This window comes from Camelus bactrianus, chromosome 12, assembly GCF_048773025.1.
Source record: "Camelus bactrianus isolate YW-2024 breed Bactrian camel chromosome 12, ASM4877302v1, whole genome shotgun sequence".
In the NCBI taxonomy this organism is placed as follows: Eukaryota; Metazoa; Chordata; class Mammalia; order Artiodactyla; family Camelidae; genus Camelus; species Camelus bactrianus.
The window spans coordinates 48,653,193-49,645,770 of record NC_133550.1 but is presented as its reverse complement, the minus strand read 5'-3'; the positions used below and the strand labels follow the sequence as shown (position 1 = coordinate 49,645,770).

General features: G+C 35.2%; 3 protein-coding genes and 2 long non-coding RNA genes across 27 annotated transcripts; 3 read left to right on the top strand and 2 right to left on the bottom strand.

Moving 5' to 3' along the window:
* Nucleotides 1-35,395: 35,395 nt before the first annotated feature.
* LIN7A (lin-7 homolog A, crumbs cell polarity complex component) lies at nt 35,396-243,870 on the bottom strand. Of its 17 annotated transcripts, XM_074375341.1 has the most exons (16): nt 243,733-243,866; nt 234,592-234,706; nt 229,087-229,201; nt 227,495-227,711; nt 227,245-227,395; nt 226,017-226,087; nt 225,201-225,315; nt 214,823-214,925; nt 157,415-157,470; nt 157,002-157,037; nt 152,606-152,696; nt 115,549-115,667; nt 76,419-76,490; nt 73,962-74,171; nt 45,190-45,408; nt 35,396-37,715 (listed from the first exon to the last, which is right to left on the bottom strand). In XM_074375341.1, the coding sequence occupies exons 9-15, from the start codon at nt 157,448-157,450 to the stop codon at nt 45,190-45,192; spliced, it is 783 nt and encodes a 260-aa protein (XP_074231442.1). In that variant the 5' UTR covers nt 157,451-157,470; nt 214,823-214,925; nt 225,201-225,315; nt 226,017-226,087; nt 227,245-227,395; nt 227,495-227,711; nt 229,087-229,201; nt 234,592-234,706; nt 243,733-243,866; the 3' UTR covers nt 35,396-37,715. The 17 variants fall into 17 exon arrangements, with proteins under 17 accessions (XP_074231442.1, XP_074231435.1, XP_074231448.1 ...); XM_074375334.1 differs by adding an exon at nt 173,515-173,614 and having other exon boundaries at nt 225,201-227,395; XM_074375347.1 differs by adding an exon at nt 152,862-153,041 and having other exon boundaries at nt 225,201-227,395.
* Nucleotides 151,580-242,279, top strand: LOC123617997 (uncharacterized). 6 transcript variants are annotated; one of them, XR_012510800.1, is made up of 10 exons: nt 151,584-151,845; nt 217,289-217,447; nt 220,485-220,654; nt 227,272-227,322; nt 227,481-227,523; nt 228,671-228,795; nt 231,091-231,258; nt 232,890-232,946; nt 236,288-236,344; nt 236,786-242,279. It is a non-coding gene; the product is annotated as an uncharacterized LOC123617997 (long non-coding RNA). The 6 variants fall into 6 exon arrangements; XR_012510799.1 differs by having other exon boundaries at nt 151,580-151,845; nt 230,887-231,258; nt 236,288-242,279; XR_012510798.1 differs by having other exon boundaries at nt 236,288-242,279.
* A 101-nt stretch (nt 243,871-243,971) lies between the features above and the next one.
* ACSS3 (acyl-CoA synthetase short chain family member 3) lies at nt 243,972-377,640 on the top strand. The gene is made up of 16 exons (XM_010958811.3): nt 243,972-244,424; nt 275,648-275,792; nt 295,367-295,555; nt 299,194-299,328; nt 303,790-303,930; nt 312,335-312,415; nt 312,500-312,595; nt 328,408-328,559; nt 336,521-336,624; nt 351,574-351,669; nt 354,438-354,501; nt 362,503-362,584; nt 364,219-364,341; nt 375,390-375,489; nt 375,572-375,747; nt 376,599-377,640. Exons 1-16 carry the CDS (start codon nt 244,117-244,119, stop codon nt 376,665-376,667), a joined length of 2,061 nt encoding a protein of 686 aa, XP_010957113.2. The 5' UTR covers nt 243,972-244,116; the 3' UTR covers nt 376,668-377,640.
* A 1,860-nt stretch (nt 377,641-379,500) lies between these two features.
* PPFIA2 (PTPRF interacting protein alpha 2) lies at nt 379,501-768,731 on the bottom strand. Of its 2 annotated transcripts, XM_045519411.2 has the most exons (32): nt 768,495-768,731; nt 764,050-764,300; nt 695,690-695,743; nt 546,932-547,033; nt 533,588-533,752; nt 527,521-527,595; nt 498,126-498,242; nt 480,507-480,728; nt 472,168-472,314; nt 471,024-471,158; nt 465,560-465,643; nt 464,990-465,121; nt 463,352-463,414; nt 459,183-459,274; nt 454,710-454,845; nt 452,736-452,956; nt 448,190-448,427; nt 446,457-446,486; nt 443,104-443,234; nt 440,713-440,867; nt 434,217-434,310; nt 411,039-411,120; nt 407,612-407,812; nt 399,813-399,875; nt 398,539-398,568; nt 396,828-397,003; nt 393,186-393,283; nt 388,471-388,646; nt 387,516-387,584; nt 384,209-384,368; nt 382,922-383,013; nt 379,501-380,904 (listed from the first exon to the last, which is right to left on the bottom strand). In XM_045519411.2, exons 2-31 carry the CDS (start codon nt 764,296-764,298, stop codon nt 382,955-382,957), a joined length of 3,756 nt encoding a protein of 1,251 aa, XP_045375367.2. In that variant the 5' UTR covers nt 764,299-764,300; nt 768,495-768,731; the 3' UTR covers nt 379,501-380,904; nt 382,922-382,954. The 2 variants fall into 2 exon arrangements, with proteins under 2 accessions (XP_045375367.2, XP_010957112.2); XM_010958810.3 differs by lacking the exon at nt 382,922-383,013 and having other exon boundaries at nt 396,828-397,021.
* Nucleotides 717,314-985,520, top strand: LOC123617994 (uncharacterized). The gene is made up of 3 exons (XR_006726321.2): nt 717,314-717,695; nt 977,237-977,308; nt 985,279-985,520. It is a non-coding gene; the product is annotated as an uncharacterized LOC123617994 (long non-coding RNA).
* Nucleotides 985,521-992,578: the final 7,058 nt, after the last annotated feature.

Here is a 992,578-nt window from a genome sequence, read left to right as displayed (position 1 = left end):
CATCTCATCACTATTAATTTAACAAGTCAACATAAGTGCTATGTCAGTACTACTCAAATTGTGCACACCATCAGTGAACACATGCAAAATAAGTGCAAAGGAAGAATTAGCTGTCCTGAGCACTTTTTTCCTAACAGATTAACACTATTTGACTGTTAACAAATATCTTATGAACGCTTCCAGAATGAACAAATTGTGGTACCTATTTTCAAAAGGTTTACAATCACATGTGGAGGAAAGAAACAGACATCTTTTGCTTTTGAGCTTCATCCTGATTCTGACAATGTTCTTCAAGCTCTAATTACTGAGCTCACTGATTAATGTCATTGTAGGAAAGAAGGATCCTTGAAGACTGCCAATATTTAGGCATCAGGGAAAGGAAGAAAAATTGGTGAAGGAGGTTGGGAAAGAGCAGTCTGAGAAATCTGAGAAAATTAGAAAAGTGCTGTATGGAAGCCAAGGGTCCAAATATTATACATGAGGTTGCTGTTACATGTTTGGTTTTGTGGCAAGCAACAGTATCAGTTGATCTTGATTTGATGGTGCAGTAAAGATGGCGTTATTTACTACCAAAGCTTGTGCTCAGTAATGCCTCTAGATAGTTGGTATTCAAGAGGTGATCCTTTATAAAATGGGTGGCGTGGGAGTGAGTGGCACAGGACTCTAAGGAAAGGAGTTGGACTTCTGGTTTCAAAACCTTGGAAGTTATCCACCTGTCCTTTACTTGCACAAATATGATGGCTGTATATAAATCTTAGATGTTATATAAATTATTAGAGCTAGTCAGAGTTCAGGCAGGTGGCTAACTGTAAGATCAATACCTGAAAATTCCTTACTTCTTGGGAGAAAGTTATAAAACTTTATTAAAAGACATTCAGAAATATCTGAATAAAAATAAAGGTATACCATATCCATAAACAGGAGAATGTGATATTTCAATGATGTCAATTTTCATCAAATTTAATCTCTAAATTTAGGACAATGTCATTGGAGAATATGACTCTAGCATTTGTTTTGAATAACTGGGATACAACTGAAGCAGCCAAAGGTGGGGTTACTTGCTCCAGCTGATAAATACTATTTACTATGGAAGTTATGGTAATTAGATAGTTTGATATTGATTCAGGAACCAGTAGAGCAGTGGGGCAGAGGAAGAGGATAAAGAGCCCCCAAATAAACAGACCCACTCATATATGGACGCTTAATGTATTACAGTGATGGTATTCGAAATTCAGCGGTCAAATTATGGCTCTTCAATAAGTTGTTCCTGGACATTTTATTATCCTAAGAAAGAAATAAAGAGAGAGAAGAAGGAAGGTAGTGGGGAGGCAAGGAAGGAAGGGAGGAAGCCTTCTAGGTAGAATGTAAATCGGAAAAGCAAAACTTTTAGAAGAAAATATAGAAGAATATCTTCATGAAGTTCAGGTAGTGATGGATTTCTTACATAAGACACACAGCACAAGGAACAAAAAGAAAAAGTGATAAATTTTTCTACATTACAATTTTAAGAATATTTATCAAAAAACATAATAAAAAGTGAAAATATAAGCCACAAACAGGAAAGTTTTACATCAACCAACAAAGGATTGTATCTAATATATATAATATGTAAGTGTATATACGTATATATATATCCCAAATAAATAATGAAAAAGGCAATCAAAAACTGGGCAAACTATGTAACTCAGAGAATTATTTTAAAAAGGAAATGGGAAACATGAGTGGCCAATAAACACATAGAAAGTTGCTCAACTTAATTTGTAATCAAGGAAATACAAAATGAAACTACAATTGGCTCTCATTTTATGCATACCAGATTGGCAAATGCTGAAAAATCTGACAATTCCAGGTACTGGTAAAGATGTGGACTAAAAGGAGTCTAACACACTACTGGTGGGAGTGTAAATTAAAGAATCATTTCTCCTTAATTAATAATGTTGATTGTGCACATAGCTATGACAAAACAATTTCATTCCTAAATATATAAAACCTAGGGCAGAAGTCTTCAGACCAAGTTACTCATATGTCTCAAAGTATACAAAGACTTTCCAAGATAATTTCAAAGGAACAGATTTTCAGATGCTCACTTCCTATATGCACACTTGCTTAAAACTGTGAATATAAGAACACGTCTCAGCAAGCCTCTTACCATCTACCCCCTCACAATAGTCTTTCTTCTATTTAATGAGTCAAAGATACCCTCTCAACCACCCTGAATCCTACTAGGGTTCACTGATCCCAGGTGTAAAAATCACCAGGGAGCCAAACAATGGAACACATTTAAATATTGGTGTATGTATTAGGAAAGTGAATGACTGTAATAACTGACGAACATAGCTTTATGATGACAGATGGTTTCTAATCGTCTTCTTTCACTTATTCAATGGAAGACCTAATCAAGGTATTTACTAATGGGTCATTAAAAATAATGTTTTATTGTAGGTCACTACATGATTCTGACATGTAACTCAAACAATTCAATGAACTAAATGACATTAGTTAATAGTCATTAGTTATCTTCTTCCATTCATACTTGTGAATATGATTTCTTAGTGCTTATTTGTATGAAAAAATGGATCTGAACCATATTTTACTTTAACCACAACTAATGGTCATTCTTGGATACATGAATTGACAAGGAAGCCTGCCTCCAGAAAAGTATGTATTTGGGGAGAGGATATACCTCAAGCGGTAGAGTGCATGCTTAGCATGCAGGTCCTGGGTTCAATCCCCAGTACCTCCTCTAAAAATAAATAAACCTAATTACTTCCCCCATTCCCACCAAAATAAAAAATAATTAGATAATACAATGACAAAAAAGTATGTATTTCATTAAAGGATATTTCCAATATAATTTTACTTATGTTTAAGAATAATTATCAAAATGTGTAAACATTAGTTATTTTGATCAATTATGCACTACTGATAATTGTAAAATAGTAACTTAATCTGAAAGAAATTTTTAACACTTAAGATTTTATAGTCAAAGGAAGTTTCATTTTTTAAATTTAATTTTATATGTACCTTTGTTGTAGGAAATTATAATAGTGAGATCAATAAAAGACACTGAGTCATAAAAATTATAATGCATTAAGATTACATGAGCAGAATGAATAGAAGACAAGATTGAGGAAAAGGGCTATGTTTTAAAGTTAATGTATTTTAAGTAGAATCAAAATATGAAATGGAATGCAAAACATCAGATCATATTATATGTCGTAAGAGTAAGTATTGTTTCTTAAAAATGTTATTTCAGTTATATATGTGTGTATATACAACTGTGTAGAAATGTGTAGGCATCTATGCATATACCATGATGTAAAAATAATTTTCATGAGAGTAACAGCAAAATCACCCCACCCCAGGTCATTCTGATGCAGCAATCTACATAATCAGAAACAATAACTTAGGAGCAGTGAAGGTAAAAGAGAAAGGGTTTAAGACTTTTTCCTATCAAACAGATATTTTAACATATATGCACTTAAATGTGCATGTATATATAAAAATTATTTAAGGTCTCTAAAATACATAATAGGCAATCAGACCTGAACTCTTGAGAAAGAACTGGTAGCAAAGAATATAGTTTTCAGGAGGATGTAGAATGCTGGCCACATTCACTAGCCAGAAGAACCCTGAATCTTAGAGATGAATTTCAAGAAACAGAAACAAACACACAAATATACCACAGCATGAATTAGGTAGATGGGGAGGAAAAAAACACAACCCTTACAGGCTCACAGATGTGAGTTGGGGCTGAGTTTGGAGAGACTCTTAAGCTATAAAGAAACTGATGAAGATCTATTCCTTCATATCTTAGGTTAGGAAGTTGGCATCCCCAGAAGTAAATCTCAAGATGGGGATTCATGTGCAAGTAGTTTACTAAAGGAGTGTTCCCAGAAAAGTCTGGTATGAGTGGGTAAATCAAAACAGGGAAGGGGAAGAAGCCAAGAAAAGAGGTGATTTCAGACAAAGCTCCAGCATCAGCCAGATTTCAGTGGATTCTATCTCAGAATTTGTCCCTACTGCAGGCACAGGATCTAGGATTTTGTATTTGAGTATCAAGTCAGTCATTCTCTAAGGGCCCTGCTGGGGACCTCCCAGGAACTTCCTGCCGTCTGCACTTGCAGGCAAAGTGGCTCTAGCCAGGGTCAGTACTTTGTGTAAAAACAAGGCACACAGAACGTGCAGGTGGACACACAGACAAGATCAAAGGGATGTGAAGGGACCTGCGCAGAGAGCACCAATGACAGGATCCACTACCCTTTGAAAATGTTTTCTCTCAGTAGGAGACAATGCTATAGAAAGGACCAGTCAGGGTCTATCAGGAGAGTAACATGGATCATAGATAGGAAGGCTTCCAGGGGCTCCTAGGACGTTTAAAAATAAAATCAACCAACTACCCCCCAATCAAATAATTTTTAAAACATGAGAATGGGAACTGGGTTAGAGTATTTAAGGATATATTATTCTCATCTTTTATATTTTCTTTAATAGTGTAGGAATGAAATAATTTGGCATGCCAGTCATAATACATAAGCATGGTTTAACTACAGTGCATTTTATAAGCTTATAAAGGAACTGTTTGGCATTATTCAGAGGTAAAAGGAGGCTACAGGGGAGAATGTATATCCTGAGTCTAGCCTGAGTCCAGCTATGATGAATCTGCCAGTTTGCAACTAAATCTCTAGCTGCTGTATCTCTACCTACAAGAAAACAAGACATCCAGGAAAAGTATGTAAGTGCAAATGTTGATTTTTTCAGGTTTATTGAGGTAAAATTGACAATAAAAATTGTTTATGTTTAAAGTGTACTGCTTGTTATTTTGATGTATGTATACATTGTGAGGTGATCACCACAACAAGCGAATTTAACATACCTGTCAATCCATCACCTCACAGAGTTACCATTTTCTTTTTTCCTGTGGTGAAAATCTACCTCTTAGATTTTAAGTTTACAAACATTTCTTGGCTGCTTTCAGCACCAGGTGAGAGAAATGCAAGTCTGGAATTCATGTCTTCGTAAGGATGCAGATATAAAAGTGAAACACCAATAGGAGTTATAATCCGGTAAAGAGGAAGATGTGAGTAAATAGCAGTTTGATCAAAAGGTTTAAAAACTAATTTTCTTTGGAATAATCAACTATTATTTTAAAGTATCAAAGTTGATCCTTCCAATCATATATCAGCTAGAAATTCTTTGGGCTGAAAGTAACAAAACACTCAACTTACAATGATTAAATAACTATGATAGTATAGAGGTCAAAGAATAGGTTCTGGACATGAATTTTGTAGATTCAACTCCTAAGTAATAAACCCAAGCAAATTATCTAATTTTTCTGTGCTTCAGCATCCTCATCTAAAAATGGGGACAATAATAGTATGTACTTTATATTTAGTTGTGAGAATTAAAGTCAATACATGTAAAGTACCTGAAGTATACATGTACATAAACCTGAAATACAGTGAGTAATACATAAATAACTTAACATTTGTTTTGAGGTTATGTAAGACAATAGAGATGGTTTTCTTGTTATAGTTTTTTTATTAATCCCTAGAGTAAGTTACCAAAGGAGGTAGAGACTGTGTTCCCTCCGCCACCTACAACAACCCAGCCTTTATTTGTAGGAATGGGATAAATCATTCCGTGCCTGTTCGTTTTTTATACAAGTGGAATACCATCTATTTTTTTTTGTCATATACCTTGCTTAAAACAAAAGTCCATATAAGCACATGTAGGTCTCCCTCATGCTCTTAATAATCAGTACAGTATTGCATTAATGATGGTCATATAATACCATCATTTACTTTACACTTTCCATGCTGATGAGCATTTGGGTTGTTTACAAACAACACTGCAATGTATATCCTTGTATACCTGTTTTGGATATTTATATGAATATATTTGGATGGTAAAATTAAGAGATAAAGCATTTGATGTGCCCCTACTCTAAGCAGACTATTATGGTAAGGATTAAGAGGAATTCAGGAAGATGAGAAAAATGATAAAACATGTTAAAACCAGAAATTTAAATACATCTCATATGATTAAGAACACTCTGCAGTTAAATCTAAGTAAATGTGTGCTAAAAACTGAGACTGAACACTTTAAATTCTGACTAATTCTGTAAGAAATCCACTGTCAACCAGTTCTTCTTGTGTACATAGAGCTTCTGATCAGCTTTTCAGAGTCGAGCTTCTAAATATGAGCAGACAACTAAGAATCAGCAGATGTACAATGAAAGAAGCCAAAATAAAAAGAAAGTAAAATTTTGGAGGAAACAGACACTATGCAGAGAGAAGAAAAAAAAAAAAAAACCTTCCTGAAAACCTATAAAAATAGTCCCATGGAGAATCATTAAGCACATATTTAAGGGCCTACTGTGTGCCAGGCACTAGGGATGCAGCAGTAGGTGGAACAGATAAAACACTTAACCTTTTTGATGCTTAGGAATTATGTACATTGAAGTAAGAAAGAATCCTTAAAAAAAAGGAATATTTGGAGAGCAAAACAGAGATCATGGAACTATAAAATATAACAACGAAATAGTCAAGAGAACTGAATAATAAAGTTAAATATATCTCCTAGAAAGTAAACAGAGAGAACAAACAGCAGAAAAATGATGAGACTTTTTATTGGACCAGGCCAAGTGGTTTAACATCCAAATAATAAGAATTCTAAAAGAGGAGCATAAAGAAAGCAGTAGAAAGAAATAATTTTAAAAATTCAAGAAATTCCCCAGAAATAAAGAACAGAATTGTCAGAATGAACATGTCCACTGGGTGCACAATGGGTGAATACTGACCCAAATCAAATAACATCAGTATGCAGTTTCGGAATATCAACGACAAAGAGAAGATTCTAAAACCTTCCGGAGAGAACCAAATTTAGACACAGGATCACCATCCGAAAGGCAATAAACATTCAAGAGCAACTGCAAGATAGAAGAAAGCAGAACAATGCCTTCACAATTCTGTACAAAAATCATTTTTGACCTAGACTTTTTTCAATTAAGTGTGAAGGCAGAAAAAGGACATTTTTAAAAGGTATGCATGGCTTCAAAACAATTTACCTTTTTCAGAAAGTTATTAAAGGATTCATTTCACTAGTAGGAGGGTCTTACAAAGAACAAGTGAGACATACAATCCATGAAACGAGAAAGCAAACACCGGAATGGGTCAATGGGAAATTTCAAGGGGACAAATGTTAGGCCAGTCAGATTGGAGCAAGACAGAATTCACCAGAATAAATCTCTTCAGGAAGAGAAAACTGAAGGATACCTTCTGTTTTTAAATGTATCAAGAGGCAGTAACATGAAAGACAGTAAGGGGATGGACTTAATATAAACATACCAAAAAATGCACACAACAGCGAAGGAAACAAAAATTAATTCTACGGAAAACAAAAAGTTGTATGGGAGTGGGAAGACTAACCCATACAATGCATGGCCACTCTGTGAGTAGCATTTACAGACGCCTAAGACCTAAGACTGGGAGTAATCCGGGGATGGCATCACAGGCTGCTCAGTGGATTTTAATTCAGACACTTGAGGTCAGTTCTCGACTGATTTTCATCACAAAATATCAAAGGTTTATTAATTGGTTAGGTGGACTGAAAACATGGCCACAGTATTTGGCCACATATGAACCGTGGGCTGATCTTGTGGCTTGCTCTGATGAATAAAATGTGGTGTTAGTGATATGGCACAGGTTCTTGAACCTAGAACTCACGAAGCCTTGCAGCTATCACCTTCCCATACTTGGAACTCAGACCCTGTAAAGAAGCTCAACTGAGCCTTCTTGAGGATAAGAGTACAGAGCAAGACCCTGCCGTTCCAGCCGCCCCAGCTGAGCACGCTCCCCAGGCAACAAACCAACTCAACACAGTCCCGTGAGAAAGCTCAAGTGAGACCAGCAAAAGAGCCACCCAACCAGCACAGAGAATCATAAAAGTAGTGAATTTTTGTTGCTTTAAGCTACTAAATTTGGGGGCACACTGCTCTCACACGGCCACACAGCAACAGACAATGGTTATAGTAGATGTAATTAACTTGCCACTTCCAGGGGCACCTCTTCCCTTCCCAGCTCAAGTTTATCAATCTCACCATGAACACTGCGAGCTGCTGCTTTTCCTAAGACACTTCCTAACAACAGAAGTATTTCCACTATTAAAGCTTAAAAAAAAAAAACTTGTTTGCTGTTTGGTTTCATATTGCCTCCTAAAATATACCTAGTACCCACTGTGGATCAGGCTTTTATTTTTTTTTCCCTCTCCCATGAAATCTGGCCTCTGACTTCATTTCTGACCATTACCCCCTTTCCTGGCTTGACCTAGTTGCAATCCTCCAACTGTAACATTTATGTCACACTTCTTAGTCCTGAAGACACCGTTCCCTTTCTCTGGAATAATTTTCCTTTCTAATCAGCCTGACAAATGCTTACCTAGACACAAGGTAATATTGCTATTTCCTTGTAAATTTTACAAACTTGCAATGTGGGATTCCCAGTGACAAGGTCTAATTTGTTTTTGTTCAGAATATTCAAAACATCTTTATTTTCATCTCCCACTAGACTCTGTGCCTCTTGGGCTGTGATTCTGAGCTAATTGACAAAATCTCCAGTTTCTCTTGGGCACAAGCATAGTGGCTGCTCTTACTGCTTTCTCATGGTACTTTTGTGGCTTGTGAAACCAGCAGGGTTGGGAAGGTTTTCAACTGATCACCACAACTGTTCAGGGGCAGAATCACCCTAAGCAGATTCCTGAACTGATGCTGCTGTCGAAACTGTGAAGCTTGTGTCCCAGGGTCCAGTAAAGACCAGTTCCTCTGCCATGTACTCCCCCAAGACATTGTCTTCCTGAAGCTTTTGAAGGTTCCAGATCCTTCTCATGCATATTTTTTACAGAACTGTGATATTTTCTTTATGTCCTGTTAATATTCTCCTACTCTTCTTACAAGAGTCCAGCTCAGCTTTTATGGTCTACCTGATCCTTAAACTGCTCCCTTTTCTAATTTAGTTAGATAGAACTAGCACTGATGGTCAAATCTGAACATCTCGTTCTTTCCCTTCCTTTCTTTGTTCTCTGGCTCAGGCTTTATTTTTCTTACATATTCCTCCAGATTTCTGTCTTATCGGTGTCTGCCAGAGACAGAAATATGAAGTGTGTGGGGCTGCTAAAAGCTTCCACAATTCAAACAAATTATGTCCACCTTCATCTTCCCCAAGCCCGGTAATCTCACCTGGGAGACACCCTTCTATCAGACAAACATTCAGGTCAGGCGTGGACTCCATTCTTGCTCTGCCCAGTTTTGTATAAGTCTCATCTGGCCTGTGCCTTCACTTGGACTCACAATGTCAAAACTTCCTGGACCCTTCACAGTCACCTTGAAAGTTTACCAAGCAAGCCCTGAGTTTCTGCATCAATGTCCCTAGTTCGTCTTTCTTAATAGGTCCAGATTCTCTATATTAAAACTGTATGATACAGGTATTCAAGGGGTTTTCCAAGTGAGCTCACTGTGGCTCTGCAGCTCTACTTGAACTAACTGCGTGGTTCAAGGTTAGTAATTTCCTGAATCCTGTTCTTCGTGCAGCATTTTAACCTGTTCCTTAAGATCTTGCTTCTCTTCCTCTACGAGAAGTTATTGGATCCCAGTTATTCTTTGTGAACAACAGGAATAATTCCTTTATTTTATATGTTTTTTTAAAAGAAATGAGATCTGGAAGCATTTTCTTTTTCTTTTTTAATATCTGTTATACTGTAGCCTTGAGGATCTAATGCTGCTTTTTCTTCATATCTGTCTAGATTAACATCCACAAACTTAAAATTAAGGAATGCTTTCACTTCCTCAAGTTTACTTATTTGCCCTCCTTTATTTTTATTCTTCTCTTGCTCCTTTCTGAGTAGATGGCTAAAACCTTTGTTTCCAAATCATTTTCTAACGTCTTAGGAACTGTGATTCCAAGAAATATGTGGTCCCAGGTACAGGCCTCTTTAATTACTTTCATAACCTTTAGTTTTGCAAAGTTTCTTTGGGTTGTTTTCTGCCTCTAACCAAGAAGGAATATTCTCTTTATGGTAAGGAACTACATAAATTTTTTTTTTCATGATTTCCAAAATTGACCAACCTAATATGAATAAAATTACAGTTTGGGCCCCTGAAATTTAAAACTAAGGTCAGAACTTACGTAGTGAACAAAGCCACAGCCATTCTGAGACCCTGTGGTGATGGCAGTGGAGGGTATACACGCACGAACGTGTGGACAGGAAACAGGAATCAAAGGGGGTAGCTCTTACTTTGCCAAGAATGCAGTTAAAGACAACAAAACGAAAGATGGAATTCCAGGCAGCTGACCTAGCTCTGTCTAGGCCTGGCATTAATAATTCTAAGTCTGAAATTCACGAGTGGAGTCCACTTGGAACTCAACAGCCTCTGCTCTTCAAAGTCCCAATCCGAAAGCTTGGTCAAAAAAAAAAACCAAAAACAAACAAACAAACAAACAAAAAAACAACAAACCAGAGCATAAGCAGCAAATATTTCTCTCCCTATCAATGTGCAAAAAGAATGAACCCACTTTTCTGTCTCCTTTGCAGAGATATGACAGAATACAATTTACAGTCAAGCGACAGCAGCTTGCATTCTGGAGCCCAAGCAGCCAACATCTGCCAAGGCGATCATGGTCCGTTTTTGCTGAGATACAGTCAATTGCCTGAAGATAAAGCCACCCTAAGCTGATGACCTGTCAAGGTCAAAATAATCACGTAGCTTGTAGCTTGCACTCACAAAATCCCACATTCCAGAGCCACCCACCTAAATCATGCCAGTTTCAAGTCTACTACGCAACCTTCATGTAAAGAATGCCCTGTTGTGCAATTCTGACTATCAGCTAGGTTTACAGAAGAAAAATGAACACTTAACTGAGTAAACCACCACTCTAACTTCAAGCCCCAATTGTACTACCAGAAGCCTGAGGGCAGACCATCATATATTCTCTGGGAACAAACAGATTCCAAAGGGAATGTAGAAGGCACAGGCTCTGCGCCTTAGTTCTTTCCCTCAAAGTCTCCAAACAGCAAAGTCACTTTTCCTTCCTAAGAGGCCCGGAATCTTACTCTTTATCAGTCACATTCTACTGCTAGTTCTCAATGGGGACACTTTGGCCCCTGGGGCAGTATCTGGAGAAAGTTTTGGCTGTTAAAATGGAAGGGTGTTACTGGCATCCAGTGGGCAAAGACCAGGGATGCTGCCAACCATCCTACAAAGCACGGGACAGCTCTCCAACAAAAAAAGGCCAGATTCAAAATGTCAGTGGTGCTCAGGCTGAGAAAGACTGCTCCATATAGAAACGTAAAAGTTGGGAAACAATGTTTCTCCCTAATACTAAATTTGCCATCTCACCTACATTATGCACCAGGGAGGTAGACCTGGAACTCCTTAGGGTAGCAGAGTGCTGGTAGGAAGGGGAAAGATACCAGAAGATAAAATGACAAATACCCGTTTCAAAATTATATGCACTTGCTTGAATTTGGAATTGTTAAGAGTAACTGTCTGCATGGCAACAGTTTAGGTGATTTCAATTCTAATGTTTCTCAATTTATAAAAATATAAAATTTTATTTGTATTTAAAATTTCCTCCAATGGTTAATTAATATTTCTGCAATGATACATTTTAAGGAGACAGTCACTTCCTCTACTTGAGACATCCAGTCTGAGGCCAAGACAGGGGAAAGAGAACATACCCTGACATGATTCTGAGCCTCCCAAAGACACCAGGGAGCCTGTATCCCCAGGTGCAAGATTGCAGAAAAGTACAATTCAGATTCTGACAGCCCTGCTGGGAATAAAGAAGAACATATTACAATTATTATTATTTATCTTTCAAGTGGCAACAGAATTCTCTCTGCTCTGCAGAACATAAAGGAACACATGACTCGGCAAATTTTTCATCATGAGTTCTCCCTTTTGTGTGGCATAACTGGGAAGACAGAGTTGCTTGATTCTTACCATATTATTAACTCTAAATCACATCTGAAACAGGAGCCCTGCAAGGAGGATTCAGATAACGGCACATCAAAGAATAAATGCAGTCTAAAAATATTTGGTTCAAAATCTCATTCACAATGTGCCAAGTATTATTTTCCTTGACATGCTCTCTTGCCTGCCTTTGCAAAACTATAATCAGAATAATTTCCCACCCATATTCAGTGGGGAAGTGGGTGGGGATTTCGTGATCTGGCTGGCAAATTTATAGAAATTGAGGAAAGTCCAGCTCAAAGAACTCTAGAATCATAAATTTCTAGAATAAAGAAAGTGATGGTTATCCAAACTAACTTCTCTGTTTTTAAAAACACAGAAACTGAGACCCTCGGATGGCATGTATCTTGCCAAAGATCACACAGCTCATTAACATGAAAGCCAGACATCCTAACTCCGATGGCAGTCCTTTCTCTACTCTGTGGCATTCTCTCATCTACAGCATTATCTTTCCATCAGATATTCACTGAACATCATGATAGGCCCTTTGGAAATCCAAAAATGAAGCAAAGAACTCTTCTAGAGCTAAGAGTTGAGTAAGAGGAAGAACTTGGATTGATAACTACAAGAGGAGACATTCAGTGACATACGCCCTAAAAGATACACAGGCACTCAAAGAGAAACCAGAGAAATGAAACTCAAACTTCTATAGAAACTAGATAGATAATGTAAACATGTGAAAGAGTCTGTGTGTGATTAAAGGGATTAGTGAGGATTGGGGCAAACAGAGAACCCACGGAGCTTACAGTGCCGGCCCTTGCAATTTAATTATCATCAAGAAAGAAGGCAGGCCCAAGTTTTCTTAAGAGAAACTAAGAATCTCAAATTTTGTGTAAAACTGTTATATTTTTAAATGGTGTCAACAAAATAAAATTGTTTTAAAGTTCCTAATTTTGTACGTATTCTGTGGGGAAAGGGAGGAAGGATGAGGAAAAGAGAGAAAAGGGAATGAACTGGAGATGATTAAAGGCCATGGGGTTGAGATGGCCATGATGGTAGGATGCTAAATGTTATGTCAGTTTATAACTGACCTCGTCCCAGCAATTCCTCTCCTTAGGGGCCTGTTCTATTCCATATGATTTTTGTGGTTTTGTCTTAGAGTGAAGGAACTATTGAACTACGTGTTCTGGATGTCTTTTCATGATCTCCATAATAACTGGCACATTTTCTGACTAACAGGCTTCCTATGTTCCCTGGGTACTAGCATTTGCATTTTTCTTACAGATTGAGATGTGAAACATCTCCACAGCTTTTGTGCTACTCCTTTGAACCTTAGGTAGGCAGTGAATCTCTTCTGTGACAAGTTCCTACTGAAACTACAAAACAGATGGGAGTTGGCTAGAAACCATAAAGAACAGAGAGAAGCTAGCCATGAATTATGATAGCCAAGAAATCCTCCAAAGTAATTCTGAATTAACTAGCATGGAATATACTGAAGACCCAGGATACGGAACGAATAATTGAATTTACTGTTTTTGCCGAACAGTGAAAGCTTTTCGATAGGTTTTAAGCACCTGCTTTCCTTCTCCTAAGACAGAGGTGGGTGATGAACTCCCTTGAGACATGGAGGGTCTGGGCTGGGAAACTGACTGGTATTCATGTCCTTCTCATCATCCATAACAGGAGCTGCTGTGCCATCAAAATGTGAAGTGTGATGCAGCAATGGCACCACATATAAGACACAGACTCTGCCCTATAAGATATTTAACATAGAATGTGTGTAGATGAATGCTATTCGGCCATGTGTTGATACAGCAGGAGACAGAAATTATATAGATCTTAAATCAAGGTAAGGAGAGCACAGAATAATTCATTATGGATGATGGATGATTTTTTTAGTTTCCACAATTATTCTGTTTTTCAGTGAAGAAACCATACAACTATTGTGGTAAATATTTACTGAGTACTTACTATGGGCAGTGTATTGTGTCCTTGCTGGGATTTGTCAGATGAACAACATAGCTCTCAACACGTGCCAGGCTCTATTTTAGCTTTGGAGTTGCTGTTTCTTCTTCCTGAAATGCAATCCCCTTCTATTCACTCTTCAGATCTCAGTTTAAAGGATCTCTTCTCTAGGAAGCCTTTTCTGCCCCTGCGAGGCTGGATTAGTAGCTCTTTCCTATGCACTCGCATGAAAGCCTGTGGACATCTCTATTACGGTCCGGCACTTCCTGTCTCCTCTCCAGACTACTGCAAGCAGTTTTCTTCAACCATATAGCCTCGTTGTTTCTCAGAATGTTTAGCATCCCCCACACACTCAGTGAATGATTGTTGCAGGAATAAATAAATGAGTGAACGAAGGAATGAACAAACAAACGAATGACTGGCTGGATGGATGAATGAAATATACTCCAGGATAACTTACAGAGGGAATGACTTAACAGAGAAGATAGAAATATATATTGGGACTTCAAACATGTTTTAATTCCTTTAGTAAAGTTTTCTTGGGGGTCTACTCAGTGCCATATGCTTTTCTAGGTAGTGGGAATACAGTTCAGAAAAAAACTGTCAAGGACAGAGTAGAGCTAAGGAGACTACAGACAATAAACTAACAAGCAAATAAATGATAAGCAATAAAATAATAAGCAGGTAAATAAGAACATTTTAGGTAGTGATAAGTGCTATGATGAAAATTAAACAGCATTACACGAAAAGGCACAAATAAGGGCAAAAATGAGTGCAACTTTTTCAGAGTCTAGCTTAATTAAAGCTTTATAATTTTGCTAACAGAGTCTGCTTGACTGTCAAGCTTGCTGCTTTCTCGCAGTGAGAAAGCTGTCTTCTGGAAGGCACGCTGCCCCAGTGGGGCAAGATCTTCAGTTCTTTGCTGTTCCTAACTCTCCCCACTTCAAACTTTCTGCCCTTTTCTACCCCACACTCGACAAGACCCCTTCCTTTGACTCATTTAAGCCTAAAATCAACTCCAAGTCTCTTAGCCTACAAGTTGTACCCCATTTTGTCTCCCTACCCAAATGATCCAAGGAGAAGGCAAGGAAACAAAGAAAAAAGTGGGTGTTTGGGCTTAGAGTTAAAAAAAAGGGGGGGGGGTTGTGGAGGTGGGCAGTCAGTAGGCACTGAGGCAAAAATGTCTCCTCTCAGACAGGAAGAACAATGCTGTGGTTTTCCACGCAGATATGTAATAAATCTTTGGGCAGCATGATATCAATGGCAATCCAGAATTCTTCTGCAAGCCTATTTAACAATAATCAAGGAATCTGGACGCTGGTCAGCCCAGAATATATATTACAATTTAAAAATATCTAGTGGAAGCATTGAAGTGTCAACAGAGTTGTCAAAATTCTCTCTTTGATTGAATGTGAGCATATTCGATTCAGGCATTTCATGACTCATACCCACAAGCATTGTGGTTATGTTCTATAAAAATCCCAAAATTCATTATAAGAACTATGGATGAGTCAAATTCCACTCACATTTATTTCTTGGTAAGCTGTGCTCTTCCAAAAGTAATGCATAGATTTTAGAACCTAGACTGACAAGAGGTCGTATTTGTTGTCTGAAAGCTCACTGTGCATGAATGACAAGTATCCATTCTCCTAACTTCTGCATCACTAAGGTAAAAAATTCAGTTTTGTGGTAAATGTGAGATGCCTATATTACATGCAGAATTCCTCAATGTAACTTGCTCTTTTCAACTTGGATTTTTTAAGTGAAAAAAATAAACATTGTAAGAAAGCTGTGCTAAGAGATTAGATCTTACAAGTTCTCATCACTAGAAAAAATGTAACTATGTATGTAAATGTAAGTTATAGACTTACTGTGGTGATGATTTTGCAACATATACATATACAAATATTGAATCATTATGCTGTATCCCTGAAATTAATATTATATGTCAATAAACATAAAATAGGAAGAAAAGAAAAAATGAAAAATGAAAAGGAAAAGAAAGCTGTGCTGTTCCACTAAAACCCAATGACAAGTACTTTCTGTTTATTAATTCATTCAACAAATATTAATAAAAACCTACTAGGTAACATGGCATTGTGCTAACTGCTGGAATGCAGTGGAGTGTACTTTCTAATTGGGAAGGTATTAATCAAATAATTATTCAGATAAAAGTTTAATTACAAAGGATACAGTCGTTAGAAAGGAAAAACATATGGTGCTTTAAGAGCAAGAGATACAGTCTGCAGAGTCAGGGAATGCTTCCCTGAGAAAGAAATAAAATGATGGGAGATTTAAGGGAGTTAACTGGGTGAATGGAGGGTAACTGGGCAGTGGGTTTAGGCAAGAGATTTCCAGGCAGAGGGAGCTGCATACAAAGTCCCTGCACTGAACAGGGGTTCAATCAGTGTGGAAGAAAAGGATTATTTTGAGATGAAACTAGAGACATGCTGAGGTCAGACCTTGTAGGATCCCTGAAGCCACTTTAGATATTTCGGTCTTTGTCTTAAGAGTGACAGGAAGCCCTTGAAGAATCTGAAGCAGAAGAGTGATAATAGGGTCGGTCATGGGTCCTGTTTGAAACAATATTTTAAATATGTCAAATATGCTTCATCCTACAGTTTAACAGAATGAATAAAAATCTGTTCTGCTGTGCTTAAAGTGGTAAACAAGCTTACCCACCAAAAGTGGTTTTTTTTTTTTGCTTGGAAACATGTTTCTCTAACTAGTTGTTAAAGTTATAAACATGTTCACTCTATTTCAAATGAGCAAAGAGCACCTTAGTCAAAGGAGATAAACACCTGCTATGCCTCAAGGATGTAAGTACATTTTGAAAAGTAAATAAAGGAAGTTCTGGACTATATTCATAAGGAGTGACACCACTTGCAAAAACTTTCTATAATCAATGATGTAATAATGGCTTATGTAACTTTGGGTCTAACCAATAAAGGAGGCTGATACAACTGCAAAGCAACCAAATGGGAGGCCCTTCCAGAGTGCCCAGATTCCCCAGTTAGCGCCTGGGTCTGCTGGCCAGACGGAGAGGCACTGAGTCCCTGAGAGTGTGCAGAGCTGCCTGCAAACTGCCACGTGCGGACAGACTATCAGGTAAGCCTTGCAAGTGAGACGGAGAGACGCACCTGCTGGTAGTGAGCAATGGCTGAGCCGGAGAGAAAGACTGTCAATCACTGGACATGGACTCGTGCCCTCTACCCCCATCCTATTTTGCTTGCTTGCAGATGTCCCTTAGCTTTTTATGAAATTTTTTTTAAAAAGTGAAAGCTTTTTAAGCTAAGTGATGTTCATGTGCAATTTCTCCTGATCTCGTCAACTCATCCATCGTTGTTTTGACCTGAGGTGTATTTCTGTAAACTGAACAAGGCATGTCTTTAGAAAATCTCTCATAGACTAAATGAAGAATTGCCTCCCTGGACACCCTTAATTTTTTTTTTTTTTTTTGCTGTTTTTTCTTCATCTCCCTAATCTAAAAATGTTAGGATGACTCAGGCATCAGTGTCTTATCTGCTACACTTATTCCCTTAGTGAAATCATTCAGTCTCATGGTTTTACATATTACCACATGGTGAAGACTCCCAAATTTATATCTCTAGTCTAGCTTTTTCCCTCTGAACTATAAAGTCATAAATCCAATTGTCTGATCAACCACTCCACTTAGATGTTTAATAGGCATCTCAAACTGCACGTGGGCAAAACTGAATTTTTTTATCTTCCCTATGCAGTAAATGACAATTTATTATTTCAGTTGCTCAGGCAAAAAAAAAAAAAGAAAAGAAAAAGAAAAAGAAAAAAACCTTTGTGTCATCTTTGACTCTATTTCATGCACTACAATAATTTATCAAAAAATTCTGTTGGCTCCACCTTTGAAATATATCAAAAAACCAAAGAACTTCTTGTCCCCTCCACTGCTACCATGTTGGTTTAAACTACCATTTTCTCACATAAGATTACTGCAAGGCTCACTTACCTAGTCTCTCTGTTCCTGCCTTGCCCTTTTCCATCAATTCTCAGTATCAGGAAGTTCCTGATGGAACATACATCTGATCATGTTATTCCTCTGCTCAAATACTGCAATAATTTCTCATCTAAATTCAGCACAAAAACTAAATTCCTTGAAGTGATCTACAAAGTGCTAGAAGAGCACTCTCCACATTCTCTCCTCTCACCTGCACTGTTCTTTCCCTGGTTCACTCTGCTCCAGCCCATCGCCTCCTTGCTGTTTCTTGCACACATTTGCTCCCTCCTACCTCAGGACTTGAAACTTAGTCCTGTGCCTGGAATGCTCCTCCTTCAAATACCCATGGCTCATACCCTCACTTCCTTCAGGTCTTACATGTCACCTTCTCTGAACACAGAGGTGTTCCTTGACATCCTCAATACCTTGCACACTTCTTACACCTCCTTTCCTGCTTTACTGTAATTATTACCATTCAACATAATCTATATTTTACCTATGCATCTTGTTATTATGTCTCTACCACTAGAATACAAGCTTCTGAGGGCATTTTTGTTATTTTATTTGCTCTTATTATCTCCAATGGTCTAGAAAACTGCCTGATCCTTAGTTGCTGGTCATTAAATGCACACTGAACAAAAGAATTCGGGTTCATGGCATGATGAGTAAAAGTGCAGCGAATGCATTCAATAAAGTGCTAGGCAGCAGGCAGGGGTCCTTAATTAGATGCACAGACAGCATCCTGGATAAATCTTAAAAGCATAGTATTGAATGAAGAAAAAATAAGATACAGAATATAATCTTTGCATAGTAACATTTATAGTTTTAAAACCCATTATGCTGAAATAGTATCATATTTATTAACAAGTATATCTACCTCCATGAATAAGCAGAATGAGAAGAGGAAAAATGGGATGGGAAATACAGGGAAGAAATAATAAACTGTAAAATAAGAGAAGAACACTGCACGGACTGATGATGAAGTGAGCCATGAGCTGAGAAATATGTCACCCGACTCTTAACGCCTGGGACCCCAGAAGAACCACGCAAACAAATAGGAATCACTCTTAAAGCGGAGAACGACTTGTAGGGGGCAAGAGTCAATGTAAAATATCCAGATACGAACCCACTGTGATTTTCCAGGTGAGATGCAGTGGTTGGTAGGTTGGACTAGAACAACAGTGGAGATGGAGAGAAGTAGATGAAATTGAAAGACACTGGAGAGGTAAAAATCTGTAGGATCTGCTGCAGTATTGGCTATTGGATGAGAGGAAAGATAGGGAGATTTCAAAGCTAATTCCTGAGCTTCTAATTCTGATGTTATTATTCTGATATAAAAGAGCAAAAATTAGTGAAGTAAGCAGCATAAAAGATGGAAAGAGAGCACACTGACACACATAGATGTTGTTGGGGGTGATGAGTACTAAGGAACAGGAGACTGAGTAGAATAGGGTAACACGGGCTGGGGATGTGCGGAGTGTGGACAGGCAGGCTGCAATATGAAACAGAGTGGTTAGAGTAGACCACGCTGTGAAGATAAGGCCTGAACACAGCTTTGAAAGACCTGCAGGAATTAGTCAAACAGCAGTCTTGGGGGAGATCATTCTGGGCAGAAAGGCCTGAAGGGAGACATGCCTGGCATTTTCGAGGAACAGCAAGAGGCCAATGTGACTGGAGGGGAGTGAGCCTGTGGTGGGACGTGAGGCAGAGAAGTGAGAGCTGGGTTACAGAAAGCCTTGAGGGACGTTTAAGAACCTTGGCTTCTACTTTAGATGAAGAGTCATGACAGAGTTCTAAGCAGAGGAGTGACACAATCTGAGTTGTATTTCTAAAGTACCTGGCTGCTATGCTGAGAACAGTCTGGGGGTGGGGATGTGGAACCAGGGAGACCGGTTAGTTATCAGAGTAATTCAAGGGAGAGATGGTGGCTGGGACCAAGATGATGGCGATGGGATTAGTGAAAGGTGGTCAGCTCCTGCATATATTTTGAAGGTTTGAGGCAACACAATTATCTAACAAACTAGATGTTGGATGTGAGAGAAATAGTGGAGTTGGGGGTCACTCCAATGTATATGGCTTAAAAAACTGGCAGGTTGAAGCTGCCATAAATTAAGATTAGGGGGCACAGAAAAGGGGGGTGAGGTGGTCAAAAGTTTGACTCTGGATGTACTAGGTTTGAGAGGTCTATTAGTCATCTGAGATCTTACCTTTGAACTTAGTTGAAAAAGAGCTCTGCGACTACAGTAAACACAGTATTTGACTGTCTGGGTTCATTTGTAGAAAGGATCGGATGCCTTGCACAGGGCGACACAGCATGACAACTGTTGCCATGAACAGTTGTTTTTTCAAACTGCAATCTAGGCATTAACTCATACCCACGCTCAGAATCCTCTGGCCTATTTAAGGGAAAACCCGAGAAGGGGCTTATTAAAAAACCTCCCTTGTAATGAAGACATACAACGAACACTCATTAAGAGATTGCATCATGCCAGACTTACTGTCCCATTATCTCACTTAAGGCTCGCAGCAGCCCCGTGAGCTGGTCCTGTACCTCCCTCCCTCTTCTCACATAAAAGGCAAAGAAATCATACAGAGGTTAAGCAATCTGCCAGTAGGCAGCAGAGCTGGAATTTAAACCCAGCATTCTGATTTCCTAGTCTAAAGTTCTCCCTTCAGCTTAAATAGTCAAGCCCTATAAAAATGCAGTCGGTGCTTGGAAGGGTAACTTTGAAAGCAGGTCACCATATCTTTTATAGCAACTGAGGCTGTGACAACAGGTGTGGAGAAGGGGAAGGAGGGCCAGTCATGTGAACACTCAGCACTCAGGGAAGATGGAGAGTTACAGAGAGTGTAAGAGTTAAAGACCTGGGAGAGCGATGGTTAGAAATCCCAGATTTCACAGACAAGTTTTCCAACTTAATTCTTCCTAAGACTAATTATCCTTCAGAGAAGCTTGTTTAAATAAAACCCAGGGGAGGTATTTATAACATTAAGTGATTACAGACATACCTCAGAGATACTGCAGGTTTAGCTCCAGACCACCACAATAAAGCAAATATCTCAATAAAGCGAGCCACAAATTTTTTGTTTTTCCAGTGCCTATAAAAGTTACATTTACACTATACTGTAGTCTACTGAGTATGCAATAGTGCCATGTCTAAAAAAAAAAATGCATATATCTTAATAAAAAAATATTTGATTGCTAAAAAATAGTAACCATAATCTGAGATTTCAGTGAGTCATAATCTTTTTGCAATAGTAACATCAAAGATCACTGATCACAGATCACCATAATAAATATAAATGGAAAAGTTTGAAACTGTGAGAATTACTAAAATGTGACACAGAGACACGAAGTGCAAATACTACTGGAAAAATGGCACCATTAGACTCGTTCGTCTCAGAGTTGCCTCACGTTTTCAATTTGTAAAGGAAGCAGTATCTGCAAAGCACAATAAAGCAAAGAGCACTAAAACGAGGTATGCCTGCACTTTAAATTAAATGAAAAGTGCACATCTTGTTGATCTTGTGTATGAAAGAATAATTTGTTCAAATTTGCCTACAAACAAAAATTTTATACTGCGATTTTTTTGATTTTGTAGTTGATGGACTGGAGTTTAATTTAAAATGTGCCAATGACTAAACTAAACTCTGATAGCACTTACGTACCAGGTTAAATTGAGAACTCACCTTTTTTTTCTTTTTTACAGCTAGCTTTCCTGTGACTAAAGAGAATTTCTAGGGAAGTCTCTGTCAAATAGATTAACTATGGTAACATTTCACAGTGTTCACCTTCTTTAGACAGGTTATCTAGTCAGGTAACTCCAGGAAACAGGTGGTGTACATGCGGACATTTCTCCTCTTCTTACTACTTGCTCACTTTCAGTGAAAGGAGACCCTGCCTCTTCAATCCAAACCCACAAAGTAATTGATAGCTGATAAAAACTTTTAAGTATACTGAGATGGAAAAATGGCTGAGATGTTTTATTTTAGCATATGCCTTCTGACATCTTTTATTTTTAAAAAGAAAGAACCAATGTGCTTATCAATCACTTTCTTTGGCTTAATTTACATTCCTTTTGTTGTAAGTTCATGACATTTTCAGGTTCGAGTGATTGAAGAGCCCTTCTTGCAAGGCATTTGTCTGCTACCTGGTGGTCAGATAGAAAATTGCACTTTCAAGCACGGAAAAATCATAGGTCTATTTCTGAAGCACATTAAAAAATAATAGTAATAGTTCAAATTGGCATTCAGAAGTCCATTGTCTCTCATTTTATCATGAGGTTAAATCATTGTTTTCTTTTCCTAACATTTTGTTTTTTATATTTTATTTATTTATTACTGTATTATTTAATTATTTTGTTTTGGCAGTGGCGGGGGGGGGGGTATTTAGGTTTATTTATTTTTAGAGGAGATACTGGGGATAGAACCCAGGACCTCATGCATGCAAAGCATGCACTCTACCACTTGAGCTATGCCCTCCCTCCAAATCATTGTTTTCTTAATTTCATTGAGGCTTTAAATATTTCTTTTATTATGATAGCCTAATATTTATACAGAAAAATGTTTCTTTGCTTAATTTCTAGTATTCAGAGCTATAATCTGGGACATCAATCATTAGGGAACAAAAAAGGAGAAAAGTAAGATTAAGAGTCACTCTTGGAACTAGGAGGGAGACTGGTGTTTCCCAAGATGCTTCTGAATTGCTGGGATGACAGGTAAGACCAAGGCTCTCCTCTCTTACTCTTTTTCATAACACACACACGCGCGCACGAAGAGGACAGGCTTTTCTTGGCAGTGATTATTCGCTTTTTATAATTTTCCATTTTGGTATCTAGCCCCAAAGCGGTGTGGTAACTGCTCAGTCCAACCCAGAATTCCTGGAAAGACAACTGCTCAGCTTCTCCTCTCTAGGTTTTCTCTCCTGCACGTTAAGTCCCCAAATCCCCTAAGACATATGCACACCCAACAGGAGGTAGGTTTACCCTTCCCATCTGTAAGTAGCTCTGCAAATCCATAAGCAGAAGCAGGATGACTGTGAAACGAATGAGGCTTAAGCTCTGGGTTCCTCACTGGCAGCAGCCAGCCCTGTAAGAGGCCCTAGCAAATGTTTTCACAGCATCATATGTTTCGATATGATTTGTAAAAATAAAGTGTTCTAATGTAATCTGTCAAAACCATTTTTCACTACGACTGGCCTTTCTTTATACTTCCTCTATGGTGGCCTTGGGCATTTTGGGTTTGGGACAAGGGCACGCTGAACAGCAGATACTCCATCTTAATTGTAATTTATAAAGACAGTTTGGAATGTTTCAGTAAAACAAATGAGAAATTATAAGCTCTTGATGTAAAAACATGTGGATATTATTTTGCTATTTCAAAATGTATTTAATAATGAACCAAGAGAACATTCAGATTCATATGAGGGACATATGAAAAGAAAAGATCACAAAAATAAGTGACAAAATTAATACAAATTAATCTGATATTGAGGCATAACTTATAACAACGAAAACAACAAAAATCAGATCATATCCAAAAGAGTAGTCATTAAGAGGAAAAGATAAGCTTGAATCAAAGTAATAAGTAGGCTCCTAGTTTGATAGATTATCCAAAGGGAAGTATTTCCTATGAACAGAGTGGGAAAAGATAAACATTTCTTTCTGATTTGAAAAGAAATACTGACAGAGGAAGAAAATCATAAAAACTGATCATGCATGATCACTACAGTAAGGACATCAGTAACAAACTGTTTAGAGAGTGTTGACCTAAAGTAAATAGACTGCCAGATTATTTCTCCAGCAAGGTTTACTCATATCAGCAGAGAATTGCAATACGGGTTCTGTAACCACAGAGAGCCACGTGCAAGTCTCTGCATAGCAAGGGAAGAACAATTCTATAGAGAGGAAAAGGAAGTTGGGAGGCTGTACCAAACAGAGTCCGTGGCTCTTCACTGGCTGAGTCCTTGCCAGGAAAGAAGAGGAGTCTTTCTTCCTCCTGTTGGGCTCCTTCAGGACATAAGACCTCTCTATTCTGGTCTCTCCACTTTATTTAACTGAGGTTTCTTTTTATTAATTTTTTACAAGTATTGTCGATTCAAACAGAATTAATGTTAAGAGAAATCACTGAGCAAAATCTGCCCTGAGAATTTTTAGCTTATATATGACAGAAGGTTTTCCAAGTCTAACCATGGTCCTAAAAAATTAATTTGATGTCCCAAACATCACGTTATGAAGTTGTAAGAAACTCTTCTAAACCACCAAAAATAAAAAGCAAAGTTTAATCAACCAGTTTAGAGGAGATTGCTGAGTTTTCTATCTATTCTTTCCATGGAAAATGTTATAAAATCAATGTTGTATCAAGAGGCAATTCAAAAGCAAACAGCAAAAAGAAAGAAAAGAACATGAAAGGGAAAGTTAGGGAAAAAAATGGTCACTTCAGGTCATTTATAAATACAATTATATAATATCTGGATTTTGTGGTATTTATCAAGTTGTGAAAATTTAGAATTTCTTATGATTCTAGTCTCACTCTAATTGCTCAGTTTTTCCACCTATTATTTATTTGTGATTTTTCTTAAAATACTTCGTTTTCTATCTCCCCTCAGAACTTCAGGCCCCTCAAAACCAGAATCTACCCCTATATACACCTTCACTGTATCTGTTACCAATTGTGAGTCTCTTCTCAACTCTTATAAAGCAAAGTCTCTCTCTGTCTCTCTCTCTCTTTTTCACATACACAAACACACTCAATTGTGATTCAGTTTCCTCTAAGGATAAAGACCTGGGGGCTTTCTGAAAGTTATCTCATTAACATAACAAAAAGACACCTTTCTTGCTCTCAGCACAGGAAATACCAAGGGCTTTAGGATCTTTGTGCTAGGAAAGGGTTCACAGAACAAATATAGTCTTCCCCAGGTATTCAGGGGGGATTGGTACCCAGACCCCCAGGGATACCAAAACCCAAGGATGCTTAAGTCTCAAATAAAATGGTTTAGTATTTGTATATAACCTATGCATCACATCCTTCTATGTACTTTGTCATCTCTAGATTAATTTTAATACCTATTAAAACATAAATGTTACGTAAATAATTGTTAATAAAATGTAAATGACATGTTTGCATGTGGCAAACTTAAGTTTTGCTTTTTGGAAATTTCTGTAATTTTTTCCCCAATATTTTCTATCTGAGGTTGGTAAAAGACTTGGATGCAGAATAGGAAGATACATACGGCTGACTGTATTTTTGTTACAAATAACAATACCACCCAGGGCTGTATGGCAGGACCCAGCAGTAAAGTAAGGCTAAGTAAGAACCACGAGATTGGAGATACACAAAGTGCAGTGAATATTCAATTGACAAATCACTCAGTTTATGGCACACAATCACACAAGACAGGCTAGTCATGTAAAGAAGAAAGAGAAAAGGAGGTAACGAACCACTCTGCAGAGATCCAGGAAGGAGGTGTCTCAGCAGGAGAGGTGGTCCCCCAGTCCAGCAGCAGGTCTCAGGATCACTGAGAAGTTGCCTCTGCTCTCTCAGAGCAGAGCCTCCGGCGTGGAGACCCGCTCTCAACAGCTTAGAGTCCGGTCAGGTATCTCTTGGTCTCATTTAAAGCAGTCTGCTAGTCGGGTGTAATAATTATGCCCGGTGGGGTCTAGTCTTCATGGGATCTCCTTCTGGTCCAGAGAAGTCGTTCCATTGATATTACCAAACACATTTCTTATCTCAGGTAAGACTTTAACATTCTCACAGTCCTATACCGGATGTTTCAAAACATCTAATATGCAAATTCACATTGGCCACCGCGACTCCATCTTGAAGTACTTAGGTTAAACGCTATGAGTTTCATACACGATGAAGAGAAATAACACAAAAGAAATCGCATCACAGCAGGCTGCTGGTAACCACCGTACCAGCCCTCAACTGACCTTATTCTGTTTGTAACAAGATACTGAGTTGTCTTTCAGCCGCGAAAGAACAAAACCGCCAAGTCATGCAGCCGGAGCATGCGCAAGAGGGAGAAATTCTGACAACACCCGGAACCAAAGTTTCGGAGAACCAACGGACCAGGCCGTGACCGGAACCTGAATGCAGGAACACTTTCAGAAGCTAGGTCTCCGCTGTCCAGGAAGGTGTGGTTCTTTACCGTATCTTACCGTAAAGGGCCGAGTTTCAAAGCCCTCCAAGGAAACCTGCCCTGCCAGTGCTTGCACATACCAAACCTCCTCCCCTAATTCGTAAGAGCTTGACTGCCTCCCAGATGGGGACTGAGATTTGAGCTGCACCTCTCAGCTCCTGCAGGTCGCTGTAGTACATTGGCTTCTCTCAGCTTGGGGCAGCGAGCCCTTTGCTAGGTCACACTGCTACCTGACTGGTCAAATTTTGAAGCAAGTCCTTTGCGGGGGTTGGACTTTATTCACAGGTAAGCACTCACAAAAGGAAACCGTAAGTTTAAAATTAGAATGTAAAAGAATTATGATAGGTTTATGGGTTTATTGAAGAATCTCTAAATTTTGTGGGTTTTGTTTTTTTGTTGTTGTTTTTTGTTTTTTTTGCTTTTTGTTTCTAACCTTTTCCCAGCAATGCTTTGTTGAGTACCCCCCACCCCACCCCCGCAATCATGGCAATACCATGGACAGTTTCCACAATTTTCTGGTAGCTTATTTTATTGAAATTAAATCTGATTCTATTTAAAACTACAATCTTTATGTTTGATACACAGTTCTTCTGCACAGTGTACATAAGCTGTGCTCTTCAAAATGTGGTCGATTAGACTTAATTTGACCCACAAGGTTTGCTACTCAGAGGCAAAATAAGTGAGAATGAGCATTTAGAAGCTTGTACAGTAACTTGACATTGATGTAACATCCAGGCCCCTCCTCTAAGTTCTGTATTCCATCACACGGACACAGTGACACTTCTGAGGCCCTCATCTGTGAAATCTGAGAGCCACAGGGAATTGGAATGAAGTGATTTGTTTCCATCTTCTTCCCATGTACCACATTCTCTTCAAGCCTTGCTGGCACAACCCTGCAGAAGTTCTCCCTATCTTCAATCTCTGTTCATATATATCCCCACACCTTAAGGGATGTATTTCAAAGCTCTCCTAAGAACCATCTCATGGTACTCAGCTACAGAACCAGTGCAACATCAGAGAACAACAGATTTCTACAACTCAGCAATCATTCAGCTGAGGAGTGGGTTTCTAGTGATGCTTTTTTTTCTTAAAGTCATCTTTGCATCTTTATGAGAGATTGTATTAAAGCTACCCTCTCTCACATGGCTTGGCCTAGATGGGAGTGAAAGTGGAGATGGTAAACTCTGTCTCCAAAAACTACATTTTCTCTCTCTGTCTCTCTCTCTCTCTCTCTCTCTCTGCATTTGTAATGGTATGAGAGGTATTGAAGTGAGTTGACAGCCCAAGGCTTTCTTTAGATTATGGGAATAATGGTAAATTCTGATTTCAGCTTCAGACCTTGGCCAGAATTCTGGCCAATAGAAAAATAATACTCTCAGTTTTGTATTATATCTACCTCAGTAGATTGCATTCTGTTTGAGAGGAAAAGATTGAAACCACCTGTGACGCCCAGAAGAGACCTGGTAAAATACTGTTTCTGGGAGGGATTAGTATTTGAATCAGTAGACGGAGTAAAGATCACCCTCACCCCTGCTGGTGGGTAGTCATGCAATCCATTAAGGGCCTGAATAGAAGAAAAAAAAAAAGCAGAGGATGGGTGGATTTACTCATTTTGCTTGGGTTGAGACATCCATCTACTCCTACACTCTGACGTAGATGCTCCTGGTTCTCCAGTTTGCAGAAGGCAGATTATGGGACTTCTAGGCCTCCATAGTCACACAAGCCAATTCCTATAATAAAGCTCCTCTTATCTACTTCTCTCTCTAAAATATATCCTATTGGTTCTGTTTCTCTGGAGAATCCTAATGCATCATCCTATTAGCTGTCACATTCTACACAGGCAGCTGAGACCCCACGCAGCTACTATGCAGGGCAGGGCAGTCTGACTGATGAGGGACAGGAGCCCAGAGTTCAGGAATTCCTGACTTTGGACTCAGCTGTTTCCTTTCCTAATAATAAGCCACATGTAGACTTCCATATGCAGGTAGTCTTTCTCTGTAATGAAAGATGTTGCAGGAATTAAAATGTGTTAATATACGTGAAGCTCTTAGAACAGAGCTTGGCACATGATAGGCACTTAATAAATGTTAACTGTTAACTATTACTTTACCTACCTAGGATGCTTCCCCATTTTATTTCCATAAAAGTACTTATAGAATGTGAAAAATGCATTTTTTTCTTGTCCTCTTTGCAATGAACTTCTCCTTTCAAAAAATAAAAACATTATCCCACCCCCCCACCCCCCCACATTCTTGAATCTCGGCTCGCCTTGTGGCTTGTTTTGGTCAATAGATTGTGGTGGAGGTGACACTGTGTCAGTCTGAGCCTAATTCTCAAAAGGCTTTGTGGACTTTTGCTTTCTCTTGAATCCCTTCCCTTTGCCATGGGAGCAGGCACCAACCAGCCTATTGGAGGAAAGACACCATGTGTAGGATTGCTGAGGCACCTTGGCTGGGAGTCTGCCAACCTAGCAGCTGAGCTGCTGGTGCTGAGCTGTTATGCAACTGATTATGGACACACGGGGAAGCCCAGCCAGCCAAACCCACAAGAGCTGCCTGTCTGAGCCCAGCCTAAATTGGCGAGCTTCAGAATTAAGAACTAAATAAACGAGTCTTGTTTTCAGCCAAGATTTGGGGTAGTACTCCTCCTCCAATCAATGTCTATCTTAACACTCTTCTAGACTCCTTCCATATTTGTCAAATCTCATGCAACGTTTTACCATCTATTTCAACTAGTATCTCTTCTAAGATTTTTCTAATTTCTTTGGGTATCATGTTATCCATCTGTAATTGAACTGCCTTTTTGATATCTGTGTCCAGTTTGTAGTTCTCTTCCTAGCTTGCATTGTAGTAGAACTGTTAGTGTGTGACTCTTCATGGTTTCCCTACAGCTAACAATGATGCTTGGTAGACATGAGGCTGTGATCAAGCCTGGCCACTCATGCCGTTTTTTCCCATAGTGCTTCCCTCAGAAGATAAGCACCAGAGCCAAACAGGGCCATTCAAAGGCTACCTGTACAAAATCGACTCTGAGAAAAAGTCTAATTTTCTTCTTAGATTAAGAGCTATAAGGATATATATCTGGGGCTGCAAGGACTAGGAGAGGAACAGACAAGTGAGAGAAACTGACAAGCAAGGAGATTAAGGACCACAAACCAAAAGAGGAGACAAAGTTGAGCTGACAGAGAGAGGTAAGAAGAGGTGAGAATTCTATCAACATTGAGACCCTGGGTCTGGCCTGATTAAGCAGTAGTGAATTCTCTTTTTTACTCAAGTTCTATTGAGTCTTGTTTTGGTGCCTTGCAGCAATATGGAATCCTTCCAATCATCCTGTGAATTGAAGAAGGTTAATAGAAACCATCATTCTAGAACTTTATCATTTCCAGGTAATGTGTTATCTAAATTGGGTACTTCTGAGAGTTAAAGGGGGTACTGTTTAGTAATTATTCTGAGAAAACAGGTGTTAGATGAGAGTGTCCCTGGGTTTCCTAGAAAAAACAAATGAGCCTGGATCTGCAAAGCTGAGGACCGGAAGCTGGAAAGTTCTGTTATAAAAAATTCAGATACAGACCCTCTGTGGGTCTCCTTCTGCATAAACCAGTCAGGCTTTCACACTTGTAGCCTTTTTAGATACAAAATGCAGTTAATGTACAAAAGCCCACAGGAAGCAAGATTTATTGGGCAGGTAGCAATTAAAGTCTTTGAAATTATGTTGTATTCACATGGGATATTTCTTAAAGTTCTGTTTGTGATCATTCTAACTTACAGAATGAAAAAACAGTACAGGTCTTAGTCTATGTGTGGAGAGTTTCCTTTAGGATATTGTGTTTTTTGCCCTTGGGGCCGGGGGGTGCTAAATTAATATCATGTTGAACATGTTTGTTATATAAATGTCATGCTCAGGTAAAACTTTGTGTTGGCAACACAAAAGAACACAATGTGTGACTAAGGCTTAGTTAAATGTTTTGGCTTCAATTAACTCTTATTTTTCTATATAAGCTAAAGCAGTGGAGACAATAGTAATTAGTTTGCAATCTCCCATTCCTCATGCAGTGGCTTAGCGGGTATTGGGGGAAGACTAATGAAGAGTGGGTAGTTTGTGTTCTGTGGGAGAGCAGCAATAGACAGGACCACCACACAGGACTGTTGTCCAGTTGAAAGTAATATTATGGTGCCCTTCTTGTTTGTCTGACTGCTGGCTTGAAACCCAACTTTACCCTTCATCGTTTTTCCCATGGAATAAGCAACCAAGTATGTGGGGATAAATCAGCAGTGATAAATCAGTCTATGTGTGTAGAGGTGGTGGTGGTGGTGGTGGTGATGGTGGTCTTCTAAAATGTTTACATCAACCTTCACATTCATCCTGAGAATAAAAATCAGATCAGAAAAACCTAGGAAATAAGTGATAAGGATTACCACTTTTATCTTTATGTTCTTTTTTTTTTTTAAATCAAAATACTCAATAATTAAGGCTTTTTTTCTCTTCAAAAGTATCTGGTATTCAGTTCTCATTTCAGATGAACTTCGTGGGTGAGCTACCGAGAACTGAGATAGACCCCAAAATAATCCAGATGCCATTCTGTGAAGTTGACAAGTGAAAGGTAATTCCTTTTATGAAATATTAAGCGCCCACTCCATATGTAAGTACTAACTGCAGGGGAAATTAAAGTGGTAAAGACACAAAAGGGTATATCATAAGACAAGCTAAGAAAAAAGCTAAGAAGGCGAATAAAGATCACAATGGGATTTGATGATGGAGTTGATAACTAACATCAACCTGGAAAAATCAGAAGGAGCTTCTTGGAAGAAAGGACCATCTGAAATGGGCCTAAAAAGTTGAGGATTTTTTTCAGGGGAAGGAAAGAGGCATTTCAGAAATAATCAAAAGCTCAGGGGAAGAAAAGTTTAGGATAGTTTCCAGGACTAGGTAGTGGTCAACTTGGATGACAAGATAGAACAAGTTTAAAAAAGCAGTGCTGTACAGTCACGAAATACACATTTCCAGCCAAACTTGTTCCTAATGTTAGCCTGTTAGTCCACACACTATGTTAGCCCTGCACATTCTCACACACGCACACACCCCATCCCAAACAAATACTTTGGAATTGGTGGGTCATAATCGACACTTTCTTGTATCTTCAACACAAACACTGCTAGTCTTTGTATTCAATTTCATCCTGAAGAAAAACTTGCGATATTTCTCCATGTCATGGAACCCTGTAGCTTCTATTTCACAGTCCACGTACTGGAGTTCAGCATCATCACATTTCATGTTCTACATTTTGCCCTTGTGAATAGGAGGGCACTATAATGTTCTTCTGCAACATCATGTCAGTGTTTTGGTTCAGAGACTCTTGACTAGAAATTTTTTTTTTTTTTGATGGGAGACCCTTTGGAGGATTTTGAGCAAACTCATAGCTTCAGGGGGAGTTATCAAGCATCAATATATAGGAAAAAATATTTATGTGGAGGCATGGTAATTAGGAAAAGTTAAAAGTTCACAAAAGTCCTAGTAAAAATTACTGTGGTTCTTTTCAAAGGTAGCAACAGCAAGAAAAGGTAAGAGAAAATAGTTTCAAGAGACTTTGTCAAAGTAAAATCTAAAGAATCTAAGACCTGATGTGAATGGCAAGTGAGAGAGATGACTACATTTGAATAGAGAATGGTAATACCATCAGTAGAAATAAAGGAGTCAGAGGGAAGCAGAGAAAAGCAAAGTTTGATTTTGGACAAAAGGCATATGAACTTATTCACTGGTGTATTCTGTGTAAAGCTAAGCTTTCCAAAATGTTAATTATTTGAAGGAATTAATTAGTCTGTCGTAGGAAAGAACGATGACGTAATAAAAAGTTTTCTTAAGAAGACTCCTTTCTTCCACCAATATGAACCAGCATTTATGCTGTACCACGTGCTACACTATAGCTGGGAGGGCAGGAGACAAAAAAAATTTTAATAATGAGTATGATTTCTCTTTGTTAGTGAATGAGATGAAAGCCATGAGTTTACTGTTCCCACAGGCGTGGACACTGGTCTACCTGATTGTGGTAATCGTGTGAGACCAATCTCAATTTTTGCCTTTCATATTGTTTGTTTGTTTGTTTTGTTGTTGTTGTTGGGGGGAGGTAATTAGGTTTAGTTATTTATTTTTTAAATGGAGGTACTGGGGATTGAACCCAGGACCTTGTGCATGCTAAGCACACACTCTACCACTGAACTATGCCCTCCACACCCCCAACACCCCCATATTGGTTTTAGAACCTAACCCCCCAATAGCATGTGTGGTCTGGAATGGAGAAACACAAGGAACTTCACATCCAAATATTCAGGTGCCTTCAGCATCTGGAAGTTTCTCTATCTTCATGCTTTAAAAGAACTTAAAGTCATTTGATAATGAAGACAATACTTCCAGTCTGGTATCTGATACTTTTACTTCCCAGCAGCATAATACCACTTTGGTCAGCTTGAACCACTGCACAATTTTGCAGCTCTTTCAGAAAAATAACAAAAACAAGTAGACAAGATCACATGCAATGGTGAGAAAATAGTACTATCGCCCAATCTTTCCCCATAAATGCGAAATACCCTTGATTCATCTCCACACTGTGTATTTATCATAAGCCCTTACAGCAAGGGATTTTGTTTCTTTCCATTTTTTTTTTGTAGCACCAAATAGACACAGTGGCTAACAACAAATAATTCTGAAAAGTCAATGCAATATTTATCACGTCAGAAATTTTCTAGATCTGTACTTTTATCCATGTCCCTGGCCTGAAATAGTCTTCATGAGATTAAGCTGTAATGTAAGATTGAGATCTCACTCTGTTTCTGCCACTGATGTGGATTGTTGATCATAATTTACTAGTATCTTTTTGTATTCTACTTTACAATATCAAAGTACTTTTACATACAGTGACACTTATTTTTCTGACATGTATTTCAATGTAATGGTGTCCACCAAGCCACTGATGATGCTTATACACATGAGCTCTTGTGTTATACTGTGTGGGGTCAAACCCCAGTTCCATGTGCTAACTCTGTGACCTTGGAGAGGTCACATAGCTGTGCTTGTTTTCTTGTCTATAAAACAGGACCTACTGAACAGAGTTGTTGAAGGGATTCAGTGAGATAGTCTACGAATGGACTGAGCACAGTCGAACCTCGTAAGAGCTAAGTGAGTATTAGTTATGGATAAGCTGTCACTGGGGTGTGACTATGGTGTATGGATAAATGGAGCAGCATTCTTGAGTAGGGTATTTAGAAATGCAGCCTCGAGTAGATATGCACAGGGAGTCTTTTACGATTTCCACAGGATCGGGGATTTTATTTCTTCTATCAGCTGTGAAGAAGGACACAATGGACAGTCAACCCCAGTTACCACTAGAGTAAATGTTGAGGAGTTCCTCATGGCAGACTCCCTGGGGGCACCATGTCTGTCTTGTTGGCTATTCTGTTTCCAGAACCTAGCATGTACCAGGTGCACAGTAAGTATCTGTTAGATGAATAAACACATGGAGAAGTCTTAACAGCTTTGTGATTAGGTACATTCTAGGAAGCAAATAAGAAGTGATCTTTTGAAAGCAGGAGAGGATTTAGAGATGGTGTCTCCAATTATGATGAACTTAGAAGTTGCTAATAAACATTGAAGGGGATGTTAGTAATATGCATGATGATGTGAATTTTCTTTTTTTTAAAGATGAAAACATAATAGTTCACAAAATTTATAAATGGAGTTCTGTGTTTGGGTCATCCTTGCATGTAACTCAAGGGGCTTTCATAAATAACTAGAAAGGCTGAGTTTTACTCACTGTAAAAACTCCGAATCCCCAAACATTATTCCTTATCTAACTGTCCTCAAACCCTTGTTAGTAGCCTTTGAAGTAATTGGTTCCAAATTCAAATGTCTAAAAAGTATTTATGAAGAGTCAATTCTAGTTCTAACTATATAACTCAGAAATTATAGTGCCAATCAGTGTAAGTTGCTGAAATTTTTCAGATTATCAGAAGACAAACTTCATTTACTTGTCTATCCACCTATTTAATTGTTCATTCATTCAACAAATATTGAGTGCCTATATTGTGCGGGGCATTATCCCAGATCCAGGGATACAGCAGTCCACAAGGCAGGTTCAGCCCTTTCTCATGGATTTTGACCTAGAGAGGGACGAGATGAATAGGAGTACCCCATGTTTGGGGAGATTTTGCCTTATGTTGGCCTCCCTGAATCTTTAGACCATTGAGTTTTACCTCACATTGTTGTTAAAGCTGGTCTTACTAACAAGCTGTGTCTGTGTGATAAACACAAACTAGCCCAAAGATGAGAAGTTCAGGCATTATCCACACATCCACAAATATCTACGGATGTTAAAAATAATGCAGGTAAAGTATCCCAGTGTCTCAGAGTCCTGCAGGCACAGCCGAGTGAAATGAACTGAGATCAGATCACTTTGATTTTGCCATGGTTGAAAACTGCATTTGTAATTTGGTGTAATCCATCTCTAACCAAGTTCTTCAGAGACAGCCTTGAATTCTTAAAAAGCCCCTGAATGATAGATTTTTGCATTTAGATCTCAGCATTGTCTTAAAAGATAGTGGTAGCTCGCATAACTAGAGAATTTCCTATTGATTACGTGATTGAGGAAGCACAAAATCTGTTATTCTTTCCAAAGTCAATTGTAATTTAAGCTCATTATCTCTCTGTGGATGTTCTACTTCAAATGGCAACAGAATCAAAATGTAAATGCCTCAGTGAAGAGGTTGGGGTATTCTTTTACTGAACTATGCTCTGTATATTTGCCTTCAAAATCAGAGCAGGAGAGCGTTTGGAAAAATCTGGGCACTAACCCGGCCAAGGGAAAGAACTAAAATTTACCAGGGTCACTGATGAATAAATAGTAACGATTTTTCCCCTAGCTTTTAATATCTCATTTGTTTGTAGTATTAAAGATTGAGCTTCATGCAGGAGCAAGCTGATACATCTTTAATGTGATTTTGGACATGTCAGTGGCTCTAATATGATCATTAATAATAAAAAGCATTAACACAAGTTCTGGTAATTTTTTTCTTCTTCCCTCTGGCTTCAGTGAACCTTTAGAGAACCACATGGGTCCTCTCTAAGTCTTAGGAATGGCTACTTTTGATTAAAACTTCAGGAGAAGGCTTACATTTCAATAACTACATTTTACTGAAGAAAACTGGCCATTCAACTGGTCATTTGTATGAAGGGCCAGCGTGACATGTAATCTGTCCTTAGATGCCTTAGGTGTGATGGACTGCCCCTTCACTTGGACAAACAACTGGGCATACATTTATTATCACTTAACATTATGCAGATGAAGCACAAAATACAGACATCTAGAAAACACAAATGTATTGTATCTGCGCATCTGATAGTTGCTTCTTTAAAACCATGACAATATTTATATTGACGTGAAAACATATAATTTAGTATTAAGCAACCACTTAATGGCTAAATGAAAATATACCTTAAGCTTCAAATTTATACAATGTATTGAGATGTGTTGAAAAGACCATTTTCTCATTACAAGGGTGCCATGATTTCCCTTTATGAGAATCTGTAGCATAGCCTGAATAGCTTTAATATTTTTCTGTTACATGATAACTAAAATATATGTTTTATTAAATTTTTCTTATAAAAATGAGAACTACCTCTTAGAAACTGAATAATACTCACATATTGTCCATTCATTCCTTTTAGTCATGCTTATCTCTTTTGTAAACCTATTTTTACATAACATTCAGAGCCCTCTCCCACAAGTTCTCATGAGTAAAAAATGGTATGTATTCAAGGATGGGAATCTGTTACCACAGCAGGACGCTGCTGGGATTGGCGTACCTCCTTGGCTCCTTGCTGTTCGTCCTACGCTGGGTGAGGGGCTATGAAGACTAGGCAGAACTTGGTATTGACAATAATACCACCTGACAGGGCAAAAGGAAATGCGCGGGGTCGCTTATTTTATTCCCAAGAAAACAAGTCCTAAACTGAGCTTCATAAATTGCTAATTTGGGGACCCATCTGAAATGGGAAGTTTATTGTATCTTGGGGAACCAATTTCTGGCTTTGAGAAAAGGGATTGTTCAAATATTTGCCTCAGTTTTAATGATCTATCTAGAATGTTTCAACTGGACATTTATTCTTTTTTTCAGGTACACTTGTGTGGTTAAGGTATTTAAGTGCCCAAATAATTATTACTGCCTGTTAATTCCATAAAGTAAAATCAGATTTATGCTCCTAGATTAGCCATAAGTCAAAAGTTATAAACAGTATCAGCAACTCTAACAGATAATTTTCCAGGAAATGATACTCTTCTGAAAGATGATGTCTCACTGTCTATTTACCTATGTGAAATATATGTAATGAAGTAGGTATAGTTTTACCCTAGAAGCAGCAGCATCTCTTCATTCACAATATTAATATCACTGGTTTCCGTATGCCTAATTTTAAGAGGGATAATATTTTTGATCTTAGATTGCCAAAAATATCCAGTGTATATTTGGGAAAACTGACCTAAACTTTGAATGACATATATTTGTGTGTGTGTGTGTGTGTGTATATATATATATATATATATATATACACACACACACATATATAATTTAGTTTTGTAAAGCCCTCAGCTTTAAAATATCAAAATTTAACTTCTATGACAGCACATCAGTGTAGGTAAAAAGAGTTTAGAATTCTCTAGAGTTTATCAATCAAAAATATAAAACTCAACTAAAAATATCGAGAGCAGGGTTATATATAAATATGAGGATGAATTCATGAAGCTAGGTCCTTTCATTGTATTCCCTTTCCAGATTCCTAACACTTGGTTAAAAAAAAGACCTAAGTTTGTTACCAAACTCTGATAATATACATTTTGTGGAATAAATAAAGATTACATTCTGTTAGAATTAATAAGAATAGATATGAGTAAGACTTAAATAAAAAAAAAAAAAACAGTACCAGAGTTCTCTATTCTTGCTTCTAACCAACTAAAAGTTGAGCTGAAATTGCCCCACTCTGTTCATGCATAATAAAATTCATGGAAACAGAAAATAAAAAACCAACTGCTTCTGGAAACTGAAGCGAGTATAAATATAGTGTAACAACTTGCCGTTTTCAAGAGGGGAACAGAGGTTGAATTTGCAATTAACTCAAATTCTAATTCAGACAACTCAGCAATATGGATGTGGAACAGGTCAGGGTGAGGGGTAGTGTGTAGGTTTCTTTTAAGTGGCGACAATCTTGAACTGATGCAGTTTGAACTATTGCCTAATGAGGGATCCATTAATCTCTGTAAAAGCTATAGACCCAAGATTCACTTAACCCTGGCCCTGGTGATTTATGTGAAAGTCATGGACTTTATTCTTCTTATACTGTTTCAGTCTGCAGACTGGAAAACCTCTCCCTTTACACACTGAGAATTCCCACTGCAGCGAATGGAAGGTCTGTGTGCGTAAAGAGCTGGTGAACGGTGGGGGGTTTAGCCCCAGAGAAAGAAGGTGTCGAGTTGCCTTGGCAAAGATTTTATACACCACATGTTCACAGTTTCTTGACAGGTATAATTATCAGCGTTGTCTTTTCCTTTACTATGTGCTGGGATTCTGAAGCACGGTTTCAAATTTGTGACTATTGGATGTTTGATCAAGTAGCTTTTCTTCAAGGACCTGGAAGGCGGAGAAGAGCGAAGAGAAATCGGTGATTAGTATTCATTTGTCAACTACAATGTGCTAAAAATATCAAAGGAGCATGTGCTATGTGAGAACAGCAAGGTTTATTTTGGTCTTTATCATTCATGCAGTCTTCCACATGTGAAAAAATTGTTCGATATTTGCAAAGGAAGTAATTATCAAATGAGGATGGGAAAGACACAGTTATTCCCTAAAATTAAATAAAAAAACACCAGTTTGGAAACATTTTAAATGTAAGACATTTCTTCCTCCCAATTCCAGATGACTCTGTTTTTCTTCGTGGAGTCAAAGGAGAGAAAACCTTTACAGTATGACTCTTCGGATGACCGGTAGCGCTCTTGTTGAGGTACATGTAAGCAAAGCCTCTCTTTGATAGGCTGGAAGCACCAATATCCCTTCCGTGAAGCAGATGGTAGGCTCATTTCCTCTCCCATGAGGTCAGCCTGACATGGAGCAGAACAGAGTAGGCAGCTGCCCTGTACGGTCAGATTTGGGGGAGCAGTCTCCCCAAACACTCCCCCAGACCTGTCACTCTTCCACCATTATAGAGTCATTTCTTTCAGAAAGAACAGCTTTCGCTCTTTGTTTTTAAAGCTGCAGATGTTTTTATTTCAATGAATGCCGAGCACCATATACAAAAACATTTTATTTAACAAATTGTTCCAGCTGGCATGAAAATGGGGGGAGGGGAATAGGTTTGCAATCTACCACCTCTGCATCCACACTCCCCAGTCACCAAGCCTTCTGAAGATTTGCCTAAAAGCACCTTGGGCCTGCAGAGTGGAGCTGAAAGTCATACATGAAGTCATTGTCCTTCTTCAGGGGTCACCTGACAGGATACTGCATAGAAGTATCATCTGTCGTTACTACTCTACTACGCTGCTGTTACTATTGAGTGTTCACTAATTGCCACATATTTTGTTAAGAGTTTTACATATTTTTTCTTATTGAATCTCCGTAACAGATCATCTGACTGAGTCGTATATTGAATAACTTCCTTCAAGTCCGTTAGCTACCAAGTGATTGAATTTTAATAAATTAATGCACCATATAGTTACATGGGAATGGGACTCAGAGCAGGTGAATTTCAGAAAGAGTCTCAATCTCTTCATCCATCCAGAGGAGGAGTAGGCCTGCGGGATATGCCAGCAGCTGAGAGCACCAGGCATCCAAAGCGTGCGGGATTGAAATACCCGCTGGGAAGAAGCACTGGCTCCAAATGTCCTCATTATTCCCCTCATTCCCATGACTTATAATTCAACAGATTAATAATTTTTTTTTCCACATTAGTTTAAATTTGTTGATCAAATTGCTTTGCTAATTTCTAAATGAGTCATTGTGGTAGACAGAAGTAATGCTCCCCTCCCACAACATGTCCTTCTTCTAATCCCTGGAACCTGTGACTATGTTAGATTCCATGGTAAAGGGAAATTAAGGTTGTAGATGGAATTAAGGTTGCTAAACAGCTGATATGGAGAGGATCCTGGACTGTCCAGGTGGGTCCAATGTAATTAAAAGTGGAAGAATGAGAAAGAAGCAGTCAGGGAAGGAGATGTGATGATGGAAACAGAGATCAGAGCAGTGCACTGCGAGGGCTTGACCACCATTGCTGGTTTTGAGGATGGAGAATGGAACCAGGAGGCAAGGAATGCAGGCGGTCCCTAGAAACAAAAAGGCAAGGAAATGAATCTTTCCTAGAGCCTTCGAAAGCCTAGTGAGACTGTCTTGGACTTCGGTCCTACAATATTACAAGAAAATTAATTTGAATTCTTTTAAGCCGCTACAATTGTAATTTTTTAGAGCAGCAGTGGGAGAGCTGCGATGATGAAATATTCTGAAGCATGGGGTGCTGGGAGGTCCATGGTAAGGGTTAGCACCAACTCTAAGCAGAGACTGAATTCCTGGAAAGCTCATGTGAACGTATCTATGAGGAAGGACGGTTAAGGGGAAGACGCTTTGAAGCCCACACCTCTGGGTTTGTATCATGGCGCTATCACTTGCTAGCTATGAAATGAGTAGACTTTAAAAAAATCCTACATAACTCAGTTTCTTCTTAAAAATGAGATTAAAAACAGTACCTAATACTCATAGGATTATTGTAAAGATTAAGAAATTTAATATATGTGAAGCACTTAGAAGAGTTCCTGGCACATCCTAATTGCTCAATAAATTTTATCCAGTATTATGATTATTATTTCTGGTTCAGTTTTCTGCTTGATACTCTGGAGTTCTTGAATTCAGTTTTATCAGAGTCATCCTTTAGGAGCTCTCAGTAAATGGGCTGGCAGGTTCCCTGGTTCAGGTCATTAGGCCCCTGGTTGTGGCAGTGTTAGTGAAAGGTACAGAACAGTAAGTAATGGACAAAATAAGGGAAATGAGGGCCTGAAGAGGAGAAAAAAGAAAGTCAGTGAGGCTACCGGCAAAGGCCAGCTGCTTCCATAAACCTGCTAAGATCCAGCCTGTATTTGAATGTAAATGAATTCTTCACCCTGGATCCACCAATAGGAGGTCAGAGAAATTAAACAAACTTTAAGTTTCAACTTCTTCAGATTGCTGACATCTCAAAACACATCCCTCTTCCTTCTTACTTTTATTCTTTGGGAATCTGAGTGAAATATGGATTTATATAAAGTCATACTTTAAAAAATGAGATGCTTATAGGGTGGGGGCTTATTTGGGCAAATTAGGTGAAGAGGATTAAGAGGTACAAACTTCCAGTTATAAAATAAATAAGTCAAGGGGATGTAATGTACAGCATAGGGAAGAGAGTCAATAATGCTGTAAGAACTTTGTATAGTGACAGGTGGTAACTAGACTTGTGATAATCAGTTTATAATGTATATAAGTGTCGAATCACTATGTTGTATGCTTGAAACTAATATTCGAAATCAACTACACTTCTTGAAAAAAAAAGAACAGAAAGAAATCCTTAAAGCTGAATAAACATAACACTTTCAAAAAAAGTGGCTATAGCATTAAAAAAAACCTATATTCATATCCTCTGCTTAGGTTTCTGTAATATAATATATAGTGATCATATTTACTACCTTTTAGAAAATGTAATCTATTCTTCATGATTAATAAGCATGGAAGTTAGGGGAAAAGACAACTGAGATTTACTTCAGTAGAGTTTAAAGGAGTAGGCGTAAGGTGCATTGTCCACACGTTACTTGCATTCAACCTATTTTCCATCTGTATGTGCAACTGACCATTGCGCATTACTTCATAACCTCTACCATCTCAGATACAAAATATTATTTCTAATTTAGAGAACAGACATTATATTTCATGTGATAAACAATAAGACAATATCTGACAAGCATTTTTGCTTTACCTGGTCTTTGCTTGACTTGTCAAACTTAAAAAAAAAAGAAATCAGAGATCTGTTTAAAGTAAATAGCTTCAGATTTTTTCCCAGTCAAGATGGCGGAGCGGTAGGACCAAGAGCTCGCCTCTCCTCGCAACTACAACAAAACCACAACTGACTGCTAACAACCACTGGAAAAACAAGACTGGAACCCAGCGAAACATATTTTCTTCAGCTTAGACATGAAGAAGGAACTACAGTGGGACAGTAGGAGGAGCGTGCTCACCATATAATTGGGCCTCATACCGCCCACAAACTGAAGAATTAAGTCGCAGAGGCCCTCCCACAGGAGTGAGAGTTCTGAGCCCCATGGCAGGCTCCCCAGCCGGGGGTTCTGACGTTGGGAGGAGGAGGAAACCCCAGGCCATCTGGTTTTGAAGGCCAGTGGGGCTTAACTCCAGGAGCCCCACGGGACTGGGAGGAAACAAACACTTCACTTTCTTGGGAATCATACGTAGAATCTCGCGTGTACCAGGTCCAAGGGCAGAGGCAGTGTTTGCATAGGAACTTGGGCCAGGCCTGCCTGCTAGTTTTGGGAGGTCTCCTGGGAAGGTAGGGGGCAGCTGCAGCTCACCCAGGGGACATAAAAACTGGTGGCGGACATTCCGGGAGTGTTCATCTACATGAGCTTCCCTGGAGGCTGACATCTTGATTGGATCATTAGCACCCAGACCCAGCCCCACCCAACAGCCTATAGGCTCAAGGCTGGGATGCCTCAGGCCAAACAACGTACTGGGTGGAAACACAGCCCCACCCATCAGCAGACCTCCCAAGCCACAAATGCCTCTAGACATGGCCCTACCCACCAGAGGTCCAGAACGAAGCTTCACCCCGCAGTGGGCAGGCACCAACTCCTCCTGCCAGGAAACCTTCATAAGCCTCTAGCCCAGCCTCATCCACGAGGGGGCAGGTACCAGAAAGAAGAAAACAACAATCCTAAAGCCTATGGAAGGAATCCATAAACACAAGCCAGACTCTACACTGGGACCAGCTGGACCCTGGCCCTTGAGTGACAAGAGGAGTGTACTGCTGGGACGCATAGGACATCTCCCACAGAGGGCCACCTCTCCAAGGTCAAGAAACGTAACTAACCTACCTAAAAATACAAATAGAAAGATAGACAATTTGAGGTGGCAGAGGAATATCTTCCAGGCCAAGGCACAAGATAAAATCCCAGAAGAAGAAATAAGTGATGAGGAGATAGGCAATTTATCCAAGAAAGAGTTTAGAGTAATGATGGCGAAGATGTTCAGAGAACTCAAGAGGAATATAGATGCACAGAGTGAAATTTTTAGCAAAGAGTTGGAAAATATAAAGAATACCCAGAGTTGAAGAATAAAGTAAATAGCTTCAAATCTCCTCTCCAAAGCAACCATAGTATGAGTCAGCAAGTGTAACAAATCCCATTTAATCCTGAAAAATCTAATTAATTAAAAGTTGAACAAGAGCTAATGTAGGTCTCTTTGACTGAATACACCATAAAATCCATGGATGTCATGACTTGGTTGTACTTTGCTTATACTTGAAATGGTCACTACAGTTTCATCTCATGGGGCCATGATCCTGGGTATTGCAAGTGCTCTCTTGGCAGGCATACATATACATTTTGTGTTCACTTAAACAGAGCTTAACTATATCCTGTGTAAGAAAAAAACATGGGGGTTTTAAATGTCTTTTATTTAAAATGTTAGTCTTTGGTAATGAGATAGTAGGAAATTCTCAAGTGATTTAATGAAGACTGATGGAACAGAGAAATGGAGTTGAGCCCAGCAAATTATTTATGACCAAGTTGTATACTTCCAATGATGACTGAATGAGCATAATGTTGGAAGCTTACAGTAAGACCTCAGAAGTCTAAATGGCAGCATATTTCTTTCAGAACACTTTTACAACAATTTTACCATGGGCCAGTGTGGTAAAGCAAATAGGAGAATTGGTTCAAGACTGTGTTATTGAGAATGGATAAAAAAAAATGAGTTAATGAAAAGAGTGTCAATGTCTGACTAAAGAATAGTAGATTGTTATTATTAGAAAAAGACCTTTGAAAGGATTCTGAAAGTACAAATGTAAAGGGCCTTTACATTTGGGATAGATAAGAGAGGAGAAAGACAAGGAAAAAATGACTTGTCCCCATGCATCCAAATCATTCCATCATCCCAGTCCAAGCCACCAAATCTCTTGCCTGGATGACTATATAATAGCCTCCTAATGGGTCTCTTTTCACATTTACCCTCAATAATCTATTCTCCCCACAGCAGCCAGAGTGGTTCTTTTATATAGATAAATCATATCATGCCACCCCTTTGCTTAAAAACCTTCGATGGTTTCCACCGCAATAAAATCTAACTTCCCTCAGTGCTTTAAAAAGCTCTCTGTGCTCTGGCTCCCATCTGTCTCACTGCCCTTCTCACTCTTTATTCCCTAACCACCTCGGCTTTCTATGCCTCAAACATCAAATAGCTCACATCTGCCTTAGAGCTACTCGACTGTCTGTTTCCTCCTCTTCTTATGCTTGTTTCATAGCTTTTCCCTGTCATTCAATCTAGCTTAAATGTCACCTCTTTTGAGAGGTCTCCCCTGATCACCTCATCGAAAGTCATCACCTAGCCAGTCTCTATCAAAGCGCCCTATATTTAAAAAAAAAAAAAGCACCCTATATTAACTCTGCAAAGTATTGATCTCAATAGGATATTCTTATCTACTTGTTAATTAACTATCTCCTCCAACCAGAAGGTAAGCACCATGAGAACAAGGACTTTGCTTGGTTCATGCTGTTTCTACAGACCACTGAACAGTGCCGGGCCCATCACAGTCAGAAATAAATATTTACTGCTGAATAAATGTAGTTTTTAGAATGAAATGTAATTTCATATAAAGACACCAAACTATGCTATATATAATAAAACCAGCAGGTTATAAAAGACAAGTAGATAGTTGAATTCCCAGGCCTCTTGGGGGACAAATCCCAAACTCTTTTACTTCTCCTTTTCATGAGTGCCACAAAAATTTGAAAATCTCTTCTCACAGCCACTGTTTCTGCTTGTGCAAGTAGTAAACTGATACTGAATGAGTTTAAACTACCATCACCCGTTGTTATCTTCCGAAGAGCATCTGAACCTCATTTCAAATACACATTTGCAGACATCATAGTATCTAAGGATATGAACTGTCTCTTCCAAAAAATAGCAAAGAAGATGTAATTTCTGACGTTCTGTTTGGTAGAGTAAGAACGAAAAATAATTCTATGCTACTTGTCAGAGTGGTTTTGGGGGATCCACTGAAGCTATTGCAGTTTCATACCATTCATCTAAAAAGTGGTGTTTTAATGATACTTACTATGAAGGGTTTTTTGAGGGTTAGGGATACCATGTGAGAAGGACCTAGCACATAGCAAGAACTTCAAAGATGGCGATGTTTAATATTTTTCCGAGAATTTTTTTTAATTTTCTTAAAAATATGTAGCAAAACCTGACTTAGCATTCATTGTCACAAAGTGGAATTTAGAAAAAGGTAGGTACATCTTAAGACACATTTTAAGTGAGCACTCAAAGAGAATTTCAAAATCTCTCAGCACATAAACACTGGCAGGTCTCTACTTCATTCTTTTCAATGGAGTGGTTTTCTAGTAAACTCTGTTTCAGTATTCTAAAGGGGATCATTCCAGGATCAGCACTGTATGGTTGCTTAGTCTGTACACTGTGCAAAGGCAACTGGGCAGGAATCCAGCCCGCACCTGTCATGTAGCCACGTGTCTGACAATCTGGGTTCGCATGGATGCTGTATTTTCGTAATTTATATAAAAGCATCGTATAGTCTGTACCTGGCCCTCCCAAAGTATCTTGTTTTCTAAACCATCTTATATTTGAAAGGAATATGGCTGAATGACACATAAAGTAAGCAACTGTCTTGTTTAAATTTTCTGAGGTCATTGTTCTTTTATGTAAAATACCTGATTGATTTTGTTTGGATTATTAAATCTAATGATTATGTTCCAGCTGTCAAAGAAACTATGTTTTAAAAAAAAATCCAAAACAGACTTGCACGTGCAGGGGACTCTCCTTGTAAGAAGGCGGCACTCCTTACCTATGACATGTGGTTTTGCTGTGTCTGTTGCTGCTGCTGCTGTTGCTGCTGCTGGATTAGCAATTGCTGCTGCTGCCGACGCCGGGCTGTCCGTAGCTTTTCAAAGCGAGCCTCCATTTCTTCCAGGACTTTCGGGGTGTACCGGACCACCAGCTTGACGCTGTCCTTAGCAGCCTTGAGTAGTTCCACAGCCTTCTCATGGTGCTCTCCTTCCACACTCTGAAAAGACAGTGGTGTCTCTTAAAGGGAGAGCTTTCTTGTTCTTTTGAGAGTCCAGTGTGACCTTAGGATCACAGTACAATCCCAGTTTGAAATGTCAACAAGATAATGGCAAATGGGATTTACTGCCATTGTTGTTATTATTTGTTACATCTGGAGTTGAACCATAAGCAAGTTAGGCTGCACTAGGGCGGGTACAGGATGGATTGAATGGAGGTTCAAGTTAGGAGGGTGAGAAACAATGAAGACCTAAAAGATAACACTACCACTTAGAAGGAAATGTCCAAATCTCATCTGGCAGAGTGAATGCTTTCGTCAGAAAACTTCAGAAAAAAATTTAAAAAGAGCAATAAAGGGTGACTTTTCCTATCAGATATGAACGTTTATTAAGAATCTACACTGATTAAAGCAGTGTCTTACTGGTGTAGTAAGAGATAGTAGAACAGAACAGAGTCCAGAGGCAGATCCATCATATTTAAAACTTTATTATATGATAAATGTGGAATTTAGACCAAAGGAGAAAAGGATTGTTAAATAATGATGCTGGAACAGATAATTAAATGATACAAAATAATGTGGATCCCAATCTCATAGTCTATGCCAAATATAACACGCTGATTAAAAATTTAAATGTAAAAATAAAACCATGAAACAATTAAAATGAAGTCAATGTTCATCATCTTGTGATGCAAAAACAATTCTTAGAAAAAATGCCAGGAAACCACTCCCCACCCCAGTCAGATTTAAAAATTGTAAGTTTCTGTATCTCACACACCATAAAAAGGTCAAATAACAAACAGAAAAAAGTATTTTAAATATATGACAGTCAATCTGTTAATAGTCTTCGAATGAAGAGCTCTTACAAGTCAATAAAGATTTAAGCAACATGGGCAAGTGAACTCACAGACAAATAATTTTTTTAAAATGGCCAATAAACCTACGAAAATATATCCAAGCTTCCTAGTAATCAGAGACATACAGATGAAAAAAATTTCACTTTTAATTTTAAAATGGTAAAGATGTATTTTTAAATATGGTGTATTGACAAGACTATAGGGAAAAGGGATTCTCATATGCCACTAATAATGTAACAAAAACTGGTACCATTTTTCCGGAGAGCACTATTGTTATGCATTGACTAAATCCTTTATAAACGAAGGCTTCTACTTTTGGAGAAATTTACTAAGGATATAGTTGGATATGCACATATACCTATAAAACAGATATAAGAAAAAGCAAAAAACTAAATTAATTCTTGGTTTCTGAGTTTCAAAATACTTTTTTGAACATCATGGCATAGATAATAGTTGGGGAAACTATGTTTACTACAAGTAAACTCCAAGAGGCTTCTCCAAACCTTCTCAAGTTGGGACTAGGGAGACGCAAAACAGAAGAAACTTGTAATCAGACATTATAGAACCTTGAGAAAAGGAGATAGTCCATCCCTCTCAGCTGATGCACAGGGCGGATGACATAACCCCTGTTTTATAGGATCCAAGTGCAAAGGCCTTTTGACTTGCTTCCTGGGTAAAGCCCAGAGAAGAAAGGTGTATGTGATGTGACAGAGGACTGAGACAGGCTTAAACACAGCCAGAACACGGAGAGTGCCACTAAAGTGGCAGAGAAGGCTGCCTGAAACTGGTTGTGATTACATTTTCACAATCCAAGCAGAAGGGAGACTAAAATGAATATTATATTGAGTTACAAAAAATAATTTGCATTTCAAGCATGCTTAAATTATATCTTGAGATTCATTAGTGACTATTATACAGATTTGGAGACTTAAGAACTGGTGTTACATTCTTTCTATCATTTGCTTCAGCAAGGTGGGTGTGGATTGAGAAGGAAAGAAAAAAAAAACAACTTTGAATTTTGCAATGAGACAGTCATCAGTGGCCTTCAGTCATCTGTCTGAAAACCAGGCAGATACTAGGGGTTTCAGAAATGACTACAGAGAGCCCAAGAGGCAACTTATATAACGACTCGTTTGCCAAGTCTGGGTTAAGTAGAGACCAAGGGGTTATAAATAGCTGATGAGCCGAGTGCATTTTTATCTGTGGCTGAAGCCTAAGAAAATATGCTTATTCATTGATTAACTCATTCCTTTAATTATTTACTCAATCATTGACTTGGTCACTCAACAGATGTTTATTGAGCATTTATTCCACTAGTTACATTCTACTAAGTTGTTCCGAAACATGGAGATGGGAAACTTTGACAACTTCATACCATGTAAACTCTGTTTTCAGTGTCCTGGCAATTTCTTTGTAATTTGCCCCAAGATGAATTGTTAATGTACAGAATTCTCCTTTAATTCTGGGTGATTTGCTCATTCACACCCTTCTCTAATTTCTTTCCTAATATTAAAACTTACACATTTGTATGTTTTAATAACAATGGTTCACCCATTTTCCGGGCCAGATGATTAGTCTCCAGACATCTTTTTGGCTTTTGTTCTATTTGCTTTCATTTATTAGGGTTGGAAATTCTAGGCCAGACCTTTAGAGGCCCATTATCCCAGATTAGGCACTCTGCCTGCAATTTAGAGTTGCCACAGGAGGGCTGTGGTACTAATACCTAGGACCAAGAGGCTCTCACCACAGGGAATGGCTGAGAGAAATATGGCTGGTGGGGCATACTCGGCCCTGCAGGGTTACCTCTCCCATCCCCTCACAGTTAGCAGTTTATAAAAAGCAGACTGCGCAGTCTTTGAATCCAGAATTTCTGCCTCAATGTTCTATCTTTGGTTTAGACCACGACTCAGATTCTTCTGGGCTCAGCAGAGTTAATGGGTCTCCTGGTCTGACTCTACCTGTCACTCTGTCTTGCCCATCAGGGCACAGAACCCACATGGGATCTGGTCATGCTTTCCTCATTTCTACTACTAACAATCCTGTGTTGAAAACAACACAAATTCGATGATTAAGCAGTATAATAGAGACTAAAAGGTAACTCCTAGAGATTTGAAGAAATATAAACATGTTTGTACAATGTATCATTTCAAACACTCAACTTTGATTTTTTAACTATTTTCAGAAAAATACCTTAATTCTCATCTCAAGGATTGTTCTGTGTAGCTCTTCTTTCCACTGGCTTTGCCTACTTTACAAATACTTTTGAGGGCCTATGTTTGTCTTCTTAACCTACAGTTTATCTCTGTAATGCTTTTAGTCCTTCGGTAGGAATTTTTAATAAGAAGAAGGCAGTTTTCTTTCCTTTCTTTCCCTTTTAAGGTAAGAACAAAAGAGCAGAAGACTCTACCATGGAATCCTTGTTCCATGCTTAAACTAAAGCCAAGCTTTCTGCTCAGTTAGGGTATACATTTTCATGTACAAACACTTGCCAGTAGGTATTCCTTTAGCCCTGAAAGTTTATCATTTATTCCTACTTTTAACTTGGTCTGTTTCTCACTCTTAAGGAAAATATGCCTTATATCAAGCTAAATATTTAAAACATGTTTTGAAATGTAATAGTTTTTTGTAAATAGTTCAGCTGTTTCTATCACAGATATATATATATAAATAATATAAAATATAAATAATACAAAATATATATAATATAAATATGTATTTATATTTGAAAAACCCTCCTGATTCAGGAATTGTCCTTGATAACAATGAACTCAGCTGAAGCAGTCGCGGAAACCTGTAGCACCAGCTTTCCACATAGGATGAAAATGTGGCCCTTATGTTATTTGAGGAGACCTAAGAAGACTTCCAATTTTAAAGTGAAATCCCCATCTCCATTAATAAACCTGAAATTCTGTATTTTCTAAAAGAAATTCTATACTTTTAGATTTCATCATCTTGCTTTAAGAGTTCTGTTGTACCTGCTGCAATCTGAGGCAGTCATTAGCATGGGTTAATTTAACAAGGCTTTCCAAGAGACATCTGGTAAAAGCTGGATGTCATTAAGGAGGAGAAGGGTGGTGAAGAAGGCATGGGGGGTATACAGGGCATCCAGGAAATACTTAGAGCAAAGAGAAGTGGTCCTAAAAGACAAAAGCCCCTAAAGAGAAATATTACCCCACAGTTGTGCCTAGTCTGGCCATGAGCCTTCACCAAAATGAATTAAAATGTACAAAGAAGAATGGATATTCCCATCCTGAAAATATTTCTTTCCCCTGCTAAATTTTTTAAAAAATACACGGAGAAATCAATATGAAAACGAGAGTTCAAATGTTCTTATTATCATTTCCAAATGCATAAATACAAACTAAAAAAACACTAAAATGATTTTAAAAAACCATAAGAAATGAATCTTCTATAATGTTAATATATAAGACTATATATTTTCATTCAAGAAGCCAGGAAAAATTAGCTTAGTTAATAACCAGATACATACTTGTTTATTAGTAAATTCATGCAGGAAGTAGTAAGCTCCAGGAAGCTTTAAAGTTAATTTGAATGAAGTTTAGCAAACCAGCAGCTGGTAAATGAACTAACTTTTAAACATGACTGCATTCTGATCTTTCAATCTTTTTTTATTTCTATGTATTGAGTTATCAAAATGGCTGCTGTTTCTTGGTATGCTCAACATCCTGCTTGATTAAAAATCCTCTCTAATAAGAGAGAACTTTGGATTACACTGCATATCTGAATTTGCTCATGATCTGTGCTCTCTCCCCTGCTATTGAGAAACTAGTTGCTAAATTTTGACCTTGGCTAGAACTCAGATGGAAGAAATGCCTGCCCTGAAAAGGAATCTTGTTATCTGTGCACAGTTGCCAAATGGCTGTTGCCTAGGTCTTTACTGTGGCTCCTTCTCTGTGAGGATTACACAGACATAATCCTGACCCAGTTCACTGATAGATAAGTTGCTTAAACACTGTTGGATAACCAAGAGCTGGCTCTACCTCTCAGTTATTATTGTATGAATATCTAGAGCCAGGTTTATGCATAGGCTCCTAAATGACAGCAGTCATTCCTCTGGATTAAGGACCAAATAATGTTATCAGGGAATAAATGATACCAAGGATATTGGGTTATGATAACTTAGTGCAGTTAAGTAGCTCAGAAACTCAGAACATTATACCTGTGAAGGTCCTTAGGGACAACTTTGTTTATCTCCTTGCATCTTTATACACAAGGAAATAAAGACCAAGAGTGGCTGTGATCTGGTCCATTTTATATACTGGTTAATTGCAGGGCTGGATTAGAACTCATTATTATTGATGACTGCTCCTTTAACAGCTTCATTCTGCTTTTCCAGATTAAATAATTCAGACCATGGTGGATCAGTTTTTACATGATGTGAGAGGACAGGAACTAACGACAAGGGTAAGATCTGTTAACTCCCAGCTCTAAAGGGTATGTGTTGGACAGTGAAGCAGCAGCAGGAGGCTACATGCTCACCATTAATGGGTTATTATTCTCAACTTGGAAAAGGCCCAACATAGCCAAATACAGACCTACTCCTTTCCCACAAAGGCAATGGTGACTGAGCATTTTTTTCTTATAATAGTTTTGCTCTTACTCAATTAAGGTGTTTTGATATTATTTTAAGAGTGTGCATGTCTGTACACATGTGTGTGAGTGTGTACTCTTAACATTTGTATGTGTGTATGCTAACATTTATTGAGCACTTATTAAGCACAAGGCAATGCTAGCTGCTTTGTGTACATTATATCTAATCCTCATAACAACTCTATACGGAAGTTAATGGAGAGCTTAAGAAATTTGTCCCAGGTCCCCTAGGTAGTCAGTGGAACAGACAGAATATAACTGAGACCTGTCTGTTTCCAGATATCAGGCTCTTACCTACCAACCCATAGTCTTAAACAAGATAATAAGGAGAAAGTAAATACCATATAAGTGGCTTTCCTATGCATGGGTATTTTTAGACCAGTTGTTTTTAAACATGGATGTACACAGAAATCAACTTAAGCACCTTTAAAATATAGAGACCTAGGCTGAATCCCAGATTTACCATACCAAGACCCACAGCAATATGACCCAGGAACATATGACATTATAAAACTCTGATAAAGCCAGCCAGTCACTGATGTGCAGATTAGTGTTTGGACACAGTGCTCCAGACTGTAACTGCCCCAAATAGTAAATGCCACCTTAAGAGTTTCTCCACTCCTGGAGAGTTACTCCAGGAAAGAGGGCTGGGTAGGTAGGTAAGGGAGGTCTTACTGTTTTGCCTTGGTGTAGTCCTACAGTCAGAATTTGTGGTCATTTAAAGAAAAAAACTATATTGATTAGGTGTTTAATTAAGAATGGAATATCTCTGCACGAGTTACAGGATATATTCAGAAAAAAATCTTTATGACTCTTTGATCCTTTCCTTTTCTCAAACATGTTAATTTTCTGTTCTAAATGTATTCTCTTTTGCCAAAGTAAAGTGGCAAGTATAAAAAGTATTACATTTATCCTTTGGAAAAAATATGCTAATGCTCTCCCATAGTACTTTGTTCCTGCCTAAATGCTAACATCTATTTCAGTGCACTGTAATTTATCAGTTTACAATCATTCTGCTGTCACTAGACTCTCCAAGGGCAGGATGCATCTTGTTTATCTCTGTGCCCAGCATCTATTGTGTGCTCAATAAATACTTAGTCAATGAATAAACCACATGCACACACGCACACGCACACACATATTTTTTTTTTTTCTGTTAGGCTAAGGACCCAGTACTGCTGGGTTTGAATTTGAGCTTCTTCACTTATCAGCTTTGTGAGCTCAGACAAGATGCGTAGCATCTCCGAATCTCAATTTTATCATGTGTAAGAGGGTATCAGAGTAATGATTCTACTGTATAGAATCATTATAGGCATTACATTTAATAAAAACAAAAGCAATTGGAAGAGTGCCTGGCACTTAAAATGGGTCCAACAAATGTCAGCTCTTTGTTGAATTATTTCCTGTGTGAGCTTGCTACTGTAAGGCTTCAGGTGCTTATAGACAAAAACAGCAGCAACAAAATACAATTTACTTTAGGAATAGGTAAAAGTTTCCTTTATATTATCTAGGAAGCAAAAGAAAATGTATTTACTAAGTAAATTAATAGTGTATGGAGTTTGTTGGAAGAAGGTTTAAAACTATTTAGGTAAATCAACTGCTTATAATCACAGTCAAGTAATTTAGAAGAATCATTTCCATACATACAATTGATATGCTAATTACAAAGAATTATTATTTATTCATGAAAAACTGCTCTCTCAGTCCCTCCACAGTGTCACACTTTGTTAAGGAAAGGAGGAATGTGCCGGAGATTCACTTGATAGGAGCATGCATAATGTGAGCAGACTTGAGAGGGAAAATCATCAAATAACCAAACACTACAAGACAGCAAGGAGGAATGGGGAAAAAGAAGTGTATAAAATTACACATATTTTTATCCTGTGAGAGTAGTTACATAAATAAAAGTTTCTGAACTATGAAAGTGGAGAACGCAGAGCACTAGCTGTCGGCCCAGGGGGCAGAAAACTTAAAATGAGCAAAAGCTTTAGAGAAAAAAATCAGTGCTGGAAACTGCAGATCTAACATTTGGTTGATCTGAGCCCACCAATCACATCTGGAGACTAAAACTGGAAATAAACACAGCTACGACATCTCAGTTGTGATGCTTTATAGTAACTCTGCTCAAGCTTTGATGATCTGGCACCAAAAGGAGGGGAAAAAATTCCTGATGGTTGCTAGAATAGATTCACACACACACATATATACCTGTGCATATATACTCATAAGTATACATACACACACACATATACACACGTGCACACACATATACACATATGCGCACACACACGTACACACAGGGTCATCTTCAGGAGTACAAATGTGAACGCTAGAGATCTGAAACCAGAACAGAGCTATGTGGAAAAATATTCCTAGAGAATGAGGTCTTTAAATTGGTTTGTTAACTTTTGAGTGGTAGGTTTCACCTGGTAAACTGATACGACAGGAAGTCTTTCCAGTCATGACACACACTGATTTGTGCTTCTAAAATGCATGCTCGGCCCACCCACACTCTCCCAAGCCATGACATTCCATGACACTAAACCCTCAAGGAGACTCCTTCAAATGTTCAGAAGCAGGAATATCAAAATTGCCAATTCTCAATATTTGCTTCCAGGTCTCGTTTGGCATAAGGGAGGGGCTATGGAGGTGGGGATAACCACCACCCTCCACATACTCACCACTATTCCAGCTCCACTTAAACATACAGATACATCTCAAAATCTAGTGTGATTCCTTAATCAAATCATCAAACCTACCCTTAGCACAGTCAGCATGACAGAGCAGAAAGGCCAGGGACTGGGATGAGGAAGATCTGGGCTGAGTCATAACATATCACCACTAAAGAGTGTGACATTCAGAAGATGACCTCTCCTCTGTGTCTCAGTTCCCAGATGGACACTGTCCTGGTTTGAGCACTGAAAGTCCCAGAAAATGCCTCAGCCCTGGGCAAACCTAGACAGCTGGTCACCGATTAAGACACAGGAAAATGTTGCAAAGACTGAAGAGTGTGTAGTAGTGCCTGGTACATGATATCCCTTCAATACATGTTTGTTTCTGCAGTAGCCCTTGAAGAATTCGAATTTCAGTGAACATGAGGGTGAGCAATCTTATCAAAGAAGGATGGGTCTGTTGAACACCAAAGGGAAGCATGAGGAAGGGGGAGGGAAGGAGAGATCAGAGGTAAGAGAAAGGTTTGGAAGAGTAGGTTCAAGGGCACGTGAGTCATTTTTGCTCACTCTCTAATTCTGCCAACACTCTAAAGACAGACCTAGCTTGATGGAGAATTATCTTCTCCATCCCAAGGATGATGAAACCTGGCTTAAAATGGCAAAGCTAGTTTAGAAGGAGTACCTAGACTCAGGTAAGGCTTTTCAACATTGCGGAACCAGTGCTGCGTACCTGGACACTGGCTGAGATCCCTGAGGACAAGTACCAAAGCCCATTCTTCAAACAGTTCCCACTGATTTTTGTGGCAGGTGGGTTATGACGTGATGGGGACAGGACTAACACTGGAAGGTTCTTTGAAAGATTTTGCAACCTGGAAAAAAGCTTAGCCTCTAGGAAGTTTTTGGGAGATCTTCTTTCACTAAGCAAGGCATACATCACCCTATCTCTGCTTCCTAGATGTCAGCCTGTATTGTGTGCAGTAACATCAGGATTCTCTCAACCAGAATCATTCTTTTAACCCTCAGTCTCTTCCTCTGGTAATCTCACAGAAACCACAGTTTTCTAAGCGGTGCCATACAGACAAGAGTAGGTCCCTACAAGTATTCAACCCAACACTTCAAAGGACACACTTTATTATTTAATCTGTTTTCAAATCCTGGAAGCTCTACCAGTTAATATAAAGCATAAGAGAGAAACATAACAAATCTAGGCAGAAGTTGTCTGGGTCCAGAGCTGTCAAATGTATTTCTTGTGAAGAGTAAAGCAGGAGGGACTGTTATGTTGCTCTTTACCATGAATGATAAACATTAATAACAGCTACAAGGCTTAGTTTAATTACAGAGATTCAACATTACAGATGCCTTCCTTCAGAAGGAGTGAAAATTTAAGGGCTATTTCAGGTTTACTGTCCAATATCTCTCCGGCTCTACAAATACATGTCTTTTCCAATTAAAAGCACACCCATGGAAAATTCCTTGGATTTTTCACTAGTGGCTTACACTAAGATTTTTCAGGTACTTCCACAAAAGAAAATTCTACTTACTTTAAATGCTCTAACTGACTCTAACCTCCAAAGGGTCTTTCCATCCCTCCCCTCTGGTTCCAGCCACCACTAGCCACGTAGCCACCCAAACTAGGCATCCGGGGGGCATGATTAACTCTCCCCTCCACCCATACCCAGTGAACCATGGAGACTGCTTAATAGTCATTCCCCACTTACCATCCCAACTCATCCTCTGCTCCCTCTTATTTCTTATGATTTTAAAATATCCTCTAGCTTCTCTCTTGTCCAAATCCTTCTCCAGATTCTAGCCTGAGTCACTTGGTCTTTCCCCCTTGCTGACAATCTAGTGAAGGGCAGGAAGAACACAGCTCTGGTCGACACTGTCCTTGAAGGCAGGGACTGTGCTCCATTGACTGCTTCTCCCCGGGACCCTGCACAGTGCCCAACACCCATTCAACCAACGTTTACTTAACTGATCTGGGGAGCACTGGCTCTGAGGCTTGGGCCCCAAGATTACTATCTTTATGACTTAGGGCAAGTTCTTTCATTCCCTAAGCCTCAGTCTCAACATGCAAAACAATGTGAGTAACTTTTCCTTTAAAGAGGTCATTTAAGATTTAGTGACCTGCCCCCTCATTCACACCCAGAGTTACACTGGAGTTCTTTTTTGTATTGTACGTGCCTGGTTCATATCTGCCAGGATTTTGTATGACTGGCTCTCTCTCATAAAGTTCTCACATAGAAGATGTTCAACTTCACTATTAGTTAGGGAGATACAGATTCATTCCAGAAAGGAATAAAAATTGTTCACTTATTTTAAATATTGATCATGTATCACCAAGGATTTGGTGAAATTTTTATTTTCATACAATGTGGAAATAGAAATTGGAGGTCGATTTGGCAGAATCTAATAAAGTGTGCCCATATCCTCCTACCCTGGTTTGCCACGTATCGGTATTCACCCTAGAAAAACAGTCATTCATATACATAAAATTTTTTATTGAATCTGTGTTCACATTAACAAAAAGAAAGAAAACAAAACAAAACAAAAAACAATTGGGTATCAAGCTAAATGTCTATCGATAGGGGAATGGTTGAATTAATTATGGTACCCACATACCGTGGGATACTACACAGCAGATTAAAAAACTTATGTGCTGAGAGGACAAGGTATCCAAGACATAGTTCTTAGAAAGCAAGTCATAGAGAAATAAGTATATATGAAAATATTAGTGTATTTAAAAAACTTAAGAACATTCATTGAGTGTTTACTATCAGGCACTGTTCTAAGTGCTTTAAATTGATCAAGATAGCTACTTTAACAACCCAGTGAGGTATGTAATGTTACCATCCTAATCTTATATACGAAGAAACTGAAACACAGGAAGTTTCCACAAGTGCACCACTGATGGATGACAAATCTGGCTCCAAGTCTGGTCTCTTAATCACTGCTCTACATTGTCTCATACATTTTATATCTAAAAATAAACAAACAGTTGAATAAATGTGTGTGTGTGTGTGTGTGTGTGTGTGTGTGTGTTATTGAGGGCAAAGGAAAACATCTGGATAAATACTTGCTATCCATGTTTCCTTATGGAGGCAGAGGAAGAAAGAGGAAAATGATTAAAGGGGCTTTTTAAAAAATCTGAGTTCAGTCTTTCCACATTGAATTCTTTGGAAATTTTATAAGGATGCATTCACATATTTCTTGCATAATTTATTTTAATACAATAGCCCAGAATCATCATGAGGAAAGTGAGAGGGAAAGTCATTCTAGAACAAACTGAAGAAGGTTGGACAAAGGACAATGTTGCTTAAAAAGTGCTTTGAGACACAGCTTTGAAGTAATCTGAGAAAAAAATAAATTATAACTACAAGTGCCTAGGTAATTTAGGTGAAAGGAAGGGCTTTTAGCTACATCACCTCAGAAGTTATGGATGCGGAAGTGTGGTTTGTGGAAGCTTCAAACCCCCAATTACAAGGGATCGGCATGGAGATTCCATTTGAATGACCCTGACTGAATGCTTTTTCTCCTGGTATGGTTAATTTGCTGAAACCTGAGTTTCCCTTTCCTCCATCTCCTCCTGGTTGTTTATTTGTCCGTGCTGGCATTTGAGCTAGACGGCGTGCTAGATCACTCGCGTTTAAGTGGGAATGCTAAAAATCCAGGATGTTTGACTGAGAAATGGTGAGGAAGAATTCTGAAATACTGCACGTTCACATTTTTGTTTTTCGCTAATGGCTCCTGAGATGAAAAACAAAGAAAAACCTGCAGTGATTTTGAGCTTGATAGAGGTGAGATCCCAGAAAGTTACAAATCAGTCGACCTAGAAATTCTTTTGAAAACGAAATGGGTCGGTTTGATATTTCCTCTTTGGTATGATTATTATTGATCCTCTCCTCCCAGTTCCCCAAAGAACAACGTGTTGTAACAAAGAAACACAACTTTCCCTGCATAACAGATTCATAATGAAATCGGTTTCTTCTCTCATTAAACATGAAGTTATAGCTACCCCTGGTTGCCCTGCCTCAAATTCCAGCCCCTTCTGGACCACTCTTTACATTGAAATCATAGTAATCCTTCTAAAATGCAAATTGGATCATGTCACCCTCTTGCTTAAAATCCTTCTGAACCCCCATATTGCTCAGATAGAGCCCTGAGTTTTCCGTCCAGTGTTCCTTATTACCACCCGGCCCCTGCTTATCTTTTCTGCCTCATTTGCCAACTCTTCAGGGTCCACACAGAAGAACTGGCAATTTCCTGCAGTGTCTGGACTCTAGTAAGGTTCCTCTAAGGCGGCTCCTTCATCTTCCTCGCTGCCTCCATTCCCCTACCCAACACCGCCTGACCTATGAGCTTTCTTCACAGAAGGGACCACCTCTGGCCCTCCCATGCCTGGCCTAGATGCCCCGTTTAGCATCTCCCATGGAACCCATGCTTATCCTTATTTACAAAGTAACCTATGTTGCAAAGATAATCATCCTCCCTGCCTATTTCCTCCTCACATCTATAAGCATGAAATCAGCGGTGTTTACTTTTTATTTCACCCGTGACTAAGACAATGCCAGGTCCAGTGATATTTTGTCAAGGGAATGAATGAATAAATATCTCAGTTTTATGGATTGGCTAATATTCACCAACAAATTTGTAACTTAACTATGTTGTCACTTCTCTGAGAAATCATAATGACTTCTTAATTTAAACCAATGGCTGCAGTCATCTCTATTTATGAAAAACGTAACTTGATGCTTCTAGGAGAATTAGATAAAAATAAGTAAGCTCCTTTAGGGTAAGATCTATGATTTGGTTAATGTTCATCAATAAATTTGTAACTTAACTGTGTTGTCACTTCTCTGAGAAAACATAATTATTTCTCATTTAAACCAGTGGCTGCTGCCTTAAAGATGAACTAGTATCAACCAGCACGACTACCTGATGTAGCACCTACTGTGTGTCAGGAACTGTATTATAGTACTTAAGCACCAAAGCAGAGAAACGAGGTGGTCACTGTTGTTATCCTCTCTTAGCAATGAGGAAACTAAGGTTCAGAGAAGTTACCACATTGCTCCTCAGACTCCATAAATTACACTGAATTAGTTTGTGAGAATGAAATGGCCCAGTGCATTTAGAGTGCAAAGGAGATGCCTGTCCTGTAAGCTCTCAAAGGAAGCCTTTTCTGTTACTTCTGTTATCAATTTTGTTACTATACTTGAGGGGGTGCCTGCTTTATTTCTAAACCTATTGTTTGGGGATTTTTAAATTACCATTCCAATGTAGTGGAATCTACATTGAGCAGAAGATAACATTTCTGAAAAGTTGCATTTTTTTTTAAATTAGCAAAAACTTCCAAAAATAAAAAAAAATTTGTGAGCTACCATCACTGGATTCATCTCTAGCATCCTTGTTGCTTCCTCCACATGCCAGTGCTCCTCCATCGTAGGGACTTTGCAGTGACTCTTTTCTCTGCATGAAATGTTCTTCCCTAGACACTCATGTGGCTCATCCCCTCACCTCCGTGACTCTTCTTCTAAATATCACCTTCTCACTGAGGCTACTCCACCCTGCACTGTACCACCCCATTGTACCTGACACTCCCTGTCCTCCTGCCATGGTGTTGATTTCTCTTTTTTTCCTTAGTTCTTGCCACCATCGAACATTATATTTACATATTTATTTATTTTGTTCATTGGTTATCTGCCTTATTAAAATATAAACTTCATAAAGGAAAGACTTTTTCTTTTTTTTTTTCACCAAAGAATCCAGACTGTCCCAAATAATGCCTGGTACACTATGAATGTATAATAAACACAATAAAAATAAAGACTGAATGAATGAATGAATGAATGAATATTAGGACTATGTCCAGGCAACATGGATGGACCTGGAGATCGTCATTCTAAGTGAAGTAAGCCAGAAAGAGAAAGAAAGATACCATACAATATCACTTATACGTGGAATATAAAAAAATGAGACAGATGAACTTATCTACAGAACAGAAGCAGACTCACAGACATAGAGAACAAACTTATGGTTACTGGGGGGTAAAGGGGGTGGGAAGGGATAAATTGGGAATTTGAAAATTTGCACCTCTTGGGGAGTGATGTAAATGTTAGCTATCTTGATTGTGGTGGTTTCATGGGTGTACACATCTATCAAAATTCATCAAATTGTACACCTGAAATATGTGTAGTTTACTGTACAGGAACCATACACAGTAAATGTGCTCAAAAAAAAGACTATGTCCAGGCAACATTATATAACCTTCTTTGGCCACATATATGCTCCAGATACAGGGCATTTACGTACATTTTGTCCGCATATTGCCCTATTTGATATCTCTCAAACTTAGGGTTTGGTGGAATAGCTGAGCAGATAATCATGGTTTGATCTAGGCACGGCAACACAAACAAGAGAGTTAAAGCTGAAAGTTTGACTCAAGTCCCCACATTCCTATAAGTAACTGAAAGTGCATCAGAGAATTTTAATGACTATATTTGACTTGTTTTAGTCACAGAGTAATCAAACATGCGCACTAAAAATTGCACATAATTAAACTCTTGATGACCTTCTTTAAAATTAAATAAATTTATTAGAGGCCAAGCAGGTTAAAGTAATTGGACTTCTTTGTGGAACACTCAATGTGCAAAATTATATTCAATGCAACTAGAGGAAATCGTATTTTTATACCTATAAATGTTGATACCATAAAATGATGTGTGGTCTGATAACTAGCATCAGACAGTTTTGCATTCTCCCTCCTGCCAGTTTCATCCAACAAAATAGGATCCATGTGAAATGGTGCATACAGCAGGTTCCTGTGGTAATTAGCTGCAAGTTGGTACAGCCTGGTCGGCAGTATTTAAAGTGGCTTTTTACATTGTGTTAGAATGAACAGTAACATAATGATGATCATTTAATATAAACTTTTAAAAGTTCAAACAGATCATGGACACAAAAATAAAAGAGAATTTCATGATTAGCAGCTGTCCCCCTGCCAGCCTTGCGGCCAGCCTCACGCCAGACCCACAGTAAAACTCAGGTTCCCTGTAGACCTCACTTTCAGACTTTACTGAGTAGACGAATACATACTGTGCCTTCTAGACTTAGGCTGCAGAGAAAAGTGGCGAAACCTTATGACCTATCGACACAGAATTTCTACAAATCACCCAAAGCTAAAGCTAAGACCTATTATGAGGAATTGCAGTCATCTCTATTTATGAAAAACTTAACCTGCTATTTCTAGGAGAATTAGATTATAAGTAAGCTCCTTTCGGGTATGATCTATGATGTGTTTAAATGGTCTCTTTCCCAGTGCCAAGCACATGGCACATGGTTAATCATTCTTTTTTTGGCCGACTGATTGAAGTCTTTAAAGTGATATTCTTAACATACTGTTTGCCTGTAGAGACAGGATCAATAATGGTGAGCTGTCAATCTCTTTGCCTTTGTTATTTATGGTATTTAGGGTCAACTGCAGGGTTCCTCCTCAAAGGTTCTTGATTCAGAGACAAGCCTTGGATAAAGTCTCTTCAAGAATTGGCCACATCTGTAGAATTCCCTGCATGCTATGATTTGGTAGAAGTCCATTCTACTCGCATACACCATACAGAGTAAAATGTATGCAATTTAGATTTTAATGGTGCAGCTAATACTTGGTTTGTATCAGTCTCCATGAAATTGGACAAGTCTCCAGTTTAAGATAATGGTTCTGAACCAGGCATGATTTCACCCCTTAGAGGACAGCTGGCAACGTCTGGAGACATTTTTAGTGGTTACCACTGGAGTGGGGAGTGTGACTGGCCAGGGATGCCGCTGAACACCCTACAATGAATGGAACAGCCTCTCTAACAAAGAATTATCCAGTTCAAAATATCAACTGTTCTAAGGCTGAAGAACTCTGGTTAAAACATTAATTTACTGAAAAATGTACATGGTAGGATTTTTCTTTTAATAAAGTTTTCTTCTTTAAAGTGCTGTCAATTTGCTACAGCTCAGTAAATTCATTTAAAATTACCCCCTGCCTAAAACCTCTGCCTTTCTCCAAAACCAGATGAACTTGTTCTATTTTGTACACTTTACATGGATAACCCACAGACACCACAATTTGCGGAGTACTGGGCTCCTCACTTTCCTGCCTGAAACATCATCTCTCCTGTATCAACAGGATGCAGGATCTATCCAGAAACTTGAGACGTCCTTGGTAATTCCCTCTCCTCTATCTCTCACATCCAGTCAACCATCAGGTCTTGCTAATAGTAGCACCACCTCTAAAACAGTTTTCAAATCTCTTCCTCTCTCTCCATCCTAATTCTTTTCTCTCAGGTAGAACCTTCATCATCTCTCTCCAAAACTCCTGAAAGTTTCCAAGTTTATCTCCTCACCTCCCGTTTTCTCTCAAGTTTTCCACACACTCCCACTCCGACATGCTAGCAGTTACAAGAACAACTTATATCCAAATGCAAATAAGACCATATTATGTTGGCCATTTCCTACCACCTTCAAATGGTAAGTCCAAGATCCTTTTCATGGCTTATGGGGCACGCTATGACACGGACCCTGACCATCCCTCCAAACCCAATCCCACCAGACTTTGCCTTACTCTAGCTCCACACATCATGCTGTTTCCTATATGTTTGTGCATGTTATCGTTTCTGCCTGGAGTAACCCTCCATCGACCTACTCACTCTGACGTTTTCATAGATAACTACTATTTAACCTTTTAAGATTTTACTTCTATATCATCTCCTCCTCAAAGCCAGAAGGTGCTTTTTGGTTGTTTTTGTTTGTTTGTTTGTTTGTTTTGGTTTTGGTTAAATACTGAACTATCTGCCAATACTGTCAGGATTACCCAATGGTAATAACTGGCTAGAACTGTGATGGGGCACTTCCTCTCTAGATTGGTACTTGGTCATCTCCATTCACTTATATAATCTCTTGGACCCACTGTAGTCAAATTTATCACTCCTACTTCAAGACGAGCCCTTATAAAACCAAATCTACTACAACATTGTGCTCCTTTGGCTTTCTAGAGGTAGAAATTTAGAGACTGTCTAGAATCCTCAAATTTTCCAGTGTCACATTTTACTAGATTTCTGAACATGTACTGACTACTGCATATGTAGTGATGAGTTCAGAATGAACAATTTGAGTTGAGATGCAGGTGCTGGGTGATAAGCTCAGGATGATGCTAGGTCAAATCTTGTACATACCAGCCTTGCACAGATTTAAATTCACGGTCCATCAAAAACATAATTGCAACCTATGTAGACTTTAACTCCAGGATGTAAAGTCTCATGCTTTGCTTCATATTCAAAGTTACATTCCTAAGTTATGCTATATTTGCATAGTCGCTGGTGATAACAGGCACATCTATGAATAGAAACATGACTTCTCCTGAGAAGTGCTTAAGTGACATGGAAGGGCTATAATACAATTTACGTTTCAAAGTAAAATCAGCAGTGATAAAATGACCAACTAATGATTCTGTATCTATGAGAGAAAAGAGAGCAAACCAAGGAGGGAAGGCCTATGGCTCAATATGATACACTTATAACTTCATTAAAACTGGCCAAAGCCAATGGCTAAACTTAGAAGGGTGTGGTTCAGGCACCACAACTGCCAAGACTCTCTCACTGAATTTCCCGTATCTGAGGCTCAGGAATTAACATTTCAGTTAAAGTTTGGGCATCTTACATGAACCTCCCAGTAATCACATGTAGATCATCAAGTGTTATTTGATTCCCATATGAATCAATGTCTTCTTTCTTTAAGTACGTAATCAAGAACAAGACAAACTTATGGTTACCAAAGGGAAAAAGATAGGGGAGGGATAAATTAGGAGTCTGGGATTAACAGATACAAACTACTGTATATACAATAGATAAATAAGAGTTGTATAGCACAGGGAACTGTATTTGATATCTTATAATAATTTGTAATGGAAAAGAATCTAGAAAAGAATATTTATATATGAATCACTTTGCTGTATACCTGAAACTAACAGAACATTGTAAATCAACTATAATTTTAAAAATTTACAAATTTAAAAAAGAACAAGACAACTTCAAAATCCATTATAGGAAACCAATTCTGAGACTTAACTTGGTTTGCATTTCATTAGGTATACCTGTGGAGCTGGGAAATATTAGCAACACTCCAACTGTGCTTAAGGCTGGTACCAGCAGTCTCTAGACCGACATTTAGTAAGTTAGAGGAATGTTCCTTCTCAAGCAAGTTGGGCTTAAATTGAATTATACAGCATAGCTGTTAGGCTTCTCCACTAATGGTTAAAACAATAACTGGTAATTGGGTTTGGTGAGTTCCACAAAGTGTAAATGATGCCAGAATATGACCGAGAACAGAATTTGAAGACAAACACTGTATTCCTTTGAGATGAATCACTTATTCCTCAGCCAACAGAAGAAGGATCCTTACTCTATTTACATTTCCTGCTTTTATAAATGAAGACTTGGTTGTAATAAGAAATTTGAAGACATCCATCTGGGGGTTTAATGAAAAGGCTGTTCAGTAATAAAATACAGCAATAATGCTGTATTTTTGTGAAAAGGTAAAGTCTTACTTTTGCCTCTGCTGTATTTATCAATTCTCTTTTTTACCTTCATTAGGAAAGGTAGATAGAACAGGTGGTGTCACATCAGTTTTGCAGATGTAAGGACACAAAAAAATCCAATGACTTGTGAGTAATCAGCTAGCACATGAGTGAGATCCAGCCACCTCCGGAATTATATTTAATGAGGGACTTTTATTTTCTCTTGAAAATAAATAGAGAGCAGAGGAAACGACTTCATCTGAACTGAAAGCTTAAATCTACATGCAGGCAAAATTGTAAGAAAGGAAGGAGACTGTTAACCTGCCCTAAGGAAAAAAAAATTACATTAATAGTGAATAATTAATAGCTAATAATAATTAGCAGTTATTGGGTTTTCAAAAGAGATCTGTCACCAGTGGCAGATACTTTCACATACTCTTTCTTCAGATCAGCCATGTGAAAAGTGTCATCTCTGTCTTACAGGCGATGAAAGAGTCCCCAGATTGTAAATGATCATATTATGGCTGAACTATCCTTCAACTCCTTAGACGCTCTAAGAACTTGAAACTTAATGACTTATTTGAAATACTGAAAATATCAACTGACAATAATGTATAAGTTTTCTAATTTCCATTAAAAGTAGCAATAAAAAGACAGAAAAAGACTTCTAAAATTGTTATCAGATGCCGGATCTTAGATAAGTGGTTTAAGGGTACAAAAAGAAAACCTCAATATACAAAAAAATAATACTACCACACTAAAACAGAGACAAAGTACAATATACTTCACTTTGTAGTGACTAGTCATAGTAGGTATCGGTAATTCTTAGCATATCACCAGACTTCAGAATTGACGGACATCAAGAATCCTATTGCACGATAAAATAAAATAAAATAAAATAATCTTTTCAGCTGCACCTTTAAGAACCTGCCCCATCTGGCTGCCAACCAGCTCCTCTTGTCCACCTCTCCATGCCCTGGTCCCTCTGCTTTTTTCAGACACTCCTACATGATAGGTCGTGGACTTTCTTGTCTGGATACCTTCACACAGGTTCTTCTGAGGATGACTGACTCTTCCTTGCCCTCAGTCTCTGCTTAAATGTCACCCTTCAGAGAGTCCAACCCTAACTGTTAAAAGTAGCCCCTCTTATTCTTTTACACAGCATCTTGTTTCCATTTCCTTTTTCCCCTTTAACACTTGTCACAGTATTTAATTATGAAGCAGTGTTATATTTTGAAGTATAAATCTGTGGGGTTTTTTTGTATTCCCCCCTGCCCCTACTTCCTTCAGTTTACACCCAGGGAGCAAAAAAAGAATATAGCTCAAAGCCTTTGGCTGTAAGGCAGAAGGAGATGGTTGCATTTTTTCTCCCCATTATTCAAAGACTAGATAAGATTGGGGCCGAGGGAAGGAAGAAAAGGATGAGAAGCTTCACTGACTGTCTAGGCAGAAGTAGAGGAGAAAAGTACCCAAAGTGGGAGGGGAAAAAGGAACTTACATTGTCAGCACCAGCAGTACGGTGGACAATACTCAGTACATGCTGTCCTGAGAGTGGAAAACCATTGTGCTCATGGCCTGTGGGCATCTGATCCCCTTCCATTGCCCTGGAAATTTATGAGCCCTCTGAATTTAGAATGATGGTCCTCAAAGACATCAGGTCTTATTCCCTGGAACCTGTAAATGTTGCCTTATAAAGAAAAAGGACCTTTGCCAACGTCCTTGAGATGAGATAAGGAGATGATCCTGCATCACCTAAATGTCCTAAGTGCAATCAGAAGTGTCCCTGTAAGAGAGAAGCAGAGGGAGATGAGAGATTTGAGGGCACAATCAGGAGTGGCCGACAGACACAGGAAGCTGCAAGAAGCAAGAAGAGGATTCATTCCTAGAGCCTCTGTAGGGAGCACAGCCTTGCTGACACACTGGTTTGGGGTCATCCAAACTAATTTCTGACTTCTGGCCTCTAGCACTGTGAGAGAATAAATTTCTATTGTTTAAGGCATCAAGTAGGCAGGAATTTGTTACAGCAGTCACAAGAAACTAATACACACATGGAGTAAAAATCTCATGACTCTGACCAGCGTGGAACTGAAGTGAATCCCTGAGGGAACTTCCTTCATGCCGGGATAGGTGGTGGCAATGCCAGTTACATGTACATTTATATGTGGACAGGTATACCTCAGAGATACTGAAGGTTTGGTCCCAGACCACCACAATGAAGCAAACATCACAATACAGTGAGTCACACATATTTTTTGGTTTCCTAGTGTATATAAAAGTTATGTCTACACTACACTGTAATCTATTAAGTGTGTAATAGAATTATGTCTAAAAAGCAATGTGTATACCTTAATTAAAAAATACTTTATTGCTAAAAAATGCTAACCATCATCTGATAATGCAGAGGTGCCAAAAACCTTCAATTAAAAAAAAAAACCCTCAATATCTACAAAGCACAATAAAGCAAAACACAATATAATGAGGTATGCCTGTTTATTTATTATCATCCTCATTAATTTCTTACTCTTTACCAGGAAGAAAGTTCCAGGAAGGTTACAACTCCTCTTTTGCTCACCATCTTAGCCTAGCAGCTGTCACATAATAAGTGCTTTATACATAGCTGTTGAATGAATGAAAAACACAGCTAAAATAATAGCACAAAATGAGAAAAACACAAGCAACAAATGGTTAAAATAACCATGAAGAAGACTGCACCAGAAGATAACTGGGTAGTCAAATACCCATTACTAGCAATTACTAGAGATTTAGGTCAGTCTGACCCCATGCGTGGGAACATTTTCCAGCATCTAGGGACTTGTACTTTAACACTTGCTAATGTGAGTGTGTTCTGGCACTGACACATTTTCAGCGGATTTTATCAGTACAGCCTCAGCTCAAGTTGGTGCAGTAACGTCTGAGGGCTAACGTACCGGTGCCCATTACTGTAGACTGAAATCAGAGGGCGGGAATGCAGCAGTTCTAGCCTGTGAGCTATTGTTAACTGTTCAATTGGGACAGCGCAGTATTCCCTTGTTCTGCTTTTTGACTGAGAAGACCTCAGATCATGAGCCGATTCTGAATGAAGAGGTCTAGAACATACCTGTTCGGTGTTGTAAAATACCCTGGATTATGCTGCCTTGTTTGCGCCTTGCCTAAGGTGACTGGGATAAAACAACATAATTGTGCTTCTCTTGGTGCCTCACAATGGTGAGTGGGATGTCACGTGATGTTGTTCAAAGAACAAAAAATTTTCGTCACTTAACTGAAGTTCCAGCTTGCACTCCTATTTAATTATAACCCAAACTGTCTCCCACTCAGCTACCCAGAAAGGTAGAGAATCTGGTAAGGACTCATAGGTGGAGAGAGGATTTGAGAATAGCTTTCCTTGAGGCCTCTCAGCCTAGAAGTTAGTTGACGATGCTCATACAAGGCCTGCGAGGGACCCGCAGGCTGAGGCCCTGCCCTGCCTTCCCCGCCTTTCTGCCTGCACAGCTCCCCTCTGACAGCCGCGTGGACCCCGGGAGAGGCGGTGGCTAAGGGCTGTAACAGGCAGCGCGCACCACGCTCTGGCCCTGTGGTTTCTAGGCCTGACACGAGGTGGAGGGATATGTTAGGCAGGAATGGCACCATCAAACAACACTCACCCCCTCAGTACCCTGAGCCATTTGAATTCAAGTCAATGCCTCTGTTTTCAAAATGTTACTGTCTTTAGGAAAGGTTCTTAACTTTTTAAAGGTCAAAGACCTTTATAAAAAAACTGAAGGAAACAACAGACCCTCTCCCAACCAAAAACGCACTTATGTAAACCCATAAATGCTAAGAAACATCGGTCTTTTCTACACCATATAGGAAAATACTGATATTTTAAGGGCTAAGATACCTGTATACCCTTAAATTAGAATGAGTAAGGCCAGACTGCCCCAGTTAGGCTCTTTCATTCAGTAGCTGTATAACCTTAGGCAAGTTACTCCAACTCTCTCTTCCTCAGTTTCCTCATTTGTGAAATGAGAGTGATCATAAGAGCACCTACTACAAAATATCATTATGATGGTGCCTGGAGTTAAACAAATACATACGAAGCTTTGACTATGTGTAGGGACTGTTCTAAGACTGAAGAGAAGGCCATGATCAAAAATTACTGCTGTCAATGGGGCATGCATTTCAATGTAGAGCTTAAATTTTCATAGACATCTGATAGTGTATTTCATTGTAATTTAAAAAATCTATTTATATTTTCTCTTTGTTCAGGTAACAAATAAGATGTAATACAGATTTCCCATCTGGGATGCTGTAGCTTCACAGAGCTCAAATCCAGAGAGTTCTAATTTTTGTTTCATCCTCATTCCACACCTGACAGCCTCTCTGCATAAATAATTTTGGCTGTGAGTACTCACCCTTAATTTGGCATGGGTATTTATAAAATGGGAAAAAAGCCAGATTCCAGGAAAACAATTTATTCTGTTTCATCCCTAAACTTTTACTCATTCATCTGTTATGCTTAAAAATCAATTAGCACTGTGCATACACTGTATCAACAGCTTTATTCAGGATTACCTACAGAGCTGGGTGAATTTAACCGCAATTTTCCCACCAATGATGCTCTAAAACAATGCTTGGATTTCAGAAGCTAATGAAGGTCTCTTTTCACTGTGACATATTTTTAAAGTTCTTGTGCTTGGATTTTATCTTTCTGCCCTCTGCCTTCCTGTTCCTCTCCTGTCCTCTCTCCCATCAGTACCAGAGAGCATATTTCAGGTGAATTCTTTTGGATTTTCTCCCTTTTATAAAATTATTAGGAAATAATTATTGAGTCACAGGAAGTTGCAGGGAAAGAAATGTACAAGAAGTCCTCTGCACACTTTACCCAGCTTCTCCCAATATTAATATCTTGTAAAACTATTGTATAATATTAAAACCAGGGCACTGACATGGGCACAATCTATGGAGCTTATTTGGATTTCCCTGGGATTGACTTTTTAAAGAACCAATTATTATATTTAGCAAGCACCAGTTAGGATCACAATAAAGGTTGAAATTCAGTTCATGTGTGTGTATTTGGGTGTAGGTCTGTGTGTACATTTGTATTAGAAACATCATAGGTGGACTGCTAACCCTCTTCAGCCTTCTTCAGTAACCACACTTTCCTATCAAAGGTGCGGAAGATCAAATTATCACAGGATAATTCTCAACAGATATTTTGCCTCATTTAAATCTTCATCAGTCTTTTAAATTAGCTACTGCTCCCTATATTCATTTCTCTGTGTGTGTGTGTGTGAGTGTGTGAAAGAGAGAGAGAGAGAAAGAGGAGAGAGAGAACAAACTGTGGCCCTATCCATTTCATGAGACTTTTCTGAGGAACAAATGGGAGAATCTCATGTAAATATTTTTTATAAACTATAAAATAGTAAATAAATAAAAGTATTACGTTGTAGATATCTAATCCTTCTGTTCAAGAAAAAATGTCTCATCAGTAGAGTACAGAGAGTAGGCAGAGCCTACTTTTTTGTATAAGGAGTGTGTGTGTGTGTAGGGGTATTTAAGAGCCTCAGAAAAATCCCATCTGAAAACACAGAGTCACAGAGTTAGAATGGACTGTGGGGCAAATTGGTCTCTGATTAAAACTTCAAGTGATGGGCACATACTGACTTATGATTCAGTCTTTCCCTATGTATTTAAAGGCTCTTTCTTACCATAAACTGTAATCTGCCTCCTCTGTGGCCTTTACCCACTGGTCTTGGTTCTGGCATCTGGTACCTCACAATGGAGGACAACTAAAGGCAGCCATCATTCCCCTGAGTCATTCTCTGTCCTAAACAAGGCAAGTTCTTCTTCCTATACAAGGCTGCTTGTTTCTGGACGAGCTTATTGTTCTTTGCCAGGATGGAGCCAGGATCATATCAGAGTACAGTGGGGTGTGAGCTGAACATCACACTCAAGAGCTGGACCAGTCTCTTCCTCCTTTGGTGTCTGTACACGATATTTGGATATTTGTATTAATGGCTCCTACAACCACATTAACATTTTTTGTGTGTTTTTCTTTCTTTTCCCCAACCTGCTTCATACTCCTCTTGAAATCCTCCAGGTTTTTTCCTTTCAGATTTTGATATTTAGCCATTCCTTCCTGATTTTGCACCTTGGTAGCTACTTTTCTGGGTGAATGAGCAGGACTTCATGTAGATTCTTATTGAATTAGGCTATTGTACCATTCTATGGAGTTTTTTTTTTTTAATATCCAGACTCTCTCATTAAATGTATTTACTATCCCTGCTGGCTCCACATTGGCTGCAACCTTTATAAACAGTGTTTAGTTCTGTCTCAAAATTGCTGATAAAACACTTAAAGATACAGATAAACAGATAAAAGGTGAAAAGGAGATCATTCGAAAGCTATAAATTCTAACTGTTACATTTTGACCTTGTGTTAATGTTAAATTTTAATTGAGCATTCAGCTCTTAAGTTTTTACTGACAGTTGACATTAGAAGTAGCCATGTGCAAAATGCCTCTGCATTTTCTATAAAATTGTATGAGGTGATTCAATGTCTCATTTGTAAAAATCCCACGGGAAATTTCTCCTGGAGCTCAGGGATAGAGAAAAAAACACTCTCCCAATGACAGCTGAGCTGGTATGGGCTTCCTTCTGTTTGGGTTTCTAAGATGCTAATGGAAAAAAAAAAATCACTTGCTCAACTGCTGTATCTCTTCTTGATTTCTAGTTATTGATTTTCTCCCTTTACATCCCACTTTATTGCCTAATATACCATGTTAACAATTCTGTATTACCATATTTTACTTTTTACCAGGCATCATGACATATCCTTCCTAAAAACAGGCAGGGAATAAAAACAAACATATATAATTAAGACATCCTTTCAGGTGACTTTTCAGATGTTTAAAGGTCCATGCAATAATTTTTTTTATTTTTTAAGTAGAAGAGTAAGAAATCTTCCCCAGAGTACTTATACTGAAGTAGTTAAGGTTTGTTTCAGCCCTCCAAATCACTTCCTTCCAAAATGTGCTTTAGAATGGCATGTTCTGAAAATCTTCCATATTAATTTCCCCAAATGTTACTTTATTTTAAAGTGTGAATTTGATCATTTGCTAACATTTTTTTTTCTTTTTGGCCCTTCCATTACAGTGTAATTTTTTTTTTTTTTTCCATTAAGTGCTGTGCCATCTCCCTGGAGTCAGTCATACTGAAAAGAGTCTTGGATTTGGCAGTCAAACCCCAGCATTCTTACCTTGGATTAACTACTTTCTGTGACTACTGGAAACCCACTGGGTCATAAAGTTTCTCATTTACAGAAGGAAAGCTACTTTTGATGAATACTTCATAACTATTAGGCACTGTTAAATGTATATGACTTACTTTTAAATACTTTAAAATAGGTAATTTACAATGGATCGTTTGACTGTACAGGTGTTGATATTTTAAACTTCAGGAGCTTAAACCAGTCTAGGTGGTCCAGCAAAAATTGTATCAGAAAGGCAACACTCTAGAGGTTGGTCATTACAAAAGCATTTGTTATACCCATTTCAATGAACAATGCTTTGTTTACTAGCAACAATATGTCAGAAATGGATTCTCACTGGCAAAATTAGCAAGTCATTAACTAGCATGACAGATGGAACTTAACTGACAAAATTAAAGGTTTTAAATCTTTAGGAAACTAAAGATTTTGGAGACATTCCCCACCTTTGCATGAACAGGTTATAAAAATCTTAAGGAGACCCCATAGCCTGCACGAAAGGATTAGTGGCCTAAGTTTGATCACTAAACCTTATTTCCAACTGTCAGTTTAGTAGAATTTCTGGTTTTCTAATGCTGAATATAAAGATAACAAAGTCCTGGCTCTGGAATGCTGTTTTATCTGCCTCAAGTAAACCTTTTTTTCAAGGTACTGACTGTCAACAGCTGAATGGACAGAGAACCAGGATGTCATCAAACTTCTGAAAGAGGGTTATGAGTCTGTTAATACCTCTATGCTAATAATGTTTGCTAAAATATGCCTATATGTGTAGCAGAATTTGCTTTAAGACTTACTTTTAACATAACTAGCATTAGAAATATCACAGGAGGACTGCTAACCCTCTTCATCCTTCTTCAGTAACCATATTTACCTATCAAAGGTATGTAAGATCAAATTATCACAGGACAATTGTCAACAAATATTTTGCCTCATTTTAATCTTCATCAGAACACTTCAAATTAGCTACTACTCCCTGGACTCAGATTAGGAAATTCAGGTTTAGAGGATATTAAATCCATAATCATAATGATATTTAGGGCCTAATATGTCTGTTCAATACCCTCTGCAGCTTCCCAGGTAAAGTGACATGGTCATTGTAAGGAATGGATGAGTAATTATGAAATGCCAACAGCTATGTTCCTTGCAAATGTTGGGTTGATAAACATAGGCTCTTGAGCCCCCTGACAGATAGCTTAAAGTCAACTACGTATTAAACTGATTTCATACATATTTATCATTGCTTTATATGACAATTACTATTACTATATTTTTAGGTTTTTTTCTCTTTTCATGTTTTAAAATCTATACTCTCATTTGATCTACCCAATATACTCAGAGACACTGTAAATTCATACACTGAGGCACAGGTTACTTTGTGACATAATTGCATGGCCTGCTCCAGAGCCCACTCCTATAAAATCTGACTACAAAATTATCAGTTGAAATATGCTTTGAAAAAGTCATAGTTATCTAAAGCTCATCTCAAAGCATTGTTGCACAGAAAAAAATCGATGAAATGATAGTTTTAGCATGGGAATGCCGAAGGTATATAAAATATTCATGGATTGATGATTTTGATGTACGTCAGAGATCAGCAAAGTTGAATGAATAATTTTGGGTTCTATAAAATCACCAGTCAGGCAAAAGATAAGAAAGAAACAAACAAAATGCAAGATACAAATACAGAAGGATTTACTCCATAGTTACCAACAAAAAATCATATTTCAAATGCATTTATTTTGGCTATTGCCTTCATAGTAGAAATTAATATGGCCACAAAAAGCCCAAATCTAGCTTATTTTTTTAAATCTTAAGCTAAGAAAAAAGATCCTAGATGAAAATTAAAGTAAGCTCAATATGTTCCTATTTATACTTCTGAAATTTATGCTTTTAGATGATTTATTTTTGATGTAAGTAGAAGTTATGGGCAAAACTTATTCATTTCATACGAAGCCATTTCATTAGCAACTCACTGTATGTGGAGGTAATGGCATGCAAAGAATATGAAGTTATGAAGAAATGTATGTTAAAATGTTATTTTAACTTCATGTGAAAACTGAAATATATATGATGAATAGATAATATAACCAAACTTTCTTCTGGAGAGAGGCTAATATATTTTTATTATACTATAGCTCTATATCTGGCTTAAAGAAATATCTGAGCATTAGCCTTTTCCCTGTGTGTTATTATTATAACACATATTAAAATTATCCTTCCTCTCTAATGAAAATAAAAAATATATACAGTGAGGAGTTTTAGTTTTTTTTTAATGTACATATTTGCTTATAGTCAGTTTGAATAAAAGTGACTTAAAATTACATTCTTCTAAACATTAATTCAATTAGAGTATTACATGGGGGAAATTCTACTAGTTGGGATAATATTTTGGGATGATCTTCCCACTAGGTCACACTTATCCCTGAACAGGCCAAGTGAGAGATCAAAAGTATAAGTTACTGCTTTTGTAGGCTTAATATCCATCAACGCTTAGGAAGCCATTTGGACACAAAATTAAGATTTGTTTTAGGATTTCAACACTGACTTTGGTGAGGGCAGCGGGGGAAGATAAAAGAATGTGCTTAGAGAGAAAAACCTCTGGTTATGTTATGAACATACCACTCCGTTCACTGACAGCAGCTGGTCTCCTCTCTTGAGGCCTCCATGTCTTTCAGCCACCCCTCCAGGAATGATGCGAGAGATATAAATGGGGGAATTTTGCTCCTTTCCTCCCATCACGTTAAAACCAAGGCCTTCATCCGTCTTTGGCAGTTCGACTACCCGGGGGTGGGAGTGGCCTTCACTAGCTGCAAAAGCTGCAACTGTGGCCTGAAAGAAAAGATAGTCATTTGGTAATAAAATGAGGGAAACGAAGCTAATCATACGACTTGCAGTGGGAAGATCAGGCCACTCCTCCTATTTTATAGCACTCTCCTGTGAAAGAAAGAACTCGAAAGGGGCGTGGGGGGCCTTTCCTCACTTAGATGTCCTCCATGGTTCCTTTCTTTGGTAAAGCGCAGCCCAACTATTTCTACCTTTCCAGAACTTAGCCATCAGGATAAAAATTTCCCTTCCTCATAAGGATCTTTCCATATACATATATTACATATATTACCTAACATACAGTACAGATGCCATTATCACTGTATATATATATTATAAATGTTGACCAGGAGCACATGAAGTGCTGAGATTGTGGCTCCCACTTCTCTGTATGACACACAGTCTATCCCAATGCCTGCACATTAATGTTCATACCTATTTATGCAATCCACTGAGGAGCACTTCTACGCATACATACTCACGTATACATCTATAATTTTGCTAGTACCAAACCACTGGCTTAGCAAATTTAGTACTTTTTTTTAATGGAAAATGCCTAAAAGAAAAAAGCTAAAATAATGATTCAAACAGATTATAATTATTTCACATCAATATTCCATATTATTATGAGAGGTCCTCTTATCTGTCACAGATTTTTTCTTCTACATTTTTACACTAAGATTTCAATGACTACAGCAATGTAGGCAAAATGAGCAGTCTGTAGTTTTATACCTAGGTGTACAAAATATCATTTAATATGGACACATTACTGTAAAATTGATATCTATTAATATTTTAAAAATAAGTTGAAGGAAACAACTTACCATTAGTGTTCACCCCCTCCCTCCCCACGGAAATAAGAGCATTTAGATAGTTTCTATTAAGAAAAGATTCTCTGCCTGCCCCTTATTTTCCACCTCCAGCAACCTGCCTTCACCACAGCTGATTAGATGCCTACTATAAAGCGATTTACTCAACACTGAAAATATCGATTCCCAACGACTGTACATTCTTTTCCACACACAGCATTATCGCATCAATTTAGCATTATGCTACTGTCTGCATTTAGTGAAAGGTAGTGAATGATATGGAAATAATGGCTTGTCTTTAGCTACATGCATTTGCTCATGCACCTTGTTGTCATGCATAGATTCTAATGGCTGACATGGATGCAATGCAGACAGCCCAGAAACAACCAGAAAATATTGTGCTATTGCAACATTATGCTGCTATCCTGCTGTTCTACATGAATAAGAAATGAGAATGGTAAAACACTACGTAATTCACTTTCCCCTTAATTAAACCATGTAGGGATCATTTTTCGGTGTGTGTTCCACTTCAGTATAAGCAAAGCATGATGTAATGATAATAATACCCTTTTTGGCCTGGGTTAAAAAAAAAAAAAGACAAAAAACCCCCCCAAAACTCACAAATCTAAAATGTTCAGTTACAGAATGAAAACTAAAAAAAATCAGGAGAGAAACCAAACACAAAGGGATGTAACACAAAAGAATTAAATGGAAAATTCTGATTATTTTCACCAGTTTTTATTTCTTATACATCATTAGAAAGAGAAAAGCTTTTAAAAAGCATACATATGTCTATAATAACATTTCTGTATTTGTAAAATAAGATTTGCATCAGTGATTTCAGTTTAATGCAATTATTTCCTAATGGCCTATTTTCCAGATAATTTCATGATCCTATTGCTGTAACAGTTTCATTCGTAGCGTCTCTGCAATCTCTGGATTTGAGTTTTTCAAGAGCAGATGTGGTCACTACCACAACAGGTCACAGGCTTTCCTTTTAGTTAACACCATATTCTTTTAAAAAGGTAACAACAAAAATCCTGCATCAGTGGGTGTCAGCTGAGTTCTCCTCATATCTAATCTTTAGACTTGTGCAAATAAACTTTTCTGCATTGAACAGGGAACAGGGTCTTCTGGATCAGAGGAATGTGTCAGAAAACCAAGAAACATTGCATACAGTGAAGCAGTAGATTTGCTTGTGCCAAATGAACATTTAGTGAGTTTAATGACATCATTCTCCTTTCTTAAGCTACAGAAGCAGCAGACACGTTCAGTTTTCCATTAGGATTTTTACCTGGGAAGTAGTACTGGTTCTAGACTCTGGGCTGCCACTGATGTCTAAATTCTCTTAGTGTACACACGAGAACACCTGAAACACACACGCGCACAGTCAATTACTAGGTCGCTGGGCTTGAGTACATTTTTAAAGTTACTCAAGTCTTACCTTTGCTGTGGCCCTGGCACGGAATTCGGGACAGCCATTAACAGTTATCGTTTCATGCATATATTGATACACCTAAAATGTTCACATAAAAGAAAAGAATGTGTAAGAACATTAAGAATATCGGTTTTTTCATTGCAGAACAGGACAACAAATTTTCACTGCAAGACAGACGTTCCCTATCACAAAGTGAAATAGGTCTCAATTATCCTGATGATTTGGAACAAAAATCCCGCCTAATTTTTTGTGGTGAGGAGAGAAAGGAGGGTGGGACAGAGAAGAGATAGCAATCACTTTTATTACCTATAAAAGTCTCTAATTTGGTTATCTGTTTATCAAGTAGTAAAACTATTTTGCATTTGGTTTTATAAAAACCACTGTTGGTTAAAAAAAATACCATTATTTATAGTTCTCTCTCTTAAATATGAATAAAATGATGTATATAGCTATCTCCTGAATCTAGGTAACACTTTAAAAAGTTTACTAGATTAATACTCCACAAAGCTGGGATAACAATATCTCTTCCTTGCATGTTGGAAAGTATGTGTGTTGGAATGTGGTATTGATACACATTCATGATTAGTATCTATAGAGATGTAGGAGCAAAAAGACAAAGTAAGAGATTCTTAGAATTAGTAACAGAACAACATATCAACTATGGGTTCATGTTAACATTTAGATAAAATAGAAAGAAAAGGGGTAAAATCTGGACCCACAATGATGTTACAGGAAGCACACAGGTTTCGTGGACTAATGGACCTACGTTTGAGCCTTATAATATAATACAGCTGGAAAACTATGAGGTCTCGGTTGAATAACTTCACCACTTTGCTCTTTTTTTTTTCACCCATCTGAAAAATGGGTAAAGAGTATTTATTTACTATGTTTTTTTTTTTAATTTGACTTTCAAAACACATCCCCTAACAGGCACTCCTTAGACAGCAAATATTATTACTAATTATGATTTTAGACACAACTATAGAAATTGTTGAAACATAATAGAAAAACATTTTTCCTCTAAACTACCAGGGACGGAATTACAATCAGTGGTAAAATAATTTTAAATAAACTGAAGTATAGAGAATGACTCTTAAAGGACAGTTTAAAGAAGATATTTTGAAAAAATAACAAGATTAAATACGGTGTATTATACGCTCATTTTTCAAATTTAAATAAACAAGTTGTACACATCTACTGCATAAGGCACAGAGGTAAAAGTCCATTTGGTATTATGCTGGAGTATTTTTCAGGAGTGGCCCACTAGCTATTTCAGTAAAAGATGAAATAGGAAAGTTTCAGTTGAAGATTTTTTTTCCTTTCTATTAAATCTTATTTTACATGCTTAAGTCAAAAGTTATTAAAGTGAATTCAAAATTTTATTAATTCATCCATTCAACAACCATTCACTGAGTGGCTGGGGCTAATTTCACAACATTTTTTAATTGGGTAATTTCTCAAATACATTTGGGTTGAATCTCCACTAATGCTGATCCTTCTTTCCCAGGTGACATATTTAGAAGGGAAGGGACAAAGCGGTCTTGGCTAGAAGGGTAGAAGGACTACTCAGAACCTACGTCCTATCCTTACACCTCCACTAAATAACTGGGGTGTTCAATTTCCATAGGAAATCTGAATAGGGAAGAGAACACGTCTCCAGGAGAGCATTCTGTGGAACTGAGATCTGTTAATACAAATTCTTCAGGTTACCAAAATAACTGCTAAAGATGTTCCCATGTTATTTCCTTGAAAGCACATCACTTTGTTTTGTAGAGATAGCCCTTCCACAAATAAACGCTACTTATTTGCCTTACAGTCCATTTATTTAAGAGAAGGATTTTCTGTAGCCTATTTCTCTTGTTAATAAACTCTCTCAACTCTGACCCCTTTGCTCCATCCTAGCTCACTATCTGTTGCTCGAAGCCCTGCCATTAGTGTCTTAATCGGGTCTCTCCACCACCAAACACTATAGACTTTTGTTATCATTAAGTACCTACCTGACCATGGTGCTACTGTGCTTGTGGCTTTCTGCTCCCCTAACAGTGAAGATTGCAAAGTCAAATACTTAGAAAAGTCAAGCTATTGAAAATAATGGAGAACCCACCCTTCTCTTTAGTCATATTTTCCTACTTCCTTTCCTCCTCCCTGACCATTCCCCAAACATATCACACCCTCTGAGTTGCCCAGGCCTTCACACATGCTTTATGTTCTGTTTGGAATGCCCTATCCCTGGGAAAACTCCTATTTATCCAAATTTAACCCAAACATTAAAGGCTTGATTCAAATATCATTGTCCCCGTTAAAAATTCTCTGCCTATCCCAAGCAGAGTAAATCTCTCCCTCCTCAGTTCCTGGCCAACTAAGTTTGTCTGAGGTGACTGTGGTCATCTTTTCCAGGGGACGTGACATTTTGTTTGCATCCAAGGATGTTTATAAGAAAAATCACTTAGCAAATAATTGGGGGGTTGTCATCAACTGATTAAAACAAAAGCTATTTTTATTAACCAAAGAGGTGAAAGACCTGTACACTGAAAAAATAGTAAGACACTGATGAAAGAAATTGGCGAAGACACAATTAAATGAGAAGATATTCCATGCTCATGGATTGGAGAAATTAATATTGTTAGAATGACCATACCCACCTAGAACAATCTACAGATTCAATGCAATCCTTATCAAAATTCCAATGGCATTTTCACAGAAATAGAACATGATCTTAAAAATTTATATGGAACCACAAAAGACCCTGAATAGACAAAACAAACCTGAAAAAGGAGAACAAAGTTGGAGGCATCACACTCCCTGTTTTCAAAGCTATAGTAATCAAAACCATATGGTACTGGCATAAAAACAGACACATAAGTCAATGGGCCAGAATAGAGAGCCCAAAGTAAATCCATACATACATGATAAATTAATTTATGACAAAGGAGGCAAGAATACACATTGGGGAAAGGAAAATCTCTTCAATATGGTGTTGAGAAAACTGGACAGCCACATGCAAAAGAATAAAACTAAACTATTACTTTAGACCAGGCATAGAAATTAATTCAAAATGGATTAAACACTTGAATGTTTGACCTGAAACCATAAAACTCCTCGAAGAAAACACAGGTGGTAAGTGTCTTGATATCTTATCTTGATATCTAAAAGTAAAGGCAACAAAAAATAAACAAATGGGATGCCATCAAACTAAAAGCTTCTGCACAGCAAAGGAAATCATCAATAATACGAAAATGCAACCTACTGACTGGGAGAAAATATTTGCAAATCACATATCTGATAAAAGGTTAATATCCAAAATATATGAAGAACTCATACAACTCAACAGCAAAACTAAAAACAAAACAATCCAATTAAAAAATTGGCAGAGGATCTGAATAGACATTTTTCCAAAGAAAACATATAGATGGCCAAAAGGCACATGCAAAGATGATCAACATCACTAATCAACAGGGAAATGCAAATCACAATTACAATGACATATCACCTCACACCTGTTAGGGTGGCTATTACCAAAAAGACAATAACAAGTGTTAGAGAGGATGTAGAAAAAAGGTAACCCTCATGCACGGCTGGTGGGACTGTAAATTAGTGCAGTCACTATGGAAAACAATACAAAGTTTCCTCAAAAAATTAAAAATAGAATTACCATATGATGCAGTAATTCCATTTCTGGGTATTTATCCAAAGGAAATGAAAACACTAATTCAAAAAGATACACTCATGCCCATGTTCACTGCAGCATTATATACAATAGTCAAGATATGGAAACAACTTAAGTGGACATCAGTGAATGAATGGATAAAGATGTGGTATATACATACAACGGAATACTAGTCAGCCAAAAAAGACTAAAATATTGCCATGTGCAACAACACAGATGGACCTTGAAGGCATTATGCTCAGTAACATAAGTCAGACAGAAAGATAAATATCACATGATCTCATTTATATGTGAAATCTGAAAAAAAAACAAAACAAACAAAACCAAGTTCATAGATACATAACACAGATTGATGGTTGCCAGAGAGGGGAGTTGGGGGTGGGCAAAAAGGTACAAACCTCAGTTATAAAATAAGTCATATGATATAATGGATGGCATGGTGATGGTAGTGAATAATACTATATTGTATATTTGAAAGTTGCTAAGAAAGTAGATTACAAAAGTCCTCATCATAAAGAAAAAAAAAATTGTAACTGTTCATGGTGATGGATATTAACTGGACTTACTGTGGTGATTATTTCACAATGTATACAAATATTGAATCATTATGTTGTACATCTGAAACTAACATGTCAAATATACTTCAATAAAAAGGAAATATAAAGAGGAAAACTGAAGCACAAAAACAAAACCTAATTCTGCAAGTGCATGAGATAAAGTAAATACAAATTAAGAATAATTATCCTTAATACCACAATTTGAATTGTAAATTTTATAAGCGGGCTATGCAAGAAGTATTACTGTATATAGACAATTGCACAGGCTCTGGAGATGACTTGGAAAGAAATCCTAGGTGACTTATTAATTGTATGATCTTGGTTAGTTACTTCATTTCTCTTGAGCTCAATCTTCACATTTGAAAAATGTGATTAAAGCAGTTATCTCACTTCTAGGTCTTTTATGAAGATTCAATGAGATTAAGAACAGTTTGTAGCATGTACTAAGTGTATAAAAATTACCTCCTCCTCCTACTACTAGTATTATTTACTATTTCCCGAAGTATTTGACCCTGGAATCTTTGGGGAAGACTCTCCCAGGACTAGCAGTCTGTGAACACTTTTAGAAAGAATTGATCAAAGACTGTAGTTCTCAACCAGGGGTGATTTTGTACCCCTGATCCAAGACATTTGGCAATGTCTGGAGACTTTCTGGGTTGTCACAAGTCAGAAGAGGGATGGTGCTACTGGCATGTAGAGGCCTGGGATACTGCTAAACATCCTACAATGCTCAGGGTAGCCCTCCACAATAATGAATTATCTGCCAAACTGTCAGTGCTATTGAGATTGTGGAACCCTGAACTCACAGATCAAGCCAAATGTTCACTTCTCGTGTGTAATAATTAGTGAGCTGTAAAACAACACCTGTATAGAACTGAGTGACAGGTCTTGTAAATGCTCAATGAATAATTTTTGGTGTCAGTTATCATGATTCTGGTGTGTATTTAATGAGGGCTTACTATATAGGCCAAGCGTAATGCTAATAAGCACTTTATATTTATGAGTTCACTCAATTCTCACAACTTTGATTCAGGCATTCTTATACACAAGAAAACAGCCATGGAGATGGTAACATGCTCATAATTGCACAGCTAGTTAGTGGCCAGTTTGGTACAGAGATTCATATCTAATTGCCTCCAAAATCTTTCCTCTTTTAACCGCATCAGGTTTTCTTATATTGAGACAACATCAGATGACGACTATTTTGGCAGGATGTGTTGAAACAGATGTGCCGATGGGCAGATGTCACAAGTATTTATATTTAGAATAAAGGTTTCTGGGTTTTACATGGTGTTTACCATTATACAAGCGGTGGCTACAAATGTACAATTCTGAAACCAACAAATGCGTCGCTCCAAGTGAAAGTAAAATAGCATTTGAATCCTCTTTTATGACTATAACATACTAAGATTAAGTGAAGTAAGACCACTATTATTGCCAGTCTTTTTTCCTATAAAGTCCAATAGATTCTGATTAGTTGGTTTTCAAAAGTGGGCTAAAAAGCTCATGGTCTCGTATAGGGTCAACTCAAAGCTTGGAGATATCGATTCTATTTCCATTAGCTGTGCCATCGTATGAACATTTCTTACCCCTTTATTTCCTAAGGGACAAAACCTACCCCTGCCTATCTAACTTTTCAAGGACAATTGTAAAAGTATAAAATTTTGAAGAAGGTTGTTATGGGAAAGCTGAAGTATTTTACCAGATACTCTAGATACCCTGAGAAATTTCCTAAAGGGAAAAAGAAAATGATTGTACAAGTTTCTGCAAGGGACAATGCCTGGGGTTTATAGTCTTCTGAACCTTTTGGGTCCCCAAATGTCGGGCAAACTTCAGCTACAGCATTTCTAAACACATTCTATTGGGTACAATGGGTTTAATTCCTAGTGAAAGTCAAATAATTTATAAAAATTTTTGTACAGAGTTTTAGCTTACATTTTATCATCAGTAATTTTCTAACCTTGAATAAATCCCACAAACCCAATAGCATTATGAATATTTAGAACTTGAATATTCCAAGCTATGGAAAATTTACAAATATAGATCATTTCAATAAAGGCAATGGAAATGTAGTGAGTTGGCTCAAAAAGACTAGTCACTCATTCATTCAGCTAATATTAATTTTGAAGCTATTTAGTCAGTATGTTAGGCACCTGGGCCAAAATATGGGGGGGAAATGGTTGTTCTAAAACTTTGATTTACATTAATGTTCACTATAGAAAGGCTATTTTAAAATATTTTGAATAAATAATTTAAATTTTACTTTTCTTTATATTAAGAGCAGATAGACTACTTTTTCTGAATGGAAATTTTGTCACTCAGAAAATAACAAGTGCAAAAGTACTAAAAGCTTCTCTTGCTTACAAAGTTTACAACAGATAGAGTTCAGACAAACAGCTAAAATCCTAGGGCAAGAGGATATTTGCCCTGGGCTTTCATTTATCACAGACTATAGATAATATCACAATATAAACTTACCTTGAACCATTCTTCTTGTTCTTGAAAACCATGATTGCTACAGAGAGGCAGGAAAAAGATGACAAATCTGTATCATGAATTTCCTGTCCTTAGTCCCTTTTCTCTGTGACTTTAAAGGACCTACTCTCTATACATTCTATTTCTCAAATATGTAAAACCCTATCTTCAAAAGTCAGCCAAAGAAGATTAAGTATTGGCTTCATGAGCCATAACTCATTATTCTTATACTTTTACTGTAACAGCTGTTATATTTCTATTACTACTACTATATGCATGCTTAAGATTTGGATAGAATGATGCCTTTAGAATTTGGTTGCTTGGCCAGTGGTGTGGAAACAACTGAGTTCAAAGCTAGATTCTGACTGTTCTGTCTTCTGCTTTTGCACATAGTTTTACTTACTTTTGTATTTTGATGTTATTTTTAAACTGCTGTGTTAGGCAGACACTGGGTAGGCTCACCTTAACCAACCCCCATTTTCAGCTCCTTCCTCCCAGCAATGCCTGGCCACCTGACCCAGTTCTGTCCAGTGAGAATTCAACAAGAAGTGGATGAGAGGCTCCTGGGAAAGTGTTGCTGTCTTGCTACAAGTCCTGTCCTTTTCCCTCCTCTATTTCCTGTTCCGAGTGTGGATATTATCAACTGTAGCAGCAACCTTTCACTGCAAGAGAAAGGCCAAGGGAACACATAGACATCAGCTCTGATCACATGGAGCTCCTGAATCCCCGAAAGCAGCTGCCTATCTCTCAACTTACTGTAATGAAGAAAAATAGTCTTATTTGTTTAAGCCACTGAAGTTGGATTTTCTGCTACTTACAGCCAAAATAATACCTCATTGCCATATTATTCAAGCAAATGTTATACAGAAGTATACTATCTCTAGAGTTTGTTTCCTTCTAGCCTCTTCCGATTCCAAAAATTATATTATAATTTGTTCATTAGAAATCAGAGTAAATTTGTTAATATGAAGGTATAGAAACTAAGAGAGGATAGACTAAAGTCGTTATTTGTTTTTTTTTTTTAAAGAGAGATACAGAACCTAACTCTTAGTTAGGGCACTACTAGGAACATGAAAAGACAAGCTGACTGAGAGAAAATGTTTGCAAACCATATAGCTGATAATTGCCCCATATCCATAATATATAAAGTGCCCTCAAAAGTCAATAACAAGATAAATTAATTAAATTCAAATTAAAAATTAAAAATTAGATGAAGTATTTGACCAGGCATATAATCAGGGAAGATATATGGGTAACAAATATGAAAAGATAATCAACATCGTAAGTCACTAAGAAATTCAAATTAAAAACCATAAGAACATGTATACATTTATTAGAATGTCTAGATTTTTTTAACATACTGACAATAGCTAGTATGATCAAGAATGTTGAACAACTAGAACTCATATATATTGCTGGTGGGAATGGAAAATGGCATATCTACTTGAGAAAAAATAATAGTTTTCTACAAATATAAACCTACACTGAGTCACTTATCTATATTTAGCTATGTCTCCAAAATAAATAAAAATGTATATTCATATAAAAAGGGGATGCAAACACACTTTATTCATAATTGCCACAAACTGGAAACAATTCAATAGCCCTCAGCTGTGAATGAATACTCAAATGGAAGCAGATCCAAACCATGGAATACTACTAGGCAATAAAAAGGAACAAACTACTCACACATGCAACAATGTAGACGAACCTGAAATGCATGTTGCTAAGTGAAAAAAAGCCAGACTCTGTGATGATTTCATTTATGTGAAACCCAGGATAAGGCAAAATTATAAGGACATAAAACAGATCAAAGGTTGCCAGAAGCTGGGGGTGGGGATGAATTGACTACCAGGCATAAGAAAATCTGAAGGAGTGTTGGAACTGTTCTATACATCTTTATTATAGTTATGGTTAACATGTTTGTGTGGGATTATTAAAACTCTTAAAACTGTACATTGAGAAGGGAAAATATTGCTCCATAGTAATTACATTTCAATAAACCTGACTTTTAAAACAGCAGAGGGTATTCTGGGTATTTTTTAAGAGATAAAAATATTTGGAAACTAAAACGTGATTTTGGAAACTAAAGACTTTGCAACATAAAGACCTACATATATTTAAGAAAAGTATTTAAAATAATAAAAAGATGACATTAGCCCCCATTCCTCAAAGTTTATATATGTGGAAAGCAAGATATGTATTTTAATGGATGGTAACATCTTTCAAACATAAGATGCTCCAGTTTCTCATTATGGATAGGCTAGCCTCTAAAATGTCAATAGAATTATACTCAGGTTAAATAAACTCCTCTATATCAGTGACTGGAAAAAAGAAATCTTTCAATAACATTGTGAAAAAGAAAACGACTTTAGACCAAGTTACCTCAAGAGGAAAAAAAGTAGAAAGACATATGATCAGAATTATTAGAGCAAATGAATGAGAAACAAAGTCCAAATGGGAAAATTGCACAGTCCAAATCCTACCACATTATAATGTTCTTAAAGCTTGTTAAATGTATGGTTTTCATTAAAAAGCAAGCAAGAATGTCCTTTTTTTCAAAAAGAAAAAAATGTAAATATTAAGATTGATATTTAACTATAGCTACCTATAATTTTTAAATGAATTTATGCATTTTTCAAATTTGGAAACTCAGATAAGAGGTGAATAAAGAAAAGTTATTTGCTGTGGAATCTGACTTTACAATATTTAAATATTTTTATAACATTAAAAGTGACAGTTGAGCCCCTTCATATCCTTTTATAATTATAGGCCACCTGGGAAGCTGGACCACATTCACAATATTAAGCCATAATGTATTTATTGTAATGTAATAAAAACTAGGCAGTTTGTCTGAAACAACATTTCAACCAAGGGAGGTATCTAAAATAAATTTGTGGTTCTAAATTTAGTTGCATTTAGTGGAGTCCATGCGTGCAAAAATCAAGAGCCCTGATGTGAATGTGCATACTGTACTCGATATGACAAGAATAAAACAGAAATAGAGCTTACGTCACCAAATACATGGTCTACTTATTTTAGGAGGGTTTGTAGAAATAATTCCAGAGCAATTGAAAATTGGCTCATCTATTACAGAAGAGATAGTCCCAAAATATCTAATTTTTACCTTGAATTTCTTCTTCCATTTTGGAAAAATGGCACCCATAAATACATTTTATGCATTTAAAGGCATAGCTATCCATGTATCTATATAGTTTCCATATGCTTTTCTAACTGTGGAGACATTTTGTTTAACATTGCAACATTACAATTCCTATTAAAAAACAAAATTTAGGGTATGAAATTTAATGTCTAGAACCAACCATCTTTTGAAAAAAAGAAAAGAAAAGAAAAGAAAATGGCATACACTGGCTACAAGTCATGTCTGCTACAGTAAGATCCTTAAGGGTCAAATCAATCCTGTGAAAATCCAAGAATAAAATGTCTTGAGTAATGTTTTTTTTTTTTTTTTCACATCTCTCTATGGCCATCAGCTTTGATGAAAACATGCCACCCACTGGACAAGAAAAATATTGACAGAGAAAAGACCATCCCTATCAGTTTGAAATGATTTAGAAAGGAGGGTTCAGTCATTAAAGAAGACATTTGATGGTATCACTGATGGAATCAATATGGTGACTGACATTCCTTTCAGAAATGGACCATGGACTTGAACAGGAAGCATTCCTCCATGGTTTCAGTGACAACTGTGACAATATAACTACTGTCTTCAAGAAATAAAATCGGCCTCAACCTCAACTGTCTCCTAACAAGATGCATCTGACAACCAGGCCATCGGTAAGATGACATTACTTAGTCAAAAACAAAAACAAGAAAGCACTGAATTTGAAGATTGAAAACAAATGTGGCATCTTGGGACTAAACACTTCTTGCCCTCCCTTTCTCATGTTAGCCTCTGCACACCTGCTTACGTATGGTCTCAACATCCCCAGGGAAGGAAGCCCCATCTGCTCACGTGATTGGTCAGCACCCAGGAACTATATGGGCCTCAGTTTTACAAGGATTACTAATAGCGTCTCTAAAAGTTTAGTAGCCATGAGACATGTCTTCTTCTCTTTCTGCACCCATGTCAAAAAAACTCAGGCAGGGGCTGCCTGCTTGTAGAAGATGTAGCTGATCCTCTTGTTTTCTCTTCTACCTTTTTAAACCAAACCTGATGTCTCAGATTCAGACTGGAGGAAAATCAGGGTTCACTTAAGACATCTGGCCCAAACTTCACTCTCCAATCCATATTTCACCAGAAGAGCTGTGCTAGAGAGGATTTGGGTGTTTTCTACGCTAATAACAAAGTGACTATTAGTTTCCTATTTGGCTATGAGCCTTTCACCTTGCTTCCTTGGTGGGTAACTCCCTGACAAGAAGGATGGAATGCAAAAGAAGATCTGAGTACTCCAGGACCACTAACTATGATACCACCTTAACAGCACTAAAACCCTAAGTCTACCTCTCACAGCCCATACATGTATTTCCAAGCTCAACTCCGTGACTCACACCTACTGTTGCAATGTGATGCATGCCATTTATGACTTGCTGTAAAGGACATTAAGCAGTTAAAAAAAAAAAAAAGAAGCTGAATTGAAATGGTGAATTTGTGACCTAACTCGTGTCTTAAAGTGAATTTATGAAAATGGTACTACTAGAATGAAAAAAAAAAAAATACAGTCTCCAATTGCAAGTGAACACCAGTGCTTGGATATGAGGAATATTTTGGACAAATTGATACCTTTAAATATCTACTCATCCGTCTAGCCAAGTTACAAAGGAACGGGGACATTTTTTAAAATGTTGTTCCTGAGCTAATGAGAAGGGCACATTAAGAAAGTTCTCCAGAACTACTTCCCAAATGATGTGGGAGGGATGAGAGGCCCCTCAAGGAGAGTATTCTGGGATCACTTGCCAATGAGGATTAAATGCCCCTTCATGCCTGACAATAAAGGGCACAGCCTTTTTTTTTTTTTTTCCAGTTCTGTAGAAACTCAGCAGGGAAGCATCAGGACTATTGATATGTTACATACCACAGTCTTCAAAATCTCCATCAATTATGAAGTTTCCAAACTTCATCATTTGTTATATCACCTGTTTTAAGTGAATTAAAATGAGTCTGCCATATACTTAATTTTCCAAAGGAAAAAGAAAATACTTTGTTCAGTTTTACAGTTTCACCACTAATTATAATTATTCTGTTATATAAAAGCAGAACTATCATTTGTGAAACTATAAAACTGAAGGATGACTATAATTTTTAAAACTGTGCCGTTAACCATTAATTTCTCTTATTTTTATAATTGGCTTATATTTCCTAGTGGGTTCTTAACACATATAGCTTTCATAAGGTAGTACAAATTAAATACTTTGTACAAATTGTTTAATGACTGCAAGGGAAAAGATGAGATCACAAATAAGAGAGCATTTCCACAGGGTCCCCATGGCAGGTGGCCAAGCCACCAGGGAGAAATCTCTTTCCTACGGTTGTCTAAAAAAGAATTCCCTTAAGGCAGCTGTTCCTGTTCTGTCCTTGTTACACAGCCAGAGTCCCCTGTAACAGCAAACGCCTGAGCAGAATTTTGGGAAGATGTCATTTCCAATTAGTATAGCACCATTCAAAAGAGCTGGATTATCTCTATTTGCTTATTTGGGGTAAAATTCAAACAAGGTTTGGGGATCAAAATCTGTCTCTTTTTCTGACTGGATTAAGATAATGTGAAATCTCATGAAGGAACTCAAAATTCCAGGATATTGGCTTATTAGCAGGGTTGAAATTTACCAGTGTACTTAAAAATTTGCAAGCATCGTAAAATCAATTTCTCCTTCTTAAAAAGGTATTTATCAGGAAAATAAACTAACCATTTTGGATCAGTTGGTATATATTGTCAATGTCATATGAATCATATCAGCTAGTTAAATGAACACTAAAGAAAAGATTTAACTCAGTTAATAAGAACAAACCTAATTATCCAGTTGACTGAATTAAAATTATGGCTAATAATAAAGTTGCCAGAAGTGGAAGTAAAAATACAAGAGGCTCCGTTAGATTGGCATCTCAGATAAACACTGAATCAGTTTCTAGTTTAAGTATGTCCCATGCAATATTTGGGACACAATCAATGGGTTATAGTTGAAAAGGAGACTAATAGTAATAAACAATATTGTTCAATATAGTTCAATATTGTTTGGCAGGCAAGAGATGTTGGATATAATTTTGAATGGAATCGTAAATATGATTAAGGAGTAAATGGAACAGAATGTGGTGGTGGTGGCCTCTGAGTGAGAAAAGATGGAAAGAAGGTTAGTCTTGTGGTGTAGGCAGGGATGCAGAATAATGAATTTGACTTTGGACAACGTTTGAGTCACTGTGTGATCTCCAAGAGATGTTCAGTAGATAGCTAGACATGTAGGTCTGAAGATCAGAGAAGAATATAGGTTGTAAGATATGATTTGTGAGTTATCTATTTAGTTGGCAAATGAAGTCATTTGTTTATATGTTACCCTCTGGGAGAAATTTAGAGAGAGAAGATATAAGGATCTTGAGGGGTTCCAACATATATTTATGTAATTTATAGGCTGAGCCTTAGTTTTATATTTAACCTGTAGAGCTAAGGCATCTTTTTTTTTTTAAATTTAAATAACTCGTATGTACTCCTTTTCAAATAAAATATATTCAGGAGAAAGGGAACACAAAGAATTAAATTTTTCAAAAGTGAATTGACAAAAAAAGTAATTGATATACACTATAGAACATTTGTACAATAGAGAACTGTACAAGCAAGAAATTAAAATCATCTGTAATTCCATACCAGGATATGACCACTGTTAACATTTTGGGAGATTTATTTCTAGTCTGTTTTATTTATTGATTTTTAAGAAATAAATATCAATTCAGTCAAAACATACCTTTTATAATCCGAACTTTCACTTAAAATATTGGGACAATTCTCCCCATGTATTAAACACTTTTCTACATTATTTTAAAGGTGCCAGCACATTTAATCTTACAAATGTGCCAAGAGTATTTATGAAAAGATTGAAAAATGAAAGGTGCTCTAAGTATTGATCTTATCACCTGTCCATGTGAAAGACTGTATACATCAGTTACCCTTTTCACTGTCACTTTTATGATTCACACTTGACTATTTTTAACTCTTCTCCCTTATGTTCAGGTAGACTAGTTACTGGTAACTAGAAGTCTGTTAAAAAAAAAATGGAAGAAATGGGATAGGGTTGATATAAAAGAGAAACAGACTACTTATAATTATTTCCTGATCAATTTCAGGATGTTCACTGCCAAATTCCCATTAGACTCATTCTGATTTTCTTTAACTCTTGAGCATTAAAGTATATACCATAAAACTTAACTCAGTATTTTACCAATTAGGTCAGAGCCAGATCATTAAAACACAAAAAGACTGTATATATAAGCATTATCCATCAGAATCCTGGTGGCACAGACATGTTAAAGAGTGGGTCCTGATTTCCTAAGAAAATGTGGTTTAAAAAATCCTATTGGAGATAAACAATGATTTTTTAAACCACAGAATTTCATTCCTAAAGCAAAAAAAAAAAAAAATTGAAATCAGATTGTGCGGACTTATTTTTATATCTACTAATTATTTTGTTTTACTTTGCTTTTTTGCTTTCCATTTTGACTACTTAAAAGTTGACAGTTAAAACTGAGTTAATGACAGTTCAATAAAAAGAGAAGACATTAACAAGTTATAGTTCAAGTAATTCCCTATCTAGTTTTCTACCAATTTATGTGGTGTAGACAAAGTTCTTTTACACTTAACTACAGGAAGCAATTCTTCCTATAAGGTAGATTTTTCTCTAACAATTAAATGTGAAAATTACTAAAAACAGGTATTTCTGAAATTAGAATGACTGTTTACAAAATGAAGCTTCAGAGTGGAATAGGTTTCAGATACATGTTGGGAAATGAGTTAAAAAAAAAACAACCCTGACTTCTGGTCTGGGTTTTAAATACAAAATGACTGCAGTATTACTTAAATTTTTCAAATGTTCCATAGTTCCTCCTACTATTTAGAAAGTGTTTTTAAAACATGTGCTAACTCACCATTTAAAGACTTCTTTAGATAGTGGTTTTGCAGCCTTCAAAGCAGATCTTCAAAATAGAGAAGCAGATTTGGTGCTTTTCCAAAGAAGTTATCAAATGGCAGAAGTTACAACTGTCTCAGCTATGACCAAAACCCTCAGTTTATACTAATCCTATGTGAGGTACATTTTGGTAATCTCTGTGAAACCTATAAAAAATAGTTTCATTGTATTTTACAATGTCTAGGTATCCTGGAAAACTATGAATTATGATCCTTTATATTATTTAACTGCATTCGGAGGCCTGATCGCTCTTCTTGAACTGACTATATTGAAAATGAATACTACTACTGATTCGTGTTTGTTGCACCAGTTATGGCCTATAAAGTTTCTGTAAACATTGAATCAGCAAATATTGAACCACTGCTTCTATGGAAAATTCAGAATTAGGTTCCTGCAAACCTCTGGTTACAACAGTTCCATCAATGGATCAACTTATTAGTTTGTTTTATGTGTGTTTTTGTTTAAAAACACCTTATCCAATACATATTGTTGACCATAAACCCAGGACTCAAGGCCAACATCACTGTAACTCAGGCTTGAACAAAGTTAATCCAGCAAAGCATTCTCTCTGAAAGGTATATCACAGTCTTCTTGCCCTTAGGAACACCAGACAGCACCCACCTATAGGTGCAAAGAAACTTAATCAAGCTGCAACTAATGACAGATTTCACCTGGCCTGAATTATTCAGATTGCTTAGGTCCCTTCCCATTTCATTCTGATGAGTCATTCACTTATATGTCCCAATGACTATCACATCACCCCCAAATAACTAACAACTTCTTTATTCATTCATCTGTTGATGGATGTTTAGGTTGTTTTCATGTCTTGGCTATCGTAAATAGTGCTGCTATGAACATTGGGGTGCATGTATCTTTTCCAATTAGAGTTTTTGTCTTTTCCAGATATATGCTCAGGAGCGGGACTGCTGGATCATGTGGTAACTCTTATTTTTAGTTTTTGATGGAACCCCTCTGGCGGTAAATAAGTCATAAAATGACTTATTTGATGAGGTCCATCTGATGTGGCATTTTGACATAGTCCTCCTAACAAAGACAAATAAATTTAAAACACTACTTTTTATGACTAAGATATGGGCACAGTAGACTTCTCCAGTCCTCATCACATTCTGTACCTCATCTGGTGGTGTGCGTCCAGCTTGTGGTGAGGCTCAGTAATAAGACTGTCATGACTTTCAGGGCATGCATGATGCTTAAGAATAGGGTGAGTGCTAATATCACTTCAAGATCCTAATTTCAATTCTTTTGGATAAATACCCAGAAGCAGGGCTGCTGGATCATATGAGAGTTCTAGTTCTAATTTTTTGAGAAAACTATACTGTTTCCATAGCAGGTGCATCATTTTGCATTCCCACCAGCCCGCCAGCAGTGTGTAAGGGTTCCAGTTTCTCTATATCCTTACCAGCACTTGTCTTTTTTTTCATGCTAAGTGAAATAAGCTAGTCACAGAAGGACGAATACTGCATAATTTCACTTAAACAGGTATTTAAAATAATCAAATTCATAGAATTAATGAGTGGAAAGGTGGTTGCCAAGGATGGGGTAATGGAAAAATGGGGAATAACTAAACAATGGGTATAAAATTTAAATTAAGCAAGATGAATAAATTCTAGAGCTCTGTTGTACAACACTGTGCCTAGTTAAGTGTGTTGCACACCTAAAATTTGTTAAGATGATGTATGTCTTATTATCTTAATACAATACAATAAATTTTTTAAAAAACAGGGTAAGGATATCTCTTGTGCATTGAGCTAGAAGTTCTTTTTTTAAAGCTAACTGATGAAGGGCTTTTTTTTTTTAGAACACATTAAAAATGTTCCTTTGAAGAAAGGGCAGCAGCAAACATTCACGTAAACCCAAAATGTATCTAGAGTTCAGTTTAGAAAAATCTCAGCTGCATTTTTGCAAAATTTCACATTTTTAAATAAAAAGACATTAAACTATATGTCAATTATACCTTACTTTTAAAAAGATTTGTTTAATATTATTTACACAGATCTTTCATTATTTCCTTCTCTGTCAATCTCTAATGACAAAGTTACACTCATAAGTTAAAGAACATAATACTTAGAGCAACTGTATTTCTTTCTTTCTTGAAACCAAATGAGCGTACATAGACATAAGGTTCAAGATGTCATGGCAAATCAGTTTCAAGAGCCAATTCACAAGGCTTAACCTCTGTGCTCTAATTATTACCTTACTGCTCTAAATATCCCAATTCCACTTGGAATCCATATAAAATTTTGTAAAAGTTGCTTCCATATCAAGACCAGAAAGAAAAGTTTAAAAAAATCAATTTATTGCTACAACAGAACACAGCAAAAACAATATGAAGAAAATAATGGACTGTTTACATTTGCCATCTTACAATGAAGGCATTTGAATTATGTTGTTTTGAAAAATGATTTTTTTAATTTGCCAGGAAGTAGGCATGTGTTTTCATTAGGGATAATGTTGGAAGATTCCCATATAGAAAAACATCTGCATCATTATCACTACTGTCAGAAAAATTCTCTGGCATGCAAAGCAGTGACTGTCACTTGTCTCAGGCAGCAGAGATGCTAACTCATTAAAAAGCCCAGACCTGAAAATGAACTAAACTTCATTTAACTTTTGGGGTGATGTGCCAGGTTTAATTATAGAATGTAGAAAGAAAGACACCAAAATGCAACATTTTTACGTGAAAATATTTCATAAGATTTTTTCTCTCAGAAAGAAAAAGTAGGTCAGTTTTATCAATGTGGAAGATGATTTGAATCTGAATGCATTATTAACCTGTCCTTAGGCATGACAAAAATATGCCTTTGTATTTCAGTATCCTTCAAATTAAATTGTATAAAAATCTTAGTTTTGAAAGAGGGGAAAAAAGCTCAGAAAGTTTTAATTAGGTTAAAGTGCTTCCTTACAACGTACCCTCAATCAGGTGAAGCGCCATCAGTTCAGACTGATGCAAAGAATCTCTTTCTCTCAGCCACCGATTATTCCTGTCACACTGCCCATTCATTTTTATCAGAGATAATTGTCAGTATAACCCAGCATTAAAGGAAAACAACCTTCTCATTCCATGCCTGTTTCAAAGTCTACAGTGTCCTCTTTAGTTTCTTACTGCCTATGTAAATGTGTATTTTTAAAAGTCCTTACTTAAAGAATAAGATTGGATAGTTACTCTTCTCATTTGTTAAGCAAATCATAAAATTAAAGAAATTCTACATTGATACAACCAATGAAACGAAAAGTCCATTTATCTGCCAATTTGTCAGGCTTGTCTTTTAAAATGAGTGGCCTATCCTGTCATCTAATGAGACTAGGGATGACTACATACTGTATAATATCTATCCAGTTTTTATTACCCTACTTGAAGACCAAGTAGGAGATGAAAACCCCAGTCCAGTGACTGAGAGATGGAGAAGAGGAATGGAGCAATGATGGCTGTGTGGTATTAAGAACATCGTCGAAGAGGCTGTAAGTTTCCTCCGGCAGCTGTCATATTAGATCATGATGTAGTACAATCACAAGCAGTCAGGATGGAGAGTACCAAAAATATCTATTCTTGCACAGCAAGGTGACACAGAGATTCTCAGCAAGATTCTGAATACACTGCATAGTGTGTTATGAAAGTGTGAGGAGAGAAACAGGTCACTGTCCTCTCTTGGCTCTTAGACACAGAAATGAACTGAAGAGTTACTGCACTGTGATCTCCACCCTGATGAGGAGGATGACAAGAAGCTGCCCTCCTCAAAATAAGAGGAAGGGCAGCCTTCCAGAGAGTGGAAAACGTTTCTTCTGTAAAGTGGTTTGGCCACAGAATTGTTGCCATGTTTCAACGTGAGCTTAGGATTGTTGTCTGTGTCTCTCTCCACGTGGAACATAAGTCACTATGGACCATTTCTTAGATGGTTTCCTAAATGAAATAATATGATAATCATGGACCAGGCAAGTAGGTAAGCTATCAAAACGCCTTAAACTAGTTCAACAGTGGCTAAAAAAAAAGTATGTGTGTGTGGGGGCAAGTTGGGGGTAGGGGGATTTGTAACAGTTGACAAAGATAATAAATCTTCCTTTCTTGAAATTATTTATAATAAAAGCCAATATTTGTTTCTGTTATGTATGCATATTTTTCAAAGACCAAATTTAATGAAGATGAAAGGATTCTTTCACTTTTAATTATTTTACATAAATTAAACTTCAGGTTATTAAATAGATACAAAGCTTTATAAAGGGAAATAATCAGTAAGACTACTTATCAAGAGTAGTAGGTACTTGATTACATTTGAATATAGTTCAATTAGATTGCTAAGTAACTGACTTAGAGTTCCCTTTAAAAACTGTTAAGCATTTTTCTTACTTTATTATACTTTTCTTACTAATATTTCTGTTTTTTTAATCCAGTGTAGTAATTAATACAAATAATGTATTTGGTTTCAATTTTTTTTTTTAATTTAAATTCTGTTGTTTGAGCTAAGGAGCACTCAGATGGTAATAACAAAAGATGTCATTCAAAATGACTCAAACCAGATGGTTCCCAAATGGTGCTACACAATAGAATCACCTGGGGATCCTTAAAATATACTGATGTCTAACTCCTATCCAACATTCTGATCAGACTGCAGGGGAGTGAGAGCTGGGTATTAGGATTTTTAAAAGCTCTCCAGTTAATTCTTATGTGTAGCCATGTTTGGTAACCGTTGGCTCAAAAGGTAAGGCAAATCTAGACAGCTGGTTCAGAGATTTCATTGGGTCATCAAGGACCAGGTTTTCACTCCCCTGGGACGCTCAGAATGTCAGCTTTGTCTTTGAAGGCTTGTTCTCTTCGTAGTCCTTGGATGGCTCTTATAGTTTCAAATATTATATCCAGACAGGACAACATCCAGTAGAAATGGGGGAATTAACTATTTTGATGTCTCTTTTTAATAGCATTGATATCTTTCTCAGAAACTCGTTATTGGACTTCAACCCATGCTGCATTGGCTAGATTAGGGTGACTTCCCCAACCTGCTAACCCAATTACTCACAAGAGGAATGATACATGATACCTGCCTTACATTAAAGCCATCTGATTTACCCTTCTAGCTTAGGCTAGGGTCACCCTTCCCTGAGTCACGATGGGGCAGGCTGAAGAGGAAGGGGGTGTAGCACCTGAATGAAATCGTATTTCTGCTAGTTAGAGAGACGTAAGGGAAGCTGTTTGATAGGAAACCTGGAGTAACTGCTCTATTCCTTTTGTCTATTCTACTCCAGAGACTGCCATCTCCCTGGATAGGTTTTCTCTTATGAAAAACTTCTGTGAATTTTTTTCTTACACTCTTCTCTTTAGATGAACATTGTGCTCCATAAAAATGAGAAATCGTGAAGACGTCAGGGCTAAGAGGAGTTATCAACAACCTGATTCTCAAAGCTTGCTTCCTTGGTGGTAAGGTCTCTCTATAGTAAATTTTAGGTCTTTTTAATTTACACTTTGCTAGTATTTGCCACCCATCCCCTTCACACCTAGAAACGCGTAAAGAAACTTCCATTGCATGTGTTTTATATTGCCAACTTAACATATTAGTTGATTTTAATTTTCATTTGTGTATACTTCAGATTTATAGCCCACAGGAAGAAACTTTTCTTTGAAGTGTTACTACACTGATGGCAGAGCAAAGAGAAAGCTGGAAGCAGCTATTTTAAGCCTCCCATAGTAAAATAATGAATGGTTAACAACTTAACTGCACCTTGGTAGCTTTTCTTCCCTCTGATAATGCTGAAGGTGCCTTCCACTAGAGTGGAATAGTAATCAAGGGGGGCCAGGCACCCAGAAGCAAGGTAATCACTCACAAAGTTCTTCCAACACATCATTGGTTGTCTACTCAAGGATAAAGAGACACTAGCCTGCTGGTAAGAGAGGAAAGAAACTGACAGGAGTGATGTATTTCTTCACAGTTGCATGTTGTCTCTTGGTATCATCTGGGTCAAAGTGCCCAGGAACTAATTAATTCAGAAACCAAGAAGTGGCTAGTATCTCATTTAACTGTACCCTGACAAGACAGACCAGAAATGCTACCTGCTATGCTGCTCAGCAGACTTACTGCTCAGCTTTAATTAACTAAGTGAGAATATACCACCTTTAGGATAAGATCACTGGAGGTCAGGACATGCCTCTGGGCTGGTTTCACAAGGGGCTCCTCCTATCACCCATAATCACTATCAGGTAGCAGGGCAAGCGCACCCCTGAGGAAATCCTAGAGCAGAGACTGCTTTCCAGTGTCAAAAAACCAACCCACTGCATCTCAACTGCTCTGCACCCGACACTTAAGGAAGATGGATAAGGATGTGATACCTAGTCTAAATGATGACACAACTGGCATCAAAGCTGCAAGGTAGAGCATGAGGTGAAGTTAAGGTGGCCTAAGTTTTGGCTTAGGTGGAGACCGGAGACACTGTCATTCAAGTTAAACCAAGGTATTTTAATCTTCATCGAAAAAAAAAAAAAAAAACAGTCCTTTAGTTCATGAGACAAATGAGCAGAAGTCTACAAAGCTCCAGAGAAGATCTCATGGGAACTCACTTCGGTATTTAAGATGCCTATGTTTTCTGGTCACACACAAAGAGAGCATTCAATCCGAAACAGAGGGTTCCTCAGTGGGGGGAGTTCTGTGGACACCTGGACATGTCTGTCCTTTCTACTCAATTCAAACTGCCTGGTTACACTGTTTAGTTGGCTACGTGTGGGGTCCTCTTCAGGCCGAGGGCACTGCACTCCATCAGAGCACAAAGGAGAAGCCTGGTAAAGATTCCCACAAGTTTGGGCTGAAAACCGTGTCTGTTGGCCCCTTCTGATTTTTTAACATCTGCCTCTCAGATGTCATTAGAATAGACACATCCTTAATTTTAAAACTGTTGGGAATCATTTCACTGAAAAACACGTTTTGGAAGATTCTAAGAAGTAGACGGCTATAAAATAGTCTATGTATTGCTAGAAATTTAAATGACTATATAGCCACTAAGAGCTCAACTCAACTGAATTATCCCTTAGGTAACATTTTTTCTTGCAAATTTTCTTCTTTTCCATCTATGAGAAGGTCACACTTGAATACTCTTAAATGTGGCCCATGGAGTACTGAGTATAAGTGGACATGAATTATATAACAGTGTTGCATACAAACCAATCATGCAAAATATAAATTTATAGAGTCAAATATTTCCAGTAAGCATTTCTCATGAACTTTGGAGTTCTTTTGTGGAGAGGAAGGTAACTGGATGACTGAAAGGAAGGGAAATCTTGCTGCACGAGGGAAGTTACAAAGTATGAGGATGTTTAAATCAGGAAGAGGAAACTTGCTGGTGGCAAGGCTCCAAGAACTTCTGGAACTTCTGCTAAATTCTAATAGATTTGGGGATCTTTTAGAATGGCAGGGTACATAGGATCGCCCCTCTGTGATAAATGCACAAAATGACAAAGAATGTTATGAGAAATCTAGTTCTATACTTAGCACAATTGGTGCTTCTATGTTTATTAGAAAAAGCTGGAGCTTCCTCAAGACAGAAACATCTGCCAGGAAATTGTAATAACAAACATTCAAATTCAGAATGACCACAGAAATGAACGGTGTTCCTAAAAGGTTCAGTGCACAGTCTCACTTGGTACCCTTGAGAAGTTCAAAGGAATAACTAGTGTAAATATACTCTCCTTTTTAATAAAAAGAAAGGTGAATCCTGCTAGTCCCCATGATGAGAATGGATGCCATGTACAAAAACTGGGCAAGCCCTAGGCAGAGGGTGGAGGCTAAGCAGCTGCTGTAAAACAAACAGAAGCAGGGAGCACAGCAAGCACAGAGGACTGATGCAACTTTCCAAAGGCGCACCAAACCGTAACTATCCTCACAAACACCTACGAGGTTTGGCACGATCGTCTACAGCTTACTGGGAGGCCACAAAGGAAGACGGTCTCATGTAACTAGGCCTTACGAGCAGGAGGAACCTCTCCAAGTTTCCACTGAACCTAGACTATGGCCAGACCAGGTACAGATGAGTCGCGAACTTCACCAAGTGCTCCTCCAGGTAGTAGCTGCAAATTGAAAATTAGCATTTCTTTGTATCAGGTATAGTATTTTTGTTGTACTATTATAGGCACATCCCGATTCACTAATTTGGGGCCGAATTTACCATTGTACTTGAAACCTGTAAATGTGATATGTTTGTATCATTTTTAGCAGCAAACAAGGATTCTGAAGAATTACTTGTATACCTTAGGAAAGGTCAATGGAAAACTCTGCTATAAATGGGAAAAACATTCACATAGAAATGATCTAAGCCCCGAGGTCATAAAACTAGTAACTGCTACTACTTCTTCTTCTTTTTTTTTTTTTTAAAGAACCAACATCACACACAGAATGAAGGAATCTTAGGCTGAACGTGGGTGGGTGGGGGATGCATCCATCTCATTCAGCTTTTTCCCTCTTCTAGACACAAAAGGGTAAAGGCAATGGGAGGAGAAAAGGTAAAGAGAACATATGGGTGGTTACTTGGTTTTTAGGGGCCAAGGGAAATGAAAGGTGATGGAGAAGAGTGCGAAATAGGAAAAGGCCCTCAGAGTTAGCACAGCATATAATGAATTTATTTCCTAAATAACTTGCTACATTAAAACAAAATTGTATATTTTGAATTGCAGTATCTGAAGTGCTATCTCTAAAAGGTTATTTCTCTATCAGGAAAGTAAGTCAACAAGTCTAATTCCAATGCAACTGCTTCTAAATCCAATTAAATAATTTTATATATTTAAATTAGTCATTGTATTGAGGAAAACTCTCCTTTTACTCTTTTTTCTAGTTGCTAATAGGTACATCAACACCAAATATACTGAAATATAGTTCAATAAGCACATGTTTTTCTAACAGTTGTTAAACATCGCTTTCCTCAAAAGAAATCAATATTTGTAATCATGTGAATATTTGGCATTAAATAAATAAAACAGCCAGATAGATGATAAACTGAAATTTTTGCTTGTAAACTCATGTTTAGTCAAGTATCCACTGTAAAACATCTCTCAAAGTTAAATATAAGTATTTGATGGTCTGGAATCTTATAATAAAAGAACAAATGTAAACCTTTATATCACTGGAAATTCAAAGAGAGGAAAATATCATTTTATCTTCTACAGAATGCAAATATTTTATAAAATATAATCACATCAGTTAATGTTTCTTTTTCTTATGATTAAATCACTATAATTAGCTAACTAAAGATAGAAAAATGTTCTGAGATTTTTTTTAAGCTATAGCCTAACAGTGTCCAATTTTCATTATATATGAATTCAAATTGGGGAAAATTCATACGTGTAATCACATGTTCAAATATGTGGACACTTCAATGTGTCTTTGCATTTGGCAATGCAAATATTTTAAAGTCCTAATTACAACAGTCGATTTAATTTGTTTTTATTTTTATACCATGATGACTAAATCATGTTTTAAATGAATTCCTTATTATCCAAGTTTATCCTTTCTAAGATGAAAATCTGAACATCAACTATGATTCAGTGATTCTGTTACTTTCAGTCCTTAAGTCATGGAGAGCTTAAAAATTTCTCCCTCCCCTAGATGTAATCATGTGGCACAATTAATTAAGGCAAATGAATATTCTAAATGAACTTCTTAAGTATTGTTTAAGTAATTGCCTAAGCTTGACAAGGTATTTTGCATGAAATATCAACAACGGATTTGAATCACACTCGTAATTACAAACTCTTCAACTGTGGTAATTAATAAATTATTGTCCTCTCATGGGACTATCTTCAAACATTTAAAATATTTATTATTGAAAAGTTCTGTTGAACTATTATGGTGCCTTCATAATTTTCTAAGACTTCAATTTTCTTCCAACTGATTATTTGGCCATATTATTTATTGAAATATAAATGACACAAATCTTTGTCACATCTCGAGGAAGGATCTATTTTACAGCTTGTTTAGGAAAGTCTAATTTACTTAGCTAATGTCTAGCAATCCCAGTTCTCCCAAGGTGCATCGGTAGTTGGTTAAGCGCTATTCTGGACACAGAAGTAATTGCTTGCCCATCTGTGAGGAAATTGAATGATTTCAAAGAAATTTTAATAGAATACAGTTACAATTCACTTTATAAAATAATAAGTCAAAAATCTCTCTCAGTTAAGCAGGTGGTCATCGAGTAAATTTAACAGAATATTCTTTCAGTCAGAAACTCCAATGGGTAGTATCCTTTAATTTCTCTACACAGTCAGTAAACATTCCAACGCTGACTCCATATGGGTTTATAGTTCTCAGAATAGTTAGCCTTGAGTTTTCTTTAGAAAGATATGTTTTAGCACGGTCATCCTTGTCTGGCTGCATGCCTATTGATATTTCCAAGTGGGTAGGACCTGAAAATTGTGTAGGAAGGTATGTAAAGAAAATCGTATCAAAGGAATCAGTGAAAGAGAAATAATCTTTCTATTGGGTGTTCCAGAGAGACCAATTTTCCTTTCCTTTCTTGACCTTAGAAAAAGAGAAATATTACTGCATTTAACACTGAAGATACACATCTATCCATTGTCATCAAGGTGATGCTTCTGTGGCCTATCCAGACTTCCATGATTTCCCTGTCACTGGTGTCCTTGGCAACTTGACCCATCTTCCCAGAAGCAAGATGGAGAGGAAGAATATATGTCCCTGCTGGGCCCTAATCCCTCACTCGGTGACTCTAAGGTAAATGGTTTATTATGCTGTTTTTATTGTTGTTTCATTCGTTCTTTGTTTATTTTTTATATTTGCTTATGTATTTGCATAGCACCTGAGAAACTTGGAAAGATGCCTTTAAAAACGACTGCTGTCTCATGCCTATTAACTGGTGGGACTGGATGCTATGACTGCACCTCCAGATGCTAGCAATTGGGGAATAGACAGAAAAGGAATTCTAAAAATTTAGTCAGTAGGACAAGTCTGGGATGCACTACTGCTGACCTATGGGAAACAGCAGCATGGAGACACTGCAGTTCAAAAGTTTCCAAGTATTAGGCTTAATAAGTATTGGGGTCTTTTATTGTATAGCCAACAGGTGGACTTGAGAAGTACAAGGCAGTTTTGGGACACATTTCTTTTCTCTTTGTCTAGGAGAGCAGGCCTTTTCCCTAAAGTTGTGGCTACTGGTTGAAATGGTTTCCTTGGCTCCAGAGCTAACTTACTAAGAAAAGGATGACGGGCACCTTTGAATAGATATTTGCGATAAATCCTGAAACATACTTGCTAAAGCTTGGCCTTAAAAATACTAAATTAAAACAGGAACAGACTCTAAGATCCAGAAAACAAGCTAGCAGTTACCAGAGGGTAGAGGGGTGAGGAGAGGGGCAATCTAGGTGAAGGGGACTAAGAGGTATAAACTACTAGGCATAAAATAAATAGTCACAAGGATGTAATGTACAGCACAGGGAATACAGCCAGTATTTTATAATAATTTTGTATGGTGTATAACATATAGAAATATCAAATTACTATGTTTTGCCTCTGAAACTAATATAATGTTGTAAATCAACTATACTTCTAAAAAAAACCTAAACTTTTCATAAGGGACTAAAATTTTCTGGAAATGTCATATTTGTTTTGGTGATATAATGCCAATTATACAATGCTTAGTAACTAATTGTTTTACATTGCCTTCTGGAAATTCGGATAACAATTATATGATGCAGTATATTACTAAAATGCAACACATTGTCTTGTGTTAAATGAGGCAAAGAAAGAACTCAAAGTAAAAATTTTAAATAATGCTGTTGGTATACTTGGAACACTGATATGAACAGGAATTCTGGAAATGGAATCATGATGCAATTTTCCAATTATTTTAGCTCATTACCTATAAGTAGTGAAACAATGTTTCATTGTTTCCACATTTCAGAATGTTCTATTTTTGCCACTCTCCATAACAAGTGGAACCAGAACTAGACTAGGATTCAGGAGACTTTGATTCTGTACTAATTCAGACACTAACTAGCTTGAAAGACCATGTAAACTTTCCAGAGCTTATTTTCTCATCTATAAAATTAAGAGGTTATGATAAATCAAGATGCTAAATGGATCAGTTTCAGAGGACTTACCAGCCCCTGAGCTAAAAAAAATTTTTTTTGCACATGTATGTATTCTTGGGAAAATGGTGCATAATTTTACCAGATTCATAATCACCAGAATTATAAAGAAATTTATAACTCCCCAAAGGTAAGAACACAGGCCTAGGTGCTTCCCAAGGTTCATCTTACACCCTATATGTACTACTTAATTCATGTCAAACACAATATATATACAGTTACTACATGATAACCCACATGTTACATATTTGTACCTTCCCACCAACATTTGCATATATTTATACAAATACATAAAGAACCCTGAGAATCTGATTCTAATTACAGGTCAGTTTTCAAGATTGGAAACAAGTTTTAAATGTAAATAAAATTTTGGTTCTAATTACGGGTCACCTTTCAAAGCTGAAGGGCATTTTAATGTAAGTAAGATCTTACTCTGAACTAGAGGGGTTATCATGTTCTGTCTGTGTTTGTATGAATTCAGTCCCATTTGAAATTCAAGACTTACGAAAATCAAATATATGTTTGCCTATTAATGAAAATGAGACACCTTAATGAATTGCTTCATGCATCCAACAAATACTTATTAAATGCTCATTATTTGGCAGACACTGTGCTAGGTGCTAATTTTACTCTGATTGAAATGGACGTTCTCTCTTCAGTCCAGTAAGACAGATCACTTTACTTAAAACCTTAATTAACCTTGATGAAAGAAACAGAAAGAGACCCACAAATCATGAATGTGAAACTATTCTCTGTTTAAGAACATTAGGCTATGTTCTTTTCTTTTTTCCCTTCCCTCCTTGGACCTCAGGTGCAAAGAACAGAACTGGAGTTATCATAACCTTTAATTCATGGCACATACCATCACTGTCCACTGATCCATGACTGGCTTGCTCTCATTAATTTACTTCTACACACACAGTAAGCACTCAAGAACCTCCTAATGAAACAAAAGCGAGGATCACAACTAGGTAAAATTAAAACTATGCCTCGCTCCCTCCCTCCCCCAATATTCATTGCCTTGGACTCTCCCAAATGAGATAAGTAGGGAATTAATAAACGGAGAGATAAACTGACCAATTATTCAGAAAACCCAGAAACAGATCCATGTGTATAGTCTTTGGTGTATATTAATGTGACAAATCAAGGAGGAAATTATGGATTACTTAATAAATAGAGCTGGAAATAAATAGGTACCCTTACAGATAATAAACAAAATTGGACTCCCAGCTCACACTATATACAAAAATCAACTCCAGATAAATTAGGGACATATTATAAAAAAAAAATTTTTACTTTTAGTAGAAAATATAAGTGAGTATTTTCTAGACTTTGGGGTAGGGAACTATTTCTGAGGTGAGACACCAAAAAAGCATTGACTATTTTAAAAATGATTACTGTGAATATTTAAAAATTAACAATTGTAAGACATCTTAAAGACAAGTTATAAAATAGAATATATTCACTATATACACAGCCAGTAAAAAAAAATGGTAATAAGAATAGATTAAAAAAATATATATACACACACATATATAAAAGCACAAACTAGTAGGAAAATACATGAACAGATGTTTCACAGAAAAATAAATATTTAGGGCCAAAAATCAAAAGAAAGCATATTCAATAATTTAGTGATCAATTAAATGCAAATAATTACTGCAATAAGATACCATTTAAGTACATTCAATTGTTAAAAGCTTAAATGTCTCATATGTCAAGTGTTGGAGGTAATGTGGGTACACAACTTCCATACTGCTTTTTGGGGTGTAAATTAGATCAGCCAAGTTTAAAAACTGGCGTTATCTCTTAAAGTTGAGTACTTTTAAAACTTATGATACAGAAATTCCACATCTATGTATATATCCAAGAGAAGTCTTAGTTATCTTACTAAAAAGTGCATGTATGTTAGTAGCAGCACCAATGATCACAGTGAAAAGCTGGAAACAACTCAATGCTCACCAATGGGAGAGTGAGTTAATAAACCGCAGTACCCGTTACACAATGGAATATCACACAGCAGTCAAAACAAGTGAAATATAACACAAAAAAAATGTTATCTTAGCAGTATGATATTAAGTGAAAAAGAATATCCCTGAAGATTTTATCAGCATGGTATCTTTTTATAACATTTTAAACACATAAAATTAAGATAAATATGTTTAAGGAATAAACACAAGTACTCATAAGATTACATAAAAGTCAAGGAAATTATTAATACAAGATGTAGTAGTCAGTTTCCAACCCTAAATCTTATATGACAGAAAAAAAGGAAGATAAGAAGAAAGGAAGAAGGGAAAAAAAGGAAGGGAGGGAGGAAGCTGATAATTGCCTTGCATATACTTGAAGTATAAGTGGTACTAATTCTATTTCCTTTTGTATTTGCAAATTACACTCAGGGATAACAACAGGCTGGTTTTAAAAAATGCTGATTTGCAACCTAACATTTATTTTAGATGGCTTGTAAAAATGGACCTGTCTCCTCATATGTTGGCAATACTGAAGCAAGAAAAGGTTAAATGACTTGTTCACGGGGAGAAAAAATGTTGTCATCCATGGTGCCAAAAATAGAAGTTCTGATTTCCAGTCCTATGATCTCAACAGAAGACAGAATGTTCACTTTATCTGACTGATATAAAACACAACTTCTCTGGGGGCTCTATTATTCTGAACTGCTGTGAAAGTACATGTAATTACAAGCTTCTGGAAATATGTACTGTTTATTTTATCATTTGTAGTAGCAAATAGAAAAGCTGGAGCTGAGTATTTATCCAACAGTGATGCTAACAGCTTCCAGAGTCCTTATGGACTACTGGTAAGGGTCTGTTTAGATATCTTTAAGATCAATGACCCAATAGTGCATTTATAATCTAAGATGGTTCTTGCCACAAAGACCCTGTTCTTGCTACCAGAAAGTGACATGTTGATGTTATAAACACTCCTCACATTGTTAAAAATGCACCTTCTCCCTAAAAAAGATGCAGGAATAGAACTGTAACTATAGTTTACAAATTCTGTATCCAGTGAGTGATTCAGTCATTCTGTTTTTGTACATTTATTTTTGTTATTATTGTTATCAGTTTAAAAATCTTCACAGTATCTGCCTTCCCCACCCCCTTCATACAGAGCCTCCTACAGTCACATATTCCTACCATGCATATATGCTGAGCCTTACATAAGTCCATGTAATCTACATGAAGAAAAACGTTAATTACTTGCTACATAACTATAGATTCATAGAATTGGAAAGACCTTATAGTTAGACACCAGCTAGTTATTTCGCACTTCTCAACTGACACCATCATCCTTGATTAGGGATTTTTCTTCATTCTTTGAGGGATGAGGGTGGGAAGAGATATCATGGACCCTTCTGTGAATCTAATGAAGTTATGGTGTTATCCCAAGAAAAATAAACTTGTGTGTAAATGTTCATGCCATTTTTTGCCCTTGACATTGAGTTATTTCATAAATTACAAAGGATTATGTGACTTTTTTTGGTAAAAATTAATGGTTGCTTCCTGGAAATATAATAATCCCAAATTAAACCAATTACATAAAAAAGAAAACTTTGCATCTGCTTAAAATATATTTCAATAAGAAGGGTGTGTTATTTGGTTTGGAAGAAGTTAAACTTTGGAGTGATCTTTTACATGGAAATATTTATATCATTTTTAGTATTCAATCAATTTGAGTCTGTTTTAATAGCAGCAAGTGCTCAAAGGTGCAGCTCATATCACTTTCGACAGCAGTCAACTTCTTTATCAGAGCAGAGTAAAGGTATGTGGACTCCTGAGCTTTCTCTAACACACTTTCAGCTGAATTCAGGTTCTACTCAGATCCTTTGTCCTCAAGTCAAATGAGGTTATTTTTGGAAAGGTTGGTGTCAACAATGCAGCCTCTGTCAGTGAGGAATGACATTTGAATCCTTTTTTTTTTTCATTGAAATCATCTAAGCACAAGTAACCTTTAAGAGTTTTGCTGGCTTTTCAGTTGTTGCAGATCTTCCCCACGGATAAACTGACAAGTCTTTCTCTGTTCAACTCCCTTTCCCTCACAGATTATCTTCCTTTCTACACAGGAAATGTCGCAATTCTGCCTCTAATTTCTCCCTCCAAAATGGCAGTGTTTCCAATAGCAACCATACCAGACCAGCAAATCTGGAATCAAAGGACTAGCCTTCTTCTTAGGGCCTAGCATTCTCTACAAGTCTGTGAATGAACTTCTCTTGTCAAATTTTTCTAAGACACAGCAATCCTTTACTTTAAAAAGGAAACAGAATGAAGTGTCTGACCTAAGTTCAACCAAGCGCATTAACACTTATCCTCTGAAAAGCCAAGAAACTTTGACAATAAAAAACACGTTTTGTTCCATTTTTAAATAAAAACTTGAAAACATGGGTTCCAGGCTATAGCTGTGAAATTACTAGACCACTCTGCACAGAGCAGGCAAGGCATCTTTTAGGATAATTGTCAGAGTGTGTGACACTAATGCACCCTAATGTTGAAAGTAATAAATCTCCATCAAAAGTAGAACGTCTGTCTTCTTCACCAGAGTAATCAAGCTCGATGTTGGACCCAGAAATTCCATATATAATCCACGTGTACACACAGTATTAAGATTTGTCTTCCATTAGAAGTTTTGCTTGACAAAGAAACATTTCACTGGTGGAACAACCTGACCTTTAAAATATCCATGAGGTGTCTCTCTCTCTCTCTCTCTCTCTCTCTCTCTCTCTCTCTATCTCTCTCTCTCTCTCTCTCTCTCTCTCACACACACACACACACACACACACACACACACACACACACACCCATAGGACATCAGAATTCACACGATAAAAATCAGAGCTTGACTGAAACAGCCATGGCTTTCACCCAATTGCATGCCAAGTGGGAAGGGCACAGCTATTATTTTCACCATAACTAGCTTCAAAATATATGCAAAATGCCAAAGTTCAGAAGTAGGTTATATCAAGTGAACAGAGGCACTCTTTTAATTTTGTTGTTGTTCTGAACAACCCACCAGTTCAAACATTTCCTGACTGCACGGTCTGGTCAAGCTTTCTTCAATTACTTATGGTTCTTTTTGCTTGGAAACGTTTCAAGACACATTGGGGGCAAATATGTTGAGCAAATTATCACTTCTTAAAATTGAGCTTTTTCTGCAGAAAATAAAAATTCTGTATTGTGTGAAGTATTTTCAGGATGCTCAGAAATAAGCTTTTCTTGACTTCGTGCTCTTGTTGGCAGGAAACTTACCACCCAAGAAACAGTCTGGCTTTTGTGTCCCAGCACATTTAGCAATGCAAATAAAATCAAAGGAAATCTAAGAGCCACCAAGATTTCTTTTCTTTGTCATCTGCCAACTTAAGCTAAGTTCAATATGAATAGAAAGAGATATGCATAAACATCATGTCAGATACATTTTGTTAATTTTAATGAATATAGCTCTATTCTAGATGCCATTATATAACAAGGATGATAATTTTACACAATGAATCCATGCCACTCCCTCCACGTTCAAAGTAAAACATTAAAAACACATTTTGCCATAAAAGTATTTGCACATAAAAGGAAGGAAACAAAAATTACAAATTATGTATTTGCTCTTACTTCACCTACAACATAAGGCCTATATATGACCTCAAGTTAAGAACTCTTTGTTCTAAAGTGATCTGAAGTATGACCAACTAACCTCTGTTGCTATTAACTTCTTATCATATGACAGACTCCTTACTTATACTGGTTTATCCTAAAACCACCCAATTGTAAACATCATTCTTAAAATGTGGAGCTTCCTATTAAGAAAAAAATTCTACATTTGTTTGGACGTTTATAGCTACAGAACTATTACTCTCCACATTTGTAACTAATATTTCTATTAGAACATATTAAAATTTTTGTGTCATCACTAAACCACTAAATTTTTCAGCAGAATAGGTACCATTTCCCAACTACTTACTCTCTTAGCTAGGGACTATATTAGTTAAGGTTATTTTACACTTTTTATCTCATTTGATCTAATCTTCCCAACAGTCCTGTAGATTTGTTATTTAATGTTAAAAGAAAAAGGATCTACCAAACCAAGATCATAGAGGTTAAGTAACTTTCACAAGAACACTTAAGTGGCCAAGCAAGGATTTGAATCCATTGTCAATGTTCTTTCGCTCTCCATCTACTGTTTTTTCTTTCCATTATAATGCATTATACCATGATTCAGCTTCAACCACCCTTCCTTCTTTTTTTTTCTCTTCCTTTCTTGCGTTTTCTTCCTTCCTTCCCTCTCTCCCTTTCTACCTTCCTTTATTCTCTTTCCCTTCCTCCAATTCTTCTTTCTCCTTCCATGTATCCTTGTTTCATTTCATCTTGTCACTACTGATCCAAGTATATGTTTTCTTAAGGTAATTAGAGATCTATATTCTATCAAACAACCAATCATTAGCTTTTTCATAAAACTAATTACATTTGCCATCTGTGTTTCTGTCCACAAAAGAAATTACGATGTACAGAACAGCATCAAGAACAAGCACTTGTGTCATAATGCTATGACCCATACAATTGTGGAATTAGGGTGCAATAGCTCGATTTATTTTGTTTTAATGAATGATGGCGAGGCAATGAATATGTCTGTTAGTCTTATGGGCTTTCTTACATCTAGTCTATGGAAACTACCATTTCTCTTCCCATCTGTTATCCATTACCTGACTTACCAATACATTATACCTAGTGATAACTGGGACCCTATGCTTTCATAATAATAGCCCTCGATTGTATAATTATTAGCTGCTAGACTCTGTACTAGGTGGCTTTACATATATGATCTCTAACGATCTGAGTCACCTCAAGACTGATGTAGTATTACACCCACTATTAAAAACTGACAAATAAAATTTAAGAGAGGTGAAAAATAAGTAGCTAAGTTGGGATTTGGACACTGGTGCACTTGACTCCAATGCTGATCTAGTGACTTTGCTGCTCCCTCTCAAATGACAGAATGTCTCACAGTGACATTTCCCACATTTTACTGGTGGGAGACATTGTGGTGATAATTCCCAATCTACAGATTCCTCCAGGAAAAAAATCTCATCGGAGACTGAGAGCACTTGAATAGCAGACTGATATATTCCAATTATTTCTTCTATCTTGATTATACCTTTATAAAGAAATGATGTGAGGCTGAGATGGGGTGGGAGGTAGGATTGGAGGGTTAATGACCTCCATCCTCAGAAAGGAAAAAAAAAAAATGAGAGTAGGGGCAAATGGGAGATAATCTAGAAGCAAACAAAATCTATGACCAAAGTGTCTCAAAATTTAAAAATTTATGAACCACCTAATGGGCATTAGAACTTATATCAAAAAACAATTTCACATAGTTTTAAGAAGATATGCCACAGCCTACTGAAAATACAACATTGTTCTTAAAAATTAATTTGGTTTTACAGCAGTAAAAAGCTTGTTACTGCTTTTAACCTTTTTCTAAGGTAAATTTGGCTTGATGACTGTTTTATTATCGGTCAGGACAGCTTAGGTTTTGCTGTGGTATGATAACCCCAACATCTTGGGGGCTTATAGTAACAAAGACTTATTTCTTGCTGAAACTACATGTTTATTAAAAGTTGGCTAAAGCTTATAATTCTCATTTTCGCACTCTGCAATCCAGGCTGATTGATCATTTATCATAGAAGACATCACCAGTCACAAGGCAAAGGAAAGGGAACACAGCAAATAATGCACTGACTCAAAGGCTTCCCCAAGCAAGTGGTACACATCACTTCCACACGCAATTCCTTAACCAAAGCGGTTGTCATAATCACACGTAGCCTTAAGGAGGATGGAGAAATCCAACTGTAACATGTGCTAAGAAGGAAAGGAGAAATGGAAAACTTTTCAACAATCCACCATCACAGAATGATAGTTTCTATGGAGATAATGATAGTGAACAGATGGCTAATTCTATTTTTTATTATTTTAGTTTTAGAAAGAATTTCCTTGTATTCTGGTGCAGAAATTGGATGTCCTCTTAAAATATGACCATTCATATACTATTGACTTCTTTCTCCAAGGCACTGAGAATATAAAGTGTTGGGGAAAAGCCCATCTCTTGGCAATTGAGCAATTTAATTCTCTTAGGAAATTCTCTTATCCAAAAATCAACATTTTATAATCCTTATATTTCAATCTTTATTTTTCCTTATATTTTGATTTGTAAGTTTGGGTCATTCAAGCTAATTCATACAGTGATGAACTAAAACTTGAGGAAGCCACTTAAAATTGCAGAATTGGCTTTTAGCAGAAATATCAGTACCCTAAATGTTTCAATTTTATCTCTCATTCAAAAATTTGTGTGAGCTTTCTTCTATCAGCCAGTGTCTCTCACTTTGGAAAAGCAGTATCATGTCTCTGCCATGCACTCCAAAATTACTTGCACCACATAGGTGCAATTTAATTATTAACCACATTCTTTAAGACCATTGGGCAAAAAAAAACAAAACAAAACCACCACCACTAAAAAAACCACACACAATCAAGATAAGTATTGCCAACTACTATCTGTATTCTGCAGATAAAACTGGGTGTGGATTGTCATTCAAGGGCAACTTGATAACATATCGATGCCTTTCTTAGTGGTATACATAGACGGTCTTGCTTTAGTACTGAACACAAAAATTTTCAGTCTTTATTACAGATTACAGAGAAATAATTAAGTAGAGAAAACACCTAATCTCTTCTAATCTCTCTTCATTAAAAAACAAAGTAAAATTTTACTATTCTCTTCCTATAATTGCTGCACGTATGCCAGGAGGTGATTCAGTGGTTTCATCCAAATGTGAAGCAAAATATGGGTGTGCTCAACACGAAACAGCAACTGCAGTCACTCTTATGTATTGCAAATAATAATAATAATAATTAGCAATAGCTTGGCTTGCACTGCTTTCTTTTTAAGCATAATTTGGCCTTTGTAGTCTTGTTGGCAAGGGTGTGACCTGTACCTGGCTCTTGCTCTGGGGAGTGCAACTAAGAACGACACCTCCGTAGTTCTTGTTCATTTCTCCACCTGTCATGACAACACTGACAACTTTCACACTGGAAAGTATTACCTGGCAAATATTTCTGAAAACCCAAATAACTTAACACCAGAGATTCTGCACGTTATCTGAATAAGAGACAAAAAACTTCAAAGGTTTCAGACCAGCCTAACAATCAGTACCCAAGAGACTAGGAGTGAAATAAAACAATTTTCAGGTATTTATCATCAAACAGCTTCATACTTCTAAGTTGTGTTTTTCTTTACTGGCTTATGGGTTCACCTGTCTGGCCACATGTATTTATCCTTTACATTTTTATTGAAGACCTTTTCACTAGATGGATTCAAAATATTATTCTATGATTCAGATTTGTTGTAGACACACTGGCTTACTTTTATCACTACTTCCCACAGTGTATGTAAAACAACACTGTAAGAATAATAAAAATTCCAAACCTAACAAAAATAAACAACACCATGCAATGGGTATGAAATGTGAGCCAAGATGAAGGGACCAAATCAATTTCTATGTAACATGTATTGCCTTTAAGAACAAAATTATTACTAAGACCATTACTCTGAACATAAAGGTAATCTTATTAATCTTATCTACCTTATAAAATGTAAGGTAGATATGTCATCTTTTCTTTCTCTGAAATTTTTGGATTGCTTATAGTTATAGATTTCCATGGACCGTTAATGACACACATAGTGACAGAGTTTGTAAAATATATTTATAATACCTATATAAGCTCTCCATATTTCTTTGCTTTTTTTTTTTTTTTTTAAAAATTCTCATTCTCTTTTTTCCTTAGCAAACTCTTTAAAGAAAAAGGCTTGTGTGTTTATCTGAGCTGTAAAGTATTTACATCTCCAGCACCAGCTTCTCCTCTGAACTTCAGACTTAAGATGCCTGCTGGACAGCTCTCCTTGGATGTCTGAAAAGCATCATCAGTTTACTACGTCCAGACAGAGGTCTTGGATAGTCTTCTCCAAACTGGTCCATCCGCAAAGATTCCCAAATCATTACATCACCATTCATCTGACTGTTCAAGCCCACACCTAAGAATCAATGGAGACTCCTCTCTCTCACCCATGTATCTGATACATCAACAATTCCTACTGTCTTTATTCTCAAAAACACATATATTGAATCTGACAACTTCCCACTACTCACACCGTTGCCACCTTCATCCGAGCTGCCACCACCTGATCTCTTACTTGGCCAACTCCTTATGTTGTTACTGGTCTCTCCTGCTTCCACTATTGGACAGACACTTGTATTCTCACAGCAGTCAGAGAAACCTTTTTGCAAAGCTAATCAGGGCAGGTGAAAACTTTCCAAGGGCTTCCTATCATGCTTAGGATAGAATCTAATGTTTGCACCACAGCCTGAGAGGCCTTATGTGATCCTCTCTCCCACTGCTTCTAAGCAACCTACCTTCCTTATTTCACTGCAGGTGTAACTGGCTATTGGGTTGTTCCTTCTACGGATTAAGGTCATTCTTGCCTCTGGGTTTTTGCACTTGTGGTTTCCTCTGCCTGGAATACTACACCCTCTTAGTATCTGTGAGACTTATTCCACTACTTCAGTTAGATTATTTTCTGACCACCTTAATTTAAAAGAGCCTTACCCATACTCCCCTAATCCTACTTCATTTCTCTCCGTGGTCTTGTCATTTTCTGATATTTTGCTGTATATTATTTATCATCATTTTTTCACTAGAATGTAAGTTCCATGAAAGGAGAGACTTTGCATTGATTACAAGCCAAATTCCCAGTGAGCTGAGAGATATATTTGATGGTTCCTATTCTTTAGTTCTGTGGAAAGCAGAAAGGTAATAGAGTATCTAAGATGAAAAGCCAGCCACCAAATCTCAGGGGAGGAGCACCCTGTGAAGGAAGAAAAGAGTGTACAGGGGATTTAGCTTTGGTCTACCGAGTGACTACAGGAAGCCCACGGGGTTTCTACACATCGTGTACCTTTCCCGCTGCGCAGCCAATGGCCAAGAATTCATACACTTTGAGAAATTTCCTTTGAGTCTTTAGTCAAACTCAGACGTTAAACCTTAGAGCTAGAATTATGATTATTTCCTTAAGCTATGTTCATTACAAACAAAAATTAAGTAGTGAACTTCACTTGATAAAGACTTAGCACAAGCAGTCTAAGTCAAATCTCAGCAAAATCCAAATATTAACCGCACTGGGTAGGCTCTGGTTTAAATATGCAGTGAGAGAGGTTTTGTATGTCTCTACTGCAGTCACATGAGTCCTTTTCACTTAGTGACAATTCACACTAGAACTGTTGAGGCATAAAATATTCCTTAACCACAAGTAGAGTTTCAAAGAGTAAGGGAGGTTGATACAAGCATCCCTTGAGAGGTGTGTGCCCTCTGCTATAACAAATTCTCTGGCAGTCATTGCTGGGGACTTCTAGAAGGACAATATGCTGGATATATGGACTTTAGGTTGTAATTAATAAATTGTTATTTAGCATCTGATAGGCAGGGCGCGATGGGCTTACTGAATAAAACAATGTATTATGTATATATCTTAAGTGAACTATCTTGTAACCAGTGAAATTCATTAATTGGTCAATTCCACCCAAGGCAACATGAAATTCAAATAGTCATTTTACACACACGTGATTCACCACAGGCTTTTTGAAACCACACAAATGAGGAAAGCATTATAAAGATCTGTTGAAGGTTATATCAACCTGTTCAATTTCCCATTTATTGCACTAAACAGTAATGTCTGGATTACTACACCTTTAGTCACTAGGAAGTTACTGTTTCAGATGTACCCGTGAAAGATTCAGTTGAGTGTTCTTTTAAGAAAAGCTCAGCTCCTATTAATTATGACTATTTCTACCTAAATTTCCAGATGGTTTCACGTGACTACTACATAGTTTCGACATGTCACAGGCATCTGCTGAGGCAGCCACTTCATTGGTACCATAAGATTAACATTTGGTTTTATATATGAATGCATAAATCCTAATGGGTTCTAACTTCAGAATTTAGAAGACTATATTTTATCATCTGTCTAAGCAGTTAAAAACAGAAGGCTAAGATGTAGTTATAATCTTAACTATTTCTACTGTTTGTGTGGAAAAGACATGCTTTCTAGTCATAAGACATATGGCAGAATATTATTATTATTAAAAGTATTATTAAAATCTTAGTGTCATACCTCTCGAATAGCAGTACAAAACTCACTCTGAAGGACTTTTTTGAGAGATTGTAGCTTGTGCACTGGTACTTCTCCAGATTCCTGTAGTTTTTCCAGTAATTCAATTGCTCTGGCAACATCTGAATAAAAATAAAAAAGGAGAGACATGGAGTAAACTGTATTTCATCACCAAAGTACCATCATTCCAACTGAACGGTGACAATGAAAAATAAGTGGTAGTAATTGCAGAAATCAGAATTTACAATTCATAGCTTATTGATCTCATCTTTTGGTAAAAGGTCATTTAAACCTGTTCTGCACAATTTGTCACTTAATACATCTTCTTCTCATATGTTATTTCTGTCACACAAATTAGTTTGAATATTCTTTCAGGAAAGTAGGGCAGGGAACATGTCTTTGGTAGATTCTGAAATCCCAGTAACTAAATGAGTCCTGTCAATTTTACCTCTGAGATTTTTTTTTTTTTCAGTTTGCCTTTTCTCATTCCACATTTGTTACATCTGCATTTTTACACTTATTAGTATGATGATTTGATTAACATGCATCTCCTCTACCTTCTATAAACTCCTTGAGGGTGGGAACTTACTTGGGTTTACTCACCACTGCATCCTCAGAGTCTGGTGTACCACAGTGAATAAATATTTGATAAATGAGTGAATTAATTAATTGGTTCTCTCCATTTCACTCTCATTGTATTATTCTAGACCCTAATCTCCACCTCTCCTCTGTCCAACTGGAATCACTTTTTCTCCTCCAGCCTCTTGATACAGTTCATAAAGTTATCTTCTTAAAATAAAAATATGATCATGTACCCACCTACCAGTTTCTAGGACAGTACCAAAAAGAAAAGAGTTTTCAATAACAACTAACTGAAACACTTCCCTTTCACTTGACAGAATCAAAGGTTAATATATCAAAAAACATAATCTTTTATAGTCATACTTTTCAAATTCCCAGGGTAGTTTTGTATTGCCAAGAAAAAATATAATGAAGGCCATTTAAAAAATACTTACGGTGATCTCTTCTACCTCCGTTACTGTAGTCAATAATTCACTGAAAAGTCACCTAGGCATTTATGTATAGGATAGAGATTTTCAATTCCTAACTGACTAGTTCCAGAAAGTATTCTATATCCCTGCTATCAAGATTATAAATTCATTCATTCATCTATTCATCCACTAACTTCTGTTTCTGTTAGATTTGGCATCAAGCTTAATAAAAAGAATAAAACACATTTCCTTTCTGAACTCACAATCAAATGGCAAAAAAATATAACAGCATAGCTACCTGTAATAAAATTGTTACCACCTCAGAATCTGAGTGGGGTTGGCAGAGGTGTAAGTATCTAGCTAAAGAAAATAACCAAAAAGTGGCTTTAATGGAGACTCTTCCATGAAGTATTGCCAATTTATTGCTGATTGTGGTCCAAAGAAGCACAAATCATGAAATCAATACGACACTGCCAATTTCAAAAGTCTGTCTTTTTTGTATATAAACTAGAAGTCAACATAACCAATTGGACAACACCAGCCACAGTCACAATCAGTAAGATACCGAGCTAATAATTTTATGGATTTCTAGCTGCAGAAAAGACTCTATCTAGATGCCAATGGGTACTTGGAACTCTCAACATGTTTAAAACTGTGCACATTATATTTTTTCCTGAAACTATCTCGTCTAATCCCTATATTCCCTATTTCCATTAATAGCATCTCCACCCATCCTGTCTTTCAAGCTAGACTGTAACATCATCTTTCACATTCACCTCCACATGCAATTAGTCAGCAAGTGCTGTTGATTCTATCTCAAAATGCCTTTTGAATGGAATCCCTTTGCTTCGTTATTTCAGGGAAGCCTTTATTATTTCTCACCTGGGTTACTGGAACATCTCCTAACTGTTCTTTAAATGGCTTTTCTTTTTAAGTCCATCCTCCACGTTGCTCCCAGAGTGATGGATCTCACTGCATAGAACCCTCTCTGGCTTCCTCCTGCCTACAGGGTGAAGTTCAGACCACTTAGGGGTACATACAAGACCCTTAACAACAGACCTCTTCTAACTCATCTCTAGAAACCTTCTCCTGCCCATCCAAAATTTTTGCTACTCTAGGACATGCCACGGGTCCCTATGACTTTGTACATATCATCCCCTGTTCCTGGAATGCAATTTATTCATTCATCCAATAGTGCCAGGCATAGTGCTACACGTGGGAGACACTGTGGTAATGGTGACAGCCTTGAGTTCTTGCTTTCATGACACTTACAGGCCTGAAGGGTCACAGATACCCATTAAGTGGGTGTGAGCTATAAAAGAAGCACAGGCCAGTACACGGATGTCTAACCAAGACTCGTATCATCATCCAGGAGGTCAGGGAGGAACTCTGTGAGAATAACAGCTAGGCAGAGCCCTAAGTAGGAGGTAAGGGTGAGGAAAGGGGGGGGGGGGAGTTCCAGGCAAATGAATGCAGACTGAAGTATTGTGGGGAATTTAAAGAACTGAAAGTTCAATATGGCCGAAGCTGAAACCAGGACAAGAGTAGCAAGAGAGGCAGAAGAGAGAAATCACATCATGGAAGGCATGTTAGGCCATGTAGGGAAGACCTGGCTTAAACAACATCTCCTTAGACATGCCTTCCTTGACTCTCCAAGGCAGATGTAGTTGTTATCACATCTGTGTTTCCACAGTTCTTTGTTCACACATCCACGGTAATAATTACTACTCTGTTATACCTCTTTTTGCATATATGTCTCCTTCCTTCACCCTTGCAAATCTATAAGCTTCTTGAGAGTTCAGGAACAATATCTTATTTGTCACTGTATCCATAGTTCATTGAAGAGTACTTGACAAATATTAGGTGTTTAAATATATATTTATTGAGTGAATAATGAATTAATTAATGAGACTGGCTAGAAAGGCAGGGTTTAGAGGTCTATGTCTAGTTGGACATACAACTTCTCATGAGACCAGACCTCCAGATGACTGCCAACCCTGGTCAAGACTGGCTTGGGTCTGGTGTTGGGGAAGGATACAAGCCTGAACCTATAGGCTAAAGGCTGTTGAGTGACTGACTGTACTGGAAGAAGTACAGAAGAGTTGAAAATGACTATTCAGGAGTTCTTACCCTAGGCTGCACTTTAAAATTATCTGGGGTACATTTAAAAATTATTTATTTATTCCTCCCCCTCCTCATTTTATTGATATATAATTGACATATAACACTGTATTAGTTTAAGTTATATAAAATAATGATTTGAGCATATATATATAGCAAAATGATTACTACAACAAGTTATTAATGTCTGAGACTCACCCCAAATGAACTAAACCAGAATATATAAAACAGTGGTCCTCAACCTTGGCTGCAGACTGGAATTACCTGGGGAGTTTTTAAAACCATGGATGCCTGGTCTCACCCCAGAGATTCCAGTGTGATTGGCAGAGGGTGGGGCCTGAGTTTGGGGCTTTTGAAAGCCCTCCAGGTGATGCTGAAGTATAGCCGTGGTTGAGAATCACTGGTCTAGTTGGCATGGGTATTTTTATAGCCCAATGTGAAATGTGCACGTAGGACTGAGAATCTCTGCTAGAAATTAATGGTTTTAAAACATGAGTGGGCCTAAGAATCACCTGGGGAGATGTATTAAAATGTAGGTTCCTGACCCCCTACCCGCACTTGAGGGACATGGATTCAGGAAGGAAGAGAAAAAGGACCAGGAATTTGCCTTTTAAACAAATGATTCAAGCGATTCTCAAGTTGTTGCTTCACAGACCCCACTTCAAGAGACAGAGAACAAAGTGATAGTTTACGGTTTTTTTCAGCCCCAGTGTTCCAGAAACTCTTGCATGTTCTATGATCCTCTGATACCCTGTGTAACAGGGTACTGAATGGGATTCTTCTGGGAGTCTCAGAATTATTGATAAAAGCCCATGAACGAAAGTAATTAGTGTTAAGTACCAGCCCCATTCCGAAACAGTGCTTCTAGCAAAGGCTGCTTACTAGAAACACCTGTGGAAGTTTTAAAACCAGCCGGCTTCCCCTGACCAATTAAATCAAAATCTCTAAGAGATCCAGTCATCAGCATTTTTGTTTTTGTTTTTAAGCTTCTGATTCCTATGACCATCCAAAGTTGAGAAATAGTGTTCAAAAAAGATCTATCAAGGAAACTAGACCCCCACCCCATTAAGACTTATTAAGCTGCACTAGCCCTATTAGGTTACACTATTGGCCTTTTCCCAGTCCTTATTAAGAGGTAATTGTGAGATGAAAGAAAATTCGTGAAGAATTGTTAAGTCACTAACTTTGGACAGCATACTAAGTCTTTGGCTTCTCTTCCATTAACTAAGCAAGGAGTGTACCAAACAGAACCGACTGGAGCTGTTGGGGGTGCCCGCACAGGGAGACCAGACTCCCTTTCCTGGGTGCACAGGCAGCAGATTTGGTGATCAGCCTGTCCTCTGTGCCTGTCTGTTCAGAGGGAGAGAACTGGAGAGCAGTGCCACTGGAGCTTGAACCATTTTGCTGGCACCCACCCACGGGAATCCAGCCGTGTGAGGTCACAGGGGATACAGCAGTTAGTAAAAGCCAAAAGAAGTCTAAAAACCAAAGGTGGGAGAGATCAGATCCCTTCAACCCAGGCCTAGCTGGTGCTGCAAACAAAGATGGGTTGAGCGATAAGCTGGATGTTAGACTCGAGTTTCAAATGAAATTCTGATTCCCCTTAGCTCTACAAAAATACCAGAAATCTGCAAGGCCAAGATCTAGAAAGAAGCGAAAGAAGCCTGTAAGTAAAACGCTCATTCTTAAAATGACTGCAGTTAAGTATGTGTAGTTTATTTATGAGTCCCCTCAAGGTTCTTATTGAGAATCTCCATATACTTATTTTATGGAAATATTCTACAAAAGTTGGTTACTAGCACAGAAGTCTGGGTTTACTAGGATAGCTAAGATTAGAAGGAGTATTAGATAAGGACTGTGGAGGCTGCTTGACAAACACGATGAAAACAAGAAGACGTCAGAATTTTTTCCTGAGACAGACTCTTGTCTGCCGACTCTCAAGTTCATACCTCTACCATCTATCCCATTATCTAAACAAAATACTTTGGTATTACCTTTGCCCCCTCACTTTCCCTCACACCCTGCTTCCCATTAATCCTCACTTCTAAAAGCGACCGTAACAATAAACTTTTACTTAAGGTTTATGACTTAGGAGTCATTGTATGCTGAGAGCTTTACATATTTTAGCCCCTTTTATCCTTATAACAACTTTATGTGGTAGTCAATATCCACATTTTCCAATGAGAAAATTGAGGCTTATAGAGAGTTTAAGGATCTCATTAACAAATAGGGGATCTGGGTTTGGAGTCTGGATCTAAGTGATTGTAACCCTGTACCTTTTATTTTTATTCCAATAATAGCTTTTCTTTTAGCAGCTTTTCCCTTCAACATTCAGTACTTGTATAACATCCCTGTGCTCTGCAGGATTTCTTGGTCAGAGGCCGAGATCTTAATCATATGTCTCTCAATAAAGATTAACCTCTATTCCATTTACCAGGATATCTCTCTCAGTAATTCTCATTGACCATCAGAATTATCTGGAGAGCTTTTAAATGATAGGGAAGAGTGTTTTTCAGCCTTGGCTATCCACTGGAATCACCTGGGTGAACTGAAAACAAAACAAAACAAAACAAAACAAAACAAAACAAAACAAAACAAAACAAAACACAAGATACCTAGATCCTATCTACATATATTTCTGATTTCACTGTTCTGGGATATGGCCTGGGCATCAGGACCTTCAGAGCTCCCCAGTGATATAATGTGAAACCATGCTAAGAATCAGTGATATGGCTTGTCAAGGTACACCATGGGGATTCTAATAACACTGTTACTTATAATACTAATTGCTGTCACATATAGTGTTTAGTATGGCATGGATTTTCAACATTTTACTTCTCCTAGCACTATGAGGTATCTCCATTTTATAGAAAAGGAAACTGACACCCACAGAGTTAGAAGTATTTCTCCAGGGAAAGAGATAGTAAGTTGTAGAGTTAGGATCTGACTCCTGGCAATATGGCTCTAGAATCTGAACTACATTCGAGACATGACTCAGGAATCCACATTCTTAAAATCATTCCCAGCATTTCTTCTCCAAGGTTGTGAACAGAGATTAAGCTAATCTGATCAACAAATCCTTGCTTGAGAGCTGAAAGCAGTGGTTCTCAAATATTAGTCAGCTAAAAATTTAACCCTGGACCATTAATTAAAAATCGAGATTAAAAAAAGGAGGCTGAGGGTGAAGCCTTGAAATCTGCCCTTTCATTAGTCATCACAGATGGTGCTGATGTAGAAAGTGGTTCACAAATGCACTTTACAGATTACCAATAGTTTAATATGTGATCCAAAACAAAATGAGTTAATGGCCATCATTTATTCAGTGTTTACTTGCCTTACTTAAGTCATCTTATAAAATTCTCACAAATATATAAGGATTACTATTGTTTCCATTGTACAGTTAGAGAAAAATAAAAAACAACTAAACCTCAGAAAAATGAATTTTCTGGCTCAAGGCTATACAACTAGTAAATGGTAGGGCCAGGATTCAAAACCAGATGTGTTTGACTCCAGGGCCCATGCTCTTATTTATTTCTCTATCCTGCTATGGAAAAGGGATTAGAAATAAAACAATAAAGGTATAGGAAGCTTATTTTTTAAATATAGCATCATGGAATGGACCATCGCAAGGTAAGGCAAACAGATACAATACTGCCCAAAGCTGTAGATGGTAACTCTTTGATTATAGTATAATCAGTGTGTTCATATTGATAACATATCTTAATCATCAAAATGATCAGATCATCAATTGCCTGACAGTAAGATAATATATTTTGGACAGACTTCCTTTAAAATACGTTGAACAGTATAACCAAAAACAACAATAAAATACTGGAATTAAAGTGAAATGAGCCTCCAGTGATCAGGAATAGTTCAATTTTCATATATTCTATCCTTAATGATGAAGTTTTATTACCTGAGCTGACATTTAGACTGCCAAGTTTGACCCATGATTCATTTGCATCTGGAACTTGGATGAAGATGGCACTGGGTCATTTAAAGCATACTGCACCCTATTTCCATAAAAATCTATTGAGTGCTATGGAAAACAATGTGAATTACCTACCCCCTAGCCATCTAAAACCCTCATATTCCTTACCTTCTACCACAGAAGCTGGGAAGCAAACATACTTCCTCTTTCCAGACTCTTGTCATTTGGCTAAGTTGCTGTGTTAAGTCTCTGGCTATGGCTTCCAGGAAGGCTCTATGATGGACAAACTGCTGGCATATGCTTCAGTGTTTTGGTCTTTGCATCCTTCCTCCTTCCCCAGTCTCTTGCCAGCTATAATGCTTTAATGTGCCTAGAGATGAATTGGCCATTGTGTGATCATGAATATGACTGTCACACGCTAACAAAGGTGGAGTAGGAAGAAGGAAGGGGTGTAGCCCTTGAGGGCAACACTGCCCTGTGTCCTAGCCTTGAACTCAGCAACCCCATGATCCTTGTCTGTGAGGCAAATATATCCTTTACTATTTGGTTTTCTGTGACTGGCAACCAAATACAAAATAACTGATACAAGAGGACATGACTTTAAAGGCACTATTCTGAGGTTGCAGGGACAAGGCTGATATTCTTGAGAAACTGGAGTCACATATGGTAGTCCTTGTTAAGATAGTCATGGAAAGCCTCTCTGACAAGGTGACTTTAGGACTGAGACTTGAATGTTGAGAAGGAGCCAGCCAGATGAAAACCCAAAGGAGGGGCATCCAGACAAAGAGAACAACAAGGGCCTAAACTGAGCGGACCGAGCCTACATATTAGAACAGAGAAAACCAGTGTCAGTGAAACACAATGAGGAGGGCAGATTAGCAACAGCAAGCACAGTGTGCCAGTAAATGATTAACAACTAGCTCTTCAAAACACAGGGACAAAACAGAAAAGGCCCTGATTTGTAGCATTTGCCGATTCTGTAGTGTAAATATTCCTACCATGGCCAGTTTCAAGCCACCAACGTGGTATCACTGGCTTGCAAAATTCTCAACAATCAGCAATCCCAAGGCAGAAAGTACCATTCCGAGCACACCACTGTACAGGAAACAAAGTCTGAGACGTAAACAGGGGCTAGATTGGGTGCAAAGATTTTGTAAGAAGATTATATGTTAGTGTAATTACTAAAGAAAGCCACTGGAGAGTTTTTGGAAGAAGAATGGTATGATTTGATTCACATTTTATAAGTATCACCAACTATTGTTTGAAATACTAGATACTGTGGATCAAAGGTATGTGCAGGAAGCCAGCTAGGAGGAAGGCTGTTATAGTGGCCTGGGTAAGACATGGCGGAAGCTTAGACTCAGTGGGGGCAGTGGGGACAGCAAGATATGGACAGCACAGGTGGGGAGAAGAATTAGGACCCCAAGGGGGTGCACAGGTCTCAACAGATGTCTCTCCAGCAGAAAAGGACTGACTAGTGAATACAGCCACACGACTTAGCCTGTTTCATCAATATTTGTGGCTGCTGTTTTACTTATTTAAGCAAATGGTGTCAACAAATTTAGTAAGTAACAAGAATAACCATGTAGAAGAAAAGTATCACCACCTCAAAGATAAAAATTATTTTAAAAGAAAATAATAAGAGGGTGACACTTTTCCCTGTTTATTCTTTTCCTGTCTAAATAAGATCCCTCCATGCAGGATTAATTAGGGATTATATAAAGTGATTTACCATTGCACCAAGCAGTTGGAAAATATGGATATAAGCTAAAAGTGAGACCTGGGAATATAAAATTTGGTAATAGTGATTTTATACAGTTATCTTGAGGTATGAATGAGAATATAATCATAATGAGATTTGCATATAGAGTGCCTGGCACATGAGTTGTAGGTGAGATCAATACCTACCATCTTTTCTTATAACCTTTCTTTCTGTGAGTCCTCACTTCCTGTTCTATTAGTGGCAATGTTTGAAAAGGAAATTAAAATTATAGGAATGGAATTATGCTACTCAAATTTCCTTTGATAAGGTGACTAGGTGGTCCTCTTTTTAAAGACATACTCTCATACTTGAATAACTAAGTTTAAGTAGAATGGCTATGAACAACAAAATCTAGCCATAGGTCAGTATTTTATGTACAGTACTGTACAAGTCATTATTAAGACTACATTTTAAATAGTGTACATGAAATATTGACTTATTGCTAGCTTTATGATGTATCTAAAAATTGGACCAAAGAATGCTCAGTTTAAAAATCTAATGCTGCACAACAGAACATGTGTACCAATAAATTAAAATAGCCGATTATTTTTTGCACTTCTATTGCTGTGATAGGAAAGGAAACTGTCAATTTACAAGTTACTGAGACATGACAACCAGTGTGTCCTTCTTATTCAACAGTCATCTCCGTTTTGTTCCAGCCACAACTTGCCACGTTCCTTAAATGCAGACCAACTGAAGAGCGAGGTCAATTTAAATGTGCTCAAATTTAAAACTTCATCTACTATGCTGTTAAAAACAATCCCACTTCATGTGTATTATCAAATGCTGAATGACTTTTCTTCCTGGGATTTGGGATGACACTGCAGTGTATCACAAAAAGTTTGACAATACTAGAATTTTTAAATCATGAATTTATAGAATGAAAAACGCCAGCCCAGACTCTGCTCAAAAAGTGTTTGCCAAAGCTACTGCAACCAGAGCAACACTTTATGCTATAAAGGGAAAAGCTGTAGTTGCTAAGAGTCTCTGAAGTGGTAGGTACCTGTTTCATTTGAAAGTGATTAGGTACCCAATAAACAAATCTTTAGGTATACAAAGCTTAAGATGGCTTTCTTTGTTAAACAATTCCTGTTCCGTGGTTGGAATGAGTAATGTGTTCCCAGTTTTTCTAGGAACTATATTCAGTGTTTTCTTCTTTCTCTTTTCTTCTTTCCTTAAAAAAATGTCATCTAATTTTCCCCAGCAGCTAAAATTAAAGCTTGATTTGCCCACCATTACCTGAGATCTCAGGAAATCAAAAGTTTCACTTTTTTTGTTTGAGCTTTTAACTCTATTACATTTGATGCCTTTCCCTTTCTTCTATATTTTCACCTCACTTTTCTTTTTAATCTTGCATTTATGTCTCTCCATAATGACAGTCAATTATAATTTTATCCCTAAGAACAGTGAAATTTCTTGTTTTCAACCTTCTTGGCATCCATGCAAATGAACACCTGACTTGACTGTGTTTGGGGAATCTATGAGGAATTAGACACGGCCAAAATCTGTTTTTGCACGTCTGGAAGAAGTTGAACAACCTACTGCCCTTTTTAATGCTAAATACTAAAACACTTGTGTCCTGTCAGTTTTTGTATACTCCATTGTATGCAACACAGAATCATGACAATTGGGAGCACTTAAAAATTGTTTGTTGAATAGAAATGCTTGTATGGAATTAAATGTTATTGTTATATTTATATAAGTATTTGTATTCACTAGTTAACAATGGTACTACATCAAGCCCTATTTGACAAGATTTAGATTTCTCACAAAATGTGAATTCTGAGAAATGAAGATTTAAGGGGCTGGACTCCATCTTTTTATAATGATCAAATTTAATCTTCTACAAGTGGGTGAAGTAAGAACCACGGGTATGACTTGGAAAGTGGATCAGAGTTTATTTTAGCACTTGTGAAAATGTTTAGGGAAGGCTTATTTTAAACTTTCTGGGGAGGTATTTTGAAGTACACGGTCCAAACTACACTTTGTAGGCAAAGTGTGAAATTTCTCAGAAAATGAATATAATGAGCACTTCTTCATTAGCCAATGAAGTACCGAGTGTACAGCTGTATGTATACAGCCCTCACGCACAGATGAGCAGCATGACACTTCAACAGTGCATCAGCAGCTACGCAGCTTCTCCATCCACATTCCTCCTTATTTACACTTCACTTATGACCTCAACTGATTTTAGATGCAGTTGGGTGAAAAAACACCTTTCACAGAGCTTTAAATTTAACTTTAAATTGAAGTCTATGCATTTATCTTCCCTTTCATAAACTTCTTACCTGTCTAATGTTTTCTCAATAAAAGTTAAATAATTATTGTCTGGTATCTTATAATACTAGTCTCAAAAAGATAAAGATTCTTGGGCTCCATGCGTTTTAGCATTTCCCCAGGTTAGTACCCAAAAAACAAGCAAGCTTTTATAATGGTAGTAATTCCACCTATGTATATTGTAAAATTGGGATTGTTTTCCTGATTATTATGGGTACATCCCAATTTCCCTTTTCATAGTGCTCAGGAAATGAGAAGGGAAAGATTTTATCAGGAAATTGCTGGAGGGTCTCCCAATCAAGTTGAGTGTTTTCAAAGAGCTCCTTATAAAGAAACCTTGTAAATTTAACTTTTCATGTCCTGGCATATCTCCTGTACTAGAGAATGGATGAATGTTTTTATCTAAACTGACACTTTGATATATTATTCTGCTATCAAGCTACTTAATAATATGTTTCCTCTGTTATCTTATCACTACTATATCATACTGTCATCAGTCTCTTAGATACTTTGAGAATTGTATGCTGAGGTTAGTGCGGTGCTATCTGTCTTTAAAAGTTGATTAGAAGACAAAGTGAAGCTTGGTGTTGGCAGAAATTGCTGTGGTGAATAGTCTATGTATTTTGTTGAGAACATTATTATTATTATCAAGCTGTATAAAAGATGATTTAAAATTCCAAGCAAAAATTATAAAATAATGAGTTTCTCCTCATTATGTTAGACTCCCTGGGGCTGCTTTGTCAGACTTTCTATTGATGTTTCTTTTATAAACCAAATCTTGGGAATAAAGAAGAAGGAAAAATAATTGTTTAGTAACTTACTGCATTTGCAAAGCAAACTAATATTGACTAATGAAGAGTTATTTGGTTGTACAATTACATAATGTATTAAATAAAATTTAAAATTATAAAAAACAAACTTGAATACTTTTTTTCCCTAATTATAAAATAAATTCGTATCTTGGGGAGGTTTATAAGGTAAATGTGAATTCCAGTCCTTTACTTTACTTTTTTTTAGTTTAAAAAAATATGTAAAACTTTTATTTATATTATCAAGACTATTTTCATACATTCTTTCTAAAAATGATTCAAAATAATTTAGCTAAATGAATAGCTTAAGACTGAAGTAACTATTTTACTTAATTTTCTCTAACTCCTCAAGTTCATTATTTTACTAAGAATTTTAATCATAGGTATTAGTTGATTTCATTTCTTTACAATTCAGTTTTCTGATGACTTTTCTTTGTCATCAGATCATTCTTTATATTACAATTAACAGAATTCTATTTAGTATTTTACTTACTGAGTTACCAAATATGTTCCCATTATTTTTAACATAAGCTCTGGAATAGTTAAAATATTTTAGAAGTGCCTGTTATTTGAAGAACAGATCTTTGTACCTTCATCTGGACATGAGGCCTTCATTAAAGATAAGTTTTAGCTTTTTTTTTTTTTCATTTTAATTTCCTCTGTTTTGGGGCTATTATGATTTTCTACCAGTTTGTGGTCAGTTTAGAAAATTTCTATGGTTTTACAATGTACATTTCACCTAATTTTCTTTTTTTTTTGCTCTAAAGTTGTATATATTACTTGATACTTTAAAAATATCTCTTCAATATCTATAGTTATGTTCTAGTTCTCATTTCAAAGTTATTTATTTGTATCACTATTCTTTTCCTTGATCAAACATGAAAATATATTCATTTTACGTCTTTTCAAAGATCTAGCATTTGATTTTATAAAATATATTTTGTTTTATTGCCACTTATATTTAGTAACCTGCTTTTATTCATATTGCTTCCTTCTTTATCATTTGCTTAGATGTGTGTGTGTGTGTTTTAATGACCCTATTTTTTTCTCAGAATCCCACTGTAGCTGTATCTTGCTTCTTTTGATGGATCATTTCTTTGTAGTCCACCATTTAATTTTAATTTGTTAAGGTAAATGTTGTTTAGAGCAAAACAACTTTTTCTAGGGGCATGTTTTTAAGAGGATTATACCTGTATTCTTTACTTTTGATGTCATATATTGATCAGAAAAAATTGCCCTGTGAGTTTTCATTTTGGATTTTAACAATATTTTTGGAATCATACATGATAAATAATCCACAGATGGCTGAAAACAATGGATACTACAGATACAAACATAAATAAAATGTGTGCTCAAGCTTAAGTGATTTATTGAAATTTCAAGTAGTTTTCCTTTTTACTGTCTATTAACTGTCAATCTCTGAGAAAGTTGTGTGAATTGCTGATTTTTTCCACTAACAGTTTTTGCCTCACACACATAATTTCTAAACTGATGGTAGGTACAGAAAGGTTTAGGATCCTAATAGTTTCTTAGTAATGTTTCTCTACTAAATATCACCCTCTGTCACACTTAATTTTGGCTTGAATTCTATTTGAACTGATATTTTAATATTATTCTGCTATATTTTTGTTCTGACTTTTCCCAGGTATTACACCTTCCATCTCTTTTATTTCCAAACTTTCTCTTTGTGATTGTCTCTTTTTCTTATCAGCTTATTATTTTCTTGATTTTCTCTGATACTTTAATTAAAGCATGTATTCTATTTATTCTAGTAATTCTACTTTTTTCTGAGGTACTTTTTTGAGATAGGTGCCTTCATAAAAACAGTTGTTCTCAAAGAATGGGTGTTTTTTTGTTTGTTAGTTTTTATCTATTATTTAACTTCAGGATTTAGATTAAATTATACGCTTCCATAACCAAATAGGTATTCTCATCCAACATTGAATACAGTTTCTGATAATAGAGCCTCGTTTCAGGATTTGGTATGCAGGTGTCTGAGAAATGGCCACTTCAGCAAGGAGGAAAAAAGATGCTTTGTCACTGGATGTGATGGTTCATCATATTTAAGACTTTGTAGTCTGAAATGTCAGTGATGAAGCCAGAACTAGGACTAAGATACTCTGAAACCCAGACCAGACTTTTTTCTACTACACTACTCAATATTTAGTTGAAATTGTTCAGACTTGTTTTTGTCATTGGGTCCTAATTAAAAATAGTTTGCTGTATACACAAATGTGTACCAATCATAAGAATGTTTCCAACATGTTCTAAATCAATATTCACATCTCTACTACATCTTTCATCTTCATATGCTGACTTGCCATCTGTACATCTTCTTTAGTGGAGTGTCTATCCAAATCTTGTGTTTATTTTTTAATTGGGTAATTTATTTTGTTTAATTGTTGAGTTTTAAGAGTTCTTTACATATTCCAGATACAAATCATTTATTAGATATGTTTTGCAAATATTTTCTTCTATTCCTTGGCTTGTCTTTTAATTTTTTAACAATATCTTTTAACTGCAAATTTAACAATACCTTTCTTAACAATACCAACAATGTAAAATTTATTATCATTTTCTATTATGGTTCATGCATTTTCCATTCAGCCTAAGAAATTCTGGATTAGCCCAAGGTCTCAAAGAGTTTCTTCTATACTTTCTTTTAAAAGAATATAGTTTTAGGTCTTATATTTAGATTTAGACCCATTTTGAGTTGATTTTTGAGTATGATGTGAAGGGTTAGGTTCAATTTTCTGTATGTGAGTATTCAATTTTTATAGTACCATTTATTGACAGGACCAGCCTTTCCCCATTGAGCTTCCCCAGCACAACTGTTGAATATCAATATACATTTGCGGGCCTATTTCTGAACTCCATCCGATTTTTGATTGATCTGAATATCAATACTTGCACTAATATCACACTTTCTTGATTTACTATATCTTTATAGTCAGTTATGAAATGAAATAGCAACGTAAACCCTCTAACTCCATTCTTGTTTTTCAATTTTGCTCTTCTGCAACCTCTGCATTTTCAAATAAATCTTACAATTAAGTTGTGAATTGTTATTCTGCCTAAAAAAGACTGCTAACATTTAAACTGGAATTGTATTGCATCTATGTAACAATCTGGGAAAAACTGACATCTTTACAGTGTTGAGTCCTCCAACTCCAAGAACATAGTATACAACACCATTTATTTAAGTTTTCAATTTCTCTCAGCAATGGTTTGTAGTTCTTAGGATCTAATTCTTGCACAAATTTTGTTAAATGTGACTATTTCATGATTCTAATGCTATCATAAATATTACTTTTTAAAATTTTAGTTCCAACTGTTTATTGCTGTTATATAGAAATATGATTGATATTTTCATGTTAACCTTATATCTTGTCTCCTTACTAAAGTCATTTATTTGTTTTAGTAGTCTTTTTGGTAGATTTTGTAGGATTTTCTACATAGACAGTCATTTTGTCTGTGAACAAAGACTAACCACGCCAGCATCTTCTGACACCATGTTCTATTCTGAACTCCTATTACAGAATCACTTTTTCATCTGCCATGGTCTATCTTGCCACAAAGCCTTGTTTTTATTTTTGTTTGAGACCCTCTTTCCTATACTCTTTACCAGCTGAATGCTTATTCATGCTTCAGATCTCAGCTCAAACATAACTTCCTCAGGGAAATGTTCTCTAGGATAATTTTCCATGTTATCCTTTTCATTCAATCATTTTTCATTAATTTGGCCAACAAATTTGTTCCTACTATTAAATTCCTACCATGTGCCACGGTTCTTTCAGAGTACCATCTGTCTTTGTTTCCCAGTACTTACTGTTACTGTAATTTTACATCTATCTCTATGATTATTTGACTATTGTCTCTCTCCCTCTCTCTCCTAGAGACTGTAAGCTTCATGAGAACAAGAACCACGATTGTTTTTGGTTCTCCTTTGATGTCCATGCCTTGCTGAAGGCCTGTAACTTGACAGGTATTCATTAAGTATTGACTGAATTAAACAAATGAGTCAGAAGAAGATATCTGTCCAGAAGATGGAGGAAATATTTTGGAGCAGAGTTGACTTGCTCAATGCTATTCAACACATACTGCTCAAAAGACTGTTCAGAACTGACTCTAAAACTGTAATTCAATCTCTGTACACATAAAAATGTTATCAGAAACATTTTTTAAATGTAATTTTAAGGGAGTTCTAGTAGATGAAGTTTGGAGGCTGGGTTGTAGACTCTAAGCCTGAGGAGTCAATTTTAAAATTCACAACGAAAACCTTCAATTGGGTAAAAACAGATGCTGCAACTTCATATTAGATTAAAAATAACTTAATATAGTCTTGTCAGAGGAAAAAAAATGTAATCCCATAGACCACTAGATGTCCTTAAAATTATACTTGTACCTTTTCTAGTTCATGAGTCATTAGGATCTAATTGACTCAAAACAAACAGGCAAATACAATAAACTTGAAATGATTTGTTCAACAAGCTCTTGCATTTATAGCAAATAACTGGGTTTTTTCCATTTGAGAAAAGATTAAATAAGCTTAGCTTTGTTTCATCTTTTGAATAAGATAATATCCCAACACTTAAATCTGAATATGAACTCACATTTTTAAATGCAAAACAAATTACTCATAAACAAGTTTAATTTGAAAGGCATTATTTTTCAAATGGCATTAACATAAGCCACTCCTGCCATAATTTACTGAGCAGATACTTTATATTATCTTTAATTACACACATGCTGAATACCTTAACTCAGGTGCAAGAACTTCATCACAGTTTAATAATGCTTTAAATCCATTTATTTTTGTTACATTTATCAAGGCTATCTCTGACAGGTAAAGAAAAAGACTAATATGTCTCTCTCAGGGATCCCTTTTCTACATGCATCTCAATATCAACACATTAATGCATATAAACGATGCAAAAGAAAGAGGAAATTATTGTGTTGGTTTGTTAAGCACTGATAGATGTAGCCTTACTATTTTTATCTGACATTTTGATAGTAGAATGCCAGTTCAAATGCCATAGAAGTTCGAAAGCAGTGACCGAGAAAAACCACATTGTTTACTTAAATCATGGTGTATTTTAAAGGCATTATATTCTTTTTATGTATGGGGGTGGATGATGTACTTAACATGTGACTGTCACATTCAAGAAACATTTTAAACTAAATGAGCTATGAAATCAATATGGCTATTTTTATCATGAATCACAGCTCTCCTTTAAAAAATACACCCTATAGAAAACATACATACATTTTTTAATTGAATTAGTTCTTTAAAATTATCAAGCCAGTCTCCTGAGAAGCGCAAAAGAAAATCCTTTATGGGAGTTCAACTACTATCATACCAGGCAATCAACTGTAAAATTCAAATAAGCATTTTAGGAATTTCAAAATATCAATAAATGTTATTTCATCCCCAGAAAAAATCAGAAACATGAGGGTTTTAGGGGTGGAAAAAAATCAGGATTTATTGTTTTTATTTGCAATTAAAATGTCAACTGCAAGAATTCACAGAGCAGGGAGTGAGCTGAAGAAAACACAGGTGCCTAATTCACAAACTACAAAAAAAAAAAAAAAAAGAAAACAGTATAAAACTGACCATCTGGGGAGAGCTGGCTGACTTCATTTTCCTATGAGCTTACCGTCTGCTCCATCTTTTTCTTCCAAACTCTACATTCTGACCTTGAAAATGCATCTACATGTTTGCTACGAGCATTTCCTTCTGCACATAAATGCAGGTAGACTTAATTATGCAAAGGATATTAAACAACAAAGGACATACTGTATTGTATTTTATTTAATCTCAGGTTTCTGATTTTTTTTTAATGGTTCTATTTCTGGTGGTGATGCTTTTTCAGCCTTTCAGCCATCCTATAAATTCCTCCACTTTTCATGATTTACCTGCAAGTGCTTACAAGCACATTTATAAGAAACAAGTGCTTCTTTGAGAGCAATGGAGGCCCCAAAAGTAGACCTCTGAGAAGGTCAGGGAGAGGAACTGTAGGATTGTGGTCCCGATGTGCACACAATGGCTCTTCATGAAGTAATACTCACAGGACGGATGACAAAACTGAACTAGTGAGGAACTCCTGACTTGTCACAAAACACCGACTGCCCTAAAGTATGCTGAGGATGTCAGGATTTCTGAAGGAGGTATCCCACTTTACTGACATGGGGAATTAATATGCTGAGCATAAGAACAGATTTTACATTGGTTTTCTTTTTATAGCTCAGTCTGAATACTGAAAATGATGCTTACTTTCAAGTACTTGTTGCCATATCGTTTCTAAAACTAGTCTTTTGCTCTAGCCTGCATTTTTTTCCGGGGTGGGGGTGGGGGATCTACAGCTACCTTTTCTTCAACATCCCTAACTCATGCTCGAATCATTTCCAGATTATTCTCCTGCACTATATACTATATGGTGTCTGTGCTTCTGAAACTTGTTTCCAGCCTTGAACGCTTCCCAGGTTAAAGCCCTAATTTATACTTGGTTGTCCTCCAGCATCTTAAAGTTCGTTAAGCTAAGCCAAGCTCATCAAGTTTGTGGACCCACGTGCTTCCCCTGTGACTTTCTCCTCTCCCTGTTTTCAGCACCTATTAGTCAATAAGGCATGCTCTTTATTATCTCTTCCTTCCTTTCCATTCCCGTAACTCCTCCTCAAATTCAGGTTAGGTCATCCAGATTACAATGATAATACAGTTCAAAGCTGTCAAACTGTTTCAAAAGAATAGGGTTCCTGAAACAAAGAGTTCCATGATCTGCATATTCCATACAACTTGGAGATTCACAACATATATCACAGGCTAAAGAAACATCTTACAGTTTTTTTCTTAACCTGATGTTTGGGAAACCCAGTATTTCCTAATTCATTTTACCATCGAAACTTTTTCAAGGAGCATCCAATAAAATCTCCCACAGTTATATCTGTAAAACACTCGTCTTCCCCATGCATTCAATCCGGCAGCCAACTTCATATTAGTCAATAAATATACAGTTCAGGTGATTTCACTTCGCTGCTCAAAATATTCACTCTCGATTACCCATCAAAGCTAATCACCTCTGTCTATCTGCAACCTGCATGTTTAATCTTATCTTTTCATGATTTCACTCATCTCTGTAGTTCACCAGATGTCAAGCCTAAGTTCTACGGTACTACAATCACTCATCCTCAAACCAAATAAATGTGTTCCACCACTTAGCAATGAGTCAACCTTTCACACAAAACTCTGGTACTCTGCACATCTTTTTAAATACTTAATCGTTTCCTGATGCTTTCCAAACTTAAAGTCTACTCTGCTAACGAGAAATACATTTACTTTCTTCTCTCCACAATCTGAAAAACTCTGCTGTAGATAATGAAAGCTACCTGCACTGAAGCTTCTTTTTTAGCAAACTGATTTGTCATTATTGCATGGTTTTCTTGAAATAAAGGTGGTATGTGGTGCTCAGCGTAATTGAGCCAGATGGGAAATTGGTGAGTGGATGTGAAATGATCCTATTATCTGTGATCACTTCATTTGTTCTTGTCCAATTAAAACAAAAAGCAACATCTATTGAAATATTTCTAAACATTAAAAAATTATAGGTTATTATTTTAACTCAAATGGTACTTATTGTTCCAGAAATATCTAATGGTGCATCTGCTTTGGGTCAAGCATTGGTACTAGGCAAAAAGCAGTCAACAAGCTGAGCACGTTTGTTATGACACTGTAGTTCTATCATTCTTACAGACACAGGAGTCTCAAGCATGCTGAGTATTACATCTCCCTCCAGCTACTATGCTATTCTGCTCCCTTTGAAAGCAAAGTTCTTCAAAATGCTGTTCATAATGTCCCTAAAATACCTGTTCTCACTCTCTGTTTTTCTTATTTTTTTAATTGAAGTCTAGTCCGTTACAATGTGTCAATTTCTGCTGTACAGTATGTTTCAGTCATACATATACATGCATGTATTTGTTTTCATATTCTTTTTCATTATAGGTTACTACAAGATAGTGAATATAATTTCCTATGCTATACGGAAGAAATTTTGTTTTTTATTTTATACATAGTAGTTAATATTTGAAAATTTCGAACTCCCAGTTTATCATCCTCCCTTGAGACTACACCAATAAAGCTTTTAGCTACTATTATAAAAAACCGTCAGGACCATCAATGACCTTCACACTGCTAATCACAATGGTCAATTTCCAGACAACGTCTTTCCCCACCTGTTACCATTTCACACAGATAATCCTTCCTAGCGTCTTAAAAGATTTCGTTTACTTGGCCTCTGATCACCACTCTCTTGTCTTCCCTCCCTGGCTGGTGCTTCCTCATCTTCTCAACCTTTAAATGTTGGAATTACCCAAAGCTGAGTCATCAAACATCACATCTTTCCATCCTCCAGCTGGGCTTTAAATACCACCTATACGTTAGTAATTCCCATATTTTATCTCAATCCTGGCCTTTCCCTTGAGCTCCAGAATTTTATATACAGCTGCCAACTCAAACTCTTCATTTGAGTGTCTAGTAGATATCTCAACATGTCCAAAATCTATATTCCTCCTGGACACGACCCCTCCCGCCTTCCCTTTTAGAGTCTTTCCCACCTCAGGTGAAACTTCATCTTTCTAGAGTCTCAGGCCAAACACCTGACTCACCAGCGACGGCTTTGTTTCTCCTACACCTTATATTCAGTGTTTCATCCAATCCTGCTGGCTAAGCCTTCCAAACGTGTCCAGAATTTTACCACTTACCACGACCGTTTCTGTTACCAGCCGGATCCCAACCACAGTCATCTCTGACCCAGATTGTTTTAATGACTAATTTCCCTATAGAACATTTACTCCTACCATCAACATAGCAGAGAGAGCCCCTTCCAACGAAAAACCATTCTTCCCGCGGCTTTAGTATCTTAGAGTCAAAGCCAAAGGCCTCAAAATAGCAAGCCTCAGCCTCATCCAGTCCGGGGGCGCAGGGGCCTACCTCGAGTGCTCGGCTGGGCTCCCCGAAACCGTCCACGTCGCTGTCCTCCTGGAGGCGGCAAAGTGGCCCTGGGCAGCCGCTGGCACAGGGCCCGGCGGCGGATTCCTTACAGCTTCGGTGTAGTGACCGGGCTGCTTGGGCCCCCCCCTGCCCCGACCGCCCCAAGGGGCTAGGAAAGGAGCTGGGCGTGGACCTCTGCCCCGGTGGCTGCGATGCACCCAGTCCCCCTGCAACAGATGGGCACCACAAGGAAAGGCCCCGGGCTCCGACCCAAACCCCTCTGCGGCTCGAGGGAAGGGGCTCCTGAGCCCGCCAGCCCTGGGGAGGGCTGGGCCTGGCGTCCCGTGGAAGCGCCTTGACGCCCAACTCCCAACTTCCGGCCCCACACGCTCGGGCGTCCTGTGCAGACTGGCGCCACCTCGCGGCCCCTCCCGGGGATGCACCTGCAGTACCCGGCGTTCCGGGCCGATCCAGCCAGAACCCACAGCCAGTGCCTCCCCGCTCGGTCCTGCCCGTCCCAGTGGGAACTGTAACGCCTAAAGCGAAATCACCTGTCAAAAAAAAAAAAAAAAAAAAGCCTATCTTCGTCTCTTTCTACCCTTTCCCTTGTTCACACGGGGCTCATTGCTGTTTCTACAAGACTTTCAGAACATTACTGCCTCAAGGCGTTTAACCTTGCTGTCCACTCTGGGCTTTTCCCCTATTATCCTCAGAGAAAACTCCTAATTTACTTACATCTAATGCAGGAGGACTTCCCTGGTCCCCTGTATAAGACAGCCCCACCCCCTACTCTGCCTGTCCATCTCTTCCCTCTAACCAGTCTTCATGTTTCTTCTCGTCACTTCTCGTCATAGGAAGTACTAGGTACTTACTTGTGTAGGCTTTGTCTGCCGTCCACCCCTATCCCACAAGAATATACGCTTCACAAGAGTTGAAATTATGTCTATTGTGTTCACTACTGTATCCCCAGGGTCTAGAAGTGCAGTTGGGCATAGTAGGCACTCAGCAAATATTGGTTGAGTGAATAATTGAGTGAATTTACAAAAGGGCATTGTTAAGTGCTATGGAAACATAAAACCAAGGGATCTAAACTAGGCTCAGCGAACAAGAAAAGATTTCTTGAGGAATCTGAAACCTAAATGCTAAGAAGACAAGTAGGAATTTGCCAGGAAAAGGGAGGAAAAAGAAGGGAAGAGCTTTGCCACAAAGAGGACAACACTGCCAAGACCCCAAGTTTATCTGTTCACTCAACAGTTTTTTGAATTAAATACCTGAAGTGTACCAGGCTGTGTTCTAGGGATTTGGGACATAAGCGGGGAAAGGGGAAAGACTATTCAGAAATAATTTTTAGCATATGATCAGTTAATAAAATTAAGAAAATATGGAGATATTTTAAGGAATGTTAGAAAATGAAATCACTGAGGAGTATAATTCAAGGAGTGACATGATCAGATTAATATCGCAGAAAATCGAAACCAAACATAAGCCTCACCCCCAGTTCCTGGCTGTATTAATACTTAAACAACAATAGCTTCCTTTCAGTTTCCACAGTCATCTCTAATAAAAGCCTACAGCATCAGATAACATGAAGATGGTGCTAATTTTTTTCTATATGTCAATACCTAAAAATGGTCTTATAAAGAGAAGTTTTCAAGTTTTCAAAACTTTAACAGAATTTAATGTCATTTGACTTTTAAAAATCTTCTTTTAGCATTTTTTTCATATTTTTCAAAAATCTTTTTCAAATTTACCTATTATTTTTCAGTGTCATGTTCTTTCCTTATGGTTTCTATTTTTAAAGTGCATTTTAAAATCATTATAAATATGCTTATTTTCTCATCTCTTTCTGATTTCTTCTATATCAAGATCTTTTAGTTTTTCTTCTACCGAAACTACCTTCTCTGAATTTCTGTTCCCTCCGCCCGAAACACAGGGCTCACTCACCCACTGGTTTGTTGTCAGCACTGACTCACTTCAACGTTCTCTCTCCTTCTCATTAGTTTCTACCGTTTAATGGTGAGCTCACCTTTGGCAGGGATGATTTGTTCTATAAGAAACCAGTGTAGCTGGATGCTTTCGTTTTAGTTCCTCTAGCCTGTCCCAGGCTAGGACGCATTTTATGCAAGTTTCTTGAAAGTTCCCTGAACCAACTCTGTGGTATATATTCAGACTCTAAGCTAAGTAATGAGGTTTAGAGTATGCATATAGTGAAGATCTAACACGTCACCCCCAGTTCCTGCTTTGCCCACAGCCATAGGGCCTCCTTCTAAGTCTGGGACCACTTGGCATCCCTGTCATCTGCCTCAGTCCACATCTACCAAGATGTCAGCTCACTATCACTGCCATTCCAGCCTCTACTTCCTCTTTCATTCCTGGCACCTGGCAACGTGGATTATGCTATTTCACGTGCAATCTAAGATACAGACAGTTTTTTAATTGTTAGATTTTACCTGGCACATTTTGATGTTTGTAATGGGAGAGGTTCTATGTTAGCTCAGTCTGACAGATTACAGATTCACTCAAATTTAGTCTCTAAATTGGATTTTAATTTGAAGTATGAGCAACAGCATAAAGACAGTCTGCCTAACCAAATAGTTGCTCAGATGTGCAAATAAATGCCAAAAATTAACCAGGCTGCAAAAATGCTTTCAAAGTCTGTCTTCCCAACTGGGAGGACAATTTCTTACTCAATTAGGTTAGTGTGAATTATAGCTCACATAGGATGAGTTAACTTTGCAAAACAGTAATAGTAATGGATAGAGAAACCCATCCAAGCAGAGAAGGGCAGTGAGCCAGGCCCACTTACAGCAAGGGTCCCTTATCTGTGGCCGAGCATGGGCCGAAGAGACACTGGGTACAATACAAGTGGGTTAGGAGAATTCAGCTAAAATGTTTAACTGAAACAGTTGATGTCAATGTTTGATAAAAGTCCAAATGTGAGCTAGCATGAGAATATAAAACCTCTGGGAGTAGCAAAAACTCACAATCTCTTTTTCACAGACATTTACTGGGAGCTCATGAGAAAGAATGGATCAGAGTTCATTGGAGAGTTGAAGACCCACTCAACTGGGAGACGGATAAAAGCAAAAGCCCTGTACCCCAAGGGAGAGGGGCAGGGAGGCAGGAAACAGTCCCAGTTCCAAGATCCTATACCAATACTGTTAGAGGTCTCTTACCACCGGGGGACGGGCAGGGAGCTCTTCCACACAAGACCCTCCAACGACCAAGGCAGAGTTTAGTCTGGTTGACCAAGGAGAGGCCGGATCACTGAGAAAGCTCCCGGCACAGGGTCTTTCCGAGACCTAGGCTGGGCCAGGACAACAGAGAAACTCCTTTGTCCGGTACCCCGGGCAAGTAGGTACCAAGAAACAAGCAACAGTGCTCTACTTCCGGGGGATGGTAAAGAGTAGAGATCAAGAACCATCTACGGCACCAGTGCACAGGGAAGACAGGCTGAGGGCCGAGCGACTCAAATGGTTCCACTGAATGTAAATACGAAAGACGTTTTCTCTTTTCCATTTTTTTTAATGCTCTAAAAGCAGAGGTTGGCAAGCATTTCCTGTAAGGAGTCTGCAAATAAATAGTTTAAGCTTCATAGACCAAATGATCTCTGTTGCAATTACTCAACTCTGCCATTGTAGCCCGAAAATGCAGCCACAGACAATGTTTAAATGGATGAGCATGGCTGTGTTCCAATAAAACTTTACTTTTAAACACGGAAATTTGAATTTAATACAATTTCCATGTGTCACAAAATATTTGATGAGTTTACTGATCATTTAAAATAATGTAAAAAAACATTCTTAGCTTACAGGCCAGATTTGGTTTGGGGGCTTTACCTTGTGAGCCGTGGTTAGAAGCACAATTAGCAGCAGGGATGATGGGTTTATAGCATAGATACAGTAATAGCATGACAAGCAGGAGGAAGCAAGTGTAAATGTATTGTTTGAAGGAAGACTGTGACTAGTTAAAGGTACACACTATCAACCCCAGCCCTCCTCCCCCACTACAAACAATGAAAGAAAGACTTACAGCAAAATAAGCAGAGGCCTACGTCAATACTAGGTCAGGAAAGTATTGTTTGAATAGATGGCAGTTGATTAGTTACAGCTCCTTTACCTTTGGAAAATGTACAATTTACAAATAAAAAATCTCATCTTGAAAAATATCCAGGAGAAACTTCTAAGACAAATATAATTAAATATATTTAAATAATTAAATGCATTTGAAAATAATGGAGCGCAATTCAAGAGAAGCAGTTTTGAAAATGTGTTCATACAGAGATTTTTAAACCCACGGGCAGGGGGTGTGGTTGGGGGAATGAAACTAAGCAGGAAATTGGGGATACCTCAATGTGTATCTGTGTACAACTAATCCTGCCCGTAGCTAATTTGCTCAACTACTCAGGATCACTGAGGCCAAGATCATATGGTGACTGCTATACTGTCTTAGCTCAAACTGCTATAACAGAATGCCCTGGCTTAAAAAACAGATGTTTTTTTCTCACAGTTCTGGAGGCTGGGAAGTTCAAGATCAAGGTGCCAGCAGGCTCAGTTTCTGGTAAGAGTGCCTTCCTGGCTGACAGTCTTCTGCCTTCCGGATGTACATTCACATGGCAGAGAGAGAGAGAGAAAGAGAGAGCGCTGGTCTCTCTTATGAGGATACTAATCCCATCGTGACCCCCACTCTCAATGACATCATCTAAACCCGACTACTTCCCAAAGGCCCCACCTCCAAACACTATCACACTGGGGGCCAGGGCTTCACGGTGTGAATGAGGGAGGGAGAGACACACACATGCAGTTCATAGCATGCAAAGTCTTAATACTTTGCTATTGGAAGTTGTCATTTGAATGCCAAGCTATCAATGCTTGGATAATGTGTGACATCAGAAGAAATGAGTGTCCAACGTGATCCAGAATGCCTTATTCATCCAGAGGTGTGTATCTGCCAACTTTAACTAACTACAACAGATCTGAGAAGCTGGAGCGATGCAGAATTTCCCTCTGAGCCACCCAAATAAATACCGCATCATGCCTTTAGTAACTACCTTACTTATTTTATCTTCCACTATTCACTTACAAAACCCCCATTTTCTACAGAACGTATGCTGGACCAAAGAAGGAAAGGAAATGGATCCTTTATTTTCTGGTTAAAAAATGGTTAAAAATGAATAATTTTGGCCCAAAGCAGTCATTTTCAGTTATCTGTAAGGTTTACTTAGGTGGACCATCTCTCGCACGTTGAAAGCTAGACAAATACGCATTGCTTGGGCTACTGAAACACACACTAAAACCTGAAGGCATTTATTTAATGATCATGGGTAAGCACGGTGTGTTTTGCCCTTCGGGACATATAGAGCCAATCTTGAAGGAGGAAAAGAAATCACAATTTTCTCTTTGTTCCTGAAACTCAGGTTCTGCCATAGGCCAAAATCCCTCTCACTTGTCCCACTTAACGGCAAAGGCTGCAGGGAAAGGGACTTGGGGCACTATTATCACATTCTCAACTCCCTCCTGTGAGCCTGTCAAAATTCCAGGTTTATGAAGAAGTTTTATCTGCATGTGAAGATCACTGAGAGGGATCCGAATGTCACAGTCATTATCTCTTGGTTCACTGGTACAGCATGGGAAGAAGGAACAGAATATTGCTAGTACTTCCTTATAATTCAATATATGTGTATTTTGATCTTTCGTACTAAGAAATAACCGTGATTCATCATAAGCACAACCATTTATTAAACACCTGCTCTTTTCAAATAATTGTGCTAGACTTTTAAAACACATCACTTAAATTAGTCTCTACCAGTATCAGTATACATCCCTTTTATAAGCATTGGATAAAGTTCTTTCTCTTCTTTCCAGGCAACATACTCTCCTAGTGGTGCCTCCTACCTATCTGCCTGTTCTCTGAAGCCTTGGCAAGCACCTCTGTGTCTGCCATCCCTTACAAGTCCAAGTTCCTCAAGGCTCGCTACAGACCCATGCTCTTGCTCTCCGCAGTGCAGCACAGTCATTAAGCTCAAGGCCTCGAATGTCAACCAGCCAGAGCTCCAGTCCCTTTATTTAGCCTCTTTCTGCCTCAATTCCCACATCTTCAAAACACGAATAGCATCTGCCTCAAAGGTCTGCCGTCAGGACTAATTGAAATGAAACATGAAAAGCACAATGCCTGGCACGTAGTAAATGCTTAATACATGTGAGCTGTTGTAATACTCAGACTACGATGTCATAAGTGATCTGCACGCTCCACCCCTAGCCCTCGGCTTGGCACCTGGCACTTGGTGACTCCCATCCACTCTCCCTTGAGTGGCAAAGTGAAGGAGGAGCCAAAGGACTGTATCACCACACAAAGTGGGCATCATTATTCCTATATTAAGAATGAAAGAAATAGACCGTGGAGAGAGTAAACAGCATTCTAAGCTTCCACAGATAGTAAGTGGCAGAATTGCAATTCAGATCCATATCTGTCTAAATCTGAAGCTTGTGCGCTTTTCGTTTATTGCACTGGGGAAAACATGCCCTGGGGAGAAGAGGTGGAGAATATTCAGTACTGAGTACTGCCTGCGGACCTGTTCAGTGTTCATAGGCTTATGTACATTTGCTCAGTTGATTTTTACAGACAACTCAAGAGGTAGATACTATGAATATTTTCAATGTTATAGGTGAAAACCAAAGAACAGAGAGGGGATTATTAAGAGGCCAAGGTTACAGAGCTAAGGAAGAGGCAGGCATAGGTAAGATTTGAACCCAGATTTCTACACCCGGTGCTAACACCCCTGACTGGCAGGTGTATGCCTCTCTGTGCATCATATGATGCTTCACAATTAAACAGCACTAAACAGGAGTCAAAAAGTCACACTCTTGGTTACATTCTCCCCAGGCAACTGTTTGGTACACTTTTGATTAATGCATATAAATAGAATCAAACAAAACCGCTGAAATCTACACAGACTCCAGTCCCTGTCTTTAACAATGACTGAATCTTCAAGTCCATCTGTAACAGCTTTTCCAATTTGTCATTCAAGTTTTGCCCGTACATTTCCAGTACTCGGTAATGGGATGTTCCGGAATTCCCGGAAGGCACCCCTTCTAATTTTGAGCAGAATACATGTAGAGAATTTTTTCTTGAATAAAAAATCTGTCATCTTGTATCCTTTGTGACATACCTAGTTTTGCCCCCGAAGCAGTATTTGAAGAAAAAAACCACTAATATATTCAGCACACATTTGAGCACTTATCTTTCAGACGCTGTGGTAGGCAATGGGTACACAAAGGTCAATATAAATAAAAAGAAAAAAATCTGTATTGTGTTTTAAGCACTCTAGTACAATTATGGGGTGGAGGGGAACGTTATAGAAGCATCAAGAAAGGAGTGACTTGGGAAAAGAGTGAGCTGGCAAATTAGATGTTTATACAGGAAACTTTTTGTTTTGACCTCCAGGCATCTCATCTCCAACTACTTCCTGCTTCTACAGAATACCAAAATAAACACTGGTCGTGACCTCTTAATATAGTTTGAATGCAACAAACATCTCGGGTCCCTGCCCCCTGGCAGGAGGGTCGGGATACAGCTGGCCCTCTGTAGCCATCAATTCCACATCCACAGATTCAGCCAACTGGGGATGGATGGTTGTTGAATCCGAGAATGTGGAACCCAAGGATATTATACAGATGACTGACTGTACTACACCTTTTTCTGTAAGGGACTTGAGCATCCTGGGATTTTGGTATCCGCAAGAGGTCCTGGAACCAATCCCTTGTAGATATCCAAGGGCAACTTCCCTGACTTCCAGGACTGGGGGAAGAAGTAATCATCAATATTGAGTGGTGACTAGGTAGGTGCCAAGCCTGTTCTAAGTACTTCCTACATATTAACTCGTTTAAAGTCAATATGCTATGAGGTCAGTGCTATTTTTATCATTTCCCATTTTACAGACAAGAAAGCTGAGATTCAAAACCATCCTAGTCACACTAGAATTTGCAGAGCTAGTAAGCAGAAAAGCTAGGGTTCAAACCCAGGCGGGCTGGCTCTGGGGTGCACGTTTTAAGTTCCGTGCTAAGTCACCCCTGTCTCAGCCCAGGACTACTAGAAATCCAAGAGTCACATACCTCACAGTTTCCACAAGGCTTCTGTGACAGCTGCAATGGTTTGAGTTCGTAGTAAGGCTATGGCGCATGCCTGAATTCAAGAAGACCTATTCTTAGAGACCCCGTGTAGGCTCTGTGGGATCACTACTTTCTTTTTTAAAACGCCAGTATCACATTCTTCTATGAATATGCCTTAGATTTTTTCCCTCAGGAGGCAATAACAAGTAGATTGGTCTATAGTTTCCCAAAACATCTTTAACACTTTTTTGAAAGGCAAGATATTTGTCCATCACCAATTACGGCTCTTCTACAGTTTTCCTCAAAAATCACTTTCAGTGTTCTCTAAGCCATATTCTCAAATTCATTACCATTAGGTAGACTCAGCTGTGATTTAATGGAGTTCTTTTTCCCCCCTCATCTAACTTGGAGGTTTAAATTTTTTTGCCATTCTGTGATCCCCATTATTCTATTCTTTTTTGGTGAAAGATGATTCTTTGATAGAATAAAAAGATTTTATACTGAAATATCATAGCTATCACCATAGTAGGAAAGTAAACAAAAATAGCAGAACTAGTTGGACTTAGAATAGTTCCTGTGTTTCTCGGGGAAATTATCACTGGTTTAAATTAGAAGCCCTCGTTTTCTGTCCAAGACAGATACTATCTGAGTATAACTTCAATATAAATTTCAATTCAACATAATTTCTTTCAAGTAGTCTTTGGGTATATTGCTTTTATTAGGCGAGTCTTCAAATTCAGCTAGCATGTTACTTAGTAAAACTCAGTCATGGGGAGGAAACAAAACAAAACAAAAAGCTATCACCTAAACCAGAAAGTAAAGCCTTGATGCAATCAACATGACTTTTTAAGGTTGTGTTTACATTGGCCAACACGGAGTGATTTCAAATTAAATCCATATTAACTTGTTAGTCAGGACATAACTCTATCATTCATCCATTTGTGGTTTTTTTAAAAAGTAAGACAACGTAGCTTATTTGTGCACACATGTGTGTGTTAGGCCCTCTTCTTTTTTTTTTTTTTTAAACTTTTCAGTTTTATTCTGGCACTAATTTGCGTGGTTCAATTAAATTAACCAGTTAAAATAGCAGGTGGATGCAGGCAATGGAAGTAGAACTACAAGTATCAACACCAGCACCTCATATCCTTTCTTGGCCCTGGAAAGTATTCCACTTTTAGGTCTGCTACACACACACAAAGCAAACTGAGAAAGTAAGGTAGCCACTGCTTCTACATATAGTGAGTTAGAAGGCTTTTTTTTCTTTGTCTTTTCTTTCTTTCTTTTTTTTTTTTTTTTTTAGCAGTAAGAATAACTCCATGATAGCTAGTTTGGCTAAGTCAGTTTCATTCACTCATTTATTCAATCAATCAATCAATATTGAGTGTGCCAACTATAAGCCAGACAATGTGTTGGGCTCTATGTAAACAAATCCAACATAGTTTCTGACCTGATAAAGACTATATCCTAATAGACAGATGTCAGGACAGAGAAAAGAACTTTCTCCAAGAGGTATTGACTTTGTATCTACAATAGCATCCCTAATACTCAGTACACATATCTTCCCATTTGGTACTACTCTCTAAATGTTCCCTTTTCCCTATTAAATAGCTAAGCCCCCTTTGTAATTCTGAAAAAGCACTCAAAAGTAAAAGAATTAATTTCATTGATGACCAGAGCACAACAAATACATCTCAGAGCTTGGATAGCTGACATATCAAACTAAAAGGTATTCACCAAATTTCTTTTTCTTTTTCTGGATGCTCAATCATTATTTTTTTTTAATTGCAACTTTAAAATTGTGTGTAAAGCTCTCATTAAATAGAAAATACGTTTTTCCTAATCAAGAATACGTATGTATATATGTTTATATGTATATGTAACTGAATCACTTTGCTGTACAACTGAAATTAACACAATATTGTAAGTCAACTATACTTCAATTTTTAAAAATGGACAAAAAAACTCTTCAGAAATTTGGTTCCTTCTCTTTGCAACTTTTCATTCTCAAAGAAAAAGAACAGGTGAATGTGGCATGATTCTGACTCTTGGAAAATATTCTGTAACTATATAGTGCAAAAAGAAACTCAAATATTGATCTGCAAAAGAAAATTCAATAAAAATATATTTTTAAAAATGTTCCGTGAAGCTTACAGAAAACAGGAGAAAGAAAGCAAACACTCAAAGTTTGTAGACTGAAACATCTGGCTGCTGATTTGAAAAGGCTTTAGGACAAGAGTCATAAAATATAGTCAGCCTCTCTCTCCTCCCCACCAGGGCATACAACTTTAAAACAACATAAAGAGTGGCTTAATTTTTACTTTCCTTCATCTTTAATCTCTCCGTATGCCAAATAAATACATAAATTAATAACAAAGAGAGAGAAAGGGAAAGCCTCTTTGGACTATGAACAAAAGCAATTTTCAGGCAAATGCAGATTTTATAAAAACTGGTGAATATAGTTGATAAGAAAAGCTATAGGCTGCCCAAGGCTTGAATTGGGAAGTACATAAAGTAATAAGCTCTGCTTGCCCTGAAAATGGAAAAGAGAGACATTTTTAATGTATCACAAATTCTGTGAAAAGTTTGGCACTCATGGAACATCCATTTGCATTCAACTTTTGCTCTCATTTTTTTTTTTTCATAAGGTTGCTATCCACAAAACTAAAAGCTCTTGGCTTTATATTAGAATTTTTTAAAGGGCGAACATCTTAATGTTTAAAAGGGAAAACACAAGATATTTTTCAATCAATATTTTAGATTATGGCTTCTTTTAGAATCCAAGAAATCAGGATTTCCGTTTACATTTTTGCAACGTATCCAAGTTGAATTTAACTCAGAAAAAAATTAGGTGACTTTGACATCAGCATTCTACTTTATATAGGTGCCTGGATACAGATTAGAAGATACTGATCATGTTATAAGCAAAGTCTCAAGTACTTTAAATTACACGGTTTCAATTACTCTCAGACATTGTCTTAATTATTCATTTTCTCCAAGAATTGATTTTGTAAATCTTCTTTATAAGTCATATAAAGACTTCTTTATAAGTCATGATTATTTAAAAAGCTATTCTGCTTAAAAGCAGGGGGAAAGGTAAGCAGAAGCAAAATTTTGAAGAATTCTGTTTGTATTGTCTATTCTGACCTTGAGATGTTAAATGAAGGAGACTTGGAGCTGCTGGACTTAAGAAAACTGCCTAAATCCACGCCGTCTTTAACATAGTGGAATATTTCAATGTTCTCTGTTATAAGGGTATTAATTATCATGGATTGCAACCTGCTTTGTTCCCTAGATTTTAGCTGAAGGTCATTCCTGGTTTTAGAGATTAAAATTGGGCAAAAGTGTAGGGAAGAATTGCTCTGAACATTTTAAATATTGAGGAGAGAAGATTCCACCCTTAATCTCCTTATTAGCATCTTCTTGCCACAAGGGTAAGTTACCGGTACTACTTTCTATATTATAATCTAATATAAGGTATTAGACTGAAAATGAACATATCCCATATTATGACCACTTGGGTTCAATAATGACATGTAAATTACAACACTCAGTATATCTTTGAAAACCTAATTATAATGTATGGTGTTTTAGTCTAGCAATAAGAAGGAAAAAGCTTGGTCTATAGATTTTCTTCGTATACTTATAACCAAATTTCTACCCCAGATGAACACTTAGCATGTTGTTATTTCTCAGTAATTTTTCTTTTCAGTCATTTGCTTGGTTATGGATGTATTCGTGGGATGGTGGCCAAGTTGTACATGGGGAACCGCTTTTATGTGTATTCTTTCCTCTGTCCAGGCTGCTTTCCCTCAGGATCTTATTAATACATCAGAATTCAGTTTAAATGTTGCTTTTTCAGTGAGCCTTCCTTGACTAATGCCATCTAAATAGATGCTTCCCCATTATTCTCTAGCCTCCTGTCATGTTTATTGTTTTCAGAGCCCTGCATATTTTTAACTAATCTAAAATCGTGATTATAAATTACATCACCTGTCCCCTAGTGACCAATTCACAAACCCCATCTTGCGCCACTCTTCCCCGGGATCACATTTTCACACTGACTTTCTTGATGCTCCCAGGATGCACATGTGAAGGCCCTTCTCCAGAGCACATTCTTCCAGATACCTGCAAAGTTTGCTTCCTCACTTTTGTCAGGTCTCTTCTCCAGTGTCACCAACTCAGAAGAAAGGGCCTTCGTTGACTATCATATTTCAAATAGCAGCCCCTGTTACTCTACTTGATCTAGTCTTAGTTTTTCTCACTAGCACTTATCATTGTAATGGATGTGTTCAGTGTGTGAGTCTCTCATTAGGGTGTAAACACCATTAGATTTTATCTACTTTGTTCATTAGGACTGCCACATTGCTTAAAATGGTGCTTGCCATAAGGCTGGCACTCAATACTTATTAGATGAATGAATGAATGAATTCCTTACTTATTATGTTTCCCCCACTTGACTCTTAAGGACCATAAAAGCAGAAACTTTGTCTCTGGTATTCCTGTAGCATCTTGTATATAGTTGGTGATAAATGAATATTTATTGAATGAATGAATGAATGGTTTGCATGAGTGTGTATCTGTGTGTTTAATCTCCCTCCTGCCCCCTGTAGGCTCTAATTACCATGAAGACTGTGATTATGTCTATTTAACTCACCAGTGTATACCAATCCCACAGTAGGGTCTGACTTGTAGTAGGCACTGAACAAGTAAATGATGAATCCCAAAGATGGGGCCAGAGTGAACAGGAACCTGCTCTCACCATAGCCACCCAGAGGCCTCCACAGGCTTAGTCTGAGGTCTTTATAGCAGACAGAAAAGAGTTTAGGATACACACAGAGAACTGAAAACTTAAAGCCACCCATGTTTGTCCTATCAGAGCCCAGGCTGGTTCCAGCAAAGGCTTGCTTCCCAGACAAGACCTAAGAAGCTAGTGCAGACTTCTGAGTTTCTTACTTTCAGATAGTATCTTTTGAATTCTGAGAGAAGTCCATCTTAATTTCGATCCATAATTTTCATTTGTTTGCTTAAAATCTCTGCCCTGAGGATTCTGGATGAATCAGTTTATAATGCCAAAAGGTATCAAGAAAAATTGATTTTAGCATAAAATTTCCCACTAAGTAGTAGAGTACCCTTGAAAACATCTATCACTGCTTCATTCATGTTTTTCCTTTGAAAGATGAAGACTCTAGAAAAGAACCAGCAGAATACATATGGATTCAGGTTTGCTTGATGAGATGCCCTTGGGAGTCTTTATTCAGCATCTTCTTTCCTTTTTCTCCTTTGCCTACCTGGCCCCACCCACGCTGGTTAATCATCACAGCTTAGTGAGCTATGGTTCCCATGGGAATCCTTCAAGCGCATGGGGGGAATAAAGGTTAAGAACTCCTGGCTTATGTCCTCCCTGCCATTCTCCTCAGGGCCCAAATGATGTGAGTCTATGAGCCGTAACTCGGTTCACTATGAAATCCCCATATTTTAACAGCGCTTAAGTTATTGCAGTCCTTAGTTCACTTACACTCGTTTACATTCACTTTTGATGTTCTACTGTGATCAGGGACTATAGCGGGCACTGAGAATACAAAGAAGAGTTTGGGAATGGCTTCTTCCCTCAAGGAGCTCTGTTCAATAAAGAGATAGCTGGAAGAGAGTTCAAGAAAGGCTTTGATGAGGCATACGCAGTAGGTGACCTCAGAGCACACCTGGAAGAGGTGGGAAAGGAGGTGATCTGGAAAACCTCCCAGTAGGTGACTGGAAACTGAGTCCTAATTTTAATTCATTGATTTATAGACAGTTAAAGCTGCACAGTGGCAGAATTATTTAATCCAAACTCCTTATGTGGCACGCAGGAAAACTGATGCTGGAACGGACTAACCAACTCATCCAGAGTGATCATCAGAATCACATCTAGGAGCCAGGTAAGTACTACTGGGCTCTCTCTTTTAAGAAGTTTTTATTTTTTGTAGGAAATTTTTCATCAGTTTATTTCATCAATTTAATGATGAAATTAATCAATTAATCATATTTTACAAATGTGGAGAGAAAATTGTTTATATGTATTGATTTTATGCACAGTAATGATGCCAATAACCCACAGACTGGGCAGTGAGTTGCTGGTGAATTTATTCCGATACATCCCCAGTCCCACCCAACTTGCCTCTTGAGCTAACTCCATACACCCAATTACAACTGGGAAGGACAGGTACAGTCTGGCTGTGAACAAGAAAAAAACTTTAAGGATAGATCTTAGTCGGATTACATTTCCTATCCACAACTGAGCCAGGCATTTAAGAGCTAAGGCAAGACCCCCAAAGTGAAATATTTTCAGTGCTAGTAGTATCTAAAATTGCTCAGGTATGCAATTTTCTTGGAGTTCGTATTCTCTCCTAATGTAGTCGTTTTACTTGGGATGTTTAAAGACTGGGATTTAGTAATAGGACAATATAAGAGCTCATTACATTAAAACAGAAATACTTGGGAAATCCACAATTTCTAATGGCTTGCCATCTGTTCGGTTCTTAGAAGCAATGGATTTATCCTGCTTAGTGCAGATGATGATATTGGGGTGAAATCGTGGATTATGCAATAGATTTCTGACCTGTTTAACTACTGTTACTAATTTACTAGTTTGCAAACTGTTATTTCCCAACATAAAATCAATTACTTTATTTTATTTTTATTTTTCAACTCACCCCAAATAAGGTTGATATAGGCACCACAGAACATCTGTTCGGCGCCAACAGATTGCGTTAAAGTCACCCACAGTCTCCAAATTAAAAACCTCACTGAGTTTTCCCTGTTTTTTTTTTCCCCACTGTACTCGCAGCAGGATGCTCTTTTGCCTTGCCCCATAGTCCACTTTAATCCGCTAGAAAGAAATTTTTAGAGGCACATCGGACTAAATCATTTTCATCTAAGTACACCATTTCCAAATGGCCGCCCAGGGTCCTAAATCCTGCCGCTGCAGATCAGGACAAGCAGGTGTCCTCCGCTGCAGAGTCGTGGGACTCCAGTGCATCCATAATTGGACGTTGGAAGCCAGAAAGCAAACTCGAACACACAAGGACAGGTATAACCCCCGCACGGGTGCACAGGAGAGGGCCGCGATCATAGGGGAGGATTCCATCCTTCGGCTTGGGGAGGTCCTTGGAAGGAAGCAAACACTGCTTCCCCAGTCAAGTCAGCGAGCAGGACGCCCCGGGTCGCAGGTCAGAAGTTGAATTTCAACCCAGCCTGCGTTGCATCCCAGCGATTTCCGCAGCCCGGGAACCACGGCGCACCGGCTGGGAGAGAACGAGGCTGGCTGGGGCAGGAGAAACTGTGAGTTGCTACTGCCAGAGAGCTGCCGGCGGCGGGGGCAGACGCGACTCCCGCCGCCTTCGGAGCGCAAAGCCGGGTAGAGCGGGCTCCGCGGCCCCGACGCTGCGCCCCTGGCCCGGGCGCGGCTGCCTGCGCTCCGCGTTGCCCTTTCGGCCGAGGGCATCTCCCCGTCACGGCAGCCCAGCCGCCGTGCGCCGGGGCACGGGCCAGCCCCGGGTACGCCTTGCCCGCCCGGGGCGGTTGCCAGGGCATCCGAAGCCGAAACGACCCTCGCCCTTCGGCGCCAGGACAAACTTCCTTCCTCCCGGCCCCCGGGCGCGCTTGCTGGCAGGCAGCTCCGTCTCCAGGCTTCCCCAGTCTGTGGCTGCAGGCGCCCTCGCCCGGCACGGCGAGCTTCCTCCCTGCCCCTCTCCAACCCCCGAGCTCCGGGAGGGCGCCTAGCGGTCCCCGCGCCTCCGCTCCAACAAAGCCGGCGGTCGGGAGGCGATCCTGAGAGGGGCTGGGAGTGGCGGCGGGGGCGCCGGAGCCCGGCGCAGGCACCCCTGGGCCGGGCGAGTACAGCGCGAAGGGGCAGCAGGGACGTGGCGGGCAGAGAAAGGGGAAGAAAGTATCCTGCTCTCGGCGCGAAAGGCTTCTTCGCTCGTCCTCGTTGCCCTGCTCCCCCTGCCCGAGCGCGTACCGCAGCCCTGGTGGGAGTTGGCCGGGGCAGAGGGGGAGGCAGAGGGGACGCAGTGGCCTGGAGGGCGAGACGCTCCCTTACCTCTGTCCAGAGTGAGCGGCTGGACCACTGTCAATGTCGCCATGTCTGCCGTGGGAGCCGAAGTGACGCTCGGCTTCAGCATCAGCAACCGCTTGTAGTGAGAAAAAGAGGAGGAGATTGGGGGCGGGGGTGGAAAGGGAAGACGGAAAGGAGGGGGAGGTGGGGGGAAGGAGGGAAGGTGGTGGTGGTGGAGGAGAAGAAAGCTTGGGTGGGTTGGCAGCCAGATGGAGACGCAACTGTTCCGCGGCGGGCAGACCTTCAGATGCGGCGTGAAGCTGAGCAGGTATCCGAGAGCGAATGCACCGCCGGCTCTGGGAAGGAAGGCTCTGCCCTAGAACTTTGCTATTCCACCCCAAGGAGCGCTGGATGGGTATAGCTGGTGTGTTGCTTTCTTTCAACTTTCCACTCAAATAAAATGGTCAGAGTATACGTATGTCTGGGGGAAGGGAGACAAATAAAAGGGGATACGGGAGCGAGAGATGAAGAGATGATTTTTTTTTCTTTTCAGATAAAGGGTATTGGTCAACCCAGTAATCCCATCCCCTAGAGAGAAAATGCTTCTAGTTCAGAAATGTTGGGATTTAATTGCAGTTGCTGTTAATTTCTGTTAAAGTTTATTTTGGAATGTTGACTTGTAACTGTACACAAGATAACTGACTTAAGGCCAAGGTTCCATCACTAGGTCTCCATTAAGAACTTGGGTATATTGCCTAGAAAATAACTTTCCTTAAAAGCAAACTTCTTAAAAATGGCTTTAAATTAGAAAGAAAGAAAGAAAGAAAGAAAGAAAGAAAGAAAGAAAGAAAGAAAGAAAGAAAGAAAGAAAGAAAGAGAAAGGAAGAAAGAAAGGAAGAAAGGAAGAAAGGAAGGAAGGAAGGAAGAAAGAAAGAAAGAAAGAAAGAAAGAAAGAAAGAAAGAAAGAAAGAAAGAAAGAAAGAAAAAAACATAAAGAGAAGTTTCTATCACTAAGTTTGAAAAACATGTCCCTAGCACTTTTCCAGGTTGATAGATACAGTCAGTGGTTACTCAGAGTTGCCACTTACTGATTAACATATGTGACAGAAATTGAAGGAGGCCACCGCCTGACTTAGGGGATTCAGTACAGTCCCTGCTTTCCAGTAGCCTGAATCTGCTGAGATGATGTTATTAAAAGGGTGACTTCAGAGTCAGTTGATCAAGGTGCAGTTACTAGACTCTTCAGATATTGGCTGAGACCCCTTCACCCCAACAGACTGCTTTCACTATCTTGCCACTGTAGGGACTCTCATTTTTTGATCAGGAAATTAAGAAGCATATAGAAATCTTATATAAGCAGAATGATGATGACTTTGGGTTTGGGACTGGAAGTGACAAAGCTTCCTCCATCCCCTTCCCCTTCCCTATGACAGAGCAGAATTATTTTGGCTAGCAATATACTCTTAAAGACAAACACTGTTTTACAGAAATACATTTGCATATAATCTATGTCATTGTCTTCTGGTTACCATATGGATGCTTTCTGAAGATCTTTTCCATCTCATGGTTTACATTTGAAAAAACAAACAAAGATTTCACCAATGATTTGAGAAAGTCAAAAATGACTGGCGAAACACCCTAACAGACCATAAAGACACCTAAAATAATAATTCAATATTTTCATTTAGTGTTTTAGAAAGAACCCCGATCTTGAAATTCAAGTCTTAGTTATGTGCTCTTCAGAAATCATTCTCTCACCAATTCCCCAATTTCTTCATCTGTCAAACAAGGACATTCATAATCTTCAATCTCATTGAGTGTCTTTAAAATATGAGAACTAATTCTACCCTGCAATCTTACCGAGTTTTGTGAGGGTCTGATGAGATCATGCACATGCATGTGCTTTTATATGAATACAGCTGTATTCATACTACAAACACACATCCCATCCAAAGATAAATGTAGCATGGCCTTTTTTATGGACAGTGCTCAGTACAAGTTGGGAGACAAATAATGAACAGGCCATGAGAATATGAGCAAGGTCTGAGCAAGAATAAGAGCGGTGAGTGCTCTAAGTACTGTAGAAAGAAAGTGCTGTGGGAGAGAGGAAGAAGCCACAATTCTGGTTGATTATAGTTATTCACATCCCCTAAATCAAACAACAGGGAGAAGTTGAATTGTGCACAATAACAGCAGAGTATGTGCCTAGGTTTTGCACAAACTATCAAACTTCATTCAATATTTGAGGATGAAAAGAACATACAAATCCCTTGGCCACTAACGTAGTTCTTAACAACATACTTTGTTATGAATATGTATTGGAGTGATTTGATTCATAAATCTAAAAGCCATGATTTCAACACAAATCCCAGGTAGTGAGGTCCGTGAAGGTAGGGTTTTTGTCTTTTTGTCTCCTGGTGTATCCCCAGCACCAAACATTTAATAGCATGTTTCTGGACTTACGCTTTGAGCTCCCTAATCGAAAATCTACTCAACCATTCTCCCTCTGTGTTGACTCCCTTTGTGTTGTAGGGTTTTTGTAAGGATTGAGAGAGAAAGCACAAATCACTACATATTCATCAGTTATTATTTCTAGTAGTGGCAAGTTCCATGTCTTTAGCTTATGTCTGTACAGGTGTAGAAAATGAGTAATAATACATTACCTGTTCAATTTTTTAAAATGAAGTATGAATAACAAACTACTGTCTCTCCAAATACATTTGTGAATTTCTACTTGAGACATGCAAAAACGTAAGAAAATGTCCTTAATCTCTTCTTTTGCTTTGGTAGATATGACTACCCTTATGTCTCTCGAATAACAGCCCGAACTCCTGTACCAACCACAATGTTTCATCAAGGTCAATATACTTGATCTATTCATATGTGTGTTGCTTTGCTGATCATGTATCAGTCAGAGAATTGTTAAAAACACCTGTTATTATACTTGTAGCTATTTGGTTACACAACCAATGCAATTTTTCATTAAATGATATATAGTAATTTAGTCTTGGTACCTTTGTTTTTAAAAGAATTCATTAATTCAGTAAATACTTACAGAGCAATTTATATGTGCTAGGCTTGGTGCTAGATTGGTTTCTCTTGTTACCCATTTTATAGATAAGTAAACTGAGACTCAAAAAGTTTAAGCAACTTGCTTAAAAATAGTAGCACCTGTATTCAAGAGCCCCTGTGCTTTCACCTAAGAGACATACCTCATTTTGTGTTACTCAAGATTTAGTGATGTCAGGCCTTTTATTTCAGAGTTCCATATATATATCCTTTATCTTTTTTTATGCTTCAGATATACTTGAAGAGAGAAACGCATGGAAGAAACTTAGGTCAAAGGAGAAAAAAAACTATGATACTGGGTCCATTGTATATAAATACAGGTTAATATTAAAATGACTACCTACTTTGAATGTAAAATCTGTTCTTCTTAAAAATTTCATTTGAAATTACGTTAAGGTCTGTTTCACTTAATTGAATCTTTGTGAATTATATGACAAAAATCAAGAGAAGGTTTGCATAAAGCATTAGCGTACCAAGAAAATGTGTTTAGTTAGATTATAAGTGGAGTATATTAAGTACAGTTTCATATGAGGAAAATAGCACCTTCAAACTAGAATTCTTTCAGCCTTGGGTGTTAGAAATTATTTTTGACTGATTCAAGGTATCACGTTATCTTCTTTAATTCTCACAGCTTTGTCAAAATAGCACTAGATTAAAATGAAGTTCCACCCTATACTTTGAAATATAAATGTGGGTTTTCTGAATAATCATAGAGACTCTTACTATGTTAATTTTATTCTTAGATTTTTTTTTAAACCTAGCGACAAACACATCCATGGTAAAATATCTGAGTATCTTAGACTTGTTTTGGTAATTAATTATTTGTCTGTTCATTCAACAAATACTGTGCTTACTGTATCCCAGACGCTGTTCTAGGCACTAGGATATTGCCGTGAACAAGAAAAAGCCCTCTTCTTACTTGGCTTATAGTCTACCCGAGAGAGAAAGACAATAAACAAACTGACAAACAAGAAAGAGATCATTTAGTGACTAAGTGTTGTGCAAAGAATGAATAATTTGAGGACTGAATTGAGTCTAGAATAATGCCAGGATTACAAAAGACAGAGATAAGGGAAAAGGGCATTCTGAGAAGCAGGAGAGCAAAGCCAGGGATGGGAGAGCAGACATGGTGTGTGTTTGGGCAAAATAGGCAGTTCAATTTGGAGCACAAGAAAAACAAGCCTAAAGAGGGCCATTGAGAGTCAGGTTGTGAAAGATAATGTAATTAACAGAAATGTAATGAACCTTTTATGAATTGCTCTGCACACATCACACAATGAAATGGACAAAGACGATCTAGGCTAAGAAAAAAACATTGTGTCGTAGCATCTACGTTCAAAATTACTAACATCAGAATGAAATGAAGACTTACCAATTCAGAGTTGGATGTTAGAAAATTGAAGATGAACTAAAAACATAAAATGTCAATTTTAATTATTTTTTATTACTTTCAAAATAAATTTCTGAAAAATTTGAGAGAAAGAAATCTGAAATCTGAATAATGAATCCTCACTTGAAGGGTCTTATTTGCATTTTTTTTACATTGCCTGTTATCATGCAAACAGTAAGTATAATAATTAACGTTTGCTATAGTTCTGCCATAGGCAATTGCACATATAATAAGTGCAAAGTCTTTCTGGTACTAGAGTGTTTTATTTATGCTGATTTAACTAATAGACTGTAAAATGATGTTTTTGTTTCACTTTGAAATGAACACTTTTCTATTTTCACAGTTGGAAGTTATGATTGATCTTTATATAATGAAATTTTAAATTCAAAGCTTACGATTTTCTTCTTTTTCTTTATGCACTCCAACCTCATATTTACACCATTGGGGAAGCCTGATAAAAACAAGAGAGGCAAGATAAAATGATTTTTAAAAGTGGTACTGGACTCATCTCTTTCTCACATCTACTCAGGAGATATTTCTGAACTTTTAAAACCCACAAACTTTAATGGTTTTTACATTAAATATTTTTATTGCCATTGCATCTTAAAAAGTTTAGTATAATCAATTTTAAGTCTGCAATTATATCTTTTCTAACAAGTATTTATGGTGCACCTGCTGTATGCCAGGCACGGTTCTATGTTCAGTGGTAAACATGGAGGGAGCGCCTTTTCTATAGAGCTTAGTTTTTATGAAGGGAGACAGACAAAACACAAATAATAAATCAGGTAATCTCTTAGGTAGTGGTAAGAACCTCCAACAGTGATATACCAAAGCTGTTCACACTGTTATGTGAGACCCAACTGTGTGCATCTTGCCCCAGTATCAATTTTAGTGACATCACGTTGTTATCTTCAGATTGGCTATGGTGGGAGTATTTACACGATGGGTATTGGCAAATACTACATATGAAAGTTTTATTTTTCCTCTGAAAAGCCAGTTGTTGAACATTTACCAGCATATCACAAAGTCCACAAAGAAAATAAAATAGGAAATTGTGATGAAATATGCAGCAGCGAGCAAGCAACATTAGAATGGTCAGAAAATAAGTCACACTGTATTTGATAGAAACTTTGTTTTTTCAAATAAGAAAACTACACTGTATTTGTTGGAGTACTGACTAGGACGCTGGACCTGGGATGGAATTAGAAGTAGGAAACGGTCATATTATTTTTGAGGAGTTTACAAAACATTTTGGGAAGGAGATAGAAGCATCAATGAAAAGGCATAGAATGAATTACAAAATGATGTATCAACAAGAATGATGCTGTAAATCTGTATGTGTTAAAAGCATACAAAATAAAAGGAAAGTCTAGAGTCTGTGAATGCTTTCTGGAGATAGTTTACATTCACTTTTAGAGGAAACTGGAGAGAGATTTTCTTTTCTGCACGTAGATAACAAAATGTCACACCTCTGAGCAGAAAGCTACTCTTTGCAATTTTGAATCAAAAGATTGCTAGTCAAATGGACCAAGATCTTCTAAGAGATTTCATGAGAAACTAAAGAAAAGGAGGGACATGATTATTATAATTGGGTGCCTATGTTGCTAAGAAATCTTTTCATGGTAAAGTGAGAACTCTGTTACCTTGATCCTTGAGAAGCACACTAATGATGGTCAAGGGTTATTTGTTTTAGACTTTAGCTTCATTTAAAATATGATTTTCTCCTGAAAAGCACCTTCATTCCTGACTTTCATTTTTTCCCCTTAATCCAGGCCAACTTATTTATTTCTCTCAAATTCTGGTATTATGGAATTAATTAAGGATGTTAGGGAGACACAGATGAAAAGGCCTTCAAATTCTTCCCAGATTGTGACACAGTACAGTAATTGAGGCACTAACTGAATTTACTGTAGGTGTGCTGAGGGCCATACAGCCAGTAATTAGCAAGTTTGGGAGCAAAATACATCATTCGCATGGACAGCACATTCAGAAGAGAGTTATAAACTCTTGTTTTTATCCTCTGGTGCTCTAATTTAAAGCAAAAATTACTACTAGCTTAATTGGTTTGCATTTCAATATGATCTTTCTGGGCCCAACCTGAAGCATAAAGTATCTTAAAGCATAAAGTATCTTTTCAATAGGAACAAATTATGCTCTTCTAAACTCAGTGCCTCACTCTCAGCACCTCTGCCTCCCCTGATTTTCTGGTCCTGGATGAACCCCTATCTCCTTGCCAACGTAGGTAGATCTCTCTGATGCTTATAATCGTATTGTGCCATTCCCTGAGTCTGCAGCTGTGCAAGGTAGATCTGCTTCCTGAAATACAGTGTCTCCAAGAAATTTCCTCTTTAAAAGATTTCCTAATTTTAATTCTTGCTTTACTTGCATAATAAACCCAATGATGACTTTATTTTGGCCTCAAAGGTTTAACTAGAATAAATTAAAAAGAAAAAAAAAAACCCAAGACAACACAACATTGTAGATCAACTCTACTTCAATAATAAATAAATGAATAAATAAATAAATAGGGGAGAACCCAAGAAAAATGAAAAAGGTTGTAATTCTAAGTATCTTCAGGTTCCTGTCACCTGGAATTTTGCATTGATCAGCAGTGGCAAAACAAGCCAAATCAAAGCAGTCTCAAATAAATGGAGAAAAGTAAACAAATCTGTGCCATTTTTAATCTGGGACAAGCAAGTCAACTATTCTATTAAATCTTTTCTCTACACATTTTCTTTTTAATGGGGAATCTTGTTTCGAAATTTTAAGTGTAAGACAACGCACAGGGAAAAAGATTCTCAGTGGGTATTACAAAAGCTCACTCACCAGAAGTAACCAATGTTAACCAGGGATTTTTTTTAAACATTTTTTTTTTTTAAAATGAGTTATAGTCAGTTTACCATGTTGTGTCAATTTCCAGTGTTGAGTACAATTTTTCAGTTATACATGAACATACATACATTCATTGTAACATTCTTTTTCGCTGTGAACCAGGGATTTTTTTCATTTGGTGTTGTCTCTCAGAAAGTGTATATATACATATACATGTGTATACACACACATACACACGTGTTCACATATTTTTTTAAAAACTCACATAGCATTATACTATACACCCTGATTATTTTATCTAGTGATACAATCACTTCATATCAATATATTTTATACATAATCCTTTTTCAAAACATTCTGTTGAAATCATCTCTTACAGATGAACTCTCGGTTTGTTTGTTTCTAGGTTTCTGCTGTCTCAAACACTATTAAGAATGAAAATCTTTCTTGTTTATATCATCTTTATGAGCATGAATTCCACTCAGTTATGGCTCTGTGCTGTATAATCCAGTGTTACAGTGGCCATTTGCCATTTTCAATGACATGCTTTCAGATTATAATACCTGTGACCATTTAATTCCTGCTTCATTTATGCATCCTCTCACATGCCAGTTGATACCTCTCATCTATTGAAATGTCATATTTAATTGAATTTCTAAAACCTAAGATGCCAAAATTTTAAAAATTAGTTGCCACAGATTGATGACTATTTTTTTTTCTATTTAACATATGTGATATGATGATGCACTGTCCAGCAATCTGGTAAATCGCTGATGATGACCACAACTTTCAACTAAGAAGCTAACAGTGTATTTGTCTAAAGCAAGTTAAAAGTTAAGAGCCTTAAAAAATCCACTTTCGGATATTTGTTTCATTGAAGATTTTATTTCTACCAAACAAAGAGACAGGAACACAATGAAAACACAAGATGTTTATTTTTCAAAAAAAGTGATGCATCGATTTACTAATTGGAGAGAACTCTAAGTAAAATTTAAAATGAGAAATACTATTCTTTCATTAAGTGTTGTCACTAGTTAGTAGTCAAAAGAGTATTTAAATCTTAGTGCATGTAGCGCTCTCTACTGGTCATATCTTTACTGCAACTACACTCAGTCTCAAATCTGTATTCACATCAAGTCATAAAAATCATCTCTATCCCAAAAGACTACTAGTATTTGTATTTTAATTTCTGCTTGGTTTCTACTTTTAACTGTGTGTGTGCATGCACACAAATGTTCATTTTGGAATTTCTATACTGAAGTCAGTTTTGAACTCTGCAAATGAATTGTTAGCATATATTATAACAATTAAGCGATAAAGAGATCAAAAAGATGGATATAGAGTTTTAATGCAAGGCATAATGTTTCTGTGTACCTTTAATAGGCAGTGGCTACACCCAAGGTGCTTGCTTCCTCTGACCCCTGGAGAAGACAGGTAAAAGCCTCCCAGGGGAATACTGGATGGCTGTGCATATTCAGCAGTTCACAGGAGTCCGTGACCACCATCACGAGCTCCTTTCCTCTCTCTCTCTACGACTTCTTCCTGTAACACTCCTCAAGTATTAAAAAAAAAATCATCTTACTGGTGCTTTTTTTGAAAGCCTAGGAGGAAATTTTATTACTAGTAGTGAGGAAAGCCATTTGCTTCAGAAGTGTGTGTGTGTGTGTGTGTGTGTGTGTGTGTGTGTGAGACAGTGAGAGAGAGAGAGAGAGAGAGAGAGAGAAAGTACATTCATTCATTCATTCTATCGTTTCATTTCAAGTGGCTACTGTGCACCAAGCACTGTGTTAAGCACTGAAGATAAAGCAGTATTCAAGACCACCAGCCCCCTACTGGAACTGCTGGTGTTGGTAGAAATATTTCTCAATTAAAATAATTATAAATGCTGTTAAGGAACATACATGGTACAATGGGCATCTGTAACCTAAACCAGTCTGGGGGATTCAGAAATGACTTCTCAAAAAAGGAACATTTATGATGTGTTTAAGAAGAGACTTGAGCATGTTTAAATACTAGCCGAGATGGAGGGTTGAAGAAACAGGAGAAGCAATGATAGATGGCATATGGTTACCAAAAAAGTGAGAGGGAACGAGAGGCATCCGGGGAAAAGCTGGCGGGATAGGACGTGGTGAGAGGAAGATACTTCCTTCTGTGGAGCCAGAAGATGAGAGCATGGACACCGTTGTAGGTCAGTTTGTAGAATGCAAGAGGAGACTGAGGGAGTTACCACTGGAAGGCTTATTATTTCAGTGATGGAGGCAGCAAGGCTGTCTGCTAAGACTCCGAGTGGGTCTGAGAAGAGCAGAGAGTATTAGCAATAGCTATTTCACAGAGTTGATAAAAGTGGGCCGAGACCCAGGGTTAGTCAGTCCTGGAGGGGTTTTCTACTGAGTTGATTGATTCTGTCTCAGTCACGTAAGTTCTTCTGCTTTCAAGTCCTTTAAGTGTCTAACTGTGGACTCTGTGAATGACTTTGTGAAGTATTCTCTTTAATATTGTTTACAATAAATCATAACACTCTATAGTCTAGCTATTGTTTCTTCTTAAAGCACAGAATTGATTTAGGAAAGTTACCATTTCCATCATAACTGCCTGACTGAGTGAACACAGATGATACACTCATAACTCCTGGAAACTTCCTGGTCAGGATTTTTCAGTATGGTCATCATTTGTCAAAAGCAATACACATTAATCCTGTATTTATTATTGACATTTTTGTAAATAATATTAGGCCTCCTAAAATATTTTTTGAAGCTGATTTCTATTTTTTATGACTATTTGATATCACTCAGTAAAATACCCACACATGCTGTTACTGTATTTGGTTCAAATAGAGAGAAAACAACTTAATTCTAACAAAAAGACAGCACTGATATTGACGTAAGTATTATTGAACACGTTGCACTCACCCAAATGTGTTCCTCCAGAGTAAAAATAAAATATAATGATATTTTTGAGCCATAAAGGATGTTAAAGAACAGCAAATCTAACCAGCAGTAGAAAATGAGATCCAGAGAGATTATATCAACTGCCCAACTTTTCCTAGCTAGTGAGGAATGGGGCTCAGACTCAAACTCAAGTGACAATCAGTTTAGTGCTTTTTATATTACACTATGTTATAACACTAGATTGTTAACTTCATGAGCAGAGAGACAATGTTTGGTTTGCAACTATATACCCTATATCCATTGCTTGGCATAAAACCAATGCTCAATAAACATTAGCGAATGAAAGAATGAGTAAAAGAATCATTTTTTTTCCTACAAGATAAACTTCATTTAAATACATTTTAAAGTGAAAAATTAGTTCAACTATATTTACTGATTGCTTAATTTGGTACAAGATATTTGTTCTACTATGTTCTATGGAGATTTACAATAAAATGTGGCCCTTCCTCTACAGGAACATATAGCAGTCATAATTATCTCCAGAAAAAGGTAGGGCTTGGTAAATGACACAACGTTAAAATATATGAACAAAGGATTACATGGAACATGAAAGGCATTGTGCTAGGCAGAGATGGCTTTTATGCTAGGTCCTTAAAAACATGAGGGTTTTTTTAGATGGAGGTAGAATTGAACAGACATTTCAGCTGAACTGCGGAATGTATGAAGTCAAGAAGCAACGGCATGTTTGTTCTTATTGAAACAGTTCACTTGACTGGAACATGGAAGACATGAAGGAAATAGCAAAATATTAAGATCAGAAAGAAGCTGATAGGGAAGGGGAATGTAAGGGGCTTTGGGAGTTAAAGAATTTATTCAGAAGTTTAAGGAGTTTAGAATTTATTCAGAAGACTATTAAAAGGGTTTAGAATTTACTCAGAAGGCCATTAAAGCTTTCTGAGCAAGAAGGTGAAATGAGGTTCTTCCTGAAACAGTGTATTAAAATTTATTACAGAAAAATGATTACAAGTTCTAAATAGATTTAATAACAGGAAGTCAAAATTATCCCTATCAGCTGATGATGTTCTAGTCACGTGTGAAGAGAATAGATTCACTCTGAGGTCACACTGATAGGTCTTCACACCAAACTATGGCTTGGTTGTTTGGCTGGATAATAGTCAATGCCAATTTCTTCATCATCCATAATGGAAGATATGAAAAAAAATTACTTTTTTGAGGATTTTGATTCTGGCTACAGAAGTATTGCTAGTAGACAAAGGAAATTATGTGGTGGCCTAAGTCTGAAATTCTGAGGACTCAGTTTTCTTAACACCTCACAGCTTTCCTAAAATGTCACTGTGTATATATCCTCAAATAACTCTCTGCTCTTTTGTGAACTCCTACTAACTGCAGTAGCTTATCTTATCTCTAGGTAGTATAAAAAGAACAATGAAATAATGCAGGGGAAAGATGAGAGGTTTTGTTACGGACAGGATGTAACAAAAATACTGCTATTATATCAAGAATAAGGTGTTCATTAGGGGAGGTTTTAAGGAATGAGTGAGGAAACCTCTTCATTCCAAGATAAGTTTTGAAATAATGATAATATGTTCATTTAGTCAAAATGTTTTGAAGAAAATGAACTAGATGAGGACAGAGAGGGGCTACAGAGATTTAAATGGAGGTGCCTACACTGTGTCATTTATGCCAGTTCTAATTACTATTAACACCAGTTTTAAAATTAGAGGCAAAGCCTGGAGAAAAAACTGGAACATGTTACTGAGCCTGTGGAAATTATATTATCAGATGAGAGGAATCTTCTCTACTTACTTCAAGCCTTTTTTTGGACAACTTTCCCGCCCTAAATTTTTAGCGCCATGTAAATCTTAGTCCATAGTGATTGGCATTTTTATTCAGGCTAGTGGTCATGTAAGACAAATTTTCATATGTGTGTAAGACATATTTAAAGCATAGACATGAGATTTTTATCTTTCATTTTCATATGGGATGTATATAAATGTTACAGCTCTTGGCATAAAGTATCTGCATTTGATGTCAGTGGACCTTTCACATCAGGAGAGAAGATAAAATATTTAGGGACTAGAAGAGATGGTAAATGAGCAAGTTAACACTTTTGTGTTATGTGCAGCTCATAATTGTAGCTCTGTGAAGAGCTCCCACTGAGCCAATGGGAGGTGTGGGTGGAGGTTAGAGCCAGGTTAATTGTTGTATTCAGCATCATTCAGGAGAAAAAGTGGAGATAAAATTGCAGCATTTATATTTCTGCCCTTCAATTTTCCTTCATCTCTATACTTGTATTTTCTTTGCTTGTTATTATTTATATCCTACGTCTGAATTTTTTCCTCCCTTGACTCCTTGGGTTATTGAAGAGATACAGTCCATAAAGCTGACTTTTCAGGCATTCTAAAAACAAAGAAAATGCCATTCATCTTTGCATTTTTAATACAGAGTTGGAAATATAGTTCCTTGGAAAATATTGCCAGGTAATCTGATGGAAAAATAGATTTTGTGAGGAAAGAGGTATTTTACTAGATGTCTCCCCGGCATGCTAGGGACTGTGTACACCATCAGTGCTAAGCCTGCAGGTAATTTTAATTATCATCTGACAGGTCGTTTTTCTTTTTTAGTAGTTTTCTAGTCCTTTGGGATCCACCAACTCAATGACTGATTAGTTTCTTCTAGGTCAGGAAAGAACCTCTGACTTCAAATATGCAGCTTCAATAATTTGGCTTTCATATTCTCTGAGTCCTCATCTTCACACTATGATTTAGATCTGGGTTATAGTATAATCACATATCAAGAATACCACTGCCTAACAACCACCAACCCCGGGGAGAAATTCTCCTCAAATTTGAGACTTTAAATTCCTATCCACATTTTTTTCACTACTTCGTTAATTTAAAAGTTAACATTCATGCAAGTTAAAGAATGCCTGTATTTTGCTTCTCATCTTCTTAAGTATCCTTTTATTCATCTTCTTACTCTTCAAATCTTCCACTTCTGTTTGTTTTTATGTTCATCTCTTTTACCAATATTAATACTGCCTTTCCAAATTTTTTGAGACATTCCATTGATAAATTTGGAAGCATTTACACAAATCCTGAGGGAACTGAAGGTAGCAAAAAGACATATAAAACAACTCTTTGTAGACTGTAAGTTGTCAAGCTTATTAAATGCAAAAATCCTTTTTAAAGAGGAAATAAAGAAAACTTACTTTTCTTTTGTGTCTTTGCCTTTCAAAGAGAGCTCTGGAAAACAACTTTCTATCAGGCCACACATATTATTGCATAGTTTAGTGAAACAAACAGTCCAACTAAATTTGCAAGCTTTGGTCATCATTTATATGTATAAAATGATCATTACCTTGCTTACCTCACAATCTAAGTTTTTTTTGACAGAAAAAGACTATTTTGATTTTAAAAATCACTTAAATTATCTTTTATATTTTACAAACCTGAGTGCATTCTATGGTAGAAAGACATCTTTGTTTCAGAGGCTTATTGGTGATTTTTATATTTCTTTTAACTGTATAGAGAAAATGGGTCATATATTCATTTTCCTGGATATACAAAATACAAGTTAATTATAAAATTTAAACAAATATGTTAAGGTGTTTTTCTAACACTTGGCAATACCTCCATCAGGTGAGCTCTTCTCAGATAGGCATTACCTTATTGCATAGAGGGACTATAGCTGTGCTTCTTCCAGAATGTGGTGTAGGTTGAATTAGTTCATCTTATTGGCTTGGAATCTCTGCTTCCCACAGGATTCATTTAATAATATTCTGGATTTAGAAGTTTTCACTTGGATACAATAGCATTTGGGCATCAAATTTGTCTAATTCTATTTGTATCAGTGGAACATTTTGGAAGTTAAAATCCAGGAATTTTTATTAAGAGAACTTTAAATGTAGAAATGTAAAAATAGAATATAGACAACTGTAATTAGTCCCCCAGCTGGATAACAGATGGACATTTTTAGACCTAAACACATTACTTCTATTATCCAGCAGTAAAAGAAAGTATGATGATGATAAACAAATGCATTTACCAAGTTCAAATGAGTCTTATCATCCTTATCTTGTACCAGAATTTTACCTGTTAGAGTTCTAAAATATAAATATGAAGACATAATTCCACAAAATCAAAATTTTTCTATGGTTTCAGGCAAAAGATCGAGTTCCTTTTATTAGCACTGGGCATGCTTCTAAGAGGTAAGCCAATACTGAGAAAAGTGGAACCTCCTTATTCTTTTAAAGGGCAAAAGCTGAACATGGACAAGACCATGTTTTAGTTTCATTTTATTTTGTTTTGTTTTGTTCACACACCTAACACACAGTAGTGAATGAATAATGAATAGATGGAAAGAAAGGCAGGAAAGAGAAAAGGGACCAATGAATGAATGAATGAATGAATGAAGAGTGATTAAAACTTGTCTGAAGAGGTAACACTGCTAATAAAAATACATTTCTATGTATTTATTTTATATCTTGAATGTCATATACTAACTGCAATACAGTAAGCAGACTAGTGTTACCTAAGAACTTCTGAACCCTAATGAATAGATAACTTATCTGTAACTAGCAATCCCAGCACCCTGTTAGGGAGGGCTGGCTTGTACTTGCATTGCATTTGCTTCACAGGCTGCCTGTGATTTTGCAGATTACACTGAGATTGGTTCTTCCCAGGGTTAAGTCCTAAAGTCAGCTAGTAAGGCAACAATCACCCTTGAAAAACCCCTTCTATCATCTTTAAAACTTGGTTTGGGGTCTATACCCTTCTATAGCAATTCTTCAGCACATTAAATTTGAGGAGTACTGTGCCAAACTTGAGACAAAACAAAGTGGAAATCCTCCAGAGTGAGTGACTCAGTGCTTGGTGAGAGAATGGCTTGGAGATCGAGTCCCTGCTGTGAAATCAGCCTGCTGAGTTTGAATCCTAGATCCAACGATTAGAACCTGTGTGACCTTGGCTAAATGGCAATAGCTCTTGCTCTGTTTCCACATCTGTAAAATTGGATTATAATTGTACCTATGGAATAGGTTGTGAAGATTGAATGAGATAATCCGTGTAAGCCGTTTGAAACAGTGCCTGGCATGCACTAAGATTATTTGCTCTACTTCCTGACTTTATGACAATCATAAAATTCCTAATAGAGAACAAATGATGGATGAGAATTATAAAATGTTTCTGTTTGCCAGGAGGATTTACTCTATTCTGTTTTAATAAATCAGCCTCTGTAAACTTAATGAATATAAATAAATTGTTTCCTGGGAGACAGTAACAAGATGAAGTGTCACTGGCACACAGTAGGTAATGCTTACTGGATTTTAATCTAAATCTTGCATGTGAGCAGATGGATATGGCATCCTATTCTTGGAAAAGATACGGAAATGACCTTGACTGCTTACATCTTTCTTTCCAGACTGTCAGTACCTTCTGAGGCCTCACTGAATAGGAATCAGTCTCATGCTTTTGGGCATTAAATGCAAATTAAATGAGGGTTAGGTTCCATCTCCCACTCAAAAGTTGTGTTCCTATAATGTAACTCTACTGTATTAAGACCTACTAGTTCACTCCTGCATAATTTTTTTTTTTTTTTTTGGATTCTTGGCCAAAAAGCCTCCCTTATCATTATACCTGGTCAAGTTTCAATCACATATGTAACCCCAGGTAGAATTCCAAAGAAATGCTTTCTCTAGGTGCTCTGCCTTTAAAGCCTCTGATTCCATTATCTACTCTGCACTTCCCTGCCTAACACACACACACACACACACACACACACACCCCTTCTGTAGTTGCAGTTCCTTAAACTCCTACCCCTTTGTCACCATCACCTCCATTGAGCTTTTGTCTGGTAGAGTCATCACATATGGGGGTGTCCCTGCCTCTCTGTGTATAAGGGCAACTTGTGTCCTTTGCTACTGAAACATGGTGGCAAGTGTGTTCCTTGCATACCATAGTCTGAGTATCTCATTCATTCAACCAGTATTAATTCAGTATTGAAGCATACCAGCTGTTGTATGATGCACTTAAGATACTGGCAGGTGAAGAAGATACACTGATCTTTTGGCACCTCTGAGCTGGGAGGGAAGAATGAAGATTCTATGAATGAAAATTTGCTGTAATATATGCCACCAATGCAAAGCTGAAGCTGACGATCTTTTGTAGGATAGCAAGGTCAGAATCCATCCTACATAAGTATGAATTACCTGTGAGCATTCAGACAGATGCCCTATTTGTATATAAGTGACAAGTATAGTCATTAGAAAAATAATCATTTTTCCCTGCTCTACTTTTCATCTGTGAAGAAGAGAAGGTCCAAAAGAGTTTGACATTTTTCTCATTCTAACAGGTATGATTTCATTTGAGATGAATATTTCTTTCTTATTTTAAATTGGAAAGTGACGAAAACACTGTTTCCTAGACACTGTACTTCATATTTAAGTAGAGATTATTATTTTTCCATCACTTTTCCTCATGCATACTGAAGCCAAGTTCTTGAAATACAAAACTGTTGGCAAAATCTGATGTCAATGATTTATAAACATCTGGAATTTTTATAATGTCACAACAGTGTTGCTTTTTTTTCCAATGCTTTTTATTGCTATGATATAAATTAAGATTCTATAATAGCAGATATAATGATAGTTACAGTGATTGAGGGCCCATTTACATGGCAGGTACACCCAGAGTGCTAACTAACACTTTTTTAAAATTAATTCTTTCCTGAATCTCTAGGAAGAAGATATTATTATTCTTTATTTACAGATAAGAAAATCAATACACAGAGAAATTAAGGAATATATCCACTCTCCCTCATGAACCTAATTTCAAAGCTCATCTTTTTTTCACTCTGCCCTACTCTGACTTCTCAAAAAACTGCATTTAAAGACCCACCATGGACCATATCAGCCTTTCATCCACTGTTCAAAAATGAATTCACCTATCACCATCCCAGTCTGTTTCTTGTTGATAGTTTTTATGCTAGTATTCAAGGCTGGCAATTATTTAAATGCCAGCGGGTTACCTGGCCAAGAGGATTTAAATTCACATGAACACATCTTAAAATAAAACTCTAATGTGGACAAAGCAGATAGAGACACTATAAGTTGTATAAGACAATGAGAATTAATGAGGAGATTGTTTTATTTGATGCTGCAGTATTATTTTGTGTATTCCTTGCAAAAAAAACCCTAAAACACTCAAAATGTAGTTTTCAGCTTTTCTTACAAATGTACATAATTGGTCCTAAGAATTGTCTGGTGGCTTGAATGTACCACATATATAAAGAGAAAGGTTTTTTGTTTTCTTACATTTAGATCTCTTTTCTTTACCCAAATAAACTGTGCCCATCTCTAGATCTCTTGAAAAACCTTCAGGCATTCTCAAAGCACAGAACCAATGCCTTAAAAACTATATGCATTTTGCATTTGGCTATTTCAACTACTGAGAGTAGCTCTGCTTAGTTTTTGCTCTGTCTTTATGCTTTGTTCTGTTACCCCAAAGCCTTTGAAAAGTCTAGAAGTTTGGGAAACAGCAAAGGACCAGATGCTTTAATCTTCTTAGCTGGCTACTTCTATCTTAATAACATTGCTTGCCTCGTTTCAAAGTAACTTTTGACATATTTATGTTCCCTAATATGATAGCTTTAAGCCAGTGTAAAGCAGGGGCATACAGATAATGTCTCCAAGATGTTCTCTGCAACCATTTCCTCATAGAATCCTCGACCCCAGATCTCTCCTACTTTACTTTTTGCATTCTTTTTAAAATTTGTAATCTGTAACTTCAGTATTGATATGAATGCACTGAATGGGTTTTCCCAAAATTCAAATGTTGAAATTCTAAACCCGAGTGTGATGGCTTTTGGATGTGGGACATTTGCGAAGTGATTAGGTCATGAGAATGGAGTCCTCATGAATGAGATCAGTGCCCTTATAAAGGAGATCCTAGATAGCTCCCTTGCCTCTTCCACTTTGTGAGGACACAGGGAGAAGATGGCCATCTGAGAACCAGGAAATGGGCCCTCACCACACACAGAATCTGCCAGCACCTTGATCTTGGATTCCCAGACTCCAAGACTGTGGGAAATATATTTCTGTTTTTATAGGTCACCTACTCTGTGGTATTCTGTGATAGCAGCATTCATGAACTAAGGCAATTATGAAACTTTATCACCATATCAAAAAAAGTTAACAGAAAACCTTCTAACTTGTATCCAAAGTGATTATCTTTCTTCCTATAAACATCAAACATTGAAAATTATCATTTCATCCTTTTTTTTTGGTAAGATTCTTGTTGAGCTACAATTCACATGCCATAAAATTTACCCATTTGACGTATACAATTAAGTATATTCACAAAGCTGTACAGCCATCTCTGCTATGTAATTTTAGAATATTTTCATCACCCTAAAAGGAAACACCATACCTGGTAGCATTCACCCCTCGTTCCCACTTCCCCCAAACCCTAGCAACCACTACTCTTCTACCTTTCTAGATATCCCATTCTGGACATTTAATCTAAATGGAATCATATACTACATGCCTTTTGTGTCTGATTTTGTTCACTTAGCATGATGTCTCATGGTTCATCCATGTTGTAGCATATATCAGTACTTAATTCCTTTTTATTGACAAACACTATTCCCGTGTGTGTGTGTGTGTGTGTGTGTGTGTGTGTGTGTGTGTATGCCTTATTGTTTGTTCATTCCTCACTTAATGGATATTTGGGGTTTCCCCCCACTGTTTTACTATTATAAATAACATTTCTATGAACATTCAGGTATGCATTTTTGTGTGGAAATAGGTTTTCACTTCTCTTGGGCATATACCTGGGAGGAGAATTTCTGGGATCCTATGGTAAATCTATGGTTTACAAGTTTAGGAACTCTCAAACAGTTTTCCAAAGTGGCTGCAACACTTTACAACCCCACCAGCAAAGTTGTATGTTGAGTGACTTTCTTGGACTAATTTAGTCTGTGTTCTTCATTGTGGGCAGCCAATGAATTCTATTCTCAGTTAACTTAGTGATCAGCTAATGATTAGATTTTCTTAACGGCCCTGAACTGGTAAGTCTCCCAGTCTTGCTGAAGGGCTCTGTTTGTATGTTAGGGTATGCACTCAATGCTCCAGCACACAGTTGAAACCCTGCCTTAGTCTTTGCTTCCTACTGAGGCAGAGCATCAACATCAGCTAAAGGTGAGAGATATAAATTTTTGGGTATAAAATATGCACAGCCCTGCATACGAGCATCACCTTCTAGATTTTCAGGAATAACATCCCCCAATGAACATCTCACTCCCCCATTTCTCCTTTTGAGATTTTCAGTCAACTTCTTGTTAGCGACAAGTGGTATCACTGCCTCAGGCAGCTGCAATGTTAAGTAATTACCACTAACTATTTTCTACAATTACCCTGGAGATGAGACTCACACATAGGGAGCTCTGAGTTAGGTCAAAGAACAGCAGGTTCTAAGAATGAAGCTTTACCTAGGAGCTGCTAGCAAAGTCAAATAAAGATATTTCTCTGGAGATGAGACCTTAAGTAACTCCAAAGCCACTCTGTCCCTCCGGTATCTGCTAGGCTGCTGGCTGTTACAACTGTCTAGCTGTGAGCCCATGGGTTTCCAATGATGCTATGGAGGTGGGAAGAGGATGATGGGAATGAGGCAAGTTAAAATGCCACAGTGCTCACTGTTCTTATTGAGATTCAGCCATTTTTACTACATAAAGTCTTCTCTAATTGTTGTAAGCCGTTAATTAATTTCCAGAGTTTTTACAAGTTGATTTTGACAGTTATTGCTAGTGTTCTCATTGTTTTTATGATAGGGGAGCAGATTTTTGGAGATCCTTACTCTGTCGTTCTAAAAGCACTGTTCAGGTCAACCCTCAAGAAAGTGCCTCAGTGGCATCTTAAAGTCAACATCCCAAAATGGACTCATCAATTCCACATCATATTTCCCCACATTTTAATAATCTTCTTTTAAACTCTGTCTTAACGATAGCTCCAATACCCATTAGCCAGAAATCTCTTTAATCTAGAAATCTCTTTTATCTCTCACCCCTGTATTCAACCCATAACCAAGTCCAGTTCATATTATTTCCTAAATGGCTCTCAGACCTATCTACTGTTTGGCATTTCCAAGAAAAACATCATGACTCAGCTTCTCAAAAACTGACTCCTGACTGCTGTAATAACTCTTGGACTAATCTGTCTGCATCCAGGCCAGCCTCATCCTACCATTTATCCACATAATAGATTACATGACATTTTTAAAATGCAAAAATAGTTATGTCACTTTAGGTTAAAACTCTTAAATGCTCTCCTACTCTCTTAAAATAAAAGCATTTTTACTATGGTCTTCAAAGTTCATTCATGGTCCAAATTATCTTTCACCATAAGTTAGTAGCATACATTCTAACTCTTTATATCTGAACCCAACTGTGAATCTCAGAGAAGATTTTTCCAAGTCTGACTAAATCACATAGCACCAAGCACTTGTCCTTTCTAGCAGTTATTACAAGAGCAATTTCACATTTGTTTATATGATTATCTAGTTAATCTCTCTCTTTTTCATTAGACTATAAGCTCTATGAGGACAGAGACTCTTTCTGATTTTGTTTACAGTTGTATCCCTGAAATTTTAGCACAAAGCCTGACACAAATTTTGCGATCAATAAACATTTGTTAAATAAATGAATCTTGATAAATGGCTTGTGCTAAGGCTATAATGGAATAAGCAAAATTAATTCCTTACCCTTTAGCCAAGAAGTTAAACAATGTAACTGTCAAGCAATCAAAGGAATCAGTCTGTCTGTTTCACCTTTACTCATCATTAAAAAAAATAATAGTTGCTTCTGAAAAAAATGTTCAAATTATAGACATCAGGCCAAAGCAAACATGTGTAGAATTTATATATGCAACTTGGAGTAAACCAATAAAATCAGATTTTGAAAATTATTTTGACAATTAAGTTCCTAACAGTACAATGTACAGATTTTCTGTATTTAAGTATTAGCACATAGTAACTCACAGCGAAAAAAGTGTGACAATGAATATATATATGTTCATGTATAACTGAAAAATTGTGCATTACACTGGAATTTGACACAACATTGTAAAATGACTATAACTCAATAAAAAATGTTTAAAAAAGTATTAGCACAGAGTACCAATAAGTTAATAAATAATTTTCTGTGTAACAGGTATTCTCAGATCTAGCATGATGAAATGGATAAGTTAATTGCTTTATTATCTTGAGCTGCTTGAGGACTGTTTTAAAAAATAATTTGCTAGGCAAAGACAGTGGTTCTAAACATTTTTTTCTGTTGTATTAGGAGAAACAATTCAAATCATTGATTTGTGGTTAACTACGTTCCTAATGCGTCTTTCAAAGGGAATATCATAGGTCTTCTAAATGACTGCATTGCTTCCTTATCTTCAAATAGATTGAAAAAGGTATTTCCTTAAGATTAAGTCAGGGTGTATCACTTTGCTTCTTGCATCAGAGGCCCAAGGTATTTATGATACTGTATTCCAACATGACATGACACATCCCTTGTGAAATATCAGTTTCTCTTTCAGTAAGATCCCCAGTATGGCTTAATTTGGCTTAGAACCATCATTTTACAACTAAGCATGTTGTCATGGATTTAAAATGCTTCAGATGACAGCTTTAGATTTCCTTGCTTAACTGTTTAAAGCATTCAAACTTTAGCTATCTCCGCAATGAACTGGGTGTCAATTTTAGATGTATTCTTGGCATAGATTGCCCTTGCATTTCAAGCTGCACATTATAAGCCGCACATTTTCCACCTGGGAGATAGTTACTTCTTTGGGAAAAATGTTTACAGTGTGGAGTATTTTTTTCCCTTTAAATGCAGGAAAACTAGTTTTCTTTCTCATTATGTTGATTTTTTCCCCTCCAAATATACAAGTGAGCTGCCATTCTATTGTATTGCTCACCCTGATTTCCCAGACGTTGTGCTAACTCTCTTACTGCTTTTGGGTAGTTTCCAAAATGCAATACTTGAATTAAATATGTCCCCAGTAGATTTTACCCTTTAACTGTGTCCTTCATTCTCTTTTGTACTGCTATTGTATAGAGCCTCTGAATGACTTTATTATATTTCAGAGTATGGCTGTTATCTCCTGCTAATTTTATCTTTTCTCCCTGAAATAAAATTTCTTACTTCTTTAGCATTTTTAGGATCAAAGCCCATTGTTACATATGCAAAAGGTGCAGACATTTTCAAGCAAAATATTTTAGCATGGTATATTACTGTAAGATAATAAACATTTGGAATCTTTCTTCATTTTATGCTGCTCTGTTGGATCTATGTGATGAAATAAATTCCACATCTAACTGTGTAAGATATGGTCATCCAAATATGAAAACTTTTCAAGTGTTTTCTGCCAAATACTTAATAAACACTTTGTATTAGAATAGTTTAAGATTTACAGAAAAATTACAAAATAGAACAGGGTTCCTATATACACCAAACCTAGTTTCCTCTATTGTTCATATCTTATATTAGTATTATACATTTGTTATAATTAATGTAGCAATAAAATTGAAACATTATTATCATCGAAAGTCTACAGTTTATTCAGATTTCGTTAGCTTTTACCTAATGTCCTTTTTCTTTTCCAGAATTCCACCCAGGAAACCGCAATACACTTAGTAGTTATGCTTTCTTCTTAGCTTATTTTTGGCTGTGACAGTTTCTCAGATTTCCCTTGTTTTTGATGACCTTGACAGTTTTGAGGCATCCTGGTCAGATATTTTGTAAAATGTCCTTCAATTGGGGTTTATCTGATTTTTCTCGATTAGACCCGGGTTATATATTTTGTGGAGAAAGACCACAGAGGCAAAGTATCATTCTCATGACACCACATCAAAGGTATGTACCATCCACCTGACTTATCACCGTTGATGCTGACCCTGATCATCTGGTTGAGAGAGTGCTTGTCAGGCTTCTCCATGAGAAAGTTACTCTTATTTCCCCTTTACTGTACTGTACTCTTTGAAGGAAATAGCTATGTGCAGCCCCATTTAAGGAGTGGACAGTTATGTTTCACCTTTGGGAGAGTATCTACAAAAAGTATTTGGAAGACTTCTGCACTGGAGAGTTTTCTATTCTGCCCCCATTATTTGTTTAGTCAGTCAGTTATTTATATCCATATGAGTGCAGGGAGATTTGTTTTAGACTTTGGGTTAAAATCCAATACAATTTTTAATTTGTTTATTTATTTATTTACTCAAATTGTTCCAGCTTTGGACACTGGGAGCACCTTCATTTGTCTCCTACATCCTGTTGATATACCTCTATTTCTGTTTGTTTAGTTTATTTTTTGCGTTTCTTTGCTTTCTGGCACTACAAGATGCTCCAGGCTCCTCCTGTATATTTCCTGCCTCAGCCCTGGGATCAGACAATGCTCCAAGGAGCCCTGCTTCTTTTTATTAGAAACCAAGGTCTGGGCACTAGATGCTCTGTCATATTTTTTTAGCTTAAGAAATGGGACTAAAATTCCTTGAGCTTCTACTGTTATCTAAGCCAGAGATCAGCACAATATTTTCTGTGAAGGTCCAAGTATTAAATACTTTAGGCTTTGTATTTGTATTATCTCTGACAACTACTAAACTGCCTTTGATGTAAAAAAGTGGCCATAGGCAATATGTGAGCAAGTGGGTGTGGCTATTTTCCAATAAAATTTTATTTACAAAAATAGGTGGCAGGCTGAATTTGGGCAGCAGGTCATAATAACTGGCTGACTTTTGATACAAGCTGTAGGTATGTCTTGTGTGGTGTGTGTGTATGACGAGAGGCAGAGGGAAAAGAGAGAGGCAGGTAAATTAAGATATGAATTCATTCTTAGAGTGAAAGGGTCAAGGACTGAGCTTAAGTGGTCTGATTACAAAGCCCTACAGTCTTTATTTTGCCCTACTGTCTTCTAGTCAATGATTCTTCAAATCATATTGCAGCAGTTCTTTGTATTTTCTTTCTCCAGCTTTTAGAAAGTCTCCCATGTAGACTAATCAGATGTCTCCGGTGGTATCACTGTAACAAAGATGCTAGTGCTACAGGTTACACCTGCATATTGATCTTATTTACTTTTAGTCACATGTTGTATAGTTATGGACCCCAGTTTACTAATAAAGAGATCAACCTAGCCAAGGAAGCTGTTTGCTGAAATAAGCCATTGGAAAGAGTTGTTCAAAGGGAAGCCATTTTCCAGCTAACGTGGCCCACGGCCAGCTATACTGTGTAACTGTGTAATGAGGAGTCTCTTGTCTGCCAGCAAAAACCAGAGCATGGAGAGGACACATTCAACAGTAGTCTTCTCCAGAGACTAACAGAGGAAGACAATGAGGAAAGACAAGTATGAGAGGGTTAAACCCTTAAAGAAATGGAAGAATTAGAACCAAGAAAAAAATGTGAGCCAGACTGATCTCTCAGTAAATTTTAAGCTCAGTGCTGAGCCAAATACTTTCTTTCTATATCAATTCTGCCTTTTCCAGACCATTTTTTTTTCACATTATTCCCCTGTTTTAAGACCCCACATTCACAGATCCTTCTATGAATTTATAATTAGGGGTGCTAAATTCATTGATCAGTTTCCCTTACAAAGGCAGTCCAGCTATTGGAAATAAACTACGTGGCTTCAGCTGTGAAACAAGGTAACCTGTATGGTATATATTTTCTCCTTCAAACTGTTAGAAGTCATGGATAATCAACAGAAAGCTGAAGAAAGATAATATATTGAAGATAAGTCACACAATATTTCTAGACACGTTTGCCTTATGTAGAACGTAAGAACTCTCCTATTATTGATTATACATTTTTCTAATTGTTCAAAATCTGTTCTCCAAAATAATATGATCTTTCTTAGACTGGCGTCAAATGAAATAAATCTCTCCCCCCACTAAGCCATAGATCGGTGATAGATATAAACCTATAGCGGTGTATTTAAATGATACACTAGTTCATATAACTATTTGATCATTCATTACATATTCTTCTGCATCAAGAATGTGGGAAAAAGGACTAGAGTAGTAGATTGGAAAAGCTAGGTAGAAAGGCTATATCGTTAGACTTTTTGGTTCCTAGATAATGTTTCAGAGAATACTAATAATAGTATTAATATCATAATTGATATGAATAATGGAAGTAATATAATAAAATAATAACAGCTGTGTCCAGATACTTCAAGTGTAAAGGGATTTACTGCACAGAAGTAGTTCCAAAGTTGTTGGAGAGGCTGAAACACAGAGTACAGTGCTTTATCTGTTGATCTAGAGCTGGTACCATTGCTGGACTGAAGCCCTGCCTTGGCACTACTCTGCTGGAGGCTCTGTCCCTGCTGTTATTGTAGCTGAGTGGGCACCTGGGAGCCACACTCCCACTGAAAAGCCTATATGACACTCTACTACTTCTGTGGAAGGCATCTCGAAACGCAAGGAAAGACAGCATCTCTCATCCTCTTTGCGAAATTCTGAACCCGACTGACAGGGGAAATATAGTTTGCAGGCTACCACTTCTACAATTCAAAAGCAAATGCAGGAAGGCAAGAATAGACCTTATGCCAAGAGACAAACTGCATACAATATGATAGGCACCTACTTAAGTATTTGAAGATAGGTAGGTAGATAGATATTCACTTCGTTCTCCTAATAGCCCTGTTTGGAGGAACGTTTTATACCTATTTCACTGATACGGAAACTGAGGCAGAAAGAAGCTAGGTAATATCAAATTCATATAGCTATTAAGAGATGGAATTAGGATTTGAACCCAGATAATATGAGTTCATAGCTGCAATCATTGTACTACAGTTCAGTAAGCACAGGTGCTCTGGACCCTGTTACATATGTCTGAAGGAAAAAGCTAGTCTTTTCCAGAGCCCCCTTCCAAGTAGTTCTGATACACACCTGCCCAGGTATTTCATATGACCTGATCTTCACTTGCCACTAGTTTTGGCCAAGTCCAATCAATATAGCTCTTTCTTTTTGTATAATCAACAATGTCAGTGGTAAGTAATTTCATGTAGGTTCTCTTTCTGGTCATCTTCCCTTGAGCCACTGATGCGATCACAATACAGGCTTCAGTGTGAGGAAAAACACTGCCCCTCCCCTTTTTATCCATGCCTAACATGAACACCCACCGAAACATTAAACAGACCCCCCTCCTTAAGTTTCCAAAACACAGTGAACTATCAGGCTACCACTTGGCTGGATTTTACTGAAGGCTAGAGATAAAGAAAGGATTTGAAGACACAGAATAAATTACAACTGCAATAAAATAAAGTTTTTCTTGGAGCATGCCAGTCCAGGCCCATCCCTGAAGTGTCCCAGTCACATAGGGTACCACTTGTCCTGGTTTCAGACCTGCCTGTAAGTGGCCAGGGCCAACTTCCTCTTACCACATGGTATGTTTCTGAGCCTATCTCTATTGCTCAGAGTCATGGCCCACTGCCCCAGCTCCAGTTAGAGAAGAAGTCCCTCTCACCCTAATTTAAGACTGAATTTCTCAGCTTTTTTTCCCCTTTCCCTTACTAAGAAAAAGTATCCAAAACTTGGGAGACAAAAGGATGACAACACATCCCTTCCGTGACATACTATAATACTGGTTAATCGGTCTGCTCAAGGCTTACCTAATTCTCTAAGAGGACTCAGTTTTGTCTGATTTACTATTTACTATTGTTAAAGTTCCAGACACTATGCAGTTAGATGTTAACCTTTAGATGACTGGTAAATTGTAAATGATTTTTGTCCAGTTGAGATACAAATGATTTCTGTCTGATAGAAAAAATAATCCCAAAGGTTACATTTTATGGCCCTGGAGGCTATTAAACAGTTTTGAACTTCACTTAGCAATGTCATTGCAGCATTTTTTCTTTCTCTGACTGTAGTACATACACTCGTCTTTCTTATACTCCATTGAACCAGTTTAACCTTTGGCTTAATCTTTCATTAATGTGTTTGACTTGAGCTTACTTTTTGTTTTTTTGTGAGTTACATATTTAACATTTAGAAAATTAAACTTTGATACTCTGGCTTCTTCACAAGACTGGTAAAACTAGAAACATCCACTTTCTTTACAGTAAGTGTGATCCCCAGGTTTACACCTAGTATTTGTGGAACTTGGAAAAGATTACAAAAGTAGGTCCATATACAGTAAGACTAAATATTTGGAAGTTATAACTATGACTACAGGCTATTAAATGAAATATATTCCTCTCTTCTATCTTGACAAGTATCCCTTCATAATGAACATATAGAAAAATATGCATTAGGCTTTGGTAATTTTTGTTACCAGTCAGCAAAATATTAAAAGTGAACCAATTTAAGTATTATGACACATACTTGGTTATTCTGTTGAAAGGAGGAAAGTATTTGGATGAGACATAAAGCAAAACAAACTACAAATTATATATTTATTTCATATAATTTAATTTTTTAGCCTTCATTTCAGCAAAATTACTCATTATGTTGTTATAAAGATTTTCACATAATTTGTATTCTATTGACAGTATGCTGAATTAGAACTTTGCCAAATCATCATAGTGCTTAAGTATGTCTATCTTACTTTAAAAACTTCAATTTGGAAAAATTTGCCTGGCATTGTTTATAAAGTTGTAATGCTGGGTCCACCATTTAATTGCTGGTTAAGGGTCACATACTGCGGACTTTAAATAACTAAGACTCAGCTCTTTTTATTTCAAGGGTAACTTCCTAAAGAAGAATATGCAATTTTTACAAAGGCAAATACTTTGCCATTGCATGGCATCCTGCTGCAAACTTATTCAAAACAAAACAAAACAAAACAAACAAAACAAAACAAAACAAAGCCAGAGAGAGAGAGACATTTCAGACAAAGGAAAGAACAAGCAGAGCTCTGATTTAAAAGGTCCAAATTAGGACCCGTTTCCTTCAAGAACAAAGAACAGGAGGCAGAGTACTTGCTTATGAATAGCCCAGTAAGGTGTTCCTCCTTCCCCAGTGAAGCAATCTATCTTTTTAAGAACTATTTAAATTCCATCATTTTCTCCCAAGTTCTTTTCCAAGCCTCCTTTTCTGATTTTACCTGATGTCAGAATAAAAGAGTAACATTTTTTCACATTGAGATTTAAATTGGTTAATGAATATTTTTTTAAGTCATTCATTCATATAAGCATATTTAACACTACATTTGTTTCATTCCAGCCACTATTCTAGTTGCTGGGGATTAAAGTGCACAATTCATGCTTTTGCTCTTTTAAAGAATATAGCCATTGTCTAGTTTATTTGTTTATCCAAGTGAAAATATTTCTGTAGGCAGGGTGCCTTGGGAGCACAGAAGAGGGATCTATTAGACAGGCAAGCATAACATCCATTCCCAGTGCTATTTCTCCAGAGTAATGAGAATTAAATTCAATTCCCTATATTAATCTGCATTCATTTTCTGACTGTTAATGACCTTGAAATCATGAATAGCCACAATTTAACTGGACGAAGGAGGTTGGAGAGCCCAGCTGGGACTCCCCTCCAATAATATACTAAAGCCATAGAAAGAATAAATCCAACCCAGTTACAGCCATATTTTTACAATCCCCGCGACTGTCCACATTGCACACAACTGCTTATTCTGCTGGAGGGATCAATGGATTATCTGTTTCTGATAACTTGCATCATTACTCCTCTCTATGGGTAAAATGGGGGATGGAAAATAGCACAATTAAGATTAAAGATAACAGCATAATAGCTTTTAGAAATTATCGTGAAGAATGTTAGAACTCTAGATAGCCACTGACTAACTTTTATAGTTGTAAACAGACTAGGAAGGTGTGTTTCTGAATTTAGGCTCACCAGACCAGAAAATGTGTCAGTGAGTAATGGCCCATGAGGACTTACTAGAGTGATCAGAAAAAAACAAAATCAAGAGGAAAAAATCAGTAACATTTATTTTGAATCACTTGAATCAGAGGATGTGGTAAATCACTGGTTCCTTTATTGAAATATGTTGAGTATTTTTATGAAATTTTATTTGAATTAAAGTATAAAAATCTTATTAAGTGTTTAGTCTATAATTCCTCAACAACAATTAATATTAACCACATTCTAATTTATATATATATACATATATATATTCTTTCAAATCAATATATGTACTATTTCAAATAGCCCAGAGTATGCTCACATATATTATTCCATTTATCTTCATAATGGCCTCTACGAGATACAGAGGGGTTATCATTATCACCTCCCTGGAAATAGGGAAGTGAGGGAACAATAGGTTAAATGAATAGAGGCAAACATAAACTGATTTATAGCTTCAAAGCCCTGCAAAATAAAATCATGCTTAGTTTACAATTTATTTTGAGAAATTATAGCTTCCCAGGTGTTTTAAAGGCAATATTTATCACCATAGACTTTTTCTGATAATTGTAAAATGTGTGGCTTTTCCATTACCCTAGAGGCTCATATTTTATTTCAGGAGATGCACCTCACATAAGAAAAAAATGCCTGAATGATGTGCATCTAAATATGAATAAGATTTTGGTCAATAATTAACATCTGAAGAAAATTCAACAATTTCTCCTTATGCATGAATGCTTGAGTAATTAATTTATGGATAAATGTCAAAAATGCAATTCACATTTCCCGGGTATGGCTTTACGATTCTAAACATACCTCATATAATCATTCACTTTCAAATGTGTCATATTGAGAGATTTCATGAGGATATAAAATGGCTAATATACAATTCAGATCACTTTTATAACCTTGGCTCAAATGAAAATATAGGAGAAACAGTCCATTATGCTTTAGTTACAAAAATAAACAACAAAAACCCAGACAATAAATAAGACAGTTTCTCAACCTAGCCTTAATAGGCAGTCGGCTCTTGTAAGACAGCCCTTGGGGAATGGATTAATTTATGCCCTAGCCTAAGGGGGTACCCTGCAAAGGCTCTCAACCTGTGTTCCAGTGTTTGGTTCTTCCCTTCATCCCCTCCCAGTATAGACATTATCTTTTCTTTGCTGATTTTACTGTATAAAAAGCTAGGAAAAAAAAAAATCAGAGGCAAGATGATAGAATCCTTTGTTTACTGTCTTTCTTTGTTCTTTCTATTCTATCCTTTTTTTTTAATCAAAGAAGTTGTGCAAGTATATTTCAAATATGGTTACAGCACAGAGTTCTCCATCTTTTAGATACAGTCTCTAGGAGGGGAATCTGTAAAAATGCACCTTTAGCCTTCTATGAGTTTGCATTTACTTGTCTTGTGGGGATATGCACCCTGCTCTCCTGCACTGATAAACTATAGCTGCAGCCGTGGAAGCTCCATGTCTGTATCCCAGTAAATGTTGCAGAATGACTTGAACATAACTGAAGAATGTATATAAGGACCAAGGTTAATGCCCTGGTGACATGTTCCAGTTGGAAATGGAAGGGTACCTGGAATGAGGAAATACATGTGAGGTATCTAGCACATTGCCTGAGTAGCCACCAAAAGCATGAAATAAACTGTGGTTACCTTTTCCTTCTTTTCTTCAGCTTGTAGGTGTCAGTTAAATGATTGTCCAGCTTATGTGGAGTCACCCTCTGCATTAGCATGAGTGAAGAGCCCAGAGGGAGAATTTTTAGCTTTCCTGCACTGAGGCTCAGTAACTGCCCTCCTAGTCCCCAGGGAAAGACTCAAATCACTGTGCATTAAGCCTCGTTGACCATCTAATCCACACATTGTTAGTCTTCTTAAATGACTCTTTCATTTGCTGTCAACAAAGCACAAAGTATCTTTGGTACTCCAAGGCACTTGAACTTTTTCTCATTGACTCTTTAAAAAATTTGGTTTTGATTAGAATAATTTGCCTTTTCATATCTGTCAATAAAAGCACTGTGATAAAAATGAGGGTGTTTAGTGAATATAATACTGATGATATTTTCAGATCTGAGTGAATTGGCTTTACATGTCTCCATGCCTCAAGCATCGCTCAGAGCCAAATGCAGAGTCAAATGGCAGCGTGATTCACCACAGTCACAAACTCCCATCCTGATCTGACAGAAACTGTTTTGACTGGATTTCAATCAGGCCTGACTGCTGGAAGTGGGGACGGGATAAGCAGTAAAACAGAGGGAGCTGATTAGTTTCTCTGGAGTCAATTTGGTCACCACTCTTCCCCAATTCACTAATACCGTGCAGGGCAATTTTCTGTCTTCTACTATTTTTGTTTTTGTTTTTCTTCCAGGTGTACGCTCACCTGGAAAAGTTCGCTAATAGGTGATAAATCACACTGATAAAGTAAGGAGTCCTTCCTGACCACCCAAACTAAGGTGACTCACCTCAGGCACCGCCTAGTCCCATATCTGTTTAATTTTATTTGTAGCCCTTATCACTTATCTGACACTTACTGGTTCATTTCATTTCCTGTATACTGTCTGGTGTCTCCATGAGGGCAGGACACCCAGTACGTAGAAAACTGCCTGCACTACTATCATCATAAAGTAAATATTTGTTCAATGAATAAATAAATGAAAAATGCTAAGGTTCTTAAGAGTTTCCTCGTCAGGAACGTAATTATTGTTGTCAGGCTGATGTGTTTAATTTAGTTTAGAACTACAGACACATCGCTGGGAAATAATGAAACAGTTCTGCTCCAATCACACCCTTGATTTTTCCTGAAACAAGAAAAAGGAAACCAGAATGACCCAGCCTCCTACATTTCATAAAATCTGTGAGTAACTCCAGCTGACCTTTATTACTATGAAACAGCAACCAAAGGAATGCTGGACTGTATCAGATCTTAGGAGTTAGGCTGGAACTGAGTATAATTAGGAATACAGTGAACCAAACAAAATTGGATTAACAGCAATCATTTTTCAGGAGGCAGAACTTATTTGTAAGAAGGGTGTTGGACTAGGAAAGAATTCTTTGAGTCATTTGAATCAACCTTTTATCAGGATAAAAGTTAAAATAGAAATAGTGGCTATTCTACTTGAAGTGGCTATTCATTGTAAGCCAGAGATTTTTCTATGTTATTGCTTCAAATGGGGCATGCAACCTGGAAGCCCTTCCTTTTCACTCACAAGTACAGAGATAAAGAATTTCTGCCAAGATCCTGAGAGACTGCCCAGTAATGCTGTGAGGTCAGACTGAAACTCATTGTAGCTAATAACTTGTGCAGCCCAAGTGATCAACCTTATGAAAAAGAAGTGTATGTCTAGGAAGTTCCCTCTATCTATGGTCTGATCGATAAAATGGGGTCTTTTACTGGCCTGAAAGGACTGATGTCTGTTTCCAATCCATGTGCATAAAGAAAATGTATATTTGTATTATTCAGAACATGCAAGATTATGTTACAATAGTAACATCTTGGTCACTTAAAATAACATTTACCATTTATTTATGTTATATATGAACTTGGATTAGCCAGAAAGCTGTGTAGATCACGGTGACACAAGGATCTGCGAGTTCACAAGTAAAGGCACTCTTTCAACTTGGTGCTTCCACATGTGCCTTGGGAAGGAGAGCATCAAAGTTCGCCCTCTACTCGGCAATGCTTCCACCCAAAATAAACAAAGAGGCACTCCTTCCCGCTGCTCACAGTTAATGGACCTAAGCAAGTCACGGAGGCATTTGTGACTTTAAGAGGTTGTGTTTTCTTCTTGTCTATCCAGGAAAGCGCTAGTTATGTCTTTCACGGCAGCTCTGGGTAGAAAACAAGGGATACAAATAGACACTGGCTGCAGCAGGGTAGTATAATGCAAAAGGGTGTGGAGAAAAAAAACTTTTTAGTAGAAAACATTCCAGAGATATAGGAAGCAGGAAAATGAAAAAAAGCTGTGGTGTAGTCAGTAAAAAGGAGAAATGTCACCTCCAACCATCCCTTCCTTTTGTTTTCTTTCCTTTCTTTACCTTAACTTTCCTTTTCCTTTCTCTCCTTTCCTTTTCCTTCCTTCCTTTCTTTCTTTCCTCCCCCTCCCTTTTTTTCTTTCTTCTTTCCTTCCTTCCTCTTTCTTTCTTTCTTCTTTTTTTCCTTTTATCTTTTACTCAGTGTCTGGTTTAGGACCAAAATACTGCTAAGAATTACGGTTATAAAGATAAAGAAGATAGTGCATTAGTAATGCCGGTTTGTCTCAAGTTCTTTTTATGTTTTAGGATGACAATGTCATGACAGATTCACATATACGTACTTATTTTCAGTCTAAGAACCTGAGGCCACTTTACTGTTGGCTCTGACTGAGGACACACTGCCTGAGCTCCACTAACAGAGGGGAAGGAATTAGAAGTCTGCCTTAACAGTCTGTGAGTTCCACTGTATCCTCTTCTTCCTTTTAGTGAAGAGACGGTACCTTCACCAGCATGCCTGGGTGGCAGCCAACAGAGCAGGCAAAGAGCTTGTGTGGCTTTATCAAGCTGCCTCCCAAAGCAGGCTGAGCATCACTAAATTTTAAATAACTGAACAAGTGAAGTGATGGTTCTTTTCTGCCATCACCAGAGATCCTCGGGTCCACTTTGATTCTTCCCAAGCATACTATTTAAATACTAACCAACGTGTACATCATCATAGCAAATTATTTCCATTTGAAGGCCTAAAGTCTTTCAAATTTGGTTTGGTAACCAACTACACAGTTTCAGCAGGAGGTAAATAATAGCCAACAAGCCATGCCTAGAATATTCCCAGGGCCTTCTCTCTGGTCAGAAACACAAACACTAAGTAGAAGAACTGATTGTATAAAAGGTAGAACAATAAAAAGTGGATAGCTATAGAAAAAGTAAATAAAATTGCAATGCTCTAGTTTTATGTTTTTGGATAATGCTCAGTAATAAAAATGCAAAAGTAACTAATATTTTGATGAGCATTTACTGTGTGCTAGGTGTTCCATTGGGTCTTGTACATGGATAATCTTATTTCATCTTTACAATAAACCTACGACTAAAGCATAATTTCCTCACACAAATATACAAGAAGCAATGAGAGTAGAGGTGAAGTTATGTCCAAGTCTTCCTGAAGAAATTAAGTTTATAAAACCTTCACAGAGAAGGTGAGGTTTGGAGGTAAGGCTTGAAGAATGATGATGAGTTTCCAGTCATGTAAGCATTCCAGGCAGAGGGAAAACATGTTACAATAACACACAGTTTGGAGGAAACAAGGGGAACTAAGACTCAGTAGGTCCTAGGGGTCAAATCAGCAAGTGGCTTTTGAGCCATACTAAAGAGTGTAGGAGGCAGGGAACCACTGAAAACTTATGAGCAAAGGTGACTATATGATTTGCTTATAAAAGCCAAGCACCCGTGGTAATGGACGGTGGATTGGAATAATACAGGAGAGAGATATAAACTGCTATAATATATGCACAAATGTAAGTCACAGCATTGACTGACCTAAAAAATATGGGCTTCAGGGCTATACAGACCTGGGTTTGAAAACCAGTTCTGTGACATAGTAACTCTGTGATTGTGGGATATTATTTAATCTTTTAAAGTCTGTTTTTCATTAATAAAATTGAAATGATAAGAGTACCTACCTCATAAAATTAATAAGACAATAATTACAAACTCCTTAGCATAGTGCCTGGTGTTAAGGTAGTGTGCACTAAAAGTGGTAGCTCTTTTTAAAATAAAATCATCTTACAGAACCTGGAACAGAGTTGGTAATCAGAAAATGTAGTCTTTAGTCGTGTATTTATAGACATCAACACCTCCATCAGTCTCCATTATCTATGCACCTCGGTTGTAGTACCTGAATGTATTATACAGGAGGGAGTGGGACAACCAGCTGAAAAATAAAATGAACAGAGAACTACACTCTGGGAGCTCTTTTTCCAAGATGAAAAATAGAAACCAGGACTCTTCTCTCTCCATGCACTCCCACAGACTCAGTCCTCCCATAAGGAATCAGAGAAGGTTCTACACGTTGTCCATGAGGAAACATCTGGTGAAAATACGAAGAAAGAAAATAGGAAGAAACTTTTGTGGGCTGTGATTTTCCAGGGGACAGAAAGTGGAGTCCACCCATTATGCACAGGCCCCTCAGCAAGGAGCATGAGTGGAAAACTTTCCTTTTTTGTAGATATTCCAGACGAAGCCCCAGCAATATCAAGGCAAGGGAGATGGCAGCATGAGAAAGCCTCTTACAATAGTTAAGGTTTCCAAAAAATCTGTTAAACGTGTGGATACAATTTTGATTCCATAGTACTTAAAAATATGTGTGTAGCATATCCTCAACATAAATATATCAGTTATACTTCAAAAAGAAACAAAATTGCTCTAAATAATTCAAGAAGGAAGAGATTTAATACAAAGAATTGGAAGCCTGGAAAACCATTGTGTATGTTGGAAGAGTAAAGGTAAGGAAAAGTCATCATAACTTTCAGATTCACTGCTAGCTTTCTGAGACTCAGGTCATTTCAGAAAATGTAGGGATACACTGTGCATCTTTACAGGTGCTTGAAACTCCAAGGCAGATAATTTTCAGGGAAATTCTCAGAGGCTATTGCAAAACTTTACATCTGCTGAAGCTCAAATATATCCCACTGTTGACCGAGAGCAATGCTTTTTGTTTCTCACATGAGTGCCTTTGATTGGTAAATCTAGGCCATAATCCTGTTGGCAAGGGAAACAGACACAGAATTCAGGAATGGTTGCTAAGCTGCCAACAAACATAGATAATAGAAAATAACTTTTATACTAATCCAGGTAGGTACATGCAGAGACAGAAACAGTCATAAAAAATTTTAACCTAGGTTTTTAAAATAAATTTTGTCGAAGAGGAGAGAAATTTATTTATTCTGATATATATTCTTTCAGTGTATTTATTTATACTATTATGCTAAATATATACATATTTCATAGATGAGAAACAAATAGAAATGCTAGTTATAGACATCGACAACTGGGATAGTCTTTTCAATAAATAATACTGGATATCCACATGCAAAAGAATGAAGCTGAACCCCTACCTTACACCATATACAAAAATTAACTCAAAATGGATCAGAAACCTAAATGTAATAGCAAAACCTATAAATATCTTAGAAGAAAACATGAGTAAATCTTTCTTATTTTGGATTAGGCAATGGTTTCTTAAGTATGACACCAAAGGCACAAGCAACAAAAAGCAAAAACAGATAAATTCATCTTCATCAAAGCAAAAACTTTAAACTTTAAAAAAGCAACATCAATAAAATAAAAAGACCTTCCAAAGAACGGAAGAAAATTTACCAAAGGGAAGAAAATTTGCAAATCATATGTCTAATAAGTGACTTGGATCCAGATATACAAAGGACTCTTACAACTCAAAAACAAAATGACAAATTATCTAATTTAAAATGGGCAAAAGATGTTAATAGGCCTTTCAAAGAAAATAAACCAATGGAAAACAATACACATGAAAAGGCACAACATCAGGGAAATGCAAATTAAAACTACAATGAAGTGTAAAACTACACTTTTCACACAAAAGGATGGCTAAAACAAAACAGACATAATACCAAGTGCTGGTTTGAGTGTGGAGAAATAGGAACCCTAATACATTGCTGATGGGATTCTAAAATGCTATAACCACTTTGTAAAACAGCTGCACATTTTTTCAAAATGTTAAACACAGAGTTACTATATGATGCAGCATTTCATCTTTGAAGTATATATATACCCATATATACTATGAAGTATATAAGACAATTGAAAGCACAAGTCCACATAAAAACTTGTGTATGAATGTTTAGTGCAGCATTATTTATAGTAGCCATACTGTAGAAACAACCTAAATATCAATCAACTGATGAATGGATAAACAGAATATGGTATATTCATATAGTTCTATTTGTCCATAAAAGAATAAAGTACTGGGTACGTGCTACAATATGGATGAAACTTGAAAATATCATTGTAAGTGAATGAAACTAGATCAAAAAGACCACATGTATGATTCCATTCATATGAAATGGATAGAAAAGCTAAATTCCTAAGGACAAAAAGTGGATAGTGATTTCTAGGAACCGAGGTGAAGGAGGAATGAGTAATTATTGCTATCAGGTTTCTTTTGGGAGTGATCAAATGTTCTCAAATTAGACAGTGCTGAATATACTAAAAACTACCAAATTGTACACTTTAAATAGTTGAATTTTATGGTATGTGAATTATATCTCCATAAAACTGCAATTTTAAAAAATAGAGCTGAGATCTGAAAATAAAACAAAACAAATCTAAGAACAGAATGCTAGCGATTTAACCTCTTACGTTGACAAATACTTAGAATTGTAAGTTATAAAATACAAAACAAGCTATAAAACAATGAAATGACATTAAAATCATTTTATTCACAGATGTATAAAATGAGGAGAGATTCAGAATGTTTTGTAAATTAGATTATAAGTTACCAGATGAGAGCATTTATGCTTCATACTGGAGTCAACGTGACGTTAATCCTGCTACATGGATGCCTAACACAAACTTTTAACGATGCTTCTTTCTCGATCCCTTACAGCACTGCCACATTAAGAATGTGGAATGCTGACAATTTAAGACTTAGTAAAATTAAAGAATCTAGACATATATTCCAATTTTTAAAAAAATCTGTTAAATGTACATTACCATAAAACAAACGTCGTAAAATGTGAAAGTTAAAATACTAAAAGAGTTATTAAATAATGTTAAACTAGAAGGAATTTGGGGGGAAATACATGTTTTTGTATTTATTAATGTTTGAGCTGAAGCAAAGCAAGCTATTTCTAGAACCAGCAATATCATTCTAATTTACAGCAGTAGCATGAAGGAGACCAACCTTACTAGGAGAGAACAATACTAAATTATTCAAGAGAAATACTTAAATTTTTTTCAGAAGAATAGCAACCACGAAAATGAAAATAATGAATCAGCATATTTGAGTTTTAAATATCTACATAAAGATGAACATTGGGCACAATTAAATTTCAGATAGAATCTACGTTTTTTCTGGCATCAGCACTGCAGCAAAATGTTGTTTTTCTTCTATACCAGTCATATATGCTTTCACCACTGTGGATATTTTTCTTTCATAGTTACTAATTTAACAAGAGAAATACTTATGGTGGACAGAATCACTCATGAGTAGATCAACCTAGCATTCTTTGCAATCATTGTTTTATTTTTCTTTACCGTATCTGTACTTGTGTCTCATATTCATTAGCTCACTAAAATTCATTTTTAATTTCTAACTTCTATCCTACGATCCCACTTTGCCACTTCTTGACATTTTACATGATTACTTATTCTTTTTACATAACACTCTTATTTTTGGATATCACTTTTATTCACCAGCTTTGTTTCATAAATCTGCTTATTAGATATGAAAATATTTTTCTTTTCAACCAAGTTTGAATCTTCCTAAAGCAGTCACTCACATAAATGAAAAACTTTTAGTCTCTCTTTGAAGTGAAACCCACAAAAAATATTACTAGTAGCAGTTTTATTTCACCTACCAGGGTTATTTTAATTTTCTGACTCACCACAGGAATTCTCTACAGGACTCTTAAATATCTCTTCAACTCATAGGGTTTGGGGTTTAGCACACTGAAAATATCCTCTTTAGATCCGGTTGTCAAGAATCAACAAACACCTCAGATGCCTTGGCATGACACACAATGTGCCAGAAGTTGGGGAGTAAGCTGTATTGATTATTTTGGGGCCTGCTATCTCAGTGAAGTTTCCAAAGTGCCAGTGGCCTAGGTCATGCTGACATATTCCCTCCAGAGTAAAAGACAGATTACTACACCTTACACCTCACCCCCTGCAATAGAGAAAAAAAACAAAACAAACAACTTTAGATTCTGCAGGCAACACACATTGCCACCTCTCCCTTAACATGCATTGCAACTTCATGGGGAGTTTCTTATAGCCAAATGAGTAAGAAAGGAAACTTTCAGGAGTGGCTTACACGTGAAAACAGATTTGCAACCAGTTAGAAGTACACAATATAACATAACAACTCCACTCAGTCAGGGTCCTGGAAGACAGTGGGAAATCTTCCTAGTGCGCAGGACCTTGAGCAGGGCATTTAGTGTTTTACTTTGCTGGTCATGAAGATGACAAGATATGTGGATAAAGATCTTCCTTGACTTACGATAAACCCATTGTAAGTTGAAAATATTCTAAGCTGAAAATACATTTAAACCCCTAACCTACTGAACATCATAACTTAGCCGAGCCTACCTTAAACGTGCTCAGAACACTTACACTAGCCTACAGGCAAATCATCCAACACACAGCCTATTTTACAACAAAGTGTTGAATACCTCATGTAATTTTTGAATATTGTGGTAAAAGTGGCAAACAGAATGGCTGTACAGGTACAGAATGGTTGTGGATGTATTAGTAGTTTAACCTCGTGTGGCTGGCCAGGAGCTGAGGCTCACCACTGCTGCCCAGAATCACACGAGGGTATCATACAGCACTTCACTAGCCCAGGAAAAGATCAAAATCTAAAACTTGAAGTACAGCTTTCACTGAATGTGTACAGCTTTTGCATCACTGTAAAGCTCAAAAATCGTAAGTTCAACCATCAGAAGTCTGTATATACCCATTAATAGATGGTTTCAGTGGATTTACTGAATACTGATGAACATGGAAGAGATTTGGAGCATTAGTGACAAGGAAGTCAGAGGAGGAGGTCAATGGGAGAGCAACAGAAGAGGATCTTTTAGGTAATTACTGAGTGTCAGGATACTTGTATCTCATATATATACTGCCTCATCATGGGGCATACACTGCAGAGACTCTCAATAATCCAGTAGGGAAGATGACCTGACTTGTGGATGTTAATCAGTCTCTTTCAACAGCCACTCCAGTGTTTGCTCAATGAATTCAAGAACAAAGAGTCGAAGGTTGTTTAGGTGGAAGTTGTACAAAACTTAAGCCACATGGGCGTATCTTCTCCACGGCTAATCTGGCCAATGAACACTATTGCTACATACCCAGTCTGTCAACACTTGGAATGAAAGCTGAGTCCCCAGCACGGCACTGTTCCCTAGGACCAGCCGGTCAGCAGGTGGCAAACCGATACACTGAATTTTTATATCTTATGAAGGGTAGTAATTTGAGCTCTGTGAAATAGATACTATGTACATGGATATTCCTTCCCAGTCCCATAATCTTTTCCCAGAAGCATCCACCTTGGACTCACAGAATGCCTTACTCACTGTCATAGAATCCCCCCAATTTTTTCCCATGCAGTAAGTGAGGCAATAAACTGATACCCTGGGATGCACCTTCACCCAGTCACCTAAAAGTACAATCAGAACACATGGGTCTGGAATTAAGGGAATAGGGGGAGTGATTCATCTCCTTACTATTGTTGTCTCAATTCCTATCCTAACAACTTTGGGCTCCCTGATTCCAAGGAAGGAATACGCCTACCATGGGACCAAACAAAATTTCTCTAAAACCAGAAGTTGAGATGGCCAATGAGCCAACAGACAAAGAAAGCATGTACTGAACAGTTTGGGGTGAATGGTTCTCACTACTAATGAAAACAAGGTCTCTGATACACAATGGAGTGGCCTGTGAAACAGAGGGGATTCTCTGGGAAATGCTCACTGCTTCCATCTGTGGTGGGAGAAGTTAATGGAGGACTGTAGCCACCAAATGCAGGTGGAACCACTGAAACCAAGGGCATTCCAGCAGGTAAAGAACCACAAACAGCTGAGGACAAAAAGAACACAGAAGAGTTGTCAGAAAAAAGGAAGTTTTAATATCAACTACTGATTCACATCCAGGTGCAGACATCACTATAGTGCCCAGATATAGTTTCTTCCTTGATTTCTTATGAACATATTTATGTATATTAACCTACATTATTTTTCCTTCTCCTATTTTATACAAAGTAATTTGGTGGTGGTTAACTTTATAATTTATTGTTTAGGTTAATGTTTGCTCAAAAGGGATTGTGACCCAAGTAGAAAGATTAAGTATATCACCCTAATTTGGATAAAGTAACTGATGGAATTTGGGATCTTGCCTTTATAGGGAGAGAGTGAGAGCACTTATTTATTTGAATAAGAAGTAATTGGAATACATTAGATTTAAGAGTGTTATTTTTAAATTGGAATTTAGGTAGAAGGTTCTATGTGAACGCTGAACTGTCAAAGGAATGACTAGGTTGCCTATTATTTTCTTTGAGACCAACCAGCCTGAACCCTTGTTTATTTCCCTTTCTGTCCTCATATCACACAGTCTAGGAACTGCAAGTCCAGGAAATACATTTCCTAGAATCTCTTGCCAGTAGGTTTCTGGGATTAGAGTCCACCAAACAAAGGCCACAAAGTTCGAAATATCAAAGAGAAGCAGATATCATTATTCTTCGTCCAGAGAGGAGACCCCATGGGCTTCAACAGATGTGTTGCTTTGCAGCTCATTTGGATCCCCTGAAAGTTGGTCATCAGGTGTAGTGGTGAGCTGAGATCAGCGGTGGAACTTTCCTGTGATTCCTGCACTTCCTAATCCTCTCAAGGCTGGTGTTACAACTCAGTAATAGCGAGTAACAGTGAGCTCTTTCCACAGTCACTGCTTCTCCAGCACCTCCTGTGTACTTTTCAGTTACTAGTTCACTGTATTAAATGTATTCCTGTTTGAAATATCAGAGTGGTTTCTTTATTTTTTACAATTGAATCCTGACTAATACCATGGAATTGCTTAAATCAATCCTAAAAATCTGAGATTTGGCAACACTGCATGTTTTAGCCTAAACTTTTGAATGAAAATTTGATAGATGAGCTCTTGCGACACTGAGCAAAATCCTTAAACAGGCTTTATAGGATAAGCCATGAGAGGACACTATTGATTCTGGGGTAGAACATCAAAAATCTATGATATCCTACAATGTAATTATAATTCATTAACATTTCTTAAGTGTTTAACTTGTGTTGGGCTGTGTTCTGAGAACTTTACGTACGTTATCTCATTCAATCCTCACAACCCTATGAGGTAGGCACTATTCTCACTCTTGCATTAAGGATGTAATAACAGGCTCGGGGAGAGGCAACTTGTCTGACATTGCAGAGCTTGCACATGGTAGAGACTGCATTTATATCCAAGTATTGTGACTCCAAAGAACTTACTTTTAAATATTGCAATGTGCTGCTTTGTAATGCAATAAATAAATAAAGGTCAGTCCAAAGATGCATAGTTAATGAACGTGGTTAAAATGTATAATGTGGGTGAACATAGGTTTTATGTAAATTAAAATGTTTTCAGAGGCTGCCTCTGTAACGTGACTATGTTTCTGTCTCTGTCTATCTTTCTGTGTCTCCCCTTCCCCCTCTCTCCCCACTTCCACCACTCTTCTGGTATTGGCTGTTTGTAAAAGATAATAATGATGGCTATGTTAATAGCTAATGCTCATTGACCGATATTGCCCAGGCACTGTGCCAAATACTTCAGAAATATATTTTATCCAATCTTATTGCTCACATTTTACGGACTGGAAAGTCGAGGCCTAGGTGATTGAGTGGTTTTCCCATGTAGGTGACAATATAAGTAATAACTGAGCCTACTCTCTCCAGAGCCTGGCGCTTAACCCAGCTGTTATGTTTAGGAAGCTGTCACTACGAAGGAAATACATTCATGTCTCTTAGAGAAAGCCCTGATATCTTGAAGGCATTGGAGAAATTCAAATTTAAACTCCTCTGTCTTTCCTTCTTCTCTCTATAAATACCTCTGTGAAAATAAACTCAGGCCCAAGAATCTAAATTAAACGAAAGTGGCAAAGAAAACGAGGACACTAGCCTAAAAGAGAATCTACTTTCTGCTTTGTGGATAGTGGATTTTTATGGCACTCTGCTTCTTAAGGAAAATTCTGGATTTATTTACTGTAGGTAGGAACTTTCATCCTTTTAGTTTAAAAGGAAGTGAAAATAACCAGAAGGAGAGGCTGCACACATATAAGGGAGAGTTTTGCAGATATCTCAATGTTTGAAGCAACCAGAAGGCATCTGCCTTTTCATTCCTACGTTTCTCAAGTGATATAAACACCTATTTGGGACTGGTGAGGGGAGGAAACCTGGATCTAAGCCCTTTGAGGTTTCAGGTTCCAGAACTCCAAGAGGAAACAGGGATTAACAAAGCGTTTTGATGTCAGCAGACTGGCACCCCACACATTACCCTGAGCTTCAGTTTGGTCTGCTTTAAACATCAGCTGGAGAAGCTCTGTACTCTGTCAGCTGCCAGCCTTAGAGTGATGCAGATTTCACCTTTAGCATGTCTCTGAAATATACATTGCCTCTTTCAGATGCAGGTATCTGTCAGGTGCTTCATTATGTAATCTCAAAGCCACCCTATTAGACTTTGTGGCACTTACCACAATTGCTGTGATATATTTGTAAAATTATTCTGTTTATATTTGTCTTCCTCTTTGCCCTGGAGATTGTTTTATTGTAGACTAAAGAAGTTGGTTTGTTGTACCTGTTGTACATTAAAAATCAAAGCCTTTAATCGCATGGTTAAAAATAAATAGGGAGAAACAACTTTTTCAAGAGATAAACTGGTGAATGTAGTTTCATGTTTTAGAACTTTGGTGAATATATATGTAATTAAGCAGAAAAATAAAAAACCTCAGGTTTAGAGCAGGCTTTGACAATAATTCTAATTCTACTAACATGTGAATATTTGGGGTGTGAGCTGACAAACCACTGGGTTAAAAGTAAATGTACTTTGGAGAGACTAACATATAGATCTGTTACGATGTAAAGAATCAGGAATTTTAGATTAGGAAGCAAGCCAAACAACAGTGAAATGTTCTGATTTTACAAGTGAAGAAGGTAGATGCTCAAACCCACACAGTTATTTAGTTTCAAAGATGAAATTAAAAGTGGGAGTATTCTTACAAACATTAGTACCCTTTCCAATCAGTTAAAGACATTACTACATTTCACAAATCTAAATCAGCCAGTAAGCACCCTCTGTTGTGACTCTGGTTAAATTCAGCAGAAATGAGATTTACAGGTAATTTCAGGAGTTACAAAATAAAATCACTATGAATTTGGCTTTCATTGGGTCAGCCAAGAGGCAGACTTTGGTCAGAACTCCACCAACCCTCTGACTGTAATAAACTCTCATTCTTACTGGCAGATTGCAATGGCAGTCTGGGATACTGGGAATTAACTTGGGTCAGTGCACCAAGTCCCTGAAAGGTCTGAACAAGTTATATGGGTAACTAGTCACAAGTCATTCTAAGGAAGCCAATAATCAGCCAATAATGTCAGCTGATTAAGACAACACACCGAGTCAAGACTCTCTGAGAGGTGTGCTCATATTGATACCTTCGGCCCGATTTCAGATTATATTACTCCCTCTTTTGTGGCACACCCTTGGATTCTATTTTCACTCATGTTCCCACACATTTATACACATATGTGTCAGAGTTCTGAAACTCTGAGCCTGTAAGATACATGCTGATATATGGCCCTAGAGGAAGCCTGGAGACCTTGAAGGATGGACAACTGGATATGAAGGAAATCGGCTTAATTGTCTACATAACAGTCTCATGCAAGGGAGTTATAGTGTTTTAAGTAAATGGAAGGGAATTTCTTTATCTGGTTAATGGGATTGGACAATGAGGGTATATTTTCAGACCCTAAGAATTTCACCCCTATAACCATCCCTGTTGTCTCCTCACTCTCTCTCAACCAATGTCATAAATTGTGAACCAGAAATGCTAGTCTTCTATAATTTTAAATTTTCTAGAAGTCACATTATAAAAAGTAAACACATGAAATTAATTATTTTATTTAATCCAATGTACCTAAAATATTATCATTTCTACATATAGACAGTATACCAATTAGCAATGAGATATTTTATACTGTTTTATTCCAAAGCAGTAAGTCATCAAGTATCCAGGGTTTATTTAGAGGTATGGGGATAGTGGCTACCAAACGGACAACACAGGGTTTATCTTCTTTCTCTCTCTGTAAGCTTTCCAGTATAAGTAGCCACTCCACCCTACAGTCTTGAATCCTTTACACCTTATGTAACCTCATTGCCAGATTTTTCACCTATGATTAGAAAAGGATATTTTCATTCCCCTTCAGTTTTAGGCCAAAGGTAACCCAAGAATCCTCACTTCACTAAGCATCTGCTATCTACAATCTACTCCCAAATACCAATGTCTTAACCAGAGTTGTTATCATAAGCAACAAGACCAACTCTGAAGAACTTAAGGAGAAATTATTTTCCTGAGTGAATAATGATTAGTAAAACACACACACACACACACACACACACACACACACACACAAAACCCTTCAGTTAAAAATCTGGAGAATCAGATTAGGATTCAGGGAATACAGTCCAGTTCCTTCTAAGAATACCTCTCTTGGCACCTCTGCAAGCCTAGTGACACTGCTATGCTAATGTCTTCAAATGCACCTGCATCTTTGCAGATTTCAATACCAAAGCTAAAGAATTTCACTGGTTCAGCATCAGGAGCCAGTGCTTTAAGGGAACAGGGAGAGGTGATATCTGGACCCTTCAGTTTCTGTAGCAGAAGACAGAACTCTCTTATCACTTAAATCAATCAGGGGAGTTCTTCCTAAATAAGATGGGCACTAGGATGACGCATGGTGGGATAATGGGCAGTAGGATAAAGTAGTCAATGGTCCCCTAAAAAAACACCAAGAAAATAAATACAGTGGAATAATAAGTGCATTTTCTTGTTTATGACAAATTTATGGACTGTTATAAATGCTTTCAATAAAAACTAAGGGCTTACTAACTTCTTTGAAGTGAGAGTTTATCTTTTTTGTGATCAAATTTATGGTGTCAAATATTTTAAATTAAAAAAATAATATTTCTGGTTTTAACAAGTCAAATTTTAAAAAGTTATAATCCTTCCTAAGGTAGTCAGTGTTAATAGTTTGGTGCTTTGTTTTGTTTTTCTGTGCCAGGAGTAAAATTTTAGAGGCTCTCTGACTGAATCATCTTGAAGTGATAAAAGCCTTTATCAACTCTTTATAATTGTAATACTGATGTCAGAGTTATAAAGTCTAAGAAAAAAAATCATTTAGTGCTGAGAACAGCTTTTAAAAAGCATTAAATTTTTTTTATTATTGTATCAAGGTAGTAGTATTCAATATTTATTTTTGATGGAAGAGGAAGACAGTCACAGAACTCAACATTTACATTAATTTGAAAGTCACTATACTAGGATTTAAAATGCATTTTTATTGCCGTTTGTCATGTCATCAGTTTCAAAGGTTAGAAAAATGATGTATATACCATGCCCTAATCTTTCCCGTGTTTCATTTTCTCTATGTAATGAAATGTGAAAATAGCAGGACAGTAAGCTGTGTGGGATCAAGGGACTGTGTAAAACCTCATCACAACCAGCCAATAGAGCCTCTTAATCCAGAGGCATGCATGCAGGACAGAGCACAGCTGAATTGTGATTCAGGGGCTGGCAGATATATAGCAACGAAGAACTAGGGAAACTTAAAAAATGAGTTGTAATCTAATTTTGACTGCCTCTAAATGGAAAATGACACAAGGAAATTCAGGTGTTAAGTGTTACAGGTTGCGGTCTGTTTTCCCTGATTTTCTCCGCCTTAGCAGAGATTTTAGGGTAGTGAAAAACATTCAGTGATAACAGAGTTTATGATTAGCACAACATTTCAGAGTGATAATGTAAAGATAAGTGTAACATTACTGCAAAATTAGCTATGATTTTATTTGTTCTATTTTTTCCCCTCCGTATATAATGGTTAACACTTTCATTAAGTGCCTGCTACGAGCACACAATGAACACATAATATTATACCATATAACTAGGTAATTAACACAACTTCCTTATAATGATTTAAAATGACAGTTTGGTAAATGTGCCCCGGGTGATTATACTGGGAGCAGTTTGATGCAATCAGCCAGCTAAGTGACTTATCTCCACCTGGCATATTGCTACTTTCTTCCTCCTGCATCAGGCACTAGTGCCAGAATGAGATATGATGCCAGCTGCTTTGGTATTGATGCCCCTACCTACTCAGTTATAGAACACTTTGTTTCATTAGACACTGAGGAGTGCCTTAAGTAGTAGAGGAATCAACTATATTGGGGGTCTTTGTTTCCCAGAGTACCATGTATTTCAGAAGACAAGAAAAAAATCAATAGAGACAGAGCTGTCTTATATTTTTCAAGCAGAGTAGTCTTTACAGTGAGAAGCAAGTCACAATGAGGATGACTGAATGAGACCCAGCTTCTGAATGGAAATGGAAAAGCAGAAGCATATGTGATTCAGCTTTCTAGCTTCTACTAGATTCCTCATAGCACATGCTCAGCTCATCATTTCACTACTAATTTAACGCCTTTACTGTAAACATGAACCCAGAGTAGTAAGAACTTTATTCTTATTTTCTATCTCAAGATTATGTCAAATATTACTTTTTTTAACACCTCTGGCATTTTCTATATATCTTCTCCTATAATGTCTATATTATTCTGGGTTTTGTTTTTTGTTTACTCAACAAATATCTATTGAGAACCTACTACATTCCAAGAACTATTCTAGTAGTAGCAAGTAGAGCATGAATAGGGTGCATAACATTCCCAGTATCAGACAGTTTGAATTCTAAAGAGGAAACGCAGACCATGAACAAACAAATAAGTAAAATACAAAATATCAGAGGATGCTAAATGCTATGGAACAAAATAAATCAACTTAGAGACTAGGGGACATTGGAGGTATATTTTTAAATGGGATGGCTGGAAAAGACTTTGTTAAGAAGATAACATTTGAGTTAAGACCTGAAAGAAGAGAAAGATCAAACTTTGTAGATACCACAACTAAGTTATTTATAAGGAAATGGGTGTGTGTGGCTGGAGGTGGACTACATAAAAATTCATTAATTTAGGTATCATAGAAATTATTAATACAGTAACCACAGTGCTGATCTAATACCTTTGACAAGAGTATTCGGTTTACTTTTAGAAGTAGATTCCATACAGCACCTGTAAACTATTAATCAAGTAACAATAGAAGAATTTAATCAAAATTGTGAAATAAGTGTTAAAAAATACATAATATGTTGTGTTCAAAATTGTAACCAAAATACAGTGTTGGAAATTAACCAAGTAGAAGGTAGCAACTTTTAAAAGTAATGATACATGATACTTTGAAATATACATGCAGTTTAACATTATGAGAGAGGTTAGTCCTCATTAATATAAATCTACCACTGGAATTTTTAGAGACAATTTTGTTAGCAGGAAAAGAGACTATGCAATTGTGGTAAATAATAAGTTTACACGTAGAAAGCTTACATGAAGCTTCAGTAAAAGTGGATCTTGTATATAGATCATCATTTAGAACCTATTACTAACAACATGAAAATTAGGATCTTGATAATTCTTTTTTCATGGAGAGATATTTTAAAAATTACATTAACAAATATTAATTTGCTTCCTCAATTTAAAAAATCTAGATGGCCTTGCATTTTATATTTAAAAGCTAAAAGACTCTAAGACACAAGTTGATTTGATCATATCATACATACAAATCAAACTCACAAAATAAGTCACAGAAAAGTTCAATAGGTCATATGAATAATAACGCCAGGAAAAAAATAGATTATTCTAGCAATTTACCTAGTTTTCCAAGTATTGAAGACATTTAAATAGGCAGCTCACTGTTTTCTCCTGAATTCATTTTATTTTTATCATTATTCTACAAAATGCCTTGTAATTCCAGCTACCACTGTTGGTATAATTCCCTAGGTATAAACTCAATTTAGCTTTTAAAATGTTAATCACACATTCTTTGTAGACACCGGATGCCTGAGCATTAATTAAGGTTAGATTAGTTGATGAAAAAGTTTAATTTAACATTAACTTTAGTAGTGATGAGATGCTATAAAAAGTATATTCATATATTCAATGAGCAGAGACTTCAGCGGAGAGAAGACATCCTTTCTGCCACAGCAGATTTATTAAGTCACTATAAATATTTTACAAATTCAGTCTTCAAAAAAAGTAACAATGGCTTAGTTACTTATCTTCCCATTGCTCTCCAAGGAACTACACACAGTACCAAATGGAATGGAAGGGGAAAGAGGGAGACTCACAAACTATATTTTCTGCAAAACTAGGAAGCATAGAAATTCTGGAAACTATATGTACATAAAACAAAAGCATATGAGACCTGTATAATCTGTAGGAGAAACTGCTGAGTGCGAGGTGTCAGGGAAGAATGGCAAGTACTGATTGGCAAGTATCAGACATTGATAGGAAACAATCTCTCTCGGGAGAGAGTCCTACACAGAGTAAGAATTTAAAAAATTTAATTAAAAAATTCCCGAAGTAATTATTTGTTCAAATAGAAAATTACACCTACATTAATAAACTTAGATATAAAGGCAAGAAAAGTGAGAACTTGGGGCATACAGCCAAATGTAGACTCAGAGGTAAAGTAACATGCTTCAAAGGGGGCATCATGTTAAAGAAGACAATAAATTATTCAAGTAAAGCACACAGAAAAGATGAAAATAGTTTACAGAAACATGAGGATGATGATAAATGGGATCAAAGTAGAAAAATGGCAATTTTTAAAAATTAGGAGAGAAACATAATTCTTAAATAAATTTAAAAATTGTGATTGCTGTTGTACTTTGTTTTTGCATGTGTGAACAATGGGGGTGGGAGGAAATGTGATAAAATTGAGTATAAACTCTGACAAATGTGATAAAAAAATTTTAGACATAAAACAAGAGATATGAGTTTTAAGAGACTACTTTTCATAGACACACTAATAAATTTGAAAATATTGTTGGAATAGGTAACCTGAAAAATCATCAATATTGACTCAAGAAAAAAGAAGTTCTGAATAAAAACCATGGACAAATAAAAATATATTAAATTTATTAAATAACTTATTAAATGTATTAAGTAATTCTTCATTTAATGGCTTAATTGCAGATGCAACTAATTCTATACTACAGGTTAGAATAATAGAAGGATTTTTCTGTCATTTTCGAAGTTAACATCCTTCTGAGGTCAAAACATAGCAAAGCTCTCTCTCCCTCACTCACTTTAGGAAAACCTGCTTACGAATATGTAGAATGAAAAAAAAAACTTTTGGGATTGATCACAATAAACTAATAACCACATAGAGTTATTCACAGAAATTTAAGGATATATTAATAGCAGGAAATATATTGACATTATATCATCAATGTATTACAGAAAAAAAAAAAACCAACCATTTCAATAGACAACCAAAACAGTATATATTAGAATGACATATTTAGAAGATGACAAACTAAGAGGAAAATGAGGCAAATATGGTATTACAAAAACTTAGGGGAAAAAAGTTTCAGTGACAGGTTGAATGCTGGTTCTAAGAGCTGGAATATGATGAAGACAGAAACAAAGCCATTGCTTTCATATATTGAAGAAATTTTTATATTGCTTTTCTTTTTTCTAACTATGTTTTATAGAAGAAACTCTGGCTGAGAAATGTTAAAAGTGGATTTGTTAATGCGATGACTGTATTTGCTCCTTCTCTACTGTTGTTTCATTTGCTCATTCAACAGACATTCTTTTGTGCTCTTCTTCATTAAGAACTAAAAATGTGACAGTTCTTTTCTTAGGGAGTTCATAAGCTAGATGGAAAATGATATGTATTAATTACACATAATAAAACGTAATGTACAATGAGTACGTGAGGGAATAAAATGAATCGCATTTGAAAGCATGCACGAACTACTTGGCATATATTAATTTGAATTAAATGAAACTGCCAACATTTTAATGGTTTGACTTTTTAAATGGCAATTTTATATGATTCAAAATAATAACAGATAATAAAAAATACATTCCATGTACCAGAAAAATATGTTATTCAGAAGAGGGGAAAACTTTCAACCAGAATGAGCAAATAAAGTTTTAGAAAAAGAGGCAATTGGAATAGATTTGAAGTAGATAAGGGAAAAGCAGTTCAAAACAGTGATTCTTAAAATGTTGTCCCACAGTCTTAGATGAGCATAGAAAGTAATGCTCAAAATACAGCTAACTTGAAAGAATAGTGGTCAGGTATTTTTTTTAAAAACAGTTATTTTATTTCATTGACTTTATTTTCCGCATTGTATCCCACTGTCTGAAGCTGGAAGAAGGAAGGAAATTGCTCAAGACAGGGTATCTCTAACTAGTGAGATAAACATTCTTATAATTAGTAAAATATTATAGATCTAATATTTTATAAATCTAATAATTTAAAACATTTATTCTATGTGTTTTGTGATAATACTCACCCCCAAGATAATTTTTACTTGAAATAACCTCTAAAATTCCAAGTGACTAAGCTGATTTCATTCTCTATTGTGTGGCACTAAAATATTCTCTGTTAAGTCAGAAGAATTTAAATTTATTTTCTTGATCTGCTAGACATTCACTTAGTGAAATGCAACAACACACTTTTCAAGGAGTCAGCTCTTTGTTCAAAATAATTCACTTAATGAACAGAAGGATAGGATACCAGAGCTGTAGGACACTCAATTCTTAGAGCACTGCATAAAATTAAAAACACTGTATCAATTTAAAAGAAGGATTTTCAGTAACATTTTATGCTTTAAAGTGCAAGTTACTTGAACTTTCATTAAAGTTAGACTGTTTGTTAGTATTTCTCACTTGAAGGCTTGGGTTTATGCTTTTTTAAAATAGAAGTTTCTAGTGATGTGTGTTATTTCACTTAGCCAAGGGAGAATGAGAATTTTGACTGGATTTCATATTAATTTGTATGCCTTTAATATTGATATCATTTCAGCATTTCCACATGACATGAAAATAAGGAAAACCACTACTCAGTTTTTGAACAAAATATATACTAAAAGAATGTACTTTGTCTAAAACACTTATTCAAAGATTACTCCAACATGGTAACTAATCTGAACATTATTCTTCTTACAAATATCAGTTCTATTCCTGAAACAATTATAAATAAAAATGAATATGTAAGGAGACAATGGCATTTTGATGCTATGGAGTAACCTCTGAACTGAGATTTGGGAGATCTTTGTTCATCACCTGGGAAATAAGGGGTGTAAATTAGATTGTGTTTATCAGCTCTAAAGTTCCATGATACTAATATTAGATTCACAGAGATTCTGAAACTGCTGTAACAAGGGCTTAATGGAAAATGCAAAGGGTTTCCAGAAGATAAGCTATGTGTCTTGTCTTTTTTTCCCTCACAGTTTAATCTCAATCTGTACACATCTCCTGTGTTTAGGGGGAAAAAAGTCTTTTATACTCTTTTAAGCAAAGAGGAGAGATATCTGTTTAATTGAAAACACTTCCAAATATAGCAGAAAGAAGAAATAACTCTTCTCTGCATTTGGATAACCCATATGAAAGGATTAAAAATGTATTCTGCATTTTTTTTATCAAAGCAAAATAAGTATACAACATTTTGCAAAATGAACCATGGCAAGTCTGGGAAGAATCTATAGGAAATCATCTTCCTGCACCCCAAACATTTCACCTTCATGCTGGGCTCCTGCTTCCATTATCCTGATCTCTTTTCTAACCTTGGCAGTTGTTCTTTTTGCCCATTAATACTGAAACTAGTTTTCAATTGATTCTTTCCTAAGGGCAAGAGGTTAGTAGTGCAAGGTATGACCCTACCCAGTAAAAAATACATGGATTTTAATACTGAGAACACAAAGGACTGAACACCTAGGTGAAGAAATCTCAATATTATAGTATATTTAAGCAAAGTTCTCATCCATCAGACTGTCAAGTAGATACCTACAGGGAAAGCTGGTCATACATTTGCACCTCTGTATTAAATACTTACAGATCTGTTTCCCTGGGTTTTGGGCACAAACTCATATTCACATTGGCATAAGAAAATAAATGGTATAAGCCATTTAACCTCTCTAGAGAGAGGCCATCAGAGGGATTTGGCAGTAAGAGGAAGGAGCATTTGTCATGTCAATTGAGCATTCACAGGAACCTACCCAGGCAGAGGGAGAGGAGAAAGCAGCAAATGCACAAGAGGAGCGGTCTTCTGTTGGGCTTCTGTGCAAACACTGTATATTTGGTGTGTGAAACATTGATGACGCTTAGCACACAGCTCAGAATAATCAGCTTATACTTGTGCAACACTGTCCTTGTTTGAGCATGCATGCTCTCTGCTGGTCCTTCACTAACCCGACCAGTAACTTTGTACGCCCTTCCAAGAGTATTCAAAACCAGGCAAGAGAGTGAAAACACCAATCAACCAAAGAACAAAATCAAATAATTATTTGCCTGATTTTTTTGTGACTTTTAGGATGGTATAAATTGAAAACTTTACCTCTTTATGTTTGATGAAAATATCTCTGGCTGATTAGACAAGAAGAAGATATAGTATTGTAAGTCTAGTTTCAAATAAGTAAAATTTTGGTAGAATTTTAAGTGTCTGTAATAGGTAAAAACTATCTAAGACATAATAAGGAAATAAAAGTCAAAATTCCCAAATGTTTAGTCTAGTATTTCACAGATTAATGAATTATTCCCAATCTTTTAAAAAAATTTAAATATATTTTATATAAGTATTGACTATATCATAACAAATTCCATATTCCCCCAAATTCAGGTATATTTGCTAATACCTTAGTACCCAGGTATTGAAGTGTCTTTAGAATTTCTTGAAAATATATATCCATATAAAGAATGAAATGGTCAAAAATTGTGTATTTTAGGTACAAGCTATCAATATTCAGATGGTCACTTGGATTTTCCACATTCTATTATGATGTTTTGACATTATTAAGACATGAATAAGTTCATTTTTATTATAAAACATAGCCACATCGGTGACTTATTGAGGGGATGTTTAGATGACCAATTGGCGACAAATTGCAGTGGATAGAATCACATACTAAAAGGAGACTTCAGTCTTTTCAAACTTTTTACTAGCTCTTTCACTTCAGCTACTGAGTTTTCACTAGCAAAATTTATAGAAACCAAAACCTTTCAGAGAAAATGTATTTAAAAGACACAAAATACAAATAAACATTTCTTGATTATTGGTTATGTTTGGTTGGTTATGAGAAAGATATGGAAAACTCAAATATATCAATCATTATTACTTAGTAAACTTATTTAACAATTTCAAAAGAATTTCTGTTAATAATTAACTTACTCTGTCATTGGTAGCTGAGTGGGGGTGGAGATTCTGGAAGCCTGGCCTGAGACCAACACAGAAGGAAGATAGGATACACGACTAGAAAAATTCCTTAAGAAAGACAACTTACCAAAAGTGACATAATAAAAAGTGATGTCTGAACAGTTCTGTATCTACTGAAGAAACTGGATCTATATCTTAAAATCTTCACAAATGATAAAATGCCAGCCATTACTTGTGAGTTTTTCTAAACATATAAAAAATAAATAGTACTAATCAAAGCAAAACAAAACAAAAAATTCCTTGGCATATAACAAGAGGAAATACTTTCCAATGTATTTTAGAGGTTAGAATAAATCTGATATTAACAATCTGATAATAAATCTGATACCTAACAAGGTAACATAAAAAAGCAAAATCACAGGCCAGTATCTTTCATGACATGTAAACAAATCCTTACATAAACATTAGCAAGTCAAATAAAGTAACACATAACATATATGATGTGTTATCATGATGAGTAGTGAGTTCTATGTAGTCAAGAAATAAATACTGATTCTTGACCTCTGAGGGCAGACCTAAAGTAGAAAGAGACCCAGGCCTCAGGTTAATGGAGAGAAATCACATAACCAATGAGCTGATGAGAAACTTCATGGCATTTATCATGTTTAATGCAGGGGTCAAGTAAATGTTATCCCCTCAATGATCCAGGGTACAATCAATTTCCAGATTCACCCTGCACAGATAGATAGTCCAGTAGTTTCTAGGGCTCATCAAGAGCATTGAGGCTGATGTGTTTCATGTATTGGGTGCCTTTGACCCCTGTCCATCAGTCCTGATGACAGTGAGGCCTTGGGTTACCAGCTGCTTCACCAGATCATGCAGTCCATCTTCCAGGAAGTTAATATTGCCCCTCAGGTACTTGTACTGGAAACATAGACAGCTGAAACTATATGAGCCTCACCACTGGCATCTCCTTGTTCAGCCCAGTCTACCTCCAGCCTCAGGGCTTCAGTAGAATCCAAGGAATCAGCAATACAATCTCAGGTCAAGCCTATGAATCCCATATGAAATTTATTTTTGAGTTGATCTAAAATATTGACACAGGCCTGGGGCCAGTTTTTCATGTGTACAAACTGTTAGGTTGAAGAACCAGCTGGTTTAGGTGTATATGATCTTAGGCCAGGACTAACCCAAAGGGGAAAGCCAATGTAGGTGAAACTTTTGTCAAAACCACATTGTAATACATTGCCCACTTGCTCACTCCTCAACTCAACCAAGAACAAGGGAGTGAGGGAGGGCCAGCAGGAATCTGGTTCTCCCTCCTCCCGATTTGACTTCTCCATCCCTTGACTGCCCTCCTATCTTAGAAGGTATCTGGCTTGTCTGTCTTATTCTGGTTATTTAACTAAGCCACCCACTAGGCCTGACTTACCAAATGTAGTTTTGAAAAATCTCAGCCAGGCTTTACCTGCTGGAAGTGTTTAATTTAAGACACTCTCCTTGGGCTGCTTTCTCCAGGGCTTAGATATTTCTTGCTGTAAATTCCTTTCCCCTTCTCTTCTGCTCCCCATCCCCTCCTCTCCCCTCCAATTTATTTTACATCTGGAGCAAAACAGTCCAACTGTGATTCTACTGTACATATCACAACAATTAGTCAAATAAAGTGAACTATGCAGCAGAGAGGAAGGAAGGAAGGAAGGAAGGTAGGAAGGAAGGAAGGAAGGAAAAGAAAAGAGAGAAAGAAAGAAAGAAAGAAAGAGAGAGAAAGAAAGAAAGAAAACTTGAATGAGAACCCCGAGTTTCAGATCAGATTCCAGACTGACAACAATTTGACTACAGCCTAGTGAGCCCTGACCCTGTGTAGAAAACCCAGATAAACTATACCTAGACTTTGGATTATGGAAAATGAGATGATTAATGAGTGTTGTGCTAATTCCCTAAATGTGTGGTAATTTGTTACTCAGCAACAGAAAACCAAAACACTAAAGATTTTAACTTACTCTATATTCGACAAAATTGCAATCAAAACCCCAGCAGATTTTTTTAAAGATGAAAATTAAGAAGAAAATTCTAAAACTTCATGAGGAAATGCAAAGAAGTTATATGAGTCGAGGAAATCTTGAAGAAGAATAAAGCTGGAGTACTTATATTCCTATATATCAAGATTTATATATCTATAGTACTTATGAATATGTGATATTGGTGCAAAGATAAACATATAGATTAAGAAAACACAATAGAGTTCAGAGACAGATTTCACATGTGTGTGTTCATCAGTTTTGTGATAAGAATACCACTGGCATTGTACAAAAATAATCTTTTCAATCAATAGTGCTGGGTCAGTTGAATATTCATAAATAATATGGATAAATCTTGACTCATAAAAATTGACTTGAGATGTATAATAAATACAAATATAAAAAATAAAGTCATAAAGCTTCCAGAATAAAATACAGGAGAAGGTCTTCAAGTGTTTGAGGTACGCAAAGATCCCTGAAACAGTTCACAAAAAGCAAACAATGAAAGAAAAAACTGATAAATTAGTTTTTATAAAATTAAGAATACCTATTTCACAAAGAACGTTATTTTGAGAGTGGAAAAATAAGCCACCGACTGGAACAAGATGATTGCCTCACATACATCCAACAGAAAGCTTGTCTTCAGGATACATCTTATTCAAAAGATAACCAATCCATAAGATTAAGAAAGTCAATCTATAAGAAAAACATAGACCCCAATTTTATAAATAGGGAAAAGGTAAAGGTGCACAAAATAGAGGAGATTCAGGTGGCCAAAAAACATGAAAACATGTTCAGTATCATCAGTCATCAGGGGAATACAAATTAAAACTGTAATGAGGTGTCACTGCACAGAAACTGGAATTGTTAAAATTAAAAGACTAGTAATACCAAATGTCTTCTTTAAAAGAACCTGGATATGAGGTAAGATTCAGATTCATGATTTGAGATTAAGTTTGGATTGATAATGCAGTATCTTTTTCTTTCTTTTACTCTACATGTTAATAATTCACAGGGGCTGTCACAAACTAGCTAGCTTCTTAAAAAAATAAATAAATCTGTGGTTCTTCACATTAACAAAGAAAACTATGGTGCTTAGTACAGTGGAGAGAAAGGGTGAACATACCAAGAAGAGAGAAGCTCACAGACAGCTTCTGACCAGAACTCAGTTAAAGCAGGACTCTCTATGAAATGATGTGAAGAGACTTCTAGAGACATCACGTCCAGGGAACTGATCACTGCAGTTGTTTTTTGTTTTGCTTTGTTTTTATAGTCTCCTTCACTTCTTTTCTTGTAGAAATAGCATTTAAAAAAAGAATTACTATTATGGCAGAATACTTGCAGACAGCAATGTCTGATTGCTGCAGTATTCTACAAGTTTTGCTACTTAATGTGTTCTGCTCTAAGTATATGTATCTTAACTATAATTTCTGAGGGAAGTCCCTATTTCAATACAACTTCATATAATATTAGGAAGGTTGCTTTGACTCAAATTATGAGAAATTGAGTGAGAATGATTCAGCTCACAATGCAGAGAAAACCAAGTGTGTTGTGCAGTTAAACACAATTAAATAACTATAAATAATTCATACATTTACCATACTCATTACTAAAGCACTTGCTCAGATCCTTAGGCATAAAGCTAAGAAACTTTCTCTCTACAAGGTATCTTTCATTTTCTTTTGTACACCATCTGCTGATCTTTGTATTTCCCAATTTCCTCTAATCCTGCTAAGCACAGATATAAAATTGCTTCCTTTTATCAGGGACATTATTACTCATAGCAAAAACTGATGGGTCTATGATATATTTTATCCTTCTTTTCCTCCTCCTCTTTCCTCTTTCTTCCTCTTCCTCTTCTTCCTCCTCCTTTTTCTTTCCTACAAGATTCTTCCTCCTGGATATAGACTAGTGAATCATTTATGGACACTTGACCCTAGCTGGGCCAATCAGGTATCTTTTCTACGATCTTGAAACTGATTCAGCAACGGGTAGGCAGGCTTTATGTGTGCATGAATCCAAAGCTGTAAGCTCAGGAACTATGGGGCTCCTATGTATGGAGACTCATGCTAGTTAAAAAGCTCTAGACTCAGCACTTAGTAGGGATGGATGTGTATGTGTGTGTGTGTGTGTGTGTGTGTGTGAGTGTGTGTGTTTTGATGGATGACTATATAAGCATTCTTTCTTATAGTGATTTATTCAAACTACAAATAAAACGCCTTAAAGCATATATTACTACAAAAGACAGACATACTCAAAGATCTGCAGTAATAGTGGGTGCTGCTGCATAAAGGATCATAACAACCCTGCACCATTTTGAGGATTAAAAGAATTAATACATGTAAAAAACTTAAAACAGTTTCTGGGAAGTTATGGACACTCAATAGGTTTTAGCTATTATTATCATTATGGAAAGCTGGTTTTGGAGAATCTCTTACAAGAAAAAAAGAGGTAAAAGGAAAGGGAAGATAAAAAAACAGATATGACTTTTTTTTTTTTATCAGAACATGCATGAAAACTTTGTCTTGCAAGTTCACAAGAGTGTGGTCAGAGTAGAAAATAAAACTACACAGTGGTTCAGCTCTGAAGAGCATAGCTGAATAACTGTGAAATGAGGGGATTTCTTCCCTTCATTTTTCTAAAGTGTGCTTTAAAAAAATCACCCACTTTCTTTTAATCCCTTTAAGTATTCAGGCAAAATTGGTGCATTCGAAAGTATACAAGCACATGCAGCTTGAGAACCAACGGACTAGTTAATGAAGCTATTCTACTGTGGTTTTTATTGCCAGATCAACTGTTGCTGAAAGATTAATTTAATTTATAAATATTTTTCATGGAGAAAAATTAGGCAGGATGAAAGCAATGAATTGCTTAAATCAAGATATATGATTTGGTTCTCTTTTAAACCCAAATTTAGCACATAAAATAACAACAGTCTGATTCAGTTATATAGAATTATATCCTAGAACAGTTATTTCTAAGATACTGTATGTAATCTTTCCGTCAATATTTTTGATGGCTTTACTCATAAAATTATCAAATAAAATAAAAGCATTAGAAGAATAATATTATCTAGTATTCATGTACTTTTTACTGTGTCAGAAGCCCTGCTGGGTGCATTATATACATTATTTCCTTCACCCTACAACCACCCTACAAGGCAGGCTGCAGAGGACATTGATTTTGGCATTGTCAACTGCCCTTTCTGTCTCTTTCCTCACTGTGAAGCTGCTGCACGGTCTGTTTAAGACTGAACCCAGTCCCAGATCAACAGATTGGCCTAAATCAGTGAGAGTACTCTTTGCCATTCTCCCTGCTACAGAAAAAACTTTAAAGAGTAGGCATGAACCTCTAGACGATTAAATCCAGATGAAGCTTGAAGGGCTTGTATTTGACATTTGTGGGACGAGTAGGGCTCTCCTTCTCTGGAGAGAACAGTGTGAGATGGGAGGCTGCAGATTGCAGACATTTGGCCAACCCAAAGTAAGCCAATATTGGCACAAACCCTTAGAAAAATGGAGCCAAGGTGGTGATCAAAACATTCTTGAAACTTCTGAACTCTTAATTTACATGGGCTAATGCATTTTGATTATTTAAATTTGTTTTGAAGTTTATAATCAAGCATCCTAAATGGTTCTTGGGGGTGTTATTAGCCCCATTACACACAGGGGGAAAATTAGATTAGCTATGCCATCACTTAAGGAAATAAGTTCTAGAATTAGGATTTGGATTCTGGGAGTCAGAACTCTAGAGCAATGGTGTTCAACTGTTAAGATAGACGGCCTTCCTAAATAATGATTGGAAACATTGTAGCATTGGCTATTATCACATTCAAGAAAGTTTATAGGAATGTCCTTTATTATTTCTTCATCTAATTGAAAAAATTTTGATGATGAGTTTTTTTTTTTCCACTTAATTTCTTTGAGCAAAGTGAAAGAAAGGACTGAGATAATGATTTTGATGTTTCGGAGTCCAAATAGTTGGGTTACTCTGTATAAAAAAGAAATTTTGAAAGTATGATTTTTCCATTTTGAAAGAATAATTATTGCTCACAATAATTGTTCCATTTCTCTAACTTGGAATCATCGTTGGGCTCTTGAGTGCCCGCTCTATTAGATGTATTGAGCATTTAGCTTAGAGTAGTGGAAAGAGTATGAGTTTGGAGGATTAGACATATAGAGGCCTTACATTAAATTCTGATGAATCCTTGAAGGGCTCTATGATACTGATCAGTCTTTAAACCTCAGTGTCTTCTATAAAGATTGGTTAATAATACTTTCCTCACTGGCTTGTTGAACAGATAAAATGTGATAATAGACCCATGACTGGCAGAAAATAAGCCTTTCATAAATGCAGTCTAAGTCACAAAAAATATTTTTGTAAAGTTTATATCACTATGGGGGCATTAGTAGTAGTATCCAATATTTTAACATTCTCTAAGGAGTTTGTGTTCCTTAGGTAAATGGTGTTGGCACATTTTCATTCCTTCTCTACAACACAGAAGAGCACTAAGAGTACACTTATGCTCTTATTGGACACATTTGCACATCTTATCACCACCCTTAGTCAAAATTCTCTGTTTACTTCTCCTTGTTGCATGGTATGTTGGATAGGATATTGACTTCGTAGTCATACAGACTAAAGTTCAAATCCCAACTCTGATCCTGATTCTGATACCAACCATGCAAAGTGAGCACTCGCTAACTTTTCTCAGGTCGTTTGCCAAAAAGGAAGAATACTTTTTTCTTTTTAATGAAATAAATGCATAGATTACAAGAGACAGCATCAACCACAGTAATAATATAAATATATGTGTAAATTAGTCATTAATCATTAATGTTCAATCTTATTTGTCCCTCTCTCCTATCTCCTTCCTCACTGTCACCTAAGAACCACATCAGAGTATTTTTTAATGTGTGGTATTATCAGCACCTCTCTGCTTTAATGAGTAAAATTTATTCTCTTTGAAATCCGAGGAAATTGGGAAATTTAGATATTCATCTTAAAGTGCTAAATATAGTTCAAAGTGATCAACAATAAATCAAACAGTATTTCCCCCTATGTTTCAGATAAGTTAATAAATTCCTTCTAAAGACCATTGGATAATATTGTTTCAAAAACTTCACCTGGCTTAAGAAATTAGGGTTCTTTGGAAATCTTTTGTTTCATTTTTACTGTAAAATTAAAGATCGAATTTTTCATAAACATTAGAAAATCAAGATTATAATTCTGTGTATTTCGCTGTGAATGCATATGCGCATGCACACATACATAAAGAAACTGTACATAAACTAATGCATCTAAATTATACAGATCCAGAATCTTTCTCTTTTTACTTACACATATATTGGAATTTTTAATCTAAAAAGCATGAGCAATTGCCTTAGTTCTCCATTTTTATGTGCTTCATAGATGAACTTTAAATTTCTCTCTCTTAAATTAACTTTGCTTGCTGTCCCCATAGACTAGCACTCCACAGCATATATTAAATATGTAAAAAAGGTGCTTTATAATGCATTATCTTCACCAAAGTAAATTAAGGCTCTCTTTCAAAGAAAAAGAATGTCTGTGTAGAATGTTAATAAGTTAAATGTTTATTTTTATGGCAACCGTTTCTATTATAAATAATAATGGTTCTTAAAAAAAAAAAAAAGAAGGGAAAAAAGCAGCAGAACAAAGCAATAGTCTATAAAATAAAACCTGAGCAGGTGCAGACAAATACAGTATTTAGAGTAGAGTAATGGTAACTTCTACCTTTGGGTATTTGTCATTTATATATTTAGAATTAGTGTGGTGAAGAGTAGGAGATTAATTTATACAAGGAAAGCCAAATTGGAAGTAAAGGCCTTTCTAAAGGAAATGTATCTTGTGTGGGGACTATCTATCATCTTGTGTTCTGAGATTGGTTCTAACAGGGGGCCATATTAGTATGCAGGCACTTACATTTTATTCCTTTTCCAGTTTTTGTTCTTGGAATGAGGTATCCCCATGAAACTCATTAAACCTCCTATTTCTGCAGCTGACACTCCACTCAGGCATGAATAATCTAAGGGGTAAACAGAAAGTTGATATAAATATGCAAAGATTTTTGATGAAACATAAAATAATAGGTAACCAAAAAACTGAAAGTGATTCACTGGCACAAACACACACACAAATTTATCACTTTTATTAATATTTAGTTATGAGAAACTCTAATCAAATTTTAAATTCTTGTTGAAACATATGTTAGAACTCTTTAAAAAACTGTCAAGTGCTCAGGCAGATATGTTAGTAGTAGTATGAATATTTAAAGCATAAGGATGAGAAAATTCAAATAAATAACTACAAATTCTTTTTCCTTGATCATCTTTAAGATAGTGTCTTCATACAAGGTAACAATAGGGGGAAGGAAGCATTATTTAATACATTTTTGGGGGGATATTGGCTTATTGCTCTGGAAGAAATAGGCTAGGATTCACAAATCATGTAAGCTCAGAAAATAGTCCACTTTGAACAAGTAATTGTAAACAAACTGAAAGAACAAAAGCTTTGCAAAATGACTGCTCAGAACAATTAACATTCATCAGCTTGGCCCAAATTAATGTTTGATGATACTCACAGGGAAGTAGAAATCATACTTTACTGGTGATAGGGTCAATCTGAAAATTCCCATAGGAGAATATTTTTGCAATAGCTAGTGAGTATGAAAATGTGCATACTCTTTATCCCAGTATCTCTATTCTAGGTGCTACCATAGAGAAGCAAGTGCTCAGGCACACAGGGATGCCAGTGATGTCATTGTTCGTGTTAGTGAAAATTGGTTTCAATGTGGTTATTGATCTACAAAAATAAATCATTAGAACCATACCTCACATTACATCTAAGATCTAATTCACATGGGTAAAAGACTCTAATGTAAAAGCAAACCTTTATAAAACATTGAAGAATGTATAGAACATTTATTTTTCTTACTGGGGTAGGAGAGAAAAGAAAGCATAAAAACATTATGCCACCAACCACGTATGAAAACTTACTGAAATACAGACTATATTAAAATTACAAGTTGTGTTTTGAAAAGAGATATTGTAAACTAAAAAGATATATCTAAAACTTAAAAAAAGATACTTAAAATGCATACAATACAACAGAGTATTGTTTTTCAGAATAGATGGAAAAATTATTGTGAATCAATAGGAAAAACAAAACCAACCCAGAAGAAAATAGATAAAGGATATGAGTAGGTAATTCAGAGAAAATTTGATAAAAATTACATTAACAATCACAGAGACAAATTTTAAATAATATTTTGATGCCATTTCACACCCAATAGTTTGGAAAAATTTAAATAGGCTGACATTATAAAGGTGGGTGATATATAAAAAGCTGTTGATTCTCCTAAGATATTGGTAGGAATATAAAGTAGCATATTCATTTTAGATAGCAATTTGGCAATACTTAGCAAATTTGAAGATCTATACATACTTTGGTGGGGCAATTCTACGTCTAGGCTTATTCCTCAGTGAAACTCTAGCACATACGTTCCAAGTTAAAGGTACAAGATATTTATAAGAGTATTTAAAAAATAAAATCTGAATTTTTTGAGTTTTGTCATATCATTGCTGAGTCTAATTCTGATTTTTATGTTGTATTTTTAAAGTTTATTTCCTATGTCTTTTTCTTAATATCTTTTAGCTCACTTTGAAATAGTTATGGTTTTAATATTTATTGGTCTATCATCTATCTATTAATCATATGTCTTTTCTGGGCTCTTTTAATTGTGTGGATGTTCTTCTGGTCCTTATTTTCTCTTTACTTATGGGATTCAATTTTTTTTTAATCACTTTTGTGTGATACTAGTTTTCCTGAATTTTTAAAGGAAGTTTGGATTCAGATTTGTTTTCTAATTTCATAGAGCTCCCTCATCTGTCCTTTCCTGTAGTAACTTGCTTCCTGAGATTCCTAGCTCTGCCCTCTCCCCTACTATTACCTGAGTGTCCAGCAACACTCCCTTTCCTTCCTTTGTTACCTGTGTCATGCTAAATTTTGATTCCACTCCCAGCAGTTACTCCCTGGGGCCTGCCCTGAAAGTTGGCTTTGGCGTGTCAATTTCAAGCCTTGTTAAGGCTAGAAGGTCCCCACTCTCAAGCTTCCTTACTGCAAGCCTTTGTATTTACCTACATTTGGAGCATGCCAAAACTCCTCCCAGTGTCAGTTCTGAATGCTATTGCCTCGCAGTGTTTTCCAGGGACCATCTATTGGCTGTGTGCATTCTTTTCTTACACCCATCTGAGGCTCCACTGTTTTCTTCTACTTCTGCCTCCCCTGGCAGGGTCTCCCTTCACACACACAAACACACACATGTATGTGCACCTATTATTTTATTTCTTATACTTTGTGACTCTTTATTTACATTGCATTCTCTCACAGAGCCCTTGCTCTGGAAGAAGCAAGCTGTCATGTTGCTGGCTGCCCTATGGAGATGTCCATTTGGCAAGGAAGTAAGGAAGGTCTCCAGGCAACAGTGCCTGAGGAACTGAGGACCTCGGTCTAAAGGTCTCTGAGGAACTGAATCTTGACATCACCTATGTAAGTGAGCTTAGCAAATCCTTCCCCAGTTAAACCTTTAGACCAAGACACAGACCTGGCCAATCCCTGAAATTAGCCTTGTCAGACTTACTGAGGCAGACAAATCTAGCTAAACTGCCTGCATTCTGGGTCCACAGAAGATGTGAGATAATATTTACCAATTTAAACTGCTAATTTTTTTTTTACTGTAATAGATAACTAATATTATTCACATGTACAAAATTATGTATGTGTGTTATATGTTGTTCATTATTTGTAATTACTAAAAAATAGAGATAATTTAAGTCCACACCAATAAAATAGTAGTTAAATCATTCATAAAATAAAACATGACACTACACTAAGAAAGGATAAGAGTGCTCTTTAATGCACTGACATGAAAAGATAATGTTTTTATTAAGTAAAAAAGAAGTGTACAAAATAATGCTTAGCATGGTAACATTTATCTCTAGAAAGATACAGAAAAAACTAGTAACCATGGGTACCTATTTTGGAAGACGGAGGTGGATGGCAACTGAGTAGCTTTAAGTACAGAGGTAGGAGGGATGCTTTTAACTCTACAGTGTTTTATGCTTATTGATTTTGGAGCCATAACAATAAATTAGCTGTTTCACAAATTAATTAATTGCTTAAATGTTTTAAGGGAAAAATAAGTAAAATGTTTAACAGACTTGCATTTCCTTTTTTGAAAACAAAACATAAAGTTGAATAAGAAAAAGAAAATTGCATTCTGTGTGGTGCATGTATATGTTTTTTACCATAGGCAAGTTAGTAATATATAACTTACTGATACTTGCTTATGTAATAATAATTTTAAATACACACGAGAATGATCTGTTCCAAATTTAGGCTAATGGTTATTTCTGGAAAGAGAAAGGTGTGACTAAGATTGGAGAAAAGGAAGCTAGGTGGCTTTGTATCTTCCACATTTTTATTTCAAATTAGGTCACATAGATTGAAAAAGTTCAGAGAAGGGCAGAAATAAAGAAATACTTGAAGTTTTCAAGTAAAGGAATTATTTTAGGAAAGTCATTTAAATATTTTTAATGACATTAGCATGAACTGGAATTCTATTAAAAAATCACATGAAATTTAAAGATGCATATACATTGAATAGTCATTGGACCTATTTTGAGAGGGTTCCTACAAAGAAACATAAAAGATCTTGTATCTAGTTTTGATATTAGGAACTATCAAAGTAAAAATACATCAGTCTGACATATAGAGTGAGAAAGTGAGCACTGAGCATCATATGGGAAATTTTTTCAGCAGCTACTCTTTCTAACTATATTTGATTGATTGAACTCAATCAAATAGGCATGTAATTCAGTTTTGTGCACAGGGAAAAAAATAAATGAGATTTAGTGGATACATGGCGTCTCTTCTACAAGGGATGACAGCTTCTCAGCATGTGGGAATGTTGGCCCAGTGATGCCAGAGCTTTGAATTTTTTCATTTTTTTAAATGTGACATTGTCTGATTTTTAAATGTTGGCAGCTAATTCATTCTTTTAATGATCTTATATGAGCCAAATAAAATATGTCTACAAACTAGATCCAGTCTGTAGGCCAATATGCTGCAAACTTTGACAGTACCAAAATATCCTACCCGTGATCAGTGAGGGAGATCAGGGTTCGAGATCTCTTTTCTTGTGGACTGTGGGAACATAGTGTTCTAAAACTAACACATTAGTTGATACTCATAGGAAGAATTGGTGAGTTGTGCCACAGAAGCCAAGGGGTGGGATGAATTTTTGTAAACAATAGTGGTCAACAAGGTTACAGCTAACAAATTAAAATGAGGACTCAAAGGCCATTTGATCCACCAAATCAAGAACTAGGGCAGCCACAACCCTGTAATAAAGTTATGCTCCCTGGCATCTTGAAACTGGCAATGCAGCTGAAGAAAGGCTGCGTAAAAACAGAAGTGCCTATAATATAGTACAGTTCAGACTTTGTGGTATAGAGGGAATACATCAAAATTCAGAGAGCTAAAGCATCATTTTGAGATGTAGTTGTTAGGAAAAGCTTTGTGAGGTAGGGGAGACTTGAAGTAGGGCCTGAAGAATGGAATAATAAAGAACCTTGAGGAGATTCACATAGTACGTGAAAATGTGAGAAAGAATGGAGTTGAACTAACTCTCAAGGTCTGCCTTAACTAGGTACCTGAGTTCAGAGATTTATTATTTTTTAATTACTATTATCATTTTTTACCCTCATATTTTAGGGGGACATAGAGCTTCGTTGCCTTTAGGTCTCATCATATGTCTAAATTCTAGCTAAGGGCTGTGGGAGAATAGGGTGTGTAGCTTCCAGAAGATGCTTTTAAAGAGGGTCCTTTTTATTCCTCTCTTCTTCTTGCTGGTTAAAATGAGCATCTAAATTCTGACTCCAGCAACTATCAGGGACCTTGAGGTGGCTTTGGGAATGGAAGTCCTTTATAGCATAGTAACAAGATAGGAAGTCTGGCCCTGGAAACCTTTGAACTCCTTGGATGTGAGAGAGAGATAAACTTCTCATTTATGCCCTAGGTATTCTGCTTGTTTGCTGTGGTTTTCTTGAAATGTTTTGCTTTTTTAAAAAATAACTCAAAATTGAACATATTATTTTACCTCCCTGAGATTAAATTTCCTTAAAATGAGGGAGATAAATTTGTTGAGACAGCCCCATTGATGTCTTCATACTTCAAGATTCTGTATGATTCAGAAAGAAATTTTTAAAAATCTGTTTGAACAGTTGTGCCATGTCACCATTTACATCAACACATCTCACATAAAAAGTGAAAAACTCAGCCACTGACTCAGATATTTTCAAATGTATAGGAGTTTCTCTTCAAGACGTACCTGATGGCATGCATCACATCTAAGATGGAAGATACAGTGTCCCCCGCTTTTTGAAAGTTCACTTTATGGCACTTCCCTTTTATGAAAGACATACATTAGTAGCTATTTTCACTAACTGAAGGAAATCTTAAGAGAATTTTTCCTTTTAGGAAAAAAGGTAGAAAGCAACAATAGTGTTCAACTTTTGTTTTGCAGGGAATACTACCTCCTGCAGTGAGAGTGGCACCTCCAAGCTCTTTCCCCAGGAAATACATTCAGCATCCCAGCATCTCAGCATCAGGTGGCCATAACTTTGAATTGTGCCTGTGAGCACCTGCGCTTTATCTCAGCTTATTCTCTGTGTCATTAGCAAGATGTGTCCTAAGGTAATTGCTTCTTCACTTGACTCCATTTCGGCTTACCAAACTTTTCACAGGAACACTCTACTTTCAGATAGCAAGGGAAACCTTTATTCCAATAGAAATTGGAATGGAAAAATATTCCAAATCTGCTCATTCATTAATATCACACTTCAAAAAAAATAATTATGCCATTAATGATATTATTGAAATTTTTATAATTGACTCCTTAAAACGGATGGTTCACATCACCTTTCACCTGGTCATCTTTTCCCAAAGGATAATTTCTTTGAATAGAAATCTTCATAAGAACTCAACAAAATATGTATGCTGGGGTGAACTAAATGTTTATACTACTTCTATCTATATTTCCTTTTCAGAGATTCACCGACCTCATTAGGGGAAATCCTGAGCCATCTCAAACAAGCAGATAAACAAAAACATTTATCTTTGTTTAATCAGCTGTTTCTACAATGTCTTTGCCAAAATAATATTTTTCTTCAGAAGAGGGCTTTGGAAAGAGTTCTAGATGGTAGACTTTTCCAGAATTCTTTCTTTTTATCCTGCTGTTTCTCCATTTAGGAAAGTAAACAAAGACCCAAGGTAACTGGTAAGTTAAATTCCTTTTGCTATTTCACAGCATATCCCACAAGAAAACTGTTTGTAAACCACAGCTTGAGGTTCTCAGAGGAAAAGAAGAATGATCAGTGAGCTCAGTTTAGACATTGCACATTTAATTTTGCCTTTTGGGCTCTGCCTCTGGTAGCAAAGCTCAGCTTTGAATCAGAAGTACCATTATCATATTATGAGATTTTAGTAAGACACTTGACATTCACCCTGGACTTTATGTTCTTGGTGAGAGATTCAAAAAAGACAATTTTAGCGGCTGCTTCTAGAACTTTCATTGTCTGTAAACCTTGTACAGTTTACATAGGCAATAAATATTTGTTTTTTTAATACCAGGAAAAATAGAAGCAAGAGACTAATCAATGAGAAAAGTGTAATACAAAAATAAGCAGTTAGTACTTGGAAATGCTTCCTTTTTGGTAGAGCATAATTTTTTTGTGTGTTCTTTTAAATGTTTTGTCTACCAAGAGAACAAAAATCTTATACAGGGACTAGGAGATACCATCTGGTGATTTTATACAATATTACTACCAAGAAAGCTCTATTTTCCCCAAATGTCATAGATTTAAAAACTCATTCTTTTGAGATTTCTGTGATAGTGCCCTGAAAAAAACAGATTCTTCTTTAATTTTTCAGCTTTCAAGAAAATAAGCTAAAAGCTGTTTTTATTACTTAAATAGCACCCCTATAAAATGAGGACTAGAAAGAAAAATTAGCATAGATCAAGAATCATAAATTCATAAAATTGCTGAGAATCTAAAATATTTTGAGAAGTATAATACAAAATTAACTTAATATATTTCTTCTGGAAAATATAGCTATCAAAAGGCTACAAAGGGTCATGTTACAAACACATGGATTTGGAATAAACAGAACAGATGGCAGGTTTTCATTTTATTCAATTGTTTTACAAATGGATGAATCAAACCTCGGGTAGAGTTTTTATTTTTATTTCGTTTGCACTTATAACTCTAATTACATATAATGGAGTGTTAAGAACAGTTAACAGAATGCTTTATAGAAACATAATAACAATGTAGGATTATTAATTCAAAACTGCCATTTCTGGGAAAAACCTAGACATTAGTAGGTGGCAAGTAAAATATAAAACATTTGCTCAGAAACAACTGTCAGCTTTACATTTCAAAATACATGGATGGTCATGCCTATCTGTTTTTGGTAATGACTAGCACTGATGTATGGTGTTAGCTTAAAACAATAGATATTTTGTACAGGGAAGAAAGAACAGCTACAGAAGATCAGATAGGAGACTGCCAATTTTGGTTTTTAGACAAATGAATTTCACTGGGCTGTTAATAACTCGATTGGAGGTGACTGTGTTTATTTTGGGAATCTGTACATTTTATATGATTACAAAATGTGATAATGCATATGTAACTCAGACTGAAAAATACATGACGCTGTAGACCTGAGGGATATATTTTCAATTTTTTATTTAAATGTTTACTTGTCCACAGCAGTATTTTATGAAGCCCTTGAACTTATGAACCCATGACATTCTACATGGCTGGCTTAACATGTGCAATGCTTGATTGTTTTTCTGAATGACCACTAACACTAATTTGTGTACATAATTCCAAATATTCCATTTTGAAATCCAGTATAACATTTCATTTCAATCTACTGATTTAGTCCTCTCAGGAGGACAGAGACTATTAAATTTTCAAAGCTTTTCAGTGCTATTCCTGTATCTAACAGAAATACCCAATTGAAAATCACCGCTGTGGTTTCTCCAGGGAACCTCGCTGTACCTTATTTCACAATGTCCATTTTCTGAGACAGAATGTAATCATAATTAATCTCAAGCCTATTAAATTGCTGGACTAGCCATTAGAGATGACTATTTTTATGAGAATAAATTCTAAAAATTTCTAAAGAAACAATGAGGCCCTAACTGTTATTACTGCCACACACTCACTGCTGTTTGAATTACATTGTTTCCACAAATGAATTTCAGATAGCAAATTGTTTAAGTATCAGGGATAACCTTTAATATGTATTTCAAGTTACAATCCTACTAAAATGAAGATAAAATAAAACTTACTAAAATAAACACACCTGCATGCTAAGAAGCATGTTTATGAAAAACAAAATATCAAGCATAATTTAGCTCTTCTTTCAACAATTTAGAGTCATTTTCATGACCATCAGTTTTATGCTTGGCTTTAGTATCATTGCTTCTCTGTCTCCTCCCTTACTGTGATTTGGTTATTATATAAAAATTTATTTTGTCAGTAAGTGCTGAATACATCGGAATTTAAAAAAAAATTGTGCAACGGATAAACAAATTTTCAAACGAAGCTTTCAGTGCTCTTCTAATATGATGTGGGCATAGAAGATACCCAAGTGTTAAAAAGGTGCATTCATTATATATAATATCGAATCAAGGGTCTACTCAGTAGACAAGATGCATGAATCTTAGACTCCTAGGTATTTCAGTGGGTCAGAACTTTCTCAATCTACTACCAGGTTCTCAGATTTGTTACAGATACTGAAGTTAACAAAAGATGAACCACTGAATAAATCAGATGTTATTATCAATGAGAAAATGACATGTGGAAATAACATACTGTGCTCTTGGACAGTACTATTATGTTAACAAACATATGCCTTGCCTTGAATGGTTTTTATATTTAGCTATTGGTTTAGGTAGAGAGGAAAAGTCAAATATTAACTTTAGAATCTGCTGTCTTCCCACACGTGAGGCCAGAATCAATTTTAAATAACATTATCCTGAGAGAATCATGTGGCATAAGCTGAAAACTGCAAGACTAGTGAGCATTCCTTTGTGAACTCCCTAGGTTTATTTATATATTTCCAAACCGTTTTCTGTGATTTTATTCTTACCAATATTTCCTGGGCTGAATATATTGATACCTCGCTATATCTACATTATAGAGGACTTCTATGTATCTCTAAAAATCATTTGTTTTCATATACCTGGAGTCTGTTCTTGGACCCTAATGATGTTAACTTGATTAGGTTATTGATTAATTAGAGAATGGTGGCCAAAAACAAACAAAAAAAGCAATGTTGTTAGATAATTATTCTTAAAACGTATTTGGATACTAAATCAATAGTTTTTTTCATCCAGTTTGTTGAAATCCTTATAGAATATAATTTAATTGGGATAATTATATTTCTATCATATGTTTTTTTTCTTTTCTTCTAGCTTTGGTACATTTATTCTTTATAAAGTGTTAAAGAATTGATTGACACTAAAGTACTAGAAGTTGTTCTGAATGTTAACCTAAAATGCTGATCATTATCATCTTAATTTTTATCATAATTTTTCCTGGAATTTCTAAACAAAATGGCAGATAATTTAGAAATAGGCATAACTATTTTAATTTTTAAATGTATCTCAGAAAAACCTATTTTGTGAATAGTAGTACAGACTTACTCTATGGGGACTGATGTAGTCTCCAGTTCACAGGCTATCTTGGATTTAGATGGCACCTAGCGAGAAGCTAGACAGCATGCTGCTTACAGAGCCTGAAGTTGGGGTCTGCGGTCCCCTGGACCTGAGGATGTATTCTGTGGATTTTACAGTCATTTCACTATACAGTTTTTAAAATTTGTGCTTCATTCTGTGTATGTGTGCTGAGTAGTAGTTTTCTTATTAAGCCTTAAGTTCAACAACTAAAAACACAAGACTGAGAAAAAAGGAACATCAATTCTCTGTATTTTAAAAAATGCTGAAAATAATGAAGAGGCCTTGAGCTCCCTGATGGCTGGTTATAAGACAAACAGATAGCTCTCCCATCCCGTATCACTGCCCTAGTCGCTATCCCAACTCCAAGTCTGTTTAAGCAGAATCCCAGGAAATAGGGAGAGCCGAAATTTACTCAAGTTGCACATGACCCTAGGGAAGAAACTATGGGTTTTCACTTCCTTGCCTTAAGAGTAAAGAAATAGTGCTTACCAAATCCAAGAGAGGGCCTCAAGAAGTGCCACCACCAGAATTAGAAGCCAATGTTGGTATCTTACTCCACAGGTGCATTTTTTCTCATGCAGCATACTTGTTGATTTATGCCTGTCTATTCAGAGGTAACAATTAGATTGTGGATATGAATTCAATGTGGTTTATTAAAAATTTCCTATAATTGTAGATTTAATATGCATTTTTTCTGGGCTGAGTTATTTCAATATGTTCTTTAATTTATCAAAACACAATAGCTAAAAGTAAAATTTTATTATAAATATATAATAATTCATTAGAAATTAATCCCTTAATGAGATTGAGTTATTGTAGAGTGTTAATTAATGTATGCAGAGATGAATGTATCTTATATTCCTTAGCATTAGAATGCAACAAATTCAGGGTCAGTTTTATTTCTATTTTTAATTTTTACGGTTGTACGGATCAAAACATATGACTTCATAAATATTCTGACAGAAATGACAGTAGTTTTTAGTATAAATATCACTCAATTATTTGTATTCTTTTCATAAGTAAAAAATAACATAGTAATCTATCACCAAAAATTATTTTTAATAACCTATTTACTCATTGCTTAATTAAGTACTCCCTCAGTTTTGTCAAAAGCAAAGAATTTGAAAACCACTGATTTGCAAAGGGATTTGGTACCTAGTGGTCAAAATCATTTACTCTCTTTATTTCTTGGAAGTTTATTAGGAATACTAATTATATTCCTAACTGTATTATGAACTATATGAAGTTGACTTCTTTATAGTTCAAAAGTGGTTGAACACAGAAATTTCACACACTTTAACTTACCTGTTAACCATTTAATCCTCATCACAACCTTATGGATAGGTCCTGTTGATAGCCCACTTTAAAGATGAAAACTGAAGCACAGAGGGGTTAAGTCATTTGCCTAATATCTCTTGCCTAAAGGTGAAGTCGGGATGTGAATTCAGGTCATCCTGCTTGGTCTGTTCTCTTATCTACTAAATTAAAAACTGCTCTTCAATGTACTCAGAAAGGTTCGAAAGATAAAAGACATTCCAATTTCAATACCAATATATTTACCAATATAATATTTTTATAGTATGTTTTTATCTTGCCATGCACTTTAAACAGTCAATAGAAACTCTGAGCTGCAGATTTAGCTAAATTTAGTTACCATGCAACTTAATTGGTAAAGCCAGTTCTCGTTATTAAACCAAAAGCTATTATCAAAAATATTTTCTGACAAGGAAAGTCTAACTTCATTTTTCTACTCAAATAAGCATGCTAATACTCATTTTGAAAAGTATTACCAAACCACTGAGAAATATGGTATAGAACATGTAAGATAGTGTCCTCTGAAGATTATTTAATGCAATTTTATAACTTATAAAACAAAATTATAGATCAATGTGCTATTTCTCATTACTTATTTTTAATAATGCAATGCAGTACATAGCTCAGACCATAAATCATTTACTTACCCTTGTTAAATGTGTGTACATACATGTATCAAACTCTGATGCTTGGGTGGGAATAATTAAATTAAGTAATGTATGAAATCATAAAAGAACTCAATTTTACTTGCTGTTATGATCAAACTTTTCTTGTACTTAAAATAGAGAAGAGAAACTCTTCTACTGCCAAAACTAACAAGTCTGACTAGCATGTATTTTTACTTTTTGTTAATAAAAGCTAGAAAATATAGTCATTTTATAAGATGAAAGAAGAGGAGGATTAAATAATTAAGTATTTCATGATATGACTTGATAAAATAGATTTTAACTATATTGTTGAATAATACATTCCAAATCTGAAAGAAAGCATAAAAATTTTACACATGAGTTTTATCCAATGTATCTTAAAAGTATTGGCGGTCTCAAAAAATATTCCAATTATGTTAAAAAGACCTACTTCATTAACCTATACTGCTTCAAATTTTCAAAGTTTTTCTTTTTAGCTAATGTCCCAAAGAGGAGGCTTGAAAATACCTCAAAAGAACTGCTTATATTTAAATACATGAAAGAAGATGTTCTCAATTTTTAGTATTTCTTACCTGTATGTTATTTGCTTTGCTCTTAAGGAACTCCTTCAAAAGTGACGCATTCTTTGACAGTGTGAAAAGGTGGAAAAGGTGAGATCTTTAAATAACAATTATCAATACCAGTCCATTTTAAATGCCAGTTTTTCACTTTTAACAGAAATATCTGTAAGATAGAAAAAGATACAAATCCTAAGGTAGTTTATATTTCCTTGGTTATCCATTGACACTGGTTTGTTTTCTTACCACAGTATTTTGGAGTTACCTTGTTTGATGTCTGGAGAGATTTTTGAGGTATGTGTCTTTCTTCTGTGAAGCAGAATAGAAGAGATGGGGAGAGGGAGGCGGAAGGGAGGAATCTGCCTCTTCCACAGCTTCACTCTTAGCTGCATCAGAAAGAACACATCTTTGCTCCATTATTCCTTCTAAAGTCTTGGTGTAGTGGTTTGCATACCGAGGTTTAAAAATTGCTCCAAAGAGTACTGTAAAGGCAGTGATTAGAGAAAACTGAAACTTTCTATTTGTATCCACCCAAGTCCAGACTCTTCAGTAACTGAATAAATAGATGAACAGATACATAGACATGCATGTATGTATACCACATGTTTTAGATCATCTGATAGATTGTTTTATCATCATGCAACTGCTTTGTACTTTCTATGTAAATTTGTGTTTATGGTTTTATTAGATCAATATACAACATAATAAGACTATGTTTAATATTTAATTGTAGTACTTCTCAATCTAGGCCATAGATGCTTAGGGATTCACAGATATATTCTCAACAGTCTGCATGGTCTCAAGTCTGAGATATTCTGGTTAATGGACTTAAGTCATTAAGAGCTCGGGCCATAAAAGCCAGTCTCATCTGGGTCAAATTGCAACTCCCCCACTTACTAGCTGTGGATCCTTGGGGAAGTTACCTTTCTTCTCTGAATCTCAATTGTTTCATCTATAAAATGACAAATAAAATGCAATATAAAATGCTCACTTCCTCTTAGGTTGGATTAATTAAGATAAATATTTCAGTCACTCATAACATCAGTAAACCAACAATGCTATTTCAGAATAACGTAGATTCATTATTCTGATGTTTGGGTTCTGGGTATAATTAAAAATAATGTACACTACTTCAGAAATAATTGTACTACTTTTGTTAGCCACCACAATCAAACTTTTTTAGTGCATTTAAAGAATGAGAAACGTTATATTGCTAAAAAATTAATCAGTCTGGTAGCTAGCATAGAATTTTTGTCTTTTAAAGAGGAAATATATTCATTTTATAAGTTGAAATAAGATGAGGATTAACGCAAATTGAAATAAGCACTTCATGATTGATTTGATAAAATGGGTTTTAACTGCCAATAATCGATTTTCATTAAATCATTAAAACATAAATCAGACTCCCTAGAATTCTAAATTGTTCTTTTTCTACTGATAGAAAATTACCTAATAGAAGAATCTTAGCAGAAAATATGGACTTTGTAGGAGAAGAAAACATCAATAATCATTAACAAAAGCATTTCAGTGTTTTGTGGGACAAAGGGAGAATACTTCAGCTCTTTGGTAAGTATTGTATACTTTTAATTTAGACCCACATTTCTGGTTGTAGAAATGCTGAAAACAATTGATGAACAGATTTTACAGCAGTATCTAGATCAAAGCCACCTTTATTAGACCAATTTGCACACGGTTAATAATAATATGCAGCAAGGTTGAGGATGTTCAGAGGAAAGCATGAGACAAGTTTGGGGTTTTCCTCATGCCCTCTGTATTATTCAGGTTAGACTATCTATTATAACAAACTATCTCTAAATCTCAGTTGCTTAACACAATAGAGGTTTATTTTTTACTCACCTCGCATCTAACCTAGGAAGTGGCAGACTCTGTTCTTTATAGTTTATCAGAGACATAGACTCCTGTCAGGTAGCTCCACCATTTCCTAAGGTCTTGGAGTCTTCCACAGGATTTCCTGCAGCCAGATGGCAGAGGGGTGGGAAAAAGTACCTGGAGATCTCATCCAAGGGTTTGGGGCCCAGCTCATTCATTCAAGACCACATTTAAAAAAAAAAAAAAAAAAGACCACATTAACTGGCCAGAACTTGGACACTTGGCCCCACCTCATGGGAGCCTAGAAATGCAGTCTAGCAGTACACCAAAAAAGAAGAGAACATAGGGATTGGTCCCAACTGGCTGGGCTCTCCCAATCCTCTATAGGAATTCAGGAGACTTGGTTTAAAGTCATAGATTCTTGCTGATATGGTAATGACATTTTTTTAATAAATGTTTCTGTTACCTTCATACACTATTTTCATTTAATTATAAATGATGTTAATTCATTGATCTCTAACTCCACGAAACTGAACAATCTTGTATACATATTGACTTATTTCTATGGTAAAGAAATTGCATCAGTTATAACAAGATCAATTGAGTTATTCCAGCATGTTAAATATGAATAATTTAAAATCTAGCTTCCTTAAAAAATCCACAAAGATTAAGTACAATTTTCTGTATAACAGTCAAGTAAACAAGCATCAAAATGTCAAGTTTAATAATAAAAATATCATAAAACTAAAATCTCATAGGAGATCTTCTTGTAAATAAATTGCTACATATATGGCTGATAAGATATAAATCTTATGACAAGATCTAACAGGAAAGGGACATCACCCAAACCTTGCTAATGTTGTATCTTAGTGTCTTTGTAGGTATTTGAGTTGTAAATGTTCTTCAAACTTCTATCATTTACTAGGTATTAAATCCTAGCCCATTTCTTTGTATTTTCAAAATACTCATATTGAGAACTTATTTTCTTAAGTTTCTTATTCTCTCAATACTCTAATTACTCAAGCTTGGGGGTTGTCACTTACAATTTATTTTAACTGATGTGCATTAAAGATATTGAGATTTCGATTTTTAAAAATTTCCACTGTTAATGATATGTTTGCTCTGAGAAAAACTGGGCAAATGCTGCTGGTCAAAAATGCTATTTATTTATTAGGAGATGCAGGATATCTGGAGCTGAATTTCTAGCTCTCAGCTTTCCCATAGTGAAATAAATCACAACCACATGACCCAGGCAGAAAAATGTATGCTTTACCCAAGATTTAAATAACAGGCCACAATTTTACACACATATATTCAAGCATTAAAGAGTATAATTATTATATCATGTCCATAAAACATGGACATCTTTGGAACATCTTACACTGACATCAAAGGTGACCATGTTTATCTCACTGTAAATATCAATGCAAGTGAGTCTACCCAGTAACTTATCTTTTTCTATAATCCTTTAAAATATTTTCGTACTTGCACTTTACTCTCCAATTCAAAATCTTACAATTTCTAATTTGATTCTAATCCAAGCTCTTCTACATACTATCTGTTTAGTCTTCAGCAAGACATTAATATTTCTGAGGCTTAAATTCCTTGCCTACAAAACAGGGATAATTATATCAATTGAGCAAGATTTTATGAGACTTAGATAAGATAATAATGAGCCATAAACAATTTGTAAGCACTATGGGCAAAGCACCAACCAGTGTCTTGCTCTTCCTTCTTTCTTTAATCGGTGCTCTTGACAGTTGGCTGGAGTTTTGACTTTTGTTCTGTGTGTGTGTGTTTTTGCCTTATTCACCCATCACTCTTTAGGTCAACTGGCAAAAAAGATACAGTCTCCAACAAACACTTATTAAGTGCCTACTAGAAAACAGTACTATGCTAGATATCATGGATATGAAGGTAAGCCAGATCCTTACCTTCACAAGCTAGAGTTTCTCTGTGTAGAAAGTAAAGTGTGGTAAGTGCTATAAAGTTGAAGAACATAAGCAGAGGCTCTTACTGTACTTTGAAAAGGCTTTCAAGAAGAAGCAATGTACAAGGAGAGATCTGAAGGCTGAGAGGGAATTATCCAAGTGAAAAAGAAAAGGCCGGTCCAGCAAAATGAAGCGATGTGTATTAGCAGAGGAGGGTGAGAACCAGACATAAAGAAACTGAAACTCCAGGGAGCAACTTGGGAATGTGGTAAGAGACGAGGAAGGGGAAATAAAGAGAGGATAGATCATGGAGGGCCTTGTAATTTAGATCCAGGAATTTGGGGTTTATTTGGAATGCCACAGGCAAATCAAAGTATGTTCCCAATTTCTCTTCTGTCTCTGACCTACATGGTCCATTTCTTGGGTCATAATTTGGCATAAAGGCCTCTGAGATGTACACACTTTCTCAGTGTATAGTCATGCTTCTATTATCACTACTGCCATCACTGCTGTATCTTTTGGACTGCACATTCTCCACATTCCTTCTTACTAAACTGTAAGTTCCATGACATCAAGAATCTTGTTCTTGCCTATATTCCAGTTAGCCAGCAGAATGTCTGGCTTATCCATGATGCCTAATAAATACACGTTGAATGAATAAATGGAAACAACCATGTTTAGTACCTACTGTAAATTAAACACTGTACTAAGTGCTTTATACACATTGTCTCACTTCAACTCCCCAGTGTTATTCCCATTTTACACAGGAGGAAACTGAGTTTCAGAATAAGAGACTAGCCTCAAATTACACAGCTAATAAGAGACAGAGCAAAGACTAAAATCAAGGACTATCTGACTCAGGAGCCTGAACTCCTAAACTCCCTACTATAACAATTTCTTCCCAGTTTTCCCTATTATATTTACTCCTTTGTTTTTGTGGGCCTGGAATTTACAAATTGTTTGGCCTATATCAAAGGCTATTGTAGGAAGTGGAAAAAAATCATAGTTTTTAAATATTAAGTTTCTTTCTCCATTTCTCTCTTCTTTTCGATAAATGTTAGCTACACATGCTCATTATCATTGTTTCCTCATGTGTTTTGATCAATTGTATTTTCAAAGTGTGGACCTTGAATTTTGTTAATTTGCCTCTACAGAATGGATAAAAGGTCCCTTCATTCTTCTTTTTAATATGGGGGGAGGTTACACATAAGCTTAGAGTTCAAATAGTTATGCTCTTTTGTTTTTAATTAAATCTGTTTTAAATGCATGACAATGGTATTGTTATTCTTAAATGATTTTTAACCTACGTCTCATCTCCAAAGAGAAATCTGAAGTGGGTTGTGTTATTTCCTTGGAATGCTTACTGACTTTATTTTTCTAACCTAAGCTGATTAAATGTATTTTTGAGAGATGAAGAATAATGCCTACAAATCCCAAGTCTCTTACATGGAGATCTTGCATAAAATCTTGATCAAATTACCAAAAGTAAAATTGTAGCAGTTCAGTTAAACAGTCACAGGATTCTTTATTTTGAATTAATTTAAATATACATTACAAAAAGTCACTTGAATGTTATTTTCCAATGATATTTGTGATGATATTTGTGAAGAAACAACTCAACTTTGGTGTTACCATAACAATCACAAAAAATCTGATTACCATTCAGTTATACATAACATAACTAAATCCTTAGGATAGATTTAATTTAGTTTTACTTATTGTAAAACTAAGTTAAAAGTGAGTAAAGTCTTTGCTTTGCTCTACTAATTATTTTGGCTTTCATAAACATTTAAGAATTTTGTTACATAACTTAATTACAACTAATATAACTATTTGGTCTTTTTAATTACCACAAATGCATTTACAATGTTGAGATTCAAATTTCTTGTCTTTCTACAGACTTACAGAGCGCTGTTACATGCAGCATTGTCAAAATCGATGAGCACCGTACATGTGGTAAGAAACAAAGATGTATACAGGGAAAAGTTAGGCATTTTTCTGTTATTGCTCATCTAATCCAAGAAGAATAAATATCCATGTTTAAGGAAATTGCATGTTTTTTTAAGCTAAATTTTTAATTCAAATATTGATTGTGGTCTAAGTGTCGTTCAAAACAGTGTTACTCAAAGACTGCAGACTTCACTGAGTTCTGCCTCCACTGTACTGGTTTATACAAGGTAATTCTTGTGTATTTTTCATGTTTACCCATCACAGAGAACTTACATGGGAAAAGCATGGTCTTGATAATATCTCAGAGGACATTTTTTGAGGAAAGGAGTGAGGAATATCACTTAAAAATGACTGATCTTTTATCTAAGGTTAGTAGGTTAAGAACTTTCTTAAGCTGACTAGATGTCCTGAATCTGGAAGAGCCATTCAGTGTACTCCAATTTGGAAGATGGTTATCAATTACGACAATAAATGAATAAGGGGTATTTGGCATTATTTGGCAGTGTTAAAATTGTATTGTTTTGGGGGGGAACATAATCCACTTAACTTTTCTTGAACCTTATGAAGCCCAGAAAAGTGTTTAAGATGTTGAAGTTTTGGAGTTTTGTTCGTATTTTCAAGGAGAGAGGGTGAAATTTCCTTATAGCTCTCTAGTATGGACCTGACCAGGGAATTAGCAAAGGCCGAGAGTGACTGATGAATTAACTGCCTGCCTATAAAACGGGTAATACTGAATATAATGTCTAGGAGAAAGGGCTTCCTGAACTTGAGTCAAGGTGGAACTCACTACTGAAGTTCCATGAAATGTAAACATTGTAGATAAAAGAGACAGTGTGCCCTTAGCAAACCCCCAATCACCTCTTTGAAAGCCTTTTGTTACATATGTCAGATTCAGGAACTGATGGTTATGGTAAGGACCAGAACAGGAGGCTCAAATCCCCCAAATTTTATAAGCATAAATCAGATACACTTCTGTTTTTGAAATCTATCCAGGAGCTCTAAACTGCATTTAGAGTAACATCTAAATGTCTTTCCATAGTCTACAAGATCCTTCATCATCTAGCTCCTCCAATCTCTTACACGGCATCTCTCAATCTTTTAACATGCTCCAGTATCACTTGTTAACTTTCTAACTCCCATATACACCAAGCTTGTTCCAACCACAGAGATCTTGCACATGGTCCTTCTGTCCCTCTATCTAAAGTTCTCTTCCACAAATATTCACATTGGTAACACCCTCCTATAATTCAGGCCTTGGTTTAAATACCACCTCCTGAAGGAATTCACTCACTTGCCCTTTACTTTGTTTTATTTTTTATCATAGCCCATATCCTTATCTGAAATATTATTTGTTGTGTTATAATGTGTTAGGTTATTATTTTCTATATCTGACAATCAGAAGGTAAATCTCATGAGATCTGACAAAAAGTGTCTGTCTTCCTGGCCTCTGTATTCATATATGTCTGGCATATAGTTGATTTTTTTTTTTCAGTAAAAGGCATTTTATTGGGGCAGCTTAATGTGGAGTGGCCTCTTCTGGGCTGCAGACCAGCTAGGAGTAGAATGCACATATTCAACTATATGTCAGACATATAGTCTTTTTGCTAAAAGGACTATCTAAATACATGAGTAGACATGAAACTATTCGTACCTCCAAGCAGAGTATCAGAGGAGTTCTGGAGCAGGTGAAGGTCCAGGAAGTCACTCAATATCTGGAAGGTTTAGCAGAAGGTCGTCAGGGCATGACCATGACTGGCAGGTTGAATCTGTCACAAAAATGGACAAGCCTGGAATCTAACACCAGAAGCAACACTCCAAGCCCTAGAAGGCCACTAAATTATTCCTACGTAGCATAGGTGCTTCAGTTAATAAGCTACTCCTTAGGTTAATGCGGTTGGATATTGCATTAGCTCCTTTAGAAGAGTATACTTCAGTCTTCAGAGCTTCAGATTGCACTTTCCCATAACTTGGCCCATTTGGTGCTTATAATAACTCTTTTAGGAAATCAACCTTTTATCCTATTACTGCAGATTCACTTTAATAAATTCTAATGGCTGTAATATAGCACATTTAGAATTTATGTTAACTCTTTGAGTTCAACAGTCAAACATCATTAAATGCACTGAGACAGGATTATTCTTTCTTAATTTATATTTAAATTCTTTAACATGAACATTTTCTGAAAAATAAGTGCATTAATCAGGTAGCGCCCTCTAAAATTGATAGACACAATCTATGAAAATATAACTTTTGGTTATCCTTTTGGCAAAGATGTAAAACACTTATTTAAAAATAGATTATGAGAAGTAAAGGCGAATTTGCACTTTAACAGGAAACAAATGGAACAAAGCAGAGTCTGGATTAAAATGGAGCAAGTCAGTTGTTCTCAAGCTTTTACATTCTACAATTTTCTCTTAAGTGGCAGCACCTTTGTATACACATGTACACAAACACAGACAGCATACCACTAATTTGGTCATTCATTCACTATCTTGCATTAAGAAGTGTTTGCTATGTGCAGGGACTGAGTAAGGTACGGGGACACTGAGACTAAACTAAGATTATAAAACATATTCCTGCAGGGTCCACAGTTTTCTGGGGGAGAAGGGTTGGTAAAAGTAATTACAGCAGTGTGATAAGTGCTATAACAAATATAAGAATTGGAAAAAAAAAAAAGCAAGAGCTCATCTGCTTAATGTGATCGGATGCATCCAGGAGATGAAGGGATTTGTACTAAATCCTAAAGAGACAGTTGGAGAGGTTGCCAAGGTGAAGAAGGCACTGCAGCCAGAAGGAAGATTTGTGCAACTCGAAGGAATAGGATTTTACAGGGAATTGCAAGAAGCCAAATACAGAAAGAGTTGGGTGTGTGCGTGTAGGAAAAGGGTAGTGTACCCAAAACATAGCAGAGCTATTTGGCAATACTGTTGGCAGTTTTGTGAGGGGCTATGATTCTTTCTTATACAAGATTTTAATATTCTTGGTCTTTGCTCATGTTAATAGCAATCTCCAGCCATTATGACAAACCAAAAGTATCCTTACTTTTGGCAGCCAGCCTCCAAGATGGTCCCCAATCACCCAGACTCTTCCTATTCACAACCTTGTATAGTCTCCACCCACATTGTACCAGAATTTGTCTGTGTGACCAATAGCGTAAAACAGAAGTGACAAATTTGCCCTTCTGAGATGAGATTGCATTATGAAAGATTGTGGAGTTTGTTTTGGTCTCTCTCTCTCTCTCTCTCCCCTCCGCACGCACACACGCATACACACACATACACACACACACATACACACACACAACCACTCAATCAATTACTCACTCTCTTATCTTTCTCTGGGGATAGCCAGCTGCCATGACCTCTGAACAGCCCCATGAACTGAAGCCTCCTGCCAACGGCCATGTGAGTAAAGGTGAACCAGATTCTCCTGCCCATTGAGGTGACCATAGTACTGACCACTTCATTAGAGGCAGAAGCACCCAGCTAACTAACTCATCCTGATTCTTGATCAACAGCAGCTCATATGAGATAATAAACATCTGTTGTTTTAAGCTCCTAAATTAGGGAATAATTTATTAGACAGCAATAGATAACAATACACTACTTATTTATAAATGCCCCCTAGGGGAGCAGAATAGATCCCAAGTGAAAATGACAGGTCTATGCTAAGGGCTTTGGGCATTGGGTTTTCCACTATAGGCAGTGGGAAGCCATCGACAGGTTTTAGGCAAGAGAGTGATACAACTAATTTATGTTTTAGAATGGTTACTTGTGCCTTAAACTTGGAGTTTTCCATTCCATATTTTGGTCCTTCACATTTGCTTTTTCATCTACCTCTAAAAGGCCTAACAAACTATATGGCACTTGATGACTTGTTTTCCTCCTAATGAGACTGAGCTACCAGGACATATTTCACAGAACTAGAACAAATCATAATAAAATTTATATGGAACCATCAAAGACCTAGAATTGCCAAAGCATTACTGAAGAGAAAGAAAGAGGCTGGAGGAATAACTCTCCCAGACTTCAGACAATGCTACAGAGCTACAGTCATCAAGACAGCATGGTATTGGTACAGAAACAGACATATAGACCAACAGAACAGAAAAGAGAGCCCAGAAATGAACCCACAAACTTTTGGTCAACTAATCTTTGACAAAGGAGGCAAGAATATACGATGGAATAAAGACAGTCTCTTCAGCAAATGGTGTTGGGAAAACTGGACAGCAGCATGTAAAGCAATGAAGCTAGAACACTCTCTTACACCATACACAAAAATAAACTCAAAATGGATCAAAGACTTAAACATAAGACAAGATACAATAAACCTCCTAGAAGAAAATATAGGCAAAACATTGTCTGACATACATCCCAAAAATGTTCTCCTAGGGCAGTCTACCAAAGCAATAGAAATAAAAGCAAGAACAAACAAATGGGACCTAATGAAACTTAGAAGCTTCTGCACAGCAAAGGAAACCATAAGTAAAACAAAAAGACAACCTACGGAATGGGAGAAAATTTTTGCAAATGAAACCGACAAAGGCTTGATCTCCAGAATATATAAGCAGCTCATACGACTTAATAAGAAACAAAAAACAACCCAATCCAAAAATGGGCAAAAGACCTAAACAAGCAACTCTACAAGGAAGATATACACATGATCAATAGGCACATGAAAAAATGCTCAATATCACTAATTATCAGAGAAATGCAAATCAAAACTACAATGAGGTATCACCTCACACCAGTCAGAATGGCCATCATTCAAAAATCCACAAATGACAAATGCTGGAGAGACTGTGGAGAAAAGGGAACCCTCCTACACTGCTGGTGGGAATGCAGTTTGGTGCAGCCACTGTGGAAAACAGTATGGAGATTTCTCAAAAGACTACGAATAGACTTACCGTATGACCCAGGAATCCCACTCCTGGGCATATATCCAGAAGGAACCCTACTTCAAAATGACACCTGCACCCCAATGTTCATAGCAGCATTATTTACAATAGCCAAGACATGGAAACAGCCTAAATGTCCATCAACAGATGACTAGATAAAGAAGATGTGGTATATTTATACAACGGAATACTACTCAGCCATAAAACCCGACAACATAACACCATTTGCAGCAACATGGATGTTCCTGGAGAATGTCATTCTAAGTGAAGTAAGCCAGAAAGAGAAAGAAAAATACCATATGAGATCGCTCATATGTGGAATCTAAAACAAACAAACAAAGAAAGCATAAATACAAAACAGAAATAGACTCATAGAATACAAACTTGTGGTTGCCAAGGGGGTGGAGGGTGGGAAGGGATAGATGGGATTTGAAAATTTAAGAATAGATAAACAAGATTATACTGTATAGCACAGAGAAATATACACAAGATCTTATGGCAGCTCACAGAGAAAAAAATGTGACAATGAATATATACATGTTCACGTATAACTGAAAAATTGTGCTTTACACTGGAATTTGACACGACATTGTAAAATGATTATAAATCAATAAAAAATGTTAAAAAATACTTAATAACAGAGATAGATTCTTAGCAATTTATAAATAATTCTTTGTGTTCCTAGAAGGCTGCTGAACATGGGGAGAGGGCCTTAGTAAATACTTGTGGATTAACTGAGTGATAGGAGGTAGGTGAACAGGCTGTTAGATTAGCTCATCGAAGCAGCGAAGAAAGAATGAAATTTACAGATGTTAAAGGAGGATAGCAGAAATTAGTCATTTCACACACATCCACACACATACATGTATAGTCATTATTGCAGGTGTAATCTATCAAAAAGCCTTTGCACTTTGTTATGGTGTTGTCACAGCAGAGAGGAAAGGAGGAGATGCCAGTAGCTGGAATAGTCTGGCTGAGCCCAGCAATATTACTCGAAGTTCATAGGTATAAAACAATGTTACAAAAAAAAAAAAGACAAAAAATGAAAACACTAATAACACTTCTCTTACTCTTTCAAAACTGATGTGTCGGTTTATACTAGGCTGACAAAGGTTTCAATGGGAAGAAGCAATATAATGTTACAGAAAAATAAACTTTATCCCACATAGAGTTATAAGTACATAAATATAAAGAGACAAACTTTATATACACACAAGGTACAAGAGTATCTGGGTTAAGCAAAAAAAGCAAGTGCAAGCAACTGACAGAGAAGTCCATTGAAATCCTTTTAATACACAAAATATCTTTACTGGAAATTCTAAACACACTTTGGATCTCTAAATAGTTAGGTGTTCAATTCTAAAAACAGGTAGGGATCTGTATCAACAGGTAGAACATAAAGGTATCACAAGGGTCATCTAAGCATCTCATCGTTCAGAATGATGGTTGGAAAAAGTGTCCAAATACTCAACCTATATTCCATACTTTAAAATTTTCTTGTCCATAGTGCTTCCCATAAATAAATGAGATACCTGTTTATATGATCTACCTAATGTAAGTCATTTCTTTGTTTCCAAATTTTCTTTAATTTTAAAACAGTACTTCAGTTGAAATACTTGTGTTTTCTTTAAAACTCCAAAATGATTGCCCACTCCCTTGTTACATAAGAGCAGCTCTTTTGGTTAACTGGACTTGTTTCATTTTCTAGTTTAATTTTGTATCTTACTACCACACACACACATACACACACACACACACAAATTGGCAACCCAAAGTAATGTTAGGTAATCAACTACAGTTTGTGAAAAATTTTATTATAGAAGATATTTCTTTCCTTTTTCACCTTTTGTTCTCTGATAATGAGATCATTTCTTATATATTTAAAGTATTATAACAAATAGTTGAGTAAAAAACAGTGGTTTTGGCTTAGGAATGCAAAACAGAAAGAGAAAAGTTTTCTTAGGAATTATATGTAAGGAAGAATTTAAAATGATTTCTCAAGGATGTTCATGTCTGATTAAAATATTAGCCATTGTGTGATTTTTCCAACACAACTGTACTGATGAGATTCCCCCCTCAACTGTAAATTGCTATACAGAGAACAATCAAACCAAAAAACCCACCAGAAAACCAAAAAAAAGACAAAAACAAAAACAAAAAACTCAAGAACTTGAAAAAAATGATTGGAAATATTTGCCTAGGTTGTTTCTTTCCATTTTTTTCTCAAATAAAAGCAACTGTATTTTTATTAATACTTACTGACTAAAAATAAACTTTAGGATTTTTTTAAGAAATAAAAATAAGGCTAGTGAATGAATCCCATGCCTTATATTTGGTTGTCAGAATGAACTGAAGTTGTAAAGTGTCTTTCCACTTGTTATTTATTTGAAAACAATTCTTTTATTTGCCTTTTTCTCTTTGCCTTTATTGTAATTACTATGTGGGCAAAAAGAAAAATGTTTCAAAATAGGAGCTTAAAATTACATTACTATGCGCTGTATCACTTTAGAAGTTTTAAAAATATTTACTAAGCCGTGAAAATCAGCATATTTTCCAGAAAGTCTTTCCCAAATCAAAATAAATCTGCAGTGTTTCTGCAGGCTCAAATTTCAGCTCAGTGTGTACCTGCTACAGAGATAAAGTAATTTTTGCAAGTGTTTCTATATGTACTTGCCAAGTTTTCATAATATCCAAGAAATTCAATATATGAGGCCATTTTTAGCTTTTGTCATAAGTAAAATTCTTAGTAGTTCTAATACTTACCCAAAGTTAGACATCTGACTCTTAACAGATTTATGTGAAAACATGAATTCTGTGGCCAGCAGAATAATGTAATAATGACCAGGGTAATCCACACTTAATTTCAAATTGTACATTTTTTAATCCCTTTTACTCTCTCTGTTGGCAAAAGGTTGGCCTGTACTAAGAATGACCGCTTCCAGGCAAAAATTGTAAACAGGGAAAAATTAAGATGTAGGATTCCTTTATCTTTTTTCTCTTTTAATTCTAATTCCACTCTGCTCTCCTGCTAATTTTCAGCATCTTTTTCTTAGGCATTAAGTATTCTGACTCCAGTTTCCTCCCTTCCCTTCATTCTTTCTCTTTTATTTCATCACTGTTCGTCATTGTGCTTCTTCCATTTACTAGAAAGTTTCTCTCAGATAATCTGATCAATCAGTCTGCTTAAGGTGTTTAAAATGTCATCTTGAATAGCATGTTAAACATACCATTTATTGACATACAATGAAATACTGTACTTATTATAAAAGTTGGAATTTTAGAGGGCTTAAATATTGAAAAGAATATGAGTATCCTGTCCCCAAATTAGCTAAAAATATAATTTAATTTTTGAAGCAGGACAGAACGTAACATGCATGCCTAAATTAATTTCTTTCAAAGCTTTCTGGTTGTAAAATTTTGAGGATGTTAATGAAGCTGGAGGTTTGGGGGTTGATTTTTTGGATTGGCTGTTTGTTCATAGCCAATTGTTTAAATTCGCTTGGTTTGCTACTGCCTTGGTGCTAAGCAATTTACATATATTTAAATCTTGCAACACTCCTGTGAAGTAAGGATTATCAACCTCAGTCTCAGTCACAGTGTAGGGAAATTACACAGTGTAGGGAAATTAGTAAGGGGTAGTAGTGGGATTCAATGGTTAATGATTTTAAGCTTTTCATATGTTTAATTATTAGTTCACAAGCTTTTAGTGTAAAAAAGGTCCTGGCTTGTATTTGACTATTTTGTAGCTCCCTATCTGGCTCTAGTAGAAGTTTGTAGTCGTTTTGTGCACTCTAGTTCTATGTGTATACTATGCTCCTCATCTGTGCTGGACTTACCTTCACTCATGCTCTTCCCTTTGCTTGATATGGAACTTATATTAACAATCTTTTTCATACAATAACTTAAAACAAGACAGTACTGCAGGGTCCAAAGAAAATGGTTTTATCCAGCAGTGTCAGGGGTGGGGGCCTCACACAATCTTTTAATTAACCCCTTTGCTTTTAAGCCCTTAACCTTCATTCTGAACCTTCAGAGGAAACTGGGGTCTCCAAATCCTAAGACATTTCAGGTTTCTGATGAGGAAATCCATTTGCTCCTCTAACAGTAGTTAAATTCAGCTCCCCCCTCCCCCTTTAAGTCATATACCAAATTCATTTTCTTTCCATTCTCTCATTTGGTTTCTTGTCCTCTCCTGTTCTCTTTGTTCTTGTAGAATTTTTACCACCACCACCCCACTTTGATTCTTTTTCTTCTAGAAGAGGAATTGATGTGAGTACACAACTTGTCATATTTTATTGGAAGTCTAAAATCTTTCTTCTTTTTGATAGAAAAATAATTAGCTTGGTGTGAAAATCATGGATCTTGGAGTCAGATGCCCCACCTTAATCAAGTTGGGGCACAGAAAGAAAATGATAATCTTTGTACAGTAATTTATAGAGTCTGTTGGGGTGAGTGGCAGGTGGAATGGGCTGTCCTGGAGGAGCCTGTGCACCTTGAATTACAGGTGTGCCAGGATACAGCGCCTCAAGGCGGTCAACATGGGACTTATAGCTCCCACTTCTTCATATTCCTTTAGGAATCACAGGAGCTAACATATTCAAAAGTGCCAGCACAATGTGGACACGCAGTAGGAACCTTTAACTGTCTGCTTGCCCCCTTCATATTCCCCCAACAAATCACAACCTGCATACATATTCCCTAAGCAAACGACTGAGGTGGACATCACTGTAATACAGTAAGGGCTGATTTGAGGTCACAGGATCTTGTAGACCAGATAGCAGCCTTAACACAACTAGGCAGAGGAAAGGAGGGGGCCAGGAGGTTAAAATGGTTGCATGGTAACTTTCTCTGGATTCAAGTAGTGGCAAGTGCCTTTTGCTCGTGGAAATCATTTGAGGCAAGGCCTTTGGAAGAGGGTAAGCTGCAGTTGTTAGGGAAAAGTCTAGGGCTTTCTTCCTCAGTTGAAAGGGAAGAGCTGAGGTGATTATTTTAAGAAATGTTCTTTGTTTTGCATTAGATTTGTCTCTGTTCTGTTTAATCTTTATCGCCACAGTATTTATTTTTTCCTGTAGAAAAATGTTTACAGCTTCTCAATTTTACAGTCCTTCCTAGGGTTGGGGCGTTATTCTTTCTCATTTCAGATTTGGGAACAGACATCCTTACATTTAAAACTACAAATACTGTCACACCAAGCAGAATGTATTTGGCATAATATAAGACAAAGGGGATCACATCTGAATTTCACTAACAGGTAAAACACCAGTGAAGGAGTCTGAAGAATGTTAAACTCAGTAATTTCTACCGCCTTTCTCTCTGAATTTTCCTCAGCCTTCTCTTTTTCTCTTTTGATTCATTTCATCTTTCCTTAGCTCTGTCTTTTTGGCATTAAATAATAATTTTTTTTTTTTTGGCTCATCCAAAAATGGGCCAAAGACACTCCAAATTGGAAGGGAGGAAAAACAAGTTGTTCTGTTTTCTGCTTAGATCCTGCGGGGAGTCCAGTCAGCAAGTGAATCCTGGTCCCCATGGGGCTACCTTCCCCACAGGGCCTGTCAATCACCCCCACGAAGCACTTCCCAATTCGACTGGGCCACCTCCCTCCACTCCTCCTCCTCTCAGCTCTCAGGAAATCCTGGAGCAGTCCCTGCCCTGCCCTGGAGTCGCTTTTTTTTTTTTTTTTTTAAGTAACCAGTGATTGAGTTTGTTTTCAAAAGAAATAAACACATAAAACGTGACACCTGTGGGGCCTCGGCCGCAAAGCCCAGCGGGACCGACTCCCGCCGCCCGCCCGAGGCGCGGCCTTCTACCCCGCCCGCTGTCCACAGACCCTCCGTGAGAAGCCGCGCGCAACTTCTGTGTCGGAAAACTGAGAGTGACTGGGTCCGTCGGCCTCACCTTGGGGTACCTGTGTGTCGGCGCGGGGAGGGCGCTCTCCCCGGCGGAGCCGCAGAGCCGGAGACGCGCGACGACGTCGGACTTCAGGCGGCGCGGCGCTCGCCCCTCTCGGGGCGCTGTGACCCCGCCGCGACCCCAGCCCCGCCCCCGCCCCGCCCCCACTCCAGCCTGTTGCTTCCCTCCCTCGCCGCTCCAGGTCGGTTTTTCCCGGCGACTGTAGTGTGACTTCCAAACTCGCGGGCTGCGGGCACACCTCGGAATTTGTCCCCGCCTCCCTCCTGCGCCCCTCGGACCCCAGCGAGTCGCGAGCGCCCCAGTGGTCACCCGAGGCGTGCACTCGAGCCCGCGGGCAGCGCAGCCTGCAGGCGGGGACCGCTGGCGGCGATGAAGCCGTCTTGGCTGCAGTGTCGCAAAGTCACCGGCGCCGGGGGACTCGGGGGGTCCCTGCCCGCGTCCTCTCCCGCCCGGGGAGCCGGCCCGGCCCGCCGGGCGTACATGACCCCCGGCCCGCGGGGCCCTTTCGGCGGCCGGGGCTGCCGGGCGCTGTCCTCGGGCGGCAGCGAGTACCAGACACACTTCGCGGCCTCGGTGGCGGACCCCGAGAGGTTCTGGGGCAAAGCCGCGGAGCAGATCAGCTGGTACAAGCCCTGGACCAAAACGCTGGAGAACAGACACCCGCCTTCCACCAGCTGGTGAGTGATTCCTTCCCCGACTCCATCAGTCTTGGGCGCCAAGGCTCGACGTCCCCTGCACCGGAACCTGGAGTTCTTTTGGGAAAGAAAACGAGACTGGAGATGTGTTCATACCTCTTAATTTGTGTTTAAATTCAGAGTCAGCTGTCTTTCCCTGACTTGAGGGATTTGGTTTACCTTTTGTGAGGCCAACTTCTTATAGACCAAAGATTTACCTGTATGGCAGGGCTCTGCTTCGCACGGGGATGTTAAGCCGACTAAAGCAAGAGCCTGTCACCAGGGACAGCACAGTCTAGTATGGAGACAGCCACTTAAACAAATGCAAGCGAACAATAAACTAGGGGAGTATTACTAAGTATCCACACACTGGGGAGGAAGAGGATGACGAAGGACTTCAATAAAATCACACCTAGTAGGGTTTGGAAGGATGGATAGGTCCTCTCAAAGTCAACAAGATCCTAATTATTGAAGTCCAAGTCCAAGATCCTAATTGTTAACAGATTGAAATTTGACTATTAATGTGGTTGCCAATAATTGTGTTCACTGGAGAGATGGGAGAGGGTGAGGCTGGATTGGAAGGGATTTATGTGTCACGCCAAGTAGATCAGATTAGCTCTGTAGTCCTGTCCTGTATATGAGGGTGCACTATGGAGTACCCCAGAAAGAATGCACATAAAGACAGGTGATGCTAGTAATCATGGTAGGAATAAAGTCTTTTTCTCCTGGATTTGCAATTATAAGCAGTTATAAACATTGTTTTTATATTACAACAAAGAGTTACATTTGTAGAATAAATGCCAAACTTGCCAGAATGAGTCACACAGTCTAGAAGAACTCAAAAGTTGTGGCTGCTCTTTGGGCTATGTGCCTAGCAGCCATTAAGAGTGTGGTTGCTTTTATCTGCCAGCCATTAGGGAGAGTTTCCTCTAAAAGTTTGTGAGACACTGCAATTGGGTTTCCCCTTACCATTTCCAAGTTGCCAGCAGAGAGATGGTAGAATGACATGGTCAGATTTGCATTTGACAGATGTCTCCTTGTTGAGCGTGGGGATACCTGGAATGGAGAAGGGCATCTCGACCAGAGCCTGTTCTGTGTCCCCACCATGCCCTGTCCTTTCCTGATTGTTTGGAGCTATTGGCATGGTTTTTGCCTTTAGAATCTGAGTGAGCACCTTTCTCCATCCAGTTCACTTTTTTCAGTAGCGTTTGACTGATCCTCTTTTACGTTGCCAGCACTGACCTAAGCACTGGTATGCACTATCAAGTAATATATGGACTTATGTCCCTTGCTTTGGGGGACTCATGATGATTAAGAACACGGTCTCTGGTGCCAGAATGCTGGGCTTGAGTTCTGGCTCTCACAGTTACTGGCTGTGTGTTCATAGATAAGCAAGTTACTTAATCTCTCTGTGCTTCAGTTTTCTCATAGATAAATGTGGGACTAATATGAAAATTAACTGAGTAAAGGGTTAAGACCAAGTCGTGAATGAAACAGACTCTATAAATGTTAGAGGAAGAATAGCTCTTTGCACTTTCATACCACAATTATTTTAGGAGAAAACCTTCTTACTGTTTCTCTGATCAAAACACAGAGATCGTTGCCTTTCCTAAGAGTGTATTCTCAAAGTTCTGTGTCCACATATCTGTCATAAAGTATGGTACTGAAATTATTTATGTGACCGTCCTTCCCACAAAACTGTGTGCAGAGAACTGAATTATGAAGTCATGGGGATGTTCCAAGTAAAAACAAGTGAGGGCCAGACATAAGGCAATGACAGTGGCAGTGGAAAGGAAGGGGTAGATTTCTGGAGGGTTACTTGAGGTCGGTGAGGGCTCAAGGGAGTGCAGAGAATGAGGCAGTGAAAGTGTCCATCAAGTAGACATTTAAGACCTGGAGATTTTCTCTCTAACTTGTTTTCTTAATCTCTAGTTGCTTGCCTAAATTTTCTAAAATTGTAGGTATAAAATATTTTTAATGAGAGTTTTTGCCAAAGGGCCTTTGTGTATGTTTTTTAAAATTCAGTATATTGTAGATCACTGCCACTTGATAATGCTGTGTCTGAATTCTTCATCTTTGAACTCTTGGAATCACGTGGCCATCCCTGTTTTATAACAGCCTAAAAGATCAAAGTGAGTAAGAGATCTAAGTCTTTGAGTCTGTATTGCAGCAGTGTGATTCACTAAGAAGTTTGATTGGCAGAGCAGAGTTGGGGAGGCAAGTCGAGGTAGGAGACCATGTATCTAACCTAAAACTTTACTCAATAAGTGGTTTTAATTTGAATCCATTGCTGGGTTGGGCACCTATTTGTAGATACTCTTCATTGGTTAACACTTTTCTACAAAGGTAAGCTCAAGGGCAGGGCAAATGTCTTTTTTTTTTTTTTTCCCTTTAGTCTTTATATTCCTAGATTCTAGGTCAGAGCTGATAAATGACACTACTAAAAAGTGATAGATAACAGGCTACGTGGATTTAATTTTTGCCTCAGGATGTCTCTGGGAGGTGGTAGGTAGGTATGAGCACAATGTGATGTGAAGGAACTTGGCTCACTTTCTTTGAAGTTGGATGTGAGGAAGAGAGATGTTGACAGTATGTCCTTAAGTAAAATGAGGAGAGGTTGCTCCAGCTAATTGTTCTCTGCCAGATGGAGCTGGCATACATGTAGTCAAGATCTCTGAGGCACTTTGGCTTCCCAGAGGCAAGAGGGATTCTCTTTCATTATAAGCTTATCTATTTATTCTTCATGAAAGTAAACTCCCCTCCCAATCTGCAGGCCTATCAGAAACACCAATACAAAAATATTAATGCATATTAGCTTATACAATGGCATAAACTGCCCAACAGTAGTTTGCATATGGAGTAATATGAGCATGAACTAGGAATCTTTAAGGGTGATATACTGAAGGGAGTTTCCACTGTAGTAGGTAGCCCTGGAAGGTACATTTCTAGGGCTGTAATCTCTGAGCTCTTTGAAGAACAAATCCCAGTTCCATACAGGTGCCTTAGAAAACATGTAAGGATCCACCTTTCCTCACAGTTTCTTGGTTAATTCACATTGCTGACACCTAGCTTTGGGGGGAAGAAAGTCCCTGTTACAGAGACGTCAGCGGAGCACCGCGGTCTGAGGTGAAGCAATTAGAAGCCCTGGTCATTTCTCTAATCCTGCAACAGCAGAATGGATGTTAGAAGTTATTTTCTCCTAATGAATTAGACAAACTGCTGCCCATCCTGAATTTGAAATCCAGCTGCCACTTGCTGAAGAATTAGGAGATTCACTTTTGCATTATGCATTGTGGTGGACCCTTCTGTCTGGGTCATCAGTTTATCCCTTTCTCTGGAAGCATGGCAATCCTATTTTAGCTTATTTTTATTTAAACAACATTCAGTGATCAGATGCTCACATATTATTTGATTTAGAATTTAGCATATATTAACAGTGACTCTAAGCTAAAAAGTAAAAGCCTCTGACTAAATGCAGATTACTAGAAAGTGATTCCAGCTTGGTTAACATCTCTGTAATGGAAATCATGTAGGTTTTCTAACATGCAAGAGCTCAGTTTCTTACTAGCAATGAGGTAATGGTTGTTTAGCGCCTCCAAGTCTTAAAATGACTCACTAACGTTGAAAACATCAATCATTCACTCACTGTATGTATAGTGTGTAGTACAGAGAAAATAATGAAAGAGGTGGTGAAGGAACTCACTGCAGAGCAGTAGGGGAGACATAAATTAAATGAACTTTTACAAAGCTATTTGTTTAGAGTTGCAGTAGATATTGTGAAATACAGTGATTAATGGGGGTCTTACCATAGTCTTCTCTAGAAGGATCATGAAAGGAGCCTTGAGGAAATGATGGTTAAACTAAGATCACAGTGAGTGGTGATTAGACTTCAGAAGGGGTGAACAACATTCCAGGCAAAGAAAACAGCACATATGAAGGCCATGAGGCATGAAGTAGCTCAGTAAATTCTAGAAACTGAAAGAAGACTAATGTGGCTGTGGCTTAAGGAATGACAGGGAAAGTATCAAGAAATAGAAGAGAGCCATATTGTGAGTGGTCTGGTGAGTTATTTTAAGGATTTTTACAGTTTTTCCTGGCACAAACACATGTCATATAGTGGATGATCGAAACTTAAATTTCCTACTCTTCTTCCTGCGCTGGAACAAGAAACAATTGAGTTCAGCCCCAGCTCTGCCACTTACCTTGGACAAGCTTCAATATCCTCATTTATAACATGAGGATAACCATAATATCAATTTCTTAGGATTTATAGTGGGAGGGGGAGGGAGCATGTACCATGTCTAGGACTGTGCCTGACCCACAGGACTAGGTACTAATGTCTTTGGAATATGGGAGCGATAGTCCCATAGGCTAATATGGTCCTGGAAGTTTTCAGAGAAACGGTAGCATTTGAACTCGATCTTAAAGTAGGACTTACAGAGGAAGAAAAACACTTTTGGGTGGAAACAAACATGACAGAGGCATAAGTATGAGAAAGAACAAAGTGTACTTGGAAGGGAGTATTGTAGGCCAGTTGGCTTGTAGCAGTTACTTTGAATTCAGGAAGTAGTTTCAGGATGGTTTTAGGAGAAACAGCAAGCTAAGGTATTTGCGTTCACTTTTTAGGCAACAAGTCACAATTTGACTGAAAGCCTGCAGATAGGTTTGTTTGACCCAGGTGCTTGGCTTTTTGTTAGTTTGTTTTTAAAATAGTTGTCAGTATTTAAACATTGGAAGATTTCATCTAAAATTTAAATTCCCTTTAACAATTCTATTTTTGAAACTTGTTTTGAGAAAAAGCAAAATATCTGTCAGCAACGGGACAGCATTTTTCATGGCAACATTTAGCCAGAACTGAGTAGCTGCTGACTCAGGCTAAATTAGACATAACGGCTGCCCGGCAGTGGGTTCAGGGAAGTAAAGAAGTTATGGTAACTGAAAGAATTTGACTCAGTTATAAAAGTGGAGGAACTTTGTGTGAAATTAAAGACAATGGTTTAAAAACTGGGCGAGGGCTTGATGTAGAATTATAGATTTGACTGAAATTTATAAAGAGGCGAGAATTAAAGTTTGGTAAATTCTGAGTGAAGGGAGAGAGAGACAAAGAAAGAAAGAAAAAGAAAGAAGATAAATACTGAGAGCGGAAAAAGAGAGGGGGAGAGAGAGAGAAAGAACAAGATACTAAAAACTAAACTTTGCAGACAAGTAGAAGGAAAAATAAAACTATGAGAATGGATGAGACTTGTTTAAAGAAGCAGGAGAAGAAAGAGCAGGGTATTTTCATGCAATGGAGTAAAAGGGAGAGAAAAGATAAAAATAAGGCAAGTCAGTGAGAGTCTAGAGATGCTCTAGAGATGAAGGCCAAAGCCTGAGTCCTTCACCACACAGTGAACTGCTGGTTGGTGGAAACAGCCCAGTGGTATTTGACAGTGACAGGAGGGAGGAACGTGGAGGTGTCTGGACTACCTGAAAAATAGTTTCCTCGCTGTCTTTACTTTCCTCTCCTCCCCCTTTAGGAGACATCCATGTTTGCAGAAGTAAAGAAATCTGTGAAATAGGAATGAAAGGACTTTTGCTTATTTTACAACCTGTTCCTCATCAACAGAACTTTTATAAGTTGAACTCTGTATGGTTTCTTATCTTTTTTTTTCCCTTTAAATACCAAAAGTTCATGGAAGAAACAAAATTAAAAAGTCTAAAAGATGGAATACAGAGCTATCAACAGATCTATATGTTCTTGTTATATATTGCAAAGATGCTAGTGAGCTAGATTTCTAAACATTTGGTTGTGAGTTTGACAGAGAAGATAAGGAGACAGTTGGAAAAAGATGGAAGAATATTTGTTGGTTTGTTAAATTATTCTGGGGTTTCAGATAGCATGTCAGTAAGTGTTTCAGAGGGGGAAAAGGTTGTCTTCTACTTGTAACTTTTCTTTGATTTTGACATTCTTTCAAAGGAAAACAAATAAGGAAAATATAATGTGAATTTTATGTAACCAGAAAGTAATTTAATTCTGCTACTGAATTTTGATTATCTGGCAAACAGTTGGTCAGACACATTCAACTGTTTGGGAAACAGTTTGCTTACTTGCCTACTTGCTTCCTTGCTTGCGTTCTTCCTTCCTTCCTTCCTCCTTCCCTCCCTCCCTTCCTCCCTCCTTCCTTCCTTCTTTTGAAATTGCCTTCATATTTATCAGATATTATTAAAATTATATTTAATTCTGGTTTGAAAATGAGAGTTTTATCTGAAGATGAAAAAATCTGTCCCCTTTTGACAAACTCTAAATGAATTTATTCATAATATTGTGCACAGTACAGATATATTTAAATTTTAAATTATCATTTTTTATAAATGAAAAAATATTTTAAGAAGGTACAGGATCAGTAGGAAAAATGGCCTGTTAGTAATACTGTCCCTCATATAAACTCATCAAGAAAGACCAATTTTAAAAGATGGGCCTTATTTTATATCCTGAAGGTCAACAATTTGGTGCTGTGCTGTATCCGATTTTCTCAGTCTGTCATGCTGTTGAACTGTCAAGACGGAACAGAGTGAACTACAGGAATGCTGGGATTACATAAGCAAGGATGGATTGCCTGACAAATGGCACAATCAATGAACAATGGAAATTCAATCAACTGTGACCTATCAATTACCAAGTTGGGGGAAAGTCCAAACTCTTAGCACTTCCTGGAAGGAGGCTTACTTTTCCTTTGTTCATGCCATATACTGTTAGTTGAGAAATAAAATCCAGTGGTTAAAGGTATTTACTTTTTTTTTTTTTTTTTTTTTTAAAGAATTTCCACTTTGAGGCAGTGACTCCATAAGGGAGATCATTGCTTTCCATTGTGGTGTGACATTTGCAAGAGAAATGGGGGTGGGGGTGGCTAATGAATGGTTGTGAAAATGTATATTCATGTAATAACCTCTTTAAATTACAGTTTGATTGTAGAGCTCAGATCCTTTATGTAAACCATGTGGTTCCATGTGGTTAGAGAACTTGTTATGAAAGGTATTAATTATATGTGCTTTTGCTGATATTATGGCCAAATGAGGCAAGGGACAGTGCATAGAAAGGAAATATGTTATTCTTATAATATCTAGGAAATTTGAAATTTAAGAATTTTGAGTTTGAAATAGTCCAGATAAAAGTCTTAGGATAGTTGAAAAAAAGAAGCTTTTTCAAATACTACTGTTAGAGAAGGATAGGGGTTGATTTATGACTTTTAGTAAGTAGTGAATTTTACTGATTTAAAAACCTGTATTGCTCTAAGTGGAAGAAAAGCATCTAAAGTCTGTTGGTCTCTGACTGAAGAGATAACTCGGGACAATAGGAATACATTCTTCATAGGTTTAGATGTTAGAATAACAATATTTTTCAAGTATAATATTTTAAGATGTTTCTCCTAAGTGGATACTCATTAAGTAAAATAACTTCTGAAAGTTGAAGGAAAAAGAAAGAATGCTCAGTGTCTGCTTTAGACATGATCAATATAGACGTTTGTACAGAGAAAAATTGGTACAATAGAATGATAAAGAATTTAGTAGCTGAAAGGACATAAAACCATTATCATTGACTCCTTGCAAAAATAATTGTAAGCAAAAGCGTTGGAGCTTAGAAAAGTCTACCTTTGCACTAATCTCACTTTGCTTTCTCTCTGCACTTCTTTTTTTTGTAGCATTTCATTGATTCCCAATTGGAAGTTAAGTGCTTTTCTAAACCACAAATGCCCTAACATTGCTTTCCTCCCAACTCTCCCTGCTTAATCAGGCCCAATGAAGTTTGCCACTGTTACTAATGGGAAATTTGTGCAAGACCCTGTTTTGGTGGGTAGGAGAAAAAAATGTTGAGGATCATTATTAGTAGAGAAAACAAACTGATTTCTAGGTTAAAATTTAAGTTCCACTCTTTGAACGGGACATTGTCCCAAATAATTATAAAATGAGGGAATTATAAAACGGGCAATGTGATGGGTATTATTGCTCAGCAGTGTCTGTTCTTTACTTCAGAGCCACAGGAGGATCAGATTTCCCTAACCAGGCATGGTCATGTGATTAGCTTTGGCTAATGTAACCAAAGGAGTAAGGCATATCACTTCCTGGTGAAACATTTAGTTGCTAGAGCTTCAATCCTTAGTCCCCTCTGGCCTGTTTTATGGAAACACTTGTAGCCTGGATTGTGGAGCAGAAATGCATAGATGACAGTGCTTTGAGGAATCTGCTTGAAGCCACAGTAAGGTTGCACGAGTGAGAAATAAACATTATTTTTTTCCAGTTCTTTGGAGTTTGCCGTTATTACTCTGTGCAATCCAGCCTATCTTTATTGATTGTGAAATATAACAGTAATTTACAGGGCTGTTGGAATGATTAAGTGTGCTAGTGTACATAAATTGTGTCCCGCCTACAGAGAAAACAGCTGAGCTTTATTGTATCCGTGCTTTGAGCCAGGTATAATACCAAGTGCTTAAATTTATTTAATATTTCTAACAACCCTGTGGGGTAGGGTCAACTTTTATTTTCATTAAGTGGGTGTGGAAATGGAGATACAGAGAGTTTAAGAAACTTGCCTAAACATATAAAACTAGTAAGTAGCAGATTAAGGATTTGAACCTGGGCAGTATGAATTTCATGTCTCTACTCTATCTAAATATTTATCATGTTATACTGTTTCTATAATAACTGTCTCAATTAATTTCAGTTTTTCTTTTCTTGCCTCTTCTCCACTGAAGCCACTAAAAGTAATTTAAAAAATCTGGATCTATATCTCAGAAACATTTGGAAAATATCCATATTAGATCTAGAATAGTAGATTGATGTTCTTTGGGAAAAAAGCATGTTATATATATAAAATATTTAAATTGTGTGCAAAGGTCCCAAGAATCAGGGGAGGGAGGCTTTATATTCATCGTTACCTACTTTAGAAATGTTTCTTGAACCAATACTATTCCCCTCTTAAAAATGCTCTGTTGTTGTTCCAGCTTAAGGAAAATCTGTAATGACCACATTATTCATTGCTTGTAGTATACTTTTATATTATTTTTATGAGAACATGGTGATAAATAGCCTAATTAATTAATCTAGTTATGAATATTTGAAAACTTTCCTTCCTTCCAACCTCTCAGTAAAAGAAAATACAAGGACTTGTTATATGTTCATCATTATGGAAGTGGTTGATTTTCATTACTTTTTGTGCATTCATGTATGGTATCCTTTGCTGTTTTGCTTTCATTTCTTTTCATCTTGATCCTAGTGTAGGACAGACCTTGATAAATGGCATATGTTAAGTGCAGAGATGAGTTTCTTAGGCTTTATGTTGCATCCAGCTCTCTCACTTCTAATACGAATATCTTGATTTTGAAATCCAGTGCAAGGACAATGAGTTGTGGGCTCTCTCACTTACCTGTGTTATTTCATAGGTGTTGCCAAACTTTGGGGAACAAGTGATTGAAAAATATTAAATGCTTCCTTTGAGAGTTTAAGGGGTGAGCCACAATAATACTTGGAGAGTCTGTATTCGATTGAGAAGGAAACTCACATGTGATTATTCTCCAGCTCATGACTGAACTAGTGTCTTTCTTTAGAACTTTTGTTGCATTGTTTCTCAATAATGATGGTGATAGTAATAGTAACAGGGATGACAACCAAGGCAGTACAACAGCAGTCACAGTGGTGGAGCGCTTGCGGTGAGCCAGGCCCTGTGCTAACACTGTATATATTCTTTGAATCCTTCCGACGCCTGTGAGATAGGTATCTTTATAATGCATTTTTATAACTGCGTAAACTAAAGGGCAGAGAGATTAAGTGACTTGTCATAGAGTGGTAGACTCATTTTTCACACAAGCTGGGTCACACTGGAGAGCCCAGTTTCTGTAATGGGTTGCAACTACACTCTTTAACTTCTTCTGTCTGGTTGTCATGACTGTACCTAGAAGGCACAAAGGAATGAAAAAACTGTTAGAAATCTAAAACTTTTCGGTCGGAGATGTAACATCCCTTCTCTTCACTAGTCACCTATGTTTCTATGTGTCTTCTGCTCTCTCATTTTAGTGGAATGTATATCTTCATTGTTTTCCCAGAGTCAATTTGTACATGTCTTCCTGACAAATGGTCCTCTCCTCAGAAGCACGTCACTTGAATTTTATTTCCCTGTAAGGTAGTTTGGCAGAGAATGCTCAATTCTCATCTCCATTGAGTCACCATGCATTCACTACATAAGCTTGTACCCCACTGATACTTATCTCTTACTAGAAATTTAAAAATTCTCGGCTAGGTGATGGAAGGACAGGGATCAGGTCTCAAGTCACCTTTGTTACCTCTGCAGCAGAATGCACATACCTTGTACATGTCCTTCAAACTGATTTTAAGACTTCACCACATGCATGTGAACCTTCTTAATCTATCTCCTAAATCTGGGTTCCTATATAAATTGCAGGTACGTATTACCTGAATCATCCATCCCACCAGAACCCAAAATGACCCATGAATCTTCTTTGTATCAAGGCATCAGAGAGTTTGAAATTCTCTTCTTTGTGAGTCTAAATTTTATTATGAGGAAATCGTTTCCCTTTGCTCCTCTTTAGCTGATGTATTTAATTCTCAAGCCAAAGACACACATAACTGCAAGGAGGGAAATACTTTACTTACATGGTAACAGCCCAAGATTGCACCGTGAGTATAGACTGGAAATGTCTCTCTCCACATACCAGATTCCAAAAATTTCAAATTTAAGAGTTGTTTCAGTATCAACTCTTGGTACCAGATTGTCATTCTTTAGTAAATATGTTAACCAGATAAACCAAATTTTATTTACCAAATAAAAACCACTGGTTAAAAGTGATAAAAGAAAGACAAGTACCATATGATCTCACCTACACATGGATTCTGAAAACCAAAACAAACAACAAAACAAAACAAAAACGAAGCTCAGATACAGAGTACAGATTGATGGTTGCCAGAGTGGAGGGTTATGGGGGTTGGTGAAATGGGTGAAGGGGATCAAAAGGTACAAACTTCCAGTGATAAGATAAATAGGTCCTGGGAATGCAATGTACAGCATGGTGACTGTAGTTAATAATGCTGTATTGCATATTTGAAAGTTGCTAAGAGAGTAACTTTAAAAGTCCTTATCACAGGAAAAAAGAAAAAAAATTGGTACTATGTATGGTGATGGATAGTACTTATTGTGGTGATCACTTTATAGTGTGTTCAAATAACAAAATGCAATAATAATAGCAACAATAATACACCTTACCATATTTCTTTAACTTCTCAAGAGCATCCGTTCCTAAAGGAGGATTTAGGGAAAGTTAAGAGACTTGCTCATGTTCACCTAACATGCAGGTGGCAGATCTGGGGTGAAAAACCAGATCTGTTAGAGTGTATCAGCTTCTCACTGTGTCATATTTCTTCTCCAGTTAATAATATTTTATCCTCATAATGCCGGTGTTTCAGATTTAAAAACAAGTTGGTGCATATATACATATGTATACACATATATATGTTTGTTAGCCTTTTGTATTTGTAAAATGGAGTTTTTTTTGGCTCTAGAATTTATTCATTACTAACTCATTTGTTTCTTCATTTATTCTTTCCTTCTTTCTCTTGCTCATTCATCAAATGTTTATTGATGGTGGGAAGGTACAGTTCAAATGTAGAGCACATGCTTGGCACGCACGAGGTCCCGAGTTCAATCCCCAGTACCTCTTCCAATAATAAACAAGCCTAATTACCTCCCCCCACACCAAAATAAAGTAATTAAATAATACAATAATAAATAAATAAAATATATTTTTAAAATGTTTATTGAATGGCTTCTACATGCCAGGCACTATTCCAGGTGCTGAGTGAGAGTCTGGATAGAGTATAACTGAAGAATGATTTCATACGTTAAAGGAAAAAAGTGTTTTTGCTTGTAGTAAGATAGCTTTCATTTTCTTGTTTAATAAAAGAAGAGTAATCGAGTGATACGGACTATCTAGTTATTATTTTCTGAAAATATGAGTAATAAACTTTGCTTTATTTTATAATTAACTCTACTCTGAATTGCTTTGACTTTTGAGATGTGAGTGACTAAAGCATACAGGTTTACATTTTGGTGAACAGTGGCCATTTTCTGCCTAATAAATCCTGTAATAAATAAAAGAATCGACCAATTTTAGTTTTATCCCTCTATGCAGCCTCTCATTTTCTGCTAGAAGGTGAGAAAAAGGCAAGTAACAAAAAAGAGGATAAAGAGAAGTAATGGGTTCAGTTAGTGCCCAAAGAGACCAGCCAGATAACGAACTCTTGGAAAATTGAGCAAAGCTGCACTGAATTCAGGTTCAAATCATGAAAATGTTAATGGAAGATCTTTGATCTGGGATGTGATATGTAGATAATGGGGGAATGGGCCAGGATAGAGCAAAGATGTAGTTTATGACCTTGTTATTAGATCATGTTGAGGATAAGGCTAGGGAAAAAAGACATAATAAAAGTTTTGTCTACTTTTCTTAATGTTTTAACTTATGCTCAGTGGTACCTAGTTAGTTAAGTTGATTTATCGTTGTAGATATGTCTATGTTATGTTTCTTTCTGTGTGGGAGGTTGTTCTGGTGAGAGGTGAAGCTGGAAAATTGGACGAGATACAGTGTGGTTTAATTAAAAGAGCAGAGATTTTATAGTCACAAGGCCTGGGCTTGAGGCCTAGGTTTTCAATTAATTTTCATTGACATTTCTTATTCAAAAGTAATTCTGATTGAAATTTAAGTTTATGCTTTTTCTCCCAGACAGAAGCAGTGTTACTTCAAATTTTAACTAGGTAATCTCAAGAAAGCCAAAATAAGTGGAATATCAGTTATAGTTCAGTATCTAAATACATTCTTAGTATCTATCTTGGTGTAGTTTGTATATTTCCCTTCAGTCTTTTATTTTTTTTTCTTTTAAAATTTTTATTTTGGAATAATTATAGACCCAAGAGAAGTTGCAAAATAGTACAAAGAGGTCATTTGTACCCATCACTCAGCTCCCCCAGTGGTAACATCTGACATGACTGTATTATGTTATCAAGACCAAAGTTGACAGTGGATTAAAACAATTAGCTAGACTACAAACCTTGTTCAGACTCACCAGGTTTTGCACACACTCATATTTTTCGTATGTGTATGACTTTTGCTTTTAAAAACATCGATAAACTATGTCTGTCTGTCTGTTTGCCTCTCTATTTTTATTCTCACAGAAAAATGGAATTATACTATTCATACTGTTTGATAGCTTTTTTCCCACTCGGAATAAGTTGTGATTTTTCCATTCCTCTATTGTAGTCCATGGTTTTTAATGTATGCAGAATATTTTAACATATTGGGTGAATGTAAAATTATTTATTTCAGTCCCTTCATGTTGATATTTAGGTGGTTTCTCTTTACTTGTAGGAATACTTCCTTCTTTGGACACAGCATTCCAAAGATTTCTCTCTCTATCTCTGTCTCTGTCTCCATGTCTGACTGTCTATCTGTCTGTCTCTTTCTTTCCTTCCTTCTTGCTGATGAATTTTTAGAAGATTTCTGGGTGAAAGAGAAATGATACACTTTCTGATGTATATTGTCAGGTTTTTTTCTCCAAAAATATTAATAAAAATTGTGAATAAGGCCCCACAGTCTTTCTCCTTATGAAATATTTAGAGTAAAAGTAAAGATAATAATACAGGGGAACACTGAACACTGGGCTTTGTAATATCTTATCATTTTGTCACATTTGCTTCAGATCATTTTATTTTAAACAATAAAACAAACAAAATTGATGTTCCCTGTGTATCCACCCCAATTACAATCTTTATGGAAATAATCTCAGAATGATTTATAAGACTCAGTGGGAAGATAAAGTTTTTTTTAGACATTCTAGAATGATTGATTGTATTTCTCCTCTTTAATAAGAGCTTGTATAGAACATCTCTCTGTGGACATGAGCCAAGTGTTGTGCAGAATGAGTTAATGAGCGTGGTGTCTGCCTTCTGGGAGCCCGCTGTAGAGGGCAGTTTCATCAGAACCGTATAGTGTGTCGCTCTGCATGAGATACAGCCTTAAAGAGAAAGAAATGGATTGCTAAGATGAAGATGTAATGAACATAGAAAAGAATATACAGTCCTCAAGTCCTCAAGTTTAGAGCACTTTCGTTTCAATCCTTACCTATTTCTCCCCTCTCTTCTTCCCATTTCTTCTTTACCAGAGCAAGGTAACACCATGTGCACAAATTGGATTTCTTCTGCTCTGGGTGGTGCTGGGACTGCTCTCTCTTCTCCTTTCTCCCTTTCCCATTTTCCTCTTTGTTCCTTTCACCACTTCATCATTGCTACCATCAGGATGCAGTGCTTAGAGGCGTCTTCTCTTCCCTCCAGCAAAGCCCTGTTGGCATTGGAGAGTGTGCCTCCTCTTCTGCCCCTTCCTGATTCTCTGGGTATTTCTGAGGTTTCAGGGTTACCTGCTTAGGGTCCCCGTGGGCATCCTGGTCTGTGGGTCTGGGTTTCTAAGAATCTGCTCTGAATTGAAGTTTGGTTTATGAGCTCCTCATGGCTGACTAATAAGTTGGTTGATCAAGGACCACTGCTCCTGAGTGTCCTAAGTAGCTGTCTTAAAAGGCGCTGACTGATGAAGTTTACTTCCCTTTAGAATACACTTCTAAATGTATATTTACTGGGGATTATAGTTACATTTTAATAAATTTATGCATTGAAATTTAAATGTTGAGACCTTATCTTTTCTTTTTGACCTTTAATTTTAATGAGTTATAATTTTATATTTTTCTTGTTTCTATTAAGCTGAATCCTATTTCCTTTTGCTTCAATTCTTTATTTTACCTGCATTTCCTTTAGAATAATAATAAAAATAAAACGACTAGGATAAAATGGTGTCCTCACCTTCTGCTTTGAATTTAACTGTCAGGCGTGACTCACAGCCTGAGAATTTTAAGATCATTCATTCATGCCTTTTCTCTCCATTGACGGTGGAGCCAGTTCAGATAACAAGTATTGATTTCTTGAAAACCTTTCTTTTTTATTCTTTTTCCTGTTGGCTGCATTTTTCACTATTGGCATTTCACTCAGTTTTAATCTGAGATGGTCTGGCAGGGGAGCAGATGTCCAGGCTATCCTTTCATGCTGAGATGGGGCAATCTGTGGCCAAAGCTGGTGGGAGGGAGGCAGGTTCTGAGTGTATGTACTCATGTATAAAGTATCAGTAGGGCTAAAGAACATCTCTCTCTTTGTGTTAGGTTTCTGTGTTGAAATATTGTCCTATAGAGAGATGTGCTTTCCAACTCCTTTTATATAAACAATACTCCTAGTGGTTAAATTAACATAAGGTTATTATGCTGCCCCAAAGAAGTAGTTACCTAATTTGGAGGATTTCCTGGAACAGTCAGTTGATACTGCCCAAAGCCAAGTACCTGTAATTTAGATGGGATGTCAATGTGCGAACAAAGTGATATGATGCCCTCTTAAAAATGCTTAAAGCCTTCTCTGTTTGTGTGTATTAGTAGTCTTTTGATCGAGTCATTGTTTTTGCTGAACATTTACCTCATGAGACTCCTTTTCTTATTTGTGCTAATGTGTCTGAAGAGTACTACTTCAGTTCACATTCATTCACACTTGCAGCATTTATTTAAAAATAATTATTGAGCACTTGCTGCGTGCCATTGATGAACTAACACATGGTCTCTGCCCACAGAAAACAGTATCTAGTGAGGGTACAGGAATTAAATAAGCACACAGACATGGAAAACTGGGACTTCACCACATTTTCCCTGGGTTCAGAAAGCACCGGGTTCCAGTCTCCCACATGTTAGTTTGATGATTCTGGAAAGTTACTTGACCTCTATAAGCCTCATTTCTCATCTGTAAAATGGGAATATCGTTGTCTTCCTTAGGGGAGAGTGCGTGGATTAGATGATTTACCAAACTCAGTTTAAATTACCAAGCTCAGAACCTGGCACATTGTTGGTGATGGACAAAATGCTGTTCCCTCTCATATTTCAAAATTACTTATTTTTCTTTCCTATTTCAAGTCTGCCTTAAAGAGAGCGTAAACTTGACACCCAGAGATGATAAAAAACCTCAGTTTTCTTTGAAACCACTTTTTCTCCTACTTCTAGCTCCTTTGATTTGTTTCTGCACCTCCCTTGCATTTTCATTACATAGTGTGACTTCCTACCTTAGTCAATAGATCCTACTTGATTCTATTTCCTCCTTTATCTCTCAAGTGTGACCTGAAATCCCTTTCAGAATGGGGCATTCCCCTTTAATGACCTCCCCTTAGCAGGGCATTCATGGCTTTTAAGATAAGGCTTACACTGGTCTTTCTTGCTTTGGCTTTTGTTCTGCTCCCACTACAAACACACATCTTGTATTTCAGCTGCCCTGATGTGCTTGCATTTTCAAACCAGAACCTGAACTTTGTGTTGTTTTTTTACTGTCCCGTTTGCCAATGCCATGAAAAAAAACAAAACAAAACAGTATTGCCATTACTTAAAAAAAATTTTTTTAACTTATTTATTTATTTTTTCTTTTAATTGAAGTACAGTCAGTTACAATGTGTCAGTTTCTGGTGTTCAGCACAATGTCTCAGTCATGCATAAACATACATATATGTTTTCATATATTTTTTTCCATTAAAGGTTATTGCAAGATGTTGAACATAGTTCCCTGTGGTATACAAAAGAAACTTTTTTAAAAATCTGTTTTTATGTATAGTGGCTAACATTTGTAAATCTCAAACTCAAATTTATCCCTTCCCACCCCCTTTCCCCGGTAACCCTAAGATTGTTTACTATGTCTGTTTCTGTTTTGTAGCTGAGTTCACAGTGTCCTTTTTTTTTTTTTTTTTTTTTTGGATTCCACATATTAGTGGTATCATATTGTATTTTGCTTTCTCCTTCTGGCTTACTTTAGTTAGAATGTCAATCTCTAGTTCCATCCATGTTGCTGCAAATGGTGTTAGTTGATTCTTTTTTTATGCCATTCCTTTTTAATCCCTCTCCCCTCAGCTACTTTCACTTTTCACCCTTCTCTTTTAATAAAAGCCAGCTGAAAGCTTTGCACCAGTTGAGAGAGGCAGAGCATCCCCATTTTCTTTACATCCCGACTTCCTGGCCATGTTGTCCCTTCTCCGGGTCCTCCTCTCCCTTACACTCCCGCAGCCTTTGAAAGGTAGCCTCAGGCCTCGTCACTCTGCCCCAATTACCCTCCCAAAGAGCATCAATGTCTATTTGTTTCTTAATTCTGTGGATTGACTTGAAGTCCTTACCTTGTTTGGTGTGGGGACCACCTCTACCTCTTTGAAATTCCCCAGGACTATGTTGTCTAATATGGTAGCCAGTAGCCACGTGTGGTTATATAAATTTAAGTTTAATTTAATTAGAACTAAATAAGATTTAATTTACATCAGTTAATGTGGCTGTTGAGTCCTTGAAAGGTGGCTAGTGTGACTGAGGAACTAAATTTAAACTTTTATTTACTTTTAATTAGTTTGAATTTAAATTTAGCCAGTCACCTGTGGCTAGGGGCGGCTACCCCGTTGTGCAGTAGAGATACAGAACTTCTCCATCATTACAGAAATTTCTATTGGACAGGGCTTCTCTGGAGTAAGGATTGGCAGAATTTTCCTTTAAGGGACAAAATGGTAAATAAATTTGGCTTTGCAGGCCAGGTAGGTTCCATTGTTGCCACTCAGATCTACTGTTGTCAAGCAAAGCAACCACAGAGAATATATAAACAACTGAGTGTGGCTGGGTTTCATTGTGACTTTATTTGCACATACAGGTGGTGGGCCAGATTTGGCATGTGGCTCTGGCTTGCTGACCCTTCCAGAGCCCTGGTTTCTTTAATAGACACTTTTTTTCATCCTCTTCCTGCTTTTCTCTAAAACTGTTCTTTTTCATTCTTCTGGATTTCTCAGATCTCTCCCTCCTTTCTATCTTTATCACCACAACACTTCATTATTGCAAAAAAATCTATCAGTCATCCTCTCCTTGTGTCCTGCTCCAGCTCATTGTACCCATTGCCACAAAACGTTCTTTCATAATTTGTCTGAGCCAGGTCCTGATTTGTAAATGAGCGTAGTAGTAATAATCGGCTGATAGGCTTATTGAAAGGAGCCAATGAAATGTGTATATAAAATTAGGCTCATGGAGAGTGTAGCGTGCTCCCATGTTAACCCATCAACATAGAACTGGCTGTGACTAGGAGCCTGACCACGTGACATCCAGCCCCTGCTTGGCATGCACCAGTGTGGACCTCAGATAGGCCCCATAACCCTTCTGTACCTCATCTTCAAATGAGAAGGATATTAGCATACACATAGCTGTTATGAGAATTAAATAAATTTGTATTAAATGCTCATAGTATTGTTTTGGCTCAGAGTGAGTGCTATGTTGTTGGTTTTTGTGTTTGTTTCTGTTTTTCACAGATGAGAGAAGAAAGACCTAGTCCCATTAATTTGTCTGCAGTCATGTGGCTTGTAAATGACAGGTCTGAGGTTTGAACTCTGGTCTTTGGACCTTAAAGCGCAGGCCTTTACACTACATTCCTTTCAACATCTGCGGGCTCCTTGCTGCATATCCTCAGTTGGAATGCATCTCTTTTTTGCTGTGCTTTCATCATACTTAGTTTTTACTTCTGTTGGGAAATTTGCAACATTTTACTTCTTATTATAGTTATTGCAAATTAATCTGCCTTTCAGAGTGGAGAACATATACCCAGTTATATTTTTTCCCCTTCCTTCACAGTCTCAGGTCTAATCAACAACAAATTCTTCATTGTTAAATTGGTTGAGTAGAAAAATGTTTTAAAATTATTATTGATAGTCAGTATAATATTGGAGTTGTAATCTGCCCTAGTCTGCTTATAAAATAGTGAATTATTTCCTCTAAAGATTATATGTTCATCACTATTTCAGTGTGTAGATTTAGTGTTTTAATATACAGGTAACCAAACGTATTTATCATCTTTGAATTGTTTTCAGTATATTGGCCTCAGGTTTGTTTAACTTTTGAAAAAGAGTTTGGAGTTTGTTTTTACTTTTTTCCCCTGAAATTGTGTTGAAATGAAGACCCACATAGGAAGTCATCAAGGAAGGAAATTATCATCTAATCCGAGGAAGTAAGCTCGTATCAAAAGGTAACTTATAAATTGGACTTTCTAGTTATTTAATAATGAAAGTGAGCAGAGTCCAGAAATCAGTAGCTGAAAGTAGTACAGGGAGGGTTCCAACACTGTGAATACTAAATATGGTGCTGGAAGAAATGTTCAACAGCTATTTCATGCAAATTGAAATACGGCAGTTTGGGAAAGGGTTTCATAGGGCACACTATTGAAAGTGTATTAAATACATTAAATTCTTGGCACAGGAGGGGGTGGTGGGATTGAGAGGAAGCATTTTAGACTTTACCAATTTAACTTTCCATAGCTGGATAATCAGATTCAGAGTACATGCTATCAATTTTCACCTCTGAAAGAAGACATTTTTTGAGTGTCAGAGTTTTATTTCCTTTTATAATGCTTGAAAGTTGACCTAATACACACATGCTTAAATAAGAAAATTTAGCTCTCCACATAGGAAAGGTTGGTGGTGATGGGTATTCAGGGGAAGAGAGGAATTATGTGAATGTTTGCCAGTAACTTTTCCTGGCATGCAGACCTCAAGACCACGGAGCTTGTCAGGCTCCCTACCTCTTAAACATCTTTCAGACATCCACCCACATTCACTGACCTAGCCCCGCATGGGGGCCAAGTACACACTCCAGTGTAACTCATTTGATGATGGAAGCCAAAGTCAGATACAGCATAGGCTAGAGTTAGATATTAGGAAAGACAGAGAAGATTCAGAGTAGGCTAAAGTGAAGAACAGAAAGAACACAGCTCAAGCCAGATTTTTTTCTTAAGAGCTGAGTCCAGGTTTTTATGCTAGATGTAAGCTAGCATGGGTTGAGGAGGAAAAGGCAAAGGGAGATAGAAAATTATGTTTAAGAAATCTAGATGGAATTTCAAGACCTTTCTTCTTTTCAGAGCTCCTTCTGAAGACCCCCAGTCCCACCTCTGCGAGCTCAGACACTGACTCCTTTGCGAGGAATCTAACATTACTGTAGTGACTATGTAATGACACCTGCTGAAATCCCTCCCATTTTGTTTGCCCTGGAACACATCCTTTGGCCGCTTAAATTATGAAATACAACAATTTTAAAGTTTCTTTGAATTTGTGAAAATTTACGGATCTTAAGAAATTTTGTATCAGGATAAATTAGGTTATGCTGCAGAAATAAACAACCCTCAAATCTTCCTGTTTTAATATAGCCCAGCGTATCTCACTCATGCTTCAAGTTTATCTTGGGTTACCCAGGAGATTTACTCCATGTCGTTATCCTCACTCAGGGACATAAGCTGCAAGTGCCGTTGCCACGTGTAATGTCCTTGGTGCAGGGAGAAGTGGTCAGCCTGCATTTGCTGCCAAAGACTCCTTGCATTACTTCTCTTTCCATGTCATGGGTCATATCAAGCCACATGGCCACGCCCCATTTCTAATGGGTGCGAAAGTGCAGCCTTACAACTGCCCGAAATGAGGACAACTAAAATCATAGGAATGATGACCACAAATTTATAGCAGATCTCTCTATGTGATATGATGGTTCTCTGTAGCTATTTATTATTGACCATTCAGCTACTTAAGGTTGATTCTGGTGAGAAAAATAAAAAGGAGAACAAATTTTTTTATGGCCCAAATTTTAGTTTCTTGAAAGTGAGTTTAGATGTATCCCAAGTATAAGAAATGCTTCTTTTTTACCACAAGTATCAGAAGAATATTTTAAAAAAAGATGATTTTATTAAATTACAATACTTTTTGCTAGTAGTCATTATACTGACCAGTTATACTGATTATGGAGTTGATGATTTAGATCGTGAGGCGAGCCATCTAGACTTGCTAAAATTTAGTGTTATTTAAATATATTTAAACTGTCCATTCAATATATAAATTATGCTCATACAAATCAAATAACACAGGAAGGGTTTATCATATAAAAATATAGACCATCCCTTCTCCATACTGTCCCCTTACTTTCTCTCACCCGTAGTTTACCACTGTTAATATTTTCTGATCCATTTTTCTAGACTCCTTCTTGTCCTTTTATAAAACACAGAGATAAATACATAAGCAACTTTCTTTAGCTAAGTTAAAAGTACATTTTGGACATATATATATATATGTGTGTGTGTGTGTGTGTATATATATCTATATATATCTATATATATCTATATATCTATATATCTATATATATCTATATATATACACACACACACACATATATATATGTCCAAAATGTACTTTTAACTATATATATCTATATATATCTATATCTATATATATATATATAGATATATATATATCTCCTCCTAAATTGCTAAACTAATTTATTTGCTTGCCAGCATTATATGAAAATGCTGGTTTCTTTTCACTCTCACCAAAATTGTATTGTATCTTTACACACACGCTCATTTGAGTTTCAGGATACGGCAAGTAGCTGAATAGAGTACGTTTCAAGATCCAAGCAAGGATCCTTGTTCACTTGTCAGTGAATACAGATTTTGATTGCTGGAGTCTTCCCTCAGTTGTTTGAGGGATAAAGGGGATTTCCAGGTGGCAGTGGTGTGTAGGATTTCTAGACCTCCTGGAAGTTACATAGAGTTTGCTTCTGTTCTGTAGGTCTTAAATCGTCAGGACAGTCATCCATGCAGAAATTCTACTTATTTCAGAAAGTTAGACTATAGGCAGTTAAACTTTTGCATGGTATGTGTGTGTGTGTGTGTGTGTGTGTGTGTGTGTGTGTGTGTGTTTAAGACTTATGTCTTAATTATCCATCTAAATTAATTATCCATCCACCCAAGGTCTATTCTTTATTCCTACCTGTCTCTGATCTGGGAGTTATTGCAGAGTTTTATTGAGAGCATTTTTTTGGTGAGCCTTTGTATTTCCTGCTTAGGGTTTATAGGTTCCTCATGAACATAGAGTATTTTGTGGTCCGGTTCTTTAAATTTCTCTACACCTTTTCCCCCTATTCTTTAACTTAACAGTACATAAAGTGTCACGGAGTTTTTCAGTATCAGTACCCTTGGGTCTGCTAAGGGTTACTGGATGATTTTTATGATTTCTCGTTTTAGAGGTGGCTCTGCTCCTATCCATTTTATATATTAAAAACTTTTTCCACTGTTCTGATCTGGTGGTAGCACCATTTTCTGTGGTTCCATGTTGCTATCAGCTTTTTTTCAGTTTTATAGTTTTCTGTTATTCAGGTGGCCTATGGGGTACATTCAGGTTGCTTGCAATTTTCTGTAGAAGGAATTTGGCACAGGAATGGGGTAGGATAAAGAATATGAAGTTATTTCCTTTCTTCAACAGAACTAAAAGTCGACTGAGTTTAAAAAGAGCTATTCAAAGATTCTACTGGCATAAAATTCGAGTGGTTATAGCTAGAAGTTATACAGCCCTGACAACGATGCTAATGTGTGTCTTTCTTTATGTATAATACTAATACATACAGGAAGGATGGAGCATCACAAATGAAGGTGAACAGTGAGGATTGGTCAGAAAATAACGCTTGGAAAACTGACTACTGATAAGTAAATGAACATGATTGTACTGCTACATCATAATATGTATGTACACACATATATCATACAATACATAATATATATACATACACATACATATCATATAATTGCAATATATAATATATAACAGATATTACATTCAGATTTTATGCATATATGAATAAATTATTGGCACATTTAAGGCATTAATATAAAAAATTGAAGCCAGAAGAGAGTAGTACGAATTATCTTAGAGGAAAAAATTACAAAAGAAAATGAAGAGCTTATTTGACTATGTACAAATTCAAAAGATGTTTATGTCAGGAAATACCATGAATTAAAATTAGTGAATAAACTGAGAAAATAATTTGTAACCATGTCAGACTTAAGTTCAATGTCTTACATAAAGAACTTTAAAATATTGGTCAGACGTTGCATTTAATACTAGTAATCAAATAAACCAAAATTAAAACTATTTTTCACTTCTAAAATTGAAGAAGATTGAGAGTAATCTGTGTTTAGAGGAGTGTGGATAAAATGGATTTTCAGGTAATGCTGATGGTAATATAAATTGATTCAATATTTCCAGAAAGCAATTTAATTATTTGGTATGTATATATGTTTGATTGTATGAATCTTGCTCTCAATTGTAATAATAAAAAAACCAATGTGACCAATATTTCTCTGCAAGAAACATTATCCCAGAATCATTTAAAATGATGGCAATATTGTGAAAAGCAATTTGCAACAATGCAGGATAACTTTGTGCTTTAATAGTGTTGTAGAAGCTATTATTGAATAGCCTTTCAGTGGCATATTATGCCATCATTATACATGTTTTTTGAGAATTTTTCAGGTCCTTAGAGAAAACTCATAATGTACCCTAAAATATAGAGGCAAAATATTTACATATTAAAAAAATAAAAGAAAATACTCCAAAGTATATTTTCTCAGTTTTCTATAGTGAGCATTAGTTATTTTAATAACCTGGGGAGACAAACCATTTAAAACCTGTTCGTGAATTTAGAAGGGGCAGTGAAGAGACAGCACATAGAAGGCATTTAATTGACCTTTACTGAAATGATTTGATTAAAAATGAAATAAGAATCTTGTCATAGTAGAATAATCAAATCTTCGAGCTGGGAGGCCCTTTGCAGGTCACTTAGTCCTGCCATCTACAATAGACCAGTCTTTAAGTTTAGTCAATTTATAGCGGTATATTCATAACCTGTAACCACCTCTGGAACCATGCCAATCAGTTACTTCCTGCAATGCTTCTTGCTTAACATTGCTTGCAGGCCCTTCCCTCTGAATTTCCTTCTTATTGTCCCAAAGGATACCCTTAAAATTCTTTAAATTTCTTAAGAGCATGCTTTAAAAAGAAAATGCTAGGAGCTAGTAATTTAAATATTAAACCACCCCAAATTTGCAAACAATTGAAAAAACATCTAAAGTTCTTTGAGTGTTGCCTGTAGAGGTAGTGCTGTTTGATGTTTACTGGCTTGGTTCTATTATAGGCTGCCTTGAGCAAGTTACTGTCAGATGAGTCTCCTCATATGCAAAATGGAATTTACAATAGTACCCACCTCATAGAGTAGGGTTTTTTTTTTTAATTTAAATATAATTGATGCACAATATTATGTTAGTTTCAGGTGCACAACTCAGTGATCTGACAGTCAAATACATTATGAAATGATCACTGTGATAAGCCTAGTAACTTGTAGCCTTGTCACCATACTAAATTACTACAGTATTATTGTCTATATTAGATTCTTAGGCTGAATACTATATCCTTGTGACTTGTTTATTTTATAACTGGAAGTTTGTATCTCTTAATACACTCCACCTATTTTGCCCAACCCCAACCCGTTCCCTCTGGCAACTACCAGTTTTTTCTCTGTATCTGTCTGTTTCTGTTTTGTTGGTTTATTTGTTTTGTTTTGTAGATTCCATATGTAAGTGAGAACATATGGTATTTATCTTTCTCTGCCTAACTTATTTCATTTAGTATAATCTACTCTGGGTCCATCCATGTTGACCCAAATGACACAATTTCTTTTTTTTTTTTATGCTTGAGTGATATTCCATTGTGTATATACCACATCTTCTTTATCTACTCACCTATTGATGGACATTTAGGTTGCTTCCACATCTTGGCTATTGTAAATAATGCTGCAGCGAACATAGGGGTCCATGTATCTTTTTGAATTAGTGTTTTTATTGTCCAAGTAAACACCCAGAAGTAGAATTGCTGGATTGTATGGTAGTTCTGTTTTTAATTTTTTGAGTAACTTCCATAGTGTTTTCCATAGTGGCTGTACCAACTTACATTCCCATCAACAGTGCATGAAGTTTCCCAGGGTAATTTTTTGATTAGAGGAATTCATACACATGAAATATTGGTCTAGAATAAGGGATCAAGTAATATTACTTAGAGACTTCTAGTTTCAGGATAAGATGGATAAAACGCACTTTTCCTTATTCATCCTGTTAAATACAGCACAAAACCTAGGATATAATATATATAATAAGCTTAAGAAGACTCTGAATGGAAGAGAGAAGAAACCAAATCAGCTAGGAACTTTGGAACATGAGAAATGACATTAAAAGAATAGGAAACTAACTAACTAAATGGCTTCCCTGATGCTAAAGCTGTTTGCTGATTCATTGTGACCTGAAATTCTTGCAACTTGTTTTTCTCTTTTCTCTGACAAACCCCCACCTTTGCTTCACTTGCTCCCAACCTTTCCTGTTTTTTTGTTTTTTTGTTTTTTTTGCTAAACAGCCCCCTACCTTTCCAGTACCCTCTCCACTCCCTATACATTCTTTACCCAGAATAGCTTATTCTTTAATCCAGAAGCTGTGCTCCAGGAAGGTGGTCATGGGCTGACAGCCTCAGAAGAATGAACAGACCTTCTGGAGTTTCTCTGTGATGCTAGGTGGATTCATCAAGATTAAGAACAATATAGTACCCTGGAAAATATCCTGATTGTTGTCACCTTTCTGTTCTATCTGGTTTTTCTATAAAACCTCAGGGCACCAACCCCCAGAGGGATTCACAGTCTCTAGGGCATTAGCCTGCTGTGACCCGCCCCTTGCCTGGCAAAGCAATAAAGCTGTCCTTTTCTATTTCTCCCAAAACTCTGCCTTCTAGTCTCAATTTGGCTATCAGGGTTCAGAGGCCAGTTTTTCGTTAACAATATGGCACTGAGTTCATTGGATTTTCTTTTTTATGATCCTTTTTTTTTTATGTTTCTTTTTTAATTTCATGGGGGGGGTAATTAGGTCTATTTATTTATTTATTTTTACAGGAGGTGCTGGGGATTGAACCCAGGACCTCTTACATGCTAAGCATGCACTCTACCATTTGACCTATACCCTCCCGGATTTTCTTTTTTGCATTATATATCCTAGACTGAGTCCTGGAGAAGCTGGCAACTCAGAAACATCAGTGGGTACAGGAAAAAGAGAAGTCCCAACAAAAGCCTCTCTTTGGGCCTCTCCCAAAAAAGGGGCGTGGGGCAGGGTGCCAGGGTAGAACATTTTTGGACAGTAAGCACCCTAATCCAGTCAAACACCACAGAAAACTCCTTGGCCCCAATTCCATTCTCACCAGTATTAAGGTGGAGTTTGATTCTCCATTCTGGTGGTGGAGAATCTAGACTTCTACTCTTGCCAGGCTGTAACAAGTTGCCCTAAACATTGCCACCTCCCTTGGTGGTGTCAGAGAAGGTGGAGTCAGAGCTTTCATTCCAGCTAAGATAAAGAGGTGAGGAGGCCCTTGCACCTAGCAGTGTCTGTGGAGTTCATGTAAGGAGTCATAATGAGGTGCTGTTCCTCCTTCTCATTTGGGGCGGTGTCATGGAAGCCTAGTGAGATCCTGAACTTTGGCCCTAGCCCAGCACTAAAAAGATACCCCTCACCCACATGAGTGTCAGCAGAGGCCTAATGGGTAGCTGGAACTTACTCCTGAACTTGGCAGTAATGAGTTGTCCCACTGGCAGAGTGTCAGAGAAGAGCTGCTAAAACAGAAGATTTGAATAGAATCATTAAATAAGCTCCAGAATCTCATAATAAAATACCTACAAAGTCCAGGATACAAAGGAGAATCACTTGTCATATCAAGAACCAGGACAATGTCACCTTGAATGAGAAAAGCACTCCATAGATGCCCCTGAGACGACACAGAGACTGAAGCTATCAGGATTTTAAAGCAGCCATCATGAAAATGTTTCAACAAGCAACTTTAAACACATTTGAAACATTTTTTTAAAGTCTCAATAAAGAAATAGAAAGACTCAGCAAAGAAATAAAGATATAAAGAAAAACCAAATGGCAATTTTAGAACTGAAAAATACAATTACTAAAATAAAAACTCCCTAAATGTGTTCAACAGCAGAATGAAAACCAAAAAAGAATCAGTTAACTTGAGGATAGAAAAAATATGTTATTTATAAACGAATGAATGAATATGGTATTGTGGACTAGGGCACCAGTCTGGATGTCTACAGACTTGGATTGCAGGTATGGCTTTCTCCATTTCTTAGTCAAATGTCCTGAGCATTATTTTTTAAAGTCTCTAGTCCCTCAATTTTAAAATAAAATAGTTAAAAACTACCCTCACAAGTATACCTGGATCCTAAATACAATGCTTGTTGAAAATTTACTAGTATTTTTGTTTATTCATTTATCAAATATTTATTGGATGCCTAATATGTGACAAGAGCTATAACTGATCCTCATTCTACAAGGAAAATCTAACAGTCTCTGCTCTCAGGTAGGGTGCAGTATAATGAAGGAAACATTTAAGTAAGTGGACCAGTTATTAATGCAATATGAGAAGTACTATCGTAGAGATACTGTAATCAAGCAGCACCCTATGGAGCCTTCCCCATGTCTTCTGACTGTGTCTTGTTTGTAGAAAAGCTATAGTCTCCCAGGCCTTCCCTGAGTTATAAGAATCTGGCTCAAGAATTAGTGATTGAAAGGATGTAAACATGTAGTGACAAAAGTAGCAGCTGGACCAGGAGAGTTGGTAATAATTTAAACAGTACAGCTAGAGGGCAGTCACAGAATCTTTAGTTCCTCCCTGAAGTATATTGATAACAGTATCTAATGGACATTCCTGAGTTGTTTTAGATACTAAAACCCCAACCAAATGGAAGAAGTTAACTACTTGACAACCATGAGTACATAGTCCCCAGACCTACTGGAGCCTGAGGATTGATAGTGTTGACTCCTGTGACACTGCTATGTTACCTCACCATTAACTGGTGCATGAGCTGATCACACACCCTATTGCTCCCCTCCCTCACCTTCACCTTAAAAACTCTTCCCTGAAACCCATCGCGGAGTTTGGGTCTTTTTGAGCATGAGCCACCCATTCTCCTTACATGGCTCTTGCAATAAACCTTTCTCTGCTCCAACTCTGACGTTTAGGTTTGTTTGGCTTCACTGTGCATTGGGCACCCTAACTTGGGTTTGACAATGATATGTGCACAGGGCTTTGGAACTACTTGGGAGAGGGTGGTGGTAAAGGAGAAGGACAGACACAGAAGTAACAGCTAACTGAATTTAAGGAATTGCACATTTTGTAATTCAGTATAGCTGGAGTGTGGGAAGCTGGATGAGGGAAAATGAAGCTGAATAGATGAATGGGTATTGCATGTCATCTAAAGAAACATAGTTTTTTTCCTGCACTTTATGGAAAGGTATTAAATGAGTTTGAGCACCATTTGATGTGATAATATTTACTTTGAGGAAAGACATTCTAGTAGCTTAGAAATATGACTTGAGAGGACAGGGTAAGGCCTAGGGCAAGGAAATTGATTAGGAAGTGGTAATTGTAATCCAGATTATTAATGTGAGAACTGAACAATTACAGAGATAGATGTGACATTACATATAATTGAATAAATGTAGATAAAGAAGGAATCGAACTTTTGAGTTTCTAAACCTTGCCCTGGGTGCAAGGTGGTCCCTTGAAATATGGAATACAGGAGGAGGAGTGAGTTTGCAATTGGGATGGGGCTGTGGGTTGGAGGTGGGGTGAAAATGATTATAATTTTGGACATACATTATTTCCAAGTAGAGATGTTTAACAGGCTATTGGCTATAAGAGTATGGAGTTCAGAAAGGAGATCAGAGCTGGAGCTAAAGATGGAGGTTGACATCACAGAAGTGTTGAGATCACCCAGGGAACATATGCAGAGTGAGCTAAGAGATGGAAATAGAATGTTAAGAATCACTGTCTATTAAAGATTTGACAAAGGAAGATTTCCTGAAAGACGTTGGTTTCCAAACTGGCCCCCCTTCATGGAGGGCAAGGAGAAACCAAAGAGAGAGGTGTGCCCCTCCAGAATGGCAGGTGGCAGGTTTAATAAGCAAGGAAGCTTGCATATGAGGCATGTCTTGGTTGGCCACAGGATGAGCAGATCTCTGCACTCACCTACCAGCATCTTAAAAGTAGGGGCCTTAACTGGATTCAGTCAAGTATTCAGTCCAAGTGGTCTCAACAACACATTGCTTTCTCAAGGTTATGTCCTTGAAACAACTACTAGTGTGGGGATAGTAGGTGGGACACACTTTCCAAGGACAGGAGGGGCAGTGGGGAGCTTCCTACTGCCTGTCTAGCTCTCAGGTCAACCTGGGGTCACATTCTCTATGTAACCTCCTTCAATAGATATTTAGAAGGAACAAGTAGGAAGTTGGAGAACAATCAGGCAAATGATAACGTGAGTCCTCATGAATGTTTGGAATTAAGTGGGATTTTTTTTTGGTGAAGTGTTAGGGGCATAATTAAATATTGAGCACAAGGAGTGTAGAGTAGGCATTACAGATAAAGAGTGTAATGATATCATCAAGAAGTGCTCCGATGAGTCAGTCTTCCATGTGTCTGAAATGTGTTCTTTTCAGAAACAGAAAAATCAAAACCGAAAAACAAAATGCAAGTAAATATTTTGTGGGGAAATTCTATGAAATATCTCTCCTATTTTTGCCAAAATGTTGTGTCAGATTTACATTTTTCTTGGCATATTAGTTACTTACGGCCACATTTATGCTGCATTTCAAGTTACCATAAAAATCTCCAAATCAGAAGATATTTATTAATTGGTTAATCTGTAGGTTGTCATGGAATCAGCTGATCTGGGATGGGAATGGCTGAAACAGTTGCTCTAAGACATCTCTCTGGCTGGGTTGGGCTCCTTGCTTCTTTTGGACTCTGCTCCCACCTGCAAATATCCGTCTGGGCACCAGGCTGAGGAGGAGGCAGCAGTCATTTCTGGGGTCTCCTCTCCTGGAGAAAGTGGAGGTGCAGGAGAGCAAGCCCAATCGCGCTAAGAGCTTTCAAACAGGTGCATGCATTGTCTGCTGATTAGCCAAAGCGAGTCACATGGATGACCCCCAAATCAAGGGAAGTATTCTCCACTGATAGAGATGGAGGCAAGAGGAAGAGACAAAATATTTTTAATAGAAGTAGAGGTGAGGGGAAAAGACAGTGATTTTGAATAAACATCAATCTATCACACTTGGCAATTCAGAATTTTTACATTAATTACTTACTGTGCTGGATTGTAAAGTCATCATATTTTCTGTTAGTGGAGTGTGTAAGGTCATTTGATGCTGGTTAATTGATCCTTCCTCCTGCTGCCTTCTGTATCTATTATTTCTTAATGCTGCCGTTTGTATCTATAGGTGTTCTTAATTCCCTGCTTCATTTCACACAGGGCTCTTTGAGTAAAGACCCGAAGGTGATACTCAGCTATTTAACAGGACTTTTTCTTATTGCTTCAATATTTTCTTCCTGTTATTTTGAAATGTTATAATATTTGCTTGTCTGACATTGAGACAAATGGTATTTTTTACCTAATACCCTCCTCCTAAAGAAAAGTGGCAAATTCAAAACTTTTTCTTTCTGGAAAATGAGCTATAATTTTCTTAAAGATGATCTCTTTCTATCTACATTATGTTTTTTATTTTCAAAGGGATGCATTCAGAAATTAGGAGATAAAGAGTACTGAATTGAACAGTTTTTAAACTTTATTAACATTTTATGTGCAGGTTGATTCTTTACTCAAATTATGAAGCATTTCAAACATGCAGAATAGAACTTACCTATTCCTTGTGAAATTGGAGGCATCATATTTAATTGAAACAGACAAATAAGACATATATATATCTTTCAAAAAAGAAGTGATTTTTCCAGTAAGTTTTTCTTTTTACAGCAGGTACTCAGACTTCAGTCATGCATCTACCGTTTGCCCTCCTGGCTTAATGCGTCTGTGCTGCACTTCTGTGCGATTCATTCCATCCATGTAAAGTAGATTCTTTGGTGCTGTGTGCTCTAATTTCATCCTCAGTAATAAAATCCAAAAAAATTGTCACCTTGAAGTGCAAGGTATATTTTCTTCCTGCGCTCATGAAAATAAATAGATATTTATTAAAATTAAGTTGTCATTTCTACCTTCTTAAATAGTTTACGGCCATAATTACCTGGTAGAACATTCCCCGGGCAACACTGTTTTTAAGGGCAGCTCTGCCAAAGTAGAACAATAAGAACCTAGTTAAGCAACAATATATTTTGAAAGGAGTCGCTAACGTTTACTTTCCAATTATTTTTCAGGTTTGTTGAAGGGATGCTTAACATCTGTTACAATGCCATCGATCGTCATATTGAAAATGGTAAAGGAGATAAGATTGCTATCATTTATGACAGTCCTGTCACAGATACTAAAGCCACTATTACCTATAAAGAAGTCCTGGAGCAGGTAATATCATAAACTTTCTATATATGCTATTTGGAAATCATACAGAAATTATTTAAATGGCATATGTTCTCATTGAATAACCTTAGTTCTCTTGATTCATTGACATGTTACTATACTTTTGGTGCACACTGGAAATAAACATAGGTGTGTTCATACATTTAAAGTGTTTTTATCCCTTCCATTTATATTTTACAGTACCAGAAGATACTTATTTTACAGAGAGAGGTTAACAAATCTCTAAGAACGTGCTTATATTCTCAGTAGCCTTTGTTTTCCATCCACATTGCCGTCACCTTTGTCCAGCCACTGTTTATGGCTCTTGTACTATTGAAGCAGTCTCTAACTGTCCTATAACCAGGCTGCTCTTGTCAGATCGTCACCTAAAGTGACACTGGGGTTTTCGTCCAAAGAAACAACATATTTCTCTACCCCACTTAAAAATCTTTTCCTTAAGTTTACTGTTATTCAGAAAGCAAAATCTGGACACCTGTGATGAATAAGACACTTTGGAATCTGATCACAGCATCCTTCCAAGCTTCATTTCCCTACATTCTTGGCCATGAACACAACTCTTTTTGACCCTAGATGTCCTGTCACTCCCTCAGGCACTCCTGGCCCTTTAAAGCTCTCTGCACATGCTCACTTCTTTCCCTTATTTGCTCATTTTTAATTCTTTCCCATCTGGGTAGTTCTCAGGTGAGTCATGATATTGACAGATGAGTTATGAGATTTTTTTTTTCTTTTAATATTAGGGTAGAAATGAGATTTCATAAGTAATTATAAAAGTATTTGGGTATTGTGGATGTGGGAGAATTATTCTAGCTCTGTGAGGACACTTATTTGTATATGATTTGAGGGGAGGTATATATAGTAGAGGGCAATAGCCTTGACACTGTTGACATTTTAGGCCAGGTAATTCTTTATTTCAGGGGACTGTTATGTACATTGTAGGATATTTAGCAGCATTCCTCATCTCCACCCATTATACCCATTATATGCACTACTCTTCCAGTCATAATGATCAAAAATGTCTACAAATGCTGCTGAAATATCCCTGGGGTGGCAAGGTCACCACTAGTTGAGAACCACTAGTTGAGCAGAGCATGCTAGGGTTTAGAAGCCTTTGCTTTATGAGAAGGCTTTTTGAATGAATTCTTTTATTTTGCCTTATAAAAAAAACACATTTAGGGTTGCCATTCAATTTTTAGAGCATCTGGTCAACTCTCCTGACTCTCTGGAGCTATATGCATTTTGCATCAGCAGTATTCCTCTTTAGCCTGCTAAGAGATTTCGAGAGAGGCAAATGAGATGCAGCAATTACTGCCCCAACCCTGAGTTGCTACAAAACAGTCAAGAAAGAAAACGAGGTGGTTTTGCTCAGGCTGGGTATCAGCCTGGCGGCAGCAACAAATTCTAACTTCAGCTGATTTGAATATAAGAGGAATTTATGAACAGGGGAGACTTAACTAGGCTGAGAGAAAATGGCACACCCCAAGGAAGAAGAGGCAGTGGTGGAGAGTTAAGGAGAACCCGCAAATTGTCTGGTAACTAGACCTGCTGACTTGACTTCTAGATTGACAGAGTAGGAATATCTAGTTGGCTAGATTCAGGTTTCATGCCTAATGTACCAGACACTGGGGAGGAAATGTCTTGTTGTGTTTTGATTTCATGGTAGGAATGGACTCCTCCTAGGACTCATACTAGGGGAATTCTAATCCAGCAAGAAGGGAGTTCAAATGTTGGGCAGCAGACTACAGAACAAAGGAAAATTAATGTGGCAAGTATACTGTTGGGAACTTTTCGTTGTTCTGTAAGTGGGAACTGTGTATTTTCAGGATGAATTATACAGAGAGAGAGAGCTCACACTGGGGCTGAGGAGGAAAGAAACTGTTACCAAGTGACCTTGTTATTCATCTGAGGCATGTTTTGTTATGAGATAGCATTAATTTCCTGATAACTTGTTACACTTTGTGTTTTATTATAGGTTGCATTTTTAGCTTTAGGTAACTAATTTTAGTCTATGTTTAAAAGCTTAATCCTATGATTTGAGCATATTACCACAGTCACCTTTATTAATAATTAAGACAGGCTAATATTAAGATACTGGATTGATATACTGATTAGGAAGCTTATTGATATATTATAAAAATGGTGTCTATATCACCATATTGAATTTAATGATGTTACAACCAAGCATCAGAGTCAAAGAAAATGCTTTAGAAACATAAAATAGGAAGAGTTAAATAATGGTTGTTGCTATTCTCATTTTCTGTTGTTTTCTTTTTAATCAGTATGTACATACGATAAATACACCATCTATTTTGCTTAAAAGCCATTCTGCTAACTCATCTTGATTTTCTGATATTGAGTCTAGACTCAGACCCTTTTGAGGTTTGTGCTGGTTCATTGGTTTCAGTTTAGCCTGACATCAAAGTACTTAAAAGGCCTGTTTCTCTCACCTGCTGACAGCTTCAGATTCCCCAGGCTTTTCTTCTCTAAAGTACTAAAGGAAGGACTGTTAGGAAAGAGGGAGGCATTGTGCTCCACTTTGATCACCTCTCCTGGTTCCCTGTGGCTTTTATTTTACTAAGTAGAGAGGACCGAGAAAGAAAGATTTAATGGGTAATGCTGTTGAGAACAAACAAAAAGAAGTGCCTTTGTACTTGTGTTAATCTCCCCTGTCTCATTTCTGTTGGGAGTTTCTGCTTAGGTAAAACTTAAGTTAGCATTTCTTGCTTAATTAGTGAACCAAGAAATTTTAGGCTAAAGTGTTTCAGTGGCGTGAAGGATCTGGTGATTTTACAGAATGATACAGAAGTAGAACTTTTCCCAAACTGTCATCTTTTTATGCAAAGCTGATAATTAAACCACCCCTCTATTAAGATTTTTTTGTAGAGAGATTTGGCCTGGTTCAAGATCTCTTGCTGCATTCAACACAAACTTGTTTTGTACCCAAACCCTGTTAGGAACAAGGGGTCCGGGTAAATGGGCTCATTGTTTCTTTTTAAGGAGCTAAAAAACCATGAAAACCTAACAGAGGTTCTGCGGGGTATTGTTATATTGTGTGTTACATTTTGTGGAAACACATGGGAAGGCACCCAACTCAGAATAGGGCATGGGAAGGCTTTTGGGAGAGTCAGCGTCTAAAATTAGCCCAAAGCACCAAAAGTGGGGAGAGACACGGTGAGGAGAGGGAGGGTCCTGGGGACAGAAGGAATGGCACATGCAGAGGTACTGGAAGGAGGGAATCCAGGGCCTGCACGGTGGCTTCAGCATAAGCGCAGCAGCAGCGGGGGAAGGAGACTGGGCTCCAGCGAGCCAGACTCGGGGACTCTCAGTGCCACACTATGGATTTGTACTTTATCCTAAGGGCGGTGGAAGGAAGAGAAAAAGAGCCAGTGCCCCTCCCTGTGAGCTGTGGTTCTGTGTGGTCTGGCTCCCGTGACCTACTTCCCAGCCCCACTGCACTGCGCACCCCGCCCCCACCTCTTGCCGTCCGCTCTCCCCGCTTACACCCCTCCCACCTTACAGCCCTTGTACTTGCCTGCCTTCTGCTTGGGGTGGTTCTTCCAGACATCTTAGGGTTCCTGGTACCCGGATGCTGCTGCTTTCTCAGTGAGATCTTCCTTGGCCACATTAAATACAGAGGTTCCCAGCCAGACTTCATGCTTCTCTTTTCTGCTTTCTTTTAAAAATTTAACCGTTTATTTATTACTCAGTCCCATCCTTTGTATTTTACTCATCTATCTTCTTTAGTGTTGTTTCTTCTTCTACTATGTCAGTTCCATGAGGGTAGGGGATTTTTGTTTGGTCACAGGATAGTGCCTGGCATGTAGTAAACGTTTGTTGAATGATGAATGAATGAATGAAATACCATTTAGAATTTCTAAGTGACTCTAGCTTCTTTTATGGCAGGAACTGCTTATCTTTGAATGGTGTCAGTAGCAGGACTTGATCTTCTTTCCCAATAGTTTCTCACTTCTCACCAACTGTGAAGAAATTGAGTTTATTTATATTTCGCTCAGTAGATCAAGATGAATATTTCTTCCTTGAATTTCCCGCACCTACAACTCAGATCTGCATTCCAGGAGACATGTGTTTATTGTGTTCTTCTCTTCACTCTTTTCAAGTTAGTTGTTATATCAAACCTCAGTGAAATAAAGGAGTGTGTGTAAGTTTATGTTTGCAAGTGTGTGTATAGATTGTATACAGTATTCATCATTCATCATCATACAGTATTCATCAAATTCCTTCTTTGAGTTTATTTTCTCCATATCTAATTTTGTTTTGAATTTACCTCTGTATGTGGTGAGTTTGCTTTTTCAGGTATTCAAGCAATTATGAATTTTTATGTATCTATTCACTAAATAAAAATATGAACCCCTAAAGGGCATTTCAGAAATTTTCATGAATATATATATACACACACACAGGGAAATTTGGTGAAACTTACTATGTACTAAGTTGTCCTGATTTAATTCAAACTGAAAGTGTCTATTATCTCTATTAAGGTAATTTTTGAAATATAATTATGGCAGTGACTGTAATTATGAGGACTGAATAATTTAGAGAAGAAAATTACTCTGAAATCAGGGGCCATGACCCATGAGAAGTCCTTTCTCCAACCCCTGCCCTTTAGGGAGCTCTTTTCAAAATGTGAAGTCCATCTTGTCAGAAACATGTCAGGGTAGGATAATCTGATATTTTTTTGTCTGTAACATCATCAATATTTACTGAGGCAAAACCCTAAAACACAAAAATCAGAACATGTAGACATTGAGCCCCACCAGAGTTTGCCTTCTTGAGGAGAAAATGTACAACTGTGCATATGATTAGTTTTCTTTCCTTAAACTTCCTAAATAACCAATAACTACTTCAGTTGTGTTACGCCACTGTGCCACTAAGAAAGTGGTGTCTCTGTCAGGTAGATTACCTTTTCCATGCTTGGCAAATCAATGAATGAGGCTAGAATGAGATCGAATTTATAATGGTTTATGTGTTTTCCTAGCATGCAGTTTTTAAAATTTATATTGAAATGTAATATACATTTAAATGAGTGCACAGGTCATCGGTATAAACATGTTAGATTTTCACAAACAGAACACATCCATGTCACCAGACCAGGAGACAGAATATTCCCACCTTGAGAAGGACTCACACCTCCTTTTGGTCATTTCTCAGCACTCATGTGGTTGTTATTCAGACATCTAAACACCATCTGTGATGAGGTTTACTTGCTTTTTAAAACTTTGTATAAACTGCATAATACTATGTACTCATTTGTGTTTGGCTTTCTTTTCATTCAACTTTTTGTTTTTGAGATTCTTCCATTTCGTTGCAGGAGATTATATTTTGGTCACTTGCGTCATGACTAGTTTGGGGACTATTACGAATAATGCTGATATGAACATATTTGTGTACAAAATTTGGTGGCAATGTATGTGCATTTGTTTTGGGGATGTACTTAGGAGTGAGATGGCTGACATATAGGGCAGGCATATGCTTGGTTTACATAGATAGGGCTAAACAATTTTCCAGAGTAGTTGTACCAACTTACATTCCCACTCATGGTGTATGAGAATGCCAGTTGCCAACACTTGGTGTTGACAATACCAAGTCTTTTTTAATTTGAGCCCTTCGAGTGAATGTGCAGCGCTATTGCCTTGTAGCTTTAATTTCCTTGTGGCCAGTGCAGTTGAGCTCCTTTTCCTATGCTTGTGGGCCATTTGTTGTTCGACTTTCCAGAAGTGCCCATTCATACCTTTCATCCATTCTTTTTCCTATTGGATTGTTACCATGTTAGCAAGTTTTGGTGAGAGACTTTCTCACAGTTGAAGAGGATACCTTATCAATATTTGGAAACCTTAAGGAGAAAAAATGAAGATTCTTTAAGTGCAAGTGTTGTTGCTTAAGTGGTTTTAAAAATCTAAAGATGAGGACATTGTCCTCTGTTTTAAAATTAATTAATGACAAAATCTACAGTCTTCCAGTCTTGACTAGATATCCTTGGAAGGAAATTAGGAAGCAAATGCCTTCCAGAAGAATATCTTAAAGCAGGAAGCATGAGCCCCAGGGTTAAGACTGTAAATGATCTAATGAAGGTGATGCTGTGTTGTTAGTACTTTTATTAACTTTAAAAGTCTGTAGTTATGTTGATTTTTGAGTGGTCTGTCTTAACCTAATTTTCCCATAAGCCTCATTATTTTTGTGAGCTAATTTGTACACTGCAAAGCAACGTGATGTGGTTTCCCAGAAACACATTTCATTGGAAATTGAAGATGGGTGTAAACCAACTGTTGATTCAAATTTTAATCAAAATTGTAACTGGAACCTTATTTGAGCAACTTTTCAATTAATGAAATTTAAGGTAAATTCTGAAAGTACTCCATATAAAGAAGATAAGTATTCGACCAATTTAAATAGATAGTAATGGAAGGAAAACATGAGAAAACAACATCTTGGTATTTCCTAGCTTCCTTTTTCCATGTTCACAGCTATGTATTCAAAACGAAATTGTCTGAAGATAGTATTTGTAGCAATTCAAAATAGCAACAAGACAAGCAATCCCCTTGAATTTTCTCAGTCAGATTTTTAGAGAGATTACGTTGTTTCTGAAAGCAGGATTACTGTTTGAAGTGTAAATTCACTTCTTTTCACTTCCCCTAATGCTAGATGTTATCTCACCAAACTTTGAAGTCCAGACTACTTTACGTATATACTTACACTTTCTCCCAGCACTGGCTCATTCTTGCCTTCTATATTACTTAGTGTATTACTATAGTACTCAGTGTATTACTTAGTGTATATTATTGGTGTACCTACTTATTTATTAATGTACTTCCTGACCAGAGTAAAAGCGCCGAGAGAATAGAATATTTAATTAATTAATTAATTTGTTTGTTTGTTTATTTTATCTATGCAGTGCCTAATACAGGCCTCAGAGCATAAGCTCATACTACAGACTGAATGAATTCACGAATAGAACATTTAATAGCTCTTTCATTCAAAAGTAAAAAAAAAAAATTTAATCCTTGTCTAAGAGAAATAATTATTTCCAGAAATATCACTTGTCTCCACATTGCAATTTTATTTTTACGTTGGGAAATTTAAAAATTTTAATAAGGTGAGAATATTCCTTATTTTCATGCATTGTGTGGCTGTGAAGGCTTATATCTTTCTGCATCTAAAGCTCTGCTTCAGCCATTTACCTTACTTGGCCATTTTGGAAACGTGGAAGTCCAGTCCATAGTTTTTATTCTTTACGTTTGCTTAATGAATTTATTTCTGTCATTTATTGTTAGGTTCTTATTGGATGATTTGTCTTATCTTTGGGCTGGTTCACTTCTGACGTTTCTGAAAGTTAACTCGATGAAATCAGAAGACTATATGCTTTGAATTTATTTTCTTGGACTAGAATGATGATGGGGCCAAATTTATTTATTTATTTATTCAAAACATACTTTTAGGACACCTAATAGATATCGACACTACTGGATGCCATGGATTGCAGTAGTGAACAATACAGTCTTTGCCCACAGGAAGGTTGCGTTCTAATTGGGGAGATATGTCATGAATAAAAATATGATACAATATAAGTGAAAATATAACACAATTTAAGTGAAGAAAAATAAAAGGCGAGAGAGTGACTTGGGCTGACTTTCTTTATAGGTTTGTAGAAAATTCACTTATCCCTGGGGAGATGACCCAGTGAGATAGACTCAAATAAAGGCTGGGAGGGACCATGTGAACATTTGGATGAAAATTCTATTAGAGAAAGGGTGGAAGCAAGAATAGACTTGGACCACAGTGGAGAGCCAGCAGGCTGGTGATGAGAGAAGAGTGGTAGAAGGTGAGAATGGGGAGTATATAGAAGTCAGGTCATGTAAGAATTTACAGGCCATAGTGAAGACTATATTTTATTCTAAGTATGACTATAGGTTCCATATTATTAAAGGTATCACTCTGGTGTCTCTGAAGGAGAGGAGAGCATAGTGGGCAACATTGGAAACCAGGAGATGACAAGTGGTCCAGGAGGGAAATGAATGGGCATCACTTAGCTTAAATCCCCTTAACAATAGCAGCATGTGTCTGCCCGTGGGCAATTAAAGGTTAAGATTGGGTTTGTGCCATAGGATTCTGGAAGCTATTCCATTTATGTGTTTTATTTTGGATCTCTGGCTACACCTACTGGATTGAGAAAAGTCTGGTTCAGCCTACTGGAAAGCAGTCACCGGTAGATACTCTGCTTGCTCTCCATCTTTTGAGGTGCTTTTGTGTAGTACCATGAGGGGAGGTTTCTGTATCATTTCAAACAGAATTCTGGGAAAAGAAGACTCTTTGTTAGAAGTGCTTTAGTTCTCTTTCTTTCAGTTATATTCCCCCCAAAAAGTATTTGAATAGTTATCATCATTAAGCATTTCCTAATGATTGATATATTAAACAAAAATCTTTTAAATTTTAGGTTGAAGGCTAAGCTGATGAAACAAAGATACTAAGTAATATAGCGACTTAAAATTTTTAAAATACATTTCTTTCAAGAGACGATGAGTTTCAGTTTGTCATGACTCAGATTAAATGTTACTGCACCTTCATTCCCTGGTTCATTGCCCTCATCTGCATCGCTGAAGCTGAGGCCAAGGCATGTGTGTCCCAACTCTTGGGATGGTGGAAGAGGATGTAGAGGATCAGACCTTCTATGTTTTAAAGCCCATACTCAGAAATGTCATCCATGATCTCCCTGTCCATCCTATTTGGTGACCAGCTTCAAGGAAGCCTAGACGATGTAGTGTAGCTGGATGGGTTTAGATGACCAATTAGGAGTTTCTACCACAAATACTTTTTCATTTAGTAGGCAAAATAAATACCAGATTTTATATGTAAATAATTGTAACCTGTTAATGTCAATAAATAACTGACATTTTATTTGACAATAAATAATTGTTCAGGGAGACAAATAATAGCTGAAAACAAGGTCTCATAGGTGATATGCAAGAAATAGAGAAGGAAGACATACATTGAATGTTTCTTGTATTAGGCAGTGGGCCAGAAAGATGAATAAAATATGATTTCTGCCCTCCAGGAGTTCTTAGTTTGCCTGGTGAGAAAAATGCAAAAGTAATTGTGTATAATATAACAATAAAGCTTTGTGCATTTGCAGTACAGAGGAAGGAGAGAGCAACCTGGCCCTGGTGGTTCAGAGAAGGCTTTGCTTGGGAAGTGATGCATTAGTTAGGTCATGAAAGAAAGACATATGGGCCCTCTATACAGGTGGCATCCCTACAGGTGTCCCTGAAGGGAGGGATTTATCCAAGAGTTGGATCTGACATAGTTAGTGATGCAGGTGAGCACTGTGAAGGCAGAACTGTCTTTGTAGGTCTAAATTAGGCCAACAAGATGAATTAAATGGGAAACCAAGTAGAAAGATTGTTGAAGAATAAAGGAGAGAGAGACAGACAGTTATTAAAGTCAAGGAGGGACAGAGCAGAAAAAGAAAAAATATGTTTCTACAGGTGAAAAGTGTGAGGAATTGGTAACAATTACTATTTTGTCTGTTGAATGGCACCTGCACATGTTGTATGTACGGTCAGCAACTTGAGGACAGCTGAGTACATCAACTTTCAGTTTCTGACCTTTAATAATAAATGCATGAAACTAGAAAATTACTTGACCTGACATAATTTTCATAGCAAGTAGAGGATAAAGCTAATTAACATAAATTGAAGGCATTAATTGGCTTAAGTGATGCAAATACAAATATGAGGATAGACTCATATTTCAAGTGTATGAGATGAAATATTTTTCATATAAAACTTCTTGAAATCCATAAATGTATAGACATGGGAAATAATGCTATTAATATTAGTTTAATCCATTTGACAGTTTTATGCTCACATTTTTGCCATTTGTAATAATTATGTAAAATATATTTTAGTAAATCAATGCGTGTTGCATTCAGTAGAATTATTGAGAAGATTAGAGATCTTGGGGAAATTGTTCATTTGCTCATGCTGTACTTGATATAAGATAATTTTGTTTCCATTACAAAGCTGAATTATGTTACCTTTATCATATATAGTTTTATGGGAAATTTGATCTATTTATGGATATTTATGATAAATTCTTGGCTTGTGTGATGATCTATGTTGCTGTGTTTATTAGTTACCATTGATACATTATATTTGTGAATTTTTGATTTTTTAAATATTTGTATGGCTCTTTTATTTTGAGTGATGTTAATACTGTTGGGAACAGAACCAACCATTGCAATAATCTCATGTCCTTATTCCGCTCCTGGGGTATTTAGCAATTTCTCTGTGAGACTTTTGTGTGTATTGATTGACTTTTTGGATATAATGACCAGCAAAACCGTAAAAGTTAACAGGACACAGGCAAATTCTGGGAAGTGGGATTGGTGTACCCAGAGTAGTTGTCATGTTTATGTAATAGCTGTAAAAATGCTTGGTGTGTTGGTTTAGTTGAAGTGTCGATTAAATCATCAGTGCAGGATTGATCTAAATGATGCAAGGTTCCTGTTGACATCTCTTGCTTCTTTTATATTTGTGTTTCTTTATGAGAAGATAATCAAAGAAACCATTTTTTTCCCTCTCAAAATTGTGAGACATAAAAACAATTCAGAAAGAAAAAGCATTCTTACATACTTTTTGTATTGACTTAAATCATATTTATTTTAATGTGCAATTAAAACTAGGTTTTAATATCCTCTCTTTACAGCTCAATACATATATAAAGCCTTATATGATTTATAAATAGGATCAAAACAAATCTACAAAGTCAGTCAAGCTAAGATTGACAATATTGATTTCATATAGTGAGGGATGTCAGGGTTGAACTAAATGGCTGATTGCAACGTGCTTCTGGTTTGAGTGCTATGGCCTGGGGTCCTTTGAGTTTGGCAGCATGTTCTCTGTGATGCCTCAGTTTTCTAGTTACATAGTAGTGCTTTTGATTCTGTAAAGCCTTTTATTATATAATGCACTGTGGCATCTGGCTTTTACTTAATATGCATGAGATCATAAGAAAAAAAATACAAATAAATACAGTGAAATTGCATGAGTTCTCATATAATCCAGAATATGCTTTGCTTTATTAGGTTTTAAAAGTTGTCAGCAAAATTAAAGCACAAAGTTTAAAAATTCTCATAGAGAACTCATGGACCCTGAGAATATTTCCACAGGCCCCAGTGTGAGAATCACAAACATTAAACAATTTATTAGACCAAGAGAAAGGACTCTGGCTTTATTGACAGCATGACTTAATGCCACTTAAAAAATATATTCTCCACTAATTTTTTAATATAGTGTTTATGGCAGCCACATAGTAATTGTTTTAAAATAACTCTGTTTTACAGTTTGCACTGTTTACAATTATATGAGCAAATAGATAGAACAATAATTGCTATCATAACCTTTATGTTCACTGAAGAATACAGCCATAATTAGATGACTTACATTAATTTGTATTGAATTAAATGTTCCTTATTAATAGAGCATAGTAGCTCTGTATCTTTTTAAACATAAACTTGGAAAAATGTGTATGTGGTTAACATCCACATTATGCTAGATTTTTTTAGAACTTCTGTATAAAGACATGTGAGTGCAAAATTGTGAAAAGTGACTTCTCTAATAGCGAAATTTTCTATTCCACTTTAGTCTAGGTAGGTTATATTTCTGAAAACATAATAAAACTTGCTTCAGGACTTGGCATATTTCCTTTAGAAATGCTCTAGGAAGCATACAGAAAGTAATCCACTTTGAATGGAACTATGCTTTAACAATTCCTTTGAGAGCCCTTTAATTGAAATCCGTGTGGTGGTTCCCCATATATCTCTGAGTGGTTCTTTTCTGAGTGGTGCTTGTGTTCCCATCTAGCTACCAAAGCGCTTAACACATAACATAGCTGGAATACAGTACATTAGCAGAGAAAAATAATAAAGTCAATATTCTTGTAATACTCAGAATTCAGGAATTTAGGGAGGAAAATAAAATGAATACTATTAAACTAAAAGTTGTTGGAAATATTGGTGCTAGAGAAAAGCAGGTTCAATTAGAGGAAGATGGAGGGATGGATAGAGACCAATGAGTGGATTTTGAGAGGTCTTTCTGAGCGTTTTAAAGCGTTCCATAGGTTGATGCTACTGTGGAGGAGGCAGGTGGAGGGGGTCTGTAAGGAAGAGATGGGATAAGCTGGGAGGTGGGGTGAACAGAGAAGGGAAAGGGGACATCGTGTAATGTCCCAAGGACAAAAGAGGACCTGTGAGGAACAGCTGGAAATAGATGCGTGCGGGAACTCTGGAGTTTGGCCTTTTTTGGTGGTTGGAAGGTGGGGAAAGGGTCAAGATCAAATGTAAATTGGGGCTCATAACTTTCAAAGTGTCTGTTTTAAAGCTCCGGTATTTTCATACAATGCAACCAAACCACATTTTCAGACAGTCTGCATTTTTAGACACGTCATTTTATTACGATAGTTTTAAATGGTTCTGATAGTGTGTTGTCACTACTGAAGGGTTCCTTCTGTTTTTACCGCTTGGCTATCTTGGTTAGATTCTTTACTTGAACAACACAACTCTCTTGCTAATATCCTTACTTGTCTTACGCCGTCTTATTCCATCCCACCTCTGTGGCAGAACTCCAGATGTGGGTCAATCCAATTCTTTACTGTTTTCATTCCTGTATCTTAGTATGGTAAATTCTGTTGGAGAAAAATCACTTAACTACAAATATGGGTTTACTGTAACTGCACAGTCCCTGGTAGCCATTGGGACTTTGGTGCCGTATGTTACTTCTTTTTCTTTTCTTTAAAAAAATTTTGGGGGGTACGTAATTAGGTTTATTTATTTATTGTAATGGAGGTACTGGGATTGAACCCAGGACCTCATGCATGCTAGGCATGTGCTGTACCACTGAGCTATACCCACCTGCCCCCTTAATTTTCTTCTTCAGCATTTCTTCAGTAAGTTTTGTCTTTTGCCCTCCAAAGTCTATTTTAAACTTCCGAGCTTCCCGTTTCCCTGCCTCAAGCTTAGCAGGGAATATTAATTCAATCCCAGGAACCAACTTTGTGAATTAAGTCACTTTCCAACCAGTTGTTAAAACCAAAACTTTGGACCCATTCTTAAACTTCCCTTCCTCCTACTACTCCCTGCATCCTTCAACTGTCAGCCCCAATACAGTCTACACTAAGTATTTCTCAAATCATATCATTTACTTTTATACCCATTGTCATAAATGCTAGATCTTGCAATAAACGTTGCATTGTGAGAATAAGGAAAGTACCTACTTCTGCAGACGACTTAATGCTTTTGAATTATTACACATTGTTCTTAGGATAAATCTAAACTTAACAGAGCTTAACAAGGCTCTAAAGGATATATAATGCTGAGTCTCTATACCTTTCCAGCCCATCTCACAACCCTCTTCACCCTGAATTCTTCCTCTATCCATTCTGAAATGCCTGTACTTTCTCAGGCAAATGTCTGATCCTAATAGCAAATGTCGTGAGGATCAGGAACTTTGGCAGAAACTATAAATGAGTAAAAGCAAGAGGAAGTCTTTATTACTTGACCATTATTGCCTAGAGTGGAAAGAGGTTAAAGTGGTAAAATGTGGAGGCAGTCATTAATTATTCTTTTCTATATACTCTCTTTCCTTTTTATTACACGCGCTGTAGTCATGTCATGAGTAAATGGTCGGCATCAGTTACAGTTTCCATTCTTTTAGACCTTGGACTTCCCCTTGATGTAGTATTATTTTCTCTGTCAACAATGGCCTGACTGTTAAATACAAGTGCTGTTTTAAAACGAGCAAGGCATCTTTTTCAAGATGTGATAAATTTTGATGATCTACTTGTAAATCGTAGCATATGAATATTAAAGAAATGGAAGAACATATTTCTTATCAAGTCTATGAGCGCATACGCATAGAGAAATGTAGGATTGAACTAATTTTCTGTGAAATATAGTTTGAAAATCACATTGCTCTTGAAAGCACAGAGATTATTGAAATTGTGGTTATTCTGAGCCTGAACTAAATGGATTAAACAATTCTCCATTTCATGTTGCTTGCAAATACATAGTCTTTAAATGACCAAATATTGATTGAAACCTACTTGTGAAGAAAAGGGGAATGAGAAAAATGATTATTCTGAGTAATGATACTTACTTCTTCATTTGGAAGACTTATTTGAGAAGAAAATGTGTTAGTAAATGTTTTCTAGCTCACTGTCAGACAACTTTTGAACATGAGATACTATTTTTCTAAAACCTAATAGAATTCCATTTTAAAGTATGAAACATATTCTTCTTTGTTTTAGATAGTAATAATACATTTTACTCGTGAATATAAATGGTACACTTTTATCTCTTGAGGAAAGATTTCTCTTCTTTTAATAACATCTACTTCCTACTTTCCTGTGTTGAAAGGCCTGTCTCTCAACTAAATGAACTTAATATAGCATCATATTTAAATGAAAATTATCTCAATGTCATATCCAATAAATTGTCACCATCTTAAAAAGTTACATTTCTAGAAGCTTCCTATGTTATATGAAAATCTTTGCGTTCCTGAAAGATCCCCCTTCAAGAAAGATAGTTGTGGCATTATTTCAGATTTGAAGCAGTTTTTAGTATAACTGATTCTTTTCAGAGATATTTATTTACCTGGACACACAGTGGGCACATGGCCAAAGGAATAAACTATTGATTACAGATACATTTTTATCTTTTTGGTGCAAGTAAAAACAAAAACAAAAACAAAAACGTGTTTGTGTGTGTGTCTATAAATATGTGATTAACTTACATGTTTAAAAGTAAAATGCGGGTATTTTAGGTAAATATCGCTTTCTATGGGAAATGCTATATATTCTGAAGAACAAGTCCTTCACCCCCAATTTTAGTGAACTGTTTCCTCAGGTATTATAATTGGGTTTTAAATTAGTTATATTTTCTGTGATTGACTTGACCAGGGTTTGCAGAGTAACATCAGTGCTGCTTAAAAATATGTTTTCTCTTGTCTTCTTGTTCAGGGCCCTGAGGTTGCCTCTGATTGTTACCTTTTTACTATAATTTGGACACCAATACTGTCTTTGTCATACAAACATGATTTTCTTTAGATGGACACACTGGCTGTTTGTGAAGCAGGTGCTAATTTACTCCATAGAAGCTAGTCTTTTTTTTTTTTTAGAGGCTTTTATTTATTTATTTTTAACTTACTTTTTTATTTTTGAGGGGGAAGTAATTAGGTTTTTATTTAGTTATTTATCTTTAATGGAGGTACTGGGGATTGAACCCAGGACCTTGTGCATGCTAGGCATACACTCTACCACTGAGCTATATATACCCTTCCCCCTAGAAGCTAGTCTTTGATTAGTTTTGACTAACGTTTATATTTGTGTCATGGGCTTTTGGTCATGAAATTCTACTAACTCACACACTGCTTTTGAATGAAGATTTTCCAGAATGAATATATAAATATTTTATTGACTTTTTAATTATTTATGCTTCTGTGTTTTCATTTTACAATTCTAAAATTTGAAGTTTTTACTTGTATCTAAATCAAATGTATATGTGTTATATATAAATCAAATATATGTATGCTATTTTATATTATATAAACATCTATTGTTATATCTTCTTATTTTATGATTATTATTTATGTATGATTTTTTTTTTCCTGGATTCTGAATTTCTTTGCTTTAAGGACCATATCTTCCTCATTTTTTGCATTTGCAGACTTGACCTCAGTATGGGCCACATTGCAGATATTATGTAAATTGAATCAGTGATAGTATACTTAGATATTAAAATAACTTTAAATTTGTACCAAAATAATGCTTAGTTCGTATAATAAACATCTAGTGGGAAGAAGCAAACACTGTTGTATCTAAATGAATATATAAATTTGCTTTGTTTCTTCGGGCTCCCTCCTGGCTCAGTTATCCTCATGCTAACAGTAACATGACCTGAGCATGATTATATGGGAAATGTGTTGCCCTTGACATCAGAACAAAAACCAATTTTAGTGATGTATGCCTGATATAAACCCACTAAATTGTTGATAAATTAAAATAATTTTAAGAAGGAGAAAAGATGAATATGGTTTAGGCAAATGGCACATTATTTAAAAACTACAGGTTATAGGAGGTATATGTTAAAATTTTTTTCCTTCGGATAATAATAGAAATTGTAAATCTACACTCAGATGTCTATGGTAAGGTAAGAATATAACATTGAATAAAAATGGTATCTGTCTTCCTTTCCTTTGATAATTTTCCATCTGAAAGTCAATGAGAACAAAGTAAACCCTGAAATAACAATAATCAAATTGTCCTTTGTGTTGGTTTCATAGAACTTTGAGTGATTATCAACTCTTAGGTGCCTAGGATTTCTAGATCTTTCCTCTGATTGCTTGCTGTTGCTTATGCTTATCTTCAAAATGATTTTTTTTTTGTATCTGAGATAAGGCTATTCAGTGTTCTGTTCAGAGGTTTCCATATTCACCAACTCTAGATTTAATATTAATGAATATTTTTTAATGAGACATTCTCAGATATTTTCATTTTAAATCAATGTCCACTTTTTTGTTATGAGCTAATATTTTGTTTTTCATAAGCTTATTTATTGTAAGTCTTTTCAGAAATATATTTTCCCATTCAATTTCATATATAAAAATATATTAAATTTTAAAAAATGTATTATTTTAAATTTGCAAGTCACAATGGAAAATTTTACTGAAGTGACATTTATCCCCAAATAGTACTGAAAAATATATTTTCTTTGTTGAACATGTAAAACTTTTGTCTTCAGAGCAACTCAGGCGTGGTTAGGAAAGTATTAAACATTGAGGAGTAGCTGCAAGAAGCAAGGTTAGCAAAGCCAAAATGGGCACCATCTAGTGGTTGTTCAGACATAGTGCAGCCTAACTTGACAAGTCTGTCTTCAGAGCGGCAGTTAAAATTCAGATGCCTACAGGAGCCAGGCAGATAATGTAAATGGGAGAAATGGTGGGAGAAAAATCAGTTATCAGTATATATCACACCTCTATGGTTGCGAGACTGTGGTTAAGCACAAGACAAAATAAATAGCATGCAGAAGAATGTATTTTACAGTCTGAATGGAAAGAAAAATGCAAGCTCTGTGATTAACAGCCTCAGGGAATGGCAAGTTCAATGACAAAACCAGCAGCTGATCAAGTTCAGTTGATTGTTGTCATTAAAGAACCCAGGCCCTGTGTGGCTAGACCCTCCAGGTCTTCAAGGGAACCTGGAAATCTGGATTTGGAGGTGAAGTCTAATTTTATGAAATCTAATTTTAGTATGTTGGCTCATTTTTTTAGGTGTGATATGGCCCCAACTTTAGTACTCCTTGGGGCCACATTGAGCCATTGTGAGATCTTTCTTTCCAAAAAAAATCCTAAATTTATTGATTTGATTTCTTTCAGAGGACAGAAAAGTTTTGGACATCTAGTTCCATTGTGGGGTGAGGCTGGATTGTAAAGTTACTGAATCATTGCTAGATTGGGTTTTGGTTGAAGATTTTTTTTAACATTTACTTAAGATGCCAAGACTATAACTCTAACTCTATGTAGGACAGACTCTTCTCATTGGTCTCCCCTAGTGCTGACCCTTAAATGGGACACCTGGTAATGTAATTGCAGAGCACGGCCACTTTCCACAGGGATTAATGCACTGAGATGGTGAGGTATATAACTTTTAGTGTTTAGCTTGGTTCTTAAGCTCTATATAGAATTTAAGTTCATAATTTATATTACTTTGATTTATCTTTCTTGTAACTTTCTGCTGGGCAACTTGGGGTTCTTCAAATAAATAGCACGGATTATACTTTGCAAAATATAGGACAGGATAAAACACTGAGATAGTTGTTTGTTACTTTCCAGCTTTCCCCAAAGCCCTTAACCTTGACCACGTCTTTCCCCATCTGCACAGAGGAAGTGAATAGAGAGAAAAAGGGAGAATCATCAGGATTCAGAATCCTTTGAACTTGTTCAAAAAAGTAGGAGAGGCAGAGTGAAATGAAAGGAACCACAAATAGCAGTGTGGCCTAATTCCTTCTCTCCGGCCTCCTCTGTGCAGTGTCTTGAACCATCACGTTCAAAGGCAAGACATAGCCCTTCCATTTTCTTCCAGCTCCCTGCAGGCCCTTAAGCTCTCTGACCTGGTCCATGACCGCTTTCTCACCTGTTCTCTCTGTTTCATCTCCCCTGGTCCCCTGGCTGTTCCTCAGTCACATCACATAACCACCCCGCTCACACCACTGTACTGCTGTTCTTTCTGCCTAAAATTGTGTACTCACAGGTATCCACTTATTCCCCACTTCTGCATGCCAGTGCCAATGTATCACTTTCTTCGTGAGGTCTTCCCTGATCGTCCCAGTGAGAATTACATCCCCTGCACACCCAAGCCTCTATTTTGCTGTACTCTCCCCTGACACCCAGCTGAATAGCATTGAATACCTTTTAACATAATACATGATTTACTTAGTACATTTATTTCATATCCTCTGCTAAAACATAAGGACTCTTAGGGTGGAGATCTTTGTCTTGTTTGGTTTACTGATGTGTCAGAAAACCATATGTGTGATGAACTGAATATAAGTCTTTTAAATTAAAGAATGTTGAACTTCTTATCTACTTAGGTCTGGGCATACCTCCCACAGCCTGCTATAATCGCTTAGGAGAGGTTTCTTGCAACACATTTTATCATGTGTCGGCTTGTAATCTATTTTGCTTTTATTACTAGAAATTGCAAAAACGCATGTTAAGGGGAAAGAGACATTTGTTTGTTCGGTTCGCAAAATGCTTGTTAAAACTAAAAAGAAGTTTGTATGCATGCTCTCAGTACAAAGGGCAGTCACTTTGTATAGATAATTAGTATAAAGAAACTATAAACGAAATATAATTGGTTTGAAGCAGTAGAAAGGGCAAAGAATATGAGGTCAAAGACTTGAGGTGGATCCTGGCTACACCATTCAGTAGCTCGCTGACCTCCAGTTAGCTGTTAACCCTGAGCCTCAGTTACCTTATATATAAAATAGAAAGAAGAAGAAGAACAGAATCTGTCTTATTTACCAGTGGATAATGATGTTTTCTTTCTTAATACACATGTTTCCTTCAACACGTAACCTGGTGTATGTCTAAATGTACAATTATTTTATTAAAGCTCACTCGACAGATTCACCCTTTAGCATAAAAGCTCCATAGGGACGAGTCTGTGCCTTTGTTTGTGTTCCCAACTCTAAACGCAGTGCCTGGCGCATGATAGTTGCTGAGTAAATATGTTGTTGAATGAATAATTAAGCAAATTTAAGCCTTGTAGTTCATATGGCATAATAACAGTGTCGGTTTGTAGTCAATTGTTATAATACAGGTGTCTGTTATTATTGTCACTGTCGAAACTCTTATCATCATCTTCAAGTTCATATTACTCAGGTTTCTTTAATCCACTACCGAGGTGGGTGATCGTCTTCTTGCTTTACTGCCATAACTTCGAAGTTTAGTGAACTAACACAGAAACGCTTTGCTGATGTAATGATGTTGTTACAGGTCTCTAAGCTGGCTGGCGTTCTGGTCAAGCATGGTGTCAAGAAAGGCGACACTGTGGTGATCTACATGCCCATGATCCCGCAGGCGATGTACACCATGCTGGCGTGTGCAAGGATAGGAGCCATCCACAGTCTCATATTTGGGGGATTTGCATCCAAAGAGCTAAGTGGTCGCATTGATCATGCAAAGGTAAGTGCTTTATTTGGAGAAATCAAGTAGTAGCTACGTATAGTACTGACATATACTGAGCAGTGGATGACTCATCCAAGAGTGATCTGTGCTTGTTAGATCCTCCTTTCAAATGGAATAATTAAAGTTTACTTTTTATTTGGCATACACTATTAACCAAAGTTTTATTTTCAAGTCAGTCCTATGTGAAAGACATCTTTCTAGGTGCTGTGAAGAGTATGAAGTATAAGGTGCATGCCTTTCAAGTTAGCGTGCCATATGTTTGGGTGTGTAAGATGTTTAAGAAAAATAACTGATGACTAATTTGTTCATTCAACATACATTTGCTAAGCTTCCACTGTGTGGCTGTTACTGTCCTTGGAACTGATTAATAAATGATACTTATCAAATTGCTGGGACAAATGACTAGTTTTATAATCTACAAACTTCCAGGAATGGTGGTATAGAGCACAGTGGTTAAGAGGGAGTGTCAGGGAGGAGTGAATTACAAGTTACGTATTTAGACAGGGTACTAATATCACAAACTTGAAAGGCTGTTGTGAAATATCATTGAGATACTGAATTTAAAACACCTAACATAGTGCTCATTAAAAAAAAACAAGTTAACTGCTCTTGTTCTATGAATTTACAGCAAGGATCAGCAGACTTTTTTTCTGTAAGTTACCAGATAGTAAATATTTTAGGCATTGTGGGTTACATGGTTTCTGGTGCAGCTACCCAGCAGTGCTGTTCTAGCCCAAAGGCAGCCTCAGACACCACAGAAATGCAGGGCAGTGTCCCAGCGTCACTTTACAGAACATGATTTGGGAAGCTTTAGGCTCTCACCCATAGTCGGCAGACCCCTGATTTAGAGGCAGGAATGTGGCATAATAACAGTGTCAGTTTGTAGTCAATTGTTGTAAAACAGGTGGCTATTATTATTGTCACTATCGAAACTCTTATCATCATATTCAAGTACGTATTATTCAGGTTTCTTTAATCCACTACCGAGGCGGGTGATTTCTTCTAGTTGGGGTGGCAGAAGGAGGCTTCCTGAAGGAGGTGAGATTTGAGTTAGATCTTAGCTAAAATTCAGCTAGTTAAAGAGAATGATGCTGTGGGATCCAGAAGGAGAGGAAAAAGCAGTCTAGCATTAGAGGCAGGAAAGGGTGGAATTCATTCGAAGGACAGGGAATAGACCAATGTGATTGAAGAGGGAGAGAAGATGAACTTGCAAAGGTAGTTTTTGTCTGAACTGGATCCTGTAGACCTTGACAGGTAAAGTTTTTGAGCAGGTGACTGTCACGTTTTAAGCAATGTTAAGAGGAGGCAAGTCTTGCAGTATGAGGTGAGTAGGGGAGAGATTGGAACGAGAACCTTCGGTAGGTGGTCTGTTTGTGTAGCAGTGGGCAGTGTGCGAGAGGGGAACAGCAGTGGGAAGATTAAAGAAAGAAGGTTGTTATGGGAGACGGGGATGATTGACCTTTAGAGTTTTACAAGCCCAGGATGAGTCAGTCTTAACAAGGAAGGGAACTAATATATATCGAGGGTCCCCTGAGTGCCAGGCATAAAGTGAGGTTTTTGCATATCTGACTTCATCTGGTAATAGACCGGTTATTAGAACTAACAAGCTGGTTTGCACGCTGACTGGCTGGATTCTTTTTTTTTTTTTTTCTCCTCTTTTTTAAAACATGTTGAGTGAGTGCTTACAAAGGGAAATCTAGGAGAAATTATCAGTCACTGACTGACCTACAAATCAGTGGGCAGTGGGGGACTTCTTTCAGAAAGCTGTAGACTTGAGTTTTTTAGCTACAGAAATCCTAAACACCATTTGGGCAAAGGTATGATATGTATTATTTCCTTTTTAAAATATTTTATGTGATGTAGGAAAATTTATGTATCTATATGGATTTATAAAACTTATGCCTGTACCACTGGAGAAGTTTTCATTCATAACACACACACCCATGCCTCTAACCTTGTTAAGGAGTTTTAGGCAATATGTTCATTCTTATGGGCATGATCACTGAACAGGTCAAATTAAAGGTGAGAAGATGGAGATAGAGATACGTATCTGAGATATTTGGATAGAATTGGTGGCTGAAATTAGGGATGATTTTGATGTCATGATTTTCAGCTACATAGGCTGAAGAAAAAGTTTTATTTTAACAGATTAAGATGGGAAGAAGTCAGCTGAGATGGAGTAAAACCTCCAGTAAAAGTCTGTTGATAGAAATGTTGAAAAGGATAATTTTCTAGAGGAAGAGTCTAATTTTGATTTTATTACACTATTCTACTTCGGATATATTCTATATATGTTTTCAATTTGGTAACTTACTTTCATTTATTCAGAATTCTCATCTTAGGAAATGTTATCTAGAGTTATTTTTATAAGTATTACATATATTAAAATGTGAATTGTATTCAGATGTCTGACCTTTAAAATATAATAAAAGGACACAAGACTAATTTTTTCATTTCTTTCTTTTTTCCCTCACAAAAGGCAGCTTGATATAGTGGAAAGAGAAAAGTTCTGAAATCAGAACTGGCTCTCTTTCCGATTCCACCATTTTTAACCTGGGGCAAGCTACGTAACTGCACTGCATCTCAGCTCCATGAATAGTAAATGATACTAAAAAGCAGAAAGTGCTATATATGCATGTATTTGGCATAATATAAACCTTCTGTAGATGAAATGTATTGTAACCAGAAATCAGAATTCAGGAATAGATGTACTACCTTGGATTCATTATCTGTCTCCTGAATAATTTATTGTCTGTCTCCTTTGATTTGGATTTCTTGGTGAAGGAACAGTATACTTAAAAGAATAAAGACATGTTTATTTTGCAAATTAATGAGCATTTTGGTTCAGTGCCACAAATATTTATTAAGAGCTTGTGGTACAGCAAGCATTGTACCAGGTGTAGGAAATAGGAGAGTGATGGGGTCCAAATTGGCCTTGGAGAGCATCCTGTGCAGTGGTGGGCATGAAGGACATCTGAAGCCTGCCCAGAATCTACCAAGGGGGGAAGATTGACCCTAACTTCTTTTGGCTACACCTGCACTTATCTTGAAGAATGACTAGCAAGTGATCAGTTTAAAAATAGTGCAAGTATCTCTTACTGATGGGGACCGGTTCAGGCTTTGTGGAGTTTGAAACTTAAATCATTTGGGGACCCTTTTAAAATCATTTGGGGGCGCTTTAAAGAAAATTATGACAAAATTACAAATATTATATTTGATGAAAATAAGCATGTATTTAGAATGAAAAAAGAATCATAAAAGAATTATTAGAGATTCGGCTCTCTTCCTTCTGAGGTCTCTTTAGGCATTTAAGCAGAGATGCTTATGGAAAAAAATTTTTTAGAAATACTTCCTAAATTTAATGAATTCTTTGGAAATTAATGAATTTTTAATAGCTCATATATATTAGCCAGAAGCATTGTTATGCATGGAATTCTGAGCAGGTGAGATTTATGTGGAAGTGGTTAGGTCTGTAACATTTTAAAATGGTTTGTTGGTTTTCAGGCCATTTGTTCAATATAGATGCAAGTTCTTTGGAAATGTTAAACTGTCGGCCTGCATCTGAAGTATTATGATTGCCTTAATTAAGATGATTAGGCTTTCTCTTGTTATTATTTATTTATTTTTCGTTGTAGCCCAAGCTGGTGGTTACAGCATCGTTTGGCATTGAACCTGGAAGGAGGGTAGAATACGTACCACTTGTAGAAGAAGCACTGAAAATAGGACGACACAAGCCAGATAAAGTTCTCATTTATAATCGTCCAAACATGGTAATCTGAGTACCGAATTTGGTTCTTGCTTATGGTGATTCACTAAGGATGATTCTTGTTGACTGTTTGAAAGGAGCGCTTGATTTATAAACCGTTCAACAACTTCTGAGCATCACTATTTTTGGCAAAAAAATATGAATGATGTTTTCTGTCTTTATTAAAAACTAGCTTAAATCCAAAAAACTGAAGCACAGAAATACCCATAATATTAATGAATTCGATTCTGTGTATAATCTACTGTGGTATCATTTATTAATTTAAATTACAGCTATAATGATAATGCAGTTGATCCGTGAACAACACGGGGGGTTGGGGGCACCAGCCCCCACACAGTCAAAAATCTGCGTGTACTTTTTACTCCCCCATAAACTTAACCAATAGCTTGTTATTGACTGGAACCCCTACTGATAACATAACTGGTCAATTAGCATGTGTTTTATGTGTTATGTGTGGTATATACTGTATTCTTACGGTAAGCTGGGCTGGAGAAAAGGAAATGTCATTAAGAAAGCCATAAGGAAGAGAAAATACATATGTAGTACTGTACTGTATTTATCCACACTGTTAAGTTTCCATAGTCTGTTAACAAGATGAATCTAGTACCTGCATCAGTATTGTCTTGTATGATACAACACATTGCAGGTGTTGTACAGATTACTACCACTAGACATCAAAAATGAAAAGATAAGGTGAAAAATAAATTCATATTTATTTACAGGTGTAATGATTCATGCATGGATAGTGAGGAAGCAGCAATATGGTTGCTTTGTGGTCACCCAGCCCGTACCCTAATGAATGACTTGCTAGACAGTGTTTACGGCATGCAGTATACACTCATAGTCATAATACAATACTGGGGATATTGTTACATTTTTAAAAACTACTTACGTGTGATGATAGGCTGATCTGCAGTTTTTCCGATTACCAGAGGGAGAGGCATACTGTACAGTAATTTTCTGAAAGCAAAGTTATGAACCAGTGAGAAAACTAACACATTAATAATTTCATATTATATACCACTCACCTTATGCCTATGTAAGGATAAACTAGTATCTACATATATTATATGTGTTCATGACATGACTTTTTCATAATTCTTTTGGTATTTCTAGGCAATGTGATTTTCTGTGAGTTTTTCAAATCGCTAAAATCTCCAAAAATATTTCCAGTATATTTACTGAAAAAAAAATCAGCATATAAGTGGGCCTTTGCTGTTTAAACCCTGTGTTGTTCAAGGGTCAACTGCACTAAGAAACACTGGCAGATTACCATATGATTTTTAAGGCACTCCATTCATGGATAATTTTTAAAATCTTACCGATAACTCTATGAGTGAGGCACTATTCCTATTTTAAAGAAGAGGAATCCAGTGAACAGAGAGATGAAGTCACTTGTCCAGCTAGTGTCAGGGTCATGATCGGAATGCGTACACTTGATATGCATAATCTCTTGGCTACCCAGCTTTGTGGAGAGGTGTGATTAATTTGCATGTAAAATGTCTTTTAAAAACTTTAGAAAAGGTATTTGGTCTGGAAATAATGTTTAGGAAAACGAAATATGAATATTCTAAACAGATAAATTATTCTGTGATCAATGAAGGAAAAAAAAAGCTGTCTAATGCATCAGTGATGGTATTTTACAGTGCTTTTTTTAGTAAATTTGCCCTAATGAACACCTCATTTCTACGTCCAAGCAAGTCTCTAGCTATTTATAATGGGACCAACTTGGGTTTCTAACACATTAAAAGTTTTTGCAGAAGTAAAATGGCAAGTGGGCAAAGAGTCATGTATAATTTTGTGGACTCTTGAGAGGTTATCTGTGGAAAACACTTAAATGACAAGATATAAGAGCAGAGAGCATTAAAGCTATGTCACTTTGATTACCACCTAGCAATTCCCATTACCACATTAAATTCCCATGCAGAGGTTTAGTAGTCTGTGATTCATGAACTACTACACTCAATGATTTTAATATTTTTACTGTTGAAGAATTTTCAGTTTCTTTCAGGTGACCTCCAGCACATTTAAAAAAAAAGGCTTGTTGCTGTTCAATCAGGGAACGCAAAGTCAGCAATAAAGAAGGCTTGGGGTAAGAGGTTAGAGGAAGCGTAGGAACACACACACACACACACACACACACACAAGTGTTTATGTGACTGTGTATGCTCTGTGCACACATACATGAATTCATGTAGAATTTATAAGAACTCATGCTAGGCCCAAGTTAAGTACTTTCAAATACTCCTTATTTAATTCTTACATTCTTACAAACTAGTGAAGTAGATGCTATTACTAGCCCCATTTTACAGGTGAAGAAACTGAGTCACAGGCAGATCATAGCTCAAAGCCATAGCTAATAAGTGGTGGAGCTAAGATTTGAACTCAGTTTCATGGCTTTTAACCAACAAGATATATCCTATTTCTTTTACTTTATAAACCATCTAGATATGGACATGTGAATGTGTCCTGTTCAGATGTTTCTAAGGCACATATCACCTCTTTCTTCTTCATAGGTAGCCATCCACTCCCCCTCCCCCACCCATAACTGGCTCACTTTCCCTCTTTCTTTTTCTGGAGACCTTTCTCTCTGCTTTTGACTTACCTTTATTTTAGATGGATGTCTCTTGTCCTTCGTATCTGACCAGGGGGTGAGGCAGTAATTAAGCCCAGTGAGTTGGCTCTGCTTTGAGTTTAGAGAGATACAAAATTATCAGGTTCAGTGATGCATCTCATTAACCAGGATTGCATTTTGCCAGAGGAGATAAAAACCTGGCTGCCACTCTGAAGCCTCAGGCAAGCAATGACAGCATCCAGGGCAGGTCACATCAGTCACCCTTGATGCTCCCCCAGTATAACATGTAAGAATGGTTAACAACTAGGAAGGACATGTCTATAGAAGTAAATGAGTATATGTAAAGCTAATGTTGATTTTCCCCCTCTCTTCCTTTCATTAGATCTCCTTTACACATGCCTCTATTTCTTAGCCTGAGGAGTAACCATTCATTCAAGGCCTCATGTCTTTCGATCTGTAATTATTTTCGAGATTCCTCAATTGACGTTTTTTATTATACAGTGTGATGAATTTTTATAGGTCCTATAATTGTGATGTCAAAGTCTTGCTAGTTTGAAATTAGTTGTGTTTATTTAATACATAAAAACAAATGGAAATGTACAATTAGGTCCCAGTGAACTATTTTTATGTATCTAATTGGCACATCCAGGGAACTTCCAGGATGAGGCCGGAGAAACCAGTTGGACCTAAAACTTCTCCTTCATGGAGGTCAATTCAGATTGTTGTCTCTCAGTGTGCTCATGCATAGAGACGTCATATTTGTGATGTTATATTGATCTGTTAGTTTGTAAATGTACTCATTTAAATATGTGACCATTTTTTACAACCCTGATTAATATATTAAGGGACCTGAGAATGGAAGTGGCCTGGCTTTTCTAAATCTCTGAGTGTCAGGGGTCACCTAGATGAGATGAATGGTTACATACATTCTCTAGGTGGTAAACTTACCTTCACAGAGGGCTGTGTAGTCTTGCCTGTGCCTGTGTTAACAGGCTCCCCAGCTATAAACTTCCCGATGTGTCATCTTGAGCTTGTCATCAGAAAATAACTAGACATGTACTGGGTCTTAACTCTAAATAGCTGTAACTCCTCATTAGAGTAATTTTTCCATAAGCTACTTACATCATCTAGCTGGCTTTTGAAGAGGTCTGTCTAACTTAAGGTGTATCTGTCTTAATTCATGGTTCATTATTATTGTAAAGTTTACAACACAGAGCTTGGTTCTAGTAGCAAAAAAGAAAACAAGCATTTCTACCATACTAATCAATAACCTAGATGGAGGAAAACTCGGATAGTATTTTAAATACGTCATATCCTGTCATTAATTTTCAAAATTGATTTTTGTTCTCGAAAAAGCAAAAGAAGATTTATCCCTCACTCCTGAAAATGATTTAATACTCTCTCAGTCAGAAATATGGCCACAGTATTACTTCTAAATGGCCCTTGTATAAAGAGAAATTTTAATGGGTTAGTTGAGATTTCACTGTGAGGACAGTAGATTCCAAAGTAAAAGAAATAAGTTATGAAAAATACAAGTTAGTTTATGACGTTAATAGTGTACATACATCTATAGAAACATGAACCTCTGTTAGGTAAGCGCTGACTTGATGGAAATGTGCCAGCATCACACTGAATTTTTTAAGATTATCCCTAGGTTTGAATAAAACATTTTCTTTTGTAAGTTCATTTGAAGCCAACATCAAATTGTTGGATTTTTTTATGAACATTTATCTTAACTCAAACCCTGAGATATTGAGTCATAAGTCTGATATTTAGTGTTGTATAGGCCTAGATTTCAGTCAGATGCTCAGACTAATGCAGATTTAGCTACTCTCAGTCTTCTGATTTAATCTCCTTTGCTCAGTACATATTCTTGTTTTTGTTTTTTAGGAGCCAGTTCCTCTGGCTCCGGGTCGTGACCTTGACTGGGATGAAGAGATGGCGAGAGCACAGTCACACGATTGTGTTCCTGTTCTTTCTGAACATCCTCTGTATATTCTCTATACATCTGGAACCACGGGGCTGCCAAAGGTATTCACTCTCCCAGAGATAATTATACTGGCGGATTCTTTTGCACCGAGACTGTTTGATTACTGACTGAAAATGTTTGCAGACTTTACCTTGAGGTTTAGACTTAGGTACTTTTTAATCTTAAAGAAATGTTGTATCTGAATATAGAAAAATATTCATTATATTTAACGTTAAATGCTTTTTCCCTGTTTCTTTCAAAGTATCAGCGATACTCAGTTGCTTTAAGTAAGCTAATAAAATGAATATAATTTGATTGAATATCAGTTGGTTTAATACAAATTTATAAAATGTATTTTAAATGAAATATTTTTATTTTTTCAACTGAGGTACGACTTTCATACAGTATGAAATTGATTTTTGATTTAGGGGAATCCAATTCATCATTATAAACGCAAGTTCGAGAATTGGCCTAGACAGTTTGAACAACAGGCAATTTATCTAGAGTATTGAACTATTTGATTTGCAGTGCTGAAGACACTCAAGGATTTTTTAAATCTTACCATGAAAGGTGTTTTCACAAAGCAAAGTTAAAAGCATCAGTATTCATGAATGTGTCAGATATGAGACAAATGCTTCTTTTACCTGGTATCTCCAAACAGTACTGTTTCTCTAGACAACTTCATAAAGGCTTGTGATACCATCTTCCTATTCATCTCTATTCAGGAATCCAATACACATTGAATCATAGAAGGTTAGCGGGGAAACAGGCTTCCATAATCACTGGAATCCTGCAGGGCATTGGCCTCTTTATTAATATTAGATCTCTGTAGCATCAGAATTCTGAAACACAACCTGTTAATAATCTTAAAAGAGTGATCCTATTAGTTTAGATTTTAAAGATGAAAATTAAGATGCTTTATATAAAAACTTGCTTGTGAAAAAGAAAACATTTGGTAGGGGACTATGTTCTCTCTGAGTACAGAGACCATGTTTTATTGCGTTTTGGTCTACCATAGTGCATTGTGGGTAGTTGGTACTCAAATTTTTGTTGAGTGCGTAAATAAATTAATGCATATACATAAAGGTGTTTGTGTCATTGTAGAATCAAAGCCCTGTGATTGTTTTTTAAACAACTCTGGTCATCTGAAAAACAAATATTCCTTACGTTGAAGACTCTTAAGATTGTTAAGCAGTCCAAATGATCTGCTGGATGCAATCCTTATCCTTCACTTTTTGCAACTCTGCATTTTGCACCAGCCACGTAGAGTCCAACTGAACATTTAGCTGTAAAATAAAAGGGGACTCAGCAGGTTATAATCTAATATAAAAGTATCAACATGAGAGGAAACCACTGACCCTGAAAACATAGTACAGCCTAACCAAATAAAAAAAAAATCACTTGAGCTCCTTAAAAGCCTGAAGGAATCATATGAAAACTTTCGTGCTACCTCAAGACTTTAAATCACTCTGAAATTCACTGTGGCCTGGGTGGGGAGCCACATGAGAGGGCAGAAGAAGAGCCTGCCATCAGAAATAGAATTAATATACAGAGCATTCAATCCCAAAAGTGGTGGTTCCAAATAAGGAAGAATCCTTGGTGTTTCAGGTTTTCTCTGGGTCAGGAAGTTCTTTTCGGCTTTCCTAGATGCCCAAGCTGCAGATCATTTGACATTTCAATCATCCTCATTGTCTTTCTAATTTCTGTCCTGAAGATAATCTTTTTCTATAGATTGGAGAAGGCTTTAATTGTTTAGGGATTTCTAATCACATTAAATTATCTCAATTCAATATGCATTATTGAATGTTCCTTAGTTGCTAAAAGAGATTAAAAAAACCATGAGTAAACCACTGTCCCTTCAGTGTGGTTGGGTTGAAATGTATATGAATACAGGTAATGTAAGGTAGACTGTGATCTTTGCCCTAAGAGGGCAACACGGTTTCTCTCTCTTGAGGAAAAGATGAGATTGAATAGTGTCTGAAGGTTTAAATGTCATTAATTCAACCAATATTACTGAGCTTCCTTTTTAGAAATATGTCTCTGGCTTTCTTTTTAGAAGTTTACGTTCTATGGCTGGACATAGGCACTAAACATATAAAGAGCTGTGTAATATGTGATGGGTTATGGAGAAGAATAAAGCCAGGCAAGGGTGATGGAAAGAGTGGGAGAGCTGTCTTATCAGGGAGATGTCAGGAGGAACTCTTGACCGGCAGACATTTGAAGGATGAAGAGTACTTCTTCGTAAAGTGACATCATGGGGAGGAGGGCATTCCAGGAAGATTGAGTCAACATTAGCAAAGGCAGGCGCGTGTAAGGAAGGTTCCAGGATGGCTAGTGCGTTTGGTACAAATGAAGAGAGAAACGGCCAGATACGTAGGTAGGGGCCAATTGCATAACATTTAGACAAGAAGTTTTGGTTACATTCTGTATGTAAGGAATGGAGAACACTAATGCTTCTTAAGAAAGAGAGAAAAATATGAAGGAAGGTTAAGTCCTGCAACATTGTGTTGGGAACATAGGCAAATACACACAGTGGAATGAAGGAGATTAATTTTCAGGCTGTGTTTAGTTTAGGACCTTACTGAGGCCAGCAAGCTTATGAGGGAGCAGTCAGATCTGGTTCAAGGATAGGAGTAAAGCAGCGGAGGAGTCCAAGACTTTGAACCTGAGAACATAGGAGGATGGTTTTGAATATTTTACTAAACTAGAACACAGGAGAATGGTTTGGGGTCGGGAAAACTGGGAGGTTTTGGACGTATGGCCTATAGTGTGTCTTTTGGACATTAACACAGAGATGCCCAACCAGTAGTTGGAAGTAAAAGCTTCTGTCCAAGAAGTACATCTGTGGTTAGAGAGAGACTCTTAGGAAGTCAACAGTGTAGAGCACTGGTGTTTAAATCATGAGAGTGAGTAGGTTTTGCAAAGTAGAACATGCAGAATGACAAGAGAAAGTAGTCATTCCTCAAGGTCTTTCAGAAATATCTTCCTCATCTCTTAGGTGGACTTTAGAATTTCAATTGCATTGAAATTGTGCATTGCCAACAAATCTGGATGCCACTTGTTTTATTTTACTTTTATGCATACTACTTTTAACTTACTTATCTTCATAACATTGCACATTCTGGGAGGTCTTAGAATATATTTCATATGTCATTGAATCCACTAGGGCACTAACCTTAAAATTGGGCCACAGTAGGTCCCCAGAATGTTTGTTAAATAGTCTCTTACTTCTCCAGTGAGCTCCCAGGCATCTCTTTATTCATAAGTTTCTTCCTTTATTTTTGGTAGGTATAGTCAGGATTAATAGAATCTGAATTTTTAATATTGGGATTCCCAGAAGTACAGGAAAGGTGAGCACAGAGCACACCTGCATTTATGAAACATTTAAATATACAATTCATGTCATCATATAGTTTGTTTTCTTGATCTTTGATCTTCATGAGGAAAAATAATATTGTGAACCCATAAAAATATTCTTAAAATCCTCATTTCCCATAGACACGTATAAGCCACACATAACACAGTCTGTTCTTTGGTTAGAATTTGCAGGTATATTAAGTGCGTATTTGCATCTCTGCATCTCCCAACCCTGGATTTGTCAGGTTGCTGTCTGACAGGTTAATCTGTTAACTGCTGCAAATATTCCAGCCATCACAGCTGAGCTGCTTTGCAGACACTTCTGTCTTGTTGTGGGCTTCTGTCCTTTTGGTTTGGGTCCTATATTCACATTACTTCAGAGAACTACACAACAGAAGACTCCCTCTTTGTCCAGATGGGGTGTTGTTTTGGGAGTGGGGGATTTACTGTTGGCCATATTTATTTTCTTCCAGTTTGCTATCATGGAGGCAGGGTGAACCCCCCCCCCCCAAAATTACAAAGGAAAAGAAACCAAAAGCAAAGGATTGGGAAAAAAAAGCATGACAGGAAGGTTGTAGGCAAAGTCTTTTGTCCTGCTGTGTATTTATATAACTTGCATTATCTTTTACTCTTAAATGTTAGATGACTTATTCATATCCTAGAAAAAAATAAGAGAAAGTCAAATAATAATTTCAAAAACCCTGTAGACTTTTTTTTTTCCAATCTGTGGTGCAGTTCTCGCAGTTAAAATGCTGAACTTGCCACACCTTTGCCCTTCATCTCACAGTTGTTCAGACCCATAAAAAATTATACGGCTGCTAAAGTATCCTCCGCAGAGGCAGCTTCAGAGCCGTGGGGAAGCCTGCAGCAAGAGGCTTGACGTTTGATGAAATATCCCCAGTGGAGTCATTCCATTTCTGCTAATATCCATTAAGTTCTGTGAGTTTCAAAGGCTTCTCTTGAATGAGAAAGAATAGTTTTACAAGTTACGGTTTTCATACCTGTGCTTATTCACTCATTTAATTGGTCAGCAAATGTACTAAATGCCTATTCTGTGCTGAAGATACAAAGTCATTCTTCTGGCACCCAGAGTAATGGAGGAGACTTAGCAGTAGGTAGGCATTGTTAGTGCCCCGAGGCTCAGAGGAAGTTTGCAGGTCCTGGGGCCATGGAAGAGGAGGGGAAGGCTTTTAACACAAACCGTGGATTTCGACAGCTTCCAGGAGGTGGCACTTTCACAGTGTTGTTAAGTACTCGTGTGAAGTAGGACTAACCAGGTGTAGTAAAAGGGTGGGGGTTCACTCTAGAGAGTGGGAATATCATCTGTAAATCCACTATATAAGAACAAGAATATTGTTGATGTGTTGGATTTTTTAAGTAAGCAGAATCATGCCTTACATTTTTCAACTCACTGACTCCAACCATCATTTGGTGATGAATCTCTTTCCTCTGGGTAAAATTTTTATTTCCCCTTCTTATTTTGCTTTTTCTTAATTTGTTAGACTGAATTGAGATATATATACATATGTGTGTGTGTGTGTATACATATATATAAACATACATCCATACAAAGCATATGCATGTATATACATGTGTACATATAGACAGTACACTTGTATGTCAGTGGATATATATTTTATGTTTGTGAATATGTGCATTTGTCTTGCACAAGCCTTTATTACAGAGTAGGGTGATAGAGGGGTTCAATTTAGGAAGTATGAAGTTTTGTTGTTTATCTAGACATCTTTTTATCCGAGTATTTACAGATTTGCCATTCAGATTTTTACAGATCAATTAAAATAATTTTTTTAAGGTAAGACAACCAAACTCTTAATCTTTCCACATACCTCAGTCTTCCTTCCTCTTCTGCTACAACCCATGTTATTCCAACCATATTTTTCTTAATATTTTACATTAATGGCCCCATTTTACATTAATGGCTTTCCTTGTCTTCAGAAGCAGCTCATTAAACTGGAAATCACAAAGCACCAGCTGCTATCACTGTCCTGCCATTCCTGAGTGATGAATCATCAGCCTTTAGTTTTACTTGTGTGGTTTGAATTTTTAAATACCTGTATATATTAAAAGTGTTATTTTTCAAAGAGCACCTTCATACTGTCTCCTTTCTTATATCTGAGATAGAATTCACTGTCATGTCTTTATTTGGGGCACAGAGTGTTATTCCCACCTGGGTGTCTTTCAAGTTCTCCAGAATACTAAGTATTGTGGCTGATCCTACAGAAGCCAGGATGGTATATTGGCAGGTCACAGGGCTTTTCGGAAAATACATTAGGTCATCATCTCATGTCTTTACTTTTAAGGTAGAGAGGGTATAAGTACATAAAGCAGGTAACAAAAGATTCAGAACAATAAGATGCAGCATGCTTGTGTTTTAGGGGTAAGCATTGTTGAATTTTTGGACAATTGAATAATTGTATTTTTATCTCATATTCAAGATTTTGAATATACTTTGAAATGTCATTTTTTGTTTCTGATTAATTTTTCCTACCTAGAATAGTTTATTTTATTTTATTTATTTTTGAGCATGGTTTATGTGTTTTTGAAGGCTAAACAGGGTTTATCTTTTGTATTTTAATGATCATTACCTGTAAAATGTGATTATAAACAAGAAACTTTATCATCTCAATTTTAGTCACATATTAATATTATAATAAACTATTTTTAAACTAATCTTTCAATTTTGTTACTCTCAAGCTTCTTATAAAAGATCTACATTGAGAATATGAAATTGTGCAGTTTTTTTTCCTACACCATACCAAATACCCAGAAAATTGAAAACTGCCATCTGAATATTTTAGAAGCAAGACCAGATTTCATGAATAGAGTCTAGATTAATGAATGGAAAATGATGCTCGATAAAAATCTTTATACTCTTTCTTTAAAAAAAATAAGTGGTTATCAAAGACCAATGAAAAGAAGGCGTTATGGCTTTTCTGTCTCCTTTAACTCAATTTTAGTTATTTTTAATGACAATCTTTGATGATAACCTCTAATTATTTTGATGTTTCTGCCTTTTGTGTGTTATTAGCACAGGGAAAAATTAAAAAAAAATTGCTAGAAATAAGGAAATAATTTTGTTAATAAGACATTAAATTCTAGCCTGTATAATTTTAAATGCTTTTTCATGCATGGTCTCATTTTATAAGTCTAGCTTTTTTGGGGTCAAATGGATTTAAGTAGCTACCATTTTATAGACAAAGCAACATTGGTAAATAACCTCTAAAGAAGTATTCACTTGAGAGGTAAACAGAAATTTGATAACCTATCTTTTAAATTATCTCCTGAGTTTTACAAATAAATTACTACTCATTTATGTTCTCATTAGGCTTTTATTCCTTTCTGTCCCTTCCAGTTGGTTAATCTTACCCTCTGTATTATTTAATCTAAAAATTTACAGTTACAATGATATTTAGAATTATTGAAAAGAATGACCTCTAAATGAAGGGACAGGCAGTTGGAGAGAAAATTCTAAAATATCTTAAGTGAAATAATGAATGATTTTAATTATCACTGTCTGCCATAAATATATGAATAACGTATTATCTGTGAAAAAAACCTCACTTTTTATCTTCTACCAAATGAACAAACATTTTTAGGAAAGAGTGTTTACAAATTGATTTGATATCAATTTCATCAAGGTATTGAACTGTAGGAAAAGATCTCAACAGGGCTGACAAATTAGCAAAAATCATGGAAGACAGTACAGGTATAGTAGGGAAAGAGCTGCTCAGTTTACATGGGAAAATGCATGTGTGAAATTTACTGTCAGGGGCTTAGGATTTCTAATACCCCTAAGGTGATCAAAAGAGCCAGCTGCATGCTAACCATGTCATACAACCTGGAAAGTAACTATCAAATGCCAACAAAGCTGCATGTGAAATATGCCAAGAGACCAGGTGTTCTGCTGGTAGATAAAGTGCATTCCACAGCTTGATGCCTATGTTTTATTAGTGGTACCCGAGGAGAGCAGCAATTTTAGTAACAAACAGAAGGTCAACTTCTTTTTTCATTCTTCTGATTCATGTATGTGTGTCATAGTCACAGAGCTGTACTAAAAAGGTACAACTAGTAGCACCTTTATTATTTAGGACCATGTGTGCCCTTTTAGGTAAAATAATTATTTTCTTCACAGAGTAATGGTAATTGCTCTAATAAGAGGTGATTGAAAATACGTGTGAGTGTCATATAACTTATTTCTTACCAAGCATTCACCTTCTCACTCTGAATAGTCACATCATAAAGTCTTTTTGAGCCAATGATGATTAATGTTTATAGTGAAGCAATAAATGAAATTAATTGTTGCATTTACCATCAGTTCTTATTTATGATGACTATTGTGCCTAGTTTTCAAATATTAATCTTGTATTAACATTGAATATGTTCACTGTCAATGATAGCTGCTAGAAACAGATTCGTGAAAGCTATAGTACTATGGTATAACAGTCCTTCCTTTTGCCCAAAATGTAATGTAAGGCAAATCTGTCAGCTTCAGATCTAACTCATCAGGGTTGATTCCTCAGAGTTTCAGAATTCATCAGTAAAGAATTGCTCAGCTCTAATCCTGTGGTAACATGACCCCAGGGTAACAGTGTAATAGGATCCAGTTAGAATATGACTGTTTCCTCTAAGCATCCTTTTATTATTTAATAAATTAAGGAATAAACATCCTTAGTCTGTATCTTAGGCACACAACTGCCTTTGACCTTTCTGTGCACTTAATTTTGAGAGTTACCATTTTTGTTCTGGAAATATGTGTGAAGAACGTAATGTTGATAATTTATGTTGCCACTGGAAAAAAATTTTATTGCCTGTTCTTCTGGGAAATATCATATTTTCTTTAGAAAGTCCAGAATGGTCTGTGAGAATGGATTCTACAGATGGACTGATATTGTTGAATTGTTCTGTGTTTATTACTGGAAGAGCCAAAGAAATAGTGATTCAGATAAAATTATATGAAAGCCAAATAATCTGTAACCTATAGAATAAAAAATACTTTAACAGGAACTTTTCTTAAGTGGATAGTATGAAGATAGAGAATCCTTTAACAAGTTGTTTATTGATTTTAACTTCACTTTTTCTCTCCTTTAGGGTGTGGTGAGGCCCACTGGAGGATACGCTGTCATGCTAAACTGGACAATGTCTTCTATATACGGACTTAAACCTGGAGAGGTGATCCCGGTTTTAAATTCACATTACATATCTTCCCTCTGATTGAGATGTAATTATGCATTTTATTACCTTCTTATTGTTTAGGTGTGGTGGGCAGCTTCTGACTTAGGCTGGGTCGTTGGACATTCCTATATCTGTTACGGACCTCTTCTACATGGAAACCCAACGGTTTTATATGAGGTAATAATATAGAATTAATACCACGTATAAATAATATTTATTTTACCAACAGTTTTTGAGAAGTAGTCCTAAGTAGGAACAGAAAAATATGGATTGGGGCATGGAGCATTTTTATACCTTCTTTCAGTTAAAAGTATGATTTCATAAGAGAAAGGCATATATAGCAAAAAATAGACAACTGTCTAAATTGTGTTGAACAAAGCTATAGAAATTATATTCTGGAAAAATACACACTAACAAGTTTGATGTCTATCCCTTTCTAGAAACTATTATTGAACTGATACTGATTTTAGAATCTTACAAAACAGCCATCATAAAACAAACAACAGAATTCACCTTTTTGTATTCTTGTAGGATTAATGGATTTTCAAATATATGTTCTTGATTTTAGCTAAATATTTTTGGTAGTTTCTGATGATAGCTGTACGTATAAGGGAGAGAATAGTAGACTGACCAGATTCATAGCTGAATAAATAACCACTTTAAGATTCTGTTGCATAAAAAAAAAGATTCTGTTGCATGGACTGATGTTATCCAGGAATAATATTTTTGTGTGTGTGTTAGAAATCTCTGCTCTTACGCCTATTCTATTTAATTTTATCAATGCCTTGTACAAATACTTAAAACACATACATAGCAGATTGTAGGAGATCAAAATTTGAGAAGGACAGGTGGTAGTTTGCTAAATCAGTATATGAAATGATCTTGGACTTTTGGGGCAAAACACACAAGATGGGAAAATATAGAAATCTTTACAATCTTATATTTATATTAAAAATAATTGCAGAAATGAAGTAAAGGAAACAGGTTGGTTGCAGTTTATGTGGTTAAATCCCTGTGTTATTATAATTGTCCAGAGTTCAAACACGAGTGGTTGGTAGGATTGCTTTAAAAAAAATACACACCATGTGCAATGTTCCAATCTTATTTTTTCACCTTTGGAAATTTGTGTTCAGTTTAATGTGGAGGAGGAAACATCAGTAACTTACTAGAAAGCACCTGGATCAAAGGGACTAGGAGGAAAATGTCATACAAGGAAGAGATGAAGGCATTATGAATGGTTAGTCTGAAAAAAAGAATATATTTAGTGCCCATATATGGTAAGATATTTTTTGATATTTAAAGAGTTGCCATATATAAAGGGAGTAGTGTAGTACTATGGAGTTCCAGAGACCTATATTTTGGAAATAATCAGAGAAAATTTAACTGTCCTTTAGTAGAATAGGCAACTTCTCAAATAGAAGGCTCTCTTAGTGTCTCAACATCAAGCAAGGAATTTGGAGAAGGGAATTTTGTATGTGGGATGTGGATAATAGTATTAGATGATGTCAACGTTTTTTACTATCTTAAAATTCTGCAACTCTATGATTCTGAAAAAAATTAGAGACTATTCTTGGTCTTCGTGGGAGTGTCCTAGTCCTAGTCACCGTTTAAGGCATTAGCGTTCCTTCATTTTCAGCTGACTGGTTTTCTGTCTCTGAAGGCTGAGAGATATTAAAGCAGACTTTGACACAAGTATTAAACCATCAGGCACTACTCCACATCTTTTACACTATGCCTTAGTCCTTTGTAGACTCAACATGCATTGTAGTGTTTGTAATAATTAAAACATAAAATAATCTTGACAAGTCTGTTCCGTACCGAAGTCCTTGCAATAGAATAACTATTTTTATTAAAGCGGTAATTCCCCTTGAAGTAAACAAAATAAGCCTCAACACTGAATGTTTATAATGAATTGTGATATTGCTAGCACAAATGTGACAAAGCCAAAGGTGTCATTATATTCATTAGTATTTATAAGTATTAATCTGCCTGTAGAACTGAAGTACATATAATTTTTGTGCATTTACCATTGGCCTATTATTGTTTATCAGGTTTATTACAAACATGATTTTACCATAAAAGAGGCTTGTTGTTTGTCTTGATGTGCTCAAGAACAGTGTAGATGCTCTATAAATATTTGTTGTACAAAAGAGTGATTTTTTTTAACTTTTAAACCTTATCTGTGCACCTTGGTTTCTTTCCTACTATTTGTAAACATCTTTAATTCTCTCTGATCACAAAACAAAGCCTTTTATTTAGACTTTTGCACCTTTCTGTCTATCCCATCTTTATTTTCTTCTCCAGTAAGCTCCTTGAAAAAACATCCTTTCCATACTGTCTGAACTTTATGTTCTTGCAATTACACTCCATCCCACTGAAGTCCAGTTTCTCTCCACATCACTTCATAAAGCTGCTGTATCAGAGGTCAACAGTGACTTCATAACTGACAAAGTCAAAGGGCCTTCTTCAGTCTGATTTTATTTTCTCTCTTAGTGGCATCTACCTTGCTGACTGTTGCCTGCAGGTAATTCTCCCTGCTCCCTTGAGCTCCTGGCCCTTTTGTCTGTTTCTTTTGTCTGGCATGACTTTCCCTCTGTCTTTGTCTGGTTAATTCCTACTATCCTTGAAGACTCTGATTAGATGTAATCATCTCTTGAAAATTTCATTCAGTATAATTTCTAGATTCATAAGAGCTATCTGCTTGAGACAATCTATGTTTCATCATGGAAGCATACAATGGATATTTAAATAAGATTTTCTTTTCTATCATAGACATACAGCTTTACATCTTCAGGGTAAAAACATATTGGAAATCCTGGTTGTCTGCTTTGGTTTTAGCTTCCTGAAAATTACCAAATTTTCAACATAGTCTTGTTTTTCTTATTAAAACAAACAAACAGCAACCAAAAAACCCCACAAAAATCTTTGATTCTTTTATCCCCTTGCGGTTAAAATACCCTCTCTTCATCTTTGAAGGCTTGCCTACACCCAGTAGCTCCATTTTCTAACCTAGAACTTTGCAATCCTGTCCGTTTGGCCTCTGTCATCATCACGTCATCATAACAGATTTTGATAATCTCCCTAGTGATCTCTATTTCTTCAAATGCCAGTGGACATTTTCAGTCCTCACCATACTTGGCTTCTCAAAGTTTGAAAGTGTTGCCTATTCACTGTATCTTAGTCACTTTCTTCTCTTCTAAGGCACAACAGGCTCCTACTTTTCTGGTTATTCTTGTGCTCATTTCTTGCCTGAAATTTGCCCATCTGTTGCCTGAAATATGTTCCTCTTATCCTTTAGAGCATAGCTCAAGTGTCCCTTCCTCAGGGAAGCCCTCCTTGACCTCTCTGACTAGGTCAAGTCTTTTTGTAGTCTCTCTTAAGCACCCTGCATTTTTCCTCTGTGGCTTATGTCATAGTTGCTGTTACACATTAGTTTATAGGCTTCTTTGATTTATTCACTTCTCTCTGCTCTAAACTCTGAGAAGGAGGGAATTATCTTAGTGTTTTTTCATCATCACTTCTCAACTCCTAGCCTTGTTCATGACACATATTCAGTTCTCAATAAATATTTGTTAAATAAATGCCTGAATGAGGATATCAGAAAAAAAACACACTTGATTTGTGAGTACATTCTTTTTACTCTAAGAGAGGAAAAAGTAACTCTAATATTCTCTTTACCAGAGAACTTCATAAACAAGTAATATGTTATATATATTTTAATAAGCAAAGATTTATTTTTATTCTTTGAACTGGCTGTATTTAATGTATGCAATTCTGGAAGCCAAATTGGACTTACCAATTAAAATATGCAAAGCAACTCTGAATAATTCAGTTCTCATTTTTGAGAGGAAGAAAAAACAATACCTTTCTAGAAATTTATTTTATTAATAGTGTGCTGACTGAAACAGACTTATCTCCAACAACATATGGACAAAGACATATTTGGTAGAGCAGTTTTGTCAAAGAAGAGGAATGAAACACAGTACTTTAATATAGGAACTTCAATGTGTAAACAAACTTGGGAATCTGGTATGTATATGCAGGCATGTTGTGTGTTGGTAAATGATGGTTATACTCATATGTTTTCTAGCCTCTCTCTTCTATTTTGTATCTGCTTTTTTTTTTTTTTTGCAAAAGGTCTACCATCTGCTGAATCAAAATCCAACCCTTCTTTTCAAGGTCAAACAAATGTCCCTTGGCCCTGCCTTTCTCCTTACCTTTGCTTAGGTGCTAATGTACAAATGAATACGTATTTTAATTATATAATATAGTGGAACTCAGGCTTCCACAATGGCTTGATGTGGCTGAGCAAGAAATCAACTTAGTTGACAAGCATGTCCTCAGAGTAGTCCCTTATGATTCTTTTATTATCTGAGGCATCTGTTATATTGTCTTCTCTTTCATTTCTGATTTTATTTATTTTTCCTCTAGTTAACCTAGCTGAGGGTTTGTTGATTTTATCGTCTCAAAAAACCAACTCTTAGTTATAATTTTTTCTATTGTTTTTCTCTTCTCTATTTGATTTATTGCTACACCAGTCTTTACTATTTCCTTTCTTCTCACTTTAGGCTTAATTCTTCTTTTTCTAGTTCCTTGAGGTATAAAGTTACTTTATTTGAGATCTTTCTTTTTTTTAATGTCAGCCTTTATCAATATAAACTTACCTGTTAGTATTGCTTTTGTTGCATTCCATAAGTTTGGCATGTTGTGTTTTCATTTTTGTCTTCTCAAGACAACATTAAAAATTCTCCTTTGATTTCCTTATTCATCCAATGGTTGTTCAAGAGTTTTCATGTAATTGTGAATTTTCCTATTTTCTTAATTTTATTGATTTCTAGTTTCGTTCTACTGTGGTACTTGGATACTTGAAAGGATTTCTGTCTTCTTAAATTTGTAAAGCCTATTTTGCGACCTAACATATGATCTATCCTACAGAATGTTTTGTATGCACTTGAGAAGAATGTGATTTTTCTGCTGTTGTGTAGAAAGATGTTGGCCAAGGGGTACAAAGTTTTAGTTACTCAAGTTGATTAAGTTCTGAAGATCTGATGTACACCAATGTGACTGTAGTTAGCAATACTATATTGCATACTTGAAATTTGCTAAAAGGGTTGATTGTAAGTGTTCTCACCACACATGCACAGAAAAAAAAAGAAAAAAGAAAATGATAATTATGTGAGGTGATGAATATATTAATTACTTTGATTGTGGTGATTATTTCATGATATAAACATATGCCAAAATATCAAGTTGTACACATTAAATACATACTGTTTTGTCAATTACACCTCAGTAAAGTTGGGGAAAGTTATGTAAAACTGCTCGTTTATAAAAATAACACAAAAACATATTGTACTTTAAATAAAAAAAGAGAAAAAGTGATCAATTTGGAAAAGTTATTACCTAGGATAGAATATTAGTTATTAGTCACTTTACATCTTGGCATTAAGTTATAAACTGATTTTCATACTTGACCTTAATATGGCAATTGTCATATTTATGTAATATCAATCTCTTTGAAAGTCTTCAAGGAATGAAAACTTGCTCTCATTTTACATCTGTTTGCATTTCACAAATTATTTCATAGCAGCAAGCTGTTTTAATAAACTTTTTGATATCCTTACTAGATTAACCAGGGCAGATGGCTGTCTATTAATAATTCAACAATTAACTGTGAAGATATGTGCTACATTCAGCCTTCTCAGGCAATAAATTAGTTAGTGGAAGTAGAGGATTTAAGACTGAATTGTGTTGTAAGAGCATGGTTGCAGGACTAAAATACGAATATATGTGTTATTTAATCTTACTCTGCCTTCATCCACCTGTATGACCTTGGACCAATGAATTCAACCTCTTTGGAATCCATTTCTTCATCATTAAAACTAAAAGGTTGACACGTGTACTCCTAGTTCTGCATTTCTGTGAATCTTCTCCAAGTCAGTTGTTCTTTTTCTAGGATAAATATATTACTTGGTCACATGTTTTAATTGTTTAACTGTGGAATTAATTCCAGTTTCTTTTCATAGTGCTTGATGCTGACCTTCCAAACACATTTACTGAAGAAAGACTTCATTCTAATTTAGTGAAAAATTTCAGTGTTTGTGTGGAAGCACAGCAGTTGAGACTCTGATAGGATGATTCCTGAAACTTCTATAGTGGCCTCAGACAAGTTAACTGCTCTCAGCCTCAGTTTTCTCATCTCTAAATATCACTTATTAATAGTATCTTTCTTGCGTGGCATTAAATTGATTAATCCATTAAAAGCCCTTAGGAGAATTGCCAGGATATAATATTACAATAAATTCTGGATGCTATAAGCTACTGTTATCATTCAAAAATATGATTTTTTTTTCTTTCCCAGAGTAAAATTCTACACTATAAACACCAATTATTCATTCCCATGCAATCTGGTCATTGTAATGCTTGAATTTTCAGGCACCCTACGTTTCTTCTTTCAAAGGCTGTTGTCCTCCCAACCCTGAAGCAGTCATCAGAGCACTGGAGGCAGCTCCCTTTGGAGCCCATTAGTTCTATTCTAAGTACCGGGCAAAGGAATCAGCACACAGGGCTGTGTTGAGCCTGCCATGACCAACTTTGAAGAATAAGCAGCAGAAGAATGATCTGTAAAATAACCCAGTGGTCTTTCCCCTCAAGAATCTGTCCTTTAGGGTAGAACCTGTGAGTGAACTGAGAGTGGCCTTGAAGTCTTTCATCTGCAAATAATACAGTACATTTCATGGTTCGTCATTATCCAAACATTTATAACCCTTCACCTCTGTTTTTTGATGGGCTTTATCATTACTAATTTTTAAACTACATATTTTTGAAACTTCAGAGTATTCAGCTTGGTGATGTCTTACTGAATGCTCTTTTCCTGAATATACAGCAGGAAGGGAGAATTGAGATACCGCTCTCTTTTCTTTACAGAATGATTCGTGTAGAAATGAGCTCTGCACTGTCCTTTATTCGTATAAAAATCAGATAAGATAATGTAGTGAAATCAGTTTGAAAACTTCAAAGAAATATTATGATATGTGTATGCATGTATGAAGTAGGACAGTATATGCAATATAAATCTCTTAAAATATAAGAAAATATTGTAACTTTATATACATGGATAAAAATGTTAAGCCATTTCCCAGCATAAAAGTCGCATGTTTGAGAATATTAAGGATATTCCTTTGAACTACTTTCAGATTATTTTTGTATTGATCACTCTTGTTAAATCATCCCCAATGTTTCTTCACTGTGCTTGTCATCTAATCTGTGCTGCACTGGATCTGTAATCTCCATGAAGATATCCTGTGATGTATTTTCTATACGTGGACGTTCTGAATTCTTAGCCCCTCCCAGGCTTTATTTTACCAGTGTAACTCTTCCTTGCATGTACAGAATTATCTTCTATTTACAGGAAATCTGTGCATTCACCTATGTTCACCTGTTTTTCTCTATTGATTATTCCTTTTTCAAGGACAGAGATTTGCTTCTTTCAAGCATAGAGTATGTTACTTCTTTTAGGACTAGTAACCAACATGTTGCTAACTAATACACTCAGTAGTCACACATCAGAGTCTTTTTTTAATTTAGTGGAAAATGACCTTTTTCCTTGTTTTAATCTAGTATAACAGCAATGTCCTTTTATGTATGTTTGGAAGGAGAAAAAGATTCAGCTATTGCTCTGATTCAAGTTACCTAATTAGATCTTCTCAATTGGAAAAGATGGTAAAGATGGTGACAGCATCCTCTAGGTCTCTCACATGACTAGTTGTTAAGAGATTTTTATTTTTGAGTTTATTTTTTCCTGTGTGTGCCTGTGTTTTATGGTAGAGCAGGCAAGTACAGCTATCGTCGCAGCTCCGTCAACAGTATTTATTGGTGCCTATTGTGAGCTCAACATCTTGCTAGAGTTGATAGGGAGACAGAGAAAGTATCAGATACACTCCTCGCACTAAAAGCACTGGCAATATAGTCAAATAATTAAGATTAATTTAAAGGACAGAAAGCAAACAAATTGAAGATGATACTACCTAAGAAATTTCTTACAGCATATAGAAGATATGAAAGCTTTTTTTCAGAAACTACATTGAGCCATTGCCAATGATAAATATTCTACGTTTATTTCTTGCACCAGTTTTGATGCAATTTTCTGATGATAGAACTAAATGAGGATCAAAGAAATTAAGTAAGTTGTTTCAGGCCACGTAGCTTGTAAAAGGCAGAGCTTGGATTCTATCCTGAATCAAAAATCTGTCCACTAGTCCCTTCAGGGAAGTTAAGGACTAGAGTAGATGTGAAAAGCTTTGTGGAAGAGACAGTACAGGCAAAGATAATAGCTGCGATGGATTGAGTGTTGGGTGATAGAACCTCTTCTAAGCACTTTATATCCTATGTCTTAGTTAATTTTATCTATAAACCCATCTGGTAACTGTTTTGCATTCCTGTTTACAACTGTAGAAACAGGATCAGAGACAGTAAATAACTTTACCAGTGAGTGGTGCAAGCATGGGGGAGCTGGGATTTGATGCAAGGTTTTCTGGCTCTAAAGGCAGGGGGTTCTAGTCGTAATTTAGAGACGAACAATTGGGAAACTGTTGAGTACTGCAAACTGTGTGACCAGAACTAGGGGATCAGTGATCTGAGCATTAAGGGGAAGTCTGGGTATTAGGGTGTCAGGTGGATATTGTAAGACAGAGGTGAAAAAGGGAATTGAAAATAGCTTTTATGTCTTCAGCTAGGACAACTGAACAATGGCAGTAATCCACTGAAATACTACAGTAGGTGCAAGGGCTCTTGTGGAGGAGAAAACAGTACTTTTAGTTTTGGTAATGTAGAGTTTAAAGGAGCTACTCAGACGTTTGTAGAATATTGGGAAGTCAGGTTTGAAATGCAGAAGAACTTTCAGAATTAGAGGTGTAAAAGAGTTAATGATTTAAGTCCCTAAGGTGATTAAGATATGCAGAGAAGTGAGGATTGAGAGAGGGAAGCTATATAAATTGAGAATAAGAAATTGGAGAGGCAATGGGAGAATCAGAGAAGCGAAGTGTCCTGAAGAACGTGGAGGGGAGGCTTTCCAGAAGATGAGGGATCAGCAGTGCCAAATGCTACAGAGAAAGGTCTGGTAGGACAGTGACTGAAGAGAGATTTGGCAATTACGATGTCATTAATCACCCTATGAGAGCAATTTCATGGGAAAGCTTGTGAGTTCATTTCAGTTTTTAACATGGGGAATATGAACATGTTTGAAGGTTGTTTATGGTAAATGAGTGTGTGTTATGGAGGATTCAGGCTTTGTGCAACCTCAGGTTGAATTACAGTGTATACATATGGAATAGCCACACTTTATTTTCTGGGTGGAAATCTGTTAGTCTAATAGACCAAGAAGGCATTTAATTTCTCTGCTTATAGAAAAGTCTGACTATTCACTATGAGTAAAGAAAGCTTTAATTTGTTCCTCCAGTACAGGAAGTACAGGATAGCAGAGTGGTTACTCATCAGCATGGAGGAGTTTAGAGGTGAAAGTAGCCCTGCCAGAAGCCTTGAACCACCAGCTAGCCTACTGATAAATGCCCTCTCTGACTGCCGAGAATGGTAAATATGTCAGAGTCCCGAATTAGTTCAGCACTGGGTCTTCAGAATTACCAACTCCAGTGCTCAGCCTCATTTACTTGTTGTTAATACTGTTGGAGGTCAGCCTCTTTTTAGTACTTAATGACCTATGTGAAAGCAATGGTTTATTCATGGGGGATGGGCTCATCACCAGACTCAGGATGGTCAACTCTCAGAGCTGGGAAAAGGCAGAAGAACCAAACCAAAAGGGATAGATCTATTTGTAATGTTTTTGAACTTTACTGAGGTATAATTGACAAATCAGACCGTAGGATATTTAGTATACATCATTTGATGTATGCCTATATTATGAAAGGAATCCTCCCATCTGCTTAATTAACACATTCATCACCACCTATGTTAATCTTTTTTTTTTTTCTATTGAGAATGTTTAAGTTCTACTCTCTTGGCAAATTTCAATAGTACAATACAGTGTTATCAACTATAGTCACTATGTTATACATTAGATTCTCAGACCTTCATCTTATAGCTGAAAGTTGGTACAAGAGGGACAGTTCTAGATGGAGTTATAGGTAGACATACACATCCTTGATATAGTCATGGAGAAGTCTTACTTTTTCAGGCTGGTAGCTAGAGCTTGTCCTGAAGGAGAGGAAGGACTCAAGCCTGAGGCGTTGCAACTCTGTAGTATCTACCACAGGAGATAGTGAAGATGGATTGTCAAAATACCATGACTGTGGAAAGCATTAATTTGAACTATGTGAAACTGCTGATACTTGACTGGTTTTGACTTAACAAAAATGGCAGATTCTTACCATCACAGTAATAGGAGGGAAAAGAAGACAGGTTGGTTGGGGACCTCACATATGCCACTAAGTTTGATTTTTGAGACTATCTGTAGCCCTTTGATAGAAGTGAATTAAAAGGGTAGTACAAGGGAGACTTCTCCACCCTGTGGAGAAGAAAATGAACAGATGTTATGGTATCTACCTGTCCATCTGCCTTCTAGCTTCATCCAAGCTGTTTCCCAGAGCAAAACAGAAACTCTTTGAAGAGATTTTACCTAGAAACCTACGTATATATGTAGAAACCTTTTGGTTATGAAAGGGATTTCAAACTCTGATAAAAGGAACGTGAACATATACACATTAAAAAAATACGGAATATTTATGAACTCCCCTGAAGTTCAGGTCAGAAACCCTTCGTTTGAAAGATAAAGATATAATCCTTTCAAGCAGTGACACAACCAAAGTAAAATCCTAAACTAAGACTTAATTTTCAAAGGTCTCTGGGCAGCACAGAAAAAGCTGCTGGCCTGGGGACTAATGCTTCCATCTTTGGTGATAAGGAAGTTGTACTTAGGGAGCTAGGTCTTACAAATCATGATGTGTATGTCCTGTCTGAAGTTTGACTTACAGATGGAGGCATAAAGAATTTAGAGCAATCAGGCACCTCTTTCCAATTATTTTCTTGGTTAATGGCCCCCTGTAATCAAATTTCAGTTATCAGTATATTCTTTATTAATACTCTGATTGGCTCATTTATTTATAACAAGTGGGAAAAGGCAGCAAAGCTTAGCGTTAAATTCCAGGCCCACGCGCTTGGGTAACCAGGCAGGTGGGTATTGGAAATAGCCTAGCTTCGGGTGATGCTTAATATTGAGGAATTTGGCATTGGTTCTCAAACCTGGCTGTGGATTATAATGATTTAGGGGACCCCTAAAACATAACAGCTTCCAGCCCCATTTAAAGACTGATTAGATCAGAATCTCAAGGAGTGGGGACCAGGCATTGGTACATTTCAAAAACATCCCAAGAAGTTCTAATGTACATTTAGGGTTGACAGTCACTGGTTTAGTGTAAAATTAGATGGTGGTAAGGGTACCATGAAGGAAGGCAAGATGGCAGCTTATTCTCACAGGTGAGGCCCATGGAACGATGGGAAATCTCTAGCAAATAATCAAGAAAGTCGGTTGATATAAATTTGTAGTTACCAAATTGTAGTTTTAGGTAAGTTTTAATTCCTTAAAAGGGAGTGTGCTGTAGTAACACAAGATCCAAGGGCTGAGGGTCTTAAGCAATTGTCTCCTCTGGATTTAAAGCAGCAGTGATGTTTTCAAAAACTGGGACAAGATGAGTTATCAAGAGCGAAACTTTATGGAAGAAAAATCCATTTGTAAAAAGGTTGGTGCTTATTTCAAAACTCACAAAAGAAATAATATACCCTGGAGAATTGCTCATGTTTTAACAGGTCTCAAGTTCAGATGTTGCCTGCCCAAACTCTCATCCCTTGATAAAGGCACCAGGCATGCAGTAGGAACTCAACAAATGCTATTGCCAATTTCATCACTCTTCCAAAATAAATAAGCCAACATTGCTGCACCTGTCTGCTGAAATGAAAATCAGGACTAGTCCATAAGGGATTTTGCTGTCTTCACCGTAGAAATGCAGTAAAAACATGCCTTCGGTGACATTCTCAGAAGCAGTGTTCAAAAAGAGAATCCAAAAAAGGCAAAACCTACACTTGGCTCAAAAATTTTATGTCAGAGTCTGAGAAATCACAAGCACCCTTGACCCCAAGCCTTGAATAAACTCAAATCATAAGATTAATAATAAAGACAGTGCGGTTTGGGTTTTTTTTTTTTTTTTTTGTTTTGTTTTTTTTTTTTTTGCTTAAAGATGTAACTATAATGCTTATATCTTTTTTTTTTTCCTAGTTGCTGTATTTCACTATTTTCTGTGTTGAAAACTTAACCTCAGTGGAAATTACGTGAGAAGCTGAGACATCATATGATTTTCTGACTCTGAACTTGTATCTGTGGTCTGCTAATATTAACACAGGGAAGCATTAAGTGGTAGACAGTTACAAGTGCAAGTTAATTTTATGATATTTGGTATCGTAAAGAGAACTGTCATATTCTCTGTGCTTTGTACCATCACTAACTGCACTATAAGTATTAACAATTGATATTTTATAAATCTCTGATGTTAAAAATTCATGATTTATAACAGCTGAAAGCTCATAATCCCTGCTTTGCTGTTTAGGGGTTTCTTTCTGCCTTTGTTTTCTGGGCAGTGACTAACACTGTGGACTTTAGTTTAGAGGAAGGGGATCAAAGCAAATGGTAATGACATCGATTGAGTTTTCAAGAGATTGTAAGTCATTGTTACCTTTTACCTGCATCACTACTTTAGGTGTGTATGTTGTTTGTTAAAAATCCCTATCATCTTAGAGTCTTCTCATTTGAGAACTGAATAGGTTTGGGGCTATTGCCCTTTACTGAATATGCGAGTTCTGGAATCTGTCAATTTTTCCAAGCAGGTCTGCATACTTAGTGTTTTACTGGTTACTTTTAAAAAGCATTGTAAAGGGGTTATATTGCTTATGTGTGTGTGTGTACCTGTGTGTGCCCATGAGCCTGTGATGTGCAGGAGGGCAGGAGAGAAGAGTGTTCAATCAAATCAATAAGCCATTGAGTCATTTTCATTTAGAATTCATGATGAAAGAGGCCTATTGGCTTTGCTTCAGTTCTCTGAAGTTACTAATGGAGATAGGTGCTAAGAACATATAGGTCCCATATTTATTACCACAGTCCTTCCCTTTAGTAGGAGCAAAGTAGCTTACAGTATCAGCTGTGTAATTTTTAGTAATATTACTGTGCACACCCCCATAATTACTAGAGTATTAGTTCCTTTAGAGCAGGACCTTACATGGCTTGTTCAAAAAAATTTTCCCAGAATTTAGAATAGTGTTGAGCCTATAGTATCTGGCCAATAAATATTTATTAAATCAAAGAATATATTAGCACTGCCTAGTGTGTTATGATTGTTTGTATGTGAACAATGGCTTCTGATGCAAGATCTGCTTCTGCGCTGTCTTCTGTTAGCTGAAGTGTTTACATCGTTCAGATCCTAATGATTGTGTTAATCAGTAGGCTGTTTTGATGAACAGTAATTTCTTTGATATATCGTAACTTATGTTTCAATTAAGATTTGAGATCAGTTAGACGTTTTAAGAAAATAAAAAATAAAGAACATAAGTATTAAAGTAATTCCAAAAAAGGGAAATATCATTCATTGCTTCAGACAGTCTTCTGGGGAATGGACAATAAAATGCAAAACAACGGAACCTTTCTTAGTTCAATTAACTTACAAAAAAACATTGTGAGCTTTTATGCATCACTTCTATAAGTGTCCTAATTGTAATGCCATGCTATCATGATCTTTTTTATGCTAAATAAGTATAATATTGATGGAAATTTGTTTTGTGCAAGGTCAGAATTGCAACAGTTCTAATTTTGTATTATCTATAAAAAGTGTGGTACAGTTTTAACTAAAATATCTAATAAACTATCGTTGTCATTATCATTAGATATAGTTAATTTGAAGGCACTGTAAAATACATCAAGTTGTGTCTTATATGTAGGTAGTCATTATGGTGTAGCATTTTCATTATAACACTAATATCACTCTTGACTGAGTATATTATTGTCCCACGACACAGACATTGTAGTGGAATTAAACTCCAATTGGCTGTGAAATATTTCATCAGTGGAGGTCAAACCACTTTAAAATGTTATATCAGTGCTTTTAGCTTATTGAAGAGATATTGGCAAAGTGATTTATTCTTATTTAATAGGCAGGAAAATGGCAGCAAAGACAGGGCAAGTCAATTGACAAATCATTTTTATGTGGATGAGATCAAGTTTCTAAAGTCACAATCCAGTACACAGGGTAATGAGTGCCTAAGTCAGATTAAAGAAGTAAAAAAGTCAAATATTTACCTCTCTTGATTAGAAATAATAAAGTTTGTGCTGATGTACTCAAGACTTCAAAATTTGTGAGTCAAATTATATGCATGAATTGACAGATTGTATTTGGCAGCTTTTTAGACTATGCCATTGTGTTCACCTATATGAGGTAATAATGAAATAAATTGAAATCAAGCGTTTTGGGATAGTTGTGATAATAAAAATAAATTTCCAGTTGCAGCATATATCTTCTTTGGTATTAAAAGAGCAAGAGAAAAAGCAACAGAATATAAGAGAGAAGTTTCTTTAAAAAAAAGAATATAATTGTATTCAAGAATATTAAGGGCAACCATTAAAAAAATAAATGTAAAAACCAAATAGCGCCCTAGCAAAGATCCAATTAGAAGTAGATAGTGAATGTAAAATATTAAACAGAGCTATGGTCGACCTCATGTTGTCATCCACTCCTTTATTATTCCTTGTTTAGGGAGACCTCTAAGTTTGCTACTAGCAAATTCTATCCTTCCTTCCTTCTTTCCATCTCAACCATTCCTCCCTCCCTCTTTCTTTTCTTTTTTTTTTTTTTTAATACCATAGTTTAGTGTTTCCCAAGTGTGTTTTCCAGAATATAAGACCTATGGAATGCTTAGATAGGGGATGTGGACAGAGAAGTTTAGGAAATGTTACATGGAGTCACTCATCTCTTAGAAATTCCTGATGTACTTTAGCACTTTTTAGTCTTCAAGAAATGGTCCAAAATAAGAAACCGCAAACCCTTCCAAAAGAATTGGACTGTGAAACATATATATATTTTAACATAATATATATGAACATTCCAGGCACCTGACCTTAGAAACAAAGGAAGAAGTACCAGTGATGAGAATGGATTGAGGAATGAGCGCCTATGGCTGATAGATCTTATGGGACACTTCGAATTTTTGCAGAATTACTGATTTATTTATGCTGTGCTTATTTTCCACTTTGTAGAAACATCAGTTAAAAATGCTTTGTGTCCTTTTGAATTGTAGTTTGTAAAAATTGTTATATTCTTATGAGTGGATTGAACATGTGTAATGTCATTTTTGAGGCTGTGGAAAACCTACATTTTGAGATGCTTTATTGGATTTTTCTTTAAATTCATAGAAGTTGCTTTTTCTTGGAGTGAGACTTTTAATTGAAAAGGTTATTGCTCAGAAATCACTGTGATTTTAGGTTTTTCTGTCTTCTCATATATTTTGAGAATTGCAATTATCATTTAAAAAGCAATCACATAAAAAAAGTTTAATATTAGAAATTCATAGCAGCACATTTCTCATTTAGTCTGCCACACAAAACAACGTATTTAATTTCTTGGCAAGTAGAAGACTTTTTTTGTTACTAATTTGAATGTGAGATATATATATATATTTCCTGTCCTTTTTCTTTCAAAACTTAAGGAAGGAAAAGTTGCATTTTGAACAGCTTTTAGGATGCAGTTTTGGAGCAAATGCCCTCTCTGATGTCTGGGCATTTGGTTTGTTTTATTTATAATGGAACATGGGAATATTTTAAAACTACAATATGTTGAGAACTCCATTTTGTTAATATTGCTCTGTTAAATGTGTAAGTATTGAACTGTCAATGAAATATGAGACGTTTTACCCAGTGACATTTTAAATGAATCTCGTTGCAGGGGAAGCCTGTGGGAACACCAGATGCTGGTGCTTATTTCCGTGTGCTGGCGGAGCATGGAGTTGCCGCCTTGTTTACAGCGCCGACTGCAATTAGAGCAATCCGTCAACAGGATCCTGGGGCAGCCTTGGGGAAGCAGTACTCTCTGACAAGGTGAACGCGAGATGCACAGGGCAAATTACATTAAAAACTGCAATCAGAATGAATAACGGAACCTTATATAGTTTTTCTGGCACTGCAATACCTCCCTCATGGAAAAAGCCAGAGGTTCTGAATGTTAACAATGACTGTTCTAAACGTATCTTTGAAATATTTGGAATTTCCACTATACTGTGGGTATTTTTAAATATCATACCATTTTTAATTTTTAATTTAATTATAATATGGTATCATTTTTATATCATATAATTTCTTTTCATTCAAAACTTACCAAAGTATTTCTTTTTTAAACTACCCTGCTTATATTTTCCTTAAAGTAGGGTGCTAATTATGATATAAAATGCATTTATGTATAATAAACTTGTTAGCATCTAAGTATCTTTTGAAAATAGAAGGAAGTCCTAAATAAAGAGAAAATATTATTTGATTTCATATATACAGCTAAAACATGGAAATTATAGTCCAAATTACTTTTGTGGAAAGAGTGAAGGAAATTATTTTTCTGTTGTTTTGTAATAATATGCACTGAATAGTTTATATACTTTTGTGCTGGTTTATTGACATTCATGTTAGTTTAATGATATGTATATCCCAAGATAATTATAATAATTTGTGTCTTCAAGGCAATTTCCATTATCAATTCTTATTGAACCTCTTTGAAATAGGTCACTGCTAGTATATACTAAAAGGATTTTGTAGTTTCTTCAAGTCAAAAATGGGTTTGAATTAAGTCAGTTTGAATTTTTTTAGTTAAATGCCAGATGTTATGAATTTTGTGCTGCTGTGCCCCCAAGAAGGAGTTTACAGTTATCATACAGCAGTTGCAGTTAAAGCAAGAAACTTCCAATTTGGGCAGCATCAGTGGTTTTATTCCTTTTTCCTCTATTTTTTATTTTATGAAAGAAATAATCTGGATTTACATAAAATGAACATAAAATGTGTTCATAAAATGAATCTTCCATTATAATATTTCTGTTTACCCTCTATTTGTTCTTTTCCTTAACTGCATTTTAATTTAGTTTCCTCCATTTTTAGTTGAAGGATAGAAACATAGATTTTGGTAAAAACATCTTGGGCTATGTATAGTCTTCATGTGTTAAGACAATTCCAGGGGTTTTGAAGAAACAGTATCTGTAGGTTTTGCAGTGTCTCTTTACTGACAAAAACATTCTGATTACAGTGCTTGAGTTGTGTGACCAGCAAGGTCTCCTATTTGCTGCATCCTCTTTTCCCATTTGTACATGGGTTTAAATGTTTAGAAAGGCAGAAACCATGTCTGATTTGCCTGATGTATAAACCATCAAACAATACTGAAGGAATACCCATTAAATCACTGTTCTCTCAAACTCATAGGTATAGACATGGAGTATGAGATTTTAGGGTAAGAGAAATTGCAGTAAGTTCCTCCTGGTCTTCCCTCTTTGTCTTTAGGCACCTAAGTTATTCATGATGATGGGCACCTATGTTTTTAATAAACCTTTAGGAATGCAGACTCTGCAAGCACCCTCAATTATTCAAATTGCTGCTATTAATAAACACAAACACTTGCTGAGCACCTCCTATGTGCCAGGTGTAAGCAGTTAAAGTCTGTTATCTCATTTAGTCCTCACAATAAATAAGGATTGTGATTATTCCATTTTACAGGTGAATAGATAGGACCAGAGAGTTTAAGTAACTCTTTGGAAATAAACTAACTCAGGCCATCTGAATAGATCCCACACTCTTAACTAAATACCATAGACATATTCTTCCTGTGATAGGTAAATTAGGAAACTAACTTGACCCAGGGAGTTTTGTCATTCATGGAATAAAAGCAGCTTTTGCTTTTCATTTATATTCTAGTCTATGCAAATCATACCTTCAACTGAACTACTTTAATAGATTCTCACTTGTGGACTAAGAGAATGTTAGAAACAGAAGGAACCTCAAAAAACCCAGCTATCTCCTTAGGAAACTGAAGACCAAAAAAGTTAAGTTTGGGAGAAACATAATAAAAACCGGAACCCATGTGTTTTCATACAACTACACCTTTAATTTTATATTTGGATTCCAGACATTTCATACTTACTGAATGGGTATTTTGCTGGGTATTATCATTGCAGGTTAATGATTAATTTACAGTTTGCTTCTCTCTCCTCTTACAGAACATTTTAAGTGATGAAGTTTTCTTTTTAAAATGTGTTAGGTACCTCAGTAAAAATTATCTTAAATATATATTTAATGATTTGCCCCAAATTTCAGCCCCCAAAGTTTACGAGGGATACTGTAAAATAGGGAACTAACCAGAACTGTAAATTCATTTTATCATAGATGACTAGAGTTTGGAAAAATAGATGAGAAGTCATCTAGTGTAATCACTTCATTTCACAATAGAGAAGACTTTGCCACAGAGAGGTGAAATTACATTCCCTGGATTACATAACTACTTCGGGGCAAAGCCAGGACTAGGCAGTATGGTATGGTGGTTTAGATTCTGACTCTAGAGTTGAACTCACTGGGTTCAAATCTATCATTTACTTACTGATTGTTTGACCTTAAAAAAATGATATATTCTTTCTTTCTCTCTTTCTTTCTTTCTTTCTTTCTTTCTCTCTTTCTTTCTTTCTCTCTTTCTTTCTCTCTTTCTTTCTTTCTTTCTTTCTTTCTTTCTTTCTTTCTTTCTTTCTTTCTTTCTTTCTTTCTGACTTTAAGAACAGTAATTGTACAAGATTATAATGAAAATAATAGATACATAATCCATGCAAAGCACTTGGAACTGTTCTTAACATACTAAGTCTTAGCTATTATTACCACCTTCTGCTTTTTAATTCACTGCTCTTTTTATCACATTGTAGTGATTTATTTTCCCGTGATCTTCTAGTTCAGTTTTAAGAAAGTTAGAAAAAATTCTGTACTGAGATTTGCATTCAAGATAGCACACTACCTCATACTTTGATGTAGCTTTTCGTTTCCAACTACAGAGCAATGAGAGATAATACAAAAAAGAAGAAGCAGAGCATCAGAACTGAGATGAAAAATAAACATTTTTGTGGATTGGAAATGGATTAGATTTGCAAAGTGGTAAGGGTGGCTGAAGCCAGAGACTTGCTAGGTGTACAAGCAGGCATTAGAGGAGTAATAGAGACTCAGTATTGCCCTGCTTATTCAGGTCATGGAGTCAGAGCTTGCTTAGTGATTGAAGGTGGGCTGGGCTGTTACTCGCCACTCAGAAAAGGAGGCTGATGTTAATGGCTGTAAGTTGTTTTCTGGGACTGTGACATATAGCGTGCTTTGGTCTAGGGTTCTGAATGAGGCAAAGAACAGCCTAGCAACCAGAGACTGAACCAAACTACCCATCTGTCATCCTGGAATAGGATGTGTGACATTCTGAGTATCACTGTGGGTTAATAATTCTGAGCCATCATTATGGCATTGGACTTCTAGAGGATAATTGTATCACCTACAAACCTTCAGAGAAGGAGAGCATAGGAGAGAGAAAGAGTTAAAAATAAAAACAAAGAACTTCTTTTTTGACAAGAGAGTGAGAAATAAAATTCTAAACACACAAAGAACTCTAATGCTAATAAAGTCAACAGTTAGAACGTGGATTCATTCCAATTGAGATTATTTTTGTAATATAGTCAAATCATACTTGACAATAAGTCTGTTAAGAATAATAAGTCATAAACTAATTTTACATGAAATTATTAAATATGTAATGGGTATGAAAAATAAAAAACATTCAATGGATAGTGTAAAGCAAATAAATAAATAAAAGAAATAGATGGGCACAATCAAGTAAGACTGATTAAAATTACAAATACACAATACAAATAGAATTGAGGATATTATCCAGAATGCAAAGCAGAGAGAAAAAGCAAAAAAATCTGAAAGAACCATTTAGGGACTTGGAGGGAAGAATAGGAAACTCCAAATATATCTAGTAGGAATTTCAGAAGAAGAAAATGGAAACATTATTAAAGAAATGACAACTGAAGAGCCAATAAATGAATATGTTACAGAATTGAAGAAAGATGTGGCTCCCAGATGGAAAAAGCCATCCAAGTACTAAGCAGGTTGGATATAAGTAAATTCTCATTGGACAGGTCATTTGAAAACTGCAGAACATGAATTGTAGCTATAGATTAAAAAAAAAGAAGAAGAAAGAAAGAGAGAGAGAGAGGGAGAGAGAGAGGAAGGAAGGAAGAGAAAGACAGAAAGAAAGAAAGACAGAAAGAAAAGAAAGACAGAAAAGAAAGAAAGAAAGAATGACAGAAAGAAAGAAGACAGAAAGAAAGAAAGAAAGAAAGAAAGAAAAAGAAAGAAAGGAAGAAAGAAAGAAAGAAAGACTATCAGAGAGAGTCAACAGAGCACTGAAAAGGAAAATCCAAACTGATGCCAACGGATGCCAGATGACAAGAGGGAAAGGTCTTCAAAGTTCTGAGGGAGAACTGTCAAACAAGAATCTTTTATTGAAGACTGAGGCTAAAATAGAAACATGTTCATCCAGACAAAGCCAAGAGAACTTAAAATCCAAAGGCTTTCCTGAAGGAAAAATGAACATAGGGGGAATGATACGAGAGACAAAAACAGCAGCAGCAAAAACTGATGAATTATGTTGTTGAATTTATATGGTCTGTTACTCTTATAATGATAATTGGATATTGTGTTTAAACGGAAGCCAAACAATGCAATAAATAACAGTAACAAATGGTGGAGAGTTTTTTTTTTTTTTCAAAAGGTAGTTTAAATTTTTTTAGTGGGGATCAATGGAAGAAATAGAATTAAGGAAAGATGGAGAGAACTACAGAGACCTTGAGGGCAAAGATAATGATGCTCTGTCATGTGAACTAGAAGTTGACGAGGTGTCACTGAAATAATCTATTTTTATTTAACTTCTGTTGGCACAAGTGAAGAGTAATTTTCTCTTGTTTGCTAGTTTATGGACCTTGAAAGAAATACTCATTTTACTTTTCTTCTACCCCTACTTTATTACCTGAAAATTCTTCACCAGAATTTATCTTTAGCATTTTATCCATTACCGTGCAGCTTTTCTGTGTATTTTGGAATAAAATTAGCATAACCATTTTTCTGTTTGCCTTTTTGCTTAATTTTCAACTTCATTTGAGTCTTGAATTGTACTCAGTTTTATATAGAATTGAGGAAAGGTTTATAGGTCTCATTCCCGTTATTTCTACTCTGGGTAGTGTATATTGTCATTCTGTTTATCCTTTTAGTATACATTTGGGAGTAGATTTATCTTTCCACGTGTTACCATCGTCAGAATATCTCCCATATATTGAGTGAGTCTGGAACAATCTAGGGCACACTATCCAGTAAAACCGAACTCTGTATTAGTAGGTACTAGCCACATGTCCCTACTGAACTACTGAACTCTTAACAAAGGGTAATACTATGAAGAAATTGATATTTTTGGTTTTTTTCAATTTTAAATAGCCACAGTAGCTAGTAGCTACCATATTGTGCAGTGCAGATACAGGATATATGTAACTAATATGGATAAATTTACCCTCCAGAGAGTCCAAATCACTGTGAAAAAAATATCTAATTTTCACTTTTACAAAATATATTTTTAAATAAAAATCCATTTTTGAATTTTTAAATATGAGACATTTATCTCTTTGTATTATTAATAAAATAATGGCAAGGTCCTTAATGAGAGATTTCACTGTTGAAAATATTTCTATTCCTTTTTTGCAATCCTGAAGGACTAAATGTCCTTTAAAAAATAAGAATACACTATTGCCCTTAGGCATGAGTTTATCTTTAAATTATATTTTTCAACTTTAGATTTATACTAAGATTTTTTTCAGTAATCATTTGATTATAAAAATTAAAAATTACATAACATGGTGTTATTTATTGTGAGGAATTAAGAGTTAAATAATATTTGATTGAATAGTTATTAAAAGATTTTAAATTGTTTCATTAGTCATCTTATTCCTAAACTTGTCTTTGTTTATAGTATGTTTATACTCAGGTATATCAGAGTTTGTATTTTTGGCTTGTTTATTTGTTGTTGTTGTTGTTTTTACAATGACATACAACTTATTTCTGAAAAGCTTTCCAGGGAAATGCAAATTGTCATAGCAGTAAGTCCTGCCACTCAGACCTCCTGGACAACCCCCCATCTCCACCTCCACCTTTTCCCCCGGGGAGGGGGGGCTGCCCAGGTTCCTGTCTCACCTCTTCTCCATGATGGTGACAGCCTCCAAAGTCAGGCCCCTGGGCTCCTGCCCTGACCCTCCTTTTATCCTCCACACCTCTGCCAATGGCGACTTCCTAAAGCAAGCATCTCATGGTGCCACTCTCCTGCTTAAAACCTTTAATGGCTTTAATTCGCTTCTCATTGCCTTCATGATGAAATCCAAATTCCTTAGAAAGCCCTACAGGCCCCTCCGGGACAAGGCCCAGGCCTGCCGCTCTAAACGACTTCACTTGCTCCTCGTTTACCCTAGAAATGCATAATATTCTTAATCATGGAAGTTTAAAAAAATATCAGGAAGCTGATTGTTTGAATAAGATAAAAATAAAATATGGCCATATTTTTCAGCGTTAGGATTATCAACAATATGGTGCTTATATTTTTATTTTGTCTTGTCTTTACATAGCATCTAAAATCATAGCTGTATCAACCTCATTTTACATTTTAAAACTTTACACTAACCATTATACTTGAACCTACTTTTAATGACTTAATGCATTTAATTCATTCTGCTCTAACGTTTCTGTCTGATGAGGACATAATTGATAATCCAAATTTTAATTTCAAGCAAGTTATAAATGAATACACATTTGATTACATAAATTTTACCTCAAATTGCAAATATATATGTAGTTTGTTTAAATGTTTAACTACCTAAAATTCCCAGGTATTTTGATTGGTATTGCGATCATAAAGATGAATGTTCCTAAGAAGCTCACAGTCCATTGTGAGAAATAGGCAGCAAACAATTACAGAATAGATACATGTTTATAGCAGAAACAGGAAATGCATGTTCTTGGAGCATAGAGGGGAAATATTTGAATCTTCATGGGCTCTTCATGAAATGATGTAAGTTAAGGGAATGGTAAGAAATATTCTGTGGCTCTATTACATTGTTCAGGGTAGGTAGGGTTTATTTGTTTGATTGGGTTTTATTTCGATGATAATGAATTGACTTTTCATATGTATATTCTTTGTTTTGACAGATAGGCCATGGGGCCATTGATAAGGGGAGAAAAATAGTCATTCTCTTAATGAACCGCCAGTAGTGTTAACCAATTCTGGTTTTTCTATTTCATCCTTCCTGTTCTGTGGCATGGTGCTCTCTGCCAAAAATTGTTCATTCCTTAGTAATCGTCTGTTCCTTTTGATAAAAGCCTTTTTAACCTGGAAAGCCACAATGGCATTTACTTTTTAACTACCTATCTTTCCTATCTATATCCTTGGAATAGGAGAAATATGTGTTGAAATTAGAGTAATCTTTAGCAAAGTAACTCAGGAGAAGGATCAAGTGCATCATATTTATGAGCATATTTGTTGCCTTAGCTGTTACTTGAGAGTGTATTTCTGTGTATAAGCTGAAGTAGAATACAGCAATCAAACTTGGAGCTAAAATTAGTAGCGGTAATGTCAAGGAGGAAAAAGGTTTTTCCGTTTTGATCATTAGGTGAATAAGACAGATAGATTACAAAGCTCAACTTAGTTGCTCTTCTCAAAACTGAGAAGCTATAGATGTGAATTCTACTTTTGAAGCATCTCTTTCCAATGCTATGATATGCATGTAGTCATATTTGGGTCAAGAAAAATAATGCCTCTGACCATTCTACAGTGTGTTATACTGGTGGTATGACTATTTTCCTCTGACAGAATTAATGCGCTTGGATTGTACAATGTTTAAAAGAAGGTAGATGGAATTCTTTCAGTTTTTTTTCAGGGAATAATTTGAATTCACTCACCCTATTATATTCAGGTTCAAAACATTATTTGTGGCTGGAGAACGATGTGACTTGGAGACCCTGGAATGGTCCAAAAAAGTCTTCCGAGTACCCGTCCTAGACCATTGGTGGCAAACTGGTGAGCATTTTCCAAACATGTGCATAACTATTGCAGAAATGTTCAGAAACTCTGCAAGGATTGGAGGAAATTCTGAATCATGATGATCAGGCACAGACTCAGGAATCAGGTGGTTCTGGTTTCATTAGAAATAAGCAATTCTTTGAACATCCTTTTGTTAAAAACATCTTCATAAATGACATTGATGCTACCATCCTCTTGGTCCTTACGTATAAAGCCCCAGAGACCTCTTTTGCTGCTGCTTCTCTTTGTTTCCCATATCAGGTGAGTCCCTGAATCTCAGGTTTTCCTTTGAAGTGTCTGTTGGATTCACTGCACCTTCAGTGCTCCTATTGCCTTTGAGCTGCAGCAGCTACCTTAACATCTGCCCTGATTAAATTATCCTCATCCCCCATCTCGGTCCTCTCTGCTTCCCTGTACACTGTACACGCTGCTCCCAGAGTACCCTTTTTTGGAAAGCACTGTTTCTTTAATAGGATTTCCTGTGGTTTTCTGGCTCCCTTCTGATGTTCAGACCTCTTCTGCCTAGCACTTAAGACAGAGAAATTTATTTTTCACCAAAAGACTACTATATATGTAATTTATTTATTTACTTATTTATTCTCTATTATCCTTCCACTAAGTGATCCTTGGGAACAGCTTGTCATATTCAGTGGTTAGACTAAAATTTTGGTACAGATTGAAAAAACCTTTCTGCTGCTTCTTTTGAAGGATGATTGCATACATATGTGAAAGTAAGTAGATTATCTGGAATCTGTTTTCCTCATCACTGAGTCTGGTGATTTTGTTGGCTTTACCATTTGGCCCACTGAGCGTAGCTATGAGTTATGGGGGCCTTGTGGCCTTCATATGTACATATTTCAGTTCAACCTTACTTGGTTCAACTTATTAGGTTAACAATTGTGTATTAGCCTTTTCAGAATTTCCATCTCCTGAGCAATTGGGGCAGGATATCAAATTTGGATTAAAAAATTAATAAAATTTCTTAGCAAAAATTAGGTCTGATTTTTAGAATGATTATTTCTAGAAGATCGAGTGGCTAAAACTGAATTTCAGTGTCTAATATTTTAGAACTCTGATTCTAATAAATTATACTTTTTACATTATTTTCTTGGATATTACTCTTTTAGAAAAACGTGTTTTCTATATCATTTGTAATAAAAAATATCAAATGATCAGAACAGAATATACATGTTCCTTAAGTAAGGTGAAAATCAGAGTTTCTGTTTTCTCATATATGATTTGCTAAGGGAGAAATTTTTTAATCTAAATTCAGATTTGTAGCCATTTGGGAATAAAAAAGATAAGATTGAATTTGGAGAAAGAGCAATGCTATGTGTAAAATATATAAAAACGAGTGAAAAATTATGACCCCTGCAAGGAAGAGTATTTATAGAATTGATGCATACCCTGTTCACCAGGAAAGTTCTAACACTTATTTTCCTGGGCATAAAGAGGAAACTATCTTATCACCTTTAAGATATTTTCCAAGATGCTTTTCCTTTCCTGGTCAAAATGGAGAGTTGTTGCCAACACATAAGTGACCTTACACAAATGCTTGTAGAAGAGTTTTGTTTCCCCCCTTTCCTCCTTAAAGGTGACTATGCTAAAGCTTGTTGAAGGAAACCAACACATTAATAAATAAAATTATGATTCTTTTACTTTTTCTTACTGATGTCTTTGCAGATTATAGCCTGTGCAGATGTAGTGCATCCAGGCTTACAAAAAAACGAAAAAAACCCAAAAAACAAAAAACTCACTGAAGCCTGAGAAACAAGCATATGAGGTCTCTAGTGGGTACTGAATTCCATGTGAATTTGCAATTTTTCTTTAATGTGTTGTTCAGAGGGAATTAATAGCCACATTATGTCCGTGTGCTGTCACTTTAATCAGGCTTGAATGGCTGCTCATTACTGTGGAAAACATAGTGGATTTCTACTCAAAATGACTGATTCTTTCCATCTGCACATTTAATTTTACAGCATTGATATTGTGTCTGATTAAAGTACACAAAGACATACACATGGATAGGTATGTAGGTAGGCAACTAGCTAGCTGGATAGGTCGGTGGTTTTGTCCTTATTTTTATAAAGGAAATTTATCCCAGGTGGTGCAGATGTCTGCTACTAACAGAAAATTTAGTTAGAGTCTTTATTTGCATAGAAGAAATCAATTTGCTGTTTTCAAAGTTGCATGTTGTGGTAAATAATTGCAAAGTGATACTGAAGTTTAATATTTGCAACTGTTCAGCTTTCTTAAGGTGATATCAGATTAATGGGGGAAAAGACAAGTACTTCATGAGTTATTAGTAACTCTTAAAAACTGAGAGAAAAATTTGCTATTTCTAGCACGTTTATGAATTTCCTAATACTTTACATATCAAATAGATGTCGGTGCGCTTCCCCAAGAGGTATGTCAATAAAAAATCTGATAACGTTTGAGGGAAGGTTGAGCTTTGCCCAAAGGAATATTTTTCTTTACTTCAAATTTTCTACAAGGTTGCTCTTACTTGTTATTGACTTAGAAATTGATAGTATTTTATACAATCACACACTTTTATGAACCTTCCATACAATGGATAATTTATGAACGTGCTCTCTGATTACATTAATATACGTGTACAAATGAGCTGTTAAGAAACTATGATGTATAATTTGGAATTAGTGAGGAATATATTAAATAACTAAAATGTATAAGTGACAATTGATTAATTCCTGGGACTTGAGTTATAAGAAGCCACTCTGCAGTCAATCCATTTATATTACCATGTTGTTTTTGTTACCCAAGTGAAATTTGTATTAGCAACAACAGATCTCTAGTGACTAACATCCTCTTTGATCCATTAATATCAACACTCTTTGATGTCTGATTTAAATAATACCTAAGATTTAAAATTGAGAACTAATCTGTGGAAAATCCGAGAGCAGATCAACTCCTTACAGAGATTTTAAAAAAGAATCATTGCTGTTCAACACCACTGAAGCATTAAACCCTTGTTTTGGATTGTAATGAAGTAAATGTTTGATGCTCTCATGAAAGCAATTGGTTTTGCCAAGTCTAGGTAGGAGAGTTATATGTATTTGATTCATAAATCTGAATAATAGATGAATTATCTATACCCAGATGCTTTATCTTCACGGTAACTTATCTGTAATATGATTAAAAGCACTTGGATTATTGACTGAACTTTTTTAGATAAAGGTTGAGAAACAGAGGTGCTGCAATTATGATTTAAAAAGGGAAAATTAAGAGAATTGATAATTGTTCCCTTAAGACATGATAATCCATGTACAAAACTAAGCAACCAGAACTTCGTTATCTTTCAGTTGTACAATCACCGGATAAAACACTGTACTGTTATGGATCATTTTTAGTACTAAGATGAGCTTTTCCAGAAATCAAACTGCAAGCACGGTTTTACAAAGGAAGAACTGTCAATGCAGGGCATGGTGTCCTTTGCAAGATTTCTTTTCTTTTTTCTGACTTAAGATTAGTGTAAAAGTACTGTTTTCTTTATGAGTGAATCACCTAGTACAAAAAAATGATCTTTAAATTTAAGCAACCAAGCACCAAAACCCAAAACATAATAGACCTTATTTCTTTTTGAAATTTCCCCTTTTCTTTTCCCCTTCTTTCCTTCCTTCCTTTCTTCTTACCTTTCTTCGTCTTCCTTTTCTTTTCCCCTCCCTCGTTCTTTCCTTCCTATTTATTTCCTTCCTATTTGATACTAGTTTAGAAATTATTGTGACAAAAAAGCTTGACATCCCACTCTGTAATGTTATATAATCCTGGGTAGAAACACTTTACTCTTTTGCTTGCTATTGGTCAGTTAAATAAAGATGAAGACTGCAAGGTTAGAACACTCGAGTTGCACTATGGCTTTTATAAGGGACAAGGGTTTAGATCAAAAGAATCCATGGTTCTTTCCACCTGCCGGCAGAACATATATATGTGGTTTCCATCAGAAGATACAGAACTTACGTTGAAAATGTTTCAAGTGTCCTTATGCCCCGGTCGTGACGAAATACTTGAAATGAGATAATGATTACCAACTTGAATGGCACTGGGTGATTTTGGTGTTTGTTTTGTGTCCATCTCTTTAATGGAGGAGTCAGATTCTTTATAGAGTTTTTAAAACCCTAAAGAAATATTTCAGTGAGAAAACGGTAGTCTCCTAATGTATTGAGACATTGGTGCTGATTGAAGTTATTGATCTTACCGTATCTGCCTTGAGCCACCTTTGCTGAGTTATTATATCTTGGAGTAATCACAGCATTTCTCTCCCTGTTTGATTGAACTGCCACAGTTTTAATTGCAATTGCAAGTTCTGAAGTCACTACATTCTATATACAGCCTGAATCTTCTTCCTTTGAGGAGGAATCTGATAATTCTGGATTTTTATTAAAGTAGACCCACAGGCTCCGGCAAACTTCAGTCATGCCGGTTCTTAAATCAAAACCATTGATCCTAAAGGCACACACACCCTAATACCATATTATTAAAATGTGTCAAGGCTGTATCACGATCTGATAATCCTTATTTTTGTACTGTTTGGTGGTTTGTACTTCCTGAGAATGGACAACAGGGACAAGGATTTTAACCACAAAAATGGGTTAGGCTGATCAAATCCAGGCCCAATGCTTAGGTATAGTGAGAGAAGAGCCACTAGCCTAAGATTTTTTTAAAGGCAGTGTTGCCAGTAGATGCAACCGGTGTTCCAGGTTCTTGTCCCGCCCCAGAAAGAATTCAGAGACAGGATTTGGAGGTTAAAAAAAGTAAAAGTGAGGATTTATTAAAGGATGGATAGCACACTCTCAAGGGGAGAGCGGGCAGGCTCAGGTGAGCGGCTGCCCTGAGTTTGTTTGGCAAGTTAGCTACATAGGGTGCAAAAATGAATGGGCAGAATATCATTGGGTTTGGGGTCATATTCCCTGATTATCATCCCAACTCCACCTTCCCAAAGGACGAAGGGATTTTTGTCCTTATTTAGTCTGGATCGGAAGTGTCATGGCGTCGGTGCATGATGGGTGCTTCTGATCTGCAAGGCTAATTTTACTGAAATGAGGGCATAATGAGCAAAAGGTTACATTTGGACACTGGAAATTCCTGCCTTTTCTCACCTTTCTTTGTTCTTCTCCAGACCACTTGTCACCCCAAAAAGCATGATCCCTTATCAGCCCAAAGGTTCCTGCTTTTCTTTCTCTGCCTAGGGAACCCTGCTGCTTACATGATGTGTGGTTTCCTGCATTTGGCTTGTGCCCCTCCTTTCTGCCCAATTCCTGCCATTTGGTCTGTGTCCCCCTTTCTCTGCTCATATCTAGCTATCTGCCTGCTCTAACAGCAGCAATACATTTTATTTACAACATGGAATAATTAATTATACTTCAGTAACAGTCATTCCAGCCTGAGATCTCTGTGAGAAATGGTATGGGCTCAGATACAGTAATGACTCATTCCTCCTTGGTAGACTGATTACAAAACCCACAACCAGGATTGGAGACTGCATGGGGAGAGGATCAAAGTTGAAGCCACGCGTTTTTCCTGGATTGCCCTCTTCCTCGGTTACCTTTGCATTCTCACACATTCCACTTCTGTGCATATGAGTTGATACATTTATATGCAGAGGGATTTCAGTCTGTCAGACTGTGGTTCTGAGTTAATCTGTGATAGGGAAGTTTCTTCATCCCTAGAATTGCACAATGAGAGTTTTATGACCCTTGTAATGTATGCTTTTTTTAAAAAAACATGTTACAACTATATGGTAGATGTGTGACTTTCTTCCAACTTAAGCATACCTAGTCTGTGCCCTGTGCAAAATCCTGTATGTTTTTCCTGTTTTTTGGGGCCAAGGGATAAAAGGCTCTATATAGTTGACATGACAGTGAGGAAAATATCTCTTCAGTGACTTTACCTTGATGACTCTATTTTTAATTATTTAAAAATCTGTTCTCTTTGGTTTGGGTACCAGTAGCCACTAGCAAACATTCCTTTGGTTGCAGATCTTGAAGTAAAATATTTCTATGTAGAATTAAAATGCTGCCTTCCCAGGCTTTACTTTTTAACTATCATTCCCTGCTTTCTGGGTTTTACTTAATATTTTCTGAGCTCATCAGATTTGGGCTATAGTGATAGTTTTTTTTTTTTTTTTTTAAGTACAGACCTATATGTTCAAAGACAATGGATTGAACTAGACTTTTGAAATACACACGGTAGAACTCAGAGAGCTGATTTGGACTGGACTGGCAATGCCACTGCCCCACGAACTGGGTGGTCCCATATATATTCCCTGTACTGCTTTCAAATAGTACAATGCAGAGTCTTTAGTAATATGAGTGAGTCACCACTGTCTGGTGCATTTTTGTTTTTCTCAAAACATTTTTTTTCTCAAAAATAAATTCGTCTCTATTTTTTATTCATGGGAAAGAGATTTTAGGTAGTTTGACATGAGAAGTTATGACTGGGGAAAAACAGTTATATAGACACAGTGTCATTTCAGCACTGTTCAGTGAGTGATGCTGTGATGGTGTTCATCTGGTAAGAGACGAAAAATATCTTGATGGCATCTTTGTTGCCTGGCAACAGAGTTTTTTCCTCATTTAGAGCAAGCCTTCATTAGTCTAACGTAGGTAATTTTTACTGATAGTTGGAGAAGCAGGGACTTAGAGCTAAGCTACGTGAATTTGGTTTGTGGAAGGAATAATCTTTTGTCAAATGTTAGGCTTGGTGAGGCTTTCTCTTTCTGAAAGTGAATAGCTGTTTACTGATTGTTAATCCATCTGAAAGTGAATACCCGAGTTAAATAGCAGTCATTGAATCACACATTTTCATCTTTATAGCATTATAATGTCAGAAGAACACCCACATTACAGTTGGTACTTTTTTCAAATATGATCCATGAAGTAACTCAGATGTGTAAGTTGCTTTTTAGAATCTCTGTGCTCATTACTATGCTAGTGATAATGTTTTGATAAGAGAGTAAACACTAAGAAATTGATTAATAATATAGTATTGGTTTGGTCTTTGAAATATCATCTATTCTAATTCTCCTTCCCTTTGCAAGAATCACATTTAATCCCCTCTAGAAAGGCGAAAACATGTCATGTTTTGGTAGATCTTTACAAGAAAAAGTTCGTAAACCCTCCCTTGACAAAACCTTCTGGTCTGGAAATTTGATTTCCCCTGGTGCATGCAATTCTCTGCACGGTGGGCCCACTGGCCCCATAAGAGTAATTCCCAGTTCCTCTTTTGCTGTCAGTTCTAATTTGGAAAACAACAGGTGACTAATGCTCCTTGGAAAAGCAGTGTGGGCAGGAAAAAGTGACGCTGACTCCCAATAAGACCGTTTAAATCCTGGTTTAGTTACTTCCTTCTGTAGCGGCTGACAAGTCCTTAATTGTGTGCCCATGGGTTTTCTCACAGGCTTGTAGAAAGCTTGAAATGAAGTGAAACAGATATGTATGAACAATTCTGCAAGTTCCTGGCCTATAGAAACACTCAGTAAATGTTTTTCTTTTCCTTTCCATTCTATGAATAACCCTGCACAAATATAAAGACCATCTTTAGCATCCTGGTCTGTAGATAGTCCAGACTCAAGAAAACTTAGAACAAAGGGCTCAATTTATACATGAAAAAATTCATCACAGAGAATTTAATTTCCCAGAGTCAACGAACGAGTCAGGATTAGAACCGGAACTGTCATTGCTCTGTGTTGTCCGGAGTCCTTTCTCCATGTGTTTTATCTTACTCCTTCGTTAGTCCAGCATTTCATATCTAGTTCAGCTCTAAGTTATTTATGAGGTTCTCTAAGGTAAGAGGCAGTGTGCTGGTAAGAGACCCGGATAAGACCAGTGTCTCGCAGCTTGAATTAATGGTCTGCTTCCAGTACCAAAAGTTAAGCTGCTTTGAATTAAGTATTTTAAACTGTAATCGCACCATCTCGTGAACACAAAGATTACATTGATTTTCTTTCACCGGTGTACAACTCGCTGTTTCTGCTTTCTTTTGGCTACCACCATTCAAGTTATTTATAGCTCACTGTATAGATTTAGAGGTGTAGAGAATGGTTTCTTTACAGATTGCTTCTGTGCCCATCATGATGCTGTGATTAATACGACTCAGCGGCCCTGGGCCACTGAATTGATTTATTTCTAGGGTTTTAGCTCTCTGTATGGGCCACCAACTTCTGAATCCATATTGCTTAAATGTTGTGTTTCTAGAACCACAGTGGGAACCCACTGGCAGATTTCCAGATACAGCTGGAGCTCTTATTTATAGAGCTGAACCTGCCACCATGTTCTTCCTCTTAAGCCTGACTCCCATCTCCTCTTCTTTCTGTGTTGGCTTTCATCTGTGAGCCAGAACCCTGGGGCTTGTCCTGGATTTCTTCCTCTTGCTCTGTCCGCATATCCCAGCAATCACCAAGCTCTTCCGATGCTGAGTGTAACTCACATTCGATCTCATCATCTTCTACCTGCGCCTGCACCAGACCACCACCGTCCAATTTCTTGCTCTAGGTTGGGATCCTCAAATTAGCACTCTAGTTCGCAACTGAACAACTTTTTCTAAGTTGTAATTCTGAATAAATTGCTTCTGCTACAGCCCCCGAGTCCCCCAGTGTTCCGAGAATAATATCCAAATTCCTTAATGTAGTTTGGGAGACACTTCGTGATCTGCCTCTGCTCTCCATGCACATTTTGTTCTTTATTTATTATCTCTCAGTCCACCCATCACCCCCACGCTTTGCTCTACTAAATAACTTGGGGTCAGTCCCTTGGTGGTCTAACTGCTCAACTTTGTTCTTGCTACTATTTCTGTTAGGCATGTCTTTCCACCTTTAACACTCCCTTCTTGCCAAAAGACATGCATTCAGTACACAGGGTATATTCAATAAATATTTATGGAAGGGCTGACCTTTGAATATCGTTCTTGGAATAAGAAAAAGATCGTAACAGAATTACAGCAGTAACATACAGTTTTTTCCCTTTCCTGAGTCCTCTGTTTCTCTTGCTCTCTGGTTCATTTTGGGGTTGCATTGTGTGATTTGCTGTTTATTTTTTTAAGATCCCTGTTCTTAATAATGGGAATCAGAACCTAAAATTATATAAGGATGCATTTACTAGTCAGCGAACATTTTCTGAGCACAAAATGTCAGGGATTGGACGGTGTTCGGTCCTGCTGATACAAATGATTCTCAAAGCGCACTAGAAGAACCTGATTTCAGCTGTTGGCTAGGGGGATGTTTTCATATAATTACATGCACAATTCCTTTTTGAAAGATTTCTGTAACATTTTTAATGGCAAGTATTCCAGTGTCTTTTGCTGTGTAACAAACAAACAAACAAACAAACAAACAAACAAAAAACCAAAAAAACCCCAAAAAACAAAAACCTCTAAAACCTAGTGGCTTAAAATAGCCACCATATCTCAGGATTTTATGGGTCAAAGATACAGCAGAGATCAGCTAGGGATTTAGTACTCCAAGTGTTGTTGATTGAGACAACTCAGGCAGTATTGTGTGGTGAGTGAACTAGTCTGGAGGGTCCAAGATGGCTTCACTGTCATGCCTGGGACTAGCCGAAGGCTTGACTCATCTAGGACTCTGTCTGGAATGCTTGCTAGTGGCATTTTTAGCTTGGAAGACTCAGAGTAGCCGACTATCTTCTGTGGCGGCTCACGGGTTCCTGAGAGTGTTCTGGTTTTCTTAAGACCGACCTGTGCCTAGAAACTGACAAAGTATCATTTCCACTCTTTGCTGTTACTCAAAGCCATCAAGAGATGACCCAAATTGAAGTTGAGAGGACATGGAACCCACCTGTAGGTAGAAGGAATATCAAATTGCACCCACCTTCAGTCTTTCACCATGGACAGATTTAAAGGCTATGGATGTAGCCTTTGAACTCTTGAATATAATTTCCCCTCTGCTCCCCATTCAGAAATGGAGTCCAGAAATTCTGCTAATATTTTATATGTATCTTGCCAAGATGTTTATTTTGCCCAATGTATATTATTTACAAAAAATTGTATCATGTTGTACATTTTGTTTCATAACTTTTATCTAAACAGTATTTTGGTGAGAATCATTTCCTATCTTGGCTGGACATTTTTCTATGGTGTTTGAATGCCTTTGCAGTATTCCTTAATATGGAATAATTCCTATTTTTTGGACAATCTTTTAAACTCTAATATAAATAATACTATGACAAACATCCTTGGCACTTGATATGTGTGAACTCTTACGAATATCTCATTGTTCACATCCCTTAAAGTGGAACAACTGTATTAAAGGCTATGAGGAGGCTTTAAGGGTTTTTAGAAAAATTGGCATTTTTAAGGCTTCTTATAAGAATTGCAAAATTGCCTTTTAGAAATGCTGTATTGATTTATAGACACACTAACACTTATATAACAAAACTGATTGTCTTCGGTTTGTGTGGGCAGGCTGTCTCCCATCTGCCACCTAACTGGGCTCTAGTCTTTTTGTCAGTCTAGTGAATTCTCATGTGAATGGGTTCCTACTTTCAGGAAGACAGGTTCCTGTCGTTACCCAACCATTCCAAAACAGCTTCCACCTGTCCATATTTCCCCCATATCTCTCTCAAAACCCCAAATAAAATAAACCTGATCATAGAACCTAAATGAGGCTTAACTATTTAAGTAAATTTTATTTGCATTGTTATGGTTCATCAGCTTCTTTGTTCAGAAGCCCTCATTAGCTTGCAGAGTCACTCAGAAGAAAAACTTAAGGTCTTACGAGGACTTTGAAGTAGTTTTATGCAATCTGTCTCCTGACTACCTCTCTGATCGTATTTCTTATCAACACTTTCCTCATTTGTTCTGCTTCAGTCACACTGGCTGCCTCACTGCTCCTTAAATACTCTAGGAATAAACCTACCTCAGGATCTTTGCATTTGCAGTTCCTTCCTCTTGGATTCTTTGTCCCTAGATATGTATGAGGCACGTGCCCTCACTTCTTTTAGGTCTTCACTCAAATGCACTTCTCAGGGAGGTTTTTTCTGGTCACCCAATCTAAAATTGCAATCCCTTCCCTTCACATCCTATATCCTGTCTGTGCTTTATTTTCTTAGTGGTTATCACTTTTTAACATGCTATATGTTGTACTTTCCTGTGTTGTTGTGGTTTGTTCCCCTAGTTAGAATGTGAGCTCCATGTGGGTAGGAATTTTGGGCACTTGCATTTATTGCTCTATCCAGTTTGAATGACAGTACCACATAATAGCTGCTCATAGACATTTGGTAATAAGTGTTACGTATCACCATTCCTTCCATTTGCGTGTGTGAGAGACTGGGCTCACTTCCTGTCACAAGGGTTTTTCTTTCTCTGCTGAGATGCGGTCTGGGTGAGTTCCATTTCCTACTCATCGTCTGTATTCTCCATGAGAACCTCACAAGGGACTCCTCATCTGTGCCATTGTTCTCCTTCTCTGAAAACAATGTGAAGCAAGGGAAATGGCTTAAATTTTCTATCCTAGGCCTCAGGAATTCTCATCTGGAAAAAAATAATATTTCCTTTTCTTCCTGTTGGCTTAAATGCAATAATATAAACAAAAAGCACTTAGCACATGGTACAAGGCATAATTCATATTTGGAAAAAATATGTGTATTAATTCTCTTTCATTTTCTTCCTTTGGAGTTAGAAGTTTTAAGAAAAATTCATTTAGGTTACAACTCACTAATGCAATAAGGTGGGGTGAGGCAGGAAAAATACTAAAAAAAAATAGTGAAGTGTCTGTATTAGCTTCTAACGCAGTGTGAATATAAACATACCAAAGTAGCTTATTCTTCGCAACCTTCAATTTCCTGCTGTCTGCCTCCCAGTTTTCTCTTCCCTAAGGAAATTATGCTGGAAAATTGCTGAATATTGTGTCTTTCTCAGGTTGGGCACCTTTGGAAAGATTTCTTCAAATGAAGTGTCCAGTTCTCCTCTTCAAAGAGAATGTTTTGGTTTGTTCAGTGTAGCTATTTCCCAGTCAAAACATGACATCTGGATTTCCTGTCTGCCTAGATAACTGCTAGCCGGTTAATTACAGCCTGGGCAGGGTGAGGCAGATGTTTTTAGAGCATCTTTGAAATGGGGCTGTGGGAGCCCTCTGAAGTTTGATTAAGGAGCGCAGCATGCCTGGGGCTTTCCGGGAGCGGAGCCTGCCCTGCACGTGGAGCAGCTGGAGAGCCGGGGGTTGCGCAGTCTGCGTGCCTGAGCGTGCGAGCGGGCGTCTGTGCGCCTGTGGCGCAGATGGATCGCTTCTTGGGTCTCAGGACGAGCAGAGGTATAAAGAGAGGAAGCCAAATGGCTGTCTCTGTAACAACCATTGTGGTCTTTCTCATCCCACTTTTGTCGCAACTGTGGCTCCTTAGATTGCTTAGAATCCTAGGAACTACCCTTTCGTCTGACTGTATCCTTTGTACGTGTCACCACCAACAGTTCTTTTTCTAATCCCCTAAATGAATGTCAAAATAAGGTCAACGAGATACTCAAATTGCATTAAAGTTCAAAGTATAAACTTACCTACTTTAAGTAACTAAATGGATACTGATTGTTGTGACTCTTTTTTTTTTTTTTTTTTTTTTTTTTTTGAGTAAAGGTAGATTTATTTGGAGAGATATGTACTACATAGAATGTAGGCTGTTTCCGAAGGTGCGAGAAAGGCCAAGAGGTGTGGGCGTCGGGTGCTCAGATTAGAGTAAAAGTGGATGGAGTGACAGAGTGTTGGCCATCTCTGAAGATGAGGGAGCGAGGGGCGGCCTCATTTTCATGACTCTTAAAATTCATGGTGGTTTTACGGTCGTAAACTACAACAAAACAGCTGAAGGCTGAAAGATTCTTAATGTGTAATCACTATACGACGATGCTTAAGAAGATCAGCTGAGGCAGTAGACACTGACCGCACTTCACTTTCTAGTGTCTTTAGCTTCATTTCATTCTCACTTCCCTCCTCCCAATGTTACAGGAAGAACAGAGTGCAGCGTCTTTTATAAGAATCCACACTGAGATGCGATGAAGCGGGGTGCAGTTGGTTTCATGTTGTGGGTTGTTTGTTTGTTTGTTTTAGGCAGCAGGTACCAGAACCATTGATAGGAATTAGAATCACCAGACGGTACATTTGTAGGTTCTGGAGCCGTGTGGTGACAAGTGGCTGAGAGGCCTTATGGTGTTAAGAAACGTCGAGAGCTTGAACTTTAAGTGATTGGAGTGCCCCTACTGATCAACTAAACTTGACAAGATATACTTTAAAAATAGCAGATTTACTTCAGCAGCTGCTTCTCAGCTGGGAGGGAGGGGGAACAGAACCATCTTGAAGGCGCTATCTCCTTTCTAACATGTCCTGGTAGCTTCTCTTTCTGTGGTCACCCTGTTTTATCCGAGTACCTTCCTCTAAGCACCTCTCTCTGCAGGACTGCTTCCTCTCTCACCACTGCTCTTGTCTCTCTTACCAGTTTTCAAGGCTAGCTAAGGTGTGGGCTTAAGGCATTTTCCCAAAGGCAAAGGGAAAAATGATGTTAAATTTCCAAACATGCGCATTTCCTCCCATGCTTTGCTTATGCTGTAGGGAGAATGCTCAGGGTGTCCCGTGGTTGTTAGAATACCATTTCACAAAATCCCTTTCCATTTTTTGTCATGATATGAGAATATTTGAGAATTCTCCATTAAACATCAGCTGCCTGCTCTGGTTACTTGCCACTTTTCCTTAGCGGTGACCATCTGGCTTAGCACGTTAAGCTCTGCACCGTGACCTAGGAACCATGTTTTAGTGTTCAAGAGTCCATCTTCTGTTATTGATGTCGGCTGAGCCACCATCCATAACATGGGGATAATAAACTGAACTACTCTGGAAGGTAAAGAACAGTAATAAATTCTTCTCATCACTTGAAAGTGATGTAAATATATGATAAATTATGGTGGAGACCAGACTGGAGGAAATACATTCTGCGTCCTTAGGAAGATAGATGTTTTTAATATTTTGGATTACTTTTGACCTGACTGGTTTGGCAATTAATCCCTTAATACTCACATTTATGTGTATAACATTAAGCCTGTAGTTATGAAACTTTTCACTGTCAGTGTTCTCTCATCCTGCCCCTCCACAAATACAAATCTCATATTTAAAATACTCTGTTAACTCCAAACTTGTTTTTGCTAATAATACAAATGCATTCCTTTATAAAAATTATCACTCTCAGAACTTACGATTATCATGTAATAGCTATTCTGTTACAACTTGAGACAGAGAAGACAGGTTTCACATTTGCATTAATCAATGCACGCTAATTGTGGATAAGTGTCTGGTCTTAAGGAAATAATCAGCATAGCATAAATAGCTTCCTTCCTATATTTTGGGCCTTCAAAAATCCAGGAGCAACAGATTAAGAGCAATTTGATAAAGCATTGATAAATTCAGCTTTAGATGTGAGGTCTCTAGGCAAATGTAGTTCTTAAAATTTAGAGTATGGTGTTTTCACATACTTTAAAAAAAATCTTTGGGTTACCTATTCCAGAGACTGAGCTAAAGGTTACAGGAATATTTTGCCCTTTGCTGTTATTGACCCTGATAAAATAACTTTAGGCAAATTAAGAAAAACCATCTTTTATAGAGATTTTTTAGTTTTTAACATGTGTTGTAAAACTCTCACAGTCGCATAATTCTCCGTTCTTCATGCCTGCTGCTGCACAGCTGGAAACACTAGAGAAGCCTTTCTTTTCTTTAACAGAAGCAGATACTGTATATATTATTCTGAATTTGTGTCCTTAAGTTTTAAAAATGTCGATGTTATATAAATTACTGGATTTTTTGCACTTTTAAATAGTACATTTGCACTATTTATCTGTTCCTCATGCAGTGAAATTCTGTGGAGGGAGAGGGGCAGTGCAGGCACTGAGGAAACATCATGATCTCGAGTTGAAACGTTAAATGATAAATAATATTTATTTCTCCAGAGACTGGATCCCCAATTACAGCGTCATGCGTTGGATTAGGTAATTCTAAATCACCTCCTCCAGGGCAAGCAGGAAAAAGTGTTCCAGGATACAATGGTGAGAAATGACCCTGATTACTTGAAATATATAATGTTAACAAAATATGGTATCTTTCTGTGTTTACTGTGAATCATATTGCTTGAAACATACTAGGTACTTAATAAGTATTTGACTCAGTGAATACCTTGTATTAAAAGTGTAAAACCTTTTATAATAACTTTTATTGTGAGCCAATTTGATCAAAAGTAAGTTTGTAGACTTCTAAGGACATGTTCTAAATGACTGTCACAATATAAGGCACGTTAAGGATATGGATGTGAGGTTAATATGTATGGAATGCCTGCTGGGTACCAAGTACTATGCATACATCATTTCAATTAATGCTGAAGTATATTTAATTTAGAGATATTATTCCCATTTTAGAGATGAGTTAGCTGGTGCCCAGAAAGACTAAATAACTTTCCTAAAGTAACACAGCTGGTTAGGTCCTAAAGATAGTGCAAACCATTGTGTTTTATTTTGTTTGTTCGTTTCCGTTATAAAATCTGCAGTTTTTCCCATTACATATGCTACCTTTTAATTTAGAGTGATGATAAGGCTTTTGAACCTTGTTAGCTAAAAAATAAATATAAAGAGTAAGGGTTCTAAAAAAGAAAAATAATTTTATCCATACTGGCACTATGAGATACAGTATCTCTTCCATATTTGTTTTTAAACTATTGGTAGTGATTATAATAGTTCAATAATTTCCCCTGGATTTCACTTCTTAGTTGTACATCTTGTATAAGGTGACTTGTGTAAGTTATACATGGTTATACAAGTCAAACGTTGTTTCCTTAGTTCTTAATGGGAATGATAATCTTTATGCCCTTCATAGGGTTGCTGTGTTGTGATGAAACACAATGAAGCATTAGCACAAGCGCCTGCTAGCAGGACTGGACTAAGTCTTACCTAGTAGTGTTATGAATATTTCAGAGAAGCCAGAGGGACTGACCTGATTTAGATTTACACATTCATTTTACAGACGAGGAAAATGAGGCACAGAAGTTATGTTATTTGCATAAGGTCACACAATTTAGCTTCAGCTCAGCTTTGGGAAACGGGATATGATTCCTGCATGCAGTTCCTATTTGCATGTAAATTATCAAATTTAGTGATTTGTCACTTGCTTCTCTAACAGAAAAATATTATATTTTCCTTCTAGGACAATGACTGGTTAAGGATCATTTGGTTTAGCCTAGCAGATACATTTATAAAAAGCCACTTAAGATCTTTTTTTAAGAGCAAAAATAGACATTCTGTGAAGTCAGTGACTTCACCAGGCATGGGGAGTTGAATCCAGCTTTAGTGAAATCCTCCTGAGCAGTTCGGTCATCTCCACTTCTTTGATCAGAAAAATTACTTTAGTGTTGAGCCATTTTTAGGGGCTGATGACTGTGGGAGATGTTAAATACATTTCCCTTTCAGTGTTTCAGGATCATTTTTATATCCAGTTGTAAGAAAGAGTTAAAGCTTTAATGCTTCATGGAATTTCAGTACAGAAGTTTCTCATTGTCTGAAAGCCATTGGTTTACAGACAGCACAGCTTAAACACTAGCACTAAAGTATTTATGACAAAGGAAATAATGACTTTATGACTCATGATTTTTATTTTGTGGCTAGTCAGAGATTCAAAAGTATAATGTAACATTTAATATTATAATAAAAAGCAGTATTCTTTGGGGAAAGGAAAGAAAACCGCTTTGGTGTGAAAAACACTCAACGTAATATAACAGTTAATTTCACATTCATAGAGTACCTTGTTCAAGGTCGTCACTGTATTTTTTTTCAAGTAATTACTGTACAACACTGTGAGGAGGGAATTATTTCCACTTTCTAGATGGGGAAATCGGAGGGTAACAGAACCAGAACGTGTTCAGGGGCGCATGGTAAATTGGCCACTGTACTGGGCTTTGGGGAAACAAAGACGAATTATCATGACCTCCACCCTCAACGAACTCACAGCCTACTGAGAGACAGATATCTACAGCGTTCATAATTGTCAGAATAGAATTTTAAAACAAATTGCTCTGGGAACACAAAGATGGGAACAATTAATTTTTTCTGGGAATAATACTCTTCTTTCTCAGAACTTCTTTCAGTAGAAAAACTGGGACAGATGAAGTCACATAAAGGATCTATTAAAGCTTAAAACATGATGATATAGTCTCATTTCTGGTTTGTACTTAAGGGTACTGCATGCGGATACAAGCCTTGGTCTCCTAACATCTTTGAGGATTTTGACAGTATAGCACAGAAAACATTGGAATAATATTTGGGAAGGTTAAATTGACCTTTAAGGGTCATAAGTGGATATTAAGCCTTAAATCAGAAAAAAAAAAAAAGGGTTTTGCAGACTTTTAAATTCTTTATTTGTATTGCTTGAAAAAACTTTTGGTGTATTTTAAAACTTTGTTTTCTTTAATTTTTGGCAGGCTGAACATATATTTTTATATTTTTGACAGAATGGAAAGATATATTTGAATAGATATAAACATAGATTTTAAAATTACCAGCATGTCTGAAATACTGTTTTTATTGAAAGGAGGTTCTGAAGGAAAATTCTTTATCTTATTAGAAGTCAAAAGTATGTAGTCCTTATATTTTCTGTGATACATTTTAGCTTGTTTATATATGTGCATGGTCTCACAGGAATTAAAGGATGACTTTTTTAAGCTAGAATTTTGGGGGATTGAATATGGAAAATATGGCAACGTTTAAGCCTTAAGGTTGTTTATTTTTATTCAATTATTTATCTATTTATTTATTTATATTTTACTTTGCAGTTATGATTTTGGATGACAACATGCAAAAGCTGAAGGCTCGGTGTTTAGGAAATATTGTGGTAAAGTAAGCAAAATTTGCAATGCTGCTATTTACAAGAGCAAGAATTGGTATATAACATAAAGAAAAATGAGTGGTTGCAATGATATTGCTAGTGAGGAGGCTGCAGAAGAGGCTTGTGTGTTGTTTGAGAATATTCAGTGTCAACTCTTGTAATTTAAACATGGAAATCCCATAAAATGGAACCAATTAAGGTACAAGTTTTTAAAGAGAAGTCTTGCATCTTTAAAAAGGTTTCTGATCATAGGAGCAATGCATTCATGATGAAGGTAACTTCAGTACCAAAAATGTAAAGAAGTAAGTAAAGTTTCTGTACTCCTACCCGTCGGCAATACTGTTAACTTTGTAATCTATATAACTTTACATTTTGACAAGCATTTTAGGTTGTTGAAAAAATCTGGCTTACTCTCATGTATTCCTTTTTCTCCTTAGCTCTGTCTCATAAGCATTTCAAATTTTACTGTGTTGAAAATATTTATCAACCTCTTTTTAGGCCTCTTAGTCTTTTTTATTTATGATTATAAATAATGCTCTATTGAATATCCTTTTTGTGTTGTCTTTTCTTCTGATAATTACAATTGTAGAAATTTCTAAAAGTGTAATTACTGGGTCACATAGTAGCATAATATATAACCCCTAACTCATCAAGGACCACAGTTCCTTGCTAACAGTTTTCATCATTGTTCATTTGGTAGATAAAGGGCTAAAATTTGAAGTAAAAAATATTCCGGTTTACCTTGATTAAATCAATACTTTAAAACTGTTAAGCTAGTGGAAGCTGAAATGGAAGTTGAGTACATTGGAGACACACAGGATGTGACATTATTTTAATGATTGATATAGGGTGTTTTAGTGCCTCTGGTTAGCATAATATTGGCATCTTTACCAATATGTTTTAAGATAGTAGAATTTGCCAGAATGAGCTATTATGAATAAAGAACATTGCATGTGGTTTTAAAAAAGTTTTATTTTCCTATTAATTCAAAAGAATTCTTATTACTTATCATTCTCATATTGGTATAAAATTTTTCTCAGGTTGATAAAACATTGTCATTTCTGTGAAAATTAAATGAAAAACAGTAATTTTAGAAAGAGTATGTTTTTTTCAGGTAGAATTATTTAACCTTACAAAAATCTAATAGAGGAGATGCACTTCTCAGATTCTTATTGTTCTCAGTAAACGTGTAATCCCTTCATAATGTCTTTTTAATTTAAATTTTAAGACATATTGTTGGCAAATGAAAAAGATTAATACTGAATATGTCATTTGAATTTATATTTTTCTGACTCGGAATCCATATTAACATAGAGCTGGTTGAAATCTTTCCCCTGTTGGGGGAAAGGTATTGGGGACAAAGGGAGTGTTTGTTGAAGCATTCATTAAACTGAGCAAGATTGTGGGTGGATGTTCAGGGAAGCACATGGTTTGTAAGAGCTGTTAAAAGCACGCTCGGGGCTTACATTTTTATATAACCCCTAACTCTAAATGAGTCGTTTATTTCATAAAGCAATGTTTGCAAGATCCCAGAGGTGGCATTTGATGCCAGTACGGTTTTAAACCCCTCATGCATCCTGCCACTCACATTATTGGTGGCATCGCCCCACATCCATTCAAAAATAATAAAGCACATAAACTGTAATTTTTTCCTCATAGCCATTATTGTTACTTCAAGTACTTGAAAATAACACAACTATTGCCTTAAAGCATTTTGTGGTTTAGATTGTCACCAATTCAGAATGATTTTCTTCTCTCTCTGTTCCTAAACAGGGAATTTTATGGTACAGATCCAGGACTCTGAAATTTCATTATAAATTATTTGACGATCCAATATATTATGATATGCAGTGGACTTTGATTCCTCCCTTAAGTTAATAGTGAAACTAGGTATTTGAAACTAGGTATCATTGTATTCAAAAGGTACGGATTAGAAATAATTTTTTAAAAAAAGTTACCACCAAGATCTCTCTCTCTCTCTCTTTTTTTTTTTTTTTTTTTTTAAAGAGAACAGTCTTTAATCCTTATTTCAGAACTCATTTTTATCTGTGAGAGCCAGGATTTCCTTTTGAAACCCTCATCTCCAATAGCCATTCTACTCTGACTGGTTGACCTGAAAATTATTCATGCATCCCAATAGCTGCTTGAAGTACGCAGAGGATGCTTTCGTATTTAATATCTATCAAGAAGACTTGTTTGTACTAGTCTGTAGCGATTTTGTGTGCCTTGAAGGGGACACGTCATTCATATGGAAAATGGCTGATGGATGCTTTTTAAGAGCACATAAGACATATGTGTTTAATTGAGTTAAAGGAAAGGAAAAAAGCACACCCTTGACAATAAAAATTACTGTGGCTTAGAAAAAAAAAACAGTGTGTAATTTGAGTAGAGAATCATTTTTTTCCATGTAGAACATATTCTAAAGAAGGTCTGTGGTCTGAAAAGCAGCATCCTTTCCAGAAACCAACTACCTGGGGCCCTAGAACCACTTGGTGACCTGTAAAAGGTGTTTGATTAGGAATTATATACAGTGTCCAGGGTTCACAAAATATCGAGAGTCTGACCTTTAAGAATTGTAATGACCCCTAAATTTGAGAAATGTATAATCAAAATGAACATATATTTAATTGAATGAACATATATTTAATGGAATATCATAACAACTCCATTGTCCATTTAGCCTTCATAGTTTTTTCATTTTATCTGCAAATAATGTTCAAGTTTGATTCCTGAATCTGTACAATGATTGTTGAGAAATAATAACTAATGGTAAACTATGGGTGTAGTTTCTTTCCATATGTTTTCAAAAGCAAAAGTATAACCTTTTTCAGAAAAAGTTCAAGTTTACGTGGTGTATTGCCATATTTTACTATTTTTGCATGGATATGAGGTAAAACCACCAATAATAAGAATGACTCTGTCCATGAGGGGCTTAAAAGTAAGCTGGCATCAAAAGCTACCCCTGGGAGACACCAGCAGACAAAGAGATAGATGTCCATTCTTCTCAATTATTCATGCCCACACTTTTCCTTATTACTTGTATAATAATTAAGTGGACTGTTCTTTGAAAGAACAATATTCCCTAATGCTATTTACGTTCACTAATTGTACTTGTAGTGATTAGAAAGAATAAGGGGGAAAAATCTGCTTGGAATATTTGAAATGTTTGGGGCTCAAATTACGTTAAAATAAGTCAGTAAAAAAAAAATTATGTCTCATTGTTTTAATCCCAGATTTGTTTGCTTTCTGTAAATACAGCTAGAGCTTCTTGTTTCACTATAAAATCCATTAGGAATAGTGTAAATGACATTGGGAATTATCTGTCTCTGGCAGTTTCTTTAAAATCTCAAGCTGTAATCATATTTCCAAGCTTTACAATGTACTAAATGTAACGATTCATTTTATCACGTTACAGTTACTCATCCCCAAATCAGAAATAGTGGTAAGTGGTAATTTTGAAAAAAACAAAACAAAACAAAACTCTTGATCCACTCTGGGGTTTTCTTTAAAACTCTTTTGTTAAGCTTTCTAGGAATTCCTGCTTTGTTCTTCAGGGGATCCCTTAATTAGAGGGTAGACATTTTAGTGATTCCTAAACCACTGTGGACCCTAGGGTGTAATACACATGGACCCTGCAGTCCTCATAGGTTTCTTGCCTCCAAAGGATTTATCTTTCTAGATGAGAAAACTACCAAACTGCATGGAGGCAGCAAAGTCTTTTGATTTTGGAACTTACTGCGGGCAGTTAATTTAGCAGGAAAGTTTTGATATCTGAATTGCTATGAATACAAAATGTTCATGAATTTTAGACGGTGCTCATGTAATTGCATGCAGAGATCCCAAGAGCAGAAATAAAACTATGAGTCAGTAATTTCCAGGCAACACTGTGCAGGGCATGAGAGAAAATTTTAACTGCAATTGCCTTTCTCAGTCCTCCAGTGCTCACTGTTATTAAAGCCATAGGTCTCTGGCTCTTCCTGGCTCGTGGGCACACATTATTCTGTGACCAGGCACGCTTGTTGCTGTTGGAAGTGCAGCTTGTCTGCTTCCTGCTGTGTCCTGCTGGCCTGTCCCTGCAGGCAGTGATGGGGTCTGAGGGAGCTGGAGGGTGGTCCTGTCTGCGTGGCTTTCACCCTGGAGCCTGCCGGTTTCTCAGCCTCCAGATATTGAGCACTTGGTCCTTAATGATGTTTGTTCACATCTTTACAATTTTGCAGGAGTGATTCGGTCACTCACTGCGCTGCAGTCTTGGGGGAGGATCAGGACAGCTTTCCTTCACCACTTTATCCTTTGAATAACCAAGGATGGCAGGTAACTGTAATCCCGTTCCTTTCTAAATCTCCTCTACAGATTTTAGTAGGGTCTTTTATTAGCTTTACAGCAACACAGTGAACTAGGCGGTAGGACAGCTATTATCTCATTTTCGACATGGGAATCTAAACATCATTAGAAGTTACACAGCTAGAACTCACATTTCTTACCCTGTCTTGTGTCTGCCCACTGAGAAAGAAATTATGGCTAATCAGCCTCTTCTGGGGAGATGCAAAGTATATCTTCCTAGGAAGATCTCAAGCGAAGCCCAAAGACCTCATAGGAAATACTGCAAGTGCAAAGTCGGGATCTAACTCCAGAATTCTGTAGGGAGCAGGAATTAAATGTCTTCAGGTTATTTCTTTTACCATGGGGATTCCTGCGGGAGCAGTGAATGTAGGCCATCCTTTACCTGGGAATTCTGTATGTCACATGGAAGGAATGTTTACCTTCCACGGTGATGGATGTTCTCTTCCTTCATTAGCTGTCTAAGGACTTCTCAGCACTGTGATGCCTTCCCTTCCACACACACACATGCACAGAGGAATCACTGCTGCCTCTGTTTTCCTTCTTCCCTCTTAAGAATGTTCTCTTTGGAAAGGATACTTTCTAGGAAGAACTCATTCACAGCTGGGTGGGTGGTAATAAGACTCCCCTTTCACTCTGGTAAGAGTTGGAGCAGTATCACAGGGTGGTAACATTTGATCTTGTATTTGAAGGATGAGGATGGACATTAACCAGCACACTACTTGGTATTTCAACAAAATTTCCTCCCTTCTGCCGGTCCAATGATTTTTTATATTATTATAACTATAGAAAAAAAGTGTTTTTTTCCCTATGACTTCAGAAAAAGAGCCCCAGTGCCTTCACTACTCCAGAAGTAAAACCTTCATTTAATATAGAATAATCATTAGGATAGCAGCCAGAGAGGTGGTCATTTGGAACGCTGTAGAAATGGTTCTGCTCTAGCTCATACACACCCAACTCCTCTCTGGAGATTTGTTGCTTCCCTTCTCACATGTTTCACTCCATATATGTATACAATCACAAATACTTTCCATTCTGGAGCCCCTCCTTTCTGCTTTTCTTTAGGACCATTACATGGCATCTTCCAGGGTTCTTTCCAAAGTTGCTTCTTCCTATCTTTTCAATATTTAGATTAACACCTGCATTTTTAAAGATACCAGACTTTATTAGTGACGAACAGATAGCATTTTCTTATTTTATGCTAATGATTAGTTGGCCCCTCTTTAGTATTGGCAATTGGCCTTGAATTTCTCCTTCCTAATCTGCACTCTCTCCCTGGATCATATACTTGCTGCTATGTTATTCTTAACTCCCAAGGTCTATGCAGAGATAGGTCCAAACCTACACAGGCCTTTCTCACAGGGATGAAAGATGACATACAAATGCATACTTCCCCTGTTCTTCAGAAAATTTACACAGATATTTAAAGTTTCGTGCAACAGCTGAGAAAGCTGGTGTTCTTAAAGCTGTTTCATTTTTCCCCTGGAGGATGGCTACCTGTATTTGTAGTCCTCTAGACGTTAGTAAATTATAAGAATGGAATCTATATGTTTCTATGTTGCTACTATATGTATATAGTACTAATTGCTAGTACTATTTTTTTTAGGAAATAAAGTTATCAGGGCATCTTCTTTTAAGAATAGAGATTGCAAACTTAACCAGCTTCTGAGAAGTGAGAGATGTACCCTTTCTCTCCAGTAACACTCCTACTGGAAAATGCTGGGCTCTTGGGCCCATGTGCACACAGTGAGTTAGGTACATTCTAGGCCACCAGGAAACTCAACTCACATTCCACACACTAAGGGCTAACTCATTTGGATTATTGCTGGAAACACTCAGCAGTCTCTCTTCACTGTGAGGAGGCAGTGTGTGGACACTGATGAACCAACACCTTGGATTTGCGGTCTGTAAAATGCAAGAGCCACTTCTTTAACAATGTGCCCTTCTAGATGCTGAGCTCTTCGTATGGGCGATGGTATGGGTTTAAGGATTTGGATCTGTCAAGCGTATTGTTCTAATGGTATATTTCAGGAATAGTTGGCTTCACTCATTAACGTTATCTCTTCTGGCCCATGTTGGCTTTTGATTTGTCATCTCTTCTGAGTGTCCTCTCCATCTGTTTATCCTCAGCATCCTGACAGTGCTGCTAAATAGGTGATTTTTAGTGGCTGTAATATTCATATTGTAGTTCAGTATTTAGTGATGATTTTTACACGTTTTAAAAATGTTAACAATTAAAACAAACTGATAAAGTGAAATCATATACATGGTTATTTTGAAAGATTAACAGAAAAATTGGTTAAAAGGACCTGAAAGGGTTATCTGCGTCTGCTTGCTGCCTTTATGTAGGTTTAGTGCTGAACAGGAGGAGTAACACCATCAACAGCAACAACATAGCGGCATCTCTGTAGTTTTTTTTTTTCCAGATTAGAAAATGCTTTTGCATGCATTTTATGTAATAACATGAGGTCCACAAATGCTGATGTAGCCTTTTCCTTCATCTTAAAATATGACCAAAAGAGAAATATTACAAAATATTTTATTACAAAGTAAAATATTGCATGGGCAGGCTAGACATGGTGGAAATAGGTGATCACAGCTGACCCCACTTCTAATAGCATTTTCTACCTGACGGAATGTGAGAATACAACTCAGTGCCTCAAAGGTCTAATATTTACGTGGAGGGTGTGTGTTGTGGCCTCACGTTGGCAGTGACCACGTCTATTTCATTTTCAGTTTTCTCAGCATCAGTGCTGTGGAGTCACCACTTCACTTGGTATTATTTGTGACTACAGGAGGGTAGGGTTTTGAAAATCCTTAAGTTGTACAGTATCTAAATTTCCAAACTACAAAACATCTAAAAGAGTTCTATGTCCAGAAAATGCACTGAGTGGTTATTTTTGTTAGGTGATACTTCGTACAAGGAGCTGATGTGAGAATTTATTCATTTATTTATATACAGATAAATACACAGATAAAAGCTAAGCCCTTGTCATGTGTATAACACTTGTTTCATACTCTGGAGGCAAGAAGGAAACCTAAGAGGAAGTTGAGGGGGAAGAAGGGATGTACACCACTTCTGTTGTATGTGCTCACATATCTTCACGTGTTCATCGGGGTGAGAAATCACATGGATGGTCATGAAAAGAACAGAAGAGGGGACAATGGGAAGGAATTCCCAGAGTGGAGAGGCACATTGATTGTGAAGATAAGATTGTTCATGGGATGTTTAATTGGTACATTTTATTACACACAGAGACTGGCAAAGGTGTTACCTTAATACTTAAAAAAAAAAAAGTTTATTTGCCTATGGTAGAAGCCTATTTCTCTTAAAAAGTAATCTGATGATGCATTTTTGGTTCCTTTTTGCAGATGTTATGCTTCTTACTGAAACAATGATTGCTGCTAATAACGATTTAAATGCCAAGTGTGTGAGCCTTTAGTGCCCTTCCCAGAAACTACAGTCATCCCTCCGTGACTTTGCTATGTATGTCATGAAGTGGGCAACCACTTCAGCCTCAGTTAGACACCATCCGTCCAGCAGATTTAAGGGTTACAATTCAGTGTGGGATTTGAATTGTAATTATTCATCACAGTGGAAAATTATCTTTTCTAATCAATCTGTCTTTATTACTACTTTCATCATAATTCTCACTGCTTTGTTTTCGTATAAGGTTGCCATTACCACCTGGTGCGTTTTCAGGACTCTGGAAGAATCAGGAAGCATTCAAGCATTTATACTTTGAAAAATTTCCTGTAAGAACTTAATTATACTTTTTGCTTTTACCATCTTATGCACTTCTTTGTAGTTCTTGCCTATTAAATTCGATAACTCGCTCTTAGAATTCTAGAGCACAAAGCAACTTTTTAAAGATTATCTGGACCAGTTTCATGATCTCAGGGACGAGAATGCCCAAACCTCAGATGTCCAAATTAGTCATTTTTGTATTTATTTATCCGTCTCTGGACACTGAAAGTTCTCAGTTTCTCTTAGCAGCTTCTCGTGAAATTTAACAGCTGTTCATATCAGGAAAGTTTTCACTAAGTTAAAACTTTGGGGGCTTTCTGTATGCTTTCCTGCATTGGATTCCTCCGCACAGACTGAGAACACCTGGTCAAAACTGGATGCTGTCATGAGAACCTCTTTACCTCCTCTACTCCTGTTTATGTGAGCAAAATTTGGGTTGCCAGAACTGTATTTCTTTTATCCTTTTGCCTATTTTTGATGTTCTTTCCTGAGCATTTGCTGAGCTCTTTTTATTTTAAAATTCCATTTTAAAATACAGGTACAATATAGAGAGAGTGTTCTCATCACCCAACCTCCAGTGCCCTGGATAACAGGAAGTGTCTTCCTGTGTTCTTTTTGGCCATTTCCCCATTACTCTGATTCATGTAGTGAATCTAAACTCTGTCTTGTCACCCTGACCTCAGCCCTCTCATCTAAGGGCTTATTAACAACACGGAAGGGTTGAGTAACTTGCCCACAGCTTAGAAATAACAGAGCTGACATTTGGACCCCATATAGTCTGGCTCCAGTATCCACACCATATCGAGATTGTCTCTCTGACAGTAATTGCAGGAAGAGCTGCCGATTATTGAGGGCTCGTGTTGGGCCAGGGTCTGCCCTCCTTATACGCCCCATGCCATGAATGCTTCTCACAGCCTTATTGCGAGGTTCATCACCCCCTTTAATAGATGAGCATACTGAGTCTCAGAAAGATTAAGAAACACAAATAGTGACTCACTTGGATTTGTCCTGAAGCCCATGCTTATAACATAGGTATTAACATGACTCTGAAGCATTTGGGGAAATAATATTTCTTTTTACTCCTCGTTCTTGATTCTTCATTAAAGTGTGACTTCTGAATCAGTGAAGACGTGCTGCTTCTCTGAGTTGATTAAAAGTTATATTTTATACTTACTATCTAACTATATTTCACTGAAGCTCGAGTCCAATCCAAATGAGCAAACTAGTGGTCTCTTTTGTAATTATCCACAGAGAGCTTTAAAGCTTTAAAAAATTAAGACAATTAAAGAAGAAATCTAGCAAAGAATTGCTTTGCAATACCAAAGTATATTGGAAATATTGAGCTATTACTTCTCCATTAAAAAAAGAAATTGGGTTCATAAACTTTATAACTCTAGGTTCAAACACTTAGCTTGAACATATATAAGAACACTTTAATTTATTCCTGGTTGTTGGAGGAGTGAAGAGATTCTAGTAAGCTTTCAAAATCAAAAGCAATTTAATTTCATAGGCTAGTTATGAAAAAAAAGTCAAATGCATACAGTAAACCCCTTTCTATCACATTTTATATTTTACCAAGCTTAAAATGATTGCATTACCTAATGCTACATGCAAACCCGACATTATTTCTTCTTGTTTTCAGGGATACTATGACACCATGGATGCTGGTTACATGGATGAAGAAGGCTATGTGTATGTCATGTCTCGGGTTGACGACGTGATAAACGTTGCAGGTCACAGGATTTCTGCAGGTTCCATCGAAGAGGTATTGATAAATACTGGTCTTTTCTTCCAGTTTCTTCTCTGTGTTTAGGCACAGAGCTGAGCTGAAGTCAGTAATAATGAGGTTAAGTCACTGCACCTAGAAAATTGCCAGGCCCTTCATCTGCAGCTTGGGCTACAGTGGTTATGCTGGTCTCTCTCACCTCACTTTTCTCCCATGTGGATTTTCATACTCCCCACAGTCCCCCGATTCCTGCCTGGGTGATGGTGAGGAATGTTAGGCACTTACCTTTAATTTGTTATTTATGGGAGAGTTTACATACGTTTGTTTCCTGATACTTGCTACTTGATTGCTTCTAGCTTCTTGATTTGCTCCTCCTTGATAACTAGGTTTGCATGTAAAGTGGTGTGAGATTGAACATTTTATTGTACTCTTAAATCCGGAGAATTTTCTTCCAGTGTAAATTACACAAATTTCCCAGAAGAGTTTTTAAAAAATGTTTCCAACTGTTTGCCTTTAAATAGAGTAAAATTCACTTTTTTGTTGTTGTTGTATAATACTTTGAGTTTTTTACTTGTAGTATAGATTCTTGTAATCATCACCAACAGACAGGGTACAGAAAAATTTCAACACTGCCAAAGAATTTCCTCATAATGTCACCTTTGTATTTGGACCCTCCCCTCATCCCTAACCCCTGGTAGCTACTAATTTTTTTCCTTTCTCATATTTTTGCCTGCTCTGCAATGGCATATAAATGGAATGATACGGTATGTAACCTTTGAGACTAGGATATTTCATTTAGGAAAACGTGTCTGAGATCCATTCAAGTTGTGTATATCAATAATTTGTCCTGTTATGTTGCTGTGCAATATTCCATTGTGTAGACGTAGTAACCAGTTTATGTTTCCTTCACCCATTAAAGGATATTTGGCTTGCTTCTAGTTAGAGGCAATTATAAATAATGCTGTTATACACATTCAAGTACAGGTTTTTATGCAAAAATTAGTTTTCATGTCTCTAGGATAAAAACCTGTAGTGAGTTTGCTGGGTTATATGGTAAGCACATGCTTAGGCTTATAGAAGTTGCCAGGCTGTTTTCTAGTAGCCATGCCATTTTTCATTCCCACCAGCAATGTTTGAGGAGTCCTGTTTCTTCTCATCTTCATCAGCACTTGGAATTGTCATTATTTTTATTTAAATCACTCTAATAGGTGTGTAATGCTATCTCGTTGTGCTTTTAATTTGCTAGTCTGTAATGACTAATGATGTTGGACACCTTTTCTCATGTTTATTTACTATCCATATTATCTCCTTTAGTGAAATATCTGTTAAAATCTGCTATTTTTTTATTATTCAGTTTTGAAAGTTCTTTAGATATTCTGGATACAAGGCCTTTGTCTGATATGCAATTTGCAAATATGTATTTCCTTCCAGTCTGTGACTGGTTTTCTCATTCTCTTGAAAGTGTTTCTTACAAATCAAAAGTGTGTTAGTGTGTTTCACATTGATGAAGTTTAATTCACATTTTTTTTTTCTTATAGATCATGATTTTGGTGTTTAAGAATTTGTTCTTAATACAAGGTCATAAATATTTTCTCCTTTGTTTTCACCTAAGAGTTTTATAGTTTTACATTTAGTTTTATTGTTTTGTATTTCGTATCAGTTTACATTTATATTTTGAGGTGTTTTTTTTTTTTTTTGCATGTGGTGCACGATGTAGGTTGAGGATTTTTTTAATATGGATGCCAGTTCTTCCAAGTGTCATTTGTTACAAAGGTTGGCCTTTCTCCATTGAATTGCCTTTGCAACTTCCTCAAAAATTAGCTGATAATATTTGAGTGGGTCTATTTCTAGAGTATCTCTTCTGTTTCATTGATCTGTGTGTTTATCTTTTCACCAATACTATTCTGCCCTGAACTGTAACTTTATACAATGTCTTAAAGTTAAATAGTGTTTTTCGAAATTGTTCCACTTTTTCAAAATTGTTGTAGATGTGCTCGCTTCAGCAGCACATGTAACAGTGTTGTAGATGTTCTGGTTTCTTTACTTCTCTGTATATATCTTAGAATGAACTTTTATTTAGATAAAATAAATCCTTCATGTGTTTTGATTGGGATTTTATTAAATCTATAGATTGATTTGAGAAAAATTGATATCTGAACTATACTGAACTGTCCAGTCCCTGAACTTTGTATGTTTCTCCATTTATTTAGGTTTTTCTGGTATGTTTCACTGACATTTTATACTTTTGCGTATACAGATTCTGAACATATTTTGTTAGATTTATACGTAAGTATTTAATTTTTTTAGCTATTGTAAGTAGAATTTTTTTAAAATTTTGGTTTGGTTTTCAAATTTTTATTGCTAGTGAATAGAAATACTGTTGATTTTTATGAACTGATAAGTACCCTCTGATCTTATTAAATTGACTTAGGAGTTGAGGGGTGTGTGTGTAGATTCTTTGGGATTTCCTATGTAGACAGTCATGTTGTCTGTGGATAGAGATAATTTTATTGCTTTCTTTTTAATCTGTCTTTTATTTATCTTTCTTATCTTACTAAATTGGCTAAAACTTCCAGTATGATTGAAAGTGACAAAAGCAGGCACCCTTCTCTTGTTTCTGATCTAAGGGAAACGTAGTCAATATCTTACCATTAAGAATGATGTTACCTATTGTTGTTTCTGCAGATGATACTAAATGAGGAAGTTCCCTTCTAGTCCTCATTTACTGAGTTTTAAAAAATTTTTTATCTTGAATGAATGTGAAATTTTGTCAGATACTTTTTTTTGCCTCTATTGATGTGACCATGTGGGTTTTCTTTTTAAGCTTGTTAATATGGTAAATCATATTAATTGATTTTCAGCTGTTGGCCCAGGCTTGCACTGCTTGGAGTAAACCTCATTTTTTTGCAGTGTATTATTGTTTTAGTATATTGACTTTTTAAAAAAATCTATGGTAATTTTTCTTGATCTGAAGTTGGCCTTGTGTGGTAATCATACAGCCATTCTAGGTTTTCTTAAACAGTGTTTGTGTAATTTATCTTCTTCATTCATTCCAAGAGTGCTTGCCCGTACTTTTTGGATCACAGTTACTGTGGGGTTTTTAGTATTAACTTTGTTAATTTTCCTGAGTGTGCAGTTGAGGAGTTCTGGGTCAAAGACATGTATCTTAGTAACAAGTGTGCCATTGCTCTCTTAGCCCAGGTCTTATCCCTCGGTGATGCACAGAGAGCAGATGGGAAATTCCCTACGTAAGTAGCCAGACACATCATAGATGAGAGACAAGGAAAATTATTTTTCTCTGCTTATAAAGAGGAAGGAGACAGCTCTCTTTCACCCCTCCTAAAGAGGTCTCCTCGGAAACATAATGGCCTGCAGCCAAATTCCAACTCTGGTGTGTATATAACATCTCTTTGATGTATGTCTCAACTCTTACAACCTAGTAATGCTTCCTAGTTCTAAGGCTTTATCTTTTTATGTAAATACCTAGGAAGGTAGTGAGCCAGTCTCTCCAGCACCTTCTGAGTTTCACCTAGGGATCTATCTAGTCTAGGCTGTAATCATTTGACCCTGCCAGAGAAATTAGAAAATTTTATTATCCTGTCATATCAGAGCAATTAACTAAGCAAATAGCTATAGATCAAATTCTTATGGCATTTGAAGAGTCTCAGGAGAATAGGGATTTTTACAGGAGCAATAAGAAATCTAGAAAAGTTTTATTCCCCTACAGATGTAATCGCTACATTAAAATATTTGTCTGATAATTCTAACATTTGGATCATTTGGGCTTAGCATCTGTTGATTATCTTTTTTCTTAAGAGTTGTTTAGGTTTTGTTTTTCCTTTTTGTGTCCAGTAAGTTTACATTTTATCCTGGATATTTTGACTGTTACATTATGAGATTCTGGATCCTTTTTAAATTATCTGGATTTATGTTCATGTGGTTGTTTATTTTAGCAAGTGGCCAACCTACTTAAGACCGGACTACATGTCCTCACCCACTTTCTGTGGACTGTGGTTCCAATGTTAACTGTGTTTTCAAAATCCTTACGGTGCTATTCTGGTCTATCTCGCTTGTGTTTCTCCCAGAGGCCAGTCTGAAACTCCAGTTAAGTGCGAAAAATCTTTGTTGTGTTGATTCTGGTTGGATTCATGCATGCACAACTTCCAGGTGGCTCAGGACTTCATACACAGATTTAAATTATCCTCTTCTCCAGCTCCTTCCTCTCTGAGATCTACTCTTCACTTTTTGATCCCCAAGTCTCCCTGTTACTGCTCTTCTCAGTGGGAAGTCAGGGCTTTAGTCTCCTGGTACCCCTCCAGGGGTCAGTCCTTCCAGGTTGACCTGCACAGTGTTCCTGGGGAAGGGAGGGGACTCTGTCTCCTTGCTAACACTTGCTAGTACAGGGCAGGGCAAGTCAACAGGGAACCACTCTCAAGGACTAGATGGCTGCTGGTAGGGAGGGCAGGTGACACTGTCTCTTTCCAAGCTCTCTTGGTGTAGAGTTGGGAGAACCCAGGGCTCCACCCCCAGGAGGCCACACCGTGATTGGGGGGAAGGTAAAGAACTCAGCTCTTTAGCTGGCATTTACCTGGTGTAAGGCGGGGAGAATCACGAGGTTGCTACAGCTCCAAGGGAAAGAGGGGCACTGCTGCTCTGTTGGTTTCATCCGGAGTGGGGAGGATGACATCAAAGTGATGCTGCCTCCCAGCTGCTCTGCTCCTTCTCCTGGACCTCTGGGTAGACACAGCAGGCCTTTCTTGGGGCTTTTCCTGCCCGCACTTATTGGCAGTTACTTTGGACTGCCCTGGAACCCAGGCAGTGAATGAATAAATGAAAGAAAATGCCTAAGGTAGTATGATTGATAATGCAGTGGGATAAAACAATTGCAGAATCACAGTTTAATTCCCTTTTCTCTAATTAAAAGTGGTCACCTTGTCTAAAGGTTGTCTTTACCTTCAGCAGCAAATTAATGACTTAACACTTCTTGTCACGTAGGCTTTTTTTTTCTTAGTGACAGTTGGTATGATATTGAGTAAAAGGGAAGAGAATTTTTATAAAATATTTTGAAACACATGACTGTTGCTTGCTACTATAATATTATCTTTTTAACCAACTGAATCTTGTGATAACCTGAAATTGAAATTCATGCTTCATGTATTTTGGTGTGTTGACAAAAGGTGGTTCTGGGTGCATGAACTTTTAATTTCTTGCTTGTAGGAGATTACTGCCAATATTTACCTGCATTTCTGGTAGACTCAGCTAATCAAAATACGGAGATTACATGTGCACAGCTCTTATTATCAGTCAAAATTCTTAGTTCTCTTTTTTGTTTTTAGAGTGAAAAGCGTCAACCTATTCAAATATATACTGTGCTTTAACATGTTCCTACTGACGTCCTTCTCACCATATGTAACAGCAGAGGGAGGCAGGCAGAAGACAGGCAGTTAAAATGGCAAAGTTGAAAAAAAAAATTGTGCCAGAATCCATGGCACCTATCAGGAATTTTGTCTCTGGGTCTTAGAGAACCAGCACACTCTTGAGAGCAACTCTCAGCCTTCAAGCTGTCTTGAAGTAAATGCCTCCCTTTATATGAATTAAATGATTAACTCTTTATTGTATATTTATGCCTAATAAGGAAATTCATATCTCATTTTGTACCAGGTTTGTCTTTTCCATATTGGAATCTGTTAGGGGATTGTGAGCCAGCATTTACCAGTATGATATGGAAAAGTTCCCAACTCCTAGCAAAATTGCTTAACAAATTGGTAATTCGTATTTATATTGATGGCATAACCAGTTTTTACTAAAGTGCCCAGACCTTATTTTATATGTTAATGCTTTATCAGGATTCTCAATAACGAATGCTGGGCTCCACTTTGACTTTTTGAAATGGGACTTGAGATTGTTACTCCATTGAGAGTCTTATTTGTGGAAAATAAAAATAGACTGAATGTTGTTTATATATATAGTGAAAATATCTGAGCTTTTTCAGATAATATCTGAGCTTTTCCCAAAGTAAGACTTGTGGATTTATTACCTTACATAAGACCAATTCAAGGAGAAACTATTAAAATTACTACATTAAAACCATTGCAGGAAACTCAATGTTCGGTTATCAACATAAGAAAATGGAGTCCTAGCATGAATGTTAAGTCCTTTTATAAATTTAAGAAGACAATATCCTTGAAGATCCCAACACATGTGAGAGCCTTCTGTAAATATTAACCATCAAATCTAGTTGAGCAGTTGGTTAATCGTTGAAAGCCTAGCATCTAGCTAGGCACTTGGGACACTCTGGTGGATGTTCAGGATATTCTTAAGAAAATTGTGCCCCAGGCCTGCCAGTTGCAGTCTTGTGAGCCAAAATCACTAGAAGTCCGTGTGGTCCTTTTGCTTAGGTCTCTTTCACTGTTGCGGGCAGATCTTTTCGTACAAAGACACCTTCAGGGGACAAGTTGGGCTCCCTGATTTCATTCTTTCACCAGTAGCTTAAGTTTTAGTTTGTTAAGGAATCCTACTAGTATCCTTGGGAACTTGGAAATCTGGTGTTAAAATACTGCACTGACAGCCTAGGGCAGTGTTCTTGTGTAGTTTGCCCTTTTGAAGGTTGTTCTGAACAGTGCATCACTGTTTTCCAACTTAGTTATTTTGCTCGCTGTTTTAGGAGTGCTTTCTTCAAGATTGAATATATTTCCATAAAGTGTGCGTTCAACAAAGATACCGTGCAATTTTGTTTTCTACCCAATGTTAAATGACTACTGGATTTAAACACTTGTGAAATTGCTGAATGTTTTCCTGGGCACTGATATGAATATTGATGGAGATGTGGAATCTGACAGTTCCTTAGATGACTCCAATGTCAGAGGAAATAAAACAACATTCCTCCTCTTCCCAGTGCAGAGACAATCTCCCACTGCAGAGTGGCTTCTTTACAGCTTATGGCTTATGAGGGCACTTGATTTAAACTAATTTTTCTGAAATTTGCATACTTAAAAGATAATTAAGAAACCTGTGTAATTCAGCCCACTAAAGCCATGAAAATATTAAAATCCATTAGAATTTACACAAAAATGGCAATACTTCAGAAACAGTGAATGACAGATATTTGCCAGGCCTGTTACCATACCATTTATATACTCACTTTTGGGGAAACAATGATCTTTTAAGTTGTATCACTTCTTTGGGTACTTGAATACCAGTTAACCACAGATGCTTCATGGATTTCAGATGGAAGGAATGTATGAATGTGGCTTTTGATTTCTCCCTGTAGGACATTTGGTTGGCTTCTGTCCCTCATATGTTGCCAAGACATATTTTAATGCTTTCCTTTTTAACAATTCAGTTATTGGACTCCTTATTTGGCATGCAAATGTTGTTTGTGGAGCCAACATAGAAGGCTGCCTCCCTTCCTTTATGGCATCTTTTTAACGCTGACAAATTAATATAATGTTTTATCCACTATAATGATGAACTTCATTTACAGATGGTCCAGCATTCTGGAAATGATCTGTCCCTCACAGATTTTTAAGAATTTATCTTCAGTTGCCAAAAATGGGAAACTTGGATATTATACAGAATTGTGTAATGTATTTCTTCTGATTTTAAAATACTCTCTGCCCTTATAGAACACCAGTTAGCATTTTCCCATCCGCTTCTAAGAACACTAAAACCGAGGATGGAAACATGGCAAAATTAAAATAACAAGGTGAAAACGTGGCAAACTAGAAGTTCTGATGTTCAGTTCAGTTAAAAGTACAGTCATACTGGTTAGCGGGCAAAATACCTGGACATACTTTTTTTTTTTTTTAAACAGTGATTTGAACAGATACCTTGGCACTTAAAAAACTCAAATTTAGAAGGCATGTGGCACCAGGAAGAACTTTAATAAATGGGTTTTTGACAATTAAAACTCTGGTTAGCCAGGTACAAGTGTTTTTCTCTACTAATTAAGGGAATATTAAATCAGAATTAAAGAATTGAACCCACCAAGTCTGTGTCCTATCTGCTGTAGACAAGGTCTTCTCTCACATGGACTGGCTTGGCGTCTGAGTACTAGCTACCAAAATAAATCCCTGGCAATAAATTTGTCTCTGCTCTCAACATATGGACCTGAAAAGTAAACAAGACCTTAAGAAATGGGAAAGCTGTTGGAAACATTTTGAGGGTTCACATTGAAGCAGTGAGAGAAGGTGGTATCCTGTGGTCTGTGTAGTAATTGTTTTGCGGAAGCTTTTAGTCAGACCCAGCTAATGGAAAGAAGGCATGGGCACATTTACCTCAGCAGTGAAGTTACTAAAACACATAGTACAAAACCATTTATAGAACATGTACTAGTCTCAGCACTGTAGGAGCCAAAAACTATGTGGATGGCAGCCCTGACCACTGAGGACTTCAAGTCTGATGCTCACAGTAGGCTGTGGGAGGAATCCTGATTTGCATGCTTCATTAGGGGCAGGGCGAGTTCGTACACTGGTTTGTACCAAACATGTGAGCAGTCCATCGAGTCTTCTAGGAGTTCAGAGAAGAGAAAGCTCATTTTCAACATGACTTAAGTTTTTTTTTAGAAAGTTTGGAATTTTTAGTGGCATATTTCAAATTCTGTTTTTCTCCTCCCTCTCTGGCTGTGCCTTTTTGGTTGAGTTTGTCAGCTGTTCCTTTTTCATATGGTCATTAGATGTTGGAGTTCTTTACAGCTTTTACCTTTCCTTCTCTTGTCTTTCTCCCTAAATAATTTCATCCATGTCCATAGCTTTCACTATCTTCTGTACATCAGTGACATTCAAATACACATCTCCAAAGTAAGACTCTCCTCAGATCCAAGTGCCTCAACTGGGATGTGTAAAAGGGACGTCAATGGAATAGCTCCAAGATGTAACACATGATCCTTCCTCCCAAGCCTAGCCCACAATCACATTTTCTGGCTTAGAAAATGACACCACTATCCAATAACCTACTCAAGCCAAGAACCACAGGGATCTTTAACTCTTCTGACTTCTTGCTTCATATCTAATTTATCATCAAATTTTCATTTTACCTCTAAAGAAACTGGGATCTTTTTATACCCACTACCATACCTTAGTCTACTATCATAGCCTCTCAGGTGGTCTCCCTGCGTAAACTGTGACACCCAGCTTCAGCAATCCTCTAATCGTCACACTGAGACGAAAGTAAGTTTATGCTTTTCAAAATCCATTCTTCAGTGGAAGAAGTCAATCTGTAAAGGCTGCATACTGTATGATGTCAACTATGTTAACATTCTGGAAAAGAACTTTGGAGACAGTAAAAAAAAAAAAATCAGTGGTTGTCGGGAGTTATCTGGAAGTGACGGATGAACAGGCAGAGTACAAGGGATTTTTTTGAGCAGTGGAACTATTCTGTAAAATACAATAATCATGGCTATGTGGCATAAAACCCAAAGCTTGTACAACACCAAGAGTAAAGTCTAATGTAAACTGTGGACTAGGGTGAGGATTCTATGTCAGTGCTGGTTTTTCAGTCCTAACAATGACCCCACTCGGTGAGGGATTTTGATGGTGTGCAGGCTGTGTGTAAATGGGGGCAGGAGGTGTATGGGAACTCTGTGTTCTCCGCTCAGTTTTCTGGTGAATCTAAAACCACTCTGAGAAGTAAGGTTTATTTAAAAAAATCCATTCTGATGATGCATCGCTCTTTACTTCCTGAAAGTGCTTTGTTGCCTTCCCAGTGCTGCTAAAGTAAGAGTCGGATGTCCCGAGCGCAGCCCTTCTCTCCCTCTGTAGCCTCATTGCCTCTTGCACCATTCTCACCCTTGCTCTCTGCTTTCCAAGCCACAGTGGTCTCTCTTTGACTTGAGTGGTACCTGCCCAGTCTCTCCACGGGGCTTTTGCTTTGCCCCTCGTCCTCGCTTAATCAGTGTCTATGCAGCCTTTACGCCTGTGCTCACCGTCACTTCCTAAAGGCAGGCTTCTCTGAGACCCATATTCTTCTGCTGCCAAGTTTGTTGCTTTTGCTAAATCTCTCATTTAAAAATCCAAGTTATTTCCCCAGAGCCTGCACTGCTTGTGTATTTAAACATCCATTCTAGTTAAATATTCATTATTATTAATATTGCCCTCCCCCACTAGACTGTAAGCACCATGAGGCAATACTCAGACTATTTTTGCTCACCGCTGGAGCCTAGGGCAATAAAGGAGGTTGGAAGATAGGAAGTATTTAGTGTTTGTTGAATGAATGAATGGAAGAAAGGATGCGGACTGTCAAGCTAGTTCTTGGTTACAAGTTTGCTCACTGTCTTCCCCAGCTGTTAGGGGTTTGGAGTCACTGACATATATATTAATCTCTCAGAAAAGAACCGTTTTAACATTCATTTTTAAAAGTTTCATCACAGCAGAATTTTTTTTAATTCTAAGCTTCTGTATTTCACGTGGTTATTCAAGTCGGTAGGTTCTATGATTCCAGACAGAAAGCTGCTTTGCTCTTTAAGACATTTAGAGCTTAGGGTGAACAATATGAAAATGGTTCCTCAACTGTGGTGATTGTCTGATATCTGGGCTTCACTTCGTGTCCAGCCTCTTCTCCATGTTGTGGAAAATCCTCTCTGGATGGGCAGTCACTCAGGAAAAGCTGTGTGTTCTGTTCATTGCTCAGGAACAGAGGCAGAAGTAAAATCACTATTTATTGGTGGGGCTGCCTTGGGTTCCTCTGTAGGGTATCCTTACGGTAGCCAGCACTAAGGCCACATCACTGTTTTCAGAAGTTCCCTTGTGGGTGATTTCCAAGTGGTATCCACTGCTTATTTTCCTTGACTTCATTAATAAACAATTGAGATGAAGAAACAATTCCCTTGCTTTCCAGGTAAGCTAAGCAATTGGTCTTAATTACTGTCAGCCCTTAGTGAGTGACCACCACGGGGAGCCCAGCCATTTACCTCAGTGATAATGATGTGAACGGTGAGGTGGTAGTAATTTTCACACAGGCAGCTACGGGTTTTTGAGTTCTCTGACATGGACTTTTTCTCCCAATTGAAATTATATATACTGTGTGTATATATTCATACATATATATATATATTTTTCACATATATTCTAAGTGAATTTTTTTCATTACAGTCTGTTCTTTCCCACGGCACTGTGGCTGACTGTGCCGTTGTTGGCAAGGAAGATCCTTTAAAAGGTCATGTCCCGTTAGCACTCTGCGTGTTGAAAAAAGGTGAGCGATCTCTGGTCCTCCCTGTTTGGGCCCTGAGTGATTCAGGTCAATTCAGAGCTTACCATCTGAACTTTCTCCCTAGATTTAAACACAACAGAGGAACAAGTTGTAGAAGAAATTGTGAAACACGTTAGACAGACCATTGGACCCGTGGCTGCTTTTCGAAAGGTGGTGTTTGTCAAACAGTTACCCAAAACCAGATCCGGCAAAATTCCCCGCTCAGCTCTGTCTGACCTTGTCAATGGCAAGCCCTATGAGGTAAATTATCAAGGATATTTAATGCTCGGTTCTGAAGTGTTTTCCCCTATTTCTTTGGCATCAACAAAGCTCTTAAAAATAGTTCTCAAGCATGAATTATATCCCTAACAAACACGTAATAGTACTTTTTTTTTTAATGTTAAGGGGGAAATTGCATACCCATCCTCTGTGTAGGTATGAGGGTTTTGGAGAGAAACACAGATTAAGACTGTGTGTTTTAATGTTAAGAACCCTTTTGTGAAAATATATTACTATTAGTAAACATGTCAGTTAAATTCAAACAAACTTGTGGAAACTCAATCTTATTAAATTAAAGATAAATTTCCCTTCATTGCAGTCATTAGTGACTATTAGTGAGAAAGCAAAAAGTTGAGGCTGCTATAGATATTTTAAAGGTGGCAATGGATGTATATACTCATTATATTTCTTGTTTTGAGTGAAAAGTATTTTAGGAAATTCAAGCATATGCATTCTTTCAATTTTGCGCACATTACACGTGCATAGATGTACATATTTTTAATCATCAAGATCTAATAAACAGTGATGTAACGAACAGTAAAGAGTAGTTGTATGAGCAAATGCAAAAAAGAAAATTCTTTCGACAGAATCAGCATATTGAAAGACCCATAAGAGAAAGTACCACCTAGGACCAATAGTTTTGCTAACTGAACCATTTCTTTTCTATAGATACATTTTAAAATTTAAAGTTCAAAGTTCCCTATTTTTGAACATTTCTCGATGAGTATGATAAGATATGGGGAAAACAAGATTGCACATAATTGTTTAATTGTATAGAAGAGTAGAAGGGGTTCAAGGAAGAGCCTTCATCTGACTCTTAATCTTCTTTCCAGGTGACTCCTACAATTGAAGACCCCAGCATTTTTGGGTACATAGAAGAAGTACTGAAGCAGGCATCATGACTTCTTTTGTTTTTTTTCTTTTTTTTTGAGTCACTTTTCTAATTAGAGTCAAGTTTTTGGAATTATTTCCCAGAAATCATTATTTACATAGAAATTACTTGCAAACTGTGAATTGTAAAGCTTGGTCTAAGAAAAATCTACTTGAAGACTGGTAAGAGACCTGTGCCTTGTATTTGATTAGACCAATTAGCACCATTACCAGTTGCCGGTAACATGACTCATTACAGGTTTTCCAGCACTTCAGTTTAAGAAAGATATATCCAAGGTATGATTTTAAAAAACTGTATCCCCCCCAAAATATTTTAATTGAAAATGACACTAATATCAAGCCACTTCCTGAAATTAGGACTCTGCATGCAGCTTTGACCAAAATCTAAAACTCAAGTTGAGTCAATTTTCTTATAGAAATTCTAATAGTTTCTAATATTCTTGAGATGCCCACATGCATGGTTATTTAAATGAAATGAATGAAATGGGAAGTTTTAGGTAATCATCTAGACATGATTTCCTAGATAGGAAAATCTATTTAGTCACACATTTCCTGAGGGAAGCCTGGGTACCAGAGTTCAGCCCTCTTTTGTCTTTTTGTTACTTATTCAAGGGAAATCAACTTGCCTGACAGAGAGCCTAGAAGTCAGTTAATCCAATCTCGTCAGAGAGATGAGGGCTCCTTGGAGCCCCTCCCTTGTCAGGTTCTTAGTTGACTGTGTACTTCTTAATGATTCCAGCTTCTTTTGGAAAGGGAATGATGTAGAAATGGGTACACTGGCAAGGAAACCTCCTAAGAAAGAAATGTCAACATTTTTACATAATGCTAAAGACCAGGAAGTGTTTTAAGAGAAACCAAAAATCCAAATGTTATGTGAAATCTCTAATTTTTAAATAACTTGCTAAAAAAATTGTCCCATCCAAGCACATCTTTTCATGTAAACGTCTATGAAACTATTGAGCATTAAAAAATAATAACTGAAAATGAGTCTTTGTTAATGAGCTTATGGTAATGTGCCAATTAAAAGAGTAGATACAGATATAAATTTGACTTACTTAAGGGTCTACATGATATCAGTTATCAAAGAATGCATTTAAACAAAAATATACCATACTCACTGAGTCCTTGATGGTTCTCAAAGTAATCCTCTTTCAGTCCATCAGGAACATTATTTTTAAGAGCAACTCTCCTAATATAATAGTCTGGGTGCATGAAAGATGTATGAGACATAATAGATAAGAGCTTATTTACTTACTTGTTTCATAAAAATTGCTGACAACTTGTATAAAGACATTCTGAAAATGTTAGGTTCTTTTGAACTGTAGGCTATAAAATAACTGGCTTCTCAAATTACAATGTTATTTGCTTAAATTGACTTTTTGATTATTACACCTGAAAAATATATTCATCTAGTTGTTCCCTTTAATTATTTTAGTAGCCTGAGTTAGACCATTTAGATAGACTTTCAACTTAAAATTTGAAGCTGTGGCATTCCTTAAACTCTCTCTTCTTTTGGGTACATTTTATCCATTATCACAATTGTAATCTTAAGAAATAATACATTTTTTAATGTCTTAGCATTTTTTTTTTTTCATTTAAAATTCAGTTAACTTGACATGGTAGATTCTTTAGCTGAATGTGTATCATTGTTCATTTGCAAAGTATAAACTCAGGCAGATCCAAGAATTGTGTAAAGGTTTTTACCTCTTTGATCCTCTTGCACATTTTTCCTGGTAATCAAATCTGAAGGGACTCTTGAGCAAGCAGGCTTGAGTTATTTTCTAGCTGAGTAGGACTGGAAAACAGTGCACAAGCCTGGGGAAGTGGCGTTTTCCTGTATCTGGCTGAGGAAATCGATCTCCTTTGCAGGGTCAGAGAGAGTACTGTTACTCTCATAAGAGTAAATGTGGAGCAAGAAAGACACAGTCAAGTCATCAGATTGCTTAAATTTTTGAAGGAAAATAAAAAGAATTTTCTATTTTAATACTTACCATAAAACACTTTCACTTGGTGGTACTTAACATATTTTGAATTATATGTGTCTTTAAAAATAACAATGTTACTAAAATGTAATCTTGCTAAATTTGCTGAAATAAATTCTGCAAGTTCTTCTTACAGTATTTTCATAGAATGTTTTACTGTAAGATATTGGAAAAATTAAAATATAAATATTTTCAAATCTATAGAAAAGTGTTTGCCAATTAATTGAGTTGTTTTGCTTGTGAAAATGCATTAAATATATACAAATGAGAACTGCTTTACATTTAAAAACAGTCTTATTTATAGAAAATTATATTTGTAAAGTCTCTGATTTATAAAAATATGAAAATGCATAAGGCTGATAGAGGGTCAAAAGGAAGAAAAACCAAGGTTCTAAGCTTAATCCATTAAATGGATATTAGAATGTGGCAGAAATGATCTTATACATTGAAAAATATTTTATGGTCTTTGAGGCAACTAGCTGGATCTTTTATATCCCTATGTGTTAGAGTCTAGTAGAAAAGATTACTGTTTCTTACTAGGTGATCTCTAAAGGAGAAGCACTGTTTCTGCAATTAATTTGTGCATAACAGTAGATGTAAATCTATTTTGTATTATGATGACACCATTGTTTTATATTAATTTCATTTCTGTAAGTAAAGCTCTTTCCCATTGCTTCTAATCAGGCAACATTTTTAGAAACTTTAAAATCACTCTTATAAGCAAGTTCAGTGCTCCCTCTTGAGGCAGACTCACTTTTGAAGACAAATATTAGATTGAGAATCACTAAAGGCATGATTTTCATTATAGTTTAAGTAATTTTTAAACTGGATGTGACTAGAAAACAAAGCTTAAACAGAGAACTGTAAGTATCTTTTTTTTTTATTGACAATGGAGAAGGTTTCTGTTACCATTACCTTTGACTGAATCTGTTAAACAAAAATCGACATCAAAAACAAATGTAATGTACGTGCAAACATAGCAAATTAAATACAAAAAAGGAATTACTAGTGACAGGTCTTGCGCTTAATAAGATCAACCAGCAGAAAATCAGCAGTTAGATAAATGTTGTTATTATTAAATAGGTTTTCCTTTAAGTCTCCCATATAAACAAAGAATAAACAACAGTAACACCACCAAATAAAGCCACAGGGAAGAGATTACTCCTCTATATTTTTGTACATTATATATGTTGATCATTCTGTCTTTCTTCTATTTCCTCTGATAAGACTGACTTCAGGGAAGTCACAAGGCCTTCTCAGCTAAAAGCATATAACGTTAGACATGAGTCTGGCTAATGCCCTGTTACACTGACAAAAGGGAAGGGTTTCTGGGTGTTTTTTTTTTTTTTTTTTTCCCAGTGGAAATGACCTCAGACTCTGCAGTGGTTGATATTCACTGAACAGTGCTGGCTGGCGGTTCAAGATGTTTGGATGGACATGTCGTTTTTAGTAAAGAAGTTTTTTTTTTTCCTTTAGTCCACAGGTAACAAGAGAAGATAATATTTTTTTTCTTTATAAATTCTTTTTTAATAATTGCTTTTGACTTGTAAACAGTTTGGCTTTGTTCTGTATTGAAAAGGAGATCGAGCCATCACAGTGCTATTTCTGAAGATATAGGACATCCCTGATTGCCTTTAAAGGTCTATTTTTGGCTCCAGTTCCAGGTTAAATCATTCTTTTTTACATGATCAGAGGCAGGTTTTCAGCTTTAAGGATTGACAGACTTGAAGGAGAAACATGTGGAAGCATAAGACATGCTTCCTGGAAACATCAATTTGACTGTTACAATTCAAAAACTGTAAAAATGGTGGAATGGTAAAATACAAACAGTACTTGGAATTGTCAAATGTTTGCACTCAAGACTTCATGAACTATATATTTTATTTCTTTAAAAAATCATATTTATATCCATTTACATAAGACTTACACATTTAAAAAGAAATACATACACAGTAATACATAAATGCCTAGTATATTACAATAAAACATGTAAAACGCGTGGCTCCATTTCATAAAAGCATCTGTTGTACAGAATTTATGATGTGGATGGTGCTTATTATCCAAATGACTTAAGTATTTTCTTACAATTGTAGTAAACTAATCAAACTTAATATCTGACTCCCCCCCACCCCCAAATCACATTTTCAGCTTAAATGAACCATGAGTTGTGGTTATTTCCTTAGAATTCAGTCTTCACAAAGGTTTTCACTGCTTGTCTTCTTGGACGGTAGTGCACTTTAGGTAGAGTAGACTGAAAAGACGACATCTAAAATACGTAACGGACAGCATTAGTTGACTGAAAGGTTCAGACAGGAAAATCTCCCTCTGCTAGTCCTGGTGCACCTCCATGCATCCTGCCTACTTCTGTCCCAACAGACAATGAGGAGGAGATCATCTCGGGTCTAACCAATAGCTCTATGTAATTAACATTTGCTCTTCTCCAATTTTGTGCAGGCGAGCTTCATAGATAAGATTTGCTCAATTTTGTCAAGGAAAGTGTGGCAGTGATATAAACACAGATAGATATTCACAGAAAATGTCAGCAGTCCTTCTGAAAAATGTCCAGCTTGCTCAAATGAGTTGAGTTGACCTATTCCATGGAATAGATTTGTATTCTAATTCATATATTTTAGAGCTCTTCAAGAGATACCTTTATTTAATTGTGACAAAAACATAATGATAATCATAACATAAAGAATTTGGGTCAGTGATGTGGTGTCACTGATTCCTTCCAGTCATAATAAATACACTTATGGAAAGATCGCAATTAGTATCCTGATACAAGAGAAATCATAAATAATGTGTTCTGAATTATTTTAATTGAAAAAAGTGCTAGTGTTTCATCAAAATATAACTTTGTTGTCCCATATTAACTTACTGGAAATAAATACCTATATCCCATTTAATGGTAAAAATTAGAAAATAGGAACTAGAATGCCATGCACAAAATACAGATTGCAAATAGTTAAAAGTCATTCTACCCATCAGTCAAGAGCTAAGAAGCAAGCACTACTCAAAATATTAAATAGTCATCTGTAACTTAGTGAAGTATTCAGTTCCTGGGAAATTATCATGTCATGTGTAGCAGCTATTACAAACAGAATTTTGGAAAGCCTCTTATTTAGCCAAATTATTACATACTTTTAGATTACGCCTAATGAGATGCCGAATCATATACCATAATTAAAATTTTAATGTTAGGATTTTACATTCTGAGATGAAATCTCTTATCTGAAAGCTTTTTGTTGTATCAGCAGCAGCTTCATATAGTGACCCAAATAAGGCAGCGTATCAGCTCCTGTATGAGGGTACAAAGACCATCCATAAACTGTGTGGAGCTTTTAGTTCAAGGCAATGAATAAACAGCACAAGATGAGCTGTTCCTCTCTCCATCCCTGTGCACACATTTGGTTTTAAATATTGCTCTAAAGAGTGTCTTTTTTTTCCAAAATATTAATTTGTCATAAATGTTAGAATATTTTGGTAAAGCACAGTCTTGGGTTAAAAAAATTTTTTTTATGAGTTCTTAACATTTATAATCTAGGAAAACAACAGTTTTACTAACACTGTTTTTCAACAAAACTCCATTTTCATACGGATTTGGAAGTAGATTCCATCAATTAATATTTTTCTAAATGCAAATGCCTTATATCTTATGATTATACAGCAAGGTTTTGTTAGTTCTGTCTGCCATTTTTATAAAGTGATTTCACTTTGTTCTTATGCCATAATACTTAGAATTCTTTTTCATTTTCAACAAATATAAATCACATTGATGAAAAACAACATACTAATAGCTCAGACTTTTCAGTTATACTTTTGATTTTCATATGAAATCATTTCCAAATCATTTTCCTGTCTCTGCCACTATTTGACTCTGTGTACCTGCTAGAATTCTGTCTGCCTATTTCAGCTTCCCCTACATAGAATACTCACCTAAAAGTGTATTACTCTGTAAGTGCCAAACTCTCATCAATAAAATGCTATGTGCATCAATATAAAATGCTACTAAAAAGTAGAGGCCAGCGTGGTAGCAGCCTGTTGACGTGTAATAAGATAGTGACAGGCCTCCAACAGACCTTAAACCAGAGCAGACAGACGGTGATCAGAAATCCTAGATGAAGAGTTACAATATAGATTCCTTTCCACCCTCGAGCAATTCAAAGGGGTTATCTCACTCTGTACTGCTAGGCCATCCCAAAAAGTCTCGTGTATATTACTAGTCTACGGAGGTTCCATTTTTTTGGCGGTTTGTATTTTGTCAGCCAAGGAAAGCTACTCACAGCAAGTCAGTGCTGCCTCCTTTGAGTGCCTTGTCAACATGAGTATGTGCGAACAGTGGAGCTGTCTAACCTCTGCAGTCTTGATGAGGCAACTGCAAACGGAGAAAAGGGCTTTAGAGGGACTCGGATGATTGAGTACAAAATTTCATATGAGAAAGATTTCTTTTTCCCTGCAGAAAGGGATCTAAACGTATTAAAAGACCTTCTTTCTCTCAGATAGAAGCCACTCGTCTTCCTTTTCTCTAGACCAAGTTACTAATGAAAATTTATTCCAGTGTGATTCAACTGAGCTTTCAAGTTGTACATTCCTCCTTGGATGAAATCTGTAGCAAGAACAGCTCCCCTGGGTGCTCTGTTTTTGAAGCAAAGATTGCTCTTCGAGAATTCGTTATGATGGATTTTTCCCCCTCCAATATTGAAAAGCTTCTACACTCATTTTAATCGTGTTGAACTCCTCATGAATTTTGCTAACGTGTTAATAATATTAACAAATTAGAAGAAATGTAGATCAAAAATCATGGTTTATATTGGAACCATGACAAGTATAAATGCCATGACAATATCACCGTGAAAAGAAAGAATGATTCTAGGTGACTGTCTCAGTAAAGAGAGTGGGACTTTTTTGCTTAATGCCTACCAAACAGAAATAACTTAGTGACTGCCATCTCAAAGTTGTCTCTCCTCCAGAATGGCTGTTTTCCTTTGTGACGTATATAACACAAGTCTAATGTCCACAGAAGGAAATACTAGTTGGGAAATTACTGTTGGTTTTGTGTTTGTTTAGTTCTCTTCTCATAGTTGTGCTTGTTTATTTAAGGCCTTCTGCCTTGGTCAGAGGTGAAAATATCTGATGAGTCTGAGTTTCTAAGATGAAATATAGAACTTGCAATATTCGAACATGTAGGGTGGCAGTGGAGTTAATTTCCATTTACTAAGGACCTTTAGTCCAAATTCAACTTCTAAACAAATTATTTACTTGGCAAATAGAAGAGTAAAGAAACACAAATCATGCAGATGTTTATTTTTCTTCCTAGATGTGGACATTAGCCAAATTTGTCCTTTGGGGGGGTATTTTAAATTATTTTTTTTAATGTGAATAAAGTGCCATGAGTTCATGCATTAGCAGTTTACAAAAGAGTATGGTCTAATGAAAGCAAAGTAAACTTCAAGCAGAGCAAACCAACTCAAGACAAGAATCAATTCCAGAAAGCTGTGCAAGATCAGAGAATGACAGCATTTGCTAAACAAGCTTTATACTTTATAAGCAGAAATGCAAAACTACTGTACCATCCGTTGTCATTTTCCTTGACTGCCCAGAAGTTGTGGTTAACCTAAATCCAGCCGGTAATGTTTCTGAGGACCCAGGCATCATGCTGATTCCATGTACTTCACGGGGAGGAAATTGCCTTCTCCAGGTCGACCCACGCCTGAAATTCTTGTTATCACTCTGCCAGTACAGAGTTATTATTTGATTCAATAAAAACAGGTAAACTAGCCCAGGAGCTTAAAACTGTGTGCTTAGAAACATGTAATATTGATTATTTGCATGCAGTCTGGAAGCTATACACATGAAATTTTATGCTTTCTTTTGAGTTCTAGTGATTCCAAAATGAGAATGCAGGAGACTTGAAATATAAATGTTTTTATTAAAAACTCATAAGATTTCAAATCTAAGACATATATAAAAGTAAAATCTTTTACAATCTAAAATAAAACCCTACAGTTTTTTCAAAAAGAATATTAGACGTGTTTTGTTCCACTTAATGCCAACTGGTTTTATGGTAGGAGATGATTTACTTATTTGAATAAATGTTGGGTAAACTCTATTTGACTTACACACTTAAATATTTCATGATGTTTGCTTTTATGTATACAAAAGATATATGTTATGGGAAATCTATATTTGAGACAGCCTGGCTCAAATGGGATACTATATCTTATATTTGGTGTAAGAAACTTAATTTGTCATTTGTTAGATTTCAACTGATAACAGAATTAACTTGTAATTTTTTGAAAAATCTATGCAGGCTGGTCACCGTCCTTCTAATAAATACATGTGCCCATTAGATGCCACTAAAAGCATAGTGTAACTCTGGTTGCTGTTTTACAGTGTGATTCTGGTTGCTGATTATATTATGTCTTAATGCTAAAAATTCTTCCCTCTCTGTGCATACACAAAGTACCTGCACAGAGGCAATTATTTTCTCTGGATTGGTAAGCAACAATATGTAATTTAGCATTTAACTGATATTATTCTCTGTATCTAATCTAAGGAAAATATTTATCATTCTATATAGATCTTCCCTTCTTACATCATACACATACATACATACATACATACATACATACATACATACATAGATTTCACCTTCTTATACCAGCATCTCATAATAGGACTGTCAGTTCCCTAAAGGCACAGCTAAGTATGCGTGGTTGACCCTGCTAGCTCAGATGACATCATTTTGGCATATGGACTATAGATATTCAGCCCACATTATCACTGTTATACATAAGTAACACTGTAAGGTATTCATCATCATAGGCTACTAATTTGATTAAGTAACAGGCAAGGTCAAGCTGGGAAAAATAAAATCATTTATGTGATTACATTTATCTACCAGGTTCTTTTAGAATCCTTATTATCAATATATAAATTTTGTTTAGATGTGGTAGCCATTTTATAGTTTTGAGATTTCTCCTGCTCCTCTTCTCAACTGCTGAGTTTTGCATTGCCCTGGACCTCCCACATGGGTACAAATGGAAAAAGGGAGCAGAATTTCACAGCTGTGGCTTCCCTGACTTCTTTCATCTGGGAGAAGTTGCTGCATGAACATAAATATTCTTCAGTACTACAAAACACTACAGTACGTTGTAGAAATGTGTAACTCTCAGAATGTGTGAGTTAAGGGCTCCAAAAAATGCCAGTAATTTGAGAATTTAAATCGTGATTCCTTAACTTATGCACTTTCAACATAATGTTGCAGCAAAAAGTTAATAGGAACAATAAGCAACAACATCACAGGAAGAGGTTTCGATGAGATGAGGTTAAAAGACACCCTTGCATCTAAGGATATCCTCTCAGATGAGTCTGCAGAAGCACCTGAGCACATCTCAAATTATTTCAGTGGAACCTGAATGTGATCAACCCCAGAAACAAGTCTCCTCTGGCTCTAGGCAAGATGTTTGGCTATTTTTGTTCACACTCAAAAAGCAAAAGCAAAAACAATGCAACAAGCAAAAAACTAAGACAAAAGAGACTAGAGGTTTTGAATGATGAAATCATGTGCTGTTTCTAATGATAAGAAAAAGACAGAAAGTCACATTCTGTTTAGACCTTTCTGCTCATTCATTACTTCCAGGAAGCAACACTGTAACCCACATGGACTTGCATCTCTACCCGGACCTCTATTTCAGGTCAGTCAGCATTTTAGAATGTAGCAATATGACAGATCTTTAATCATTTTTATTAAAATTCCGTTTCCAACTTTTAAGTTAGGAGAGTAATTGTATTTAAAAGTCTGTATGGGTTTATGCAGACTATCTTTTTGATTCAACAATTAAGAATAAGGATTCAAAAGATTATCAAACAAGATATAAAATTAAAATCAGTTAAACATTAATTTTAAAACATATGAATCATTATCCTGATTGCACAGGAATAAGCATTTACAGGAAATTAGCTGAGGTCAAGACTGTAGAGCATATATGTCTATAAAATCACCTCCTCCACCAAGGACAGCTTGAGTTTTGTAAAACTAAGCTTCTCTGCTCTGCCCATCTGAATGTGGAATTATTGTCTCATTTTAGGATTTGGGTTCATTCACAGAACTATTTTAATTCGCTTTTATAGCCAGGAAACACCTCATTATGCAACACAGAATTATGCATCTCTGTATTTTCCACTTCATACTCTGGTTTCCTTCCCATTTCTTCCAGAAAGACCCTTGAAAACCTCAGAAGGACTATTAAAATCCACAGTGTTTCTCAAGGCACAGAATGCACTAACGCCCTCTGTTTACTTACTTACCTACATGTTTACTATTTTCCAAATCATTTAAACATTCATATATTATGTTTAGAGATTCTTACAGCTTTCAAAGCCTATGACTACTAAAATGTTATTCATATGTTTTTAAGGCAAATTCAATATTGATATCTAAAATAATGAAAAGCTTCCCATTTATTGAAAGAAGGTTTTTCTCTTCATTTTAATATCCTAAAATTTCCTGTGAAGACATACTGATTATTTAAGAAATAAGCACATTCTTTATTAAAAAGTTGGATTTATCAAGACTAGTGTTATCATTGCTTATAATTTAAAAAAATGTTGCTCAATATTATTTTGCTGTCATAGCTTCATGAAAAAAGTCATTTCAAATTACTTCTTAGGGTTTTTAACTGCTGATATGATAATATTTATGAATTCATAAAGTTCGTTCTCAAATCAAATGAGTAATAAAATTAAATATTTAATACTGGGTAACATTCTAGATTTTATCCACAGAATAAGTCTCTGCTTAATTTCTCAGCACTAGTGATTGAAAGCCATATTAGTTGTACTAAGATCCCTTTTGAATGAGAGATAAGGACTTACTTCATCCAGTCGCCGTTCAGTTCCCAGAGCCAACAGGTTATTGTATTCCCTTTCAAGAATCTGCCTTGCCTGTTGACATCAAATTACAGTTACTATCACTGAAATCACATTTTGATTTAAAAAATCATACAGAATATAGTTACCCTAGAAAACATTCCAGTACCCTGTTTTATTTATGGAGTCTTAATTTTTTCATCCTCCATGTCTATAAGCCATTGTAAATTTTAGCTATAAATACAAGGTAGGGCAATTTTCTTTGGTCTGTGGACAGTGGAGAAATTGCCTCACATAAATGTCTGAGGTCAAGGGACTTTGACCTCACTTTGTTACTTTATTCCAATGAAATATTTTAATACATACTTTGAACCATATAAAAACAAAATAAAAATACAGTAAAGTTAGACTCACTTTTTTATCAAGTCTATGCAGGTAGTTCTCAAACCTGGCCAATGATCATCATTTGGAAAAACTGCAGCTAATTAAGATTCCTGTGCCCTCTCGATATCTGATTTCTTAGGCCTGTGATGTAGACTGCAAGCTTTATTTTAAATTTTAAGGAACTCCAGTGATTCAAATAATTATCCAGCCTTGGGAATCAATGGCATACCCAAAGCTCAGTGGCTGTATAATTCAGGCACGTAAATAGAAATGACTGCCCCTCAGAGACGCAGAGACTAAAGGCCATCTGTCAGGGACATTGTTTTGGGGAATCTGGCATTCAGGTGGGAGGTTGGACCACATAACTTCTAAATCCCTTTCTGCTTAATTTTATGATTTCGTTTTGGCTAGAAATCCAGTAGCTTGAAATTAAAGCCCCAGTGACCTCTTTCAAAGGTTGAGCTAAGTCCCATTAGGAATCGTGAATACATAGCCAACTTTCTTTTTTTTTCCTAAAACTTTACTCTGTCTTTATATAAACTAGGACATAGTGCAAATGCAGAACAGAGAGGCTTGCCTGGGTGTTCTGTGTTGGAATTTGCAGTAATAAAGCTAAGCTGCTGTAGTCAAAGTTCTCATCCAGTGCTATAAGGGAGCCATGCACACCACTTTCAAGAATATTATTCGCATATTCTCGAAGTCCAATTGCTTGTATCCAGCGAATAACTCGATCATTGCTCCAAACCAACACATCTAGGAAAAAATGTGCATCATTTTAGGCTGCAGTATTTTGCATAGTAAACAAAACTACTGGCTGAAATGAACCACAGGTGTCTGGTCAGGCCAGTATTTATGCTGACTTCTTTATCCACTTTGTAACGCACTTGGCCCCCTTGTGTTACATGCATTTACTATTCTAATAAAAAATCTTTTCTACTTTTAGCCCAGGAGGAAGTTGTCATTTTAAAATTGTGTTTGTAATCACTGAAATGAGAGCATTTCCATCACATGGAACATAATGGCTTAAAATGTTTCTTGTTTCCATTCTAGAGCTCAAGGGGTCTGGCTGACATTTAAGGTTTTTACCACTAGATGGGGACATTTCTTATTTGTGTCTTGATACACAGATCTTCAGTTAGGACAGCAAACTGAGAATCTAACCTGGTTCTTCATCAGAGTGTTTTTAAACTACCCCCTAAGTACCGCATATAGACTAGGAGAAACTGCTTACACCTGAAGCAGTAAGTCAGAAAACAACAGTAAGACAGAACAGACACTCGCTATATTAGTTCTGTCTTTAATATTAAATGGACATATAGATTTTTAGGTGAAAAGTCAGTTTCAATAAGCATTTTAAGGATATCATTCTGTTTTCCTCTGGCGTTAAGTTGTGGAGTCAGCTCTCCTGAGCATCTGAAATAAATGTGGTGTCTGCTCTGGAAGATTCTAAATTTTTTTTTTATTTTTTACTTTTTTTTTAACATTTTTTATTGATTTATAATCATTTTACAATGTTGTGTCAAATTCCATTGTAGAGCACAATTTTTCAGTTATGCATGAACATAATATATTCATTTCTAAATTTTTTTGTTGTTGTTTATTTATTTTGTCTTATTTTTGTCATGGTTTTTAGCAGCTTTACTTTATCTAGATGGGTTCTCCCAGCCCTTTTCTTCTGAATCTTACTTGGCATTCATAAAGTATCTTGAACCTGTGGCTTGTTGTTTCCATTCATTTTTTCCCCATAAATCTCCACCAGTATCTTTTGAACTATTGGCTTCTTCCTCATTCTCTCTTGCCTCTCTTTTTGGAATTCCTAGGCACGGAAATTACACCTAAACTAGACTCCTTGTTATGTCCAATGTCTCTAACGGTCTGTTTTGTATCACTCATCCTTTTGCTTCTCTTCCTGCGTCAGGCCAGATGTTTTCAGGTGACCTGTCACTTGGAATGCCAGGCTTATTTATTTCCCTCTTCTCCAGGATTTTGGTTCAAGGCCTGGAAGCTTTGGCACCTCTAAATTACAATTTTTCCCTACCCTGCTCTGTAAAACAGGGACAAGCAGTAGAGAATACCAGGCTCACCTCTCAACATGTTTCTCTTTACACCAGGACCATGGCCTCTCAAGGCCTAGGTGTCTCAGTTGCTTTCTACAGCCATCAAACAGCTGCTTACTGATTTACCTAGCTTTTCCATTTGTTCTTGGTTGAAGACTCGTCTGATTTAATGTATTCCATTACAGTCAGAAGTAGACATTCCTCAGAGTAGTCTGTGCTCTTTTTCATCTCTGCCCATCCACTGCGATGGTAAAGCATTTGTATATGAATCTGGAAGCCACATCTACTTCACAGCTCCCTACTTAATTCCTGTTGTGGCTTGAACAATCTTACTTTAAAGAAAGGCTGTAGGTCTTTCTTTGGATTTAGTTAATGAGAAATGTGAAGAAAGACTCAAAACGCCCATCTCCCTTGGTCATATCACTGGATCCTGCTCCAGCCAAAGCAGAATGAATTTCTTCAGGAAGTAGGGTGTTTACTGTCTCCCTCAGAGTTCTGGCTCTTTCGTTCCCCAGGTCTTCAGCAAAGCAAAGGACCTTTACTATGTACGGAAATTGTATATTATAGGTATTCACTGGGTCTCCCTGGGTCAGTTTAAAGTAGATACCTTGCTCTGAGTTTTCATTAGCTTGTCCCACTGAGGTGTTAGACCTCAGAAAATAGGATGTAAGTCAATTAGTATTGTATTTTGGTTATATTAATGAGCTGCTGGTGATAGCAACTGATGAGTTCTAACTACTGGTTTTACCACACACTTCAAAAGTTGGGCAAGTACGTTTGGCTGATAGTAACAGTTCTCCAATTATTTGTACAAAATGCAACATTTTTTAAAAGCTAATGGGACAACAGTTCAATAAAACTGTCCAGTTTTCTTTATGCTAAATGGATTTGTAAATAGGAAGTATCTGCTTTTTTCTAGAGCTGGAAATCTGTATCTATATTTTGATAGCCTATGATACATTATGTAGTCACCACATTTCTGTAAATATATGTCTATCAAAAATTCCATTGCCTCACCAGTAGTTATTTGTAAAATAAAAAATAAACAGTAATACATTTATTTACAAGGTGAAGGTATGTAAGACACTAATCCCAAATTTCTTCTTTAGAACAACATAGGTTTTTTTTTTCACTTTGTAAATCTGATCCCTTTCTATAATCGGTTTCCAAGCAAAATTTATGCCCTAACTTTAAAGCTTTGTAGGGATCCTCTTGACCTAAACAATAAATGGCTAAAGATCAGTGTTGACTGTTTCCTAGCAACAAATTAAATGCTTGTAGACTCCTGATTTTCACTTGTCACCTCACAGCAGGAAGCTGTTTATTAAGGTCAAGCTTAATTAACACTTCAGATAATAACAGAGACCCCTAGTCACAGCCAAGAGTTATTCCTGTTAATGTCATCAGGTCTGTTATAGGAAACGGGCTATTTATGATCTCACTCGAGCTACGTAACACATGGAGTTGTCCGCGTATAACCACAGTGAATCTGGTAGGTTTCTCAGAGCTGCACTCCAACTAGCAACTGCCAAATACTAATATAATATTTGACGTAGTGCCAAATGGGTAATTTCTCTCCTTTTCATCTATGTATGAAGCATTCCATGTGGTGAGACCAAGCACAATAAAATCTAATTCAAAAAACACTTCAAAAAGAAAACCACAAAGGGGTTATCACATGGATAAAATCTATTTATGTGCTACAGTATCTTTTGTTAGATCCAGCACAGACTTCCTTTTGGGGTCTGTCTTTGGCCAGTTAGTCTCCAAATTTCAATTCAACTGAATAACAGTGCTCTGAAAACAACTTGCAATTTCCAGGGTCCCCAAAATAAAGTGAAATCAAACAACTCAATTTTGAATGATGGAAGAACACTTTCTGGCTCCAAAGTAATGAGTCAAATGAAGTATTAGAAAAAAATCCATTGTGCGTCTGTCTACTCTCCAATGAGCCATATATAGAAAAATATTTTTAATCAATCACCTTCACAGGCATTCAAATCCATTCCACTATAACTCATCTACTGGCCAAGAACTACCAAAGATAAAAGTTATTTCTAACAATGTTTATCACAAGTGAAAATTACAGAAGTCTAAGATAGGTGATCTAAGTAAAGAATAAAACAGTGCTAAACTTTAATACAGGAAGGAAAGGTAGCATGTAATATATACTATTTTCATATATAAAGTAAGCCCTAAAGGAAATGAAGATGAAACAAAGAGACTAACTTTGAACAATTAATGTACAAACACTTGTTTCATTTGATGAAATGCTTCTGTATATCAGCTCCTGGGTAGTAGCAAACAGAAATAGAACTTACAAAGAGTTTGTTTTGTTTGTATGCAAAATTTTCCTTAAAAAATGTGAGCCCTTTTTCCATTAAAAAGTTTAAAGGAATGTAAAAGGATTTGTAATTTTTATTGAAAGAAATCCTGCAGATACCTACACTGAACAATTAAATTTTCCTTCAATGACAACAGTAAGAAAAATAAAGTGGTCTCTTAACAAGTATAGGATTTAACATATTGTTCCTTTTAAACAATTCTTTCCCCTGTATATTAAGGTATTTCTCAACATTTAGAGAGTTAATTATTAAATACAGTACTTTTCTAATAAGTCTGTAATAGAGTCTTTTCTTATCAATCAAATCAAACATTTTTGTACAAACGACAGTTGCAGCAGTTAGCAAAGCTTCTGAAATCATTCCTAGCTAAAATTAGTAGTGGGCTATTCTCATTTACAGGGGAAAAATTCCTATGTAATGTCTATATAAAATCCCTGTGTAATTTCTATAACTATATTACAAAAATAAAATTTCTGGGCACTGAAATAAAATTCAAATGATATAAACAGAAGAAGGACTGCTATAAATAAATTTTATGCCATGTTTCTCTGAGTCAAAATGAGAATGTCCTATTAAAAGTTTGACAAAAATAGCTACGTGGAGGCATCTTTAGGATAAACAGAATGTATAATTAATAGGTTCAGAGGAATAAACCTCAATTCAGAAAATCAAGAATATGCCTCAAGTGGAATATTCATCTTATAAATTGGCAATACCCTTTTCCAAGTTTTAATCAGAAAAGTAATGAGAAAGAAATAGTGACGACACTATGCCAGCTGAATACTTACGTTTACTTAGTGACAGTTGTGACACACACAGTATTTTAGGTTCATAAAAGTGAAAACTAAAAACCCCAGAAAAGAAGGCAGTTGGTAAGAAAGACATATTACCTTTTATTTCATGTTGGCTTGCTTCTCGTCTTCTTTCTAGTTCTTTTCTGTCATAATTCAACCTTTTTAAGCACATAATTCCATACTGTAAACTTGTTCTGTTATTAAAAAAAAAAAAGAAGAGAACACATTGAGTTTACTCAGTAGATGATTAAACAGAGTCAACACTATGCACTACTTCTTCGGGCAGCAGGTTAATAAATTACATTTGTAGTCAAATCCTTTAGTATTGGAGGGAAGTAACGATTATAGTTATTCTAAGCACACAATCTTTCTAAAGAGTAAAATATATATACATATATTTTCTAAATAAGAAAACCAGTCTTAAAAATAATCTTGGATCATGTTGTTCATCCATATGTCTTTGTCTTCCATTAGGCTATTTTGACATTATTTGAAGACAAGTGAACATTGTACTCATTTGAAAAAAAATTAAGGAGTCACTATTATGGGGATAAGAAAGAATTTATAAGAAATAGATACTCTCCTTTAGAGCTGAGGAGAAAAATAATATAAAGACACGAATAAGTTAAGTAACATCACACAGAACCAAATATCAAAATGAACAGCCACCAACTCTAAGTGACACAGAAGTATGCGAAAGGAGCAAGTCAGCAGACACTGAAACTCCGTGTGGAAGGGATATTGTGGAAGAGAAGAAAATCGACTGGTCCTTAAAGGATCAGGCAGAGAAACGGTTATTAAAGGATATGGAGCACCATGAACATAGGATTGCTGATGGAATGTTAAATGTGTGGTAATAGAGACACCCACTGTCCAGAGATGGAAATCCATACTGGGAAGTAAGGAGGAATATGATTTCATATGGAGAATGGGGTCACATTAAGGAAAGTTTGCATTCAGAGTAAGTGTGGAGTATGTCAAGAAGATAGAAAATAACTGGACAATTTTCACGGGAGGAAAAAAGAACAATAAAAGGTTTTGGTTAAAGCAAGAATAATCTGGAAGCAAAATAGGAGTTGGGGAAAATAGGTAATTCTAGGGGACATGCGAATTGGTTAAGGAATAAATGCTGTCAAAAAAGGATTATAATAAGGACCAAAAAAAGTGTGAAAAGAAAATCCAGAAAACAGAGATGTTCAGAGAGAATAAAAAAGCCTTAGTGATTGATATTACATATAAAGGATGTGGAAGATTATGATAGGAAAAAAAGAATCTCTAGGCTTCAAGAGTCAAGAACATTGATTATTAGTGATTTATTAAATGTTTAGAATTATAGATAAATATAGACACTGGTCAGGCTACCCTTAAGTGCAGGATGCATTTCTAAGCCCTGCATTTTAATAGGAACAATGCTGAATTCAAATATTTAAGAATCAGAGGGAAATGGAAAGAAATCTGCATTCACTGCTGTTATGGGCTAAATCGTGTTCCTTCATATTCCTATGTTGAAGCCTTAATCCCCTATACTTCAGAATGTGACTGTAATTGGAGACTGGCTCTTAAGGAAGGTAATTAAGTTAAAATAAGGTCATCAGGATAGGCTTTAATCCAGTATGACTGCTGTCCTTATAAGAAGAGGAAATTTGGACACACAGAGAAGCCAAAGGAGGGCACACACAAGAAAGAACATGTGAGGACAGAGAGAAAAGGCAGCTATCTGCAAGCCAACGAGAAGAAACCAATAATGCTGACAACTTGGTCTTTTTTCTAGATTCTAGAACTGTCAGAAAATACATTTCTGTTCTTTAAACCACCCATCTGTGGTATTTTGTTATCCTAGCCCGAGCAAACTAATTCAGTGGGGTATCAGATAATATTGATGTAAAAACCATCATAGACATTAACCAGCCTGAGCTTAAATCACTGGCTCTTGCCTAATTTCTGCCAAGTTTTTATATGTAATATAAAACTGTGCTATAAAGAGGATATATACTACTACAACCATGTCTGCGAGAAGAAAAACTAAGCTGTAAAGACAATGGGATATAGTACGCAGTTGGGCACTACCTGCTTTAAGTCAGATCGAAGCAGAGCGTAAAGATGAAGCTTGTGTATTTCCCAGAACAAAAAAGAACTCTGCCATTAGAGTAACTTTTATTTTTTCAAAAATAAGCTTGATCATTGGATTAACCATTTCCACTATAATAATAAAGCAATTAAAAGTTAATCTAGTGAAGAATGGAAAACAGGCACAGTTGTGTCATCAAAAATTCTAGTATTCAAAAGTCTAATACAACCACACAAAATCTGAGAGCCTAAATGTTCAGTGACCGGAAACTCACTACTTTACAATGCATAAAGTATAGACTAATTGAGAGTGATACAAAGCTGCTTTTCCTATTGAACATAAAACATGCACCCTAGTGTCTACAACTATTTGAACTAGAAAAATACATGTTCAACAGAGCAAATATTATTATTCTATCACCTAATGATATTAAAACACAAGAAAATTTATCTAAACTCTTCCCTTGCCCAAGCTAAATTTCTTTAATTTTTTTTCAAACTTCCCCAAGACTTTTCCTACTTCATCAATGAAAGTTTAACATTCATAAATTTATACAGTTTCTTATTGTCATCTTGCTACATGGTAGGACTTTTATTATGCCTACCAATAAACACTATCTAAATATGTCCTGTTATTAACTAGAACTGAGATTTTTGTGTCTACTATAGATCACTTATCTTTTTCACTTGAACTGCTTTTAAATCATGGACTTCCCATCCAGCATTTTAATGGTTTTTAAAAACTATGTTATACTTAGCTCTACTAAATTTAATCCAACAGTGTCAACAATTGTATTAAGATTCAAAATATCTTGATAAAGTTGATTGAAGAATCTCAATTATCATCTCTCTGTCCTAACTTTATGTCATCAACATATATGATTTTTATACTATTTTCATTTCAGTCAATAATTAAATATTGGACAGGATGTGAGCAGTTTCCCAAGCCAAAACTGTCTAGATTTATATTTATTAATTTATTCCATTAATCAACTATGCATGAAATAATCATAGTCCAGCTGATAATTTTGCACAAAAATTATAAAAATATTAGGCTACAATGTAACATTATGACATTATTACAAGCCTTTTTTATGCCTTAGATGATAAACAATTTGAAACAAGAATTTTTATTTGCGTTTTATTCATCTGTGTTCTTACCATTGTCTCATAACCCATTCAGTACTTCCCCCCCAAATTAATGTACAAATAAGCAAAAACATTAAAAGATTTATACAAAAACAAAAATGTTCTTCAGAGAATTTCTTCTCAAAATTTTTTCTTGTATAGCCCTATTATATAATTTATAACACATATATTTATGGAATTGAAATTGAACTAATTTATCCTTAATAAACAATTTTCTAATATAAAACATACACAGATACAAATCACAAACATGAAATTTCTTAAAGGTCCAGGGGGAAAAAAGATTTATGTTGTATGAGAATTTTGTACTACCTAGCTCCGCAAACTTTGGGAATGTAATATGCACCCAGCTCTACATTAGATAATCCCTGTAATTTGCTGCATAAAAATACTTTGCCAAGTAGATGTACACAGATGTTTTGAAGAGCACATTTTCTATATTTCTTAAGCATCTCTTTATGTTCAAGTAATATATATACATATTTATTGTTTCACTTTACTCACTCTTCGGAAAAAACCTACCGATGGAAACTATCCACCATTTTTAAATGGACACGGAGATCTTTTTTTGTTAGGTGATCTAACATTCTTGCATCTACCAAGCATTCCATAAAATAACTTCTGTACTGAGGTAACCCCAGGCTGGGAAGCCATTCGTTTCCAATCCACTCGTGGTTCATATCTCCATATGCCAGGGTCTGTAGAAAAACCGGACACTAGAACTGTTTTATAGCAGTCAAGTTTTTTAGCCAATATAATGAGATGGTAATTGGAGGGTAGTGCCTATTGTTACAACTGGTATTTAATTGCTATGATACATGTGAACAAAGCAGAAATAATATTCAGCCTCTAAGTATCTGATTTACTTTGGAACAGAATGGAACTCTGGGTACACGTATCACGGTACTTGCATTATTTTCCAAAGGAATCACATTTTATACAAACATGCCTTTTTAAATTAAAAAAATTAGAATGAATGGTATAATACAAAATGCTGAGCTTAAAGATCTTTTCTTTGTGTGGCTAGATTTATTTAATTTAACTTATTTTTATCTGTCAGCTAATCTCCATCATTTCCTTCTCTTCAATGCTACTATTACATTGCTGTGATGTAATGGCAAATCTTTATGTGAAAATAGAAACCTCAGTAAATGAACAGAGAAAGGCTAGAGAGACAGGATGTGAAGCTTTCTGTGGGCATTGTTGTTACCTAGTGAAGTATGCAGTCAGTAGTCCATAAAAACCACTGGAATAGAGCTTATTTTTAGGAATCAATCAATATAGACTCCGTACTTAAAGAAGTGGAGCATAATCAAAAAGTAAGACATAATCTAATTCTTTAATATAACAATATCAACTGATCTTACCAAACATTAGTCATAAAAGCCAAAATGAAAACCAAAATCAACCATCAACTCTAAGGCAATTTTTTAAAAGGACTATTACTCTCTATTGATAATGTTTTCTATTTTGTTCCTTATCAAACAACAAATTCACGCTTATAACATGTATTTCTAATGGAAAATCGAGGTGTTCTCTTTATTTTCTGTGTTCTTAAAAAAGATAAAATTCTTATAAAAAATGAAAATCTAATGCAACCCTAACTGACTAAATGTTTAAATGTAGGTCCTAGTAATAACTATCAAAATTTTTCTCTGGTCAAAGTTTGAATCATATTACCTATAACACACATTCATTCCTTGATTATACAACATGTGGAAATGCTGAAAAATGCACTGCTTCCTTGCAAACATAAATGTTCAGAGTACAGACGCTTGGTTCAGACTGCCATCTCAGTAAACAGGAGTGACTTCTGATTTGTAGTCACAAGGCTAACCCATGTCCCTCCAATCTCATTTCTCACACACTTTCCATTATACTTTAAAGCATCTGCAATTCCAGATAAGTTTTTAAAAATATCCCCCTCCCCCTTACTTATATCCAACATGAATGATTCCTCATGAAATATATTTGGGGGTGATTTCCAAGAAATTTAAGTTACAGTTCATTCTTTTAAAGGAGAAAGAAAATTTTCCTTTCAAAAGAGGCCAGGTATGAAATAAAAATCTATGGTGACTTTAAAAGACCTATGTAGTATTAAACACAAGAAATTCCAATAAACAATTAGCCTAATCTTATATATATTTTTATAATATTATAACATATAATTTTCTTACTTTATATCCTTATAGCCTACTAAATGATATTGCTGTAAAGCATATGAATTTCCTACCTGAGCCCAGCTTCCTTCCTCAGATTCTTTCTGTGTTAGCAGCAGGAAATGATTAATAAAGCAGATAAATACAAATTAATCTCAAATTAATGTAGTAAATTTTTTCCACTAAAAGCAAAATTGTTTGTTATTAAAAATGTTAATTAAGACATAGGCAGATAAACACACAGCTCCTTATTCAGATCCACAGTAATCAGTTCAGCACTTCAAGGGCAACTACCAAGGCATCTACGTAGTTTCTAGTCAGTTCTAATTAAACACATACACATATGACATATGGAATTTTCATGATACATTTGCTCTAGCCATTCTAAACCTTCTTCAATTCTTAAAAGTGGAATTTTCCAAATGTAATGAGTAATAATAAAAATTTCTGATTATATACATACAAACATACAATACACAAATGTGTATACATACATACATACATATGATGGAGAAATCTTACATAAATTAATGAAGTGGACAAAGTAACTTCTCCTTCTAGCAAAGATTTGTGGCAAATAGATTTCAACAACAACCAACAACAAACAAAACTAAACAAGGCAAAGACCATGCACAACAGACTAAACTAGAAATGCAATTAGCACATGACACTGGCATTTTTATTCATCAAGAGCTAGGCAATCGATTTTTCAAATAGGAGTACAACTGAAAGGAGATTAAAAGAAGTTGCTAAGAATAAAATGCATATCATGCCCAACTTCGTTACTTTAAATGAAAAATGACTATATACAATATTATACTTTCAAAAACTGACAATGACAGAGTCACCACAAATTTCTTTAAGCCTGTGCTTTGAATGTGAAATGAACAGAACACTTTGCATGGGGGTAGGAGGAGGAAGCTCTGTATCTGAGATGATAAAGTACAAGAAAATAAATGATTATATTTAAAATAAGTATTCAATCTAAACTTTCTATTGTAAGTTTAACTGGGCTTGGCAACATCATTAACTGTGAATATGTCCAATATTAAGTGATATTTGTTATCAAAAATTTTCAATGTTGCAAAATGGATGTGTCATTAAATTCTTATTATTTGTATATTACAAATTCTTATATTAACCATATCATGACAATCTACTACTGCTTCATTTAAAAATGTCTCAGTTCAGGGAAATAAAACCATAATGAAAAGTATTAGTTATCACTGCATATCACTATGTAAACGTAACTCCATTACTCTGATCTATCGTCAACAAAATAGCTTCCTTCATCCAAAGAGCAGCAAAATAACTTTTCTTCATGTTCAACAAAGCCATAAAGACTAACCGTTTTTGCTGGAGCTGCAAGATTTTCCATCTCTTCATGGGTCACCCAAACGTTGCCTGAAGGCTAGTGAGGAGGCCCACAGGGGAGCAGTGGGATCCGTGGGACGGAAGCAGTGGTAAAGAAGAAAGGCAGCACCACTGTGAGTTAGCACCACAGTAACACGACAGCTCTGGCTTCTACAGCATGCACGAGCGATAGCATTGCTGGTGTACTCACAGCTCCCTTTTCCTTCTACTTAAAAAGATTAAATAGAAAGAGGCATGCTGTGACACTCGTGGGATAGATTTTAAATGATACTTCTGTACTGCAATTATTAATCAGGAAAAAGCCTTAATCAAAATTTGCATTTCAAAGGTAAGAGGCTATTGGATCCATCTTTTTGAACCATGGAAAACGGTATAAATTTCATCTGTAGAAGAATGTATTTTTTTCTTCAGTAAACAAAGGTACATGTATTTTGTTGTGTTATTACCAATATGTTGTTCACAAAGTTTTGATTCTTCAGTGTCCTTAGAAAGAGAAAAATGCTTGTCAATACCCAAAGCGGAAAGCACTATTATAACCTGTCTGGAAACCAACATCAGCTTTTTGCACATGACCTCTTCCTTTTACAGTTCAGTAAATGTTGTTTTCCTATATTCTTATACAGAAAAAAAAAAGTGAAATGCTACTTTTGATTTCATAAAAGGTATTTTCCACTGAATATTGTCAGAAGTCAGAAAACCTGATTTTTCATCAGCAACCTACACCATTATAGAGAAGAACATGATGTAAAAGGAGATTTTCCCTATAGCAGGCACTATTTTATTATAAAGTGTCATTTGCTTATTAAATAAAACAACCCACAATATTTGTTTTATACACTGAATTACATACAATTTTAAACCAAAGTCCACTTAGTAACATACAGATCACTGGGAACCACTTTCCATGAAATTCCACCATTTCACTGGGAAATCTTTATGAACATTACAACGTTGTCCAAGAACATCGATCTATAGTTATGGTGGAATTTATATCTTAAGTATTGCTTGCTACTTGTTTTGTAAGGGGTCTAGTTTTAAAGAGTTGGAATAGTAAAGTTGATACCCTGACATAAGTCATCACCATAATTCTCTCTGGTCTTTTCTATTAACACATAGTAAGTACCATGTTGACTTATCTTCTATTATAAATAATGCAATTTAATATAATTTGAAAAATAACTACATATAAACTAAATTGACTATAGTTTAATATGAGATAAATCTCATGTATAAGAGAATTACTCATATATACATATATTTGAGTAACAAGAGGGAGTTGAGTGGTAAATATTCATAATTATAAATAAATCATATGGGTATACAAACCCCAAATGATAAACATCATACATTATGTATAGATTTCTCATTCTCCTACTGTTTTGGAGTTTTGAGAATATCTGAATTTTTCCTTTAAGATAAAACTGTGCACACCTGTAAAATATATTCAGAATACAGCAATCATCCATGTCATTAAAAGTCTCTCTCTTCTATTCTCAGATTCTGGAAATGGTGCTCATTATGAACAGAAAGTTGCATATGAATATGTGAATCATTAAATCATTTGGCAGAAATTGCTGTTATTGGCTTTGTGAGGAGTGCACGATGCTAAAGAGAACTTCCCACTCATCTCTCGTATCCCTCCATTTACACCGTGATGACAGTGCTTTGCCTGAGTAGCTGTAGTTTGTTCCAAGTGAGCTTCAGTGACTATTACCTGAGAGGAAATTCATTGAAGCCAGACTTGTTTTTTATAACGATTTCTCTAGATTCTACCTTGATTGTGAATCCAAATAATGAAGATTTCCTTTCTTCTATAAGTAAATTGACCAGTATTACCTCATACTGGAATACATATATGTATATATAATCTCTTTCATAGGTTAAAGTCTGTATTTGCTCGTCTGTCACCAAACTCTGGGGTAAGCAGAATGCTGGAAGCTAAGATTTTATCTATATCTTTACATGCAAAATGAGTATACATCCAGGGCAATTTTCTAAAGCATGGTTGGCAAATTTTCCAAAGATGTAGGTTTGTTGTTCACTTTCACTCTGCAGTTATACTTGTGAAAAGAACTGCCTGTTTTAGAACCTTGTAAAATAATCCATAGAATGACTTCCATACAACCCAATCAATTCAGCATGGGCTGAGGTTTTGACAAATTTGTTTTATAAGCAAGCCCATGTGTAGTAAGTCAATTATTCAGAATTCTTTCTTTTCACCACTAGTTTAAGTGACGGAACTTCCTGGGGAAGTCATTAAAGGGGTGATTTAGAGCATTTCAGCAAAGAGTGCATCTTAGAGAATAGCTGGAGTGGGATGCTGTGAGCAACCAAGGACACCGGTGCCTTGGGTCTGAGAATGAAGTGCAAAAAACAGCTTTGAAAAGCATAAAAGCCAAGTATCATATAATGTGGTTGTGGTTTTCTAAGAGCCGCTTGAAAATCATTTACTCACTGCCCTTGGCAGTCTATGCTGCAACCCCTGGTAGACATTTGTGTGTGTGTGTGTGTGTGTGTGTGTGTGTGTGTGTGTGTGTGTGTGTCAAATACCATCTGAGTCTAGCAGATGATTTCTAAAATTTTAACTATCTGGAAGTTTACCAAATTACAATCAAGAGGTTTGAGTTCTAGCAACACCACTTCTCAGTAACTACCCTAGGACATTTCCTAAACCTCTCTACACTTTAGATTCTACATCTGTTAAGTAGGCTAAGACTATATACTCCTACTAAGAACAATACTGATAATATACAGTTATGATGTAATATATTCTGATATGGGACTGGGACTAGGATGAGGTAGGTGAGGTGTTAAGGGGGCTAAATTTAAGGAAGCACTCACTTTCAGGACCATGCAAGTGCAAGATTAGTACTAACAGTGAATGCCTCCTTAAATTCTGTATTTGAGGGGCCCTGCTAGCCTCACCTTAGTCTCCATGAAGTAGAATATTCAGATAGTATTATCAAATGAAATCTAGAAGGAAAATTCCTAAAGGATGCCAAGAATTAAAGCACTTACCTAATTAAATCATTTTGGAGAGAGTTATGATATAAAAATAAATATTAAAAAGAGTTTAAGGGATAACTTCATGAAAATTTATTGGGGGAAAATAATTAACTCTCTTGTTGTCAGAAATACAAAATAAGTAAAGCAGCTAGACCTCAGAATAATCCTAAACTTCACCTAGCTGGAAGTAACTTCTGTTACTACATAGATCATTTTGAAGTATTTTTTACTTTATAATTGAGTTATAAAGTAAATTAATTTGAAATTTAGTTTTCATATTCAAAATAACCTAGACTCCACATTTCTCCCTTATCTGAATTTATGTATCTTAGCATAATAAGAGGAAAATTATTTCTCATTGTAATAAGGCTAGTTTTACACAATTATATTTCACCTTATTTACATTAAAGGTTGAGGCTTAGGAGGCTAGTAATAATGAAAAAGGGAACCAAAGCAGATTGGAAGAATGCTGGAAAAAAGAATGAAAACTCACAGAGTGTAGGCAGCAGCAGAGTGTACTTGTTAGGAGCATAGACTATGGGGCAAAACCACCTGGGGCTGTGGCATTAGAAAAATCACTTGACCTCTCTGTTTATCAGTTTTTCTCATCTGTAAAACAGGTATCATAAAGGTACCCATCTTATAGTGTTGTCATGAGTTTAAATGAGTTATTACATGTAAAGCACTCAGAACAGGGTCTGACACTTAGTATTCCACTGATGTTGCTGTTACCATAATTTCATTAGAAATTTTGTTAAGCAATCTCTACCCAAGTAAATCTAGTCTAATAAATGTTCTCTGTTTCCCCTGTATATTGTGCTCACACTTACCTTATGCCTTACAACTCTGCTCAAATTTGCTGAATTATATTTCCCAAAGATCATTTATATTTGTTCCCATTTATTTCCACTGTACTGTCTAAAATTAGGCTATTTAAATAAATATTACGTAAAATAAAAAATAAAAGAAATTTGGCTCATGTGTGAACACTAGGTTGAATTATTTGGAAAGACGAGGTCAAGGAAAATCTTCAACCACATTATCAGTGAGACACAACTTTGTCAAAGTTTGGGGAAGAAATTTTGAATACCCAGGAGGATTCCGCACTCACACAACTTTCCGAGGATCTTCAAGTTAACACTTTAAAAAGAAACTCAAACTAAAAAAGTTGAAGATGTTTAATGGATGAAGTTATCAAATAAAGATAATATGAAACTCCAGGCACTGGAGTTGTACTCAAAGAAAAGCCCCAGGTGTTTTATCTAAATTTGCAAGTGCCTGAACAGTTATGTATTTTTTACTTAAAATATTTAAAGAATTGACTTATTACTTATGACACCCCTCTTTAACTAAATCTTTCAATTACCGGATAGTGCCATCTCTATTCTGTTATGTAAGACGCCCTCTACAGTAGCAGTAGTTTAGGAATAAGAAACAGAAAGCTGCAAGACTAGAGCCGGCTCAAAGAAATAATAAATGTAAACATTAGATTTTCCTTTTGGTGGTTTAGTGCATTTCATCTAGACAGAAAAGGAGGCAGAATCAGAGTTCTGTTTAGTTTAAAACAAAAAAAAAAGTCTAACTATCTTGTTTTTTTCTTCTTAGAACTTGAGTGAATGAACAAGATATACTTGGTTTAGGAACTCAAACTCAAACCTAAACACACAAGACAATTCTGTATAATTGGAACTATCTGCAGTGTTCTAGGAGACACGATAACATTTCTTTAAAAAAGAAAAAAGCCCATTTTGCATTTGCAAAGTGTGAATCCTAATATATAATTTTAGGTGATGACTTTAAAATGTTTTAATCTTCACTTTATGTAGAGGATTAATTACTAGAAATTCATAGGTAACTTTTTTGCAAAGCAAATTAGATTTGAAATATATTAAAAATAAGTAAATGCTTCCAATCTTGATGGAGTAAAAGAAATAAAAAGTACTCAGTAGATAATTTTTAAAGCAAATAGAGACAACTTATCTCTTATGTAACTTGCACCAATATTTGGCAAAGGGCATATGTCCTCTGTGAACAAAGAGCTTTTACACGTTAGTAAAAAGATGATTATTCTTATAATGCTATAGAAAAATGGAAAAAGTTATGAATAGGTAATTCATTTAAATGCTAAAATAAATAAGCATATGAAAAAAATTTAAATTTACTACTAACTTTTAAAATGTAAATGTAAGCAATGGAATAATTAACACTGACCAAGGAAAGAAAAAAGACTACACAATACAATTTGGCAAATAAGGTTTAAAAGTACTAAGACTATAAATGCCCTATATACAAATATTGCATGGAAATAACCACACTTAATGCAATAACATAACTACATGCAAATCCACTATGGTATTATAAATACAATGAAAATTATGAAATAAGTAAAATGTCCAATGTTAGGGACTTGGTTAAATAAATTATGGTATTTTCATTAAGGAGGTATGCAGTGATAAAAATGTCAATTGCACATTTAATAAAATGAGGAAAGTGTTTGTGCTATATTACTAAGTTTGAAAAGTACAAAATAAAATATTATGTGAAAATAATTCATCTTTATAAAATGAGAAAGAAAATCATATGGAAAGGTCTCTATCAAAAAGTTAATAGTGAAAATTTTAATAATTTTGAAAATTAATTAACAATATATTACCTGTCTTTCAAATGTTAATTCCTCTTTGAAGCCTTATTCAACCAGAACTGATTTCTGCTTCCTTGGAATTCCACCACACTCTGCTTCTATCTCACATTTAGGAATTAAACTACGTCGTCTTCTACTAAACCTACAGGTGAACACGTCTTCCTTTTCTTAGTACAGGTGCCCTCTCTGAAGTCAGGGCCATACATATTTCACATCCTCTGTACTGGTGGGTAGAATGACTTGTGCAGTCATGATTTTAAGATGCACATTTACTATCTACAATTTGCCAGGCACTGAATTAAGGACTGGACACTACGGAAAACCTGATAATATACCTGCTTGGCTTAGTGTGGGATGAATCAAGAAGAGACAATGATAAAATAAGTTTTATAAGTATACAGAGTGGTAACTTGGGAAGGGAAGCCAACCCAGACTTTGGGGCTTCATGAAGACTTTTTAGAGGAAGGACATTCAGGAATCACTAGATAAAGGATGGGTTGGGGAAGGATGGTGGTCCTGGTGTGAAAAGAATGTTCCAAGCAAAGGGAAGAGCAATTGAAAAAGCTCATAATCAACCAAAAATCATAGAAATCTAGAAAACTTAAAGTAGTTCTGCAATGTTGGGATCCTGACCGGAAGGAATAAAACCTTTGAGGTGAACTGAGACTAGATCAGGAAGAAGTTCATAGATTCTCCTCACATTTGAGAGTTCTTCGAACAACTGAGTGCACTCTTACCTTTAATAGTTTCTGATTTAAGTTCCTTCAGTTTGCTTAGACATTTTTAGAAAAAATAGTGCTTAATTATTCTATTTTCCTTTAAGAAATAATAGGTTAGGGTACTAAATAGAAACAATAAATTGTACTCTATTTTTCATCTTAAAGTTGAGACGTCTATTGCTCTTACTTCTCCAAGATTAGGAATTTTAAATATTTTTGTCCAAATTTGCTGACATAAACTAGTCATGACACTCTTACTTGGGAGTTATGCAGGAAATCCATCATCAGATCTGAATTCAGATTACATAAACTATTTTAATGACTTACTCAGTTTTTATTTTAAACATATTCTGAATTGTTTTTTAACGTTAGTAATATTTTAGAACAATATACATTTATATACATTTAAAAATGTTATACAAGTTATATATAAGAACTTGTTAAGTATGTATTTTTTCCTACATGTTACTTAGGAAGAAGTTAAAATGGAATTTCACAAGCAATATAAAAGCTTTATAAATTTGGCCTTGTATTTCTAGCATTAGAATCTAGTATACTGGGAAGGAATTTAAGGATATATGCAATAAAAATGAAGAAAATTCTCTAATTTATGTTCCATGTTTAAGACCATGTGTAAAAAGCTATACCCAAACTAGCTTTGTGCCTGAAAACTACAATACTTTTCTTTAATCTACTATTTAAATTTATCTCATTCTTCAATATTTTATCATTATATATAAGACACAGGAACAGAAAAATCCAGTTAACATTAGAAATCATATCCTTTATCAGCAAAAGATACAATTTGGGAAAGGAGTAAAGAAAGAATTAGTATTACTTAGGAGTTTTTCTTAGTGTTTGAATGTGTCATCTGGCATGCCTTTTTAGACATTTTGTTCTTTCCTAATATTAAGAAAAGGACAAAATTATGAGAGGAATAGGGATTTATAAAAGGTAAACAGATTTTGAAAGAAGGTATTCTACTTGGTATTTATAAAACATTAAATATCTATGTACTTTCATAATTATGAAAACTGCTTAAGAAGTAGTGAGTTTAGTATTATATCTTCAGCTCCAGCTCATCTCCTGAGATGTTGGATTACATTTAAAAAAAAAAAAAAAAAAAGGAGAGACATCCTAAAAAAGAGTAAACTCGTGGTCTTGTTGCTTGGGAGAAAAATCTGAACTTTAGGTCTAGTGACTAGTTCAAAGTCTATCTTGGTTGCAGCCTTCACTTCTGATAGGAGAATTAAAAGTAGCAGCAAGGTTAATGAAGAGCAAGCTAAGTCTCCTCACAATAATTCACACTGACATTGAAATGTGTGCTGCCACAGGTAAGCTCTGTGGACCTGGAGATGCTGCCATTCGCCCAGCATGGGGAGAGGGAAGGAGCACAAACTGACTCACAGTTCTGGATGTTGGAGGAGCCGAAGGACTGGTTAGGGAAACCATCTCCTGGATTGCTAAGCGGAGCTTTAAGCGATGCAGAGGATTGCTGATTCCAATTTCTCTCTGGATCTCGGTGTCTGATAAGGCAGACATGATGGCCCCGCTCTTGACGTTGGCTCGGCAGGCTGCCACGTACCAAGCAGGCATTCCCAACCAGAGCTGTTGCGTAAGGAACAAATCCACACACCAATTAGAGTAATAGTTGACGTTTCAGTGTCTCTTACGTGCTAGGTGTTATTCTAAGTACCTTTCTGTATGAACTCATTTATTACCACAACCCCATGAAAGCGACGCTATTACTGTTTTCCCCAGAAGAGATACATGCACAGAGACATTAATTCATTTATTCAAAAATGCCAGGTAGGCAGTAATGAAAATAAAGACTGGAAATCTAGCCTTCAGGGTCTGCAATTTAAAAACTAATTTATATTATTAGGGATAAAAAAAAATAATAGCTGCACCACACCATCACCTCCTGGGTTTGAGGACAGGAAAAACAGCCACAACTGCATTTGGTAAAGACGCCATCAGTATTTGTTTAATGTATGACTTCAATTTATAATTATCTTTTAGAATAGTGAGTACAAAGAAATTCTGTCACAGAAAGACTGATTTTGATCATGGGCTGTAGTGTGGTGAAGCCACATTTTCCATCTACTTGGCTACACTGTGACAGTCAGATGAACTCAATTAGACGCTTAATGTGAAAATAGTTTTTGGAGAATGAAGTGATGGGCTAATGGAAGAGGCTAACGTTATAAACATCTGGAAGACTTTAGCTAAAGAGAGTAACAAAATAAATCATGCGTTAGAACTTAGGGACTCCTAACTGAATCACTATGCTTTACACCAGAAACTAACACAACATTGTTAATCAACTAAACTTCAATTAAAAAAAAAAGAAAGAAACCAGGGTTTCTGTTTTTCAACCTTGCTGTGAGGCTCTGGAAAGACAACTGAATTGGTAGAGCAACGAGCACAGCACATGTCTGGCACACATCGAAGCACAGGGTGAAGCACCGACTCACACGCAGCGTGCTGTAGCATCTGAATTACTGACACTTAAATAGGGAACAGTCTTTCCATCCCTCCCCCTCCCCCACCACCTCATTAGCTTTGAGTAGGAAGCAGGGCACATGGAAGTGAGCGGTTCAGATCTTGGTCTTTAAATGTCCAAAATACTGATTTTTTTTTTTTTTTGGCTGTTTTATTTGTTGATATGAATAGATTGAGTAAAAGGAGAGAGAGCATGAGAGTAAGAAAAAGAGAGAGTAAGAGAACAAAGAAAAACTATAAATCGGCAGTATTCGATGTCAAGGGCTCTGGACCAAGGATCAAAAGGCCTGGGCTGTCTTTCCTTCCCAGTCATTGGTGAGTTTTACAAGTCCTCTAAACCTCAGGCTTACTTTCCTCGTTTGTAAACTGAAGGGATTCAGCTTTTTTATTTCTATGATAATTGTGTTAAGCCGCTCCCAAGCCAGTTCCCGATGATCTCACTTCCTGATAACCTGTCCTGCATAATCCTCTTCCTTTGAGTTTGGGCTGGACCCAGTGACTAATTTTAATGAAAAGACTATGATAAAAGTGATGAGTGTCACTTTCCAGATTATGTTACAAAACAAGACTGCGGCTTCATTCCTGCCAGTCCTCTCCCCCCATGTCTTCTCCGAGCTCTTGCTCCGGGGGAAGCCAGCTGCCACGTTGTGAGCAGTACTGTGAGATGCCCACGTGGACAGGAACAGATGTGTCTGGCCAGCAGCTCCAAGGAACTGAGTCAGCCTGGAGTTGGATGTTCCCTAGGCCAAGCCTTGAGATGACTGCCACCCCAGCTGACACTGTGCCTGCAGCCTTGGGGGAGACTTCGGACAGAGGTGGTAGCTAAGCCATGTCCAGATCCTGACTCACAGAAGCCATGAGGAAAATAAAAGCTAAGTTTGGGGATAGTTATTTATTATCATGTAACAAATTAACAGATTTTTTTTTAATTTAAAAAATTCTGCCATATTAAAAAGTTGTTTGCTTCTGAAGAGGAAACAAACAAAAGGCCAAATCTTTCAGTCAAGGTGGCCTGGGCAGTGACTGAGATAAGAAAGAGGAGGGAGGGTACCCAGGTACCATGTATGACTGAAGAGTTGACAGGATCCCCCACAGGTGAGGCACAAGGAATTGACCTTGTCATGACAGATGTGATTAGATATGAGAGAACATGGAACCTAATTCATAGTTTATAAACTCAAATTGTTCAAAACAACCAAACACCAAAATATACCTTCACCGCACCCTAGTGATTGTTGCCTTCTCTATGCTAAGAAATTTGCGTTTCCACACAGGTTAACATTACCCAAATGCTCGCCGATACATTGTTACCAAAGTCATCCTTGATTAGACTTTTTAAAAGTTTTTGATGTGGATAGATGGTGTGTGAAGCATCAGAATTATTCCTACACATCACTCTTAATGGGCTGTGCCCTCAAGAAGATGCTAAAGGAGGTGAAAGTTAAGAGCTCTCACTCACTGCATCAGCCAGCTCATTCATCTTGTTTATTCCATTTTATAATTTGAGTCACTTTAGGGAGCACATTAGGAGCAATTTCTGTGTGCTCAGGATAGTTTTAATTAGTACAAACTTCACTACCTGTCATTTCCTAGTCCCTGAACCCCAGTAAATCTTTTTTTTTTTAAATATAAAGAATGTGTTCATCACTTGCCAGAATAGTAGCTAACTGTCATTTCCTTCACTGTCCCAGTCTGCTCCTGCTGCTCAGGTATTCATTTTTCCAGACCCTTGTGTTGTGTAGGAAACGCTGAACGTAGTTCTTGTTTTATTAAAACATTCGGGTTAGACACAGAGGGAACAAGGAGATGTCTTCTCCTGGATTACTCCAATTGTCTAAACCTAGCTGGCCCCTAGGCTCTAGAGAATTAGGTTCAGGGATTACACTGCAGGCAAAGAAGTGGCTCTCTTGGAATCAGTTTGGCAGTGATATCTTGGATAACATGTTAAATACGGAGATGGCTCTTCTCTGTTAACCTGCTGGTGAGGAAGGACTCTAGACTGATGTACTGCGACAGATGTTTTCTTGCAATGACAGAACTGTCACTCAAAAATTGTTTCTTCTGACTTACTCTAGACATGAAGAAGATGGAATTTACCAAAATTTCTTTATATCCCACTGCCTGCTTCCTTCTACCACAATCACAAGAGAGCATCTGAGTAAAATTGCCACAATGCCCATGGGTCCCAAGTTAAAGTAAGTATTCCCTTTATAAGCTATTCCAGACTATTGGAAAACTAGGACATCAGGAACCTGTCTCTACTTGTCTCTAAAAACACTATCAAATTAGCAGGGATTGGTTTAAGAGCCTTTTGGTTTAATTATCTTACCTCTAGCCATGCGACTACAGTGGGACCATCCCACTGGGCAAAAGGTAATCCCTTCCTCCGAGCTTCTTCTAGAAGTTCATGCCTGAAGTACACAGCAAAGATTATGAGTCAGCTACAATGGGAAAAGATGGCAGTGATTATTTTTAATGACAGTATTTAAAAAAAGCCCATAATCCTTCGTAAGCTTTTCATGAATTAATACAGAATAACAGAATTCCTTCTCCTTTGAATAATACATGCAAATCATCCACTGATTTTATTAGAAATGAAATAGTGACATCTAAAAATAATTTTCTCCAACACGTATTCACTAAAATTCAAACATTAAATGTTAATGGACTAAGAAGCTGAATTTTATTATCAGCAAACAGCCCTTAAACAAGAAAATGGCCCACATATGCATATTCAAGCATGCCCTATGGGGTCTGCCTTGCCTGCTTCCCCTTATTATTTCAATAGTAGATAAAGTGCCTGTATACAGAGGCAGAAGATAAAGCTGGTCCTTTTAGCCCCATTCAAGTGATGTGCTTGATTTTCGCATGCTCTCTGGGTCTAGGGGCTATCGTAGGAGTCCATGTTTTGTCTCGACTACATTACTTCTCATTTGAAGAAAACTCCAAGGCAAGTTGACTTCCATCACTACAAAGCAATGTAAGGTGTAAAATTCAGCAGTACACTTAATCTCATTTATAATCACTACTGGTTTTAATGAAACCAAAACATCTCAATGGCAACCAATGGTTGTTTCTGAAAACAAGAAGATGTAAAGAGCCTTGACACATGCATCTTTAATCATTGTCCCTACTGCTGATCCTGACATCCATTTACAAAACCAGTATCAGATCACTCGTTACTGAACAGCAAGATTGTGTTTTCTTTGAATCTCAAATTGATAATATACCTGGCCAAGATTATATTGGAAAATATATTCCCTGTACTTTAGATGCATAGATTTTATAGATCTTACACACACACATTATATATGTATATAATGTATACATATAAATATACATAAAATTGTTTTATTTTGAACATGTGCCTGTCTTGCTTAGGAATCCATCATTAATATTATATATGAACTCCAGATGAAGCATTTGATTACTTCCTACTACTAATTGATTAATTGATTATTGTGGTGAGCTGTAATATGTTAAAAATACATAATAAAAATGCCTTTTAATCCAAAAGCTTTCTCTTTCCGTGTTGGCAATGGTTGTTACCAAAAATGCAATGTGAAAAAGAAACAAGGAGGCAAAACAAAAATTAAAGTTTTCCAGTAGCTGAGAGGCACATAAAGCAACTCCTCTTTCATTTGATGGGATAGCAAAGAAGCATGTGTAACCTGTTCAGCACCTGGGCAAGGGAACAGGAACACTGGTGCCCTGAATCCCAGGTGAAAACTAGAGGGGCTCCCTCACCTGGCTTGCTCTACCCCCACCCATTTGCTCAGGCTTCCCAATGACATTCCTTCACTGAAAACCAGATTTGAATAGCCTAGTCTCTCCATGACAGATAAAGTGACAGAAATGGGTTTAAGGGTTAAACAACCAACCATCAGGTACTTATTGAACAAGCACTTATTTTGAGCTGAGACCTGTGGAAATACAGACATGCACCCAGTTTTCCAGGAGCTCCCTGGTTAGACAGAAAAAGCAAACACATAAAACTGTCTAAGAACATAGAACAACGCACAAATAGAAGCTAAAACTCAGTGATGCACATTCTGAGTGTGAGGATTTTGGAGAAGGGGTTAGTAGCAAGGGAAATGATCAGTGAAGGCTTTGTAGCAACAACTGGCCATGAAGGGTGGGTGGGAAGGAGGCAGGGACTACGTCCCAAGCAGGATAAGCAGTTAGGGTGGAAGGTCAGAGGCAGGACTGAACACAGAAGACCTGCAGGAAAATTTAAAGTAGGCCTCCACAGAGCCGAAGAGCATTACTGAGAGTTGTAACATTATAACCATCAGGCAAAGGAGCACTTCCAGTATGTGACGGGTGAGTGGCATTAAAGAGGAAGAAACAAGTATACATTTACAATTGGTTTTTGGTACGTTTAGCAAAAAAAAAAAAAGCCAGGCAATAGGCAAAAAACACCTAGGAAGAACACAACATTTTCACAAAAGATAAACATGAGTTGTACGTAAGCCATTTTTAAAAGCTAGAACATTTTAATTGTGAAAATTCTGACCAGTTCCCTAATAAAAAATGCACCACACAAGCTGGAGAGATCCTGTGAAAATTTAAGTCAGAAAATGTGACTTCTCTGCTCACTTCCAGTTACTCCCTGTCTCACTGAGAGCAAAAGCCAAAGTAGCTGTTCCGATCTACCCTACCTTCTTCATCTCTCTGATCCAAATCCCATCTCAAAGAAATAGTGACCTGAACTATTTAGGCAATCATAAATAAAAAACTGACTTGGCACCAACAGGCATTTGGGATACACTGGTGTCTCCTGTTTGTCCAGTGCATGTGTGGAGATGTATGCATTCTCTCTGTATCCCAGAGTCCACCTTTTCAAAGGTTAAGTGACAGTTCTTCCAGAGTGATGTCATGGTCACTTTCCCCAGGACAAATCTGAGTCTAAAATTACTGTCTTTCTATTTAGGCCTGAAGAAATACTTTTGTCTTTCTTTTTTTCCCAGAAAATCTAATATTTAACCATCCTTTGCCCCCAGATCACTCATATATTACTACACGGGCACCTACACTATACATTACAGGTACTGACTTCTGTTTTAAGTTTTAGACCAGATTCTTAGAGGACATCAGTAGCACTTTCTTCTAGGGGAAGTTTCAGGCACAGAATTGTATCTGCGTGGAAACTCACACACACACGCACACACACACACACACACACACACACACACACAGAGATACAAGAAAAGTACTAATTATAAGGGAAGGTCACTTTTAATCAGAAAAGCCTCTGAGTCATTGAGGATTTTTACGAAACACATTCTCATCCACAGTAAAGAATGCCATTAAGATTCTCCCAAAGTCCTCAGACTCGCTCAGTAAGGGTGTCAGTGAGCTACTGTAAACGGGACGTGACACATGACGAAGGCCCAAGGCGTGGGGAACACCCCGGTGTGTGAGTGGCTTGCACGTTCATGCAGAAACGTGCAGAGGGAAGCTTGCACTTGCTGTGCCTGATCTGAAGACAGGAACAAGGCGCAGGCACCCTAGTTACGCCTGGACCCAAGGATTTCTAGGTCAAGGATCAAGAGTGTCTAAGAAAGGTAAATAAATCAAGAACATTTGCCAGGGTTGTGGTTTCTAAGTCCTAACCCAATTAATGTAAGCAAGTATGACTTTGCTTAAACGAGCCAATCCAAATGGAAATCCTCCTTTTTAGGTTTTATGACTTTAACTGTTTCAGCTTTGACCTCGTTGGTGGGGAATGCTTATGTTTCTAAGCTACGTTTCTTTGACACTAAATAAAGTCCACATGCCTTCCTGCCTTGTTGTTCCACTCACTTTATCTTGATTTTCAAGACACAACAAAAATACTTCCTCTCTGAAGCCATCCCACCCTGGACCTAGAGGCAATATTTACGACTTATTTTTCTAGGCTCCTTTGTACTAAGCAATTTGCCCAGAATATCTTTAACATTTTACTGAGTTAGAGCTTTGATCAATTTTATTTTTTGTTTGGAAGACAAAAACCCGACACATAGTAGGTCTCTAAAAATCCAATGACTGAATGCCTAACCTAGCCTCAGGGCATACAAAGTCCCTGTTCTCAGGCCCTTAGAGTTTGGAAGAACAACTTGTAAATAATAAATTCAATAAGATGTTAAACTCTGAGAACTGAAATTTGTTAGTTACTCAAAAATTCATAGAATGTGAGGGCAGTAAAGTCTTCTTTTCCAAATTTTTCCCAGTGTGGATGATTCACTGCTGTCAGTGAAATGAGACTTCATTCTCAGACCACTTCACCTAAGATGCTATTTTGAGACTGCCAATTTGTGATATGACTGTCTAAATACCATGCAGTATCATCACCCCTGTCACTCAGGGTGGCCACTTCAGTCACCTTCCATTTAATGCCTGTCAGTTTCCCATTCTTACTTTCTGTTTCATCTTCTTTTACTTTCTGCTTTCACTGCCACTGTTCTTTTTTCTCTCAGCGTTTTAATTGGCCCCACTCTCCAGGCTTCTTACCCTTCCAATACACTGCCATGAAAAAATCTGCTGTCAAAGCAGTGCAGGTAATACAGTGGGCTCCGAAGTCAGAACGCTTGGGCTGGATTCCTGGTGCCCTCCCTTCTTAGATCTGCATCCACAGACAAGTCACTTTACCTTGTTGTGCCTCAGTTTCCTCATCTGTAAAATGCAGCTGATAGCAGAACCTACTTCAGAGGGTTGGTATGAGAATTGGCTAAGAAAATATATGTAATGTGATTACAGAAGTGACTTGTACAAAGGAAAAAGTCAATAAATGTGAGCTATTTATCATCACACTGTCCTCTTAAAACCCTTTGATTGTTCCTGAAATGCCTGAAGAATAATCCTCAACCTAGATTACAAAGCCTAAAATTGGTTTAGTCTCGATTTTCCGTTCTAATCATCTTCCCTTCCTTCTAACCAGAACTGAGAACTGACATTGGCAAATCATTTGCAACATGAGTAATTCCATCTTTGCAAGTACCATTTTCCAGAGCTGGTAAGTGCTTTCTCTTCTTCTTTGACTATCAAAATCTTACTGCTTGCCTAAATCATAACACTTCCTTTTATTTTGTGATCATCCTAGTCCACAATGCCTTTTTTAATCTGGAAACTCATAGTGTCAGCATCACTCTTAAAGACTGGTGACGGACACCACACGCATAAGCTTCATCTCCCACCCAAGATCCTAAATTACTGGAGATGAGAATTCTTCCACTGCATTATACATTTTTCTTTGCATGATCTAGCCAAGAATACCTTTTGAAAGACTGCTATTTTGCAATGCACGAAACTCTCAGGGTTGACAACCATCTAGGATCCCTGATCAAAAGGCAATTTTTAAGTATTCTATGTTTTTGTTAAGATCCAATTACTTATTGAATCTTAAAAAGGAGTTAGAATTTTGCTTAGCAGTTACACAGATTGGCTGCAGAAAGAGATAAAAGTGCCCTCTCTAACATTAAATATGACATTTTGTAAATTGATCAAATACTATCAAAGCTTTTGTTCAAACTCTCACTTGTAGACATGGCAATGAACTCCCAGTTTGTCTTTCCTTTGGTACTCCCTCCCTCCTATCCTTGTTCCAACTTTCAGAAAGACCTTTCTAAGCACAAATCCTTTTGTAAGAGATGCCTCTTAGAAACGCCCCACTTGCCCTGAAAATAAAAGTCAAACATCTTCGCATAATTAAAAAGACCCTTGGTGATCTGGCCCCTGGCTATCTCCCAGCTTATTCTGTTCTATCAATACTGAAATACTTGCCGTTTTCTAAATACCTCATTCTATCTTACCCTCCATGACTTTGTAGATGCGTTTTTATTCTGCCTGGAACATCCGTCTTTGCATCATAATTGTGGCAAACACACTCATCTTTCAGACACAGTTTTTGCTTTATCCTTCCTGTTGAGATTCCAAGATCTTTCCCAGACAGAATTAATTTTCAGTTCTATACAAATATTATAACTTGTACATACTCTGGTTATTGCACTTACTATACTTCCCATTTAAAATTTAAAACTGTATTTAAATGTAATTAAATAAACTGCATTACAGTTGAATACAGTGAGGACTACCACAGAGCTTTATCTAATGTGCTCTCTTCTTCATCTGAACCACTTCATATTCTTCTGAGATATAATACATGGTTTGAAAGATCAAAGTTTCTATATGTAGGCAAATTAAGTTTGGACCCAAGATAATAATAGCTGACATGCACTTATCACTTACTATGTGTGAAGCACTATCCTAAGTGATTTATATCTATAATTCATTTAATCTTCACAACAATCCAATAAGACACACACTGATACACATTTGTAGATGAGGACACTGAAGAAAAGACTACTTGGAGCATAGAGTCAGTGAGCGCAGAGTCAGAACTTGAGCGCCAACAACCAGCCTGGTCAGTCAGCTCGCTTAACCCCCATGCTATCCTTTAGCTAACTAACCTCTCTGAAGTTTCCATAAAGTAAAAGAAGGATCATAGCAACACCTCTTTGTTAGAATTAAATGCAATGACAGTCTCCCACCTTTATTTCTCTTCTTGTTGTTCATTTATCTTTTAGAGATGGCATACATTTATTTGACCTCATGCTAATATAGATAGTTTTATCTTCTCACTATCACACATTTCAGCCCCCAAAACTATAAGAGGAAAAAGGAGCTATGATTTTCTTTTCTTGCTGTTCCCTATTGAAAACAGGTTCTGCGTCTTGGCAAGAGGAAGGTTAGCTCCATTTATACAGGCAGGATGAAAAAGCTGAATTTGTTGTAATCTGTTTCAGTTCAATTGATTTTGTGTTATTGTGATACAAAGGAATTCTCTGGTTGGAAAAATTATCTTTAGGGCTCATTTGTGTGCTGTGGCACACAACAAATACTTCCTTACTGATACGGCCAGAACAAATAAATACATGGCTCCATTAGAACCAAGAATGAAACATAAGTCAAAATAACTTAACAAATGAATCTACTTCTTAACACAGTAGCACAGAGAATAAATCTTCCCTCTATAATACTAACAGTAAATTTACACAGACCTCACATTATTATTAATTATAAAATGTATCTTGTTCCAATAAACTTCAACAGTCAGGAGGGCAAACAGAATATGATCTCCTCAAATTTGAACCAGACAATGGGCTATAATTCCATCATGCAATCTATATCTATTGGTTAATTCTATGAAAAACAAAATTACGTATTTCAGAAACTGTTTGAAATTCTGGTGAGCAAATGTGAACAAAATATGGTGCCATCTCAATTTTTTTAACATCTGTAAGCTGAAAATGTTATGTCTTAATTAACATAATTATTCTAAAGAGAAATGCATTACAAATTCCAATCAGCTGTTCCAGACATTGATTACCTAAATATACATATTTAGCACCACAAAATGAAGAGTTTTAAATCCGACATTAGCAAGGTTGACTTGATTTCAAAAGCACAGCGTACTGTGATTTGTCTGTGTGAAGTGCACATGTGTGTGTATCTGTGTATCCTGTTATGACACAGTTTTCACATGCCATGCATATAAAAGTCCACTGCACATTTAAGTAGTATTTCATTTAGATTCTCAATTTAAGTAGCATTTCATTTAGATTCTCAGAACACATGCTAGGTTGCTTGGAACTGAAATTATTTGATTACATAAAACCGAAGTTCATTCATATTGAAACCTTTTTACTGCCAGCTACTTGAAATGGAGGGCCTAGTCTCAGGAAATAAATTTAATTTATTTGTGAATTTGAGTTGGGATTTACATAATTTCATTCGTGACTTTATTTTGAATATAATCACTTTCAATACCATTAAAAAAGGTGTAAACACACAGAACCACACACAAATGTAATGGAACAATACAGTAACTCGTGCTGTTGTTGAAAACTAGAGGGGCTTGTATTACTTTCCAGTAAACAATTTCACTTTTGCAAGACCCTGTGGAATGTTGTTCCCGGTCCCTTCCTGATAGTAAATTGGGGACTTACTGAAGGAACACTGGTAATTTTTTTTGTTTGTTTAGTTGGATGCCTTTTAGACTAGATTGCTTTAGTAATTCACTTAGTTTTGAGCCCTTTGTAACTCAGATTTGAAGTTTATAGTTTCCATGCTTCTTAGGTTATTCCATAATCTTGTGAGTATTAGGAAGTTGACAGTAATATTAGAAAGTGTACACTATACAAGTCAGCCACTCAAAGATATGCAGCAAATGCGTGGGAAAGTTGGGGCTTAAAATATCATCTTCTGATTCACAATTCAACTTTCTTTCCCACATCTTTACTATGTTTGTACTACCTTCTCCTGACATTTTAATCTCCTAAGCTTTCTTTTAGCAATTGCATGAAGGAAATGATTTTGAGGTCTTAAAATGTTTAAATTTCAGGAGCACATGTGATAAGACAAGAAATTGAATTTTAGAATTAAGGTAATTATATCAATTTCTTAAAGTCTACAAACATTGATGTATTATGCATTTACTATTTTTCAATATTTCATTCAAAAGGGGATGGAGGAATGAAGTTTGTTCCTTGGGATTATCTTCCTCCTGAAACTTAAATATCATTAGAAAATAGAAGGCCAAAATTGCATGATAACATGAAAATAGTGTTTTAAAAATTCAATGTTAGAATATTGATTATTTTTTAAAAGTAGGAGCTTACAACTTGCATTTGGCCAGCATAGTTGAATAGTACCCTAACCACAGCTTGCCTTGCATTTTCAAGAACATGTACTAGGACTTTCCCTAATATCATAAGTTATCCCAAGTCAAGTTAGTACTGCATTGTTAAATAAGTTGGTAGTAGTAACTAGAACTTAAAATTAGAGTAGAAAAATATAACAAATATAAACCATACTAATGAACAAAGCACATGACCTTGGTACATACAATATCCATACAGCCAATCAGTGACACTCTCCATAGCTTCCTGAATAATTTGCATCTCATTGGAGCCATTTCCTTTACCCCCTCAAAATGTTTTGTTTTAAGGGTAAAAGCAACACCTATCCCCATCTAAAGTGTTTTACAACTAACCATGTTACCAATGCAAATGTTTACACCACGGTAGTATTCCATAATATTAAGCTCAATTTGTTTTACTTTGAAGCCCAGCTGGTTTTGGAAATAAATAACATATTCTAAGTTGAGTTCAAAAAGTAGGATTTGAAATTTGAAGCAGTAATTTGAGTAACATATATTTTTTTAAACTCTACAAATTAACTGGTAGTGTAGGAAACAATGGAAAGTAGACCCAAAACCAGAGGGTCCAACCAAAACCAAGGATGACTTTGGAATCTAAGCGTAGAAGTTCTGCTATGAAAGACCCAGCATTTAACCCTCTTCATCTAAGCGCAGTCCTAGTAGCTGACAAATAAATTTGTCTCATGAATATAATGCTGGTGGAGAACCACAAAGCACCAGGAAATATCCAGGTAGACTGTCAGGCAGCACCGTCAGAAGTACTCAAGTGACTGCAACGATTAGGCGTCACTAAATGTCACACTAACCCCTAGAGAGGGACTTGAGCACTAGGGGAAATGACATCTGGATTGTCTTTTGACATATGTCTAATAGAACCAAAGAAATTGAAGTGCCTGAAAGGCCAACTTGATTAATTTGAATGTGAACATTTCTCTGAACCAATGATTCCTTTTATGCTAAGAAAATGAATACACTTCACAATTTTCATTTTAGGTCAGAGGCAGTGCAGCTTGTGTTACAACTGAAAAGAGAAATACTAAAGATAAAAGAAAAAAGAAGATGGTGCTGAAAACAGACATATTCAGCAGCCATTGTGATTCAACTTACCCTGATGTGCTTTTCATGAGATGGAGAAGGACGGATGGAAAAGAAAAGCACACAAATGTTAATGGATACATTTCAATCCAAAGAAAGTCATGGAATAAAACAAGAGCATCATTTCAGATGTGCGGAAGCTCAGATACGAGAAAGACATGGTGTTTTGTTTTGTTTTGTTTTCACCATGACATACATACTCACTGTGTCCAAAAGCATAATCAGGCTGAAAGCAGTTTTAATAGTTGACCAGTAAGTCTGTCTCTTGAAAATGAGCCACTCTGAAACATGCATGACCACATTTTCCCAGCCTCTAGTAAACCCAGGGAAGAAGTCAGGCACCTTGTTAAAGAATATTCTTTATTTAAGGCCACTCTTGGGTTATTTCACAAATCGGAGCAGCAGTAACTTACTAAATGGTGCTCAGATTCTCATACAGATTTGTAAGTTTGCTGTTAGAGCTCAAGACAAATACAGCAGACTACTTGAAAGGAGCAGCTGGAAGAAAGCACTGGTTTGAGGGTCAGAATATCTGGGTTCTTGTTCCCATACACGATTTAGTCAAAGTCACTAGCAGGTTCTGATGTTCAATTTCCTCATCTTAATTTGACACAAGAAGAAATGTGTGCATTCCAGTCCCATAATTTTATTATTCTAACAAGTGCTATAACAATAATAATTATTATAAATAATTGTGTGCCAGTAATCAGAAAATATAAAAAATTCTATCACTCTTCTCCCTTTGCCATACTAATTCTTTCTCCTCTATTTGAACTGGCAAAATAAATGTTGAGCTTGTGCCAACTGAGTGTCTTTTAATGGAAACATTTATTTATTTGGACAGATGTTTATAAATGTTGCTCTGAGGGAGAAAATGAACTAGATTGGTTTACTAATGTTAGCAGAAACATCACAAAAAATTGATCTAAATGTAATGTTTGGAGTAGCCCACTTGTTCCCTGGATAGAGGAGAGGCGCTGGGAAAATATGGAATTTAAATAATTCAACCAAAAGCCATGAAAATATTATTTTAAGTTTTCTACACTAGCATAGTGGACTAATTCTTAGAAAAATAAAACTCTTACTACAGCTCATAAAATACATTCGATATAACAAAACTATGAAGCAGAGATTCCTATCTAAGCAATTAGTCAAGTTAGAGAATTTCCTTTTTTATTGCACAATTATTGTAAAGAAAAGCTGGACGTGCGACAGAACACCCTGCACGTGCCTCCGCTAAACGCATTCATTCAGAGAAACTGTGCATTTCTTTATGAAATGACATGTTGCAGAAATGCATGTCCTTTGACCTTAGCTGCAGAATAGCCGTGCCAAGCTGTTTAAATTTTTCACATAAACAAAAACATAATTGTCCATACAAATTGGCATCACAATGTCCTAAGAAATTTAAGGCGTATTTCTTACATCACACATGCAACAGAAAAAAAAAAATTAAGACCCAAAAAGATAAATTCTAGGTGGCTAAAATGGTTTTCCTATCAACATAACTGTGAACTCTTTGATGTCTAAAAAAAGGGCAGTTTCTGAGCTCTTCATGAAAACTGCCAGAAGTAGTTGAGACCAGTTATTACTATGGACAAAATTATCTTCCCCAGCCTACCAGCTAACTAGGAATTGCTCTTCAATAAAACAAGTTGATTAAAACTGCACACAGTGGAAGATTAATATTAGTCACATATTTATCATTTTCTAAAACAGGAAACTTGTACATATAAAAATACCTTAAATATAAAACCTAAAAGAAATTATGAAAATAAACAGGAAACACAAATACAAAGATACCACTCAAAAAGTATTGCTTAAATTTCTAATATATTTATTCTCAAGGTGTATACATTATCTGACTTCTCATAATTTTTATGAACTTTTGTCTCCTCCATAGTCAATTAGTTTAAGAACAATACTGAGCAGCTATCTCACTTAGCCCACTTAGAATATTAAGTATTTCAGCTCACAACTTTCAAAAAAATATGTTCTGCAAAGGACAAAAAGCCATAGTTGTAAATGACGCTAAGAGATTTTGTGATAATATATTATAAATCCATATCAGAGGTAATATATATTTGCAGAATTTTTTTTTGGTCTGGATACAGTGTTTAATTTGTCCTATAAAAACTGATACTCTTTTCCGCATGCAGTTATTTACAGTAACATGTAACCTCATTCTTTTTCTTTCTACTTCAGATTGTCTAGGTGATAATAATAGCAAGAAAGATTCTGTCAAGAATTAATGTTTTTTGCAGGGAGGGTATAGCTCAAATGGTAGAGCAAATGCTTAGCATGCATAATGTCTTGTGTTCAGTCCCCACTACCTCCTCTAAGAATAAATAAATACTAACTAAGCCTAATTACCTCCCCCCACCAAAAAATAAATTAATTAAATAAATACACTTAAAAAAATTAATGTTCTTTAAAGATCACTTTAACAATAGGCAAATAACAATTTTCATTGATCTAGAAAAAACAGGTTTTAAGTTACCTTCTAATGAATAAGATCAAAACCAATTATTGGTACAGTATCTTTCTTGGGGACATCAGCATACATCCAGACACAACAAGAGGACATCACATCAACTAACATCTGTCTTATAGTCCAAAACAGGATTCTTACATGTTTTAGTTGCCTCACTTTAATCTTCTAGATCTCCTCCTAAAAGAATAGGCCTTCTCCTGTTTATAACTAGTCAACTTCGAATGTAAAGCTTCATTTTAGAAATAATTTACTAAAGGAACTTTGTATGTGGAATATGGTTGCCTCTTGCTTCTTAAGGTTCAAGTTGGTGACTTAGCAATTTTTAAGATCAATCAACACCAGATGGAGGAGTGAACAGGTAGTAACTGAAGTGGAAAAGTGAGATGAAGAAAGGATTCCTTTAATGGGTGATACCTGACAATATTTAAAGGCTGATGGCCACAACACAGAAAAGAGCAGAATTTGACAGTGTAAGTTCTAGTGGGAAATTGGCAAAACATGGCTGAGAAAATGGGGAGGTATGGTCTAAAGAAGAGACTAAACTAGTTTTCTGTAATAAGGCAGGATGGGGGCAAGTGTTAGTGTGAATTTGGCAGCAAGTAATTCAGAGGACACAGATGGTGTTATTCTCTCCCTCTAAGGTGGAATGTGAACACATCTGCAGAAGATGCAGGGTGAGGACAGTGGAGGTCTTCGACAAAAGTTGCAGAGAGCAGAAAGAAGATTGGTGAGAGAAAAATATTGTTATTACTTGTTGGCAGTGTCGAATTCCCAAATGAAGGTGGTCCAGATTCCCCTGTGTTAATTTTCCCCAGCAGCACAGAGGTGCCCATGCAGACACGGAGAAAGAAAATTCACTGGTGACTGTGGTTATGACATGGATGTGACCAAGTGAAAGAGAAGTGATAGGATGTAGGAATGGTTAAGTGTGGTGAAATTCTGGATGTAGAATCCAAGCTAAGTACAGAGAAAGAAGAGGACAGAATGGGGCTGATGCACTGGGAAAGGACAGAAGTTTAAAAAAAGATGAGAGGAGAAGAAGTTGATCAAGCAAGTTGAAAGAAGGAGACTATGGTTAGGAAGGACTGATATGATTGAATTAGTAATTTCCTAATAAGAATGATTTGGGGGGTGATGACAAGATTCTGAATATAACGTGAAAAGTGTCTGACTAGGAGTAGAGAATAACACTGGAAGTGATAAAGCCATGAACTTAAGTTGTGAATGGTTGATCTATGTGGAGCACCCAGGGTGATGGCAGAAATTGCTTTGTATATAATGACAGATGATGGGATACAGATAAAAAATAAATAGCCAAGCATATTTCTAGTGATCCTTATAAATGAAAGAAAATGGTTAAGGAGTTTTAAATACAGTTCATCATCACACTTCTTCAGAAACACTTTTTCCTTTTTTAAGTTCATGTTGACTTCAAATAGCTTAAGTTTTGGAGACTCTTTAAAAGAGGTTAAGAAATCTTTAATTCTTCCAAGACTTTTGTTATTCATTTGCCTAGCCAATGTATCCCAGTCAAGTCCAAAATTAAAATCTTAATTATGCAGAATCTGAAATAAAGCCATTTAATTGTATGTTTGTATATATATGAGCATAAGATATAACATACATGCACATATTACTTACTTTTGAATGAAAAGTCTTTTGGTATGGAACTACTTTTTAAATAAAACCCTAGCAATAGGATATAGATAATTACTGCCCTTCTTAGAAATGTGGAAACAAGGGAGAGACGCTTGCTTCCTGAAAGGCTAATTTTAAATACTCTGGGGGAAAAAAGCACATCTTCAAAGACCTTAAAAAAAACACTGTACAGAGCTAATATAAGATCTGACATTTGTGGAAATAAATATGGAGAACACTTTCCATATTAAGATGTCAGTCAGTATTATATTTAAATGTACCTTAATTAGTGACTTTCTTCTTCTAATAAAGGGACTTAATTATCCTTGTTATTAGGCAGTGACTTTGAACATTTTACTGGGATGAGTAACATTAGACTAATTCAAAGCACACATTTAAATTTCTTACATAGCTTATGTATTAGTGATCATTACTAATCTTATATCAAACTTTGTGATATTATGTATGGCTAATTATATCAGAAAAAAAGCAACTTATAAAGCAACTACACCACTTTGAAATTACCTCCCTTCCCATTCTTAAAAAAGGTGTTTGATTTGAATACATTTGTTGCTCATTTTGAAGGATGGGTTGGGGTTGGATAAGAAACTAATTATTATCAATGGAAAAAAATTATGGTACTCTTTTCAAAGTATAAAGGTGAGAGATTCTTTGTTGCCTCTCTATGTAGACATTTAAAATTAGGTAGGGTACCACAGGTCCAGCCGAAAGACTGGGCTACATGCTCTCTATATTGTGACTTTACCCTCATATCCTAAGCAATTCAGAGAAAATGGGGCTCAGGAGGTCAGCACTTTTATGTACCACGGTGCCTAGAAAGCTGTTTCTTCATGTGTGGAAGGAAATAGCAGTTTCTACCTCAAATGCTTTTTGAAAATTAAGAGAGAAAGTACATGCCAAATGTGTAGAAAAGTGCCTAGCATACTGTAATTACTCAATGTAATTATTAAATATTTATTACATATAAAGTAGATCATTATTATCGTTACTACACAAAGGATGAGGAGGAAAATGGAACAGGAGCTTTGCACACACAGAGATAGTAGTCATAAACAAGAAACAGATATTAAGTACGGTAAGAACATAATGTGCAAGATGAGAAGTAGAGAGAGAAAGCTGGTGAGATACAGAGGGACCAGATAATGTAGGGACTTACGGGCTATCTAAAAGCATTTGACATTTATCCTAGTGATGCTAGGAAATGATTGAGGGATTTTAGGCAAGTTTAGAAATATGATTCAGATAGATCTCTTTAGTTGAAGTGTGAAGAATGGATTAGAAGAAGGCAAGACTGGAAGAACCAAGATTGTTTTAGCATGATGGCCTCAGAAAGAAAAGAAGAATATCAACACGTTTGAGAGATTTTAAAGAAATAGTACCTTGAGTGAAAGCATACAGAGGTGATGGTGATAGTGGATGAAGGTGTACAGAGGAAGAGTAAGGACAAGCAGAACGACGGGCAAAGATGAAGCCCAGATGTCTGGTTTGGTCATCTGAGTGGGAGTCACTGTCCTAGTTCCTGTTCAATATTCTTAAGTTTTCCTCTTCACCTGAGAGTTATTTTTCTACCTAGCTTCCACTCTTGTATTCAGTTTTTTAGAACATAAGTTTTGAGTACCTACACTATGCCAGGCATCTCAAATGTTTACAAGAGCAGAGGTTCTCTGAGTCCAGTTCTCTGAATTACGTAGAGAATCATAGAATCGCAGGGCAGGGACAATTTAAAGGGCATGCAATCCAATCTCTCAGCTGAAATTTGAATCCCTCACATAATAATCTTGCACATACACACGTTTGGCAGATATATAGTGGATATAATCATGAGGAACAACTGTCTTTCAAGAAGGTCAATTCTTCTCAGATCTGTGATTGTTAACATTTCTCACTTAGATGCAGCTCAAATTTATCTGTAACAACCTCTCACTTTTGGTCCAAGATCTCACACAGCCTTAAAGAACACAGCTGTTTCCTCTAAGCAGCTTTTGGATCTTGTGGTCCACACTCCACACATTCCTAATTACTTCTAGTGCTCCTTGAAGGCATGGTTTGGTATCATCTTGCTATATTGGGCATGTTCTTCTGATTATATATGGATACATCTTCCAGAAATTAACACAATATCCAGCCATGATCTGGTCAGTGCATAGCATTTTGGCCTTATCAATTGCCTCTTGGATATTGAAATCGTTAACTTCTTTATCAGGCATTGCTAATTTGCCTTTTTTTTTTTTTTGCAGAAACATTTTTTTTTCTTAGGAGCTGCAGTTAAATGATACATATCCCCCTATATACAAGTAATCAATATGTATGGTCATGAAATTGGAGGCAGATTTATATAAATGACCCTGCTAAACTTCGTCTTGTTAGATTTGCATCTCTCTGTAAAGGTTTTCCTTAAATAATTTTTAATTTAAAAATTAATTATGTCTTCTAGCTTCATGCTTTCACAAATCTGATATTCTCATTTAAATCAATTATCAAAGAGCTGAGTCCACCACCTTCCATTTCACTCAGGCATCATCAATTCTACTTGTTCAGCCCCTCTGATTGCAATGGTTCCATCAGTTATATTTCCATGTTGTTCGTCTCATTCCAAACTTATGTTCATTTAGAAAGTAAATGAAATACCATGCTAAACTCAATATATGGTACTTCTACAGCAGTTTTCCTCATCTACATGTGTAGAAAATGTTTGAAAAGTTCACGGGCACAGCTTATTCTTAAGGATATCCATTTACTCTTGGTGGTCAATAATGTCCCTTTTTATTGTTCAGAAATAATCTAATAAGTGTTTTACATTTATTTTTAGAACTAAGAGTGAGATGACCAGTCTTCAGCTTGGAGAACATCCTTTAAATAAGAACATTAGGTGGCACTTTTCTCATTCTGTTCAAAGCCAGTGACTTAGAGAAATGATCATGGCAACTGAAATACTTAACTGCAATAATTTGTTTTTCGTGACACTCTAAAATCTCTTTGAAGAATGGAACTGTAAAATTCAAGTATCAGTAGTTTCCAACACAGTTCTTGGGACATAATAGGTACTAAGTGAATGAGTCAAAAGTTATCATTACCATGTTCCATTAATCCAGGATTTACATTAATCAAGACAAACAGTATGGATTTGTTTAGAAAAGGAGGTCATTCTTCCAGTACATGTAACTATCTTGAGTTTTCACTTCCTGCTGTTAATCCTTATTTTATTCTTTTCATTTTTCATGGGCAGAAAATATGGACACTATACAGGGCTTCTGGTTCTACTTACTCTCTAATCTATTGACATTGTACTGTAGGCTCAAAACAGCAGCCCTGTTCCTTCCATGTTCTTTTCCTTCCTCCAAATATATATATATAGATATATAAACAGCACTTTTGTTTTCCTTAGATTCATTTTTCCTAACAAATTTAAATGGATTTGGGCCTTTAGCCTCTGGATATTATTATTTTTTAGGTTCAGGGAATTCTTAGAATTGTTCACAGCTGGAGTTTGGCAGGGCTGTCCATGATCAGAAAGCAAGGCAAGGCAAGCTCCAGCTCAGTGCAGGCAGAGAAGATAATCTCCTGGGTTTCCAAGTAGAAAATTGGGGCACCTTTTCCCAGATAAACATTGAGAGCACTGGATTTAGGTTCTGAAATATTCTACTTTATTAGATCTTTTTGAACTGGTTGCCCAGGAGTGTTCCCCTGTAATCACGTCTATACTAAGTGAACTCTTGACTACAACTAATTGATCCAAGTACAGATATCTCTGCCACATTAGGCCAATCAGATTCTTTCACCTAGGAATTCAAAAATGTGAAATAGAAAAGATGAGTTGTTGACAACACTCTAGGGAAAGACTTCACCATCTGTTAAAGGTGAAATTCTGCAGTTGTCCTGGCTCTGTTGCTTCTGCAGGCTCTGAGACACTAATATCCCACCGGTGAATTCCTCTTTTTGCTTCATCCAGCAAAATATAGTTCCTATAACATGTTTACAAAATATATTTTGTGGAGGAAGCAAAGACATTTCTCTTCCATATATATGATACTACTTACAAGGGAAAATCTATTCAAACCTTCTCACACATGTCTTCTAAATTAACCTCTGGAATACAACTTATAAGTATAACTTGGCACATAGGCACTTAATAAATATTTATTAAATGAAAGACTGTTGTGTAATCTGTGATACTTTTAATTATGAATATTTCCAGTGACATTTATTTTGCTTGGAGATATGCAAACTCTGAAACTTCCAAATGCCAAAGATTATAAGTGTCGAGTTTCAAAACACATTAAAGTTTATGCATTGAAGAAGCCCCTTAGGATTGCAATGGAAATAAATTAACTAAATCTATAGAGCTTCACTTTTATGCCTTTGAAGTTCTAACATAAAGATCCATCGGTAGTGATTAGCTGTGACTGTTATGCTCCAAGGATAAAACTGCTTCTCTGGAGGATGCTGCTGACGGCTAAGATGGAATGTTAATTTCACTTTAATGATGTTGAAAAATTGATTTCAAATATGAAATCCATATTCACTTAGCAGTGATATCCATTCAAGAGAACATAGCAAATCTAACATATATTATAACTAAAGATTGAAAATGATAAATTAATATGTTAATATTCTTATAGTATCTTTCAATTTAGTCTTAAGATACAGAAGATTTCAACATACATATATGTTTTAATAAAAAATTATACAGTGTTAAAAATGCAGGAGGAAAACATTAGTAGATAAAAATTGATATAAATATTTCAGAATTTATATTTCTGGAGCTAAGTAACTGTTCACTGGGTATTCTGTCAATTTTAATGCATTCACTGCCTATCAAGGACTATCATGAGAGTTAAACAGGTGTATTACTAGTGAAAGACAACTTCATCTTTAATCCCATAAGTCTCAGTAAAAGTAAGCTTCTTAGAATCAAAGTTAAGTCGAGACATAAAAATGTTTTAGGTCAATACTTGTAAGACAGTCCAGTCTAACAAGTCTTTAGACTGAAAGTATAAAGTAGAAAAATGAAATATATTCAAAAATGAATACAAATGTACTTTTGATATTTCTGAATCCCAAAGATAAAGGGAAAACTCTTAAGCTTTCTGAGAGAGAAAGGAAAAAGAAATTCTGTATGTCACACACAAAAGAGTGAGAATCAATTGAAATTAGACATAACTGGAAGCCAGAAGAGTAGTACCTTCAAAATTTTGAGGAAAAATTATTTTAAAACAGTAGTTTTACAATTGTCAAGTAATTTTAGGTGTAAAATATATTTACAGATCTCTAAGAATTTGGAAAGTTTGTCATAAACCTTATCAATACATTTTTAGAGATGGTGATATGGGAAATTGGAAATTAAATGTATTCCAGGAGGAAGAAAAAACCATTAGAAATCTGAAGAGATATTAATACAAGTACATTCATCGTTGATACTTCCAAAGCTCTTCTTTAGGCAAAGATGCTGATGACATAAAGTTTCATTTCCTTCCTTGTGAGTTCATAGTTCTTGATTCTAGAGTAACATATTTATGGAATCATAATAGTGTAGGCTCTATTTTTAAGGAGAAGTGAGTCTTACACTTGTACATCTTGGAAACCTGTGAATATCCTGCTCTTTCTGTGTCAGGTAACTTTATCTAACTTGGGGGTTCAGTTTCAGGAACACCCTTTTCCATATACTTAAATCACTGTCCCAACAGCAGTTTCAGTAATAAAACATTTTGATCTCTTATTGTCTGATTCCTTTGTCCATCTTCATATAAATTCTAAACTTTGACAAAGAACAGAATTTCTATTTATTGGGTCCTAAAATACCCACATTTAGATTGTAAGTGAGGTTTGGGGAGTTAGGGAGTTAAAGAACATTCAGAAATTGAGGTTTTTTTGGTCATCCAGACCAGGTACAATTTTGACATTACAATAGCTTTTATTATGATGTATAGTTATTTTTTGGGGTTGTGTAGTTGACTTTAATTGACCACCCTGAGCAAAGCTTTAAGGTTTAGCTTTAGGTTTTAGCCTAAAACATTTGATGGAGAGCTAAGAAAGAGAAATAAGTTCTTGAAGATCAGGATGACAGGTTTATAAAATAGAAGAGGTGAAGTTCTAAGGTTTAGTCTTAGAAATGGGAAAGATGTTCAGTTTGTCTTAAATCAGAAAAGGTGCCTGCCGCCCAATGAAATCAAACAACGGATGCTGGAAAAGATCTCAGATAGCAGTGACACATTGAGGAAACTGTGGAGAATCATAATGTTAATAAGGAGACACATATTGAGAAAAAGTGACTCAAATCCTCAAAGATTTGGCAAACTATACCCCAAGGCTACAGAAAAATTGGTCAAATTTTAAACGGGAAGGCCAGGCAAATTAATGTGAAGTATTCAAAGAATTGCAAGATGCGTTTCAGTTTGACATAATTACTGTAGGTATTAACTGTATTCTACATAAGTCTGCTGAAGAAATTTATGGAGTTGAAGCTTTAAAAAAATGACAGCAAAGATAAGAGGTGGTAAAAACGAACCTGGCAGAACAACAGTGGATTGACTTTAGGCCTTAAGGTTAGATGTTGTTCTGATGGAAGAATAGCACCTGCCTGATGATATACAACTCAGAAAGATAATACTCAACTCAAGAAGTTTTAGAACAGTGAGTGCTTTAGCAGATTCAGCATTGTTGATTTCCTATTTCTCATCATAGGACAATAGCTAGAAATGTAAGAAAAACAAATGTCTGCACCAGAAAGCAAAGTAAAAGTAGAACAAAGCAGGAACACACATCTAGTAAGATATTCTAATCTATGCATGTTTAATTTTGCTGGATGGTAAGTTTACCCCAAATTAGACCTTTGTTTGGGACTGCCAGCTTTGCAAATTTCTGAACTTTGCAAGGATCTGGAATGTCTTGAATGCTGCTCTCTGAAACTATTTCCCCCATATGGCTTTTAAAAATGTGTCATAAGTAACTTATTTAAAGAAGATTTCTCCCAATTAAATTTAAAATCACAGATTGTCAATTGTAGACACCTGATATCCTAGTAAAGTTAAAAATAAGATTTTTCTTCAGCTCTGCTATTCCCACAGAGACTAATGAATCACTAGTATGAACTCTGGGATCATGATTATAGGTCTAAATACTATGTCCTGTACACATCATTTGTCTTGGCCAGTGGGTAGAATGTAGAAAAGCAACTGGTAGGAAACCACAGTCATTGCAACTACGCATGTACAACCTATAGTGTTCACCATTTTGAAATAGTTTGCTCCATTTTTTGTGTTTTTTTTTTTCAATAAAATGTACTTAAATTTTTTTCCATCTAGAAGGTAGACAATTAAACATGAAATTTGAAAACAGAAAAGAGTATGATTCCTAAAGAAAATTGGAATCGTTTAAATAAAATTTTAAATACTTAAAAAAATTTGAGAACACATGGTTAATGCTGAGTCATAATTAATAATAGGTTTGATAGAAGTAAAATTTGAAACTATGTCATTTAAAAATAATTTATCTTGCTTACCTTATAAAACCCAATACATGAAGACACTCCACTCTTTGGTAACCCAGAAGCCAAGGCATGGTGCCACAGAACTTCTGAATAAATGTGAGCACTCATCTGTGTATCTTACAAATAAAGGCTCATACATATGCTTATGGGGCTCTTGCTATGAGATAGTCAGAGAAATACTTCTGACCTTTCATTAATTAACAATGCCTTGCATTGCTGGATCCATTTTAACCCAATACTATTATTCTACAGGAAATAGTTGGGCTAAGAAATGTTAGCCTTTGTTGTATTATAGATTGTGCTTAATATTCTTCTAAATAGTCAAATATTCTCCTTACTACATTTAAAAATTATATTTTGCCAAAACATATTGCAAAACAAAACAATAAAGTCAAGCATAGTAAGACCTTCAAACTAAATCAAACTAAATCCAGAACTAAAATTACTTTCTGACTATAAGGATACTTAGGATTTAAGAAATAATTCCATAAAATTAATATCAAGAGGGTCAATCCAATGGTGTGTAAAGTTAACAATTACAAACTTCAATTCTAAATATACGATTTTGTTAAATCATTGTATAATTGGAGTTTTTAACTTTTGTAGCTGTTAAAAAGGACATTTAACTTGGTCCCACAAACAATAAAAGAACTATGTGAGTTATTGCCTCAATATCAGCTTATATGCAATATGAAAACTGTCCAGGTTGCTATTATTTGTAAATATTTCATTGTGAGAAATATGAGAATTAACTTTTAAGGGAAATAAACCAAGTCCATTAGCCAGGCTGGGTTTGATTATTCTTATCCCTTTAGATGTAAAGTTATCTTAAACAAATTGAAATTCCTTTAGACTTCAAATAAATTTTAGAGTCTATCAAAGGAGAAGATTTCTTTCTCAATACGTAACCATAAAATATAACGTTCATTGATAGGAACAGACAGATTGTGGTAACATTTAAATATATTTTCGAGTTATCAGTAACTTAAGAGGAAATATTTATTAGTATGGAATTTGACTGGGCATGTAATTGTATTCCAGAAATAATGCTTTCAAGGTCATTTCTTCTTTCTGCACAGTATTTCTACCAAATTTGGATATTCGTCTAATTTTAGTAAGTAGAAAATTAATGAAACAATCAGAGTAGTGAACTCTTCCACAACTTCCACAACTTCATTATTAGAAAACATCTGCAAAGCAATTGGGAAGGCAAAATATGAAGTAAATTAATAGCCTAACACAACCACGTGCACGTGTCTGTTACAATGATGACTAGAGCAATGATCACTGTTTCATAGGAAAGAAGGTAAATGTGAAAACTGTAAACACAATGTAATAAATATTTGAGAGGAAGGAAAAGGAGTAACCAGCCAATAGATTCTAGAATAAAGAGAAATTTTTCGGCTTTTAAAGAACATTGTCTAAAGGTTCTATTTCATCATTGAAAATGTTACTATGCATTTAAAAAGTATGTTATTTATGGACCCACTTGCTTTCTAACAGCTGCTAAGACTCCAAGATTGCCAATTTTGCAAGTCATTTAAATGTTCCATATTATATGTGAATGAAAAATACACTGTTTCCTGACAGATGCAAAACAATCTGCTGTGAGCCTAAAATAAGTTTTTATTCAATCAGTCAGAGAAATGTTCCCCTTTTAAATACTCCATTTTAAGAGGAGGTCCTTTAACTATCATGAGAAGAAGCACAAAGTTGGATGGTATATTCTCTTACTTTATCATATCAATTCAGTACTGAAGTTAACATCAAATGGAATATTATATTATTTGTAAGGCTACATTTAAATATTTTAAATACATTTGAGTTTTGAAATAAATGCTTTGATCTTTTAGGAAAAACTGTTTATTTCAACTATGGGCCAAAGATTTTTATTTTAATAGTTAGCCCATCATAGCCATGAAACTGGGGCACTGAACAGTTTTAGGGAACACCAGGACAATATTGGCCTCAGTCTATGGTTTTGTTTCCAATTACTCTCTTTTTAATGCCTCACGAACAATGATAAAAAGCAACTAAAAGTTAGAAAAAAGAGGAAATAAATCTCCAAACCTACTTTTTCTTCAGTCTTCTATCCTTCTCAGCTTGAGTTCCAAGTTTGCCTAACCCCAGGGACTCCTGAGCTGCAGCTTCAGTCTCCATGAAGCCTCCTGTGAAGAAGTAACTATTCATGTTAGGTTGGATACATCGTGCAAATTCTGACATTAAATTCTTAAAAGTTTATAGTATCACACTTTTCTTCTTTTTTTTTTTGCCTGTTTTTGTATTTTCAATTCAACATGCAAACAATGGCATGGGTACATACAAAAACATAAACTGAGAGAATGAAAAAGAAAAAGGTACCTACTGGGATACCATTCAGTCCTACCAGGTAGCAAAGTAATACATGTGGCCTGTATACAGACAGACACTTGAATATATAGTCTGCAAGCTTCAAGGTCTACTTTTCTACTTTTTTTAAAAAAGAAAAATGAGAGCAAGTATCTGTGCAGTATGTGAGATCTTTTTTCAAAGTTTGCAACGATATTGCATATTTAATGGGATAAATGATAGCCCAATGAAGAGAAACTCAGGTACATTTCTTCAATTCCAAGTTGAGAGAATGGAGAAGCATTTATTGAGTTAAACCTTTTCCTATCCTGTTCTGGAACCCTCTTCCGCTTACCAGGCTCACTCCTATATCCCTCAGTACAAATCTGTCTTCCAGAACTTCCTGTGTTCTGGCAGGTTTGATTTTGTTTTGTAATTTTTATAATAATACCTGAAAAAAAAAACTCTAAATCTTATAGCACTGCCCAACAGAAATAAAATGCAAGCCACAAATACAAATTACATATGTAATTTTTAATTTTTTAGTAGCTATATTAAGTGAGAAGAAACAGATGAGATTTATTTTAATAGATTCCATTCAGAATAATTTATTTCATGTTGGCCCTTGAGATACAAATCTGTAGGAATTTCTGGCCAAAACTCACATTGCAAGGTCTCTCCACTTGTCCAGCAGAGTTCCCTGCTGATCAGTAGTTCCATCTTTCCCCCACTTGCTCTCTCTTCAGTATTAATCCACACCACTTGCTTTGATTTTAAGCACGCTAGAATTCATAAATGATTACCTAATTGTTTCATGACTGTCTGTTAGTTTCATGGAGAATGCACCTAGGCACAGTGCCCGGCTTATAATTTAGAAGGCAAAAAAACCCTTTTGAAATGCATTGCTTCTCGTATGCATTTAAAGAAAATTCACAAGAGTAGTTTTAATTTATTTTTTTACTCAAAAATATATGCATTTTTATATATCTGTAATTGGATATTCTGCCTGGATAACTTATATATATATATATATATTTTCTTTTCTGCTGTTTCTCATTTTCCCATAGCTTTCCTGTATTTTGATTAGTTCTCCATTCTTGAAAATCTCTTTGTCTTTAATTTTTGTTTCCCTCTTGCAATGTCTGTCAATGGCCTCTTTTCTTTATGCTTACCATTCACTGTTAATTAACATAAGTTAGGGTGGTCATGTGTGTTCTGTTCTTTTTTCTTTACAGTCATTATTATTAGAGCTCTCTGAAGACTTCGGAGAGCTGGTGTTTCCCGGGTAGTAAATGTGTTAAGATCACATGGACCAGATGATTCCCCTAGAAGTAGTAAATGTTTTAACATCACTACCTCTTCACACTCTATTACCATTTTTGTAAGCTGGTAAACTGCCTCCGAAGCCTCATACTTGATTGCTCTGTTTCCTTACTCTCACTTCTGCCTCGATACTTGACCCTGGAACTTAGATAATTTCATTTGTGTGCTGTGTCTTCTTCAAGTTGCTGCCTCCTAATCTCTGCATTTACAGTCTCTCCACTGCTGGAAAACTTGCCCTTCAATCCTTATCACTCCTTTTGTCTGATAATTTGGTTTCACACTCTGACCCCAGCTAGTACCCACTTCCTAACTAATCATAAAAAAGACCTAGGTTCCTTTCCATCATTTTTCCCTCAGAGTTTGTTCTTTCATGTGGCTTTAGTAGCCTTTTTTCAGAGATAAATTCTACTAGAAACTCGAGCTTTACACACTTAGGTGTTCCTGGTAGAATCAAACATATCCAGGCAAAGAAAAATTAATAATTTGAACTCTCCTGACATTATGCCTGTGTTTTCTTCTTGTTTTCTCAAGTATTATTTCCAATAAAGATCTTTATTCTTGGTTTCTCCAAGAGCTTTGATCTATACTTTGATCAGTATAGCTTCTTTATATCTCCTTAGGTATAAATTTTGTCCGTCTTCCTCAACAGCATTGTAGTCCTTGCTATGCTGCTGATACCGGCTTTGGCTTTGTTTATCTTCTACCTCTGTTGCACTACAGAGTAAAACAGAATTGCTAAGAGCTCAGCAATCTTCCCAGGTCTGTAATGTGATCCTGAATAACTATTCCTATTTTCTGACTTAGATGGAGTTGATAAGAACGTAATTGTAACTGATTCCCTTCTCATCTGTTCTGACATCGGGGCACACAGTCACTGAAAATAGGTAAAAAAACTAAGTTTCTATAAGGCTCTATATTTCTTTACACTTTATATACTGTTTTCCCTGATTTTGCCTGAATACTGTTAGAAAATTCTTAATGAGTCAGTAATTCTTCATCAAAGTTAAACATAAAATAAAGACGAAAATCTATGCACAAAGGCAATTAAATACATTTTTAAAAGGAAAAATAAATTATAGAGCCTAAGGTGAGCATGTGTTGAATAAGAATAAGTGAAATGATTACTATGTTAGCAAATAAATAATTAAAAATAACTACCCATACTATTATAAATTACACTATAATGTATTGAAAATGACAAATAATTTGGTAAGACTATATGTAGTTGTCAAATAAAATGACACAAATTTTAAAACTGTCTTGGCATGTACATTTTATATCCCCCAAATAATAATCTTCTCTTTTCTTTCCTCATGCAATAATATTTTTTTATAGCCTAGGGGGTTCCTCTCCTGAGAAATATAAATCCAGGGAGGATTTAATTCTGCTGAGTAACACTCAATCACACAACTGACTGCCCATGTGTCATACACATTGGTTTCCAATGGCTTCTAATGTTTTGTATGGGTTTCACACTGTTGGGAAAGATATTTTTGAATAATACAGCAGTTGTAAATCTGGAAATATAAATATTATTTCAGGAAATTCTTGTGGTGCCCTTGCAGGAAACTAAGTCTGGGGGTAAATAACCACTTCTTTGAGAAGCCAAAGGGAGTGCTAAGAAATTTGTATCATTCTGTTCATCTGTTGTTACCATTGGAGGTAGGAACTAAATCCTTTTCCCCTCTAATTTAACTCTAGTTATAAATTAAATAGAAGGAGAAAATAAAAGCTATATATGACAAACTTACAGCCAGCATAGTACTCAACAGTGAAACACTCAAAAGCTTCCCACTAAAATCTGGGACAAGACAAGGATGCCCACTATCAACACTCCTATTCAACATCGTCTTGAAAGTCCTAGCCACAGCAATCAGGCAAGAGAGAGAAATAAAAGGGACCCAAATTGGAAAAGAAGAGGTAGAAGTGTCACTATATGCAGACGACATGTTACTATATATAGAAAACCCTAAAAGGTCCACACAAAAACTACTAGAGCTGATTGAAGAATTCAGCAAGGTAGCAGGTTACAAGATTAATGTTCAAAAATCAGTTGCATTTCTTTACACTAACGATGAATCAACAGAAACAGAAAGTAAAGAAACAATCCCCTTTAAAACAGCACCCAAAGTAATAAAATACCTAAGAATAAATCTAACTAAGAGGGTGAAAGAATTATACACAGAAAACTATAAAACATTGATAAAGGAAATTAAAGAAGACTTTAAAAAATGGAAAGCTATCCCATGCTCTTGGATTGGAAGAATCAATATAGTTAAAATGGTCACACTGCCCAAGGCAATCTACAGATTTAATGCAATCCCTATCAAATTACCCAGGACATATTTCACAGAACTAGAACAAATCATAATACAGTTTATATGGAGCCATCAAAGACCTAGAATTACTAGACCAAAGCATTACTGAAGAGAAAGAAAGAGGCTGGAGGAATAACTCTCCCTGACTTCAGACAACACTATAGAGCTACAGTCATCAAGACAGCATGGTATTGACAAAAACAGACACACAGACCAATGCAACAGAACAGAGAGCCCAGAAATGAACCCACAATCTTTGGTCAACTAATCTTCGACAAAGGAGGCAAGAATATACAATGGAATAAAGACAGTCTCTTCAGCAAATGGTGTTGGGAAAACTGGACAGCAGCATGTAAAGCAATGAAGCTAGAACACTAGAACACTCTCTTACACCATACACAAAAATAAACTCAAAATGGATCAAAGACTTAAACATAAGACAAGATACAATAAACCTCCTAGAAGAAAATATAGGCAAAACAGTATCTGACATACATCTCAAAAATGTTCTCCTAGAACAGTCTACCCAAGCAATAGAAATAAAAGTAAGAATAAACAAATGGGACCTAATGAAACTTACAAGCTTCTGCACAGCAAAGGAAACCATAAGGAAAACAAGAAGACAACCTACGGAATGGGAGAAAATGTTTGCAAATAAAATTGACAAAGGCTTGATCTCCAGAATATATAAGCAGCTCATACGACTCAATAAGAAAAAAATAAACAACCCAATCCAAAAATGGGCAGAAGACCTAAACAAGCAATTCTCCAAGGAAGAAATACAAATGATCAAAAGGCAAGTGAAAAAATGCTCAATATCACTAATTATCAGAGAAATGCAAATCAAAACTACAATGAGGTATCACCTCACACCAGTCAGAATGGCCATCATTCAAAAATCCACAAATGACAAATGCTGGAGAGGCTGTGGAGAAAAGGGAACCCTCCTTCGCTGCTGGTGGGAATGCAGTTTGGTGCAGCCACTGTGGAAAACAGTAGAGAGATTCCTCAAAAGACTAGGAATAAACTTACCATATGACTTAGGAATCCCGCTCCTAGGCATATATCCAGAAGGAACCCTACTTCAGGATGACACCTGTACCCCAATGTTCATAGCAGCACTATTTACAATAGCCAAGACATGGAGACAGCCTAAATGTCCATCAATGGATGACTGGATAAAGAAGAGGTGCTATATTTATACAATGGAATACTACTCAGCCATAAAAACCGACAACATAATGCCATTTGCAGCAACATGGATGCTCCTGGAGAATGTCATTCTAAGTGAAGTAAGCCAGAAAGAGAAAGAAAAATACCATATGAGATCGCTCATATGTGGAATCTAAAATAAAACAAACAAATCATAAATACAAAACAGAAACAGACTCATAGACATAGAATTCAAACTTGTGGTTGCCAAGTGGGTGGGGGTTGGGAAGGGATAGACTGGGATTTCAAAATGTAGAATAGATAAACAAGATTATATTGTATAGCACAGGGAAATATATACAAGATCTTATGGTAGATCACAGAGAAAAAAATGTGACAGTGAATATATGCATGTTCATGTGTAACTGAAAAATTGTGCTCTACACTGCAATTGTAAAATGATTATAAATCAATACAAAATGTTAAAAATAAATAAATAAATAGAAGGAGAAGAGGAGGGAAAATGAAGATGCAATCACAAATAACCAAGATGATGAAAAGAGATTTCAGGAGGAAAAATAAATATGTAGGAAGACACCAAAAAAAAAAAAAAAAAAAAAAGGGTGGGGTCTTAATATCATCATTTCAGGAAACTTACTTCACATATTCTTTTTGTTTTAGACTATATATTGATATATATTTATCTGTATATTCATCCATCCATCTATCCATTTATCTGTCAACCTACTGATGTATTTATATATTTACCTAGGGTTATTTCAAATGTACTGATCTATATTTGTATTCAATTAACCTATGATTAATTCTAACACAATCCCTGTTGCCCTATTCCTTCCTCTGTCCCCCCACCAACATGTTATAGTTTGTTAGTGGAAAGTTGTGATAGTGTAAAACAAAGAAATCTTGTCTTTTACATTTTAAGTACTTCATATTATAATGCTTTGACCTAAAAATATATTTTTTAAATTTTTTGTGGGTTTATGAATTTTTTCAACAGAAAAGCTTTTAAATTCACATAGCTAAGCTCTCATACACATCTATGCAGTACACTCAATGGTTTTAAGCTAGTTTTGAAACATAGCCCTATGATGAATGTTTCAGCTCTGCAAATTACTAATATATTATTTACTCATCAATAATTAAGGATGACAGTAATGACACTGGACTCAGAGGGTCCTTATGTCTATCGCAGTGTTAACATTAAATGAATTCTAGTACTGTTATTAACAGAGAAGTCAAAAGGACCAAAAGTTTTACAATATTCTTCCTTGAAACTTCTGTCAAGCATTATTTAGCTACGTTGGATTTAAAAAGCTGATTAAAATAGAAAATTTGTCAGCTAGGAAAAAAAATGAAATGAAAAACAGATGGATACTAAAAAGTGCGGAACATGAGTGGCAGTGGGAAGTCAAACAGAAGCACACTTACGGAGTTGCCCGAGTCGAGCTTTTTCTTTTTTACCAAACAAACGTCCTATTGAAGACTTGATTCCTTTCTTCTTGGGAGCTTTGTGAAGAGAGTCTTGGCTGCTGTTGGCACTGCCAAGCCCAAGGCTTTCGGGCTCAAGGGAGGCAGATAAACTACTGCAAAACATAAAAGAGGGCAAAATGCTTGCTTTGATGCAACATCCACAAGGTACACAAGACTTAATTCCTTTATAAAACTACAAAAAGAGGAATAAGTAGACTCTGAATGTTATTTTCTCCTTTTCTTCCCAGGTTTCTTCTTAAGCATATTCAAGTATGATTTCCTTATCCTGAGGGAACTGAGCTCCCAAATTTTCTCTAGAAAAATTTCTATTTTCTTCCAAATAATTTTTCCCTTACTTTTTGTACAATCTCAAACTAATCAATGGGCATAAGTTGGTTTATTAAGTACATGTTAAATGACCTTCTATAATTTAGCCCTTGACCCTTTACCTTTTTCTTTTTTTTTTTTTTTGAAGTTTTTTATTGAAGTGTAGTTGATTTACAATGTTAGTTTCAGGTGTACAGCCAAGTGATTCAGTTACATATATACATACATATATATTTTTTCTTTTCATATTTTTTTCCATTGTATGTTATTACAAGAAATTGAATACAGTTACCTGTGCTATATACAGTAGGTCCTTGCTGTTTATCTATTTTATATATAGTGATGTGTATCTGTTAATCCCAAATTCTTAATTTATCCCTCCCCCGCCCTTCCCCATTTGGTAACCATAGTTTGTTTTCTATGCCCGTGAATCTATTTTTGATTTGTAAATAAGGTTTATATCATTTTTTTAAAGATTTCACATATAAGTGATATTATATGGTATCTGTCTTTCTCTGTCTGACTTACTTCATTTAATATGATAATCTCTAGTTTCATCCATGTTGCTGCAAATGGCATTATTTTATTCTTTTTTATGGATCTGAGCATAACGACCTATGACAATAAATTTAATTATAACTAAGAAAGTTTATGCTTCTATTCTAGGTCATGGTTTTACTGGATTTTTCTCTAGCCATCTTTCTCTCTCTCAGTTTTGGGGCATAATTCATTGAATTTTAAATTACCTGGGTGGGATTTTGAAGAAACAAATCATATACCCCAGCAAATCACTGCATATTTTTTCTTACAGTTCTCAGGGGTTTTTTTGTGTGGGTTTTTTTTTTTTTTTTTGCATCCCTGGGTGGGCACAATCAGGTATTCTTTTAAGAACATGATAAGTTGAAATGACTTCCAGTTTGATTTAGTTTCTATTCCCTGCTGAATGTGTTTGACACTGTACTAATAGGACAAGTTCAATGATGTTACTGTTAGTTTTTTTTTTAACAGCTGTTACTTTGACAATATCATGATGAATTATTTGACTTTACTTAATTAATCTGAGTTCACATTCTCTAAACTCTAAAAGCTACTGCTTTTCCTATGTTACAATATAATTTACTCTTTTTTTTTTGAGAGTGGAGGAAGTATATATTTTGAAGCTAGAATAACCTTTTTTTCGCATTAGAAATCAAAAATAAACAAAACAGAAAGAAAAAATGTCTGCTGGAACAGAAAACTCAGCTTGCAAAAACGTTTGTTGTAAAACATACTTTTTAGAAGATAGAGTCTTACTTAAAGTATTAATCATTAAGTCATTATGTTATATCAGTTATGTGTTCAGAGAGGTTGTAATTGATGACAGTGGACAAACATACATTTAAGATGTAAATTGCATGTTTAGATATATTTATGCCATTAATTACTACAGAGATCTGCTTCAGTTTTTTTTAGACAGTATGAAGAATTGCTATGACCAATGGGGTATTTCCCCACGTAAATTCATCTTTTCTTTGAATATTCTGGTGAATGTGTTTTTCCTTTCCAAGGAAGAGTTGTCAGCTGGCAACAGCAGCACCCGTAGGGTGACGGACACACATGTCTGTTTAAAGTAGTTGGGGTGGAATCATAAACTTTTCAGACCTTAATTATCCTTACCCTAGAAGTCAAATTTATTTAGAATCCCTTTAGTTTTTTGTGACTATTCCTAATAAGTCCTTCCTGTAGCCTGACTCCATTTTAATAGGAAATACCTGCTAAAAATAGAAAAGGTATATTAGCTAGTAACAAGACCATAAATATACAGTTAATTTTGAAACTAAGAAATTTGATCTCCGAATGAAAATTTTTTTTTCACCAGTGATACTGTGGAGAGACAGCAGGACAATAAATATCCTAATGGAGAATTATAGCTCAAGTTAAAATTTTTATATAAATGTTTAAGCAGTCTATTTGGTAACACTGAAAAGAAGAATAGTTTTGGAAGGAGAATATACAATGCGCAGTGTGCTGGAAGAGCCGTACCTCCGAGCCTCATTGTGGTAGGAAGAAGGGAGGGTGTGAGTCATCCTGACGGCTCTAGGGGTAGGGGGAGGAGAAGTTTCACATTTAATTGTTGCTTTATCCTCCCGACCATCTTCTTCTACTACTGCAATCTAGAAGCAAAAACAATACCTTCAGATGAACTCTTTCTAAATTTCAACTGAAAATGATGAAAATGGAGAATCATTACAGCAAAGCTATTTGAGTAATTCTAATAAAAATAAAACAAGAGACATGGGGGTGTATAGGTCTTTCATATATAAATTCACATTACTAAACAGCGTGAATTTCATAACTGTTTAAAACTGAATACACTGCAGTTTAAATACAGACCCCCCCACACACACATAAGGACTGACTACACAACAATATTATTTAAGAGTAAATAAACATCACAGATCAATATCCAATGACTATGATTCACGCTACCTTGGTATCCATTTCAATATATTAGAATGTAAACACTTTACAAAAAGTTATTGAACACATAATGGAGCTAATTCACTAAAAATTGCCAATCTAGGTTATCATAACATGAACAATTTTTAAGTGGGAGATTTTTGAACTGAGAAGTTGACAAAATATAACTTTATCAGATAAAGTATTTTAAATCAGGCTAATTAAATGTGTTTCAAGATGTTTAAAAAAGTTGCAGTTTATAGGGAAAAAGTCTTTAATTTTACAGTGAGAATAATAAAAGGTAAGAACATAATGTCTGCAAACTTTTTCATTTTACTACCTCTCATGGGCAAATTAACAAAGGCACACAAAACACCATTAAAAGACTGGATAGAAAGGATTCTTTTACAGAATTTAATTCAGAGTCCAGAACAATTCAGGATACCATAAATTTTGTCAGGGGTAGACATGTAGAACTATATTAAAATAAGACTTTTCAACAATCAAGTTGATTGTACAATCAATAAAGATATTTTTAAAAACAACACTGCATTTTTTTTCATAGCATCATTGTGCATTTGTATATATACATAAGTATGTGTATGTATATATATATATAGAGAGAGAGAGATTGTGGAAAGCATAGCTTAAAGATATATGGTTCTAGAAGTTCTGATGAAAAAGTTCTATGGTTATAGAAAAGTTATATGGTTATAGCTAAAAATTTTAAGCTGTGTTCTCGTCTTACGTTTTCACAGCTTCTTGTGTGCTTCTATATTAAGCTGTTTGGCATAAATGTGTTTATATATGATAAAGACTTCACGCCTTGAAGAAACTTAATGAAATTGTTTTTCTGGGCTCTTGTCATTCCAGCTTAGATTACTTTTAAAATCTTATGCAGGCATCTTAATAGGATCTTCTCTCTCCATTTCAATTAGCATAATGCCACCAGAAGAATATTTTTCAAGAACTGCTTTCAGCAGGTCAACACTATGGAAAACCCCTTCTAAGCTCACATCTTATCTAAATTCATAAAGTGTGTTTGTAACTCTTCCTAATATGTACTTATATTTTCACAGTTCCATGATCTAACCATGATTGTTTTCCACAATTGTTTCTGCTAGGCTCAATTACTTCTGTTTCCAGATTTTTTTTTTCCTGAAACACCCTCTTCTAAAATGCCCTCCTGTCTCCACACTGCCAGTCATATTAGGCCAACTTTCAAAACAACGGCTCTTTAAAAAAATCATACACAAACCATTTCTCTGAACCATTTCTTAGAGCTCACCCTATATAAACAAAGTAGAGGAGAAAGACTTTGGAATCAGAGATGGATGTGAATCCTGGCTTCTTTTATTTGTTGAACAATACGTGCTAATTACTTACCTGATCTAAGATTAAATTTCCTCAACAGTAAAATGGAAGTGATAATGCTTAGTTTAATGTGTTCTTTTGAAGTGCAAGTAAAATCATGCATGTAACTCCTTACCCTGATATACAACAAATTTTAGTTTGTGATCTTTCCGTGACCTACCTTTCTTACCAATCATCTATTTACTCCCTTAATTACCTAAGGCTATATTTCTGCACAGGACTTTTCTTTTTGATTTTTTTTCTTACACTCACTGAAATACTTTTACATCATCTACTCAGATTTATTTCTATATTCCAAGTCTAATCCTTTTAAGTGGTGGAGGAAGTCAAAGACAAATAATAACAACATTATACATGGTAAATTTGACAGTTGAGAACTAACTAGTAGTGTCAGGAAGATACTAAAAGAAGATAGACGGTGGCTCAGGGAAAGAAAAAGAAAATTTAAATGATCTAGGTCATGTAGGCATAATATGAATTCCCTTAATTTATAAAGAAAATATTCTCTCATTCCAGAAGTTGGGCATAGGCTGACTACCACATTTTGAAGATGCTGAAAAATGGACTGATGCATTGGATAGTAGGTTGAATCTTTGAAATCTTTCCCATCTGATATCCCATGAGTCTGAGCTCTGCAGTTCTCAATTATCTAACATGTCATTTTGTGAATCAGAATTGCAGTCCATTTTGTTTCCCATATCCAGTATTTGTTCTCTTGGCTTAATTCCAGGCAGGAAAAGCAGTATATTAATTATATTTTCTGTATTTTTGATGCTGTGGCACCTGGGGCCATGGAAACACAGGCGATAATGCCCCTCCAATAGCTAGCTAATTCATAGAGGTAGCACACTACTTTCCTTGAGTGTGCCTTCCATGTGCAAAGCAACCAGTCTGGACAAGTACTTCAAACCGTCTTCTCTATCTGGCTCTCAGCACTCCAGGAGGCAATATTCCTCTGCCTTAATCATTCCAGGCCAGGTATCAGACAACTACAGAAAGCCCCTATATACTAGGACCCACTAAAATTGTTCGAACTAGCTAATCTTAAGTGTTTACCAAGCCTTTTCTTTCCCACAACAAAAAAGATTCCCACCCATGCTTTTCCCTTACTCTTTCTGCCTCCTGACCCACCCTGGTTCTTCCCCTTGGCCTGGCCTAGCATGGCATGCCCCTCCTTTTGGGAAGCATGAGTAAAAGGTATGGTTTAGTTAGCAGTTGTTTCTTGATCTGTTGGTCTCACATATCTGAACAGTGGTAAAACCTACATTTTAAAACAAGCAGCATTGTTCATGTATTGACAGTAAATTAATTCTACCAACAGAGGTCTAAGAATTTTGTGGAAAATCAGGACATTTAGTCCCCATAGTCTAATCATTAATCTAGAAAGCAAAAACAATTTTATTTTGAGACAGTAGCTCTTACGATCATATTTAAACAATTCAAAAACACTTAAATTCTTTTTTATGTTAACACAATGCTTCAGTTAGAGGAAATACACTTTTAAAGCTTTCATAGAGAAAACAATATTCAATTAATAATCATGTAAAAGAAATGTACAGTACCTTTCTCCGATGTTTCCTTAGATCACTTGGCTGTGATTGGCAGTAATAAAAGCAACATAAAACAGAACTAATTAATGATTACCGTTTGACCATTTTACAAGTTTAAATAGTATCTATAATGTAACTTTCTCTTTTTTTCCACTCCATTATTTTCTAAGTAAATGTCTTTTAACCATTGTAAAAGCATTCCTCCAGGGAGTTATTTTAGAGAGGAAACTTTCTAGATGGCATGGGTTGGGGCAGGTCTTAATGATGGGATCATGTGTACATGAGATGTGAAACATGGATCTTAAGGAATACAGAGCTCATAAGGAGTGAGGGAGCCAGAGATACATATGGGACTATAATATATCCTCCTAAGAATATATAGACAGGAGTGAAGAAGATCATGTGTAAATGAAGATCCAATGCATGTGTATATAGTTTATAAACACTTTCTTTTAAATCATCTATGCAGGGCCCTGGGCCTCCTTTGGGCAGATATGCTGTTTGATATCTCTCTCTCTCTCACACACACACATATGCATACACACACACACACACACACAAACACACACACACAGATGTAGGCTTTGTGACACTTTTTATAACAGCTTCACAGCCTCCTGACCAGAAACACTATATACACTTCATACTCCACTATAGTATTACTAATTTCCCTTCCATTTGTTATATTTGTGCTAGATTTTTTAGTGTATAAAGTATTGTTTGACCTATTTTAAATTTAATTAATCTCTATCCCTAAACTTTTATTTTTAATTGGAATTTTAGTTTTAATAATAATAGTTTTAATACTCATTACAAAAACATAGAATTTTACCTCCATAACAGTTTAGAATATTTAAACCTTCATTACTGTTGTCATTTCAACATATTTCCAAGTAATCACAGAAAAAAAAAAGCCCCAGAATAGTATATGCTTTTCAGTTAGTGAATTTGAAGAAAAATCCAGTTCCACTTTATTAGCTGTGTTGAACATGGACAATTAACTTATACTTTCAACATTTCAGTTACCTCTGCTCTCTACTGAGATAATGCCCTAAGATTTTCAAGTGTTATCATGAGAATCAAATAACTAAACATTATAGCATTCAGTAGTCATCTCACACATATTTTCTAGAAGTTTTTCTATATTAATTTTTTAGCAAGGAGCACTTTGATTTTTTTCTCTATTATATTAAGGGTACTTCTTAATTTAGATTTCCAACTTTTAACCCCAAATGAAGATAAATAAAATAAAGAATAAAGAAGGATGAAAATGTTGACATGAAATTACAAAACACGACTGGGAAATTGCTACTGTTGTTGATAGCTCTTCTTCTAAAATTATATTATGTATATTATAAAATTATACCATTCTGCATTGATATGTTGAAGCAATTATTATAGATACTTCTTATATTTCATTTGTGTTAAAAAAGTCCAGTCCAAATTTATTTCATCAAGATATCATCAGTAAAAACGTGCTTAATGGTTTAGGTAAGTGAGATTTCTGACGTGATATTTAGATCTGCTCTTTTATTTATTACGTGACCTTGGGAAGTTCTACCTATGTAGGCTACATTTCCTCATCTCATAGCGCGATTATTATTTGTACCCACCGCACAGGGTTGTTGAGAAAAAAAGAAAACAAAACACACAGAAAGCTTTTAGACTAGAATAAACATCCAACACATTTTAGGGAATGTAGTATTAAAACTAATGGGGGCAACGGGTCGCTGGACATATCATACCAGTGTCATGACTCCCATCCGATCCATTTCCCGGGCAGGACTTCGAGGGGTGAGCTTTGGCGTTGAGTGTCCACTCGGGGGAGATGAACTGGCCAGCGAAGAAGCTGTAACCGAGGCAGTGATGGAGGTACCTGGGTGGACCCTCGCTAAATTCAGGCCTTCCAGACTCACACTAGCCACTCTATTCTCAATTTCTTCAGCACGTAATTCTGTAGATTCTTTTTCTTCCTGAATTAGCCTGAAAGATACAGTTTAATTTTGATACATTATACACTGTTATAATGTTAATTGGAAATCACAAAATAAATAAATAAATGTTTTGCAAACATTTTACATCAAATCTAATATTTTCTTTTTTTTTCTCTAGGTATTATAACTTTCAATAAATTCCAGAGGCTTCTTGGCTGAAATTTAGAAAATCCTTCTTTTCAAATGATATATAATTCCTCCCCACTTGCAGGTTGACCTCTTTTCTATATTACCCACCATTAAAACTCTTTTAAAACCTTGCCTGTCTAGTTAATTTCTGCCACGAATCCTAATCCTATATTTAAATCCAGGAACCAGTCAATGAGACTTTTAGAAACTCAAATCTCAACAAAATCATTGAATCATACTTCCTACCCATGAAAATGTATAATTGATAGAATCCTTGATAAATGCTCATTCATAATTATCATTTGGCCAAATAAAACCCTGAATCTTTTTCATCATCAATGCCAATTTAGCTAAGGTGCCTTTAAATAAGCACCAAGCAATTTAATAATGTGGAGATGATAGATAGTCTAAACTTAAAAAAAATAATGTTGATATAAGTGCTTTTGAGAAGACAAAGCACTATTACTCTTTTTTTTTTTAAATGGGGAGAAGCTTCAAGAATATGTATAAATTAGTTATTACAAAGACACAAAGAGTAAAGAACTTTCGCTTGGTTGCTTAAAGATCCTCTTTGAGTTGAACCTATACACATTTTGCATACTGTTACAATAAAACTGTGTATCAGTACAGTTTGTTTGAAAAATGGGGGTTAGAAATATCTTGAGATATTTTCCTCTTAACTACAAACGACTTACTGTGATTTCTTATGATATATAACGCTAACTTCAAGGATCCCTGCAAAGTTTTCTTTTTACATATTTACTTTGGAAAAATGTGGAAGTTTCTTATAAACCTAAACATATTCTTTCTATATAATCTAGTAACTGTGCTCCTTGGTATTTAACCAAAGGAGTTGAAAGCATATGCCCACACAAAAACCTGCACACGGATGTTTAGAGCAACCTGATCCATAATTGCCCAAACTTGGAAACAACCAAGATGTCCTTCACTAGATGAACAGATAAATAAACTGGAACATTTAGACAATGGAATCATATTCAGCGTTAAAAAGAAATGTGCTACCAAGCCATGAAAAGACATGGAGGAATGTTAAGTGCATATGACTAAATGAGATAAGCCAATCTAAAGAGGCTATGTGTTGTATTATTCCAACTATATGACACTCTAGAAAAGGCAAAACCATGGAGAAAGTAAAAAGATCAGTGGTTGTCACTGTTGGGGAAGGGGAGAGGGATGAATAGGCAGAGTGCAGAGAATTTTTAGGGCAGTGAAAATACTTTGTATGATATCATAATGATAAATACATATCATAATACATTTTATAAACTCATAGAATGTACAACACCAAGAGTGAACCATAATGTAAACTATTGCTTTGAGTGATATGATGTGTCAATGTAAGTTCCTCAGTTGTAACAAATATACCATTCTGGTGAAGGATGTTGATGGCGGGGGAGGCTATATACATGTTCGGAGCCAAGAGGAATATGGGAAATCTATGTACTTTCCCTCAATTTTGCTGTTAACCTTAAACTACTATAAAAAACAAGGTCAATAAAAATACTAAGAGGCATATCTATTCTTAATTATAATTTTTCACTTTCACAAAGAATATGAATTGTTCTTTGAAGTTTATTTTCATGGGTGCATTTTAACTTTACCAAAGATCAGAATCCCAAGGACGATTTAATCAAGTAACAGCACAACATCATTAATGTTTTAAAACACATTCCAATGGAAAAACTGCCTCCTCTTTCAAAAAAAAATAATTTTGTACTTTTAAAATGATTAGTGGGAAATGACTCCTTCAGAAAAACATTCTGTTGAGAAGCAACATAGCTCTGCTGTACAAAAAACAAAAACAAAAACACGTGGTTATTAACTCTAAGTATTCTATTAATTGTAAAGGGAAGTCAAACCTAGAGGAACTACTTGAGTAAATGGTAGATTGGAGTCTAATCAAATAATAAATCCAATGCTACCTAGATGTTCAGGTTTTTTTTTTTTTTTTTTGTAAAAATAACTGACTACCCGTTGATTTGTAGGATCCTGATGTTAACATGGAAGGCAAAGAAAATAGCAACAAAACATGTTCCTTTTAGTCCTACTGTGTTAAGAAGGAATTCCCTTAGGAATCACAGAGAAGGATGAAAGGACAAATAAAACTACAAAAATAAGGCAGGCAAAACAGTAGCTAACTATAGATGAACAGATGAATAAACATTGTGGTGGCAAATGAGCTTGAAGTAATGTGCATCAGTGAACTGTGAAGAAGCCAGAGAAGAGGCATTGTTTTAACAGTTAAATTTGTTCATGAGAAAAAAAAGAACAATCTTACCCAGAGGTAAATTCTGGTTGGTGTTAGCAGATCACCACAGCTTTTTAACAAGGTGCTTTTTTTTTTTTTTTTTTTGAGCATGAGTATGTACTCAAATTTCATGTACTTCTTAATATTTTACAAATCAGCCATATTAAATACATTATGGGAGACAGGGAGGAAACATACTGAAGGACATTAGTTTGAACACATTATCTGAGTATCGGTCAGTCTAGGCCAAGATTGTGACTGGGAATCACCACCCTAATGTCACAAAGCTAAGAGCCCCTGGGGAGATGTAGGTTGTTCTGGAGGGTGTGTGTATATGCTTTTGGTGAAAATAAATATCACCGAGATACACACTTGATTTCAAATCCATTCAATGAGTTTAACAATTATCTTCACAGCATTAGAAAGTGTTCTTTAGTTGGAAAAGATGTTCTATGTTATTTTTAATATGTATACAGTAATCAAATATTTGTGAAGCACTTTCTGTTTATCAAGCAAAATGCTAAGATTTGGAATTAAAACCATAAGCAAAACCAGATAATGTTTCTCTCTAATGATCTAGTGAAGGTAAAGAACTGAAGGACTGAAGGACGACAGTAAAATGAACTGAAGAAGCGATGGCAGAGCTGTTCGTGGTGGGTAAGAGTAAAGGTGGGGAAGTGTGTGGACTAAGGAGAATATTCCAGAAGAAAGGAACAGCAAGAGCAAAGGAGAGAGCATGGGTATTGGGAGAACTGGAAGTCACATGTAATGGGACACTGAGTCTGCAAGTGAAGGGGAAGAGAATGTTGACGAGGTGGGGCATTGTGGACCACATGAAGGACTTTGTTCTTTATCTAAAGAGCAACTGATGTGTTTGAAACAGGGAAATTATATCAGCACACTTGGGTTTTGGAAAGTCTGCTCTGACTGTGATGTTAGTTTGGACTAGATGGGGAGTCCATGTACTACAAAGAGACCAAATAGAAACTATTATGGTCATCCATTTGAGAAAAAATTGTAATATGCAATAGGGTGATGATAGCAAGGAACTAGGTAATCTGAATCATATTAAGAGGCCAACAGATTTAGCGAGGGCCAGAAAAAATAATAGGGGTGTTCAGAATAGTAAAAAACTTTTCATCAGTTTTAAAAAAAAGGAAAGTTGAAAACAGTTTCTTGATGTTCTAAAGAAAGTAAATCCACCTGACTCAGTTGGGTTCCTCAATGGTATTAGCCAAATTAATGACAGATAAAGACTATTAATATCATTGGGATTCATGAAAGTATTAAATTCAAATTGAAATCATCATAGTGACAACACTCAAAGTTTGAAATATTAAGTTATACAATTTCAACTCTATAATGTTAACTATTCTTTGGAAACCATCTATTATCCACCATCTAGTATGTATGGTGATAATATATTTTTTCATATCTACAATGAAATAATTCAGTCATAGTTAATTTCACTACAAGGTTTAAATACTTTTTAGGAGCTGGCAGCACATTAATTTGCATATTATTTAGTACTTTTACTGCAGGGTTAAATTACGTTAGGTATGTACCTTATCACCACAAATATCATTTAAACAGTAAATTTTTATTTTAAAAGAGCTTTAAAATTCATCAGCTACTTCCTTTACCTCATTCTTTCATATTTCTCTAATATCAATCATTAGTCTGTACCTTTTTCATGTATGTTTCTTACAAAGGCTGTCCTAATTTTATCCTGGAAATCTGTGACAATATTCTGATTCTGTAGCTGTGGGGTGAAGTGTGGAGTGATTCTGCAGTTCTGGTAAGCCCCACTGATGACACCAATGCTTCTGATCTGATGATCACACTTTTAGAATCAAGCTCTTCGAAACCCTTGGGACCATCAGCGATAACGGAACTCACCTGATTTCTTTGTTGATGGCATCCAGTTGTTCTTGAAGCATCATGGCGAGAGTCTGGGCATCAGAATGACCACTTGGAGAGAGAAGATCCATTGAGCTAAAGATCGTTTCTCTGTCATCATCGTCAATGTCAGACATTTCTGTGTCACTTTCAAAAGGGTGGCTGCTTAGCACTCCCATTTGCTGAGTTCTGTTCCACTCATGATCCCCAAGAGATTTCACCTGGATGGTAAATGAACAATTACAGTATTTATCATATTGCTTATTATCAAAGCACTATTCTGAAAATAAAAATTAAAAGCACACATAGCTTGCCTGGCAAAAGTACAACTGATTATTAACATTTTCATTTGTCACTTCAATGAAATAGTTTCTTGATATCTTAAATAATGGCAGGTACTAATTTTCAGCATAAACATCGAGATTTTGAAAGGAATAAAGATGATAAACTTCTGCATGATTTTTTAGTTCAACCTCAATTCAAGCTAGCAATTACTTTAAAGCATCTATGTCTGTAACATGTTTCCTCATTTCTAAATGTAACACTCTCTATTCACTTGTACTTAAGCATTTCCATCTCTTGTACTAATTAGTCTTACCTAGACTTTTTTATTATAGGCTGAGACTACAAATATTATCACACAACAAATTACACAAGAATTCTTTCCCCAATATTCTAACAAGGTATTAATAGAAATATTGCAAAGCAATTTAATTTCACCTCCACTGCTCTGGTCACTTAAATGCCTCATTGATTTCTTAAGCCCAAGGCATACTAATTTTCATGAGTATATTTTTTAAAATAGTATAATAAATCCTCCATGGGAATGAAAGTCTTGAATAACAGTGTTTTTCAAGCTGTGACCTGAAAGTAGGAGACGGTTTAGAGTAAGAGAGAGGCCCTAGAGTTTTCTGCTTTGTAAAAAATTGGTTTTCATATTCGTGATGATATAAAATGACTTCTGGTGGGACTACATGATATTTCCCTGAGTGTTTATTTAAGATTTGAGGATCTGAATAAGCAGTCGTGTTACAAATTGTTTTAGTGTTAAGCGCCCTGATTTATTTGTCACATACAAATGAGAAAGATTTCTTTGTTGCTATTCATTCTTCATTGTTCATTTATTTACTTATCCATTCAAAAAACATTAAAGGCCTACAATGAGGGTTTAATCTGTACATGACATGTAGGTGCCAATTAAAACACAAAGGGTGTCAAGAACCTGTACAAATAAGGACACGTAGGTTACCTAGTATTTTGGACACATAAAAGAGATTGAGGATAACAAACTATACTTAGGACATAAAGGAACAATATTACCTCTCTATGAAATGCAACCATAAACTTACTCAACACACATAGCTTATAGATTTTAAGTCATTGACTGAATGAAAGGCTGGCACTGCATTTTATCATGGACAGTTCTCTACAGACACTTCTCAATTTCCTCAAAGTGTTATTAAAATAGTAATTATTATTTAAATATTTACTTAATTGTAATTAACAATTATGAATGCCATTGCTTAAGTGCTCAAGCAAACCAGAAGTCCATTTGTTTGGAATTATGGCATAATGGATAAAACCACGGGATTTGAAATGACACCAATACAGGCTCAAGTTTTGACTCTATCACATTGCTGGCTGTGTAATGTTGAACACTTACAATTTCTGAGCTTCAATCTTTTCATATCTGAAATTAGTACAAAAATAGTACTCAATTCATAAGGTTATGTGAGTAAAATCTTGGGACATGCTGAATTCAACTTCTAGCATGTGGTAGAAGCTTCACGTCAGTTATAGTTTTAAAAATACATCATATGTTACACTTGAAATTTTGTTTTAAAAGTATGTCACGTGTCACACTTGAAACTAATACAAATGCTGGTTTTTAAAAATTCTCACAGTATAAAAATTCTATCCAGAATGAAAGTGTATTTACTTAACACCATCAAAGACTTAAAATAAATATTTAACCTTTGGCTCATCTCTCCGCACACCCATGCGGCCTCTCCTTGGTCTTCTTATTACTTTAGTTGTTCTGTAGTCAGACTGGCTGTCCACCAGGGATCCAACAGAATACCGCAGCTCAGCTGAGGTATCTAGATGAGTTCTGGAAAAAATCGAAAACATGAAATATGCCCAATTTCAAAAATTAAACTTAGCAGCACATCATTATCCACTGCTTAACTGGCAATACATCTAAACTCAAGGGAAAAAGAAAAAAACTTTAAGGAAGAAAACTGAGGAATATTCATGACTCTTAGAAGTCTCTTCAGAGGCTTATGTCAGAAATTCCAGTCTCAGGGTCATTCCAAAGGTCATTTATTTTCTCTTTTTAGAATATAAAAAACCTTTCTTTTCATTGACTATCATTTTTAAATGGAGTAGTACAATGAAATATGTTAAGGTTGACAACTAAGATCCACTGGCTTACATTTGACAACTTTATTTAGTTTGAACTATTTAGTAGATATTCCAAAATATGCTATTTATTACTGTATATACTTTAAATATTCCTTATTAATCTAATAGAAAAAATGTGTAAACTTTTTGGGTCCCAGAATTATCTATTTTCCAACATTACATTTTTTCAATTTAGAAAATCAGTGAGAAGGTTAAAATCAGATTGACCCAAGGTTAATAATCTTATTTTTTTTAATAAAATAGGATATACCACCAGAACAGTTTTTCAGCTTTTGATAAGACATTGTTTCAAAAAGATAAAAATCTTTTGATAAGTGTATTTAATTCCTAAATCTGCTTAGAGATTAAACAGTTGAAAAATTCCAACTGGAAAAAATAATCAGACTGATTTTCAAAAACATGATAATAAAGTACACTATAATCAAAGGGCAGTAAAGGTTTCTCCAGGTATGTTATTTATATATAGGTTTATAGAAAATTCAGTTCACTGCTACAAATAATGATGATGATAACAACTGCAACATGCTGTCCTAGAAAATGATCCACCATCAGTAGGAAATATGCTTAAAGCTGTGTTTTTCTCTTGAACTTGGGGCTCCTGCTGGTCTACTATGCTCTCACCCCTAGTTCTCTTTGTGTACAAAGACAAACATCTCCAAATATGTGGCAAGATTAGAAAAGGTTCAGTGAGGTCTAGGTTTCTGAAAAATTAGCAGACACCGACCTAACTGATGCAAGTCCTTGTTCTGCCAAACTGGACATTAAAGCAAATGAACGGAGGACTCACCCCCCAAAGAGATGACAGCTATTGTCTTTACAGCAGTGAACCTGAGACTTAATCAAACAAAATGGCTCTATTATGAATTAGTCACTTATTAAAAACTAACCAACCAGGCCATACTCATAAAATGGCACAACTCTCAGTCTTTATTTATAGCAGAGGGTATGTTTCATGGAGACAAAGATCAGATTTTAGTCACCATCATATGCTCAAGGAGGTATTCCTAGCATATAATAAGGACTTGATACATATCTACTAAGACAATGAATGAATGCAGTTGATTATAACACAGCCTGAACTTTCCAGCTCAGAACGTTCTAGGGACCTTTCGTCTGTGGCTGCCTAGGGTGATGCCTCTGTGTACATCAGGGTAGAGGTTTTAAAATATAACTCGTCATTGTTAGCAGTATTGTTTTCTTATTGTTTTATCTGGCAGTTCTAGATCATTCATAAAAGCATGAAACAGAAACACAGATCTGATGCCCTACTCAGCACCATCAATGCCCTACTCAAAACTCATCACTGTCCTTCCAAGGCCTTCTACCTGGGCCCGTCCTACTTCCCAGCTTCACTTCTAGTTACTCTCCGCCTTCTCCCTTCGTCAGCTGTGCTTTTATTTTCTTCAAGCTCACACTTTCTTTCCCTTGAACCTTTGCGTATGCTATTCTTTCTGCCTGAAATAACCTCTTCACACATTTATGTGGTTAACATTCTCAGAGTCGGCTTTAAAGTCTCACTGTCATATACTATTCTAACTCCTGATGTTCCCTCTGTTAGAACAGTCCTCAAATTCGTAGTCCTGCACTTTCCACCTGGAACGTGTATTCTTCATCACCATTATCACTAGATCTCCCATGTCACAGTGTCCCACAAGTAGCAAGTACCTAATCGATCTCGAAAGAACAGACTTGAATCATCACTAATTGCAGGAGAGCCCATTGCCTGTACTTCATCTAAAGCAGTTATTCTTCACTTCTCTCCCTTATTTAACTCTGTGAGCTCTCAGAGGCAATATTTCCATATATTTCAATTTTTAAATTATTCTTGTTATATAATATTTTGAGAGACACTTGCAGATATGTTACAACACAGTCACCGGTTCAAGGAAACTTGTAGCTTTCCCGCCCAAATCTCCTGCATATAATCTCACAAAAGAACTTCCATAGATAGAGCTAGTATGAATTTTCTTCGGGAAAGCCTGTTACCCATCCCTCTGCTTCCTGGAATGCCCTCCATTGTCCTTTCCAATCATCCAGGTCCTACCCTTTCTTCAGAGCTGAGCCAAATCAGGCCTTCATCCCCTTTCCTCTCAGATGAGATACTAGTAGAGGATGTTAGTTACTGATATTCTCTCACTTTAGCTCATCTCTTCCTGCTGCCCCACCTGTAAGATCAAAAACTAGTACATAAAGTTCTCATGCATTTTCGTTTTCTTCATTGTTTCTTTATCAATTGTGTGCACTCAGATATACGAATGTTGAACAAATGCTACTGAATAAATATTCAGTTACCTGGTAACTTACAAAATTAGCGATCTTAATAATACCTGTAACACTTGTGATGTGATTTACTATTTTTAAAAAAACCCTTTTTTACTTGTCTCATTTTATCTGCAAAATAAGCTTATGAGTCATAAAATATGATTTTATATACAATTCATGTAAAGTATACATGAGTTGAACTTACTAAGAAAAATTGGGTTCTCCAAAATCAAATAGCTAGTAATTGTATGTCTAAGACTTAGGAATGTCAGTCTTTAAATTTTCAGTCATGTTGTTTTTACTACAATCTGTTATATCAGAGAATAATTGTTCTGTATGTAGTTCCCAAGCTTCCCTGATGATCCTTAATTGTAGATAAATATCACATTGTTAAGCTGCCATGAAAACTCACCACAATGACAGACTTTTACACAACACTTCTACAACTCTGTATTTCTAAGACATAAAGTCAAAAAGACATTGAAATGGCCATTTTTTCCTATTAAAATATATTTCCTTTGTTGGTTAGATAATACTAGTTCTTTGTATTTACTCTGTTGATATTTGATCAGCTCTTTTATCTTTCTCCATCATTATCATCATCATGATATAAAGGCACATCACTGAATTAATAATATCAGTTCAGATATGTAAATCATAATAAAACATTCAGAAAAAAATTTTTCAAAATTAAAGACCTACATATTTAAAAGTTCCTTGGGTGTATTTATGTCTGCAGAACTGTGTTTCTTATAGTAAACTGAAGGTGGAAATACTCACAATACTGAATTTTGTTTTTATTAATACTTATATTGAAGAGAATGTAAGAACCTTTAGGATTTTTTTAAAATTAGGATTTTTTACCTATGTATCTGAAAAATGCTTTACCAGACATGCATTCATTCAATAATACCTATTGAGAATATACTTACTATATACCAAGTTTTTTTTTTTATACCAGGTGCTAAGATCAGAGTAATCAAAACAGACAAAAATTCCAGCTTTTGTGGCGCTAACATTCTTAGGATAAGCATAAGACCAAGAAAAATGGACCTCCAGAAGTCTGTGGTGGTCAAAAGTTTCAGGTAGAGGATATTGTGTTGTTTATCAAATAAATACTCAGAAGAGTGAATCCCTCTAGGGTTTCTTATTAGTTTTTAAAAAAGACCTTAAGCACATAAAATTATATATGAATTATCAAGTTTGATCTGTCTAGAGAGTAAACAAGCTTGTCACTTTTTTCAAGATGAAGTATTGAGTCAAAGTAGATGAGAATAAATACATTTACTTGAAGTTTTTTTAAATGTGTAATTTCTCCTTCCTTCTTTATCGCAATTACTTTAACAAAATAGGTAGATGCTAAGTGACCATAATCCATGATATTTCTTCAGTAAAGTTAAGTACTGAAAACATTCTGCATATAGAGAAAATGGCTGATACTCCTTTCTGGAATGAGAGGTAATCTTGTTATATACAGTTTTATTTTTTCATTTAAGGCTCTTTTTTATATATGCCCATCCATGTAATTAAATGCAGAATACAAAAGGTAATAATTTATACTTTAGTTGCATATTTGAAGAAAGGATTACTAAATTGGAGAATTATTTTTAAGTGTAGGAACTGTAAATCAGTAAGGAGCCAAAATAGGGCAATGCTTGCTGAGCAATAGGAGGTACTTATTTATTTGAGGAGATATGAAATCATAAGGAAAGTCATATTGATTTTCAGTGAACTAGAGATAAGTTTTCAATTTAATGTTACCTTGATATTGTGGGTTCAATTAAAGAGCCAGTTCTCATTTTCAACTGGTCAAGTTCAGATCTCAGCTTTTCAATTTCTTCTGCTAATCTTTCCTAAAAATCAAACAAGTGTTACTTAGATGATATGCATACGTCAATAGCACCACCAACACTTAATTATGATAAACCAAGCTACCAAGCTTAATGGCTTTTTAAAAATGGAAAACTGATTAATGTATTTTGTTAAAGATTGTTAGACATGGTAGTAAAATACATGTGATTTTCCCCTCAAAATGAAAATGTGAATGGCAGAAATCAATTTATCTACATTCCCTGACATTCACAAACCTAAATTTTTGCAAACATATGGGAAAGCTAAGGTCATGACCAGCTGTATACACATTATTTCAAAATGCAGAGTAGAAAGCATAGCAATATAAATAATAAAGAAAAGGTCTTATTTCTATAGTAAGTGAAGAATTTCTACTATCCTGTAAGGATTGAAGGACACATGGGTGAAGGAGAGGGAAAATTGGATTAAAAGGATGAGGAAAAATCATCACCTAATATGAGTTAGAATCATTTGCTTAATATTGGTACAATTATCTGTGCATCTGATAACCTTCTGATTGGATTATCACCTTCAGTCTGTAAATTTATGGAGATGGAGGTTATCTGATGGCCCTTAATTAAATGTTCATATAAGCATTTAATTTTGTTTTTATGATTATAAATTTTATAATGTTATAAACATTTAACTATAAATGATAACGTTATAGACATTTTCTACTGCTGTTGTTTTCCCCCCTCCCAGTGGCCAAGGCTTGACATTTTACTTGACTCATACGTCTTTTCTCACCACACTTCTTTGTCAGTGTGGCCTTTGCAATTTTTCTCTTATCTGCCCGTTTTATTCTTACTGTCGTCATCCTATATTACACACATTCTACCTTGTCCCTGAATTATTTCATCAGCTTCCACAGAGGCACTGCTACCTTCTCTCTTTTCCCCACACATTCCTCTGCTAGATGTATCCTTTTCAAGAACATGTATGGTCAAATAACATATTTGCTTTATATTATTCAGTAATTCCTTTTTGTATTTATTAATCCATTTGCTCATTATTTCCATAAATATGCATTGAGTATCTCTTGTGTCCTAGGCTTTAAAATAAAGTAGTGAACTAACAAATTTCCTGCCCTCATGTAATTTACACTCTAGTAGAGAAGACAGTAGACAATTTGGGTTGGTAGGCAGGAGAAAGTAGAGTCATGTAAAGGCTCTCCATTAAAGTGACATTTGAGTAAAGACCTAGAGAAAGGGAAGGGGTTAAAAAATACCTTAGGAAAAAGAATATCGGAAAAAAGGGACAGTAGGTGTAAAAATGCCCCTTAGTGAGTGTATATTTGGTGAGGGAAAGGACAAGGAGGCTGGTGTGGCTGGATTGAAGTGGTTAAGGACAAAGACTAATAGGGAATGGACTTAGAAAAGTATGGGTACAGGGTTTGGGAAGGGTAGTCTGGAAGGACTTTGTAAATCATTTTAAAGTCTTTGGGTTTTATTCTATAGTGAGATGGGAAATGGCTGGGGGATTTTTGAGCAGAGAATTTTTATGATCATTATGATGGCTTTGAAATGGATTCATGAATGGAATTGGGAGGCAGAGAAGAAATAAAATTATTACTGTTCTTCCAAAAACAGGCGAGAGAATTATGGCTTGGATAACAATGGTATTATGGGGAGAATGGCAGGGGTATTGGTTGTATTTTGAAGATAGAACTAGCAGAATTTGCTATTGGATATGGGGTGTGAGATAAAGGAAAGGATCAAGAATAGCTCTAAAGTTTTTAACCTGAGTAGCTAAGAGAAAGAAGTGATTTACTGAGAAGACAGCTGCTGGTGGTGACTAGGTTAGGTGGTGGTGGTGTTTAGGAGGTTAGGAAGATTGACTTGTTACATTTGAGATGACTATGTGTCCAAATAGAGATACTGAGTTGGCCCTTTGAACTCCCTCAGGGGAAAGAACTCAGTAGGTGATCTAAATTTAGAAGTGCTCAATTTATAGATGGTATTTAAATCCATGAGATCACCAGCAACTGAACTTAGAGAATTCCAAAGCTGGTCCTACGAACTTCAAATTTGAGAGATCAAGATCATAAAGAGACACATGGAGAGAAGACTTTGAGTATACAGAGGATTTTGCTAATAACGGATTGTGAATTACAAACTGAGTGGAAATTTGAGGAGTTACAGGAGATGTGGTTAGATTAGGAAGTGTGCTCAGCTGTATGGGATGACATTCAGAGTGTGACATGTGATTTGCTTCCTCTAGAGACTGACATGAACAAGGATGCAAAGCATGGAATGATTAGCATGGCCAGTTGCTTAGGCAGACTGTTGGAGCTACAAGACTTGGGTAGGTGGTTGGGGAGTGGGTTCTAGGGATCTTGCCAGAAGCACACAGAGCTTTGGATAACATAACATTCCATAACAGGATCCAGTCCAAAATTCACGATCTGGTCACATCCTGGTTCTTTAAACCCATACCAGTGACAGCAAACTTTCGGTGACTCAGCAAGTCAACCATCTTTGTTTTCTCTGCACTATTGCATAGGTTTTGTCCTCTGCCCTGCTCTTCTCTATTTGTTAAGATCCTATGTGTGTCAGTCATACGTATGTATACACATATTCCTTTTCATGTTCTTTTTCATTATAGGTTACTACAAGACATTGAATATAGTTCCTTGTGTTATATTGTATAAATTTGTTGTTTATCTATTTTGTATACAGTAGTTAGTATCAAGCTGTACACCAGAAACTGACATAACATTGTAAATTGACTATACTTCAATAAAAAAAATGGGAAAAAAAGATCCTATGTGCCTTCAAGAGACTGATAAAATGTCATCTTCTTCATGTAGACTTTCTGAACTATGTCAGAAAGAATTAGATGCTATATTCTAAGTGCTATATTGTGTTCTCTAGTAGTCCTATCTTTCAGAGGATAAGGATGTGTACACCCTGACAATGGGACTAAATAGTTATTTTAAAAATTATCATCAAAATATATATCATTCAATAGGGTTAAATGCACAATTGTTCTTTCTTTTCTTTATTCTCTCATCTTTTCCAGTACCTTCCATACACCATACTGTTGCCAGATCTCTCTCCCTCCCTCCCTCCTTCACTCCCTTCCTTCCTTCTATTACTCCCTCTCTCCCTCCCTTTTTCATTTCTATTCCTTCCATTATTTGTTCAATACACATTTATGTCACTTAAGTTAGTGATTGTATATTATTTCATTTACCTATGCTGAGCAAAATGAAATCACAAAATTGCTAACAAGAATTTTACATGCTAAGAAAGGAGGAAATGACATTAGCAATTACAGCTTTTAATATTTCATAATCTGGTCCTTATCTGCCTATTCTATCACATATCCTACACTAAGAATAACTAATTGCAGCTAAAATGTTATGTCCATTATTATTTAAGATATCAAACTCACTACTCACTCCCTCCCCACTCCAAGCAACTGTGATCATGGCACACGCATTGTATCTGAAAGGCTTACAAAAGTCTTACCTTTCCCTAAAGCTTTCTGAAGCCTTCTTTATAACAGCAATATATGGTTATCTGTACTACCTCTAATTCTTATCATCTACTTCACTCATTTAACACTTGGCATCTGCTACTCTGCAACTCATTGCTTTGTCAGATGTGTCAAATTCTTTCCTCAATTCAATTTTTTAGATTACTTTAGAACTAAAATTATGTTCACAAATAAATAGCACAATTCTAATACATAGTAGGTATTTAATACATTTCTGCTAAAATATGTCAAACTAGAGTACATACAATTTTATTCCACTTATATATAGCACAAAAAAAGTCAAAATTATTTTTTTTTTCTGTTAGAAGTCAAGATAGTGATTATCCTTTAGGATAAGTGTAGTGATTATATGCTAACAAAAAGGGGGAATCCCAGGATACTAATTTTTAGTGTGTTTGGTTTGTAAAATTTCGTCAAACTCTCCCTATGTATGTACACTTTTCTGTATGTATAATACAAAAGCTAAAATATTTTTAAATGATAACATCCTAAAATTATTTCTTATCAAGTTTGTTTTACAACAAAACATTCACCACTGTGAAATCGAAAAGTGGGGAAAATGTAAGCTTCCATAATACCTTATCATGTAAAGATTCTTCCAGATTCTTTCTGAAAGTTTCTGATTCTTGAATTAAAACATTCTATGGAAAAGAACAAACCAGAGAAATAATTAATAAATTAAACAGAAAATAATTATATGCATAGATTAATTTTTATCACTCAGGAATCTTCTTTGTTTCCTGCCTTGGTGCATCTATTTTTTGGTTTCCATGGAAACCAAGTTTCAATGAAATCTTTAAATAAGACACCTTAACATTTTGAGAAACACATAATTTAAATGGGAAATGTTATTTTGTAAACACTTGGATTGACAAATAAGATAAATATTAACTTTTAAGCTATTTCTGTCTGCCTCTTCCCAGTCTTTTTAAATTTGAAATAATTAGGTTACTTTTCAAATGAGAAAAAGTGAGCAAAAAGCAAAATGTTATTCAAAGCTGTCATAGAGAAAGAATTCAGATGAATTCATTTTTATTATCTGAAGAAATAAGAAATTATAAGATTATATTTTTAAAAAGTTCAATTTCTGGACTTTTATTTCAAATACAAAATTAGTGATTTCTAATAATGGTTAAATTATTAGAGAAATAAAAATAAAATTTAAACTATTTAAAAAACTAACGTTATGTGTCATGATGTGGAAATAACTTGCATCTTAAGTATTTTTTAAAATCCTTGCCATGGAAGTATCTCTGTGGTAAAAGTTTCATACTTTCCTTAAGAAGAGTACAACAAAGCATGATTTAAAATAATGAATGCTTTTCAAATTTTGGGGGTAAAATTAAACTTCAGAGTGTAGTAGTAATTGGCATGTATTTGGAGTTGAATATGGAAGAAGGCATGCCATATGACATCTTAGTGGGTAAATTAATCAAACTACTTTAACATTTCAATGAAACATTTTTTTCTATTTTGTTTTTTCCTATGGAGCAGGGGGCAATGTCTAGCTTAAGCAGTGATTGGCATTCAGTCTAAATTTCCAAAATGATTTGTTCACTGGGGTTTTAGTCCCTGATTTTCTACTATACTTTGAAATTGGCAAGCAGCTCACATAACTCTTGCTAGTCTGGTAGTCACCAGCTATCAATGAGACATATGTAATTGTGAACGAAACTGCAGACTACCCAGAAGTACTGTTTTGGAAACAGTTTAGCTGAAAGTACTATGATCTTAAACTCTGTGGTGGGATTGACACTAGTTCTATTGGTGATATAAACTCGCATTTTGGCTTTTAGACTAGTAGTAGATTCAGTTACTTGAAACATTTGAATGGCTCAAAGCAAGCCTCCCCACACACTCCAAAATACTAATTTTTGTCTTGCTCTTCTTTTTTTGCATACCAGGTGAGAGATATAAACAAAATATTTTTATCATAAAAGTATGCCACATTTTAACACATTTATCTCGTTATCATGCTAATGTGCAAGATTTATATACTATGTAACATTTTTATTTACTTAAAAATTGATGTTAAATGTTGTTACAGAAACTATTTGTTCATTTTTTCACTTTTAAGACTAAATCAGGTTTTTTTTTAAACTAAAGAAAGTAAATGGATCATCTGACCAATACATTGATTGCAGCTGAGCATAAAACAAACATATCACTAAGGACATGGCTAATGATCACGTGATGCTGCTTTTCCATCATTTTACCTTCTCTTCCAGAGCAGCCATTCGTTCCTTAAGATGTAGCTGTAAGCGTTCATTGGATTCGGTCAGAAGTCTGTCCACAGTATCGGATAGTCTTTTGTTGTGCTCCTCATTCATTTTCTCTCTTTGCCTAGCCTTACGTTCAAAAAATAAATAAATAAATAGAACATAAAAATCATTTTTAAAAGTATTTGGCTTTGTTTTTATGTTTTTCCTAGTTTAAAATTGGATTTAATTTTGTCTGTTTTGATTAAATTGGCAAAAACTTCTTTTTCAAATGCACAGGGCATATCCATAACATTTTCAATATAACTCATAATCAAGAAAGATGTTAAAGAAAAAAAGGACATTATGAACTCATCTACAAAACAGAAACAGATTCGCAGACATAGTAAACAATCTTATTGTCACTGGGGGACGGGGTCAGAAGGGATAAATTTGGGGGTTTGAGATTTACAAATGTTAGCCACTATATATTAAAAAATGATTAAAAAAGAAAGATATTCATTTCTTATGTGTAGAATATAAATGCATAAATTGATGCTTGAGATGGATGGTTCTTAATATACATACTCTTTGAAGTTCTTGATTTTTCTCTTCAAGTTGACCTTCTAGATGTCTCATACGTTCTTCAATGTTTCCATGTCTCTCTTCAGCCTGTTAAGAAATATGAAGAATGCACCTGACATGTAAGATATGGTTAACACTTTTCCTCTAAATAAACTGAAATAAAATGTAAAGCAAGCTACTACCAACTGCAAATGTAGTTTTCAAAAATAAACTTTCTTTAAACAGGCAGCTGAACAGCATTGCTTGAAATGTGTCAGCTACGAAGGCCTGTTACATCCAAGCATCAGCAAAACATTGGAGTTATTTATGAGCAATGAAATCAGCCAAATGTAACATGCAGACTGTGCATGGTTTGAACACAAACCTGCCATTGTCCAATCTTAAGCTTCTGAAGCACTGAACTGCACAGATGGTCGATTATCAATAAATAAAAGTAACATAATTTTTATAAATGAAAAGAAAAAACTTAGATGAATTCTATTTAGCAATAGAAAGTAAAGTCCAGTAGGACTACCTTCCTACGTATGGAGATCATTTCTTGTAGTTTAGCTTCCATAACATATTGATAATCATCAGATGAGGTAGAAGAGGTTGGATCAGACTAACAAGTCAAGGAAAAGGAGAGGGACAAAATTGAAAAATCAGAACTAAAGACACTGACACTGAACAGAACATAGCACAGAATGCTTAAAAGAAAAGTGTGACAGCAAATTTAATACTCTAATAGACAGAATTTTATGTAGAAAGAACTACACTGATACCTGGTGAACATGATGCAGTTGATGGTCATAAGTGGAAAAACAATGGTATGCTCAAATAAAAAGCTACCAACCTAAGGTATGGAAGGTTAGTAATGGCTGGCGATGAAAGACTACTACAAATGAATTAAAGCAACTCTGAAAGAGTCATGTAATAACTGGAATTATGGGAAACCAAACACTAGAATATGTCTCTGACAGATTGTTAAAAGTTTTGTATTTTGGTTCACTTGTTTTTTACCGTATTACTTACAAATCATGGGGAAAATGTACCTCAATGTTGAGAAGTAGACTAAAGTAAGGACTCAGGTGAAATAAATTTGGAACAAAATTCATTACAAACCCAACTCTGTAGAAATCAGAGAAAGAGCTAAGCGACGGGGTTATTATGAGTATTCTCCAATTCCAGCAGGATTGAGTTTCCTCAGCAACAGGGGCAAACTTACAAAATGACTTCTGGTCTCGGAATACACTTTATGGCTGCAGGTCTAGAACCTCAGCGCCTATTCTCGGATACAGTCTTAATTCGAAATTTTAAATGAAAATGATATAAAGCCCTCAAATTATCAAGGTGACAATAATGCTATGAGGACAAGAATCTATTTGTGAGCCCTCCTGAGTGACACTAGGGAGCACTCCAAAACTGTTGTGCATTGATTGTTGCTATGGAAACAAAATAGTGCCCTAAAGTGAACAGGCAGCACAGTGCCTTTGTGAGTGACTGTTTGCCCAGTGCCAAGGTTAGTTACATGTCTGGGAGGTGACGGTCAGTTACCACAGATGCAGAGTGTTCAACACATGTGACATTGCTGATAGCTGAATTGTATTAGTACGTTATGCACACATTACATGTAAAGTTACATCAACATTTTAAACATAATTACAAGTTAAATAATTACAACAGTGAAAATAACCTTTATCTAGATGACAAAGTTTAACTCCAGAGCATATTCTATTATATTTTATAAGTTTATTCTAAAACAGTGAAACTTACTTTATGCAAATATAGGACTATATATAAATATGTCATGCAGTACCTGAAAAGAAACAGTAACCTATTCATGTGTTGGTTCATATGCATATGTACTATTCTATGCAACAAATTCCAATTAAGTCAATAAAATATTTAATATTTAATTGGTGTGTTTATGCAAATTATAACCCAACATTTACACTTTGTAAGATTTTTCTTCTGGTATTCTTATTTCATAAACTGGAAAGATAATGCAGAAATAACAAATAACCAATTTCTTTCCCTAAATGTGTAGAAGCAACATAGAATGCTACCAACGTCTCCAAATGCCACAAAATAATTTTATATTACTTAAAACCTAAAATTCAACTAAGGATACAGTTAAATGGGTCAAAATATTGCTGAAATTATGCATTTTAAATTGATAAAGGTATCTATAATCTCTCAAAAGTTCATTTTAACAAGCCATGAGTGTTATGAAAATTAATCAGGTGACTGATTCAAGGTAGCTAAGGCATGAACATCTCAATTTCCAAAGCCCGTTACTTCAAGTATACAAGCAAAGTCAGCAGATCCTTCAAAGATCCTTAAAATTATTCCAGCTGAGCTACTGAAAACACACCAGACATTGTGAAAGTTCACTTCAGAGACTAAACAAGAATTCTGTCATGTTTAAGTCACTATGTTATTGTTGATAATTTCTATTGGTACTAAAAATAAATGAAATACCTTATGGAATTCAAGATGAATTAAGTCCTTGCTGAGGGAATATGCATTTAAATTAAAGAGGTAAACATCATAAATCATAAGATTGGGAGCCCAAAATCTTTATTAGTTGTGTATACACTCAACAAAGCCAAATTTTTAGTTTTATCCCTAGCCATTATTCAATACTTCTAACTTTCTAAAAGCCTCAAATGGTCTATTTTACTCACCTATCTACATACAAGCACGCACGCGCAAACACATACACACACACATACACACACACACACACAAACACAATAGAAGAAGAAAAAGACAATCTTCGCAATCAAAGAATAAATTCAGACATCATCTCTAAACAAACCTGGGATAAATTTGCAACTACTATTGATTGATATCCATCTTAACCTTATGAAGACTGCGATTGAAGCAAGTGGTATAAATACAAGAGTCACCCAAGACCACTTGGTATTCCTTGATGGGGTACAGGGCTTATTCCGGTTTCACCCTTCAATGTAACAAGGCGATTTTCAAACAAGCCAAATATTTAGAAGAAATTACAGACAGAAATGATTTTGAGAAGAGTGTGAATATGTTTGCAAATGGAGAATAAATTAAAATTAAAGAGAGGAAGTCCAACGAGAAGAAAAAAAAATAGGTAGCAGATAATAAAAGTAGAAAAAAATACATATAGGCTAAATAAAATACATGAGGGATTGTTAACAATACCATTCGAAATGCAGGAGAAGGGAGCCTAGGTTTAAATTAAGCCTAAATCATAAATTAGTAGTCAAAAATATTAAGAAATAGAAAGACTATGAAGATCAATAATAGTGAGATATTAAAAACAAATTGAATTTGAAACAATAAATAATAAAGCAGGTTCTGGAATCAGGCCCTAAAGATCTTGAGAACAGGAGATAGAAAATGGTCAAAATCATCTTAACATTAAAACTTGGAAGAACAAATGAAAGAGTAATCTTCACATGTTATAAAATGTTACAAGCAGAGGGAGTACATTGAGAATAAAATCTCGGCACCAGAAGAGTGTATATTGTGAATTAAATGACAATAACATAGAGTGTGTATTGTGAATTAAATGACAGTAACATAGAAGCTGTATTATCTGAAGTAGAGTTGTTGACACAGAACCAGTCAGAAGAGAAAGCAGTAAAAAGGACAAGCAGAGTGAATTCTAGCAATTTTGACACTTTTTAAGAAGGATAAAACTGCCAACAAATGAGGAAAGCAAAAAGTCTATGAGAAGTGTAATTTTAGGAAAATATTATTAGGTAGTAGTAAACTGAAGAAATTACTTTGGATGCATAAGTGAATATATATATCAAAATAAGATCTCAAGAGCATAAAAAGGAGGGCAAAACAGATGAGAACCTATTTCAAGCTTTTTTGTTATATTCTAAATTAAGGATACTTAGGAATATTTCATTTAAAGCCTCATACATCAAGCATTATATTTTAAAATATGCTTTATACTCAATCCATCAGAGGTTAATTTGGGGCAATTTTTTGCTAAATTTTAATTTCTGTTTTGGGAGTAGAGATCCCAGACTTCCTTGTATTTCACTCATGACAATATTGATGACTATTTTACACTTAAATATTACAAAAATTAATTTTATTATCTAGCCACTTGCCTAAGTCCCCCTAAAATAATTCAATAACTCTTTATAGAAAAGTATTTTATGTTCCTCAGATATAAAGCCTAAGTGAACCCATCTTAATCCATATTACAGTAATTTAAAATGTATTTGCAAGAAAATAGAATACTACTAATATATTTGCACTTTTATATAATTTCTAGAATATTTCTCAAATTAAATGATAATTTTATCTTTATCTTCAAAATCACACATTTTTGAAATTGCCAGAGCAGTTTATGCCGCGATCTGTGACTATAGAAGGATACAGATTGTAATGTCACCCTAATCAGGTTGTTTTATTCAGCTAGTTAGTCCAATAATCTATAGACAATCAACTGTTTCAAAGCTTTCTACTTTGTCAACTGTTTTTCTTTTCACTACCTGATTAACTACCCTATTTTAACCAACAGGCATCAGTCTACTGTTCCTCTTTAATTATTTACTTTTTCTGAGAAGTAACTATGTATACCTACTTTTATTTAGCTGCATCCATTGTTTTGGATACTCTTTAATGACAGAATTTATAACTTGAAGTTCACATATCTATCTGACCCATACTGCAGTGGTGTGGAAAATAGCACACAGTAATGACTGTGTGAACATCTAGTAAGAGTGCACATTTTTTAATTGATATTAAATGTCAAACATGTTTTAGTGACAGAATCTGGACTTTAATTCTAGTGACATGCATATACACTTTGAAGTAATGACATTTCCATTTGACTGTGACAATTAAGAACAGTCATTTTTTACATTACAATGGTTGCAAAATTCTAAAATATGCAGATAATTGCAGAATCTAAGGGCCATAACAGCAGATAATTTTGAACATTCTTCAGATTATTACTGATTTTAACCGGTTCAGAAGAAACTGCAACTATTAAAACCACTTTCTGACTATTTATTGGCTTTGCACTTTAGACTTCTACAGGTCTAACTTCCAATTTCTAACAAATTTTTTCATGTTACAGTTAAAAAGGAATCAACTGCTTATGATATAGCCTACATTTCTAATACACTACAATGTAAGTTAAGCCTACTAAATCATTATGTCTCAAGTATATCTATATTAAATATAATCATGTGTTTATATTTGGTGATTATTCTTACATGCAAATATTACCATGGAAAATTAACTATAGAGACATGAAATATGGTTTATTTTTATTAATGTTTAGATAGACAAAGAGATCATCACATTTATCATTCATCATATGTGTGATATAAAAATTTCATGTAAATAACAGACCAATATAATAAGATTTAATAAAATTAATTTTCGTAAAGTCTAAAGAAAATGTAGATTCCATTTTGATTACTAGTTATTCCTATAAGTATATCTAGGCTGACCAATTGTTTTATTGCAGTACCTTTGTCAGGGCTGCAATTCTCTGAGCCAGTTCAGCCTCTACTTCAGGTAAGGTCTCAGCTTTTCTCATAGTCTGCTGCAACTTTTGTTCAGCCAGCTCAAGACGCTCTTGTAACTGTCTGTTCTTCTCCTCCATCTGAAATAGGGATAGAAAAAGAGCCACTTAAATTGTCACCAGGCACTAGGGGCTGTGGGCGTTAGCTATTATTCTAGACTTAAAATCAGCTACTACTATCATGCCTACTGTGCAAAGAGATGATTGTTCTCGTATTTTCATATGTTTTTACTTGTACATAACCCTTAATAAAATTCAGCACATTAAAAGAAACATTTTACCTATGGCAGCAAAAAGAAGTTAATAGTGAGTGTTAACTTGGATACATGGAATAAGACTTCAGATGCAACATGATAGGAGTATACTGAAAATCATAGCACTAATTGGAGTAGGGGAAGGAATGTAGCATAATGGTTGAGAGTCTAGGCTCCAATGATTAAGCTGGCAAATGTTTTCGTGAAAGGCCAGAGAGTAAATATTTTAGATTTTGTATATCATAGTCTTTACTCCAACTAATCAGTTCTACTGTTGTAACACAAAAGCAGTCACAGACAATGATTAAATGAATGGGTATGACTATGTTAAAATAAAACTTAATTTATAAACCAGAGCCATAGTTTTGGCACATGGGCCATAGTTTGCCTACTCCTGCTCTAGATCTGAATAGACTTGGGCTTCCATTATTGACTCTGGCAAGTACTATATGTGTGACCTTGGGGAAGTATTCATGTCTCTGAACTTTAGTTTCCTCAGTACAATAACTTTACTTCACGGGTGGTGATTGGGTTTAAGTGAGGTAATACATTTAAACTGTCTAGCACACTTTCTGGTTAATAATAAGAAATAATAATAATAATAATAATAAAAATAATGACTAGATCCAAAGTAAATACTAGTCATTATTTTTATTATTATTAAGCCAGATTTCTAGATTACATATTGAAAATCACATCTATTTAGTTACCTCAATTCTAAATTTTAGACAATGATTGACTGCCAAGAAATACCATATTTTATTTATTTCAAGTTTTATGAGAATTGTGAGAATACACACATGAACCAGGACAAAACCAAGATAGAGATACTGAACCTGCCGTAGGATGGCCTCTTTATTTGCTAACTCATTTTCCAGCTTATCATTCATGTCATGTATGGAGGTAGATTCTCTCTGAGCACTGAGGTAACGCTTCTCAAGGGTCGTGATTCTTTCTTCCATATCCTCCTTCTGTGCCATGGCCTACAATTAAAATTATTTAAAAAAATCAAATCAGATTCTCAATTTATATACTGTCTTGTTATTTAAATAAAATAGTAAGATATTAAAAAAAACTATTGCTTTCTTGAGGTAAATATTCATTCCTTTCTTTTCATGGAAGGGATGCAAGATTTCATGATTTTTCTCAACTTATCTGTCAGAATTCTTCTTACGTCTTGGGTTAGCTGAAAGCTTTCTACCTCTGAGATGCAATAGAGTACATTTTGAAACTGCCCACTGTAGAACTGGTATTCTTAGAAAAGAAGTGGCAGATAAATTAGCTCATTACACATTAGAGATGAATACAATTATGGGCAGAGTTGCAAACCATAAAATTGGTGACTGTATTTCCGAACTGCAAAGCAATCTTCAAATAAGGATAACAAATATCTTCAGTATCCTTATCTTTACACATAAGTAAGAGTAACTGAATGATTAAAAGAGAAGGCAAAGACAAAAAAAGAAGTAAATTTGAATCATAGCCACAAATAAATTGACCAATCTACTTTAAGAAAAACATTTATCTTGTTACATATATCATATATTCCAATTAAAAAAGAATTGAGAAAATTCAATGAACACATATCTCTAGGGGAAAATTAACTATCAGTGCAAATGCCCCAATGTTCATAGCAGCACTATTTACAATAGTCAAGACATGGAAGCAATCCACATGTCCATTGACAGATGACTGGATAACGAAGATGTGGTATATATATACACAATAGAATATTACTCAGCCACAAAAAAGAATGAAATACTTCCATTTGTAGCAACATGGATGGACCTAGAGACTATCATACTAAATTAGACTGAGAAAGACAAATGTCATATGATATTACTTATATGTGGAATCTAAAAGATGATACAAATAAACTTATTTATTCATTATTATTATTATTATTAAACAGAAATAGACTCACAATCAAAGAAAACAGTTACCGAAGTGGAAAAAGGTGGAGGGATAAATTAGGAGTTTGGGATTAGCAGATACAAATTACTATATACAAAACAGATAAACAACAAGGTCCTACTGTATAGCACAGGGAACTATTATCAATATCTTTCAATAACTGATAACAAAAAAGAATCTGAAAAAGAATATATATATATATATTATACACACACACACACACACATATTATATACATAAAACTGAATTACTTTGCTGTATACCAGGAATTAACACAACACTGTAAATCAACTATACTTCAATTTAAAAAATACTATCAGTGAAAATGGAGTAAAACTATGGCATTAATAAGACTGTAAGCAATAATTTTAAACCATACAATTCATAGATAGCATGGAGATGATTTTATCTTCCTCATAGCTTACATGAGAATTTATAAGTAGGTAATCTATATTTTTGAGATGTTGGGAAGTCATCTACAGAGGTGATAATGTGTGACGCTTCTTTGCATAAGGATCCTGCAATCGAGGAGATAGTGGTGGCTTCCATATATTACTACTCAGATTTATTTGATCACTTATTCCTAATCAGTCTCTTTGTTATTCTCCTCCAGAATCCAGAGTCAATCCTGCCACACCCACAGAACAGATAAATTTTCTTCCAGTTTTCCAGAAATATTAGAATGGACAGGACTTCAGCTTCCTGATCTTCTCTCACCAACATCTACAAATTTAATCACATGCACACAAATCCTTAACCTCTATCTTTCAGTTCAGAACAGGTGTTCTACCTTCCCTCAAGTTTAGTCATTATCTGTATTCTGGCCTTTATGCTGCTTCCACTTTAGGGATCTTGGTCACTTTTTTCTCCTGGATTTTCATGGTGGTAGGAGACGTAAATCCCATAACTCTAGCTGAAAAGAATGAAACAGGCCTATGAAAAATTTGGTACAGATCTGAAGGAGAGGGCAGAAGAAAAAGGGATGGTTCAAAGGAAATAAAAGTAAGAATGATAAATTATCTGCTTGACCAATGTCTATAACTGAACCGAAATTATGAAATTTTACCAAACTGTTGGAGAGAGTGGGAAGGTTTACTTAGTTTTAAGCATAAGTAAGCAAATTAATTTATCAGGTAATTAATGAAATCCTGGAAAAACATAAAGCTGTACAAAAGAAAATATTATCATTGAAAACTACTCCTTGGATCATTTGTGAAAACTATTTACTTAGTCATAATAACTGTAACACTGAATGTGATTTTGAGATAATTATAGTGGAAGGTTGGGAGGAAGAGAAAGAAAGGGAGAGAATAAGAGAGCTAAAATCCTCATATAATAGAATAGCAAGACATAAATTAAGTTTAAATAAGAGAGAAAATACCATAAATAATGGCTAAGAGTGTTGAAATTAAGAATCTGAGGGAGGTGAAATGGCAGGTGGATGGAGGCTTTGTGTACATGTATGTGTTTTGTGGGTGTGCGTGTTTAGCTTTGTATACTCTTGATATTATTTGACTTGGAAAAATTATGTACATTTACAAAATTAAAATTAATTAAAAAGTCATATTCTACAACAAAACTCATCATGCTGTCCTCATTCTCTCTTGGTACCCCTGCCTTGTATTACTTGACTAAGGAATGACACTACTCTGTACAGAAATTAAGCATCATCCAAGAAAACTCCTTCACTTTAACTCCTAACTTAATAGCCTAATCTGTTGTCTTGCTATGAGTCTGTTTTCCTCCTTACTTATTCCTAACCTGTTGGCCAATCTGCTTCTGGGCTTAAATACCTTTGTTGTTCCCCTCCATCCTCAAAGTAAAATCTGAGCTACAGGGCCTTGAAAACAAGCAGCTTCATGGCCTGACACTTATCTGTCTTTATGTACTGGGTTAAATAGTGTCCCTAGCAAAATTTATGTTCACCTAGGACTTAGGAATGTAATCTTATTTGCGAATAAGGTTTTATAGATGTAATCAAGTTAAGATGAGATCATACAGGATAGGGTGGGCCTTAAATCCTGTGACTGGTGTTCTTACAAGGAGAGGAATATTTAGGGACAGAGATATATACAGAAAACTGCAATGCAAAGAGGGAGGTAGAGATTATCATACTGCCACTATCCAAGAACACCAAGCATTGCCAGCAGTATGTTAATACTGATGATCAAATGTATGAAACTCAATTAATCCATCAATTTGGCAAAAATTATCCAAACTAAATCTTTTTTATCAAAATTATATACATACTCCTAGCTTTCAGCCATCCAAACAAAAGCTACTATTTAAAAATCTTTTATTTTAAATTTTGAATTTTTCTATTTTTTATCCCAATGTGGTTACAGTTTTCAATCTTAGAGGATTCCTTCAGAGTTCTTACAATTGTTAATATTGTATTGTTAATTTCATTTTCATACAGAACTCTGGGAATGTTATGTCGGCTTTGGTAGCCCAAGGGAAAATTCTAAATCTAGCCTACAATAGGTAAACTTGTTACAAAATTATAAAATCAGTAAATCTGTTAAAGGTATACACATATTTCTTCAGATCATGAGCATGAAGAAGTGCATACTTGCTTTAAATCCGAGTTGTTGATACTTATTAACTCTGTTATGAGCAAATGTTGCTTAACTTTACTACATTTCACCTTCTTTCTTCTTTCTTTTTTTTTAGTTTCTGGTTGGGATGTGAACATCTACTACATAACATTGTTATGATATACTATTTGAAGTGCTTTGCATGGTGTCTCGTGTACAATACACACTCAGGAAATAATAGCTTCTGGTCTATCATTAATTACTATCATACCTATAATTAGCTGACCTGACTCTATGGCATACCTTACACGTAGGAGTCACTGGATGTGACTTCGGTATTGCATTTTTAATTCAGTGATTCATGTGGGAGATTTAGTTTTTAACTGCAGGCCGCATTGCCAAAAATAAAATTTGAATTTACAAGTTGGAGCAGTATCTTTTCCCTGTGTGTCACTTGGAAATTCTAAAACAGAAAGTTTTTTCTAGTTCCTGAAAACTGCTGCCTAAAAAAAAGGGGGGGGGGAGGTGGGAAGAGCTGCGTGAAGATTTAATTTTCTCTTGACCTGAAGTTTATGTAGAAACTGAATTTTATTGTCAAATGAATATCATTCTATAGTAAGTTAAAGTTAGTAAAGTGAAAAACGTAACTCCATGTTTCAGAAAAGACAAAATTGATACGTATTCATTCATTGAATCACCTAGTGAACATTCAAAGAGCTCTTAATAAGAAGTTGAAAAGAAAAGCTGATTTTATTCACAAAGCAAAACAGAATTGAAATACTTCACAGAAAATTCTAACTCTTTGCATATATACCTATTTCATGAGATATTATTATCCAATACCTAATTAGTGGCCTTCTTGATTAAAAGGTGGAGAGCTAAACTAAACCTCTGCTATGAGATGGACTGTATTTTGCAATATGTGTACTATGCCAAGCTTTAATCCAGCCCTCTACTCCAACAGGTCACAGTCAGTTGTTGGGGGTGGGGGGAGTGTGAGACAAAATTTCAAAGTACATTTTGAATAGATTTATTTCTTGACAAAGAATAATTACAATAATGTACTCTGAAACCATTAATGAAATATATTTGTAAAATTTATTTTAGATATATTAGACTATGCATATGCATAGCAAAAAGCATTTCAGTTTTTAATTATATGATCAGGTTTTCCTGTTCTCTAATTTTTCCCTTAATTAATTCAATACATATTTATTGCTTATGTTATACATAAATCATACAATGCTGGAATGTCATAGGGGAAGCAAGAACAATCACCTTTTTTTTTTTTTTCCTATAGAAAAGCTTGCAATCTAGTAGACTTTGTGTGACCACAGCCCAAGAAAACATTATTGTTCGAGAAAATAAAAGCAGAGTCTGGAGTTTTGAGTGTTACATGATACCTTTTTAACAGATATGATTTTCACATTTTCTTGCTTATTGGAAAGAAAGATCAAAAGACTGATTATTTAGGAAGGAGTCATAGTGCAGCAGCAGTTTTTATGAGAGTTGCTATCTCTGAATAAATGGTTGTATCTTGTTGACTTTAGAAACTGCTTGTAGTGGAAGAAGCACAGGTTTTGAAGTCCTGCTGATCCTGTATTCTTCCTGGTGCTGGGAGCGGTGAGGGAAGTGGTGTGCTGGGGACAGTAGTGGATAGGCCTTGGACAAGTCACTTTACCTAACCTGAGAAAAACTGGGGTAATTACAAGTACCTTCCTTAGAGGACAGAAGAAATTAGATAAATATAATGCACTTATAATAGTTTTCATGGTTGGTCCTCAAGAAATTTCTAGTAGCAAGCCAAGGTCCCACGGCCTGTGACCTGAATATTTTATTCGGCTTTCACAATGTCCCTAACACAGACACAGACACAGACACACCCAAACACACACACAAATGTGATGCATCCAGACTATACAGGCAGGCAGAGTAGTGCAGGCTCCTTGTTCGGGTCCTGTTAATTTTATCACTTCCTACTATGCATTTGGCACTTCCCACATTTATATTGCTTGCCTGGCTCTGAAAGCATTTGTGTTTGCATCCTCCCTTCAGAGGTGAATGATGAGAGATATTCTTCTCCTAAAATATAACTACACAGAAATTATAGACCTGATGAGAACAGTTATATTTTACAAGAATTCCTTGTGAAAGCAGAACACTTTACCTATTAGAAAGGATTCCTAATAAAAGAACTTCTGGTATCAGATGACTGATATTTCCCATCTGATTTAGCTGGTTGTCACCTACACCCAAAGATTATTAGAATCAAAGGGTCATTTTTACATAGGCAACAAGAAAGGAGAAGGTGGAGACACTGGGCTCTACCTGCAAATGACACTGGATTAAACAAGCATTAACAGAATAGGTGAGTGTTAAGTAAAAGAAAAACAGCTAAACCTCTAGGACTAAGAATGAAGAAATAGAAAATGAGCAAAAGCTCAAGAAATGGTCCTGGTGGTTTACTAGCCAAAAATTCTAGTTTTCCTTAACAGTGATATAGAAGAGAGATTAAACTTCATCTACTTTATAATTTCTCTGAGTTTCGTTTGTGGGAGGAGTGAAGATGAGAGATACTTCCATGACCTATTAATTCACATAAAGGTGTAGATCTAGAGCACACTACCATTACCTGTGCAGCCGTAGAACATTATGCATCATCTATCTCATTCTGAGATAGCAGGCTTTGTTTGGGTACATGTTCTCATTTCATCCAAGTCCATAAATATCCATTCTTTCAACAAAGGGTTTTGAGTACCTATTATATGCTCAATAGTTGTGTAGGGGATCAAAACAGAGTAATGAACAAAATGAGACAAAACAAAATATCTCAGCTCTTATGACTTTTTATGCACAGTGGAGAGGGAGGTATACAACTAAAAAGTATGTCAGTTAAGTACATATTGTGTCAGATGGTTGCAATTACTGTGAGATTAAAAAAAAAGAAAGAAGAGGGAGAGTGCCTGTGTGTAAATGCCATGGTTAGGGAACATGGAGCAGGCAACATTTGAGCAAAAGTCAGAAGAAAAAGAAAATGCAACAAAATAGGTCCGGCTTAAGAGGCCACAGTAAGTGAACAGAGTGGGCTAAAACAAAAGAGTAGCAGATGAGCACAAAGAGGTCAGAGGGTGGCAGTGGGGATCATACGTGGCTGTAGACTATGGCAAGGACTTTGATTTTACCGTGAGTAGAACAGGTCGCCACTTAAGTTTTAAGGAGAAAGTGACTTGAGCTGACTTACACTGTAACAGCTTACACAGACATCTGCGTTGAATACAGATTGTTATAATAATCCTATGAGAGATGATAGTTGTGTGGAATACCGAAGAGCCATAAAGATTGTGAGAAGAGGTCATATGATGGATATATTTTGAAGTTGGAAGTCATAGATTTATGGATGAATCAAAAGCAGTGTGTGTGAAAGAGAGGCACCAAGGACAGTCCCAAGGTTTTTGGTCTGAGCGCCAATAACGAGTTGCCATCAGCTGAGGTATGTAAGGCTGTGAGTTAAGTCTGGCTTTTGAGGGGAATATCAGGAAATTATTCTTGAGGATGTTAATTTTGAGATACCTATTAGAGATGTAGACACAGGCATCTGGAAATCAGGAGAGAAGGATAAGCTGGATATAGAAATTGGGAATCATAAACATGGAATGGCATGACTTTACCAGTGGAGTTAATGTAGATTGAGGAGGGAAGGCACTCCAAAGTTGAGGAGGGGAAGAAAAGCCAGTGAAGGAGCCTGAGATGAGGGTAGCAAACAAAAACGGAGGAACGTTAGGAGAGTGTCTTTATTGTGCTATTAGCCAAATAAAGAAGTACACCCGGGATGGTAATTAGATCAAAGGGCTTCAAAGGGCTGAGAAATAACACTTGGGATTTAGCAACCTGGAGGTCACTAATGCCTTGGATAAGAACAGTTTTGATGGGATTGTGGAGGCAAAAGTATGATAAAATGGGCTCAAGGGAGAATACGAAGAATTGGATACATAGAGTCAAATCCAATAACTAGTTAATGATGTACACAAGATAAAAAATAAAAATATGATTTAAAAGAACATGTAAAAATGAAACAGGTGAAAAGTCACAAAATATAATTTTCATAAATATAGATAATTTTCTTTTTAATTAAATAGAGTGATAAAGTGAAAAGACTTGAAACTTTTCACCTTAGCTGGTAAGATGATTCAGAAATGTTATGAATAAAACATCTCCTTGTAACTTTTGTAATAACTTCTAAGTACCCTGTTTTCAAACAGGTGAAGTGATGTTAAGTTTAGCAAGAACTGAATATATAAAGGTTCCCACTTTCACAGATATACGTTCACATTCATAAACACAAAATCAAAATAAGAGGGAAAAATTTTAAGTTATGTCTTTGAGTATTCCCATATGCTAAGAGTATAGCAATTCATTACTCATACCCAAATAATCTAAGGTTATTTAAAATTAACAGTTTAAAAATATTAAAGATTCATTAAAAACTGTAGATTTTATTACATCTAAGACTCGGTACCAACATTTTCTTTGCATACATATTTAAAGAGGTGATGAAGGAAACTATTTTTGCCTTAGCGAACAAGTTTCATGACTAATATAATGCATCCCAAATATGATCTTTTGAGAAAATCTGAAGAGTATGTGCCATTAGGGGAAATTATAGCAAAAGCATCTCAGAGGCAGAATTCAGGAAGCAAAGACTGAAAGTGTTACGAATCACTTACCTCCCTAATGTCCCTTTGATACTTAGTGTTCATTTCTTCGGTTTTAATGAGATCCTTCCTTGCTGTCTCTGCTTCCTGCTCCACCTCTCCCACGCGGGAAGAAAGGGCTGCTAAACGTTCTTTCATTTGGGCCATTTCATAGTTTTGTTTTTCAAGCAATTCTTGTAGCTCAACTATTTGACTTGTATCATCAGTGGAGTCTATAGAACCATTGGACAAACGCTGCAGGAAAAGAAAAAGAAATGGCACTTAGAACTTTCTTCATCTTTACAATTCATGAACTTAAAGAAATGAGACAGAAAAAGATTTCACACTGAGAAATGAAACTTCTAAGAGAACTCGCCTTAGAGGAAAACTAAGTTTCTGAGAAAACTCCTAATTGATATTAAAACATATAGGTAGATCCGTAATTTTCAAATAGGCTAATAGATGCATTTGAAGTGGAAGCTACTGTATGTACATTATACACAGTTTAGCAGAAAACATGGGTGTATCCTAAACATTCAATAAGTGGCAACTATTTTTTATCAATTATATATATATAATTTATTATAAAGAAATAATACTGTATTTATGTAATACAGCATATTATTACTAAATAAGGGCCCACAAACTATATAGTATTTTCGATTTTTGTTCAAGATCCTTTGTGTATTTGCAAGTCTCATTTTCAATGATACTCAGCAAAAAATCTTACACAGCACTTTTCTTTTAAAGAAGGTTATTCCTGCTGTGAATCTGACCCAGCTAGTACAAAGGTATAGCATAGAAAAGTCTCGATTTCTATATTGCTATCAACATAAAAGTCATGAGTGCACACAATCCAGAGGAGGGAGGCTAAAAGAGTTTAAATAATTTGAGATTGATTTTTCTCTTTGAAAGGGCTGCCTAGAAACCAGAGTGACCCATGTCTTCAGAAGGATGCACTACAGCCTAGGTGAACTGGAGAAGTTTTGCAGTGAAGACAGTGCAGCAACTAGGGAGAAACAGATGCTAAGAGAAAAAGATCACAATCAGGGAGAAACAGGAAACTATAGAGAAAAAGCAAAAAACAAAAGTACAGTCAATTTTATTAGGATGCTTGTTTGGAAAACATGAATTTGAAACATGATTGATACATTAAGAAATAATTTGAACATAATTTAACTTTTGTGTTTTCTTGTGTATGATTTCATTCCTGAGAATCAGCCACTGAACACAGAAAACTGGACCTAGCTGAATCAAGCAATGTAGGAATATACAAAATGCACATATGCACACTTCTCAAACATCTAATGCCAGTTTCACATTTCATGGAGAGCTCTGAGTCAACTCACCCATTTCTGTGTTGTACCACCTGCCTGATTTCAGATACTCCTCTTTCCACCACTCCACAATAACTCACAGCTATAATCCTTCTGACACCCACTTCCATAAGCAAAGTCCAGATCTTTTTAAAGGTAAAGAGTTGAATTTATATTAGCATTTATGTAATTCTTAACCATTCAACATGTGTAAAACTGTGCAATCATTTTATTAGTTTTCTATCTTTTTTAAAAAATTGAAGTATAGTCAGTTACAATGTGTCAATTCATGGTGTACAGCACAATGTCCCAGTCATATATATACATACATATATTCATTTTCATTTTTTATTAAAGGTTATTAAAATATATTGAATATAGTTATCTGTGCTATACAGAAGAAATTTGTTTTTTTATCTATTGTTATATATAATGGCTAAAATTTGCAAATTTCAAACTCCCAAATTTATCCCTTCCCACTCCCCTTCTCCTGGTAATCATAAGATTGTTTACTATGTCAGCACTATATACAATAGCCAAGACACAGAAACAACCTAACTGTCCACTGACAGATGACTGCATAAAGAAGTTGAGGTATATTTATACAATGGAATACTATTCAGCTGTAAAAAAGAATAAAATAATGCCATTTGCAGCAACATGGACGGACCTAGAGATCGTCATTCTAAGTGAAGTAAGCCAGAAAGAGAAAGAAAAATATTATATGATATCACTCATATGTGGAATTTTAGAAAAGAAAAAAAAGGAGGACACTAATAACTCATGTACAAAACAGAAACAGACCCTCAGACATATCTCTTTTTTAAGTAAGTGATAAAGTTTGTAGTGTTGTGCCTCAACACCTTTCCCCCCATGAGCTCTGTGTTTTTTATTATGCGGTTTTGCATAACTCAGTATTTTTAGGAACACAAATGTCATATTAGACAGAACTGACTGTAGAAGAAAAGGGGGAGAATAGAAAGCACCACAAAAGCAATGAGAAAGATAAAACAGAGAGAATGGGAACGCAAACTAATGGCAAGGGGTGTTGATAAATCCAGTCACCTAACATGTGGAGAAACAACTGGGCAAATCAAAATTACATGAGAGTCAATCTTGAGATAGTATCTTGAGATATCAGTTGGATCTGCAGACCTAATACTTTGAAGATACTACTGAATTTTTGTATTGCAGGTGATAAGCTTCTAATTACATAGTAAAAGAAGTATTACAAATAGGTGCAAATGTTGGAGAGGATCCAGAGATTGGTTGATCAGATCCTCCTTCAGTGTCTTGATTCCTCTAGCTGCTGGGATGGCCGCTTGCTGAGGGATCAGAGCCGAGAACTGGCCTGGGAATCACTCTTAGTGGAAGAGAACTGCCCTTGCAAAGTTACTCCTCTCCGCTGGGACGAGCAATACCACATACAACTCAGAGCAGTATTACTGTGAAGCTAATAAGGAAACAACATTTTGGACAGTTTTTGTGGACATAAATCTCAAAAACATTGATAGTGATCTTTATATACGACACAATTATCTGTACATTGAATTGAGAAAAGTCAATTTATATTCATTAGACAGCAACTGAGAACTGGTTTAGGGAGAAAGGCTAGAGCCAACTGCCAATCAATTATGTCCAAGTTTGGGATAACTGAAGAATGATATTACAGGGTTTCTGTAATAATAGCAAATACCTTCTAACTCTGTATACCACTCATGTGTAACAAAGGAAGCGTAAGCTTTAATAGAGCTTCTACCTCCTCACATTGAGAATTTTCTCTAGTCAACTAAAAATGGCAAAGTTTTAGAAACTACAATAATCATTAGAAAATAAATGTTTGCTTTGAAAAATGTTTTATGTGATTGAAAAATTACATGTAACATTTGAATCCTTAAGAACTTCAGAGAAACTTAAACTTAGGGAATTTCCATGAAGTTGATTTGAATTAAAATGCAGAATTTTGAAGTTCCAACTCAGTCCCTTTACCATATTACTTTTAATTGGAACATATAAATCAATAAGATAAAATAACATATGCTGTATGATATAGACAAGTACCAAGAACGTAGTGTGTGTATAGATATGTGAATATACATACATATGTATACATACACATATATGAATTCTACAAATATTTGTTCAGTGCAACTGAATGATGTTCATTTTCTAATTAGAAAAATGATTATTCTAATTTTGTGCACCTGAGGTCCATTAAAATCTAGTCTAAAAATTGCATATTTTTAATGGGCTCAAGGTAAGAGAAATTTAAGTAAATATAAACAGTAATGAGACAACTAAAATAGAACACTTTCAGAATGTTAACCTCTTCAATACCGTTACATAATTGATGTGTACTATACTGCATAATCTTTATGCTACTTTGGAATTTAGGACTATCCATGGAAAATTATGAACTCTCATTTTTTTCTGAAGTATATATTAATATTTTATGTTTAAAAATGTGTAATATTTCATCCACTTAAATCACTGTAAATACATTTTGTGGTGAGCTTAGTATGTTTTCATAATTTCAGAGTAGAACAGTCATATTAAACTTGTGATCTATATCTCAAAAAAAGAATATATAACTTTTGTTCCAAATCATTACTATTTTGATATGTCTTTAAAATAAATTATGGCATTTTAATCTAACTGGTAGATGAATGAATTAAAGGAAAACCCAATGCTTATTTTAAATAGCTTTATCGAGATCTAATTTACATGCCATAAAGTTCACGCATTTAAAGTGTGAATGTCAATGGTGTTTAGTAAAGAGCTGTGTAACTATCAACATAATCTAACTTGAGAAAATCCTCACCATCCTTAATAAAAACCTCATGCCCATTAACAATTACTTACAGCAGACCCCCAACCCCTAGCCCTAGGCAACCACAAATCTACTTTCCTTCAGTATAGGTTTGCATATCATGTACCTTTCACAAAAATGAAATCACAGAATAGTCTTTTGTGACTGGCTTTATTCACTGAACATTTTTGTTTTTGAGAGTCATTCATGTTGTAGCATGTTACCAGTATTTCATATCTGTTACTGCTGAATAATATTTTATCATGTGGATATACTACATTTTATTTACATATTCACCAGTTAGTAGACATTTAGATTGTTTCCACTTTCTGAATACTATGAATAATGCTCCTCTGAACATTTGTGTACAAGTCTTTGTGTGGACATATGCTTTCAGTTCTTGTGGGTAGAGTCTTGGGAGCAGGATTTCTGGATCATGTAATTCTATGTTTAATATTTTGAAGAAATATTTCCCAAAGTGGTTACACCATTTTACATTCCCACCAGTCATCATGACAGTTCCAATTTCCTATATCCTCACCAAAACTTGTTACTATCTTTACTCATTATAGTTATTCTTATGGGTATGAAATAGTATCTCCTTGTGGTTTTGATTTGCAGTTCCTAGAGACTAACAACGTTGAGCATCTTTTCATGTTCCTGTTAGCTATTTGTGTATCTCCTCTTGCGAAATGTCCGAAGTATTTTCCCATTTACTAATTGAGTTGTTTGTCTTTTATTATTGAGTTATGAGAATTCCATATATATATGATACAAGTCCTTTGTCAGCTATAGACTTAAGAAAAATTCTTTCCAGTTTGTCAGTTATCTTTTTACTTTCTTGATGGTGCTGTTTCAAATGTAAGTGTTTTTAATTTTAATGAAGTCCAATGTATCATTTTTTCCTTTATGTGCTTTTAGTATTGTACCAAGAAATTATTTTCCTAAGACAAAAGACTTTCATTTTGTTTCTTCTAAATTGTAGCTGGATACACTTAAATTGTTAGTTTTCAAATGTAATAAAGGCTCAGATGGTAAAACTTTTTAAACATATAATTTTATTTAATCAACAAATACTTATTGAGCACCTACTATGTGCCAAATGGAAGGTATTAGGTTTTAGAATTTTTTAATATGATGATATAATGCTGACATTAAGAAAATTTCCATCAAGTAGAGAAGTGGCACAGAAATAAGCAACAATTACGCACTGCAATGAAATATCACCACAGAGTTATTTTTTGCTTATATATTTGCATTATGGGAGCAGAAAGAAGATATTTTTTGTGATACTCTTTGAGTTGGTCCTTTAAAAATAGATAATTATATTTCAAGTGAAGTAAGAGAGAGGGCAATTATTCCAGGAAGGGGAAGCTACATGAGCAAAGGCAGGGAGGCATTCTCTGCAGGGGCATTATGAGTCATCCTGTGCACACAGCAGAAGACACGTGCTGTGGAGAAATGGGAGGATATGAGACTTGAAAGGGAAGGCCAGCATACATTAAGATGTCCTTAGGTTTTCATAGGAAATAGAATGAACTTTGTGTATTAAATAGAATGACAGAGAGTCATCAAAGGTTTTTGAACAGGGAAGTAACATGTAAACATTTGCTGGCAAACTGTTAATCTCACGATCCTGGTGATTTATGTAAAGCCCTTCTTAACCACCTGTAGTGAACAATTTACGCTTGCCTGCTCAGCATCCATTCTCCTTCCCATTTCCCTACAGATGGAGTGGCCAGATGAAATACAGAATCCTGAGTTAAATCTGAATTTTAGATAGACAATGAAAATTGTTACATGCAATATTTGGGTCAAGCTTATAGAAGGGAATTAATTATGGTCTGCACCACGACCCAGAATGAGAGCATAAATTATGTGCTTATCTGACAGAGGGAACAGAAAAAATCAAAGGTTGGGAGACACAAATAGATACAGAATTTTCAAAAGGACCATGTAGCTAGAATTGACTAGGCTACAGCAAGATGAGAGTGGGTGTGGATGGGAGGATGGCATAGATTCTTGAGATAAGGTGGGTTCTTGAGATCACTATAGGACTTTGGCTTTTACTCTGGGTGAGATGGGGACCTTATGAAGGTGCTGAGCAGAGGAGTGGCATGATCTCACATTTTCAAAGGATCCCTCTGCTTTCTTGTGAAAAACAGACTGTAGGGATCAAGAATGAAATTAAAGAGATGAATTACAGAGGTTTTTGTAATAATCCAGGTGGATGATAATGCTGGCTAGGACTAGGGTATTGGCAGTGAATGTTGTGAGAACTGGCCATATTCTTTCAATGGATTAGATGTGACATGTGACCAAAAGCATGGACTCAAGAATGACTTTAAGGTTTTTGGCCATCAATTAGAAGAATAGTGTTGCTATTTATTGAAATGGGGGAATCTTTAGGAGAAACAGATTTGGGATTAGGATGGGGTAAAATCAAGTACTGGGTTTTGGAAACAAAGTTTGAGATAACTTGTCAAGATGTCAAAGTGAAGATGTCTCATAGGCTGTTGCATGAGTCTTCAGTCAGGAGTAGTCAGTGCATGGATATTTTATATTAAAAATTATAACACTGGAGGGGACCACGATGGAGTAAGAGGGGAGGATCATCAAAGGTGACCAAGAATGTCTCTTTAAGGATCTCTTCAAATGTCACTTTATCAGAGAGGTCTTTTATTCCTTCCATGTAACATATATTATGTTTGTTGTCTGTCTCATCCACTAAAATATGTATTCTTAAAATTTTCTTTCTATTCCAGGCTTAAAGCTTAACCTGTATATTCTTGCATATTCAACTGCTACTCATTTTTCCTACTTAAATATCAAAACATTCCAACCAAACTAAAATTCAGAAACAAATTCCTGTGCCCCTTCCTCAATTCAATTGGTAAAAACACCATCTTTCCACATGCTTCCCAGGCGGAAAAGTTTGGAGTTATCATCAAATCCTTTCTTTATCCCCCATCTCTCACTGAGTCTATCAGGAAAATGTGTTTGCTTTACCTTTGCAATAGATCTAAATATAACCCATTTCATTCTCTCCTATTTGCTACCTATTGGGGAAGAAGTCTTCATGCAATCTGTCTATCTTCTCCGGGATTGTTCAATCAGTGCCCTGAGTCTGGAATACTCCCTTCCATGAAAGCTTCATGTCAAGCTATAACTTGGCCCCAGACTCTTTTTCCTTATAGGATAAATCTATCCTCTGTTCTAGGCATGCAGTGACCTTCCTTGTATTGCATGTGCTATACATCACCTGGCCAGCTCCACCAGTTTATCTGCCCCACTATGGGAAGGGAGCAGGTTGCAGCCTGAGAGGGATGCGTGTAGTCCATTGTCCTACCTCGACTATCAGGAGGGACCAACCCCCTGGCCATGGGCAACTTGCACATGCTACAGATGCTGATCCTGCTGCCTCTCTTCTCCTTTCTGTTAGTAAAGTGTTGTTCCAGTTGGAATGATCAAAGGTTGGGAGGCACAAATTGGTTTAGGATTTTCAAGAGGACCTAGTGCAGCTAGAATGGAATAAGCTACAGCAAGAGAATGGGATGGATATAGATGGGCAGATGATATGGGTTCTTGAGATCACTGTAGAACTTTTGACTTTTACTCTGGGTGAGATGTGAACCAGAGGACGATTCTATGAGCAGAGCAGTGGTAATCTATTAGAAAAGCATGTTTGCTTTACCTATGCACATTCAATATACATTAACATAAATAATATGGTCAAAAATACACAGCCTACATGAAGACCAAGTGGAATAAATAAAACCCCAGAAGTCTCACCATGTCACAGTCATGGTGACTTTTCTCATGAGAAGCAGCCAAGAATTTAAACATGTTTTTCTATACTATCCCAGGTTAAAAATGGAAATAAATCTCTCTTTGTATTTTATACTTTTTGGCAAAATGACCTCGCCATTAATATCTTCCACTCTACTTCTTGTTTCAGCACGTATTAGAGGATACTATGACAGGTTTGAAAAAACAACAATACAAATTACTAATGTGGTCATTTTCAGTCTGCATTTTATGGTCCCTTAATGGTTATTACTTGTTTGGAACATATATTTGTGGTCACATATTGCTCTTCTACCAGAGAATAGCAGTTTATTAAACATAATAATGAATAACTTTTCACATTTCTTTAAAGTCGTAAAATAATGCCTCTTGAGTGTACAGAATAGAGGGCATTTAAATTGTTATATTAAGATAACTTAATAATTGATTTCCCCCTTGGATAGACATTTCTTTACATGCTATTCCAGACAGTTTAGGAACTGTGTTAATTTTAAGTTTTTACAGTTAGATGGGTGCTACCCATACAGAATGAATATTTGGTTGATCTCAATCTTTCCTTTTTCTAAGAGCTATAATACTTGGCAGCTGATAATTTTCCCCAGATTTATTGAGATATAATTGACATATAACATTGTGTAATTTTAAAGTGTACAATGTGATGATTTGATATATATATAGCGATATATAGATATACATATATATACACCACAATAAGATTAACCTACCCAACACCTCACATAGTTACCATTTTTATTTAGTACTGAGAATATTTGCGATCTACCCTCTTAGAAATTTTCAAAAATATAGTACAATACTTTTAACTATAGTCACCATGGCTGTCTAATAATTTAAACTGCCATATTTCTATACTTAAACATATTTCGGTACTTGATTTGTACATTTTTGACAACTCCTCATATTTTCCACATCTAAATCATAAATCCTAGACCAGATGATTTCTTATAGTTACTTTTCCATTAATAATTTTATTGTTCAACATCAAGATTTGCAAATTCATCATAACACAGTAAATTCCTGATAATTTTATTTAATTAAAACGTCTAGCAACAGAACTTTACTTGTCAGTTTTTTAGTTTAATTAATCAATACTGTTTTGTTAATAAGTATAAATAGATTTATTATTTTCACAGAAATTCTAAGCCATTTAAAAATATCCACCCAATTTTCAAATAATACTTTCATCAAGGAGTCTGTTATTCTGAAATGCCAATATTCTCATTTTAAACTAGAATACGTATCATTCACTATATCTGATGTGTGTCTTGATAGAAATATACTTCATTTTATAGTGTCTTAAAGCTAGATGAAACATGAGAAATTTCTAGTCAATGTTCTCATAATCAATGTTAGTAACATTCAGAAATGTAAAAAGCTATTTCCCATATTACAACATGAAAGAAATATATTTAATAATTAATGTGGAAAAACATTCATTTGTAAGGTTCTTAAATGATCTGTATAGTTAGAAAATAGAAGGAGATGAAGTGTGTATAAGGAGTATTTTTGTTTGCTTTTGTTTTTTATTTTCAGTTGAAGTTCTTCAAATGTTTCTTTGTTCAGATATAGAAATAAAGAAGTAGCACTGGAAAAAAAAGGAGCATATAAGAAGATCTTTTTAGCTAGAAGAATTACTAAGCAATTCTTTTAGATATGTAAATATAAGAAAAGTATATACTCCCTGACCCCAGAGAAAGAATATTTAATGGGACCTTTACAAATTGTCTCTTCTTTAGTGTCTTGAAATGAGATGAGGGTGCAATTTGCATAATTACCATGAACCTTCAGGAGAGAGGGGGAAAATGAGACTTCCAATTGCTTTCCTTTCAATTGTGAAGTTCAATATTATTCCAAATTCTCCTACAGACTAAGACAATTGACTGGATCAGAAAGATCTCCAAGAGCTCATGAGGAGAACCTATCATAAGAGAAGTAAGAGTAGTGACTAAGACCTGAGTCCACTATCCAGTGTCAGCAGTGGTTCCAGCTTGTTGCGTGGCTGAGTCTGGAAAGAGTTTCCTGGCTCAATCATCTTGATGCCTTTGGGAACTTAAGTGTAAAACTAAGCCTCAATTGGGTACAACTAGGAAAAGGGAAAACACTCTGTTAGGGAATGACACTACTGCTGGTGGAACTTCAAAACTAGGTCAGTGATTGGTATAGAATGGTTTCATTTAGTCTGTATGTCAGTGGGTTATTGCAAGGGTCCATGGATGGCACTTGATTTTGAGGAGCTACTTATTTTCAAAAGTGATACTTTGAAGACTATAAAGGTAAGGCATTCTGACCCATGCTATTCAACATTGTATTGAACCAATATATAAGAAATAAAATAAAAATTGAGAAGGAAGAAAAGAAGAGAGAATAAAACTCCTTATTTGTTTAACTACTTAGAGAAGTCCAACGGCACAGTTCTTGGAACTACTAACAGGTCAGCAAGTTTGCTGGCTGCCATACTAGTACTGGAAAGTCTATCACATCTTTATATGCCACTATTAATTTATTAGAAAAATGAAAAAGAAATAACAATCACAACAGCAACAAAACTATAAGTGCCTAGAAATAAATCTAACAATCTGAAAGACCTCTATGTGAATAATTAAACAGTTTTATTGAAGAACATAAAGCAATACGCAAGTAAATGGAGACTCAAACCATATTATAGATGGTAAGGCAATATATCATAGAGGTGGCTACTCTCCCCAAATTAATTTATTACTTAAGTAATTCCAATGAAAATATCAAGAGTTTTAAACTGGGCTTCAAAAGCTGATATTATAATTGAGCTCTAAGAATCAAGATTTAAAGTTATAATAGTCAAAATAATGTGGTATTCACTTATTTATTTATTTTACATATACTTAGTAGCCACTTACCATGTGCCAGGAGCTGTTCCAGGCACCTAAATCTCATCAGGAATCAAACAGAGATTTTTAACCCTCATGGAATTTAGCTGAGGTGACAGAAAATAAATTATAGATATTATAAATAAATGAACTATACTCTACATTAAAATATTTTAATGGTATTTTAACAAAGGCTTGATGGTAGTAACAGAGATAGCCATGCAGATATTTGGAAGGAGGGTGTCCTAGGCAGAGGGAAGACAAAGTCCAATGTCAACAGGAGACCAGTGTGGCTAGTGTGGAGTTGTAGATAAAGTCAGAAGATAAGGAAAGCCAAATCATGTAGAGCCTTGTGTAAATGGGAAACATTTGCAGAGTTTTGAGCATATGATTGACATGTTCAGATTTATGTTATAAAACATCATTCTGATTCATGCTATGTTAAAAATAGACAGTAAAGGCTCATGAGAAAGGCAGAGACTTGGTAGTATGTGATTACAATAATCTAGGTGAGAGATGATAGTGGTTTAGACCTGAGTGCTTACTGGAGGTGGTAAGAAGTGGTCAGATTCTGGATACATTTTGAAAGTAGAGCAAATAGAATTTCTTTACAGTTTAATGTGGGGTGTGAGACATAGGAAAGACTTGAGGATAGCTCCAAATTCTTTAGATTGAGCAACAAGAAAGGTGAGGTTTCCATCATCTGAGATAGAGAAGATGCAGTGAGTTTGGGAGGAGTAAGTTTCTGACATTTTAAGGTTCAATGTCTTTTGGAAATACAAATGGAGATGTTCAATAGGCAGTTAGATAGATGTGCTTGGTTGTAGGGTTTGAATTAGAGATAAAGCATTAGCTTATGGAGAGTATTAAAGCTATGAGACTGAAATCACTGAGAAAAATGAAGGACTGAGTCCTGGGTCACTCCAACATTAAGAAATCAGGAAGAAGACAGAGAATATAGATAATATTTTATAAGAACTCTAAATGGAGTGTAAACTATAAAAATATTGAATCACTATGTGTACATCTGAAGCTGATATTGTAAGTCATCTATATTTTTAGATACATAGATAGATGAAAGAAAGAAAGAAAGAGAGAAAGAAAGGAAGAAAGAAAGGAAGGAAGGAAGGAAGGAAGGAAGGAAGGAAGGAAGAAAGAAAGAAAGAAAGAAAGAAAGAAAGAAAGAGAAAGAAAGGGAGAAAGGAAGAAAGGAAGAAAGGAAGAAAGGAAGAAAGGAAGAAAGGAAGAAAGAAAGAAAGAAAGAAAGAAAGAGAGAAAGAAATAAATTGGATTAAGTTCTGACCATGAGAATATAAATTTCCTGGAATTTGGAGAAATCTTGGAGAGGAATTTCCATGGGATGGTAATATGGGTTTAAAGCAAATTTAATGTAACTCTCAGGATAAAATAATCTCATTGGACATGAAGTAAATATCTAATGCCTAAAAAAGGAAGTCAGGAAGAAGAATATGATCCAAGAAAGGACCCTGATACAGAGCCACTGGTGAGATAAGAGAAAAAAAAAAAAGAGAGAGAAGGTGGTTTCCTGAATTACAAGTGAAAACTGAAAGTGAATTGAGGAGGAAAGAGTGATCAACTACGACATCAACTCAAGAAGGGCTGAGAACTGGCCATTATATTTAGCGACAGTGAGTGAAGATGGTAACAGGAGAGGTTCCTGGGGAGTGGTGGAGCAAAGACCTTCCTGGGATGGGTTTACAAAGAATGCAAAGAAAGCAACTGGGGACAGTGAGTAAACAACCCTTTTGAAGAGTTTTGCTGCAAAGAGGAGTAGAAAATAGGGCAATAGCTAATTGTAGAAGTAGGAGCAAGAGAGGACGTCTTTTAAGTTGGAAGAACTTTGAATGTTAAAGGAATGAGATAGATAAGGAAAAAAAATTGATGACAAAGAACATAATAAAAATTGCTGGAGAAGAACACTTGACTAGATGATTGCTGAAGACATCAACACAAGTTTACTACAGTAAAGTTGCCAGTTCAAAATTGTATAGCATATCTTAATATTCTCATCCTGGAAATCCTTTTTTTGGGAGGCATGGATTCTGTAAAACTCCCATTAACTCCTGGGAACTAGTGCTTCATGAGAAATATTAAGATGGATAAACTGTACCAAAGAGAAAAATAAAATTAGGTCATTTGCAGAATATCTAAATGACAGACTTAAAAATTCTCCAGGATTGGCTTAAAGATCAGACAGATCAATATAAAGGGAAAGAAAAGTACTTGTTTTTGTCTAAATCCCTAAAAGAAGTCAGAGCCCTTGGCACAAAATAGACACTTAAATTATGCCAATAGGACAGAGATAAACAAACTTTCTGTCATACTCTTTTGAATCAATCAGCCTTTTAGAGTCTGAAACTAACCTAGTTCAGCAAAGATGTGTTTACTCTGCTTCCCTCAAATCTGGGCTAATGATATAAAAGATGTTAAATCTGTTATTAAAGATAGAGGAGCCAATTCCACTTTCATTTCCCATCTATTAAAGCTATAGCCAAAGCATAGAAACCAAGTCACTACATTCAGAGAGAGATTTGTTTTGAACTTAGGGAGACCCCATACACCAGGAAATTTTTATTTCTTATTTTTGCCATTGCGTATAGAAGATGCCTTTTGGTCATAATCTTACTCTTTAACTCAACTCCTATTAAACTGGCATGGGCTAGCTTCATGCACATATGGATGACCCATGAAACAGCTTAACCTTGCCCCTTCTGGGCCCTTTTCCAGCCCACTGTAGACCTCTAGGCCACTCCAGCCCCATATAGCTAGGGCTATACTTGGACCTTCCCTTTCCTGGGAGATGTGCCAACCCCAAAAGGGCAAATTCATAAACCCGATTCTCCTGTCTGGCTTCATTGCTTGAAAATTCAATTGAAGAATAAAAGAAAAGCATACCTTTTATTATCATGTTATTATGAGGAATTAGATCATTATACATGGGATCAATGCATAGAAGAAACTATCCTGTTAGGGCTATTCAGATGTAAATAAATTCAAATTATAATTATCTTTGATTTAGAGGAAAAATTGGGGCTTAATCAATAATATGTACAATTAGCCATAATTAAGAAAAAATGAATTTCTGGATGTATAGTTATGGCAGTAGTTGACATGTAGTGAGGAAGGCATACAAAAATGGGCAAAATACAGTTAACACACTGGAACATCCCTATGGATGAGGACTTTCAGCTAAAACGTAGCAGAGATCTTTAAAAGAATGGCATTTGTGATAAATTATGTTTATTAGTATTTTTAAATAGAAATGTGGTGTGTTCATAAATCCAACATTTAAAAGTACAGCTAACAGGTTTGTATGAGACTATGCAGAACCTGCATATTATGGTATTTCATAATATGACACAATAGCATGAGGAAATAAAATCCTTTTGTCATCACTGACGATCATATTGCTCACATAGATAAACTTTTCTAGGTCCCCATTTCTGTTATTGTTGGTTCAGCCTAAAATATAGCATTATATTCCTAAAAATTCATAGAACCCTTAATTCTGGTAAAGGCACATCCCATATTTCATCTTTTATACAACACTTCAGCTCAATGTCCTTCCTGCACAGAATCCTACAATGCAAGCATGAGACACTTAATTACCAGATTTTCTGATCTGAGAATTATTCTTGCCACTTAGTTTTACATGATTAATTTAGTTTCATTTCTTCATTTAGTTTTACATGTTTTTGGCCATAACCCTTTTGCCTATCTGGCAGGAATTCAAGAACTGGAAAAATGCAAACAAAAATCTATTTCTAATTTTGTATTTATTCAGCTTGTACATTAACATATTACTGTTGCTCAATTATTATGCTGCATTTCTTTTTAATTTAAAGAACAGTCACAAAGCAATGTCAAATTCTAAGAGGAGAGACTAACAAAAGCAACACTTTTGAAAAGGGAAGCACCAGCTCGGTTCATTCAGAGTACCCAAGTTCAGAGTCCTCCTCACCCACCTTGCACCTGCCCATCCATCACTTTCACTCCCTTGTATGTGCGTGTGCTTACTGCCTATGCCCTCATCCACCTTGTTCATCCTGCCACCTAGAATGGGACCAATTTCCTGGGGCCTTCAATAAGGTCACCACTAAATATTTATTGAGAAATGAATGACCATGAGAACACAGTATTAATAATTATTATAACCACACTATTTATTGCTCATAATCAGTGTGTCAAGAATTTTGTCATTCATAGTCAGTGTTTCTACTCTTTACAAGGAAGCTGTGAGTTAGGCATGACTATTTACCTGTAACTGATGCTCAGGGAGGTTATAACATAAGGACATACAGCTAGTAACCAGCAGAGACAGGATTCAAATCCAGGTCTACTGACTTTAAACAAATTACCATTCCATGTTGCCTCTCTGACACCTCCAAACAATTAATGTATCTGTCTCACCTTCAAACTCTAGCATCATTTTTGTCACTACTTTACTCATCATGTTTTGCAATATTAAATTGGGTAGATTATTTCTCACCCTAGTTTCTTAACAAATTTATTACAGGGACTGTCTTCTGAATCTCTACCACTGTCTAACATTCTGCTTATTCAAATCACTTACTAAACATCTGCAGTTGGAAAAAATAATTGGAAGAGCAAAATATATGAGTAAGGATTACTATAATCTCTTTTACAAGACCAGCATGTTTACGAAGAAAATTTCATGAGTCAGCTCCCCTCTAGAAAGCAACAGGAAGAAAGTTACTGATCCTAGTCCTGAACTTTTAATGAGGTAAAATTCAGTTTCTGAAAATCTGTATTATCCTATGACTATTTATGTTCTTCTAGAACAACTGATAAAATATATAGCACATAGAAACAAACTTATTTCAGTTAAGCCTATTTTTTCTTTTCAATTTTTTGTTTTTAAAATGTTTGTAATAATTACACAACTCTTCTATGAGTAATAGGCCTATTTCAGAGTGTGCTTTTATGAGACTATTTTTATCAACTATTTTGTCAACAGAGTTTTCAAGCTGCTGATGTAAATCATCTCCTGTTGGCAAATAACCTACCCTGACTATGTAATTTAAGTAACTTTACTGCCCTAAACAAAGGGTAATCCTTGTGACTAGGATTTACAAGTCACTTTCTGACAGTTCCATAGTATTTAACAATAGTTTTGTGTTTTTCTCCTCAAAAAACACTTTGCAATGTATGCATTAATACTACAGTCATTCTACACTGATAATCTTCATTACATAGACACTCCTCAAAATGATTTTCTCCTTTTCTTTGCTTGAATATACCTTTTAAACAGTTCTTAATAAAAAAAAATTAAGTGTTAAGATTTAAATTACAATCCTATAACACTTGCTATTCAGTAGTATTGATATACTTTAAAATAATCATGTTAGAGCGAATAATTTTGAAAAGATGGTTTATAATGTTCATGTATATAATTTAGCAGTATTTATGTAAGGATGATAAAAATAATAATTAGGATTTGTTTCATCTTTTGTCAAGAAATGTCAGAAGTTAGAAGATGAATAAGTTCTGGGGATTTAATGTACACATGGTGACTATAGTTAACCATACTGTATACCAGAAAGTTGCTAAGAGAGTAAATCTTTAATGTTCTTGCCACAACACACACACACAAACAAACACAAGGTGATGAATGTGTTAACTAACCTTATTGTGGTAATCATTTCACAATATATATGTATACCAAATCATCACATTGTACACCTTACACAATCTCATATGTCAAATTATATCTCATTAAAGCTGGAAACAAAAGATATGTCAGGCAAAGAAATGTCATATAAATAAATATATATTAGAATATATTCTATAATATATATTGACCTTCTTTTGCTTTTATATTTGAAAGAAGAAACATAAGAAGCCCCTCCATTTATTTCAAAATGGATAAATGAGGAAGTGCTCAATTTATTTTCTATAAGAAGTCTAGTGCTATTTGTTTTGTGGTCCAGTCACTTGCTCCTAATCCCTTTGTTTTAAAAATTATTGATATTCACAATGACACCAACTTAGCAACCTGATTCATGCAGTCTTGATGATTAAGGAGCTCAGTCATCCAAAGATATAACTTGTTAAAGGCAAATATCCAGGAGATTGTCTAAGCCTCATGCACAGAATGTGCAAATGCCTCTGTAATCTTAATCTGATTCCAGAACTATCTACCAGCAACTGACCTTCCTTGTCTTGTGCTGGGAATAAGCAGTTTAGTACAGAAAAGGGCCAAACAGATTTCTGGTTTCCTTGACCTGGACCTAAGCCCCCCTCTAAAAGAGAATCAATTCTTTTTTTAAAAAACTGTAATAAAAGTCCCATGACTTCAGATATTTTACTATGTAATTTCTCATTAGCAAGAGTACTGCGGGGGTTTTCCCAAACACATGGAAAGTACTAAGTCAAATAAGAGATTATCAAAACACTTTTGCAGTGATAAGTCACAGATTAGTCACCAATTATACATAATACCACTCACAAATCAAAGTTATTATTATTGTACTTTAAACAACCCTAGATATATATTATTAATGTATCTACATAGATATGTTTGCTCAATTATAGACATTTCCAATGGATATATAATTATATTCTTTCTAAGAGAATCAAGTTAAAAAGTAATGAGAAATGCAAATATATATGTGCATAAACATACACATATATTATTTTTAGGAGAATAAAATTAGGAGCAATTAATGATATGGGAAATCATGATGCATTTTTGGCCAACAAGTGAAAAAATAACAAAAAATGTTTATTACATGGATTTCATATTTCATATTCCTGTCAAATGATATACAGTAAGTAAACATTTCCATGTAAGAGCATGTCATATGTGTCATACCTTTTCATGGACCTTCTGGCCAGGTTCCATCCCTTCAAGATGTTCTGACTCTGTGGACCCCTCACTTGATGCCATTTTTCTTTGTATATGAACATTTTGTTCACGCAAGGCAACAATCTGCAAAATAAAAGCGCTATGCCTTTAAAATCTAAAATAGAGCGTAAGGTATTAAAAATTTGAGTTTACTTGAATGTAGTTAGGAACTAATGAATACAAACAAATAATCATTAAAACAAACACTAAACTTTACTCAATTATTTCAAAAAAATGTTTTTAAATCTAAGTTAGCATTTTGAACAATATTTATCATATTTATAGGAATGTGAAATTTACTTAAGAAAATATTCTCTAGTTGGAAAATGTATCTATCTTTTTAACTTTTTAAATTAACTTTTGAAATGTAATAAAATTTATATTGGTCTGAATTTTCAAAGTGTAAAAGAAACAAATGAAAAGATTGAAGACTGAAGACTCAGTATGAGCACATTAACTTACCCTAAGAGACAGCACATCTACAATTTAAAACAGGGCAAATACAAATACTGGAATTAAATCATTTTGTGCCACTATCATGAACACTTAGAATTAAATTGGTCTCATGGTCATTATTTTAATGGTCATTATCTTGGCTTTCTAGTCCAAATATAGTTAATTTACAAAAAAAATTCTCAGAAAGTAATTAATTCTAGCAAAGTTTTAGCTCAATTTTATAGACATGATACTTTAAACTAAGAAATAGATTATCAGATAGTGTAGTTTAAGTAATCTTAATAATATACAGAGTGGAAAATAGCATTCTAGTATTTTAAATGGTGTTGTAAAATATATTTGCTACAACAAGGACCTACTGTATAGCACAGGAAACTATATTCAATTTCTTGTAATAACATAATGGAAAAGAATCTGAAAAGAAAAAATACATATATATGTATGTATATGTATAACTGAATCACTTTGCTGTACACCTGAAACTAACATTGTAAATCAACTACATGTCAATAAAATTTTTTAAAAATATAAAATAAAGTATGTTTGCTATTTACACATATTGTTTTGAAAATATTTTATATTGCATTACGTTAATGCCATAAATTGTCTCTTGGCAAGTTTCATTACATTGTCAACTCAGATACTGAGTCAGTATTGGTTCTAGGGGAAATCAATGTCCATAGTATTTAGTACATAATAAATATTGAATCACATTAAACTTATATGTTGAAATTATGAGACCAACATGTCACACAGACAAATAATCACAATATATGTAAGAAATCAAGAGATTGTTTGTCCTGCTGCCTGCCACACCTGTGTGCCCAGATGACAACGATGTGTTCATGAGAAGTGATCTCGCATATGACCTCCAGCATTCAAACACACGATGTATCACTATCTAAGGGCGGATCGCCACATAATGGAGAACTCTTGCAGCAATGCAATCCCAAATAATTGGTCCCCTTATTCCTATTCGTGTCCATCTACAGTCTATTATCCACAAAGCAGTCAGATCCGTCTTTTAAACTTAAGTTATATTGTTTTACTCCTCAGCTTTCTAAAGCAGCTTTGTGTTTTCCCAACTTATTTAGTGCAAATTTAAACTTAACAAGGTCTGTACCGCCTACAAGAACCCTTCAGCCACAATGGCCTTCTTTCTATCCCTCAAATAGACCTGGCTCTTTCTCACCCAGAGCTGAGGAACTCGACGACCTTCCTGCCTGAAACAGTCTTCTCCAGTTCAGACCACCACTGACGCAATCCCAGTTTTTAAAACAATCAACTGAAAAAAATCACACTCCTCAGAGAAAACAAACGTACCTTGTCATTGTACTTACTATAATAATCTGTATTTATTTTTGTGTGTATGTTATTCATTACAATCTACTATTTTATTCCTCTATTTACTTACTTTGCTTGCTTACGTACCTAGCAGAAGTCCTAAGGAGATCTCATGGGAAACTAATTTTCAAAGGAATACCTTATTGAAAACAACAGTTTCATACGAAGCAGCACATCATATTATTATGTGCAGGGATTCAATACAAAATGTTGAATTAAATAATAAATGGATATGGAAAAACAAAGATTGAAAACCCACTCCATTCAGAAGCAACAAAAGATAAAGATTTAGAGTGCAGAGACATTCCTCTCATGTTAGTGTAGAAATGAATTACATCAAAGGAACAAGAACGAAATAGCCCCTGATATATCCTTTTCATATGACATTTTTAACATCTATCTCTTACATTAAGCAATGAGATTTTACCTTCAATACATCAAAATTTTTATTATGAATTTTAAAAAACTGAAGTAGTATATGCTGATTCCACTAAGAAAACATCTATGACTTAACAAGTATGTTAAGACAAAGGTAACAATAAATTTAAAAATTCTATGCGTTTTCTTTCATTATTTAACTTACTTAGAAGTGAAGAGAGATCTTTTTAGAAGATATTTAAGAATCAAATTTAACTCTCAGTTTACAGAATAACTTCCATTTGCTTAATAATTTGATAAATATTAAATACATTCTAGTACCTAAAATAAAGCAGGCCATCTATGAGGGTTCACTGAATGACTCAGTGAAAGGATGAATTAATGCCCTTAAAAAAAATCAAAACAAGAAATCATATGGAAAATACCTTATGCAAATATATAGTTGTGCCACTACGTTAAAGTACTACAAACTTCAAGTTTTTCATGAAGTATTGACATGCAGGCATTCGTTGACATACATGACAATTCCAAGAAAAACAAACTTTTCAGCCACTAACATGCAAACTCTACTCTTTACAAAAAATCAGTCCTGCAAATTAGATTTCTGAAATAGGAGAATGGATGCAGAAAACTCTATATTCTCTATCATTATTATATGATTTTATTCTGTTCTATTTTTGCCCAATAACAAATTACCATGGGTAGTTATGAAAGCAAAGCTTTAGCTTCTGATTTAATTCTAAGTGTTAATAAGCTTCCTTTCACACTGGGAAGTGAGAGGTTCTCTCCTGCGAATGCAACTTTGGGGGTTGGGCCTGCTCTTCAGTGTGTACAAAGGGGCAGAGAAGGTCACCTAGGAATCTGAAGCTGAAGGTAGCACAGGCCTCTTTAGGAAATTCTCTCAGCTGGCTTGAGAAGTAGTTTGCAAACAGCAAGTGGAATGAAAAGAAGCTGATGGCGTTAAAACATTCTCTGGGCTCTCACTGACAGAGAACGCTGTCAAAGGCAGGGCTCAAGAGACTTGTCTGGAATACCAAAGTAGGACTGGACCCCTCACTGCTAAACAGCGTGATCTACTACAAATAGGATGGCATGGTGGGTGGGAGGATTCCTTCTGGGGAGTCTCTGTTGCTTACCTAGTTGTTACATAACTGCAGGAAGGTACTGGAAATCCACTATATGCCAAGCACTGTGCTAAGCTATTTTACTCTGCAAATTAGGTCATATGATCCACATTTAACAAGTGATTAAACTGAGATAAAGAAAATTTAATGAGTACTAAGGAATCAAAGTCCCTTGCTTTATGCTTTATACTCTGTCACATTGTCTCACATGGCTTTGCATTTGGGCTCTATTAAGCCAGGGGAAGTTAAGGGTGGGTGGGCATGAGGGGAAAGCACTTCCTTTTCAAGTAATGCTACCCTCCAACCTCATAATCTTTTGTACATTAAACTATGGACTCCTCCCTGGAGAGATTACCATATAGGCAGAATTTTGCATACTTTCAGCATATCAATCCACTGAAGGCCCATGGATCTCTGGTCAAGAGAAACTTTCAATGATTATTTTAACTGATCAATCATGATTTGTCAAATATTTGTTGACATTTGTTTTTAAATGCCCAGCATTCCTTCATATTCTTTTTGGTGACAATATCTTACATTTTCACTGGGGAATTTTCCTTCCCTTTGCTAATGCTAGACAGACTGTCAGTCAGAGTCCAAAGCTCATGGCAAAAGGGCGGGCACCTGATCCAAGCCAGGGCAATCAGAACATTCCTTGACAGATATTTCTGGCAGAGGTATGGGGAAGAGTCTCTTTCTACTATGGAAGGTAAGATGGTAGGATATAATCAGGGTAGGTTTGCCATCAGTTCCTCCTTGGGAAGAAAGCAGGTGGAAAAGATGGAGCCCTGATGACTCACTTTCTTGCTGATTTTAGCCATTCTTAAATCAGCTCTATCCCTGGCATTTCAGTAAAATGAGCCAAAAATTTCCCTTTTGTGGTCAACTTGGCTTGGGTTGGTTTTCTGTCACTTGCAACTAAAAGCGTCCTTGCAAATATAGCAGGGACCATGGAAGGCAACACAGTGCATGCAATATCTAAGTGCGGATTTGCAAAATAACTAACAGTTTACCAGGGGGACAGTAGGAGACAACTTTTCAGGTAGACAGAAGAACATGATCTCTTTGTGTTCCTAGTACTACACGCTGTTTAATATTCCCGTGGCAAAAGTATCTGGAAGAAGATAAAAGAATGGCAGGTGACTCAGAAAGCTAGAGTACTTCAACTAAAATTCTGGCAACTGTGTGATCCTCGCTCTCTGGCTTATTGCCTTGCCTTGACCCTTCTTTGTGTTTCCTGATAGCTCATTAAGCTTCTGAGAGCCTGACTCACTACTTCTAGGCACTTCCAAACCCATTACATTCCCAAGGTAGTCTTCCAAGTTTTGTTCTTCAAACTTTTGCCTCTGTCAGATTATTTTTGGCTCTTATCAACCTCTGACAAGTTCTGACCTCAGACAGTGGACTAGTGGTGGTCTTAATGGCTGGTCTTCCAGTTAGGAAAATTCCCCACCCCACATTCCTTTTTTCTACCAGACTATTTCAGGGATCCTACCATGTCTTCCAACAGACTCTCTTCCATCCTCTTCCACTGAACAATGGTTTTCTTTGATGGCCTGGAAAGAGTCATTCCTTTCACGCATATTACTGAGTACTGATGATGTATAGGGTATTAGGAAAATACAATGAGAGGGGGAAAAGGCAGAAATTCTTGCCTTAATGGAACTTTCATTCTTGTTGAGGGAGAGAAACTACAAACAAAAATATGTAGAATACATTTTTTAAAAGGTGATAATTGCCAAGGGAAAATTAAAGTAAGGAAAGGGTGTTGTGAAGTGCAGTTGAATTAGGAATTAATTAATTTCTGAGTATAAACCCGAGGATGAGATGGAGGAAGCAATGTGTGTATCTGTGAGAAGAACTTTCCAGGCAGAGGGTTCAGAAGATGAAAATCATGGTTGAAAACAAAAGTTCGAGACTTATAAAAAATATTTTAGTGAATTCTTCATATGATGTAAAATACCTTCTTCAAAAGAAAGCTAAAACACCAGTGATAGTTGATGCCTTAGAATCTTCAGAGGTCAGGAAACGTACAAAAACATGTGATTCTTAAGAGAAATGTGATTTAGGAGAAAATAACAGAATCTATTTAATAGCTGTATATTCCCACATTTTGGGATTCCTCAAGTGTTTAAACTGTACTAATCCCTTTAGTCAAAAAATATTCATTGATCACTGTTCTAAGTATCATATGCCACTGGGAAAATGCAGATCAAATCCTCTCAAGGAGCTCACATTCTAGTAAAGGAAGGAAACAAAGAAATAAACGGCATGACAACAACAAAATAACAATCATTTAATGAGCTCTTACAACGTCCCCAAAACTGTTCAGTATATTACATAAATTTGCTTGTTTACATTATCTTTTCATATATACTATCTTTTTTTTTCCAAGTGCAAGATTTCTCAATAGCAGACTCTGAGACAAGTAATTGCACACAAGTAGTTTATTTGGGAAATAATTCCCAGAAGCATAGCATTTTTAAATATCCTTAAAGGCCTAGGATGAGTCCTGGCCCTTCCAGGTGTTACTGATTGTATGACTTTTGTACAAATTTCTTAACCTCAAGTTCATGTTCCTCTGCTCTAAAATGAGGGATAATAATATCTAGTGTGTTTGTACTGTAAAGTACTTAGTCAAATATGATGTATATTAAACATGTATTATGTGTAATGATAATGATGATCATTCATCTCTTCAACTTTATCTTATTCATACTTTATGTTCTAGCTTACAGAAGGACTTGTAGTCACACACAATCAAAATGCAATCTTGGCTGTGAATTTTTATATTCATTTGGGATGCCCTTTACGAGATAATAGAAAAAATATATATTGGTCTCTGCCCCAGTTTATGCCACAGAGCTCCTAAAACCCTTGTAAATTCCTAAGTGGTAACACCTCTCAGAGCACCTTCTGTTCTAATGGGGGACCCTGAATAGGTTCCTGGATGAGGGTCCATCACCAGAAGGACCAAGCCATGATTACAAGCCTGGAATTTTCAGCCCCATCCTTTATTCTCCAGAGAGGGGACAGGCACTGGAAATAAAATTAATGATTGATCATGCCTTTGTAATGAAGACTTCATAAACATCCCAAAAATACAGGGGTTGGGGAGGTTCCACACACCAGATCCACAGTGACAGGAGCTCCTAAGCTTGGGACCCTCCCAGACCTCACTCTCCATATCTTTTCATCTGGAGTTCATCTGTATCCTTTATCATACCCTTTAATAAATTGGTAAATGTAAGTAAGTGTTTCCCTGAGTTCTGTGAGCTGCCCTAACAAATTAATACAACCCAAGGAGGTGGTAGTGGAAGCCACTGGTTTATTATGTCCATTTAGTCAGATGCACAGATGACAACTTGGACTTGCAAATGGCATCCAAAGTGGATGGGAGTGGTCCTTTGAGACTGAGCCCTTAACCTGTAGGATCTAATGCTAATTACAGGTAAACAGTGTCAGAATTGAGTTAAACTGTAGGACATCCAGCTGGTGTTGCAGTGAATTGCTCAGTAGGGGAGAAAGTCCCACAAACCTGGTGTCATAAGTGTTGTGAGTGTGGCAGTAGTGTGAGGGCAGAGGAGAACCACAGGAGGTAGTTGAGAAGTTTTCCCTACACACCCTTCCTCCTTCTTGACTGACTGTCAATCATCTTTTAGGTCTTAGCATATATGCCACTCATTTGGGGATGGGTTCTGGGACCATCCTCCTCCCAAATATTCAGGTTATATAACTCCTTAGCATTTTCCAATAACTCCTGTCACACAAATGCTCACTAGGACAACTGGCTGTTAGCCCATTTTGACACTGAGTGCCTTGAGATCAGAAACGGTATCTGATTATTTATTCCCAGTTCTTAGTATACTAGCTGGCAAGTAGAAAGCACTCTAGAAATATTTATGGAATGCTGAATGACAGCAGACTATATGAATGGAAAAGATCTATAGAGAGTTGTAAAAACTGGATGGAAAAGTACTTGAGAATGTATACAAGGAGAAGAAAATTAGTTATCCACGTGGAAGACGGTATGAACTTGAAGTCTTTCCCAATGTTCATATTACATGATTCAAGGTTAAAAAGGAGCCCTGGGCATGGAAGAGCTCACTGGGGAAACAAAGAAAGAAAAGAACAAGACATATTGACATAGCCTTGTAGGATATTCATAACTCTTAGTGTGAGGAGACAAAGCAGAAGGCACAAAAAATTGTAAAGGAGGAGAGGAACAGGCTCACGGATGGGCAGCTTAATGAAAGTCTACAAAGGATATTCTGTAAGTATAAAGTGATAGGCAACTTCATTGTGTCTTAAAATATTAAAAAATATTTACAAGTATAGTGTACTCTAGATAATGATTCAGGTGCACTGAAGTATACACTGTGTTTATATGCTTTAGACTTAGAATAGATCGACATTAGATGGAAAGTGGAATTCTAAGGGTATCTAGAAATTTATTACTGCCAAGAAAGTTCTTAAAGTGGAAACAGCGAAGCAACATAAATTAGTTTAATTTTCATTTTGTTTTTCTCTCCTCATCTTTCTGAAAATGTTAATACAAGGTTCCATGAAGCTAGATAAGGAAGAAGACAAATAAACAGGAGCTTATAAATTAGATTTCTAATTAAGAACTGCTAGCAATAACAATAGTTGCTGTGTGTTGAACACCTACTATATGCCACATACATGCAAAGCAATTTACATATGTTACCTTATTTAATCTTCCCAATAACTTTATAGATTGGGTATTATTATTTTTATTTCACAAATGAGGAAACTAGTATAAAGGGAATAAGTAATATATTTGAGGTCATCCAGAAAAAGATACAACAGAGATAGGTTTCCAATCCAGGTCTGGCACCTTCAAAACTTATGGTTCTTAAGAATTATGCTATAATGCCTTTTGAAGATTAATGAAATGATTCACTGCATACAGAATGCAAATATTTATTTAGGTCAGGACTACAGTTCTGAGATCTGATGATAGCAAGGGAATTTACCTGCCCTGATCTGTCAAAATGATTTAGACACAGATGTCTTCAATTATTTTTAGGAATAAAAATCATGCTGTTTACATTATTTATCATTTTTATTTATAACTCTTTTGTGGCACAGGCATTTCAATTTACCTTGAAAATTTCCCGACTACTTTTTAAAATAAATCATGTCTACCCCCTCATGCTAATTCTCCAGGGATTTTCATTCTGATGTTTTTAAATTCATATTTGCTTTTACTTATCTAACAACAGCTTCCAGACAGTGCCCACATCTAATTAACAGATTCTTTTCATCTATTTTTACCCCAAACTCAATTAACAATTCCAAGAGTGAGTCTTACAGAAGTCTCACTACACCAACACATAATTTGCTTCTACACAGATACTTATTCTAATTTAACTGAATTCCATGCTTAGATTTCACTGAGGTTACAACATGAAAAAACAAAGAAAAGTAACTAGAAGAACAGTAGGGATTTACAATTTACGCTTAAGCAACTCTCCAGACACAGTAATTTGGATTTGTGTTGTTATATATTAATTGGGAAACCATAAAGACTGAGACATCTATACAAACAGAATTAGGGACACCAAGCCAACAGCTATGTCACTTTCCAACTCTGGTTTTTGCACATAAGATTTATAAGCATCACTGAAACATATTAAAACCAGTAAAGCAACTTCATGTAGTCTACTGCAGTTTGATCAGCTCATATGTAACATTCATTTTCAATGTTTTTCAGTGAGAATGGATAGACTTTGAAAGCTTGTGAAACTGAACTGGTCAAATGAATGATCAAATTGTCTTGATATGAGAATCAGAGGTTTGCACTGTAAGGATTCACCTCTTGTCAAGTTCAAAAAATGGTTATTTAATTAATGGTTTAATGAATGAATTCATCTATCCTAATGAACGGCCAAATAGCTCAGAGGTGGGAAGTATAGGTTCACTTGGTGTTTGTTTAGAATTTTTACCACTACACTATCTCTATTCAGTCAACAAGTATTTATTGAATGAATGAGAACACACTACATACCTTTATTTTTAATCTCCTCCACTTCGGCTGACCAGCCTTCCCAACTCACATTAGATGAACTGACTGGGTGCTAAAATTTAAATGCACGTCACCAGTAAGTTTCTGGTGACCCTTTGATGAAAAATATAGTACATGAACAGTATATGAATTTTGGCTATTTCCAAATTTTACATCTGAACTGATTTTGTTTATACCTAAAGACATAAAGTTACCTTGTCTGACCATGGAATCTAAGCTTAGTTTTTAATAATAAAAAAAATTCTTTTATAAGTAATATTAAAGATTTTTAAGACCATTCTTAAAGCAATAACTGGCATGTAAAACTGTTATTTTTAGTTTTAACTTTAAAACAATGGTTGCAAGAGCAATAAAATTTTAAATGTTTGCTTAGATTTGCTTTTATACTGGATGGTTATGATCTCTATTTCCAACATAACTATAACATTCAACAATAATAATTTCAACAATAGCTATATTTTTAACATGGTTATCAATACGTAATTCTAATAAAATTACAACTATCTACCAAATATCTCTATTTTGTCTATCTCATCAGGATTGCAGTCATTACATTTTTGGACTTCATTACTCTTTATTTTTATTTCCACTATTCAAACAGTTCTCTAATATTGTAAGTAATAATACAATCAAATGTTGGCATTTTCATTAAAAGCATATAAATGGCTTCAGAAAATACAAAACAATTTAAATTGGACAGAATTAGTGGAAACTGTTAAGGCTCATACTGCTATTATAGTGGATTAACAGCTAAGAATGGGATAAGATGAAAAAATAGTAAGAAACATGGCCAAAGGAAAGCTGTTAATGTGGTAAAGTACAAGAATTAATCCAGAGAACAAAAGAAAAATGAAGTCCTAAAAGAGTTTCCCAGAAGAGTCAATAATGGGAAAACACACACCGAACAAATTTTATTTTTCACTGCAAGAAAGCAAGCCTCAGTTAGAAATATAAATAAGCAAACAGATAAATGAGGAGGGTGGAAAATATTCATAGAGGTAAACAAATGACATTGAGACACGCAACACCGCGTGTCAAACAATAGCAATAATTCGGTGTTGAGTGCCCAGAATGGTGGCCACAATTTAGTTGAAAGTTTTGTATGTCATGGAAAAAGCACATTACAATCACTTCCATCACTCAGGAAGATGCCGTTGCTAGTAACTTCTCCCCTCCCCAAAGAAGACAGCAGAATCTTATATACAAATAAACTAAGTGTCTATTTAATTAAACAAGGAAGCCATTAGACTGAGGTGGCTCTAAAGCCAGGGTGACCTACAGAAGCAAACCAAAATCTAAGCCTGAAATGCCTCAAGGCTGGGAAACCAAAACGCTGGGGGCAACCAATCTCAAACAGCCAACCAGGCTTTCAGCTATAGCCACTCAAATCATTCCTTTTCTTGGCTTTTGCAGAGTAGACAAGGCTTTCCTCTAGCTCCTACGGCAGAGCACTCCTGACCACTTCTGGATTGGCATTGCTTGATTTGAATTGACTTTTTTTTCAAATAATCTCTTACACATTTTTAATATGCCTCAGTTTATCTTTTAATACTTTTCTCACAATCAAGAAAGCAAATAGGACTTAGGAAAGGTACTGATTATGATAAAGTACTTCTTGACAAAGAACAAAGGCTTCCTTCCTCATAGTGACTCCCCTCAACCACTGCTGCTAAACCCCTTACTCTCTAAAGTCAGAATAATCAGAATATGCTAATTTGGTTTGGGCTTCAGCTAAAGGCAGAGGGACAACTGACTGCAGTAATTATCCCTTCTCCTCCAAATAAATAAAAAAGAAAAGCACAATAAGGAGACCAAGTTAGACTGAGAAGAGGGTCACAGCAAACTAAACAGTCTAATGAGACCGTACATGATCAGTTTGCAGAGTAGCAAGTACCCTTTGTGACGAAGAGTCTCTGTCTTCAAAAGTCCCAATGTTTTTTTTTAATGAATTATGCTAAGACATGAATAAAAGTTTCTTCTTTAGTTACTGCATGTTTTGCTAAGTAGTATTAAAATTCATCAAGCAAATACTGATTATCAAATTAATAAAGCTAAGTCTACATAATATTAATCACATCTCTGTCATCTGTTTATTCAAGCGCAGCCCATCGGCTGTCAGGAAATTTGGGATGTTTTGGAATTGACATTCTGTTTTAGTAATCCAAACATGCTATAATTCCAACAACAAATATTTGAATCTTAAAATATCACATTAAAATTCATCTCTGTGATCTGAGTACTAACCAGGCTTAGGCCCTGCTTAGCTTCAGAGATCAGAGAAGACAACCGGTGCATTGGGGGTGGGGGTGTGGCAATGGGGAGTTGTGGCTCAGTGGGTATGAAGTTTCAGTTATGCAAGGTGAATGCGTTCTAGAGATCCACTATGCAACATAGTGCCTGTAGTTAACAGTATGGTACTGTGGACTTTAAATAAGTTAAGAGGTGTTGAAATAACTTTCTAGGCCCAAGACAGAGCCACATCAGCAAACCAGAACGGAGGTAACTTTTGTGTCCCTGTAAATGCCCTGCTTGACAGAAAAGCAGTATATGCAGTCTGCCCATCCCCAAACACCAACCTAACTCTGAACCTTCTTACCCCAAACAAGGTGAACAGTGTGGCCCCAGCCAATCAGATAGTTTCCATTTTTCTCTTCCTTGTTCTTTATTCCTTATCTTACAAAAGCTTCTTGCCTTCCATTCCAGTTTGCACTTCTCTGAAAAGAGACTGTCCACTTCATGAAGTGTTTAAAATAAAGTTGGTTTGTATCACCTAAATTGTTTTCTTTAATAATTTTTTAATGGAGGATAGATCGCATGTAAGTGTTCTTATGACAAAAACAAAAATAAAAACAAATCAACAGAAGAACACAAAGATATTTTTGGAGGTAATATGTATGTTTAGCACTTTGATTGAAGTGATGATATCATGAGTGTATGCATATGTCCAAACTCATCAAAATGTATACTTTAAATAAGGGCAATTTTTGCAATAACATATAATGGAAAAATAATCTGAAAAGATATATATGTATGTATATGTATAGCTGAATCACTTGGCTGTACACATGAAACTAACATTGTAAATCAACTGCACTTCATTAAAAATTTTTTAAAAATAAAAATAAAAATAACTTGAAAAAAATTTAAAAACAAACACACTATACTAAAATCATGCTTAAAAGTCAAAATGGCCAACAAGCATATGAAAAAAAATAAAATTAATCTCTTTGGGGATGGACTATACTGCCGTTGTAGCATGTAAGATTTCACCTCCTCAGCCAGGCAGGGGTAACACTGTAAGTACACGCTCAAGGCCTTGTGTTTTTTTTTTTCCCCACTCCAATCAAGGCAGAAGTGAAAAAATTGTAGGCTGTGTCCTGGAACAATTCCTTTTAGCTCTGTTATGCTAAGAGAAAGAGTCTTAAAGGAAAGAAAAGCATTTTAAAGTGCTTGAAAGTACTTAAGAAAATGTAGAAGGCAGAAACAATATCCATTAGTCACTCTTGCATATAACAAAGCAAGCCAGGGCAATAAAAAGGATTTATCCACTTAGCTCCTTCCTTAGAAATTACAAAAGCAGCACACTAAACCCATTATTCTGAACAATTTCTTTTAAAGTAATCCATGTGCTAGTTTCTAATGGTAATAATCTTAAGTTATATTCATTTACCCACATTCCAATTTTATTTTTATGTGATTTTTTATATGTGTACATAGTATAAAATGTCAGAATGGGAAGGACCAGAACTTACATGCTCTTTATACCTTATGGTCATGGGTGAAGGAAAGGAAGTTCACAGAGAATGAATGATAAACCTTTTCCACTGCCTAATAAGTTACCACCTAGTCAGTCCCCCTCGGAACCTCAGTTCAATCATCTTAAAAATGAGTCAAACAGTATCATGGTTAAAAAGATAAACGTCAACATCAATAACAGTAATATTTACTGAAAGATATGTTGTGCCAAGCACAGTTTTAAGCACTCTACATATATTAACTCACTTAAACCTCACATCAACCTGAGGAGGTAAACTCTATCAGAGTTGAGGTAATTGAAGCAAAGAGGTCACAAGGAAATGCCTGTAGTCACAGGGCTAGTCAATGGCAGAATCTCCCCTGGGTGGAGATTACAGCGCCGGTTTGGCTTATTCCTTTCTTTTCTTGTCACCCCCACACCCAGGGTAGAATACATCCACAGCACCTGATTCAGTAATCTACACAGAATGAGGATTTTGTACTTGTCACTTTCTCCCCAAGTGCCCACACTAACTTCTAACTGCTCTTTACTGTCCAGTTTTCACAGAACATTTCATATTTTTGCCTCCTTCTTTCTATTGTGATACATATCTCACTGTGTTGTAATCTACAGTGTATTGGTTGGTTCTATGTCCTACATTTATGTCATATTTAGATCAAGATTCTTACTAGCAGTTCAACATCATCCATGATGGTTCTTAAAAATGCAGATTCCATTTTAATGAATCTGAATTTTAGTGCTTTTCCAGGTGACCCTTATACAACCCTTCAGTTTGAAGACCAATGCATATGAAGTCTTCACATACAGAAGTTTTTTTCCTTGTCTATTGCTATTGCTCTCTGCAGGCAGAGGCAGCAGCCCAGGGAAAGGCTGCTGAAGGCTTGTGACGGAGCACACAACCTAAGTGATCATGGCGCCCAGGGGTGGCCAACTAAGCCTGTCAGGCTTGCAAGCTAAAAATAGTTTTTCCATTTTTGAATGCTTAGAAAAAAACCAAAAGAAGGATAATACTTTGTGACACATAAAAATGATAAGAAATTCAATTTTGAGTGTCCATGATTCCATTTTTATTGGGACAAGGGCAAGCTCGTTCATTTACATAGTCGTCTGGTCACTTTTGCTCTGCACTGGTCGAGTAGTTGCAGTAACGAGCTTCTAGCCCACAGAGCCTAAAATATTTACCGGCTGGCCCCGTAGAGAAAAGTCTGCTGATCCCTGGCGTAGTGGCTCGTATCCATCCGCCTCTTTCTTTAAAAACTTTTCAAGTGGACGCAGTGAAAGTCAGAATTGAACTCTACTTCCTGAGTTTTAGACTCATTCTTTCTATCTGCTTTCACATATTCTTTCTAATTTCATTTAAGTCAGTAGAAACATAGGATAAATTGTCCCTGAAATGCAATGACTTAATGAAGTGAATTTTTTTTTCACATACTCTTCGGTATACATGTCTCTAAATAAGAATGTCTTAGATAACACTGGTTAGTAATATTACAAAAGAACAGAGAACAGAAAGAAAAAAAACCTTTAAAAATAAGCGTGGATTATACTTGCAATACTTTCTGTCCATAGCTCTGTAATTTGTTTTCTAGAATTTTTCTACACCTAAAATTATTTTTAAATTCATAAATTTTCCAGTATAAGCCCTTTGAGGACAGAGAGTTACTTCTGACTTGGTCACTGGCATGTCCTGAAGACCCAAAATAGTGCTTGGTACTGGTCCAGTAGATTATAGAGAGGACTAATTAAGAGCATGAACTGTGGAGTAGAATTCTGGTTGTACCGCTTTCCTCATCTCAACTTAAACAAGTTATTTACTGTCTCTGGGCCTTAGTTTCCTTTTCTATAAAATGATAATGTTTGTAAAAGTCATATAGCTTATAAATGGCAGACTAAGGTGTCCACTCATGTCTGTCTGCCTCAAAGCCCATGATTTTTCTCTACTAAATCCTTACTCTCATTCTCAACTATAGGCTCAAATCAGAATCAAACTATATACATAATTTTTTAAGTGTAGATAGCCAGGTCATATGCTAACAATGAATCAGAATTTCTGGATACATTTGTGTTTTTCAAATGCTTTACAGGTGATGTGGTGTACAGCCAAGATTGAGAATTATTGCACTATTGTGGACTACCTCTCTGTTTCTCCTCTTTGGTGAGAGGCTGTTGTGTATAAGAAAGAATCATTTTTTTATAAAAGGATTTCAGTGGATTTCTCTTTTTCTAATACTGAAATATTCACTTATTTTCCTCCTCCAGTCCTTTTTATTCTTGATACAATGGAAACAATTGCAAACCCATCCAATTCCTCAGATAGAAAATAGCTATACCTCGGGAATCATTGGGAAATAATGAATACCTTGTGAAGAATTTTTAAAAGGAGGGATTTGAAGAAATGAATAGACTCAACAGAAGAGCAGTTGCTCAATTATTTGCTAGCTGTGTATTTCAGGTGAGTTACTTCAAACTTTAGAACCATGTTTTCTGCATCTTTAAAATAGTGACAGGCCATATAAGGTGACGAGGCAACAGCAGGATCTCAGTATATTCTCACTGCTAATAACAGGGTTAACTCTTGGTGTGGGGATCCATAAACCTGATGGTGAAGAGAGGTAAATGAAACAGCCTGGAAGTGTGAGAAAATGCAGCACTTAAGTGCATGACCTGGCCCAGTGCCTCAAAACAGTTGGTTCCCCCAAAACATTTCTGACACTATAATCTAACTGTATTGCAATTTTCTCTCAAGAACACTGTATTTTCCCTCTCGCTCCCACCATGCATCTCTCTCTCTCTCTTGCTCACGCTTTTTAAACTGATTTTATAAAACTTCCTCAACACATTTCCTGATTCCACTTACAGGTTTTTTCCTCCTTATCTCCCAATTACAGTGTTTTCTGAGTGTAAAACAACATATTGGCTTTATCAACAAGTTATTAAACAAGGAGATATTATCAACACTATGTGTTCATTAAAAAATCTTCACTTAGGGTAGACAGTTAAGATGATCGGAAGTAGTAAAGAATTCGGCTTTGCCAGAAGAGAGGTCAGACCTTTGCCTTCAGCTTCGAGGAGGTAATCTGTGTCATACCTGATAGGAATGTCTTTGTTTAGGATGAGGTCTGGCTACAGTGGATCTTCGGATGGGGCTGGTCACACTGAATAGTCTTAAATTGGAGACTAGTTATTCCAGAAAGACCAACCATATGATTTAGGAAGCTTTGTGTTAACCTGGATGGCAGCTGAGCTCAACCAGGTGGACAATCAATCAATTATCCTTATGGAATGAAATTTCCATTAAAAACTCTGGACACTCAAAGCTTCAGTGAGCTTCCCAGGTTGGAGAATTATCACACATCAATTCTAGGAGAGTAATGTATCCTGAGGACAATGGAAGCCTAGCATTTGGAACCCTCCAGGATTCTGCCCTATGGATTACTTTGGCTAATTTTGATTCCTATCATTTCCCCTGTAATAAGCCATAAATGTGACTGCAGTAGCTTTCAGTGAGTTCTGCGAGTCTTTCTAGTGAATTATCAAAACTGAGAATGGAATTGGGGACCCCATAAACTTGCAATTGGTGTCAGAAGTGAGGCCAGTCTTGTGAAGAACTGTGCCCTTGGACTGTGCAGTTTGGCTAAAGGCTAGTAATAGAGTTATGAATTGAATGTTTATGTCCCCCTAAAATTAGTATCTTGAATCCTAACCTCAAATGTGATGGTTGTAGGAGGTGACACCTTTGGTGGATGATTAGGTCATGAGGGTGGAGCCCACATTAATTGGATTTAGTGCCCTTATAAAAGAGACCCCAGAATCTCATTCACTCAATCTGTCATGTGAGGACACAGCAAGAAGGCACCATCTACGAACCAGGAAGCAGGTTCTCACAAGACACAAACAGGCCAGGTCCTTGATCTCTGATTACCAAGCTGCCAGAATTAAGAGATAAATGTTGGTTGTTTAAACCACTCAGTCTATAGTTTGTTATAGTAGCTCCAAAAGACTAAGGCAAATATATAGTATGTGATAAATACCAGCTGATCAAATTTGTGATGTTTTCTGCTAACAAGTTTTAAAAAATAAAATCTTAAGCAATCCAATTACTAATTACACACACATTTACTCATACATACTCATACACAAACAGAGAAGAGCAGTTCCTGCATCCTTTCTGTCCATACTTTTCTTTTTAGTCTCCCAAAAGTTCACCTATTTGGAACTTCAAATCTCTCAGCACTTGAGATGCACTGTTCTTCCTTGCCAAAATGAAATGGGAGTAGAGACGTGCCGCAGAAATCCTCTCATTTTGTATAACTTGAGATCTCAGAATTTCTACACTGAAAACACAGGGACCAAAACAATGCTCTCACATTGTTTACTTCAGGTCTCTACGCAGTTGCTGATACTGAAATCTACACCAAGGGAAAACATTTAGATGCAAGGTTTAAAATCCAGTAAACAAATTTATCCAAATAGCTGCAAATGGCATCTAGATGTTTTAATGTATCTTTTCTATAGAGTAAAATATTTAATTTCAATCCAATATTTGGCAATTTAAAGGGAGGCTGATTTAATTAATTGACTTAATATGTCTTATTAATTAAGTTAACACCTGTTTTATCTGTTCATATAATGACCCTTAAAATAATCCACAGAAATTTAACAAAGAGGTCATGATGAATTCAAATACTGGTAGAAGGTAAACTGTTGATTTAGAGACACAGATTTCATATATAGAGAAATGTTATTAAGAAAAAGACCAGGCAGCCTTGTGGGATACTGTTATACACTCAAATTTGGAGTCAGATTTCCTGGCCTTCGGTTCCTGCTGACTAGTGATTACATGCAAAACAATACACTTGGTTCCTTGAAGCCTCAGTTTAGTTTATTTGCAAAATGCTAGTAATAATTACATTTTTCTCATAGGTAATGAGTAACTGAAAACTGTGTGTGTGTGTGTGTGTGTGCACGTGCGTGCGTGTGTGTGTGTGTGTGTGTGTGTTGGGAGGGTATGTATAGTACTTAGCATCGTGCCAGACACACAATAATCTCCCTCAAAATTGCAGATGCTATTATTTTTACAAACTGCATAAATAAGTGAACTGAAAATTCATTTTAAAAATGCATGTAGTGCTACAGAAGCATCCTATGAACAAATAAGGTATCTGTTTATCTAATGGAAGGAACTTTAGTTGTCAGTATAAAATGAAGTACTGTTACATTGTTTTATCATCAAGTCCAAACTGTCCACAGAAGAGTGTTTATCTACTTAACTAATAACTAGCTGATATTCACCTTTTAAAACTAATAATAGCAATACAACTTCAGTACTTCAAGTTTACGAAGTGCTTTCTCATAAACTATTTCACCTAAATATCATGACTTCTTTGAAAGAAAGCTTGGTCCAAATTTATTAAAATTCCATTTCACAGATGAAAAAGCCGAGGTGCAGAGAGGTTAAATAAATTATTAAGTGATAAATATAGGACTCAACTCAAACTGAAATCTTTTGACTTGAATTTAATACTCCTTTTTCTTTACTATGTGCCTTGCTAAATCTCAGTATTCCATTTAATTTTTTGAAAAGATAAGTAATCTTTCTCAAATTTTTAACTTTAAAATTAATGAGAATACTCTAGTAAACACATGGGTAAAATGATATGGGTCAATTTATGATGCTTATTATCAAAATATTACTATAAAGCATAATCTTGCTATTAGTAGAAAGAGAAAAAAACCGGTTCATAATCTCCAAGTGCAAAGGTAAAACAACCAAGCCTCCTATTACAAGAAAAACAAATCTTATACTTTCGTCAAAGAAAAAATTCTAACCAAAACAAGAAAGAGTCTGTAAAGATTTGCAAACAGATTTCAAACATTTCATACACAACAGGAGACAATTTTAAACTATATTTTAAACAACTGCTTCACACAGGTCTTGGAAATGATAAAAATAGTGGAAGTAGCAAACAGCAATTTCTTTAGCTCTTTTTCATTGTTGGGTTTTAGCATATGCCGTTGTAAGACATATTGATTTCCTTCCATTTGGGAAAGATTCTTTGTACTGGAACAGTACAATTATCAACGGCAAAAAAGACTTTTTTATTGGTGATAATAACGAGTAATTTACAGTTTCTATACTTATCTTTATAACGCGTATCATCGTAAAGGAAATTCTAGAGGTATAATAAGGAATTGGAGGCTTTTGTGAATAACTATGGGTTTGACAATGCTGAAACTTTGAGCTTATCAATATAAAGCAAAAAAGGACATCCTTCAACTACAATTAAACTCTTCTATGAAGTAAAATCAATTAAAAACTATACAACTTTCTAACCAAAACTGATACAATTCCAACAGGAAGAGTGGGTTCTTAATGACTGGGTTTACTGGAAACTCGGAACAGTTTTCAGCCAAGCTAAGAACATCATGTCAGAGAATTTTAGATTGTCTCCAAGAGATTTAAGTTAGAAGCTGCAAGGATGCCACTGCTTTATGCAAACACTGTTGTCATTTAAAAAATACTATTTTCTGATAAGTTTAGCCATGTGACTTGCTTCAAATGCTAATAAAACACGAGAGCTGTATTTTACTTTCTGTTGGAATGTTAATTCAAAGTTGGTCATGGAATTTACTAATAATGAAAATAGTTTCATTCATTTACTAATGATGAAAATAAACTAATAAGCTGAATTAGGATATGTGGTACATATAAACATGCAGGAAAAGAAAGCTGTTGTAAGATCAAACATTTTTATAAAAGCAGTGAGAGACACTCTGCTTTTATCTCATAGAACTGGGAAAGAGAATTAAAAGAACAAAAAATGAGTAATTGGCAAAGGGTCTATTAAATTAAATAGTTATCAGTTTTAGGATTCTGTAATAATTAAATTCAAGAACTTTTTTAGTGGTGTCTTTTTCTGTATCTGGACAGTTTTTATTTGAAGAGAAAAATTACTTGGTCATTTCATTAATTCTGCAAATAAGTTATCCTATAACTTTACATGAATATTGCTATTAGTTCCCCCAAGGCAAATTTTTCTAGTAAGTACTACTCAACAACTTTTCCACTTTCCACATGTTTTTCTGGTTCATCTTCAACTATCAAATTTCCTTCTAACTAGTTAAATGTAACTGAGATTATAGAAGCTTCCTGACTTTTATCCACGTCAAATTTCAGGGAAACATTTCACCTCTGGGTCAAAGTTGTTGTTACTTTCATATTTATAGCTCTTCCTTTTAAATTATGGTGAATAACAGAACTTCATAGATTTAGATAATGAAATATCTTGGTGAATCCACATAGTTTCAGTTCATAAGTGCTTTATTTAATTTTCTGGGGTAACTTAATGAGAACTTCCTCTGGGTCTACCATCCCACACTAAAAAAGCCTTGCTTAGTCTTATTGGCTCTTTGCCATATTCTCCATTACTTTATTTTCAGTCTTCCTAAACTGTTAGAAGTTATTCTGTTCTCACTTCCCTTAGCAGATAACCCGTTTCCTTGGGAAGACCCTGATATAATTCCTATCTCTTCTTTCCTTTCCAAATCAAATCTTCATTCATCTCTACACATTCCCTTCCCCTTCCTGCATTTCTCAGCAGAAGGAGTTCTACTACTTGGCATTATCCTCTTCTGTGTTGCCCATCAAAATGATCCCTTCTCCTTTGCTTCTTCTTTCTCTGCATTGGCTATAAGCATTTCCAATAGGCTGTCTCTCAATATTGCCAACTTGTTTAGCTTTTAGCCTCATCTCCCCTTCATTGCCAAACTTCTCAAAGGAGTATTACTTACTGTCTCCCCCTTTTAGACTTCTAATTGATTCAAATTCTTTCCATCACAGCTATACTCCTGTCATTATAGTTTATTGTTTCAATAAACTGTCTTTGCAAATATTTTCAGGGAGCTTCTAATTGTAAATCTCATCACCTCATACTAGACATAATCCTACATGCCTTCATGAAACATTTGACACTATTAACCACATCCAGTCCTTACACTTATAACTTTCTCTCTCTCCCTCTCTCATCCTCTGCCTCCTCCTCTCCCGCTTTCCATCTCCATCTCTACCTCTATATCATTTTTTTGCTTCAAGGACTCTTAACTCACAGGAGTCTCACATCTCCCTTTGCTCCTTCTCAGCCTTTTACTTGCTTTTTGGGGGTAGGGTTCCACCTTTGCCTGTATCTATCTTTTCCACATTTCCATGGATTCCACAAAGTACTAGTTCTTAACCCAACCCAAAGGATGGCTGTGATGATTAAATGCATAATGTATTTAAAGCAATGGTCATGTTGCAAGGTCTTATAAGACCCCCAAATATGAATTTGCTACCTCTAGCTCCTCTCATCATTCTGATCCAATATTCTTCTGAATATTAATAACAACTGATTTGCCTATAAATGTTCTTTAATTTTTTTCTTAGGAAATTAGACTTCAGGAATAAGGCTGGTTTTAGATGAAGTAACATGAAATGCTAATTTCCTTAAGAAAATTCTAATTGAAAGTTGATAAATTCAGTAGTTGGAATAAACATAGAATGAAAGCAACATAAAAAATATAGTTCATCTAAATGTGCCAGTTCTTTTTATTTATAATGCAATCATGTGAAAAGCTTTTAAAATAAGCACACCTGTGTATTCACTGAAAACTAGTCTGTCAATTGAATTTTTACTGTAGCTCCTGAATAATCCATTTTGTCTGGTTTAATTAAATAATGTAAAAAGTATATGGGCTTCTGCTAAAGGAGAACATATTGTTAGGATGTAATCTATTCCTCTTTGCACATCCCTTTACTGTACTTTTTTTGTGGTTTTCCAGTTTTAAGCAGTAACAAAAATATTCTGCAAGAAATAAAGACTTTATTGTATTTTCTGTGTCTAAATATGCTGAATTCACTTTTTTATAACAATGTCCTGGAAAATGTATTTAATGTTAACAATATAATCTGCCTGTGGGGAGCTATTCAAAGAGGCATAAAATGACAGCAAATTTTTCATTATGTATATTTATTTATTGACAACATTATTTTGATTCTTTCATTTATATCTATATTTTTCATTACTAAAGAACATAAGAAATGCCAGACTGGGTAATGCCTCTGTTCTACAGAGCTCTGCATTTTGCGACACTAGTCCCATGTTTGTTTCAAGAAACTTGATTTTTCACAAATCTGAACTAGAAACACGGTACCTTGACTATCATGATATATCATATCACATCAAAAATATCATTTTGTCTTTAACTTTTGGACAAAAATATCATTTACCTTTAACTTTTGGAGGTGCCAGTGGTCTGCAAAATTAAAAATCTGACTATATCTCTTCCCTTTTAAGAAATCTTTGCTGACTCACCATTGTATATAGGATGAAGTTCAGGCTCCGGCCATCCCTGACTCAGACCTGCCTTTCCCTGAAGCCTTGTCTCCATCTCTACCACTGCCTGCTTCCCTTTTCTTCCTCCAAATCCACCTCTTAAGATCTTTGTAGTCACCCATCAAATTTTAGGTAATTTTCTTTTTCCCTAGGAAGATTTTAAACTATCTTTTCTAGCTTTATTGAGGTAAAATTGACAAATAACATGTGTAAGCTTAAGGTATACAATGTGAATGTATATGTATATATTATGAAATGATTACCACAATAAGGTTAGCTATCATATCTATTACCTCACATAGTTAACGAGGTTTTTTGTGTGGTGGGAACGCATATGACCTACTCTCAAAGTAAAATTTCAAGTATAGTATACTATACAGTATTGTTAATCATAGTCACCACACTGTACATTAGATGCCCTAATCTTACTTTATAACAGAAAGTTTACATTCTTTGACAAACATCTTCCCATCTTCCCCAACTCCCCACCTCTCCCCAGCCTCTGGCAACCATGAATACACTCTGTTTCTGTGAGTTTGACATTTTTAGATTCTGAATGTAAATAAGATCATACAGTATTTGTCTTTCTCTGTCTAACCTATTTCACTTAGTATAATGCCCTCAAAGTTCATCTTCATTCATGTTGTTGCAAATGGCAGGATTTCTCTAAGATTTTGTAACACCATCTACTTTTCCTCATTCATGCCTATACAATTAATTACTCTCTTTTATAATACTACTAAAACTTATACTTTTTTCATTCATTGTGGTAAAAGGTGTATAACATAAAATTTACATCTTAACCATTTTTAAATGTACAGTTAAGGGGCAATAAGTACATTCACATTGTTATGTAACCATTACTGCCATCCATCTTCAGAATTTTTTTCATCTTCCCATAAACTCTGGATCAATTAAATAATAACTTCCCATTATGGTTACTTTTTACCATGTCTGTTTCCTATAAGAGACTTGAGAGAAAAACTACTACTTTATGAATGTCTGAGTTTTATTAACATATTTATACCCAGTACTTAATGCAATGACTGGGAAACAGAAAATGCTCAATAAATGTTTGTTGAATTGATGTGTCATGATCAGAATCACATATCAGATTATTATGTTAGCTAGCCATATCGGTCGACTTTCCAGCTCTACTCTATCCTAACCCCACACTTTACAAAAAGGAAAAAAAAACATATTTTCAGTGGTTTTCAATTCACCAAAACAAAACTCAAAACCTAAAAACAAAACAAAACAAAACTGTACCTTCAGTACTTTCTCATTTCATAAATTCCAAATTCTGAGCATGGTATTCAGGGTTGTCAAGAACCTGAGTCCTTTCAACCTCTCTCTATCTTCCTCTTCTACATCTTTTCACATCTTGATTCTTACCAATACAATATCATCAATTATTTTTGAAACAGGCAATTTCAGTTTTTGTTTTTGTTTTTTTAAATCATAGTGTTTGCTCAGCCCAGAATGTTTCCCTACAGTTTTGAAACCAAATCACCCTTTTCCTTCGAAGGGCAAAGAGAATGGCGAAGCCTTCTCTGACCCTTTGGTTCAGAATAAAGACCCTTCTTCTCTGCTCTTTTGCACTTTGTTTGGGTCCCTGTTTTGTACTTACTTAGTTTTGCACTAAATTACATCTTACTTATATGTTTATATGTCTGCCTCCATCACTAGAGGACAAACTACATAAACATTATGCATAATATTTCACCTATCATTTTGTTTTTTATTATTTTTTCCTGTCAGAGACAGAATTTTCTGCTCAATAATTATATTTTGAAAGAACAAACATTCTGATAATTTAACGCATCTAATCAATGTATTGCTGTTTATTGAGCATACCTAAGGTTGTTCAGACTATCTATTAAGGGACTAGCCAAGGAACAATGTGAAAACACTGTATAGAATGAACTCTATACAATGCAATTTGACAGACATGCATTGATCACAACGCTCATATCACTGTACTGAGTTAAACACAAGTGAGCCAGACATAGTCCACTTTCTCAGGGAACTTAATCTAGGCTTAGATGGGTATATAATTAACTCTAATACTTGTTGAACAGTCATATTAAATGCTGAAGCAATGCGATTAAGTAATTTAAACTAAGAAGCAATAACTTCTAATAATAATCATAAAAGATTTCATTAAAAAGGTGATGTCTGAACTTGAGTTTAAATGAGAAAGAATGTTTTCAAAGGGTGAATTGAGGTTGTAGAGGCATTCCAAGAGAGAAATTAGCGTAAGTAAGATTTGAGTCAGGAAAAATGTTGCTCCTTTCAAAAACAATGAATACTATAATTTAACAAGAACTTCAAATGACTTAGGGCAGTAGGAGTAATGGGAATTAAAGATGATTTTTAGGTTAGGACTACTGAAGAGGTCCTCAATAGTATATTACAGGTCTAGTAATAAATATAATTATGTTACTAGCATATATAAATTATATCATTGTGTTATATATACCATATATTAATATGGTATATATTACATTACATATCAGAAAATATTATTTAAAATAATTAATACAATTAGAGCCTTGCTTAGCAGGCTTAACCTTGAAGAATTATATAGCAGAAAACCTATGATAATATCTCAGTTGAGAATAGTGAAGATCTGAACTATGGTGGTTTTAATGTATAAGAGAAAAGATGAGAGTAAATACACGTAGGGTAGACTGTGGACATAGTTAAACGTATGCATTGCAACCACCTGAATGTAGAGAGTTAAGACAAATTCAAAGATAATCACATTTTCAAGTAGGAGAGGACAGTGGTATTTTAGGAGAAATAACTTCTCTGGGCTCACTTGTAAAATAATAGTAATACTTAACTTTCAGTATTAATCAGCAGACAGATGTATATTTAGCCTGGAGCCTAGAGATTTTAAGTACTGAGTAAATATTAGCTGTTGTGATTATTAAGTAACCAATAGAATAATCTAATATGAAAAATGGCATCTGACTCTAAAATATCTTTATTATTTCATTTGTTTATAAATATAATGAAATTTTTTAAAATCAAACACTACTGAAATATATAGTACATATACTTGCACATCAAAGACAAGTAATAATAACAGTTTGGCATTTATACCTAAATTTTTTTTTCCTAGTCCCAGAATAAAGTATTATTATTATTTGTATTTGTGCAAGATTGGGAGCATTCTATGCAACTTCATTTTTTTTGTATAGTACAACGTTTTGGATCTTCTCCTGAACTGAACAGTTATCTCATATTCTTTTTAATAAGGCTGTCTATTTCACTGCATTTATGTGCCATGGAGAATCTAAGGGGACCCTCGGGAAAACTAGGTGGACATCCAGGCCCATCAGCACATATGGTGTCTTCTTGTAAATGAAAAAAATTGGCCCCTGTAGGAGGTTAATGTCCCTTTAATGCAGGTCTTCATTATCAGACTCTAAACTGGAGTTTAATCCTCGATTAACCCCTGCTGGACACCTGTGACAGAGAACAATCTGTACGACCATTAGCAAAGCCCAATGTTTAAAATCGTTTGTGGAGTTCAGAAAAGAGCACAAACTCTGAGCTAGAGATTTGGTTTCTTTTTCACAGAAGTCATGGTAGAAGCTTTGGATGGGTGAGAAATGGATGAAGTCTCCCTGGGAGAGCTTTTATATACAAAAGTGTTAAAGGGTGATAACTCCAAAACTGTGTGTGAGAGCAGGATAAGGGGTGAGAGAGATACAGGGAGACAGAGATGGAGATGGAGATAGAGGGAGACAGAAAGAGAACAATGATACATAGATGATAGAATAAACTCTATTAAATAGTATACTTATGGTAGAATAAACTCTACTGGATCATCTTTCCTCTCTACATATGCACACACATATATATATATAGATGTATATATATGTATGGATGAATATATCAAGGTATTACTTGCAGTCCAGAACTCCTGCTTTCTGATTACTCCTTTATGAATCTGGAAACTGAAATAATTCAGAAAAATGTCTGAATAAATTCCTTAGTGTCTGAACTATCATTACCACTAGCAGAAATTCAGGAATCAAACTGCTTCTGACAATGTGGATCCCTCACCTCCACATTTGCTATACAAATTCAGGAAACAAGTAGATTTGATACATTTTACATGATACATGAATACATGAATACATTTTAACTTTAATTTAAAATGTGAACCATGAAATAAAATTTTCCACAACCCTTTGCTTAAATACACATATGCAGGACTTTTGCTGGTACTGAATTGTTTTTGTCTATATTACATATTTTGGTTTGGTTCTTAAGAATGTGCTCTTAAATCATTATCATTTTTTTCTCCCAAAATTTGCTCTTTATTTTCTAAAATGTTTTCTTCAGTTACTTCCTCTATGATCCACATTCTATCTAGTTCCCTTTCTAAAGCTGCAAATGGTATGAACTTTTCTAAACTTATTTTGTCAGGATTCTAAATGTATCTTGTTATCATCAGTACAAGATGACAGAGATTTCTTGTAACAATTGCTGTTACTGTAGAGAATCAACTCAAACTGCAGGTGTCTTCTGATTTTTTTATAATTCATTTTGAAATACAAATTTCATTATGAAGGAAAAGTTAACTTCTGCCTATGTACTCTCTTTTTAAAAAGTCACTAATTATTTATAAACAATTTATTATTAGAAAGCTCAGGTTAACTTTGGGTTTTTTTTTTTTTTTTAAGTTTTTTTGCTGGATTTTTGATTTCCTAAATAGAGATTTGGGTTAAGCCACATGGGAATTTATTATAATCAACAACAACAAAATATATTAAAGTTAATATATGCTTACTTTTATACAGTGATTTAAAAGATAACTGAAAGCATTCAGAAAGGCTGCAGTAGCTGCACTCATGTTAATGATTCAAAATTTATTTAATCTATGTAGAAGCAGTGAAATGTACCATACTGCCTACTAGGGACTACACTAATATTTGAGGGCTAAACTATATTAAAGACAACAGTCAAAAATCTTTCCTCCACTTTTGTTCTCCAGTTTGTTTCCACATTTTAAGTTGAATTGAATTCTTTAGTTGCTGTTTCTGGAGCAAATTTTCAGAGCCTCACTTAACCTTATGGAACATTTTTATTTCAGCACTTTAGCCAAGGGGTCTCGACACTTTTGTTCATGACAAATAGAAACTTCACCACTGCCATATTAAGCGAGGTTTTTATATTAGTGGTCACCAAACCTTCTGTTTATCTTTAGCAACAACGTATTTCAAGAGATGCACTCAAAAGCAATGTAAACATCCGGGAAGATCAAAATTAACAATGACAAATACAAAATGAACCAACATTTAATGTTTTTCTTCCTGAACATTCCAGGAATAAGCATATCCACTCTGTAGATAATTTATCTGTTCTCTTTCATGAAAGAACTGAGTCCTCCTTGTCAATACTCATTATCTCAGCAGTTTTTCTCTTCTGTGATGACTGAGATGTACCAATCTACCAATTTCTTATTTCCATTTAATTTGTTTTTAAGCCATCCCGTTTGCTAAACTGATTTGGTCACCAAAAAAGCTTTGTCTCTCTGTCTCTCTCTTTTTTTGGCAGGGTAGGGGGAGAAAGATTATTAGGTTCATTTATTTATTTTAATAGAGGTACTAGGAACTGAACCCAGGACCTCCTGCATGCTAAGTGTGCACTCTACCACTGAGCTATACCCTCCCCATCTAAACTTTCTCTCTTTTTAAACTGCTGTATTGTGATGAATGCTTTTAACACTGCTAGCCTTTAATTCACATGAAACCCATTCTTCCTGTTGTTAAAAGTCCATTATTTCTAAAGTTTAAATTGTTAAACCTGGAACAAACAAAAGCATTATCTAGCTTATCTGACTCATTAAATTGGCCTACCTTATTTTAAAACACAAGGGATTTTGCACTAGATAACATTTTTTAGCATGGTTGAGAATGCGTATTTGTGTGTGAAATGTAAATGTAGGTATTATTTTGTTAAGAATCCTTTGGTAAGACTTATAATTAATGACTTTAGCCTCCCACTTCCTTAATTATTTAAAAGTAGGAAGATTTTGCTAAATAGTTTTAGTATGTCCTCTACAAATAATATCTGTAATTACATTCCTGGGATAAACTTCTGGAAAAAAGGTAGCCTTGTAAATAACTGTCAGAGAAAAGGAAAGAGAGAGAAAAGGCTAGTTTAGTGGCCTAAACACATTTAATTTGAGATCGATCGATCGATTGATCGGTCTGTCTGTCTGTCTGTCTATCTATCTATATCATTTATCTCTATCAAGTCTAATGACCCAAGTTCATGTATATACAAATAACGAAAAAGTAAAATCTTCTAGAGAAGAAAGCAACTCTTTAAATATCATAGATGATTATAAAATACTTCCTTAGAGTCATGAATGAGAGCAAAAGAGTAGATTCAATGATGCCACTAATCACAGACACAATGCTTTTTTAGAAGACAAGAAAAATAAGGACCTAAGGGAAATATATTTATATCTCAAATGAGTTAACTTCATTTCAACACTTTGTAGATATAACAGATATTTGACATGTTTTCCAGTTTGGGGGCTGTGTTTTACTTCTCACAAGGACTGGCATTCTGACTGCAGTCTTTCTATGTCTCCCATCTCCCTAACTCTCATGTTATTAGCTCTGGATGATTTTCCTTTCATCTCTGGATGATTTTCCTTTCATCTCATTTCAGTTCTGAATCACTAGGAATCAGAAAACATGACTCTGGCAACTAGTTTCAACAGTCCTTGTTCAGGGCATGTACAGAATGTAGTTTATTTTTTGTGACAGTTCTAATAAAAGTGACGTGAAACACAAGGGATAGAATGTTAGCGATATTGCACCTCAAAAGAGGAGAAAGTTTGGTATGTTACCTCCTGATTAGCAGCAGCTAGTTCTTCTTCCAGTGCAGAGACTCTTTCTAAAGAAACCCTCAGTCGCTCCCTTACCTAGAAGAAAAATCAAAATATGTGCAGTAATGTACATCCCATACATATTAAACTGTGCTGAATCCATTAACATTATCAAAAGTGGTCACATTTGGCAAATTATTAAAGTATTTACAGCCCTAAGTGCTCAGGAATACTAGGACTACATTGTCACCTCATAGTATCATTGTATCAAGGGATTTTCTTGTAAGCAAGTCCTTCTAGTGCTTCAATGACAGAGTTTCCAAGGGGGCTGAAGATCTGAATTCTGATTCATAGTAAGTGGAGGCAAAGTTCAAAAGTTTGCTATGAATTCATCTGAAAAATAGTCACTGATTAAGCATGAGACACAGGCAAAAACTTTCTACTTCTCTAAAATAATATGTAAGTTTTCCTTTGACATTTAGTATCTAACTTCAAAACTCATTTGTCTAAAAGCAAAGGATTCTTAGAATATGAAAAATGTGATCCATTGCTCACAAAATTAATTTTGTATGAATTAGAGGTCCACATTGTTATTGAGGGATTGGAAAGTACTTAATCACTCTGGAATTCTTAACTACTTTTCAGATACCAAAGGTTAAATCATTATATTTTGTGGAACTAAAGACTCTGCACCTTTAGTTTGAAATTAATGATGATTTCCAAATGTTTCATACATAATTGAAACTCAGAGAAGTTTTCCTTTGATCTTTGTTTTCTTAGAACTTCTAAAATTGTTTTAGCTATTATATGTTCAGATCTATAGATAAGCTCCATATTAAATTTGTCAAAAGAAGAAAGTTCAGAGAAAGAAATTGGGATAAATGATTACAGCAGTTTAATTGTCCTTAAAAAAGTCAACAAAATTTATAGCTTCAACTTAAGATGGAATTCATGGTGAGTGTTAGATTATTTATGAATTAACGTAGATTTTCCATGAGATTATTACAGTATGCATTTTAATATATAATTATATAAATAAATTATTAAAGTGAACTTCAGTTTTATTAATTCATTAATAGTATATTTTAATTAATAGTCCTTTTCTTTTTTTGAGAGATTTAACTGGGAATATAAGTTAAATACACAAAATATCTAAAAACCTAGATACATAATAATTTTAAAGTTGGAGTTATTTTCTAGTTAGCAAACAAAGAAAAAACAAATGATAGCCTATGAATTTAGAATCTAATTAGAAATTTTTAAAAATCTCAATTATTTTAGTTGTATAATTATAACTGAAATATATTCAGGTGACTGGGTGTACTTAACTCCTGAAATACATCTTGAATAAAAAAGAATAAATGCTTGAGTGGTGTTTTAATATTAATTATACTTAGCTATGTTCAAATCCTCTGAATATTAGTAATACATGCATAAATGCACATTTGATATCAAAGATAATCATATATGTCTTTCATGATATATAAGTATGCCAGATGGGCAGCCAGGTGCCAGTGCTGTTAGACAAATATCCAATTGCTCACAAAAATGCATAAAGCTAATGCTGATTAATAACTGAACAAGAGCTACACAGAAGGAAATCTTTGATGATATGACTTAAGGCAATGCTTTTTTAGAAATACTTGGATACATGCAGACAAAGCAAATATCCCAAAGGCATGAAAATGAGGAGGACTGCTGATTGTGGACTGCAGATACCAATAAAGATCTTAGTATATGCACTTAATATTTAACAGGGATGACTATAAAGTTTTATGTCCATTTCCTAAAATACTGGCTATAAAATATGGGTGTTCTGATAAAAATCTAGAAGTCCTAGTTGATGAGAACAGCAATATAGAAACAGTGTAAATGTAAATTAATCTCAACATACACAACGCTAATCAGATCACACTCAGACTGCAGTAAAGAGGTTGAGATACCATATTTTAAAAGACATGCTGAGACACTGAAATGTTCCAAAAAGAATCATATAAGCCACGTAAGGAATGGCTGAAACAAGGCTATATTGCAGTTTAAATGCCCTCCTTTCTTTGCTAAACTGAAAATCATAGAAGCAGTTCCAAACTATTTTGTATTTACCAAAAGTTAAGCATGTATATTCTTATTATATTGAGCCCTGGAGAAGTAAAAATTAACAAGCTTTTCAAACAATATGAAAAATCACCCATCAATAAGTTTATAATAGCATTTACAACTTGAAATTATATTATCCAGAAAGTACTGAACCTAAAATAAAAAATAAAAACAATTCCTGAGTGTATTTTGAATTTATGCTATAAAAGAAAAAACTGAAGCTGCAAATATCAATATATTTATGATAATGAATGCTTTATTCATATTTTATATGACAATGAAGTGTTCTCTTTGTATTTAATTCTTGGGTAGGACTCAGATAAATGAAATGAATTTGCTTCATCTTGCACTAATCTTTGCCAAACTTGATAAGGAAAAAAAAAAGTGAGGATTCAAAGGAGTAATCTTTTTAGAGTATAAAGAATTTTAATATTTTATCTTGTCTACATAACTGGAATTCTATTGGTAGGAAAAAATAGTATCTCTGACAAGCTTTGTAGCTTTTTGTTCTACTGAGCAGCACCAGCAGAATGTCATAATTACCTTTATTTTTCTTGCTGAATTTGGTGTTCTTTTGAAGGTGTCTAATATGCCATGAAAAAAGTATGGTTTTAATTTTTTCTCTAAATATACACAGTTGATAGCCTTGGCTCTATGCTGAACTTTTTCTGACTTTTCACTGTTTAGTTACATTCTATTGTTCATATAGTTTTTAAGCTAAGATATAGTGATTGCTTGTTTACAGAGCTGTAGTATAACCCTCCAAATATATTTATGTCCATCTAGAATTTTTAATTTCTAATTTCAAGTGTTACTTTTCTTCATAATGGTATGAAAAATAATCAAAGAGAAGTTTTTTCCCCCAAAAAAGATGTTTCAAGGCCAGAGAAATATTATCCTTGAAGATTAAAATATCTGTCCCTACAAATGATGAATATGTTGTTGGATAAAGAGGAACTTTGGTGGAAGAAGCATACATTTCAAATTGAAATTAAGGTTTGGCAGTGATTTATTTTGGAATGATCAATTCTGTAACAAAAACCATTGTGAAGAAATCTTAGATCAGACCTTCAAGTCCAGTTTTGGCACTGTGATATTAGATCACAGAAATATATATGGAGGGTGTATACACACACACACACACACACATATGTAGCATGTTTTTGGTTACATTTCCCATGCATGTCCAATATATCTTTTAAAAATACTCAGTGATATCTGAATGATTGAAAAACACACGCATAACTTCTCATTTCCTCCAGCCCACAGAATTGGTAAACATATTGGAGAGTTAGGTCAAAATTACTGCTAGCCTTAGCTAATTGTATAAATTCTATCCTACAACTCAGTGGACATGTAAATAAGTCTCCAACGATGAAGACTGCCAATCATAGTAACGGTCTGCAACTATGATGGATCTTTTGCATTTTATTTAGCTTTTCACATGTTCCAAACCTTCTGCGGTAAAGTTGGTAGCTTCTTGTCCTCAATATGATTAGCTGCATCTTCTGATCTTCCACATGTTTTAACATAATATCCATAGCACTTAAAATAGAATATTGTAATTACTTGTTTATATATCTGTCTCTTCACCTCTCCTGATCTCCATGAGAAGCTGTGAGCTATTTTTGGTTAGGAAAATTATTTTTGAAGGTGCTTAGGCACATATTAACCCCTCAATAACTAAATGAAATGCTAATTTAAACAAGCCTGTGGATCAACAGTGATACCAACATCTATACTTAGTTTGAAATTTTTTGTCAAAGGCTGAAATTTATTGATATTAATTATAACATTCATTAACATTTACTGAGCATTTGCCATATGCTAATCTTTGGCTAGGAGCTTTGCACATCAAGCAACTCTGCGAGGTAGGTATTACTATTCTCCTCAATCAAAGTGGAGGAAAGAGACAGAGAAATTAAGTTACTTGTCCATGTCTAACTCCAGCATCCAAGCTTATACTAGTTTTCCTTCAGGCTGTTTAGTATTACTTAGTTGATCATCAGTTCAGTTGCTCCTGGACTCACCAATGCCCAGGGTACTTCTCGTGAGTTATTAAGTCCAATTACTGCTCCTAGGGTCACAGTATGAAGTACTTCATTTAGTTATGCTAAGCTCACTGAACATCTACATAGTAAATCCCTTTTAGATTTTAAAATGTATACTACCATTTCTTCTTAAATGTACTCACCCCAATTAGGTTATTTGTCCTAAATGCTGTTCATTGCCTTCTAATTCTTTTTTTTTTTTTTTCATAAAAGCATTCCTTATGTAAGTGATGTGGGAATGTATCTAAGGGAACATCCCAAATCACACATTCTCAAGTTCCTCATTCAAGTCATTCAGAACTGTTAAATCTTCTCTGAATAGGCCATGCTCTCTTTATAGCTCTGGGTTAGTTCACACATTGATATATTGCTTAGAGCATCTTTATTTCTCTGCTTAAAAAACCCTTACACATTTTTTAATGCCCAGATCAAACGTTACCCCCTTTGTGAAGAAATATTGACTTTCTCATCACTTCTTCAAGCAAAATCAGTTACAACTTTTTTTGTGACTCTCAACATTCTCTGTTATTGACATGTAAACTCCAACATTAACTATGAACTCCACATTTGTGAGGAGAATGTCTTATTTATCTTCCTGTGCCAAACATCTGCCAAGGAGTCAGACATATAACAGATACTATATAAAGTCTTACAAATTCTTTGTAATGCATTTTTGTAATAAGAAAGGGAATATAACGTGAAAATAAACATTAGATATATTAAATTGTTATTTGATACTTGATATTAGTTGATATTATATTTATCAGGAATTTTTATAAGATATCCATTTCTGTTTTATTCAAAATTACTCATAAACTAATTTCCTCTCATGCTAAAATTAAAAATAAGATACAATTTCCTCTTAATAATTTAGAAGACAGAATTATACTTATCCTTATGCACACACACCACATAATCCCCTGTGCTGAGAACATCTGAAAGACCAATGATAAAAATAAATATGTATATAAATATTAAATAGAGCAGAAGTGTCTGTATGCTCAAAACCTATATATAACTGAGTAATACTCTCTAGTTTGGACTTTAATGCTCCTAACTTGTCAGATACTTTACAATAAAGTGCCCCAATTCCCACTCTAGAAAATCCTAGAGCTTTATTAATTTTAAAAAATTCATTCTTTGAAATTTCACAAAATTGAAATCATGTCATAAGCTTTTCTAATCTCCAAAGGATATTGTACTCATATTGGCTTATTTATGTCCGTAGAACTTATTTGAGTAACAGCTAAGAGAAACTTACAGTTACTTTTAAAAAGCCTAAAGCAGATTTTCCTACTAATATCTTATGCTGCTACATGCAGAGACTCTTAAAAATGTGTGCTCAAAGCTAAGATATTAGAAACCCCCAGAATAAAATTGTATGACTCTAATAGAAATCTCTAAAGATAAAGTACATCCAATATACACTTCAAGATATGTTTAATTGTCCATTAGCAGTGTCCTATGTTGGTATGTGTAGCCATGCACTTCAGAGGGGTAGGGAGAAGAGAGACTGTAGGGTGGGCAGAGAAAAGAAGAGAGAAGGAGAGAGAAAGGTTGAATGATAATATTAAATTTCAGATAGCCATCTGGACTAGGACTATAATATGTCATAATAGAAGTCTTGATTAACCATAGATTTAATGGTATTAAAAAAGATCATGTTTATGCATAGTACCAACATACATGCAACAGTCCAGTTGCATTTTTAAAAACGATTTTTCCTGTAACTCAAATGTGTCCCTCTGAACTAACTTACTTCAGAAGTCAGCTGAGTCACGGATGAAGACAAGGAGCTTGATGCTAATGACAAAAGTACAGTTAAGCTTGAAATCTTTTGTAAATACTATACCTTCATTTGTCAGTAATTAAAAAAAAATCAGCTTTATTGCGGTATAATTGACATATAAAATTGTAATGATCCTTTCACAATACTGTACCTTTTCATCCAAGGCTTTGTGGTGCTCAAACAAAGATTTCAGCGCCTTGAGAACTTCAACTTCGCTGGACACTCCCGAGGGGGACTGGGCTTGTCGTTTTACCACCGTCATTCTTAGTGACCTTTCATGCCGTGACACAAGGCACTCCAAATGCTCCAGTAACAGCTGTAGGGTTTAATAGAAACTGTAATTATTTTATGGATACATGTCACTAATACATATAGATGACTTCGATCTTAGTAGATTGCAGGTTTACATAGTATTTAATGATAACCTCATTACACTACGGGTAGCATCAATGAAACACAAACCTTAATGCATGAGCTGTATTAGAAGTACACTGCATTTCTATCACATAACAATTGAATGATATAAAATATAATGTAAATTACACACATTCTTTTTGAAGATTTAATCATTTCAGTTTGGATTGAAGAGAACTATAATACAACATAATACGTACGATCCAATAGGGATAATTTCTGAAGAACATTGTACAAGGCATGATGATTTCATTAAGAGAATAGCACTGAAAGTCAAAATTAATTTCATTTATATTTGATCATTTAAAAATTTTAAATAGAAGGAAATGTGCATAGTCATCATGTTGCTTTAAATATGTTTATAGTGATAGTCACATGTTGCTATAGCAATTATAGCAGTAACTAATTATTTTATTCACAATTAATTCTTAGATTACATAATAGAAAAATATGTGCAACCAACTGGAATATAATAACTGAGACTAGCAATAGTCATTTTAGGAAAAGAGGTTATAGAACATAATTTTTAAAGTCTCTGGAACCTACATTTGCCCAGAGTAGCCTCTGGTGCCATGATAGAGGTTAAGGAAACATCCAATGAACAATGTTTCAGTCTGCTTCAGAGTCTATGCTCTGACGTTTCCCAGACAAATTTTGCTTTTAAATGTTTTGTGAATTGGGAGTTTCTCCTTTGTCTCATTTTATAAGGCAGTTCTGCCACTGAAAGCAAGGATATATGAAAAGAAAATAAAAAACTTATCAGTTATTAAAATTTTACTACTGAAGATCAATATAAGACTAATAAAAGGAAAGATTTTTAGAAGACTAATAAAACAATAGGCTGACAAATAATGTCTTGGAAAATAAGCAGAAGTTACTGAAACAAAAGAAGAAAATGCAGATATAAGATATAAAGAAGTAAAGAAATAGTATTCTTTCAAGATTTTTCCCAAAGCGTATGAAAAATTTTGGTTTTCACAATGCCACTGTTAATTTCAGTGTCACATATTAGTATCACGTTTGTTAGCACTTAAGTTAATTTTTATTCATTCGCTGTCACTAATTATGGTTTAAACTGTCAGAAAACTGCCATGCTTTTAGCACAAAAGACTAAACATCTGAGATTCTAAAGGTATGTAGATCAGTAGGTAGGAGTTATATTTAAGGATCAGAATAATACTAATAGTTCTTCAGTATGAAGATGATACCATTAATATTTTCAAAGAGCTTTTCTTTATTAATCTGATTATATTCACAATATTCTACTATCTTGAATTCTATAGATACATGTATACATTTATTAAATGATGCTATTTCATATATATATATATATATATATATATATATAGGTTATGGAGCTTTGCATGAACTTAACCCTATTTTTCCAACATTATCTGGTATTAAGTCTTTCTCTGGCAAACTCTGCTCTAATCACACCAGCCTACTTTCAGTTCCTCATACGCCAAGCCTTTGGATATGCTGTACGCTCTGCCTGGAATACCCTTCCTTTGGCTCTTTATTTGCTCAGTTCTTTCTATTACTTTAAGTCACAGTTTAAGTATCACCTTTTCAGGAAAGCATTTGCTTACTATTCTATGTCAAGTGGGTCTCTCATCTTCTAAGGCCTCATAATTCTCTATTTCATTCTCTTGCTTCATCTCTTCATATCATGTCATGATGTGTAATTTCTTAAAAATAGTTTTACTAAATTTCATTACATTTCTTCACTGAAATATAAGCTCCATGAAGATACGCACAGTATCTGTCTTGATTGTCACTGTATTTGGGTGTTGGCCCAGTTCCTAGCATCTATACACATGCAAAAATATTTGTTGGACGAATCGGGGAAAAAATGATAAATGAGGTAAATTATCCAGTGTACATTCTGGCCTATATCAAAGCTAAATCTGCAGCCATGGTTAACTGGCATTATTTCCTAAAAGCTTAAGCTAATCAACATTGCTATGTATATATGTATGTTTTAGATAGATGATACACTTACAAAGAAACAAGACTTATAATGCAATGTAAACTGGCTTCTCTAACTATAAATTACAGATATCTTGATTTATACAGTAATCTAGTAACTATTTGAGCATCTAATATTGCATGGCACTGGGTAGGAAACAAATTTGTATGAGACATAATCTGTATCCTCCAGGAAAGAAATACAGTGTGAGTATTATAGTGAAGCCATAAAGGACATCTGTTATTGGAGACTACCTAAATCTTTTGATCACACTGTTTACATTTGGCAAGTTTCTCACAATGTTCATCTCACCTTCCCTACATAGAGTACAAAATACTATAATTCTCAGTGTTTGGTGCCATGTATGTTCTATTAATTACACACATGCAAGACATGAATGGTATAAATACGTTATAAGCCATATAAATAAGTTGGTGAAGGCATCTATTTTGCTCAAGGGAAGGTGGCAAAAGAATCATGATTTTATATGAAAAAGGGGAAACAATCCCCTTATCAGCTTTGTAATGAAGTTATAAAATTTTCTTCTGCAAGGTTAGGCGACAGACTGTTTTAGGTAAGAATTTCTTAATATCCATTAAGTGAGTGAATTCTGTTACTGGCAACTAAAGACGCTGTGACACTCAGCACATCCAGTCATACCTACTGCTACCTTTCCTCATAATGGTCCTCTGCCATGCTCTGGGTCACTCTCCATTGCTCCCTGAGTATGTTAGCAACTAGACCATTGTCACTCTTTTCAATGCTACCCCAGCCATAATTTTTGGTGATTTTTATTACTCGTTTAGATGATTTTTCCAGCATGCTGGAATCTAAATTTCTAGACTGTGTTCTTCCATGGTCTCAATTTCTACTCTATTTCAGTAACTCACATTTATGGTTTCACTATAGACACTACTGTTATCAATAAATGCAACTCTTCCATAATTGAGTTTTTATTATGTAACTCACAAATCATTACAGTTTAGTTAAGATATTTAAATGCTCAAACTGTAAAGATACTTGCACCCTCAATCTCTTTATCATTGAATTTATTACTGCCTTTCACCATATTCATTCCCTCACTTTCTTCTTACCCATCTAAAATTTTATAGTTCATTCTCTAAAATTAGTCCTTTCCATATTCTTACAACTTCTAGACTCTGACCACCTGCCACTATATCCACTGCTACCACCTGGGTCCAAGACCCAACATCTCCCCTGAATTATTACAATTGCTTCTTAACTAGTCCTCCTGCTTTCATCCTCCTATCAGGCTATTTCTAAAACACTAAGTTAAAATGTAAGTTAGGTCATCCATCCCTCTGCTGAAATCCTCAAGGTCTTCTTATTTGGCTCAAGTAAAAACCAGAGTCCTTACAAGTACAAAAGGGATCTAAATTCTCTGAACTCATCTTTTATTCTTCTTGCTCATTCCAGTCTAGCTGATTTGGCTTCTTTGCAGTTTTGCTATGTTTTATTAACATATCCATCATCTATGATCTCACATCAGGGACTCTGTGCTTGTGATTTTTTTCCCCTAAAACATTCTCTTCCCAATAACTGCATGACCATCTCATTCTACCATCTCTTTCATAGTTTTCCTCAAATCTCACCTTTCAACAAGGCTTTTCCTGGTCACCACCTGCACTAAATATCCCCTTTCCAGTTTGTTTTTCCTCCTTAGCATTTGTCTGTATCTAATGTACTATTTATTTTATTCATTTATCTTTTTATAGTCTGTCTCCCAAAAATAATGTAAGGTCCATGAGGAAAGGAAGAGCTTTCTTTTGTTTCAAACAAACAGGAATCCAGAATATCTGACCCGGATAGATTTGACAAAGTAACAATTAGATTAACATTAAAAGAAGAGGCATTGTCTTCCATGGTACATAAAGGCGACGTAGTTACTTAAATGGCCCCCTGAGTTCTCCTGAAATGGGGTGCCTCTGAAAGCAAGGCTTTGATGGACTGAGTCATAGCTACCACAGACCATTTTGAAGGGCAGGAAGAATAGAAGGACAATGAGGTCAGCTGGAAGCTTTGAACTGCATTGAGGAATTTAAAGAAAGAAAATGACAAGCTTAAGGTTTTAAATTTTAGGGCAAGGCTTGGAGAACCCAAGAGTGGCTATGGCTGCTCATAACAGCCTCTTATTGAGGCTTTAAGACATAACAGAAAGAAGATGAAGAGCCTGATCTAGGAGAGGTCATTGAATTACAATGTAGGATGAACTCAGAGCCTTTTTAGGTGTCTTATGTGGAAATCTTGGCACTACTCTGAAAATAAAAAGGCACCCCAAGGACTAGAAAAAGGACATTTAGAAGGATTCAGATAAGTCTGAGTTACCCTTACCCACCAAATCTTCACTGCTTCACTGAAGAGCCTCATCTTGTTTGTCTTGCTGACTATGTAATGACTGCACTTAAAGCAAGCTACCTTGTAAAACAAAGCTGCTGCTTCTCATGTCCCTCCCTTGAAACCCTTTCTTGCCTCTAGGCTTCTACCTGGAACACCAAGGGATGAATTACAAAGTCTAACCTAAATCAAGACTTGTATGATTTTGCTAAATTGCAATCTCAGAAATCTGGAAATACATGTAGAAATAGATGCTACTATAATTGCACTGGAACAAGAAGGGAGAAGCAAAAAATTCAGTCTGGTTAAAATAGTAAGTCTGACTATATTTATCAGAGAATATGGATTCCACTTTGATGTCAAGCAACTAGGAGTGGTTGTAATCGTTTGCTCCCCTGGCTAACTAAAAAAGGAAGTCAATGGTGGCCTAAAATGAGGCTGTATTAGAATATGTGAAGATGAGAATCCAGAAATTACTTGGGTATAAGGTAGAAGAAAGAAACTAAGGATTTCTGGAGTCAAAAATGGAGAATTTTGCCTACCGTTTAACCATTTCCTTTGAGATGAGAATGACGCTATTTTCACTCAGCCATTAAGAAATAGACTAGTAGGAAGAGAGCCCAGAACCTATGAAGTCCCCATAGCAGTAGCTCTGTACTGTCAAGGGATGAAAAATGAGAGATGCTGGTCCTAAAATGGACTCTTAGATTCCCCCGCAGATGACAGAATCCGGCAATAGCAGAGGCCAAGTAACGATACGTAATCACCTGGGATACAGTAAGTGAGGTTACTGTAACAGGCAGAATGGTTGGATCCACTGGCATCTTTGGTGATGGTAATTCGTCATAGAATCCCTAACAGGCCAGTGAGGACCAGACTGTATTAATAAAGTGATCATATTCATAATTAATTATTAGTTATAGTAGCTCTGTGTCTGGAGGGCTGAGTCCAGACTTGAGTCAACTGACAAAGTGTCTTGGCCTTCTCCAAATCTCATACCCAAGTCACTTTACAGTTTAAATAAGGTGAGGTTGTATATTTTTGGGGGGGGGAAAAAAACACAAGTAGCTGCTGTAACTCTTTATTATATCTATTCGTGATGATTTAAAAAAAAAAAAAAAAGGCCCAATTTCTTTGGCACTCCTGCTAGTGAGAGGTGGAGTCCATGTTCCCTCCTCTTGAACTGGTACGCCTGTGGCTGTTTTGACCAACACAGTATGATGGAAGTCACAATCTGTGATATTTGAATCTAGATCCTAAAGGGCAATGCAGTTTCCATCTAGTTCACTGGAACACTTGCTCTTGGATCCCTGAGCCATGACGTAAAAACCCACTGCTCTGAGACCACTGTGCCAGGGAGGTCATATGAAGGCTCTGGGATGTAAAGTCCCAGTTGAACCTGCCTGTCCTTCAGCCACCCCAGCCCAGGTGCCAGACATGAGAGTAACAAAGTCATCTCACAAGTAGATCTTTCAGCCTCCAGATATTTGAGTCACCACCTGCGAGTCACATGCTAAAGCTGGCCCATACCATCCCGTGGGAGATGACTGTTAATTTTCAGAAATCATGTGAGCTGGTAGTTAAACAGTCATTGCTAAAGCTTAAAGTACGTAAGCTTGTAATTAAATAGGACATTTTTAAAAAGTAGTAAACACTCACAATGTATCACTTCCTAATTATCTTACTGTATTTTACTATTACCTGTGCCCACAGTGTTGTATGCTCAATTGTATTTGAATGATAGAAACACTACATAATGGTTCACTACTGTGTATATTTTTTCAACTCTGCATTCAGTGACATCATGTTGGTAGCTTGAAATAAGCTACCGTGGGAGTATTTACACCATTGAAATTGACAAACACCATATTTCAGTGCTTTTTTCTTTTTCTGATAAAGAGAAATCATTTACCAGTACGTCACTGTCACTAGCCATTAAGTCATCCCAGCTGACTTATGGAGCAGAGAAGGGCTGTCACCATTGTACCCTTTCTGAATCCCTGACCCACAGAACTAGGAGTATAGTAAAATATTATTTGTGCCTTTAAATTTTGGGGTGGTTTGTTATGAAGCAATAATCAGAAAATGTTCCCTAAAGGGAACTGCAACCATGTAGCATGGTAACAACTAAGGAAAAGAGAATACCAAAATTTCTTGGATATTAGCTCTAAGCTAGGACTATTTCTTTGGTACTCACTGGTGTAAAGGCTTTCAATAATCTGGTAAGAAAAAAAAATATTTATCTTATAGGAGTTATTCATTGACCTGAACAAATGGGCTTCTCATCATTAAAGCTGCTAGGATTACCACTACAGCTGAATGGCCATCAACCTTAAACCGCTGACATAGTACAATACACCTGGAAACCAACTATCCATCTTCAGCAAGCAGATTATATCAAATCCGTTCCATCAAAGTGGAGTCAGCTGTCTTTTCTTTCAGTAATAAATACTTTTTTTCTGGATAATGGACTTGCCTTCCCTAATGGCTATGCTTGTACCAGTGACACCATCCTACTAGATTTTCACTTATAGTCTTGTTATCATACACAACATGACTTCTGCCCCCCCAAACTCAAGTTACAGTGAAAGAAGTAATGAAGTCGACTGATGCTCCTGGCCCTGGTTTCACCAAGCTATCGCATCAATCAGAAGCAGCTGATCCTATAGAATGGCTAGATGATCCCAGGAAGAATCTGTTTTAAATAAAGCAGAGAGCTAACACATTGCTAGGTTGGGGTGCTATCATCCCGGCATTAGTATACACTCAGAATTAGTGATGAAAGTAAGGTTCAGTTTCTCTCAGAATATATATCCGTCTGCATACATAGGTCCAGGGATCGAGGTTTAGAACTGGAATTTATAACTGCCAGTAGGACTTTTTGACTAGTTAGTTGGAGAAAAGAGGATCTTTCTATTTTTATTGTATCATATACATAATATATATTAAATTATTTTCCCATTTTTCTTGTTACATTTTTACCCTTTTACTCTGTTTTATATTGGGTATGTTGATTCTGATGAACATTTAAAGTAGTCCATAGGTTACAGAATATTAAGAGAAGAATGAGATTTAATGAGAGCAAGAATGTACACCCTGGAGAACCCTATACATGAGGCTGGACGTAGCAACTAGAGATCATAAGCCTTCTTTTTTGAGAAAAGGTGATTTTATTTTTGTCTAAGAGGTATATTTGTGTTGTTGGCTAGATACATATCAGTATTGCTGCATTTTGAATTTTAATATGAAAAAGGGTGTGATCAAATCTGGGTAATAGTGCAGACTGCCATTTCTGGCTGCCCCAAAGCTTCTGAATATACCCTCCATGTTTGATAGGTCCTCACATTCTGAATGCCACCTGCCTAATGTAGGAGCCAAGAAAGAGTTCTCAGCCATGTCTACCACTAGGTGGCAGAAATGTGACTTAAGAGTCAGCTAACCAGAGCCACCAGGGCAGGACCAATTGTATGGGGAGCATAAGGCGTCCATTGCTGGCACAGGGAATAGCAGAGGCTGCATGTTTCTGGGACTTGGGGTGTAAGAAAAACTTACAAGGCTAAGAAATGTGGTCCTAGAAATTATGCCTGGAAGCTCACTTTAGAGATTTCTTACATGCCTTAAAGCCTTCTTGATTAAAAACAGCTGAACTGTACTATTTTGTGCAATTAGGAACTGTCATCCATGTAACAATAAAACCAACTGTGCTTTATTAATATAAAACAGACTCCTTAAGGGCTTAGCAATTTAACTTATTCTGAACATTCCTCAATGCCTAGGAAAATATTCTGTATGATAGATGCTTGGAACTTCCTTGCTGAGCGGAAGCAATAATGATTGTAAATTATCTATCTTGGAGAATGTGGCCAAAAATATTCTAATCTAGCATATATCTATGGTTTTTAAGCTTCAAATGAAAAATAAAGAGGAACTTATCTAAGATGTCACTTACAATCTACTAGCTGTATAACTTATTTGGGAGCCAAACTTTAGTCTCATGTTTAACAAATCTTGCAGAAGGCACTATTTTTGATATACTACTCAAAGGATTGCAGGAACTATGTGAATGGCTATTAATCTATGTTGGAATTCCCTTTAAATGATCACAGCTTATATGTGTATACACACAAATACATCATATGATATATGCATATATACATATATTGCCTCCTTGGGAATTTTTCAACTAAATTTCTAAAACTATACATCTTTCTATTAGATCTAAACTCTATATAACCTTGTGTGCAATTATTTTCAATCACATATGGCATTCAAGTAGTACATTTTGCTCTGTAAACTAATTTAGCTTATGTAGTATGGTCACATAACACAATACTAAAATCTGAAAATGAAAACCTTCCCACAGGTTGCTTTTATCATTAGTCTACTCAATATCCTCTAGTCTCAAATATTGTTAGGTCCCCTATGTATCTGATGTGCGTGTTTGAGTCTCACACTGAAACAGCTGTTTGGAAGGCATATGTCCTTTCTTATTCACTCTTATATTGTATTCATCATATACTATCATAGCACTTACATAAATATGGATACATGAACCCACACACACCCACACATGTATCTTCATCTGCTTCCAACTGCTAGGGTCTTCCTTTTCTCAACTGGATTGTACTTTCTATACATTGGGGAAATTTGTTTGGAGGGGTTTTGTTAACTTGCATAAACAGAGGTTTGTCAGGAATGGGAAGCTTTTCTTAAGTAACGGCAGGTGTCTGATTGTATTGGAACATTTATTTGGCATGGCTCTTTTGGCTCAAAACAAAAGTAAGGGCATAGGAAGGAATGTTTCAAATTCAGTCTTTAATTTGAACTAAAGATAACTAAGTCTTTTTAAATTGTTGACCCATGAGATGAAATTACAGTGTTACTGTCTATAACGGACATTAAGACTAGCTCTTGAAACCGTAACTTCTTTTTCAAAGTCATATGACAGCTGCATTCCAAAACACTGTTAATAATATAAACAATCCTTTGAGATCTTCAGCCACAGAAACAGTTGAAATAGTTTCAAAACAACAATGAAACTTCTCTACTCTGATATCAAGAAATAATGACTATATTAATATTTCTAGTTTTCCTTTACCCTTCCATTAATTCAGATAATTCTGCCAAAACATGATAAATTTGAGCAGTCAGTTTGAATATGCTAAAATAATCGCAGGAACGCTATTTTAAGTTTAACTTGCCTGCCTATGATCAGAGAAGAGTAACAAATTTTATTTCATCATTTTTCTACTTTTTGTCAGTGTGGAAACATAAAACAATAAACTTGTTTGAATGTTTCCGTAAATACCCACTACAATTTTTGAACTTTTCATACAATCACAACATCAGGATGCTTTTACTTGGATGTCCTCAACTTAATTACTTGAAGCAGTTGGATTTAAGAGCAACTCTAGTGAGTACTTTGGTTTTTCTCATTCACTTATATTTTTGGGCCAAGGACCAGATTTATCTGTATCAGTGATAAGTGGTCACAGCTTTTACCTGTGACATCAGAATAAATACCTAGTACATTACTTTTCATACAATTGATGCAAAATAAATCACTGAGCAGATTGGGACTGAATTACCAGGAACTGAACAAACTCTGCTCTTACCTAAATACAATCCCTTGTATCACATATGGCTTGTGAATGACAAAGGGATGTGATTTCTTAAATATATAGCCTGTGGTTAAGCCAAGGGGTGGATTCCCTGATGTGTCACTCATAAACTGTGTGGCCTGGGGCAAGTTACTTACTATGTTAGTTTTCTCAACAGTTAAATGGGGAAATGGGATTGCTGTAAGAAGATTCTAAGTTAAACATATAAAACATTTATTTAGAAAGATATTTCACATTCAATTAATATAAGTTACTATATTATTAGTATTATTTGTTATTATTGTTTTATTATTATTATTATCACTTGACATATTAGATAAACTTTATTCATTCATTCCCCTCTGAAAAATTGATTTTCTATTTAGGGGTTGATATAATTCATTCAAATATCATACCTTCCCGATCTGTTGTTTTTGATGATTCTCAAAATTAACATGAAAAACTCCATCCACTCATGAATTCTCTTTGTGAACTGTCTTTTCTATGTTATTTATTTCAATTCATGAGCATATGTAAACTATTCAATATGGAAAGAGAGAGTCACAAGTTTATCAGAATCCTGGAAATTGAGACCCTCAGTTCTGACTTAAACTTTCCCATAATCTGACACCAATCAAATTTTCTTTAGGTGCCAGAAGGAAATGCTAGCTTGTTGCTCTCTATAACCAATAAGTAGGTGTTTATAGCAAAAAGAAAAACACAATGTGTAGGAAAAACTATTACATAAATCTATAAAAAAACTGTTATATTTAGCAACATTTAATGGGACACTATGGGGGAAGAGAGATGATTATCTGATTTTCATCCCTGGATATTTTTGGGGGGGGTAGTACAGGAGGTTGAGAGGTGGTTATATGATTTAGGAAGTTGTTATATAATCAATACTTTGCACAAGGAAGTTTTCATAAATCTATTTTCCTTGACATATCATCCATAAATACTCTCCACATCACTGCATTAAGGAAGGTGAAAAAAAATGTTTTCCAGCTTTATTCATGTTTTCAAAGTAATTATGATTTATGTTTAAAATAAATGGCTTCAATTTCTGTTCTCCAAATTGAACTTAATATTTATATTTTTCTCACTTTGACTTCTTTCAAGTGTAGCTTGACTTATTCTCTTTGTCACCCAAAACTTCTCTGCGGATGCAATAGCCACAGGTATTTCTGGGCTTCATGGGGTTATAATACGATGATAATTGTGTAGATGCTGTCCCCAAATCTCCCAGTCTCTGAAATTAGTCACAATCAAGGAGTAACATAATCCACACTACAGTGGTCTACTAATAGGCAATGCTCCCCCTAAACTGTGGTCAATCTTTGAGTTTCTTCGTGGATCTAACTTCGAATAATTGTGCTGATGGCCTCATGGCTCAGGGCACAGGATCTGGAGTTAGACCACTCAGCTTTCAAATCCCTTCCTGCTGTTTACAATCTGTGTGACTTCTGGTAGGTGGTCTGCCGTTTCCGAGCTCAACTGTCTCATCTGTAAAATGGGGAATGTAACATCTACCTCGCAGGGCTGGAGAAAGGAGAAATGCATACGCAGCTAATAAAAGAGCTTCTGGTACTTTTTAAATATGTAAATTAGTTAGAAGTCTACCAAGATATTTGCATTTCCCTCCATTTTTAGCTTCCTGTTTCTATTTTTACATTTGGCTGCACTGAGGTTTATCAGGGAATGCCGCCCAAACATTAAAATAGAAAATAGTGAAATACGGTAGAATAAATCTCATGGCAGAAAAACTTTAAATTTGCATGAAAAAAAGTGTAATTTAAAAATCAAAGATGGGAAAAATATAGAGAGGGAGAGAAAAAACAGAAAAATTAATTTGTCACCTGATAACGTGATCTAAACTATCTTTGTTATGTCTCATTTGAGATAGTATAGTCCATGTTACTGGCTCACCAGTCTCAATGAAAATCAACTTCTATGTGCACACCATGTGAATTCCCTTTACCATAAAATAAGAGCCTGAAGAATAGGGAGATAAACTGAGTCTGATCATATAGCTCTCAAGCATGGAAAGGTACCTCTCATTAGAGGCACAAGCTCACTGTTGGTGGAGCTGTCATTTTTGTATTCCTCTCTAAGATCAAGCATAAAATGAATACACTATTAACTGTGCCTTATTTTCTCAGCATTAATCTGCCAGAGCTCTAACACTTGAAGTATTTTCACTTACCTCGTATTGAAATTAAATACAGTCACACCAAAGTAGTTTTTCTCTAAGTTCTTCGAGTAAAGAAACTTCTCTAAGTTTATGGGTAACATGGCAATTTATAAATTTTATAAAATTTAATGACTTTTTCTTCTGAGCAAGAAAATGTATCATCTTTGGTCAAATTTACTTTTTTGAGGGGGTAGATAATTAGGTTTATTTATTTAATGGAAGTACTGGGAATTGAACCCAGGACCTCATGCATGCTAGGCACGCACTCTACCACTGAGCTATAACATCACCCTGAAAATTTTAAATTTTAATGTTACTTAGCATGTCATGAGATGGAACAAATACATGGGTTTGGAAGAACAGAACACTGTAAATTCCACCAGGTTCGTGAAATCGGAATATTAAAACTGGAAATCTCCTTGAGGACCTTCTAAAATAGAAAAGGATGCCTCTTTTAATTAGGAGGGTCCTGTTCCAGATGTTTAGGTTTTTAGCACCTTTTAAAAAATATTTTGCTGGAGTGAGGTGAGGATGAATGCCAGGCCATGCCCTCATAGCACTACACAATCAAACTCATGCTTCCCTCTCAAACCCAGTGCCCTCCTCCATTATCCAACATCAGCCTCTGAAGAGCTGCCCACCTATTCTGATACAACAGTTTGAAAAGCACTACTGAAATCCAGCTTTTCTTTTTAAGGTCGAATAAAGCAAAAGAATGAAGGAACAGCAACATTTTCCAAGGCAACGTAGTGACTTAGTCGCAGAGACTGTAATTTAGGTTTCCTGTCTTCCTGTTTTGTTTTGTAGTATATTCTCCTTTACTTTAAGTAACAGACTACAAGTTGGTGTCTGCTTAAAGTCTCCCTCAGGTTTTGAAAGGCTCATATTTTTACGAGTATATTAGAGATGAGGCACTCAACTATACATGGAATTAATTCTGAGAAGAGGCAGTTTTATACTTACTCTTGTGTTGTTTCTTTCAGCCTTAAGTTCAGAAATTTCTTCTTCCTTTTCTAGAAGTTGTTCCCTACAGGCATTTAGTTCTTTTGTCAGTGCAGCAAATTCCTGAAAGGGGAATAAAAATATTTGAAGACATATTCCTGATATGAAAAATAGATCCCAGTAGGAAGAAAAAAATTCAAATGATAAAATTTGAGTTTAAAGAATGGATGAAATGACCCAGTTGACTATACATTGCTGTTATTAAATTAACTTGGTTTCAATGTTCAGAAAATGCTAGTCCATGATATTTAACATACACATTTTTATAATATGCTGCTCAGATGAGTATATAAAATATATTTCAAAATGCATCAGATACATCATATTGAACTTAACATTAGTATGATAACATAATGATAATACAGAATAATTTAAATTTGACTAATTTTGTGAACAACTCCAAAGATCTCACATTTTCATTCTTTTATAGGAATGTTTAGATTGAGTATACGAGATCACAAAAAAAAAAAATCAACACCAATCCAAAACAAAATATGCCATTTAGAGATTAAAATATTTACTTATTTAATGTTATTACTTAATTAACAAATATTTCACTGAAATTTACTGTATGCCAATCATTGGAGACACAGAGATGAATAGATCACAGTCACTGCCTTTTAGGAGTTACACAGTTCTATGAGAGTGACAGCTTTATGAACAAATAGTATATTCCAACAGTACAGGATAAAATAGAAATACATACATGTTTCTTCAGGGGAGCCCAAAAAAGAAAGCCCCTAGACTAGGCTATCAGGGTGGCATTGTCTGAAAAGATGATACTCAAGCTGAGATTTTAAAGTCTAATAGGAGCTGTCCCCGTAGTTAGGTGTGAATGAAAGACTTCCTCAGCAGAGGAAATAGTGTGCACAAAATCCAGGAGATGAGAAAGATCAGAAACCTCCTAGGAAACCATCTGACATGGCTGGAGCACAGAGCACGATGGTGGGCAGATGAGAAAAATAAAGGGAAGATAGCGAGAACCTTCCATGACACACCTAAGGAAGTTCAGATTTTATCTGGTAGGCAATGGGAGTTTTTAAATAATATCAGGCAGCAAAATGAAAGGATAAAATGTGTGTTCTCCAAAAACACTGGTTATGGAGGGTGAACTGGATTGAGGTGGGGTGCAGGCACACACGAGACCAGAATTAGGGTTTCCTTTGGTAAAATCCATTCAGCAGATGGTAAAGATACGGAGTAAGGCAACGGTGATGAAATTGGAGAAGAAGAGGCACCCTGGAGGATGTGGGAGGTCAAATTTACAAGAAGGAGGAACTGATTAGGGAGGAGAGGCAGCGGATGCCTGGCTTAGGGCACCAGATGAATGGTGATTAATCATGAGAGGAATAAACAAAAACTAGGATGGGTTCCTTGAATTTGTGGCTGGTTGAACTTCAGATGATCATGGTCCTATAGGAGGAGAAAAGCAGTAGGTAAAAAGTTGTTGAAATGTTGCCTCGCATTCACTTAAACCTATTTCATTATGAGAAACCCACTTCATAGCTTGGGTCAAAAGGTATGGTATGTTTCCAATACATTTCTAAGGTTCCTGAGAATAATAGTATATTGTGTACAGTTCCTCAAATAATTTGCCCAAATAAAATCATGTTTCATGATTTAAAAAAAATTACTTATTTGATACAATGAAGAAAGAGAATGCCCCTAAATCTTACAAAATAATAAATGTATCTAAGACTTGATGACTTATTTGAGATTCTCTTGCTAATTTATGCATTGCTCAGTCTTTCCCTCTGATATGTAAGTTCTATGTGAACTTGGACTTCATCTGACTTCATTGCTATACTCCCAGTGTCTAAGATATAGTGGTGCTCAATTAGTATTTATTTTCAATAAATAAAAATGGGTAATGTGTTCTGGAGTAACCCTTTTTCCATGTGACAAATGATATTTTGGAATTATCTTTCATGGCTTCCTTCTCCAAAATGGGATCAGAGATTATATAATGTGGGTGTTTTTTACCATTAGGCAGAGTGTTAAGACAAAATGAAGACTGCTTAAGAAGAAGATCAAGACACTTAATTCAACTGTTCTGTTACTCTAACTTAGAAACATTTTAAAATAATATTGAAAAATAGCAAACAGATCCATGTCATCATCAATTTCTTTAGAGTGATTCTCAGTAATAAAAATTGATGCTAAAAAATAAAAAAACTGTCAAATATGTTAAGTATTTGGGACAACGTGGCTTCAGGCTGAGAAAGCACTCTCGGATGATCAAAAAGAAAAACAAAAATGAGGAGACAGGTTTGGTTAACCTAATCTCCACAAAGGCAAACTTAGCAAAAAGTAAATGAATATGATGATTATGCAAAGCTGGAGGAGGTTTAGGGTTTATATTTTTGTTTGCTTCAAACCACTTATTTTGCTGAATTTCTCTGGGTGGCTTCAACCCAAGTGGTACTTCAAAGACCTCAGAGTAGACTTAGAGCTTAGAATCAAGATGAAAGAGTTCATTGTTACATTTGGCTGGCATTACAGATAAATGTTTTCTTCTCTGATTGCTTCTTGCTTAAATGTTGATATTTTCTGAATATATTATATAAGTGGAGAATGGAAATAAGCAACAAGCAGAGAACAATAAACACTTCCACAAAAAATGAAATCTTCATATAAACTGCATAGTCTTCATGCAGAAAAGAAGAAAGTAACAAAGATTCTGCATTGTATATTACTAACATAGGTATTTGAAAGTAATCCTATACACATGAATATTTTAAGACAAAACATAAATCAAACCTGTACATTTAACATCATGCCATTTTTAAACAAAGCACATATCTGGTTTATCTTTGTAGATATTTAGCTTGCTATCTACAGAAAGGAAATATTTTGGAATTTTAACATTACATATCTCCAGGTAGAAAATTATAAGTGAATTTTGTTTTTTGGTTCCTGCTATGTATTTGTCATCAGAACTCTCTATAATAGAGAAGTATGCTTTTATATTCAGCATATAAAAGAAAATATAAATCCATAAGTGCACTGAAACAATCATGTATTCAAAACTAAGGACAGAAATTAGCCAAGATGTCATTGGTGACAGATGACTTCATATTTTTTTTATCATTATGGCACTGATTCTGAGCAAGCTATTTAGTGATTGCATGTATTAAGATTAGCCTCACATTATTAACTTTCTAGAAAATTTCAGGCACTATTTTCACACTCATTATCTCATTTTGCTCTCTAAATAACTAGTGAAGGAACCTCATTCCAACTTTATGGCTGAGGAAACTGAATTACTAAGATTTAAGTCCAAGTTCACGAAGCTTACAGCACATCAAGAGTGAGTTATGCTGTGAACACAGTTCTCCAGACTGTGTGTCTAATGCCTTTCCCCTATACCATTTGACCCTAGCTGTTCATCAGGTTTATATGGTTCAGATGTGGAGTGCAGTTAGCAATTCTCTTTTTCCTTATCTAGAGAATTAAATAACCATTACTTATAATTACCTTATATGATCTTCCTTAATTACTCCAAAAAGAGTGTGGGGAGCTAGGAGGTGAGGTCCTCCTTCCACACAGAGCAACAATGTTAGACCAGCACATCCTACATATCTCTGCATATCTAGGAGGCAATATCATGGAGCCAATCATCAAGTGTTTTTACACTTTTTATCTGACATTTCTCTCTTCTGTACCTACTTCTCCATCCATACTGTCAACATGAACTGAATTTTTAAATCAACTTTTCCTACATAATAACAGTAAAGGTAATTAACATTGATTGAGCCATTACAATATGCCAGGTACTCTGCCAGGCAGTTTATATTGATTACCTCATTAATCCTAATAAAACCCTGTAACACATTACTAAAATCTCGCTAAACAAAACTAAACACACTTACCATACAATCCAGCAATCTCATTCCATGATATTTACTCAAAGAAGTTGAAAACTATGACCAAACAAAACCCTGCACATGATGTTTACAGCAGTTTCCTTCATAAGTGCTAAAACTTGGAAGTGATCAAGATGCCCTTCAGTAGGTGCAGGGATAAATAAACTGTAACTCATGTAGACAATGGAATATTGTCCAGGCTAAAAAGAAATAAGCTATCAAGCCAGAAAGAAACATGGAGACACCCTAAATGCATATTACTAAGTGAAAGAAGCCAATCTGAAAAAGGTTACATGTTATATGATTCCAACCATATGATGTCCTGGAAAAATAAAAATTATAGAGACAGTAAAAAAATGAATGGTTGCCAGGGGTGTTGGGGGAGTGGAGGGGATGAATGGACAAAGCACAGAGGAGTTTTAGGGCAGTGGAAATACTCTGTATAATTACAGATACGTGTAAGCATTTGTCCAAACCCATAAATATACAACACTCAGGGTGAACCATAAGGAAAACTATCGAGTTTGGTTGATAATGATGTGTCAATGTAGGTTCATCAATTGTAACTGATGTACCACTCTGACGGAGGTTGTATGGTTGCATATGGAGACTATGCATATGTGGGGGGAGATGGAATATAGTAAACCTCTGTACCTTCTCAATTTTGCTATGAACCTAAAACTGCCTAATAAATACAACATCTTAAAAAAAGTCTCACTGAGGCTTAGAGAAATTAAGATATTTTCCAAAGTTAGACACTTAGTCAATGACATAGCTGGGCTTTGAATCCAGACAATCTGTTTTGTACTGGATAACTACAATAAAGTTTGTTTTGTTTTGTTTTGTTTTTCCTCCTGACCACAGCCTTTCCTGTCTAATTTGCCCTCCCTCAGTCCTTGGAAAAATTGTATTTTCCTCAAGCTCACAAAGCTTTTCAGATCTTCCTAATTCTAAGCACATCAAATTTAAACAGATTTTAACTTTTAAAATCCAAGCCTTCCAAAATATGGCCCTTTCACAATTAATTAGCTTTATTTCTCACTGAACAATAACAACTACCATTCTGAGCAGGAGCCACTTTGCTCTGCCCCGAACTTAGAATTTTATATGAATTACTTTATCTCTTCCCTATTTTTCAGATGCGAATACTTAACTTAGCATAGATGAATAACTTGCTCAAGGTCACACAGCTAAAAATAATCCACATTGGTTCCAAAATGCTTTAATTTCTGCAACAATGCTTCCTTGTCTCTTAAAATAGAAAATCACCAAATTCTTTGACAGTAGCAATTAATACAGACCTATCATCCCTCTATCCATCCATCCATATAACATTTATTGTGCACCTACTACATACGAGACCTTGTTTTATGTGCTGAACATATAGAGATAACTTAGACACGTTTGTTGCACTTAACCTCATAGGTCTCTTTCAGAATTCACATTGGCGGCACATCAGGGATTTTCCTCACTAATAAACACTCAAAACCTATCACTAAACTGCCATACATGAAGTACTATTAGTTTATGTGCATGGAGACACTGTTGACTTACAGGTAAGCTTACTCTATAACATCTCCTTTTTAGTGGTCTATCTTCTGCATCCACCACAGATTTCCCCTTCCTGTTTCTATCGCCACCTTTCCATTTCCTCATCTCTCTTATTTTCTTTTTTATTTCACACTATTCCTATACCTGGAATACTCTTCCCTATTCTCTCTGCCTAATTTATTTTTAAAGCACCAACTTGCCTTGTTAATGATCTATAATACCTTGTTCAAGATCTATCAATGCATTTACTGTATTATTTCATAATAATTGAATTACATGCTCATCTTCTCCAAATAAACACATGATCCTTTAAGACAATGTTGTCATCCTGTTTATTTTTATATCCTCAGGGCTTTGCAGAGTTTCTGACTGTAGGTATTCAATAAACCCTTGCTGTAACAATAAATTAATGATTTACTTTCCCTAAACTTTGACTTTAATACCAAAACAATTTTAAAAGGCATAATTAATTAGTTATTTCTTGTCCTCAGTGACATTATTAGAATTTGCTCAATATAGAACATATCTTATACTTTTTGCTTTGCAGCTTTTGTTTTTGCCTGTATCTGAAATAATACCATACTACATTCTACACAGCAATGGCATTATTGTCTGCTATATTTTATTGCATGTATGTGAAGTAATACTATTTTTCTCAATAATTCATGCATTCAGACATATCATTTGTTCTTCAAATATATTATTTTGGTCTTATTAATTCTCAAAGTAAAAATGCATATTTAACCCATATGTTACTTCTCTAACATAGAGTTTCTCAAACTACATTATACAAAACAGTATTACCACAAGATTCCCAGAGGAAAAAAAATCATAGCCAAACGGATTTGAGAAATGATGCATGGTGTATATTTTACTTTTGGAAATATATCATAGACATCAGTATATAAGAGATTTTGACAAAAACTGGTTTTGTGGCCAAGAATTGGGACAACTTAGATTTCCATCTATAGAAAAGTGGATGAATTTAAAATGGTAAATATAGTAGATATAGTAGATTCACATGAGGGAATATTGTGTAAAAGGCAGAGTAATCTGGCTAGATCTTTATATAACAACATGGAGAGATTTCAAAATTATAATTTTGCATGATAAAAGGTAAGGAACAGAACACGATGTGTAACACAGAGTACTGTCAGAAGCTGAAGGCAGTGAGGGATAAATGTTAGATGGAAACATGCTTCACCAGGTCTGATTCAAAGGAGTCTTTAAGAGCCAAGACTGCTGTGAATCACTGACAGAACTCGTAGATCGCTTACCCATTACCAACTGTAGTCAGCAACCTTCCAGACCAGTCATTTTGTTCCCCAAACATAGTCTGCCCAAATTTTTAGTTTTCCCAAGAACCAAAATGACTTTCCCAACTCTGTTTATTTTTTCCTTGGAATTTTAAAGAGCAGTTAGGACACACAGTACCATATAAATATCCTCAGACAGAAGGGAGTGCCCTGTTTTTCCTTAGTATGTACTCACACAAATCACATTACACACACACACACACACACACACACACACACACTCATTTGAGCGCGCCCTGTGTCCTAGGGAGATGTTAGTGAAAGAAGCAAGTTAAAATGTCTATATACATTCAGGCATTTAGCACTCAAAGTACTTTTACTCAGGAATAAATCATTTCTAGCTACATCCTCCTCAGTACTAACTCAAGTCATGATATAGAGCATTAGTTCCTTTTAAAAGAGAGTAAAATAAAATAAATTTCTTCCTGTTAGTATCTTTAAACAAATTGAAGGTATCATTTTTTACAGGCCAACACAAGTTATCTAATTTCTGAGCACTCTGAAATTACAAATCCTGTAAGTTTCATAAAAAGTAAAGTTTCTTTATTGTCAGTTTTTAATACTAAGTTATTTTTCTAATTGAAGTTTAGTTGATTTACAACATTGTGTTAGTTTCTGATGTACAGCACAGTGACTTATTATGATACATATTCTTTTTCATTTTAGGTTTTTATAAGATATTGAATATAGTTCCCAGTGCTGTACTGTAGGACCTTGTTATCTATTTTATATACAGCTAATCCCAAACACCTAATTTATCCCTCCGTGCTTAACGCTGAGCTCTTGGTGTTACCTCTTTTCTCTCCTGCCCACCTCATCCTCTCCTTAAGCTGTTGTTTCCTGAGCATTCATTATAGCTTAGGGGTATTGTTAGGAACTTTACATTTGTTATATCATTTATTCAACATGACAGCCTTATTTTTCCCAGAATACAGATGAGAAAACTTGGATAAAAGAGATCAAGCAACTCCAGCAAGGCCCATGTTCTTACAGGACAATGTCAGTGCTGGTATCGACATCCCCTAGGCTTGTCAGATCCCAGGACAGAGGTAACGTGCCTTAGTACCTTAACAGTGCTTTCCCTCGTGCATGCTGGCATGTGAGCTAAGGGGGAACTTGAGTAATTCAGTGTCTGAGCTGCTAATATTTCAAGTAGTAGCCCTTAGGTCAGTGGTTGTTCTCAATTAGTTTTTTTTTTTGCTTTTCAAAGAAACTTCTCTTGGTTTGGTCCCACCAGGTGTATTCTCAACGTGAAAGATACGTGTGCATAGTATATACTGACTCAGTTCCCGTGCCTACTGATGTTCTATAGAGATAACCTGGTCAGGGGAAGAGGGCATAGATTCAGAGCTTCGTCAGGCCTTCCTTCCTCCTGTCTTCTCCTCGTGCTCTTTCTACCTGGTAAAGCACCGCAGCCTACCAGGCTGCCCATCGTCACACAGAGGCAGAGCATTCTATTTTTATACATGTTCCAATGCATTTTCTGATATTTAATATTAGACATAGAGGGACTGAAAGAAACTGCTTATTTCCTTGTCTCATTTCAGGATGGTGTCCTTACTTGAGGAGGTTTACTTGAAAGAAATAAAGGATATAATTTCTCATTAACTAAATTTTGGAAAGACTTTGACTTAATAGATGAGTCCTTACCTCAGAAAAGCAGGTCAGGAGAAGCTGCATGACAGGAGGTGAATTCAACCTTTTAATTTCAAGTCACTGACTCCAAGGCAGCAGTCTCCAGAGGAATCTATGACAATCTATTCATCATAATTACAATTTTAACATTCTTTATCTTTCAATTAAACCTGCATTCTGTGGGCCACTTAATTAATGAACTGACAATGGCCTTATTTCTGCAACCATATATCTGAGTAAGTCCTGGCTGAAGAATCATGAGTGCAAATCAGAGAGAAGAGAAAAAAATAAAGGGTGAGCTGGGATTCAGCTTCCTTAAGCACCACTATCACCCTCACAACACAAAAAAGCATCTTTTAAGTTTATTCTCCCACCAACACTTGTGCAAATTAAAAATAGCTCTGAGGAAAGCATATGGCATGAAAGCATGCTCACTTGACCATCTAACATTTAAATTAGACAAAATTAACTACTTCAACATGTTTTTATAATGACTTCCTTAAGCTGTGACCCCTATTTACTGTATTTTTGTGTCTCCTCTTTTAAAAATTGAAAATTCTTCTAGCAATTTTATTTGTAATACTTGGTGGAAAGCTTTGGAGTTTAAATTTATATTTATTTGGATTTAACTGGTCATAAATTTACATGTATAAAAATACACATCTCTTTCCCCACACCAAAGAACAAACCTTCTAGAATTAACAGAAGTATTACACCGGAGAGATAAAACAAGGCAGCTGGAAGACTTAATATATTCCTTAAATTTTATATCTATGAATCTCTCAGAATATTAGTCTTTATAAATTCAAAGACTCTTTATAAATTTAATTTAGAAATCATTTAGTTTGGAAACAAAAATTCATTTGTTTCAATAGAAATCAATATCCTCTCTCCCTCTCTATGTATCTATTTGTTTTCCTGCTTTATTATGTTATGTAATCAAATGCGGTGTTAATGACCTCTGGTCTTATAATTGCCTCCTAGCCTTGCATGAGCTCAGGGAAAGCTGTCATCCAAAATTACTGTGTGAAACAGCCATGTCTCATGGTCAGCCCTGGGCTAGACAGCTCGAAGGTAGAGTTGCTTGCATAACTAATACAATTTGACAGGCACAACTGGACTTTTAAAGTCTACACAGAAATTGTTGAGTAAGGCTGCCCAATTTAAAAGGAAAATGAGATTCAAACTCTATGCAAATAATACTTTGTGTCCCCTTGATTTTTTAAGTCTCCATATAACAAGACAACTGCTTTGACCTTTCACAAAAACTACATAGGAGAAGATTATATTAACGCATTTTGGTGACCTGAGAGAAGCAACTCTGTCTAAAATCAAACACGCTACAAGAAACTTTTCATGGTGGATGTGGACATAGGTACTGGGTAACTTTGTTTTCAGAAATCTTCTAATCAAAGTAACAGGCATCACCCAAAAAGTAGATGTTTGCTGATTCAAACTTGGGTGCTGTCATGTAGCATTAGGCTGTCTGACCATCACGTTGTGTTTCTATCACACCTCACTTATTACACTCCTGCTGAAATGTGCCCAGCTTCTGTCTTATCCCTGCTCTACTTTCTGGACTTTAATTTGTCAATGTGTGTATAGAGTTTCCCTGGGTATCAGATACTGTTTAACAGCAGCTGTTGGAGACGATGTGGCTTTGTTGCTGAATTCTGGAGAGCAGGCAATGTTCTCATACATCAGGCAGAGAACACATGTAAAGGCACTTAGTTTTTCAGAACCCCAAAAATTGGCTTCCCTGCCAGCACTGCATTATGATGTCTGTGGCCCTAGGAATTAATTTTGCCTTTGTGGGCCCCTTGGTTCATAAAAGATATTAAAATCTCTATGGCTATTATGATATAAAGATTAATATAATCCAGACTGAATTGTATTCATTCTTCCTTTTAATTTTAAAAGTAATTGAAATAATTTCATGGGTTCCTAAAAGTATCATGAGTCCTAAGTAGTGCTTTCACTGTGCCCAATGGGTAAATTGACCTTATACTCAGCCTTACATGAAAGTCATGTGTGGCTTGGTCCAAACAGTACCAATTTCAGAGTGTAACAGAGCTAGGTTAATATCTAGACCAATAGCAGTGAACTTTTTAAGCCTCAGTTGTCTATCTGGGAAATGTAGGTGGCGATGCTTTCTTGCTGGGCTGGTATGCATAAAAATGAGGTCATCAGTCTGTATGATCCAGCAATCATGCTCCTTGGTATTTACTCAAAGGAATTGAAAATTTGTATCCACAAAAATCATTGAACATGGATGTTCATAGTGGCTTCATTCATAATTGCCAAAACTTGGAAAGAACCAAAATATCTTTTAATAGGTGAACAAATAAACTGTGGTACATTTATACAATGGGATAGTATTTGGTGCCAAAAAGAAATGAGCTATTAAGCTATGAGAAGACATGGAAAAACTTGAAGTTTGTATTTCTAAGTGAAAGAAGCCAATCTGAAAAGGCTACCTACTGTATGATTCCAACTATATGGCATTCTGTAAATGTTAAAACTACGGAGACAGTGATACTTACTGCCAGTGGTTGCCAGGGGTTGAGGGTTTGGGGTGAGTAGAAAAAGTACAGAGGATTTTTAGGGCAGTGAAAGTACTCTGTTTTGATACTTTGATGACAGATACATATTATACATTTTCCCAAACCCACAGAATGTTCAAAACCAAGCATAAACCATAATGTAAACTATGGGCTTCTAAGTGATAATAATGTGTCAATGTAGGCTGATCAATTCTACGAACCGTACCATCAGATGGGGGCTATGTTGATAATAGGGGAGGCTATGCATGTTTGGAGGGTACGGGTACATGACAAATCTATGTACCTTCTTCTCAATCTTGCTGTGAATTTAAAACTTCTCTAAAAAAAAGAGTCTAAGAGTTAAAAAAAAAAGCTAGATCATTAGTAAAAATGTGACTAGCAAAGGTCCTGGTTACAAAAGATGTCCATAAATGATATAATTTTTGAGCTACATGTAATTATTTGATGTATATTTGTTTTCTTCCAAGAAATTTCCATAGTAGAATGGGGTATTTCATTAGATGCTTCAGGAAATTATAAAAAATCATGTAGTTTTTTTTTTTCTTTGATAAATGACTTGTAACTGGAGATAAATGACTTAAATAAATTACTTACATAAATCTCATTACTAATTGTCCATCCCCCTTTGGGGGAAGATCCTAATAATCACTCTTAATAATAAATCAGGGACAGCAGGATTGCTCTCAGGAGTAACAATAAAGAAGAGAGGGTCCCACTGTATCATTAGTGAGCTAGAATGGTAAAAATTATCAAAAGTAATGTGACAGCATAAACTCAGCACATTTTTATAAGAGAACATGGCTTGTTATACTCCGTTGTTCCTTTGCACTTAGTAATTCTTGCTGATCAGTTAATTCGGTTATTATTGCCTAAAACACACTGAGTAACACTCTATATTCTCTTATTAAAATAAGCCATAATATTAATGTTCATAATGATATAAACTATGAGGAAATTATATGGACATCATAAAACTGTTCTTTAAAGTTCCCTAGAACACATGTCTCTGAACTTATCTGCTATTATTCCTTCTACACTTCTCAGATTGCATCTATTACCATTACCGTGGGGCTCACACAACTCTCAAGATGTTGTCTGGCATCTGAAGTGAAATGACAGGATAAAGGATATTTGAGGAGTTTGCAGTGAATCCTTGTGTTGGCTGCTATGAGATGCTGTTTGAGAGGCGACCAGCTGCCTCCAAGAAGTCTGGCCAGAATTCAGGGTCACAGCTTAAAGCCTTTTATAGACAGATTTCCTGACGCAGGTGATTAGGAGGAACCATGTTGAATAAGGACCCTCACTCCCACCTTGGGCTCTGACTCTAAGTTTGAGTAGCTTCCTTAAGTCCTCAATCCTGTCCCTCTGCCTATTATTAGTGGAATGAGAAAGACAGGCAAACACAATGGCTTAGAACCAAGACTGAAATTACCCACTTCAAGTGTTCTTTCCCTTTAACCTCCTCCAGCTACTCCTGTACTTTTAGCCAAATAAAAGAGGCACTTAGGCCCAGTCGTATTGTATCAGATGCATGGAAGAGGAGAGAGGGGGGTCACCAGGGAGAAATCCTAACATCCTAACAGAGGCACCAAGCCTTCTGGTTCCATAACCCAATTGCTATTCTTGTCCTTGATCTTCACTCATCTTTATGGAAAGAAAGGGAAGGAATCTTTTATCCCTACCAATGTCCAAAATATATTTTTGCTTATTTTATGCTTGAAGAATTTGGAAATTTATTAAAACTCAACATTCTAAATACATTAGTAAAAATCACCTGGCCCAGTAAGCACTGTAGCTAAAGCATGTCAGGGCTGAGTCACTGCCAACCGAAAACCTTGTTGGCAGGAAAAGCCAATTTTCAACAGCTCTGACAGTGTAAAGCAGGAGGCATGTTTGACAAGATGCCGCGTATTAATTTAAAAGGCTTTAGCATCTGGTTAGGTAACACCTGCTGTGGCAAACACTCCCAGGCACACAAAATAGCATTCAAGCTGAATATTCAAATCGCCCAACATAGCCCAACAAAGCTCTAAATCTAAAAAACAAAAACTAAAACAACAACAACAAAAAACTAAATCATGTCTCTCTAGCAATCAACAGAGTTAAAATTATATAACCAAAAAAATTCAGGCTACGACATTGTTTGCTATTCACTGAGCTAAAATGCTGTAGTGAGTGCTATGGAAGTTACAAAGTATATTAAAACATATTGTCCTTCCTTCGAGACTTTCACTGTGTGCAATATTTACAAGACGAACATGGCTCAGAGAATAACACTTTTGTCCTATTAAGGTGTATTCATATATAATTAAAGCATAAATTGTCAGTGAGAACAGGGAGAGGATGGCACCAAATAACAGAGAAAAACAAGCCACAGGAAAGAAAGAGCAGGCAGAGGTTTTCTAAGTACTCCCTCTTTAAAGGGAGTAGAGGCTCAAAAATTAGGGTCATCCCAGGATAGGGAGAGAGGCAAGTATATGTGTGTTCTGGAATTGTCAGGACACACTAACATGACATGGTGCCACTAAATGTTCAGTAACATGTTCTGAGTCTGTGGATAGCAAGAAATATTCTTAGAATAATTGAATTTTCTCTGCTGTTTCCTGCAGTGAAGAGACTTGCCCTTGCCAGCCCAGTTTGGATACCAGCCACTTGACAATTCTGTTTCTCACTACAAATTAATAAATTAACATTTTGATAATTCCTTTATTGACTCCACAAAATGTTATTGAATGCCCAATATGTAGGAGAAGATTCTGTAATTTTTTTTCAGATATTATAATGTGTACAATGGCGGCAAAGACATAGTAAACAAAGGTAGCTGAAACAATTACAATACAATGTGGTAAATGCTGTGATGGAGCTATAACCAGGGTAATCAGCATGCACAGGCACAGTTAGACTGACCCCTGGAGAGGGGCTGCGTATGGAGGAGCATCTAAGACAACATGTGTAAAATGAGTAAGAGTTAGCTGAGCAAAATATCTGTTGAGTAAAACCGTTTCCAGACCAAGAGAACAGCTTAAACAACTTCCTAAAGTCCCAAAACCCTAAGTACATTAAAATTATAACACTCTTAGAAAAAGTCTCAAGGGTAAATTATAATCTTGGATTAGGCAATGTTTTCTTAGGTATAATACTAAAAGCTCAAGCAACAGAAGAAAAAAAAAATAAACTGGACACCATCTGCTACGGCCTGAATTGTGTTCACTCAAATTTATATGTTGAAAGCCTGCCCCACAATGTGATGGTATTTAAAGATGGAGCCTTTGGGAGATGATTAAATTTAGATGAGGTCACGGTAGTGGGATTATTGCTGTTATAAGAAAATGAAGAGAGAGCAGAGCTTTCTCTCTCTGCCATTTGAGGAAAGGCCAGAAAGCAGATGTGTGCAAGCCAGGAAGAGGGCCTGGCCATGCTGGCACCCTGAACTCAGATTTTCAGTCTCTAGAACTATGAGAAAATAAATCTGTTTAAGCCACCAAGTCTACAGTATTTTGTTATGGCAACCAGAGCTGACTAATACATTATCAAAACCAATGATGTTTGCTCTTCAAATGAAATCACCCAGAAGGTGAAAAGACAACCCATAGAAGGAAAGACCGTTTTTGAAAATCATGAATCTTATAATAAGTACTTATTTCTAGAGTATATAACTGTTACAACTGGATAATAAAAAGACAAATAACCCAATTAAAAATGAGCAAAGAATCTGAATAGACAGTTCTCCAAAGATACACAAATGGCCGTAAGCAAAAGAAAAGATGTTCAACATTATTAACCATCAGAGAAATGCAAATCAAAACTATGAGACACCACTTCACACCCACTTAGGATGGCATACTCAAAAAGATAAATAATAGGTGTTAGCAAGGATGTGGAGAAACTTTACAGACTGCTTGTGGGAATGTAAAATAGCACAACTGCTTTGAAAAAGTTTGGCTGTATATTAAATGGTAAAGCATAGAGTTAGCATATGATCCAGCAATTCTACTACTAGGAATATATCCAAGAAAATGGAAACATATGTCTACAGAGAAACTTGTACATGAATGTTCATAGCAGCATTGTTCATTATAGCTAAAAAATGGAAACAACGCAAGCCCAACAAGTGAAGAATGGATGAAAAAATGTAGTACATAACATAAAATGGAAAACTATGCATACATTAAAGAAAGTCTTGATACATTTTATATCATGAATGAACCTTGAAAATGTTACGCTACATTAAAGAAGCCAGCCACAAAGGACCATGTATTGTATAATTCCATTCTTATCAAATGTCCAAAATAAACAAATATATACAAGTAGAACGTAAGTTAGCGGTTGCTAGCACTAGGGGAGAAGGGGAGATTGCAGGAGGTGACAGCTAAGGAGTGCAGGATTTCTTTGGGTTTATTTGTGGGTAAAAATAAGATATTCTAAAATTGATTGAGATGCATGTACAGCTCTGTGAATCTACTGAAAACCAATGAATTGCATTTTCAACAGGTGAATTAAATGGTATGCAAATGATTTTTCAATTAAACTGTTTTAAAAAGGCAGTTCAGTATGGATTCAGTGTTAAGCTATGTTGATTATTTTGGTCTTTGATAAAGGGTGATGGGAGCCATGGAAGGGATTTAAGTAGGTGAATGACATCATTAACTTTATCTTCCTTCTTATGAGTTTAGCAACCACTCAAAGATTGAAAACACCACAATTCTGGACTTGCCAAACTAAGGGTAGGATTCTGGGCCTTATTAAATTTATCAAGGTAATAACACCCTATCATACTTCTCTTAATAATCATTCAGTCTTCTTGTAGACACCTAATTATTTCCACTCAATAGCATTTGTTTATTGTTGCCATTAGAAAATTTCCCATTCCTGTCTTTTTGACCATCTTGATGTATCTTCTCCAACAACAAAACAAAAGATGTTAAAACAACACTTTATGTAAGACATATGCCATTTTCTCTCTTTGCCATTTTCCCTTCTCTTTTCAGAAACGTCCTCTAACATATGAGTATCTTTCTGGTCAACAGAAGCAGGAAGAATCTCAGAAGACTGTCCTTTTTAAGAAAAGTTTTCAAGAAGAAAATGTATGGAAAATCACTCATATATTTTTAATCTTTTCAACTGCTCATAGGAAATCTGCAAAGACTTAACCAAAATGGAAAAACTCTTAAGTTCCCTCTATCCTATAGCTATTTATTACCCTGCTCCCAGCATGCTCCACTGACATTCAACCCCAAGTGTTCAGTTCCTGGGATCAGCAAATTTCTTCAGGATGCAGAAGTCTTCAGAAAACACTGTACGGGTTTTTCAACAGCCTATATGTTACATTTATCGAGGCTTTTGTACTGTGGAGGTCTTTCAGACTTTCATATTTGCCACAGTGGCAGAAAGTAGAAGTTGAACACGATAAAATATTTATGGATGTTGATTTCCTACACTGAATTAACATTAAATATATTTCAAGCTGTCAGGGAACTATCCTTGGGAATTTTTTTTTCTCTGCCAGTTACCTAGTTTGTGAGACATATGATTAAATGTGACATAAAAAATTAATAAGCTCATAAAAGAAAAACAGAAATCTAGGTTTATATCACATAAATCTGAACTATATTTAAAATAATTTCAGAAAACAAAAAAATTCACATTTCATCATTGAAAGTGCTTTCAGCTAAGAAGTTTGGTCTGAAGAAGAAAAACAAAAACTCAGAATTGAGAGGAGAAGAGGGGATGAGAGCTACCTTCAATTGTTTCACTTGGAAGAATTGCATCCCAGACAGAGAATGGTTATAAGGCAATCAGAAAAATAGTTTTTTTTATTAAATTATAAGTTCACATAATCATTTATTTATTCAACATTTTTAAAGTGATTGTCCCGTGTCAGAATTGTGCAGTCATCACAAAGATGGATGAAATGGGTTTCAGCTCTAAAGTTCTGCTTACAGTCTAAGGAGGTGACAGACATGTTCCAGATATACTGTGATATATATTATATTGTGATAAAAATTGAAATTTATTCTAAAAAGTGGAGACAGGATTTTTCTGCAACTCAACTGCGCATCATAAAAAGTTATATAAAACCTTCGTTCATCATCGCCAGTGGGATTGCAAAATGGTGCAGTCACTTTGGAAGACAGTTTGGCAGTTCCTCAAAATGTTAATCATAGAGTTACGATATGACCCAGCAATTCTATTCCTAGTCATATACCCAAGAGAAATGAAAACATATCTCTATACACAAAAAAGTTGTATATGAGTGATCATAGCAGCATTATTCATAACAGGCAAAAAATGGAAACATCTCAAATGCCCACCAACTGATGAAAGGATAAACAAAATTGTATACCTTGGATGGTAGATCCATACAATGGAATATTATTTAGCAATAAAAAGAAATGAACTATATTGATACCTTTTTTAATATGGATGAACCTTGATAAGTGAAAGAAGTCAGTCTCAAAAGATCACATATTGTGTGATTCCAATTATCTGAAATGTCCAGAATGGACAAGTCCAGAGATCAAGAAAGTAGTGTTTCAGTTGACAGAAACTTGGAGGAGAGGGGAATGAAGAATGACTGCTAATGGATACATTTTTTTCCCTTGGGGGAGGATTATAAAAATGTTCTAAAATTTGATAATGGTGAAGTTTACACAACTCTGTGAATATGCCAAAAAAACCCCACTATAGTGTACACTTTAAAAGAATTTTATGGTTTGTAAATTACATCTTAATAGAGCTGTTATAAAAAACTATGAGGGAAAGAAAATTATAGAAAGTATTTAAAAATCAAAATGGAAAATAACTTTCATAGAAGACAGTTTTTCCAGTTTTGAAATCTAATATTTTCAATTCTACAGGATATAGATTCCAAGTTTAATTTAATAACTTGCTGCACACTTGGGAATTTATAATATTATAAATGTAATAATTTCAAAGTACTTGACAGTATAACACTCCTTTTTTTTTTTGGTTAGGTAAATATTTAAAAGTAATTTAGTTCTTGTCTTTGTGCAAAAACTTGACATGTCTTTGGGGTAGGAATCACTTTTTAAATGCCCTACTGCTTCAGTTGTGGTAATATATTCTTAAAGGACACAAAAAAGTTAAATGTCATATTGCCTGGGCCAAGGTCACTGCCTTATTAACAACTTCCTTATATTCTAGTAATTTTAATTTCATTTTACTGTCCTATCTAAGAACAAATAAAAGGCCTAAAATGTCACTGGTGTAAGAGTCAAAAGCTTTTGACGTATAATGCATTAGTCCACACTGTTTTAAACCCAGCTCTAAGCTAGACACTTTTGAATAGAGACATAGTTTCAACAACATTCATGCAGATTCTCTAGTGGGGAAAACAAAGCAAAGACTTCAGAGGGGCAGGATCTTGTGATAAAAGTATGTAAAAGTGCTATAGAAACACTCCAGAGGACTGGGATTAATGATGAGTGTGAGAGTCAAGGAAGGCTTTCAAACATATTAATGTTTTCATTTTGTCCAATGAATGTTTTCATATTGACAGGCTTTATTTGCCATCATGCTTTCACACTATTCAAATTCATACTTTCTAATTTAATTAATACTTTGATAAGTTGAAATAATAGCAATATTCTTTATGGCACCTTGAAAATAAACAAGCATTACAATTTGGAATACGCATCATAGTAGGCCACACCCTTATTTTAGCAAGAAAAGCATTAGACCATAGCTGATCTTCTAGCTTTAAATCTCCAGTTTAATTTTCCATTTGGGCAAAATTTAATGTTTTCTCTATTAAATATCTTCCATTAAAATGTAAATAACATTGCTAATTTTAAGTGCTAATATTTTTATTAAGGGGATAAGCTTTAATAACTACCTAATGGTTGAAAATTCTATTTAAAATGTCACTAGTTCAATGGGTCACAGATTTTTTTGAGTATAGGTTTGCTTTGTTGGGCAAAACTTGCTGCAATGGATTGGACGAGTTATCAGTCAAAGTGCTTCATTTATGATCACATATTTTCTTTTCAGAAACTAGTTAATACATTAAACTAATTCAAATTGTATCCATTACAACTGTGCAGATTGAAACAACAGTGAATTAGTTATCTTTCAATATCAAGATTTCCTAGGGAAAAAATGACCTTCAATACCAAGCTTTTACTGAATAAAATTCAACATTCTGAAAGAATATTTCCTCTTGAGGCTTCAGTTAGTTCATCGTACATCATCTGTGTTATCAGACATTTTCAGGGTTAGAAATTAAATTAGTTTTTAGACATAATACAACTTGTAGGATCAATAATAATATCTAACAATAATTTTCACTGTATTTCAAGCACTGTTACAGTCCCTTTATGTGTGTTGACTTATTTAATATTCACGATAACCATTTGGTGTTGCTACTACGAGTATCTCATTTTCTATCAGGGGAAATGGAGGCACAGAGAATAAATGTAAGTAATTTCCCCATTGTTTTGTATTTCTTAATGTCTTATATGGAGAGGTTAGTACTTGAAGCCAGTCATCCGGTGTCAAGGTTCTGTTTTTAAGGACTACACTGTAGTTCCACTCTCATTCACTGTTACATGAACAGTGTAACACCATCTAATATATAGTACAAACCAGAGAACTTTAGGACATAAGCTCAGAGAAGGGAGAAATAACCACGGCATTTCTAGAAATGATATTATCAACACATTTTTTCAGTCACAACTGCCTAAGAAAAATTCTATTATAAACATATATCAATATTTTTAAATTTCAGATTCCTAGTGACAACTCTATTCAATAAATGTACACAAGTATTTTCAAACTTGGTTTCTTAATCCTTAAATCATCTAGTGATTTAAAACTAATAAATATCTCATGCTTAATTCACATGACTCTTTCTAGTAACCCCAGGGAATTAACCCTACATCTTTAATTTAGAAGAATTGTACTCATATTCACTCTTGGCTAATAGTAATCATTATAATAAAAATGGGTAACATTTTTAGTTTGTCTATTTTTACATAACTGTCAATTCCAATTTGTTGAGAAAATGCGAGTGAAAATAAAAGAGAAATATGTCATCTTTAAGCTAAAAATTAATTTTTATTTTTAAGTAAACCTGAAAACATACCCTACCTAGCAATTTCATGTCCTTCTTATAGTCAATAATGAATCATGTAAAACCCTGGGACCAGAGTTCTTTTAAAAAATGTATATAGTAATTCCTTTATTCAGTGGATACTTGTATTTTGTAAAACATAATGTGATTTCTGATCTTTGGGAGCTTCCCTTAGGGATGAAAAACATGTGAACATGCACAGCACAGTGTGTTAAGCTTGAAGCATCTGTAACCTCGACTGGTCATGACTGCGCTGGTCTAGGAAGTCTGCTGGGGGCAGGTCTGACATTGGTCTATTCACAGGGAGAAAGGGGGCTTCTGGAAAGCAAGTTAGGGAAGTGGTTAAAGTCTCCAGCTCTGGAGGCAACTGCTTGTGTTAGAATCCCAGCTCCATCCTTTAGCAGCTGTGCATCCTTGGGAAATTTACATTCCTGTATCTCACATTATTCATCTGTAAAATAGGGATAAATCACAGAACCAATCACACAGCCTCCTTAGGTTGCTGTGAGACTTTACTAAGTTATTCATACAAAGTGCTTAGAAAGTGTAAGTACTTGCTGAGTGCTAACATTATTATTATTATTATTATTATTATTACTATCATTGGAACAAACTCATGGCGTGTATCTTTAAGAATAGGAAGCTCATGTCGCAGGTGATTCTAGGACTAAGTTGTACATCCCCAAGCCCCATCTATCTATAGGGACAGACGCTATCACATTAATCATGTTTCCACAGCTGGTATTTCACATCCATGCTCTCAAGTCCACCCTTAGAATTCTATGATAGTTAATTTCAGTTGTTTCTATTATGGAGAGAAAAAACCGTGGCATTTGGACCAAGTATCATAATAATGACAGCTGTTTGATGGCCAGCCTGATGTTTAACGGATCTGGACAGAACTAGAAAGAAAAAGTAATTAATACAAATGGTCATAGAAGGCAAAAGATAAAAAAAAATACCATACAAATAATTTGGAATGTGTGTGAGGGTAACAAGTCCCATTATCTGATCTTTTATTAACATTTACATTTCTATTTAAATATTTGTTCATTTTCATATTTAAATTAGTGATTTAAAAGACATATAACATTGTTAAATAATTTGTGAATACATTAATCATTGCTGAGAATTCTAGCACTTGTCCAAGGACAAGTTCTGTTATATATAAATACTACACAAAATAGATTAGAGAATTTTGATAATTTATCTCTCGGTGTCTTTTTTTGTTATTTTATTATTCCAGGTTTTCAAAATATTTGCATTTGGAGAATGGGATCAGACAAATGTGAAACATCTGTCAGATACAGAGGGTATGGTCATATTGAAGCCAGAATCCACTCCAGTTTTTACTAGTAAATGAGTAAAATGCACTACTTTGTCATCTGTTTCCTCCCACCACCACCACTACTAACAATTCTCATCATCTGACATTTTGACATTTCAGGATTTTTAAAAATTAATGTATAATTAACATATAACATTATATTAGTTTCAGGTGTACAATGTAATGATTCGGTATTTGTATATATTGTGAAATAATCACAGTAAGTCTAGTCTAGTCTACTGTCTTAGCAACTTTCAAATATGCAATACAGTGATATTAACTGTTTTCACCATGCTGTATGTTACATCCCCATGACTTATTTCTTTTATAACTGGAAGTTTGTACTTTTTACCCCCTTCACCCATTTCACCTACTACTTACCCTGTCTCTGGCAACCACCAGTCTGTTCCCTGTATCTATAAGCACTTTTTTTTTTTTTAAGATTCTACCTATAAGTGAGATCATACATTACTTGTCTTCTCTGTCTGATTTAATTTCACTTAGCATAATGCCCTCAAGGTCTATTTATGTTGTGACAAATGACAAGATTTCCTTCTTTCTTATAGCCAAATAATATTTCATTGTACATGTATACCATCTTTTCTTTATCCATTCATCCATCAATAGACACTTAAGCTATTTCCATATCTCAACTATTGTAAATAATGCTGCAGTGAAAAGGTGACATACATGTCTTTTTGCAAGACTGGCTCTTAAAGATCATGTACTGTACCTCCCTACTCTATCATAACAGGGGATTTCACTAAAGTTACTACCAACACACACACACATAAAAGAAATGACGAGAGAGTGGCCAGAAACAGAGGAGAAAAAGACATAGAAATGTTATTACTGGAAGGCTGGAAGATGTTTCAAGGAGAGAGTAATCAACTCTACCAAATAACTCTGAAGACTAAAAATTTATTACTCAATTTGGGAACAGAGAGTAACGATGTTTTTGATATTATTGGCTTTACTGGAAAGATGGGAGCAAGAGCCTGAGAGAATTAGAAGAAATTGGGGACAATGAACATTCACAATATTCTGAGACATTTTGCTATAAATGAAATGAGAGAGACTGGGGTGGGGAGTAAAACTAAAGGAACAAGTGGAGTCAAGAAGATTTGTAAAAATATTTCAATTAGTTTTGGAAAAATAACAGAATTTTGAATGTTGCTGGAAAAGACAAGGAGAGAGAAGGAAGAAGATTACAGGAACTCTCGCTGAGTATGCAAGAGGGAGCTGAGGAAGGGACTGGCCTTTGCCAGGAGTAAGGTGGGTTTTTCCAAGGTAACAATAGGGAAGAAAGAACACAGAGGCATGAGATGCAAGTAGGTGGGGAGATGTGTTGACGGGAACTTCTATTTTCTCAGAGTATGAAGCAGAGTCAACAACTCAGGATGAGAATGGGAAAGGTGATGTTGCAAATTTGAGATAAAGTGGAGGTGTGAAAATGTTGTTTGACACAGGTCTTCAAATATACTTGTTCAATTATCCCCTAAAAGAAATTTAGAGAATATACATCCTCGCACATCTTTAAAGTGACATAAAATTTGTTACTCTATGTTAAATTGAAAGCAAATTATGCAGTTTCTGATAAATCATAATTTTTGGCACATTAAAATAACACTGTTACATCATTCTTTTAAATACATCAAATTGAATCATAACACCTTTGCAATTTTATATCACCATTATCCACAAAACAACAAAAAACACAAATTCTTCCCTAAGACAGAAATTTTGCATTTTTCTTCTTCCTAAATTGTATTTCCATTTTATTTCTCACCACATGAAATATATTTTTAAGCTTAAAATCACTTATTGATCACCTAACATAACTGTCTGCAATAAAGATATTTAAAGAAATTGAATTAAAAATGCGTAATAAGGCTCCAATTTTTAAATCTTTATTCTAGTTTGAACTCTCATAAATTGTTATTAGTCAAAATTATTAGTCGTTATTTTCAGTAGAAATTATTGACTAATTATTATTAGTTAAATTCCTATTCAAAGAAAAGCAATATGTAAATAATACAATGTTTAATTATAAAATATAGGAAGTAAATTTTACTTGAATCTATGTATTGTCTTATTGTTTAATGCCCCAGGAGTTTTTATAATTTAGGGAAATGTACCATGAAAAATCTGGGGTGGATGAAAGTGATGCTTTGCCTCTCTCCCTCCCTCCCTTCCTTCCTTCGTTCCTTCCTTTCTCCTTTTTTCTTTCTTTCTTTTATATAGAGGAAGATAGGTATTTGTGAAATGGGATATGAGAAAAGAGAATCAGCTTGATTCTTCAATAAGCAAATTAATTTTAGGAAAGGTTGTTTGTGGAATATCCAATCATGGATCAGGGTGTGATCCTTGATTAAATTCTGGACTGAATAAAAAACTACAAAGAATAAGAATGTTTTGGGAGAACTGGAGAAGAAACAAATATAGATTGTTTGTTTTGTAATTCCATTGTATCATGTGAATTTCCTTGTGTGATAATAGTATCACGGTTACAACAGGAGAAAGACATGCTAAGCCTTCAGGGGTGAAGTATCATGTTACTTTCCACTTACTTTCTAATATTTCAGATAAAAAGTCAAAGAAAGAGATGAAACAAATGTGCAAAATAATCATAAATCTAGGTGAAGGGGAAAAAATGGATAATAATAAACTTTGACTCCACACACTTTGTCAGCTTTAATATACAAGATCAGAGTTCAGTGTTTTTAGCATCTAACCCTCTGGGATAGTATGGGATAATTCAACATACAGAAATGAAACAGAAGGGATGTGTCAAGTATGTATGTATCATGGGATGTTGATGATATTATGTTTATATGAGTAAGACTAGAGGGATGGTTTAGTACTAGAGAAAAGGAGACAGCTTTGAGGCACAAAAATAAATCTGAGAAGGTGGGTATGTTATGTAAAGCACCACAGCCTACCCCTCTTGACTATACGGCATGCCTCAGAGCAAATAGAGCTGACTTAATAGACTTTTAAATGGCTTTAGCCCTACTGAAGCACCATCTCCCTGGAGAGTGAGGTTACCAATTGTTTTTAAAAATTCAACAATCAGTAACAAAAATCTGTCACAATTAACAGTCCCAAATAATAAAGGTCAAAATATATGTTCTAACCCGTGTTTAGTTACTCATGTCTATGAGCTGTTTGGCAGAAGTCCCACTTCCCTAGAGACAACCAAATGCTGTATTCACCAATGACAGTTGTGACTACAGAAATAATCCTCTTAGAGATTGTTCTTTGTGATTAATGAAAATGAAAACAGAAGCCATTGCACCGAGGCCACAGTTTCAGGTCATTTCATGATTATTTTTGGCTCAACAATATTGAAAGTTGAGGATTAAAATAAAGGCGTACCTTTGAATTCCTCGATGAGACTTGTGACTTAATATCTTTCTTCCCAAGAAGATCGGTAAATTAATCTTATGTTAATTTTCTTTTTATTGGAATACAGGTTGCCCTGTATGTTTTTGGCATATGGGTTATATAAGAAAACGTAATAGGGATGAACTATAAAAGGGCCTCCTCTCTGCCCTCATGATGGTCATGATGGTCCTGCATCTAAACAAGTCCCCATATCTCCCTCAAGTTCTAGTCCTAGTTTCCTTTACATTTCATGGGCAGTGCCCATGGGAAAACATGGGAAGTTTTCCATAATTTTTCCTTTCCCAGGCTCTTTAGCAAAATTGGTTTTGAGGAGTAGGCACAGTATCCCAAATACTGCTAATATAAACAAAAACTCAATAGCTGCTTTTCTCACAAATTCACATAAAGTTGGCTTGACTGGAGAGATCACACTGTGGTATGTGCCATAGAGCTTATTTAAATGTGGTTTGAAATATTTTTTCTACATGTAAATATTTTTTCCTTATATACATTTGTATTCTGTATGTGTATATATATACATATTTTTAGAACAGTTAAATTTTTAGAACAGTTTTAGATTCACAGAAAATTGAAGATAGTAGAGAGAGTTCCCATATACCCAGAACCTAGTTCTCCTATTATCAACATTTTACGTTAGTATGGTACATTGGTTATGATTAATGAACTAATATTGATACACTATTATTAAAGAAAGTTCAAACTTTATTCAGATTTCCTAGGTTTTCCCTTTAGTTTCTCACAGATTTTTTTTTCTCCTTTTCTTTTTCCTGGATATCACACTACATTTAGTGATTATGTCTCCTTAGGCTCCTCTTGGCTTTGATGATTTCACTCCTCTTGTTTTTTGTTTTCGTTTTGGTAGTGTTTTTGTCTAGTTTTTTTTTTAATTAAAAAAAAATTTATTGACGTATAGTCAGTTTGCAATGAGTCAATTTCTGTTAAACAGCATAATGTTTCAGTGATACATATATATATACATATATTTGTTTTCATATTCTTTTTCATTATAGGTTACTACAAGATACTGAATATAGTTCCCCGTGCTATACAGTAGAAATCTGTTGTTTATCTATTTTAATATCTATTGTAGTATCTGCAAATCTCAAACTCCCAATTTATCCCTTCCCGTCTTCTCCCCTCCTTGGTAACCACAAGTTTGTTTTCTATGTCTGTGAGTCTGTTTCTGTTCTGTAAATACGTTTATTTGAATCCTTTTTTTATTCCACATATAAGTGATATCATATGGCATTCTTTCTCTTTCTGGCTTACTTCACTTAGAATGACAATCTCCAGGTCCATCTATGTTGCAGCAAATGTCATTATTTTATTATTTTCATGGCTGAGTAGTATTCCATTGTATATATACATTTAGGTTGTTTTCCATGTTAAATAATTTTAAATTTACAGAAGAGTTACCAAGATAGGGATGATAGTTGCCATATATCCTTTACCCAGTTTCACCTACTGTTAACATCTTACATAACCATGGATCATTTACCAAAGCTTAGAAATTAACGTTGGTACAAAACTGTTAACTAAACTATTCAGATTTCCTAAGTTTCTCCACGAACATTCTTAGTCAGTCCCATGATCCAATCCAAGATACTATGTTGTAATTAGTAATTACGTCTTCGTAGGTTCCTCTAACCTGTGACAGCTTCTCAGTCTTTCTGTGTCTTTCATGAACTTGATATTTCTGAAAATACTGGTCATATGTTCTGTAGAATGACCCTCAGTTTGGGTTTATCTGATATTTTCTCATGATTACATGGAAGGTATGAATTTTTTGTAAATACTGAGATGATGTGCCTCTCTCATTGCATCCTCTTAGGGGGTACAGTTATAGAGATTTAAAAATGCATGTTTCCTCTTGGGAAAAAAATCACTGTGCATCAAGCAATGGGAGAATGAAATTATTATGATACTCTTTCTCTGCTGGCATTTTTGGCCTCCTGGACATAAGCCAATACTATAAGTTAGCAGGTAGGGTGCTACAAGAACTCCAGTGCATCTCCCACATTAATCTTTGCAGGCTCTGCCACCCCTGCAGTGGACTCATGGAACATTCTCCCTGCCAGGACACACATCCTGTCTCTGTGCCATGCCTCTGTCATGCCTCTTCGAAGGGCACACCATTCCATGCCTGCTCTCCACCTTCTATTGTCAACAACTATGACAACAAAAGGAAGTCCCTGTTACTTTTTGTTGTTGCTCCAACTAAGAAAATTGCTGATAACTTCAAAAATGGGCCATTAACTTTCATTCTCTTTTTCATTTTCTCTCTCTCCTCTCTTTTAATCTACATTGGAGCAGAGAGGCACAGTCGAAAGCAGCCCCAGGGGAGTCCACACTCTTTCCTGAGTTAATTCTCACCTTGGAGGTAGAGGTTCAGGTAATAGTAATTGTATTGTTGAGGAGCAGGGAGAGGGGAAAAAAGGAGGCGAGTCACCATATATGTACCATGCTCAGCACTTTCCCTCAGATCCCATTTAAATCTGAGATACTATGAAGTGAATGTTATTTTATCTGTTTTACAGATGAGGAGAGTATAGTTGAGTAGGATTTAAATAATTCTTCTAAGTTAGCCAGAGAGTAAGGAGTAAAAACTAAAGTTTTCTCCCTCTCTTATCTGGAGGTATAAACCGTGCACACTCTCTGAGCCCATGGTTAAAAGGCATACATCTTCCTGATATTACCAATCAAATCCAATCCTGATCCCATTCTCCTGGAGGGTGGGAGCGCCAATAATCACTCTGAGATAATTGGTAATGGCTATTTCTGTGGCTCTGATACCTTTTGAAAGGTTAAGATGATATAAAAAATAACATCCACAACACACAAGTATTTCACAAAGTTCTTATTCAATCCTATTCAATTGTATATAGATTGGACCCTGTTAGAGGTCTGAGGTTTTTGTTTATCTCCCTCAAAGAGTTTAGTGCCTCCCCTTTCACATCACTAGTCTTGCTCTAAAACCAGTGAGTAGTTATAGATCATGGAATCCCACAGTACAAAGAAAAATATTTTTCTGTTTCTGATGGCTCCCTGTGTCACATTCAACAATAAGAATTATTTGTAGGAGTGTAGCCGAATAAGAAACTAAACACAAAGGTTCTGACCTTTACTCTTGGCTTTAAAATTATTTGTCAGCAAAGACCTTGAATTTGCAGGACAAATTTCTTTATGCCCAAGGCCTTAGGGCCGCCTGTTAAAAATGAGAAGGCCAGCTCATCACATAACTAATGGAGGCATGGGCAGTCCAGCACTTCCTAGAAAGTTTTCATTTTATGTGAGAGTCTGTGTCTGAGTCCCTGATCATTCCCCATGCCTAAGTGCCTATTTGATAATTTCTCCAGAACACTACAGTTCCAATATTCGGCATTGCTATTTCCAGCCCTTATCAGGAACAATTAAATCTAAGGACATGCTCCTCCTACTCTGACTTACTTCAGTCAACACAGCTCTGACCAGTCCCTCAAAGCAGGGAGCCAGCTGTGGCTGTCATCAGAGATGCTCACAAATATTCCAGGTCTTCTTCTCTGGGTGCATAGCAACATGCACTTCCTTTCCCCCTGAAGTTAGCTGCGGTGTTCAAATCCTAAATCTTCTCTTTGCTAGTTAAGTAACCTGCACAAGATAGTTAACATCGCTGAATCTTACTTTCATGTGTGACATGAGGGACACACACCTAATTCAGAGAGCTGTTATAAGGGACAAGTGAGTGTGTACAGCACCTAGAATAGATACTTGCAAGATTTTCTTTTCATTTCTCTTCTCCTGTTACTGCAAACAGAATTAACATTTACTTTCTTTCCGTTCCAGCCTCAGGGCATATAATTTACAGGTAGCTTTAGGGAACACATATTCACACAGTTTAAAGTTGATTCTTACAAGCTGTTCTTTCTCAACATAGCAGAAAAGGGTGGGCAAAGATTATTTCTTATAAAGGTTTGCATTTTCAGTTCCAGCACAGTTCCAGGATATAGCGTACATATGATAAATGCATATTTCATTGAATTTTTTTCATTGAATTTATTTATTTTGGGTCCATTTGCACATTTTACCCAAATCTCTAGCCATTTCAGACTGGAAAGCTTCCAAATCAAAGAGCACATTCTACACACGAACACTACTTTTGGCAAATAGCATCCAACATCTTGTCAATGTAACAACGTGTCTCCACTGATGCACAGTAGCAGCTGCTCAATTTCTATTTCTAAAAGAATACTGTAGATTATTTGTTTTTAAAACAATAATTTAAATTAACATAATCAGATTTTTGTGTTACTTGAGTATTATGTTATATTAAATAGCACTTAATATGCTATTTATAAAAAATTGCATTTAGGGTGTCAAATGGTCATTCATTCATTTGCGCTAATGATGTTCAAATCCCGACCTGCCATCTGAGCCGTATCTTTGAACTGTGGGCTTTTCTGAATTTTATCTGTTAATTTGAGCCTGATTTCTCAACTGCTGTTTCTGTTTGTCATGGACTTAACTCTTATACTCCTGACTTCTGCTTCTCATAATCAGATTAATTCAGATAAAGCTGCTTCAGGGAAGAGGTCAGAATGATTGCCAATAATAGCAGTTGCCCTACTTCAGTCTATTTTCAACACAGTAGCAGGGAGATCCTGTTCACGCCAAAGTCAGACCAGCACCCACCCCCCTGCACAATCCTTGAATGGCCTCTTACCTACAGTAAATGCCAAAGTCACCACTATTGCCTACAATGTCCTACACTACCTGCGCACCTCTCCTCTGATTTTATCACTGATTCTTTCTTAATCCATTCTGTTAGAGCAGAATTGCCCTTTTCCTCAAACATGCCAGGAACACTTTCACCTCGGGTCTTTGCACTTGATATTCCCTTTGCCTTTTCCCAGAGTTTCTCCCTCATATGAGTGAAATCTTCATTCAAATGTCCCCTTTATGTCAAGGCATTCTCTGCCACCTTACTTGAATTTGCAACACCCCTTTGTTGCTTTATTTTCAACCAGGACATGTATTACTATCTAACATACCATATATTTGCTTAAATTGTTGTGTTTATTTTCTAGTCCCCCTGAACTCTACGTAAGCTCCACAACACAGGCACATTTCTCTGTTTTGAGCATTTTTACATTATGGTTAGCCTAGAGAAGTACCTGGCACCTAACAGATTCTCAAAATATATTTATCTACTTAGTGATTGAGTGAATAAATAGACATACATAAAAAGCCATTATCAGCTTTTGCAAATGTCTGAGGCATGGCTTATTATTACTAAATAACACTAGCCACTTTATAGAAGCTAATATATTATTTTACTAAATCTTTACATTTATTATTAGTATTTTCATTTTTAAATGAAAATTTTAAAAGAATATGCTAAAAGCAGTATTATTTCCAAGATGAAGACTGGCTCTTAAGTATATTTAGTGCTTCTAATACTGCTATTGCCAACTGGCTGCTAAGATAGATCAAAGAACAAGAAACTTTGTCAAGGATGCACAGAGTTAGAGACATTAATGTGTCTTTGAAGAGGAAGAGACCTGAGGCCCAGTACGGAGAGGAAGTTACATAATAAGGAACATTTTCTCTCAGAAAAAAAGGATGTGCATTTTGGGGACACTTCTCTGTTTCCCAGTGGAATACCATATTTTCATGGAAGCCATGCCTTGAACTGATTTATAATTTTAAGAAAATAGATCAAATGATATTTTCTCATTATAAGCAAACCTTTCCATCTTTCTTTCTTAGCCACAGCCTTTGAGAATCTAAACTCAATTTAATCTAAATTTACTTTTCATCATTTTCTCAATAATATCTAAGATCTAGTGAAACTAGGCCACTGTCTATTACCTAATACAATTTATACTGCTCTCTCTACTTGGAAAGTTTCCTCTAGGAGAAAGCACAGCCTCTATCAAAAGTGATCTGCCTACAGGAATTCTATAAAGAGGAAATAAAAAGAGACAGAGACAGAGACAGAAAGACAAAGGCAGAGAGAGAGGGAGGAAGGAAGAGAGAGAGAAAGAGAATTTTCACTTTGTCTTTGAGATCACACAAGAGCTCTTCAATTATTTTGAAATTCTGTGTATAGTTTTGTTCCCTAGACTAAATATTCCCACCTGCCATGACCACTTCTCTCTGATTAGTTCTTTTCTCTCATTCTCTCCTTCCCACTGCCACAGGCCTGGTCCAGATCAGTTCTGGCAACAACTATAGGAACAGCCTTCTAACTAGTTTCCTTTCTAGAATCTTTACAGTCTAGACAATCCTTCAGGATTCTCAAAATATCCCTGAAACTCAGATCTGCTCATCACACTGTTAGAAAAAAAAAAAAAAATTCCCACTGTCTGCATGATAAATATGAAAGGTCAAGTGCTGTAGCATGGCATACAGGTTTCCATAGCTGGACTCTGATAAATTTTCTGGTGCAGCTCTAAGTACAAATACATAGGATTGTTTACTCTTTTGATGTTGTATAAAAAGAACAAGCTTTACTAGTTGAAAAAAAATAAAACAAAAAGGATGCAAACACTTTTTGTCATTTATGTAGTTTTTGATAATCTTTTGGTAAAATATGAACTAAAATCTACAATCTTTGTACAGAAATTAATTTTCCTTGATCCCTGGTAAGCTGAGTAGTTTGTTAATTTTTTCCTATTTATAAATCTTACATTTAAAAAATTGATGTCAAAGTCTAGTCACGCAAATGCTTATGCATAAACACAAAAAAGTTATTTAAAGCAGAATCTACAGTGTACAGAAAAGTGGGGTAAACTGCTAAGTAATGCTTGGTTTAAAATTCATCGAAAAGAAAATCTTTTGGATTGTTACAGTTTATGAAAAAGAAAGAAGGTAATTTGAGCAAAATCATACTATATTTAAAATAAGACTATTAAAGATAGTGAAGTTCTGGAGGCAGATTATTATCATTTGTTGTGAGATTCTTTTATATGCAGTCTCATAATTAATTATAAACTAATTACATATAAATTAGGTATTTCTCAAGTATTTAGAAGTCTTATCAGACTAGAATCCTCTTTCTCATAAAATTTTGAGGCTCAGAAGCAGGTTGACTATGGAAAGGAAAGAGAAGAAAGAGCCAAACTATTAAAATGCTATAAAGAAAATACACCTGAATGTGTTGAAAGTATGGTAGGGTAGCTGTTACACTGCATCTTTGTAAAGAAATTGAAAATCTTGGCAATTAATCAAAAAGCCAGGGTCTGGCATTCTATTCCCTTTCGCCAAGTGTTTTCCCCAGGACAGTTTTTATTTAGTGTATTTGTTGAGCTCTTGCTTTCTAAGCAGGTTGGTCTGATCTGTATCTAGAACTATAGTGATGGCCAGCACGTCTGATCTGTATCCAGAGCGACAGTGATAGCCAGCAGTTAGTACTTGTTTTCTAGCATCTGGCTGCAGGCTTGCCCATCAAGTTTGCAGGGCTTAAGACAAAAGTATAAATGGAGGTTTATCATTGTTTATTTTCTTGTAGGTTTTAGTAAGAAAAACTCCCCTGTTTTGGATTGATAGATTGCTAGCAAAGTAGCATTTTCCTCAATCTATATCTATAAAGTTCATAGTACAAATCCTATATTTTTTCGTGTATTATTTGCAAGAATCAAATGAAATTAACTCAAAATCAAGCTAAACATAGTTAAATACAGTTAATAAGCTGAATACAGCTAAAACCCGGGCTGAAATTCTTATTTAAATATCTGGGGAATATTTTTAATTGAATTGTACATGTACCTGTGAAGTAACGTTTTAGTATTCAATACTTAACCTAAGTTTTTTTTTAAGGTATAGCCAAGGGCAAAAAACTTGATATTACCCTTGATTTCTGTCTTTCATTTTATTTAATATATTAGAAAATTCTGATGGCTCTACATTTCAAAGTACATCCAGAATATAACCACTTCTCATTTCCTTTCCAGCAACCATGCTGGTCCAGGCCATCCTTATCTTTCTTCTGGATGATTGCAATAGCCTTAACTGATTTCTGCTTCCACTTCAACTTTTTCTACTCTCAGCATAGTAGCTAGAGAGCTCCTTTTAAAACATAAGACACTCATGTCTCTCCTTTGCTCAAAACCCAAAGTATAATTAGTTTTAGATGGAGAACAATCTATGAGAGGGTGAGGGACCAACCCAATCTCACATAGACTGTGGTAGGTCTGAGACTAGAACAGAGGACATCTGGCATTGAATTTGCAGCCCTGTCAGCTAACCAGAGGTTCCTAAATTTATATCCATATGCTGATGGATTTCTTAGTGCTAGGAATTTTAAAAATAATAATACCATGGCCTTTATTCCTACTAGTGACATAAATAAGTCCTAAGGCCCTTAGATCTGGATTCTAGTCACGCACTATTAAACTTTACAGTATGGTGTTAACTTTATCATCTGTGTATATATATATGCTTTTCATTTCTGAAATAAAGTTCATTATACAAATCCTATATTTTTACGTATTATTTGCAACAATCAAATGAAAAACTATGGTAGGGACATTTTAAAGATTAAAAAATTACAAATAACAAGAGTATATTTTATATGAATTTTAAAGAACAGAAACAAGGCCACTTCATTGGAGTCCAAACCAAAGCAGAGCTATCTGTTTATTAATACCTAGTGAAGTGTTGGGATGTATGGATGGTGGAAGTCTGGGTAGTGCCCCTCCACAGTGGTTCATAGCCTTCAGATATTATGCAGGAATTGGAAAATTGTAAAGAAAGAAGGTTTTCACCTTAGTCCTCCTGTTGATGAGGGAAGGCTTCCAAATTATATTACTAAGGGTATCTATTCCATCATCCTTTTCTCCCACCTTTGGTCTGAGAACACATACCAAGGTCAAAATTCTAGGTCTCAAGGATCTTAGGACCCATATGGCTCCCACTTAACCATGTCCTTTCGCTTCAGGGAATAGTTCCAGGCCTTGCTTTCTGAACCTGCTCACTCTACCCAATTCCATCTAAGGACCCTCCATCACAATTTTAGCTCTTGATTCCCAACTTTCTCTTTAAACTTGAAATTGTATAAAGTCTTCTGGTGTGAAACTCAGTCTTTGGTTTCTCTCTGCTCCAAGCTCAAAGCTCCAGGTCACCTCTCCTCACTCCCACAATCAAATGTGGCTTCTGTGGATTCTGGACAGGTCAGAGTTCTGAAACGACAGCTTGAACAAAAGAGGAAGCCAGACACCACCTTTAAAGAAAATATTCTCCCTTTTCCCTGACAACAAAGAACTTAAGATAGTTTCTGTGAAACTCAACCTTGTCTTTCTTCATCAGATGTACTGTGAACATTTTTAAAAATTCAGAACTATTATATTCTGTTAGATGTAAAGAAGACTAGAAGAGGAAAAAAGAAAGGTACGTATTTCACAGATAAAGTGCTACCTGACTATTCCAACCACCTAATTGCCTGTGCTTTATTATTTTAGTTTCTTCACTAGGCAGATTCCAAAAGTTATCTTCACACACATTTAAAATCTCAATTGAATGTGTAAGTGTGTGTGTGTATGTACACATATTATGTATATATAGAGATAATAACTACTCAGAAATATGCTCATGAGCTTCAGGTAATTTGAACCTTAAACTTGTCTATGTGTTAATATTTCAATATTCACATAAAAATTCACATTTGTTTTTATGTTTGAATTTGATACTTTTAACTTTTAGTTTATCAGTACAGCAACAATCATTGATAACTGAAATCACTGACTACTGAACCAAATTTTAAAAGAAAAATACATAATCCTGTATTTAACATTTATTAATCACCTATTAGGTACAAAATACTATTCAAAGCTCTTTATAGACTGTATGTGTCTAGTTCTAAAAACAACACCATGAGATGTTTCATGATTATGTCAGTTTTAATGAAAACAGAAGAGGCACAGAAAGTCACAAATGTGTGTGGCAGGGATTTAAACACAGGGTGTAACACCAGAGTCTTCACATATACTATTTGTTTTTTTTTTTTCAAATCAGTGTTTATGATGAACTAATTCTGTATAGTCATTATAAAAGAAAAAAATCTTTAAAAAACCTGCTATTGCAAAGAAAATATGACTCAAAAGAATAAAAAGAAGGTCAAGTCTTATTCAGCTCCAGGGTGTGACTATTAAAATATTCTAATAGGCTGCCTTTTATTTTTTCCCTGTTTTTTGTCTTCATCTCTTTCATAATCTTCAAATGGAAGTAAGATAGATGTGCAGTTGTTAAATCTACAACAATAATTTACTAGGAAAAGGAAAATTGTAAGATTTTCATTATAAAGTAAATGACAGATTTTCTGAAAATAGTCACTTTTAGCAATAAAAATTTTTGAAAAACTTTTAAGCAAAACAATGAAAGCTGAAAACTCCCTGGCATGCAAAGAAGATTCTGAAAAATTCTGGGGGCAACTTTGTGACCACTTTGACCTATCTTTGAACACTTTCCAACAATACGTCAAGACATAAAATTTACATTCGAAAAAAAAAATTATAAAACCTCTCATCACTGCTATCCAACACTTTGCTAATGGGAGTGTTAACTGATACAACCCTGTGCAAAACTGTTTGTTAAGCAAATAATACATCCTCCAGGAAATCATTATAAGGAAATAATCTGAAATGCAAGGTCAAGATTTAAATGCAATTATGTCCATAATTAAATTTGATTAAAATACAATTTATAATCATGTAAATTAAATGGTAAAGAAAAATATTCCTAAATAATATTGTTTTGTAAAGCACTGGAAAAGAATATTTTGAATACACAAGACTACACTCGAAGTTGCATAAAGCTCCCCTCTATACTGGAGCATCTATGAGGGAAAGAATTGTGTTGTTCACTTTCATGTCTCCAGCACCTATAAGTCAGTATCAGGAACATAATTAATGCTCAATGCAAAAATTAAAATTATCAAATGAATGAATATTTACAGTTGGATACCTGGTAAGGAGTCCTTTAAAGGACCTACCATTTCCAACTCCTGAGCTGGTTGTTTATCTTGATAGATCAAGCACACCTACACAAGCAGACATTCTCTATTCAAAGGAAGGGTCATTTGCATTCTCTTTTAGTAGTGCAAAATTAAGCAGTAGACTATATTTATTTGCTCATTAAAAAAAAAGAAAATAGACTAATCTCACAGGATTCTGGTGCAGCTCAAATAAAACAAGGCATGAAAAGCATTTAAAATGAAAACATACAGTACTAAATAAATAAGAGCTACAATCACTGTAGTACAGCTATCCCTCAGTGTCCTAGGGGGACTGGTTCCAGGACCCACACAGATACCAAAATCCGAGGATGCTCAAGTCCTTTATATAAAATAGCATGGTGTTTGCAAATAACCTAGGCACAACTTTCTGTATACTATAAAGCATTTCTAGATTATTTATAATACCTAATAAAATGTAAATACTATGCAAATAGTTGTATATACAATGTAAATGCCATGTAAACCATTGCCAGCCTGTGGCAAATTCAAGTTTTGCTTTTTGGAACTTTAAAAAATTTTTTTTTCCAAATAATTTTGATCTGCCCTTAGTTGAATACTCAGAAGTGGAACCTGAGGATACAAGGGGCCAATTGTAAATTGAATCCTGTAGCTGCCTATTGAGATGCACAATGTGATTTTTTGGTTTTCTGCCTGCTTTTTGTTCTTTTTTCTGTAGTGTCCATCAATGTCAGCACATTAGCTAACAACGTGTCTAATACTTAGTAGATGTTGCCTTACCATCCCTCACTTGAAATCCCTTAACGTCTCCCCAGTGTTTGTATAACAAGATCTAAACTCCTCATACTGCCACAAAAGACACTAGACAGACTGGCTCATCTCCACTTCTGTCCCAGCCAAACCATTCCTTGAAATGTCTACTTTATAGACTTGTGATGCTATACCCCAACTTGGAACACAATTTTCCCTTGAAATGACTTCTAATCTTCCTTTAAACTTCCCCATAGTTGTCACCTTCTCTAGGAAACTTTTTTTACTCTTTTCCAGTTGGACCTGTGGTCCCTTTCCTACACATGCCTCTGATGTCATTACAGCTTTCCTCGACTGACTTCCCCCTAGACTGCCACTTGTTCAAGGTCAGGTACTGTGTTTTAGTGATTTTTTCCAGTGCCCAGCACAAAGCTTAACCCAAGTTAGAGGCTCAATACATAATTATGGTATGAAAAAAATTGCCTAGCAGAGTTTATTCAGTTGGCTTAGTATGGACACAAAAGCAGAGCTTGTGAAATCATCTGTACACCTTAAACTTACACACTGTTATATGTCAATTTTATTTCAGTAAAGTTGGTGGGGGAACTTACAGTGATTTCTATGGAGTAAATATACTAAAAACGGATACGTTTCAAGATGGGCTATTATGCACATGTATTATAAGTGAGTTGAAAAGAGATTGTACTGATGTGCTAGTACATGTAAATATCTAGAAATTGCAGTATTCAGTTTCAAAAACAAAAAAGGCTTAAAGTTTCAAAGAATATTTTAATTATTTAAGTTAGGTTTACCAAAGAGGACAATTAATAATAAACGCACATTTAACATGGACCGAGTTTTCCAAGGTGCCTTGCAAATTAGCAATGAACCACTCTATGTCCATGAGCTTGTCATCAGCATGCTTCTTTTTCTAATACAGTACTTTATTGTTATGGGCTTTGATCATCTGCTTTTTTCCTTCATCATGAGTGTAAGTGTAACTTTGTATGTGATAAAGGCATTTATCATATTTCAAATACCATCAAGGCTCCTTTCCTAAAATAATCTAACAGCTAAGATGGGAAGTCTTAATACTTTCTTTCTAACAAAATAGAATATGATATTTGAAAGTATATGCATCTTACTCCTTAATGTCTTCGAAAGAGACTTGGGAAAAAAAAATAAAACCCAGAAACCAAAAAGCCAATGCTCTGATTCATTTTTGTGTGGGGCTGTGTAAATAGTATTAAAATTTAAATAGACACAAAATTCATTGTACGTTATTTGCAAACAGTGTAAGTGTCTACCAATGAAAAATAAGGGCTTGGTAAGATTAACTCAACACAATGAAAATTTACAAATAAATTTTTTGAAGCATGAATATATTGATTTTTTAAAAACTAACCCAAATTTGTTTTGTAAAACTGGGTATCAGGCAGAAAAGAGAGTTTACCAAGTAACACAAAAGGGCAATAAACATAAAAATAATTAACCTAAGTGACTAGAAATACACTTTACTCATTTGTAAAAGGAAGCCAATGTTTCCTGATAGTGTCATAGATTTCATATATAAGGTCATCAATGTCACATATATCATTTATAAGGTTATTTAAGCAGAGTAGGCACACATTCAACTAGGGAAATGTTAAGTCACACTTTTCTTTGGAAAGCAACTTGGTAATATTTATCAAAATTCAAAATGCAGATACTCTCTGACTTAATTCTGCTTCTAGGAATTTATCCTACCATATATTGTTAAAATTATTTAAAAGTTATGTAAATGTATGCTCACTGCACCACCGTTTGTGCCAGCAGAAAAACACAGAAAAAAACTGCATGCGCATTAATTCATGTATGATTATATACATTATTATACATCCACACAATAGAATCCTATACAATCGTTAAAATAAATAGATGTGTGTGTGTTTTAGTTTTATTGAATTTTCTTGTATAATTTTAGCTTTTTTCTAAAATGGTTTGCTTCCTTAACTGTTTACTATGAAATAATTTTAGATTTATAGATGGGCTCCTTCCATGAACATGAACTATCTCTCCATTGATTTGGTTCTTTGATTTCATTCATCAGTTTTGTACTTTTCCTCATATAGATCTTGTATATATTTTGTTAGATTTATGCCTAAATATTTCATTTTGGGGGTGTTAATGTGAATGGTATTGTGTTTTTAATTTTAAATTCCACTTGTTCATTGTTGGTATACAGGAAAGCAATTGAGTTTTGTATGTTAGCCTTGTAATCTACCTCCTTTCTTATTAGTTCCAGTTTTTCTTTTTAATGATTTTCTATAGAGACTATTATGTCATCTGTGAACAAAGACAGTTTTATTTTCTTCTCAAGGAGTTCTAAACATATAGTTCCCATATAGCCTTCATCCTGATTTTCTTAATATCAACATCTTACATAGTCCAGTACATTTATCAAACTAGGAAATTAACATTTACTTTCATTTTAAAATTTTATGTATTTTTAAGAACTTATGTCGTTTGAAATAGATCAATAACATAGTAAATGTAGAATAACCAAGCACAGATAGGTAGGTGAGCTTTCAAGATCAGTTTGCCACTAGCAATGTATCAAATGAATCTTGAGTTACTTCTCATTTGTGACATTTAAATAGCAATAAATTAGCAGCCTATCTTATATATGATTTTTTCTCTCAGTACCACTATTAAACCTCAGTACCTCTATAAAAAACAAATGAAAGAAACAACAATAAAATAAAATAAAAGTGATATGAAAATATTAGTTTCTCTTCTCATTTATTTATATGATTATTTCTTGAAGACACCCTGAGTCAGTACAACATGAGCAGACTGAATTGGAATTGTGAGAACAGACAGAAAATCTTTGTAAGTCTGTTTTGATAGAACTCCTCGAATCTAAGTAAAAACTGTATCTATTAACTGGCCCTACGCTTTTCCGTCCAGCCCAGATTCCTCCCCTAAATCCTTCCGTACAAACCCAGTGTGTATAGTCAGTGCAACAAGCAGACCTGCTCAGAAAGTTGTTTCTTTCCTGTAAGCCCTACCCACGTGTACACTCCTACTGATGCTGTCATCTAGAACACCTTCCCTTCCCTTTACCCTGGGAGCAGACTAATGTAAGTAATTTGCAAGGAGCAGAATGAAGGCCTTGACTTCTACATCCTACGATAGTAATTCACGTACTGGGTTGCTGTATAATGACAAATGCCTATAACTTCTCTTTTGCAATCATCAGAGGAAATGAATTAACTTTAAGTTAGGATACGCTATTTTAACTCTTTCAGAAGTAGTTTTTTAAATGAGCCCTTTCACCCATAGAAAGTTAGGATCTTTTTGGAGGAATGAACTCTCTTATAACTTATTCACATGTAAGTAGACACTTTATTAAGTCCATGAAATCAGGAAAAAAAAAACCTTTAGGAATGGTATTCTGATACAACTAAATTCTACATTACTGACAAAGTTGGAAATTCAAAATAATTATGTATATACAATAATAAATTTGATTTTTTATTTCTTATAGTAAATATACTAAACTATCCAGCATAGTTTAGCCTTTTTCCTTTCTTCAACCCACTGTCCTTTCCTTGATAACAGATTGTAGAAATAAATTAACTCATTTGTTATTCAATGACATTTTACCTTTAAGTTGCCACTTAAGCTTTTGTTTAATAAAAATAAAGAAGAATCGCTTATGGATTCTCAGTGTTTTTCTTCTTATGCATTTTTGGGCATTCCTTCAGTGTTTTTTCCTGCTATTAACTTTAATCTGTGAGATCATAAATGTGAAAACTAAAAAAAAATTAATGAGAAAGTGTAACATGTTCCCATTACTGACTCCTCCATGAATTTTATAACACTAGTTTGCTTCTAAGTATTTTTAAATCATTATAAAAATGAACTGACAATTAAAATTATACTTTATTTGTAATGAGCAGTATTTGGCACTTGAAAAGTAGTAGATAATGCTAACTCAACAGTAATGGAGTCGACAATACAGCTACACACCTCTTTCCCACCGGCTTGTTGTACTGAATCACTGACAAAAAGTAAATCGTAAGGTATCTTATAAATAGGGCAAAACCTGTTGTTTCTCAGAAATCTTCAGGATTAACCAACATGTATATCAACACACTCTAATGAGTGCAAGTAATACGTTAATCCAAATGCTTATTATTTATATTGATCAACATACTGTGCTTACATAATTAAATTAATTATGTTAATAGTAAAAAATTCTAAATATTTTGCTACAATTATTTCAGCTTCATCATCTTTTTCTCTGATTTCTGACTCATATTTAGAATTGGCTGCTCTTCAGTGTTTACTCTGATGCTCAGTCCAGGCCTCTGAAGACTGTCATTGGCTTCTCCCATCAACATAGATTCTTATATTTGAACTTCCTTGTGCACATCATGTGAATGTTTCAAAGTCATCTCAAACTCAATGTCCTCAAAATTTACCTTCTCTATACCTTCTCTTTTTTAAATGGTTCTATGACATGTGGATGCTTTCATGACTGACTTCCTATTTTCAAATCAGAAATCTGAGACTCAACATTTTTCTCATTGCTACACATCCAATAAACCATGCATATGTATAAAATTTACCCCAGATATATGTCTGAGATCTTATTCCTTCTCTCTTTTCCCAGTCTCCTCATCATCTCCTACTGAAACTCTTACCAAAGTTTCCACCATACCAGCATCATGTACCTGGAAGGACTTTAAATTACCAGCAAACCAAATTTCCTGTCCTAATGAAATAATTCTTACAATATCATATCTTTTCATGAAGATTGTGAAAATCCAAGAAAGGATACTTTCTAGATTTATAATTCTTATGTAGATGCCTATTTTGGGAAAATAGTATAGAAGAGTAGAAAAGTGTATTGGATTTGTTTCACATAGATTAGTTTTAGAATTTCAGAATTCAAATACTGTCTTTATGTTTGTTTAACCTTGGCCAAATTATTCAAATACCTGGAAACACAGTCTAGTCACTGACAAAATGAGGATATTTCCTACCAGGGTCCTTATTGAGATTGAATTAGTAAATTACTTAAAACATACAATGTCCTTGTCTCTTTATCAACTCTACTATATACACTTACCTTTCAGTTACCAGACATTAATATTTTTATTTGGTTATTGTTACGGGTTGAATTGTGTTCCCCCAAAAGATGTTGAAGTTCTTACCCTCAGTACCTATGAACGTGACCTTATTTGGAAATAAGATCTTTGCAGATGATCACACTAAGATAAAGTCATTTGTTGGGCCCTAATCCAACATGATTGTGTCCTTATAAATAGGGATAGAGAGATAGATTCTTACAGAAGAATCACAATGTGAAGACACAGGAAGAAAACTGTCTAGAGCCAAGGAATCCCTAAGGCAACAAGAAGCATGGATCAGATTCTCCCATACAGCTCTTAAAAGGAATCAACCCTGCCAACAGCTTGATTTCAGACTCTGAGCATCCAGAACTGTAAGACAACACATTTCTACTGTTTAAGCCACCCAGTTTAATACTTTGTTAGAGAAACCTCAGCAAAGCAATGCAGCTGTTTTGTTGTATTTTATATAAATGTGTCCTTTCTTGTGTTAACTGTTTTAGAAGGTTAATTAAGAAAAGACATGCACCTGGAAGATGTAGATCACTTAATATGTCTCTTAGTGAAGTATACAGGTAACTAGATCATTAATGAATGATATTTATTTATAATGCCAGACATGAAATTCTACCAAATGCAGAGGAAAATATGTTAAAATAATTACCCTTACATTTTGTAGAGCCAAAAGGAAGGCTTTATGATCAAAAGAGAAGCTAAATGAAATAATTTATGTAACATTTTTTCTTTAACTCCTCCCTGTATAGCTACCATGTGGGATTCATCATAGTTAGACATTTTTCTATTAGAGAGGGTTCTATTAGAGAGGTCAGAATCCACTCTAGTTAGTTAGTCACAGCATATTAAGTGATTGAGTTGCTAGGGGAGGGTGGAGATAAAAAACTAGACTTTAGGTTAAATATTTAGTAATTAATCTTAAGGCTATCCCACAGAACAAGGATACAGGAGACCTGCTGTCTTTTCCCCCAACAGGACATCTCCAACTTTCAGACACCTCTAATGTGGTCAGGAAAACAACAGCAGTGGCAGCTCCATAAGCACAGGGTACCTGCTGCAGCTGAACCAGGGAGATCTGTGCTGCATGCCCCGTCTCTCAGCTTCCACAAAGTGGTCAGCAAGATGCTAAGACCGCTAGCACTGCCACAGAAGCCCTGCATACCTCTCTGCTGTGCTTGTCAGCTGAGCCACAGAAAGAGAACTTGAGAGGTCATGAGACTGAACCTAAATCAAATCGCATCAGGACCCTGGCTGCAAGAGAATCTTGAAAATGTAGGTTGTAGCCACCCACATTCTGCTACTCAAAAAGGCTCATTAGAAGGAGGTTGGGATGGTGTTGTGCACCAATCCACTGTGCCCACCAGATAAACTAGTAATGATAGTTTGTTATGGAAGTACTATAGGTGCCCCATGAAATTTCTAGTATAGGAGTTCCTACTCTTCATTGCCACTTCCAGACTATTGCCTTCCTGAAAAACTTCCAGTTTTGAAGCCCAAACTCTCAGGCTACAAGCCTGCTATCTTTCTTTGTTATAGTAATTTAAAGATGTGTTTTAACAACTTTCCCTCATACTTTAAATATTTTAACATCTGGCTCAAAACCACTGTATTTTTTCCGGTGAGAAGTATTGATGATTCAATGGTCATACAGAAGAATCCTGACCTTCTCTTTCTCAATGATTTGATCCTAAACCACATCTTAGCCACCCACTTTCAAGGTCCTGCATGTCCGGCTAACATCAATAGCAAAACCCCAATTACCATAATCTCAATTGTAAACATTTCATCTCTATATACCATCTTCTGTATTTCTAAATATTCCCTCAAATACCAAAACTCAACAATTCTCCAGAGCTAGAAGGACCTACATCCAACATAGATCATCTCCTCATTCTCATGTCCTCACATCCCTAGTACCCATCTTAGACACTATAACCTATCCTTATAATCCTACAGACATCTTCACCTTTCTAGGCATCTCCTTCTCTTCTCCAGCACTTTCTAAATCACTTTTCCTGCCTTAAAATTTTCCATAACACCTATCTATCCATCTGCTTCTTTTTTCACTTGACTGTAATTTTCCTGAGGCCAAAGACTGATTTGTTCACTGTTGTTTCCCCAGAATGTACAGTATTGTCTGTCATGTACTATGAGTTCAACATATATTTACTGAGTAAATAAATGACATAGCTATATTGTAATAATTCCTTAATTTAACTAGAACACTGGCTGTCACATTATAGGTGCTCAAATACGTTGCTGAATAAATGAGTCATCTAGAATTGCAATTCTAAGATAAAGCAAACCCTTACAATTATCCACTAAAGGTAAATGAAAACATCTATTTTGTAAAGTCAGTCATGCACAAGAAATACAAAGGTATACTGTTCTTTTTGTTATATATCATGGAATTTGAATGTATATACTTGAAATGCTTCCTCTTTTTAATTTTTCCTCATAAAATGTCCCACCACTTAATGATAATTACTTTAATTAGAGTAAGAATATACTTTCAGAAGATTAAAAATATATGAGATAATTAATTGAATGAATTCTTAAATTGATCAATTAAAATAACTACAGGTTATATTAATGTTATAGTGGAACTCATTCTCTTCAAATTAATTCTACTCTCTTCAATCTGTCTTTAAGAAAGGAAATTAAATAGCTTGAAAATATTTAAAGATTCATTTTAATGATGCCTTTCAGCAGTCAAAATGTAGTTTCCAAGCTATTAATTACATCAGGTAAGTCAACTGTGACAATCTATTAATAGGAAATGGAGAAGAAAATTAAATTAGTAAGAACTACTTAAACTGATTAGCTAATTATAGACAGACTCACACTACAAAGCAGGCAGTAGGAGAGACTGTATCCGTACACTCACATGCGTGTAACTCTGATTGTTTACGGTGACGTTGCTTTCACTGCTATGATGAACCATCCAGAGACCTACAGTATGTCCAATCGCATGAAATAGTATATTTAAAGAAATATTTCAAGACCTTGTATAAGTAACATTCTCCTTAAACCTGTACAATTTTTAGCTGTAGGTATATATCACACAAAATGCTGTTTGGAGTTTATCATAATAATATTTATTATGGATTACTTTTAAAATGGAATTATCTGGGTTTGTGTATTTGTAACCTCACACAGTATGTGATAAATAGTGCCAAAGTCAATTGCTATTTCCTTCCCCTCTTCCTTTCTGCCTTCTTTCTTTCCTTCAACAAATACTGTTTGGTCACCTACGATGCATCTGACAGTTTTGGCAGAGTAACGATAAGACAGACAAGGTATCTGAGGTCTGAAGGATTAGAAGCACTCAGTCAAGAGAACAGCTGTGAGGGAGGGGTCAGGATGCTTTCCTGAGAGCATCCACATAACTCCACTCTAGTGGGAAGGGTACAGTATATTCTAAGGACCAGTGTGTCGGGAACAGAATGGGCAACAGTAAGTGTGTGAGGAGAAGAGAGAGAACAGGTGGGCAGGGTTTATGCCATGCAGTGTCTGGTAGCCCAGGGAGAGTTTGGATTCTATTGCTAGTGCAATGGGAAGCCATTACAGTGTTTACATTATAAGGAGGGAAGATGAGTAAGTGTCAAATTATCAAAGTATTGTGAAAGATAATAGTAGAAACTTCCTTTTATTTATATGCTGCCCCCCTATTTTGTGTAGAGTGGTAGAGAATCACACAAATCCACAACCCACAATACCTTATTTTTTTAAAGAGTGGTGCTAAATAGTCATAGAAAGATCGCTAGAGCGTAACTAAGTGGTTACCACTAATAGAAAACAATGTATTCTTGACCTTTAGAAATTTAAGGAGTCACATGACAGAAAGAGTGGGCTAATGATCACTAACAAAAGATCAAAGTGAGTTTCGTGCCTGCTGCATACCCTAGATAACTACCCTTAATAAATACCACTTAACGCAGTTACCATGGTGAGTGGAAATTTGACATATGTAGTCATCTAATTGAGTGGATGGAGGTTTTTTCTAATCTTTACTAATCATGAATTCTCTGGAAAAGAGCCAGGATATTGCAAGCTCCTGCAATGTATGATCCACAAAGGCTAGTGCAGTCTATAAATGCAGTAAGTGCTCAGTATGGCTATCTTCTTAACTGAAGTATGATTTGAGTAGTGATGGGTCATCCAAATGGAGAGACCCTGAAATGTGAATAGACTTTTGTTGAAACCATTGCACATTTTACATACAAATAATTTTTTTAATGTTATGAAAAAGTTAATTCATATCCAGGGCTGCTTGATTTTGTATTGTGAAGTTTACAATTCTAAAACCTAGCTTCCAGTTTTGTTTTGTTTTTTAAATGTATTTTGACATAAATACGTGTTCTTTACCTTCCACCTCTCCTGCTACTCGTATTCATGGAAACGTCTGTACGCTGCTTTGTACTTTCTTGTCATTTGAACACTTGAGTAACTGTAATTCTGGAATATGGCATCCTTTTTCTCATCTGCGTGCCTCTTGAAAATGTTATTCATTTTGGTAAAGCTATATTTACAAGAGATTTTTTCCTGGCCTTTCCTTCCCCAGTCTGGGGGTGGAATCTGTACTTTAGCTTGTCTAAGAAACTAGAGCTTACCTCTGTAATGTGAAGGATACTGAAAAATGAAAAATTTCCACTCATTTCAGCAAGAGCTTAGTCTGAATTTTTCCACCCACATCTCTTGCTAAATCCATATTGGCCCACCCATAGCTGCTAAACCATGGCCCCAGTGCTGCTCTCTCTACATCCAGTTCCATGGTTAAAGCAACATCAGTTTTCACATACCTTCCAAAAATACGAAAAATGAATAATTCTCAAAACAGGACTGAACTTTGACACACTGTCCTTGATTTATCTTCTAAAATTTTAAGCATCTTAGTCCCCACAAAACTCTCTTCAAGTGTTCTAAAATTGCAATTATTTTAATAAAGTTTTAAAAGCAGATAGTGGTTGTCTTTTCTCCTTCTACAGTTAAAACACTTACTTACTATTATTATTATTATTCTGATAGACTTAAATGCATTAAATTGTGATTAGTCCTTTGTGCTTTTTCCCTCTTCCTGTCACCCAAAAAAGATTCTTATTTTGTCTAATCTATTTCTTTCTTTATGTTGTCCCATGAGGAGATTTCTAACTTGTTAGACCTGGTTCTGCTATATTTTAGTGTAAAGAGAAAAGAGCATGAGGGGTGGGGATATGGAGAATGTGTACAGACTTGGGCTGACTGATGAGTTTTTCCAGGTAGTTTACAGACAGAAGGATGGAAGTGACTACAGTGTATGCGGACAGTGGGCGGGAAAAAGGAACAGGAAAAGTTTAGGAAACATGGTCGCAAGTTTCATGCTCCCTTCTCAATTTCAAAAAACATAAGTAAAGGAACTGAATAATTTTGAAATCATTTTGGCTGCTGAACTGTGTACTTTGGATGGCAAAGTCTCTCTGGGGCTGGACCAGGTAAGCTACAGACTTACAACTGTGTCATAGTCACATTTATACAAGTTGCTAAATGAACTTTATTCATTAGTTACTAGAATGCAAATCATTGGTGGCAGGAAAGATATCATTTACCCTCATATCCCTGGCATCCAAGAGATGCCTTACACAAGGTACCAATTTGTAAACACTGGTGGATGAATGAATGAATAGATGCACGGACAAAAGTGAAAATGCCTGTGATCATTTTCCACTGTCTACAGAGAAAAGTCTAATCCTTTTATGACATATTATGACATAGCCATACATGATCAAAGCTAAAGCCATTTTTCCTTTTCAACATTTTGGATTAATCACATTGGACTATTTCTTTATTCCCCATGTATTCACTTCTAAAACTCTATACTTCTCTATAGAACTCTATATAGAACTATAAAACTCTATAGAAGCCTATACTTCATTTTATTTCAGTATCTACATGCTCTTCTCTCCCTTATCTGCCTAGAAATATTTATTTTCTGTTACCAAACTCACATTTTACCCATTGTTTGAAGCCTCCCTTAATAATCCTCTTCCCCTTTATATAGAAGTAATTTGGCTCCTTTGGTGTATGCCTCCTAGGAACAGGGTCATGACCCTGATTTTCTTGTTTCCTCTGTTGTGCTCCTTCTGTGTATCCCCTACCTTGAGTGTGGACAGGACCTGTGACTTACTCCTAGCCAACAGAAAGCAGCAAAGGTGAAGAGATGTTGCATATGTAATTGAAGTTCCAAATTAACTGATTTTGAATTAATCGAAAGTATTATTATCCTGCATGGAGTTGGCTTATTAAGGTGAGAATTCTTAAAAGAAGAACTGCACCCCCTAACCCCCTTGGGATGAATGCAACTCTCTGATAAACTTGAAGGGAACTGTAGGTGGCCTCTAGAAGCTGAGGGTCTTGGTACTACAATCACAAGGACCTAAATTCAGCCAACCATACTGTGAGCTTGAAAGAGGATCCCAGGCTCCAGATGAGCACTCAGACCCCACTGATGTCTTAATTATGGGCTTGTGATACCAAGCAGAAAACCCAGCTAAGTTGTGCCCAGATTCCTGAATCAAGTCAACTGTGAGATAAGTGTATTGTTTTAAGTTGCTATATTTGTGGTAATTTATTATTCAGCCCTAGGAAACTACAACAGATCTTTTATACATGTTCTCCTAGCACTGTGTACTGACTCGGTTACAATATTTAACGTGCTATAACAGTGGCTCATTCATGTCTTTCTTCTCAGTGAGACTCTGAGTTCATTGAAGGTAGGAACCATATTGCATCTATAAAAGTTAATAAATCAGTAAATATTTTATTGTTGAATTGAAAAACATAGTTACACAGTGAAAGTCCTATAAATTTCTCCACTACACTTGTCTAAGAAATCTTGATAAAACAAGAAAAACTTAAAAATCAAGAAATTCTTACAAAAATTTAGGTCTCAGTAGTGGACACTGCTAGCTCCTTTCCTCCGAATGTTATAAATATTCAGATTTTAAAAGTTTTTTTTTTTTTTAACCCTTCGCATGCAACCCAGGCAGTCTGAGAACAGCTAATTAATCTCTCAACTTCAGAGAACTTTTCTGTCTTGCACTAGTTAGCATTGTTTATTTCCTTGTCCTCAGACATTGCCCTAGGGATGCACCATCAGTGACTCTCTTAAAATTTTGGAAACAGAAAGAGGTCTGTCTCCTACTAGATGTGAATAAGGATACATGTAGCCCAGGTTGCTAAAGGAAGCCAGTTTGTGGCTGTGAGTTTTGCCTGTTTAGAGGTGGAGATGACATTTCTGGAGGGCAGAGCAGAGAAACAGATGACATAGTTGACATAGTTGATGACATAGTTGACCACTGTACCACTTAGTGCTGAATCCTGCCTTATTTTTGGATTCTGAATTATGAGTAAATCTCTTTATGTTTTAAAACTGGTTTTAGTTAGGACTTTGCTGCTTTAAGTCTGAACTGATACAGTTTCTAAAGATATATTCTCAAGGCATTACTAGGACTCAGTACAAAGTAAACATTTAGTCATTCAACTAATTGTTAATAGAATGTCAAATAATTGAATTGCTATTTTTAATATGTTGTTAATATAGTCCTCATATGATAAAGCAAACAGAAATTAGTGTATTTCTTAGCTTAATGTTAAATTTAAAAGCTAGAAGTAAATTACATCAGATATTTTAAAATACTTAACATATTTGATTTCTTAATTATACTTATCCCTAGCTACTCATACCCCAATGGTTCTGGGTAGTTTTAGTCTACATAAAATTTATATTTGTCTTAATTGACAGATATAGTTATTCATATTTTGGAATTTCCATAATAAAAGTGTCCTTGTGCTTCCAGATGAGAGTATGACCTAATGGCTAAAATACAGAATATCTCCCCATAAGAATTTAAATTAGCCTTTGATCAGAGCCAAGGCTAGGACATAATAGCAAAACTGCTTGGAAATTCAGTTAATTCTGTAAAATAGTGATGGCAAGGAGGATTAATTTTGGAAAATCCATGCCAATTATATGATCAAAATGTTTGTGTTTTGATGCATTTTTCTGAACCATAATGTTTTCTTTGCCCGTAGGAATTGGGCTAATCAACATCTAATTTTAATAGGTGTCAGTACTGCAAGATATTAAAACAGACCAAGAAACCAGAATCGGGCATCCGATGCATCATTACTTTTCTCTTTCCACTGGACCATTCCCATCAGCACACAGATATGCTATAATTTTGTCCTAAAAAACTCATTACTAATCGTTTCATCTCCTACTTGCTACTATCCCATTTTTCTACTTCCCTTTAGAATAAAATTCTTTGAAAAAGTTGTCTCTACTCATGGTATTTACCTCCATTCTGTCTATTCTCTCTCAAACCCTCCTGACTAAAACTAATCCTGACAAGGTATACAGTGACCCTCTCCCCACCCACTCTCCAATATTTGCATAGTTCCCCCCTCATCTACTTTAGTTTATGTCCAAATACAATATTCTCAGATTAGCCTTTCCTGATACCTCCAGTGTCCCCTGCTTTGCTTTTCCCTTTAGTGCTTAATGATCACCTGGTATACCAGGTATTTTATTTATGTATTTATCATCATCAACAGTCACTCCCACTAGAATGGAGGCTCCACAATGGAGAGTCTTCTATTTATTTTCTATACTTCAGTATCCTGGTTCTTAGAATAGTGTCTGGCCACTACTAGATACTTAGTAATTTTCGTTGAATGAATGAGAGAACACCATCGATCAAGTGAGCACAGATTAGGGCAGCCACCATTAGTAGCACAGAGGATGTCAGGGTACAGTGCTAAAGCACATACTGATTGAAAAGGATCAAAACCTCAGGCACTGATGTAAGTAACAGGAATTCAGATTCAACAAAAGAGTGGGTAAAATGCACCTTTCAGAATAGAACTAGATAAAGCATCTGCTTTCTATTGAAAAAAAATCCATACATACTTCATAGAGTCTAGAGACAGAACTCGTTTTGAACAGAGTCGATTTATAACTGGAAGCAGACAAGCATAACTTCTAGGTGTGAGATAAAGTAAAATGAGTTCATGATAATGAGAGGGAATCTGCATTTCATTCAAATTACTGAGTACCTACTTCTTCAGTCTTAAGCAGTAGTGCCTTATAATCATCTATGTTCACAAAATATAATTTAAGTTCACAAATTTGTAAATAAGTAAGTAAATAAACAGAAATATTACACCAACAACACAATCTATAAAAAGCATCATTAAAAGTATTTCCACAGCAACATCGGAATAATTATCTCTATATTCAGTAGCAGAGGAAGTGTGCTAAAGCCAGGTTTTATTTTTCTCAGAATCAAGGGACTGCAGTGCTCACCCACACAACAGAATCAACACCATGAACAACAGAAAATTATATTTTACGCATAAAACAGTCATTGTACACTCTACAATTATACATAGACCAATGAGTACAAAAAACATATTTTATAATAACAGCTATGGAAAGAAACAATTGTGATATTTTTCAGTATCAGTAAAATGTATCATGTGCTAATTTTGGATTATTTTTCTAAAATTAAAGCACTCCAGGAAGAGTTCCAATTTTAGAAGAAGAAATGCAAGAAAACAAATATCTTCTTTTATACCTCATTAATGAAACTATTTTCTTCTCAACACAAAGAGGAACCCATCTGAAAGCAAGGAAGCCATAGACTATCAGAGTAAATGTGTCAGAGGAATTAAAAAATGACAGTCAAAAGGAGAAATACTTTTAATTTAATGGACTACATTAACAAAGAAAAATTTTTTCTTTGTTAAATAAAGATTAAAGAAACAAAATATAAAAATGAGGTTGTTGTAGATTTCTTTAGCCAATCAAAAAGGACTCCTGGGCTTTAGGCTAATATTTAGAATATAAAATTCTAAAAATGGGATAGACTGTATCCAAAAGAGTTGTGCTTCTGTTAACTAGATATTCACAAAAACCTGGATTTTCTTTTGTACATAGACTAAGAGAAAATCCTAACTGCATAGTATCTTCTATGTTTGTTTGATTATTGGTTTATTACATTTTCCATCCAGTGCTTCTTTAGTTGCAAGCAACAGATGCATGTGAACTAGATCAGTAACAGGGAGTGTAACGCATAACAGTTTAAAGGACCTCACAGAATCCAAGGATGGGAGTGAAAGGACCTGACTTTATGAGAACTGGCAGGCCTTCTGGAGCTGAGTTGCATGAACAGTCTCTCAGGGACTGCATAATTCTATCTCACTTTCCTTTTTTATGTCTGTTATCCTCTTTTCTCTACAAATTGGCTTAGTCATCAGTTTGCAGAATCCTGAAAATATCCACCAGAGAACCTAAGGGTACACAGTTTTCCAGCTGTAAAGTCTACAGCTCACTGGTAACAATCCCTAAATCTCTAATTTGATTGGATTAACTCATCTATTCAAGCCAAACCACCAAGTCATAAGGTTCTCTCCAGCAAATGTCATGGCTGCTTTTATTGCTATTTTTGATCAAACTGTGGCCAAAGGTTGTGGCTCAGGAGACAGGACTGAATTAAAGATAACGCTGACCTTTTAGGAAACTGAGCAGCACAATTCCCAGGAAATATGTCCATTACATTTATTTTCTTACTTAACATCCACCTAATTAATTCTCAGTTATTTCCAGGAGTGGTATCATAAACCTGGGAGTTGATCTCTGAGTTTCTTTCTAATTTTCAGCTTCTGTTGTTCTCATTATTTCTTACCAATCTGATTATTATTCTAGCTGTTGAATTCACTTCCTTTCTTCCAGTCTTACTCCATTTCAGTCCACCCCGTTGTGTCATTCTCCTTTAAGCAAAGCAAAGCAAAGCAAAACAAAGCAAAACAAAGCAAAACTTCAGAACCTCCCCAGTACCCTCAGGAGAAAATCTATCCCTCTCATATCCTACACGGTTTGTGGGAGTGTAGGTCTTCTTCCTTTCTGTCTCAAATCTTGCCATATCCTCACATGCCAATATGTCAATCATTCTGATCACTTGCTGGTTGCCAAATATTGTTATCATCTCCCTCATCCTTTGTTTTGTTTTGTTTTTCTGCAGTTTGACTAAAACTGATCCATCCATAGTCTAGGGAACTCTTCATTATTCAAAATTCCATCCAAACCTTAATTTACCCTGGAAGTTTCTGATCCTTTGATGTTGCATTTTGTTTCCTTTTTCTGTGATTTCATGGTATACTCTGCTTACACTATCATCATATCTTCTCTAGTGTAGTTATTTCATTATCTGTCTCTCCTGCTATATGATGGTTTTCTGGAAGTCAGGGGCGTTATCGTATACCTTTGACTTTGTAGTTGCCTTGTTGAATTCCAGGCACATTATAAAATAATTACCTCCATTTCCTGGATACAAGAAAACCGAAAAATTTCCCTTGGTGAATGATATAGTAGGAAAATAATTCAACTTATTTCTTTGAAAATTTTTTTTATCTTTGACCAAATAATTATAACTTTTTGTACTTTAGACTTTTTACCCATAAATGAAGAACAAGGAATAAATACTCTCTAATAAGTCCTCAACACTAAAACACTTATGTTATAGAAAAATATTGACTTTTTAGTGTTTACTCATCACAAATATTGCTATGGTAAATCAAAATTATATGTTGATAATTGCAGTCTAGGCTTATCACCAAACTAATGTAAATACATTTGAAGTACATTAAAACAACAACCTGAAGTATGACATACTTAGTTGAAATCTTCAGGGCAATGGGCACCAAAGAATGTATAGAAGTTGTGAGAATGCTGGTAGATTTCAAGAGGCCTAAGTTAAAGATAAGAGTGTCCCAGATTTTGGGCAAGACCATGTCTACTTTCATCAGCACTGTGTTCCAGAACAAGATGAATAATCAGATGGGATCAGCCACACTGTAATGGACACCAGGTCATGGTGCCCAGTTTTCTGGAAGGTAAAATTTCACTGTAGCTGATGCCATGAGATTATGATGAGAAACCTAAAATGAAGAAAATCTAGTTCAATGTCATAAAAATACCTAAGATTTCCTCTCTATCCAGATACTATCTTGGCAAGGAGGTAAGAAAGAAAGTTCATGAGCACAGAGCCCCTCTCCCATCCCATCTTCCCAAAAAAACTGAATAATTATGTGAAAGTTATTCATTTTGGTCTTCTTTATGACACTATCACATATTACTTCAAACGAGGGAATGAAGGCTCAAGAACAAGAAGACATTCACTGTTAGGAAATAAGGAAATTTACAGAACTTATTATTCTCTTTCATATTTAGGAATTGTATGAAAATTTAAGTTCTATGATAAGACTTATATCTTGAAAAACTCTTTCATTCATGTGGTCCTTGTTGTAGCTCAGTATAAATCTATCTTTTATATATGAAATCACACCACTTCATACTGGAACACCAGAGCCCAGTCCTTGGTCACCTGGTGATTTCATCAAGTGTCATGCAATCTCATGGCTTTAAATGCCATTTGTAAGCCAAGGACTCTCAAATATATATTTCCTGCCCAGATTTCTCTCCTGAACTTCACACATACAGCCAAATGCCTACTCAACCTCTCAAATTCTGTTTGTAACAGGTATCATATCTCATGCTTGACATGTCCAAAAATAGAACTCTTGAACTTTGCTTCCAAACTGCTCCCCTCAGAGACTTTCCCATTTTAGTTGATGACTCTTCAATTCTTCTAATGGATTAGTGTATAGAGTTTTAAATCATTCTTGATTTCTCTCTTTTGTACAATACAATCCATTCAGAAATCTGACCACATTTTACACTGTTACCATCTAGTCTGAGCAATCATCTCTCATCTGGATTATGACAATAGTCTTCCAATTATCCACTCTAAATCCCTCTACAGTCTGTTATCAACGCGGAAGTATGAAGTGGTGTGGAGAAGAGGACACACCAGGAAAAGAAATTGAAAAGGAAGAATCAGTGAAGCAAGAGAGAAACTTTAGCAAGGTTTTCCCTCAACTAGCACTGACAGCATCACAAGGGAATTCCTTAGAGATGCAATTCTTTGGCCCTACCCATGCCTCAAGGAATCAGTAGCTTCAGGGTCATGCTCAGCAATTTGAGTTCTAGTGACTCTTCCAGAGGATTCTGATGGTGCTTAAGTTTAAGAACAACTGCATAGATGGACAGTTGGATTTGGGATAAAAATGAAGGACGTTGCATTGATCCTCTTACATGTTCAAAAAAACTGTGAAGAACCCGACGCTTCACTAGATATAGCACTAAATAGTCACTCACATTCTAGTGCTCCAGGATGCTACCACACTTAGATGAATGCCTTTATTTACTTTCATATTCCTTATTTTCTCATTTTCCATTTCTTTTAGGCATGACTGCTTGGAGCAAGTTTTATCCTCCCAAGTTGATTTCACTAATTTCAAAGTCTTTCCCTTAAATCTGATTAAAGCAACTATAATTTAACTAAGGTTTTACCCATCCAGGGATAATTAGCATTTCAAAAGAGTGACTTGTTTACCCAGATGAATTCCCACTGTGAGGGTGGGGGCAGGAGGAGAGAGAGGGAGGGAGAGAGAGAGAGAGAGAGAGAGAGAGAGAGAGAGAGAGAGAGAAAAAGGAACCAGTAGAAGTTTGTGCTAATTGCCTTTTTTTCCAGAGGTTCTATACTTCTCATCAACTACCACTCCTGCCTGACTAAAGCCTTAACAAACCAAATAAAATGACAAGAGAATAAACACACAAATAAGGGAGTAAATACCTGACAGACTTTTTGAAGTTCTCTTTAATTTTTAAGGGAGATAAAAAGATTTATTATAAGGGTTAGCAATTAAGAATGGAAAAAAACTGTGTTTGATTTTAGCCCAACATCCAACTTGGGGAAAGTGATTTATTGTGTCAGAGCCTTCTCATGTTCAAGAATAAGTATGCAGACAACTAGAAACCCTTCCCTGAAAACTCAACATAAGGGCTGAGATGGATCTCTTACATGAGACAGTGCTCTGTCAAACCAAGAACTAGGCAAAGGTTAAGTTGCTATTAAAAGAGACAGAAGAAATTATCTCTTGCTAAAGAAATTTTGAACAGGAATTTATCAACCATTTAATATTAAATAAGTATAGCTCTTTAACAAGAGTTAAAAGTATAGGATATTATACTTTAAAAGTATAGCTTTAACCAGTGCCTGGCTAGCTCATTCGCCAGAGCATGAGCCTCTTAAAAGTATAGCTTTAAAAATATTTTTAAGGGCATAATACATATGTTTATCTAGTCCTTTGTGTGATCATTGATAAAAACAGGGAATGAGATATTCAAAAAATTTACATACTCCAATATCCATATTAAAAATTTATTACATTTTCGAATTCTAAGATATTTTGGTGCATTTTGACAAAAGTAACATATAGAAAAGTGTAGAAATATGACAGACAACCTGTACCTATCAAGGTTTTAGAGATGTTTCACATTTCCAGATTAACTTTAGATCTCTTTTGGTAAAATAATTACATGTCACCGATATGATTAAGCCTGTACCTTCACATCTAGTCCTCCTTTGTCTCTTTCTCCAAGGACAACCACTAACCTGAGGTTAGAGTATATTATCCCCATAAGGATTGTTGCATATTATACACGTAGGTATATATTTATAAACAACATAAAGTATCATTTTGCATTTTAAAATTTGCATAAATTAGTTTTTTTTTACTTAAGTTTTTGAAATGCATCAGTATGGATACTTGTAGCTGTAGTTCATTTGTTTTAATTGCTAAATAGTCTTTTATTACAAGAGCAAAACAGTTTATTTATTCTTTTACAGAGACATCAGGCCCTTTCCAATTTTTTTCCCCTTGCATTATAAACAGTTCATTGGCAGGCATTTTCTTTTTTTAGTGAGTGCTATTCAGATGAATTCAGCTGTAGGAAATTGTCTATGGCATTGTCAAATTTGGTGATTCTGTCCATGAGACCCTCCTCAACAGCTGTCCACACTAGTACAAGATAATTTTATGTAAAAATTAATGTTTCTATAAGAGGTTCCTACGAGAGGAGTTGTCTTTTGTGGTGGGAAATTAAGTGCCAAAGGAGAATCATAAACTCCAAGAAGAAATATACAACACAGTAAATTTGTTTTGGTAGCTTCTCATGTGATCTTTACAGTATCTATGAGAATTGGAAAAAGGCTTTATTTTCTTTTGTAGAAAATAAAACAGACTTGAGGGGAAAAAAAGTTATTGCTCAACAAAATAGCTTCCTTTTTAATATTAATCAGATTTTGTCCTTACACTGATCAAATAAACAAAAGACTAATAGTATCTTGAGTATTTAGTATATCTGTGATCAGACTTTTGGCATAAAAAGGCACTTTTTTGTGAGTTGACCTGCTCAGGAGTTGACTTTCTCCAGGCTACAAGTTAACGATTTTGAAACCACTAGATACATAAAGCAATTGAACAATTAAGTAAATAGATGGCTGATGGTGACAGGCAGGTTTCTCTCCCAGAGGTTATAGAGAACCAAGAGGAGAAGAATAGAATAAACAATGTGATACTGAATCAGGGTTAGAAACCAGAATGAATTCATGCTTATCTTAATATATATAGCGAGAGCGAGAACGAGAGCGTAATGTTGTAGTGGGATAATTAATGAGTCCTAAAAAGATGTGTTCGTCCTAATCCCTAGAATCTATGAATGTTACCTTACATGGCAAAAGAGTGAATATTACCTTATTGGGCAAAAGATGTAATTAAGTTAAAAAATCTTGAGAGGAGCTTATTCTAGTTTATTTTGGTGGCCCTAAATGCAATCACATATATCGTAGTAAGAAGAGCAGAGGAAGTTTTGAGGCAAAAGAGGAGGCAGCAATGAGACCACAGAAGCAGAGACTGACGTGGCCAAAAGCCAAGGAATGCTTAGAACCACCAAAACCTGGAAGAGGCAAGGAATAAATTCTCCCTTGGGACAGAGTGTGGCTCTGCCTCAATTTTGAACTTGCCTCAATTTGGGACTTCTAGCTTCCAGACTGTGAAAGAATATATTTCTGTTTTTGTTTTTTTTTTAAATGCCATCCAGTTTGTAGCAATTTGTTATAGCAGCCACAGGATACTAATACAGGTTTATCTATCTACATTATCTACCTATCTAGCTAGCTAGCTGTATTTCTCTAGGTGGCTATCTAGATAGATATCTTTGTGGATAGATAAATTAGTGTACATATATTTAATTGCTCTTTTATCTCAGAAGGACTAGAAGTAATGATACTCCAGTAGTAAACAGAATACTGACCAGACCCTATTTTATTTGAAAATATTTTGGAAAGCCTAACTACAAAAGATTCAAGTCACCAATACAACATACCTCATATGTCACATACACAAAGAACCTATATATAAGAAAGGCATTTAATAAATTAATTATACCTGGACATGCCTGAACATTTACATATTAATGTATATGCCATTTATTATGCATTAACTTTTACATTTCTTTTATCCATCAGTTCGAGTATTATATTGACTTTTTAAAAACTACATATTTATATGTTATTATATTCTATATGAATTTCACTTTAGAAAGTAAAAAGAGCATCACATTGGAAAGCACTGGATTTATTATAAGTCAAGGTTGTAGTGTCTAGGAAGTTTGAACACCAACAGTCCAGAAGCTTCTGAGCCTGCAGTTGCTTTCTTCTGCAGTATGGAAAGAGTTAGCAGGTTGTGACTTTTCCATTCCTAATCAAGCCTGGCAATGAGAAGTGTGGCAGATGCTGGGGGTGGGTGTGCTGGAAAGGAAAAGAGAATAATATTTTCCAGTGCCTAGATTTTGGTGTTGGCAGTAAAATTATTTGTCCATGACAAACTGCATTTATCTTTTATGGAAATTGTGCTCACTTTACGGAATTATGCTCACTTCAAATTAGCTACAAATCTAAGTTATACTGTACAAGTTTCATTTGCATTTTATTTTATTACCCAGAAACCTATTGATTAATCATACATTTTGAATGATATCAAATCTAGGTATCAAAAGTCTACTTCTGGGCCTCAGTCTAAAACAAAATTATATACTCTTCACTTTACGGTAACTGTTAACTTGCTGACTAACTTGTAAATCAATCAGTGACATGGTTAATTAGAGAGGTAACAGAATTAGAGAAAGAACAAAGAGAATTGTAGATGTGAGCTATATTCCACCATGATTTTCTATAAGATTCTTTGACAAACTATGTAAATTCCATGTGACTAATGTTTTAATAAGGAAAATAGGAATAATAACTTATCTCTAATTAAAGCAACAATAACAAGCACCTAGGAAATGTGTAATAAGGAAATGAACCAGAACTCTGTTATGGTTTTTAATCTAGGACTATTCTCACTTTAAAAAAGAAATGAGAAGAGAATTAGGATATTTATTTTCCTTTAAACAACAGCAACATTAATTGATGACTTCTGTAGTCTCAGTTAGAAATTATGAGAGCAGTCATTAAACTAATGTTACGATAGATAACATGATTTTACACAAAGAGCCTGCAGGTGCTTATTATAGAGCTATACTATTACAGTTGCAAAGAAAATATTTGTGTCATTCCAAGGTTTAGTTGGTAAGCTTTTTATTAGCAAAACTATAAGGAAGCTTGATTTCCCACAAGAGAAATAAATAGCAGGAAATCAATGTCTCTGAGCCATAGCTTGCCTCCACACAAGTAGTGAATCATATTCTCCCATCTGTCCCAACCCGACTGCATCCTTTAAAAACACATGCTACTCTGGAAGGAGCATTGCCACATATATTTATTATTGCTTTCATTTATATATAGTTCTAGCTTTGCCTCTACCTTCCTAGACCCTTCTGTCCTTTAAAGATGTTGCATGAGAGTGATATGCTTTTGGAAAAATACCAGTCACTACCATTCATATTTGGAAATAGTATTTGAATTTACAAGTGAGGAATTAATGCATTCTAAGAAAGAAATTCAATGTTTAAGATATCTAATGATATACACTAGACACTAGAGCAACTGACAGGAATTTTAGCTTGTATAAAAATATGACCTAGATGTCAACTGAAGTCTTTTCCACTTTGAGATTTAAAAAATATTTTTAAACATTTTTTATTAATTTATAATCATTTTACAATGTTGTGTCAAATTCCAGTGTAGAGCACAATTTTTCAGTTATACATGAACATATATATATATATTCATTGTCACATTTTTTTCTCTGTGAGCTACCATAAGATCTTGTATATATTTCCCTGTGCTATACAGTATAATCTTGTTTATCTATTCTACATTTTGAAATCCCAGTCTGTCCCTTCCCACCCCCCGCCCCCTTGGCAACCACAAGTTTGTATTCTATGTCTATGAGTCTGTTTCTGTTTTGTATTTATGCTTTGTTTGTTTTGTTTTTTTTTTTTAGATTCCACATATGAATGATCTCATATGGCATTTTTCTTTCTCTTCCTGGCTTACTTCACTTAGAATGACATTGAGATTTAAATAATACTGACGGTTATTCCATATCATGTCCTATGGGAAGTCCAACACATTCCCCCTTGATGTTTTTAAAAATAAGAGATTGTTCATTCTCACAACAGCCTCTTCACTTCAAAGTTTTGGTCTCACTGAATCCTTGAATGTGGCCCTTTTCCCTTAAATAGTCTTAAAATATCATTCACATAAGGCATTTGCCTGTTTAATGGATAATAATAGTAATCTCAGAATAAATAATAGTAATGCATAGTAACAACAGAATAAATAATAGTAATCTGAGTATAAAGCTTTCTTATTCTGAAATGTTATTTTAATCACTACTTCTCCACATCATTGTGAATTTGTTGCTGACCAGCTGACCATTTTCCTGCTGGGGTCTCTGTTATTTTCTCTCCACACCCACAGATCTCAATTAACTTATTATGTAAATCAATTTACTTGTCTCTGTCAATCCTGAAGCAGCCTTAGAGCATTTTATCTTAACAAAAAACTAAGCCATTAAGATACATTCTGAAACAAAGACAGTTTTCTTTCTGATACAAGTTTGTGAACCTTGGTAAAACAAATAGTTTAGTATAAAAACATTTTAAATCTTTAATCCTCAGTAAATAGACCAATTAATTATTACTAGACAAAGGAGATGATACAGAGTAAATGACAAATTTTTGCCCTTTCAAAATTCACAGTCTAGCCATGAAGATAGAGAAGTGAAAAAGATTACATATGATGCACTGAGTGCTGTATTAGGGCTGCATGGAGTGCTTAAGAAGCAGAGAAAATCCAGAGGTCATAGAGCTCATGAAGTCAAGGGGAGGATTCACAACATAAGGAAGTATCTGATCTGAGCTAAGTCTTCAGGAATGGGTAAGAACTCGTTAGGCACTTGGGTGGGAAGTTAAGGCATTCCAGAACTAGAGAAGAGCATTTGTAAAAGCATGAAATTAATTATTTGGAAAAATAGTAATGGGATATCTTTGACAAGGTATATACATAATAATGTGATACAGTTAGCCGGAAGGTAGGGGATTAAAGTGATACATTTTGAAGATCTAAGTAGACAGTGGAAGTAAACAGTACTTGGAGGATTCAAAAAGAAACAAGCTTCCTGTTCAGAATTTGGTTCCAATGAACTATGAGGATTCTGGCTGAGGTAGCTCCACAGTGCAGTGTGAGAGTACTATTTAATGGTGGTTTTTAATTAGGCATTTAAATTGAGCTAGTGTTGATATGCACATGGGATAGTTCTTCAGTAGAACTGAAAGTTAGAAATAAAGTCAAGAAGCCTTTGCTATGTCATTTGTATGTACGAGGGAGTGAAGGAAAAAATGTGAATAAACATATGAAGAAAGAACATATAACTGAGTTGATACAATTGTCCCAGGTCTCATGCTATATGTGGAATTTCTCTCTAAATTGGTTGATTGCTATTGGTAAGGTTTTTGCTTGATGTCTTACCAGTCCCGAAAACTAGTATAGGGGTAGATAAACTGAATCAAACAACCTTTAAAAGCATTCATTAAAAGTGGTTCATATTTCCACACTTCTGTTTGATGACAAACCCCTATCAAGTTACTGATTTGCTAATTTGTGCTCTACCTTTTTCTCATTCTTATTGTCATTTATGAAATTGTTATGTTTTGTGTTTTGCCGAATTATCAGTGAAAAGATTAAATAATGGAAAACCATGACTAAAGAACTATACAAATTTTTTAGCACAATGACTGAAGATTGTTTGGAATGTATGCCAGGGTTTTTCTTGTTCAGTACCATGTGAGTTCATTTCAAATTCTTAGTGATAAGGCTGGGTGGATATTCAAGTAACTAAGGCTCTTTTCTCCATCTTTAAAGGTAGAAATTCTTTGGTAAATAAGATCGAAGGCTATGGTTTATGAACAAATCTTAAGGGAGTGTATTTGAATTAGAATAGCATTTCCCAAAGAATGCTCCTCTAAATAGTTTAAAAACACAGGGTTTTGCAGTCATGTAAATTCTGAAATGTTACATTTCTGCTTTTTAGACATTCATTAAATACACTAGAAGATTAAAAGCTCTGAAAAAAATCTCAATCTCTATTTATATATATCTATATCTATACCTACCTATATCTATATAATTTTCTAATGTATTTGACAAAAATTTTTAACACCCTTTCTAATATCCTGTGCTACATACTACATGTTGTGAGAAATGCATATAAAATAATCTTAATTGAAAATCCTATTTCCATGATTTCAAAACAGAAAGGATTCAAATTAATTCCAATTTAGACTACATGGTATGTAACATAGGATAGTATTACAGTGTAACGTAATAATGTATATAAAATCATTATCACATGTTTTTAGTTAAATGAAATCTCATTGAATATGATAACTACAACTAAGGAATAACATTGGCATTAATTATTTTCCTATTTTTCCCAAAAGGGATTATGCCTCATTAATCTAAGATTCTTTGAATTGATAATCTATAAATCTTAACAGGCACAATTTTCAGACAGTGAGAGACTTTCATTAGGAGAAAACAAATAGTTCTTTAGTCATGGGTTTCTGTTATTTAATCTTTTCACTGATTGTTTGGCAAAACACAAACACTATAATTAATTTCATAAAGGACAAGAAAGAGACTAGAGCCCAAATTAGCAAATTAATAGCTTGATGGAGTTGAGCTATTTTTCAAAATAGATACATCTTGCACTTCTTGCATTTATATTTGTATTTTCTATTAGCACGAATATGGCAGATTATCTAATTTTCATATTCAATATAATTTTGAACCAGCAGCTCTTAATGTTTTAAACTGCTAAAAAAATTTTTATATTTATATAAATGACCTAAGTTACCCTGATGGCTCCTACTTTTTAAATTTTTTCCTCAATGAGATTGTCAAAAGACAAAGAAGGTATTAAATAAGAAGTGGTTTATCAGGTCTCCGTGACTCCAAAAGTTATACACACACACACACACACACACACACACACACACACACACACACACAGTCTTTTTCACAAAATAAAGTTAAGGTTATCTAACCATTTCAATGTAAATCCTAACTGAATATTCTTGCAAACTTAGTTACTCTGATTGATAAGTTCCCATGCCTATTCACATTTAGATTTTCATCCCTGGTAATATCAACTCAATTTACCACTAAATTGTGATTACAGAGACTGCTAGAGAATTATGAGAAACTAGATTTGTGGTCAAGAGGAATATAATTATGTTCATCTATGGAAGCCTTTTCTACTCCCTCTCCAAACAAAAGGAAAGTCATTCTTATATGCCTTTACAGAACTGTATATTCTTCCCTGATCTACAGCTATACATTATGTAGAGTGATTACTTGAATAATATTTGCCAACTGGACTGAAAGTGAGTGGAGGAATCAGATCTGTTTCATTCATCAGGATATTCCCAGATAAGCACAGGACAGACTCTCAAAATCCCCCAATCCCAAAACCTCTAAGGAATATTTAAAATCCCATCTGCTAACAATGTCCAACTCACTCTGGTTAGAATAATTGTGTATTTTCTTTTCTGCTTACCACAGTAGAGAGGATCTTTAAAATTGATCTGCCTTAAAAAGTTATATAATTGTTATAGTTAATGCTTTCTTATTCAAAGATCTTATCACAAAGGCTATCAATTATTCTAGGAAGCAGCATTATTTCAGCAATTTCCACTAGCTGTCATTAAAGTTAGTCTTGGCATAGGTGAATAGCTGTAATAATTTTCTTTCTCTATTATTTAAGCTAATTTCTGAAAATACAGAAAGTCTAGGCCATCACTCAGAGCTAAATAATTTCAGATCATAACTGAGACTTCTCCAATTACACAGCATTTAGCTCACTAAATGGGTAATTTACTTAAAAGTGTTAATGGTCTGAGAGAATTAATACTTTTGCTAAAATGTACTTACAAACTCTCTGGCCATAAATTATGTCTCAAATATCACTGGGGGTTCAGGAAAGGTGTCTATAGGAAAGCCATAGCCTAATTTGTATGAACGTTTATATGAACAATTTATAAATTTACTAAGCTGCACACATTGAGATTTGACTAACATACTATGTTCCTGAAATACCAAATGAATTATCATTGGACAAAGAATCAACAAGCTCCTTGAAGGATGGTGGGTTTCCAGTTATAAATCATGTGCTACAAATCAGTAGCTCTGGATCATAATTTTAAAGTTACATTGTAATTCCCTTCTAATTTCATTTATTTGGTCCATATAATATGGTTGGGTGTGCAATGTGATATATTCTTTCACTTCATCAGAGATGGAACATTTTAGTGATACTGTTGAAAAGTATGTTTAAATGTTTCATGTATGTTTTTAAGAATTTTAAATAACTAATAAAATATAATATACATCGTAATTTTCTATCTTATTAACCAAAAGGTGGCATGGAAATTTTCTGATTTCGTTCTCCAAAATCTAAAAGGTAGAAATATGAAACTATTCCTGAGTCAAATGTCATCACAGTTGTTAGCACAGTTCTTCCTTAATTGAAGAATTTGTTACATTAATGTGTTTATAATTCAATTTTGTTAAAGCACTAACATATAGAAGTATAATGCTATAACATTTTCATTTATTTTGAATAATAAAATAAATGGTTGTTACTGGAGTAAGAAAATATATTTATTTAATTATCTGACTCATCTAAATTTATGCAGACTTGCAAATATTGGTCGTATAATAAAATTATATTGCACATTTTATTGATGCTATCTGAAATAGCATGCAAATAAATAATATTTTAATATAAATCAGTATTTCATTTTTGAAATAGTCAAAATAGAATGTTCTAAGTTTCAAATATGTAGGTATATATATATACCACAGAAATACATTGTAGAATGGAGGGAAAATAGTTGTGGAAGCTAACTCACTCTCACTGATAAGAATTGAATATATTTTGGTAAAGAATTTCTTAAATAAGAGCCATACGATATCACAACTATGATTTTCCCTGGAACCAAATGGTCCTGTCTGAAATCTGCCATTATAGTAGGAATAATAATAACGTTTTAAAAGTTTTTGAGTTATATTGTTATTCTAAAGATATCTCTTTTTTACAAAATTACCCTAAAAGATGAGATTCTACCAGGTTTATCAAGTAAAATTTCTTGATCTCCCCAGATTGTGGCTCATTCTCAAAGAGGATATAGATGATTCACTCTGCTTTATAATTAAGAAATATTATTGTATCGTGCCTAATTCTTCTTACAACTAAGCTGAAATAGATAGAGACCGTATTCATGGTTTTCCAAAGGCTATCTATACTTCTCAATTTGTGGAGCTTGGACCTTAAAACAGTATTTAGAACAAATGGAGGACAGATGTATAGTTAATGTGATCTATATTTCTTTATCTTAATGCAAATATATTTTTTATAACTTATAATTTGATGTAAGCTCACTGAGAACAATCAGGAAATCCAGACAAACAAAACATAAATCACCAATAGGTGGACCACCTACAGAGAGCATTCTCCATGGACTATAGCATGGCCCTGGCACACTGGTGGTGGTGGAGACAAGCCCATTGGAGTGTGATCACAGAGCTGTAGAGCAATACACATCAGAGAGGCCAGGATGGTCAAAGAAGCCAGGACAGCCAATGCAGGTAACAGAAGCTCAAAAATTTTGTTTAGGAGGACTCTTGAGACCTCTCTGGAGATTTGTAAAATCCCTGGAGACATGGCTGGCCCTAAGCTAAGTATTTAAAGCCCTGCAATGGCAAGTGAGGGCACAGCTAGTGAAATATGGCTTACTACTTGCCAATTTACACTTGCTGTAAACATGCATTGCAACGCATGTTATGAATATATGCATGTTTCCATTTGGTTTAACACAATGGAGTTAGTGCCATTTCTAAATGAGTATGTTGTGAATTTTAAAAGCTGAAATATAGTCCTTTTTACACTAGAAACAGTATACAACTTGTTTTTATAAGTTCTTGAACTACAATATAGGGCTATTTGGCTAGCTTAATCCCTTTTCTTAAATTCATTCCAGAGTTAATAGTCTTGAAAATTAAGAAAATTTAAACTTTTTGAAAATATTGTATTACATGAAATAGTTGAAACAATTTTAAAACACAAGGAGAAAATGCCATCCTTTATTTCTCTAGAGTCAAGAATTGCTTCAGGATACTCTAACTGGTACTCTTATGGGTACAAAATCCAGATAATAGCAGCTAACTACATTTCAGAAGTAAGTGTTAAAAAGCCTTGTTTTTCTTTTTAAAAAAGGAATGTGGGTTTAGTGACAACAGTGTGTGTGTGTGTGTGTGTGTGTGTATACCTATGTGTGCGTGTGTGGGAGCGGGCACATATTTTAGGTGGTAAGAAAATTAAAGGGCAAGAAAAGATGACGCAGATTGGAATTTCATGGGAGTTGTGTGATATGGGTTTCCACAGTTGTATTCATTTGAAAGGAAAATCATTTTTATCCCAAAGTTAAACTAGTCTTTTCCTGTTGCATAACCAAAATTATGACTTCAAGCTAAGGAAACTTTATAAATATATGAAAATTTATACCCAAGATGCCATTAAAGTACTCTTTCTTAGGGCTCAGAAATTCTAGACTTAAGAATGAGTTCAAGTGCTATTGTATCAGAGTTCACAAAAACATCAAAAGAAGACACTTTTATATTTAAGTGGGATGCTGAGACCTCTTTAAAATTGCAAAGCAAAAATAATTATTAAATGATTTTACATTTTTTTTTTTCTCTTATCCAGTGCTTTTCCTATGATGCTAAGATCTTTTGTAGTCTTCTGGCTCATTTATTTCTCCAGAGTGATGTTGACATACATCTGCTCAAATTAATTAACATCCTATCTCAGTAGTCTCATTTAGCCAGAATAAAATGTTCAAATGCTAATGTGTGGGCTGACCTACACGGCCTCTTCCAACCAAAGTAAAACATTTTATTATGCTTCACACTAGCAGAGGCAGAAGAGCTGTGTGCCTTCTTTCTTGTTTTTCTCTTTTTAACTGACATTTATTGGGCTCTACCCGTGAGGAGTACAGGTACCAGAGACTGAAATGCCAAAAAGGTTGAAAATATGGTACAGAAATCAGACGTAGTATAAGATGTGTAAAATACCGTCAAAAGTACTTTTTAAAAAACATAACTCTGTGTATGCGTGTGGGTCTGAGAGAGAGAGGGGAAGAGAAAAAGAAAATCCTTTAGCATTGGGTGTAGAATTATATGTGAAAAGTAATATGTACTCACATAATCTAACCACAGTTGGATTGTTTATATAAAGTATTAGCAAACAATCATATGTATTTTGAAAAGAACTAGATTTATCAGGATGTCTTATTTATTTCTTAAGTAAAAACTGAACTGACTTTTTTTAATGAATGTCCATAAATGTCCATTAGTGCCTACTGTTTATCAGGCAGAAAATTGGGCTCTCTCTCACAGAAGACTTTTTCAGATCTTAAATTTATAGTTCTAAATATTTTAATTTAGCCTAAATGTGTCAACAATTTGTTTTTACTATGTTTTTCAACATCAAGTAACTTTATATTTGTAAGCAAGAGAAAGTGTAGGATAGGAGAAAGAGGTTATATTTGGAATCACAGAGACCTAAGTTGAGTTTCAGCTATAGCATAGGTACCCTGGATTCTATCATTATAGGAATGACTTCTTGGTGACTATAGAGGCTTAAATTTAGAAAATTTAACAAAATACATCTATCTGAAAATAGCTGATAAATTTAATCTAGTGAGACTTCTGATCAGGAAGGACAAGACATCAACAAACCACCTGTCATACAAAAGACATTCTGCACAAATTACAGTAAATTAGCTTTGATACAAAAATGCAAAGCTAATTGCTTATTTCTATTTATATATATATATATATCCCTATTTTAATGCAATGACTTACTTAATTCACTAATAAATTTAAAAGTATATTAACATGCCAAAATTATTCCTATGATTCATTTAAGATGACAGCGTGTATTTCTACAGGGGCTTACACAGGAAGAATGACAGACATGGAGTGTGAATATTACATGAGATGGCAAAGAACAAAATGCATGAGCAGAATGTCCTGTCTTCTACATTCTACATTTCCCTTATGAAATTGCAACTAATTTAATCTCACCAGTTTGAGGCATAACATTTCAATTAGAATATAAGCTAATAATTCATAAAGTAGTTTTGGGTGCCCCCTATGTGACAGGTAACTATGCTAGCATAAACAAGAGTAAATTACACACAGCTCATGCTTCAAAAATTTTACATTTTCTTTGGTAGAGAAGTAGAAATAATAAATTGAGGATATAAGTGCCAAGACCGAGATGTACATATGATGCTATTGGAGTACCAAGAAAAATATGTAATCAAATCTATGGGTATGGTAGAAACACTCTTGTCCAGGGGCTCATTCAGCAATCATCCCACTCCCCATCCTCCCTTTGAACTAGTTAAAGTCAACTTTTCTTTTTAGTTCTTGACTTCCTCAGGAAAGTTTTCTCTGAACCTCATCCCTTTACTTCATGGCTTCTTATGAATTTTGGCATTTATATGTATTTGGGTATTTGATAAATATTTGATTCTTCATTGGAAAGGAGGCCCTAAGACAGTTGTATTTTTTCTACTTTTTCTTACCATATAATTAGAAGCTACTCAATTAAAAAAACAAAATCACTTGTTGGATTAATTGAATACAGAGGTGAAATCTGAAGAACTGTTAAAGGTTAAATAGATTATCCTGGTAAAAAAGAATAAGAACCAGGCTTTAATGTACAGGAGAACTAACTAAGCATAAAGTCAAGGTAGACAGCAGCAAGAGATGATACCAGAAAGCCAGACTCTAGTGTCATCTAAGTTTAAAGTACTAATTCTGTCTCTAAGCAGAAAATTTAAGTATTTACAAGGGTATAATTCTTTTTTCTCTCCTTTTAAATAGAATTTGTATATTATACTAATCTATATAACATTATATATGTAGAACCTAGTTCATACTTTTAAAAGTTTATAAATGTCAAACACAATATAAATGTTTTTTCCACATCTACCTTTTTCATATCATATTTCATCATATTTTATCATATTTTCACTGACCTACAAATAAGGAATGCATTTACAGAAATCAGAGTTAATGGATAAATTTTCTTAAGTTTCTAACTTAAGAAAGCTAAATTATTAGAAGGATAATGTGTGTCTGATAAAATTCAGGGATAGAAACTGAACTGGGTCTCAGGAATGAAGAAAAGATAAGAGTACTTGAATGTCAACAGACTGACTCTTTTATCATTGGTATTCCTCTTTGTTAATCTTGCTTCTTTTCTCTTTTACCATCTGAAGTTCTTTCTCTCTATAGGTCCCCTAGTTAAAAAAAAATGGGACTTTACACCGCTCCCAAACTTTATGTGGACAAATACAAAGCTTTCTCTTTTCCCATTTCAACTAAAATTCCCTAGAAAGAGCTCACTGATGAGTTTAGATAAGGTGGTCACCACTGGAACTAAGTACAATCCTCCCTTGATAACTGTAGGGGACTGGTTCAAGGACAAAGCGTGGATCCCCAAATCTGCTAATGCTTAAGTCCCTTATATAAAATGGGGTAGTACAGTCGGCCCTCCATATCCAGGGTTCTGCATCCAAAATTTTTTGAACTCACGGATACATAAGGCTGACTGTAACTGAGTTGGGGATGGGAGTGGTAGAGGAATGGATGGGTCTCGATGGTAGGAACATTGGTATTTCACTGCCAAAAGAGGCTTACCTGGATTCTTAACAACTAGGACACAGGTACATTCAGCCATTTGGAAGCTTCTACCTGAGGTTTACAATCTGAAACATGTGATAAATAGCCACATGGATGGAGCCAATTCTTTCTACCAAAATGGTGGCAGTAATATTCAGCATTCAGTGACAACCTTTTAAGTCCAGTGAATTCTGGCTATTTTAACTGTAACAAATACTCTGTGTTCACTTTTTTTTTTTTTTTTTTTTTTTTTGCTTGTGACAGAAAACAGAGATGTCATCAAAGATAAAAATCACTTAATAAGTTAATATTAACAGGACTTCTTTAATTCTAAAGCTTTCTTATCTCATGAGAAGAGGATGGGCCTGCTTGTTTTTCAGACCTAGTTCTATAGCAGTTATCTGTTGGCAAGTATTGCAAAAAAAAAACAAAACAAACAAACAAAAAAAAACACAACTTAGGAGACAGGAGGAGAAAATTACAGCAAAACAGTGGAAGAAACAAAAACTGAATGAATCTAAAAGTAAGTTACTAAGAAAAATAAAATAAGCTAATCTAAGCCCACGGTTAATTGTAGATATTCTCGGCTCTGCTCATAAAATTAAAACTTAAGTAAAAATAATTAAGCCAGCATATAAAACAAAAATAATTCAGAGAAGCTTAGTGTGTTGTTTTTTACTGCCCATCAATGATTTGTCTTTCTTTTAATTGAAGTATAGTCAGTTTACAATGTTGTGTCAATCTCTGGTATACAGCATAACGTTTCTGTCATTCATATATATATGCATATATTTGTTTTCATATTCTTTTTTGTTATAGGTTACTACAAGATTTTGAATATGGTTCCCCGTGCTATACAGAAGAAACTTACTGTGTATCTATTTTATATTAAGTAGTTTTTATTCTACAGAAAATTGCAGAATAATACTATTAGGGAAAAACAATGACAACTCGTGTGTAGTTAGGACAAAACATGAGAGCTGAAAAAGGTTCACTGAGGAGTATTTCAACGCACGTAGCTATTTTATATGAGAGTTTGTGCTGACTGTACAATAACCTCTTGCTCTGAAGAATTCCATTATGGTAATACGAATATTCCTTCAGGGTGTTAGGCAAGGAGAAGTATTCTTACAAGTCATTATTCCCGGCAATGGACAATGAACATTGTCTACAAAGAGAAGTCATGGTCTATATGTTTAGTTTTTCTTATTTAAAAGTAAACCTCTTTATCTTGCTGTTTTTTCAATACACATTCATTTTCTTTTTGAAGTATTTTTTACGAAGAACTCAGCCATCTATCCCTTTCCAAAGATAACAGTTTGCCTATGACGTTACTTTTATCTTCTCTACTTCCTCTAATGTGCCATTCCACTGCTTACCCTGGGTACTCTCTTTCCCCAGCATTGGCACTGTATCCCTCAGCAAGACCTTCAAACATTATACATCACTGATATATTTAAGGATTTTAAAACAATAAGTTTAATATATTTACAACCTCTATTCTATTGCCTTAGATTTCTCGTTTTCATAACTATGCATCTTAAGTGGTCTAACTTCACTGCTTCCATTTGGTTTTAATTTGTTCATTGCAATCTGGCTTCATTTCTGATGAATGGAATCCAATGATCCTTTTAGTCTACTTCTAATAATCTGTCTAATATTTGACACAATTTATTGCTCCTTTCTTTAAAACTGTCTCCACTCTTGACTCCTATAATGAGACACTCTTTGGTCACTACTCATTAATTTGCTCACTTAACAGGTATTAAACCATCATCATTTGGCAGGCATCACTGTAGAGGCTAAAGTATAAACCTCTGTAAGATACAGTCCTTGAACTTTTGAGGGAAAAACATACACAAATAGTGTTATAAACTGTGATAAATGCTATAACATAGATATTTATATTACAGTGTGGTTTCATGGGTTTATTTTTAGAATCTTTAATAGAAATCACTGTTTCAAGTATATAAAATCAACAAAAATTACTCTATAAAATCTCTTAAATGGAAATAAAAGTGGTTTCTAAAGAATTCTGTTTGAATGACATAAAGCATTATTCATTTCATTACTTAAGTATGAAAAGCAATTATTTTGAATGATATTAGTTCTGATTAATATTGTGAATAGAAAATAGTATCTTCACTGAATATTTATAAAATGAATCATTACACAAATGGCACTTCAGATGCATGGTGTATTTGAACAGAGAAAATGTATAAAAATACAGACTTTTAAAGCTGAAGTAGTCTTAGAGATCATTTAATCCAAACTTATTTTCTGAAGATAAGACTCTCTGGAAGATACTTGCTCTAAACCACACAGAATTGTAGAGGTGTAATTGAATTAGAACCCAGGATGCTCTGTTCCAAATGTCTTTCTACAAAAAGGCAAAGTGAGCACAACTGTAAGACCATACTGTGAACTGCACACACCCCTTTCTGAAAGTATTTACAATAGTCTAAAGGAAAATATTCTAATGAGCAGCATATGTGCTTTCCCACCCCCTCATTTACTTCAATTATAAAATGATAGACCAACTCCTAAGCACACTGTTACACTCCCAGGAATCCTCAAATGGTTGTTCCTTAACATAGCTGAGACTGCTGCCCCAAGAAAAAGAATGAGGAAATCAGATTCCTAAAAATGTTCCATATAACAATTAAAAGCTGTGCCTCACAAAATGGCATATATAATGCAACAAATATTTATTTCACCTGTCATCTGACCACTTTATTTTGGGGCAAATCTACAACTATTCACTTCCTTTTGAAAAAATTAGTTGCCAAAGGCAGACCTGAATATGGTGTCCCTCAAACCTGTCACATGTAGATGTTTAAGGAGAAATCTCATCTTCTCTGTGGGAATGGTTAGGTTTTAAAAGTCAGCTCACAAGGCAAAAATCAATTTATTCAAAACCACTCTAGACAATCCCTTAAGGAGGCATCACACTGGAGAGCAACATTCTACATCCCACTAGGTCCACTCCAAGCAATTTTCCTCCCAAATTAGAACAAATCACTCCTACCGGGGAAGAGCACCAGATGGATGACCTGCCTGCCATAGGGCTTTGTCGTATGAAAAGTATGATGTGTATTTTGTAATATATGAGAAGTATGTTTAAATACAGGGGTTGCATTCAGCATCACGAGGTGCTCACACCATGAGAAGCAAAGGAGTGACTTCAGAAATTCCTCAGGTTTCCCGTATCACATTCATCTGGGGGGACATGCTCATTGCATGGAATCTGCTGCAACATTTAAATGGTTATTTGTCTCCCTTTTTGTTGTTGCAGTACATGAAGAGCTGAATTTACATAGGATACTTGTGCAAATGGTGCCATCACACTTATTACATACTCTTCCTCATAGATATATATGAGACCTATCTATATATACTCTGATATATATATACATATATATATACATCAAATATGTATTTGTATATCAGTATTCAACTATACACATATATGTAGTGTAAGAAATGTTTTGATGGTATCAAAGTTCGCTCAGAAAACTACTGAATTTTGTTAAAATTAAATTCTGACAATAATACAATTTCTAAACTATATAAACTACAGTAACCATGTCATAAACTATGCTTGAAGGTACAGAATGAGTTGTTTGTTTGTTTACTATGTAATTCACCTAATTTTCCTCAAGAAACTATATACCCTGGGTGGTGGATAAGAAATGAACTTAATCCAGTCTGATAATTTAAATACTCTCCTTAGATAAAGTTCTGATTCCCCAGGACTTCCATATTTTGTACTCTGGTCACCATTGCCAGCCACCTTACCTGTACCTAAGCCCCAAGCTCCACTGATCTTCCTTGGATGGGTGATCCACCCCCTCCCCCTTACTGCTGGGTCAAATTTCTTTTTTCCATGGCTAGCCCAATTGCAAGCCCACAGATACTCAAATCAGCTCCTTCCAGAGTGTCTGCTCAGGGAAATTTAATTTGGGTACTCACAGGTTTATACATCCCACAGGGAAAACAGGCATGCTAAGGAAACCAAACTCCCTTCTCCCTAGTTGAAGGAATCTCATCTCAGAGTACCGAACAGAAATCCAGTGCAGTCAAATCTTCCATCTGGCTTATATGCATTCCTTTTGCCTAATATATCCTTGACCTGCTCAATTCCTGTTCATCCTTCCTCTTATTTCCTCTCTTACCAGAGAGGGTCAGGCTTTACCCAATTCTTTACATCATTTACTCAGTGTCAGAGGTCAGAAGCTACAAATGAAACTGTGGCTTAATGGGGATATTAAATTAGTTTAACTTTTTAAAAAATATTATCCCTTGTTAAACAAGAATATAGATTTATTTTTATTTATTTAAAATAATAAAATGTGTATGTGGCCAAAATAGAAAATCACTGTAAAACAAAATTAGGTATTTTTTTTTATACCTTTCTTCATAATGATACTCAAATAGAATTGCTTAAAACAAACCAATATTTGAACTATTTAATTTAGTCACCAATATGCATTTATCTTTAATCATGCTTTTTTATTAATATGCTTAAAATTTACCTACATGGTATCATGATTTGTTAAAAATCATGTCATTTTTCTATGCTTCAGTTTTTCAGATTTACTCAGGTCAGAGCCAAATGATAAACAAGCTCACAATAATTGTATTTAGACCAAAGGCATGCCTTGTGGATAACAGGGTTGTTATATTCTTTTATCTTTAACAAATAAAAGATATGATAAATGTCTAGCATAAGACTTCTCATGATTTGAAAGAAATTTGTACCATATTTATTAGCTCTGCTGTATAAGGGAAAAATTTAAATGATATTTTAAAATGAGCATTGTCTATTAACTTTTATCTCCCTAGCAAAAAAGTAATGTATTTTTAGTCTAAAACAATTTGACTGTACAAATAAGCAAAAGCAAAATAAAATCACCTAAAATCTTACAACTCCTACCAAAAAAAAATCTTTAATATTTTTCAATATGTAAAATCACTTAAAATCCTACTGCTCATGAAAGAAAAAACTGGTTGTAATGTCTTTCAGTGTCTACTTCCAGAATTATTAAAACACATTTACTCAAAAACATTTATAACAATAGGATCACACTGTATGTGTAACACTGTGCCCTACATTTTTAATTTAACACCAGATAGTAAACATAAAATTAGAATATTAAACAAGCCTGGAACATTACTATTGTAGAACTAAGGAGAAAGTAAATAATATCACCAATAACTTTCACCAGCCCTTAATGAAAACAGAAGTTGTGCAAAAACTATAAATTTGATTTTATTTAACACACAAAACCATGATATGAGCATTTTCATTATTCCTTTTATTTAATTTTTTAATTGGTTAGAAGTGATTAAGTCAGCTATTCAAGGTTACAGAGCTGGTAATAGATCGTGAAAGTGTCTGAAGGCAAGTTCACCTTCAATTTAAACTTGAAGTTTGAAGTTGGGGTTAAATTGCATTCCCTAGTGAAAAACAATCCTGAGAGAATGAGCCCTGTCTACCAGCTCTTTCTCCAAGTCTCTAAATCTAGACACAAATTAGTCAGTTATCCCCAATTATCTCAAAACTTAGCAAAACAAATGTTCATTCTTTACCTTTGTTCATCCCCCTCTTTGTTTCCAGCCCATCACTACTACTTCCTGTTTCTCAAATCTGTGATAATTTTCTGTATAATTAACATCAGGAGCCAAAAATAACCTATCAGAGAACAAGACTGTTTTCACTAAACCCAGTAAAAATACAATGAGAGATGCTCTATTTTAGCTTTATAATTGCATTTAATATTAGTTCATGTATTTCCCCCAAATGTTTATAAAATTTTAAATTAAGATTTTCAAAACTCATAGGCCCCACTGATACTTTGCAAAGTCCATACTAAAGTTTGTTGTTTTTATTTTTTCCCTTCATTTCTTGCCAACTTAAATTTGGAGAAAGACAACTGCTGTGTCGTCAAATCATAAAATATGTTTGGGCAGGGTGATGGGAGTTGAATTATGAGCAATAAGAGACACTACTATTTTTGACAAGACAAATACAGAACTCATGACTCATTAAAAATAATCTTCCGTGTACTTTTTATACTATCATATTTTATTTTCAAAAACTGATGCATTCATTAGTATTCATGAATGATAAACACTTTTGTTAAATGGGGAGAAATTTTGTCTCATTCATTTAAAAAAGCCTACACCTATTGATGTAATTTAAAGTTACAATTTTATATGTTAATTGCAACATAGTAAACTAGAATGCAGATTAAAAAATAGTTCCACAATGTCTACCAGGAGGTATCACCCTATCACAGAAAGCCAATTTGAAACACACTGAAGATAAATTTGTCTTGCTGAGTTTGACTACCCTACAAATCTCAATTCACAATGTTTTTTTCATTTACATGGCCTACTTTAAATTGCATCCTCTAGTGGAAAAAAAAAATCGTCTGGAACATTCTTTGTTTTCAACAGAGAATTAATGCAAGTTTAAATTTTTTTCACATTGAGGATTTTTTTTTTTTCACTTTGCTATGCTATGATTACACAAACCAGCCATGATATCAGCATTTGCAGAATCTAATTAGAATGTGTCTTATGTTGAGAATGATTCCAGGATTAAAAATTCCCCAAGCAGAGAGCTGTAGAATATTCTTCCATATCATCCCACATTTGGAGTTCCATGTAGTAACTAGTTGCTGCTATTAACAGTTCTAAACTATATTTTGAGCACTGAACTGGGTATTGGGGATAGAGAAAAATAAAAAATAAAGGGAAAAAATTTAGTAACTTAGTAGAGACATAAAGGCAGAATATTAGAAGAAAAAATATTTGTGTATACTACCAACTCCCTCTCTCCCTGCTGTACCTTGCTGCTAGCAACATGGCAGCTCAGATTACTTACAGGAGCTCTAGCATATTGGTTCAAGGACTCGGAAGCAGACTGCTTAGGTTGAGATCCCAGCTCTGCCATTTACTAGTTATGTGACTTTGAGCAATTCATTCATCTGAAAATGGGATAATAGCACTACCTACCATCCTGAATTATTATACAGGTAAACTAGCAATATGTGAGTAAACTGCTTAGGACAGAGCACAGAGTGTGCACTCTATATGTTGTTAAAGATAATAACCTGTTCCCTGTACTTTATAACCCATGATAATTATATCGATTTAATTTTTTTCATTCACTTATTTCAAAAAGATTTATAAAATACTATAACTGTTTCTTAATTTTCCTAAGCCTAGACCATTTTGTCCAAGATGACAAGAAACAATATTTCTTGATACATTGTAGGTATTAAGAACTTAATAGAAGAGAAATCCAATGTATTGCTTCCAATTTCACATGTAGAAGTGGCCTTCCAGATAAACAATCTCTATTCTGTTAATGAGCCAAACTGCTAAATTTCATACTGGATTATGAATCTTGAAAGCTAGGGAAGCTATAGAGAGAATTTGTTTTAGAGCATCCCTCAGAACATTCCAGATACGCAACTCTGTCTGACCATGTCTGATCACTCTGGTTCCAGCCACACTGGTCCCCTTGCTTTCTTAGGACACCTTAGACTATGGTCAACTTCAGATTTATATTTGCTGCTCCCTCTGTTTAGAGCACTCTCCCTCCTCCCTTCCAATCCTGCCACCCCACAACATACAACCTGCTTGGCTCACAGACTCATCTCCTATGTAAATTATATATTCAATAAAGAATCAACACTTAAAGTGTATAAAGAACTCATACAACTCAACACCAAAGAAACAGACAATCTGATTAAAAACTTGGAAGAGGATCTAAATAGACATCTTTCCAAAAAAGACAAACAGATGGCCAACAGGCACATAAAAAGATGTTCAGCATCACTAATTATAAGAGAGATGCAAATCAAAACCACAATAATGTCACTTCACACCCATTGGAATGGCTACCATCAAAAAGTCAAGAAATAACAAATATTGGAGAGGATGTGCAGAAAAGGGAACTTTCTTACACTGTTGGGGGGAACTGTAAATTGATGCAGTCACTATGGGAAACAGTAGAGATTCCTAAAAACATCAAGAACATAACTACATAAGACCCAGTGATTCCACCTCTGGGTATTTATTCAAAGAACATGAAAACAGTAAGTTGAAAAATAAATGCACCCTGCTAATAAAAGAGACACAAATTTTTTTGATTGGCTCCTTCTTCAAAAGAAAAAGAAAGTCATAAAACATATTCTTGGAACAACTGGACTGTGTATTAAATGATACTGATATGTACTAGGGTATTATTGTCAATATTCTTACATGTGATGTGATTGTAGTTATAGAAGGGAATGTTTTACCCTTAGGAGTTAATGCTGAATTTCAATGATGTAGGTAACTTATTTTGAAATTATTTAGGAAAAGACAAATGACATAATATAAACAAATACTGAAAAATATTTACAGTTGTGAATCAAGATACGGCGATTCAAGTCTTCACTGCACCATTCTTTCAATTGTACTGCATTTTGAAAGTTTCATAACAAAAGTTTGAAATATAAGTGGCAAAGCTTGGATGCTCTGAAATTGGCATAAAGATAATAAATAATATAATTTTTGTATGTGAATTAGAAAATGTTGATGAAAATTAATTGCTAATATCTGTGGAATAAAACATCTTATTCAAGGTTTCTTAGACTTGGCACTAGTGACATTTTGGATAATTATTTGTTGTGAGGGACAGCCCTGTACATCGTAGAGTCTTTAATAACATTCCAGCTTCTATCCACTAGTTGCTAGTATTGTCCCTTCCTGACAGAAAAAAAAAAAAACCGGAATGTCTATAAACATTGTCGTATGTCCCCTGAGGGACCAAAATCTTCTCTGGTTGAAAAGCACTGTCTTACATGTTGAAATATTTTTAGGGGGCCATTCCCCCAAAATGCTACTTTTCAGATATTTAGAAAATAAAAGTTAATTAATCATTAATATAAATTACATTTGTTAAAATCCAACTCTTCCCATTAAATAAACTCCAAGTATATGTCTCTATTCTGATACTCAGGGATAAAAATGGTTGAGAGGATCACTAAAAAATAGTATTTTAAAAAATGTAACTTGAAAATATTTTATGACAAAGCCTCTAGCAAATTTTTAAAATAAAATCTTACCATTTTCCGTACTATTATTGCGAATAAACATTAAAAAATTTTTTTTTCACCTGGTAGTTTAAGTTTTGCTCTTTCTGGTAAGAGATATCAAATTTGTAATTTGGTCCATGGTATATTTACTAGGAAAAAGATACATTCACTTGGAACAAAAATTACCACCAAAACTATACAAGAAGGTTTTAATAACCGTGTTATTAATACATAAAACAACTTGGATGACTCTTTAAAGGCATTAGGTTGAATGAAAGCAGGTAGTCTCAAGAGGTTATATTATGATTCCATTCATATGACATCCTTGAAAAAAATAAAAGTAAAACTGTAGTGAAGAAGAACAGATCAAATTGCAAGAGGATAGAGACAGCGGGCAAGTATGATGACATAGTGACAGCAGGAGGGAATTTTGGGGGTGATGGAGTTGATCTGTAGCTGAACTGTGGTGGGTGGTTACATGAATCTACATGTGTCAAAATTCCTGGAACAAAAAAGTCAGTTTTACTGTATGTTAATTTATAAGACAGAATAAAATAAAATAAGGGTTTCCTTAGAATTCTAATTATAACCATGTAATAGAGAACAATGCTTAATAGAGTTATTTTTCTAGAAAAGTCTATTTTTTGTTGTTTAATACTAAGGGTGAATTTTTAACATATCATACGTAAAGGAAATAGGTAAGGAAAATTAATAAAAAATTATATTCTAAATTTTTTTTTGGATTTTTTTTAACATTTTTTATTGATTTATAATCATTTTACAATGTATATATCCTAAATTTTGAAGTACTTATACAATATATAGTAGGAGCTAATATAGCTTGGTTGATATCAAAAGAAGGCAACAATAAGTTTGATTAATTAATTAGTTAATTAATTATTGTTCCAAATGTCAAATATGATTATCTTTCAGACTATCAGATTGTACTGCAGATTGGTGGGAAAAAACAGGACAGATGTATGTGCTGTAAGTTCTCAAGTAACATGGTGACATTCACAGGCCTTAAGAAGAGAGGGGCTGCCAGTCAGAACAACAGCATATCTTGGCCTGTCTTTTCTTTATCCATTAATATCCTAAGGATGGGTACACAACTGCCATAACATTCTCGGTAGTAGTGAGAAAATAGCCAGTCCCTTTCTAGTAACATAGCAGTGCTATATATTTAGAGCTCATGTCACCCTTCTGGAAGGCCAGCATCCTATGCACATCCATTTAAAAGGCATTTACAGTTACCCATTCTGATTCTTGACTCAGTTTGGCTTTAGCAAGACTACATCCTCCAAGGGGAAACAGCAGAGTCAAAACCTAGGTTCCACAGAATGCCTCCATTTCCAGGTTCTTTCTGGTTAACGTGAATCCCCAAATTCCAGTCTCTGCCTCTGATTTCAGAGTTTTCTCCTGGTGATTCAGATCTTGGGTTTGGTCAGACAACCACAATCACCATTGTTTCTTCACCTCCCAGCTAAGAATACATAAACCCTTTAACGAAGACAGAAAAAGAGCAGTGCGGTTTCCATCACTGATGCTAGAAGCTTCAAAACTGTTAATTAAAATGCTCCTGTGGAATAGCGATTAACAATAGTCCCTAACTGTATGAAATTATTTTTGAAATATCTATCGCTGTTACGGAAATTTTCATTGACCCCAAGTTCTAAAGTGGTCAGTATTGCTTTCTAACTTATAAGCAAAAAAGATAAGCAAAAATATCCTAACTGAAAGAAAAAAATAAATCCAATTTGAACACTGTTGTAGGCTGGAAACATTCTCAGTAGGAACTGCACCTCTGACTCTCACCCTCTAATTAGAGCTTTACTTAATATGTCTGGTCTGTGACCATGATTTTGGCTTACAATTAGACAGATGGTATTCAATTGCACATTTAATGTTGCATTTTCTAATATTGCAATACAAAAATAGTTATGATGGGCTGCATATTCATTTTCTGTAGACACCCAGGAAAAATAACTTTCACATTTCCTCTTTTATCATCCACTTCTGTGCAGCCAGAAGGTTGCACACTCCGCCTTACCATCTGTTGATGCACTGCTTGTTAATATAGTTTTGTTTTAATCAGGGAATTAATGGAGAATTCTAGATAATACAAGGTTCTATTTGATACCAGTTGATGATCATTTTTTTAAAGAATTAAAATATATCTAAGACTACATGAACCATTCTTGACTTTTTTCTTTGTTTCAGAAGGCCCATCAGAATTTTTAAATCTCTTGTATTTAAAAAAAAAAAAGGCTTATAGAAATTCCATTAAATAGAAAGTGGCCAGAATTAGAACAAGATGAGTCTCATTTGTATGCATCTGTGTTCTTCTTCCCAGGCATAAATGTTTGCATCCTTCTATTAAAACTAAATGAATGCAATAATAACAATTTACACAAGCCACCAATTACTTATTTAGCAATATAAGCCTTACCATACGCTTTGACTTTCCGAGTTTCATGAACAAAATATATGCAAATGCATTTTCTATCTGTAGTTACCATGGTGCCCCTATAGAATTTTTGTGTTCTTGGGAAAAAAAGCTTTACTCTCCTAAGAAGGCTTGCATTCACGTCCATTTATAGAAAAAGAGTCCCAATATTGGTCCTTTTGTGGTTCACAATGCTCTTACATTTGCCAAGTTTAACTGCTGTGGAAAGGCTTAGTGTTACCTAAAGTTAGATGACATGCAACCCAAATTACTCTGATATTTTCTGCTCTTTTCATAGAATTGTAACAAAAGTAAGTTTAAAACTAAATAAATTGATATTAAAATGTGGGGGTTTTTTTGGTTCTGAAAACTGGCAGAATACTCTGTCATGAAGTAAAAAACCATGTATAAACTAATTTTTTCTAAGTATGTAAGAAGTTGAAGAATAATCATTTCAAAAGGATATCCTCTAAGTTTAAAGATATGATATTTGTGAGATCACTGATTTTAAAATCACCTTAAGATTGTTAAATTTCTATCTTGCTATAGATTTGTAAACATACACGTAATAATTACTTTTCAATATTCCCATCTCCACAATGGAAAGGGTTCCTGAAAGTAAGGATGAGTGTCATTAAGACAACTGGAAACTGAATCTCATCACAGAGTGATGAGGACAGTGAATTTCATCATCCCAACAAAACAGAGTATTTCTCACCCCACTCATCTCACCAAGTCTTGTGACAAAGTAGATAGCAGCAAATTCACTACTACTGCTGGACAACCAATACAAACATGGACCTCAGTATTTTATGAAAAATTTGAAGTCCCATTTAAGTTCATCAATCTCAGCTCATAGATATTGACCTTGTGATTGTTCCTTATAGAACAGATAGCTTATGAAATACTGACTTTGTGGTTAGCACCATGCTAGGCTTCCATGAATAAAAGTGAGCAAAAACATACATGGGCCCTGCTATCTAGAGTTTCAATTAAAAGAGAAAAAAAGGCAATATATATAAATATGTAATTATTTACTGAGATAACTAGCATGAAAGAACAGAGTATGGTTCTATAAACATATAAAACAGAGGAACTTGACCTTATCCAATGGGTCAACAATAGTGATTAGTTAGGATGAGGCTCGGTTGCATATAAAAATCACAAAATAAAAGTGACAAAAACAAAAGAGAAGTTTACTGCTGTCTCATATAAAAGACTATTAGATACATGTGGTCCAAGGCTATTTATAGAAGTTCCAAGTTGACAGAGGCTCGTACTTTTTCTGTTTTGTTTCTGCCAGTTTGAGTATGTGCTTCTATCTCATCATCAAAGATGGCTGCCTGAGCTCCAACAATCAGCTCTGCATTCCAACTATCAAGAAGGAGTAAAGTGGGGAATGGTGCCTTTCATCTCTTTTAAAGAGCTTCCTGGAAGTTTTATATAACCGGTCCCCTTACATTAGTGGGTGAGATTAGTTATATAGCCACAGCTAACTATAAGGAAGGATGATGCAGTCATGTTAAATGTGCCTAATTTAGAATTAGGATACTTTTAGTAGAGAAGAAGAAAATAATAGATATTTGAGGGCAAGTAGCAGTACCTACCATAACTTGCCTGAGAAAATGACTTTAGATCTGAGGTTTGAAGGATGAATAAGTGTTAACCAATGCTGGGAGGAGGTGAAGAGTGAAAAGAATTCCAGACAGAAGCACAGTCCACATGACTAAATCAGCCTCCAGTGCAGCTGGACATGGACCACTTGTATTCAGTATTCTTTTACGTAGGAGAGAACAGAACTTCTCTCTTGTTATAGTCAATGCTATTTTGAGAATTTAAAATATGCAATTCAACTGAATCTTAACTAATCCTACTTAAGATTAACCCCTTGGATAAGGTCTAGTTTCTCTATTTTACTATTTTTCTTGAGCATGGTACATGATTTTGTTTGTTTGTTTTGTTTATTAATAACAGTAAATTTATTCTTATGAGCTTATGCAAGCAGTTAATATTTTAACAGAAACACAAGTAATCTCTCCTATCAAGATCATATGTCATTAGAAAATATATACACATATTTTATAAAAGCTACTTGAAGTAATTTTTGATGAGCTAAAGCAAAGATTTTGAAAAATTTTAGATAATAAAATGTCATGTTTTAGGAAATATTTCTCTGAAAACATATTTTAAAATAAGCCAATTTAACTGCTATGCCTTCATCTGGTATATACATATAAACTCTGAAAATATCCACTGCTCCTTTATTTTTTGAGGATAAGGGATTGGCAATTTATCCAAAACAATTTCAAATACTTTTAGACCAGTCATTTGTTTTTTGACAAACTCAGAGTTTTAAAGTACAGCTGAAAATACTAAAATTTCATATAAACATTATCACACCCCAAATATGAGAACTGATTTTATGCTAAATTTTGTTAGGATAATAAAATGCATTACTAACCAGGTTATTCTAATCTGTAAATTTCCTTAATGGGGTTCAAATTCTTTCAATGAAAAGTAGTATTTTATTCAAGGAGGCTAAACATCAGTATATCCTGTCTTTCATAAAATAATTATTTTAAATATCCAGATTACTAAAATTAACATTTCTCTGCTTAGAAGAAAATTATAAATGATGGCAAAATTATCCACTTTAAAAATCCTATATGGGATTGCTTCTTTTATTTTTTAATTCCAAATTTTCTCTTTAGATTGGTTATTCCCTGTCTGAAAATCTGTCCTGTGCACAACCTTAGCAAGTAGACATGACTTTCAATCACATGCTTTTTTGTTTTTACTAAGAAAATGCCATTGGCAAGTACCAAAATATATATATTTTTTCATTTAACCACCATAAAATGAGATTAGACCATATAAGATGCCAAAAAAAAAAAAATCCAAAGAAAAGTTAAGATACCTGCTGACAAGCAATTTATAAATGTATTGTGTAAACATCTTATAGACTTTCAGGAAGAAAAGCCCATAAAATAGGTTTCATGTGAAAGATACTGATTCTCTAAGATTGAAGTATTTATGAAGTAAAAGCAGGGAGGTAAAGTGGGGAGCAAAGATAAATTAGGTGGAGAAACAGCAGGTTGGTTTCACTAGGAAGGCTACATCACGAGTAATGAAATGCCTATGGACAGAATTGGTTACCATGAACTTGCATAGAGATGACAAGGTTAACTTTCAACCTTGGCAGTTCTATAAATTACCTATTGTTCCATCCAAATCCCAAAATTTAGTGGCTTACAACAACAGTGATTATTTATTATCTCATTGATTTTGTGAGTCCGGAATTTGGGGATGGTTCAGTTGGGTAGTTCTACTATGGGGCCTCTTAAGAGGCTGCAGTCAGTGATTGATTTGGGCAGCAGCCATCTAAAGGCTTGACTATATTACTAAAGGATCCACACCCAAAGTATTTCACTTGCATAGCTGGCAAGTTAGCGCTGGCTATTGGCTGGGAGCCTCAGTCCCACTCCATGTGGGCACCTCCACAGGGCTGCTGGAGCATCCTCACAGCATTGCAACTGGCTTATGAGTAATTCCAAGAGAGCAAGGTAGAAGCTGCAATGCCTTCATGATCTCATTTCAGAAAGCACACATTTTCACTTAAATCATATTTTATTCACATAGGGGCAGGCACAGTTTAATGAAGGAGAGGTCTATACAAAGGCACGAATTTCAGGGGGTGAGAATCATTAGACTGGTGGTTATCCTGGAGGTTAGAAACCAAACCAGGTATTATTAATATTATTATTACTACTTCACTATTATCATAATTATTTTTACTATTAAAAGCCTACTATGTACTGTGAGATAGGTTTTATTATGCCCATTTTACAGTGAGAGAACTAAAATTGAGTAAACATCTTGCCCAAAGTCACACAGGCAGTAAGTAGCAGGATATATGTTGATCTGACTCCTAATCTTACACTCCTTCAGCCATGCCATGATGTCTCAGAAAATACTGTCTGCTCTGGGATGATCCTGTTAGATGTTAAAAATGTCTGCATAGTGACTGCTACACTTCTGAAAAATAGCTCAGTGTGCAGGAGATGGAGACATTAATCAACACTAATAATTCAGGTACTTTAAAGTATTTTTCTCCATAACAGGTAAAACATTTTAAATAATGATGCTTATTTTGTACTTTTAGAATAAGATTTCTCTTCTCACTGAAGCTAAATTCAAAAAAAAAGTCTTTAGACAAGCTGTTAGTGAACTTATAACCAATCAAAAATGAGTGCTTTCTTCATGACTATTTTAACATTATAATTTTCCTATGAACTTGTGATTTTGAACTTGCAAATGTATCTTGGCATAAGGGCAGATACTTTATGAAAGCAAAGTGACATCCCATAGGCCTTATTACTGAAATTCAGCTGACGGCATTAAGATAATGATCCTCACACAAAAGGGATTATTCTCGATGTTCAAGAATTGTGTAATCCAGGAATAGCAACCACATAACACCACTTTTCTAGAGAACACATTACTTTAATCAAGCTCTAATTTGAAATCAGAAATTTTAAAACAAACTGGTCACATTTACTGTAATACATAATTTAAAATGAAATTTCATTTTACAAGTTTCTGGGTGACAGATAAATCATTAATTAATAGCAGATTTGTATCGTTCTTGACACAGCAATATATTAAGTCTGAATTTGGAAATTCTGTGACAAACATATGCCCTAAAGGAAGGATAAGCTAAAGGTCATCATTACTGAGGGTTAGTCTTGATTTAATTAGCTTATCTTAATGCAAAGAAAATGATTTGGAATCCTCACAATTCATACATCAACTGGAGTTAAAATTTTGCCCATGAAAGAAATAACTAAATGACTTCATCACAACAAGTTAAAATCACATCTTTCTAAAATAGAATAATTATTTATAACTAGAGGAAGGTCTTGTGAATATTAACCTTCTACATACCAGTTATCCTTCAAATAGAATGTACCTTTTAAGATGCTAAAAATATTCCATCTCCTGTCTACTGTTTCCCAATTTGTGACATTTCTGCATAGATGTCACCTGGAATCCTGCTTAAAAATGAAGATTCCTTGGCCCTCATCAGATTTTCTGATTCACATCTGAGGGTGGTATATGGTAGCTTGCATTTCTGGATAGTTATGTATTCTAAAGTATGACAATTCATATAACAATTCTAAGGATCTTTTATTGTGATTCACCAAAGAGAAAGGATAAAATAAAATGATTAATACTCAAGTCTGTCTGACTTCAAACTGCTGTATGATATCACTATAGGTTGAGGATTTAATATTCAATACTGATAACCTTAGGAAAACATTAGATACTGAAAGAAAATTGAAGCTGATTCATACGGCGTCGTAACGCAGAGTGTCAAAGAGATTGAAATGGAAATATCTAAGTGTTATATGGAGTTCACATGACGTGTACAGCTCCTGATATCATTTAGTGGCTATTAAGAATAAGTATATTTATTTAAAAATTAGGAATGCTTTAAATGTTTGCTTTCAAAATTCTTATAAAAATCATTTCCTTAATTGTAACTTCCTTCCACCGAATAAACAAAGAAAACAACATCAACAATAACACATACACACACACACACACACACACACACACACACACACACACACACACAAACACACAGGCAAGATAATGGGGTTAATCAACTACCTTCTGTTGGATAATTTATATTCTGTAGTCACAATGTCCAGTTTGATTGACGTATTTTCAACATAAAGCTTGGTATAAAAGGAACCTTGTGATTTTGGGGATAATCACATGTATCCTTTATATATTCAGACATTTATGGAGCACTCACAATTCATTTGCCTAACAAATATATATTGTGCCCTTAATGGGAAATCAGACATGCCTACTTAAATTAGGTTGGTGATAATTATTAGGATAGAGGTAAGCACAACATTTAATGGGATCTCAACAAGGAGGATGGTGAACTTAACTGGGAAGTGTGACATATTCATGAGAGACATATATTGCACTGGGTTTGAAAGAATGAGTGAGAGTTTGGGGCATAAAAAGCAGAAAATGGGAAAAGGAAGCTCTAGGAGCAGTGATGAATATAGAGATGAAATGGATACCTTCTCCTGTTTCAAAGGAAGGCTAAAATCTGAGCAGCACAGTCTGTCTGTAAGGCACCACATTATAGTAAGGGGGAGGGAGCTGGGACAGAGGTTGAGCAAGCCAGGCAGTAGGCAAGTAGAGGATGGCACATTTATGATAACATAAGGTCCAGGTTGGGCCAACCAGACTTTCTCTTGAATTTAACTCTTAATAGAGGGATGTAGGTAGAGTTAACCTGTCTGGTGACAGCACTGTGAAGAGATTTGTTCTAGTACAGAGACCCAAAGCTGTTCTGACTCCTCCAGGTCTTCACTCAAACGCCTTCCCTGTCCAATGTTCCCCATCCACTTTCTATGCTCTGTATTTCTCCTTAGCATTTATCACCATATGAACATTTCAAGCTGCAGATATGAGATGCAAATCTATCTCATCTGCACCTTGCATTTTGCACTCTGCCTTGTCTTGAAAATCCCCAATATAAAAATTCCATTGAGATATATTTAATGACTTCTCACTTCAGTGTTTTATCACACCAATAGTCATAGATTCTTTTTCTATATCCAACTGAAACCTCTTCCGTTTTTCTTCAGACTCATGTATTCCTGCAGGTTTCTCACCACATATGCTGAACGATTACAGTGTATTCAAACCAAAAGAACATTTCTTTTCAGTGGGATAAATTGTGTCTCTCTTCCATATTCCCTTCCCTGGGCTACATAATGTCCACAATATTTTCCATCTTTTCTTCACATCTATTTTTCATTTAGTAAATTATGTTGGCAGCAGTCCATACTAAAGATGTCTCTCTATATTTTTGGAAAAGGTGATACACTAACAGGCTATATTAAATGGAGTTAGATTAATGCAATGTGAAAATCCAGGACAATTTTCTAGACAATTAGTCTGCAGCATTCTATATGAATGATTGCAAGTTGACCTTTCCCCACAAAGGCACAAACTGTCCTTTGGTTTAGCTTATAATAAGCTATGACTACACCCTTACCATTACGTACAATGTTTGATGCGTTCATATTTCCCTAAATACATGCTGTATCCTGACATTTATTATTACATGCAGGCAAAATATTAAAATAAATTTGGTAATTACCTACAAGTACAAGTTTGGTTTCAGTTATCACATTTCATGAGGTTAAGAAAACTTTAAATTTATATTATTAAAAATAGCTATTCATTCTACACAGATTTTTGTAGAGCTTACTATATGCCAGACATGATGAAATGTTCTGGGAATCACTGTTAAATAAAATACGTTTTCTTGGAATTTATATCTATAACATCATATTATAGAAGTATTAAGAGTAATTTTCTAATGAGTTTCTCTTTCTCCCTTTTTTAAAAAAGTGAAATATAATTTTAATCAAAAATATTACTTCCTGTGTTCATTAGGACTAAAGACTGACCCATATTCAGATGTTCAACCTTAATCTCGTTAGCACTTTTGATTCCTTGCTTTCATGATTTTTTTGTCACATTTGCCAATATTTATTCCCATTCCAATTTCCATTTAGGGAGATTAATACAGAAACTAACTTCTTAGACTGATCCAAACCTATGCTTCCAACCCCAGCTCAACTCTCATTGCTACTTGATACCTCTTACCCTGGACACAGCCATCCTTCTATCTCTTGATCCATCTTCACTCTTTGAATTTTTTTTTCCTAGAAGATGAAGCATTCTTCCTTCCAAGGCCAACGTTGCAGCTCTTGCTTCAGCCTCACTATTCTTGATTTCTCAAGCTTTCTCTGCCCTCTATTGATACATATGTTCTGGGTCAAAGGAAATATGTGGTTTCTTTCTGGTTATGCAAAATTATTTTTTCTTTGCATTAAAAAAGAGTAAATGTTGACTATTTAAAATTTAGTAAAGCAAATCAGTCATAGCTCTTTTCAGAATACCATGCTAGTTCAGGAACCAGCCTGTTTATAAAAGCCTCTTAGCAGAAGCAGAATTATTTCCTCTTCATGATCACCATCATCATAAGGTTGCATTGAATGAGTGCATCTGTATGTGCAGGAGACAACATAGGCAGAAGGAAAGGAAAACTAAAAAGACACCGTCTATAAGCAAGCATTAGGCTAAGTGTCAATAAACAAATACGAGTAGTTAAGTAAAATAAACTGTATGCTTGACTTCAGGAGTTCACAGACTAGTGGTGAAGAGAGAGAAGTGAAAAACTAAAAATGGTATAATAAATAATACAATAGACACACATCAATTACTTTGTGAAAGTGTAAGGACAGGAGGGTTTAACTTGAATTAAGGTTCAGGGATGATAATCAAGGAGGGAGTTAAAAGGAAATGTTAACCTTCCAAAATGCATTTACAAAATAAAACAAAGACAGCCATAAAGAGGTAGGAACATCTAAACTGAATTAGATTCAGAGGTGATATTCAAGGAGAGGTGATTAGGAAAAAGCTTCCAAAATGTGTTTGCACAATAAACCAAGCACACACAATCCAAATGATAATAATTCTGTAAGTCAATGTGTCCAAGGATTTCCTGCCCAGCCCCACTCCCCCACTTTCCTCATTCTTTGCCAAGGTCATTTCATCCACTTCCATAGTTTTCCCTACCCATAAGAATATGGAATTTGGGGTTCCATAATCCCAAGTTTCAGACAGAAATTACGTTACTTACACCCTGCATTATTAACAACTATTTGAATATATGTTTTGAGGACCAGTTTTTTTAATCTGTAAAGCAGGGAAATCATGATACTTCAACTGGAGCTTTTGGAAAACCACTGAATAGTTCTCTCTGTCCTATTAACCAGCCAAGGCACAACCCAGTGTTCTAAAGAAACAGCACGTTGAAATCTGGTCACTCCTCACTGAAAATCCTTGAATCCTAAGTTCAAGTTCCTGAGCATCTGGACTTGACATTCAAACATGTTTATATTCTAGAGTTTACACACTGACTATTAGCCATTTCCTGTCCCCAGCTTATGCTCCAGTTACACTAAACTCTGCCTTTTCCACACACCAATAACTGCCTTTAAGCATGTCAGTCTACCTGCTTGAAACACTTCTTGTGTTACCTCTACCCCTCACAATCATAATCAGCACTGCACACGATTGGGTGATGGAGAAAAACCTCAATTCTCTCATTAATGTGGGAATGTCTGCCTGTATTACTATGTCACCCTGGAGCCAAGGGGTCTGTCTTTCCTATCTCTATTGGACTACTTTGCTTTCATTCTCTTTTTTAAATGCGTAACATGTGCCAAGCATTCTGACACATATAGCCACTGCATTTAAAAAATATCAACAGTAAAAAGTTATAATATGCTCCAAATAATAGAAAAATAATGGTGAATTCCCAGATAGTAACAAAATGACAGAATATAAAAAAATTAGGTTTTTTTTTTCTGAAAAGCCAAAATTACCTCAACCTCATATGATCACAAAGATATGGTGCCCCATCTTATTTATCAGTAATATCTTTTAAGTGAGATTCTTCATACAATTGAGATTTTGAACTTGCCTATTAGTCTTGTATATGTTTCAAGTAATAGTATCTGCTAAATGAAAAATTAGATATTAATCAAATTTTAAAGTTCTCTTGATAAAACATGAAAAGCCCCAATTAATACAGAAGAGTTAAGTGGTAAAAAGAAAGTCTCAAAAAGGTTTTGTTTAGCTGTCATAGAAATCTATTTTAAAAAAAATAAAGTTAAAGCTTTTCTGAGATTATTCATGTAACTGTTACCTACTTGGAAGAATTCAACAGTTGTATGCAAAGGCTTAGTATTAAACAAATTTACCTTTATATGTCTTTATTTTCTCAGGTATAGTTATACCTCACCAACAGCTTACATAGTTAAAATTAGAATAATGTGAATTTTCATATTTTAATCATTTACCTTCCAAATACATGCCCCCAGACAGAGACATTAGCAGTATCCATGTGCTAGGGACGCATACTGGTAAAATGTTCTTGGGGATTAAACAAAGCATAAGTGCTTCCGTAGTGGTACAAACAGGCAAAGGATCAAAGGAAAGGCACTTAATGCAGCATGCAGGAATCAGGTGAAAGAGTGAAGGCTTCATGGGGGAGGTGGCATTTGAGACATCTTTAAGTAAAAAGAATTTTCCAGTGGGCAGGTTCAGGGAAGAGGCAGACAACAGAAGGACACTTCTGGGAAACTTTCTGAGAAAGCAGGTAAAGCCTTATTTTGCATGAGCTCCAGACCAGGAATTCCTTTTTTTTTTTTTTTTTTTTTTTTTAACGACAGGCTAAGGAAATGAATTTTATCCTTTAAGGACAGGGGATACACTAAGTATTTTAACTATGGAAATGGTAGCTGATTGTGTTTCCATACTTTGTGACCAAGTGTCTTTCTCTTGTTTTCAGTGGGTACCACGGAACAACAGAGTCAGTGACTTTTACATACAGTGTTGGCAGTAAATGTTACCAATGCTAGGATTAAATGGCAAAGAAATGTATTCTAAGGAGAAGCAATTCCTCCGTGGGTTCAATAGATAAAATTGCTCCTGTCAGAAACAAATTTGCTTGGTCTGAGGAGGTGATTTACAAGCCACTTTTTTTTAATGGAGGTACTGGGGATTAAACCCAGGACATTGTGCATGCTAAGCATACACTCTACCACTAGCTATACCCAGCCGCCTGCAAACTACGCTTGTTTTGTTCTTGATAGTAGAATGCTACTTTACTGTTGTTCATGAAAGCTTGCATAGAGCTCCAGTGGCTAACGCAAGTAAATGCAGAAAAAAGACATATGAAGAACCTCTAAAGATTGTAGTCCTCTTCCCTACTGTCTCTAGCAACTACTGATAAACTCCCATGAAACCTTAGGATTGTGCAGATAATTTGGAAATTACCAGGTAAAGATATTTAATCTCCAGGAAATGAGGGGGTTAGTAGTGTGTTAGTCATTAATACCTCTGGGAGGGTTAACACATTAAGTCATGATTAGCTAATCGAGAGGTTTTGTAAAGCATATAAGATAGTTTTATTTGCAAAACATAGAGCTAAATGTGAAATGATGTTGGGACATCATTTTTATGGGACTAAAATTGAAAATAATTTACTTCATTCATATATATATATATATATGATTTAATGCTGTTTTAATGTAGGTTTCCTGTTTGTACATATTTGAGTCCCATAAATTGACAGTTCTAATGCATATAACTATTATAATTAATTTTAATTTTTGTCAATCAAAAGTATTGTAGGGAACTATACTCCAGAATTATTTTTTGGTGATAAATTATTCACTAAATATATTGTGCAAATTGGATGTTGGCATCATTCAGGGTCCAGGAATCTCTGAATAGGAAAATGCAGACACAAGTATATTCATCATACATAGAAATGAGATTTCACTCATAAGGAAATTAATTTAAATTAAATGTTAAGTAGTCTATACAAAACAGTATTTGCATGTGTGTGTAGAAGTATGGATGTATTTGGCTAAACTAAAATGCAGTAAAAAAGAAGTCTCATTATTGGAATATCCTTCAGCTTCTTATGTGTTGCCTTTTTACCTCTGAACTGTTTAGGTCAAATATATTCTAAGTCTTACTCTTAAAATTTGATAACATACAATTTCAGCAAAAATGACAGGGCAGTTTGAACATTTGATGAGAAGATGGAACTGAAACTCAGTATTATTCATGCTAAGCTATCTTATATGTTCTGCATATGTTAACTCTAGTGCTAGAATAAATTTAAGAAAGTAAACATTAAAATCTCAATTACTTGATGCAGAATCATTTCAGAAATGCATTTATGACATTCCATAATGAGAATCATTTTTGAAAATTTAACTAATCGTTTCTACAAGATACATTTTTGACAAATGGTCTGCTACTTTTACAGCATCTCACTTCTCATAACAGTATTTTCAAACAAAGATAGCATACTGCCTTAAAAGAGGTTAATGTATATAAATTAAAAAATCATGTTAAATTTTGTCTTCTGAAAATAAAAGCCAAGAGTCAACTTTTATAAACCTTTACCTTTAGGCTTTAAAACCATCTTTCTTTTTTCCTTCTCTTCTACCAAATGCAAAAACAAATAACAGAAACAAAAAGTTAAATGCACATTGCCTGTTTTCACAAATGTCAGGATCAAATATCATCTTGTAAGATTAAAAATGTAGGAGAATAGAGTTCATATTTGCCAACATTTCTATTTTATCTGAAATTCTGGAGTTTTTACATGAATTGTTATGACTTCAACAACAAAAAAGTGTTTAAAAAATCATTCCAGTGTGTATTCAAAGAAAATCACCTGCCATGAAATGTGTCAGCAAGATCTACTGAAAGAATTGTAAAAAGCCTCTGTTTTGAGGCTCTGTCATGACTGAGCATATGGAATTTACTGACCCTTAAACTTTAAGAGATGGAAGCAGAATACCCAATGTCAAAAGCTGCCCCTAAGAGGCAGCTACAGGATATTGTAAAGAGTGTTTATATCTCAGCGTATGAAGAAGAAGAAAAAAAAAAAAGAGTAATAATTCTGTAGAAAGCCCCAGGGCAATTGCATTTTGAGTCACTGCCACAATAAGCAGATCGCCACTGGGAAGCGAATGTATTCTGTAACAGCACAGACTTGCACTATCAGTAGACATCAGTGTAAAGCAGGAGAGGCAACAGGATTAAAAATAGAAGTATAAGAAGGGGGAGAGAGAGAGAGAGTAATTATATCTACTGGTATAGTTTGCAAAGGCAAGAGACTTTAATCAATCAGATGTGCATTTATTCAGAGCTCCCTTTTTAAAGAATTCATACTACCTCTACTATATTACTTCTCTAGGTCTTTACATTTATTTTTTCAGAACATTATAACTATATAGCTAAAATAATTAAATGCCAGGCTGTTTATATTCCCATAGTGTAAAATATACAAAAAGAAGACATTCATTTTCCCTTTTCATCTAATGATGATACAACTGAATTACAGAGTAAACCTTAGTACTGAAAGATGCAATTTGATGATAAAAATTAAGTAGAATATGATTTACTTTAGACTTAACCATTTTCTAGATTGATGACTGATTTATTCACAGGCAATTGAAATACATTCAGTAGCTAACAGCTTTGTAACTCACATTTACATTTATATTGTAAATCACTTTGACTTTTTGATAACACAGAAAATCTTCCATCTTAATGAGTTTCTACTTTACCTCAAATTGAAAAGCATACTAAACATGGTACTTAAGCTCCTGTATTATTGATTGCTTGTATATTGCAAACATAATAAAATAACAGGACTTATGTTAAGCTATGTATATGAAATACAAAACATTTTTCTAAGCCCAGAGAACATAGTTTCCAAAGTTCTATAAAATGTCTTTTAATTCTACCCTCTCTGTGATATGTAAAGGAATTAACTCTACAATTTTCATCATAATATAGCCATAAATAATAATTGCAGGAGACATATCCCATAAACCCTCAAAGATGTAGCAGATTTAAAAATCCTTGTGAAAATTAAGGGTTCACTATTACTTTGCTTGAATTCACAGAGAATCTTAATGCCATCTCATTTCCATATTTAAAAAACAGTTTAAACTGACATGCACATTATCTATATCTTACATCTTCTTTAATACTTTCAGACTTTGCAGTTTCCCTTGCCTTATTTTTCTCTTTATTAAAAGTTTGACTATATATTAACTTCCTAAGTAGTGAAGTCATTTAAAGCACACTTACTTGAAAAGTGTAAAACCGGGTCCCATTAGGAGGATGCACTTTAGGGGAGCCAGAAACGGTGTTCATATCCGAGAAAATCATTTCTGATCAGAGAGACAATATAATCCACAAGGAGCTACAGATGCAGAGCAGAGAGCTTAGCGTACAGATAAATCCGTGCATGCATTGAGGGAGGCTAGAGGGTAAAATGAAATCTGCCCCATCCTTCTTAGATACACAGTGACAGCATTTTGAATCTTTCTTCTGCGTTTGAAATCTAAGCTGAAAGGTCATCAGCTACTGGCCTTTTGTGCAGCTAGTTCTTTAGAACATACAGTGTTTAAAAAAAAAATTAAAACACCGAAGGAAAAAAGCAAGAACCAACAATAAATGGAGCTTGTGCAGAATCTGGCAGTGCTGTGGACCTGCCCATCTGTTCTCAGTGATAATCACCTCCCTCCACCACAGTCTAGCAGAGTGATTATGCTAAATATCCTGGTTAACCAATAACATACAGTTTCATTTCAGGGAAGCAGGCACAGTGTAATTCAGAGGACCTCTTCTGACTAAACTGAAGCATGTTTCCTATACTGTTTAAAGCTGTATTTAGTAACAAATAATTGTTCCACCACTATTGTTTCTGTATGTTTCTAAATCTCTTTGTTACTCCCAGTCTTTTCAACAGGATTTTAAATTTTTCACAAAGCCTTTGTTTTAAGTAAGCAGTTCTTTTTTAATATACAGATCAAATCATATTATAGCTGGTTAGGCCATTCTGTGGCAAAGCATATAATTCAGTAGGCTATATAATGATAGAAATTTTATCAAATAAAATGCATTAATTATTTTTACTTTTCTGAATTCTTAAAGAATATTATGAATATGAATGTAATCATTATTTTCTTATTTCTCCCATCTTATCTCAAAAAAATTGTTTCACAATCAATGCTTTAAAAAGTTCCATTCATTTAAGTAATTACAACTTTATCTCACATGTATAGAAAACAATAAAACACATTTTAGATACATGAACATTTTTGAATCATGATCCAAAAATACTGATTATAAATATTTAGGCTGTGTTGCAAAGCATGTTCATTTTCTGTCTTTAAAACAAACTATTCAGTCTCTACAAAAGATCATATTCAGATGACTTTAAACTTTTTAGAGGTAAAAATAAATGTTCCATTTACACGTGGTTCGAAGGCAGAGATTTTAGGACAGAGATTAAAACAAACCAAAAGTGGTGTCTTTGTGAATGTATCTAAGATGACACAGTTATTCACAATCAAGAACCAGGAATCACATGCTTTGAACATGAAGGCTATAAAAATATAATGATGGTGATGAGTTCTTAAAACTTAAATTATTAGTCATTTGTACTTTTTCAACTCAATCATTTTTCCCTTCTGATTTCTTAGCCCACGTGGGATTTATTCCAATGATCCTCAAATAAAATAACTATATATTCATACCAAATGTAGTGATCAGTGATGTATATAAAAAATCTTGGTTCGGCCCCTTAAGATAAATGTTGGGATCTTCCCCTTTGCAGATAAATATGGGGATATTCCTCTTGTGATTGACAGAGCCATGTAACTCGAGCTCCCCAGGAGTTGTGAGTAGAAATAGCATCTCAAAAATAAACCTAAAGCTTCTTGGGAACCCAAATTCTAAAGAAAATTTTTGTTTGCCAAATAGATCATTATGGTACAAATATAATCTCTAAACATTTTTATGCTTACTCATAAATTGGTTCTGACATAATTTAAACAACTTCCATATTTCATATTATCATTGTAGAGGAGCCAATAAATCAAATATTTCTGATATAATACCAATATTCCTGGTATTATCTCACATATTTGCTAAATTTGCATCACCCAACAAACTATGTTAGCTAGGAAATCTAAAGCTTTTTGGCCAATAACAACACATGTCTTTCTTTTTTGTATTTCATTTGTGGAGGGGAGGAACCAGTATGAATTAATGTTGAAAGAAGCAGGAAGAAGAACCAATATTAATATATAATTATTTTAAGTACACTGTTTTATTCTAAACATTGTTGAAATTGCCAAAGTATACATCCTTCCCCAAACTTTTTTTTCTATGTAGGCTTTTATGACAATGACATTATTTTATTGTTCTGAGGTCTACTTGGAGACAACTCAGCTTTCTCTCTCTGCCTGGTAGCAGTACTGAAGATGGTGTCCAGGTCCAAAAATTGCTGAGGATATAGAATCTTGACTTGTCCATTGTGGTTACAGAGGCCTGAGACTGTTTCCAGTCCCTAGAGGCATAATTATAAAAAAATATAGTATCTGCCTTCAAGGAACTTTAAATTTTGTGGAAGAAATATCAACTAATCAGAGGTAGTTAACTAGCAAGATAGCTGAAATACAATTTAATAAATACTAATGACTAACTTAACCTAAAGGAGACTAAGTGAGTTCATCTGAAAAGCAGCAATTCAAGGGATATATTAGAGAAATTTTGGCCGAAGTAGAAGGTAGAAGACTTTCCAAAGAGAAGAATGCATGTGTGCAAAGATATGAGATGGCAAAGATTGGTGGGGGAAAGACGGTGAAAACATTTCAGGGCATAAGAGGGAATTGTGCTAGGTGTTTTTTTTTTTATATATATATATAAACATTTTCTCAAGTGAATTTAGTAAAGAGAGTTAATCTAGTCAACAACCTATTCCTATGAAATCAAGTAAAATTAGAACGTACTTGTGTTTAAAAATATGTATGAAGTATAGAGATGCAGAGTGATATTCTTATTCTTTTGGTTAGCTTTCCAAATTCCAAGGTTATTATGGCCTGTCAAGAAATTTCCTATTTGGTTTGGGTGCTTTTCACTTATAATTAGACTATTTAAGTATTAACTTAAAAGTAAAATGAAGTGCAACATTACCACGTAAAACACAATTTAATATGCTAATGGTAGCAATCATTGGTTTCTAGGTAATCAACGGTTTCTACTCTACCACAGGAAGGGTAAATAGTATGTCTATTTCAATTGCTAGACACAGACCACTGCCCAAAATATCTCATAATGTATCTTCTACCAAAGAGAAGTAAATTAACAACATGAACTCTAAAAGGTTTAATACCAACTATCTCAACCACTTGAATTTTTACAGAAACTGAATATGAAAAAGTAAAAGAATAACTAAATTATACTTTTAAAAAATGGGTAAAATAAAAGTCCTGAAGCCAGACACTTGTTTTTAATAGACTTACACAGAAGATTCTCAGAAGTCATACAATACACCCTTCTACCTCTGGGAATAATTACTCTTAAGCTTTCTGAAATGTATATTATCAGTTTGGTTTTATAAAAAGTTCAAAAATACTTTAGGGCTACTATTTCATATTGTGTCAGGAATATTAAGCACAAATATATTTTATGTCCCTTCAACATAATTGTTTACAACAAATAACTGTTAAGATATATTCTGCTTCAAGACAAGCAATTCAATATAGCTTTTCTTTCATTTTTTATGAGTAATGGATAACAAGCTCAAAAATGTACTAGAGTGATAAGAATTGGGGGAGTTAAAAGAATATGCTGAAAAGAGCTGCTCATTTGCTATTAGTTTCTAATAAATGCTCAAGGGATAGATGTTTAAAAAGGGTGAAGAATAGGAGAGAGAGAGAGAGACAGAGAAAGAGAGAGAGAGAAAAGGAAGAAGAAGAGGGAGGAGGAGGAGGAGCAGGCGGAGGAATAAAGAGGAGGAGGAGGTGGAGGAGGAAAGGAGAGGAGAGAGATATCAATACAATTTACATCATAGCACTATAGGATAACAATTTCCTAGGCAAGCATTCAATTAGAAGCCATGCCAGATGGAGTGATATTTACAGCCCAGACGGGAAATACATCCTAGTGAATCCATACGGATGACATATGGAAGATAGTTAAGTATATACTGCCATCTATCTATCTACCTACCTACCTACCTACCTATCATGTATCTGTCTATCTAAATATATAGTCAGATTCATGCACCTCTCTATGTATCTGTACACTTGTCTTTATATCATTAATTTTTTAGGATGCAGCAAAGATGACCCTGTATAGATAGTCAAAACTCTAAGTTGACTTTTACATCCTGCTTCTGAGTCTTCTAATTTCTGACACTTACAGCTGGCTGTGCACAAGTTTGCAGGGTTTGTTCATTCATTCATTCACCCACTCATTTATTCAATAAATCCTTATTGAAGAGAAATGATGTGCCAGACACCCAGTACAGTTAGAACAGAAATGAAGGGCAGGTGAACTGAGGGGGAACACTGCATTTTGTAGCATGCCAATGAGATGCTTGATCCAACAGGTGTCATCAAGTCTAGCACTGAGATCATGCATTAAAGTATTTCAATTAAAAAAGAAAACCTTCTAATGCCTCAAAGACTTTTTTCCAAGGTCAAGAGATTTTTTTAAAGAATTAATCCATTCATTGAGGGTGTCCCAAATAAATCAAGGCAATTCCTTGAAATCCTTCAAGATTTTTGGCCATTTGTAGACCAAAATAATTATCATCATCATCACCATCATAAAGTATATTGAGATTGAAATTCACAAGCTTCCATTTATAATGAAAGAAAATTATTAAATTTGGCTTTAACTTATATTTTGATAATGATGTGTTGTATTGTTTACATTATTTCATAAAATTTTATGTATGTCTCTATATATATGTATGCATGTACATGTACTATGTGAATTATACACATATATATGTGTGTGTATATATATCCATATACATACATACCTGCATATTACTGCCTTCAGAACTCGAATTAGAAATTTTTGAAACACTATCTTCTTTTCATATTTTTTCTGCTCTTTCACTCTGTTTTCTTTTTGCTTGAATCACATTTTTCACAAATGTTTACATTATGATGATGATAGCCTATGCATACTTCTATGCTTAAGTTACAAATATCAATTGTATGAAATTCAGGATTGAGTTTTGTTTTGTTTGGTTTGGTCCTTTAACAGAAAAAAATATTAGTTGATAAGAACTCTAAATTCTACAAGTCAATAATGTTATGTTGTCATTACATTATGTTAAGTTTATGTTTTAAAATATATGTCATCAGCCTGATTTTACAGAAATCATATTAAAGTTTTATGACATGATGTTATTTCCTCCTCTACCATTCTGGATACCAGATGCCTACATAGCTCAGGTTTTTATGATAATGTTCCAAAAGGTTTCAGAGCTCTGACTTTTATACACATAAAAATTGTTAGTTGAGAAGTAGTGAGTCCATTCTACGGCATGAAAACTCCACATATAGTGTTATACATTGACTATGAACTTCGTTTTGCCCTACATGCTCTACTATATAGTATACTGTTTACATTAAGTTTCATTTTTCCTTAAAAATTAGTAAAATTCTTAGCCATTTGTGACCAAACAGAATACTTCCACCCTGGACAAATCTGTATTCTCTACTTATTTACTGTCCAGTTTTCATATATGTTCTTGGACTGCACTGGAATTATTTCACCAGGAATACAGAGAATTCTCAATTGCTCACACAGAATTTGGATTTTTTTTAAAACTGCAGTATAGTTGATTTACAACGTTGTGTTAATTCCTGCGTACAGTAGAACGATTCATATATATATGCTTAAAACGTTCTCCTCTGGTTGTTTTGCTTTTCTCTTTTCATGAATTGCATTTTAATACTGATTATCTCATTTTGACTGGATGACTAGTCCTGAGAATTCAGAAATGCTTATTCTCATTCTCAGAGTCTTATTTAGAGTAAATATGTGGTATATTTAAAATTTTTCATGCTGAACGCACTCTTTGGTACACAATAGGCAAGTTTTTGGTGAATGAATGAACAACAATGAAAAAAGAATGAACAGATCCAGATATTCTATCAAGTCATATTGCTTTTATTAAATAATGCTGTGTAGTGGTTTAGAAAATAGACTTTAAAATATATGTTGAGACACCTCACTTTGTACACTAACATGTGTCCACCCACCCAAATGTACACATAGATAAACTCTTCTCATGCACATATTCGTAGAGCTTTGAGAAAAATACCACATTAAAGAAAACAAAGGGATATACCAAGCAAACGAAGCAGACGTTCTAATGCTTTTTATCCAGTTTCAAAATGCTTTGTTTATACCATCCCAGAAGAAATAGATTCAAAGGATGAAAGAAATCATGTTGGTAACCAATTCTATGCAAGGACTTTTAGGATAACATTTCCATATCTAGGTGGGTATAATAGCTTGGAATAATAGAACTATTTTTCTAAAAATACATTAACTTATATGGATGGACACTCCATTCATAATCCCATGTTTAAGATGAGAAAGATTGCAAGATTACAGGAACAAGAGCAATGTTAGGCAAAACTGTGGAGTAGACTAAACCAATCTTTAGATTATCTTATTTCTTATTCTTCAAGATTTGTACTGCCACAATTGCCATGGTAGCAAGTGCATTATTTCCTCCTTAATTTTACTTTTTCCAAGAATTTTTCTCTGGAAACCAAAGCCAACAATCACTATACTGTTTTATTTTCTAGTAAGAACAAGAACAATGGCTCAATAGCTACCATTTATTGAATGATATTATATGTCAGTCATAATGTTGCCTTTTACAAAACTCTCTAAAGGAGATATTTTATTCCTCAGTTACATTTAAGAAATTATAATTTGTTTAAGGTCACACAGCTGGTAAGTGAGAAAATCACATCATCTGAAATCAGGTTTTCTGATTTCAAAGCCACACTACAACTCAAATTTGTATCTTGGCACTGCTTTATCCACCAATGATTATAATTCAGTACAGAATATAAAAATGGATTAATAAATAACTGATTGATTTTATACATCCAAGAATTTTTAGGTGATTGGTTATCTGATGAACTATTTATTTTAATTTTACTGAAGTGTTCAGATTTTCCTAATGGGTCAGATGTGGGTTGTGAAAGACAGCAAAGGACCCAGGATAACTGCAAGCCCTTTGACCTGAGCAGTTGCTCAAGTTTTTGGCCTGATCAATAGAAGAATGAAATTGCTGCCAAATGAGATGGAGAAGACTGCCAGAAAAGCAGGTTTGGGAAAAATACAGTTGTTCAGTTATGCACCTGTTGAGTTTGAGTTTTCTACTAAACATCTAAACAGGATGTCACAAAGGCAATTGAATATACAAGTCTGGAGACCAAATTAGTATACAGATAGAAAGCCAAAAGCCTGAAATGAGGTTGTCAGGAAGTGATGTAATGGAGAAGAGAAGAGGTCATTGCCCTAGTGTACTCCAACAATAAGAGTCCTGGGAGACCAGAAAACGAGTATGAGTAGAAGCAATCAGCCAAGTAGGGGAAAGACCAAGACAGACATGTTCCGAAAGACCAGTGATTAACATGACTCCAGGAGGTACATATGATCCTCTGTGTCAAGAGCTGACAGATCAACTAAGCTGAGAATTGGCCCTTGGATTTAACAGTGTGGAGGTTGGCTTCAGTGGAGGGCTGGAAGAAAAGCTGATTGAAGTAAGTTTAAGAAAATAGGAGAAGAGAAATTGAAAACTGTTTATACAACACTTTAAAGCAACTGTTGCAAAGGGAATTAAAGAAATGGGACAGTGGCTTGCAAAGAAGGGAGAGAAATAAGAACACGTTGTACTAAGATAAAAACTCAAGTAGCGGGTGAAAAATTGATGATGTAGAGGCAAATTTCTGGAGTGATGTCCTTGAGTGGATGAGAGGAGACAGTATCTATGTGAAAAGAGATTGGCTTTAGGAAGAGAAAGAGGACCCCATCTTTGAAAACAAGTGGAAGGCAGAGTATGTGGGTCCCTAATGCTGGTAATTGTGGGGGTGGGGGTTTGCACAAGGCCTCAGGAACTTAAGAAGCAAGGACATCAGCAGAGGGTAGGTTAGAGAAGGGTGTGTTGAATGTTTGAGAAGTGAGACAATGGTATGAACTAACCATGAAGGACAGAGAGGGAATATTTTAATATATTAAATATATTAATATATACTATAACCAATATAGTGGTAGGGGGAAAATGGTTACTATGGGATTATAGGAAATCATGTGTATAAAACATCTGAAAATGGTAAAGCACTGTAGAATTGAAAACAACACAGCTTTGATATGTGAGTGAATCAGTTGGCTTTACCTCCTTAAATTAAAGGCTTTGACTGCAGATGAGTGGGTTGAGAGAAGCTACAAAGTTTACAGCATGGCAAAAAGCAGCTTGGAATGCATGCTCACTGGAGGACTGATAAAAGAAGGAAGGGGAAAAATGAGCCACGCACCCCAGTTCATTCTCCAGACTGGCTTACCCAGGAAATCATTTCTTCTTGGAAGAGTACAGGTAAGGCCAGAAGTATTACTCCAATGGGGCCCCTGCCAATGAAGTAGAGGGGAATGTAATCCCTAGAGCAATCACTCCTCATCATCCTATTCTCATATTCTATTATTTCCACTGTATTTTTTCTTGGATATCATGAAAATAGACATCATTTGACCCACTTTATCAGCCAGTTCTTATTTTTACTCTCTTCATACCTAACCAAGAATCCGTGGTCTATTATGTCTTCCATTCTCTAGCTAGTACCTCCATCCTATTTTCCTAGTATATTTTTACTTGATCCATTCAATAAAGAATTATACTAATCCATCCATTTGGATCCAAAGATGGAACAGTAGTTTTACAGTGAAATCCCTTTTCTTATGGTCTTACATGCATTTGCACCTATGCTTATCTCTTTTTCTCTCATCTCAAAGTCTGAGACTGATACTGTCACTTAAATTTTGTTACAAGGAGAAATAATTACTTCCTGGCAATTTTAAGTCTAGAAGGCGATCTTCTTAGGTATCATTGGCAATGGCTTACAATCTCTTTTCTGGGACTGTCTCTCTTATGGGTTTTCTTTGATTGTCCCTTTAAGCATCCACATCATTCACTGGCTCCTCCCAACTTAGGGTGCTATAGACTATCTTCTAATGCCATTTAAAATCTTAGATGGTTAGGGACACAAAAGACCCTAGCAATTATCTAGATTTTTTCAACATTAGAATTCTCTACAGTGCTTTAAAAAAATACCAATATTTAGGTCTCTCTTCTCATGATCTTGGTTTAATTATTTTAAGGACACCAAATTAGCATTTTTCTAAAGCTTCCCTGGTGTTTTTCAGCATGCAAACATTGAAAAGGATTAAGGGATCACTGACACAGTGCAATTCTTTTCTTTTACAGTCAAACTGAACATAAGAGAGGTAAAAATGTCCCACTCTTCTTGGTCATACCATGAATCATTCTGAGCTAACTAGGGCAGAATTTCCCAACTAGTGTTTTGCAAATAGGTTGTGAGTGTGCTGCAAACCAGTCTCTCAGCTTCAGGGTGACTCCTCAAAGCTGGGACTTCCGAGCTCTTGATGTTCTCAATTCTAGGCTTGAGCAGCCTCCTCTGTCTACAACAGTGTGATGTAAAATGTCATGATTTTCTCTTTGTGAGAGAAACTGAGAAACACTGATCTGTTGTACCCTTATCCTAAAAATTTTCTGCCTAATATTTCCTCTTTGATGAATTTATCTTTTCTCCATTTTCTCTTAAATTCCATTTTTATGTTGACCTCTCTTCTAAATCCAGGTCATGTGACCAGTTTTGCTGGTATCTTCTTCAGTCCATAACCAAGGACTGAAAAGGTTAAATGCCATTCAGACAGGGAATGACCTCAGCAAAACTTCATTTTGAACATACTGACAGTGAATTATTAAATCCTGGGTCGCCATGTCTTAGCTGGAAATGTAGGCCCCGTAAACAACTGATCCAGTCACAATTTTGTAGCTTGTTGATTAGGAGCTTGGAGCTCCTTGTGACAGAATTAAGAGTTTATTTTCTCATTATAAATTGTGGGCATACATTAATCTCTTCAATTTATCTGCCTTATACTTGACATTCACTACACATAAATAATTGAAAGGAACATAAATTGACATTTCATAACAAAAGCAGAAATTCTTATTATAAATGTTTTGCTTTAATATCAAAAGAGCACATAATCAGTAACATAATTACAGTGCCTTGGATAGAATTATATACACTGGCAGCTCCAGTCATGAGAAAAAATTTTAATTGCTTGAGCTGATTAGATGCAAGGAATTGGGTATTTCTTTGAATTATGATCATATTATTATTAAATCATCAACTCAGTACATGGGCTCTAGTGTCAGACTCAAATCAAATCTCCATCCTTCTACTTTCTTGACCAATAAAGCTTTGACCTAGCTTCTCTGAGCCTCAGTTTTCTTTCTCTGAGAAGTGGGGATTAAACTAGGTTTTAACACATTGAGAGTGTTATAAAAACTAAGTGAGATAATGCATGCAAAGCACTTACTGTCATCATTATCCTCAGTCACTCTGAATTGAAACCTACTTTCTAAATGTCTTTTTTTCACCAATTGATTGTGTTGCATTTATTCTTTTCTCAATTGTTTTGTTACCCAGAATTCTCTTTTTACTCAAATTTAAGATCCAGCTTCAGTGCCCCCTCTTCCATGAAGCCTCACCACTCTGGGGTCCTTTTTATTTTCACACCACTGGTTTGTACTTCAGCTGTAACCCTTATTAAGGTCTGCAATAGGTGAGTTATTAGCATATTGGTGCACCTGTACACTCAACTGGGAGCTCCTGGAAAATGGTGAATTCTTTTCTCCATTCAGCAGTCTATAAGACCTGTAGACATGTGAATCAGACCTTTCCATCCTCTTATACTCAATTCTTCAATACCTTCCCATCACACTTCAGAGAAAATTCTAAGTCCTTTCCAAGCCTACAAAGCCATACAATATTGATCCTGGCCCTCTCTGTCCACGTCATGTCTATGCCCCTACACACTATCCACTGGCTTCACAGTCTCTTTGCAGGCCCCAGAACAGCATGTCAATTGAGATAGTGAAGATCTACCGAGTAGCGGCTATGAGCCAGATGCTATTCTACACATTAGGGTACACTGGTGAACATAATAGACAAATGCCCTTTTTCGTACAGCCTCCATTGTGATGAGAAGTACAGAAACCACTAACATAAGTAAGTTATTTGTGTGTCAAAAGGGCATAAGTGCACAGGAAAGAAGCAGAGCAGGGGAAGGGACAGGAATTAGAGCAAGGGAAGAAAGGATCAGTTAGTTGTGATTTCAAATCCCATATTAAGCACGTTCTCCCCTCGGTATTTGCAACTGCTATTCCTTTTGCCTGGCCTTCTCCCCAACCTATCCAATATTCATATGGTTCCCTCCATCAGTTATTTCAGTGTCTGCCTAAATGTCAACACTTCTGAAAATCCTTATATGAAGAGAGTATAAAAAGTATGCTCCCACTCACACACTGCAACTCTCTATTTCCTTAAACAGCTCTATTTTCTTCACTGCATTATATGTTTATATATTTATTCATTTTATGATTGAATATATATTTTGTTTTATGAACTGTTGTATTTCCAGTGCTTAGGGCAATATTTGCCATAAAGTTGTAATAAATATTTATTAAATAAATGAATGCAGGTATTAATTAGCTTCAGTTAATGGTTACTAAATGTGAAAGACAGAGCTAAGAAAACAAATTTAATCAGTGATATATTATTTCTCAATAAGTGGGAAAACATTTTATATTTAAAACGACTTTGGCACTCCTATAGATAACAGTGACTGCCAAACTTCTCTAAATGAGATCACTCATTCATTAACTCAACAATTGTTAATTGAGTGCTTATAGGGTTCTATCCTTTGTACTAAGCACTGGAGATACAACAATACAGAAGATGGATATGATGATTTTTTTAAAATGCATCTTGGGGGGGAAGGTATAGCTCAGTGGTACAGTGCATGCCTAGCATGCAAAACGTCCTGGGTTCAATCCCCAGTACCTCCACTAAAACATAAATAAATAAACCTAATTACTCCCCCAACAAAATTTTAATTAATTAATTTAAAAATAATTTAAAAAAATAAAAAGGCATCTTTAATTATTAACAACTCTATGCACACACACACATATATATAATTATAAAAAATAAAACACAAAGATTGTTTTTGGACATCATCACACTGCTTCTTTGGAGTTAAATCACCATTCAAAAATGGTGGGTTGAGAATAAAGCTTGGAGAGAGGTTGTTAGAGTGGAACAAAGGAAACAAACTAGGAGTTTTTGCAGGTGAACGCTGATGGTGGCTCAGACCAAGGTGGCAGTGGTGAAGCTGGGGAGACCTAGCTGGACTCTAAAAATATTTTGAAGGTAGATTTGGATGTGAGGGAAATAGGAGACATGCAAAACTCCAAGAATTTTACCTACACAAATGGAAGGATGGAGTTGCCATAAATTGAGAAGTGAAGACTATGGTTGGATCAGGTTTGGAAGGACAATCCAGAGCGTGGTTCTCAACGTGTTAAATTTTAGATATCTATTAGGCCTTCACACAGAAATGTCAGGTAGGTAGTTGGACATATGAGCTTGGAATTTCAATGGAGAGTCCTGGCAAGAATTATACATCTGGGATTCTTCAGTGTATAGACTTAGGGGAGTACAGGCAAGGAGAGAAGGAGAGAATTCAACAACTGAATCTTCCAGCACCCCAGTATTATCGAATGCAGCGAAATAAGTAAGGGCCAGCAAAAGAAGCTAAAAGGAAGCACCGGTAAGCATCGCACTAGGATTCTTGTTTCACCAGTGGGGCAGCCCACTCAGCCTCCTGTCTGAAGCAGGAGCCTCCTACCTAGCGAGGGCAGTCTTTTGGTCCAAGCTGATAACTTGGACAATAAGCCAGGTGAATTAAAAAAGGAGGTGGTTTTTTCCTGGTCAACCAGGTCACCCAAATCCAGTCTGGTAACCAATGAAGTGACAAATTACCATATGATTATTATTCCTATTCTGACTTTAATGCAAGGTCAGAATGGGAATGTAACAATAAACAACATGTGCTTGCAATCTGATACAGGGCTCAACACCAACACCCAAAATAATCAAGAGGGTTAGATGTCAGTGTTAAGGGGTACTGTGTAGAGTCTTCAAGTAAAAAGTTGATATAATCCAGTAAATGGTAATTTAAACATTTTTCTAAACAGAGTATATGTTAAATAAAATTATATGTGGAAGCCCACGATACAAGATATATAAAGTGAGATCCTTTGTTTGAGGCAGAGGTAACAGAATTGGACACCTCCTTGTTCAGAGTCCCTGTGAGACTGTCCTTGAGGCATCTTGACACAGTCCTAGAGCCCTGGTAAACATGGCTTAAAAATAACATCAAAAACTTAAAAAGAAAGCAGGTCAAAGATGAAAATAATTAGCATTTGAAGGGACTCAGGGAAGGTCTGGGAAAAATAGACCAGATAGAATAGACTGAGTCCAGGTTGTCAGTCTTTGGTTCCCCCCACAATTATGACATCTCAGTACAAAATCTCCAAACCATGGAAAACATACTGAGGCTGACCAGGGTCATCTAGCAATAATGTTAAATAAATTATAATTTAAAGAAAGGGAGAGAACTTATAGTCTAGAAGAAAATTAAACTGATGTGAGTAAGAATACACGTATACAGTGATGTTTATCCATTTCAGGAAAACATTAACTCTAAGGTAAAGGGATAAAATAAATGCACTTAATTCAAAAAAAAAAAAAAGAGAAGAAAAGAAAAACAAGATAGTGAATATGCTCTTCCACAACTACCTTGGGAAAGACAGAAATTGCAATGAAGAGCACGCACGATAATGAACTACAAGTGCATACAATATCAATCTATTTTAATCAAACAGGAGATTAGCCTTCCTGCCAGCACTAAGTGGAAGTGTGAATAGAAAAGCAATCTTGTGGGGTCCCTCAAGAGGATTATTCCAACTTATTTAGAGGTGTGAGACTTTCAGGAGGTATTCAAAACAGTGAAAACAGAGACTCTCCAAATGCATGGACTAATTTAAAACAGTAGATAAAAAGGAGTAAGTGTCATGAGAAATACAAACTGGAATTTATAAATGCTCATTAAAATGATGAGGAAGTTAGGCACTTTTAATGACCTAAAATGACACAGCATTAACTTCATCCACCTACTATGTAGAATGGGGACATTATTTTTTCTGTCTGAGGCTGAAAGATGTATCACCAGTTTACAAATGTGAACAGGGAAAGGATCTGTCAAAGATGTCAGAGTAACTTACATTTACAGTATGAGTCCCACTTCCACCGGCTCTCAAACTGTATATGCAGTCTATCCACAATGCTATCCTGTGGGTGTGTGGGTAGAGTTCCTAAAACCAGACATTCAAAAGAACAAATGTCCTGATGATCAACATATGTAACTGGACATATTCTTATATAAATATGATACAAAATGAAGGACAAGGAATGAAACTAACTCATTTCCTCTTCTGATTAGAATTATGTACATTCTATAATGGGAAGGAAATTTATTTTGCTCATTGTTGTAACCCGAGGGCTTAGAACAGTGCCTCACATAAAGCAGCAACTCAATGAATATTTATTGAATGAATAAAAAACAGTCAACATACACAAATCAAAGTAACACCACTGTTCCTTGGAAGTCAGTATCATGTCCACTTTTTAAAAAGCTACTTTGCATAGCAGAATTGTAGACTTGCACAGATAGGAGGCCCTAAAATATATATCTATTCTTTGGGAAAAAAACAATAGTTGTTCCCAACATATAGATCATACACTGAGTTTTTGCGAAAATAGAAACTTAACAATATTTGGTAATCAAAACAAACTAGAGGAGTTAAGAAACTGATATTTCTAATTTTACCTAAACTGATAATCATCAGGGGTAATTAGGGAAGGAGGAAAGCCTTAAAACATGGCTAGGTGGCATAAAGTTTTTCCACTCAGATTAAAAGTAGGCCAAAGTAGTTAAAATCAAACCAAACCAAAAAGTATACAAACAAGAAGAAACACAGGGTAGTTAAAATTCAGCTTGTAGGTGACCCAAAAGAGAAATTAATATACAACTTTGAATTCTTACAAGGGCCTTGTGTCTGTGTGTGTGTGTAAATGGGAAAGAGAGGAGGAAAATCCTGTATCCTAAATCAGTTTATGACAGTTGTAATCAACCCCTGTGTGATAACCATGTTGCAATCATTCATTTAATATAAAACATAAATGTTCATATAATGATTATTCATTCTTAAATACCTCTAGCTACAATGGTATAATTTCTCCCTCTCGAATACTCCCAGATGATTCTGTTTATAGTTTTACTGGAAGGCTTTATAACTGTATTTCTTACATTAGACTTATTCATATATTCATCTCCCTCAATTCACTGTCAAATTTTCTTAAACAGCATGTATAATGTCTTATTGACATTTAGCACTAATATATTGACAGTTGAATCACAAAACATGACAGACAAATCTCTATTTTTGTATCTTCATCTATAAGTTGAGACTGTAAGCCTCATGAGAGTTAAAGACCCTTATTCACAACTATATTTCCTATGCCTAGATGTTCAAAACAATATTTACTGAATGATTAATTATAAAGATTTCTAACCTTTGTGTTGCTATGAAGAACCGTAGACAGGATAAATTGCCTGTAATACTGTGATACATGTTAGTTTGGAAAAAAAATTTGTACAAGAATACTTAAACAAGTAGAATTCAAGTTTGATAAATCAGGACACCGGGAAATTTTTTTTATGGAAATGAAAATTATTATGTGCTAGCTAAAGATATCATGCCTTTGAGTTTGGAGTCTATTTTGAATAGAGCAGTGTTAACCACATCATTCTCCACCCAAGATGTGATGAAAGTAAGACTGTGATATTGGGGTTAAAAAAGGCAATTTTTACTGAGTACTCTTTTATCTCCTGTAAACAAGTCAGCTCCATTTTAAGCACTACTCAACTAGCTGAATAAAAAGGAACACACACACGCACACAACAAAAAACAATGTCCACTACTTTCTTGATCAGAACATTATGTCAATAATTCTTTAGTAAATCACCTGCTATATTATTTTGTACTGATTGGTTATTGTGATTAATATATCTTCCTCTTGCCAAGGGAAAAGATTTCATGTGAAATCGTTAATAGGAAGGAACAGTTTCAAGAGACGAGTGGGTTGAAAAATGGATCTTCACATCCAGGGGCACTAAACATCAAAATACACTTCTAGAGTAGTTGACAACCATGTGCCAACTTGCAAATCCAAAAAAAATGTAGAGTAGATACATGTCTGTTACTTCTTTAAAATCCCACTTCTTAATTATTAATTTCTTAAATTCAGAGCCAAGCCAATCCTATAATCTGTATGTTACTTTAGCACTTGTCCCAGGTCACAATCTTATCTACATCTAACCATGGTAAGGATGACGATAAGATATCTTAAAGATTTGCCCCTCCAAATTTTACGATAGGCAGCAAAGAGAAATAAAACAATGATGTATTTTTTATCAGTTTTGGCCTTTTGCAGAATTTTGACAGAAGAAATAACTTCTAAGTTACAGATTAAATAAATTTAAAAATCTTTCCATATGTTAAATATGATACCAACTTGTAAAAGTGAAGGTTAGGCCATCTAGGAATGAACTACAGTATTAAAAACATTTCAGAATAACTTAATTAAAATGTGAATTCTCAGGCAAATTTCACGTAGAATGATGTTAACTTAGTTTGTTAAAACTTAAGAGGTAATGATCCTATGATGTTTCTTATATAAATTAATCACTTTTACTCTCCAAAGTGGTACCAGAGTTTACCCTATGCTCACCACATCTTGCAAAGAGTTGTTCTGTGCCATAGAGAAACTTGGCTCAAAACTACAGTAATTTAAATAAAAATTTATGATAACATGGGACATGTCACTACTGTGTAGTTACACACTTTAACTAGGGTCATGGTTGGGACCTAACCTTACTAACATCAGTAATTGTTGGTGTCAAGGTCAAGGATGTCTATAGTATATCCAAATTGGTCTAAGCAGCCAATTGGAAAGAGCTGCAGATAAGAAATTCAAATCCTATATTTACATCCTGAAACAAGAAATTTAGCAAGAAAAATCATGCTTGTCCTCAGACACAGGACTCAGATTCATTACTGAAATTTGAACACCCTTTGGATGGCACCCCAAGAAAATAGGAAAACAGTGTGACATGAAAGAACTGAAGGCTGTGTACTAAAATCCATAACTGATGTCATAAATAGTAATAATAAAAAAAAAGCCCAAAAGAGTTTTAGAAATCGGGCCAAAGGTGACTGGCATAGCTGTAACATCAGGGAGGAAGCCTTATCACATTTGGCGAGTGGGTGAGATGCAGCTTGTACACAGAGCCCAGGAGCTGATGGCACATGTGTAGAGCAGGGTTCAGGACAGAACACAGCTGAGTGAGGCATATGTGTAGAGAGGTGGCCTCTCTCTCCCTATTATGCTCCCAGATATGCCTCTCGGATGCACGGCCCAAATTTCTTCATCTCCATTACTAGTAAACTTCCTTTTTTTCGCTTTTACTTTATTTTTCCTCCCTTTACATTCGTTCCCTCTCTGTCTCTTCTTTCTACTAGGCATTATGAATATCCAGGCAATTTGCCGATCTCTACTGTTCTGGTAATTTAGTGATCTCCAGTAGAAAATTTCACAAGAGAGAAAACACACACACACACACACACACACACACACACACACACACACACACACACACACACACACACACACACACACACACACACACACACACACACACACACACACACACACCCCGAGTTGAATCCTGGCTCTGCTACTCTGTATATTGGCTATTTTGTGTCCCTGGGCAAGGTTCTCATCTTTTAGAGTCATGGTTTCTAAGTCTGTAAACTAGCTATCACACAAAGCTGAGAGAGTTCTTGAGAAGATTGTACTTGAATATCTTATTTGAAAACAACTAGCATTATAGATAATAAAATAAAAGGTTTATTGATTTCATTTATATGTTCCTTCTATTATTCTTCAGCATTTTTCTAAGCATTATTTCTATTTCCTGGTTCTTTTCTTCTCTTCTACTTTTACTCCTTATAATTCTTTTATGTGCTGTATCTTAGGAATTTATGATAAAGAGAAAGATGATACTAAGTACAGAAAGAGGGAAGACCACTTCTCAATAGCAGTCATTCTCAGATTTCATTGAGAAAACAGAAACTTACTTAATTGATGGAAATGGCCAGTTTCCAAAGAAGAATATATAAAGCTAGCTTTTGCTACTCCTTCTTTAAGTTTGATTATCAACTCATGCTGATACCATTTATAGCAAGTTTGTCAATATAATTTACACATCCTACCTATTACAGGAACATTGAAGCCACTGGAGAGGACTCATCCTAGGTCAAAAAGGACTTCAAAGCAACTTGAAAGAATTTTTCTAAATAAATTGAAAAAAGAAGCTATTTTCAAGATTTTTCCATTGCACATCAAAGGGATGTTTTCTACTAATGTAGGCTATTTCAACTTATAAAATCTCAAATTTAAGGGTACATTACATGGTGTGAGGAATCACCAAAAATATAATTCCATAAAATATTTAATCCAGTGTTATTATTACAACCTTATTACATTCAAAAATAGTATAATTTTAGAAATTAAGGCACATAACCAAATAGACACAATGCTGGATATAAATAGAAATTCTCTCTTGAGTTGTTTGAGTCACCCTGCAGTATGTCTGGTAGGATGGGCAGAGTACTGCAAACAGTAATAAAATTAATGAAACTGGAATTGTGTGCTGAACACTATGTTCTTGGCAGGAATTAAGGTGATGCTATCATAAAGGACACCTGCTTCCAGAAATTCAACTGGGAAATTCTATTGCATTATTTCCCCGGGAACAAAAGCAAACATACATTTTGGATGACATGTGCCATTTAGGGGATTGTTGGGGTGAGAGGTTAGCGTGGGCAGAGATTTTTGAAGTAGTATACGAAATCATTCTTTTTTCCTCTAAATATCTTTTCCTCTTTGATCCTATAAAAAGTAATAATTTTTATGCTACATTACCTTGAGTCACAGGGATATAGACAATATTAATTATCAACCTACTTTTACCTATCAGAATAGATATATAAGGGATCCTTTTTTTGCCTTAGGTCTTATATGAAGTTCTTGAAAGCAGGAAATGACATTATCAGTGATTACACAAGGGTTACCAAGATCCATGACAATCTAAAAATTAGAGTCATTTTGATCATTGAAAAACTGTCACTCTCCTAAGACAGTATTGATAGTTCATTACATCTGTTTTTCCGATAACATTACTACAAGGTTATAATTTTAATTCTAGTGTCACACTTGGGATGTACCTATTGCATAGCTGTAAATATCAGAACCTGAAGGAAAGTGTGTAGCTTAATTTGCCTTCATTTCCCAGTTTGGAAAAAAATATATCATGTAATCAAAATGGTACCCTTTTACATATTCTGACAATAATGCTAAATTCATAATCAAAGATAACTTATAACATCCACACATTAAAAGCTGCTGAGATGGTCCTTGGAATTTCAATTATTTTCATAGATTGCCCTCTTGTGGCCATCTATGATGCTACTAACAACAAAATGAAAATGTTAACATTTGTTTTGTTCTATCTAGTAAATGTTTTGAGGTTTTAGTAATATCTGAAAATTCACTTCATAATATATAATTATTTAAAAACTATGAATATTCTTCAATGTAAATTATAAGCAAAATCTTGATTTCTGAAAAATCAATATTGGCTGCAATAAAACTACTCAAGAAAGATAATAAATAAGTAAATAGTTTGCTATGGTTACAAATGAGGCTTAAACCATGAATATCATTGATCCATAAACTAATACAATGGTTTAATTTTATAAAATGAAGTTTTAGTGCTATCTTTAATATAATTTTCAGGAGAAAGAGAAATTTTAGGATATAATACTAATATCTAAGATTAGTATTAGAAAAGTACTAGTATTAGTATTAGCAAAGAATTTCTTCCTGACTGTCTCACATACTTAAGAAAGGACTTTTATTCTCAAAGACACTTAAGAAATAATACCAATACAATCAGGTACTGAAGCTGTTAAATATGTATTGATCCTGAGCTAGTTATTTAAGCTTTCTAGGCCTCAGTTCCCTCATTTACAAAGTGAGATATTTGAGCCAGATGATCTTGACTAAGTCTGTTTTAGGTGTGTTTACGTCTCATTCGCAAGAACTAACTAGCAATCAACAGCTCTGTTTCTGTTTTCACTCTCTCCACCTGATTTCTAGAATGCAAATCAACATCTACTGAGTTCTGTTTTTTGGAGCTGCTGCCTCCTGAGTCACATTTGTAGGCTTCATAGATAGTTCTCTTCAGAGCAAAGGGATTCAAGGACACTAAGACTCCTGTTGTTTTCAGTGCTAGAATAGCAAGGAGTGGCCCAGAGCCAACAAAATGAAGGAAGAGGACCACAGTCCGAGAGAGGCTGAGCAGGCTCCCCTGGGTAAACTAAATTAGTTGACCTTTCTACCTCTTCCAGAAGAGACATGTGCCAAGAAGAAAGGTAAAATAAGCTCTGTGATTAACATCACAATAAGAAATGGACATTAATTAGATCATATAAGCTTTGTAAATGTTTACCTACCATAGATCTAAGGATATACCTCTATCTATAGATAGATAGATATAAGTTTTATAATGTGTTGATTACATCAATAAGATTTATATTATAGTGAATGAGCTTTGATAGTGTGATTTAACTAGATAGCAACTTAAAACCTATGCATCATTAAAAAAAAAAAACTGTTTAGATGAAAAGCCTTTAAGATTAAAAACTAATTAACCTCTAGTGCATTTAAAACTCCTAGAAGAGAACATAGGCAGAACAGTCTGACATAAATTGTAGCATTATTTTTTTGAATCTGTCTCTTAAGGCAAAAGAAGTAGAAACAAAAATAAACAAATGGGACCTAATCAAACTTAAAAGCTTTTTCACAACAAAGGAAACCACTGACAATACAAAAAGACAACCTAATGAATGGGAGAAAATATTTGCAACTGTTATGAGTGAGTTAATAAAATCTAAACTACTTAAACAGCTCATATAATTCAGTATTAAAAAAGGTATGGAAGCAATCTAAGTGTCCATCAATTGATGAAGAAGATGTGTTATATGTTACACACACACACACACACACACACACACACACAATGGAATATTACTCAGCCATAAACAATAAGATTTTGCCATTTGCAGCAACTTGGATGGAGCTAGAGAGTATTACACTTAGTCAGATAAGTCAGAGAATGACAAATACTCTATGTTATCACTTATTTGTGGAATCTAAAAAATAAAACAAATAAATGTATATAACAAACAGAGACAGACTCACAGATATAGAGAACAAAGGAGTGGTTACCAGTGGAGAGAGGAAAGGGGGTAAGTGCTAGATAGGGGTATGGGATTAAGAGATACAAACTACTATGTATAAAATAAATAAACAACAAAGATATATTGTACAGTGCAGAGAAATAGAGCCTTGATTTTTTTAATAACTTTAAACAGATTATAATCTGTAACAATATTGAATCACTATGTTATACACCTGAAACTAACACAATATTATAAATCAACTGTACTTCAATTTTAAAAATCTCTAGTATATTTATTCAGTAAATCAATGATTAGCCTTGGTCATCAGCTGGACACTCTCTTACTTATTTTTTTGTCTGTTGGTTTTGTTTTGTTTTGTTTTGCCTGGATCTTTTATTTTCAAACATTAGCTATCTCATCCATATTCTCTATATGCTCTGCACTCTCTCTCCCATACAGGCAGGATTCTAATTAGGCAGAAAATAAATGTATGGAAAGGGTATCTAATAGCTTGTAGAAACACCCCCCCCCCCAAAAAAAAGGCACCTGACTTGGAAATACAAAGACAGACCAGAGGTTTGACAGTAACCGGGACCAGGCCAAACATTAAACTTCCAACCCAGGATCCATCAAGTGAAAACACTGTTGTCACAGAACACTGAACGCTTAGATGTACAGCTTCTACTGGACTCCAGATGTCCCCACTAGGATCTAGGTCACTGCTGCTTCTGGTGAGCCACCAAAAGAATTCTTGTGATAGGCAGAATAATGGCTCTTCAATGATGTTCACATTCCAATCTCTGAAATCTGTCAATATTTGCTTTACATGGTAAAATGACTTCACAGATGTAATTAACTCAAGGAACTTGAGATGGAAAGACTATCCTGGATCAGTGGCCCCAAATTTAATCATAAAAATCATTAAAAGAGGAGGGCAGAGCACTAGCATGAGAAAGTGATTTGCACATGATACATTGCTGGCTTGGAGATGGAGAAAGCCGCCATAAGCCAAGGAGTACAGGTGAATTCTAGGAGCTAGAAAAGACAGGGAAACAGATTCTTCCCTGGATCCTGCAGAAAGAATACAGCCTGGCTGACACCTTGACTTTAGCTCAGTGAAATCAGTATCAGATTTCTGACCTCTGGAAAATAAATTTGTGTCATTTAACCTACTAAATTTGTGGTAATTTGTTACAGTGACAGTAGGAAGCAAATACAACTCCTCAGTGCAGATGCTTCTTTGATCTCTAGCTCTCAATCCCAATTCTGGCTGGGTACATGAGACTTGCCAGGTCCGGGCAATGCAGCTACAGCCTAACCACATGAAAGCCAAAATTTTTCTGCTTTCTATAGGGCACAAAAGCTCTACTTTCCCCTGAGATATATGGTGAGATAAGCACTCAAAGCAAAAATAAACAAGTGGGACTACATCATACTGAAAAAGCTTCTGCACAGCAAAAAGAAACAGTCAACAAAATGAAAAACCAATCTACGGAATGGGGAAAATATTTGCAAATCACATATCTGATAATGGGTTACTATCTAAAATATATAAGGAGCTCTTACAACTCAATAGCAAAAAAAATCCAAACAATCCAGTTTAAAAATAGGCAAAGGACTAGAATAGACATTTTCCCAAATAAAATATTTAAATGGACAACAATTATACGGAAAGGTACCACACATGGCTAATCATCAGGGAAATGCAGAACAAAAAGCACAGTGAGATGTAAATTCACATCTGTCAGTATGGCTATTGTCCAAAAGACAAGAGATACCAGTATCTGGGAGAAGGTGAAGAAAAGGGAATCCTTGTGCACTCATTGCTGGTGGGAATATAAACCGGTGGAGTGACTATGGAAAAAAAAAGTATGACGAGTCCTCAAAAATTAAAAATAGAACTACCATACGACCCAGCAATTCCACTTCTGGTCATATGTCTGCCAGAAATGAAAACACTATCTCAAACAGATATCTGCACCTCCATGTTCATAGCAGTAGTACTTACAGTAGCCAAGACATGGAAACAACCATAGTGTTCACCGACAGATAAATGGATAAAGAAAAGGTAGTACACTTACACAATGTAGGAAACATTTGCTAAACCTGACACTGGAGTAATGTCCTGGGTACTGGGTTAGGTACAGGAGATTTGGTTTAAAAAAAATTTCTCATTGTCCCCACCTTTTAGTTTCTGACAACCTTGCGGAGAAGCAGATACACAGACAATTCTAATATAATGTGATACAAGATATTCTGGAGATCACCTGAGAACTCAGGTCAGAGAACTAGGGCTGTAGTCATGGTAAGGTTAGGGTGTTTTTTTCCTCTCATTTTTTTCTTCTTTCTGCAGGTCAAGAAAATACCTGCAAAGATTTCCCCAAAGGAGGTTACTTTTAAAATGGTTCTTGAGAGCTAAAAAGAGCTTGCCAATGGAGAAGAGTATAGCAGATGTGCAACAGAGCATTCCAGGCAGGAGGAATTTTATGATCAATGGAAAGAAATCTTAATAAACTAAAGAGCACACAATTACAGAGAAGAAAACAGTATAATTAAATATAAAAAGATAATGAGAGTAAATGAAAACTATTAAACAAGATAGGAGAGTATAAAATTAGCCATAATCCCTCATTAGGATGATATCTAAGGTAAATTTATTTTTGTTTTGTGGGCGCATGTGTTGGGGGTAATAGAGTGTTTCTGTTTTTATTAGGAGCTTAGGAAAATATATGCCAACAATAAGAGATCCGGGTACTTAAAACTCTGCTGGACTCTTTGGCAAAGCTTGGAAGTAAAAAAAAAAAAAAAATCTATTTATAGGTACTCTCTGTGTTAAGCTGTGAATTCACTTTGTAATGGCTTGGAATGTAAGTAAAATGTTACCGTTTTTTGGTATTTTTTTTGTTTTTTTTTTTTCCAGTAAAGCAGTTTTTGTCCCCTCCCACACCAAGTATGAATGAAAATAAAAGTAGGAGCTTCCTGCATTTGTAGAAATGTCTGTTATCTTTTCAATAGCGGGTTTTGTTCTCATGAACTGCTCTGTATAAATGTTTGGTTTGAAGGTCAGCATCTTATTGTAGCTGGCAACATGAATTTTATACCTAAGGGTTTAAAGTTGTGGATAAGGCGGGAAGTCTCCAGTCTCTCTTTGAATGTTCCTGCTGCAACTGACTAATCTCATTTTTCATAAAATTGGAATGATTCTGTAAGCTGACTTTGTGGAATGAAAAAGTGTTTAGGCTTTTCCTTTTGTACTCTTTAGAGCAAAGGGCCTATTTCTGGCCTTCAAGTGACTTGATGAAGTGCTCCAATCCAATCGTAACTTTGCTCCTCCCCAGAGCAGGGAAGGCTATTAATAACTTTCTGAAATTGAGTCGTTTTCCTGTCTTACACATTAATTCTTCTTGGTTAAAACAAGTTCCTTCCCCCAGAGGCTCTTGCAGTGACCTGTGTGGAAAAAAGTAGAATATTTTTCCTATAAGGAATATGCTGTACATTATAATACAATTTTCATAGACATTACTTGTCATCATTATTAGTTTTGAGAACCACATTAGGTAGTGTAATAATTTTTTATTTCAACCGTCAAGTATAATTATGAAAACTCAAGAGGAAAAGGAAAGTCTATATTTATGCCCCTTCCATGTTTTTTCTTCCTTCCTGATGTTCCAAGATTCCTTCTTTCATCACTTCCTTTCTGTTTAGAGAATTTCCTTTAGACACAATTTTAGAGTAGGACTATTGGTGCCAAATTCTCTTGCTTTGTTCTTTTCTGAGAATATCTTGATTATCCCCTGCATTTTAAAGGATGTTTTCAATGCATATACGAATCTGCATTGACATTTCTTTTCTTTCAGCATTTAAATAAATACACTTTCTTCTGACATCTAAGGTTTTTGATGAAATTCCACTGTCATTCGAACTGGTTTTCTCCTATAAATAATGGGTCACTTCTCTCTGGTTGCTTTTTAAGATTTTTGTTTTCAGAAATTTGACTAGGATGGGAAAATGGGAAATCTTCAGCTGTTATTTCTTATACCACTTTTCCAGCCCATACCTCCTTCTCCTTTCTTTTTTGGATTGCACAGATATGAATGATAGAGATTTTCTTTCAGTTCCATGTGTGTGTGAGACTATTTATTTTTCAGTTTATTTACTCTTTTCCCCCAGATTACGTGATCTCTGTTTTTTTTTTAATCTCCAAGTGCAATGATTCTTTCCCCTGCCTTCTTCATTCTGCTGATGAGTCCACCCATTGAATTTTTATTCTTGTTATTGTACTTTTTAGTTCCAAAATTCCCATTTGATTCCATTTATATCTATTACTTTGCTGAAACTTTACATTGCTTTGCTGAGACTTTATTTTTTATTTGTTTCAAGCATGTTTATAGTTGCTGATTGAAGCATTTTAATGATGGGTGTTTTAAAATCCTTTTCAGAGAATTCTAACAATTGTGCCATCTCAGGATTGATATCTGTTGATTGTCAATTCTCATTGAGTTTGGGCTTTCCCTGTTCTTGATATGCTAGTAATTTCCTATTGAAACCTGGACAGTTTGGATATTATTTTACGAATCCTGGATCTTATTTAAATTTTAAGTTTTCACAACTGACTACTCCAGTAGGTGAAGGGGGGTGCTGCCTCATTAATTCCAGGTAGAGGTAGAAGTTCAGGTTCTCCACCTATTCTTATTGCCATTCTTAACGGCTTGAAGAATCACAGGAAATTCATTCAACAGACTGCTTTTTCAGTTTGCCAGTCTCCTCAGCTCCATTAGTTTTTCTCTGACACCCACGTTCACGGCAACACCTTGATGTTGTCATCATCAGTAACAGCCTGATCTTCTAAAGCTCAATTTTAGGAATCTAACTGTGTGAATACCATCCCCTGTGCTCCAACTCACTTCCTCTAGTATTTCATTGCATCTATGCTGTGATCAGATTTGCACATCACAGAAGTTAAAGAATAACGTGAGGGAATACTGTGTGTAAGGAATCTTAACGAGGAGGCTGTAGCAGAGGTCGGACTGAGAGACAGCAGTGACTGGGACCAGGGCTGTAACAGTGAAAAGAAAAGAAAATGTTTGGGTTGGAGATCTATTTTGAAGATTTAATTGATGGAAATTGGAGATTACATTGGTGGAAGTTGGTGATGGAAGAGTAGATCAGGAAAAAGAAAGATTCAAGAATGATATTCAAATGTTGAACTGGAGCCCTTGACTTGGTAGTAGAATCATTTACTGAAATATAAAATACAGGAGAAAAAAAATGAGGGCAATACTGGATTGGTACCTGAGGTGTTTATATGACACTCAAGTTGTAAAGTGGATCTAAAACTCAGGATAAGCATAAGTAATAAATAGTATATGCTAAGAGATAAATTTCTTTATGGTGATAGATAACTTTTATAGCTATACCTGGAGTCACACGTTTGGATGATTTTATTGAGAGAGACAAGTAGACAGCCGAGGACGGATCTTGGAGCAATATTTATCTAATTGATTTCACCCACATATGACCTATGCAGGGTGATAATCATTTTATAAATCTGAAGTCTTTATGAAAGGATTTATTAGAGCTCCATATTTAATATGGTCAGATGGAAAAAGCAACTCCAGTTTTTCTTTTTGTGTGTCTTAAATTTTCTTTCTCACTTCAATATATTTTGGAACCTTCTTCCCAAATTCTTCTCATGTTTCCTGTGGCTTTTCTCTTCTCTCCTTTGAGGGAAGTACTTGTTGTAAGGGAATTGTCAAAGCCCCTAGCATGTTAAATAGAAAAGCTAATAATCTTGTCCTCCACTCAGTACCTGTCTCATGGGGAAACAAAATAAAACTACAGAAGCAGTAACAACCACCAGATGAGTAGTGTAGGAGTAGGTTTGACTGATATCAATTTTCCCCCACTTCTTTTTTCTCTTAAAGCATGTTCCTCTGGATCAAATTTCCAAATACCACATGCAACAAAAACAACATTCAGCACATCTCTGACAAAAGAAAATAGAAACTACAATAGAACATTCACTCCCAAGTCTTGAAATAGCCCCAACATATCAACATACCACCTACAGCCTAGAAAAATAAAACACAACCACCTACCTCCCCTCCCACACCCAGGATGACTCAAACACACACTTTTCCCTTAACCACACTTACAAAGAATGTCTACTCAGTTGAAAAATTTAGTTTTCCTAACATCAGCAATAAAATATATTATGCAGTCACAATAGGTTTTACCAAAGCTGAAAAATGTTTTTGAATTTAAGCTAAGAAAGTTAAAATATGTGTTTCACACTAACTAAATGTTTTCTTAGTTGATAAACATCCTTCCTTCATAGCACATCCTTCATAGAATATATGTTAAGTAAATGTCTATTGAATAGAACTGAAAAATGATGTAATATTTCACACTAGATTCACACTAAGATTACAATACTCAAATATACAATGGAGGCCACAATTGTTGATAATCTGGCCAATGTTCTGCCCTGTGGTGAGCCATTAATAAAATGAATGGGAGGTTGTTTTTGAAGGAAGCAGATGATTCATGGTTTCTTATACCAATTGCAATTAGTAATTACCATTTGTACCTCGTAGTGCTAATTTTATACTCAACTATCAGGGATAACTATTTGTCTTCTAAAAATATTTGAGTTTAGAATTTAGGGGAAGCCTATGACTGATGATCATCAAATGTGAACATGATTATATATAAATATCTATGGTTAGATATATTTAAATTTAATGTTTATGCATTATGAAGGATTATCAGAAAATTTTGGAATTTTATTTATATTATGAACCTTGCACCTTCTCTTTCATTAAATTAAAGTATTTCTTGATCTATTATGATTCATATATACTCTGCTTCAGGCTGAGATCATTCAGCTTGGAAAGCAGGGGCTATATGCAATATATCTTTACAGAGGAATAGGATTCTAACAGTTGGCAATGATGTCAGTGATTGGAAACATGATGAGCAGAAATTTAGTGCCAGAAATGCAAACAACAACAAAAATATCTTCTTATCCTATATATTTGATCAAACTTGCTAAGTTAACCATAATCTAATCTTCTAAATCCCTAAATATTTAGTTTTGGCTCCCTGCTCTTTTTCTTGTACAAATTTTCACTCCAGATTTCCTTTATTTCCAAGGTTTCAACTGCCATCTCTATATGGATATTTCTATCTGTGATTTCCATCTAAAACTCCAGTTTTAAATTTTCAATGTCCCAGCAACTATTTATTGACCATGGAATCAAACTTTGTCCAAAACGGAATTACTTTCCAATGGAGTTTTCCTTCTGATATGTATTTTTCTTGTAATCAGGATACTATTTATAATAGTACTAAGAAAAATACTGTCTACAAATAATATACTAATGGCATTTTTTGAACCCATACTATAGCAAGCATACAGCTATGTACTCTACTTCAAGATTTCATTTAATCCAACCAATCACCTAATGAGGTAGATATTATCATTTTCAGTTTTCTGCAAATGAAAAAACAAATGAAAAATTAAAGAAAATAAATGACATATCTAAGGCCAGTTTTTAGGGAAGGGAATTGGTGATAAAATTGAACAGAACTTTAATCCAGGTCAACCTTACTACAAATCTTTAATCACATGAATTATGTTGCTTCTCAAATTACTTAGTTCAAATGATTTAACTTGCCTTTTCACCCTTCTTCAATTATTTCTCAGATTTCAGTTCCCATTATTATCTTACTGAAACAGAGATGGAAATTAAAACCAAGTTCCTCTGACAAGTTTATGATTAATCTCTCTTGTTTCATACCTGTTCCTCCTCAAGACTGAGGAGTATCAAAGAGAAGGAGGGGGTGGGGAGAGGAATTGTAACCAAGCAAGACCTTATTGTCATCACTGGTGACCATCTGATACCTGTAATGGTGTTTATAACTGCTTAACTGCAATGCCTCACTGCAATGGTTTAAAGGGTTTTTCTCATGCTCTTGCTGACTGACCCAGGGTTAGGCTGGAAAGGAGGAGGCTTGGGTGGTCTGCCCAATCTCCTTGAGGTGCTGGTGCTGTGTGCAGGGATCAGGCCCAGTGCCCTGCTTTTGACCCCTCGTGGTTTTCTTGTATCCTGTTGTTCAAGCTGCAGGCCTCAGCCTGCAGCAAAGGCCCCTGGTGTCAGCCTGATTCAAAGGCTAAAAGCATTTCTCAACCTGACTTTAAACTGCACAAGTTTTTCTTCAGAGCTCTTTGCCAAGGAGCCCCTTCCTATGCATCCTTTGTTCTAGGTACAAGAATATTGAGTCCCAAAGACTGAAGTGAACTTCATACCCAGCAGAGGGAAGAGAACCCCTGCAACTGTAAAAACAAGAACAACTTTGTGACAATCTGTTACCCTGTGTACGATCTCTATGGAAACTGCTCTGCTCAGCAGGCCTACAGTCTGAGAGGCATTAGCCCACTGTGACCTCCATTGCCTGGCAAAGAAATAAAGCTGCCTTTTCTACCTCACCTAAAACTTCCGTAAGTGGGGTACGTAGGTCATGTTTCAGCAACATTACAATCTGTATTGCAATATTGTGAAAAATGTATTATTTGGTCATTCAGATGACCGAATATATTTATCGCTTACAGCTGGTCTTTGTGTGGTTCCTGGCTCACAGCTCCCCAAACCTTTGTAATTTTCTAAGTGTGGAGAGTAATTTTTAAAGTGCTTTTGTTATGCTAATGAGATGATATTTGGATCTCCTAAGAAAGTAGGCTGGTTGCCAGTGGAGCCAACCAAGTAATTAGAGAGTCTGAACTTTCAGTCCGGTCCACTGACCTCCAGGGAGGAGAGAGAGGTTGGATATTAAATTCAGACATCAGTAGCCAATGAATTAATCAATCATAACTAATAAAGTCTCCATAAAAACCCCAAAGGACTCCATGTGGAGAGCTTCTGGATTGGCGAACAGGTGGAGATTCAGATGGCACACCTGGAGAAGGCCTGGAAACTCCACACCCTTTCTTCATGCTTTGCCCTACGCATCTCTTTCATGTGGTTGTTCCTGAGTTATAGTCTTTTATAATAAATGGTAATCTAGTGAGTAAACGGGTTTGCTAAGCGACTACAGCAAATTAACGAAATTCAAGGAGGGGTCACTAGGACCTCCAATATGTAGCCAGTTGGTCAGAAGCACAGGTAACAGCCTCAGCTTACAACTGACCAGTGTCTGAAAGTTTATGTGTGTAGAGGGAGGGGGTGTCTTGTGGGACTGAGCCCTCAATTTGTGGAATTTGATGCTACCTCTGGGTAGATGGTGGCAGAACTAAGTTGAATTATCAGACATCTCCCCTGCCACCCCCACTCCCCAACACACACACACTGGAATTTGGTTCAGGAAGCCAAAAAATTTACCATTTCCATTTCCATGGCTACAGGTCTGGTTGTGGTAGATTACAAAAGTGAGCACAATTTTTGGCAGATCTACCCACTAACAAGTGGAGTACAGTTACCTACTCCTTGAATCTGGGCTGGAATGTGATTTACTAAGGACCATAGCATGCTCCAGAAATAAGGTTGTATGTGTTCTGAATCAAAGTCGCAAGAGAGTTTTCGTGCTTCTGCTCTCCATTTTGAGACCAGTGCCACTGCTGCCATTTTACCTTCTGATAGGACATTACTGCAATTGCCCTAGCCTTGCAACTTCAAAAATCGGAGATCATATATATATATATATATATATATATATATATATATATATATATATATATATATATATATACACACACATACACACATACATACATACATATATAATTTTGTTGTTGTTGTTGTTATAGTAAGACTAACATGAAAATTGCTTGTATAGTTGAGTTAAAGAGATACAACAAAAAAGGTAGAAAAATAGAAGATTAGCTCTAGTTGTAGAACAATTTCTGTACAGAATTATATAGGAATTTATATAGGTCACTTTATTTCTCTGGCCTTAGTTTTTACATATGTTCAATACTTATAGCCCTCTGATCCTTCTGTATGCTACAAGGTTTTCTTGGGGATCTGATAATGATAATGTTAATAAAAACTGCAAGCATATTCAGCTCCTTCTATATGCCAGCCACTATACTTTATAGAGAGCTTTATATATATATATATATTCATTCATTTATTGTAACATACATATGTAAGTTATTCAAAATGTCATTCTAAAATATACTGTCATTCAATGCTCTATTCATATTGGCTAAAAAAGCAAAGGAATTATAATTTGAATTTATTGAAAATAATTTATTGTCACACATCATCTCTCTGAAGGATGGGTTTCTAACAAATATACCGTATAAGAACTGAAAGAAAAACATCAAAGACCTCTCAACCACTAAAATACCTTTACAGACTCCTGTCCTAAAGCTACTAAGAATTACCCTGTATAATAATGTCTGAAATCATGCAAAGTCCAATAAATCTGCCACTACTAGTTCCTCAGAGTCATATTTTTATTATATATAATAAATTATGAATGAAAATAACTACAAGTAAAGTATTTATGTGAATTACAATTGGTTATAAGAATTGAGAGATAAATATTGCTATAGCCCAAAACTCCTGGTGGTATAATTATCTGAATTGAGGCTCTTGGAGAAAAAAATAAGGACATGCAGGCTGGATAATGTGATGGTGAAGATGGTTTCTTATCAGAATCAGTAACTGGATTGGAAATCACCTGAATATAGGTCACCAAAAATAAGACTCAAGTTCTTGTAACTGACCCCTTATAGTTCGCTGCTATTGAATATCAAGACACAGAGGTACATTCACAAATTATATTTATCACTCAAAGTTAGATAAATAAGAAACAAAGAACAGAATCATGATATATAAAATTCTAACAAACTGGAAGAATGAAAGCCAGGTTGCTTAACCTTACTAAAAATAATTGCCCAACTCAAACATGTTAGAAAGGGTAGGGAAAACCTGGCTTAAGAAAACCCATGTTTAAACAATAAACCATTAAAAAAAAAACAGAATAGATTTTATTCTTCTGCATTCTTCAACACAGAAGAGTGATATAACGTGTTATCAAAAAGTAGTAAGGTAATTTGGAATCCCAAAGCATAAGCACAGTATTTGATTTTGCAAGATGATGAAGCCTGTAGTTTTTTTAATATTTGGGAGGAGGGCTACTTTATAGCTTTGGGCTCCCCACTGTAAGAGTATCATCACCAAATTTTAGTCGAATCTTTGAAAATTAGTTGGGATGAAATAATGTCAAATGTGGAACATTTAAAAGAACCAGAAACACTGTAATCCATAAAAATGCTAAGGTTTTTCAAGTCAAGTTCCAAGAAATCCTAGATGTATTAATGACCTAATGTTAAAAAAAAATAAGGATAATGCACCACAGAAAGATTCTAGAAAAATGCTCATTATTTTTAAGTAGACAGTTGTATATTATATGTTATGCAATATTTTATTATGATAACATTTTGTTAAGCAATCTATTCTCTAGTGCAGGTTAATGAAGTATTAGTATCTTGTAATAACCTTTAATGAAAAAGAATATAAAAATGAACATATGTATGCCTGGAACACTATGCTGTAGCCCAGAGATTGACACATTATAACTGACTATATACTTCAATTAAAAAAAATTAATAAAGCTACTTGAGAAATGTGAAAAAAATTACTATACTATAAATTACAAGTACTGTATTTTTAAAATGAATTATTATCCCTTTAATATTCCTGTCTTCCATTACATATAAGCATATATTCCCACAAGGTGGTGCTCTTTATTTAAAAATTCCAACAGGAAGCAGTTTTGTTTTATATTTGCATAGTGTTCAAAGACATGATACAGACTTCAGCAAACTGTAAATGATAAGATGAGCAGTGAAAATGCATTTGTTACTTAAAAATTATTTTTATTGATCACTTCATTCCACTTATTAAAGTTGGATTTTCATTTTAAAAATGTACAAATAAGTTGTGGTAACAATTTAGTTACCAAAATTTAGAGATTAAAAATTAAGTGTTAAGATATGAATTGGAAAATGCATTCTATTCATAAGTGAAAACACAGAAGGGAGGATAAGAACATAAGCTTGTCTGGAATAGAAGTCTTCTCTGGAAATAAAGGGAAGCTAGAATAGAGATTGGAAACACTATCTAGAAAATCTTTCATATCAAGCTAAGTAAAAAGGAGTCAGGTATTAAGCACTTTTAATTAACTAGGATTCAGCTACTGGGGAAGGAAGGAGGAAAACAAAAAGAGAGAGAAAGACAGGTTGAGAGAAACAGACAGAAAAAGAAAGGAAGAAGGAAAGAAAGAAAAGAACTTGGAAAATGATAATGATTTTATCCACCATTTCTTTCAAAAATCTCATTTCTTGATTAGGAGGTAGGAAGTGTGAATTTGCTATTTCTTCAGTCCCCTTAATTCCCTCAAACCTGTTAGAATGTTACTACCATGATAGTGTTCAAAATGTTATATTATTTGTTCATATTGCTCATCATACAGGCCAGAGAGTTTATCTAGTAACCAACAAAAGGAAGAATAATAAATTCCAATACTGGATGAAAATAAATTGGTTGATGAGTTCTATTTCTACTTAGGACAATACAAAGTGTTAAGAGAACACTGCTCCCATGCTACTGATCAGGAAAAAAAAAAGTGATCTAAAAAACATCTAATGTTTTTCTTTAACAATCAGAGAACAATCAGAATGCAACGCATTCAGATGAACCAAATCCCCAAAGTTGACAAGCCCCTCTGAGGAAAGACAGGATATGTAAACTGTTTAATTATTGGTAGAACATGAGAAACAAGAGAAAGCAGTCATAAAAGTAGGTGAGAAAAAACAAACTTACATTTTGACACATTTTTAAAAGTTTAGTGTGGGCTATCACAGGAGAGCAGAATTCCTGGGAGCCCCACACCAAGGGGAGCCTGCACCTGCTCCATCACCGGCTCTTTTATAAGATGGCCTCAGCTGCTGCGTGAGGAGAGGCATGAACAGAGAAAAATATGTTTGCCACTAAGGAAGGGGCAAGAACACTCGTAGCATCTAACATCTTGTCCTGCTTTGATAAGAAAAGTCACCTGTCTGCAAGAGAGGAAGGAAATCCTGCTTAAGTCCCAGGCAGAAGTTGGCTGCCACTAGGGAGAAAACAGGGAATCCTCTCACGTCTTGCTCCCAGGCCAAGGTCAGCTGCCAGAGAGATGGAACAGAAATCCACCTCCTCTAACCATCATGGCCCGTAGGGGAAAAAGCCATCTGCCATTGGGAGAAGAGCAAGAAAACTACCTGAACCCAGGACTCTGCAATGATACAAAAAAAAGATTTTCTGCCATGAGGGAAGGGCAGGAGACTAGCTCATGGAAATACTGATTCAGGACAGAGGTCAGCTGCCCTGGAGGAAAGGTAGAGAATTCTAGGCCGACTTGGGAAGGAGCAGGAAAGTGGAGAAAGACCTGGTCCTGAGGCTTAACACTGAGGCTGGAGGAGTAGAACTATGAAATCCCAGTCACTCCTCTCCTGGCTCTTCCGAGAATGAGCCACCGTAGTCTATTGCTAGGGACAGCACAAGAACGCAAAGAGAGACTTCCCCCACCTCTTTGGTAGCACAGGCATGCAGAGTCTTCTGAAAGTTGAGAATGGAACAGGAACATTTAGACAATCCTTCTGGCATTCCAAGACTTATCCGAAATACACCATAGGTGAAGCTCAAAAATAGAGGCATTTTAAGCCTGTGTTGCACTTCAAGTATCACTAAAGCCCAAATCAAGCTCAAGTGCTAACTACTGACTTAATCCCCAAATTAATGGCCTGATAAAGAGACGTGACCATTTATGCATATAAATATAATTTGTCAGTTTCTTCCTTTTTTTACACATTTTTTGATATTCAATCAGTAACCACAAAACATGCAAAAAGAAAAAAAAAAAGTACCATAGAACCAGACACAGAGAAATGCAAGTTGTTCAAATGTTGGAACATTCAGGCAAAAACTTTAAGATAATTATGATTGCTATATTAAAATACCCAGTAAAAAATAGTGGAGCACAAGTAAAAACAAATAGGAAATTTCAGCATAAAAATGGAAACTGTGACTAAAACAATCCAATGGGAATTACTGGAAATAAGAGACATGATATGAAAGATTAAAAATTCCTTTGATGGGCTTAGTTGCTGACTGGACAGCAGCAAACCAGAGAACTTGAAGATAGGTAAACGGAAGTTATACACACTGAAACATGGAGAGACAAAAGGATGGAAAAACAAACAACAGAACATCCTAAAGCTGTAAGACATTATCAAGTAGTCTAAAATATATGTAAATTTTCCAAAAATAAATGGGGGAAAATTACATATTCAAGAAGTTCAGAGAACTTCAAGAAAGAAATAAGAGGGAATACATGAATAGGTAAATCATAGTAAAACTAAAAACCAAAGATGAGGAAAAACTCTTGAAGGCACACTTAGAAAGAAAAATACATTATATACAGAGCAACTGTGATTAAATATTAAAGGAGAATTCCTGTCAGAAAATATTTAAGTTAGGAGACAATGGAGCAACACCTTTAATGACAGAGGGGAAATTTAAATCTAGAATCCTATAACTGATGAAAATATATTTATCCAAGATTGTATAAAAAGTATAATACCTCATGACCCAGTATGTGTTAGTACAAAAATAAGTTTATTCAACAATTAAAATCAATTTATATAATTCACTAGAAAAAAAATCACATAATTTTCTCAACCAATAGAAAGTCAAAAATAATTTAATAAAATTCAAATTAATTCATGACAATAAATCTTAGACAACTAGAAATAAAAAAAGATCTTCCTCAATTTGAAAGGGAAACTTTATTAAAGTAAGATTAAAAAAGAAGAAAATCATATAACTAACATCCTTCCTAATAGAATAATGACTTTTCTCCCCCTAGCACCAGGAACAAGATAAGGACGTCCGGCTCATCGTTTCCTTTCAGCATTGCTTGGGAAGTCCGAACCAGATAAAGTCTGTCTTTATTTTCACACAATATGATCATCTACAGAGAAAGCTACTAGATTTGGTAATCAGGAATGATTAGTAAGGGGAAGGATAGGGCATAAGTTAAGAAACCTCTTCAATATTCCTTAAACAAGTATTTCTCTTTAACTTCAAGAGGAAGATTAGAGGTCAAAAGTGACTTTAGGCCTGGAGACAGAGATTTTTGATTTAGCTACATGTCGGGTAAGCTACGCTAGTTCTTGACCACTGTAAAAATGTGTGTACAGAGAGAAGCATGTGACCAAGGACTGAATTTTAGGACATGCTCACTTGGATACAGTGGGAGAAAGGAGTCTTTTGCGGCAAGGACTGAGCAGTATCAAATGCGAGAGAGCGAGCAAGGAAAATGGAGAATGAAATTAGGTCACTGGAGTCAATTATTACAGCTCCAAATATAATTTTCAAACATTTTGTTATAGTTGGGGAGCAGAAATAATTTCACAGAAAATGAAGGAGAGAATGTGCTAAGAAACTGTAGTAGGAGGCATTAAGTACTAGTTTAATAACTCTAGTTGTGCAGAGGAGTTAGACAGTCAACATAGAAAAGATATCATCTTGAAAAAAAGGGTGTTAAGCGCAAGAGCTAATTGAAAATATAGAAAGGGAGTCAGTGGAAAGGAAGAGCTTGCTGGAGGAAGGAAGAATATCTGAAGGTTAAAGGTCCCTAAGGTTAAAGGTTAAAGGAGCTAGGAGAGAAAGGAGAACAATAATACAGGTGAAAACCAAGAGAGATGGGAAAAAAGTAATTTGTTAAGATAGGTGGTTGAGATTTATTCCTGTTGTAGGGAAAATTTAAAACATTTTTTCAAAACACGCCAAAAAGATAGTTAGTCAATGTATCAATGTTGTATGACTAGAACTTTAAAATGCTATTTTCTTTTCTTTCTTTTCTCATTATTTTCTCTTACTTCCCTCTACTTGATTCTTCTTCTCAAGGCAAGCTTCCAAGGTGATGATTCAAAATTGTCTTACTTTAATGATGTTAGGACTGAAGGCTACAAGACGCTCAGAATCTTAATTATAGTTACTAAAGGATTATCCTAAATCCTCACATAATAGTGAAATGCAGGTTTAATTTTACAGATGAGGAAACTGATGCTCTGTGAGAATAAGGAGCTTGTCTAAAATCAAAGCACTTATTAAAGTGATAAAATTGGGATTAAATCCTAGGATCATTTCTTAAGACTTTGTTTCTATCTCATATAATCACAGTACTTAATAAATACTGTCTTTTGTTCATTCCCTCAGTGAAACTAGAGTCTATTCTTGCCTTTTGAAGATAGCATCCCCTTGTGATTAATTCCAAAGAGGAGTTACCACAGTTACAGTTTTGACCAGACAAAAGAAAATCAGTGATCTTACTTTCACTTCTGCCACTAACAAGATATGACCACAAGCAGAGTATTTGCCTTTCTGAATCTTGATTACCTTATTTGTAAAGTATACAGCCATACAGTTTGTCAGGTCAATTCGAGTTCTATAGTTCTAAGAGTATAAAAATAGACTGTGAAAGAGCAGTTCTACCATATAGATGAATCAAACTTTGGATTGGCTATAGGTTATAACCTCCTTTTCCTCTACTTGAATTTTACATAGAAGCATTTTTTAAGTTATACTATTTGATCTAGCTGTGAAATTAATAACAGAATGCTATTGAGGTTTATTGCTCATCAAAGCTATCAAAAGCAACATGAACTAGGTTAGTGTATTTACAAAAAAAGTCATTGGCAATTTGTTTCAGAATTCCTTATTCCATCTTAAATAGTAAACAAACAAACAAACAAAATAAAACAGTAGCATAAAGACTAAAATCATACAAATGCCAGACTTACTCTGAATGTATTGCTGAGAAAAACTTTTCTCAAGATGATAGGCAAACAATCTTGAACTTTATATCATTTGACTCATGAGTCCTTTGTTTACATACAAGTAAGTCTGTTACATCCACTACTACAGTGAGGCAATAGAACTTGATTCCCCATTTACCTCTGTTTCCCTCTATAACATAACATTCATAAACTTTCCAACAGGAAGCTCCTTATTTAGTGTCCTGTATCGCTTATTTTCCTCTAATTTGCTTCAGTGCTGGCTTGGACTTTTTCTAACTCTCTCCCTAGATGACCTTAACTATTCCCATGACCTTAAATATTATTTACATACTGGAGTCCCTGAAATATAAATCTCAATCCATGTAAAGAACTCACATATGTCAAACTAAATAACATTCTCATTCCTTGCTCCCAAATTTTTCTCTTCCTTGTGTTCTCTGTTTTGGTAAATGTCATGAACATCATCCAGTAACTCAGCTCAAAACTTGGAAAGGCATTTTCAATCGTCCTCAACATGCACTTCCAATACATAAGTAAGACATCAATTCTAATTTTAAAATATATCTCAACCTGCTTTACTTATCTGTTGCCACCACTCTATGCCAAACTCCCACCATCTCTTACCTGGACTCCTATGGTAGTCTACCTCTTCAATTCTTGTCCTATTCTACTCAATTTTTAACAGCATCCAGCATATTATTAATTTAATGATCCAAGCGAATTTACTTTGCCTTCAGCTCACTAAACTTTGGCCACTTTTATGTCATTTGATCCCTGTCTTAGTTTCCTAAGGGTACTATAATAAATTACCAAAAACTTGGTAGCTTTAAACCAGAAATATATTCACTCATAGTTCTAGGTGCCAGAAGTCTGAAATCAAGTTGGGCAGGTTTGATTCTTTCTGGAAACTCTGATGGAGAGTCCATTCCATGCCTCTCTCCTAGCCTCTAGTGATTGTTAGCAATCCTTTGCATTCTTTGATTTATAGTTGCATGATTCCAATCCCTGTTTCCATTTTTACATGACATTCTCCTTTATGTGTCTATGTGTTCTCCTCTTCTTATAAGGACACTAGTCATTGGATTTAGAGTCCATCTTAAATCTGGGATGACTTCCTTTCAAGATCCCAAACTAATTATATCTACCAAGATTGTATTTCTAAATAAGGTCACATTCCAAGGTTCTGGGTAAATATGAATTCTGGGGGGACACTATTTAACCCACTATACTCCTCGTCTTACTATATCTGCCTAGATCATTCATCATCTACTCTTCAGGTAGCTGATCTTTTTAAAGTCACTTCCTCAAGAATAGTTTCCTTGAACTTGTCTTTCATTCTTAATAGTTCCTTTTTAAAAAATATGTATTTTTCTTGAAGTATAGTCAGTTTATAATATTATGTCAATTTCTAGTGTACAGCACAATGCTTAAGTCATACATGAACACACATATATTCGTTTTCATATTCTTTTTCACCTTAAGTTACTACAAGATATTGAATATAGTTCCCTCTGCTATACAGCATGAACTTGTTGTTTGTCTATTCTATATATATCAGATAGTATCTGCAAATCTCTAACTCCCAATTTATCCCCTCCCAACCACCTCCCCAGTAACCATAAATTTGTTCTCTATGTCTGAGAGTCTGTTTCTGTTTTGCAAATAAGTTTGTCTGTCTGTTTTTTTTTGTTTGTTTTTAAGATTAACATACAAGTGGTATCATATGGTATTTTTATTTCTCTTTCTGGCTTATTTCACTTAGAATAACAATCTCTAGTCCACCAAAATTGAATCAAGAAAAAACAGATCATTTGAATAGACCAGTCACTAGAAGTGAAATAGAATCAGTAATAAAAAAACATCCCTGCAAACAAAAGTCCAGGATCATATAGCTTCACTGGGGAATTCTATCAAACATACCAAGAAGAGCTCATATTGATCCTTCTCAAACTCTTCCAAAAGATTGAAGAGGAGGGAATACTCCCAAACTCATTCTTTGAAGCCACCATCACCCTGATATCAAAGCCAGACAAAGACACTGCTAAAAAAGAAAACTACAGGCCAGTATCATTGATGAACAAAAAGATGATTATTTTTTAAATCTTCATTCTGGTGCTGGTTTATCTTTCTATATAATGAGTGTAACACTATTTTTTATATTTTCCCATAACAACTTTAAATATGCATAAATACATTCATGTTTGAAATTTTTTTCATATTCTTAATTATCTGGGAAATATATATTACATAATTTAATTTTAATAATCTATTCTTCTTTCCACTTTTACAAAATCAAGTTAGGGTGAAAGTTACATTTCCTTGATGATTTTTTATTTCATTAATTTAGTATGGTTAGTTGAGAAGTTAGTGTATGTGATCTAGCCATTAAAAGGAAGTAATTATATTAAATGAATTTTGAAAGTTAGACACATCTTCAGCTGTTAAATACAGAAAGATCTGAAAGAGTTTCTATGTTTGGTTAAATAAAAAGGAAGGAAATAAAAATAGAAGGGTAGGAGAAAAATATTTATTAGATTTTTTTATGAAAAAATAGAAATAAATCCAGCTGTACATTATGATAAGTGTAGAGTACTTTGTGTGTACTTTTGATGTGTAAGTACTTTGATAAGTAAAGAGTAATCTTCTCTGTACAGTGAATGTGCATGGAGACCTGCCAGTATTTTAAAGGAACACATCCTCATGAGTGTGAGTGAACAGGGAAAATAGTTGAGCTCCTGGCAGATATTAGTTGCTCAACAAATATTTGAATAAAATAATGACACTGACTAATTAATAAGGAAGTTCACTTTTATTCCTAGAATGTTGACATTTTACCATTAAAAATAATCATTATATTATTAATATGTAATGATATTAAATAATTATATGATATTAAATAATTATATGATTATTATATATGATATAAAATATCATTATAAACAAATGCTGAATTTTATCTGTATTTTGTCTGCATCTATGTAGATAATCATACGAATTTTTTCCCTATTAACATGGAGAATTACATTCACTTAATTGTAAAAGTAAAAATAATCTTGCATTTCTGGAACAAAGCCAACTAGGTCCTGATGTCATATCCTTACTCATTGGTTCACTTAATTAACTAACATTTTAGGTTAATATTTCAGGCTTTGCTTCAAGGTTATTTTTTTTGCCTCATGTGGCAAACAGGCCCAAAGGTGGCCTCCATGTTCAACCCTTCCATAAACTCCTCCCTTTGACAATGGGTAGGGCTTGTGATTTGCTTCCAACTAAATAGAATATGGCAAAGGTAATGATAATTCATTCCCATCACTATATAGGTATGTGTATATATGTGTACACACACAAGCACACACACATACATGTATACATAGACATACGTACCACTTATCACGGGAGCTCGAAAGGGGACCTTGAGCTCCAGATCAAAATGCCACCTGGCCCACACCTTGATTGCAGCCAGTTAAAATGCTTAGCAGAGGACCCAAGTAAGCTATTTTCAGACTCCTGACCCACAGAAACTGAGACAGTAAATGTGTTGCTTTCAGTCTCTTAGGTTGTGGTAATTTGTTACACAGCAAAAGAAAACTAATGCATCTCATTAAACAACTTGGGAAGTGCTTCTTCGTTTTAATTGTCTTTTAGAGCTTTTAATAGTTGGTATAATCCCTTCCTTAAATGATTGTAGAATTCACTGGTGAAGCCATCTGGTTCTAGAGTTTTCTTTGTGAGAAGATTTTTAATTGAAGATTTCATTTCTTTCATCTGAAGTATTTTTTGCACTTTTTATTTTTTGTGTTATCTTGGTAAAGGTATGTTTTTCTAGGAACTTCCTCATTTCATCTACTTTTTTAAAATTCATCAGCATAAACTGTGTTCAGAATATCCTCATTATTTTAAATTTTACCAACCCCTCAGAGATTCATCAGTTAACTTTTTTTAAAAAAAAATTTAGCTTTATTTATACTCTGTATTAAATATTTCTATTTTATTAATTTTTGCTGCTAGCTTCATTTTTCCCTTCTTTCTATATCCTAGGTTTTATTTGTTCTATTTTCCTAGCTTCTTGAGATGATGCTTAGATCATTGATTTTCTTAGCTTTCATTTTTTCTAATATAAATTAATGCTATACATTTCTAAGTGGGGCTTAAACCACATCCTACATCTTTCAAGATGTAGTATTCCAGTATCATTGAATTTGACTTTTTTTTCTTATTTTTTATTTTGAACTCTCTCACCAATGAATTAAGTAGAAGTATAAGGCATATTTTCCCAACACTTCAGTACTTTCTATTTATCATCTTTTAATTTCATTTTTTCTATTAATTTCCATCTGAACTCTGATGTAAGAAAACATATTCTGTATGATTTCAGGTCTTTGAAATTTATTGTCTTCTTGTATAACCCATATTTGGGCAATTTTTAGAAATAAAATGCAAGATTATATATCATGGAGGACATGCTTATTTATCACATTGCTCAAATTATCATTATCTTTAAAGATTTTATCTTCCTATTCAGCCAGGTATTGAGAGAAGTATTAAAATGTTCCACCATGACTGAGGGTAATTTTAGTCTCCTTTTATTTCTGTTAACTTTTATCTTCTATATTTAAGTGTTTGCTATTAGGAACACAAGCATGTAAAATTTCATTCTTCCATTTTTTTATATTTCAGTATCTCTCTTTTTATATTTAATATTTTTTCTGAAAGAATACACTTTCTGATGTTAATGTAGCTGCATGTGCTTTTATTTTTTTTTATCTAGTATTATATGGTATATCTTTTATATCATTTTAGTTTCAGACTTTATTTCCACATTTTAGATTTCTTTCATAAACTACACAAAGTTTTTAAAAAATCATTCAGACAGTCTTTCACAGAATTAGAACAAATCATAATAAAATTTATATGGAACCACAAAAGACCTAGAATTGCCAAACCATTACTGAAGAAAAAGAAAGAGGCTGGAGGAATAACTCTCTCAGACTTCAGACAATACTACAGAACTACAATAATCAAAACAGCATGGTATTGGTACAAAAACAGAAATATGGACCAATGGAACAGAATACAGAGCCCAGAAATGAACCCACAAACTTTTGGTCAACTAATCTTCAACAAAGGAGGCAAGAATATACAATGGAATAAAGACAGTCTCTTTAGCAAATGGGAAAACTGGACAGCAGCATGTCAATCAGTGAAACTAGAACACTCTCTTACACCATACATAAAAATCAACTCAAAATGGATCAAAGACTTAAACATAAGACAAGATACAATAAACCTCCTAGAAGAAAATAATAGGCAAAACATTATCTGACATACATCTCAAAAAAGTTCTCCTAGAACAGTCTACTCAAGCAATAGAAATAAAAGCAAGAATAAACAAATGGGACCTAATGAAACTTACAAGCTTCTGCACAGCAAAGGAAACCATAAGTAAAACAAAATGACAACCTAAGAAATGGGAGAAAATTTTTGCCAATGAAACCGACAAAGGCTTGATCTCCAGAATATATAAGCAGCTCATACGACTTAATAAGAAAGAAACAAACAACCCAATCCAAAAATGGGCAGAAGACCTAAACAAGCAATTCTCCAAGGAAGAAATACAAATGATCAAAAGGCACATGAAAAAATGCTCAATATCACTAATTATCAGAGAAATGCAAATCAAAACTACAATGAGGTATCACCTCACACCAGTCAGAATGGTCATCATTCAAAAGTCCACAAATGATAAATGCTGGAGAGGCTGTGGAGAAAAGGGAACCCTCCTACACGGCTGGTGGGAATGTAGTTTGGTGCAGCCACTGTGGAAAACAGTATGGAGATTCCTCAAAAGACTAGGAATAGACTTACCATATAACCCAGGAATCCCGCTCCTGGGCATACATCCAGAAGGAACCCTACTTCAAAAAGACATCTGCACCCCAATGTTCATAGCAGCACTATTTACAATAGCCAAGACATGGAAACAGCCTAAATGTCCATCAACAGATGACTGGATAAAGAAGATGTGATATAATTATATAACGGAATACTATTCAGCCATAAAAACTGACAACATAATGCCATTTGCAGCAACATGGATGTTCCTGGAGAATGTCATTCTAAGTGAAGTAAGCCAGAAAGAGAAAGAAGAATACCATATGACATCGCTAATATGTGGAATCTAAAAAACAAAACAAAAACAAAACAAAAATAAATGCAAAACAGAAACAGACTCATAGATATAGAACACAAACTTGTGGTTGCCTGGGGGTGGGGGTGGAAAGGGACAGACTGGGATTTCAAAATGTAGAATAGATAAACAAGATTATACTGTATAACACAGGGAAATATATACAAGATATTATGGTAGCTCACAGCAAAAAAGAAATGTGACAATGAATATATGTATGTTCATGTATAACTGAAAAATTGTGCTGTATACTGGAATTTGACACAACATTGTAAAATGACTATAACTCAATAAAAAAATGTTAAAAAAATCATTCAGACAATCTATTTCACATTGACTATCTTTCAACTTATATTTCATGCAATTACTTATATACCCTTATTTAAAAGTTAGAATAATGATGTTGGTTGTAATGTCAAATTTTAATGAATTTCCTGGCCTTTTAGGGAATGGTGATGTAATTTAAACGAAACCCAGTGTTTTTGTATAGGAATATCAAGGAGGTTTTAAATTTGTTTTCAAAAAGTGTTGTCCATAGAAGAAAAAGAGTCACTCATATGGATTACCCATTTTAATCTATGATGAGGAAAAGTAAAAATGGAAAAAATAACTAGCATTACCAAAATGCTTTCTACCACACTCCAATAAAAGTATAAATGGTTCCTAGTTATAAAATATAAGAATAAGAATACCTAGAGAATGTGTTATATAGCCAGAAGATGATTTTGCAGCTTTCAAGCTTGATGAATGCTTTTGGTGAAATATTAAAATTTTAATATTGTAACTGTTCCACTTTTCCTATAACAATTATAACATTATAAATATGCTTCAATAGCTTCAAATATCTTTTGAAAAATAATTTAATAGCATATCATAAAATCTTTAAGGCATATTCTTGCTATGTGGTATTCTTGAAACAACATAGATTCTAACTGAAAGTAAAAATTCTGCATAATCTCAACTTTATTATGAATATAAAATCAGATTGCTTTTTAAAGTGCCTGTAGTGGTCATAATTAATGCTAAGTGAAAAACAGAATATGCATGTAATTTCAGCATTTACATTTTGAGGATTCATGTTTCCCTGAGTGTGCATTTGAAAAAGACAATCTCGTTTCAGAGAATTAGCTAGAGAAAATTGTTTACCTTCCAGATACATGTGTTCCTTCACAGAGAAACTCATTCTTAGGTAGGGCTAGAGGAAAGTAAGCCCTAATGTTGATTTCTCTGGAAGCCCAAAGAGGAAGAAGAGGAGGATCCCAATCCACAAAAGTTTGCAGTGTCTTACCCAGTCACACTTTGATGAATACCAATGGTAGAAAGGGGCAAATCTTCAGAACACTAGCTTCTTCCTCATTTCGCCAAAGGAGGTAGAGCATCACCTCATTGGGATCTCAGGAAAAGCAGCGGCAGCAGCCTTAGATCTGTGCAAGTCCTGCTACCTCAGGCTATGTGGGAATGGGCCATCAGACCCTCCTTCTTTGAGGGCCCACTGGGTGCAGTCATGACTGTTTTCTGGAATAGCCAAATAAGCACTGGCCCATAGCCTAATCTCAATAAGGCTGCACAGGTGTCTAGCTGTTAAGCTCCACAGGCACATGGAGAGTTTCTGGGGTTTTAGAAAGAAATAACCCACCTTTACTTTTTAAACAGATATCCTCAAACTAGATTTAATTTTATATTCTAAATAACTTCAGCAATTAAATTTCAACTGATGTACTTTAAGTTGCAGCAGCCAGTTTTACCAGTTGCTAAAATTGATAGAATTGAAATACTTTTGGATACAAGGTAAGGAAAGACCCTTGATTTCTTCCCATCCAGAATAAAGGCTCTAATTTAATGCAAGTTAGATCTTGAAGACCTGGTTCAACATTCACCTTTCAAAACAAGTCTTCCCCCCAAATAAATTCAAATCCCTTCAAACACACTTACTATAGTTATTACCATATAATACATATGTAATTATGTATTTATATACCCATTTTTTGCACTTATCAATCATATTTTAGAAGAAACAAATGCTAGCCAGTTAGAGTATAAAAATCTATAGCACTGAATTTATGTCTTTCATTTTTTGCTAGGGTATCCAGAATAGCACTATGAACATCATAGGCATTACAAATATGTTTCTTAAATAAACCTTTATTCTTACTTTATATTTTTGACATTTTAATGAGCAATTATATGTACAAAGCTGTATTCATCCATCTGTTTTTTCAGATAGACATCCTAAATTATAAGCATCTTTGATCAAGAATAAAAATAGTCCACTTTATTATGTTGGATATGAACAGTCTAATTAGAAACCAGCCTCTTGTTTGTTGAAGAAACTAAATAAATCTGCCTTACTTTTTGTAGGATGAAATGTATATGTAAATATACATAAAATAATTACATATATGTTTTATCCTTAAATGTGCTTATATATGCTATATATAAATACACATATATATACACAAATAAGCAAATTCATGTATAATAAAAATGAACAGAAATAGAAAAGAAGGTGGGAAAAAAGAACAAAATACAAATATGTACAATGTCTGTAGTTGAAATTATATTACTATTTAGGACAAAATTATAATAGGGATTTTGAGGAGCAAAGATAGTTAAAATAACATATTAAACTTTATATGATCTGAAAACAGTATATATTAATATATAGTTCAAAATAGTATTATCATTATTAACAAAAATAATATATCTTTGCAATAATGCAAGTTCCTAATTTATTTTGCTTATTATGCATTTTTTAATTAACATAATGATTTTCCCTCAAAAACTTTCAAGTACCTTTATTCTTATAGTTTGATTAAAAACTGACAATAAGTAACAAGTAATACTCTATTCCTAACAAGGAGTTATTACTCTCAGCTTCCCAAATAATTCACCTATACTGGTGAATCATTTCTAAAATATTTCCTATCACATTGATCACGAGTGAAACAATATACTGAGAAATCTCAAAAATGCTTCCATATTCAGTGTTATTCTAAACCCAACCTTCAGATGTTAGTTTATAATTTATATCTCTTTGCTCACTTTCATGTTTAACATAATTTAAATTTTTGAATGTAGGAAGCCATATTTGGAATGTGCCCTCTAATTCAGTAGTTTATGTTGAAATATAGATGCTTAAATAGTTCTAATCAGTAATGCATTAATGAATAGGAAATAACCTAACGTGGAAATCTTTTGGTATCATATGTGCTAAGCATTACATGTCTTTCATGATAAAAATCCCTGCATATAAACCATCTTTCATTATTTTGGTTACTTATTTATGGCACCAATATTTTAAGTACCTATTTTGACAAGTTAAAAAATTAATCAATTAATTGATTAAAATGAAGTTGTTGAGTCCTTTCTTCCCTATCCCCTACCCACACTGGCATATAGGAAGCAAACATCTGATTCAGCTGTTATGTGCATCCCCAGACTCGAAGGGATACACATTAATTTCTTTCTCCCCTAGTCTTACATATATTTCATGGAATCACCCACTGACAGACCTGCTGAATAAATACCCAAACACTGGGGATACCACTGCCTTCTTCTATGAGTCACTGCTTTGGGTCCACCCTCATCTGACTTAGGAGAAGCGTAAGGTTTTTTTACTGCACCACTCTCTACCAGCTGAAACTCTGCCAATGAGCCCTTTCTGATCTTCACTGAGAGAGGCTCAAGGTGGTGATTCATAGCAGCAGGACTGATACTACTCTCATTGTTAATTCGTAAATCTGTGGTATGTCTAGCACTCCTGCTCAGAAGGTAGAGGTGATGCTTATCATCAATGGTACCAAGCTTTGAGGCTCTAAGTAAAATTTTGAATCAGCAATGGAAGTTCCATTTCACATCCTTTACTCTCTTATTTATTGAAAGCTTCAATTTGTTCCACCTGAAGACCTATTAAAATTATTATTAAAATTCTTCTTCTTCATTCATTCATTATTCATTACTCAGTTGCCAAACTAGAAAGTTCAAAAATCAGCCTTGAGTTTTTAAATAAGTCTCATTCTCCTTCCTCCAAATAACCCCCTATTCTTGTGTATTGCTCATGAATCAGTCCATTCCTCTCCATTTTCACTGTCACTTGATAGGCTCATACTAAAAATTTAATGTTTTACTCAAAATACAATGTTGACTTTCTGCTAAAATACTACCTCAATGAATTTTATAACGCAGTGGGACTGGGGGAAAAAAAAAAAAAAGGTCACCATCATTATTTTCATCACCTCTCCTTTGGATGACTACAAGAGTCCTTTTCACTGGTTTCCCTGCTTGGACTTTTACCTCAATCACTCGTCCATAGAGCCAGGAAAATGTCTCTAAAGGACAGGGCAGATTAAATGACTCTCCTTTTTAAAGACTTTGATGGATCCTCACGGTCTTTAGTATACATCACAATTTTTTTTTCTATGAAATTTCTTATCTCTTCCTCTGGTTTAACCTTTTTTTCTCTATCTCACTGCTACTTTCCATCCTCTAGCCACTCTGAGTTATTTTCTCATTTTTTGACTTATGCATACACTATTTCCTTGTTTAAGATGCCAGACTTCACCTTCCTCAGCTGACAAACTTCAACTCATCCTACAACTAGACATTAATTTATTTTATTTGCCTTCTTTGATCCTCCAGACTCTTTCCGTTCTCACCAGTTGGGTTATGTGACCTTCTCTCTTTCATCTCATCCTGTGCTTACATTATACTGTAATTACTTTTTACCAACCTGTCTACTCCACTATATTCTGAAAGGAGAAACTGAATTGTTTACCACTGTATTTCCAAAACCTAACTAAATGTGTAGCACATAGTGTACACTCAAACATAATACTGAATTCTGACTAAACAAATTGGAGAATGAAAGCAAGTGATACAGCAATATGACAGTCAGGTTGAAAGAGATTAAATTAGATAACATTTCAGATTCACATTTTTTTAATCCCCTTATCTTTTGAAGCAAGTGTGTAGAACATTGATCTTTTTTGAATAAGCAAATTAAAATCAGTTTTGGAGACTTCGACTTTTTCATGCTGTTCACAATTTGAAAAATATATAACCTGGTCTAAACAGCACTCTCAGGAAATTGAATTTGTTTTAAATTCTGTGGAGTGTTTACTCGACTTGCTAAGAACCATCAGGAAGACCATTAAAATGAGAACAGAAAGTACAAAAATACGGAATGTACAATTCTGTTTCCTCAGTGGGGAAAAAATTAATAGAGCTGGAGAATGTTCAGGACAGTGTGCACGTCAAGCCCAAGGATACGGACTAAATTGGTGTTCACTTATTCACCACACTCTAGAAATGAGGAGAACCATTATCATTTGAATAAAGGAAACTTAGAATAATCAAAATGCTAAGATGTGTAGGAACCAAATTTATCTTATTACTCTGAGGTAACAAACAAAGAAAAACAAGAGAGGAACTGAATAGGCCCAGTGGCATTTTTGCTCTAAGTTCTGGATGAGGCAATGAGGTGGACTGAATTCAAACACTGATAACAGCACTCTGAAATATCAGGACACTCTGACATTTGACCAATGTGTTCAGAAATTTGTTTCATATAGTCTAGAGTTTGTCCCACATAACTCCTTAATAGATTTTGTCTATATTCACCCTTAAAAAGAATCAGAAATAGTAAGACAGTGAATAGCTAGTTTATAAATAACCAGAAACTTTCTTAAACCAATACAAAGGGAAACTCCCCTCCTTGTGCACATTAGTCTGCTTGGGTCTGTGTCACTAAACTTAACTTTTGTGGCCAAGCTATGCTACTAAATCCCGCCAGCAGACTTAGACCTAGCTAACAGTCTGAGACAAATCCTGGCTCCAGGCCAAGGGTTGGCCAACACCTCTATGACACTGGCTCATGGGCTCAAGACAGGACATGATCTATCACACTTCTGGTTCTGCACAGACCTGCATATCCACAGCTCTCTAGATACCAGTTTAGCTGGTATAGCAGTATAACTTTTCATGTTTTATACCTGTTTTTCAGTATCCAAAATCTGCTTGGCCATCAGAAGCTGAGTTACTTAGACCTTACCTTGGTCTTCCTAAGGCTGGCCTGATGGCCTGACAATGTGATAACCTGGGACACCCCTGATATCTTACATTTCACAAGGTTTTGATATTTTAATAATGTTAATATTTTAAAGTTAATACACTATGACAAAATGGTGTATTAAAAAGCACTATTTAACTTAATAATTATATTTTACCCTTTAGAGTTTAATTATCTTTCTTTCCCTTTATTTTATATGTAAATATATGCTATGTTTTTAGACTGGAGCTTAATCTGTGATCCAGTTTTTGTGAATGAAAAATAAATGCAGAATGTAGAATATCTTTCATATAATTTTTCAAAGATGATTTTAAGTTAACATAACAGGCAATATTTTTCTCAATGATAGAAGAGTTTATTTTCTAAGATAACTATGTGATTTAGAAAAACCTGTAAGTTCTATTTACAGCAGTGACTGATTTCCAGTTTATGAATTTAAAAACATAGTGTCTGAAATTCTTTTCAGAAGAAAGCGATTATAAAACTTCTTGAATGGCCCCTGAATATAATTAATGAGTGATTCTCTCTTTCATTATTAGCATTAAAACTGAGACTACCTAAATTTTCAAAAAACCTACTTAACATTTATTGTTAAAAATATTAATGCAGACTATATTCATGAGTTCAAATTTATTACCAGACATGCAAATTTGCAAATTTATAATGACATTTGCAAATTTGACACAACTTTTTATACATGCTTGCTATTTAAAAAAAATGTAAAATTCACTTTTTTTAATGCTTCAGAAATATTTATATCTGTCCACAGAAAAAATTTCAAGTTTTAAATATACCATTTATATTTAAAGATATATGTGATATTTCTATTATATGGGTAAAGAAATTACTCCATAGCTATACCTCCTTGTGAGAGACCATTCACTCAACACTTTATAGATTCTGTTCAATGAGTGAAAATTATAGGACCTTGAATATCCTACCAATGAAAATTTCATCACAGAATGGGTTTAGTAATTATAAACATTTATATAAAATATATAACTTTAGAAATGGATAATGAATAACTGTATTTAGATAATCTATTATAAATATCTTTTTCAAAGAAAGGAAAAATAATATGAAACCTCAAATGGACTTAAGTTATACATAATTTACTCTGACTTTCAGTTTTCTAATTTGGGGGCAAAAATAAAAGCTTCATTCAGTCTTATTCTTAAGTGACTGAAGCAACTCCAGATACTACTACCATTTCACCTTCATACTGTGACTACCTTATAAGCTTTATGGGGGGCTAAACAGTGGTTTTATTACATAGCTCTCAGTAATATGCTGTTGATAGCTCTTTAACAATGGGAGACACTAAATACATGTGTCCTGTTAACACCCCAGATTTTCTAAGCTCTTATGTACTCTGACATTTGCATGATGTCTTTCACTTTACAAAAAGTTATAAAACAAATGCACAACCACTGAAACAGGAAAATGTAGACAGCAGTATAAAATACCCATCATCATGGTAGGGGATGGCCAAAACAGAAATTTTATCTTCACAACATTAGAAATTATATCTAAAGAAAAAAACCACATATATGTAGTATAAAAATACAGACACATAAACACACTTATAGGTCTTGGGAATGAAGTTGACTAAGATTGCCTTCAGGACAACCTCTATCCTTTCAGTGACCTTTTACCCCTGCAAGGGGTTTCTTTCAATAACTAGGCTTTATGCTGACTTAATCTTCCATGTTTAGAAACATGCCTTCTTGAAAGGATATGATAAACACTACCATATCCTTTATTGTTAATTTATTTTAACAGGTAAACAATGGGCAAGAGTTTTATGTCCACTTGCAGAAGAGAGGTGTTTTGTTTTGAACAAGGGACAAATCCTCTTAAAACAAACATCTCTGACTGTAGAATTTTTTCAGGAATTAGTAAATAGTGAGGGAGGTATTTTGAAGGAAACAGTTTTATTCTTCTAATAAAAGCTGAATGCTATGCACAAACACAGTGCAAGGCAGCAGGGTGAAATGACATCACAAAAGCAGTCACCTACACCACCCTACATATAAGCTGGTCATAAATCCTGTCACAGTATACTTGCTGGACTGACTGACATTTCATCTTGTCTTATGTTGCAATGTAATAGGTTCTGGGACTAAATAAAAGCGGCTATCTGAGGACAACACATTTTTTTTCCTGCATAAATTCAGACAATGAAAATAAAGGGAAGGGAAAGGACTAAAATGTGTTGTTTCACCTAGTTTAGGAGCAATTTGATGAAGACTAAACAGAATCATGAGACACACGAGAATGAGACAGGAGAGAAAGAGCTACAATTGAAGGTTATCTTTTTAACATCTCACCAATATTTTAATCTAAGTATGTACTTCACCTCGATACCCGGATGAAGTATAGCTAAAAAATTGATAACACAGGGTTCTGCGTGTTCCACACTAAACCTCACAGCGCTAAGTACAAAGCAAACAGTGACAAAATTTTATGCATTGACTATTTGTTGAAATAAATTGAATCTTATTACTTTAATATACACCATGAACTCATGTTTGAGCCTCAAGCATGAAATCGCAGGAATCTTAATTTATTCAATGTTTTTTGAAATCAGACATCACGAAAAGGACAAAGATGCCAACACTAGACCATCAATCTTGTTATAGCTTAAAAATGATAATCTTTTAAAATTTTAGAGCATTTTCTCTAATTTTCTAGATGTTTCCTGGGTAAAGCATGGAAGAAACAGCAATACCAAGAATCAATACTGTGAAAAAATGGGCTGATAAAATAATTTTTGTCAGTAACTAGAAAATATATTCCAACCAAAATCTTACACATACTTAAAGTGTTAAACTCTCAAGTTCCAAAAGGTTTTAACTTTTGGTGTAGTACATCAGTAGGACATAAGGTACGTACATACTCTAATGAAGCTTTTATTTTTATTGTTAGAGTCAATATATGGAAATGAATTTTATGACTTATTAAAACTTTTTAAAACATCAAATGACAGCTTAAAGCAAGTTCACATTTTTGTATTAGTTACTGCAATAGCTACAAAGTTTTGAAAGAAACTATTTCCAAAAGTTACCTGTATGACAAATTGTATACAAGTAACTGTCTAATGATCTGGTATGCACATAATTTAACTCATCAATAGTTAAATTTAATGAAGAATCTAACTTACCGGTGGATCAGCCCCCTTAGAACCAGTCAGCCCTCCTGTTAGGGATTCGATATCCTGAAAAGGGGAGAGGTGTTGATTGTAAAATGCTACTCAACAGCATGGAGAATTTCCCAGTCCCACAGTGTTTTATTTTCTTTAGCTTCAAAGTTAGGGCACTCAGCTACATTTGTTTTGTTTTGCTCTGTTTCATTTTGTTTTGTTTTGAGACAATTTTGCACACTATAATGCTATACAAATAGCTGCATAAAAAAATCTAGATAGTTTCTCCAACTCTGTACAATGTATAAATTTTAAAAACACACACTAATTATTCTTGAAATATACAAAGAAAATGGCTCTATGTGGGAAAGCAGATGTTTCGTTCTCTAAGGAGCTGAAGTGAGGGCAGAACAGGAAAAAAAAAAATAACAAAACTGCAATTTAACATATTATTTGCAAAAATATTAAACCCATGGAAAATGTTTAACCTACAAAAAATTCTAATTATCTATAGCAATTCTATTACTATACATGGAAGATAAAAACATAAAACAGATATGGGTAGATTAGCTATTCTTTTACAAGGATTGATTTCTAGTCTTGAGTCAGCAACCACAGTAGATTATCCTGAGTAATGACTATAATAGACAAAGGTATCATAAATGGAGAAGACAAAAGTATCATAAATGGAGAAATGGGTGATGCTGTGACAAACTGGAGAGCAAAGTGCCTGTTTATAGGGAAAACTACAACTCAGCCTTATCAGTTGTAGGGTTTTGATTTCAGGGTTACTAATCATATGACTTTTTCAAAAGAAGCTAGAATTCCAGATTTTTAATGTTGGCAATTGTTTTAATTTTTAAAACATCCCCACTCTCCCCAGATCAAAACAAAAGCAAAAACAAAAACTGCTCATAGGTAGCTGAATAACAGTTTGAGGCTACATTGAGAAGTTACACTTTTTTTGCTAAAAAGTTTCTTTCTTGTGACCCTGGTCACTTATCTGTTTGCATCTAGCTGAAAGAATAGAGTTGAGGAACCTGGGAAAATACAGTTGCAGCAAGAAATCAACGATGAAAGAAAGATGATTGAGCAAAGATAGAAGGAAAAGAAATTTAAATATCTATGATCAGAGAATCAGCCAACACCTGGATATCATTAAGAAGACTCATGCACTGATTCAGTTGGGACTTAATTACATCGTTATTCTCTGGTATCTCAAAATGGGGAATCTTAACGATAAATGTGGGGCTGAAATGAGCATATGAAGGACAGTAAAGGTAGGGCAGTGAAAAAGAAAGGGATAGTGTAGTGAAAGTGTCCACCTGAAGAAGCTGACTTTGAACAGGTACTCAATGGGTGATGATACATGCATTTATTAAGGACCATAATTAATAAGACAATCACATGGAATGCTTGCCAAGAAAATTAAGTTGTCTTTTCCATAATGGATATACTGTATATAATATTTTCCCTATCCAGCATCCCTTTGAGGAACTTCCTCCCTCCCCCCAATTCTAGCTCCAAAAGAAACATAAAAATTGCTTCAAATGTTTTATGAGCCTGCCAGAGAATTAAGGCAATATAGATTCTAGAAGATATAATGGTAGTCTTAAGTCCTTGACACTATCATTTGAGCAATGTTTGAAACTAGATGTTCTTCCTGCCTCCAACTTGAAGTTTCTGGCTCTCAAACATTCAAAAATCCTAATTAACATGTCTCTAAGTCTGTTTTTGAAAGGCCCTCCCTCCCATCCTGTTGAAATTTTTTATTCCAACACCATGCATACCATAAACAATCAACCCACCTAAATCATTTGATCTTACATGTTCTTTAACATTTCTATTAAGTAATCTAAATAAGTTATGTCCATATATAATAAAATTAAGCCTGAAACGTATTTGTAAATTGGCAAAAAATTAGTATTACTTTTGAATCCAAAGATAAAATACAATTTAAAAATTTATTTTAGAATTTCATGGAATGAACTGACAAGATTTGGTAATAACATGGCTAAAGTATTAGATGCACAGAAAATAAAACACACAGCCCTTTGCACTATTTGATAACACTCCTGTTATGACTGAGACAAAAATCCTATTTATATGAAAGTTTTCTTCCAAGTACATTTTAAATGGAAAGAAAAGGTGTTTAGTACATTTTGAGTTAATACATTTTGTTCTTCATACAAAGGCATAGAAATTCTATTAACAATAGAAACTCATGATATTATCAGAGATTATAGAGAAAATTCAGAGGGAAAAACTTAGCAGTTTGGTTGATGCATTTTGTCATCTTATTAAAATTCTACCATGACGATTTCTTGCCATCACAGAAAAGTTGGGCCAAAGCTCAGATTTTAAAAGTTTAAGCTTTTCATGATAGTCATGGTCTTGAGAAGAATAAAGGAACAATAGAATTCAGAAGATGAATGGAAAAGGCATTGGTATTTATGGTTTTTAACATGTTGAATTAAAGAAATTATGAACTGGGCTCTAAAGAGAATACAGATGTATTATTTTATTCTGTTTATTCTTTTAATTAAAAACAATTTTTTGAGTTTATGTTCTATTTTGAATGTAAGTTGAGAGAGTGTGTCCTACTTGGACAGATGCCAAGTTAAACACCGCTTATCTATCACTTGATGCAAAAAAGAAATTTTCAGATGTGAATGAGCATGAATTCATTTATGCTGTAAAATTAATAGGTGAAATAAATCCCTTCAGAAACTCTGAAAATTGTTAAAAGTGAGTCAATCTTTTTGAAGATTGTTGAATATTTTATCTATGAAATATAACTGAAATCTTTGACAAGTGTTTCTACCTTGTTATTTAAATGTCTTTTTATATAGGTAACAAAAAGGGAGACACTAAAAAGTAAAAACATGGATATCCTATACAGTTTTTAAACTTAGTATTGTAATAGTATCATTTATTTGATTAAAACATCTAAAATAAAATCTGATGTTTTACTAGGTTATGGAATTTTTAAAAAGTATGTTATACAACATGTTCATTTAGATTTAAAAGCTAATACAATAATTACTACTTACTGAACATTTACTACACGTAGGCACTCTTTAAATACTTTATATACATTATAGACAGTTTTATAAGGTAGTTATAACAACCTTATAAAGTAGCTATTTCTTTTCTCACTTAACAGGTTAAAAGGTCTACATAACTTACCCAATATCATATAGCTATTAAGTAGGGGGGGCACAATATCTATCTATCTATCTATCTATCTATCTATCTATCTATCTATCTATCTATCTATCTATCTATCTATCTGCAAAGCTATGTTTTTAATACCAGTTGTAGAGGAGCAGCTACACCCTGGCATCCTGGTGACCTTGCACATATCCACATGGCCATGTAGGCATAGCTAAACTGAAGGCTGGCTCAGGTCTTGGTGGAATGTTTTGTCAGCCTCCTAGGAACATGACAAGGTAGGCAAGTCTTATGAAGAGCTTCCACATAGCTGTTTTCTCATTCTCCCTTGCACCAACGAGGCATAAAACTTTACACTTCTCTCTCCCCACTTCAGATCCACCAGCAGGATATAAAACTGTTAAGATGGTATGGAATGAGCTCCTCCCCAACAGAGCAGCCCACCACTCTTATTGTCTGTCATCTGGCTCATCCAATTCAGTGTTGTCCTGTGGGACTAGGGACCAGGGCCAGGACTAGACTTAGAGAAGCAATGTGACTAGGGTGTAAAACTTAAGGAGGCACTCATTCTGAGGGTCATACAAGTACTGATCCTGCCCTCACATGATCCTAAGAGTGAGTGCCTCCTTAAATTTTATACCTTAGGCATCTTATTCTTAGACACCTGCAAAAACAAGGCTGGCATTCATACAATCCTGAACTTGAACGACTCCTTAAACTTTGTGTCCTAAGCACCTTACTTGTCTCACCCTAGCCCTGGCCCTTCTAGAAGAGCTGACACCATGTGACTCTGTTTATGCTGTACATGTAATATACTCTTTAAATCCACTTGGACTTAATGTCTCCTTCCTAATCAAATCTACGGACTTGTGACAAGCCAATCTGGCACCTGCCCACACGCTGCTGCTCAGGGAAGACTTGCTGCTTAATATCAGCATTACACGGCCTCTTTTATATGGGCGGATATTACCTACATAGAACCAAATAAACTGGAATCTATTAATTATGTAATCAACTTCATTTCTTAAAAAGGAAATTCAGGTAATGAAAGTTTCATTTCCTTCTCCAAGGTGTCAAATATCTGAATAGGATTATTAGCCAGTCCTTGACACAAGCTGTGTAGCATCAATCTCTTTTAATATGGGGGAACACTGCACCTGAGATGGAAACCTGGTAATCCAAGGCTGACCTGTGAATCAGAAGACTTAAGACTTGGGAATGTAGAATCACAGATGGAGAGAAGCAATCAGTGCCAGAGCTCTAAGCAGAGTGAGATATGAGGGCAACCTGGAGCATGGGTATCAGTATCAACTCAGCTCTGGTATAAAATGAACTCCACATTGTGCTGCACTGATGCTGTTTGCTGCCCAACTACACCCCCTCTCCATGCTCTAAAAGTTGACCTATTTTTCATTTGACAGACAATTTGAATGATGGAGCTATAGGGATTAATCATGTGGTTTTCCGTGTAAGACATTAAGTTCAGATGTTGTAAGTTCTACTTCCTCTGTGTGGAGGTGGGAAAAAAGAGGGCATTGGGATTTGAGGTTTCACTCAGCGCTATCGCTGGATCCTTATTTTTGTCCTTAAAGAGTAGAATCAGCCAGTTATGGTCAAGGAAAAGATGTTAAGACAGTTTGGGTATCAAATATACTAAAAATGAAGGACATAAAATTCTAAAAGTCAGTGGAACCTAACATTGCACTTGCTGTAAGACCCAGGACATCTTAAAACTAATAGTTGCATTTACAGTTAACATCAAGTTTTCAAGTATTACTCTTTAAAAAAGTCACTTTATATAATATGAAAATACTTAATGCATTACAATATTATTACCAGCTATGAGTATTTTAAAATTTGATTTATGCATATTTATAATTTGGGACTATTTTGGAAATTTTTTGGAGGAAAGTGATTATATTTCAATATAGAGAGCATTTTCATGTGCTAAACAATCAATCAAAAATATATTACTACAGGGAAATTAATATAAAAGAGTAAAATATCAACCATTTAAATTAAATGATTGTATTTAAAACTCGTTTCTTTAAAAACATATGGTGGGATATTTTTTATTTGTAGAGAAGTTTACAAAATTCATATATTAAAAATATCAAAATTAAGCATTTCTCTCATCCCTTTTATGGAAAAATTCCCCCCTAATGTCCTTTGTGTTCTATTCCCTCTTGATCCAGGCTTTCGTCCTCACTCTATCATTGCTCTCTCTCTTAAAAAGGTTGCCAATGACGTCTAATTGGCTGAATCAATTGTCAATGTTCCATCATCACTTTTATTGACCTCTATTCTAAGGCACATTCGACGCAGTTAACCACTCCATCCTTCCTAAAACACTTCTTCCCTTAGTTTTCATTGAGTTTCACCTTCTATATGATTTTATGTAATACCATGGCTTTAAACACCATGTATGGTAATGAATTCTGAATTCCTCTTATCTTCTGAGATTCACACTGCCTACTCACACCTCCACTTGGATGTATTACAGCCACCTAAGTCTTAATAATGCAAAATCAAACTTGAGTACCACCTCAAGCCCTCCTCCAAATTTCCATCTTAGTACTGTCTATCTTGACATCCCCATTTACCCAGTTTCTCAAGTTCAAATCCATCAGCAAATCCTGCCAATTCTATCTTTAAAATATGGCTTGAATTGTACTATTTCTTATCACTTACATTTCTACCATCCTAATCCCTTGGGCCATATTAACAATATTCTCCCTTGGGGTAAAAAATTATCTTCTTGATTACTGTCCCTGCATCTGTTTTTGTCTCCCTATCCCCATATACCCTTCACATAGCAGTCAGAACTCTCCATTTAAAATGCAGATTAGGTCAGATTACTCCCATGATCCAAACCCCTCAACAGTTTCCCATTAATCTTAGAATAAAAGACAAGCTTGTTACTATGCCATACAACGCCTTGTGATGATCTGGCTTCAGCCATCTCACTGATCTTGTCTTTTGCCATTATCTCTCGCTCTCATGCCACCCAGACACACTGGCTCCATTGCTGTTCCAAAAATAAGGCAAATGTAACTAGCTGTCAAAATCAGTGAAAGTTCCACCCAGAAACAGAAGGAAAACTCAAAAACAATGTAAAAGAGCGTTTAATCAGAGGATATTCTATAGAGGTAAGGGTGGTTTAATGAATCCAGGGGAATGGTGAAGCACAGAGACTAGCAACAGCTGGAAGTCATCACCACCCCAAGCCCAAAGGAGTAAGGTAAAAGAACAATACTGTCAAGAGTCCAACAGGTGCTGAATGAATAAAGCAGGTAATATCATTTATATATATATATATATATGTATATATATATATATATATATATATATATATATATATATAAAAGGCTTATATATATATATATAAAAAAGGCTTATATATATATATATATATAAGGCTCAGAATATTTAAATAATGAAGTACTTCTGATTTCTGTATAAATGCATCACTTTAAACATGGCTCAAGGCAATGGTGTTTGCATAACAAATCTTTTTAGAATGCTTGAATGAACAAACTAATGAATGACTTGCCCAAGATCAAACAGCTGGCAAATGCTGGAAAGAAGCTTTGAAATCCCAGGTGTTAAAACCCCAAGCACAGTGTACATTTTTTCGACTATAATCTCTAACAAAATAGCCTCCTTGAAAAAAAAGGCACTTAACTCTATATCATCTTATCCTGAGGCAATACATTTTTATATATCCCAGGGTTTCTAGTTCCTAAGAAGGAAAATATGCAAAGTGATTTAATAGATAATAAATAATACATTAAATTTATCTTCTGGTGAAATACTGCCAATACTTCAAATTAAAGACCTGATACCATAATCATTTTACAATAAATAAATCAATGCTTGAAAACTTTAATATATGTGCTGAGCATTAATAAACAGTTCAAATACATTAAACTAAAAATCAATAATGTTTATTTTTATGTAACATTTCATAGTGTGTAGGTACATAGCACTGGGAATGAGTAACAGTCAGAGAACAAAATTTCTTTTAAAAAAAATCAGCTTTTTTACATAAGGCTTATTGGAAACAATCTTTCATCACAGAACACCAGCTCCTTGAGGCAAGCATCCAAAAAATGAAGCTGAGTTTATTAATGAGGCATCTTCCTCCTCTACCAGACTTAAGCTGTTAGTGTTTCCTTGGCAACTTTACAGGGTAAATTTCCTGGGAGGCAGAGAAGAAGCAGGAAACACACAAAACCAATTGTATAAATCTTTCTTACGGAAGCTAGAAAGAGTCCTATGTAGTCATTCTTTAAAATTAAAAAAAAGGGGGGAAATATCTACACTTTTACTTTGAGCATAGTCCAGCCCAAAAGTGAATTTTCCTTGAACCGCACAATTAATTCCTTTAAGTGAGAATGACTGAGCATCTGTTGTGACTGAGGCACTGTGCTGGACATGGAGAGTATGATGTTGAATAAGTCAAGGTCACAGCTTTCAAAGACTTCAGAGTCTAGTAGGGCATCCAAATGACAAAGACAACTTAGTTAACAAACATATATTGCATGCAAAATATGCACAAAGCAACACACTGAAGCTGGTGTATGGAATCCAGAGGCTATGATATGCTCTTTGACTTCAAGGATCTTTCAGTAGGAAAGGATGTCGATCCAGAGAACAAGAGGAAGAATTCAGAGAATGAATGTGTTAAAATGACAACATACAGGGGTTGTAGGTGTAAATTTTATAGGGTGACAGTAAGTCTGAGTATTTTACATTGCGAATATTGTATTTTGTTTTTGAGTGCATACTAGGTAAGTCTCTCCTAAGACCATGGTTGGGTAACATAATTATTAGCATTTATTGAGCGTTTACCAGATGCCATGCTAAGAGCTCCATTGCCTCATTAAAAAGCATCCCAGCTCTTTTAGCTGTTACTGTTTTCACCATTTTAAAGATGATGAAACTGAGTCTTCAAAGAGTTTAAATGACTTGACAAAGGTTACACAACTAATAAGTTTTTCAAATCTACACAGGCTAACTACAGGGGCAATGATTTTTAACAGTTATGCTCTTCTAAGTGAAGACGTGGAAAAAATGTGGAGGATATCTTGGCTTGTTATATAGTGACTTGGGAGAAAACATACTTATTCAATATTTACAGAAGGAATGAATAAAATTGCAAGCAGAATTTTTCTGAGGTAACGTGGATATTCTCTGATGGAAAAAAGAATATCCTTATTTGACTTACAGATATGAACATTAATGCCACTGGATTTAGCCAAAAATTAAAATTCCAAAGACTTTTGCTATATATTTCTAATTCCAAAGTATTCTCCTCAAACTCAAACCTAGACAGTAAATCCATTACATATCAAAAACATAATTGTGACAATGTTGCATGGAATAGGGTTTTCTGAAGAAAGTGCTAAAGAGATTCAAAGTTCTGCCTTTTTCATGGCATAGCCTCTTTGAAGCACTTGCCTTTATGATTTTTTTGTGCTGTTCTTTTTTTTTTCTTGTCTATTCCCTTCCATATGGCTGAGGTGATAAAGGGAACCTTTTGCTAAATCCTGACTCAGACACTGCTCCTCTTTGCCAACTTTTACACATTAATGGGTCCTTATTATCTCAAATTCAATATGTCCAAATCAGACATCATCTCCTCTCTTCCTCTGTCATTACTCTGGCCAACTGCCTCCATCCAATTTCTTCCACCAGCACTTATCTCTGTTGGCATTTCCAATAAACATTCAATCACCCAACTGAGATTCTGGAGGTCAACAGAATCTTCTCTCACTCAGGTATTCAAATACCAAGTGAGTCAATTTTTCCTTCTCAACATCTGCTTAGCTCAATCTACTACCTGTTTTCAGTAGCCACTGCATTCATTACCTTAGTTCAAAACCTCATTTTACTTTTCCCCAATTCTTGGATTTCTCCAAAATAGTATCTGTTCTGAGTTCATTCTTCTACTCTTGCCCTTATATGATCTCTTCAGAGAAGTGGTTCTCAAAGTGTGACCTGGAGACCAGTAGCATTAGTGTCACCTGGGGACTTACAAATGCATTGGGCGGGGGGGGCTTTACCCCAGTCCTGCTGAATCAGAAACTGCATTAAACAAACCCTCCAAGTGAGTCTGATGCAGGCTAAAGTTGAAGAACCACTACTTCAGAATGATGTGTTTCAAATCAAATATATATGTATGTCACTCCTGTACTCAAAATTCTTAATAAGATCCCATTCTTCTTAGGAAGAAAAAAATATCAAGCATCTTTTTGCATGGTCTTTCATTATACAATTTTGTACCGCTTTTCTTATTTCACCTTTCACCACTTCCTCGAAAGAAACCTTATACTCCAATCATAATGATCCTGTACTTCATTTTTGTGTCAAGTGTCTTCTTACTTCTATGCTTCTGCACCACAGACCCTTCTGCCTAGAAAGCCACACTCCTCTTCTGGATTAATCTTACTCACCCTTTGAGACTCAACCCAAGCATCACCTCGTCTCAGGAGACTTTCCTGAGGCCCTTGAGCTGGGGTAATATTTCTGCTGTTACTTCCACAGCTTCTTGTACTTAATGCACTCGTAACTCTACCACATCATTTTATAATTGTCATTTTACTTATCTGTCTCTGCCATTCATTTGAAGGTTAAATTAACTCAGTGGGGCATTTATCAGCTCTATTTCTTCAATAATTACTAGAAAGCATGACCAATGAATATTGAAGGAATTTGATAAATTTATGTTGAATTTAGCCTTCCATGATCTCCTACAAAGAGAAGACAAGCTGACTGGCTGACAATAGTACTCTGGACTACTGAAATGCGCCTTATCCTATATTAATAAACTTTCATTCTGGATATATATGGATTTGGTTAGTGTATACCAGCCACTGAGAAGCTGATTATCTTTGAGTTTACTGCTGAATTTCAGCTTCTGGATAACAAGACTGATGATCAGATATTTTCATTAAAAAGAGGTACCATCCCAAGAGACCCTGGCTGAGGGATAGTCAGCAGCCTTTTAATTCTACCTCAAGCCTACAAAATGTAAAACACATGCAAGAAGAAATATCTTAGTGATCAAGAAAAGTTTCAAGCCTAGCTTAACTACTTATTAGCTGTGTGACCTTGGAGAAATTGCTTTATGTGCCTCATCTATCTATCAGCCTTTGCTGGTTCAGAGTCAGAGGCTCAATTACTAGGATCTTAATTTACAATTAAACCTTCAATTATTTGATGCTTGATCTTTCCCTATCTGACTCACAACACAAGTAAATAAGTAGGAAAAAATACAATACCCTACCCTTTTTAAAAATCAGGTTTTAATAATAGCCTAAAATTTTTAGTCGGTTAAAAAAAGAAACTGGAAATTATCCTTAGGTGACTTTTTTAGAGGAAAGGATAAAATATATCTGTCTTTCCCAACTATTATCTGCAATACCATTGACTTTGGTTACTAAAAGCAATGAATCATTTTAATTTATAAATAACTGCAAGGAAGAATTGCTTGTGAACTGAAAACAAAAACAGAGCAAATAGTTTATTTAAAATATGTATGTATAATAAACAGATATTTCTAATATATATCTAACTATGTATCTCTCTTACTAAATGTTATGTATTAAGCCAATTAACATAGTTTTAAGGTAATTATGAGAAGCTGGTAGGAAAGCAGAGGAAATATTTTAAAATTCATTAAATTCACACTTCCAGAAAAGTTTGGCAAAGGATTTTCAACTAACTATTAAGTATTTCATGATAATACCTTAATTTTGGAAATAGTAGCCATGGAGGAATCTGGTAGAGAAATTGATAAAACAGTAATGAGAAGCATTTTTCTAAAATCAGATATGCAAAAATTTCAGAAAGATGTCTAATTTGAATCTAAGGAATGTACTGACAAATTCCCTTTACATTCCTATTTTCTTTAAGAAAAAATTTGTCAAGTTCTAAATCTCAAGAGGTAAATTTTAAGTTCATTTCCTATTTCTTCTGTTTTCGAAATAAAGAATGACAAGTATAATGGTAACCAGAAATAGCAAGAGGACATATAATTTCTCTATTTTTCTTCAAAGCAGCTCTGTGTCAATTGATGCTACCAGGATTCTGATATGAATCAATATTTGCAATATCAATATCACATTCTCAAAATACTATTAAATAAAAGGAAATGAAACTGACTGAAATAAGAGTATAAAATGCACTGATCTTATGCTACCAAACTAACTGAGATTATATAGCATAATATGAGAGTCTTGCAACCTGGAGATTTAGAGTCAATGACAGAATGTTCTGTAGTCAGCATATGTTCTATAAACAGTCTCTTTTTCTTCTTTTGAACTGAACAAGTTTCAAAAAAAAAAACAAGTTTCAAAGTTTATAATAAATATGCTTTGATTTATAAGATACAGTAAATTAAAATATATATATATTACATATATATAATAAGATTGGAATATTTTATATTCAGATCTCTCCTTTCCTTAGTATTTCTGGAACCGATATCTCCTTATTTATTATTCCTCCCAGATGTAAATGAGAACATTCAACTGAGCCACACAGCCAGGTAAGAATTCCAAATCTTGAGATGAGTGCAGTGGCAAAAAAAAAAAAAAAAAAATGACTCACTCTCTTAAATGAAGCCACCCAAACAGCAAATGCAAATAGTCCTCACTGTGTTAACCAAATCTGGTGAGTATAAGAACCATGTCCTGGTTTGCAAAGTTCTGTGGCAACTCAGTTGCTGGGTAAAGCAAGGACACAGTTACTCTGGTTCTGAGATGCACTGGTTTCAGTTAACACCATAGCATGCAAAGAACTGCTTGCAGTTACTTTTTAATGGTAGATTAGTTTTTATTCCTTTGCCTCCAGCATCCTCAAAACTAGATTGTGAATTTTGAATACATAATGTAGTAGCTATATATAATCTAATATTAAAGTTGGAATTCTTCTCAAATTTAGCTTGGCCCAAAGGCCAAGAACAATGCTATGGTGACAAGCATTCCCACATCCTCAAGCAAAGAACTGCACCAGGTCTTGCTAAAATATTGCAAAGAAAGGTTCTGTCAGAATTGAAAACATCTTCTCTTAATGGGGGCATTATTGACATATTAGGTAGGAAAAAGTACATATATAATTATGTATACATATAATAAGCACATTTAACATGAGATCTATCCTCTTAATAAATCTGTAACTGCACAATGCACAACTAACTTAATAGTTAGATGAAAATCCTTTGCCAAACTTTTCTGGAAGTGTGAATTTAATGAATTTTAAAATATTTCCTCTGCTTTCTTACCAGCTTCTCATAATTACCTTAAAACTATGTTAATTGGCTTAATACATAACATTTAGTAAGAGAGATACATAGTTAGATATATATTAGAAATATCTGTTTATTATACATACATATTTTAAATATTTTAAATTGTAACTTAATAAATTTGTAACTGCACATCTACTATTAACTGTAGATGCAATGTTGTACAGCAGGTCTCTAGACTTACTCATTTTGCTTAACTGACACTTTATACCTATTGGTTAGCATCTCCTCATTTCCCCCCCTCTGCAGTCCCTGGAAACCACTACTTTCTGCTTCTATGATTTTGACTACTTTAGATACTTCATGTAAGTGGTATCATGCAGAATTTACCCTTCTATGACTGGCTTATTTTACTTAGCACAATATCCTCAAGATTCATCCATGTTGTATTTTGCAGGAACATTTTAAAGGTTGTATAACATTCCATTGTGCATATATGTGTGTGTATATATACGTGTACACATATTATTTTTTTCTTTACCCATTCATCCATTTAGACCTTTTCCACATCTCAGCTGCTGTGAACAGTGTTGCAATGAACATGGAGGTGCTAAAATCTTTTTGAGGTCCTAATTTAAATTCTTTTGGATAAATACCTAGAAGTGGGATTGCTGGATTATATGGTACTTCTATGTTTAATTTTTTGAGGAATCTCTATACTGTTTTTCACATAGGCTGCACTATTGTGCATTCCCACCAACAGTATACAAGGGTTCTGATTTATCTATATCTTCATCAACATTTGTTGTCTTCTTTGTGTATAGCACAGTATCTTTGTTTTTCAAGATATGTGGTATCTTCAGACATGGGAACCAAAGATCAGGAATTTTCTCACTTCCTAACCCCAACACACACACACACACACACACACACACACACACACAACACACACACACACACATTCTGAAGACCAGATGTGGGCTACACAAGAAGAAAGGCAATCTGAAATGTTGTTGACCCAAGAGGACCACCTAGAAGGTTTAAGATAATATAGCACCTGGAGGTATATGAGGTGAATCCCAGGGTATAAAGAGTACATTAATTTCCTATGGCTGCTTTAATGGATTACTACAAATTCAGTGACTTAAAACAACACAAATGTATTTTCTCACAGTTTTAGAGGCCAGAAATTTGAAAACCAAAGTGTTGGCAGGGCTGTGTTCCTTCTGGAGACTTCAGTGGAGAATCTCTTTTATTGCTTTTTCCAACTTCTAAAGGCAACCTATGGTCCTTGGCTTATGGTCCACTCTCCATCTTCAAAGAGCTTCACTCTAATTTCTGGTTATATTTTCACATCTCCTTTTCCTGTCTCTAACCCTCTTGCCTTCCTCTTATAAGGACTCTTATGATTACACTGGACCCACCCAAATAACTCAGAACAATCTTTCCATCTCAAGATCCTTAAATATGTCTATAAAGTCCTGTTTACCATGTTAGGTAACTTATTTGCAGGTTCTGGGAGTTAAAACGTGAACACCTTTGGGGAACCATTATTCAACGTAGTACAACAGGATATTAAAAATGTAAGCCAGAGAAGGCTTGCCTGAATTACAGGATCTAAAGGGTATCACAGATTCAAAACAACCAGTGCTTTCTTGACCAGCTCAGCCAGGAGTGATTTCTCTATCCACTGAATTTCCATTATATTTATTTTCACATATATATTGCCTTATATTATCATTCTATGTGTTTTCTTCCCAACTCCCTTAGTAGAGATTTATCTACCTCTCTCTGTTCTATAGGTTCTCAATAAATATATTGATTCAAAAAATCCCCAAAGCCATGGAAGGAGGCTTGGAGTAGACAGTTGCCTACATGATGGTAGCAAGGCCTTCTGAAGACCTCTACTAAAAAGTAACCCCTTTCAGGTCCCAGTACCTGATATTCTCCCATTATGTATTTTTCTTCTATTCTAAAGCACTGAAATGTAAGGCATAATTAAAAGATAACACATTATTGGAATTAGTCACTAACACCAAGTGAATCATTTCCACAAATTCTACCCAATCTTAAGCATCTCAAGTGCAAACTCAATGGGAAGAAGTACATTAAGTTACCCATTCTTTCATTGTCCTCAATGCATTTGCCAAATGTCTTGCTCATAAAATAAGATTACTTTGACAAGTACCTATTGGTGGATAATAGCCCAAAGCAAACTTTATTCAGTCGTGAGAAGGAGATGAGTCATTTCAGACCAGAAGTAACACCCAAGGAGAGAATTCTATAAAGAAGGACATTATCAAAAACGGAAAGAGAAGAAAAGATACTTCTCATTTATTTTGCAATATTGTTTAAGCTATCTTTGAAAACTGTGGTAGAAAGAATCTAAAACAGCTCTCAGTGATCCCATCTCCTAAATTTCATGCCCTTGTGTAATCCATCCCCCTTGAGTGTGGGCTGGACCTAATGAAAATATGGTCAAAGTTGATGGGATGTCACTTCTATTTTTATTTATTAATTTTTTTAAATGGAGGTACTGGGGATTGAACCCAGGACCTCATGCATGCTAAGTACATGCTCTACCACTGAGCTATACTCACCCCTTAGGGATGTCACTTCTGAAATCAGGTTAAAAAAATTGTGACCTCTCTCTCTCTCTCTCTCTCACTCATACTCTCTCAATCCTCTGGGGAAGCTGCCATATTACAAATATCCCTACGGGAAGGTCCACATGGCAAGAAACTAATGTCTCATGCCAACAACCAGCCAGGAAATAAAGTCTGTGAGCTCACGTATATGAACTCAGAAGCCACTCTTTCCCTATTTGAGATTGAGATGGCTGCAACCCTGAGCAACACTTTGCAGCCTTGTGAGAGACCCTGAGTCCGAGGACACAGCTAAATTACACTAAATCTCTACCCACAGAGACCGTAAAATAATAAATGTTGTTGTTTTAAGTCAGTTGGTTAGATGTTTTACAAAACTATAATTGTTTATTACAGGAATAGATACTATAAGAACTAAACTTATCATATATTTCTAATAATATTTTCCATATAATGGCTCATTATAAAATACAAATATTTCACAGAATTAAAATTTTTACACCAATGAATCAACAAAAGAAATAAGGATTTTTCTTGTTCTGGTTTTTAAGCATTTGTACAACTCTAATTATATTTCTAAAAGCAAAGGGATGTTGGGGGAAAATACCAAGTTATCAACTGATTGCCTGCATTGTTATGAACAATTATCAGTATGAATCATAAAAAAGTTTGCAGAGCTTACAATATATCTTCTTCCACACACATTTCTGTTGTCTTGGCCATTTCTGTATATTTAAGGATCCTTAAATTTCTAAGAAAATCACTTTTGTGATGATTACTACTATGTTGAGTTTTGATACCTTAAGTCATGTAACTATCAGTTATGATATGGAATCCTATAAAGAAAAAGCAATTATGTATGAATGACTCAGTCATATTGACACAAACGAATGTTCAAAAAGCACTGTGATTTTTAGCTGCTGAATCATCATAGCAGATGACTCACACTTTATTTTTAACCTATTTTACAACGCAGATTAAAAATACTCCTCATTCAATGTCTGACCACATAATAAAAATATGAACATATATATCCAATTCATTTCTACCTAGTGGTTTAGTAATAAATAAGGCAATTTAAAGGCATCCTTTTGAGGAGGCACTAGAAAGCATATGATATTCTTCAAACCCCATGGAAAGAATTCCCCCCATAGGAGCATTTATAAATGATCCAGTCTCAATCTGCACACACATACATGCTAGTCTAAAATATATTTTCCTTAGAAAACGTATCTTTCTGCTCAAGTGATCACCACTACACGTCCATTGATTTGTTTCCTCTAAATGGTTTTGCACTTTATATTCTTCAACTCTAATTTCCTTAGGCAGCTCCCTGACCTCATTCCTAATTCCCAGTGTTGTTATATAATTGTCTGAACAAGCAGGGTCCGCCAAAATGAAAAAATAATTTATCCAGAATTTTGCAATCAGAAAACCAACAAAGAAGCTAATTTAATTTCAAAACATTGTGGCTTTGTGTCATACAGTTTTGTGTTAGTATTAATATATGGGGTTACATAGCTTATTTAGAAATATGAGCTTTAAAGCCAGAATACTTAGTTTCAAATGTTGACTTTACCACTGATGTAACATTGGATTAGTTACTTAACATTTCTGTGTTTTAGTGTCTCATATATGAAACTCATGCGATAATAATACCTGCCTCACATGACTGATAGGAGCGTAAATGATTGCACATAGCCAGTGCAAATAAGGGTTAGCTGTTAGTAGCATTCAGTAGCAGTAGTAGCAACAACAATAGTCATTGAAAATTGCTTTGATGTGTTTTGTTTTATTTTGAATTACATATTGTTAAGGGGAAAAAAGCTGGCTTTTCACTTCTACCAGGTATGTGGCCTGCAGGTTCTCCACTCTCATAATCCAAACACAAAGAATGTGGTAGCATAATTTCATCAGGAGACATTGTGACTGAATGAATAGTAAGGAAAAAGATTTTGCAAAGTGCATATTTGCACATCAATCTTGCGTATTTGACTTATAAAACCATGAAGCAACCAGGCTTCTCTTATTAAGCAGAACATAAATCAAGGTGAACAGATCTCACAATATTTTTGCAGGTTCAATTGAGACCTATAATTAAGTGTGGTCTTTTGAAGTTTTCTTGTATATATTGGCTTCAACAAAACTTTTTGCTTATAATACATATTTACTGTATTTTTATTTCTTCAGAATTCATTATCGATCAAGGAATTTATTAAGCCATATCATGAACTCTTCTCTCAGGAAAGGAATTAAAGATTTTATGGACAGATTATTTTTTTTTTAAACAGGCAATAAAAAAGTTAACCTATTAAAATGGGGTCCAATTAGTCCTGTCCTATTTGATCTCCTGCTGGTTTTCTCCCACTAGCTGAAAAGATACTCTTTTATCCTAAAACTTTATACACTTAAAAGGAAATAGAGTTCTACCATTTGACCTTGAATATTTTTTCTCTTAAGAAGCAAGTTTTTTTGTATGTGAAAGTAAGTGATTTTAATCTTAAATCTGGGTTTATTATGAATCTAGAATCACTTTTTTTGTTGTTATTAAAATAAATCATTGATATTACCTAATGAGAGAAGTAGCAAGCTTACATAGAAAATGTAGATTTTCCTCTGAATTTCTAAATTTTATTTAATGAACATGTTTCAATTGTATAACAAATTAAACATAAAAAGGAAGATCTGTTTTCCCCTCCCTCTCAATTGGGAGGTCTTGTTAGAAAGTGTACATTCCAAGCAAGATAATTTCTCAGTAAATACTTTTTTAAGACATTAAGCTATTCTGATTTGCTAAATGCTATGCTATATGATAAATTATTTAAAAACTGATTGACAAAATATAATTATTTATTCTAGTTACAATTCTCTTCCCTTGTAACAACTCTCAGCTCAGACTTAGGGAGACATATCCAGTTAGTTTGAGGAAGGAAAGAAAAAGGAAAGCAAAGAAATTAAATAAGTTATATTTATAATTATGAAGAATTTATAGGCCACTCCCTCTGAAAAATCTATACATAATTGTATCACACTATTGGATTTAGATTTACATTATTTAGAAAAAGACAATTTACACTTTTCAGTAATAATATTTACTTAGAAACTCTTAAGAATACATGGGTTCTCTTTAGTAAAAAGAAAATCAATCAATAAAAACTTCCAAAATGTACAAATGCTCTCCCATTTACTATTCAGGGTGTTACCTCAAAGCCAAGACCTTGTTTCATTCACTGATCAATTTCCAACTCCTGGATCAATGTCTACATATGTTAGGCACTGAATAAATATGAGTGACTGGATGAATATACTATTTTAGTTCAAATCAGGTTAGAATAATCAATCAAGGAAGTATCTGACATTAATTTTTTAAACAAATTTATGTATATTTGGAACCTGCAATACCGAATACTGTAACCAATATGATAAGAATAATCCTATTCAGATAAATTAGTTGAGGGACATTTTAAAATAAGTCACATAAAATATATTTACATGAATGCCACCATGGATAACCGTATTCCAGGAGGAAAACATGAAGATGACAAAAATTCAGAGTTTCTGATTTAGTAGGCCAAAGGCTGAAAATATTTGCTTCTAAGAGAGGAGATATTTTTATGTAGGATTCTTGTGGATAAAGCATCAGAGGAAGGAATATGAATATTTAGGACCCTGAGGGAAAAAAACATTTTCTTTATAACTTGAGGTAAATTCTTTGTTGCAAATTAATTTGCATAACTTTTAGGCATTTTCTGTGCCTGTGGAGGGGTGATGTATGGAATGTACAGTTTAGAGGTGTTATTAATTTCAACCTACCTAGTCCTTTTCATATATATATGCACACACTTGTACACACACACACACACGCACACACACACAAACACTATTATGGAAATAAAGATTCATTCTTTTTCTTCTTTAAAGTAGTGCCTTGAGTAGTCTGGATGTAAGTTATCTAAAGCATGTTCCATGATAATTACCATATATTGTAAGAAAATACCTTTGAGCACAGGAGAGTTTATTATAAATATTCGTAGAGCTAAGATATTTGCTATCCTTAAGTAGTTTTGAAAAGCAGAGTTATTTCTTCTAAGTCAGAAAAGCCTTTAGATCAGACATTCTACTGTCAAAGGATATACAGAATCAAAGCCACAGAAATAAAACATTACAGGATTCAAGAAACTATAAGTTACTATATAGTGTATAAACCTTTTTTAATGGGCAAATTCATCCTCAAAGATAAAACAGGACCAACTGACTACTGATTTGAATTTGATTTTTCTGAATAGCAGTTTAAAAATGTAGGGTTATCAGACCCTACTCTGTTTATGTTTTTAAAAATAAACATAATAATATATAAAGATTATTTACATTTTTAATGATTTTAAAATTATGTAAACATGCCTTTTGGCAGAGATATTTTCTTCTTGATTTAAAGTTTTTTCAATATTTATCATGAACATTTTGTATAACAAAAATTGTGTAATGGTAAAATTACCTTATTCATACTAGCAACATAAGCTTTTGTAGAGAATGTATACATTAAACATTATGAAATAGACCCTAAAACAAAAGTCAGCTTCTGCTTTGATTATTAGAGTCAGGTGTAGGTTAGTTAAGTGCAATTAAAATGAAAGGAAAAACAAATTACTGAATTCTGAGATGATTCTATAAACATAACAGCTTACTTTTAGTGAATTTTATCATCACGGTGAGTATTAGCCTTATAACTTTAAGGAATATTAATTATTGTCTCTGAATATACATTTGTTAGCCTTGAATCATCCCCCAGGTATCTCCCTGCCTCTCCTTCTATTTTTAGACCATCTTATAGGAATAGTACACATTTTTCTCTCTCCATATCTTTACTGATCATTAAATTCCAAACCTGTTTCTGCTTCTACAATTATTCTGAATCTTATCTTGTCAAGGGCACAATGATCTAAATATGTTGCTAAATAAGATTATTCTTAGATGTGAATATTGTTATAACAGGGGTGAATTTTCACTCCTTAAATTTTAATCCATGAAATTTTTTTTCCATAAAAATACTGGAGTTTCTTCTAGTTCCACTCTTATCCCCACGATCACCCCTTCTCAGACTTCATGGAGGCCCCTTTTCCTGAGCTCCCTTGATTTTCCACAGGATTCGATCCTTGGTCCATCTGTCTTCTTGTTCTGTGATTCCTTTGGATAATCTAATTCATCTATAGAGCCACAACCACCAACAATAATATATACTGATGATTCCTAAATCTTGATCTGTCCTGGTGCTTACTATCACCCAGAAATCTCAAACATAATATGTCCAAACTGAAGTGTTCATCTTGCCTTTTCAATTGTCCCTCACACCTCAGTTCATAACACAATCCTTCATCACCCCAATCAAACCTTGTGGAATCCCTGGACAATTTCCTTTCTCTGTCACAGCTAATCAGTCACTCAGGCCTGCTAATTTTACCTTGTTAGTCAGTTTCAAATCTCTGTGAGCAAAGAGTAGCCTGGAAAACTGATTAAAAAGCCAGATCCCACACTTCATCCAAATATTTCTGATTCAGAGGGTCTGGGAATGCAAATCTGCATTTCCAGCACCAGAGGTTTGTTTTTCAGGATGGACAAGATCTGATCGTGTTTACAAGCTGAATATAGTCTGTGGATAAGGAGTCACCAAAGAAGAAAAGCGGGAACCAATAATGTTGTTTAGCATGTAGGCATCCCCTTTGCTGGGAAATCAGTCCTATAACACCTGGTAATGCCCAGCACTTGAAAAGTAGTGGAGGGCGTGTAGGAAGTATAAGCATAAAGGTCCCGTTATTTTTGCCCCCACGTAGTCTATCTTAGCTGTATGAGAGTCAGCAAAATATCTTTTCCTGCTTTTGTTTTCCCAAGTTGTATTTCTCTACTTAATACTGCATTAGAAAAGAATTATATATCCTTTGTTTAAAACAAGACAACAGGCCTCAAATGGCGTCGTCTAAGCTAAGCCCGTCACTAAACTGAGGAGACTTAACTTAGTGTTGGCTCTCCCAGAGACGGTATCTTAGACCAGTCAGGAACTGCCCGATCAGCCTTAGTTAAGTAATCTGCCTGAGAGATCCCTGCCCTCCCTTAAAGGAAAGTAACTCTGCTGCAACTAGTGTGGCTTCGGCCTAGTTTATTCAACTTGTTCCCGCTCCCTTCTGTCTATGTCTCATTTTGAACGGCTCCCCGGAGCGCCTTTCTAGTTTGCTAGACTGCATGCTGCTCCACTTGAATCGACTTTTGCTCATACAAACTCACATGTTTGGTATGCCTCAGTTTATCTTCTAACAGCTCTTAGTGTGAGAAGAGGGAGCCAAAGGAGACCCCTGAGGGCCCAGGAGCCAAGAGCGACCAGCCGGGGTACCTGCTGAGCCCCTGGGCTCGCTGCCTCCTCGCCGCCTCAGGAGCCTGCGGGTCGTCCCTCCAGGAGCCTCCGCAGCTTTTTGCCGGAGGAGCTTCCGGACGGCGTTTAAATGCATCTCAAGTGTCGAGGCTCCGTCTGGAAACCTGCTGAAGCCGGACTGGGTCCAATTTAGAAACGGGGCCGAGTGCAGGGTCAGACTGGGTCCCACTTAGAAACGGGGGCCGGGTCCAGGGTCGGACCGCTGAGGCGGTAGAACCGGGACTGGTTCCGGGTCAGACGGGGTCCGGCTTAAGCCGGACTTGGGTCAAGCATGAAGCGTCAGGTGAAGAAAATTTTGTTCTGAGGCTGAACAAGCAGGTTAACCTTTACCCGAGATAACCTTGAATTACGGCGGCCACAGAGAGAACTTTCAACCTGGATACACTTTTCCGTTTACGAGGCGTCCTAGAGAAAAGGGGGCCTCGGGCAAGCACTCCCTGAAAGGAGTCGAGGGAAAACCACGTTCCCTCCTCCTCATGCGTTTCTGGAGACCAGGACAAGGCCAGCGGGGGACATCCCACTTGTTCCAGAGCCTGCAGAAGCCTGGGGGAAACTGGCAGAAGACAGCAAACGGTAAGATTTTTTTTTATCAAAGACAGATTTCTATCTGTGATGCCTGGTGGAGAGAGGAGAGTAAAGCTTCAGGTTGTCAGACTGGCAGGCCAAAAAACAAGTGTGAGAATTGAATCTTTGAACTGACTTGTGAATTTGCTTTCGAGTACTGATTGATAGTTGATCCTTTCCCAGGATGGCTTTTGCCTTCTTAACTGTCTCTTGTGTCCTAAGAACTTGGGTTGGCAACAGTCAGGTTGGAGGGCGACAAAAATATGACTGGACAGAAATGTGAGTGGCACTCCGTTGGTGGCCAGGGTCTTACCAACAATTGCAGCTCTCAGGGGATTTGTCTGAGTCTTTCTTTCTTCTGGTTGTTTTTAGAAATGGCTCCGGGTCTTGGGAGGGTGATGTTTTTTGCACTCTTTGGGGACACCTCTTGTGTCCACAGGGTTGTTCAATGCTGCCAGTAAAGTCCCTGAGTAAGGGTCAAAATGACAAGGAAAAAAAAAAAAATTGGATGTCCTGTCTTTGCTGTCTAGTTAATTCTGGGTTTGCCACAAAAATTATTTGAGGCTAGTCTGTAAGGACCACAGTTACCTCATTTGAAAAGCAAAGATAAACTTATGTAACGGTAAGAGTAACAACAAAGATCACACTTGACATGTAAGTGAAAATGTTTTGAAAAATTACACTTGTTCATTGAAGGCCACGGTCTACTCACTGTCTAGCATTTGCAAATTTTAAAGAAAAGTTCAAATTCCTATTTTTAGGCTTTTTAAAGATGTTTTCTTCTGCCAAATATAAAATTTGTCATAGCTTGTGAAAAAGTAAATGATAAGCTTATTTCTATAAGGAATAAAGGTTCTTATTGTTTATAAGAATAAAATATGGAACCTGAAAATGTTCTCTGTCCAAAGGTTGGTTTGTTTTTTTTCACATTTCAAAGTATGGTTCTAGAAAATGTGTTTCAAAACAATTTGTATCAGTATATAAAAAATTACTAGTTCCACTTCTGGTACTGGACATTATGTTTAAGATTAAATCAAAATGCTACGAGTGGTTGGGACAATTCTGGCACTTAGTCACCATTCAGCAAAGTTCAGCTCTTACTAAGTGCAGCTTCTGTAGCTGCTGCTATTACTACTGCTTATAAGTGTTAGACAAAGACACGATTCCTTCCTTTTTGGGGCTTGGGTTAAACTGATCCATGCATTTAGAAGGATCTAGGGCACCATCTCTGGGATGCTGGAACTCTGCTTGGACATTCATCCATATCATTTTTTGATGCCTCAGCCTAGGCTTTGGGTCAGATTACTTGAGTGAACTCCTGTCTCCAAACTCCTGTCTCCAAGACTTCTAAAATGTACGATCTTAATTAAGTCACTTAACCTCTTTTTTTATCTATAAAATGAGGATGAAAATAATAGCTGACTTAATGGGTTATTGTGAAATTTAAATGACATATTTCACATAAAGCACTTACAACAGCATATTAAATATAGTCAGTGCTCAGTAAATAAATATCAATCACTGCCTAATCTACCATTTTTCTCCTTCAGTGTTGTAAAAATAGAAATGAGGTTATCCATTAAAACTATCTAAATAGAGGCTTATTACTTATGCTTCATTTCATCGCGTAACTGTTCTTCTGATAAACCCTGAACTGAAGTCTTTTTCTGATTTCAATTAACCTCACAAGAGTAAGCTGTATATATTCTAGGACGGTAAAAAGAATACAAAAGAATGTGGCTGAAAGCTTAGATTTACGAGAGTTGGGTAAGTAAGGAAAGAGAAAGAGAAAAAGCATCAGACTGGTAACTTGAGAAAGTGAGAGAAAACGTGGGCTGTAAGCAGGAATTTCCTATCACTTGCTTCTAGCAGCTGGTCGCTGAGTAAGAATAGGAAAAATAGGGCAGCTGGCAGACACCTGGGCTGCTGCAGCTTCTCGTCGGAGACCACCCCCACCAGTCCCATAAATGGCACTGGGACTACTCTTGTCTAGTGAGTGCCACACTCTAGCCCAGATTTTGCAAGCTGGTGTAGTTATGCACACACAGACCTTTGATGGACAAACGTGCTGTAGCATGTCCCTGCCTAAATGAATCTTTCCTCAGTCCATTTTCTTTCCCAGTGACTACTCTGTTTCTCTCTTGCCGTTGACAGCCAAAATTATAATGTCGTCACCACTAGTTCCCGCCACCTTTAAGTACAGCCCAGTCCAGGCACTCCTGCCTAGCTTCAAAAACTACCACTCTGGGGAAGCCAGTCTTGCTGACATCACCAAATTATTTAAGTCCATTTTACTACCTGTCAGTAGCATTTCCTGGAGTTGTTCACATCCTTTTTCAAAACACTGAGATTTATAGAACACACTAAGGATTTGGGGGTTTTAGCCAAGGTACGCTATAAAACCACAAAAAAGGTTTTATGGGAGGGAGGGCTCTAGTGACACTACGGTCTCTGGGTTTTATTCCTATTTCTCTAGTTTATCCTCGTCAAACAAAACTCTAAAGGCCAGTTGTTATGAACTGACTGTTTATGTCACTCTCAAATTCACGTGTTGGAGTCTAATCCTCACAGTGATGGTATCAGGAGGTAGAGCTTTGAGGACATGATTAGCTTTGGATGAAGCAAGAGGGTGAAGCTCTCATAATGGAATTAGTGTCCTAAGAAGAGGAGTAACACCAAAGCTCTCGCTCTCTCCTCCCTTTGAGGACACAGAGAAAAGGCAGATGTCTGCCAAGTCAGGGAAAGGGCCCTCAGCAAGAACCAAATCTGCCGGCATCTTGATCTTGGACTTCCCAAGAAATAAAAGAAATAAATGCTGTTGTTTAAGTCACCCAGACTATAGTATTATGGCAGCCTGAGATCAGACACAGGGGTTCCCAGGGTTCAGTCTGGAGACCTCCTCCTTCTTTCTCTACACTTTTTCTCCAGGGGTTTTTGTCCAATTCCAGTTCCATAACTTTTAAAGACTATCTACATGCGTCAATGAATTCCAAATTTGTACTTTTCACCTTTCAAACTTCCTCTGAGCTCCAGATTTTTATAACAATATACTTATCCTACATTTTACTGGCATCTCACAGGCACCTCAAACTTAAGCTTAAAAATTCTTTTTTATACCCTCGTAATTGAGTTTCACTCTTACTCTTGCCCATCTAAAAAACAAACAAACAAAAAACAACTTTAGCACCCACAAATTACAAAGCAGAAAATACCTGTTAGTCATTCTCGATTCTTCACCCTTCCTTAATCCTCCAGACTATCCCTTAAGTCTTCTCTATATCAGTCCCAAATACATCATCTTCTCTTCCTCACCATTGCTATGACTGTGGCCCAACTCACTGTTGTCTATTCTAGAAACTCCAATAATGTGCCCCTTAGTCTTCTTATTCTGTCTATCCTCTTGTCCTCCTCCACTTGTTTAGCAGGCACACCTGTTAAGCAAGACTCCCTTCATTACTCAAAATCTTTTAAGTAAAATGCAAATCCTATTGTGGCCTGCCAATCTCAACTTAACCCTGTACCTTGCCTACCCTTTCACCTTCATTTCATGGCACTGGGGACTTGCTGCAGTGACCATCCCTTAGATCCCAGCATGCCCCCTGTTCTGTCTTACCCACTCTATTTCCTCTCCTGGGAACTCCCTTCCTCCTGATCTTCATACAGCGATTCTTTCTTAATTCTTCAATTCCCAGTTTAAGTGTCCCCTACTCATGGAGTCCCTATTCACTTCATCTATATGAATCCCTCTTGTTATTCTCTGTTTCTCAACCATTTGTTCCTCATCGAATTAAAAAAAAATTATATGTACTTGTTGCCTATTTACTAGGTATCTGTATTTTTAATTACACTGTAAAATACAAAAAGGTGAATTCCTTGTATTCATTAATGCATGCTCAGTATCTAGCACATTGGCTGGATTTGTAGCACTCAATATGACGAATGAACTCAAGTATGAAATAGGCATTCAGCATGCACTTAAATAGTTAAGTAGGGTTTATTATAAATTATACAATATAAAAATACTTAACTATATTGCTATTCAGTAACCTTTAAGTATTACACGTAATTGTTACGTGGAAGTTTTTTGAGTTCACCAAGTTTTTATTGAACCCAGTATCTACTTTATGCCCAGAATACTGCAGGATATTATGGGGAGAGTTGAATAAAAATAAAGATAGACATTACTCTTAAAATAAAAAAGTTACAATCTTGAGGAGCTAATGTTTAAATATACAACATGAAAAGGATATATACAATGATTTCATGATGTGAAAAAAGGCTGTAAAATATTTAATGAAACTTAATGAGTCTCTGATGAAAAGCCATGGCCCTCCAAAAAGTGAGCACCTGTGAGATGAGATAAAGTAAATAATAGCAGGTCCCTCTAAAGTTGCAGAATTGTATTACATATGTGTGTGCACATGCAAAGTTCATGTGCCTTGGCAATTTTTAATACCTGGAGATAATATATAAGAAAAATTCAGAATTGTAGTTATCTAAAAAATGTCAAAGTGCATAATACTTTGGGGTAGTAAAATATAATATACAAACATTTATTAGTAACCTACCTTGTGTCTATCCTCTGGCTGGTGTCAGACTGGCAAAAATTAATAATGTTTAGTGCCTACTCACAGTGTGTCCATAGTCCAGTTGGAGGGAGAGGGAAGTAAAATAATCATATAAATACCAAATCAATACACAGTTCAACAAGTGCTATAAAAGAGATGTACACACAGAAATGCTATGGAAGCCTCACCATTGGGGAGTCAAGTCATTTGCTTGGTGGATTCTGAGCTAGATTTACACAGGGCATGTAATTTGAGCCAGACCTTGAGGACAAGTAGAGTTTTGACTGTTCATTAAGTGGGAGTAGCTTATTCCAGACAGAAGGAGTAACTTGTTCAAAGTCATAAGCCTGAGAGAAAATGGCGTGTCTGTGGAATATGGAAAGGAGGACAGTCTCAGTGAATTAATACTGTAGAGTCTTGGAGCATACAAGACTTTGCCTACCCAGAGCCGAAACATACCACTTAAAGGTAAAAATGCAAAAACCCAAACCAAATAAGGTGATACAGCGGGTTGTTTTGTCATGACGCAAAACTGCCTAATCAGTGCTTCAACTTTTTTCCGCTGTGTTTTCATCTTTGTTAAATGAGAAGTAGTTTCTCTTTTGGAGAAACTATAGTCTGTAAGGACTCAAATCATAAATCAATGCATGTTCTAAAGCTTTACTGCCTGGTTTGGAGCTGCAAGGCACACGTGGCAACTGGACACTGGAAATGTGGCTACTACCACATGTTGAAATGATAATATTTTTGGATACATTGGTTTACATAAAACACATTATTAATATTACTTTGCCTATGAGCATACCTCAGAGATATTGCTGGTTTGGTTCCAGACCACTGCAATAAAGCAAATATCAAAAAAAAGTGAGTGACACAAGTATTTTGATTTCCCAGTGCATAGAAAAGTTATGTTTACACTACTGTATTCTATTAAGTGTATATTTATCAATATGTCTAAAAAAAAGTGTACCTTAGTTAAAAATACATTGTTGCTTAAAAATGCTAACCATCATCTGAACCTTCAGCAAGTCTGAGTCTTTTTGCAAGAGTAACATCAAAGATCACTGATCACAGATCACATAATAAGCATAATAATAATGACCAAGTTTGAAACATTGTGAGAATTACCAATATGTGACACAGAGTCACAGTGAGCAGATGCTGTTGGGAAAATGACATCGATAGACTTGCTCGAGGCAAGGCTGCCACAGACCTTCAATTTGTAAAACACACAGTATCTGCAAAGGACAGGAGGTGAAGTGCAATAAAATGAAGTCTGCCTGTATTTATTTTTTCTATTTTTAAATGACTTCTGGAAAGTTTTAAACTACATGTACAGTATTAAAGAGTACTGTTCTAAAAGGATTATAAAACAAGTTAATGGACAACACCAATTTAGAAGATTAGGGATTATTCCACACTGAGCCCATAAAATCCTCTCTATGTGATTTAAATGAAAACCATAAAAGTTTAGCATTATAAGACACAGAAGTATTCTCTTATATTTGTGGAAAAGCACTGAGTATTTTTTAAAAATGTAGTTTCACCTAAAGAAGCTGTATTTTATAATTTTAATTAAACCTGGAAAGCTTCTACAGTATTGTGCTGCTTTAGTGGAGAAATTCATGACCACCTTTTTTTTTTTTAATGAGACTATTTATTGTGTTACTTTTGTTATTTCCACAAGCTTAGAAAATTAACATACAAAAATACTTTTCTGATGCATGTATATTGCCCTTCCTTTGAATCTGCTGATTTTAGTAGCATTTGTACGTGTTAAAGCTAAAGATAAAAATAAAAATCAGGTAGAAATATATAGCAATTATATTTATTTTGATTATCTTTTTTAAATTTTGAGAAATATAAAAGTACAGAGGAGGACAACATAATTCAGAATCAAATTGAAAATGGCTTAGAATGGTCAAAATCTTTTGGCCAGAACTAAACTAGAGATTTGGGGAACCATCCACCAATTACTCTAAAATTAAGGAAAATACATTTAGCAATTACTTGGAAGTTGATAAATCTCATATAAAAAGTTTTCTGAGGTTATTTTCATAAAATTGTTACTTGTGGAAAAATTACAAGTAGTATTTATTTAGTTGAATTAACATGAAGCAATAGTGACAGTCAGTAACATTAAACTTTATAACAGTAACAATAAACATTCAACCACATAGATCCACTAATTTCTGTGAAGTGCCTCCAAATAAAATGGATTATTACTAGCTACTGTTAGTTTAGACACTCAGTTTACAGCCTTCTTCAAATGATTGGGAATAACGCAGCTGTTAAAATGCATGAGATTACACTGTAATAGCATCCTTTACCTAATAACAAATCAGGCCAGAAATACTAATAAACATAATCACTGGCCCTTAATGGAAGATTTCTGCTAATTTTGAAAGCTTTACAATTAGCTGTGATTCAATGAACCTGATTCCCTGTTAAACTGTTAGGGAAAGCAAAACCAGTTGTCTTAGGAAGGCGATGCTTAAGATTCTATGTGAATTTTTACTTTCCAAGGCAAGGTAATTTTAAAAATAAAATTGTGTCATTATTTTTGTAACTATAAAAAATTCATGCATTGCACTAAGATTAAAATACACTTCTTCTTTTAAATACTCATGACCCACCAGGGCCATCAGGTTACCAGCATCTCAGACTTTCTCTCGCTCTTCTCATTGTGCAGTTACCCCCATCACATCAGCCTTTTTTCTGCTCCAGCTCTGCAAGCCTTTTCTGGCCTGAGAATCCTTTGTCCTTGCTCTTCCCTCTTCCTAGAAGGCTATGTTCAGTCCTCTCCTAACTAGCTCCTTTTCTTTTAAGTCTTGGTTCCAACATTTCTACTTCAAAGGCATCTTTCCAGAGCTCCCTTTTTAAGTGTGAATCATTTCCCCTAATGCAAGAATTACTTTTCTTTTCTTCAGAACAACCATCACATTTGAATTTATCTTGTTAATTCTTGTGCATAGTTGTTTGTTGTTGAACTTGCCTCTGTAGAACATATACTGCATGAGAGCGGAAACATTTTTGGCTTGTCCACCTCCGCTAACACACTACCATTAATGAAGTAATGGTATACATACACACTCACATACTGCACCCATTCAGAGACTCGTGCATATTTTTAAATATATTTCTTTATTGTCATATTTCCTCTTGATATTTGGAAGCCTTTTTTTCCATTAAAAATCTATTGAGAGTTTTCAAAGTCCATAGGCATATTTCTGTAGCGTATGTTTTGATGATTAAAAGAGTATTCCACCATTTGAATATTCTAGACTTTGTTATCAAATCCCCTGTTGTTGGGTAGTTTAGTTTCCTACCATTTTTTCATTATTATAAGCAATATTTTGATTCACAGTCTTGTTGGTGGATATTTGAACACTTGCCTGATTATTTCCTCCAGATATATTCTCCTAAGTTAAATTGCTAATAAAAATATAAATATTTAAAATTTTGACTCGTATTACCATAGTGTCCTCCAAAAGTGTTTTACCAGTTTCTACTTACATCAACATTATGTAAAAGACACTATTTCTTCATAGTCTTGGCAATATGAAAATTATCAATACTTGTCAATTCCATAGAGGAGGATATATCATTCCTTTTTGAATGAATTGTTCATAGCTTTTGGAACATTAGAAGGTTTATCTTTTTCAATGATTTTTAAGATATAGTCACATATTAAGATTATTTAATATGTAGTCAAATAACTCTGTTACATATTTTTTTTCCAATTTTAAATATATTTTATCTTTTTTGTGTGTTTAGCTATTTTATAGTAACATCTATTTTCCCTTCAGGATTTTTATTTTTAGTATCAAGTTTTAAAAGTTACCACTTTAGCCCAAGACCATGAAAATCACACACACATATACACAAATATACATACATTATAATCTGTATCACACATGTACATGTTACATATAGATCTCACTTTCATCTTTAACATTTAACAAAAATCTACAAGTAGAGAAATCACTTTACAAGTTTGAAAGTGTTGAGGCTTATACCAGGGTACCATTTATAATAGTCTGATACAAAGTGCTTAATATTTTCTGTTGATCTCAAAGAGAACCTCACAAATAATGTTGTTCCTGGATAGGACAAAAATGCTAAGATCTCTTAACTGCAAATGTGTCTTTCCCAACTGAATTTAACTTTCGTTTATAAGGGGCTGCCTAAACTTCTACATAGACTTAGAAACTTAGAGTATGAGTTTAGTAATAAGTGTCAGTTACAGAGATTACATGTATTCAAATTGCATTTCAGTACCAAGTAATGTTTTCAGTTATGACTAATGAATAGCCTACTCTCAAATATATCCTGAAGGTAGCTAGAGTTTGGAACATTGTGATTTAACAGGTGGCTTACTGGGTGACTCAGCCCCTTCACTCTGGCTCTAACAATAACATAAAGGGACTTTTTAGTGGGACATCACTGTTCTTTCTTTTTTTTTTTTTGGACATCAAGCACACAGAAAAAAGACTGGGTTATACTTCCAATTGTGCTGTCTTTAACTTGGACAATGAAGCTACCATCCTATCAGTGCCTAAGTCTTCCTTAAATATTGTTATTTTCAACCACATCTCCAAGAGAAGTGATGGTGTGCCTAGAGTCCCACTGAGTAAGTAAAGTTTGCTTTTATTATAAACTCATTATTCTCAAGGCAGTTGCTGAAGCCTATTTTTGAAAGCCTGAAATATTAACTTTATTTTCTTGCTCTTTTGTGCAAAAGAGAAATTAATAATGACACATTTTCACCTGTATGATACATGGCAATGATTAGTATTTCTATGGCTTCCTTTAGTATTTCAGTGCAAATTTATTTGAAAATACCATAAATAATAATAAAGCTGTTGTGAAGACTGACTGTATGCTAAGAGTTTTGAGTATATTAATTAATTTAATCTTCGTAGCAACTTTATGAGGTTAGTACTATTTGTATTCCTATCGGACAGAAAAAAAAAATTGACTCACCGGAAATAAAGACACTTGCCCAAGGTCACATAGCTAGGAATGGCAGAGCTAAGACACAAAGCCAGGCAGACTGCTTCTAGAAACCCTCTCGAAGAGTATACTCTCTACTGCTTCATGTAACTTTCACTCTTCTCCAGCTTCCATAACCTGAAGTTTTGTCAGGGTTACAATGAAAGGGATAGACAACATTTTGTTGATTCAGCAAGGCCAATGTCTACAGTTCTGCAGCAACCCAATTTCAATTACTCCTGACAAGTTCTGGAAATCCTAATGTGTTAGCAGTATGTCATAGGCTTGCCAGTGTATTTAGCCTGTACCATATTTCCCATGCCATTACCATGAAGTTTCCTACTGTCTAACTCTCAGATCAGCCTGATTCATTTATTCATCAAAACTTATTGAATACTTACTATGTGTTCGTTACTGTTCTATTCACTGGTAAAATAGCAGAGAATAAAACCAAATCCTTGGTCTTAAGAAGCCTATATTCTAGATAACAGTGATGAGTGATAAATAATTCATCTGTTAGCACTAAGGGCTATGGACAAAAAAGTCAAAGATGGGAGAAGTCATTTTATATAAGATGGTGAGGCTAGGCCTCCACAATAACATGACATCTGATTAAAAACCTAATGAAGTAAAGTAGTGATCCATGTAGACCTCTGGGAAAAGAGCACTCCAGGAAGAGTTCTGAAGAACATCCAGAGTACCAGTGTGATTGGAGGGAAGAAAACAGAGGAGAGTAGCATGATCAAAGAAATAGAGGGGAAGAAGGAATGGAAAATATGTATGTGAGTATGTGCACATGTGTGTACATGTATATATACATGCACACATTTCTATGTATTTCAAGTACAGCCAAGAAGGTTAAGTGCTGGTTTTCATGGGTGTATGAGAGAAAGAAAATTAAATATAAGATGACTTCAAATGTTGAGCCTAAGCAACTGGAAGAATGGAATCTATTAGAAAGATGTTGAAGGCAGTTGGGTAAGCAATTTTGGGGGTGGGGGTGGGAATTTGATGTTCAAATTATAGATGTATTAAATTTGAGATTCCTGTTCAATGTCAAAATGGAGCTATCGAATAACCAAATGTGGTTGTGAGTCCTCCTTGAGAAAGTGTTACTAGCTAGAGATGAAATCTTAGAGTTGTCACATTATGAACTATATTTAATGCCATGAGGCTGGATGAGATCACTCTCAGAGTCCATATGAAAAGAGAAGACAGAGGACCAACTTTGGTGTCTGTTGACATTTAGAGAGGAATTACATTGTTTGAATCAAGAAAAAGAATTAGAATATAAAATCTGAAGGAACAGAGGATCTGAATATCCTTTAGACAATAGTGTATGACAACACTATATTTTGCAACTCCACTTTCATAAAAGATATATAGTAAAGTTCATGTAGATATTTTACTTGAATAAGGGAAGAGACTTTAGCTTTACCAATGAACCAATAGGCATATAAAGTTATTATTTTATGAAAATAAAGGCAATGAACAAGGGTGTATATGTTAATTCTTGGCATGGATTAGGGCCATGAGCACATGCCAACACTTATCATTTAGAACAGGTGATGATGGAGGCCTTGTATAAATATCTTTAAATAGTCAATGGATGTTAACAAAAAGGAAGGTCTGTTTACAAAATTCATGGAGTCATTCTTATTATTATTAATCTGGCACACAGTAAGAGGTCAAGTGTTGAAAAAAAATAAAAGTGCTCCTTGGCTCTAATCTCAAAATGGCCCAAGAACCCTGGTACATATATGCAGATAATTTCCTAATATACATAGTGGAACATAGAAATAAGACAATTTTTACATAGACTTATAATCCTGGGAACATTTATGAGACAGAATTTTTTTAATCTTCATTCATCTATTTCCCCCTTTTACTAATATTCAAAGAACTTAATTATATTAAAATTGAATTTACTATGTATTAATCGCTATATATGAATTGCTGAATCTGGTACATATTCTTAAATTCATGCTTATGCCCTAAGTTTGATATAAAGAACATTTAAAACAATTTTAAGTAGGGGATAATTAATAAGTATACTTTTTCTCAAATAATTTTGTGTTGAAAATGAGAAAAGGGTACTGGGAATGGGCATATTAGGTAATGGAAGATATTATGTGCTTTTTTTTAGCTCTTTTTTTTCACAACATTAAGGTGAGGGCCATAACATTTATGAGAAGAATGCAACATTTGCTCTCAAACTTTATGAACATAAACTTCAATGCTAGAGTGAATAATGAAAAATACATTTGTAATTTAAGTATAATGCTTTGCAAGTTGGATATACAAAACTTAGGCAAAGAAATCTGAATTATATAAATCAAATGAACAACTACTGGCAAAAGTATAATTCAAATGAATTTAACAGAAGCTAATGGGTTATATGCTCTTGATCTCATTTTACTTTGTATATTTTACTGTTTAAAAATAATTTAAAGGATGCAAACTTACAGTTATAAAATAAATTATGGAGATGTAATGTACAACATGGTGACTATAGTTAATAATACTGTATTGTATATTTGAAAGTTTCTAAAAGAGTAGATCTTAAAAGTTCTCATCAAAAGAAAAAAATTCATTACTGTGTTGATAGATGTTAACTGGATTTATTGTGATCAGTTCACGATATAGTATTCAAATATTGAATCATGTTGTACATCTGAAACTAGTATGTTATATATCAATTATATCTCCATAAAAATAATTTAAAGCAAAATTGAACATTTTATTATTAACACAATTAGAGCTCAATCCATATGATTGACTTTAATATACAGACAAAACTTAAATTTTTGTCTAGCCTTATTGAGATATAATTGACAAATAGCATTGTTTAAGTTTAAGGTGTACAGTGTGATGATTTGATAATTATATCTAGTGAAATGATCACCACAATAAGGTTAGATTAGTTAATACATCCATCACCTCATGTAGAAACTTTTTTGTTGTTGTTTGGTGAGAACATTTAAGATCTACTCTCTTAGCAAATTTCAAGTATACAATAAATACAATATTAGTAACTGTAGTTACTACACTATGCATTAGATCTCCAGAACTTACTGATTTTATAACTGAAAGATTGTACACCTTGACGAATATCTCGCATTTTATCCAACCCCCCACTCCTAGGAACTAGCAGTTTACTCTCTGTTAACATAAGAATTTTTTTTAGATACCGCACTTTAGTGATATCAATTTGTCTTTCTATCTGACTTATTTAATTAGCATAATGTCTTCAGTTTATTCATGTTGCAAATGAAAATATTTCCTTTTTCTGGCTGTATAATATTCTGTTCTGTATATAAAACTACATTTCTTTATCCATTCATCCATCAACAGACACTTAGGTTGTTTCCATAACTTGACTGTTGTGAATAACTCTTCACTGAACATGCAGGTGCAGTTATCTCTTTGAGATAGTGATTTAATTACCTTTGGATATATACCTACAAATGGGATTGCTAGATCATATGGTAGTTCTATTTTTAATTTTTTGAGGCGTCTCCATACAGTTATCCACATTTAGTTTGCTTCCATGTCTTAGCTATTGTATATAGTGCTGCTATGAACATTGGGGTGCATGTATCTTTTTGAATTAGAATTCCCCTTCAGATATATAGCCAGAAGTGGGATTGCTGGATCATATGGTAAATCTGTTTTTAGTTTTTTGAGGAATTTCCATACTGTTTTCGATAATGGCTGTACCAAACTACATTCCCACCAACAGTGTAGGAGGGTTCCCTTTTCTCTACACCCTTCCCAGCATTTATTGTTCATGGATTTTTTGAATGATGGCCATTCTAAGTGGAGTGAGGTGATACCTCATTATGGTTTGATTTACATTTCTCTAATAATTAGTTATATTGAGTATTTTTTCTTGTGCCTATTGGCCATTTGTATGTCTTCATTGGAGAATTGCTTGTTTAGGTCTTCTGCCAATTTTTGGATTAGGTTGTTTGTTTTTTTGTTATTAAGTTATATGAGCTATTTATATATTCTAGAAATTAAGCCTTTTTTAGTCACATCATTTGCAAATATTTTCTCCCATTCTGTAGGTTGTCACTTTGTTTTGCTCATGGTTTCCTTGGCTGTGCAAAAGCTTATAAGTTTAATTAGGTCCCATTTGTTTATTTTTCCTTCTATTTCTATTGCCTGGGTAGACTGCTCTACGAGAACATTGCTAAGATTTATGTCAGAAAATGTTTTGCCTATACTTTCTTCTAAGATATTTATTTTTAGTAAGTGTAATCCATGGTTACTGTTTGAGATTCTATTTCTCACCTAACAGTTATTCAATAGATAATAAACTACCTTGGTTAGAAAGCACCAACACATACACATACACATACATATACACACACACTCACACTCACATTCACACATACATGTACTATCTCTTCTTTCTATACTGCTTGTAGGAAAAAAAAAAAGACCTGTTATCTAAGAAATGCAAGTTAGAGGAGATGCAGATAAAATTAGTTTTATTTGGAATGAAGGATTATGAGACTTGCACCTGACAAGTAATAAAGACTTCTTAAAAGAAAATTGCCACAAATGGGAGTCTTCTGTTGGGTTTTCTTGTGTTCTATTTTTTTTTCCTATGTCTATTAGCAAGACTTATGCTAAGAATGTTTTCCTGGGTAAGACAGCAAATGAACTCAGAGAGAGTTGTGAGTGCTTTGAATAACTAAGAAACAATACTAGCTAAACAAGTAACAGCTAGTAACCAGGAACATAAAGTTTCTTCCAAGAAAGAATAGCTTGTCTTAAATGAAATTAGTCAGAAAATGATGATGATATGGCAGAGTATGTCATAGGTCTTGTTAGACTAGATACTTCATGATGTGAAGTATGCTTATAAGACTCAAGAGATCGTGGGACATTATGGGAATCAAGGTCTGAAGAAGAAGATCAGCAAAGCTTTTCTGCGCTGAGCCAGAGTAAAATGTTAGGCTCTGTGGGCCATATAGTCTCTACTGCAACCACTTGAAAACTCTGGCTTTGTAGCATGAAAGTAGCAATGGACTGTGCATAAGCAAATGGTCCTGGTTGTATTTTAACACAGTTTTACTTGTGGACATGAAATTTGAATTCCATGCAATTTCCATGTGTCACAAAATAGTATTCATCCTTTGATCTTTTGAACCATTACTAAATGTGAAAAATGTTATCTTGTGGGCACAACAGGGCTGAATTTGACACACAGGTCATAGTTTGGGCTAAATCATCATAGAATTTCAGGAAGTCCAATGTTGGTTGATACTAATAGTAAAGATTATGTTAATGGAACTCATTTTAATTGAATTTTAAGATGATTGCAAGCTGGTAGATGGACTTTGTTTGCTTGTATTCACCCAATGCACAGTGAGTGCTCAGTGCTCTACGGAGAATAATTAGGGCTTTTAAGACTAAGACAGTCATTCATAATTGCTTAAGCACGTATAATGCCAAGCTGGGTGCTGAGAATGTGGCAGTGAATAAAGGAGAAAAATTATGTAACCTTGGGAGCTTATATTCCAGAGTGGTGTCTTGGGTCAAGTTCTGTAGAAGCAAAGTCTGAAGAAGAGGGGAATGAAGATTTGGTAGGAAGGTAAAAACTCAGCAAGAATATAGTCTTAGCTGGAGACTGGTTTAAACTTGGTCCCATGGAGAAAATTTGAAGTAGGAATGCACCACAATTAATTGCACCTTGAGGGAAAGGACCTGGACTTTTGTATTCCTGTCTTGGGATAAGCATGGCTCACTGGAGAAACACTTCCTGTTACCCTCAGGGCAATCCTCCCAAGACAGGGATATAGGAACACCTGGGATAGTTCAGTAGAGGGATCCCACCAGGCACTAACATTATCCAGGACGGGGGGAGACAAACACTAAACACATAAACATTTAATATGTCAGGTTCTGCATGGTTGTGTGGGTGGAAGAGGACAGGGAGTAATGTGGGTAAAAAGAATGCTTTCAGAAGGGATGGGCAACGGAGGCCTCTGTAATAATGTGAAATTTGAGAAGAGATATGAGAAAATTAAAAGTTGTGGTCATGCAGTTATCTGGGGGAAGAAAGACTTTAAATCAAGATCTATCTTGCAATGTTCTAGAAAGAGTAAGAAGATTGGATGTGGCTGAAGTAGTTAAGGAAGGGTAGAGAGGTAGGAGCTGAGGCTGGAAGGGAAAAGGGTGGCGACATACAGAGCCTTGTAGATCATTGTAAAGTGCTCAGAATTTACACTAAGAAAACAAAAGCACCAAATTCCACAAGATATCTGCATCATACTTTTAGAACCAGAAGGGCTCTCAAAAGCCATCTGGTCTAACTCCTAAATTTTAGAGAATTTCTACAGTGGAAAAATCTCATTTAAGCTAAAAAAACAAGGCTAGAATTCCAAAAATATACAAAAAGCAAATTCCCATTTAATAATCTGAAGGAAATTCTGCTACAAATGTTTGAACTGTTTCTATATATTAGGTTCCATTTGTTTAAGTCCTGAATCTTAATGTTATTCTGTCAATGGCAAAACTGTGAGAGGATGAGAGTTAGCTGGCTGATATACAGGGAGTGCATCTTCATAGTCTGACATCAGCTTGGCATTTATTCCAGATGTAATTTTATTGTCATGGGGAACAGAAGTGGTAACAATGGCTTCAAGCAAGTCAGCCATATTTTCCTTGCAGTGGTCAGCTACTGCCAGAATAACTAGCTCTCCATCCATTGTCAATTGTACTAGGTCCAATGCAAAGTATTTTTGGTATGTTTAAGCTGAGGAATGGAGAACAGCAGACCATCCTTGAGGGATAATCAGTAAGTAGTTATAAAGTAATTTGAAAGCAACATTGTACATGAATACCCAATAACACCAATGCTATCCTATAGTTTCTATTAGTTTGAGAAAAATATTCCACTTCATTTTACTCTTGGCCTTCACAGAAATAGTTATTACTGGCTTCAGCCCTCTGATGTTTTTGTTTTTGTTTAATATAGTGTAACTATATCCAATCAGAATTCTTATATAATCTCTAATGTAAAGCCATACCTTGTTTGTTTTATTGAAACATAGTTTTTTTTTTTTTAAGTTTCTGGTTTTACGTTAAATAGCCCATATCTTACTCTGATGTCAATTTTCCCATATACAAATTTTTGATCTGAATAGTGCTTCCTGATTATTTGCCATGAAAAACTTCTCAGTGTGGTGATTACCCCTTACTGAGGAGATATCCTTGAAATAGAAGCCTAATTTTCATACCTGTGTCACACTTCTTGTGCTTCCTTTTTCTAAACATGTTGAGATACCAATGATATCAAAGAGAAATTTAAGTCAAACTGATACGTTTGGGGAGTTAAAGTTTTTAACTGAACATCTTTATCTATCTTAGTTTAATTAAATCAGTATTTAAAAGAGCACTCAACCATAGATCTTAAAAGGGTCACTGAATAAAAATTCACTATTTTCCTGCAGCATAGTAAAAATTATATGTATTTTAACATCTTGGTGGGACAAAGTCATTTCAAAATAGTGTATATGTCCACTGACTTTTTAAATAGGGTATTTCTGATAACATCATGACACACTTAGCTTAATTTATTTAAATATCCTTGTTTTAAATATTTGAGTGAAAGAACGTTTATTTTATTTCCTTCCAGTTATAGAGTGATGTTTTATTAATAAATGGTAACCATTTTAAATGTATTTAAAGTAAGCCTCAAGAAAATGTAATGTAATTTAAACATAGTCTGGCATTTTCTACTTCAAGAAGTCAAGTATGATTCTTGTAAACTAATCTATGATATAACTGGTGAGAAAGCATGGCCTACATATGCCCACATCTTAAATTTCAAATAGAATCAAATCCCTAATTGTTACTTTCTTCTGTGCAGACAGAATTCTCAACAGAATTCTTTAATTAGGAAGAGAAATGGTTCTGGAAAAAGTTCTAACATTATAAAATATTTTGGGTGGCAGGGTGGGATTGGTTGAAATTACTGGCACTAAATACATTTGGGTCTGCATGACAAAGGCATACACGAACTTTATTCTTGTATGCCTAAGAGCCATACATATAAATGGACCTAAAATGGATAGAATGCAAGACTCCAGCAGAAGTGTCATCTATGGGTTTCCCAGCACAACACTTACTCCCTTTTACTGTTAATGAGACCTCCACCTCCTTGGAACACTACCCCTCTCCATCACATACATGTGGATCATAAATTAAAGTGTTGCTCCCTTCTGGCCAAGATGTGAGCTTGTGACTCATCTTGAGTTGCTTTAATTCTTTTACCTGGGAATGTGAATTTTGAAGAGAGATCCATAAAGCACGAAAAGAGCTGGAGGTGATACAACTCATATGCAAGCACCCCATTGACTGTTCTTTTATTCCTGCTCACATCCTTGGATTTTCCTTGGTCCTTATGTTTTCTGAGACCTATTTATTGGATTTCCTTTCTGAGACTCTGCGCTGCCTTGCATACTTCTAAGTTCTTTTTTGGCTCTAGTTAGCCAGAATCAACTTCTGTTATTTACAAGTAAAAATCTCTGGCCAATGAAAACTCACAAAATGGTAACATATTATTTGTTCAGAGAAAAATGAAATGTTTCTGTGTGAAAGTAATACCAAATAAATTAGAATTGAAATATTAAATGTGCCATAAATCTTAGTTGGAAAGAGTAACAGACAGGAAGGTGATTAATGAATAAACTAACACCCTAGCAAGAAAAAAGAATGACAGTTTTTATTGCCTAACTGCAGCTATTAGAAATTACATTAGGATTACAGTAAAGTAAAAAGTGAAATGGGGAAACAGGTGTAGATAAGACCAATTTTGGAGATTCTTTCCTGTTGATCCAAGAGATTTTCCTAGAAAAATTTCCCTGATCAATTTTGCTGCCCCCCAGGACTATATATTCTGTTTTGCATGTGTTCTAAGCTCTTTTCCATTTCTTAATGAATTTTAAAGCTGAAATTGGGCAGAGCTTGTGGTTACTATGTTTTCTGTAACTGGTGGAGTGAATTCTGCGGAATTTTTATTCTGTTAACACATGACTTCATTCCAGTTAATAAGCACACACACACACACACACACATTTAGTGGCAATTTGATCTCTAAGACTGCCCTCAATAATTAGGTAGCTGCTATTGAGACACAATTTCAAAAGAATTTGGGGTCTCGTCAAGTATACTGTACCCAATTTTACCATTAAAATATTATTTTACTACAAGTCTTTTCTAAAAGCAGCATTACCACTTTCTTCATAATCTCATGATATAGCACTGATACTATTCCATCCACATATTTTTAGCACATAAACTTCATATACTTATGAACAACAAGGCAGAACTTTAGAAGCTCTGATACTCTTCAGTGCCAACCTATTTAAATACTTTATGACAAAATTTTATGTCTGTTTAAAACCCAAGATCTTTATGCAATTACAGAAGAGATTTAGCACAGTAGTCAAAAAAAAAAAATCTTACAAAGACTTTGACATGCCTAAAAATAAATGCACACAACAAATTAGTGAACTATGAAGATTAAAAATCAATACCAGAAGGGAAAAAAATTACTACTCACTCACAAACATCATTCTGAATATCCTGGAAATCAAAATAAAGAGGAGAACATGATCACTTTTACTATTCAGGGTCTCAACTCCCCTGAGCATAAGCAATTGTGAGAGCCCTGCTGAAATGTGTCTAAAGGGGCAGTTGCTACTCAGCTCACATCTACTGGTTCCGTGAAGAATTGCAAACTCTAGTCACCAGATTACCCAAGTTTTAAGAGAAACTATAATTTCAGATTTTATGTAAAATCTCCCAAATTTGAAGCTTGGACATTAATCTATAGTTGGTAGATTAACATAAAAAAAATTGGCTCTGGGATCAGACTGCTTGAATTTATGGTTTGGCTTCATCACTTACTGTTGTTTTTCCACCGACATGATAATCACTCTTTCTACACCTTATGTGGAAAAACAATAGTATCAGTTTCATTGAGGTTTCATAAGGATTTCAGTAAGATAAAGTGTCTGATATAAGAACTTAAAACATGTTAGTTATTTTTACTACTTAAGACAATGTGTAGTAAAACCAAAATGTATCTGTAGTGATAGAAGATGGTCACTAGTTTAGACCTGTGATTTATAATTGTTCCTCCTGTTCGGAAGGGAAAGCACATCCATTTTTTGTCAGAGAAAACTTTGTCTACAGCATTTATCTCTAAAATAATATGTTTTTCATGTAGAACTTCATATAGATGATGCAATATATAGAGTAGGTTATAACCCAGACAGAGTTTTGCAGTATGACATACCTTTACTCTCTCCCACTTTCCAGCAAAGCTTATTTAATCTTAACCAAAAATCAAGTGGTATTTTAACCATGCAATAATATTAGAATACACTAGTCAACAATCAACAATAAGAACTTGCTTTTATGTATATCAATCTGCTTCTGATACAGATTTTTTTCTCCAAACAAGATTCACTGTCCATCAAGTCATATGTTTATGAGAATTCTCATAATGTGTATGTAACATATAACTTATTCCCAAATCTAAACTGGTCAGATCTGAGATTAAACTTTCTGATATATTTGTAAGATAAAAGATAACCTGCTTCTTTGGTTTCCTTCATAAAAGATTTTTTTAATTCCTCACTTATCAACAAAGTGTTGTCTAACGTCACAGAACCCCGTGAGAGGAAGGGCACCTACCTAGCTCACTTCCTTTACGAAACTTCAGCTTCCCATGGCAGAATCCTTTGAGGAATAGTTACTATATTTTCTTCTCCTTGCCTTCCCAAAGACAAATCAGGACATGACTTCAGGCAAGCTCTGGTTCTACAGAGGAAGTTTTTCATTATTCAAAATTTAGGTCTTGGGACTGATATTAGAGACCGCCTCATTCCAAGCCTTCTAAGGAAGATTTCTGTTCTGAAAAACCTGCCCACTTGATCCTTATCTAAACTGGTCTTGCTACTTTGCCATGACATGATTTATTTCCAGATTTCTCTTCTGTTAGTTCACAAGTTGCTCCATGCTGAGCATAATGGACACTAAATACCTTTTCAACTTGTCAGGTTTCCGAAATACATGAATTCCACATCCATTGGCATTACATAACACCAAACAACAGAATCCATCCTTAAGGTATAACCTTCTATCATCTGTGCCTAGGCTCAATTAAAATTTAGTTGCACACATGTGCAGGTTAAAGCATATAGATAAATATGTTCAGGAACATAAAGGTTACGAATATGCTATGCCTTTCCTTTACTCCTTCCTATTTTACTGCTCCACTAATTCCACGTAACCCCTTGGAAACCTATAATTAACACCTCAAAATACTGACTAGTTCACTGCACTCTTTCTGCTTGCATTTGAAAACATAAGAAGAACATATGTTGTCAGCTTAGAGAAAATACACAGCTAGGATTGCACAAGCTGCCTCAGTTTATGGTGATGATTAATTGAAATGATGTATGATACATGTACAATTTGTTTTAAATATATAAAGTTAAAAGAATGTGAATAAATAGAAAGTTAATGATTTGTTTTTTTAGTTTCTTAAAAACAATGACCAAAAAGGATCACTCTGTAGAAAACTTTCCATACTGAGGTACTTAGGAGAATCAATGAGATACAATCTTAGCTATCAATATAGTCAGCTATTCTGTCCTTGGTATTTTAATTCTAACACATTCTCCAGGTGTCCAAGAAAATAATTATTCTTCTTCATAACTTCATAAAAATAATGTCATCACTTAACACAATACAATTCCCTGTACACACTGAAAAGATTCCAGTTGAGTGCATGAAGTTCTTGCAAAAACATCTATTATAATGCAAATGATGAAATATAAAGACACTCTAGAATTTCTGTCTATAAAGCTAGCTCATTGAGAAAATTCTGCATATTACAATAGAATAATTTGCCCCACTTAAGGTGCTTTCCATCTGAAGGCACAAATTAGAGGTTAAAATTAAAAGACACTTCTCAATGAGATAAATTATAAGTGGTATTTTCTGTTAATTGTATCTAAATTGTCAATAAAATGTCTAAGATGGAAGCACAATTTAGAGAATTTCAAACTGTTAGTATTTTGTTTATTTTAAATAATTGAGCAATCTGCAAATACTAGAGGGAAAAAAAGTATCCCTGTTTCATATGAGAGTATTTCCAGTCATCTTTTGGTTTGGTTACAAACTTTTATTTCTAAATTGAATAATCTTAAAAATAGCACTAAAGATTAGTAGAATATCTTCTTTTAAAAGATTGTATTTGACATTATTAATAGTGATTGTTAATTGTACTTGTAACTTTCAAAATGTCATTATGTCATATATGGCTGATAACTTGAAAGCTTTGTAGTTATAAGAAATGACAAAGTGTTATTAAATTTCCTATATAATTAATTCAGCTTTTTCTCAGTTCACGTGAGATCAATTGTACCAAAATTAAATAACAATTTAAAAGAACTGCATAACATAATAAGACAGGTCTACATGATATATACATTAAATTCTACCTGGAAAAACAGTATTTTTCCCTAATTGCCTTAGAGAGTTTATAAAATTTAGCATATTAGAACATAAAAAAATCAGTAATTTGAAAATTGGCACTAGTAGAAACCATATTTTCTGATCAGAATGTATTAAAGATAGAAATACAAATAAAATTGGAAAAGGAACCAAAAATATTTCTTCATCTGAAAATTTCAAAACTAATCAATTACTCAATTTTTAAAAACTTCAGAATATTTTAGGTACTATATTTCAGAACCTATTGGAGAGAAACCAAACAGTTCTCAGAAAAAATTAAAAAATCCTTAATACCCATATTAATGAAGAAGAAAAGCTGAAAATAAGTGAATTAAACATCCAACTAATAAAGTTCAAAAAAGAACTAGATGGTAAATCTATGGAAGAGTATAGAAGAGAGAATAATATATTTAAAATGGTAAAAAGAAGAAATTGATGAATAAGGAAACAGTATTACAAAACTGATAAGCCAAATGAAAGTAAGGTTAAAAAAAAAAGATAACCTTGTGAGTATTCTAATCAAGAGAAAAAGAGGGAGGCAAATACATAAGTGCACACAGTGAAAAAGAAAAAATAACAGGTAAATAATAGGTACTAATTATAATAACTTAAATAATTTATAGTTATAATTTATATAACTATAAATAATAACAGGTAAATAATTATAAACAAACCTTAATAGGACCCTTAATGCTTTTTAGCAATCATGCTCTACATCCTAATTCATTTTTCCTTCACTCTCTTGGAAAAGTATTCCAAGTCTTCTCTTCTACCCCCAACTTGTCCTCCATATTCAGTCTCAGCTGATGCCCTTGCTCCCTACCAGAGGAAGAAAACCAAAGTAACCAGCAGAGAACTTTCTCAGGCTTACCTATCATGTCTGCCCATCCACTAGCACCTCTGCTGACATACCTTAACATCTCAGTTACTATCACAGAAAAAAACTATGTATTCTCTCATTCCCATTACGTTCCCTATCAACCTCTTCAAAAATGTAACTCCAGGAAGCCCCCCCCTTCATACATCACAAATTTATGGAGATTATTCCCATCAGTACCAACAGTATAAAAACATCCTGTTATTCTATCTGGAAGAAAAAGAAAACATTTATTTCTCTTGAGTCCACTTTACTCATCAGCTACCACTTGTTTGTATCTTCCTACTTAATAGCAAAATTTCTTGAAACATATCTTTGTACTTGAAATCTCTAATTCTACTCAATTCATCTTCTCTAAAACTCACTGAAACTTGCTTTTGCCCACCCTCCTTCATCAAAAATTTGCAAGAAAGTTACAATGTACTAGATAATATACCGTGTTGGGAATACCCAAAGGTGAATCAGATACAGGATTTGCTTCTGAGAAGTTTCTATTGTAAAATAGTCATGACTTTCCCTAGGGTTATAAATAATTAAGATAAAAAATAGACACCAGCAACTAAAATAAAATCTTTAAAAAGCACAGTGAAATTGTTATACTCTCAAGTGGTATTCTTTAATGATCACAAAAAAAAAGTCAGCATTCTCTGTCGTTCCTTACACCCTGGTACAGCTAACTCTGATTGCAACTGCCACCACTTCTATATGCTAACACGACTGCCAACACTGCTACGAAGCTCAGTTGAAATGCAGTCTTTGCCTTTAGAAGTTCTGCTTTTTGGATGCTGCTCTGATAGGTCGGTGCTGGTTGCTCAAAAATGCTGTCTTCTCTTTTATTGCTCTATTTTTCTTATTCAAACCTAGCAGTTAAAAGACTGTCTCTGGTCTGTCTGGGAGAAGTAAGACTGGAACCATAACTTTCCAGTGTGTCTGCATTTTTCCGTGACAGTGTGAAATAACTTGAATCTGAAGGCTCAGTCCTTTTTGCTAATTTTTCTTGGCTATGGATGTGAACTTAATTAACTCTTCAATAATGAAGAATCTGTAGTGAAGAGGTTTGATAAGTTGATGTAACTTGAAATCTCAACTTCAAATTTCATAGGCAATACCTTTTCTTTGTATGTCAAGGTCTAGAGCCTGAGGACCTCAGTGTCTCATGTTTCACAAAATGGCTTTATTTTCCTAATATCTTAACAGAAAGGAAAACATTCCCTTTTAGGATATTTCAGTTAATTGTAGGATACATAAGTTTGAAATAGTATTAAAAATTGTGTACTGGTATATGAGTATACCCGTATAGCCTGGTGGTCAGTGTGAGAGTTCAGAAATCTGACTTCCTTAGTTAGAATTGGAACTCTGTCATGTACTACTTTTGCACCCTGGGGAAGGTGAGTTAACCCTTCTCCATGCCAGTTTCCTCATCTGTAAAAGACGAATAATGATAGAACCTCTAGTCCACAGAGTAGTGGTTCAGATTAACTGTTATATATTTAAAGTTCTAAGAACTGTGTCTGGAACACAAGCTCTCAAATAGTAGCTATTATTTCTGTTTTTGATTCTAGTCACTATGAAGAGTTCGTGGTGCTGGGGTGCATGAAGAGCAATCTAAAAAAATTTAGAAAATATGATGAAAAGATGAAAGTCAATTATTATAACCAATGTCACAACATGATATGAGGAATTTAAGTGAAAAACATGGAATTTAACCAATTTATAAAAAGTCAATAGAAACTATAATATATATAAGGACTCAGAAAATATACCACCACTCCAATACCTTTCCTAGAAAATTTACTTAAGGTTACATACCATCTGGCCTAGTGATGAAATCAGAGGTTGAAAATATAAAAATGGATAAATGATGTATACAAGAATGATACAAACATTCAAACATATTAAACAGAAGTGGCTTTTTAAACAGAAGTAGCAACCCTGAATGCAAGTATAGATCATATATATTAGAGTAAAAGTAATGTATAAAAGTTTCTAATAATAAGTATCAATTTATGTTAAGACAGATGGGAAAGTTCAATATGGGAAAAGAGTAAGAATAGAGAAGTATTTAATTCTTCCTTTTTAGAGGCTATGCAAAAAATGATGCAGTTACTCTCCTGATTTTGCTAAAGGAAATTAGATGATTTTTTTTCAGAGAGAAACAGGAACCACTAGTTTAATTACAGATAATTTATATTTCTTACATATACTTCAGAGAGTAATGCAAACAAACCCAGATCAACAGCCAAAGCAAAAAAAAAAAAAATTAATGGTATGAAAAATTACTCAAGATATGTTAAACGAGAAAAGCTGCATACAAAATTACACATAGTATGAGTCTAATTTTGAGAAAAGTATCTCTCCCCTAGCATAAGAGATGATACAGATCCATTTAAGTTGAACTTTAAGTAATTGTAGGTGTAAATACTAAATACCTGAACATTTTCTGCAAAGCACAAAAAAAAAAGCAATACACAAGAAAACAACTTCCAAGAATAAAAATTGAACAAGGTCAGGATGTGACTCAAAATGGAAAATCAGCAAAATGTGTCACAAACTATGTTGAAAATCAGCTGAGAGCATCAGAAAAAAAAATTCTCTGATCTGTTACATCTGATCTGTTTTTTACAAATTTCTTACTGAGATTTTATGAATCAATATAACAATCTCTATGAGACCTCTATATAGTAGGATTATATGCATTATATTTGTTTATGATGATGAAATATATAAAATTCTGGTTCTAAACTGTGAGTCATCATCCTTAATAATCTTTTCTTCTTTGATAAACTTTCATGTTAAGTAATTTCTCAAGAATTATAAAACAGTTATTAAGTATGAAGTATTTAGTATTGTTCTTGACTATCTTTGACTACCTTTGGCTCTAAAATTATAAGTGCTTTAAGAGAGATTGCATTTGGAGGCAGGGATAAATTAGTTTGGGATTAACAGATACACGCCACTGTATATAAAACAGACAAACAACAAGGACCTACTATATAGCACAGGGAACTACATTCAATATCTTGTAATAATCTGTAATGGAAAATAATCTAGGAAAGAATACAAATATATGTATAACTGAATCACTTTGCTATCCACCCAAAACATTGTAAATCAACTGTACTTCAGTTTAAAAATGCATTCTTTAAAAAAAGAGAGAGATTGTATTTTAAAGTACAATGGTATAAAGTTTCAGTTATGCAAAATGAATAAGTCCTAGAAACTTGCTGTACAACAGTGTGCTTATAATTAATAATTCTGTAGTGTGCATGTAAAAAAAAACTAGGAGAGTTAATCTCATGTTAAGTATCCTTACCATAATAAATAAAAATTTTAAATAGATAAATATAAATAAAAAAATAATCAGGGAAACCTGCATTTGAATCCTGCTTCTGACACTTACCAGTAATGTGAAAGAAAAAGCATACTTCCCCGAGGTTTTATCTTACTGTGTATAAAATAGAATTAAAGAGATAACTTTCAGGACTCTCATGAGGACAAAATAAAATTTGAAGGAGTCAACTAATATAGTACTTGGAAATAAAGTATGTGATCAATATGCTTCTTCTCTTCCTCCATTCCACTACTCTGAGCTCTTGTTCAATATTTGCATACTTCTATCAATGTTAAACTTCTATCACATATAATCATAAATATAGGTTTAATCGTTAGTCACCTCAAAAAAGCTAAGTATCCCATGAAGGTAGAGGCATTTTTCGTCCTTTTCATTTCATAAGCAAAATACAATAAACCCTCATATTAACATAAATGCCAATCCTTTGTGTTCCTTTACTACTAGTCAAATGCCTCTCTATAGCATACACATTTTATTATAATGTTTTGATTAGGGATCTTTGTCTTCTGAAAATATGTAAAATCACTGAGGAATGCAATGTCTCCCAGCTTGAAAATAACCAGTACTTGTCCTAGATAAAACTATGGTCTCATGATACCACTGTTTTCTATTTGAGGGTGCATATTGACACTCACATCTGAGAATGCTGTGGTAAAAATGATGGGTGCTCGCCCTATGCATGTGATGCTCATAGTTTGAATTTCTCTTTAACACCAGGTGAACCTCTTCAAACATCTAACAACTTTTAAGTGCAGATAAAACCAGACTCAGCACTATGTTAGTAGTTTTGGGAGATACGGAAGTTTAAGACAAAATCTCTATATTCTCAGAGATTACATTGCATTTGGAGGAAAAAAATACATGAATTGACACTGAGGAAGACATAATAAGTTTATTGTATCTTGTATTTTAAGTTCTGAGGCAGACAGTGGCAGAATATGAGGAGGAAGAGAGGCAGATTTGAGATCAGATTTAGAGATACAGTGAGAAGATTAATAATTTATTTTCCAGATTAGTGTTTTCCAAATCTAATTATATGAGTTATCCAAAGTGATTGTTAAAAATATGAAAATAAAATAAGCAGAGAAGATGATGTCATTGTCAGCATGCACTGTGATTCTTATTTTCAGTCAAGTTTGTGAAAACTGTCCTAGATGAAAGACTGGGAGCCATGGGAACGTATTTTTCTAACATTTTCATTGAGTAATACCTTAAACGCCATAAAATTCATCTGCTTGAAGTATACAATGCCATGATTTTACTAAATTAACAAAGTTATATAATTGTCACCAAAATACAATTTTAGAATATTCCTATTACCCCAGGAAGATCCCTAGTGCTCATTTTCAGTCACTTCATAGTCCCACCTCATCCCTAGGAAACCATTAATCTACATTCCATCTCTATAGCTTTGCCTTTTCTAGGTATTTCATACATACGGAATCATACTCTATGTGATCTTTTGTGGCTGACATCTTTCACTTAGTGTGATGCCTTTTAGCTTCATTTATGCTGTAGGATCAGTGGTTTGTTAATGGTATTGCTGAACAGCATTTCACTGTATGGATATACAGTATTTCATTTACACATTTGCCAGTTGAGGGATGTTTGTGCCACTTCCATTTTTGGCGATTATGAATAATGCTGTTAGGAACATTTGTAAACAGGCTGTATGTGGATATATGTTTTCATTTCTCTTGGGTAGATTTCTAAGAGGGAAATTTATGTTTAACTTTTTTAGGAAACCATCAAAATGGTTTTGATAGTGGTTGCACCATATTAAATGGCAATTAATTTATGGACGTTCTAGGTTCTCTACAACATCATCAATACTTGGTATTGGCTGTCTTTTTTATTATAACATTCTCATGGGTGTAAAGTACAATCTCATTTGGTTTCAATTTGAAATTCGTAGTGACTAAAGGTGCTGAGTATATTAACATGTGCTCATTGACATCCATTTATCATGACTGGTAAAACATCTATTCAAATTTTTTGCCAAATTTTTAATTTTCCAGTATCTATTTTTTCCAGCTTTATTGAGATATAATTAATGTATAACATTGTGTAGCTTTAAGGTGTACAACAAGATGACTTGATACACTTATACATCATAAAATGATTACCACAGTAGGATTAGTTAACACCTCCATCACTTCAAATAATTACCATTTATTCCTAGTGCTGAGAGCATATAAGATCTACACTCTCAGCAACTTTCAAGTATTTAATACAGTATTATTAACTATAGTCACCATGCTATACGTTAGATCCCCAGAAATTATTCATCTTGTAACTTGAAGCAACGTCTCCCCATTCTTCCTCCACATACCATCCCCCAGCCCCTGGCAACCACCATTCTACAGTCTTTTTTTTTTTTTTAATTTTTGGCTTTTTTAGATTCCACATGTAAATGACTTCGTATAGTATTTGTTTTTCTCTGTCTGGCTTATTTCACTTAGCATAATGCCCTCAAGTTCCATCCATGTTGTTGCAAATGGAAGGATTTCCTTCTTTCTCTCTCATGACTGAATTCTTGTCCACTGGAAGCCTGTACTTCCACAAAGGCTCTCTCGATTGTGGGTGATTGTCTAAGGCAGTGTCTTCCAGAGGCCCCTGGACCACAGTCAAGAGGGGCTGGTGACAGTTCATGGGCCACTGCAGGATCTACAGTTGGGACCAAGGTCTGTATGCCTATTACCCAATGTGCAAGTGGGTGAGATTCCTTCCAGGTCCCTTGGCATATGGTACTGGATCCCACAGCTTCCACAAAGTCACTTTAACCCACAAATGGAGGCCAAACTGTCGTTGTAGATGGGGGATGTATGAGTGAGGGAATATTAGTGGGACATGCTGCTGATGTTACTTTCTGTTTAGGGATATTTTAGTTATGTTCTTATCATTGACCTGTGAGAGTTCCTTGTATATTCTGAATACAAGTCCTTTAACAGATAAATTATTTGAGAATACTTTCTCAGTTGTCTTTGTCTTTTTATTTTCTTAGTTTGCCTTATAAAGTATAATTTTTTAAAATTTTGATGAAGTACAATTTATCAGTTTTTTATGGATTATGTTTTTAAAGGTCATGTATCTTTGCCTAATCCAAGGTCTGAAAGATTTTCTCCTATTTTTCTTCTTCTAAAATGTGGACTGTTTTACTCTTACATTTAGATCTCTGGGCCATTTTGAGTTATATTTTGTGTATGATATGAGATAAAAACATGAATGAATATTTTTATGTGAATATCTAATTATTCCAGCATCATTTGTTTTTCTATCTTTTCTTTCTTTTCCACATTGAACTGTCTTAACATTTGTCCAGCATCATTTGGTGAAAAGACTATCTTTTCCACATTGAACTGTCTTAACATTTGTTGAAAATCAATTGACCATAAATCTAGGAGTTTGTTTTTGTACTTTCTCTTGTTTTCCATTGTTCTATCCTTATATCTATACTTAATCTATTTCAAGGATGTTTATCTTTAAGATATCTACAGCACTTTTAGGATAAGTTGTGAACTTAGTAAGTATAAGTCCTTCAACTTTGCTATCACACTTCAAGATTGTTTTTGCTATTCTAGGTCCTTTGCCTTTCCACATAAATTTTAGAATCAACTTCTCCCTTCCTGAAAAAAAGCCTGCTGACATTTTGATAGGAATTGTGCGCAATCTATAGACCAATCTGTGCATATGTGCTATCTTAATTTTGAGTCTTCTAAGACATGAACGTGGAATGGCTCTCCATCTGTTTAGATCTCCTTTAATTTTTCTTAGCAATATTTTGTTATTCTCAGTGTGTGTTTTCAGTTTGAAGTTTTAATACGTAAAAGGTTATGTATTTTGTTAAATTTATTCTCAATTATTTTACTATTTTTGATACTACTGTGGTTGAAATTGTTTTAATTTGTTTTTGATTACTTTTTGATACTATATAGAAACACAACCAATGTTTGTATCTTCATCTTTTAGTCTGTGACCTTAATGAATTAGTTTATTGTTCTGAGTAGTTTTGAGAGGTTTTTTGTTTGTTTTGGGGGGTTTTTTTGTGGGCACGGAAGCATTTTAAGAAAGGGAGTAGCATAGTCAGATTTGCTTTTTAAATAGATAATTTTGAAGCTGCAGGGAGAATGTATGTGAAGGAGGAAATGCTTGAGGAAAAACATATTATTTTGAACACTGTTGGAATAGTTATTGACATACAAAATCCTAGCAGGAATAGGTAACAAGACTAGGAGTACATCAGAAAATGAATTAAGAAAAATAATTGATTATTTTTTCACAAAAATGGACATGTTTATTTTAAGAAAATTGCTTTAAGCTGTCTTTTTGATTAATTACATTTACCAAGCTCATTAAAGCTCATAGACTTATGGCAGACTGTGCAAATTGGACCAGCTTTATTGATCTACAAATGTTCCCTAATTTTTAAATTTTAGATTCACTTATAACCTAATATAACAAAAAAAAGATAGTGAAGGATTGGGAGTTTAGGGTTGGGGGAAAGTTACGTCTCAGACATTTAAGTTTTCTCTTTTCCTAATTTTAGAGGGGCTAGCTTAGCACACTTGGCAGCTTCATGGAGTTAGAGGGACAGGAATTGGAGTCAATTCCTGTCAAGATGGATTGGCCCTGGTGAATCCTCCTCATTTGTAGTTGAGACTCTGAAGAGCTGTACTCTAGAAGAAACAATCCCTGGATGATGGATCTTTCCAGGAATTATTTGAATAGAGGTGATTAAGGATTGTAATTTTCCTCAGCCACCTGGCCAAAACAAACAGATGTTCCCTTTAGAGAAAAATAATAAAGCTCTAGAACTAAAATGACTTCCACTAACAATTTTACAAATAAAATGACTGCCACACAGTCAAAAATAACCATGCACATGAGATGTGATAGATCATAGGAGTTATAGATATTGAAGTTATCTAAAAGACAAAATAACTGTGCCTCCAGTGATCAAGGTGATAAAAGATAAGATTGTAAATTTTCACAGGAAATTGGAAATTAAAAAATGAAACAAGTGGAAATTGTAGAATTGAAAAGGACAGTAAACAAAATAAAGAACCAAATAAATGGGCTCATCAGTAAATTAGATACAACAGAAAAAATTAGTGAACCAAAAGATAGTTACGAATAAGATTCCTAATGAATCATAGAGAGACAAAGAGAACAAAATGCAGAAAAGGGCCAAGAGGCATAGAATATAAAATGAGAAGAATAAGCATATGGGAAGTAGAATTCCAGAATGAAAGGGAAAACAGAAGGCGACAGTAGCCAATATTTTTAAAAATGAGAAAAATTTTCCCAAACTAATAAAAGGCATTAACTGACAATGTCAAAAGTCCCTATGGACAAGAAAAAAGAAAAATAATAAGAAATACATTTAAGCATATGATAGTAAAACTTCCTAAAAATAAGTCTTTAAAGCAGCTAAAAAGAAAAACAAACAAAAAAGTACCATTTACCCTCAGAGTCAACAAGTAAATTGGCAACTGCCTTCTCAATAGTAACGATGATGGTCAGAATAAAATTATATGTTAAGAGTCCCAAAAGAAAATAATCACTAACCTAAAATTCTATATCCAGTGAAAACATCCTTTGGGAATAGAAGTGTAATAAAGGCATATTCAGAAAGTCCTAAGCTGAGAAATCAGTCATCTTAAGACATACATGAAGGAAATATTGAAGGCTTTTCTTCAGGAAAAATAAAAATTATCTCACACAAAGACTTGAGATCCAGAGAGTGATTAGTAACACAAATGGTAAATACGTTAATAAACCTAAAGAAATATTAACTGTAGACAACTACAAAATAATATCTGCACATCACACACATGGAAATATAAAGCAGGAAAAGTACACATTAATATTACACTTTGGTACACTGAGGATGGACGTTGCAATTTGTACATTACCTGTTAAAATAATGGCAAAAGGGTGTAAACTGCCAGAGTAATAGAGGGGAAAAATTCAGTGATTAAAAAAAAATATTCAATCAATTCAAAGGAGACATGAAATGTTAGTTAACGATAGGAATATAAAAATGCAGGGAAAAGAGAAATCCCTTAGTGAGATAGTAGATTAAGTTACTAATGTACAAGTAATCACAGTAAATATAAAGAGACTAAATAATTAAATGAGAAAGACTGATAGACTGCTTTAAAAATAAAATCTAGAAACTGTTTGCTATTTGTGGGTGATACATGGTGATACATGTAAAGACACAGATACACATACTGAAAGTAAAAGGATAGAAAAAGGTGCCCAGTGCAAACACTGACAAAAAATAAATCTGTTATAATACTATTAAAATCAGACACAGTAGAATTTGTAAGACAATGCCGGGCTAGGATACTTCATGATGACATAATGTTAAATTGGCCATGAAGAGAAAACAGTGATACAGTCTAATACAACTAATAGTCTCAAAACATATGCAAAAGTTATTAGAATTATAAAGAGAAGTAGAAAATCTATCATCACATTGGGAGTCATTAAAACTTGTGATTATACCAAACATAAAACTTTAGACTTGCAATTGGAAAATGAAGTTACATTTTTAGAAGAAAAATTAAATTTACTTAACAATGTTACTTAAAAATGTGATTTTAGAGATCATGTCTCTCAGACTAAAAAAGATACTAGTAGATAAGTTTCTTCTCACTCTAGCAATGGATTGCCATGGATTATTTTGTACAGCTTGAATATAGTTCATAGGACCATATTCTAAGAAAAGTATATACCAGACAAGAAAATGCTTTAAATGACATTTTAAATAAGAATTGTTAAATACTGTTTCCCATATACAAAATAAACAAGGGTAAAATAATCTTGCTATTATTTGGAACTAATTGATCCCCTTTATTATAGAAATGGATCACTAGGTAAGACCATCATAAAAAACTTTAAAATTAATAACCAGCATTTTTTTTAACTTGGTCAATTAAAAATCTGTTGTAAGTCACCAAAAGATAAATGTCTTTTCTAAACTCTCACTAGAATAGATAAAATTTTGAGCCAAAGTTTTACATATCTTAATTAAAGCAGATTACCCTAAACGTGGGCATAAAAAGGAAGGATCATAGGTAAAAATAATCCAGAAAAATTAGTTTACTGTAGAACAATGTAGTGTCAAATTCTAATGACATCCATTTTTGAATAATTTCCTCTAATTAACATCAAACATAACAAGGTTGCAAGCAAAGAAAGCTTCAAAGCAGAAGTCATCTTCTGCCAAATGCACTAGGAATATTTGTCAATCCAGATAATTTGTTTTTGAAGACAACCTGACTACCTCCCAGGAAGTGTAAGAGGAAGGGATGGGAGCCAAGAGAGATGAGATATACCTTATTTCCATAGCACCCATTCTGAGTTCTAGTGTAAAGGATCTGACATCATGAGAGGCAAAAAAAAAAAAAAGATTTAAAATTTTCATTTGGGGGAAAATGTGTCCTAATTCAAGGAGAAAGAAATGACCTATCATTCAGAATCTTACTCAATAAATTCTGTCATGTTTGGAGGAAATTAGAGGACTTTGATGTAAAAAAAAATTACTAGAGTCACAAATAAAATTTGAATTACAATTCAGAGAGTAATTTAAAATTCAGGTCCTACGTACCTTTGGCCTGCTAATCTTCACTAAGATTAAATCGCATAATCTTTATGACTTAAGTGATCAGACAAGAAATATTAAGGACTTACTAAGGGCCATGCAGCATAAGCCAATACAGAGTCACTGTTTTATAAACTTCATTTCAGGGATCAATACAAAGATATATAATATAGTTAGCTAGGAGTGGATAGTCATGTTTTAAAAGAATTCCACAATGGTAGTTCTAAACTCTGTTTTCCCAAACTAGACATTTTTTTGGTTGCTACCTAGCTTTAAACCTTAAGGCTATGAAGAGAAATATCCAAGAAAAGTAAAAAATGTGAATTTTAACATCTCTGTTACTTAATCTAGAATTTCTCTTCAAAGATTAGCAAAAACAAATGAATCATATGTATGATTAATAATTAATATTAAGTATACCAAATTAGACTATAAAATTTAGTGGCAAACAGGTTAGAAATTCATCTTGAGGATACAAATAGCTGTGTTTCTCTTAATGTAATTCTTTTTGAGAGAATGAGAGTGAGAGTAAGCAATAAAAATAATGATAATAAACTGCTTCAAAAATAAAAATGAACCAAAATGTTCTACTTTTATTTTTGTTTTTTCATAAAATGAAAGTCAGATATAGATATTAAATAGTGGTAGTGGTATTATAATATCACAAAGCTCTTTATTCCATTTCTTTTTTGAAAACTGGCTTAATTTAAGAAATAAACTCCTTAGTAAAAGGACATAAAAATTGTGAAAAGAAATGGAATATGAAGTCAAAAAAACTTGGATTAATATCTCTTATTCATATCTTCAAAGTAAGTCATTTACATTCTGATCTTACATGCTCTGATTTTTAAAATATTCAAAATGTCACCACATCTTGACATAAAACCTACTTCATTCTAGAAGGGGCTTTGAAGTGCAGTATCAACATCAGCCTCACATATATTTATGACTTTAGCATTATAAACACTTTAGCCATAAAACTCTATAAATTGTATATGTTCTCTTATTTTATCAAGATATCTAACAGATTCTGTCTAATATGTTTATGACTATATAACTTGTCAAATAAGCACAGAATATAGAGAATGTGTTCAACAAGCAAAGGAATAATTTTTGTTTTCATTTTATTATTTAGTATTTTTGAACAACTAAATGCCAGATACTGTTGTAGGCAGAAATTACAGCTGTGAACCATTAAAAAAGAATCCCTTGGCTTCAGGGCAAAGAATCTAGTGGAGGGAGAAAGAGATAATAAACAAGACAAAGAAATAAAATACGCACTGTGTTGGATGTTTATAAGCGCTGTGGAGTGAAAGCAGAGAAGGCCTGGGAGTATTAAGGAGGGGCTGTTATAACTTTATAAATAGGTGATCAAGCATGGCCTCACTGAGAAGGTGATATCTGAGTAAGGCCCTGAATGAGCTGAGCGAACATGCCACATAGTTTTATGGGGAGCAACTTTCCCAGGCCTAGGGAAGAGCCAGTTCAAAGTCTCTAAGGCAGGTGAATATCTGACATCTTGAACAGCGATAAGATCAGGATGGCAGGAGTAGAGTTAGTGAGCTAGAAAACAGCAAAAGATGATATCAGACAGGTAAAGAGGAGGGGCAGATGTTAGACCTCTGAACCAAAGACCTGCGCTTTTACACTGAGATGGAAAGCATTTCAGAGATTTGAGCAGATGTGGAACAAAATCTGACTTACCTTTTGTCAGAATCAAGATCTCTCTTGCTGTTCTTTTCCCAATAGACTGATAAGGTGCAAGGATATGAGCAAGCAGACCAGTTAGGAAAATCCTGGTCTCCATCTTTTAAGATGCAGTTGTAGGGGATAAATTGGAAGTTCGAGATTTGCAGATACTAACTACTGTATATAAAATAGATAAACAATAAGTTTATACTGTATAGCACAGGGAACTATCTTCAATATCTTGTAGAAACTTATAATGAAAAAGCATATGAAAACCAATATATATATGTATATATATGACTGGACTACTATGCTGTATACTAGGATTTGACACAACATTGTAAATTCACTATACTTCAATTTAAAAAAAAATAAAAGAATAAGGTGGAATGGAAAGTGAAAAAAAAAGATGCAGTTATAGAGGTGATTATGGTAGTTCAATTCTACATATACTTTGAAGACAGAACAAGAGGCTTAACTGCTATATTGAATACAGAATATAAGAGAAATAAGACACTGAGGTTTTGGCCTAAGCCAATCTAAGATTGACATTGCTTTTAATTGAGATGCAGAAGACTAAGTGAAGATCATGGACTCAGTTTTGGATACGTTAAATTTCTACATTTGATAGTATCAGTCTAAAAGTCAGAGGAAATGTCTGGATTAGAAATGTAAATTCCAGTGTCATCAACATTTAGATGGTATTTAAAGGCCAGGAGATGGAAGAGATCCTCAGTGATATCAGTAGAGATTAAAAGAGAAAAGGTACAGGAATTGAGCCCAGAACTAATCAAGTATTAATGAGCCAGGAGGATGAGGAGTAACTAACAAGAAAGACTGAGGAGTGACCAATGAGGTGGGAGGAAAACGAGGCAAGTGAGCTGTCCTAGAGCCTAATGCAGAATGTGTTTCAAGGAAGCAGGGGAGATCCTGTCCACTGATAAACAAAATGGAAACAGAATTGATTACTGGATTTAGCAATACGGAGGTAATATTAATGCTTGCAAGAGCAGTCTAGATGAAATTGATGTAGTGAATGCCTGAGTGGTGTGGCTTCAAGAGAAATGATGGGAGAGAAATTAGAACAAGTGTAGGAAAAAAAATTTAACTCTTGCTGCAAAGGGAAAGATAGACAAATGGGTGATAGCTTGGTAGGACAGGGTTGTTAATAGATTTTTTAAGTGGGAGAAATACAAGAATATTTAATGGTATTGGTTATAATCCATTAGAGATGGAAATATTGGTAACATAAGAAAAAGAGGGAAAAAAGTTTTGTCCTGGAATAGCAAGAGGGGATGAGATCTGGAACACCAGAGAGGGAACTGGGCTATTCTAGGAATATGGACAATTCATCACAGTAGAGGATAAAAGACAATGAAATAGCTAGAAATAATGGTCAGTTTCAAAGAATTTATAAATAAATGTAATATTTATGGAATTGTAGGCATTGCCTTCTTATTACCACAACATATGCCTAAAAACCATATTTGGCCAAGTTCTTAAGATTATATACATATATATATGATGCATATATAATATATGAGATAAGATATATAACATATATTGTATCATATCATATATAAGATAAATAATATATGTGAAGCAACACTCTACTGTAAGCACAGAACCTAACACAGAGTAGGCCCTAAAATATTTCTTGAATAAATAATAATTGTTTATTAAATAGCTCTGACTAAATTAATAAAGGTAAGGTGTATGCCCTTTATAATCATTTGAAATTGGCAAAAGTGTATAACATGTTAAGGGTATAGAATTCACTCTTTTATAAGTAAGTTAACAGAAGTATAAGAAGTTCAGTGGTTTTCTATTGTCACAGGGTTTGGCAAAGTTGAAACTGATATCCAGGTACTATAATTTCTAGTTAAATATTTTTCCATGGAACCTATACTCTCTTCCTTATTAAATGGACTTAATGGACTATAAAGTACACTCCATACATAAAAAGGCAAATTCATGGTATCATAAATATGAGGATTTGGGATCCTTAAATAATTGTGTTCAGTATAATTATACTAAGTCTAATAATCATTTCACATTTTCATTAATAATAATTTTGTTTGCTTATTAGAACTTGGGAGTAGTCATGAGAAATTCTTTCAGTGGCCCATGTCTCCTAAAAAAGGTTTCCAGAGAAGCTTAATAGTTCTTTAAATCTAGATTAACATAATGAGATAAAGGATATGGATCAGAGTAAAACAAAAGTAAGCCATAAATGGAATCCTGGTTGAACAGATTACTTAACTTCTCTGTGCCTCAGTTTTATCTTCTGTAAAGTGGGAATAATAGTGATAAATTCACTGGAATGTTTTGAGTGTTAACTGAGATAATATATCCAACCAGTTTAATGAATGAGCTGGATTCAGAAATTAGCATTATTACATCTCCTCTGATTCCCTCAGGTGAAGAAATTAACCCAAATGAAATCAGACAGGTATCTTAGCTTTTCTGCTCATGCTTAGGAAATAAACTATGTGTCCTTTTGTTTTGAAATTAAAAAGTCTAACGATTTCATGGTTCTAGTTCAATATGGGACTGCGTAATATACCAGCTGTGAGTTCCTATCCAACCTAAAGCTTTCCCCTCCTTGCACACAGTTCAGGCTTGTTTCAGGCTTTGTGGTAAGTCTGCACTGGAGGAATAGGGCATGGTAGCCTCTCTTAACTCTGACATCCCCCACCCAAAGCAACAGTTTCTGACCCTTGTAGAATGAGGACCTATGAAGCGGAAATTTGAGAGAAAGATCACAGTGGTATGTGGGTGACCCAGTTGTCATCCATGGTCACAGCTTTCTAAATGGCAAATACACAATCAAGGATCCTCCTGCTAGAGTGTGTTTGTGGCTTTCTCCAAGAACCACTCTGTAGGTTTCTCCCCACTTTTACTTGATTTGCTCTCAGTCTCTTCTCTGGAATCCATCTCCCAATTTGTCACTCATCGTTCACCATTTGGAAACCTGGGCTTCTAACAGTCTACTTACTCTGTGGATTTACACAAAGATAACCCTAAGTAAGCTCCCCTTTTAAGGGTCCCATGTTCTCTTCAAAAGATCACCAACTTTTGTCTTGATATTGGAGGAGCTGCAGCTTACCTGACATGCAGCTCTGGCCTACCACAGAGGCAGGGGCATCTCCAGCCAAAACTGTGGCTTTTAGACTTTATCCTCTATATCCTTCAACTTCTGGAGGAAACACATCAAGCTCTCTGAATGTTTTCCCTGAAACCCTTCTCACTTGGTTAAGTTTAACAGGAATCACCCCATGCCTTATATACAGAGTGGTAGATTATGCATAGCAGACCAACAGCTTTCCAAAACAATTCTCTCTTCTAGCTTTACCAACCTTTGTAGAGTCTTAAAATGGAGTTTGAACTAATGCTGGACTTACTAGTTTGATTATATCTTAGCACCTCCTGCAAATAAAGTCTTGTACCTCACTTATTTAGCCTCCCTTCAAACAGAAAGACAGACTCCCATTTTAATATCTGGATGCTTACAGGAAACATTGCCTGGAATAGGGGAGTGAACTATTACTATCATTCATCTTGTATTTATCATTTAACATTTAAAAAGTAGCTAGATGAGGAATTGCCTACAGGAAAAATAAATAGGAGAAAACAGTAAAAAAATGACTTAAGAATGAAGACAGTGTGGTGTCATAAAAGTTAAGAGAGTAAAATGTTTTGTTTTGGTTTTTGTTGTGGGAGGTGTTTTTTGAGAAGGGAATAAATCACAGTATCAAATTTTGCAGTGAATTTTAATCAAACAAACCTACCGCATTCATCAGTTGGTTACTGGTGACATAATTTGTAGCAGAGAATTAGAGGGAAAGCCAGACTCAGTTGCATAAAAAGTGAAGCAAAAACAAAGAAATTGAGACAGTGAGAACAGACAAGTTAGGAAATAAAGGAAAAGAAAACATAAATTATTAGCTAAGTGGAGACACAGGTCAAGGAACTTTTTTATTGGTATTAGACTTGTCATCATTGTGCTTTTAAAGAATAGACTTGAACATGTAACGAGAGAGAAAAGTTGAAGATATTGGAGACAGAAAAAAATAAGCAAAGGTGGAGATGAGAAGGAGGGGATCAAGGACTTAGAGGGAAGCATCATTAGTCTAAAACAAGAAGGGCAATGCTTAAGATTGAAGAACATAGGTAAATAAATATGACTATGACTATAAGTGTATGGGGTGAAAATATGAGAATTGAAGAACAACATACCTTGTAGCCTAGAAAGGGAATGGTTATGAAGAGTTAAGTACATGGGGATTTCAAGATGAGATAATTAATAACGTATCTTGGCACAGAGATGCCACAGGGTATGAAGAATGAAAGAGAATCACTAATTTTGCAAAATATGTATCCATTGGTGGCATACAGGAGTATATTTTTAGAAGAATGGTAATGATAGAAGCCTGATCATAAGGGTTAAAAAAAGAAAGAGGTACAAATAAACAGAAATAAAGGAATATAAGTAGTGGGAAATGAAGGCTGCAGATGAATACCATTTCATTTAGTCAGGGGAAAAATAACTGGAAGAAATAAAAACAGATTAAGAAAAGAATAACTATAGTAAGAGGTAGCAAAAGATTCAGCATCTTTCTCTCACAGATACACGGGCGAAAACAAGGGTGGTGGCATTAGGTTTCATTGAAAAGGAAGGTAATCAATCCAGATGTTTTCTTCTCAGCACAACAGGAAGGGTGTTGTTTGACTGAATCAAGGGACATGTAAGATTGGCCGTATAGGAAGTGGAGAATTTGGGAAAACCATTTAAGAGAGTGCAGTTAAGATTTTAAAAAAAAGTAAATCAAAGGATTCCAAAATTTAATAAAGATTGCAGAGAGTAAGGATTTTTAGTGCTTTCAATAGTGCAGTTAAAGTTGACTGAGGATAATGATGATAATATCTATGGTAATAATAACAGCACCAATAGCTGCACTTAAAATTTATTGAGCATGTACTATCTGTGAGTCACTGAATTGATCATTTGACATGTTCCAGCTTACTTATTTCTCATAATAATTGTATGAGGCAGGTTCTGTCATTATTTGAAATAACTTCTTTGACCAAGGTTATTGAGCTAGTAAGTAGCAAGCCAAAAAGATACCTAATTAGAGTGTCTCCAGAATAAAAGGGACTTCTGTCACTCTCTGTAAGTTTCACTTAAATATTTTGCAATTTAAATATGAAAATATAAATGTATTCCTCTTCTCCACAGGTAGCCTCTTTTAACTTAATTCCTCATCAGTGTGTATACTGACACATCCCAAGTTTTGAAAAATACCACCTGACTTTTTTTTAATGTTCAGGGTTTCTGAAGCACATACACACTCTTCCTTTCAACTACTCCTAGGGTAGATATTATTCTCTCCTTCCAATTAAGGAAACAGCTTCAAAGAAGTCAAGTTACTTACCAATGATTATTCAGTTAATAAGTGGAAGAATTCCAATTCAAATTCAGATCTTCCAACTCTAGTCCAAAGTCTTGCCCATTTAGTTCATTATCTAGCTATGTCCATACTTTCTCCTTAACATTCTTTACATTTACATGTCTTTCTTAGTTTCAAGGTTCACAATCCTATTTCAAATTCCCACACCTCACCAGAACTCTTACCTTACCACAGTAAGCTCTACTACATAATAATGACCCAAATGACATTTTTAGCACCTATTTGTGATATGTCAGTTGCACTAACGTTATTACCTATGCTTCATCCTTCCCTGTAATTTTGCCATGAAATACTGAGCCCAGCCAAGATCAACCAATCCAGGTCAGCAGAATTACATAAACCAATCTTTTTGCATGACACTGAGGTTTTGTGTTCTTTGTTACATAGCATTATTTTAGCAACAGATAGCTGAAACATAAGTATTATATAATCCATCCTAAATTAAAATGGCAGAATAATATTCCTTTGTTATTACCTTATCATGTTACTAGTTCACTCAAATTTATACTGATTATCCTGTATGTAAACGTCTATCCTTAGCTTTTACCACACATATGAGCAGGCTACATTCTTCCACTGTCATTATACAAAACTTCATTCCTACCCTACAGCCCTTCAAGAAAAACAGATGTTAGTTACGCTCCTTATTTAATTCCTATTTAGTCTTCTTTTTAAACCAGAGACACTGCTAGCTCATCTGTCTCCTTTATGAGAATTAGGAACCCCAAGCCTAGCCTGGAAAGCAGAGCATAGGCTGAATTCCAGCCCTTCACATGTCCATGGCAGGGTCATGTCTGCACAACTATATGCCTGAAATGGAATACCCTCTAGACCTTTCTAACCTTTTCTTAAAAAATCTCTCTTTCATGTCACTTTCCACATGAAACTTTCTGAAGTTAATCTCATGTCATATTATGGTGCAAATACTTTCAGTACTTTTATAATCTTCTGGTACTATATTAATTTGGATCCATTTATATATTTTTTCACAGCAATTCTATTTCCTAAGTTCTCTGGGAACCAAAATATGTTGCATCTTTTTCTATCTCCTATACAAACATACATAACCATTTAAATACACGGAAGACCCTCAACGATTGCTAAATAAGGTGCTGAAAAGAAATTTTGAACTTTTAAATCTAATAGCCTTTTGCAATGGAACTTTCACTCCTTTCATCTCTCCTTTAAATATTTTTAATAAGTATATTAATAATTGGTAAATTTTTGCTCTGTTTTCCAAAATGTTAAAGACTATTTTATCAGTATTCCTAGCAAATTGTTCAAAAATATATAGAAATTAGTTTATCTTTCGGCATCCTGGATAAAAGAAATGCAAGCATTTCCATATTTAATGCTTTATAAATCAGTTAGTTTTTACTTATATTATTTTTTAATCATCACATACTACCCTGTGAGGTATTAGTATTAACCACTTTTGTAGCATGGAAATCTGAAGACCTGACTCAAGCTGATAATGTATGTTAGAAACACAGTACAAACTACATCTTCCTTATATCAAGCTTTTTGCTCTTTCTACATCAAGATGTATACACATTTAATTTAGTTTTACTTTAAAAGCCCTCACTATGAATCTGGTACTCTCCTGATCCAGAGGGTTATAGATGATAAAGATACGCTCCTCTTCTCAAGGAGTTAATTGTCAAGGGTAGAAAACAGGCACGTAAACAGATAATAGAATGAGAAAATAATAAGGGTAAGAAACACAGAGGACCTATCTTGGAGGTTCAGAAAAGGCCTTCTAGAATAGATAAAGTCTTGGTGAGAACTGGAAATGAACAAGACAGAGACACTGAGGAAGAACATATGAGCAGAGAGGAAAATACATGAAGGAAAAAGAATGGAATATCATGAAGTTTGTCAGGACACTGCAAACAGTGTGTCATTATTCAAGCATATAACATGACACATTTACAAAAGTGGAAATGGTAGGACAGAGAACAGAAAAGACAGTGAGAGCCCAGTGCCAAAGAACAGAAAAGAGTAGAGAGACTTGAGATTTATTTAAAAGGTAAAAACAGTATGGTCCAATGATGAGTGAGTTCAGAAATGAGGAAGGAAGCCTCAGCTGTGAGGACTCCCAGGTGTCTCAGGGAGGAGTTAGAGCAGATTTAGGCAGGGAGTGGGAGGCAGATGAGGACTGAGTTTAGGCATGTTGAACCTGAGATTCTGTGAAATATTAAAATGGATCTGTGTATTAGAAAGGTAGAAAACTGAGTGTGTAACTGAGAAACACCAGGCCTAGAGATGTGGAATGATGTGGAATTATTAATACTCTTTTAAGCATAGTTACACTCAATCACATAATGGAAAAATAAAAAATATGACTACAAAATATATGGTTAGGATTGTTAAATTCACTGCTGCATTTGTGCATAAAAACTGATAGGAGAGAAAGTGACTAAAGCAAAGCACTAAATCATCAACAACTAAAAAATACTGCGTAGTAGGCAACTGAAAACATGCTATGTCATAAAGTTTGACTCTAGTCTGAATTCTACCCCATGTTTGCAAAAACAAATTTCATTTTATGTTATTGTAGTTTTCAATTTTACATGCTTTACTTCTGCCTCAAGACTTAAGTTATGGGAGTCATTTTCTACTTTCAGGTAAATGTCAAATTCAGTGCTACCAAGCAGTGCAGGTACAGTGCTCACGAAATATTTAAAAAGTTTCAAAGATACCAATGAAAGAAGAATATTCCTCTCTTACTTGCAGAAAACTTATAGCCCTAAAGTTACAGATTAGGTTATTAAATACTTGCTTAAAAAAAAGTGTCAAGACCATCACTAGGTCTTTAAGAACCTATGGATTCCTAGGGGTATTAAATATTTCTAATAATAAAATACAAATAAATATTGAAAAATGTTAAAGTATTTATGAAAGAGCTATGTTATGAAACTATATCTCTAAATACATAGGCTCATAATCCATAATCTATAATTCCAAAACTTAAACACTCTGAAAACTGACATTTCATTTGTGAGTATGTTGCAAACTTGATTGGTGGCAAAACCAGACCTGTATTAACATGAGACCACTTATATAGTCTTTATGTTTTCCATGCAGTAGGAATATTCATAGAATTCTCTTCAGAAATATGAACATATATAATTATAGGGTGCTGCACAGAATCTGGCTGGAGGAGTGTTCTATAATAACAGATTACACACATACAGAAAATCGAGAAAATTCTGAACTCTAAAACACAAAGTGTTTGGAAGATGCTGTGCACCAGTGTAATTAAAATTTTAAAATTTATATGTATTATAATCTATATTTTCAATGTAACTGAATGCAAGAATTAAAATGTTTCATTTCTGTACCTTTAAGAAGAAATTTACCTACACAATATAATTATGTATGAAAACATCTCCAGTTTTCTCCTTTTCCCCCCAATATCTTATTCTAGTATTTTATTTTTACAACATACTTATAAATTACTCACCCATTTTCTTACGAATAGAAAAAAACTCAAATTATTCTTAGAATCACTTTGATAGTGTTAGGATCCCAAATTGACAGCATCAAACTTGAATAAAATATAAAAAGATATCTGTAGGCAGGATACATGTAAAGTCCTACACTTAGGAAAAGAGAGTCAACTTCCAAGAAGAGTGTGGAGAATATGGGGAACACACAATCATTATGTAATTCAATTATAAACTTCAGATGACTGCTGTTAATACATAATAAAAGTGTGTTGAACTTGCCCCCAACAAAATTATGATCCTGGGTTTCTTAATGAAACACTCTGTCTAAAAAGAGAAATGATTGCCCTATTCTGTGCCTGTCACAGAAGGTAATGAGTAGTGGGATTGGTTCCACTTTAACAACAGCATTGACCAACTCAGATAATCTTGGAGGGGAGTAAGCATGACGGTATTCATTCTATGAATATTCTTATGAAAAACAAAGACTGAAATGTCTCACTTAAAAAATATAATCTTGGTGACGATATGATAGTCTTCTTCTGAAATGAATCAAAACATTCTTTGTGATTAAACAAATCAGTGTACCAATAGGCTAGAGTTTTACTATTGCATTATTGCATCTCAACGCAAGACAAACAGTGAAAATGAAAAGAACTGGGAGAGGAGTAATCTATACAGAGTTACGGAATTACCTAACAGGGATGTGACAGAGCATTCTAGGTAATCCTTTCAGAATATCTGAGAGTCACAAATATCTCAACATCACACTCACACTGCAAGTCAATAGTATAGCTGGGTTTAGAATTTTATCCACTTTGAGTATGTATTTTCAATACTTATAAAAAGATATTTCCTAGAAGATGTAACTTCATGGAGAGAGGTCAACTGTTCAACTTTTGCTCTACTGTCTTTCAAGTAGAGGGCCAATCAAACTTGTATTTAAAAGAAAAATATAGTTTATTGGGAAGTGATTATTCAAAATCTCACTCATATTCTATTCTTTTGCTCATACCCAAAATAAATATAGTTATGCTATTCTTAAATAAGAGAATTGATTTTCATTACTAACTCTGTGTATAAATTAGCTAAAAATCCTTAAAATGTTCTATTTTTGTATAAAATAAAATACTTGACAAAAATATATTAAAAAGATCAGTTATTTTGTATAATAATATTACTACATGCAACATTACTATTACTATTTAAGTTTATGAGAATAAAACTAAACTTTTGCCTTTTCTCCTATTTCCAAAATATTTAAACAAAAGAAACTGAATTTTTTTTTTCAGAAGAAAGGGTAATACATCAATAAGTTCAAGAATTTTAAGAAGGTGTTAGGCATTTTTAAAGAAAGACAAATAAAAAATATTGGCCAGCAGACTTTCAAAAGTACAATCATTTCCAAAGACAGACCACATAACTGAAAATTTAAAACACGTATTTCCAAATGTCGTGATAGTATTTAAAAAGTAAGAAAGAAAAAACTACTTAGTCCCACATTCTGATGATTAAAAGCTGAACAACAGGTGGTTTTCTACCTCCAGCAAAAAACAGTTTTCAAGAGAAAGACCAGATAGGAACTCACACTTCACACCACCCACCACCAAAATACCACAGTTTTGTTTGAGGCAAGGTTTCATGTGAACTAGTTATCTATTCTTAAATTTTTCTTACCAAAATTTGCATATTCTGTATGCTAAGGGGAAAAGCAGTTGCAAGAATTGGAATTAAACAAAGCTTATTTAGGTCTTATCTCATTTTCAATTGCAATAGGAAGGACAGATGCTCCCAGGAGGCATACCTGTGGCAGGGCTGAATTGAGCTGTCTCTGGAGCGAATCTCTGTCATAGATGACATCCTGCAGTCTTTGCTGGGCAAGTGAGAGGCTTTCTTGGGTCTCTCGAAGGGTGTCTAGAAGACGATCCCTTTCATCTAGCATATTCACCATCAGTTGCTCAAAATGGGAGTCTGAGTCCGAGCCACTGCTTTGGGACCCCCTTTGGCTCATTGGGGTGTCCTCATTAATCGTGGGCATCACTTCACACATCATTGCTTAAAGAAAGTAAAGGGGAGGGAAGTCTTAGTAAAGAAAAGGTTTCCAATATTGCCACCTGACCCCCAACTCACCAGACTCTTTGTAGTTCATCAGCCTAATTGTCTCTCCTCTACCCACTGCCCCAACTCCAACCATGCTAAAAAATTTGACCTCAATGAAATATGGTTCACTGACTTCCTCCAAATAGCATGCTTTCTCTTTTTATGACAACATACAGATCTCCTGCCTACAAAATATATCTTGATTTCATCTAGTTCTCAAACTCTTTTTTTCATGATTTATCCAATCTAATTCAATTTATAGTAACATGTTACTACCTTTATTACACCTTTCTTCCCCTGCAACTATACAAATACCTTATAATTAATACCTCCATCTTACCCTTATTTGTTATTATATTGAACAGCAAGCAGTGTTTGGCATTTAACAGGTAGGAAGTAAATGATGTTTGTATTACTTAAATAATTGAATGAATTAATGTTCATTCTTTCATTTAGAAAATCCACAAATAATTGCTCATTTTATAAAATAGTCAGCTTTTACTTTTTAATTTTATCAACAAATTATTTAATACTAACTTAAAGCTACTAGACTTTACAACTTCCATTTTATTATTTTCATATGCTTTCTTCCTGAATTCTTACAGTAGTCTATGCAGAGAGGTAAGTGATCCTGACTGACTTAGACGTAAGCATTATGAAATAGACTCAGATACATAAATTTGTTTAGGCTATTATCCTACTAATTACACTTAATATTCCTTTGTTTCCTGGGTGCTGTATTGTCTGGTTTCCATCCAAACAATATAAACTAACACTCTTTCAAATATTCCATAAAACAGATGCCATAAATTACATTAGCTAATGTAGTAACTTCACATCCTAGCTGCTAATCAGAAGCAACCAGTCATAAAATAAATGAACTGTTCAGAATATTTTTAAATTGTTTATTTATTTAAAATAGACAACACAGACATAAAGGTGTAACAGTGACTTATTGTGTGGCATTTTGAAAATCAGAAATTATCTCATTTTCTCTCTTCAATCTTATGTTAAAAAAAAATCAAACCCATCTCAATTTCAGTTGTTGTACTGAGTCCAGCAGCTATTAATTAGAGGGCTTGCTTTTGCAGAAGTCTGTTGTGGAGAAAGGCTGGTTTGGCAGGGTTGTTGATCCTGAAGAATTCTTTGGTTTTATAATGCAAGGTCAATTCATTTTTCTTTCTGCATATTTCTGTCCTTGGGGAAAATATTTCTCATGATATTTTCAAATAAAATGCCAAGACTTAACAGCTCAATAGTTAATTACTTTTTTCTGATTCTTCATATAAATTGGGTTATTGAGGAGAAAAATTCAATTATCTGTAAATTATTTGGTCAGAGCCAACTGAAAACTAGGAGAAACTTTTGAAAAGGCAAAGAAAGGTATGTTGTGACTGGTAGTCTATACAAAAAATAATAATAATAATAATAATAATAATGTGGAGGTAAATTATAGGACAATTCAAGATAATGCTTTGAATTATCAAAGCATCATTCAAAACACTGGGCTACCCAAAGGCAAGAACTTGACTTGTTCAATTTCTTATTCCCCCTAAAGTAAAGCACAGAGCAGATATATATCATGCATTTAAACACACACACTCACATTCATACATTTGCTATTAATGTTAACCATTTAATGAATGAAAATACACTTTTTGTATCTTTTTCATTTTGAATTTCATTCAAATGATATATCGCAAAAAAAAGGGGAAAAAAAGAGACTATTTTCTAACTGCTACAAATTTTCTTTGCATTAATTAAAAAAGAACTAGAAACAAAAAAACATGTTCCAACACATTTGAATATTTAAAGCAATTAGTTCACATGCCATGCATGAAATCCACACACTGAACAGCTGTGTCATTCTGAGAAATCATGATCAGGAGCCAATGTGTTTCTTCTTGACATTTAAAGTTAAAACATAAATACTGAGGGAGGAAATGGTACCACTGTGACAGTCTGTGCCAAAACACTTATAAGGTTTAAACTTAAGATCACTTAAACATTCTTAAAACTATATTTTAAATCATATCCTCCCTGAAAGAAAGCTATCAGCCCATCTCTACTCTGAATTACTTACAACAACTTTAAATTCCAAGGAAAAATATAACTGCACTGATTACCTAAGCTACAGTTTTCTTCTGAATATACTACCCTAATTCTAACAAACGTTTGTCATCACTGTGGGACATTAGACATTTCCAAACTTTAGGCTCTTAGATCAGTATAAAAAATGGTTTTTGATTTAGTTAGTTGAAAGATGCTGTGATGAGAAGCAGCTAAGGGATTTAGAAGGTCTATTAAATCTACACCAGAAGAACTTGATTCAATTCTACTCCTAAGGCATGTGAACCAGGGCAAGTCACTTCACATCTATAAACTTCAATTTTCTCTTCTGTAAAGAGGAATAATAATCCAGGCATTTTTTTTAAAAAGCCTATTGTAAGCTTCCAATAGGATACCTGACTGAGAACACAAAGTAAAATTATAAACAGCTATTACAAATTCAAGTATGTATCATAAAATTATCAACATTCATCTTTGCAGAAAGTCTGTTTTACCTTTATGATTCATACTGCTTCCATGCCTAAACGTTTAATTCCAGCGGGTACTACAAACTTCTAAAATTCAATTGAAAAAAATCAAACTATGCAAAAGTTACTTAGGAAATAAGATGAATATATGCTTCATTTTCCTCACAGTCAACTCAAATGTTAAATCTAAAATCTTTTCGTCAAAATTAAAAGGAAAGAAATCTGTCTGTGAAAAATAAGGCCACTTTAAAGAGCTAACTTAGTTTCTTGCTAAAGACTGAGATTCCGTCTAATATAAATTACAAAATAGTTGTATATTTCTTAAAATATAGTATAACTTTTTTCTTAAATGCACATTTTGGGTATTAAAAGCAATTAAAAATCTGTATTCAATGTAAGAGTTAAACACCCTCTTATAGAGTGGATGACATCTGAAGCAACTTGCATAGTCCAGAAGGCTGTAGTCATTCAATCTCAAGTCTAGTTCATTCTCGTATACTACTCTTAACTTTAGAATCATTTTCAATATTAAAAACTGCATAGATCACATGATTCTTGAAAAACTAGAAAAGGCATACATTAACAATTTGCTTTGATAATTTCCTTTTCCTCATCCTCTCCCCAAAGCTAATTGATTTGAGTTATACTCTTCTAGATGTTAATGCCCTGTTTATTAAATTACTGAAGGTTCAAGGCCTAGTTAAAGCAATTGTTTATTGTGAAAAGAAAAAAAAATAATAAACCTAGTTGGTTTAATTATCTCAGTGCTTAAATTGAGCTTCGAGAATTTTATACCAGGAAAACCAACTCCTTTATTCTTAACACATAACCTTGACTGTCTTCTAAATCTCTCAGATTTCAAAATAAAAGTTTTGAATGTCCCCTGAAGTCATTACCCAAGGGCTTTCAAGATCCAATATGTTTCTTAGCAATATGTGCTGTTCAAATAGTACCTATCCACATATGACAGTGTAATAAAAGGCTTTTTTTCTGTCAATGAATCACTTTATTCAAACAAATCATTAGGATTTGGATCCTGCTAGAGACAAAGATGCAGTTATTCTCTGTAGTTAGTTTCTTCTGCAAAGATTTAGTGTTAAGAATCGACCTATCTCCACCTCAGTTAACCCACAAGGAGTAATTCGGTGAAAGAAATTCTAGCCATTGTCTGATTACATTACATGAATATTCCTCCTCCTATTTAACTCTTTGAGGTCCCCTGTCCTCAGGAAGTATTATTATCACCTCTAATGGAAGCATTTTGCACTTTCTTTACCCCAGTGCATTTACAGATGGCCGAAGAGCCAGCTCACCCCACAGGGCTGGACAGTTCTCTCTCAGCCACACCCCCCCCCACCACCCTGAAGAAGTTGACTTCATAATTTCCACACCAAAATTCTTCATCCTGCCCAGTAGGAGAGAACCAAGTGGGGAGAAGGTAGAGAAATAGAAGGGAGAGGATGAGGGTGGAAAGCAAAAGGTACAAACAGTAATTGACAGGGAATTTGCATATCATCTTCCCTGGGGGCGGGGTGGGGCCAGGAGAAGGGGGAGGGGGTAGGAAAAAATAAATCGGATGGGAAACCGTGTAACTCAAATACAGTTTCTGTACCTAATGTCTGTAATTTCGGATTCTGCTTCTTCAATTGATCAATGACAACCGCAGTCTCCGGCTTGACGAGAGGGGAGGCTCACACCCGGCACTCCTGGACCATTTCCCTAGCAACGGGAGTAGAAAGGCAGCTTAGACACTCGCTTGCCCGGGCGTCCTCCCGGAACGTGCCCCGGCTGGGTGGCGTGGCAGAAACTCGGCATCTTCCCGCGGCCCCGTTAGCAGCCAAAAGGAGAAGCGTCCATCGGAAAAATGGCATATTACAAATTTTGCTTTGGGAAGCAGAGCTCGGTTCAGACCATTGTCAAAGGGAGGAGAGGGGGAGGCGGCTCTTAAAGCAGCAGCGGCCCGATTGCCGGAGCAGCCGCAGCTCCCCGCGTGCAGCTGGAGACCTGGGGCGGGGAGCTGGGAAGTGGGGACTGGATTTGACTTGTAGAAACTTAACCAAGCGGCGCTGCTCCCCCTCCGCGTCCTGGCCGCCAGAGGCTGTACCCCCGAATGTGAGCTTTAGGAAAAGGCTTGAGGAGTATCTGGAAGGGGATTTCTCCACCAGTCCTCCACCCGGAGCTCCTCCAGAGTTTATGGCTACCGCTTGGAGTTGCAAAGCGAAAGAGAAGCGAGTCCCCAGGGATGGGAGAAGCAGGACAGCTCCCCTCCTGGCCCCCTGCCCAGTTACAAGCTGGGGTGTCTCGATTAACTTAAAAGAGGTGCTTCTTCCCCAGAAAGGCAAGCAGTCACCCCTCCCCACCCCCCTCCACCCAGTTTCTGCTCCCAGCCTCTTTGTAAGCCTCTTTGCTGGCATCAGTTGGCCGGGAGAACCAACCTGCGGGGCGCCGGTGTGGATGCTATAGCATCTTCTCTCCTCACTTGCCTCGTGCTGTTGCTACTGCTGCTCCTCCTCCTCCGTCTCTACCCCCTCCTCCTCCTTGGCAGCCGCCACCTCCTCTTCCTCTGAAAGGAGGGCTTCCCCTGGAAGCTGCTGCAGTGGTTTCCACCGGCCCTTAAATAAATTCTGAAGTAATCACGTCTTTGCTCTCCTCCTCACGCACACGCGCTCACGGATACTCACGACTCCCTCAAAGCCGCTCCCGGGCTGTTGAGACTCGCGCTGGTCCCAGTGCCCCCGGCGAAAGCAGGGCTGGGATTGGGCAGGTGTGGGAAGAAGGTACGCTCTTCCTTGCCTGGGCTTCCCACAAACAATGGTCTCTACAGGAAGGCGTGTGTTGACCCGCACTGCTGGGGACCGGAACGGGCTTGGGCATCTTCAGGCTCTCTGGCCTTCCGTGCTTGTCGTTTCTTTAAGCGGCTTCCTTCTCCCAGGACCAGGGCACGGTAGTCATGGTTGTAGAGACCAGAGCCAATCTAGGGTGTGGCAGCATCTGTCACTTCTCATTACCTCTCCAGCTCTTCTCTAGTCTTTGCTTTGGCAATGAGGATTGTGTGTTAAGTACGCTCTGCCTGAGTAAATTTTAGCCTTGAGCAAAGTCTGGTGCCTTAATCTTTTCCAGTTCCCCCATACCTATGCATTCCTTTACTATTCTCCTTTCTTTCTGCCTCTGCTGTCCATTCATATAAACCCATCAGAGATAGGGAAGGAAGCAGAAGACAAAACCAGTACTTACTCTAAGCAAAAAGAGAAGGTTTCAGGGAGGGAAATTAAGGTATCCTAGTTATAGTGAAAAGGAAGAGGGCATGCAGGAGGGATTTAGAAGAAGGGTTCAACATTGGGTATAATTTGGAAGTTTGTACAAATACCCTTATGATTTAGTGCAACAAATCCAAAAATTATGTTTCACTTCTGTTGTAAAGCAGAGTCCAAAGCTAACTATAGAAATAATATTCAAATTCCAGCTCACTTACATTAACTACAGTTGAGGAAACAGACTGTTTCATTTTGGGGAGTAACATTTAATTCAGTTAACGACCTCAGTAAAATATGAGGTCAGTCTCATGCATTTACCACCCTTCTCTTCTAGACTGTTATACACATTCTGCATCACAACATAATCCTATGAAAATTAAGTATAAGAGTATTATGAAGATTCATTAGATGTTAGCTGGAGCACTGTTTCTCAAATATAGCGTACATATAGATCACCTGCGGATCTTGTTAAAATGCAGATTCTGATTCACTAAGACTGGGTTGGACCCTGAGATTCTGCACTGTAACAAACTACGCCCAGTGAAGCACACTTTGAGTAGCAAGGATCTAGACCCCCCAGTCAACCTACCATTTGATGTTGGCTTAATCTCTTAACGACAGGAAAACTTATTGAGCCATAAGGCATCCCAGTCTGTTTTCAGATAGATCTAATTTAATAATAGGTTTATCCTACTAATCATATGTGAGTACTCATAACTTTCACTCTCTGGAATTCCCTAGAAGACATTAAATGTTCTTTATACCTCAGAAACCTTCATGTCTTTAAAAGACAGTTAATATTGTCTCTTTGTACAAGAATTCCTTATTAAACTAATAAGGAATTTCCTTGGTAATCAACATTTGCCAAGTAATGTTGCTAGTATTTCCAAGAAAAGTCTTGATTTACCTTACTCCTATTCATACAACGAATGAAAGTATTAATTCTAAATATAATGCCCACATGCAATTGATAGTAGACAGATTTAAAGACTACCTGATAGTTGATATTACAGAAAGAAACAATTTGATAATGGATGGCAGAAAGCAGTCATGGAGCAAGGAATATTTTAGTAAGAAGATATAATCTTCGTGGTCATTCTCATCTTAGATTACTATGTGCTCTCACATTCTGATGCTTAACACCACTGCAGAGTGTAAACAACATTTCCCATCAAAATTAAGGCATTTTAAGAAGGAATATTGCAGAAAGTATTAGTTCAACCTATTTACATGAAGAAAAGTCACCCCCCTACAGGGGTTCGTCTAGTATAGTGGGTCTCACGTTTAGCATGCAAGAGAATCTCTAAAGGGTTTGTTACAACACAGATTTCAGGGCCCCATCCCCAGAGTTTCAGATTCAGTAGAGTTTTGGATTTTGTGGAATGGACAAAGAATTTTCTTTCTAGTAAGTTCCCAGGTAATAGAATACTCTGAGGTCTGGAATCTCACTTTGAGGACACTAATTAAATAAAACTGAAGAAATTTGAGCATAAAATAAGTACAGAACAAGAAAAACAGCTGATATTTTTCAGTCTAAACAAAAACCTCTTAAACAATACAAAATCAATTATTATGATGAGATTATCTTCTGTTCTTAATGGTTTTTGAAAGCCAAGGATCAATGATTAAGATAAAATATGCTTATTTACTAGATATTCAACTAAGTTTAGGCAGAGGTAGTGGAAGCCACCTCTTTCATTAGTTTTAGTGCCTAACATCAATGAAAAAAAAATAATCCACAGAGACACACAATATTAATAGCTACACTTACTAATTCTTCTGCACGTTTTATTTCAAATATGGTCTTTTTATCTATATACTCTTTTAAGAGGAGCATGACATACAACTATGGCTTTTTACTATGATGGCCTATCTCTTTAGGTATTCTGAATATCACATAGTATGTTAGTAATATAATGATAGTAATAGTAATAAAAAGTGCTTGTTCTATTTAAACCAAGGATGGTTTTGTATGTCAAGATAAAGTGTACTAAGACCAGGCACCAAAGAAAATGGGTAATTGAGTGTGGGCTATGACAATAACAAAGATTTAGTAAGTGGCAATAATTTGTCCTTTAAATGCAAATATAATTTTGATACAAAAGGAAGCAAATATTTACAATTGTAACAGACATTTTAATCTCAGTATCACCTCATTTCAGCTATCTAGTTATCCATTTATGAAAATATTTTGCCTATATTCACAAGTTTACAGTAACATTATTAAAACAATTAAATTACATTTTCTGCACTTATGTTTACTATTGAATTTAAAATTTAGAGTGGATTTGAATAGATGATAGAAATAACTTCCATCATACACTTTACCTACCTATAGTTTTGTGGGAATGTGTGTTTTATTTCATTTCCATTCAACAATAAAGCTGTACGATATTATTACACTGTATTGTTTAGGACAGGCAACAAAACAATCCCAAATAAATAATGGGTCCCAGACCCATCTGAAGTTTATTTTTAATTTTTTCGGTATTCCAAGGTGAGTATTGGTCAGTGGGCCACTTTCTTCCCCACAGTAATTTAGGTTCCCTTCTTGTCTGGTATCTATCATTTCTTTGGGTTTTTCACCCAGATGGTGGGAGAGGAAGCATATCTAACTACTTCTAAAATCCTTGGTGCAGAAGTGACACACACTTTTCTCATATGCCACTAGTGAGAATAACTCACATGACAACATCTAATTACAAGAGAGGCTAGAAAAATATTCTAGCCTCAAGGCTGGAAGAAGAATGAAGAGGCTTTTTGATAAAAGCTTAGCCATTTTCACATACAGTTTGTGAAAGTGATGATGAAAATAAAAGATATGTAGATAATATGTTATGTTTAAAATTTCTGTTACGGGTATATTAAAAATATACATGCAATTAATTGGAATCAATGGTCATAAAATTAATACCCAATTCTATCACAAATAGTAAGCATTATTATAGGGGATTCATGTAACCTGTTATGTTTATGCTACACACTATTCCTCTTACCTGTCTAAAAACATGAACTGCAGAATATGACAGTCATATAAGCACATGGGCACTGACTCTTGTGCTTCCACACATTTGTGTAAGTATCAATTTTCACGAGGCATATTTTGTGAAGTCTACATTAATCAACCTTTACCTATACATTTATATGTGATTACTGTAATATGAATCAGTTTGACAAATAGTCACTGAGTTTTCACCTTATAACTAAGGAATCTTAGTGTTCTAGAAGAGTGAAAAGTGTTAGTTGTTTTGGGTTATAGCAGAAAAAATGAGACAAAAAGAGAAGTGAAAGAAAACAGAGAAAATTTTTCTTTGCTTTCTAAATAAAAATGCATTAATTGCATAAATGTTATAAATAACTATATACATTTGCTTAAGCAAGTTATCAGGAATGTCTTCCTTTAAACCTCTGTTTCTCTATAAAATAGAATCCTGTAATAAGATATTTATTAAAACACCTTCAGGATTACTTGCAGTTAAAACCTTAGCATCATTAGTGAGAATATTTTAGACTGATTTTTAACTTCACTTTAAAGTTATTAAAGTCATAAATAAAAATTGTTAAGAGTATTTTCAAATTTACTACTGAAACTTTTTGAGATCAACTGAATACATTTGTAAAGCAGATTCTGCCTCAGTGAGAGCATTTTATGTATTTTTTAAAATTATTATCAATTAAGTGTAGCACATTCAATTTGAAATGAATTGGCCTTGAAACTGGCAAAATTAGATATCAATCTATGCCTTAGTCTGATAACTACAATTAAATTTACAATTAAATTCCTAAATACCCTACTGTGTACCTTTTAATGCAATTTATTTAGCTCCTACTATATCTCACTATGAAACTTAATGTAGCCAGAACCAAATTTCTTTCTTTTCTTTTTTATTCCTTACTCCTCTCAGTGTTCCTTTTCTCTGGAGATGTGATACATCCATCCTCCCAATAACTAAGGGTCATAATTTTGGAATCGCCATTTATTTAATTCTGAATTTTGATCCTGAGTCTAATACAATACTAAGATTTGTTGAGTTTTAACTATAAAACATTTCTCAGTTTTTCTCCCTTTTTACCATTGTGACTCAATATCTCATGCCACATTATTATAGAAGTCATTTAACTGATCTTTAATAATCTTGAAAGAGTTCAGCAAGTTTAGGAGGAAGTCAGGATATAAAGAGCGCCTTGGGACAAAAAAACAGGCAACAAGATGTACCATTGAGGTGTAGTGATAAATTATGCACAAATATTCTAATAGGGAGATCATCTGAGAATCATCATGTCCACACATAATAGGTCAGAATCAAGCAGTCAAGTAGGGATAAGTAGAATGCCTGGCCACGTGTGGGCTTTACTCAGAGACACAGAAACAGAATTTCAGCCCATGAGAGGTTGAAAGAGCAAGGGAGAATTTCTACCCTAAGTAAGGAGATATAGTACTAAAAGCATCATCTAAGTAGACTGTCAGGTTTCAAATCCTATCATATGCCAGGTGACCTTAGGCAAATTATTGAAACTCTATATTTCCCATTTCATTATGTATAAAATTGGGATAAAATAGTATCTACATCGTAGGCTAAAGGAGATCATTTATACACAGAGCTAAATAAATTCCAGCTATTATTAGCATTAGTAATTCCAGACCTGAGAAATCAGGCAAAACCTAGTATTTGCAGCTGAGATAAAAATTAGAGGTCACACACTGTAGAACAAATTTGTATAAGCAGATAAAAGTCAGGGATGGTCTTGATAGATAAACATACCTTGCTCTACTCTCTCAATCCTGAGGTTTCATCTCAAAAATACATAACTAAATTATATAGAATTTATGTTAAAGCCACCAACATTCCATTTAGTTTATTAGTGAATTTAAAAAGTGCTTTCAAATATTGTTATCATTGCCTTTTTATCAGAATAAGAGCATTTGGTTTGGTTAGATTTTTAAGGTAAATATAAAAATCCTTTTTATGTTCATTTTGGGGGTAAATGCACTGGAATTACCCTTTGAGGGGTTTCAAGTTGTTCCTAAATCACATGGTATGAAGCTAAGACAACCTATAAGGCTGCACTAAAAATAATTTCCTCAGATAATACTGATTCTCTTATAAGGCTGTATGATAGCCAATAGCCAAGATATGGAAATAAACTAAGTGTCCACAAATGGATGAATGCATAAAGATGATGTGGTGTAGATATATACACAATGGAAAACTCCTCAGCCATAAAAAAAGAATGCAGTCTTGTGACAACATTATTGGAGCTTGAACATATTATGCTAAATGAAATAAGTCCAAGGGAAAAAGAGAAAACAATATGATTTCACTCATATATGGACTATAAAACATAAAATAAACAAAGCAAAACAAAAGCAAACACATAGCTTCAGAGAACACATTAGTGTCCACCAGAGGGGAAGCGGGTTGGAGAAGAGGTTAGGGTGAAAGGAATACAGGGGGTCAACTGTATGGTTACAGATGGAAACTAAACATTTGCTGGTAATAAATAAATAAAATAAATAATCCAATAAATATTATGCCTGACACAGTAGATCCAATAACAAGTGTGACATACTCTTTTTGGGCAATTACTGTACTAATTGTTAAATTCAGATAAGCAACTTATCAAAAGCAAGCAATAGCTACTGAAACTATTCTGAGGTATTTTTACTTTAAAAAGGTAAAAAGCTGTATGTGCTTAAGTAGAAATCTAATAATGTGTAAAGTGGCTGACAAACTGAACTTACTCAAGGAAGGAAAAGAAATGACATTTTTAGATTTTAAACTGAAATATTCAAAGACAGATTGTTCATTTGAGTAACTTTTTGTAACTGCTTTACTCTAGGTCAAACTCAGTTTTATTTGTTTATTCCTCCTACTTCACCACGATATCTTTTATTCAATGGTCTCTGGCTAATTTCTGGTATCATTAAGGATAGCAGTTAAGAGAAAATATTTTCATCTCCAAGTGTTGAGATTTTGTATTTCTTTAGAAGAAACCATTTTCAAAATCTTGAAATGTGGGCTACTAAAAATAATTACCTCACAGATACTATTTTTATGGTAAATGTGACAAAATCCAAACAGAAGGTATATTTTAGGAAAATCTCTTAAGTACTCTAAAATAATTTTGAGTATTTAGGTTAATATTATCAAAAACTTAATATTAAAATTATATTGAGATTAAAACTAGCAGTTTGTTTTTCTAATACAGGAAAATATAATTTAGTTTAATTTCTTCATTTTACTGCAAGAATAAATTCAATATTCCTGTCAGTCAGTGGTTAAGAATATCATTATATCCTGTTATTTTTATTGCCATAAACACTACATTTTAAGAATTTAAATGTGTAACTTATGTTTTGGTTCATTTTAGGAAAGGTATTACATTATACTTATATCAAAAGCTCCAATTTTAATGAATAAATTATAATATTCTATATGAATGTACTCTAAATGTAAATTCAAACTGTACGTAAGGCATTTTGCACTCTGAAAATTGGCTAAATAATTGAAGATAATGACTAATAATATAGGTGCTGTCATAACATTTTAAAATGAGCCTACAGCTAAAGGATGATGTCTTTCATTTAGCAATTGCTATCTCCATGGAACGCTTTATACCTAGTCTCTTCATATTTAAGCAATTGCTGTTTTAACACAGTATCTTTCTACTACCTGTCTATCTATAGCTCTATTAGTTATATTACATTAATGAGATGTTATTTCCTACATGCACACTTAAATTAGGTATTTAAATTTAAATCTTGCTTTATATTATGCAAATCCACATTATATTACTTGAAAAATTTCCCAAATAATATTTGTACTTATTTATTTTCTTATGTTTTGAATAATAAGGCAAATTATTATAATAAGAAGAATAATGTATTTATCAAAATTGAAGCCTGCTTTTCTGTCTAAAATTCCTTCAAATGATTGGATTAATTGCTTTTCTTTATCTTCACTTACTCAAGTGGGAAAAATATCAAGGCTCCAGGGTTGCAATGATGTCACCTTCTTGAAAAGCTTTAGAAAAGCCTATACTTGATGAAGGAAGACTACATTTTAGAAAAGACTAACCACACTGGCCAATTTGGCTAAGATTAATAAAACACCATAGCATAATAGGCTGCATGTGTTCCTGGGGCAGCACCACGTGGACATAAGCAAGAGTAATCTAGTATTCTTGTCCTTTGTCACTTACCTATCACAGGACAAAGGAACTCTGCAGATGGACAGGGAGCTTTAGTTTAGACTAATTTACAATGATTATTTTGTGATTACTTAGACAGTGAGTGTTAGATCAAGTAGTTTGTCCTTTAGAAATTAGATCAAGATATTGAGGATAACCTTCAGATAGTGACCTTTGTTCCTTTCAACTTTGGCTAATTATATGTCTTGGTTTCAAGGTTAATGACATGCTATCCATTATACTGTCAGTTTTCTAAGATAAATCAATTCCTAAATGATATCAATGTAGTGCAAATTTTTCACATCAGGAGCTATTCTGACCATGCACTTCACAATTTAATTACTGTAAAAGGAAAATGCATTAAAATGTAGTATTTTATATGACACCTTTAAACAGAGCCCTACCACTATACTTTAATTTAGATCTTTGAAGTCAAGAGTCATTTTAAAGGGGAGGGTTATAGCTCAAGTGGTAGAACACATACTTAGCATGCATGAGGTCCTGGGTTCAATCCCCAGTACTTCCTCCAAGAATAAATACATGAATAATTACCTCCCTCCACCAAAAAAAAAAAAAAAAAAAAAAAAAAAAAGAGTTAAGTCACTTTAAAAAATTATAACTTAAAAATTCACAAAACACACAGAATAAAACATATCACTTATCATTGTACCATAGATTGAAAATTTTATCTAAAATTTATATGTGTATACTTATACACACATATATTTGTGGAAGACAGTAAAACTATACAGCACTTCTTCCAAAAATTTCAAGTATGATCAGGTAAAATGGTAAGTAGTAAGTATAGTGCTTGGGGCTTGAAATACATTTGTAAATTTCTAACTCCTTCATGTGCAAATAATTTATTTACATGTAAGGAACTTGAGAATAATATATGATTTCCATGGTAAGACTGCTTCTTGCCTACCACAACATATTACATCATTCTGTGATCCCATTGTGAACTAAGAAAACCCAATCTTTGATAGTAATACTAATAAAAATAATAAAACCTTTCCTAGAAGGTAATCAGACCGTAAGTATTAAATTACTTTTTCATTTTATACAGTGCTTTAGAATCAAAGCTAGCTGTAAAATAAAATATTTATTCCTATAATCTGCATCTCTGATTAGTTGGTAAATGTTTTCCAATACTACAAAAAAAATTTTTTTTAATGGATATGGAAAGTCTTTAATAGCTCAAAGTAAGTCATGGAAATTTAAAAATGCCACACTGAGATCTTTTTGAAGAAGTGATTTAACTAGTCGATCATTAGATCATCATTATTAAATCTCAGTTTAAAGAATGTATACATGTTTTTAAATATATGCCAAAACCGAACTAGGAACTATATCAGAGTGCTAAAAGATATGATAGGAGAGTTTTGTTTATTTGAACATAATTTGATGAGGGTAAGGGCAGAATTATCAAAAAAAGGAGCATCTTCTGTGTGTCCATCATTGTTTGGCTTACAAGTCAAAGGAAAGTTATTTTATTATCTTTGAAGGTTTTGTTCTGGGAGTTTTTAAATTTAAACTTCACATTACAACCATTAATTTAATCAATTGTGTCACAGATCTGGTTCATCAATATAAATGATTTATAATTTAACTTCACCATCACATAGTTTTGTTTCGTATTATTTACCAAAGGAGCTAACGTTTCTTATTTTGCACATTTTTTAGAACATTTACTCTCTTCCAATTAACATGTGAAGCTGGTGTATTGTATGCTTGAAATTTCCCTGCCACTGCGTGAATTAAAAACATAATCTATAATTTGCATCTCCAACATTTCTCCACTGGTTTGCACACCTTATTTTTTTTATACACAGCAATCTAACAATGAAAATATCTACAACAGATACATAAATCACAAGTCTATTGATTATAGTGATCCAGTGTATACCACATTTTAGGGACTGTATTATTTGAACAATAAATTTACCAGCAAGCAATTCAAGTAAAATGATCTCTGCCCTCAAATAGCAACTATAATCACAACATTTAAGCATCGGTACTGACAGTTGGCTTTAATGTTTCATCATGCATTACACTCTTCACAACACATTGTAGTTTAAATTAGAGGCATTACTTGGGCACAGAAGTCCATATTACCCTTTGAAAATTAAGATATATATTTAAATCCATACTCACATAAAGCTCAGCTATCTTCCTTTTGTATTATATTCTGTCATTTTACATTCAGATTATCCTGATATCAAAAAGTCCTTCTGTTTTGCCTTTCTCCACTAGAATAGGGAACTAACAATAGAAATGTTCAATGATGAAACCATGGTTACATTAGAAGTTCTGCATTAGTCAGAGGTTCTATTAATTTGTGTATGTCCATCATTTGACGCATACTTCAGTATTTTATAGCAGCCTTTATTCATGAGAGAGATACAATAAGAGAGGGATTTTAAAAGACCAACTACTTATATTAAACAATATTATAGGCTTCTAAATACAACAGAAATAAACGAAGTATACTCTCATTTAACATGTGAAATTGCATCCAGCAGATAAAAATAATCATCATGTAAGTTTGGTAATAGCACAAAAGCAAAAATACTTCTCACATAGCTAGAGATATCCTTCTTCATATCCATAGCAAACAGATACTATTTTCTTAAAATATTATAACTATACATTTTAAACACACAACATATATTTAGTATATTATGTTCTTTACTTTAGGAAATACAAGTAAAAATAATCAAATGCATGTGCTCATTTTTGTTGTACATATAAAAATTAAAAAGTTGTTACATTTTAATGGGATATATATACACATTTATAGATAGATACTTAACATTCATATGTGTAGAGGTAGACTATAGATATATAGTTAGATATAGATATAATTACATAATTTATTTTGAATTCACACATCTGTAATTTTAAAAATAACGGCTTGATGCATAGTCTTCATGACATTGTGAACATACGAATACTCATATTTACAAAAACAGGATAATTTAAACAATAACAATCATAGGTATTATTTACTTAATATGTGCACTTAAAATAAAGATTGTGTTCTAAAGCCGCACTTTCTAAATTCAAATCCAAGGTAAATTCCTTGTTAGATAAATTAACCTTCAACATTTAAAGTCTTAGCTCCTTCATCTTTGAATTTAGGGGATTAGGATAACAATGACAATAATACAAACATCCATATAATATTTTCTATGTTCTGGGCACTATATAAGATATACATATATACATACCAGCTTATGAAGTTGTCCCCATTCACAGAGCTATTGCAAAGACTAAAATAGTTCACATAGAGTTCCTAGAATATGTGACACATGGTGCGAAGTCTACATATTGCCTTTCATTACTAATGACCTAAGCAAGTCCTTTTGGTTGGTACATTACATTCATCATCTTATTTAATCCTCATGATAGCCCAATGGATCAGACAATATCTCCTTTATTTAGAGATGAGGCAGTTAAGACTTAAAGAAGTTAAGCAATTTTCTCATAGCCACTCTTGTCGATGGTACAGCTGAGACTCAAGCCCAGACTCAGAATCTGTAAGTTCAAGTGCTATGATTTCCTGCCTCCCACATGCAGCGTAGCATTTGGCAGCTTGTTTTAGCTATAGCAAACAATATATATTTTCTAGGGTTCTAGCTAGCTACCTAGAATAATTCTAGGAGGGATTAATAAAGGGACTCCATAAAGTTACGGTTAAGGTGAAGGAAAACCACAAGAATAGTGCTGTATCTTCAAGCCAGCAATTGCAAGGACTAGTAAGGAATGAGACGGCACCTTCTCATCCCCCTGACCTGAAATGTTACCGAAACACAGGCAGAAATAGAATGGACAGGGTAGGATTGCATCATAGGAAACCCCTAGTCCACTCTAACCTTAGTGACCCAGCAGGGGTAGGATGGTGGAGAACCCTTACTCTCCTTCTTCTTCCACCCTAACTGGAAACCAGAGGTCAAGGTAGTCTATAGGTAGCACTTTTACAAGTCTAGGTAGCACAAACTTAGTGGAGACAGGTGGAGATTAGCTCTGGGAGAGCAAACTGACATTATCCAGAAATTCTCTTTGTAACCACATTCTTTAAAAACCTCACAGAATATTACTTGTATTTTAAAACCTTAACTTTTTTATGCAGTCCCTTATAAGTGATCATTATTATAAACAATGACTACCTTTATACATATATTGTTCCAAACTTACAGAGGTATGATAGATTTTTACAAGTGGAATTTCTAGCTTTTAAAAAGTTATCTTGACTCATTCTGATGGCAAGTGAAAATTGTTTCATTAAAAATATTTGATCACTTTAGATAAAATAGTAACAATAATAGAATATATCATTGATAATCGTAGTATTGTTAAAATGCTGTGGATGATTGGATGGCTATGTTTTTTGCAGAAAATTGTTAACTCACTCAGTTTTGCTTGCAACAGTGAAATATTTAAAAAGATAGGCTTATGTTTATATTGTTACCCAATGAGAAAGTCACTTCTTATAATACAACATAGGATTTCTCATTTTTAGGTTTTTACTAAAATCACTATATCACGTACCTTAATAATTAACAACAACAACAAAAAAACTTTATCAGCTATACCATATAAACAGGTATTGATTTCTTTCCATTTTGGCATAAATAATGAAAGGATGGAATGACACAGCCAAATGTAGGCAATAAACTGAACCTTTATCGAGTTATATTATTACATGAGAACCAAAGTTTTTAAACAAATGGATTCTTTAATCATATGGATACAGCAGCAGTTTCATTGGTTTTCAACTCTTTATAAAAACAGAGTTTCAAAAGTTCTTATCTAGAAACTGTAAAAACTATTACATAGAACTTTAGTTTCCGTAAAAACATTTAGAGTCAAATTTTATGGAGATTCAGGATGATAAATGAAAGCTTATTATTTTGAGCCAGAATTATATTTATCTGAGTACTTTATAACATCCTTGTTATAAATTCCAGGAATATTTTGAATCTCTAAGGATGATTACTCAATTTCCACTTGAAAATTCTGACCTAATTATCACAGCATTTCATAAAACTTAAAACCCATTACTGCCATGATCAACTTTCTTAATATTTTTTCATTTATTTAATGTATTTTATAAGGAAATTCATTTCAAACTACTGAAGGTTTATCTTCATAACTTACTATTTTATCCCTTCTTAATAAGAGTAATTTTTCTGTTATTTCTGTTGGTTCTAATTCCCTTTAGGTTTGTTTCATACAAGTACAAATGAACTTTTTATAGACTGTTCAAAATTCATTTAAATTGGTTTCAAATATATGCCTGTGCTCTGGAGCTCTCTCCACTTTTTGTTCTATTGATTTTCTCTCACTCTCTTTTTGTTGTCAACCTCTTGCTTTCTTTTGACTCCATATTAGTACAAATATATAAACCTACTCAAGTCTCAACCATCCTTTAAATCCCCCCTAGGACTCACCTGCTCTACCAATCACTATTCTCTGTCTCTTCCCATTTACAACCAATCTCCTTGGATGTACTCATCCATGATCTCTCCTTTTAATTAGCTTCCACTCATTCCACAACCTACCACAATACTCTCTAAGTAAGGTCAACTCTGGGCCTCAGGTTGCTAAACCAAATGGGCACTTGACAGGCTTTTATCTAACCAGAATGATGGTATTTCTTGGTTTGCTCAGGAGAGACTGGAATCATGCTTGCTATTATGGTGTCATATCCAGTTTTATATTTGCCCAAGATTTTTCATTTTGAAATGAAATCTAACTATTAACTCTTGCATTAAGTATGGCAAGATGTGTTTGATAAACCACTACTGTAAAATGTCCAGCTTCTGCTGTAACCATGCCTAGCATATTAAAACAAACAAAACAAACAAACAAACAAAAAAATACCATGGGCAATACACAGATCTCTCATTTTAATATTTTAAACATTTTACTATATTTCATATTAAAATATCCTTGGGCATGGTCTCATATAGTCTGTAGATTAAATTTATATTCACAACATATTTGAACAGACCATAAGATAGAGATAGCATGGTTAGTCTCTAATCATTTCTGCACCCTCCCCAAATAGGATGTTTAAACTCTTAGAAAATGTAGTATTAGCTGAAACCTCAGAATCATTGCTTTGAGATCCACAATGTTTTACAGTAGTTAAAAAATATCATTTCCAATGTTATTTTTACCTTAACTTTTAATCTGTACTAGATGCTTTTCTTTCCCTTACACACGGACAGAGAGAGAGAGTAAAATGCTCTCTATTTGACTTGTTTTTGGTTTATTATGCTTTATCACTGATTTCCTATAGTTGAAGAGCTGAATCATCCACTCAGGGTAATACTTCTTAAAAATATTCATTTCCTTGTCAAGAACACTGGTAGATACATTGGGACTTGCACGGCTCATCTTTATTAGAGTTGATGATGAGCGAGACGTATTTGTCATCTTGGGTGTTTGTCCTTGAGCACACTGTGTTTGAGTCACTTTTAATACTCAGATAATACTTGTTATTCTCAGCGTCTGAGCTTAGAGTCCTGGAAACTCCAATCTTTTTCTCTATAAAGATTTATAAAACCACATTAATGCTACACTGATGCACTCAAGAAGTTGGATTGAGATATAGGGGAAAATGTTACTGTTTTCTCTATTGCCCGGAATCTTCAAGGCTCTATTACAAACACTTCAGTTTGGTTTTTTAAACAAAGTCCAGATTCTTCACACTTCCATTTCCTTTCCTACCAAGAGACATAATTACTCTGACTAAACTTCTTGTATTTCCATTCATCTAATATCTCTAAAATGATTTGAAAATAGAGACATTTAAAGATTTTTTATCTGACTCACAGAAAGTCCTCCAATAATATGTGAACATTGTACAAGTTTTCAAAATAAATTTAAAAATATCTTTACAAATTTAGGAAAGACTGCTAATAAAAACTACTGAAAATATATGTGATTGTACTTTGACAACTGTGAAGTACTAAGCAAATGGAGAATAATGCAGTTATTATCACTCTGTTAGGCACTAGAATTCATATCTTTTCTACATCTATATGTAGGAGACCAAGAGTGAAGGGGGAACTAAGAATTAGGAGGGGAGCAAATCCTGAGGAGCATTCTGTAGATATTACATGTCCTTCTGAAGAGGTCTGGATAAAGCCCTATGTGGCGTCCCTCAGCTCTGCAGCTAAGCTTCATGCTTCAATTGCCATAGCTTCTTTGGCCCTGCTTTATTAAATTCAACACTAGCACCAGGGTGTGAAGTTACTAGGGAAAAAACTTGGAAAGATACTTATTCATATCCCCAACTGGTTTTCTCCGGATTAATGAGTAGCTCAATGCAATTTAATTCATTTCAAGTCAATGATGCTACCAATCTATCTGTGGAAGAAAATTATGCTTATCTCTGTTCAACATTTGGTGAGCGAATTACCTACTTGTCCTGCTTGCTCCCCTCAGTACTCAAATGTTTTTAATTCTAATGTAAATAGAATTATCTGTCTATATAATTCTGGCCTTTAATACTTTGTTAAATTTTTGCAATAGCTTTCTAACTTTCCACAGCCACTTCTGGTGTCTTGGGGCAACTGCTGTCAAGAGAACCTGCCTAAGACAATAATTTCACTGTGGTGCTTTTGACTCAGAAAAGGTCACTAGCTTATGAATGTCACAGAATCTTTTGCTTGGGCTTTTTAAATTCCCTAGTAGTGATCATCCCAACCAATCATTTGGCAAAATTATGTACTGTATTGTAATACTAGTTGTGTGTGTTTGTGTGTGTGTATCTCGAATTATATTCCAAGGTGCTTAAGGATAGAGACCTTGAATTTTACTTTTGACTTCTATCATTTAAATCATACCTGCTGTGTTCTAAGAACATTGTATATCTCATATCTGTAATTACATAGCACCTCCTGCTAGGTATCATTATCACCATCTTATATTAGGGAAACCAAGTCACGGAAGATGTGTGACTTGACTAAGTAAGCGGCAAAGCCACATTCAAACTGAAGACCCTTGGCTCCAAAGCCATCTCTCTTCATACCATAATATACTGCCTCCTAGTAATCTGTGTTTATTTTTGATGATATGTGAACTCAAGAAAACAAAATTATCAACACAATGATACAAGCTGGATGAAAGAAAAGCTACTGAGATTGCTGCAACCTTCACTGTCTGCTTGACTATTAGAGCAAAGTAGAAAAGAAAAGTGAAAAATCATGAAACAGATGGCAGGGAAAACATTCAGCAGGACTGGAGACACTGCACATTGCTCTTGTATGACACATTTTCTCTGATTCAGTAAAATATACAGAAATAGTAATATGCCTGCCTTATTTAGATGCTAGTTTGTAAGGTAATTGAGGAGGAAAAAACACAAAGAATTGGCATTGAGTGTTAACATTCTCTCCAGACTAATGAAGAGTGAAAGAATTTTCAGGTGACCTTCTTTGAGTGTTGAAACTTACACAGTTTAACTTTTCCAGCAAGAGGTGCCACTGGCTGCTGGGAATTTTTGAAAGTTGTTGTTTATGGGCATACAGAAAGCAGTATATATAGAAACAGGACTTTCCTAAGTCCTAGGTCATACTCCTCAAAGGAGGCACTTCAACAAATATTTCCTTTGTGTCTGTTGAATGTTTTGCCTGACTTCACGTGCAATCTATTAAAATAAAAATCCCCTCATCCCACTGGCAACAGAGTAAAAATTGTTTTCATTCTGGAAGGTTGTAGATACGAATTCCTTAATTTAAAAAAGGAATCTTCTCACACTCAGTTTCTGTGCTACCTAATCAGCCCTTGACGGCCAAAGACAAAAATTAATTATTTTTCTTGGTTGAAGATACCACACAAAATGAGTTACCTGTCATTTTATAAAATGTTGAAATTAACAACATTTAAAGTTTACGACTTTGACAATCTTTGTTGAAGTCTAAACAAACCATTCCATCAAGACTCCAGTTTTGACACTCAGGTTCTCTGTAGAAATCATCTTCTTTTTTGACCTGCCAGACGTTGGCATCCCTCCCCATTAGATCAGTTCTCACCAATAATAACTTTAGCAGTACAGAGGATTCTTGTGAATGTACATGGTAAAGAATTGTACATGTGTACAAAATTGTAGACATCTCGAAATTCTTTTGATAGTAATTTCAAGTGAAAGGTTTTCTTTTGTGGAAAGGAGGGCAGGAGTTATCTGTCAGGGATAGTAGTTAAGGGAATTTTATCAACTTCTAATACTATGGGAGAGAAAACATTAGAGAATCAGGTAGAAAAGGAAAGTGGTACACCATAATAAATTACGGTTTTTAAACACAATAGTACTAACAGTCCCCTCCAAGGGTGCAGCACTCGGTTTTCTTCCCCAAAACGAAATGTCAAAATAAAAGATAGGCAATTATTACTATTACTATTATTTCTATCAGTTTTCTTTTTACTGGGCACAATAAAACCATACTTCCTCTTAAATTATGTAATTGGATGGTAAAAACAAAGATATGGCCAAAATATGTCAAATAAGACAGAACCTACTTTGTAAATACAAACTGGCAAGTGACCATTTATCTTACCAATACAAATTTAATTAACAATAGGAATATGATGTAGCAAAACACAAAAGACTAATTTTCATAGGTAAGCCCAAGTCAAATATAGTCTGGTTTAATTGTCACATGTCCATAATTTAGAGGACTGTAGTGGATTGGAAATACGATATAATTTTATTTGCTGCAATAAATACATTGTTGTAGGGCTATAAATCATTTTTCTATTGTTAACTGAAAATGCGACTGAAAAATAGCATATTTACACTGTGCAGATATTTAGAACTGGGGGTCACCTAAGTGTGATGGGGTTCTATCCCATGATCAGCATCTCATTTATTTGTACCCTCACTGAGTACATGGGAGGGTATGAGCTTTTTGCAGACCCCCCCTCAAAGTAGATAAAATTCTGGAAAGCAACAATTTGCAGTGTAGATTTTACTGGAAATGGTGACTTAATGGTGACCATGTTGCAAAACTTCAGAAGCATCTTTCTAAGCACCTTCTATTCCATCCTCCTCCTCTAGGGCTCTTTTTCCACACAGGCTTCTCAGGGCTACAGCTTTTCAGCCTCTGGAATCTGCTCTCAGGTTCTCTTTATTTCATAATTCTTCTTCAGCAGAATTCAGTTATCCCTTAGTCTTGAAAATTTCCTCATTCTTATCATCCAACTCAACACATGTTCCTTAGAAAGCTTTGGGGACTTGAAGTATTTAATATTTTCCCGTCACAAATGTAGTTTTATTAACAAGTGCAATAGGTATCTGAGAATAAAAGATATTTAAGGATCAGGACAGGAGGGTAAAAGGAATTTGCAGCACAGATTTACAGGAACTTATGGGCACAAATTGGTGAAATAGGCCATCAAAAAAAAGGGAAATGCCGATGAATGAGACAGAAAAAGTCTTATAGAAATTTTTATTAAGTTCTGCTGCATGGTAGCAATGTCTCCAGTTGTAATACATTTTTATTAAAACTTACTTATCAAAAGACACTGTATATCCAAGCTTCCGAGAGATGATATTTGTAATACTGATATCTAAAGAGAACATTCACTCAGAATATTTCAAAATCAAAAAAATAAAACAAGAAAAAGATAGATGATCCTTTCAAAAAAAGAAAAAGATAAGAAAATGACTTGATCAAGCTCTTCACAAAAGAGGAAATTCAAATGGCCTTTAGGTATATGAAGAGGTGTTGCACATCCTTCATCGTCAGGGAAAAGTAAAATGAAAACTAGCAATGAGGTACCACTCTATACCCAGAAGAATGCCTTAAAAAATAGCTGGCAATACCAAGTGCTGATGAGAATGAGGAACAATTCGAACTCTCATGTTCTTCTGCTGGGGGATAAATTGGTACAATCTTCAACTGTTTTGCAGTTTCCAACAAAGCAGGCTATAATCATCTCTTCAGGTACATACTGTATACAATATACAGTAGAAATGTGAACAGAAATTTGTAATATGGACACAATGCTACATATTCATAGCAGCATTCATCATCATAACACTAGAAACAACCCAAATAACCATAAGAAGTAGAGTAGGTAAATAGTGTTACATTCTTAAAATGGAATTTTGTACAACAATGATAAAAAATCACTGCCTCATAAAACAACATGGGTAAATCTCAGATGTATTATGTTGGACAAAAAAATCTAGGCCAAAAGGAACATGTACTATGTGATTACACTCCTGTAAAATGCAAAAAGGCAACAAAACTAGTTTGTGATGATGCAAGTCAGAAGAGCAGTTATCTGTAAAACCAACCCTGGAGGGACACGGGAGGGTGGCTTCTCAAAGTGCAGGGTCTCTATTATATGTGGAAATAGGTAGGATTCCACAGCTGTGTTTATTTTAGTAGTTAATCAAGCAATACAATTATGACTTGTTCACTTTTATGTATGTACAATATGGTTTGGTTTTAAAAGTTTAAAAACATGAATTCAGTGACCTTTTGAATTTCTTTCTACTCATGTCATTCGAACAAAAGCAAACATGAAATGTCTGCTGCTTCAATTTTCCTGTGTTCAAACTATAAATGCTTCAGTTTATTTACTTGTTGCTATTGTCTGTGTTTATTTGTGCTCTAGTATCCAATAGAAATTGTAAGTAATTATAAGGGAGAAAGCAGAGCCCCCCAACTTTTTCCCTTTTCCCGCTTTTCTTTCCCTATAAGAGTGCCAAGCACAATAGTAACATGTAGAAATTTGTCTAACTACAGAATAAGATGTTGCATCTTGAAGGACATTAAATATTAAGCACTTTAAATCATTGCATTAAGGATGAAAAACCATACACCCACAGAGACAAAATGAAGGGACATATTTCAGTCTTTAATATTTGTGACTAACATGCAACTTTCAGGATGAAGGCATCAAGAAGTGATGATGTATCAGAAACCCATTTTTTATTGAAAATATTGAAATGGGGGGTCAGGAAAATTGTAGACAATTAATTCACTGTTGGTCACTTATTGTACAAAATCATAGCTCTTCTCTACTAAGACCTGCCTTTGGTGGGGTCACCCATGTGATACATTAAGCCTGTGTCCACGTTGGTGAAGGGAACAGCATTATTAAAGCTCTGAGAGGGAACACATAAGCATTGTGGAGAAAATCATCGGATTTGTTCAAAGTAGAAGGGAGAAGACATAGAGGGTCCTAGTAAGATCAGGATCAAGAAAGTCAACTGGGCTCAGATCCTGGAAGATCTACAATGGTCATTATGGAAATTGTACTTCCTTTTTTGTTTGTTTTGTTTTGTTTTTTAGTTGGGGAGTCATTTAATGGCTGGAAAAGAGAAAAATCTCAGAGCTACATTTTAAGATGATCATTCCGGTATTAAAAATTGACTTGATTGGAATAAAGAAAGGCTAGCCATTCCTAAAAATCACTCATTTTGCAGGAAAGAAGAACAGATATTCCACATACACCCTCCAGTCCCCCAAATAGCTATCATAGAAGATACATAACCACAAGGCATTTAAAACAAACTCTCTTGTCAGTTCACATTCACATCCTAAGAGTAATTATTTGATGGCAGAAGAATTAGACTGATGCTTTCTCTCCCATCACTATATAATTTCTAATTTAAAGAAGATCCTATACAAACTTTCAAACACCTCTTAAAGGAGATGATTCATATCATGAGTATACAGTTGTCTTTCAGGCTTATCTGAGGGACTGCAGAAAGCTTTAGTCCCCACATAACCCCAAACAACCAAAATATTTTAAACTCTCACCATGATTTCTTGATGTATTAAAGACTTACCAGTTTTTTACAGCCTCCTATGAAAATGCAAATCTACTAATAAAGGAAGATATATATGTGTGTATATAAATCTATATAAAATATTTAAAACAATTAAACCAAAATCCTCCTAATGGCAGAAGAGGAAAAATAAGGACCCCAAAAGTATGTGGAGGTCTGTATTAAAGGGGTCATGCCAGGGGACATGATTTCTTTGTATTATGATCTATGTAAAAAAAACCATGATATTTTTGTCCTCTACTGCACAGTGCATCATATCCGTGTTTCTTTTAATGTGCACTTTAATAATCTAAATTACTTAAAATTTGCTTACCAAAACTTTAAAGCAAATATTTTTAAACTGCTTAAAATTGAGTAAAATTGATACCATAAAAGAAGTATCCCACGAGTATACCATAAAAGAAGTATCCCACGCTGATAATGCGTACTCAGTTTTGATTCTTTGCTTCTGCCTTACAGCACAACTCTTACTTTGTTTGTAATAGCAATGTGTCAGTTAGTTAGAAATATTCACCACTCTAGACCTTCTCCCCATTAGGGGAGGACATGTGACTCATTTCATTTTAGTTCCATGTGTTTTAAGGACTCTAGTAGTTGAGGATTCTGGAAGAGCTATTAATTTTGTGAAGAAAAAAGTGGGGAGAGAATCAGCTGTAATCAGCTTTTTGACTCTTACTCTTTCCGTTTTTCCTGCCTGCAGCCTTAGCATGAGGCCTAGGGGTGGGACAAACACTTTGATCTGTGGACTTATGGACAAGAAAACGTGATGAATAACCTAGTAAGACTCTAGAATGAGCCTGAGTATCACTAGCACAAGGACTGCCCACCTCTCCATTGCTCTCAGTGGAAGTTTCTGCAATGTTGTGCCCTACCCATTACAGTAGCCACTATCCCCATGGAGTTATAGAGCATTTGAAATGTAGCTAGTAAGACTAGAGAATTAATTTTTAATTTAATACATTTAAAATGTAGTTTTAAGGAGCCATATGTGGCTAGTGGCCACTGTATTGGATAACACAGCTGTATCTCTATTTAGTTTAGTATTCAGGTAGGTTTCTTTAAAATGCAATTGACTGCACTACTAACTAAATATACTATGTTTATTCTGGAGCTTCAAGGTCTCCCTTTACCTCTTGGCACACACACCCATACACACACCTTTTCTGAAAGCCTGTCCTGTATATCACTATCAGATCTCATCTTAGTGGAATCTATCTACAGATAACTGAGAATTTCCTTATAGCGGGACACAGGATGGAGGAAAACATTGGAAACATGGAATACTGGAAAGAGACTGATTTCCACAGGCCAGCTCCAATACCTGGAGGAAATGTGCCTCTTCCAGAACGTAATCAAGCCTCTTCATCTGCTTTTCTCAGTGCAGGCAACTAAACAACGCGGAAGGATACATGCTCCTGGCAGGTTGTGCCTTTCCTTCTCAAAGAAAACTGGGGCTCTGCTTCCCCTCAAGGGATGTGTCACATCTTACATGTTATACTGCTGTGACTTAACTCACTTCATATACAGATACAGTACCTCTCCTGACATGGGGTTTGTTTTATATTAGGGTAAAGAGAATAATGAATAGGCAGAAAGCCTTGACTGACAGTAAGCAATATACATATGTTCAGTTTCTCCTTATTTCTAAATCATTCACACAGACCAAAGGAAGACTAGGGATCAGTGTGACAACCACCGGAAGAAACGGAAGGCTAACTTTGCACAATTGAAAGGGTTAGTTACTGTTGCCATCCTGTAAGCAAGAAAGAACATGTATAAAAACATCTTGTCTTTGAATACTGTGAAAATGGAAGGATCTGAGTCTTAGAATACCAATCATAACCATAAATATGACTTCTGTGAACAGAAAGTATTATGAACACTGCTGTGGTGGTCATTTTCACCCTAGGTTGCTAATGGCAATACAGCCTGGTAGTGTTTCATGTGGAGAAATTGTTAGATATCCTTTGTAAAAAATGCCTTAGTATATTTATGAAATCGATCATTACACGCTTTCATTTTAAACATTGGAGGATTTAGAAGCTACCCTTACTAACTATGGCCTTAATGGGTGTCTGATACTAACTGAGGCCATGTTATTACATTGAAATTGCTTATTTTCATCACAGGATTTCACTTTATATACTCATTATGTAAGAAATATTAGAGAATAAAAACATTTTAAAGGTTTTTAATTTTTTTTTTTCGAGCAGAAACTATGGCAGACAGTTACAAGGGGACTTAGGAGAGCATGTTTCTTTTCAACAAACGCAATTCTGAACCTGGCTGATTCACTGCAACATACAACTAAAGGAACTTAAATGAACGAAGAAAACATAACCTCTCCTTGGCATGTAAATTCTAAATCATTTAATGATATACTGATATTTAAATTGTACTGGAAATCATAGTAAGTAGATATAATAAACCCCAGGAAAATATCAAAGCCTTAAAAGAAATCCAGATAATTAAATAATTTGCTTTAAAGGCTTTCTTAGCTGTAGAGTGAATAGCAGGTCACTTGACATCTATTAGCCACTTAATAAATAATGATAGTGAAGACTTATTGAGTACTTACTATGTACCAGACCCTGTGCTAAACGTTTTATATTTATTGTCTCACTTTCTCCCTTTCATCAATTGTTACAAAATTGAATATGATCAAAGCAATATTTTATTAGCTTTATGAAGGATTCATATTATGTCATAGTTCATCAAAAATATATTTCATATTAATTTCTAATTATTATCTATAACATGAATAATAACCTCCAATGAGAATGAGTATGTTAGTAAGAATTTTGAACTGTAAATCTACACGATTAACATCCTTACATCCACTTTGGGCTCTACCACTGATTTATCAGGCAGATGGCTATGAGCAAGCTGCTGAAACTGCCCCTACCAAGTGGCCTTATAAGTTTTGAAAAATTGTTTCAAGTAAGTACAAAATAATAGCTGGATAAGGAAGAGGAAACAATATAGAAGATACTCGTGAGTGAAAAAATTTGATCCAAGAGAACAGGAACAGGACTTTGTTATGTGTGCCTTTTAAAGATAAGTGAAGTAAAAGAAGGAATAGAAAATGATTCAGATGTTTTCCAGAGCGAGTGTGAATTTTATCTGGACTTTCATGAAGAAAAGCATTAGCAACTAAGGAGGGGTGGATGGAAACAATGGAGCAAAATGGTAAGAGATGAAAACCTGTCAGAGTCAACTTATAAGCACTTACTACGTGTCTCACGATGACTTCACAGTGCTGGATTCTATGAAGAGGAGTAGATAGGAAAAAGAACAAAGCATGGACAAGAAACAGGCAGAACTTCCACATTAGCTTGCCTAAAATCATGTATTGCAAGAACAATTCTCAGGGAGATGGGTTCAAATGAGGTGTCACAAATCCGTAAATCTTTGTAGTTTGTGTAATACTAGAATTCTTAAACAAGTTTATGGCTTTTGTCATATGTTGGTGACTAACAATGATTGGCTCATCCACCTCCTCTGCTTTCTCCTCAAATTACCCATGAAATCACGAGTGTTCGAGTCTTCATGGCCCTAGAAGGGAGAGTATTGTTTCTAATTTGCCACATTCTGGGAGGTATTTCCTCTACTACACAGCAGATGTACCAGATGCTGCAGACACTCAGAGCTGCTCTATATTTTGGCAAGTAAAACAGACATTACCATGTGGTGGAAGTCCTGAGTGTGCGATTAGGTACAATCACATGGATGGTGCCCTTGGAGCAACAGGATCTGCACCAAAACTCTGAACCTGCTCTTTCTTCAGTTCTAGGCCATTACTAGCCCCCTCTATACTTTTAGCATTTGCCCTGGAGACTAAACACCCAGTAGTGTAACTTGGCCAGGTGAGAGCATTTCCAAGCAGGTATGTCAGTTCTGGGATATGACAGGCACCGCATGTTGGGGCAGCCATTCTGAGCCTGGAAAAACAACAGCCATTTATTTCAAAGTATCCAGGAGGAAAAAAAACAAAAAACCCATCCTTCAGAGTTAGAAGAGAAGGCAAAATGAGAAGGACAAGATCAATCCTTAATCTTGCAGAACCACATTGGCTAGAGGCTGCCAGACTGGGGAAATTTGTACATTGAACTACTCTCAAGCTGAAGATCTGAGAGGAGTGGTCTAGCAGCATCCAGGTGGACCTGAAAATTCCAGGGGAAAAATGCACATCTTATCTGTGCTGAACAGCAAACTGCTAAGACAGAGTGCTCATTATTCAAGAAAAAGGAAACTAGAGGAAGTGTTGAGGGAGGGAAGCGGCCTTAGGCTAGTATAAAAAGTACTGAAAGGCATAATGGAAACATTGCCTTAAAAATGTAGCAGAAAGTTGACTCTTGAAATGTAATACCACAAGAAATGTTAGAAACTGTTAGACTGCATTTACCATGTGCTGTCATTAAAATACAAGAAAAGCACATTCTATTTGAAATAAGGGAGGGAAAAAGGAGGAGAAATAAAATGGAGATAGATCAGCATGATGATAGCTATATGGCATTTGGAAGTTGAAAGTTTGCATTCAAATCCAGTCTTAGCCTCATCACTTATTAACTCTGTGATTTTAGTTTGTTATTTAGCTTTATAGAATTACAAGCCTCTTTGTAGATAATAAAGGAAAACTAAAATGATGGGAAATTTTACAAAGATGATACAAAAATTGCAAAAAGAGAAGAACAGGATAATATCTATAATATAGGCTTAATTAAAAGCTTTAATAAGAACTACCAAGAATAAACCAATATATGACACAGCTACAAATTTCTAGCTACTTGAGAAAAAAATAAAGTTATATTCTAACCTTACACCATATAAAAATGCCAAGCAGTTTGAAGAATTATATACAAAACATACAACTGCAAAGGAATAAGATGGGAATTTAGGGAAGTGAGTGTGTGTGATCTAGGGGAGAGAGATAATAAAGGTTATTATCTAGAAAAAGTACAAATGGATCAATATACTTAGAAACAAACTTTGGGTGTAAGATAGGCTACAAGGATGTATTGTACAACATTGGGGATGTAGCCAATATTTTGTAATAATTTTAAATGAAGTGTAACTTTTAAAATTATATGAATAATTAAATTTACAATAATTTCATCTTCATTGTGAATTGCTTAAAGTAATATTCTGCATTACCTATCAAATTAACTGAGAATAAAGAATAATAGTGTGGGTGAAAGTGCACAAATTAAGCACGCTTACACCTGCTGGGAGTAAGACACAGAACCACCTTTCTGGGAAGCAATCTCTCATATATTAAAAATTATCTTTAAAAATATTACATACCCTTTGACCTAGTGCATTACTTTACACTATTCTATCTCGAGGCAATAAAAATCCTGACAATGATTAATGTACATGTATATTCACTGTGGCATTACTTTCAATGACAAGATATTGGAAACAACCTAAGTGTTTGATGTTTGGAAAATGATTAAAAGCACATTGGTACATCCATCTGCTGTTGGGAGATTAGGCAGGCATAGATTTAAAACCCGATTCTCTCCTTTCTCTGTATCTTTTTTCTGAGTTAGCTAACTTATATTAATCTTTGTTTTCTCAAATGCAAAATGGGGTTAATAATATCTATCCCAGGGTAATTTTGTCAAGAGTAAATATGATGCATTCTAAGCGCTCTGCATGTATGGGGCACTAGAATGTTGTGCTTAAGAAAGATACCAAAAATAATGTTTTGGGGAATTAAATTATATGAACTAGTCTGGACACTTCTGAAGAAAATTCATCCATAAAATTCAGGGTATTATTTTGTTTGCTCCCTCCCAGCCTTCCCTTCCAATGCTGGTGTGCTTGTGTAGGGTGCTTTGCTCCTTCCCCATGCATGACCTGAATTTGGAGCCTGGATACTGTAAGCTGAGCTCCATTAGGTATTTGGCTGGGAGTTGTCATGACAAACAAGGCTCCTTTCCCAAAAGTAGAAACGTATTTGCACACAAGTGGCAGGCCTGAGGATGTTGCCCCCAGGGAAGCTTTCAGAATTGCAGAAGCTTCTTTATTGCCAACCGCCAACCGCTTTACAAGTGGGTTAAGTAAATAGGCTACCTAAGAGGGGATTTTCCCCACTGATGTATGGGATCCAGGCAACATAGTGGTGTGCATAATGTTGTGACAAAGGGGATGTGACAGGCTGGAAGACACAGAAACACAATGTCAGTTTATTCAGTTTTTTTTTTCCACTGCCAGTTGAAAGAAAAGCACATGATCTGAAAGCTGTAAGTTAGGTTTTATTTGGGGACCTTACTGAGACTATAGCCTGGGAGACGCTTTTCAGATAGCTCTGAGGTTACTCTGAAGAGATAAAGGAGGAGCCAGGATATATGAGTTATTTGCTGGGAAAATATATATATATAGTCCAGCATCAAAAGATTACTGCTAATCGCAAAGAATGGAAATCTTGAGTTAATAATTTTAGTGCTTTTCTATGTGTGGGAAGATGCAAGAATCTCAGTTCACGGAAATTATTCCTTAGATACACATCTTAACATTCTAGGGCGAGTATATTAAGCACATAACGCTTCCTGTTTTTCTTTATCCTGAACTCCTTCAGGTGCACTGTTGGTGGGCAACACTAGCAGTGGCTAATGGCTTGATCCATGTAGACCTGGGATGGCAAGCAACATGCTTTGTTTATAGTACCCGTAACAAACATGACTCTACAAACAGAAATGGTGAGACCCTCAGTGTGGTAAGGTAGGGAATTTAAATCTTTAATAAATAATACAAAGTATTAAAATTTAGCAAGCTTCTAGGTGCAAGGCATGAGTCTTCACACTTCCATTCATGAATTCATCCAGTAGTTACAACATCCCTGTGAGTTGGTTCTGTTATTAAAACCATTTTATAAAGAAAGAAACTGAGACACAGGGATAATAAATGACTTCTTCAGTGTCATACACCTGATGTCTATCCGAGCCAGAAACCAGATCCTGGCTGGGAGTCTGACATCAAAATCTGACCCCTTCATTACTATGCAGCTGTCATTCATTAATAACTCCATTGATAATAATATTAATAATAGTAAATAGTAACTAATGGCCACCTTAATGTTTACTATGCACTATGCTCTGTACTAAGTATTTTATAAAGCTTCTCTTCAGTCTTCACATTATCAACTCTGATATGCATGCATTGTATTTTCTAGCACAATTTGTAATCAAATACCAAAACCTGAGTTTGGAAACCTCTCAGCTACACCTCCTTCCACTTAAGTCAAGGAGTCAAAATCATACCTCTAGTAATCATAGGTTTGGGGGTAAAAAAAAAAAATAAGGATAAATATGCATTCTTACTTACACATTGAGCTGGTGGAACATAGAATTTGTTCCCTGGATTCCTGAAATTTACACAAAGATTAATGATCTCCTGTAATTTCCCAATTGCGGAAGTTTAAGAATAAGCTACCATGTAGAATGTGTGATTGATGAGACACCAAAAATTTAACTCCAAGTATCTACTATGATTACCATTATTATATTATATTTCCATTAGAATTATTCCTATAAGGTAAGACAGTGCAGGTCCCCTAAGAATCATATTAAAATGTAAATATATTGTCTCATATATTAATTTTCTATGGCTGCTGTAACAGATTACCACAGGTTTGGTGGCTTAAACCAACACACATTTATTTTCTTAAAGTTCTGGAAGTGAGAAGTCTGAAAACTGGGTCAAACTCAAGGTGTTAGCATTGCTGTGGTCCTTTCAGAGGCTCTAGAAAACAGTCAATTTCCTTGACTTTCCCAGCTTCTAGATCTGCTTTCCTTGAATTTTTTGGCCCATGGTCCCTTCTTCTATCTTCAGAGCCAGCAGTATCTTGTTTCAGTGGTCACTGCTTTCTTCTATGTCAAATCTCCCTCAGCCTTCCAATTTGGCGTTTTCTTTAGAGCCTCTTGGACAATCTAGGATAATTTCTCCATCTCAAGATCCTTAATTTAATCACACCTGGAAAATCCATTCTGCTACACAATGATACAAACGTCCGAAGGATTAATACTTATTTATCCATTTTTCAACCTTAGGGTCCATTATTATACTTAGGGTCCACTATTCAGCCTATCATACCTGAGAAATGTGATTGCTTTCAGTAAATAGCAGATAATGAAATAAGAGCCTAAAAGAATGAGAGACAAAATAAATGCACACTATTTAGTAGTTACAATACATAATAAAACTGCATGGGTCAGTTCAGAGTGTTACAGTAAGATGAGGTCTTGAGGCTACTAAATACAAACTTGGTTCGGGGGATGCTTGTCTCTAAGATTACCTTTTGAATTTAAAAAGCTTATCTTTAAACATTTACATTGTTGGAAATTGGAACCCTTGTACACTAGTTGTAGAATGTAAAATGTTACATCAACTTTGGAAAAGTCTGGCAATTCCTCAAAAAGTTAAACAAAGTTATCATATGACCCAGTAATTCTATCTATATTTGGGCATAGATATATGCCCAGGAGAAAATAAAACACAAAAACATGAACATTAATGTTTATGGCAGCATTCGATTTATAGTAGGCAAGAGTAAAAACGAGTAAAATATAAATCGACTGATGAATGAATAAATAAAATATAGTATATCCATACAACAGAATATTATTATATGGAAATGAATGAAATGAAGTGGTGATAAATGTTATAACATGGATGAACCTTGAAAGCATTATGCTAAGTAAAAGAAAGCAGTCACAAAGGATCACATGTTGTGTGATTCCATTTCTAGTAAATATTCAGAGTATGCAAATCCATAGAGATAGAAACTTGATTGATGGTTGCCTAGGACTGGAAGGTGAACCTAGGGGAGTAAGTGGCAAGAGATTGCTAACGGGTGCTGTGCTAATAAGTACAGGGTTTCTTTTGGAGACAGATAAAAATTGATCATGGTGACGGTTGCGTACCTCTGTAAATCTAATGAAAATGATTGAATTGTACACCTATAAATGGAGGAATTGTAAGTTATGTGAATTATATCACAATGAAGCTTTTATAAAAAAGAAAACTTGCTTTGACTTTCACTTGTATCAAAGCCTACAATGTCAGCTTGTCCTAGACTATTTAGAATAAGAATCACTTAAATTTTAAGAGTTGAAAGAGATGTTAGATATTTTTGTATTCCAACCTCAGTTTATGTATCATAAAGGACAAAATACTCACTGTCTCTCCCAGGTGATAAAACTATTCTTTAGAACCAAGGATTATTTTCTCCCACCTTGCACTCATTTTGTATGGTTAGCAGACACTTAATTCCAACAACCTTGGTTTATGCACTCTTTAGGAAGAAGGACTTTCAAATCCGGATGATACCTATCTGATGTGATTTAAAAAAAAAAATGTACTTCAATCCATTTCATTCAGCTCTTGGCTCAACCATTTACTCAGGGGCATTCTGTGAATACTCAGTAAAATAGTTTAATAGGTACCATGTTTATTTGTATATTATTCATTTCTCTTACCAGAATATAAGCTCCACAGGGTAGGGTGTTTTTTGTCGTTATCCAACCTAAGTTGATTTGGCCATGCACAATTTTTAAGTTTTATTTTTTTACTTTTATATCTAGATTACAGCAGCTGGCAAAGAGGTCTTAGGGAACCTAGCCCTCCTCCTCAGCCTTCCTTTTCTTCTCCCAGGTCTTTGTCCTTTTAGGGGCTCCAAGCATACTCTGCACAAAGGGCAGATAAAACAATGTCCTGTCATACTTATGGCCATCTTCAAGTGGCAAATCATCCCCCTGCCTGAGACTGAATGTAGGATACAAGATACAGGATTTGCTGGATTTGTCTGCTCTATTGTACAAAAGAAAGGAATAGTTCTAAAACATTTTAACCAATGGATATTTCTTAAATATTTTTAGATTCTCCACTAATCCCCAAATGTAGTATTCATCATAATAGTCGAGTCACACTTTTCACTAATATAAACCCATTTCTGATGTCCAAGACGCCAACCAGAAAACCATCGGGTTTTCACTACATATCTGAAACTCTTATTATAGCCACCACCTCAGCCTTAGTTCTCTGAAACAATGGGGGCCGACCACCCCAGAATGTGATTGATTACAGCAGCTGATGGCCCTTGGTTACTGGCCCTTAAACTAAATTTGCATAGTAATATGTTCTGTAGGCTGAACTATTTAAAGTATGTTTCAAACATCTTTGTATCTCTTTCATTTGCTACTATATTCTCATCACCTAGAACGTGCCTTAGTATAGTATAGACACTATAAATGTTTCCTGAATGGATAATGTCTACATATTTATCTAGAAGTTCTCAAAATTGTTTGTGATGAGTCTTATTTTAGGATATTTATGTTCTTATGAGACATTGGTTTCAGAGATTGGTTTTAGGCTTTTTCTGCCATAGAAATTATATGACTCACATATATCCCTCCATTTACATGAATTTCTTTCCCCATTGTTAAATATCCACCCAGTGTCTGTGATTGTGCAATAAATTGTTTAAGAAAAACTCAAGATGCCATCTGACCCTTATCCTTAAACTTCTGATCCTGCCATAGTTATAGTGAGTAATCAGATATAATACACCTTAAACTGTAACTATGATAAAGGACTTCCCTAAAGAAAATGAAAGGGCTAAATATGATGTTCTCCTGAATAAGTTCATCCTCATTCATGAGTTTTGCCTTTTCTTTATTATTTTTTTTTACTCCTTTGGGTGTACTGACCAAAGGACTTTTTCACCGAAGCTCAAGTACAATTTCGATTGAAAATCAATTGCTTTTGTTTCCTGGGCAAAAATTAATATTGCACATCATGACTTTTACAGTAACTGAAATTTGTCAGCTTACTATGGTTTTGATTGAGAACTTTTGTCTCAATCATGAAGAAACTTTTGATATGATAGATCAGAATTAGTATTAAATTGTATTATATGCTACATACCATGTAAAATGATACAGTCTCTAGTTAATGTACTTATTACACTAAATTATAAAAATCTACTATAAATAAAGCTTTATCATAGAAGTGCAGTTTATAATTATGAATTTAAATGGGGAAAGGTATTTTCAAAGTTCCAGTAAGTTTTTCTTTCTTTTTTTTTTTTTTTTTTTGATTGAAGTATAGTTGATTTACAATGTTGTGTTAGTTTCTGGTGTACAGCATAGTGATTCAGTTACACATATATATTCTTCTTTTTCATATTCTTTTTCATTGTTGGTTATTGCAAGTTATTGATTATAGTTCCAACTGCTATACAGTGGGACCTCGTTGTTTATTCTGTGCATAATAGTTTATGTCTTCATAGTATTCCATTGTGTGTGTGTATCTGTGTGTGTGTGTGTGTGTGTGTGTGTGTGTGTGTGTGTGTGTACCCCACATCTTCTTTATTCAGTCATCTGTCAGTTGACATTTAGGTTGCTTCTGTGTCCGTCCTGACTATTATTAATAGTACTGCTATGAACATTGGGGTGCATGTATGTTTTGAATAAGAGTTTCCTCCAGATATATGCCGAGGAGTGGAATCATTGGATCATAGAGTAAGTCTATTCTTAGTTTTTTGAGGAACCTCCGTACTGTTTTCCATAGTGGCTACACCAAATTACATTCCTCCCAACAGTATAAGAGGGCACTCTTTTTTCTACACTCTTTCCAGCATTTATTGTTTGTGGACTTTTTAATGATGGCCATTCTGACCAGTGTAAGGCAATACCTCATTTAGTATTGATTTGCATTTCACTGATAATTACCGATATTGAGCATCTTTCATTGCCTATTGGCCATCTGTATGTCTTCTTCGGAGTAATGTCTATTTAGATCTTCTGCCCATTTATTTTGATTGGATTGTTTGTTTGTTTTTGTTATTGAGTTGTATGAGCTGTTTGTATATTCTGGAGATCAAGCCCTTGTCAGTCTCATTATTTACAAACATTTCTCCCAGTCCACAGGTTGTCTTTTCATTTTGTGTACGGTTTCCTTTGCTGTGCAAAAGAAAGTATCTTTAAGTTTGAACTCATGCCAAAAGATAGCCTTATGTCAGTATGGCAAATACTGGCAGTTTGCTCACTCACAACTTACCGGAAACCTCTTTTCCTTCCTCTGCTTCAGAGACTGGGAAGCAAAGTACTCATTACTCCAATCTCTTTACAACGTCCTTACAGGTTTGATCAGGATAGAGTTTTGGCCAGTAGAATGTGGAAGGATGCCTCAGGCTTTACCTCTTGAATGAAATGTCCAAATCTCTTGAAAATAAGGCTTTTGCCTTTGATTTTCCCTTATCTGCTGCCTCCTCTTTAGAATGTGAACATGATTATCAGTTCAGTGGTTTATAGTGGCTTTCAGTGGCCAGAGGTGAAGAGGTATATATTAAGGATGGAAGAGAAGGATAGAAGAAGCATGGTTCCCTAAAGACATTCTTGAGTATCTTTGCTAAACCTGGACCATGTAACCTCCAGATTTTTGACCATGAAAAAAATTAACAGCCTTGTTATCCTAGTAGAGCAAATATCTAACATAAATAGTTGCAGTGATTGAAAAAATAATTTTAAAACACAGAAATCCTCCCTTTCTTCCTATCACAGAAAATACGATAAGCTGAAGGAAATTCTTATTATGTTATTTTTAGGCATGTTATTTTAGGCATCAGTATATTCTGTAAGAGAAATGTGGACTCTCTGTTACCATTTGGTAGTATAATTACATAATTTAACTAATTTTTGTTAAATATGTATTTAAAATAAAATACATCAGAAGTGTAATTTGAGAGTTTTGCTGTAAGTGATGACAGAGTGCTGATAAAAATGTGATCTCATTGTTTTTATTCATATTCATCAGAGTTTCAATACTTTTATATAGTTATTGCTTCTTGAACTTTGGTCATGAGAGTCTTTCATCCCAGGAAAATAAAATGGATAGTTTCAAGGGTACTAACAATAGGTGAGGCAAAACTCTCCTTTTTTTTAAAGTTAAAAATATCAATTTTCTATACTTTTCAGGTGCTTCAGGATTTGTTTTCATCATTTTTCTGTATTCCATTCTGAAAAGAAGGGTTATGAACAAGATAAGGGAAAAAGAAAAACTGCTATAGGATACAAGCTTGTGTATCATGATTAATATTTTGCAGATGATGACCCAAATGCATTTTAATATCCCCTTTAAATCACGTTTGAGTTTTCCACCTCCCACCTCCAGAACCAAGCCAGGAAGTTTATAGCTCCTGGGAAGGAGAGGGTAGGACTTTGCTTTCTTTAGTAAGACATTGGACATGAAAGAACCGGCTCTATGGAGAGAAAAAAATGACCAGACTGCTCCCATTTAACATTTTGAAGAGTAGTGGTAAAGGACATAGCCACAGCAAACTGAAAATGCCTCTTCCTCCTATGACAGCTAGGCTTTAAAGCTTTCTGTTCTTAGTAGAAAAAAGTTAGGACATAGGGGATGGGACTAAGCAAGTCCTTCTCTGTTCCATGGGATTGTGGAACCAGGGGAGAGAGAAGAAAAGGAAACTGGTGAAACTCCTCTTCTGATTTTTCCTTTCTAGTCTTTGACATGGAAGGAAGAATCAGCTAAATGAGAGAGAGAGGATGTCCTGGTCCATTTCCTTTTCCATTATGGAGTAAAGTTACCTCCCAGGTGTTACCTTCTCCTGCATCAATCTTGGTGTTCCCATATCAGAATAAGTGGTCATATGACATAGTTAGGCAATAATGGTAGGGTCTGACTCCCCAAGGTTCTTGCATGAATTGAGGTGGGACCCAGAGGGTAGTGAGGGTTCTGGCTGCTGAGATTCCGAGAGTAGTTTTGAAATCACTTAGGCAGGTGAACTACCCAAGTGGGGAGTCACAGAAAGTACTGAGATGAGACTAAATCTGTCAGGGAGCATCATCAGGCTTTCCATACTGAAAGGAAAGAGATTATGGGTGTTACTGGTCCTTGATTTCAGTCCTAACTCTCAGTAGTATTGCCACAAGTTTGTGCTCTACAAAACAAAAATTCTTGTCAATTCTGTGTCAAGCAATGTCCATCATACATAATTGAGAGAGAGAGAGACAGAGACAAATAAGGGCTGACACAGAGCAAGAGGGAGACAGAGACAGAGAGGCACAGAGGCAGAGTGAAAGACAGAGAGACAGAAAGACAGGGAGAGAGACAGAAGTAGAAACAGAGAAGTAGACAGAGACAGAAACAGAGCGACTTCCTAGACAATTTTACAATTTGATAATTGGAAGAATTTTTTTTAACAGCTTAGCTCTGGCTCCATACATTTTAGACTTCTTTTTCTTCACCACTACTCCCAAACTGGTGGCCTTTGATGCCATAAAACATATTCATATAATATTAAGTCCTCTTATCCTGCATCCTCATATCAAGAAGCACAGTGAGTTATCACAGTAGACACTAGTAGTAGTTTTGGGAAGCCGTTGCTACACTGAGATGGCTAGCATGAACAGAAGTCTACATGGCAGTAAGGGTGACCTTCAAAAATATATCACACTTAACCCAAACTAAACATAATCCTACCTCAAATTCTCCTTCTTTCCTTGGAACCCCAAAATACCAGCAACCACTCTCCTTTCACTCAAGATGAGGAAAAGTGCAATGGAAGTATTGTTGGAGTAAAAAATGCAGCAGTCTTGGCTAATTAGAATTAAATAGAGTATTACTCTTAAAATTCTTATAAAAGATCAACCATGTTAAAATACTGCAAATACTTCATAGTAAATACTCTTCTGAATGGAAGATTAAAAAGTATGGGAGACTGAGCATTTTGTTTTAGTGTGTATGTCTCTTGATTAAAATATCTTAATGGGTGAGAATTACAACTGGATAAAACTAAAATGTAAAAATCTCTCCCACTGAGCAATGGGTGCAGAGTAAGTAATAAAACCAGGTTTGTTATAGAAAAAGAAGTCTACATTGTAACCTACATTCAAACTTTAATGTGAGTGATTTTTACATTAAATATACACGTGTTTTGAATAAACTGCCTGCCCTCCATCTTATTTCCATTGAAAACTTCCTCTTTCTTTAAGATGTGACATAACTGCCACCTCTGCTTTGAAGCCTTCCCTGATCACTAGGAGAACTGAACTCACCCAATTATGAATTCCAATGGTGCTTTCTTTGTTGTACTTACCTTATTTCAAAATACTAATTACTTACCACTTAATATTTTAGTTATTGGCTTATATGAATCATCTCTAGGGTGACTATATGATTTATTGACCTAACAAGACCACCTTTGAGAATGAAAGGGGCATCTTATTAATTAAATCAGGAACACAGGTATAAACTCTGCCCTGAGGAAATGAGGAAGAATGTTTTTTCTTTATCTCCTTTATTTGAAAGAAAGCTTTTGAAGCACATGGATTGGAGCTTTGATTTTTGTTCCTTTATGGTACTTAGTAATTTTCATTAAAATCCAAACAGAATAATTTAATAGAATTTGTCAGATGATTGCTTTTACTTGTTAGTTTTAGCAACATTCCCTTTATTGAATTATAAATAGTTTATCTTTCTGGTTTATGGACGATCAAGTTATGACATGGACATTTCATATAAATAAGAATCTCATAGGTAGTATAAGTTAATAAAAATTGTTCAGTAGCTGGTTCAAGTCACACCATTGGTTATTATTTCTCTTTCCTTTATATTCAAGTTTTCTCTTTTTCCAGTGTTTGCATTTAAACATGATCAAGCCTATAATCCAACAAGCAGCAAGCACAAAACCTTCTTGAACAAACATCCTTCTCTAGCTAACAACTTATCTTCTTCCTGCTTTTGCTAGGGAGTCATGGAAGAGTTTTGAAATTTAAAAAATGTTTTTAATCGTAAAAGCTATATAAAGGATCTCTTCAAATTGCATTAAGGGAAAAAAACCCACAACCCTATCATAGTATTTTTCTAAACTTTTCAACTGCTGAACTATACATTTCCTTGATAATTCTTTGGCATTTTATTTTAACTTAATGACATTTGTTTCAATATGAGTTCAGATACATTTTGAATTTCCTATTCTTACCTATCATTTGATGAGTCTAGATATTCTGAGCATTTCCAACAGCACACTACAGAATCTATAATGGCCCATAAAAAAATTGCATCTCACTGGAACGTTTTCCAGTTTTACTATGGAAGAATTTTTGCTAATGAAAGAGTAATAAAGAAATATTATAATAAAGTAATAAAGCCTTGCTTACTGTAATAAAGATTTACAGACTGAAAAATGAACTGATCTTTATCTAACCCAACAAGAGCTCTCAAACAATATTTACTAAAATGCAAAGGACCTTCAATAGCAAAGATAATTTTTAGGAAGAAATTTTATAACACTTGAACATTATATGATTACAAGGATTACTATAATACTATAATAAAGACAGTATGATATTGGCATAAGGATATTCAAGTAAAGTTAAGTGACTAGAATACAGAATCAAGAAGCAGATTTACGTATACTAAGTCATTTTATTTATAAATAAACATGCCAGTGCCAGTCAGTGGAAAATGGGTGGCATTTTCAATAAATGGTACCAGAAAATTAAATATAAATAAGAAAGAAATAAATCTCTACTACTATATTTACCATAATAAAGAAGAAATTCATTTTGACTATTGATCCAAAAGAGAAAGGTAAAATAATAATACCTCTAGAAGGAAATACAGGAGTATATTTTCACAAGAGTAGGCAAAGTTTCCTTAGGTAAGACACACAAAAAAATTACATTAACTGTACAGCATTAAATTAAAATTATCATCTGTTCATCAAAAATTATTATTAGGAGCATTAATAAGTAAGACATACCGGAAGAAAATATTCATAATAAATGTGATGGACAAAGGACTCATATTGAGAATATAAAAAACTCTACTAAGCAGAAAAGTTTTTTTTAAATCTCTATTTCAAAAAATAAATAAATAGCCAAAACCTGACCAAGCACTTCACAAAAGAGGATATTCAAATTGTCAATAAGCATATGAACAGTTTCACATCATTAATCAAAGAAATTCAAATTAAAACCACAGAACACCCACCACAGTGATTAAAATTGAAAGGAGAGAATGTTCCAAGTGTTAGAACAGAGGGAAAGTCAGGAAAACCTTTATACCTTGCTGGTGGTAGTGTAAACTGGTACAACCACTTTGGCAAACTTTTAGGTAGAATTTAGGAAAATTAAACCTACATTTACCTTTGACCCATTATTCCTACTATTTGATATTCGTAAGAGTGGATGTGTGTTACAGATGATTTGTTCTTAGAAGCTTTATTCACAATACCCAAGCTCTTGAAAAAACTTAAATAGCCATAAACAGGAGAATGGATATATAGATTATGTATTATGCATACATAGAGGAATATTACACAGCAATAAAAAAGAACAAATTACTAATAACCACATATAGGTTGATCTCACAAAATGCTGACTGAAAGAACTCATGCATACTGTACAACTCAATTTATATTAGCTTCAAGAATAGATGAAACAAATCTATGGTGATAGATATCAGAATATTGGTTATTTCTAGAGGAAGAACCCTGGGATGGAGCACAGAATGAAGGAATCTTCTGGAGTTCAATATTTTTATCTGGGTAGTGGTTAGATGAGTGTATTCATACTGAAAAATCATATGCTAAAATTCCTTCAGACATATGCTTAAAATTAGTGCAATTAACTGTATAGATGTAGGCTTCAATTTTAAAATATACACACACACACATACACGTACACTCACACAAGAAGAGATATAATCAAATGCTTTGAAAATGTAGAGGAGAAAGTCATTACTTTTAACTGTGATAAGTTCTGCTGAAGAGGTACCCAGAGATCCTATCTCATGCTTCATGCACAAGACCGAGAATAAGCAAGTCTGAAAAACATTCTGGTTAAATTTTTTACATCATGACTCCTTTCTACTTTCTTCATGCTTTGTAAGGCTTTGCTGACAAGATCGTGAATCTTTTAAAATTAGTATCATGACATGATGAATCACTTTTGAAGATGAAAGGATTTTTAAGGAAAATGTGTTTCTTCATAATGATTAATAATTTTATACCATTAACACTAGTACTCTTAAGTTGCTGCTTCCTTTTTCCCTTCAGAAATGAGGCTTATAATTCACCTGGCTGTGGTTTTCCAATAGGAGTGTGGTGCAGAGCTTGTGTCTTCAGTAACCTGTAGTTTTCAGGACGCCTCCCATTCTCCTATCTACTCCCATATTATTGACATCTCTTGAAAAATGTTTATATTAGTTTATTTTATTGCATACTTAATTTTGTAGTATTAATAGACTCCTAATTAAATGACACAAATGAGTGAATTTAACATATTTCACACAGTATTTGATGTTAAAAGATTATTTATTTACCTGATTAAGCTTGTACTTATTTTTCTGTGTTTTGTGAGAAAAACGTTTAGCACCATGAGTATCAGTTATCAAGTAAAGTATGTTGAATTTCTTAGGTCCATGCAAAATCTATATGTTCTATCTCATATAAAATGTATGGCTTAATAGATCTCGTTTTCTTTGATATAATCAAAGTAAAAGGTTTTTCATAATAAAAGAATTTTAAGAAAATAATTATCACTAAATACAATTTAAAGGATAATTATACTTTTAAAATATTACTTTTCTGGTCATAACGTGCATGAGATGAGTTGAAAAGTAAACAGTAAGTTTGTAAGTTATAAGTTACTTGAAAAGTGATAAATTCCATTTGAATACCAAATATAACCTCTTTGAGTTTAGCAAAAATAATTAATCAACTGGAATATGATTTATCTTCAGGTTTGTGAGCCAAAGCAAAAATCTACACATCCAGAATATCATTCAGGATTAAGTATTATCATCTTAAAATAATTTTTCTTACTACTTGTCCTATTTGTCACCTTACCTCTTCAAACTGTTTTCTCTTTCAGTGAAAAGTTTAAAATAATGATATAAATATAGTATTAATCCCTAACATTTATCATTTTTGTATATTTCTAAGCCAAAGAGCTTGTCAAGAAATAGAAATTAAGTGAAATTGATATGAGCAGTGATCTTAAGACTCTTGGCTTTGAAGCATTCACTATCTACTACTATTGCATTCATATTTCCTGCACCCATTGGCTATGGCCCCAGCTTATAATTCCTCCTCCCCTCTATTGAGAGTCTGCTTCTTGATTCTTTCTCCTTTGATGTTCAATACCTGGTATTGATAAGTGCAGATTTTACAAGTGGAGTTGATTCAGAAATCTGCTTACAGTGGGAGAAACAGCAAGGAAGGAGATCTATAATCAAAATGAGGAGAAAATAGTTGACTGAACATCTGTTCTGAACTTCAGCTTACTGTTTTTCTCTCAGTCCAATCTATTCACCCCAAATCATTTTTAAATGCAAATTTGATCATGTCATTTGAAAGATCTTCAGTGTTTTTGTTTTGATCTTAGGATGGACTTCAAAATCCTTTACATGGCCTGCATCATTTGGTCCAGGCCTAACAAAGCCCATATTCTACAGGCTGTATAGTTTTTGTTGTTGTTATTGTTGTTGTTTTCAGACATACAGATTGCGCTAATACTTGAGTGAAGCAAACCAATTAGAATAAAAGACCAGATGCCTTCCATATTCAGAGCAATACTAAATAAAGTGCTTTGAAATGGGGTGAGACCCCGACCAACTCTTCTTTTCATGCAAGCTTTAACCATGCCTAATCCTGCTGGGCTTCTGGAATTAAAATGTATTTAGCATAGTGAAGGTCTTAGGGCTATGGAAAGCCCTTCATAAATGGATGCTAAACAAATAAGGAAATTATTTAAATCAATTTGAGAAAAATACATATTTAAATGAATTAACTCCATGATCTATCATATGTATTCCATTTTCAACTAATAATTTATTTGAATGAAAATCTAAGAAAAATCTATATGAATATATGTGTATATATATATTTATTTAACATATATTTATTATGTATATATGTAAAGAATTGTTTCTCAGGCCACCTTTCCTTGCTAGTGTTCACAGAAGTATTCAAGACATAAGAGCTAAACATAGAACCAAATGACATCTCAATGACATTTATTCATGTCACCTATTAGCAAATATAGATGACTTAAGTCCTTCAGAATTCATTCAAGATTAAATTAAGCAATCCATTTTTTTATCCTTCCCAAATATTGTCTAAAATACACCTTTTGCTATTCTCCTGTGACTAAAATTTTCAGATTTCTTTTTAATGTTTGATGATACAGACATATTTTCCAACATCTCAAAATGTATTTAATACACCAGAAGTTTTCTATAGGTTTTAATAGGTGTTTTATGAAAAAAAAAAGTTAAATATCTTGGAAAATTCTGGTTAAATACAATTAAATAAGTTTCTCTAAGTTTCTCTACTGTAGGACTTCTTAGGTACTTTAATAGTCTAATGTGCATTGAAATTCAATAGAAGTAAAATAAAGTATGCTGCAATTGTCAAAATTATTTAATCAAATTCCTAGTGAAAAGAGAGAAATACTTCATGAAATTTTGAAAGGGCCGGTAAAGTACATTGATAGGTAATTTTCTTATTGTATTCTAACTTTCATAACTAAAACTAAACTTTGTTTCTCCTACTGATGATTGATTTAGTATCTGAATAGAAAGATCTTGTGACATGTTTTCTCTTCTCATTGAAAGAACTTGAGATATTGGAAACATCTTTTGTTTCAACTGGGACATTTTGGAAAGTCTCATCCTAAACATTATTTCTTTTGTGAGACTCTCACCATACAGTAACTACACAGTCAATCCTTTCTCACACCAGTTAACTTCTTCATAACATATGTATCCTCCCATCTGCCTGTTCCCACTAGAACTGTTGTCTGCTTCATTACTGTACTTCCAATACCCAGGCAGTGGTTGACATTAGTTAGTTCCCAATTAACATTTGTTAAATAAATGAATAAACTCATTAGGGCTTTATGGCTTGTAGACATTTAAACAAAAGAAAACCATTTTAGAGTTACATACATAAAAACAGTCTAAATCAGGATTAAAGGCTGCATGCCCTTCTAAAGGATATCAATTCAGTTAAAGTTTTACCAATATTTGTGTGCTTTGACTTACTTGAAATTGGATTTGGTTACTATATGAAAAAAATTTAGTAATAGCAAGGAATGTCATATCTTCTGTTAGTGCTCCATCTTGAACTATATTTAACTTGAATTACATTAAAAGCAAATTGCATATACATTTTACATAGTAAATAGTTATGTCCTTTTATTTGGGGAACAAAAAACACACTCAACAAAATAGTTTCTTTGTAGACTGATAAAGTAGAACATATTATTATTAGTGTGATTATTTATTTTATTCTTCAAACTGGGACAATTTTGAGAGGACAAGGGGACCTAAAATCAAATCACATAATTTAAAATATTTATATATTGACTTGTAAAATTGTTTTATTAATTGTAGTACATTTATAAAATAGTTATAAGCATAGCTACAATCATGTGACTTCCTATATCCTCAACAAAAATTTTGAGTATATGTTTTCTAAAATATTCATAAAATACTATTTCCAATAGCCCAAATTGGAAATTACCAAAAGATGTCCATCAAAATTAGGATGTATAAATGAATTTTGGTATATTCACATACTGGAAATCTACAGAGCAATGTGAATGAATTAACCACAACTATAATTGTGAGTGACTCTGAAAACATAATATTGAGATAAAAAGCCAAATAAAGAAGACTACATAACATGTGAGTACATTTACATAAAGTTTGAAAACTGGCAAATCATATCTATAGCTTAATAGAAAGTAGAAGTTAGGTGTAAGAACGGTTTATGTGTTTTTGGTAATGTTCTGTTTCTCGATCTGTTTCCTGGTTACATCTTTGAGTTCAATTAGTGAAACTCGACAGAGCTGTACACGTATTTTCTGTGAACTTGTACACATGTACTTCAATTAATAGTTTTAAAAAATCACTAATGAACTCCCTAAGCAACATTATTCTTGATAAGTATGCATAAACTTTAATGAGTTTCATAAATGTATCCTGTTCTAATATCATGTCTGCTGTTTTTCTGAAGAATAAATGGTCCCATTATGTTTTTATAAAGTTGTCTGAAATTATCTTCAAAATTGCATTTATGGTTAGTACATTTGAAATGGTTGACATATTCAATTGAAACTCTTCTAGAGACCATAATCTTCTTTCAGAAAATAATCTCCCTGCAGTCACTTAGGTAGAGGAAACTCAGAAGATTCTGGTAAATGGAGGATACTCTCACTTCTATTTTTTTATATTGAAATAAATCATTATCTCAACCCACATATTTTCAGGTGTACTTGTCTTTTTGCCTTCACTCAGAACATTTTTTCTTACATTTCACAGCAAACTAAACTAAATTAACTCTATATTTGCTTTTTTAAATTTCACAAAATTTAGACGTTGCAAAATCATTGGGCTTCTCAAGTTAATTCAATTTTGACATAGAATATAAATTTATTCAATTAAGTATACAAATTCCCTCAGAGTCTTAAGACAAATTAGTATATAATAATAATTACCCTCTTTAAAAACAATATCTCATATACCATTTATTTTCCCATCATCTAATTTGTTCACTTCCTCCCTTGCTTTGGTGGGAAACAAATGAATTCCTGTTTGCAAGTGTCATTTTCAGTAATTGTAACTTACTAAAAGCTCCAAAAGCTGTAGATTGTTACTGCATCATTTATTGATTACAGGCTTCCAAATGATTTGGGGCTAAGTGCAACCAATTTAGAACACATTCATAAAATAAGCTCGGTATTCTTCTACAGCTCTTAATTTACAGGGTAGTTTCATCAAAGGCTCAACATTTTTCAAATCCAGTTAGTGATGGGTGGGGAGCAAGGAAAGCAAGCTCCTAATTCTATGCTGAAGTGTTAGTATTTAATATCAGCTTCACTATAAAAGTTTAACTAGGTAACAGTACATAATAAAAATACTTGCAAATATTGACAATATTATTTTGATTGGTAGAATATCATAGCTTGTTTCTATGCAATTATAAATGTGTGTGTGCACTGCAATCAGAATCAAATCACATTACTCCTCCAGAGATTCTTAATTTGATTAAAAAAACAGGTTTTCCATGACATTGTGCTCCAACAAAACTTACGTTTGAAGTTTCACCACAGACTCACTAATTTTATGTTCAATGTTGAAGTTTTAAACTGAATTTATAGTATTGCTTGTAACAGTGTCAGATATTTAATCCTGTACAAAATTAACTTCCCAATGCTTTACTTTGATTTCATGAAATGAAAACTAGATTAACTCAACTGATTTTCTATCTGAGGCATCTGATAACACCAACAAAAAAGACATCATTGATATGAAGCATTAATTATCCTTTACCTGTTTCCATAGTTCTGCTAATGAATGAACACATTAACAGTGACTATTTCATTTTTTATACATGTAAAAGAAAATTTGGGGGAAAACATGAGATTAGCTTAGAAGAATAGTTATTTGCCATAAATAAACAGTCATGGTTCAGAGAGAGTCATAAACACATCTACAGCTTCATGAGTTAATAATTCATCTTGCGGTGCAGCATTTTCTTAAAATGAATACTTGCATTGAAGGAGATGTTGATTCCTCTTAAGCAGATTTTCTGACTTTTTACTTTCATGGGCCATTGATATCATCATATGGCTTGTGACAGGTGTTAAATGTAAGCAAACAAAATTTCAAAATGTTAACAAACAAAATAAATGCATATTTTAATACTGTGTATGTACATCAAAGAATAAATGGCAAAACCATCGAAGCACAAACATTGAATCTCTATACACTCTAAACCAGGGGGCTTGGCCTCTATTTCTTGCTCACATTCTGCACCCCTAGCCTGTAATTTCCTGCTGATGCTGCTAACTGTTTTCACACAGCTTCGTGTATCTTACAGACTGTGAAGGGGCCACAGCACAACTGATGGTCACATCAGTGCCCAGCAGGGTCCCAGAAGGTCTTGCTCTTAGTTACTGATCTTCATGCTGCCTGTGAAGAGAGGTGTTTGTCAGCTGGTGCCTGGAAAAATTAGGGAAAAAGAGATAGATTGTTACTTGTTGTTTTGCCGTTTTATGTGCATTTTGACGTGAAAACTCTGTGCACTGCACGTGTATTTCAGACACTACAGGAAAATATTATGTTAGAAACTGGGCAAAGTGGAATCAAACAACTGCATGTCCGCTAACTTTAATGCACTATTCGTAATAATTACAAAGTAAAAAGTCTGGGACATACACTAAACCAGATGAAATTCCAGGACAAGAGTTATAAATCAAGAAGAAATGTTTTGCTGACTGTGATCATGAAAGATTTCTTAGAAGAGGTGGCACTTAAGTTTGGGGTTTAAAAAATAGAGAAGTGTTTAACAGGCAGAAATTGGAGTAAAGACACTTCAGTCAGAGAGAATGGCTGTAACAAAAATTCACGACCTATTTTATTGTCAATAAGTAAACCAATTTTCTCATTTTCTATAACAATAACACAAAAGCTCAAGATGCAGTCAAATCTCCTAAGAAACACTAATGCTCTTCATACCAATAAAATCTTCAGTACATTTTCTTGATACATCCCAATTTGTGGATCATACTACTGGTGATAAAAGATGATTTTATTTATGTGAACACAATGTTAAAAATTAAATCAAATAATGAGACAAATATTCTCTTCAATCTTTCTAATTATTTTGGAAGGAAAATCTCACTTTGTTGCCTATTTGTCTTTAACATCTGTCTAGACTTGATATATATGTTTTTCAAGTAATAATTATCTGGAAAAATTTGATGTTTTTAAATAAATTAAATATCTAAAAAATTGTTTATTTTATTTAATCATTTGCTTTAATTAATGTATTTTAATTTTAATTAATGTTTAATTGTATTTTAATAACTTATTATTAATGTTTACATTTTATAGAAATTGATGCTTTTTAAAGATATAATATAAGGTTTTTAAAAATAAATCTCTGTAAGTTGAAAAAGAAATGTTAATTCAAATACAGTATTTATTGAATAATAGTTAATGCAGTTTACAAATGTTAAAACCACCAAAGGTAATATGTAAATTTGGGAAAATAGTATGTTTAAGATTTACAAGCAATCTATAAAGAAAATTGTATATTCACCAACATAGTGACCAGGCATTTCAATCTGTCAAAAAAAGGCCACTTAAAGTTTCTTTTATGAAGACATTACTTTTCCACATATCCTGTATGAAATACAACATTCATTTAATTCCAAGGTTTATCTCTATCTTTTCAACACGTGATCAACTTGGAAAATTTTAGAATGATTCATATAACATATCTTGATATTTCCCATGAATTCTACAACTGTGTTGATCATATCTGGTATCTGAACTTCCCCTTCCAAAAGAACACATTTAACACATTTGCTTATTTAACTCTATATTCAAAATATTCTATAGAAATTAGAGAGAAATGTTATGTAAAATATTTTTAGAGAATATTCAGGAAGTTAACAACTATACCTGACCATCAAAGTACTTTTAACTATGCTGTGTTTTTAATTACTACCTGCATAAAAAATTTGGTTCCTCTGGGTTGGAAAAATATTTCTATTGTTTTTGAAAAAAACTGACATAAATGTATAGCTGTTGTTCATTTAATCAGAACTTGATGCATTTAAAATAATCAAGCGTTCTACAGCAATCATCCCTCTATTTATCATACACTATTAACATCTTATATAGAAAGGACCTTTTCAAATGATACAAAAAGAAAAAAAAAGTTTAATTATATTTTACATCACTTGCAGTTTCATTGGTTAGGTCAGAGATTATACGAGTAGTTTAACTTGCTACATTATAATTCATTTTTGAAAATTTGCCAAGACACTGAACTCAGCCGTCACTTCCATTCCTTTCTTACATCAATTCCTACCTCATGCCTTGTGTTTCTAAATTAGTTCAGATATTAACCTGTAATCAGACATTTAGATAAGATTTATTGAGCATTAATTATGAGTTGAAGTGATCTCAGAGGCACAAAATATAGTAGAGTGTTACAAAAATGGAAAAAGGCTGTCTCTGCTATTATATAAATGCTAGTTAGGGAAATAGAAAATATAACCATGAGAACACTAAGGATATTCTAAAAGCAACTTGCAATTTAATATAAATTAATTAAAATAGTAGTTGAGAATTAAGAGACAAGAAATAAAAAGGCTCTCTCTCAAATGAAAGTCTGAAATATATCACTTATTAGCTATGTAATCTTGAGCAAGTTTCTTAACAGTTCTGCAAATCAGTTTCCTCATCAGTAAAATGTGGATCATAGTATCATGTATTAGGCAGGTATGTTAGTTGTTCACTCTCTTTCCTTATATGTTAGTCACGTTTTGCTGGGCAAGTTTTGCCCTTCTGTAAACTACATTTCTCAGCTCCCACTGTAGACAGATGTGGCCATGTTATTAGTTCTTACTGATGGAATCTGAACAGAAATGATTTTTTTCTCTTCTGAGCCAATATTATGAAGAGTGTTTTTCCTTCATGCTTTCTTTCTCATTTCACTTGCCAATGGCAGATGAATTATTGCATGGAGAACCCCTGCATACCTACCATGAATAATCCCTCTTGACTATTTAATTGAGCCATTGGGATGAGCCATTTGTTAAAATAATTTTCCCCAGTCTAACCAATACAACAGACCTAAGTTTGTTATGAGGAATGATTTAATATATAGCCTTACCCAGAGTAAAAGCTTAGTAAATGTTATCAGTAATGTTTTCACTGTGAAATATTTCTTGATATTTGCTTAGTTACCTTATCAAGCAGTTCCTTCTATAAGATAGCTGAAAAAAGTGTCTAACTTGAGAGAATTTAAATAACAAACCCAACTTGTAAGTCCATGTTAACAGTATGCAATTTGATTCAAGAAGTATTTCATGTTATCTGAAGAAAACAAGTTATTCTGTCAATTGTGAATCTCCAGGGTTTTGCACAATAAATGCCTGTTCTTTTATATTTATTACTGTAATTATTTCATAAATCAACAAATGAATGACCCAAATTGATAATCATCTCCAAAACCAGCAGGCAGCAACTCTATATATTGGCCTCAGATAATGTACTAAAAATGACCAGATAGGGGTTCAGCAATTGTTTTCCAGCCTTCATGTGTGTAGAAGAGAGTCAATATCTAAAATAACCCAATAGTTAATTTTACAGAGTGATAATACTACATTTTTCTGGTTGTCCTTTCAGTGGAGTCTAGTCAAATCTTCAGTAATTCATTTAATAATCAACAGTCTATCAATTTTGTCAGATATATACATCTAATTTCATATTGAAGTTACTATTTGACAGTTTATATCAGACATGTTATTTCTTAGGAGTTCTCTTTGCCCTGGCTGTCATTTTCTCAGTCATTTTCAGAATATCTGTCATCAGTTTCTTGTTTTTCACAGTAGCACTCTTTTATGACAAACCATCATCCTCCAGCTCCTTACAGTCATATAGCATTTCTGTCATCCACAAACCAGTACTTTTCACTAGAGTATTTCACAACCAATTAATTGGCAAATGATCTCTACTTTCTGTTTTATTCTATAGGAAGTATTATAAATCCAAGCCAGTGGTACTGATTGTAAATTTAAATTAAGGATCTGTTTTTGCACAGTAATGAACAATGTAACTGCACTATATTTGCTACTTTGACACTTTTTATAAATTAAAAAAAAAATAAAACATATTCCCCAAATACACTCATGGAAGACAATAGTCTGAGGAAAGATAGACTGAAAATAAGCATTAAAAATTCTTTGTTCTGAGATAAAATTTGGGAGTTGAAAAATTAACTGTATTTTCTATCAATGATTAAGATGGTTTTGTCTGTAGAATTTCCAAAAAGATCTCCTTGCAGAAGAATATATTTAGAACTGGTGGGGAAGGGTATAACTCAGTGGTAGAGTGTGTGCCTAGCATGTATAAGGCCTTGGGTTCAACTCCCAGTACCTCCATTAAAAGATAGATGGATAGATAGACAGATAGAAAGAGAGGAAGGAAGAAAGGAAGAAAGAAAGGAACTTAATTCCCTCTCCCCCAAAATATAAAAAAAATAAAAGGTAAGGTATTTTTAAAAATCAGTTAAAAAAAAAGAATATATTTAGAACTGGATAACAGTGTAAACTGAGAAATAATGACTTTAAAATGACAAATATAAGTCAGCAATTTTTCCAAAATCCTTTTGTAATTAATTTATAAATGAAGAAAAAATATAAACACCTAGGTAACTTAGCATTCTGAAATAATAATGGACTTTTCCAGAGACATATTCAAGAGTGAAGATTTCCTGACCAATTATGTTTCTACTACTAGGGACATTTGCTGAGAAATTTAAGTAAACTGCTTCATATTTAATATGACTGAAATATCCATGCATAAATTGAAAGATATAAAATTGTGTTTCCTTTAAAGAAAAACAGAAGTTATATTTCTTAAATTTTGCTTAATATCTTCACAATCACAGGGAAAGAAATCCCCAAATCCTTTTTTATTACAAAACACAAGACAATGTTCCTGAACACGAGTAGTACAGCCCTTTGGTGTTGATTGGGAATTTAATATGTATGCTTTCACTTCAGTAGTGAGTCTGTTAGATCCAATACTGATTTACCTAAGAGAAATGAATGAATTCTAAAACGAGAGGCCTAGAAGAGTTATATTAGTTAAAGCACTGTACCTCTGATCAGATTATTCCAGTCTTCCAGTTCTTACCGGCTCCAAAATCCAATTACTTTCCCACGTGAAAAAAAGTTTTGTTACTATATTCCAAACCACATACTCACATACTGTCTTTATGTTATATATTTTCAAAGTCTTTTGTTCAGTAGATCCTGTTCAATGCCTAGAACTAGACCTATATCAGGCAAACCAAAGCATATGGTCATCCCATCCATATTTCATAATGAATTTTTTTTTTAAATTGGAAGTTATGCTACTTGTTAATCATTGTTTTTCTAGCACTTAAAAATCTATAATTCTAAATTTTTTTTCACTAGTTCCATATACTTGGGACTAACTGTATGGTACCTACTAAGTAGCAATGTTGAAAAACAATTTTCAGCAATGTTTGTTTTATACTTCAAATAAGCAGGAAAACGATTTGGCGGAAGAGCTAGATAGGAAAAAAAGACCAGAATTTTATGTTCCTTTTAGATATAAAGAAATTTCAGACTCTTAAGTAAAATTGTTTAAGTCATTTCTTTTAAAAGAAGTAGTTGAAAAACAAAATAGAGTGCTGTATGTAAACTTACATCCATTTGCAAAGGTCAATTGTCCATCTCAGAAATGTCAACATGAAACAGTACTAAAATATATCATCCATTCTTTTAACATATTTGTTCGGGACACACATGGAAGCTAATATTTTGGACATAGTCTGAATACTGCAGTATACATAGCCTCAATTATATAGAGAAATTGGTTTAACTGACATTTATTAACTCCCTACTATATGCCAGGCAGGTAAGGATTGTGAGGAGAAAACAGGCGAATTCTACTTAGGGGTGTGTGTGGGGAAAGGGAGAAAAAAACTAACAATGTAAATAATCATAAATAATCACAGTGTATCCAGATAGTAATAATTGCTATAAAAATACATTATTGAAAGTGACTAGAGGGTAGCAGGGTACTTTTATTGAGTTATTAAAGAATTTCTTTCTCAGGAGTAAAAATTTGAGCTCATAATTTTATTCTAGGAAGGACTCAGTCGTGAAAAGTCTGGGGGAAGTATATAATGCAGAGGAAAGAGCAGATTTATAGCCCTGAGATAGGAACAAATTTGGTAAGTGGACAGATGTAGAAGCCAGTAGGCTAGAGCGTAGGCACAACAGGAGAGCAGGGTGTCAGATGAAGTTGGGGAAGTCAGCCCTGGACAGAGCACCAGTCTTGTGGACCCAGTACTTGCTGTGGGTTTAATCAAAAAGCAGTAAAATGCCTTTACAGTCTTCAGACACATCACTCTGGCTGTAGTGCAGAGAACAGATTGCAGGAAGGCAGAATGGAAACAGTGATACCAACTTGAGAGGTCCTCTGGGTAGCCAAAGAGTGGTTTAGGTCTGGTAGGGGGCTTTGAAGGTGGGAAAAGGTGGATTAATTTGGAATGTATTTGAGAATTAGAACAAGCAAGATTTACTGATAGACTTTCTGGTAGAGTAAAGAAATTACAACTCTTTTTTTTTCTGCCATAATTTTGGCTTAATTAATGAGATCAGTTTTTTGTTGCTTTGTTTTGTTTTGTTTTTCACTTGTTGCAAGATTCAGAGTCAATTAACAGATTTCAGGTGCTCAGTGAACTCTCTAAAATTGTATGCAAACTAATTGAGTGTGTTTATTTATGTATACAATTTTGAAGGGAAGTCTGTTAATTACTTTCATTGGGTGATCAGAGGTCCATGATCCAAAGCAAGAGAGGAACTATTGAGCTTATTTTTCCTAAGTATTGTATATATGCTTTCCCATGACCTGGCTAACTCTCTGCCTTCATCTCTGGCTACTCCTGTTGGTAATTTATGTAATAATAATGCCGAACTACCTCTTCTATGATATTTCTTTCTACATTATCTCTGCTCATGCTGTATTCTCTGCCTCTTAGCATTTTGGTTTATCAAGCAATCCTCATCCTTCAGGATTGGGCTAAAATGTCAACTCCTGCACAACATATTTTCTAAACTCCTAAGCTCAACTTTTTTTCTCTGTATGTCCCCTGAAATTATTGAAAGGACATTCTATGTTTTAAACCTTTAACATTTGTATCCCCTTTGTGGAGCATAATGCCTGATTTGTGATAGACACTAAAGGACGTTAGGTATTATTTTTATTTACAGAATTCCCAAAGAGTAATATTTTATTTTATATTATTTATTGTTCATATATTAAATACTTAATACTTTAAAAATTAATTATCAGACAGTTTTGATATGTTTCCTCTTTGGTCTGCCACCATGGTTTCTCAATATAACTTTCCAATGTAGGCAATGTAAATAATCATAAATGTATTTAATATCAGTTGTATTATATATTTTAAAATTATAAAAGTATTATAACCACATTACAGAATATGGAAAGAGGCAAGAAAAAGTTACTCAAAATGTTATCAATTTAATACAACTATTGTGACGTGATGTACATCAATCTAGGATTTTTTTTTCTTATTACATATTTACAATTTCTACTCCCTTTTTCACTTAAAACTCCAAGAATTTTCCTTTTTGCTACAAATTCTTCAGTGTTTATTTTTAATAGTATGCAATATTCTTACATAAACTATTATTTATGTAAGAATTCCCTTATTAGAATAGATTTATGTATATCAGGGTTATTTTAGACAAGATCCACAGTATGGATACTACTGGATCAAAGATCATTAACATAAAGATGGCTTTTAATACATATTGCCTAATATATTCTAATACAAGCATATAATCACAATGTCACTATCAGTGAAGGATAAAACTACTTTATATCACATTTTCCAGTATAAATATTATTTATTTTTCAAGTGCATAAGAAACATTTTTTCAGGTTGCCTTACTTTGCATTAACTTGATAATGACAGGTTGAATTTTTAAAAATGAACATTTAGGTACTAATTATATTTTCTCTTTTGTTTGCATACTTCTATTTTAGTTATAATTTATTTTATTTTTTCTCATTAATTTGTAAGAATTATTTATAAAACAAGCAATTATTTCTGCTATATTTGCAATTTTGTTTTAAAACTAGTGAACACTTACTGAACACTAATTGAACTAGTCAATATCACAAGCACTGTGCCTAGGGGTTTACATACACTAGTTCATTGAATTCTCAAAACTAATTATGAGATAGGTGCTATTGTTACCTTTATTTTATAGATGGGAGCCTGACATATAAAATAGTTAAGTAACTTCTAGTAAGGACAACCAGAATCCTTATTAAAACAGACTGATTCCAGAACTCTTACCCCTTCCCTAGAAAAATCTAACTTCTTACAATTGACATATTGCTTTTGGTCTCTATTTAAACATATTTAAGGGTCTGACATGTAAGATTACATTGTTCTTAATTTGTATTTTGGTTCTTTGATTAGAAGAGGGTAAATTCTAACTCCAGATTATTTTTTCCTTAGTGAAATACATAGAAAAGGTATATGTTCCAGTGTTAGCTCATTGAAATCAAAAGTTTAAAAAGTATTGGAAGTTTGTGTACAGAAGTTGGCATAGTCTGCAGTCTGAATAGTGCTCACTTAAGCTGGGCATGTACATCACCACGATCGCACACTGTAACCCTGAGTTGTTATAGCTTGGTATCTAATACTAACTTATAAGATTGAATAAATTAAATATTTTAACTTACATACAAGGTACTTTTAGTGCTGTCTTCTGGAATATTGAGATCTTAAGTATTATGGCACTAGATTGTGGCTGCTATGCTATTTGCAGATATAAACAGTTGTTTTGTTTCTCTTGAAAACATTTCTTAAAACAAATATGAGATCTACATATTAATTCCTTAACATATATAGTGGTTTAATCATGAACACATAGGAAGTCAGCATTACAGGCAAAAAAAAAAAAAAAAAAAAAAAACCTCTCAAGCTCTGAATCAGAAAGACTGCATAAATTCAGATCTGTCATTACTATGTGACCTTGGATTAGTGAATACATTTCACTTTCCTTACATTTAAAATAGAAACAATAATAGCACCAGTCTTCTTTTAGGTATATTTTGGTGATTAAGTGTGATAGTTAATGTACCAGAAAAGCAAGTTAAAGTGTTTGATAATGTTAGCTATTACTATAAAATAAGGTCAGAAATGAGTATTAATCTCAGGACAATGCCTTTAAGTAATACCTGGCTACTGTCAATACAGAGGTTTTTGAGTTTTATTCTTGGGCCTCTGCATTAAGGCCCTCTGAGGTCTTCTTCACTTCAGTGCATATGCATACCAATAAATTAGGCCATTGTGAAAAATGCACACTTGACCTGGTTGTCAGTGAACTATAGCTTTTTTCAGTTGGGAGAATGTTTATTGCCCTCCCATTAATTCAGTTAAATCAAAATTGAAAAGATAATTATTTTAGTTTATTTTCCAGATTGCTGAAAGTGATGACTTCATTTATTATTAAGAGTAGCAGCTGGTAACATCTCAGAGCATGCAAATCAGTTAATCCACTATGATTTGGTTTTCTTCTCTCTTCTCAAGTGAGCTACAACTTTCTTACTGATCAAAATGGAATTATGTTTAATACAAGAAATAATCAGCAGATTGTTTATCAATATCAAATGGATTATGCACTGTGAAGATATAGAGAGTTTTGAGCTAATAGAATAAGAACTCCTAGTATATCACAAGAACTTGGATATTATATATTTAATAAAAAACATGAGAAAATACTTTCAATGTGTTAAATGATTTTAATGTTTCTTTGCTTACTTCTGTCATCTGAATTGATTATATTATAATAATCATCAAGGCTAATTTTGGCTAACATCTCTAGGAAAAAACAATGACAAAATGTATTTTATTTTTGAGCATTGGCTCCATGTGAAATGTTTAGATTATTTTTTTTTAATTTAAAATATGAACTCACTTTAATTAGTGGTCTAAAATCAAGATGGAAATTTTTGCATGCAATTACTTAAATACTTAAAATCATAAACCATTTCCTAATTAGACATTTTTACTAAGCCTTTAGTGATGGTATTTATATTGTTATCACTGGAGACAGTTATTCATGTTCATTTTATCTAGTCCTTTTACAGTGTAAAGAACCAGGAAAGTGATAGAGTAAACTTTCTATCTCATTATGGAAAGCATAAAGTATTTTCTAGCGAAAAATCTTGGCTTTTCCCATTTATCATCTTCCCTTTGGTTACAAAATAATTATCATTGTTTTTACACAATTTGCTGCATAATGTTACTGCATGTTTGGAAAGCTAAGCATGTTTGGAAATGCAGAACTCCTATTATTCTCCTTGGACTCCTATGAATATTAGAGTATATTTCATGAGTCTCTTTCAGTAAGAAAAACATGGCTAATAATAAAGACTAAAATTCTAGGCTCTTTTCTAAATTATGCCTATTATTTGACCTGGATTTTATTTTTCATTGGTTTTCTAGTGCACACATTCATGAAAATATTTTTTTAATTCTTATTTTCAGAAAGTGTTTTAGCTAAACAGTGTATTATCTTCAACATCATCATCACATTTACTGTGTTATGTCTATAAGGTAAAATAAAATTCATAAGCCAAGATACTGCTGAATTTTAAAATACACATAAATATTTTAAAAGCAGTAAAAGAAACATTTCCATTTGGAGAGCCAAATGAGAGTTCTTAGTGGCCAAAACATCCCAAATTAAATTTGACAATACTTCAGAGAAATTGATTTTTAAATATTATTCCATCATGTTGCTAGCTATTTTCATTTAAATTCATCTATGTAGTTACTTACTCGTATTTCTACTTTTTTCTAACTATTTTAAAAACCAGAGAATCTGGTGGTATTAAAATTAAATTACTTTTGTTTTTCATTATTTTTTGAAGAAAGTTCTTTGCTGAACTAAATTCTCCTACTATGATATCTACATGCTGAGAAAAGAATTTCTACTTTTTGAAATTACATGACTAGGCTGATATTTGATATTCTGGGTCACACTTGAAGATTTGTTAATTCTATACCACAGTTACAACTTTACTCAAATAGTTTATTGAACACTCGTTCGTATCAGACCTGCAACACCCAGGACAGGGAGGTAAAAGATGATTGCCCTGAACATTCCTAGGTTTTCTAATGAGAAGAGAATGAAAGGAAAGTTGAAGCACGACGAAGGAAAATATAAACAATGTCTTCCCAAATTTCAAAGAGTATTATTCTTTTTTTTTCCTGTTTGGAACTTAAGTGCAGAGAATTAGATAAATAGCTTACTATAAAACAGCAAGTAGTTCACAGTACACTATTAGCATTGGTACATATAATCTTTCTGTCTTGTTTTCTTTCTTTATAAAAACAAATAGTACTATAAATCTAATACCACTTAAAAAGTAACATTAACCCTAATTTTTATTTACTATACATTCCTCCTCTAATCAAATCTGTATTCTGAGTTTTATATTTATCACCATATGTGGTCTGTTGAAATGGCATTTTTCACTCAACACAGTTTTATTGTGTATTTTTCTGTACTTAACTATCTCCTAGTCTTCCTATTTCCCAGCTTTTTTAGATATCTCACATAAGTAGAATCATGTGGTACTTTTCCTCCTGTAACTGGCTTTTTTCACTTGGCCTAATGTTATCCAGATTTATCCATGTTGTTGAAAATAGCAAATTTCCTTCTTTCTAAGGTTCAGTAATATTCCATTGTATGGATATACCACATTTTCATGGATACCATTCACCTGTTGATGGACATTTGAGTTATTTCCATATCTTGGCTATTGTAAATAATGCTGCAGTGAACATGAGAGGGCAGATATGTCTTTGAGATACTGATTTCAATTCTTTTGGATACATACCCAGAAGTGGTATTACTGGATCATATAGCAGTTCTATTTTTAATTTTTTGAAAAAACTCCATTCTGTTTTCCATAGCAGCTGTGCCATTATACAAACCCAACAATAGTGTACAAAGGTTTCAGTTTCTCCACAGTTTAGCCAACACGTTACATTTTGAGGTTTTTTTTTTTGATAGTAGCCATCTTAAAAGGTGTGAGCTGATATCTGGTGGTTTGATTGGCATATTCCTGATGATTAGTCATGCTGAACATCTTTTCATATACCTGTTGGCCATTTGGATGACTTCTTTGCAGAAATGTCTATTCATGTCCTTTGCCATTTTAAAAATTGGGTTATTTGCTTTTTTGCTGTGGAGTTGTAGGAGTTTCTAATATATTTTGTACTGTATATATTTCCTAGTGTGAATGTGCTAAAGTTCCTTTTGGGTGTGTGTACTTGGAAGTGGAACTACTGGAGAGTATGTAATTTTCAATATCACACAATGTCAAAATGATTTATGAAATTGTTTAGGCATTTAGCAAGTATTTATTAGAAAGAATATTGTGACAATTTTGTATTCATGAAATACACCAGTGAATGGAAACAAAGAATATTACCTTCATGCAGTTTACATTTAGGTGGAGAATACAGACAATACATATAATATGTAAATTACAGAGTGTGCTAGAGCATATTAGATCCCTATTTCACAGCTGACAAATCAGAGACCCAAAGTGTTAGTAACTAGTTCGGTATCCCACAGATTATAGTGGAGCTAGAATGTGAATATAAGTCTTCTAAAATCAGACCCCAGAAGTTTTTCATGTAGTTCAATTTAATCCAGTCAAGCAGCCATGAGTACCAGATACTGATTGATGTTCATTCAAAGTTAGATGAGAAGAAGTTCTGTCCTTTTGGAACTTATGACTGGTTTGAGAAAAGAAAACTACAAGTTTGATAACACAATTCAAAAACTCACTTAGAGGCTTATAATTTTTTTTAATTATAAAGCACTATATATAGAAACAATGGAAAACCACTGTGATTATTGTGTGCAAATAAGGATTGCATGCAGTAAACAATATGTGGTAAACCCTTTCTAAACTGATTTTCTCTGATTTCTTTCCAAGCTTTTCCCCAAATAGTTTATAACTATATACAAACACTGATTAAATCATTCCTAACTTTGTAAGTACTTCCTCTAATGTGTTAAAGTCATAGAAATTCCATACATCAAAGTGGTATTACATAAATTTAGAGGAGTATATAATTATTCATGATATTTGGTGTAAGTACTTAATTGAAAATTACATGGAATTCAGAAATATCCCTCTAGTGTGGTAAAATTACCTTTGATATTTTAAGCCTTAACTGTCTGTTTTTAAGTTCTTCAGGGCATTTTATGGCATAGATGTATAGTAACATGCTATATATATATATGCTTTCAGGATGTGCAGATATTTTACATACTAAGGTACTGAATTAAGGAAATCATAGTCTTTTTGTTCTCTCCTCCTCCTCTCAAAAATTACTTAAATGTTATACTAGGGCAAAAGCTGATTATTTAGTATATTGTAGTATTCCTTGGGAAAAAGTTTAAATATATATTTTAATCTTGTTTCTTTTTTTATTGAAGTAGAGTTAGTTTGAAGTGTTGTGTCAATTTCTGATGCACAACATAATAGTTCAGTCATACATGAACATACATAAATTAATTTTCATATTCTTTTTCACTATAAGTTATTACAACATACTGAATATAATTCCCTCTGCTATACTTGTATCCTTGTTGTTTATCTGTTTTATATATATTCTTTAGTATCTGCAAATCTCAAACTCCCAATTTACCTCTTCCCACACCCTTCTCCCCCTGGTAACCGTAAGTTTGTTTTCTATGTCTGTGAGTCTGTTTCTGTTGTTTAAATAAGTTTTTGTCTTTTTTTTTTTTTTTTTTTTTAGATTCCACATATAAGTGCTATCATATGGTATTTTTCTTTCTCTCTCTGGCTTACTTCACTTAGAATGACAATCTCCAGGTCCATTCATGTTGCTGCAAATGGCATTATTTTGTCCTTTTTTATGGCTGAGTAGTATTCCATTATATAAATATACCACAATTTCTTTATCCAGTCATCTTTCAATAGACATTTAGGTTGCTTCAATGTCTTGGCTGTTGTAAATAGTGCAGCTATGAACATTTGGGTGCATGTATCTTTTCGAATTAAAGTTCCCTCTGGAAATATGCCCAGGAGTGGAATTGCTGGATCATATGGTAAGTCTGTTTTTAGTCTTCTGAGGAATCTCCATACTGTTTTCCACAGTGGCTGCACCAAACTGCATTTCCACCAACACTGTAGGAGGTTCCCTTTTCTCCACATTCTCTCCAGCATTTATTGTTTGTGGACTTTTTAATGATGGCCATTCTGACTAGTATGAAGTGATACCTTATTGTGATTTTGATTTGCATTTCTCTGATAATTAGTGATATTGAGCATTTTTTCATGTGCCTATTGATCATTTGTATATCTTCACTGGAGAATTGCTTGTTTAGGTCTTCAGCCCATTTTTGGTTTGGGTTGTTTGTTTTTTTATGATTGTTAAAATTTGAGGGAGATGTATAAATGGAGTTGAAAATTGTATTTTTCCTGAATCTTCACCACTGACTTTAACTTGATCAACAGTAAGTTAACCCTGCAAGGGGAATAGAAGTATGAAGTAAATTGATGTTAATTATGTTGAGTATAACACTGTATGCAGTGAGAAAAATAAGTGTAATGATAACATTTATTGATTGTTTACCATCAGCAACACACAGTGTTTGCTAAATGTGTCACATATATTATCTCATGTTTTCATATAGTTAATTATTTTCTCCATTTTATAGTTGAGGAAACTGGAGTTTACAGAAGTTAAATAATATACTCAACATATATGCAGTGGATAAGGGATGAAAACTCAAAATTCTGTAATTCTAGCACCTAATTTTTATGCTTTGATTTTACCACTTCATAATACCAGGGTGATTATCTTTAACACTGCAAAAAAATAAATTTCAAGAAAAAAGAGTTTTTCTTTCCCTAGAATGCTAGGACTAACATGGACAAATTGATGATACACAGAACATTTTGTTCTTGCCATCTGTTTCTTGGATAATTTTTGGTTAATAGATATCATTTTATTTCATTTTACTAATTTAAAAGTAATATTAAAATGTCCAGTCCCAGTTTTAAAATATTATTGTTATATAAATGCATAGCAGTTCTTTCTCTGGCAGGATTTAAGTTTTTGTTTTTTTTATCACACTTGATAACTCTATCTTCTCAAAGAGAATATATGCTATCCATCGAGTACTGCTAAAACAAATGAGGCAAATACTTAATTCAAGAAAATATTTTAAAATTAAGTTCCTAATCCAGATTATCATAAAAGTTTTATGGAGACATTTAATAAGTAATGCATATGTCTGTTCCATTATTCCTTAAAAAAATTCTAGAAACCTTCACAAATAAATGACTAATCTTGAAAGACATTAAGATGTAAGGAGAATTTCAGCTAAAGTTTTCAAATTATTTAAACAAGAAAATAAACCATTATAAAAGAAGAAAATTACACTTTTTAAAATGGTTCTAGGAAATACGAAGAGATAAAAGCAAGACAACATGGATAGGAATTCTCAAATGTATGTAATGAATCATGTCAGTCCTAATAAGACAAAGAACCTCAGAATCTTTGCATCTTTTTATTGATGAAATCAATTACTTTGTTTTGCCATGCGTGGTATGCTCTTTTTTTTTTTTTAAAGCAGGACTTTTTAACTCTTCCTTAATTTCAAAATTATACCTTCAATGAAAATATGCCTCTGTAATTTTCTATAGTAGCGTAGGATTTATGAAATCTTGTGACACTTGAAGAGGTTGGGCAAAAGAAAGGATCCAAGGGTTATTGGGCTCTGTGTTGGAATCCTTAAAATAATTTCCTCACTTGCAGTAGGCATTATTTTCCCTCTTCTGTAAATGAGGAAGCCAAGACCAGAGAAAGACCAGCTAGACCAATATAGCAATTATGCTGCTTCCTCAAAAAGAAGAGAAAGCACTGTGGTTTCCATTAGTAGTGTGTACACTTGTGATTTTTGAAATTTGCTTTCAAACTTTGAAAGTATCCTGGAAGTCTTTGGGTAGCATTCTTAACTTTTAATCTTGGATTCTTGACCACAATCTTCTGACATTTTTTTTAATACTCGAGGGGTCTCCACCATTATTAGATAAATACATACATGATTATGTATTAATTTGACTATACTAACTTTCAAACTGTATCAGGAAGTCTCTTTGATTCTAATTGCATTCATTATATTGTGCAAAAACTTTTTTTAAAATACTTAAACCATTTGCAGTTGGCCTTTTGTTTCCAATGTCAGAAGGTCTGCAAGAAAGAGACAAGTATTCCTGCAGGAATTTTACCACAAGAGCTACATATTTCCAGGATGCAATTACTCCCTTTTGTCACTTGCTATTTCCCTCACTTAGCTACCCTTATGCTTCAGGGGCTTGCATACTTCATGGGAACAACAACAAAAAATTATTTTACTGGAGGATTTGAACCTAAAAGATGATCTGATCAGTGAAGAGAAACTGTCTTGTTTTTTGTAGAAGGTGCATTAAACATTTGTTTCTATCCAAGTCATAAGCTTTTAAAAGGTATCTCTATTTTCTATGTTTTCTTATATACATTTTCTGCAGTTTGTTACACATGAAGCATTCAACTAATTGTTAATACAATTAAATTTAACATCAGTAACTAATGGTCAGGCTATTTTGAAAATGATTTACCATCTTTAAAGATGCTTCCTATGTTATTTGGAATAAATAGTGGCAGTTTTATTAGTTACTATAGCAACCTGAAATTCTGTTTAAAAATGCAACATTCCATTTTCTCAGAAGGCATTTTAATTAAAACATACTCAAGTGTTTACTGAAATGAATATCTAAACTCACCATCATAGCAGGAGGGCATACAATATAGCTGTGTCTGATATTATAAGGAATACTACAACTGAAAACAAATTGAATTTGGAAAAACATCTTTTTCTACCTGCTTAACTTTCTCATTAATTATCTTTGCTTAGTTCTAACACTACTACCTATAATTTAATACTCTTACACTCTTGACTTACTGAATCTATTGAACTTGCTGTTACTTGAATACCAGATACTACTTTATATTTCTTCTCCTTCACACTTGAGTCCTACAAGTCCATAAGGTAAATAAACATCTTTTATCTTCCAGACTCAACTCAGATTATTTTTCTTTAGGATTTTTAAACCATTTTCCCCCTTATGAAGAATTGCCCAATCCTCTAAGTACCCCTGGTGTTTTCTATATAGGTCACTAATATATTTTATATATATTTAATTCTGTTTCCTCTTCACTGAGTTGGTATGTCTCAAGGGCACAGCTACATTTGTTTCCCAGCATTTAGTTCTAGCACTTAAAATAATGGGCTCTCAATAATAGAATTAATGACTAATGTATACAAGCATGCAAGAATTAATGAAAATGAACCAAATCACAGATGGTAATGATTAATAAAGACACGTATTGGAAAGATCTCATGAAAATATGAGAATAAATGTTATATATATGCAGGGTTTCACTGTCTCAACTAAAAAATTCTCTTGAGCTCTCTCCTTATTGCAATTTTTCTTGAAAGTTGTTCTTGTGCAGTTTAGCACATACTGTTGTGAGAAAAGGGTAGTTACAGAATAGCATATATAACATGATATTATATAATATGCTACATATGGAAAGTGTGTGTGTGTATACTTAGAGATCTTAAAAGTTCATTAAAGTATTAAAATAGTTACATAAGGGTGTTAAATTTTATTTTACTTTTTCTTGTTTTAATTATTAAAATTTATTTGAATTTCTAGATTGACCAAATAAATTTATTTTAAAAATCCATTCCCTAAATGAAAATATATTAGCAAATATTCATATTAAATGAAAACATGGTAGTAAAATGCATATATATATATATATATATATATATATATATATATTCCACTGGAATTAAATAATTTCAAATAATAATAGTATTTTTGTATATGAAGGAATTACAGTTGTCCTTTTTTCTTTTTTTAAAATATATTTTTCCAAATAATTATTCAAGCATGAAATTTCTTCAGAATGAGAGAATCATAAACTTTAAAATTAACACCACCAATAAAAACCTCAGAAATAAAACACCTTACCACATTTGAAAAGTCTCTAACTGGTGACTTCCAAGATTTTTAAAAAGGGCAAATAGTAATGTCAGGTAAAAGAGGGAGTTTGGCACACCAGTATTCCAGATTATTTTATAGATTCTAACAGTAAAGTCTCCAGGAAATATTGATGACAAATGTCTGTATATTGTTAATGTCTTCTGCTTCACACATTACATTTACAAGTGACTAAGTGTATTGTCATAACAGTCCAATTGTATCCTGAATAGAACACTTCCCATGAGGCATAGCTAGTTTCACAAGAGGTAAGGAAGTCTTTAATCATTCTCCCCATAGTAAAAAAAAAAAAAAAAAAATTATCTGGTGCTGGAACAGTAAATGACCCTAAAAATGGGTTGCTTAGAGGACATTTTCCAAAAATAATACTGCTGTGAGAATATTCAACCTTACATGAAATGAAGTGGAGAAGCAAAGTCTGTGATTTCCCCATTAACTACGATCATCAGGAGGCTGAAACAGTCTCAATCTAGATACTAGTAAATGTAGAAGTAAATTGTCTTAGGAAAAAAAGATTTCCCAGTTTGTGTTGTGCTAGATTCTCAATGTGTAAGACGAAGCTATAAAGTCTATCAAAGATCACCGAACGTTAAAGAAGTGAAGCCGCTGTAAGTCAGAGGAAACAAGGAACAAAAAGATTTGGATATTCAAATATGAAGATATTGAACTGCAGATACTAGAACAGCTACATATGAATTACTTTTAAACAGTCTGCATCATACATAAAAACAACATAACAATTAGAAATTAACTTCTAGAAATAATCATATATAATGTTGAAAAAAAAAAAATCGGATAGATTAAACAGTGGATTAGAAAGAGCCAGGAAGAGACTGAATAAACTGGAATATATATCCCAAGAAATGACTAAAATGCCTCACAGAGATAAAGAGAATATATTTTTAAAATATTAAGAGTGTGGAAGACAGAATCAGAGATCTGGTGAGCTTCTGATTAGAGTCTAAGAAGCAGGGAATTTAAAAGTGTGAAAGTAAAAAAAAAAAAAAAAATCCAAAGGATATATCCAATACATACTAATTAAAACATTTGAATAGATAATGGTTTGGAGTTTTCTGAACTGATACAAAAATAACAAAATACCTATTTAGGAAGCATATTTTATTGCAAGCAATAAAATACTACTTACAAAGGGATAGTAATTAAAAGCAAAGCAACTTTTGAAACAAGATTAATAATGCAAGCCAGAAGGCAGTGAAATAAAATTTTCAAGTATACGTACAAAATTATTGTCAAAATAGAAATATATTAATGCCAACACTACCTTAAATAATATGAAGCTGGAGTGACTTCACATAAAGCAAAAGTTAAAATAGGTGTATTAAATATAAAATATAATGATCTTAAAAGGAAAAAAACTTTTTCCTTTTAAGATGTATTAAATATAAAATAAATGATCTTAAAAGGAAAAAAACTTTTTAATTATTATAATGAATATAACTTGGTTAAATTACCTAGTGAGAGATAAAGTCTCACAAGTGGAATTTTGTTTTTGTTTTTTGTTTTAGTCCTCAATAAATTATTAATATGAGATAATTCCTTAACCTGCTGCAAAACATAAAAATATTCCCTCCCTCTTTACCACCTGCTGTTAAGATCACGAGGCACCATCCTTCTTATGTATGTAACTGATATTTATGTCTATTAGGTTATTATTATTACCCTATTTTGCTACCTTCTAGTTTCAGGAGAATGAATTCAGCACCACAATACTCATTCCACCCTTTCCCCAATCTCCAAATATTTTTGAAGGTCACCCATGTGTACATGATTCCAAAGACATTCTCTCAAGTTCTTCTACTTATTTCCATCTAGATGTGAATCTCTTGTGGACACTAATAATGTTTCAATTCTCATGGTATCAGATCTGCAGTATGGTCCTCACAGAAATTTAAATAAGACTACTGACCACTCAAGACCATGCTTTGTCTCCGAAGCCCTTAGACAGCACTGTATATTCCCTGTGTTTCTTAAATCCCTTTGAAAACATTCAACTTCACTTTGTAATTAGAAGACTCTTTTTAGGGATCTCAAAACTAGTAAATGGAAGCAGGTTTGAGCGTAAGCTACCTTGTGCTCTTCTTCTCCCCATCCAATTTTTCACTGCCTCCAGACTCTTCTCACAAAACTTCTTCTCCCTCCTTCACGTTAAATAGTATCTGGTTCCAGACCATATAGCACTTTAAAATAAGAAAATTAGCTTTATACAATGGTGATGTTCAAGATTTCAGCAGTCATAAGAACTGCCTGAATCATCAGAACACCCAGCTGGTACTTCATACTGGTATATACCTGCTGAATCATACAGCAGCAATACTACAAGTTCTAGCAAAGTTAGGTTTCATCTTATGTTGGCTTGAGCAGGTTGACGATGTCTTATTCTGAATAGTTTCTTCTTGTCACTGTTTATTGTTCAGTATCTGTCCTCCAGTATACTGTCAAAAACAGGAACTCAGAAGTTTTTGATACCTTGATGGTAAAGTGAGTTGTAGTCCTAGTAAAAACAAAAAAATGCTACAGCTTTATAGTATCTGCATAAGTGGAAGACTTGATTAGTTGGATCAATTTTATAGCTTCATATTTTCTGTAGAAACAAAAGACTAACACTCAAAATGGCCGCTGGCCTTTTTGCTTATTGCCAGTCCAATGTGTGATAAAATAACTTTGTCAATTCCTAATATCATGGTAAATAAAAATATTTAAAGTCTGGCATGGGCTATTGCCATTGTCACTTTGATATGTGTTATAAGCGATTATGGGAAGTAGGCATTTAAGATTCAAATATCACCCTAAAGATAGAGGAGAAGAGAAATGATACATCCATGTCATTTATTTCTAAGACAACTTCCTCATATCTTTTTGGACTACAACCATGTCTCTTGTTACAAAGGCAAAATTGCAAATACCAAGGGGTTGTGTGTCTGTTTACATGTGTATATATTCATATCTGCATTCATTAAGAGTTTGAAACAGTCCTTGGGAACTAACACATTTCTGTATATGTGCAAACTGGGAGGAAGGCAGGAAATAGGAACAAGTTTCTTATATTGGAGCATTTCAGATGTCCTAATATAGACTCGATTAGGATATCTGGTTACCTTTGATGCCTCCATTTTTTATTTTTCTTTATTGTTAAGTTAACTTAGTATATACATAATTAAAGTTGGGAAATGGGTACAAGGAATTTTATTTTATTAATCTATTTGATGAAGTTTTGGAAATGTTCTATAATGAAATGTCTTAAAAATCAAAGTAGTATAAATCGATGCCAATTAACTTGAACACTTAAGTAAAATGGGCAGTTTTCCTAGAATATATCTTATTAAACCACATTTTTAAGAAATAAAAATCTCAATAGATATATAACCATTAAAGAAATTGAGTCAATAGTTTAAAATCTGCACACATACATACCTAAATCTACTGGTCTCAGATGTTTTTCTGGGTGAGGTCTATATTCAAGAAATAGATAATTTCTATTAATGCAAATTTTTTTAGAAGAATCATAAAGTGAGTATACTCTCCAACTCGCTTTATGAAGCTAATATAGCATTGATACCAAAACCAGAAAAGGGCAATATGAAAAAGCAAATTTATAGATTAATCTTGTGTATATCATAGAAGAAAAATTCTCAGTAAAATAGTAGCAAATCTTAATTAGCAATGCATTAATACAAGTGATCCAAAAATTTAGCATAAGAAAATCTCTTCACATGTTTTGCTTTAGTTGTAAGAGGAAAATACAACCATTTTAATTTAAAAATAAGAAAAAGAAATAGAATTGATTAAACATTATGTTTATAGTATGTTAATTAATAATAAACCCTCAGGAAACTAGAAATAGAAGACAATGCCTTAAACTCACAAATGTTCTGATACAAGCTCAAAACAAATGTAATAGCCAATGGTGAAATACTAACATGGTCCCTTTTATATAAAAAACAACAATATACCACAATCAACACTTTTACTCAGTATTTTTCTGGAAGTCCTAACCAAATACAGTAAAATAAGAGAAATAATTTTATAATGATTAGAAAGAAAAATATAAATATCCCACACTGTGTACAATATGATTGCCTAATTAGAACAATCACACAAATTTACAAATTATTACAATTAACAATAGAGTTTGATAAGTGTGCTATAATTTAGGTAAGGGATCAGCAAACAGTCTGTAGACCAAATCCATTTTGCTGCCTGTTTTTCCAAGAGCCATGAGCTAAAAATGATTTTAAATGTAAAAAAGTTCTTAGCTTTTTGGTGAGAACAGTTGCTGGACTTTGCTCCTTGGTTTGCAAAGCTGAAAATACTTACTAACTCATCTTTTATAGAAAGAATTTGCTAACCTTTAATTTAGGTCTACAAATAAAATCCATTTACAAACAAACAGAAAATGTAAATTATAAACAACATTTCCAAAAGTTAATATATAGGGAAAGACTAATACATCAAACGAAACGTTGAGACTTTTGTAGAGAAAATTATAAAACTTTGTTGAAAAGCATTAGATTAGCATGCAAAAATGTTCCTACCAGTCAGTTTTAAAAAGTCAAATATTCCAGTAGAAAAATAGGCAAAGGCGCAGGAAACACAAATGGCCTATGAACATAAAAAGTTGCACCCCAATGTATGTTCATGCAGCACTATTTACAATAGCCAAGACATGGAAACAGCCTAAATGTCCATTAACAGATGATTGACTAAAGAAGATGTGGTATATTTATACAATGGAATACTATTCAGCCATGAAAACCGACAACGTAACGCCATTTGCAGCAACATGGATGCTCCTGGAGAATGTCATTCTGAGTGAAGTAAGCCAGAAAGAGAAAGAAAAATACCATATGAGATCGCTCATATGTGGAATCTAAAATAAAAAAACAAGCAAACAAACAAAACATAAATACAAAACAGAAACAGACTCATAGACATAGAATACAAACTTGTGGTTGCCAAGGGGGCAGGGCGTGGGAAAGGATAGACTGGAATTTCAAAATATAGAATAGATAAACAAGATTATACTGTATAGCACAGGGAAATATATACAAGATCTTGTGGTAGATCACAGAGAAAAAAATGTGACAATGAATATATATGTTCATGTATAACTGAAAAATTGTGCTCTACATTGGAATTTGACAGAACATTGTAAAATTATTATAAATCAATAAAAAATGTTTTAAAAAGTTGCATATCAATTGTAATTAGGGAATTACATATTCAGACTATAAGTAGGTACTATTTTACACTCATCAGAACGGTAAAATTCATGTTTGACAATGACAAGTATTAATGAGGATGTAGATTGTTGTAATATTCTGATTTGATATTTGTGGAGAAAAATTTGACAATATCTACTAATATTAAAGATATGTAAACCCATTGCCCCAGCAATTCATCACTGGCAATTTAGATAAACTCATGTTCATTTGTAAAAGAAGATGTATTTGTACTAGAACATAAGCTTCAGGAGGATGGGGAATTCATTTTCCTCTTGAATCTTTGATGCTTGATAAATATTTCTTTAACGAATGATAAATGAATGAGATAAAATAGATACCAACCCAATGTCTGTCAACAGCGCAATGGATTCATTTTGGTATAGTCACACATAAAAATTCAAACAAAAGGAAAAATAAATGAACTAGAGCTACATCAACCAACAGGATGAGTCCCAAAGGCATACTACTAAGTAAAAAAACAAGTTGTAGAAGGGCACATACAGCATAAATATAAAATACTAAATGTAAAATAATACTATGTATTTTTTTAAAGATAGAAACATAGTACAAGGATAAAGACATTTTGAACTGGTTTCTCTGAAGTTTAAGAAGGGAGATTAGATTGGGGAGGAGTATATAATGAAACTCTGAGGACTTTTATTAATGCTTTATATTTTATTCTGGGTGATGAGAACATGAGTATTCATCATATTATTTTATAAACTTTTTCATAAGTCTAACAATTATCAAAGTGAAATAACAGCAGTGAAGTACTCTGGGAACAAAGAGGACAGCTTATAAACAAAAACGGAACCATAGTATTTGTTTGGCACAAGATGAAATGCAAAAACAGAAGGTTAATTTTTTTTTTTCTCTGCTCTCTGCCCTGGAAATAACTGCTAAATGGAAATCAACTTCATGAGAGTGGAATAAAAGTTTGGGAAATTGAATATTAGTTTAATCATGAAGGGTCTTGAATGCCAAGTTGAAGAGTAACCAGTTTCTGAAAACACCTCACATTTTCTAGCAAGGAGATGACATGCTCAAAAAAGCATTTCAGGATAATGTGTTGAGCAGCAGAGTTTACTATATACAGAAAAAACAATATGGGGACCATTAAGATAGTCTAAATGTTACATTATGAAAATCTGAACATACACCAAAAAAATAAGATTTTGTAATCAAATCATGAAGGAAATAGAAAAGCTAAAGATGGATTGAAGTTTTTGCATCAAATTGAAGGGGTAAAAAAAAGATGACAGCATTTCTTGGACAAGGAGCAGTCTCACTGAAGGGTTTATGTTGAATTTTTCTTTAAAAATGGTGAGTTGATTATGTTAAGTGTTGAATTTTAGTTTGCCTGACTTACAGAGAGCAGAATAGATCTAAGTAGCTATCATAATTCAGAAATACCACAAAGAACAACTATACCCAGACCTTATTTCTCTTTTAGTTGATGGCTAATATTAGCTTATTACATGAGAAGAATCATTCTATAAGCTTTACATTTGATTCTCTCAGTTGTCCTGTGAGGTAGTGTATCAGTTTGTTAAGGCTTCCTGAAGAAAGTACCACAAACTGGGTGGTTTAAACAAAAGAAATATATGGTCTCACAGAGAGGGTAGATATCTAGAGTCAAAATGTTTCAGATCTGCTTTCTTCTGATGGCTGTGAGGGTAACTCTGTTCCATGCCTCCCCCCAAGCTGCTGGTGTTGGCAATCTTTGGTGTTCCTTGACTTGTACATCTTTGCTTCCATCTTCACAGAGCATTTTTCCTTTGTCCATAGCTATGTCCAAATTTCCTCTTTTGATGAGGACACCAGTCATGTTGGATTGGGACCCCGCTTTGCTCCCATATAACATCATTTAAGTAATTATATCTTCAGTGACCCTTTTTCCAAATAAGGTAATAACCTGAGGTACTGGGGGTTATGACTTCAACATAAGAATATTTGAGGGACAAAATTCAAGTTGTAACAGGTAAGTATTAATTGATTCCAAATTTTTACAGATGATTAAGCTGAAGAAGGGACGGGCTAAGTCTGTTACCAAAGGTCATCCAGGTAGAAAACGGTGGAGTCGAATTGTAGTCAAGCTGTCTGAGTTCATATGCCATTCTTTAGAAATTAGAACAAATAAAAGAACTGCCTTTGAGAGGAAGTTGTGTATATAGTGGACATACTGAGGATCACATTTTAGAGAAAAGTGATAAATTGGTCTTTAAACAGAGTAAACAAAGTATGTGAATAATCGGTGCTGAAGGGTGAGGGTGAAGAAATGGATACGGAAATGTGGAAACCTGACTCTTTCTCCAGAAGACTCTGTTTGCCAACTAGCCACTTTCCCCAGATCTTCCCTGAATTTACTGACTTCTTTGCAAGTTATTAAAGTCAATGGGAATATTGCAGATGGTCTTTGACTAACTCAGTTTAACTATGAAATCCCATTCTTAAATATCAAAATGCAGATAATTCTAAAGGTCTATTTTAAAGCTCTACCCAGTATTTCAGGTCCCTATTGTTACCCATTTAAGACACTTCCAAATTTTTATATTCTAGATAATACTGTGAGGAGCATTCCTGTTACCATATCATAGTTTATTCCACATTATTTTCTTAGAATAACCCCCCTAGACACAAAACGGTACAATGTATTTATAACTTCAAAAACTCTTGGTATATATTTCCCAATTGCCATCAATTTTCCTTAGACAGTGATTCAGCATGAAACACTTCCAAATGGTCTCAATGCCCCTTTGCAGATTTATCTCTCATCAAAGTTATTTTCCAATTATGAGTTTAGTCATGGCTCCTTGAATCTGCTATGTACTTTTTCTATATCCCTTTGCTATGTGATAGTCCTATAGCCTTTTAAGTCCAATTCACAGTTATTGCTTTTGAGGGGAAACATTCTGATTCTCATAGCAATATTAATCTACCCTTCCCCTGTGCTCCCTCTGTGGCTGCCTCAGATCATTACAGTAGTTATCATATTGTACTAGTTAGCTGTCTTTCTGCCTGGCTAAGTTACTAGCTTCTTGTGAACAGGAACTATGATTTTACGTGTGTATATGTATATATATACACATATATATATATATATATATGTTCTTGGCAAATAATAATGTTAAGTAACATATAATTTAGATTTTCATAAATGTTTTTGAATGAGTAAAAAGAGCTTATAGTCTGTTTCCCCAGATTAGACCCATATTCTCTGACCCAGTTTTTATCATCCTTTAGGGCAACAAACCATTCTGACAATGGCTGACTGTGGTAAATCTCAATTCCAAAATTATGTGAGACAAAAATCCAAAAAGTTGAATAGATATACAGAAAGAATTATGTAGGAGTTTAAAATATGGATTTAATTCACATTTTATTAATAGCTGTATGAATGGTTTCATTACAGTTTTAATGATGCTTATTCTTAAAGCAATGTCAAAAAATTAACTGCATGTGTCTTGAAGAGAAAACAGATTTCAAAATTATTTTTCATAAAAAGTAAGAAAAGCATGAGAATTAAAAAGCACTTATGAGATGAAAGGAACATAGACTATTAAACATGTTATATGCTGGTCTCTTTCTTTAAAAAAGATGTATATGTAAGCTCATATTTCAGAAGTCTACAAATAACTCAGAATTGCTCAAAAGCCAATGGGAGTGGCTTTTAAACCTACTGCTATTTGTGTTCATCATAGGTCAGGGAATTTTTAGCCATTAACTTCAAAAGTAAATTAACTCTGTTGCTTTCTATGAACTGTCAATTTTAACTCTCCTTTTCACAGCCTGATCACTCAGACTTTTGTAGACATTTGGTACCCATTGCTTCTCAGTGCATCCCTCGTGAACACTTACATATCCTATACCTCACCTCCGCTCAGAACTCTACTCCCTATTCGGGCATTAACAAACCAATCTTTGTTAATGTGAGAATGAAAGTATTAATCTCTCCCATGAGACACATCTGTTCTCTGCCTGGAAATTTTGTAGAACTTCATAAACCAAAAAAAATCCTTTATTTATAGGAATTTGGTGACATAGCAGGCACTTTGGGAAATCATTTTCTGTCAGGCAAGACTTTGGACATAGCCTAAAGAAGTGATCATAAATTCAAATTCTATAAAGTAGTCAGGCAAATAATACACATGAGCAGTGCAGATATTATGTGGCAAAGTTGAGTGTGAAAGCCCTATCTAGGGAGCCCTGCAGCTGCTCTGTTCTTGAAGATTTTTGTCATGCAGTAGAGCGAGAATGGAACCCAGAATCTCCAAATTCAGTTTCCTGTGAAATGAAACATTTTACAACTGTTGTTAAATAATTCAATATTTTTGAAACATGATGGCCAAAAGACTATTGAAGACCAAAAGAAACATGACTCTAGGCAGGATGTGACAAGTGGACACCCAGTGACTTAAACTGTGTCAAAAATATTCTGCCTTTGGGAGTAGAGGTTCTAAATTCCCAACCCAAAATGCCTTCGAGGTTCAGAAAAGTTCCAAGTGAAGTATTCCAGTTAGGAATCTAATGTAGCCGTAGATCAGATTATTCATAGCTATCCAGAAATAGGAAGTTTAAATTTTTTTGGAAATGCTCAAAGTGTGTTTTAAGTGGAAAAATTCAAAAAAAGAAGCGTTTCCTACAGAAATTTTTAAACAGTAGGTGAGAAACATTTTTCAAAAAATCAGTGAGGCACATTTAGCATGATCTAAATTATTAGTTCTCCCAGCCCCTGCTTAAATTATTATAGGTAATTTTCATCTTTCCCAAATTATATGGCTCTACTTTTTAATTGGAAACAAAAGAAATTTAATAAGTGTTATGTAATATTCTTAGGAGTTGCTATCAGTTTAATCATCAGTGATATTGTTTCTTAACACTCACAAATATAGGCCTTTCAAATTAAATTTTCTCTTTCATTAAATACATTTTTTCTGTTACAATAATAAATAAAATCTTACTTTAAAAATATGGAAATAAAAAATTAATAAAGAAGATTTGAAAGGTAATTATGAGTACTCTATGTATAGAAACTTCCAGGTTTATTGTAGGTATACACGTACGTATGTGGACATGGTTTTAGGTCAGTAAATATGGTTAGACAGTTAACCCCTGAACAGTGTGGAATTTAGAGGCACCAGTACCCCAGGCAATTGAAAATTAATGTATAACTTTTTTAAAAAATTGAAGTATAATCTAATTTCTGGTGTATAGCATAGTGGTTCAGTTGTACATACATATTTTCTCATATTGTTTTTTATTATAGACTCTTACAAGGTATTGAATATAGTCCCCTTGTGCTATACACTAGGACCTTGTTGTTTATCTATTTTATATATAGTAGTTAGTATCTGCAAATCTCAAACTCCCAATTTACCCCTTCCCACCCCCTTCCCCTCCTTAGTAACCATAAATTTGTCTTCTATGTCTTTGAGTCTGTTTCTGTTTTGTACATAAATTTATTTATGTTATTTTTTTAGATTCCAATATAAGTGATATCATATGGTTTTTTCTTCTCTTTCTGGCTTACTTCACTAAGAATGACAATCTTCAGGTCCATCCATATTGCTGTAAATGGCATTATTTTGTTCTTTTATGGCTGAGTACTATTCCAGTGTAGGTATGTATGTGTACGTATAAACGTGTGTGTGTGTGTGTGTGTGTGTGTGTATACACACACACATACCACAATTTCTTTATCCAGTCATCTATCAATGGACATTTAGGTTGCTTCCATGTCTTGGCTATTGTATATAGTGCTCCTGTGAATATTGAGGTGCATGTATCTTTTTGAATTAGGGTTTCCTCCAGATATATGCCTAAGATTGGGATTGCTGGATCATATTGTAAGTCTGTTTTTAGTTTCTTTAAGAATCTCCATACTGTTTTCCATAACAGCCACACCAAATATTCCCACCAACAGTGTAAGAAGGTTCCCTTTCTCCACACCCTCTCCTGCATTTATCATCTGTGGACTTTTTAATGATAGCCATTCTGACTAGCATAAGGTGATACCTCATTGTACTTTTGATTTGCATTTCTCTGATAATTAGCAATATTGAGCATTTTTTCATGTGCATTGGCCATTTGTATGTCTTCATACAGAGAGACACACACTGTACCATAATGTAATTATTTGGAGGCAAAATTATGAAACAGTAAGAGAAGTAATATATTATTAATTTTATATTAAATATCTCTCACCTAATGGCTATGTAAAATAGTTTAGTATCTACATATATTTCATGCATTCATGATATACCTAAATCTTTCTTAAATTTTTCCCAGGCTGCAAGGTTCATTTGTGATTTTTTTCAAATAGTCACAAACCTCCAAAAATATTTGCCAATATACTTATTGAAAGAAATCTGCATATAAGTGTTCCAATGCAGTTCAAACCCTTTTTGCTCAAGGGTCCACTGTATATTACTTTTGGAAAGGGCAAAATATCTAGATGTACCCTTATTTTTGAACCAAGCTCCTAAATCATATACATTTAGGAAATTTCTGATTTTCTTACTATTATAAACAGTACCTCCAAAAGTATACACTTGTATATATAACATGTTTTATTATTTCTTGTGGATAAAATACGGTAAGCTGAATTTCTGGACATTTGTATGGATAATTTGAAGATTTTTTTAATCTAAAAATATGTTTTTATTCATTGAGAAAATGTTTCTTAAACATCTAAGATATGCCAGGCTGTGCTAGGCACTGAAAATAAAGCAAGAAATAAGGTTGACATGGTAATTGCTTGTATTGAAAGCACATTTGCGAAAGGAGAGAGAGAAATACACACAAAAATCATCATTTAAGTACAATTTGATAGAAACTGTGATAGAATATTTCAACGTACAATGAAAGCCAATAAGTTGGAGATTAGGTGTGTCTCATTTTCACAGAAATTAATGGTCCTCAATAACTTACAATTGCATTTGATAAATACTGATGTATGTAATTTTGTTATTCAGTTTTGTCAATCAACATTTATTTTTGAGCATGCCCACATGTTTTTTTTTTCATTTTTCAGTTTTATTAGGTAGAATTGTTACAATTTGACTGCACATATATAATATACTGCATTTAAATACATATACACGATATACCACACATATTTTTAAAATTTACATATATGTATTGTTCATTGTTCTAAGAATGTTTAGAGCTTTAGCTTTTTAAACTTATAGTTATCAAAGGAATAAAGCCAATCACAAAATAAGAATTAAATCAAAAAGATACATATACCCTGCTATTAGCAGCAACATTATTTATAATTGCCAAGCTATGGAAGCATCCTAAGTGCACATCAATAGATGAATGGATAAAGAAGATGCAGCATATATATGTAATGGAATACAATGCACCCATAAGAAAGAAGGATATTTTGCCATTTGCAGCCTTTCATTCACTTTTTATTTTCATTTCAAAAAACAGAATTTTTAACTGTCATAAACATTTCCATCAAAAACAACAAAATACCTAGAAATAAACTTAACCATGGAGGTTACCTGTACTCTGAAAGCTGTAAAACATTGATGAAGGAAATTGAAGATGATACAAAGAAGTGAAAAGATATCTTGTGCTCTTGGATTGGAAGAATCAGCAGTATCAAAATGGACACTCTACCCAAAGCAATCTACAGATCTAGATTGTCAAAATACTCATGACATTCTTCACAGAGCTAGAACAAAAATTCCAAAATTTATATGAAACCATAAAAGAACTGCCAAAACAATCTTTTGTAGGTCCTTTTCCCCCCTTTCTTTTGTTCTGTTTTCTTATGGTTTAGTGACTAGAGAAGTTCCTTTAACATTTCTTGTAGCATACATATTTCTTTATTCAATATTCTGAGTATATATAAAGCCTGGATTTTATAATTCAGTTAATAAGTTATAAACACAATTATTTATTTTAACATTATTCTGTTTGCTAATTAATTGTTTTGGGCAATTTATACAGTGCAAAAGTAACAGTGGGTAAAATTATTGGTACCTTAGAATGGATCAGTCTGTGCCACCAAACTGTACTACCAATCATTGCATCCTTCACTGTCATGTACTTGCAGAAAAAAGTCAGTTTTACTTAAGAGTGTCTTTAATGAAACAGTAGAAATTGTTGATTTTATAAAAACGACCATCTTTTTAAAGTTTGATGCGATGAAGTGGAAAGTAAGCTTAAAACCCTTTTGCTGCGTACCTAAACCCCATGGTAGTTTCAAGGAAAAGAATTTGTACAAATTGTTTGAGCTGAGAGCTGAAATTAGGTGCCTTTTTCAAGAAGCAACATTTCTATTTGAAAGAGCAACTGGCAAACTATGGTTATTCAGACTTGGGTAATTGGCAGACGTTTACTTGAAAATTAACGGAGTGAGCCTGTCACTTCAGGAAAACAACTGATGATATTTGTTGCCAAAGATTAAATTTGATCCTTCAAGTAAAATTTAAAACTTAGGAAAACTGCTTCTTTTAAAAAAAAGAATTTAATTGAGGCCAAATATTTGCTGCTTTTAGAATGCCTATAATTTCTCTTTGTCTCACTTAAATAATAATAAGTATTAGCACTTTATTTTTCTGCTTTACACTCATTTTTACAAAATAGGTTTAAATGAAATATTCAAATCATTGCATAAACCAACAATGGTTTACAGATAATAAAAAAAGTCCGGACACAACAGAACCAATGACTGACAATGACTTCCTGGAAAGTGGGGAGTAGATTTGTAAGCTTGAGAAATTTTACTTTATTTTTAAGATGAGTACTTTATCATGTTAATTCTTCTTTCTTGACTATTATGTCTAGGTTATTTGAAATATCTAGATTCAAGCCTTTCTAGGTTCCCAACACAAATACAAAAATATTTGGTACAAACACATGTGCGAACAAGATAATTAGAAGTTGTTTTTCTTCAAATAACCTCTTTGGAAATATCTGTTAGGACGTTCAGTGAGAGATTTCAAATGTGACAATTTGAAGTTTGAAATAATCCAGAATAAATAATGGAAGACTACAGTGCCAAATCTTATCAACACTACTAATGTATTCACTATTTGAAAGTTCCTTTATTATTTTTTTTCTGTGTACTTTATTTAAGCATTTTTAATTTAGGTATAGTTGTTTTATAATATATAAATTTCAGGTCTACAACATAGTGATTCACAATTTTTTAAGGTTATACTCCATTTATAGTTATTATAAAATATTGGCTATACTCCCTGTGTTGTACAATATATCCTTGTAGCTTATTTATTTTATACATAGTAGTTGGTACCTATTAATCCCCTACTTCTGCTTTGCCCCTCCTCATATCTCTCTCCCCACTGGTAACCACTAGTTTGTTTCTGTATCTGTGAGTCTGTTTCTTTTTTGTTATATTCACTAGTTTATTATATTTTTTAGATTCTATATATAAGTGATATCATACAATATTTGTCTCTCTCTGTCTTATTTCACTTACATAATACCTTCCACATCCACCCATGCTGATGGACTCTGTATCTTGGCTACTGTAAATAGTGCTGTTATGAACATTGGGATACATGTATCTTTTCGAATTAGTGTGGAACACTGCTATTTTAAATGGCGTGGCCAAGGAGGTGCCCTTGGAAGAGTGACACTTGAGCAGATGACTGGAAAAAAAAAAAGTTATATGACCTGCTAGGAAGAAAGCTTTCTAGCCATATGAGTGGCTCAAATAAATGTATTCATAATATGTTTTCTCAGTTGTAGAAAATATAAATTACACACATCTTTTAAAGATTGGCAGCAAGTTTATGGGTTTGTGATAGCCCAGTGAAACATGACACTAATTGGAAAACATTTTTGATATGATAAAAACTGTTTTCTCCATTGCATGTATTAAGACCATGACTAATGCTATGTTGATGTGTCTCAGAATAGCTGGCAAGTTAAGTGGTCATTACGTCTGTAAGATAAACATCAACATATGCAAATAAGCGAAAGACTATGAACTAGCAGATTACAAAATTCCTATTAAATGTCAAGCATTCAATAAGTACTTTACATATCTATTGCAGTTGTTTATCCTAACAACACATGAAGTATTATTAGTTCCATTTTGCAAATGAGAAAGTAGGGTAGACAAAACTTAAGGAAGCTGTACCAGACCATTTAGACTGTGACAGATGAAAAAAATGGTATGAATCCAGATAAGAGTGACTCTAAATCATATCCTCTTTCTAGCTTGCTGTCTTCATAAAACAGAGCTGCTTCTAAAGAAAACAAACAGCTTATGCTCTCTCCATGTTTAAAAATTTTGAATGTCTTTTCTACTGTTCCTGGGACTGAAACTAAACTTAACATGTTTTATATGCACCTTTAGAACCTAGCCCTTCACCTGCTTCTGACAGGCTAGCACTCTCCCTTCATGTGCCGTGTTCGCAAATATGAAGCACGTTTATTTTCCTCTAATACGCCATGTTCTTCCTCTTGTCTTGGCCTTTTGTTATCAATTTAGTCACAGGCTGAGTTATAAAAACCAAGAAATCCTCATGGAGTATTTTAAAGGTAAGAGTTCCTTCAAATTTAATTAGTTTTGGATTTCAAACATCTTTTATTAATGGAAATAAGAATCAAGAGCCTTTGTAAGTCCAACTCTTGCTTCAGTCATCTTGCACCATGGAAGCAATATATTTGTTCATGGATTAGTAATTCTGTATTATTTTTCTAGGGCAGTGCTGTTCAATAGACCATTTCACTGTGATATGAATGTTCTGTGCAGTACAGTAACCACATGTTACTGTTGAACATTTGAAGTGTAGCAAGTGTGATCAAGGAACTGAATTTTTAATTGTATTTAACTTGAATTAATTTAACTTTAAAGAGCCATTGTGGCTAGTGGCTCCCACATGGTACAGTGCAGGTCTAGGAAAATATGAGATAGACAGTTTAAAAAAGAACAGAGAGATAATCAGCATACGTATAAAAATATTAGTTATTTCTTTCCCTTTGCTTCAATTCTAGTCACTGAGAGCTCATGTTCTCTCTCTATTTGACCTTTTGTATCCCTAGGGGATACAGTAAAGTCAATTACTGTTTCAAGTAAATAATCATATAGGAAGGAGACCATATTTGTCCTCAAAATTTTCCTAAGATATGCATACTTGAGGAAAAACCTGGTTAAGTGGGATATAATTTTAAATATAATTCCTGTACTTTATAAAATCATGGATGTGATGGTTAGTTTTACATATCAACTTGGAGAGGGGTTTTGGATGAGATTAACATTTAAGTCAGTAAACTGTAAGTAACCGGATTGCCCTCCATAGTGTGAATAAGCCTTATTTAATCAGCTGAAGGACTGAGTAGAACAAAAATAAGAGCCTCCCTGAGCAGGAGCAAATTTTCCAACAGACTACTTTTGGAGTTCACCCATACCATTGGCTTTCCCAGATCTTCATCTGTTGGCCTTCAGACTGGAACTGCACCGTCAGCTCTCCTGGGTCTTGAGCCTGCTGGTCCGCACTATATATTTGGACTTGCCAGGGTATGTAATTGTCTAAGCCATCTCCCCATAATCTCTCTATATAGATTGATGATAGACAGATAGATAGATTGGGAGAGACACATACATATTTACATACATACACACACACACATCCTATTGGTTCTGTTTCTCTACAAAACTCTAACTAATAAGATGGACTTTTAGCATTTTCCACTGGTGTGTCTTCTTCAGTATTACCCTTTGATATTTTATCATCTTTGTGATTATAGGCTTTCACCAGAGAATTCAACACATAACACATTTATGAAAAAGAAAAAAGTTATTTATGAAAAGATATTCAAGAAGGGAAATATAAATCACGGTATACTCAATAATGAATAACCTTTACATAGCCATAATAAATCTAAATATTGATTACTGATTTAACTAAAAGTTATGATTTCCACATTGTGTGGAAGAATGGGAATAACAAGGACACAAGGAAACAAAATCTTTATCTGTCATAAAAGGAAGTCAAAGTATATTGTACAAAGACACAAATTAAAAAATAATGACATTAACATGTTACCTAGAAATAGGAAGGTAAATATCACAGGGGACCACTGAGTGGACGAGAAGTAATTGTTGCTGAAGATTGGCAGTGGAGAGTGTGATTTTCAATATTATGTATTTTTTAAATGTATGTCCACATTAATTTGATGAATATTTTTATGTGAAAGCAAAAATTGGGAGTGGGGGAGGGCAATCAGTGGACACTATATACTCCAAATTGAGAATCAATGACAATTAGAAAGATTGAGTGTCAAGGTATTACCTTTTCTAACATATAAGAATATAGAAAATAAAGTTCCAAGCAGGGTAGAAATTAAGAAAAATTAGTATTGAAGATGCAAATCAATCTGGAAGTTTGGATGAATAAAATATAATTTTCAACATTTTTTGTATATAAAGAATATTGAAATTTCCAAAGAAATTTCTTATTCATCATCTCATCCCAAGATAGCAATGACTTTTTTTCATGTGAGATATTGTCACTGAGCCAAAGGTCTTGGAAGGGACAAAAATTGAAAACAGCTGGTCAGGTTCTATGTACCAAGAGTGATGAGGTGTCTGACAAATTGTTCAGTTATAAATCTGGGAGACAAATGTCATAGGTAGTTGACACAGAAGAGTTTGAATTAAAGGAATTTATGGAAGGTAGGGGAATATGAATTTTTTTGTCTTTTTTAGTCATAGAGGATATGAATGACAGAAATACAGATTCCATATGAATTTATTTGATATATCCCAAAGGACATTTGGCCTTTAACAATATCAGATTTATTTGGAGTTATATATTTTGTACTGTTGATAAAATTAAGTGACTAGACTAAATTACTAAAACTAAAATTACCAACTAGGTAGTTTAAAATAGTAATCACAGTATAAAGTAAATTAATACTGTGGCAATAAAAGCAAAAATTTGTAGTTTTCTTTTTAATTTTATATCTTAACCAAATAAACCCTCTTTTGAATTTTATCTTCTTGGCAATGAAGAGCTTGCAGGACTCCCTGTGGATATTAGCATATTTCTTATCCCAGTACCTCTGTCTCAGCTCATTAAAGATCTTCTGGGATCCCATGTGTTGTCTTAGGGACTTCTTTTCACCCATGTGTGAGCTTAAGAGGAATTCCATACAGAAGACTTTAAAGTTGATTTATTCACCAGCAAAGAATTTTAAAAAGTCATAAACAGCATCATGTAGATGTACCTTCCTAGAAAAATATTATGCACAGACATTAAGTAGAAGAACACGGAATTTAAAATCCACCTTTAATTGTTGAATACCCCATAGCTTTTTATTTGGCATTTTGGATTTTGTGACTGTTGTCTCAATTAAGTAGAAATCAGTTGCTTTGCCACAGCAGTCTAAGACTCAGATTGCTGACAGGTAATCACTGGCTATTTTTAGAATCCTTGTTCTGTGATTTATCTTATTCTTGCCTGCATCATAAATTGAGCTGTATTTGAACTACACTATTGTACACAGAGGACTCACCCAGTTGAGATAAAACAAAGTAAATATATTTCTGCTACTGCATCAGTTTTGAAGAATGCACTTGAATTTTTATAAAATGACAATATATTAATCATGAAAACCGGTATTTAATGAAGTTATTACTATATTACCTTCTAGGAATTATTTTAACCTGAGAAAGGGCATATGGATTTATTAAAATGCTATATTATGTGCTATAGTAAATGCTAAAATGCTACACTATATACAAAATGCTGTACAGAATTCTATTAAAATGCCAATATTGAGAATAATTCTTGGCCTAGTAATAATAATTAGTACCATTTTTGAGCACTTACAATGTACTTAGAAATACACCACACTTGATATTCCTAGAAATAGTTTTGTTAACACTATTGTTTTCGTCTTATTATTGAATACTTACTTCATCAGTCAGAATGCCTGCAGGAAATAGATGACTCACTCAAATCAGCCATGAGATTTTGATGAAGGATAACTTACAAGGGGATAGGAAGGGTTGAAGGAACTAACAGAAGAGGATGAAAGCCTATGAATTAAACAAAAGACTTGTCCCCTGCAGGACAAGAACTGCTAGCAGTGACCACACCTGGGGATCCTATAGTCTTTGGAAAGGTGTTATGGGAGAGCTGCAGCCTTGAATATACAAACACAGCCACTACTGGGGTGCTGCAAAAGAAATAAATATCCACCCTAAATTTCCTTTCTCCTCTGAGTCTCTGAAAGTGTTTCCCACTGGCAAACTCCTGCAAATGTAAAGCCAGAGAGCAAGGGAGTCCAGACTGGCAATCTATAGAGGCCAGCCTCCCATAGAACAGAACAGGCAGGGAAGGAGCTTGGAGCAGAACCAGAATAGCAAATGGAGATTTTGTAGCGCTACATACCTACTCCTGGTAGGCTTTTAGTTTCCTTGGTATTACTAGTACAGAGAGAAAAGTGCCTGCCAGCAGGGAGATTACATTCTAATGGGACAGTGCATAAAATAAGTAAAATATATAGTTTACTACAAAATGATAATGGATATGGAAAAAAATAAGGCACTGAAAGAATAGAGCATACAATAAGTTGTGATAAAAGTTTTAAATTTTAAATATGGTTGTCAGGGAGGTGATATTTGAGCAAAGACCTTAAAGAAGAGGGAGAAAACATTTCAAGCAGAGGGACTAACAAGCATCACTCTCTAGGTAGGAACTAGATATAGGCATACGTATTTTATTGCACTTTGCAGATATTGTATTTTTTTTACAAATTGAAGATTTATGGCAACCCTGCATTGAGCAAATCTACTGGCACCATTTTCCCAACAGCATTTGCTCACTTGTGTCTTTGTGTCATATTTTGGTAATTCTTATATTATTTCAATTTTTTTATTAATATTATTTTTGTTACAGTAATTTGTGATTGGTGATCTTTGATGCTACTATTGTAATTATTTTGGGACATCACAAACCATGCCCATATAAGATGGCCAGCTTAATTAGTAAATGTTTGAGTGTGTGTTCTGATTCATCTATTGACTGACTAGTCTACCCGTTCCTTCATCTCTCTCCCTCTCCTTGGGACTCCCTATTCCCTGAGACACAATAATTTTGAAATTAGGCCAGTTAATAACCCTACAATGGCTTCTAATTGTTCAAGTGAAAGGAAGAATCACACATCTCTCACTTTAAGTCAAAGCTAGAAATGAGTAAGCTGGTGAGGAAGGCATACTGAAAGCTGAAACAGGCCATAAGGTAGGCCTCTTGCACTGAACAGTTAGCTAAGTTGTGAATGTAAAGTAAAAGTTCTTGAAGGAAATTAAAAATGCTACTCCAGTGAACACACAAATGATAAGAAAGCAAAACAACATTATTGCTGTTTTAGTGGTCTGGATAGAAGATCAAACCAGTCACAACATTCCCGTAAGCCAAAGCGTAATCCAGAGCAAGACCCTAAAACTCTTCAATTGTATGAAAGCTGAGAGAGGTGAGGAAGCTGCAGGAGAAAAGTTTGAAGCTAGCAGAAGTGGATTCATGAGGTTTAAGGGGAAAAAAAGATCTCTATAATATAAAAGTGCAAGATGAAGCAGCAAATGCTGATGTAGAAGCTGCAGCAAGTTGTCCAGAAGATCAAGCTAAGATCATGAATGAAGGTGACTACACTAAACAACAGATTTTCAATGTAGATGAAACAATCTTATATGGAAAGAAGATGCCATTTAGGACTTTCACAGCTATAGAGGAGAAGTCAATGCCTGGCTTCAGAGCTTCAAAGGACAAACTAACTGACTCTCTTGTTAGGGGCTAATACAGCTGGTGAATTTAAGTTAAGGTCAAATCTCATTTACCGTTCCCAAATAGGGCCCTTAAAAATATGCTAAATCTACTCTTCCTGTGCTCTCTGTATGGAACAACAAATCCTGGATGACAACACATCTACTTACAACATGGTTTATGAAATATTTTCAGCCCACTCTTGAGACCAATTGCTCAGAAAAAGATTTCTTTTAAAATATTACCTCCCTGGCAATGTACTTGGTTACCCAAAAGCTCTGATGTGCAATGAGATTAATGTTGTTTTCACGCTATTAACACAATATCCACTCTGCAGCCCATGGATCAAGGAGTAATTTTGACTTTCAAGTCTTACTATTTAAGAAATAACACTTCTTAAAGGTATAGCTGCCACAGATATTGATTTCTCTGATGGATTTGGGCAAAGTAAATTAAAAACTTTCTGGGAAGGATTCACCACCCTAGATGTGATGAGAATATTTGTAATTCATGGCAAAAGGACAAAATATCAACATTAACAATAATTTGGAAGAAGTTTATTCCAACCCTCATAGATAACTTTGAAGCGTTCAAGACTTCGGTGGAGGAAGTAACTGCAGATCTGGTTGAAATAGCAAGAGAGCTGGAATTAGAACTGGAGTGAAGATGTGAGTGAATTGCTGCAATAATTCATGATAAAACTTGAGCAGATGAGGAGTTTCTTCTAATGGATAATCAAAGAACATGATTTCTTGAGATGGAAACTTCTCTTGATGAAGATGCTCTGAAGATAGTTGAAATGGTAACAAAAGATTTAGAATATTACATACACTTAGTCAATAAAGCAGAGGAAGGATTTGAAAGGATTGACTCCAATTTTGAAAGAAGTTCTACTGCGGGTGAAATGCTGTCAAACAGCATTGCATGCTACAGATAATTGCTCATGAAAAGAAGAGTCAGTCAATGTGGCAAATGTCACTGTTGTCTTATTTTAAGAAATTGCCTAGCCACCTTATCCTTCACCAACCACCACCCTGATCAGTCATCAGCTATCAACATAGAGGCAAGACCCTCCACCAACAAAAACATCGTAATTCACTGAAAGCTCAGATGAAAATTAGCATTTTTAGCAATAGAGTATTTTTAAGTAAGGCACATATTTTTTAGACACAATATTGTTGCACACTACAATATAGTGTGAACATGACTTTTATATGCACTGAGAAACAAAAAAGTCTTTGTGCCTCATTTTATTGCACTATTGACTTTACTGTGGTGGCCTGGAACCAAACCTGCACCATCTCCAAGTTATGCCTGTGTACAGTATGTTAGCAAAGTGGTAAAGGAGCAAAAGAAAGCCAGCATGGTTGCTGAGAACAGCAAGGGGAGAGCATGGGGTAAGATAAGGCTGGCAAGATAGGACTCTTGAAAGTCATAGAAAAACATCCTGTTTTATTTTAAAAACAAAGGGAAGACACTGAAAGTTGAAAGAGGGGGTTGATGTGGTTGTTAGGTCTACATTCCGGAAAGCTCACTCCAGCTGTAGTAAAAAGTGACATGAATGTGTTGGTGCAGGAGGTGAGGAAAGGGCAAGGAGAAAAGATAGATGTCTAGGCTATTGCAGTTATGTGGATGTCAAAGGATGCTAGCTTAGATGAAGATGGAAAGAAGCAAAAAGTTTCAAAAGATATAAAAGATGTAAAAGTCACAAGTCATGGGAGAAGCACTGGATATGGAGGATGGTGAGGGAAAGGGAAGTGAGCCTTCCACAGGACAGAGACCATTGGCAAAGGATCATGTTTGGTTTCAATTCGGCTTTAGATGTGTTGGATGCTTTTCAGACTCCCAGGAGAAAATGCCAGGTAAACTGTTGGTATCTGGTTTGGAGCTTACAGTATAGGCCTAGATCAGATTACGAACTGTGACTCATCTAACCATCTTCCTTCATGTGACTAAAAACAACAAACAACAAAAAGCCACAGACATAGATGAAATTGATTGGGAGAGTGTAGAGTGAGAAGAGAACAGTGGCATAGAACCAAACTTTGATGAGTTTTGCTTTGAATAGTTTCAAACTTAGTAGCAGAAAGAGAAGAATCAGCTTGAAAAGGAAAAAAAAAAAAAGCATATATACATATAAATAAATATTTTAAATCTTTGACCTCATGCTGAAATGAACTATAATTTATATTCTATTGATTAACTTAAGCATGAGTAGCTATGAAACTACTGTAGTGTAAGGTTACACCTAGAGACTGGTTCTTGTATTAATGATCAGTTTCTCAGTGAGATGTAGACTGGACGTCAGGATTTTAAGAAAATGGCCTCTTTTCCCTACTTTCACAACTTGTCATCATAATCCTTTGTTGATATTTTTCTTTCTTTTTTTCTCCCCCTTAAACATTTGCAGATATTCTTTCTGTACCTAGTCATTCCTCTGTTTATAAAAGCAAAGTTACTCCAGATGTCTTCAATTCTAGCATTTTGGTCATATCTAAAAAAAGATAACCTTAGATTTGTCCTTTCTTTGTTAAAAAGATGACTCATTTTTCTCTGCTTACCTTTTTTATGGAATTTAATAGAATTATTATCCTTTAAATATTCTACCAACATAGTCCTCTGTGTATGTTCACCCAACTTGAAAACAAACAAACAAACAAATCTTTAGAACATAAATTACACATCAATCAGAAAAGAGAGATGAGAACAATTTTCTGGTAGATTTTCTTCACTGAATTGCCTGAAATATTTTTTTTGTCATGCAATGCTTGTTCATGCTTTGATTTACAATTTATGGTTATGCCAACCCTCCCATAAAGGAGCCCTGGTATATATAGTTCCTTTCTAGTTAATGTGCAGATTTATTACTTTTCTCAACAGTTGGGCTGCTCCTTGCCCCTCATTATCTATGACAGCAAGTTGGCTGCTTATTCAACTGAGATACAGTGTCTGCATGTCCCTTTGCCTGTTACATGGAAAACAGTTTTATGAAAGCATTACTCTTTGAAGTAAAACAAAATGCACAATTAACTAAATTCCCCTAAGATCAAACATAAGATCAACTTTAAAATAGTAATGTGTCCCTAAATGCCTTGAAAGCACCAAATAAAAAATACATGATATTTTATAAAATCTTAATTTCAGGTCCAATAATTAGAATATTGATAAATTTGACCACAATGGCCTTTCCTTAATGTTCCCTTCAAGTTTAGCTTTACTAAACTTTAGCCAAGTTTCCTACTGAATATAGGGCCCTGACCTTCCCTTTTAGAACATTTAGTTTAGAAAACTTGCAATTGTAAACTAATTCTCTGCCCTTTGGAGGAATAAATCTTCTACAGTCTAAGAATGTCTTTCACAAGGACCTGAGATTCATTTTTTAATATAATCATCAAGAAAGATATCACCCCTGTGTCTCAGTTTCTGTGGGAGGGTAGAAATATAATTTCTATAAGCACCAGTTAGAAAACACAGATGGTCTAATCACATTGACTGAACCTCCACTCCCCTCAACGTCCTTCAGTGCTTTTCCTCTTTTCCAACTTTTGTGGAGGAATAGCCATCATCAAAAAGTCTACAAATAATAAATGCTGGAGAGAGTGCAGAGAAATGAGAACCCTCCTACACTGTTGGTAGGGATGTAATTTGGTGTAGCCACTATGGAGAACACTATGGAGGTTTTAAAAAACTAAAAATAGAATTTCCGTATGATCCAGTGATCCTACTCCTGGGCATATACCCAGAAAAGAGAGAAACTCTAATATAAAAAGATACATGCATTCCAATGTTCATAGCAGCACTACTTACAATAGCGAAGACATAGAAGTAACCTAAATGTTTGTTGATAGATGAATGGATAAAGAAGTTTTGGTGTATATACAGTAGAATATTATTCAGCCATAAAAAAGAAAGGATGCCATTTACAGCAAAATGGATGGACATAGATATTAACATACTAAGGGAAGTAAGTCAGAGAAAGACAGATATCCTATGATATTACTTATATATGGAATCTAAAAAATATACACAAATGAACTTACATACAAAACAGAAATAGACTCACAGACATAGAAAACAATCATATGGTTACCAAAGGGGAAGGGATTTGGGAGGGATAAATTTGGAATTTCGGATTAACAGATACAAAGTACTATATATAAAATAAACAACAGGGACCTACTCTATAGCACAGGGAACTATATTCAGTATCTTGTAATAATGTATAATGGAAAAGAATCTGAAAAATGGAAAAAAGAATTTTTTTGGTGAGAACATTTAAGTTCTATTCTCTTAGCAATTTAAATTATATAGTACAATATTATCAACTATAATCACCATGTTATTCAGTAGAACCTTGGATCTTGTTCATCTTATATCTGAAAGTTTATACCCTTTGACCAAACTCTCCCTATTTCTCCAGCCTCACAATCCCTGCCAACCACTTTTCTACTTTCTGTTTCTATGACTTTGACATTTTATTTAGATTCGAAATATATGATACCATGTAGTATTGGTCTTTGGATTATTTCACTTAGCATAATACACTTAAGGACCATTTACATTGTCTCATTATTCACAAAAGCCAAGACATGGAAGCAATGGACAACTTGTGATTTACAAAAACAGAAATTTGACAGATATTGTCCATACTATAAAATCTCTGAAATCTTGTAAAATTTCACCTTACATTATCTGAACTTATTTCAAGTTAGAAGCAGACTTATAATGAAATGAACAATTAGGTTAACACTTTTCTCTGTTGCACTTTTCCTTGCCTCCCCATCTACCATCCAGTCTGCCCCCCTCTGCCTTGGTTTGTGTTCCTGCAGTCTGACCTCTGCAGACTGCAGCCTCTGAATTCCAATTGGACTATAGAGATAGAAGATGCCAGCAGGGGATTAGAAGATGATGCTTTTCTTGCACACGCCTTGTCTCCGCAGCTATAGCTTCTTTCCTGTGACCCATTCCCAACTGTCACAGATTCCAGAACACTGTTCCATTCCCTGCTCTCATTTCTGCAGGCCCAGGGTAATTAATATTAGCTCCCGTAAGTCCCTTAGCCTTCACCATCTCTTGCTTTCCTTCACCCTCAGCTCATATCTGTAAACAGTTCAGTCATTAAACTTTTGTCAGTTAACCCCTTTGAGGGTCTCATCTGTTTCCTGCTTGGTATAATATGTATCATATTGATGCTGCATGTGAACTGAGTTCAAGTTCCTGTATTGGACAATTGAGGGAATTAAGAGCACATTTTAAAATAAGGCCTGTTTTAAATGTTACTCTTCAAAGACAGTAAAATATAACTTCACAGGTATCTTTATTTACTCTTTATAAATTTGCATTTATAAAATTTCTAGACATACACAATAGTTGAGTAAAATAAACTCCTGTGACTCCCATCACCCAGTTTCAAAAATCCTATATATTTTGCTGTACCTGTTTTAGTCTACTTTGTCCTTTTTTGGTGGAGGGATGGGCAGTGAGAGTGAGGTAGGGCAGAAGTTTTTTAAAGCTAATCCCAGACAGCCATATCATTTCATTCTTTCTCAGTATACACTAAAGGGAAAGAAAGTAATTTTCTTATGAATTCATAATACCATTATTACTATGAATAATTAACAAAGTTAACAATTTCTTATTATCATCTAAAATGCCTTTAAATGTCTCAAAATTTTCTTTTTACATTTGCTTTCTTAAAATTAGAATCCAATCCGAACAGTCCATTCTTTGTAGTTGGTATTGCATTTCCTAAATCAGTCTCTCTTTGTCTCTTTTATTTTTTTAATATACACAAGTCTCCTGTCCTCTTACTCTTTTTCATGTCACTGCTTTTTTGAGGAAATTAGATCAGTTATCTTGTAGATGATCCACAGTCTGGATCTGGGTGATTATTTCCTGTGGCATTTCACTCTGTGACACTGATATAAGTTATTAAAAACTTGATTCAATTCAGGTACTTCTTTTTTCTTTTTTGCAAAAAGGTTTTATAGGTGATGCTTTATATGTCGTATTACATCACTTTGGAGACACATACTGTCCAATTGTCTATGTTCAGCGATACTGCTTGGCATATGGTTTCAGATGGTCGCAGCTTGATTCCTTCATTGCAGAGTTCTCCATCAAGGTTCACCTAATGGTTTTAGCATCCATTATTGAGCATCCTCCAGATCAGTTCTTTTGTTAGAGGTAGCAAAACAGTGATTTTTCTGATTATGTTACATCTGCATTTATCACTTAAAATTCTTCTCTATAAAAGATAGTTTTCTCCACCTACTAGGGTCTTTTTTGTTACTATGAATTAGTTTATGTTGGAAAGGGAGAATAACTTGTACTTTTTAAAGTATCATACTTTGAATTCAATTAGAGTGATTGCTATGCAGTCTATTGTGGTGTGCAGTGAGTTTTGTTTCTCCTTTAAAAAAAAATACTGTGATAAACTCATGACCTTTAATACTCACTGTGTTTTAAACAAGTTCAATCTTTTTTTTTGAAACTAACATTGTCTTATCTTTGGTCAATGACACTTCCTGTGAACTTTGGTATCACCCCATTTGTTTTGTATAACTTACTGTCTAGTACATGATGTCCTAGGCTTATTTTGCACATTTTCTGACCCAGACTTGAAAGCAGTCATGTTTTCAAGTAGACCTCCTTTTTACAGTGAGAAAAGTCATTTATAGACCAATATATGAGTGCTAGAAGAGCTCAATACTGTTATGTTGCCATTGCTTCTAGGCCTTTTCAACTGACAGAGCATCAAGTTTTAAAAAGAAAAAACTGAAGTGGTCATACTGCTGTTTTCTATGAATTGTACAATTACAGGGTTTTTACTTACTTTCTGTTTTTGTTTTAATATCTGCATCATTTTACTTTATAATAGAAAGCTCAGGTAACAACAAATAAGTTACAAAAGGTAATATTCATTTACTCCCTTCTACAATACACATTTGATGCCTATGATTTTTTAAATTGATTAAATACCCTTCAGGAAAGGAAAGAGTTCTTAGGAGGGAAAAAAAAAATCATGGCTCTGTTTTGGTTAATAATTTAGCTATAGAACTTTCACTTCCAGCTACAGTGGGGTAATTGGTACTGCACCTATCCTCTACCATAAATAATTATAAAACCAGGCAAAATGTATGAATCATGGTTTCCCTGAACCAAAGATCACGGACTGGAGTTAAGGCTGATTCGGTGGCTGCTAATTTCAGGGCTAATGATGATAATCCAGAAGCCTAAGTGGGGTTCCTTATGAGTCTTTGATCAATAACTGGGCTACAAATGCAAAGGACAAGACCTAGTGCTGTGTGGCTGAATGATGGTAATAGAGGACACACCATGATATTCCACCTTGACCAGAATGAAAACAACTTCCTTTCATGGCCGTCACTCGGGTGAAACCCCTGAAAGCCCAAGTCTTAATGCAGACCATGCACAGAGTAAGATCACACACTGGAAGTAAAAGTAAAGCTGAAATAAACTGTCCAGACAGAGAATAAAAGCTTTATGGGATCAAAAGGATCCACCTAAGTGCCTTTCAGAACAAAGTTCAGTACTCTTTTTTTTAAAAGTCAGCATAATCCAGACTCTGTATAGTGGACCACCCATAATGTTAATCGTAAAATAATTATCTAAATATTTCTAATTGTTGTAACATGTGTTTTTAAAAACAACAGACTTGTCTCATATGTCCTTATGCATTGTACTTTTTCTGAAAATTTTCCTTTTAAACAACCTTAACATTTTTAACATTTTCAAAAATCTGTTCTGTCTTGGTTATTTATTTCCATCATTCAAAAGGATGAGGGAAGTGGAGTTATATATAATATTAGTATGCTTCTTTGTGTTGTTTGTTTTGACTTCCAGTGAAATTATTTTGCATTCTACTAACTTTATATATAATAGAATCTCTTTTGATGATGTACCTATTTCTGAAATTTATTAATATTAATAATAATTAGATAAAGCAGAATATAGCTTTCTTTTCTCCAATTTATAAAGATTTCTCAAGTACTGTTAAATTTCCCATATATGGGTAGCATCAAATATTTATCTGCTGACATTGCAGAAGAAAGAGCAGAGAAGCTTAATATGGTATGTACTTAAAAGGAAAAAAGAAAAATATCATTCACACTCCATAATTTTTATTAAAGTTAAGCTGTTGATTTATAAATGACCGTATATACTAATAGAATGGCAGAATATACAACTATGTTCCTGTTGTAGCCAAATGAAAAATAATTACTGATATGCAGCACCAGGTGGACAGTTACTGTCTGACACTGCACTGTTTTTACAATGCAAGATATTTTACCTGAAATTCAGGACTTTGTGAAAATAGTGCTGGATTTTTTACATTAAGCATATATGGTGTGTTATAAATTTCAAAAATCATAAATAATTACTAAGCATCAGAATTATATAGCAAAATGGAGGAATTAGCAAATAAAGACTAATCTTGAGCTATAAAAAATACATACTGGCTTCTAAGCACCCTCCCTTATAAATTGTCTGTTAAGTACTACAAGAGTGCCAATGTGGTCTTAAGTCCTTTAAAACAAAATAAGGAGAGCTTATAATAATTGTTTCGGATCATTATCATAAAATTTACACCATAGGAAAGATTTTTAAAAGCATATTAGTATTAATTTTTCATTAAAATGAATTTGAATGAAGTTTCTTGCATGTGGTTTTTAATTATTCAGGCAATGATGGGTTATGGAAAGAACAGGGAATCTCAAGCCAGCCAGAACTTTGTTCTAAATCCTGTCATTTCTAACAGTGTATCATTTTGGGCAAATAGCTGAATACCTCTGTTTCTCAGTTTTCTTATCAATAAAATAGCCACACTAATGCCTTTATTTCAGGAGTTTTTTTCATGAGGATAAGATGGGATAGCATAAGTAAAGTTTCTTAAGAGTGCCTGGAATATATCTCATATTCTGTAAATGTTGGTATCTTTCTTGTTCTTTTTCCATTTCTCTCATGAAATGAGAAATTTCAAAAATCAAACTGTTTCAGGATTTTCAAGGAGTAGGAAGTTGAGAAATAGAATCATCTTACTAGAACACTTTCATTCTCTCACTATACTTCAATCTCCTGCACTAGACTCATATTCTCTGCCTGACCTCCATTACAAGAAATGAATTACTTGTAGTTTTATCAAAGATTTATCTACCACATCCCATCTGCTTTTTCATAGCCTATAGTTTCGCTCCCACTTGACCCCTTTCTATTCCTTTTTTACATCTCCCTTTCCTCCTGAATTATCTTTCTTAACATATAGTCATGCCATGTTTTCTTCTATCTTAAACAGAAATACATTTATCTTGCCCCACTTTCTCTTTCTGCACCATTTATTTTCCTACAAGTAAAGTCAAAACTTTACTATACTTGCTATACTGTAATTCCAGACCTCACCTAATTCAGGACTTCTTTTTATATCATCCTTTCATGTATAATTTATTTCTATTTTTTAAGAAAAGTATAAAATGCTTAGCTCATTCCATATTAAAATATACAATTTCTTAAATGGGGCTAGCTAAAATACACATGTGACTAGCATACAATTCTAAATTGTATCACTTTGAAGATATTATTCCACTGTCTTATGATTCCCATTAGTGATATAGAGAAAATCTTTGACAAGCAAATTAACATTTGTTCCTCTAGCTTCATTTATGATCTTGCCTTTGCCTTTAGTGTTCTGAATTTTCACTCTGACATGTCTGAAAATGTGTTTCTTTTTGTTTCCCCTATTTATGTTGAGCTTCTGTAATATGAGATAATCTTTTATCAGTTCAGGAAAGTTCATAGCTACTATCACAAGGACTTTATTTGTTTCTTGAACCTGGGAACTGGCAATAGTTTAACAGCTTTTTCTTCCAAGCCAGTATGAGCTGGTTCCAGCACACCACTGAATAGACTTTCAGGTGTACACTAATCTTCTCTCTTTTACATTGAAGCTAATAGTATACTTTCTGTTGATTTTTGATTTTAAGAAGAAAAGTCTACTGTTCAAAAATGACCATTCATCTGTACCTGGTCTTACTTTTCCTTTCAGCTAATTTTAAGATCTTTGGCTTTGGTACTCTCCAAAGTATGTTGAAGTATGGCTTTATTTTTTGTTTATTCTCCTCAGAAACTCATTGTGCTTCTTGAACATGAGGATTTATGTCTTTTATCAGTACTGGGAAATGTTAAGCCTTTATTCCTTCAAATAGTGCTATTTCTCATTCCATTTGGTTTGTATTTATGCAATTCCTATTCAGTATATGTTGAATTCTCCCTCTATATTAATTTTTCAGATTTTTCTCAGTGCTACATTTTAGGTAGTTTCCTTCAATCTATCTTTTATTTTACTGATTCTGTCTTATGCTGTGACTAAATGGCTATTTAACCAATCTATTGGATTTTTAACTTCAATAACTATATAGTTTAACTCTATATGCTTTATTTTTTCTTTAAAAATCCATCCATTTTTATAACACATTGTCCCTTCTTACCTTTGAATTTTTATTCCGTATTTTATTTTAAACATATCTATTTAATGAGTATTTATTATTTACTTAGTAACATTTATTAAATAATAAGAGATTGTCTTCCCAGAGTCTAGGCTGAGACAGACCAACCTCCTTGTCATCTTCTTATTCTGGAGTGGATTTTTTTAGTTTATCTTTATAGTGATCATTACCAGCTATAGACAGGTATCTCACTATCACCTCCTCCTCAGTGCTTCAGCTCCTTTCCTTACATGAAATTTAAAAACTTCCACCTCCAGTGGAAGTTGAGTGACCCACATTGTTAGTCAATCAGCATATTTTGTCTTCCTTGCTCACAGGGGTTGGTTGGTTCAGGGTTAGATTAGTCTTATCATCCAAATATGAGAATTAAAACTCAATACTAGTTCTAAAATTAGAATGCTTGAAATGCAGATTTTTTTTCTTTGTTTGCATCAAACTTGCCTGTGTGAGGCTCATGAAGTCCCGAGCAGTAGAGGAGCCAACAAGTGGTGAGAATGTTTTTAATTCAGATGAAAACAGATATGAAAGAAGATGGGAATCCAAAAATTTATCATTAGTTTTGAATCTCTGGGTTCAACAGCATCTAAAGCTAGCATTGTACTCAGATTTTCAATTTATGTAGTTGAAGACTGCTTGAATTGGATTTCTGCTTCCTAAACATGAAAATGATCTTTAGTACACTAGCTTAATAGTTCTAGTCTTCCCTCATCTTTCTCTGCCTGGCATGTGGTAGGAAGTATAAATTTGAATGTAAAAGGTAGAGAACAAGGACTAACTTAACTACCCCATAGTGAACACTGTGATATCCAGCTCAGATACCCCTTAAGGACAGAAGGTTTAATGAACCAGCTACTAGGCACTCTGCTAGTAGACAGTTTTCAGTTGTCAGCCTGTATCAGTCAGCGTTCAGAGAAACTGAATCAGTAGGAGATATATATGAAGAAAATTACTGCAAGGAAATGACCTACACAATTATAGGGGCTGGCAGGGTAAGTCTGAAATCTGTAGAGCCAGGCTATTAGAAAGGGCAGGCTGGACCTTTTGGGCTCAAGCTAAAGCTCTTTTTCTTCTAGAATTTCCTCTTTCTCAAGAAAGTCATAGCTCTTTTCTTAAGGTCTTTCAACTAATTGAATCAGGGCCAACCAGATTATCAAGCCTACTTCAAGTCAACCAAAATTACCTTCACAGCAACACCTATATTAGTATTTGATTGCATAACCTGGGGCTTAACCTAGTCAAGGTAATGCATAAAACTTACCATCAAGTAGCCTTCTTTGAGAATTACATAGTTGAAGAGTCTCCTCACCCAAGGCCATGGTCCCTTCCCAAAGTACCCTCCATTTAATGACTGGTCAGTGCAAGACTACTGAAGCCTGGCACTCTTGCCCTAACTAAGGAAAACTGTGAAGGGTCGTATCACCTTCTGGACTTGTTTTGAGGGTTGACTGAAGCCTTTGTTAAGATTGCATCACAGCTCAACTTCTCCCTTTGGCCAGTCTTCTTTCTTGCCTTCCTTCCACAAGTATGGAAATAGTTAATAAACTTCACATGCAAATCTCTTCTCAGAATCTCCCTCTTGATGAGCTCAACCTCTGACATATTCCAACATTTCCTTTACTTATCTTCCTGAAAAACACATGAACAATACTTTGTTTTCTTTTAACAAACTATTATGAAATCTATCATAAAATAATATGACTAATTCTCTGTAATATTTTAATGCTGAGACTTTATCCATGTAGTTCAGTTCTTTTATTTCAGGGGTACAGGCAGCATCTGGGATATAACATGCTCAGTAAAGGAATAGAAAGCATTACAATTGGTTCCCCAAATAGTGAAAATCTCTGTGCATAAACTTAAGAGATTGTTTTCATCAACATCTAACTTTATTAATATTGTACCATTATTTTACAAAAAATAAAAAATGATGTTCATTTTAAACTGAAGGAAGACTATTAAATATATTTTTTGCCACAATAGAAGTGCCCAGTATATTCCTCAAATTATTTTGTAGTGCTTTTTTTCAATTAATTTAAATTCTGGTCTGCTGGAGTGGAATGACTCTGAATTTAATGATGCCATTTTATTCAATTCTTTCAGTGCCTTTGTATAAATATAATAGCATTATTACTGTATTTCTATCATTCCTACCTGAATGAAAGAAGAGAATTATTGTAACTTTAAAAAGTGAGCATGCATATTGTTTCATCCTAGAAGTAATGGTGCATGAATATTGCTGGCCCAGTAATGCTGATAAAATGGCAAACATGTTTACACATTCCAAAAAAAAAATACTAGAAAAAAATTCTGGGTAAATGACAACCTTTAGGTAGATGCACTTGCCTCACTGTGTCATAATTACTATTAATTAAACAAAACAATAAAAACTGGGTGGAAGAAGTATTTATACCATGAAAATTGGCAAATGCTGTGAATCAAGGCTTTCCCCCAGATTGCTGGCTGTTCAGTTTACCAGCACACATCCTAATACTCTCCCAATGACTCAAGGACCTTATTCTAGCAATTTTTCTTTTTCCCCTTATCATTCAATTTTAATCAAATAAAAAATAAACCAAAAAAAAGAATTTAAAGGAATATGCAAGATAACTAAGTTTTCCAAGTTTATATTAATCTATTCCAGTTGGTAAAACAGTGTTCAAACATGTGGTGATTATATAACAAACTTGTAACTTATGTTCAGGCATTAGCATTGCAAGTCAAGGATAAAGTTGTTTTTGCTAAGGAGTTTGTAACTTGTGGAAAAAGTACAATATATCATTTATTTGAAAAGTTAAAACCAGAAAAGGTAACCTAATTTCTGTTTGTTTGTTTATCCTAGCGTGCAAAGAGTTTATTTTATTTGTGACAAGGATTATGGAAGCAGGGCACTGTTAATTCTGCTCCCACGCACATTTCTTTTGTGTTCAAAACCCTCCAATGACTAGTTTTCTTTCCAAGGAAAAATCTTTAATGGCCTTATAGAAGGCAGCCTCTATGAGGAAAGGGACTTTGTTTGCTTTGCTTGCTGCTATTTAATCAGCCTGTAGAACAGTTCCTTGCATGTTGTCAGTACTCATTTTTTTTTTTTTAAAAAGCCAACACTTAGGCCCAAATGACCAAAGGCTCAACAGAAGATGTGGATCTCTTGTAATTTTTCATCTTTGATTGTAAATTTTCTGTGGACATTATCCAAACAACAATCATAGTTGCACAGTGATTTCAGAGACATAAAGTATGTGTTCAGCCAACCCAAGGAATCTGAGTTGATTAATGAATATGTTGTGAAAGTAGAACCAATCTTTTTAATACCTGAAAAATTTAACCATTTCTTGGATTCTGCTGGAGAAAAGATGAAGTGAAATTAATACACATTAAAATAGATGGAGATATAAATATAGTTAAAAATAAAAGAAGTTTAAGCCTGGAATACTTTTGCTTTGGAAATCAGAGTAGTAGAAAAAGAGTCGATGCTAATATTTATCAAGTACTTATAATTTTTCTGATATTTTCCTAAGTAATTTGATTGTATCTTCTCATTTTTTACTCATAACAACTCTGTAAGTAGTTTTATTATTCCAAGTAAGAGTTAAGCTAACCAAGACTTAAAGAATTATAAAAACTTGCTATGTCAGGGTTTTCCAGAGAAATAGAAAAAATAGTATATGCACATACATATATATAAAGAGTTTATTTTAAGAAGCAGGCTCATGTAATTATGGGAGCTAGCAAATCTGAAATCTGTAGGGCAAGCCAGCCTGCTAAAAACACAGACACAATTTGTTACTGTAGTCTTGAATCTGAAATACAGGGGACAGAAGGAAACTCAGGCAGAAGCTAACACTTCAGTATTAAGAGAGAATTTCTTTTTCTCCAGGAAACGTCAGTTATAGCTCATGATTCTTTGCCTGGTGGCTAACCCAAACATTTATTCCTGAAGGGTCTGGCCAATTAATACTCCTGCCAAAACTGGGTTATTGTGGTGTTCCATTGACTTTAATGATAGGTCATGGTAGTAGTAAGAGAAATCCTTAAGGGATGTCTTATATTCCAAACATACTTTCCTTACCTTCACTGTGTAGTAGCAGTCCAAATTCCTCTTGGTAATCAAGATCACCCCAGCCAGTATAGTAACTTCTCTCATTGCCTATTGATTCAGAGGTATAAGGAACCCCAAATTTTACAACTCAAGGTAATTGTGGATGGTGCAACTTCTATTTCCACCTCTTGATTTCTGGACTCATGAATTATGGCTTTGTGGAAAACAGAACCATATATTGGATGCTGATTCAGAGCATATATAGCCTTCTGGAGAATATTGCCCCAGCCTTACACAATATTACTACTTACCTGGCACTATAACTAAGTCTTCAAAAGACTACTCTGCTATTCTATCAAGCCAGTCGCTTCAGAATGGTGGGAAACATGGTAAGACCAATGAATTCCATTGGCCTGATGCCACTGCCGCACTTTGTTGTAAAGTGAGTTTTTTGACTATAAGGACTATGTGTGGAATACTATGACCATGGCTAAGGCATTCAGCATATCCTTAGATGATAGTTATGACAGAAGCATTATGTGCAGGGAAGGCAAATTCATATCCAAAGTAAGTATCTGTTCCAGTAAGAATAAAGCCCTGCCTAGTCCATGATGGGGGCAATACAGTGTAATAAACCTGCCACCAGGTTCCTGGCTGATTACCCTGGAGAATGGTGCCATACTGGGAACTCAGTGTTGGTCTTTGCTGCTGGCAGATTAGACACTTAGAAGTGGCTGTGTGATAGTTCTGTTTGTAACGTTTTGACAGTACTCCCCACTGGTTTACACAGTGACTGACCATTTCACGTTTCCACCAACAGTGTACAAATTTTCTAATTTCTCTACAAAGTCACCAATACTTGTTTTCTCTTGGTTGTTTTTTTGTTTTGTTTTGTTTTTGAATAATAGCCATTCTAACACGTGTGAGGTGACATCTCATTGTGTGGTTGTGTGGTGCTGATTTGCATTTCCCTGATGATTAGAGGTGTTCAGCACCTTTTCATGCACCCTTTGGCCATTTATACATCTTCTTTTGAGAAATGTGTGTCTGAATGTAACTTCACCAAGAAAATTAAAATTCCTATTGTAATTTTTTCATCTGTGTATCTATTTTATCTTTCTCTCAAAATACATCTAAAGATTAATGATAGTTACCCCTGGGTAATAGAATTATGGGTAACTTATTTTCTTCTTTATTTGCACGTATATTATAAATATTATATGCAATGAATATGTTTTACATTTTTTACACAAAACGCCAAAAGACAGTAAATATTATGACAAGTTTAAAACTGTAATACATATGACATAAGACAGTTGGCCAACTGTTAGGAAAATCCTAATAAACGTACATTTTTAACCATAAACTTAAAGAATAAATAATAAATTCACATAAAAATAATATTCTAAGCTTTAGAAAAGAATCCAGTGATTGTTTAGCAAGTCTTATGTAAGCCTGGGGTGAAAGACAATGAATATGTCACATAGCGTCTTGTAGAAAATTAATTTGATTGTCAAAAAACTCTCCCTCAAGAGAATAAAAAGGCAATTCCAACAGAATTTTTTAGCAATGTTGATTGATGATGTTAAATAACTGTAGAAGCAAACCATATGTATAAAACTCAAAAACTAAGGGGGAAGGGTATATAGCTTAAGTGGTAGAGTGCATGCTTAGTATACACAAGCTCCTGGGTTCAATCCCCTGTACCTCCTCTAAAAATAAATAAATAAGTAAACCTAATCACCTCCCCCACAAAGGAATAATAAAACTTAAAAATTTAAAACTAATAAAATAACTTACTTCTGATGTAGAATATCAGTAACTATTTCCTCAACCTATATATACTCAATTACCTTTGAAGACATCTAATTAAAGATTATAGAAATTAAAGCCATGCATAAAGTGAGCACTGTAAGAATAAATTATGATAATTCTTTTTACTGACCTTGGTAAGTTCCAATAAATGCTGACAGACAAAACAAAAATTGCTCATTATTAACGGTTCTGTGTAGTTCTCTATACCTCAATATTATATAATATGATGACAAAATTGTATTATAAATACTATATAAGTCATACTACATCCAGAACAAAAAAGAAAATCCTTGTAATCTAAACAAATTTAAATTTATTAAGATGAAAAATTACCAAATTCTATTTTTAGTAATGCAATACAATCTAATTCCACCACCCTGCCTGCTGAAGTCAACTCATGACTTTCAAACACATTTACCCAGAAAATACCTATGAAATTCAGAGGAATTCTTAATGAGTAAAGTTTTATAAAAAGAAATGTTATAAAAGAAAACAAATATTAGTGACTTCAAGAATTTATTTGTGAACTTACAAGGTAAAAATACAAATAAAAAATTGAATAGTATTTCATCGTAAGACTTACACATCTTCATATTTTTCCCTCTCTCCAACTTGACGGTCCAGTCTTACTCTTGATCTATACAGAAATCTTTGTGAATTTGGGAGAGCAGAAATTATCTAAGTGAATAACTTGACTTTAACCTGTCTAGCTTTATACTTTACTTCCTCTCTTCAAAAAAAAAAAATTCTAATATGCAAGATGTATCATGCTGTATTAGAATTTTGTGAGTCAGAATTGTGCTGGTAAACCCACTTCTCTGCCTCTTGGCTATAAGAACTCAGACAAGTTTCTCAGTGGAGTAATTCTCAATATCTTTTGTCTTCAAAACTGACTTAATAATAGCTACTTTGAAGAGTTGAAATGAAGATATATATACGTCTATGTCTATTTCTCTCTCATTCCCCCTCTCTCTAACCATCCATCCATTTGTATGCAAACACTGTATCAGGCCCTATCTTATCTACACCTTGTGATATATGTAGATAGTGCCTGAAATATAGTAAACACTCAACATCAGTTGCCCACTCCTCTCCCATGTTCTGATTCCACATATTCATTTATTTAAACGTTTTCCTCTTTTAAGACCCAGATAAAATCCTTCATTTTCCACTTGAATTTTGCCAACATTCCCACATCATAGTAATCTGACCTCACTTGCCGATTAGTTTTCACTTTGTGACACTGTTTTCTATGTTTGTTCTGTTGAATATATAAATAATCACTCTCTGAAATCCCTTCTCAGCATCTTGAAAAAAAGATTTATATATTCTAAAATGAGTGTAGCTTAATCTAGCATAGGACTTAAAGTAATTTCTCAGTAAATATTTAATAATTAAGACTGAATATAAAGAAAACATACTTATTTGTACAAAAGGATTATAAAGAGCTCGGACCAAGATTTCTATGGCACCCTGACCAAGATCATGTCTCTCTCAACTTACCTTCTCATTTGACCCACTATTTATTTAGTGGTTTCTAAGTATCAGCAGAATGACACTAGTTAACATAGCTCCTACTATGACCCAAACCCTTTACATTATCATCTCATTTAATCATCACAATAATGCTGTGTGGTATAAATCATTAATCCCATTTGCAAATCAAAACTCACAGAGGTTAACAAAAATTCTTCAGGGTCCTTGCTAGTAAAACTTGAATTAGATCTAAATCTGCCTGACCTCAAAGCCCCGGTTCTTCCCATCATACTACAGTGTCCACTCACACTTTGATAACCCTACTGTTTTTCTTCCAGGTCTCTCACAAGTGTAATCTGCTTAGATTTCTTAGTTTTACAATTGTGCAGCTCTGGGTTAAATACACTTAACAACACACACACACACACACACACACATACACTCATGCAATGCACATTCCAAAAGGTAACTATTTGTTCTCAAAAACAATAGAATAGTAAGAAGATAAATATTTACCTGGAGAGCCCCAAAGTTCACATGGAGTTAGAATTCATAAGTATGCAAATTATTTATACACAACTTGTAGATTCTCATTCTTGTTTCAACTAGTATTTCCTTGGCCTTGCTGAGAATGAGAAACAAGCCAATTGCTGAACTTCATCCTTCTTCAAGGCTACTCAAATATCAACAGAAAGTTCTAGTCAAAACTGAAATGATTATGCTGGTTCCACATCTTAGTATCTGGCTTACTTTCAGGTGTGTTTTGGGGAATTGGGGCGTACTGAACCCCTGGCAACCACTGATGTTTTACTGTCTCCATAGTTTTGCTTTTTCCAAAATGTTGTATAGTTGGAATCATAACAGTCTGTAGCCTTTTTAACTTCCTTCTTTCACTTAGCAAAATACATCTAAGGTTTCTCCATGACTTTTCCTGGCTTAATAGTTCATTTATTTTTATCATTGAATAATACCTCACTATTTCGATGTACCACAATTTGTTCATCCATTCGCCTATTGATGGACATCTGTTTTTCCATTTTTATTGAGAAATAATTGACATATATCATTGTACAAGTTTAAGTTGTACAACTGAAGGACATCTTGGTTGCATCCAATTTAGGGAAATTATGAGAATACTGCTGTAAATATTCATGTGCAGGTTTTTGTGTGGACATAATTTTTCATCTCCTTTTGGGATGTGCATGCATATGAGTGGAATTGATTACTCATATTGTAAAACTATACTTAGTTTTGTAAGAAATTGTCAAACTGTCTTCCAAAGTCGCAGTACCATTTTGCATTTCCACCAGAAATGAATGAGAGTTTCTGTTGCTCCGCATCATCACCAGAATTTGATGTTGCCAGTGTTTTTGGATTTTAGCTATTTTGATTGATGTGGAGTGGTTAGATGGAGTTTTATATGTGTAAGTATATCTTTGTTGCTTACAGTGTTTTTCAGTGTTATCTGCATTGTTCAGTTTCTAAAAATAGTTGTCTCTGCCAGTATCTTAATATCTAGTCCTGTAGTTTTTTACTTGCAGGCCTGGCATATTCTTTTTTTGAGCTTATCTCTTTCCGCAATTCCTGGGCATATGCAGTCAATAACAACCAACATACACATTGGCATTCTGTTCTCTGACTTCTTCCCCTAAAGCTGAGAATTCTATGTGTACATGATCTGCCTCCCAAGTTTCCTCAAGAGACAGATTTATGAAATATTTTGCTACAGAATAACATGAATTGTCAGCACGTAACATGGATTGCCTTCTTAGCCACCAGCTGCTAGGCCAACATCATATATTACCTTTTAGTTTCTGTGGAGGGCCCCTACTACTCATGATCAATTCCTGTATTAGTAAAAATAAGCTGTTTTTTTCCTTTTTTTATGAATCCCCAAATAAGAATTTTTTAAAACCAGATTTTTTTTTCACTCATGTTACTTGTCCGTCTTAGTTCAGCAGGGGATTTTTGGTCTACTTCATCCTTTTAGGATTGTAGGCTGCTGGAGACTCCACCTCCTGAAATGTTGTAGTTTGCCACAACTGGAAGAAAAGAACACGGCAAATGATACATTGGTCCTCAAAAACTCCCACTGTCAGGTGACACGTCTCTTCTGCTCACACTTCACTTGCCAAAGGAAGTCAAATGTTCATGACTAGCATCAAGAAGGCAAGGAGATGAAATCCTACCCTGTGCCTGGAACAAGAACCGGAATCACTGATAGACAGTGCCAGTTATAATCACAGAAACCTCGGCTAAATTTAGGGCATCGAAAAGCCCCACTTAAAATCATATTAAATATAATTTTTTAACTACAAATTTCTCTCCTTATCACAATCTTTTTTCTCCAATATAAAGGAAAAGGTATTAGTCAGGGTTCTCCAGAGAAGCAGAACTAATTGACTACATACAGATATACATATAAGAGGAGATTTATTATAGGATGGCTCAGGCTGTTATGGGAACTAAGATGTCCTATAACCTGCTGTCTGTAAGCTGGAGAACAAGGAAGCCTGGTAATGTAATTCAGTCTAATCTAAAAGGCCAGGAACCAGCAGATCAAATATGAGTCCTTAAGCCTGAGTACAGGGAGCTCTGATGCCTGAGGGCAGCTCAAAAGAGAGGGGAGAGAATTCGCCTTTCCTCCACCTTGCCCTTTTGTTTTATTCAGATCCACAAGGAATTGATGATGCTCGCCCTTGGAGGTGAGGCGGGTCTTCTCTACTAAGTCCATTGATTCAAATGCTAATTAGTTCCAAAAAACATGCTCACAAACATAATCAGAAACAGTATTTTACCAGCTATCTGGACATCCCTTAGCTCAGTTAAGTTGACACAAAATTAACCATCACTGTAAACTATCCCTGACAGGTGCCCTATGGAAACCACATTACCGACCATAACTTTGGTTTCTGCTCTAAGCGTGGAGGCCAAGTGCAATTAAAGTAACAAAGTTATGTTTCTTTATAGCTACTTCCCTATATACTAAAGGATTCCCCAACCCTTTGCAATTTGAAAAAAAGATTTCTATGGAATTTGCTTTTTTTTTATTCATCAGAAAGGACCTATCAAATAGATAGAATGTTCCACGATGGTTTAGAAATAATAGGAGAGATCAAGCCAGACAGTGTGAAAAAAAATCAGGACCAAGGTAACCTATTAGACATACAATAAAAATAAAGCCCATCCTAGATAGTTGCTTCTGCCAGGCTTAGATTAATTTTCCAAGAGAATTAGCCAATAGGAATTGTTTTCTGCCTGTTTTAAAGGAAAAAGGTATAGAAAGCCAACACTAGAATTTTATAAGCATGTGTATACATATTTTTCCTTAGAAAAAAAATCCAAAGGTGTTGATCAAACAGAGCCACATTTTAATTGTAGCAATGTAAGTAAGGCAGTTTGTTTCCACACCCAAGATACATTGCTTTAATAGCTATGCTTAGTATAAAACTTGCAGCTGTTAAAACCATGATAACTTACTTTAATAATGCTGGTTGTTCCTAAATAAGAAAATTGTATCAAACTACTTCAATTAATTCAGTAGGAATGAAAATTCAAGGTAAACATATAAAGATTTTCCCAGTTTTTATTATTCTTTATTCACATAGAACACTATTCTGAGAATTTAAAAGAACATCAAATATCTATTATCTGATTTTCTTTTTACTTTGTAGTGTGTGAGGCAGAATTCATATTGCTCCCTTCCCTGAAAAACAGGAAGTTTTCAGTAGGAAAAATGAGTTCCTCTTCCTGAAATTGCCTCCTTCCTCTTGTACTCTGGGTCCTGGCCTCTCCCAGCTCACGTAAATCATCTACCTGTTCCATTCATTTATCCATCCTTTCACATATCCTGCAAAATTGTGTTGAGATCCTACTATGTACTGGGCACTATGCCTGGCATCGAGAATACAATAATCCTAGAGAATATGCTTGCAAAAACAGGAGAAACTTGCCATGCAGTGAAACTTGGCAATAGGCTTCTGTCCTCCATCCAGCTCCCATCGTCAAACTGGAGCAGATCAAAGCTTTTGTTTCCTGAGGGGAAGAGAAATATATGGAAGGGCACTGGAGTAAGGCAGGGAAACTGCAGGCACTGCAGATTTTTGTGTTTTCAGTATTTTTCAGTCCCAACCCCTCAAGGGCAAAATAACTAGGAATATTGGAATTTTTAGTGCTATCCTGGAAGTCACAGCCAGCTTCAGTCCTAGAATCATCTTCATGCATATTTAAGCCAGAGTGGAGAGCAGCTATCAGTACCCAACAACAGCCAGAACAAGTTGGATTTGGATCTTGCAGACAGATCCCTGGAACTCCAGATGGTAGCTGTGCAGGCTTACACTTCATTTCATTAATCTGACAGTAAAGTGACCCCCACGTATTAGGTAATTTAATTTTTGGATCCTGCTTATAATATTATGGTACGATAAATTACCACAGAGACACTTTTTCCATTGTGACACAGTGCAGAGAAAGACAAAGGAATGAACACAGATGCTGACAGTTCCAGCCTTAGTGGCAAAAAATTGAGGAATTTTCTACCTACTGAGTTTTATTTTCTCTGTGATTCAGGAAGCAAGTTTATTTGATGAGAATGGGGAGGCAAATATATTAAAACATACTCAAGTCTTTTACAGCTTAAAAACAAAACAAAAGCTTTCCCAATCCCTACGCTTTTTTCTCCTCAACCTTCCCCAGCAGGTGCTTCTTTCCATACTGAGACCCTTTAAACTCCTCGACTTTCTGACTTGTCCCTGGCTTTGTTTTTATTGAATTTGTTTTACTTGTTTGCTTCTACTCAGCCTGCCATGTGTGGTATCTATGTCTTTGAGTTCTAAATTTCAGTTTATTAGAAACAAGAATTTACCAGGGCCAGCTTGTTCAATTGGACTCCCCCGAAGCATTCAACAGCAGCCAGGAATCATCAACGCATAGAATCCTGATGGCCATACCTGAGTAGAGAGACTATTTCTAGAAAAAAGGAGAAATCGTAAATCGGATAGCCAGAAAATGTACATTGATGGCACACTCAACCTTTCACATGGCCTCTGTGTTCCTAGTATGCTTTATTCTCAGGTGATTCTTTCTCAGTCTCCTTGTTGGGTATTTTTCCTTGTTCTGAAATGCTAATGTTTTTCAGGATTCTCTTCAAGCTCCTCTTCTCTTCTCAATCTAGGACCCTCTCCTGGGTGATTTCATCCTTTCTTCAGGATACAGTCAACACTGATCCCATGATGATACCTAAATCTACACTTCTTTTACAGATCTCACTGCTAAGTGGCACGCTTGTAAAACACCACCAAGAACAGAACCAAGAGATGGAGAGAGAAACATCTTGATGACATCAGAAATGTCAAAACTGAATTTAGCTGGCCTGAAACTAGATCTGTCTCTAGGATATTTTGTAAAAAGAAATCTTCTTGCTTAAGCCAGGTAGAGCTGGGTTTCTGTTACTTACAACCCAAAGCATATTTGACTGATTCAGGGATTTTTTTTTAGGCTGGTTTCTTCCTCAGTGCTATCTTTTCCCATTTGTCCACAGTTTGTTTCTTGATCATGTCTTTATTTTTCTCTCAAGATCAGGAACATTCTCACCTTCCCTACTGTAAAGATCCTTCTTTCCCCAATCAAAACAAACGTGCATACACACACAATGAAATAAACTTAAAATGCTAGTTGTCATTTACAGTTAATTAATAAACAGTTCATCTGAGAATGTGTAGCTATCAAAGTTAATCTAAACACAGTTCTCTGTTTCCACTAGAGAAAGAGATGAGGTTTCAGTATGACCTTTAGTAAAACAAAAACTCAAGAAACCTGAGTCCTGCCCCACCTATTTTGACATTTGACACCTATTTAACTGGGAAAACATATATTTAAAAAATATGTATTTCTACTTTTTTATTTCTTCCCTAATAAAAATTATAAATATCTATTCCTCATAGTGTTGTTACAAAAATTTAATTAGTAAGAGCTGTGAAATGCTTTGAACAATGAGAAATTGTTCTTCAACAATGACATCTTAAAAGAGGTAGATACACATTAAAAAGTAAAAGAAAATTAGGCAATATTAAATGAACAAGATCTTAAAAGAATTACACATATAAATACTTACCTATGTGCTATTTTTATTTTGACATATACAAGAGTATTTGTATTCCTGTTCATCTAGACCATAATTTTATAAATAAAACTTCACAAGCTCTTTTCATGTATTTACAAATATAGCAAACTGTATGAATTTCATATATAAAATAGCACCTTGACATGTGTACAAAGGATTTAATTTAAAGAGAAAGGAGCTCAGCCATTATTTAATACTATACAGATATATTTGTATCTCGACTACATGAATATTGATCTAGCTAGAATTGCAAAGTTGGACTGAGCATAAATATACCTGGTTTCTGTATATAGATTTATTTTATTTTTGATACTGAGTACAACATAATAATATGTTGTAAGCAGATCCAGAACAATGCTTTAGAGTATTCCCAAGCAATTCCTAATACATCAAGTAAAAATAAAATAGATACAAATTAAAAATAAATAATGCATTTTACTTCTAATATATATCTTGCATATATAGCATATATCCCAAAATAACCTCTCAATAAGGCTTACAATCTTCATAGTAGTATTAATTAATATTAATTTTTAATTAATTAATATTTATTTTAATTAATTATTTTATTTAATATTAATTAATTTTTCATTTATGTAAAATACAGTAAAAAAGAGAGCTCAGTGAAATTAGGACTGGATAATAATTCTCACGTTTTAAACAAGTCCTTCTTAAAACTAATTTCATTAAGCTAAGTTTCTCACTCCTTTAAAAATGTATAGCTACCTTTAAAACAATCTGTTATAAGTAAGAATTCAGAAAGATAACACCAAAAGAACAAGTAGAATAAAAAGTATATTGATGTATTAGTTTAGTTCTTGAATGAGATAGCATTGTCAACTGAAAAAAAATAAAAAGCACAACCTGAAAGCTAAGAATTCTGTTTTATTTGGCTGACTTACTGAGGACTTATGTCCGGGATACCCCCTCTCAGAGAGCTCTGAGGGAGTGTTCCAAAGAAATAAAGGAGGAGCCAGGATATAGGAGTTTTTGCTGAAAAAAAAGTAGTCAAATATCTAAAGATTATTGTTAATCACAAAAACAGATATCTTGAGTTAATGATTTTAGTGCTTTTCTATATATGGGAAGATGAAAGATTCTGAGCTTATTGAAATCATTCCTTTGATATGCACCTTAACTCTAGGGCCAGTATCCTGTTTTCCTCCATCCTGAATTTCCCACAGGGTGCACCATCTTGGGCAGCTGCAATGGCTGATGGCTTTATGGCTACAACATCCTTTATTTACTGAAATGTCAGGTGACATTCTTTGTCCACAGCTGTGTGACTTTGTCCTAGTCACGTGTCTTCCTTGGGCTTCAGTTTTCTCACCTGAATAAGAGGATGTCAGTTTTCAATGAGAAAACCCCTATTCATCTTAAGTTGCATTATGAGTTTGCCAATTACTATTTAGTGCAGTAGGGTAAAGAATTAATACATAATGAAAACATACGCTCAATCTTTGGCAACATTACAAAGAAAACTAAAAGATAAAACAATTTCCAAAATGAAGTCCACCCATCTTCTGAAATTATCACCTGTATTTATGGAAATGTTAGTTCCAGTTTACTCTTAAGAAATGGGAAACTGTGGTTTTTTGCACTTTGTGGATTATTTGTGATGTTCTGCTGTACTTTTCTTTACTGAATTATGTGCCTTTTTGTTACTCTTCATCTAAATAGTGATGGATTTAGGGAATTGGTCTTATAGTTGCAAAAAAGGGAAAAGCCCTAGGTGACCTAAAATTGTTTAGACTGCATTTGGTTTCCATTTTAAGAAAGACAGTAAATCAAACAGTAAGTAAAAAGTTGCCTGGGGCTACTTGAACTGATGCGCCAGTGGTACACACAGGAGTCACATGGTGCTTTGTATAACTATCATTTTTTTCTTTCTATTGAAAATCAAATGCAGCAGGATCCACTTAAACATTAGTTTCGTCAAATCGATGCTGGATTTCTCTTCTTTCCTGGAGGCACTTATACTAACAAAATATCATTATTATTGAAAAAGCTGAGACTGACTCTGTGCTCAGGATGCCAAAATAATTTACTCACTACCAAATGAATAGTTTGGCATTGTACAAACGTAGCTTTATTTGGACTAGTCTAAGTCTTTTGAGATTGTTCAGGAATAAAACATACACCCACCAGTCAAAAAAAAAAAAAAATGAAGTCAGGCTTCAGAGCAAAGAAAGGTTAGGACAGTAGTCATCTGGGGATAGAATGACACTAAGCTCACTACTGAGAATTATTTTAAGAACAAAGAAAGGCAATTTAGTTCATTTAGTGGGGGAAAATGCTAATGAGACTTCAGTAACAGAAGAAATACAAATCTCCAGGCTTAAGCGGGGATATTCCATCAAACTGATGGCAGTGAATTTTAAAGCTACATTTTCTCCACACCTGCTATCTTGCTTCTGTTCATTCACATAATAATAATGAAGCAGCTACTATAGGCTAGATGCTGCTAGTCATATAGCAATGAAAAATGTAGCACCTGAGCTGTAGTTTGATAATCGTTGTGGCAGGGTTATGTATAGTTTGCTAGGAGATAAAAAGAATGACATTTGGCTAATGTTGGAACTTCAAAGTGGATGTCCTGGAGAAGGAAATTATTGATCTAAGCCTTAAAGACAGGTAGGAGTTAGGCCAGGTAAAGAAGAGGGATTAGGCTATTCCACAGGAAAGAACATCTTTCAGTAAATCATAATAGATTCAGAAAACTGCTGGAAGATGGGTTACATGTACAGGAGAGTGATAGATGAAGTTACAGAGGTAGGGGTCAGATCATGGGGGACTTCTAGATTAAACTAAGAGGCTTAAATTTTATTTTGAACACTATGGGGAGCCATTGGAGGACTATAAAGAAGCAGAATACCAAGATTTTGATTTTCTGAAACTTTCTTTGTGTGCAGAGTTTAATCTATTCATACATTCAGCAAATATTTGTGGAGCGTCTACTGTGAGAATGTACTGTATCAGGAAATGAAAATCCAGCTATAAATTAGAAAACTCCTCATGGAGTTTATAATTCCTCAACAGAGATAGAGAGCCAAATGCTTAGTATTTAAGAGGTTATTTCAGTAAACATAGTGAGAATGATGGGAGTCACAATTCAGTCAATAGCACAGAGGTAGAAAAAGAGTACAAAATACGAGAGGTAACAGGATTTGGTAATCCGAATGACCTAATGATAAGTATGTAGCTGATAAAGAGTTATCAGCTATTGAGTGGCTACTCTTTGTCAGGCTCTGAAACAAGCACTGTATTTTACTAAGTGCTCATAAAAGTTTATGTTGTAAAGTTTATAATGTTTGTTAATTTTATCAGAAATTGAGAACTACAGATTTCAAAAATAACCTCAATGCTTTGTACCTCCTCCTTGTAAGAGATGAAGCCTATTTCCCCACAGGGCTTGGTCTTGTTGCTTGTTTTGACCCAGAGAAGGCAATGGAAGTGATGTTATACCAGTTCAGAGCCTGGGCCTCAATCTTGTGTTCCCTCCTTCGTCCATATGCCCATGACTCAAAGCAAACATTAAAGATAACAAGACCAATGAACAAAACTGGTAATGGACCCCAACCACGAAGCTTCCCTAATTTTGGATTTCTCAGAAAAGATCCTACTCTTTGCACATATTTCCAATCTCATGTCTTATTTCTGGGCACATGTGTCACTCTACGACTTTACCACCATAGCATTCTAATTCTTTAGGCAAACTCAGGGACCGTTTGGGAGCAAATGCTCACATATATGAATAAATCAAGATTGACTAGCACTTTTTAGAATTCTCTGTCAAGTTCTTACGGTACAAGGTTTTCTCACTGGCAGTGAACCTCAGATAGTGTTTCATAGACATTTTTAAATGTAATTCTCGGGTCACATAATTGTTTACCATAATAAACATGAACCAAGAATCATGCCATAGAGTCATTCATGGAAGAGCAAGTCAGAACTAGAAGAGAAATTAAAGAAAATATATTATAACTTCTTTCACAGATGAGAAAACTGTGATGAGTTTCAGAAAACAGATGAGGTTTAGAAATAGTGTCACCAGCCAAAGTCATATAGTTCATTAGTTAGAGAGGTAGAATCAAATACAGGTCTTCCAAAGCACTGTCCAATGTTTCCAACTTTGAAAGGTTCTCCTTCAGATGATTGGTTAATAAAAGAGGAAATCAAAAGAGGCTGTTTTGTCTCCCTAGGAAATTTTCAAGTCCTACAACATTAAAGTGTAACTAAGCGAAAAGGGTCTAAACAACACAATAGACCATCGGGAAGGAAAACATGAAACAGAGTCTTTCCTTTTCTTGAAAGAAAAAGTCAATTTTTAGAGTTTACTAGAGAGGTAAAATTCAGTGAAGGCTATTTTTAAACAAAATTAAATATTCAAGAGTACAGTTAATATACACTGTAAAGAATTTTAAGAAATAAATGTTATAGAACAATAATTAGTGCCTAAAAAAGATTCATTATAGAAATAAAATGATTGTGCTTATTATCTTTCCAAAAGTAGTGTAACCTGCAATGTTTAAAAAAGAAGTAAAAATTCACAGGAAGAAACTTAAAAAAATCCCAAGGAAATTTTACATTTAGAATTGATGTAATTTATTAAGATGAAAGAATATGAAGCCTAATGAACTTAAAGTTCTCCCCAATTTCTTTGTCCTTTTAATCTCTGCAAGATGAAGTCTTGATACTTGCAGCTAAAGTATCAGTTTTCATCTGTTGAGAAAATTATAAACTCCATAATACCAATAAAGTTAAGCTTACTTCAGCCAAGTCTCCAATGGGCCTATTTTAAAAATGATATGTGTCTACCATTACTATATCATACAGAACAGTTTCACTGTGATAAGTCCCCTATGCTCAACCTATTCATCCCTTCTTCCCTCCATCCACTCCCTGGACACCACTTATCTTTTTTTTTTTTTTTTACTGTCTCCATAATTTTGCCTTTTTACATGAATATAGTATATAGCCTTTTCAGATGGTTTCTTTCACTTACCACTATGCATTTAAGATTCCTCTACGTCTTTTCATAGTTTGAGAGCTCATTTATTTTTATTGCTGATTAAAATTCCAATATATATATATAGCATAGTTTGTTATTCATTCACCTATTGAAGCACATCTTGGCCCAGGGTATTCTAATATCCAGTCATTGTTAAAAATCACTGCTATGAAAGACCTAAATAAACATTTCTCCAAAGAAGACATCCAGGTGGCCAACAGGCACATGAAAAGATGCTCAGTATCACTAATATTAGAGAAATGCACATCAAAACTACAGTGAGTGTGCCACCTCACACCAGTCAGACAGCTATCATTAAAAAGTCTACAAATAATAATTGTTGGAGAGAGTGTGAAGAAAAAGGAACCCTCCTACACTGTTGGTGGGAATGTAAATTGGTACAGCCACTGTGGAAAACAGTATGGCAATTCTTAAAAAAAACTAAAAATAGAGTTATCATATGACCCAGCAATCCTACTCCTAGGCATATATCTGGAGAAAACTCTAATTTGAAAAGATTCATGCACCCCAGCGTCATAGCAGCAGTATTGACAATAGCCAAGACATGACAACAACCTACATGTCCATCAACAGATGAATGGATAAAGAAGATGTTGGATATATATATATAGATAGACACACACACACACACACACACACACACACACACACAGTGTAGTGTCACTCTATCATAAAAATGAATGAAATAATCGCATTTGCCACAACATGGATGGACCTAGGGATTATCATATTAAGTGAAGTAAGTTGGACAGAGAGAGACAAATATATGATATCACTTATATGTGGAATCTTTTTTAAAAAATGATACAAATCTTATTTACAAATGAAAAATAGACTCACAGACAGAAAACAAACTATGGTTACCAAAGGGGAAAGAGTAGGGAAGGGATAAATTAGGAGTTTGGGATTAACAGATACACATTACTATACGTAAAGTAGATAAACAACAAAGACCTACTGTATAGCACAGGGAACTATACTGAATTTTTTATAATAACATATAATGGAAAAGAATAGAAAAAAAGTATATATATGGTTATATATTTATGATGAATCACTTAGCTGTACACCTGAAACTGACATTGTAAATCAACTACACGTCAATAAAAAAGAAAATTAAAAAGAAAAATCACTGCCATAGACTACAGCAGAAATTTAATGGTTTTTGAAGGAAGGATAAGAAATGGGGAAAACATTTATTTTATCCATGGTGGAATGTCAGACACCCAATGTCAGTGTGTATTTAAACACAACTGTAAGAAACACAATTGGGAGAAAGTTCCCATTGTGGAGTTAATATTTTTTGCTAAATATTTCTTATTTTATTTGTGGCTGGGAAAGCCACCTACTCATGCTACCTTTTCAGGCTACCTTTGTTGCCTTCTTACAAACTAAGAAATTTGCCCTGCTACCAGCTCCAGTCATTTACTCCCTCCCCTTCTAGTCTTTAAATATAATTCAATCCCTCATAATCCATTTATCTTTGAGGCTCTGTGCTTTCAAGCTATCATGTAAGCAAGCATTTTAGTCCTGTGCTTTGAGTCATTAAATAAGGGTAGAAATTTTTGAAATCTGTGGCATAAAAAAGGATTCATTCTTCCTTTCATTTGTTTCAACTGGAGAATCACCATCAGCATATATCTAAGGTAGAACTCCTCTGTTTTTTTCTGCAGTTTATGACCCCAGAGGTTTGGGTTGAACCAACTCCTGTTATGTGACCCTCAATACATTGTCTTATGCGGCTTTGGAAAGTCCCAGGCCTTGTATATCATTGGTCTTTTTGTTGTTGTTTGTTTTAAAACAGCTTTATTGAGATATAATTCACATACTGTATATTTCACCCATTTAAAGTGTACAATTCAACATTTTTCAGTATATTCACTAAGTTGTGCAACCATTGTGATAATTTAATTCAGAGCAATTTCAATCCCCCTAAAAAAAGTGTTCCCATTAGCAATCTCCATTCTCCCCCATTCAACTCCAACCCTAGGCAACCACTAATTTATTTTCTGTTTCTATAAATTTTCTTATTCTGGCTATTTAATATGAATGGAATCATCCAATATACGTTCTCTTGTGACTGACTTCTTTAACTTGGCATAATGTTTTCAAGAGTCATCCATGTCATAGCATGTATCAATACCTCTATCTTTATTGCTGAATAATATCCTATTATATGGATATACAAAATTTTATTTAACCATTTGTCAGTTGATGGACATTTAGGTTGTTTTCATTCTTGGCCCATATAATGCTGTTATGAACATTTATATACATAAAGTTTTTATGTGGACATTTATTTTCATTTCATTTGAATATATACCCAGGAGTGGGATTTTAGGTCATGTCGTAATACTGTGTTTAACTTTTTGAAGAACTGCCATTCTGTTTTGCAAAATGACTACACCATTATACACTACCCCCAGCAATGTGTGAGTTCCAGTTTCTCCACATTATCACCAAACTTGTTATTGTCTTTTTTATTATAGCAATCCTAATGAGTGTAAAGTACTTTCTCATTGTGCTTTTGGTTGGATTTTCATTAATGATGTTTAACATGTTTTCATGTGTTACTGATCATAAGTATATCATCCTTGGAGAAAATGTCTAAATTATTTGCCCGTTTTTAATTACATTTGTCTCTTTATTATTGAAAAATAAGTTCTCTTTAAATATTTGGATACAAGTCCTTTATCAAATATATGTTTTACAAATATGTTTTCCCATTCTGTGAAATTTATTTTATTTTATTGGTAGTTATCATTTGAAGTATGAAAATTTTAAATGATATAGTCTATTTTATTTTATCTTTTGTGCTTTTGCTGTAGTTTCTAAGAAACTATTGCCTGACTCATGGTTGTTAAAATTTACTCGTATGATTTCCTCCAGGAGTTTTATAGTTTTAGCCCTTATATTTAGGTCTATGATCAATTTTGAGTAATTTTATTGTGTTGTATTTTTTTTTGCATATGATTTGAGGAGGGTCCCACTTCATCCATTTGCATATAGTCATCTAATTTTCACAGCAGCATTCGTTGAAATGACTATTTTTTTCACCATTCAATTTTCTTGGCACAGTTTTCAAAAATAAATTGACCATATGTTTATGGTTATGTCAGTACCACTGGAATAACTAACTGTCTTGATTACTGTAGTTTGCAGTAGTGTTCAAATCTGAGAGTTTAAGTCCTCCAACTTTATTCTTTAAAGATTTTCTTGGCTATTATGGGCCCCTTAAATTTCACACGAATTTTGACATTAACGTATAAATTTCCTCCAAAAAGTCAAGGGACTTTGATAAGGATTGTTTTGAATCTGTAGATCAATTTGGATAGTATTTCCTCTTAACAATATTAATCCTACCAAGTCGTGAACAAGGAATGTCTTTCTATTTATTTATTTAAGTCTTTTAAAGTATTTTTCAACAGTTTTATATTTTTCATGGTACAAGTCTTTTTTTTAACATTTTTTATTGATTTATAATCATTTTACAATGTTGTGTCAAATTCCAGTGTTCAGCACAATTTTTCAGTCATCCATGGACATATACACACTCATTGTCACATTTTTTTCTCTCTGAGTTATCATAACATTTTGTGTATATTTCCCTGTGCTATACAGTGTACTCTTGTTTATCTATTCTACAATTTTGAAATCCCAGTCTATCCCTTCCCACCCTCCACCCCCTGGCAACCACAAGTCTGTATTCTCTGTCTGTGAGTCTATTTCTGTCCTGTATTTACGCTTTGTTTTTGTTTGTTTGTTTGTTTTTGTTTTTGTTTTTTTAGATTCCGCATATGAGCGATCTCATACGGTATTTTTCTTTCTCTTTCTGGCTTACTTCACTTAGAATGACATTCTCCAGGAACATCCATGTTGCTACAAATGGCGTTATGTTGTTGGTTTTTATGGCTGAATAGTATTCCGTTGTATAAATATACCACCTCTTCTTTATCCTGTCATCTGTTGATGGACATTTAGGCTGTTTCCATGTCTTGGCTATTGTAAATAGTGCTGCTATGAACATTGGGGTGCAGGTGTCATTTTGAAGTAGGGTTCCTTCTGGGTATATGCCCAGGAGCAGGATTCCTGGGTCATATGGTAAATCTATTCGTAGTCTTTTGAGGAATCTCCCTACTGTTTTCCACAGTGGCTGCACCAAACTGCATTCCCACCAGCAGTGTAGGAGGGTTCCCTTTTCTCCACAGCCTCTCCAGCATTTGTCATTTGTGGACTTTTGAATGATGGCCATTCTGACTGGCGTGAGGTGATACCTCATCGTAGTTTTGATTTGCATTTCTCTGATAATTAGTGATATTGAGCATTTTTTCATGTTCCTATTGATCATTTGTATTTCTTCCTTGGAGAGTTACTTGTTTAGGTCTTCTGCCCATTTCTGGATTGGGTTGTTTATTTTTTTCTTATTGAGTCGTATGAGCTGCTTATATATTCTGGAGATCAAGCCTTTGTCGGTTTCACTTGCGAAAATTTTCTCCCATTCCGTAGGTTTTCTTCTTGTTTTACTTCTGGTTTCCTTTGCTGTGTGGAAGCTTGTAAGTTTCATTAGGTCCCATTTGTTTATTCTTGCTTTTATTTCTTCTAGGAGAAAATTTTTGTAATGTATGTCAGATAATGTTTTGCCTATGTTTTCCTCTAGGAGGTTTATTGTGTCTTGTCTTATGTTTAAGTCTTTAATCCATTTTGAGTTGATTTTTGTATATGGTGTAAGGGAGTGTTCTAGCTTCATTGTTTTACATGCTGCTGTCCAGTTTTCCCAACACCATTTGCTGAAGAGACTGTCTTTATTCCATTGTATATTCTTGCCTCCTTTGTCGAAGATGAGTTGACCAAAAGTTTGTGGGTTCATTTCTGGGCTCTCTATTCTGTTCCATTGGTCTATATGTCTGTTTTGGTACCAATACCATGCTGTCTTGATGACTGTAGCTCTGTAGTATTGTCTGAAGTCTGGGAGAGTTATTCCTCCAGCCTCTTTCTTTCTCTTCAGTAATGCTTTGGCAATTCTAGGTCTTTGATGGTTCCATATAAATTTTATTATGATTTGTTCTAGTTCTGTGAAATATGCCTGGGTAATTTGATAGGGATTGCATTAAATCTGTAGATTGCCTTGGGCAGTATGACCATTTTAACAATATTGATTCTTCCAATCCAAGAGCATGGAATATCTTTCCATTTTTTAAAGTCTTCTTTAATTTCCTTCATCAATGGTTTATAGTTTTCTGTGTATAATTCTTTCACCTCCTTGGTTAGATTTATTCCCAGATATTTTATTACTTTGGGTGCTATTTTAAAGGGGATTGTTTCTTTACTTTCTTCTTCTGTTGATTTATCGTTAGTGTAAAGAAATGCAACTGATTTTTGAACGTTAATTTTGTAACCTGCTACCTTGCTGAATTCTTCAATCAGCTCTAGTAGCTTTTGTGTGGACCTTTTAGGGTTTTCTATATATAGTAACATGTCATCAGCATATAATGACACTTTTACCTCTTATTTTCCAATTTGGATCCCTTTTATTTCTTTCTCTTGCCTGACTGCTGTGGCTAGGACTTCCAGGACTATGTTGAATAGGAGTGGTGATAGTGGGCATCCTTGTCTTGTCCCAGATTTTAGTGGGAAGCTTTTGAGTTTTTCACCGTTGAGTACTATGCTGGCTGTAGGTTTGTCATATATAGCTTTTATGATGTTGAGATAAGTTCCCTCTATACCCACTTTGGCGAGAATTTTTATCATAAATGGGTGTTGAATTTTATCAAATGCTTTTTCTGCATCGATTGAGATGATCATGTGGTTTTTGTTCTTTCTCTTGTTGATGTGATGTATTACATTGATTGATTTGCGTATGTTGAACCAGCCTTGTGTCCCTGGGATGAACCCCACTTGGTCATGATGTATAATCTTTTTTATGTGTTGTTGGATTCTATTTGCTAAAATTTTGGTGAGGATTTTGGCGTCTATGTTCATCAGTGATATTGGCCTATAATTCTCTTTTTTTGTAGTGTCTTTGCCTGGTTTTGGTATCAGGGTGATGGTGGCTTCATAGAATGAGTTTGGGAGTATTCCCTCCTTTTTAATCGTCTGGAAGAGTTTGAGAAGGACTGGTATGAGTTCTTCTTTGTATGTTTGGTAGAATTCCCCGGTGAAGCCGTCCGGTCCTGGACTTTTATTTGTAGGGAGGTTTTTAATTGCTATTTCTATTTCCTTTCTAGTGATCGGATTGTTCAAGTGTTCAGATTCTTCTTGATTCAGTCTTGGTGGACAGTATGTTTCCAGAAACTTGTCCATCTCCTCTAGGTTATCCAGTTTGGTTCCATATAGTTTTTCATAATATTCTCGTATGATATCTGTATTTCTATTTTGTTTGTTGTAATTTCTCCATTTTCCTTTCTTATTTTGCTAATTTGTGCTCTCTCTTTTTTCTTCTTTGTGAGTTTGGCCAGAGGTTTGTCGATTTTATTTACTTTTTCAAAAAACCAGCTTTTGGTTTGGTTGATTTTTTCTATGGTCTTGTTAATCTCTATTGTATTTAATTCCTCTCTGATCTTTATTATTTCCTTCCTTCTGCTGCTTTTTGGGGCTTTTTGTTCTTCTTTTTCTAATTCATTCAGGTGGTGGGTTAAATTGTTTATTTGAGATTGTTCTTCTTTTTTGAGGAAGGCCTGTATCGCTGTAAACTTCCCTCTTAGCACTGCCTTTGCTGTGTCCCATAGGTTTTGAGTGGTTGTGGTTTCATTATCATTTGTCTCAAGGTATTTTTTAATTTCAACTTTGATTTCCTCATTGACCCATTGTTTTTTCAATAACATATTGTTTAATCTCCATGCTTTCCTTTTTTTCTCCTTTGTTTCTCTGTTGTTGATTTCCAGTTTCATGGCATTGTGGTCAGTAAAGATGCTTGAGATAATTTCTATCTTCTTAAAATTGTTAAGGTTTCTTTTGTGCCCAAGTACATGATCGATCCTGGAAGATGTTCCATGTGCACTTGAAAAGAATGTATATCCTATTTTTGGGGGGTGTAATGCTCTGAAAATATCCACCAAATCTAGTTTTTCTATTGTAGTATTTAATTTCTCTCTTGCCTTGTTTATTTTCTGTCTGGAAGATCTGTCTAGTGATGTTAATGCAGTGTTAAAATCTCCAACTATGATTGTATTCCCATCAATATCCCCCTTTATCTCTGTTAGTAATTCTTGTATGTACTTAGGTGCTCCTATATTGGGTGCATATATATTAACGAGTGTAATATCCTCATCTTGTATCACTCCTTTAATCATTATAAAATGTCCTTCTTTATCTTTCTTTATGGCCTTTGTTTTAAAGTCTATTTTGTCTGAAATCAGTACTGCAACACCTGCTTTTTTAGCTTTTCCATTTGCATGGAATATCCTTTTCCATCCTTTCACTCTCAATCTATATGTGTCCTTCTCCCTAAAGTGGGTCTCTTGTATGCAGCATATTGAAGGTTCTTGCTTTATTATCCAGTCTGCCACTCTATGTCTTTTGACTGGAGCATTTAGTCCATTAACATTTACAGTAATTAATGATAGATGTGTGTTTATTGCCATTTTGAACTTATCTTTGCAGTTGAATTGGTATATCGTCTTTGTTCCTTTCTTCTTCCTTTTGTGGTTTGGTAATTTTCCTTTGTATTACCATGGATTTTATTTAATTTTTGTGACTCCTTTGTAAATTTTTGGCTTGTGGTTACCCTTTTTTTGTAAATCTATCAACCCATTACTATAACTGTTTTTATTAAACTGATAGTAACATGATCTCAAACCCATCCTACTGTTAAAAAAATTTAAAAAAGAAAGAAAAAAATATTCTATATTTCCCTGCCTCCCTCTCCCACTCTCAGTGATTTGTATGTCTTCTTTTATAGTTTCGTGTTTACTTTATGTGTAATTCATGAGTTATCACCTTTCCAGTTGTGAGTTTCTCATTTCTGTAGCATCCTGCTGCTTTTCTATTTAGAATAGCCCTTTCAATATTTCTTTTAGCATGGGTTTAGTGTTGCTAAACTCCTGCAGCTTTTTTTTGTCTGTGAAACTCTTTATTTCTCCTTCTATCCTAAAGGATAGCCTTGCTGGATAAAGGATCCTAGGCTGCATCTTTTTTTCATTCAGGGCTTTGAATATATCTTGCCACTCCCTTCTGGCCTGTAGTGTTTGTGTAGAGAAATCAGCTGAGAGCCTTATGGGGGTTCCCTTGTAACTTACTCTTTGCTTTTCTCTTGCTGCCTTTAGAATCATTTCTTTATCCTTGACTCTGGCCATCTTGATTATGATATGTCTTGGTGTGGGTCTATTTGGGTTCTTCCTGTTTGGGACCCTCTGAGCTTCCTGTACTTGGATATCTGATTCCTTCTTTAAGTTTGGGAAGTTTTCAGTCATGATTTCTTCAAAAACCTTTTCAATCCCCTTTGATCTTTCTTCCCCTTCTGGGACCCCTATTATGTGAAGATTGGGACACTTAATATTGTTCCATAGGTCCCTTATGCTATTTTCATTATTTTTTATTTGCTTATCTTGTAGTTCTTCTGAATGGGTGCTTTCTATTGTCCTGTCTTCTAGATCACTAATTCGTTCCTCTGCATTATCTAGTCAGCTTTGCACAGCTATTATATCATTCCTCATCTCTGTCAATGAGTTTACCCATTCTACTTGGCTCTTCTTTATAGCTTCAATTTCATTTTTGACATATTTTATATCTCTAAACACTATCTCTTTTAATTCCTTCAGCAATTTGATCACTCCTTTTTTGAAATCTTGATCTAGTAGGCTATCGATATCTATTTCATTGATCTTTCTTTCAGGGGATTTCTCTTGTTCTTTTAATTGGGAAAGGTTTCTCTGCTTCTTCATCTTGCTCATACCTCTCTGGCACTGTGGTTTATGGAGTATCAGTTATCTGTTTGGTCCTTAAGGAGTTTATCTAGCTAATGCCTATTTAGGAATAGAACTTAGGAAAAAAAAAAGAAAAAAATAAGAGAGAGAGAGAATTTTAAAAGAAGGGAGAAAGAGGGTTTGAAAACAGTGTATAATGAAGAGCGAGTTGAAGCAGAGTATCAATCGGGTTGAGACGTCCTTTTAAAACCTTTAAAAAAGAGGGGGGGGGAGATGAATAGATGTACTTGAAACCTGTGTCTAATCAATAACAGGACATCAAAACCCAAGAGAAATAGAAATGAATTAAGAAGTAAAAATTAAGAGGGTAATAGAAAATAGAACAGGTAAAAACAGATTAAAAAAAAGAGGGGGGGGGGTTGTCGGTGTTCTCCTGGAGTCTGTGTGCTTTTAATGTGAAGTCTTTCTGTCTTCGTCCTGTTTTGGAAGCTCAGCTTGCTGTTTTCAGAGGCCCTCCGTTGGCGCCCTCTTCTGTGCTGCTCCCAGCACCTGTCGGCAAGCAGATCGCGCCTCCTCCTAACACTGGGTCAGGTGTAGCTCTCCTCTGCTGTGGGCGGGCGGGTCACTGCCCCTCCCGGGTACAAGTCTTATACTACCTTTTTTAATTGAATTTTTTTCTTTCTTAAGCTATTTTAAATGAAAATATTTTCTTAATTTCATTTACATTATGTTCACTGCTAATCTATAGGAACAATTGGTTTTTCAAAGAATTTATTTTGTATCCTGAAGCCTTACTAAACTCTTTCATTAGTTTCTAATAGACTTTAAAAATATTTCTTAGGGCTTTCTCTATATAAAGACATGGAATCTGCAAATAGAGATGGTTTATCTCTTCTTTTCTCGTTTATTCATAAAATGTTTTTTATTCCTTTTTCTTGCCTGATTGTGTGTACTAGATTTCCAGTACAACATTAAACCAAAGTGGTGAAGTTGGATATCCTTGTCTGGTTCTTGATCTTAGTGTGACAGTATTTATTCTTTTATAATAAAATATAATGTTAACTGTGAGTTGTTTGTAGATGTCCTTTAGCAGGTTGAAAAATGAGCAAAATATCTTAACAGACACATTACAAAGGATAGACATCTCTGTCATATACACACACACACACAATGCTCAACATCACTAATCATTAAAGAAATGCAAATTTACCACCATATTATACCACCATACCTACTAAAATATCTAAAATTAAAATGATTGACCATAATGCTGATGAAGATGTGGAGGAACTGGAACTCTTCATACACTACTTCATACACTGGAATCTAAATGGTATAACAGCTTTGCAAAAGGTTTAGCAATTTCTTAAAAAGGTAAACATATATCAACCATATGATCCAGTTATTCTGCTCTGGGTATTTACCCAAAATAAATGAAAGTTTATGTCCATACAAGTCATATACACAAATATTCACAGTAGCTTTATTTTGTATCAAATTCTTGAAACAAACAAAAGTTCACCAACTCGTGAAAATGACTGACAAACTGTGGTGTATTCCCACAATGAAGTATGACCCAATATAAAAAGTAATGGCCTATTGATACTTACAAATATGAATAAATATTAAATATTAAAATAAGTGATAAATTTCAAAATAGTATTCAGTACAAAAACTCAGACCCCCATCTCCTCCCAAAATAGTATCTCCTAGTTCCCTGATTTCATTTGGTTAAAATTTTAATTTAAATTAAAATGTACCTCACACCAATTGGAATGGCCATCATTAAAAAAGTCCACAAATGATAAATGCTGGAGAGGGTGTGGAGAAAAAGGAACCCTCCTACACTGTTGTTGGGAATGCCATTATGGAAAACAATATGGAGATTCCTTAAAAAACTAAAAATATATTTACCATAGGATCCAGCAATCCCACTCTTGGGCATGTATCCCGGGGGAACTTTAATTTGGAAAGATACATGTACCCCAGTGTTAATAGCAGCACTATTTACAATAGCCGGGATATGGAAACAAATTAAATGTCCATGAACAGACAACTGGATAAAGAAGCTGTGGTATATTTATACAATGAATACTATTCAGCTATAGAAAAGAATAAAATAATGCATTTGCAGCAACATGGATGGACCTGGAGATTGTCATGCTAAATGAAGTAAAACAGAAAGAGAAAAAAAAATACCATATGATATCACTTATATGTGGAATCTAAAGAAAAGACACAAATGAATTTATTTACAAAACAGAAACAGACTCACACATACAGCAAACAAACTTATGGTTACCAGTGGGAAAGGGAGTGGGAAGGAATAAAGTGGGAGTACAAGATTTGCAGATACTACTACATATAAAATAGATAAACAACAAGGCTCTATTGTATAGCACAGGGAACTATATTCAATATCTTGTAGTAACCTACAACAAAAATGAAAAAGAATATGAAAAGGAATGTATATGTATGACTGTAAAACTACTTTGTACACCAGAAACTGACACAACATTGTAAACCGACTATACTTCAATTTAAATAAATAAACAAATAAATAAATAACAACTCCGATATTTAAAAACCAAAACAAACAAACAAAAAAAAAAGCCAAACAAAGAAACAAAATCTCTAGTTATAAAAACCAGATCAGTAGTAGCCTGTGAATGAAAAAATATGATGGAGGAGTAGAAGAAAGGAATTACAAAAAGGCACAAGTAAATTGTTGGAACTGATAGATATGTTTATTATATAGATTGTAATAATTTTATAGGTGTATGTATTTGCTAATACCTTAAATTTTACGCTCTAAATTTGGAGGTTAATTGTATATCAATTATATCTGAATAAAGTGTTTTTCAGTAAGTGAAAAACAGCAGATTCAACAATATCATTGGATTTTAATATAACAGGGAAAGGTTCAAGTTACCATTTGAACATGGAATAGCTTATAAACTTGTGTACTCCTTTGAGCATGTGTTATGAATGTGAATGTCATCTGTCATTTGTGTCTCAGTGGGAAAAGTTGGAACCTCTCTTTCAGGCTTATGCTTAGACTGGGGACCATAGACATGGTCCCTATGCTACAAAACTCTTATAAGAATTGCAGGCAATGCCACTTTTCTCATTTTATGTCTCAATTAAATTCTGAATTCCTCAAGGAACACAGTATTCTAGACTCATAAAATATTAGAGATAAAAACAATTTAAGTTTATGTAGTCAAGCCTAATGATTTTCAGAAAATGGAATTGAACTCACACAATAGTACACAGAAATATATTGGCATAGTTGGGACTAAAACCTACCTCTTCTGGCTCCCTGCCCAGGGTTTTCTCCTTTACATCATTTCCCTTTTACTGAACAAAGTCAGTGATCAATAAATTTGCCTACCAACTGATGATCACAATTGACCAAATGCACAGAGAGTCCTTTCACAGCTATATTCTGTTCAGGGGGCTGCAGGACGAATAGTTCACGAGAATAAGAAATAGTGGAAGATTCTAAACATTCTGATTCTTACTGTTTATTTTTTCATGTCCTCTTTCTTTAAGATTAGATATATTTACCTGTTAAGTGCTGTAAAATAAACAAACAGTAAACAATTAAGAGCCAATTCCCTGCAAATAATAAGAAAAATGAATTGCCACTTTGGTGGGAAAAAAATTTAGAAAGGACTGCTAAAATGTCAATTTATGAAGCAAGACTATTAGTAGAGATTAAATTAATTTGGTGAACAATTAGTGGAGAGCTTTGAGAAACTCCATGCTATTTATAGTAAACAGCTATGCTGTTCATTTATATATTAGGGAACAAAGTTACTACCGCAACAGAAGCACTTTGTAGGATCTATGGGACTTGGCAGGAAGAGAGCATTGATTCCAAGCCAAGGAAATGACAACACAGTATAGCTGCTGCTGGATTGAAGGAGGAAAAGAAAAAGAAAATAGATAATAATAGATGCATATGGGCAGTGAGAAGAAGTGCAGTCAATTCAGATTAATTACAAGCTCAGTACGTGTGCAGAGACAAATTTGGAAGAGCCCAAGATAAAAGGGGATAAGCATGTAGGGTGTCTGTAGGGAACTGATACACTCAGGCAAGAGAGGGAAGACTCTACATTCACATCAGCTAGGATAAAAGACTTGTCACATAAGAGACATCATGAATGACTCTGTAAGCAGGAAGAGGTAATCACAGGCCCTGGCACACGGGGACACATTTAATCCGCTCAGCGGACTTACTCCTGTCATCATGGGGAAGTTCATTTTTCTTAGGCCATTTTGGGAAATATATTGTGATGAACAGCAGTACTGATGACTTATTAAAATGAAAACAAGTACTGAAACATGTTAATAAAGACATACTACAAACTTTAATTTCTAACTGAGTTACACTATCAGATCCCAAAGTCATGTATTCAGTATATTCACCATTATAGATTACAGTCCATAGTTACAAATATTGAGAAAACAAACAAAAACTCTCCAAAATAGATATCACAAAATCCATGAACTCTAATCATATGAGAAACCCTCATTTACAGAGAACTCTTGTGTTACATTTGATTTCGGTAAGTTTGTGCTTTCCAACAGCAAATATATAGCAGAAAGTTCTAGAGGGAAGGGACTGCTATAAATAAGTTAATAGCAGAAAATGTATATAAAACCAAATAAACAAAGGAGGTTCATAAAATTACGAGACAAAATAAATCTTAATCAGAGGTCAATTTATGTACAAATATACATTTCTATACCTCAACCAATCATGATACCAACTCATTCTATAATGTAAGATGATTTATGCTCAGAGTGATGGCTGAAAATCACTGAAATAATAAAAAAAAATCATCTTCAGTACACTCCACAACAGAGACATGAAAGTGAAAAGTACATTATAGGAATGTCTCCATGCAAAATTATTAAAATGAAAAAAATTATTGCCTTGAGTATAGAAGTGATCTGGAAAATCCCCTTATGTGAAACATTTCATTGGTCATGAGGCATTTTCTAGACAGGCCACAGTAAACTCACTGGCAAAGAAAAGAAATATATATTTGGCATATCCCTTTTGCTGAAATGTTAGAGAAACCCAACTAAAATGATTAAAGAATTTTTCAATTCATACCTGAAAAGCCTAGTGGTAGGTGTGTGTTCAAGTATAGCTGGATAAAGTATAAGTGCCAGGAACCTATTGTTCTTAATCTCTTGAGTCAATTCCTTCCTTCCTTCCTTCCTTCCTTCCTTCCTTCCTTCCTTCCTTCCTTCCTTCCTTCCTTCCTTCCTTCGATTTTCAAATAGTTTTACACGTACAGAAAATTTAGAAGACTATTACAAAGAGTTCACATATTATTCTTTATTCAGTATTCCCTAATGTTAACCATTTAGATAGCCATAATACAATTTTCAAAACTGGGAAATTAAAGTTGGTACAATACTAATAAGTAAACTATAGACTTTATTTGAATTTCACAGTTTTTTTTCCTCCTCAAGTCTTTTTTTTTTTTTTTTTCCCCAAGATCCAGTCCAGACGAGTACCTTGCATTTAGTTGTTTTATCACTTCAGTTTCTTCCTTGCCTTTCATTACCTTCGTGCTTCTGATGAGTACTGGTCATTTATTTTGTATATGGGTCTCAATTTGTTTGTCTGGTGTTTCTTCTTCTTGTCTAATGATTAGATTGAGGTCATGCACTTTTCACAAGAATACCACAGAAGTAATAATTTTTTTTTCCTCTCTAAGTGCGTAAGATTGAAGGAACACAATCTCAATAAATCTTATTTCTGGAGATGTTAACCTTGATTGCTTGGTTAAGGTGTCTCTGCCAAGTTTCTCCATTACAAAGTTAACGCTTCTTCCTTTGTAACTGATAAATAACTTTGAGGAGACACTTTTGAGACTATGTGACTATCGTTTCTCCTCAAACATTCTCCCAATGACTTTATCATCCATTGGTGAATAATGTTTGCAACAATTTTTCTGTGATGTTTGCCTTGGCACTCTTTCTTCTTATTGGCTTCGATCTTAAAGGGGACAGTGCTAAGGAAATAGTGACTACAGGTAGCTCTCGAGCAATCCCAGTGAAGGGAACATAACTCTTTCCCTAGCTGTAGCAAAACACCTAGGGCTACCAGTTGTTTTCTTTGTCTGGGTCATATATTCATTGCTGAATTGATTGCCAAAGGGAAGGCGATTGTCATAGACCAGGCCTGAATCATGTTCCCACACCTGGAGTTGGGAGTATGGGTTGTCCCACTTTAAGCACTTGAACTGAGAATGAAGGTGAGAAGATTCCCCAAGATAAAAACAGAATGTTGTTACCAGAAGAGACAATAGGTGCTACACAGGCTAAATCAACAGATACCCACTATATTAAGGTACAACCAATTATTCTTGATGTTTTGAGATCTAAGTTTGTGAAAAATAATTGCTAAATCCACCAATACTTAGAAATGTAAACATTTACATCTACTTATTTATCATAATGTAGAAGACTGCAAATTCTTGGTCATCTAATTTAGTGTTTCCCAACCCTTATAGCTGCTATAATGTAAGACTTTCTTCTCCTCTGTCCTTAATATAAACAGAACAAATAACCATATTTGCCTCTACAATTAAAATAGAGCACTTGATACAGTACATGACACAGATAACTGCTCAAAATGTCATTGTTTTCATTATGATTGTTACTATTACTAAATATTCAACTTGATACATTTATGCAGTGCCTGCTATATACAAGATACTTCTAGATTATCGGAACTCAGAAATGAATAACTAAGGGTTCTTTTTAAGGATTTTAAGGAGCACAGAGACCAGTGTGGAAGATAAAGTTTGTACAAAACACTAATACCAGGCAGAATGTAACAAGTTTCTATAATAGTCATAAGTGATATGCATACAGTAAATGTTTATGTGTTTTAAATACTAAGCCCCTACTTAATTTCTTCTACAGGCAAAACAAAAACAGAAAATAAAGGACTACATTTTCATCCATCTTTTTCTTAAAAGATTAGGCTCTCCACATACACTTAACCTTTTGAATGTAAATTAGATGTCACATTAACCAGCAACTGAACAGAATGAAGAACAATGGACTTCATTGTTATTAATGTCTTAGATAAAAAGACTTAAAGATCACAACAAATAGTCTAGTCAGAATGTTATTTTTTGGCATTGAATACTACAGCCCTTTATGCATGGCAATAGACCTTTTTTCCATTTTTTCCTATACATAAAAAAAAAAAAAATCAGACTATTTGACTTCTGTTTCATAAGAGGCTTTTAAATTTAGAGATCACATTTGAACTAAATGACCAGACTGTTGCTAAGCAACTGTGGAAATTGATTCTTAAATACAAAGATGTCTAAAATATGAGCATATAAGGCCTATGGTAATATGTCTGATATTTTTGTATAATCAGTCTATTATTTTTAAAATAAATATTTTCAATTCCCTTTCAAAAATGAATGCTTTGTGTGCAGGAGTGTGCATATTCAGAGAAAGTGAATAGATTGAATGTGGAATAGAAAGCAAAATCTCAATCCAATTGTGTTAATTTTAAATAATACTTTTTTCAGGTCTGCATTGGCCCTGTTGGCCTGCCAAGACATAGAATTTTTAAAAATACACTTGGTTTCCTTGTTGTAACTCCTGGAGTACTTCTAAAAAGACAATTCTGAATCAATGACTCTGCTCTAGAAATAGGGCATTTTACAGATATTATTTCTGGAAAAATACCAAGACAAAAATGTATTACCTGACTCCATATTCCAATTTAGAAATTATTACACAATTAATGTAACTTTATTACAAGAGTAGACACTAAAAATTCAGCAATCTATGACTTAATAAATGTAGATTTTCACTACTAATACTACAAAGGCCAGGAATATACTTGTCACTTCTTAAACAAAAAGAGAAAACTCACTTGTCATACAAAGCTATGAGTGGTAAGTCTGGTCCTTTGCAAACAGAGGAAGAGGCCCTTGAATTATTTTCCTGTGAAAGTACTGCTTTACTTTTACAGAATTAGCTCTACCTTAGGGCGAACTTTTGTCATACAAAGCTGTGAGTGGTTAAGTCTGGTCCTTTGCAACCAGAGAAAGAGGCCCTTGAATTATTTTCCTATGAAAATACTGCTTTACTTTTACAGAAGTAGCTCTACCTTAGGGCAAACTTGATGACTGATGAAGCCATTGCTCTGTGAGGAGCTAAGTTAGCCACGACCTCAGGATGTCCCCTGCGGTCCTAACTAGAGATTGTCAAACTCTCAGCCATTACCAGTAAACCATTTCTGCTTCATTCATATAAGAACATTTCATTCACAAAAGTCATGGACAAAGCAGAAATAAGAACTTACCCTGGAAGAGAAAGGTCGTTGAGTAATTTTCTTGCTAAGCTACTTTCTATAGAGGTTGAGTCCAACAGATGTTATTATCAGGAAGAACCAAGCTGCAATGAATTGTGACTAAACTTTTCTGTAAGAGACAAGGAGAGGCATTTGTTTTGCTCTTGAGAGGGAAGTGTTTGGAGACAAAGAACAGAGAGAGAGTCAGAAGACCCAGAGAGATGTGTGTGGCAGGATAGCTGTGAGAAATATCCAGTAGAAATTATTTACTCTAGTTATTTCTGTTGCTTCAGTGTACAGCTTCTCCTCTCCCAACTCTAGCACCTTATCGTAATATGCTTCCCAATCAGTATTTGATGGAACTATCTCAGTTATGAGTGATTTTTTTGTAGGATATTTTCCCTGAAACATTGGGAATGGATATAAGTTTCACTTCTGAGTTGTATGAGGTGAAACAAAAGCATAAGCCCAAAGGTAGAGGGACCATAATCACAGTAGCTCCAGTAAATTCACACAATGTTAGAGAAAGGGCTTAGGTTTCCCAAGGTCATATTTGGAAGTTTGAGCCTATCTTAAGTGATTTCAAAGGGGCAGGAGACTCCACCCAGAAGACAGCTGGATTATTGATATAATATAAGTGAGTGTGGCATTTTGGGCTATTTCATTTGCAGAATTTGTTGAACCGTCATTTTAAAAAATATGTAGAACAAATATAAATTGTCACATATCATCTTAAATATAAAACTCAGTCAGTATTATGTTTACTGCAGGAATATGTTATGCTCCCTTCCTCTTTGAGATATGGATCACTGCCTGTCCAAATCAAATAACATCAATCAGAACTCTAATTACACAATTATGTAATTCTCTAACCATGTTAAGGCCACATACAGATTGTTTTTTACACCAACAATCTTGGTATGAGTTAATAGGGTACTTTATACAAAATAGAAACCAATTAAAGTAGTGTTTAGTGACTAATAATAAAATAATAAAATTAGACCCATGGCAAAAAAAATCAATAAGCAAGAAAGAATAGAACATTTATTTATATTATTCAAAAAGACAAAAGCAAAACACTTTTGAATAATACAGCTTGCCCTAGGGATGCATTTCCTAACATAGGTATTGCTTTGGAGTGAAAGTCTTTCCAGACTCAAATATTTCCTCACCCAGAAATCAAAATGATACAGCGAAGATTATTATTATTTTATAAACCTTTTGCCACTGGAATCATATTCAAAATTGAAAATAAATTATAAGGAGGAATAATTAAATGAAACCTCCTGTTAGAGTACTAAGGGAATACTCACACCTTCATAGATTACACATTATTAACTATGTAGTCTAGCATCCAAGTCATGTGAAAAGAGATGTGACAATTTTTAGTATTTTAACAAATATGACTAATTATAAGGTAGACTTTTTCTGTTTAAGTCAGAAGCAAATTTATCACCACATCTCAGGGTATGATGTTTAAAAGGAGTTTAATGTAAACTATATTCATAAAGCCAAATTTTGCATTTGGTTCAATTCTACTACAAATTCACTGTGACTCTTGGAAATATTTTCAAATACAATGTGTTTCTAGGTAACTACAATGAAAGAGTTAGATGAATTTAATTTTATAGCACACTATAAAGTTGCCTCAGTGATACTGTCCTTGAGTTTGATGATATGAAAAATAGTGTATGTTCTTACTTGGCCAAATTTATTGGATATAGCTAAAGATCTTGAGACTGAACCTTTGTATGACTGTGTTAAATCTATTTAGGAAAAGAAAAGACTTCCTCATGAGGATTCACAATTTAATGCAGAGCAGTAGCTTAGCAGAAACCCTACAGTATGTGTGTATAGTGTAAAACAGGGAACCTGATGACACAGGGGAAAATATAAAGGTTATACACGGCAGTGGACACACAGACACACACACACACACACACACACACACACACACACACAAGCATAGGTCAGTGCAAAAATAATAGTGATACCTTAAAAGATTAGAATATTTTTGGTAAGTGATGGAGAAAAGAATTTCATCTCTGAGGATTATTTATTATCTTGCAAATATCTTCCCAAATTAGAACACATGAGAGAAATAGTCTCTAGCATGTAGCTTAGAAGAAGAATAATACAAAACAATTTAAATTTTTTAGCCAGATCTCATTTCTGTAGGCCTTGAATTCAGTTTTAACTGGATCTGTTGCATGAACTAGGTTTCCTTTTTCCCTTTTACGTTTGTACTTCCAGTTTGCTATACACAGTATAACAAGGCTCATTCTTGCTTACCCTGTTAGTAAGATTTATCTTCTCAATGTGTATCAGCTGAATAAATGACAGATACTCTGGGCAGTGTTTCCTCTCATTATCCTATTCTTCTTGACTGTGCAGATGGTAATTGATGTAAAGCAGATACACAAGCCTCAAAACTACATCAGAAGGTGTAACAAATGTTTAACCTTGACACCTTCAGTGAAGCTCTGACAAGAAGCTATCATATCCTTAAGGGTGGAACCAACATCTGTCTTTTTCATTGATTTGTCCCCACTACCTGCTAAAGTAAACACACAGTAGATTCATAATAAATTTGCTGAATTATTTAGGAATTTACCTACTGGTTCAGAAAGAGGAAGAAGAAAATCAAAGAAGTATAAAATCATTTTCTTATGTATTTAATTCAAGATTTAAAAAACGTAAGATTCACATTTATTTGCACTGAATGTTTAATAAACAAACCATAAAAAGATATTCAAGACCATTCTACTTTCCAGTTTGGGCAATCTCAACAAAATGCCTTTTGGAAGGCAAAAGAGACCTTCTTGCAGAAATACCATATTAGTTGAGTTTTCCACAGTTTGCTAGAAGCTCTAATGGCCAAGATACTATATTAATCGTCTCTTCCCTAGAAATGTTAACTTAAATATTCAAGTGCTCAATAAGAATTTGAGTAGAGAATGCTTTTTATTAGAATTTTATCGTTTACTCATATTTAAAACAATTCCAATTCTTCCCATGTTGCCTGCCTAGTGAATAATAAGATAATAAGTACAGTGTGGAAGATTTGAAAATGTTCCACTCTCTCAGAGCTGCTGCAGATGGTGTAATGGACTCTTACTTCCAGATGTTACATCACTGAATTTCCATGCTGTTGGCAACAGTATTAGTGGGCTCAGGATGCCATAACACAATACCACAGACTGGGTGGCTTAAACAACAGAGATTTATTTCCTCACAGTTCTGGAGGCTGGAAGTCTGATATTAAGGTTTCATCATGGTTGGTTTCTGGTGAGATCTCTCTCCTGTGCTTGCAGTTGATAATTTCTTGCCATGTCCTCATATGGCCTTTTCCTCTGCATGCACATGGAGAGAGAGCGAGTGAGCTCTGGTATTTTCCTCTACTTGTAAGGATACCAGTCCTATTGTATTAGGACCCCACCCTTGTGACATCATTTAACCTTAATTAAGCCCTGAGAGGCCCCATCTCTAAATGCAGACACCATGGGGGTGGGTAAGACTTCAATATATAAATTTGGTTGGGACACAGTTCAGTCCATAATAGCACTAGAACCCTCAGTGTGTCACTATTCCTCAATAAATCAATCGATTACTTGGTGGAAAAGTAAATATATTATTCTCTTCTCATGCTGAGAGAGGCTGTGGTTCGTCCTCATAGTGATAGACGTCTACCCTGGGTATGGATTTGCCTTACCTGCCTTCCAATACTCAGTCACCACCACTGTCCTGAAGCTTACAGAATGACTGATCTATGTTAAAATGCTTCAACGTAGCTCCTAATCAGCAGACCCACTTCACAGGGAGAAAGTGTGGGAGTGGGCTTGTGACCATGGGATTCACTAGTCATACCATACATCTCATCATCCAGAAACAGCCAGTCTCATAGAACAATGAAACAGCCCACTGAAGGCACAGCTGAAGCTCTAGCCTGGGGGCAATATTCAGAGAAGATTGGCTGACATCTTTCATGATGTTGTGTATGTATGAAATCAGAGAACCCTATATGATGCTGTGTCCCCAACAGGAAGATTACATAGGGCTGGAAAATAAGAGGTGGAAGTATTAGTGACCCATCTTACTACCACTCTTACTGTCACTCCTGTAGACTTACTAGAGAATTTTTTTTCCTGTCCAAATCAACTCTGAGATCTGTAGTGTTGGACATTCGGGACCACAAAGGGGGCGTATTCTTGCCGGTGGAAACAGCAAGAGTCTCATTGAACTACAGTTATGACTGCTACCAGGGAATTTTTTATTTCTTGTGCCAGGGACCAAGCAGATAAGAAGAGAAGGCCCTGCTGCAGCAGAGGTAACAGACTGTGATCATCAGGAGGAAGTAGGGATGCTTCTCCACAGTAGAGACTGAGAGGAATAGATATAGCATCCAGGTGATCCACTTGGTGTTTCCTGTATTCCTTGGCCCCATTGTAACTGTGAACAAATACAGGCATCAACTCTAACCTGAGGAGGGCATGATTGTCAAGGGCCCAAATGCCTCAGAAATGCAGGTTTGAGTCATGCAAGCAGGGCAGCCACTTAGACCTGATGAGATGTTAGATGATAGCTGAAGGTGAGAGGAATTTAGAATGGATGGTGGAGGAGGGGGAAGAAGACCAGATTTGGCCTTTAGATCAACAGCAGGGTCACAGGCTGCAATTCATACTACTAACCTCCCTCTTTCATACTTCTTGTTGGGTTGAAAAATCCCTAAGAAACAAAGAGGAGCTGTTATTGGAATGCGCTTGGAGCAATAGATGTGTAGGGCATGGTGGCGTGGACCTTAGTGAACTTGGTAATGAGCCGCACAGAGCATCACTGATGGACAGGCCCAGTTTCTACCTCTGTGATCTGCCACTACATTGAAACTTGTAGAACTCCCCTACGGTTTGAAACTTTTCCTACCCAATCCTTTTTCTTTCCTGCTTTCCTTTACTGGGATCAGACTTGCATCATGATCTGAAGATTCCCCCAATCCTCTCCCCTTTGTCCTGACACAGAGATTTCCTTCAATAAATATATCTTGTATATCTAGCCCTATCTTGGCATCTGCTTCTAGAAAGACCTGAAACAATACATATGTGGATACAAAGTGTCTTAATTATAAAGGAAAGACATGGTAAGAGACTGGAAGAAAAGAAATAATTATTAGCAATTTAGAGATTAGGGGATTTTTTTTTCTAATTTCATAAATACATTTCTACTCTTTAAAAATTGGTCTAGAATGAGTGAATATTTTTGTCATCAGAAAAAGCAAACAAAATAAAAATGTTTAAAGAAGGATTGAACAACATGTCCAAAAGTAGTATGGGCAGGAGAATTCTGTGTAGAGGAAGGAAGATATTAGGGGACACCCCAAAGCAAAAGACATCACAATCTGCCTAGACTGTGATCCAGGCAAATAGCAAGTAGAGTATGATCTACTGGCTCCTCTGTGGAGAAGGAAGAAAATGCTCTTCTTTCTCTCTTCTGAAAGCCACAAAGGCCATTTGTCAGGTCACCTGGATGGAAAGCCTAGTTCCACCCTCTCTTTGCTCTTTGCCTCAGTCACCTCATTTGTAAACTAGAACTAATAATAGTACTACCACAGAAGTTTGTTTTAGGATTAAATGAGATAATGCATCAATGTGCTTAGAAGAGAAGTGCTTCCCACATGATATGAACTTAATTAATATTGTTTTCGCACTGTGGTTTTCCACAACTATCTTTCATATACTTTAAGTAAAAGAGCAGGTTAAATAATGAAACAGTCTTACCATCAAGTATGTGGTAAAACAAGAATAAAGAGTAAATAACTTGGAGTTTGGAAGGCAATTTCATTCTAAAGACTTTCTGACTTACATAATCACATTGTGTAACTCAGGATTTCAGGGTTTTGTGACCAACTTTAAAAGAATGCAGTGAGCAAAATATATTTAATATTTAATATATTTAAGAGATTCAAGTAGAAAGTACACAGTGTTTCCAAGTGAAACTACTGAGATTTGCCAAACTGAAAAGTAAATCTTACAGAATGCACTTTTGGCCATATATTTGAGCCTTCTAAAACAAATGAAAACAAATGGGGATATTTCACAGATCCCAATTTTTGCATGAAAAGAAAAAACAAAACACTGTCACTGAATGAAGAAATGTTGAGCATTTCTAGTACTCCTCGACCCAATCTCTGGAGAGTAGGGGAAAAAGACATCCCCAGAATGTCTATTCATCAACTTGATAAAGCACAGCTGAGGTTAATACCCAACACTGTGTAAGCCATTGCACTTTGTTTTTATTTCATTCATTAAAATAACAATACAAAGTGTTGATTGAGAACCTACTGCTTCCAGGTTCTGTCATAGAAACAGAAGATAAGACAATCAATATGACAAACTAGTTCACTCCCTCTAGGAGCTTACATTCTACTAATGGAAACCAAATAGTAAGTGAGCAAACTAATAAAAAAAAATTAGTGTAATTTGTATAGAATAGACAAAAGAATAATGTGATGCAGTGATTGGGCATGGACACAGGGAAGTAGTCTATTATAAACAATATAGGTTATTGTTCATGAAAGTCCTCTCTTCTAGGTTGTTTATCTATTTTGTATATAGTAGTGTGTATCTATTAATCTCAAATTCCAAATCCCTCCCCTCTCTTTCCTCTTTGGTAACCATAAGTTTTTTTTTCTATTTGAAAACAAACCATAAGTTTGTTTTCTATAATCTAAAATAATTTTTTTAGATTCCATATATAAGTGATATCATACGATATTTGTCTTTCTCTGTCTGATTTTCTTCACTTAATATGATAATCTTTAAGTCCATCCATATTGCTGCAGATGGCATTATTTCATTTTATGGAAGAATGGTATTCCATTGTGTATATATATATACCACGTCTTTATCTTTATCCATTCATCTGTTGATGGACATTTAGTGTGCTTCCATGTTTTGGCTGTTGTAAATAGTGCTGCTGTGAACATTGGGGTGCATGTATCTTTTCAAATTAGAGTTTCTGATTTTGTTTTCTGGATTTATGCCCAGGAGTGGGATTGTTAGATCATATGGTACCTCTATTTTTAGTTTTTTAAGAAACCTCCATTATTTTCTCCACAGTGGCTGTACCAATTTACATTCCCACCAACAGTGTAGGAGGGTTCCCTTTTTTCTCACCCTCTCTAACATTTATTACTTGTGGATTTTTTGTTTTTTTGAATGATGGCCATTCTAGCTGGTGTGAGGTGATACCTCATTGTAGTTTTCATTTGCACTACTCTAAGAATTAGCGATGTTGCACATCTTTTTGTGTGCTTGTTGGCTATGTGTATGACTTCTTTGGAGAAATATCTATTTAGGTCTTCTGCCCATTTTTTGATTTAATTGTTTTTTTTTTTATTGAGTTGTATGAGCTATTTGTATATATTTGGAAATAATCCTTAATTGGTCACATCATTTGCACGTATTTTCTCCCATTCCCCATTATGTAGGTTGTCTTTTCATTTTGTTTATGGTTTCCTTTGCTGTGCAAAATCTTGTTAAGTTTAATTAGGTCCTATTTGTTTATTTTCGCTTTTATATCCTTTACTCTAGGAGACAGATCCAAAAAAAATACTGCTGCAGTTTATGTCAGAGTGTCTGCATGTTTTCTTCTAGGAGTTTTATAGCATCTAGTCTTACATGTAGGTCTTTGATCCATTTTGAGTTTATTTTTGTATATGGTTTTAGAGAATGTTCCAATTTCATTCCTTTATGTGTAGCTGTCCAGTTTTCCCAGCACCACTTATTGAAGCGATTGTCTTCCCTCCATTGTATATCCTTGCCTCCTTTGTTGTATATTAATTGACCATAAGTGTGTGGGTTTATGTCTGGGCTTTCTATCCTGTCCATTGACCCATGTGTCTGTTTTTGTGCCAGTACCATACTGTTTTTATTACTGTAGCTTTGTAGTGTAGTCTGAAGTCAGGGAACAATGATTCCCCCAGCTTCGTTCTTCTTTCTCAAGATTGTTTTGGCTATTCAGAATTTTCTGTGTTTCTATACAAATTTAAAACATTTTTGTTCTAGTTTGGTGGAAAATGCCATTGTAATTAGACAGGGATTGCATTGAATCTGTAGATTGCCTTGTGTAGTATAGTCATTCTAACAATATTGATTCTTCCAATCCAAAACACCAGTATATCTTTCCACCTGTTTGTGCCATTTTCCAGTTTCTCTCATCAGTGTCGTTTTCGGAGTACAGGTCTTTTGCCTCCTTATGTAGGTTTATTCTTAGGTATTTTATTCTTTTTGATGCAATGGTAAATGGGATTATATCCTTAATTTCTCTTTATGATATTTCATTGTTAGTGTATAGAAATGCAACACATTTCTGTATCTTGCAACCTTATCATATTCACTGATGAGCTCTAGTAGTTTTCTGCTGGTGCCTTTAGGATTTTCTCTGTAGAGTATCATGTCATCTGCAACAATGACAGTTTTACTTCCTCATTTCCAATTTGGATTCCTTTTCTTCTCTGATTGCTGTGGCTAGGACTTCCAAAACTATGTTGAATAAAAGTGGTGAGAGTGGGCATCCTTGTCTTGTTCCTGATCTTAAAAGGAATATTTTTAGCTTTTCACCATTGAGTATGATGTTAGCTGTGGGTTTATCATATATGGTCTTTATTATGTTGAGATATGTTCCTTCTATGTCCACTTTCTGGAGAATTTTTATCATAAATAAATGTTGAATTTTATCAGAAGCTTTTTCTGTGTCTATTGAGATGATCACATGGTTTTTATTCCTCCATTTGTTAGTGTAGTGTATCATATTGACTGATTTGTGGGTATTGAAAAATCCTTGCATCCCTGGGATAAATCCCACTTGATCATGGTGTATGATCCTTTTAATGTATTCTTGGATTCCATTTGCTAGTATTTTGTTGAGGATATTGCAACTGTGTTTATCAGTGAAGGTCTGAGATTTCTTATGAGAAGTTATATTCCATTTAAGAAAGAGTTTAAGCCTCAGAAATTTAATGAAACCCTGGCTTGCTTATGATGTTCTCCTCATTATCCCTGTCTAGATGGAAGGGCTACAAATTATTCTCTACAAACATCTAGGTTTAGAAGTTCAGATTATTTCTTCAGAAATTCACATCTCACAGAACTATCCTCACTCTGCTGAGAAACAGGGATTGAAGACTGTTAACCTCTGCAGCCACACTTCACAAGTTTTCTGTTGGTAGACACACCGAATTTCACTCCATGCATTCATTCTGCAATGTGCTTTCAATAAATGTCACCGTGTACTCAAGAAACAACTCTAAAATTAGTCCCACCTGTGTTAATATGTCTTGGAATCAGAGAGGCTAAAGGCTGTCATAAAATCTTACATCATATTTAAGACTCTGATGTGGCATTCAGTGTAATTAGGAACTTGTTAGTTGGGAATGTTGACTTTATGTACAATGTATTTTTATGCTGCTTTGGTCCAGAATGTACTTTTAAGAGGATATACAATGAAAGACATTATGCCATATAACAAGATAAAATTAAATTCTAAAAGGAGAAGAAAAACAAGACAAAGAGAAAATTAGCATGAGGAAGTAAAATGGAGCCAGCATAAGGTTAACACAAAATAAATACGATTAACCTTTTTGGAGGGTTCACAGATTGGCTCCAAGCTTTTCAGAAGAATGGCGTTTCTTCAGTTACATTCTCAGCATGTTAAGATGAAAACAACTTGTTTCTCAAGGAAAGCAATAACTCTTCCGGGTTCTGAGATCAGAGTGATGTTTATTCTGTGGACCCTCTCAAAAGACCCTCTTTAATGCACTGAATGACATCCTCAGTAAGATTCTTATGGTAAATGTAAGCTTTGTGGCATTGTTTTTATAAGGAAATGGATAAGTGAGACTTCTATATCTATACATACTAAAATAATAACATTTCTTATTTCTTATCTTAAACTGCTTTTATCATTGATAATAAGCAATTAAGTAGTAGATTGTGGTTGCTAGGGGTTGAAAATAATGTCCATGAATGGGTCCCAATCTCTCTAAATGCTCTTTCTTCAGATGGACACTTAAGCAAAGAAAAGGTGAAATGATGTAATCATATATTTATTGAGTGGGACTAATTCTACAGGAGGAATGGTTGGTGTGTAGAGGGATGTGCAGGAAAGAAAATTTACTTCCCTAAATTTCTATAATTGATGGATGAGAAAGTCAAAGCTTTGAAACAGACAACACAGAAAAGTGCCCTCAGGGTGCTTGGGGCCAACTATATTTCCCTCATAAAAGTGGTTCTGAATCAGAAAAAAAAAAGAACACAAATTTTCATATGTATTTTCTGGGTCAAGGACACCTTTAAGAATCAGATGAAAATTCTGTACCTTCTCATTGGGAAAAAAGTAAAACACTCACTTTCTAATGTAATAAACATCAGCTCTTAGCCCACTCTAGCTTTAGAAAAATTTTGATGATGAGGTTCTAGGAAAACAATTCCAGGCATTTTTATTTTCTCAGCTTGCCAATCTGCAATAAGATAAGAGCTGGCAAGTTGCAGGTACATACGTGTGAAAAGTATTTTGACTAAAGCAAAGGCAATGTAATAGTGTAAAAGTGACTTAGTTTTAGAGTTGAAATGGTGACACATATATAGTGGCGACAATAAGTCTGGGAAGGATATTGGCAAGGGCTAGAGAAAACCCGAAAGAGTGTATCAAAGGCAACTAGTAGAGAAGGGCTGCCTTTACTTGCCTCACTAGCTTTCTCCAGCTCCCTCTCATTTACTATCTTAGAGGCATTTTCTCTAGTAAAACCTTTGCCTACTTAATCCATTTTAATGTCCACTTCCTTGTGGACCTAGATTAATGTAAGTGATATCAGAAGTAGGGTGATCGAAATCAGGCAATAAGATGGGCACTTGGGACTGGCTCATCCACCACCCAAAAGGTGAAGTGTCCTTGTGGTTGATAAATGGGACATGAATAGTCACCTGCACAAAATGGCATTGTAAGTGCTGACAATTTTACCTGCAGTGACTTGGGGAAAAGAAGAAAGAAAACAGTCCCAATGGAAGCTTTCACTTGGCAAGTGAAGTGCTGTAGGCATTTGAAAACTTTGAGGGTGGGAAGATGCCTACAAAGACAGTGGAGTTAACTGGGTACTGCTAAATTGCACTGATACCTTAAAGAAAGATAATGAAAGATTGAAGGCTACTAAAAGGCAGTTAATGGCTAAGTGCTCAGGCCAGAGAGCCACTGTGATAGCGGTCCATGTTACCTGCAGTGGAAAGACAGACACAGCATCGGTCTGAAGACTGTTGAAGTCACAAAGCCCCAGAGATATTTGAATGCTCAGTCAAGGTAAGTCTGCTATACAAACTTAAGGGCCTGGTAGAGAAAACCTGAGATGCTAAACTATGATTTTGGGGACATCTGGATGGAGCCTCCTATCCTGCTCAGACTCTGGTCTAGCAGAGAGGCAATCCACTCTTCTCTGGTAATAGCTAACATTTCACTCTGCTGGAATATGCTGCAGGAGCCTCTCTCTCTCATGAAGCATCAAGTGTCCTTCCATCTCCCCTCTGGGCCACCAAGCTGACAACTAACATTAAATCCCAACAAAATCCAGCCAAGGATGCACTCAGTCTAATAAGGGAGGATAGAAAATATATACAATGAGGAATTGCAAGAATTACCAGAATTTACCGGCAAAGAGCCAGAGGAGTGCTCCTGGGACTGCATTTTAAGAGTGCTTGATCAATAGTGCCAGAATGTAAGCCTGGAAAAGGAAGAATTCATTGACTGAGGAGGTAGGGCATTTTCTCAGGACATGGATTTAATACTCTACCAAGAACACCATCAAATGGAGCAAAGTTCTTGCTGGAGTAGCTCTTAGAAGCCTGAGGCAAAAATAATAGTCGAGCCTAAGTGAAGCAGTGAGTTACTCTGGAAGATGACTGAGAAAGGAAATAAGAGGCTGAGAGAGAGTGGGCATGTTGAAACTGCTATATTATGGAAGGGCAAAAGATCCACCAGAGGATGATAATCCATGAGAAGTTCCGAAGCACACACCATTTTCCAAGTCCTTCAGGAATGTGTGGTGGGTGGGGTACCATCACTAGGAAGTCCCTTGGTGGATATCCTCTGTAGTCCAAGGAAGATGGTAAGAGAAGAGGTCAGAGAGGTGCAGTTGCTAATGTTCATAAAATGATGGGGACCTAGAAATAATAGTGCTAGAGATAGTACTTAATTGTCAGAAACCAAGAAGCAGTAATAGGTGTAGCCACCAGTAAGGTCGGGAAGCAAATTGGCTGCATCAGCCCCATTCCATCCTAGAAGGACCAGTGGTTTCTCCTCACAGGGTGAGATACTTATTGTGGGTTGGGTTTGCTTTTCCTCCCCATAGAGCCTCAGCCAACACTACTGTGACAGGCTTATGAAATGTCTGATTCATAGGTGTGGATCCCACACAGTATAGCATCTGCCCAGGGGACTCCTTCACAGTGAAGGAGGTGTGAGAATGAGCCCATGACCATGAATCCACTGATCAGATCTTGTGCCGTGACATCCAGAAGCAGCTAGTCTCATACAAAGCTGCAAAAGTCTTCTAAACGTGTGACCGAAGGAAGCCCTCTGAAAAGATGACACGTTATCCCCTCAGGACAGCGGGTATTCATTCAATCAGAGACCACGGTAGAGTTTTATGACCTCAATGGGAAAGATACATAAGCCCTTCCAGGAAGCAGAAGTTATCCTACTTACTATCCCTTCCAAAGACACACTGGAGGAGTTTGTGCTTCCTGGCCCCATCACTGGGCTCATCAGCGCTGGAGGCCTCAGTGCCCAAAGGAGGCACAATCTTGTCAGGAGACGCCACAAGGGCCTGTTGAATTTTAATCTATGGCTGCTGTCAGAACTTTAGACCTCCTGTGTCATGGGAACAACTGGCAAGAAGAGTTCACCATTCTCCCTGGGACACTGACACCATTCAGCAGGAAGCAGAGTGCTGCTTTCACACAATGAGGGAGTGATCTGTGTGGACGTCAAATGATCCACTTGGGTGCCTTCTGATGCTCTCTTGTGCCACTGTTTCTACAAACAGACAAAAATAGCAGTCCTAAACTGGAAAGATACAATGATCAAGGGCTCAGAACCTTCACTGACTTGAAGAAAAGCAGGCTGGTAATGACTCGTCACAATGGACCTGAGCTGTAGCTGCATCTGGACACCTATAACTCTGACCTTATTCTAATCTTCACACGTGGTAAACATTTGCCCTGTACCTGAAATGCTCTTTCCTAGGAAACTGACACAAGTGTTTTCTCATCTTGTTTTTGTCTTTATTCAAATATCAACCTCTTACTAAGAGTTCTATGATTGCCCTATTTAAAATGTTACCATTGCTTCCTATGTATCTTTACTTCATTCCTTTTTCTTTTTTTCCCCCTTGCCCGGTTTTATGAGAATTTACTTCATAGTTCCAATAGTAAGAGATATTCTACCAAAGTTCAGTAGGTATTTTGTGTGAATGGTACCGCATGTAAATGCAGTTTTTGTTGTATTTCTGGAAGAGGGTGAGCACTGCGTCCTTCTACTCCACCGTCTTTGAATCCCGGACTACTTCATTCCTGCTTTATTTTTTCCTTCTTGGCACCTAAAATACAACATAATGCATTTTTTATTTTCATATAATCTATTGCCTCTCAACCCAAATGTAAGCTTTAGAAAGATTGGGATTTTTGTCTGTTCACATACTGCTGTATCTCTATCTACTAGGAGAGTGCTTGGTGCACGTTAGAAGATCTTATTGAGTGATGTGATGAATGGTTATCATTATAGGCAGCAATTGTTATATATATGAAGGAATGTAGGCAGAAGCTGGAATGCAAAGGTGTTACTTTGTAAGTGGATACTGAGAAAACATCCTCATCATCACTGATCACATCATTATTCCAATAGCTGACATTTATTGAATGCTCATTATGTGCTGTCTGTTTTACATGCATTTTCTTATTTAATCTTCCCAACTCTAGGACGTAGGTTCTAGTATTAGTCTTATTTTCTCTACAGCTTCAGAAAGTTAAGTGTCTTAATCAAGATAGAGATGTTATTCTAACTAGATCTGACACTAAAGCTTGCATTCATAATTTGAACTCTCTGGTGAACACAGAAATCACAGAGAACAGGTTTAAAACTTTATAGTACACCAAAGAAATGGAAAAGGACAGACATATTAAAATAATTTAGCAATAAGAAATGCAAACATTTTTATTTTAAAAGTGTGATTTAATAAAAAATGGATGTTTTTAAAGAGACCAGAAAATAACAAAAATTAAAAAATAGTTTTATGCTATTCCCTAAATATACATCATTGCCTTTATTCAAAAAAGTAGAAAATGATTTTGTTCCTCCATCAGTTTTATAATCAACTTTAACAGAATTTTATTTAAGAGTTGTTACAATAATAGAGCAGAATCATGACAAAGACAAGCAATAGCAATATTCTACATTCAGCAAAAAAAAGATTTTATGAAGGCATAGGTAATAATATATGTCGTAGAATACCACACTGAATTTTCAAGTCAGTAGCTTTAGCCCACAGTACACACACGTGCGCGCGTGTGCACACACACACACACACACACACACACACATTCATGCACCAAGTGGAAATTTATTGAGCTTTTTTGGTTTTGTCTTTTGAAGTGTAATTGAGACCCAGGTGCAGGATATCATAGAAAATTCTGTTATCTCAGAAGCAGACAGTAAAATAGTTCAGTTATTTTAAAAAACATTCTAATTTCAAGGAGAGTTTAATGAAAAGCATGTGATAACGTTACACAAAAGTAGCAAGTCATAAAAGAACCGCAGATATGGAAGGCATGTTGGTCAAGGCTAAGAAACAATGGTAGATATATGTAGAGACTAATCTCTGCTAACGTGGAAATAGAGGAAACATTTCTTTTGAGAACTCTCACTGCGTTTTTTTCATTTTTATCTATACTTCCACATTTGTTGAAAGCAATCTTTGCTACATGAAAACTTACAGGAAACATTTACCATGTTTTAATGTGCACATGTTAGAATTTTAATTTTACCACAGTGCTAGCTCATTTATTCATTTGTTTCTACACACACATTAATTGAACACCTCTTGAGTACTAGATATTGTTAGGTTTTGCTGAAGATGTAAACAAGAATTTTTCCTTGTCCTGAAAGCCAAGTTCTGGAAACGTACACACACACTGAAAATTGCAATACAGCGTGAGAAGTGGTAGAGATCTAGGTAAAACCTGGGTCCTGCATGACAAACAGTTGATTTTAAAGGAAGGATTTACAGCCTAAGTAAAATTTCAGGAGTGAGAGGTATTAAGAGATGTTAGTCCATAAAAATCTTGAGAGACAGAAAGGGCTCAGTGAGACATTCGTGGGCTGTTGCAGTGAGGCCAGAGGTAAAGGATGGTATTGGAAAGTAAAATGTTTGCATCAAGTAAGAAGGAAAACTAAAGACATTTTCAACAGGAAGTGATGTAATCAGTTTGGTTATTTAGAAGACTAGTGTGGTGGTGTAGAGCGTATACTTGAGTTACTGGAGATGGAAGGCAGACAGCAGATGCTACAGGTGAGACAGAGTGAAGATACAGTCTAAACCAAGTTGTGAAAACTAGTCTCAACCAAGGTGTGACGTGTATGGGCTGTTTGTTATAAGTAGCAGTGAAGTTAGGCAGGTGCCATGTACGGAATTCATAAACACATTTACTATCTGATATCTTCCTTTTTTACCTGCTTATCTTTTTTTTTAATATATAAACATTTTATATTGAGTTACAGTCATTTTATAACGTTGTCAAATTCCAGTATAAAGCACAATTTTTCAGTTATACATGAACATACATACATTCATTGTCACATTCTCTTTCACTGTGAGCCACCACAAGATCCTGTATATATATATATTTCCCTGTGCTACACAGTACAGTCTTGTTTATCTATTCTTCATTTTGAAATCCCAGTCCCTTCCCACCCTCAGTCCCCCTGGCAACCACAAGTTTGTATTCTATGTCTATGAGTCTGTTTCTGTTTTGTACTTTTGTTTTTTGTTGGTTTTTTTTTAGATTCTGCATATAAGTGATCTCATATGGTATTTTTCTTTCTCTTTCTGGCTTACTTCACTTAGAATGACATTCTCCAGGAACATCCATGTTGCTACAAATGGCGTTATGTTGTTGGTTTTTATGGCTGAATAGTATTCCGTTGTATAAATATACCACCTCTTCTTTATCCTGTCATCTGTTGATGGACATTTAGGCTGTTTCCATGTCTTGGCTATTGTAAATAGTGCTGCTATGAACATTGGGGTGCAGGTGTCATTTTGAAGTAGGGTTCCTTCTGGATATATGCCCAGGAGCAGGATTCCTGGGTCATATGGTAAATCTATTCGTAGTCTTTTGAGGAATCTCCCTACTGTTTTCCACAGTGGCTGCACCAAACTGCATTCCCACCAGCAGTGTAGGAGGGTTCCCTTTTCTCCACAGCCTCTCCAGCATTTGTCATTTGTGGACTTTTGAATGATGGCCATTCTGACTGGCGTGAGGTGATACCTCATCGTAGTTTTGATTTGCATTTCTCTGATAATTAGTGATATTGAGCATTTTTTCATGTTCCTATTGATCATTTGTATTTCTTCCTTGGAGAGTTACTTGTTTAGGTCTTCTGCCCATTTTTGGATTGGGTGGTTTGTTTTTTTTCTTATTAAATCTTGTGAGCTGCTTATATATTCTGGAGATCAAGCCTTTGTTGGTTTCATTGGCAAAAATTTTCTCCCATTCTGTATGTTGTCGTTTTGTTTTCCTTATGGTTTCCTTTGCTGTGCAGAAGCTTGTAAATTTAATTAGGTCCCATTTGTTTATTCTTCCTTTTATTTCTATTGCTTGAGTAGACTGTTCTAGGAGAACATTTTTGAGATGTATGTCAAATAATGTTTTGCCTATATTTTCTTCTAAGAGATTTATTGTATCTCGTCTTATGTTTAAGTCTTTAATCCATTTTGAGTTGATTTTTGTGTATGGTGTAAGGGAGTGTTCTAGCTACATTGACTGACATGCTGCTGTCCAGTTTTCCCAGCATCATTTGCTGAAGAGACTGTCTTTATTCCATTGTATATTCTTGCCTCCTTTGTCAAAGATTAGTTGACCAAAAGTTTGTGGGTTCATTTCTGGGCTCTGTATTCTGTTCCATTGGTCCATATTTCTGTTTTTGTACCAATACCATGCTGTCTTGATGACTGTAGCTCTGTAGTATTGTCTGAAGTCTGGGAGAGTTATTCCTCCAGCCTCTTTCTTTTTCTTCAGTAATGCTTTGGCAATTCTAGGTCTTTGTCGTTCCATATAAATTTTATTATGATTTGTTCTAGTTCTGTGAAATATGTCCTGGGTAATTTGATAGGGATTGCTTTAAATCTGTATATTGCCTTGGGCAGTATGACCATTTTAACAATATTGATTCTTCCAATCCAAGAGCATGGATATCTTTCCATTTTTTAAGTCTTCTTTAATTTCCTTCATCTGTGCTTTATAGTTTTCCGTGTATAAGTCTTTCACCTCCTTGGTTAGATTTACTCCTAGGTATTTTATTACTTTGGGTGCTATTTTAAAGGGGATTGTTTCTTTACTTTCTTTTTCTGTTGATTCATCATTAGTGTAAAGAAATGCAACTGATTTTTGAATGTTAATCTTGTAACCTGCTACCTTGCTGAATTCTTTGATTATTTCTAGTAGTTTTTGTGTGGACCTTTTAGGGTTTTCTATATATAGTATTATGTCATCTGCATATAGTGACACTTTTACCTCTTCTTTTCCAATTTGGATCCATTTATTTCTCTCTCTTGCTTGATTGCTGTGTCTAGGACTTCCAAGATGATGTTGAATAGGAGTGGTGATAGTGGGCATCCTTGTCTTGTCCCAGATTTTAGTGGGAAGCTTTTGAGTTTTTGACCATGAGTACTATGCTGGCTGTAGGTTTGTCATATATAGCTTTTATGATGTTGAGATAAGTTCCCTCTATACCCACTTTGGTGAGAGTTTTTATCATAACTGAGTGTTGAATTTTATCAAAAGCTTTTTATGCATCTATTGAGATAATCATGTGGTTTTTGTCCTTTCTCTTGTTGATGTGATATATTACATTGACTGATTCGCATATGTTGAATCATCCTTGTGTCCCTGGTATGAACCCCACTTGGTCATGATGTGTAATCTTTTTTATGTGCTGTTGGATTCTATTTGCTAGTATTTTGGTATGGATTTTTGCATCTATGTTCATCAGTGATATTGGTCTGTAATTCTCTTTTTTGGTGGTGTCTTTGCCTGGTCTTGATATCAGGGTGATGGTAACTTCATAGAATGAGTTTGGGAGTATTCCCTCTTTTTCAGTCTTCTGTTAGAGTTTGTGGAGGACTGGTATGAGTTCTTTGTATGTTTGGTAGAATTCCACAGTGAAGCCATCCGGTCCTGGACTTTTATTTGTGGGGAGGTTTTTTTATTGCTAATTCAATTTCCTTTCTAGTGATCGGTTTGTTCAAGTGGTCAGTTTCTTCTTGATTCAGTCTTGGTGGACTGTATGTTTCCAGAAACTTGTCCATCTCCTCTAGGTTATCCATTTTGGTTCAAATAGTTTTTCATAATATTCTTGTATGATATCTGTATTTCTATGTTATTTGTTGTAATTTCTCCATTTTCTTTTCTTATTTTGCTTATTTGTGCTCTCTCTTTTTTCTTCTTTGCGAGTTTGGGCAGAGTTTTGTCGATTTTATTTACTCTTTCAGAAAACCAGGTTTTGGTTTGATTGATTTTTTGTATTTTTTTTAAACCTCTATTTTATTTATTTCCTCCCTGATCTTTATAATTTCCTTCCTTCTGCTGACCTTTGGGTGTTTTTGCTCTTCTTTTTCTAGTTCTCTTAGCTGGTGGGTTAGATTGTTTATTTGAGATTGTTCTTCTTTTTTGAGGAAGGCCTGTATAGCTATAAACTTCCCTCTTAGCACTGCCTTTTCTGCGTCCCATAAGTTTTGTGTGGTTGTGTATTCATTTTCATTTGTCTCAAGGTATTTTTTAATTTCAACTTTGATTTCCTCATTGACCCATTGGTTTTTTAATGGCATGTTGTTTAATCTCCGTGCTTTCCTTTTTTTTCTCCTTTGTTTCTCTGTAGTTGATTTCTAGTTTCATGACATTGTGGTCAGTAAAGATGCTTGAGATAATTTCTATCTTCTTAAAATTGTTGAGGCTTCTTTTGTGCCCAAGTACATGATCAATCCTAGAAAATGTTCCATGTGCACTTGAAAAGAATTTATATCCTATTTTTGGTGGGTGTAATGCTCTGAAAATATCTACCTTTACCTGCTTATCTTAACAGCACAGTTCTACCAGGCATTTATGTTTGTGAGAGCTGCTCTAAATTTAGGAGTAGCAGAGCATTAGAGAGATAGGGGCCAGAAGTCTTACTGCTGTCAGATTGTCCAACAGTGTATTTGTGGTGTTCTCATTCACCATTAATAAGCACATTACTGTCTTTCATAGTTTGGATAATAATATTTGAGCAATTTTGGAATTATGAATGTCTGTGACTATAAGGCCATTTTTAATTATAAAGGTTTCAATGGAATTTGCTAGTTGCAGTGTTACTCGTTCCATGAAGATTATCAATATTCTATTATATACCATGCATTTTATTCTTGGGTCATCTTTGATGTCTCCCACAATAGTCCACATTAACTATTTAGCATTTAATGTATAAACCACATTCTCGGGCTAACAATTACCAAAAAAAGCACAGAGATATGTATCCCAATCAATGAGCCAATTTCAGTTCAGGCAGTAAAATCTAAATATGAGAAATCAGTTGACAAGTTGAAGAAAACAGTGGACAGCCTAATGCAAGTTTATTTTACAATACCTACCGCGTACTTCACCGAGAAAGAGTTGAGAATTGTGGAGGTCATCACTAAAGGCATAACATTTCATTCATCATGCACACATTTTTTAGAGATATTGATTTTGATGGAAAAATTCCACAGCGTATTTTGAAACCAAAATTGTCCCCAATAGCTCACTCTATCAATTCAAGAAATGGAGTGAAATGAAGCAAAGGCTACAGTTCTGTGTATGATCTCTAAACTGACAAAACAATTACCCAGTTATTTTCAGCTGTGATACTCTCTGTAGCTGCAGATGCCAATAAAGTTCTTTTGGCGGGGGGTGATATTTTTCACTCTTCTATTGAAAGAAAAAATGCACTTGTATTTCCTTTAGTATTATCACCTTTAACAAATATATACTTTGACAGTACTGATAGAGAGAGAATGAAGATGTTTTAGAAAAGGATGAAGTTGTGTCTTTTCACCAAGCACAAGATGAAAACATTATTTCAGCCTAAATTAAGTTGCTAACTGTGTACATGCTTTGTTCTAATCACTAAATCCTTAATGTAAGGGAGACAAGAAAAAATATAATTTGAAAGAGAAGGTTGAGGTAACTGGGAGCTAAGACAATTTAGCATACAACATCACTAGATCTGTGGCATAACTACATGCTTTTAAAAGATGGTTTAAAGAGATTGACTTCTTACAGATGAAAAATGAGTAATTATTCAGTGTGTCATTAATCTAAAACAGGTCCTTACAATTTGTTCATGAACCTTCATGATATAGTGGTCCTTTTCTCTGTTCACTGAATAACTGACTAAATGTCTACTTCACTTTACATAGACATAACCTTAAATAACAGAAATCTACCATTTTAAGGCTGTGAAGGACTTTAAATTTTACAGTTGAAGAAGCTGACATATAGTCTCCTGAATGTTAATATTTGAAATTTATTGAAGCTTTTCTCTGTGGCCAGCACTTTATATGTTCTATCTCTAAACCTTACATCAACCTCTGATCACGTACCATTACTATTCCCACTCTACATTGGAGAAAATTGAGGAGAACTTAACCTACTAAAGGCCACAAAACTTAAAAGTGGCACAGCTAACATTTAATATATATAGTTTAATTAAAAAGTCTCATTCTTTTTTTTTTGTAAAATGGGCTACTAAGGGATATTCTTTTTAAAAATTTGTTTATTTATTTTTCATTAGTGAGGTAACATCAATTTATAACATTTTATACATTTTTCTATTGAAGTATAGTTATACGATATTATGTAAGTTATGGAGTACAGTATAGTGATTCACAATTTTTAAAGTTTATACTCCATTTGTAGTTATTGTAAAATATTGGCTGTATTCCTCCTACTATATGGTATATTCCTGTACTTATTTTATACGACTAGTAAACACTAGTTTGTTCTCTGTATCTGTGAGTCTGCTTCTTTTTGGTTTTATTCACAAGTTTATTGTATGCTCTAGATTCCACATACAAGTAATATCATACAGTATTTGTCTTTCTCTGTCTGACTTATTTCGCTAAGCATAATAGCATCCCGATCCATCCATACTGCTGCAAATGGCAAAATTTCATTCTATTTTATGGCTGAGCAGTATTTGAACTAATATCTAACATATATATCATTGTATAAATTTCACCTGTACAATATTATATTTGGTTTCTGTATACACTACAGAGTGGACACCACCAAAGTTTAGTTTCCTTCCATCCTTCACCATATAGATGACCCCCTTTACCATTTTGCCCTCCTCCCTACCCTTCCCCTCTGGTAACCACTAATCTATTCCCTGTATCTATGTGGTTTTTTTTGCTTCACTGTGTTCATTTTTTAAAGTCTAAATTTTTAATTATTATATCATACTACCTCCCAGCTCACAATGAAAATCACAACAAACAATTCAATGGCATGAGTGAAGTATTAAAAATGTTGATATTTGAAATCTCTGTCGCAAAGAATGTTTCAATTATCAACATGTACTGATGAAAAGACTTGTAAATGAATGACAAAATTTTTACTTATAATTAATAATTAACAATTTCTTAGTTACCCTATGAGCTAATTAACTAATTGGAAGTTAGTTTTATTCATGGATATGCCTCATGGCAAGCTCACAGTATAAAAAACAAGGCAAATTCATTTCTAGTTTTATGCCTTTTATTCTACACTCAACCAACATTTTTATTGTTTATTTATGCCTTTTCAGAATATTTACGCTAGCTTACATACTTATATAAATGCAAGATACAAACGTTTTTATAAATGAGGCAATGTCTGCCCCAGCTATTTGATTATTATCAGATCTTCTGGGTCCAACAGGGGACCCAGATAAAAGATAGGATAGTGGGTGCCCCAACATATGCTTTCTACAGAGACCTTTTCTGATGGATCCCACTCAAAGCTTGTGGGTTACTCAGTGAGTCAAAGGTGGCCTCAGATACCACCAACATCCGAAGAGTTGTATTAAGTATAGAAATGTGTCTTTTTCTTTAAAGAGAGTACCCTGACATGCTGCAGACTTCTGGGCCCCTGGGAGCAACATAGATGTGGCAAGTTTCCTAGTTTGATGGAGTTTATCTCACATTATATGGCACTCATATTTTTTAGTAATTATTTAGATACTCCCTATTTCCTGTTTACCGGCTGTGGTGAATATAGGGAGTAGAGAAACAAAAAAGAGAAAATCCAGCATACTATAATAGGACTACTCTCACAGAGACAAAATTAAAATATGAGAAAAAACAAAAGGGAGAATGTCATGGTATTGACTTTACTGCAGCAGAAAGAGATCAGCAATTGATTTGATATCATACTTCAATTGATTTCCTACGCAAACCAGGATGCATAATGTGCAGTTACCCAAAAAATAACTTCACTATTGGTGCACTGGCTCAAATGAAATATTTTACTTTCTTTCTGGACAATAGAAATCAATAGATCATGCCTGTAGCTAATTCATGTCTTTTAAGACCAATGGTAGGTTGAAATGGTACAACTGATGAATGGATTCTGACCTGGGCTACATTTATATTATAATGTCAGGTAATTTTTACATGTATGACTGTGTTCCCTAATGAGTTTTCCCCACTATTCCCTCAAGGCAGGGTATAACACAAATTAGTAGAATATGATGGAAACTTTAATTCAATATATGAAATGAAACATTTTTTTTTTCTTTTTCTTCTTTGGTGTTTGAACTTTTCTTTGTTCACATTTACATGCAGCCCAGTGTTACCAGACTAATATTTCAGAGTGCTATCTTGACTCTAAAAATCCAGGTATGATTTCAACTACATTTCCATTATATATGAAGTCTAATGATGAGCTAATTATTTTATCACTCATAAATCTGACTCAAAAACAATTTCAAAAAGGTACTGTAAAATATTTTAAATATGACATAAATTATAGTCACCAATGATGATTGTGTTCAAATTAAAAACTCAATGTAGCAATTTTAATTCTATTTTTAAAAGTCTTTTTTTTTTTTTTAAAGTCTTATAACTTCACCTCACTTTGTCTAGTTCATCAGGAAAAAAAATCAAGATCACAAATAAAACTGTTTGTGATTGCTGAAGAAGTCTAATGATGTTTTTAATTAGTTAAGTGAGTCTTAAGATATATATACATATTTACATATATACATATTTATTCATATATAGATATAATCTATACATCTATATATGGTTTTCCTAATGCTTATAAAAATGTAAAAACCAATGAAATGGAGTGATTCAGAGTTAAAACTCATCAAGCTAGTTCTTTCAGTGCTCATAAACCTGACTCTAAAAACAGTATTGAAAAGATGCTCAAAATGTTTTATACAATAGCATCTTTCATATAAATATATAGAAAACAATATATAATTTTAGAAATGCTAGCCTAATAAAACCTAAGAATCTTGAATAATTTTCCAGGTAAACAAATACACCTTTATTAACTAGAAGCAAGCACTACTGTAAGTGTGGTATGATTTTTGTAAACTAAGTATTCTAAAGAGCCCATCCAAAATATGTAGAATATAACCCATAATGAAAATCAGTCAAAAATTAAAATAAACTTTGCAATAATCTGCCATTAATATTATGCAACAAGAATTGCTCATTTTGTTATTTTCTTACAATTTCCACTTTTAGTTTGTGAGTTAGCAGAACTCTATTTTAAGCTGGCCAAAGATATCTGTGAATTATTTATAGGATAAGCAGGCATATGACTTAAATGAGATATTTCCTCTCTATAGAATAATGTGCACCATTTATAGTACTTCTTAAGATCAACTTCCTTGTCATATTTAACAAAATTCTGAAACAAATGTACAGACAAATCTGAAACACTTACAGCACTATGTCCTTTTCCTATAAAGGACATGTGAGGACAGAGAAAAACAACTGGAATAAAATCTGTTTATAGTATCTTGACAAATAAATTTGAAGAGTGTATTTTTATTGAGTTAATTTGCAACATCAAATTTATCAGTTATTCTATGGAATAGTAATTAGTTTTTCATTATGAAATCAAGGTCTAATATAGATTTTTTTTTTGTAAGAAAACTGTATACAACTTAAGAAAAATGATTAGAAACTAAAATATGTAAATGTGTTGCTAAGCCTGGGACAGATCGTATTCTACTCTAAAAAGAATTAATTTGAAATAGTGAATTTTCCCCCAGCTTTACTGAGGTATGATTGACAAATAAAACCATATATATTTGAAGTGTACCATCTGATAATTTGATATATGTATACATTGTGAAATGATTACCATAATCAAGTTCATTAGTACATCCATCACTTAACATGGTTACTTTATGTGTTTGTGGTGAAAATACTTAAGATCTACTCTCAGCAAATTTCAAGTATATAGGATGCTTATTAACTATGCTCACTATGCTGTACATTATTACTTCCTTAGAACTTATTCATCTTATAACTGTAAGTTTGTACCCTTTGACCAACATTCTCCCACTTGTCTACACCGCCCCTGAAGCCCCTGGTAACCATCTATTCTCTGTTTCTATAAGTTCGACTTTCCTTGGTCTAGATTCCACATGTAAGTGATACCATATTTGTCTTTCTATGTCTAGCTTATTTCACTTAGTGTGATGTCCTCCAGGTTCATCCATGTTGTCACAGATAGCAAAATTTCCTTTTTTAAGGCTGAATAATATCCCATTGGTCATATATACCACATTTTCTGTATCCATTCAACACACCAAGTAGGCCTTCCTTTCTAGCTCACCATTCTTAATGGATTAAAATTGTCCCTTACATAAAACTGAATGTAAAATTCCATATAAAGGATCTTCCAGTCAGGTGGATAGGACTAACTTAGGCTTCTAGGCCAATATTAGAATAATTGTAGGAATATCTCTCTCACGCTGCAGCCCCCTTCCCTTTTTTTCTTTTTCTTTTAGATGACCCTTAATTCCTTATTAGACGTAATCTGATGGTTTCATAATTTGAGATATAGGATATAAAGTAAATACCTAATTACAGTGATAAGAACTGGATGGGATTTCAAGAAAGAAGCTGAGATCCTCCAAAAAAAACTTTCAAAATCTTAGTTATTTTTCTTTCAGCAATATTGTTTAGCTTCTGCTATGTAAGGACAACTGGAAACTGTATGTGGAAGTATTTTGGTCAAGCACAGCTGCACTCAGACACAGTGAGCAAAATGTTGCTATTGACGAAGATAATGTGGGCCAGTACTTCCACAATGATGAAGACTTTTTTTGTAAAATCATGATGACTCTTTTAAAGGAAGAAGGTTTTGTCCCAGAAGAGTGAACATAACACTAAAGGATTCTTGATTTTGATGGGAGTGGTGGGGAAGGTAGGAGAGAAGCTAGGAAGCAGAGCCCAATAGCTATTCAATGTCACACTGCTGAGGCGCACAGTGCTATAAGAGACAGAAAGTCAATTTTCACATGGATCTCCATTAGGCCAGAAGCTTGATGTTATGACTTAGACTATAAGATGAATCTAGCTCTTTCTGTGTAGCTGTCAAGACAGTCCCAGAGAAACTGTACTTCTGAGAGTTCTGTTGGAAAGAGTTAGGAATGACAGCAATATAGACTGTGGGAAGTAATTCGTGGAGAGTAGATTATGATGGAAGAAAAAGAGAGTTCTCTGTCATTTGGGTTTGGAAGACAGAGAAGGAAAAATAAAGGAAGAACTATGACATAATATGAATTTTCTTTAATAGCTACATATTATTTTAAAATAATATTTTTAGATTAAGAACAAAAAAAGTAGTTCTCATTAAATATGGATAGCTATTATAATAACTGCGTAAGAACATAAGTCAGACTATCTGGATTAAAATTGAGCTTTTTCTATCTGTGTGCTGTGTGTTTTCACAGGTTACTTATCTTTCTGTCATTCAGTTTCTTCATCTATACAATGGAATAAAATTAGTAGGGTTTACTGTAATGATTAAATAAGCTAATACGTGTAAATAACTTAGAAGAGGGTCTGCTATGCACTGAGCATTCAATTAATATTCATTATTGTTATTATTTAAGTTAATAATATCTTATTTGAGTAATGCATTCCCTATAGGAATCTGGTAGAGTATTAAAGTAATTTACATGTAATGTTGAATTATTCTCAGTAAATTGACTCTAAGGAGAACTATCTACTGACAGTAAAATATTTTAAAATATATCCATTGGAAATATATCCACTGGTACTACTCATATTAAAACTTATGTATAGCATATTAATTAAAATTACTTCTCAAGCTATACTCCTATTTTACTTTTAAAATACATATTAATATATTTGAAAACACATAGACTATTATTTCAGGAAGGATACAAAAATCCTTTCATGATGGTTATCTCTAAGGAAGGTTGTGTAGTGGGTATGTAATGGAAAGAGACTCGATTTTCATTGTATTAGCCTTTGTGTTAGGATTATTTTTTAGTATGTGCTAGCATTTCAATAAAAAATATATTTAAATATTTTCTTTCCCCATGCAGAGCAATTTATTTTGCCTCATCATATGTAATTTCTGTTTCAATGAAGGTTTTTTTCTTTTGCTACAATAGGCACCGCCTTGGGAAATCAGAAGGCATGTGTTGAATTATACATGAATGTTAAGGGAACTTTTAAACTCTCGCATTAGCAGCACTTCCTACTGGGGTAGGGCAGGAAAACACCCTGTTCATTGATGACCTGCCAGAGCAAGATTAACACCAGTGCACCTTGCCAAAAGGAGTACTCTCTATATTTTAAAATATAGAGTCTTCCCAACCAGAAAGCTACATTGAGATCCCAGTACCGTTTTTATCTCTGACATCAATGAGTCCAAGACTGTTTGGTACAGATGCAAGTGACATATCACAAGGTTATAATGGAAGATTGTGGTTCAAAAAAGCTGGGGATCCCCAAATTAAGAGTACAGTTTTATCCTGAGGAGAAAGAAACAAAAAACAGCAGTTTTTTCAATGCAATTTCTAGGAAAGTTGTGAAGTAGCCTTCTTTTTATAACGTGTTGAAACTGTTGACTATGTATATTAAAGGAACACACTTTTTTCCATCTTTTATTTTTAACTTCTTTGCATCAACCATTATCTAATTTTAAACTTGTCATGCAGTTTTCTTCAAGGATAGCTGTTTTAAATCATTAGAGTTAGCCCTAATATTTGGGGATATTTTTACTTTTACCTATGTCCTACAAAAAGTATCTTAAGAGATATAAATTGCTATTTTGATAAATTCATTAGCCAAAACATTTTGTGGAAACTATGTGCAGAATTAATTGCTTTACTTCTCTCAGAACAATCAAGCTCTAAGTATGTTCATGAAAAACTTAGTGAAATTATTTCAGCAATTTTATAATTAAGCCAAGGCTGGAAAAAGATACTGTTTTCTGACTGTATAGAAATTTTAATACTCAAATTCCTTTTTTTCTTTGTTTAAAATAAAATTTACTTTGAAGTAAACTACATTTTAGTAAGTACAACATAATGGTTGAAATGTAATAATTTTTGTCTTTTTTTAAAAGACTTTATTTTCAAGAGCATTTTTAGGTTTATAGCAAAATTGAGAAGGTACAGAGATTAACTGTATACCTTTGCCTCCACGCATGCATGGCCTCTCCCATCATCAACATCCCCCACCAGAGTGATGCATCTGTTACACCTGATGAACCTACATGGACACATCATAATCACCCAAAGTTCAAAGTTTGCCATACGGTTCATTCTATGAGTTGGACAAATACATAATGACATGTATCCATCATACAAAGTATTTTCACTGCCCTAATGTAATAATATTTTACATCTCTAAAAAGTTTGATCACAAGTAAGTTACATCTGATAATACTATTTGAAATACAAATTCCAGACTATTATTTATTTAATTAGCATATACCTCTAGCATAATAATAGTTTAAATATACTTCCCTGTGCAATACAGTAGGTCCTTACTGTTCATCTATTTTATATATAGTAGTATGTATCTGTTAATCCCAAACACCTAATTTATCTCTCCTTTCACTTGCTTTCTCCTTTGGTAACCATAAGTTTGTTTTCTATGTCTGTGAGTCACTTTCTGTTTTACAAATAAGTTCATTTGTATCATGTTTTAGGTTACACATATAACTGATAATCATATGATGTGTGTCTTACTCTGACTTACTTCACTTAGTATGATAATCTCTAGGTCCATCCATGTTGCTGCAATGGCATTATTTCACTCTTTTTTATGGCTGGGTAATATTCCAGAGTGTGTGTGTGTGTGTGTGTGTGTGTGTGTGTGTGTGTGTGTGTGTGTGTTTTATATATATATATATAATAAGAAATCATAAACAAAATGAAAAAACAACCTTCCATTTCTTGGCTATTTTAAGTAGTACTGCTAAGAATATTTGGGTGCCATGTATCTTCCCAAATTCGAGTTTTTGTCATTTCTGGATATATGGCTAGGAGTGTGATTGCCGAATCATATGGTAACTCTGTTTTTAGTTTTTCAAGGAACCTTCATACTATTCTGCATAGTGGCTGCATCAATTTACATTCTTACCAACATTGTAGGAGGATTCCCTTTTCTCCTCACCCTCTCCAGCATTTATAATTTGTAGACTTTTTTGATGATGGTCATTCTGAACAGTGTGAAGTGATACCTCATTTTACTTTTGATTTACATTTCTTTAATATTAGTGATTTTGAGCATCTTTTAATGTGCCTGTTGACCACCTATATGTCTTCTTTGGAGAAATGTCTATTTAGGCCCTCTGCCTATTTCTTGCTTGGGTTGTTTGTTTGTTTTTAATAGTGAGTTATGAGCTGTTTGTATATTTTCAAAATTAATCCCTTGTCAGTCACATTGTTTGAAAATATTTTCTCCCATTCTTCATTATGTAGGTTGTTTTTCATTTTGTTTATGGTTTCCTTTGCTGTGCAAAAGCCTTTAAGTTTAATTAGGTCTCATTTGTTTATTTTTGCTTTTGTTTCCATTACTCTAGGAGATGGATCTAAAAAATCTTGCTGCAATTTATGTCAAAGAGTGTTCTGACTATGTATTCCTCTAGGACTTTTATAGTATCCAGCCTTATATTTAGGTGTTCAATACATTTTGAATTTATTTTTGTGTATGGTGTTAGAGAATGTTCTAATTTCATTCTTTTATGTGTAGCTGTCCAGTTTTCCCATCACCACCTATTGGAGAGACTGTCTTTTCTCCATTGTATGTTCTTGCCCCCTTTGTTGTAGGTTAATTGATCATAAGTGTGGGTCTATTTCTAAGCCTTCTGTCCTGTTCCAGTGATCTATGTGTCTGTTTTTGTGCCAATAGCATACTGCTTTGACTTCTGTAGTTTTGTAGTATAGTCTGAAGTCAGGGAGCATGATTCTCTGGCTCCATTCTTCTTTCTGAAGATTGTTTTGGCTATTTGGGGTATTTTGTGTTTCTATACAAATTTAAAAAATTTTTTGTTCTAGTTCTTTGGAAAATGCCAGTGAAAAATAGATAGATATTGCACTTAATGTGTAGATTGCCTTGGATAGTATGGTCATTTCAACAATATTGTTTCTTCCAATCCAAACATAGTATATCTTTCCATCTGTTTGTGTCATCTTCAGTTTCTTTCATCAGAGTCTTACTGTTTTTGGAGTACAGGTCTATTGCCTACTTAGGTAGGTTTTTTCCTAGGTATTTTATTCTTTTTGATGTGATGGTAAATGAGATTGTTTCCTTAATTTCTCTTTCTAATATTTCATTGTTAGTGTTTATAAGTGCAACAGGTTTTGGTATATTAAATTTGTATCCTGCAGCTTTACAGAATTCATTGATAAAACTCTATTTGCAGGTAGCATGATACTATAATAGAATCCTATTATATGTAGTATGGAATGTAGAAAATCCTAAAGATACTACCAGAAAACTACTACAGCATAGTAATAATATAATAATATCAAATGAAATGATTAATTGTTAACATCTTTGAACAATTGCCTCTGGATGAAAATTAGTGGTGTTACACAAGAAACTTCGTGGCACTGTGCAATCTAAGTCCATATTTAACTCAGACTTGAAGCAGAAAATTACTCTTCCTTTCAAAAAAGTTTTGAGTAACCCTTTAATCACCAGTATCTGCATAGTACTAATCACTGGGGAGAGAAAAATTATTAGGTCAGAGGCAAGAATCAGTTATTAAGTGCACTTATAAGAAAGATGTTAATGTATTTATTGTGTATCCATTTGTGATAGCAAGTAAAGCAGGCCATTACTATTTTTGTATAGACTCCTGGAGGCATGTCACACTTCTGTAAAATCTGTGAACTTTGAGCATTTGCTGTAACAAAATCGGATAAGGTGTTAGCTGTAGGAGAATAACTCCACCATGGTGTCCTGGTTATCTTGCACATATCCAAACAGGCAGAGGTTTGAATCATTATCCTAGTCTAGGCAGTATGCTTTAAGATTCTCTTGCAATACAAGAGGATGGGATGCTAAAAAGGAGCTGCTATGAGGCCATTTCCTACTTACCTTTTTTTTCCCCTAGGAGGCTGTCTACAGAACAGTTTTTCATGGTCTCTGAGTTTTCATGAAATATGGGCCTTTCTACCCCATCACGCTCAGAATAGTGTCAGAATATAAACCTACATAGCTACAGTCTGTATTTGGTTCCTTAGCATTGGTGTGTCCAACTGACCACATTGTCATCATCCAGCCCCTTTTGTTGCAATATTATTCTTTTTGGTGTGTGGAACAAGAATCACAGGGAACTGGCACCTTTGGTTTAATCATCTTTCCATTGTCTATGTAAGTAATAAACTGTCTAAATCTATAAGTGGCTCATTGTATCTTTACCAGCTGAATCAGTCAGGTCTTGGGCTTGGCCTTGCCAATCTTGTGTTAGTTAGCTTGACAGGAAGAGGATCTCCAAACTGAGTTTGTCACGTTTAAGGACAGAACATGAGATGTCATGAGGAATGTGGAAGGAGTTCAGGAGAACTGAAACAACAAAATGATGAAGATATTTTGAATAGAGATCCTTTAGTGTTCATGTAATATATTCTAGTTGATTACAGACATCACTTCTAAATAATGAAATAGAAACCAAAAAAGAGGGGAAATGAAAACAGTATAATTATAGAAAAATCATATTGCATGGTATTTAATAAAGTTAAGCTAGCATACAAAACAAGTTGTTATGTTAAACTTATGTTTCAGTTATTATGTAAGTATCCCTCTGTATCAGTTAGCTATGGTCGCAATGATTCTGCATTTTTTTTAAAAAGAAGGGGCTGGCTAAAGGGGCCAGGCAAGGGCTGGGTTGGCCTGGCCGGGACCTTCCCCTGGCAGGCTGAAGCTCCCCCTTCCCATGATAAAAACAAAAACTAAATCTCAGCAGCATACAATATTTTTTTTTTAGCTTGCAAGTTGTGAGTTGGCTAGTTTGCCTGTTCTAGTGTAGGCTTCACTGAGTGTCTCTGCTGGTCTCAAATTAGCTCATTCACTGGAAAGGTTGGGGTTGGCTGATCTGGCTCAAGCCGACTTGGTTGGCTCTGCTCCATGTATTTGTCCTCCTCCTTCTGGGACCAAAGTGCTGATCTGGCCTGTTCTTCCCATGACAGTGGAGAGGAGGCACAATAACACATATTTTTCATGCCTCTGTTTGCATGATACCTGCTAATATCTGGCCACAGAAAGTCACTTGCTGAATCTAGTTAAGAAATGGGGAAGGACAGTCTTCTCACAGTGGGAGAACACTACAAAGTTGCATGGTAAATCATATAGATGTAGAATTCTATTACTGGAGGGAGAGTGAAAGGCTGAAACAAAAATCCAGTTGGTCACATTCTTTCTAGCCAAAGTTTCTCTATCCGAATGTATGCTTCAGTGGAGTGCATCCATGTGAATTTAATTTTCTGTATCCAAATCAGAAAGCTTTATAATGAACATATATATATATGTATTAACCAAAATACAAATTTCCTATGAGTCTGAGAAGAAAATGTAATATTAACTTGTCATCATGTCTCAGCTTTTCTTCCAATAGAATCATGTTTTGTACTTCTGTCATTTAAATGTATTTGTATTTTGGCTATAATCTCCCCTACATTATTAAGTTAAAAAAAGTCTTTAAAATGGATAAAAAGTTTTAAATGAAATAGTTGAATTAAGAGCCCTAGAAAAACTCATGAGTTAGAAAAAAATTTATATTTGAAAGTTAAAGTTGAAAGTTATAAACCTTATAAATAGAGGAAAGCATATGAAAGTTGGAAACTTCTTGTAGGAAAATTAACAAAAATGATGGAAATATATTCTAGAAAGTTTTACCATGGTACCAGAGTACAATAGAATCTTATTGCAATAACTAGGGAACATTGTGTGCAGTGTGTTAATTGCCACAATTAGCATGGAATGCCTTCAAGCATCATATTCAGACAGCAGAATATGCTGAACATCCTCAAAAATCTGAGGAAGAAGAAAATAGAGGAGGGAATTGATTTAGTGAAGGAGTTGGGTTTCAAAAGAAAAACTGGATGGATAAAATACCCTAAGATACGTACAAATCTGTAAAATTAGAGGATCCTAGGTGAAGTGGCTGCTGTGGATAGTGAGGCAGGAAAATATTTTTCCATTGACTTACAGTAAACCTTTGAGAAAGTGATTACACTGCAAAGCACATTTTTATGCTTGTTATTGAGGTACTAAATCAACTTAATTTTCACTGTCGATCTAAAGAAGATCTAGGAATACTTTGCATCAAATTCTTAAAGTAAAAAATATAAAGACAAAGTCATTTAAATTGCAATGAGAATGACTGTAACATAAGCTAAAAGCTTATTTTCAAAAACACAACTACAAGTATAGTCTCAGTTTATCAAGACTTGTATCAACAAAAAAAAGGATCTCAGAAAACCATTTTTTTCTTCACATTGCTGTGTTTATGGCTTCAGATGATGGAGACCCAGGAAGCAAAGACTATCCATCAGATCTTTGAGTTTAATCACAGATGAAACTTGGGCATTTACTGTTTATTCTTCTTTTTTTTTCCACTTAAGTTATATTTGACATATAAAATTATATTCCCTTAAGATGTACAACATAGTGATTTGATATTCTTATACATTGTAAGATAATCACCACAGTAAGTCCAGTTACCATCTGTCAATGTACAAAGTTGATACTATATTACCGACTATATTCCCAATGTGTACATTATATCCCTGTGACTTACCTATTTTATAGCTGGAAGTTCATACCTCTTAATCCTCTTCACCTATTTTATCTGTCCACACACCCTTCTCCTCTCTGGCAACTACCAGCTTGTTCTCTACATCTATGAGTCTGTTTCTGTTTTGTTTTGCTTGTTCACTGGGCAGAAGACCTGAATAGGCATTTTTCCAAAAAAGACATACAGATGGCCAACAGGCACATGAAAAGATGTTCAACATCACTAATCATCAGAGACATGCAAATCAAAACTACAGTAAGATACCACTTTACCTGTCAGAATGGCTATTATCAAAAACACAAGAAGTAAGTGTTGGTGAGGATATGGAGGAAAGGGAGCCCTTGCATACTGTTGGTGAGAATGTAAATGGGTGTGCAACCACTATGGAAAACAGTGTGAAATTTCCTCAAAAAACTAAAACGAGAGCTACCATGTGATCCAGCAATTCCTTTTCTGGGAATTTACCTGAGGAAAATGAAAATGCTAATTTGAAAAGATATATGTACCCTTGTGTTCACTGCAGCATTATTTGCAATAGCCAAGATATGGAAGGAAATTAAGTGCCCATTGGTAGAGGAATGGGTAAAGAAAGTGAATATGTATATGTGTGTACATATGTATGTATATATATGTATGTGTGTATATATATGCAGTGGAATATTACTTAGCCATAAAAAAGAATGAAAATCTTGCCATTTACAACAACATGGATGGAACTTGAAGGTTTATGCTAAGCGAAATAAGTCAGACAGAGAAAAACAAATACCATATGATTTCACTCATACATAGAATCTAAAAAATATTAATTGTTTCACTGGCTCCTTCACTAGCTCACTCTTGCTCATTCCTCAACAGCAACAGTGACTACCACCTCTATCTCCACCCTCTTACCTTCCTTCAGTTGATAAGTAGCTATCATTTTGAAATAGTCTTTTAAAATGTTTATCTTACTAAATATGTTTGTCTTCATCATGAATCTTTAAAATATTATTTCATTAATTGTTTATTTATATCACATTATGTTACATACCCCTTTCAGTGAAAGAGAACAATATAATTTGTACCTAAAACTAGGTAGTATCACTGAGTTTTTCCCCCAAATATACCTACAAAAGGAGTTTATTAAGTATTAAATAATTGCTTAATTGGACTCCTAAATGTGTGATGTTATACATAAGCTTAGTAGATTTTTATGTATTTTTAAGTTATTTGTTTTTAATAATGTTTGGCAAAATTGGGGGGGGGGTTGGATGGGCTGAGAAATTATTATCATTTTAAATGGTAAACTCTAAAATTCCTGCTATACAAAATTTTTTATATTAAACATGTTTTTTAGGAATGGGCTAAATTCCAGTCATGAGAGATGGCTGTATTGTGTGTGTGTGTGTGTGTGTACTTGACTTGTAAGTTACTATCAAAACCAATTAGAAACCCGTAGTGTTCTCTTTTACTCAGGCATTAACTTGAATCTCTGAAAATAGGGAAGAGGGGATTGTCCATGTTGAATTCCATGATCTCATAATGGTATTTTATCCAAAATTTACAAAAGTTGCTTTTCCTCAGATGCAGAGAAAGAAGAGAAGAAATACAACAGGCTTTTGCTAGATACTTTTCAAATATTGTATCTCATTCTCACAGCTACTCTGCTATCATTTAGGCATCAGAGGCAATGGAATAGCCAGCAGGGACCAAGCACATCTCTTTAACTAGGAACTCACATTAACAAAGCATCTAAAAATTAAGAGTTTTGATAGTACCTCCATATGAAGTAATAAATAGAATCATACTTCTTGTATATAGTTTCTTGCAGCTGGCTTATGCTTCAGGAAGCTATAGTTATACAGAGAGAAAGGTCCTCAATGTAATTTGTTTAAAAATATTTAAGATATACCACAATTTCTGTAATCCTACTTAAGATACAAAATTTTGTTTATAAAACTTCGGATTCTTTGTTTATTTTAAAATATTTTAGAATCCTCAGAAAATGGAATTGACTCTGACCTCTCTCTGGCCCTCTGACATCTCTTGCCTGGGATTTGTTCACCTAATGTTACGTGGAGGGAAGATGATATGGAAGGGGTCACTCACATAAAAAGTTAACACAGTTCTTAGGCGAAGGGATATATAGTTCAAAACAGAAGTTTCTAATCCTAAAACCCATACATTTCCCATGATAAACCATTTAAAATCAATTTTAGGCATGCTAAAACTTTTCATAATCTTATAAATTTTGTTCTTTTGAAAAGTATATCTTTTTTAATGTAGTTAATGCCTTTGTAGCTTTAAATAATTGATGATAAAACTGTTCCACTGGAAAACTATTGTTATAGAGCAAAAGAGTAATCAATACAAATGATATTCTTTTACCTAACACAAGGATAAAGATAATACATATTGACAATTTATTTTCAGGTCCAATAGTAAGTATTACAACTTCCTGTTATTTATATCAAAATGCAAAGGTAACAGTAAGCTTTTGTTCTTAAAAGTCAAGAAGAAGTAGAACATAAACTTTTTAAAAATATATCGTTCATGAATGCTTAAAAACATCTCTCCACTAAAAATTTTGTTGATCTACATAAATCTTTAGTTTTCCTCATATTTATTCAGGTACTCGATCACTAATGAATGACAGAAAAGACTTTTTGGCCATTTTTCTGAAGTATCTTCAAGAGGCCAGGGGCTTCTGAAGCCTCTAAATCCTGTCCAATTGTGTAGTATTGATAACAAAATTGCACTATTAACCTTGGATCAATACTCACTCGATTTTTGCAGATTTCTTAACAAAAGTAATAAAGATGATTAAGATTAATCTGTTGTAACCAAGGTAGTCATCTGTTAGATCCATTAAACTACAACTTCCATAATAAATAAAAACTGTAACCTGCCTTCACTGATCAAGCTTGCTTTAACTGGTTTTACAAAAACTTGCGTATCCTCCAAGTGTTATATAGCCTAAACAGTGGAAGATGTTTGCCCAAGTTGTTTTTCAGGAAATTGGAGTTGGCTGTGCCCAGTTCAAGCTTGAGCCAGTTAAAGTTAAGACTGGTTGAGACCATCTCTCCCAACTAGGCATGCATGAGTGTCTGATCGGTGACCTTTTGACATCAGAGAGGCAAAACTCCACCCTCAAAACATGCCAACACCTCCTTTTTCTAAACACGCATCCCATGAAGAAGCCAGTAGCTTAGCTGAGACTATGCAGACCAATTAGGTTACCTTTTTCATTTCTCCAGTCCTCTTGCCCCAGACTCCCCATGCCCCAGACCACACTGCTTCTTAAGCTCATAAATACTGTGAGCCCCTCTCCTTTGGGGAAGCAGATCTGGTACTTGTTCTTCATCTCCTCACGTGGCTGCCTTCTCTGCTGCAAACCTCAGCATCTCAGTATTTGGCTTGCTGAGTGTCTGGCAAACAAATCTGTCCTGGTAATACTCTCAAAATTTCCTCAAACATAGCCCCCTTAGTGACCAAGCCCAGGCAGTCTCCTCAGCTGCCATCAGCAGCACAAGATCACTCTTTCCCTACTTGCTAATGCTTTCAAATCTTCCATCAGCCTAATACAGGGCATTTGTAAATATTTAAAGGTAGAGCAAATTCAATGGTACGTTCCAAGATGACATTCTTGAAAAATTCCTTAATAAGTATAGAGAATCTACTCAGGATATAAAATTGGAGTGCCCTGCCTTAGTTCAATAATTTGGAATTTGTGTGGTAGTCTCTTGAAGCTTCTTTATGTGCTTCAGAGACGTCATGCTCAGACAGAAAGAAATGTCTTCAATATCCTTTAAGCTTTAAATCGATTCCAGCAGAATCTCCAGTTCCAGCAAGAGGCACTAACGAAGAACCAAGTTTCCAAAGATCAACAAGCATTTTCTCTCTCTCTCTCTGGCAATAAAAGGAAGTAAACTGAAAAAAAAAAATGCTGTGAATAGAAATTTCAAGCATATTAAAATGTTCACATTTCCCCAAGATAATTTTATTTAGAACATTGTAATTTGTATTTGACCATTTACCTATGAGAATTTCTGCTTGTGGTCTATTAACCTAATAATCAGCTGGCTGCAAACTGAGAGCATTGCTTGCTCTAGTGGCAATCATTTCATTCTTAGAAAATCCTTAATAAATCAATATTTGTAATTGAAAACATTAAACTCATCTAAGACTCAACCTTATGTAATGGGGGAAATTTTTTTAATGGAAGAAATTTAGATTTATTGTGGATCTGCAATAAAAGGAAAAGTAGTTCTAACATTCCTTCTTTTAAGACTGCTTTTGAAATACAAGAGTAAGTCCTGTCTCTAGTTAAATAAGGTGCTCCCCAAACTGTATGGAAGCCTGTTAGAAATATGTATTTGTTTTTCCTTATTTGTAAAAAGCTACTTGAAGTTCATCACTCAAACCACTCAAAAAGAAAAATCCTCTTTGTTTGAAGAGAATTAACTTTAAACGTAACACTTGAAAGATTCCACTAGTTCCTGTGATAACTGAGTTACCAATATAGACTGTCACCTCCTATTCTACCAGTGATATCTAATGAAAACAATCTGAATTGTAATTTAATTCTTCACGTTTTTCACAATGGATGGCATTTCTTTTACTTTTGTAAATTCAATAAAAAGAAAAAATTCTTTACTGAAGAATATATTAACTCAAAAAAATGTAAATGAAATGACATATTCCAAGTATTGAAGGTATCTGTATTTGAGACAAGATCTGCTGTTAGTGTCAGCACCTTGAGGGGAGCAGCACATAATTAACATACAGCACTTAATTAGCATTCAATTGATGTTAGTGGAATTGAAAATGAGCCACTACAATTCACCATTTTTTCAAGCATAATGATCCAGGGGAGAGAATAGTATTTAGAGTCAGAACGCCTAAGTTTGAGTGCCAGCTCTGATATTTACCAGCTTAGTGTTGTCAGTAAAGTCACTTAACCTCACCGAGTCTCAGTTTTTCTCTTACATATAATGAGGATAAAAATGATTTTCTAACAGAATTATTGGGAGGATTGATAAAGGTAAAGAATATGAAACTGTTTTATAAAATGAGATTTATCCAAATACTTTCAAATGTAGGTTGAATATAAATAAAACATGAAAAACAAATTAACCCACCAATATGATGAAAAACTTCTAATTAGTGTTACTATACCATTGGTGCTTGCCTTCTGTTGTACCCTGGAATAAGCATTACTTCAAATGATAATAGCTTGGATTAAATAACTGAGGAATATTGGTACCACAAGAATGCACTGCATTTAGATAACATAAAAATATTCGTAATCATTTGTCCTCTCATGGCAATTAGTTCATTCACTTCCCCTATTCTTTATTGGTAATTTTTCTATGTCATTTACTTTCATTCTTAGGACATTAGTGTATAATGAGATTTCCATTCATTAGAGAATATGTTGAGGTTGGATGAAATCATGTTTTGACTATATTTAATTTTAGTTTAATTTTCATCTTGTATATTTCACCTATAGGGAAAACAGAAGAATCAGGGGGGCAAAAAAAGAAAATGTTAATGCAACAATTGGAAAGAGTCAATATTTGGTAGCAATGAGGAAACAAAGAAAAAGAGATTTCTGGGTAGTTTAATGTCTCATAGCAGCAAGAACATGTAATAGCAAATTAAATACATGTATTTAAAAATATCACATCACATTCTACATTACCAGGTAAATGTTAATATAAGCAGTTAATTAGCTTTGAACTATCCAACCCCACTGTGTATAATGGAGAATCACTGTTTTCCTGAGGCTCTTTGGCTAAGTAAATACTGTTTGTAAATAAAACCAGAAACGGAGAAAATTATGGCATTTCAAAAACCTCAAACAACCTTTATCTGAAGGCCATTTTAACATATGATATATTGCCTAGAAATTATTTTTAAATACTGTTTATAAAATACTTCATTTCCACTATGTAACTTATCAGGAAATAACACCCATAATTATAATCATCTTTGGAATTATTATGCCTTAATATTTTCTTCAAAAAATTGTAGCTTCAGTTTGCATGTGGCTCGTCTACTGTTTTTAGTCTGCCATACTTCTGAATCTCTATATTCATTCGGTCTCAAAGCCCTGCCAGTTCCCCCTTCAGTATCTTTCTAATTCGTCCACTTAATTGAGCTCTCTGCTTTAAATCTTATCATCTCCTCCAACCCAGTGCATCCTCCAAAGTGCAGCTAGTATTACACAGTTCTGAGCGTCACACTCCTCTTTGAAGTCTCCTAGACGTTGCTCACTGACTTCAAGACAGAGTCCAGACTTTTCAAAAGCTGTGTAACCAATTCTACTCCATGCAACTCAGGTCTTTTCTCTCCCCATTTCCTACCATACACCCCCAAGTCCCACTCGGTACCAGCACATACGTTCTGTTTCAGTAATTTCCATACTCTCCTAAACCTCTGAGCTTCTACATGTACTTTTTCCATTTTAAAATGCTCTTCCTCTGCTTTGTCTAGCTAATCCTCATTCATCAGATCTCAGTTTAGGTGTCACATTCTCCAGGAATACTGAAAACAGGAATGTGTTTCCTGCCTGTGCACCCCCATCTTACCCTCACTTATCTACCACCCTATCCCCAGTCTGGCAGAAAGACAGCAAAATGGGCAGTTAACAAATAGACACTGAATAAGTAAATGTTGAAGGAAATGGATAGTTTAAACAGGATTAAGTGTCATGTATACCAATCAAAGTGTGATTCTGATTACATTATTTTATTTTGGCAGGGAAGGCAGGAAGTAATTAGGTAGGTTTGTTTGTTTGTTTGTTTGTTTGTTTGTTTGTTTGTTTTAATGGAGGTACTGGGGATTGAACCCAGGCCCTCATGCATACTAAGCATGCACTCTACCAATAGCTATACCCTCTCTCCCTTATTACATTTTAAACTAGAATATTTATGAATCCTAAACTCACTATTTTATACCATGGCCTAGTGATAAAATAGAAAGATATGTACTGAAAAATTCATATTTTTCAGCCTTTTACAGGGTGAAAGAAGAAATTTTCTTTTAAGGAAAAAAATGGACTACGAAATTTGTGAGATATGTAATATAATTGTTTATGATGCTGCATAAGTGCAGCCAATATGTTAGAATTTTAGTATCAAATGGGCATTAAGGAAATAAAATAGTATACATGACTCAATGGGGCAGGGGCAGGGAGATCTAAAAAACTACTGTGGTGTATAACTGAGTGAAGAGGAAATGGGTTGGAAAAAATCTGAACCTTGAAGCCGAACAAATCTAGGATCAAATTTTAATTCTGCCAGTTATTAATTGAATGACTTTGGAGGAAGAAAATTCTTTGAGCCTCTGTCCCCTCATCAATAAAATGAGAATGATAATAATATATCCTTCTATGTAAAATTTGGAGAATAACTTGTCTTAAAGCACTTTTGACAATATCTGGCACAAAGTAGAAATGCATTTAATGTTAGTCGTATAGTTAATATTATGAAATGTAATGAAATGAATGAGATCACTACGACATACGGTCATGAGAGAAGACTTCATGTAGAAAATGATTTGATCTGGGCTTAGAAGATGGGTAAACATTGAGGAAGTGATAGAGACAGGATGGGTAAGCTGGATTTCTAATTCATTCATGTCTTTATTATTGAACATTTATTGCAGACTAGCTTGTGCCATTGTTGTTTGTGAATAGCAAGTTTATTCCACTACATTGCAAATTTCTAGAAGAAAGGGAGCATATTTTGACCAACTCTGCTAACTTCTTGGTAACAAACAGACAGTAAGTTCATAATATTCTGTTGCTCTTATTAATTTAAATAGCTGTGTGAGTAAGGAAGAGCCTGACTGATCATTGAGGCAAAGTTGAAAAGTCTGAGTGAGGTCCTGTTATAGAGGGCATTTAAAACTAGGCAAAATATATGCTCAATTTTATTGAAAGTCTTAAAATGAGCCCTGAGTAATTGATGAGTTAAACAATAGAATGTCTATCCAGTTTTCCTAAATTTATATAAAAGACCACATAAAAGAAGAAATACACAAGAATTAGCAGTCATTTCTTAAAGAAAAATCCTGAAAGTATACACTATTAGTTATTAAACTTTGCCATAAAGTAAATATAATCAAAACCACTTGACATAGACAAATAGATGGAAGAGTCTAAATCCCAGAAACAGATCCAAAAGTGAACTATTTTAGCCACATTCTGAAAGACTCTGAAGGTCAAGGACTAAAGGAAATCCTTTCAGCAGGCAGAATATTAGCCATATATCTCATTGGCCACCTTGCCTGCAAAGATAAATGGCCTGAGGGAAGGAGATGTACCAATTATTACTGGGCTGTGGCTAATGATCAGAGACTTGTAAGAAACAAGGTTAAAGATTTGTGACTAAGAACATTGGGAAAGACTCAACAAAACACTTCAACAGAGAATTAATAATCTGATGCACATATGCACCTACTCCAGATGTTAGTACCTTCCTTCCCAGCAACCTAGAGCTTCCTCATTGGGCTTTTAACAAGGTGGGTGACCTCGGTGGCATGGACATAAATCATGCATGGGCTGTCTTCATGAAGACTGATCTGTCTTCCACCACTGTCACCCAGTTTTCTGGAAGTGGTGACCAACTCTAAAATTTCAGCATGCTATCATGCTTCAATAAAATTAGCTAGCTAGATGGTGGCAGATTGACTACATTGGTTCTCTTCCATCATGAAGAAGGCAATAAAAAATTCTCATGGAAATAGACACTCATTCTGCTTTTGAATTTACTTTCCTTACTCATCATACTTCTATCAAAACCACCATCTGTGGACTTACTAATACATCAACATTTTGTCCCACTCAACACCTCTTTTAAGTATCAGATAAATGGCAAAAGACATAGCCAAAGAAAGGGCTAATGTTCATGGGATTTACTGATCTTATCACCCATAACATGGTAGAAAGGTGTAGTGAAGACTTGGTTGTGTCCTCAGCTAGAGAACAAAATATCAAGATATTGCTATCCACATAGTTACTTTTAGTAACTACTCAGTCTATAATTCTAACAGAATTAGATTCTGTATAGAGATTCCTTAGATAGGAGAAATTTAGTCAGGCCTATCTGGGACACTGTATCTATATTTCTCAATGTAGAGCTAACCCTAAGAATAATGAGAGAAAATGGATATAGCATCTATTGAGTACCTAATATGTGTTAGGCATAGTGTTAGGTCTATTTAATAGGTGAGGTGATAGGCTTATAATAGTTAAGTCACAAATACCATATATGGTTGAATGCAGATAGGAAACTAGCTGTGTTTTATTCCAAATCCCATAATTTTCTAGTGTACAATGTTGGAAGAAAGCTAGATAATCCCTTTACTAAAGAAATTTATACAAAGTTTCAAAAAATACTAAACAATAACTGTTTTTGCCTCTACTTCAAAGAATGTGTAGGCTCTCTCAGAGATAGAAAATTTCATTGTAAAAAGGTGTTAAGAATGAACATATTCAGATAAATACATTTTTTGTTTATTCCTTTGCCTGCTTAATCCCCTTACCTTCTCTAAATGCTAATGCCTTGAGAAGCATTGTACTTTGTGCACACTTTTGTAGCCCTAGCTCCTGAGACAGTACATGGCACTGGACAGATACTCCATATGTATCTATTATATAAATGAATGAAACAAAACCCTGATTCCCAGTCAACTATCTCCCACCTTTCCACAGATTCCACCATTCTACAAATTGAAATTCAAAGAGTAACAACCTAAGAAGCTCTTTGGTGCATAATAAACCAATTTCATCTATCTGATGTTAGGATACAGTTGAAGGATTTCCTGTTTTGAGTAATGACTATATCTGTATATTTAAGAAAATGCATTTGGGATCATGAGAAAACACTGAATGTTAGGAGCTTGTGATTGACTGTTCCTAGGAAGCTGTGAGATCTTGAACAGGTAACTCAGTGCTAGGCTTTATATTTCTTTATGAGCAAAATGAGTAGGTTTAAGCAGTTGATCTCCCAAACCATCTCTGTAATCTAAAATTTAATCACTCAATAGAAGAGGGTCTAGTTCAAGTGGTAGAGGTTCAATCCCCAGTACTGCCTCTATAAACAAACAAACAAACAAACCTAATTACCTCCCCCCCAAAAAAATAAATAAAATAAAATTCAATGACTCTAAGAATTACATTGATAATTGTTTTATTTTTCTGATGAGTGGGCTATTTATTTAGCCTATAATCTAACATGTAAGCACATTGTGGAATAGAACGTATCTATTTGCACCCTATTTTTATTTATAGTGCATAGCAGTAAAAATATATCATATGTAAATATAAACTATGAAAACAGAAAATACAATAGAAAATAGTAGAAAACATAAGATTAATTTAATTGGCTAAGATAATTAACTTTTCTTTATTCTGATTATTTATTTTAGGCACGTATTTTGTAGTTTCTATCCAGAAAATTACTCTATAACAGAACTGCTTAAGATATTCAGTTTACCCTTAAAGATACGTTAAGTAGTATTTATGCGCAGTAGCAGGAAGCAAGGTCTTTTCACTACATCTTAGAGAATCACATAATACCTTCATTTCAACAAAGAGCTTGATTACTGTTATTCAATTGCTAAATTGATAACGTTTAAAGTTCCACATCATTACATTTTTTTAAAATGAATTAAAAATACATGGAAGATATTTTGTTTTTACTGACTTTACAAAAATCCCTGATTAACATGCCAGATGCCACAGCTCTTCAACCCTGGTGAAGGCTCCCTGGAGTTAATGTTCTTTCGGCGGTTGTTGCCTAAGAACTGAAGCAGATTGTTGTATAATACAAGGTTGTATAATCATCTGATTCTCCCTCTACTGAGGAACTACTGATACAAGAAAAATCAATTGCTTTGATGAAAAAAAGTTTAAAATAGGAAAATATCTGAATAATGAAAAATTCTCCATGCAGGTCAGTGGTATGGTAGCCTTTGACATTCTGGTTCTGAAGCCCGTATTTCAATTCCTTCACATTGAAATGAAAAGAATACATTTTATCATCATGGGACAAAAAGCTCTGCAGCAGCCTGACTGAAAGAGAGAGATGCTTTAGCTGGTACAGGTTGTATGTGTGATATAAATAAAAATAGGAGATAAGGAAAATTAAACTGCTTGAGAAACTTTATTTTTTAATTGAATTTTCACATCCTTTTAGGTTACACATTCATTAATTAATGCTTCATAGCAATCATGGACATGAATCAGTCGATGAAGCAGCACATTTACACCTGAGTACAGAGAGAGTCCAGCAACCTCTTCCACTGTGCCGCTTGGGTCAGAATGGCTAACTGTGGAAGACACTGTTAATTCTCCCTTCTTCTTTGCTAACAGAGCATGATTTTATTTAAGGAAGCAATATGGCACTGTAGTGATGGATCATGATAATCAATCATGACCATACTTTTCCCTGATTTCCCAATCTCCCCTCAAGTTAGGACGGCTGTGGAATCTAGCTCTGGCCAAAAAGACTTAAAAGGAAGTCTGCTGAGGGAGTTTCTGGGAAAGCTTTTCCTTTCATGATGAAAAGGGACTTATGTACCTAGCACAGTCGTTTTTCCTTCAGCCATTATCCTGCATCACTTCTGTGTTCAAGAGGAAACAAGCATGTGATTTTCCAAAGAACTGCAGGCACTGGTCTTTACATCACTGAGTTCCTGAACCAACTTAAGCCACCATCTACTTTTAGAAGTCTGTTTGTTAAAAAAAATATAAGCTAGACATTTACCACTGTAAGCTAGGTTTTCTACTACTTGCAGCCAAATGCCTTTCTAATTAATATACCAATTGTTCAGAATTGTATCCAACTCTAGCCATCCTTATTAACAAGCCAGCATCTCTTGTCTGTTTCAGCCATATGATCAGTCTTATTGCCTCCATTTTAATCCATTTGCCATTAGATGATCTTTCTATAGTTCAAAACTGATCATTTATCTCCTCTTTAATACCCTTCAGTGGTTCCCTGGAATCCAAAAGCCTTATCATAACCTGAATGACTAGCTTCTCCAACTTTATACCTCTGTGTAGTTTACTTTTTATCACAATTTTTCATTCTTTGAATAGCCGTAAGTATGAATCTAGCCCCAGATCTCATGTTAGAAGCCTTAACCAGCCAGCCACATGGGCTCTAATCTTAACTCATTATGTGTAGTTACCAAATAAATTCCTGTCTTGTCTGCATTGGAACTCAAAATAATTTCAAAAATAATTTTTAAAGTATTTCTATAACATATAGGAATACTGAGATCTAACCTGTGGCTCGTCAAAATTACAAAGCAATTATTGAGCTCCAGCCAAACCTTCACTTTCAGGTTTTCACTTGGTTCTTCATTCCCTATGAGAAACCAATAGCTTGCATGTAGAATTATTCAATTGTTCACTTACTTAACTAGCTATAAACATAAGTTAGTAAACTTTGTCGGTAAATATGGCTGCTTTTAGAATTGACATTTGTAAAACAGGAGGACAAAAGTACAAACATGCCATCAACACATTCAGTTGAAAGGAATAACTGCAAATCCATTTGAAATTAATCAAAGCAAATTATTCCCAGAAATGCACATTGGTAATACCTCAGCTAACATTAAGCAGACATCAAATGATACACATGTCTAAAACAAATTGGCAAATACAAGATAAAGTAAGCCAAACTGATATTGACACATATGTTTTCAGCAATTTATAACTGTTTCATCTACGTTCTTGCACTTCAGACAATGCAGAATGGTCACATTCTACATACTTAACTTGAAGATTATTATCCTTTCATAAATTTTGTATATAGAGAAGTAATTCAAAAATAGATTCTCAGTACAGGATATTAATACATGATACATGTTTAGAAAAAATTGAAATCTATGCTGTCTTGTAGAAACATGGGGATATTATCAAGCTAATATGTATTAAAAACTCATTTTGCATACAAAATGATAAAATCTACTTCTGTTCAGCAGTTTTATCCATCAACAGATACGTATTGAGCATCTGCCACAAGACCTACAAAAATCATACCAGGCCTTATATTGCCTGGTTCTATACAGTGGTGAAAGCTTTGTTTGCACTTGTTTTCTCTTTTTAGCCATACAACAAATCTGTCATTACAGATAGTCTTCTCCCTTTAGACTGGATTTCCCAAACATTTTAACAGAAGTTCCAAGTGACCTGGATCAAATGGCTTTCATACATTATGGACTTAATTATTTGATGGTTTTGTTGAGCAGCTTTGTATAATGTAAATCAGTCACTGGACTCAAGCATATCCATGTTTGCATTCTGGTTGTGAAACATTTTAGCTGCATGATGTCATCTAACTTTTCTAAGTAAAATGGGAGTTGGCAAGATTTGTTGACATTGTTGACAAGATTCAATTGCTTGTCTAGCTCAAGTCTTGAAATATAACAAGCATTCAGTATGCTCCCAGACAATCCCTCTTTTATGTCCTCTCTCCTTGCCTTCCTTTCTTTAAGACATGTCCATGGACTTAAGAAAAAAGAAAGCTGAAAAAATAAGATGACAAGTATTTTCTACTTCATGGAAAAAATGGCAAGTCTCTCTAAGTTTTCCTGAGTTTACCCTAAGAACAGATTTCAGTCGTTGAAAATTCATTGTGTTGAACCATGGCCTAGTTTCACCCAAAATCCAAAAGACAAAAATAATTTACAGATGTATTAGTTATCTATTACTATGTAACAAAATATTCCCAGATTAGCAGCTTAAGTTGACATGTATCTCAACACTGGTTAATGATGGTCAGGAATTCAAGCTGGGCTTGGGCTTAGCTGTGTGGTTTTAGCTCAGAATCTCTCATGAGGTTGTAGTCAAGTCAGCCAAAGCTGCTGTCCTCCAAAGGGGCTGAAAATCAGTTTCCAAGTCAACTCATGTGATTTCTGGTGATTTCAGTTCTCTACCATGTGGGCCTCTCCATAGAGCTACTCATACTACATGATGACTTTCCCTAAAGTAAGTGGCAATAAAGAGAGAGAGAGAGAGACAAATAGAGAGAAAGATCCCAAGACAGAAGCTCCAGTCTTTTACACATAACCTTGTGCTATACCATCACTTTTGCTATTTGCTGTTGATCACAGAGACAACCCTGGTGCACTGTGGTAAGGAACTATATAAAGGTATGAATGCAGAGAGACAGGACTCATTAGACACCATCTTGGAGGCTGGCTACCAAACTGCTGTGATCCACTTTGTAAGCAGAATCCTACTTATCCCAGTGGTCCAGACAAGGTATGCTGAGCAAGCAATAAATTTTAGAGGCATAGGTTTTACCCTAACCTAAGAGTATAATGCTAAACCAGCAGAGATATCTGAAAGCTTCACTGTTGCAAAGTTGAAAGAGTAGAATAGCACAAAATGTCAGTTTAACACTATGTCATCACATGCTACCAAGTAAGTAAATATTTAAGCACATATTTTTTTTATACTGTCTCACATCCATTTAAATCTTGGGAGTTCTTCAGTTTAGTCATGTTTACCCTCTGGAATAAACATCCTTTCCCTCTCTGCCCTTTAAACTGATGAGCTACAGAATCCATCTTAGTTGTACAGAAATATTTCCAAACAATCATGGAATTTTTATTTCGGTGATATAACTTGTTAAGACTCTGGCTGATTTTTTAGTAGTGTTATATTTATATTCTGATTCAAACAATTGACAGTAGTGAGCACACAGTAATTGGCACATATTAGGCGTTCTAAATACTTATTAATTAAATAAATATACTTTTCTACTGCTTTTTATGTAAAAGAACAAAAGAAAATACAGTGCTATGTTAGATATTTTTGGTTAATATTTCAAAGGAAAATAGACCTTTAAAAAAACTATAAATCAATAAATATGCACATAAGTTTTAAAAGAAGCACATACCCAGGAAGCAAATATTGCTGTCAGACTAGAAACTTATATTTCTAAATACCTATAATTTGAGTAAATGAAAATTTGTTGGTATCTTTTTAAAAGGTCAGTATTCAAAAAAAACCTCACAACCTCCTTCCTTTATTATACTATTCATTATATATATAGATATATAGTTTCAATGAAAATTATATCAGGACTCAAAAGCTGAAATTAGAGTAATTTAAAACCACTTCAAAGATGTTATGAACCACCTCTTTTTCAGTCTTGTCTCATAAGTACTTCTATGCTATAATTTATAATTCATGATTCTAGAAAGAAAATGAAAAAGTGACTTTGAGGTATCATTTTAAAGACAATTTTAAAGTGACAACTTGTCCAAATATATGATTGAGGAATTTAAATATTCATAAATAATCTCTAAGATTTATTATTTTAAGTTATAATAACCTATACTTTAATAATAATCTGAACTATTCAAACACAATGAATAAAACCTAAAGTTAATCGCAGGGAAAGCTGCCATGACACATGGACCTGGAACTCCTGTCTGTTTTTCTTCTTGAGAAAATGGTGGTCATCTATCCAAGATTTGGTAGAAGGGGATCGTTGTAAGGATGACCACATTTCCTGTTACTGTTCCTGTTCTTATTCTCCTCAGTATCACCACATGGGGATATTTCAGTTATCAGACTTTCCAGTTGTCCTCTGGTTACTTTGTTACATTCTCTCTCTCGTTCTCTCCCCACCCCCATCTCTCCCCTCTTCTCCTCTCTTTCTCTTCTCCTCTTCCCTCCCCACTCTGCACCGCTCCCCTCATCCCAACCATCACCCTTGTCTCATTTTCCTCCTCCCTCACGTTCTTATCTTCCACCTCCATCTCACCCTCTTCCTCCCGTTTTCACCTTTCTTCTCTGCTCTCTTTTACACTGAAATTCTCATTGATTTAGTATGGAGTACAGTTTAGCTATGCCTTTTGTCTATTTCATTATTGTATAACCTAGATTCAGCTTCCTCCGTAATGGGGTTACATCCCTCTAGCAAATTTGGAAACAGGAGTTTAGCTTCACATCTGCTGCTGAATCAGTTCCATACTGCAGGTGCTAATCTTACTGCCTAGCCCTCTTCCTCCAAGTGATGTTTCAGGTAGATATTTTCCCATGTAAAGATGATCTCCTTTTTACAAGCATCCAGGGTGTCCATGTTGCAATAATATTTTTTTTTCATCTTGACTTAAAAAAAATCTTGCTTTATTTTCTCTTTGTATATGTTACTATTGACCTTGATGTTATTCAGTCCAGTGCTTGCTCCTCTGTTTATGGAATCAGGATATTTCTAATTCTTATTCTACTTTATTTCTATACCATTATAGTAAGTGGTATTTCATATGCACTTATGTTTCTTGTTAAAGGAAAGCACAGATGATTTATTACATGCTTCTGGGCTCTTCATTTTCCTCCTAACCTTTGGCTTTGACAAATAGCATCAAGATTTAGCAATTATGGAACAAGTACTTAAACACAAAAAGGAAATGGGTCCTTTGCTAATAATTAGTAAATGTTATATCTAATTTTATAGTTTTACTTCTATTATATAATTATATAACATCTTTAACATGTCCTGAAATGGCAAGACACTGAGAGCTCAAACAAATTCAAGGTTATAATCTGTAGACTTGTCAAACTCATATCCAGAAACCAACTCATCATTTTCCACCACAAGGTGTTTTTCCTCCTTGGTTTCTGTGGTACCACCATAAATATTCACTTGACCAGTTGTAACACAGGGGGTTCATCCTTGACTTTGCTCTCTCCTTCACTTCTTAAATCCACATCTTCTCCAATGTCTGTCTATTCTGTTGAATATCTCTTGAACCTTTTATTGTCAATCTCTCTACTGATAATACCTTACAAAAACCTGCTAACTGGCTTCCCTATTTCTAGTCTTGATTCTGTTCACTCTGTTCTTCACATTGAAAGAGTGATATTTCTAATGTGAAAATCTGATTGGCTTCTTCCTCTGCTCAATTAAATGGTTCTCAGTTTCTTTTATTATACAGTCTAATGTTACATGGCAAGAACAACAGGTGAGCTGCTGATGCATTTGGTTTTCATTTTCCTATTCCCAAGACCCTAGTTTCTATTTGTTCCCTATGGTTTTAGGGATATTGATTCCATCCAGGCTCCAAGCATTGAATAGGAGACCTGGGTAAGGCAAGTCAGTCCATCCTAATACCTAGCTTTCATGTGACCTAAATTGACCCAAGCAAAGTGACTCTCAGGATTTTTCTTTAAATATGACTGACATTCTCTTTTTCTTTTCTATATTGTGTGTGCAGAGGAAACAGGTAGGTTTGGGGAGCTGCTGATAGTCACTTTAAGACTATCAATGCAGGTGTTGTGTTGCCAAGAGTGAATCAGTGGCAAGGTATTGGATCTGAGAAAAGGAAAGAATAAACTGGATCCTAGTTTAATTGTTTGCACATCCAGCTAAGGATTTAGAGGTGATTTTTCTATTACTTGGTGCTAAAAGCATCTTAACTTCTACCTCTTACCTTAATTTACACCTTACAATAGAATTATATAGAATTTCATTCAGGTCATTCCTTCTCTCCTTTCTGGGTCATTGCACATATAGTTCTCCTATGTTGAACAGTTTTCTCTCTTTTATATCCTTCTTTTAAAAACTTGGCTTATCTTCAGACATTTTTAGTTCTGAGTTTTGATCTCAGAAAGCTTTCCTCCAGTTTTAGAGTTGGTACTACTGCTTTGTTTCCTTCTCTCACAGTATTTGTGATATTGCTTCCTATAATTGCCTACTTGTCTGTACCATGAGTAGAATTAAGTGCTTTCATTATGGAGGTCATGTTTATATTGTTTCTTACTGCAACTTTGGCACCTGGTTAAGTGCATGGCATTTTATAACTATTCATTCAGTCACTCAGTAAATATTTATAAAGTACCTAATATAAATCTGGGGCTCTTCTAAGATCTGGGTTTAGAATATATATTACAAAAAGAGTCTTCCTCTCATGGAGTTCATATCCTAGTGAGTGGACAATACTCCAATAAAACAATAAATATATAATAGATTAGGTGGTGGTAATTGCTATGAAGATGAATGAGTCAAGGAGAAAGCAGAGTAAACAAATGAATAAACTTCAAGAAGTCAAGCTTTTGTTTTATGTTTATTATATTATATGTTTATTATGTTAATTTGAGAAACTTAATTGTTCTGGTCATTGTTGTACCAAAATAAATAGATTTCCAGGTATTTCTCTGGCAAAGATGGGTTTATTTGGGATCAGCAGAAAATTGCAGTTCAGGGCCTGCAACCATGGAGAGCCATGTGCAAGTCTCCGCACTGCCCCCCCATGGCAAGGGAAGGGACCTCTATTGAAAACAAGGATCTTTTGCAGTGTCTTTTGCTATCACCTTTCTTATTCATGGGATTTCAATACCTTCCCAAATATGACTGTTCTGTTAGAAAAGTAAAAAAATATATAATTCTTTCTAAATGCCATGACAGATCCCCATGTAATAATCTTTGTTATAAATTCACTTTCAGAAAATGTATTAATTTACTTATTCATAAAATATGTAGTATGTATTTTTGTGTATATATATTTAGTGAAATATAGTCAGTTTACACTGTTGTGTCAATTTCTGGTGTACAGCATAATGATTCAGTCATATGTGAGCATACATATATTTGTTTTCATATTCTTTTTCACCATTAGTTACTATAAGATATTGAATATAGTTCCCTGTGCTATACATTATAAACTTGTTGTTTATCTAGTTTATGTATAGTGGTTAGTATCTGCAAATACCAAACCTCCAATTTATCCCTTCCCACCCCCTTTCCCCCTGGTAACCATAAGTCTGTTTTCTAGGTCTGTGAGTCTGTTTCTGTTTTGTAAATAAGTTTGTTAGTCTTTTTTTTTTTTTTTTTTTTTTTCAGATTCCACATATGAGTGATCTCATATGGTATTTTTCTTTCTCTTTCTGGCTTGCTTCACTTAGGATGACAGTCTCCAGGTCCATCCATGTTGCTGCAAATGGCATTATTTTATTCTTTCTTGTGGCTGAGTAGTATTCCGTTGTATAAATATACCACATGTTCTTTATCCAGTCATCCGTTGGTGGACATTTAGGCTGTTTCCATGACTTGGCTATTGTAAATAATGCTGCTATGAACATTGGGGTGCAGGTGTCATCCCGAAGTAGAGTTCCTTCTGGATGTAAGCCCAGGAGCGGGATTCCTGGGTCATATGGTAAGTCTATTCCTAGTCTTTTGAGGAATCTCCATACTGTTTTCCATAGTGGCTGCACCAAACTGCATTCCCACCAGCAGTGTAGGAGGGTTCCCTTTTCTCCACACCCACTCCAGCAGTTATCATTTGTAGACTTTTAAATGAAGGCTTTCAACTTTTCACCATTGAATATTATTCTGGCTGTAAGTTTGTCATAAATAGCTTTTATTACGTTGAGATATGTTCCCTCTGGCATTTTTAACATTAATGGGTGTTGAATTTTATCAAGTGCTTTTTTTGCATCTATTGAGATGATCATGTGATTTTTGTCCTTTCTCTTGTTGATGTGGTGTATCACGTTGATTGATTTGTGTATGTTAAACCATCCTTGTGTCCCTGGGATGAACCCAACTTGATTATAGTGTATAATCTTTTTTATGTGTTGTTGGATTCTGTTTGCTAATATCTTGTTAAGGATTTTTCCATCTATTTTCATCAATAATATTGGCCTATAGTTTTCTTTTTTGGTAGTGTCTTTGTCTGGCTTTGGTATCGGGATGATGGAAGCTTCATAGAATGAATTTAGAAGTATTCCTTCTTCTTCAGTCTTTTGGAGGAGTGTGAGAAGGATCAGCGTGAACTCTTTTTTGTATGTTTGATAGAATTCCTCAGTGAAGCCATCTGGTCCTGGATTTTTGTTTTCAGGAAGATTTTTTATTGCTGATTCTATTTCATTTCTAGTGATTGGGCTGTTCAGATGATCTGTTTCTTCTTGATTCAGTTTTGGTGGACTGTATGTTTCTAGAAACTTGTCTATTTCTTCTAAGTCGTCCGATTGACTGCTGTATAGTTGTTCTGTAGTACATAATTATAGGGGTAAGAGCTGGTTTTAGCATGATACAGAACATGACAGACTCTCACTGGGAAACTCATAAATAAGATCTGAACATCCAAATAATATGATATTTTACAAGAAAACAGCAGGAGAGTGTAGAAAGAAAGGCATAAAATACTCTGGTTGAATCATAGTATCTCTCTAAAACAAGAATGATTATAATATTTAAGACAGAAAATTGTTATGGGTATCAAATAAGATAATGTTTGTAGAGCACTTGGCACATATAATTGTTTAGTCAATTATTTTACTTCATCCACTTCACAGGTCCAAATATCCTAACTTTACAAATGAGGAAACAGAGGTCAAAATCATCAGGCTAGTAAATAGTGGAGCTGTACTCAGACCCATCAGTATAACTCCAAAGGTAATAGACTTAAGCCATGTAATATAACACCTTCCACATTTACTACCACTGTGCCCACAACGTCTTGCATGTGGCAACCAAGAGTTTTATTGACAGCTAACTGTTGGAAGAGACATTGATAGAGGGTAGAGGCTTTGAAGACATGCATTGCTGAGTAACTGGTGTAAACTAATTTTATCACCCCAGTGAACACAGTCACCTACTGGTTATTTGGGTCTAAACACAGCAAAATTATTTGCAGCAGATTGTGAATCTTAAGGACTCATGCCTTATTTCAGGTATGGAAAATAGGCACTGGAATGACCAAACCAAGTGAGGAATTAGACATATTCAATGGAGCAGGGTAAACCTATTACAGGCAGCAGTCAGCGGCACAGTCAGGCTGGCATAGCATTCAAATAGTAACAGTTGAGTGGCAATTCAGGCAGGTGTAACCTACGTAAGAGGTAATAACAGATGTCATAAGGCAAGTGTAGAAACAGATGGAGAAATCCTGGTGGCAGGAAAAATTAAATAGTAATAAGAGTTAAAATATAACAAGTACCATGAAACTCCACCATAATACCATATGTGAAATCTGCAGAATGTAGCCTATTCAATGTGAAGTTACAATGCCTGAAATTAATGAAATGACTGTGGTAAGGCTACTGCAGAGAATGGGAGCTGATTACCAACCACGTTCCATCCAAAATGTCATTATTGCAGGGTACATTAATCTCAGTGTTTCATCACAGACCATGCTCCCAGAAAAATTCTAAGTGCTTTACTTGTACTAATTTATTTAATCATCAACAACTCTCTACCTAGTACCACTCCCTTCTTTGCACAGATGAGGAAAGTGGAATACAGTGAAGTTTGTAACTTGTCCAGGTCAATCAGCCAATAAAGGGCAGGGCCACAATTAAGATCCCTGCTGCCCAGCTCTAGAGCTCACACTCATAACCACTAGGCAACCTCTGCCTCTGCAAAGTCAGGTATCAACCAGTTAATATCAGAGAATCTGGCAGAGGGTGGCAAGACTCATGTCACAGGGTTGGAGATCTGAGATGTGGGGTCAGAGCTCTAGTCTTTATGGCACTGTAGATGTGAAGCAGTTGAATAGTGCCTGGCATATAATAAGCACTCAGTGAATGTTAGCTATGAAAATAATAATTGTTGCTATTGTAACAAGAAGAAAAGATGGGGACTTTTATAGGCTGAATTATGTCTGTTTCCCCGAGTTGAATTCCTAAACCTGAGTTACCTCTGAATGTGACTGTGTTTGGGGATAGGGTCTTTAAAGAGGTAATGAAGTTAAAATGAAGTCGTTAGGATGGGCTCTGACACAATATGATCATCATCCTTATAAGAAAATAGAAACAGAAACATGTACAGAACACAGTACAGAAGAAAGACCATGTGAAGATGTAAGGAAAAGACAACCATCTACATGCTAAAGAAAGAGGCCTCAGAAGAAACCAGCCCTGCCAACATTTTGATCTTGAACTTACGGCCTGCAGAACTGTGAGAAAATACATTTCTGTTGTTTAAGCCACCCAGTCTGTGGTGGTTTGTTATGACAGCTCCGGCAAACTAATACGGGGACCAAAATGTCCTGTAACCAGAAAATTTAGTATAATATCTGTGTTAAATTTATCATGAAAGAGATTGGGGCAAAAAATGTGGCAGCGACACACTCAGTAAAGATAAACTTGAGGCAAGAGCACAGATACTGGCTCTGGGGCAAAGATTAGAGCATGACTAACAGCAAAAGTAGTTGGATGCTAAGCTACTGCTTTAATGCTTCTTAAATATCCTTAAGAAGCTTAGAGATGGAGCAGAGATGTCATCAGGGTAATGTTAAATGTGTGCAGATACAACTGAAGAATCATGAAGACAGAAAGCTTCCAAATTCTTATCACACACATCAATACCAAATTTATACAAGCAATCATAATTCTAAAATTTTTCCAAATTAAACATTAATATATGTTAAACCTAAACACGATTACTATAGCTGCATTGTAATCTTGCTTATTTCAGTGATGAGTGGCCTAAAATAGTGGTGAAATTTTTCTAAAAATAAAAGACATGTAGCATACAAATACCTACTTAGAACTTTTCATCTACTAATCTGCTTTAAGTAGACACTAATTTTTGTTATTCACTTAGATGTTACTACTTTTTTGTAACTGTCCATATATCTTTAACAGTAAGCATGTCTAACAATATGCATTGGGTTGAATTGATGAAATTATTCTAGAAAAATGGTGTCAATAATTGTAGTTTTCTTTCTTCTTTGTCCCCTCCCACACACACCCACACTTACTGCATCTAATAGCAATAGAACTCAAAAAGAAAGATCTGTTAGTGAGATCACTGCTTTCCACTCTACATTAATAGTTCATAATAGATGTACACAATATCAAAATAGCTCACATGAGCACAACTAAACTAAAAGTCTAAGATGCTACAACCAGTTGATCCTACTGACAGTTGCCATCCTAATACAATTTCAAGAAAAAAAAAAAAAGAGGGCAGTGTGGAGAAACTGGCAGTTGGAAACATTTAGAATGTAGAGGCTTCTGGTTATCAAAATTCAACTGCAACAAGAAAAGCAGACAGAAAGAGCCAAAGAAGATTCTCCTTCACTTTTTGAGCATATTTCACCTTTACAGATAATTCGTGCGTGGTGTACTGATATTTTTCACAGGTCTGATGTGAGACAATAGAAACAAATCCCATTAGCCAAAAAGTGCTCTCCATTCCAGATTAATGAAACCTGAAAGTGATAATCATTATAACAATCACAAGCATAGAGACCATTGCTGCTGTTCCAAGATTTCTAAGTAAGGAAGGCATTTGGGGAATTTTTTAAAGCTATATTATTCAAACAGTGGCTTTAAATTAGTAGATGAGGAATTGCTATGTCTGTTAGTCATTAGCCAGCTATGCATTCTTCATGGTGGAACTCATCTATTTTCCTTAGAAAATGAAACAAAGTAGACTCTCTAATATCAACCATATCATGGCAGTTGGCATGATGTTAATGTTCAGTTGAATATTTGTGATAAAAAATCATGACATGCTCTGGTGAGGACACTTTTGCACTTATTATTGAAGTTGACAGAATCTTCATGGGTAGCTGGGACTACAATGGAAATGATCAGATTCCTCAATTTATGTCAGAAGATCCTACTGACAGTTGCCATCCTAATGCAGTCTCATGTAAAGTGAGAAACATGTGGCCAACATTTTAAGATATCAGTTGTATGTCATTATATACTAGTGACATTTTAAGTACAAAAACATTGAAAAGAATTATGTTTAATTTAAAATAATTTTGGTTATTTTCACCTCAATTTCAAATAAGATTACATAGACTTTTTTTTTTGCTTCCAGAATATGCCAAACCTCTGCAGAGATGTTTCTAGCATTTAGCTACAAAGGAATTATACATTTTCTCAAACAGTAGTTGTTATTTTGAGATAAAAGATGCCAGAAAGTGAGGGTTTTACGTATGCATGAAAGAATAATCTTAGTCTTCAAAGATTTTCCAAGGAGAGATACAATATGAATAAGTCTCAGCATATTTTTATTAATATGAGTTAGAGTCTTACATATAAATTAAATATCCAACATTTTTCTCCTTGTTATACAATTTACATAACTTAAGAATAAAAGAAATACTAGCATTTTTCTGCGTGCTTCACAATATTTCACTTATGTTGTCTGTAATCTTTGTACCTTCGAGAGTGCTTATTTTAAGTAGATAAAAAAAAAATGGAAGTCCTACAAGGAAACCAACCCCTCTAAATTCACTTCTTAGCTCTTCTGGTGGGAAGTCTCTAAATCTGAACATAAACCCAGATTTTTCTCACAGTCTTGAAGGTTTCTACACAGTTAGGGCAGGTAAGAAAATCCTCGGAACTTCTTTACAGACCCTGGCAGACCGAAAGGCTGAGCACCACCACTACAACCAGTTTTATTTCACACCCAGAAGATGATTAAATTCCTAACAAGTAAAAAGTTGTCCAATCTAGAATCTTGATAGAAGTAAATAAGTTTCCCCCTAAATTTTCCAAAGTCCTGCCATCATATAAGTTCAGGGTATGAATTATATATATATAAACAATAGAAGCAAATATATTCAGTTGAGTCCCATAAGATTCCCACAGATAAATCTGTCATAAATATAAGTATAATATACAAACTTCTATAATATAGGTGGAAACAAAACATTGTGAATGAGAGTCAGTGGAAGCAACACATATGGTAATTAGACTTGTGAATTTTAGATGATATACTCTTTAGTTAAAAATTATCAGATAGATATTTTTAAAATATATAGATAAAATTGAAAATAAGAGAAATAAATCTATAAAAAGCAAAACCAGGTAACTTTAGAAAAGAAGTCAAAGAAGTTATAGAATTTGAAAATCTATTCATTGAAATAAAAATAGACTTCAGTGGCTTGTTGAAACAGTAGACCAGTTGCTCAAGAGATAATTAGTTGTATAGAAATATCAAATCACTGTGTTGGGTAACAGAAGCCAACATACTGTTTTAGGTCAGTTATACTTCAAAAACAAACAAACTCTTACAAAAAAAAGATCAGATCTGTGGTTACCTGAGGTGGAGGATAGAGTGGGGGAATTGGATAAAGGTAGTCAAAAGGTATAAATTTCCAGTTATAAGATAAATAAGTACTAGGGGTGTATTGTACAACTGATAAATATAATGTATGAATTATTGAATATGAAAGTTGTTAAGAGTAAATCCTAAGAGTTCTTATCACAAGAAAAAAAACATTTTTTATATTTCTTTAATTTTGTATCTATATGAGAGGATGAATGTTCACTGAGCTTATTGTGATAATCACTTCGTGATATATGTATATCAAATCATTATGCTGTATACCTTAAACTTACACAGTGCTGTATGTCAGTTATATCTCAATAAAACCAGAAGAAAAAAGAGATAATTAGTAAAATGGAAGTTAGAACTGAAGAAATTATCTGAAATGTAGCAGGCAGTGATAAAAAGTTTTCTAAAAAGAGATTAAGGACTTAAAAGACAGAATGTAAAGGCATACATTATAAAAAGTAGAGAGAGTGGGGGAGAGACAAATTTTCAAGGAAAAACAATAGCTAACAAATATAAAGAACTGATAAAGGGTATAAAATTATCAATCAAGAAATATAAAAATAATTCAAGGAAAATGAAATAAAACCAAATACACACTTTGACACATCATAATGAAACTTCAAAATGCTAAAGACAATGAGAAGCAACCAAAGGGAGAAAACAGATTTTCAATAAAATAAGTAAAATAATAAAAATTAGTAGATGACAGAACTCTCAACAACAACAGCAAAAAAAATTCATTAGACAAAGGTATACCTTTCAATGTCTGAAAATCAATTAACCTAGAATTTTATACCTAGCTAAACTATCATCTAAGAGTGCTTGTGAAATAGAGGCATTTTCAGACATATAAGAATTGAGGAATTATACCTTCCACAGATCCTCACTCGAGGAAATTATCTTTAGTAATGCGTTTCAGGAAGAAGGAAATAGATTCCATAAACAAACAGAAATGCAGGAAAGAGTAGAACTCTGCCTGGAGCCAGCTCTAATCTATGATAGGTATTCAAAAATCACTTGTTAAAAAATGAATCCATTATTTTAATTTACAATTTGAAATTTTAAAAAAGTGTTAGCAAGTACAAATTCTTCAAGACAAGAGGAACATGACACATTTTTTAATTGCCAAATTCTGAAATAAAAATATTTTAGGTCAGACCAAAGAAAATTTATTTTTCCATTCTGCTTAAGGGTTTTCAGTTCCTTAATGTGGAAAAACTGGAAATTGATATGAGAACTTGTTATATATCATACTTTTATTTCTGTTTAACACACACACAAAGAGTCTTCAGACTGTCAGTCCTCCCTTATCTTTTTCAGAATATTATCTGGCCATTTGTGTCAACACCAATTTATAACATTTGAATGGGTATTCCTAGTTAGTAGCCAATAATAAACATTCAAATCAAATCCTGGGAAGTTTTAATGTGTGTTAACTTTCCCCTTTCTGATTAAAGAACAGGATACTTCTGAGCAAACTTTTCTGTATCCTTGTATAAGCCATTGTTGAAAATACTAAACAGAACAGGAAAGAGTCAATGCTTTTCTACTTCGTATTTCATGACTCTCTCTCATTTAATATGATTCCTCAAAGATTGTGTTTGGTGCTTTTTTCTATAAATCCTCTCACTGCCCTAGCATATCATTCAGCTAGAGAAGGCCAAGACACAACTTATTTCGGCAGCTAAAACAATTAGTTCTTACATTTCCTGAATAAATTTGTTTCCAGTATGAAGATCATTTATCTTAAAGGAAAAGTTCCCTTATCTCTTGGATATTCATTAATATTCTTCTTTTAGCTTGCTCCAAGCCTAAAATTCTCTATCTTCTTAATGAAAATGTAAATGTAATAGTCATGTGAGTATTTTTTTTAACCTTTCAGTTGTATCAGCTCATTTAGAGTATTGGTCTTCCTGACACTATTCTTAAAATTTAAGTTCCTAATAACTTTGTATATATATTCTTTAAAAATTTGAACTCAAGGGAAATTTTACCTGTACTTTTCATGCCTTACTTTGATCCTGTGTATAATTTAAATCTTATCAAGAAAATTTTCACTGTAATGTATAGAATGGCCCCCAAAGATGTCTATACACTAATCCCTTCCCATTTACATGAAAAATGGGACTTTGTAGACATAATTAAAGTTACAAACCTTAAGAAAGGGTGAGTACCCTGGATGATCCATGTGCATCCAATCTAATTACGTGAGCCTTTAAAAGCAGATAATTTTCTCCAGATGGAGTCAGAAAAATGCAGCAGAAGGAGAAGTCAGAGAGATTTAAAATGTGAGAAGGACTCAATCTGCTGTTACTGAAAGGAGCCACATGAATAGCAGAAGAAGGAACACAAGCAACCTATAAAAGCAAAGACTAGCCTCTGGCTCACAGTCAGCAAAAAAAATACAAACTTTAGTCCTATATATAACCTCAAGGAAATGAATTGGTAGACAACCTGTATGAGCTGAGAAGTGAAAATTTCCCCAGAGTCTCCAGATAAGACTCCAGCCCAGACATCATATTAATTTTGACCTTTTGAGCAGAGAATCCAGCTAGCCACACTGTGCCCAGGCTTCAAACCTTCAAACCTGTGAGATAATAAATGGGCATTGTTTTAACCCATAAATTATGTGGTAATTTCGTTATAGCAGCAATAGAAAACCAATACGCTCACAACTCTCTTCCCTTGCAGAGCTCTAGCTCATGGAAGTGAGCCTATCCCTGACTTTTATGGAGTGGGCCTTCACAGTATCTAGACCAGGTCAGTATAGGTTCAGCCTTCCCTTCATGGCTTCGTGGCACTCTCACTTCCAAAATAATGTTTCTTTTCCTCAAGGCTTTCCATCTCTTCTATCCCACCAATTCTTTTGAGAAGAGGATCAAAATTAGAATAGCAGTTTCTGTTCTTGCTTTCTTTGCCTTTTGGGAGATGAAGTCACCAGCAAGGCAAGTCAAGAACTTGTCAGATACTCTGATTTTAGCCAACTGAGACTTCCAGCAGATGTCCAGAAAGGCCCTCATTTTGCCTCTGTGCCAGCTCTGTAGTTTGTGTCAAGAATGCATCATCCATTCCCTCCATCTGCTAGTCTGTCACCTTCAAATGTAAGGATTATAAAGAAGAAGCATTTACGTATTTGGCTCTGAGGTGGTATTGATGTTACTTCAGCACGTCTCTCCTTTTACCTTCTCACAGATGCTCCCTTATTTGAAGTGACTGTAACATTAAATCATAGAGACTTAGATTTTGCTAGGTCATTAATCCCACATGCCTGGTTTATAGAGCCTCCGTTCATCTTTAGTTCAAGTAATCGCACTGCCTTCCTCCAAAGGGTTCAATTCTCAATCAGATTCACATAGAACAAGTCTTACCCAGCACCGAGCTTTACTCCTGATTCACAAAGGTCACAAAAAAGGAGCCGCAATCTAGGATGCCCAAACCCCATCAGACCCACCTTCTTAAAATCGCTTATACTCTGAAATGTGTTTTACATTAGAGTGACCAGCGTTAACAATGACTGTTACAAATTTCAGAGAGAAGATACTTAGTTTGGGGTTTGCTCAGGTCTTATATTTTACTATTCATGCAGCTACAGAGATTATCTGGTTAATTTCTATTTTCCAGTGCAGTTGTGTCTCATAAATCCATTATAGGTTTATTTATAATAAGCAATCCTAAAAAAGCAGAAATTATCTGCTAAAAGGATACCTGGTTGGTACACAGCAGCTCCTGAAAGACCTCCATTTATATTCTAGCTGGTAAATTTCACCAGAATATTCTCGAGGAGACCTAGAGCAGTCAAAATTGCCTGCCTTGAGGGAAATGGGAGAAAGTGAGTTACAGACTCACTTTTCTTCCCGTTCCTAATTATAGTCAAAGCTATTGCTCTCTTCTGATGCTCAGAATTTTTCTTTCCTTTAAGAGAAGTCTTTGTCAGGTGCCAGACATTCCATTCCCACCCCCTACACCATTACAATTTAGCTTCTGATGCCTCCTGCTACCTCAGTTCACCAGTAATGCCTATTTAGCCAACACCCCCAGTACAGAAAAAGTCAAGGCTTATTTGATTTGAATTTGTTTCATTTTTCTGTAGTTGATGTTGTTTTCTTCAAGAGGCTTTTAACCCCATAAAGATGAATGGATGTTAAAAAATATACTGCCACTAGGAGGAGAATATAGTCACATCTAAGTATCAGTTACAGCCCCAATTCACTCAGCAATCCAGCATACATTAGCATGCCTGTCTTCCTGATGTTAGTTACTGCTCGTTCTCTCCTGATTTGTGTGTGCTTTTTTACTAGCTCTAAGTGCTTATTTCCTTTGTGAATCTATTCCAATAATTCTTTATGACTTCACTGAGGTTAAACTTTACTACTTTATGCAATAATCTCATTTAGTTTATTGCCTATAAGATGAAAATTGGTATATGATAGACATGTGAGACGATTGATTTTATTTCTTAGCCTCTTCTAAATAATTGTTTATGTTTACTAATACGCAGTATTTCTATTATCTATAGAGTTCTATATTCAATTTTGTTCCTTTATCTTAGAATTTGAATCTCTCCTCACTATTCACTTTAGTTCATTTTTGGACAAGTTATGTAGTCTTCAGGCAAAAAGCTCATTTCTTAGCCAAAGATGTTATGATTCAGACTCCAAATGCCCTTTTTCAGTACCACTTGTAATATTTGAATTCACTTAAAAATATCACTTTTCCTTGAAGTACTTCAGTTTTCTGTTCAAAATCACTTTGTACAGTTCTTTAAAATTTGAGGGATCCCTCTTATGGAAATATCACTCACCTCCTTATATATTAGCAGGGACAACTAGCATTCAGCAGATTAGATGAAGGAGGGGCAAACTGTCTGTTACATCCCATTCTCAATGAACACATCTCCCAGTGGATTATGCTAGGTCTACAACCCTCAGATGAGATTCAACAATCAGCCATAGGTTCTTTCCAGGAACTATACTGGATTCTTGAAATCAGTGGCACTCAGGGAATTTATTACACTGTTGCATTGGTTTTCCCAGAAATCTAGATTTCCTATAATAGAACACACTTACTGTTTTTAGAGCTCCAGTAAAGCTGTTTGTTTCTCTAGTCTCCTACTTATATCACTTTTCTAAACTCTCTATCTGTGTGGCTTTGTTTTGATTTCCAAATATTTTTGCATCCTATTTCACAGAGCACATTTTCTCCTGAGTGTCATTCTTGATGCAACAAGTATCGTATGTTATCAGCCTCCATTCTCTGAAAGAATGCTACAGGTTTTTATATATTCGATTTCCTTAGTCTCTCGTACTATTTTTTCTTTACTGGTTACTCCATCGTATGAGATGAGTTGTGTTTGGCAAAATGAACACTTATCCTAGGATCAAAACTATGCAAACCTGATTTTTTTATAAATGTGGCAGGTCAAAACTATTTTGAGTAGTTTCTCTAAAAATGGGAATAATGATTTCTATGATGCAAAGTTATGAAGTAAAATAAGATAATACATGTGCTTTTTGAACTATAACACACTATAGAAATCCTTGGTATTCAGTTTGGTAACCATTCATTCATTCATTCATTCATCTATTCATGTATTCAGAAACATACATTAAACTTCATATACTTTCACTCCAGTCCAAGTCCCCAATACTTCCTTATCTTAGAGATTTTTGCTAACCAAAACAGAAATTATTGGAAGACAGTGCTTTTTCCTATCTTAGTTAATAACCTATTTCATTAAAAATATTATGTTTTCTTATTAAAATACATGCAAATAATAAATGCTGGAGAAGATGTGGAGAAAAAGGAACCCTCTACACTGTTGGAAATGCAGACTGGTACAGCCACTATGGAGACAATATGGAGATTCCTTAAAAAAACTAAAAATTGAGTTACTATATGATTCAGCAATCCCACTCCTGGGAATATATATAGAAAAGATGAAAACTGTAAATCAAAAACATACATTCACACCAATGTTCATAGCAGCACTATTTACAATAGCCAAGACATGGAAGCAAACACTGATGGAAGTGTCCATCAGAAGACAAATGGATAAAGAAGATCTGGTGCATACATGCATACACACACACACACTCACACACACAGGAATATTACTCAACCATAAAAAAGGAAATAATGATATTTGTCATATATACAGAGAAAACTCTAAGTTGAACAGACGCATGCAATCCAATGCTCGTAGCAACACTATTTACAATAGCCAAGACATGGAAGCAACCTAAATGTGATGAATGGATAAAGAAAATGTGAGAGATATATACATATACATATATATATATGTATCATAGTAGTATCCTAGCCATATAAAGGCATGAAATAATGGCATTGGTAGCAACATGGGTGGACCTAGAGATGATCATATTAAGTGAAGTAAGTCAGTCAGATAATACAAATATCATATGATATTACTTATATGTGGAATCTAAAAAATGACACAGACACTTATTTACAAAGTAGAAAGAAACTAACAGACATAGAAAACAAATTTAATGATTACCAGGGAGGAATGGGAGAGGGAGAGATAAATAGGGAGTTTGGGATGGCAGGTACAAACTACTGTATACAAAGTAGATAAACAGCAAGGTTCTACTTATATAACACAGGGAACTGTATATTCAATGGCTTGTAGTAACCTGTAATGAAAAAGAGTATGTGTATGTGTATATATATATTGTGTTTGTGTGTGTATATATGAATCACTATGCTATACACCAGAAACATTGCAAATCAACTATACTTCAATAAAAAGTGGGAAAATAGATAAAATTAAGAACTCTAAAATTTTTTAAAATATTGCGTTTTCAAAAAGCATGAAAATAAAAGAAGATATTTCCCATAGACTAAAATAAATATGGAGGGCAGAAGGTGAATTCCATCCCTAGGTACTTTAGGGCAGTAGCAGGGTGGTTGGTAAGACTCTTAAGAACTACTTGTGCTATGCACCTAAAGAATAGGCACCCAGTGAGTACTCACCAGAGTGCTATAATGGATAATTTTATATGTCAACTTGAATGACCTAAGAAATGCCCAGATAGCTAGTAAAACATTCTTTCCAGATGTGTCTGTGAGGGTGTTTCCAGAAGAGATTAGCATTTGATTCAGTAAACTGGGTAAAAAAGATCCACCCTCACCAAGGTGGGTGGCATCATCCAATCCATGGGGAACTGGAATGGAGAAAAAGGCAAAAGAAGGGCAAATTCACTCTCTACTTGAGCTGGGACATCTGTCTTCTCCTGGCCTCAGATATCAAAGCTCTTGGCTCTGTGGCCTTTAGATTAGGATTGAATTATTCCACCAGCTTTTTTTTTTTTTTTTTTTTTTGGTTCTCCAGTTTGCAGATGGCATATGGTGGGACTTCTCCACTTCCATAACCACATGAGCCATTTCCTATAATAAATCTCCCCACATATATCTCTGCTTCTCTGAAGAACTCTGACTAATATAAGTGCCAATCTTTCAGAGTAATTTTTAAGCATCAGAGGAGCCCCTGTATGCTAGATCAGTGAGCACTGTACCTTAATTAGCACTTACAGGGAGAAAATATCTTGATGCTGAGTTGGACTAGACACACATTGCCTGCCTGGGAAAAAGGGAAGTGCTAGTAATGACTGAATTTATCTATAACCCAGAAAGATATATCTAGATTAGACTCAGATTTAGTTATTAAAAAAATAAAGAAATGTTCATTTCCCCATGTCTGGGTTTTTGACTGATTAATATATACACTAAAAAAAATACATATGTCCTACAACACTAGACTTGCTTCTTTGGCTGCCTGGGCCCTCATTAGGCTAGAGTTATCAACTGAAATAACCTTATCTTACTGCCTTTGAGAATCACTCCTCCTGGATTCTACAGTAAATTTCAGGATAAATTGCCAGTTTGATTAAGTTTTTGCTCCTGATTATTTCTTTTTTTTTTTCTTTTTTCTTTTAAACATTTTTTTATTGAGTTATAGTTATTTTACAATGTTGTGTCAAATTCTAGCGTAGAGCATGATTTTTCAGTTATACATGAACGTACATACATTCATTGTCATATTCTCTTTCGCTGTGAGCCACTACAAGATCCTGTATATATTTCCCTCTGCTACACAGTACAATCTTGTTTATCTATTCTACATTCTGAAATCCCAGTCCCTTCCCACCCCCCATCCCCTTGGCAACCACAAGTTTGTATTCTATGTCTATGAGTCTGTTTCTGTTTGTTTGTTTGTTTGTTTATTTATTTATTTATTTATTTATTTATTTATTTATTTTTAGATTCCACATATGAGCAATCTCATATGGTATTTTTCTTTCTCTTTCTGGCTTACTTCACTTAGAATGACATTCTCCAGGAACATCCATGTTGCTACAAATGGCGTTATGTTGTTGGTTTTTATGGCTGAATAGTATTCCGTTGTATAAATATACCACCTCTTCTTTATCCTGTCATCTGTTGATGGACATTTAGGCTGTTTCCATGTCTTGGCTATTGTAAATAGTGCTGCTATGAACATTGGGGTGCAGGTGTCATTTTGAAGTAGGGTTCCTTCTGGATATATGCCCAGGAGCAGGATTCCTGGGTCATATGGTAAATCTATTCGTAGTCTTTTGAGGAATCTCCCTACTGTTTTCCACAGTGGCTGCACCAAACTGCATTCCCACCAGCAGTGTAGGAGGGTTCCCTTTTCTCCACAGCCTCTCCAGCATTTGTCATTTGTGGACTTTTGAATGATGGCCATTCTGACTGGCGTGAGGTGATACCTCATCGTAGTTTTGATTTGCATTTCTCTGATAATTAGTGATATTGAGCATTTTTTCATGTTCCTATTGATCATTTGTATTTCTTCCTTGGAGAGTTACTTGTTTAGGTCTTTTGCCCATTTTTGGATTGGGTTGTTTTTGTTTCTTATTAAGTCATATGGGCTGCTTATATATTCTGGAGATCAAGTCTTTGTCGGTTTCATTTGCAAAAATTTTCTCCCATTCCGTAGGTTGTCGTTTTGTTTTCCTTATGGTTTCCTTTGCTGTGCAGAAGCTTGTAAGTTTAATTAGGTCCCATTTGTTTATTCTTGCTTTTATTTCTATTTCTTGGGTAGAGTGCCCTAGGAGAACTGGTTATTTCTTAATACAATATACTCTATAACCATATGATAGAATACTGTAGTGTCATGAAAAATAATCCTTCTGAAAGCTAAAGTTGGAAAATGCTAAGCATTTATTTTTAAATCAATAAAAAGTAGAATTCAGAGCTGGAAAAATAGAATGATGTCAGATTTTGAGTAGAAGTGTTGGTAGTGGTGGTGGTAGTGGTGGAGGTGGTATATATGTACATATCAGGTTGTGTAAGGAAAGATAGATGATGCAGAGAGGAAAAGTTCATAAAAATTTTGCAAAAATTATGCTTTTCTCTGAATAAAAGGATTATGTTGAAATTCTTACTTTTTATCATATTTTTCATACTTTTTAAACTTACAGCTATAAGCATGTATCACTTTTTACAATCAAGCAAAAACATTAAATGTTATTTTTGCAATTCCCTTCCAAAGCTTTCTTATGCTGTCTCCCTCCAGTTGTCAAGGAACAATTCATTGCCAAATACCAGGAAATTAACAGCAATTATCACCAGCTGGCTAGCTGTTAGGAGTAGTCGCTGGACTGTAATCCCCTCAGCAGGAGATAGAAAACCTTGAAGGAATAAAGTCGATGATTAATCAAACTTAAAAAATTAACTTCCTGGGATAGCATATATCAAGATGGCTTACTCATTGAGCACTGGACATCACTCCTGAAAGTCCTATTCTAATGACTTCAGCAGCATCAGCCCTTGAAAACAGTTTGCTAAGAGTCCACTGTCCAGAAAAGGAATTTCATGTATTTGAGGTAATCTAAAATTCTAGCTAACAGTGAAACATTTCGTTATCTAGGAGGTGACAATAATATTTATACGCAGAGTTTCTTTAATCAGCATTGGGTTCAAGTGCACAAAGGGCATTACTTGATTGCATACTGACTATACAAAGATAGAGAACTATGGTCCTTCTCTCTCAATATCCTAAAATCCAGGGAGGTAGACTAACACGTGTTAATTGACTACATGAGAACATATATATTCATTTTGAGATTTTGAGGAGATGTGGTAATAGCACCCTTCTTTCCTACTCAAATTGTAATCAAGTTAAAATATAGACAAAATGTTAAGGCAGCTAGAAGATCAAAATCAGGGAGAACACTTCTGTTTGTGGAAAAGGAGGCTTTCTTATACTGACCCAGAATTAGACAGACACCAACCTTGTTAGAGGTAGCCTTAGTGCTGACCCTACCACCGGGGCAGAAGCTGCTTCCACATAACTGTTAGTGTGGAGAAAGAACAGAACGTGTGCTCTCTTTGAGCAAAGTTGTGTTTTTCAAAGTGTCGTTCCTGGATTAACCGCATCAGCATCACCTGGGGATTTGTTAAAAATGTAAAGTTATGGGCCTTTCCTAGACCTACTGAGTCAAATCTCGAGAAAGGGGGCCCAGAAATGTTTTAAAGAGCATCTCTGGGGAATTTGGACTCAGCCTACAGTTTAAAAATCACCTACATCAGAGAGATAGAGAGAAAGAGATTGGGAGAAAGAGAAAGAGAGAGAATGGAACTAAAATACACATGCACATTAGCTCTTTACAAGCTCTGCAATAAAATAACTCGCTCCACATTTGTGGGAAGAAATAGGTGAGGGGGAGTAGGAGAGGTTACACTATTGGAACTCCCTCCAGATAGAAGGAAATATTGAGTAGGGAAGAAGCATCCCCATACTAATCTTCTTTAGCTATTAATTCTCTTAACCCATTGAGTTTAAACGTTAAGCATATGGTTAAATAGGGTTAACCTATCCCTTTTGATGGAGATTACAGGAATCATGACAATTTGGTTTCCTCTTTCATGAAGTCACTTCTCGCCTTACCAAACTCTACTGCTTTTAGTACCTTCCTGGGGCCAATAGTGGACAGTGTAGATTTTGTTTCTCAAAATTTGTGAAGTGATTTAAAACACCAATTAATTAAACTGAGTAAAATTTTAGAATTATGAGTAATCCCTCCAAAATGAAAAGATTTGGGCTAATGTAATCATTCTGAAATGTATGGGAATATTTATAGACTGCTTTTGATGACAAGAAAGAAAAATGTTTATTCTTAGCTCCAGAAAATTTAAAAAAAAAACTTAACCCAGAAGGTTTATCTAAAAGCCCCACAGTCAAACTTGCAAATCAAGCTTGAAGAATCTACTTTGCAAAATTTTGGCTAATGACCTACTTAGCCAGGCAACCATTCTTTTTTATTTAATCAGAGAAATGATCTATAGTACAAAATACTTCTAGCAGTCCAATCATTCATGTGATAAGTAAAATTATATAACTGTATAAAACTGCACAATGTCCAAACTGAAGGCAAAGGACCATCACAAGTTGAATGCGATGATTTTCTCCTTGTGTACAACTAATTACAGTGGAGGACTGCTCATTTCCTGTTCCACTAGGAATTAACTCCAGGGCCATTTTGTACTTAAAGCCAACAGGACACTTTCACTTCTATTTCCAGTCTCAAATTACACCCCTCATATTGTCCAACATAAACTGTCTAAGATTCTGAAAATAGGATCAAATGTCAAATTAGGATATTCCAATAATAATAGCCAGCAGAGAGTCCCAAATGTGAAATAAATATTCTTTCCAAGGAATAAATTAGAAGACATAGATTAAATTAAAGACATCAAAATGCAAATGAATTAAAGCCTCAAATTAAACCATCTTGTTCTTTTTTAAGTAGAAAGCCTAAAGAAATAAAATTCTTCCCAAGCTTCTTATCATATTAGGTCTTAGAGAGGGTTATTGACATACCTATGGAATTGGGGTTCCCTCACAGCCACCAAGGAAGTGGTGTAACTTCTTTTGTAATGTAAGTTGTCTCTCATAAGAACCATTTTTAAATCTCTAAAGAAATGTATAATTTCAGAAGGAAATTATTTATAATAATAGAAGGAAGTTGTACAATATAGCAGATATCTGAGAGGCTCTCTACTAAAAAAACACTTCTAGAGAAAACATAGTTTTTAGTACATTGTTCTATTTATAGGAACTGAGAGAAATCTCCATGTTACCTCTCTGACAAAATAAGAAAAAACAGTAACCCACGCGTTGAAAGCTGAATAGGGAGCAGTTAATGGCAGTGAAGGTGAAAGTGGGTTGCCCATGTATTTGTTTCGACCAGAACACTGAACTTTGGGTCCTTGGTGAGATGAGGGAGCTGAAATTGAGACACCTGCATTAAATCTGGGAACTAGTTCCAGCAAACCAGAGTCAAGTTTCCCTTTCCCTCAAAGAAAATAACTTCAGTTCTGGTACTTAGGATTTCCACTTGTTAAAAGCAATCAGATATGAGTTCGTCACCAAAGATGACCAAAACCAGAAGAACTCAGCAGGCATAACAACACAACAAATTTAGACCTACAACGACATCAGGGTTGTTTTTTCTTTTCAAATTCCAAATTTATTTCAATTATCAATTGCTGCATAACAAACCACTTTAACAATTTTTGACTTAAAATAAATCTGTGTGTGTGTGTGTGTGTGTGTGTGTGTGTGTGTGTGTGTGTGTGTGTAATTTGAGAAAGCCTTAGTGGGTTGGCTCATCTCTGATCTACTTGAAATCAGTTAGAATCACTGGAACTGGAGGAGCTACAAAATGTCTTCTTTATTCATACATCTGCTGCCTCAGTGCTCCTTGGCTTCTCTCCGTCCAAATGATGATGTCCCAACCTCCAGGGCCTGGCCACTCAGCTTGGGCTCAAGGATAACTTTTTCATGTTAATCACACTTCTGGTATGTCTGTTGGCTTCCAAGTAGGGTTGCCATATTCAGCAAATACAAATATAGGATATTCACTTAAATTTGAATTTCAGGTAAACAATCATTTTTTTTCTTTAGTATAAAATATCCTAAATATTGGCTGGGACACACTTATACTGAAAAAGAAAAATTAACCACTTTAATCACCAAGAAGAAGTAAGTGGAAGTCTTCCAGTCCCCGTAAAGTCCTTGCTCAAAATTGAAACTGTCATTTCCACTGTAGATTATTGGTCAGAGCAGTCACAGTGTTCACCCAGATATGAGTGGAGAGACAGTCTCACTTCCTGGTGAGGAAGTGGCAAGATCACATTGCAGAAGGGCTTGTGGGATGGGATATATTATGGTGGCCGTTTTTGGAAAATACAGTCTGCCAAAAGAATAAGCATAAAACATGTGAGAAAGGATTTTGAAAATACAGTGTTCTAATGCTGGCCTTGTAAAATGAGTTTGAAAATGTTCCTTCCTCTTTAATTTTTTAAGAAGAGTTTGAGAGGGATTGGTATTAATTCTTTAAAAGTTTAGTTCACCAGTGAAGCCATCTGTTTATAGACTTCCGTTTTGGGGGAAGTTTTGTTTTGTTTTTTAACTTGGCATAGCTCTTTTTTATTCTTTTAGGTAGATACATACTATTTTATGATGTAGATTTATCATAGTATGTTAAGCCAAGTTCCCATTTATGAATATTCATTTTGTTTACAAAGCTTTTTGCAACCTCAAACAATGCTGCAATAAGTATCCTGTACATATGTCCTTAAGAATTAGTGCTTTATTTTCCAGTTCTGGAATTACTGAGTCAAAGGATACTGTTTATTTTAACATATGTTGTAAGATTGCTTTCCACAAATGCTATAAAACCTCTTTCCACTGTCAGTATATGAAAGTGCTCTGTTCCCCATAACCTGCATATTCATTTTGGGAGAATCAACATTTAACGATAAAAGGTTTTTCCATCCAAGAGAGTGGTTATCTTGTTTGTCTTTAATAATATCTCTAGTTTTTTTCATATTCTGCTTGTCCATTTCTTGTTAAATCTGTCATAGGTATTTTATAGTTTTTGTTACTCTTATACTGAAACATTTTCCCCATTTCATTCCTAAGTGTTTATTCTAGAATAAAGTCATTGATTTTTAAAATAATTATGTCAATTCTCTTTTCAAACTGTTTTTTAATTCTGTTTCAAATATTTAGTCACTGAATTGCCATTAAGAGATTTTTTAATCACTTCTTTTCATAGCCTCTGGAGGCTGTCGGCAAATTGCATTCCTCATGGCAGTTTTCTCTTGAAGGAAGATGTCGCACTTCCATGGCTGCTGCAGTTACTATTCACTCAACTTTCCTTCCATGGAATGTTTTTAATTTCTGTTTAACTTTCCTCCTTTCTCTACCTTCTTTTTTTGTAATTAATTTGGGGATTTTTTGTTTTGATTTTTGTTTTTTTATTGAAGTATAGTTGATTTATAATGTGTTAGTTTCTTGTATACAATATAATGATTCAGTTATATATATATTTTTCATTATAGGTTATTACAAGTTATTGAGTATAGTTCCCTGGGCTATACAGTAGTTCCTTGTTGTTTATCTTTTTTATATGTAGTAGTGTGTATATGTTAATCCCAAACTCCCAATTTATCCCCCCCCCCCCCCACCATTTGGTAGCCAAAAGTTTGTTTTCTATATTTGTGAGTCACTTTCTGTTTTGTAAATAAGTTTATTTGTATTGTTTATTTAGACTCCATATATAAATGAACATATGATATTTATCTTTCTCTGTCTGACTTACTTCATTTAATATAATAATCTCTAGGTCCATCCATTTTGCTGCAAATGGCATTATTTCTTTCTTTGTTAAGGCTGAGTAGTATTCCATTGTATATATATGTAGTACATCTTCTTTATCCAGTCATCTGTCAGTGGACATTTAGGTTGCTTCCATGCCTTGGCTATTGTAAATAGTGCTGCTATGAACATTGGGGTGCAGGTATCATTTCAAATTGGAGTTTTCTCCATATATATGGCCAGGAGTAGGATTGCTGGATCAGATGATAAGTCTATTTTTAATTTTTTAAGGACTCTCCATACTGTTTTCCATAATTGCTACACCAAATTACATTCCCACCAACAGTGAGAAGAGTTCCCTTTTCTCCACACCTTCTCCAACATTTATTGTTTGTGTAATTTTTAATGATGGATATTCTGACCAGGGTGAGTTGATAACCTCATTGTAGTTTTGATTTGCATTTCTCTGATAATCAACTTTATTGAGCATCTTTTCTTGTGCCTATAAGCCGCCTGTATGTCTTTAGGGAGAAATGGCTATTTAGAACTGACCATTTTTTGATTGGGTTGTTTGCCTAAGCAAATCCATACAAGAAGGATCAAAAATGTGTGAAAATGAATGTCTTCTCATAAGAGATTTTAGATGCTATAACACTAGACCGGTCTCACATTTAAATGAGTACTTAGGCTCCTGAAGTGTGGGGCTCAAGGAGAAAATAGAACTTAATATGTATTTAGTATAATGATGAGGGAGACCCAGCAATTTGATGACTTAAGTTATAACCGTTAAATTTTGCAAGGAAGAGGTAGTAATAGCTTGTATTATTCCCAAATGTTTACTCCCACTTCCTGTAGGAAGGAAATTATTAATCTCATCATAAAACTTTCCATAAGACTCGCAGTGCCTCCAGTGGAAGATTTTTTTTTAAACAACTGAGATCATGGGATAGTTTGCTATAGCAGCAGGTTAAAGTAGACGCTGTGCCTGACACATCACTCATCATGCACAAACAGGTAGCCTATGCATATTGTTCCTAGGAATGATAATGGTATGATGCCATAATTCACATTCTAATGTGAGAATTTCCCTTATTATGTTTAGAGTCATAACCATGTCCCAGACTTGTAGTATAAAGTAACTAGGATCCTAGTGAGACTAAATTGTGGGGGTAGAAGTTTCCCTATTCTACTCTCTTGCACTCAAATAACTGAGGCTTTCCTAATGGCTTTGGCAATATAATTTTGTCTGGAATAACTTCTGTTGAATGGGGAGTGGTTACTTTTCTAAATTCAATAGGCTTGGGAGCAGAGCTATACTTATGTGTGTTCCACAAAGTATTTGGACTTTAAAAAAGTGAGGCACTTAGAGACTTGGCATTCAATTAATTAACTTCTGAATTCCCCCAGGGTGCAGCTGTTCAACAAAGTCCTAATCACCCCAAACACAGGAAATTCCCTCCAGCTGAGATGCAAAAGAGACAGAGACTTGGATAAACTTTGAATTTTAATTTCTTTGAAATTTAACAACCAGGAACAAGTATATTTGATATTAAACTTCAATTTCATTGTATTTTTGTTTGTACGTTTAACCTGTAAGAGGACTTAATTTCTTTGAATGTCAATTTCTCCCTTAATGATCCATAATATGAAGGGGTTCATGTTGAAATCTGGGGCATCTCTATGCTGACTCTTCATTATTTGCATATCTTAATATTGTAATTTGATGTTATCATGAACTCCTGATAGGCTATGTTGGAACAATCTGGAAAGAGAAATAGATAAGGAAATGAATTTTCAGTGTTATACCAGTGTGACCTAAATGTTAATTTAATATTAATTTTTTTGTCCAATTTCAGAGCCTTGTAGCAACAAAATTGTACCGCCCATTGCTAGTCTAAGAAAAATACCCAAAGAAGCAGTGGTTTATATAGAGGAAGTGGTCTCATGAAGGTAGAAACAGTACTGTCTTGTAGGCTAATGACTTCTTCCCTGCAAAGGAAATAGCCACAACACTGGCAATCCACAGGCTTATTAGTTAAACCCAGTAGACTAAGAGAACAAGAGCAGTTAGATGTTAGGGGAGTTGAACTCTTCCTCACACTCTTGATATTTCTTTATATGTAGCAAGAGCTCCACTATTGCTATATTTCTTCACTCATCCCACTCCCTCAGGATGATCTGTGTATGAGTTGGGTGAAAAGAAATTGGGCACGTTTCACCCAGCCTTTTGCTGTCTTTTCTCTCTACAGAAAGAATGTATTCTACTCTGCTGCCCTCTGTACGTTGTATTCAGGACTAGGTGGGAATGAGTTTTAGTTTTGTTGAAACAGCCAATGTTGAGGTAACAAAATCTCAGTGACTACATATGTCAAAGTCATCTTGGATCAGCAGTTCTCCAGAGCTACTCACTTCCAAGCAGTGACTCAGATCTAGTCAGTTTACATCTTGTCATACTATTTGAGCATATGAATTTCTGGTGATGTTGCTAAGGTAAAGGCAAAGCATTGCACAGCAGATTTTAAAAGCTTTAACCTGGGAATGACATCTAGAACTAGTCACATTGGTCAGTTTAACTGCAGGGGAGCTGGTGAATATTGAAAGCATGTGAAGATTTGGTAAGCATCTGGTGTCTCTGCCACAGTAGATTTATAATAATCTGGTGAACACTGTTAGTAAACTCGTTTGCCCATAAGCATTAAGCCACATTTACTTACATCCAGTTTATCAGTAATGAAGGTGATTTTTTCGTACCCCCTGTCTGCCCCGTTTGTCTTGTTTTTCAGTTATTTCAAAATCTAGGGTGGGTAAAGGTGTGATTTTTATTGCCACCCTCAGTGTCCTCAACAATGAGTACTAAGTAACTAGTAAAGATAATACAGGATCTTAGAACAAAGAAAGATTTTGAAAATCAGACAAAAGATTTGGGGTATAGGTAGGACTTCGGATTTGAAAAATAAATGAGATTTAGAGTTTCAAAGTAGAGTTATAAACATTTTTAGTATCTCTCTTCTCCTAAGTAAAATCAGCAAACTGTTCAGCAAAAACAGGTTTTCTGACACTGTACCTTCTTAATGAAATATAGACAAAAGAGATATGAAAAAGTCAGTGAACTAATCCAGAGGTTCTGACAGTCTTGAAATGTTAAGTCATGAAATGTAAGGTTCCTTGCTTCCCAGTAATGCAAAACCATTATTTTTCTTGATGGTTTAACAAGGATGTGCTGAATGTATTCCAGATCCATGCAAATACAGACATATTCCATTGAACAATGTGACAGTGAAGAGGCCTTGAATGAGATCCAGCGTGCCATTATGTGCTAACAACACTTTAAGATATGCAATCTAATCCATTGTAAGGCTTCTTCTTCTAAGTCCTTTTGCTTGCAAGTGCACAAAGAAAACTGAACTTTGTCAGTTACTTTGAATGTCATGTTCTGCATTCACTGCCATGGTAGTAATCACAGATTTTTCCGTGAATCTTGGTCAATGCCAAGATATCTTCTTTGAAAATTGTTATCAGATAATTACCTCAGTCCACTTGGCTGTTGTGAATTTATGTCAGGTATTTTTAATCATAAGTTCAAGCCTACAAGATTCCAAATTTGGTATTTTTTACCCTTGTAAACATTAATCTGATGTTTATTGGGGGAAAATCAATGACTTTTTTCTTCAGTGATTGATTCTCATCTAAACAAGAAGCTATAATATACTGAAATTCAATAATGACATTAAATTTCAATTTATGTATTACCCAAAAGTGAATTCCTTGACTAAATGTTTATCACATAATGATTTCCTTCATAATAAGCAGAAATAAGTTCAAAAAGAGAGATAAATTTTCTTGTATAAGCAGGCAATGTTTAGGGTGATTTTTGTCCTATAAATAATTTGTATGAAGGTTACATATGTATAAAATACATGCTACTGTTTTACACGACAGATTCAATATTACATTTTTAAAAATTACCCCAGATCTTAGTGCTGTGTCTGTCCTGCATTAATCCTCATTCAAATCTTTTAAGTATATATTAAAATTATTATTGTTATAATTTCTTCATTAAAGAAGATCTTTGTATTGGTCAAATAGCAAGTGACAGAAAACCAGTTTAAACTAGCATAAATAAAAGGAGAGAAGAGAAAGAAAAGAAAAAGGAAGGAGAGAAAGAAGAGAGGGAGAAAGAGAGGGAAGGAAGGAAGAAGGAAAGAAAAGAGAGAGTAGAAAATTAATGGCTCAGTAACTAAATGATCTAGGGGTAGATAATGCTTCCTTCAGGCATAAATGGATTTAGGTGTTCAAATGTTATCAGATCTCTCTCTCTTTCTCTCTCTCTCTTTTTCTCTCCTTCCCTCAGCCCCTTTTCTCCTTGCTCTGCTTGGAAAATGGATACTAGTGGTGCAACACCTAATTTATCTTTAAAGTTTGAATCTCAGTTTAAGAAAAATAAAGTCCAGAAATAAAATAAGTCCACAGGAAACTCTGGATGGTCCATTTTAGGTCATATGTTCAAACTAACTCATTAGTGAAACAAGAAGAATGGAATAATCTGATTATGTAGGGTTGGCATCATAGACCCACCTCTGTTACCAGATTTAACAGAGAAGTGAGAGTGAAAAAAAACATGGTTAATAAGCTAAAAATAATATGTAACATCACTGCTTTATTTAGTGATAGGCACATTCTTTGGTATAATTTCAAGGGCTAATAGAAAGCCTAACTCATGAGCACTATTATTATCCCTCTTTTACAGGTGAGGAAACAGAGAGCAGAAGGACTGAGAAAGTGACAGAGCAATGAGGAGCAAAGCCAAGACACAATTCAGGTAGTCTGACCTTACAATACTACCATTGAATAAATGAGGTGGACAGATTTTATATATATATATATGTATGTGTGTGTGTGTGTGTGTGTGTGTGTGTATATATATATATATATATATATATATATGAGTTTGTAGGAGGATGTGAAATATATTATGATGTAGGACCTCTGGTTTGATGCAATGCTATATGGGATCCTGTGCCAGAAATCAAATACTACCTAAACTCTCAGATAGTGATATTGGTTGAGGCTCTGCAGGTAGGAAAGGCAAATCATACTCAGAAAATGTATTAATTCCTGCCAGAACAAATTGCTGGCCTTTCCAAGAAGAGGCCTCATGTAAAATGGTGCCTTATTATAGGCTCAAGTTTGGACTCTGCTGCTGGAAATTTGGACATTCATTAGTGAAATCGGACCTCAGTGGGCTCAAACATAGCCTCCAATATTGCCAAAGTGGCTTTTTTATTCATGCACTCACAGTATAGCACTAGAGTTAACCAGCAACACAGGCTGCCTCATAGCAGCTGGCTAGGTTATTTTGTCTACTTGGCTTAGTCTACTTGTTTAGTGCCTCATCCGTGGTCGATGCTCTCTTGCACAGAAAATACATGACACAAAAATCTTTATACTTTCTTCCCACTCCCATATATCCATAAATATGCCTCTACCCCAGTCCTTTTTTGTTCCTTATCTTCCTATCTGTCTCCCTCAGGTCGGCCATTTGTCACTGCCTGTGAGTCTACATGTATTCTTACCTTGAGGCACGCACATGTACTGTGCAAAGCTCCACCTACTGAGAGGATTTTCTTTTGACTGTGGCCTTTCAATGCCACTCCTAAACAAGACTGTTGTGCTTGCTATCCACTTTTTCCTTACCCCCAGATGCCAAGCCAACTCAGCTCAGGAACTTTTCTTCTCTATCAGCTGCTTATAAGGGATCTCCTAAATAGCTATAGTTATTAGCTGAGGAAAGGGATCAGACAGCAGTGGGAGATGATGTGGGGATCCAGGCCATCTGCTCATGCAGTTGGCTTGTGCCATTGGGTCCTGCTCATGTTCAGTCTGGATTTAGCGCTTTCACCTTATGAAATTAGTACCATTCTTGCCTGACCTTATGACTTTGTGGATCTCTTAGGTCTCATGGTAGATAGTTCTGGATAAATGGCCATTTCATTTCTTATGGTTAGGCACTCTATCTTTATCAGGGACAAATGCACTTCAGAAACTACCTTTCAAAAGGCACATAATTATCTACTGCATATGCCATGACCTTCTTCCAGAACTCCAGGAATAGTTTGTGATTTTACAACTGCGGCTTCCCATAGACTCAACAGAACATCTTTTCCCAATCCAGTTCCCTTAATATCATAGGACCTGAATGTTACAAGTGTTTTTACTGTTTTATTTTTTTTTCTGCATTGGTCCCTCTTGTTTAGGTTTTTAGTGTCACGCATTGTATTTGAAAAATAGTTGGTAGAAAAAATTTGTATCCTAAAGTTATCTTCTTCCAGAGAGAATTAAAGTATACTACTTCTAGTCTCCTAGGGGCACAGTCACACTGGGATCACCCAAACCCAATTTCAGAGATTAAGATCATTCAAAGCTAAGCTGCAATTCCCTGGAAGGATCTCTTTGCTTCCACTTTATCCTTACTTCTATGGCGCAGCCCTTAGAAGTTCTAATGTGTATATAGGTGAGTTCAGGACTCTAACATCTTTTTCCATATCTCTGTATGTCTGTTAAAAGCTCCACTAAGCACCTCTAGTGCCTGGTAAACAGTATATACTCAATATGTTTATTTGTTAAGTGAGTAAATGTGTGAATGACTGAATAATGAGCAATTAAGTACTAATAGTGATAACTATAATTGATAAGAATCACTGACCAAAAAAGACAACACTTGGTCAAAATGTGTTTGTGTGTGTGTGTGTGTGTGTGTGTGTGTGTGTGTGTGCACAGGTGTGCATGTATGTATGTGAGAGAATTGCAATAATTGCATCAGTTTTCTCTGGGAATATTCACATTTTGAATAACTCCTGTTTAACCCTTACCACACCCAAAGACACAAGGCTCTCCCACCATAAAACACGCACACATTTCACTAAGAGATCTTAATAGTAAAAGAGTGAAAATAATACTCACTGAAATATTTGTATAATTATCTATCAATGTTGACTTTATCCATTCCATATATTCATTACAACCACAAATGCATACACATGCTGAGAACAAAACTATTAATATATACTCGATTGGAGGGTTTTATATATATTAAGTTTAAATTTGATGACTTAATGGAAATAACCTGGACTGTGAGTATGAGTGTGGTCAACCTCCACTTTGTTGCTGCAGAGTTCTAGGACTGAAGTCCGGTCACTTTATCTTCTAAACTTGTTTCCTAATCTATAAGATGAGAATGTTTGACTAGGTGACTTTTTATATATCTTCTAGTTCTCAGATGCTTTGATTTTTATCAAATTATATATTTCGACCCTGGCAACTTCTTACTGTAACAGTAGAAAATCAACTAATTATGAGTAACCCCTAGGTTGGTGGGATTTGTAATCCTAGTTATTTTGCAACTCAAGGACAAAATGACACTTGCATAAATCAAAAGTCACAAAGGTGATTTTATTTTCCAAAATGCTACAGTATCATGAAAGAAAAGCATACATACGCCTTCCAGGTTAAAAAAAAAAAACTGGAATGTTTTCCTGGTTTATCTTTAGTTGAAATTCTTTGGTTATTTCAGGTAGAAACTTTCTGAATTCAAATAACTTAAAGTGTAACTACTATGTGGGCAATGATATTTGTTAGAGACATATTAAAGAAACTGAATATAATTTCTTTGATGTATCAAAGATTAATTTACAGTGAACTTTTAAAAATAAGATTAAGGTAGTCTATATTATGTTCAGAGAATGAATAAAAATCACGTAATACTCTACTGGAAGATTAACTTGAATGATTTGTGAGTGTTTAAGTGATGATTATATTCATATAGATTGTCATTTGCCACATTACTCATTCAGTTAAGACTATAATTCAACTTTTTATTCTGGTTACAAGGAATTCTGTACAATAACTAATTGAACCCAAGACCAAATTTGTGTATTAGGAAGAAAAACCACCCTAACATTTGATTTTTGCATTGATTACATTATAAGCAGGAGGAAAGAAGCAAAATAGACGTGCCTACATTACTTGTGTCTCCTGTCAATAAGTAATTGCCAGGAGGTGGGGGTATAGCTCAGTGGTAGATTGCATGCTTAGCATGCACAAGGTCATGAGTTCAATCCCCAGTACCTCCAGTGAAATAAATATAAATTACCTCCCCCTACAAAAATAAAAATAAAATAAATAAATAATTGCCCTTGAACATTCTTTGTTCTTAATTTAACTCAGACATCTTGACTAGCTAACTACCCAAAATCTCCATCAAACAAAACACCAAGAAAATACCCTCACAGGAGGAAAGAAATTATGTTTTTAGATCTGTTTAAATTTCTATGAAATTTAAAATTTAATTTATTCATTCACTCATTTATGCATAAAGTTTATTTAAAACTGTAGCAAAAATTGCTATATGCTCACCCATTTCCTCCTCCTCCTGGATATATGACTATGTCATATCGCCAAGACTCCCTTGCGTTTAGGTATGACCGTATGACTGAGTTCTGGTGAACGGAACATGGACAGAAGTAATAGCCTCCTCTCCTGGGCTTAGAAAATTAAAAAGTTCTCCCGTATGATCCCTTTTTAGGGTCTCTACCTTAGGACCCACTAGAGAGAAATATGAAGACCTTGAGGAGTTAGGAGCCCAGAAAGACCACATAGAAGCTCACACGGATGGAAATACTAACAGTGATCTAGGACTTGAATGAGAAATAAAGTTCTGGTGTACTAAGACAGCGATGTCAGGGTCTATTTGTTAAGTCAGCTATGTTTTACCGTACCTCGTAGAAGAACTTTTCCTCCAGCTGTGAAGAAATAGTGAGGTCTAGGGAAAGAGAACTATAAGAGTTTTTCGTATTTATTCATCCAAAAAAAAAAAAGAATTTAACAGTTTTGATTTGAAAGAATGGAAGGACTGAAAAATTTTAATCATGGCCCTCTCATGACCTTAGCCCCCGATTTTTCTTCCTCTCCCCTTTTGCTAAACTTAAGTTGCCCAACTCATAGCTGCTAAACCACAAGAATAATTTCTCATTCCTCCTAGAACCATATTTGACCATATGTTCCAGAAATTAGCAGAACTTTGGCTGACCCCTTTGACTATAAGTCTATGAAAACTTTCTGCCTTTCTTTCCCAAAATAGAACATGCCTTTGAAAGAGTTCTCACATTCTAACATTCTGAACAAAGACTTATAACTGATGTTCGTGACTTTCTTCCACACTGTTACATCCTTGTGCTATACCAGAAGTAAAATAATAAGTAAGAATTAGTAACTTCCCTCAGGAAGCTTACCATCTATTGGGGGATGCAAACAAGACTGTATAATATGATTGCTCCTACACTCAGGTTACTTATAAATTATTACAGAATCATAAATGAGTGAGAAATTCATTACCCTGGGGCCCTCTGCCAAAACTATACTGAGAAAATGAGTCCTGAGGAGGGGAAGGTCTTTCACAGAGAAGAAACTGTGCAAAATAGCAAACAGCCACAAAAAATGAAATTGTTTCAAAGGCAGCTCAAAATTAGTGGCTCAAAAATCTTCATTTCAGTAGGTGGCACTCAGAACTGTACAAACCAGAGATCAGTCAGTCATCTTTAACTCTCTCTTGTCCTCACTGCCCACTACAACATGCTGTCCACTACAAAACACACCTCAGATGTATCTACTTAGCTGCACATCTCCTGACACCATCATAGTCCAAGCTATCATCATCTCTTACCCAGATTATTTTAATAAACCTACTGCTGACCTAATTTAATAGCATCTTTCTCCTCTACCCATCCTTCCTGCCTCACGATTAATGATCTGTTCAAGAAACAAAAGGATTTCTTCAAAGTGCCCATAGGGGCGTGTCACACCTCCTTTGAATCCTTTGATGCTTTTCTGTTACATTTAGCTTAAAGATTAAAATCCTTAAAATGAATTACAAAGTTGTATACAATCTAAACTTTCCGTAACTGCCAAGAATCATCTCAAACATGATCCCATCCCCACATCCCAGCTCTCTAAGTTATAACAATATTAGATTCATTTCATATCTTTGAACAGGACAAGGTATCCTCCTACCCCAGGACTTTCACAGGTGCTGTTTCCTCTGCTTTTAACAGTCTCCACTGCACCATCACCATTTAACTAGTTCCTGAATGTCTTTTAGACAATGTGCACTGAAGTGAAGGGTGGGTGCTATGAGAACAGTCTGCCCCAGGTACAGGCAATAAGGGGTGCATTATTTATAGATAATTTAAAAATAACAAAAAAAACTGTCTAAAAGTTGGCCTACTTTTTATTAAAACTGCTCTGACAATTATAAACAACTTAAGTAATAAAATACTTCTCTCCATCAGTGAAGACCACTCCCCAGCAATTCATGCTACTCTTGGTATGTATGCTTTCAGGTCGTAGTATCCAGGCTACTTTCTCCAAAAAGTCTTTTATGATCCTATAGACCAGCTTCACTGGCATGATTCTCTGCCATTAGAACTTTCTGGGGTGATGAAAACATTCTATATCTGTGTTGTCCATTTGAAGTAGCCACTGGCCACATGTGGCTCTTGAACGCTTGAAATATGGTCATGCATCTCAGAACCAAAATCTTTAATTGTATTTAATTTTAATTTAGATTTAAAGAGCTGGCTATGGTATAAGACAATACAGCTTTAGATTGAGTTAAATATTGTTGCTAAATGCTCCGTTATTTCTTTATGTTCTCCTTTGAAAAGACTCACTAAACTTAAATTCAACATTCAACAGATATTTCTTGAGCCTCTATTGCATCCATGTCACTGTTGTAGATGCTCACATGGAACACACATTCTCAGGATTTATCTGTTTGAGACATCTTCCCTTCAAAACCCTAAGCTCCATGAGGGCAGATACTGTCTTTCTTGTTTACAGCTGTCTTTTGCAACATAATTTATGCCAGTGTCTGCCATCTGTCAGATCACAGATGACATACAATAATTATTGATTCACCCATTTGTTGTATAAGTACTTCCATGTGCCCATGCTGTGGTATGAGGAAATGTCAGAAAACCAGGCCAGTTAGGTGTGTTGTGAAAATATTAAAAAATCTTTATCCTTGGGTAACTATCAAAGGTTTTTAAGCAGAAGAATAATGGGACAGATTTTAAAAGATGTTCTTGGCAATAATGAGATAATAACTAATGAGGGGCAAGGCCTCAGTTGTTTTTTTTTTCTTGAATTACTATGAGACTAAAAGACATACTTGTTTTTTTGAGTCAGAAATTTTGATAGTCTTAGATCCATAGAATAAGACTTCACACTTCATGCATTTTCTAAAGCCTAAATCAACTCACGTCAGCTCTCAAAATTCCAATGGCTTCTAAGAACCCTGAGAATAATACCCAATAAAATCTATGATAGAAGGTTCACACAGCCAATTCCTGTCACCTCTCTGACTTCACTTTCTTTGTCTCAACCTTTTGCAAAATGTACTCCAGCCAAGCAGAAATCATAGCTCATCCTTAAAACTGTGAGCATATTTCAGCCCCAGGGCCACAATACTTCTGTTTCTTCCTCCAGGAATGCTCCTCCTCATTGATATTACTTAGGATACAGTTTCAACTGCTGTAACGAAGACCCACACTTAATATCTTAAGCAAAACAGGTATTTAAATTATACGTCATGTCTATGTCCATGTAGAAAGTTCAGGGTAAGCATGCAACTCCACAATTGACAGGTACCCATATTGCCCCACCATCTTTGTACAGGTTCCATCCACCTGTCTAGAGTGACACTCCAGTTTACACCATCATAACTGCTTCCAGCAGCAGGAAGGGAAGAAGAGCATGGGGAAGGCACACACTTCCATTTTAGCACATGACACAGTAATTGGACATATTTTTTCCATTCACAACAGTGCTCTGTCCTTTGTCACATGGTACATTTAGCAACAAAGAGGACAACAAATAAAATCTCCAACTAGGGTGATGAAGCATTTGACTACCTAAAATTCTACTACTGTGCAGTTAGGTAAAAAAGGATATTGGGAGCTAATTAGTAATCTCTTTCATAGTCCATGTTTTGGTAATCTAAATATCCATGTGCACTCTGCTTTCAGAAGACAAATTACACTTGCCTCATTCCCGGGAGATAACTCCCCAAATCCAATACATTTAGTGCATCCATCACAAAGTCTAGCCCCTCTGGTTTATTAATTTTTTCCACCACACCTGGAGGTGGCTCCACAGAGTCTAATGAGGAATATTTTAAAGATCACCTACCTATATTTCTCAGCCAGATAATTAATATACAGTGGTGGAGTTATAACAGGATGGCAATAAAGAAAGCACCCATTTGGAAAAGGGAGCATGGAAAATACCAAGAGTTACTGGTCCACAGTGGTTATCAATTCCTCCTTTTCAGAAATTGCAGACTCCATATCTAGCTATGATGGAGTCATCACCTGGAAAGCTCATTTAGCATCTTCTACTTTGTGAAATTTCCTTATCACTGTCTTCCATGGCCCCTGGCTTTGCATTTAGAAGATTCTTCTTTGTTTATTATCTTTCAAGGTCACCTATGAAATGTGCTTAGGAGCGTGTATCTATTATATTGTTCAAAAGAAAATATGTAGACATCAATGAATTACTTACTAAGAATAAAGCCTAGAATAGAGAAAACTCATGAGTCATTTTGATAAATTAGAAGATATTTAAAAGAAAGTATAGAAGGAGAAAATAAGGATACAGACTGAAATTTAGGAAATAGAAGACAAAAATTTAGAAAGGATAAATTAAAATCAAGGCTTTCTTATTTTTATTTTTTAGAAGACCAATGAAATACTATATCAACCAAGTGGTATAAAAATGAGAAAGCAAAAAAAAAAAAGGATGAAAACAAAAAAGAAAACACAACCACAGACGAAGAGATACAATCGTAAGTAAATATTATATATAAATATATAGCAACAAATTTCAAATTCAAATGGATTATTTTATAAAAAACTACACATGTATACGTGTGTGTATGTGTGTATACAGTAAGTAATTGGATTTGCTAAATCAGACTGGCTTTGGGTTTGATATGTATATATATACACACACACACATACAAACTGCTACCCAAGATGACAGTGTCCTGTCTAAAATGCACTCAACTCTATGCCCCTTCCCTGCTTTATTTTCCTTCATTATACTTGTCATTGCCAGATACTGTGTTATACATGTATTAGTTTTTCTATTTATTATCTTTCCATACATATAAATTGAAGTTATCCAGATACTGTGTTATACATGTATTAGTTTTTCTATTTATTATCTTTCCATACATATAAATTGAAGTTATCTAAATTTCATCTGTCTTGCTTTTTTTAGTGATTAGGAGAGTGCCTAACATAGAGTAGGCATACAATGAAATACTTATTAAATCAATAAAAACATATCCTTTGTGTTTCCTCATGCATTTAAAAAATTATGTCCTATCTCACCAATTGACACTCCATAGACAATAGTTCATGTGCAATTTCAAAGCCTTGATTCTACAAAAACAACCTTCAAATTGTGACATGAAAGAAAATTAGGGATAGATTTCTTCAGTTCCCAAAGAGAGGTTAAAAATCATATTTTACTTGAATTTTTCCTCCCCTATATAGTGTAAGCACACTTTCCTACATAGGCCAAAGCAAGCTGTTTCACACCCCAGATTAGAGAATTTGGCCTATTTAAGGGAAGAAAATCCATTAAGTGAGAAAATTAGTATTATAAGTTTCATTTCTTCCCAAATAAAAATAGAACTACTATTAAAGTCTCATAGAAAGCATATTCCTAATAAGAATTCTACCAATACTGTCTTCCAAAGAATTCAAGGAATTTACTAGACATGGCCTTCACTATAAATAACCATTAATGCTCACAATTCAGCATTCAAATGGGTTGTTTGTAATATTTTTTCAAAGAACTGCAGCACTTAACTTTATCAAAAGGACATTACTTGAAAATAGAGATTTTTTTCCTACCTATTACAATGCATAAAATTCCCCTTTTTTTCAGAATATCTAAAAATAGGATAAAGTAAGTAGACAACTTAATAGAAAATAGTCACTATCCTTGTACACACAAAAAAGCTGAAACAGCTACTGTTCTTTCTAAATGAGAGATGAGGAAGATGGATATTTCAGGCCTTGTCCAGCAAATATAATCCCTCTACTCCACGCCTCTCAAACCAAGTGGGTTCTAGTGCCTGGAGGAGGAAAACAAAGACTTGGGCACTGATGGGATCCTGAAGGAGAGAAATGATATAGACAAGGGTCGAGGTACGAGCAGTAGAGAATTGAACAGAGACTTGATTCTAAAGAGAGCCTGGCTTACACATAGTCATGCTAATGTTTATTCTTTAGAAAACAATTCCCCCAAAGACTTGAGGAGAAGCCAGATGGACAAGTTGATTTATCTCTGTTATTGTCACTGAGAGAGTACTAGCTTTTGAAAAGAAAAGAGAACAGACAGTGAAAAAATTGCTTGCAAGTGAACCTGTAACCCATGAAACTAGCAACCCTTGTGCCTCTCACTGTAACTACCAGTGAAATTAAGGCACTCTGGCTATTAGACAAAAGGCCCAGAAACTGGAAAGTGATCCTATATCCAGACAGAGACAAAACAAACTGATCCTCAAATAATTTGGATTGCTGAAGTATGAATGCACTATCTTAATGCCATCCTTCCTCATCTCCTCCCCTAGATTTCTGGAAATTCAAGTTCAGCTGATAAAAATTTTTGGAAAAATAAAGCATATCCTAATTCCTGTTCAGCTTTGTACTGGCCAACATAGCCAGAGCACTAAGGCAAGAAAAGTAAATGCAAGTTATAAGAATAGAAAAAAAACAAAAAACCCTGAAAAATCAAAAAAGGAATATAACATTATTTGCAGATAACATGATAGTATGTTAGAAATTCCATAAAAATATATAGAAAAAAATTTAATCCAAAAATAAATTTATCAAGATTGCTAGATAAAATCATTTTTAAAGTATTGTATTTCTACGTGCTATCATCACACATTACAAAACAAATTTTAAAAAATAACACCACTTAGATCAGCATCAAAAGTCCACAGAATATACAGCATCAATATTAAACCCTAATGTGAACTATGAATTTTGGATGGTGGTAATGATGTGTCAACATAGATTCATCAGTTGTAAAAACTGTACCACTCTGGTGCAGATGTTGATAGTAGAGGCTATGCATGTGTAGAGGCAAGAAGCATGTAAAAACTCTCTGTACTTTCTGCTCAACTTTGCTGCAAATCTAAAACTACTCTAAAAAATAAATCCTACTTTAAAAAAACAAGTAAATAAAATTATGACTGTTCAATTGAATACTTATATAAAAGATAACACTTGATTTTATCTTTACCTCTCACACACACAAAAAATTAATTCCAAGTGGTGGTACTTGTGAGATGTCAAACAATAACTCTTCTAGAAGAAAACATAAGAGAATATCTTTTAAAATTCAGATAGGAAAAGGCTTTTTAAAAATGAAGAAAAAATATTAACTATAAAGGAAAAAATAAATGTTCCATGCAAATGAAAAAGGGCTTGCATCTAAAATAAATAACAAACTTTATAATTTAAAAAAAGTCAATCCAAATAGAAAAATAAGCAAGAAACTTAAATACAATATATAATAGGCAATAAATACATGAGATTAGACTTCAGGAAAATTCAAATAAAAACCTAAATGAAATACAACTGCACAAGTGCTAGAATGAAAAAAAATTGAAAAGATTGACAACATCAAGTATTGGTTAGGTTGCAGAGCAACAGGAGCTTTCCACACTCCACTAGTAGGAATATAAATTGGCATAATTACGTTGGAAAACTGTTTGGTGGTATATACTAAAGCTGAACATAGGCATGCCCTATGGCAATGTTATTCTACTACTAAATATATATGCAGAAGAGATTCACACACATATACATCAAGGTACATATATAAGTACATTTATAACAGTATTATTTGTAAGAGTCAAAACTGGAAATAACTCAAGTATCCATCAACAGTAGGTCAGATAAATAAGTTTTAGTAAATGTATCCAGTGGAAAACTAGAGAGTGATGGAGGAAGTTATTAACAACACTTTAAAAGGAGCAAATAGATTCTGTATAGTATATTGTATGAATGATTATTATCTAATTACTAAACCTATAATATAATGTATCCAGTATAATCTGCTATTTTAAAATATTATATTTACAACATTACAATTATATACATTTCAAAGATAAGCAATAGTAATTTATCATATGAGAGGCAATGTTAATAGTTCTACTTTGAGATAAGGAGGGTGTTATTGAGTGGGAAAGAGCAATAGTTGGGCTCTGGGATTTCAGTAATGTTCCATTCTTGACTTGGATGATGAAAAATGAGTATGTTCATTTTGTGATAATTCATTAAGATCAAGCTGCATACATTTTATTTGTGCATCTTTCTGTACTGTGTTAAGCTTCAAGGAAATGTTTATTTAACAAGTACCATTATAATACTGGATTTCAAAATTTTTAAGATTCAGAGAGATCATGTAGACAAAAAAAAAGGATATAAAAAATTGAATAATACAATGAATAAAATTTGATTTAAAGCATACACATAAGTAGAATGTTTTAAAATTTGATCATATACTTGCTTGTGATGCAATTTTAATATATTGATATAACTATACATTTTAATATTTAGATTAGTACATTTTATATTAATACACATGTTTTATATGTTTATTGATATGTTTTTACATATAGGTATAGATATAAATTTATAGATAGAGAAAGAGAGCAATGAAAGGTACAGAATTCATCACCAGGATCTATGGGACATAGCTAAAATCTATTATTTCAGCAAAAATTTATAGGCTTAAATGCTTTTGTTATTTAGAAGAAAATCTAAAGTTAAGCAACTCAACACTTACTTTGAGGAATCTAAAGTTAAGCAACTCAACACTTACTTTTAGGAATTGAAAGCGAAACAAGAGAAAGTAAGCAGAGATAGTAAGTGTGACAGCTATAATTCAAGCTGAAATAGAATGCCCAATTATTTTTTAAAATTTGACCAAATTATCTTAAAGATTATGTAAAAATAATTAAGTATAGAAAATAGACAAAAAAAATGAAATAGTAACAGTAAGGGAGGATTAGCCTGACCAATTATTTAAATGATTATAATGCCTTACCAGATGTTAAAATTAATCTAATCAAAACTATGAGCTGCTGGCATAAAAATTTGCAAATAAATCGATGAAACAAAAATAAAGGTCCCTAAGCATCCAGCAATAGCATCTTAATTCAGTGAGAAAGAAGTTAGATTATTTAATCAATGGTACTAGAAAATTGGCTTTTTGCCTTGAAACTCCAAACCACAACATAAAACAAATAAACAAAAAATGGATTGATTACAACCTTAAATGTAAAGAGAATACAAATATTAGAAGAAAACATAAAAGACTGTGTTTGAAACCTAGTGTCTGAAAAGACTTTTATAACCAAAACAGGAAATGGATTTTTTGCAAATTGATATTAAAAAAATCAGAAAGGAAAGAGATGAGGTGAGATACCATTAAGCAGAGTTTCTCAAAATTGACACTCTTGACATTATGTACTGGATCCATTTTTGTTACAATGGAGGATTTTACCGATTAGATGCCAGTAGCACTTCCCACCCTTCCTGTAAGTCATACAATTAAAAATATCTCTAATCATTGCCAAACATGTATCACTGTGATAAAGCCATGTCATAGGATGTTAGCTAATCCCAAAAAGAATGCATTCGTTTACCTGATTGTTTTTAGCTGGTTTAGATGGATTATCACAGTGAAAAAGTACTGTAACATGACAAAAGATGCAGAAAAATGTACATAATATAATCTTATCTTGTATCAGAAAGGAAGAAATTACAGTGTGTATTGTTTTTTTATCCTTTATATTTCTATATTTTTATGTAACTGTTGAATTCTTTGTTTTTAAAATAAGCATAATATGAGATGTCAATTAAAGTTTCAAGGATATTTTTTAAGTTCAAAAAGGGGTTTTATTGAAGTTCAATTTTGAATAAATTGAGCATAAGTTCAGTAATAAAATACTAGCTAGCTTCTTTAATTGGTTTTTGACACTAAACCACCATCTATAATTGGACAATAAATATTTTATATCCTATAGTCCCTACAACAGTCCTAATTCCATTAATTTGTGTTTCTTTCAAACAAAAGATATTTAACTACTAGGTGTTTTGATACTTCAAAAATATTTTTTTTGAGATAGCCTTTTTATTAACCATTTTTAATTGAAGTACAGTTAATTTACAATGTGTTAGTTTCAGCTGTATAGCAAAGTGATTCAGTTGTATATATGTATATGTATATGTATATGTATATGTATATGTATATGTATATATATATATTCTCTTTCAGGTTATTTTCCATTATAGGTTATTACAAAATATTGAATATAGTTCCCTGTGCTATATAGTAGGTCCTTGTTGTTAATCTTTTCTATGTATAACAGTGTGTATATGTTAATCCTCAAAAGACTTTTATAAATAAATCCACCATTTAGAGAAAACATAGCCTTTATCAAGGAATGACCTCTATTTGAAACAAGAAACAATTCTTAACTGGAATTATTTTAATGTATTTGTCAAAGTTCTGTAGGAAGACAATGAAACATTTGCTAACATTATCTGTGAACAAAGATATTCTTAAATTGAATGATTGCTTCAAATTGCCAACATTTTTAGTGTCTGTCATTTCTCAGAATATCTCCAATTTTCAGATCAAAAAAACTGAAATGAATAAAGGTTAAATAACTTACCCAAGAGCACATACTTAATAAGTAGAGGGATTGTGGTTGCAACCTAGTTCTGTCTGATTCTAATGCATAAGTCATTTTACTAAACCAAATATCCAGGCAACAAGCATATTAGTCAGATTCTTGGTTCTCACCCTGTAGGGACAGAACAAGATCCAATAAAAAAAAAAGAAATTTAAAAGAGAGGTTCCAGAGCCCTCAGGAACCACTCATTGTAGTAAATATTTGCTGAGTGACTTCCCAGCATCCATTCTTCCATTCCACCTCCTCAAAAGCTACTCATTTCTTTTAGGGAAGTATATTACTTGCCAATTGTTGCATTAAAAAAAAAAATGAATAGAGGAGAAGCTCTTCCAGAATGTCATTATTCCATAAAAGCAGTGAGAACAAAATCAGATATTGTCAGAATCTTAATGTTAACACTCCGGAAATTGAACAGAAGGCTTGCAATAATCCAGGGAGCATGTATTCAAGAAAAAGGGCTGAATCTCAGTGAGAACAGTGAGTTTTATGGGATCTTAACTAAACCCCATGATCCTCCTCTTAGTTTCACCACAGCCTTGAAACCAGCAGACTCACACCATGTTAGGTATGAAAGCCAAAAGACTAGCAGACACTGTTGAAGGGGTGGAGGTGGGGGTGGAGAAGCATTGATTTGAAGCTTCCTCAAAAGTCTAGTTACCAGAGAATTGTCACTATTTGACATGTCTGGCATCTGCCTGGAAAAGCCCCATTTATAGGATTCATCTGTATTTTACCTGCACTTGCTCAGTGGAAAGAGTCCTGTCAGGGTGTTTGTCAAAAACAATCAAATGACGGTAGATAGTAACTCAAATCCACACGAAGAAATAAAGACCACTGAAGGCAACTATATAGGTAATATAAAATAGAGTGTATACGTATTTTTGTTTGCACTCTTTTCTTCTGCTATCTGACTTATAAGCTAACATAAAGCCATAATTATAAAAATTTATTTAATGGACTTATAGATAAAAAAGTAATTTGTATGACAAGAATAGCACAGAGAAGTGGGGTTAGGAAAGGCACTATTCTGGAGCAGAATTTTGGCATAGTATTAAAATTAAGTTGCTATTAATGTGAAATAAATTAAGATGCTAATTGTAATCCCCAGGGCAACTACTAAGAAAATAACTTAAAAATATATAGTAGCAGAAAGAAGGAAGTTAAATAGAACACCAAAGGTTATCTACGTAATAGAAAAGCATGTGATGAGTTCTTAGATGTGTTCTCTTCTACAAGTTTTATAGTTTT

Excerpts from the sequence above, each read along its gene's own strand:
- PPFIA2 (XM_045519411.2), bottom strand. The coding sequence starts at position 764,298 with ATGATGTGTGAAGTGATGCCCACGATTAATGAGGACACCCCAATGAGC. Across the intron at positions 498,243-527,520 it reads TAGCTGCTGCTAATCAGGAG|ATTGTTGCCTTGCGTGAACA; the intron begins GTAACATACCAA and ends TTTATTTTGCAG. Across the intron at positions 480,729-498,125 it reads GCCAGAAGGTCCATGAAAAG|CGTTTGTCCAATGGTTCTAT; the intron begins GTATGACACATA and ends CTTTTCCTGCAG.
- ACSS3 (XM_010958811.3), top strand. The coding sequence starts at position 244,117 with ATGAAGCCGTCTTGGCTGCAGTGTCGCAAAGTCACCGGCGCCGGGGGA. Across the intron at positions 295,556-299,193 it reads GTCGCATTGATCATGCAAAG|CCCAAGCTGGTGGTTACAGC; the intron begins GTAAGTGCTTTA and ends TTTTCGTTGTAG. Across the intron at positions 375,490-375,571 it reads ACTCTGCGTGTTGAAAAAAG|ATTTAAACACAACAGAGGAA; the intron begins GTGAGCGATCTC and ends CTTTCTCCCTAG.
- LIN7A (XM_074375343.1), bottom strand. The coding sequence starts at position 157,450 with ATGAGGTTGGAGTGCATAAAGAAAAAGAAGAAAATC. Across the intron at positions 157,038-157,414 it reads TAAAGAAAAAGAAGAAAATC|TTCATCTTCAATTTTCTAAC; the intron begins GTAAGCTTTGAA and ends TTATGTTTTTAG. Across the intron at positions 115,668-152,605 it reads GCCGCTCACTCTGGACAGAG|ATGTTGCCAGAGCAATTGAA; the intron begins GTAAGGGAGCGT and ends ATTTTTATTCAG.